The sequence below is a fragment of the Bos indicus genome, chromosome 2 (genome assembly GCF_029378745.1).
Source record: "Bos indicus isolate NIAB-ARS_2022 breed Sahiwal x Tharparkar chromosome 2, NIAB-ARS_B.indTharparkar_mat_pri_1.0, whole genome shotgun sequence".
NCBI classification, from domain to species: domain Eukaryota; kingdom Metazoa; phylum Chordata; class Mammalia; order Artiodactyla; family Bovidae; genus Bos; species Bos indicus.
Window position 1 is genome coordinate 211,873 of NC_091761.1, and position 1,153,433 is coordinate 1,365,305.

The following is a 1,153,433-nucleotide window of genomic DNA, read 5'->3' on the forward strand; positions in this document are numbered from 1 at the left end:
CTGATATGAAATTACCAATAGTGTCATGTTACTACAGGCTAGATATTTGTTTGACATTGTTGGTAGATCAAGACTGATAGTAACAATTACTCTTTGTTTTCTTTTACTGAAAGTTTCTACTTTAAATTCCAATCTTTTAAAAATTTCTTTTTAACATTTTGCTAATGTGTGAAATTGGAGAAGGAAATGGCAACCCACTCCAGTGTTCTTGCCTGGAGAATCCCATGGACAGGGGAGCCAGAGTCAGACATGACTGAAGTGACTTAGCAACAGTAGCAGCAGCAATGTGTGAAAATGAAAGTCGCTTAGTCGTGTCCAACTCTTTGGGACCCTATGGACCATACAATCCATGGAATTCTCCAGCCAGAATACTGGAGTGGGTAGCCATTCCCTTCTCCAGGGCATCTTCCCAACTCAGGTATTGAACTCAGGTCTCCCAACTTCAGGCCTATTCTTTACCAGCTGAGCCACAAGGGAAGCCCAAGAATACTGAAGTGGATAACCTGTCCCTTTTCCAGTGGATCTTCCAGACCCAGAAATTGAACCAGCATCTTCTGTATTGCAGGTGGATTTTTCACCAGCTGAGCTGCCAGAGAAGCCCTAATGCATGAAGTGTAATAAACAGTGAATATTGAAAACTTATAATTAGACATATTTTGCATGTGTGTACACCAGTGAAACCACCATCGCAACCAAGATAAGGAACATGTCTATCATACATAGAAATTTTCTCATGCTTCCTCCCTTCACCATTCCCCACCACTCACAAAGCATCATTTCCATTTAATTCTATTGTGCCCATAGAACATAATCTGCTTTTTTTGTTCCTTTGGTTAGTTTTAGTTTGGTTTGTTTGTTTAGTTTTACAGTTCTTAGACTTTTTTTTTCCTTAAAAAAGTAAAGATGCACATACCATTGTGTTGAGAACTGTAGACTTAAAAAAAAAATAGGTTGTGCATTTTTATCCTCACTCCCAGTATCTAACAGTGTATGTGCCTTACTCCTTTGTAGTAATACTGAGGTCATTTAAATGACCAGCAGAGAGACTTTTATTTTAGTCCAAAGATATTACCTTTGTGAAGTAAATTTTCAGACATGAAAGTACTTAGAAAATTTTACCATATATGAGTATTCTAAAACAACAATTAAAATGCACATTTCAGTATAGAAAGAGAAATTTTTAACATCAATGAATAATATACAGTTTAAACAACTTGTAAATAATATTGTATAATTGATTCAAAAATCCTTAAAGTAGCAGATTGCAAATCTGTTGAAATTGATTCCATCTTTATATCATTTATACATGGGCTGTAGCTTCTTTCTATGTGCTCCTTAATTGTCCAGGAGTGTAGACTGAACTTTTTAACACAGTGATGAAAAGATTTCCATTGTTAGAAAGGACAAATTCTAATGTCAAAGTGCTATTCATATTTACTAAAGTTTCCTTGCCACAGGTAATCATAGAGCTAAACAAAAGGTCAGTGTAGGAAGGAATGACCAAAAAAACATGGATACAAGAATAAATGATTTATTGAGGACCCATATCATATAGATGTAATGTGTTATTTTTTAGTGACTCCATATTTTTCTATCATATTTATGCACAATATTTATTAAAAGCTTTCTCAATATGAGCATTCATTTTCTTTTTTTTAATTTTGCTTAGAAAAATAGTGCTGCAATAAACATTGATGCTATGCATTATTGTTTTTATAAGTACTTCTCATACTTACACACTTACATATTTAGGCTTTTTTTTTTCCTATGAGGAAATCACTTAGTAATGATTCTGTAGCATCAGAGGGTGTTTTACTTATTTAATAGAGAATATAAACATAGAGTATAGAAAGGCATTGAAAATAAAGGGAAAACAGCATAATTCCAATTATAGCACATCCTGAATATCACACCTTCTTGTTTATTTAGACATCTCTATTTACTAGTTTACAGTGAGGAGAAAACTGATCTTTAAAAATAAAACATTGCTAAGTAAATGAACACAATTGCCATAAACATGAGGACATAACTCTCTACTAAAAGGAAATTACAGCATGAGCTTATTTAAAAATTTAGGACAATGCTGAACAGTAAATTTCAGTTAAGTCTGTGAACAAATTACATACATAAATGCAGCATAATTTCTGTATTATTTCAAATGTCTCATAATCCCGATAATTCAGTTCAGTTCAGTCGCTCAGTCATGTCTTACTGTTTGTGACCCCATGAATCTCAGCATGCCAGGCCTCCCTGTCCATCACCAACTCCCGGAGTCTACTCAAACTCATGTCCATCGAGTCGGTGATGCCATCCAGCCATCTCATCCTCTGTCGTCCCTTTCTCCTCCTGCCCCCAATCCCTCCCAGCATCAGGGTCTTTTCCAATGAGTCAACTATTCACATGAGGTGTCCAAAGTATTGGAGTTTAAGCTTCAGCATCAGTCCTCCCAATGAACACCCAGGACTGATCTCCTTTAGCATGGACTGGTTGGACCTCCTTGCAGTCCAAGGGACCCTCAATAGTCTTCTCCAACACCACAGTTCAAAAGCATCAATTCCTCAGTGCTCAGCTTTCTTCACAGTCCAACTCTCACATCCATACATGACCACAGGAAAAACCATAGCCTTAACTAGACGGTCCTTTGTTGGCAAAGTAGTGTCTCTGCTTTTAATATGCTATCTAGGTTGGTCATAACTTTCCTTCCCAGGAGTAAGCGTCTTTTAATTTCATGGCTGCAAGCACGATCTGAAGTGATTTTGGAGCCCCAAAATATAAAGTCTGACACTGTTTCCAGTGTTTCTCCATCTATTTCCCATGAAGCGATGGGACCAGATGCCATGATCTTTGTTTTCTGAATGTTGAGCTTTAAGCCAACTTTTTCACTCTCATCTTTCACTTAGGGAAGACATTTTCTCATTGCCTTTCTAATGTGTTTGTTCTGCAGAGTATATACGATAGGATTGAACATTGGAGTCAAAATGGTGTAGAAAAGAGACAGCAGTTTGTCTAGTCCTTCATGTTCATTTGATTTAGGCTTTAAGTAGGTGACAGTGGCTGATCCATAGAATAAAAGTACAACAGTGATGTGGGAAGAGTAAGTGGAGAAAGCTTTGGTCCTTCCTTTGTTTGCTGGCTTCAGGATGGTGGAGCTAATTCTGATATAGAATCCAAGTATCAACAGAAAGGGAGCAAAGTGACAAACAATACAGCAAATATATAGACCACCATCTCATTAACAAAGATGTCTCCACAAGCCAGTTTTAATAATGGTGGAATGTCACAGAAGAAATGATTGACTGTGTTGGAGCCACAGAAAGGCAGAGAGAAAATCTGGCATGTCTGGCCTATCTGGACTGGGGTACCACCAATCCAGGAGGCAACCACCAACTTGACGCAGACCTGGGGGCTCATGACCAGGGGATAGTGCAGAAGGTCACAGATGGCCACGCAGCAGTCAGTGGCTCCTAGCATAAGGAAGAAGCACATTTGTGTAGCACAAGTGAAAAAAGAAATGGTTCCTGTCTGGGCCCAAAGGTCGACGAGCATCCTGGGAAGAGTGACAGATACCTAACAGATTTCTAGGAAAGAAAAACTGCCAAGGGAAAAATACATGCACATCTGAAGAGTGGCATCTACTCTGGTTATTAAGAATATACCAAAAAGAAACCATCAAAATTGGGGAATATCAGTGAAACCCAGGAGGACAAATTCCATCATGATAGATTTGTTTCTGTAATTTTCAATTGATCTTCTTTCTTTAAATTTACATTTCTTGACTGAATTTTCTTTTTGTACAATTGGACTAGGACATGGGCTTTGGTCTTAATCAGTTCTCAGTTACTTTCTGACACACTTGTGTTATGTGATTTGGGGAAATTTGATTTGAAATCAGGATCTATAAACTCATCTGCAGAAAAAAATCTTAAATGAATTATAAAGTTACATCTACATTCTAATAAAATCTATATGTCTCATCATTTTAATTTAAATTATGGCATGAGAATGGAGAAAGCAGACAAACTACTTCTTACAGTCAAAACATCAACTAACTACTAGTTGTCTAACTTCCATGATTTTTTTCCCCCCAATCAACCTAGTCTATAATATAATAATATCTGGTCTAAAACACCTAACACATTGTTCTATCTTTTTACCCTTAATATTATCTCTAATAACTCATTCTGTAAAGATATGGCATAAGGCTCTACCCTAATTTACTACTTCATAAATGATTCTGAATTAACTTAAAAGTAGAAATTATTATTAGAAGTGGTTATTTTCTAAAAATTGAGAAAGTTAAAACTATAAGAATGTAAGAGAAAAAGCTTTTATATTCAAGATCATAAGCTTCCACCAATTAGAATTCCAAATTACTAAATTAAAATACATCTAATTGCTTAAAAACACAACATTTTGACATTTAACTATTTTTAATCCTATTAATTTTGGACATTTAGTCAAAATTAAATGTTCATAGGGAAAAGAAAGATATATATAAAAGTTTCACAAATGTAGTCAGATATTGTGTCCAATTCCTTCCCTGTTTGCTGTCTGATTTGATTGAGCAACATAAACAATAATAAAAATCAACCAAAAAGGTTAAGCTAAATATTCTTTTTCAGGAAATTATAATTTGGATGCAAAAAATGCTTCATATATTCCCCTATAGAGGAAAGTGCTCAGATGTTCAGTCACATCCAACTCTTTACAACCCTGTAGCCTGCCAGGCTCCTCTGTCCATGGGATTCTCCAGGCAAGAGTATTGGAGTGGGTTGCCATACCCTCATCCAAAGGATCTTCCAGGAGCTGAACCCATGTCTCTTATGTCTTCTGTACTGGCAATCAGATTCTTTACCACTAGTCCCACTCAGGAAGCTCTATAGAAGGAAATTCACTAATAAAAGGTGATTCTTTCTCATTAAAATTATTTTAGTTGTAATGGCAACATTTATTTTATTGACAGTTTAACCAAATATGTTTGATTAATTTGAATGCAATATAACATTCTTTGATTACAGTTTTCTTAATAGATTATTTCTAGAAATGAATAATATTAATATTAGTATTATGTTAACAATAGACAAATTAGAAACATATATTTCAAATGCTTCAAACATATTATTTAACTTTTTAATGCAGAAAGTAAGAAATCTAACTTAAATAAGGCTATCTTAAAGAATAAATAGGTGCTCAACCCATATATACTCACAATTTTAGTTGTTTGACATGTGTATTAGTCGTTCAGTCATGTCGGGCTCTTTGTGACACCATAGAGTGTAACCTATCTACTCTGTGAAGTTTTCCAGGGAAGAATACTGGTATGGATAGTCATTCCCTTTTCCAGGGGATCTTCCCAACCCAGGGATTGAATCTGGGTCTCCTGCATTGTAGACAGACTCTTTACTATCTGAGTCACAAGGGAAAGCCCATAGTTGTTTGATATTATTTATTAAATCTTGATCCTGAAATTTAGAAACTATCTTGAATTAAAATAGAATATTAATACATAATAGTTTATATTTACCTTTTTCAAATTTTTCTGGTTACTTTATTCCTGTTGATGAATTTTTATGTATTTTAAACGTTACATTGTTTAAGATCTGTAAGATTTTTAAACAGGAACTTAACATGCTTTTATAAAGCAAGGCTCTTTATAGAGGAAATCCTCACTTCTTCCTCAAGGGAATATTTGTTTTCCCTCTATACATCTAAATTGCTAGTTAAATGCTCCTGTTGGCAATTAAGTTGGTGTTTTTGCAAACAATTCTTCCACAGTAGATCAGATTTTCCTTCAGGCCTTCCACAGAATATAATTTCATGCCTCCTCCATTTCCTAAATTCAGTCAGTGGGCAAAGACGTCCTAGAAGAAGAAACACCTTTAATGGTCCAACAGTACCTGCAGGAACATGTCCAAACTCTTTATCAACTGGTTTCTTACCTGTGTTATTTGATTTTCTTTAATTCCTCTGAATAGTCTTTTTCCGAAAACCATGCATTGTTATCATCTGAACATGCTCTACTTATTCTCGCACCTTTAAGAGAAACTAAGATTATTTTATTCAAAGTATGATTATCTCTCAGACACCCTGGGAACCCCTGAATAGACACATACAGCTCATTAATGAAATCTATAAACAAAGATTAAGAGCAACTATATTATTTGAAGTTTTTTTTTTAATGTGGATCTTTTTTAAACTCTTTATTAAATTTGTTTCAATATTGCTTCTGTTTCATGTTTTTTGTTGTTGTTGTTGTTGTTTTGGTTTTTTGAGCAGGGATCGAACCTGTGTCCCCTGCACTTGAAGGTGAAGTCTTAACCACTGGACTACCAGGGAAGTCCCAAGAACAACCATTACTTATAGCATTTTCTAAATTAAAAACTCCTGTTTCTTATTGAAACATTTAGTAATTTACATTTCTCAGTTTCAATCCACATGCATGTGTTTTGTGGAGAGAAGCACTTCAAGCATGAATCTAATATTTACAGACTACGTTTTGCTATTGTTCCTGTAACAGAGTCATTTCCCAGTAATTTCTACTCATCTACACTGTATTAGGAGACTATTTCTTTGAATTTTGAGCCTCGGTGTTTTTCCTTAGTCAGGAGGTTTTACTCCCTTGCAATTATTTTACCACACTTCTATAAGGGGACCTTTCGCTTCATTCGTGTCCGACTCTGTGCGACCCCATAGACGGCAGCCCACCAGGCTCCCCTGTCCCTGGGATTCTCTGGGCAAGAACACTGGAGTGGGTTGCCATTTCCTTCTCCAATGCATGAAAGTGAAAAGTGAAAGTAAAGTCGCTCAGTTATGTCAAACCCTGTGCAACCCCGTGGACTGCAGCCTATCAGGCTCCTCCGTCCATGGGATTTTCCAGGCAAGAGTACTGGAATGGGGTGCCATTGCCTTCTCTGTTGAGTAAGTTAGGTAATTTCAAATAGTACCTAACACTGACCTCTACCGGCTGGATCCCATTTTCACTGCCAAAAATGTAGAATTGTTCTAAGTAAAAGAATAAAGACTGTATTTTCTGACTCTAACTCATGTGTCCCTATCATCCCCACAGGTTTTAGGGCAAACACTTACCACACAGCATGTGCCATCAGGAACCTTATGACTGTGTTATACACAGAATTTTGACCAGGAACCCTGTGACTCAAACCACGTTATTCCTAGGGAAAAGGTCCCTAAATGCCCAGTGTGCACACAGTGAGAATTTAAGGATCATAACTAGGCTCTGACACGAGCTCCCTGCAGCCAGAAAAGAGAAGATGCATTTTCTCTCTCGCCCCCCTCGCCCCGTGTACACGCACACAACACTCATCGCTGGGAGGAATTCTTACAAAAATCTCCTTCCTGAAGCTGGAAAATATTCTTATTACCAACAAAAGCTGTATTTGTTTATGGAATTTTATGGATGAAGCAGGGAAGCAAGATAAACTACATATGGTACAAGCAAATGTCTAATTCATTTTTTCCATTTTACTGCTGCTTTAGAAATGCTTTCCTATTTCAAAAGTGTTCTTTGAGAGCTGTCTTTGCTTCTGATTTTGACAGATTTGCTTTATACTCAGAACGCACTCCAGGGGGCGCTAGTGCTAAAGACCCCACCTGCTAGTGCAGGAGACATGAGACACAGAGTTCAATCCCTGGGTTGGGATGATGTCCTGGAGGAGGGCATGGAAACACACTCCAGTTTTCTTACCTGGGAAATCTCGGATGTAGGAACCTGGAGAGCTATAATCCATAAGATCACAAAGAATCCGATGTGACTGAAGCAATTTAGCACACACACACACCCCCCATGCTGAACATACTTGCATGATGACCTCTTTAATATCTAATATACATACATTTTTCTTATACCTTGTTTTCCTGGTGGCTCAGATGGTAAAGCATTCGCCTGCAATGCGGGAGACCCAGGTTCGATCCCTGGGTCCGGAAGATCCCCTGGAGGAGGAAATGGCAACCCACTCCAGTACTCTTGCTTGGAAAATTCCATGGACTGAGGAGCCTGGTGGGCTACAGTCCATGAGATCTCAAAGAGTCGGACACGACTGAGCGACTTCACTTTCTTTCTTTCTTCTTTATACCTTATCTCATTTTTTTCTTCTCTCCATTTTTTGTACATTCAAAAATATTTATTAACAATTTATTATATGGAAATTATCTCAGTCTTTCATTTCTTTTACTTTCAATCACTTTTAGTCTGTTTACTCAAAATGCAGTTCAAGGTGGCTGATATTGAACATATAGCTTTTTAAAATTTTAATGTTTACTTTTCACTTGAACTGCGTAGTCCATATTTAACTTTTTTTTTCTTTTTGACTATAAATTTCTATTTGTTTCCATTTATTCTTTTGTTTTGCTGCTCTTCTGCCAATTTTGGAATTAATTGTTTTATATTTTACATTTGATATCTTGCTCTTTTTATTATCATTTCAGTGATTGCTTCAGGGCTTACAATTTAAAATGTGCAAGTTATCAATGTTTGCCTACAGTTAAAATTGTTCCACTTTGATCTTTGTTTACAACTTTCCACATTCCACTTCATGTCTCACATCAAGCACTTCACACCTGACATTTCACAAACATCATAGTCTTGTAACAGTATACTGCCAGTTCCTCAGGTTGCATTCTTTGTTATTGATGTCATATATTATACTTGTGTCTATATTATAATCCCAGCTTACCCTGTCAATATTTTAGCTTTAAGTAGTCATTTGTCTAACAGATCAGGACTACTATTGCACCTCCCTGAAATCCTCTGTCTAGCTCCTCTGTGAAGTACCCAGATAATAGCATTTCATGCACATTCCCTGGGTTTCTCAGATGCTAAAGAAGTCAAGTGTTAGTTGCTCAGTCATGTCCTACTCTTTGGGACTGTAGCCCACTAGGCTCCTCTGTCCATGGGATTTTCCAGGAAAGGACACTGGAGTGAGTTTCCATTCGCTTCTCCAGGGAATCTTCCCGACCCAAGGATCAAACCCAGGTCTCCTGCTTTACAGTCAGATTCTTTACCATCTGAGCCATCAGTTCAGTTCAGTTCAGTCACTCAGTCGTGTTTGACTCTTTGTGACCCCATGAATCACAGCACGCCAGGCCTCCCTGTCCATCACCAACTCCCCGAGTTCACTCAAACTCATGTCCATCGAGTGGGTGATGGACATGATCCAACCATGGTGATGGTCCATCCAGCCATCTCATCCTCTGTCATCCCCTTCTCCTCCTGCCCCCAATCCCTCCCAGTATCAGTGTCCTTTCCAATGAGTCAACTCTTCGCATGAGGTGGCCAAAGTATTAGAGTTTCAGCCTCAGCATCAGTCCTTCCAATGAACACCCAGGACTGATCTCCTTTAGGATGGATTGGTTGAATCTCCTTGCAGTCCAAGGGACCCTCAAGAGTCTTCTCCAACACCACAGTTCAAAAGCATCAATTCTTCGGTGCTCAGCTTTCTTCACAGTCCAACTCTCACATGCATACATGACCACTGGAAAAACCATAGGTTTGACTAGACGGACCTTTGTTGGCAAAGTAATATCTCTGCTTTTGAATATGCTATCTAGGTTGGTTATAGCTTTCCTTCCAAGGAGTAAGCGTCTTTTAATTTCATGGCTGCAATTACCATCTGCAGTGATTTTGGAGCCCAAAAAAAACAAAGTCTGAATCTGTTTCCAATGTTTCCCCATCTATTTGCCCTAAAGTGATGGGACCAGATGGCATGATCTTAGTTTTCTAAATGTTGAGCTTTAAGCCAACATTTTCACTCCCCTCTTTCACTTTCATCAAGAGTGAAAGAGTCAAAGATTTTAGTTCCTCTTCACTTTCTGCCATAAGGGTGGTGTCATCTGCATATCTGCATTTCTGCCGGCAATCTTGATTCCAGCTTGTGCTTCTTCCAGCCCAGCGTTTCTCATGATGTACTCTACATATAAGTTAAATAAGCAAGGTGACAATATACAGCCTTGATGTACTCCTTTTCCTATTTGGAACCAGTCTGTTGTTCCATGTCCCATTCTAACTGTTGCTTCCTGACCTGCATATAGGTTTCTCAAGAGGCAGGTCAGGTGGTGTGGTATTCCCATCTCTTTCAGAATTTTCCACAGTTTACTGTGACCCACACAGTCAAAGGTTTTGACATAGTCAATAAAGCAGAAATAGATGTTTTTCTGGAACTCTCTTGCTTTTTTGATGATCCAGTGAATGTTGGCAATTTGATCTCTGGTTCCTCTGCCTTTTCTAAAACCAGCTTGAAGATCTGGAAGTTCACGATTCACATATTGCTAAAGCCTGGCTTGGAGAATTTTGAGTATTACCACCAGGGAAGTCCTCAAGTGCTAGTAACCACTACCAAGTGGAAGAAATCAGCTGCTTGATTTCCAGACCTACTGGCAGCTAATGATTGATAATGTCAGCTGCTCTGCTACCTCAGAATCAACCAAATACATAATTGTACATGAGCTGCTCATGTACACTGGGACCCTCTCCCTCATCTGGTCTTTAAAAATGCTTTGTTTAAACACTTGCAAAAGTACCAAATGTTTTTGGAGTACGAGGCACCTGTTCTTCCATGGCCCTGCAGTCAAGCTTTTTGTGCTCCAAACTGGGATGTTTCAGCTGTGTTTGGCTTCACTGTACATCAGGGACACAATCTTGCATTCTGTAACAGTCTCACTATGGTGTGATAGATTTTATTCTTGTTCATTCTAAAGGGGCTCACTATAATACGTTTATTCATGATTTCCAACAAATTTGAAAATTATTCTATCACTGTAATTATTTCTTTACACTTGGCCTTCAGTTATTAATATTTTAGACAATGCCTGTCCTTGAGGCTGTGACTTTTTTTACATCATTTTTAAAATATTCTTTATGGGTTTTATTTTTTTCCAGAATTTAAATTCAAGTTCACTGGCATTTCTTTGCATATGTCCAAATTGCTGTAAATCTAATCACATTAATTTTTCATCTTACTTACTTTTCATTTATATTTCATTCCCTTTCTTTTTACCTTTCGCTCAAGAATTTCAGTGCATTTTTTACAGGTTTTATGTATTTGTTGAAACTCTCTGTGTGTGAAAGTGAAAGTCATGCAGTCATGTCTGACTCTTTGTTACCTCATGGACTGTAGAATGCCAGGCTCCTCTGTCCACGGAATTCTCCAGACCAGAATACTGGAGAGGGTAGGATTCCCTTCACCAGGGAATCTTCCCAAGACAGGGATCAAACTCAGGTCTCCCTCACTGCAAGATGATTCTTTACCATCTGAACCACCAAGGAAGCCCTGAAACTCTGTGTTTAACTCAAATTTTGTTTAGCTATATTTTATTTCAAGTCCTTGGCTATCCTATTAAGAGATTATGGGAGGCATTGCTAAATCCATCACTTGGGGCATCTTGCAGTTATTTTCAATTGATTATTTATTTATTTATTTTTATTGACAGTGGGTTAGTCTTCCTGAGCTTTTCATATTCTAGGTAATTTAAATAGCCTATGATGCATGGGATGAAAACCAAGAGTCCTAGCCACAAAACCACCAGGGGCTAGAATTAAAGTGGCTCTGACTCTTGCCCCTAGCTGAAAGTAAGAATGTTTTAAGAAGAGAAAAACTGTAAAAACAGATACAAATTTTACTATTAGAGATAAAGCTCAATGCATGGGAGATCACACAGAAAAACAGTTTGTTTATCCAACTCAGAAGCAGGGCAGAGATACACCCCCAGAAAGAAAGGGTGAGACATTAGAGACATGAGGAGGAGTACAGTACATCAAAAACTAGGCAGAGATACACACCCTGAGAGGAAGGGGCGGGGGGGTGTCCTGAGTGAGGAGGAGTGCACTGTGGAGGTGTGTAAATCACACATATAGGACCGTCCTTCCGGGGTTTTGTTTACCTTTGGCCAGTTATCTTGTTTCTTCCTTCAACCTGACTGGTCCATGGATCCTCCTCAAGAGGAGTGCACAGCCTATGGGTGCATGTTCATGCTTATTACAGGGTGGGGCACCCTCCCTTTTCAACCCCCAAGAAGCCTTCCTGCACATGTGCAGACAGGGAAGTCTTCCTTGACCTCAGGAGTGGGCAACTACCTGTCTCTTGGCTTTAGCAACGCTCAGCTTTTATCACTGGCTTTGTCCTTGGAGTATTGGGGCGAGAACAAAGGCTCAATTCTACTCCACCTGACAACACCTGGTGTCTGGCCTAGAGGCCCACTGTCGCCCACCTCACAAATATACCCAGATGTTGACTGTTCTGGTTGGGAGGCAACTCCTATGACTCTGAGCTATGCTTTATCTCTAGTATCTCCATTCTTTCTGCAACCACATGGCAGTAATTTTCTTAGAAGCCCCCTGTAAACTTCTCTGGGATATGCATATCCCATTGTTCTCCCTGAGACTTTCAGGAAAATTTAATACAGGTCTATTGGTCAGTTTCCAGCCCCAGCCAACACACTTCTCTTATGTTTTGTGCCTTGGTACAGATCTTAGGATCTTTTGTTGAGTTCTGATGTCTGCCCCCTCAGCTCAGTGATACATCTGTGCTATTCTTTCAGTTCTATTTATCCATACTTTGATCAGGAAATTGTCTCCAGGCATAAAACCAGTATGGTCATGAGATTAACATCGTGAATTTTCTTTCATGATGGACAGACTCTTAAGGTGGGTTCTGTGGTCCCTACCTCCTGATAACCATACTTCTGGTCAATACCTTCCAACTGAGTGTAATTGGTCATATACACTACTACTAGTCCAGTCAGGGAAGTAATATAGGATGTCTGCTGCTGCTAAGTCGCTTCAGTCATGTCCGACTCTGTGCGACCCCATAGATGGCAGCCCACCAGGCCCCCCTGTCCCTGGGATTCTCCAGGCAAGAACACTGGAGTGGGTTGCCATTTCCTTCTCCAATGCATGAAAGTGAAAAGTGAAAGTGAAGTCACTCAGTCATGCCCGACTCTTTGCAACCCCATGGACTGCAGACCACCAGGCTCCTCAGTCCGTGGGATTTTCCAGGCAAAAGTACTGGAGTGGAGTGCCATTGCCTTCTCCAATTGTGTAAATAAGAATCCATTACAGAAGCCTGTAACATCCATCTCAGTAGGAGGCTCTTAAAGAAGCAAACTATCATATTAGTTGTTGCTTATGATGAGGACCAGAGAGCCTTAGCCAGTATCTAGCCAGAAGTGACACTTCCAGTCTAAAAATTGCAATCAATTGAATTATGCCAACAAAACTGGGTCTTTCGCCAGTTAATCCTCAGCTGAGTCAACAACCCTGGATAATACCCTGATTGCAATCTTGTGAGACCCTACACAGAAGAATATGCAACTCCGTGATAAGAGTCCTGGCCTACAGAACTCGGGAATGATTACTGCATGTCTGTATATATGTATCTGTGTGTGTGTGTGTGTGTGTGCGTGTATGTGCGTGTGTTTAAAATTTTGATAATGTGTTATGCAACAAAAAATTAATGTACATTGCAAGGTATCACAACCTTAACTCTGAAGTCTAATTCCTGAGTACAGTAATATGTAACGTTTTTCTCTTTTATCTTGGTGGTTGTGTAATAGGACCCTCAAAATTAAAACTGTTTGACAAGTGATTTTGCTCTTTGTTTTGTTTTTCCCCTCTGTGTTCTCCTGTCATTGCTGAAAACTAAAATTTGCATTCTTTGTTAATGTGCATTCTTTGTTGCTGATTCATGTGCATGGCATTCTCACTGTTTCTATTAGGGGAAACACACTGACTGAAACTGCCCACCCTGGCTAGAAACCTTAGTACATATTTGCATGAATTATTTTACCATGGGAAGTCCTGGTAAGAAACTAACAAGACACCATCAACTGGAAGAATCTGGGAAAGGTCAAAAGGAGACTCTACATGTCCTACCACCTCCCAGAAGCCTTCTTGTTGACATCCACCTTGGCTGAGCAATGAGTGCACCACCAGAAAGGACCCTGAGTCAGAATGATCAGCCAAAGACAATCTGGAAACTAATTCCATCAACATAAATCCCAGCCTGTGAGTCACATGGCAGGGCAATCCTCCTGGGCTCCCTCACCACCCTGGCCTCTGCCTGGGCATCCATTCCCAATAAAGTTTCTTGCTTTGTCAGTGACTGTGTCTCCTCTGACAATTCATTTCTGAGTGTTAGACGAGAGCCCCCTTTTGGGCTCTGGAAGGGGTTCCCCTTCCTGCAGCTTTTCTGCTCCTTCCTCCCGACTTGACCACAGAAACCCAAGGCCATGGTCAGCAAAGCAAGAATTATCAAAAGAGGACTATTTTGACCAGGACCAGGGGACCAAAATAAATGGCTGAAGAAAATGTCATGGAAAAAACTAGCCTTGAGAAGCAATCAACCATAAGTGACAACTATTGTTCAGTCATGTCTGACTCTTTGCAACCCCATGAACTGCAGCACAGCAGGCTTTCCTGTCCTTCACTGTTTCCCTGAGTCTACTCAGCTCATGTCCATTGAGTCAGTGATGCCATCCAACCTCTCATCCTCTGTCACCCCTCTTCTTCCTGCCCTCAATCTTTCCCAGCATCAAGGTCTTTTCCAATGAGTCGGCTCTTCACATCAGGCTGAGTATTGGAGCTTCAGCTTCAGCATCAGTCCTTCCAGTGAATATTCAGGGTCAGCTGCTTTCCGAATAAAGTCATTTTCCTTACCTCAACACTTTGCCTCTCAGATTCATTCATTGGCCTGTTGTGTGGAGAGCAGAGTGAACTTGGACTCAGTACCAAGAGGGCATCTCCTAGAATTCTAGAATTTTGGCTGCAAAACCATAAAATGATGCCAAAAACCATGGAAGTCACCAGTGGAAAATATCAAAGCCACCTGTCCCTGAATGATTTGTTTACAGTGAAGCTTAACCCTAAATTAGGATGTGTATGTGTTTGTCACTCAGTAGCATCCAACTCTTTGCAAATATTCTGCTTTAGAACACTCAGATCTTAGAAATGTAGGACTTTCCTATCTTTATCAGAGTTTAACCAAATTAGCACAGATGTACTACTTATTTTTCTGCTCTCCCTCTGCATAAATTATCTAAGAACATTCTTCACACTTATCTCCTACATTCCACATAGCCACTGCACTAACATGTGAATGCACTTACCTGGCCACAGGTGATTGAGTCCACAGTGTCTGTTATACAAAGATGGTTCCACCAAACTACTGCAGTTGTTTAAATAAGAACCAAGAGAAAGTGTTTATTCCTCTTTGTCTGTAGTGTTTTTTGTTTGTTTGTTTGTTTGTTTTTAGACTAGGAATTGTTTTCCATATCTTCCTCAGTATTGACTGGAGAAAATTTAAAGTCAGACGTCAGGGAGATAAAGGATAATCAAACAGATGTATAAAAAAGTATGTATGCATTTTTCATCTTTCTGTTTTCCTTTACCCATGAGTTAATGACTGACACACACAATGCAACCATGACTAATAAATTATATTTTTACTTCTTATTTGTTTTATAACAAAGGCAAACATGATAATACAATTTCAGGAGATTTAATGCTTTGAGCCCAATTCACAAATTCAGTTTTTGACATAGCAATGTGTCCACAGATGGGCTAGTATCACAAAGTTTAAAGAGAATGCTAACATAAGTACACATCAATTTCCTATCCAAGGCAGTAAATTATATCTTAGTTTAGCAAAAAATAACCACATTTCTGTTTTCTGGTGCAGCACTTTCCATTTGACATACATCCGATATAGTTTCAATAAAGCTATTTGTTTTAAAATTATTTCGATAAGGCTACAAGTTGGCAATAAAGCTATCTAGTTGTAAGAAGTTATATATATATGCAACCTACTCCAGTATTCTTTTTTTTTTTTTTCTTTTTTTTTTTTTTCTTCCAATTTTATTTTATTTTTAAACTTTACATAATTGTATTAGTTTTGCCAAATATCAAAATGAATCCGCCACAGGTATACATGTGTTCCCCATCCCGAACCCTCCTCCCTCCTCCCTCCCCATACCATCCCTCTGGGCCGTCCCAGTGCACCAGCCCCAAGTATCCAGCATCATGCATCGAACCTGGACTGGCAACTCGTTTCCTACATGATATTTTACATGTTTCACTGCCATTCTCCCACATCTTCCCACCCTCTCCCTCTCCCACAGAGTCCATAAGACTGTTCTATACATCAGTGTCTCTTTTGCTGTCTCGTACACCGGGTTATTGTTACCATCTTTCTAAATTCCATATATATGCGTTAGTATACTGTATTTATGTTTTTCCTTCTGGCTTACTTCACTCTGTATAATAGGCTCCAGTTTCATCCACCTCATTAGAACTGATTCAAATGTATTCTTTTTAATGGCTGAGTAATACTCCATTGTGTATATGTACCACTGCTTTCTTATCTATTCATCTGCTGATGGACATCTAGGTTGCTTCCACGTCTTGGCTATTACAAACAGTGCTGCGATGAACATTGGGGTACACGTGTCTCTTTCCCTTCTGGTTTCCTCAGTGTGTATGCCCAGCAGTGGGATTGCTGGATCATAAGGCAGTTCTATTTCCAGTTTTTTAAGGAATCTCCACACTGTTCTCCATAGTGGCTGTACTAGTTTGCATTCCCACCAACAGTGTAAGAGGGTTCCCTTTTCTCCACACCCTCTCCAGCATTTATTATTTGTAGACTTTTGGATCGCAGCCATTCTGACTGGTGTGAAATGGTACCTCATAGTGGTTTTGATTTGCATTTCTCTGATAATGAGTGATGTTGAGCATCTTTTCATGTGTTTGTTAGCCATCTGTATGTCTTTTTTGGAGAAATGTCTATTTAGTTCTTTGGCCCATTTTTTGATTGGGTCGTTTATTTTTCTGGAGTTGAGCTGTAGGAGTTGCTTGTATATTTTTGAGATTAGTTGTTTGTCGGTTGCTTCATTTGCTATTATTTTCTCCCATTCTGAAGACTGTCTTTTCACCTTGCTAATAGTTTCCTTTGATGTGCAGAAGCTTTTAAGGTTAATTAGGTCCCATTTGTTTATTTTTGCTTTTATTTCCAATATTCTGGGAGGTGGGTCATAGAGGATCCTGCTGTGATGTATGTCGGAGAGTGTTTTGCCTATGTTCTCCTCTAGGAGTTTTATAGTTTCTGGTCTTACGTTTAGATCTTTAATCCATTTTGAGTTTATTTTTGTGTATGGTGTTAGAAAGTGGTCCAGTTTCATTCTTTTACAAGTGGTTGACCAGATTTCCCAGCACCACTTGTTAAAGAGATTGTCTTTAATCCATTGTATATTCTTGCCTCCTTTGTCGAAGATAAGGTGTCCATATGTGCGTGGATTTATCTCTGGGCTTTCTATTTTATTCCATTGATCAATATTTCTGTCTTTGTGCCAGTACCATACTGTCTTGATAACTGTGGCTTTGTAGTAGAGCCTGAAGTCAGGTAAGTTGATTCCTCCAGTTCCATTCTTCTTTCTCAAGATCGCTTTGGCTATTCGAGGTTTTTTGTATTTCCATACAAATTGTGAAATTATTTGTTCTAGCTCTGTGAAGAATACTGTTGGTAGCTTGATAGGGATTGCGTTGAATCTATAAATTGCTTTGGGTAGTATACTCATTTTCACTATATTGATTCTTCCAATCCATGAACATGGTATATTTCTCCATCTATTAGTGTCCTCTTTGATTTCTTTCACCAGTGTTTTATAGTTTTCTATATATAGGTCTTTAGTTTCTTTAGGTAGATATATTCCTAAGTATTTTATTCTTTCCGTTGCAATGGTGAATGGAATTGTTTCCTTAATTTCTCTTTCTGTTTTCTCATTATTAGTGTATAGGAATGCAAGGGATTTCTGTGTGTTGATTTTATATCCTGCAACTTTACTATAGTCATTGATTATTTCTAGTAATTTTCTGGTGGACTCTTTAGGGTTTTCTATGTAGAGGATCATGTCATCTGCAAATAGTGAGAGTTTTACTTCTTCTTTTCCAATTTGGATTCCTTTTATTTCTTTTTCTGCTCTGATTGCTGTGGCCAAAACTTCCAAAACTATGTTGAATAGTAATGGTGAAAGTGGGCACCCTTGTCTTGTTCCTGACTTTAGAGGAAATGCTTTCAATTTTTCACCATTGAGGATAATGTTTGCAGTGGGTTTGTCATATATAGCTTTTATTATGTTGAGGTATGTTCCTTCTATTCCTGCTTTCTGGAGAGTTTTTATCATAAATGGGTGTTGAATTTTGTCAAAGGCTTTCTCTGCATCTATTGAGATAATCATATGGTTTTTATTTTTCAATTTGTTAATGTGGTGTATTACATTGATTGATTTGCGGATATTGAAGAATCCTTGCATCCCTGGGATAAAGCCCACTTGATCATGGTATATGATCTTTTTAATGTGTTGTTGGATTCTGATTGCTAGAATTTTGTTAAGGATTTTTGCATCTATGTTCATCAGTGATATTGGCCTGTAGTTTTCTTTTTTTGTGGGATCTTTGTCAGGTTTGGGTATTAGGGTGATGGTGGCCTCATAGAATGAGTTTGGAAGTTTACCTTCCTCTGCAATTTTCTGGAAGAGTTTGAGCAGGATAGGTGTTAGCTCTTCTCTAAATTTTTGGTAGAATTCAGCTGTGAAGCCGTCTGGACCGGGGCTTTTGTTTGCTGGAAGATTTTTGATTACAGTTTCAATTTCCATGCTTGTGATGGGTCTGTTAAGATTTTCTATTTCTTCCTGGTCCAGTTTTGGAAAGTTGTACTTTTCTAAGAATTTGTCCATTTCTTCCACGTTGTCCATTTTATTGGCATATAATTGTTGATAGTAGTCTCTTATGATCCTTTGTATTTCTGTGTTGTCTGTTGTGATCTCTCCATTTTCGTTTCTAATTTTGTTGATTTGATTTTTCTCCCTTTGTTTCTTGATTAGTCTGGCTAATGGTTTGTCAATTTTATTTATCCGTTCAAAGAACCAGCTTTTGGTTTTGTTGATTTTTGCTATGGTCTCTTTTGTTTCTTTTGCATTTATTTCTGCTCTAATTTTTAAGATTTCTTTCCTTCTACTAACCCTGGGGTTCTTCATTTCTTCCTTTTCTAGTTGCTTTAGGTGTAGAGTTAGGTTATTTATTTGACTTTTTTCTTGTTTCTTGAGGTGTGCCTGTATTGCTATGAACTTTCCCCTTAGGACTGCTTTTACCGTGTCCCACAGGTTTTGGGTTGTTGTGTTTTCATTTTCATTCGTTTCTATGCAAATTTTGATTTCTTTTTTGATTTCTTCTGTGATTTGTTGGTTATTCAGCAGCGTGTTGTTCAGCCTCCATATGTTGGAATTTTTAATAGTTTTTCTCCTGTAATTGAGATCTAATCTTACTGCATTGTGGTCAGAAAAAATGCTTGGAATGATTTCTATTTTTTTGAATTTACCAAGGCTAGCTTTATGGCCCAGGATGTGATCTATCCTGGAGAAGGTTCCATGTGCGCTTGAGAAAAAGGTGAAATTCATTGTTTTGGGATGAAATGACCTATAGATATCAATTAGGTCTAACTGGTCTATTGTATCGTTTAAAGTTTGTGTTTCCTTGTTAATTTTCTGTTTAGTTGATCTATCCATAGGTGAACTCCAGTATTCTTGCCTGAAGAATCCCTTGGATAGAGGAGCCTGGTGGGCTACAGTGTGTGGGTGGCAAAGAATCAGAAACAACTAAGCAACTAACACTGCCACTACTACTACTTATTTGCAATTAAGTTATGTGCACATTAATCTATACAGCTTACATATTTTCACATAAATTCAGATACTTTATAATGGAATTTTTATTCTTCTACACTTAGCCATTTGCATTTTACCTTCCTGATGTTATACTGTTTATTGTCCTTTTAAACATGATTATCTGAGTATGTGTGCATGTGTCTTTGTGTTTGTGTACTAATATCTGGAAGAGAGTAAGTGAGAGAAGGATAGGAAACGTTTGAGAAGAAAACAAAAATAGAAGAAAAACTATCATAAATTTTTGCATTCAAATCAGACAGCAATTTTTTTAAATAGCACTCTTTTACACAAACTCATATTTTTTCTTTAACAGATATGTGTGTTTTTCCAGGGATAAAGGAAATAATATTTGGCATGTTTACTTTTGCAACTAAAAGGATATTCCTGAATTTAGACATAAGCAACTCTGCAGGAAATAATTCCATAAATAAAACTGGAATCCATTTTAAAGTTTTAAAAGTTTGATATATGTTGTATATAACACTCTCTCACAAACTATAAATTGTGGAAAAAAAAAACATGCATCAGGAAAAAATAAATTGACAATTGCAAATACTCTGCGTGGTTAGTTTCACGTGATATTGTCCATTCGGACTCTAAATACTGAATTGCTTATTTTCATAACCCAAATTTCTTTACAAGTTATCCCTATTTCTGAGAACCCAAAAGAAATATAGTATGATTAGATGACAATTCCATAGTTTTATATATAACTTTAGTAATTTTACTTATATCTAATTGATACATGTATGTGAAAATGAATGTACCTGATTAATTAGAAAATATTCTAATGAAAAACTAACTTGAATCTAGCTTTCCAAATTTCAGTATACTCTATTTAATGCAGAAAATTCACCAAACAATTTCAGAGGTGAAGGGACTCTTTTCCTAGTAATTACATTCCATAAAGCCTTCTTTACTTCCTTATTCCTGAGGCTGTAGATTAGAAGATTTAACATGGGGATAACCCTGTGTAGAATACAGAAGCCACTTTGTCCTGATTCAAAGAGTAGCTGGAAGTAGGTCTCAGATAAGTATAGATGGAGGTGGAATAGAACAGGATGATGGCTGTCAGGTGACACGCACATGTGGAGGCTTTGCATCTCCTCCCCTGAATGCATATGGAAGATGGAGAAGAGAATGTAGGAGTAGGAGGTGAAGATCACCAGCAGAATTCCGACGATATTCACACCAGCAAACATGGAAAAGATGCTTTCATGCAGGCGTGTGTCAGAACAGGAGAGCTTAAAAAGTGGGGGACTCTCACAGAGGTGATGGATGACATTGGAACTGCAGAATGACAAGCTGGTCACACAATCTGTGTGAACCACAGAGTTCAACAGTCCTGCTGTCAAAGCCCCTGCTGCCATTTTCAGGCAGACCGTCCTGGGCATGATCAAGGCATAAAGGAGAGGGCTGCATATGGCCACATAGCGGTCATGGGCCATTTACCCAAAAGGATGCATTCAGGTGTGGCAAAGGCTATAAAGAAGTACATCTGCAGAAAGCAGCCAGCAAAAGAGATGGTTTTCTTCTCTGACAATAAATTGACCAGCATCTTTGGAGTGATGGTGGATGAATAACAAACATCCACAAAAGACAGGTTAGCCAGGAAGAAGTACACAGGTGTGTGAAGTTGGGAATCAGTCCTGATTAAGAGGATCATCCCAACATTCCCCACAACTCTAAGCATGTAAATCACCAAGAAAAGGCAAAAGAAGATAACCTGTAGCTCCAGTGTGTCTGCCAATCCCAACAGGATGAACTGCGTGAGTGAAGTATAATTTTTTCTGCCCATTGATTACGGATACAGTAAGCTTAAACTTAAATCAGGTGGAAATATTTCCCTTTGCACAATTTACCAGAAATAGAAATATTGATAAAGTAAGTCATATATGAAAAAGAAGCCTGGGACAACAGTGCATGGTAAACAGAGTCAGAGAGAAATTAGTGGGCAAATGAATAGACATTTGATTTTATTAAGCATTTGTCTCTAATAATCTGGACTGAGGGATCCACAAATGACTGGTCTAAATCCACATATATCACCTAAGTTTTTTTTTTCCTGAATGCAACATTTATGTTCTATTCTTTCCCGTCTAGTCCACATTCAAAATGCAAAGTACAGAACCATACTTGCCGAAGATTTTCCCATTCTCTGAGCATGTATTTGAATTTAAGTCACATGCATTTTTTTTTTTTCTCATCAAGACTACTGTCTACATTCTTCAACTCCAAAATTTATTCATGGCCAGTTGGTAATCGCTTGTGTGTTCTCCAAGCAGCAAAAAAATAGCTCAGTTCAATAACTGATATTTTGAAATCTATCATATTCTTAATGATGATATTGTAGTGTATTAAGGTATACAGATAACTGTTCTTCATACAAAGCACTCTATAAGATTAATGCCGTGTCGTAGCACACACTGTACCTGTTTATGGCAGTGAATGACAGAGACTGCACCAAGTACTTAATAGTATTTTTCTCAGTACTAACTTGTCTAGTCTATCATTTCCATTTTTACTAGAATAACTCAGTTGAGGCACAAAAAAAACATAAAGAAGACAATTTTCATGTTTCAAGTGAAATGTAAAGCAGTGAAATTTTGTATTACCTCTTCGTAAAAATCTGAGACACCTTCTGAGTATATGTATGTTGCTCCCCTTTTATTTTATTCTCCCTGAAGAGGGCTGGGTAACCATGGGGATTGAGTTATGGGTTTCAATTGTGTCATGAATCCTCTAAAGGCAGAAACTCCAGTCTCAGAAGTATTTAAATATGACAATCTGTAAGTATATGAAATTAAACTCTAGATGGAACTTAGTGATCTCTGTGTTAAAGCTGTTTGCCAAATTTAAAAAAGGTATCTATTTAACTGCCACTTTCTTTGTAGTTTTAGTTTATTCCTATGGGTACATTCAGTTCAGTTCAGTTCAGTCGCTCAGTCGTGTCTGATTCTTTGTGACCCCATGAATTGCAGCACACCAGGCCTCCCTGTCCATGACCAACTCCGGAGTTCACCCAAACTCATGTCCATCGAGTCAGTGATGCCATCCAGCCGTCTCATCCTCTGTCGTCCCCTTCTCCTCCTGCCCCCAATCCCTCCCAGCATCAGAGTCTTTTCCAATGAGTCAACTCTTTGCATGAGGTGGCCAAAGTACTGGAGTTTCAGCTTTAGCATCATTCCTTCCAAAGAACACCCAGGACTGATCTCCTTTAGAATGGACTGGTTGGATCTCCTTGCAGTCCAAGGGACTCAAGAGTCTTCTCCAACACCACAGTTCAAAAGCATCAATTCTTCGGCGCTCAGCTTTCTTCACAGTCCAACTCTCACATCCATACATGACCCCTGGAAAAACCATACCCTTGACTAGATGGATCTTTGTTGGCAAAGTAATGTCTCTGCTTTTGAATATGCTATCTAGGTTAGTCATAACTTTCCTTCCAGGGAGTAAGCGTCTTTTAATTCCATGGCTGCAATCACCATCTGCAGTGATTTTGGAGCCCCCCAAAATAAAGTCTGATACTGTTTCCACTGCTTCCCCATCTATTTCGCAGGAAGTGATGGGACCAGACGCCAAGATGCCATTCTTAGTTTTCTGAATGTTGAGCTTTAAGCCAACTTTTTCACTCTCCTCCTTCAATTTTATCAAGAGGCTTTTGAGTTCCTCTTCACTTTCTGCCATAAGGGTGGTGTCATCTGCATATCTGAGGTTATTGACATTTCTCCCGGCAATCTTGATTCCAGTTTGTGCTTCTTCCAGCCCAGCGTTTCTCAAGATATACTTTGCATATAAGTTAAATAAGCAGGGTGACAATATACAGCCTTGATGTACTCCTTTTCCTATTTGGAACCAGTTTGTTGTTCCATGTCCCATTCTAACTGTTGCTTCCTGATCTGCATATACACTTTTTAAGAGGCAAGTCAGGTGATCTGGTATTCCCATCTCTTTCAGAATTTTCCACAGTTTATTGTGAGCCACACAGTCAAAGGCTTTGGCATAGTCAATAAAGCAGAAATAGATGTTTTTCTGGAACTCTCTTGCTTTTTCGATGATTCAGCAGATTTGGCAATTTTATCTCTGGTTCCTCTGCCTTTTCTAAAACCAGCTTGAACATCTGGCAGTTCATGGTTCACGTATTGCTGAAGCCTGGCTTGGAGAATTTTGAGAGTTACTTTACTAACATGTGAGATGAGTGCAATTGTGCTATAGATTGAGCATTCTTTGGCATTGCCTTTCTTTGGGATTGGAATGATAACTGACCTTTTCCTGTCCTGTGGCCACTGCTGAGTTTTCCAAATTTGCTGGCATATTGAGTGCAGCACTTTCACAGCATCATCTTTCAGGATTTGAAATAGCTCAACTGGAATTCCATCACTTCCACTAGCTTTGTTCATAGTGATGCTTTCTTTTTTTTATTATTTTATTTTATTTTTAAACTTTACAATATTGTATTAGCTTTGCCAAACATCGAAATGAATCTGCCACAGGTATACCTGTGTTCCCCATCCTGAACCCTCCTCCCTCCTCCCCTCCCCCACACCCTCCCTCTGGGTCGTCCCAGTGCACCAGCCCCAAGCATCCAGTATCGTGCATAGAACCTGGACTGGCGACTCATTTCATACATGATATTATACATGTTTCAATGCCATTCTCCCAAATCTCCCCACCCTCTCCCTCTCCCACAGAGTCCATAAGACTGATCTATACATCAGTGTCTCTTTTGTTGTCTCGTACACAGGGTTATTGTTACCATCTTTCTAAATTCCATATATATGTGTTAGTATACTGCATTGGTGTTTTTCTTTCTGGCTTACTTCACTCTGTATAATAGGTTCAAGTTTCATCCATCTCATTAGAACTGATTCAAATGTATTCTTTTTAATGGCTGAGTAATACTCCATTGTGTATATGTACCACAGCTTTCTTATCCATTCATCTGCTGATGGGCATCTAGGTTGCTTCCATGTCCTGGCTATTATAAACAGTGCTGCGATGAACATTGGGGTACATGTGTCTCTTTTCTAAGGCCCACTTTATTTCACATTCCAGGATGTCTGGCTCTAAGTGAGTGATCACACCATCATGATTATCTTGGTCATGAAGATCTTTTTTGTACAGTTCTTCTGTGTATTCTTGCCACCTCTTCTTAACATCTTCTGCTTCTGTTAGGTCCATAGCATTTCTGTCCTTTATCAAGTTCATCTTTGCATGAAATGCCATATGACCCAGCAATCCCACTGCTGGGCATACACACCGAGGAAACCAGAATTGAAAGAGATACATGTAACCCAATGTTCATCACAGCACTGTTTATAATAGCCAGGACATGGAAGCAACCTAGATGCCCATCAGCAGATGAATAGATAAGAAAGTTGTGGTACATATACACAATAGAATATTACTCAGCCATTAAAAAGAATATATTTGAATCAGTTCTAATGAGGTGGATGAAACTGGAGCCTATTATACAGAGTGAAGTAAGTTAGAAAGAAAAACACCAATACAGTATACTAATGCATGTATATGGAATTTAGAAAGATGGTAATGATAACCCTATATGCAAGATAGCAAAAGAGACACAGATGTATAGAACAGTCTTTTGGACTCTGTGGGAGAGGGCAAGGGTGGGATGATTTGGGAGAATGGCATTGAAACATGTGTATTATCATATGTGAAATGAATCGCCAGTCCAGGTTTGATGCATGAGACAGGGTGCTCAGGACTAATGCACTGGGATGATGGAGAGGGATGGGATGGAGAGGGAAGTGGGAGGGGGGTTCTGGATGGGGAACACATGTATACCCATGGTGGATTCATGTCAATGTATGGCAAAACGACTACAATATTGTAAAGTAATTAGCCTCCAATTAAAATAAATAAATTTATATTTAAAAAATAAACTGTAGCATTAAAAAAAAAAAAGAAAGCATCAGTTCTTCAGTGCTCAGCCTTCTTTATGGTCCAGCTCTCACATCCACACATGACTATTGGAAAAACCATAGCTTTGACTATATGGAACATTGTTGACAAAATATTGTCTCTGTTTTTTAATTTGATATCTACATTTATCATGGCTTTCCTTCCAAGGAGCAAGTATCTTTTAATTTCATGGTTGCAGTCACCTTTCACAGTGATTTTGGAGCACAAGAAAATAAAATTTGTCATTGTTTCCAATTTCCCCCTTCTATTTGTCATGAAGTCATGTAGCCAGTTGCCTTTTTTTTTTTTGAATGTTGAGCTTTAAGCCAGCTTTTTCACTCCTCCCTTTCACTCTCATCAAGAGGCTCTTTAGTTCTTCTTCACTTTCTGCCATTAAAGTGGTATCATCCACATTTCTGAGGTTGTTGATGTTTTCCTGGCAACCTTATTCCAGCTTGTAATTCACTGAGCCCAGAATATAGTATGATGGACTCTGCATATATGTTAAATAAGCAGGGTGACACAGCCTTGTTGTATTCCTTTCCCAATTTGAAACCAGTCTGTTGTTCCATGTCTGTATCTAACTGCTGCTTCTTGACTTATATACAGGTTTCTCAGAGACAAGTAAGGTGGTCTGGTATTTCCATTTCTTTAAGAATTTTCAACAGTTTTTGTGATCCATACAGTCAAAAGCTTTAGTGTAGTCAATGAGGCAGAAGTAGTTGTTTTTCTGGAACTCCCTTGCTTTCTCTCCTTCAATTATCCAAGGAACGTTGGAAACTTGATCTCTCGTTCCTCTACCTCTTTGAATGTATATACTAGAAATTCAATCTCAGTTATTTCCCCACAGTCATATACAATAACATTTATTATTTTATTTTTGTAAGTTATTTCTTTTTTATGCTGCTTTTTTAATTTCAGCTTTTTATGCTGAACATATTTGATTGCACTTTACTGTTAATATTCAGCTATCATTCTGAGATTTCACCTTATCCATTTCCTGAAGATTCTTTTTACTTTCCCCATTTGGATCTATGGTTTTCTTGCATCTATGGTTTTCCTCTCTCTTGGTTTTGTATTTCAGAGACACATATCTTTATCAGTTTTCTGAGAGAAGTTTATGAGTAGTGTGTGAAGCACGTCTTCATTTGGCTCTTCACTTGATTATTAGTTATGAAACAGTATAGAATTATGGGTTAATATCTTAACGTATGACTCTGAAATTTTTTCTTCATTGTTTTCCAGCTTCTAGTGTTGTTTGTAAGAAGTTTTCAGTTCATTTTTATTCCTTATCTATTATATATATTAGCATTCTTAAAATTTATGATGGGGAGTCTTGTATCAACTGTAATCCATGTCAGTAGATATTCAGTGTATTCTTTCATTCTCGAAAGTCATGCCCTTTGATTCTTGGAAATCAGTGTTTCTGAAGATTCATCCCCCCTCTATTTTCTCTCTTTTATCTTTTTCTGTATCTTATTATTCTTATGTCGAACCTCCTGGATTGGTCTTTTTCTTTTTAAATTCCTTTTTCATTTTTCCTATTTCTTTGTTTCTTTTCTCTTTCTTGTTTCCTTTCTCTTAATTCTGGAAAGTTCTATGTGGTACACTGCATTGTCTACTGATTATGTAGAGTTAGCTCTCTGATGTTTGTTAAAAGGTACAATTTGTCTTACTGGTTTATACCAGTCAATTCTTTTTCTGTTGTCTCCCTTTTTGCTTCTTATTTTCTGTCTTTGTAAAGCATTCAGTTCAGATTTGAAAAAATGTTGACTACCTTTCTTCATATTAGTTTACTTAACATTTAATTAAATTGCATGTATAAAATAACCAGCAAAACTAGACTCAGCAATTTTGAAATTAACCACAGTCAGTATACAACTAGATCGGTTGGGGTTGGGGGGTGGGTGGGAGAAGAAGCTAAAAGTTTCCTGGCCAGGGACCTTGTTAAAATGGTTAATCTTGTAGTTCACTGCCAAAGGAGTCCAATCATAATAAAGAGGGGCAAATGATAATTTGATTAGGCAGTTAGATGATAGTGTACAAGCCCAATGAGCACAACAGAATTCGAAAGGTGCTCAGTGAGTAAAGTGTCATTAGAAATGAGAATCTCTGAATTAAGATCTCTATGACTTAATGATGTGAAGCTTATCATTTATTGGGCATGTAAGAGTGCTCTGCATAACACGAAAACTCATAAATGAAGAGCAACTAAATTCTAAAAAATAAGATCTAATTCTTTATCTGATTTATTTGTCAGAAATGCACCAACTCTGTTTTATGACACAATTTTTCCATTTTATCTCAAATATTAGAATGTTACTAATTTGGAGGTCTAAGGAAAGAGAGTATGGCTATGGGTGCAAAAAGTATTTAGATTGTTGTGTTTGAAATAATTTAGATTACCTGAAAACTTTGGCTGTAACTTTTGACTTCATCTTGAGACCACAAAATAAATATGTTTGGGCTTTGTTTTGTTTTGTTTTGTTTAGCCACTAAGTCATGTCTGGCTCTTTGGACCCCCTGGACTATAGCCTGCCAGGATTCTTTATCCATGGGATTTTCCAGATAAGAATACTGGAATGGGTCACCATTTCCTTCTCCAGGGAATCTTCCCAATCCAGGGATGAACCCTCATCTCCTGCATTGGTAAGCAAATTCTTTACTGCTGAGCCATCAGAGAAGCCCTCAGAAAATAAATGTATGTATTATTAAATTTTATAAAAAGAATCAGTGTTTAGATTTGGAAGAAATTATGAAAAACAACCACATGAACAGGTAAATAGGCCTAATTTAATTTTGAAGAGAGAAATGAAAATCTTTCTGGTATATATTTTAGTAATTAATAACAGAGATCAAAATTTGTTGGCAATATAGCAACTGTTATCTACAATATATTTGAATCTAATATTGCAATTTGATTAGAAAGAAACAAAGACTGTAAACTAAGAAGTTACATTCATAAGGTAGGAAAGAAAAGCAGTGATGATCAAAAGATTTTCAAAGAAATAAAGGAAAAATTAGAGTTGATTACAACAAACATAAAATAATGACTATGAAACTGAAGAGAGAGAACAAGAGAGGCAGGCCCAGCTGACCAGCTAGAGTTTGGCCTGGACTTCCTCAGACTTATATGACTTGGACAGGAATAATCAGCTGTGAAGACTGTAATTCATGCATGGAGGAGGATAGACAGAGTTTGACTGCATTCAGAAAGTGCCTCCTACCACCCCTTCAACGAGTCTTGAAGTTGAAGTTGAAGGCAGCAACCTCCCTTTGAAAAAGTATCTCCTATTTTCTCTGACTGATTCTGGGACCATGTAAGGCAGCTTGTAGATGATTCTGTGTACATGGTACACAGTTAGAATGACCAGGGTTCCTCAGAGACTGGTGTTTGGAGAATTGAAAAGGCTAAAGAAAGATGACAATAGTTATACAACAAGACACTAGAGTTAATTTAGAGACCAGAAGTGATTCTAGAAAATAAAATAAAAATGGAAATTACAACTGAGTAGATGTTGGAAATTAGTGAAAATCTGGGTCTGTCACGTATATTTCCCAACAGTGCTTTTCTCTGTGGACTTTGATAGCATAGTTGTCTAAAAAATATTTCATTGTCTCAGTCTAACAATAGATTTTATTCCAGAATACAATTGTTATATAGAAAAACTTCAGTATGTTGGAGAAAATGTTGATCAGCATAGTTTTAAGCTTTGTATGTCCTTTGTTTGCAGAGAGTCAAGCATAAATGCGGATTTGTGATTAGACCTTTCGAGTGCATTTCTGGTGTCCTGTGCCTTGGGCATGACACATCAAAGTCTGGTGTTTATCTTTTGTTAACTGCCAGATTCCTCTGGAAAAAGCCTCCACGCAATACATCATCTGCAATGTTTGTTTTGGGTATACATATAAATACATGTTGAATGCATTTGTTACGGATATTGTGGTTTCCAAAGCCAGCTTAAGTAAAACAGTGTGAGATGAATGATGAAGGGGACCTTCTGAAGGAGGTATGAAATTAATAATCAAAATATTATCTACCTAAATATCAACAGCAAAGCTTTTTATCATTCTATGTAAACTATTTGAGTGCCAGAATGAATCAGGACAACATGGTTATACTTGCTTTATGTCTGCATTGGGGAAGTTTGTGAGGAAACTCTCTATGACACATTGAGTATAAAAATGTAATAAAAACTAAATTCTGAATTTGCATTAGGAAAGTGTATTTGATTTGATTAATAATTTAAAATAACTTCATTTGAAGCATAAGTATATTAAAATTTTTAAGCCTATTTTGGTTGTTATTGAGAGCCAAATCTGTTTTTCTCAAAGTTTTTATTTCATTCAAACAAAAAATGCTTTGAGCTTAAGTGATTAAAGGTGAGAAGTCATTTTCAAATTATATTTTAGTGATAATTACTCATCTGCTCTAGAATATCTTAAGCAATTCATTTGCCAACATGTAACATTTCTCATTATTCCTTAACATATCTGTACCCAACTTCAGCTTCTGTTATTCTCACAGATCATTATGAATGTAGACAGGGAGGCATGCTGTAGTCAAGACTTGTAGTATGTGAGTTTTCATTAAAGTTAAGAAAATACCATGTGTGAGGCACAATGGTAGGCCAATGTACTGTGTTTGAAATAGTGGAAAATAGAGAGTAGACTCTTCAATCTAGTGGGGAAGACAGCTAAAAATGTAAGGAAGAATGGGGTCATTGCTGTGTATGATGAGTATAAGCAGCTGGAGATGAGTTATTTCCACAGTAAAACCAGGTTACACTTTGTGAAGAAGGGACCCACTGAGCAGTGGCTGTGATTTATCAAGTAGCATCCTGTTATTGTCAGTGGGATCAAACAATAGAAATATTTGAGTAACAGAACAAATTAATCTGAAATTAAACTCGTAGCTGCAAGTGATGACTTAGAGGAAGAAAATAATTAGTATGCACATTGTTAGCTTTCTGGAATTTTGATTTCTAACTATTTACTTTTATCCTGGATTAGCTTTTACTACACTGAGACTGTGGCAGAACTGTGTTTTCTCCCCCACTTTCCACGATTTTAGTTAAGAATTTCAGATGACCCAGTTTTTTTTTTTAAATCTATAAGTCAGGCTCTCCCCAAGATGAGTGTGGACCAAATGTTGATAGTTCACTCTTAGGAAAACAGAAAAACCAACAATATGTTTTTACAGTACACAGTTTTTACAACAAAAGATATGCTATCTTTTGGGTTAAAATTCCTTGCCAACTGGGATGGAACATTATATTTAATAGATGTAGGGAAAAAAAGTGAGTCTTGGTGTCCCTTGACCTAATTTTTCACTGAATGACGTCCTCTGTGCTCTCCTGCATAGAGTTATATTCTCAGGAAGAGAAAAAATATGGAAGGAGCAAGGAAGATGGTGTGTGACATCCCTTACCAGTTAACTGATGCCTTGAAATGGACAATGATTGTGTTCCATACCAGATACTCTGGTAACGTAAGCAGCAACAGCATGAGGTTAACTGCAAAAACTAAAGGCTCAATAGATTCAGGAGAGCAGATTGTGTGCATAAAGAAAATGCCCAGAATGGTCATGTCCCCAACCTGAACAAATTCATTGTCAGAGTCTTCAGTAAAAATGAACTGTTATTAACCTTAGATATGGTATGATATTCTCTAAAGAATATTTTACTGACATCCCCTATTCCAAACAATGTCATGGAGTCATGTGTTCAGCCAAATTCTTATCAATGAAAAGATATTAGATCAAAAACACATTCTTATTCCTCAAAATAGACCCTATTGGTGTATGAAACTGTGAAATTGAGTAAAATAGCAGCACATCTACTTATCAAAATTAAAATCTATTTATCAAAAACCTTGAGTGTGGTACTGAGTTGGGTGATATGCCAAGTGAGTTGGGTAAGATCTATTATCTGCCCTGTAGATGCTTTATGACTCAATACAGAAAACATCCACATAAGTTGACACAAAAGGCTGATGCTTCCACATTATAATGTGGAAGAGAAATGAATGCCAGATGGGGTGAGACAAGAGGCTCCTCATCTTCTGCAGCCTCTGTGTGTGTTGGCAGTAAGCGTGGCACAGGGGAAGCTGTGGCTGGTGGAGGCCACTGTGCTCAATGCTAGAGACTTACCTTCCACAACTTCCCCTACTTTTCCTGCTTTATCATATTGTCTGTGCAACTTTATAAAGACTTCTTAATTCTGTTTTTATATCTGAAAAGTGCTCTCTCTTTTAGGATTCAAAGATTTGTTTTCAGATTTCAAGGTTTTTAGTTTATTTTATACTTATTTTTATTTGCTCAAATTTACCTTCTTCCAGTTCATTAAGTGCCTCTATCAATGTTAAAAAATTAGGTTTGTGTTTCACAAGCAGTGATTAAGGGTACATTCCCTAAAGTCAAAATGTCTGTGTTTTAATCTCGATTCTACTGCTAATTACCCATGTCATGTGGAGTAAATTATTGGACTTCTTTGTGTTTCATTTGGACATTAATAATACCATATGGAAGAGATTTTGTGATGGGATTACATGCCTTAATACATGTAAAGTGCTTTGCATAGTGCTTACAATACAGTGAGCACAAAACAAAAGTTGTTTATCATACATAATTATATTGCAGACTGAATAATAGTATCTCCTAAGTTTTCATTTTTACAGGCTTGAAGAGTTTTACACTTTTTCTTTACATGACAGAACTTCATTTGCTTTTCTATGTGATAATGATAACAATTGTATGTGATACACATTTATATAAATAAACACACATCTGTTTACTTCTAGCCCATTAACTCTTTCCTAAGGTACAGTGATGAGAACTGTATTTAGAATTCTAGATATAGGTACATTATATTTTTTAAAAGATAGAATGCTTTCTCCTGTCATATTTAAAATATTTTTGATATTTGACCTACAGTTCTATAATGTTCTTGGATCTTATTTGAACAGTTTTCTAAGAATCTATTATCATAAATATACATTATATTATATAATATGCTCAATGCACATTTAAAATTTTTTCAAGTCTTTTCTGCTTTTTAAGCAAATTCGTTGCTTTCCTGCCCATCCACACCTTCAAAAATTGTTTTGATCCTATCTACACAGATAAATATGCTTAGATGCAAAACCTTAAGTTTCCTAAAGATTTCTTTTTTTGGTTCACTTATGGAAAAGCTAAATAAAATTGGTATACTAGCATCAAGCCTGGGGAAATGACTGAATTTTTTTCAGCCTCCTTTGTTATTTAGATTCCTGTTATGAAACTAACATGGTTTTAGACCTTTGGAGAAGGAAATGGCAATCCACTCCAGCATTCTTGCCTGGGAAATCCCAAGGATAGAGGAGCCTGATGGGTTACAGTCCATGGGGTTGCAAGAGTTGGACACAACTTAGTGACTAAACCCTCACCATGCCTTAATAAGATCATTTTTTCCCTTCTCTAAACCTATTGACTAAGTGTGCTTTTCTTTTTTAGAATTTTCTGTTGCAGATTTTTCTTTGCTCCCAAAGTTGCAACTTGCTTTGGGCTTGATGCTGATGTTGCATAATTGCCATCTTGCTGGGAATTGAAGCAAGATTCAGAACTCTTCATATGAGGAACAGCCATATCATTTACATTGTGAAAATTGCTTCACACAGAGGTTTTTTTATAGATAGTTTCTCTATAATTCTTAGGTGGATGTGGATATATATTATATTCCAACTAATGTGCCAACTAGGATCTATGATCAGCTAACTCAGTTCAGTCACTCAGTTGTGTCTGACTCTTTGTGACCCCATGGACTGCAGCACACCAGGCTTCCCTGTCCATCATCAACTCCTGGAATTACACAAACTCGTCCATCAAGTTGGTGATGCCATCCAGCCGTCTCATCCTCTGTCGTCCCCTTCTCCTCCTGCCTTCAATTTTTCCCAGCATCAGGGTTTTTCCCAATGAGTCAGTTCTTCACATACAGTGGCCAAAGTTTTGGAGTTTCAGCTTCAACATCAGTCCTTCCAATGAATATTCAGGACTGATTTCCTTTAGGATAGACTGGTTGGATCTCCTTGCAGTCCAAGGGACTCTCAAGAATTTTCTCCAACACCACAGTTCAAAAGTATCAATTCTTTGGCACTCAGCTTTCCTTATAGTCCAACTCTAATATCCATACATGACTGCTGGGAAAACCATAGCTTTGACTAGATGGACCTTTGTCGGCAAAGTAATATCTCTGCTTTTTAATATGCTGTCTAGGTTGGCCATAACTTTTCTTCCAAGGAGCAAGCATGTTTTAATTTCATGGCTGCAGTCACCATCTGCAGTGATTTGGAAGCTCAAGAAAATAAATTTTCTCACTGTTTCCCCATCTATTTCCCATGAAATGATGGAACCAGATGCCATGATCTAGTTTTCTGAATGTTAAACTTTAAGCCAACTTTTTCACTCCCCTTTTTCACTTTCATCAAGAGGCTCTTTAGTTCTTCTTCACTTTCTACCGTAAGGGTGGTGTCATCTGCATATTGGAGGTTATTGATATTTCTCCCAGTGATCTTGATTCCAACTTGTGCTTCATCCAGCCCAACATTTTGCATGATGTACTCTCCATATAAGTTTAAAAAGCAGGGTGACAATATACAGCCTTGACATACTCCTTTCCCAATTTGGAACCAATCTGTATGACCTACATACAGATTTCTCAGGAGGCAGGTCAGGTGGTCTGCTATTCCTATCTCTTGAAAAATTTTCCACAGTTTGTTGTGATCCACACAAAGGCTTTGGCATAGTCAATAAAGCAGAAGTAGATATTTTTCTGGAACTCTCTTGCTTTTTTGATGATCAAGTTTGGCAACTTGATCTCTGGTTCCTCGGCCTTTTCTACATTCAGTTTGAACATCTGAAAGTTCACGTTTCATGTACTGTTGGAGCCTGGCTTGGAGAATTTTGAGCATTACTTTGCTAGCCTGTGAGATGAATGCAACTGTACGGTAGTTTGAACATTCTTTGGCATTGCCTTTCTTTGGGGTGCAATGAAAACTGACCTTTTGCAGTCCACTGCTGAGTTTTCTAAATTTGCTGGCATTTGAGTGCAGTATTTCACATCATCTTTTAGGATGGAATTCCATCACTCAACTGGAATTCCATCACTGTCACTAGTTTTGTTTGTAGTGATTCTTTGTAAGGCCCACCTGATTTCACATTCCAGGCAGGTGAGTGATCACACCATTGTGGTTGTCTGGGTCATGAAGTTCTTTTGTACAGTTCTTCTGTGTATTCCTGCCACCTCTTCTTAATATCTTCTGCTTCTGTTAGGTGCTTTATTGTGCCCATATTTGCATGAAATGTTCCCTTGGTATCTCTAATTTTCTATAGAGTTCTCTAGTCTTTCCCATTCTATTGTTTTCCTGTATTTCTTTCCACTGATCACTGAGGAAGGCTTTCTTATCTCTCCTTGCTATTCTTTGGAACTCTGCATTCAAATGGGTATATCTTTCCTTTTCTCCTTTGCCTTTCAGTTCTCTTCTTTTTCCAGCTGCTTGTAAGGCCTCATCAGACAACCATTTTGCCTTTTGCATTTCTTTTTCTTGATGACATTCTTGATCACTGCCTATTGTGCAATGTCATGAACCTCTGCCCATAGTTCTTCAGGCACTCTACCAGATCGAATCCCTTGAATCTATTTGTCACCTCCACTGTTGTAAGGGATTTGATTTAGGTCGTACCTGAATGGTGTAGTGGTTTTCCCTACTTTCTTCAATTTAAGTTTGAATTTGGCATTAAGGGGTTCATGATCTGAGCCACAGTCAGTTCCTGGTCTTGTTTTTGCTGACTGTGTTAGAGCTTCTCAATCCTTGGCTGCAAAGAATATAATCAATTTGATTTCAGTATTGACCATCTGGTGATGTCCATGTGTAGAGTCTTCTCTTGCATTGTTGGAAGAGGATGTTTGTTATGACCAGTGCATATCTATGTTATCTTATTGCAAAAGTGTTCAGAATCTATGGTAGCAGAACTGAAAACAATCTGGGTCATCCCTAACACCATAATCTCTTCGCAAATGAGCTTGAGGATAAGATATACGACACTTTTCTAAAGAGCCCATCCTCTTTTACCCCCTTATATTAAGCAAAATTCTAACTCTCTGTAACTTCCAAAAAAATGTATCTGTATTTTCCATGTATGCTTAGTTTCACTTCAAAGGACTGAAATGCCACTTAGGTTGGAATGTGAAGTTCTTTAAAAAGACTCAAATTTTTAGTTGCTTTTTTATAAAGCTACTCAGTACTTAGTATTCTTAAGGACAACATTTTTAGTTTTCACTATTTTTTTCCTGTAAAGTTTGCAAGTAAAATGAAGAAATGAAAGAATGGTTTCAAACAGCATATTGAATTCTACTGCTTTCCATGTGTGAAAACAGATAAATTATTGAATCTTTCAAAGACTCAGCTGCCTCAATAGGAAGATGGTCCCAATGATATGTTTCATTCATGTAACACATGTTTACAGCTTTTTATTATGTATTATGTTTATATTCCATGGAACAATAAGCAATTTATTTATCCTAGAGCTTCTAGACCTAGGACTGACTGATTCTAGGTGTTCATTATTTAAGATGCATGGTGTTAATTAGTATTGACATATTGAATCTAGAAACAATTATTAAAGAACTTATATTACAAAATGAGCCATTATAATAATTATTCACAGTAATACTAAACTATTTTTAAATTTTTTATTTTATTTTAATTGGAAGAGAATTACAATGTTTTGATGATTTCTGCCATTCTTCAACATGAATCAGCCATATGCATACATATGTCTCCTCCCTCTTGAACCTCCATCCCACCTTCCACCCCATCCAACCCCTTAAGGTTGTCACAGAGCACAGGCTTAAGGTTCCCTGAATCATACAGGAAATTCCCACTAGCTATCTATTTTATATATGGTAATGTATATGTTTCAATGCTTTTCTCTCAAATCATCCCACCGTCTCTTTCCCCTACTGTGTCCAAAAGTCTGTTCTTTATGTCAGTGTCTCCTTTGCTGCCCTGCAAATAGGATCGTAAGTTTCATCTTTCTAGATTCCAAATATATATGCAGTAATACATGATATTGTTTGTCTCTTTCTAACTTACTTCACTCTGTATAATAGGTTCTAATTTCATCCACCTCAGTAGAATTGACTCAAATGCATCCCTTTTAATAGCTGTGTAATATATGTACAACATCTTCTTTATGCATTCTTCTGTCACTGGACATCTAGGCTGCTTCTATATCCTAACTACTGTAAATAGTGCTGCAATGAACATTGGGTGTACATGTATTTTTTTTTCAATTATGGTTACCTCAGTGTATATGCTGAGTATTGAGATTGTTGAGTCATATGGTAGTCATGGGGCTTCCAGGTGGCACTAGTGGTAAAGAATCCACCTGCCAATGCAGGAGATGCAAGAGATGCAGATTTGATTCTCGAGTTGGGAAGATCCTCTGGAGTAAGAAATAGCAACCCACTCCATTATTCTTGTCTGGAAAATCCCATGGAAATAGGAGCCTGGCAGTCTACAGTCCATGGGGTCGCAGAGTTGAGCATGACTAAGCGCGCATGCACACACACACACACACACACACACACACACACACAGTAGTCTTATTCCTAGTTTCCTAAAGCAATAACCATGCTGTTCTCCATACTGGCTGTATCAATTCATATTCCCACCAACAGGGCAAGAGGGTTCCCTTTGCTCTACACTCTTTCCAGCATTAATTGTTTGCAGCTTTTTTAAAATGATGGCCATTCTGACTGTCCGCCTGATGCAAAGAACTGACTCATTGAAAAAGAACCTGATGCTGGAAAAGATTGAAAGCAGGAGAAGGGGATGACAGAGGATCAGATGGTTGGATGGCATCACTGACTCGCTGCAGATGAGTTTGAGCAAGCTCCAGAAGTTGGTGTTGGACAGGGAAGCCTGGCGTGCTGCAGTCCATAGGGTCACAAAGAGCTGGACACGGCTGAGCAACTGAACTGAATTCTGACTGGTGTGAGGTGATAACTTGTAGCTTTGATTTGCATTTCTCTAATAATGAACAATGTTGAGTATCTTTTCATGTGTTTAATAGCCATCTGTATGTCTTCTTTGGAGAAATGTCTGCTTTGGTTTTCTCTCAACTTTTTTATTGTGTTGTTTGTTCTGGAATTGAGCTGCATGAGATGCTTATATAATTTGGAGATTAATCCTTTGTCAGTTGTTTCATTTGCTATTATATTCCCCATTCTGAGGATTGTCTTTTTATCTTGTTTATAGTTTCTTTCATGTGCAAAATCTTTCAAGTTTAATTAGGTCCCATTTGTTTATTTTTTGTTTTTGTTTCCATTACTTTGGGAGGTGGATGATAAAGGATCTTGCTGTGATTTATATCAAAGAGTACTCTGCCTATGTTTTCCTTTAAGAGTTTTACAGTTTTTGGTCATACATTTAAGCCTTTAGTTCATTTTGAGTTTATTTCTGTATATGGTGTTGGGAAGTATTCTAATTTCATTCTTTTACATGTAGCTACCCACTTTCCCCAGTACTGCTTATTGAAGAGACTGTCTTTAATCCATTGTACATTTTGGCCTCCTTTGTGAAAGAGAATGTACCCATAGGTGCGTGGATTTATCTCCCAGCCTTCTGTCTTGTTCCATTGATCTATATTTCTGGTTTTGTTGCCAGTACCATGCTGTCTTCATGAATGTAGCTTTGTAGTATAGTCTAAAATCAGGAAGGTTTATTCCTCCAGCTGTATATTCTTTCTAAAGTTTGCATTGGCTATAAAATGTCTTTTTGCTTTCATACAAATTGTGAAATTATTTGTTTTAGTTCTATGAAAAATACCATAGTAGTTTGACAGGGATTTCATTGAATCTTTAGATAGCTTTGGGTAATAGTCATTTTCACAATACTGATTCTTCCAGTCCAAGAAGGTATACCTCTCCATCAGTTTGTATAATCTTTGATTCATCAGTGTCTTATAGTTTTCTGCATATAGATCTTTTGTCTCTTTAGGTATATTTAGATATATAAAAATTTATAATATTTTATTCTTTTTGTTGCATTGGTGAATGGGATTGTTTCCTTAATTTTTACTTATTATTTTTCATTATTAGTATATAGGAATGCAAGAGATTTCTGTGCATTAATTTTATATCCTATAGCTTTACTGTATTCATTGATTACCTTTAGTAACTTTCTGGTGGCATCTTTAGTGTTTTCATGTCATCTGAAAACAGTGAAAGTTTTACTTCTTATTTATTTTTCTCCTCTGATTGCTGTGTCTAGGACTTCCAAAACTACACTGAATAATAGTGGTGAGAGTGGGTACCCGTGTCTTCTTCCAGATCTTAGCATAAATATTTTCCATTTTTCAACTTTGAGAATAATGTTTGCTGTGGGTTTGTTGTATATGGCCTTTATCATGTAGAGGTATATTCCTTTTATGCTTACTTTCTGGAGAATTTTTTTTTAATCATCAATGGATGTTGTGTTTTGTCAAAAGCTTTCTCTGCATGTATTGAGATGATCATATGGTTTTATATTTCTATTTGTCAATATGATGTATCACATTGATTGATTTGCATATATTGAAGAATCTTTGCATCCCTGGGATAAAGTCTACTTGATCATGACGTATGATCTTTTTAAAGAGTTGTTGGATTTTGTTTGTTAGAATTCTGTTGAGGATTTTTGCATCTATGTTCATCAGTGATATTGACCTTATTATTATTTCTTTGTGGCATCTTTGTCTAGTTTGGCTATTAGGGTGGTGGTGGCCTTGTAGAATGACCTTGGGAGTCTTATTTCCTCTGCAATTTTCTGGAAGAGTTTAATCAGGATAGGTGTTAATTCTTCCTAAACATTTGGTAGAATTCACCTGTGAAGTCATCTGGCCTGGGCTTTTGTTTGAGAATTTTTTAATTACAGTTTTGATTTCTTTGCTTGTGATTTGTCTGTTCAAGTTTTTTATTTCTTCCTGGTTTAATTTTGGAAGGCTATACTTTTCTAAGAATTTGTCCATTTCTTCGAGATTGTCCATTTTATTGGCATATAGTTGCTTGTACTTGTCTGTTATGATCCTTTGTATTGCTATGTTATCTGTTATAATTTCTCCCTTTTCAATTTCTAGCTTTATTGATTTGAGTTTTCTCCCTTTTTTCTTGATGAGTCTGGCTAACAAATTGTCAAATTTGTTTATCTTCTCAAAGAACCAGTGTCTAGTTTTATTGACCTTTGCTATTTTCTCCTTCTTTTCTTTTTTATTTATTTCTGTGCTGATCTTTATTGTTTCTTTCCTTCTACAGACTTTGTGTTTTTTTGTTCTTTTTCTAGTTCCTCTAAGTGTAACATTAGGCTGTTTATTTGTTGTTTCTCTTGTTTCTTGAGGTAGGCTTATATCGCTATAAACTTTCCTCTTAGCACTGTTTTTACTGAATCTCATAGGTTTTGAGTTATTGCATTTTTGTCATTTGCTTCCCTGAACATTTTTATTTCCTTTTTTATTTCTTCAGTAATCTGTTGGTTCTTCAGAAGCATATTGTTTCACATCTATGTCTTTGTGTTTTTTATAGTTCATTTCTGTAGTTCATTTCCAATTTAATCTACCTTGCTGTGGTCAGAAAAGATGCCTGAAATGATTTCAGTTTTTAAAAATTTACCAAGGCTTGATCTGTGACCTAAGATGTGATCTATCCTGCAGAATGTTCCATACGCACTTGAGAAATCTATTTAGAAGATAAACAGATGTGAAATCTATTGTTTTTGGATAAAATGCCATGTAGGTGTCAATTAGGTAAAATTGGTCCAATGTATCATTAAAAGCTTTTTTATTAATTTTCTGTCTGGGTGATCTGTACATTGGTGTCAGTGAGATATTGAAGTCCCCCACTATTACTGTGTTACTGTTGATTTCCCCTTTAATAGTTGTTAACATTTGCCTTATTTATGTTGGGTGCATCTATATTTATAATTGTTAAATCTTCTTCCTGGATCACTCCCTTGATCATTATGTAATGTCCTTCCTTGTCTCTTGTAATGGTCTTTAAAGTCTATTTTACCTGATATGAGTATTACTATTCCTGCTTTCTTTTTATTTCCATTTGCATGGAATCTTTTTCCAGCTCCTAAAGGAATATCCACTACTGAATCAATAACTCCTATAAGTACACATAGGGATATATATAACATGAATTTTTACTATCTATCTGGGTGATCACTAAGCTTTTCTTACTACATGGTATGTATGTATGTATAATCAGGGTCCATCAGAAAAGCAGAATCAAAGGGAGGTTTTATATATATATGTATTTGTGTGTATACACATACATATGTATGTATTTGTGTGTGTGTGTGTGTATCTATACATGTATTAGAAGATTTATTATGGAAATTAGTTTAAGCCATTATGGGTGCTGGTATGTCCATGATCTGTTGTCTTCAAGCTGGAGAACCAGGAAAGTCACTGGCATAATTAAGCCTGAGTTCCAAGACCTTAGACTGGGGGCCACAGGTCTATGTCCAGGAGTCTGAAAGCCTGAGAACCTGTACAAGAGAATAAAATGTGGACATCCAAGCTCAAGAAAGGAAAGAGAATTCACATTCATTATACACTTTTGTTCTACTAGGGCTCTTCAACAGGTTGGATATTGGCCACACTGGGGAGGGTAGATCTTCTTTATTCAGTCTAGTGATTCAGATGCTATTGTATTCTGGAAAACCCTGTCTTAGTCCATTCAGACTGTATTGGTCTTAGTTGTGTATCCATTCAGCCAATATATATCTTTTGCTTGGAGTATTTAGTCTATTTGCATTTAAGGTAATTATTGATATATATAATCTTATTGCCATTTCATTTACTGCTCTGGCTTTTTTTTTTATGTAGACCTTTTCCTTCTTTTGCGTTTTCCTTTCTAGAGAAGCTCCTTTAGCGTTTGTTGTAAAACTGGTATGATGATGCTGGATTCTCTTAATATTTGCTTGTCTGTGAATGTTTTCATTTCCCCTGACTAGTCAGTTTGCCTACTCAGAAAATACTCCAAGATTTTTTCAAAGGTCTCTGGACCTCTTGTGGACTGTGTGGGGTCAGCTCAGTCTCAGATCTTGCCTTGATTCAGCTTGTACTTGCTCTCAAAGTCTACAACTGCCCCTACATTCCACAATCTCAGGCTAATTGTGGGGATTTAATCCACTTCTCTGCTACTGTAAGGGCAGTTTTCCCCTTTTTCCTTTACTCACAGAGTTCCTGGTGTTCCAATTGGGCCCACTTCTGCTATATGTTCCTTTCCAGAGCATGTTCTCTGCCCAGACATGAGGGGGTTTAAGTAGCCTCTTCTTAGGGCCCAATTGCTCAGTTGTAAGTGGAGAGAGGGAGGGGTACAGTAGACACAGTCGGGCTGTGTTGGGATTGTCTGCCATGGCTGGTACCTGAGGGAGGTTGCCACAATCTGAGGCAGGTCTCGCACTTCCCCAGAACAGTTGGTCCTGGGTTATAACAACCTTGGTAGAGCCAAGTCACTTAGGCTCCCAGGAAGACGTGGGCAGTGACCTGCAGCCACTCATAGTTTGGTGGTAGCTGCAATCCCTGGGGCCAAAACAGTAGCAGCCTCCCACCTTCCACCTTTGGCACTCAAGCCTACTTTTCTACCTCTGGAGCTGCAGACCACAGCTGGCTCACCCTCCTTCTTTGGCATCCGCTAAAGTGGAGTCCTTTGTTCTGCTAGCGGGTGGAGTTAGAGTGCAGAGTTAGAGCCTTCCCATGGGAATGGTTTTTTCCTTCTCTTGAGCTCAGGCTTTTCTCTGGTCTGCCTCCACTGTGTCACACTAGCTCCCTCACAGTATCTTCATGGCAATCAACCCCAGTCCTTTTCCTGAAGTCTGACCCCTGAAACCCAAGTCTCTGTACCCATCCCCCACTCTAAAGCAACTGTGAGTGTGTGAGCCGCTTCTCAGCTGGGAAGTGCCATTCAGCAAAATTTCTGTGGTGAATTCTCTTTGTTTTGCCTTCTGAGTACCCACTGTTTTACTGCTCTCTGAGGTTCTGCTGCCCTTCCAAGACTCCCCCTTGTGAGAGGGCTTCTGAGTGTGTGGAAACTTTTCCTCCTTCATGACTCCCTTCCTGGGGAGCAGGTCCCCATCCCCAAATACTTTGTCTTGTCTTTTAATTTCATGGCTGCAAGCATCATCTGCAGTGATTTTGGAGCCCCCAAAAATAAAGTCTGGCACTGTTTCCAATGTTTCCCCATCTATTTCCCATGAAGTGATGGGACCGGATGCCATGATCTTAGTTTTCTGAATGTTGAGCTTTCAGCCAACTTTTTCACTCTCCTCTTTCACTTTTATCAAGAGGCTTTTTAGTTCCTCTTCACTTTCTGCCATAAGGGTGGTGTCATCTGCATATCTGAGGTTATTGATATTTCTCCCAGCAATCTTGATTCCAGCTTGTACTTCTTCCAGCCCAGTATTTCTCATGATGTGCTCTGCATATAAGTTAAATAAGCATGAGCTGCTCGGACCTGGGAAGAGCACAAAACTCAGGCCCAACTGAGTCTGCGCCTCTGAGGACTACCCGAGTGCCTGAACCTGAGCGGCTTGGACCTGGGAGGTACACGCAACCCAGGGCCAGCCTCGGATTGTTCCCGGCGGAACAACCTAGAGCCCGAGCAGTGTGGGCAGGGAGGCTACACGCGCCGTGAGCGGGGGCAGACCCAGTGTGGCTGAGGCACTGCGAGCGCACGCCAGTGTTATTTGTTTGCAGCATCCCTCCCTCCCTCCCCACAGCGCGACTGAACAAAGAGAAGAAATACAGCTTCACCCATCAGAACACCGAAACAAGCTTCCCTAACCAGGAAACCTTGACAAGCCACCTGTACAAACCCACACACAGCGAGGAAAAGCCACAATAAAGAGAACTCCACAAACTGCCAGAATACAGAAAGGACACCCCAAACTCAGCAATTTAAACAAGATGAAGAGACAGAGGAATAGCCAGCAGATAAAGGAACAGGAAAAATGCCCACCAAACCAAACAAAAGAGGAAGAGATAGGGAATCTACCTGATAAAGAATTCCGAATAATGATAGTGAAATTGATCCAAAATCTTGAAATTAAAATGGAATCACAGATAAATAGCTTGGAGACAAGGATTGAGAAGATGCAAGAAAGGTTTAACAAGGACCTAGAAGAAATAAAAAAGAGTCAATATATAATGAATAATGCAATAAATGAAATTAAAAACACTCTGGAGGCAACAAATAGTAGAATAACAGAGGCAGAAGATAGGATTAGTGAATTAGAAGATAGAATGGTAGAAATAAATGAATCAGAGAGAATAAAAGAAAAACGAATTAAAAGAAATGAGGACAATCTCAGAGACCTCCAGGACAATATTAAACGCTACAACATTCAAATCATAGGGGTTCCAGAAGAAGAAGACAAAAAGAAAGACCATGAGAAAATACTTGAGGAGATAATAGAATAGTTGAAAACTTCCCTAAACTGGGGAAGGAAATAATCACCCAAGTCCAAGACACCCAGAGAATCCCAAACAGGATAAACCCAAGGTGAAACACCCCAAGACACATATTAATCAAATTAACAAAGATCAAACACAAAGAACAAATATTAAAAGCAGCAAGGGAAAAACAACAAATAACACACAAGGGAATTCCCATAAGGATAACAGCTGATCTTTCAATAGAAACTCTTCAAGCCAGGAGGGAATGGCAAGACATACTTAAAATGATGAAAGAAAATAAACTACAGCCCAGATTATTGTACCCAGCAAGGATCTCATTCAAGTATGAAGGAGAAATCAAAAGCTTTTCAGACAAACAAAAGCTGAGAGAATTCTGCAGCACCAAACCAGCTCTCCAACAAATACTAAAGGATATTCTCTAGACAGGAAACACAAAAATGGTGTAGAAATTCGAACCCCAAACAATAAAGTAAATGGCAACGGGATCATACTTATCAGTAATTACCTTAAATGTAAATGGGTTGAATGCCCCAACCAAAAGACAAAGACTGGCTGAATGGATACAAAAAGAAGACCCCTACATATGTTGTCTACAGGAGACCCACCTCAAAACAGGGGACACATACAGACTGAAAGTGAAGGGCTGGAAAAAGATTTTCCATGCAAATAGGGACCAAAAGAAAGCAGGAGTAGCAATACTCATATCAGATAAAATAGACTTTAAAACAAAGGCTGTGAAAAGAGACAAAGAAAGTCACTACATAATGATCAAAGGATCAATCCAAGAAGAAGATATAACAATTATAAATATATATGCACCCAACACGGGAGCACCGCGGTATGTAAGACAAATGCTAACAAGTATGAAAGGAGAAATTAACAATAATACAATAATAGTGGGAGACTTTAATACCCCACTCACACCTATGGATAGATCAACTAAACAGAAAATTAACAAGGAAACACAAACTTTAAACGATACAATAGACCAGTTAGACCTAATTGATATCTATAGAACATTTCATCCCAAAACAATGAATTTCACCTTTTTCTCAAGCGCACATGGAACCTTCTCCAGGAGAGATCACATCCTGGGCCATAAAGCTAGCCTTGGTAAATTCAAAAAAATAGAAATCATTCCAAGCATCTTTTCTGACCACAATGCAGTAAGATTAGATCTCAATTACAGGAGAAAAACTATTAAAAATTCCAACATATGGAGGATGAACAACACCCTGCTGAATAACCAACAAATCACAGAAGAAATCAAAAAAGAAATCAAAATTTGCATAGAAACGAATGAAAATGAAAACACAACAACCCAAAACCTGTGGGACACGGTAAAAGCAGTCCTAAGGGGAAAGTTCATAGCAATACAGGCACACCTCAAGAAACAAGAAAAAAGCCAAATAAATAACCTAAGTCTACACCTAAAGCAACTAGAAAAGGAAGAAATGAAGAACCCCAGGGTTAGTAGAAGGAAAGAAATCTTAAAAATTAGAGCAGAAATAAATGCAAAAGAAACAAAAGAGACCATAGCAAAAATCAACAAAGCCAAAAGCTGGTTCTTTGAAAGGATAAATAAAATTGATAAACCATTAGCCAGACTCATCAAAAAACAAAGGGAGAAAAATCAAATCAATAAAATTAGAAAGGAAAATGGAGAGATCACAACAGACAACACAGAAATACAAAGGATCATAAGAGACTATTATCAACAATTATATGCCAATAAAATGGACAACGTGGAAGAAATTGACAACTTCTTAGAAAAGTACAACTTTCCAAAACTCGACCAGGAAGAAATAGAAAACCTTAACAGACCCATCACAAGCACGGAAATTGAAACTGTAATCAAAAATCTTCCAGCAAACAAAAGCCCAGGTCCAGACGGCTTCACAGCTGAATTCTACCAAAAATTTAGAGAATAGCTAACACCTATCCTGCTCAAACTCTTCCAGAAAATTGCAGAGGAAGGTAAACTTCCAAACTCATTCTATGAGGCCACAATCACCCTAATACCCAAACCTGACAAAGATCCCACAAAAAAAGAAAACTACAGGCCAATATCACTGATGAATATAGATGCAAAAATCCTTAACAAAATTCTAGCAATCAGAATCCAACAACACATTAAAAAGATCATACACCATGACCAAGTGGGCTTTATCCCAGGGATGCAAGGATTCTTCAATATCCGCAAATCAATCAATGTAATACACCACATTAACAAATTGAAAAACAAAAACCATACGATTATCTCAATAGATGCAGAGAAAGCCTTTGACAAAATTCAACACCCATTTATGATAAAAACTCTCCAGAAAGCAGGAATAGAAGGAACATACCTCAACATAATAAAAGCTATATATGACAAACCCACAGCAAACATTATCCTCAATGGTGAAAAATTGAAAGCATTTCCTCTAAAGTCAGGAACAAGACAAGGGTGCCCACTTTCACCATTACTATTCAACATAGTTTTGGAAGTTTTGGCCACAGCAATCAGAGCAGAAAAAGAAATAAAAGGAATCCAAATTGGAAAATAAGAAGTAAAACTCTCACTATTTGCAGATGACATGATCCTCTACATAGAAAACCCTAAAGACTCCACCAGAAAATTACTAGAACTAATCAATGATTATAGTAAAGTTGCAGGATATAAAATCAACACACAGAAATCCCTTGCATTCCTATACACTAATAATGAGAAAACAGAAAGAGAAATTAAGGAAACAATTCCATTCACCATTGCAACGAAAAGAATAAAATACTTGGGAATATATCTACCTAAAGAAACTAAAGACTTATATATAGAAAACTATAAAACACTGGTGAAAGAAATCAAAGAGGACACTAATGGATGGAGAAATATACCATGTTCATGGATTGGAAGAATCAATATGGTGAAAATGAGTATACTACCCAAAGCAATTTATGGATTCAGTGCAATCCCTATCAAGCTACCAACGGTGTTCTTCACAGAGCTAGAACAAATAATTTCACAATTTGTATGGAAATACAAAAAACCTCGAATAGCCAAAGCGATCTTGGGAAGGGAAAATGGAACTGGAGGAATCAACCTGCCTGACTTCAGGCTGTACTGCAGAGCCACAGTTATCGAGACAGTGTGGTACTGGCGCAGAGACAGAGATATAGATCAATGGAACAAAGTAGAAAGCCCAGAGATAAATCCACGCACATATGGACACCTTGTCTTTGACAAAGGAAGCAAGAATATACAATGGATTAAAGACAATCTCTTTAACAAGTGGTGCTGGGAAATCTGGTCAACCACTTGTAAAAGAATGAAACTAGAACACTTTCTAACACCATATACAAAAATAAACTCAAAATGGATTAAAGATCTCAACGTAAGACCAGAAACTATAAAACTCCTAGAGGAGAACATAGGCAGAGCACTCTATGACATACATCACAGCAGGATCCTCTATGACCCACCTCCCAGAATATTGGAAATGAAAGCAAAAATAAACAAATGGGACCTAATTAAACTTAAAAGCTTCTGCACATCAAAGGAAACTATTAGCAAGGTGAAAGGACAGCCTTCAGAATGGGAGAAAGTAATAGCAGGTGAAGCAACCGACAAACAACTAATCTCAAAAGTATACAAGCAACTCCTACAGCTCAACTCCAGAAAAATAAATGACCCAATCAAAAAATGGGCCAAAGATCTAAATAGACATTTCTCCAAGGAAGACATACAGATGGCTAACAAGCACATGAAAAGATGCTCAACATCACTCATTATCAGAGAAATGCAAATCAAAACCACTATGAGATACCATTTCACACCAGTCAGAATGGCTGCGATCCAAAAGTCTACAAATAATAAATGCTGGAGAGGGTGTGGAGAAGAGGGAGCCCTCTTACACTGTTGGTGGGAATGCAAGCTAGTACGGCCACTATGGAGAACAGTGTGGAGATTCCTTAAAAAACTGGAAATAGAACTGCCTTGTGATCCAGCAATCCCACTGCTGGGCATACACACTGAGGAAACCAGAAGGGAAAGAGACACGTGTACCCCAATGTTCATCGCAGCACTGTTTATAATAGCCAGGACATGGAAGCAACCTAGATGTCCATCAGCAGATGAATGGATAATAAAGCTGTGGTACATATGCACAATGGAGTATTACTCAGCCATTAAAAAGAATACATTTGAATCAGTTCTAATGAGGTGGATGAAACTGGAGCCTATTATACAGAGTGAAGTAAGCCAGAAGGAAAAACACCAATACAGTATACTAATGCATATATATGGAATTTAGAAAGATGGTAATCATAACCCTGTATACGAGACAGCAAAAGAGACACTGATGTATAGAACAGGCTTATGGACTCTGGGAGAGGGAGAGGGTGGGAAGATTTGGGAGAATGGCATTGAAACATGTGAAATGTCATGCATGAATCGAGATGCCAGTCCAGGTTCAATGCACGATGCTGGATGCTTGGGGCTGGTGCACTGGGACGACCCAGAGGGATGGTATGGGGAGGGAGGAGGGAGGAGGGTTCAGGATGGGGAACACATGTATACCTGTGGTGGATTCATTTTGATATTTGGCAAAACTAATACAATTATGTAAAGTTTAAAAATAAAATAAAAAAAGAAAAAAGAAAATTACCCCAGCTTCAGCCTCTCACAAGGAAAAAAAAAAAAAGTTAAATAAGCAGGGTAGCAATATACAGCCTTGACGTACTCCTTTTCCTATTTGGAACCAGTCTGTTGTTCCATGTCCAGTTCTAACTGTTGCTTCCTGACCTGCATATAGGTTTCTCAAGAGGCAGGTCAGGTGGTCTGGTATTCCCCTCTCTTTCAGAATTTTCCACAGTTTATTGTGAATCAGCCATAGGTGTACACATATCCCCTCCCTTTTGAACCTCCCTCCCATCTCCCTCCCCATCCCACCCCTCTAGGTTGATACAGAGGCCCTGTTTGTGTTTCTTGAGACATATAGCAAATTCCCATTGGCTGTCTATTTTACATATGGTAATGTAAGTTTCCATGTTACTCTCTACATACACCTCACTCTCTCCTCCCCTCTCCCCATTTCCATAAGTCTATTCTCTATGTCTGTTTCTCCTTTGCTGCCCTGCAAATAAATTCATCAGTACCATTTTTCTAGATTTCACATATATGCATTAGTATACAATATTTATTTTCTTTCTGATTTACTTCACTCTGTATAATACGCTCTAGGTTCATCCACCTCATTAGAACGAACTCAAATGTGTTCCTTTTTATGACTGAGTAATATTTCATTGTGTATATGTACCACCACTTTACCCATTTATCTGTTGATGGACATCTAAGTTGCTTCCCTGTTCTAGCTATTGTAAATAGTGCTGCAATGAATAGTGGGATACATATGCCTTTTTCAATTTTGGATTCCTCAGTGTATATGCCTAGGAATGGGATTGCTGGGTCATATGGTAGTTTTATTCCTCGTTTTTTAAGGAATCTCCATACCATCTTCCATAGTGGCTGTATCAATTTACATTCCCACCAACAGTACAAGAGCATTCCCTTTTCTCCATACCTTCTCCAGCATTCATTTATTTATTTATTGTAGACTTCTTGATGATGGCCATTCTGACTGCTGTGGGGTGATATCTCATTGTAGTTTTGATTTGCATTTCTCTAATAATGAGTAGTGTTGAGCATCTTTTCATGTGTTTGTTAGCCATCTGTATGTCTTCTTTGGAGAAATGTCTGTTTAGGTCTTTTTTCCACTTTTTGATTCGGTTATTTGTTTTTCTGACATTGAGTTGTATGATCTTGTATATTTTGGAAATTAATCATTTGTCAGCTGTTTCATTTGTTATTATTTTCTCCCATTCTAGGGGATGTCTTTTCACCTTGCTTATAGTTTCCTTTGCTGTGCAAAAACTTTTAAGTTTAACTAGGTCCCACTTGTTTACTTTTGTTTTTATTTCCATTATTCTAAGAGGTGGGTCATAGAGGATCTTGCTTTGATTTATGTCATCAAATGTTCTGCCTATGTTTTCCTCTCAGAGTTTTACAATTTCTGATCTTATGTTTAGGTCTTTACTCCATTTTGAGTTTATCTTTGTGTGTGGTGTTAGGAAGTGTTCTAATTTCATTCTTTTACATGTAGCTGTCCTGTTTTCCCAGCACCACTTACTGAAGAGGCTGTCTTTGCCCCATTGTATATCTTGCCTCCTTTGCTTTTACTCCTCTCTTTAATGCCTTCTTTTTTATTGACTCCTTTCATTAAGCATTTAAATACTTGTAAGACTTTTCTTCCTAAAAGCAACATAAGCTTTTCTTGGACCGCTATGTATTCTTTCAGTGGCCATCTTCTCTATTTTATTTTCTTATACATTTTAGCTGCACTTCTGCCTATCTCAACTTGGTTCAGTTCAGTTCAGTTCAGTCACTCCATCATGTCTGACTCTTTGCGACCCCATGAGTTCACTGCAGCATGCCAGGCCTCCCTGTCCATCACCAACTCCTGGAGTCAACCCAAACCCATGTCCATTGAGTCGGTGATGCCATCCAACCATCTCATCCTCTGTTGTGCCCCTCTCCTTCTGCCCACAATCTTTCCCAGCATCAGGGTCTTTCCCGATAAGTCAGCTCTTAGCATCAGGTGGCCAAAGGATTAGAGCTTCAGCTTCAACATCAGTCCTTCCAATGAACACCCAGGACTAATCTCCTTTAGGATGGACTGGTTGGATCCCTTGCAGTCCAAGGGACTCTCAAGAGTCTTCTCCAACACCACAGTTCAAGAGTATCAATTCTTTGGCTCTCAGCTTTCTTTATAGTCCAACTCTCACATCCATAAATGACCACTGGAAAAACCATAGCCTTGACTACACGGACCTTTGTTGGCAAAGTAATGTCTCTGCTTTTGAATATGCTATCTAGGTTGGTCATAACTTTCCTTCCAAGGAGTAAGCGTCTTTTAATTTTATGGCTGCAATCACCATCTGCAGTGATTCTGGAGCCCAAAAAAATAAAGTCTGACACTCTTTCCACTGTTTCCCCATCTATTTCCCATGAATTGATGGGACCAAATACCATGATCTTAGTTTTCTGAATGTTGAGCTTTAAGCCAACTTTTTCACTCTCCTCTTTCACTTTAATCAAGAGGCTCTTTGTTTCTTCTTCACTTTCTGTCACAAGGGTGGTATCATCTGCATATCTGAGGTTATTGATATTTCTCCCAGCAATCTTGATTCCAGCTTGTGCTTCCTCCAGCCCAGCATTTCTCATGATGTACTCCGCATATAAGTTAAATAAGCAGGGTGACAATATACAGCCTTGACATACTCCTTTTCCCATTTGGAACCAGTCTGTTGTTCCATGTCCAGTTCTAATTGTTGCTTCTTGACCTGCATACAGATTTCTCAAGAGGTAAGTCAGGTGGTCTGGAATTCCCATCTCTTTAAGAATTTTCCACAGTTTTTTGTGTCCACACAGTCGAAAGCTTTGACATAGTCAATAAAGCAGGAATAGATGTTTTTCTGGAACCCTCTTGCTTTTTTGATGATCCAATGGATGTTGGCAATTTAATCTCTAGTTCCTCTACCTTTTCTAAAATCAGCTTGAGCATCTGGAAGTTCACGGTTCACGTATTGCTGAAGTCTGGCTTGGAGAATTTTGAGCATTACTTTACTAGTGTGTGAGACGCGTGCAATTGTGCAGTAGTTTGAGCATTCTTTGGCATTGCCTTTCTTTGGGATTGGAATGAAAACTGACTTTTTCCAGTCCTGTAATGGACATTTTCAGTGTGCTTATTGTGTATGGACCCAGGACTAAGCACCTCCCATTGCTCTTCATTTTATTGCAGTCTCATTGTTCCTCACATTTTTCCACTGAAACTACTCTTACCAAGGCCCCCAGTAACCTGGTTGCAAAAAAAAAAAAAAAGAGGAGGGTGCTGAGCAAGTTTTGATACTAACCTTATTTATCATTTCATTAGCAGGCCTATAGATGCTCCCTTCTTTTATGAATAATACAGCTTTTATCTTTTGATGTCAATGAAGCTATCTTGTCCCCATTTATTCTGTCACCTTTTCATCTTTATTTTCTGACACTCTCTGGAATTCAATTTCTGTATTTAATCATTAAATATCATTTTTCTCAGTTTTATTTTATTCCTCATTTTTTTCAATCTCTGCTCTTTTCCTTTATGATTCTAACTACTGTCAGGGTTTTTCGTTTTTCATTTTGTTTTATAATATCTTTTTGATTCTGACCCATATGGATAATATTTGCTAGGTACTTCCAGAAGACATTAGATTCTATATACACAAAGCAGAACCCAAACCCCCTCAAATCTCCTCTTCATTTGGGTTTCAGAAACCTTACCACTGTATTTGATCCTTCTGTCTCCTTTAACTCCTACATCCAATCACCAATCTACCAAGTCTGCCTCTGAAATATACCTGTAATATGCTCATTTTCCTTCATCTCCCAGCCATTATCCTAGTTTGGACCACTGTAATCTTTACCCTAGATTGCCCAAATGGATATTGGAGGTCTAAGTAGTTCCTAGGCTTGTGACTGCAAATATTCTTAATTATAGAAGGAATACCTAAATATGCACTTGGCTCTTAAGGAATCATGTGATACTTGCTGCTGCTGCTGCTGCTAAGTCGCTTCAGTCGTGTCCGACTCTGTACGACCCCAGAGACAGCAGCCCACCAGGCTCCCCTGTCCCTGGGATTCTCCAGGCAAGAACACTGGAGTGGGTTGCCATTTCCTTCTCCAATGCATGAAAGTGAAAAGTGAAAGTGAGGTCGCTCAGTCGTGTCCGACTCCTAGCGACCCCATGGACTGCAGCCCACCAGGCCCCTCCGTCCATGGGATTTTCCAGGCAAGAGTACTGGAGTGGGTTGCCATTGCCTTCTCTGCATGTGATACTTAGGTTAAACTAATAACTGCCTTAGGGTTTGGAGGAAAAGGCATGTAAATGAAAATAAATCTACTTTAGTGATACTGAGAGTTATTTTACAAAGCCCTAAATGAGATTCCTGAGGCAACTAAACAGTTTACCAATTGTGATAAAGGAGACAATAATTGTGAGTTATTCGAACATGGTATAAAGTTTAATAAAGAGTCTACTTTGACATGGAATGATTCAAAATTGGGAAAGGAGAACGTTAAGGATATAAATTGTCACCCTGCTTTACTTATATGCAGTATACATTATGTGAAATGCTGGACTGGATGAATCACAGCTGGAATGAAAATTGCTGGGAGAAATATCAACAACCTGATATGCAGATGATACCACTCTAATACATGATATGCAGATGATACCACTTTCACTGGCAGAAAGTGAAAAGGAACTAAAGAGCCTCTTGATGAAGGTGAAAAGGGGGAGTGAAAAGGTTGGCTTAAAACTCAACATTCAAGGGCTTCTGACTTGAGATAGTGGAGTAGAAAGATGGGAGTTTATGTCCTCCTATGAGAGCACCAAAATCACAACTAGCTGTTTAACAACCATCAACAAGAATCCATCACACACACAAAAAAGATACTCCATGTTCAAAGACAAAGAAAAAAGCTTCAGTGATATGATAGGAGGGGCACAATTACAATAAAATCAAATCCCATACCTGATAGGTTGGTGACCCAGAAACTGGAGAACAGTAATACCAAAGAAGTTCTCCCACTGTTGTGCAGGTTCTGAACCCCATGTCAGGCTTCTCAGCCTGGGTATCTGACAAAACGTCTGGGAATCCCCAGAGAATATGACCTTGAAGGCCAGTAGGATTTGATTATAGAAATTCTACAAGATTGGGAGAAACAGAGACTCTAGTCTTAGAGGACACAAACAAAATCTTGCATACACCAAGACCAAGAGAAAAGAAGCAATGACTTCACAGGAGACTGAACCAAAACTACCTGCTGTTTTGAAGGGTCTCCTGTGGAAGCATGGGTCACCAGGTGCTCACCACAGGGATGGGGGCACTGGAAGCAGCAGTCCAGGAATTCCCTCTTGGTGTAAGCCCTCTCTGAGGTCACCAATAACCTATTATAACACCTGTAGAACACAGGGCTGGATTGCCTCAGGCCAAACAACTACCAAGGAAAAAGTGCAACCCCAACCATTAGCAGATAACTAGATTAAAGCTTTACTGTTTAAGGCACTGCCCATCAAAGCAAGTTTGTTAGTTTTTCCCATCACAGGTTCCTCCCATCAGGAAGCTTACACAAGCCTCTTAGCCTCCTCTATCACAGGGCAGACAGAAGAAGCAAGAAGAACCATAGTCCCACAGTGGCTAAAACAAAAACCACATTAACAGAAAGTTAATCAGGATTAAAAAGCAGAAAGTTATGTCCCAGATGAAGAGACAAGATAAAACCCCAGAAAAACAACTAAGTGAAGTGGAGATAGGCAAACTTCCAGGAAAAAGAATTCAGAATAACGATAGAGAAGATGACCCAAGACCTCAGGAAAACAATGAAGAAGATGTTTATCAAAGACCTACAAGAACTAAAGAACAAAGAAAGAGAGGTGAATAATGCACTAGAAAAAAATCAATAACAGAATAACCGAGGCAGAAGAATAGATAAATGACCTGGAGGACAGAACAGTGGGAATCACTGCTGCAGAACATAATAAAGAAAAAGGAATGCAAAGAAATTAAGACAGCCTAAGAGACATTTGGGACAACATTAAATGCAACAACATTCGCATTATACAGGTCCCAGAAACAGAAGAGAGAGAGAAAGGACCTGAGAAAATATTTGAAGAGATAATAGCTGAAAACTTCCCTAACATTGAAAAGGAAACAGTCAATGAAGTCCAGGAAGCACAGAGAGTCCCAGGCAGGATAAACCCAAGGAGGAACACATTGAGCCACATAGTAATCAACCTGACAAAAATTAAAGATAAAGATAAAATATTAAAAGCAACAAGAGAAAAATGACAACATACAAGGGAACTCCCATCAGGCTATCTGCTGATTTCTCAACAGAAACTCTACAAGCCAGAAGGGAATTGAATGATATATTTAAAATTATGAAAGGTAAGAACCTACAACCAAGAACACTCTACCTGGGAAGACTCATTCAGATTTGATGGGAAAATCAAAAGCTTTCCAGATAAGTGAAAGTTAAGAGAATTCAGCACCACCAAACCAGCTTTACAACAAATGCTAAAAAAAAAAAAAAAAAGAGTGAGAGAAAAAAAAAATCTCTAGATAGGAAACACAAGAGAAGGGAAAGACCTACAGAAAATAAACTCATAACAATTTTAAAAATGGTAATAGGATCATTGTTCTTGTTCAATTGCTCAGATGTGTCAGACTCTGTGATATCATGGACTGCAGCATGCCAGGCTTCCCTGTCTTTCACCATTTCTTGGAGTTTGCTCAAATTCATGTCCATTGCATCAATGATGCCATCTAACCATCTCATCCTCTATCACCTCCTTTTCCTCCTGCCCTCAAACATTTCCCATTGGAAAATGTCTTTTCCAATGAGTCCACCTTCCCATCAAGTGGCCAAACTATTGGAGCTTCAGCTTTAGCATCAGGCCTTTCCATGAATATTCAGGGTTGATTTCCTTTAGGATTGACTGGTTTGGTCTTGCTGTCCAAGCGACTCTCAAGAGTCTTCTCCAACACCAGTTTGGAAGCATCAATTCTTTGGCCTTCAGCCTTTTTCATGGTTCAACTCTCAAACCCATACATATTGATAATTACCTTAAATGTAAATAGATTAAATGAACCAACCAAAAGACATAGACTGGCTGTCTTTGGATGAAAAGACATGTACATGTACATGTACATGTCTGGATGAAAACATGTACATGTATGCACTTCTACTTACATCACTCTGCTTAACCCCCCCCAATCATATGTAATTATTTTATATTGTTAAGTTAATCATATTTTCATTATAGCTTGCAATTGTAATTATCTTTTATCTTTTGTCTACCTATTGATTGTGGAAAATTGTTAAGCATATTTTATTATTGTGATTACGTAACTATTCGATCCACTCCAGTACTCTTGCCTGGAGAATCACATCGACACAGAGGCCTGGAAGGTTACAGTCTGTGGAGTCACAAAGAGTTGGACACGACTGAGAGACCAACACACACACTCTCACTTAATACCATTGTATCAAGATTTGTCAACAGAAAGTTAATAGAGCTCTATATCACCAAAACTACCATTTAATTAAAAAAAAAAAACACCCAGTAATCACTTTTTAAAATCCAGATGCATATCAGAATTATCTTGAAATTTTTTTATTTTTTAATATAAATTTATTTATTATAATTGGAGGCTAATTACTTTACAATATTGTATTGGTTTTGCCATACATCGACATGAATCCACCACAGGTGTACACGTATTCCCCATCCTGACCCATCTCCCTCCCCATACCATGAAAAAATATAAATGCCCAGGTATTGCTTTTCTTTTCATTCTTTTTTTTTCCCAGAGCTCCAAATATATTTCTAATGAGCAGCCATACTTATAAAACAACTGGACTACATGAAAATATTTTACTTTTATCTAATTTGTTTCAGTTTTCCTATTTCATATTCAGTGCTCCCATTTCATTTAGTTTATGTTTTCCAATATCTCCATTTCTTTTTTTTTATGTTCTTTCTCAAGCCTTTGTCAAGCATATTAGAAAAGCTTATATATATATATAAGCTTATATATATATATATGGAGAAGGAAATGGTAACCTATTCTAGTATTCTTGCCTGGTGAATCCCATGGACAGAGGATCCTGGTGGGCTACAGTCCACAGGGTCACAAAGAGTCAGACATGACTGAAGTGACTTGGCACTGGCACATATGTATAATGTATATATTTTAGAAAACTTATGAATTTTTGCCTAACTAAAAAATTTATGACATTTTGATTCCACTTGTTTGACTTGGTATGAATACGATGATAGATTTCTAATTTTAAAAAATATAGATATGCAACAAGCAACAAAGTTTTACTATATAACACAGGGAACTATAGTGGATATCTTGTAATAACCTTGTAATAATAATAATGATAATAAATAAAATAATAATAATCTTTTTTCTGTTATTTTGCTATTTGTTTTCTTTTTTAATTAATTTATTTATTTTAATTGGAGGCTACTTACTTTACTATATTGTAGTGGTTTTTGCCATATAATGACATGAATCAGCCATGGGTGTACATGTGTTCCCCATCCTGAACCCCTCCCACCTCCCTCCCCATCCCATCCCTCAGGGTCATCCCAGTGCACCAGCCTGGAGCACCATGTCTCATTCATCGAACCTGGACTGGCAATCTGTTTCACATATGATAATGTTTCAATGCCATTTTTCGAATCATCCCACCCTCGCCTTCTCCCACAGAGTCCAAAAGTCTGTTCTTTACATTTGTGTATCTTTTGCTGTCTCACATATAGGGTCATCATTACCATCTTTCTAAATTCCATATATATGCATTTTTCTTTCTGACTTTACTTTGCTCTGTATAATAGGCTCCAGTTTTGATTCAAATGCATTCTTTTTAATAGCTGAGTAATATTCCATTGTGTATATGTACCACAGCTTTCTTATCCATTCGTCTGCCAATGGTCATCTAGGTTGCTCCCATGTTCTGGCTATTGTAAACAGTGATGCGATGAACATTGGGATACATGTGTCTCTTTCAGTTCTGGTTTCCTTAGTGTGTATGCCCAGCAGTGGGATTACTGGATCATATGGCAGTTCTATTTCCAGTTTTTTAAGGAATCTCCACACTGTTCTCCATAGTGGCTGTACTAGTTTGCATTCCCACCAACAATGTATGAGGGTTCCTTTGTTCCTCTTTTCCTCTCCAGCATTTGTTTGTAGACTTTTTGATAGCAGCCATTCTGACTGGCGTGAGATGGTACCTCATTGTGGTTTTGATTTGCATTTCTCTGATAATGAGTAATGTTGAGCATCTTTTCATGTGTTTGTTAGCCATCTGTGTATCTTCTTTGGAGAAATGTCTGTGTAGTTCTTTGGCCCACTTTTTTATTGGGTTGCTTATTTTCCTGGAATTGAGCTGCATGGGTTGCTCATATATTTTTGAGATTAATTCATCAGTTGCTTCATTTGCTATTATTTTCTCCCATTCTGAAGGCTGTCCTTTCACCTTGCTTATAGTTTCCTTTGTTATGCAAAAGCTTTTAAGTTTACTTAGGTTCCATTTGTTTATTTTTGCTTTTATTGCCATTATTCTGGGAGGTGTAAAGTTTTACCTATAACTTTAATGAGGGCTCAAACTGCCCCTGAGAAAAAGGAACTGTCTCCTTTTGAACTCTCTCTAAGGCAGACTGTTTTTGCACACATAAGCAGATAATAACATAGATTTTGAAGCCCAAGAATTAACTAACTAGGTGACTCAGCTCTCAGCCTTTCAACAGACATTACAAGAACTCTGGAGGTGACTCCTGACCCAGCCTCCACAATAAGTTTAATTGCTGGGTCTGCAGAGAGCTCTGCTCCTCGTCAATTGAAGGCTTCACATGGTGGGTTTCTCTGCTTCAAGGAAAAAACTTTCTTTAACTCTGCAAATACCTTCACCAACAACAATCATATATAACACCTCTTCTTAGTCTAATGACATCTAATAATCCTAAAATGAACTGGTATAACTATGGAGATAATGTAACTTTTCATTTTAATTATGTTTTTTTGTTTCTGCTGTTTGTTCCATCCCTATATCTGTAACTGTGCAGCTGGATTTGTTTCTAGCTACACAAAAACTTTTAGGTTACAAATGGTTGTTCAAGCTGATACAAATGCCACAACCTCTGCCAACTATTATTTGAGGACCCTGGATCAGAGACCCTCAATATAAGAGTAAGGAAAATATGCTGCCGCAACAATTTAGGGCCTATGCCCTTGGCCAGCAGGAAGTACCTATAGAATGAGAGTGACACCACTTTCCCCTCAGCAGCCCTATTCTTCTAAAAGAAAAAGGGGGTAATGAGAGAGCTAATTCTTAAATAGGTTGATAAGGAGTCTGGGGCCCTCAAGTAAGAAGGAGTCCCGGGCCCTTGAAGAGGAGAAAGGGGTCTGGAGCCTTCAGGAGGAGAAAGGGATCCAGGACTCGGAGAATGGGACAAATGTTCTTTTTTTTTTTTCTACATTCTTTTATCTTAGTCACTTAAGAAATCATTTCCTTTAAGCCCAGAGCTAATTACTACACAACTAAACAACTCATCTTGCTCAAAGCTATGTTTTTCCTTAAGCTCTGTACTATTGATTATATAGCAATGTATCTTGCTTGATGACATGTTTCTCTTTCTTACAAGAGCCTTCTGCCTTATCTTGTTATCTTAAGATATATGTTGTGGGAGTGGGTTTGGTAAGACCTTTTTATTGTTAGTTCTAATCTTGTTAATTTAAGACACATTTTTACTAGACCCCCTCCTTGTGGGAGGGGGTCTAGTAAAAGTATGTAAGGCCTTGATAAGACAAGACTAGTGTGTGGGGCACTCTCCATCCCCCTTCTGATGTTTGTGTCACAAGCTTTCTCTGTCCATTTTCACTATAAGAAAACTTCTGCCAACAAAACCTGAGTGACCTGAAAGGTTGTTGATGACCCACGAAGATGCTGGGATTCTTGGCCTCTGGAAGAGAAGAATTCAATCCAGGGCGAGAGATGAGGCTTGATCACTCAGACCTTTTGTGTAATAAAGTTTTATTAAAGTATAAAGGAGATAGAGAAAGCTTCTGACATAGACATCAGGAGGGAGAAGAAAGAGTATCCACCTGCTAGTCTTCAGCTGGATGTTAAATAGTCACTAGCAGTCTGTTAATGAAAGAAATAAATGTCTTAAAACTCAGAATGGCACCAGGCCCCTCATCCCTAAGATGTATTTTGGGATAATCTTGGCACTAGACAATTCATCCTGGGCTATAAAACGATTGAGTTGAATCTTGTAGAAGGGCAGATTTCCATACAAATAGTTCCATTTACGTAGATTAGGGGAACAATATCTGAGTATAACATACTGGTTTGTCAAGTAGGTTCTGAGCCATTAGGCAGAACCAACTTGAAGACAGAGTCTGGGGTAAATGCATAGTACGTTAACATAGCTTAAGACAAACATTTATATAAGAAAAATGCATTGATTAACTCAAGGTTTGAGAATAGTTAACTTCAGGTAAAACCAGATGTCATTATGGCAACACAGTGTTTTTTTTTTTTTTTTTTATACTTCCAATTTTATTTTATTTTTAAACTTTACATATTTGTATTAGTTTTGCCAAATATCAAAATGAATCCGCCACAGGTATACATGTGTTCCCCATCCCGAACCCTCCTCCCTCCTCCCTCCCCATACCATCCCTCTGGGCCGTCCCACTGCACCAGCCCCAAGCATCCAGCATCATGCATCGAACCTGGACTGGCAACTCGTTTCCTACATGATATTTTACATGTTTCACTGCCATTCTCCCACATCTTCCCACCCTCTCCCTCTCCCACAGAGTCCATAAGACTGTTCTATACATCAGTGTCTCTTTTGCTGTCTCGTACACCGGGTTATTGTTACCATCTTTCTAAATTCCATATATATGCGTTAGTATACTGTATTTATGTTTTTCCTTCTGGCTTACTTCACTCTGTATAATAGGCTCCAGTTTCATCCACCTCATTAGAACTGATTCAAATGTATTCTTTTTAATGGCTGAGTAATACTCCATATGTACACAGTGTTTTAAGAGAAACCTCCTTTTAAATTTGTATAGAGAAGGAAATAAATATCGCTAGTTTGTTTCCTCCTGCTGCTTAAGAGAGATAAAATTGTCTGACACTTGCAGCCTATTTCCTCCATTTGGAGACCCCTGGCCTTTCTGCCTGTTACCCTCTCATTCCCCCCATTTCTTTTAGGAGAATTATGTTGCCTATGGAAAAGGGGTGTTGTTCTCGTTCCATACCTGCTTCTGAGCTGACAAGGGGCATTGTCCCTAAATTGGTGAAGCAACATATTCTCCTAACCCTCATACTGAGGATTTCTGATCAAGGGGCCCCAAGTAATAGTTGGAAGAAGCTGCAGCAGTAGCAGAAGTTTGAGCAACCATTTGTAACTTAAAAGCTTTCATGTGACTAGAAACAAATCCAGTTATACAGTTACAGATGCAGGGAGCAAACAACAAAAACAAAACAATCAGAATTACTGTAATTAAAATAGTCTTCCACCATGAGGAACTAGCTAACATCTCCCAAAGTGAGGCAATTGAGGCTTCAGGAGTATCCATAGCCCCAATCATCTTGTTCATGTGTTTAGTAAAATGAGTAACATTAGTGCTCATATCAGTTACATATGTACAACATTGGGTATGAATAATGGCACAAGTTCCTCCTTGCACAGCTGTCAGAATATCTAAAGTCAATCTGTTTTGTAAAACCACCTTTCTAATTTGTACTTGTTCAGCTTTAAGAGCTGAAATAGCTTTTTGAGAATATTGTAATGCCTGTTGAGTAAAATTAGTCAAAGCCTCCACTCGTAGCATAACATCTGTAGTTCCCAAAGAGGGAACAAACACTGCAGCCAAATAATCATACCAGTGAAATATAGACCTTGCCCACCAAGTTTTAAGGTGGGGTAAATTAGCAGGCTTTTCTGGAAGCTCTGAAAATATAAAGCTGTGAGTAAAGGCTAGACCCAAGAAAGTGGCCGGATTTAATTTCCACAAACTTTAAGCTTAGTTACTGGTCCTTCTAACAACAATGACTGATATTTAAGAAGCCTATTGTCTGTCATCCAAATACTAACCTTATAAAATAAGATTTCACTCACATCATGAGAAGTCAATACAGTAAGGTTTTGTTCATTAATTATTTTTAAAGCTTCAGGTACTAATAAAGCTGCTGCCCAATTACACTTAGGCAGTGGGGCCACCCACGTGAAATTACATCTAATTCTCTGCTTAGATAAGCAATAGGTTACTGGTGAGGCCCCCGGGCCTGTGTCAAAACTCCCAAGGCCATACCTTTTCTTTCAGTGACAAACAAATTAAATTCTGACCCTGTGGGCAAGCTCAAAGTGGGAGCTTGCAGGAGGTCAGTCTGAGAACTTTAAAAGCCTTTTGAGTATCTGGAGACAAAACCAGTTTGTCGGTTTGGGCCTGCTGAGTTTCAGCTATAAGTTTATATAAAGGCCGGGCAAGTTCCCCATAACCCGGAATCCAAATGCGACAATAGCCTGTGATTCCCCAAAATCCTCTCAATTGTCTTAAAGTCATAGGTACGGGATGATTTAGTATAGGTTTAATTCTCTGAGGGCCTATGGCCCTAGTCCCTTCTGATATGATTAAGCTCAGATATCTAACAGATTGTTGACAAAGCTGAGCCTTTCTCTTGATGTCTTGTAACCACAGCCTGCCAGAAAGTTTAAGAAATCTACTGAGGCTCATGAACAAGTCTCCTCTGTCTCAGCACAGAGGAAAATATCATCTACATATTGTAACACCACCACTTTAGAGCTATTAAAGTTTTGTAGATCCGGTGACAAACTTTGTCCAAATAAGTGAGGACTTTCATGAAATCCCTGGGGCAAAACTGTCCAGGTTAACTGAGAAGCTGGCTGTGTAGGGTCTTCAAAAGCAAATAAAAATTGACTTTCCTCCACCAAAAACACTGAGTAGAAGACATCTTTCAAATCAATTACTGAGAAATATTTGGCTCGTTCAGGAATTTCAGACAAGAGTATGAGAATTAGGCACCATTGGATGTACAGGAATTACAGCCTTATTTATTATTCATAAATCTTGTACTAGTCCCCATTTACCTTTTGGTTTCTTTATACCCAAAATAGGAGTGTTGCATGGACCGTTACAGGGAACTAATAGTCCCTGCTCCTTTAAAATTTCAACGATGGGCTTTAACCCTTCCTTAACCTCAGGTGTCAGTGGATACTGCTTCTTATGTGGAAATAACTTTGAGCTTGACAACTATAGGAATAGTATTTTGTGCTCGACCCACAGATTTTCCATCAGCCCATACTCTAGGATTTACATTTTGTTCAACTAAAGGGAGAAAAAGGGAGGGCTCCATATTCGTGAAAACAGAGGCATGGGCCTTGCTCAGTATATCCCTCCCCAAAAGGGGTGAGGGAGATTCTGGCACGATCCGAAACTCATGTGAAAATAGCTCAGAATCCCAGTTACAACATAAAGAATAACTGAAATAATACCTTTTGGCTCATCCAGACAGTCCCATTACAGAAGCGGATTGGGAAGAAAGTGGGCCAGGGGCTTCAGTAAGCACAGAGTAAGTTGCCCCAGTATCTAAAAGGAAATCGATGGATTGGCCCCCCACAGTTATTAATACCTGGGATTCCTCAGGTGTAATTAGGACTGGAGCTTCTGTGGGGACCCCCAGGCACCTTCAGTTCTGATTGTCTTGAGAGTCTGACCCCTGAGACCTATGCCTCTGGGGGCAGTCTCTCTTCCAGTGTGGTCCTTTGCATACCAGACATGGAACCAGGGGCAGCTAGATGCCTGAGGGCAATCCCGCTTGAGGTGCCCCTCCTTTCCACAATAATAGCAAGCCCATCCCTTTTCACCTGGCTCCCTCTGGACATTTTTCCCAGGCTGTTTAAGAACGGTTTTCATAGCCATTGTGAAGGCTTCCGCGTGTTCCTTTGTCTTTCTCTGCCTTTCTTTCTTTTCCTCATATTCCCTACCATAATAGACTGTCTAAGCCAGTTGGAACAGATTATCTAAAGGCTGATTTGGTCCATACACCCATTTTAATAGTTTACAGCAGATATCTGGAGTCAACTGAGTGAGAAATCTACCTTTAAGATCACTTTTCCCTCTTCACTTTCAGGATCAGTTTCAGTTAATCTGCAAAGGGCTTCTCTCAGTCTATCTAGGAACTTACCAGGAGCTTCCTTCTCCTCCTGTTCTATATTTGCCAATTTGTCATAGTTTAGAAGCTTAGACCATGCCTGCCTGAGTCCTTCAAGAATCCATCTAACAAAATTACTCTGATCCCATCTTCCTTTACCTGTGTTATAGTCCCAGTCTGGTTCTGTAGTTGGGACTGCCTGATTTCTAGTATGGAGGGCGGTTATCTTGTCCTCCTCTTCCCTACTGATTCATTACCAAGTCATTCATCTCCATAAACAACCGCTTTTCCCAAAAGTCAACTCTTTGAATTGGGAATCAGCGTTTGCCCCAATATATACATCACATCCTTCCAAGTAAGGTCATACAGCAGAGTAACACCTTTAAAAGTTCCAATATATTTTTCTGGGTCCTTTAAATAGTCTCCCAGATCCTCCTTGATTCTTTGTATTTCTTGGTAAGAAAAAGGCTTATTAACTCTCATAGACTGATTATTTCTCCTGGGGGTGTTTCATGAAGAGGCAACAGCTTGTGTAGCTGTTCCTCAGTCTCTCTGGCTGCTCTGTGCATATGATCCCGGGGGTAGATTGGAGAAACCTGCTTTTCTTAATCTCTTTGTCTCCTGTCCTCCATTTCATCTCTTACTTCAATGGTCTGAGTCTCTATTGAAACCAGAGTAGTCTGAGGTAGTACTGAGACAGGAGTTGTTCGAACCTCTACATGTGCAGTTTGAATCTCAGTTTGGGTTTCCACTGAAACCAAGGCAACCCTTCTTGGTGGGGGGCAGGGGGGGTGGTCTCTGGCTTTCAGATTGCTCAGTTTGGAGCCCTGGTTACTGGGGCAAAGTAGGAGGACAGGAGGGAGTTGAAGGTTTCACACCCAAATATATACCCTTAGGACATAAGTCTGGCATATTTTTCAGAGAGAAAAAGGGCAACACATATGCTACTTCGACCTATTTCCCTTGTTTTCTACAGAACCAGTCTAATTGTAAAACAGTATTATACTTAAAAGACCCTACAACTGGCCACCATTAGCCGTCCTCCAGTGGGTACAGCAGCCATGCAGTATCACATAAGAAGACCAGGTATGTCTTCTTTAAGCCCTGAGGATCAAATCTATCCCAGATTTTCAGGATACAGTTCAAAGGAGTGAGGCTGGAATTGTTAGCTCCCATCTGTAAGAGAGGGGAAAAAAGCGACCAGCACCATCTTTCTACTGGAGGCGTCCTTCCCTGCTCTATATGGGGGTGTAGACAGACTTTACACCAAAAGCTTGTCTTTCCTGGTCGGACTTTGTCTGTCCCTTACTGACGCAGGTGTCATACTCATCCTTCCCGGTTCTACCACCAAAAAGGGGTGGGGATGCACCAGGGGTAGACCTGATGGCATCCCAAACTGAAGTCCAGCTCTTCACCATTAAAACCTTGCTTGCCTCTGATGCCACCCAGGGTGCAATCAGAGTAACCTTCTGGAATGCTTCCCAAGCTAAGACCACTGGGGGAAACATTTGTCACCTGAGTACCTGTGCACGACCCTGAGTATATTCCTGACCACAGTAAGACTGATACAAACATAAAACTGAGATATTCCTTCCAAGCATCACTACACCAGCATAAGAGCCTCCGCTGGTCCACTAAGAGCCAATGTTACCAAAGGAAAAAAACCCATTGTAGTTCCAATCCGAGTAACCTTTAAGCCCAGAGATGTTATTGGAGCTAGAGCTCCATCTAGCTTCCGAACTTTTGATTCCTAGTGAAGCTAGGTGCTTTCTGACTACCAATCCAAGTTTGGGACCTAAGTCACAGTTCACAGTAACAGCATAGATTGTCAGCTACACCTATAATTCCAGCTACTTGATAAACATTTCCAGACAGGTTGATAAGAAGCTGCTGACAAGAATCCCTTGAAGGTCTCCCAAGCCTCTAAACTTCTCTAACTGTCCTACTGTTTAATCTCTCCACTGAATCTCTCCACTGAAAAGTTAATATCTGGTTCTTCAGGCACCCTCTAAAACCCTGCCCTGACTTCCCAGCACCCCAGTAATTATTCTGGGGCATTCTGACTGGCAGTATTCATTAAGGATGCATTAAGCACCATGTGCTCTTGAGCCAATTGCCTGGGTTTGAATCCTATCTCTGTCATCTACTAGTTGTGTGATTTGGGGCTAATTAATCTTTATTTAACTCAGTTTTACTCATCTCTAAAATGGAGATGATAATGTATCTATCTTGGGAAGTTGTTTGAGACTAAAGGCAGAGCATTTAGAAGAGCTTGACACATAGTAAGTAAAATAAAATTATGTTATTTTTATTATTTATGCATGTTAAGTCACTTCAGTCATGTTTGACTCTTTGCAAGCCTATAGACTGTAGCTCACCAGGTTCCTGTGTCCATGGGATTCTCACAGAATGAGAATTGGAATGGGTTGCTATGACCCCCTCCAGGGAATCTTCCTGACCCAAGGATTGAACCTGCATCTCCTGCAGTTCCCACATTGCAGGCAGGTTCTTTACCACTGAGCCACCAGGGAAGCCCTTTATTGCCTGTATTAATGGATAAATATCTTGATTATCATCTCTCAGTAGTGTATTAGCCATCACTGTTGAGGAAAAAATGGGTGATTCCTGTTACTATCATTGTGCCCAGAATGTCTAGTACTGCTGCATATTCTAAACATCATTCCAGTGTTTTTGAGATCGGTGTGTATGGGACCTAGGAACTTTTCTTCTTTACCATCTACTTTATACTTTAAATTGATTGCCAACATTTAAAAAAAATCATAAAATTTCTAGTAAAAATCCAGATTTCTGGCATTCCTTGAAAATTTGGAAAACTGGCATCATGCGGGCCATATTTTGTGATGGCAACTCTTGGCCAGAGCCACATATTGGCTCCTTCTTTGGACTGATGTCAGCTCGGGTGTTCACCATTCAACCCACTGTGTCTCTTTGTTCCTTGCCTAGCACTGAGTCTGCTATCTTGGAACTAGAATAGCCTAACTCTATCACTTTCTTTATAACATGGAAGTCTTCCATAACAACACTTTATTGTCTATACTAGATTGTAATATTCTTTAGGAAAAAGACCATGTTTTATTTATTTTTACATCTTTGATTTTGCCTTACCCATAGTCCTTATTGTTTGGATTAGTGAAACTTAAGCTGATAGTGACTTAAGATGATTTTAATCTTCATTCAGGAAAGAGTTATTAAAACACAGTATAATTGTAAAAGAATATGTAATTGAACAAGTTGAGTGAACAAATTTTTATGAATCACACAGATAATCTTATAAAATAGAAGTGGAATTTCATCTAGTTTGACTGTCTGCTATGGTGATGTAGGAAGCTCCCCCAAGCTTTAATCATAGTGAATCTGTTTATGCATTGGCAAAACGTAGGTAATAATAAATGTTCCCTGAAAGTTGTTGTATTTAATTAGATGCAAAATATTAATTTTTTATTATGAAAATACTTATTAAATGTTATATACTTTCAGGGTATGATTGTACTTATAACAGTGTTTACATGAAAATGCTAAGGTTCCAGAGGACTTGTACTTAGTAGAAAAGGCAAAATTAGGACTCAAATCACATGAATCTTGCCTAGTACAGTTTTTACTGAAACATTCACATTGTAACTAAATGTAGTTAAGAAGTAAAAGAGAATAAAAATACTTTACTAGAGGTGGGGTAAACCTGGGATCCACAAAATTTGTCTGAGCTATTATAGAAATGATCATTTTTGTATATAAGAGAAAATCAAAGTCCTGAATTAAATGTATTCTTAATTTGAAAAAAAAAAGAGAGAGAGAGAGAGAGAGAGCATTTATTTTGGAGTCCAGGGGTTTTATTGGTGAAATTTTCAGGCTAGGAACTGGATAAATTGTCCTTGTTTTTCTCCTAATAAATTCCCCTTTTTGGTCTGGTTTGTATAAAGGCAGGTGAATATTACTAAAATAAACTTTCTCTGGGCTTCAGTCTCTGGCATTTAGGAAGCAGGTTGGCATTTTGGAAACCAGAAGACCTGTCTGTACTGTCTCCTTGCAACTCACTTCCATTGCTTTGGACAAGTTTTTCAGGATCTCACTTTTCTCATTTATAAGATGGAGATTCTGCCTCCCTGAAGGTTTTGCTGAGGACATGCGCCTGACAGAGTGCTCAATTTTAGCACATTGTTATTTAGTTGCGATTAGAATTTGAAGCTGAAAGAAATCTTAAGGTTTGTTTCATTTGATTCCTTCAATCTGTATGTGAGAGGATCCCTAATGGATCAAACTAATACTAAAGTTAGCCTACTCAGTTTCCTTTGATACTTATGTAACTAGCCTAGTAAGTAAGTGTTAGTCACTCAGTTGTGCCAGACTATTTCTGACCCCATGTACTGCAGCCCACCAGTCTCCTGTGTCCATGAGATTTTCCAGGCAAGGATACTGGAGTGGGTTGCCATTTCCTTCTCCAGGGGATTTTCCCAACCCAGGGATCAAACCTGGGTCTCCTGCATTGCAGGCAGATTACCAACTGAGCTAGAAGGGAAGCCCCCTTTGTATGTAATTTTCTAAATAAGACTTCTCTGAAATAACCAGAGATGTGAATATATAAAAACATTTACCAAAATTATAATTATATAATGTATATTTCTGGCAATGCAACTTTAGAAGTGGTGAATACATACAAGGCAATGGCACCCCATTCCAGTACTCTTGCCTGGAAAATCCAATGGACGGATGAGCCTGGTGGGCTGCAGTCCATGGGGTCGCTAAGAGTTGGACACCACTGAGCGACTTCACTTTCACTTTTCACTTTCAGGCACTGGAGAAGGAAATGGCAACCCACTCCAGTGTTCTTGCTTGGAGAATCCCAGGGATGGCGGAGCCTGGTGGGCTGCCAGGGAGTCGCACAGAGTTGGACACGACTGAAGCAACTTAGCAGCAGCAGTAGCAGCAGCAAGTCTAGTATATCACGTCAGAATATTATCCAAAGTCTGTAGGGAAAATTTGCACAAGTATTTGAATAAAATTATAAACTACTAGAAAAAAATAAATGGCTATATCTAATAATAAATAGCACATAATCCAATATAAGATCATCTGCAGTGAAATACCACAATTTTCTAAAATATGAGACTTTAAAATCACATACTTTATCCTATGAAGCATATCTTTTTAAAAACATAACAATAATAACAATATATCATAACTACACATAGACACAAAAATTTAAATTCATTTTTCCTGTTTTAACATTTAGAGATTAATTGATATAATTGACAATGGTAAAGATGTTCACCAGCAACAACCCTAGACATATTTGTAACTTGCCTTCAGATATGGAAACTTCAGAAATGGCTCTTCATTCTCTTCAAGAGAAAATGGCTCAAAACATTTTAGAATATAGATTTTTGACACTGACATTCTCTCCTCAAACCACAATGAGGAGTTTGTTTAAAAAAAAATGTAAAATAGCAGTGTTATCATAATTCTCTCCAGATTTATTCAAGTTGTTGAAAATGGCAAAACTTCATTTTTATGGCTGATAATATTCCATTGTGTATATATGCCATATTATCCTTAGTGAAATAAGTTGGATTAAGACAAGTACTATATAGTTTCTCTTACATGGGGATTTTAAAAAAACAAATGAATAAATACAACAAAACAGAAACAGACTCACAGATACAGAGAACAACCTACCAAAGTGGGGAGAAGTGGGGAGGGATGGGTGAAATACTAGTAGATGATTAAGTGGTACAAACTACTAAATAAGCTACAAGGATATGATGTGCCGCACAAGAAATATAGTCAATATTTTATAGTAACTTTGTATGGATTATGTGTTATAAAAATATTGAATGTTGTACACCTGAACCTAACATAATATTGTAAGTAAATTATACTTCATTTAAAAAAAAAATATATAAGAATTGACTTGGTAGAAGTAATGACACCTAAACAAAATTTAACATGGCAGAATCTGTAGTTGGTACATTATGATGTGCATAAAGTATCTAGCCTTCTACATAAAAATGGTTGATTCTTTTAGAAATTATTTCAGTGGATTAAAAATCAAGGGGATAATTGAGAAAGTCAACATCAACTTTTAAGTTTTAAAATATATTTATTTAGCTGTATGATGCAGGAAACTCAGACCTGGTGGTCTGTAATGACCTAAAGGGGTGGAATGGAATGGGAGGTGGGAGGGAAGCTCAAGAGGGAAGGGGACATATGTATGCCTATGGCTGATTCATGTTTATGTATGGCAGAAACTAACACAATATTGTAAAGCAATTATCCTCCAATTAAAAATAGAGTAAAAAAGAAAAAGATATATTCTTATTTATTTCAGCTGAGTCCCAAGACTGTAGGGATGATTCTGTCTGCTGATGAGGCAGAGACATCAAAGCTCTGCCTCTGCAGCCCTGCCTCAGTGTCCAGCTCCCTATGGAGAATAGCTCTTGACAACTCTGTCAAAGGATCCTGTCAAAGATTATGCCTAGGGTGTTGAAGTTAGGTTATTTTGTTTTAAAATGTTTTTCTTTGGGCTTCTCCAAGCTATAAAACACTTTGAGCATGACATTGTTTTACATATATAAAACAGTCACAAAATAGCATTGTACAAAAGCATGTGCTTTTTCAAAGCATTCAATAAATATTGATGCCATTAGGATGAGGGTAAGGAGAAGAGAATACTTATGGTCAAAAACATTAGAGATTCTAAAAAGAGAGAAAAATTATAAAAGAGAGCTTTTTAGCTAAAATGGGTTTGGTGAAATTACTTAAGGAAAAAAAATAATATAAAATATCCCAGAGTAAAAAATAATGATAGAAAATCTTGACTAGTTGGGCAACACTTTCATTTATTTCATGATCTTTTCTGTACCAAATATAAAGAAGATAAATAAAATCCATCTTGTCAGCACAATGTTGAGCATCTTAATTTTGAATTATTCAAGTAGATGTGGAAACAACAAAATTTACCTTGTTGTAAAAGTCTCTATAGTCACTTTTATATTTGGCTATCCAATCATTTTTTCCCCTTATACCCATATTTAATTGCATGTGCAATCTATAATTTGACTTTTTGTTTATTAATTATTTTAGGACACAAGAGATGAAGGTAATGAGACTAAGGCCAGCAGTGTGAGTAAATTGATGAGGACAAGAGAGAAAGTCACTAAACTACATATTTTTTCAACTGAAGTAGGAGAAATGGATATATCCAACTCAAAAGGTATCTTGCCATTATAATCCCTCAAGAATATGTTATCAAAGACAATCTCTATCTGGTCTCTTTTTCATAGAACTTTTTTTTTTTTCTATAGGGGAAGCAAAAAATTAAATAAAACTTACTCCTACATAGGCAACATAAAAGATGAACATATATGTTTACAGTATAAATATATAAAATAATAAAAATATTTAGAATTTAAAGGGAGATAGAACTAAAATAATAGTAGTAGGGAAAAGAGAGAACCGAAGGAACATATGAGTAAAAAGAGAGCATATTTCTTCTCTGAGAATGAGTGCAAAGATCATTACTGAGGGAGGCCACAGTAAAGGAGGGGGTCATGTTTTCATACCACATTTTGGAATTCCAACTAGACTCCAGTGAATTTGAAACAGCATTGAAACTAGGAGTTAGTTTGGACAGCACTCTCAATTCAGGAACAGTAGTGTTCTAAGGTGGAGAAGGAAATGGCAACCCACTCCAGTATTCTTGCCTGGAGAATTCCAGGGACGGGGGAGCCTGGTGGGCTGCCGTCTATGGGGTCGCACAGAGTCGGACACGACTGAAGTGACTTAGCAGCAGCAGCAGTGTTCTAAGGCAGGGGCAGTAAGAATGGTCAGTGCATAACAACAATAAAATGCAGTCAAACTTTTGTAGAGTTTATTACTCTTTTTAAATTCTTTACAGACAATGCATCGCCATATGGCTTACAACTAGGATGAACTACCCCCATGGCCCCTTACTTGATATGTCACTGCCTAGAAATAAATTATTTTCTTAAGTATTCTTCTTTATATCATATTGAAAGACAGTTGAAAACAATTTCTACATGTTTTAACACTTTTCTTACTTTTTTAAAATTGTAAATATAGTTGATTTACAATATTGTGTTAGTTTCAGGTATATAAAAAAGTGACTCAGTTATATACAGTTTTTCTCTCTTTTTTTTGTTTTTTTTTTAATTTTATTTTATTTTTAATCTTTACAATATTGTATTAGTTTTGCCAAATATCGAAATGAATCCGCCACAGGCATACCCGCATTCCCCATCCTGAACCCTCCTCCCTCCTCCCTCCCCTCCCCTCCCTCTGGGTCGTCCCAATGCACCAGCCCCAAGCATCCAGTACCATGCATCGAACCTGGACTGGCGACTCGTTTCATACATGATATTATACAGGTTTCAATGCTATTCTCCCAAATCTCCCCACCCTCTCCCTCTCCCACAGAGTCCATAAGACTGATCTATACATCAGTGTCTCTTTTGCTGTCTTGTACACAGGGTTATTGTTACCATTTTTCTAAATTCCATATATATGCGTTAGTATACTGTACTGGTGTTTTTCTTTCCGGCTTACTTCACTCTGTATAATAGGTTCCAGTTTCATCCATCTCATTAGAACTGATTCAAATGTATTCTTTTTAATGGCTGAGTAATACTCCATGGGCCAAAGAACTAAATAGACTTTTCTCCAAAGACATATAGATGGCTAACAAACACATGAAAAGATGCTCAACATCACTCATTATCAGAGAAATGCAAATCAAAACCACTATGAGGTACCATTTCACGCCAGTCAGAATGGCTGCAATCCATAAGTCTACAAGCAATAAATGCTGGAGAGGGTGTGGAGAAAAGGGAACTCTCTTACACTGTTGGTGGGAATGCAAACTAGTACAGCTACTATGGAGAACAGTGTGGAGATTCCTTAAAAAACTGGAAATAGAACTGCCTTATGATCCAGCAATCCCACTGCTGGGCATACACACTGAAGAAACCAGAAGGGAAAGAGACATGTGTACCCCAATGTTCATCGCAGCACTGTTTATAATAGCCAGGACATGGAAGCAACCTAGATGCCCATCAGCAGATGAATGGATAAGAAAGCTGTGGTACATATATACAGTTTTTCAAATTATTTTCCATTATAGTTTATTACAAGATACTGAATATTGTTCCCTGTGTTATATAGTAAGTCCTTGTTGCTTACATATTTTATATATAGTGATATGTATCTATCTGAAGAAGGACATGACAACTCACTCCAGTATTCTTGCCTTGAGAATCTCATGGACAGAGGAGCCTGGCAGGCTATAGTCATGGGATCGCAAAGAGTCAGACACAACTGAAGAGACTTAACACACACATATATGTCTGTTAATCCCATACTCCTATTTTTTTTTCCCTTCCCACTCTCCCTTTCCCCTTTGGTAGCCAAAAGTTTGTTTCTATGAATACCATAAGTCTACTACAGAAAACATAAGGGTGTTTGTGTTTTATATATAGATACATCTTATTTTCTTAGATTCCATGTATAAGTGATAGATATATATATAGATATAGATATATAGATATATATAGATAGATATCTTTGATTTACTTCACTCAGTAGGATGATCTCTAGGTCCATACATGTTTCTGCAGATAGCAATATTTTTTTTTTTTTTGGCTGAGTAATATTTCACTGTGTGTGTGTGTGTGTGTGTGTGTGTGTGTCCATATATGTGTATATATATATTTCGGAGAAGGCAATGGCAACCCACTCCAGTACTCTTGCCTGGAAAATCCCATGGACAGCAGAGCCTGGTGGGCTGCAGTCCATGGGGTCGTGAAGAGTCGGATACGACTGGGTGACTTCACTTTCACATTTCACTTTAATGCACTGGAGAAGGAAATGGCAACCCACTCCAGTGTTCTTGCCTGGAGAATCCCAGGGATAGAGGAGCCTTGTGGGCTTCCGTCTATAGTGTCACACAGAGTTGGACACGACTGAAGCGACTTAGCAGCAGCAGCAGTGCATATATATGTATATATATATGGTTGGTGCAAAAGTAATCGCGGTTTTGACAGTGTTGAACTTTGCTGTTTGATGTTGGAATACATTCTTAAATAAATGTGGTTATGTTATACATTTTAATGCACTTTTTTTTTGTTAATGACATTACTTGTTGTGTATTTTATATTCATTTTAGACTATGGAAATGATGTTACACAAAAAGCAAATTCAAGAGATTTTCTTATTCAAGTGCAAAATGGGTCATAAAGCAGCAGAAACAACTTGCAGCATCAACTTATTTTGTCCAGAAACTGCAAATGAACGTATTGTGCAGTAGTGGTTCAATTAGTTTTACAAAGGAGATGAGAGCCTTGAATATGAGGGGCATAGTGGCCAGTCATCTGAACTTGACAACGGTGAATTGAGAGAAGTCATGGAAGCTGATCCTCTTAAAACTAGACAAGAATTTTTCAAAGAACTCAAGTTTGACCATTTGCTTCATTCAGGATTTGAAGCAAATTGGAAAGGTGGAAAAGCTCAATAAGTGAGCTGACTGAAAATAAAAACAAATCATCTTTTGAAGTGTCCTCTTCTCTTATTCTACACAAATACAATGAATCATTTCTCGATCAGATTGTGATGTGAGGTGAAAAGTGGATTTTATATGACAGTCAGTGATGACCAGGTTAGCAATTGGACAGAAAAGAAGCTCCAGTGCACTTCCCAAAGCAAAACTCACAGCAAAAAATGTGCTGCTGAGATGACCTACTACAGCTTAACAAATCCTGGCAAAACCATTATATCTGAGAAGTATGCTCAGCAAATCAATGAGATGCACCAAAAATTGAAACTCCTGAAGCCAGAATTGGTCAACAGAAAGGCCCCAATTCTTCTCCATGCCAACACCCTAATGCACATCATATAACCACTGCTTCAAAAGTTAGATGAATTAGGTTACGAAGTTTTGCCTCATCCACCATATTCACCTTACCTCTTGCCAACTGACTACTACTTCTTCAAGCATCTCAACAACTTTTTGAAGGTAAAATGCTTCCACAATCCATAAGAAGCAGAAAATGCTTTGCAAGAATTCATCGAATCCCAAAGCATGGGCTTTTGCACTACAGGAATAAACAAACTTATTTCTCATTGACAAAAATGTGTTGATTGTAATGGTTCCTACTTTGATTAATAAAGATGTGTTTGAGTTTAGTTATAATGATTTAAAATTCGTGGTCCAGACCCACAATTACATTTGTACCAACCTACTCATATACCAGTAATACTTTCCAGAGACACTTGGAGGGCACAGACAAAACTTTGTGTACACCAGGACCCAGGGACAGGAGCAGTAACCACAAGAGACTGAACCAGGCCTGCCTGTGAGTGTTTGAAGGTCTCCTTCAGAGGCATGGGACAGCAGTGGCCTGCTGTGGGGCCACAGGCACTGGCTTCAGGAGTCCTGGGAGGAGTGGCGTGTGGCATAAGTCCTCTTGGAGGAGGTTGCCACTAGCCCCACCATAAAGCCACCAGGTGGGCAACCCACAAATTGCAGAAAAATACCAAAGAAGTTCTCACACTGTTGCAAAAGTTCTAGGCCCCACCACAGACTTCCTAACCTGGGAATCCAGCAAAGGACTAAGAATACCAAGGGAATCTGATGTGAAGGTCAGCAGGATTTGATTACAGAACTTCCACAGGACTGAAGAAACAGAGACTATTGGAGGGTACAAACAAAACCTTGTGTGCACCAGGACCTAAGAGAAAAGAGCAATGAACCTACAAGAGACTGAGCCAGATTTGCCTGTGAGTGTTTGGGAGTCTCCAGTGGAGGTGTGGGTTGACAGTGGCCTGCTTCAGGGTCAGGTACACTGGCAGCAGTATTCCTGGGAAGCATAGTGTGCTGGCATGTCTTTTGGTCAGATCAAGCTACAGGAAGAGGACAACCCCACCAATAAGCAGAAAATTGGATGAATGATTCACTGAGCATGGCCTACCAGAACAAGACCCTCTGCCTACCAGAACAAGACCCTCTGCCTACCAGAACAAGACCCAGTTTTTCCCACAGCCAGTCCTTCTCATCAAGAAGCTTCTAAAAGCCTCTTATCCTCATCCATGAGAGGGCAGAGAGAATGAAAACCACAGTCAGAGAAAACTAACCAAAATGATCATATGCATCACAGATTTGTGTAACTCAATGAAACTATGAGCTATGCCATGTAGGGCCACCCAAGACGAATGGGTAAAAATGAAGAGTTCTGACAAAATGTGGTGCCCTGGAGAAGGGAATGGCAAACCTCTTCAGCATTCTTGCTTTGAGAATCCCATGAATACTATGAAAAACAAAAAGATATGACACAAAGATATGAAAGATGTCAGTAGGTGTCCAATATGCTACTGAAGAAGAGTAGGGAAATAGCTCCATAAGGAATAGAGGCTGAGCCAAAGCAAGCATCCACAATTCCCAGTTGTGAATATATCTGATGGTGAAAGTAAAGTCTGATTCTGTAAAAAGCAATGTTGCAAAGAACCTGGAATGTTAGGTCCATGAATCAAGGAAAATTGGAAGTAGTCAAACAGAAGATAGCAAGAGTGAATCAAAATTTTAGAAATCAGTGAACTAAAATGGATGGGAATTGGTGAATTTAATTCAGATGACCAATACATCTACTACTGTGGTCAAGAATCACTTAGAAGAAATGGAAAAGCCCTCACAGTCAACAAGAGATCCAAAATGCAGTACTTGGGTGCAATCTCAAAAATGACAGAAGGATCTCAGTTCATTTCCAAGGCAGACCATTCATTATAACAGTAATCCAAGTCTATGCTTCAACCAATGATGCTGAAATGGAATGGTTCTTGAAGACCTACAAGACCCTCTAGAACAAACACCAAAAAAAAAAAAAAAAAAAATGTCCTTTACATCATAGGGGATTGAAATGCAAATGTAGGAAGTCAAAAGATACCTGTAGTAATAGGCAAGTTTGGCCTTGGAGTACAAAATGAAGCAGATCAAAGGCTAACAGAGTTTTGTCAAGAAAATGCAGTGGTCATGGCAAACACTTTCTTCAAAAAACACAAGGGATGACTTTACACATGGACATCACCAGATGGTCAATACTGAAATCAGATTGATTATATTCTTTGCAGCCAAAGATGTAGAAGCTCTACACAGTCAGCAAAATAAGACTGGGAGCTAACTGCAGCTCAGATCATGAACTCCTTATTGCCAAATTCAGACTTAAATTGAAACAGTAGGGAAACCACCTATTTAGGTCATTCAGATACGACCTAAATCAAATCCCTTATGATTATACAGTTGAAGTGACAAATGGATTCAAGGGATTAGATCAGGTAAACAGAGTGCCAGAAGAACTATGGGTGGAGGCTTGTAACATTGTATAGGAGATGGTGATCAGAACCATTCCCAAGAAAAAGAAATGACACAAGAGAAAATTGTTGTCTGAGGAGGCCTTACAAATAGCTGAGAAAAGGAACGAAACAAAATGCAAAAGAGAAAAGAAAAAGATATACCCATTTGAATGCAGAATTCCAAATAATAAGAAGAAGAGATTTAAAAGCCTTCTTAACTGACCATTGCAAAGAAATAAAGGAAAAACAATAGAATGGAAAGACTAGAGATTGTTCAAGAAAATCTAGAGCTACCAATGGAACATTTCATGCAAAGATGGGCACAATAAAAGACAGAAATGATATGGACCTAATGGAAGTAGAAGATATTAAAAAGAAGTGGCAAGAATACACAAAACTATACAAAAAAGTTCGCAATGACCCAGATAACCACGATGGTGTGATCACTTATCTAGAGCCAGACATCCTGGAGTGCAAAGTCAAGTGTGTCTTAGGAAGCATCACCATGAACAAAGCTAGTGGAGTCGGAGTTGATGAAATAGCTGAGCTATTTCAAATCCTAATGATGATGCTGTGAAAGTGCTGCACTCGATATGCCTGCAAATTTGGAAAACTCAGCAGTGGAAACCAGACTGGAAGAGATCAGTTTTCATTCCAATCCCAAAGAAGGGCAATGCCAAAGAATATTCAAACTACTGCACCATTACACTCATTTCACATGCTAGCAAGGTAAAGCTCAAAATCGTTCAAGTTAGGCTTCAACAGTACGTGAATTGAGAACTTCCATATCTACAAGATGGATTTAGAAAAGACAGAGGAACCAGAGATCAAATTGCCAACATACTTCAGATAACAGAAAAATCAAGAGAATTTCAGAGAAACATCTACTTCTGCTTCAGTGACTACATCAAAGCCTTTGACTGTGTGGGTCACAACAAGCTGTGGAAATTTTTTTTTAAAATTAAAATACCAGACCTCCTTACCTGTCTCCTGAGAAGCTTGTATTCAGGTCAGGAAGCAACAATTAGAACAAGATATGGAATCATGGACTGGTTCAAAATTGGGAAAGGAGTCCATCAAGGTTGTATATTGTCAGTCTGCTTATTTAACATATGCAGAGTACATCATGCAATATAATGGGCTGGATAAATCTCATACTGGAATCAAGATTGCTGGAAGAAATACCAATAACTTCAGATATGCAGGTGACACCACCCTTATGGCAGATAGTGAAGAAGAAGTGAAGAGCCTCTTGACAAAGGTGAAAGAGGAAAATGAAAAAGCTGGCCTAAAACTCAATATTCAAAAAGCTCAGATCATAGTATCTAGTCCCATCACTGCATGGCAAATAGATGGGGTAAAAGTGAAAAAGTGACAGACTTTATATTCTTGGGCTCCAACATCACTACGGATGGTGACTGAAGCCATGAAATTAAAAGACTTTTGCTCTTTGGAAGAAAAGCTATGACAAACCTAGACACTGTTAAAAAGCAGAGACATCACTCTGGTAGCAAAGGTCAAGTATGGATGTGATATTTGGACCATAAAGAAGGCTGAGCACCAAAGTATTTAAGCTTTCAAACTGTGTTGCTGGAGAAGATTCTTGAGAGTCCTTTGGGAAGCAAGGAGATTAAACCAGTCAATCCTAAAGGAAATAAATCCTGAATACTCATTAGAAGGACTGATGCTGAAACTGAAGCTCCAATAATTTGGCCACTTGATGCGAAGATCTGACTCATTGAAAAAGACCATGATGCTGGGAAAGATTTAGGGCAGGAGGAGAAGGGGGTGACAGAGGATGAGATGACTGGATGGCATCATTGAACATGAATTTGAGGAAACTCCACCAGATAGTGAAGGACAGATAATCCTGGAGTGCTACAGTCCATGGGATTACAAAGAGTTGCAACTGAGTGACTGAACAACAGTAACAAATATTCCACTGTATTTATCCCACTCCAGTATTCTTGCCTGCAAACACTCATGAACAGAAGAGCCTTGTTGATACAGTCTATAGTGTCCCAAAAGAGTCAGATATGACTTAGTGACTAAACAACAAAGCAAAGCTTTGGGGGTTTCCCTTGTGGCTCAGTGGTAAAGAATCCACCTGCCAGTGCAGGAGACATGGGCTTGATCTCTGGGTTGGGAAGATCCCATGGGGAAAGAAGTGGAAACCCATTCATTCCAGTATTCTTGCCTGGGAAATCCCAGGAAGAGATGACCCTGGCAGGCTACAGTCCAGGGGGTCAAAAAAGAGTTGGACATAACTTTGCAAATAAGAAACAAACAACAACATATACCACACTTTCTTAAGCTGCTGCTGCTAAGTCACTTCAGTCGTGTCTGACTCTGTGTGACCCCATAGACGGCAGCCCACCAGGGTCCCCCATCACTGGGATTCTCCAGGCAAGAATACTGGAGTGGGTTGCCATTTCCTTCTCCAATGCCTGAAAGGGAAGTTGCTCAGTCGTGTCCAACTTTTTGTGACCCCATGGACTGCAGCCTACCAGGCTCCTCCATGGGATTTTCCAGGCAAGAGTACTGGAGTTGGGTGCCATTGCCTTTTCCATTTCTTAAGCTAGTCATACATTAATGGGCATTTGTGTTGTTTCCATGACTCAGCTCAGTTCAGTTCAGTCACTCAGTTGTGTCCAACTCTTTGAAACTCCATGGACTACAGCACGCCAGGCCTCCCTGTCCATCACCAACTCCCAGAGTTCACTCAAACTCACGTCCATCGAGTTGGTGATGCCATCCAGCCATCTCATCGCCTGTCGTCCCCTTCTCCCCCAACCCCCTTCAATCTTTCCCAGCATCAGGGTCTTTTCAAATGAGTCACTTCTTCACATCGGGTGGCTAAAGTATTGAAGTTTCAGCTTCAGTATCAGTCCTTCCAATGAATATTCAGGATTGATTTCCTTTAGGATAGACTTGTTGGATCTCCTTGCAGTCCAAGGGACTCTCAAGAGTCTTCTCCAACACCACAGTTCAAAAGCATAAAGCTGAGTTCTTTGGCACTCAGCTTTCTTTATAGTCCAACTCTCACATACATACATGACTACTGGAAAAACCATAGCTTTGACTAGATGGACTTTTGTTTGCAAAGCAATGTCTGCTTTTTAATATGCTGTCTAGGTTGGTCATAAATTTTATTCCAAGGAACAAGTGTCTTTTAATTTCATGGCTGTAGTCACCATCTGCAGTGATTTTGGAGCCCCCCAAAATAAAGTCTCTTACGGTTTCCACATGTATTTGCCATGAAGTGATAGGACTAGATGCCACAATCTTACTTTTCTGAATGCTGAGTTTTAAACCAACATTTTCACTCTCCTCTTTCACTTTTGTCAAGAGGCTCTTTAGTTCTTCACTTTCTGCCATAAGGGTGGTGTCATCTGCATATCTGAGGTTATTGATATTTCTCCCAGCAATCTTGACTCTAGCTTGTGCTTCATCCAGCCTAGTATTTCTAATGAGGTACTCTGCACATAAAATAAGCAGGTGACAATATACAGCCTTGACGTACTCCATTCCCAATCTGGAACGAGTCTGTTGTTCCATGTCCAGTTCTAACTGCTGCTTCCTGACCTGCATACAGATTTCTCAAGAGGCAGGTAAGGTGGTCTGGCATTCCCATCTCTTTTATAATTTTCCAGAGTTTGTTTTGGTCCAAACAGTCAAAGGATTTGGCATAGTCAACAGAGCAGAAATAGATGTTTCCTGGAACTCTCTTGCTGTTTCAGTGATCCATCAGATGTTGGCAATTTGATCTCTGGTTTCTCTGCCTTTTCTAAATGCAGCTTGAACATCTGGCAGTTCACAGCTCACATACTGTTGAAGCCTGACTTGAAGAATTTTGAGCATTACTTTGCTAGCATGTAAGATGAGTGCAATTGTGCGGTAGGTTGAGCATTCTTTGGCATTGCATTTCTTTGGGATTGGAATGAAAACTGACCTTTTCCAGTCCTGTGGCCACTGCTGAGTTTTCCAAATTTGCTGGCATATTGAGTGCAGCACTTTCACAGCATCATCTTTCAGGATTTGAAATAGCACAACTGGAATTCCATCACCTCCATTAGCTTTGTTCATAGTGATGCTTCCTAAGGCCCACTTGACTTCACATTCCAGGATGTCTGCCTCTAGGGCAGTGATCACATCATTGTGATTATCTGGGTCATGAAGATCTTTTTTGTATAGTTCTTCTGTGTATCCTTGCCACCTCTTCTTAATATCTTCTGCTTCTGTTAGGTCCATACCATTTCTGTCCTTTATTGTGCCCATCTTTGCATGAAATGTTCCCTTGGTATCTCTAATTTTCTTGAAGAGATCTCTAGACTTTCCCATTCTATTGTTGTTCTCTATTTCTTTGCATTGATCACTGTGGAAGGTTTTCTTATCTCTCCTTGCTATTATTTGGAACTCTGCATTCAGATGGGTATATCTTTCCTTTTCTCCTTTGCCTTAGCTTCTCTTCTATTCACAGCTATTTGTAAGCTTTCCTTAGACAACCATTTTGCCTTTTTGCATTTCTTTTCCTTGTCTAGACTATTGTAAATAGTTCTGTTATGAATACTGTGGTACATGTATCCTTTCAAATTAAAGCTTTCATATATTTTCTGGATATGTGACCAGGAGTATGATTGTTGGATCATATGGTAGCTCTATTTTTAATTTTTAAAGGAGCTTCCATATAGTTTTCCAATAGTGGCTGCACCCTTTTTCCCACCCATTATTTTCCCACCAACAGTATAAGAGATTCCACACTCTATCAAATATTTATTTGTAGACATTTTGGTGATAGATATTCTGACTGCTGTGATATGATACCTCACTGTTTTTGATTTGCCATAATTGGTGATTATAATCATAATTGGTGATGTTGAGCATCTTTTCATTTGCCTGTTGGCCATGTGGATGTCTCTTTGGAGACATGTCTACTTCATTTTGTGCAAATGGCCATACTACCCAAAGTAATCTGTAGATTTAATCAGAACCTTATCAAATTATCCAGGAAATTTTTCACAGAACCAGAACAAATAACTCTAAAATTTATATGGAACCACAAAAGACTCAGTATTGCCAAAGTCCTGAGGAAAATGTACAAGCTGGAGGTCTAATCCTTCCAGATTCCAGACAATATTGCAGAGCTACAGTAATCAAAATATCATGGTATTGGCACAAAAACAGGCAAACATATCAATGGAACAGAATACAGAGCCTAGAAAGAAACCCACATACCTAAGGTCAATTAATCTTTGTCAAAGGAGGCAAGCCTACACAATGGAAGGGAAAAAAAAAGTCTCTTCAGCAATTGGTGTTGGGAAAGCTGAACAGCTGGATATAAATCAATGAAATTAGAACACTCCCTCACACCATACACAAAAACAAACTCAAAATGGTTTAAAGACCTAAATGTAACATGACATAATAAAACACCTAGAAGACATAAATTGTGACAATATTTTATTACATTAGTCAATATTTTCTTTAGAGCAAGGCAAAAGAAATAAAAACAAAAATAAACAAATGGTATCTAATTAAATTTAAAAGCTTTTGCACAGCAAAGGAAACCATCAACAAAACACAAAAGACAATCTATGGAATGGGAGAAAATATTTGCAATGACATGACCAACATGAGATTAATATCCAAAATATTTATACAGCTCAATATCAAGAAAACAACCTAATCAAAAGTGGGCAGAAGGTCTTAACACTTTTTTTTGTTTGTTTCTACAGAAAAGAATAGAAACCTCAGAGTGTGCCACAAACTGGGGGATACCGACAAACCAGTCATGGCGCCTGGCTCTCCTGAATCTCATTTGACACCAGATGACAAGGACTCCAAAGATCAGACAGTAGCAATAAAACCATTGTCCCTTCCAACATTAATCAATGATCCTGGTGATGAATTTCACCCAAACTCCAGTGATACTGGTAAGGACTATGGAACAAACTGTTTTATGGGTATAGCCACTAATCTCAAATTTGTATCTGAGTTAATGATAATGTGATGTTGGATGTTAGCTTGGGAGTCAGAATACTTGTAATTTATACACCTATCACTTTATAAAAATGCTTTAGTTTTCTTTGCCCAGTAGGCTGCTCACCTGAAAAACGAAGAGTTGCAATGGATGATCTCTCAAGTCTTTTCTAAAAGTGAAAATCTGTTATTCTATTTTTTTTTTTTTTCTTTTTTAGATTCTATTCCCATGCAGGTCATTGTAGAGTATTGAATAGAGTTTCCTGTGATACACAGTAGGTTCATTAGCTATCTGTTTTATATATAGCAGAGAAGGCAATGGCACCCCACTCCAGTACCCTTGCCTGGAAAATCCCATTGGCGAAGGAGCCTGGTAGGCTGCAGTCCATGGGGTCGCGAAAAGTCGGACACAACTGAGCAACTTCCCTTTCACTTCTCACTTTCATGCATTGGAGAAGGAAATGGCAACCCACTCCAGTATTCTTGCCTGGAGAATCCCAGGGACGGGGGAGCTTGGTGGGCTTCCGTCTATGGGGTCACACAGAGTCGGACACGACTGAAGTGACTTGGCAGCAGCAGCAGCACTGCATATATGTCAATCCCAATCTCCCAAGTTACCCATCCCCCATTCCCTGCTTAATATCTCTGTTTTCTATATCTGTGACTCAATTTATGCTTTGTTAATAGGATCATTTTTACCATTTTTTTAATGCCTCATATAAGCAATATAATACGATATTTGTTTTTGTCTGACTTACTTCACTCAGTATGACAATTGTTAGATTCATCCATGTTGCTACAAATGGCATTATTGCATTCTTTTTTATAGCTGAATAATTATCATTGTATATATGTGCCACCTCTTTATCAATTCCTCCATGAATAGACATTTAGTATTGCAAGTAGTGCTGCAATGAACCTTGGGGGTGCATGTACCCTTTTGAATTATGTTTTTTTCTGGATATATGGTGTGAAGTGATACCTTATTTTAGTTTTGATTTGCATTTGTCTAATAATTACTGATATTGACCATCCTTCCATGTGCCTCTTGGCCATCTATATGTCTTCTTTGAAGAAATGTCTATTTAGATCTACTTATTATGTGATTAGGTTGTTTGTTTGTTTTTTATATTGAGCTGCATGTGTTTTTTGTATATTTTGGAGATTTGTCCCTTGTTGGTTGCTTCATTTGCAAATATCTTCCCCCATTCAGTGAGTTGTCTTTTCTTTTTGCTTATGGTTTTCTTTAGTGTGCAACAGTTTTTAAGTTTAATTAAGTCTCATTTGTTTATTTTTGTTTTTATTTTCATTACTCTTGGAGGTGGATCAAAAAAGATATTGCTATGTCAGAGAGTGTTCTGCCTATGCTTTTCTCTAAGAGTTTTTTTCAATGTAATTCTGAAAACCCTAGCCACAGCAATCAGAGAGGAAAAAGAAGGAAAAAGAATGCAAATTGGAAAAGAAGTAAAAATGTCAGTTTTTGCTGATGACATAATACTATACTAAGAAAATCCTAAAGATGAAACTATTAAAATTCATGAGTGAATTCAGTAAAATTGAAAGATACAAAATTAATACACAGAAATCTCTCTCATTTCTACACATTAACAATGAAAAATCAGAGAGAGAATTAAGGAAACAATACAATTTACCATCACATCAAACGGAATAAAATACCTTTGAATAAACTTACCTACAAAGACAAAATACCTGTATTCTGAAAACTATAATATACTTATGACAGAAATTGAAGATGACACAACAGATAGAAAGATATAACATGTCCTTGGATTGGAAGAATCAATATTGTCAAAATGACTACTGAAGCCAATCTTCAGATCCAAAGCTGCTGCTGCGCTAAGTCGCTTCAGTCATGTCCGACTCTGTGTGACCCCATAGACGGCAGCCCACCAGGCTCCCCCGTCCCTGGGATTCTCCAGGCAAGAACACTGGAGTGGGTTGCCATTTCCTTCTCCAATGTGTGAAAGTGAAAAGTGAAAGTGAAGTCGCTCAGTCGTGTCCAACTCTTAGCGACCCCATGGACTGCAGCCTACCAGGCTCCTCCGCCCAGGGGATTTTCCATGCAAGAGGACTGGAGTGGGGTGCCATTGCCTTCTCCTCAGATCCAAAGCAACCCCTATCAAATTACCAATAGCATTTTCACAGAATTAGAATGAAAATTTTCACAATTTGTATGGAGACACAAAAGACTCCAAATGGCCAAGGACAATCTTGAGAAAGAAAAAGAGATTCTTCCAAAATCTGTTCCCTGACTTCAGACTATAGTGCTGTATTTGTTTAGTCACTATGTCTTGTCTGACTTGTTTGAAACCCTATGGACTGTAGCCAGCCAGGATCCTGTATCCATGGGATTTCCCAGGCAAGAATACTGGAGTGAGTTGTCGTTTCCTTCTCCATGGGATCTTCTCAACCCAAGGATTGGATCCATGTCTTCTACATTAGCAGGCAGATTCTTTACCACTGAGCCACCAGGGAAGCCCTCAGACATAGTACAAAACTACAAATAAAAACAGTATGTTACTGTCACAAAAACATAGAAATATAGATCAATGGAATTGGATAAAAAGCCCAGAGATAAACCCACATACCTACGGTCATTTAATCTGTGAAAAAGGAGGCAAGAATATACAATGGAGAAAAGATAGACTCTTCAGTAAGGGGTGCTGATAAAGTTGGACAGCTACATGTAAAAGAATGAAATTAGAACCCCACACACAAAAATAAACTCAAAATTGATGAAAGACCTAAAATTAAGGTCAGATACTAGAAATTCTGCTATTCTAAATTTGTGGGTTATCAACAATAACATAGCTATTTTGGCCTATGAGTTTATTGGTCAAAAAATTGGGATCCTTGAGATAGATACTAATTTAAAATAATTTAAAATCTATTTATTCCACATGGGAATTCATGATGAAAAGACTGAAGAAACAAGGTTTGGAAGAGTAGAAATGTATCAGGGTGTGAGGTTAGAAGTACTGTCTACCAGCTGTTCACACTTCTGATACCAGTTTCAAGATGAGATGTTCCCTAAATTTTTTTTTGGTAATTGGCTACAAGAATTCAGAACTCACTGAAAGCTATTATGCTCAAGATTATGGTTTTTTACAGTGAAAAAAATATGCAGATTAAAGTCAATCAATGGAAAATATTCATGATAAAGTGTCCAAGGAACTTCTAAGCATGTAGCTCCCATTTGTTCTCTCCTAATGAAGTCATGGACAGCACTGTTCTCTTGGCAATGACTTGCAACAAAGTAATTGAAGTATTGCCAACCAGGGACGCTGACCTGAGCCTTGGTGTGCCCAGTCTTTATTGGAGCTCCACAGTCAACTCCACAGTCAGCTCCACACAGCTGACCTCAGTCTCCAGGCCCACTGGGGTCAAGTTGATACCACATGACTCAATAATAAATGACATTGCTGGACTTTCTACTTTGGCCACAGACCAAAGACATCCTGTCCTCATCAGACAGGACATCCTAAGGGATTATGTATTACCCACCAGGGCTAAGTGTAAAGGCCAGAGCTCTTCTGGGGCAAGGTAAAATTCTCTATTACATACAAGGCCTAAGGATGACAAAGAGGCAAAGTGTGAACAATATCAGGACTCCATATATATTAGTTTTCTGTTGTCTCTGAACAAATTTATCATTTTAAAAGAACACAATTCATTATATCACAGTTATGTACACTAGAAGTTTGGGCTAGCACAGTTTATTTCTCTACTTTCAAGTATGGCAAGACCAAAGTCAAGGTGTTGTCCATCTCATATTTTAGCCAGAGACTCTAAGAAGCAATACACTTCCAAGACCATTTAGATTGTTGGGAGAACACTGTTCTTTGCAGTCACTGGACTGAGGTTCCCTGTTCCGTGTTGCCTGCCAACTGGTATGGCTCTTAGCTCCTGGAAGCCTCTGGTTCTATATCTCTGAGCCAGTTGTGCCTCAGATCCTTCTCACACTTGGAATTCCTCTGAACTCTTTGTCTTCCACACATCTTTTCTGCCTACAGCTGACTAAATTTCTCTCCTTTTAAGGGCTCACCTGAACAATCCAAGACAATATTCCTGTTTTAAAGTCCATAACCTTAATTACATCTGCAAAGTCCCATTTTCCCTGCAGTTTAACATATTCTATAAGTTCCGGGGTTTAGGGTATCAACACCTTGGGGAAAATTCATATAATCTCTCATCTCTACAATTCTCTGTGGCTTCATGAATTTCTCCATGAAGCAAAGAACATGAGCACCAACAGCCTCTAAGCATCAATGTCTATTATATTAATACAAATACCACAGAGACCAGGCAGATAATGCCGATGAATGAGATGGGCTGGTGAGAAAGTAGTGAGTGCAGGCTATGAGGAAACTAGAGCAGAGGATGATAAACTGTGGCCAGATGCAAGCTCAGCTTACTGACCAGTTTCAGTAAATAAACTTGTATTTTCTATGTCTCTTTTTAGTCTATAATGACAGAGATGATATGACAACCAACACAGACTGCATGGTTTACAAAGCTGCAAATATTTACTATGTACCCATTTACAGAAAACATTTGCCAACCCATGAATTAGAAGCTGCATACATACCCCATTTGAAGGCCACCCCAGAGTCCCAGCCAATGGTTGTGGTGGAGAAATGTTCACCCAGTGTTCCAAATCTTTCTCTTTCTTCAAGAGAAGCTTGAGCTCAAGATTTTTATATGAAATTTTCTAATATGTATGTCAACTAATTTTTAAAAGTTTCCAAAATCCTAGGAAGGCTAATGAGAAAACATCTGCTGGTCTCATTGGCTTTTCCAAAGTTTGTGGCTTTTGTTTTATGTAGTTTCAGCCATAAGAGAGAAATGGAATTTAGTCTCAATATCTGAGGAGAGAACTGTGTCGTGAGCTCTCTTTGCACCAATCAACTATGACAAGGGGTGTAAATACAATTATTGATTGACTCAATTTGGTTAATTCAGAATCTTCTGCTTTGGCCCAGAGATAGATTTTTTTATAGGCCTTAAGCATGAGAAAGTTCACAACTCCAAACAAACCACCAATAAATAATTTCAAAATAAATATTAAAGTCAATCCTTAAAATAAATGTAAGGAATTTCAACATGATATTTTCTTCTCTGTAATAACTACTTTGAATTTATTAAAAACTATTTTTTCAAGAAGCAATTCCCCCCACTCTGACTTTTTATTGTTTTTATCCTGGTTTTCATGCCAGGTTATCCTGCATTTCCTCTATAAAAGAACAATGATTTAATTTATTAATTCTCTGAGAAGAAGAGAAAGGAAAACACCACCCAGGAGCCACACTGTAAGAAAACAAATGACCCCTGAGCTGGCAAATTTCTGCCTGCTCTTCATCTTACATCTGGGAAGGGCTGACTAAAACATTTAATTGTAACTAGCAAGTATGATTTATTTGAAGAAAAGAAAGTCAGACAATTCAGATTAGTTGATGCCTTGGAAATGAAATTTTATTGAATAAGGCTCTCATATTTGGTAAAAGAATTAAATTTATAAATTAAAAAATTGATACTTAGTATACATATCAATGGAGAAGGCAATGGCAACTCACTCCAGTACTCTTGCCTGGAAAAGCCCATGGATGGAGGAGCCTGGTAGGCTTCAGTCCATGGGGTCATGAAGAGTCAGACATGACTGAGTGACTTCCCTTTCAATTTTCACTTTCATGCATTGGAGAAGGAAATGGCAACCCACTCCAGTGTTCTTGCCTGAAGAATCCCAGGGATGACAGAGCCTGGTGGGCTGCCGTCTATGGGGTCGCACAGAGTTGGACACGACTGAAGTGACTTAGCAGCATACATATCAAAACACGTGATGCCAAATTTTACTTTTTAATTAGACAAGATCAAAGCACACAAGATGCATTAATTAATTAATTATATAACATTAATTATTAAATTATGAAAGAAATAGCCAGTGAGTGCCTGTGATATATCTGTTCTGCTATAGGTACTGGAGATATAGCACTGAGTAAATAAATAAATAGGCAAGCTCTCCTGGAGCTGACATGAAAGTGGGGAAAGACAGTAAACATGTATTAAATAATACGGCAGGTGGTGAAGAAAATGGAAACTGGTCAGTATATTATTATAGGCTAATTTCTGTCTTCTCAAAATTGATATGTTGATGTCTTAATCCCTAGTACCTTAGAAGGTGACTATATTTAAAGACAGAGTGTTAAGAGACATAATTATTGTTGAATAATGTTGAATAAAGTCTGTTTCCCAAGGTTCCAAGTTAGGAAATGAGTACATCAGGATGTATATTGTCACCCTGCTTGTTTAAATTATATCAAGTGTATCATATGAAATGTCATGTGAATGAAGCACAAGATGGAATCAAGATTGCCAAGAAAAATAACAATAACCTCAGACATGCAGATGACACCACCCTTATGGCAGAAAGCAAAGAGAAACTAAGGAGCCTCTTGATGAATGTGAAAAAGGAGAGTGAAAAAGCTGCCTTAAAACTCAGCATTCAAAAAACAAAGATCATGCATCCAGTCCCATCACTTCATGGCAAATAGATGGGGAAACAATGGAAATAGCGACAGACTTTATTTTCTTAGTCTCCAAAATCATGGCAGATGCTGACTGAAGCCATGAAATTAAGACTTGCTCCTTGGAAGAAAAGCTATGACAACCGAGACAGCATATTAAAAAGCAGAGACATTACTTTGCAGACAAAGGCCCAGCTAGTCAAAGCTATGGTATTTCCAGCAATCATGTGAGAGTTGGACCATAAAGAAGTTTGAGCACTGAAGAACTGATACTTCTGAACTGTGGTGTTGGAGGACTCTTGAGAGTTCCTTGGACTGCAAGGAGATCAAACCAGTCAAGCCTAAAGGAAATCAATCCTGAATATTCATTGGAAGGACTGATGCCAAAGGTGAAGCTCTAATACTTTGGCCACCTGATGTGAAGAGCTGACTCATTATAAAAGACCCTTATGCTGGGCAAAATTGAAGGCAGGAGGAGAAGGGGATGACATAGGATTAGATGGTTGGATCGCATCACCAACTCAATGGACATGAGTTTGAGCAAGCTCTGGGAGATAGTAAGGGAAAGGGAAGCCTGGTGTGCTGCAATCCATAGGGTTGCAAAGAGTAGGACATGACTGAGTGACTAGACAACAATGACAAGATCTGTAGGATGGGCTCTAATCCAATATGTCTATTTTAAAATGCCTATACATTTTATTTTCTTTAAGGGGAATTATTCATTTTGGGCACAACACCCAATAGTTCATAATAGGTTGGAAACACAGCAACTGCTAATTTAGCATAAACAATGTAACTGCTAGAGCTTGTTTGTGTTAAATAGAGGTAGTTATGTTGATGAAAGTGAAAGTGGAGAGTGAAAAAGTTGGCTTAAAGCTCAACATTCAGAAAACAAAGATCATGGCATCCGGTCCCACCACTTCATCGGAAATAGATGGGGAAACAGTGGAAACAGTGTCAGACTTTATTTTTCTGGGCTCCAAAATCACTGCAGATGGTGACTGCAGCCATGAAATTAAAAGACACTTACTCCTTGGAAGGAAAGTTATGACCAACCTAGATAGCATATTCAAAAGCAGAGACATTACTTTGCCAACAAAGGTTCGTCTAGTCAAGGCTATGGTTTTTCCTGTGGTCATGTACAGATGTGAGAGTTGGACTGTGAAGAAAGCTGAGTGCCGAAGAATTGATGCTTTTGAACTGTGGTGTTGGAGAAGACTCTTGAGAGTCCCTTGGACTTCAAGGAGATCCAACCAGTCCATTCTGAAGGAGATCAGCCCTGGGATTTCTTTGGAAGGAATGATACTAAAGCTGAAATTCCAGTACTTTGGCCACCTCATGCGAAGAGTTGACTCATTGGAAAAGACTCTGATGCTGGGAGGGGTTGGGGGCAGGAGGAGAAGGGGACGCCAGAGGATGAGATGGCTGGATGTCATCACTGACTCGATGGATGTGTGTCTGAGTGAACTCCGGGAGTTGGTGATGGACAGGGAGGCCTGGTGTGCTGCGATTCATAGGGTTGCAAAGAGTCAGACAGGACTGACCAACTGATCTGATCTGATCTGATCTGATGAAGCCTATGGAGCCTCAGAGAAGTGAAATTTATCAGTGACAAGACAGCATTCCTAATATATTTGCATAGATAGAACAAGTAACTTGTTTTCCACATGCTTCATATACTTAAAATCTACTTAAGCTGTGTTTTTAAACTGTCAGTCTTTTGGTTTAAAAGCCTAACTACATCTCAAAAAATGATATTCAAGCATTGTTTTAAAATTACAGCTGCTCAATGTCAGTGAAATGGCAGCCCACTCCAGTATTCTTGCCTAGAGAATCCTGTGGACAGAGGAACCTGTTGGGCTGCCATCTTTGGGGTCGCACAGTCAGACACGACTGAAGCGACTTAGCAGCAGCAGCAATGTCAGTGATATGATAGATTGATATATTCAGATTCAGACATGATCATGGTACCATTACCTGAGTTAGAGTAGTTGTGCCAAATTGATAGATTTAAGAAGCATTGATATGGTGCTTATTGTCTACCTGAAACTCTTAAGCAACTTGTTTAATCATCATAACTAGCTCATGAAGTAGGTAATATTGTGTCAGGAAGAAAGCTGAGGCACATAAGAAAGCTGAGATAAGAAAAGTCACCAAGGCAAAGGCAGGGTATGGAGGGAGGCAGATGAGCTTTAGTATTTGTGCCAAATCATTACAATCTGTTGCCTCACCTAAAAGTTCAGACAATATCTCATATTTGTGATGCATGCTGTGGGTCTGAGCTTTCTATATGCTTTACATACATTCAGTTGTTTTATGGTATTGAGCCACCACTAGGAATCAAAAGGTCTGGATTCCAGTTTCAATTTTGGTGAAGGACAAAGAGTGTGATTCAGGGAACCTGGCTGTACTTTTCTGGGATTCAAGCTAATGAATTGGTTAAATTAGATGATTTATCTCCAAAGTCTCTTCTAATTCTAAAGTTTTAGAATTTGTAGACTGTCTTAAAAGTCATGAAATGAATATATATTTTTTAGTTTTCAAGTTTTTTAAACTGAATACTCAGTCTATATATTTCATCTTCTACACTCTCATTCTTGAAAAAATTTTTATTTAAAATTTATTTACTTATTTTAAGTGAAACAAAGATGATATTTTTAATGATAAAAGGTAAAGAATCTGCCTGCAGTGTCAAAGACCTGGATTTGATCCCTGGGTTGGGAAGATACCTTGGAGAAGGGAAAGGCTACCCACTCCAGTATTCTAGTCTAGAGAATTCCATGGACTATACAGTCCATGGGTTTGAAAAGAGTCGGACATGACTGCATGACTTTCATTTCATTCACAGAGAAAATAGACATGATAAACCATTAGACACCTTAACAACAAGGAAACAAAGACACATAAAAGAAAAATCAGAAGAAATATAAAGGAAAAGAAAAAAATATATAACCATAGTGAGACATATTAACATTTCTCTAAGAACATTTTGTTAAGTGCAGAAAAAATAAGAATAGGAGCCTCTTGAATGTTGTTATTAATAATTTAAATATAATAGATTTATATTTAGCTAATTTATATTAAAATCCTACACAAATATATTTAAAATTTTGTATCTCATACCTTGTTATTAAATGTCCATAGGACATTTAGAAAAACTGGCAAAAAGATAAACATTACTAAATTTCAAAAAGTAGAATTCTTTTTTGTGTGTGATTCAGTTATACATATACATATGTTATTTTTGAACTTATTTTTCATTTTAGGTTATTGCAAGATATTGACTATAGTTCCCTGTGCTATACAGTAACCCTTTGTTGCTTGTTGCATATCTATTTTTTTTAATTAGAAATGTAGCATTCTATTCATAAGTCAAACAAAAAACACTTTTATATTCTCATTTATACAAGTTTTGAATTTAACAAATAGATGCAGATATCTTAGATTCAGATGCTATTATAAAGATATAAAGCCATTTTGCCAAAGAAAAGGAAATAAAAAAGCAAACCAACAGAAAAAATAATAATAATAATAATAATTTTACCTTTAATATAACAGGAACTTTTTATTTGGGGAATACTAGTACACATTATTGCTCCCCTAGGATCTAAATGTATACTTTCAGCTCCCAAACAGCATTTATTTACCCAATAGAAATGCAAAGCTAATTATAATTAATACTGTTAATTTTAGTTCTGCCTTGAATAATTACACTTCACAGAACTATCTTTTTTCCTCTTATTGCAATTATGAAATTATGATTTGTTTGATATGAGAAAATTATGACAGAAGACTTAGGAGTAAATATAAAAAGAAAGTTTGATGACTTAAAAAATATCATTAAGTTTTCAAAAATAGTGAAACTCAAAGAAGCTCAAAGTCTTTTCAGTGATACTTATCTATATACATCTTATATGGTGCCAAAGCAGTGAGGGAAATATATTTTAATTTCTGTAAGCAAAGACAGTTTCAGTAAGTATTTCCATATAATACTTCTGTTTATTTAAGCAAATACTCTTAGACTGAACCTCATCCCAAGCGATAATCTCTCAGGCTATTTAGAGACTATGTTCTCAGGAATATGGCAAAGGCAGGCTAAAAAAGGTAAGATCTCCAGCTCTAAGACAAAGACATGGAAACATGATGCTTCTGTTAATGATCATAATGACTAATTCCCTATTCTTTAGCCTCATTTTACATCTCAGTTCATCATGATCTAATGATTCAGATAATTTTTTTATTTTACAGATAACACCAGGGACAACACCCAAGTTCCTACTGCACCTCAACTCTCCTCTAGAATGAAGCACATTAAACAAGAGATGGCCAAAAATCACCTTCAATTTGTGCGATTTGAAGCAACAGACCTCCATGGTGTGTCCAGGTCTAAGAGTATCCCTGCACAATTTTTCCAAGTGAGTTTTGCAAGTAGTTATGTCATTTCATTCAATTCATTTGCAAGAGAATGGTCCTTATTACTCTTTCTAATTTTATTGTACTCTAAACAGCAATTCAAACTGAAAACCTTGTTTGATAGGAGAAAACTATGACAGAAGACTTAGAAGCAAATATAAAAAGAAAGTTTGATGACTTAATAAATATTATTAAGTTTTCAAAAGTAGTGATGTTAAGAAATACTGCATTTTCAGATATTTGAGACGAGTTGTTTTTTTGTTTTTAGTTTATGTCATGTGTTTATTTTAATAACTGATTACTGTGTTATTAAAACATTTCTTAGGAAGGGACATCAGTCAGTATTATACAAAAGTATCAAAATTAAGCATCCCCAAAGGTTATTATTTAAATACTACTTTCAATATTAAATTGTAATTTTCTAATTTGCTTTACACTGAGTAAAACTGGAATTTTTCAAAACATTTTTTAAAGAGTTCCAAATAAGTCAAACATGTATCTTAAAAAAATTATTTAGATCTGCCTACACATATACACATGAAATTTATATATACAGGTCTTTGAGTAGGTTGAAAAATTAAACAGTCATTGAATAGTGCTTGACTTATCAACTTTATTACTGGTAAAGGTAGATTCAGATCATACAAGTCAAATGGCATTTGAAAATGTGTAGAGTTGGTGGAAAGTGAAGGAGGCAGTGACTCAATACCAAATGCAGAAGAGTCACATCTTCTAGTACCAGCTGCTTCTCAGTAGCCATGCTTTTTGGGATTTAGAGGTAATATAAAAACCAAATTGGTTTGCAAAATTAACCTCACCATGTTCACTGAAATCATGGGAACTGAACTTTATAGTCAGCTTTTTCTCTACCCATTAATGTAAATTTCAACACATGAAACTTTATTGATATTCCTACCACACAATTTCTAGAAAAAATTTTATGTGTCTATTCAACTTCATACTTCATTATTTCCCAGTTGTGTGATATGTAGAAAAGTTAAATAAGAACTAAATACATTGAATCCAACAGGTATTTGACCAGAAAATGCGTTAGCAATCATTTAGTCTAACACTTGTTTCACAGATATGGAGGCTGAGGCATGTATATAGTACCATGACCTGCCTAACTTCACACAAGCAATTAATGACAAAGTTAGGACTAGAAATAGATTTGGTGATACTCAAGTTATGCTGACTTGAAGGCTACAACATTCTGGAAACTATAACTTAGGTGCACATTCATGGGCAAGGTTTTTGGAACTCTGTGCCTATGAGGTAGTTTGCTTATTAGTAAAGGTGAGTGAGGAGAGAAGCGCCATAGTCAGCAACCCTGGCTCCTCTGTCCCATGTGTCCTGTGTGTGATCACAGTCAGCTCTCTGAGGACTGCAGACGGTCTACTGACTCTTTTTGGAGGATTACAATAGAATAAGTTGAAATAAAGCCTTATCTGCAGTATTAGCAACTATGCCATGTGATAAAAAGTGATTTTAAAAAGTACTTTTGGTTATGATCATTTCAAATAATTCCTTTAGATTTCACCTTTTTCATTTGCTATAAAGACATTTTCTTTATTGCTATAGCTTTTATTTATGAGTGCTGTTTGCATGAGCATATAAAGTTTCCAAAGGCTAAAGCCTAAAGCTATTGACTTGTTTATAAATTACCTTTGAGAATATTATTTTAAACTATTTAAAATGTATCTGTAATAAGCTAGTTTCAACTAACAGATGAAGCTTTTTTTTTTTTTTTCTCATTAGTAATGATCTCCCACTCCCACTTCCCATCCCCTGACTTTTTTGTTTGGTTTCAAGTCTCAAAAGTTGATTGCTCTGTCCTTTAACTTATTTAGGAAAAAGTGATTCATGGTGTTTACATGCCCCGAGGTTATCTTGAATTGATACCAAATCCTAAGGACAATGAAGTGGATCACATTAGAGCAACGTGTTTTAATAGTGACATAGTCCTGATGCCAGAGCTATCAACCTTCAGAGTTCTGCCGTGGGCCAAGAGAACAGCCAGGGTGATCTGTGACACATTCACCGTGACCGGGGAGCCTCTTCTGACCTCCCCAAGGCACATCGCCAAAAGGCAGCTGAGCCAGCTGCAGGATGCTGGCTTCTCCCTGCTCTCTGCTTTCATCTATGATTTTTGCATTTTTGGTGTACCTGAAATTATCAATTCAAAAACCATATCTCTTCCTGCTTCAGCACTGCTAAATAATCATGACCAGCTGTTCATCCAGGAACTCGTGGATGGTTTGTATCACACTGGGGCCAATGTTGAGAGCTTTTCCTCCTCTACCAGGCCTGGCCAGATGGAAATCTGTTTTCTGCCTGAGTTTGGCATCAGTTCAGCTGATAATGCATTTACCCTCAGAATGGCTGTCAAAGAAGTGGCAAGGAAGTATAATTATATCACCAGCTTTTTCATCGAGACTGGATTCTGTAACTCAGGAATTTTGTCTCATAGTCTCTGGGATGTCGATGAGAAGAAAAACATGTTCTGTAGCAATTCTGGAATTGAGCAGCTCACGATTCCTGGGAAAAAATGGTTGGCAGGCCTCTTGAAGCACTCTGCTGCCCTCAGCTGCTTGATGGCCCCTGCTGTTAGCTGCAGGAAGCGCTACTCTAAGGAGAGTAAAGACCTGAAAGACAGTGTGCCGACAACGTGGGGGTACAATGATAACAGCTGTGCTTTTAACATTAAGTGTCACGGTGAGAAAGGCACTAGAATAGAAAATAAACTGGGCTCAGCCACAGCAAATCCTTACCTGGTGTTGGCCGCCACTGTTGCTGCAGGCTTGGATGGACTTTACAGCGATGATGGTGTTTTGTCTGGTCCAGAGAACAGCACAGACCTTCATCAGTCCAAACCTTCTGAGATCCCTTTGAAACTGGAACATGCCCTCATGGCACTAGAGGAAGATCAATGTCTGAGACAGGCTCTAGGAGAAACTTTTATTCGGTATTTTGTTGCCATGAAAAAATATGAGTTGGAAAATGAAGAAACAGATGCTGAGAGAAATAAATTCTTAGAATATTTTATTTAGAGTGGAACCCTTAACTATTTCTGTAGCAGTGTGAGTTTTTTTTAAGTTGCTGATTTGCCAGAAAGAAAAGATGGAGTTTTCTAATAACAATAAGACTACAAATGCTTTCTCTCTTTTTTGTTCCATGAAATATTTGAAGATGACATGAGGCCACTGGGAGGATTCTAATAGAAACAAACAATAAAGTTGTGGTGCAACAGTGATGTGCAAACCCAACAAATCTTGTCACTCGGTGATCATTGCCTCAGTGTATGTTGGTTGACCTAGACACAAATATTCAGGGCTTTTTTTGGGGGGTGGGGGGTGGGGGGGCAGGCAACAAATATATTTACACAATAAAAAATACTTAAGAGTTAGAAAACAAAATTTAAATGACTAAAAATACAATGAAGTAATTTTCAATTATACACATAGATTGTGACTGCCAGGGAAACAAAGATATTTGCTAATATAATCTCACTCATATTGAGGATCTATTTTTCAAACATCACTGTAATGTTTCCAAATGATTTAATTAAGGTTTTCAAAAATATGTGATGATAACAAATTAGCAGAAGTTTTCACATATGTCCCATATCTTTCTACCCTGCATCACCAGCTCCTGAAAGTCTAAGAATGTTCAAGGCTGTAATGTCCACAAAAAATGGATTTTGAGCTGGGAACAATGAGATCAAACATTTAAAAGCAGTAAAAATCTTTCTTTAAGCCATATCTTATATAGAAACCTAATGCATAGAATACAGATGAAATGGAGAGATGGACTGGGGTAGGTGGGCTCTGCCTGGTTTGTACCACTCTTTGGAAATTCCAAAGATACCTCTAGTGCTTTGTAAAGCACAAGAACAGCTGCCTTGGTAACCAGGGCACTGTTTCCAGCTAAAATTGCCTTTAAATTACTGATTCTCCTACTGTCATAGGCTGGTATCTTCCCAGACAATATTAAATGTTCTAAACATTTGTTTGAATGAGATAATATTGTAACTATCACTAAAGTTTAGCTCCTTTGGGAAGGAAATTAAATATCAACCTACTAACAAACAAAACCCTATTCCACTGCTTAGAATCAAATAGGAAATTTTATGTTCAATTAAAACTATGATCTCATTTTAGTCAGCAAACACACAGTCAGAGGGTTAGAATATGACTCAGATCTTCCTAATTGAAATCCATGAAAATGAAAAGTGTGAAAGTGTTAGTCACTCAGTTGTGTCTGATTCTTTGCCACCCAATGGACTGTAGTGAAACCAGGCTCTTCTGTCCATGGAATTCTCTAGGCAAGATTACCTTCCTTACCCAGGTGTCTAACCATGGTCTTCCATGTTGCGGGCAGATTCTTTACCATCTGTACCACCAGGGAAGCCTCAACCCTTGAAAGTGTCAACTAAAAAATTAGTAGAGGGTTATTTTATTTGGTTGTAATGTTAAGGACTCCAAGCCCAGGAGGCAGTATCTCAGTAGCCCTGAGAAAACTGCTCCAAGGAGGCAGGAGAGGGAGTCAGAATATATACAAATTTGCAACAAAGGGGGCAGGTAGTCTGCATATCAAAGATTATTGTTAAGTAAACAAGTAAGGAAAAACAGGTATCCAGTTAGGGAATTTAGGATTCTTCTATGTATGGGAAGATGCAAGTCTCTGGGCTCACTGAATTTACTCCTTTCATGTGTGCTTCGGCCATCTAGGCCAAATACTGTCTCTTGATTACTTACAGCCCCAATTTCTTGTTCTCCTTGTTCACTCTACAGGGCGGCAGGTGTGGCAGCTGGCTGTTTCTTGCATCCCCTCAAGCTCCTCAGCAAAAAGTGAGGCGGGTGGTAGCATCTGCTGGGTTGCAGGAATTATGTTCCCTTTTGAGGGCTCTCATTCACATTGGAAGCCCCAAATCACTGGTGACTGACATTTCTTGCCCATCGATATAGCAGGAAATATTTCATTTCACAATACTCAGTAACTTGAATAGGAAAGTCAGTTAGTCTTCTAATTGCTCTCCCTCTTTCCTGTGAGCAGGAAAAGTGTGTTTGGATACACAAAAATAAGATATTTTTAGAAGATTAAGAGGAAGAGAGAAAGCTAGTGTAGAGTAGGTGGAGAAGGAAAGGAAAATGCAAGGATGCTCCAGAGAATGAAACCCCACACATTTTGGGTGGGGTAGGGGAGGAGCTTTCTGGTTGTCTCCCTGTCTTTAATTTCCTCTCTGTTCTCAGTAATGACATACAAAGGTGTCTGCTTGGAACACACTATAAAAAATTAAAATGACACTTCTGGAGTTTCATTGTGACTATGTGCAGTCATGTTATTAGGATCAGGCCAAAGAAATATAACTTGAAATGTCATAGAAAGCTCTACAAAACTCCTTCAAGGACAGATTCTCTGTTCCCTGTCCTTTCCCCATGCTTCTGCCCTTATCTTCCTGTTGGCTCCCTTGCAAAGCAAGGAGAGCAATGCCTTTGAGAATGGAGCCACACACAGGGGTAGTAACAGGATGGAAAGGAGCAGAGGATGCATGGTTTGCCAACTTTCAGATTTTTATTTCTATCTCCTCCTGGACAAAATTCATCTTTCTCGCTTGTGTGGGTATGTGTAAGTGTGTTGGGGGGACATTTGAGGGGTTCAAGGATGAAACAATAAAGGTAAAAGGACTAGTGAAAGACCACTTCTTCGATCTTTCTACTACTAGAGAGGAGAATCTGAACTAGAAGATTTATACATGCAAACAAATTGTATTGTCATTCACCCTAAAAGAGTTGTATAGACCTATAAAATAAAGATCATTTTCCACCCCCAGTTCTACAAGGATCAAGTTTTTAGCACTGCAGTCATTGACTGATGTGCGTGCATGCATGTTTAATTGCTAAGTCATGTCAGACTCTTTGTGATCCCATGAGCTGTAGCTCACCAGACTGCTCTGTCCACGATATTTTCCAAGCAAGAATTCTAGAATGGGCTTCCATTTCCTCCTCCAGGGGATCTTCCCAATCCAAGGATGGAACCTCCATCTCCTGAGCCTCCTGCTTGATTCTTTACACCTGAGCCACCTAGGAAGCCCCCACTGACCAATGGTGCGCCCCAAAAGGAATTCAGGATGAAAAGCAGGATGAAGCACTCCATGCCTTGGAAAACAGGCCCTTAGATAGTTAGATGCATATCTGAGGAAGAATTTTAATAAACCAATATTCTCGCATCTTCCCATGCATGCTGCTGCTGCCAAGTGGCTTCAGTCATGTCCGACTCTGTGCAACCCCATGGACTGCAGCCTACCAGGCTTCTCCGTCCATGGGATTCTCCAGGCAAGAACACTGGAGTGGGTTGCCATTTCCTTCTCCAATGCATGAGAAAAAGCATTAAAATCATTAACTGAACTACCTGTTCATTGTGGTAATGAACTAGGTAATCTTTTACTTAATTGTATGCTTGATTGTCTGCACCTATTCTCTAGTCAAAAATCATGTATATTATGTATATACCTCTTTGGAGCAGTTCCTCACAGCTCTCTAAGAGGTTGTGTGGCAGGCTATAGGACTCAGTAAGACGCTAATATTAGAATTTATTTATTTATTATGTTTTTATCTGTTTTATTTATTTAATTTTTTTTTACTTTACAATATTGTATTGGTTTTTCCATACACTGACATGAATCTGCCATGGATGTACATGTGTTCCCCATCCTGAACCCCTCCCCAACACCTCCCTCCCCATCCCATTCCTCTGGGTCATCCCAGTGCACCAGCCCCAAGCATCCTGTATGATGCATCGAACCTGGACTGGCGATTCATTTCACATATGATAATTTACATGTTTCAATGCCATTCTCCCATGTAATCCCGCCCTTGCCCTCTCCCACAGAGTCCAAAAGACTATACATCAGTCTCTCTTTTGCTGTCTCGTATACAGGGTTATTGTTACCATCTTTCTAAATTCCATATATATGTGTTCGGATCAGAGCAGATTAGATCAGTCACTCAGTCGTGTCCGACTCTTTGTGACCCCATGAATCGCAGCATGCCAGGCCTCCCTGTCCATCACCAACTCCTGGAGTTCACTGAGACTCACGTCCATCGAGTCAGTGATGCCATCCAGCCATCTCATCCTTTGTCATCCCCTTCTCCTCTTGCCCCCAATCCTTCCCAGCATCTGAGTCTTTTCCAATGAGTCAACTCTACACATGAGATGGCCAAAGTACTGGAGTTCCAGCTTTAGCATCATTCCTTCCAAAGAAATCCCAGGGCTGATCTCCTTCAGAATGGACTGCAGTCCTTGCAGTCCAAGGGACTCTCAAGAATCTTCTCCAACACCACAATTCAAAAGCATCAATTCTTCGGCACTCAGCCTTCTTCACTGTCCAACTCTCACATCCATACATGACCCCTGGAAAAACCATACCCTTGACTAGACGAACCTTTGTTGGCAAAGTACTGTCTCTGCTTTTGAATACGCTATCTAGGTTGGTCATAACTTTCCTTCCAAGGAGTAAGAGTCTTTTAATCTCATGGCTGCAGTCACCATCTGCAGTGATTTTGGAGCCCAGAAAAATAAAGTCTGACACTGTTTCCACTGTTTCCCCATCTATTTTCCATAAAGTGATGGGACCAGATGCCATGATCTTCATTTTCTGAATGCTGAGCTTTAAGCCAACTTTTTCGCTCTCCACTTTCACTTTCATCAAGAGGCTTTTTAGTTCCTCTTCACTTTCTGCCATAAGGGTGGTGTCATCTGAGGTTATTGATATTTCTCCAGGCAATCTTGATTCCAGCTTGTGTTTCTTAACCTATATGATGTACTCTGCATATAGGTTAAATAAACAGGGTGACAATGTACAGCCTTGACGTACTCCTTTTCCTATTTGGAACCAGTCTGTTGTTCCATGTCCAGTTCTAACTGTTGCTTCCTGACCTGCATACAGATTTCTCAAGAGGCAGATCAGGTGGTCTGGCATTCCCATCTCTTTCAGAATTTTCCACAGTTGATTGTGATCCACACAGTCAAAGGCTTTGGCATAGTCAATAAAGCAGAAATAGATGTTTTTCTGGAACTCTCTTGCTTTTTCCATGATCCAGTGGATGTTGGCAATTTGATCTCTGGTTCCAGATTTCGAAAACCAGGTTGAACATCAGGAAGTTCACGGTTCGCATATTGCTGAAGCCTGGCTTGGAGAATTTTAAGCAATTACTTTACTAGCGTGTGAGATGAGTGCAATTGTGTGGTAGTTTGAGCATTCTTTGGCATTGCCTTTCTTTGAGATTGGAATGAAAACTGACCTTTTCCAGTCCTGTGGCCACTGATGAGTTTTCCAAATTTGCTGGCATATTGAGTGCAGCACTTTCACAGCATCATCTTTCAGGATTTGGAATAGCTCAACTGGAATTCCATCACCTCCACTAGCTTTGTTCATAGTGATGCTTTCTAAGGCCCACTTGACTTCACATTCCAGGATGTCTGGCTTTAGGTCAGTGATCACACCATCGTGATTATCTGGGTCATGAAGATCTTTTTTGTACAGTTCTTCTGTGTATTCTTGCCATCTCTTCTTAATATCTTCTGCTTCTGTTGGGTCCATACCATTTCTGTCCTTTATCAAGCCCATCTTTGCAAGAAATGTTCCTTTGGTATCTCTGATTTTCTTGAAGAGATCCCTAGTCTTTCCCATTCTGTTGTTTTCCTCTATTTCTTTGCATTGATCACTGAAGAAGGCTTTCTTATCTCTTCTTGCTATTCTTTGGAAATCTGCATTCAGATGCTTATATCTTTCCTTTTCTTCCTTGCTTTTCACTTCTCTTCTTTTCACAGCTATTTGTAAGGCCTCCCCAGACAGCCATTTTGCTTTTTTGCATTTCTTTTCCATGGGGATGGTATTGATCCCTGTCTCCTGTACAATGTCACAAACCTCATTCCATAGTTCATCAGGCACTCTGTCTATCAGATCTAGGCCCTTAAATCTATTTCTAACTTCCACTGTATAATCATAAGGGATTTGATTTAGGTCATACCTGAATGGTCTAGTGGTTTTTCCTACTTTCTTCAATTTAAGTCTGAATTTGGCAATAAGGAGTTCATGGTCTGAGTCACAGTCAGCTCCTGGTCTTGTTTTCACTGACTGTATAGAGCTTCTCCATCTTTGGCTGCAAAGAATAAAATCAGTCTGATTTCGGTGTTGACCATCTGGTGATGTCCATGTGTAGAGTCTTCTCTTGTGTTGTTGGAAGAGGGTGTTTGTTATGACGTGTGCATTTTCTTGGCAAAACTCTATTAGTCTTTGCCTGCTTCATTCCATATTCCAAGGCCAAATTTGCCTGTTACTCCAGGTGTTTCTTGACTTCCTACTTTTGCATTCCAGTCCCCTATAATGAAAAGGACATCTTTTTTGGGTGTTCTAAAAGGTCTTGTAGGTCTTCATAGAACCATTCAACTTCAGCTTCTTCAGTGTTACTGGTTGGGGCATAGGCTTGGAAATACTGTGATATTGAATGGTTTGCCTTGGAAACGAACAGAGATCATTCTGTCGCTTTTGAGATTGCATCCAAGTACTGTATAGTGTATTGGTGTTTTTCTTTCTGGCTTAATTCACTTTGTATAATAGGCTGCAGTTTCATCCACCTCATTAGAACTGATTCAAATGTATTCTTTTTAATGGCTGAGTAATATTCCATTGTGTATATGTACCACAGTTTTCTTATCCATTCATCTGCTGATGGACATCTAGGTTGCTTCCATGTCCTGGCTATTATAAACAGTGCTGTGATGAGTATTGGGGTACACGTGTCTCTTTCAATTCTGGTTTCCTCAGTGTGTATGATCAGCAATGGGATTGCTGGGTCATATGGCAGTTCTATTTCCAGTTTTTTAAGGAATCTCCACACTGTTTTCCATAGTGGCTGTACTAGTTTGCATTCTTACCAACAGTGTAAGAGGGTTCCCTTTTCTCCACACCCTCTCCAGCATTTATTGCTTGTAAACTTTTGGATAGCAGCCGTTCTGACTGGCTTGAAATGGTACCTCATTGTGGTTTTGATTTGCATTTCTCTGATAATGAGTGATGTTGAACATCTTTTCATGTGTTTATTAGCCATCTGTATGTCTTCGTTGGAGAAATGTCTGTTTAGTTCTTTGGCCCACTTTTTGATTGAGTCATTTATTTTCCTGGAATTGAGCTGCAGGGGTTTCTTGTATATTTTTGAGATTAAGTTTTTGTCTGTTGCTTCATTTGCTATTATTTTCTCCCATTCTGAAGGCTGCCTTTTCACCTTGCTTATGGTTTCCTTTGTTGTGCAGAAGCTTTTAAGTTTAATTGGGTCCCATTTGTTTATTTTTGCTTTTATTTCCAATATTGTGGGAGATAGAGGATCTTGCTGTGATTTATGTCGGAGAGTGTTTTGCCTATGTTCTCCTCTAGGAGTTATATAGTTTCTGGTCTTACATTTAGATCTTTATTCCACTTTGAGTTTATTTTTGTGTATGGTGTTAGAAAGTGTTCTAGGTTCACTCTTTTACAAGTGATTGACCAGTTTTCCCAGCACCACTTGTTCAAGAGATTGTCTTTTCTCCATTCTTGCCTCCTTTGCCAAAGATAAGGTGTCCATAGGTGCTTGTATTTATCTCTGGGCTTTCTATTTTGCTCCATTGATCTATATTTCTGTCTTTGTGCCAGTACCACACTCTCTTGATGACTGTGGCTTTGTAGTAGAGCCTGAAGTCAGGCAGGTTGATTCCTCCAGTTCCATTCTTCTTTCTCAAGATTGTTTTGGATATTCGAGGTTTTTTGTATTTCCATACAAATTCTGAAATTATTTATTCTAGTTATCTAAAAAATACCATTGGTAGCTTGATAGGGATTGCACTGAATCTATAGATTGCTTTGGGTAGTATACTCATTTTCACTATATTGATTCTTCCAATCTATAAACACGATATATTTCTCCATCTATTTGTGTCCTCTTTGATTTCTGTCACCAGTGTTTTACAGTTTTCTATATTTAGGTCTTTTGTTTCTTTAGGTAGATATGTTCCTAAGTATTTCATTCTTTTCATTGCAATGGTGAATGGAATTGTTTCCTTAATTTCTCTTTCTGTTTTCTCATTGTTCATGTATAGGAATGCAAGGGATTTCTGTGTGTTGATTTTATATCCTGCAACTTTACTATATCCATTGATTAGCTCTAGTCATTTTCTGGTGGAGTCTTTAGGGTTTTCTATGTAGTGCATCATGTCATCTGCAAACACTGAGTTTACTTCTTCTTTTCCAATCTGGATTCCTTTTATTTCTTTTCTGCTCTGATTGCTGTGGCCAAAACTTCCAAAACTATGTTGAATAGTAGTGGTGAGAGTGGGCACCCTTGTCTTGTTCCTGACTTTAGGGGAAATGCTTTCAATTTTTCACCATTGAGGATAATGTTTGCTGTGGCTTTGTCATATATAACTTTTATTATGTTGAGGTATGTTCCCTCTATTCCTGCTTTCTGGAGGGTTTTTTTTTTTTTTATCATAAATGGATGTTGAATTTTGTCAAAGGCTTTCTCTGCATCTATTGAGATAATCATATGGTTTTTATTTTTCAATTTGTTAGTGTGGTGTATTACATTGATTGATTTGTAGATATTGAAGAATCCTTGCATCCTTGGGATAAAGCCCACTTGGTCATGATGTATGATCTTTTTAATATGTTGTTGGATTCTGTTTGGTAGAATTCTGTTAAGGATTCTTGGATCTATGTTCATCAGTGATATCATCCTGTAGTTTTCTCTTTTTATTGCATCTTTGTCAGGTTTTGGTATTAGGGTGATAGTGGCCTCATAGGATGAGTTTGGAAGTTTAGCTTCCTCTGCAATTTTCTGGAAGAGTTTGAGTAGGATAGGTGCCCTAAATGGAATATAAACTCACAGTTTTTACACTGTACATTTTTCTTCCAGTCAACATGGGCCCTACCATAGCCCATGGGTTTTCATGAAACCAGTCCAGCTTGGTTTTACCATAATGTGTAAAAGATGGTATAAATCTCTGTTAATCAAGGTGTTTGTAGAGTTTTTTACCCTAGCATATAACATTCGTATAATAACTTAAAAGAACACAATATTTAGGATGGCACTGTAAGAGAGTTATGTAACTGGGAACATTATCATTAGCGTTCAGTACACAATAGTGAGTTGACAGAAAATATTCAGTCATTTGCTACCGATCAGTTTATACCATAAGTTGGTGTGGCAATCTTCACAGAGATTTCCTTTAGGTGTGTACTGATGTATATATTCCATTCTTTCAGTTCAGTTCAGTTCAGTTGCTCAGTCATGTCCGACTCTTTGCGACCCCATGAATCGCAGCACACCAGGCCTCCCTGTCCATCACCAACTCCCGGGGTTCACTCAGACTCATGTCCATCGAGTTGGTGATGCCATCCAGCCATCTCATCCTCTGTCGTCCCCTTTTCCTCATACCCCCAATCCCTCCCAGCATCGGGATCTTTTCCAATTAGTCAACTCTTCACATGAGGTGGCCAAAATATTGGAGTTTCAACTCTAGCATCATTCCTTCCAAAGAACACCCAGGGCTGATCTCCTTTAGAATGGACTGGTTGGATCTCCTTGCAGTCCAAGGGACTTTCAAGAATCTTATCCAACACCACAGTTCAAAAGCATCAATTCTTCAGCGCTCAGCTTTCTTCACAGTCCAACTCTCACATTCATACATGACCATTGGAAAAACCATAGCCTTGATTAGATGGACTTTTGTTGGCAAAGTAATGTCTCTGCTTTTGAATATGCTGTCTAGGTTGCTCATAACTTTCCTTCCAGTGAGTAAGTGTCTTTTAATTTCATGGCTTCAGTCACCATCTGCAGTGATTTTGGAGCCCAAAAAGATAAAGTCTGACACTGTTTCCAATGTTTCCCCATCTATTTCCCATGAAATGATGGGACCAGATGCCATGATCTTCATTTTCTGAATGTTGAGCTTTAAGCCAACTTTTTCACTCTCCTCTTTCACTTTCATCAAGAGGCTCTTTAGTTCCTCTTCACTTTCTGCCTTAAGGGTGGTGTCATCTGCATATCTGAGGTTATTGATATTTCTTCCAGCAATCTTGATTCCAGCTTGTGCTTCTTCCAGTCCAGCGTTTCTCATGATGTACTCTGCATAGAAGTTAAATAAGTAGAGTGAAAATATACAGCCTTGACATACTCCTTTTCCTATTTGGAACCAGTCTGCTGTTCCATGTCCAGTTCTAACTGTTGCCTCCGGACCTGCATATAGGTTTCTCCAGATGGTATGCTCATCTCTTTCAGAATTTTCCAGTTTATTGTGATCCACACAGTCAAAGGCTTTGGCATACTCAATAAAGCAGAAATAGATATTTTTCTGGAACTCTCTTGCTTTTTCCATGATCCAGCGGATGTTGGCAATTTGATCTCTGGTTCCTCTGCCTTTCCTGAAACCAGCTTGAACATCTGAAGTTCCCAATTCATGTATTACTGAAGCCTGGCTTGGAGAATTTTGAGCATTACTTTACTAGCATGTGAGATGAGTGCAATTGTGCAGTAGTTTGAGCGTTTTTTGACATTGCCTTTCTTTGGGATTGGAATGAAAACTGACATTTTCCAGTCCTGTGGCCCTGCTGAGTTTTCCAAATTTGCTGGCGTATTGAGTGCAGCACTTTCACAACATCATCTTTCAGGATTTGAAATAGTTCAGCTACCATTCCATCATCTCCACTAGCTTTGTTCACAGTAATGCTTCCTAAGGCCCATTTGACTTCACATTTCAGGATTTCTGGCTCTAGATAAGAGACCACACCATCATTGTTATCTGGGTCATTAAGACCTTTTCTGTACAGTTCTGTTGTGTATTCTTGCCACCTCTTCTTAATCTCTTCTACTTCTGTTACCATTACTTCTGTTCATCTCTTCTACTTACCGTTTCTGGTCTTTATTGTGCCCATCTTTGCATGAAATGTTCCCTTGGTATCTCTAATTTTCTTGAAGAGAACTCTAGTCTCTCCCATTCTATTGTTTTCCCTTATTTCACTCCGTTGTTCTCTTAAGAAGGTTTTTTTTATCTCTCCTTGCTGTTCTTTGGAATTCTGCATTCAGTTAGGTATACCTTTCCCTTTCTTCTTTCCCTTTTGCTTCTCTTCTTTTCTGAGCTATTTGTAAGGCCTCCTCAACCATTTTTGCCTTATTGCATTTCTTTTTCTTTGTGATAGTTTTGGTCACTGTCTCCTGAACAATGAATATATGTAATCATGAATATATGTAAGTGTTAATACATCATGTGTATCTATGTAACTCAGAGAAAATTGAAACCCAATTACACAACATCCGTGAAACTGTATATTGACCTAGAATAGTAAAATCTGCACCTGACTATTACCCATTTGATTTATTTAGTTGGTTAAACCATGATATCTGCTCTGGGGAATTTTTCAATCCTTTCAATTCATATAGTCATTATATTATCCTTTCTAGTGTCCTGCATCCTCTCCAGGGCTTTACATGTCTTTTAGCAGGAAGTCACAAAGTCAAACAGTATCCACTGGGATTAGACAGCTGGACGAATTGAATGTTGGCTATGCAAAAGATGATGACTATGACTACTTGACCCTCTGCACTGACAACTCAGCGGTCGATAACTGGCTACATGACCTGATCTGACTATGTCAACAGTGGCAACTGAAAGTAACACTCATACTCTCAGTTTGGTGAAAGAATGGCCAATTATTAAAGAATATTAAAGTTAAATATTAAATAGAGACCAGACTTGAAATGTACTGAGCAGACAAAAAGAATTAAGCCACATAAGTGAAACAGTTTAACTTCTTCTGCAGTACAAATGAAACTTAACTTAGGCCACTTCTTGTAAATGCCTCGAGGGAAAAGCATAAATAAAAACTAAGCTGAATATGAGGTAACCACATTTAACTAATCTGCTATCACTAGGAAAATTCTAATGCTACAAGAAATAATTGTAAAGAATAAACAACCTTGCATTTTCACTATAAGCTGTCCTATAACAATATATTTTTGAGCTTTATTTCACTGCTGATTTAAGAGCCCCCAGTTTGTGAATTGTTATGTATACCAAAAAGAATCTTACTAATGACTATTTTATTGACTAGTGGTTTTAATTTTGCTATTTCTGTGCTTTTGACAGTGTGTTAGCTGCGAATGACTATTGTCACACCATGTCTTGTGAACAATGGCTGCACCTGCTAAAAAAACTGTGCTTCTCCCTCAGGCTCTCAAGCAGGTGTTCCTTTGGTGGCTTAATCATGCACTTTTACCATCCTAGTTCAATCTCCAATGTTCCAAAGGGCCTTCTTAGACTCTTAGGACACAAAGATGAATAAGGAGGCACCCGACACCAAGAGCATAGCATACCCCACCCATCCGTATATGCACCAGCTGGGCAGCCTCAGTAGGGAGAACGGTGTGCCAGGGACTCTCTCCAAAGGTGGCCAGTGAGGATGCACAGAGTAGGAACTTCACTGTGAGTCTCCTGGCTCTCACCATCAGCTGCAGAGATTTACAAATGGCTTAAACTCTTTGAGTCTGTTCCTTCAGTACAAGAGACTGTGTTGATACTGAGTGAGAGCCCACAGATCTGGTGGGGCTCTTAGAAGCTTAGTGTAGAAGGGAGTTAGGGGTGTGAATACAACAACTATTTCTCAGGATGTGAAGCAAAAGGACTCTGGATACAGGAAGCGGAAGAGTACTTTCTGCTGGTAAGAGTCAGACAAAGCTTGACAGAAGCCAAGAGCAGCAGAGTCTGGCTAATACCAGCAGGTATGAGGGTGAATGGATGAACCAGGACTAGAGGTAGGGCATCACAGTGGCTTGCTGATAAAGAGGAGAAGAATATTCAGTTATTCTCTTAACAATTATATATTAAACACTTCCTTGACTCTTTATAGAGGCAAATAAAACAGAAACACATATAGAGAAAAATAAAACAGAAAAAATGATCTGCCTTTATGGTAAGTAAATTATGATAGGAGAAGGAAAATAAACGAAAAAAAATGAGTAAAATAAATAGTATGTTAGAGGATGAAAAATGCTATGCAGATGAAAAAATTAAAACAAAAAGGGAGTATTTGCAGTATTTCACTGCAAAGAGAAAATGAGAATGGAGTGGAAGCTCTTCCTCTGGGATGAAGGAGAGATACCTGGAAGAAGAGCCAGACAAGCCTGTGAGGAAGTGTGCCTGGGAGCCCAGGGGTCCACGACATGTCAGTGATGGTGCAGACGAATGACATGGTCTGCCTTAGTGACAACTGGGTAGACAATTAGTGGAAGGCCAAGGTTGAGCCTGGGAGTCTGGGAAGAAGATCAGACTGGGTTGGGCAACCACACAATGGGGCTCTGGGGGAAGGTGTGTGAGGGTGGCCAGAGTTTGATTCTGGATTGGATCTGGGTGTGAGAGGAAAGACAGACCTAGAAGACTAAAGGTTTTTCTGGCCTGAGATGTCATTGAATGCAAAGGGGACATCTGGTGGAACATGTTTGCAGAGGAAAAGTAAGAGTTCAGCTTTGGGCATTTCATGTGAGATGTGACAATGGAGGAGAAAAACAAAGAAGGTGCTCAGAGCTGAGCAGTGAGGTCCAGGCTGGAGGCACAATGTGGTTGTTACCATGAACAGAAGATGCACAACCCCAGGCAGCAGGAGTAGACAGGAAAGGGAAGAGTTCAGAGACAAGAAGGATCTATCAAGAGAGCCTGAGAAGGAAGGAGCCCCAGGACGAGAGGAGCACAGGAGAGCATGAAGCTGCCATGTGCAGAGGGAAGAAGGGTGGGCAATAACCTGCAGCTCACTGGGATAGGGACCAACGGCTGACTTCTCAATGAGAAGTTCACTGGGGACTTGATTAGATGTGGTGGAGAGGACAGGCGCTTAATTGGAGTAGCTCAGGAAATGGAAGAGCAGCTGGAGGATGATGGCATAAAAAGAGTGTCTAAAATGGGTCAAGCAAATGCATTGTTCACATAAAAAGGTTTTCTTATCTCTCCTTGCTTGCCTCTGAAATTCTGCACTGCTCCTTAGAAAGGAAGCTATGATACACATAGACAGCATATTAAAAAGCAGAGACATCACTTTTCCAACAAAGGTCCATATATTATAGTCAAACCTATGGTTTTTCCAGTAGTCATGTGTGGATGTGAAAGCTGGACCATAAAGAAGGCTGAGCATTGAAGAATTGATGCTTTTGAATTGTGGTGCTGGAGAAGACTCTTGAGAGTCCCTTGGGCTACAAGAAGATCAAACCAGTCAATCCCAAAGGAGATCAATTCTGAATATTCATTGGAAGGACTGACACTGAAGCTGAAGCTCCAGTACTTTGGCCATCTTATGCAAAGAGCTGGAAAAGACCCTGATGCTAGGAAAGATTGAGTGCAGGAGAATAAGGGGGTGACAGAGGATAAGATGGTTGGATGGCATCACTGACTCAGTGGACATGAGTTTGAGGAAACTCCAGGAGATAGTGAAGGACAGGGAAGCGTGGCATGCTGCAGTCCATGGGGTCACAGACTCGGACATTAGTTAGCAACTGACCAACAACAAATACATACTTTATGGAGACTCCGAAACCACAAAGTGAATAATATGAATTAAAAGCATCCACATAGAATGAAACTGATAATGGTTAAAATCAGAATTATATAAATTCTGGTAAATTTTATGGTGATTTTGCATTTTATCATTGCACATAGTAAGACTGATCACTGACCAAATATTGATTGAAAAAATAAATTTTATTTGCATTTCCTTGATGATTAGTGATTTTGCTGGGGTGGGGGTGGCTTTCAAAATTTTTATCTTCAGAACCTGAAAGAGTTGGTTAACAAAGTTAGCTAGACTGGTACAATCTGAAGGCCAGATTCACAGGCCTCCTAATGAGGGCGGGTGCATGTGGATATGTAGGAGGAGTGGCCAGGACTCTTATTGAAGTCTCTGCACAAACAAGTGGCCATGGGCAGTCCCAGGACAGTGCACATGAAACCCACCTCCCTGCACAAGCAGATCCAGTGGACCAAGGGCTCTCCTCAAGAGGTGAGCTCTTTGTGATGTGACAACACCAACCTTTACGTGCCCCACATCCTCTGGAGCTATGAGGCAAGGGTACATTGAAGTGGTTCTCAACAAAGGCTTCCCTGGTAGCTCAGCTGGTAAAGAATCCACCTGCAATGCGGGAGACCTGGGTTCAATATCTGAGTTAGGAAGCTCTCCTGGAGGAAGGCGTGGCAACCACTCCAGTATTCTTGCCTGGAGAATCCCCATGGACAGAGTCTGGTGGGCTATAGTCCACAGGGTCACAGAGTCGGACACAACTGAGTGACTAAGCACACAGTACAGTTCTCAGCAAGTAAATGGATGTGGAAGTGTTATTTGCTGTGTACAGGCTCAGGTCATGACAATGTGTCCCATGATGTGTCATACAATTCTTCTTTATGACTGAGTGGAATAAATCCAAGGAAAATACTGAGAGTTGAAGCTACATGTTGGGGATGGAAAATCGACACACTGAAGGTCGCTGAGTCCCTGAATCTCTGATTAGAGGAAAATCAACAAGCAGAATTATTTGCTACTTGAAAGCTTAAGCCTGTGGTGATGTGTTATATGAAGTAAACAGAAGTTTGTAAAATATTCAAATGCCTAATATCATCATGTATATCTGTTATAGAAGCTAACTGTAAAGTCAATAACAAAAAAAAATATTGTGAAGAAAGATTTTCAAGGAAACATCTATTCTAAAATCTAAAAATAGTAAATATTACTTGAAGTTCTGAAAGAATAAATTTTAAATGCAATTTATAAATTTATTGATTTAAGACAGGTTGTGTTCTCCCTAAATAACTTTTGTGTGTTCATGATGTATCATATTTTAATTCTATGATCCTTACTTTTTTCAGATATTTTAGAGCTGGTATGAGTGTAAATTACTTTCTCATGCATAAAAATACAATTGAATAGAGCCATCAGCATAATGTTTTTCTTTATTTATTTATATTTTGGAGGAATTGCTAAATGAGTGAAAAGCACAGTGATTCCCTTTCTGACCAGCCCCAAGGAATGACAGCTGTATTCCTCTGCTTCAGATAACTATTGCTTTCTTGGAATCACCTCTGGTCCTTAGTACCCAAATGGGAACAAATCTAAAGATTTTCACTTTTGCCTTCTTCTCAGTTATTTGTGGTAGTTTATCAAGGAGAATTTTATTCCGAGAAGAGCTGAAGTTCTCTGTGCCTAATAGGCTAAAGATTCAGTGGAGAATCTGATGAAGGAAATGGGCAGCTCCTTTCTGGGCATGACTGGAGCAGACTATCACCAGTGCCATTAAGAAAGAAGTTGCTGCTGCTAAGTCGCTTCAGTCGTGTCCAACTCTGTGTGACCCCGTAGACAGCAGCCCACCAGGCTCCTCTGTCCCTGGGATTCTCCAGGCAAGAACACTGGCGTGGGTTGCCATTTCCTTCTCCAATGCATGAAAGTGAAAAGTGAAAGGGAAATCGTTCAGTCGTGTCCGACTCTTCACAATCCCATTCACTGCAGCCTACCAGGCTCCTCCATCCATGGGAGCTTCCAGGCAAGAGTACTGGAGTGGGTTGCCTTCATTGCCTTCTCCGAAGAAAGAAGATATGGATTTTAATTTTATGGATCAGAAGACTTGATATTGTTATAATATCAGTTCTCTCCAAATCAATATATACGGACTTCATTGCAATCCCAATCAAATTATAAGCAAGTTTTTTGTCTATACATTGTTTTTTTTTTAATTTATTTTTAATTGGGGGATAATTGCTTTACAATGTTGTGTAATATGTTTCTGCTGTACAACAATGTGAATCAGCCATAAGTATGCATATATCCACTCCCTCTTGAACCTTACTCCCACCACCCCTGCATTCACCCTTCTAGGTTGTCACAGAGCACTGGGTTTAGCTTCCTGTGATATACAGCAACTTCCCACTAGCTATCTATTTTACATATGACAATGCATAGGTTTCAATGCTTTCCTCACAATTTGTCCCATCCTGTCCTTCCTCCGCTGTGTCCACAAGTCTGTTCTCTATGTCTGTTTCTCTATTTCTGCCCTGAAAATACATTCATCACTGCCATTTTTCTGGATTCCATATATATGTGTTAATATACAATATTTGTTTTTCTCTTTCTGACTTACATCACTCTGTATAACAAGCCCTAATTTCTTTCACTCAGTTCAACTGACTTGCATTCATTTTATGGCTGAGTAATATCCCATGGTATATTTGTACCATGACTTCTTTATCTATTCATCTGTCATTGGACATCTAGGTTGCTTCTATGTCTTGACTATTATAAATAGTGCTGCAATGAATATTGGGATCCATGTGTCTTTTTGAATTATGGTTTTCTCTGGGTATGAGCCCAGTAGTGGGATTGCTGGGTAATATGGTAATCTCATTCCTAGTTTTTTAAGGAATCTCCATATTATTCACCAAAGTGGCTGTATCAATTTACATTCCCATCAAAAGTGCAAGTGCAAGAGTTAGTCACTCAGTCGTGTCTGACCCTGTGTGACTCCATGGACTGTAGCCTGACAGGCTCCTCTGTCCATAGGATTTTCTCAGCAATGATATTGGAGAGGATTGCCATTCCCTTCTCCAGATCTTCCCAACCCAGGGATCAAACCCGGGTCTCCTGCATTTCAGGCAGATTCTTTACTGTCTGAGCTACCAGAGTCATAACAGGGCAAGAGGGTTCCCTTTTCTCTACATCCTTTCCAGCATTTCTTGTTTGTAGATTTTTTTGATGATGGTCATTCTCACTGATGTGAGGTGATATGTCATTGTAGTTTTGGTTTGCATTACTCTAATAAAGAGTGATACTTAGCATCTTTTCATGTATTTATTGGTGATCTGTATGTCTTCTTTGGAGAAATGTCTTTTTAGGTCTTCTGCCCATTTTTTGATTGGGCCGTTTGTTTTCCTGATATTGGGATGTATGAGCTGCTTATATTTCTTGGAGATTGACCTGCTTCATTTCCAATTATTTTCTCCCATCTGAGGGTTGTCATTTCATCTTGTTTATAGTTTCCTTTGCTGTGCAAGGCTTTTAAGTTTAATTAGATGGGGTTTATCCCATGGATGCAAGGACTCTTCAATATACACAAATCAATCAATATGAGATACTATATAGGCAGATTGAAAAATAAAAACCATATGATAATCTCAATAGATGCAGAGAAAGCTTTTGACAAAATTCAACACCCATTTATGGTGAAAAAAAAAAAGTCTTCATAAAATGAGCATGGAAAGAAGCTACCTCAACATAATAAAGGCCATATATGACAAACCCACTGCAAACATTAATCTCAGTGGTGAAAAATGGAAAGCATTTCCTGTAAGATGAGGAACAAGATAAGAGCACCCACTCTCACCACTATTATTCAATATAGTTTTTTAAGTTCTTACCCAGCAGAGAAGAAAAAGAAATAAAAGGAATCCAGAATGGAAAGGAAGAAGCAAAACTCATTGTTTGCAGATGACATGATATTATACATAGAAAATCCTAAAGATACCATCAGAAAAGTACTAGAGAAAATCAATGAACTTAGTAAAGTCCTGGGATACACAATCAATACACAGAAATCTCTTGCATTCATATATATTAACAACAAAAAATCAGAAAGAGAAATTAAGAAAACAATTCCATTTGCCATTTCAACGAAAATAATCAAATATCTAGAAATAAACCTACCTAAAGAGACAAAGACCTGTAGGCGGAAAACTATAAGATGCTGATGAAAGAAATCAAAGATAACACAAACAGATGGATAGATAGATCGATAATATATTTATATCATGTCCTTGGACTGGAAGAATCAATACTGTGAAAATGACTACTATACCCAAAGCAACCTACAGATTCAATGCAATTGCTATCAAATTAACAATGGCATTTCTCACAGAACAAAACAAAAAAAAAATTTTATAATTTATATGGAAACACACAAAAAAACAGAACAGCCAAAGCAATCATATGAAAAATAGAGCTGGATGAAGCAACTTTCCTGACTTCAGACTACACTACAGAGATACAGTAATCAAGACACAAAAACTAGAAATATAGATCAATAGAAAAAGATAGAAAATCCAAAGATAAACCAATGCCCTCATGGCACCTTATCTCTGAGAAAAGAGGCAAGAATGTACAATGAAGAAAAGACAACCTTTTCATTATGTGGTGCTGGGAAAACAAAACAGCTATCTGTACAGGAATGAAATTAGAACACTTCCTAACACTATACACAAAAATAAATTCAAAATGGATTACAGATATAAATGTAAGGCCAGAAACTTTAAAACTCTTAAAGAAAAACATAAGCAGAACCCTCTTTGACAACAATTGTAGCAAGACCCTCTTTGACCTACCTCCTAGAGTAGTGGAAATAAAAACAAAAATAAGCAAATGTGATATAATTAAACTTAAAAGCTTTTGCACAGTAAAGGAAACTATAAATATGATGAAAAGACAACCCTCAGAATGGGAGAAAATGATAGTAAATGAAACAACTGACAAAGGGTTGATCTCCAAAATACACAAGCAACTCATGCAACTCAGTATCAAAAAAACAAACAGCCCAACCAAAAACTGGGCAGGAGACCCTAAATAGACATTTCTCTGAAGAAGACATATAGATGATCAATAAATACATGGGAAGATGCTCAATATGAATCATTATTAGAGAAATGCAAGCCAAAACTAAATGAGGTATCACCCCAGACCAGTCAGAATGGCCATCATCAAAATATCTACAAACAATAAATGCTGGAGAGAATGTAGAGAAAAGGAAACCCTCTTGCACAGTTGTGGGAATGTAAAGTGATTCAGCCACTATGGAGAACAATATGGAGATTCTTTTAAAAACTAGAAATAAAACTACCATATGACCCAGCAATCCCACTACTGGGCACATACCCAGAGACAACCATAATTCAAAAAGATTCAAGTATCCCAATATTCTTTGCAGCACTACTTACAATAGCCATGACATGGAAGCAATCTAGATGTCTGTTGACAGATGAACAGATAAAGAAGTTGTGGTGAAAACTGAAAGTGAAAGTTGCTCAGTCTTGTCCAACTCTCTGCAACCCCATGATAGCCCATGGAATTCTCCAGGCAAGAATACTGGAGTGGATTGCCATACCCTTCTCCAGGGGATCGTCCCAACCCAAGGATCAAACTCAGGTTCCCTGCATTGCAGGCAGATTCTTTACCAGCTGAGTCACGAGGGAAGCCCAAGAATACTGGCATGGGTAGCTTATCCCTTCTCCAGCAGATCTTCCCAACCCAGCAATCAAACCGGGGCCTCATGCATTGCAGGCAGATTCTTTACCAGCTGAGCTACCAGGATATTACTTGGCTATAAAAAGGAATGCATTTGAGTCAGTTCTAATGAGGTGAACAAACCTACAGCCTGTTACACAGAGTGAAGTAAGTCAGAAAGAGAAAAATATAGTGTATTAACACATATATATGGAATCTAGAAAATTGGTACTGATGAACGTATTTGCAGAGCAATGTGGAGGTGCAGACATAGAGAACAGACTTGTAGACACACTGGGGGAAAGAGAAGAAGGGACGGATTGAAAGAGTAATATTGAAAGGTATACATTACCATGTGTAAAAGCCAAGTAATTTGCTCTATGACTCCTGAGAGAGCTGAAATCCAGGCTCCGTGACAACCCAGGGGGGTGGAATGGTATGGGAGGCAGGAGAGAGGTTCAAGAGGAAGGAGCCATATGCATATCTATGGCTTATTCATGTTGGTGTTGGCAGATGCTAACACAATATTGTAAAGCAATTATCCTCCAATTAAAAACAACAACAACAAAAAGAACAGGAAATCATTTCCCATGTGTTGTGGCAACTCATCTGTCAAATGCAAAACTGAAAATTATAATTGGAATAAGTTTACTCACTTGAGTTTAAAAGTTTTTTCTTTGTTTTAGGTTCTCAGTTCAGTTCAGTTGCTCAGTCATGTCCAACTCTTTGTGACCCCATGGACTGCAGCATGCCAGGCCTCCCTGTCCATCACCAACTCCCGGAGCATACTCAAACTCATGTCCATTGAGTCGGTGATGCCATCCAACCACCTCATCCTCTGCCATTCCCTTCTCCTCCTGCCTTCAATCTTTCCCAACATCAGGGTCTTTTCCAAAGAGTCAGTTCTTCACATCAGATGGCCAAACTATAGGAGTTTCAGCTTCAACATCAGTCCTTTCAATGAACACCCAGGACTGATCTCCTTTAGGATGGACTGATTGGATCTCCTTGCAGTCCAGGTGACTCTTAAGAGTCTTCACCAACACCACAGTTCAAAAGCATCAATTCTTAGGTGCTTGGCTTTCTTTATAGTCCAATTCTCTCACATCCATACATGACTTCTAGAAAAACCATAGCTTTGACTAGACAGACCTCTGTTGGCAAATATCTCTGTTTTTTAATATGCAGTCTAGGTTGGTCATAACTTTTCTTCCAAGGAGCAAGTGTCTTTTAATCTCATGGCTGCAGTCACATCTGTGGTGATTTTGGAGCCCCCCAAAAATAAAGTCTGACACTGTTTCCATTGTTTCCCCATCTATTTGCCATGAAATGATGGGGCTGGATGCCATGATCTTAGTTCTCTGAATAATGAGTTTTAAGCCAACTTTTTCACTCTCCTCTTTCACTTTCATCAAAAGGCTCTTTAGTTCTTCTTCACTTTCTGCCATAAGGGTGGTGTCATCTGCATATTTGAGGTTATTGATATTTCTCCTAGTACTACTAATCGATTAAGCAAAAGCTGAACAAGCTGAGAAGTATACTGATGGGAAAACATTTTAGAGACTACACATTTACATTTTACATTTGAGGTTATACCAAATTGTTACTCAATCATTGTACATGTCCATTTAGCAGTAGACTTAAAGTTTTATATTTCATGAGTATTATACTCTGTGATGATTTAACTAGAGATTTCCCTTTTCCTCTTGAACACTGAGGCAAAAATATAACTAGAAGTAGCAATGTCAGCAGTATTTGCATTTTAAGAACTTGATAAGAGTTATATCAAGTTATATCAAGCTTTATCCTAGGAATGCTTTTGTTCTCTCAGGGTCCGAATTTTGTAAAAAAAGAGAAATTTATCAAGCCAGCTTTCTCTAACTGTATATGCCAGAAGACTCAGTTCTGGAATGTCAAAAAAGTTTCATCTTAGTATTTTTCTCCAGTCTAAAGTATATTGTTGCCATGTGGTGTCAATTTTTTGAAAATCATCTTTTGTCTTCGTAGGAGCATAGCTGAAGATTTCCACATTTTGTACACCATAGGGGACTGCGGGATAGAATAAAGGTCTGATTGCCCATTTTGTCAAAATATAAGAACACACATACGTGCACACACACACACTTAAATAACAGTTATGGCCACACAGTTAAGATTTAACAATTCCAATCCCCCTCACAAATGGAGGCGTCTAGACAAACCAAACTGGCCCAGTTCCCAGAAGAGAAGCAACCTGTACTGGTTCAGTTCTTAAAGGAGAATAAGCCCAGATGGAGTGGAGGGTGGGATTCCTCTGTATCCCAGAGCAACCTACACCAAAACAAAACCAAAGGCTTGCTGAGGGTGCTGGTGCCTGTTGGGAATAGTTCCTCCAAGTTCCCCATAGTAAAATGAGGCCTTGGAAGCTGGGAAGGACTTAAGAAAGAGATGCCCCCTGATCAGGGTCAACCTACCATGGGTACAGACTCCTGGCTCACTCACCAGAAATTGTCATCAAACTCAACTTCATGTGCCCATTTCATGGGAGGCCAAACAAATTGAAACTTTGGAGTATGGAGTAGAGAAAAGTTTCTTGATGGAGAGGGCATCAACCAAGGGCATGGAAGACTGAAGTTTGTCTCAGATCCATCTTGCTGGCTGGCTGGGGCTGATCTATTGTTTAAATTGCTATCAGTTCTCCTGGCCCAACTTCTATTTTTTTTGTTACTATATGTTCACATTCTTCCAATCATTAACTCTTTTTTTTGTTTGTTTTTTATTTTATTTTATTTAATTTTAATTTTATTTTATTTTTAAACTTTACAAAATTGTATTAGTTTTGCCAAATATCGAAATGAATCTGCCACAGGTATACATGTGTTCCCCATCCTGAACCCTCCTCCCTCCTCCCTCCCCATACCATCCCTCTGGGTCGTCCCAGTGCACTAGCCCCAAGCATCCAGTATCGTGCATCGAACCTGGACTGGCGACTCGTTTCATACATATTATACATGTTTCAATGCCATTCTCCCAAATCTTCCCACCCTCTCCCTCTCCAACAGAGTCCATAAGACTGTTCTATACATCAGTGTCTCTTTTGCTGTTTCGTACACAGGGTTATTGTTACCATCTTTCTAAATTCCATATATATGCGTTAGTATACTGTATTGGTGTTTTTCTTTCTGGCTTACATCACTCTGTATAATAGGCTCCAGTTTCATCCACCTCATTAGAACTGATTCAAATGTATTCTTTTTAATGGCTGAGTAATATTCCATTGTGTATATGTACCACAGCTTTCTTATCCATTCGTCTGCTGATGGACATCTAGGTTGCTTCCATGTCCTGGCTATTATAAACAGTGCTGCGATGAACATTGGGGTACACGTGTCTCTTTCCCTTCTGGTTTCCTCAGTGGGTATGCCCAGCAGTGGGATTGCTGGATCATAAGGCAGTTCTATTTCCAGTTTTTTAAGGAATCTCCACACTGTTCTCCATAGTGGCTGTACTAGTTTGCATTCCCACCAACAGTGTAAGAGAGTTCCCTTTTCTCCACACCCTCTCCACCATTTATTGCTTGTAGACTTTTGGATCGCAGCCATTCTGACTGGTGTGAAATGGTACCTCATAGTGGTTTTGATTTGCATTTCTCTGATAATGAGTGATGTTGAGCATCTTTTCATGTGTTTGTTAGCCATCTGTATGTCTTCTTTGGAGAAATGTCTATTTAGTTCTTTGGCCCATTTTTTGATTGGGTCATTTATTTTTCTGGAGTTGAGCTGTAGGAGTTGCTTGTATATTTTTGAGATTAGTTGTTCGTCATTTGCTTCATTTGCTATTATTTTCTTCCATTCTGAAGGCTGCATTTTCACCTTCTTAATGGTTTCCTTTGATGTGCAGAAGCTTTTAAGGTTAATTAGGTCCCATTTGTTTATTTTTGCTTTTATTTCCAATATTCTGGGAGGTGGGTCATAGAGGATCCTGCTGTGATGTATGTCAGAGAGTGTTTTGCCTATGTTCTCCTCTAGGAGTTTCTGGTCTTACGTTTAGATCTTTAATCCATTTTGAGTTTATTTTTGTGTATGGTGTTAGAAAGTGTTCTAGTTTCATTCTTTTACAAGTGGTTGACCAGATTTCCCAGCACCACTTGTTAAAGAGATTGTCTTTAATCCATTGTATATTCTTGCCTCCTTTGTCAAAGATAAGGTGTCCATATGTGTGTGGATTTATCTCTGGGCTTTCTATTTTGTTCCATTGATCTATATTTCTGTCTTTGTGCCAGTACCATACTGTCTTGATAACTGTGGCTTTGTAGTAGAGCCTGAAGTCAGGTAGGTTGATTCCTCCAGTTCCATTCTTCTTTCTCAAGATAGCTTTGGCTATTCGAGGTTTTTTTGTATTTCCATACAAATTGTGAAATTATTTGTTCTAGCTCTGTGAAGAATACCGTTGGTAGCTTGATAGGGATTGCATTGAATCTATAAATTGCTTTGGGTAGTATACTCATTTTCTCTATGTTGATTCTTCCAATCCATGAACATGGTATATTTCTCCATCTATTAGTGTCCTCTTTGATTTCTTTCACCAGTGTTTTATAGTTTTCTATATATAGGTCTTTAGTTTCTTTAGGTAGATATGTTCCTAAGTATTTTATTCTTTCCGTTGCAATGGTGAATGGAATTGTTTCCTTAATTTCTCTTTCTGTTTTCTCATTATTAGTGTATAGGAATGCAAGGGATTTCTGTGTGTTGAGTTTATATCTTGCAACTTTACTATAGTCATTGATTAGTTCTATTAATTTTCTGGTGGAGTCTTTAGGGTTTTCTATGTAGAGGATCATGTCATCTGCAAATAGTGAGAGTTTTACTTCTTCTCTTCCAATTTGGATTCCTTTTATTTCTTTTTCTGCTCTGATTGCTGTGGCCAAAACTTCCAAAACTATGTTGAATAGTAATGGTGAAAGTGGGCACCCTTGTCTTGTTCCTGACTTTAGAGGAAATGCTTTCAATTTTTCACCATTGAGGATAATGTTTGCTGTGGGTTTGTCATATATAGCTTTTATTATGTTGAGGTATGTTCCTTCTATTCCTGCTTTCTGGAGAGTTTTTATCATAAATGGATGTTGAATTTTGTCAAAGGCTTTCTCTGCATCTATTGAGATAATCATATGGTTTTTATTTTTCAATTTGTTAATGTGGTGTATTACATTGATTGATTTGAGGATATTGAAGAATCCTTGCATCCCTGGGATAAAGCCCACTTGGTCATGGTGTATGATCTTTTTAATGTGTTGTTGGATTCTGATTGCTAGAATTTTGTTAAGGATTTTTGCATCTATGTTCATCAGTGATATTGGCCTGTAGTTTTCTTTTTTTGTGGGATCTTTGTCAGGTTTGGGTATTAGGGTGATGGAATGAGTTGGAATGAGTTCCAAACTCATAGAATGAGTTTGGAAGTTTACCTTCCTCTGCAATTTTCTGGAAGAGTTTGAGCAGGATAGGTGTTAGCTCTTTTCTAAATTTTTGGTAGAATTCAGCTGTGAAGCCGTCTGGACCTGGGCTTTTGTTTGCTGGAAGATTTTTGATTACAGTTTCAATTTCCGTGCTTGTGATGGGTCTGTTAAGATTTTCTATTTCTTCCTGGTCGAGTTTTGGAAAGTTGTACTTTTCTAAGAATTTGTCCATTTCTTCCACGTTGTCCATTTTATTGGCATATAATTGTTGATAGTAGTCTCTTATGATCCTTTGTATTTCTGTGTTGTCTGTTGTGATCTCTCCATTTTCCTTTCTAATCTTATTGATTTGATTTTTCTCCCTTTGTTTTTTGATGAGTCTGGCTAATGGTTTGTCAATTTTATTTATCCTTTCAAAGGACCAGCTTTTGGCTTTGTTGATTTTTGCTATGGTTTCTTTGGTTTCTTTTGCATTTATTTCTGCTCTAATTTTTAAGATTTCTTTCCTTCTGCTAACCCTGGGGTTATTCAATTCTTCATTTTCTAGTTGCTTTAGGTGTAGAGTTAGGTTATTTATTTGACTTTTTTCTTGTTTCTTGAGTTATGTCTGTATTGCTATGAACTTTCCCCTTAGGACTGCTTTTACAGTGTCCCATTCGTTTCTATGCAAATTTTGATTTCTTTTTTGATTTTTTCTGTGATTTGTTGGTTATTCAGCAGCGTGTTGTTCAGCGTCCATATGTTGGAATTTTTAATAGTTTTTCTCCTGTAATTGAGATCTACTCTTACTGCATTGTGGTCAGAGAAGATGCTTGGAATGATTTCTATTTTTTTGAATTTACCAAGGCTAGATTTATGGCCCAGGATGTGATCTATCCTGGAGAAGGTTCCATGTGTGCTTGAGAAAAAGGTGAAATTCATCGTTTTGGGATGAAATGTCCTATAGATATCAATTAGCTCTAACTGGTCTATTGTATCGTTTAAAGTTTGTGTTTCCTTGTTAATTTTCTGTTTAGTTGATCTATCCATAGGTGTGAGTGGGGTATTAAAGTCTCCCACTATTATTGTGTTATTGTTAATTTCTCCTTTCATACTTGTTAGCATTTGTCTTACATACTGCGGTGCTCCCATGTTGGGTGCATATATATTTATAATTGTTATATCTTCTTCTTGGATTGATCCTTTGATCATTATGTAGTGACCATCTTTGTCTCTTTTCATAGCCTTTGTTTTAAAGTCTATTTTATCTGATATGAGTATTGCTACTCCTGCTTTCTTTTGGTCCCTATTTGCATGGAAAATCTTTTTCCAGCCCTTCACTTTCAGTCTGTATGTGTCCCCTGTTTTGAGGTGGGTCTCCTGTAGACAACATATGTAGGGGTCTTGTTTTTGTATCCATTCAGCCAATCTTTGTCTTTTGGTTGGGGCATTCAACCCATTTACGTTTAAGGTAATTACTGATAAGTATGATCCCGTTGCCATTTACTTTATTGTTTTGGGTTCGAATTTCTACACCATTTTTGTGTTTCCTGTCTAGAGAATATCCTTTAGTATTTGTTGGAGAGCTGGTTTGGTGGTGCAGAATTCTCTCAGCTTTTGCTTGTCTGAAAAGCTTTTGATTTCTCCTTCATACTTGAATGAGATCCTTGCTGGGTACAATAATCTGGGCTGTAGGTTATTTTCTTTCATCATTTTAAGTATGTCTTGCCATTCCCTCCTGGCTTGAAGAGTTTCTATTGAAAGATCAGCTGTTATCCTTATGGGAATTCCCTTGTGTGTTATTTGTTGTTTTTCCCTTGCTGCTTTTAATATTTGTTCTTTGTGCTTGATCTTTGTTAATTTGATTAATATGTGTCTTGGAGTGTTTCGTCTTGGGATTATCCTGTTTGGGACTCTCTGGGTTTCTTGGACTTGGGTGATTATTTCCTTCCCCATTTTAGGGAAGTTTTCAACTATTATCTCCTCAAGTATTTTCTCATGGTCTTTCTTTTTGTCTTCTTCTTCTGGGACCCCTATGATTCCAATGTTGTAGTGTTTAATATTGTCCTGGAGGTCTCTGAGATTGTCCTCATTTCTTTTAATTTGTTTTTCTTTTATCCTCTCTGATTCATTTATTTCTACTATTCTATCCTCTAATTCACTAATCCTATCTTCTGCCTCTGTTATTCTACTATTTGTTGCCTCCAGAGTGTTTTTAATTTCACTTATTGCATTATTCATTATATATTGACTCTTTTTTATTTCTTCTAGGTCCTTGTTAAAACTTTCTTGCATCTTCTCAATCCTTGTCTCCAGGCTATTTATCTGTGATTCCATTTTGATTTCAAGATTTTGGATCAATTTCACTATCATTATTTGGAATTCTTTATCAGGTAGAGTCCCTATCTCTTCCTCTTTTGTTTGTTTTGGTGGGCATTTATCCTGTTCCTTTATCTGCTGGGTATTCCTCTGTCTCTTCATCTTGTTTAAACTGCTGACTTTGGGGTGTCCTTTCTGTATTCTGGCAGTTTGTGGAGTTCTCTTTATTGTGGTGTTTCCTTGCTGTGTGTGGGTTTGTACAGGTGGCTTGTCAAGGTTTCCTGGTTAGGGAAGCTTGTGTCGGTGTTCTGGTGGGTGGAGCTGGATTTCTTCTCTCTGGAGTGCAATGACGTGTCCAGTAATGAGTTATGAGATGTCTATGGTTTGGGGGTGAGTTTGGGCAGCCTGTATCTTGAAGCTCAGGGCTGTGTTCCTTTGTTGCTGGAGAATTTGCTTGGTATGTCTTGCCCTGGAACTTGTTGGCCCTTATGTGGTGCTTGGTTTCAGTGTAGGTGTGGAGGCGTTTGATGAGCTCCTGCCAATTAATGTTCCTTGGAGTCAGGAGTTCCCTGGAGTCAGGGTTTGGACTTAAACCTCCTACTTCCAGTTATTGGTCTTATATTTACAGTAGTTTCAAAACTTCTCCTTCTATACAGCACCATTGATAAAACATCTACGTTAAAGATGAAAAGTTTCTAGTTTTATAGATAATGTCTCTCTGGGGCTGTGATTGCCCCCTTCTGGTTCTGGCTATTTTATTTGGAGGTTAATTACCTTACAATATTGTATTGGTTTGCTGATGCACTGGGAATCATTAACTCTTGATCCAGCCTTTTGAGACTCAGGGGAGGCCTGAAAGACTAAAGCAAAAGCTTTTACTTCAAAAGATGGGGACCCTGGGGCTTACATGTTGTTTCATTAGGGGAAAGTGATTTTGCCATAGAAAAAAGAGCTAGTACAACAGTAGGAGCACTTTGATCGTCAGACCTGCAAGGCTCTCAAGACGAGTCAGAACGGGATTTTCTGTCATAGGGAGCGGTGAATAAGGCTAGAAAGAACAGAGCCTGTTCTGAGTGGGTGGTGTGATCCCATAGTTGAGTAGTAAATGTTCCCAGGTGGGTATTAAGGAGGGCTGTTTTACACTGCAGTGCTCATAGTGAGCCCATATTGAGGGATCTTGGAGGAAGGCCATTTCCCTGGATTGGTGAGTGAATACAGTCAATTCAGCTAATCACTTATAAGAATGGGAATTTGGAAGGTCTGTGGGTGGCCTCATTCTAGATAAATAATAGGGAGCATCCAGGAGTCTTGCCTAAGTCACATAAGGCAGGTGGGCTGGGGGTAGGGTGGGGGGGAAGGATCAGTAAATCATTTCTAGGAACATAAAGGCAGTTTCCTAACCTTTACAGTTTCCAGGAGCACTGACTTAGGGAAAATTTAACAGCATCACTATGAATTGTTTCAAATTACTTTTATTCAAATATCTTACATAAATTGTTTTAAATAGCATAATGTTTGCTGTTGTTACATGATAAAATTTTATCATCATGTGGAACAACTCAGAGCCACAGAACTGCATCTGGACCAAGCCACCTTTTCCAACTGACTGGACATTCAACAATGATTTAAACTTCTTTTTATTAGCCATTACTTTTGCCAAAAATAATGATTCTAATAAAGATAACTGAAGACTTATCTGGGTTGCCTGTGTATAACAAATTCTGCAATCATATATTAAACCACAAACACCTTTTTTTTTTTTTTTTTTTTTTTGAGGCCAGACTGCGTGCAAGGGCCTCTCGATAGTCTAATTCCATCAGAGAACTTGCCAACACTTAGTGGCAGCCTCAGAGAGAAACTGAAGAGGGAGAAAGTGATGAAATATGGGCTTCTTTGTGAAAGCTCCTAGAGGGCAGAGCTTAACTGGCTCCTCTTTCATCTGTACACACCTCATGGTGCTATGTATTTATTAGATTAGGCACTTAATTACAAATCTTGTTCTTAATTCACCCACAGAATAAAGTGTCCTCAAAATAGACTTTCCAAAAGGATTTATTTTGCCACCTCTTAGTTCTGTTTCTTCTTACTGGCAAGAAGAAATCAATACTGGTTTCCTGAGCACCAGGGAAGAGAGCCTTCTGAAGCACTTTCAGATTTTGTCCTCCTCCATCTTTCTACAAAGCTTATATCTGAGCAGCAACAATGAGTTGAGGACAAGTTTGCATATATCACAAGTGGTCTGCCCTATGTCAAGTCTAAAAGCACTGTGGAGTCTAGGGGTCTATGAACTGTTCAGTAGTTAAAAGTCTGTTCATAGGCAAAGGCCAGGAGTTCCACCACCATACAGACAGTGGATTTCAACCAAAAACCATTTGTTCTTCAGGCCCACTTTATGTCCTGATTGCTGCTGTTGCTAAGTCACTTCAGTCGTGCCCGACTCTGTGTGACCCCATAGACGGCAGCCCACCAGGCTTCCCCATCCCTGGGATTCTCCAGATGAGAACCTGGAGTGGTTTGCCATTTCCTTCTCCAATGCATGAAAGTGAAAAGTGAAAATGAAGTCGCTCAGTCGTGTCCGACTCTTCACGACCCCATGAACTGGAGCCTACCAGGCTCCTCCGTCCGTGGGATTTTCCAGGCAAGAGTACTGGAGTGGGTGCCATCGCCTTCTCCGATAGTGTCTGGTAAATGAATTTAATTGACGACAGTGGGAAAGGAGGCCAACTTCTGTTTGGTCTCAGGAGGCTCCCTCCCAACACCAACAACCCTGGCCCCAGACATCTGTCTACTGCCAGTCTACTGATGTTGCCTTTCACTGGTGAGATCTCTACTCTTTATTTCACCAGTGGCTTCCCTTTTCACAAATGCTTCCCTGGAAGCATTTCCCCCATGAAAGTTTTCTTTGATTTCCTACCACTGCAGAATCACGAAAAAGTGTAAGAAAGAGACAGAAGGTCAGTAAAAACCAGTCCCCTTGCTCATTCACACCACAACATCTGCAACTTATTTTAGTGTCCTTTAGTACTAAATAAAGTCCAGTGTGATGTGGGAAGAAAAACTAAAAACAAGGATTACATTCTAGTGTTCTAATCCTCTTCCTACCTCACTTTGGCATCTGAGACGGTTTGCATCTCTGAGAGAGGAAACACCAAGGAGGGAAAAGGTGGTCTTTTCATAAGTTTACATAAATGAGGTGTTAAAAAAAAACAACAACAACAACCCAGCAACATGTGAAGGAAACAAAGGAAAGACTGTGGGAATTTTTGCACTGAAAATTTAAGACTGGAAAAGGATGGAAGATAAATCCAAGACAGTTGAGGTGGGTAGGAAAGGAATGAGCTGTGTGTAGGGCATTTTGGGGCCTGAGAGGAAGAGAGAGCTCAAGAGCCAGCCAGTGCTGATGACAGGGACAGGGATGAAAACAAAAGGATTTGCTTCTCAGAGGTTCTACTGTGGATTGTGTACTCGCTCTTGTTGATTTTCTCTTAAGAGGCTGGTTGGGGAAGCAACTATAATGGGGTCTGTCACCCCTTCCTGGGATTGCACCCCCAGGGCCCTAGGCCCAGAACATTGTCCAGCCCACTAGTTTATCTGCCCCTGTGGGAAGGAGACAGGGTCTTTGCCTGCAGCAGGGAGGGGAGCATGCAGCCCATCACATGGTGTTGACATTAGGAGATCAGAAGATACTGTACACCACAGACCAGACCTGGTTCTTGCTGAGTCTCTCCTCTGTGAATAAAGTATTGTTCAGACCAATGATTTGCTTCTTGAGCTCTCTTTAGCTACCCCAACCCCACAGGGGATGCAGTGGGTGCAGCCTGCAGTGAGCAGACCATTACTAGTGGTGAGCAGCACTGTATACCTCACCTCCATGAACTGGGACCCTCATCAGGGTTTGAGAGCTGGAGCTTCCTACTGGACAAAGCAAGTAAAAATTCACATTTTGTATTCAGATATTTATATTTAGATTTAGATATTCTCAGTTTCAAGACGGGTTTTACTTGAATGTTTGAAACAGGGTGACCTGAGGTCCTGTGGTTATACAATTGCAACTGCCAAGGGCAAACACAGACCCTCCAACTTCCTGTTCTTCATTTCATGATTGATCAGGAATTAAAACTGTTTCTCATGATTGGCTAAAATAATAACTGACATGTCCCCTTTCAGGAAACAACACCAGTTACAAATCACCTCATCTGTAGTTTGTTTACTCCTCACAGAAAGCAGCAAGTCCACACTTCTGAGATGCTGGTTTGTGGATCTGGTGTGTTCTCTTCATTGCAATAACCTAAATAAAATCAGTCTCCCTACTTTGCCCAACATTTGCCTTTGACACAGCAAGGGAGATAGCAGCATGTTTCTGGGACAGCTGGGACTGACCCTCTCCCTTCAACATTCCATTCATTCATCTAGTTTTTTCTTCCAAAGAACCAATATATAAGTTCCTCTGCTTGGCCTATATCTTGCAGGGTCAGACCTGGGGTTCCTTTTCCCTAAGGTCACTCTGCTATGACAGGAACACTCCAACATACCCTTGTCTTGGGGGCTTACTCCCTGTGCACTTGGCTGTTCCTTCCTTCTCTAGAAATTTCCACATCTTGTCGTTCACTGTGTTTCTGTCCAGATGTCCTGTCCCCAACCAACCTAGATAGAACTGCTGACTGCATCTTTCTTCCCAGAGCTCACCACTGCCTGAACAATTATTTAGTCTACTTTCTGCCTCTCTTGAAGATAAACACCATTAGGACAGGTACTTAGAAAATTGTCCAGCACAAAGAACAAACTCAGTAAGTGTCACTCATCTACAGAGAGGAGAGCCCAGCACAGCTAATGCACCAGCAGAGGTGAGGCTTGGTGTTGACACAAGGTCAAGACCATGTAATAACATGGGAAATTTTGATTACATAAAGTAGAGCAAAACCACAAATCTATGCTTATATTTACCTCTAGTTGGGGGCTGATGTTATTGAGAAGGATAGAGAGTAATCTTGCGTTACATGCAGTATTTTTTTTCAAGATGGGTAGTACACACATAGATAATCATTATATTTTCCAAGTTTTTATGCCTGAATTATTTATAGTAATAAAAAGTGAGTGAATTGGAAAATAAAAGATGTAAATAGCACAGAAGAAAATGTTTCCAAAAGTTTTAGGAACTGGGGTGGTGGCTAGAGGAAGATGACTATTTTTAAGATAGTCTTAAATGAAAGTTCCATATGGTCCAAATTTTTTGTTTGTTTTTACTTTCCCAACTTTAGAACCTGGAAACATTGCCTGGAACATAAAAAAAAATTAAATAAATGTCTTTAAATTAACAAATGAATGAATAAATGAAGCCTATGAAGTCATGTCTGTATGTGGGTGGAAATGGTGTGGTAGATGATGCAAAGGAGAGCAGTTTCTTTTTAGAAAAAGTACAACTCCTGAAAAAAATGAGGGTTCAAGATTCAGAGTACACACGAGGCCTTTGATGAAGCCAGAGGCACTGCTATTATTTGATAGGACAGAAATTTGGAACCAGCTGCAGAAACAAATTTTTAAAGTTACTAATGACGATGTTCTTTTTTGAGGATTTCCATGAACTCAGTGGAGTAAAATTGCAAACAGGAGTTGATAAATTGTGAGGTCTTGGAGAAGAGGAGGCATGGAATCTTCCCAGAGCAAAGAAACATGAACTTTCTAAGTGAGCTGCAGCTCCTCCCTCTGACCTATAGGCTCACCTCTCCTTTCTCCATCCTACTTCTGGCCCAGAAGCTGGCCGACATAGGCAACATGAACGGTGTTCAACACCCTGTAATTCTGGTTGGGTTTGGCCAATGGAAATTGCTGGCAGGAGCTAGAAGAAAGGGGGATTGATACTGGTATCTCTTTTCCTCTTTCCTGCAGACTGCAAGTTTGCTGTATCATTTGACCACATATTGTCTGGAGGCCCTCTTCACATAGCTTTCAGTTCAGTTCAGCCGCTCAGTCGTGTCCGACTCTGTGACCCCATAAATCACAGCACGCCAGGCCTCCCTGTCCATCACCAACTCCCAGAGTTCACTCAGACTCACATCCATCAAGTCAGTGATGCCATCTAGCCATCTCATCCTCTGTCGTCTCCTTCTCTTCCTGCCCCTAATCCCTCCCAGCATCAGAGTCTTTTCCAATGAGTCGACTCTTCACATGAGGTGACCAAAGTACTGGAGTTTCAGCTTTAGCATCATTCCTTCCAAAGAAATCCCAGGGCTGATCTTTAGAATGGACTGGTTGGATCTCCTTGCAATCCAAGGGACTCTCAAGAGTCTTCTCCAACACCACAGTTCAAAAGCATCAATTCTTCAGCACTCAGCCTTCTTCACAGTCCAACTCTCACATCCATACATGACCACAGGAAAAACCATAGCCTTGACTAGATGGACCTTTGTTGGCAAAGTAATGTCTCTGCTTTTGAATATGCTATCTAGGTTGCTCACAACTTTCCTTTCAAGGAGTAAGCGTCTTTTAATTTCATGGCTTCAGTCACCATCTGCAGTGATTTTGGAGCCCAGAAAAATAAACTCTGACACTGTTTCCCCATCTATTTCCCATGAAGTGATGGGACCGGATGCCATGATCTTCGTTTTCTGAATGTTGAGCTTTAAGCCAACTTTTTCACTCTCCACTTTCACTTTCATCTAGAGGCTTTTTAGTTCCTCTTCACTTTCTGCCATAAGGTGGTGTCATCTGTATATCTGAGGTTATTGATATTTCTCCTGGCAATCTTGATTCCAGCTTGTGTTTCTTCCAGTCCAGCATTTCTCATGATGTACTCTGCGTATAAGGGAGTGATAATGCTATTTCACCATTACAAGCTACAGGCACTTCACTCCCCTTTGTAGTTTCTTAATACTGTGCCCATATTTTGCAAAGAGTTACTTCATCAAACTCTTCTCATATTTTGCAGTTTTACTGTGCTCTCTCTTCCCTGCCTAATCCATAACCTAAGTGGATCCAGGTTAAAAAAAACTCCTGTAGTAAGAATTGAAACTATTTTCCTCACATTTCTGAAGGAGGCAGGGTTAACCTCCTTTCTGGAGAGAATAGAACCATGCTGCTCATGGCTACAGCAGCACTGCTATCCCTGAAGGTCAGCAGGAGGACAAGACATTGGACCCCAGTGGACTTTGATCACCAAGGTGTCTGGAATCACATGGCTTCTCCTGACAAATAAACAAGGAACAGTATAGGAGCTGAAAGCCAAGGATAATGTCTCCAACTGATAGCATGAGTGGTTGGTCAGAAAGCTTTGAAGGCAACTTGGAAGGAGCCAGCATATATGGTGAGGCCCAGGCCCAGAGCCTGACTATGAGGGTTGGCAGTGATGCTGGTGGGGAAGAAGAGGGACCCTGATAGTGGGGCAAAGATATGTAATTAAACTCAGAGCTACCTGAGAACACTGAACCAAAAAACTCTGACTGGACCTCCCTCAGGACTGTACAGGAGAGCAGCCTCATCATGTAACAACCATTTTGTGGCTGCACTTGAGTTAGTCTCACAATATGATATGAATTTGCCTCAAGACTTATCCCCCAAACCCTTCATTTCTCCAGGGATCTAACAAACTAGTATGTCCTGATAAAGAGGTATAAAGTCTACTTCAAGAAAAACTATCTTGCTTATTGAAAAAGTTCCCACTCTGTGTAGGGAGTACATAGGGAATTGGAGTCTGTGGATAGCACACAATGAAGGATGAAATATAATGCTTCAACAAGTCAACACTTACTTGGAATTTGAAATTACATGTGTTGGGTTGAGCACTTGGAAGAGGTGTATTTTGCTGAAAGTCTTCATTTTGTTTCATGTTTAAAGGGTTTGCTAACAAAATAATCCACTTGTTATATACAAATAAATAAACAAATATTTATTAGAGAAGTATCTAGCTTACGTTAAATATACTAACATTAAAAGAAAAGAGAGATAGAAAGAGCAGAGAATACATCACTAAATTGGGTTTTGACCAACATCCAGAGTGAATCAGCACTGGGAAGTCCCGTGTCACAGCACATCTGGAGTCCCAGTTGGGAAAAGGTCCCAGGAATTGCATCTACTCTGTGGGTGAGACTTCAAAGATTGCAATTCATGTTCCCACTTATAATCCCAAGACAGATATCACCATCAACCTGTGACTAAACTGCAAGCCTGGTTAATGTTTGTTTTGTCTTGTAAAACCTGGAATGTTGTTAAGTCCGGGTTTTGGTTGGCCAGGCCCCCTCCAGGGGCTCAACAATCTCAAAATTCTCCCCCCATCTTATCTATGGTACTACAAGTCTTGCACTCACATCAGGCAGTCTCTCTTGGTCACTTCCAGTCTGGGCAGTGTCCAGACAGGTTAGAAGCAAGATCAGAGGCCTGCTCTGCCCTTTTGCCTGTGAAGCCTGAAAAAGACCACTTCTATTTTATTTCCCTAATGAGGTGTAAATTCTAGGTACAGCTGGTTAGTTCTTGGCATATATACGAAGGAATCCAAAGGCTTGGACTGACTGTGTCTGATCTACCCCACTGCTCCATGCATTCTCTGCAAGAGAATCCAGAGGCCACTTCCTTCATGAAAGCACCAGGTGTGACAAGGCATAAAGGAGGGCACAACATCCTTGAAAACCCCTGTTATGACTGTCCTTTGGAGAGCTGTTGAGAGTCGGGGACACAGTAATGGAAGTGAGTCTTCTTTTCCCAATGGTGATAATGTGATCCCAAGGCAAAAGACATACTTCATTGTGAAGCACTTCATTGTCACAGTCAGGGTGGGCACATTGACCACAGTGAACTTCAGAGACCTATGCCAAAAGGCCAGTTGATTGTAGAGTTCATAGTAATGAATTACATGGGTAGCTTCACACATAAAACTGGATGAAATCTGGATCTGATAAGAAGTATCAAGGATCCTAAGAAGGATTGACCTCAGCCATTTCCTAGACCTAAGTGTGTTCTTCAAAGGGAGGCCATATTCCTTTAAGAAAGAATCCTTCAGCACAGCTGAGGACATGCTGGTGATCTCCCTCACATCTTCTTCAGAGGAAGGTGTGGTGAAAGAGCATAGCCATTTGCAGTCCTTTAACAGGAACTTGTCTGCTGATGGATGTGGCTGTGCTCCTGCCCTGTTAGTTGTTTGGCCTGAGGTGATCCAGTCCTAGAGTCTACAAGCTCTATGGTAGGGCTAAAAGCAACCTCTGAAAGGACGTAGACCAATATGCACCTCCCAGAACTGCTGCTGCCAACGCCTGTGACTGGCCACTGCCAACCCACACCTCCAACCTCCAAAGGAGACCCTCAAACACTCACAGGTAGGTCTGGCTCAGTCTCTTATGGGGTCACTGCTCCTTTCCCCTGGGTCCTGATACACACAAGGTTTTGTTTCTGCTCTCCTAGAGTGTCTGCTTTCCCCAGTTATGTGGAGTTTCTGTAATCAAATCTCTCTGTCCTTCAATATCAGATTCCCTGGGGATTTCCAGTCCCTTTGCCAAATCCCCAGGCTGGGAAGTCTGATGAGGGGCCTAGAACCTTAATAACAGAGCAAGAACTTCTTTGGAATTACTGTTCTCCAAAGTGTGGGTCACCCACTTCTTGGGTATGGGATTTGATTTCAATTTGATTGTTCCCCTCCTACTGTCTTGTTGTGGCTTCTCCTGTGTCCTTGGATATATGGTATCTTTTTTAGTGGTGTTCCAATGTCCTCCTGTCAATAGTTATTCAACAGCTAGTTGTGATTTTGGTGTTCTTGCAAGAGAAGATGAGTGCATGTCCTTCTATTCCACCATCTTGGGCTTCCCCATCACCCATCAGCAGACAATTGTATTAAACATCTACTGAGCATGGCCCTGCCCACAAAAGCAAGACCCAGTTTTCCCCAAAGCCAGTCCCTCCCATCAGGAAGCTTGCACAAGCCTCTTATCCTCATCCATCAGAGGGCAGATGGAAAAAGCAAGAACTACAATCTCACAGCCTCCAGAATGAAAACCACAATCACAGAAATCTAAACAAAATGATCACATGAGCCACAGCTTTCTGTAACTAGTGAAGCCATGAGCCATGACATGCAGGGTTAACCAAGACAAGTAGGTCATGGTGGAGAGTTCTGACAATACATGATCCACTGGAGAAGGGAATGGCAAACCACTCTAGTATTCTTGCCTAGAGAACCACATGAACAGTATAAAAAGGCAAAAAGATATGACACCAGAAGATGAGCCCCCCAAGTCAGAAGTATCCAATATTCTACTGCAGAAGAGCAGAGAAATAGCTCAAGAAAGAATGAAGCAGCTGGACCAAAGAGAAATGACTCCTAGTTGTTGAGTGTCTGGTGGTGAAAGTAAAGTCTGATGCCGTAAAGAACAATATTGCATAAGAACCTGGAATGTGAGGTCTGTGAATCAAGGTAAATTGGATGTAGTCAAGCAGGAGATGGCAAGAGTGAACATTGACATTTTAGGAATCAGTGAACTAAAATGGATGGGGATGGGGGAATTTAATTCAGATGACCATTACATCTACTCCTGTGAGCAAGGATCCCTTAGAAGAAATGGAATAGCCCTATTGTCAACAAGAGAGTATAAAATGCATCACTTGGGTGCAATCTTCAAAACAACAGCATGATCTCGATTCATTTCCAAGGAAAACCATTCAACATCACACTAATCTAAATCTATTCCCCAACCGCTGATACCAAAGAAGCTGAAGTTGAACAGCTCTATGAAGACCTACAGGACCTTCTAGAACTAACACCAAAAGAGATGTCCTTTTCATCACAGGGTCTGTCATTCAATCACCAAATCATATTCAACTCTTCTCAATCCCGTGGATCACAGCATACCAGGCTTCCCTGTCCCTCACCATCTCCCAGACTTTGCCCAAATTCATGTCCACTGAATCAGTGATGCCATCCAAACATCTCATCCTCTGCTGCCCTCTTCTTCTGCCTTCAATCTTTCCCAGCACCAGGATCTTTTCCAATGAGTTGGTTCATAGCATTGTACAGGAGTCGGTGATCAAAATCATCCCCAATAAAAAGAAATTTAACAATGCAAAATGGTTCTCCTAAGAGGCCTTACAAATAGCTGAGAAGAGAAGTTAAAGGCAAAGGAGAAAGGGAAAGATGCACCCAACTGAATGCAGAGTTCCAGAGAACATCAAGGAGAGAAAAGAAAGCCTTCTTAAGTGAACAATGCAGTGAAATAGGGGGAAACAATAGAATGGGAAAGAATAGAGCTCTCTTCAAGAAAACTAGAGATACCAAGGGAATATTTCATTCAAAATGGGCACAATAAAGGACAGAAACAGTAAGGATCTAACAGAAGCAGAAGAGATTAAAAAGAGGTAATGGGAATACACAAAACTGTACAAAAAAAAAGGTCTTAATGACCAGGATAACCATGATGATGCAGTTACTCACCTAGAGCTAGACATCCTGGAATGTGAAGTCAAGTGGGCCTTGGAAGTATTACTATGAACAAAGCTAGGTGGAGGTGATGGAATTCCAGCTGAACTATTTCAAATCCTAAAAGATGATGTTGTTAAAGTGTTGCACTGAAAATGCCAGAAAATTTGGAAACTCAGTAGTAGCCACAGAACTGGAAAAGGCCATTGTTCATTCCAATCCCAAAGAAAGGCAATGCCAAAGAATGCTCAAACTACCATACAATTGCACTCATTTCACATGCTAGCAAGGTAATGCTCAAAATCCTTCAAGCTGGGCTTTAGCAGTTAAATAGACAACTTTCAGATATACTAGCTGGATTTAGAAAAGTTAAAGGAACCAGAGACCAAATTGCCAACATCCACTGGATCATAGAAAAGGCAAAGGAATTCAAAAAAAAAAAAAATGCATCTACTTCTGCTTCAGTGACAACACTTAGACATGACAACATTTAACTTACATGCAGAATACATCAGCGAAATACCCGTCATGATGAATCTCAAGCTGGAATCAAGATTGCCAGGAGAAATATCAAAAACCTCAGATATGCAGATGACACCACTCTAATGGGAGAAACTGAAGAGGAACCTAAGAGCCTCTTAGTGAAGATGAAAGAAGAGGGTGAAAAATTAACATTCAACATTCAAAAAACTAAGATTATGGCATCTGATCTATCACTTCATGGCAAATAGATGGGGAAATAATAGAAACAGTGACATATTTTATTTTCTTGGGCTCCAAAATCACTGCAGATGGTGACTGCAGTCATAAAATTAAAAGGTGCTTGCTCCTCGGAAGAAAAGCTATGACAAACCTAGACAGCATATTAAAAAGCAGAAAAATCACTTTGCGGACAAAGGTCTGTATAGTCAAAGCTATGGTTTTCCTGTAGTCATGTACAGATGTGAGGGTTAGGCCATAAGATGGCTGAGTGCCGAAGAATTGATGCTTTTGAACTGTGGTATTGGAGAAGACTTTTGAGAGTCCTTTGGACTGCAAGGAGATCAAATCAGTCAATCCTAAAGGAAATCAACCTTGAATATCCATTAGAAGGACTGATATTGAAGCTGAAGCTCCAATACTTCAGCCACCTGATGTGAAGAACTGACTCATTGGAAAAGACCCTGATGCCGGGAAAGATTGAGGGCAGGAGGAGAAGGGGGCAACAGAGGATGAGCTGTTTGGATGGCATCACCAACTCAATGTATATGAGTTTGAGCAAACCCTGGGAGATACTGAAGGACAGGGAAGCTTGGCATGATGCATTTCAATGGGTTGCAAATAGTCAGACACCTCTTAGCAACTGAACAAGCACAATAACAGTAATTTATACATTGATGAAAAGAGATTTTCTTTTCTAGTATTAATTTTCTGCAATTCTCAGTGACCCAAAATGACCTCTAGAGTAGCAGCCTACAGAGGTCAAACGGTGGATGCATTCTTGGTCTAAGCTTATATAATACTTGATTCTGTGGAGTAGTAGACCCATCTTGAGGTTATTTCCCCAGCTCCAGAATGAGTCCTGGGATAGATAATATGATAAATAACTGTGAGATTCTCCAAATTTGTTCTCTTTTATATTAGGAAGCTTTCCATACATACCAAAATAGTAAAACCAAAAAAGTACACCATCTCAATTTTTCATTTCTCAATGGAAAATTTAAAGGCTAATATCAAGGTGATTTAAAATTACCCTGCAAAGTGAGAGACAAATTATTGCACTAATCACACACAGAAATTAAAAAGTACAATTCTTGGTCTACTTTCAATCTTGTAGGAATCATATAACACATTGGAGAAGCTACTTCATTACCAGATGACCTCCTGAAGCTGCAAATGTTGAGGGACACTCAAGCAAATAAAGGTCCTTCAGCAGGCCTAGCTGTCAAGCAAGCTGCCTTGCCAATTGGGCCTTCTGCAATGGCATAGCACATTGAAGCAGTCCCAGTGTCTCTGGCTGACCTCAATGGGGAAATCACAATGCAGAGCATGAATGGTTGGATAAGGTCCATACTCTCCCATTCTGACTACTAGTCTTCACTGTAAAAGCAGCTCTTGGCTGCTACTGGGCCCTGCTACAGATCAAAGACCTTGTGGGAAACATTGCCACCAGGCAAAGTCGAACTGTGTGCTGTAAACCAAATATCCTCTAACCAACTGATCCATAAAGTTAGGCATGCACATTGTCTTCTGTTATGTGGTGTTTAGGAGACTGGGGCCCAAGATCTGCAAGGCACACACAAATTTCAGGAGAAAGTGGTTCCAATTCCCATGTTAGTTGTGTCTGTTGCTTGGCCACCTGTCCCTCCACCCTTGCCTGCACATGGCCTTAATCTGGATAGAGGTGCCTCTCAAACCTGTACATAGCTACTAATGCAACTCAAGAAGGACATGATCTTCATATGCAGTAGAAGAACACTCTATCTGAATTCAGACTGTAAACGTGTGTCCCCATCATTCTTGGACCTTCAGGGTTTATGCATGAGGCATCACAACAATGTTTAACTCTGTCATTTCAATATTCATAGAAAAGCCATTTGTTCCTTCAGTGCTGTCTCCTTCTATCATTATGAAACAGGATTTAATAGGTACTGGATCGTTTACCTATTAATTCTGGAGACAGTATCAGGAGAATTGACAAACTTGATAGAAAATCTGGTGGCACTTTCATTGTTTCTTTTATTGCAGACATGAACACTTTTTTCATTTGCTGAAGAACAAAAATGATGGACAGAGCTAAGTATCTTCCATCTGCCCATTCAGATCTACTTTCCTTCTACTCGTGCTGTATCCACAGAAGCAGACCTATATGGACAACATCAATAGTTTCTCTACTGAAAACTAAGAGACTAACAAATTCTAAGACCTTTTATCAAGGGGCAGTATGTTTTAAATACATTTAATGTTGCCTTACAAATTGTATGCCCTTCCCAAGAAGGGTATGCATTCAGAGTATAAACAATTTGAATTATTATTTTAACATAAAAAGTGATTGCGTGAAGGAAACCAGTCACCTCAGGAGAAGTGACATTTAAACAACACAAGCCTTTTGTGTCTTTTCCTGTAGAACAGAGCAAGATATATATTGAAATATACACATTTTCCTATAGTAGAATCTTGGGTAAGTTATCTCGTATTTATCACAGTTTGCCAGCTTCACTCAAATAAGAATGTGGATAGCAAAGGTCTCCATTCCAGAGCACCCCCATCGTAAGCACCTTTTTTTCTCCAAAGAGTGGTTTTGCGGCAGTTTTCTACTGACATTGATGATGGGTCAAGCTTCCCTTAGTCTTCATACATTGTATATCTACTAATTCCATCCCATCACGATATGAGCAACAAGGAGGTAACACATCCCAACCATGCAGGAGACAACCATCATTGGAAAGCCCAGCCTGAAACACAGAGAAGTGGATTATGGTATCTGGTGTCTGGAGAGTACCGTGAGATCTGAATTTATAATTATGTTATTGTGAAAGAGTGTGGCCTTGAGAGCTTTATATATCCATAAAGGTAATTGTCTCTTATTTCTAGAAATAAAAAGTTGGGTTCAGCTTAGATGATGTGGATGCATGCCTCCATGAGATAGCCACCACTGTATCACCCAAATAAATTTCAGTTCATTTTGGCAGCACTATTTTACAGGCACCACCAATGACTATTTTACCCAGTTCCTGCATCCAAATTGCAGTGGTGCCATAAAAAAAACAAGCATGCAGGGCCTGGGACCCCAGAGCAAACCCAGCTCCCTCAGAGCAGATTCTCCTTTGCAGGAGCTGGCATCAGCTGTACTCCCCCATCCAGGGACTCCTCTCTGTGCTATGTTCCTGAGAGGCACCTGCTCCCAGGCTGCCCCCAGTCTTCAGTATTCCTGGATCCTTTCAATCATGAATTTTTTCACTAGGTAATGCCATGAAGGATGTCAAACTCTCATTATGCACCCTCATTCTGGACAGTCAAGGCACAAATCCCCATTGGAATGTTCAAAAGAACAACATAAAATACCAATGTCTTGCTGATTATTAAAACATACTTATATTAAATATGTGTGGCTTATTTTTAATTACTTAAGCTTAGGGACTATATCGGAGAAGGCAATGGCACCTCACTCCAGTACTCTTGCCTGGAAAATCCTATGGATGAAGGAGCCTGGTAGGCTGCAGTCCATGGGGTCGCTAAGAGTCGGACACGACTGAAGTGACTTAGCAGCAGCAGGGACTATATAAATTTAGACTATATAGAAAATTTTAATAAATGTTTGAAGCACCTGAAAAACTCCATGAAAGAGAATCCATATCCATGCTGCTCTGCAATTCCTGCACAAACCACATTTGCTGATGCTCCAATCAGTGTCCCGTTACCTAGAATCAAAATTCAAAAAATAAAATAAAATCTCAGTTCATCCTGGAGATAGACTTCTATTCTCTTTTGTTCTGTAATACTTGAACCATCTCACAGGCTTTTGATTTGATGATTACAGTTTATTATGAAAGTGATTGCTTTTGTGAATATCTGCAGGGAACACAAAAAAATCAGCCAACAGAAGATAAATTCACTGCTTGCAAGTATTCATTTTTGAATAGGGCTATTGTTGTTGATGATGCTAAAGCTGAAACTCCAGTACTTTGGCCACCTCATGCGAAGAGTTCACTCACTGGAAAAGACTCTGATGCTGGGAGGGATTGGGGGCAGGAGGAGAAGGGGACGACAGAGGATGAGACGGCTGGATGGCATCGTTGACTCGATGGACATGAGTCTCAGTGAACTCTGGGAGTTGGTGATGGACAGGGAGGCCTGGCGTGCTGTGATTCATGGGGTCGCAAAGAGTCGGACACTACTGAGCGACTGATCTGATCTGATTGTTGTTGAATGTGATAGGAAAGAAGAAATGCTAGGGAGAACTAGCAAGTCACCATGCCATGGTGGCATATATCTTCCAGAGGAAATGAAAGTAGAGTCAACATAAGAAATGCAAGGAGGTTCTCATCTCAAATGAAAACCACCACCTTTAGGACTCCAGGTCAGGACATGTACCAGGAAATCCTTTGTGTGTATGGAAAGATGGATGTAAGCAACCAGGATAATATGATGCTTCTCTGGGTGGGCCTTTTTGACAGAATGCATGATCTTCAGGGAGACTAACATGCACACACATACACAAGTGTGGCCTCAGTGAGGGATGTAACTCAAGCCTGACACCAACAGAGAGATGAGATCACGGAAGGGTAGAATCTACTAGGTGAACGCCTTTGGGATCTTTTATCCACTAACCACAGAGGTCAGTGTTTGGGGATGGGTGCAGAACCCAGGCTAAGCCAAGTTAGTTCGGTTCTGGCATTGTGCATCGCTGAGGACTATGAATTGTGAAACACAAATCTGCAACTGCCAACAGCCCTTATTGGCCTGAGGGGTAACTTTTTAATACTGGACAGCAGAGCAGGAGGGCAAGGATCAAGGAAGCTGTGCCCCAAGGTGCTGTTGGCCCAGAACTCCACACTGGAATATGGAGGATGGAGAGAAGTAAGGAATAAATAATAAGCTGTGTCACCTATGAGGTTTATCCTGTCCCCCCTCCACTTACTCCTTATACTGTCCTGAAATATACATAGGCATCCAACACAACTACCAGGTCCATAGGCAGGCAGGGCAAAGGCTCACAAAGTTTTACTTCACTCTTTCTGCTTTTATTCCATATAAGAGTTCAACCTAGTTTCCATGAAAACTCCTGAAATAGCACACCACATCCATTTACATGCTTGCTCTAAGGATTAAATATATTTGACATGTCAATAATATAAGACTTTGGATCTTAAGAGCTTAATAAAAATATTCAGGGTCTCCTCAGAGCTCTGAACCCCACAAGCCCAAGCCCAAGCCCCAGTCTGCTGTGCTCACCATGTTTCTGATGGTCTGTTTCATGACAATCCTCCTGTTCCTCAGTGTAATTCAAAGTGTATGGACCCACCCAGAATTTTAGGAAGGGTGCAATAGAGGTGGGAGGTCAGGAGGGGAATGCCCATCACCAAGGGGAGAGGGATAGCTGCCCCATAGCAGGGGAGGGCATGGCAGACCAACATTCAAACTGCTTGGACAGGACAGATTTTAGGGTGGCAACAAAGGAGGCATAGACCCTGGTTGGTGGACAGTCCAGACTATAAGATGTTGCCTTGTTCCAGGTAGTAAAATGATGACACCCCCTAGCCCCATAGAGAAGCCTACACCTTAGTCCTCAGAACATGTGCTTATGTCATTATGTTACTATGTATGGCAAGAAGGTCTTTGCAGAAGTATTTCAGGTTATAGATCTTGAGATGTGGGATTACTCTGAGTTATCTGAGTGGGCACAACTGACTCACATGAACCCTTAAAAGTAGAGAACTTTCTCAAGCTAGAAGCAGAAGAGAAGCCGCAGAGGAAGAGTCATAGAGATCCTGGAGACTCCAGGGAGCTGCAGCAATACAGCGGTAGGAGAGGTCCTAGAGGAGAGCTGGAGGGAGCCCAGGGTAGAGTTTGAGAGATCCAAGGGGGTGGAAGAATTCCCACCATGAGACTTCCATATAACATTGCTGGTTCTGAGATTTAGGTCCAAAGGCCATAACCAGAGAGGCCTCTAGGAGTTAAGGGCAGCCTCAGCTGACAGCCAGCAAGGGATGGGATATCCAGTCTTACACATCCAAGGAACTGGATTCTGCCAACAACCTGAATGAGTCTGGAAGCTGCTGCTGCTGCTGCTAAGTCGCATCAGTCGTGTCCGACTCTGTGCGACCCCATAGACAGAAGCCCACCAGGCTCCCCCATCCCTGGGATTCTCCAGGCAAGAACACTGGAGTGGGCTGCCATTTCCTTCTCCAATGCATGAAAGTGAAAAGTGAAAGTCAAGTCGTTCAGTCGTGTCCGACTCTTAGCGACCCCATAGACTGCAGCCTACCAGGCTCCTGCATCCATGGGATTTTCCAGGCAAGAGTACTGGAGTGGGGTGCCATTGCCTTCTCCAAGTTTGGAAGTAGACCCATCCTAAAAGTCCCCAAAGTTTATCTATTTTTTACGACCAGAACTGAGTCTGGATTACCATCTTAGTTCTGAGATCTGCCTTGGCTCCCACATTCCCCCGACCCCAGACTTCCATTAGCTTCTTCTTAACTGCCTAACCCTAGGCAGGCTCTCCCTCTCACCCTAGCAGGTCATTCCGCATGGAAATCGGCTCATATTCTTCAGGGGCTCACAGGAAGCCTGTTACCAAAGACACGGCACAATGTAGGAGATGTGCAGCGGGCTTGAGATCAGACAGGCAGAGAGAAAATGCTCAGAGGGTTGAGCACTGAGATCCTCAGTGTCCCCATGAAGAAAGCCAGGCACGGAGAAGCAACATGCTGACATGCAAATGTTCCTCAGAGGGCCTTGCCAGCCTCCATCACAGAGCACACACCTCAGTAGCTGAGTAGCATCTGCTTTGCATCCCAAAAATTGCTACTCCAGGATTTAACATTGAGAACTCTCCTTCTGGACAAAAGAGAATTTCACACATAATTCAGGGTCACATTCAAGAACTTGAGTGAGCTCTAAAAAATAAAAGGCAACACTTTCTTTCTCTCATGTTAAGGATTAATATTCGAAAAATACTCTTTTTGGATCAAAATGGTGGAGTAGGACATGGAACTCACCTCCCCCAGCAAACACATCAAAAATACATCTACATGTAGAACGAATTTCACAGAAAACCAACTGAAAGCTAACACGAGATCTCTTACACAACTGAAGCAGCAGGAATGATTCCCATGTAACCGAGCAGGACGGGGGAAAAGGCATTGGAATGAGCCTGGCACCTCTGGAAGGAAGTTGTAAAAGAGGAAAGGTCCACACAGGTGGTCCCTCCCCCTGGGAACCCCCCCTTTCCTTCATAGAGGTCTTCTAGGACAGGAGGGGCATGAACTCTACTTGCAAGGAGTGCATGTGTATCAGCTGCTGTACATGTATCAGTTGCTACCTCATGCCACTTCCCACCCCAAAAAGGCACTGGGCAGGGTTTCTAATGTGCCCTGCCCAGCTAGGCAATGAAACACAGGCTTCAACAGAAGGACCCTGAGAGAGAATATGGTCTAGTTCCAGAGGGCTTGGAGTGTAGTCCAGGCCAAAACTCAGAGTCCATCATTAGCACACACAGAGCTGGGCATAAGTCTGCCGTAGGAGCACCACCATTAGCACATGCAGGTTAGAGGATAAGTGCCCACAGGAACATTACTGTCAGCATGCTCACAGCACTGCACAGCTCCGGTGTTGACAGGCTTGTGACCTTGACCATGGCAAATTTGGCAGCAGTGGACTTTGTTGATGCATAAAGCAGCTGGTTGGTGGCATCACAGAATCACTTATCTACCATGGAGAGTCCCTACAGTGTGGTACAAAGTAATTCCTTTCCCAGTAGGAGCCCTTCAGTTCTGCCCACCTCCAGTACAGCTTAGAGCTAGATCTGGAATAGACAGGTCCTGGAGAGTCCCACCACAGAGGCAGCCTAGGCCCCATTGGGAAGACCAGCAGTCACAAAACCTTGCCCCCCAGCAACAGCCTAGCAAGAGGTCTGGGATGAATACAACAGAGCAAGAGACACAACCTTGGGCTGCTTCTGGCAGAACTGCAAATGGCTGCACGGGTGGCATATAGACTTGATGTGCACATACAGGGCTCACTCCCCTCGTGCTGACCTCCTTAGGAATAGAGCACACACTTCAGGGCAATAAAGCCACATGGAACACAACTCTCAGTGCTTCTACTCCAACTGGAAAACAGACCCTCTTCCATGGAAATAACTGTCATGGAACAGAATACAGAAAAACGAATGAAAAGAAATGAAGACACAACATTGTTTGTTTGGTGCATTTCACCAACGTTTGAATAATAGGGATCCCAGAAGACAAAGATAAAGAGAAAGGGCCTAAGAAAATATTGAAGAGATTATAGTCCAAAAATTCCATACAATGTGAAAGGAAACATCACACAAGACCAGGAAATGAAGATACAGGATAAATCCAAGGAGGAACATACCAGAACACATATTAATTAAACTCAGAAAAACTAAATACAATGAAAAAATATTAAAAGCAACAAATAAAATATAAGGGAATTCCTATAAAGCTATCAGCTGAATTTTCATCAGAAACTCTGCAGGCCAGAAGGGAGTGGCATGATATATTCAGAGTGATGTAAGGGGAAAACCTACAACCTAGAATATTCTACCCAGAAAAGTTATTACTCAAATTCAAGGGAGAAATAAAAAAAAAAACAAAACTTTAAAGACAAGCAGAAGCCAAGAGAATTCAGCACCACCAAGGCAAGGAGCTTCTCTAGGCAGGGAAAAAAGGCCACAACTAGAAACAAGAAATCACAAATAGGAAAGCTCACCAGTAAAAGCAAAAAGCCAGAAATCAGCCATACACAAATATAATATCAAAACCAGGAACTATGAAGAAAGTACAAATATAGGAAATGGGAACTCCATTTAAAAATAAGAAACCAGTAACTTAACACACATATATAACATAAATACACACACACACACACACACACACACACACACACATATGTATGTATCAGTCAGTTCAGTTGCTCAGTCATGTCCAACTCTTTGTGATTCCAAGGCTTCCCGGTCTATCACCAACTCCGGGACCTTGCTCAAATGCATGTCGGTGGTACCACTGAATCATCTCATCCTCTGTTGTATCCTTCTCCTCCCACCTTCAATCTTCCCCAGTATCAGGGTCTTTTCCAATGAGTCAGTTCTTCGCATCAGGTGGCCAAAGTATTGGAGTTTCAGCTTCAGCATCAGTCCTTCCAATGTATATTCAGGTCTGATTTTCTTTAAGATTGACTGGTTTGATCTCCTTGCAGTTCAAGGGACTCTCAAGAGTCTTCTGCAGCACCACAGTTCAAAAGCATCAATTCTTTGGCCATCAGCTTTGATTATGATACAACTCTCATATCCATACATGACCACAGGAAAAACCATAGCCTTGACTAGACGGACCTTTGTCAGCAAAGTAATGTCTCTGCTTTGTAATATGCTGTCTAGGTTGGTCATAGCTTTTCTTCCAAGAAGCAAGCATCTTTTAATTTCAGGGCTGCAGTGACCACCTGCAGTGATTTTGGAGCCCCAAAAAATAGTCTCTCACTGTTTCCGTTGTTTCCCCATCTATTTGCCATTGTGTGATGGGACTAGATGCCATGATCTTTGTTTTCTGAATATTGAATTTTAAGCCAGTTTTTCCTTTCTCCTCTTTCACTTTCATCAGTAGGCTCTTCAGTTCCTCTTTGCTTTCTGCCATAAGGGTAATGTCATCTGCATATCTGAGGTTATTGATATTTCTCCCTGAAACCTTGATTCCAACTTGTGCTTCATCCAGTCTGGCATTTCATGTGATGTACCCTGCATGTAAGTTAAATAAGCAGGGTGACACTATACAGCCTTGATGCACTCCTTTCCCAATTTGGAACCAGTGTGTGTGTGTGTGTGTGTGTGTGTGTGTGGAGAGAGAGAGAAAAGAATGAAAAGAAATGAGTATACACATACTGCTATAGCAAAATCTTACAGGAAATGCAAACAAAAAACTATGGTAGAAACACATACATAAAGGAAAAAGCAACTCAAATACAATACTAAACAACATTAAAGATGGTCATCAAACCACAAGAGAAAAGAACAAAAAAGGAACAGAAGAAAAAAAAAAAAAACCAAAAACCATTGAAAAAATAAAAATAAGAACATAGATATCGATAATTACCGTAAGTGTAAATGGATTAAATGTTCCAACCAAAAGACTGTCTAAAAGGGATATAACAAAGACCATTATATAGGCTATCTATAAGAGACACACTTCAGGCCTATGGAAACAGACTGAAAGTGAGGGGATGGAAAAAGATATTCCAGGCAAATGGAAATCAAAAGAGGGTTGGAATACCAATATTCGTATCAGAAAAATAAAATAGACTTTAAAATAAAGACTGTTACAAGAGACAGGAAGGACACACATAATTATTATGGAATCAATCCAGGAAGAAGATAAAATAGTGGGAAATATATATGCACACAACACAGGAGCATATCTATAGATAAGGCAACACTAACAGTCATAAAAGGGCAAATTGACAGTAACACAATAATAGGGGATTTGAGAGTTTCACATATGTCAAGGGACAGATCACTCAGACAGAAAATTAATTTTTAAAAAACCCAAGCCTTAAATGACATATTAGACCAGATAGATGTAATAGATAGACTTAATTTATAGGAAATTCCATCCAAAAGCAGCAAAATATAGTCAAGTGTACACAAAACATTCTCCAGGATAGATATCATCTGGATCACAAATCAATCTTTGGTAAATTGAAGAAGATAGAAATCATATAGAGCATCTTCTCTGACCAAAACGCTATGAGATCAGAAATCAATTAAAGGGAGAAAACCTGTTAAAAACACAAACACTTTGAGGCTATACATATGTTAAGTAAGTAAGTGTTAGTGGCTCGGTTGTACCTGACTCTTTGCGACCCCATGGACTGAAGCCCACCAGGCTCCTGTGTCCATGAGATTTTCCAGGCAAGGATACTGGGGTGTGTTGCCATTTCCTTCTCCAGGGGATCTTCCCAACCCAGGGGTCGAACCTGGGTCTCCTGTACTGCAGGCAGATTTTTTACTGACTGAGCTACAAGGGAAGCCCCAATACACATGCTATTAAACTACAAATGGATCATTAAAGAAATCAATCAAATCAACTATATGTCAATAAAAAAAAATTTTTTTTAAGCTAAAAAAAGAGGGGGGTGGCGGAGAAGATGGCAGAGATCGGCTGCTCTCCACAAATACATTAAAAAAAAAAAAAACTCATCAAAATATGGAATAACTCCTACAGAGCAATTTCTAAATGACCACAGAAGACCCCAGGCCTCCAAAAAGGCAAGCTAATTTCCCTGGAATGAGGTAGGACAAAAGAAACACATTAAAAAAAGAAAGACAGAGGACTTCAAGACAGGAGTTTGTGCCCCCAGGGAGGGAAGGAGTCATGAAGGAGGAAGTTTCCACACACTAGGAAATCCCCTTTCAGGTGGGACCAAGAGGAAGCTGTGGAACCTCAGAGTGCCATGTAGCAGTGGGGCTCAGAAGACAAAATACACAGAAAGCTGCCCAACAGAGCTTCTCAGCCCATAAGCAGCTCACAAGCCTCAGCCCAGACCAGAGGGTAGGGTGGGGAACCGGGATGAGTGGCTAAGAACCTTGGCCTGCAGCAGAGGGTGGATCCTGGGCCAGAGGCTGAGTAAAGATCCCAGGGAGAGGTAGGGGGCTAGCGGCTATGAGGATACACTGAGAGCGCTACTAAAACAAGGCTGAGGAAATAGACATGACTAGCATTGCCAAAGCCAGGAGGGGTGCTACAGGCAGCAGACAAAACACCATGGATGTGGTCCTGATCCCAGATGTTGCAGCTACCTCCAGGCTATAAGCAGGTACAAGTTACTTCCCGCAACTTGCTGGGAGCTTTAACAGCTGAGGTCTTTCTAGGGAACCACAAACTGTGCCCCTTTCCTCTGGAAGAACTCACAATCTATCTTAGACTGTAACTATATCCAACAGAGCAGAACAGCCACGCTCCAGCACAACACATATGTGGCTGTCACACCCTCCCCTTTCTCGAGCCCAAGAGAGTGAAAGAGTCCTAATGAGCCTTGATCTTTGTCCCCTCATGTCCAGGTGGGGAACAGACTGGGGACCTCAGGGGCAACTGTGAACATTAGGAGCAACTGCAAGTTGGAATAAGGCCATATCTGAGATTGAATTAACCCCATGCTGCCCAAAACAGGTCAAAAGACCTTCCTAGAAACATTAGAGGACTTTGGTATAAGCCTTGCTGGGTGTTCTGGGCTGCAGAGTGTTGCCCTCACCAAGAGTACTGGAAACTTGTTTTTTGTGCTGTGTGGCTTGTGAGGTCTTGGAGCTTCAGTATGCATTGAGCCTGGACCCCTGAGATGAGAGACCCAATCCCAATCCCACCAGAGAACTCATGACCTCAGGGAACATTAATAGATGAGGGTCCTCCCAAAGGCCTCCATCTCAACACCAAAACCAAGCCCACCCAAAGGCCAGCAAGCACCAGTGCCCAGATACCCCACACAATCCTTCAATAAAACAGAAACACAACAGTGCACACTAGCAGACAGGCTGCCAAAAGCCATATCTAACCCATAGACACCCCAAAACCTACTTCTAGACACAGTGCTGCCCTTCAGAGAGAGAAGACCCATCTCCATCAATGAGAACAGATCATCAAAACAGAAAATTAATAAGGAAACACAAACATTAAATGAAACATAAGACCAAATGGACCTAATTGATAACTTCAGGACTTTTCATCCAAATACAGAAGAATACACTTCCTTCTAAAGTGTAGATGGAACATTCTCCAGGATAGATCACATCTTGGGTCACAAATCAAGCCTCAGTAAACTTAAGAAAAGTGAAATCATATCAAGCATCTTTTCTGACCAAGATGCTATGAAACTAGATGTCAAATACAGGGGGAAAAACTGTAAAAAACACAAATACATTGAGATTAAACAATACATTTACATTTAATGAATAGGTTACTGAAGAAATAAGAAAATTTTTTAAATTCCTGGAAACAACTAACAACAAAAACATGACAATCCAAAACCTATGAGATGCAGCAAAAGCAGTTCTAAGAGGGAAGTTTATAACAATACTATCCTATCCCAAGAAACAAGAAAAACATCACATAGCTGCTAAAAAAAACAAAACAAACAAACAAACAAAAAAAAAAAACCTGAGTGGAAAGAAAGAGATCATAAAGATCAGAGCAGAAATAAATGAAAAAGAAAGGAAGGAAACAATAGTAAAGATTAATGAAACTAAAAGCTTGTTCTATGAGAAGATCAAATTTGACAAACCAATAGCCAGACTCATCAAGCAAAAAAGGGAGAAAGCCAAATCAACAAGATTAGGAATGAAAAAGCAGCAGTTACAACAGACAATGCAAAAATACAAAGGATAATAAGAGACTACTATGAGCAACTATATGCTAATAAAATGGAAAACATAGAGAAAATGGACAGATTCTTAGAAAAGTTCAACTTTCCATGAGTGAATCAGGAAGAAACAGAAATTATGAAAAGCCAATTACAAACAATCAAATCAAAACTGTGATGAAAAAAATTTCCCCAAAACAAAAGCCCAGGGCCTGATGGCTTCACAGGTGAATTCTTTCAAACATTTAAAGAAGAGCTAATACCTATCCTTCTAAAACTCTTCCAAAAGAACAGAAGAGGAGGGAATATTTTCAAACTAATTCTACAAGGTATCACGCTGATTCCAAAGACATCACAAAAAAAGAAAATTACAGGCCAATATCACAATGAACATGATGCAAAAATCCTCAACAAAATTCTAGCAAACAAAATTTTTAATGTGTTCATTAAAAAGATCATGTACCATGATCAAGTCGGGTTTATTTCAGGGATGAAGGATTCTTCAATATATGCAAGTCTATCACAACATTATTAATAAGTTAAAAGATAAAAACCATATGATTATTTCAATAGATTCTGAGAAAGCTGTTGACAAAATTCAACACCCATTTATGATAAAACTCTCCAGAAAGTAGGCATAGAAGGAATATACCTCAACATAATAAAAGCCATATAAGACAAACCCACAGCAAACATTATCCTCAATAGCAAAAATTTGAAAACATTTCCTCTAAAATCAGTAACAAGACATGGCTGCCCTCTCTCACCACTACTATTCAAAATAATTCTGGAGGTCCTAGCAACAGCAATTAGAGAAGAAAAGGAAATGAAAGGAATCCAGATTGGAAAAGAAGTAAAACTTTCACTGTTTGCAGATGACATGATCCTCTACATAGAAAGCCCTAAAGAAGCCACCAGAAAATTACTAGAGCTAAGCAATGAATATAGTAAAGTCACAGGATATAAAATTAACACAGAGAAATTCCTTGCATTCCTATATGCTAACAATGCAAGATCAGAAAAGGAAATTAAGTAAACAATCCTATCCACCATTGCAATGAAAAGAATAAAATACTTAGGAATAAATTTACCTAAAGACACAAAAGACCTGTATATAGAAAATTACAAAACATTGATGAAAGAAACCAAAGATTACACAAATAGATGGAGAAATATACCATATTCTTGGACTGGAAAAGTCAATATAGTGAAAATGAGTATACTACTCAAAGCAATCTATCGATTCAATGTAATCCCTATCAAACTACCAACAGTATTTTTCACAGAACTAAAACAAATAATTTCACAATTTGTATGGAAACACAAAAGGCCCCAAATAGCCAAAGCAATCTTGAGAAAGAAGAATGGAACTGGAGGAATCAATCTTCCTGACTTCAGATTATACTACAAAGCTACAGTCATCGAGATAGTATGGTATTGGCACAAAGACAGAGATATAGATCAGTTGAACAAAATAGAAAGTCTGGAGATAAATCCACACACCTATGTACACCTTATCTTTGACAAAGGAGGCAAAAAATATACAATGGAGAAAAGACAGTCTCTTCAACAAGTGGTGCTGGGAAAATGGTCAACTACATGTAAAAGAATGAAACTAGAACACTTTCTAATACCATACACAAAAATAAACTCAAAATGGATAAAGACTTAAATGTAAGATCAGAAACTGTAAAATTATTTGAAGAAAACATAGGCAGAACACACTCTGACACAAATCACAACAAGATCCTGTATGACCTACCTCCCAGCATAATGGAAATAAAAATAAATATAAATAAATGGGACCTAATTAAACTTAAAGGCTTTTGCACAATGAAGGAAACTATAAGCAAGGTGAAAAGGCAGCCTTCAGAAAATGAGAAAACAAAGCAAATGAAACAACCAACAAAGAATTAATCTCCAAAATATACAAGCAGCTCATGCAACTCAATACCAGAAAACAAACACCCAATCAAAAACTGGGCAAAAGACCTAAACAGATATTTCTCCAAAGACGACATATAGATGGCTAATAAACACATGAAAAGATGTTCAACATCACTCACTATCAGAGAAATGCAAATCGAAACGACAATGAAGTATCATCTCACAATGGTCAGAAACGACCATCATCGAAAAGTCTACAAACAATAAATGGAGAGGGTGTGGAGAAAAGGGAACTCTCTTGCACTGTTTGTTGGAAGGCAAACTGGTACAGCCACTATGGAGAAAAGTGTGGAGATTCCTTAAAAAACTGGGAATACAACTGTTCTATGACCCAGCAATCCCACTGCTCAGTATATACATTGAGGAAACCAAAATTGAAACAGACACATATACCACAATGTTAATCGCAGCACTATTTACACTAGCTAGGAAATGGAAGCCACCTAGATGTCCATCAGCAGATGAATGGATAAGGAAGTTGTGATACATATACACAGCAGAATACTACTCAGCTATAAAAGGAACGCATTTGAGTCAGTTCTAATGAGGTGGATGAACCTAGAGCCTATTATACAGAGTGAAGTAAGTGAGAAAGAGAAAGACAACTGATATATATTAATGCATATATATGGAATCTAGCAGAGAAGGCAATGGCACCCCACTCCAGTACTCTTGTCTGGAGAATCCCATGGATGGAGAAGTCTGGTGGGCTGCAGTCCATGGGGTCGCTAAGAGTTGGACACGACTGAGCGACTTCCCTTTCACTTTTCACTTTCATGCATTGGAGAAGGAAATGGCAACCCACTCCAGTGTTCTTGCCTGGAGAATCCCAGGGACGGCGGAGCCTGGTGGGCTGCCGTCTCTGGGGTCGCACAGAGTCGGACATGACTGAAGCGACTTAGCAGCAGCAGCAGCAGCAGCATGGAATCTAGAAGGATGGTCCTGATGATCCTATGTACAGAAGGAGACACAGCAGACATAAAGAACAGACTTCTGGACCCAGTGGGAGAAGGAGAGGGTTAGAATAGCACTGAAACATGTACATTACCATATGTAGAATGGATGACCAGTGTGAGTTGGACGCATGAAGCAGGGCACCCAGGACCAGTGTTCTGTGACAACCTGGAGGCATGGGGTAAGGAGGGGTGTGGGAGGGGGGTTCAGGATGGGGTGGACGCGTGTATGCCTATGGCTGATTCGTGTTGATCTATGCCAAAAGCCATCACAATATTGTAATTATCCTCCAATTAAAATATACAAATATATTTTTAAAAGAAAATACATACATTCAGCAAAAAAATAAAATCTACAACAATAAATGCTGGAGATGGTGTGGAGGAAAGAGAACCCTCTTGCACTGTTAGTGGGTATATAAACTTATCAGCCACTATGGAAGACAGTATGGAGATTCCTTAACAAACGAGGAAGAAAATGACCATATGACCCAACAATCCTACTACTGGGCATATACCCAGGGAAAACCAGAATTTAAAAAGCAACATGTACCTCAACGTTCATTGAAGCACTATTTAAAATAGCTGGGACATGGAAGCAACCTAGATGTCCATCAACAGATGAATGATTAAAGAAGCTATGGTACATATATAAAATATTACTGGAATATTACTCAGTCATAAAAAGGAAAGTTGAGCCAGTTCTAATGAGGTGGGTGAACCTAGAGCCTATTATACAGAGTGAAGTAAGTCAGAAATAGAAAACAAATATGGTATATTAACACATATATATGGAATCTAGAAAGATGGTACTGATGAACCTATCTGCAGGTCCGCAGTGGAGACAAAGACATAGAGAACAGAATTGTGGGCACAGGAAAGGAAGGAAGGAGAGGGTGGAATGAATGGAGAGAGTAGCATGGAACTATATACACTACCATATGTAAAATAGATAGCCTGTAGGAATTTTCTATATGACACAGGGAACTCAAATATGAGCTCTGTGACAATTTAGAGAGGTGGGATGGGGTGGGAGGTGGGAAGGGGGTTCATAAGAGGGGGGACATATGTACTCTTATGGTTGTGCATGTTGATGTATGGCAGAAACCAACACAATTTTGTAAAGCAATTATCCTTCAATTAAAAATATATAAATTTTAAAAAGAGTCTCAATCACCAAATGTTTAATCATATTTTGGGTTATTAGCCATGTAAGTGGTCCATGTTAACTTCTTTCCTTGATAATCCCCTCTATTCTATTCATTCTACATGTTCTGGGTGAATAAGAACCAGTCGAGGAGGCTTCTTATTCTTTGAGAAGCAGCCCAAAACTTCCCTCTCTGGAGAGCCATTCCTGACTTTCCTCCAGCCTCCATGGTGCTCCCTGAGCACTCTATCTACATGGCCATGAGAGGATCCATTTATATTGCAATCCTAACTTAGGTGACTGTCTCCCCACTCAGGAAGACAATGTCACCATATAAAAGTAGAAGATGCTCAATAAGGTTTAATGAACAAAATTCCACACAGTGGACATATTTCCTGGTGTCTCTGGATTCTGTTTCTATCACTGATATTAAATGTGGTTGTGAATGCAGTTGATTAAATGTGGTTGTGAATGCAGGTGTTGCTTTTCGTGCTGCTGATCTCAGATGGGGACCATTTTAACAAGTCTAAACTCAGAATTTGAGTCCTCAGTCGCTGAATTAGGTGAACTAGCTGTCTCCAGATTATAACAACTTCATTGAATGGCATTAGTCCCCCTCTATAAACTTGAAGATACACTAAAAACAAAGTTGTTGATTTAATAGTTAGAGACCAATCAAAGAACAAAGAAAGATAGATTATCTAAGCATACCTGGAAGCAAAAACAAAAATTTTAAAGGTATCTATTGTGTTTGTCTAAGATTTTTCACAATCCTCTTGTGTTCCCACAGGTGATTAGGTCTCCTTCCAAATACAATCACATCCAAACCCCCGTGTTTACTCACCAGAGGTTAGTCTCTCCTGACGCTTCTTCTAATTGACTTTTTAATGTCTCCAAAAGACAAAACACTCTCTCAGCCCAAGAAAAAATTTAAAAAATTTTTCTTATTATTATTACATTAAAGTCTCTACTTCTTAGCTCACACATTCATCACTTTACCCACCATCACCCACAACACACATTCCTTAAAAGAGGGAATAAGAAGTTGCCACTAAGGATGGTTTCTGATTCAAAATCTGCTTCTAAACCTAAGCCACTAAGCCACATCTGCATGCAGTGTGAGAAGACATTAACTTTGAGATGTCAGTAATGACCATCCTCAAGCCACAGGCTTAGAATGTCAGGGGCAGTTCTGCAGAGAATGGAAAGTAACACACTTTGCAGAGAAACTGAGTAGGGCTAGAACTCGCCAGTCAAAGGTGAAGATAGGTTTCCACTTAGGAAATCATGAACTATTCTTACTTTACTTATTCTTACTTTACTTTCAATTTGGCATTCATTAATCATCACTTCACAGACTGGTTCCAAATAGGAAAAGGAGTACATCAAGGTTGTATATTGTCACCCTGCTTATTTAACTTCTATGCAGAGTACATCATGAGAAACACTGGGCTGGAAGAAGCACAAGCTGGAATCAGGATTGCCAGGAGAAATGTCAATGAACTCAGATATGCAGATAACACCACCCTTATGGCAGAAAGTGAAGAGGAGCCTCCTGATGCTCCTAAAAAGCCTCTTAATGAAAGTGAAAGAGGAGAGTGAAAAAGTTGGCTTAAAGCTCAACATTCAGAAAACTAAGATCATGGCATCTGGTCCCATCACTTCATGGGAAACAGATGGGGAAACAGTGGAAACAGTGTCAGACTTTATTTTGGGGGGCTCCAAAATCACTTCAGATGGTGATTGCAGCCATGAAATTAAAAGACGCTTACTCCTTGGAAGGAATCTTATGACCAACCTAGATAGCATATTCAAAAGCAGAGACATTACTTTGCCAACAAAGGTCCGTCTAGTCAAGGCTATGGTTTTTCCAGTGGTCATGTATGGATGTAAGAGTTGGACTGTGAGGAAAGCTGAACGCTGAAGAATTGATGCTTTTGAACTGTGGTGTTGGAGAAGACTCTTGAGAGTCCCTTGGACTGCAAGGACATCCAACCAGTCCATTCTAAAGGAGATCAGCCCTGGGATTTCTTTGGAGGGAATGATGCTAAAGCTGAAACTCCAGTACTTTGGCCACCTCATGAGAAGAGTCGACTCATTGGAAAAGACTCTGATGCTGAGAGGGATTGGGGGCAGGAGGAGAAGGGGACGCCAGAGGATGAGATGGCTGGATGGCATCACTGACTCGATGGATGTGAGTCTGAGTGAACTCTGGGAGTTGGTGATGGACAGGGAGGCCTGGCATGCTGCAATTCATGGGGTTGCAAAGAGTTGGACACGACTGAGCAACTGAACTAAACTGAACTGAATCATCACTTCAGGCTCACCATAGTGTCTGGGGGCCCTCCCTCAAATCCAATACCCGCTTACCTCCCAGACAGGAACCAAGGGCCAGGGCATACATGAGTGGTGGAGCAGGCAGGCTGACCTCAGGGTCTCTGCTCAGGTTTAGGAGCACGGGAATCTGTGGAGGAAAAGACACTTACCTCATGTCCATGAAAGCCCAGAGGAGTTACCCATTCTGTGACCAACTTGCAAAATCCAAAGCATTTTTTTAGCACTCAAACTGAACAGAGCACAGGACGTTCAAAAGGAAACCTAAGCAAACTTTAGAATCAAAAAACTTGAGCTTGAGCCTATGATTAAGTCTTTGTTTCCAGCCACATGACCAACTGGTCCTCCTCTTCAGCTGCCCCAAGCAATTGTGGATCCTACATGGGGTGAAGTTGCATAGAATCTCACACAGTGCTTGGGACTAAAACATCTAACCAGTATATATTAGCCCTGAAGTGGACCACTTCCTACATTAACTCTATGAATACATCATCTTATTTCATTCTCAAACATCCTCCAGGTGTGATTGCTATTCCCTCAATCGATAGATTGGACATCAAGACTTGGAGAGATGCAGATCTTTTAAATAGCCAAGCTAGACTTGATTTCTGGTTCCAAACTGCATGCAGGTAAACCTTTCTCTGAGAAATTTGTGTTCCATAAACAGGCCCCCTTTTGACTCATGCTGATAATGAAGCCCAGAAGAACACATAATCTCTGGGCCTGTTTCCAGTATGCTCAGGAGATATTGTTCCATGTTATCACTGGTAGATACCTCAGCCCATTAGAATTTAAAGAGGGGCCCCTGGACCTTCTGCCTTGGGGCAGTTGCCTTGTATGGACCTCTGTAAAGAGCATGAGGAGGAGGGCTCCAACAGTAACACATCTGGAAAGGACTACCCAAAATCACAGACAGCAAAAAACCATGTGCATGCATGCAAGTTTGCTTCAGTCATATTTGACTGTGCAATCCTACGGACTGTAGCCTGCCAGGCTCCTCTATCCATGGGACTCTCTAGGCAAGAATATCGGCATGGGTTGCTTTTTCCTTCTCCAGGGGATCTTCCTGAGCCAAGGATTGGACCCACGTCTCTGGCTTGGCAGGTGGGTTGTTTACCAATAAGCCACCTGGGAAGTCCTCCTATCAAAAATTACTTTAGAGGGCAAGGAGCGCGAGAAGATGGAGAGGGTAGGGCAGCGAGTCCGGAGCCAGAGATTGAAGCGATTTGGGATGGGCCCAGCATTTGCGCGTCGCCCTTCGGCCTGAGCAGACCAAGACAATGCTACCAGCGTCATCCTTTATACCAGAAAGCTGGCGGGCACTATGGGGAAAAAACGAAACAAGAAGAAAGTGGAGGAGGTGCTAGAAGAAAAGGAAGAAGAATATGTGGTGGAAAAAGTTCTAGACCGTCGAGTGGTAAAGGCCAAAGTGGAGTATCTCCTAAAGTGGAAGGGGTTCTCAGATGAGGATAACACATGGGAACCAGAAGAGAACCTGGATTGCCCTGACCTCATTGCTGAGTTTCTGCAGTCACAGAAAACAGCACACGAGACAGATAAATCAGAGGGAGGCAAATGCAAAGCTGATTCTGATTCGGAAGATAAGGGGGAGGAGAACAAACCAAAGAAGAAGAAAGAAGAGTCAGAAAAGCCTCGAAGCTTTGCCCGGGGTTTGGAACCAGAGAGGATTATTGGAGCTACGGACTCCAGTGGAGAACTCATGTTCCTAATGAAATGGAAGAACTCTGATGAGGCTGATCTGGTCCCTGCCAAGGAAGCCAATGTCAAGTGCCCGCAGGTTGTCATATCCTTCTATGAGGAAAGGCTGACGTGGCATTCTTACCCCTCAGAGGATGATGACAAAAAAGATGATAAGAATTAACTTTCTTGAATACCAGCCCCTGTCACATCTGACTGTGGGTTTCAAGTGGGGAAAGAAGGAGTTCTCCTTGTCTTGACACCATAAAGGTGGCTTGAGAAGATGTCCTTTGAAGAGCCAGTATAGTTTCTGTGCCCTACAGCAGCCCAAGGGCTTCAAAACCGTTCCATGCTGTACAGTTTGCACACCCATCCCGGTGGAGGGGAAGGAGGGTCAGTGTTTCAAGGCAACCCGTTCTGAACTTTGCTTTAAAAAAAAGCAAAGGGCCTTCTATGAAGGACAAAACGCAGAATGGGATGTGGGAGAGCAAGAGGTACTGTAGATCTTCAAAGAGCATCTCCACAACCCACACAGCCTTCTTCCCGATAGTGTTAACTCTGCATTTTTACAGCGTAGCATGTGTGTAGTTTTTGGCTATTACTGGTGTATTATTTGGGGTGGGTGGGGTGGGGTGGGAAAGGAGGGAGATGGGTTAGGATCATTTTTGTTAAAATTTGGGGAAACGGTGAAACAAAGGAAAGAACAACTAATGATGATTGGGTTCTGTGTCCAGAATATTGTATCCTTTCAAAAAATGTCATTGGCAACCTAAATGAGGACTGTGAGAGACTGTTTAAAATCTGTGAATGCCTGAAACTTAGAAGCCAAGGTATTCCCTGCCTGAGCTTAATGCTGTTCCCAACAAAGGAATAAGAAGCTACCAAAGCTGCCATTTGGGGGATGGAAACTGGTTGAGGAGGATAAGTCTTACTGGAGTGTATACACAGGCAGATCATTCTGTCTTAGAGGTGCTACTCATGAAACTGACAAGAAGACCCTTTCTTTTCCTATTGTGAAGTTACAAATATCAGCTTCTCCATCCAAGCCACTGGTGAAGTATTTAGGGAAGGGCAGAGAGTGGTATAGGAGGTAAGTGAGTAGGGAAAGACAAGGGCCGGTGCTCATAGGGTGGAAAACTCTTGGAGCCTCTGTTTTTTGAACTTTGAAACCATTGGTGGCAGGGTTCAGTCACTGACAGCACAAGTTCAAGAGTTGAATGATTTCAAAAGCCCTGGTCTCAGGAGAAGATAAATATTCATACTGGGGCAGTGGTTCACTTTAAAACAAAACAAATTTTTTAATCCTAAGAACTAACTAAAATCCAAAACGCTGTCTTGAGTCATGAGATCCATCAGTTGTTGACATCATCTTGATCTGCATCTAGAACTCCATTGTAATTTTTAGGCCTGTGTTAGGTTTTTGTGAAAAGTTGTTTAAATGTAAACTTCATATCAACACTGTCAGTTTTTTGTCTTAATAAAACTATATAGATTTATTTTAAAAATTACTTTAAATATAAATGGATTAAATTCTCCAATCAAAAGGCACAGAGTGACTGAAGGAATTGAAAAAAAAAAAAAAAAAGACCCAACTATATGCTACCACAGGACATATATTGGCTCAAAGTAGAGTGATGGGAAAAGATATCCATACAAGTAGAAAGAGAGCAGAAGTAGCTTTTTCATATCAGACAAAAGAGACTTTAAGTAAAAAATGGTTAGGAGACAAAAAAAGCCATTATATAAGGGGTCAATTCATCCATAGATTATTACAATTGTGAATATATCTGTACCCTACAACAGAGTACATAATTATATAAAGCAAATATTAAGAAATCAGTGTATTTCAATACTTTATTTTAATCAATAAACAGATCATCCAGACAGAAAATCAACGAGGAACTATGGACCTGAACTACACTTTTAAATAAATGGACCTAGCAGTCATATGGGCTTCCCTGGTAGCTCAGCTAGTAAAGAATACACCTGCAATGCAGGAGACCTCAGTTCAATTCCTGGGTCAGAAAGAACCACTGGAGAAGGGATAGGCTAACCACTCCAGTATTGGGCTTTCCTGGTGGCTCAGCTGGTAAAGAACCCACCTGCAATGAGGGAGACCTGGGTTCAGTCCCTGGGTTGGGAAGATCCCCTGGAGAATGGAATATCTACCCACTCCAGTTTCTTGCCTGGAGAATTCCATGGACTGTATAGTCCATGGGGTCACAAAGAGCTGCACACAACTGAGTGATTTTCACTTTCACATTCAACACTCATATATAGAACATTCCATCCAATAGCAGCAAAATGCATTCTTCTCAAGCACACTCTGAGCATTCTCCAGGACAGATCATATGTTAAGCCACAAAACAAGTCTTAAGAAATTTAAGAAAAGTGAAATCATATCAATTATCTTTTCTAATTACAATGGTGTGAAACTAAATAACAGGAAAAAAGCTGGAAAACTCATAAATACAGAAATGAATGTTGGAAATGAAGCTACATGCTCCTGAAGCATCAGTGGGTCAAAGAAGATCAAAAGGGAAAATTTTAAAATCTAGACAAAAATGGAAACACAGAACACCAAAAGTTTTTAGATACAGAAAAAATGATTCTAAGAGGAAGTTTATAACAACAAATGACTACATTAAGAAAAAAGATGGACTTGGTGCTCAGCAGTAAAGAATCTGCCTGTCACTGTGGGAGACACAGGAGATATAGTTTCGATACCTGGGTCAGGAAGATACCCTAGAGAAGGAAATGACAACACACTCAAGTATCCTTGCTTGGAAAATTTCATGAACAGAGGAGCCTGGCAGGCTATAGCCCGTGGGCTTGCAAAGAGGTGGACTCGACTGAGCACACACATACACACACTCCCTTGTGGTCTGGTGGTTACGAATCCACCTGCCAATGCAGGGGATATAAATTTCATCCCTGCTCTGGGAAAATTCTACATGCCATGGGAATTCTAAGCCCATGTGCCAAAACTACTGAGCCTGTACAAGTCCACGAAATTCTCCAGTCCAGAATACTAGAATGGGTAACCTTTCCATTCTCCAGGGGATCTTCCCAACCCAGGGATTGAACCCAGGTCTCCTGGATTGCAGGTGGATTCTTTATCAGCTGAGCCACAAGGGATGCCCAAGAATAATGAAATGGGTAACCTATCCCTTCTCCAGCAGATCTTCCCAACCCAGAAATCAAACTAGGGTCTCTTGCATTGTAGGAGGATTCTTTACCAACTGAGCTATTAGGAAGCACTTTTCTATGTATGAGAATATGCAAGAGTCTGCACTCACTGAAATCATTTTGTTGATATGCATCTCACCTATCTGGGGCCAGTATCCTGTGTTTTCACAACCTGAGTTTCCTCATGGCTCACCTTAAGGAGTGGCTACAGTCTGATGGCTGCTAAATGACAGATATTCTTTTCTTTCCTGAGTTTCCTCAAAGCTCACTGACTCACACTGATGACTATGACATCCTTGTTTACTGATATGGCAGGAAATATTCCATATCTCAAAATATTTCATTTCAGGAAATATTCAATTTATCATGCATAAATTACCAATTTTTAACTCAACATCCTGCACAGGAATAGTCATATTTTAATTTGAAAATCATCTGAGAATTCTTATTTAAGCAAATGAGGCTGAAAAGATAGGTTTAAGTTGAGAAAGACTGTCAGGGAATTCTCAGTCATTAGCAGTGTATTTTAGTTTTCCCATACAGTCTCTAAGGCAGTGCTCTGGGAAGACTAAAATAACTGCTCACAAAAACAAATCTGGGCTCACATGTAGCTCCCACAACTCCCTGACAACTGTAGATAAGAGAAGAGGAGAAAAGGAGAGGTGGGCAGATATCAAAGGGATTTTCTTCTATGGAAATATTTTTAAAATATTGAAATATTTCCACACCAATTGATCAAGAGCCATCATCTGAGACCCTACCCCTCAACCAAGACATTGGCTGGCATTTCCAGTCATTGGAAATGGTGACAATATCTGCCAGTTTTCTAACCCTGTTAAATAAAATTTCCACACTTGTTAAATCTCATGAACATGCATGCTGTTGACCTGAAGAATGATCCTGCCTAAAGCTGTATTCTTACAGCAGAATCAGGTTTAACCGAAACACAGGTAGTTCTGCAAGCCTGGCAGCAGAAGGTCCAGTCACTGCTCCTGTGTTTTCTCTTCATGTATAATAGCCATAAGTGGGCAAACCTATCTCTACCCTTGGATTGATCTGCCATTTCTATAGTATGTTCTTGGGTTTCCTTGTTCAGTCCTCCAGGAAAATAGCAGAAGTGAGAATGTGGGAATTTCACCAAAATAAAAATGCACATAGAAGCCAGACCTTGATCATGCCACTCCTCAAGACTGGTGCAGTAAGAACTAGGTACTCTAAGGGGTGTTTAGTTGGATCTGGCCCCAGAAATAGCTCAAGAAATCATAATTTATAGAGTAGAAGATGCACTACCCTTCTAAGAATGCCCAAACTCTGTAGGTCCATGTAAGACAGCCCAGACCACAAAGATTCCCTAATGCAAAGCATGAGGCATTGGAGTTCTTTCTACTCCAGCCAGAGGTGCAGAGGGACAATGATGCCCACTGATAACTCATACAAAACCCAATTCCCCCTTTCTTCAACCCACCCCAAATTCAGAGGACCTCTCAACTGTGCAGAGTGAAGATGCTCCTAGTTGGAAGAAGGGATGTGAAATGGGCAGGAGTTATCCTTTCAGGCAGGAAACCTAAATCACCTCCCCAGGACACATTCATTTCATTGCATCTGTCATAGGCAAGAACTAGTGGGAGATATCTATATACACACAGATTTTTAATAAAGACAGTTGGGGGGCTGAAATTGAGGAAATCCCATATCCACAAGGTGTGCAGCAAGGAAGGAAAAGTGATGAATACCTATAATCCACAGGGTGGTAGTCAGGAAGTAATATCCAAGGGAAGCAGAGCTTCTGAAACTGACTGAGCAGGACCCTGTGGAGCTCCAGGGCACAAAAACCCTTCTGTCCCATTCCCTGGGTTCCAAAGTGCAGGTTCAAACAGTTGCTAATCAGGGAGGGTAGGGGATATAGAGATAATAGAGGAGCATTCAAGAAATAGTGCAGCCTTGGACCAGGGTTCTGGTTGCCCCTCAAGGGATACACCTAACAACATTTCTTACTTCTTCAGCCAAACTAAAACTCCCACCAAGTGGAAGATGTTAACTACTTTATGTAGTGTTCTTCATTCCAAAGGTCAGTTTGCCCATTATCACTGATGCCAGAAGATCTCTCAGTTAAAGGAATGCAGGTCCTGCAAGCACCATGATCAGCAATACCATCCCTTGACTATAAAACTCCTCCCATACAACCTCCACTGTGTATTGGGACACACAGTTTTCAGGGCATTAGCCTGCTGTTGCCCCCTTTGCTTGACAAAGCAATAAAGACATTTTTTTCTGTAATACTTCACCCAAAACTCTGTCTCTGAGATTTAATTTGGTATTGGGGTACAGAGGCCAGATTCAGCTTCACATCTGCTGAACTTTGCAGTGTCTCCAACACTAACTCATTCATAACATGTCTATTCCCAAGGCCTTCTCAGGGCACACCAGAGTTTCCCAGTGCTGACACATTACACCAGCCTCTGGTGTCTTTGGCCCACAATGACAGTGGATACCAGAAAGAAGAATCCAGAGAAGAAACAACCTCCCTCTGGGGGAACATAGAGAGCTATATATTGGTAAAACCAGCTCTTTGGACACTGAAGAAGAGAATTGAGAGGAATAGATATTACCAGCAGCAAAGAATATTGCAGGCAAAGTTACAAGATGCCCAACAACATGCTAAGGAAAGTGCCACCAGCCCAATTAGAGATGGGGTTATGTCTCAGGTGGCAAGGAGGCCTGGCAGAGAGAAGGTATGGCAATATTATCTGTGACTCTCAGAAACATAGTGAGCACTGAGATGCTCAGTTCCCTCAATGAAAATAACAGAGAGTTGCTGGAGGATGATACGCCAAGGGAGATGTAAAGAAAGCTTTACTATGGAAAAACTAACCTATTGCAACTTATGTACCTTTTTAGTCATATTAAAACCCTTGCTAAACATCTTCCTTGTACCAGGCACAATGCTAGTAAATAAGACAATGCAGCTTTAGCAGATGACTACTTTAGCAGACTTATGTGTAAACTATTATGGTACCCAAGGACAAGTAAGGCCCTGCACTGGAAATACAGAACGCATTGTAATGAAAGCATTTAAGTAGGTATTAAAGGAGGCTCTGAGGAACTCTTATATTTGGGGAAGTCTGCTTCATGAGCTCTGGGTCCCCAAAGCAGAAGGCAACCTCATTGTCCCCATCCACTTTGTAGATAAATAGGCATGTGACATGGCCTCCTCCAACCAGACACTTTTACTTGAGAGGTAGGCTTGGAGATTTGATCAATGTAACAAGGTGTGCTCAAAGCAAAGTGACAGAGGTCCAGATACTCAGGATCCAACAATGGGAGAGGAAGTCCAGGCAAAGCAGCAGAACTTACGGGTCTCATGAAGAAAACCCCTACTCATGGTGTCTTTCAGAAAATCCATGATCTGTATACTATTCTTAGATATACTCCTATTTCTCTTAAACTTACTAAAATGGGTGCTATTTGTCAACTGAAAAAAAAAATCACAAAACCTAAAAGTTGAGAATTATCTTTGAAAACTGGAATATTTCTTGCCATATCAGTAAACAAATGATGTCCCAGTCGCCAGTCATCAGCAATCACAGCCCTCGGGGATGAGCCCTCGGGGAACTCAGGAAAGGAAAGAATACCCACCATCTATAAATAGTAGCCCTCAGACTGCAGCCACTCCCTATGGTGAGCCCTAAGAAAACTTGGAGTCTTGTGAAGTCACAGCATACTAGCTCTAGACAGGTGAGGTGCACATCAGACAATTTATTTCAGTGAACCGACTCTCATATCTTCCCATACATAGAAAAGTGCTAAATTCCTTGAGATATGTGATTTCCTTTCACTGACAATGATCTTTTGATGTTCAGACTACCTGCCTTTTGTTGCAAAATTCTATATAACCTAATTCTTCCCCTAGCTTCCTTGAAGCAATTCTCTCAGGGTTACTTGAGATGCTGTCTCCCGGGCTTGGAGTCCTAAAAGTTTTCACTGAATAGAACCTAACTATCAACTTTTAGGCTGTGAATATTTTTTTTTAGTCCACATGTTTTATTCAGTGTATATTCTTAGGATTTCAAGCCCAGGAGGCAGTATCTCAAATAAACCTGTGAAAACTGCTCCAAAGAGGTCAGGAGGGGGAGCCAGGCTATATGAGTTTCACAACAAAGGACAGGTAATCTAAATGTCAAAAAAAAATTATTGTTAAGCAAAGAAAACCAGACATCTCAAGTTAAGGAATTTAACTCTTCTCCATATATAGGAAGATACAAGAGTCTTGACTCATTGAAATCATTCTTTTGATAGGCATTTCAGCTATCTGGGGCCAGTATTCTGTGTTTTCACATCCTGGGTTGTCTCAGGGCTCACAGTTCACTGTGGAGGGCTATAATCACTGATGACTGTCCCTTGTTAATGCCTTTTGTTAACTAATATGGCAGACAATATTTTGTTTCTCATGTTGATTGCAACTGTTGATTGAAATGCAAATACAACTATATGCATTACAAATAGAAAAATTCCCACTAAAAAGACTTAGGAATAAAATCAGCACCATCCAAATCAGTTAGAGGATGAGATTTATCAATCCAAGAGATATCAGGAAATAACAGGGGAAAAAGAATCAGAAAAGAAAAAGTATAGGGGGGGCGGTCCTAAGACAGAAGAGGAATAGGACGGGAAGACCACTTTCTCCCCCACAAATTCATCAAAAGAACGTTTAAACACCGAGTAAATTTCACAAAACAACTTCTGAATGCCAGCAGAGGACATCAGGCACCCAGAAAAGCAGCCCATTGTCTTCAAAAGGAGGTAGGAAAAAATATAAAAGACAAAAAAAGAAACAAAAGAGGTAGGGACAGAGCTCCGTCTGAGAAGGGAGTCTTACAAAGAGAGAAGTTTCCAAACAGCAGGAAACATTCTCACTGCCGAGTCTGTGGTGAGCCTTGGAAGCACAGAGGGCAACATAACAGGGAGGAAAAATAAATAAATAATTAAAATCCACAGATTATAAGCCCTACGGTAACTACCCCAGTGGAGAAGCAGCGCAGACGCCTGCATCCGCCACTGGCAGGCGGGGGCTGGGCAGGGAGGCGCGGGCTGCATTGCTTAGAGTAAGGATTGAGCCTGAACGCCCCAAGGGTAATCAGAGTGAACTAGCTTGGGCTAGCAAACCAGACTGTGGGATAGCTACCATGCGAAAAGCCCTAAGACACCACCAGCACTGCGCACAGAACAAAGGACTGAACAGAACTAGCAGGCTGCAGACCATCCCCTTCCAGTGACAGGCAGCCAGAGCCAGAAGGGGGCAATCGCAGCCCCAGAGAGACATTATCTACAAAATTGCAAGCAGGCTTCTTTGCTAAGACTTCGTGGGGTTCTGGACAGTCATCATCCACCTGAGAAGGTGCATCAGTTGTACACCCAGAAAACCGAGGGGCAGGGACGGCAGAGGCGATAAGTCGCAGTGACTGGGCTCACCAAACACCTCATCACCTGAGCTGCTCAGACCTGGGAAGGGCACAAAACGCAGGACCTATGGAGTCTGCGCCTCTGAGGACTACCCGAGTGCCTGAACCTGAGCAGCTTAGACCTGGGAGGTGCATGCAGCCCAGAGCCAGCCTCAGACAGTTCCCAGTGGAGCAACCTAGAGCCTGAGCTGTGTGGGCAGGGAGGGCACATGCACCGTGAGCAGGGGCAGGCCCAGTGTGGCTGAGACACTGCGAGCACTCCCCACAGATGCCAGTGCTATTTGTTTGCAGCATCCCTCCCTCCCCAAAGCACGACTGAACAAGTGAGCCTTAAAAAAAGTGTCCACCACCACCCGCCTTGTGTCAGGGTGGCAATCAGACACTGAAGAGACCACCAAACAGAAGAAGCTAAAACAGAGGGAACTGCCTTGGAAGTGACAGGTGCAATAGATTAAAACCCTGTACTTAGTACCGACTACATAGGAAGGGGCCTATAGATCTTGAGAAATATAAGCTGGATCAAGGAACTATCCGAAAATGAACTGACACCACACTGCCCACAACACCAGAGAAGGTCCTAGATATATATTTTACTATCATTATTTATTTCTTTTAATTTTTAAGTCCTCTATTACTCCTTTAATTTTCATTTTTATAACCTATTATTACTTTGCAAAAAAAAAAAAAGAGAGAGACACAGAGAGAGACCTATTTTTTTAAAGCAAACTTCATATATATATATATATATATATATATTTCTCAAGAGGCAGATCAGGTGGTCTGGTATTCCCATCTCTTTCAGAATTTTCCACAGTTGATTGTGATCCACACAGTCAAAGGCTTTGGCATAGTCAATAAAGCAGAAATAGATGTTTTTCTGGAACTCTCTTGCTTTTTCCATGGTCCAGCGGATGTTGGCAATTTGATCTCTGGTTCCCCTGCCTTTTCTAAAACCAGCTTGAACATCAGGAAGTTCATGGTTCACATATTGCTGAAGCCTGGCTTGGAGAATTTTGAGCATTACTTTACTAGCATGTTAGATGAGTGCAATTGTGTGGTAGTTTGAGCATTCTTTGGCATTGCCTTTCTTTGAGATTGGAATGAAAACTGACCTTTTCCAGTCCTGTGGCCACTGATGAGTTTTCCAAATATGCTGGCATATTGAGTGCAGCACTTTCACAGCATCACCTTTCAGGATTTGGAATCATTCAACTGGAATTCTATCACCTCCACTAGTTTTGTTCGTAGTGATGCTTTCTAAGGCCCACTTGACTTCACATTCCAGGGTGTCTGGCTCTAGGTCAGTGATCACACGATCGTGATTATCTGGGTCATAAAGATCTTTTTTGTACCCCAGAGACATATTAATCAAATTAACAAAGATCGAACACAAAGACCAAATATTAAAAGCAGCAAGGGAAAAACAACAAATAACACACAAGGGAATTCCCATAAGGATAACAGCTGATCTTTCAACAGAAACTATGGCAAGACATAGTTAAAGTGATGAAAGAAAATAACCTACAGCCCAGATTACTGTACCCAGCAACGATCTCATTCAAATATGAAGGAGAAATCAAAAGCTTTACAGACAAGCAAAATCTAAGAGAATTCAGCACCACCAAACCAGCTCTACAACAAAGGCTAAAGGATCTTCTTTAGACAGGAAACAAAAAAATGGGTGTATAAACTCAAATCCAAAGCAATAAAGTAAATGGCAACGGGATCATACTTATCAATAATTACCTTAAACGTAAATGGGTTGAATGCCCCAACCAAAAGACAAAGACTGGCTGAATGGATACAAAAACAAGACCCCTATATATGTTGGCTACAAGAGACTCACCTCAAAACAAGGGACACATACAGACTGAAAGTGAAGGGCTGGAAAAAGATATTCCATACAAATAGAGACCAAAAGAAAGCAGGAGTAGCAATGCTCATATCAGATACAATAGACTTTGAAATAAAGGCCATGAAAAGAGACAAAGAAGGACACTACATAATGATCAAAGGATCAATCCAAGAAGAAGATGTAACAATTATAAATATATATGCACCCAACATAGGAGCAAAGCAATATGTAAGACAAATGCTAACAAGTGTGAAAGGGGAAATAATAACACAATAATAGTGGGAGACCTTAATACCCCACTTACAACTATGGATAGATCAACTAAACAGAAAATTAACAAAGAAACCCAAACTTTAAATGATACAATAGACCAGTTAGACCTAATTGATATCTATAGGACATTTCACCCCAAAACAATGAATTTCACCTTTTTCTCAAGCACACATGGAACCTTCTCCAGGATAGATCACATCCTGGGCCATAAATCTAGCCTTGGTAAATTCAAAAAAATTGAAATCATTCCAAGCATATTTTCTGACCATTATGCAGTAAGATTAGATCTCAATTACAGGAGAAAAACTATGAACTTTCCCCTTAGCACAATCTCTTTAACAAGTGGTGCTGGGAAAACTGGTCAACCACTTGTAAAAGAATGAAACTAGAACACTTTCTAACACCATCAGATCAGATCAGTCTCTTAGTCGTGTCCGACTGTTTGCAACCCCATGAACTGCAGCACGCCAGGCCTCCCTGTCCATCACCAACTCCCAGAGTTCACTCAGACTCACGTCCATCGAGTCAGTGATGCCATCCAGCCATCTCATCCTCTGTCGTCCCCTTCTCCTCCTGCTCCCAATCCCTCCCAGCATCAGAGTCTTTTCCAATGAGTCAACTCTTCGCATGAGGTGGCCAAAGTACTGGAGTTTCAGCTTTAGCATCATTCCTTCCAAAGAAATCCCAGGGCTGATCTCCTTCAGGATGGACTGGTTGGATGTCCTTGCAGTCCAAGGGACTCTCAAGAGTCTTCTCCAACACCACAGTTCAAAAGCATCAATTCTTCAGCACTCAGCCTTCTTCACAGTCCAACTCTCACATCCATACATGACCACAGGAAAAACCATAGCCTTGACTAGACGGACATTTGTTGGCAAATTAATGTCTCTGTTTTTGAATATGCTATCTAGGTTGGTCATAACTTTCCTTCCAAGGAGTAAGCGTCTTTTAATTTCATGGCTGCAGTCACCATCTGCAGTGATTTTGGAGCCCAGAAAAATAAAGTCTGACACTGTTTCCACTTTTTCCCCATCTATTTCCCATAAAGTGGTGGGACCAGATGCCATGATCTTCTAACACCATGCACAAAAATAAACTCAAAATGGATTAAAGATCTAGACATAAGACCAGAAACTATAAAACTCCTAAAGGAGAACATAAGCAAAACAGTCTCCGACATAAATTACACCAGGATCCTGTATGACCCACCTCTTTATACAGAGTGAAGTAAGCCAGAAAGAAAAACACCAATACAGTATACTAACGCATATATATGGAATTTAGAAAGATGGTAACAATACCCCTGTATATGAGACAGCAAAAGAGACACTGATGTATAGAACAGTCTTTTGGACTATGTGGGAGAGGGAGAGGGTGGGATGATTTGGGAGAATGGCATTGAAATACGTATAATATCATATATGGAATGAGTCACCAGTCCAGGTTCGATGCACGATACTGGATGCTTGGGGCTGGTGCACTGGGACGACCCAGAGGGATGGTATGGGGAGGCAGGAGGGAGGAGGGTTCAGGATGGGGAACACATATATACTTGTGGCAGATTCATTTTGATATTTGGCAAAACCAATACAATATTATAAAGTTTAAAAATAAAATAAAATTAAAAAAAGAAAAAAGAAGAACTGTAAAAAATAAATAAATAAAAAATAAAAGCAAAAATAAACAAATGGGACCTATGTAAAATTAAAAGCTTCTGCACAACAAAGGAAACTATAAGCAAGGTGAAAAGACAGCCTTCAGAATGGGAGAAAATAATAGCAAATGAAACAACTGACAAAGAATTAATCTCAAAAATATACAAGCAACTCCTTCAGCCCAATTCCAGAAAAATAAACCACCCAATCAAAAAATGGGCCAAAGACCTAAACAGACATATCTCCAAAGAAGACATACAAATGGCTAACAAACACATGAAAAGATGCTCAACATCACTCATTATCAGAGAAATGCAAATCAAAACCACAATGAGGTACCATTTCACACCAGTCAGAATGGCTGCGATCCAAAAGTGTACAAGCAATAAATGCTGGAGAGGGTGTGGAGAAAAGGGAACCCTCTTACACTGTTGGTGGGAATGCAAACTAGTACAGCCACTATGGAGAACAGTGTGGAGATTCCTTAAAAAACTGGAAATAGAACTGCCATATGACCCAGCAATCCCACTGCTGGGCATACACACTGAGGAAACCAGAATTGAAAGAGACATGTGTACCCCGATGGTCATCGCAGCCCTGTTTATAATAGCCAGGACATGGAAGCAGCCTAGATGTCCATCAGCAGACGAATGGATAAGAAAGCTGTGGTACATGTACACAATGAAATATTACTCAGCCATTAAAAAGAATACATTTAAATCAGTTCTAACGAGATGGATGAAACTGGAGCCTATTATACAGAGTGAAGTAAGCCAGAAAGAAAAACACCAATACAGTATACTAACGCATATATATGGAATTTAGAAAGATGGTAACGACAACCCTGTATGCGAGACAGCAAGAGACACACGTGTATAGAACAGTCTTTTGGACTCTGTGGGAGAGGGAGAGGGTGGGATGATTTGGGAGAATGGCATTGAAACATGTATAACATCATATGTGAAATGAATCACCAGACCAGGCTCGATGCATGATACAGGATGCTCGGGGCTGGTGCACTGGGATGACCCAGAGGGATGGTATGGGGAGGGAGGAGGGAGGAGGGTTCAGGATGGGGAACACATGTAAACTTGTGGCAGATTCATTTTGATATTTGGCAAAACTAATACAATTATGTAAAGTTTAAAAATAAAATAAAATTTAAAAAAAGAAAAAAGAAAAAAAAAGAGATTTAAAAAATAATTCTTAAAAATGATTGAAAATAATAAGAAAAAGATAAAACAAGCAGAGGATCAGATCAGAGATGAAGAGAGACTCTACACAATGTGAAAGAAATGACCATTCAGACAAGACATAGATAAGGAACCTCTAATGCCCAATCCAATGGCATAGTACTCACAGAAACTGTGCTGAATTGTCAGTTTAAGTAGATAAATCCATAAAGTGATCCGTTCTATCGGAATTTACTGTTTAGAGAAGGGATGGTGAATCTAAAGGAGCTCTAACAACAATTGGCATGCTTGTACATGTAGATGTGTAGAACTCTGCTCTCACACATGGCAAACTAGTCACATGCTAGTTCAAAAGGACACTTCGGGGATATCTAAGTATGAAATCCTACAGACCACACCCCTGACTACTCCCAAAATGAGAAAGAAGTGGAAAAAGACAGACAAGTAAAAAAGAGGGAGCAAGGGACAGTTGTGTAAGACCTCAGTGACCACCCAGCTCTCTGTGCCAGATACTACCCAAGCTCCTGCAATTGGGCAGGGCCATGGGATCACTTCCCATCCAAGGACTATAACAGGTCACATCTGATGCTACTTCCAGACTATGGCAGAAACCCAAGTGGCCCTCCTCTGAGGCAGCCACTGAATGCTGAGAGATCTGTGGGATGCAGGAAGCTGTCTGCCAGCTGTTCATGAAGCTGCTGTTTTTTTTCTCTCGTAAGTTAGTTTCCATCCCACGTTGACTCACACAAACCACGATCTTTCCATTAATCCTTTCATAGTAATATGCCTCAGATATATGAGCTTAGTCCCCTCAGGAGAGGGAAGGACAGAATAATATTGGGGTTGAGAGAAGGAATAGAGAATATTACATTCATTTATAATATTTTATTTCTTAAAAACAAAACAAACAAGAAAACCTGAGGCAAAGGGAATAAATTTTCCTCATTTTGGGGGGTAAACATACAGATATTTGCTATACTATCCTCTGTTATTCCCTTGACGTATTTTTTTTTTTTTTAGTTTAAATTTCAAGTAACTTAAAATTTAGAGAAGAAAAATACCAAAAGTGTCATATTTTTAGAAAGTAGAGGAATCTAAATTTTCAATGACAGGGACCATTTTGCTCAGTCCAAAAGAGGTTCTGGATCCTGAAACCTGGAAGCCATCCAGATGGTAGGGTGCATTGGCTCTGAGCATACTGGCTTTGAGGAAATACAGGTGAAGTTTTACTGATGAAACCCTCCAGGCTGCAGCTGCAGGTTCGAGATACACCCTATTTCAACTAAGAAAGGAATTCACACACAAACTGATCTGGCACCTCAAAGCCCAGGACCCTGTTGCTTTACCCTGCCTGAGAGGTACTTCTGCCCCTGGCCCTCTGTGGGACCACAGTTATTGATAGCACCCACTGAGCAGGACCAATACATTCAACAACATCCAGATGACTTCTCTATCTCAGGACTTCATGAACAAATAAAAACAATGAGGATTAACTCAGAATTACCAAGCCCAGACCATGGGAGAACAATAGCTTGTTTACTGGAGCATCAACCCAGCAGACACTGTGATTTCAAGCAATATGTGGTAATGAAGAGTCCCAGTCACCCTAAGGTCCTGTGAGAGAGGTGTAGCCCTCAAGGTCACAAGAACAAGAGAGAATACTCTTGTCTAGGATCCAGACATAAGAAGTGTTCACATACACCCAGCACACCTGTGACCCCAGGTGCTGTGACAGGACTCCAGCTTCCTTTTCTCACCTTTACACTGTCATGCCAGGGATTGACAATTCTGCCCTAAGTTGAATATCAGTGATGTCAGAAGACACAGCAGGAGCAGGGCACAACAGCCTTGTAAAAGGCCTGTAATACGGACCCTTGATCTCTGCTTGTGTCGAGATCACACAGAGAATTCAAAATCCTCTCCAGGCCATAGCATCAGAAGCTACCCTGAAAGTGAAAGTGAAAGTGTCAGTCACTTAGTCATGTCCAGCTCATTGCAATCCCATGGACTGCAGCCTGCCAGGCTCCTCTGTCCATGGGATTCTCCAGGCAAGAATACTGGAGTGGGTTGCCATTTCCTTCTCCAAGAAGCCACCCTGGACAGTTAAAATAGATTCTGCCTTTGTACGAAAAAAGATTAACACCTTCAACCAGCCTCTGTCTTTAATGTTTTCCAATTGTTTTTAATGTTTTCCAACTGTTTTTAATGTCTTCTGGTTTTCTTTCAATGTTCAGGTTGGGGCAAGTTGAGTGTGAAGGGAAGGAAGTTTTTATAAGGCAGGGGCAGCGTTGGAGTGAGGGACCAACCTGCTCTTCCTTGAGATCGTATAACTGGTTATGGTCTGGGTATAGATTAGAATACTCCACAAGATGGCAGAGAAGAAGAATGTGCACTCGTCACCTCCTGTGAAAACTCCAAAATTACAACTCACTGCTGAACAACCATTGACAGGAGAATGTTGAAGTGAAGTGAAGTCGCTCAGTCGTGTCCAACTCTTTGTGACCCCATGGACTGTAGCCTATCAGGCTCCTCCGTCCATGGGATCTTCCAGGCAAGAGTGCTGGAGTGGATTGCCATTTCCTTCTCCAGGGGATCTTCCCAACCCAGGAATCAATCCCAGGTCTCCCGCATTGCAGGCAGACGCTTTACCGTCTAAGCCACGGATCCCACCAAAAAAAGATATCCCATGTCCAAGGGCAAAAGAGAAGCCCCAGCAAGACATTAGGAGGGGCAAAATCACATTTAGAATCAAACCCCATACCCGCCAGAGACACTCAGACAAACAAAACGTGCTCACCAGGAGACCCCACAGAGACTGAGACAGACTTGCTTTTGAGTGTTTGAGTATCACCTGCAGAGGTACAGGTCAGCAGTGGCCTGCCGCAGGGGCAGGGGCTCTGGGTGCAGCAGAGCTGGGTGTGATATAAGTCCTCTTGGAGGAGGTCGCCATTAACCCCACCATAGAGCCACCAAAACTTACACAGGACTGGAAAAACAGACTCTTGGAGGGAAAACCTTGTACACAATAGGACCTGAGAGAAAGATCAGTGACCCTACAAGAGACTGACCCAGATTTGCCTGTGTGTGTCCAGGAGTCTCCAGCAGAGGTGTGGGTTGGTGGTGGTCTGCTGCAGGGTTGAGGGCACTGAGTGAGACAGTACATGTATGGGACCTTTTGAAGGAGGTCGCCATTATCTTCATTACCTCCACAATAGTTTGGTCTCAGGTCAAACAACAGGGAGGAAACACAACCCCACCCATCAACAGAAAATTGGATTAAAGATTTACTGAGCATGGCCCCATCTCACATGCTAGTAAAGTAATGCTCAAAATTCTCCAAGCCAGGCTTCAACAATTCGTGAACGATGAACTTCCTGATGTTCAAGCTGGTTTTAGAAAAGGCAGAGGAACCAGAGATCAAATTGTCAACATCCGCTGGATCATCAAAAAAGCAAGAGAGTTCCAGAAAAACATCTATTTCTGCTTTATTGACTAGCCAAAGACTTTGACTGTGTGGATCACAAGAAACTGCGGAAAATTCTGAAAGAGATGGGAATACCAGACCACCTGACCTGACTCTTGAGAAATCTGTATGCAGGTCAGGAAGCAACAGTTAGAACTGGACATGGAACAACAGACTGGTTCCAAATAGGAAAAGGAGTACATCAAGGCTGTATATTATCACCCTGCTTATTTAACTTATATGCAGAGTACATCATGAGAAACGCTGGACTGGAAGAAGCACAAGCGGGAATTAAGACTGCCGGGAGAAATATCAATAACCTCAGATATGCAGATGACACCACCCTTATGGCAGAAAGTGAAGAGGAACTCAAAAGCCTCTTGATGAAAGTGAAAGTGGAGAGTGAAAAAGTTGGCTTAAAGCTCAACATTCAGAAAACGAAGATCATGGCATCCGGTCCCATCACTTCATGGGAAATAAATGGAGAAACAGTGGAAACAGTGTCAGATTTTATTTTTTGGGGCTCCAAAATCACTACAGATGGTGACTGCAGCTATGAAATTAAAAGACACTTACTCCTTGGAAGGAAAGTTATGTCCAACCTAGATAGCATATTCAAAAGCAGAGACATTAATTTGCCAACAAAGGTCTGTCTAGTCAAGGCTATGGTTTTTCCCGTGGTCATGTATGGATGTGAGAGTTGGACTGTGAAGAAGGCTGAGTGCCGAAGAATTGATGCTTTTGAACTGTGGTGTTGGAGAAGACTCTTGAGAGTCCCTTGGACTGCAAGGACATCCAACCAGTCCATCCTGAAGGAGATCAGCCCTGGGATTTCTTTGGAAGGAATGATGCTAAAGCTGAAACTCCAGTACTTTGGCCACCTCATGCGAAGAGTTGACTCATTGGAAAAGACTCTGATGCTGGGAGGGATTGGGGACAGGAGAAGGGGACGACAGAGGATGAGATGGCTGGATGGCACCACTGCCTCGATGGACGTGAGTCTGAGTGAACTCCTGGAGTTGGTGACGGACAGGGAGGCCTGGCATGCTGCGATTTAGGGGGTCGCAAAGAGTCAGACATGACTGGGCGACTGAACTGAACTGAACTGAACTGAGCATGGTCCCACCCATCAGAACAAGACCCAGATTCCCCCACAGTTAGTCTCTCCCATCAGGAGGCTTCAATAAGCCTCTTATCCTTATCCCTCAGAGGGCAGACAGAATGAAAACTACATTCACAGAAAACTAATCAAACTGATTACATGGACCACAGCCTTATCTAACTCAATGAAACTATGAGCCATTCCATAAAGGGCCACCCAAGACGGATGGGTCATGGTGGAGAGTTCTGACAAATTTTGGTCCACTGGAGAAGGGAACGGCAAACCACTTCAGTATTCTTGCCTTGAAAACCCCATGAACAGTATGAAAAGGCAAAAAGATATGACACTGAAAGAACTCTCCAGGTCAGTAGGTCCCCAATATGCTACTGGAGAAGAGTGGAGAAATAAATCCAGAAAGGATAAAGAGACGGAGCCAAAGCAAAAAGAACACCCAATTGTGGATGTGACTGGTGATGGAAGTAAAGTCCAATACTATAAAGAACAATATTGCATAGGAACCTGGAATGTTAGGTCCATGAATCAAGGAAAATTGAAAGTAGTCAAACAGGAGATGGCAAGAGGGAACATTGACATTTTAGGAATCAGTGAGCTAAAATGGACTGGAATGGGCAAATTTAACTCAGATGACCATTATATCTATTACTTTGGGCAAGAATCCCTTAGAAGAAATGGACTAACCCTCATAGTCAACAAAAGAGTCTAAAATGCAGTATTTGGGTGCAATCTCAAAAACAACAGAATGATCTCTGTTTGTTTCCAAGGCAAACCATTCAATATCACAGTAATCCAAGTCTATACCCCAACCAGTAATGCTGAAGAAGTTGAAGTTGGACAGTTCTATAAAGACCTACAAGAAATTCTACAACTAACACCCAAAAAATATGTCCTTTTCATTATAGGGGACTGGAGTGCAAAAGTAGGAAGTCAAGAGATGCCTGAAGTAACGGGCAAATTTCGCCTTGGAGTTCAAAATGAAACAGGACAAAGGCTAGCAGAGTTTTGTCAAGAGCATGCACTGGTCACAACAAACACCCTCTTCCAAAAACACAAGAGAAGACTCTACACATGGACATCACCAGATGATCAATACCAAAATCAGATTGATTATGTTCTCTGCATCCAAAGATGGACAAGCTGTATTCAGTCAGCAAAAACAAGACCGGGAGGTAACTGTGGCTCAAATCAGAAACTCCTTATTGCCAGATTCAGACATAAATTGAAGGAAGTAGGGAAAACCACTAGACCATTCAAGTGTGACCTAAATAAAATCCCTTATATTTATGCAGTGGAAGCGATAAATAGATTCAAGAGATTAGATCTGATAGACTGAGTGCCTGAAGAACTATGGATGGAGGTTCATGACATTATACAGGAGGCAGTGACCAAGACCATCCCAAAGGAAATGAAATGCAAAAAGGCCAAATGGTTGTCTGAGGAGGCCTTAAAAAGAAGAGAAGTGAAAAGTAAAGGAGAAAAAGAAAGATATACACATTAAAATGCAGAGTTCCAAAGAATAGCAAGGAGAGATAAAACCTTCCTCAGTGATCAATGCAAAGAAATAGAGGAAAACAATAGAATAGGAAAGACTAGAGACCTCTTCAAGAAAATTAGAGATACCAAGGGAACATTTCATGCAAAGATGGGCACAATACAGGACAGAAATGGCATGGATCTAACAGAAGCAAAAGATATTAAGAAGAGGTGGCAAGAATACACAGAAGACCAATACAAAAAAGACCAGATAACCACTCACCTAGAGCTAGACATCCTGGAATGCGAAGTCAAGTGGGTCTTAGGAAGCATCATTATGAACAAAGCTAGTGGAGGTGATGGAATTCTAGTTGAACTAGTTCAAACCCTAAAAGATGATGTTGTGAAAGTGCTGCATTCAATATGCCAGAAAATTTGCAACACTCAGCAGTGGTCACAGGACTCGAAAAGGTCAGTGTTCATTCTAATCCCAAAGAAAGGAAATGCCAAAGAATGCTCAAACTACCACACAATTGCACTGATTTCACATGCTAGCAAAGTAATGCTCAAAATTCTCCAAGCCAGACTTCAACAATACATGAACCATGAACTTCCATATGTTCAAGCTGGATTTAGAAAAGGCAGAGGAACCAGAGACCAAATTGCCAACATCTGTTGGATCATAGAAAAAGCAAGAGAGTTCCAGAAAAAAAACATCTACTTCTGCTTGAGTGACTAAACCAAAGCCTTTGTGTGGATCACAACAAACTGAAAATTCTTAAAGAAATGGTAATACCAGACCACCTTACCTGCCTCCTGAGAAATCTGTATGCAGGTCAAGAAGCAACAGTTAGAACTGGACCTGGAACAAAAGACTGGCTCCAAATCAGGAAATTAGTAGGTCAAGGCTATATATTGTCACACTGCTCATTTTACTTATATGCAGAGTACATCATGCAAAATGCTTGGCTGGCTGAAGTACAAGCTGGAATCAAAATTGCAGGGAGAAACATCATCACCATTATGGCAGAAAGTACAGAAGAACTAAAGAGCCTCTTGATGAAGGTGAAAGAGGAGAGTGAAAAAGCTAGCTTAAAACTCAACATTCTGAAAACCAAGATCATGGCATCTTGTCCCATCACTTCATGGAAAGTAGCGAGAGTTTTCACTTTCTTGTGCTCCAAAATCACTGCAGATGGTGAGTGCAGCCATGAAATTAAGATACTTGCTCCTTGGGAGAAATGCTATGACCAACCTAGACAGTATATTAAAAAGCAGAGACATTACTTTGCCAACAAAGGTCCATCTAGTCAAAGCTATGGCTTTTCCAGTAGTCATGTATGGATGTGAGAGTTAGACCATAAAGAAAGCTGAGTGTCAAAGAACTGATGCTTTTGAACTGTGGTGTTGGAGAAGACTCTTGAGAGTCCCTTGGACTGCAGGAGATCCAACCAGTCCATCCTAAAGGAAATCAGCCCTGAATATTCACTGGAGGGACTGACACTGAAGCTAAAACTCCAATATTTTGGCCACGTGATGGGAAGAGCTGACTCACTGGAAAAGACCCTGATGCTGGGAAAGATTGAGGGCAGGAGGAGAAGGAGATGACAGAGGATGAGATGGTTGGATAGCATCACAGACTTGATGGACATGAGTTTGAGCAAGCTCCAGGAGTTGGTGATGGACAGGGACACCTGGCGTGCTGCAGTCCATGGGGTTGCAAAGATTCAAACATGACTGAGTGACTGAAGTGAAGTTTCTTTAAAGAAACAAAAAAGAAAGACTGTCTTTTCCATGAGAGGTGGCAACTCCCAGTCAGACTGACCCTAAAAAAACCAGCCATCCTGGGATTCACTACCCACAGCAGCTATAAGGCCTTAGCTCCCAGCTGCTGTTTGGGATTCATCACATCTGTCCCCTAAACCTGTGAGCACAGCCTAGGGACAGGGCTCACTCTCAGCTTCCTCTGAAAGGAAGGGTGAGCCCAGGTTGTGTGAAAGTGAAATCTGGGTCCTCATCACATGGAAGATACTTTGACTCACCATAGTAGCAGTGAATGGGATGTTGTCAATCAGGGAGGATGTGATGCCTGAGACCCAGACCACCAGGATGATGGCAGCTGTAAGGCGCTGATCTTCGGGGACCATCTGAAAGCAGCAGATAAAAGTAGGACTGTTTACCATAGCTGCAAAAATCATACACACACACACTGAGGATTTGTTGGTAGGACACGGGGGACTCCAAAGAGATAACAGGGCTCCTGTTCCTTCCTCTTCCACACAGGAAACCAAAGGCGACTCTGGTGTACAAACAGCACTATCTGGACTTTTCCAACACCTACCAGGAGCCTGGGACAGAGTCTATGAGTAATTCAGAGTAGTAACTCCAAACCATGCTCAAACCAACTAACCCTTGGATCAGTGTGGGGTGAGGGGAGTGCAGAAAGCAGAGTGTCCCTGTTCCTGATGACCTGATGGGACACCAGATGCCACACTAGGCACACTGACCTCACTTCCTGGCAAAATCCTTGGGTTAAGAACTCTGTGCATCACTTACTCAGACTACTGTTTCAATTGTTCTCCTTCCTAGAAAGGTTTCAACTAAAGGCTAATAGAAAAATTGTGAGCATCTGTAATTATATATTCCTTGAAAAAAGTCTCTTTTCATCTCTAGCCTACATAGGCTAAAACAGGTTCCCTGTTATATTTTTTACATAATGAATGAGATCTATTCTAATATTTTTTTTCTTTTTTTACAAAAATCAAAGGAATGGTGGCTGGAGCACATTATATTTCAGTATTCAATGTACCTTTATTAGCAAAGCAGTCTGTTCTCCAACATATTCTATTAAGTGGAGATGTGCCAATGCCTAGAAGAAATAAATGTATGATGAGAATCAGTTTTAAACTGAGAAGAAATGCAAAGGCTTAAAAACATATCTTTAAAATGAAAGTAAGTGAACATGGGCTCTCATTGCTTATAAAAGATCAAAGACACAGTCTAAATAAGTTACTCTCATATGGATACTGAAGATTCTTCAAGATGAGAGCAGAGTGGCACTGGGAGGAACTTCTGCCAGTTCGCATTAATACAAACATTAATTTGTATTAGAGTCCATGTTAAATTTAAATTTGGATAGAAAGCCATTTCTTTTTAAGACCACTGTGGGGAAGACCTTCAAGAGGGCAGAGTAGTAAGACACGAATATCACCTTTCTCCCCACAAATACATCAAAAATACACCTGCTTGTGGAACACCTCTTACTGAACACCAACTGAGAGCTGGCAGAAGACCTCGGACTTTCAATAAGGACAACTTATCTCCACAAAACAGGTAGGGTGAAAGAAATGAGAAAAGAGACAAAGGAATCCAGATGGGACCTGTGCCTCTGGGAGGGAGCTATGAAGGAGGAAAAGTTTCTGAACACTTGGAAACCTTCATGGGCAGGCACATAGGAGAGCTTTGGAGCCTCAGAGGTGAGCACAGCAATCGGTGTGCAGAGGGAAAAGGGAGAGAACTCTGCACAGAGGTCAGTGCTGGCCAGTTCCCACTAGTTTGAGATGTTGTCTGCATGTACACAGGGCAGGTGGGGGCTTGGTGCCAGGCCTCAGGCTTCAGAGGTCAGATCCCAGGGATAGAACTGGGGTTGCCTACCACGAAGACAGTCTGAGGGGGCTAGTACTACATAGCTGAGGAAGCCAAGGAAAAAGCCTGGGCCTGCCACAAAGGCAAGAGATCATTATCTCAGGGACCCTCAAATTTCACGAGGTCACAGATGACAGGACCACACCTCTGCAAGTGCCAGAGACAAGTGCCAGCGGCAGTACAAACTGCAACTGTTATCTCTGACCCTAGAAGTGAGTGTTTCAGGCACTGCCATTGCCACTGAGCTGTGAGCAAGCACAGGTCACTGCCCATACCTTCCAGGGAGCTTGTGCAGCTTGGCACTGCCAAGGGACCCATGACCTGGAGCCAACTTCCCTGGGAGAATGCAGTTTGCCTCAGGCTTCTGCCACCACAGGCACTACCAACACTTCCCAATTGTGTCTGCTGTTTCCCTCCCTCCCCCTGGTGTGAGTGAGCAAGTGAGCCCTAATCAGCCTCAGCCGCTGCTTTTGCCCCTTTTGTCCGGACAGGGAACAGACAATGGAGGGCGGCCTACAAACAGTAGGACAAACAGAACTTGGACAAAAGCAAAGCTGAGCACCAGGAGCTGTGTGACCAAACAAGATGAAGGGAATTTGCTCATGCAGTGACAAGAGTAGTGGAGTAAATCCTTGCAATTGTCTTGGTAAACTCTGCATCTGTGGAATATCTCAGTAGACAATGAGTGTTCCCATATTTGAAGCTGTGGAATTCAGGGGCAACTGTGAACTTTGGAAGCAAGTACAAGGTAAAATAATGCCAAATCAGAATCTGAGCTGGCCCCACAGTGCCCACAGCAGGTCTAGAGATGTTCCTAGAAATATTGGAGGACGTCCTGAGAAGATAGATTGGCTGGAGCCTCACTGTGGGGGCAAGGAAACTGACAGATGAGGCCACAGGAAAATTGTCTTCTTACTACCACTCTTTATCTCTCTATGTATATATGTAATTTTTTTCATTTTGTTTTTTATTGTTGATTTTTTAATTATTGTTTTTTACTTTTTACTTTTTATTTTTTTATTTTCTTGCACATTATTTTTAAATAAATGTATTTTATTTTTCCCCTATTTCTACTGTACTTTTTCATTATATTGCATTTTTTTCTGTGTTTTTATCTTTTTCTTTGTTTTACTTTGTTTTTAATCTTATTTTTAACTATATTTTATATTTCTCTATTTTTACTTTACTTCCTTGTTGTATTTTTCTCTTGTTTTCTTCCCTGTTTTGTTTTTACATTTTTTCTTTTGTTTTATTGGTGTATATGTTTCATGCTTTATTTGCCTTTTTTTAAGTTTACTCTCCACATTTGATTTCATCTTGGTGCTATGTTTTTGCTAATTTATCTTTCAGTGTTTTACATTTATGGGTTTCTTTTTTGGTTCAATAGCTCTCTTCTTTTTTGTTTCCTTTTTTTTCTTTCCTCTTCTTTTTGTGAGTTTGAGTGTGCATTTCTTTGTGTGTTTTTGTTTAGTTTTGTTTAGTTTACTATATTTCTTGGGGTTCTGTCTACATGTTATTTTCTTGTTTGATTGATTTTTTTCTTTTTCTTTATCTTCTGTGCCAAGTAGTTCATGGAGCCTTGGTGCTCCAGCAATGGGTTGGACTTGAACTTTTAAGGTGAGAGACCTGAATCCAGGATGTTGGACCACAAGAGAACTCCTGACCCCATGGAATATTAACTAGAGAAAGTTCTTCCAAAGGTCTCATCCCAACACTAAGACCTGGCTACACCCAACAGCCAGAAAGTTCCAGTGCTGGACACCTCATGCCAAACAACTAGAAAAAAGGAACACAACCCCACCCAATAGCAAACAGTATAGCTTGAAGCTATACTAAGCTCACAGACACCCCCTCCCCTACAGAAAAAAAAAAAAAAAACAAAACACTGGATGCACCACTGCCCATTAGAGGGAACAGATCCAGTTTCACCAATCAGAACATAGGCACCAGTTTCACCCACCAGGAATCTATTCAAGGCACTGATCCAACCCCACCCATTAAGGGAAGACTCCACAAGTAAGAGGAACTACAATCTTACATCCTGTTGAAAGGAGACCCCAAACACAATAAGTTAAACAAAATTAGAAGACAGAAAACTTGCAGCAGATGAAGCAGCAAATTAAAAATCCACAAGACCAAACAAATGAAGAGGAAATAGGCAGTCTACCTGAAAGAAATTCAGAGTAATGATAGTAAAAATGATCCAAAATCTCAGAATGGAGGCACAGATAAATAGAATTGATGCATGGATTGAAAAGATACAGGAAATGTTTAAAAAGGACCTAGAAATAGTGAACAATCAGCAATCAACAACACAGTAACTGAAATAAAAAATACACTAGAGAAAACTAATAGCAGAATAACTGAGGCAGAAGAATAGATAAGTGAGCTGGAAGATAGAATAGTAGAAATAACTGAAGCACAGTAGAATAAAAAAGAAAAAGAAAGGATGAGAAGAAATGACAACAGTCTTAGAAAGCACTGAAACAACTTTAAGTGCACCAACATTTGAATTACAGGAGTCCCAGAGAAAGAAGAGAAAAATAAAGGGCATAAGAAAATATTTGAGGAGACAATAGTCAAGAACTTCTCTAACATGGGAAAGGAAATAGCCACCCAAGTCCAGTAATCCAAAAACAGTCCCATACAGGCAAACTCAAAGAGAAACACACCAAGACACATATTAAGCACAAACAAAAATTAAACACAAACACACAAAAATATCAAAAGCAGCAAGGGAAAAGCAACAACATACAAAGGAACTCCCATAAGGTTAACAGCTGATCTTTCAGTGAAAATTTGTAGGCCAGAAGGAAGTGACAGGCTATACTTAAAGTGCTGAAAGGAAAAAAAAAACTACAACTAAGATTACACTACAAAGCAAGGATCTTGTTCAGATTCAATGGAGAAATCAAAAGCTGTACACATTAGCAAAAGTTAAGAAAATTCAGCACCAGCAAACCAGCTTTACAATAATTGCTAAAGGAACTTCTTTAGGCAGAGAACACAAGAGAAGAAAAACACCTACAAATGCAAACCCAAAACAATAAAGTAAATGGTAATAAGATTGGACATATTAATAGTTACCTTAAATGTTAATGGATTAAACACTCCAACAAAAAGACATAGACTGGCTGAATGGATACAAAAAGCAAGACCTAGATGTATGCTGTCTACAAGAAATTAACTTCAACCTAGGGACACCTACAGACTGAAAGTGAGCCTGGAAAAAGATATTCCATGCAAATGGGAATCAAAAGATAATTGGAGTACTATAACTCATATCAGATAAAATAAACTTTAAAATAAAGACTATTACAAAAGACAAAGAAGAACACTACATAATGATCAAGGATTAAATCCAAGAAGAAGATATAGCAATTATAAATATATGTGCACCCAACATAGAAGCACCTCAATACATAAGGCAAAAGCTAACAGTTATGAAAAGGGAAATCAAGAGTACCACAGTAATAGTAGGGGACTTTAACACTCCACTCACATCAATGGTCAGATCATCCAGAGGAAAAGTTAATAAGGAAATGCAAGCCTTAAATGACCCATTAGACCAAATCAACCTATTGATATTTTCAGGACACTCCATCAAAAGAAGCAGAATACACTTTTTTTCAAGTGCACATGGGAGATTCTCCAGGATATATCACATCTTGGGTCATAAATCAACTATAAATTTAAGAACATTGAAGTCATATCAAACATTTTTTTCTGACCACAAAACTGTAAGATTAAATATCAATTAACAGGAAGACAAAACATGAAGGCTACTCAATACACTCCTAACTAACCAAGAGGTCACTGAAGAAATCAAACAGAAAATAAAACAGTATCTATAAACAAATGACAGGGAAAGCATGACAATCTATAATTTATGGGATGAAGCAAAAGCAGTGCTAAGAGGTAAGTTCATAGCAATACAAACCTAACTCAAGGAACAAGAAAAGATCAAATAAATAACCTTACACCTAAAGCAACTAAAAAAAGGAGAAGAGCAACAACAACAACAAAACTAAAAGGTAGTGGAAGGAAAGAAATCAAAGATCGGAGCAGAAATAAATGAAATATACAAAATACCAAGCATTTTTATGACAACAACACTAAGAGATTAAATATAAATTAACGGGAACACAAACACATGAAGACCACCCAATACACTCCTAACTAATCAAGAGGTCATTGAAGAAATCAAACAGGAAAGTAAAAAAATAATCTATAAACAAATGACAGGGAACACATGACAATCTATAACCTATGGGATGAAGCAAAAGCAGTGCTAAGAGGGAAGTTCACACCAATATAAACCTAACTCAAGGAACAAGAAAAAATCAAATAAACAACCTTACACTTAAAGCAACTAGAAAAAGAAGAAGAACAACAACAACAAACCCAAAGTTAGTGGAAGGAAAGAAATCAAAGATTAGAGCAAAAATAAATGAAATATATGAAATGTATGTGAAATAAATGAAAAAGTAATAAAGATCAATAAAGCTAAAGCCTAGTTCTTTGAGAAGATAAAACTGACAAACCATTAGAATCATCAAGAAAAAAAGGACTACACAAATCAATAAAATTAGAAGTGAAAAGGGAGAAGTTACAACAGATAATGCAGAAATGAAAAGGATCATAAGAGACTACTACAAGCAACTATATATGATGGAGAAAAGACAGCCTTTTCAATAAATGGCACTGGTAAAACTGAACAGCTACTGGTAAAAGAATGAAATTAGAATACTTCCTAACACCATATTAAAAAATAAACTCAAAATGTATTAAAGACTTAAATGTAATGCCAGAAACTATAAAACTAAAACTCTTACTGGGAAACATAGGCAGAACACTCTTTGACATTAATTGCATCATCATCCTCTTTGATCCACCTCCTAGAGTAATAGAAATAAAAACAAAAGTAAACAAATGAGGCCCAAAGATTTTTCACAGCAAAGAAAACTATAAAAAACTGAAAAGACAACACTCAGATTTTGAGAAAATATTTTCAAATAAAACAACTGACAAAGTATTAATCTCCAAAATACAGAAGTGGCTTATGCAGATAAACAAACAACTCAATGAAAAATGGGCAGAACATACAAATCTAAAAAAAAAAAAGGGGGGGGCAAAACTTTTCTCCAATGAAGACATACAGATGGCCTACAAAAACCTGAAAAGATATGTTGCTCATTATTAGAGATACTCAAATCAAAACTACAATGAGGTATCACCTTACACCAGTCAGAATGACCATCATTAAAAAATCTACAAACAATAAATACTGGAGGCTTTGTGGAGAAAAGGGAACTCTATGCACTGTTGGTGGGAAGTGAGGTTGCCACAATGGAGAAGAGAATGGATATTACTTAAAGAACCAGGAAAGAAACTACCATGAAAGTGAAGTCACTCAGTCGTGTCCAACTCTTTGTGACCTTATGGACTGTGGCCCACCAGCCTCCTCTAGTCATGGGATTTTCCAGGCAAGAACACTGGAGTGGGTTGCCATTTCCTTCTCCAAGGGATCCTCTCAATCCAGAGATTTAACTCAGGTCTCCCACATTGTAGGCAGACTCTTTATCATCTGAGCCACCAGTGAATCACATATAATGCAGCAATTACACTACTGGGCATATACCCTGACAAGATCAGAATTCAAAAAGACGTATGTACCCCAATGTTCATTGCAGCACTATTTACAGTATCCAGGACATGGGAGCAACCCAGATGTCCATTGACAGAGAAGTGGATAAAGAAGTTGTGTTAAAATAGACTGGAATATTACTCAACCATGAAAAGGAAGGAGTGCTAATCAGTTGAACTGAGGTGGATGAATGTAGAACCAGTTATAGAGAATAAAGTAAGTCAGAAAGAGAAACACAAATATTGTATATTAAATATATACGGAATCTAGAAAAATGTTAGTGATGAATCTATTTTAGGGCAGGAATAGAGACAGACATGGAGAACAGACTTGCAGACACAGAAGGAGAAAGAGAGGGTGGCAAGAATTGAGAAATTAGTATTGATATACATACACTACCATGTGTAAAAATAGATAGCTAGTGGGAAATTGCTATGTAACACAAAGCTCAGCCAGGTCTGTGACAGACTAGATAAGTTGGATGGGGGCACGTTGGGAAGGAAGCTAAAGAGTGAGGGGAGATATATATATATATATATATATATATATATATATATATATAATGGTTGATTTGAATTGTTGATGGCAGAATCCAACACAATAATGTAAAGCTATTATCCTCCAATTTTAAAAAACAGAGATGCAAAAGAAGAAAAAACAATGTAGGTCAGATAAACATATTGATATATTCAGCTCAACAGATATTAATTGCTAAAAACAACACAATCATTAAAAAAATAAAAAACGTTTTAAAAAAGATTGCTCTCTGGGAGTACTGTTCACCTGTATATAATGAAATATCTCTCCATATAGAATGTCTTTCTAGTAAGTTGCATTTCAAATTTCTTTTTAAAGTTTAAACCTCACAGAGTTTTAGAAAACTAAAAAGAAAATTCATGGTTTTTATAACTTAAAGAAAAGTCTATTTAAGTGAAGCATGTGACTCTTTTCATAGTACTAGACAGATTCTGAAAATTGTTTACAGAAAAAGGTAGGAAAAAGAATTGGATGAAGGAGATATAAGTGTAGGAGCCATTCTGCTCAGTCTACCTGCTTTGTCCCAGCCAAAGATGGGATCCTCTGCTGTCCATGACAGATCCTGGACAGGAAACACCAACAGGGAACCAGACACAGGGGTGACATATCTACCTAGCACCTCTCAAATGTGGTCTTTTCACTGTGATGTCATCATGCTGCATAATTTAAAATATTGAAATTATCAGCTTGACTATGTCTAAATATGTTTATAACTTTCCCATCCATATGTACAACTCTTCGTTAGGCTTCATACAAAAACTGTGGAGCAAAAATATTGGGTCTTCAATCACATGATCAATCAAGATTGCTATATCAACTAAATCATAATATAAGCCTATTTAGAGCATGGTTTCTTGACATCAGCCTAAAGAGATGTTAGGAACAAGATCATTCTTTGTTTCAGGATCTGTCCTGTTCATTGATGAATGTTTAACAGTATTCCTGGTCTCTACCCAGTTGATGCCTGTTGTACCTTCTCTGACCCAGTATGACAACCAAAACATCTCCAGACAGTGCCAAAAATGTCACTACAAAATTGCCCCTTGTTAATAATCACTGATTTATAGTAATACAACTTTTACTAAAATAAACAAAAATTTTAATTTGAAAAAGAAAACAATGTAATGGAAAAATTATCTTTATATGCTATTGACTGAAAGAAAATTTAAAGGTCTAAGCCAGATTAAAACTTTTGCTAGATATGAAATAGACATGGTATATATACATACACATACATACATACTGTATTTGGTGTACACCTTAATGTATGCCTAAAGACAACTATCTATTTATAGATTTAGTGTCATATAATTACTCCACAATGGTCTGTGGCAACAGTGTCAGACAAAATAAAGGAAAATTTTCAGAATACTTGAACATGGCATCTAATAATTCATTTATGACTAACTGATCTCTTAATTGAGAAAGTCAAAATATGAGAATACAAAAAGCCAGTAATTCCTTTATAAAATTATGAATGAAATAACTGTAATAATTAATTCTATCAAATTTAAATTTACAAATATATATTTTACACTTCAGCAAACTAAAGTTTATGTATAGTTGAAGACTATATACATCACTTGTCTCCTCCATCAATTTATATAGTGAAAAGATGATTGTGTAATATGATGTAAATCCCTCACAATATGAAATATATTATCCTTCTGTTGCAGTGACAGGTTGCAAAACAACTGGTTCAGTAATAACCTGATATCCCTGCCCCACTGAAATTAGACAAATAACAACAAATCAGTGACACTAAAAAAGCCTCTTGATGAAAGTGAAAGTGGAGAGTGAAAAAGTTGGCTTAAAGTTCAACATTCAGAAAATGAAGATCATGGCATCTGGTCCCATCACTTCATGGGAAATAGATGGGGAAACAGTGGAAACAGTGTCAGACTTTATTTTTGGGGGGGCTCCAAAATCACTGTAGATGGTGACTGCACCCATGAAATTAAAAGACGCTTACTCCTTGGAAGGAAACTTATGAGCAACCTAGATAGCGTATTCAAAAACAGACATTACTTTGCCAACAAAGGTCCGTCTAGTCAAGGCTATGGTTTTTCCTGTGGTCATGTATGGATGTGAGAGTTGGACTGTGAAGAAAGCTGAGCGCCGAAGAAAAAATGCTTTTGAACTGAGGTGTTGGAGAAGACTCTTGAGAGTCCCTTGGACTGCAAAGAGATCCAACCAGTCCATTCTGAAGGAGATCAGCCCTGGGATTTCTTTGGAAGGAATGATGCTAAAGCTGAAACTCCAGTACTTTGGCCACCTCATGTGAAGAGTTGACTCATTGGAAAAGACTCTGATACTGGGAGGGATTGGGGGCAGGAGAAGAAGGGGACAACAGAGGATGAGATGGCTGGATGGCATCACCGACTTGATGGACGTGAGTCTGGGTGAACTCCGGGAGTTGGTAATGGACAGGGAGGCCTGGCATGCTGCAATTCATGGGGTCGCAGAGTCGGACACGACTAGACGACTGAACTGAACTGAACTGAATTCCTTCCAAATGGGGGACTAAGAGGTCTTAAGCTCCCTTCTGCAGTCAAATAAATAGATATTGGATAAAGTACACTTTAAAGGCTTTACTGGATTAGTGAGACAATGTAATGTTTTCCAAAGAATCTCCTTTTCCAATAAAATGTTTAGTGCAGCTAGCTGGGAGCTGCAGATATGAATGGCAAGGAAGGATGAAATTGCCTTGAGCTGGATGCCAACCAGGGTTTTCCAGGTGGCACTAGTGGTAAAGAACCCATCTGCCAATGCAGTAGATGTAAAGAGCTGCGAGTTTGATCCCTGGGTCAAGAAGATCCCCTCGAAGAAGGCATGGCAACCCACTCTAGTATTCTTGGTTGAGAATCCCCTGGACAGAGGACCCTGGTGGGCTACAGCTCATAGGGTCACCAAGAGTTGGATACAACTGAAGTGACTTAGCACAGAGGCCAACCAGGCACTAAAACCATTGTACTGAAATGTGAGCAGCAGCAATGTTGTAGGTTGAAACCAATGATTCTCACCCTGAACTGAGAGCCTTGAAACAGGCTGAAAATTATCCCCTGGCATCCAGTAGAGGCAAACAGAAGCAGTTCCTGCAAGAAAACACCCCAAATGTAGCCTCTCAGGAGTTCCACAGATTAAGATCAAGTAGTCAAGAGTACAAGTAGTGAAGTAACATGAATGAGAGAATAAATAACCAAAACAGATTTAAATATACCACAAACATGCAATAAGGAGAATCTATAGATACCAGATATAGTAGAGTAATTTTGTTTAAAGAAACTAGAGTTGAAGAGTGTAAAAGTAACAGGTAACATTTGCCTTTTGATGAGTTAAGAATGTAAGTTGTCATTTCTTGAGTAAACCACTAAAAGAGAATATTAATTGCCAAAAAATGGGAAATCAAATTCTACATAATCCTTAATCAACTCAGATAAAGAAGAAAAAAGATTGAAAATAAAAGTATACAAGGTCAGACTAATAAAAAGATAGCAGATTTAAACTCAAATGTATTAATATAGTCATTAAGAGTAATAGAGTCAGGCACGACTGAGCGACTTCACTTTCACTTTTCACTTTTTGCATTGGAGAAGGAAACGGCAACCCACTCCAGTGTTCTTGCCTGGAGAATCCCAGGGACAGGGGAGCCTGGTGGGCTGCCGTCCATGGGGTCGCACAGAGTCGGACATGACTGAGGTGACTTAGTGGCAGCAGCAAGAGTAATAGAATAAATATATTATTAAAAAGCTAAATATTGTCAGACTGGACTAAAAATATGAGTTTCATACCCAAATACATGCTGTCTTCCAAAGATATATTTAAAATATAAGATAAGAAAAGTTGAAAGTTAAAGGATAGGGAAAAAAAATGAAAGTTTCTAACTTTCTATCCCTCATGAACAGTTAATAATTCTAAATTTCTATATGCTTAGTAACACAGCCTCAAATATATACAAATCATCCATAGAACTGCAAGGACAATAAGATATATCCACAATTGGGGATTGGCTAGGGAAATTGGCTACTTAAGAAAAAAAGAGCATGATTGAAGAAATCAAATTAAAAATAAGCTTTGAATGAATAAAATACAATCAAAATACATATAATAACTTGGAAGAATGTAGTTAAATCTATGCAAATGAAATTTATGGCATTAAATATCTTATTTGAAAATATAAAGCATGAAAAGAAAGCTAAGCATTCATTTTCAGAAGGTAAAAAATAACAAGTTAACCCAAAGGAAGAAGAAAATGATAAAATAGAAAAAATATTCAATTGAGAGAAAAGACTAACAAAATTTGCGTGCTAATGGAGACTAATAAATAGAAAAGAAGAAAGAGGAGGACAGAGAGAATAGAAGTGACAAGTTACCAATTTAGCAATGAAAACAGCATCTCTAAAGAGACTGCTAAGCAGATAAAGGAATGAAACTACAAAATGGTAAAATTAATTGTAGCACTCTTTTTATTTTTCATACATATATCCAGTTGATTCAGCAACATTTGTTGAAAAGATGTTCCTTTCCGTATTGAATTATTTGGCACTTTTGTTTAAAATTAGTTGTTCATAAATGGGATATGGCCAAGATGGTGGAGTAGGAAGACTCTGAGATCACCTCTTCCCATGGGCACACCATAATTACAACTATTCACAGGGCAACTATCTATGAGAACAACCTGACAACTAATAGAAAATATTTTCCGCAACTAAAGATATAAAGGAACTGCAAGATGGGTAAGAGTAGTACAGTCACAGCACAGTACAGTAGTACAGTCACAGTAAAACACACACCCCAGGATGGCAACTCACAAATGGGAGGATAATCATGAATTCAGAAGTGATTATCCTCCAAGTAATCCCCAAGAAGTGAGGAGTCCAAGCCTCACATTGGGCTCCCCCATTCAGGATCCTGCACCAGAAAGACCAGCTCCCCAAACATCTAGCATTGAAGTCCAATGGGGCTTGCATGTAGCAGAGCCAAAGGGCTATAGGAAAGAGAGACTCCAATCTCAAAAAGTGCACACAAAATCTCACATGCTCTGAGTCCCAGTGAAGAAGGAGTCATTTGTAAAGAGCCTGAGTCAGACCCATTTGCTGACCTTAGAGAGCTTTTCCATTGTAGGAGACAACTTAGACTGCCCCTCGGGACACAGATGCTGGTAGGAGTCATTCTTGGAAGTTTATTCTACCATGAGGATACTGGTGCTCACAACTACCATTTTTGAGTCCTCTTTCTAGCCTATTAGTGCTGGGGGCTTACCCACCTACTAGCAGGCATACACCAAACACAGGGCCCACCAGTCCTGCAGTTAGCTGCACCAGGACACGGCCTTACTCAACAATGCACCAGAACTAGCTCAGGGGATCCTCAGACCCAGATTGACCCATCAGTAGGTCAGCAACCACCACATAAGGCAAGACCTGGTACCCAACCAGGCCAGGGGCCAGGCCCACCTGCCAGCATTCCCACAGAAGTTGGCCTCATCAAAACAGAAGGGCCAACACACCCTATATTGAGGGACCCTAGAGCATATATCTCTGGTCCCCTGATGCTGGGCCCTGTAGGACGTCTCTTACACAAGGCATTCCACCAAGATCAGGAAATGTATCTGACCTACTTAATATATAGAAATAAACAGAAAGAATTAGGCAAAATGAAAAGACAGAAAAATACATTCCCATCTAAACAGAATAAAGGAACAAGATAAAACCTCAGAAGAATTAAATGGACATACTGGCGACCCACTCCAGTACTCTTGCCTGGAAAATCCCATGGACGGAGGAGCCTGGTGGGCTGCAGTCCCTCGGGTCACTAAGAGTCAGACACGACTGAGCGACTTCACTTTCACTTTTCACTTTCATGCATTGGAGAAGGAAATGGCAATCCACTCCAGTGTTCTTGCCTGGAGAATCCCAGGGATGGGGGACCCTGGTGGGCTGCCGTCTATGGGATCACACAGAGTCGGACACGACTGACTCGACTTAGCAGCAGCAGTAGCAGCAAGCAATCTACTCAATAGAGAGCTCAACATATTAAATAGATAACTAATAAGGACCTACTGGATAGCACAGGCAACTCTACTAAATAATCTGTAATGACATATATTGAAACAGTATCTAAAAACAAGTGTATATATGTATACATATAACTAACTGATTCATTTTGCTATATAGAAGAAACTAACTCAAAATTGTAAATCAACCCTACTCCAATAAGTTTTTTTTTTTTTTTTTTAAGAATACAAACAACCTGATTGGAAAATAGGCCAAAGTTATTAACAGATACCTCATCAAAGAAGATATACAGATGGTAAACAAACATAAAAATATGTGCGACATCATATGGCAACAGTGAAATTAAAATTAAAATAACAGAGACACAACTACATACCTATTAGAATGGCCAAAATCTAAAACACCAATACCAAGTTCTTCTAGCATGTGGAGTAATAGTAATTCTTATACATTACCGATGAGAATTCAACATGCCACAGTCACTCTGAAAGACAGTTTGGCAAATCCTTACATAACTAAACATACTCTTACCACATGATTCAATAATCACACTCCTTAGTACTTATTCAGAGGATCTGAAAAGTAATGGCCATCAAAAAAACTTAGCACATGGATGCATATAGCATTTTGTTCATAACTACCCAAACTTGGAAACAATCAAGATATCCTTAAATAGATAGATAAATCAACTGCAGTGCATTCAGGCAATAGAATATTATTCAGTGTTGAAAAGAAATCAAGCATGAAGAGCCATGGCAAGCATGCATGCATGCATGTGTGAATAGTCACTCATATCATGTCTGACTCTTTGTGACCCCATGGACTGTAGCCTGGCAGGCTCCTCTGTCATGGGATTTTTCAGGCAAGAATATTGGAGTGGGTTGCCATTTCCTCTTCCAGGGGATAGTCTCAACCCATGGATCAAACCTGCAACTCTTGCATTGGCAGGTGGATTCTTTATGCTCTGGAAGAAATTTTAAATGCATATTACTAAGTGAAAGAAGCCAAACTGAAAAGCTATATATGGTACGATTCAAATTATATTATTCTGGAAATGGAGGAACTATGGAGAATGGTTAAAAGAGCAGTGGGTGATGATTTCAAAGTTCAGTTCAGTCACTCAGTCATGTCCAGCTCTTTGTGACCCCATGGACTGCAGCATGCCAGGCCTCCCTGTCCATCACCAACTCCTGGAGTTTACTCAAACCCATGTCCATTGAGTCGGTGATGCCATCCAAGCATCTCATCCTCTGTTGTCCCCTTCTCTTCCCACCTTCAATCTTCCCCATAATCAGGGTCTTTTCCAATGAGTCAGTTCTTCACATCAGGTGGCCAAAGTATTGGAGTTTCAGCTTCAACATCAGTCCTTCCAATGAATATTCAGGACTGATTTCCTTTAGGATTGACTGGTTGGATCTCCTTACAGTTCAAGGGATTCTCCAAGAGTCTTCTTCAACACCACAGTTCAAAAGCATCAATTCTTCGACACTCAGCTTTCTTTATAGTCCAACTCTCACAATACATACAAATATCAAATCAGTATATTGTACACTTGAAACTAATGTTACATGTCAATTATACTACAGTGAAATGGAAAACATAGAAAATAAAAATAAAGAGTTCAAGGTAATGATCACAAAGATGATAAAAGAAATGATAAGAAAGAATGAACACAGTGGGAAGTTTAACAAAAATATTAGAATATATAAAGAACAAACAAAACTGAAGAATACAAAAAATGATTTTTTTTAAATCCCATTAGAGGGAATCAACCACAGTTGAGATTATATAGAGGAATGGATCAGTGAACTGGAAAATAAAGTATAAGTCATCAAAGTTGAACAGAAAAAAAATATTAAAAGAATGAGGACAGTTTAACTATACTAATATTCGCATTACAAGGATTCCAGAAGGAGAAGAGAAAAAGGGGCAGAGGACATATTTAAAGACATAAGAGCTGAAAACTTTCCTAACCAGGGAAAAGAATATACATCCAGGTCCAGGAATCACAGAGAGTTTCGAACAAGATCAACCAAAAGAGATTCACACGAAGACTCATTGTAACTAAAATGGCAAAAGTAAAATAATCTTAAAAGCAGCAGGGGAAAAACAACCAGTTACATCTGTTGACATTTTTAGTAGAAACTGCGGCAAGAATGAAGTGGCACAACATATACAAAGTGACAAAAGGAAAAAACCAATAACCAAGAATATTTTACCCATCAAGGATATCACTCATATGTGAAGGAGACATAGCTTTATACACAAGCAAAAGCTGAGTTTAGCACCACCAAAGTGGCTTCACAGGAAATGTTAAAGGGACTACTCTAAGTGGAAAAAACCACAACTAGAAATGTGAAAATTATGAAAGGAAAAAAACTCTCATTGGTGATGGTAAATATACAACAAAGGTAGTACATAAACTATTTATAAAGTTACTAGAAAGGTTAAAAGATGTAGTAAGATCATTCATGTCCACAATAAGTAGATACAGGATTCACAAAACAAGAAAGGCATAAAATATGAGGTCAAATGTATAAAGCATGAGTGAGATGAGAACATGTTAATGTTACTATTCAAATTGAAAAGATCATCAAATTAAAATAATCAGATATAGATAGGTAATTAGATAGATTGATAGTTAGCTATTTATGAACCTCATGATAAGTACAAAGCAAAAACCTGCAATGGCTACATACAAAAAAGAGAGAAGGGCATTCAAGCATGAAACTAAATGTAATCATCAAGTCACAAAAGAATAAACAAAAGAGAAAGAAAAGAACTAAAAAGAACTGCAAGAACAATTAAGACAATGGCAATAAGTACAAACCTATCAGTACTTTAAATGTAAATAGACTAAATCTCCAATCAAGACAGACAATGGCTGAATGAATTTAAAAAACAAACACAAGACCCAGCAAACATATGCTGCCTACAGGAGATTAACTTCAGATCTAAAGACACACACAGACTGAAAGTGAAAGGATAAAAAAAGGTACTCCATTGAAAATAGAAGTGTAAAGGTAGCAATACTTATACCAGACAAAAGAAACTTTAAACAAATATTGTAATAAGAAACTAAGATGGACATTACATAAAGATCATGGGCTCCATCCAAGAAAAAGACATAACAATTGTAAATATAGATGCACCCAGCATGCTGCTGCTGCTGCTAAGTCACTTCAGTCGTGTCCAACTCTGTGTGACCCCATAGACGGAAGCCCACCAGGCTCCCCCATCCCTGGGATTCTCCAAGCAAGAACACTGGAGCGGGTTGCCATTTCCTTCTCCAATGCATGAAAGTGAAAAGTGAAAGGGAAGTCGCTCAGTTGTGTCTGACCCTCAGCGACCCCATGGACTGCAGCCCACCAGGCTCCTCCATCCATGGGATTTTCCAGGCAAGAGTACAGAAACACCTAAATATATAAAGCAAATGTTAACAGGCACAAATTACTAACAGGGAATATTAACAGACCACTTACATCAATAGGCAGAAAATCAATCAGGAAACTCTGGCCTTAAATGACATATTACCAAATACTATATATATATATATATATATATATATATATATATATATATATATATATAAAACACTCCATTTGAAAGTAGCCCAAATACATATTTTTCTCAAATGCACATGAGACATTCTCCAGGATAGATCACATGCTGGACCCCAAAACAAGTCTCAAAAAATTTAAGAGAATAGAAATCACATGAAGCATCTATTCTGACCATATATTCTTCATGAATATGCTCTTTTGACATAGGTTGTTGAATTTTTTGGCATAAAGTTGTTAACAGTAACATTATTATTCTTTTAGTGTTTGTAGTGTCTATGTTGATAGCTCCTTATTACTGATGATATTGGTGGTTTCTGCTGTTTTATTTCTTGATCTATCTAGGTAGAAGTTTGTCAATTTGTAAAAATTCTTAGAACAAGGTTTGGCTTGATTTATTTTATATATATTTTCTGCTTGTTTCCTAATTTGTTGATTCTGACCTTGTCTTTAATTTCCTTACATTTACTTTGGTTTTACTTTGCTCTTTTTTCTCCTCCATTTTCTTAAAATGGAATGTTAGATAGCTGGAATTAGATCTTTCATTTTCCTATTATGAATATTTAATCAATGCGTTTCCCACTCAGAGAGCTTTCAGTTCAGTTCAGTTCAGTCACTCAGTCGTGTCCGACTCTTTGCGACTCCATGAATAGCAGCACGCCAGGCCTCCCTGTCCATCACCAACTCCCGGAGTTCACTCAGACTCACGGCCATCAAGTCAGTGATGCCATCCAGCCACCTCATCCTCTGTTGTCCCCTTCTCCTCCTGCCCCCAATCCCTCCCAGTATCAGAGTATTTTCCAATAAGTCAACTCTTCGCATGAGGTGGCCAAAGTACTGGAGTTTCAGCTTTAGCATCATTCCTTCCAAAGAAATCCCAGGGCTGATCTCCTTCAGAATGGACTGGTTGGGTCTCCTTGCAGTCCAAGGGACTCTCAAGAGTCTTCTCCAACACCACAGTTCAAAAGCATCAATTCTTCAGCACTCAGCTTTCTTCACAGTCCAACTCTCACATCCACACATGACCACAGGAAAAACCATAGCCTTGACTAGACGGACCTTTGTTGGCAAAGTAATGTCTCTGCTTTTGAATATGCCATCTAGGTTGCTCATAACTTTCCTTCTAAGGAGAAAGCGTCTTTTAATTTCATGGCTGCAGTCACCATCTGTAGTGATTTTTGGAGCCAAAAAAAAAAAAAGTCTGACACTGTTTCCACTTTTTCCCCATCTATTTCCCAGGAAGTGATGGGATCGGATGCCATGATCTTCGTTTTCTGAATGTTGAGCTTTAAGCCAACTTTTTCACTCTCCACTTTCACTTTCATCAAGAGGCTTTTGAGTTCCTCTTCACTTTCTGCCATAAGGGTGGTGTCATCTGCATATCTGAGGTTATTGACATTTCTCCCGGCAATCTTGATTCCAGCTTGTGTTTCTTCCAGTCCAGCGTTTCTCATGATGTACTCTGCATAGAAGTTAAATAAGCAAGGTGACAATATACAGCCTTGACGTACTCCTTTTCCTATTTGGAACCAGTCTGTTGTTCCATGTCCAGTTCTAACTGTTGCTTCCTGACCTGCATACAGATTTCTCAAGAGTCAGGTCAGGTGGTCTGGTATTCCCGTCTCTTTCATCATCCAAAATTTTTTGATAAGTTACATTTTCATTGACATTCATTTTAAAATATTTTCCCCTTAGATTTGACTTTGACTCATGATTTGAATAGAAGTATCTTGGTGAATTCCGAAATATTGATTTTCCCAGATCTCTGGTTGTTATTCATTTAAATTTGTTGCTGTCAGAGTATGTAGTTCTTAGACTGAAATTTGTAATCTTAGTAATTTATCATGTGTATATGCAGTAAGATGTAGATTACAAATGGCAATTAAAGTAAAATGGCTGATAATGCTTTCCATACCTCCTATGGCTTTCATGACTTCTTTGTTTAGGTATTCTACCAATTTTGAAAGAAGTGTCATAAAACCTTCTATGATTGTGAAATTATCTATTTTATAATTTAATGAATCAACTATTTTAATGTTTTATTACGTTTATCTCTGTTATATGTTCCTGATAGGCTATCCTATTTATCTTGATTAAATGTCCCCCATTATTTCTAATAATTTCTTCCTTAAAGAAATAGGAATATCAAACCACCTTACCTGTCTTGTGAAAAACCTGTATTCAGGTTAAGTAGCAACAGTTAGAACCTACATGGAAGAAGTGACTGGTTCAAATTTGGGAAAGGAGTACAACAAGGCTGTATATTGTCACTCTGTTTACTTAACTTACATGCAGAGTACATCATGCAAAATATTGGACTGGATGAATCACAATCTGGGATCAAGATAGCCAGGAGAAATACCAACAACCTCAGATATGCAGATGATACCACTCTACTGACAGAAAGTAAAGAGGAACTAAAGAGCCTCTTAGGAAGGGTGAAAGAGGAGAGTGAAAAATCTGGCTTAAAAGTCAACTAAGATCATGGCATTTGGTCCCATCGCTTCAAGGCAAATAGATGGAGAAAACGTGGAAACAGTGACAGATTTTAATTTCTTGGCTCCAAAATCACTGCAGATGGTGACTGCAGCCAGAAATTAAAAGACATGTGCTCCTTGGAGGAAAAGTTATGACAATATGCTAGACATCAAATTAAAAAGCAGAGACATCACGTTGTCAGCAAAGCTCCATATAGTCAAAGCTATAATTCTGTCAGTCCTGTATGGATGTCAGAGTTGGACCATAAAGAAGGCTGAGTGCCAAATAATTGATGTCTTCAAATTGTGGTGCTGGACAAGACTCTTGAGAGCCCCTTAGACTGCAGGGAGATCAAACCAGTCAATCCTAGAGGAAATCAACCCTGAATACTCATTGGAAGGATTGATGCTGAAGATGAGGTTCCAATACTTTGGCCACCTGATGAGAAGAGCTGACTCACTGGAAAAGACCCTGATGCTGGGAAAGACTGAAGGCAGAAAAAAGGAGGCAGCAGAGGATGAGATGGTTAGATAGCATCACCATCTCATTGGATATGAATCTAAGCAAACTCTGGGAGATAGTGAAGGACAGGAAAGCCTGGCATGCTGCAGTTCATGGGGTCACAAAGACTTGGACATGATTTACGAACTAAAAAACAAACAGTAAACAAGGATGTCATAGTCATCAGTGATTTTAGTCCTCCAATGTGAGTTCCTGAGTCCTAAGGGCACTCAGGAAGGAGAAGAATACCTGTGATCCAACAAGCACCATATTGAAGCCACTCCCTATGTTGAACCCAAGGGACCTCATCATGTGAAAAACACAGAATACTGGCCCCAGGATAGTTGAGATCCATATTAAAGTAATTATTTTGGTGACCCTAGACTCTCACATCTTCATATATACAGAAAAGTGCTTAATTCCTTAAGTGGGATATCTGGTTTTCTTTAATGAACAATAATCTTTTGATATTCAGACTGCCTGCCCATTGTTGTATAACTTCTATATAAGCTGACTTCTCTCCTCACCTCTCCAAGAATTGCTATCTTCCAGGCTTGAGATGCTATCTTCCAGGCTTGAAGTCCTAAAAATTCCCACCAACTAAAATATAACTCTCAACTTTTAGGTTGTGATTGTTTTTTAAGTCAACAATTATGATAAAGACCCTGAAGTAAACAGCTAGACAAACTCTCAGTGTAGTGCTCAGATTCAGAAATTACCTAATTTTTACCACTAGGGTGCTCCTGCAGAACAATGAACATAATGATAAGAAACAGACATAATAGCTTTTCCTGGTCTCAAGGAAACTGATTTAAGAAGCACAGTGTGGCTCCCCTGAATATCCAAGAAAACAAGAGCCAGTCAGAGAGAATAAAATGTTCTATAAAGAAGATATAAGAAGAGAGTGGTCCCAAGATGGTGGAGGAATAGACAGGGAGACCACTTTCTCTCCCACAGATTTATTGTTTGAATGCTGAGCAAATACCACAAAACAACTTCTGAAAGCTTATGGAGGACACTAGGTACCCATAAAGGCAGCCCATTGTCTTCAAAAAGAGGTAGGACAAAATATAAAAGATAAAAAGAGAGACAAAAGAGTTAGGGACAGAGGCCCATTCTGGGGAAGGAGTCATAAAAGAGGAGAAGTTTCCAAACACCAGGAAACCCTCTCACTGATGGGTCTGTACTTTTGGAATCTCAAAGGGAAACATAACTGGGAGGAAAAGATAAATAAATAAAACCCACAGATTACACACCAAACTGCAACTCCCAGCAGAGAAGTAGTCCAGACGCTTGCGTCTGCCACCACGAAGCGGGGCTGAACAGGGAGGTGCGGGCTGCATTGCTTAGGGTAAGGACCGGGCCTGAATGCCCTGAGGGCAATCTGAGGGAGCTAATGTGAGATAGCAACCCAAACCGTGGGATAGCCGGGGGGGGGGGGGGGGGGAGGAAAGAGAGAGAGAAAACCTTCCCACGAAAAGCTCTAACCTACAGCAGTGCCAGGCCCACTCACAGAACAAAGGACTGAGCAAATACCAGAGGAGAGCTAGCCATTAGCAGACCAGCCCATCCCTCACCAGAGGCAGGGAGGCAGGCAGTCAACAGCCAGAGCCGGAAGGCAAGGGGCAAACTTGGCCCCAGAGATGGCATCCTCCACCAAACTTTGAGCAGGCTCCGAGTTGTTAACCAAGTCTTCCTGGGGTCTTGGATGGTTGACATCCACCAGGAGGGTCACAGCCAGAGATCAGCTCCCCAGAGGAGACACACAGCACACCTGAGACGGCACTCCCGCTGCGCACCCAGGAAACCAAGAGGCTGGGACGGGGGAGATGATAAGACGCACCGCCCCACCTGGGGAGTGTGCATTCACCAAGCACCTGGTCTCCTGAGCTTCTCGGACCTGGGAAGGGCACAAAGCGCGGGCCCAACCAAGTCTGTGCCTTTGTGGAGTACCTGAGAACCTGAACCTGAGTGGTGTAGACCTGGGACGTGCACGCAAGCCAGGGCCCGCTTTAGACAGTTCCCCTGCAGAGCAACCTGGAGCCTGAGCAGTGTAGATCGTGAAAGTACACACGCTGTGAGTGGCGGCAAAAAAGTGTGGCCCAGACACTGCAAGCACTCCCCACACATGCCAGTGATATTTGTTTGCAGTATTCCTCCCTCCCCACAGCACAACTGAACAAGTGAGCCTAAATAAATGATCGCCTTCGCCCCCTTGTGTCAGGGTGGAAATTAGACACTGAAGAGACTTGCAAAGAGAGGAAGTCAAAATAAACAAAGAAGAGGGAACTACTTTGGAAGTGACAGGTGCAACAGATTAAAACCCTGTAGTTAGCATTGACTACATTGGAAGGGGCCTATAGACCTAAGAAGTATAAGCTGGAACAAGGAACTATCTGAAACTGAACTGACCCCACACTGCCCTCAATAACTCCAGAGATATTCCTAGATATACTTTACAATTATCATTTTTTAATTTTTTTTACTTTTTAAGTTCTTTATTACTCCTTAAATTTTCTGTTTTAAAACCTACTATTACCTTGCCAAAAAAAAAAAGACCCTATTTGTAAAGTAAATTTCATATATATTTTTTAATAATTTTTGAGATTTTGTTTTGTTTTTTTTAATATTGTATTTTTGAGAGTCTAACTTCTACTCTAGATTTTTCATCTTTGCTTTTGGTATTTGTTATCAATTTTGTACCTTTAAGAATTCAATCTTCAGTATCCATTTTTACTTAAGACTGTGATTACTCGCTTGATTGCTCTCTCCCCTTTTGACACTCCTTTTTCTCCCCCTCTATCTCCTGCCTCGCCCTTCCCTTCTCTACTTAATTCTGTGAATCTCTTTGGGTGTTCTGGGCTGTGGGGAACACTTAGGGAACTGATAACTAGCTAGATTGGTCTCTCTCTTTTTGATTTCCCCCTTTATCCTCCATCTTCTTTCTCCTCGGGACTCCGTGAACCTCTCTGAGTGTTCCAGACTGTGGAGAGCAAATAGGGAATTGTTTAATGGCTAGATTTCTCTCTCCTCTTTGGATTCCCCCTCTTCTCCTGGTCACCTCTATCTCCCTCCTCTCTCTTCTCTTCTCCATGTAACTCTGTGAACCTCTCTGAGTGTGTCCCTCACTGTGGAGAAGCTTTTCACCATTAACCTAGATGTTTTATCATCAGTACTGTATGGATGGAGAAGTCTTGAGGCCACTGTAAGAATAAGGGAGAAAATCAGAGACAGGAGGCTTAAATCCAAAATTTGAGAACACCAGAAAACTCTTGACCCCAGGGAACATTAATTGACAAGAGCACATCGAAAAGCCTCCATACCTACCCTGAAACCAAGCTCCACCCAAGAGCCAACAAGTTTCAGAGCAAGACATACCAAGCTAATTTTCCAACAACACACGAACATAATCCTAAGCATTAAAATATAGGTGGCCAAAAGTCACATCAAACCCACAGACACCTCAAAACTCACTAATGGACATTTCATTGCACTCCAGAGAGAAGATATCCAGCTCCACCCACCAGAACACTGACATAAGCTTCCCTAACCAGGAAACGTTGACAAGCCACTTGTCCAACACCCCCAACAAGGAGGAATCTCCACAATAAAGAGGAACCACAAACTTCCAGTATACAGAAAGGCCACTCCAAACACAGCAATCTAAACAATATGAAAAGACAGAGAAATATTCAGCTGGTAAAGGAACATGATAAAAGCCCGCCAAGCCAAACAAAAGAGAAGCAGATACGGAGTCTACCTGAAAAAGAATTCAGAATAATGATAATAAAAATGATATAAAATCTTGAAAAGAAAATGGAGCTACAGATAAACAGTCTGGAGACAAGGATTGAGAAGATGCAAGAAAAGTTTAACAAGGACCTAGAAGAAATAAAAAAGAGGCAATCAATAATGAATACTGCAATAACAGATCAAACTCTAGAGGGAACCAACAGTAGACTAACTGAGGCAGAAGATAAGATAGGTGAGGTGGAAGATAGAATGGTGGAAATAAATGAAGCAGAGAGGAAAGAAGAAAAGAGAATTAAAAGAAATGAGGACAACCTCAGACACCTCTGGGACAATGTTAAATGCCAAAACATTCAAATGATATGAATCCCAGAAGAAGACAACAAAAAGAAAGGCCATGAGAAAACACTCGAGGAGATAATAGTTGAAAACTTCCCTAAAATGGCGAAGGAAATAGCCACCCAAGTCCAAGAAACCCAGAGAGTCCCATTCAGGATAAACTCAGGGCAAAACACCACAAGACACATATTAATCAAATTAATGAACATCAACCACAAAGAACAAATATTAAAAGCAGCAAGGGGAAAAAAATAAATAACACACAAGGGGATTCCCATAAGAATAACAACAGATCTTTCAATAGAAACTCTTCAAGCAAGAAGGGAAAGGCAGGACACGCTTAAAGTGATGAAAGAGAAAAATCTACAACCCAGATTACTGTACCCAGCAAGAATCTCATTCAAATATGAAGGAGAAATCAAAAGCTTTACAGACAAACAAAAGCGGAGAGAACCACCAAACCAGCTCTTCAACAAATGCTAAAGGATCTTCTCTAGACAGGAAATACAGAAAATGTTTATAAACTCGAACTCAAAACAACAAATGAATGGCAACGGGATCATACTTATCAATAATTACCTTAAATAGAAATGAGTTGAATATCCCAACCAAAAGACAAAGCCTGGCTGAATAGATACAAAAACAAGACTCCTATATATGCTGTCTACAAGAGGCCCACCTCAAAACAAGAGACACATACAGAATGAAAGTGAAGGGCTGGAAAATGATATTTCCCACAAATGGAGACCAAAAGAAAGCAGGAGCAGCAATACTCATATCAGATAAAATAGACTTTGAAATTAAGGCCGTGAAAAGAGACAAAGAAGGATACTACATAATAACCACAGGATCAATCCAAGAAGAAGATATAACAATTATAAACATATATGCACCCAACATTGGAGCACTGCAAAATGTAAGGCAAATGCTAACAGGTATGAAAGGGGAAATTAACAGCAACATAATAATAGTGGGAGTCTTTAATATCATACTCACACCTATGGATAGATCAACTAAACAGAAAATTAGCAAGGAAACACAAACTTTAAATTATACAATGGACCTGTTAGACCTAATTGATATCTATAGGACATTTTACAACAAAACAATGAATTTCACCATTTTCTCAAGTGCACACGGAACCTTCTCCAGGATAGATCACATCCTGGGCCATAAATCTAGCCTTCGTAAACTCAAAAAAATTGAAATCATCTGAAGCATCTTTTCTGATTACAATGCGGTAAGATTAGATGTCAACTACAGGAAAAACAAACTTTCAAAAATACAAACATATGGAGGCTGAACAACACACTGCTGAATAACCAACAAATCACAGAAGAAATCAAAAAAGAAATCAAAATATGCATAGAAATGAATGAAAATGAAAACACAGCAACCCAAAACCTATGGGATTCAGTTAAAGCAGTGCTAAGGGGAAGATTCATAGCAATACATGACTACCTCAAGAAACAGGAGAAAAATCAGATAAATAACCTAACTCTACAACTAAAGCAACTAGCAAAAGAAGAAATGAAGAAACCCAGTGTTAGTAGAAGGACAGAAATAACAAAAATTAGAGCAGAAATAAATGAAAAGAAACAAAGGAGACCATAGCCAAAATCAACAAAGCTAACAGCAGGTTCTTTGAGTAGATAAATAAAATAGACAAACCATTAGCCAGACTCTTCAAGAAACAAAATAGAGAAGAATCAAATCAACAAAATTAGAAATGAAAATGGAGAAACCACAACAGACAACACAGAAATACAAAGGATCATAAGAGACTACTGTAAACAACTATATGTCAATAAAATGGACAACTTAGAAGAAATGGACAAATACTTAGAAAAGTGCAACTTTCCAAAACTGAACCAGGAAAAAATAGAAAATCTTAACAAACCCATCAAAAACACAGAAATTGAAACTGTAATAAAAAATCTTCCAACAAATCAAAAGCCCAGGACCAGATGGCTTCAGAGCTGAATTCTACCAAAAATTTAGAGCAGAGCTATCATCTATCTTATTCAAACTCTTCCAGAAAATTTCAGAGGAAGGAAAACTTCCAAACTCATTCTATGAGGCCACCATCACCCTAATACCAAAATCAGACAAAGATGCCACAAAAAAAGAAAACTACAGGCCAATACCACTGATGAACTAAGATGAAAAAATCGTCCACAAGCCTCTAGCAAACAGAATCTAACAACACATTAACAGATGATCAAGTGGGCTTTATCCCAGCGATGCAAGGATTCTTCATTATATAATATCTAATACAACATATTAACATATTGAAAGATAAAAATAAAATGATCATCTAAATAGATGCAGAGAAAGCCTTTGACAAAATTCAACATCCATTTAAGATAAAAATCCTCCAGAAAGCAGGCATAGAAGGAACATACCTCAACATAATAAAAGCCATATATGATAAACCCACAGCAAACATTATCCTCAATGGTGAAAAGTTGAAAACATTTCCCCTAAAGTCTGGAAGAAGACAAGGGTGCCCACTCTCACCACTACTATTCAACATAGTTTTGGAAGTTTTAGCCACAGCAGTCATAGGAGAAAAGGAAATAAATGGAATCCAGATTGGAAAAGAAGAAGTGAAACTCTCATTGTTTGCAGATGACATGATCCTCTACATAGAAAACCCTAAAGACTCCAGCAGAAAATTACTAGAGTGAATCAATGGATATAGTAAAGTTGCAGGATATAACACTAATACACAGAAATCCCTTGCACTCCTATACACTAACAATGAGAAAACAGAAAGAGAAATTAAGGAAACAATTCCATTCACCATTGCAACAAAAAGAATACAATACTTAGGAATAAAGCTACCTAAAGAAACAAAAGACCTGTATATAGAAAACTATAAAACACTGGTGAAAGAAATCAAAGAGGACACAAATAGATGGAGAAATATACCATGTTCATGGATTGGAAGAATCAATATAGTGAAAATAAGTATACGACTCAAAGCAATCTATAGATTCAATGCAATCCCTATCAAGCTACCAACGGTATTCTTCACAGAACTAGAACAAATAATTTCACAATTTGTATGGAATTACAAAAAACCTCGAATAGCCAAAGCAATCTTGAGAAAGAAGAATGGAACTGGAGGAATCAGCCTGCCTGACTTCAGGCTATACTACAAAGCTACAGTCATCAAGACAGTATGGTACTGGCACAAAGACAGAAATATAGATCAGTGGAACAAAATAGAAAGCCCAGGGATATATCCATGCAACTATGGACACCTTATCTTTGACAAAGGAGGCAAGAATATACAATGGAGAAAAAACTCTCTCTTTAACAAGTTGTGCTGGGAAAACTGGTCAACCGCTTGTAAAAGAATGAAACTAGAACACTTTCTAACACCATACACAAAAATAAACTCAAAATGGATTAAAGATCTAAATGTAAGACCAGAAACTATAAAACTCCTAGAGGAGAACATAGGCAAAACACTCTATGACATAAATCATAGCAGGATCCTCTATTACGCACCTCCCACAGTAATGGAAATGAGAGCAAAAATAAACACATGGGACCTAATTAAAATTAAAAGCTTTTGCACAACGAAGGAAACCATACACAAGGTGAAAAGACAGCCTTCAGAATGGGACAAAATAATAGCAAATGAAGCAAGTGACCAAGAATTAATCTCAAACATATACAAGCAACACTTGCAGCTCAATTCCAGAAAAATAAGCGACCTAATTGAAAAATGGGCCAAAGAACTAAACAGACATTTCTCCAAAGAAGACATACAGATGGCTAACAAACACATGAAAAGATGCTCAACATCACTCATTATCAGAGAAATGCAGATCAAAACCACAATGAGGTACCATCTTAAGCTGGCCAGAATGGCTGCTATCAAAAAGTCTACAAAAAATAAATGCTGGAGAGGGTGCAGAGAAAAAGGAACCCTGTTACACTGTTGGTGGGAATGCAAACTAGTACAGTCACAATGGAGAACAGTGTGGAGATCCCTTAAAAAACTGGAAATAGAACTGCCATACGACCCAACAATCTCACTGCTGGGCATACACACCAAGGAAACCAGAATTGAAAGAGACACATGTACCCTAATGTTCATCATAGTACTGTTTACAATAGCCAGGACATGGAAGCAACCTCGATGTCCATCAGCAGGTGAATGGATAAGAAAGCTGTGGTACATATACTCAATGGAATATTACTCAGCCATTAAAAAGTTGCATTTGAATCAGTTCTAATGAGGTGGATAAAACTGGAGCCTATTATATAGAGTGAAGTAAGCCAGAAAGAAAAACACCAATACAGTATACTAACGCATATATATGGAATTTAGAAAGATGGTAACGATGACCCTATATGTGAGAAAGCAAAAGAGACACAGATATTAAGAACAGACTGTTGGACTCTGTGGGAGAAGGCGAGGGTGGGATGATTTGAGAGAATAGCATTGAAACATGTATATTATCATATATGAAATAGATCGCCAGTCCAGGTTCAATGTATGATACAGGGTGCTCAGGGCTGGTGCACTGGGATGACCCTGAGGGATGGAATGGGGAGGGATGTGGGAGGGGGGTTCAAGATGGGGAACACATGTACAACCATGGCTGATTCATGTGAATGTATGGCAAAAACCATCACAGTATTGTAAAGTAATTAGCCCCCAATTAAAATTTAAGAACATATACAAGAAAAAATTAAATGATTAAAAAGTCCAAATGGTCTACAAAAAATTAAATATCCAAGGTGATAAATACTGTATAGCTCTTTTCAAAAAACCATTATTACTCTCATACCCACAATTATGTGAAGAGGTCCAAAGTATAGGGAGGTAAGGTAACACAAGCATGGTCCTAATAGAATCAGCATGGGTGTAGGTTATCAGCAGATGTGGTTCTGCAGTTTCCATCAGTTCCTAGAATAAATGCTGAGTATTTTACCAACTTGGGAGTTCCCTATGTGTTATAATTATTACTCTGGCCTCAAGGAAGTTATAGGAAAATATAAGGAATACCAGGAAATGTTGCCCAGCTAATGTATCCAAACATACAGGAAACAAATGTTACACACCTCCCCGTACTTATGGAACATTTCAGGTCAGTTTTAAAGACCGTGTTAATTGGCTTTATTTTGCTGAAGACCACTTTGTTTTGTCAGAGTAAGATAAATAAACAATGAACTAAAACTCAAAATGGATTAAAGATCTAAATATAAGACCAGAAACTATAAAACTCTTAGAGGAGAACATAGCCAAAATACTCTCCAACATAAATCACAGCAGGATCCTCTATGACCCACCTCCCAGAATATTGGAAATAAAAGCAAAAATAAACAAATGGGACATAATTAAAATTAAAAGCTTCTGAACAACAAAAGAAACTATAGGCAAGGTGAAAAGACAGCCTTCCTTCAGAATGGGAGAAAATAATAGCAAAAGAAGCAACTGACAAACAACTAATCTCAAAAATATACAAGAAACTCCTGCATCTCAATTCCAGAAAAATAAATGACCCAATCAAAAAACGGGCCAAAGAACTAAATAGACATTTCTCCAAAGAAGACATACAGATGGCTAACAAACACATGAAAAGATGCTCAACATCACTCATTATCAGAGAAATGCAAATCAAAACTACTATGAGGTACCATTTCACACCAGTCAGAATGGCTGCTATCCAAAAGTCTACAAGCAATAAATGCTGGAAAGGGTGTGGAGAAAAGGGAACCCTCTTACACTGTTGGTGGGAGTGCAAACTAGTACAGCCACTATGGAGAACAGTGTGGAGATTCCTTAAAAAACTGGAAATAGAACTGCCATATGACCCAGCAATCCCACTGCTGGGCATACACACTGAGGAAACCAGAATTGAAAGAGAGACATGTACCCCAATGTTCATCACAGCACTGTTTATAATAGCCAGGACGTGGAAGCAACCTAGATGTCCATCAGCAGATGAATGGATAAGAAAGCTATGGTACATATACACAATGGAGTATTACTCAGCCATTAAAAAGAATACATTTGAATCAGTTCTAATGAGGTGGATGAAACTGGAGCCTATTATACAGAGTGAAGTAAGCCAGAAAGAAAAACACCAATACAATATACTAATGCATATATATGGAATTTAGAAAGATGGTAACGATAACCCTGTATGCGAGACAGCAAAAGAGACACAGATGTATAGAACAGTCTTTTGAACTCTGTGGGAGAGGGAGAGGGTGGGATGATTTGGGAGAATGGTATTAAAACATGTATAATATCATATAAGAAATGAATCACCAGTCCAGGTTCGATGCAGGATACAGGATGCTTGGGGCTGGTGCACTGGGATGACCCAGACGGATGGTATGGGAAGGGAGGTGGGAGGGGGGTTCAGTATTGGGAACACATGTACACCCGTGGTGGATTCATGTTGATGTATGGCAAAACCAATACAATATTGTAAAGTAATTAGCTTCCAATTAAAATAAATAAATTTTTAAAAATAAATAATAAATCACCATTTAGAAAGTTAAAAAAAAAAAAAAACAATGAATTAATCCTCAAGAAAAACTCAGTTCCTAATATAATTCATGGTGCTTTGGAACTATTACTAGCTTTGGATATCATCAATCATTGACTTGAAATAAAATAAACAAAGAAGCAACAAAAAAGGAATGTGGTGGTACTTTCTTGGTGGTCCAGTAGTTAAGAATCTACCTTCTAATGCAGAGGATGCAGGTTTGCTCCCTGGTCAGGGAACTAAGATCCCACATGCCACTGGGCACTAAGCTCACAGGCTGCAACTACTGAGCCCACACACTGTATAGCTCATGCACCACAACTAGAGAGAAGCCTACATGCCACAACTAGAAAGGGCATAGACTCCAACTAGAGAAGCCTATGTGCCTCAATGAAAAGCCCATATGCCACAGCAAACTTTTCACATGTTGCATCCAAGACCCGATGCACCTAAATAAATAAATTAGGAAGGAATGTTGGGGGAGCTTAAGCTTGGAATGGTCAGATGAGGAACTCTGCAGGCCGACTCTCCGGGGCAGGAAACATAAGTGGAGAAAAAAACATTTGTGAAAGTCTCTGAAATTTTCCTTATGGTATATAGCCAGTAAAGAGACATTTATTCAAGAAAATTTGGTAAGAACAAGAATCAGTGACACTTGAACTATAACCCACTTCCATATTGTACTCAATGTAACAAACTGTCTGGGTATGTTCAAGAACAGAGGGCTTCCTTTCTTTCAAATCACAGTCAAGAACTATAGCTCCCTGGGAAGAGAAGTCTACCCTACCACCATTCTTTGTCTCCCCAGTACTGTATTGCAGAGCCTAATTTCTAGGATAGTTTTGCCAAGAAATCAGGCTTCTCTTTCTCCACACAGCCCCCATTTATGGGGTAGAAGTTTTGGGGTGCATCAGAATAAAAACACTGGGACTCTGCCCTCACCTCTGCTCATCTGTAAGAAGTTCCACACCAAGAGAGGCAAACCTAAAAGATTACTGTCCCCACTAGTCCCCAGATTATAAAGCAGAGTTTTCACCCCAAGAGAAAGAGGCCCCTAGCTATTTAGCAGTGCCTCAGAGGGCAATGGCACCCCACTCCAGTACTCTTGCCTGGAAAATCCCATGGACGGAGGAGCCTGGTGGGCTGCAGTCCATGCGGTCGCTAAGAGTTGGACACGACTGAGCGACTTCACTTTCACTTTTCACTTTCATGCTTTGGAGAAGGAAATGGCAACCCACTCCAGTGTTCTTGCCTGGAGAATCCCAGGGACAGGGGAGCCTAGTGGCTGCCGTCTATGGGGTCACACAGAGTCAGACACGACTGAAGTGACTTAGCAGCAGCAGAGGTTTTCTCAAGAGGAGAGGCAGGACACAAGAAAAGAGAGCTGTGAAACTCTCTCCAAATGAAATGTCTTTAGAGTTTTGGGAAGTTCAAGCCTCAGGGTACTCTCAAGATGTAATGTTAAGCATTTAAGAGGAGGCTGATAGCTCCAGGAAAGCAGTAAGATCGGCTGTAGGCCAGCTAGTTTACCAGAGGGAAACAAGGAAAGAATCAGCCTAAAGAATCCTTGAGGTCAGAACAAACCTCAAAGACCAGACTCAGAAACTACCCCTGAAGAAGGAAACAAATTTAACTGAACCAAACTCTATAGAAATTTATGATCCAGTTCAGTTCATTTCAGTTTCTCAGTTGTGTACAACTCTTTGTGATCCCATGGACTGCAGCAAGCAAGGCTTCCCTGTCCATCACCAACTCCTGAAGCTTGCTCAAACTCATGTCCACCGAGCTGATGATGCCATCAAACCATCTCATCCTCTGTCATCCACTTCTCCTCCTGCCTTCAATCTTCCCCAGCATCAGGGTCTTTTCCAATGAGTCAGTTCTTCTCTTCAGGTGGCGAAAGTATTGTAGTTTCAGCTTCAGCATCAGTCCTTCCAATGAACACTCAGGACTGATTTCCTTTAGGATTGACAGGTTGGATTTCTTTGCAGTCCAAGGGACTCTCAAGAGTCTTCTTCAACACCATAGTTCAAAAGCATCAATTCTTCGGTGCTCAGCTTTCTTTATAGTCCAACCTCACACCCATATATGACTACTGAAAAAACCATAGCTTTGACTAGACAGACCTTTGTTGGCAAAGCAATGTCTCTGCTTTTTAATATGCTCTCTAGGTTGGTCATAACTTTTCTTCCAAGGAGCAAGCATCTTTTAATTTCATCACTTCGGTCACCATCTGCAGTGATTTTGGAGCCCAAAAAGATAAAGTCTCTCACTGTTTCCATTGTTTCCCCATGTATTTGCCATGAAGTGATGGGACCAGATGTTATGATCTTAGTTTTCTGAATGTTGAGTTTTAAGCCAACGTTTTAACTCTCCTCTTTCACTTTCCAGAGTATTGTAAAAAACAATAGAGCAATAATTTAGGAATTAGTGCAGTCTAACAGCTATGTGTGGTAATAAAGGCAAACACCTTAACAAAGAGAGCAAGAAAATAGACAGTAAAAAATACATATAAAAATAGAAAAATAGTATAATAAACACTACCTTTTCAATATTTATATTAAATATAAGTGGAATAAACACACCAAATAGGAAACAGTGGTGGAATTAATTTTTAATATGATCCAACTATATGCTATCTACAAGCAATTCAGTTTAGATTTAAATACTCAAATATGTTGCATGAAAAAAATGGAAAAACATATATCATACAAAATATAAACTAAAGAGCTGGCATGACTAGGCTAATTTTAGAAAAATTAAGATGAAAATTGTTTCTAGAGACAAAGAAGGACATTGATAATGGTTTCATGTAAATAAAATCAACAATTCCTGAGGGGGATGAATCAGTATCCAGAGTTGCTAAAATATATTAACTAAAATTTCTAGTTTTCAGCAACATAAACAAGAAGCATGATTCACATGCTAGGGGAAAAAAACAGTAAATAGAAACTGTCTGTGAAGCGGGCATAGATGTTGGACTTAGAAAGACTTCAAAGTAGAATTTAAAGTGTTTTCAGAGAAAATGAAGTTTTCAGAGCAACTTATTCTCTAAATAGAATTGTAAAGAATGATGGCAATTTTAAAGAATTTTAAAATGATGGCAATGATGCATAACTAGAAAATATCATGAAAGTGAAAGTCACTCAGTCGTGTCCAACTCTTTGTAACCCCATGGACTATACAGTCCATGGAATTCTCTAGGCCAGAATACTGGAGTGGGTAGCCTTTCCCTTCTCCGGGGCATCTTCCCAACCCAGGGATCGAACCCAGGTCTCCTGCACTGCACGTGGATTCTTTACCAGCTGAGCCACAAGGAAAGCCCAAGAATACTGGAGTGGGTGAAGTGAAATGAAGTTGCTCAGTCGTGTCTGACTTTTTGCGACCCTGTGGACTGTAGCCCATCAGGCTCCTCCATCCATGGGATTTTCCAGGCAAGAATACTGGAGTGGTTAGCCTATCCCTTCTCCAGGGGATCTTCGCAACCCAGGAATAGAACTGGGGTCTCCTCCATTGGAGGTGGATTCTTTACCAACTGAGCTATCAGAAAGCCCTATCATAAAGAGATAAAAATTATATTGAAGAGAAAAAAATAGAAATTCCAGAATTGAAAAATATGAGTGAAATGAAAACTTTACCAAAGGAAGTCAATGATGTATTTGAGATGATATAAAAACTCATTGAAAATAAATGTGTATCAATAGAAATTATCCAGTCTGAAGACAGAAAGAAAAAAAATGGAAAAAAAAATATGAAGAAAATATCAAAGAACTGTGGGACGTCTACAATCGAACTAATGTGGGAATATCAGAAAGAGAAATGAATACTATACTTGAGAGGAAAAAAAAGAAGGGAGAAAAATGTAATTGAAGCAATGTTAACCAAAAATTATCCAAATATTCGCTTGATTTAAAAAAAAAATTAATCTACAGATAAGAAAACCTTGGGAGATGTTCGAGATGTCAGAGGACTAAGATGTGAAGCTCACCTTCTCCACACAGAGATATAAAAAAGTCCTCTAAATGCGGAATGACTCCCACAGTACATCTACTAAAGTATGGCAGAAGACATCACACTTCCAAAAGGGCAAAGAAACCTCCACACAACTGTAGAGGGCAAATAAAAAAAGATAAGGAATCAGGATGAGACCTGCACTTCTGGGAGGGAGCAGTGAAGGAGGAAATGTTTTATACCCTCACTGGCAGAGATTGGGGGAAGAACTTCAGTGTCTCAGAAAAGGGTGCAGCAACAGAAATGTGGAAGGCTAAGCAGAGAGTCCTACACAGAAGGGCAGCGCATCAGCACTGCCTAGCCTGAAATGTTTGCCTGCTTACGGTTGTCTGGTGGGGTAACTGGGGGCTGAGAATGGAGGCTCAGGCTTCAGAGGTCAGACACCAGGGAGAGAACCCAGGGTTGGCTTCATGAAGACATCCTGAGGAGGCTAGGGCATAATGTGCCACAGCCAAGGGATGAAGTCTGGATCTACCAGACAGGCCAAGGACCATTGTTGTGGTGTGCATGGTGTACATGAGGAGAGGCGTGGGCCGCCATAAGGAGATTCTTTCACCATGCACTCACAGGCATCACATCACTGCCTACATGAGCTCCAGGGGCAGGTGTAAGCTACTGCTCCTATCTTGGATCCCCTAGGCAAGTGCAGACCTACTGTGGCCACCACTGCCTCCAAGAGTCCTGTGAGCAAGCACAGTACACTGCTTATATCTTCCCAGCAGCCTGCTCAGTCTGCCACTGCTGAGGGTCCATTGGTCTGGGGACAACTTCCCTGGAGGAGCATACAGCATGCCCCAGGCTGTTATAACTTCCGGCCAGTCTCTACAGCTACAAGCACTCCCTGCACATCCCAATTATGGCTGTCATATTCATCCCTCTCCCTGGCCACAGTGACTAAACATCCTGAAATCATGCTTTTGAGCTCTAGGGGTGGTACAACCAAAGGGGGGAAAAAAAGTGGAATTCTCTTCATGCAGCCACAGAAGCAACAGATTAAATCCCACAATTGGCTTGGTAAACCCTACATATGTGGAATATCTAAATAGAAAATGAGTGTACCCACAATTTGAGGCAGTCTAACATTAATAACTGTGGGCTTCAAGGGCAAGTACACATGGGCATTCTGCCAGGTCAGAGTCTGAGTTGGTCCAACAGTGCACATGACAGGTCCAGAGCCCTACCTAGAGGTAGGTATTGGAGGACTTTCTGAGGAAGTAGAGATTGCCTATTATTCACTGGGGGGGGGGGGGCGGGGGGGGGGGCAAGGAAATGGACAGATGAGGCCAATATTATCATTATTGTTACTGCTATTCTTGTTTCAATTTGTTCTGTTTTATTCTTCTAATTTTTACCTTTTCTTTTTTATGCTTGTATTTTTAATATATTTTTACTTTACTTTTTTGTTATATTGTAGTTTTTCTTATTTTTGTTTTATCCATGTTCTGTTTTTATCTCCATTTTAAACTACTTTCTATATTTTTTATATTTTTCCTTTTTTTTGTTGTTGTTGTCTTGTGCTTTTTCCTTTTGTTTCCTTCTTTCTTTTCTTCTGTTTTTCTTTTCCTTTACTTTTAGTAAGATTTTTTTAGGCTTTTTGTTCGTTTTCTTAGTTTGGTTTATATTGTTTGGTTTTGGTTTGGGGTTTTTTATTTGTTTGGTTGCCCTCCTCTTTTTGTTCTCACTTCTTTTTTTCTTCTGTGTGTGTGTGTGTGTGTGTGTTGCTTTGCCTATTTTTGTCTGTTTGGTTTTGCTTTTACCACTTGTTGGAGTATTTGTTCATTTTCTTTTCTTTTTTTCTAATTATTGTTTTCTTTTTCCTCCATGTCATGTGGCTGGTAAGGTCTAGTTTCTCCACCCATGAGTCAACCCTGAGATTCTGAGGTGTGACCGCCAAGTCCAGGGCCAAGAAACATCAAAAAAGTCCAAGTCCCAGGGAATATTAATTGGCAACAGCTCCTCCAGAGGTCTCCATCTCAACACTAAGACACAGCTACACTCAATGGTCAGAAGGCTCCAGTCCTGGAAACCTCATACCAAGCAACCAAAAAGACAGGAACACAGCACCACTAATTAGCAGACAGGATGCCTAAAGTCATACTAAGGTCACAGATACCTTGAAACACACCACCTGATGTGCCCCTGCCAATACACCCACCAATCCCCCAACCAGGAGGACTACACAAGCAATGGGACCAAGCTCATTTACATGGAGAAGACACCAGAAACAAGAACAACTACAACCTTGCAGGCTGTGGAATGAAGACACCAAATGCAGTAAGTTAAACAAAATGAGAAGATGCAGAAATATGTTGCAGATAAAAGAGCAAGGCAAAACCCCAAAAGACCAAATAAATGAGAAAATCAGCAATATACCTTAAAAATTCAGAATAATAATAGTAAAGATGATCCAAAATATTGAATATAGTATGGAGAAAATACGAGAAAAAATTTAACATGGACCTAGAAGAACTAAAGAACAAATAGTGATGAACACCACAATAATTGACATTAAAAATACATGAGAAGTAATCAGTAGCAGAATAACTGAGGCAGTAGATTGGATAAGTGAGCAGGAAGATAGAATGTTGGAAATAAATGCTCAGAATAAAAAATTAAAAGAACTGAGGAAACTATCACAGACCTCTTGGGCAACATTAAACAACCAACATTCAAATTATAGGGGTCCCAGCCAAAGAAGAAAAATATAAGGAGTCTGAAAGAAGATATGAAGAGATTATATAGTTGAAAACTTCACTAACATGGAAGAGGAAACAATCAACTCCAGGACCCACAGAGAGTTTCATACAGGATAAATCCAAAGAAAAATACATCCAGATACATATTAGTCAAACTAACAAAAGTTAAACACAAACAAAAAATGTTTAAAACTACAAGGGAAAAGCAACAATGGGAATCCCATAACATTAAAAGCTGATCTCTCAGCATAAAATCTGTAGGTCAGAAGGGAGTTGCAGAATGTACTTAAAGTGATGAAAGGAAAAAACCTTCAACCAAGATTATACTAATGAGAAAGGCTCTCACTCATATTTGATGAAGAAATCAAAAGTTTTACAGACAAGAAAAACATAAGAGAATTCAGCACCACCAAAAGAGCTCTACAACAAATGCTAAAGAAACTTTTCTAGGCAGGGAACACAAGAGAAGAAAAAGACCTTACAAAAAAAAAAAAAAAACAATTAAGAAAATGGTAATAGGAATATTCATATCAATAATTACCTTAATACTGCACCCAAAAGACACATATTGGCTGAATGGATACAAAAATAAGACCTGTATATATGATGCCTACAAGAGACCCACTTCAGACCTACAGACACATAAAGACTGAAAGTGAGGGGATGAAAAAAGATACTTCGATGTAAATGGAAATGAAAAGAAAGCTAGAGTAGCAAAAACCATATCAGACAATATAAACTTTAAAATAAAGACATAAAACATAAGGAAGGAAAATATATAACCATAAAGGGATCAATCCAAAAATATATAATAGTTACAAATATTTATGCATACAACATAGGAACACCTCAATAGATAAGGCAAATTCTAACAGCCATAAAAGGGGAAATGGACAATAACACAATAATAATGGGGAACTTTAACAACCCACTTATACCAATGGATAGATTATCCAGACAGAAAATTAAAAAGGAAATACAAGTCCTAAATGAAATAACAGTGCAGAAAAACTTAATTGACACTTGTAGGACATTCCATCAAACCAACAGAATATACTTTCTTCTCAGACGCACACTGAACATGCTGTAGGGTAAATCACATCTTGGGTCACAAATCAAGACTAACTAAATTTAAGAAAATTGAATATATTAAGCATCTTCTCTGACCATGACACTATGAAATTACATATGAATTACAAAGGGAAAAAACTTTAAAATACAGACACATGGAGGCTCTACAATATGCTACTAGTAATCAAATTATCACTGAAGAAATCAAAGAGGACATTTTTAAAAGTACCTAGAAACAAATGAGAGTGGAAAATGCAATAACCAGAAGCCAATGGAAGGCAACAAAAGCAATTCTAAGAGGAAAGTTTATAGCAATATAATCCTACCTCAAGAAACAAGAAAAATCTCAAGTAAACAACCTAACCCTACACCTAAAGCAATTAGAAAAGAATAACAACAACAACAAAAAGTTAGTGGAAGGAAAGGAATCACAAAGATCAGAACAGAAATAAATTTTTTAAAAAGAAGGGAAGAAAACAACAGTAAAGATCACTAAAACTAACAGTTGGTTCCTTGAGAAGATAAACAAAATTGATAATCCATTACCCAGATTCATCAAAGAAAAAAGGGAGAGGATTCAAACTGAAAAAAATTATAAATGAAAAAGAACCTACAACTGACACTGCAGAAATACAAAGGATCAAAAGAGACTACCATAAGCAAATATATGCCAATAAAATGGACAGCCTGGAAGAAATGCACAAATTCTAAGAAAAATACAGCCTTCCAGGACTGAACCAAGAACAAATAGAAAATATTAGTGGTCCAATCAAAATTAGTGAAATTGAAACAGAGGAAAAAATTCGTAGCAAACAACAGCCTAGGACTTGATTGCTTAATAGGCGAATTCAATCAAACATTTACAGAAGAGCTAACACCTCTCCTTCTCCAACTCTTCCAAGAGATGCCCAAGGGAGGAATACTTTAAAATTAGTTCCACAAGGCCACCATCACCCTGATACCAAAACCAGACAGAGATATGAACCAAAAAAAATAAATAAATAAATAAAAGTACAGAGCAAAATCAGTGTTGAATATATATGAAAATATCCTCAAAAAAAAATATCAAACAGAATCCAACAACATATTAAAAGAATCATACATCATGATCAATTGGGGTTTATCCCAGTGATTCAAGGGTTCATCAATACATACAAATCAGTATGATACACTATTAACAAATTGTGGGGGAAAATATGATAATCTCAGTCAGTTCAGTTCAGTTGCTCAGTCGTGTCCGACTCTTTGTGATCCTGAGAACCGCAGCATGCCAGGCATCCCTGTCCATCACCAACTCCCAGAGTCCACCCAAACCCCTGTCCACTGAGTCGGTGATGCCATCCAACCATCTCATCCTCTGTCGTCCCCTTCTCCTTCTGCCCCCAATCTTTCCCAGCATCAGGGTCTTTTCAAATGAGTCAGCTCTTCGCATCAGGTGGACAATGTATTGGAGTTTCAGCTTCAAAATCAGTCCTACCAATGAACAGCCAGGACTGATCTCCTTTAGGATGGACTGGTTGCATCTCCTTGCTCTCTCAAGAGTCTTCTCCAACACTACAGTTCAAAGGAATCAATTCTTCAGCACTCAGCTTTCTTTACAGTCCAACTCTCACATTCATATATGACCACTGGAAAAATTATAGCCTTGACTAGACGGACCTTTGTTGGCAAAGTAATGTCTCTGCTTGTGAATATGCTATCTAGGTTGGTCATAACTTTCCTTCCAAGGAGCAAGTGTCTTTTAATTTCATGGCTTCAATCAGCATCTGAAGTGATTTTGGAGCCCCCAAAAATAAAGTCAGCCATGGTTTCCACTGTTTCCCCATCTATTTGCCATGAAGTGATGGGACCGGAGGCCATGATCTTAGTTTTCTGAATGTTGAGCTTTAAGCCAACTTTTTCACTCTCCTCTTTCACTTTCATCAAGAAGCTCCTTAGTTCTTCTTCTCTTTCTGCCATAAGGGTGATGTCATCTGCATATCTGAGGTTATTGATATTTCCCCCAGCAATCTTGATTCCAGCTTGTGCTTCCTCCAGCCCAGGGTTTCTCATGATGTACTCTGCATAGAAGTTAAATAAGCAGCGTGACAATATACAGCCTTGAGGTACTCCTTTTCCTATTTGGAACCAGTCTGTTGTTCCATGTCCAGTTCTAACTGTTGCTTCTTGACCTGCATACAGGTTTCTCAAGAGTCAGGTCAGGTGGTCTGGTATTCCCATCTCTTTCAGAATTTTCCACTCGATAGATGTAGAAAAAGCTTTCAACAAAACTCAAAATTTTGATAATAATTTTTTTAAAAAACTGTATAAACTGTGCATAAATTAAACCTACCCCAACAAAATAAAGGCCATATGTAACAAACCCACAGCAAATATTATTCTAAATGAAAATTTGATGGCATTTCCTCTAAGAAACTAGACACGGGTGTCCACTCTCGCCACTATTATTCAACATAGTTCTAGAAGTCCTAACCACAGCAATCAGAGGAGTAAAAGAAATAGCAGGGCTCTAAATTGGAAAAAAAGAAAACTCTCACTGCTTAGAACTGACATAAAAATACATATATAGAAAACGCAAAAGATGCCACCAGGAAACTACTAGAGCTAATCAGTGAACCTGGTAAAGTCACAGTATTCAAAATTAATACACAGAAATCCCTTGCATTCCTATACACTAACAATGAAAAATCAGAAAGAATTTTTTAAAAATCCCATTCACCATTGCAGCAAAAAGAATAAAATACCTAGGAATAAACCTACCCAAGGAGGTAAAAGACTTGTATACAGAAAACTACAAGACACTCAAGAAAGAAATCAAGATGACACAAATATATGGAAATATATACTATACTCTTGTGTTGGAAATTTAAATATTGTGAAGATGACTATGCTACTCAAAGCAATCTACAGATTCAATGCAATCTCTATCAAACTACCAATGGCATTTTTCACAAAACCATGACAAAAAAATTCCAGTTTGCTTGGGAACACAAAAGAATCCAAATAGCCAAAGCAACCCTGAGAAAGAAAAACGGAACTAGAGGAATCAACCTCCCTGAGTTCAGACTCTACTACAAAGCTACAGTCATCAGGACAGTATGGTACTGGCACAAAAATAGTAATGTAGGTCAATGGAACAAGATAGAAAGCCTAGAGAGAAACCCATCACTTATGGTCACCTTATCTTTGACAAAGAAAGAGTACACAATGGAGAAAAGAAACCCTCTTCAATAAGTGGTGCTGGCAAAACTGGAGAGCTACATGTAAAAAAATGCAATTATAACACTTTCTAGCACCATACACAAAATTAAACTCAAAATATATTAAAGACCTAAATGTAATACCAGATACTATAAAGCCCTTAGAGGAAAACATAGCCAGAACAATCTTTGCCATAAATTGAAGCAAGATCCTCTTTGACCCATCTCCTAGAGTAATGGAAATAAAAACAAAATAAACCAGCAGGACATACTTAAACAAAAAAAAATTACACAGAAAAGGAAAACATAAGCAAGACAAAAAGACAGCCCTCTGAATTGTAGGAAATGATTGCAAATGAAGAAACTGACAAAGGGTTAATCACCAAAAAATACAGGCAATTCATACAGTTCATACAATATCAGAAAAACTAACAACCCAATTTTAAAATGGGTGGAAGACATAAACAGACATTTCTACAATAGCTAGTGAGAAGATATTTTATAACACCATAAGCACAGCTTAGTGCTCTGTGATGACCTAGGAGATGGGAAGGAGGCTTAAGAAGGTGGAGATATACATATGCTTATAGCTGATTCACACTCTTGTACAGCAGAAACTGACAAAATATTGCCAAGAAACTATCCTCTAATTTAAAAGAAAGAAAGAAAAGCTCAAAGAAACAAAACTAAAATAAACATAGAGATCCAAGCCCAAATGCACTATAGTCACTGTATTGAGAGACAAATACAAAAAAAAGTCTCAAAAACAGCAACAAAAATGACTCTAAATGCATAGGGGTAAAACAATATGATGAATAGCTGACATCATGAGAAGTAATGGAGACCAGAAGGCAGCAAGACAATAGATTTGGAATGTTAAAAGACAAAAGTTAAAAGACCCAAGAATTCCACACTGATTCATCAAAACTATTTTTGGAAAATAATGCAGGGGTTGGGAAAGGCATTCACATACAAATAAAAACTAAATTTGCTGCTCCTTCAAGCCAACACCAGATGGAAACTTAAATCCATACTAAACAATAAAGAACCATGGAAAAGGTAAATATATACATATATAAAAAGATTGATTGAGTCTTTTGGTTCAAGGTGGCAGAGTAGAAGGATCTGTGCTCATCTCCTCCTGCAAGAGCACCAAACTTGCAACTAGCTGTTGAACAACTATTGACAGGAGGATGCTGAAACCCACCAAAAAAAGATACCTCACACCTAAAGACAAAGAAGAAACCTCAATGAGAAGGTAAAGTGAAAATGTGTCAGTCATGTCCAACTCTTTGTGATCCCATGGACTATACAGTCCATGGAATTCTCCAAGCCAGAATACTGGAGTGGGTAGCCTTTCCCTTCTTCGGGGCATCTTCCCAACCCAGGGATCAAACCCAGGTCTCCCGCATTGCAGGCAGATTCTTTACCAGCTGAGCCACAAGGGAAGCCCAAAGAGGGGCGCAATCATGATCAAATCAAACCCTATACCCACCAGGTGGGTGACCCACAGACTGGAGAACAATAATACTAAAGAAGTTCTCCCTCTGTTGTGAAGGTTCTGAATCCCCCATTCTGTCGAACCCAGCCTGGGGGATTCGACAAAGGGACTGTGAATCCCCAGGGAGTCTGGCCTTGAGGGCCAGCAGGGTATCATTACAGGCCTTCCAGAGGACTGAGGGAAACAGAGACTCCAATCTTGGAAAGCACAAACAAAATTTTGTTTGCAGCAAGACCCGGAGGAGAGAAGAAGTGACCCCACAGGAGACTGAACCAAAACTACCTGCTAGTGTCGGAAGGCCGCCTGTGGAGACATGGGTTGGCAGGCATTCACCAAAGGGACGAGGGAACTAGAAGGTCCCCCGTGGTGTAAACCCTCTTGGAGTTGGCCATTAACCCTACATAGAGCCCATAGACACCAGGACTGGGTCACCTCGGACCAAACAACTACCAGGGAGGGAGTGCAACATCACTTATCAGCAGATAATTGGATTAAAGTTTTAATGAGCAAGGCCTGCCCACCAGATCAAGACTCAGTTTTTCCCACATCAGTCCCTTCTATCAAGAAGCTTACACAATCTTCTTAGCCTCATCCATCAAAGGACAGACAGGAGAAGCAAGAAGAAGCACGGTCTCAAAGTGACTAAAACAAAAACAATATTACAGAAAGCTAATCACTATGTAAAAGCAGAAAGGTATGTCCCAGAGGAAAGGATAAGATAAAATCTCAGAAAAACAACTAAACAAAGTGGAGATAGACAATCTTCCAGAAAAATAATTCAGAATATTGATAGTGATGATCCAGGATCTTGGGGAAAGAATGGAAGTAAAGATTGAGAAGAGGCAAGAAATGTTTACCAAAGACCTATAAGAACTAAAGAGCAAACAGAGAAGAATAATACACTAGAAGGAATGAACAACAGAATAACCGAGGCAGAATAATGGATAAATGACAGAATGGTGGAAATCACTGCCACAAAACAGAATATAGAAAAAAGAATGCAAAGAAATGAAGACAGCCTAAGAGACCTCTGGGATTACATTAAACACACCAGCATTTACATTATAGAGGTCCCAGAAGTAGAAGAGAGAGAGAGAAAGCACCTAAGAAAATATTTGAAGAGATAATAGTTGAAAATTCCAGAACATAGGAAATGAAATAGTCAACCAAGTACAGCAAGCACAGAGTCCCAGGCAGGATAAACCCAAGAAGGAATACAGCAAGACACATAATAATCAAACTAACAAAAATTAAAGACAGGTAAAATATTAAAAGCAACAAGGGGAAAATGACAAATGACATACAAGGGAACTCCCATCAAGATATCAGTTGATTTTTCAACAGAAACTCTACAAGCCAGAAGGGAATGGCATGATATATTTAAAGTGATGAACAGGAAGAACCTACAACCAAGAATACTTTACCCAGCAAGACTCTCCTTCAGACTTTATAGAGAAATTAAAAGCTCTCCAGATAAGCAAAAGTTAAGAGAATTCAGCACCACCAAACCAGCTTTACAACAAATGCTAAAGGAACTCCTCTAAGCAAGAAACACAAGAGAAGGAAAAGGCCTACAGAAAATAAACCCAAAACAATTAAGAAAACAGTAATAGGATCATACATAATTACCTTGAATGTAAATGGATTAAATGCACCAACCATAAGACATACACTGGCTGGGTGGATGAAACTATGTGCATGTATGCACTTCCACTTACCACATCATTCTGCTTGACCTCCCCCAAAGTTGTATGTAATTATTTTATATTGTTAAGTTAATCACATTCCCATTATGACTCAAAATTATAATTATCTTTTATTTTTTGTCTGGCTACTGATTGTGAAAACTGATAAACATCTTTTCCTCTTGTGATTATGTAACAATTACTCACTTAATACCATTGTATCATGACTGGTCAACAGAAAAAAAAAATAGAACTCTGTATCACCAAAACTAGGATTTAATGGGAAAACCTGTAATCACTTTTTAAAATCCAGATGCATATCAGAATTATATTGGAATTTTTTTAAAAATATCAATGCTCAGGTATTGCTTTTTTTCTCCAGAGCTCCAGATATGTTTCTAATGAGTACTCATGTTTAAAAACAACTGGGTTATATGATGATCTTTCACTTTTATCTAGTTTGTTTCACTTTTCTATTTCATATTCAGTGCTCCCATTTCATTTAGTTTATGTTCTCCAATTTCTTCATCTCTTCTTTTTTTATGTTCTTTCTCAAGTCTTTATCAAGTGTAGCAGAAAAGCTTTTGTATACATATATATATGTATAATATATATATATATATTTAAACATTTATGAATTTTTGCCTAATTAAAAGAATTATGACATTTTGATTCCACTTGTTTGACTTAATATACATAGAATGTGAGATTTCTCATTAAAAATAGACATGCAACAAGAAACAAAGATTTACTGTATAGCATAGGGAACCATGGCCCATATCTTATAATAACTTATGAGGAAAATTATTTCTAAAATACTATATGTGTATTTGTATAACTGAATCACCTTGAAACATTTTAAGTAAACTATACTTTAATAATCGGAGAAGGCAATGGCACCCCACTCCAGTACTCTTGCCTGGAAAATTCCATGGATGGAGGAGCCTGGTCGGGTCGCTAAGGGTCCATGTGGTCGCTAAGAGTCGGACACAACTGAGCGACTTCACTTTCACTTTTTCACTTTCATGCATTGGAAAAGGAAATGGCAACCCACTCCAGTGTTCTTGCTTGGAGAATCCCAGGGACGGGGGAGCCTGGTGGGCTGACGTCTATGGGGTCGCACAGAGTTGGACACGACTGAAGTGACTTAGCAGTAACAGTATACTTTAATTATATATATATATATATTTTTTAAAAGACTGTATGAATATATTTTCTTTTCTTTTTTTATTTAAAATGCATATCACAAAACAATAAGGATGGTAAAACTATATGTTAGGCATATAACCTAAAGATATAATGTATATGACAATAGGAGCACAATGGAGGAAGGAAAAACTTGAGCTGTACTGGAAGAAGATTTCTATATTTTACTGGAAGCAAATCACTGTTAACCTGAAGTAAACTGTAATACATTAAGATGCATAGGGAGTCAATATAGTGGAGCAGAAGGACTTGAGTTCACCTCTTCTCATGAAAATACTGAAATCACAACTTACTGTTGAACAACCATTGACAGAAGAGACTTGAACCTACCAAAAAATATATTCAACATCCAAAGACAAACAGGAAACCACATAAGGATTGTAGGAGGGGACACCTCATGATGTAATCAAATCCCATACCCACTGGGTGAGCAACTCACAAACTGGAAAATAGTTAGACCATGTGGACTTAATTGATATTTGTAGAACATACGAGGCATCAGAATACACATTCTTCTCAAGAGCACATGGAACATTTTTCAGGATAGATCGCATGCTAGGCCACAAAGGAGGCCTTGGTAAATTTAAGAAAACTGAAATCATATCAAGCATCTTTTCTAACCACAGTACTACGAGATTAAAAATTATTTAATACACACACATTAAAAAAACTACAAAAAACACAAATATGTGGACGCTGAAAAATATGCTACTTTAGTATAACAACTAATGGATCACTGAGGAAATCAAAATATATCTAGAAAAAAAAATGCAAATGAAAACACAAAAATCCAAAACTTATGGGACACAACAAAAGCAGTTCCAAGAGGAAATTTTATAGCAATACAACCTTACCTCATGCAACAAGCAATATCTCAAATAAACAACCTAACTTTACACCTTACATCATATATCAAGGGGCCTCCTCAATGGCTCAGTGGGTAAAGAATCTTCCTGCAATGCAGAAGACACAGGAGACGCAGGTTCAATTTCTGGGTCAGGAAGATTCCCTGAAGGAGGAAATGGCAACCCACTTCAGTATTCTTGCATGAAAAATCCCCAGGATGAGGAACTTGGCAGGCTATAGTCCATGCAGTTGCAAAGAGTCAGACAAGACTGAGTGACTAATCACAGCACAGCATAACCTTACACCTAAAGCAACTAGAGAAAGAAGAACAAACAAAACCCAAGTACTGGTAGGAAAGAAATCATAACAATCAAAGCAGAAACAAATGAAATATAGATAAAGAAAACAATATAAAAGATCAATGAAATGAAAAGGACCTACTGTATAGCGTAGGGAAGTCTACTCATTATTCTGTAACAACCTACATAGGAAAAGAATCTGGAAAAGAATGGATAAATGTATATGTATAACTGAGCCACTTTGCTATACATCCAAGATTAACACAACATTGTAAACAACTATACTTCAATATAAAATAAAAACTAAATTTAAATCGATGCATAGTTTAACTCATAATATTATAATAATTTTAAAATACGGTGTAAAAAACAAAATGAAAGACAATTTAAATGGTCTACAGTTACATATTTGTTTAGCACAAAGAAAGCAGTAAAGAAGAAGAGAGGTACAAAAGAAAGAAAACATAGCAAAATCAAATAACAAAATGACAGATAAATTCAACCATATGAGTAATTTTATTACATATAAACAAACATTTCAATCAAAAAGAAATTGTCAGACTGAATTTTTTTAATGGTAGCCCCTGCAAAAAACAACAAATGAGAGCTGAAAGTGGCCATATCAATACCAGTCAAAAAAGATTCTAACACAAAAATATTACTAAAAAAAAAGAGGGAGATATAATAATGATGAAAGTTCTATTCACATGAATGTTATAATAATTATAAAATACATGTGCCTAACAACAGATCTCCAAGACATATGAAACAAAAACTAGTACATGTGAAAAGAAAATATACAATTTAACAGTGACAGGTGAAGACTTCAATACCCCACTATCAACAATTGATATAAATTATACAGAATATAGGTAATGTATAAAACTTAAACAAAACTATTGACAAGCATGATGTATCTGATATTTGTAGAATTCTCCACCAAACAAAAGCAGAATACACATACTTTTCAAGCACAAGTAGAATATTCTCCAGAAAAGATAAAATGCAAGACTATAAACAAAGACTCAATAAAATTACAAGGACTGATATATGAAAAATATATTCTATGACAATTGAACTAAATTAAAAATAAAAAATGGAAAGAAATATAGACAACCCACAAATATTGGTAACTTAAAAAACACACTTCTCAATAATCCATATGTCAAAAACAATACCATATTTAAATACCTCTCAAAAACCACTAACATCAACTTTGCTTCTCTTGCCTATTTTGAAGAACAATCTACTTTGACTATTTTATAGACTTGTCAAGATTGTCTAGGTGAAGATTTACAAACAGTGATAAAAGCAAAATATGTGGCTCTAATGAATCATGTTCTGATTTACGTAGAATGAAAAGAAAAATTAAATAAACCTAGAATCATTTCATAAATGAAAATATTACAAATAAATTGCTAACAAATCTTTTAAAAATAAATTATAAGAAAAAATAGCAAATATTTTGAACAGATGAAAATAAAAGAAGAGTATCAGTAATAAAGGATGCAGAGAAATGATGCTTGGGGGAAATTTGTAGCTAAAATGCTTATGTAAAATAAGAAAGATCTCATTAATAACCTAAGGTTCCACTTTAAGAACACAGGAGGCAAAGAGAGAATATCAAATCAAGAGCCAATAGAAGAAATTAAATAATAAAGATTAGAGCAGAAATCAATGAAATAGAAATCAAAAAATGTACAAAGAAAATTAATGAAAGTAATTTGACCTCCAAGCAGCAGCCATGGAAACCTTATGGTCTGCCTGAAAGCATCTGAATCTATGGAGAGGATCATTAAAATAAGAAGACTTAGGTGGCAAAGTAGCAAGAGGAAATGAGGAACTGAGAGTCTAGTGAAAAGAAGCTTGTTGGAAATGGATTTTCTTTCTGGCTAGCAGAATAGCCTGAGAAAAAATTTTAAAGGTCAAGAATTTTTTAATTTTTATTTATTTTTAACTGAAGGATAATTGCTTTACAGTACTGTGTTGGTTTTTGTCAAACATTAACACGTATCAGAAAGCCTGAGAACTTTAAATACATACACATCTATAAGGGAAGAAGCAAAGAGGATGGTAATGAAAAAATGAAATGTCTTTGTCACTGAGAAAATAGACAGTTTTAGATGAAATGCACTAAACTCTAAAGCTTAGAAAGTAAGATCTTAAGGCTTTCCAACTTTAAAAAATATTTCCAATTCAAGAGTTTATCCAATTACTTAATATGAAAAAATAAAGTCAATGAAATTAATATTTCCTTTTAAAAATAAATATCAAAAAAGTAGACAAACTTTACCTAGGCTAACCAAGAAAAAAGAGAGAAGACACAAATCATCAAAATCAGAAATAGAAAGGGGGATATCTCTAATGATAGCACTGAAATAAAAAGTATTATAAGGCAATATTACAAACAATTTATGCCAAAAATTAAGAAAATTTGGATGAAATAGACAAATTCATAGAAAACAAAAACTAGTAAAATTTACTCAAGAAGAACTAGAATACCTAAATAGGCCAAAGAAAATGAATTAGGAAAAACAAACAAATATATAAAACTTTTCCACAATTTAATTTCATGCCCAGATGGCTTCACTGGAAACTTTTATTGAATATTTAAAAACAATCTTTCACAAACTCTTCTACACAGAATTCTTTGCAACCCATTCTGTCGCACTCATTCAGTGTGATGCTCATAACAAATCCAGACAAAACATACATGAAAACTATATAGATCAATATCCCTCGTGAATATAGATGTAAAAATTCTCAAAGAATAATAGTAAACTTAACTCAACAACTTATTACAACATGATCAAGTGAGATTTACTTCGGGAATACAAAGCAGACTTAACATCTGAAAATCAGTAAATGTAGTATACCATAATAATAGATTCAAAGTTTAAACAATATATACGGCCATCTTAATAGATACAGATAAAAGTTGAAAAAATCCAATATTAAATTTCACAACAAATAAGGAATATATCCTAATATATTTCTCAGCTTAATAAAGGACATCTATATATAGCCAAAAAAAAAAAAAAAAACCTACAACTAACACTATGCATAATGGTGAAAAACCAAATCCATTTCCTCCAAGATCAGATATAAGATATGAATGTTAATACTCATCACTTCAACATCAAACTAGGGATTCTACCTAACAAGACAGGAAAAAATTAAGAGAAGAGGGAAAGAGGGTATTTGGAGGAAAGGAAGGGGGAAAATGTGAGCTAGTTAAAGGCATCAGATCAGAAAAGAAATTAAAATGTCTTTGCAGATGACATGAAAAGAATTTCCAAAGGATATAAAAACAACTACTAAACTAACGAATGGATTCATCAAGGTCCCAGGATATAATGTTATTATTAAAAAATTTGTATTTCCATGTAATGTTAATATGCAATCAGAATATATTAGGTTGTTGCAAAAGTAATGGTGGTTTTGCACTGTTGAAATTTGCCATTTGATATTGGAATACATTCTTAAATAAACGTGGTTGTGTTGTACATCATTTTAATGCACATTTCTCACTTTATGTTTTTTTGCTAATAACATTACTTGCTGTTTATTTTATATTTATTTTAGACTAGGGAAATGATGTTAAATAAAAAGCAAATTTGAGTGATTTTCTTTAGTTCATAAATGTTCATAAAGCAGCAGAGACAACTCACAACATCTGCAATGCATTTGGCCCAGTAAACACTAACAAATGTGCAGTGCAATGGTGATTCAAGAAGTTTTACAAAGGAGATGAGAAGCTTGAAGGTGAACAGCATAGTGGCCAGCCTTTGGAAGTTGACAATAACAAACTGAGAGCTATCATTGAAGCTGACCCTCTTACAACTACACTAGAAAATGCCCAAGAATTCAATGTCAACTGTTCTATAGTCATTTGGCATTTGAAGCAAATTGGAAAGGCAAAAAAGCTCAATGAGTGGGTGCCTCATGAGTTGACTGAAAATTAAGGGGGGGGGGGGGGGGAATGTCGTTTTGAAGTGTTTTCTTCTCTTATTCTATGCAACATCAATGAACCATTTCTCCGTCAGATTGTGAGACAAAAAGTGGATTATATACAATTGGCAATGACCAGCTCAGTGGTTGGACTGAGAAGAAGCTCCAAAGCACTTTCCAAAGCCAAACTTGCACCAAAAAATGGTCATAGTCACTGTTTGGTGGTCTGCTGGCCATCTGATCCTTTACAGCTTTCTGAATTCCTGTGAAACAATTACATCTGAGAACTATGCTCAGCAAATCAATGAGCTGCATTGAAATCTGCAACACCTGCAACTGGCATTGGTCAACAGAATGGGCCCCATTCTTCTGCATGACAACACCAGACCACACGTCACACAACCAACACTTCAAAAGTTGAATGAATTGGGCTGCAACGTTTTGCCTCATTTGCCATTCTTCAAGCATCTCAACAACTTTTTGCTTTCCAAGGGTTCATTGAATCCTGAAGCACAGATTTTTATGTAACAAGAATAAACAAACTTATTTCTCATTGGCAAAAATGTGTTAATTATAATGGTTCCTATTTCAATTAATAAAGATGTGTTTGAGCCTAATTATAATGATTTAAAATTTAGGGTCTGAAATCACAATTAGGTTTGCACCAATCTAATAAAATTTAAAAAAAAAATTATATTCACAATATCATCGAAAAGAATATAACACACAGTTATAAATTTTGCCTAAGGGGGCAAACGACCTATACTCCAAAAACTATATACAAGATGTTGAAAAAAGAAATCGAAGATGACACAGATGGAAAGATATACCATGTTCTTAGGTTGGAAGAATTAATATTGTGAAAATGACTATACTACACAAAATAATCTATGGATTCAATGCAATCCTTATCAAATTATCAATGGCATTTTTCACAAAACTAGAATTTTAAAATTTTACATTTGTATGATGATACAAAAGACCTTGAGTACTCAAAGCAATCTTGAGAAAGAAAAACAAACCTGGAGTAAAAAGTTCCCTGGCTTCAGAATATACTACAAAGCCACAGTAATCAAAACAGTATGGTACTGCATAAAAACAGAACTATCGATCAATGAAATAGGACAAAATGCCCAGAAATAAACCCATGCACCTCTGGTTAATTAATCTATGACAAAGGAGGCAAAAATATACAGTGGAGAAAGGACAATCTCTTCAATAAATGGTGTTAGGAAAACTGGACAGCTACATGTAAAAGAATGAAATTAGAATATCCTTTAACACCATACACCAAAAAAACAAACTCCAATCAAAATGGATTAAAGATCTAAGTGTAAGACATTACTGTAAAACTCTTAGAGGAAAACATAGGCAGAACACTCTTTGACATAAATTGCAGCAATGTATCTCTGATCTCTGTCCTAGAGTAGTGGAAATGAAAGAAAAATAAATAAATGGTACCATATTAAACTCAAAAATTTTGCACAGCAAAGGTAACCAGAAACAAAGCAAATATATAATCCATAAAATGGGAGAAAATATGTGCAGCAGATACAACAAACAAGGGAATAATCTCCAAAGTTTACAAACAGCTCATGCAGCTCAATATAAAAAAAAAACTAATCAAAAATGAGCAGAAGACCTAAATAGACTTTTCTCCAGAGAAGACACACAAATAGTCAAGAGGCACATGAAAAGATGCTCAACATCACTAATTACTAGAGAAATGAACATCAAAGCTACAATAAGATATCACCTCACACCAGTCAGAATGGCCATCATCAAAAATGCTGATGATGCCATCACCTATTTGCAGGGCAGCAATGGAGATGCAGAAATAGAGAACAGACTTGAGGAAATGGGGAGGGGAAGGAGAGGGTGGGACAAATGGAGAGAGCAGCATGGAAACATTTATACTACCATATGGAAAAGAGATAGTAGGAATTTACTGTATGACTCAGGGAGCTCAAACTGGTGCTCTATGACAACCTAGAAGTGTGGGATGGGGTGGGAGTTGGGAGGGAGGTTCAAGAGGAAGGGGACATTGGTATACCTATGGTTGAGTCATGTTGATGCATGGCAGAAACCAACACAATATTGCAAAGCAATTATCCTTCAATTAAAGACAAATCAATTAAAAGCAAAAAAAAAAATAGAAATAGAGTCACAGATGTAGAAAACAAAATTATGGTTATCAGGAGGTAAGAGTGGAGGGATAAACTGGGAGATTAATATTGACATATACACACCACTATATATAAAACAGATAACTAATATGGACCTACTCTATAACATAGGACATTCTACTCAATATTTTTTAATGGCCTATATGGAAAAAGAATCTAAAAATGAGTGGATATACATATATGTATAACTGATTCACTTTTCTGTACAGCAGAGACTAACAAAACATTGCAAATCAAGTACACTCCATTAAAAATTAATCTTAAAAAAAATGCTGAAGAGGGTGTGGAGAAAGGGAACCCTCCTACACTATTGGTGGAAATACAAACTGGTACAGCTACTATGGAGAACAGTACGTTCAAAGAATGTTTTCCCATATTGCCTTTTTAAAAAACTAAAAACCATTATACACCTACTAAGAAAACTAAGATCATGGCATTTGGCCCCATCACTTCATGGCAAATAGATGGGGAAACAGTGGAAACAGTGACAGACTTTATTTTGGGGGGCTCCATAATCACTGCAAATGGTGACTGCAGCCATGAAATTAAAAGGCACTGGCTCCTTGGAAGAAAACTTAAGACCAACCTAGACAGCATATTAAAAAGCAGAGATGTTACTTTGCCAACAAAGTTTCATCTAGTCAAAGCTATGGTTTTTCCAGTAGTCATGTATGAATGCGAGAGTTGGACTAAAAGGAAAGCTGAGCACCGAAGAATTGATGCTTTTGAACTGTGGTGCTGAAGAAGACTCTTGAGAGTCCCTTGGACTGCAAGGAGATCCAATCAGTCCATCCTAAAGGAAATCAGTCCTGAATATTCATTGGAAGGACTGATGCTGAAGCTGAAACTCCAACACTTTGGCCACCTGATCCAAAGAATTGACTCTGGAAAAGACCATGATCCTGGGAATGATTGAAGGCAGGAGGAGAAGGGGATGACAGAGGATGAGATGGTTGGATGGCATCACCAACTCAATGGACATGAGTTTGAATAAACTCCAGGAATTGGTGATGGACAGGGAGGCCTGGCATGCTGCAGTCCATGGGGTTGCAAAGAGTCATAAACGACTGAGCGACTGAACTGAACTGACTGATACACCTACTAGAATGTCTATAATCAAAATGAATGACAATATATGACGATGATGTAAAGAAACTGGAATCTACTATATTACTGGTAGGAATGTAAAATGGTACAACCACTGTGGAAAACATTTTAGCAGTTTCTTAATAAGTTAAAGCAATGATAAGACCTATTATCTACCTAAAATAAAACATATGTCCACACAAAAATTCATACACAAATATACACAAATTTTTATGAAAATAGGTAAATAAAATATAGTATATCCATATAGCAGAATGTTATTCAGCAATAAAACAAATGAGTCTAAGGTACATGGATGAACCTCAACATCATTATTCTAATTTAAAGAAGCCAACAGAAAATAGTACACAATATATGATTCCCTTTAGATGAAATGTACAGGAAAGGCAGCTCAATAGAAAAAGGATCAGTGATTGCCTAGAGCTGGAGTTGTGAGCTAGAAATGACTATAAGGGATCATGAGGGTCATGGGAATGAAACATTCAAAATTTACTAAAAATTATTGAACTGTAAATGTAAAAGGAATTAATTTTATAATATATAAATTATATCTCAAGTTGTTTTAAATATTCCAGCATTTACCCTATCAGACAAAGAGAAGTATGAAATTGAGAACAATATGCCAAAGCCTAGATGAGATAGCAGTTTACATCTTGAATAAACATACAATTGAGGCAGCGACTTTCAAAAGCCAATCATGAAATAGTAACTAGAATTTCCCCCTCAATAGTCTATATGTTTGTGCATAAAGAAAGCACAGAATAGAAAAGGTGAAGTTTTGAGTAGGAAATTGATGAAGTAGAATATGATTCATATCTCTTTGATGTATTTGGAGGGGCTATGTGAGTTATTACACCTATGTAATCTATTATGAATTAAAGACAGATTTCAATGATACAAGGGACCTGTTTAAAAATAATTAATTAAAAAGTGCTAGTTTTAATCAAGAGAATAGTGAATATTGAATGGATTTGTAATCAACAAGTTAAGGTGATAAATGTGAAACATTTGGTGTGTTTGAAGTAATCCTTTGGGGAACAGTATTTTTTATATAGTAAATCTTTGTATTTGAGGAGGTACATGTTTGTGAATCAACTCCCAAGATAAAAGTTATTGTGAATAACTTTGTGACAACAATTATAACTAAAACAATACATGTTATTCATTCTTTTCTTTGATACAGTCTTTCCCATTATAAGAGATTATTTAAATATTACACAAAAGGAATAGACTATCAAGATATTTCCCTATAAACTTTTTGTAACAAGTCATTTTGCTCTAAGCCCAAATTAGAGTAAATTCTACTTTACAGCAAATGAAATTAGAGAAAGTTTACAAACCACAAAGGTTATTCAAGAAAAAAAAAAACAGCAACCAAATAAACAAGTTTATTAAATATTATTTAAGTGCCTGAGATAAAAGTTGGTTTAACTTAAAATAGTCTAATTTCAACCCCCATAATTTTCCACTCAGTGAATATGTACAAAGACTTACAAACTTTGGGCTTTTTTCATTCAGTAAATAAAATGTGAAATATAAAAATCGGGTCTTTGAACTATTGCAAAAGTTCAACAAAAGACTTACCTCCATCAGAACAAAGAGTGCTGCAAAGAACAGAAGGGTTGCCCATTCCACTCTGTGTAGAATTATCTCAAAATCATGGATATCAGCTAAAATTAGCAACCAGATGGCACCTAGAATAGCAATCCATCCTGAAAAACAAGTAAACAGACTTATAGTTTAATTGTTAAAATGCTAATTCTTCATCTTCAGATTTCTTTTTTAATTGAAGATAATTGATATTCTGCAAACTGAACACACTTAACATGTATCTTTTGGCTAATATATATACCAAAGAAAACAACAGCCATCAGGATAATGAATATATCCACCATGCCAGCACTTTACTCATGTCCATATTCTTTTCTCCCTCTCCCTCCTCCTGTCACCCCATTCCACCCCCAGGAGACCATTCATTGCTTTCCTTTCATTGTATAGTTTTTATATTTTCTATAAATGCAATCATATAACACGTATTTTTTTTAACAGACTGCTTCCGTTCAATACAATTATTTTAAGATTCTTCAACCTTGGTGTGTTCATTCTTCAATTCTTCAGTGTTGGTATTTCATTCTTCTTTTTTGTTAAGTATGGCTATGCCACAGTGCACATAATCATTCACCTTTGATGGACACTTGCATTGCTTCCAGTGTTTGGCTATTACAAATGAATGTGCTATGAACTTTCATATAAATTATATATATGTACATTATGCTTTCAGTTATCTTGGATCAATATCTAGGGACAGAATTGTTGAATTATATGATAGGCTAGTTTATGGAATATTTGTGTTTTAAGAAACTGTGAAACTACTTCCCAAAATGGTTGTAACATTTTACAATTCCACCAGTAGTATATGGGAATGCCCATTTCTCCATATTTTCAACACTTAGATTTTTTTATTTTCCAGTGGGCATAAAATGGTATCTCATTATGGTTTCAAATTGCATCCCTCTAATGACTAATGATGTTGAGCATCTTTTCATGTACTTATTTGCCATTCATATATGCTCTTTCATGAAGTTTTTGTTCAAATAGGCTTAGCACATTTTTTTCTAAGCAAATAAAACTCAAAATAATTAGGAAAAAAATGTGCTGGATCAGAAATCAATGAAATGAAGATAGAAAATTATCAGTGAAAAGCAATAATACCAAAACTTGGTTCTTTGAGAAGATCAAAAAGATTGGTAAAGTTTGGTCAATCTAAATAGGATGAAAAGTAAAAAGGAAATAAAAATGTCAATATCAAGAATAAGATCAGCAATATGGCTTTAGATCATACAGACATAAAAAGTACTAGTTTTCTATAGCTGCCATCACAAAGTACTACAAATGTAGTAGCTTGAAATAGCACCTCTTCATTATATCATGGTTTTCATAGATCAGAAGTATGATGAGCTTAGCTGGTCTCTAATTAGGGCCTCAAAACAAAATCAAGGTGTTGGCGGGGCTGCATTTCTTTCTAGAGACTTCAGGACAAAAACTGTTTCCCTACTTATTTCAATTATAGACATAATTCAGTTCCTGCTTATTTTGATTGTAGATATAATTCAATGCAAACTAAAAGTCCCTACTTCCCTACTTGCTATCACCCAGGAGTTTTTCTTAGTTTTAAGAGGCCACCCACATTTCTAGCTCATGACTCACCTCCTCTGTCTTCAAAGCCAACAATGGTGGGTCAAGTCAAGTCACTCTCACAATTCAAATCTCTCCTGCTTCTCCTGCTGCATCTCTCCAATTAACTCTCTTCTCTTCCACTTCCATTTTAAGGGCCAATGTTATTACATTGAGTACACCTGGATAATCTAGGAAAATTTCCCTGTTTTAACATTTGTAACCTTAATTTTACCTGCAAAGTCCCTTCTGCCATGTGACATAACATACACAGGTATTAACATCACATATTAGGATGTAGACACCTTTGAGGGGCCACATATAGGTTAATTTAGGAAGAATTAGCACCTCTATTTATTAAGGTCTCCTTTAGTTTTTCCAAAGAATGTTTTGTAGAAATTCCAGAACTTATGTGGAAATACAAAGGACCTAGAATAACCAACACAAACTTGAAAAAGAGCAAAATTAGAGAACATAAATTACCTAATCAAAACAGTATAGTGTTTTAATATAGTCAAACTGATCAATGGAGAGTCCAGAAATACACCCACAAGTTAAAGATCAGAAGATTTGCAAGAAAAGTTCAACAACAGTTCAGTGAAGAAATTGTAATTATTTTCATGAATGGTGCTGAAACAATTGGATATTCACAAGCAAAAAAATTTCTTACTTTGATCCATTTATCGAATCATACACAAAAGTTAGCTACGTGGACAATGAAAAGGGAAAGTGTTAATCACTCAGTCCTGTCTGACTCTTTGCAACCCCATGGACTGTAGCCCACCAGGCTCCTATGTCTGTGGGATTTCCCAGTCGAGAATACTAGAGTAGGTAGCCATTCCCTTCTCCAAAAGATCTTCCTGACCCAGGGATAGAACCTGTGTCTCCTGCATTGCAGGCAAATTCTTTGCTATCTGAGCCACCAGGAAAACCCACGTAGAAAATAAGGCTAAATGTAAAATCTGTAATTTTAAAACTGCTAGAATAAACATATGCAAAAACTTCTTTGATCTTGGGTTAAGTTTTCTTCAGTTCAGTTCAGTTCAGTTCAGTCACTCAGTCGTGTCCAGCTCTTTGTGACCCCATGAATCGCAGCACGCCAGGCCTCCCTGTCCATCACCAACTCCCGGAGTTCACCCAAACTCATGTGCATCAAGTCAGTGATGCTATCCAACCATCTCATCTTCTGTCGTCCCCTTCTCCTCCTGCCCCGAATCCCTCCCAGAATCAGGGTCTTTTCCAGTGAGTCAACTCTTCGCATGAGGTGGCCAAAGTATTGGGATTTCAACTTTAGTATCAGTCCTTCCAATGAATATTCAGGACTGATTTCCTTTAGGATGGACTGGTTGGATCTCCTTGCAATCCCAGGGACTCTCAAGAGTCTTCTCCAACACCACAGTTTAAAAGCATCAATTCTTCGGTGCTCAGCTTTCCTTTTAGTCCAACTCTCACATCCATACATGACTACTGGTAAAACCATAGCTTTGACTAGATGGACCTTTGTTGGCAAAATAATATCTCTGCTTTTTAATATGCTGTCTAGGTTGGTCTTAACTTTTCTTCCAAGGAGCAAGCGTCTTTTAATTTCATGGCTGCAGTCATCATCTGCAGTGATTTTGGAGCCCCCCAAAATAAAATCTCTCACTGTTTCCATTGTTTTCCCGTCTACTTGCCATGAACTGATGGGACCAGATGCCATGATCTGAATGTTGAGTTTTAAGCCAACTTTTTCACTCTCTTCTTTCACTTTCATCAAGAGACTCTTTAGTTCTTCTTCACTTTATACCATATACAAAAATTAAATGAAATATAGACTTAAATATAAGACCAAAAACTATAAAACTCCCAAAGAAAACTTAAGGGAAAATCTTTATGACATTGAATTTGCCAATATTTTCTTGGCTACGACACCAAGAGCTCAGGCCACAAAAACTGACAAATGAGACTACATGAAACTTTAAAACCTTTGTTTATCAAAGGACATAATCATTAGAGTAAAAAGGCATCCCATAGAATAGGCGAAAATATCTGGAAATCACATATCTGAAAATGAGTTAATATCCAAAATATAAAGAACTCCTCAGTTCAGTTCAGTTCAGTTCCTCAGTCATGTCCGACTCTTTGTGACCCCATGAAATGCAGCACACCAGGCCTCTCTGTCCATCACCAACTCCTGAAGCCTACCCAAACTCATGTCCATTGAGTCAGTGATGCCATCCAACCATCTCATCCTCTGTTGTCCCCTTCTCCTCCTGCCTTCAATCTTTCCCAGAACTCCTATGACTGAACACAAAAATCAAATAACCTAATTTAAAATGGCCAGAGGAACTTAACAGACATTTCTCCAAAGATGGTATACAAATGGCCAGTAACCAGATGAAAAGATTTCCCAGCATGACTAATCATTGGAGAGATGCATATCAAAATGACAATGAGAAATCATCTTTCACCTGTTATGATGACTACTATCAAAAGGCAGGAAAAAATGTTGGTGGGGATGTGTAGAAATTGAAACACTTATGCACTATTGGTGTTTCTAAAGTGATTCAACAATTATGGAAAATAGTATGGAAGTTCCTCAAAATACTTAAAGTGTAACAACCATTTGATCCAGCAAACTCTCTTTTGGGTGTACATCCAAAAGAACTGAAGCAGGGTCTCAAAAATTATTTGCATACCCACGTTCATAGAACACTATTCATAATAGTCAAGAGGTAGAATCAACCCAAATACCCATTAATGGATGAGTGTATAAAAAAAAATGGTATAGTCATATAATAGAGTATATAATTCAGACTTAAAAAGGAAGGAATTTGTATCACATTCTACAGCATGGGTGAACCTTGGGAATTTTATGCTAAGTGAAATAAGCCAGTCACTAAAAGATAAGTACTGTATCATTTCACTTTTATGAAGTGTCTAAAGTAGTCAAATTCATAAAAAAAAAAAAAAAACAGAGTGTAGAATTGTGGTTACCAAGGTATATCATGAATAAAAGTTTCAGATTTGGAAGACAAAAAATTCTGAAGATCCATGTCACAGCAATGTGAATATATACTTAAAAGTACTAAAGTATGCACTTTAAAATGGCTAACACAGTAAAGAAGAATAAAAATAGGAAGAAGAGGGGAGAGAGGGAGAAGGAGGGAGGAGGAGGAAGAGGAAAAGAAAGAAGAAGAGGAGGGGAGGGGAGGGAGGAAAGAGAGGAGGAGAAGGTAGGGAAGGAGGGGGAAAAGAAGAAAAAGAAACCAAAGTCTCAAACTGAAAAGTATAATAACTGAAACAAAGATTCACTAGAGTTCAAAAGAAAATTTTAGCATGCAAAAGAAAGAATTGATGGATTTAAAAATAGGACAATTGAAAGTATTGACTCTGAGGAGCAGAAAGAGTGAAGAAAAGTGAACACAGACTAACAAATGGACAAACATATGGGAGTTCCAGAAGGACAAGAGAAAGGGGAAGAAAGAATATTTGAAGAAATAATGGCAGAAATTTGCAAATAAGAGATTAGAAATAAAATAGAGAATATCAACAAAACCAAAATTTGCTTCTTTCTAAAGATCAACTAAATTGACAAACTGTTAGCTATAATCACAAAGAAAAAAGAGAATGCAAAAAAAAAAAAAAATCAGAAATGAAAGTGGAGACATTACTATAAAAAATAGTATAAATATAAAAAATATAAAAAAATAAAAAATATAAGAGATTACTATTAACAATTATACATCAACAAATTAGATAACCAGATGAAATGAACAAACTTAAAGAAGCACAAATACCTAAACTGTCTCAGAAATAAATATAAATCTTTACAGATTTAAAGCAAGAGATTGAATCACTAATCAAAAACCCCCTAGCAGTGAGTAGTACAGAACCAGATGACTTCACTGGTTGTTGTAGTTGTTATTCTTTAGTCACAAAGTTGTATCTGACTCTTTATGACCCCATGAACTATAGCTTCCAGACTCCTCTGTCCATGGGATTTCCCAGACAAGAATATTGAAGTCACTGGTGTGAATTCTACCAAACATTTAAAGGAGAATTATACCAAATCTTCTCAAATTCTTCCAAAAATATAAGAGGAGGGAATACTTCTAAGAGGCCAGCATTACTCTAATACCAGAGCCAGATAAAGGCATCAGAAGAAAAGCACTTTTGAGACCCATAATTCCTTATGATTATAGATGAAAAATTATCAAAAAATATTAACAAATGAAATCCAACAGCATATTAAAAGGATTGGACCTAAGAACGTGGTCAACATAGGAAAATCAATGTTATACACCACATTTATACTATTCATGGGGATCTCAAGGCAAGAATGCTGACGTGGTTTGCCATTCCCTTCTCCAGTGGACCACGTTTTGTTAGAACTCTCCACCATGACACATCAGTCTTGCCAAAGCAGACACAATGCCCAGTTGTAGATGTGGCTTTGGGTGAAAGTAAAGTCTGTTACTGTAAAGAACAGTATGCATAGGAATGTGGAATATTAGGTCCATGAATCAAGGTAAGTTGGAAGTGGTCAAACAGGAGATGGCAAGAGTGAACGTCGACATTCTAGTAATCAGTGAACTAAAATGGACTGGAATGGGTGAATTTAATTCAGATGACCATTATATATATTACTGTGGGCAAAAATCCCTTAGAAGAAATGGAGTAGCCCTTAGAGTCAACAACAGAGTCTGAAATGCATTACTTGGATGCAATCTCAAAATGACAGAAGGATCTCAGTTTGTTTCCAAGGCAAGCCATTCAACATCATAGTAATCCAAGACTATGCCCCAACCACTGATGCAAAGAAGCTGAAGTTGAATGGTTCTATGGAGACCCACAAGACCTTCTAAAACTAACACCAAAAGAAAGACGTCCTTTTCATCATAGAAGACTGGAATGCAAAAGTAGAAAGTCAAGAGATACCTGGAGTAACAGGCATATTTGGCCTTGGAGTACAAAATGAACCCAGGAAAGGGCTAATAGCATTTTTCAAGACAACACACTGGTCATAGAAAACCCCATCTTCCAACAACGAAAGAGAGGATTCTACACATGGACATCACCAGATGGTTAACACTGAAATCAGATTGATTACATTCTTTGCGCCTGAAGATGGAGAAGATCTATACAATCAGCAAAAACAAGACCAGGAGCTGAGTGTGGCTCAGGTCATGAACTCCTTATTGCAAAATTCAGACTTAAATTGAAGAAAGTAGGGAAAACCACTAGGCCATTCATGTATGACCTAAATCAAATTCCTCATGATTATACAATGGAAGCAACAAATATATTCAAGGGATTAGATCTGATAGACAGAATGCCTGAAGAACCATGGAAGGAAGGTCATCACATTGTACAGGAGGCAGTGATCAAAACCACCCCCAAGAAAAAGAAATGCAAAAAGGAAAAATGGTTGCCTGAGGAGGACTTGAAAATAGTTGAGAAAAGAAGAGAAGCAAAAGGCAAAGGAAAAAGGGAATGATATACCCATCTGAAAGCAGTGTCCCAAAGAATAGCAAAGAGAGATAAGAAAGACTTCTTAAGTGAACATGCAAAGAAATAGAGGAAAACAATAGAATAGGGAAGACTATAGAGATCACTTCAAGAAAATTCGAGATTTCAAGGGAACATTTCATGCAAAGTTACACACATAAAGGACAGAATGGTATGAACCTAACAGAAGCAGAAGATATTAAGAAGAGGTGGCAAGAATACAAAGAACTATACCCAAAAAAGGACTTAATGACCTGGATAACCACAGTGGTGTGGTCACTCATCTAAAGCCAGACATCCTGGAGTGTGAAGTAAAGTGGGCCTTAGGAAGCATCACTATGAACAAAGCTAGTGAAGGTGATGGAATTCTAGGTGAGCTACTTCAAATCCTAAGAGGTGCAGCACTCAATATGCCAGCAAATTTGGAAAACTCAGCAGTAGTGACAGGACTGGAAAAGGTCGTTTTTCATTCCAATCCCAAAGAAGGGCAATGCCAAAGAGTGTTCAAACTACCACATAATTGTATTCATTTCACATACTAGCAATGCTCAAAATCCTTTAAGCTAGGCATCAACAGTACCTTAACCGAGAACTTCCAGAGGTACAAGCTGGATTTAGAAAAGGCAGAGGCTAAGATGGTGGAGGAATAGGATAGGGAGACCACTTTCTCCCCTAAAAATTGATAAAAAGATCATTTGAATGCTGAGCAACTTCCACAAAACAACTTCTGAACGCTGATGGAGGACATCAGGCCCAGAAAGGCAGCCCATTCTCTTCGAAAGGAGGTAGGAAAAAATATAAAAGACAAAAAGAGATACAAAAGAGTTAGGGATAGAGACCCATGCTAGGGAGGGAGTTGTGAAGGAGGAGAAATTTCCAAACAGCAGGAAACCCTCTCACCAGCAGGTCTGTGAAGAGTTTTGGAATCTCAGAAGGCAACATAACCGGGAGGAAAAAAGAAAACCCACAGAATATGTACCTAACCGCAACTCCCAGCAGAGAAGTAGCCCAAATTTTAGCAATCGCCACCAACGAGTGGGGTCTGGACAGAGAGGCACGGGTTGCATGCATAGGTTAAGGACCAGGCCTGAATGCCCAGAGGACAATCTGAGGGAGCTAAGGTGAGACAACAACCCAAACTGTGTTGGGAGCCAGAGAGAGAGAAAAAAAGAGAGAGAGCAAGAGAACTTTCCCATGAAAAACTCTAACCTAAGGCTCTAACCTAAGGCGCAGCCTGGCCTGCTCACAGAGGAAAGGATTGAGCAAATACCAAAGGAGAGCTAGGTGGCTGTGGACTGGCCCCTTCCCCCACTGGAGGCAAAGAGGCAGGCGTGGGACAGCCAGAGCCTGTAGGCAAGGGGCAATCTCTGCCCCAGAGACTGGCATCCTCAACCAAACTGTGAGCAGACTCTCAGTTGCTAACCAAGTCTTCCTGGGATCCTGGATGGTTGACATCTGCCAGGAGGGTCACAGCCTGAGATCAGCTCCCCACAGGAGACACATGACACACCTGAGAAGGAGGTCTTGCAGCATACCCAGGACACTGAGCAGCCAGGACCATGGAGGTGATTAAGATGCACAGCCCACCTAGGTGATTAAGATGCACAGTTCACCAAGCACCTGATCGCCTGAGCTGCTCTGACCTGGGAAAGGCACAAAATGCATAACCAAGTCTGTGCCTTTGTGGAGTACCCGAAAACCTGAACCTGAGCAGTGTAGACCAGGGAAGTACATGCCACCATGAGAGCTGGGACAAGCCCAGTGTGATCCATACAGTGCGAGCACTCCCCACATAAGCCAGGGATATTTGTTTGCTGTGTTCCTTCTTCCCCACCACACAACTGAACAAGTGAGCAAAAATAAGTGATCACCTTCACCCCCTTGAGTCATGGTGAAAATTAGACACAGAAGAGAATTGCAAACAGATGAAGCCAAAATAAACAAAGAAGAGGGAACTGCTCTGAAACAGACAGGTGCAGCAGATTAAAACCTTGTAGTTAACGTTGACTAAGCATTGGAAGGGGCCTAGAGACCTTGAGAAGAAGTATAAGCTGGAACAAGGAACTATCTGAAACTGAATTGACCCCACACTGCCCTCAACAGCTCCAAAAAAATTCCTAGATATATTTTTACTACTATCATTTTTAAATTTCTTTTATGTTTAACTTCTTTATTATTCCTTTAATATTCATTTTTATAACCTACTTGCAAAAAAGACCCTATTTTTAAAACAAATTTCATATATATATATATGTGTGTGTGTGTGTGTTTTTAATTTTTGTGATTTTGTTTTGTGTTTCTAATATTGTATTTCTGGGAGTCTCACCTCTACTCTGGATTTTTAATCTTTACTTTTTGGTATTTGTTATCAATTTTGTATGTTTAAGAATCTAATCTTCAGTACCCATTTTTAGTTAGGGGTGTGATTACTGGCTTGATTGCTCTCTCCCCTTTTGATGCTCAATTTTGTCCCCCAGGTCACCTCTATCTCCTTCCTCCCCCTTCTCTTCTCTACTTAACTCTGTGAACCACTCTGGGTGTTCCAAACTGTGGAGAGCACATAAAGAACTGATTACTGGCTAGATTGCTTTCCCCCTTTTTGACTCTCCCTCTTCTCCTCCTGGTCACCTCTATCTCCCTCCTCCCTCTTCTCTTCTCCATGTAACTCTGTGAACCTCTCTGGTGTCCCTCATTGTAGAATTGTTTCACCATTAACCTAAATTTTTATCATCTGTGGTGGATGGATGGAGAGGTCTTGAGGCTACTGTAAGAATAAGACTGAAAGCCAAAAGCAGGAGGCTTAAATCCAAAACTAAAGAACACCAGAAAATTCCTGACCCCAGGGAACATTAATCAACAAGAACTCATCCAAAAGCCTCCATAACTACACTGAAACCAAGCTCCACCCAAGAGCCAACAAGTTCCAGAGCAAGACATACCATGCTAATGCTCTAGCAATCCAGGAACACAGCCCTGAGCATTAAAATAGAGGCTGCCTAAAGTTAAACCAAATCCTTAGACACCCCAAAATTCACTACTGGATGCTTCATTGCACTACAGAAAGAAGAGATCCAGCTCCACCCACCAGAAATCTGTTGCAAGCTTCCCTAACCAGGAAACCTTGACAAGCCACTCATCCAACCCCCCCAACAGGGAGCAATCTCCACAATAAAGAGGAAACACAAACTTCCAGTATACAGAAAGGCCACCCCAAACACAGCAATCTAAACAAAATTAAAAGACAGGCAAATAGTCAGTGGGTAAAGGAACATGATAAATGCTCACCAAACCAAACAAAAGAGGAGCAGATAAGTAGCCTACCTGAAAAAGAATTCAGAATAATGATAATAAAAATGATCCAAAATCTTGAAAACAAAATGGAGTTGCAGATAAACGCTCTGGAGACAAGGATTAAGAAGATGCAAGAAAAGTTTAATAAGGACCTAGAAGAAATAAAAAAGAGGCAATCAATAATGAATACTACAATAACTCAGATCAAAAGCACTCTGGAGGGAACCAACAGTAGAATAACTGAGGCAGAAGATAAGATAGGTGAGGTGGAAAGTAGAATGGTGGAAATAAATGAACCAGAGAGGAAAAAACAAAACAGAATTAAAAGAAATGAGGACAACCTCAGACACCTCTGGGACAATATTAAACCCCCCAATATTTGAATGATAGGAGTCCCAGAAGAAGATAAAGAGAAAGGCCATGAGAAGACACTTGAGGAGATAATAGTTGAAAACTTCCCTAAAATGGGGAAGGAAATAGCCACCCAAGTCCAAGAAACCCAGAGAGTCCCATTCAGGATAAACCCAACGCAAAACATCCCAAGACACATATTAATCAAATTAATGAATATCAACCACAAAGAACAAATATTAAAAGCAGCAAGGGAAAAAAAAACAACAACAACACACAAGGGGATTCTCACAAGGATAACAGCAGATCTTTCCATAGAAATTCTTCAAGCAAGAAGGGAAAGGCAGGACACACTTAAAGTGATGAAACAGAAAAATCTACAACCCAGATTACTGTACCCAGCAAGAATCTCATTCAAGTATGAAGGAGAAATCAAAAGCTTTACAGACAAACAAAAGCGGAGAGAACCACCAAACCAGCTCTTCAACAAATGCTAAAGGATCTTCTCTAGACAGGAAATACAGAAAATGTTTATAAACTCGAACTCAAAACAACAAATGAATGGCAACGGGATCATACTTATCAATAATTACCTTAAATAGAAATGAGTTGAATATCCCAACCAAAAGACAAAAACTGGCTGAATGGATACAAAAACAAGACTCCTATACATGCTGTCTACAAGAGACCCACCTCCAAACAAGGGACACATACAGACTCAAAGTGAAGGGCTAGAAAAAGATATTTCCCGCAAATGGAGACCAAAAGAAAGCAGGAGGAGCAATACTCATATCAGATAAAATAGACTTTGAAATAAAGGCTGTGAAAAGAGACAAAGAAGGATACTACATAATAATCAAAGGATCAATCCAAGAAGAAGATACAACAATTATAGATATATATGCACCCAACATAGGAGCACCACAATATGTAAGGCAAATGTTAACAGGTATGAAAGGGGAAATTAACAGCAACATAATAATACGGGGAGTCTTTAGTACCCCACTCACACCTATGGATAGATCAACTAAACCGAAAATTAGCAAGGAAACACAAACTTTAAATGATACAAAGGACCCGTTAGACCTAATTGATATCTATAGGACATTTTACAAGTAAACAATGAATTTCACTATTTTCTCAAGTGCACACGGAACCTTCTCCAGGACAGATCACATCCTAGGCCATAAATCTAGCCTTCGTAAACTCAAAATTTTAAATCATCTCAAGCGTCTTTTCTGATTATAATGTGGTAAAATTAGATGTCAACTACAGGAAAAACAAACTATTAAAAATACAAACATATGGAGGCTGAAAAACACACTTCTGAATAACCAACAAATCACAGAAGAAATCAAAAAAGAAATCAAAATATGCATAGAAACAAATGAAAATGAAAACACAGCAACCCAAAACCTATGGGATTCAGTTAAAGCAGTGCTAAGGGGAAGATTCATAGCAATACATGCCTACCTCAAGAAACAGGAGAAAAATCAGATAAAAAACCTAACTCTACATCTAAGGCAACTAGAAAAAGAAGAAATGAAGAAACCCAGGGTTAGTAGAAGGAAAGAAATAATAAAAATTAGAGCAGAAATAAATGAAAAGAAACAAAGGAGACCATAGCCAAAATCAACAAACCTAAAAGTGGGATTTTTAAGTAGATAAATAAAATAGACAAATCATTAGCCAGACTCTTCAAAAAACAAAATAGAGAAGAATCAAATCAACAAAATTAGAAATGAAAATGGAGAAATTACAACAGACAACACAGAAATACAAAGGATCAAAAGAGACTACTGTAAACAACTATATGTCACTAAAATGACATATTATTGAAGAAATGGACAAATACTTAGAAAAGTGTAACTTTCCAAAACTGAACCAGGAAGAAATAGAAAATCTTAACAAACCCATCAAAAACATAGAAATTGAAACTGTAATAAAAAATCTTCCAACAATCAAAAGCCCAGGACCAGATGGCTTCAGAGCTGAATTCTACCAAAAATTTAGAGCAGAGCTAACACCTATCTTATTCAAACTTTTCCAAAAAATTTCAGAGGAAGGAAAACCTCCAAACTCATTTTATGAGGCCACTATCACCCTAATACCAAAACCAGACAAAGATGCCACAAAAAAAGAAAACTACAGGCCAATATCACTAATGAACTAAGATGTAAAACTCCTCAACAAACCTCTAGCAAACAAAATCTAACAGCACATTAACAAGAGGATCAAGTGGGTTTTATCTCAGGGATGCAAGGATTCTTCAATATGTAATATCCAATACAACATATTAACATATTGAAAGATAAAAATAATATGATCATCTAAATAGATGCAGAGAAAGCCTTTGACAAAATTCAACATCCATTTATGATAAAAACCCTCCAGAAAGCAGGAATAGAAGGAACATACCTCAACATAATAAAAGCCATATATGATAAACCCACAGCAAACATTATCCTCAATGGTGAAAAGTTGAAAGCATTTCCCCTAAAGTCTGGAAGAAGACAAGGGTGCCCACTCTCACCACTACTATACAACATAGTTTTGGAAGTTTTAGCCACAGCAGGCAGAGAAGAAAAAGAAATAAAAGGAATACAGATTGGAAGGGAAGAAGTAAAACTCTCACTGTTTGCAGATGACATGATCCTCTACATAGAAAACCCTAAAGACTCCACCAGAAAACTACTAGAGCTAATCAATAAATATAGTAAAGTTGCAGGATATGAAATTAACACACAGAAATCCCTTGCATTCCTATACACTAACATTGAGAAAACAGAAAGAGAAATTAAGGGAACAATTCCATCCACCATTGCAATGAAAAGAATAAAATACTTAGTAATAAGTCTACCTAAAGAAACAAAAGAACTATATATAGATAATTATAAAACACTGATGTAAGAAATCAAAGATGACACAAATAGATGGAGAAATATACCAGGTTCATGGATCATAAGAATAAATATCGTGAAAATGAGTATACTACCCAAAGCAATCTATAGATTCAATGCAATCCCCATCAAGCTACCAACAGTATTTTTCACATAACTAGAACAAATAATTTCACAATTTGTATGGAAACACATAGACAAAAATCTTGAAAGCCAAAGCAATCTTGAGAAAGAAGAATGGAACTGGAGGAATCAACCTGCCTGAATGAGACTATGCTACAAAGCTACAGTCATCAAGACAGTATGGTACTGGCACAAAGACAGAAATATAGATCAATGGAACAAAATGGAAAGCCCAGAGATAAATCCACACACTATAGACACCTTATCCATGACAAAGGAGGCAAGAATATACACTGGAGAAAAGACAATGTCTTTAACAAGTGGTGCTGGGAAACTGGTTGACTACTTGTAAAAGAATGAAACTAGAACACTTTCTAACACCATACACAAAAATAGACTCAAAATGGATTAAAAATCTAAATGTAAGACCAGAAACTATAAAACTCCTAGAGGAAAACATAGGCAAAACACTCTCTGATGTGGATCACAGAGGATCCTCTATGACCCACCTCCAAGAGTAATGGAAATGAAAGCAAAAATAAATGGGACCTAATTAAAATTAAAAGCTTTTGCACAATGAAGCTAACTGCCGGGAGCCAGCACAGGAGTCCCTACCCATGACAAGGTCATGTGGGAGAGTTCTGGTGGGCAAGGTGAGCCAGAACTCAAGGGGTGCCGCTCTGGGCCTGCCTGAGTGTCTACCCCAAAACCAGAGTCTGTCTGTTTTTGCTTCATGACTTTCACCAACTTCTATGACAGTCACAGGGGGTTATCCCCGACCACCTTTTTTCTGAAGGAAATCAACTCTAGCTAATTAGCCTCCTGGGCATAATAGGCGTGTTTAAATCCAAACCCCTCAGACGGCTCTCTAACTTGCCTGACAGGTTTACCCGGACTATGCATATGATTGTTTACTGTCTCCCATGGGAAGCTTAAGATATTCAAATAGTATAGAGCCTCTAGGAGAATTAGAAATTGTTAGAACTAGTAGAAGATTTCATTGTTGAGCCAATGCTTGCTGCCAAGTTTCCACATCCCCTGTATTGTATCCTTAAAAGTGTATTAATATAGTTGGTACATAAAAAAAATAAGTAGCAGCCTTGGTGCTAACAACTTTCAACCCTTTAGGTAATAAATTCTTTCCTTGTTGTAAACCCACTGCACCTCTGCCCTATAGGAATACAACTTTATCTAACACCTTTGGAGGATGGCGCCAAACTTTAAAATAATTAATCTTAGAGAAAATAAGTCTTACGGTTGACAAAACTTTATCAGAGTCATAAAATGTTAACAGGCCTTCTGGCCAGAAGATGATGTAAATCACCTAAACCATTTGTATACGATAAGTTTGCAGAAAAGAAAGCCTGGTCTCGATAAGGATCAAAGACTGCTGACTTTGCATGATTTCACACCCCCTATTATCCTCTATGTACAACTTAAGGTATATAAGCTCCCTTTGAAAATAAAGCTACAGGCCTTGCTCAAAGCTTGGTCTCCCCGTGTCGTTCTTTCTTTCTCTTTCCTTTTCCTTTTCAGTCTGATCCCCTGGAGCACAGGGGCCCTCTGTGTTCACTTTCCTGCCTGGGCTTCTAAGACCCACTCGAGAAGGTGCCTAAGGTGGGGCACCTTCTGTGATTCGAGAGGGCGCCTGAGGCCTACAGAGCAAGTCCTGTGCTGGGGCTTTATTAGCTTTCTGCGTAAACCAAGGAATATCAGCCTCTTTCCTCTCCTTTATTTTCTTAACTGCAAAATTCTTTCCCCTGTCTCTTTCTCCTTTTATCTATCATTTATCTTTTAATCGCCAACACCGTCCTCCTGAGGGATCCCTGGCTCCTACCGGGGCTGGACCCTGGTAGGTAATTATAAGCAAGGTGAAAATACAGACTTCAGAATAGGAGAAAATAATAGCAAAAGAAGCAACTGACCAAGAATTAATCTCAGAAATATACAAGTAGCTCCTGAAGCTCAATTCCAGAAAAATAAGCGACCCAATCGAAAAATGAGCCAAAGAACTAAACAGACATTTCTCCAAAGAAGACATACAGATGGTTAAGATGGCTAACAAACACATGAAAAGATGCTCAACATCACTCATTATCAGAGAAATGCAAATCAAAATCAAAATTAGATACCATCTCACGCCATTCAGATGGCTGCTATCAAAAAGTCTACAAACAATAAATGTTCAAGAGGGTGTGGAGAAAAGGGAACCCTCTTACACTGTTGGTGGAATGCAAACTAATACAGTCACTATGGAGAACAGTGTGGAGATTCCTTTAAAAAAAAAAAAAAACTGGAAATAGAACTGCCATACAACCCAGCAATCCCACTGCTGGGCATACATACCGAGGACACCAGAACTGAAAGAGACACATGTACCCCAACGTTAATCAAAGCACTGTTTACAATAGCTAGGACATGGAAGCAATCTAGATGTCCATCAGCAGATGAATGGATAAAAAATCCGTAGTGCATATACACAATGAAATATTACTCAGCTATTAAAAAGAACGCATTCGAATCAGTTCTAATGAGGTGGATCAAACTGGAGCCTATTATACAGAGTGAAGTAAGTCAGAATGAAAAACACCAATACGGTATATTAATGTGCATATATGGAATTTAGAAAGATGGTAACAATATGCAAGACAGGAAAAGAGAAACAGATATAAAGAACAGACTTTTGGACTCTGTGGGATAAGGGGAGGGTGGGATGATTTGAGATAATAGCATTGAAACATGTATATTAACATATGTGAAATAGATCACCAGTCCAGGTTCAATGCATGAGACAGGATGCACTGGGATGACCCTGAGGGATAGGATTGGGAGGGAGATGGAGGGGGGAGGTTCAGAATGGGGGACATATGTACACCTATGGCTGATTCATGTCAATGTATAGCAAAAACCACTACAATATTGTAAAGTAATTAGCCTCCAATTAAAATAACTTAATTAACTTTAAAAATGAAAAGGCAGATGAACCAGAGATCAAATTGCCAACATCTGTTGGATCATAGAAAAAGCAAAGGAATTCCAGAAAAACATCTACTTCTTCTTTACTGATGACACTAAAGCCTTTGACTGTGGATCACAACAAACTGTGGAAAATCCCTAAAAGAGATGAGAATACCAGACCACCTTACCTGTCTCTTGAGAAACCTGTATGCAAGTCAAACAGCAACAGTTAGAACCGGACATAGAACAATGGACTGGTTCAAAATTGGGAAAGGAGTACATCAAGGCTGTATATTGTCACCTTGATTATTTATCTTATATGCAGAGTACATCATGAAAAATGCCAGACTGGATGAAGTTCAAGCTGGAATCAAGATTGCCTGGAGAAATATCAATAACCTCAGATAAGCAAATGACACTGCCCTAATGGCAGAAAGGGAAGAGGAACTAAAAAGCCTCCTGATGAAAATGAAAGAGGAGAGAGAAAAAGCTGGCTTAAAACTCAACATTCAAAAAACAAAGATCATGGCATCCAGTCCCATCACTTCATGGTGAATAGATGGGGAAACAATGGAACCAGTGACAGATTTTAATTTCCTCAGCTCCAAAATCACTTTGGGTGGTGACTACAGCCAGGAAATTAAAAGACTCTCATTTCTTGGAAGAAAAACTATAACAAACATAGACACTGTATTAAAAAGCAGAGATGTCACTTTACCAACATGGGTCCATCTAGTTAAACCTATGGTTTCTCCAGTAGTCATGTACAGATGTGACAGCTGAACCATAAAGAAGGCTTAATACAGAAGAATTGATGCTTTTGAATTGTGGTGATAGAGAAGACTCTTGAGAGTCCCTTGGACTCCAAGGAGATCAAACCAGTCAATCCTAAAGGAAATCAGTCCTGAATACTCACTGGAAGGACTGATGCTGAAGCTGAAACTCCAATACCTTGGCCATCTGATGCGAAGAGCCAACTCATTGGAAAAGACCTTGATGCTGGAAAAGATTGAAGGCAGGAGGAGAAAAGTGCAGCAGAGGATGAGATAGTTGGATGGCATCATTGACTCAATGTACACAAATTTGAGCAAAGTCCAGGAGATAGTGAAGGACAGGGAAGCCTGGCGTGCTATAGTCCATGGGGTCACAAAGAGTTGAACACGACTGAGTGACTGAACAACAACAACACCACATTAATAGAATGAAAGGGAAAAAATTATATGATTATCTCAATTGACACAAAAAAGATATTTGACAAAATCCAGCATCTTAATAATTAAAAATACCCAGAAAAATAAGAATAGAAGGGAATTTTATTCATCAACATGATAAAGGAACTTTACAAAAAATCCACAGCTAACACCATGGAACAACAGACTGGTTCCAAATAGGAAAAGGAGTACGTCAAGGCGTATATTGTCACTCTGCTTATTTTACTTATATGCAGAGTACATCATGAGAAATGCTGGGCTGGAATAAGCACAAGCTGGAATCAAGATTGCTGGGAGAAATATCAATAACCTCAGATACGCAGATGACACCACCCTTATGGCAGAAAGTGAAGAGGAACTAAAAAGCCTCTTGACAAAAGTGAAAGAGGAGAGTGAAACAGTTGGCTTAAAGCTCAACATTCAGAAAACTAAGATCATGGCATCTGGTCCCATCACTTCATGGGAAATAGATGGGGAAACAGTGGAAACAGTGGCTGACTTTATTTTGGGGGGGCTCCAAAATCACTGTAGATGGTGACTGCAATCATGAAATTAAAAGACTCTTACTCCTTGGAAGGAAAGTTATGACCAACCTAGATAGCATATTCAAAAGCAGAGACATTACTTTGCCAAAAAAGGTCCATCTAGTCAAGGCTATGGTTTTTCCAGTGGTCATGTATGGATGTGAGAGTTGGACTGTGAAGAAAGCTGAGCTCTGAAGAATTGATGCTTTTGAACTGTGGTGTTGGAGAAGACTCTTGAGAGTCCCTTGGACTGCAAAGATCCAACCAGTCCATTCTAAAGGAGATCAGTCCTAGATATTCATTGGAAGGACTGATGTTGAAGCTGAAACTCCAGTACTTTGGCCACCTCATGTGAAGAGCTGACTCGTTGGAAAAGACTCTGATGCTGGGAGGGATTGGGGGCAGGAGGAGAAGGGGACAACAGAGGATGAGGTGGCTGGATGGCATCACCGACTCAATGGACATGAGTTTAGGTAAACTCTGGGAGTTGGTGATGGACAGGGAGGCCTGGCATGCTGCGATTCATGGGGTCGCAAAGAGTCGGACACGACTGAGTGACTGAACTGAACTGAACTGAACACCATACTCATTAGTGAAAGGATGAAAGATTTTAGCTTAAGATCATGGATAAAATAAGTATGCCCACTTTTATCACTTCTATTCAACACTGAACTGGAACTTCAATGCAGAAAAAATTATCAAGAAAAAGAAATAAAAGGTCTCTGAGTTGGAAAGGAAGAAGTAAAACTAAATACTCACAGATAACATTGTCTTATACATAGAAAATCTGCAGAAAAAGAATCCAGAAAAAAGCAACAAACAATATGCAGGGTATGAAATCAATGCACAAATGTCAGTTGTGTTTCTATATATTTGCAATAAGTTAACTGGAAAAAAATAAGTAAGCAACTGCATTTCAAGAGCATATAGAAGAAAAGAAAAAAAGTAAAAGTGTTAGTCCTCAGTCGTGTCCAATTCTTTACAACCCCATAGACGGAAATGGCAACCCACTCCAGTGTTCTTGCCTGGAGAATCCCAGGGACGGGGAAGCCTGGTGGGCTGCCGTCTATGGGGTCACACAGAGTCGGACACGACTGAAGTGACTTAGCAATAGCAATAGCAGACTGTAGCCAACTGGGCTCTCCTGTCTTGTTATTTTCCAGGCACAAATTATGTAGTGGGATTGCCATTTCCTTCTCCAGAGGATCTTCCCAATCCAGGGATCAAATTCAGGTCTCCTACATTGCGAGCAGATTCTTTACTGTCTGAGCCATCAGCGAAGCACAAGAATAGAATACTAGGGAATAAATAAACTGAAAAGGTAAAGGATTTGTACACTGAAAACTAGAAACATTGCTGGGAAAAAAGTTAACAAAGAGAAATCCTATCTTTGTGAATAGAAAACCTTAATATTTCTAAGATGTTAATATGACCCAAAAAGACCTACAGATTAAGTGTATTTTCTAACAAAAATGCTTTCCTTGCATAAATGGAAAATCCAACTCTCAAAATCATGGGATTGCAAGGGTTCCCAAACAGCCAAAACCATTTGAAAAAGAGCAAAGTCAGAGAACTCATATTTTCTAATTTCAAAAGTTGCTACAAAGCTACAGTAATAAAAACAGTGGGGTATTGGAATAGAATTTAGAGTCCATAAATAAACCCATGTATCTATGACCAGTTGATTTTTGAGAAGACTGTCACATCCATTCAATGGAAAAAGAGTCATCTCTTCAACAAATGGAGCTAGGACAACTGAATTTCCACATGCAAAAGAATAAAGTTGGACCCCTTCATCACACCATATACAAAATTAACTCCGAATGTATCAGTGAAAAATATAACAGTTAAAGCCATAAAAGTCTTAGAAGAAAACATAAAGGTAAATCTTTCTGACCTTGGATTTGGCAATGGATTCTTAGATATGATAGTAAAACACAAACAAAATAGGAAAAAACAAATTGGACTTCATCAAAATTAAAACCTTTTGTGCATCAAAAGACATTATCAGAGAGAAGATAGTGGAGGGGTAACTGAATGTGGAGTACATCTCTCTGCATGGATACATCAGGAATACACCTTCAGACACAGAAGTGCATACAGAACACCAGCTGAGAGTGGACAGGAGTACCTGACCAGTGGAAAAGAATATATAGAACCATGCAAAACTCGGTAGGATGAAGGAACTAGGGGGGAAAACAGGAGTGTTAGTAGGACTGGACCTGCCCTCGGTGGGTGGGGGAACTGAAGCAGGAGTTCTATCCCCACATCAGGGCAATTGTCTGAGTCAGAGGAAGAACATTTAAGGCTGAGAGGGAAACAGCTGATCTGTGGCAGCCTAAGTGGAATGAGAATCAGATAGTCCCTGCCACAGCAATACATATCCCAGACAGGGACACAGGTCCCCTGAAAGGGGCAACAGCTGGGAGCTGGAGCATAGGGTTTGTGGAGCAATCCCAGGGTGAGGGCTGCTGTTGACTGCAAGAGACAGATCAAGGGGATGTGAGGGAGGAGACTGTGGTGGGAAATGCCTGTGGAGGAAAGCCAGGAAGCCATGGAAGCAAGGCGATACTGCTGAGTCATGCATACCAGGTGAAGCCATCACTATAGCCTCTGTCCCCCCACACACCAGCATTGGCAGCTGACCAATAGAGAGGCTGGCCTGATGCACTGAACTAGAGTAGGACCCCACCCATGGTGTTCCTTTATGTGATTGATGCGCTGAACCACAAGAGTAGAACCCCACCAAGGGTGCCCCTTTAAGTGTCTGAGGCCGCCGATCTACAGAGTAGGACCCAAGCCGGGGGGCCCCTCTATGTGCCTGACACACCAAACAACAGAGAAGGACCTCAAGCAAGGGAGCCCTCTAAGTGCCTGAACCTGCAGAGCTACAGAGAAAAACTGGCTAAAGAGGCCTTCTGATTGCCAGCTACAAGAGGCGTGAAAAAAGACTCTGATAGGGCCATAACTCCTGCATCGGAGGCAGTCCATGTCCCTGCACACTTGGCACCGCCAGGGTCCCTGCAAGCCAAGCAGCTGTGCCACCTTCATGCTCAACTCTCACTGGGGCAGAGCTACCACAAGCAAAAAAAAAAAGTCTTGCCTCTATGCACATAGGATTGCTTCAGTAGTGTCCAACTCTTTGCAACCCTGTAGACTGTGGCCTGCCAGGCTTCTCTGTCAGGGAAGGGGGTTCTCCAGGCAAGTATACTGGGGCGTATTGGCCAATACGGGTTGCCATACCCTTCTAGAGCACTATATTTCCTGCTGCCCAAACCGCCAACTCCCCTGAGTACCTGGTGCTGCCAGAACCCCTGCAACCCAAGCAGCTGCACCACCTCCACACCTGACCCTCACAAGGGCAAACCAAGTCCTCCAGGGCAGCCTCAGGAGCAAACCCCAGTAGATGACCTACATGTAGAAGTGGAAATAAAACCACAGTTGAAACCCAGGGGCAGTGTGACTAAGGAAGAAGGCCCAAAACTTCCCACCAGCTATACAAGCTGCAGATTAAATCCACATGATCAGCTAGGCAGACTGTGTCTATGGAATATATAAAAGGTCACTGAGAGCTCCCACAAAAGAAAATGCAGTAGTTCTGATAGCTATGGACATTTGAAGCAAGAACACACAGGTGTAGGACCACATTAGAATCTTAGCTGCCCCCACAACAGGTCCAGAGATCTCAGCTGGTGTTCTGCATGCACTTCTGTGTTGGAAGGTATCCTAGGTAGGTGAGGTGGACTGTGACCTCCAGCAAGGGAAAGTACTCTGACAGCAGTGACCCAAGAAAAGCATTTATTATCCTCATGTTTTGACTTGTTCTGTAGATTCTTTTGGATCTTTTTTTCTCCCCACACCCCCCGCATCCCACCGCCTGCCACTGTAGTTATTGTTTTTATTGGCACTATATTGTCACCCTGCTTATTTAACTTCTATGCAGAGTACATCATGAGAAACGCTGGACTGGAAGAAGCACAAGCTGAAATCCAGATTGCCAGGAGAAATATCAATAACCTCAGATATGCAGATGACACCACCCTTATGGCAGAAAGTGAAGAGGAACTAAAAAGCCTCTTGATGAAAGTGAAAGTGGAGAGTGAAAAATCTGGCTTAAAGCTCAACATTCAGAAAATGAAGATCATGGCATCCGGTCCCATCACTTCATGGGAAATAGATGGGGAAAAAGTGGAAACAGTGTCAGACTTTATTTTTCTGGACTCCAAAAACACTGCAGATGGTGACTGCAGCCATGAAATTAAAAGACGCTTACTCCTTGAAAGGAAAGTTATGACCAACCTAGATAGCATATTCAAAAGCAGAGACATTACTTTGCCAACAAAAGTCCGTCTAGTCAAGGCTGTTTTTTCCAGTGGTCATGTATGGATGTGAGAGTTGGACTGTGAAGAAGGCTGAGCACCGAAGAATTGATGCTTTTGAACTGTGGTGTTGGAGAAGACTCTTGAGAGTCCCTTGGGCTGCAAGGAGATCCAACCAGTCCATTCTAAAGGAGATCAGCCCTGGGTGTTCTTTGGAAGGAATGATGCTAAAGCTAAAACTCCACTACTTTGGCCACCTCATGCAAAGAATTGACTCATTGGAAAAGCCTATGATGCTGGGAGGGATTGGGGGCAGGAGGAGAGAGGGACGACAGAGGATGAGATGGCTTGATGGCATCACTGACTCGATGGATGTGAGTCTGGGTGAACTCCAGGTGTTGGTGATGGACAGGGAGGCCTGGCGTGCTGCGATTCATGGGGTCGCAAAGAGTCGGACACGACTGAGTGACTGAACTGAACAGAACTGATGCAATCTAATTAAACTTTTGAGCTTTTTTTTTATCTTTGTCAGTCACATTTTTTATTGTTGTTATAAACCTCTGCCTCTACACTAAGCTTTTGCCATTCTGGGGAGTTTTCCTTTTTTCTTTTTTTAATTTTAATTTTTAATTTTTTAAACCTATTATTATTTTTCTACATTTATTCCTTTGTTTATTTTTCCTACTGTTCTTTTCACCTTGCAATTAATCTTTAATGTATATAAATCTTTTTTATCTACCTCTATTTAACTTTGCATACTTATTCTTTCATTCTTTTCCTTCTTTCCTTTCCTCTCAACATATTTGTTAGTTTTATTTTCACTACTTTATTCCAAAATTGGCATCTTGCTTTCATTTTGTTTTCCAGTCAGTGCTTTAGTTAATTTCGTTCTGGTAGACATAATTTTTGGTTTCCTCTGTTCACCAGGTCAATCTATTTTACTTTATTTTTGTTGGGCTGTTTTGATTTTGCTTATGTGTGTGTATGTATATGTGTATATTCAGTCACACTTTTTATTGTTGTTATAAGCCTCTGTATCTATGTTGAGCTTTTGCAGTTCTGTGGAGTTTTCGGTTTTTTGTTTGTTTGTTTTTCTTTTTTCTTTCTTCCATTTTTTTCTTTCTTCTTTTTTTTATAATTTTAACTTTTTTAAAGCCTATTTTTTTTCCTATATTTATTCATTTGTTTTCCTTTCCTACTGTTTTTTTCCCCTTGCAGTTAATCTTTAATGTATATAAATCTTTTTCATCTACCTCTATTTAACTTTGCATATCTATTCTTTCTTTCTTTACTTTCTTTCTTTTCTTCTCAACATATTTGTTAGTTTTGTTTTCATTGCTTTATTCCCCACTTGGTACCTTGCTTGCTTTAGTTTTGTTTTCTGCCTTGTGTTTTACTTAGTTTTGTTCTTAAGAAGAAAATGCAATTTTTGATTTCCTTTCTTCACCAGGTCAATCTATTGTACTTTATATTGGTTGGACTGTTTTGACTTTGCTCATGGGTGTATATGTATATGTGTATATTCCATTATTTTAAGTATTTGCCTGATTTTGTAACTGGCACTTGTCTGGGGTTCATCTTTGCTTTCTCATTTTTGGATATTTGTTTTAATCTCACTTAATGCCATAAGAAACCACTTGAATCTTCATTTCTGACCAGAGATCAATCCCTGAGACTTTAGAGTGGGAATACTGACTCCAAGACCCTGAACTACCAGAAAACTAACCCTCAGTTCAGTTCAGTCACTCAGCTGTGTCCAACTCTTTGTGACCCCATGAATCGCAGCATGCCAGGCCTCCCTGTCCATCACCAACTCCTGGAGTTCACTCAGACTCATGTCCATCGAGTCAGTGATGCCATCCAGCCATCTCATCCTCTGTTGTCCCTCTCTCCTCCTGCCTCCAATCCCTCCCAGCATCATAGTCTTTTCCAATGAGTCAACTCTTCTCATGAGGTGACCAAAGTATTGGAGTTTCAGCTTCACCATCATTCCCTCCAGAGAAATCCCAGGGCTGATCTCCTTCAGAATGGACTGGTTGGATCTCCTTGCAGTCCAAGGGGCTCTCAAGAGTCTTCTCCAACACCACAGTTCAAAAGCATCAATTCTGCAGTGCTCAGCCTTCTTCACAGTCCAACTCTCACATCCATACATGACCACAGGAAAAACCATAGCCTTGACCAGATGGACCTTTGTTGGCAAAGTAATGTCTCTGCTTTTCAATATGCTATCTAGGTTGGTCATAACTTTCCTTCCAAGGAGTTAGCGTCTTTTAATTTCATGGCTGCAGTCACCATCTGCAGTGTTTTTGGAGCCCAGAAAAATAAAGTCTGACACTGTTTCCACTTTTTCCCCATCTATTTCCCATGAAGTGGTGGGACCAGATGCCATGATCTTTGTTTTCTGAAGGGAGTAGCAAATAGCAAGCACTCACACAAAGAAAACCACCTAAATAAAAGACAACCCAGTATCACCCAACCACCAATAGCACCCTGTGCAGGATGCCTCACCTAAACAACAAACAAAACAAAAATAAAAACCCAATCATCAGCAGACAGGATTACCACCTCACTCAGCTTTGCTTATCAGAGGAAAAACAAACAAACAAAAACTCGAACAAATATCACCCTATAGGAACCTTACACAAACCGCTGGACCAACCACAGGAGGGTGGAAACCAAAAGGAAGAAAGAATTCAACCTTGAAGCCTGGGAAAAGGAGTTCTCAAACACAGTAAGTTAAAAAAAAAATAATCAAAAGGCATAGAAATACTAAACAAATGAAGGAACAAACTAGAAACACAGAAGCCCAAATAAATGAAGAGGAAATAGGCAAACTTCCTGAAAAAGAATTCAGAATAATGATAGTAAATTTGATCAAAAACATTGAAAACAAAATGGTGAAAATGCAAGAATCAATTAACAAAGACCTAGAAGAATTAAAGAATAAACATACAGAGACAAACAACACAATTATTGGAATTAAAAATACTCTAGAAAGAATCAATAGCAGAATATCTGAAGCAAAAGAATGAATCAGTGAGCTGGACGATAAAATGGTGGAAATAACTTCTGAAGATTAGAATAAAGTAAAGAGAATGAGAAGAACTGAGGATAGTCTCAGAGACCTCAGGGACAATATTAAATGCACCAACATTCAAATTATAGGGGTCCCTGAAGAAAAAGAGAAAAAGAAAAGGTATGGAAAAATGTTTGAAGAAATTATAGTTGAAAAATTCCCCAACATGAAAAAGGAAATAGACAATCAAGTCCAAGAGGCACAAAGAGTCCCATACAGGATAAACCCAAGGAGAAACACGCCAAGACACATACTAATCAAACTAACAAACACTAAACACAAAGAAAGAATATTAAAGGCAGCAAAGGAGAAGCAACAAGTACAATACAAGGGAAACCCCATACGCTTAACAACTGATTTTTCAGCAGAAATTCTGCAGGCTAGAAGGAAATGGCAGGATATATTTAAAGTACTGAAAGGGAAAAATCTACAACCAAGATTACTGTATCCAGCAAGGATCTCATTCAAAATTGTTGGAGAAATAAAAAGATTTTCAGACAAGCAAAATTTAAGAGAATTCACTACCACCAAACCAGCTTTACAACAAATAATAAACAGACTTATATAGTCAAGAAATACAAGAGAAGAAAAAGATCTACAAAATCAACCCCAAATAATTAAGAAAATGGCAATAAGAACATATATATTAATGATTACTTTAAATGTAAATGTATTAAATGCTCCAACCAAAAGACACAGACTGGCTGAATGGATACAAAAACAAGATCCATATATATGCTGTCTACAAGAAACCCACTTCAGACCTAAAGACGCATATAGACTGAATGTGAGAGGCTGGAAAAATATATTCCATGCAAATGGGAAGCAAAAGAAAGCTGGAGTAGCAATCCTCATATCAAACAAAATAGACCTTAAAATAAGATTACAAGAGATAAGGAAGGACACTACATAATGATCAAGGGATCAATCCAAGAGGAAGACATAACAATTGTAAATATATATGCACCCAACATAGGAAAACCCAATACATAAGACAAACACTAATAGACATAAAAGGAAAAATTGACAGTAACACAATAATAGTAGGAGACTTTAACAACCCACTCACACTAATGAACAGATCATCAAAACATAAAATTAATAAGGAAACATAAGTCTTAAATGAAACATTAGATAAGATGGATCTCATTGATATCTTCAGGACATTCCATCCAAATATAGAAGAATACACCTTCTCAAGTGCACATGGAACATTCTTCCGGATAGACCACATCTTGGGTCACAAATCAAACCTCAGTAAATTTAAGAAAATTGAGATCATATCAGTCATCTTCTCTGACCACAACACTATGAGATTAGATGTCAATTACAAGAAAAAAAACCGTAAGAAATGCAAATACATGGAGATTAAACAACATGTTTCTAAATAACCAACAGGTTACTGAAGAAAAAGGGAAATAAAAAAAATTGCTAGAAACAAATGACAATGAAAACATGACAACTCAAAACCTATGCGATGCAGCAAAAGCAGTTCCAAGAGGGAAGTTTATAGCAATACAATCCTTCCTCAAAAAACAAGAAAAACATCAAATAGACAACCTAACTTTACACCTAAAACAACTGGGAAAAAAACAACAACAAAAAAAAATTAGTAGAAGGAAAGAAATCATACAGATCTGAGCAGAAATAAATGAAAAAGAAATGAAAGAAACAATATTAAAGATTAATAAAACTAAAAGTTAGTTCTTTGAGAAGATAAAAAAAAAACTGAGAAATCTTTAGCCAGATTCATCAAGAAAAAAAGAGAGAAGAATCAAGTCAACAAAATTAGAAATGAAAAGGGAGAGGTTATGACAGACAATGCAGAAATACAAAGAATTATAAGAGACTATTATGAAAAACTATATGGCAATGGCACCCCACTCCAGTACTCTTGCCTGGAAAATCCCATTGGCAGAGGAGCCTGGTAGGCTGCAGTCCATGGGGTCGTGAAGAGTCAGACACGACTGAGCGACTTCACTTTCACTTTTCACTTTCATGCATTGGAGAAGGAAATGACAACCCACTGCAGTGTTCTTGCCTGGAGAATCTCAGGGACAGGGAAGCCTGGTGGGCTGCCATCTCTGGGGTCGCACAGAGTCGGACATGACTGAAGCGACTTAGCAGCAGTAGCAGCAGCATATGGCAATAAAATGGATAACCAGGAAGAAATGGACAGATTCTTAGAAAAGTTCAATCTTCCAAGATTGAACCAGGAAGAAATAGAAATTATGAACAACCCAATTACAAGCTCTGAAATTGAAGCTGTGATCAAAAATCTCGCAAAAAACAAAAGCCCAGGACCAGACGGCTTCATGAGAGAATTCTATCAAACATTTAAAGAAATCCTTCTAAAACTCTTTCAAAAAATTGCAGAGGAAAGAACACTTCCAAACTCATTCTATAAGGCCACTATCATCCTGATACCAACACCAGACAAAGACAACACAAAAAAGAAAACTACAGGCCAGTATCACTGATGAATATAGACACAAAAATCCTCAACAAAATTTTACCAAACAGAACTCTGCAACACGTCAAAAAATCTCATACCCCATGATCAAGTTGTGTTTATTCCAAAAATGCAAGGATTCTTCAATATACACAAATCAATCAATGTGGTACACCATATTAACAAATTGAAAGATAAAAAACATATGATAATCTCAACAGATGTAGAAAAAGCCTTTGACAAATTTCAGCACCCATTTATGATTAAAACTCTTCAAAATATAGGCATAGAAGGAACGAACCTACCTCAACATTGTAAATGCCACATATGACAAGCCTACAGAAAACATTATTCTCAATGGTGAAAAACTGAAAGCATTCCCTCTAAGATCAGGAACAAAACAAGGTTGTCCACTTTCATCACTATTATTCAACATAGTCCTAGCTAGAGCAATTAGAGAAGAAAAAGAAATAAAAAGAATGCAGATCAGAAAAGAAGTAAAGGTCTCAATATTTGCAGATGACATGGTATTATACATAGAAAATCCTAAAGATAGTATCAGAAAATTACTAGAGCTAATCAGTAAATTTAGCAAAGTTGCAGGATACAAAATCAATACACAAAAATCACTTGCATTTCTATATACTAACAATGAAAAATCAGAAAGAGAAATTAAGGAATCAATCCCATTCACCATTGCAACAAAAAGAATTAAATATCTAGGAATAAACTTACCTAAGGAGACAAAATAATTCTACACAGAAAATTATAAGACACTGATGAAAGAAATCAAAGAAGACATAAACAGATGGAGAGAGATTCCATGTTCCTGAGTAGAAGAATCAATGTTGTGAAACTGATTATACTACCAAAAGCAATCTACACATTCAATGCAATCCCTATCAGATTACCAATGGCATTTTTCACAGAACTAGAACAAAAAATTTCACAATTCATTTGGAAACAGAAAAGACCCTGAATAGCCAAAGCAGTCTTGAGAAAGAAAAATGGAGAAGGAGGAATCAACCTTCATGGCTTCAGATTATACTACAAAGCTACAGTCATCTAGAAAGTATGGTACTGGCACAAAAACAGAAATATAGACCAATGTAACATAATAGAAAACCCAGAAATAAACCCATGCACCTATGGGTACTTTATTTTTGACAAAGGAGGAAAGAATATATAACGGGGCAAAGACAGCCTCTTTAATAAATGGGAAACCTGGACAGCTATGTATACAAGAACGAAATTAGAACCATACACAAAGATAAACTCAAAATGGATTAAATACCTAAATGTAAGACCAGAAACTATAAAACTCTTAGAGGAAAACATAGGCAGAACACCCGATGACATAAATCAAAGCAAGATCCTCTATGACCCATCTCCTAGAGTAATGGAAATAAAAACAAAAGTAAACAAGTGAGACCTGATTAAACTTTAAAACGTTTGCACAGCAAAGGGAACTACAAGCAAGGTGAAAAGACAACCCTCAGAATGGGAGAAACTAACAGCAAATGAAACAACTGACAAAGGATTGATTTCCAAAATATACAAGCAGCTCATACAGCTCAATACCAGAAAAGCAAACAACCTAATCAAAAAGTGGGGAAAAGACCTAAACAGATATTTCTCTGAAGAAGACTTTCAGATGGCTAACAAACACATGAAAAGATGCTCAACATCGCTCTATTAGAGGAATGCAAATCAAAACCACAATGAGGTATCACCTCACACCAGTCAGAATGGCCCTCATCAAAAAGTCTACAAACAATAAATGCTGGAGAGGGTATGGATAAAAGGTAACACTCTTGCACTTTTCATGGGAATGTAAATTGATACAGCCAATAAGGACAACTGTATGGTGATTCCTTTTAAAACTAGGAATAGAACAACCATATGACCCAGAAATCCCACTCCTAGGCATATACCCTGAGGAAACCAAAATTGAAAAGACACATGTATCCCACTGCTCACTGCACCACTATTAACAATGGCTAGAACATGGAAGCAACCTAGATGTCCATCAACAGATAATGGATAAAGAAGTTGTGGTACATATACACTATGGAATATTACTCAGCTGTTAAAAGGAACCTAGAACCTATTATACAGAGTGAAATGAGTCAGAAAGAGAAAAATAAATATCATATTCTAACACACATATACAGAATCCATAAAAATGTTACTGAAGAATTGATTTACAGGGAAACAATGGAGAAACAGACATAGAGGACAGACTTATGGGCATGGGTAGAGGGGAGGAGAGAGTAAGATGTATGGAAAGAGTAACATGGAAACTGACATTAACATATGGAATTAGATAGCCAACGGGAATTTGTGGTATGGCTCAGGAAACTCAAACAGGGTTCTGTATCAACCTGGAGGGGTGGGATGGGGAGGGAGATGAGAGGGAGGTTCAAAAGGGAGGGGATATATGTATACCTATGGCTGATTCATGTTGAGCTTTTACAGAAAACAACAAAATTCTGTAAAGCAATTATCCTTCAATTAAAAAAAAAAACAAATTAAAAAGGGGAAAAAAAGACATTTTCAGAAAGTGAAAAGACAACCTATAGAATAGTAGACAATATTTGCAAATCATATAACTAATAATGGTTTAATAAGGAGAATACAAAAATACATAAAAATAACAAAAAGACAAGACTGTTTATCAATAAAAATGGGCAATGGACTTGAGTAGCCATTTCTTTAATGCTCATCATCATTAGTCATTCAGTTCAGTTCAGTTGCTCAGTCGTGTCCAACTCTTTGCAACCCCATGAATTGCAGCATGCCAGGCCTCCCTGTCCATCACCAACTCCCAGGGTTCACCCAGACTCACATCCATCAAGTCAGTGATGCCATCCTGCCATCTCCTTCTCTGTCGTCCCCTTCTCCTCCTGCCCCCAATCCCTCCCAGCATCAGGGTCTTTTCCAATGAGTCAACTCTTCGCATCAGATGGCCAAAGTATTGGTGTTTCAGCTTTAGCATCATTCCTTCCAAAGAATACCCAGGACTGATCTCCTTTAGAATGGACTGGTTGGATCTCCTGGCAGTCCAAGGGACTCTCAAGAGTCTTCTCCAACACCACAGTTCAAAAGCATCAATTCTTCAGCACTCAGCTTTCTTCACAGTCCAACTCTCACATCCATACATGACCACAGGAAAAACCACAGGATGGACCTTTGTTGGCAAAGTAATGTCTCTGCTTTTGAATATGCTATCTAGGTTGGTCATAACTTTCCTTCCAAGGAGTAAGCATCTTTTAATTTCATGGCTGCAGTCACCATCTGCAGTGATTTTGGAGCCCAGAAAAATAAAGTTTGACACTGTTTTCACTGTTTCCCCATCTATTTCCCATGAAATGATAGGACCAGATGCCATGATCTTCATTTTCTGAATGTTGAGCTTTAAGCCAACTTTTTCACTCTCCTCTTTCACTTCCACCAGGAGGCTTTTTAGTTCCTCTTCTGCCATAAGGGTGGTGTCATCTGCATATCTGAGGTTATTGATATTTCTCCTGGCAATCTTGATTTCAGCTTGTGCTTCTTCCAGCCCAGCGTTTCTCATGATGTACTCTGCATAAGAAGTTAAATAAGCAGGGTGACAATATACAGCCTTGACATACTCCTTTTCCTATTTGGAACCAGTCTGTTGTTCCATGTCCAGTTCTAACTGTTGCTTCCTGACCTGCATATAGGTTTCTCAAGAGGCAGGTCAGGTACTCTGGTATTCCCATCTCTTTCAGAATTTTCCACAGTTTATTGTGATCAACACAGTCAAAGGCTTTAGGAAAATGCAAATCTAAGCCATAGTGTGATACCATTTTACACCTACTAGGATAGTTACAATCAGAGAAAATAGAAATAGCAAGTATCGGAGAGGAGGTAGCAAAATTGGAGCCCTTCTATTTTTCTAGTGAGAATGTAAACCAGTGAAATTGCTGTGGGAAATAGTTTTCCAGATTGTCAAAAAGCTAAACATATGACCCAGCAATTCTATTCGCAGGCATATACTCAAAAGGAAATTAAATTGGGGACTTCACAGCAGTCAAAATCTGGAACAACCCAAATGTCCATCAACAGTTAAACATATAAACAAAATATGGCATATACATAAAACAGAATATTATTTATCCATAAAAAGAATGAAGTTTTGATACATGCGATAGCATCAATGAACCACGAAAACATTATTCTAATTGAGATAAATCAGACACAAAAGAACAATTATGTTATGATTCCACTTATATGAAATATCTAGAATGGACAAATTCATAGAGACAAAAGGCAGATTAGAAGGTACCAAGAGTTGAGGGCTGAGGGGAAGATAATGAGGAATTACTGCTTAATGGTTACAAAGTTTCTATCTGGGGTGATGAAAAATTTTAAAGTAAACTGTGGTAGTGGTTAAATGATATTGTGAATGTGATTAGCACTGCTGAACTGTACTCTTAAAATAGATCAAATGACAAACTTTGTGATATATATTTTGTACCATAATAAAAGAAAGATTTCCTGATTGGGAAGTGCATTATCATTTTCCAAAGGAGGTGGGACCTCATTCTGCAGAAAGAAATCACTGAAGTTTTCTAAGCAAAGTAGCTGGAATGCCTGATTTTTCCATGTATGCAACTTTGCCTGACAAAGTTGCTCTAAATTCTCTAGAGCACCTACCTATCAAACTGCCTGTACATAAATACATCTGATTGGCAATTATTGCCTTCACTGAGGAATCCAAGCAGCACTTTCTAATGCGTCCCCCCAGGCCACTGTCAGTAACATTACATTCTGTTCTCACTCAGAGATAGCTCCTCAATGATAGGTAGTCTTAAAGGATGAAGTGGTATCTCTTTTATAGCATGCTGGAAGATAAGACTGCTAATGGGAACAACACAATTTCCAGCTTCACATTCTACTACAAATTCTAACAATGTACCATTGAGAGTCCTAAAAATTAAAAATTTGGTTGGGTAGAGATGGCTAAAGATAAAAAGTAACATTTACCTGGGCTATCTTTATCCTGTTGCTTTTCTATCAACCCCTTCCTTGGGCATTAATCTTTCATCAAGAGCTCTGCCATTCCTTAAAGCAGAATCTATGCTAAGTGGTTCTGTACTTTCTCCCTCAAATTTCCTATAGGGTCAAGCTTCAGTGCAAAACAAGGAGCTAAGTAGGTGACTTTATCCCTGTTCCTAAAGCCCTGGGCAACATGATTCAGAGTAGAGCAGAGCAAGACTTCTACCATTCACTAAGTAGCCTCCTTGGCACAGACATTCTGGTCACCTTGTAGCAACCCTGCTCATGAGGAAACCCTGAAGCTCCCAATAATTAACAGGTTTTCTTCAGGCCACATGGCTTGTTGGGGGCAAAATCAAAATTCAGCCAGTCTGTGAGAATGTCTTTCCCTTGCACCAAGGTAGACTCTTCTCATGTCCTCAGTTTTCTTTTCTTTTTTTTTTTTTTTTCTTTCTAACCTATAACATTTATTGAGGTTTGCTTTTGTAACCAAAATTAGATGCTTTCACTACTTAAAATCACCAGTGAAACCTCTTCCCAAAAGGTGATCTGTCTCATGTGCTCAGAGATACAATTTTACTATGTTCTATCTGAAACCTTGTAGTCTTTTATTAAAAAAACATACTGTATCTGGTCCGGCTCTGAACATTTTTCAAGTGCCTTTGGTCATAAACAATACTGTTCTGATGAATCCACTACCTCAAGTTGGGATGAGATAACCTATAGTCTTAAGCCACTCAGGATGCATCTCTAGAGAATATCTCAACAGTTACATACCTCATGTTCATCCTTCAAACCAGAGAAACTCGTGAATGGACTGTGCATACTGTATAGAGTACAAACCACCCTGTCTGCCTCCTTTGGTGAGGTATCACTAAATTGTTTTGGCCATTGACTACCTAAAACCACATAGATTTATCAGATATAATTAAGGAATTTCAGTTGAAAATAAACACTATGAGTGTCCAGGGGGTAGTTTTAAATCTACCACTAAACCTGTCATTCACTCAAGCATTGAGCTTCCAGGGTACAAGCTTAAGGCTGCTCTTAGGGAGCTCCCAGTACGCAGTTGGTTAGGCAAGCAGGACAGGTAGCATGGGATGAGTTAGACTCGAAGGTGACAATAAGGAGAATCACCAAGGAGTTAAGTTCTACTAACACACACAGGGCCTGAGACCAAAAGGAGGGAGCATGTCATTACCTGTACATATAGTCTGCAAGGTGCCCACTCACGAGAAAAGTCCTATTCTGTCTAGTTTCCCTTTAAAATCCAGCAAAAGCAAGGCCATTTTACATCATCTTGTATTTTCCTGAGTTACTTAGCAATCAGCATAAACTGTTCATTCACATCACACTTAATCCAGCGAAGGTGCACTGTTTCTAAGACTTCTGCCTGCATGAGGTGATTCAGTCCTCTCAGCGTCCTTACAGAGAGCACTGAGGCACCCTGCAGGTGCCCATGGGCATCAAACAACTGCAAATAAAATTTTAAAATAATAATTAAAAAACCTAAGTACTAGAGCTATGCTTTGAGCCAGGGTAATCTGGCCTTAGTTCTGCTCTCTCCCTACTCGATCTAGGGATGTGGCCACAAACATTCAGCAGCAGCTTTGATGTCAAAACTCAGCATGAAGCTTGTGGCTCCATTTCAACATCTGGTAACTTCTGTGTGGCTTCCAATCAGGCTTAGGAAACACCATGATTACAGTGTCATATAGTGAAGCCGCTCAGTCGTGTCCGACTCTTTGCGACCCCATGGACTGTAGCCTATCAAGCTCCTCTGTCCATGGGGTTTTCCAGGCAATAGTCCTGGAGTGGATTGCCATTTCCTTCTCCACAGTGTCAGTAGTTTTTAAATAATTCAGATTGAAAAAAATAAAGGTAATTTAAAAGTAAGTGATTCTATTTCTAGTCATTTTGCTGCAACTAAGCTTTCAATCAATACTGATGGGAAAATGTAAGTGGACAAGACCCTGCTGAGTTGCCCGCCCCTCTTCATGCTCCTCCATCCTCTCTTGCTCTCTTCCTCCACAGATTACATCAAAAGGTTGTCATACCCAGGTTTCCAGGTATGCTCTGCTAAGGGGAGGCCCAGCAGGAGATGGAATCCAGGCATGAGGATTCACAGCATTCATTATTTTGGACTATTCCCTACAGAGTCCTTTCACTGAAGATCACACAGCTCTTGTCAAGGTGGCTTTGTCATTACATCCTTCTAGTTCCTAGAAAGATGCTCTCTCTCACACACACACAGACACATATACACACAAACACTGGCCTGGGATACCACTGTACCCCTCATGGATTCCTCCATCTTGCCCAATAGTGAGTTCACTCAGAAGGAAATAGCAACCCACTCCAGTATTCTTGCCTGGGAAATTCCATGGATAGAGGAGCCTGCTGGGCTACGGTCCATGGGGTCACAAGAGACAGAAACAACTCAGTGACTAAACCACCACCACCAAGTTTCAGTATGCCATCTGAAGGATACAGTGAATATATTCATTAAATTATGTTATAAACATTTTAGTTGAACTATAACATGCATACATAAAAGTGCATCAATTTTAAATAAACCACATAGCTCAATTACAAAGGCAACTCAACAATGTAACCTCCTCCCAGCAGGGCAAGAAACAGGACACTATCAATATACCAAAAGTCCAGTTAGATCTCCTTCCATTCCTTATACTCTCCCTTCAATGCATCATTCCTAACACCCCAAGAAGTAGATTTGCCTGTTTCTGAGTCTTCATACATGGAATCACATGCTACATATGAGTTTCTATCAGACTTCTCTTTTGTTCAACATGTTTGTGAGATTCAGTCACATTGTTACAGTTTCAGTAATACATTTATTTTTATTCTGTGGAGTATTCCATTGTATGATTATTCCACAATTTCTTTATCAGGTCTAGAGTTGATAGATATGTGAATGACTTCCAGCTTGGGGATATTATTAATATAAATAATGCTGCTATGAACATTTTAATACATGTCTTTTGTTATACATACATACATATTTTTCTTGGGCATAAAACTAAAAACAAACTTTCTGGGCTTTACTAAACTTTAGTATTACAGATGGTGACAAATTGTTTTCAAAAGTCTATGGCAAAACCAATACAATATTGTAAAGTTTAAAAATAAAATAAAATAAACAGCAAAAAAAAAAGTCTGTACAAATTTACAGTCTTATCAACAGCTTATGACACTTCCTGTGGCTCTACATTCTCTAATATTTGGTACTGTCAGACTTTGATTTTAGCCATTTAGATGTGGATATATCCATATCTTTTTGTGGTTTAGATTCACATTTTACTGATGACTAATAAGGTTAAGCACTTTTTCATATGCTTATTGGTAATCTCAGTTATTTTAATATTCTCTTTTGTGAAGAGTCTATTGATGATTTCTATCCATTCTCTTTCACTTAATTTATAGATTTTTTAATATTCAATTGTACTTTCCTTTTAAATTGATTGGCCATAATTTCTATGTGCCTCCTTGTTATCTTGGTCATAATTTTTGGATTAGGAAAGGAAATAAACCCAACCTGGGTCAAACAAACTCTTCACCAGGGAATTTGGGATTCAAAATAGACTTTTTGCTCCACGTGGTTGAAAATGAGATCCTATAATTTGGGAAACTAATGAGATCATCTCCATTCTGCCATGAGCAAAACAAAAAGACAAGAAAATTAAAAGAGAATAAAGTGTTTGGCTGACTGGAGCATGCCCTTTGTCTGAGTGATTTTCCAAACATTTCCTAAGTCTGCTTCCCTCTGCTCCCTTCCACCCTCTCCGCCTCACCCCCACCTTGGAGCACACTGTTCCTTGGAGTCCCTTTCTATGTTTTACTTTATTTATTTGTCTTTCTTTTTGGCCACACCGCATGGCATGTGGGATCTTAGTTTCCCAATCAGAGATCAAATCTGCACCTCCTGTATTGGAAGTGAGGAGTCTTAACCACTGGACAGCTAGGAAGTCCCCAGTATCATTCTAATAATTCCCTTGGTAGCTAAAAAATACTTTAACAAAGACAATAAAATTTCTCTGAGTGACACTGACAACACCAGCAATTTTAAACAATATCAAGGAAATAGTTACAGGAATATCTCCAGAAATGAAATGGAATCAAACTTACTGTGAGAAAACCTAGGGGGATACTGTGAACTAATTATCAAAGAAGGAGAGCTAGAAAATTGTTAATCAAGATTATAAATTTTAAAGACAAAGGTAAAATTTTGAAGCCAGCTCACTGATTCTTATAGTTTTTATAGTCAGTTATCCACAATTTTAGAATTTAGATTTTAGAATACTAAAGTTTGGGAAAGCGAATTTTTTACATTTTATGTCAACATACAACAAATTCTGATTTGAACTGAAATGAGGCTATTTGTGGTCATAATTTATCCCATTTGTAGAAAATATTCAAGATTCACTACAGAATTATTAACGCTTGAAGGACAGGGTGCCGGCCCTGAACCCCTCAGAGGTGTTATTAATATATACAATTCAGTGTGTGCTCATGGCTTTGTAAAATATAAACAAAAAGTCAGAATTTTGAAACATATCTGGTGCCCAAGAACTTCATGTGGAGACTATGAACCTGTCTCTGCATAACTGCTTGAGCAATCTGGAATTAATTTCAGTATGTCTTAACAGATAAAAATACTTGCACATTAGGGAACTATTTCTTTGCCAGGTGCATATGAATTGTGACCATGGGCTTTTCTTTCTTCATTATTGTTCACCTCTTGCATACCTTTGGGGTTCTCCTGTCACTCACTGGAAGTCTGTGGCAGTGGCCAGAGAGTAAATATGCTCTCATACCTAGCTGTACCCTGACCAAGTCTGCCCCTGAATCCATGTACCAACACCTGCTTCCCAGCAGGGGCTCCTCTGTTGCATGCCCTTCGTGCATTTATTAGCTACATGTACCTGTAAGTTGGTATTCCATAGGAAAGAACTTGGACTAATGGATGATGGGCACCGATGGGTAATGCTACAGCCCCATGGACAGTCCTGAGACACATCTCATATTTATTCTCAGATAATCCTATGGACCCATAATGTGGTCAGATAATGATTCAACCTTGTTTTGACTCACTCCTTTCACTACTCTGCTTCTCTGTCCCTTACATCTCTTCCCTGGTATCATTTCCCCAATGAAGGATCCCCACAAGAGGCTTTTGCTCCCTAGAGAGCCGAGGATGACTCAACCACACATGAAATTCTCACAATAATGAAATTGGAATCTATAAGAAGTTTGTACATGCATCCTATTAACCTATATCTTATATCTACTAGTGTATCAGGCATTAACACAAGGCACTGAGTAGAGAAAAGCTTAGATGGCATGGACCATACCCTTGAATCTAGCTGGGGTAGGGGATACCAGGCGACAGGGAAGTAAACAAAGATTATAATAACACATGAGTTCTAGATTTAAGACGTAGTCTACATCACCTCCTCTGAGTGCTAATGAAGATATAGAGCTGCTGTAATTCCCATACACTACTGTGAAAGTGCAAAGTACTACAGTCACTCTGGAAAATGGTGCAGCAGTTGCTTTTAAGGCTAAACACACACTCACAATATGATCCAGCAGTCCTACTCTTAGGTAATTACCCAAAAGAAATAAGAACTTAAGTTTACACAAAACCATGTACATGTATGTTTGAAGTAGCTTTACTCACAATTACCAAAAACTAGAAACAACCCAAATGTCCTTCAATGGGCCAGTGGATAAACAAACTGGTATCTCCATACCATGGAAGACTACTGAGCAACAAAAAGAAAGAACTATTGATACCCACAATAACATGGATGAATATGAAAGAGAAAAGTCAGTCCCAAAGGTTGTCTGAGTTCGTGTGTATGACATTCTACAAAGGACAAAAATATAGTGATAGAGAACATATGATGAATCACCAGGATTAAGGCAAAGGGTGATACAAAAGAATAATACAAAGAAATTTTGGGGGGGGTGATAGAACTATTCTGTATTCTGATTATAGTGGCAGTTACATAAATATACATCTTTGTTAAATTTCATAGAATTTTGAATTTGAAAAGAAAAATCAATTTTTCTCCATGATAATTTAAAAAATAAAATTAGCGAGAAAAAGAGAATGATAATCACTGTTGAGTTTAGGTTATGATGTTTAAATAAAGGAATGTGTTATAAGATGTCATGTTTTATTACATGACATGACACAGTGTTATATGACACCACATTGTATTATGTGATATCACAGTGTGTTACATGGTACACCTTATGTGATACCATCTTGTCATGTGGCATCACACTGTGTTATATTATGTCACATGTTACATGATATACACTGTGAAATGTGATAGCACATCATGTTACATGGCATTACATTGTATTATGCTTCAACTTACCCAGCATGTCATGTTCAATACAGCACTTCACCAAGGACAAATGATCTGTCCACTGAAGCCCTGGGAAGATCCTGTATTAATTTTGCCTCTGTTCCCATCAAGAGAGTTACTGAAGCTCTAAGAAAACTGTATTCCATTTTAAATATTTGCTAATCAAACTTTTCTCCAGGTCAACCTCTTTCCTATTTCAGCGAACATGCAGATATACAGATTATGTATTCTAGAATCCCCAGATAAAATAATTTATCCACAATCCAAAAACACAAGATTTAAAAGCAGAAACAAAATAAACCCTTCAACCTCATAGATATGGTAAAAGATGTGACTAAGTTTTTAAAGTATTGTTATTTATACCACTGTCAAATGTTAACAAAATTGCATGCAAATTTCAATATATTTTTTCAGTCTTTAAAATACATGATATGTTCTTTTAAAATGGGATCTCAAACAAAATTAGAAACAAAACAATGCCCTACTGTATTGCCCAGGGAATGATATTCAATATCCTGTGAAAAACCATAATGGAAAATAATATGAAAAAAACTATATATATATATATATGTAAAATTGAGTCACTTTGCTCTACAGCAGTAACATAACATTGTAATTCAACTATACTTTAATTAAAAATTGTAAGAAAACAATTGAAGGTATGACAGTAAAGTTTAAATAGAGTTTTACAACCTGTTTAAATTTGAAAGCTTCTGTAGCCGAGACAATAACTTTCCTTCAAGCCTAGTAAATTTTGCAAACATGAAGAAAAAAGGAAAAGAAACAAAATAATCTGTGAACACCTAAAGAATTAGCTAATGGAATCCTGCCCACAAACTACCAGTTTTGTAGTATTTGTCTAATCTTTAGAGATTTAGAGAGTCTTAGTGGTAGCCAAGAACCAAAGGAGCAATGCTGTGGTTTGAATAACTAAGTCTTCCCATGATATTCATCTATTTTACACAGTTAAGAGTTCTTGCTTTCTACAGAAGTTATATTCTTCAAATGTTGTAGTAAATTAAATTTTATAAAAACATTTTAGAAGAGCTAATTTTTGAAGGAAAGCCATAGGTAAAAATTTTATTTGAGGTGAGTTTTGGAAATGGTTTTATTTTGTTTTAAATAAAGATACAATAAGCAATAGAGATAACTATTAAATCAATTAGAAAGATCTAAGAAGCATGAAAAACGTTGATGAACAGTGGAAGAATGTCAGGGTAAACAAGATATCTGGTGAGTTCATTCTGCAAGATGGCCATGTGTCAGGTGGAGATGGGCCATGCAACCTAGACCTTAAGAAAGTACAAAGTAAGAGCCATAGGATTGTGAAAGCAAGAGAAGAGAAACTCACAGGAGCAGGTGGGAGATCAGAGTTCTGATGCACAGGGAAAATGGATGAACCTGCGAGTAAGAAGAAGGACCAGTGTAGACTTCTTATAATTCTCTGGCCCTTTCACTAACAGTCTCTAATCTAATCATCAGATTGGGTTGTACAATCTGCAGGACTGTGGCCTTGCTGAAATAACCTCTTATCTTTTCTGGAGGTGCTTCTGAGGTAACAATTTGAAGATCAGATCCAATTAAGTATGATAGAGATGATGCTATCTACCTTGCTCTCTATCCCTTCTAATGTTCAACCTAGAGGAGCTGAGGACCCATGGCACTAAGATGTCTCTCTCTACTTTCCTCCTCCTCTTCCTCTCCTCCAGAAAACTGTCCCTCTCAGCCCTCACCAATGTCTGGAAACAAGCTTTGAAACCTTCCAGATTGTGATATCACTTGAAAAGCCCATCAACAAAAGCTAAGCAAAAAAATTAGACTCACCAAGATCAAGATGAACACCAGGAACAAATGAATTGAGAAAAAACATGAAGATAACAAATACCAACACTGTCAGGCATTTGGCGAGCAGAATCTTATCTGATATCCTGTGCTGTAAGAGAGGAAAACACAACTCATGTACTCAATGCAACCTAATTTCTGCAATGTGTCCACAACCCTACATGATTCGAATCACTACAAATTTCTCCTTATGATGAAATATAAAACATCTTGAACTTGAAAGATTATAAATTCATGGGTACAGATTCAAGACTGCCACATTACAGAATCTTGAAGTCAAAATCTATGAACAATTAACACAATAAATTTAAAATATAGTAAAACCCTTTTATATGACACATGACTAAATAGATTTTTCAACATGACACAGAGATGCTAAGCTGTTCCCAGCCCCACTGCCAGCATTAGATGAGATAAAGCCACTGGGGAGCCAACACATAACCTCCAAAGACTTGGCCCTTCAAGAGTTCACCTTTCTGTTTATTATGCAAAGCCCCACTACTGATGAATGCACTTAGCAGTCCCCTAGTCACCAAATGACACATATGGATCCTGCTCCCAGCATTCAGTGGGTAAGGGGAAGTGCACTGTAGCACCTTCATTAGGTTTGGAATTGAAGACCTCCTTCCAGTGAGCCTGAGCCAGAGGGCAAGACAGGGCAAGGTTCCCAAAGCGCTCTGTGTTCTGAGGGCCATGGCTGTGTAGAACTGGGGCAGGGAGTAAGGTCCCAACAAGCAGACACAGATGCTTGTACACAAGGCACATCTAACCAGGTCCCAATGTGAATCACACTTCACTGTGAACCAACAACTGCACTGTGTATTTTCTTCAGTGTGGTCCCAGCAGCACCTCTGTTTGTTGGTCTATGCCTAGGATATCCAAGTCTAGATGTAAATATAAATAAGGTTATCAATACAGATCTTGGTATAGGTAGATACAGACAGAGCTATGCATAAGATATGGGCATAGATAAAGATACAGAGATACACATAGACACAGAAATGAGTATAGACAAGGGTATAGACATGGACAAGGACAGACACAGACCTGAGTGTAAGTATGGGTATAGATAGAGACAGAGAGAGATTTCCTCTCTTGATTTCCTGTGGTCACACAGTTAAAGCTGCTGCCACAAAAATCATAAGCATATCCCTCTGTGTCACAGTGGCTTTGGCAGCAGATCCTGGCCCCCTGGTCATGGGCTTAGGGGTTGCCTTGGGAGCCACTATCTTCCTTCCCCACCTACTGCCAAGATTTGCAGTTTGGCTGGCCCCCACTCATCTTTCCATTCACCCTCCAAGGAAGCCAATCTTGCTGAATCAGTCTGTGATGCAGAATCAGGAGGAAAGGAGCCTGGCATCTCACTGGGCCAAGCTAACCATAGAAACTGGGTATTACCATGCCAACTCCAATGCCAGAAATAAGGGATCAGGGAAGTCAGTGTCATTCAGCTGGTATAAGATAATCAAAAGTTTTTGCTTTGTTATTTTTGGATATCAATCAAATTTTACCATTTGATTATCTGGGGTCATCAGAATGAAAAGTTTGAGAAATAATGAGGGTAGTTCTCCAGTCCTTGTTCACCAGGTATGCACAGCGTAGTCTCGTCCCTAACTTGTGGCCAGAACCACACAGGGTCTGTTTAAACCTGAGGCAAGAAAAGTGTCACAGCCACACCTGCCTTCCCTAATCCTGACCATCTGAGTAGGACAAATGATGGGAGGAGAGACTCAAGGAACATGTTAGCCACAGGTCCCAATGTTTAAATTTTGTTTAGCAAAGGATCAAATGTTCCTATCATAACTAGGGGGTGGATATTTTACCTCTCCCTAGGAAACAAACCACCTGGATTTGAAATTTCATGAAGATATTACAAATTACTTCCATCAGATCTTGGGCAGAGCTCTCTTAGGGCACTGTGTGTCCTCAGGTGGGTTGAGAAATTCCACCAAGGCAGGAAAATGACAAAAGAACTCAAAATAACATTTGCTTCCCCAAGTCAGAGCTGTACGACAGAAGACATACACTCCATTTCTACCCCCAGAGGTGTTCCATCTCAAGCACCACACCTCTCTTGTCTTGGCTTCCACCTCTTAACCTGCACAGTGGGAACCACAGACTTGCTTTTCAAGGTCAGGTGGAGCCAAGAGCCAGTCAACCTTCTCTACATCCACATTAACCACAGAAAGTGTTGCCCTATCTTAAAGGAAATACAAGAAGTTTAACTTTTCAATTCCTGGACAAAATGAGCTTACCATGTCTGGAAAATTATCTTTCCCATTAATTCAAAGAAATAGCTGTCTTATGTACAATTACAGGAATAAAAGAGAGGTGACTTTCAGTTGCAACTTCACATGAAGCAAAGAAAAGGAATTTACTCTGTTCTTCAAGAAATCCCTAAGAAAAGAAACCATAATACCTTTCTCTGTAGCTCCTGGATATTGGTCTCCCAATTTTTATCTTCCTGTGAGATCTGTCTAAAAGAGAAAAGTGCAGACATCATTTTCCTGCTGTCATTGAGCAGTGAGGCTGGCAGGATGGCAGTCAGCAGTAGCACACAGAATGATCCCCTGGCCTGGACGCTGTCCACTGCATGACACCAGGTGCAGCCATAGAATGGGGCAGCTCTTGTCATATAGGGCACCCAGTAGGGCTGGGTTCATGGACTAGGAAAGATGCTCACTCAAAACATTCCCAAGAAAAGTAACACATGCAATGACCAGACTGTTCAATGAGGTATGTATGAGTACAGCACAGGAAACATCAGAATACTGGCCTAAATGTAAATAGGCAGGTTTCCGTAATGGCTCAGATGGAAAAGAATCCACCTGTAATGCAGGACACCTGGGTTTGATCCCTGGGTCGGGACAATCCCCTGGAGAAGGACATGGCAACACACTTCAGTGTTCTTGCTTGGAGAATCCCCATGGACAGAGGAGCGTAGCAGGTACAGTCCATAGGGTCACACAGAGTTGGACACAACTGAAGTGACAGGGAATGAGACAGTAAGTCATCTCTTTTTACTTCTGAATTTTCTGAATTTTTTTCAAAATGAGGCTGTGTTATAATTTAATTAAAGGAGAAAACAGTAAAAGAAGTGCCACTTGCTTTAGTGGTGATTTCTATCAATTGGAAATACACCCTGAAGCACTTATGTCTGTTGCCCTCCCCTCTAGTCATGGTACCCACCTTATCTCCATTTCTATTTCAGTCACTTCTATTTGTTCCCACTTGCCTTTCTTTTTTAACCTTTCCTATCAACTTATTTTTCTGCTTTATTTCCTCCCTCATCAATTAGGAAAAAGATTTGTGGGGGCGAATTTAGTCTTCATGAGCTCTCACATGTCATAATATTAATGGAGGTTGGCCACGCAGCCAGTACAGACCCTAGAGGAAATCACAGCTGACCCAAGTGAATGGCTCTAAGGAAATTTTAAAAATAAAATGTAGAAATAAGACCTGTAGAGCTAGTACATGACTTAGATCACCCTCGTTACTATTTGCTTCTCAGTGACTGTGAGGCCTTAGAAAGGCCACTGCAGTCTCTCCGCCTCAGTTTCCCTTTCTGTGATCAAAATAGGATGAGTTGATGGAAACTTGATGAATCTCTGAATCCACGTGTCTCTTCCCATTTTAACCCTGAGATACACTGACTATGTTTAATGCCCATGTCAGAAGGAGCATGAAGAAATTGAAGGTCAGGAGATTTAATACATTCAGAAAAACTTACTGCTGCATCTTTAATTTACAAAGGTTTTCCTTTTAAGATCTATGCCTGTTGCTGAAGTTGGTTACTCTGTCCCCAGTCAGCAACTCAGGACCTTCCTGTAAACTGGAGACACCAGGTCCTGCTTCTCCAGTGCCACGAGGTTCTGGGCTGAGATAGAACTAAGGATGCTGAGACAGAGCTTCTCCCTGGGCTTCATCTCTGGACAGAGTGAATCTCCACATACTCACCTGTGGAATTCTCACCCCAATACCCAGACTCAGCTGCAACCACTCTAGATGACCCCCCAGAGGTTGGTCTTGGCACTGTGCCCAGCTCCTGTCCTCAGACTCTTGCCTACTCTCTGGGAACACAGGGCTGGTCTCACCAAATCGCCACCTGTAAGATCATTCTCACTACCTTCACAAGGACTCAGTACCCCTTGCTGTGACAGACCTCATCTCCACCCAATACCTGATCCTGCTGCAGGACTGCTTCTACATTCCTGAGGGGCAGGGGGTGGGGGCAGGCTTTTGCACTTCTTGGCAGTACTTCCAGAGTAAAGACAGGTTGGAACTCAGCATGTCATCCAAGTGAGGAGGAAAGATTCAGCACCTCATTGTTACCCATTAGATCTCAGCTTTGATTAAAAATAAATTCAAGGGATTTCACTCGTGGTCCAGTAGTTAGGACTCCACGCTTCCAATTCAGGGGCAAAGGTTCGATCCCTGGCTGAGGAACTAAGATTCCATGTGACACTTGGCAAGGCCAAACAAACAAACAAATTCCAAGAAATGAATTAAGACTTAGGTATTCTTTGAGCTCCCTGAAAATAAGCTACTGGGAGAACATTTCATTAGATTACTTTGTTAAATTGTTTTTTTTATTCTTGTTATGCAAAGTGTTAGATCTGAAATATGTCAGGCATGTGAACTCAATCCCAGACATCACTCTTTTCTGGATGTATAACCCTGGGCAAGTTGCTCAAATTTTCTGACCCTCAGTTTTCTCATCCTTAAACTGGGACTAATATCAGCACACATTCCAGAGAGCTAAGTGAGGGTTCGGAGAAGGCAATGGCACCCCACTCCAGTACTCTTGCCTGGAAAATCCCATGGATGGAGGAGCCTGGTGGGCTACAGTCCATGGGGTCGAGAAGAGTCGGACACGACTGATCGACTTCACTTTCACTTTTCACTTTCTTGCATTGGAGAAGGAAATGGCAACCCACTCCAGTGTTCTTGCCTGGAGAATCCCAGGGACAGGGGAGCCTGGTGGGCTGCCATCTATGGTGTCGCACAGAGTCGGACACGACTGAAGCAATTTAGCAGCAACAGCAAGTGAGGGTTAAATAAAAGCATGCACCATAACAGGCTTAACACAGTGTATGGTGCCCAAAACCTACCTAGTAGCCTGCGGTTAGTGTTACTCTTTTGCAGAACCATGGATGACTCTACACAATCATTTTAGCTCACATTTTGCAGTTGACATTTGAACACTCTTAGGGCGGTCATATAAAGGTTATTGACAATTCAACCATTGAGCATAATTGGTAAAGATGAGGACCACAGTTGTAAACCAAGAGTGGTCTGAGCACGGTCTGACTTGGTACCTGTGGAAGCTGTGTAGCCTCTGGGCCAGCAGGTGCTCCAGTGTCAGCACCTTCTCCAGGAGCATACCTCGAACTGCTGTCTCCTCCCTGCTGGCTGGGCTGATGTGCTGTGCAGTAAGACGCCAGACATGGATCTCATGCTTCAGTTCTGCAGGAAAGGAAAGTTGAGGCTTCAGTAGCCTGCAACTTCAGATGTCAATACCTACTCCCCTCAGCATCCTCCAAGAACAAGAAACACACATTGATGATGCAGATATTCAGGGACCAAATCAAAAGAGAGGCTTCTTAGCTTTCATGTTATTATGATGAAAACAGAAGACAAAGCTGACTTTGAAAAATTACAGTGGATGTGAAGTAATATAATTTCAACTCTTTGTGTTAAGAAAAAAATTCTTGAATAGGCATATCAAAGCTAGTACCCAACAACTTTTTTCCCAGGCCAGCTTATGGGACCCTCTCCATCTCTGTGTTTGCAGAAGTAGAAACTGTGAATCTAGCCTTCCAGGTCCCCAGGGCTCCTTTCTGCAGTTGTCTTTTCCAGTGGCAGCTTCAACCCCTCACACACACCCTGAGTCTAGATGTCTTCTAACCCATCAAATCGAACAGGATGGGTTACTCTTCCCAGATCACCCAATGGGTTAATGCTCAGCTAGTCCACTTTTGTTCTCCTAGTTGGGAAATGAAATAAATATGTCATTGATCATGGGAAAATTTGGTTAAGAGACATTTTGCCAAGGAAAAGGGAGCTCACTGCCTGCACTCTCTTCCCTCTTTCTTAGTTTTTATATGACATCATTAATCTTCCAGGTACATGAACCTGAAATGTCATTTTGGTCCTATCAATGACATTCTCCTCTACATTTCTGCATTAAACATGCAGTAAGTGCCAGATATGATGCTAGATGCTAAAGGAGAGAATGAATTTGACATTATAGGGACAGGCCTCCAACAAGATAGAGAAATAAGATACATTACAAGTTAACAGTACTGAGCCATGAGAGCAGTTCCGAATAAAATGATATGGATCTTGCAGGATCCACTTGTTCCTGCCTCAATTCACCAGGTTATCCAGGTTTCATCTCCCCACCTTTGCCAATTCTGATTGCTCTCAGTAAACTTCGACTGAAGCCACTTCTTACCAACCCACTGCTGATTAATCTTAAAACACTGCTTATTCTATCAATCTATCTGTCATCTACAGAAACTATCTATATATTAATCTATTGATAGATAAATTCAGTTAGATTGATATATAGAAACAAGGACTCTATCTTCCTATGTACCTGTCTTCTAAGAGGATAATACTATCTAGGCTGATCAATCTAAGAAGATAAATGACAGACAGATACATAGGTTTCTTCTTTCAAATATCCAGTGGTTCCTCATGACCCTCAAAGATCTTTAGGGAAGACTCAAGATCCTCAAATGGTGAGTGCCATTGTCAGCTTTGTTCCCACTGTATAAGTTTTAGCTGTTGCTTTTGGCTGACTGGCCCTGACCAGGACACAGTATCAGATGCCTTATCTCTGCCTCTCTGATTACCACCAGTCCCTAGGAGCTTCTCAACCAACCTCAGGCAAAGATATTACCATGTGGGATTTGCTCTCTCACAGGAGGTGGCTCTAATTCAGGAGTCTCAGGGTAAGACACTGAGGCCAGAAGTTGATAAATGAACTTAAACTATTGTAAGATTCTTATACTTCACGTTAAGTAGTATAGTATCACTTGAAGTTAGTTATATAATTATAAATAAAATCACAATTAGAAAAATGCAACATGATGATACCATTAAATCCAGCCATGTCACTAATAAAATTAAATATCAGTGACCTAAACATATCAATTAAAAGACAGATTATCAGATTAGATAAAAATCAAGACCCAACTGTACATTATTTGCAAGAAATGCACTTTAAATATACACAAAAATGTTAAAAGTGAAAGGATGGCTTTAAAAAATACATCAGACTAACAGCAGTCAAGAAAAAGCTGGAATTGCTGCATTAAGATCAAATTAGATTTCAGAGCAAGAATATTACTATGGATAGGGAAGGTCACTTCATAATAATAAAGGTGTTAATTCTTCAAGAAGACACAGTAACCCTAAATGTTTATGTACCCTAGTAATAAAATTCTCCACTGATCTCAAGTAGCATATTGGGGACCTATCAACTTGGGGAGTTCATCGTTCAGTGTCTTATCTTTCTGCCTTTTCATACTGTTCATCTCAAGGCAAGAATACTGAAGTGGTTTGCCATCCCCTTCTCCAGTGGGCCGCATTCTGTCAGACTTCTCCACCATGACTCCTCCATCTTGGGTGGCCCCACATGGTATGGCTTAGTTTCATTGAGTTAGACAAGCTGTATGCAGGTCAAGAAACAACAGTTAGAACTGGACATGGAACAGCAGACTGGTTCCAAATAGGAAAAGGAGTACATCAAGGCTGTATATTGTCACCCTGCTTATTTAATTTCTATGCAGAGTACATCATGAGAAACGCTAGGCTAGATGAAGCACAAGCTGGAATCAAGATTGCAGGGAGAAATATCAATCACCTCAGATATGCAGATGACACCACCCTTATGGAAGAAAGTGAGTAAGAACTATAGAGCCTCTTGATGAAAGTGAAAGAGGAGAGTGAAACAGTTGGCTTAAAGCTCAACATTCAGAAAACTAAGATCATGGCATCTGGTCCCATCACTTCATGGGAAATAGATGCGAAAACAGTGGCTGACTTTATTATTTGGGGCTCCAAAATCACTGCAGATGGTGATTGCAGCCATGAAATTAAAAGATGCTCACTCCTTGGAAGGAAAGTTATGACCAACCTAGACAGCATATTAAAAAGCAGAGACATTACTTTGTCAACAAAGGTCCATCTAGTCAAGGCTATGGTTTTTCCAGTAGTCAGGTATGGATGTGAGAGTTGGACTATAAAGAAGGCTGAGCACCAAAGAATTGATTCTTTTGAACTGTGGTGTTGGAGAAGACTCTTGGAGAGTCCCTGGGATTGCAAGGAGATCCAACCAGTCCATCCTAAAGATCACTCCTGGGTGTTCATTAGAAGGACTGATGTTGAAACTGAAACTCCAATATTTTGGCCACCTGATGAGAAGAGCTGACTCATTTGAAAAGACCCTGATGCTGGGAAAGATTGAGGGTGGGAGGAGAAGGGGACGACAGAAGATGAGGTGGTTGGATGGCATCACCGACTCAATGGACTTGAGTTTGGGTAAACTCTGGGAGTTGATGATGGACAAGGATGCCTGGCGTGCTGCGGCTCATGGGGTCACAAAAAGTCAGATACGACTGAGTAACTGAACTGAACTGAATAAAATTCTGAAATATGTAAAGCAAAAATCTTAGAATTACAAAGATAAAAAGACAAATTCACAGTCATAATCAAAGATTTCTATATATACCTCTCAATAACCGATAGAACAAGTGGACAGAAAATCAGCAAGAATATGGATGATCAAAATAACAGTATCAGGCAATTTGACCTAATTGGTCATATTGACATAACTCCAAACAACAATGGCAGAAAACATATTCTTTTCTAGTACAAGTAGAATAGTAGAATATTTATGATAATAGGCCACATTTTACCATAAAAACGTTTCAATAAATTCAAAAATAACCAAATTTTACAAAATATATTATCTGACCATTGTGAAATTACATTGCTGTTGTTGCTTTAGTCTCTAAGTCATGTCTAACTCTTTGCAACCCTATGGACTATAGCTTGCCAGGCTCCTCTGTCTATGGAATTTCTCAGGCAAGAATACCAGAGTGGGTTGCCATTTCCTTCTCCACAGGATCTTCCCAACACAGGGACCAAACCCACGTCTCCTGCTTGGCAGGTGGCTTCTTTACCATTATACCACCTGGGAAGCTCATGCAATTCAATTAGGTAAAGAAGTCCCCAAATTTAATGTAAGTAAAGACATTTAAAATATCCAAAGATCAATGGAACTGGAGGAATCAACCTGCCTGACTTCAGGCTCTACTACAAAGCCACAGTCATCTAGACAGTATGGTACTGGCACAAAGACAGAAATATAGATCAATGGAACAAAATAGAAAGCCCAGAGATAAATCCACGCACCTATGGACACCTTATCTTTGACAAAGGAGGCAAGAATATACAATGGAGAAAAGACAATCTCTTTAACAAGTGGTGCTGGGAAAACTGGTCAACCACTTGTAAAAGAAGGAAACTAGAACACTTTCTAACACCATACACAAAAATAAACTCAAAATGGATTAAAGATCTAAACATAAGGCCAGAAACTATAAAACTCTTAGAGGAGAACATAGGAAAAACACTCTCCAACATAAATCACAGCAGGATCCTCTATGACCCATCTCCCAGAATATTGGAAATAAAAGCAAAAATAAACAAATGGGACCTAAGTAAAATTAAAAGCTTCTGCACAACAAAGGAAACTATGAGCAAGGTGAAAAGACAGCCTTCAGAATGGGAGAAAATAATAGCAAATGAAGCAACTGACAAAGAACTACTCTCAAAAAAATACAAGCAACTCCTGCAGCTCAGTTCCAGAAAAATAAACGACCCAATCAAAAAATGGGCCAAAGAACTAAATAGACATTTCTCCAAAGAAGACATACAGATGGCTAACAAACACATGAAAAGATGCTCAACATCACTCATTATCAGAGAAATGCAAATCAAAACTACAATGAGGTACCATTTCACGCCAGTCAGAATGGCTGCTATCCAAAAGTCTACAAGCATTAAATGCTGGAGAGGATGTGGAGAAAAGGGAACCCTCTTACACTGTTGGTGGGAATGCAAACTAGTACAGCCACTATGGAGAACAGTGTGGAGATTCCTTAAAAAACTGGAAATAGAACTGCCTTGTGACCCAGCAATCCCACTGCTAGGCATACACACCAAGAAAACCAGAATAGAAAGAGACACGTGTACCCCAATGTTCATCGCAGCACTGTTTATAATAGCCAGGACATGGAAGCAACCTAGATGTCCTTCAGTAGACGAATGGATAAGAAAGCTGTGGTACATATACACAATGGAGTATTACTCAGCCATTAAAAAAGAATACACTTTGAATCGGTTCTAATGAGGTGGATGAAACTGGAGCCTATTATACAGAGTGAAGTAAGCCAGAAAGAAAAACACCTATACAGAATACTAACGCATATATATGTAATTTAGAAAGGTGGTAACGATAACCCTGTATGTGAGACAGCAAAAGAGACACAGATGTATAGAACAGTTTTTTGGACTCTGTGGGAGAGGGAGAGGGTGGAATGATTTGAGAGAATGGAATTGAAACATGTATAATATCATATATGAAATGAGTCGCCAGTCCAGGTTCTATGCAGGATACAGGATGCTCGGGGCTGGTGCACTGGGATGACCCAGAGGGATGGTATGGGGAGGGAGGTGGGAGGGGGTTCAGGATGGGGAGCACGTGTACACCCATGGTGGATTCATGTTGATGTATGGCAAAACCAATACAATGTTGTAAAGTAATTAGCCTCCAATTAAAATAAATAAATTTAAATAAAAATAAAATAAAATATCCAAAGATCAAAGAAGAAATAAAAATGGAAATTAGAGACTAATTTGAATTGAATCAATTTCCACTAAAACCAATAACCTCAACTCTAACGTTAAGAAACAATAAGGGGGGAACGCAAGAAGATGGAGGGAGAATAAGAGGAGGAGATCACCTTCCTCCCCACAAGTACATAAAAAAATTCGTCTAAATATAAAACAGCTCCTACAGAACAACTTCTGAACAACAGTAGAAGACCCCAAATTTTCAAAAAGGCAAGCCAATATCCTTAGAAAGAGGTAGGGAAAAAGATAAAGACAAAACAAGACAAAGGATTTCGGAATGGGACTTGCACCCCAGGGAGGGAGTCATGAAAGAGGGAAAAGTTATGGACACTAGGAAACCCTCTCACAGGCAGAGTCAGGGAGGGAGCTTTGGAACCTCAGAGGGGAGTGTGATGGTGGCAGGGGGCTCAGGAGACAAAACAGAGAAAATTCACTACAGAAATTACTGCCAAACAGCACTTCTCAGCTGAGAAGCAGCTCACACGCCTCTGCCCGCAACAGAGGGTGGGGGCAGGGTGCCAAGGCACAGGCTCAAGTATCAGATCCCAGGAAGAGGATCGGGGTTGGCTTCCATGAGGATACTCTGAGAGGGCTACTTCGACACAGTGGACAGAGTCCAGAGAAAATACTGGGCATCCTAGAGCAGCAAGAAGTTGTTGTTTCTGGGACACTTAACACCACACTCATAGACAGTTTTGGTGGCTGCCAAATCTGGCAAAACCAGTCAGAGTGTCATCTGTGGAATTAAACACAATTGCCACTGCCAAACCCAGGGAAAGTGCCTGAGAGAGCAGGCAAAACACCGCTGATGCAGTCCTGACCCCAGAGGTGGTCACAACTGCCCGGTTATGAGCAGGCACAGGTTACTTTCCACACCTTGCCAGAAGCTTAATCACCTTGACTCTTTCTAGGGACCCATAATCTGAGGCCAATTCCTCTGGGAAAGCATACAACCCACCTCAGACTGTACCAATGTCCATCAAGTCTCTATTGTCACAGGCACTCCCTGGTGCATCCAAATTGTGGCTGCCATGTCCTCCCCACTTCTCAGCCTGAGTGAACAAATGAGCCTCAATAAGCCTTGGCCTTCGCTGCTTTGAGGCTAGGCAGGGAACAGACAGTGAACTTTAGGGGAAACTGTGAACTTTAGGAGTAAGTACTAACTGAAGTAAGGCCACATCTGAGACTGAGCTGACCACATACTGCCCACAACAGGTCCAGAGACCTTCCTAGAAATATTGGAGGACTTTGGTATGAGTCTCACTGGGTGTTCTGGGCTGCTGAGTGTTGCCTTCAGCAAAAGTCTCGGGGTTTGGTCGTCTATGCTGTGTGGCTTGTGAGGTCTTGGAGTTCCAGTAAGGGGTCAGGCCTGAACCCCTGAGGTGGGAGACTCAACTCCAGGATTTTGATCCACCAGAGAACTCCTGACCCCAGGAAACATTAACAGGCAAGAGCCTGTTATGGGCCTCTCAACACTAAGACCAAGGCCAGTAAACTTCAGTGCCAGATGCCCCACACCACATCTTAAGCAAAATAGGAATATAACTCTGCACATTTATAGACAGGCTGCCCAGAGCCATACCAAACCCACAGATACCCCAAAACTCACTACTGGATATGGCACTGCCCTTCAGAGAGACAAGATTGAGCTCCATTCACCAGAACACAGGCATGTCTCCCAACCAGGAAATCTCCACAAGGTACTGGTACAACCCCACCCACGGGGGCAGACTCCACAGTTAAGAGAAATTATGTCCTTCCAGCCTACAGAAAGGAGACCCCAAACATAGTAAATTAAACAAAATGAAAAGACAGAGAAAGATGCAGCAGATGAAAGAACATGGTAAAAATCCACAGGACCAAACAAATGAAGACAAACTGGCAGTCTACAACAAAAATAATTCATAGTAATGATAGTAAAGATGATCCAGAATCTTGAAAATAAAATGGAGGCATGGATACATAGACTGGAGGCACAGATCAGGAAGATACAAGAAATGTTTAACAAAGACCTAAAAGAATTAAAGAATAAACAATTAACAAAAACAAACAAACAAACAAACCAAAAAAGAATTAAATAATAAACAATAACCCGGTGTACGAGACAGCAAAAGAGACACTGATGTATAGAACAGTCTTATGGACTCTGTGGGAGAGGGAGAGGGTGGGAAGATTTGGGAGAATGACATTGAAACATGTAAAATATCATGTAAGAAACAAGTTGCCAGTCCAGGTTCGATGCACAATACTGGATGCTTGGGGCTAGTGCACTGGGACGACCCAGAGGGATGGTATGGGGAGGGAGGAGGAAGGAGGGTTCAGGATGGGGAACACATGTATACCTGTGGCAGATTCATTTTGATATTTGGCAAAACTAATACAATTATGTAAAGTTTAAAAATAAAATAAAATTTTAAAAAATAAATAAATAAACAATGAACAACACAGTAACTGAGATTAGAAATACACTGTCGGGGAGCTAACTGTAGAGTAATTGAGGCAGAAGAAAAAATAAGTGAACTGGAAGGTAAAATGCTGAAAACAGCTGAAGCAGAAAAAAATAAAAAGAAATGAGAACAGTCTCAGAGACCTCTGGGACAACATTAAGTATAATAACATTAGAATCATAGGGGTCCCAGAAGAAGAAGACAAAAGGAAAGGGCATGAGAAAATATTTGAGGCTATTATAGTCAAAAAATTCCCTACAATGAGAAAGGAAATAACTACCTAAGTCCAGGAAGCCCAGAGAGTCCCACCCAGAATAAACCCAACGAGAAACATGCCAAAACACATATTAATCAAACTAACAAAAATTAAACACAAAAAACAAATATTGAAAGCAGCAAGGGAAAAGCAACATATAACATACAAGGGATCCCCATAAAGCTAAGAGCTGATCGATCTTTCAACAGAAACTCTGCACGCCAGACGGGAATGGCAGGATATACTTAAAGTGATGAAAGGGAAAAACCTACAACCAAGCAAGGATCTCATTCAGATTTAAAGGAGAAATCAAAAGCTTTCCAGACAAGCTAAAGTTAAGAGAATTCAGCACCACCAAACCAACTCCAAAACAAACGCTAAAGGAACTTCTCTAGACAGGAAACATAAGAAGGAAAGGCATACAAAACAAACACAAAACAATAAAGTAATGGATGAAAGCATTTGTTTTCAGTTGTGTCCTACTCTTTGTGACTGCATGAAATGTAGACCACCAGGCTCCTGTATCCATGGGATTTCCCAGGCAAGAATACTGAAGTGGGTTGCCATTGCCTTCTCCAGTGGATCTTCCCAACCCAATGATTGAACCCAGGTCTCCTGCATTGTAGACAGATTCTTTACAGTCTGAACCACAAGGGAAGATTCAGAATCATATATATAAATAAATTGGCTAAACACTCCAACCAAAAGATTCAGATTGGATAAATGGATACAAAACCAAGATATGTGCTATGTACAAGAGACCCAACTCAAACCTAAGGACACATACAGACTGAAAGTGAGGATCTAAAAAAAGGTATTCCATGCAAATGGAAATCAACAGGAAGTGGAAATAGCAATACTCATGCTAGATAAAACAGACTTTATAAAAAAGACTGTTTCAAGAGACAAAGAAGGACATTACATAATGATCAAGGCATCAACCCAAGAAAAGGATAAAATGATTATTAAGTATATGTACCCAAAATAAGAGCACCCAACACATAAGGAAAATGCCAGCAACTATTAAAATGGTAAACCAACAGTAACACAATAATAGTGGGGGGACTTTAATACCCCATTCACACCAGTTGACAGATTATCCAGAAAGAAAATTCATAAAGAAATACAAGCTTTATTTTTTTTGCTCCAGTATACTTTTAATATTAAAACTTTTAAAAATTGAATATAGCTCATTATTATATTAGTTTCAGGTATACAACATAGTGATTCAATGTTTTTGTACTCTTTAGTTAAAGTTATTAAAAACAATGGCTATATTTCCCTATACTGTACAATATATCATTGTTGCTTATTTATTTTATACAGAGTTCAATTCATTTTAGTTGTTCAATTGTGTCTGACTCTTTGTAACCCCATGGACTGCAGCATGCCAGGCCTCCCTGTCCGTCATCATCTACAGTGATTTTGGAGCCCCCCAAAATAAAGTCTGCCACTGTTTGCCCATCTATGTGCCATGAAGCGATGGGACCGGAAGCCATGATCTTAGTTTTCTGAATGTTGAGCTTTTAAGCCAACTTTTTCACTCTCTTCTTTCACTTTCATTGAGGCTCTTTAGTTCTTCTTTAAATGATACATTTGACAAGTTTGACCAATTGACATTTACAGGCATTTCATTCAAAATCAATAGATATCACTTTTTCTCAATTGCACATGGAACATTCTCCAGCATAGATCAGATCTTGGGACACAAATCAAGCCATGGTAAATTTTTAAAAATTGAAATAATTCTAATCATCTTTTCTGACCACAACACTATAAGATTAGATAACAACATCAGGAGAAAAATCTATTAATCAAAAAAAAAAAAAACACCAACACATGGAAGCTAAACAATACTTTTCTGAATAACCAACAAGTCACTGAAGAAATCAAAAAGCAAATCAAAATATGGATAGAAGCAAAAGACGGTGAAAACATGACAACTCAAACATATTGGACACAGTAAAAGCAGTGATAAGAGGGAAGTTTATAGCAATATAAGCATACCTCAAGAAATAAGAAATATCAAATAAACAAGCTAATCTTACACCTAAAGCAATTAGGAAAAGAACAACAACAACAAAAATTCCGAAGTTAGTAGAAGGAAAGAAATCATAAAGAATCAGAGCAGAAATAAATGAAGGAGACAATAGCAAAGATCAATAAAACTAAAAACTGGCTTTGGGGAAAAGATAAAATTTACAAACTGTTAACCAGACCCATCAAAAGGGAGAAGACTCAAATCAATAAAATCAGAAATTCAAAAGGAGAAGTTACAGCAGAAAACACAGAAATACAAAGGCTCACAAGAGACTACTATGAGCAACTATATACCAATAATATGGACAACCTGGAAAAATGGACAAATTCTTAGAAAAGTAGAACCTTCTAAAACTGAACCAAAGAAATAAAAAATATGAATAGACCAATCAGAAACATGGAAATCAAAACTAAAATCAAAAATCTTTCAACAAAAAGTCCAGGGCCAGATGGCTTGACAGGCAAATTCTGCCAAAAGTTTAGAGAAGAGCTAACATCTATCCTGCTCAAACTGTTCCAGAAAATTGCAGGAGAAAGAAAACTCCCAAACTCATTCTACAAGGCCACCATAACCCTAACACCAAAACTAAACAAAGATGCCACAAAAAAAGAAAATTACAGGCCAATATCACTGATGAACATTGATATAAAAATCCTCAACAAAATTCCAGTAAACAGAATCCAACAACACATTAACAAGATGATCAAGCTGGCTTTATCCCAGAGATGCATGGATTCTTCAATATATGCTATCTGATACACCATATAACATATTGAAAGGTAAAAATAATATGATCATCTTAATAGATGCAGAGAAAGCCTTTGACAAGATTCAACACTCATTTCTGATAAAAGCTTTCCAGAAAGTAGGCATAGAAGGAACATACCCCAACATCATAAAAGCCATATACAGTGAACCCACAGCAACCATTATCTTCAATGGTAAAAGATCAAAAACCATGTCCTCCATAATCAAGAATAAGACAAGGGTGCCTATTCTCACCACTTTTATTCAACATAGTTTTGGAAGTCCTAGCCACAGCAATCAGAAAAGAAAGAGAAATAAAAGGAATCCAGACTGGAAATGAAGTAAAACTCTCATTGATTGCAGATGACATGATTTTCTACATTGAAAACCATAATGATGCCACCAGAAAATTACTAGAGTTAATAAATATTATAAAACCCACAGGATATAAAATTAATACACATAAATTCCTTGCATTCCTATATACTAACAATGAAAAATCAGAAAGTGAAATTAAGGAAGCGATCCTATGCATCTCTGCAACAAAAAGAATAAAATACCCAGCAATAAACCTACCTAAAGAGACAAAAGTTTTGTATGCAGAAAACTCTAAGACACTGATGAAAGAGCTCAAACACACCACAAACAAATGGAGAGATATACAATGTTGGAAGAATCAATATACAAGGTTGGAATCAACATACAAGGTTGTGAAAATGACTATACATACTACAAAATGCTATCTACAGATACAATGTGATCCCTATCAAATTACTAATGGTATTCTTCACAGAACTAGAACAAAAATTTTCACAATTTGTATGGAAGCACAAAAGAACTCGAATAGCCAAAGCAATCTTGATAAAGAAGAATGGAGATGGAGGAATCAACCTTTCTGACCAGATTATACTACAAAGCTACAGTCATCATGACAGTATGGTACTGCCACAAAAACAGAAATATAGACCAACTGAACAAGATAGAAAGCCCAGAGATAAACTTACTCCCAAGTACCTTACCTTTGACAAGGAAGGCAAGAATATACAATGGAGAGAGACAGCCTCTTCAATAAGTGGTATGGGATAACTGGACAGCTGCACGTGAAAGGATGAAACTAGAATACCTCCTAATCCCACACACAAAGATAAACTCAAAATGGGCTAAAGGCTTAAATATAAGGCTGGACACTATAAAGCTCTTAGAAAAAAAGCATAAGCAGTACATTCTGACATATATCACAGCAAGTTCCTCTTTGACCCACCTCCTAGAAAATGGAAATAAAAACAGAAATAAACAAAAGGAACTTAATTAAATTTAAGAACTGCACAATGAAGGTAACAGTTAGCAAGATTGAAAGACAACCCTCAAAACAGGAGAAAATAATTTCAAATGAAACAACTGACAAAGAGTTAATATCCAGACTATATAAGCAGCTCATAGAGGTCAAATTGCCAAGATCTGTTGAATCATAGAAAAAGCAAGAGAATTCCAGAAAAATATCTACTTCTGCTTCATTGACTATGCTAAAATCTTTGATTCTGTGGATCACAACAAACTGTGGAAAATTATTCAAGAGATGGGAATACTAGATCACCTTACCCTCCTCCTAAGAAATCTGTATGGAGGTCAAGAAGCAAGAGTTAGAACTATACATGGGACAATGGACTGGATCAAAATTGGGAAAGGGGTATGTAAAGGCTGTATATTGTCAGCCTGCTTATTTAACTTATATGCAGAGTACATAATGCAAAATGTCAGGCTGGATGAAGCACAGGCCGAAATCAAGACTGTTGGAAGAAATATCAATAAACTTAGATATGCAGATGACATTACCCTTATGGCAGAAAGCATAGAGGAACTAAAGAGCCTCTTGATGAAGGTGAAAGAGGAGAGTGAAAAAGCTGGCTTAAAACTCAACATTCAAAGATCATGGTTCTGGTCCTATCACTTCATGGCAAATAGATGGAGAAACAGTGGAAACAGTGACGGACTTAATTTTCTTGGGCTCCAAAATCATTGCAGATGGTAACAGCAGCCATGAAATTAACAGACATTTGCTCCTTAGAAGAAAATCTACAACAAGCCTAGACAGAGAATTAAAAACCAAAGACATTACTTTTCCAGCAAAGGTCCGTCTAGTCAAAGCTATGGTTTTTCCAGTAGTCATGTATGGATGTGAGAGTTGGACCATAAGGAAAGCTGAGCACCAACGAATTGATGCTTTTGAACTGTGATGTTGGAGAAGACTCTCAAGAGTCCCTTGGACTGCAAGGAGATCAAATTAGTCAATTCTAAAGGAAATCAGACATGAATATTCATTGGAAGGACTGATGCTGAAGCTGAAGCTCCAATACTTTGGCCACCTGATGTGAAGATCTGATTCATTAGGAAAGACCCTTATGCTGGAAAAGTCTGAAGGGAGGAGGAGAAGGGAATGACAGAGGATGAGATGATTGGAAGGCATCACCGACTCAATGGACATGAGTTTGAGCAAGCTCCAGGAGATGGTGAAGGACATGTAAGCCTGGCATGCTACAGTCCATGGGGTCACAAAAAGTTGGACACAACTGAGCAACTAAACAACAATGTGATCCAGAAATCCCATTCTTGGACATATATCTAGAAGAGATGAAAACTCTAATTCTAAAAGATATATGCATAACCAAGGCCTGGAAACAATCCAAGTGTGTATCAACAGATAATTGGTAAGAAGATGTGGTGTATATATATTTATAATGGTATATTACTCAGCCATAAAAGAGAATGAAATATTGCCATTTGCAGCAACATGGACATAGAGAATATTGTACTAAATGAAGAAAGATAAAGAAAAAATATTATAGAATATTTGTGAAATCTTGAGAGTCCCTTGTACTGCAAGGAGATCCAACCAGTCCATTCTGAAGGAGATCAGTCCTGGGTGTTCTTTGGAAGGAATGATGCTGAAGCTGAGACTCCAGTACTTTGGCCACCTCATGCGAAGAGTTGACTCATTGGAAAAGACTCTGATGCTGGGAGGGATTGGGGACAGGAGGAGAAGGGGACGACAGAGGATGAGATGGCTGGATGGCATCACCGACTCCATGGATGTGAGTTTGAGTGAACTCCAGGAGTTGGTGATGGACAGGGAAGCCTGGCGTGCTGCAATTCATGGGGTCGCAAAGAGTCAGACACAACTGAGTGACTGAACTGAACTAAACTGAACTATTATTTGTAGAAACTAAAAATAATACAAATAAATCTATATGCAAATCAAACAGATTCAGACATAGAAAATAAACTTATGGTCATCAAAAGAGAAGAGGAGGGGGAGACATAAATTAGGAGTATGGGATTAACAGATACATACTACTATGCATAAAAGAGATAAGGAACTGTATCTGTTTAATACAGGGAACTACACTCCATATCTTATAATAAACTAATGGAAAATAATCTGAGTATATATATATATATATATATTTCCATATGTAACTGAATCACTTTCCTGTTAACTGAAACTATACACAATATTGCAAATCAGCTATACTTCAATTTTAAAAGTTCTATAGCTATTAAAGGATAATGAAAAACTATTATAAACAATTTTAGAATAATTCTTTCAACAACTGAGTTTGAACAGGGACAAATTCCTTTAAAGGTGGAAACCACCAGTGAGCCCTCATGAAGAAACAGATAACATTAATAGCTAGCCTATATCTGTTAAAGAATCAGTATTTGTAGTTAAAAACTAGAAGGGAATGAGAGAGGGAGAGAGGGAAGAAGAAATCAAGGGAGATAGGGGTGTAAGAAGGGAGGGAAGGAGGCTCAACTCTAAAATATCCTGGCAAAGGTTTAAGGTAAAATGTAATAGCAATTTTATACCATCTCTTCCCAGAAGCTAAAGAGGAGGGTATACTTATATATTCCTCATTTGCTGTGATTTTGAGGACAGCAAAAAGTATACATTTTAAGAGAGGATATTACACACAAATATCCCTAATGTACACAAATATAAAAAATTCTATATAAAATATCAGAAAGAAGCATCATGAGTTGATATTTGATTACCAGAGGGGCATACTCTGGTGATTATTTGTGCTTTTCAACAAATAAGTCAAATTCTCTCCCATGTTGATCACTTGGCAGGCTGACTCAACCCAGCCCCTGCAACTGGTGGAGCCTAGTGACAGTCAGGACAGTCAGGAGGAGTCATTCAGTGGCAGAGTGGAACATATGGTTCTCTCTTTGGTCTCTATGATGACAAGCAGTTCACAGCGCTGAGAACTACTGATCAGCAAGGCACTGTAATCCCACACCAGACATTAGGCCATTAGTAGAGTTACTAAGATTTCAGGGCTACCTTTTCTTGTAGTATTCACTTCAGTTCAGTAGCTCAAACGTGTCCAACTCTTTGTGACCCAGACCCCTTGGACTGCAGCACAGCCAGGCTTCGCTGTCCATCACCAACTCCCAGAGCTTGCTCAAACTCATGCCCATTGAGTCAGTGATGGCATCCAACCATTTCATCCTCTGTCATCCCCTTCTCCTCCTGCCTTCAGTCTTTCCCAGCATCAGGGTCTTTTCCAATGAGTCAGTTATTGCATCAGATGGCTTGGAGCTTCAAGCTTCAGCATGAGTCCTTCCAATGAATATTCAGGAATGATTTCCTTTAGGATGGACTGGTTGGATCTCCTTGCAGTCCAAGGGACCCTCAAGAGTCTTCTCCAACACCACAGTTCAAAAGCACCAATTCTTTTGTGCTCAGCTGTCTTTATAATCTAACTCTCATATCCATATGTGACTACCAGAAAAACTATGGATTTGACTAGATGGATCTTTGTCAGCTAAGTAGTATCTCTGCTTTTTAAAATGCCGTCTAGGTTGGTCATAGCTTTTCTTCCAAGGAGCAAATGTCTTTTAATTTCATGGCTGCAGTCACCACCCGCAGTGATTTTGGAGCCCAAGAAAATAAAGTCTCTCACTGTTTCCATTCTTTCCCCATCTATTTGTCATAAAGCGATGGGAATAAATGCCATGATCTTAATTTTTTGAATGTTGAATTTTAAGCCAACTTTTTCACTCTCCTCTTTCACTTTCATCAAGAGGCTAATTAGTTCTTCACTTTATGCCATAAGGGTGGTGTCATCTATATATCTGAGGTCATTGATATTTTTCCTGGCAATTTTGATCCCAGCTTGTGCTTCATCCAGCCCAGCATTTCACATGATGCACTCTGCATATAAAGTAAATAAGCAGAGTGACAATATACAGACTTTACATACTTCTTTATCAATTTGGAGCCAGTCCATTGTTCCATGTCCAGTTCTAACTGTTGCTTCTTGACCTGCATACATATTTCTCAGGAGGCAGGTAAAGTGGTCTGGTGGTATTCCCATCTCTTGAAGAATTTTCCACTGTTTGTTGTGATCCACACAACAAATGGTGTAATCACTAAAGCAAAAGTAGATGTTTTTCTGGAACTCTCTTGCTTTTTCGATGATCCAACAGATGCTGGCAATTTGATCTCTGGTTCCTCTGCCTTTTCTAAATCCACCTTGAAATCTGGAAGTTTGTGGTTCACGTACTGTTGATGTCTTGCTTGGAGAATTTTGAGCCTTACTTTTCTAGTCTATGCAGGAGAGTTTTGAGCATTACTTTGCTAGTCTATACAATCAGCAAAACAAGACCAGGAGCTGACTGTGGTTCAGATCATGAGCTCCTTATTGCAAAATTCAGACTTAAATTGAATAAAGTAGGGAAAACCACTAGACCATTCAGTTCAGTTCAGTTCAGTCGCTCAGTCGTGTCCGATTCTTTGCGACCCCATGAATTGCAGCACGCCACGCCTCCCTGTCCATCACCAACTCCTGGAGTTCACTCAGACTCATATCCATCAAGTCAGTGATGCCATCCAGCCATCTCATCCTCTGTCGTCCCCTTCTCCTCCTGCCCCCAATCCCTCCCAGCATCAGAATCTTTTCCAATGAGTCAACTCTTCACATCAGGTGGCCAAAGTACTGGAGTTTCAGCTTTAGCATCATTCCTTCCAAAGAAATCCCAGGGCTGATCTCCTTCAGAATGGACTGGTTGGATCTCCTTGCAGTCCAAGGGACTCTCAAGAGTCTTCTCCATTCAGGTATATCCTAAATCAAATCCCTTATGATTATATAGTGGAAGTGACAAATAGATTCAAGGGATTAGATCTGATAGAGTGCCTGAAGAACTATGGATGGAGGTTCAGGACATTGTACAGGAGGCAGTTATCAAGACCATGCCCAAGAAAAAGAAATACAAAAAGGCAAAATGGTTGTCTGAGGAGGCCTTACAAATAGCTGAGAAAAGAAGAGAAGTGAAAGACAAAGGAGAAAAGGAAAGATATACTCATTTGAATGCAGAGTTCCAAAGAATAGCAAGGAAAGATAAGAAAGCCTTCCTCAGTGATCAATGCAAAGAAGAAGAGGAAAACAATAGAATGGGAAAGACTAGAGACCTCTTCAAGAAAATTAGAGATACCAAGGGAACATTTCATGCAAAGAAGAGCACAATAAAGGACAGAAACTAACAGAGGCAGACAATATTAAGAGGTGGAGAGAATACACAGAAGAACTATACAAAAAAGAGCTTCATGACCCAGATAACCACAATGGTGTGATCACTCAACTAGAGCCAGACATCTTGGAATGCGAAGTCAAGTGGGCCTTAGGAAGCATCACTATGAACCAAGCTAATGGAGGTGATGGAATTCCAGTTGAGCTATTTCAAATCCTAAAAGATAATGTTGTTAAAGTGCTGCACTCAATAAGCCAGCAAATTTGGAAAACTCAGCAGTGACCACAGGACTGGAAAAGGTCAGTTTTCATTCCAGTCCCAAAGAAAGGCCATGCCAAAGAATATTCAAGCTGTAGCATAGCCAAGATATTCTGACATGTTTTGGACTAATCACAGACCTGCTGAATCTGTAGTTATACCAAGCAATTCAAAATCAGAGATCCCTATACCCAATGGAGGCTCAGAGCGATTGCTCTGGATCTGCGCAGTTCACTGTGTGCTGATGTACAGCCTGTGTTGCCCTTACCATAGGGTTCCAGCATTATCCATATTCCAACCATTATATCCCACTTCCCTCGAAGCTTCCCTCAGCTCCTTATCCATGATGAGTAAAGGAATCAATACACAGATTTGTTTTCTATGTTTCTAAATCAGTATGTCCAAGTTAATCTCAAGATAAGACTTTCCAGAAGAGTTTATTCATAGCACAGATTTCCTGGGGTGGGCCTGATAATCTGTATATATAACAATTATTTTTGAGTAATTCTGATCACCAGCAAGGTGGAAGGATGTTGGAGAGGAAGGAGGTGCAACTGTGCCCACACAAGCTTCTAAAGACAGATTAGCCATTGTGATTGATTAGTTTCCCTAGCTCTCCATTGGTATGACCCTTTCCATTAAAAAACTAAAGCTACATATTAAGTTACCCCACTTTACATATACTTGTTGATGATAAAACATTTTGAATACCTCTTACTGATTGCTATGGTTTGAATTGTGTCCCCCTGAAATTCATGTGTTGAAGTCCTAACCTCTAGTACCTCAGAATGTGATCTTTTTTGGAAATAGGGTCACTGCAGATATAATTAGTTAAGGTGAAGTCATTAGGATGGCCCCAAATCCAAGATGACTGGTGTCCTCACAAATGAGGAAATGTGGACACAGACACACATAGGAAGAATGCCATGTTAACATGAATGTGCGTACATGCTCAGCCGCTCAGTCGTGTCCGACTCTTTGCAAATCTATGGACTGTAGTCCACCAGGCTCCTCTGTCCATGGAATTTTCCAGGCAAGAATACTGGAATGGGTTGCCATTTCCTAAGCCAGAGAATCTTCCTGACCCAGGAATTGAATCCATGTCACTTGAGTCTCCTGTATTGGCAGGTGGATTCTTTACCACTGGCACCACCTGGGAAGCCATGAATATGAATATGGTTTTTTTCTCAAGAAAATCACATACTCTGCTCTGCAAACCACCAGGGTGAGTAATTATCACTGTTATTAAGAAAACACATTCTTCCTAAAGGAAGTAAACTATGTTACATGGCAGGAATTGTCCATGGCCCAGGAAGCAGCCAAAAAGACTATTCCATTTGGCCCCCAGCATCTGTTCCTGTGTCCCCTTCCTTCCCTCCAGCCCCCATACTGGAACCACCCGCCACAGTTTTGGGCTTCTTTGGTGAGGCCCATTCCTATGTCTACACAAGCTGCCCACTTGTCTTACACCTATACAGCCTTCACTAAGGGCTAGGCCAAGAGGCTGCCCGGAAATCCCTGTTGATTGCTTGAATAAGTACCACTTTTATATCTACAAGGGCACTCCAATTTTTGTGCAATCAATAAATATTGTCTAGAATAGAAATTTCTGCTTATCGTTCCATTTATCTGGTAGAAGTGGGTGATTCAATTCTACTAGGAACAAGCTGGTTTTATATAGATGACTTGAGAAGATGTATATGACATTTTCCTAGTTAGAACAAAAACAGTTAAATTCTGAACACAAAAGTCACCCAGGAAAGAAAGGCAGATCTACCACGTAAAGTCACCATCTAATGAGCAGGAAGGCTGGTGAGAACACACTTAGATTCCCAGCCATTGATACAGAAATGGGAATTGATTGCATTTATTTCACATGCTAGCAAGATTATGCTCAAAATCCTTCAAGCTAGGCTTCAGCAGTACCTGAACCGAGAACTTCCAGATGTACAAGCTGGATTTAGAAAAATTTCAAAATAACATTTACTTCTGCTTCATTGACTACAATAAGGCCTTTGACTGGGTGGATCACAACAACTGTGAAATATTCTTAAAGAGATGAGAATACCAGACCACCTTACCTGCCTCCTGAGAAGCCCATATGCAGCACAAAATGCAACAGTTAGAACCAGACATGAAGCAACAGAGTGGTTCAAAAATATAGACTACAGTCAATATGCTCTGCTATTTGTATTAAATACAGGTGGTTCGATGCTATCATGACATGCAAACTGTATCCAGTGGACATTGCTTCCTACATGTAACCACATTTCATTCTATAGAAAACTAAAGAGGCACAGTTCATGGATTTAAAGCCCCTGAAAGTGCCTACAAGGAGGCAGACAGGGACATCCTAGTGTGCAGCATCCCAATCATGGATACTTCCCTGGTATTCTGCATGGCATTAACGTCCTGTCTTTTTGTGGCAACCTCCCCCAGAAAAAAATAATATTGTGTTAGTAAACTCTGAAGCTGTATGAGGAGGTGCTTCTACTCACCAACAATCTCACTGGGTTCCTTGTTATAGAGCTTTTTGTTCCAGTAAAGGAGTCTGAGGAGTGGAAAGGAGAACAAGAGAACGAAGCAAATCCCAGCAAACATGTGTGCTGTAAACCCAGCGAAGTCCAGACCCTGGAAACAGGAAAAGAGACGTGAAACCACAGGCAGCACAGGCACAACCTCATGGCAGGGCCCAGGAAAGTCTGAGATCAAGGGCTGGGGAACCTACACAAAGCCCACAGAACAGGTACTCTTCACCGCAGTTTTGCAAACATTCAAGATTTGTTTCTTTCATAATACAAAACCAATTATTACCTGAATGACAAGCAACCTTAGAAGGAAACAAAAACAGGTCATCACATCTTATCCCAACCTTAGCTGGTTCTACTTCACCACTATACTGACATGTCCCCTGGGATCCGGTGAAACAGGACTGAGGGAGACAAAACATAAAGCTATCATTGCTATATATAAAATAGATAACCAACAAGAACTTATTGTTATAACACCAGGAACTATGCTTGGTATTTTATAATAACTTATAAGGCAAAAGAACCTGAAGCAATATATATGTATATATAACTGAACCATGTTGCTATACACCTGGAACTTACACAATGTTGTAAATGAACTATACTTCAATTTAAAAGAAAAAAAAAGACTAGGAGGCAATATTCATCTATTTGAAGGTAAACTGCACTTTCTTAAACACTTCATTTAAGTCACTGCTATCGATACGAAAGAGCATCGCCATGCCTGGAAAGCACAGTCCTCCACAGGTCACCTAGCGGCCATCAGGGCTGAAGAACCCCAAGCTGTCCCAGCCAGCCTCAAGGGTCCCAGGCAGGAGCCCTCTCCTTCCCCTCGCAATTCCTTTGCCTGTCTCTGGGCTCTTTTCCACAGTCAGCTGCTGAGGATATTTTTGTTGTTGGATGAAATCTCCACTAGGTTGATTTGTAAGGGAATAAGTCAGCAACAATATTGGTCAGTTTTTTCCTTTTGTTTTCACTGTGCTTAAACATTCAGCAAATACATGTGACACCCTCTGAGACCCTTGCAGGACAGATGAGGTTGTTGTCCCCATGAACTGGGCTATGAGAACCAGTTTCTCACTGGCAGGAACTCCTGGACCACTGACCCACAAAACAGGGTCAGAGGCACAATGGCAGAACACTGGGGGAGACTCCCAGGCAGGACCAGTGGGGTGAATGGGGTGTAAAGAAAGTAGGTCCCAGGGACACTAGTGACAAACTTGAGAAACCATTCCCAAGGCAGCAGTCAGGAAGGTCATCTTCTAAAGGCCTGTGTTGGAAGGAGTGAACTAAATATTAATTATTGTTGCTGGGAAATATTGAGGGCAAGAGGAGAAGAGGGCAACAGAGGATGAGATGTTGGGTAGCATCACTGCCTCAATGGACATTAGTTTGAGCAAACTCCAGGAGATGGTGAAGGACAGGGAAGCCTGGCATGCTATAGTTCATGGAGTTTCAAAGAGTCAGACACTGAACAACAAATTATTGCTTATTAAAACTTACTTTATATTTGACCTGAAACCATTTATAACATTGCTAAAGATAAAACACAACTTAGAAACCATTATCACAACTTACAACCATGAGTAAGTTGTGTCAAAATTTAGGCTTGCCAGTGTACAATGATCTGAAGTTCTTAATCTCTTGCAGTTTATCTGCACATCCAGTGGTTGCCCTTGAAAATAGCATCTGAATGACAGATGGAATTATGTGAGGCTGATCATATACAGATAGCAGGGAAATCTATGAAGAGCTGGGACTCATGGCATGCTTTCAATGGCCATTAGAATTCACTGCGTTTCTGAGGATATCACCGTGGATGTTGTGTCTTTAGAATGCATGCCCCAAATATCTTTTTTTAAAGAGGTCCAAAACACTTTTTAAATGAAAATCATTTCATTTGTTTTAAAATCAGGAACAAAATAGGAAAGAAGATAGCTTAAAATATATTAATGTATTTCTTGTGTATGAATTCAGTCATGAAATGTAATTAATATTTTTTGAAGGGAGGAGCTCATGAAGGCCAAAGTACTTATATCCTGAATAATTATGGGTCCCTTTGGAACACAATACATGTGTTCCCCACTTTTTGAAATTTCACTTTATGCCACTTTGCTTTTACAAAAGACCTACATTAGTACCTGTTTTCACTAAGGAAGAAATCTGAAGAGGATTTTTGCTTTTAGGAAAACAAATGATTGTTTTCTCATCAATTCTTTGGTGCTTAGCTTTCTGAATGGTCTAGTGTTTTTCCCTACTTTCTTCAGTTTAAGTCTGAATTTTGCAATAAGGACTTCATGCCACAGTCAGTTCCTGGTCTTGACTTTGCTGACTGCATAGAACTTCTCCATCTTTGGCTGCAAAAAATATAATCAATCTGATTTTGGCATTGACCATCTGGTGATGTCCGTGAGTAGTCTTTTTCCTATACCCTCTCTAAAATTTACCGTTTGTAGGCTTTTCGATGATGGCTATTCTAAACTGTGTAAGGTGATATCTCATGGCAGTTTTGAGTTTCTCTAATAATTAACGAGCATCTTTTCAGTCCCTATTAGTCATCTGTAATGTCTTCTTTGGAGAAATGTTGTTTAGGTCTTCTGTCCATTTTTTGACTGGATTGTTTGCTTTTTTTGATATTGATCAGCATGAGCTACTTGTAAATTTTTTATTAATCCCTTGATGTTGCCTAGTCACTAAGTCATGTCCGATTCTTTGTGACCCCATGAACTGCAGCACGCCAGGCTTCCTTGTCCTTCACTATCTCCTGGAGTTCACTCAAACTCAAGTCCACTGAGTTAGTGATGCTCTCTAATCATCTCATTCCCTGCCACCCCATTCTCCTCTTGTTGATTGTATCATTTTCAAACATTTTCTACCATTCAGTGTCTTTTCATTGTCTTTTCATTATGCTTATGGTTTCCTTTGCTGTGAAAAAAAAAAAAAACTTTTAAGTTTAATTAGGTCTCATTTCTTTACTTTTGCTTTTATTTCCATTACTCTAGGAAACAAATCAAAAAAGATACTGCTGCAATTTATGTCAGAGAGTGTTCTGCCTATATTTTCCTTTAAGAGTTTTATAGCATTCAATTAAAGCATTCAAAATCTTTAATACATTTTAGGTTTATTGTTGTATATAGTGTTCAACAAAGTTCTAATTTCATTTTTCACATTTAGCTGTTCAATTTTCCAAGCACCACTTACTAAAGAGACTGTCTTTTCTCCATGGCAGTCTTGCCTTCTTTGTTGTAGGTTAATTGACCATAGGTGTGTGGTTTATTTCTTGACTCTTTATCTTGTTTTATTTATCTCTATTTCTGTTTTTGTGCCAGTACCATACTGTCTTGATTACTATAACTTTTTAGCATAATCAGAAGTCAGGAAGTCTGATTCTGCCAGCTCCATTTTTCTTTCTCAGGATTGCTTTGACTATTTGGGGATTTTTGTGTTTCTATACAAACTTAAAATTTTTTTGGTCTAGTTCTGTGAAAAATACTACAGCAAATTTGATAGGGATTTCATTGAATCTGTAGATTGCTTTGGGTAGAATAGTCATTTTGACAATATTGAATCTTCCAATCCAGGAATATGGGCTATCTTTCCATCTGTTAGTGTCATCTTCAATTTCTTTTATCTGTATCTTATAGTTTTCAAAGCACATGTCTTCTGCCTCCTCAGAAAGGTTTATTCCTAGATATTTTATTCATTTTCATGTGATGGCAAGTGAGACTGTTTCCTTGATTTCTCTTCCTGATTTTTCATTGTTAGTGTATAAGAAATGCAACAGACTTGGGTGTATTTATTTTGTATACCACAACTTCACAAATTCATTGATGAGCTCTAGTATTCTGCTAGCATCTTAAGGATTTTGTATGTGCAGTATCATGTCATCTGCAAATAATGACAGTTTTACATCTTCTTTTACAATTTGGATTCCTTTTATTTCCTTTTAACCTCTGATTGCCATGGTTAGGACTTCCCAAACTATGTTGAATAAAATTGAAAACAGTGGATATCCTTGTCTTGTTCCTGATCTTAGAGGAAATGCTTTCAGCTTTTCTCATTTGAGAATGATGTTTGCTGTGGGGTAGTCATATACGGCCTTTGTTATATTGAGGTATGTTCTCTCTATATGCCCATTTTCTTGAGAGTTTTTGTCATAAATGGGTGTTGAACTTTATCAAAAGCTTTTTCTGCGCCTATTGAGATGGTTGTATGACTTTTATTCTTCGATGGTTAATGTTAAATCAGTTAAACCACACTGATCGATTTGCAGATATTGAGAAATCCTTGAATTCCTGAGATAAATCCTACTTGATGATCGTGTGTGGTTCTTTAAATGTATTGTTAGATTCTGTTTGCTAGTATTCTGTTGAGGATTTTTGATCTATGTTCATCAGTGATATTGGCCTATAATTTCTTTTTTGTGGTATCTTTGTCTAGTTTTGGTATCAGAGTGATAGTGGCCTCACAGAATGAGTTCCAGTGTTCCTTCTGCAATTTTTTGGAAGAGTTTCAGAAGAATAGGTATTAAGTCTTTACGTGTTTGGTAGAATTTGCCTGTGAAGTCATCTGGTCCTGGACTTTTATTAGTTGGGATTTTTTAAATCATAGCTTCAATCCCAATACTTATGATTGGTCTATTCATATTTTTTTATTTCTTCCACATTCAGTCTTGGAAAATTATACCTAAGAATTTATCCATTTCTTTTACTTTATTCATTTTATTGGCATACAGTTACTTGTAGTAGTCTCTTATCATTTGTATTTCTGTGGTGTCATTTATAACTTTTCTTTCTTCATTTCCGATTTTGTTGATTTGAGCCCTATCCCAACTTCTCTTAATGAGTCTGGCTAAAGGTTTATCAATTTTGTTTATCTTTTCAAAGAACCAGCTTTTAGTTTCATTGATCTTTTCTATTATTTTCTTTGTCTATATTTCATTTACTTCTGCTTTGGTCTTTATGATTTCTCTCCTGCTACTAACATTGGATTTTGTTTGTTCTTTCTCTAATTGCTTTAGATATAAGGGACAGGTTATGTTGTTTTTAGGTGATTTAACAGATTTTTCTTGTTTCCTGTGGTAAGGTTGTATTGCTATAAACTTCCCTCTTTGAACTGCCTTTGCTGTGTCCCACAGATTTTGGATCATTGCGTTTTCATTTTCATGTCTCTAGGCATTTTTTTTTCCTCCTCTCTTTGATATCTTCAGTGATCCATTGGTTGTTTAGTAGCATATTGTTTAGTCCCCATGTGCTTGTGATTTTTTCAGTTTTTTCTTGTAGTTGATTTATAATCTCATAGCTTGAATTTGGAAAAGATGCTTGCTATGATTTCAATTTTCTTAAATTTGCCAAGGATTGATTTGTGGCCCAAATGTGATCTATCCTGGAGAATGTTCCATGTGCACTTGATAAGAATGTATATTCTGCTGCTTTTGGATGGAATGCTCTAAAAATATCAATTAAGTCCAACTGGTCTAGTGAGTCATATAAAAACTGTTTCCTCACTGATTTTCTATCTGGATGATCTGTCCATTGATAAAAACGGGGTGTTAAAACTCCCCACTATTTTTGTGTTACTGTCAATTTCTCCTTTTATGGCTTTGCCTTTATGGCTTCTCCTTTTATGTATTTGCCTTATACAAAAAAGGTCTTAATGACTTGGATAGCCACAAAGATGTGGTCACTCACCTAGAGCCAGACATGTTGGAGTGTGAAGTCAAGTGGGCCTTAGGAAACATTACTACAAACAAAGCCAGTGGAGGTGATGGAATTCTGGCTGAGCTATTTAAAATCCTAAAAGATGATGCTATTAAAGTGCTGCATGCAATATATCAGCGAATTTGGGAAACTCTGTGGTGGCCAAAAAAAGAATGGAAAAGGTCAGTTTTCATTCCAATCCCAAAGAAGGGAATGTCAAAGATTTTCAAACTACTGTATAATTATACCCATTTCACATGCTAGCTAGGTTATGCTCAAAATCCTTCCAGCTATATTTCAACAGTACATGAACTGTGAACTTCCAGATGTACAAGCTGCATTTCAAAGAGGCTGAGGAACCAGAGATCAAATGGCCAACATTTGTTGGATCATGGAGAAAGCAAGGGAGTTCCATAAAAAATTTACTTCTGCTTCATTGACTATGCTAAAACCTTGACTATGAGGATCACAACAAACTGAAAATTCTTTAAAAGATGAGAATACCAGACCACCTTACCTGTCTTCTGAGAAACCTGTATGTGGGTCAAGAAGCAACAGTTAGTACCGGACATGGAACGACGGACTGGTTCCAAATTGGGAAAGGAGGACATCAGGGCTGTATATTGTCACCCTGCTTATTTAACTTCTACGCAAAGTACATCACACAAAACGCCAGGCTGGTTGAATCACAAGCTGGAATCAAGACTGCCAGGGGAACTATCAACAACCTCAGATATACATATGATACCATTCTAAAGGCAGAAAGTGAAAAGGAACTAAAGAGCCTCTTGATGAGGGTGAAGGAAAATGAAAAAGCTGGCTTGAAACTCAACATTAAAAAAACTAAGATCCTGGCCTGTCCCATGACAAATAGATGGGGGGAAAGTGGAAACAATGATAGATTTTATTTCCTTGGGCTCCAAAATCACTGTGGACAGTGACTACAGCCTTGAAATTAAAAAATGCTTGCTCCTTGGGAGGAACATTATGATAAACCAAGCAAGGCAGCATATTAAAAAGCAAGATATCATTTTGCTAACATAGATCCATGTAGTCAAAGCCATGGTTTTTCCAGTAGTCATGTAGAGATGTGAGAGTCGAACTATAAATAAGGCTGAGAACCAAAGAGTTGATGCTTTCCAACTGTGGTGCTGGAGAAGACTATTGAGAGTCCCTTGGACTGAAAGGAGATTAAACCAGTCAATTCTAAAGAAAATCAACCCTGAATATTCATTGGAAGGACTTTTGCTGAAGTTGAAGCTTCAGTTGAAGTGCCAATCAACTTCAGCAATACTCCGACTCTGGATTACTCATTGGAAGGACTATTGCTGAAGTTGATGTGAAGAGCCAACTCACTGGAAAAGACCCTGATGCTGGGAAAGAGTGAAGGGATGACAGAGGATAAGATGGTTAGATAGCATTACCAACTCAATGCACAGGAAACTCCAGGAGATAATGAAGGACAGGGAAGCCTGACGTGCTGCAGTCCATGGTGTTGCAAAGAGTCAAACACGACTTAGCGACTGAACAACAAAATTTGCCTTATATACTCCTATGCTAGGATGCTCCTAGCTCCTATGCTAGGTGTATACATATTTACAACTGTTACACTATTTTCTTGGATTGTTCCTTTGATTATTATGTAGTGTCTTTTTTGTCTCTGGTAACAGGTCTTTATTTTGTCTGATATGAATATTTACTTGAGGTTTCTTTTTATTTCAATTTACATGGTATACATTTTCCATCCCCTCACTTTCATTTTTTTATGCCTCCTTAGATCTGAAGTGGGCCTCTTATAGACAGCATATATATGGGTCTATATATGGGTCTTATTTTGCATCCATTCTATAGGAGGATGTCTTCTGGTTGAAGCATTTAATCTATTTATAATGAAGCAATTATCAACATATATTTTATTGTCATTTTAATTGTTTTGGATTTGTTTTTATAAGTCTTTTTTCTTCCCTTCCTCTTTTGCTCTTTTCTCTTATGACCTAATGACTAACTGCAGTGTTGTTTTTGGATTCTTTTTTCTTTTTTGTCCTATATCTATTGTGTATATTTGGTTTGTAGTTATGAGGTTTTGATATCACAGTCTATATATATTCAAGATTATTTTAAGTTGCTGGTCTTTTCATTTCAAATGCATTTCCTATATCCTGCATTTGTAGTCTCTTCTCACAGTGGCTGGTTTTGATATATTTGTGTGTGGATGATTTCCTACTTTGCTGTTTGTTTGCCTTTACTGGTGAACTTTTCCATTCATAATTTTCTTGTTTCTAGTTGTATCTTTTCTTTTTCTTCTTAGATACTTCTCTCACATTTGTTGTAAAGCTGATTTGGTGCTTTTAAATTCTCTTAGCATTTGCTTGTCTATAAAGTTTTTAATTTCTCTGTCAAATCTGAAAGAGAGCCTTGCTGCATATTCTTGATTGTAGGCTTTTCACTTTCATCACTTAAAATATTAATATAACATGCCTCTTCCTTCTGGCCTCAAAAGTTTCTGCTGAAAAATCACTTGATTACCTTATGGGGATTCCTTTGTATGTTATTTGTTGCTTTTCCCTTGTTGCTTTTAGTATTTTCTCTTTGTCTTTCATTTTTGTCAGTTTGAGTAATATGCATCTTAGCATGTTCCTCCTTGGGTTTATCCTGCCTGGGATTCTCTGAGTGCCTGATCTTGGGTGACTATCTCCTTTCCCATGTTAGGGACATTTCCAGCTATTATCAATATCTTTTCAAATATTTCCTCAGGCCCTTTCTCTCTCTCTCTTCCTCTTCTGGGGCCCGCTGTAATGCAACATTTAATATTGCCCCAGAGGTCTCTTAAACTGTTCTCATTTGTTTTCATTCTTTTTTCTTTATTCTAGTCTGTGGCAGTATTTCAACCATTCTGTCTTCTAGCTCATGTATCTGTTCTTCTGTTTCACTTATTCTGCTAAGGATTCCTTATAGTGTATTTTTCACTTCAGTTATTGCATTGTTCATCTCTCTTTGTTTATTCTTTATATCGCCTAGCTCCTTGTTAAACATTTCTTGTATCTTCTCAATCCATACCTCCATTCTTTTTCCAAGATTCTGGATCATCTTTACTATCATTATTCTGAATACTTCAGGGGGTAGATTGCTTATCTCTACTTCACTTAGTTATTCTTCTGGGTTTTTTTTTTTTCTTGTTCACCTAAAATATACTCCTTTGCTATCTCATTTTGTGTAACTTTCTGTGATTGCATTTTCTATTCCAAAGGCTGCAGGGTTACAGCTCCTCTTGCTTTTGGTGCCTCCCTTCTTGGTGAGTAAGCCTGACTTGAAAGGCTTGTACAGACTTCCTGGTGGAAGGGACTGATGCCTTCCCACTGACAGATGGAGCTGGGTCTTGTCCCTCTGGTGAGTAGGGCCATGTCAAGGGTATGTTTACTTTTTTATTTTTACTTTGAAATACTGTTGATTTACAATGCTGTGCCAATCTCTGCTGTACAACAAAGTGACTCAGTTATATATATATATATATATATATATATATATATATATATATATATACATATACATATATTCTTTTAAAAAATATCTTTTCCATTATGGCTTATGCCAGGAGATTGGCTATAGTTCTCTGTGCTATACAGTAGGACCTTGTTTATCCATTCTAGATATAATAATTTGCCTCTACCAACCTCTAATTCCCAGCCTATCCCTCTCCTTCCCCACCCCTTTGACAACCACAAATCTGATCTCTATGTCTGTGAGTCTGTTTCTGTTTTATAGATAGAAGTAGAATGTTTAGAGGTGGCTGTATGTAGCCTTAGGAAGATTTTAGGTAGCTTGTCTGATGATGGGTATGGCTATATTCCTGTGTTACTGGTTGTCTGGCTTGAAGTGGCCTAGCAGTAGAGCCTACAGGATGTTGGGTGGTGCCAGGTCTTGGTGACAAAGTGGTGACCTCCAGGAGAGCTCAGGCCAATGAGCGCTCCATGGTACCTCTACCACCAGTGTCTTTGTTCCCACAGTGAATCACAGCTGCCCCCTGCCTCCCCCAGGAGACCCTCCAAGACAAGGAGGTAGTTCTGGCCCAGGCTTCTATTTAGTCACGGCTTTTCCCTGGGTCCCAGTGCACACAAAATCTTGTGTGTGTCCTCCAAGAAAGGAGTTTCTATTTCTTCCAGTCCTGTGGGGTTCCTGTCATCAAGTCTTACTGGCTTTCAAAGCCAAATGCTCTGGGAGATCCTTGCCCTGATGCCAGGATCCCAGGCTGTGAAGCCTGACATGGAGCTCAGAACTCTCACTCCCATGGGAACACCTCTGCAATACAATTGTTTTCTGGTTTGTGGATTGCCCACCCAGTGGGTATAGGCTTTGATTTTATCATGATTGCACCCCTCCTACTGTTTCACTGTGGCTTCTTCTTTGTCTTTGGATGTAGAATATCTTTTTTGGTACATTCCAGTCCGTTTTGCTAGTGATTTTTCATCAGTTAGTTGCAATTATGGTGTTTTTGTGAGAGGAGCTATACACAAGTCCTCCCCCTCCACCATCTTGTTTCCAGCCCTTCAGCACTTTCTCCAGCTTAGTACTGTTTTTCAATTATTACTCTGAATTACACATTAAGTATTAAATCTCTCTGTGAATATTTTAAATTAACTTCAAATTTTATTTTAATTTGATAATCATTCTCCCTATTCCAGTAATGAACCTATTAATACCAAATAACTGCCCATTATGTGATTCAAATGTATAGCTGTGCTGTCATTATTGATAATGAGAATTTATATGTTAATCTCTGCTAAATACACTCCCTGGAACTATGTTTTCATTTGTGGCTACATATAAGTAGTGAAAAATGTTAGTTGCTCAGTCATGTCCAACTCTTTATGACCCCATGTACTGTAGGGTCAGAGGAACCTGACCCCTTCTAGGTTCCACTGTTCATGGAATTCTCCAGGCAAGAATAATGGAGTGGGTAGCCATTCTCTTCTCCAGGGAATCTTCCCTGATGCAGGGATTGAACCTGGGTCTCCTGCATTGCAGGCAGATTCTTTACCATCTGAGCCACCAAGGAAGCTTAGCAAAGCTCACTCCATGTAAATAAATATACCCTTATCTCTGAACTACTATAAAATGAATTACAACCACTCTTGGTTATCCACAAAAAGATATTAATTAGATACCTTTTCTGAAAGATATGCTGCTGCTGCTGCTAAGTCACTTCAGTCATGTCCGACTCTGTGCAACCCCATAGACGGAAGCCCACCAGGCTCCTCCATCCCTGGGATTCTCCAGGCAAGAACACTGGAGTGGGTTGCCATTTCCTTCTCCAATGCATGCAAGTGAAAAGTGAAAGGGAAGTCACTCAATCATGTCCAAATCTCAGCGACCCCACGGACTGCAGCCTGCCAGGCTCTGCCATCCATGGAATTTTCCAGGCAAGAGTACTGGAGTGGGATGCCATCGCCTTCTCCACTGAAAGATATAGTTTAACCCAAAAAAAGGAGGGAAAGTCACTGAGGGGAAGACAAGGAATGTCATCTTTAATAAAACAGGACAGCCCTAAATCCACATCCCCAGGGGATGTCATTTTGGCACAAAGCTGGGTAAGGAGCCAAGGCTTAGCTTTAGTGCAATCAGAGAGGGTGCTCACCTCCAGGGCCCTTTAGGTGTTTTTACAAAACCTTACCTTTATCCCTTACTGTTAGGTTTAAACTCTGGATATTCAAAACACCATGTCAGAATGCCATGGAAGAATGTGGGAATAGTCTAACAGACTGCTCTTTCCCTTCATCTTTCTATGTGACTTGGTAAAGGCCCAGGACCCAGGCCCTATTTGGGTAACATCCCACAGATTAGTCAGAGCATTCAGATCTAGGACTCTAGGAAGAGGTTTAAAAGAATGTAGAGTTAGCTCAATTTGTGTCCAAGAGAGACATTATGCCTAGTTCTTGTTGTTCTGTTGCTCAGTCATGTCCAACTCTTTGCAGCCCCATGGAATGCAGCACACCAAGCTTCCATGTCCTTCACCATATCCCAGAGTTTGCTCATGTGAATTCAGTCGGTGATATCAACCAACCATTTCATCCTCTGCCATATCTTTCTCCTCTTGCCTTCAATCTTTCCCTGCATCAGGGTCTTTTCCAGTGAATCAGCTCTTTGCATGAGGTGGTCAAAGTATTGGAGCCTCAGCTTCAGCATCAGTCAATCAAATGAACATTCAGGGTTGATTTCTGTTAAAATCATATTGACTGGTTTGATCTCCTTGCAGTCCAAGGGACTCTCAAGAGTCTTCTCCAACACCACAGTTCAAACACATCAATTCTTTGGTGCTCAGACTTCTTTATGGTCCAACTCTCACATCCATACATGACTACTAGAAAAATCATAGCTTTGACTAGATGGATCTTTGTCAGCAAAGTAATGTCTCTACTTTTTAAAAAACTGTCTAGGTTTGTCATAGCTTTTCTTCCAAGGAGCAAGTGTCTTTTAAGCTTGTGGCTGCAGTCACTGCCCTCTGTGATTTTGGAGCCCAAGAAAATAAAGTCTGTCACTGGTTCTATTGTTTCCCTATCTATTTGCCATGAAATGATGGGACTGGATGCCATGATCTTAGTTTTTTTAATGTTGAATTATGTCTAGAGTCTTACATTAAAACTAATGTAGGGGAACAAAATGGCGGAGGAGTAGGTGAACGTGTAGTATATCTCTCTCCATGGATACATCAGGAATACCTCTTCAGACACAGAAGTGCATGCAGAACACCAGCTGAGACCAGACAGGAGTACCTGACCAATGGAAAAGAATATATAGAACCATGCAAAACTCAGTATGATGAAGGAACTAGGGGGAAAAACAGGAGTGTTCAGTAGAACTGGACCTGCCCTCAGAAGGTGGGGGAACTGAAGCAGGGGTTCAATCTCCACATCAGGGCAATTATCTGAGTCAGAGGAGAAATATTTAAGGCTGACAGGGAAACAGCTGATCTGTGGCAGCCTAAATGGAATGAGAATCAGACGGTCCCTGCCTCAGCCCTACATACCCTGGACAGGGACCCAGGACCCTAGAAGGCACAGTGGCTGGGACTGGAGTTTAGGGGTTGTGGAACAATCCTAGGGCAAGGGCTGCTGTTGACTATGGAGAGACAGATCGAGGGGATGTGAGGGAGAAGACTGTGGTGGGAAATGCCTGTGGAGGAAAGCCAGGCAGCCATGGAAGCAAGGCAATACTGCTCAGTCATGTAGGGGGTGGAGCCATCACCATAGCCTCTGTCTCCCCACACGCCAGCATCACTAGCTGAACAACAAAGAGAATGGCTCATCAAATGCCTGATGCACTGAACTACAGATTAGGACCCCACCCAGGGTGCCCCTTTAAGTGCATGACACACTGATCTACAGAGCAGGACCCCACCCAGGGGGCCTCTCTATGTGCCTGATGCACCAAACAACAGAGAAGGACCCGAGGCAAGGGAGCCTTTTAAGTGTCTGAACATGCGGAGCTATGGAGAAAGATTGGCCAAAGAGGTGATCTGATCACCAGCTAAAAGAGGGTCAAACAAAGACTCTGACAGGGCCATAACTTCTGCATCAGAGGCAGTCCATGTCCCTGCACACTTGGCACTTCCGGGGTCCCCACAAGCCAAGAAGCTGCAACACCTTCACATTCAACACTCACTGGGGCAGAGCTGTCACAGCAAAAAAAAAAAAAAAAAGTCTTGCATCTATGCGCACAGGGTCACTTCAGTCATGTCCAGACTCTGTGACCCTGTAGACTGTGACCTGCCAGGTTTCCCTGTCAGAGAAGGGGTTCTTCAGGCAAGAATACTGAAGCTATTGGCCAAGACTAGTGGCCATACCCTTCTAGAGAACTATATTTCCTGCCACCCTAGCTGGCAACTCCTCTAAGTACCGTGCTGTCAGAACTCCTGCAATCCAAGCAGCTGCACCAGCTCCACACCTGAACCTCACAGGGGCAAACCCAAGGCCTCCAGGGCAGCCTTGGGAGCAAACCCCAGTGGAGGACCCACCTGTAGAGGTAGAAATAAAACCACAATCAAAATCCAGGGGCAAGCTGGCTAAGGAAGAAGACCCAAAACTTTCCCACCAGCTATACAAGCAGCAAACTAAATACACACAATTAACTAGGAAGACTCTGTGTGTGTAGAATATATAAAAGGTCACTGAGAGCTCCCACAAAAGAAAATGCACTAATTCTGATAGCTGTGGACATTGGAGGAGAGAACACACAGGAGTAGGACCAGATTAGAATCTAAGCTGCCCCCAGAGCTGGTACAGAGATCAGAACAGTGTTGAAGGGTATCCTGGGGAGGGGAGGTGGACTGTGGTTCCCAGCAAGGGAAAGGACTCTGACAGCAGTGACTCAAGAAAAACATTTATTATCCTTCTGTTTTGACTTGTTTTTATGTTTTGACTGTACCCAGCAAAGATCTCATTCAAAATTGATGGTATTTCAGACAAGCAAAAGTTTTCAGACAGGCAAAATTTAAGAGAATTCACTACCACCAAACCAGCTTTACAACAAATGTTAAAGGGACTTAATAGTCAAGAAATACAAGAGAAGAAAAAGATCTACAAAATCAACCCCAAACAATTAAGAAAATGGCAATAGGAACATATATATAAATAATTACTTTAAATATAAATGTATTAAATGCTCCAATAAAAAGACACAGACTGGATGAATGGATACAAAAACAAGATCCATATATATGCTGTCTACAAGAAACCTACTTCAGACCTAAAGACACATGTAGACTGAACGTGAGAGGCTGGAAAAATATATTCCATGCAAATGGGAAGCAAAAGAAAGCTGGAGTAGTAATCCTCATATCAGACAAAATAGACGTTAAAATAAAGAATATTACAAGAGATAAGAAAGGACACTACATGATTGTAAAGTTAAAAAATAAAATATATGGCAAAACCAATACAATATTGTAAAGTTAAAAAATAAAATAAATAAATAAAAACAATAATAAAATAAAATAATTTTTAAAAAAAGAAATAATGAGAAAAAAAAATGAAAGGACACTACATAATGATCAAGGGATCAATCCAAGAGGAAGACATAACAGTTGTAAATATATATGCACCCAACATAGGAAAACCCAATACATAAGACAAACACTAACAGACTAAATGGAGACAGTAACACAATAATAGTAGGAGACTTTAACACCCCACTCACACCAATGGACAGATCATCAAAACAGAAAATTAATAAGGAAACATAAATCTTAAATGATACATTAGATGAGCTAGATCTCATTGATATCTTCAGGACATTCCATCCAAATGCAGAAGAATATACCTTCTTAAGTGTGCAGGGAACATTCTCCAGGATAGACCACATCTTGGGTCATAAATCAAACCTAATAAATTTAAGAAAATTGAGATCATATCAAGCATCTTGTCCAACCACAACACTATGAGGCTAGATACCAATTACAAGAAAAAACTGTAAGAAACACAAACACATGGAGATTAAAAAAACCTGTTTCTAAATAAACAACAGGTTACTGAAGAAATCAAAAGGGAAGTAAAAAATTCTCTAGAAATGAATGACAATGAAAAAACAACAACTCAAAACCTGTGGGATGCAGCAAAAGCAGTTCTAAGAGGAAAGTTTATAGCAACACAATCCTACCTCAAGAAACAAGAAAAACATCGAATAGACAACCTAACTTACACATAAAACAACTGGAAAAAGAAGAACAACAAAAAAAAATTAGTAGGAGGAAAGAAATCATAAGAATCCGGGCAGAAATAAATGAAAAAGAAAAGAAAGAAACAATAGAAAAGATTAATAAAACTAAAAGCTGATTCTTTGAGAAGATAAACAAATTGACAAAACTTTAGCCAGATTCATCAAGAAAAAAAGATAGAAGAATCAAATCAACAAAATTAGAAATGAAAAAGAAGAGATTACAATAGACAATGCAGAAATACAAAGGATTGTAAGAGACTATTATGAAAAACTATACGGCAATAAATTGGATAACCTGGAAAAAAATGGACAGATTCTTAGAAAACTTCAATCTTCCAAGACTGAACCAGGAAGAAATAGAAATTATGAACAACCCAATTACAAGCTCTGACATTGAAGCTGTGGTCAAAAAACAAAAGCCCAGGACCAGATGGCTTCACAGGAGAATTCTATCAAACTTTTAGAGAAGAGTTAATGCCTATCCTAAAACTTTTTCAAAAAATTTCAGAGGAAAGAACACTTCCAAACTCATTCTATGAGGCCACCATCACCCTGATACCAACACCAGACAAAGACAACACAAAAAAAGAAAACTACAGGCCAATATTACTGATGAACATAGATGCAAAAATCCTCACATACAGGGTTATCATTACCATCTTTCTAAATTCCATATATATGCATTAGTATACTGTATTGGTGTTTTTCTTTCTAGCTTACTTCACTCTGTATAATAGGCTCCAGTTTCATCCACCTCATTAGAACTGATTCAAATGTATTCTTTTTAATGGCTGAGTAATACGCCATTGTGTATATGTACCACAGCTTTCTTATCCATTCATCTGCTGATGGACATCTAGGTTGTTTCCATGTCCTGGCTATTATAAACAGTGCTGCGATGAACATTGGGGTACACGTATCTCTTTCAATTCTGGTTTCCTTGGTGTGTATGCCCAGCAGTGCAACCCAGAGGGATGGTATGGGGAGGAAGGTGGGAAGGGGGTTTAGGATGGGGAACGCATGTACACCCGTGGCAGATTCATGTTGATGTATGGCAAAACCAATACAATATTGTAAGGTAATTAGCCTCCAATTAAAATAAATAAATTTAAATTTAAAAACAGAAAACAAATCCTCAATAAAATTTTAGCAGACAGAATTCAGCAATACATCAAAAAGTTCATACACCATAATCAAGTTCGGTTTATTCCAAGAATGCAAGGATTCTTCAATATACACAAATCAATCAATGTGGTACACCATATTAACAAATTGAAAGATAAAAACCATATGATAATCTCAATTGATGCAGAAAAAGCCTTTGACAAATTTCAGCACCCATTTATGATTAAAACTCTTCAAAATATGGGCATAGAAGGAAACTACCTCAACACAGTAAAGACCATATATGATACGCCTACAGCAAATATTATTCTCAATGGTGAAAAACTGAAAGCATTCCCCCTAAGATCAGGAATAAGACAAGGATGTCCACTTTCACCACTATTATACAACATAGTTCTGGAAGTTCTAGCTAGAGCAATAAAAGAAGAAAAAGAAATAAAAGGAATCCAGATCAGAAAAGAAAAAGTAAAGGTCTCACTGTTTGCAGATGACATGATACTGTACATAGAAAACCTGAAAGATAGTATCAGAAAATTACTAGAGCTAATCAGTGAATTTAGCAAAGTTGCAGGATACAAAATTAATACACAGAAATCACTTGCATTTCTATATACTAACAATGAAAAATCAGAAAGAGAAATTAAGGAATCAATCCCATTCACCATCACAACAAAAAGAATTAAATATCTAGGGATAAACTTACCTAAGGAGACAAAATAACTCTACACATAAAATTATAAGACACTGATGAAAGAAATCAAATATGACATATACAGATGGAGAGATATTCCATGTTCCTGGGTAGGAAAAATAGGAAGAATTAATATTGTAAAAATGACTATACTACCAAAAGCCATCTACACATTCAATGCAATCCCTATCAATTACCAATGGCATTTTTCACAGAACTAGAACAAAAAATTTCACAATTCATATGGAAACACAAAAGACCCCAAATAGCCAAAGCAGTCTTGAGAAAGAAGAATGGAGCTGGAGGAATTAACCTTCCTGGCTTCAGATTATACTACAAAGCTGCAGTCAACAGAAATATAGACCAATGGAACAAGAGAGAAAGCCCAGAAATAAAACCATGCACCTTATGGGTACCTTATTTTTGACAAAAGAGGCAAGAACATACAATGGGGCAAAGACAGCCTCTTCAATAAATGATGCTGGAAAAACTGGACAGTATCACTGACTCGATGGACATGAGTCTGGGTGAACTCCGGGAGTTGGTGATGGACAGGGAGGCCTGGTATGCTGCGATTCATGGGGTCGCAGAGAGTCGGACATGACTGAGCGACTGAACTGAACTGAACATGTAAAAGAATGAAATGAGAACACTTCCTAACACCATACACAAAGATTAACTCAAAATGGACCTAAATGTAAGACCAGAAACTATAAAACTCTTAGAGGAAAACAGAGACAGAACACTTGATGACATAAATCAAAGCAAGATCCTCTATGACCCACCTCTTAGAGTTACAGAAATAAAAACAAAAATAAACAAGTGTGACCTGATTAAACTTAAAAACTTTTGCACAGCAAAGGAAACTATAAGCAAGGTGAAAAGACAACCCTCATAATGGGAGAAAATAATAGCAAATTAAACAACTGCCAGGGAGAAGGCAATGGCACCTTACTCCAGTACTGTTGCCCGGAAAATCCCATGGACAGAGGAGCCTGGTAGGCTGCAGTCGATGGGGTCGCTAAGAGTCAGACACTCAGTGACTTCACTTTCACTTTCCACTTTCATGCATTGGAGAAGGAAATGGCAACCTACTCCAGTACTGTTGCCCGGAAAATCCCATGGATGGAGAAGCCTGGTAGGCTGCAGTCCATGGGGTCGCACAGAGTCGGACACAACTGAAGCGACTTGGCAGCAAACAACTGACAAAGGATTAATTTCCAAAATATACAAACAGTTCATACAACTCAATATCAGAAAAACAAACAACTGAATCAAAAAGTTAGAAAAATACCTAAACAGACATTCCTCCAAGGAAGACATACAGATGGCTAACAAACACATTGAAAAGATGCTCAACATCTCTCATTATTAGAGAAATGCAAATCAAAACTACAATGAGATACCACTTCATGCCAGTCGGAACGGTCATCATCAAAAAGTCTACAAACAATAAAAGCTGGAGAGGGTGTGGAGAAAAGAGAATGCTCTTACACTGTTGGTGGGAATGTAAATTGATACAGCCACTGTGGAGGACGGTATGGAGATTCCTTAAAAAACTAAGAATAAAACCAGCAATCCCACTCCTAAGCATATACCCTGAGGAAACCAAAATTGAAAAAAGACACATGTAACACATTGTTCATTACAGCACTATTTACAACAGCTAGAACAACCTAGATGTCCACCGACAGAATGGATAAAGAAGTTGTGGTACATATACACAACGGAATATTACTCTGCCATAAAAGGAATGCATTTGAGTCCATTCTAATGGGGCGGATGAACCTAGAACCTATTATAGAGAGTTGAAGTCAGAAAGAGAAAGATAAATATCATATTGTAACACATATATACAGAATCTAGAAAAATGGTACTGAAGAATTTATTTGCAGGGCAGCAATAGAATAGACTCACAGACATGGGGAGAGGGGAGGGGAGGTGTATGGAAAGAGTAATATGGAAACTTACATTACCATACATAAAATAGATAGGCAATGGAAATTTGCTGTATGGCTCAGGAAACCCAATCAGGGGCTCTGTATCAACCTAGAGGGGTGGGATGGGGAGGGAGATGGGAGGGAGTTTCAAAAGGGAGAGGATATATAAATACCTATGACTGATTCATGTTGTGCTTTGACAAAAAAAAAACAAAAACAAAAACAAAATTCTGTAAAGCAATTATCCTTGAATAAATAAGTAAATAAATACTAATGTGATGCCAGCCAGAGGCAGCTAAACTGTTGCAGCATTCATTAATATATTGCCATAAAAAGAAGAGACAAATAACAGAAACAGAAAGCCAAGTTCTAAACTTAGTCTAATAAATTACAGTAACCATGCTCTCACTTGAACTACTTCTATATCTATTCTACTGTAAATTATCTTTTCTACTAAGAATTTTAAAGTTTTGGCCTTTATATTCATGTCTATAATCTACATTTCAGCTAATCTTTTGATAAAGTAGAAGATGTGGACTGAAATTCATTTCTCCTGCATATGCATGTTCATTCATTCCAGGACTCTTTGTGAAAAAATTATCCTTTCTCCACTTAATTGGCTTTGCACCTTTGTCAAAAATCACTTTGTCAAAAGTCATGTATGTGAGGATTTATATCTGAAATTTATATCTGGTATTTATATCCTTTGTTCTATTTATCTTCCACTTATCTTGATGCTAACCACACTGTTTTTGTTATTTGTGGCTTTATAATAAGTTGTGAAATTAGGTAGTACTAGCCCTCCCAATTTGTTCTGCACTTTAAGACTTGTTTTTGACCATTCTGGATACTTTGAATTTCCATATAAATTTTAAAATCAGTTTGTCAATTTCTACAAAAAGAAAAATTTGCTGTTTTTTTATAGAAATTGCATGACTCTATAGATCAATCTAGGGAGAACTCATACTTTAATGATGTTGAGTTTTCTGATCCATGACCAAAATATATCGCCCCATTTATTTTTATCTTCTTTAATTATTCTCTGCAATATTTTGTTGCTTTCTTGCATATGTTTGGTCAGATTTAACCTATTTTATATATTGATGCTATTGTAAATGGCATTTTTATTTCAGCTTCCAATTGTTGTTAGAATATAGAAAACCATTAATTTTTCTATATTGATCCTGTATTGTACATTTCTTAATTTTAGTTATGATTTTCAGAAGTTTTTGTTTTGTTTTTTTCTTTTGTAGATTCCTTCAGATTTTACACATGAACAATCATGTAATATGCAAACAGACTTAATTCTTCCTTGCCAGTGTGGATGCCTTGTATTTCTTTTCTTGACTTATTGTGCCAACAAGAGCCTCGAGTAAAATGCATTTAAGTGGTAAGAACAGACATCTTTGTCTTGTTTCTGATCTGAGGAAAATATTCAGTTTTCCTCTTTTAACTATGATGCTGGCCATAATATTTTCATAGATGCTCTTTATCAGGCTGATGAAGCTCACTTTTTCCCTACTTTATTGAGTGATGTGATCAGTAATGGATGTTGACTTTTCCTAATATTTTTCTATATCTATTGAGATAATCATATGGATTTTCTCACTTAGTTTGCTAGTAAACTGCATTGGTTGATATTTTCAAATATAGCATCAATCTTCCATTTCTAGGATAAATTCCACTTGATTATTATGTATTATTCATTTTATAAGTTGTTAAATTGGATTAGCTAATTTTTAAATATATTATTTGTGCTCATAAAAAGTATTTGTCAACAGTTTCCTTATCCTGGTTTTATCTGCTTTAGGCATCAGGCCTTTATAGAGTAAGTTGAGAAGTAGTCTCTTCTCTTCAATTTGCTATAAAATTTTGTGTAGAATTGGTATTGTAGTATTATTGCTTCCTTAAACATTTGGTAGAATTCATGAAAGCTATCTTAGCCTGAGTTTTTTGTTTGCTTTGCTTTGTTCTTTCTGGGAAGGTTTTTCATTACAAATTCAATTTCTTTAATAGATATAGGGCTACTCAGGTTATCTAGTTCCTCTTGAGTGAGGTTTGGTAGAGTACGTCTTTCAAGGGAATTGTCCATTTAATCTAAATTGTGAAAGTTATTGACATAGAGTTGTTCACAATACTCCCTAACAATATCTTTAATGTCTGTGTGCTCTGTAGTGATGTAATTCTCTTATTCCTGATACTGGTAATTTATGTCTTCTCTCTTATTTTCTTCATCAGTTTGGCCAGAAGTTTGTCAGAATCATTTATCCTATCAAAGAACTAGCTTTTTCTTTCATTGATTTTCTCTGTTGTTTTTCCTGTCCTCCATGCTGTGTTTCTTCAGCTTACTTTCAGTTTAATTTGCTCTTTCTTATCTAGTTTCTTCAGACTGAAGCTGAGGTCACTAATTTGAGACATTTCTTCTTTTTTAATTGGTATTTAATGGTATATAATCCCTTCTAAATACTGTTTTAGAGCAGGGACCAGAAAACTACACTTGCAGGCTAGAATATAGACATGCACATTCATTCGTGTGTTGTCTGGGGCTGTCTTCCTGCAACAGTGGCAGAGTTGAGAGATTGCAACAGGAACCATAAGGCCCATATGCCTGTAATAGTAATTATATGGCCTTTTAAGAAGTTTGCTGACTCCTGCTTGAAAGGAACCCTAAAAATTTTGTTTCCATAATTCAATTCAAAATATTTTGCAATTTCACTTTCTTCCTTGATTCTTGGAATATTTTACATAGGTTTTTCAATTTTATGCTGTTAAAAATAGCTGTTTTATATAGATCTTTTAAATATCTACTTTTAAAATAACTATTTCTTATAATTTCCAAAATGAAATATCCAAGTCAAAGTATAGGTCTTGAAAAAGTAAATAACCCATTATGCCTTTTTTTAAATCAAAGTATCATCAGTTTATAATATTATTTAAGTTTCATGTGTATAACAATTATGACATGGTTTAGTGTAGTTTCTTCATGTTTCTTGTGCTCTGAATTCATTGGACTTCCTGAATCTCTGAGATTATATCTTTCATAAAATTTGAAATTTTAGACCATGTTTTCTTAAAATGTCTTTCTCTGTTCCCCTCTCCTTCAGAGATAAGAATTATAAATATATTAGGCCACTTGGAGTTTCCCTTCAGCTCGTAAATGTCTTTCATTACTTTTCACTTTGTTTTATTTTGGACCTATGTCCTTAACATTGGAAAAGACTCTGATGCTGGGAGGGATTGGGGCAGGAGGAAAAGGGGACAACAGAGGATGAGATGGCTGGATGGCATCACCAACTCAATCCACGTGAGTTTGAGTGAACTCCAGGAGTTGGTGATGGACAGGGACGCCTGGCGTGCTTCAGTTCATGGAGTTGCAAAGAGTTGGACACGACTGAGTGACTGAACTGAACTGAACTGATGTCCTTAATTTCACTAATCTTTTCTTATGAAATTCTTAATTTGCTGTTTTAATCCTAACAGGAGATTTTTATCTCATACATTACAGTTTTCATTTTTAGAAGTTTGATTTGGGCCTTTAAAAAAAATATCTTTCATGTTTCTTTTTAACTTAATGAACATCTGGAATACAGTAAAAATTAAAAAAAAAAAAAACGGTTTTAGTGCACTTGTCTGTTAATTATAACACCTGTGTCTATTCTGGGTTGATTCCAAATGGTTCATACTCTCCTCATGATAGATCAAATTTTCTTGCTTTTTGGCATGCCTGGTAATCTTTGATTGGATGTCAGACATTGTGATTTTTACCTTGTGTGTTGTTGGGTATTTTTGCACAGAAGGGGACGACAGAGGATGAGATGGCTGGATGGCATCACTGACTCGATGGACATGAGTCTCAGTGAACTCTGGGAGTTGGTGATGGACAAGGAGGCCTGGCGTGCTGCTATTCATGGGGTCGCAAGGAGTCGGACACAACTGAGCGACTGATCTGATCTGATCTGATCTGATAAATATTCTTGATGTTTGTTTTTGGATGTAGTTAAACTATTTAAAAACAATTTGATTATTTGAGGTCTTTAAAATTTATTAGGTGGAATCAGGGCCAATACCTCATGAATTAAGAGGTTTACAGTCTTCCTGGCAGAAACAGACATTATTCTTGGCCCTCAGTATTTCAAGCACTCTTCCCTCTAATCTTTTGGGTTTTTCTTCCCCTGGACACAGGTAGTTTCCCTCTGCAAGTACTCAGAGGTTCTCTCTGTGTCCAACTCTCCCCTCTCTGGTTCTCTGTCTTGTTCCCTCCAGAGTAAGTTCTACCTCCTTGACTCTAGAAATATGGTGGGCTCCACATGGGTTCTCTCTCCCTGAACTGCATCCTGGAAAATCTCTCAAGGCAGTGAGCTGGGGCAACCATAAGTTCATTTCATTTGTTTCCCATTTCTCAGGGATCACTGCCCTTTTTTACCTGATATCTAGTACCTTGATTATCACTCTCTGGTTTTGGTTTGTTTCTGGTTTTGTTTTTTGGATTTTGGTTTATTTTCTTTTTGGATGTCTCAAGCAAGAGGGTAAATACAGTCCCTGTTACTCCATCTTGGTCAGAGCAGCTTTTATTATATCCACATACAAACATTCATGCAGACTACATGCACCAAAATAAGCGCCCTTGTAGCTCAGTTGGTAAAGAATATGCCTACAGTGCAGGAGACCTGGGTTCAGTCTCTGGGTCTTGAAGATCCTCTGGAGAAAGAAACAGCAACCCACTCTGGTATTCTTGCCTAGAGAATTGCAGGGACAGAGGATCCTGCCTGGCTACAGTCCATAGGGTTGCAAGAGTCAGACACGACTTAGTGACTAAACCAAGCAACTAAACAAAATATTGAGAAGATTTATTTCTGGATGATGGGATTATGACAATTTTTTATTTCTGATATGTGTGTGTGTGTGATTTACATTCTCTAAAATAAATGTATTACTATAAAATAAAAATAATAAAACATTATTTTCCTGTGAAAATAGGTCTCTCTCTCTCATGTGTATGCAACCTATCCTGGGTGACAGATTACAAAGCAAATTACAGGGTTCACACACTTTCTGGTGTGCTCATGTGACATGGTCAGGAGGGGCCTGCTGCTCAGCTCATGCAGCAAGACTGGTGAAGTGTCACAGTTGGCTTTCAGAGCAATCAGGGAGTATTAAATTTAGCCAAAGTATCTAAGTTGTACCCTGAATCTCTAGAACACAGTAGGCCCACAAAATGCCCTTCAACACCTTGGAGCCATGAACTCTCAAAGGCTTAAATATTTTTATGAAAGACAGCAAATATACACAAACATACTAACACACTTCAGAGACACACAGGCATAAATGTATCACCTATAATAAGTGATACCAATTTGAAAGCATTTTTATTGATACTTCAGAGAAGAGATATTGAGAAAATTCTAATGATCAAAGAATGACAAATAAAAATTAATTGTATACTTTAACCTTAACTCTGCTGCTGCTGTTGCTAAGTCGCTCCAGTCGTATCCGACTCTGTGTGACCCTATAGACGGCAGCCCACCAGGCTCCACCGTCCCTGGGATTCTCCAGGCAAGAACACTGGAGTGGGTTGCCATTTCCTTCTCCAATGCAGGAAAGTGAAAAGTGAAAGTGAAGTCGCTCAGTCGTGTCCGACTCCCAGCGACCCCATGGACTGTAGCCCACCAGCCTCCTCTGTCCATGGGATATTCCAGGCAAGAGTACTGGAGTGGGGTGCCATTGCCTTCTCCGGACCTTAACTCTAAGATATGTAAAATACTATTTGCACTCTCTTTAATACTTTGTTTTTATTTTTGTTTACAAGAAATTATATATTAATAAGAGCTTACCAAAAATCCAGAAAGACTTTCATTTTCTCACCCTTATTTTAAAAAACTTAAGTTCTTCATCAATGAAGAACTTATTCATCCACCTCAGTTGAAAAATGAGAGGGAGCAGACCATTTTGTTATTAATATTGTTGAAAGAAACCTCAATTCCCATTAATATATTATAGCAGACTATGACTAAATAGAAAATGTAATCATTTTCTTAAAATTTTATCAGAATGAGAATGAAGTCAATTCAGACCACTACATTAGAGGATCAGTCACCTAACCTCCCACTCTCAAGATGACCAAGAACACTCCATAAGAGGAAGTGATATCCATGTTGGTAAAATGTTACTAAATGTCCAAGTAAGCTGGGTTCTATATTTATTGGAAACAATCTGATTATAGTGATACATACCATCTTCCTCAACTCCTGGTTGGAAACAATAAGGACATTTGGTGGGTCCCCAATGGCAGTGGCAGCTCCCCCAATGTTTGTGAAGATCACTTCTGCAATCAGGACTTGTCTTGGATCAAGGTTGAGCACCTCACACAATCTGTCATAAATGAAGGAAAATGAAAACAGTCCCACTATCCATATTGTGAAAGGCATATGTGTGACCTAAATATTTTCAAAGCACTTGCAGGTATAAGAAGCATGCACACACACACACACACACACACATCTATGAGAAAGGCAATGCTGAGGGGTAAACAATGACAACAGTGCTATAAAGCTACAAGGTAAAGTTGACTCTCAGCACTTCTCTGAAAGTTAACACAATCCATCTGAACCATCCATGTGAAAATACATTCCTGCCTCACCCCCACAGGTCTGGAGGAAGCACTTGGTGTACAGGCTCCCTTGCAGGGCAGGAAGTGGCCCAGATGAACGCATCTTTGCCACCAGACCCCTCTGAGTCAAGGTGGGGCTGGAGCAAAAAGCACTGTTGCCCAGTAGCTCACACCACACCTGCCAACCTAGCTCCTTACCCACCTTACCTTATCAAATGCTGAGGCACTGTGCTTAATTCTAACAAGGAGTACACATTCTATAGCAGTGGCTTTCCATCTTAGCTAAACATTAGATTTGTCTGGGGATCTTGACAGTCTTGCTACCCAGCTCATGATAGAACAACCCCTGGAGATGGGCCTAAGCAGCAGCATTTATAGCTCCCCAAGTGGTCCACTGAGCACACAGTTGAGAAAGGCTGCTCTAAAGAAAGTTCAGGGAAAACCTCACGGCGTCTCCTCCACCCACCCATTACATTGCCCACTTTCTTACAGAAGCCAGGCCTGAGTCTGGATGTTGGCAGCAAGGGGAGCCCCTGCTGCACTCAAGGACCTTTTTTGGTGGGGGTGCCCTGTGGCATGAGGGATCTTGGTTCCTTACGAGGGAGTGATTCCATACCCCCTGCAATGGAAGCTCAGAGTCTTAACCACCCGACCACCAGGGAAGTGCCTCAAGGGTCCTTTCTACTATCTTCCAGCTCAGAGTATAGCCAGCAGCTTTTCTGAGTAGGATTGGCCTACAGAGCTGTGTAGAAGTTGAGAAGGGAGTTCAAAAAAGAGGATCAGACTCCAATCAGCAGCAGCAGCTTTCAACTAAGGAAGCCCCAGGCTCTGCTTTTAGCAAGAAAAGGATTCGTGTGTGCTAATCAACAACGCCAGATTTGGATGTCTAACTGTAAAGATGGTGTGCTGTGCTGTGCTTGGTTGCTCAGTCATGTCCGACTCTTTGCCCATGGACTGTAGCCCACCAGGCTCCTCTGTCCATGGGGATTCTCCAGGCAAGAATACTGGAATGAGTATCTCCTCCAGGGGATCTTCTTAACGTAGCAATCGAAGCCAGGTCTCTTGCATTGCAGGAGGATTCTTTACCATCTAAACTACCATGGAAGCCCAACTCTAAAGACTAATGTTACTCAATCCAGACAGAGGCAGAAGAAATGTGATTAAGCTTAGAGAGTCATAAAGAATATAATAGTATAATATAAACAGTGAATCTGAGCACACCAATACTTTAATCATGAAAGATGCAATTTGTATACTAATAAATGGAATTGCTATTCCCACATAGCAATTATAGTGTGCTCACTCACCTAGAGCCAGACATCCTGGAGTGTGAGGTCAAGTGGGCCTTAGGAAGCATTACTACAAACAAAGCTAGAGGAGGTGATGGAATACCAGCTGAGCTAGTTCAAATCCTAAAAGATGATGCTGCTAAAGTGCTGCACTCAATAAGCTAGAAAATTTGGAAAACTCAGCAGTGGCCAAAGGACTAGAAAAAGTCAGTTTTCATTCCAATCCCAAAGAAAGGCAATGCCAAAGAATGCTCAAACTACCACACAATTGCACTCAACTCACACACTAGTAAAGTAATGCTCAAAATTTTCCAAGCTAGGCTTCAATAGTATGTGAACCGAGAACTTCCAGATGTTCATGTTGGATTCAGAAAAAAACAAAGGAACCAGAGATCAAATCGTCAACATCTGCTGGATCATAGAAAAAGCAAGAGAATCCCAGAAAAACATCTACTTCTGCTTTATTGACTACGCCAAAGCCTTTGACTGTGTCAGAACAAACTGTGGAAAATTCTTCAAGAGATAGGAATACCAAACCACCTTACCTACCTCCTGAGAAATCTGTATGCAGGTCAAGAAGCAACATTTAGAACTGGACATGGAACAACAGACTGCTTCCAAATTGGGACAGGAGTACATCAAGGCTGTATTGTCACTCTGCTTATTTAATTTATATGCAGAGTACATCATGTGAAATGCGGGGTTGGATAAAGCACAAGCCAGAATCAAGACTGTCAAGAGAAATATCAATAACCTCAGATATGCAGATGACACCACTCTTAGGGCAGAAAGTGAAGAGGAACTAAAGAGCCTCTTGATGAAAGTGAAAGAGGAGAGTGAAAACTGGCTTTAAAATTCAGCATTCAAAAAACAAAGATCATGGCATTTGGTCCCATCACATCAAAGCAAATAGATGGGGAAACAAGGGAAACAGTGACAGACTTTATTTTCTTGGCCTCCAAAATCACTGCAGATGGTGACTGCAGTCATGAAATTAAAAGACACTTACTCCTTGGAAGAAAAGCTATGACAAACCTAGGCAGCATATTAAAAAGCAGAGATGTTAATTTGCTGACAAATGTCCATCTAGTCAAAGCTACATTTTTTCCAGTAGTCATGTGTGGATGGACCATAAAGAAAGCTGGGCACCAAAGAATTGATGCTTTTGAGCTGTGGTGTTGGAGAAGACTCTTGAGAGTCCCTTGGACTGCAAGGAGATCCAACCAGTCCATTCTGAAGATCAGTCCTGAATATACATTGGAAGGACTGATGCTAAAGTTGAAGCTCCAATACTTTGGCCACCTGATGCAAAGAACTGACTCACTGGAAAATACCCTGATGCTGGTGAGAGGGTAACAGACAGGAAGGCTAGGGGGTCTCCAAATGGAGAAAATAGACTGCAAGGATCGCATGTTTCTTATCTCTCTCTTAAGTGGCAGGAGGAAACAAACTACAAGTGTCAGATTTTTTCCCCTTCTCTATACAAAATTAAAAGGAGGTTTCTCTTAAAATTCTGTGTTGCCATGACAATACCTGGCTCCACCTAAACTTAACTTTTCTCAAACCTTGAGCTAATCAATGCATTTTTCTTATGGAAATGCTTTTCTTAAGCTATGTTAATCAACTATGTATTTACCCTAGACTCTCTCTTCAAGTCAGTTCTGCTTAAGACTCAGAACCTATAAGGGCTTAACAAACCTGTATGTTTTACTTATACATTGTTCTCCTAATCTATGTTAATGAACTATATATTTACTTGGAAACCTGCCTTTCTTCAACATTCATGTCGATCGTTTTATGGCCTGGGATGATTCACCTGGTGCCAATGTTATCTCAAAATGTATGTTGTGGTTGAGGGACCTGGTGCCACTTTGAGTTTTGAATCATCTCCTTTCTCTAATTAACAACTCACTGATAGGTATAGACTAGCAGGCAGGTACTCTTTCTACCCCCTTCTGATGTCTATGTCAAAAGCTTTCTCTATCTCTTTTATACTTTAATAAAGCTTTATTAAATACACAAAAGCTCTGAGCGATCAAGCCTTGTTACTGACCCCGGATTGAATTCTTCTCCAGAGACCATGAATCCCGGCGTCTTTCATGGCTCAGCAACAATCTTTCAGTGGGAAAGATTCAAGGCGGGAGGAGAAGGGGATGACAGAGGATGAGATGGTTGGATGGCATCACTGACTCGATGCACATGAGTTTGAGCAAGCTCCAGGAGTTGGTGATGGACAGGAAAGCCTGGCATGCTACAATCCATGGGATAGCAAAGAATCAGACATGACTGTGCAACTGAACTGAACTGATTCTTACATAAAATTACAAAGCCAGTTCCTAGCAGAGTGAGGATGTAAACAAATCCCAGCAAGGCTGAGACAACCCTCAGCTGTGCAAGCTGTACAGGGATGTTGAGAATCAGGGTGCCATCATCAGGGTGTGTAGTGACTTGCTGGAGTCTGGCACATTGTGAGATGGTTTCAAACCACTGTCAGCAGCAGAGTTGCCCTGGTTGGAGGGTGGTAGGTGTGAACTGCCTCTTGCCCACTGAGGTGTCCAGGGGCAGGGTTGGTTTTAGCATATGCTTTATCCACCATTTACCCTCAGAAGAACTATACCTCTGGGTATTGGGAGGTGCTGCACCTCCTGTGCAAGAAGGCTAAATCTAGCATCCTGCCCCTCAAATCCATACTTGCACGTGGACCATGACAATGCAGCCAGACTTGCAGAAGCTTGGGCAACAGATTAACTCATAACACTGCAGGCCAATCCACGAGATGCTACTAACTCTCTGTTCCTCTCTACCCTTCCTTCTCCTCTCCCTACTCCACATTCTAACTTACTCCTCCTCTGAGGGTCACTACTCTCCCAAACACCAAAGGCATCACCCAGAATTAGTCCTGAGCTCTGTAAGAAGCCCCTTGTTGGTGACATTGAACTTGCTGTGTCTCATGCCTCATAAGCAGGAGAATCTCTTATCTGGTAGAATCCTCAGAACACTAGCTTATTTTAATTTCTTTGATGGAACAACCCAGATCAGTGCAGCTGAAGTGAGTTGTCCTCAGCTGAAGTGAGGACATTTAGACAAATGTCCTTACTACTAGCTTCCCAGAAGCCACCAGGCATACCTATAACCCCTCAGTCTCTCTAGAACCAGCCAGCACCAGCACATGTTGAGTCTAAGCAGGGGAAGACCATGATATGCTAGGAACCATCTTTAAAATAAAGGACATAAAGTCTAGATAAAAGTGTAGGTCCATGACCTTGGAAGGGGCTGCACAATCACAGGCTGAAGCCCAAGCCCCAGGAGGCCCCATGCAATCAGTCCCACAAATGAAATGGGTGGAATTAAAAAGAGCAAAATGGAATCAAACTGAATTTCTCTTTCCCAAAGTCATCTTGCAAGGCCTTGCCAGGCCAGGTCATGCAACCCTCCAGTAATCCCACAAGGATCCTGCCAGAGCAAGACAGTAGCCCCACCTCCTGCTCTCTGGCTGAGAACCCCATAGAGCCCATGCAGTAGAACTCCTGGCCCCTGATGCTCTGTCCCACAGGCATAAAGGTTTGTGTGTCCTGATTCCTGTAGGCACTTCTGCAACCACTGCTACTGCCATCACAGCTGTGCAGTCAGAGCTACAGTCCCAGTGGATGTTCAGGTCAGACCCAATCATGTGGGAGGAGGGCAAGGTCAGACCCGATCATGTGGGAGGAAGGCAGCCAGCACAAGGGCACATCAGCTGCCCTGATGTCCACACAAGGCCACTTTGCATACCTTATGGTCACGGGAGTGAAGAGGAGCACTGTTGTGACATTGTCCAGGAAGGCAGAAAGGACAGCAGCAACGAGACACAGCATGAAGATCATGGTCCACACTCTTCCTCGGGACAATTGATATACCTGGAATGCAATACAGAACAAGCTAGGACCAATGGGGCCAGAAAACAGATGCAACTTTTCATTAGGGACTCTGAGAACTAAGGGTCTAAATAAACACTACATGGCGGATTAAAACTTAGACCTACAAACTCCTAAACCTGCTGAGATGAGGCAGTAATGGCTGGACCTGAACCTGTAAACCTGTGCGGGCCTACACTTCTTCCCTCCAATTCTCATTTCAGTACCTTGAGATGGTCTATCTCTCATAAGGTGACAACCTGTCATGTCTGTATCTTTTTACACACTCCTTTTGGTTGGACAGCCTGGGCTGTGACTTTGGGATTCACCTGACCCTAGAGTCTGCCAATCTTTGGGGATCTAGGGGTTGCTTTTAGTACCAAGGTATTGGGAGGAAGAGGCAAGATAGCTACCTGGGAGGTGCAAGATAGTGCACAAAATTGGCAAAAATCACGATATGGTTCTATCTTTCAAAGTTTGAAAAGGGCTTCTTAAATAACTAATTTTTCTGTATACAAGACAGCAAAAGAGACACTGATGTATAGAACAATCTTTCGGACTCTGTGGGAGAGGGAGAGGGTGGGATGATTTGGGAGAATGGTGTTGAAACATGTATAATATCATATATGAAATGAGACACCAGTCCAGGTTCGATGCACGATACTGGATGCTTGGGGCTGGTGCACTGGGACAACCCAGAGGGATGGTATGGGGAGGGGGCAGGGAGAAGGGTTCAGGATGGGGAACACGTGTATACCTGTGGCAGATTCATGTTGATATATGGCAAAACCAATACAATATTGTAAAGTTAAAAAAAAAAAAAAGAATAAAGTTCCCTAGACAACAAAAATAAATAAATAAATAAAAGAACTTTTCAGTTTCAAAAAGAATTCAAGCCCAGCCCTAGTCTACATTAGTCTTTTCCTCCCAACTCTGATGATAGGATCAACACAAATTCTACCAGTCAGAAAATGGTGAAGGATTCCCCAGGGTCCCAGTTATAAAAGTGAATGCTTATATGTTCAATGTCGTAAAGTAATCATTGAAATTATTTCACCTAAAAGCAGAGTAATCAGAACTGATGACTTAAAATATTTAGATACTCTGAAGTGCAAAACAGTTTTGGTGCATAGTTCTCAACCTGCCAAGTTGAACGCCATCACACAAATATTCAACTTGAATACTAGTCTCCTTGATCCTCTTCTTTGGTTATTTGTTGAGAATCTGAAAGTGATGTTCAAAGACACCTTACTTAGCATAGCAATTATACCCAGGTGTGCAGCAGTGATTTTGAAAAGGAGGACAGAATTTTAAAATATTTGCTTTAAAACAGTTTTATTCACTAAATATGTAATGGTAGAAAAAAAGTATCAATTGATACATAACTATTAAATGCCACGTCATACATACCTTTACAGCACAATAATCAAAAAATCCAGTTTCTGAAAATATGGCTACTAAGATCATCTATAGGGAAAAGAGAAAAAGGAGACAAAGAATGTTTCAGAGCACCATCCTGAAATGATATCAGTGACCACTTACACATCTGAGCTCTGGCCTCTATATGAAACCTACCACCTCATCAAACGTCTCACTCTTTGGTTGAGTGTGATCCACTTACTAACTCTCTGAATCAAGCCCCTTACTAGAGGATTTGCACCTTTACATTTGTCCAAGAGTATGTGCCCAAAGTACATTATCATTCCACCTGAACTTCACAGTAAACATCTGCGTTATAATTACTCTGACTTATAGACCAGGAAACTGTCAGGCAGAGAGGAAAAGTGACTTGCTCAGAGTCACAAAGCTAGAAACAGGGCAGGAAATAGGATAGAATGTGGCCTTTTGCACCTAGGTGTTCACACAAGCAACAATTAAAAGTTTTAAGACTTTTAAACTGACTTAAATTACATTTATTTTTTTTTAAACTAGCTTAAATTTTATAAGCGTAGTTACATTGAAATTAAGACTGCTGGGAGAAATATTAACAACCTCAGAAATGCAGATGACACCACTCTAATGGCAGAAAGTGAAGAGGAACTAAAGAGCTTCTTGATGAGTGAAAGAGGAGAGTGAAAAAACTGGCTTAAAATACAACATCCAAAAAACTAAGATCATGGCATCCAGTCCCATCACTTCAGGGCAAATAGATAGGGAAAAAATGGAAATAGTGGCAGATTTTATTTTCTTGGGCTTCAAAATCACAGAGGACAGTGACTTCAGCTACAAAATTAAAAGACACTTGTTCCTTGGAAGAAAAGCTATGACCAACCTAGACAGCATATTAAAAAGCAGAGACATTATTTTATTGACAAAAGTCCATATAGTCAAAGCTATAGTTTTTCCAGTAGTCATATACAGATGTGAAAACTGGACCATAAAGAAGGCTGAGTGCTGAAGAATTGATGCTTTCTAACTGTAGTGCTGAAGAAGACTCTTCAGAATCCCTTGGACTGCAAGGAGATCAAACCAGTCAATCCTAACGGAAATCAACCCTGAATATTCATTGGAAGGACTGATGCTGAAGCTGAAACTCCAATACTTTGGCCACCTGATGCGAAGAACTGACTCACTGGAAAAGACCCTGATGCTGGGAAGGATTGAGGGAATGAGGAGAATGGGGCAACAGCGGATGAGATGGTTGGATGGCAACACTGACTCACTGGACGTGAATTTGAGCAAACTCCGGGATTTGGTGGTGGACAGGGAAGCCTGGCATGCTGCTGTCCATGGGGTTGCAAACAGTCAAACAGAGCCTTGAGCAAAAAAAAAAAATTATTTAATTCTCTGTACTTTGGTTTTCTCACCTTACTTCTGTATGTCTTACTCCCTCGTAAGGTTGTTGTGAATTATGTAAACTAAAGTACTTTAGAAAATAGTGGGCCCAAAACTGTGTTTCACAAAAACAGTGCAAAACAGTACAAATCTCTGCCTCATCTATAATGACCATCATTGTTCATCCTATCCAAATGGCCACTGTGAGGCCACTTATAGAGTGTGATGCTTCACACCAATGGAAGCCACACATGAATGACCACATGTGTAGGTGAACTACACAGGGTAGGCCCCGTGTGGTCTTCCACTGTTGTGGTGAAACTGTTACACATGTCTGCTGCCAGAACCACCCAAGAGAGACTGGAACTCAGGGACTGGGTGAGTGGTCCCATGGGTGGATGACTGGAAATAAACAGGGTAAAAAAGACAGGGGTCTGGTTATACAGACTGTCTCTGGACCACACACACCCCAAAGTTCTATATAGAACCTTCTTGAACTGATTCCAACTGAGAAAAAATTAAGCCATTCATTGTTAAAATCCAATATAACTGTATTAAGAGGATAATTAAATTAAAGTGAAGCCCTAATCCAATATGCCTATTGACCTTATAAGAAGAGAGGAGGACATAGACACGCCCAGAGGGACAATCATGTGAGGACTTGAGCGGATGATCATCTATAAGCCTCAGAAGAAACCAACACTGCACACATCTTGATCTTGGACATTAGCCTCCAGAACTATGAGGAAATACATTTCTGTTGTTTAAGTCACCCAGTGTATGGTACTTTATAATGGCAGTCCCAGCAAACTAATACACCAATCATTTAAACTTTTTTTTATAACAAAAACTTATGAGATATCTGGTACGCTTTCCTTTTTCCTTCCATATGTCCAAACCCTATATACTTTTCAGAACCCAATACAAAAATTAGTTTCTCTATAAAGCCTGAATTCAGAGCACTGACCTGAATCCCACACCGCATCCACAAATCAGACAGTTATTTTGGATCACATTGACACCTAGAGCAGCACAGCCCTCCTTCAGATCACTCAGCCACTGTGGGGTCTGTTCAAGGACACATGAGCCATTCCCACTGCTGTCCAGACCCTTGTCAAATTCCCCTTATTCCAACTAAATCTGTTTATGACTCATGTTCCACACTAACTCACTGCTGCTGCTGCTGCTAAGTCGCTTCAGTCATGTCCAAGTCTGTGAGACCCCATAGACGGCAGCCCACCAGGCTCCACCGTCCCTGGGATTCTCCAGGCAAGAACACTGGAGTGAGTTGCCATTTCCTTCTCCAATGCATGAAAGTGAAAAGTGAAAGTGAAGTCGCTCAGTCGTATCCAACTCTCAGCAACCTCATGGACTGCAGCCTACCAGGCTCCTCCGTCCATGGGATTTTCCAGGCAAGAGTACTGGAGTGGGGTGCCATTGCCTTCTCCCACTAACTCACTAGTGTGCCTTAAAATTCCCTTCCTACAGGTTGATTTGGTGACACTCTCCATAGCATGCAGTAGAGTGGTCACTTGAAAATATGGTAAATTAACAAACTATCACTTAGGGACAATTTCTTCCTTTCTTCCTTTATCCATATAATTAAAGGTACTTTTTCAATCACTGAAAAATTTATATGGTTTATTTATTTAAGATATATCATTTTATATTTTAAGGACAGTAACTCAAAAAACTGCTGAATTTTCTCAATGGCAAGATTATTTCTCTGTTAGAGAGGCCTTAGGCTAAAATTTTCCAGCTAACCAACCAGAGCACCAATCACTCCATTCTTCATCAGGAGAAATTAGCTAGACCTGCAAACACTTCTCAATCAAGCCCTAACAGTCAAGCAGCATGGTGTCCTTAAGAATTAGCAGTGACAGCAGTAAAAGAGAAAGTCCCAGGTTACAGCAAACTTGGGGCCCAGTCCCACTGGGAGGACTGTCATTACCATGCCAAACAGCAGGGCCAGAGTCTCAAAATCAATCCACTCCACCACATGGGTCAGGCTGGGTCTCTGCAATCAAACCACAAATTAGCCAATTAGTCCTGGGCCTCATCCTCCTGGTGATAAGCTGTAAACATGTGCACTTTACAGAAAACCCACTCATGGCCAGAGCTGAAAATCACAAAAATCACACCATCCACTTGCCTTTGAAATCCTATTATATCATTACTGAAAAACAGTCGTGACCCAAAGCATCGTAACATCAAAACTATGCACTTGTCAATGAGAAAGGCAGACTTCTTAAGCCCTGTCCCTGTCCCTAAGGAAAGGTAGGATCATGGGGAACTGGGAGCCCAGACTGGGAAGTGAGGGCACTTGGAGAGCCTCGTTGTTGGAAAAGGACTTCACAGTGGTCCAGAGATTTTCCTGCAGCACAAGGCATATGCCATATCAATTATTTCCAAAATTAAATAACTACTACTACACTACTCCTTAACAATTAATCAAAGTAACAGAGGTTTATGTGTAAGTTTTAGGATTCTGGGACATTTTACCCTGAGAGTGAGTGTTTGTTTATACCAATTCTAGCCATAAAAGAGAAAAATAAATAAATAACAAGGTCTCACATATTATTTTTACTCTTTGGTTGACTGGCCTTTAGAAACATTTTTCAGAACAATCTGTGAAATTCTACAGAGTTTTTTTCGAATCCCAAGTTCCATGTGTGGCCACCTTGGTCAGTGCAGCACTGCTCCTCAAACAACCCCAGGCCTCCATCTCCAGAGTATTTGGCCTCTCTTGCTTCTCTACATTCATTCCAGTGTCTCTGCAGGATGGAACATGCTCAGATCCTGAGGGGACAGTATCACCTCACAGACATGCACTTCCAGGGACCTCCTGATGTCTGTCCCCAACCTCACTATCTCCCACCTCTCTGCTCCAGCTAGGATGGCCTCCTCTGGTCTCCAAGGGCTGACAGTGCATATGGCTGGCTCTAACATTGCTCAGGTGCATGGCCTGAATGAGTACTTGACCATCATGAGCCTTTCCTCAGCTAAGATGGGGTGTGTGTGATAAAATCAAATGTTAATTGCTCATCAATGGTATAAAGTTCATTAGTTCATGCCTTAACAGGAAACGTGAAATAGTATATTAAAATAACACCTAATTATTGGACTGTCTTTGAAGCTGACATTCTATCAAATGCTAAGCCTTTGACTCAAAATGTTACAACTTACGTCACCAATCACAGCCAGCGCTGCTAATGCTGAAAGGGACCCCAACATGGCTGCTAGTGTTCTGTGAACAATCTGGAAGAAGCATAGAACATTACTTCACTCTAGTCCACAGGATTTTAAAACACACAGAAGCTTGTATTGGTATAAGTATTTGTGAAGATTGGCCATTCTATACCATACCTATTGAAAGTGAAAGTGAAAGTTGTGTCCGACTCTTTGCGATCCCATGGACTACACAATCCATGGAATTCTCCCAGCCAGGATAGTGGAGCCGTAGCCATGCCCTTCTCCAGGGGATTTTCCCAACCCAGAGATCAAACCCAGGTCTTCCACATTACAGGTGGATTCTTTACAAGCTGAGCCACCAGGGAATTTAGGACAATAGATAAATCATGGGTTTCAAAGTCTGGATGCCCTAGACGCACACACAACTATCACCAGTCTGCTTTCTAAAGAAAGGTGATTTAAGGTGATTATCTATATGTATGATCCTATTAAAATTTTTTCAATTGTTTTGGGTTTATTTTCTCTTGGCAGGTCTTATTCCTTTTCTTGTGTTTCCTGCCTAGAGAAGTTACTTTAGTATTTGTTGTAAAGCTGGTTTGATGGTATTGAATTCTCTTAACTTTTGCTTATCTGGAAAGCTTTTGATTTCTCCATCAAGTCTGAAGGAGAGTCTTGCTGGGTAGAGTATTCTTGGTTGTAGGCTCTTCCTTTTCATAATTTTAAATATATCTGGCTTGTAGAATTTGTGTTGCTGCTGCTGCTAAGTCACTTCAGTCGTGTCCGACTCTGTGCGACCCCATAGACAGCAGCCCACCAGGCTCTACCATCCCTGGGATTCTCCAGGCAAGAACACTGGAGTGGATTGCCATTTCCTTCTCCAATGCATGAAAGTGAAAAGTGAAAGTGAAGTCACTCAGTCGTGTCCAACTCTTTACAACCCCATGGACTGCAGCCTATCAGGCTCCTCCGTCCATGGGATTTTCCAGGCAAGAATACTGGAGTGGGTTGCCATTGGTCAGCTAATACCTTGATGGGAGTTCCCTTGTATGTTACTTGTTGTTTTTCTCTTGTTGCTTTTAATATTTTATCTCTGTCTTTAATTTTTGTCAGTTTGATTACTATGTGTCTCAGTGTGTTCCTTCTTGGGTTTATCCTGCCTGGGACTCTCTGTGATTCCTGGACTTGGTTCACTATTTCCTATCTCATATATGGGAATTTTCAGGTCTTATCTCTTCAAATATTTTCTCAGGTCCTTTCTCTCTCTCTCTTCTCCTTCTGGGACCCCTATAATGCAAATGTTGGTGCATTTAATGTTGTCTCAGAGGTCTCTTAGGCTGTCTTCATTTCTTTTCATTCTTTTTTCTATATTCTGTTCTATGCCAGTGATTTCTACCATTCTGTCCTCCAGGTCATTTGTCCATTCTGCCTCAGTTATTCTGCTAGTGTTTGCTTCTCAGTACAGTTCAGTCGCTCAGTCGTGTCCGACTCTTTGTGACCCATGAATCGCAGCATGCCAGGCCTCCCTGTCCATCACCAACTCCTGGAGTTCACCCAAACTCATGCCCATCTAGTCAGTGATGCCATCCAGCCATTTCATCCTATGTCATCCCCTTCTCCTGCCCCCAGTCCCTCCCAGCATCAGAGTCTTTTCCAATGAGTCAATTCTTCACATCAGGTGGCCAAAGTATTGGAGTTTCAGCTTCCACATCAGTCCTTCAAATGAACACACAGGACTGATCTCCTTTAGGATGGACTAGTCGGACCTCCTTACAGTCCAAAGGACTCTCAAGAGTCTTCTAAAACACCACAGTTCAAAAGCATCAATTCTTCGCCACTTCCCTTTCTTCACAGTCCAACTCTCACATCCATACACGACCACTGGAAAAACCATAGCCTTGACTAGACGGACCTTTGTTGGCAAAGTAATGTCTCTGCTTTTCAATATACTATCTAGGTTGGTCATAACTTTCCTTCCAAGGAGTAAGCATCTTTTAATTTCATGGCTGCAATCACCATCTGCAGTGATTTTGGAGCCCCAAAAAGTAAAGTCTGACACTGTTTCCCCATCTATTTCCCATGAAGTGATGGGACCAGATGCCATGATCTCAGTTTCCTGAATGTGAAACAGTTTCACTCTCCTCTTTCACTTTCAAGAGGCTTTTTAGTTCCTCTTCACTTTCTGCCATAAGGGTGGTGTCATCTGCATCTCTGAGGTTATTGATATTTCTCCCAGCAATCTTGATTCCAGCTTGTGCTTCTTCCAGTCCAGCGTTTCTCATGATGTACTCTGCATAGAAGTTAAATAAGCAGGGTGACAATATACAGCCTTGACGAACTCCTTTTCCTATTTGGAACCAGTCTGTTGTTCCATGTCCAGTTCTAACTGTTGCTTCCTGACCTGCATATAGATTTCTCAGGAGGCAGGTCAGGTGGTCTGATATTCCCATCTCTTTCAGAATTTTCCACAGTTTATTGTGATCCACACAGTCAAAGGCTTTGGCATAGCCAATAAAGCAGAAATAGATGTTTTTCTAGAACTCTCTTGCTTTTTCAATGATCCAGTGGTAGTTGGCAATTTGATCTCTGGTTCCTCTGCCTTTTCTAAAACCAGCTTGAACATCAGGAAGTTCACAGTTCACATATTGCTGAAGCCTGGCTTGGAGAATTTTGAGCATTACTTTACTAGCGTGTGAGATGACTGCCATTGTGCGGTAGCTTGAGCATTCTTTGGCATTGCCTTTCTTTGGGATTGGAGTGAAAACTGACCTTTTCCAGTCCTGTGGCCACTGCTGAGTTTTCCAAATTTGCTGGCATATTGAGTGCAGCACTTTCACAGCATCATCTTTCAGGATTTGAAATAGTTCAACTGGAATGCCATCACCTCCACTAGCTTTGTTCATAGTGATGCTTTCTAAGGCCCACTTGACTTCACATTCCAGGATGTCTGGCTCTAGGTGAGTGATCACACCATCGTGATTACCTAGGTTGTGAAGATCTTTTATGTACAGTTCTTCTGTGTATTCTTGCCACCTCTTCTTAATATCTTCTGGTTCTGTTAGGTCCGTACCATTTCTGTCCTTTATTGAGCCCATCTTTGCATGAAGTGTTCCCTTGGTATCTCTAATTTTCTTGAAGAGATCTCTAGTCTTTCCCATTCTGTTGTTTTCCTCTATTTCTTTGCATTGATCACTGAGGAAGGCTTTCTTATCTCTCTTTGCTATTCTTTGGAACTCTGCATTCAAATGAGAATATTTTTCCTTTTCTCCTTTGCTTTTTGCCTCTCTTCTTTTCACAGCTATTTGTAAGGCCTCCTCAGACAACCATTTTGCTTTTTTGCATTTCTTTTCCATGGGGATGGTCTTGATCCCTGCTTCTGGTGTATTATTTATTTATGTTTGTTTGTTCTTTAGTTCTTCTAGGTCTTTGGTAAACATTTCTTGCATCTTCTCAATCTTTGCCTCCATTTCCCCTTGCCCCCACCCCCAGGGTCCTGAATCATCTTCACTATCATTATTCTGAATTCTTTTTCTGGAAGGTTGCCAATCTCTACTTCATTTAGTTGTTTGTCTGGGGTTTCATCTTGTCCCTTCATCTGGGACATAACCTTCTGCTTTCTTCTTGTTAATTACCTTTCTGTAATGTGGTTTTAGCTTTAGTCACTGTAAGACTGTAGTTCTTGCTTCTTTTGTCTGCCCCATGATGGAAGAGGCGAGAAGGCTTGTGTAAACTTCCTGATGGAAGGGACTTGTGGTGGGAAAAACTGGGTCTTGCTCTGGTTGGCAGGGCCTTTCTCAGTAAAGCTTTAATCCAGTTATCTGCTGATGGGTGGGGTTGCCCTCCCTCCCTGGTAGTTTTTTGACTTGAGAAGACCCAGCCCTCAAGTCTATGGGCCCTATGGTCCAGTCAATGGTGACCTCCAAGAGGGTCACCATTAGACCTTAGGCGGACCTTTCCAGACTGCCACTGCCAATACCTCCATCACTGTGGTGAGCCCCTTCTGACCCACGCCTCCACAGGAGGCCCTCCAAATCTAGCAGGTTGTTTTGGTTCAATCACCTGTGGAGTCACTGCTCCTTTCCTCTGAGTCTTGATGTGCATAAGGTTTTGTTTGTGCCCTTCAAGACCAGAATCTCTGGTTCCCCCAGTCCTGTGGAAGTCTTGTAATCAAATCCCGCTGGCCTTCAAGGTAAATTCCCTGGGAATTCCCAGTCCCTTTGTCAGATCCCCAAGCTGGAAAGCCTGACGTGGGGTTCAGAACCTTCACAACAGTGGGAGAACCTCTTTGGTATTACTCTTCTCCAGTTTGTGGGTCACGCATCTGGCAGGTATGGGATTTGATTTTACTGTGACTGTGCCCCTCTCACTGTCTTGCTGCAGTTTCTTCTTTGTTTTTGGATATGGGGCATCTTTTTTTTTTCCTTTGGTAGGTTCCAGTGCCCTTCTGTGGATGGTTATTCAACAGCTAGTTGTGATTTGGTGCTCTTGCAGGAGGACATGAGTGCCCACCCTTCTACTCTGCCATTCTAAACTGGAAGCTCAGCGATTACTTCTTTAAATTAACTTTCTTCCCCCTTCTCTCACTTGTCTCCTTCTGGAATCCAGTTATCCTACATGAACATCTGACAGACAATGAAGGTTTTCTTTGCTCTTTTTCATTTTCTTCTTTGGTCTCCTCTGATTGGGTTATTCAAAACTCCTTTCCTCATGATCACTTATTATTTTATCTTCCATTTGGTCTGCTCTGCTGTTGATGTTCTATTGCATTTTCCATCTTCCTCACTTAGTTCTTTAGCTCCAGAATTTCTGTTTGTTTCTGTTTCATGATTTCTATTCATTTGTTAATTTTCTCATTTTGTTCATGTGTTGTTTTCCTGATTTCACTGAATTATCTTTTTGTCTTTCCTTGTAGCTCATTGAGTATCCTCAGTATAACTATTTTAATTAATTTATTTATTTTAATTGGAGGCTAATTACTTTACAGTTTTAAAAGTTACACTCCATTAATAGTTATTACAAAATGTTGGCAATAGTCCCCATATTGTACAATACATTCTTGTAGCCTATCTTAACACCCAATACTTTGTACCTCCCACTCTTCCACCCTTATATTTTGCCTCCACCTCCTCCCTGCAGGTAACCAGTACTTTGTTCTCTGCATCGGTATAGCTACTTTTGATACTTTATCAGCAAGATAGCGACATTCTGTGCCTTTGAGTTAACTTATTGAATGACTGTTGTTATCTTTGGTGATGATTTATTTCCTTGATTTTTCATATTCCTTGTAGCTTTACATTGATGCTTTCTCATTTGAAGTAGCAGTCAGTCAGTCAGTTCAGTCGCTCAGTCATGTCCAACTCTTTGCGACCCCATGGAATGCAGCACGCCAGGCTTCACTGTCCATCACCAACTCCCGGGGCTTGCTCTAACTCATGTCCATTGAGTCAGTGATGCCAACCAACCACCTCATCCTGTTGTCCCCTTCTCCTCCTGCCTTCAATCTTTCCCAGCATCAGGGTCTTTTCCAATGAGTTAGTTCTTTGTATCAGGTGGCCAAAGTATTGGAGATTCAGCTTTAGCATCTGTCCTTTCAATGAATATTCTGGACTGATTTCCTTTAGGATGGACTGGTTAGATCTCCTTGCAGTCCAAGGGACTCTCAAGAGTCTTCTCTGACACCACAGTTCAAAAGCATCAATTCTTCGGCATTCAGCCTTCTTTATGGTCCAGTTCTCACATTTGTACATGACTACTGGAAAAACTATAGCTTTAACTACATGGACCTTTGTCAGCAAAGTAACAGACGTCTCCTCAAATCTTTATTAGTTGTATTCAGATGGGATATACTGTTTGTTTGTTCTGTTACGCCTGATACTTTCTCTGACCTCCTGTGGACACACCTGCTGCACTCTTCTTGCTCCTTCTTGTGACAGAATGTGTATGCTTTTATGTGTTCTCTGGCTCTGCAGCTCACCAGGCTGGCTGCTGGAAAAGCCCCTTTTGTTGGCAGTAGGCGGTGCTATAGCTCCAGTTCTCCTTTGCCCACAGCCAGTCTGTTTTCTGGCAGCACTCCATCTACTGTTGACCAACAGTGCTCTCACCACCACACAGAGAGCATGTACTAGGAGCCACTACAAAGGCAGTGGGGGGAGACAGGGAGAGGTTGGCATTAGGGATGCCTGCAGGCCTTGGGGGGATCCTAGGATGAGCTTCTCCAGATCAATAATCAGATTTCCTGCTGAAGTGCTGAGTGCAGTCAGCAGAAAATGTATTCTTTTAATGCCCTTTGATAGTTTCACTTGACTCTTTCCTGACCACCCTCCCTGCAAGCATGGATGCCCTGCCTGAGTACTCGGGTTCTGGCAGAGATAAGTTGGTTTTCTTCCTGCATCCTGCACAGCTGGGGAAGCCAAGCACTTACTCCCTATCAGTTAGTTCAGCCCAGTGGAATGTGGCCTTAGGAGAGGGGCAGTGCTGACCAAGGTCCTATTACCCTCTCCAGTGTGTCCTAACTTGTACTGTTTTCCTTCAGTGACATGCTGTAATTTCCTCTCAGAAAGGCTGGGCTTCTACAAACTCTCTGCTGTTCCTGGGTATCTGCTCAGGTCAGCACTGTCTAGGTTTTCCCTGATAGCAGCCAAGAGAGATTAGGTTGCCATTGCTGGCTCCTGCTGGTTTCACAGCTTAGGCTAGGGTATGTTTGCTTATTACTGGGTGCACAGGCAGGAGAGGCTCCTCCTAGGTCCTTTGAATCTCACTGCTCCTACAGAGGTACTTTTCCTTTGTGGATGGATGCCTAGTTAGCTATCAGAAAAGGGGGACAAAAAGGAGGGATATCTCAAGCTGCCATGATGCTGACATCATCTCCCAGTTTACATTTAAATGTTCAGAACGTGAGATGGTTGACTAATCTTCTTCCTTGGGCTACTTTGGTAAATGCAAGGATAAAGGAAGTGCAGGGAGACTCATTAGAAGAATGAGATACCTAAATATCTGCAGATATGTGGAACTCCCATGGCTGCCATTTCTGCCCATGTGGTGTGCTGGCTGCTGTACACTGTCCGCAAGCAGCTGTATGCCACTGCATGTGTGCCTTGCTCTCTAGGGACCCCACATGAGCTCTGGGACCCCACTTTTAAAACTGTAAAGTAATTAGCCTCCAATTAAAATAAATAAATTAATTAAAATAGTTATACTGAGGATACTCAATGAGCTACAAGAAAAGACAAAAAGAGCTTTGCTTTGTGTCATCTCATATAAATTCTCCTAGACTGGGGAGCATTGGGCAGCAGGAGCACCTCTGTTTAGGGAGGGGCTGCTCATGGAGGGAGGTACCTGTGCCTTCTTGAGCCCCTTCCCTCCCAGTACAGGAGGGCAACAGCAGGAGCCAACTGATCCACAGTGACAGCAGAAACACTGGTGGTGGGTTTCCTAGACATTCCTCGGTTCTGAATCCTGTGTTTCTAAAAATTCCCAGGCCCGTGTACAAGTGGTACAGTTCCGGGCCTTGAATTCAGTACCACTCTGCATTTCATAGGCATTTTAGCACTTACAGTGTGCGTCCAGTTGAAGGCCGTGTTTCCAATTGTTTCTTCCTGCCATGATGTAGTAGGGTGATTATGGGCTTTTAGATGCTAAGTAAATTCTCCACATTTCACTTTCTTCATCTGCAAAACTTAGAGAACTTTTTGGTTTGTAGGGCATGAACTGGCTGTCCCTTGAGGTGACACCCTGCCTCTCTGTGCTCTGGTGTAAGACCTGGGCCAGCTCCAATTTTCCTGGGCTGGGTCCTGTCTGCCTACAAGGTAGTAACACTGCTCTGTTTGCTGCACTACCTTCCAGGTGGGCCCTCTTTATACCCTCCCTTATCTCCTAGGAAGAGGGTGCTTTGGCCTCTTTGAAAGTGTGGACCTTGCCTGCCTGTTCTTCCATGTGAATGCTTTCTTGTCCTTGTGCATGGTGAACTGCCTACCCTTCCCTCTGAAGTCAGATTTGGTTGTAAACTGTGTTCTGCTTGTTGGGATATGAGAAGAGAGACTCCGCCTTCTTCTTGCCTCAGTGGTGCCCAGGTGAGAAGCAGCCTGGGTCTCTTATGAATTACAGTGAGCAGAGGCCTGTTGACCACATGTGCAGATGCTGAGAGGCTGACTGGAAGCAGGAGGTGACCATACCCCTACAGGGAGGGGTGGTGCCTTCTCCTTCCGGTGCCAGAGCCCACTGAGCCTGGTTCTCACATAGCTGGAGAGAATCTCATAACTCTTGCTGAGCTAGGGACCTACCTTGGGGGAGCACCGACTGCTGCACTTCTCACTGCACTGCCACTGGAGGGAATTTCTGGCATCCATTGCTATTCTGGAGTCTCCTTTGAGAATGTCACCATGAACCATCTCATTTCATCAAGGGGTCCAGTTTGCCTAAGAAGCTTCATAAGGAATGAAAGAGGGTTCACCTGCTGGCCAGTGGTTTGGGAGGGCCTGGCAACAAGGGCCTCTGCTCTTTCTCCCCCAACCCCTACTGCTCTTGTGAGCATTTCTCTTGCCCAGGGCCTTCTGTGTGTAGGAGAGGCAGGGGCCATATCTGAGGGGTGGGCCAGCTGCCACCTCACTGGGGTAGTCAGTGATGGGGGTAGTCTCATCACTGTCTTTGAGGTCTGAGTGTCAAAGGCACTTCACATAAGAGCCAGCACACCCACTTTCTTCTTAAACTCATCTGTTATGTTCCCACCTGTGATGGTTTGGCAGGGTCTGTATGTTACCAAACAAACTGCCTCAGCATGGGTGCGTCCATGTGTCTGTGAGGGAAGGGTGGTTTGGGGATGGCACCCAAGCTAGGCTGTGTTGGCGTTTCTGATTCCAGACTAACCCACAGTGCTGTCTGTCCTCTGTGTGTGCTAAGTCACTCAGTCGTGTCTGACTCTGTGGGATCCCATGGACTGTAGCCTGCCAGGCTCCTCTGTCCATAGGATTCTCCAGGCAAGAATACTGGAGTGGGTTGTCATGCCCTCCTCCAAGGGATCTTCCTGACCCAGGGATTGAACCCACATGTCTTATGTCTTTTGTATTGGCAGGCATGTTCTTTACCACAAGAGCCACCTGCAAAGGCAAGGTAGCAGGAGAGGGAGGGTAGGAACAGCTGAGACCACCTGTGCACATCTGGATTCTTTGAGAGTTAGGAGAAACAGTCATGCCTAATGTGATATTTTCTTATTTTTTTTCTTTTCTTTTTTAACTGGAGGAAAATTGCTTTACAATGTTGTGTTGGCTTCTGCTGTACAATAACATAAATTAGTCATTATATATAGATATAGATACAGATATATATCTCCTCTGCCTCTTGAGCTTCCCTTCTCTCCCCCATCACACCATTCTAGGTCATTACGGAGGGCCAGGCTGGGCTCACTGTGATATATAGCAGCTTCCCACTAGCTATCTGTTTAACACATGATAGTGTGTATGTGTCAATGCTACTTCCTCAATGCATCCCACCCACTCCTTCCCCTGCTCTGTCCACAAGTCCCTTCTCTATGTCTGCAACTCCATTCCTTCCCTACAAATAGATTCATCAGTATCATTTTTCTAGATCCCATTTATATACATTAATATATGATATTTGTCTTTCTCTTTCTGACTTACTACAACAGATTCACATTCGTTCCTTTATATTCAGCTGAGTAATATACCACATCTTCTTTATCCGTTTCTCTGTTGATGGACAACAAGGTTGCTTCCATGACCTGGCTAATGGAAATAGTGCTGCAATGAGCACTGGGGTCCATGTGTCTTTTTGAATTGTGGTTTTCTCAGGGTACATACCCGGTAGTGGGATTGCTGGGTCACGTGGTAGATTTATTCCTAGTCTTTAAGGAATCTCCATGCTGTTCTCCATAATGGCTGTATCAGTTTACATTCCCACCAATGGTGCAGGAGGATTCCCTTTTCTTCCCATCCTGTCCAGCATTTATTGTTCATAGGTTTTTTGATGATAGCCATTCTGATTGGTGTGAGGTGATACTTCGTTGTAGTTTTGATTTGCATTTCTCTAATAATGAGTGATGTTGAGCATCTTTTCATGTGTTTATTTGCCATCTCTATGTCTTCTTTGGAGAAATATCTGTTTAGGCCTTCTGCTAATTTTTTGATTGAGTTGCTTATTTTTCTGATATTGAGCTATATGAGCTGCTTATATATTTTGGAGATTAATCCTTGGCCAGTTGCTTCATTTGAAATTGTCTCCCATTCTGAGAGCTGTCTTTTCACCTTGTTTACAGTTTCCTGTAAATAATCCAACCAGTCCATCTTAAAGGAGATCAGTCCCGGGTGTTCATTGGAATGACTGATGTTGAAGCTGAAACTCCAATACTTTGGCCACCTGATGCGAAGAGCTGACTTATTGGAAAAGACCCTCATGCTGGGAAAGATTGAGGGCAGGAGGAGAAGAGGACAACAGAGGATGAGATGGTTGGATTGCATCATCAACTTGATGGACATGGGTTTGGGTGGACTCCAGGAGTTGGTGATGGACAGGGAGGCCTGGCATGCTGCAGTTTATGGGGTCGGAAAGAGTTGGACATGACTGAACAACTGAACTGAACTGAACAGTTTCCTTTGCTGTGCAAAAGCTTTTAAGTTTAATTAGGTTCCATTTGTTTTTATTTTGACTACTCTAGGTGGTGGGTGTTGGAGGACATTGCTGTGATTTATGTCAGAGTGTACTACCTATGTTTTCCTCTAAGAACTTTATAGTTTCTGGCCTTATATTTTAGTCTTTAATCAATTTTGAGTTTATTTTTGTGTTCTGTGTTAGGAAGTGTTCTAGTTTCATGATTTTACATGTAGTTGTCCAGTTTTTGCATGCTACTTATTGAAGAGATAGTCTTTCCTCCATTGTATATTCTTGCCTCCATTGCCAAAGATAAGATTCCCATAGGTACATGGGTTTATCTCTGGGTTTTCTGTCTTGTTCCATTGGTCTATATTTTTGTTTTTGTGCCTGTACCATACTGTCTTGATGACTGTAACTTTGTAGTATAGTCTGAAATCAGGAAAGCTGGTTTCTCCAGTTCCATGTTTTTCTCTCAAGGTTGCTTTGGCTATTTGGGGTCTTTTGTTTTTCCATACAAATTGTAAAATTTTTTGTTCCAGTTCTCTGAAAAAATGCCATTGGTAATTTGATAGTGATTGCATTGAATCTTTAGATTGCTTTGGGTAGTATGGTCATTTTCACAATACAGATTCTCCCAATGCAAGAACATGGTGTATCTCTTCATCTGTCCATGTTCTTTGATTTCTTTTATCAGTGTCTTATAGCTTTTTGCATACAGATCTTTTGTCTCTTTAAGTAGGTTTATTCATGAGTTTAAGTGAACTCCAGGAGTTGGTGATGGACAGGGAGGCCTGGCGTGCTGCAATTCATGGGGTTGCAAAGAATTGGACACGACTGAGTGACTGAACTGAACTGAACTGATTCTTAGATATTTTATACTATTTGTTGTGATGGTGAATGGGATTGTTTCCTTAATTTCTCTTTTTGATTTTTCATTGTTAGTGTACTGGAATGCAAGGGATTTCTGTGTATTAATTTTGTGATTATAAAATCACATCAACAAAAACCTTGGGCTCTACATCTCAAGCAGCCTGCCCTTAAACAATGCCGTTGGAGGAAGTAATATGTTCTCTGTGGCTCCTTGAGGAGAAAACTGCTAAGAAACTTGCTCCTGGACTCCTCCAGACTCTGCCTGATCACAGAGTTTTGTGTGTGGTCATAGGAACCCTGAAACAATAATAATATTGATTGGGGTAGGGTGGGGGGAGGACAGAATAGAGCCGCCCCAGAATAAATGAGACAGAGCAACTAAACCCATGGATGGACCTTATTGGACAACTATGGGCTCAACCTGCTGAAGCCAGCATTCCTCACAGACAGATCAGACAGCCTCAGGGAATTTCGGGAATTTTCCTGGCCACTCCCCCCTCAGATTACCTCCTTGAAGCTCCAGGGCACTTTTCATATTTTGAGAAGACACATCCCTTTACCTTCACCTTCACCTCCTGATCCTCCAGGCTCAGCCCAGTGGGGCCAAAAGTCCCATCTGTGTGTTGCTGTAAATCTGGTTTCACAACTAAAACAACAATGGACCTGCCCAGTCAGGCAGTATCTGTACTTTGTTTAATGCTATTGAAGGTATAGCCACACTTAAAATTTTCCAGAAACACTGAATTGATGGGACATGAAATCATTGGGCTCATTAGCTGAGTTGATAAACATAACAGATAATCCTTCCCCACACATAGCCCAAGGTCTCCAAGGTCCTCATTGTGCACACAATCCTATGAAAAAATAGGGGGTATTTTAACACGCCCATTTTACAGACAAAGACCCCGATTCTCAGAAAGTTTCAACACTTGTCTCTTCAGGGGCATTCTGTGTGAGCAGCAAATCGAGGGTGAGAAAATCATGTGCACATTCAGTTTTCTCAATAAACTTTTTCTAGTGCCTGGCAAAACTCATCTTGCATATGGCAACTGCCAAGATTCAGCAAATATTCCAGTACAGAGCAATTTTCTACCTAGAATGAGGGAAATGTTACTTTTTAGGAAAGACACTATTTCAATTCAATTAAAATGCAAGACTGAGCCCATCCCTAGCACCCAACATGTTAAAATACACTTACCTGTGGGCACAGATAAACCCAGGAGAGCAGGCATGCAAGTTACCTCAAATATAATTAGCACGTAGACCCCAGCGAGGATGACCGCAGCAATGGTCACTTGTGCTTCAACACTTGCGCGGAGGTACTGATGAGTCATCAGAAGAGGAACAATCTGGGTCTGCTGGAGGGAGGCGCGGATGCTGATGGAAACAGGCTCTCTGAAGAATGAAGCAAATATCTTACCACTGGTTAAGGAAACAGACCTGACATCAACCATCAGCACTTGCTCCCTCAGCTTTCTTCCCAACACCAGTCGCCCATGGCTATAACCAGAGCCTGAACCGATCTCAGAGTGCCTAACCTGCCAGATGAGGAGCCCTGAGCACAGGCAAGCCACGTGAATACATGCACAGCCTCCCCATAGCCAGGCCCCTCTGACATAGCTCCTCAGCCTCCATCAGGCATTGCCTGCCTCATAACAGGCCACCAGTCCAGCAATGAACAGGAGCAAGGATGTTCACAGTGGTTTAAACCGTTTAATTTTCCATCTTCCTCCTCACCACACATCTGATTGCTTTGTGCACATGCTAAGTCACTTCAGTCGTGTCTGACTCTATGCAACCCAGGCTTCTATGTCCATGGGATTCTCCAGGCAAGAATACTGGAGTGGGTTGCCATGCCTTCCTCCAGGGGATCTTCCTGACCCAGGGGTCGAACCTGTGTCTCTTATGACTCTGGTATTGGCAGGTGGGTTCTTTACCACTAGTACCACCTGAGAAGCCCATGCTAACAAATAGCAAATCCAACAATTCTCGCATGTGAGACATTTGGAAAAGGGTCATGTGCAACCTGAGAACAGGTAGTCAGGTTGTCACTAATGGTGGGAAAACACCAGGAACAAGAAGCATGAAGATCAATAGTATGTGGCCTGGTGAAAATAGACTCTAAAATTTCAGTAACTGCTCTGAGCTGAATTATGTCCCCTCAAAATTCATATCTGGACATCCTAGTTCTCCATACTTCAGGATGTGACTGTATTTGGGGATAAGGTCTTCACAAAGGTGATTAAGTGAAAAACAGTGACACCAACATGACTGGTGTCCTTATAAGAAAAGGAATTTGGCCCACAGAGATGCAGAGGGTTGACCACATGAGGACACGGGGAGAAGACAGCATCCACACACCAAGGAGAGGAGGCTCAGGAGGGACATACCCTTCTGCCAGCTTGAGGAAATATATGTCTACTGTTTAAGCCACCTGTCTGTGGTGTTTATACAGCAGGCCTAGCAAACTTATATAGTAATCAAAAGCACTGACTCAACATGGAGTGGCGTTACAGAAAAAAGAATTCTAAGATATACCAGAATTCCCCATTGCGTAGCTTCATGATATTAATGAATTTAAAGTATCAGCTGTAAAACATAGTTTGCTTCAAAATGGGTTCTGCAGTCTTACTTCCTGACACCTGTGGTTTTGACGCCCACCACAGACTCATGCTCACTGGCTACACAAAAGGAGCAACTCCAAGCCCATAACTTGCTAGCTATTCATAACTGGAGTCCCAAGGGTCATACTTCTCTAGGGAACATGTCCCAGAGGAGCTTCCCTGAGACTTCAGTCACCAAGACCTACCTGCTAAGAACCTCAAAGGTCCTGCTCACCACCACGTGCTCACTTCCACTTGGATTTAAAAATATCGTCCAATTATGAGTGACCTGCAAAAGTCGAAGCATGAAATCCTGGTAAGGCTTTGAGTCTGGGCCATCAGCTGGGGTCCAGCAATGTTCAGGGTAGGTGCTTGTCTAGAATAAGAAGAAAGAAAAGAGCACAAGTCTTTTTCACACAGAGATGTTAGAGACAGCCAGGTGATGTGCAGCTGGAAACATCCATAATTTGGAGGGCTGTGTTTAAGAAAAAGAATACGGAAATACAAATACAGAATTCATGTACAAAGACACAAAAATACAGAAGTAAATAAAACCCATTAAGAGAAAAGGAAATCACTGCATGTTACTGGAGACAGTCTTCTGAACCCACTGAGGCAACTGACCAGAAAGATTGCTTTCTGTTTGCAAACTGGAAGCAGGAAACTCTCCACACCCGGGTCCCAGAAGCCTATGGGAGGAGGGCCTGAGGATGAGCTTCTAGTTTCACAGGCCAAGCTGCCCTTGTCAAGGGCAGGGGAGTGGAAAAGCCAGATGAAAGGGGCCAGATGTGTGCAGAGATGGAGGTGCTGGTGGGGCAAAGGCGGGAGGCCTGGCTATGGCTGCTGGGGAAATTTCAGTGGGAGGACAGAAGTCTTGCCACCCACAAATTATAAAGAAAATCGAAAAAGGAACTCTGAAATTGGTCAAAGCCTGAATGAGAGATCACAACTTCTCTTAAAACTTTCGTGTTTGGAAAGACTGTATCAGGAAAAAGAAAAAAACCCTTCAGTAAAAATCTCCTGTGTTGTGTTTCTGGAGCTGGGAAGCTCAGTACAGACCCAAGGGTAGGCAACTACTGATGTGTCAGCAGGCTACAAAAGGTCATAGCCTCCTCCACACAAGGTCACAGAGGAAACCATCAGCAGATTAAATGTGCCCATCTCATCTTTACTGTGGAACCCTTGCCAGAGAACTATGCAATGCATACAGGGAAGCCAAGTTCATGTCCTAAGACCATGGCCAGAGCAACCAGTTTAGAACATCAGTGCTGCATCAGCCATTGTCCATGAAACCGCAGCCTTCTTCATAATCAGACTCTGGCTCTGGGGACACTGCTCTGTATGGCAGAAAAATGTGATGGGTGCTGTACCCACCATTACTGCAGTCATACTCCATTCTGGATGACACAGCCTCATATACCAAAAGCGTTTCCTTCTATTAGTTATAACAGGGAAAATCTGTGAACTAGGGATATGACTTCATACGGAAGTCATCATGAAAATCCAGGGGAGTCCCTGAGGCCAGGATTTGGGGAACGAGAGAGCGAGACTAGGCCTTGTCTGGGCTCTGGGACATGGTGGCTGGGACTGCTGACTCTCCTAACCTTTGCAGGATGTGCAATAATAAAGTCCCTGCCTTAGATGCTGAGTACAAGGTCATATTGGTACAGAAGCAGAAGCTCGGGGAAAGCAGACACAAACTTAGCTAAGAGTCCACAAACTCAAGGGAACCATAGTGTTGAACTATCTTCTGTACCATGAGGTAAGGCTCAGATTTAACTACACTTTCAAAAATATGTTTCTCTGAATTATCAAAAAAAAAAAACACTCTAAATTGAAAAATAAAGAAACCTCAAAAGCCTGACTTTACTGAAATTGTGAGAGTTTTATAACTGCCTTAGAGAAAAGAGAATTTCCATGACAAAGTAAAACATAACAGCTTGCCTAATAATGGTGTCATTGCCCTAGGGCTCCCATCAAATCCATTCAAGAAGAAATTCAATTTATAAAGAAATAAAATGATTTTTTACAATTCTTTTCAAGTAACTTTTAGGTGTAACCTGCTGTGGCCGCCGCCGCCTGGAGCCTGGAGTGTTGGCCTGGGTCACCTCCACCATCACGTGCTCTTCTCTCCCGAGATGACTGGGGCTGCCGGCCACCAGGGCCCCTGCCAGGCCCACCTGGAGCAGCATGGAGTCTGCGTGGCTGCTGAGGTTCACAGCTGGGGGAGTGTCAAGGCAAACTACAGCACAAGAGGGACAGGCCTGGACTACACCCCCTCACCCCAACCCTCCCAGGGAACACCCATCTCGGGAGGCACACAAGGAAAGGAACGTCCAGGCCATCCCTTCCATCTACCCTGCCTGCTCCTACTTCTTCAGCCCCTCACTTCTGACACACGCTATTGGTTTTGTTTTCTTTAATTGTGTTTTGAATCATCTGCTTTAACATCTAGCTGGTGTCTCGCCTCCTACAATCATCTCTGCTACCACTCTTGCCAGCCAGAATAAAACCCCTGTCCCAGTTCCTAAACTCATGGTGAGCAACAGACAGGATGGCCTCCTGAATGAACAGATGAACTAATCCACAGCCATGCCCAAATCCTAAGGTGGCTGGTGAGAAATCACAGGGAGAACTGAACAAGAAATCCTAAACTGGCTAAACCAATGAAGTCCATTGCCTTGAGAGGAGGGAAATCCCTTCGAAGCTTGTGAACAACTGAATCAGGGAAGTTATAGGGAAAAGATGCTCCTTCCTCTCAACATGTAACCCTCATGCCCTTGCATCCCCACCACAACCTGGCCCCTTCACTCCTACACCCTGCACTGGTGTGCTGCACAGATGGAAGGGTCTGTGCTCTCAGGCTCCCTCTCTCTGTGCCAGCTGACTCTCACCTCTGCTGCAAGGTCTGGGGCCCACGCCAGGGATTCTAAACAGGAGCTAGCCCAGCTATCTTGCTCCAGAAGAGAAAGCTGCTGTAGGTGCAAAAAAATGATTCTCAAAATGATCTATGTTTTATGTGAGGTTTCAAAAGTCTTAGCAGCAGCTCACTGATTGCAGGACAATTCAGTGACCAATTCCTTTACTCTTCCTTAAAACCCTTAAAGAAACAGGTGGTTTATGGAGCTGACTTGGGAGAAGGCAGAACTTCACTGTTGCCAGGGTGTTTACAGGGATTTAAACAGACTGTTGGGGAGTGCCAGTGAATAGTTAACCCTTTTTTAAAATTCCCCTAGCAAGACGCACTGTTTGTTTGTTTGTTTGTTTGTTTTTAAGTACAAAAATATCCTGACAAATAAAGTGTTTTTCACTCTCTGACATAAATCACAGCAGGATCCTCTATGACCTACCTCCCAGAGTAATGGAAATGAAAGCAAAAATAAACAAATGGGACCTAATTAAAACTAAAAGCTTTTGCACAACAAAGGAAACTATAAGCAAGGTGAAAAGACAGCCTTCCAAATGGCAGAGCGAACAAAGCAACTGACAAAGAATTAATCTCAAAAATATATAAGCAGTTCATGCAGCTCAATTGCAGAAAACTAAATGACCCAATCAAAAAGTGGGCCAAAGAACTAAACAGACATTTCTCTAAAGAAGACATACAGATGGCTAACAAACACATGAAAAGATGCTCAACATCACTCATTATCAGAGAAATGCAAGTCAGAACCACAATGAGGTACCATCTCACGCCAGTCAGAATGGCTGCTATCAAAAAGTCTACAAACAATAAATGCTGGAGAGGGTGTGGAGAAAAGGGAACCCTCTTACACTGTTGGTGGGAATGAAAACTAGTACAGCCACTATGGAGAACAGTGTGGAGATTCCTTAAAAACTGGAAATAGAACTGCCACATGACCCAGTAATCCCACTGCTGGGCATACACACTGAGGAAACCAGAATTGAAAGAGACACGGGTACCCCAGTGTTCATCACAGCACTGTTTACAATAGCTAGGACATGGAAGCAACCAAGATGTCCTCCAGCAGACGAATGGATAAGAAAGCTGTGGTACATATACACAATTGAATATTATTCAACCATTAAAAATAATACATTTGAATCAGTTCTAATGAGATGGATGAAGCTCAAGCCTAATATACAGAGTGAAGTAAGTCAGAAAGAAAAATACCAATTCAGTATACTAACTAATATATACTATACTATACTATAATTCCATATATATGGAATTTAGAAAGATGGTAATGATAACCCTCTATGCGAGACAGCAAAAGAGACACAGATGTAAAGAAGAGACTTTTGGACTCTGTGGGAGAAGGCGAGGGAGGGATGATTTGAGAGAATAGCACTGAAACATGTATATTACCATATGTGAGATAGACTGCCAGTCCAGGTTTGATGTATCAGACAGGGAGCTCAGGGCTGGTGTATTGGGATGACCCTGAGGGATGGTATGGGGGGAGGTAGGAGGGGGGTTCAGCATGGGGGACACATGTACACCCATGGCTGATTCATGTCAATGTATGGCAAAAACCACTACAATATTGTAAAGTAATTAGCCTCCAATTAAAATTAATATTTTTTAAAAAAAGGAAGTGTTTTTTTTTTCCAGCACTGTTTCCTATATTAGAGCTGAGAATGGGCAGCCAGCTCTCGGCTAGAAAGCATCTACCCACAGCTATGCTGCTACATGGCTTCCAAAAAGGACAAAAGGCAAACAGAAGTCACAGATGAGGCAGGATATAGTAGGGAAAGGCCCAAAGAGACACTGATGATTCTGCCACACTAAAATTATTCCTGTCTTGGTCTTTCCCCAAGGCAGACACATGATATGTATGGAGTGGGAAAAGATATTTCAGCACAGAAGAAACTTTAGAGACCTTGCAGAAACCCAGGAGATGGATCAGCACCCTCGAAGGCTAATATCAGAGAAGCAGAGGCTTCTTCTAATAATGTAATGAATGTTTATAGGGCTTCCCTGGTAGCTCAGCTGGTAAAGGATCTGCCTGCAATGCAGGAGACCCCTGTTCAGTTCCTGGGTGGGGAAGATCCCCTGGAGGAGGGCATGGCAACCTACTCCAATATCCTTGCCTGGAGAATCCCCATGAACAGAGATGCCTGGTGGGGTACAATCTTTGGGGTTGCAAAGAGTCAAACTGAGCGACTAACCAGAGCATAGCACATTGCAAACAAAGAGCAAGGAGGATGGAACAAAGTCTTTGTCCTTGTGGGGGTGTCACTCCCTAGAAGGAAGATTAAAACACACTATGATTAACCACCACTCAAATGGAGTGCACACAAAATCCAAGGGACACTGGACCACATGTACCTCTGCCCTCCTTTCCCTCTGTTTTTCCAGATGCCCACATTGTGCCTGGGAGTCAAAGCCCACTGCAATGTTCTGGTGTCAGCAGTGACTTATGGATCCCAGCAACTTGGACCTGTGGTCAAACCCACCCTGCAGGCAGCTTTGATCCTTGCCTTCCAGCCATTCTGAAAGGTCTGCTCTGCTAAAGTCATATCTTGTCTTTGCCTCAGAGGCCTCCCCCAAACCTAGAGAACCCCACTATCTTTTAAGATATTGCTCAAGCTCTCCTCTCCTTAAACCCTTCCTTGTTATCCACAGCTTGAGAGGATCCTCACTCCTGCCTGTGTCCTCTGTAGATCAGGCTTACTCTGTTAAAGTGCTCACTCACAACATACTCTTGTCTGTTTTAGATTTTTCTCCCCCCGGTCTAGCTCCTCAAGTGAAGAAACTACATGCTATTCATTTCTCTACTTCTCTGGAGACCAACATGATTCTAACCACATTTTATGTCCCCAAAACATCTTGGTCTAACTAATAAATATCCGTTTTCAGTATCATCCTTCAAGTCCTTTGAACTTATACCAGAGTCCTAGCCAGACCAAATCATGGAAGAGAGAAGACAAAGAAATCATCTTCTTCCTCTGTTGTATCCAATCATGGTCCTCTTGCTTTTCCCATTACTCAAATCCATGACTCAAATTTAAGCCATCTTTCCAGCAAGTAATGCTCAAAATTCTTCAAGCCAGGCTTCAGCGATATGTGAACCGTGAACTTCCTAATGTTCAAGCTGGTTTTAGAAAAGGCAGAGGAACCAGAGATCAAATTGCCAACATCCACTGGATCATCGAAAAAGCAAGAGAGTTCCAGAAAAACATCTATTTCTGCTTTATTGACTATGCCAAAGCCTTTGACTGTAGGTATCACAATAAACTGTGGAAAATTCTGAAAGAGATGGGAATCCCAGACCACCTGACCTGCCTCTTGAGAAATTTGTATGCAGGTCAGGAAGCAATAGTTAGAACTGGACATGGAACAACAGACTGGTTCCAAATAGGAAAAGGAGTACATCAAGGCTGTATATTGTCACCCTGTTTATTTAACTTCTATGCAGAGTACATCATGAGAAACGCTGGACTGGAAGAAACACAAGCTGGAATCAAGATTGCCGGGAGAAATATCAATAACCTCAGATATGCAGATGACACCACCCTTATGGCAGAAAGTGAAGAGGAACTAAAAAGCCTCTTGATGAAAGTGAAAGTGGAGAGTGAAAAAGTTGGCTTAAAGCTCAACATTCAGAAAACGAAGATCATGGCATCCAGTCCCATCACTTCATGGGAAATAGATGGGGAAACAGTGGAAACAGTGTCAGACTTTATTTTTCTGGGCTCCAAAATCACTACAGATGGTGACTGCAGCCATGAAATTAAAAGATGCTTACTCCTTGGAAGGAAAGTTATGACCAACCTAGATAGCATATTCAAAAGCAGAGACATTACTTTGCCAACAAAGGTCCGTCTAGTCAAGGCTATGGTTTTTCCAGTGGTCATGTATGGATGTGAGAGTTGGACTGTGAAGAAGGCTGAGCACCGAAGAATTGATGCTTTTGAACTGTGGTGTTGGAGAAGACTCTTGAGAGTCCCATGGACTGCAAAGAGATCCAACCAGTCCATTCCGAAGGAGATCAGCCCTGGGATTTCTTTGGAAAGAATGATGCTAAAGCTGAAACTCCAGTACTTGGCCACCTCATGCGAAGAGTTGACTCATTGGAAAAGACTCTGATGCTGGGAGGGATTAAGGGCAAGAGGAGAAGGGGACGACAGAGGATGAGATGGCTGGATGATGGACGTGAGTCTCAGGGAACTCCGGGAGTTGGTGATGGACAGGGAGGCCTGGCGTGCTGCGATTCATGGGGTCGCAAAGAGTCGGACATGACTGAGCGACTGATCTGATCTGATCTGATCGAGCTTGACTTGACCCAAACCCACTGTGAGCACCAGGGCCACTCTCCTGGGAGTTCCCAGCTCACGGTCTTCGTACTGTTCTTCTAACAAGCATGACCATCTACTCTGGTCTGGTGTTCTCAGAACAGAGAACTATATCCTGAAGGCCCATGCATGATGGAAAGAAAGACACACAAGCAAAGTTCTTCTGAACTGCCAGCAATGTGCTGCTGCAGTGCACAGAACAAATCTGTAAGGTTCACCTAAACTGTGGAGACTCTCAGGCTTCTCCTTCAGTTTGCTTCAGAGCTTATCTAATATTGGGCTCAGAAGCACTGTCCAGAACCTCCTCCTTGACCAAACTTGAGTCAGGATCTTCTGAGCCCTCTTCTCAACTAGGCCTTGACCTTGGCCTGGTGAGCCACCGAATAGGGATGCTAACATCTTCTAGGCTCTTCTTCTTCCATGAACTCCAGCAAGTTCTCACAGGGACAATGAGTGGAATGGGGAGATCCCTAAGAAAGCCTGAATTTAATAGGGAAGCACATCAAATCTGGAGCCCAAGAGTACAAGAGAACCCTAAGAGCTGGGGGCAGGTAAAATGAGAAAGCAGCCCTACCCCTGAAGAATGGGTAGGAACAGTGCAGGGCCTGGCAGGCAGATGAAAGAAGGCTGAGAAATTCCAGGTGTCTGGGGCACTGATGGTTACCATGGCAACCATAGACCACAAGACAGCCAACATTTAATTGGATTTACATAACTCCCCCTGGCCCATAGAAGTTAAGGTGAGTTCACCTTCAAGCTTAAAACTTCATCTCTGCTATGGACTGAATGTCCATGTCCTCTTCCAAGGGATCTTCCTGACTCAGGGATGGAATCCATGTCTTCTGCGTCTCCTGCATCGGCAGGCAGATTCTTTACCACTGAGGCACCTGGGAAGCCTGGGTCTCTAAGGAAATAGCTGAAAGTAAATGAGGTCATAGGTTGAGGCCCAGATTTGATAGTATCAGTGTTCTTGTAAGAGACAGAGAGCTCTCACTCTTTACACACACACACACACATATACACAAACATAGGAGACATAGCAAGAAGGCGGCCGTCTGAAAGCCAGAAACAGAGTGCTCACTAGAAACCAAATCAGCCCATCCTGACCTTGGATGTCCAGCCTCTAGAACTGTGAGAAATAAATGTCTGTTGCTTAAGTCATCCAGGTTGTGGTTCTGTTGTAGCAGCTGAGACCTACGAAATGGCAAGAGATCCCAGAGGATAGGAAACCAAGCAATCATCAAGCTCAGATGACACTGCCAAGGAAAGAACCAATGAACTTAAAGTTAGGTAAAGAGGAACCATTTAAGCTAAGACATAAGAGGTCAGGGGCTGGGGGTGGGGTTGGGGGGACAGAAAGAGCATCCAACAGCCACAGAAAGCTGGGCCTTAACTAAAATACACTGTTTGCTGTCACCTTTCCATGGGGAATCTTCCCACCACCCATCCACTGCTGTCTCACTAAAGCCCCCTCCCTTTATGTTCTGAAGCCTTATCTTTCAACAAACATCCTGGAGGAACAAAAAACACATGGGGAGTAATCATGATTGCTTATGCTGTGACCTTGAGCAAACCATCATAACAGTTCTCAGGTCTTTTCACTTTGTGACTCAACCACGGGTGACCGTCCATCTCAAAAAAGGTTCAGATACAGTAGCTTTCCAGCGGTGACACAGCCAGCAATTGCCAGAGCTTTCCTTGATCTGGATACAGGCTAAATAAAATCTGCAACAATCAGAAACATTTAATGATAGATTTGTGGTGTGACAGCAATAGGATTTAATAACTTTGATAAGAGCTGAAAATAGGGTTATGATAATTGTGCTGCTTGATGTATCCAAAATTTACCTACTTACTCTGAATAGTTTTTCTGAGATATTAAAAGATAAAATTCTGATCCATTAAACTATTTTTTTTTTTTTGCTACAATGGGCCTTGATTATTGATATTTGACAGTTTTAAGGATTGACTGCTGCTGCTGCTGCTGCTGCTAAGTCGCATCAGTCATGTCCGACTCTGTGTGACCCCATAGATGGCAGCCCAGCAGGCTCCCCTGTCCCTGGGATTCTCCAGGCAAGAACACTGGAGTGGATTGCCATTTCCTTCTCCAATGCATGAAAGTGAAAAGTGAAAGTGAAGTTGCTCAGTCGTGTCCGACTCTTCTCGACCCCATGGACTGCAGCCTACCAGGCTCCTCTGTCCATGGGATTTTCCAGGCAAGAGTACTGGAGTGGGGTGCCATTGCCTTCTCCAAGGATTGACTACTGCTGCTGTTGCTAAGTTGCTTCAGTCATGTCCGACTCTGTGCGACCCCATAGATGGCAGCCCACCAGGCTCCCCCGTCCCTGGGATTCTCCAGGCAAGAACACTGGAGTGGGTTGCCATTTCCTTCTCCAGTGCATGAAAGTGAAAATGGAAAGTGAAGTCGCTCAGTCATGTCTGACTCAACAGTCCCATTAACTGCAGCCTACCAGGCTCCTCTGTCCATGGGATTTTCCAGCCAAGAGTACTGGAGTGGGTTGCCATTGCCTTCTCCATGAAGGATTGACTACCCAGCCCTAAAATTAAATTGTCAGAGGAGGGCAAATATGGTTTTCCTGTATGGAAAAGTAGGGAATACAACCCATATGATGGCAAGAGTTCACACTGTGGAATTTTCAGAGCACCTTATACACCCTCAGAAACTAAATTAAAGTGATGGTGAGATAACAGATTACAGAGGTTCAAAACAAATTCCTCAAACTCTGTTTTGGTTGTGTCCACAAAACACCAATATTTCAATTACCAGAAGAGTGAAGACCAGACATAGAGTTCAGGTGAGCTCACAGGGATCAGGGGAGACTTGGCCCAACCATACCTCCCAGTACACCCTTGAAAATCCAGTACACCCACCCACCAGGCTGTGCTAAGCAACTGGGTCTTCAGAAACACACAGTTGTTTGAATAGGAAGTAGAGAGGCAAATTGGTAGCCAAAAAGGTAAACTCATGAAGTTTTCAGTTCATTGTAATTGTTTTTAGCCTAGATTTCCTTTCTGTAGACCCCTCCTCTCCCCCATTATGGGTTATTAAAGAGTTGCCTGTATTCAATTCAATTCAGCCAATATTGACTTCGTGCCCGCTTGCTGTCTGAGATGCAACATTGTTCTCTACACATCACACTGAGAAGAGTCTTGTCATGCACTATTCTCACATGCATAGAACCCCAGTCCTCGTGCCCACACACACAGATAATGAAGACCATGTATTTACAGCTACACATGGTCACACACATGCAGTTTCCAATCACAAAGGGCACCCAGCACAGCTATCACCACCGGCTGCCTGCTGAGAAGAGCCATAACCACACCAGTCCTGGAGTCCACAGGCCACAGGTATGGAAACACTACTCACCCACCCCTTCCTTGCTCCCAATCTCATATCCTGTCACATCCTGGGGTCTCTCAAAAATGGCCCACACAAAGTATCCTATGCCAATGCTAAAATTAGATAATAATTATTAACTGCAAAAATAACTCCCTAGGCACACACACAAGCTCAAAATGGTCACAGACCACAAAAGACCTACTTGTCCCACAGAGGACAGCACACACACAAACACACAGGCAGACATGGATCCTCATATCCACATGCACACACACAGATTGGGTGGGGGGAGGCTCACAGTTGCTCATTCAGCAAATGCATTTTAAGTGCCTATAATATGATCTTGGCTAGGGCCACATCAGGGCACATACCACACAAATGCTGGCAATGACACTCATGACACCTCAAGTCAGAGGAGCACTCAGGTTGCCTCCAGGGTTCTAGCTCTGCAACCATCCCTGGGGATGCAGGGCAAGTAAAATCAGAGCAGTCTCCAGGGAAGAGGCAGACACAGAACTTCACTCTCTCCCAAACAGCTGGGCGCCACTCCAAATGGGCACTGAGACATTCCTAGGGGCAACCATGACTGCTGGACATGTCCCAACACAAATAAAGAGTGCTTACTGCATGTAGTTGAAAAGAGAATTTGGCAAGCCACTTAAGGTAGGGATTAAGACCCCAGGGCAAGCTGCCTTCTACAGACCACAGCCAGATCCTCATGGTTTCCACTGTACAAAGTAGGACAAAAGTAGAGGAATATTGCTAGGGGCGGGACTCCCCAGCCACCTCCAGACTGCCATCTCACATCCCCTCAGCATCTCCTCCTAAGAAATGTGTGTGTGTCCCACACCTCAGGTGCCCTGCTACCCAGCCCGAAACACCCAGGGACTCTGCTAAACAGACCCCAAGGCTCAGCATGCCATGGTACTCACAGAGCACAGCACCACAAAGACAAATAAGCCTGTGACTTTTAGCCACTGTACACAGCACCTGCAAGAGAAAAGACAGGTCCCAGATCACGCTGATGGCAGTCTTATTTGCATGCACCCACAAAGGTCAAACCTCAGATATCTGCTGAAGCCTTGGGTAATGTCCATCTCAAAGAATTCCACGTAGAATTCTTTGAGAATTCTTTCTATAACATGATATGAAGGAGGATACTGCTGAGAACACCAATGACCTGTTGTAAACATACAGCTTCATGAGAAGCAGTTCAGAGGAGGTTACAGGAGGAAACAAAATTAAACCTGAATGTCTGAACACATCTTCTTGTCAGAGATGCTGAAGTTCAAGATTTGGGCCTCTTCACTAGCTTTTTAAAGGCTCTGGTTTTCTGGAAACAAGCTTTATCTTGGCTCTCAGATTCATATTTATCAATTATTTTCCCTTAAGTTTTCTGGAAGGTAAGAATATGGATTTGATCATTGAATAAACATTGACTGAGACATAACCAAACAATTCAAGAAAGAATTTGCAGTGTTGTAACTGGTTGTACCAGCAGAATCCTTTAAGAATTCCTTAAGAGATAATTCAACAGACAATCCAGCCCTCTGTGGACCCCTGATAGTCATCATTACACACTTCTTAATTGTGACCCTCAGGCCTTTGGGCAAATATGGTCCTGGCAGCCATTCCTGGCTTACCTCTGCTCCTTTCACCTCCTCAGGGCCCACCAGACCCCATCTCCTGAAGATATTATCACTGCCCAGTTGCTGGAGAGTGCTCTCCCCTGGTTGCTTCCCCAGGGCAGGCACTGGGGTATTTGTGCTCAGCCCCTGCCAACGTGCTCAGCCCCTGCCAAAGATAAGGTGCTGGTATACAGCCTGTGCTTGACACATGTTTGTAGAATGAGAGAAGAAAGTCTATATTGGAACATCTTTTTCGAAATCTTTCTGATCCTTTCAAAATGGCAAAACCTTGTTCTGCATTCTTTTAGATTTAATGAAATTTGATGAATAATTATATCATACTTCCAAATTATGATCAATAGTTCCTATTCAAATGGGAATAAAAAGTATTTCTTTTTAAAGCATGAAGCATTAATTGAACTATCCTAAACACAAATGTCTTTCTACATAACTGACACATACAGCAGAGCTGACCATCCAAAATAGCTTTTACAAGTTTCAACAATAATGTGTAGTACTTTTGAGACATGTTAAAAAGAATGTCACTAAATCTTTCAGTTAAATGGAAAGTTGGAGGCAACTACTCTATGAATCATAGAAGATAAAACAACTACTGAATGTGAAGGCTTAAATGTACTGATCCCATTTTCCATGCCACAGGATACTTGAAGAACCTCACATCCTCTGGAGTTGTGAGCCAGCATGCCGGAGAAGGCTGTAAACAGTATCAGGGCTTAGCATCACGGTGAATGACAGGGACCAGGAACCTGTTCACATGCTTTCACATAATTCAAATGATTTTAAAGAAGATTAAACTGGATGAATATTTACCACACCTATAGCTAAGACCAGTCATGGTAAAGAAACTACACATGGCTAGAAGTGAAACCGTTAGGTGTCTTTTCAGGGGGCTCCAAAGAGCTCCTCGTCCTTTATGTCTCAGTGCAGAAAGAATTCAGCGAGAGATAAAGTAATAGATATAAGTGATGTATTAGAATAGGACATTTGTGAGGCTTATAAGTGAGTGGGTGAGACAGTGTCACATGCTGAGAACTCAGTGGGCCATAGTTTTATAATCAAAGGTAAAGTGAGGAAGGGGAGAAGACATCTTTGTCTTTCTTGAGTAAATGTCAAGCTTCTACCATCCTCCTCCAGGTTGAGCAGGGGAGTTTTTCTTGTCTCTATATGATCAAGCTAAATTCACAAATTATTATATTTTTATGTGTGCAGAGAGCATGTTATTGAACTCACTAGGCAGGATGGTGTCTCATGCCACCATTGTTTTATTGTTTTGAGGCATGTCTTGTGCTTCTGTTGCATGGTTTGTTGCTAAAAAGGTCTGCTAGGTTTTGGTTTTGTGGTTAAGCAAGCATGCTTTCTTGAGTAATCATTAAAGTACAGGAGTCTCTCACATTTTTTCCACTACATTCCCCAAGTGGGATTTAATTACCTACATCGTCCCTTCACTCTATCCCTATCAGGAGGCATGGTCGAAAAGACATCTCTAAGCATTGATGGGGGACCTGGGGTCACATTCCTGCCCCTATCCCTCTGCTTCTCTCAAAAACCTGCAAGAAAGTGAAAGTGAAAGACACTCAGTCATGTTTGACTCTTTGTGACCCCATGGACTATACAGTCCATGGAATTCTCCAGGCAAGAATACTGGAGTGGGTAGCCTTTCCCTTCTCCAAAGTATCTTCCCAACCCAGGGATCAAACCCAGGTCTCCCACATTGCGGGTGGATTCTTTACCAACTGAGCCACAAGGGAAGCCCATGCATGACCTCAGGCAAAATCCTTACTTTCTCCAAGGTACCTTCCTTTATCTACCTCTCAGGATTGCCTGTAACATCAACAGGACAAATGAGAGTGGGCCTCTCTGGCTAAAGACAGATACACTTTGGGATGCAGGCTGGTACACTTCTAATCAGCCCTTCAAACAGCTTCAGAAAAGATGGGCCCCCTTATGTAGAGAAATAATAACACTAATATTTGACAGCTTCATGGTGTCCTCTCACCTATCCATGGGTTTTCGCATAGATCATCTTAGTGGAAGCCACAAAAGGCTGTGGAGCAAAGGAATGCCTTTGTGGCGCAAAGGCAACAAGGAGATAGTTGCATGGACATGCCTGGCCCCTGCTGGCTCCTTAGCTACCTCTGAGCAGATACAGAATGGGGACCTTGGTGGTCCTGGTCCACAAGCTTTATTCTGTTTCTAAAACTGCCACTTTCAAACATACGGTTTTCAATAGAACACTTCTTTCTTTTTTTTTTTTTTTTCAATTCTTCTTTCTTTTTTTTTTTTAATTTTATTTTTAAACTTTACAATATTGTATTAGTTTTGCCCAACATCAAAATGAATCCGCCACAGGTATACCCGTGCTCCGCATCCTGAACCCTCCTCCCTTCTCCCTCCCCATACTCTCCCTCTGGGCCGTCCCAGTACACCAGCCCCAAGCATCCAGCATCGTGCATCGAACCTGGACTGGCGACTCGTCTCATACATGATATTACACATGTTTCAATGCCATTCTGCCAAATCTCCCCACCCTCTCCCTCTCCCACAGAGTCCACAAGACTGATCTATACATCAGTGTCTCTTTTGCTGTCTCGTACACAGGGTTATTGTTACCATCTTTCTAAATTCCATATATATGCATTAGTATACTGTATTGGTATTTTTCTTTCTGGCTTACTTCACACTGTATAATAGGTTCCAGTTTCATCCACCTCATTAGAACTGATTCAAATGTATTCTTTTTAATGGCTGAGTAATACTCCATTGTGTATATGTACCACAGCTTTCTTATCCATTCATCTGCTGATGGGCATCTAGGTTGCTTCCATGTCCTGGCTATTATAAACAGTGCTGCGATGAACACTGGGGTACACGTGTCTCTTTCCCTTCTGGTTTCCTCAGTGTGTATGCCCAGCAGTGGGACTGCTGGATCATAAGGCAGTTCTATTTCCAGTTTTTAAGGAATCTCCACACTGTTCTCCATAGTGGCTGTACTAGTTTGCATTCCCACCAACAGTGTAAGAGGGTTCCCTTTTCTCCACACCCTCTCCAGCATTTATTATTTGTAGACTTTTGGATCGCAGCCATTCTGACTGGCGTGAAATGGTACCTCATAGTGGTTTTGATTTGCATTTCTCTGATAATGAGTGATATTGAGCAGAAAAGAACACTTCTTTCAAGTGAATGCTCATGCAGAAGCCCCAGCACACAAAGCAGGGAGAGCACTCCTCCTCTGACCCCTGCAGGTGGTCCTGCGAAATGCCCTCACATCCCCCATGCATGTGCATGCTGTGCCTTCCTACATATGCATGGAGGGCTTGGCCTCTCTCAGACCCACCCAATCCCTTGCCCCTTGTGAGGAAATTAACGAGATGCCACCAGTCTCTCGTCCCATGCTCTCACATCCCATGTTCTGTAAACAATGGCTTTGCATGGGTATGTAACAGCTGAGATCACTTAGAGCACTGCACACATGCTTCACGAGGTACTCGCTTGGCCACGGGCTACTTTTTTCTGGAAATACATATATAAGCTTCACCTGGAAAAGCCCTGAAGGGTTGTGTGCAGTTATGTTATGTCTGCTGCTATGGCTGCTGTGCCAGCCAGGAGACACCTTTCCTACAACTCTTCACATTTTCTTCCAGCCTCTTAGCTCGTGCCTTGCCTACCATGGGTTCAGTGAACAGTACACACAGTCAGATTCAGCAAGACAATTGGTGTCACAAACAGGATCAGGGAGAGACCCCTAAAAACACTCTGCTGCATGTGCAGAAACCTTAGTCTCTGGTTATAAATGATAATATCAGCTTCTAGAACACCACAGGGACTATTCTCATCTGCAAACCCTCATGGGCATCAAGACCCCAGCCACACAATAGAAAGGAGTATGGGATGTTAGTCATTAAGGTCCATAATTGGGTTTTCCTGCATCCTTAAAAGCTCCATGCTGGTTCAAATGTGCCCTTATCTATCTTCCAAAGCCTGAAGGAAAAGCAGACTACTTTCCAGGAAAGTACCACCTAGCCTTCCTTCCCTGTCCTTGGGAAGGATGTCCTGAGGGCAAGACCCACTTCCCTGCCCCAGCCCAGTCCCAGGGCATGCGCTGTGTGACCACCACCCCGTGCCAGTGGTGGCGCTCCCAGTCTTCCTACCTCAGCTTGGCAAGACGGAACCTGATGTGAGCACTGTCCAGAAGCTCCCCCTTCTCTAAGAAAGCGGATTCAGAGGAACCTGCCAATTCTCTGCTTAGCAGGGATCTTCCCTCCCACTCAGTTGAGCTGTCCTCCCAAGATTCTTCACCAGTAATGAACTCTGGGTGGCAATCGGGCATGCACCATGACCTGGAAATTGAGGCTTTGTGGTTATTTTCACAGCAACAGTAGTATCTCCAAAACAGTTCATCTCAAAGGTGAGCATAAAATGTGAAATCAACCCTGGTTTTTAAAAGGACCATAAACATTGTAATAGTGTCAAGCTGGTAGGAACAGATCTTTCTTGACATCACAGACCCTTGACTTCAGGGAAATCTTCTGGGGTCACACAATCTTCAAAATAAACTGTGGCCCCTCAAGAAACATCAACTTGTTCTGAGTTTGGAATTTTCCAGTAAACCTTTTTCTGGCTCAGACCACCTCTAGTGCATTTCATTTTTTGCTTTCTCTTTGACTGTGCTGGAGTTCCCAACACCTGGTTCTGTTATACTCATCCTGAAGCACAATGAGTGATGTTAGCCTTCCCTCCTCTGTACTAGGCATCTTTCTGTAATGGAGCTGTAGAGAAGATTGTCTACATTGTTTTCCTGCCCAACATCTACAGGAGCAGGAATGAGGAACATCAGTGCTGGATTAGATGGACCCAAGAACAAGACCTCTACCTAGAAGGATGGATCAAGGGGGATCATAAATTTTTACCAAAATTACATGTGGATACATTGTTTACTTTTATTGAATCCTTGAGCTTCTAAACAAGTCCTTCAGTACAGATTCTCAGTCAGCACTTGCCTCTAGTAAGGCTGCTCCAAAGCCCTGAATTCCCCTGTATTGCATGGAATACTTGTGGGATGGCAATATTGACACAATAGCCACAACTATTATGTTATGCCTCTCAAACCCAGCTAGCTCAATTGGGCATTGTGATTCTCCTGAACCCTTATCACTGCTTTAGGACTTGTTCACAACAAGAAAAAAAGTTTTATTCATAAGGAGAAGCTCAAAGATGCAAACTAGGCTATGTGAAACCCATATGTAATATCCATATTCTGCTTCCCAACTGTGATGTGAGACAGAGCTCAGCACCCCAAGGCCTCTGTGTTCCAAGACCAGGATAAAAGCTTTCATGTTCTTGAGTTCTTGGTTTTCTAGAGAATCACGAGTTGAAAATGTCTCAGGCCTTAACAGTTTACCAAGTAATTCAAAGGAAAGCATTAAAGGGAATGGATGGGTGCAGTGTTCATTTTCAAAGTTACTCATTAGGAGAGATGAGAGTTGTTATCTCCCTGGTGGCAGAGGCCTTGCTAGGTGCTGGGATGGGATGAAGAGGACTCAGGCTGGCAGGCATAATCACAGGTAACACAAGGACAAGTTCCAAAGTCAGGACATGCATTTGGTGTTTGAGAGCAAAGAAGGAGCATTGACTCTTGAATGAGCTGTGGAGGAACCAAGGTTTTACAAAGGAGGTGACATTTGAGCCCCCTTAAACTTGAGTGGGCCTGACCTGGAGAACCAAGGAGGACAGGAGTTCCCTCTCATAAAATGGACACAGTGGGAACTTTTTCAGGGAAACACAACTTGTCATCAAGAGTTTCCTGGAAGAAGCCAGATTGGCTCTGCATTGGAAGGTGACAATCAAGATTCCTATACCCTATCAAGTTCCCATGAACTTGAGTCTTTGGATGATGAAACCAGGAACCCACATGGCATATGAGCACCCTCAAATTCTGATGCACCCTAAATGGTGAAGGCTCCCAAACAGTTACAGACAGAGCTAGGGAGAAGGTGGGAAGTTCCTCAGAGGCTGTGGGAGGGAGGCTGAGTGCAAGGGTCAGTGGGCAGGAAAAGAAGGTCCAGGACAATGTCCCAAGATTGTAATGTGTGAGCAATCAGAGAACACCAATGAGGTGACTCAGGTTTCTGGAAGTTTGCCTGCAGAAGGAAGGGGAGATGAATTGGAGGACTGAGTTAGGGTTCTTCACCCTAAGGGAGACAGTCTGTAACTCATCCTACAGAGCAGCTCTGCTTATTGGTTTCAGAACCAGGCAGGTTTATCTTCAAAAGGAACTTATAAGAAGTAGAGTTTTCTTTCAAATCATACATTTTAAACTTAATAATTATTGACATTGAGTTAGGTAATTCTTTATTGTGGGGAGGTGTTCTGCGCATTGCAGTATGTTTAGCAGCATTCCTGCCCTCTACCATAAATGCTAGTAGTACTGCTTCCCCATTTATGACAACAGAAACATCTCCTGACAGCGCCAACCTCAGCCACAGTTGAGAAGCCCTGACCTCTTGATACAGCCTGTCAGAGCTATGTGCATGCATGAGTGTGTACATATGCTATGCACTCATGGCAGGGTTATGCTCAAGGTTATTTGGAAATTCATTAGGCACAGAATACAACTACTAGAATCATGAACACATACTGAATTGACAAGGATCTAGCAGAGACCAAACATGTCAGGTAAAAACTCATCTTATTCTCCAGCATGAGTGTAATGAGCATAAGGGTAATGCTCAGAGATTTCTTAATTTCATAAGAAAGAAAGAAAAGGGAAAAAAAAAAAAAAAAAACTCACCCTTTTTCTTGTGAGAAATTCCTCAGCAAAGGAGTGTTTTCTGTAAAGCAGGGTTCTTTAGACCTGGAGCGGAAGACTTGGGAGAAAGGAGGGTGAGACCTGAAAGACACAGTGAAGGAAGGGATCATTAACAAAAACTGAAGGATGTGTTCACTGGTGGTTACAGCTAGATCCAAGAATGTGCCCCAAGAATCAGTGGTAAACTTCACATGTTATATCTGAGTTGTAAAAAGTTGGAGTTTAAGATAATTAGAGACAATTTTCTACCCCAGGCTAAACCACACTAGAAATATAAACAGAAATTCACACAGACTAGATGCTGTGGGGTCAATACTTTTAGGCTCACTTTAGTGTTATAATAGAGTCCAGTCATGTTTGCCATTCCATGCAGTTTTTCCTTACAAAAGCCATGTTGCCAAGGGTTCCCAGCGCATTTGCCAAAACTGCTTACCCAAGTTGACCAACTCTGCCAGAGTACATGGTCGATATGTCATGAATCAGTCACACTGGGGGCCCCTTGAGGATGACCCCCTGGGCCACAGCAGTGTGCATATACATGAGCTCCACCCCTAGAAAGCACTGACATACTAGTGCTGCATCATGGCTGTGTCCATTAAGTCAGGCACAAGAGGAGAGAATATAGCATGTCTCCTGCTATGGCTACTGCACCAGCCATGGGAGAATACTGCTGTGCTTCACTTTCTGCAGCATAATGGATCTCACTGCCAAGCAGGGACCCAAGGTCTCATAACGTTCATCATCTCTGTCAGTTACTGCCTCTCTGTCAGAGATGCTGGGTTCTTCAGAGCCACAGGGTTCTTGCTGTAGTGCCAATATACATTGCTCTAGTTCTTACAAGTGTCTTTGCACATTGAGCACTGGTGCAACATCGCATAGGGCACAATTCATATTCGCCTTCAGGACAGTCAGGAAAATCCACCCCATGGTACCAGTGACAGTCCATGCTGCCTTGTTCAGCTAATGGGAGTTCAACCATACACTCAGGCAGAGTTGGTCAATTTGAGTAAACAGTTTTGGCAAATGCATCGGGAACGCTTGGCAACATGGCTTTTGTGACTTTGGGACACAGGGATGGGCCCAGCATCTGTGGGGGTTTTGTGGGTCCTTATTGAGAGAAGTAGAGGGATGGCATGAAAGATGCCATTTTGAAAGTCAAAAGACTCCCAAAGGAGGCCTGAGCTGGCAGGAGTCCCATCCAGTTTACAAGGATGCAAAAGTGGACTGATTTGTGCAGAGGTATACTGTAAAGGCTGTGTCTTATGTAGAACAGTGTACAGTCAAGGCTGTCTCCTGTGATGTAGGTTTAGTAGAACAGTGTACTATAAAGGCTGTGTCCTGTCATGTAGGGTTAAGAGAACAGTGTACTGTAGAGGCTGTGTGCTGTGCTCTACGTTTAGTAGAACAGTGCACTGTACAGGCTGTATCCTGTGATGTAGGTTGGTAGAACAGTGTACTATAAAGGCTGTGTGTTGTCATGTAGGTTTAGTAGAACAGTGTTCTGTCAAGGCTGTGTCCTGTGATGTAGGTTTAGTGGAACAGTGTACTGTACAGGCTGTGTGCTGTGATGTAGGTTTAGTAGAACAGTGTACTGTAAAGGCTGTCTACTATGATGTAGGTTTAGTAGAACATTGTGTTGTAAAGGCTGTGTCCTGTGAAGTAGGCTTAGTAGAATTGTGTACTGTAAAGGCTGTGTGCTGTGATGTAGGTTTATTAGAACACTGTGCTGTAAAGGTTGAACCCTATGATGTAGCTTTAATAGAACAGTGTACTCTAAAGACATTGTACTGTGATGTAGGTTTAGTAGAATGGGGTACTGTAAAGACTGTGTCCTATGATGTAGGTTTAGTAGAACACTGTGCTGAAATGGATGTGTCCTGTGATGTAGGTTTAATAGAACAGTGTACTATAAAGCCTGTGTCCTTTGATGTAGATTTAGTAGAACAATGTACTGAAAAGGCTGTGTGCTGTGATATAGGTTTATTAAACACTGTGCTGTAAAGGTTATGTCTTGTGATGTAGGTTTACTAGAACAGTGTGCTGTAAAGGTTGTGTCCTGTGATGTAGGTTTAGGACAACAGTGTACTCTAAAGGCTGTGTCCTGTGATGTAAGTTTAGTAGAACAGTGTACTGTAATTGCTGTGTCCTGTGATGTAGGTTTAGTAGAACAGTATGCTGTAAAGGTTGTATCCTGTGATGTAGGTTTACGAGAACAGTGAAATGTAAAGGCTGTGTGCTGTGATGTAGGTTTAGCAGAACACTGTGCTGTAAATGCTGAGTCTTGTAATGTAGGTTTAGTAGAACAGTGTACTGTAAAAGCTGTGTCCTGTGATGTAGGTTTAGTAGAACACTTTGCTGAAATGAGGAGCTACCCCATGTCCAAGGTCAGGGGCGGCAGCTGTGAGTGCCAGACTGTGACGGCGCAGGAGCAGCCGAGAGAAGATACCCACATCCGAGGTCAGGGGCAGCGGCCAGGAGGAGCAATCCCAGGTCCAATGAGCAGTGGCTGCGCAGGCACAGGAGGGCTGAGAGGAGCTACTCCACATTCAAGGTCAGGAGCGGCAGTGGTGAGGAGATGCCCCTCATCCAAGGTAAGGAGCAGCAGCTGTGCTTTGCTGGAGCAGCCATGAAGAGATATCCCAAGTCCAAGAACCCAAGTAAGATGGTAGGTGTTGCAAGAGGGCATCAGAGGGCAGACACACTGAAACCATACTCACAGAAAACTAGTCAATCTAATCACACTAGGACCACAGCCTTGTCTAACTCAATGAAACTAAGCCATGCCCTGTGGGGCCACCCAAGACGTGTGGGTCATGGTGGAGAGGTCTGACAGAATGTGGTCCACTGGAGAAGGGAATGGCAAACCACTTCAGTATTCTTGCCTTGAGAACCCCATGAACAGTATGAAAAGGCAAAACGATAGGATACTGAAAGAGGAACTCCCCAGGTCAGTAGGTGACCAATATGCTACTAGAGATTAGTGGAGAAATAACTCCCAAAAGAATGAAGGGATGGAGCCAAAGCAAAAACAATACCCAGCTGTGGATGTGACTGGTAACAGACGCAAGGTCTGATGCTGTAAAGAGCAATACCGCATAGGAACCTGGAATGCTAGGTCCATGAATCAAGGTAAATTGGAAGTGGTCAAACAGGAGATAGCAAGAGTTAACGTCGACATTCTAGGAATCAGCGAACTAAAATGGACTGGAATGGGTGAATTTAACTCAGATGACCATTATATATACTACTGCGGGCAGGAATCCCTCAGAAGAAATGGAGTAGCCATCATGGTCAACAAAAGAGTCCGAAATGCAGTACTTGGATGCAATCTCAAAAACGACAGGATGATCTCTGTTCATTTCCAAGGCAAACCATTCAATATCACAGTAATCCAAGTCTATGCCCCAACCAGTAATGCTGAAGAAGCTGAAGTTGAACGGTTCTATGAAGATCTACCAAGTCCTTTTAGAACTAACACCCCAAAAAATGTCCTTTTCATTATAGGGGGCTGGAATGCAAAAGTAGGAAGTCAAGAAACACCTGGAGTAACAGGCAAATTTGGCCTTGGAATACAGAATGAAGCAGGGCAAAGGCTAATAGAGTTTTGCCAAGAGAATGCACTGGTCAGAGCAAACACCCTATTCCAACAAGACAAGAGAAGACTCTACACATTGACATCACCAGATGGTCAAAACCAAAATCAGATTGATTATATTCTTTGCAGCCAAAGATGGAGAAGCTCTATACAGTCAGCAAAAACAAGACCAGGAGCTGACTGTGGCTCAGATCATGAACTCCTTATTGCCAAATTCAGACTGAAACTGAAGAAAGAGGGAAAACCACTAGACCATTCAGGTATGACCTAAATCAAATCCCTTATGATTATACAGTGGATGTGAGAAATAGATTTAAGGGACTAGATCCAATAGATAGAGTGCCTGATGAACTATGGGCTGAGGTTCTTGACATTGTACAGAAGACAGGGATCAAGACCATCCCCATGGAAAAGAAATGAAAAAAACAAAATGGCTGTCTAGGTAGGCCTTACAAATAGCTGTGAAAAGAAGAGAAGCAAAAAGCAAAGGAGAAAAGTAAAGATATAAGCATTTGAATGCAGAGTTCCAAAGAATAGCAAGAAGAGATAAGAAAGCCTTCTTCAGCAATCAATGCAAAGAAATAGAGGAAAACAACAGAATGGAAAAGACTAGAGATATCTTCAAGAAAATTAGATATACCAAGGGAACATTTCATGCAAAGATGGGCTCGATAAAGGTCAGAAATGGTATGGACCTAACAGAAGCAGAAGATATTAAGAAGAGGTGGCAAGAATACACAGAAAAACTGTACAAAATAGATTTTCATGATGAAGATAATCACGATGGTGTGATCACTCACCTAGAGCCAGACATCCTGGAATGTGAAGTCAAGTGGGCCTTAGAAAGCATCACTACGAACAGAGCTAGTGGAGGTGATGGAATTCCAGTTGAGCTATTTCAAATCCTGAAGGATGATGCTGTGAAAGTGCTGCAATCAATATGCCAGCAAATTTGGAAAACTCAGCAGTGGCCACAGGACTGGAAAAGGTCAGTTTTCACTCCAATCCCAAAGAAAGGCAATGCCAAAGAATGCTCAAGCTACCGCACAATGGCAGTCATCTCACACGCTAGTAAAGTAATGCTCAATATTCTCCAAGCCAGGCTTCAGCAATACATGAACCAGGAACTTCCAGATGTTCAAGCTGGTTTTAGAAAAGGCAGAGGAACCAGAGACCAAATTGCCAACATCAGCTGGATCATCGAAAAAGCAAGAGAGTTCCAGAAAAACATCTATTTCTGCTTTATTGGCTATGCCACAGCCTTTGACTGTGTGGATTACAATAAACTGTGGAAAATTCTGAAAGAGATGGGAATCCCAGACCACCTGACCTGCCTCTTGAGAAACCTATATGCAGGTCAGGAAGCAACAGTTAGAACTGGACATGGAACAACAGACTGGTTCCAAAAAGGAAAAGGAGTACGTCAAAGCTGTATATTGTCACCCTGCTTATTTAACTTCTATGCAGAGTACATCGTGAGAAATGCTGGGCTGGAAGAAGCACAAGCTGGAATCAAGATTGCTGGGAGAAATATCAATAACCTCAGATATGCAGACACCACCCATATGGCAGAAAGTGAAGAGGAACTAAAAAGCCTTTTGATGAAAGTGAAAGAGGAGAGTGAAACAGTTGGCTTAAAGCTCAACATTCAGAAAATGAAGATCATGGCATGTAGTCCCATCACTTTATGGGAAATAGATGGGGAAACAGTGGAAACAGTGTCAGACTTTATTTTTCTGGGCTCCAAAATCACGGCAGACGGGGATTGCAGCAATGAAATTAAAAGACGCTTACTCCTTGGAAGGAAAGTTATGACCAACCTAGATAGCATATTCAAAAGCAGAGACATTACTTTGCCAACAAAGGTCCATCTAGTTAAGGCTATGGTTTTTCCAATAGTCATGTATGGATGTGAGAGTCGGATGTAAAGAAAGCTGAGCACCAAAGAATTGATGCTTTTGAACTGTGGTGTTGGAGAAGACTCTTGAGAGTCCCATGGACTGCAAGGAGATCCAACCAGTCCATTCTAAAGGAGATCAGTCCTGGGTTTTCTTTGGAAGGAATGACACTAAAGCTGAAACTCCAGTACTTTGGCCACCTCATGTGAAGAGTTGACTCATTGGAAAAGATTCTGATGCTGGGAGGGATTGGTGGCAGGAGGAGAAGGGGACGACAGAGGATGAGATGGCTGGATGGCCTCATGGACTCGATGGACTTGAGTCTGAGTGAACTCTGGGAGTTGGTGATGGACAGGGAGGCCTGGCATGCTACAATTCATGGGGTCGCAAAGAGTCGGACATGACTGAGCGACTGAACTGAACTGTACTGAACTTGTTGAAATGGCTGTGTCCTGTGATGTAGGTTTAGTAGAACAATGTACTGTAAAGTCTGTGTGCTGTGATGTAGGTTTAGAAACACTGTGCTGTAAACGCTGTGTCCTGTGATGTAGGTTTAGTAGAAGAGTGTACTGTAAAGCCTGTGTCCTGTGATGTAGGTTTAGTAGAACAGTGTGCTGTAAAGGCTGTGTCCTGTGATGTAGGTTTAGGAGAACAGTGTACTCTAAACGCTGTGTCCTATGATGCAGGTTTAGTAGAACAATGTGCTGTAAATGCTGTGTCCTGTGATGTAGGTTTACTAGAACAGTGTGCCATAACAGCTGTGTCCTGTGATGTAGGTTTAGTAGAACAGTGTACTGCACAGGCTGTGTCCTGTGATGTAGATTTAGTAGAACAATGTACTGTAAGGCTGTGTGCTGTGATGTAGGTTTGTACAACAGTATACTGTAACGGCTGTTAGATGTGAAGTAGGTTTAGTAGAACACTGTGTTGTAACCCAGGTGTCCTGTGAGTTAGCTTTAGTAGAACAGTGTACTGTAAAGGCTGTGTCCTGTGATGTAGGTTAAGTAGAACCTGTGATGTAGGTTTAGTAGAACAGTGTATTGTAAAGGCTGTGTCCTGTGATGTAGATCTAGTAGAACAGTTTAATGTAACGGCTGTGTCCTGTGATGTACATTTAGTAGAACCGTGTGCTGTAAAGGCTGTGTCCTGTGATATAGGTTTAGTAGAACAGTGTACTGTAGAGGCTGTGTGCTGTGATGTAGGTTTAGTAGAACCCTGTGCTGCACAGGCTGTGTCCTGTGATGTAGGTTTAGTAGAACAGTGTACTGTAAAGGCTGTCTCCTGTGATGTAGGTTTTGTAGAACACTGTGCTGTAAAGGTTGTTTCCTGTGACGTAGGTTTAGTAGAAGAGTGTACCATAGGGCTGTTTCCTGTGATGTAGATTTAGAACTGTGTACTCTAAAGGCTGAGTCCTGTGATGTAGATTAGTAGAACAGTGTATTGTAAATGATGTGTCCTGTGATATAGGTTTAGTAGAACAGTGTAGTGTACAGGCCGTGTGCTGTGATGTAGGTTTAGTAGAACCCTGTGCTGCACAGGCTGTGTCCTGTGATGTAGGTTTCATAGAACAGTGTACTGTAAAGGCTGTGTGCTGTGATGTATGTTTAGTAGAACACTGTGCTGTAAGGGCTTTGTCCTGTGATGTAGGTTTAGGAGAACAATGTGCTGTAAAGGCTGTGTCCTGTGATGTAGGGTTAGGAGAACAGTGTGCCGTAAAGGCTGTGTGTCATGATGTATGTTTAATAGATCAGTGAACTGTACAGGCCGTGTCCTGTGATTATAGGTTTAGTAGAACGGTGTACTGTATAGGCCGTGTCCTGTGATGTAGGCTTAGTAGAACAGTGTGCTGTAAAGGCTGTGTGCTGTGATGTAGGTTTAGTAGAACATTGTACTATAAAGGCTGTGTCTTATGTAGAACAGTGTACTGTACAGGCCGTGTCCTGTGATGTAGGGTTAGGACAACAGTGTGCTGTAAAGGCTGTGTGCTGTGATGTATGTTTGATAGATCAGTGTACTGTACAGGCCATGTCTTGTGATATAGGTTTAGTAGAATAGTGTGCTGTCAAGGCTGTGTCATGTGATATAGGTTTAGCAGGACTGTGTACTGTAAAGGCTGAGTGCTATGGTGTGGGTTTAGTAGAACACTGTACTATAAAGGCTGTGTCCTGTGAGGTAGGTTTAGGAGAACAGTGTGCTGTAAAGGCTGTGTCCTGTGATATAGGGTTAGGAGAACAGTGTGCCATAAAGGCTGTGTGCTGTGATGTATGTTTAATAGATCAGTGTACTGTACAGGCCACGTCCTGTGATGTAGGTTTAGTAGAACAGTGTGCTGTCAAGGCTATATCATGTGATATATGTTTAGTAGGACTGTGTACTGTACAGGCTGTGTGCTGTGATGTGCTACTACCCTCTGATTCTCTTGCAGATTTAAAACAGTGTGAAAGTATTCGGAACCTTTGGGTGGGCTGTGAATGCCACTAAAATCTCCACCTTGAAGCAGTTGGTGCAGCACCTGTAGGGGGTTTTATGGGTCCTTAATAAAACTCCGCAGGAGTGGAGTTGCCCCTGTAGAGGTTTTCCCACAATTTCACAAGGACAGATGGTGGAATGGACCTGGCTGCATAAAATAAAGGTGCTCCACATGTGGTGACTGGCTTTTCCAGCCCCATGAGGGCAAGGACTTCAACATGAGTTCCAGGTGATACCTGGCATTGGGTTTTGTTTTGTATCAGGGGTGTAACTGATTGTTGTTGTAGTTTCTGCTGTAGCAAGATGTAAATCCAAGGGTCAGTGTTACTTGCCAAGGGAACATCACAGAAGATGGACTGCACATAGAATGTGAGGCGAGAGCAAATTGGCCAAGGCGGCTTGTTCAGGCTTTCATCCCATGTTTTGTAAATAGTGACTATGCTGACTCATTGGAAAAGACCCTGATGCTGGGAAAGATTGAGGGCAGGAGAAGGGGATGACAGAGGATGAGATGGTTGGATGGCATCACTGACTCGATCAACATGGATTTGAGTGGACTCCGGGAGCTGGTGATGGACAGGGAGGCCTGGCATGCTGCAGTTCATGGGGTCTCAAAGAGTAGGACACGACTGGGCAACTGAACTGAACTGACTATGTAACAGCTGAGATCGTTTATGTACCTCACATCATGAGGTACTTGCTTGGTCACAGGTTGTGTGAGGTAGACATATACATGAGCTCAATCTCTGGGTCAAGAAGATTCCCTTGAGTAGGAAATGGCAACCTACTCCAGTATTCTTGCCTGGAAAATTTCATGGACAGAGGAGCCTGACGGGTTATAGTCCATGGGGTTGCAAAGAGCTGGACATAACTGAGCATGCACACACTTCACATGCACATAACAGAGAGCTACCACCAGCTCTGAAAAACTCTAGACTCTGTAGCCAGAGACCCCAGGATTCAGCTTGGCCCACCAGTGGACTGACACCAGCTCTGGGACCCCCAGGGTCCTAGAACCAAAGACTCCAGCACCCTGGTCTACCCACTAGCAGTCCAGCACTAGCCCTGGGACTCCCTAGGCCTAAGTGCCACCCACCAGCAAAATAACACTAGCTCCACTAGCCCCACCAGCCCAGACCAGCCATCAATAAGCCAACACTAGATCCAGGATCTTTGATCTTTTTTTAAAAGAGAAGTTAGTCTTTAATTTCTTGTTTCATAAATAAACTGGCTAAATTGATTGCTTTTTGATGATTAGTTAAAGAGACCAAATCCCGTGTCTTCATCCAAATACTCCAACTCTTTCTTTGGTTCAACTTTGTGGCTTTGGCAGCAGTAGAAACAACAGTAGTTACAGCACTAGCCCTGTGACACTTTGGAGCTCTTCAGCCATCTACCATGTGACCCAGCCACACCCATCAACTTCCAGGGCAGGGCCTGGCAATCAGCAGACCAGAGGCCAACCACACCTACCAGACCAACCACAGTAGTCATCTCATCACAACAGAAGGACCCACACAGCCCACCCTGGGAGCATCCATAGTGCATTTGGCTCTGGTGACCAGAACGAGTAGACTTCTGGGACACATAAGCATATCTCCTACATAAAGCCACTTCTCTAAGACACAAAAGTGTAAGCATTCTACTTAATGCTTTGAAATAAAAGTATAGAATTAATAAAAATGAAATAACAGAGGAATATATTCCAAAATGATGGAACAAGATAAAACGCCAGAAGAACAAAGCAAAGTGGAGATAACCAATCTACCTAATAGAGTTTCCATGAAAATGACCATAAACATGCTCAACACATTTAGAAGAATGGATGAACACAGTGAGAAGTTTAAGAAAAACAGAAATTATAAAGAAAAATCAACCATAATTGAAGGATAACTTAAACAAAAATACACCAAAAGAAATTTTGCAGTATATTAGGTGATACAGAGGAGCAGATAAGTGAACTGAAAGAGTAGTGAGAATCATGCAAGCTGAATATAAAAAAGAAAAAAGAATTTTAAAAAATGGAGAGACTTCTGGGACAGCATCAACATACTAACGTTCACAGTATAGGATTCCAAGAAGGAGAGAGAAAGTGGCAGAGAACTTATTTGAAGACATAGTAATTGAAAACATTTCTAACCTGGAAAAGGAAACAGACATTCAAGTCCAAGAAGCCCAGAAAGTTCCAAATAGGATCAACCCAAAGAGATCCAACCAAGACACATTGTAATTAAAATGACAAAAATTAAAGATGAGTCGAGAATATTAAAAATAGCAAAGGAAAAACAACTAGTAATGTATGAGGAAACTCACACAAGACCATCAGCTGATTTTTTAGCAGAAGCTATGCGGTCCAAAAGAGAATGACTTGATATATTCAAAGTGATGAAAGTGAAAAACCACAACCAAGAATACTCTACCTGGCAAGGCTTTCATTCAGATTTGATGGAGAGATCAAAAAATTTACAGACAAGCAAAATCTAGAGGAGTTCGGCACCATCAAACCAGCCTTACAAGAATTATTTAAGGGACTTCTCTAAACAAAAAGGAAAGGCCACAACTAGAAATATGAAAATTACTGAAGGATAAATCTCATTGGCTAAGGCAAATATACACTTAATGTAATAGATCAACTACTTATAAAGATAGTAATAGTTTAAAAGACAAAAGTAATAAAATCATCAATGTCCACAATTAGTTAAAGGATACACAAAGCTAAAGGATACAAAATATGATGTCAAAATGTAAAAGTTGAGAGGAGAGTAAAAATGCAGTGTTGTTAAAAACATTCAAACTTAAGAGATTAATAAACTAAAGTAACCATGTATATATAGATAGATTGCTCCATATAAAACTCCATAAATAACCAAAAATCTACAATAGATACATAAAAGATAAAAAAACAAAAACACCATATATAGTCATCAGATCAAAAGTAAAGAGTTTTAAAAAAGAAAAGAACAAAAAGAACCACAAAAATGACCCCAAAACAATTAACATCATAAAAGTGTAATAAGTACATACCTATCAATAACTACTTAAAAAATAAATGGATTAAATGTTCCAATCTAAGAATGTAAAGAGCCTGAATGTATATTAAAACAAGACCCATATATATTCTGCCTACCAGAGACTCATTTCTAAAGACACACAAAGACTGAAAGGGAACAGGAAAAAAAGTATCCTATGCAAATGGAAACAAAAAGAAAACCAAGGTAGGAAAACTTAAACAAAATAGACTTCAAAACAAAGAGCTGTCATAAAAGACAAAGAATGATATTACATAATGATCAAGGAATTAACCCAAGAAGAAAATGTAGCAATTGTAAATATATGCATTCAACGTAAGGTTGCCTAAATACATACATCAAATATTAACAGATATAAAGGGAGATACTGACAGTAACACAATAATACTAGAGAACATTAACACCCCACTTAGATCAATGAACAGACCATCCAGACAGATTATCAATAAGGAAATGCTGGCCTTAAACAACATATTAAACCAAATGGATTTAATAGATATCCATAGGACATTCCATCCCAAAGCACCAGAATATACATTCTTTTCAAGTGCACATGGGACTTTCTCCAGGATAGTTCACATGCTAGGTCACAAAACAATTTCAGTAAATGTAAGAAGACTGAAATCATCTTTGCCAACCACAGCACTATGAGACTAGAAATCAACTACAAGGAGAAAAAGAACAAAAAACCTGCAAGAAATACAAACACATAGAAACTAACCAATATGTTACTAAATAACCAATGGATCACTGGAAAAATCAAAGAGCAAATAAAAAAATACCTGGAGACAAATGAAAACAGAAACACAATGATCCAATATCCATGAGATGCAGCAAAAGCCATTATAAGAGTGAAGTTTATAAAGAGAGATGCCTACTTCAGTATAGCAGAAAAGTCCCAAATAAACAATATAAGCTTATGCTTAATGGAACTAGAAAAATATGTACAAAACCCAATGTTAGTAAAAGGAAGGAAATAATAAAGATCAATGCAGAAATAAATGAAATAAAAAACAAAATAAGCCAATAAAAAGATCAATGAAATTAAGAACTGGTTCTTTGAAAAGATTACAAAATTGACAAACCTTTAGCCAAACTTATCAAGAAAACAAAGAGAGGGCCAAAGTCAATAAAATCAGAAATGAGAAAAGAAGTGACAGAAATACAGAAGATCATAAGAGATTACTACAAACAATGAAACAACCTAGAAGAAATGGACAAATTCCTATAAGTGTACAATCTCCAAAGACTGAATGAATAAGAAATATGAACAGATAAATTATCAGTAATGAAACTGAATTAGTAATTTTAAAAAATTCCCAAAAAACAAAATCCCATGACCAGATGGCTTCACAGGCCAATTCTACCAAAGATTTAAGGAAGAATTAACATCTATCCTCTCAAATTATTCTTTAAAACTGCAGAGGAAGAAAACGTCTGGACTCTTTCTACAAGGCCAACATCACTCTGATACCAAAACTAGGCAATGATAGCTTTTAAAATTAAAATAAGAAAATTAAAAGCCAATATCACTAGTGAACAGAGATACAAAATCCTCAAAAAAATATTAACAAACCAAATTCAAAAATACATTAATAAGATCATGCATGATAATCAAGTGAGTATCCCAGGAATGCAAGGATGGAAAAATCAATCATACATCAATTATACATCACATTAACAAACTGAAGAATAAAAATTATATGACCACATCAATAGATGCAGGAAAAAGCTTTTGACAAAATTCAACATCTATTCATGATAAAAACTCTGAACAAAGTGAGTATGGAGGAAACATACATAAACATAGAAAAGGCCATATATGAAAAGCCCACAGCTAATATCTTTCTCAATGGTAAAAGCTGAGAGCATTACTTCTAACTTCAGGAACAAGACAAGGATGCCCCCTTGAACCTCTTTTATTCAACACAGTGTTGAAATTCATAGCTACAGCAACCAGACAAGAAAAAAATTTTTAATGCAAATGGAAAATGTAGAAAGAAAACTGTCACTGCAGAAGACATGATACCATAAATAGAAAATCCTACATATGCCATCAAAAAACTACTGGAACTCATCAATGAATTTGATAAAGTGGCAAGATATAAAATTAATATACAGGAATCTGTTCATTTCTATATACTAACAACAAACTATAAAGAAGGCAGAGTGCTGAAGAATTTATTCTTCTGAACTGTGGTGCTAGAGAAACTCTTGAGAGTCCCTTGGACAACAAGGAGATCAAACCAGTCAATCCTAAAGGAAATCAACCCTGAATATTCATTGGAAGGACTGATGCTGAAGCTGAAGCTCCAATACTTTGGCTACCTAATGTGAAGAGCCTACTCATTGGAAAAGATCCTTATGCTGGGAAAGACTGAAGGCAAAAGGAGAAGAGGGTAGAATAAGATGATATGGTTGGATGGCCATTGATCAACAACTCAATGGATAAGAGTTTGAGCAAACTCAGGGAAATAGTGAAGGACAGGGAAGCCTGGTGTGCTGTAGTCCATGGGGTCACAAAGAGTCAGACACAACTTAGCGACAGAACAATGACCAACAACAAACTATCAGAAAGAGAAAACAAGAAAACAATACCATTTACAATTGAATCAAAAAGACTAAAACATCTAGGAATGACTCTAGCCAAGAAGGTAAAAGACCCACACTTATTAATGAAAGATATTCAAGATGACACAAACAAATGGAAAGATATATTGTGCTCATGGATTGGAAAAAATAATATTGCTAAAATGACCCAAGTATTAATGTTAATATTACCCAAGGCAATCTACAGATTCAATGTAAGACCTATCAAAATACCAATAGTATTTCCCATAGAATTTGAACAAATAATTCTAAAATTTGGATGGAAACATAAAAACCCCTCAATAGCCAAAACAAACTCTAAAAAGAGCAAAACTGGTGTATCACACTTCTTGGCTTCAAACTATACTACAAACCTACAAAAATCAAAACAGCATGGTACTAGCACACACACACACACACAAAAGATACATAGCTCAATCAAACAGAAGAAATGAAAAGCTCAAATGGGCAATTAATCTATTATAAAAGAAGCAAGAGTATACAATGGGGAAAAGATAACCTCTTCAATAAATAATAGTGGGAAAACTGTACCTCTACAAGCAAAAAAAAAAAAAAAAAAATCAAACGACTACTTCCTCATTCCTAGTACAAAAAAAAAAAAAAAAATAATGAATTAAAGACTAAAATCCAGGGCCTGAAATCATAAAATTCTAGAAGAAAACATAAGCAGTATGCTCACTGACATCTGTCTTGGCAATATTTTGGGGGATATGTCTTCTCAGACAAGGGAAACAAAAGGAAAAAATAAATGTACACATCAAAGCTTTTGCACAGTGAAAGAATCTATCAACAAAACAAAAAGGCCACCTACTTAATGGGAGAAGATATTTGCAAATGATACATCCAAAAAGGAGTTAATATCCAAAATATAAAAAGAATTCACCAGCTCAACATCAAAAAACCAAACAATCTGATTAAAAAATGAGCAGAGTACCTGAATAGATAATTTTCCAAAGAAGACATACAGATGCCCAACAGACACGTGAAAAGATGCTCAACATCACTCATCATCAGGGAAATGCAAATCAAAACCACAAAATGAGATATCATCTCAGGCTTGTCAGAACGGCTGTCATCAAAAGTCTGCAAATATCAATTGTTGGTAAGGATGTAGAGAAAAGGGAACCCGCATACACTGTTGGTGGGAATGTAAAATGATAGAGCCATTATGGAAAACAGTATGGAATTTGCTTTATTAAACTAAACTAAAAATGTGTGTGTGTGTGTGTGTGGGTGTGTGCTCCATTGTGTCCAACTGTCTGCAGTCCAATGGACTGTAGCCCACCAGGCTCCTCTGTCCATGGACTTTTCCAGAAGAGAGTACTGGAGTGGGTTGCCATTTCCTATCCCACAGGATCTTCCTGACCCAGGGATCAAACTCATGTCTCTTGTGTCTTCTATGTGGGCAGGCAGATTCATCCACTTTTGTGACATACTCCATGTGTTCACGTCCGTGTGTGATCCCATCCCCTACATTGTGGGCGCAACCTAGTGACTCATCCTAACAGAACACAGCAAGAATGATGGGGAGTTACTTCTATGATTAGGTTACAAAGGACTGTCTCTCATGCTAGCCTTGATGGAGCAGGCCACCTGGCAAGGGACTGAGGACCTTAGACCATCTGCCCAGGAAGAACTAAGTCCTGCCAACAATGATGAGTTTGGAAGCAGACCCTACCCACTTGAACGACGGTCAGCCTCTGCTGACAACTTATTCTCAGCCTGTGAAAGACCCTTAGGTGGAGGATCCAGCTAAGCAATGCTCAGATTTCTGACTCACAAAACTGTAAGGAAACAAATGTGTCATTTTAAGATGCTGAATTTTGGAATATGTAGACCCAGGTTCAATCCTTGGGTGGAGAACATCCCCAGGAGAAGGGAATGGCAACCCACTCCAGTATTCTTGCCTGGAGAATTCCATGGGCAGAGGAGCCTGGCGGGCTATAGTTCATGGGGTTGCAAAGAGTCAGACATGACTGAGTGACTAATAGGTTATCTGATACTAGATAACTAACATACTCTTCTTTCCTGTATATCTATATCCTAGTGTTAATAGCTCTTAAGAAAATACTTACTAACCAGTTTGTACACAGTTGATGAGACCGATCTGATTTCTATCTTTATTACCTTTTGGATTTACATTAGCCACATTTTAGAAACAGCATTCATTCAAAACACGCCAGGAAAGTGATCTAGTGCTGGAATGAGTCTTGCAGAACATCTGGAAATTTTTCCCACAAAAAAATGTAAGGGAACTATGCTCATGGAAATCCAGTATTTGTGAATTCCACATTTATAAGATAAAACTGTTTTAAACTCACCTCCGCTCCTTGAGGAATGAGCCAAAATCCTGGTCCACAGTAGCCCAGCAGCTCTGCCCAGCAGCCCCATTGTGGTAGGGGCTCAGGGAATCTGCCCTGCCAACTCCTTGCTGTGGCCTGCGGTTGCTGGTGTTGAGTTCCACCAGCCCTGAGCCTCCCAGGCCAGCACTCGTGGGAGCAGATGTCTGATGTAGCTCCATCTCCAGCCTGCCAGAGGCCAGCCTGCCATCTTTGTTCTCTAGGTGCATGTTTCTGTTGCAACTCTTCTCACTGGGGTCAAACAGAAAGAAACTGCTGTTGATAAAAAGCAAACTGGGAATATCATTTGCACCTTGAGGAATTTATACTACTGAATGGTATAGTAAAAAGACCTCTTATAACAAGGACTTTATCATGTTTCAGCATTCTAATATCTAATATTATATTCCAATGTATGCTCATCTCCAAGGATGAATATTTTAGCATATTTCACACTAGCAGTGACCTAACTATTCAACAACAGAGTATTAATTAGGGTAAATTGTGATACTTTCAGAGAAGGCAATGGCAACCCACTCCAGTACTCTTGCCTGGCAAATTCCATGGACAGAGGAGCCTGGTAGGCTGCAGTCCATGGGGTCGCTAAGAGTCAGACACGACTGAGCAACTTCACTTTCACTTTTCACTTTCATGCATTGGAGGAGGAAATGGCAACCCACTCCAGTGTTCTTGCCTGGAGAATCCCATGGACAGAGGAGCCTGGAGGGCTGCCGTCTATGGAGTCGCACAGAGTTGGACATGACTGAAGCGACTTAGCAGCAGCAGCATCAGTGATACTTTCACAGTATAAAACACTATTCAAAAATAAACATCCTCTAAAGATGTTGATCATGGGAAATGTTTAAAATGTGGTAAACACCACTGGTATAATGGGATATATCTCTTGGAATAAATAAGTTGCAGAGAGGAGGCCAATTCTTACTCCACATTGGAAATTTCCTTTGACTTGCTTTTCATTGCTTTTGTTATTATAATCATACATAATTGCCGAGGACCAGCCCCGGCTGATTCAGGGTATTCAAAGGAGAGACGGCATAGGCGAAGATCAGGAAACAATTGCTTAATTAAATGTTAATTAAGGATATAAAGAGTAATAGAATGAGGATAGCTCAGTAGGAAAATTCAGTGGAGAAAAGAGGCTGAAATAAGGATAGCTCAGTGAGGAAATTCAGTGGAGAAAAGAGGCTGAATAATTCAGCCAGAAGGTAAGAGAAAGAACGACATGGTGAGACCAAGTTTCGGTGAACAAGGCCCGCACTTTATTTTCCAAAGTAGTTTTTATACCTTAAGTTATGCATAGAGGATAATGGGGGAAGGGGTAGAGTCTTGCAGCAAACCAGGCTTTCTTCCTGCAAACTTATCATATGCAAAAGCTTAGGTGATTTGCATCATCTTCTGGCCCAGAGGCCTGTTAACATTTTAAGACCTTTTCTTCAGAAAACTTATTTTTCTCTAAAGGTGATTGGTCAGGAGCCACTCTCCAAAAGCATTAGATAAAGTTGCATTCCTACAGCGCAAAGGTGTGGTGGGCTATAACAAGAAAAAGAATTAACTCAAGGGTCCCAGGTTACAAACATTAAAGCTACTACTTACACCAATTATATTAATCAATACACTGCCAGGGACACAGCAGGTAAGGGATATGGAAACTTAGCAGCAAACATTGGCCCAACAAGTCAAAATCCCTTCACCAATACAATTTCTAATCAATCTTTTAACTACTCAAAAGAATCTGTGTTTACACAGTTTAGAACATCTCCTGCCTCTCACAGTTGGGAGGCTCTGAACAATCACATGTGGCCGGAAAAACCTATTCAGGCAGGCTAGAGGATTTCCAAAGGAGTTTGTAGGTTAAACACTGTCACAACCAGGAATTATTAACTGGAGCTGTAAGCTAACTTTTTTCAGAGAGGTAGTGGGGGACAGCCCCCCATAAAGTCAGAGGTGTAGGTGAAAGCACAAAGCAGAAAGTAGGCAGACTCTGGTTTTGGGGGTAGATTGCTCGAGAATTTCCAGGGAGACTCCTGAGGCTTGATCCCGCCTTTGCGTATGCCAAGCCTCCTTCCTCATGACCTTTGCCAGAGGCGGAGCTTGCTCCCCGCACATAATGGCTTGCCTCAAAGAACCCTGCCTGACTGTAAACTAAAGTGCCTTTGTTCGGCTCATGAGAGACATCTGTCCCTGCCCACCTGTGAATAGGAGATTAACACACCCCTTCCTCTCCCCTAGAGATGTTTTGCAAGATTGAATACCCTTTCATTTTACTCCCTCACTGCCTTTCCCTCTTTATTCTGCCTTTCAACTTTATTTCCTCATTGCTTCTTTCTCTCTGACTCTACAAAAGAACCCAACAAGTTGGTTATTTTGAGGCACGAGCCTGCCATCTTCCCAGTCAGCTGGCTCCCTGAATAAAGTGTCTTCCTTGTCTTAACATCTTGCTTGTATTTATTGGCCCATCATGAGGCAAGTTTTGCCAAGTCCAAGCTTGGTAAAACCTAGAATATACATAGAACAGAAGACCAGAAGGTCATAGCCTCCAAAGTATGGCTACTTCTGTGTGATAGAGATACAGATGATTAGGGCTTTGTTGTCTTTATCTAGGATGTGACTTTAACAATTTTGCATCTAGCAAATTAATACTCTTGCAGTAAGAAAACAATAATGAAGTAGGAGATAGAAGGTCTCCAGGTTAGAAATTTATAGCCAGCCTTCTGCTTGCATTCTTGAGATAAGAGATAGGTGGGCTTCAGTTGAGGTATTTACAATTAGCCAGCCTCCTCTTTGCATTTCTTGAGATAAGAGATAGATAGTCTCCAGTTGCAGAAGTTACAGCCAGCAGAAGAAACAAGGTAAATAGCCAATCTTTGTCTCTTACCTCAAGGGAATAATCACGGCAAGGACAAAGAAAGGAAACAACCCTGTCTGATAAGGGAGACACTACACAGACACTACCCTGGAGAAGGAAATGGCAACCCACTCCAGTATTCTTGCCTGGAGAATCCCATGGATGGAGGAGCCTGGGGGGCTACAGTCCATGGGGTCCCAAAGAGTCGGACACGACTGAGCAACTTCACTCACACATGTAAAAGGCTCCTTGGAGTCAAAAGTCAGAGGATTAATTCCAGGCCATAATGAGTCTTGCTCCTCCCAGAAGCCTTCACTTCAAGACCCATCTTGGCTAGGGTGTGCATGCGCACCCCAGGGGAGAGTCCTTCAACAAATTAACCAAGGGGAACAAAGCAAGGTGATTGGCCTGAGCAAAGACAAAGACCCAGAGAACTGCCTGTTTATAAAGGATTCAAATTTCCCAAAGGTGTGACTCTCTTGAGTTTGCCCATGCACATTTCCTCATGTACTTTTCTCTTCAATAAACTTTTTACTTTACTCTTTATCTTCTGCCTCCTCACCTGAATTAGTTCTTGACGGGGCAGGCAAGACTAGGGATCTTAGCCCTAACTGCTGGCTCCTGTGGTCCAGTGGTAAGGACTCCCAGACTAGGAAACTAAGACCCTGCTTCCAGCTACCACTTGCTGCTGCTTGCTGCAAGCTGCTGCTTAGTCCTACACACATCTGGAATCAATAATACCTACTATAAAAATGAGAAAAATCACTATACTTGCAAGGTTATGGTGTCTTACTTTGGGGATTATGTTTTAACCTTTTATCAATCTACTTGTTTATATAATAGTTGGCAGCGTCCCACAACCCCACAATTACCTGTGGTTGGCAGCAGAATGGTTTGCTATCAAAGGTTGCTCTTGTCAACTACAAATTGGCACTTGCCTGTCAACTACAAATTGGCACTTGCTGAGAACATTTGCCAGCAACTGAACAAGGCATTTGTCATCTGCCTCTGCAGAGATCGAACCCTGTGCTGCTATAGCTGTTGACCTTCAACACCCCCTGAGAGAGTTCAGGGTGGAGTGAGGCACTCTGTGTTCCAGGGGATCTGGTGGAACAGGTATTTAGACAATTAGGTATTTCCAGGAACTGATTTCATGATCCCAATCCTTGTATCTCTTCATAGCTAGAAAATCACCAAATCCCTTCATGGGGAACATCAGCTCCTCGTTGATAGGGCCCACATGGGGTCTCATTGATAAGATGGCTTGTTGTGTAGACCTCGCAAAGAATAAATCACAGTGATCTGTGAGACTGACCAAATTGCCCAAAAGGCATGCTGTTATCTCACTGGCTCCTATCTTCTCAAAGCTGCAAGACCACCAGATTCCAGACCTCCGGCTACATGACCATCCCTTCAGAGAATTTTTCATTGGTGGGGTATTAAGGACTCTGTCAAAAGGGAGAACACTGGTTCTCTTTAAGGGCCAGTCACCTGCTCTTTTCCGTCTAATAAACTTCCCTTTCCTTGCCTGACTGCCCAGCTCGCTTGCTCTCTTTACTGCACACTCATCTTATACTCGGGACTAGCAGAAACCTTTTGTAAAGTAAGCACTTGGTGGTGGTGGTGGTTTAGTTACTAAGTCATGTCCAACTCTTGCAACCCCGTGAGTAGCCTGCCAGGCTCCTCTGTCCATGGGATTCTCCAGGCAAGAATACTAGAGTGGGTCACCATTTCCTTCTCTAATAAATGGAGCTTAATGGCATCGACCTCACTGGGCCATAAAGGGGCTCAAGACAAAGACTCCTAAAGTTCTCGACACAAGGCCTGGTACCCAGGCAGTTTTCTATGCAGAGTAAGTTCACTGTGAGCAATGACCAGGAACACTCCTGGGGGCCTGCAGGGTTCCCTGAGGGAAAGGAGCAGAGTGCCCACCTCCCTAGTCTGACAGAGGGCCAGAAAACACTGGCACACATGCTCCCCTCGAGGAAGTGAACTCTCCCTTCACCAAAATCTTATATATTGACCTTCCCTGACTGCCTCTTAGGAGCAGTGTCTCAGAGCTCTCTGAGTTGCTGTCTCCCAGGCTGTAGTTCTCCTTCTGCTCTAAATAAAACTTAACGTGCAGCTTTCAAATTATGCATATTTTTAATTGACACTTTGAAGCCAAAATCACTGTGAGCTACTGTTGAGTCGGATTTGAAGCACTGGGAAGCAATGTACACACCTGTAGGTGGAATGAGAGCAATTCATGGGTCCACCACTCCTTGTCACTCAATTCACAGAGGCTTGCAATGCCCTATGATCACAAATTCTGGAGGACCCAGGATGTGTGGCAGTTCCAAGCAAGTATAAAGTAAGTGTATTTTGTCTAAAACTGAGTAAGTGGAGTGATGACAACCCAAGGGTCCATACATTCTGGTGGAACAAAAATTTACAAGTACAGAAAGGCAACAACTTTTGAAGAAACCCAAATGACCATGGAAGTTTTAGTATTTTCTTATTGCTATGATTTCCCTGCTTTCACCCAACACTTACATTGAAAAGATGACTTACTTATCAGTAAGCAGAAGGCAGAGTGTTGATAGAATGTACTTGTATCAAAAGGCAAAATAAAAATATTAGAGGAGTTAGTTTGACACAATGTTTCCTTGTCTGGTAAAAACAAACTCCATATGCACATTTAAGTCAGGAAACACAAATTATGCAACTTCAGTGATTCCATCTACAAGTTAAATACTCTCACATTTGTATTTTAAACCGATGCTGTACAAGATGAACAATAAAATTTATGCTAATAATTTACAATTTTAATTTTTCTTTAGACTCATAATACCAAATAGCAATTTAAAACACCATGACAAATTGACAGACTATGGAAGAAAAGAAAAATCTTTATATTTTAATACTATTAATGGCATTTTTTCCCCTTTTTTGAACAAGGGGCCCACATTTCATCACGCACTGGGTCTCACTCTCTCCCCTTCAGAGAATTATCCTCTTAGCTCTCCACTGCCTTCTTCTTTCCTCCCTAAAGTACTCCAGGTGCCATTGCAATACAGCATCCACCCTTATCTCATGGCTACTGTCTTCCTGGCATGTCCCTTCATTTTTTGAAGATCTGAGACCTAGCTGTGATCACTGTCTCTCATTCTCTCTTCCACCACTTCCCCTCCATGACTACACTTGCTGCTATTTTTTGGAGTAACCACCCACTTCCTGGACTCTCAGCTACTTGAGTGCCGCACCAGCAGGAAGCTTACCTGCTCCCACATCAGCCAACATCACCACGTTCTCACTCCCCTTTCCCAACTGAGATTTTGTGGTCCAGCCAACACCCTCCTTTTACTTGCTTTCTCTTGTATTCTGTCAAGCTCACCTGTTATATGAGTTTTCTATTACTGCCTAATAAATTACCACAATAATAGTAGCTTAAAGCAACACACATTTATAATCTCAGCATCTCAGTGAGTCAGGGGCAAGGCTTAGTTCAATCTTCTGCTTTGGAACTCAAGAGTCATTCAGTTGGGAATCAGCTTCCAAGATCACTCAGTGTTGGCAGAATTCACTTCCTGGTAGCTGTAAGACTGAGGACCTAGCTTCTTGCTGGCTATCGACTGGAGGCCACACTTACTTCCCACAGGCCTCCTACAGCCATGGAGTAACAGCCCATCCATCACCTCTGCCATATTCCACTGCTTGGAATCCAGTTACAGGTCCCACACTCACTCAAGGGCAAGGGGTCATCACACAAGAGTGTGAACACCAGGCAGTGGGGATCATGGAGGTCATCCCAGAGTCCATCTGCCACCCATGGCAAGACCTCAAACTTGGCTCATCCACCCTGAGCCACCAGTTAAATGGCTGAATGTGGCCATAGAGAACCCTGGGTCCTGCTGTTGGTCTCATCTGACCTCCACATGCAGGATTCTCAATGGGCTCAGCAATTCCCAGCAATCCTAGTGCATCTCCCAAGGCAATTTTCACTGCTGTTCTCCTCTATCTCCTTCTTTAAACCCATATATACCTTCCTGTCTCTCTAGTCTCAGCCACTGATTTTGCCTCATCCTTTCCTCACTGAGGGAGTCAGCCAGGATCCAGTAAGGAAAGCTGTTCTGTGTACATAAACACAGAAGTTGGTTACATAGGAAGTGGACATGCTGAAAAGCTAACCAGAGGCCAGAGATTAGCACCAGCAGGAGACCTCCACCACCATGGCTGAGAGACAGAGGGAGAAGATGAATGCAGGGACCATGGAGGGGTGCTTTCTGGTAGGAGCTGGAGCCCCAGAAGAGATGCCTCCTAAAGCAGGGTGGCACAAAGCAAAGTATTGGCCTCTCCCTTCCTCCCTTCCCCAATCCCCCAGTAGACTCTCCTATAGGCCAAACTCAGCAGAAAGTTGCTGACCACAGAGCCTGAGCCAGAGCCAGACACTGAGATTCAGAGAAGAACACAGCAAGGGCAAGGAATGTCTCCAAGAGAAAAAAGTTCCACACTGACAAAATGAAGCAATTAAAATAAAGTACCCAGCCTTCCAAGGACATGCCTGCCTGCCGCCCTACCAGGTACACTAGAGACCTCCCACTCTCACCTGCTTCAATTGCTTTGTTACATTTCTATTTCTATTCCTTGTCTCCTGAATCATTCAGGCCAGGATGTAAACATAGTGTCTACACTAAAAAATTACATCTGAGGATTTGTGCTTCCAAGAACACAGAGTGGAACTATTTTCCCCTCTTCTTCCTATGAAGTATAAAGAAAAATCTGACATTTTATATAAAACAACTTGCTAAGAAGTTTTCTTATTTCAGTAAGAAAACTCTGAAAGGTGGGCAGAAGAAGGCAAACAAGTTAGTTAGGGACCCAAGAAATGACACAGCAGTGAGACTGTGTCCTTGGATTTTTATCATGTCTCATATATCCCAGGCAAGGTGCTGAAGAAGTCAGCAACCTAGAAACACCAACAGATGTAGATCAAAAAAAGCCCTAAGAAAAGCCTGTCCTCTCTAGCCAAAGAAATATGAATGCAGCAGCCTAGTAGGTTAGAATGCTTTTAGACAATAACTACTGCAGCCAAACACTGCAAACCCACATTCAATGAGAGAGCAAAGGCCAAGTGGTAAACCTAAACTCCCACCCTCACCAGGCTGTAATAAGCGGACCAGTCTCCCATCCCCACTGGAGAGGTGTCTAAGAAAGCACACAGGGAGATGGCACATTCATCTGTCCTGGGTACTAGGAAGTCCAACCTCTTCCACATGCATGCCCCCTCATGTAGGTGGAGACCACAAATGGGGAACCTGAACTTCAGTCCCACTTTGCAATAAGGGAAACTCTTTGCCCTTGTTTTGAGGTGTCAGAGGAGGCCAAGTGGAGAGTCAGAACTTTCACCACTGCAATAATGAGGCCACCTCACAACTATGTCCCTGGAGGCCACATGCGGAGCAATAATGAGGTGGCCTAATCCCTCCCAGCTAAGAAGGTATCAGTAGGGGCTCAGTAGGGAGCTCCCACACCACCATCCAGAAATAGCAGGGAATCCTTCCCTACCTTGATATCAACGTAGGCTAACTGGGGAACTTGGATTTCTAATCTTACCTGGCAGGAATGAGGCAGTACCTTCTGCTGAAATGTTATCAGAGGAAACCAGCTAAACAGAAGGTTTAAATAGGAACTGGAGCTTCATAATACTCAAAATGAGCAAGTTTCTGTCAAAATCACCTGTCACAGTGACAACCAAGAAAATATCAACTTGAAAGAAAATAGATGATAATACCAAGATGATGAACAGGGACACCTGGTGTGCTGCAGTCCATGGGGTCCTAAAGAGTCGGACATGACTAAGCAACTGAACTGAACTGAACCAAGATGATAGGGATGTTGAAATTATCTGACAATGATTTTTAAGACAACCAAAATGCAAGATGAAAATGTTTCAAAAGGCAATAACAGACACAATTGGAACAAAAGCAAAATTTAAAAATTCAGTAGATGGGTTCAAGAGCAAAGTGGAGGAAAGAGAAAAGAACCACTGAACTGGGAATTAGAACAATAGAAATTATTTAATACAGACAACAGAGAAAAAAATTAACAGATCCTCAGACCTGTGGGTCTATAACAAAAGGTATAATCTTCATGTAATCAAAATTCCAGAAAGAAATGAGAAATACTATGTAGCTGAAAAAGTACTTGAAGAAATAAAGGCTGACAAGGCTTCTTCCAGCCATGTGGGTCCTGTAAAGCCTTCTCTGGCCTCGTGGGTCCTGGCAGCCCAAGTGCCACTCCAGAAGGGGCTCCTCTGGCCAACGGTCCAGCTGGGCCAAGGGCCACCCCCCTCCAAGGCTTCCTCCACCTGCACCAGCCTCTGTGGGTATGTTTATGAAGGCTTATGCCCTGTTGGTCTCCATGGACACGTGTAATCTGGACCAGCTCCAGGAACAGACACTGGTGAGAGGAACACACAAGAGGTTGGTCTCACATAGTGGGCTCAGAAACTACTTAGAGTAGTTTCTACTACTGAGAAGGTGTGGGTAGACTGCAGCTCACCACAGTGGCAAGGACACTGACAAGAGGAGGTACCAGGAAATTTTTTTTAATGGCAAGAGTTTGACATTTTATTAAGAAACATCTTTTTTTTTTTTAATGGTAATACAAAAATTGTATATATAATGTAGATTTGTACAGGTATACATACACATAAATGCTCACACATACACACAAACTTGCTCATCAGAATCAAACCCTATTTTGTTAAAATCCTAAATAAAAAAGAGAAGCATATTTGTTCTCCTAAAACATACTGTATATAAAGCTGTCAGACAACTTGTAAAACTGAAACTGTTTTGAGAAGAAGGCAGGCACCCCACTTATCCTTTCTCTGGCCTAACACAAATGGTCTTGGCAGAAGGACAGTACACAGGGCAAAGCCAGAGAAGGGAGCTGCTATCATTACTATCAATAGAGCAAGATACCTGAAAACCAGTGAGGAAGCACATGATAGAGTGTGACCTAGATTCTCAGGAAAAAAACACTAATAAACAGAAAATATGTGGTAGGGAAGGAGGGGAATAGAAAGAGGAAAAACAAGGTCCATAAATTAGAAGTGACCTACTGATTAAGTTCCAGTGCCTGGGAAAGGCTCAATGAAATAAGAACAAAGGAGTCACAGAAGCAGAAGTAGTTAGAGGGGAAGAGGGGGCGAGAGAGACAGGGAATCGCAGTTTCCTGCCATTACGAAGCCAAATTGCTCTGTAGTAAGAGTCTAGAGTTTACGGATATCACCTCACCTCCTAATATTGGAGGGGCTTGGAAAAAAAAAGCAGCACCAGAGTTTCAAAGCTACTTAAGTCGAACTCACACGTTTTTGCTCCTGGTCTCTTGTTAAATATACTGGCACAGGAAATAGAGCACTAACTTAGAAGGGGAAAATATCACATAAAATGGAAATAGATAAGAGTTTAGAGCAGCACATAGGTGTTCTTGATACATATTCCATTCTAAAGTTCCTTTTCTGGCCATACAGAGATGCCTACACAAGGAGTAGAGAACAGGAGGCCATTCTCCAGTAAATTTGGATGAAAACCAATTCCCACTCAAAATTAAACTTCTAGGACTAGTTCTCTTGGTAACCATGCCAGGGGTCAGGCCTGCAGTTCTATGGAGGGATCACCAAGTACAAGCTGTTGGACTAACAGAGAATTTCATGTGCCAGTGAATATTTATCAGTGTGAGGTCTCCTGGAGATCCTCGTGTAGGCACCGAGACCTGACTCCACCCACCTGCTTGCAAATTCCTATGTTGGACACTTCAGACAAAACAACCTGTAAGACAGAAGCACAGCCTCACCCATCAAGAAAAATGAGACAGCAAAAAATATGTTACATAAAAAGGAGCAAGATAAACACCTACAAAATAACATAAGTGAGGAGAAGATAGGCAACCTATCTGAAAAAATATTCAGAATAATGATAGTATGCTGCTGCTGCTGCTGCTAAGTTGCTTCAGTTGTGTCCGACTCTGTGCGACCCCATAGATGGCAGCCCACTAGGCTCCTCTGTCCCTGGGATTCTCCAGGCAAGAACACTGGAGTGGGTTGCCATTTCCTTCTCCAATGCATGAGAGTGAAAAGTGAAAGTGAAGTCGCTCAGTCGTGCCCGACTCTTAGCGACCCCATGGACTATAGCCTACGAGGCTCCTCCATCCATGGGATTTTCCAGGCAAGAGTACTGGAGTGTGGTGCCATTGCCTTCTCTGAATGATACTATAGATGATCCAAAATATCAGAAATAGAATGGAGGCACAGAGGCAGAAAATACAAGAAATTTTAACAAGGACTTAGAAAAACTAAAGAGCAAACACTGATAAACAACACAATAAATAAAATGAAAAATACACAAAATTACCTTAAATGTAAATGGATTAAATGTTCCAACCAAAAGACACAGACTGGCTTAATGTATACAAAAACAAGGCCCATATATGTTTTCTACAAGAAACTCACTTGAAACCCAGAGACACATACAAACTGAAAGTGAGGGGATAGAAAAATATTCTGTGGAAATCAAAAGAAAGCTGGGGTAGTAATACTCATATCAGATAAATGAGACTTTAAAATAAAAACCATTAAAAGAGAGTAATGATCAAGGGATCAATCCAAGAAGAGGATATAACAATCACAAATATTTATGCACTCAACATAAGAGCACCTTAATACATAAGGCAAATGATAATAGCTATAAAAGAGGAAATTGACAGTAACATGATAATACTGAGGGACTGTAACACCCCATTTATACCAATGGATAGATCATCCAGACAGAAAATAAATAAGGAAACACAGGTTTGAATGATATACTAGACCAGATAGACCAGTTGATATTTATAGGACATTCTATCAGAAAGCAGTAAAATACATTTTCTTCCCAAGAGCACATGGAACATTCTCCAGGATAGATCACAGCTTGGGCCACAAATCAAGCAATGGCAAATTTAAGAAAACTGAAATCATATCAACCACCTTTTCCAACAACAATGCTATGAGATTAGAAATCAATTAAAGGAAAAAATTTTAAAAAAAAAAATGGGAGCTAAACAACATGCTATTAAATAACCAAGAGATCACTAAAGAAATCAAACAAGAAATTTAAAAAATCTATCAAAAAATGATAGTGAAAACATCATGGCCCCAAACCTATCAGTTCAGTCGCTCAGTCATGTCTGACTCTTTGTGGCCCCATGAACCGCAGCACATCAGGCCTCCCTGTCTATCACCAACTCCTGGAGTCCACCCAAACCCATGTCCATTGAGTTGGTGATGCCATCCAACCATCTCATCGTCTGTTCTCCCCTTCTCCTCCTGCCTTCAATCTTTCCCACCATCAGGGTCTTTTCAAAGGAGTCAGCTCTTGACATCAGGTGGCCAAAGTTTTGGAGTTTCAGCCTCAACATCAGTCTTTCCAATGAAAACCCAGGACTGATCTCCTTTAGGGTGGACTGGTTGGATCTCCTTGCAGTCCAAGGGACTCTAAAGAGTACCACCACAGTTGAAAAGCATCAATTCTCCGGCGCTCAGCTTTCTTCACAGTCCAACTCTCACATCCATACATGACTACTGGAAAAACCACAGTATTGACTAGATGGACCTTTGACAAAGTGAAATCTCTGCTTTTTAATATGCTGTCTAGGTTGGTCATAACTTTTCTTCCAAGAAGTAAGCATCTTTTAATTTCATGGCTGCAGTCACCATCTGCAGTAATTTTGGAGTGAAAAAAAAATAAAGTCAGCCACTGTTTCCACTGTTTCCCTATCTATTTGCCATGAAGTGATGGGACAAGATGCCATAATCTGAATGTTGAGCTTTAAATCAACTTTTTCACTCTCCTCTTTCACTTTTATCAAGAGGCCCTTTAGTTCTTCTTCACTCTCTGCCATAATGGTGGTGTCCTCTGCTTATCTGAGGTTATTGATATTTCTCCCAGCAATCTCGATTCCAACCTGTGCTTCCTCCAGCCCAGCGTTTGGGATGCAGCAAAAGCAGTCTTAAGAGAGAAGTTTGTGACAATGTAATCCTACCTCAAGAAACAAGGAAAATATCAAATAAACAATTTAGCCTTATACATGAAGCAACTAAAGAAAGAAGAACAAGCAAAACCCAAAGTTAGTAGAAGGAAATATATCATAAAGATCAGAGAAAAATAAATGAAATAGAAATGAAGAAAACAATAACAAAAATCAATGAAACAAAAAGCTGGTTCTGTGGGAACAAAAACAATATTGATAAACCTTTAGCAAAACTCATCAAGAAAAAAGGAGAATATTAAAATCAATAAAATTAGAAATGAAAAAGGAGAAATTACAACTGACTCCACAGAAATACAAATTATCATTTAAGACTGCTACAAACAACTATATGCCAATAAGATGGATAACCTAGAAAAAAATGGACAAATTCTTAGAAAAGTACAACCTTCCAAGACTGAACCAAAGGAAATAGAAAATATGAACAGATTAACCACAAGTAATGAAATTAAAACTATGATGAAAAATCTTCCAAAAAATGAAAGTCCAGGACATGATGGCTTTGCAGGCAAATTCTGTAACATTTAAAGAAGAGCTAACACTCATCCTTCTCTAACTCTTCAAAAAAATTGCAGAGGAAGGAATACTCTCAAGCTCATTTTACAAGGCCACCATCACCGAGTTAACAAAACTAGACAAAGATATCACAGAAAAGAAAATTACAAGTCAATTTCACTAATGAACATAGATACAAAAATTCTCAACAAAATACTAGCAAACAGAATCCAACAACACACTGAAAGGATCATACACCATGAAAAAGTGGGATTTATTCCAGGAATACAAGGATTCTTCAATATATGTAAATCAATCAATGAGATACACCACAGTAACAAATTGAAGAATAAAAACCATGTGATAACCTGAATAGATGCATAAAAAGCTTTTGACAAAATTCAACTCATTTGTTTTATATATATAACATATTTTATATATATAAACTCCAGAAAGTGGGTATAAGAAGAATCTACCTCAATATAATAAGGGTCATATATGACAAATCCACAGCAAACATCTTTCTCAGTGGTGAAAAACTGATAGCATTCTCAATAAGATAAGGGATAAAACAAGTATGACCACTGTCACCACTACTATTCAACAATAGTTTTAGAAGTCCTAGCCATAGCCATCAGAGAATAAAAAAATAAAAAGGAATCCAAACTGGAAAAGAAGATGTAATCTGTCACTATTTGCAGATTATATGATACTATACATAGGAAATCATAAAGATAACACCAGAAAACTACTAGATCTAATCAATGAATCTGATAAGGTTGCATGATACAAAAGTAATGCACAGAAATCTCCTCCATTCCTATACAGTAAAAAATGAAAGATAATAAAAAATTAAGGAAATGAGCCCATTTACCATCATATCAAAAGGAATAAAATATCTATAAATAAACCTATCTAAGGAGATAAAACACCTGTACTCAGAAAACTATAAGACACTGATGAAAAAAATCGAAGATGACAAAAACATGTTTTTGGATTAGAAGAATCAATATTGTGAAAATAGTAATACTACCCAAAGAAGTCTACAAATATCAAGAGAGTATGGAAATGGCACAAAAGCAGAAATACAGATCAATGAGACAGGACAGAGAGCCCAAAGATAAACCCACACACTTATGGTCCCTTAATCCATAACAAAAAAGGGCAAGTCTATACAATGGAAAAAACAGTGGCTTCAATAAACGGTGCTGGGGAAACTGACAGCTACATGTTAAAGAATGAAATGAGACCACTACACAACACCAGACACAAAAATAAATTCAAAATAGAATAAAGACCTAAATGTAAAATCGGACACTAAAAATTCTTATAGGAAAACATAGGAAGAACATTCATTGGCATAAACCACAGAAAGATCATTGTTACCTAACTACTAGAGTAATACACCATCAGTATTCTGGCTCAGATGGTAAATAATCTGCCTGCAGGGCAGGAGACCTGGGTTCGATCCCTGGGTGGGAAGATCCCCTGGAGAAGGAATGGAAATCCATTCCAGTATTCTTGCCTGGAGAAGTGCATGGACAGAGGATCCTGGTGGGCTACAGTTCATGGGGCCGCAAAAAGTCAGATATTCAGATATGACTGAGTGACTAGCACTTTCACTTTACTCTCCTAGAGTAATAAAAATAAAAATAGAAATAAATAAATAGGACCTAATTAAACTTAAAACCTCTTGCACAGCAAAGAAAAACATAAATGAGACAAAAAGACAACCCTCAGAATGGGAGAAAATGTTTGCAAATGAGGCAACTGCAAAGGGATTAATCTGCAAAATACACAAATAGCACAAGCAGCTCAATATAAAAAGAAAAATTATCAAATGACCTAAACAGACATCTCTCCAAAGACATACAAATCGCCAACAAACATAAGAAAAGATGCTCAGCCCTGCACATTATTAAAGAAATGAACATCAAAACTACAATGAGGTATCACATCACACCAGTCAGAATGATCTTCATCAAAAAATTAACAAACAATAAAGATGAAGAGGGTAACTCTTGCACTGTGGTGGGAATGTAAATTGACATAGCCATGATGAAGAACAGTATGACAGTTCCTTAAAAAACTGAAAATAGGACTATTACATGACCAAGCTATCCCACTAGTGTGCATATACCCTGAGAAAACCATAAATGAGAAAGACACATGCACCCCAGTATTCACTGCAGCACTATTCACAGTAGCCAGGACATGGAAGCAACCTAAATGTCCATTGACAGAAGAATGGTTAAAGAAGATGTGGTACATATATAAAATGGAATATTATTCAGTCATATAAAGGAATAAATTGGGTAATTTGTAAAGATGTGGATAGACACACAGAGTCTGTCATACCGAGTGAAATAAGTCAAAAAGAGAAAAACAACAATCATATATTAACGCATATATGTGCTGTATGCAGGTAAAGAAGAATAGAACTGGACATGGAACAACAGACTAGATCCAAATTGTGAAAGGAGTACATCAAAGCTGTATATTATCACCCTGCTTATTTAAATTATATGCAGAGTACATTATGCAAACTGCAAGGCTAGATGAAGCACAAGCTGGGATCAAGATTGCCAGGGAAAATATCAATAACCTTAGGTATGCAGATAACACCACCTTTATGGCAGAAAGCAAAGAAGAACTAAACAGCCTCTTGATGAAAGTGAAAGAAGAGAATGAAAAACTCAACATTCAAAAAAACTAAGATCATGGCATCTGGTCCCATCACTTCATGGCAAATAGATGGGGAAAAAATGAGAGACTTTATTTCTTTGAGCTCCAAAATCACTGCAGATGGTGACTGTAGCCATGAAATTAAAAGATGCTTGCTCCTTGGAAGGAAAGTTATGACCAAACTAGACAGCATATTAAAAAGCAGAGACATTATCTTGCTGACAAAGGTCTGTCTAGTCAAAACTATGGTTTTTCCAGTAGTCATGTATGAATGTGAGAGTTGTACTATAAAGAAAGCTGAGCACCAAAGAATTGATGATTTTTAAATTTGGTGTTGGAAAAGACTCTTCAAAGTTCCTGGGACTGCAAGGAGATCAAACCAGTCAATCCTGAATATTCATTGGAAGGACTGATGCTGAAGCTGAAGCTCCAATATTTTAGCCACATGATGCGAAGAACTGACTCACTTGAAAAGACCCTGATGCTAGGAAAGACTGAAGGCAGGAGGAGAAGGGAACGACAGAGGATGAGATGGTTGGATGGCATCACCGACTCAATGGACAGAGTTAGAGCAAGCTCCAGGAGTTGGTGATGGACAGGGAAGCCTGACATGCTGCAGTCCTTGTGGTCGCAAAAAGTCAGACACGACTGAGAGACTGAACTGATATGTGGAATGTAGAAAAATGATACAGATTAACCTATTTGCAGGCCAGGAATAGAGATGCAGGTATAGATAATGGATGTGTGGGCACAGTGAGGGGAGTCAATCAGATAAACTGGGACACTAGGATTGATGTATGGGCACTGCCATGTGTAAAACAGACAGTTGGTGGGAACCTTCTGTGCAGCCTAAGGCTTTCAGCTTGGTGTTCTCTGGTGATCTAGATGGGTGGGAATTGAGGATGAGAGGAGATCCAAGAGGGAGTGGATATATGTATATATATAATTAATTCACTTTGTTGTACAACATTATAAAGCAACTATATCCCATTAAAAAAAAAAAAGAAAGAATGGTTGAAAATTTCCCAAGTTTGAGAAAGTACATCTACCTACACATTGAAGACATTTGTAAATTCCAAAGAAGATAAACCCAAAGAAATCTATACCAAGATATACTGTAGTCAAACTATTGAAATCTAAATCTTTCTCTTGAAACCATTAAGAGAAAACTGAAGATGTCACCACATGGGAAAAAATTCAAATACAAAACCCACAGTGGCCAGAAGAAGTGGCATCATAGTTTTCAAGTAATGAAAAGAAAGAACTGTCAACCCAGAATCCTCTATATAGAGAATATATCCTTTAGGAATGTAGGGGAAATCAAGACCTTAGGTGAGAGAAAACTGCAAGAATTTGTTGCCAGTAGACCTATCCTAAAAGAATGGCTAAAGAAAGTTCCTCTAAACAAAAAAAGGAAAGATAAGTTTTGGAGCAGCAGCAAGGTAAAAACAACAATGAAAACACGAAAAATATGGGTAAAAACAATGCATTTTCTCTCTCTGGAATTTTCTACATTATGCTTGATTTTTGAAGGGAAAATTGTTAACACTCTCTGATCTGGTTATCAATGTATGTTGTTATGGTTCAGTTGCTAAGTCATGTCCATCTGTTTTTGATCCCATGGACTGCAGCATGCCAGGCTTCCCTATCCCTCACTATCCCCTGAGTTTGCTCAAACTCATGTCCACTGAGTCAGTGATACCATCTATACATCTTATCCTCTGTCACCCCGTTCTCCTCTTGCCCTCAATCTTTCCCAGCATCAGGGTCTTTTCCAATGAGTTGACTCTTCACACCAGGTGGCCAAAGTATTGGAGGTTCAGCTTCAGTATCAGGCCTTCCATTGAATAGTCAGGGTTGATTAGGAAAATCTTTACCATCTGAGCCACCAGGGAAGCCCTATAATATATGCATGCATGCTAAGTCCCTTCAGTCGTGTCCAACTCTTTGCAACCCTACAGGCTAAAAAGCACAACTAAAGAATCTGCCTGCAATGCAGGAGACCCAAGTCTGATCCCTGGATCGGGATGATCCCATGGAGAAGGGAATGGCAACCCACTTCAGTATTCTTTCCTAGAGAATCCCATGAACAGAGGAGACTGGCATGCTACAGTCCATGTGATTGCAGAGTCAGGCACAACTGAGCCACTAACACAGAGTGTGGGCAATCTACACGAAATTCACTACAAAATAACAAGATAGGTAGACTAAAAGTAAAAAGATGGAGAAAGATATATCATTCAAGCATTAATCAAAAAAAAAAAAAAAATGAGTGACTGTATTAGTACAAGATATGGTAGACTTCCATGAACCATGAACTTCCAGAGAGCTGGAGAAATATCAATAACCTCAGATATGCAGATGACACCACCCTTATGGCAGAAAGTGAAGAGGAACTAAAAAGCCTCTTGATGAAAGTGAAAGTGGAGAGTGAAAAAGTTGGCTTAAAGCTCAACATTCAGAAAACTAAGATCATGGCATACGGTCTCATCACTTCATGGAAAATAGATGGGGAAAACAGTGGAAACACTGGCTGACTTTATTCTTCTGGGCTCCAAAATTACTGCAGATGGTAATTGAAGCCATGAAATTAAAAGACGCTTACTCCTTGGAAGGAAAGTTATGACCAACCTAGAAAGCATATTCAAAAGCAGAGACATTACTTTGCCAACAAAGGTCCGTCAAAGCTATGGTTTTTCCAGTGGTCATGTATGGATGTGAGAGTTGGACTGTGAAGAAAGCTGAGTGCTGAAAAATTGATGCTTTTGAATGGTGGTGTTGGAGAAGACTCTTGAGAGTCCCTTGGACTGCAAGGAGATCCAACCAGTCCATTCTGAAGGAGATCAGTCCTGGGTGTTCATTGAAAGAACTAATGTTCAAGCCAAAACTCCAATACTTTGGACACCTGATGCGAAGAGCTGACTCATTGGAAAAGACCCTGGTGCTGGGAAAGATTGAGGGCAGGAGGAGAAGGGGACAACAGAGGATGAGCTGGTTGGATGGCATCAGTGACTCAATGGGCATGGGTTTAGGTGGACTTCGGGAGTTTGTGATGGACAGGGAGGCCGGGCGTGCTGCAGTTCATGGGGTCACAAAGAGTCGGACACGAATTAGTGACTGAACTGAACTGAACATTCGCACTCATGCTTTCCTTAAGCCTGTGTAGCAATGTATCTTGCCCTACAACTGGTTTTTCTTTAGGTTGGGAGCTAATAATTACGTAGCCATGGGATGTCTCTTTTGCTGTTCTTTTCAAGCCTTTATCAATTCAGTAGAAAAAGTTTTATGTATACCTATATAAATAGTAAGTGAAAGTTGCTCAGTCATGTCTGACTCTTTGCGACTCCATTGACTGTAGCCCACCAGGCTCCCCTGTCCACGGAATTCTCCAGGCGAGAATACTAGAGTGGGTTGCCATTTTCTCCTCCAGGGGATCTTCCTGACCCTGGGATCAAACTGGCTTCTCCTGAGGCTCCTGCATTGCAGGCAGGCTTTTTACCCCTGAGCCACCAGGGAAGTCATGTATAAATAGTAAGTATAATATAACATATATATTTTGAAAACCTTAAGAATTTTGCCTAGCTAAACAAATTTATGACATTTTAGTTCCACTTGTTTGACTAGAATGCGATGTTTCTAATTTACATTCAGTCAAAACTTTGATATAGTTCCATTTATTCTGACATTTAGTGTTACTGCTAAAGTCTAGAAAGGTTATTTTAGTGATTTAAAAAAAATTTTGAATGAGTCATGAAAATCCTAATCCAATTCTGAGAATATAAAGATATACTATGTTATTAAAAAGAAAAACAATAGGAAATAACATGTGATACAGTATTATTAACTAAAGTACAGATTTCGTTCAAATTTCTCACAAGTTTGTTCTAGTGTCTATTTATTTTCACACCTTATTTAACTGCACTGAGCAGCTTCAGCTGCATGCAACAAATTCTGGTAAATTCTCTTCATGTTTATTCTATCACAAGTATTTTCTACTTTTTCTTGTTATGGCTTCTTAGATATACCTATCATTTAAAGGTGAACATTTAATTTCCAAATACATAGTTTTTTAAAGTTATCTTGTATATTAATTTCTCATTTAAATTTAACTTTCTTCTCTGCAATCACTCTCTGTGGTTTTTCAGCCTTCTAACTTTATTGAGGCTTTCAATGGCTAAGTCAAAGATCTCTCTTGGTAAATCTCTCTCTTCACACTGTACTTCAAAATATGTGAGCTATTTTCAAATATAGTTTGACATTGATTTCTAACATAATTCCACAGTTAACAGAGAACAGACTCTGTATGACTTCAATACTTTTAGACCGTGAAATTTTTCCACCTTGTTTTATGTCCCTGGATCTATTCCAGTGTCTCCTAGTTAATAGTCTATGGGAACTTGACTAGAATTTATATCCTATTGTTGTGTGAAAACTGTATAAATCTTAATTATGTTGAATTGGCTCATGGTGTTTTTCAGGTCTACCATATCCTTCTGCTTCTCTGTATAATCATTCTATTAACTTTTGAATGTTTGACATTGAAACTCAAACCAAAAATATTAATTTATCTACTTTAAAAATAATTTTAATAATGAAACTATATGTAACTTTGTTATGTGTTTTCCAAGTCTCCTGTAAATGTGTAAAATCATACATTTTGTAATTTAAAAAATATAACTGTGATACAAGTATACAATTTACAGCACAGGGGATATGGCCAATATTTTAGAATAACTTTATATCAGTATAATCTACCAAAATATTGAATCACTATATTGTACACCTGGACTAAATATAGTATAAATCAATTATAATAAAAGAAAGAAAAACATTATTAATAACAATAAATGACATTTGCTGGAAAAAAAGGAAAGAAATGGGTGTTATCAAAACATCATTTTCTGCTTAAATATGTATAATACTTGTCTATTTGTTAATTATACTTTAATAAAGTTAAAAAAAGAACTGAAAGAAAAAGCATGTGAGTGGTTAAACAAATGATATTATCATGGGACATTTATACTCACAAGCCACTGAAACATGCAACAACTTGCATGAATGCACTTTCACAGAGATAAGCTATTCACAAAAGGTTACATATCATATGATTCTATGTGTGAAACATTATTGAAATGACAAAATTATAGAAACGGGACCAGCTTAGCTGTTTCTCCCGGTTAAGTGTGGGGTGGGGTGGATGGAATGTAAGTGTTGAAAAAGGGCAACACGATGGTCCTTTGGTGATGGGATGCCCTATTATCTTGGCATCCTGGCAGCCATGTTGTACTATAATTTTGCATGAGGTTTGCCACTGGAGGAAACTTTGTAAAGGGTTCAGGGCATCTCACTACTATTTCTTACAATTGCATGTATATATACAATTGCCTCAAAATAAAAAATTGAATCTCCCTGTCTTCCCAGAGTCATTCAGCCACTACCCAGTTCCTCTCCTGTTCTATATAGCACAACTTCTCAAGACTATATTCATTTCTCCTTTATTGAACCCACTCCACCCAAGATTATGTCCCCCAGTTTGATGAAAAAAAACTTGCCAAGGTCACTGGTAAACTCTCAACTCTGTCCCTCTCCGGGGTTCTCAGCATCCTACTGTGCAAGCACCCTTCCTTCTGGTCCCACGACTCCCTGGCCCTCTGGTTCTTCTTCTCATTCTCCTTTGCTGACTCCCTCCACTCTTCCCAGCCTTTGTCTTGAGCCCTCCCTCCCTAGATTTCAGTCTCAGGGCTTTAGACACAGGCCACTCTGAAGATGTTTATCTCCCATTCCAACCTTCCCTGAGCTCAGGCTCCCACCTCAGCCTCCTCTGCATTCCTGCTCATCACTGCCCAGTGACTCTGTTCTTGCTCAGCTCACTTTCTCAGGGTGACTGAGGGCTCTGCTCACCCAGAGGTCCCTCTCTTTCTCTTATGTTCCTCATCCTGTTCCTCTAAACATATCCCAAATCCTCCTGCTTGCACCTCTTACACATGTGATTGGAAAACCCCAGCCCACAGCATGTCCACTGGGAACACTCGCCAGCACCCCCGCCCCTGGCTGAACTTCCACTGAACCCAAAGCCTAAGTCTGGTCTCATCCCACTGAACCCCATGCAACTGATCTATTGAAAGATGTCTAGTGCTCACCCTGAGAACTCCACGGAAGAGGGCCTGGTCAAAATATAAGGGTAAGCTTGGGCTGGGACAGACACCTGCAGTGAGCAGGAGAGGTACCATCCCTGGCACCCTGACCATCTGGAGCAGGAACCCTCCAGTCAGTCAGATTTCCACACCAAAATAACCAAGTTTCCACCAATTTAGGAAAAAAAAAAAAAAATGATGGTCATGGCTGACATTTCAGACCCAGTGGAATGTCACAGTCACACCTGTCCTTTTAAATACATCCACCTATGCTATCTGTTCTGCCCTCTGGCTCTGACTCCTCCCAACTAGCCTAGTTGCGGTGCCCAGAGGATGTGCCCAGAGGCTGATGGGAGGGACCCGTCAGTTGACAACACTGGGTACAAGGGCGGCCAGGGGACAGTGCCCAGGGGGAGATGACTGGGCATGCCCTGCTGGGAGGGCAGTGGGTTCTACCCCTGTGTCTTTCCTGACCTGGTCCAGCAGCTGTTGTTCACTGTTCCAGGCCTGAGGGGAAGCTCAACGATGGAGGCATTAAGAATGGAGGATCAATAAGTGGGATTTATCCCAGGGATGCAAGGATTATTCAATATATGCAAATCAATCATTGTGATACAGCATATCAACAAACTGAAAGATATAAACCATATGATCATCTCTACAGAGGCAGAAAAAGTTTTCAACAAATTAAACACTCATTTATGATAAAAATTCTCCAGAAAGTAGGCATAGAAGAAAACTACCTCAATATAATAAAGGCCATATACAACAAACCCACAGAAAACATTATTCTCAATGGTGAAGAACTCAAAGCATTTCCTCTAAGATGAGGGACAAGAAAACGGTGCCCACTCCCACCACTGTTATTCAACATAGTTTGGAAAAAATCAGAAAGAGAATTAAGGAAACAATCCCATTTGCCATTGCAACAAAAAGAATAAAATACCCAGGGATAAACCTACCTAAAGATGCAAAAGACCTGTATGCAGAAAACTATAAGACACTGATGAAAGAAATCAAAGATGACACAAACAGATGGAGAGATATTCCATGTTCTTGGATTGGAAGAATCAATATTGGAAAAGTGACTACACTGCCCAAAGCAATCTATGGATTCAATGCAATCCCTATCAAACTACCTGCCTCCTGAGAAACCTGTATGCAGGTTAAGAAGCAACAGTTAGAACCAGATATGGAACAAAAGACTGGTTCAAAATTGGGAAAGGAGTATGTCAAGGTTGTATATTGTCACCCTGCTTATTTGTTTATATGCTGAGTACATCATGTGAAATGCCAGGCTGAATGAAGCATAAGCTGGAATCAAGATTTCCAGGAAAAATTCAATCATGTCAGATATGCAGATGATACTACCCAAATTGCATAAAGCAAAGAGGAACTAAAGAGCCTCTTGATACAGATGAAAGAGAACAAAAAAGCTGGCTAAAACTCAACATCAAAAAACTAAGATCACAGCATCCAGTCCCATCACTTCATGGCAAATTAGTTCAGTTCAGTTAGTTCAGTTCAGTTCAGTCGCTCAATCATGTCTGACTCTTTGTGACCCCAAGGACCGCAGCACGTCAAGCCTCCCTGTCCATCACCAACTCCCAGAGTTTACTCAAACTCATGTCCATTGAGTCGGCGATGCCATCCAACCATCTCATCCTCTGTCATCCCCTTCTCCTCCTGCCTTCAATCTTTCCCACCATCAGGGTCTTTTCAAATGAATCAGCTCTTCGCATCACGTAGCCAAAGTATTGGAGTTTCAGCTTCAACAACAGTCCTTCCAATGAATATTCAGGACTGATTTCCTTTAGGAAATCATGGCAAATAGATGGGGGAAAAATGGAAACTGTAACAGACTTTATTTTCTTGGGCTCCAAAAGCACTGCAGATGGTGACTGCAGCCATGAAATTAAAAGACACCTGCTCCTTGGAAGAAAAGCTATTACAAACCTAGATAGCATTTTAAAAAGCAGAGACATCACTTTGCCAACAAAAGTCCTTGTAGTCAAAGCTATGATTTTTTCCAGTAGTCATTTTGTATGGATGTGAGAGTTGGACCATAAAAAAGGCTGAACACCAAAGGATTGATGCTTTTGACCTGTGGCACTGGAGAAGACTCTTGAGAGTCCCATGGACTGCAAGGAGATCAAACCAGTCAACACTAAAAGAAATCAACCTTGAATATTCATCAGAAGGACTGATGCTGAAACTGAAACTCCAATACTTTGGCCACCTGATGTGAAGAGCTGACTCACTGGAAAAGACCCTGATGATGGGAAAGATTGAGGTCAGTAAGAGAAGGGGATGACAGAAAGTGAGATGCTTGGATGGCATCCCCAATTCAATGGACATGAGTTTGAGCAAACTCTGGGAGATTGTGAAGGACAGGGAAGCCTGGTATGCTGCAGTCTAAGGGGTTGCAATGAGTCTGATACAACTGAATGAGTGAATGACAACAATCAAACTACTAATGGTATTTTTCACAGCACTAGAACAAAAAATTTCACAATTTGTATGGAAACACAAAAGATCACAAATAGCCGAAGTAATCTTGAAAAAGAAGATAGGAGTTGGAGGAATCAACTTTCCTGACTTCAGACTATATTACAAAACTACAGTCAGTAAGACAGTATGGTATTGGCACAAAAACAGAAATATAGATCAATGGAACAAGACAGAAAGTCCAGAGATAAACCCACATATCTATGGGCACCTTATCTTGACAGAGGAGGCAAGAAAATACAGTGGAGAAAAGACAGCCTCTTCAATAAGTGGTGCTGGGACAAAATGGACAGCTACATGTAAAAGAATGAAGCTAGAACACTTTTCAACACCACACACAAAAATAAACTCAAAATGGATTAAAGATTTAAATGTAAGGCCAGAAGCTATAAAGCTCTTAGAGAAAAACATAGGTGATATTCTCTTTGACATACATCACAGCAAGATCCTCTTTGACCCACTTCCTAGAGTAATGGAAATAGAAACAAAAGTAAACAGATGGGACTTAATTAACCTTAAAAGATTTTTCACAGAAAAAAAAAACACTAAACAAGATTAAAAGACAACCCTCAGAATGGGAACTGCAAATAAACAGTTCATTCAGCTCAACAGCAGAAAAACAAACAACCCAATCAAAAAATGGCTGAAAGACCCAAACAGATATTTCTCCAAAGAAGACATACAGATGGCCAACAAACACATGATGCTAAACATCACTCATCATTCAGTTCATTTCAGTCGCTCAGTCGTGTCCAACTCTTTGCGACCCCATGAATCGCAGCATGGCAGGCCTCCCTGTCCATCACCAACTCCCAGAGTTCACTCAGACTCACGTCCATCGAGTCGGTGATGCCATCCAGCCATCTCATCCTCTGTCATCCCCTTCTCTTGCCCCCAATCCCTCCCAGCATCAGAGTCTTTTCCAATGAGTCAACTCTTCGCATGAGGTGGCCAAAGTACTGGAGTTTCAGCTTTAGCATCATTCCTTCCAAAGAAATCCCTGGGCTGATCTCCTTCAGAATGGACTGGTTGGATCTCTTTGCAGTCCAAGGGACTCTCAAGAGTCTTCTCCAACACCACATTTCAAAAGCACCAATTCTTCGGCGCTCAGCTTTCTTCACAGTCCAACTCTCACATCCATACATGACCACTGGAAAAACCATAGCTTTGACTAGATGGACATTTATTGGCAAAGTAATGTCTCTCCTTTTCAATATGCTATCTAGGTTGGTCATATCTTTCCTTCCAAGGAGTAAGTGTCTTTTAATTTCATGGCTGCAGTCACTATCTGCAGTGATTTTGGAGCCCCCAAAAATAAAGTCTGACACTGTTTCCACTGTTTCCCCATCTATTTCCCATGAAGTGATTGGACTAGATGCCATGATCTTCATTTTCTGAATGTTGAGCTTTAAGCCAACTTTTTCACTCTCCTCTTTCACTTTCATCAAGAGGCTTTTTAGTTCCTCTTCACTTTCTGCCATAAGGGTGGTGTCATCTGCATATCTGAGGTGATTGATATTTCTCCCGGCAATCTTGATTCCAGCTTGTGCTTCTTCCAGCCCAGCGTTTCTCATTATGTACTCTGCATAGAAGTTAAATAAGCAGGGTGACAATATACAGCCTTGACGTACTCCTTTTCCTATTTGGAACCAGTCTGTTGTTCCATGTCCAGTTCTAACTGTTGCTTCCTGACCTGCATATAGGTTTCTCAAGAGGCAGGTCAGGTGGTCTGGGATTCCCATCTCTTTCAGAATTTTCCACAGTTTATGGTGATCCACATAGTCAAAGGCTTTGGCATAGTCAATAAAGCAGAAATAGATGTTTTTCTGGAACTCTGTTGCTTTTTTGATGATCCAGCAGATGTTGGCAATTTGGTCTCTGGTTCCTCTGCCCTTTCTAAAACCAGCTTGAACATCTGGAAGTTCATGGTTCAAGTATTGCTGAAGCCTGGCTTGGAGAATTTTGAGCATTACTCTACTCGCCTGTGAGATGAGTGCAATTGTGTGGTAGTTTGAGCATTCTTTCACATTGCCTTTCTTTGGGATTGGAATGATAACCGACGTTTTCCAATCTTGTAGCCACTGCTGAGTTTTCCAAATTTGCTGGCATATTGAGTGCAGCACTTTCACAGCATCATCTTTCAGGATTTGAAATAGCTCAACTGGAATTCCATCACCTCCACTAGGTTTGTTCGTAGTGATGCTTTCTAAGGCCCACTTGACTTCACATTCTAGGATGTCTGGCTCTAGGTTAGTGATCACATCATTATTATTATCTTGGTCATGAAGATTTTTTTGTACAGTTCTTTTGTGTATTCCTGCCACCTCTTCTTAATATCTTCTGGTTCTGTTAGGTCCATACCATTTCTGTCCTTTATCGAGCCCATCTTTGCATGAAATGTTGCCTTGGTATCTCTAATTTTCTTAATCACTCATCATTAGAGAAATGCAAACCAAAACTACAACAAGGTATCACCTCACACCAGTCAGAATGGCCATCATTAAAAAGTCTATAAACAATAAATGCTGGAGAGAATGTGGAGAAAAGGGTACCGTCTTGCACTGTTGGTGGGAATGTAAGTTGATACAGCCACTATGGAGAACAGTATAGAGATTCTTTTAAAAAACTGGGAATAGAACTATCATATGACCCAAATGCCAACACTAGGTACTTACCCTGAGAAAGCCATAATTGAAAGAGACACATGTACCCCAATGTTTGTTGCAGCACTTTTTACAATAGATAGGAAATAGAAGCAACCTAGATGTCCCTTGACAGATTAATGGATACGGTAGCTGTGGTACATATATAAAATGGAATGTTACTCAGCTACAAAAAAGAAAAGAATGCATCTGAGTCAGTCCTAATGAGGTGGATGAACCTAGTCTATTATACAGAGTGAAGTAAGTCAGAAAAAGGAAGAAAAATATTGTATGTTACTGCATTCATATGGAATCTAGACAAAATGGTACTGATGAACCTATCTGCAGGGGAACAGTGGAGATGCAAACATAGAGAACAGACTTGCGAACACAGTGGGGGAAGGAGAAGGAGGGACAAATTCAAAGAGCAGCATGGAAGCATATACTTTGTGTGCTAAGTTACTTTGGTCATGTCCGACTCTGTGCGACTCTATGGACGGTAGCCTGCCAGGCTCCTCTGCTCATAGGATTCTCCAGGCAAGGATACTGGAGTGGGTTGCCATGCCCTCCTCCAGGAGATCTTTCTGACTCAGGAATCAAACCTGTGTCTCTTACGTCTCCTGCACGGACAGGCAGATTCTTTACCACTAGCACCACTTACCGTATATAAAACAGACTGCAAGTGGGAATCTGCTGTGTGACACAAGGACCTCAACCCAGTGCTCTGTGACAAACTAGAGGGGTGGGATGGGGTGGGAAATAGGAAAGGGTTTAAGGAGGGAGGGGATTATATATACCTGTGGCTGATTCATGTTAATGTATGGCAGAGGCCAACACAATATTGTAAAGCAATTACCCTCCAATTAAAAAATAGAGGGGAAAAAAGAATCAAAAATAAAAAAGAAAAGGGGATTAAGAGAGCTGTGTTCTCTATGCTCCAGCCGGGGCCAGATACCCACAGCCCTTCCATGATGGCCGTGTGAGCAGAATTTGGCTAGGATTTTATGGGCATAATAGAATTTCTTTGCATTCTAGGTTTGGTGCCAATGAGCCAGCAGAGACATAAGAACAGGAAGTGGAACTCAGAGTGGCAAGTCCTAGGAACCTGCCCTGAGTAGCCTTCAGCCCAGCAAGACTACACCTAAACAAGCACCTCCTTGGTACACTGTGCATGTTGTGGTGCTGTTATAGTTGTCTTTGGGATGTGGTCCCCTCTTCTGCACAGACAGGCCAATTGAATAAAGTGAATGACTTAATACAATGCTGCTGCTGCTGCTAAGTCGCTTCAGTCATGTCCAACTCTGTGCGACCCCATAGACGGCAGCCCTCCAGGCTCCCCCATCCCTGGGATTCTCCAGGCAAGAATACTGGAGTGGGTTGCCATTTCCTTCTCTAATGCATGAACGTGAAAAGAGAAAGTGAAGTTGCTCAGTCGTGTCCGACTCTTTGTGACCCATGGACTGCAGCCTACCAGGTTCCTCAGTCCATGGGATTTTCCAGGCAAGAGTACTGGAGTGGGGTGCCATTGCCTTCTCCTAGCCTGGTGCTTTTACAGTAGTACATAAACCAGCAGTAGCAATACACATTATGTGGAAAACAGTTTCTTTGTAAATTTTAAGAACACTTTTCTCCATGTTCTTTCATCATTTGACATAATGCAATAATGAAAACAGACGACAGACTAAAAGCACATTAGCTGCTGCGAAAACTTTATTATTAAATAGAAATCATTCCACAGGCAATTCCTTCCTCCTATAGACAATGTCTAAGTCCTGAGAACACACCCAGTTATATAATGTCCCTCTCCACAAAACCATTCAGGACCAAAGTTTCCTTCTTGATGTAGAACTGTCCAGGTAGCTACATCCCTGTGGGTGTGACTGGGTCTTCTGCATTTGGTGCAGTCTTTCTAGGTGATGAAGCCCAGAGAAGGTGCAGGAATCGACTCTGGGATTGTAGAGGCCACCAGGAATTGGCCCACCCAGTACACAGAGACAGGCCTTTCCCAGTGACGGCAGTGTGGGTGCCTTTTCCCTTATCCCACTCCAGGCCAGGACCGAGACTGTGAAGTCTGATCCTTAATCCCTTCAGATGGCTCTTGCAATCAATGAACTGGGTTAAAAGCCCCCTTTTATGTTCTCTCTTTTTAATTTTACATCTTTAATTATCTTTGGCTGCACTGGGTCTTTGTGGCTGTGCATGGGCTTACTCTAGTTGTAGGGAGGGGAGGCTATTCTCTAGTCACGGTGTGAGGGCTTCTCACTGAGGTGGCTTCTCCTGCTGTGGAGCAAAGACTCTAGAGCACAGGCTCAGTAGGTGTGGCACAGTGGCTGAGCTGCCCTGAGACACGGGGGATCTTCCCAGAGGAGGGATCAAACCATTGCCCCTGAGTTGCAAGGTGGATTCTTAACCACTGGCCCACCAGGGAAGCCCTCTGTTCTCTTTGTAAAGTGGGGACAAAGAATATTGCCTACTGTATCAGTAAACAAAGGACACTGTGACAGTGAAGCCAGCAGCCCCTATAGCCACCGCCAACTGCACCCTGAGGAGGTTCAGGGTGGAGGAAGCAGGTGGGATGCAGGCCCTGGAGAGCTGAGATGCATATCAAAGGAGTGATTTCAGTGGGTCCAGATGCTAGCATCTTCTCCTACAAAGAAAAGCACTAAATTCCTTGGGCTATCTGGTTCCTTTCAATTAACATTTATCTTTTGATGCTCCGACTACCTGGTTTCTGCCGCAAAAATTCCTATATATCTTGGCTACTCTCTTACATCTTCAAAGCAATCCCTCAGAAATATCTGAAAGGCTATCTTCTGGGGCTTGAGTCCTCAGAAAACCCCCTGAATAAAATATAATTTTCAACTTTTAGTTCAGACAAAAGAGCTATCTTCCTCTGAGCCTTGAGAAGAACTTGGTGTGCATGTGTCAAGTTGCTTCAGTGGTGTCAGACTCTGCGACCCCATGGACTGTGACCTGCCAGCCTCCTCTGTCCATGGGTTTCTCCAGGCATGAATACTGGAGTGGATTGCCATGCCCTCCTCCAGAGGATCTTCCTGATCCAAGGATCAAACCCAAGTCTCTTTTGTCTCCTGCCTTGGCAGGCGGGTTCTTTACCACTAGTGCCACCTGGGAAGCCCCAGGTGAGGAAGAACTTGGAGGTCCCACTCTGTGCTCAGGCCTCTCTCTCTCTCTCCCCATCGTAGGAGACAGAGCTCTCCCTCCCCGAAAAGACACTTGCGCTGCAGTTGAGTCCTGCTACTCCCCTTGCCAAGTGCAACTCCTTGTACTTGGGGTCTCAGGTGCCTTAGCATGGGGGCATCCTGCCCAGGCAAGCAGTTCCCCGAACAGTAGGCAAGCACCTCCACATATCCCGCAGTACAGCACAACTGAAAGCACAAAACTGTAAAATCTAACCAGCAAGTGAGGTTCTCACTCATGGACATGTGATTCACCAGTCCCCTTCTGCAGCCCAGACCACTGTGTTCCAGCTGCCTTCTTATCTACCCCAGTGTCTCCAAGGTGCCCAAACACCTCTGCAGAAGTCCCAAAACCTGTTCCTTCCTCTGGGGCCCTGTGACCATTCAGGTACACACAACCAGGAGCACCTCTGATGACTCCCTCTGATTCTGCAGACCCTCACCTAAGCAGAGCCTCCCTGACCTGACTGCAGTCACCTCTCAGCTGGCAGGACTCTACAGTGGCTTTCTAGAACCTCCTAGCTGCTCCCCATCATCTAATCACGGCGATCTTTCCAACATGCACATGATGCCCTGGACTCAGGCTTAAAACCTTCCTCAGGCATTGAGGCACCCAGATCTGTAGCAGCAGCTAGAGTCTCCCCCTACCCCATGATTCCTGATGATCTCAGATCTCACTTAACCCCAAGAGTGTCATGGCTTCTCAGAGAACAAGAATGGTATCAGCATTTGCTTTTCATCAGTGCCATAAATATTTAGAGACTTATATTCCTAAATCACCCCAACATTATACCTGATTTGAACAATGGCACTCAAGCATTTGTAAACTAAATCTACAATAAGAGGTAGTTTTTGTGCAATCCTTTACAATTTGGCTCAGATGGTAAAGAATCTGCATGCAATGCGGGAGACCTGGGTTCAACCCCTGAGTTGAGAAGATACCCTGGAGAAGGGCATGGCAACCCACTCCAGTATTCTTGCCTGGAGAATCCCCACGAACAGAGGAGCCTGGTGGCTATACTCCATAGGATCACAAAGCAACTAAACACAGAGTTACAGTTTACCTAGAGCTCTCATCTGACTAGTGTTTACGTGGGTTAAGTCAGCAGTGAGAGCAGATGTCATCCCACAGTTCAGGCAGAACATTTCCTCCGTATCCCCACGGCCCTCCTGGGCTGGGGACGCCCTTTGTCTTGGGAACTTGCCTCCCAATGAGCCATTATATCCAGAAAATAACTTGTTGTGGTGTCAAGCCCAAGTGCTCATACCAGCTATTCAGTCTTAGACTTCGCACATTTTCCCTGAGAGGAATTTTCCTTGCTCCTAAAAGCAACAATTTAGCACAGGCTTATTAAAACCCCATCTGCTCCCTAGAACAGGTTAGCTCCTCATCTCTTCTCTCCCAACTAACCTGAGATTTAATCCTTAAAGGCAATTATGTGAGAGGGCTTCCCTGATGGCTCAGATGGTAAAGAATCTGCCTGCAATCTGGGAAACCTGGGTTCGACCCCTGATTTAAGAAGATCCCCTGGAGGAGGGCATGGCAAACCACTCCAGTATTCTTGCCTGGAGAATCCCCATGGACAGACAGCCTGGCGGCTACAGTCCATGGGTTCACATGGAATCAGATACATCTGAGTGACCAAGCACAGCACAGCACAAGTATCCCCTAGACGTATTCAATCTCCCAGGCCCTCCAAGCCCAGGCAGGCCTTGCCCCGGGGCCTGGACAGCAGACCTCATGCTCACCCCCTAGCTCACCTCATGCACACCTCGGGGATGGCATTTCCTAGATGATTTAGGTTACAGGGCACTGCCTTGTAAACACAAGGATATAGAAGCCGCCCACCCTGCTCACAGCCTCCTGTTGGCTCTTCCTCAAAATCACTGCAGGTTGTAGAGTTATCACATTCCTTAAATCAGCGCTCAAACATTTTCCTTGGGTAGCTTCACAGCTAGCCAGGCCAGTGTGGTAGGAGCTCCAGATACCTACCCTGTCAAACCCAAGCACATCCACACCCAGGGATGCCTGTGCTTAACATCCATTCTTTGGAAAGAGTGGGCAACCTTAAATTCATTTACTCCACTGTGTGTGGTCAGAGTGCAGAGAAGCAGCTCTGAGGGATTTAATGTTTTCACCCTGGCGCATTCCATTCCACAAAAACGCCTGACTAGTGTTCACGTGGATTAAGTCATTCCTCAGTTCAGGCAGAACATTTGCTGCCTGAACTGTTCCAAATTCTCTTCCTCCGTGTGCCCACGGCCCTCCCGGGCTGGGGACGACGCCCTTTGTCTTGGGAACTTGCCTCCCAATGAGCCATTATATCCAGAAAATAACTTGTTGTGGTGTCAAGCCCGAGTGCTCACACCAGCTATTCAGTCTTAGACTTTGCACATTTCCCCTGAGAGGCATTTTCCTTGCTCCTAAAAGCAACAATTCAGCACAGGCTTATTAAAACCCCGCCTGCTCCCTAGAACAGGTTAGTTCCTCATCTCCTCTCTCCCAACTAACCTGAAGACTTGATCTTCTTCCAGGAGCAAGTTTACAGTTGAAGATGAGAGCGCTGAATGACGATGGAGGTAGTCCCGGGAGGCAGGCGAGCTCCCAGCTGCTCCACGGTCCTCCTGCCGGCCTGGCCACACCCACAGACGTCACGACGGGCATCCCCTCCGCCCCCAACCACTCCACCCCATTGCTGCTCCCACCCCTGCTGCCTTACCCTAGCAGCTGCAAGAGACAGTCAAAAAATGAAGACAATATGTAAAATAGATAGCCATTGAGAATTTGCTGTATAACTCAGGGAACTCAAACCCAGGCTGTGTAACAAACCTGGAGGGGTGGGATGGAGTGGGAGGTGAGAGGGAGGTTCAAGAGGGTGCGAACATAATGTATACCTATGACTGATTCAAGCTGATGTTTGGCAGAAACCAACACAATTCTGTAAAGCAATTATCCTTAGATTAAAAAAATAAATTAAAAAAAAAATTAAAAAATTTTTTTAATAAAAAAGAAATGAAGAAAATATGCTCCTGGTCAGAGACCAGAGCTCACTCTCTTTTTTAATTGGAGTATAGCTGCTTTACAATGTTTTGTTAGTTTCTGCTGTACAGCAAAATGAATCAGCTATATATGTATATATCCTATCTTTGGGGGATTTCCTTCCTATTTAGGTCACCAAAGAGCACTGAGTAGATTTCCCTGTGCTGTACAGCAGGTTCTCATTAGTTATCTATTTTATACATTATATATATATATATATATTTCTCAACCCCAAGCTCCCAATTCATCCTACCCACCCACTCACTTCCCCCTTGGTATCCAGATGTTTGTTCTCTACATCTTTGTCTCTATTTCTGCTTTGCAGATCATCTTTACCATACAATATTTGATTTTTCTCTTTCTGCTTACTTCATTCTGTATGACAGTCTCAAGTAATATTTCACAGTATATTTCTACCACATCTTCTATTGATGGACATTCCATGTCCTGGCTATTGTAAATAGTGCTGTGATGAACATTGGGGTACAGGTATCTTTTTGAATTATGCTTTTCTCTGGGTATATGCCCAGTAGTGGGATTGCTGAGTCATATGGGAGTTCCATTTTTAGTTTTTTAAGGAAACTCCATACCGTTCTCCATTGTGGCTATACCGATTTACATTTCCACCAACAGTGTAAGAGGGTTCCATTTCTTCAAACCCTCCCAGCATTTATTCTTTGTAAATTTTATATAATCATGGCCATTCTGACTGGTATGAAGTGATACCTCATTGTAGTTTTGATTTGCATTTCTCTAATGAGTGAAGTTGAGCATTTTTTAATGTACTTGTTGGCCATCTATATGTTTGTATTTCTGTATTTCTTCTTTGGAGAAATGTCTGTTTAGGTCTTCCACTCATTTTTTGACTGGGTTGTTTGTTTTTCTGATGAGCTGCATGGACTTTTTGTATATTTTGCAATTTAATTCTTTGTCAATTGCTTTGTTTGCAAATATTTCTCCCATTCTGACAGTTGTCTTTTTGCTTTGTGGCCTTTTTCCTTTGCTGTGCAAACGGTTTTAAGCTTAATTAGGTCCCATTTGTTTCTTTTGTTTTTATTTTCATTACTCTAGGATGTGGGTCAAAAAAGATCTTGCTGAAATTTATGTGAAAGAGTGTTCTGCCTATGGTTTCCTCTAAGAGTTTTGAAAATACAAAGCACTTTACGAATTTACATGTCATCCTTGCTCAGGGGCCATGCTAATCTTCTCTGCATGGTTCCAATTTTGGTATGTGCCACAATGAGTGCCAGGGGCAGAGCCCTCTCTGAACACTAGGTGCAGCCAGCACTTACTGTGCCCCATGCAGCTCTGCTTGATAGAAAGTAGCCAAGTACTGATACTTGTAACAGTTTTTTCCCTATGAACAAGAATTGGGAAAATGTGAAATTAGTAAATATTCTGCCTACTTTTTTCTGTTCTGCTCTTGAAGAGTTCTCTACTACAGCTGATAAACCTGATCAGCATTCATCTTATTTCCTTATGCTTTCCCGCCTCCAGCCTAGGGCTGTGAAGGTTACACTTGTGGAAAGCACTGTATCATACAACATATACACACACACAAACAACACACAGACACACCCACATACAGATGCACACTTGGACACACATGGACACATAAACACATAAGGAAATACAAACGGACACACCGAGACAGGTAAACTATTCACAGAGACACAAACATACACACACATATCACAGACATTACACACACAGAGATGCAGAAGCACACCCAAAAATATAAACAGGCACACAGAGAGACACATAAATAACTACACGCAGCCCAACACACAGACATATGTATAGGCACAAACACACAGGCGCACACACACACAGACACACAGGCTTGCTGTGGACTGGGAAGCCCCACTGGGGCTTTAATCTACTGGGCACTGCAGGAAGTCCAAAGCTCTTCGCTCACCTACAGTGTAAGAGGCAGAACTCAAAAAGTTATCCTTATGAGAGTGTCCTCTCCAAGCCTCTCTGAGAGAACTATGAAGCCCTCTAGGTGTTCGAAGGTACACACTTATAACACGTATGCTGTAGAATCGATGCTTTTGAACTGTGGTGTTGAAGAAGAGTCCCTTGGACTGCAAGGAGATCCAACCAGTCCATCCTAAAGGAGATCAGTCCTGGGTGTTCATTGGAAGGACTGAGGTTGAAGCTGAAACTCCAATACTTTGGCCACCTGATGCAAAGAGCTGACTCCTTTGAAAAGACCCTGATTCTGGGAAAGATTGAGGGCAGGAGGAGAAGGGGACGACAGAGGATGAGGTGGTTGGATGGCATCACCGACTCAGTGGACATGAGTTTGAGTAAACTCTGGGAGTTGGTGATGGACAGGGAGGCCTGGCGTGCTGCAGTCCATGGGGTTGCAAAGAGTCAGACACGACTGAGTCACTGAACTGAACTGAACTGTACAAAGCAGGGTGTGGTGGGGGCTGCCCAGGAGCAAGGACCAGGGATGCAAGGTCGTCAGGCCTCCCAGAGCACAGTGGGCACTGCCACAGAGCAGTTCCAGTGCTGGCACACCAGCTAGAGACCCCAACGTCCCCAAGAGAAGGCCGAGTGCCACATTAGTAGTTGTCTGTATTCAGACTGCCACTCGCAGCCAGTGTGGACACAGCAACAACCCTATTCACGTGGAGTGGAGGCCACCTTGGCCAAGTCTTCCTCCAGCACTTTGAGAACTCTGATACATGGGAAAGTGGTAAGGGGGCCCCAGAGCATGAATGTGTAGGCATCTGGGGCAGACAGAAGGTTCCAGGCTGCCCTGCCCTTACTGAATGCCCTCCATACAGTGGGAGGCTGACTGTGAGTGCCAACGTGACCAGAGAAGGGTCACAACGCACCAGCAGGGCAATCGTGGCTACCACATGGCTCTCCATGCCTCATGCCCATGTCCCTAGCGTCTACGTGCTGACCCCAAGCCTGTCTAGTCTCTGTCTCTTGAGTAGCTGCTAAACATTTGTAGTGAAATCACTCCTATTCCTGCTCCAGGGGGTGAACTTGCATGGCCTAAATTATGGAAGAAATCTCACCCTTGCAAGGAATTGGCAAACCCACATGGTAGTGAAGGCCCTTCAGAGCAGGGGAGTCTCCAAGGCCATGTACCACGTTGGACCAAACCATGAGCTATCTCAGATCCTGGTTTATTGCCAGCCCTCCCTCTTGGTTGCTGAAACCAGGTCCAGATCGGGGTTCCCTTCTTGGCAGCTGGGAACAAGAATTGGATACAGAAGCATCACTAGAAACCTGTAGTGTAATTCATATGGCCCTGCTTTCCCGTGAAAGGGGACTGGACTTCTTCAGCCAGAGTGGTTGGGGACAGTTCAGGAAATACATGGTGATTTTACCAAGATATCACCATAAAGTCACACTTTTCTTGGATGGCTCAGGAAATTCCAAAATAGGAGGTCTCTAAGTTTTCTCAGCAAAGAGCAGCATTGGAATCTGACACAAAGGCCAACAGTGTGTATTTTGAAGTACATGGTACTGTGTACCCTGGAACAATATGAGTTTGAACTGTGTAGGTCCATTTACACATGGATTTTCAGCTGTGCATCCCGAGCTCCCATGTTGATCAAGGGCCAACCATACTTGAATGTACATGCAAATTTCAGCATTTCTGCAATAAAATCCTTTTGCTTATATTATATACAGTGGTGGGTTTGTGTGAATGTGTGCTTATGCATATTTTATGTATTTGTGGGTGATCCTGTGAAGACGCCCCTGACCTCAGATCCTCAATTGACAGGTATAACTCAGAGTGACCCCCTGCCCTGCCCTTCAGCCACGTCTTCAGTGGAAACCTGACTGTGGCTTCCCTTTATGAACTCCACCCTTTATGAAGACCACTGGCTCTTCAGGCTTCTGTGGACCCCGGCCTTTGTCTGCTCTGACCACAAAGCCCCTGTGTTCTGCTCACCCACTGGTGCCCACAGATGGTCAGATCAGCCAAACCTGCATATTGATCATTTATAGGTATGGGAAAGGAAGGGATACTGGGGCAGATGGCCAGAGCAGTTTCCTTCTACCACTTGGCCCACCTCAGAAAGTAGACAAATCAAACACAAACTCAGACACGTCTTTATCTATTTCTGTAACAAACCACCCCAAGTTTGGTGACAAAAATAGTGACCATCTATCATGCTCCCAGATTCTTTTGGTCAGAATGGAATTCAAAAAGGCACCATGGAGATAGCTCATCTATATACCAAGACAGTCAGGGTGACACAAAGGTGGGAAGTAACTTGAGTCTGGAGGCTGGAAGCATCTGGAGGTGCACTAACTTACCTCTGGTGTGGGTCTACTGCCATTGCCACATGGCCTGTTCCTTAATGCTTGGACTGCCTCACAGCATGGTGGCTGGGACCCAAGAGTCAGGAAATGGAAGCGAGGTCCATGAGGCCTGACCCAAGATAGGCAGGTGCCACCTCTGCCATATTCCATTTAGTGAGCAGTCACAGAGGCCAGGTCCAGGGGAAGGACACAGCTCCCAGCTCTTGATGGAAGAAATGTCAAAACCATTATAGCCAAGTTTTAAATTGCATAAATGGCTCTCTCGCCAAGGATAGCCTAACTGAACAATGAAGGCTTAATGCAAGCAATGGGAGGAATTCTGTACTAAATTCTGCAGTTTAAAGGCATTTAGTAGGGAGGAGACAAAATGGCAGAGTAGAAGGACATGAATTCATCCCTTCTTACAGAAACCAACATCTACTAACATATCTACTAAATCACAACTAACTACTGAATAACCACTGACAAAAAACACAAACAGATGGAAAGACAGACCATGTTCTTGGATTGCAAGAATCAATAGTGTGACAATGACTGTACTACAACAGGCAATCTGCAGATTCAATGAGATTGCTATCAACTTACCAATGGAATTTTTCACAGAACTAGAACAAAAAATTTTTTAATTTGTATAGATCACAAAAGACCCCAAACAGACTAAGCAATCTTGAGAGAGAAATATAGAGCTGGAGGAATCAGGCTCCTGACTTCAGGTTATACTACAAAGCTACAGTCATCAAAACAGAAATATAGATTAATGGCACAGGATAGAAAGACCAGAAATAAAAACACATATCTATGATCAATTAATCTACAACAAATAAGGCAGGGTTACAGTGGAGAAAAGACAGTATCTTCAATAAATGGTACTGAGAAAGCTGGACAGATATATGTAAATGAATGAAATTAGAACACTCCCTAACACCATACAGAAAAATAAACTCAAAATGGATTAAAGACCTGAGTGTAAGACCAGATACTATAAAACTCTTAGAGGAAAATAAAGGCAGAACACTCTTTGACATAAATCACAGCAATATCTTTTTCAATCTGTCTCCTAGAGTAATGGAAATGAAAGCAAAATAAATAAATGGGATCAAATTAAACTTAACATCTTTTGCTCACTAAAGGAACCCATAAACAAAATGCACATCTCAATCCACAGAATGGAAGAAAATATTTGCAAATGATGTGACCAACAAGGGATTAATCTCCAAAATATACAAACAGCTCATAGAGCTATTTGCTCAATATAAAAAAGAAAATTGACTTAATCAAAAACATGGGTAGATGACCTAAATAGACATTTCTCCAAAGGAAGACATACAGATAGCCAAAAGTTACATGAAATGATGCTCAATATTGCTAATTATTCAAGAAATGCAAATTATAACTACAATAAGATATCACCTCACACCAGTCAGAACGGCCATCATCAAGAAAATCCACAAACAATAAATGCTAGAGAGGGTGTGGAGAGAAGTTAACTCACTTGCACTGCTGGTGGGAATGTAGATTGATACAGCCACTATGGACAACAGTATGGGGGTTCTGTAAGAAATTAAAAATAGAGCTACCATGTGACCCTGCGATCCCACTACTGGGCATATAGCCGGAGAATAACATGGTTTGAAAGGATATATGCACCCTGATGTTCACTGCAGCATTTTTTACAATAGAGAAGACATGAAAAGCACCTAAATGTCCATCGACAGATGAACAGATAAAGGAGATACATACAAACAAGGAATATTCAGTTCAGTCACTCAGTCGTGTCCGACTCTTTGCGACCCCATGAATCACAGCACACCAGGCCTCCCTGACCATCACCAACTCCCAGAGTCCACCCAAACCCATGTCCATTGTGTCAGTGATGCCATCTAACCATCTCATCCTCTGTTGTCCCCTTCTTGGGATGTCGCCTTCACTCTTTCCCAGCATCAGGGTCTTTTCAAATGAGTCACCTCTCCGCATCAGGTGGCCAAAGTATTGGAGTTTCAGCTTCAACATCAGTCCTTCCAATGAACACCCAGGACTGATCTCCTTTAGGATGGACTGGTTGGATCTCCTTGCAGTCCAAGGGACTCTCAAGAGTCTTCTCCAACACCACAGTTCAAAAGCATCAATACTTCAGCGTTGAGATTTCTTTATAGTCCAACTTTCACATCTATACATGACCACTGGAAAAACCATAGCTTTGACTAGACAGACCTTTGTTGGCAAAGTGATGTCTCTGCTTTTTAATATGCAGTCTAGGTTGGTCATAACTTTCCTTCCAAGGAGCAAGCATCTTTTAATTTCATGGCTGCAGTCACCATCTGCAGTGATTTTGGAGCCCCCAAAAATTAAGTCAGCCACTGTTTCCACTTTTTCCCCATCTATCTGCCATGAAGTGATGGGACCAGATGCCATGATCATAGTTTTCTGAATGTTGAGCTTTAAGCCAACTTTTTCATCTCCTCTTTCACTTTCATCAAAATGCTCTTTAATTCTTCTTCACTTTCTGCCATAAGGGTGGTGTCATCTGCATATCTGAGGTTATTGATATTTCTCCCAGCAATCTTGATTCCAGCTTGTGCTTCCTCCAGCCCAGCATTTCTCATGATGTACTCTGCATATAAGTTAAATAAGCAGGGTGACAATATACAGCCTTGACGTACTCCTTTTCCTATTTGGAACCAGTCTATTGTTCCATGTCCAGTTCTAACTGTTGCTTCCTGACCTGCATACAGGTTTCTCAAGAGGCAGGTCAGGTGGTCTGGTATTCCCACCTCATTCAGAATTTTCCACAGTTTATTGTGATCCACACAGTCAAAGTCTCTGGTATAGTCAATAAAGCAGAAATAGATGTTTTTCTGGAACTCTCTTGCTTTTTCCATGATCCAGCAGATGGCAGTTTGATTTCTGGTTCCTCTGCCTTTTCTAAAACCAGCTTCAACATCTGGAATTTCATGGTTCACGTATTGCTGAAGCCTGGCTTGGAGAATTTTGAGCATTACTTTACTAGTGTGTGAGATGAGTGCAATTGTGCGGTAGTTTGAGCATTCTTTGACATTACCTTTCTTTGGGATTGGAATGAAAACTGACCTCTTCCAGTCTTGTGGCCACTGCTGAGTTTTCCAAATTTGCTGACATATTGAGTGCAGCACTTTCACAGCATCATCTTTTAGGGTTTGAAATAGCTCAACTGGAATTCCATCACCTCCACTAGCTTTGTTCGTAGTGATGCTTCTTAAAGCCCACCTGACTTCTCATTCCAGGATGTCCTTAATGGAATATTATGTAATGGAATAGTGGCATATTAGTCAGTCATTAAAAAGAATCAATGCCATTTGCAGTAACATGGATGGATCTGGAGATCATCACACTGAGTGAATTAAGTCAGACAGAGAAAGACAAATATCATATGATATCACATATGCAAAATCTTTAAAAATGACACAAACAAACTTATTTACAAAATAGAATCAGACTCAAAGACTTAGAGAACAAACCTATAGTTAGCGGGGGAGAGGAGTAGAGGAGAGGGATAGATGGATTGACATGTACACACTGCTGTATATTAATACATATATATGAAATATAGAAAAACTGGTACTGGTGAACCTATTTGCAGGGCAGGAATAGAGATGCAGACATAGAAAAGGGACTTGTGGCCATGGCAGCAGGGAGAGGGTGGGACGAACTGACAGTAGCATTGAAACATATACATTACCATGTGTAACCCATGGTGTTTGTGTAAATGTACTTTGAACTTTTGAATAAGTGCCAGGAAACACAATTGCTGAATGGAATGGTAAGAGTATATTTAGTGATGGTCAGAGAAGCCTGGAGTGTTGCAGTCCATGGGTCACAAGAGCTGACTCATTGGGAAAGATCCTCATGCCAGGAAAGACTGAAGGTAAAAGGAGAAGGGGATGGCAGAGGATGAGATGGTTAGATCATGGTCTCAATGGACATGAATTTGAGCAAACTCTTGGAGATAGACGAGGGCAGAGGTGCTTGGCATGGTGCAGTCCATGGGGTTGCAAAGAACTGGAAACGACTTAGCGACTGAACAACAACAGGATTTTTAGGGCAGTGACACTATTCTGTGTGACACTAAAGTGATGAAACACTTCATTATATATTTGTCCAAACCGTTAGAATCTAACACCACCAGGAGTAAGCCTTAATGTGAACTGTGGATGTTGAGTGACAGTGAGGAGTTGATGTAGGTTTATCAATTGTAGCAAATGTACCACTCTGTTGCAGAGGTTGATAGTGGGAATGCTATGCATCTGCAGATGCTATGCATCTGCAGGCACTCTATACTTTCTGCTCCATTTTGCTATGAATCTGAGACTGCTTTAACAGTCTTTTTTTTTTTTCTTTTAATGTAATGAGCTAGAGGAAAACTCATCGTGCAGACCTCCTCAGAAGAGTCTCATTTGTGTATAAGGGGAAAAAAACTTTGAAAAGTGGCTGAGATGAGGCCCACCTGGCTGAGCTCCCTACACTGGAGAGGGCCTACCCCTCACTTAGGTGGAGGGCGCCCCTGCAGCATGCCAGCAGCACCACTCAGCCCATCATTAAAGAGAAGGGGCCTGGTCCCAGGACTAGGACACAGTGTCCAGCACTCCCCACTCTAGAGCCAGCATGTCAACTGCAGTTTCCAGCGTCCCACACTAGGGCTGGCTGTCACTGCTTGGAGAAATCATCATACCTCCAAAGGCTCTTTCCATCCAAGCCACCTAAAAGAGAGCAGGGGATCAGGTGCTGTTGGCTTCCACTGGGCATGCACTTGCACCATGGAGGCAAAGTTGGCACTTGGGGTCACATCAGTGCCACCAGAAGAGGAAATAGATAATCCTTCAGGGCTTCTGAAACTAAAAAAAGAAAGAAAGAAAAAGAGCTCATAGTGAGTATGCTTTGTGCAAAAGCTTGTGGACAGGGCCATAACACTGGAAGTGAGCTGGTGTGGGGGCAGCTGTCCTCCCCAGGAAGCAGCAGTTTGGGTCTCAAGACATTTTTCACTCCTAAAGCTTTTAAGATCCTCAATGATTTTTATCTGAATTATATTTATCAAGTTACCATATTAGAAAATTAAAACTGAAAAAAAAATTTTTTTAATAGTCCCACAAGGTGAGGATAGGGTAAACAGCAAAAATGTTAGTATGTAAAAGTGAAAAAAAAATTTTTTTTATGTCACTGAAGTTGTATTGTTTTTTTTTTAATTTTATTTAATTTTTAAACTTTACATAATTGTATTAGTTTTGCCAAATATCAAAATGAATCTACCACAGGTATACATGTGTTCCCCATCCTGAACCCTCCTCCCTCCTCCCTCCCCATACCATCCCTCTGGGTCGTCCCAGTGCACTAGCCCCAAGCATCCAGTATCGTGCATCGAACCTGGACTGGCATCTCATTTCATACATGATATTTTACATGTTTCAATGCCATTCTCCCAAATCTTCCCACCCTCTTCCTCTCCCACAGAGTCCATAAGACTGTTCTATACATCACTGTCTCTTTTGCTGTCTCGTACACAGGGTTATTGTTACCATCTTTCTAAATTCCATATATATGCATTAGTATACTGTATTGGTGTTTTTCATTCTGGCTTACTTCACTCTGTATAATAGGCTCCAGTTGCATCCACCTCATTAGAACTGATTCAAATGTTTTCTTTTTAATGGCTGAGTAATACTCCATTGTGTATATGTACCACAGCTTTCTTATCCATTCATCTGCTGATGGGCATCTAGGTTGCTTCCATGTCCTGGCTATTATAAACAGTGCTGCGATGAACATTGGGGTACACGTGTCTCTTTCCCTTCTGGTTTCCTCAGTGTGTATGCCCAGCAGTGGGATTGCTGGATCATAAGGCAGTTCTATTTCCAGTTTTTTAAGGAATCTCCACACTGTTCTAAATTATCCATTTTAAACTAAAAATAAGGCAATTTTTATTAACATGAATACTATTTTGAGAAATTATTTTCCAAAACAAAAAAATCAGTGAATCGCATTTATATTTTTATCAGTCTCTTTACTCTGGCTTAAGATAACCAAATTCTCATTTTTGCCTCTGCAGCCCAAAAGTGCAACAGTCAGCCCTCCATCATTGGTTCCACCAGTGCAGATTCAACCAACCTCAGATCAAAAATATTCAGGAAAAATAATCCCAGAAAGTTCCTAAAAGCAAAATTTGAGTGTGCTGACAATTTACATAGTATTTACACTGCATTAGGTATTACAAATATGTATTGTAAGTATTATAAGTATATATTATAGGTATATTAAAGTGTATGAGAGGATATACAAATGTTATATGCAAATGTTGCACTATTTTACATAAGGGACTTGAGCATCCAGTTTAGTAGCCTTAGGGTACCTGGAACCAATTTTCTGCAGATATCAAGGGACAATCTTAATAATTTTATTGTAATAAAGTTTTTACAATATTGTATTGGTTTCTGCTGTACAACACTGTGAATCAGCCATATGTATACATATATCCCCTCCCTCGTGAGCCTCCTCCCACCACCAACCCCACCCCACCCTTCGAGGCCATCACAGAGCACCAAGCTGACCTCCCGGTGCTATGCTATACAGCAACTTCCCACTAGGTGTCTGTTTCACACATGGTCACGTATATGTCAATGCGACTCTCTCAATTCATTCCCACCTTTGCTTTCCCCCCATTTCCACAAGTCTGTTCTCTACATCTGCACCTCAACTCCTGTCTGCAATTAGGTTCACCAGTGCCATTTTTCTAGATTCTATATATATACATTTAACATACAATATTTGTTTTTTCTTACTTCACTCTGTATGACAGGCTCTAGGTTCATCCACATCACTTGAGTGGTTGTTGACTTACTCAATTTCATTCCTTTCAATGGCTGAGTAATATTCCATTGTGGGCTTCCCTGATGCCTACAGTGGAGATACTGGTTTGACTCCTGGGTTGGGAAGGTCCCCCAGAGAAGGAAATGGCAGCCCACTCCAGTATTCTTGCCTGGGAAATCCCATGGGCAGAGGAGCCTGGCTGGCTACAGTCCATGGGGTCGTAAGAGAGTCAGACATGACTTAAAAGACCAAACAACAAATATTCCATTGGATATATGTACCACAACTTCTTTATCCACTCATCTATTTGTGGACACGTAGACTGCTTCCATGTCCTGGATATTTTAAATAGTGCTTCAATGAATATTGGAGTACATGTATCTTTTTGAGTTATGGTTTTCTCAGGGTATATGACAAGTCATATGGTAATTCTATGTTTAGCTTTAATACTCTCATTGTGCCTATGTTTAACATAAGCTACATAAGATTATAATACATTATATAGATATAAATTTAAGATTTATGATTATAAATTATATCTGATGCAAATTGATCAGCAAGGAAAGTTAATTTTTTTGATTTTTAAAAATTTACTAACTGGAGGAAAACTGTTTCACAATGTTTGGTTTCTGCCATACAATATACTTCAGCCAAAATTATACATGTGTATTTAGCTTTTTAAGAAACCTCCATATTGTTCTCCACAGTGGTTGCACCAGTTTACATTCCCACCAACAGTGCAGGAAGGGTACCTTTTCTCCACACCCTCTCCAGCATGTATTGTTTGTAGATTTCTTGATGATGGCTATTCTGGCTGGTGTGAGGTGGTACCTCACTGTAGTTTTGATTTGGCATTTCTCTAATGAGTCCCCTGCACTGGCAGGCAGATTCTTTACCAGTGATGTTGAGCATCTTTTCCTGTGTTTGTTGGCCATCTTCTTTGGAGAGATGTCTGTTTAGGTCTTCTGCCCATTTTTCAATTGGATTGCTTGTTTGATATTGAACTCCATAAGCTGTTTGTATATTTTGGAAATTAATCCTTTGTTGCTTGTTTGCAACTATTTTCTCACATTCTGAAGGTTCTTTTCATCTTGTTTATGGTTTCCTTTGCTGAGCAAATGCTTTTAAGTTTAATTAGGTCTCAACTATTATTGTTTTTATTTTCATTACTTTAGGAGGTGGGTCAAAAAAGATCTTTCTGTCATCAATAAATTTGGTTAAGTTGCAGGATACAAACTAAGGCAGAGAAATATCTTGTATTCCTATACACTTAACAATGAAAGAGCAGAAAAAGAAATTAACAATCCCATTTACCACTGCAACAAAAAGAATAGAATATCTAGGAATACATCTACCTAAGGGACAAAAGACCTGTACTCAGAAAACTATAAAGTACTGATGAAGGGAAACAAAGAGGACACAAGCAAATAGAAAACTATACCATGTTCTTAGACTGGAAGAATCAATATAATGAAAATTAAGATACTACCCAAAGCAATCAACAGATTCGATGCAACCCCTGTGAAATTACCTTCAAAGAACCAGAACAAAGAATTTTACAATTTGTAGGGAAATACAAAAGACTCTGAATAGCCCAAGTAATCTTGAGAAAGAAAAATGGAGCTGAGGAATCAGGGCTCCCTGACTTCAGACTATACTACAAAACTATGGTCATCTAAACAGTATGGCACAGGCACAAAAACAGAAATACAGATCAACTGAACAGGAGAGAGGGCCCCAAAATAAACTCATGCACCTATGGTCACCTCATTTTTGACAAAGGAGGCAACAATACATATTGGAGAAAAGACAGCCTCTTCTACTAATTGGTGCTAGGAAATCTGGACAGCTACATGTGTAAGAATGAAATTAGAACATTCCCTAAAACCATGTTTTTTAGTGGTTGTTTAGTCACTAAATCATAGCCAGCCAGGCTCCTCTGTCCGTGGGATTTCTCAGGCAAGAATACTAGAGTGAGTTGCCATTTCCTTCTCCAGGGGATCTTCTCAACCCTGGGATGGAACCCATGTCTCCTGCAACTCCTAACACCATACATAAAAATAAAATGGATTTTATAGTTTTAAGAGTTTTACACTATAAAACTCTTGGAGGAAAACAGGAAAAATACCCGTATAATGTCTTGACTGAAGGATATGAAGATAATTTGGCCTCATGCAGATATGTAGTTGGAAAAGATGACTTTCTGGACACCTTGACAAGGACTCAGGCCTGAGTGCAGGCTATACCTGTTCTTACTTGCTCTCCTACCCTGAGTCATCAGAAGGGCATGTGAAGCAGAGCCCTACCAATTCACAGTCCAGAACCATGCAGCCAAAACTAGCCCACTCAGATGCAGAGAGAGAGAAATAAGTATTTATTTAAAAAAAAAAAAAAAAAACACCTTTATTTTTGGCTGCCCTGGGGTTTTGTTGCTGGTCCGGCTTTTCTCTAGTTGTGTGAGTGACAGCTACGTTCTGGTTATGGTGCACGGGCTTATTTTGGTGGTGTCTCTTTTGTAGAGCACAGGGTCTAGGGCACGTGAGCTTCAGTAGTAGTGGCGTACAGGCTTAGCTGCCCCCCAGCGTGTGGAACCCTCCTAGACTAGGGATCGAACCCATGTCCCCTGTACTAGCAGGCAGATTCTTAACTGCAGGACCAGTAGGGAAGTTCAATAAATACTTACTGTGTCCACTGACTGACAAACAACAAAAAGGATGGTGATTAAAAAACGAATCTCACAGCTTATGGAAACTTTAATACAAGCTGAAAAATGTTATAACAATCTTGGTCAAGAATAATTGCCCAGAAGGAAATTTCTCTTTGGATCTTTTAATGTAACACACTGGATCCCTGAGCAGTCTCCCAACATAAAACACTTACCTCTGGCCTCCATCTGGTACCATTTACCCTAAGTTCCACTGCATCAGGCCTGTTGACCAATCTTCCTACTGCAATCTCAGTCTTTCTCACTGCAGAGCGTACTAGACACATGATCCTGAAACAAGCAGCTCAAATCCTACCCGATGGCCAACTAGGCCAGAAACACTCCCTCGCCCCCAGGCCTACGGGAGCCACGGTTGTCCAGGTGGACGGCATGGAGGGCAGGAGAGGCTCCTAACCCCAGCCACTCCCCTAAACCTCTCCCGGCTCCTGATGACCACTCCCCCCGTCACTGTAATGAGTTTGGTTCTGTAACCAAAAAAGTCTAATTAGACTGGAATCATTTTAACTTGTGCTGCATCAAACACTAATCTATACTTTGGTGGTAGTATATCCACCAGTGCTAGTTTTAACCATATAGAAAGATCAGCTTGCAATTTTGTGACAAATGTTTTATTTATAGAGAATTAAAATTTAGGCATAAACATGACACAAACATTATATATAGCGCTGTCCATGACAGAAGTGACGACACTGCTCATGGAGAGGACTTGGCTCCAGTCACACACCGCAAATGCTGGCGTGAGCACCTGGGGAGGAGAGGGGAGCTGGCAGCCTTTTTGTTTGGTTTGGTTTAAATAACTTCTGGATGCGTTCAAGTAATACTGATCATTTAATGTTCAAAAAACTTTTAATAACAAATTTCGAGTAAAATTAATTGAAATATTTATAATAGGATTTCATTGTTACACAGTATTTCCAATGTACAATCAAGGCAATGCACAACATTTAAAAGGAAGGGGAAAATATCTATTGCACCCACAAGGGAAAAGGCTTTTTATTCATTTTCGGGGATGCTGCAATTCAATATTCATGTTAAAACCTTTACGCACTTTAGTAAACACGTCCTACATGTAATGCAGCACTGTGGGTTAGAAGACCCTTTTAACAGTTTCCAAGTGCAAGGCTAACTCTCCAATTGATATCCCACACACTAGGGGACTAACCCATCTCCTGGCACATATCACACCCTGAACTCTAAACTGTAGCACTCTGCCGTCTCAGTCAGTCTCGTGGGGTCTTGTGGTGGATGGCATTTATCCAGCTCAGTGTCCTGTTAGATAATCCTGGGTAGAATCTGAGGCAAATGAATCCACATCCTCGTTCTCCGAGTCGTCACTGCTGTCATCTGCAGCCGGCTCCCCTGTGAGGGCTATGCGAGCGTAATCATCTGTGTCTATCGACTTGCAAAAGTGGATGGCGTATTTCAGTTTCTCCTCCAGCACCTGCTTACAGGAATACCTGGGCAACTTCAACAAGAAGAAGCATGTGTAGGATTCAGGAAGGAAATGGTCAGGTGGGTTGTATTTATCCAATACCTGTTAATGAAAAATGTTAAATAATCAGAGACCATGTACAGGACAGGTAAAACTGCAATCTTTTTTATTACGTTCATTAGAGTTGACTCTCATTCACATACAGCATGATGTTTTTGGCTAAGAATAACAAAATATCAGAAAAAATATCATCTAGTCAATTTCAGAAATAAAAAGGAACAACTCATTAATTCTTAGGACTTTCAGTAAAAAATAGCAATTGGTTGCTGTGATTTCACCCCCAGGGGCTGGCAGGTAAACAGAGCCTGATTCTGACCAGTAAGAACTCAAGGCAGAACTCTTATCCTCAATCGAATGGGCACTCTGATTTTTCTCAGTAAGGAGCATTATTTATTAATTCGCCTAATTCAACCAGAGACTCAAACAAATGCTTTTTTACATGATGTATGTGCTCAGAATCTAGAATATGCTGACTTAATAGCAGCATATTCTGGGGGTGGCCAGATACATTTTTTAGAAGTAGGTAGTGGTACCCAACACCTGTAGTCATAAAATTCTGAGCTCTCATATCAGAGAAGTTAAGTGTTTTTCATTTTGTTTCCAGAGGGTAGGAAAACCATGTAACAGGAAAGAATTGTTTTCTCATCTGTGGCAGAGCTCTGTGTGAGGGGCATGACTCTCAGTTGATCCCAAAGGACATGCAGGAGCCACACCTGGATGACGAAGTCTCTGCCCCGAAAGTCAGCGATGGTCCTGGGCAGCCTTGTGCGGCCCCACACGAAGCGAAGGAAGAGGGAGCGCTCAGTGTTGGAGAAGGACTCCATCACCTCCCAGAACCACTGGATCAGGGGCGCAGAGGGCTCCACCCCCTTGTACGTTGCCACAGACTTTAAAAGATGCAGAGGGATGTCTGGGCTGCCACACACCTGTGGAGGGACACACTTCACATCAGCATACCACAGCTTTCTACCAGGGCTGGGGTGGGGAGGGTCAGGTGAGAGCGGCTGGAGGGGAGGGGTGGGAGGCAGCGAATACTCGCTTCCTGAGCACATCTTACTTCACTCAAAAGGCATGAGCACATCTCAGACCTCCAAGAGCGAGATTTAACTGAGAGGTTAACTGGTGGTGCTGATTCAGTGGATTACCACGAGAAGGGCACTGCAGGGAAGCACAGCGAAGGGGTGGGCATACCATCGTCTCCAATTCGTATCCGGTGAACAGAGAGAGAAGAGGGACAGGCACGACTCGGGCCATCCCCTCACGAACGGCAGCTACCTGCTCATCAAATTCGTGGAGTCTGAAAGAAAACATCCACTTTGCATTTCATGCAGATCATGACCTACTCATGCCAAGTCTCATTATGCTGATGGGCAAGGTGTGCGCTTTGCAGACACAGAGTCTCAAAGCTTCTCACGGACTGAGAAGCGAGACTGGCCCACAGAATTCTACTTCAAAAATGAGCCACAGCTATACCCATTACAAGACACAATTCTCCATCTTTCCCTCCTTCCCAGGAAGGAGCCAGAATTAGACATGCAGAGTCAGAGTCAGGTCCCACAACAGCCAAGCTAAGAACTTTCTGAAAGTCAATGCTGTATCCAAGGTCCTCGTGACTGGCGAGTTAGGGCATGAGACAGAAATGAACACAGGTGGACGACACAGGATACCTGCAAGGACTGCCCCCAGCCAGAGTCCAGCAAGCAAAGCCCACGTGATACACTGGGCCTCATCCCAACACCCAGTTGGATGATTCTGGAGGACAAGGCTTCCAAAGACCACACTGAGGGGACAGTGGGCAGAGGTCATGGATGGTGCCACCGGTCTGCAATGCAGCAAACACAACTGAGCGGTAGTGCGAGGGCCCCGTGAGGGGTGGAGACCGTCCGAACACAGCTCTGCCCCAGGAAAGGCGGCACACAGAGGCCCCGGGACCTCTGCTGGCAGAGCCCAACAGGGCACTTCTCACCCTGGTGTTCTAGCCAGAGCCAGGAATCTCAGGTGAGAACAGTAAGTACTCTGACCCTGACTACAAAGGAAGCTTTGATGATTGCAGGCAGCAATTGCTGGAGCCAACTCCATTAAATTTTACTTATGGAAAAAAAGCTGCCACCCAAGCAAACCATTTTCTGCTATTTTTGCTATTTATTGAGTTGAAACTCTGGAAGGCAGACTGTCACACACCTGTAGTTTATTGCGAGCCGGACATACTCTGCACGGTTGTCCAGAGTGATGTGTGTGTACTTGGAGCTCAGCTGGATGTCCTGGCCGCTGGCACTAGGCACTGTGAAGGGCAGGCTCATGGCCTCAAACTCCTCTGAGGTCGCTTCATTATCACGGATGTACATGAGTCCAGGGATAAAATCTTTGTCGACCTTTCAAGGGAAGAAGGGAGTTCATCTACTGAGCCAGGGTTGTTCCTCTGCCCCAGGCCCCTGTTCACATCCCATACATGGTCATGCCGGGTCTCGATCTGCCTGGAGCCTGTGGCAAGGCTGTGGCATGTGCCAGGAAATAAAGCAGCAGCAGCAGGGAAATGTTTTCACCCATGGAGCTGAAGAAAGAGTTTGCAACAAGGAAGTCCTTAAAATCACTTGCTGAGAGTGACTGTGTTGGTCAGAGGTGAGTCCCACCTGCACTGAGGGAACCACACCCTGGAGAGGTCCCAGGAGCCTAAACTGCCCCCCAGCTGCCTGCCCACGCGCTCAGCTGTGCCACAGGAAAGACAGCAAGCTTTCTCATCTGACGAGACTGTACAAGTGGCAAAGCCCACAAAGCAGGTATCAAGTTCTAGAAACAGGTTGGCCTGTGTCCACACCGCCACTCTGCTACCCGATGGCCAGCAGACTGATCATCATGAGTCTGTTGGGATCTCAGGGCAGGCTATGCCTCTTAACCAGACCGCAGGTGACCCCCACCATGCTTTGCACTGGACACACAGTGAGTCCCATTTCTCTGTCCTCTCCCTCCTGGAGGTTACCTCGCTGAGGTCTGCAATGGTGAGGCTCATCCCAGCCAGCTGCTTCCAGACAGGCTCAGCAAGGTTCAGACTCAGGGGACTTCCAGTCCGAATGGCAATACCCAGTAACACACCTGCTCATTCAAAGCACAGAAGACAGGATACACTTGGTGCTGATGACAAAGTGCCCAGTCCACTCAAGCACACAGTGGAGATGAGCTCGGCACTGGGGCCTCAGTGCCTTCCAAACCAACGCTGCCCCAATTCACAGACTTAGTCTGTCCGTGCAGCCTTATACCGTACACTAAGATTCATTACTTGCTTCTGTTCCTATGGACTGAGTCTATAACTCTTCTGCTCTTTCCACCAACAGCTGTAGCCACAGTGGCTAATCCTTGTTTCTTATATGGCAAAGCAGACAGCTGGAGCTTCTCAAGGTAGTTGGAGGCAGTGCCATGAGTGATGGAAGCTGACCCTCACCAGGAGGGAGGGCCTGGCCAAATGTAAAGACTCTCTAAGATGTGATCCCAAGTTTTGGATATGTTTAAGATGCAGAAACACAGTATCTCAGATCCTCTAAGCGACAAAGGCACTGTCTGGTCCTTAGCACACAGCTGCTAATGGTCCAGCTCTGCATGTCCCTGCAGCTACACACTGAGGAAGCTAAGGGAGGTATTTACAACAGCCACCACCAGTCCCAAGACAGCAGCCATTACACTAAGCAGAGCACATGGAGCTGCACACCTGCAGCACTGCATCCACACGAGAGGCCTACCCAAGAACCGGAACATGTTGGTGTGCACAGGCGCCCTGGCAGCTGGGCTGAACAGGTAGCAGTCCCGGTTGGCCCCCGACTCGTCCCTCCCATTGGGTGTTACGATCAGAAGTGGGGTGAGTCCATTCTGCAGCTCCTCACATATCTCAGCTATGGACTCACTGTAGCCACCACCACAGTCATCCACAGATTCACCTAGGGAAAAGGAGGGTCAGCAGCTCACAGTCACTGACTCCATCAGAGCCCCCTGGGGAGCATCTGGGGGGTCTCCCAGTTCTCCTCTCACACCAACACCCCTCCACACACGCGAGCTCTCACCCACAAACTTGACCTTCCAGACGCGGTGTGGGAGGAGGAGGCTGTCAGGACTGAACGAGGTCATCTTAGCGCACATCTGCCCAAAGACAGACTTGGTCCCATCAGGGCCCGCGAGGCCCCCTTTACTTCTTGAACGCTTGACCTAGAGACAGAAAGAAGGAAAATACATAACAAAGTCCACAGCAGAAAGCACATGGGTGCCATCTTCACAAACTGACCAGCCCTGGAACCCCTGCATCCAAAGCAGTGCTCTGCAGCTGATCATCCCTCCTGCTACCCTCGCCTGCCCTGTCCTGGTCACAGTGGGGGTGACGGTGGGGTCCCTCTACAGACAACAAACAGCACTCAGATTCCTGGTGTCACCCCTACAACCTCAGGCCACTGTGAGCACCCAGCAAACTCAAGTACAACCACCTGAGCATGCCTGTGCAAACATGAAGGGCAGCTGGACCTCCCAAGAGTAACTCCTGTCCTCGTCTCCTCACCCACACCTGCTGAGGACCCCAAGGATCAGCTTTGAGCTCCTCTCTCTCCCGCCCTTGACACAGGCTGCCTGCTAGACAGCTGTGTCAGCCAGGCCAGGGCCCGCTCACCAGCACACACAGCACATCAGGACGGGTGGCGTCTATCAAGAGAGCACAGACCACAGGGAAAGCTGCAAGCAGCTCAAGTAGGCAGTAACTGCAACCTGGTTTATCCTCACACTGTATTTAACCTTACCCATCGTCTCCATGCAGAGAAGGCAATGGCACCCCACTCCAGTACTCTTGCCTGGAAAATCCCATGGACGGAGGAGCCTGGTGGGCTGCAGTCCATGGGGTCGCTAAGAGTTGGACACGACTGGGCGACTTCACTTTCACTTTCCACTTTTATGCATTGGAGAGGAAATAGCAACCTACTCCAGTGTTCTCGCCTGGAGAATCTCAGGGATGGGGGAGCCTGGTGGGCTGCTGTCTATGGGGTCGCACAGAGTCGGACACAACTGAAGCGATTTAGCAGCAGCAGAAGCAGCAGCAGCATCGTCTCCATGACGAAGAGACAGGATACCTGAAAGCAGCCTCTAAGCAGACCATCAGCCCTGGGAGGATCACATCCAGTGGCTCTGAGACCAGACCTGGATGCACCAGCTTGGCCAGAACAGAATCTTCCTTCTGTCCTTTTTTTCATCTGCACAGATTCTATTCAACCCTTGGGGTCACTGTGTCTCCAAGTATGAGCACTTATCCCACCTGAGTTTCTTATCATAAGCTATCCAGATTGATGTAAAAGTAGCTGTGGTTTTGCACTGTTGAAATTTGCCATTTGACACTGGAATACATTCTTAAATAAATGTGGTTATGTTATACTACATTTTAACGTGCATTTCTTGCTTTATGTTTTTTGCTAATGATTTATTACTTGCTGCTTATTTTATATTTATTTTAAACGAGAGTACGTTATCGCTTCCCTGGTGGCTTAGATGGTAAAGCGTCTGCCTGCAATGCGGGAGACCCAGGTTCGATCCCTGGGTTGCGAAGATCTCCTGGAAAAGGAAATGGCAACCCACTCCAGTATTCTTGCCTGGAGAATCCCCACAGATGGAGGAGCATGGTAGGCTACAGTCCATGGGGTCACAAAGAGTCGGACACGACTGACTGAGAGTACATCATGAGAAACGCTGGGCTGGAGGAAGCACAAGCTGGAATCAAGATTGCCAGGAGAAATATCAATAACCTCAGATATGCAGATGACACCACCCTTATGGCAGAAAGTGAAGAACTAAAGAGCCTCTTGATGAAAGTGAAAGAGAGTGAAAAGTTGGCTTAAAGCTCAACATTCAGAAAACTAAGATCATGGCATCCGGTCCCATCATTTCATGGCAGATAGATGGGGAAACAATGGAAACAGTGGCTGACTTTATTTTTTGGGGCTCCAAAATCACTGCAGATGGTGACTGCAGCCATGAACTTAAAAAACACTTACTCCTGGAAGGAAAGTTATGACCAACCTAGAGAGCACATTAAAAAGCAGAGAGATTACTTTGCCAACAAAAGTCTGTGGTTTTTCCTGTGGTCCTGTATGGATGTGAGAGTTGGACTCTAAAGAAAGCTGAGTGCCAAAGAATTGATGCTTTTGAACTGTGGTGTTGGAGAAGACTCTTGAGAGTCCCTTGGACTGCAAGGAGATCCAACCAGTCCATCCTAAAGGAGATCAGTCCTGGGTGTTCATTGGAAGGACTGATGTGGAAGCTGAAACTCCAATACTTTGGCCACCTGATGCGAAGAGCTGACTCAATGGAAAAGACCCTGATGCTGGGAAAGATTGAGGGCAGGAGGAGAAGGGGATGACAGAGGATGAGAAGGTTGGATGGCATCACTGACTTGATGGACATGGGTTCGAGTGAACTCCGGGAGTTGGTGAGGGACAGGGAGGCCTGTCGTGCTGCATGTGGTTCATGGGGTCGCAAAGAGTCAGATACAACTGAGCGAATGAACTGAACTGATGGAAATGATGTTAGACCAAAAGCAAATTCAAGTGATTTTCTTATTCAAGTTCAAAATGGGTTGTAAAGCAGCAGAAACAACGCATAACATCAACAACGCATTTGGCCCAGGAACTGCTCACGAATGTACATTGCAGTGGTTGTTCAAAAAGTTATGCAAAGGAGATGAGCCTTGAAGATGAGGAGCATAGGGGCTGGTCATCGGAAGTTGACAATGACCAACTGAGAGCAATCATCAAAGCTGATCCTCTCATAACTACACAAAAAGTTGCCCAAGAACTCAGTATCAACCATTCTACAGTCATTTTGCATTTGAAGCAAATTGGAAAGGTGAAAATACTCAGTAAGTGGGTGCCTCATGAGCTGACTGAAAATCAAAAAAATGGTCATTTTGAAGTGTCATCTTCTCTTTCTTTATGCACCAACAAACTATTTCCCGATTGGATTGTGATGTGAGATGAAAAGTGGATTATATGACAACCAGTGATGACCAGTTCAGTGGTTGGCCCAAGAAGCAGCTCCAAAGCACTTCCCAAAGCCAAACTTGCACCAAAAAACAGGGTCACGGTCACTGGTGGTCTGCTGTTGGTCCGATCCACTACCACTTTCTGATTCCTGGAAAAATCATTACATCTGAGAACCATGCTCAGCAAATTGATGAGATGCACTGAAAACTGTAACGCCTACAGCCAGCACTGGTCAACTGAATGGGCCCAATTCTCTGTGACAACGCGCAACCGTATGTTGCACAACCAATGCTTCAAATGTTGAACAAACTGGGCTATGAAGTTCTGCCTCACTGCCATATTCACCTGACCTCTCGGCGACGGATACCACTTCTTCAAGCATCTCAACAACTTTGAGCGAAGGGAAAACACTTCCACAACCAGCAGAAGGCAGAAAATGCTTCCCAAAAGCTTGTCAAATCCTGAGGAATGGATTTTTATGCTACAGGAATAAACAAACTTATTTCTCATTGGCAAAAATGTGTTGATAGTAATGGTTTCTATTCTGATTAATAAAGATGTGTTTGAGTCTAGTTATACTGATTTAAAATTCAGGGTCTGAAACTGCAATTATTTTTGCACCAACCTAGTAAGATGCCTCAACAGATCAGAACAATGGCCTCAAGCCCTTACTCAGCTACTCAGTGGACTAAGTAACCCTGCAGCCTGCATCTCAGGCTGTGCTTCAGAATCACCCAGGAAGCTCAGTCTGAAGTGATGGCAAAATGAGAAGTTAAGGAAAAATGATTCTGAAAATGTACTTTTACACTGACTCCTCTGGCTAAACTCTCATCATCCTCAACTTCTTTGTGAGTTCTCAGCTGAGTTTAACAACTAATTTTCCTTATTGCAGAAATCATCAATCTTAAGACTAAAAGAACAATGACAATAATAATAACAACAGTTTCCCGTGGAGTGAGTTTTCCTACACGCCACACATTCAGCTGCACGTTCTCATATGTCATTTCATTTAGCCTCAGCAGCTCTCTAAGGCATACAATACCTGGGGGGGAAGTGAGCTACACAAAGGAACAGGATGTGTTCCTCTGTGAGGGTAAGTAAGACACAGACTTGCTTCCCACTTGAAAGATCACATCACCTCCATTTACAGTGCCAGTTAACACAACCTGATACTCTCAGCCGCTACGAAGGAGCATGGCTCTATGAATACAGCCAGGACACTGAAAGGACAGGGTTGTGTACCTGCTATCTCTGAACAGCAGGAATATAGGTAGTTTTAATTGTCTTTAAATTTTCTAAATTTTTGGAAATGTGCTCATTCATTATCTATAATAAAATTTTAATATACACTGATTTTTAGACCCTGTTACAAAACTAAATCAAATTCAAACAGAAATACCCTCCAAGAACACAGCCTACTTTTAGTGTCTCTAGGGCACTTTTAACATAAAGTAAGAAAATCTCTCCACAGGCATCCCCACAAAAGTTGCAGCCCTGGGAGAGTACAGGGAAGAGGCCACCTACACCACCTTTCTGGGTGACTACTGGTGTCTGCGTTCAACTTGGACTCACAGACTGTCCCCTCCACCGCTCTCCTCTATTTTATCTCCATCTTGTGGAAGTTCTTCCTAATTTTAAGAGTGGGTATGAAAGCCTGAATTGAGGAGAATCTGGCTCCGGCGCCTGAGGGTCTCTGTAGCTGGAGTGGCTGCTCCGACATCAACGAGCACTGTACACTGCACCGAAGGGTATTTATACGTCTTTTAAAAAATGTGCAATAAAATCTGTTTGCCCTCTTATCTATTCTTATCTAGTCACATCTGTTCAGACATGCACCCAAAAGACTCATAACTCAAGGTACTAGGGATATAAAGACGAGAAAGAAAGAGTCATCAAGCACACAATGACTGAAAAATGTGCCTAGTGCAGATTCCAGGTTATCCAGGTTCCCAGATGACCAGGGCCCCTGGGCCTGGATACCCACATTAGGCCACTGGCCCCAGCATGGTGCCCGTGCATGTCTGAGGCAAGCCTGAGACCCAAGAACACCCAACTGCCTAAATTAGACGATCTGCAGCCATCAGCCTTCTGCACTTATGAACTTAAGTATTTAAAACCTAATAATGGAGCCGGAGCGGCGGCGGCGGTGGCAGCAGCAGGGGTAGCGGCAGGACCGCCGTGGCGCCGGGAGCAGCGACTTGGAGGGAGCGTGAGGCGACGCTGGCTGCGGGCACCCGGTGACAGCGCGAGAGGTACTAGCTTTTACAAGTTTGCACCATGCGTGAGTATAAGCTAGTCGTTCTTGGCTCGGGAGGCGTTGGAAAATCTGCTCTGACTGTACAGTTTGTTCAAGGAATTTTTGTTGACAAATATGATCCTACGATAGAAGATTCTTATAGAAAGCAAGTTGAAGTAGATGCACAACAGTGTATGCTTGAAATCTTGGATACTGCAGGAACGGAACAATTCACAGCAATGAGGGATTTGTATATGAAAAATGGACAAGGCTTTGCGTTAGTTTATTCCATCACAGCACAGTCCACATTCAATGATTTACAAGATCTGAGAGAACAGATTCTTCGAGTTAAAGACACGGGTGATGTTCCAATGATTCTGGTTGGTACTAAGTGTGACTTGGAAGATGAAAGAGTTGTAGGAAAGGAACAAGGTCAAAATCTAGCAAGACAGTGGAACAACTGTGCATTCTTAGAATCCTCTGCAAAATCAAAAATAAATGTTAATGAGATCTTTTATGACCTAGTGCGACAAATTAACAGAAAAACTCCAGTGCCTGGGAAGGCCCGCAAAAAGTCGTCATGTCAGCTGCTTTAATATACTAAATGCATTGTAGCTCTGAGCCAGGTCTGAAGAACTGTTGCCCAATTCAACAGTGCCAGCATTCCAACTTTGTTAAACCTACCAACATCTTAAATGGACTTTCTGTGGTGGTACCCTTTAAGAGGCGGATGAAAACTACTATATCAGTTTGCACATTCTAATCACCTTCCAGTATCACAGAGAGATTTTTACTTATATAATAGTCCTAGAGTATGCAGCTGGTAAAACCAGAGGCTACAATCCAGTATTACTGCTAAGAGACATTTTTCATCCACCAATGTTGTACATGTATGAAAATGGTGTACTGTATACTTTAACACACCCCATACTTTGTATTGAAGAGTACAATAATGTAAATCCTAAAAGCACCACTATTTTAGCATAATAAAAGAAAGTCCAAAGAGCTCCTATATAGACTACTCCAGATAACTTTGCTTCTTTGATACTTGTAGCTTATTGTAATTTTTTTTTTAAGAAATTCAAGGTCATTATCATTGTATTGTACAAATAAGCGCTTTGATTAACACAGCTATATAGTTTTTTTAATTTTTAAAAAACCTGTGGAGACAGTGATCTTGTCTTTAAAATATGATAGTCCTTTCAGTATAATGTCTTAGATTAAAGACGTTGCCTTTAATATCTGTTGGGAAGGAAATGTCCAGACTTTTCAAATCTTTTATCATATGTTTCCTTTTTTGTTTACATAGGGAACAATGTTTATAGTTGTGTGTACAGTGGGGGTCTACAACAAGAAGTGTATATTTTCAAACAATTTTTTAATGATTTAACAATTTTTGTAAATCATTTTCAGGCTTCTGCAGCTGTAGATTCTCACTGTGAATCCCCTGCTTGCTCATGCATAAGTGTATTTGCAATACCAAATATACAGGTTTAGTATTTTTGCCTGTTAGTGATTGTTTCCCATGTGTAACGTTTTGGTTGAGATGTTAAATGGTGGAAGAGTACTGTGGATGTGAATGTGGGAAGTAATTTTAATCATGTGTAATTGGTCACAAGGCCTAAGTTGTAGTAACTATTGCTGTTTTATTTAACAATGCCTTGTTGCTTTGTATGCATTAACGTTTGGGTGTAAAGATTGTGTGTCTATCCAACAGGGAGCCACAGTATTTAAATTGACCAACCTAATGTTACAACTACTTTTGAGGTGGCCAAATGTAAACTAAAAGCCTTAATTAAAGTGGTGCAATTTTGTATAACTTAGCATCAGTAGTTCAATAAATTTGGATTGCCATGCAAAAAAAAAAAAACCCTAATAATGTAGAGAAAACCAAAATGATTCTCCAAGGGGGGAAATAAAAGCTTTCTCATTAATCTAATTAAATAGCCCATTTGTTTGTGGAATGGGCTGACTGACCTCCAGCTTCACATTAAACATTATGACGTCAGTGAATTAATCACTTCCATCAGCATGGTCACATGTGTTCTCCAACAAAGGACAAGAGTTGTTGGAGAACTCTTCTCCAACAAAGGAGAAGAGTTGTTGCCTTAATTAAAAATGCCCCCCAAGAACAACTCTGGAAGAATTTCTAGTCATATAACCAACATCAGGGTAAAAATCATGTGCTAACAAGGAAGTTCAGGAACAAAGCACTTGTTCTTCATGGCTCGCTTTTGCTCCAGAGGTGGGGCCAATTTCATCTGCATGGTAAATGTCAAGTACACACACTGTCATCATTAGTGCCTTTTGTTTTAATTCTTTTAATGTGAAGCTTATATACATTCGGCAGCAGTATAAGTCCAGAGATAGTCTCCTTTTCATTTCTTTGATTACTACTGTGATGCAAAGTCTTAGTATTAGTGATTCTGGCCTATTAAACTGGCAAAGTAAGCCATCAGAATTGGAAAGGGTGTGAGGCTGGTGTGAATACGAAACCTGCTCTGCATCTCAGAACCTAACCCAAGTGGGTGACTGAAGACACACACGTAGCTAGAGCCACACCAGCTGGCCCTGCTGTATCCCAGAAAAGCAAGCCCAACTTTCCAGCCCACAGCAGAGAAATCAGCATGTGCCGCTGGTTAGCAGAAACAATTGCACAGCCCCACGGCACATGACAGAGATATGGGTGCTTACAATGCATTAAGGGGAACATAGAGCAAGTTACCAAAGTCTAGTTCAGGTTATAACATACCCCACAAACATTAGCAGCAGTTGTCAACATGTGGTGGAAATATGGGTCATTTTTATTTTTCCCTTTTTGCTTATCTGGATTTGTGCTCCCAGGTTATCTGAAATAAGCTTTCCTTCTTCGTGTTATAAAGAAAACCATTTACATGGCCACCTGGCAGTCTCAGCACCACAAGCCATCCCACACACATGGCACCTTGCTCTCAAACCAAGGGCACAAGAGGAGTCTTGCTGTGAGCACGTGCCCCAGGCTGCAGGGACGCAACTCACAACCACAAAATCATCGCATCTGTGAACAGAGAACATCTCCATTTTGTTACCTGGATGCGGTTCAACTCCACCACAGGGCCGTGCTGGCGATCTCGCACCATAGTGGCTTGTACTACTTTTCGGAAGGCTGCTTCCTAAAACACACCACAACAAAATTTAGAATGTTATACATTAAGTATTACCCATAGATATTCCACGTCATAAAACTCCCTTTTTCAGGTCTGAGGTGGCCCAGGGGATTAGCCTGGCATCAATACACAAGTCCCTGCAGAGGCTGAGGCAGTCAGCAGGGCCAGTGCTTGGCACTGCTCCCTGCCTGCCATCTGGGGGTAGGAGGCACCCAACATGCCCTGGACACAGAAAGGAGAGGGCCAGAACCTGAGGAGCAGCTGCTCTAACTCAGGTCTCAGGCCAGGCTCAGGGCTAAGGAGAAACCTGAGGTTTCCCAGCCAACTGCAAGTCCAGTACTGGCAGACTGAGGCACCAACTACACCGCAGCACTGCTGTCCTGACAGAGACGCCAGACACAAGGCGGCAGCAGGGAGCCAGGGGAGGGGCCAGGGCCGGGGTGGGGTGGGGAGACACCTGCACCCTGCACTGAGAGAAACCTGGAAAACCCAGGGTGAAGACGACAGGGAAGTGGAGTGGGTGCCAACTCCACCCGGGGAAGCATGCCTGTGTGGGCCCCAGCACATGGGGAGACTGTGCGGTGCTGTGCGCATGCCTGAGGACAGGACCAGACCCCAGAGGCCCTCAAAGGAGACAGGGTCACTGACAGACACGGGTCCCCACAAGTGGACCCCGTGTTCTTTTCTGGAGAAAGGGTGGCTAAGAGAGACGTAGAGGGCAGGGCACACTGCTCTTAAGTCAGAGCCCTAGAACTCTCACCTGTGGAGGAGGCGAAGGCAGAGGTGCTCCCATCTGCACAGAGGGGGCCACAGACACACACTCCACACCACACAGGAGACTGCAGAGCAGGCCCCTCCCCACACAATCCTGCACACCAACCAGCTACCTTTGCCCTCACCCTTCCTGACCTCTGCTCTCCCCCTGCTCTGGGCAAGCGTTCCCTTCCCCACAGAGCAGCCCCCCTAGTCCCACCCTCCTGAGATGCGCTCTCTTCTGGGCTCTGCTGACTCCACAGTCACCAACAAAAACTACTTGCCAAAACTCCCAGCAGAAGCAGTCCTTTCTAACTAGGACCAAACAGGCTGATCCTCTGTTGCTGAGGGAACCTTTCAGCCTCCCTGAGGCCCCCTATACCCCACTCAGTTACAGGAGACTCGCACACTGTGTGAGATGCTGCCTCTCTGCTCTCCCCACAAGGAGAGGCTTTCTCCCTTTTATTGCGCATTATCACCTCCACTCTGAGGGATTAAAGTAATGATGAAAGGAATCAATTTGCCATTTTTATTACTTAAAAATGGTTGAAGATTCAAATTTGATTTTACCTGTCCACAATTTTTTCCTGCTCCCCATTATCAGAGAAATTTTTCCATTACCACAATCCCCATCATTGCCTACATGTCTCTGCTGCTGCTGCTAAGTCACATCAGTTGTGTCTGACTCTGTGCAACCCCATAGATGGCAGCCCACCAGGCTCCCCGTCCCCAGGATTCTCCAGGCAAGAACACTGGAGTGGGTTGCCATTTTCTTCTCCAATGCATGAAAGTGAAAAGTGAAAGTGAAGTTGCTCAGTCACATCGGACTCTTCAAGATCCCATGCACTGCAGCCTACCAGGTTCCTCCGTCCATGGGATTTTTCAGGCAGGAGTACTGGAGTAGGGTGCCATCACCTTCTTCGACATGTCTCTAAGCCACACATAAAATGTGTGCACCAGTCTTTTGTGGCTAGGAATTTTAGGAAATAAAGCTAATCCTGAAAAATAATCTGTTTGGACAGTACTCCAAAACATCTAAATTTTATTATCATTAAAAACAGGCCATGACCTTGGATTAAAAACCCTATTATGTCACAGAATCAGAACCCTCAGGGCAAGGACTCCTTAACCTAACCTCTATACTTTTTTCCCTGTATAAACACCCCCTAGCATACAGCAACTGAGCCTCTTCTAGGCCGTCCTGCCAAGATGCTTGCCAGAAACTTGATAACTTCAGATATCTCAATTCTAGACAGCTCAAATTATTACAAATGTCAGTGGGTCAAAATCTGTCTGACACCTTTCAGAAGCCCTCATTCCTGATTCTTTCCAGAGTCTGATAAATTACCTTCAATCAGGAATTTCTACATATCCTAGTATAATACTTTTATCTAAGCAATCTATAACTTCTGGGTCCTCTGCTAGACATACCTGGAGAAGAAATTATCTCATTTTTTTTCCTTCCTGCTGCCAGTAGGAATTTGCCATAAAGCCTCAAGTCCAGGATAGCAGAGAGCACTGTAAGAATGGAAGCTTAGTTTTGCCAACCCCTTCCTGAGGCGTGGGGTAGTGGGAAAGAGATTACCAGGAGAAATCATAGCACCTAACCATTTTAATATAAGCTCCAAAAAAGAAGGGATTTGTGTCTGTCTGTCACCAATGCACTCTAAGAACCCAGGACAGAGCCTGGTACATAGTAGGTGCTCTGTGAACATTTGCTAAATGACCTGTTTTCAGTATATTTCTGGTTTAGAAATTTTTGTTGGATTAAAACTTACTAAGGATAACAACATCACCTACAGTAAAAATTGTTACCAGAGCAGTACCTTTCCCTGGGATATCAGAATTCCTCGAAGAGTGTCAAACCCCACAGACGGCCCAAGTCCAGTTTCATCGAGAGAGCCCTCAAGGTCAAACATGGGGATGCAGGGGCAAAAGAGCTCTGAGATGTGATGCAGGAGCAGCAGCCGGTTCCTCAGCGCTATGATAGGGATTTCCTGTAAATGATTGTACTCCATGGGAACCTGAAACATGGAAACTTGTTATGTCAATTTAGATGTCAAATGCACAGTTAAGCCACAGTATAGCAGATGGGTTGAAAATACTGTTCTTGAAAACAAAGAAGCACTATGACTTCTGAGTTTGGTTTGAAAAATCTTGCCATTTTAAAAATAATATTCTGGCCATTTTGCCTGAGCCAAGAAATGTTAACCAAGGAGAATGCTAAAAAAAAAAAATTAGCTTATAGAATTATATTTACTACAGAAAACATACAATCTGTACTACTAGAATAGTTTATAAAATTTTTAATAAAGGTGACACACTGATATACACAGAATGTTGACAAGTGTGAATAATTAAGGTTCTTATATGTGTGAGTGCTCCGTTGTATATGACTCTTTGCGACCGCAGGGACTGTGCCCACCAGGCTCCTCTGTTCATGGAGTGTTCCAGGCAAGAATACTGGAGTGGGTAGCCATTTCCTACTCCAGGGGATTTTCCTGACCCAGGGATTAAACCTGGTAATTAAGGTTCTTAAAATACTGTTTTTATCATTATGAATCAGGGGAAAGGAAGTGTGTGCATGCTTGTACACCCGTAACTTAGTACATAGAGCATAACTTTGTCACAACATGCATGCCTGCTAGCCCACTTGGCTCAACCAACTGACCTGTACAGGGAGCTTCCCAGCACTGGCGGGCTTGCTGGTTGACCAGGCGAGAGTGTGTGCTGAGCCACAGGCCACACGGTTGACCTTCTTACCCTGAAGAGCAGCTACCAGCCGAGGCCTCTGGATGGCATTTGTTGTTCCGTCTCCCAACTGTCCCTCATCATTGTCACCCCATGTATAAACTTCACCTAAAGCAGCAGATTGAGAACAAGGACTTGCAGACAAGAACCAATAAATGCACAACCACCACATCTTCCCACGTATACAGTTCTCACTACCCTCCAACTGACTGTTGGAGGTCATCTGTGCAAAATGTTACACTTATGGTGACCTAGATGTCTTGAATCACAATACTTAAAAGGCAGCAGGATTCCCAGGATTCTTGACAGCCTCTGCTGGCTAAAACTCCTTTTCCAAGTGTGTCTGTTCACCAGACTAAGCATGTACCTGGAAGCAGCTCTTAATCCAAACAAGTAACATCAAAACAGATGGTAAAAACAATCCAAATTGATTTTGTATGTTAAAGGAAGAGAAAGTCAATTTTTAACTAAACAAAATCCATGTCTTAAAGGAACATGTGCTCTTCTAATGGTTATTCCTATCCTAAACTCAAGATTCAAACACTGATAAGAATCACGCTTTTCAGCACACCATGCGAGACTCCAATCACAAAACACCACTGTATGGTTACGATGGTGATTAGAACAGAAGTGAATTTAGTTCTGCAGAGATGTCACAAGCCTTGCCAGATTCACAAAGACTCCTCAGGATGCCATGCAGCCATAAGCACCACTCTACAAAGTACAAGGCCTGCACAATGAAGGGCAGGGTGCTTGTGTCCTTCCCCTTCCTGTTCTGGATAGCTCAGTCTGAAAGCCACTGGGTAGGTGTCAGAGTGCAAACAAGAGGAAGAGAGCCTCTCTGCAGAGGCACAGCTGGGTGAAAAGACTCAGAATGCACAGGGGCAAGGGCTTCCACAAAGAGGGTAAGCCCAGTAGGAGAGGTAGGCCAAAGCAGGGAGCTGTATACCCATGAGAGGGCACAATCCTGATTGCCGGGGCAGTCACAACCGAGTGAGGTAAGGATCCACACGGGGGAGAAGTCAAAGGCAATGATGGGACAGCAGCCACTACAGGAAGAGTAAGTTGCTACATTAGAGGACCAGGTTTCTTACAAAAGAGAAAGGAGTTACAAGGATGGGGAGAGAGAAAACTAGAATGAATCGGTGGTTTAGAACTAGATGGTATGGGGAGGGAGGAGGGAGCAGGGTTCAGGATGGGGAACACATGTATACCTGTGGCAGATTCATTTTGATATATGGCAAAACCAATACAATATTGTAAAGTTAAATAAAATAAAAAATAACTAGAGCTTGGGGTACTTGTGTGAACAAGTTGTGTTCACTGTATATATATACATACAGAAACAAACACAGATGTAATTTTGTATATTATTTACACATATATTCCCTAGCTCTGTCCTCTATGAAGGTCTGACAGCAGTGATAGCATTTTAGCAATGAGCGCCTGTAGACCAGATCTTGTCTTTTAAATGCCATTTTCTCCAAAGGTACCAGGACTCCTTGGGGAAACATCAAATTCTAGGTCTGAGACATAAAGACTGAGGATAAGGACAGAATGTCTTACTGTGCCAGAAAGCACAGAAGTACTCAAGGAATAACGTGGGGATACTCCAGGAGATGAAATAGGGCATGATTTAAGCATCAAGGTAAGTAATAGCAACAGCTTATATTTTTGTTGTTGTTCAGTCACTAAGTTGTGTCCAACTGTTTGTATCCCCATTGAGTGCAGCATGCCAGGCTCCTCTGTCCTCCACTATTTCCCGGAGTTGCTCAAACTCATGTGTCCATTGAGTCGGTGATGTTATCTAACCCTCTCTTCCTCTGCCACACCCTTCTCCTTTTGCAGCATCAGTCTTTTTCAATGAGTTAGCTCTTCACATCAGGTGACCAAAGTATTGGAGCTTCAACTTTATCATCAGTACTTCAAATGAGTATTCATAGGGTTGATTTCCTTTAGGATTGACTGGTGTGATCTCCTTGAAGTCCAAAGGACTCTCAAGAGTATTCTCTAGCACCATAGTCTGAAAGGATCAATTCTTCGGTGCTCAGCTTTCTTTACGGTCCAACTCTCACATCCATACATGACTGCTAGAAACCATAGCTTTGACTGTACAGACCTTTGTTGGCAAAGTGATGGCTCTGCTTTTTATATACACTGTCTAGGTTTATCATAGCTTCCTTCCAAGGAGCAAGCGTCTTTTAATTTCATGGTTGAAGTCATCATCCACAGTGACTGTGGAGCCCAAAAAAATAAAGTCTGACACTGTTTCCACTGTTTCCCCATCTATTTGCGATGAAGTGATGGGACCAGATGCCATGATCTTCTTTTTTTGAATATTGAGTTTTAAGCCAGCTTTTTCACACTCCTCTTTCACTTTCATTAAGAGGCTCTTTAGTTCCTCTTCACTTTCTGCCATTAGAGTGGTATTATATGCAAATCTGAGGTGGTTGATATTTCTCCTAGTAATCTTGACTCCAGCTTGTGATTTATCCAGGCTGGCATTTTGCATAATGTACTCTGCATAGAAGTTAACCAACAACGTGACAATATAGTCTTGTCGTACTCCTTTCCCAATTTGGAACCAGTCAGTTGTTCCATGTCTGGTCCTAACTGCTGCTTCTTGACCCACATACAGGTTACTCAGGAGGCAGATAAGGTGTGGTACTCCCATCTCTTTAAGAATTTTCCACAATTTGTTGTGATCCACACAGTCAAAGGCTTTAGCATAGTCAATGAAGCAGAAGTAGATGTTTTTCTGGAATTCCCTTGCTTTCTCTATGATCCAACAGATGTCGGCAGTTTGATATCTGATTCCCCTGCCTTTTCTAAACCCAGCTTGTATATTTGGAAGTTCTTAGTTCACGTACTGCTAAAGCCTAGCTTGTAGGGTCTGAGCATAACTCTGCTAACATGTGAAATGAGAGCCACAGATGGTAGTCTGAACAATTTTTGGCATTGCCTTTCTTTGCAACTGGAATGAAAACTGACCTTTTCCAGTCCTGTGGTCACTGCTGAGTTTTCTAGATGCGCTGACATATTGAGTGCAGCACTTTAACAGCATCATCCTTTAGGATTTGAAATAGCTCAGCTGGAATTCCATCACCTCCACTAGCTTTGTTTGTAGTAATGTTTCCTAGGGCCCACTTGACGTCACACTCCAGAATGTCTGGCTCAAGGTGAGTGGCCACAAACAATCGTGGTTATCTGGGTCATTTAAGACCTTTCTTGTATAGTTCTTCTGTGTATTCTTAATCTTCTTAATCTCTTCTGCTTCTGTTAAGTCCTTACCCTGTCTGTCCTTTATTGTGCCCATCCTTGCATGAAACAAGCTTACATATATGTAACTCATTAAATAAATTAGGAAACCATGAGTCCAACAAGATGAAAACAAAAAAATTTTAAATATCTGATGAGAATAAGTAAATAAAATGTTCAAGAACTCAGCATATCTTACTCAGAGCCACTGTTCATTACAGGGACACAAAGCAAAATCAGCAAACGGCACATGGATGAAGTGCAGAGAAAACCAGGAGCGAGCTCCCAACAGTCCCCCTGCAGGGCTGTCACACGGACATATTTAGTTCCCTGAGTAACAAGCTGTGGCCACGTGTGATGTGCTGTCCACCAGAGAAGCTCATTAGAAACTCAGTGCTCAGGACTTTGAGTGGGGCAGATCATGCAGGCACCTCTGTTCAGCATGTACCCAAGTTCCAGATTCCTGCCCAGAAGGAAACAGGATTCAGCAGAGACCACACTCTTTTCAAACATTCTAACAAGGCCTCTTTCAATCGGGGTAGTGGGTTAGCCTGAAATCCAGGTTCCCAGAAGCCAGCTGAAGGCCAACCTCACAAGCAGGCCTTTCTAAAAATAGCCATCAAAGTGTGGGGCAAGTGTGGGCATATACTACTATGTGTAAACAGATAGCTAGTGGGAAACGGCCGCATGGCACAGGAAGCTTAGCTCGGTGCTTTGTGATGACCAGATGAATAGGATGGGGGTTGGGAGGGAAGGAGGCTCAAGAGGGAGGGGATATTTGGCCACCTGATGCCAAAGAACTGACTAATTTGAAAAGACCCTGATGCTGGGAAAGATTGAAGGTGGGAGGAGAAGGGGACAACAGAGGATGAGATGGTTGGATGGCATCACAGACTCAATGGACATGAGTTTGAGTAAACTCCAGGAGTTGGTGATGGACAGGGAGGCCCGGTGTGCTGCAGTCCACGGGGTCACAAAGAGTCAGAACGACTGAGCGACTGAACTGACCTGATACACACATACATACATATATAGCTGATTTACTTCATCATATAGCAGAAACTAATACATTGTAAAGCAGTTATACTGTAATTAAGAAAAAATAAATAAAAACAGCCATATCAGCCCTGCTCTGCTCTTTTCTGCCACGAAACACAATATATTCATAGGTATTAACACCAGAGGCCAACACCACAAATGTCTTTTCAGAATACAGTAATGAATCCCTCCATACCCACCCCCCACCACCTTACAGCTGTGTATTCATCCCTGACCTCTCAGATCACACACCTCCAAGTTACAAAATCGCTTCCACCTACCGTCCTCAGAGCAGCACACACAGTGCAGGGAGCCAGTGGCAATGGCAATGACTTTCTTCCCCTGCAGCCCTTGGACTTGCCGAGGTCTTCTAACATGGTCATCAGATCCATGACCCAGCCTATGATAATCACCTTTGCCCCTGCACACAAGAACATGGAACTTATGAGTACAATGCCATCTCGTTCACCATGCTGCCCCACCCTTCTGCAAACACCTACAGGAAGACAGAAACTGCAGCCTGCCACAAAAGTTACATTTCAGTCTACAGAAAGACAGTTAATGTAACTTCAAATTAACAATCATTGGTTTTGGTGGAATTAAATAAACAGAATCTTGCATACCAAGTGTAAACAGCACCAGATTTGGTAAGGGCGACAGAAAACTGGGATCCACATTCCACTTTAACCACTCCGAGGCCTGTAAGAGAGTCAATCTAGAAGGGAAACGGTTCAATTAGACTGATTGAATCAAGGATTTTGCTGATGGCAGCACCCATATACTGAACTAAATCTAATAAAGAACTGTGAAAACCCTTACTTCTATGCCAAATATTTATTACAACTTAAAATCCTGCTCCATGTAACCAAGTACTCTCAAAAGGCTCTGAGGGTACAGAGGCCACAGGCAGGCAGAGACCCATGAGACCTGCCGCATAAATGAACACACTGCTTGTCCCCAGAATTTACTCTCCCGACTCAGTTTCTCTTTATGGCAGCCCCACTCTCTAGCAAGCCCTGCACTTCACATCTGCCCTCCAGCCTTCTGAGACGTAGAAGCCCACAGGGGAGGAGGAGCAGGTAACAGGGAGGAGGAGCAGGTAACAGGGAGGAGTAGCCAAGACAAACAGGGTTCTGTTACCAGCAATCCATCTGCCCAGGTTATTCCAATTAAAAACAATGGTGATCACACCAGTATTAGAACCCACTCCCAGCCCCGCCTGCTCAAGGGTCCAGAACCTTCATAGCCAGCACCCAGACGTCTTGTTGGGATTCATTTACCTAGCTATCATCTTTCTTCACCTATCCATCTATGCTCCTTATTACTTGTTTCTGATCCCAGACTCAAGTTCTCATACTTAATTATAAATTTAAATTAGTAATAACTTAATTCTTTTAGTTTTTTCCTCACCCTACCCCCATCACAATGATATCAGTTAATATCCTCCAGTGCCCCCTCTCCCCAAGTACTTGACATTTCAATCCTGGTTAAGTCTAAAGCTTTCTCAGCATAAAAAAGTCAACAATTTTTTCATAAATGTGGAAACCATAAGCAACCTGTCACGTGGTTAAAATTCCATATAACTATAAGGGAAAAGAGAAAGTGGTGATTAGGACAAGGAGGCAGCCTTGAGTCCCAGATTTTCCAGCAGCACCTGCCAAGGAGGCCCTGAGCAGCCACAGCCTCATGGCAGAGGTGCAGGTGCCGTCTCCTTCATCATGCTCTGCCTCTAGCCAGCACCTGCCAATGCCACACCACATGATAATGAAGCCTGTGGTGTCCACACTGCCCAGCATGGAAGCACACCAGCTCCTGAAATGTGGATACTGTTAAGCGAGGGAGTCAACTATAATTTTACTTACTAGCTCTGATTTAAGCTAACATTTTAGTAGTCATGTATGGCCAGTGGCTATTGTACTGAGCAGCACAGCTCTGAGAAGAACAGCTTGGCAGTCCCAGCTCAGGTTCATATTCTGACTGGCCTTGAGTGGCTTCCCAGCCCCTCCCAGGCTGCCCATGCACCGTGCTGGCCTCTATTCCACACGGGCAGTCTCAGTACACCAGCAAGACAGGATGCCAAGCAGAGACAGCTTCTAGCTTTCTTTCACAGCACCTACACTCCCAAGTCCACAGCAAATCACAGCTGCAGGCTGCTAGGCAGTCAGCAAGTGACCCAAGCACGCCAATGACGAAAAACCTCTGCCAACTACATATTCACAAAGGCAAAATACAGTTGTGACACAAATGTTAATAAACTACCCAGAGCCACTCAGCTCAAGTGAAGCCTCTTCTCTTGGCTTCTCACAAGATGTCCATCTAACAGTTTCTGACTAAGTCAGATGCAGCCTTTCAGCAAGTACTAGTACACTGCACAGCTACAGACCTCAGTAACCTGAAGAGTGTGAATGAATTGGTGGTTTTTCCTCCAACAGGGCTACATACTAATTAAAACCACAGACTATGTGATTCCTCACGTTCCAAGAGAGCACAAAACAGCACTTATATCTTTATACCTCTGGATCTTCCACTCACTTTTCACCCAATAACCCATTATATTTTTTCCAAAGAAGTTAAAGATGAAGTTAATGCGGTATAGGACAGGACATGAGCCCAGTAGGGCCCTGGGCTCGTGCACGCGGATGGTGTCATGAGCAACCTGAGCTACAGAGACCTCACACCCGAGGGCCCCAGAAACGTCAAGAGAAATACCTTCATGGGCACCTTGCAGCCATCACTGCCTCCTCTGCCCAGCTTGCCGTAGTCCCCATCCCCCCAGGACCAGACAGTGTCGTCATCCGTGAGGCAGAGGGTCTGGGCGTCTCCACTGCCACAGGCAACGTCGACCACACGGTGGCCCTGCAACGCCTCCACCTGCAGAGAAAAGGGACTTAGGGGTTATCTGACCACAACAGGAAGGAGAATCTCCCTGAGAGAGGCTGAGGATTTTTTTTTTGTTTTGGGGATGCCTTTTTTAATTCTTCCCAAAAAACAGGTAATCTTAATAATCCTATAAGACAAGATAGAAGATACCCCTCACATATTCAAACTACAGGCATCTCAGCTATAAGAGGCAGGTCTCAGTGTCCAATGCTCAGTTCTGCCACCCTATGGCCTCACCCAAAAAAACTGGGCCTTCTAGGAGACAAAAGTCTCTAGGTAGATGCCAAAGCAATATTTACTAGTGTAGATAAAATTTCAACACTACCCTGTTTAAATGACCTATGGAAAATATACCAAGATGGTTTTTATTCTCACCAAAAATAAAACTGTTAACTCTGAAACTAAAATGAATCTGCAACAGGAAATACTTTTTATTTTTAAAAAAGGATAATGACAACGGCAAGCTGTCCCTCCAGACCTCCCAAGCAAAGCTTCTCCTCACCAGCTTCGGCTTTAACTGGTCCTCACTGTCACTGTGCCCCAGACGGCCATAGCGGCCTTTGCCCCAGGTGTACAGGTCCCCGGCTGCAGTGACACAAGCACTGTGGGCTCCACCGGCAGCAACATCAACCACCTCAGTTCCTCTCAGAGACTCAATGACGCGAGGACGGTCACACGGACTGCAAAAAACATCACCAAATATAGCAGAAAGAGTTTAATTCCTGAATATTTTTAAATTATTTAATATTAGGCTTCTGGTTTGCTGTTCCCTTATTCAATGCACACCTCTCAATCTACATCAAGTCAATCATTAAAAAAAAGAAAATCAATCTGGAGGAATCCTTCAGGCCTGAACTCTAAATTACATAATACCCTACCTACCTTCTTTTATACAAACTGCCAAATGCCAGAGAAGAGATGTACAGTCTAAATCAAGGGGTAGCACTTACAGGTTGACTAAGTCTGGACTATAACCTGTTTTTGAAAGGCCAGTGAACTGAGAATGGGTTTTACATTTTTTAAGGGCTGTAAAACAAACAAACAAAACAAGAAAGAAGCATAGACAACAAAGATGGTATGTGACTAACAAAATATTTATTAGTATCTGGCCTTTTAGAGAAACAGGTTATCCACCCTTGCTATAAATCAACTTTTTATTTACAGACTCAAATAGTCTACAACGTGACCAAGCACTTTCTTTTTCTTGAGTTTTGAAAGCTCTTTTTAATGATTTCAGATACAAGACCTTAGTCAAATATATGATGGCAAATGTTTTCCCAGTCTGTAGCATGTCCATCTTAACACTGTCTTTATAAAAATTGTGAATTTCTTCAAAGAGAAGTTCACAATTTTTAAGAAGTCCAATTTATCCTATTTTCCTTTATTGAATTGTGCTTTTGGAGTTCTAGCTAAAAAATCTTTGTCTGACTTAAGGTCACAAAAGTTTTCCCCATGTTTTCTTCTAGAAGTTTTTAATTTTAGGTATATGAATTAATCTTGGATATGATGCAAGATAATTCAGGTTCAAAGATCGAGGTATTCCCTTAGGCAAGGCTGAAGATTTCAGGCTATGGTATGTGGAATTCAGGCTATAGTCCTTATTTCTGGATGGATTACTGGACATGTTGCACAGTCCATGCTTTAAACCAGATCTGAACAGAAGAACGGCTAGTTGGCCTAGGTAGAAAGTGAAGGATTTGGCTGAATTTTGTATATTAATGGTACAAGATAAGAATTTAAGTTCACTGTTTACCATATGGTTATTGAATTGTTCACAACCATTCACTGAAAAGACTATCTTTTCTCCAAAAACTTGTCTTTGAACATCTGTAAATTTTTCAATGCAAACTGTGAGGGACAAATCAAATTTCATTCTTCCATATTTATTGTGTCAGTATCTGCAAGTGCATTTTTGGACTGCCCATCCTGTTCTGCTCCACTGACATATTTCTCTCTTTACAGTACCTCACAGTCTTGATTACTGTATCTTTATAATGAGACTTGAAGTTAGGTGGTATCAGCTCTCCAACTTTGCTCATTTTCAAAGTTTGTTTTTACTATTATAAGTACTTTGAATTTCCACATGAATTTTATAATCAGCTTGTCAATTTCTACACAAATTTTGAATGGGAAGGGGTTGAGTCGATACGTTAATTTGAGAAAAACAACAAATTAACAATATTGAGTCTTCCAATCCATGAACACAGTATACTCCTCCATAATTTTAGGTCTTTTACAATTTCTCAGTAACATTTTTATAGGTTTTTTTTGTTGTCTATAAGTTATCCTATCTTTGGGTCAAATTTATTCCTTACTATTTCAATTTTAGGGGAAGGGTGCCATAAGTAGTATTTTAAAATTTCAATTTCTGATTGCATATTTAATATGTATAAAGACACACAATTGACTTTTTTTGATACAGGAATGTTTCCTTTGTCTACAACTGACTTTTATTTACTGATCTTCTATCCTGCAACTTTGCTAATCTCACCTCTTAATTCCAATAGCTTTTCTGTAGATACCATCAGATTTTCTACATAAATAATTATATTATGTGTAAATGGACAGTTTTAATTCTGAATAGTCACTGGAAGGACTGATGCTGAATCTCCAATACTTTGGCCACCTGATGAAAACAGCTGACTCATTAGAAAAGAGCCTGATGCTGAGAAAGATGGAAAGCAGGAGGAAAAGGAGATGACAGAGGACAAGATGGTTGGACGGCATCACCAACTCAATGGACATGAGTTTGAGCAAGCTCCAGGAGATAGTGAAGGACAGGGGAGTCAGGTGTGCTGCAGTCCATGGGGTCACAAGGAGTTGGACTGAGCGACTGAACAACAACAAATTCTCTTTCCAATCTGAATGCCTTTTATCTCTCTGCATTGTTGTATTGCACTTGCTAAACCTGCTAAACAATGCTGAATACAACTGAATACAACAAGACAGGGATGTCCCTGTCTTGTTCCTGGAGACAGGAAAAGTGCTAGGTCTGCCACTATCAGGCACTATGTTAGTCCTAGGTTTAACAGAGATGTCCTGTATCAAGTTTAGGAAGATTTCCTTCCTTCCTATATTGCTGAAAGTTTTTTTTTTTTATCAGAAACAAAGGTTAATCTGCCAAATGCTTTTCTGCCTTTCATCCATTGAGATAATCAAAATAATTTTTCTTTTTTATACTGATCAATTTTTTAATGTTAAAACAATTATTCAATTTCTGGCATAAACCTCACTTGGCCATACTACTTTATCCTTTTACATACTGTTAAGACTCAATTTTCTAAACTATTAAGAATTTTTACATCTATGTCAATGAAGGATATTAGTCTGTATTTTCCTAATAATATCTGAGTCTCATTTTGATATAAGAATATAACTGTCCCCACAAAATACTAAATTGGGGCAAATTCCCTTCTTCACTATTCTGAAATAGTTTGTGCAGAACTTGTATTATCTGTTACTTACATGTGTGGTAGAAATCACTAGTCATCTATATGGTCTTGAAGACTTACCTGTGGAAAATTTAGTTTTTTAAATAGACACAGGGCTATTCAAGTCATCCTTCCTGAGTGAGCATTAAAGAATACGTGTCCTTTGAGGAACACGTCCATTTCACCTCAACAGTTAAATCCGTTTGCATAAAGTTATTCAACATACTTCATCTTTCAGTAACTACACATCTTCAGTGATGAAAACTCCCTCATTCCTGATAGTCCTACACACTCGTGTGTGTGTGTGTGTAGAGATAGATCAGTTTAAATGGAGGTTTTCATTGATTACACTTTCTCAAAGAACTGATTTATGTTTTCTTTCATTTTCTTCCATTTTTCTGTTTTCTATTTCATGGATTCTTGCTCTGATCTTTCTTTCTTATTTCTTTCCTTCTGCTCACTTTATCTCTCTTATTCTAGTTTCTTAAAGTAGAAGCTGAGGTCATTGTTAGGGACCATTTTTCTTTTATAAAAAGGCATTTTATGCTATAAGTTTCCTTCTAAGTACTGCTTTTTCTCGATCCTACATATTTTTACATGCTGTTTTCACTTTCACTCAGTTCAAAATTGTTTCTAATTTAGCTCTGCTTCTTTCTTTGACCTATCAGTTATTTTAACATGTTTTACTTACTTTCCAAATTAATAGAGGATTATACATTATTGATTTACTCAATTTCTAATCAATTCCATTGTGGTCAGAGAAAATCTTTTATATAACTTGAATCTTTTTGATTTATGAGATTAGTTTTCTGGCCCAAATTATGATCTTAGCAGCTGTTCCATGTGTACTTAAAAAGAATGTCTTATTAAGTAAGTAGTACTCTATTGTTATCAAGTTGGTCAATAAAGTTGTTCAAGTCTCCTGACAGATTTCTATCCACCAACTCTAGCAGTTATTGAGTTGTTGTTCAGCTGCTAAGTCATGGCCAACTCTCTGCAACCCCGTGGACTGTAGCACTCCAGGCTTTCTTGCCTCTCAGTCTCCCCACAAGTGAGTGTCAGTGCTCACCTCTGGAGATCACTGAACACACTTTATCGCCTGTTACTCAATGCCTTGAGGGCTGCTGTTTCATGTGTCTTGCCTGGTGCTTTAGTTATTTCAGATGCAAAGGTCCTGTGACTCCAATGTGGCCTTTAGTTCCCATTAATTTTTAAAAATTACTGAGTGTGGTTGTTTTGTGTAAAAAACTGTGTCATCTGTGTGTTCCTTTCCCCGCACTGCCATTTGCTCTGTATTATAGGTATTTATAGGTTTAGCATCTGCATGTTCACAAAATGTCAGCTATTTGTGGAGAACTAGAACCAAGGTAAGCAGCCTCAGGGGAAAGGACAAGATGAAGCTCACCATACTTGGTAATCAGAAATCAAACTTCAGATTTGATGTCCCCCAACAGAGAGGTCATGTAGACGAGCCTAAATAATGTTACATGAATTATTTCTGCTAAATAAGTCACTAGGTTTGAGTAGATTATTACAGATGTTGTCCTTAAAAACAAACTGCCAATATACTATACAAGCATTAGCACAAATAAAATCAAGAAAAGGAAAACATAACACTGAAAATGATGTTTTCACAAAATACCTTCTGTTGCCATGCCCCAACTTCCCATCTTCTGCTTCACCCCAAGAGTAAACTTCTCCTTCTGAAGAGAGGGCAAGACAGTGTTTTCCTCCTGAGTTCACAGCTACTTTCTTAATGAACACATGCTGAATGGATTCAAGTAATGTGGGGGTGGACACCGATTCTGTCCCTCCAACTCCTAGTCTGCCGCCCGCACCATACCCAGTGGCATATAGCTACAAGATAAAATAATACAGGCATCATATTTTTATCTAAGGATCCTATATTTTAATACTCAATAAATCAAATCAATGCCCTAGGTATTTTTACCACAGAAAAATGAAATTTAAAATTAAGACTTTATTTTTGCTTTATCAGAACTCTAAAAATTAAAGAAAAAATTACAATGAATAGAAACCCCAAATTCAGAAAATGTATTTTGAACATACGTCTTTTCCCTGAAAGTACTTCTATTTTTGTCTAGAATAGCAATTACAATTAATACCAAGAAAAGCAAAAACAATTTAATTATCTACTATATGCAACCCCGGAGAAGGAAATGGCAACCCACTCCAGAATTCTTGCCTGGAGAATCCCATGGACAGAGGAGCCTGGCAGCCCATGGTCCACAGGGCTGCAGAGAGTCGGACACAACTGAAGCGACTAAGCACACGTGCACACACTACATGCAAATGCCAAATAACACCTACACAAATACCCACAGGAAAAGTATACATATATCAATATTTCAGCAAAGCAGTATATAAATCACATAGTAGAATATACTATTTTTTCATTCATTCTAGGTGGGTAATTCATTTAGGATATAAAACATCTTTATCATTAAAAAAAAAAGTCAAGACTGCCATTTCCAAATGCATGTCAAACACCCCTCCTGTAACAATTTAAAGGCTGCTTCACATTGTTTCAACTGGTCTGCTGCACTGACACAACAGGAAGGAAACTTGAAGGCCCAAAACAAGAAGTAAAACCAAGAATTCAGACAGATAAAGGAGCCCAAAGTCAGTTTCCCCTGGGAATGTTTTGAGGATCTCAAGTGCACAGGGCGTGGGGGGTTAGGAGTCAAGCCCAAAGGGAAACTGTGCAAAAAGAACAGGCTGAGAAGGGCTTCCTCTCACTCAGACTGAATGAGAACTAAGAAGAAAACAAAGAAAGTTGTCTTTCTCAACCTTAGGATTGAATGAAAGGGTGGAAAATCTCTCCTGAGAATTCATAACCACAAAAGCTGGTCACTGAGTTGGTTTTCAGTCTGAATTAATGCCACCTATGGTCTAAATTCTGTAGGTAGAGAATTTAATTTACAATGGCTTAGACTTGGAGTATCCTAAACTCTCTTTTGATTAGTGACTTTAGACCAGACCTCTAACACCACAAACTTCTTAACCAGCAGAGGCAGGAGAGAACACTACGTGAAAAAGCAAACAAAAGTGCTGGCTTCTCTTTTTCTCTTCATTTAGATACTGCCTGATCCCTCAGGCTCTGCCTGGAAACTTTCATGGAGCTATTTCCAGGCAGTTTTCTATGCTTCAAAAAGCTGTCCCATCCTTTCAGAGTCCTACTTCTTGCAGATATTTAACTAAGATGTTAATAGATTCTAATAGTTTTGGATATCATCTAAATAAAAACAACAACAACAAAAAAAACTAGGCCTCATCTCAAAGAATTTCTACATAAAATTTTCCAAGGAAAATAGTCAGATCATAGTTTTAAAAATTCCCATTATCTAAGAGTGAAAAGAAACAAAGTCCAATATCATGTTTAAAGAAATAAAAACTTGAAAGTATCCCCAAGGAATGAGAGACTAAGATAACACAAAGCAGAACTTCCAGAAATTAAAAAAATAGAGTTTAAATTAAAAGCCCTGATGCATAAAAGAGTTATAAGCAGGTGAAGAAATATTAGAAAACTAGTATATGGCTCTAAGGAAATTATCCAGCATATGGCAAAGAAACACGGAAAGAAGAGGCAACAGAAAAGAAGAGAGAACTGGGAATAGATCTCCTCATTGAACATCAATTAGAACTCGGAGTTTTAAGTACAGATCATAGAGAAAATATGGCTGAGAGGCAATATTTGAAAAAATAATGTCTGAGAATTTATCAGAATGTTAAAAGACCAGTTCCCTAGAACCAGGAAGCCCATCCCTCATCCCTCACCACCTGGTTAAAAAAAAAAACAATAAAAAAGGACAGGAAAAATAAAAAGAAATTGACATCTAAATATATCATAGTGAAAGTATAAGTCACTAAAGAAAGATTTTAGAAGCAGATGTTATACAAAGGAAGGATTTAACTTTCATTTGGGTAAAAATTAATCTGACTGCTGACATCCTAGGTCATGATCAATGAGGGCCAAAAACCAGAAGAACAAAACTTTTAATAGACTGACTAAAAATAATGGTCAGCCGAAAATTTTATACTCTGGGACATGGCTTGGATTGCTACCCACAGGCCAAATCAGGCCCACCACCTGTTTTTTATTAAAAAAAGAAAAGTTTTATTAGAGCACAGGCACACTCACTCATTTTCATATTCACCACAAGCTGCTTTCATAATTGTAACAGAGATCAGATTGTATGATTCCCATAGCCAAAAAACACTATGGCAACCTTCAAAGAAAAAGTTTGCAACACTGACCTAGAAAAAGGACAAAATTAAGATATTAAAAAAAACAATCAGGAGATTAACCAACAACAGACCCTCACTAAAAGAAACTGAAAATACATGTTTAAAGTATCAGTAGAAGGACTGACCACCTGCCCTGCCTCTTGAGAAATCTGTATGCAGGTCAAGAGGCAACAGTGAGAACCGGACATGGAACAACAGACTGGTTCCAAATAGGAAAAGGCTTTATATTGTCACCCATTTAACTTATATGCAGAGTGCATTATGAGAAACGCTGGGCTGGAATAAAGACTGCCGGGAGAAATATTAATAATCTCAGATATGCAGATGACACCACCCTTATTATACAGTGAAGAAGATATGCAGATGACACCACCCTTATTATAAAGCAAAGAAGAACTAAAGAGCCTCTTGAAAGTGAAAGAGGAGAGTGGAAAAGTTGGCTTAAAGCTCAACATTCAGAAAACTAAGATCATGGCATCTGGTCCCATCACTTCATGGCAAATAGATGGGGAAACACTGGAAACGGTGACAGACTTTATTTTGGGGGGCTCCAAAATCATTGTAGATGGTGATGCAGCTATGAAATTAAAAGATGCTTGCTCCTTGGAAGAAAAGTTATGACCAACCTAGACAGCGTATTAAAAAGCAGAGACACTATTTTGTCAGCAAAGGTCTGTCTAGTCAAAGCTATGGTTTTTCCAGTAGTCATATGGATGCGAGAGTTGGACTATAAAGAAAGCTGAGCACCAAAGAATTGATGCTTTTTCACTGTGGTATTGGAGAAGACTCTTGAGAGTCCCTTGGACTGTAAGGAGATCCAACCAGTCCATCCTAAAGGAAGTCAGTCCTGAATATTCATTGGAAGGACGGACGCTGAAGCTGAAGCTGCAATCCTTTGGCCACCTGATGTGAAGAACTGACTCATTTGAAAAGACCCTGATACTGGGAAAGATTGAAGGCAGGAGGAGAAAGGGATGACAGAGGATGAGATGGTTGGATGGCATCACTGACTCAATGGACATGAATTTGAGTAAACACCGGGAGTTGGTGATGGACAGGGAGGCCTGGCATGCTGCAGTCCATGGGGTCGCAAAGAGTCAGACACAACTAAGCGATTGAACTGAACTGAGAAGGAAAATTATCCCAGATAATTGAGGACATAAGAAATAACTGGTGAGAAAAGATGTGTATAACATTTGGGTAAATCCAGAAAACTATATGGTCTATATAAAAAAACAATAATAATAATGTTTATTATTAGGGACACAGGTTAGGGCCAAAACGCAGAATAACAAAGGATCAGCCTTTCTTATTTGGGAGGAGTACAGAAATACTGACTAACTTTAGATTTTAGATATGTTAAAACAACCAGAAAACTCCAGAAAACAGAAAAAGAGTGCCGGGAGCCGGCATATTGCATACTGAGTGCATATTGCATATTGAGTGCAGCACTTTCCACAGCATCATCTTTCAGGATCTGGAATAGCTCAACTAGAATTCTATCACTGCCGGGAGCCAGTGTGAGGAGCTCCACCCATGACAAAGGTCATGAGGAAGGAGGCTCGGCATACGCAAAGGCAGGATCGAGCCTCAGGAGTCCCCCTGGAAATTCTCGAGCATCTACCCCCAAAACCAGAGTCTGCCTACTTTCTGCTTTGTGCTCTCACCTACACCTCTGACTTTACGGGGGGCTGTCCCCCACTACCTCTCTCTGAAAAAAGTTAGCTTACAGCTCCAGGTAATAATTCCTGGGTGTGACAGTGTTTAACCTACAAACTCCTTTGGAAATCCTCTAGCCTGCCTGAATAGGTTTTTCCGGCCACATGTGATTGTTCAGAGCCTCCCAACTGTGAGAGGCAGGAGATGTTCTAAACTGTCTAAACACAGATTCCTTTGAGTAGTTAAGATTGATTAGAAATTGTATTGGTGAAGGGTTTTTCACTTATTGGGCCAATGTTTGCTGCTAAGTCTCCATACCCCTTACCTACTGTGTCCTTGGCAGTGTATTGATTGATATAATGGGAGTATAGAAATGTAAGTAGTAGCCTCAATGTTTGTAACCTTGGACCCTTGAGTTAATTCTTTTCTTGATTGAGCCCACCTCACCTTTGCCCTATAGGAATGCAGCTTTGTCCAATGCTTTTTTGGAGGCTGGTGCCTAACTTTGGAATAATCACCTTTAGAGAAAGATAAGTTTCTTAAAATGTTAACAGGCCTCCTGGCCAGAAGATGATGTAATTCACCTGAACTTTTGCATATGATAAGTTTGAAAGCCTGGCTTTGATTAGGACCAGGAACTGCTGTCCTTGCATGACTCCACCCCTTCCCCCATTATCCTCTATGCACAACTTAAGGTATAAAAACTACTTTGGAAAATAAAGTGCGGGCCTTGTTCACTGAAACTTGGTCTCCCCATGTCGCTCTCTCCCCCAAATTCTGGCTGAGTCTCCATCTGGAGCGCGGAACCCACCATGCTTGCTAATTATGCCTGGGCTTCTAAGATCTGACCGGGGAGGCCTCAGTGTCTCCTCTCCTTCGGGAGAACGGAAGGATGCCTGCGGCCTATGTAAGTGGTGCAAACTTCTTGTCTTGAAGTTTTATTGGTCTCCCGCATAAACCAAGCTACTCAGCCTCTTTTCTCCACTGAATTTTCCTACTGAGCTATCCTCATCCTATTACTCTTTATATCTTTGATAAAATATTTAAATAAATAGGTCACCGATGCCATCCCCACTTCAAATACCCTGGATCAGCCGGGGCTGGTCCCTGGCAAAAGAGAGCTACACTTCAACCCTTGATACTTCTAGGTAGCATGACCTTGATACTTCTGGCGGGTAGCCTCTGATTTGCTTCCCAGAGTCCCTGCTTGCAGGATTCCCACCCCTATGTAATCCCTCCTTAGATGTGGGCTGAGCCCAGTGACACTCTCCTAATGGATAGAATATAGCAACAGGGATGACATGTCACTTCTGCATTAGCTTGCACAAGACTGTGACTTCTGTCTTGCTTGCAGGCTCTCCTGCTTTGACAAAGCCAGCTGACATGTTGTAAGATGGCAAAGAGCTGAAGGCAACCTCAGCCAATAGGTCATGGCAAGCTGAATCTTCCTCAGGCCAGTCCTGCAGCAACTGCAGCCTGATGAGCGAGTCTAGGTTGGAGGACCAACCTAAGCCACCCAGACAGACTGTGACATAATAAATTTGTATTGTTTTATGTAAACTGTTGTAAGTTAAATAGATAATATAGTATCATAACCTGACGTGCAATGGATAAGACAAATAAATACATTATGATGATCACACTCATGACCCTGGGTGTCCCTAAAATTCCAAACACAAACCAATATGTGTGTATGTGTGTGTGTGTGTGTGTGTATACACAAGTGGGTGTGTATATATATATAAATATTTATAAATATATAAATAAAACAGAACCTAACCAAGGTTTCTTCAGTGAATCCAAGACCGTTTGATACAGGAAAAGCAGTCAATCTAATACACTATATTAATCTTTGGCCCCCTGATGCAAAGAGCTGACTCACTGGGAAAGACCCTGAAGGCAGGAGAAGGGGGTGACAGAGGATGAGACGGCTGGACAGCATCACTGACTCAGTGGACATGACTGAGTTTTGAAGAAACTCCAGGAAATAGTGAAGGACAGGAATGCTGCAGTCTATACAGTTGCAAAGAGTTGGCCATGACTTAGCGACTAAACAACACGAGGAGAAAAACATCTGTATGTTAGTGTTTTAAATGTAGAAAGATGTTTGACAAAAGTCAATATCCATTCATAACTAGAAAAAGATGCAAACTTCCTTAATTTGATAAAGGGCATCTGTCAGGAAGCATTTAACAGGAGGCTTCCTGTGTGCTGTTTTGGATCTGTCATGAATCCTCTGTCCCTTAGCAAACTACTCCCAGGGGCTTAGGAATGCATGCATTTCCTTTGTTAGTTTTTCCATACGGTGATAAGTAACTATTTACGACCCTCTTCCTTTTTATGAACCATACAGTAAAAGTGATTATTTACGACCCTCTCTCTTTCATATAGATGACCTCATGTTTCCTTGATAACTTGTAAGTTTTGATTTTATCTCTGCTGGAAATAGCTACCTTGTAAGAGAGTATAAATACCCACAAAATGTTGAATAAGACACCTTTGCTCCATCAGAGCTTTGGGCCCCGTGTCTTCTTTCTCTCTCTCTCTCTCTCCCTCTCTCTTTCTCTCTCTCTCTTTCAGGCTAATTCTCTGGAGTACAGAGGCCCTCTGGGTTCACTTTCCTGCCTGGGCTTTTAAGATCCTCTCCAGAAGGTGCTCTGCCCCTTCACCCCTTCGAGAGGGCGCCTGAGGCCTTCGTGAACAGAGCAAGCCCCGTGTCAGGGACTTCACTGGTTTTCTGTGTAAACCAAGGAATATCAGCCTCTTTCTCTCTCCTTTACTTTCTTATTGCCGACTCCAGACCACCAGGTTCCAGTCCATTAAAGGACTTCAACAGGCATCTATCAAAATCTCACAGTGTGTAGGATCCCATCACAGTGTTTCTTTTGCAGCCTAAATTAAGACAAAAAGAAGGTCCATTACCACCACCCCTGTTCAGTATTATACTGCAATTCCCACCCAGCCTAATTAGCTCCATTTCTCTGTAAAAGACAGGTGAACTGAAAAGGAATGAACAAAATTTATCTCAGAACATGAATTTATAAAGATGATACAAAACAGTTTAAGATACTAAGAAAGAAGAATATAATAAAGTCACTAGACATATGGGCCACCCTTTGGATGAGGGCTTCCCTTGCGGCTCAGTTGGTAAAGAATCCATCTGCAATGCAGGAGACCTGGGTTTGATCCCTGGGTTGGGAAGCTGTTCCGGAGGAGGGAACAGCTACTCACTCCAGTATTCTGGCCATGGAGAATTCCATGGACTGTATGGGATTGCAAAGAGTTGGACATGACCGAGCAACTTTCACTTTCACTAGACATACAGTCAATATATAAATATCAACTATTTGAACGTATCAGTAGCAATTTTTTAAAAGACAGCATTATGGCAGAACTTCCAAGACGGTGATAGAATAAGATGGGAAAGTCACCTTCCTCTCCACAAATACATCAAAAATACATCTACATATGGAACAACTCCTAAAGAACACCTTCTGAATGCTGGCAGAAGACGCAGACTTTCAAACAGGCAAGCCAATCTCCTTAGAATGAGGTAGGTCAAAAGATAAAGGTTAAAAAAATGAGACAAAGGATTTCAGGATGGGGACCTGAGCTCTGGGGAGACAGCTGTAAAGGAGGAAAAGTTTCCACATACTCAGAAACCCCTCATGGAAGGTGGGGCAGGGGGGGAGCTTCAGAACCTCAGAGGGGAACACAATGGCGGGGGCTCGGAAGGCAAAATGGAGAGAACTCACCACAAAGATAGCTGCCAAACATTACTTCCCAGGTGAGAAGCTGCTCATACTGCTGGCCTAGAACAAATCGGGGCTGAGTGCTGAGGCTCAAGCTTTGAATCTCAGGGAGAGGTCCTGATTTGGCCAACTGTGAGAATACTCTGAGGACGTTAGTAGGACACAGCTGAGGGAGTCCAGGGAAAACACTGAGCATCCCAGAGAGACAAAATATCGTTGCCACTGGAACACTCCAACTCCTACTCCATGCATTTGCAGACAGCAGTGTGTGCCCAGGTGGTGGCTGTCAAAACCAGCAAAACTGGTAGGAGCGCCAGAGGCAGAAGTGACACGACTGCAGTTTACGTAAACATAAGTGACTAGACACTGCCAAAACCAGGGCAAGGGCCTGAGGCAGCAGACAAAAAGCCGTCACTGCAGTCCCGACCCCAGAGGCGGCAGCTGCCAACGGCTGTGAGCAGGCACAGGTTACTGCCCAACCCACGCTGGGAGTCTATGCAGCTTGGTTCTTCCTAGGGACCCACAAATTGAGGTATATTCCTCTGGGAGAGCACATGACCCGCCTCAGACTATGACAACATCTGGCAAGTCTAACGCCGCAGGCACTACTTAGTACATCCTAACTGTGGCTGCCACATTCCACCCTGTCCACAGCCCAAGGGAACAAGTGGGCCCTAATAAGCCTTGGCCTTCTCCACCTCTTGCCTGGCTAAGGAACAAACACTGGAGGATAGCCTATAAGCAGAGCTAATCGATCAAAATCACTAGAGTTGATCAACGAATATAACAGTCATAGGATATATTAATAAAATTAATATACAGAAATTCCTTGCATTCCTATACACTAACAGTGAAAAATCAGAAAAAGACATTAAGGAAACAATCCCATTCACCACTGCAACAAAAAGAAAATACCTAGGAATAAACTGACTTAAAAAGACAAAAGACTTGTATGCAGAGAACTATAAGACACTGATGAAAGAAATCAAAGATGACACAGAAAGATGGAGAGCTATTCCATGTTCTTCGAAGAATCAACATCATGAAACTGACTATACTACTCAAAGCAGATTCAATGCAATCCCTATCAAACTACCAATGGCATCTGTCACAGAACTGGAACACAAAATTTCACAATTTTTATGTAAACACAAAAGACCCCAAACAGACAAAGCAACCTTGAGAAAGAAAAAAAAGCTATAAGAATCAACCTTCCTGACTTCCGGCTATACTACAAAGCTACAGTCATCAAGATAGTATGGTTGCCACAAAAAACAAAAATATAGACCAATGGAATAAGATAGAAAGCACAGAGATAAACCCACGCATCTATGGGCATCTATCTTTGACAAATGACACAAGAACATACAATGGAGAAAAGACAGCCTCTTCAGTAAGTGGTGCTGGGAAAACTGGACAGCTACACGTGAAAGAACAAAACTAGAACACCTCCTAAGACACACACAAAAATAAACTCAAAATGGATTAAAGATCAGAAACTATAAAGCTCCTAGAGGAAAACACAGGCAGCACACTCCTTGACATACATCACAGTAAGATCCTCTATGACCCACCTCCTAGAATAATGGAAATTAAAACAAAATAAACAAGTAGGACCTAATTAAACTTGTAAGTTTTTGTACATCCAAGGAAACTATAAACAAGGATAAAATAATTGCAATTATTTTCTCCAAACTCTCAGAATGGAAGAAAACAGCTGCAATCCAAAATATACAAGTAGCTCATGCAGCTCAATATCAGAAAAACAAAGAACCCAATCAAAAAATTGGTGGAATATCTAAACAGACACTTCTCCAAAGACATACAGATGGCCAACAAACACATGAAAAGATGCTCAACACTGTTCATTATTAGAGAAATGCAAATCAAAACTACAATGAGTTATCACCTCATAACAGTCAGAATGGCGATCAGCAAAACATTTACCAACAACAAATGCTGGAGAGGGTATGGAGAAAAGGGAACCCTCTTGCACTGTTGGTGGGAATGTAAATTGATACAGCCATTATGGAAGATAGTATGGAGATTCCTTAACAAGCTAGTCTTAGTTCAACTACCAGATAACCCAGCAATCGCACTACTAGACATATACCCTGAGAAAACCATAATTGAAGAAGACACATGTGTTCACTGCAGTACTATTTATAGTAGCTAGGACATGGAACCAACCTAGATATCCACTGACAGGTGAATGGATAAAGAAGCTGTGGTACATATATATAATGGATTATTACTCAGCTACAAAAAAAGAACGTATTTGAGTCAGTTTTAATGAAGGGGATGAACCTAGAGCCTATTATACAGAGAGAAGTAAGTCAGAGAAAAACAAATATTGTATATTAACACATATATATGAAATCTTTAAAGATGGTACTGATGAACCTATCTGCAGGGGAGCAATGGAGAGGCAAACATAGAGATCAGACTCGTGGGCACAGTGGGGGAAGGAGAGGGAGGGATGAACTCAAACAGTAACACTGAGGCATATACAGCACCATATGTAAAACAGATGGCCAGTGCAAATGTATGACGCAGGGAGCTCAAACCCAGTGCGCTGTGACAATCTAGAGCAGTGGGATGTGGTGGGAGGTGGGAGGGAGGTCCAAGAAGGAGGGGACATATGTATACCTATGGATGATCATGTTGATGGACAGCAGAAACTAACACAATAATATAAAGCAATTACCGTCCAATTAAAAAATTTTTTAAAAGACAGCATTATGATAGCAGACAAAAAAGTAATACATCAAATGAACTGATATGCAAATAACTATAATACACTTTTGTATGTATGCTGCATTTCAAAGTAAAAAATTCTAAAATCATAGAATACATTAAAGATTATACAGAAACACTATAGAATTTATGGCATACTGCTTTCAGTATACCATGAATACTATTAATCTTGAGATAATGTTTTAGTACACAATCCTTATACACACTATGAACTCAACTGCCCTCTAGCCACAGCTGTCTCGCAGTTTCGATGTCAGTGTGACAGAAAATACACCTTCTTACCTTCCCATCAGCTGTCACTGCAAAGAGCGTCTGCTCTCCTCCAATTAGTTGCACAGGTCTGAGGGCTGCAAGGGCTTCACATGGTGTAGGGACTTTAACTTTTGCACCTTCAATGCCCCCAAGCTGACCCCTATGATTATGACCCCATCCATAAATTGTTCCACTGCCACCAGCAGAAAGAGTCCAGTCATCTGGTCGCCTGTAACAAACATTAAAAAACAATTGACATGGGAAGAACTCCATGTTAAGCACCATTTTCCCAGAGACAATATTAATTCTTGTTTTGGCTATAGTCAACCTGTTCATCCACTGCACAAGCTGTTCATCTTGCTCTCTTCTAAAAATGCTGTGACTCTCATGGAGAACGTCCATGTTTTCGCCATCTGCCATTAGTTCACGAATTTTCTTAGCCACCTGGACAATATTATTATGAGATTATAAATCAAGCACTCATCTCTCAGGAATAAAATAAATAATACTAAGGCAAGAAGACAGGAGAGGAGGTCTTCCCAACCAAGAAAATGAGGGAATGCCAACACTGTGATTTTAGGGTTAATAATCAAAACCAAGACTATATTACATTGAAGATATTTTAAAATGTCTAGGCAGTATCATTATATCTTTACTAAAAACAAACTTTAACTGAAATTCAGTGTTATTCATTTTCAACTATGTGCTTCTTTTTTTACGATATTCCTTGCCAAGACAGATGTTACTATCTTGTAACACTGGCATCTTTTTACACTATAAAAGAAGACACTTTGCATCCCTAAAGAGGTTCCAAAATAAGGTACAATACCTCATCGAGAAACAGACGGGGCAGCGACGTTCTCTTGTCCAGGGCCACAGCAACACGGGAGGCCATGCAGTACCTCCGGAACCAAGCCCACTTGTGTGTTTCAGCACAGCAAGGGAGCGTGTCTAATTCCAGGTCACAAGCAAGAGCTACTAGTACCTGCAGCCAGCAAAAATTAACAACACAGGGATACTCAGACACAGCGAACATTCTACTTCACCAGCACTGCATGCCAAAGACAGCCCCCATGCAGGCTCTCTGTGGGTCTTCCTTCACAATTCCTCACTCCAGATAACTGCCACATGCCCAGCAAGGGGCGTGGCATCACCAATGATGTGGATTATTCCTACCCAGTTCCTAGTGATACACCTGACAACAGGAACCCAGATCAGACCACGGCTACAATACTTGCCACCTAAGTAAAAGCATCTAAAAGCACACTGTTATTAAAGCACAAGAGCTTAGACCACACAGTCTTGAAACTGTTTCACATTCACCTTCAGTACCTATACCTGTCCTCAGGGATGCCTGATATTTGATGTACTGTACTTGACAGCTCTCTGTGGTTCTCTCACCACCTCAAAACAAGCCAAGAATTACCTTAAAGAATGGGCTGTGCAGTAGCTGCTTGCCACCTCTCACAATAGGATCTTCATATTCAAACTGCCTTTGCAAAGCTTCTGGAAGGCCTTTCACCAAAGCAGCAAGAGCACTGCCTGAAAAACTCTTTTAAGAAAACAACAAAATTATAGCCCATACTAGGAAACCAAATTCAGGAGAGTTGAGTTGAGTGTTTTGTTTCTATGAGTCAAATGTTTAATTATACTGATACTATTCTCCCCTAAAACAAGTGATTGATCTTTATAAATGGGGAAAAAAATCTAAAAAGACACAATGAATACTGAAATTAAAAAGAAGAGCATGAAAATTCACTTCAGAATATTTGGTCTTAATTTCAGTATAACAAAAACAGTTCTTCCAGGGAACCAGAAAGGAATTTCTGCTTCAGAAACCTCCGTCTCCAACATGGTTAAGATAAGCATTCTTTTAACAATAACTACTTCATCCAGCAAAACAAAGGGGATGTGGTGAGTTAAGACTCATAAAGCTATTCTCATAGCCATCTACATGGGGCTGTTTCTATAATCAAAGTCCAGCCTGCACTCAGTATAATAGCAACATAAAGGGAGTCTGAATGCAAGAAAGGCTGTCTTAGTCCTATGTGAAATTTCCCAACTCTTCTGTGATTAAGAAGTTAAAATAATTAAAGCAACATTTTAGTCCCAAAGGGTCACACAACTAGAAACTATAATGTAATGTTTCATACCAGAGCTCTTGTTTCCCCATCATTATCTCCAAGTAGCCTGTTTATGTTAATTGATTGTCCAAATTCAGTTGTAAGAAGCTTCCTCAGTCTTTGAAGGGCCCACATTCTGTGACTGGCAGCTGAAATGAGAAGACAGAAAAGTCAGAGGATGACCATTCTTCTCAAGAAGTAAGACAGACCTGACAACAGAGGTGCCACTTACCCAAGGCACTCAGCTGTGCACAAGCTGCCAGGGACGCTGCAAGGCGGGGGATGATGCTTCTGTTTGAGGCAAGGTTGAGCCGGAAGTCCAACAAACAAGTTACCAAGTCCATGGACGGGCACGAGAGGACACAGCGATCAGAAAGTAGGTCTTTAGGGCCTGAAGAAAGGTAATTATAAATGTCCCCTTGTTGGGCAGGGCAACAGCTACCCCACAAGGAGATTCACCCAAAGTTGAGTGCGTCATCCACATGGATGCCACGGCTAGAGGGCTGCACCACTGTCGTGTCACGTGACTACGCTCCGCACACTGACATTTCACCTGAGATCTCACACGGCTGAAGAACCGCAACCAGCAACAGCTGGAAGACTTTGGGTGAAAACAGAGAGCCACATCCCAACAGCCAGAAAGTGAAGCAGCTCATGCAGTTCTGAGCCTTGATGTGGTGGGGCCTTGGGCAGTGCTGGGTCCCAACACAACAGAAGGTAGACTACAAGCACCAAGTGAAAATTCGTGTGTATTTCCCTTGCCTGGATCACCAACCCCCCTCCTCACCTGCAGCTGGCATGATGGGGTAGACTGTGAAGCGCCAGCCCCACCCATTCACAGACCCATCACTGATGAACTTCCACTTCAACTCATCCCCCGGGATGCGCAGTTCGCTGGACCAGTCAGACCACTCCCGGCCTGGGGGACAAAAGCACACTGGTGGTGGGTTTACCCCTCATCAGATCAACATCAACTTCCTTAGATACAAAGTCACTCACATCCTGTCTGAACGACAGCTGGCTCCTCCAGCCCACTGCCCAGGTGCGTCCACACCAAGGCCTTCAGCTCACACTGCAGCAAGCAACTGGGAAGCAGAGGACAGGTAGGCAGTGCCCCAACAGAAGACACTCAAACACAACCACAATGCTATGTGAGAGGCCCACAGAGCCAGTTCGTGCTCACACCAGGGTCAGGGCCTACAGAAGTTTCTTTGAGAGGGTCTGATGCAATGGTTAGTACCCAGGCAGCCAAAGAGAAAGCCTCCATCTTCCTCAAAGGGGAAGCAAGTGTTCAGAGACACAGGGCCCCCACTGAAGCACAGGGGCGGTTCAGCACACATGAGCCACTCTCCAGAAAGAGGAGAGTAGCCTGCCAGAGCTTGGGGTGCCCTGGAGAGGAGCTGGGGAGACAAGCTTACAGTGTGCCACCCCAAATGAGCTTCCACTTAGAGGAGCCATCAGGCAGCAGTGTGGGAGTAGCCTGGAAGGGATCCTGTTGGAAGCAGAGAAACTGGAAACATGTCAGAACACTACTGCATACTACAGTGACATCTGTCAAACTGTCAGAAAAAAAAAAATCCATGCTCATCTGTGATACCACTTCATCCAAAGTAACTTCTTGTGAGTAAAATTCTACTGGCACACAGCCAGGCCCATCATTTATATTTGGTCTGTGACTGCCTTTGCTACAAAGGCAGAGGGGAGTAGTTATGTTAGGAAACATTTGTTGACCCTGGCTCCAGACGAAGAATAAAGATACCTTAAGAGATCTGCACACACAGACACACATACACCTGCACTGATGATTCTAAAAAACACAGTGAAGGGCATTTATCAAGCCCCCAGACAGAGTGATTCACTCTTGCTCAATCTCACGGAGCACATCAGAGCAGGGAGAGGCCCAAAGGAGACCCCTCCCATCTACTCCAGTACTGTCCACCACGCGCACACAACACTTACTCAGAGGGGAGCCTAACTCCTCACAGCAATCAATTAAAAAATAAAACCTTTAAGAAGCCTTGTAGTATGTCAACCTTTACCGTGCATGAGTCTGACAATCCCAAACATCTTACAGCACCATCTCCACTGTCTAGGTGAGACTGGACCCTCCCGACAACCAGTGCCCCCAAGAAGGACCAGCAGTCATACTGGACACCAGTAGTCCCACCCATTGGTGGGGAGGTACATGCATCACTTAATAAATCATCTTACTGAAAGCACAGGGGAAAACAGATAAAACCTACTGTATTTTGCAGTTAGGTCACTTATTGTTCTCTCGTGAAGTCGCACGTGAGAATGAAGCAGTAATGTGCTAATGGTTTCTACAAAAGCAAGCTCAACTCCTCTTCCTACCTGACCGCACGGAGACAATCCTGTTGACACCATCCATAACTGTGAGAGGGTCATGGCGCCTTTCGGTGGAGCACTGCCGGTCAAACTCCACCCTGAGTCCCTCTGCACCTGGAGGACAAGTAGGTACAAAAACAAGGTAACGCTCCCAGTCAACATACCACAGACAGGGCCAAAACCATACCACACAGAAGCAGTGAGTCTAAAATGATGTGCAACAGCCAACGAAAAGCAGAAAGGAAGAACTAACCTCAAAAAAGAAGGATTCCTCTCACTCCAACTCTGCCTCCCACAAAATATTTCACCCATGATGAAACAATTGAAGACACTCTCACTTGGCCAACTAGTTTTGTGGTCTCACTTCTGGAAAGATTTTCATGCTATAGCCCTAACCAGACGACCAAGCTTTATTATCCTGCTCCCCCACATTTTAAAAGCCATATAAAATCATGTCCACCAAGAATTTAGCATTAGATCTAGAGTCTTCTCTGGGACAAATTAGCTTAGAAAAGAATCAGTGAAGGCTATGACCTGGGTTACGGTGGAGGGAAAAGGTTGGCAAAACAACTATAAAATCACTCAAAATAGTAAGAAACAATGATTCCAGGGCTCTTCAAATCAATTCAAGGCGAACAACAAGCCGAGAAGAGTTCATTCACGGAAAAACTGCCCAACTCAGGTAGGGACAGTGAGAGCCTATGTGTTCTCGCCTAGGATTGCCCTGTGCGGCTGCAGCTCAGCTTTACCAGGATGGGACTCTGTCTCCAGTGACATGCTAACTGGTGCAAAGCAGGCGCAGTGCCTGGGCAGAGATCCTAAAAGTCAGAGAGTGGGGAGGGTAACTGAGGACATACAGAAAAGCTTGCGTCTTTGCTGGCTTAAGAATCTGGTGTGGCTGGGCGGGTGCCAGACATGAGAACTAGCCAGAAATCTAACAAGAAGATTCTGGAAGTCAGAGAACAGAGAAGGGCTCAATGAGGACGTCATGGAGGCCTGGGTGACTTGAGGCACATATCCTCAAGAAAACGGAGAGTTGGGTGTGCATGTGCATGTGTGTGTGCATGTGTGCATGCACTTGCGCGCACGCACACACACACACAGGAAAACTGCCAAAACACTGACTTCCATGCCCTCCCTTGCTTCCACCCACAGAGATCCATCCACAGATGGGGAAATGAGCAGGCTAAATCAAGCAGATGGAACAAACCCTAAAAGTCAGGCTAGAGAACAAAAATCAGAATTATAAAGTAAGCTAGGATATCAGTGAATGTGTGACGCAGGGAAGAGATTTTAGAGAGTAATTCCAGGCATCTTACAAAATAAATACACAAAACCACCATAGAAACCCAGCAACAATTACAAGTCTTTTTTAAAAACTCAGAAACCAAGTGTCACAACAGAATCTAAAATGTCTAAGTTTTCAACAAAATATAATGAGATATGCAAAAACACTGAAAAATGTGAGCCATACGCGGGAAGAAAATCAGACAACAGAAACTGACCCTAATGGGCCAGATGCTGAACCGAGTAGGCAATGACTTCAAAACTATAATAAATATGTTCAAAGAATTCACAAAAACAGTGAAAACATGATAACAAAGGAAAATATGATAACAATGACTCTGGGTCCTTAGACCTTTTTGTATAGTTCTGTGTATTCTTGTTGTCTCCTGTTAGCCTCTTCTGCTTCTTTTAGGTCTGAACAAAGCCCCAAAACACACGACAAAAAAACAAATATAAATTAAAAAAGTAAGCAAATCCACGATTACAACTGGGGATTTCAAAATTTAGCCTTCAACAACTGACAGGACAGATAGAGAGAAAAATCTGTAAAGATACAGAAGATTTCAACAAGACTACCTACCATCTTGAACTCTTATATACCTCTTTATCTGGCTGTTCATCTGTATTCTTTCTCATGTCCTTTATAATAAACTCCATGGAGTGGCAAAGAGTCGGACATGACTGAGCGACTGAACTGAACTGAACTTACAATAAACTAATAAACATAAGTAAATGCTTCTGTGAGTTCTGTGAGGTGCTATAGCAAATCAATTGAACTTCACTTCTGACTGGCATTTGAAGTGGGTGCCATCTTGGTGGGACTTAAGCCATTAACCTAGTGTCAGGACTGAGTTAAACTGCAGGACACCAGCTGATTTTGCACAGCTGCATGATGTGTGGAAACCCTCACATGTCTAATGTCAGAAGTAGAGTGCTATAGCAGTGAGAATAGAGGAGATACAAATGAGGGAGTTTTCATTTTTACTTTTGCTATATTTTATACAGAAAACATATTCTGTAAATATGTTTTCATGTTTATGGAAGAAGAATACCTACCCTACAAAAACTCTTTCAGAGAGTAGAGAAGGGAACATGCTGCAATTCAATCTGTAAAGCCAGTATTACTCTAATATCAAAATGAGATCAAGATATTACAAGAAAGGAAAGCTACATAAATAAATTTTAGTTTTTAATAAAAAAATAAAAAGAAAGGAAAGCCACAAACTGACACTATTCATGAAAATAGGTCAAAAAATCCTTAACAAAATATTAGCAAGCCAAATCCAGCAACATATACTATAGATTATACATTGTGGACAATTATGATTTGTCTAGAAATGCAATACAAGTTTAATATCCAGAAACTGATTCATATAACATGCCATACTAATAAAGGATTAATATAGAAAACAGTATGTCAATACACAGAAAAATCATTTGACAAAATCCAACACGCTCTCATGATAAAATTTCCCCCACAAACTAGGAAGAGAAAGTTTCCTCAACTTGATAAAGGCATGTATGAAAAACCTATTGTTAACATACCTAATGCTAAGAGAATGATATGTATTCACTCTACTGGAACAAGGTAAGGATTTCCACTCTCATCCCTTGTATATAACATTAACTCCAGCTAGTCCCTATTCTAGCATAAGACAGAAACAGGTGATGTCTGTTAAATGTCACAAAGTGTAACTGATTTGAAGAAGGACATCTACGAAACAAAATTTGGAAAAGGCTGTTCTAGTGTAGCAAGGAAAGGATTCCCTCCACAAGGGAGATATGATCAGAAACCCGTAACTAACTGCCTACGAGAATAGTACTTCAGGCAGATGGCAAGTACAAAGTGAGACAAATGGCCTATTCCTGGAACATATTTAAGGGCCACCATAAAAGATGATGTGGAGGGCCCAGGAGAGACAGGTGAAGAGGAAGGGAATGCTGTTGGAGAGGCAAACAAGGTTCATGGGAAGTTGCACAGGCCATCATCAAGGATCTGAGTCTTATTTTAAGGTTACAGGAGTGCACTGGCAGATTTTAAGCAGAGCACCAGTATATTCTGACTCACTTTAAAAGAATCTCTCTCTCTGGTTGTCATGTAAGGAGCTGATTCTGGGAGACACAGAAGGTGAGAAGTAGAAGCAGAACATTTATATTATACTAGTATATGAGTTAGTATAATAAACAAGGTGAAACTAGATGATTAGGCCCAGAATGATTCAGAATGGTGATAAATGGCTGAATCTGAAATACACTTTTAGAGTAGAAATGTTAGGACTTGCAGGCAGACTGGATATCAAGTAAGAGAAACAGAAACAGGAAGAGGTACACTAGACTTTGTCTTAGGTAACTGCTGAGTGGAATTACCTTTTGTTTAATTTCTACTATGAGAGAGTAAGAGTTCAAAGTTAAAGAAGCTTTTATAAATCCCATCTCATTCTAAAAGTTTAAGAAAATTAATTTCACATAAAAATAATCAGGATAAAATTATCAAGGTCAAATACAATATAAAGTTATTATTACAAAAGAGAGAAAAAGAGTAGAATAACATTCTCCTATAGACAATGAAGGCAAGCCAGAAAGATGTGCCCACAAAACACATGAAAAATGTAATCTATTATTTCAAACCAAGCTAAAAGAAATTAGGAAAATGATACATGATATGAAAGAAAAATAGGAATTAGAAGAAAACACTAAATGATAAAGTTTAGTAAACAATTTTTTAAATTTCAGAAATGAAAATTAAATTACAAAGAACATAGGGGCAAATAAACACAACAGATATGCTTTGAGACAAACAGGAGGAAAGGAAGTAGCCAATATTGACTCTAAAGGCATCCAACACAAGACAACAATCACATATCCATGAAAAAGAAAATTGAAACAAGGTTGCAAACAAATACCACAAACTGTAATGCAAAAAAAACTGTCCTGAAAGACAAGACTCAAAACTATTCAACATTTTAAAGGGGCACAAACCCTTATCTGAGAATGTCACTTATAACACTTTCAACAACAAACTTTTACAGGAGGAAAATATGCTATTCAATAAAACTAACTTTCAAATGTGGGCAACCAACTTTTAGAACAAGCTGACTCATGTCAGGACTGTCATCCTCTGAGCCTTGCTGAGGAATTGACAAGAGAGTGAGCTTCAGACAATCATAGTAAGAAAGGAGACAACTAGAACTAAATGAAGATTAACAGGAAGAAAGCAGACTATGCAATAGCTGTTATGCTCTGGGATTTATAGTATCACCAAGCTAATCAAATTTCAACAATGAAGAGAGCAAGAAACCAAGACAAAGTTTTGTTAACTATTTTCAGTAACCATATACATATCTGGTAGTGTTAGACTAGTACCCTGAGTCTTTTGTGCCTGTGATGTGGGATAAAGCAAGTACATAATTATAAGATATTCTAATTCTATCATTCCTCTGTCTTAGAACCAGGATTTGGGGGGAGAAAAGAAACAAAGACGGAACAGAAGAGGTTAAGTATAAATAGAAACGTGTAGTTCTGAATTTGGATCTATCATACCATTATGAACTCAAAAGAAAGTCGGTCAGTCAGTCAGTGAGACTGTCCACTCATTTACCCTATCTCTATTCGCTGAAAACGTCTAGAAACAACAACAGCCCAGTGATCTAAAATGCCATCTCCACTAAAAGACACCAGGGTAGACTCCAGGTGGAGAGGAGAAACTACATGACAAGCCTGAAGCATCTTGTCTTATCAGACTACAAGGAAGTTACCACTGGACCATAAGAAGCACTGCCAAGAGCCAAATACAACAGGGAGCTCAACGTCTGGAGACGCGATAATCTGAGCTTCAACAGGACAATAGTCACAATGGATTAAAGCCCATCACACATGTGCAAATCCATGGGTTCATGATATAAAAGAAAAAACAGGTAATTTTCTGACTATCTAGTGTTAAGGACTTGGTGCTTTCCCCATCTGTCAGTCTGGGTTCAGTCTCTGGTCAGGAAACTAAGATCCCACAAGCTATGAGGCACAGCCAAAAAAAAAAACCCCAAAATAACTGGTCACCTTCAAAGAATGATGTGTTCATTCTCATGAAAATGTGAAAAGAAGAGAAGAATCAAGCTTTTATCCTGCCTTTCTTATACAAACAGTACTCCTGGGTAACCAACCAAAGGATCAGGGAAAATGTCCCTATATAATGTAATCTAAATAATAAATAAGAAATGAAATAATTAGAATAGCACCATTTTGCAACCACCAATGGACTTAATGGCCTCAGGTAATGAGCATCAGTAGCCGCTGCCATCACAAAAGTAAAGACAAGCAGATACTAGATGCTTCCAGATGCTGGATCGCAAACACTAATGGTCCAGCCAGAGGGCCTGGCTGAACTAATCAGGCCGATGAATCAGGGGTAATCTGTAGAAAGACGGGACGGAGGAACAGGTGAAAGTGCAGAAGGGATGAATTATTGAAAAAAAAGGAAGAAACTACTGGTTAAAAGATACTTAAAAGATGGAAACTGTTTAATTAAGAGAGTTAAGATGAGAATGCACACTTGGGTAATAGAAACTGTCCAGAAATACAAGCCAGGACAGTGTCACATTAGAGGGGGCGACACATGGAGGGCTTCTGGGCACAGGCACAAGACTGCTTCTAGATCTGAGTTTCAGCAACTAAGGTATCCACCTAATAAGCTTTAAGCTAAACATCTACTCTGCATAGTTTCCTGTATCATGTTTTGGGTAAGTGAGGTTTCTAGAAAAGGTGGGGAAAGTGACTCTAAAGCAATTTTGTCCCTTTTTTTTTTTTATGTAAAACAAGGATGGCTACTTCGACTGATGCAATGGCAGAAATGGAGCTGTTCTACAGGCAGCTTTTATATGACCCCTGTGTCCTCCCTGGGGCCAGCCCTCAGTACCTGGTATCTTCACTGTGCCGCTGGACGAAGTGTCATCAGTGTAGGGATGGCTACTCTCCACCACCACAGGCTGAGAGGACAGGCGGCCACTCTGTGAGTCTGTAGCCACATCCTCCAACTCGGTGACACAGAGCTCCAACAACATATCTGCCACCTGTGGGGGGAAGCAGGGGACAAAGCAGGAAGACATCAGGATGCCTGCCCGGTTCAGTTCTTTCCACAGGGACGGGGGCACGGAGAGCTTGGGAGTTTGAGAAATCTAGTGTAAATCAGGGCTCGGTTTCCTCACCAATAAAATCATGATAGCAGAGCTCACAGGGGTGCTGTGAAGCTTGGAGAGATCTATGTACAAGTAATAAGGAAGCACCTACACACAAAACACCCAATACATGCCAAGTGATGAAATGCCCGTGATCTCAGCACTTTCTCTTCACGTCAAGGCAAGGTTACGTCCTAGTGAGGAAAATCTGCCCAGGAACAAAACTTTCAAGCAAGCAGCAGAAGGTGTAAAAATGACCAAAATCCTAGAAGGCATGGGGGTCAAGCAAGAGGGACAGGAATGGAGAGGAACGACCCAGCTGTCCAGGCTGAACGGTGGTAGACAGCACCGGACATGAGACAACCGGGGGTGTCTCCTGACCCAAGACATTTAGGCTCAGCCCCCATACCATACAGCCCAACAATCCATAATGTTCGGATTTCATTTCAAAATTTTAGTGACTCACACCATTTAAATGGTCAATACTAGTGATTATATTTTGATTACTATTTTAAAAACAAACAATACACTGTTACAGTAATTAACTTCCAAAGTTTTTAAACTTAGAAAAACTTAATGAGACCATTCTCTATTCTTTCAGAAATGATTATTTTAATCTATTTTTCCTTGTATTTAGATAATAAAGGTTATCTTAGTAAGAAGTTTCATTAATGACAAACTATAATCATTGCCATAATTTAGGTTTTATAATTATGAAAACAAAAGTTTCTCTTGTTTAAAAAGTCTCAAATACTAGATCAGGATGGGGCATAAGAGTAGCATCCTGCCACTGGCCAGGGAAGTTGGAAGAAAATCCCCATCTCTGTTTCTGTCTCCCCTTGAATTTGAGATGTTGATGTCATCTAACTCCTAATGCACAGCCTAGCAGGGGTTTTCTGGGCTTTAACACCTTCTTCTGCAAAGACAGCCAATACCCCAGGAGAGCCAAATAAACTCTGAGAAGAGGGTGACAGAGGGGTCATAGATGTGGTTCTGTCCTCAAGAGTTTACAATCATCTCTCCCATCCACCAGACACCTGAGTGTCTTTGAGGGAGTAACGACCACTGAGAGCTTCAGTTTTCTTATCTGTAAACAAAGGGAAAGCCTGTGCTCTGTACTAAGAGAATGCACCAAGAACAGGGCCTGGAAGATATGTTTACAACAAATTCTACGTATTATTACTTTAAATCCACATTCTCATTCCATCCTTTCCTCTCACAAATGCAATACACTTGTAAAAACATTAATATTTTCCTTATGGAAATTCACCTTGATTTAATCTCTCAGAATTATGCCAAGTAACTTGCCTCAAAAAACTACGAAGCAGGAAACCTATAACCTTTCAGTTCTTCCTGAATATGATTAAGAAACAACAAGCCCCTAAAGTATCTACCAAATCATTTACTAGGATTTCAAGAACGCTCACCCATTCCTAAGCACACTATGGTTTTGGTGGTGGTATGGAAATCAAACCCAGGCGACACAACTGCACAGGGCATATGGCGTCACTCCTGACACAGCCTGCTCTGAAGAGGCGGAGGGGGGCTGCTGGTAAGCAACAGGTGTCCCCAAGGATGCCCAAGGGCTTCAGAACTGATGAGTTCTACTTCTAAGGTACACTGATATGATATTGACTTGATACCATACATTAGCCACATGCAGTTGTTCGAACTTAAAGTGAAATACAATGAAAACATCGGTGCCTCAGGTGCACTAGCTACACTTCAAGAGCTCAAGAGCCATACGTGGCTAGGAGTCACCACACTGGATGGCTCAGGTACAGATCATCATCATGGCAGAAAATACTGCAGAACCCGTGCTACCAAACAGTAAAACCTACTTTAAATAGTTAATAGTTAAAATACTCTGATATTAAAGCATAAAAACTAGCATAATGGAACCAAAAAAAGTCTATAAAGGACCCAAATAAGTACAGTTTACAGTACAATAAGAGTGGTCTTCAAGTCACTGGGAAGAAGATGGATTTAGTCAATAAACTGTGTTGTTGCAACATGTTTGCCGTCTAGGAAAAAGTAAAGCTGAATCCCTACTTTATCCCCTATATCAAGATAAATTTCAGATGGTTCAAAAAGGTAAATATAATAACAAATGAAGCTCAGCTTGGTGCTCTGTGGTGACCTAGAGAGGTGGGATGAGGTGGTGGGAGGGAAGCTCAAGAGGGAGAGGACATATATATAAATATATATCCCTGATTCATGATGTTTGTGTAACAAAAATACAACATTGTAAAGCAATTATATTCCAATAAAAAAATAACGAAAACAAAAATGATTAAAAGAAACCTGAGAGGATTTCTTAAACAATGTCATGCTCGTACCGTATTTACAGCATAATACAAAATCCAGAAGCCATAAATGAGAAAATTTGGCAGATCTGACTTTGCAAAAACTAGAAATTTCTAAATTCTAAAATATTAAAACAATGTTATAAGGCAAACTGAGGAGCAACTCAGCACAGATGGCAGAGAAGGGACTCATTTTCACCAGAATTCCTTGCAGCACAAGACGGCTGCAGCGCCTCCAGCCCACGCCCCTGCAGCTCAGCCCACGCCCCTGCAGCTCACCTGTGGGTAGGCGGTGCCCATGCCGGACAGCACCGCTGAAAGCACGTCCCGGCCCTTGTCCCCCGCCCGGCCACACACAGACAGCTTGAGCAGGTCCACCAAGACACGCGTGTCGTCCACAACCAACAAACTAGTGAATTCATCCAAGGACTGAAGTTCTGGGCCTGACACTTTATTCTGGCTTTCAACATCCTAAAAAAGTTCAACAATTAAAATGAGGAATCATATATTAAGAGACAAACAGTCAAGAACTCAAAGGATACATGATTACTAATGACGAATAAGGAAACTTCTAAGCTATTTACAACCATGAAATACTAGAATAAGAAATAAGAAGCCCCTAAATCTACACCACCTTGTACTATGCTTTCAAAATCAATCAACTATTTTACAAATTACCAACAGCAGCTGTCAAAAGGAATGCCTAAACTATAAAGAAACGACAATATATACTGTGACCAACTTCATATCTGAGGTCGTGTTTCAAGGGGAGACTTCAAATGAAATCTCACCATGTAAAATCTACCAACACAGGGTATGTTTCGGAGTCTTCTATCAACTGCATCTGTACACTATACTTTTACATCTTTTGCCTAGATCCTCTTCATAATTCTTTCTCAGAATATTACGTAACAGACTTTTTGACATATAAACATTGCTCATAATCTCTTGTTCCTTAGGTACTGTTAAGAAGAAAATAAACAGTCTTCTCAGTACTCCCCTTTTACTTCTCATTCACAGAATGTCAGTTAAAACAAACCACACCTGTGATTATTTACCTCTTTCCACATCAGCAGAAAAAGGAATTGCTTGTTTGCCTGTGACAGCATCACTGACCCGTCACAATCCCACGTCATGAGGGTTTCCTGCCCAGGACAATCACCCCACAACCTGCTGCCACCACAGAGGAGCCTCTTGAAGGCTGGCAGTGGGGTCTGGCTTACATAAAGTAACAGAGAGATCCAACAGCTGCTAAGCTTAGAGGGAGTGGGTATCAGAGACCCGAGCCCTTTCTGTTTCTTAGGCAGAGGCCAGCTCTCCAGGGAAAGAACAAGATGCCACAAGTGTCTCTTCTCTTCTCTCTTGCTTTCTGGATCTCAGCGAAATCACTGTCAGTGGTTTTCAGAAACAGAAATAAGCCAGGGAAAGCACAAGCCCCACTTAGGAATCTTTAGGGGAATGTGATCCGAACAATTGTTTGGGAATTGTGCAGATTCCATCAATGCTCAAGTTGGCCCTGGAAACCATAGCTCTGAGGCAGGAGCATGGTTTCTCCCTTAAAAGAAACAGACCTTACTCCCACCTTCAAGTGAAGACACAGGGAATCAGCAAGTGAAGTGCATCAGAAACGAAGACACTCCAGAATCTCATTCACTGAAGGCCAGCAAAAACATTCAGTAGAATATATTAATCATATATAACATCTTTGGTCTTATTTGAAACAATACCAAACATTTTTTTGGTGGGGTTGTTTAAAAAAAAAAATAGAGAACAAATCCAAAGGAACTGCTGAAAATATAATCACTAGTACTAGCTACATAACCTTGCTGTTGTTTAGTCACTAGGTCATGTCTGACTCTTTTGTGACCCCATGGACTGTATAGCCTGACAGGCTCCTCTGTCCATGGGATTTCCCAGGCAAGAATAGTGGAGTGGGTTGCCCATGTAGTCTTTCAGGGAATCTTCCCAACCCAGGGATCAAATCCTCATCTCTTGTGTCTTCTGCATTAGCAGGCGGATTCCGTGCCCAAAACTAACATGAAAATTACTTTCCTGTTATTAATGACTCAAACAAAATTGAAATGATAGTAATTTCAGGCTATAATCTGTATAATGCCTATGCCTCATAAATAAATTTGTAAGAAAGAAATTATATCATCTTTCTTCTACCTAAAAGAAAAAATTTTGAATAATTCAGATTAATTTCTGCATTAAAACCTCACCTTAGGAGATTGCCAAATATCACAAGTTGAGTCCAGACATCTAATTTACAAATATCAACTTTCTTATTACTACAGGTTATGAATATTTTCCATAGCATTTATTTTTGACACTAGTGACAGCATAATAAATCAAGAGTTCCAAATGTAATTGAAAATATATGCTTGGAATATGCTGGAGACCATGTGAGCAGGATGAGATGGCCTGGGATAAGGAGCACCTGAGTAGGCTTGGGAGGTCGTCCACAATGGGAGGGTTAGGCAGGGGAGGCCGCAATGTGACACAGCCAAGCCAAGTGGAAAGTGTTCCTGCTTTGGGCCAGCTGGCATTGGGGACAGGAGTGGGTCAAGCAGGATGAAAGGTCATCCCTGCACAGGCAGACTGGTTTTGAGTGCCAGAAGCTATGCAGGGGAAGGAGGATATCCATATGCGTGAGGAGAGACAGCCAAATGAGAAGGCAGCTAACTGAGGGGAAGTTATTAAACTGTCAATAGCAGGAGCCAGATTCCTCACTGAGAGAAGAGCATGATCAATACAGAAAAGGAAGGAACTAGAATGAACCCTGTGCAGTTATTAGTACTGACTGTCCTGCTGTGAATCAGTGGTTTTCAATATATGTAGGTATATACCAAAGTAAATATTAAATGCGTAACTTATTGAAAGCATATACACACACGTATTTTCTAGCTCTGCCCAGTAAGAAAGGAGATGAACTGCACTTCCCGCCATAAAAAACCAAAGATATTTCAGATCTTGGCTTTGAAATACCATTCTCCAAGAAAAAGAACCATGATTTTTTGGAGAAATAGGATTTCTGTGGTGCAGCACAAAACATCTTGATGAACCTAGAATTCTGTGTTGTGCAGGAAACAACAAAATAAAAGAATAATGAGAGTATGTTCAAAGAGAGAAAATTGTACCAAATATTTAAAGAATTGACACCAATCTTTCACAAACTCTCCCAACAAACAGAAGAGGAACACTGCCTAACTCATCTAGGAGGCCAGTATTATGCTTTAATGCAAATCAGGAGAAGATATAGGTGCAAAAGTCCTTCACAAAATAGCAAAGCAATCCAACAGGCAAGTTAGGCCCTGGAATACAAAAAAGGGTAACAGAGTTTTGCCAAGAGAATGTACTGGTCATTGCAAATACCCTCTTCCAACAACACCAGAGCTGACTCTACACATGGACATCACCCAGATAATCAATACCAAAATCAGACGGACATCACCATTTGGCTACATTCCTTGCAGCCAAAGACAGAGAAGCGCTCTACAGTCAGCAAAAACAAGATGGGGAGCTGACTGTGGCTCAGATCATGAACTCCTTATTGCAAAATTCAGACTTAAACTGAAGAAAGTAGAAAAAACCACTAGATCATTCAGATAAGATCTAAATCAAATCCCTTATGATTAAACAGTGGAAGTGACAAATAGATTCAAGGGATTAGATCTGACAGACGGACTGCCTGAACTATGGAAGGAGGTTTGTAACACTGTACAGGAAGCCATGATCAAAACCATCCCCAAGAAAAAGAAATGTAAAAAGGCAAAACAGTGTCTGAGGAAGCTTTACAAATAGCTGATAAAAGAAGAGAAATGAAAGGCAAAGGAGGAAAAAAAATATATATATACCCATCTGAATGCAGAGTTCCAAAGAATAGCAAAGAGAGATAAGAAAGCCTTCCTCAGTGATCAATGCAAAGAAATGGAAGAAAACAATAGAATGGGGGAATGACTAGAGATCTCTTGAAGAAAATCAGAGATACCAAGGGAACATTTCAGGCAAAGATGGGCTCAATAAAGAAAAATAACACTATGGATCTAACAGAAGCAGAAGCTATTAAGATGAGGTGGCAAGAATACACAGAAGAACTATACAAAAAGATCTTAATGACCCAAATAACCATGATGGTGTGATCACTGACCTAGAGCCAGACATCTTTGAGTGAGAACCCAAGTGGACCTTAGGAAGCATCATTATGAACAAAGCTAGTGGAGGTGATGGACTTCCAGTTGAGCTAGTTAAAATCCTAAAAGATGATGCTGTTAAAGTGCCGCACTCAGTATGCCAACAAATTTGGAAAACTCAGCAGTGGCCAAGACTAGAAAAAGGTCAGTTTTCAGTTTTCATGCCAATCCCAAAGAAAGGCAATGCCAAATAATGTTCAAACTACTGCACAACTGCACTCATCTCACATGCTAGCAAAGTAATACACAATATTCTCTAAGCTAGGCTTCAACAGTACATGAACTGAGAACTTCAAGATGTACAGGCTGGATTTAGAAAAGGCAGAGGAAGCAGGGATCAAATTGCCACATCTGCTAGATCTTAGAATTGAAGAAAATCATCTACTTCTGCTTCACTGACTATGCTAAAACCTTTGATGTGTGGATCACAAGAAACTGGAAAATTCTTAAGGAGATGGGAATACCAGACCACCTCACCTGCCTCCTGAGAAATCTGTATGCAGGTCATGAAGCAACAGTTAGAACTGGACATGGAACAACGGACTGGTTCCAAATTGGGAAAGGAGTATGTCAAGGCTGTATATTGTCACCCTGCTTATTTAACTTAAATGCAGAGTACATGATGCAAAATGTTGGACTGGATGAAGCACAAGCTGGAATCAAGATTGCCGGAAGAAATATCAAAAACCTCAGATATGCAGATGACACCATCTTTATGGCAGAAAGCAAAGAAGAACTAAGAGCCTCTTGATGAAAGTGAAAGAGAAGAGTGAAAAGGCTGACTTAAAATTCAACATTCAAAAAATGAAGATCATGGCATCGGTCCCATCACTTCATGGCAAATAGATGGGAAACAATGGAAACTGTGAGAGACTATTTTTGGGGGCCCTGTATCACCGCAGATAGTGACTGCAATCATGAAATTAAAAAACGCTTGCTCCTTGGAAAAAAGTCATGACCAACCTAGATAGCATATTAAAAAACAGAGACATTACTTTGCCAACAAAGGTCCACCTAGTCAAAGCTATGGTTTTTCCAGTAGTCATGTATAGATGTGAGAGTTGACCATAAAGAAAGCTGAGCACCGAAGAATTGATGCTTTTGAACTGTGGTGTTGGAGAAGACTCTCTGCGAGTCCTTTGGACTGCAAAGAGATTCAATCCTAAAAGAAACCAGTCCTGAATATTCACTGGAAGGACTGATAGTGAAGCTGAAGCTCCAATACTCTGACCACCTGATGTGAAGAACTGACTCACTGGAAAAGATCCTGATGGTGGAAAGACTGAAGGCAGGAGAAGGAGACGACAGAGGATAAGATAGTTGGATGGTATCACCACTCAATGGACATGAGTTTGAGCAAGCTCCAGGTATTGGTGATGGCCAGGGAAGCCTGGAGTCATGCAGTTCATGGGGTTGCAAAGAGTCAGACAGGCCTGAGCGACTGAGCTAAACTGACTGTGCTATAAAGTAAAGTGCTCAAAGAAATATGGGGGCACATCAGAAAGACAAACCAGATGGAAAGGCCTACCAAAGGCCAAGTCTGGGACAATTTGGGTGTCAAATGATGATAGTAATATAAGTCATTATTTGAGTAAAATAGAATTCCATGAATATATACCCACAGAAAGATGAGATGAAGAGGGAAAGTTCTTCCCTACTGAAGAGTAGCAACAATGGTATTCCAAAAGGAATGATGAAATCTGAAAAATCACCATTTGACAATTATCACAGTAGTAATGGACCCAGATGGAATTATCAAGAGATACTAAAAACTGGCAGATGAAAACATAATGAGGGATAAGCTAGTAACATAGTCCCAAAGTAAATTATCTCCCCAGGAATACCTATAAACATGCTTTTTTTTTTAAATTTATTAACTTCCAATAGCGAAATCTTGTAGACAAACTTAACAAATAAGAATTAATATCACCTGTGATGCAGCAAATCAACAATGCACACACCTCAAAAGAATGCACTGAAAAGAACTCTGCATCATTCTTGTGGCATTTCTTATAAAAAGAGGAACTTAAGGATGGTTCCATATTGAATACAAAAAGAGGTAACCCTCACACCTGGGCAGGATCTAGACCCGTAATGAGCAAAATCTGAGTCGGTCTCTGGAGCAGAAAATAGTCCCTGATCAGTGGCAATGTCCTGATACTTAGGAAGCACACTCTGAAGCTTTAAGGAAGGCTGGGATTATGCCATGCAGCTCTCCCACCAACAGTTTAGAAACACTCACAATTGGAGAATCCAGGTAGACAGTACAAAGGAGTATGCCATGCTCTATGTCTAGGAAATATTTCTGCAACTTGAGTGTACATTTAAGATTATTTCAAAATAAACCATTAAAGAAGAAAACCCCCTGACCTCTTTGGTTTTGGTCATGGTTTCTGCAATGATGCTGGCAGCTCCTGGGTCATCTGTTACTGGGATAAACGGCCGAGAAGAAGCTGAGCAAGCTGATGGGGTCACTGCAGAAGGGGTCACAGCATCCTCAGAAGAGATAATCTAGTTTGAAAATGAAGAAGAAAAACGAGAAACTTGGCAACATGGCACACTTCCCTTCTAACTCCAAAAGGCTTACTTACCCCTTAGGTCATCTGGAATATGCAAGATTTTACAGAGATAACAAGACATTTATATTACCAGCTACCACCTCCAGTGCAATCTGGGACAGCCCTGCAAAGTTAAGCATATTCATGTTCCCAGGAAAACCTATTAATATTCACAAGCAATCACATGAAAACAACTAAAATGAGCTCACATCTCTCCAAGCTGGGCTTTTCCCCAAAATAAATACAAAAACCTTTAGTTTTCACAGTGTTCAAGTTTCAGCATTATAGATGAACAACTGCATGGTGTACTTAGCAACTTTTTAAAAGAATATTCCCATCTATACACTACAAGACTCCTTTTAAACAGAATACTAATTCAAGCCAAAAATCATAGTAGTAGACACAAAAACATTCTGAATTAAATTAAAGAATGACTTGTACTTTATAAGACACAAATGAGCTACCTTTCACTTCCTAATCAAACACTGCTTTACTGCTTTACCATTTTTTACCTCTCCTCTCTTTTCTTGCCATGGATTTGGACTCAATCTGTCTTCAATATCAACAGCCAGCACACACTCCTCTCCATTCATGGGACTGGCCATGGCAGATACGTCAGAAGCAGGTGCAGAGGAGGAGAAGGAAGGACACTCCACCGGGGCAACCATGCCAGCCGGCATCAGGGCCCCAACCACGGTGTCTCTGTCAGGAGAGAAAGCCAGGCCTGTGGTGAACTGAATCTACCTCTGCAGGATGGCAGAGTCAGGGGGCAGGGCAACTGTTTACTGAAGGATTCCCTCATTATTACAGAATAACTATAAAAAGAGAGTTTTAGAAAAATATTGAATGTTATTACTATGTATCTATTGCCTAAAATATTTACTCCTAATCTTATTTACTGAACGACCACAGTGATAACAGGTGAAAAACTGCCAACATAAAAATCAGACCAGAATAAGCCTCTGGATTTCTCTGAGAAATCTTGGTTGTTAAGAGTCTAAGGATAATTTGGGTTTTTTTGTTGTTAGGTCACTAAGTCATATCCAACTCTTTGCGACCCCATGGCCAGCAGGCACACCAGGCTTCCCTGTCTCTCACTATCTCCTGGAGTTTGCCCAAGGTCACATCCATTGAATCAGTGATACCATCCAACCATCTCATCCTCTGTTGCACTCTTCTCCTTCTGCCTTCAAGCTTTCCTAGCACCAGAGTCTTTTCCAGTGAGCTGGAATTCACATTAGACGGCCAAAGTATTAAAGCTTCAGCATTAGTCCTTCCAATGATTATTCAGAATGTATTTCCTTTAAGATTAACGGGTTTGATCTCCTTGCTCTCCAAGGGGTTCTCAAGTCTTCTCAAGCACCACAGTTCAAAAGCATTAATTCTTCAGTGCTCTGCCTTCTTTACGGTCCAGCTCTCACATCTGTACATGACTACTGGAAAGACTCTGACTATAGCCTTGACTATATGGACCTTTGTTGGCAAAGTGATGTCTCTGTTTTTTAATATACTGTCTAGGTTTGCCATAGCTTTCCTGCCAAGAAGCAATCATCTTCTAACTTCATGGCTGCAGTCACCATCCACAGTGATTTTGTGTTTATTGCAAGCCAGATACCAAAGGTGCCTCACACAAGGCAGTGAAGATTAAATATCCTCTCAACAACTAAGTTAGCCTTTAGTCTAAATTAATGTCCCTAAGTATTTATTTCTATTCATCATGTACATAACCACAATACAATGATTGATGGGCCATTTATGTAGTCTGCATGAAAATAGCAGCAAAATGGAGGAAAAGACAACACTATCAAATCTCTGCCTTAACAAGAGTGAAGGAGATGACAACTATCTTAAACATTACTGTATATAAGCATCAACTAATTCTTCCTCCCAAAACAGGTATAAAGCTTATTGGCCATAAAGAATAATGAAAATGTTCTTCAACTTGATTTTCTAATTCATATTTCAACCTCCATTAAAGAAAAGCATAAAGATACCATCATTCACTATCAAAGGGTGTATGACCTAAAACTCACAGTATTTAAAAACAGTAACAAACATTCTCCGTCAAAAAAGGACAAAAACCTAAAGTTTACATAATTGTGGGATTTCAAAAGCTAGCAAACAAGCTTACCTGGCATACATGATTTGCAATGCTGTAAGTATATGAGATAAGGCCTGTTGTTTGGCCAGATTTCCATCTAATGATAGGAGAATCTTGGCAAGAGAAGGGCGATTTGGTTTAGAATTATTTGCACCATTGATTTTATTACTGGCAGGAGAAGAGTCAGCATCAGAAGGCACACCTGGAAAAGTAAAATAAAACTGGCTTCAATTTTTAAGATCAGAGTTTGCTCTATTTCTATAATTTGACCTTTCCATTTCATTTCAAAGCACACTGCAATCTGCATTTTGCTATTTCACAGATTAAATATTAGTTTCACCAATAATCTCGCATAGTTTAAAAACAAACATCTATAGCGAAGGTTTGCTATAACTACAAAAAAATGTAAATGCTTTTGCAAAATGTACTTACAACAATTTACGCTATACATATATAAGCCATGACAATACTATGATAACTATCTATATTTACTTATTGATGAAATGTAAAGCAAAAACAAAAAAAATCCACAACAATGGTGAGAAGATAGTATATTCACCATATACAGTATTAGCAAGTTCCAGCCCACTGCCCTGAGAGTTCCCAGGCCTGATTACAGGGAGAGAACCAGATGGAGCCCAGTGGTCTCTGTGAGAAGAGGAGGTTGAGCTCAGCACCAGGGAATCCAATGTGGGCAAAGTTCACAGGACAGGATAAGAGGGAAAAGTTGCACAGAGAGTGCCCTGGAGATATGCAGGCATTCTCACTCATCCAGATAAGACGCCTTCATAAATGGGCATGACTCAGAGACAAAGAAAGAACTTGTATGAGAGGACTAGGAGAACACAGAGGTCCCAGCTACTGCCTGTTCCCATCAGCTAGAGGGAAGACCTCATCATTCACAAGGCACTGGGTGAAATACTCAGTGGTAGGGAATTATTAGTCCCACAATAGTATCAGCTCTGAATCCATTTAACAAATCCAAAACAAAGGTCCAAAGGGATCAAACTGTTTTGAGAGTAATTTAACTGTACATAAGCTCAAGAAGATTCACTAGACGCATAAAAATCTCCAGCAACATTCACAATGTATGGCATCAAACTAAAAGTTACCATGTTGGAAGAAAGGCAGGAAAATACCACTCAACTCAGGAAGAAAAATCGATCTAAACAATCCAGAACTGACACAGATATTACCATCAGCAGACAACTTAAGTTGAAATACTTATATCTGTATTCCATATGTTCAAAAGAAAATCAGAGACATAAAAGATAAAAAAAATATGCAAATCAAATTTCTAGAAAAGTAGCTAAGATGTCTGATTACCTTCTTATATCTGTATTACATATGTTCAAAAGAGAATCAGAGACGTAAAAAAAAAAATAAATCAAATTTCTAGAAAAGTAGCTAAGATGTCTGAGATTTAAATAGTAACATTAACAGCATATGAAAATGAAGCAAAGACGAGTGCATGTGAAGATACAGCAACAGAAACTATTCATGTGAAACAGAAAGAACAGTTTAAAAATGAACAATGTCATTTATCTGTGGAACAACTTGAGGAGTCCTAATACACATGGAACTAGACTTCCCAAAGGTACAGCGAAAAAAATTTTTTTGAAGAACAGTGACCGACAATTTTACAAAATGGATGAAAACTTAAAACTCAAGAGATCTAAGAGGCACCATGAACCACAAGTGCTTGAACCATGAAAATAAAAACCAGGGAAATAAAAAGAAAATCCTAAAAGCAGTCTTAGATAAAAGACATGCTATGTACAGAAGAACAAAGATAAGAATGACAGCAAATTCTCAATGAAAACAATGTCAACCAAAAATTATATAGTCAGCTAAAATATGGTGCAAACATGAAGCAAAATAGTGCCTAGTTTAGCCATAAGAAGCTGAAAGGAAGAATCGCACATCTGAGCTGACAAGACATAAAAAAGGAATTTCTTCAAGCAGAAGAAAAGTGATTCAGATGGAAAAAGGATCTCCACAAAGAAATGAAGAACACTGGAAAGAGTAACTGTGTGAGTAAATACAGAGATACTCTTTTAACTCATTTAAATAGATAACCTGATGTTTAAAAAAACTGATTTAAACAACTGTAACATTTACAACATACAGAGAAAGGCATAACAAAGTAGCACTGAGGCCGGGAGGGCAGAAGCAGAGATGTATCACCGCAAGAGGCACACACTGCACATGAAACAGTGTGACCCCACCTGCAGGTGGCACTGGTGCAGTCACTCAGTTGAGTCCAGCTCTTGCGACCCCACGGACTGTAGCCCGCCAGGCTCCTCTGTCCATGGAATTCTCCAGCCAAGAATACTGGAGTGGGTTGCCATTTCCTTCTCCAGGGGATCTTTCCCACCCAGGAATCGAACCTGAGTCCCCTGCATTGCAGTCGATTCTTTACCTACTGAGCTACAAGGGAATCAGCTAAAGGCAGACTATGATACATTAAAGGTGCATAATTCCTAAAACAACCACTAAAGTAACACAAAAAGTTAAAGCTCAAAGAAAACAAAGAAGAAAATACAACATCAAAAAGAACAATTAATTCAAAGAAAGGCAGAAAAAGAGCAGAAAAAAACAATAAACAGCTAGGACTAATATAATACAAAACAAACAGCAGGATACTGATTGAAAACAAATACATTCATAATCACATTAAATGTGAGTGAAGTAAACACCCCAATTAGAGAGTCCCAGAGAAAAAATTAAAAAGTAAAATCCAACTATATGTTGCCTACCAGGAACTTTTTTTTAGTAGGTTAACAGTAAAAAGAATGGAAAAAATATATCATAGTTTCTCTTGTACCTATATTCTTAACAGTCAAACTTTATTTCAAAGCAAGAATTTCAAAGCAAAGGATGAGAGGATAATCTGTCATTAATGATGTCAGTGTCAATTACTCAAGGAGAGTAAACAGACGTTTACACTAGAAAAGTGGGAAGACCCTAAGCCAAAGACCTAAGCTTCTTAGAAGAAAAGAATAGCCTCTCACTTCCTGAGTGGTGGCGGGGGCGGGGGCGGGGGGGGGGGGGGTGGAGGGGCTGCAGGAGGTGGCGGGCACGGAGCCTGAGCTGGTTCTGCTGAGGATTAGGTCTGCCTGCCCTTGCTTCCCATTTCCTGTGGAGGAAGTCCCAGCCACTAGGAAGACCTTCCCCAGTGAGCCCTGGGGAAGCAGCAGTGACCTGTCAGGGCTCCAGCCCAGAAGGCCAGGGGCCTTTTGTTATTTTATTTTTTTTTAAAAAAAAAAAAAAGAAGAAAAGAATAAAGATTAAAGATCAGTGAAACAGAAAACAGAAAAACAACGAAGGAAAATCAAGGAAACCATTGGCTTATTCTTTGAAAAAACTTAATAAAACTGATAAAGCTATAGACAAACTGGAAAGAGAAGACACAATTACCAATATAAGCAATGAGTAACAACACCACTATAGAGCCTACAAATATTAAAAGAAAAATAAGCAAACACTGAGACAACTTTATGCCATTAAGTTAAACTTGCATCAAAGACACAAATCTTACCATTAAAGAAACAGCTAGCCCTAAATCTTAAAGGAATTAAATTTATGGTTTAAAAATACTACACAGAGAGGTGAAAGTTCTTAACTAGCTTTTTTTTTAAAGCAACTAGAACACAAAAAGGAACAAAAAGAATAATTCATATGTCAAAAATAAAGCTGAAAAACATATAAAACTGGGCTGTCATGGTGGGCTGGCCCCAGAAGACCACTGGCCTTGTGGGACTAGCTTATGTTTAAGAGTCCACATGAGAAGCTAAGAACATGGTATACAAAGATTCTTGGATGTTCTTGGACGAATCCCTAAAAATACACCATATAGAAGGTATATAGTATAGATTACAAATAAGAAGCTGGGTATAGTTAAAATGGAACCAGAGGTTATAAAATTAAAAGAGCAACTTCAGAGTGGTTAATAGAAGAGATGATTTTTTTAGGCTGAAAATGAATTAAGTCTGCAAGAAAAATGGTGGAATGGAAAACATGGGAGTCCTCAGTGGAAGAGCCTCCTGCCAACCAATGGAAATGGATAATATAAACATTAAGTGACTAGTATCTTCATGAGAAACTATATAGTCAAAAATAGTTATATTAAAAATATTTTCATATTCATCTTATGATCAAGAAAACTGATACAGAACATATTTAGGACACTTGATAAAATGGATGATTATGGTACCAGGGGCTTGTGAATCAATTTTTGATTTATAGAGTAGCTATCCAAATTACTGAAGAAGCTGAAGTTGAACGGTTCTATGAAGACCTATAAGACCTTTGAGAACTAACATCCAAAAAAGATGTCCTTTTCATTATAGGGACTGGAATGCAAAGGTGGGAAGTCAAGAAACACCTGGAGTAACGGGCAGATTTGGCCTTGGAATACAGAATGAAGCAGGGCAAAAGCTAATAACAGTTTTGCCAAGAGAACGCACTTGGCATAGCAAACATTCTCTTCCAACAACACAAGAGAAGACTCTATACATGGACATCAGCAGATGGCCAACACCAAAATCAGATTGATTATATTCTTTGCAGCCAAAGATGGAGCTCTATATAGTCAGCAAAAAACAAGACCAGGAGCAGACTGTGGCTCAGATCACAAATTCCTTATTGTCAAATTCAGGCTTGAACTGAAGAAAGAAGGGAAAACCACTAACCCATTCAGGTATGACATAAATCAAATCCCTTATGATTATATAGTGGAAGTAAGAAATAGATTTAAGGGACTAGATCCGATAGAGTGCCTGATGAACTATGGACAGCGGTTCGTGACACTGTACAGGAGACAGGGATCAAGACCATCCCCAAGAAAAAGAAATGCAAAAAAGAAAAATGGCTATCTGAGAAGGCCTTACAAATAGCCGTGAAAAGAAGAGAAGAAAAAAGCAAAGGAGAAAAGGAAAGAAATACCTATTTAAATGCAGACTTCCAAAGAATAGCAAAGAGAGAAAAGAAAGCCTTCCTCAGCGATCAATACAAAGAAATAGAGGAAAACAACAGAATGGGAAAGACTAGAGATCTCCTCAAGAAAACTAGAGATACCAAGGGAACATTTCATGCAAAGATGGGCTCAATAAAGGACAGATGGTATGGACCTGACAGAAGCAGAAGATATTGAAAAGAGGTCACAAGAATACACAGAAGAACTGTACAAAAAGATCTTCACGACCCAGATAATCACAATGATGTGATCACTCACCTAGAGCCAGACATCTTGGAATGTGAGGTCAAGTGGGCCTTAGGAAGCATCACTACAAACAAAGCTAGTGGAGGTGATGGAATTCCAGTTGAGCTTTTTCAAATTCTGAAAGATGATGCTGTGAAAGTGCCGCAATCAATATGCCAGCAAATTTGGAAAACTCAGCAGTGGCCACAGGACTGGAAAAGGTCAGTTTTCATTCCAATCCCAAAGAAAGGCAATGCCAAAGAATGCTCAAACTACCACACAATTGCACTCATCTCACAGGCAAGTAAAGTAATGCTCAAAATTCTCCAAGCCAGGCTTCAGCAATACGTGAACCGTGAACTTCCAGATGTTCAAGCTGGTTTTAGAAAAGGCAGAAGAACCAGAGATCAAATTGCCAACATCCACTGGATCATCAAAAAAGCAAGAGAGTTCCAGAAAAACATCTATTTCTGCTTTACTGACTACGCCAAAGCCTTTGACTGTGTGGATCACAATAAACTGTGGAAATTCTGAAAGAGATGGGAATAACAGACCAGCTGACCTGCCTCTTGAGAAATTTATATGCAGGTCAGGAAGCAACAGTTAGAACTGGACATGGAACAACACACTGGTTCCAAGTAGGAAAAGGAGTACGTCAAGGCTGTATATTGTCACCCTGCTTATTTAACTTCTATGCATAGTACATCATGAGAAACGCTGGGCTGGAAGAAGCACAAGCTGGAATCAAACTGGGAGAAATATCAATAACCTCAGATATGCAGATGACACCACCCTTATGGCAGAAAGTGAAGAGGAACTAAAAAGCCTCTTGATGAAGGTCAAAGAGGAGAGTGAAAAAGTTGGCTTAAAACTCCACATTCAGAAAACGAAGATTTGGCATCCGGTCCCATCACTTCATGGGAAACAGATGGGGAAACAGTGTCAGACTTATTTTTTGGGGCTCCAAAATCACGGCAGATGGTGATTGAAGCCATGAAATTAAAAGACGCTTACTCCTTGGAAGGAAAGTTATGACCAACCTAGACAGCATATTCAAAAGCAGAGACATTACTTTGCCAACAAAGGTCCATCTAGTCAAGGCTATGGTTTTTCCTGTGGTCATGTATGGATGTGAGAGTTGGACTGTGAAGAAGGCTGAGCGCTGAAGAATTGATGCTTTTGACTGTGGTGTTGGAGAAGACTCTTGAGAGTCCCTTAGACTGCAAGGAGATCCAACCAGTCCATTCTGAAGGAGATCAGCCCTGGGATTTCTTTGGAAGGAATGATGCTGAAGCTGAAACTCCAGTACTTTGACCACCTCATGCGAAGTGTGGACTCATTGGAAAAGACTCTGATGCTGGGAGGGATTGGGGGCAGGAGGAGAAGGGGACGACAGAGGATGAGATGGCTGGATGGCATCACTGACTCGATGGACATGAGTCTGAGTGAACTCTGGGAGTTGGTGATGGACAGGGAGGCCTGGCGTGCTGCAATTCATGGGGTCGCAAAGAGTCGGACACGACTGAGCAAGTGAACTGAACTGAACTGAGCACTACACATCTACAGAATGGCTAAAATTAAAAACTGACTACATCAAATACAAACAAAAATATGGAGATGCTGGAGTTACAGAATAACCACTTTGCAAAACAGTTTGCAGTTCTTAAGAAAATAAACTTGTATCTACCATACCAGCCAATCATTCCTCTCCTAAGTACTTACCCTAGAGAAATGTAAGTGTATGTGTCCATATAAAGACTATACACAAATGTTCAGAGCAAGTATTTGTATAGTCAAAATTAAGAAGCAACACCAAAGTCCATCAACAGGCAAACTGATGTATCAACTGCAGTATACCCATAAATAAAATGCTAGCCAACAATTAAAAAAGAATGAAATACTGATACATGCAACATGGATGAATCTCAAAATAATTATGGTGCGTGAAAAAAGTTAGATTAGAAAAAAAGCACATACTATATGATTCCATTAATATAAAACTCTAAAATGGCAAACTGATCTACAGTGACAGACATGAAGTCAGTGGTTGTGGAAAGCTGGGAGGGGTCTACTCAAGGGTAGTATACACATTTGTTCATTATGTCGACTGTGATGATGCTCTCACAGGTGCACACATATCAAAGCTGATAAAAATTAGTCTACACAGGTTGGATTGTTTTAATATGTAGATTGTATTATTCATATATGTATTCATTTCTGAATACATATATGAATTCAGCTCTGAATAGAGCTGATGAAAACACCAAATGCCTAAACTTTAAAGTCCCTCTGTCTGCACATGTGCACAGCATTGCCAGAGCTGTCCTGATCTCAAGAACCAGCACTGTACTTCTTCTAGTTTTCATTCCAGCATAAATCATAGCACAGAGCACCATGACGACTCTGGGGCTATGGTTCAGAACATAGGTAACTCGGTGCTACAAACTCTAACCTAGTAGCAGTATTAAACATTCCATCTATGACATTCTATCTATGCAGAAGGATCTCGTATAAAACACATATCTCGGTTACCTAAATAGGAAGCACCTAAAGGGTCTCTTGCAGTCTGGAAGAGGACAGGCTCGTGAACAGAGGGTGTTGCCACATCAACAGTTGTCCACGCCACACTGTGAGAAGACCCGCAAGCTACTCGTGTGATCTTCTGGCCTTCTAAGCCTTGCACAAGTGTGGGCTTCCTATTAACTGTGGTTGTGCCATTGCCCTGTTGGCCATGGTCATTGTCACCCCAAGCGTATACCTGTTAAGGGGATAAAAATAATTTTTCAACATTTCAGAACTTTCTTTAAGTTTACTTCAAAATTCTTGCTGAGTGCTTCCCGGATAGCTCCCGCTGGTAAAGAATCTGCCTACAATGCAGGAGACCCTAGTTCAATTACTGGGTCAGGAAGGGACCTGCTGGAGAAGGGATAAGCTACCCACTCCAGTATTCTTGGGCTTCCCTTGTGACTCAGCTGGTAAAGAAATCTGCCTGCAATGCAGGAGACCTGGGTTCGATCGCCTGGGTTGGGAAGATCCCCTGGAGAAGGGAAAGGCTACCCGCTCCAGTATTCTGGCCTGGAGAATTCCATGGACTGTATAGTCCATGGGGTCACAAAGAGTCGGACATGACTGAGAAACTTTCACTTTCATTTCCTTAATATCAACCCAATAAACTCATCTATATACTGTTCTTAGAAGCAGGAAGTTCTCCTCTTTAACTAAATATTGTAACATTTTTTCCTTAATTTTGAAAAGAGAAAATGATCCAAAAAATATGTTTACTTTTCAAGGAATTTTATGCTTTACAGAATTAGGAAGTATAATTCATTTTTATTTCATTCTGATTGAAGTACAATATGCTGATTTATTGTCATACATTTCAAATTGTCATAATTTCAAATTATATTATCTCTGAGCCTGTCACAGGATAGCCTCTTATTGGAGGAACAAACAACTCTTATCAAGGATAACTTTAGTTCAGAAATGAAATACATACATTTCCCTATCAGACATTACAGTGGGAAAGCTCACTACTTTATAACGTGCATTACTCAGCAGTCTTTCCTGGATGCCCTCACTCATGCTGACAGTTAGGCAAATGTACACAGGAACACAGTGGACACAGCCCACCCTTCTGGTTTTTCAAGTACCAAGACTCACTTTATTTTGTCACAAGTTATACTATCAACATAAGATCTTGTCCCGAGCTCCCTTACCTGTCCTGCATCAGTGACCGCCAAGCAGTGCAGGGCCCCAACAGCCACATGCACAATCTTCTTCCCTCTCAGCCCTTCCACTACCTGTGGTTTCCGCACATGCACATCCGAGCCATGGCCCAGTCTGAAATAGTCCCCCTTCCCCCTGTAAGGAATCAACAGTGAGTATTTTAATACATGATTATGGTCTGGCAATACCCCACAGCAAAATATTCACTGCCACAGCACTAGAGTCAGCTCAATGACAACAGACACAATGCCCAAGGTCTTAGAAATTATAAAATAGTATACCATTAATTCAAAATAATACATTAATTCTGCTAGCAAGATCCTTAATGTGTTTAACGGTACTTAAATTACTGATGTAGATTTCATAGAGACTGAAAACATGACACGCAACCTCAAATGGCTCTTTAAAGATCTCTGTAGTGATTCTTCCCCAAGCTGCCTCTGAGTCATGACACTAAGACCAAGGCCATCACACTGTCTGCCCATGGTCAGCTGAATATTCCACCTCTCTCTGATTTAATAATCTTTCACTGGAAACACACATGAACTTTTTCAGGGATCAAAGAAATCAGAAATCTGTCTTCCACACGTGTGATCACTAGGCTCCTTGCATGGCAAAAAAAGCAGAAAAAAGCCTCTACACATACTTTATCTAAATAAGAAAGACAAGCTAGGCTAAAATTTCTCCAGTGTTCTTTTCTAAACAACCCAGTTATAATTGGATATTTCTTCTTATAATATTGTCACTAATCCCAACTCAGAATAAATAAAAGGACAAAGATGCCTGGATGAGCAAGAAAATAAAGGCGAACCCCTCCCTGGAAGGCCCTGAACAGACACACTGGTGGGTGACAGGCATTTACGTACCATGTCCAAACTACACCCGACTTAGTGAGGGCCAGGGAGAACTGTGCTCCACATTCGATCTGGCACACCCCTTGTCCATTAAGTCTCTCGATGTTCTGGGGGATGTTACAGCCTTCACTTCCTCCCCGGCCCAATTTTCCAAAGTCACCATCACCCCAGGAAAATACCAAACCTAGGTTTAAAAATATAGACATCAGGCCAGCATCTCACAACATTCCTCCCCTGAAACGTGGAGTCAGACAGGACTTACCTTCATCAGTCAGAGCCAGGGTCTGTGCATCTCTACTTCCACATGCCACTTGGATTACTCTGTGACCAAGAAGGACTTTCACCTACTCAATTACAAATTTAAAAACAGAAATCAAGCACAGGCACCAAGAAAGCAAGGGAAATTTTTCCCCACAAAATGAAAGCCAATACTGCACATATCTTTATTAACTGTCCTAGACTCGGAGCTTATCTTCTCTGGAAATCAGCAGATGGGGAGCTTTCTGTAAGCAACAAAAATAGGTATAATCACCATTTTGGGCTTCAGTTGTGTTGTGTTATCCCCATGTCCCAAGCGGCCGTACTCTCCGAGACCCCAGGTGTACAGTTCACCACTGGACGTGAGGGCTGCACTGTGTGAGCTCCCACAGGCAATATCCCGGATTCGCTTGGTTTTCAGGGCCTCTATCAGCCGTGGCTTGTCACAGTTCCTAAAGCAAGATTAAATAATATTCCCTATCATCAATCTAGCCTCTTTAAAGAAGGGGGAAAAAAGGACATCTACACTGATCCACATTTAATCAAAAGAGTATCTTTAGATTCACTGAACTATCAAACCTTAGAGCATGTGAGGCAAATCACATTCAGAGATATTTTTTAAATGTATTTTTAAGTTTCTTTTGTATAAATAACCCATCCTATTCAATTTTTTACAAAAATTATCCAAAAGCATTCATTATTATTAACAGTTTCTTATTAGCAAAAATGAAGAAAATATTCTTACATTCTACTAAAGTGTCCAAGTTTGCCATCATCACCTTCACCCCAGGAAAACACTTTGCCATCGACAGTTAAAGCGGTAGCGTGCCGTCCACCTGCAATAGTCACATAGGTAGAGGCTGCCAAAGTTGGGTTAAAAGAAGTTAACAGCATAACTACCTTTTTTGCTTGGCACACAGTATGTGTGAGTATCTGTCAAATGAGTAAATGGGATCAACATTTAAGGATGACAATTATATAAAATAAATGAACATTTCTACAAAGTTCAAGTCCTATAAAGGATTTTACTTGCAAAGAACCAGCAAAATAATGCTATTTTTAGCATTATTAACTTTAATGGGGTTGCTATATTAAATATATAAAAGATCAAAATTCAGATGGAAAAAGTAAAACTAAGTTCATTTGCAATTAGACAAATTAGCAAGTGTAATGGTATTCAGGCTTTTGTGAAATGCATCTCAACAATGAAATTACTAAAGCAAAAGTACCATCAATTGCAATAAAGGCATTATGCTCACTCTTCCCAAAACAATCAGCTCACACTCTTTCCTCACCACGGCCCACTCTTTCACTCCATCTATCCCAGCTCAGAACTGAAGAGTGTTTCCTCTCTGTCACCAGCTTCTAGGATCCAAGACCCACTTACCAACAGAGCCCACATGATCCAAGGCAATGTGCTCAGCTAAAAACAATGTTTCCCATACTCCCTCGCCCAGAGAGGATGGTGACAAAGATGATTGATGAGTGAGGCTTCCAGAAAAGCTCTCTGAAGGGGCAGAGTGGGCTTGAGGAAATGCTTATGTGCTCACCTGTAGCTGCAACGGGGATGGACAGCAACCCAGTGTCCCTCACGGGTACTGTAGCTGCAACACTGTCCCTCCCCCTCACCTCCAGATTTTTACAGAGGAGAATGGTAAAACACGATCTTGCTCAAGGCACTACTGTTCAGATTTTCTGTTATATGGGGTTAAATCTAACCCTATTCAGTATAAATACAAACTCAGTTTGTATCTAATTCGGTTTCATTCCTCAGAAGCCAAGCACAGTGCTTTAAAATAATGCTCTATATATTTCTTGAATTGAAGCACTGTGACTTTTTAAAAAATGATCCTTTCTTATGGCTAGAATTTATAGACACTTGAAATCTGATGAAACTTACAGGCTCTCTTCCCAAAAAATAACACATATTTAGGCACAGAACATGATTACTGCAATCTTTTATGAACCTGAGACAACAGTTCAAAATTAAAAATCCCCTCCTTTGGAGGGGTACGCCCCACATGGCAGAATACCAACAAACCCTGATCTCCAAAAAGTCTTATGTAACAAAAATAATTAAAACTCTAGACCATCTGAAGTTTTATATTACCCAATTTTTACTTCTAATAATGAGTAGAACTTGACACAATGCAAGGACACTCTAGGGGAAACTGTTTAAAGCCCCGGGTAATTACAGAGCCTGAGCAGCAGGCTTGTCTGAGCACAAGTGTCAATTCTGGCCTGTACCTGAGTGAACAGCCACCTTCTTGACCACGTAACTGCTGAGAGCTGTGATCTGTCGCGGGATGGGCACAGTCCCACTGGAGATGCCCAGCCCCAGCCGGCCATTCGTGGCTTCTCCACAGGCATATACTTTTCCTTCCACTGTCACTGTAAGAAACAGGAGTGAGGAAGAGACTCACTTTTTGTGACACAACAACTATATATTTAGGCTTTAACATCATTTAAAACTTTTACATTATTTGAATAATCATACCTGCAAACAAACTTTTAGAACCACCAGCCACCTGTACTACATTCAAAGCAGACAGTGTCTCAGAGAATGACGGAACTTTTATCTAAAACAAAATTTTTAAAAAAAAGCAAAAGAAAAAAGAAAATTTTATTTACACTTTTAAAATTACAAGTAATCATATTTAATAGTACAAAGAATTTACATGGTTACACTCTCCAAAGAATCTCTTGTCTATTACAGATGCATAAGCATTTTAAGAATGAAATGATATACTGGAATTTACTTTAAAATACGTAGGGGTGAGGCTATGTAGAAAATAAAGATAAAAATGTGACCATCCACAACTGCTAAAGCTGGTACAGTGACAAAAGGAGCAAGTCTCTATTCTGCCTACCAGGGAGGTACATCTGAACATCTCCATAATAAAAGGTGAAAAAGAAAAAAAAAAAAAAATACACATACTGTAAAGTTATAAACAAACATTTGGTAAACTATATTTTATTTCAGGTCATGTCCTCCTCATTCTTGTTAATTCCGACTTCTTTAAGAAACTATTAATATATGCGCAAATTTCCCATTAGAGATGAATGTGATTTCATTTAAAATTACTAAAGCCCTTATCTAAAAAGTCTTTTATGATGCCCATACGTCATGAAGTATCAAACAGGCAATGCTACCATGGAAGAAGGATGCTCTTCATCCCAACTATGAAGCACCCATCTGCCTTTCGTGTGCAAACACCCATGTGCACACAGGGCCCTCTAGAGAGCCCACAGTAATAAGAGAAGAGCCCAGATCTCCTGGGCCCCACACATCTCCAAAGGCAGTGCAGCGGCCTCAAAAACAAAGGGAACCCAAGGCTGCTGAATTATATAGGATCATTTTCATCATACTAGAACCATGGTCTCAAAATGAATGAGTTCTAACTTTCCGTTTCAGTGTCTCAACAATGCAAATAACAGGGATCTTACAATGAGTGAGGTCTCGTGAAATACTAAGTTGTGTCTGTGCTAAGTCGCTTCAGTCATGTTCAATTCTCTGTGACCTTATGGACTGAAGCTGCCAAGCTCCTCTGTCTGTGGGATTCTTCAGGCAAGAATACTGGAGTGTGCTGCTATGGCTTCCTCCAGGGGATCTTCCCGACCCAGGGATTGAACCTGCATCTCTTGGGTCTCCCGCATTGGCAGGTAGGTTCCTTACCAATAGCACAACCTGAGAAACCCAAGTAACACAGATGCTCAGTCAAAAAGAAACTGTTTTCAGACACTAAACCTTGGAGGAATCTATTCTGTGGCACCTTAGTTGAGAGCCACAGGTGAATTCAACTCGAGTTCAAATGCATACCTTGTCGTTCCTACTCTTTAAAATATAATCACAGTCTACAATTTTCACCTCTACACTTGTCAAATGTTTTCGGAAGTGTATCTTCTAGTTTATAAAACAGCAATAATGCAACTATAGCTAACATGCACTGTTTTCCAAGGACAGAGGCGTCTTAGAACCTAAAATGATAATGTCTATGAGTTCATGTCAAGAATTACTTAAGAAAAGTCCATTTTAAAAACAACATATAAAAGGTATGATGTATAGTAGAAATCAAACCAATATTGTAAAGCAATATTAAACCCTTCAATTAAAAATAAATAAATTTAAAACACACACACACACATAAAAGGGAAAATCATTATAAGAATTTTAAGAGGCCTGGCTAACTCTGGGCCTGTGTGGGCCCAAGCAGTGTGGGGTGGCGAGCGCATGGGGTGTCAGGCACACACCTTGGAACCCTTCAGACCTCCCAGCTGGTCCTTGTCATTCAGGCCCCACACAAATACTTTGGTTCTTATTGTAGCTGCTGATTCCAGACCTGCTGCCTTCTTTCTAATAAGGCTAATCAAAGTAAAAAAATAAAACAGAAACAGAGGTTAATCACATACCAATTTTTTAAATAAAGAGGAAACAACCTAAAGCACACAGTTTGATGGTTACTACCAAACACTCTTAAAATTTTGCTATAACTAAACAAAATCCGAAGTATACACAAAAGTTAGTGGTACAGAGGGTCAAAATGTCTACAAACCAACATACTACCTTTCAATACTAGAATTTAACTTTAGCTATTTATCCTGGTGGAAATCTTTCTAGGAGTTGTTATTGTTGTTTAGTCGGTAAGTCCTATCTGACTCTCTGCAATCCCACAGATTACAAAGGCTTCCCTGTCCTTTACTATCTCCCAGAGCTTACTCAAACTCATATCCATTGAGTCAGGGATGCCATCCAACCATCTCATCTTCTATCATCCCCTTTTCATCCTACCCTCAATCTCTCCCAGCATCAGGGTCTTTTCATATGAGTCAGCTCTTCAGATCAGGTGGTCAAACTACTGCAGCTTGAGTTTCAGCATCAATCCTTCCAATGAATATTCAAGGTTGATTTCCTTTAGGATTGACTGGTTTAATCTCCTTGTACTCCAAGGGACACGCAAGAGTCTTCTCTAGCACCACAGTTGGAAAGCACGGATTCTTATGCACTCAGCCTTCTTTATGGTCCAACCTGCACATCTGTACATGACTACTGGAAAAACTATAGCTTTGAATAGATGGACCTTTGTCAGCAAAGCGATGTATCTGCTTTTTAATATGCTGTCTATGTTTGTTGCTTCTATCTTTTAAATTCATGACTTCACTCACTATCAGCAGTGATTTTGGAGCCCAAGAAAATAAAATCTGTCACTGTTTCCACTTTTCCCTATCTATTTGCTATGAAGTGATGGAACTTGAAGTGACAGAACTTAATGTCATGATCTTTGTTTTTTGAATGCTGAGCTTAAAGCTAGGTTTTTCACTCTCCTCTTTCACCCTCATTAAGAGGCTTTTTCGTTCCTCTTAGCTTTCTGGCATTAGAGTGGTATCCTCTGCATAGCTGAAGTCGCTAACATTTGTCCCAGTAATCTTGATTCTAACTGTGACTCATCCAGCCCGGCACTTTGCTTGATGTACTCTGCATATAAGGTAAGTAAGAAGGGTGACAATATACAGCCTTGTCATACTCCTTTTCCAATTCTGAACCAGTCTGCTGTTCCCTGTCTGGTTCTACCTGCTGCTTCTTGACCTGCATAAGTGTTTCTCAGAAGACAGGTAAGGTGGTCTGATATCCCCATCTCTTTAAGAATTTTCCAGTTTGTTTTGGATCCACACAGTCAAAGGCTTTAGCGTAGTCAATGAAACAGAAGTAAACATTTGTCTGAAATTTCCTTGCTTTCTCTATGACCCAGTGAATGTTGGCAATTTGATCTCTGGGTCCTCTGCCTTTTCTAAACCCAGCCTGTACATCTGAAAGTTCTTGGTTCACATACTGTTGATGCTTAGCTTGAAGGATTTTGACCATTACCTTGCTAGCATGTGAAATGCAACTTTATGGCAATTAGAACATTCTTTGGTGCTGCCCTTCTTTGGGATTCGAATGAAAACTGACCTTTTCCAGTCCTGGTGCCACTTCTGAGTTCTCCAAATTTGTGGGCATATTGAGTGGACACTTTCATAGCATCATTTTTTAGGATTTGAAACAGCTCAGCTGGAATTTCATCACTTCCACTAGTTTTGTTTATAGTGATGCTTCCTAAGGTCCACTTGACGTCACACTCCAGGATGTTCACCTCCAAGTAAGTAACCACACCACCAGGGTTATCTGGATCATTAAGGTAGTTTTTGGATAGTTGTGCATTCTTGCCACCTCTTCTTAATCTCTCCTGCTTCTGTTAAGTCCTTACCCTTTCTGTTCTTTATCATGCCCATCCCTGTATGAAATGTTCCCTTGGTTCTTCAATTTTCTTGAAGAGATTTCTAGTCTTTCCCATTCTGTTGTTTTCCTCTATTTCTTTACATGAGTACATGAGTTAGTCACTCAGTCGTGCCCGACTCTTTGCGACCCCATGGACTGCAGCCCACCAAGCTCCTCTGTCCATTAGATTTTCCAGGCAAGGATACTGGAGTGGGTTGCCATTTCCTCCTCCAGGGTATCTTCCCAACCCAGGGATCGAAACCAGGTCTCCTGCACTGCAGGCAGATTCTTTACCGAGTGAGCTACAAGAGAAGCCCCTATTTCTTTACAGGATTCACTTAAGAAGGCTTTCTTATCTCTCCTTGCTATTCTCTGGCACTCTGCATTCAGTTGGGTATACTTCCGTTTCTTGCTTGCCTTTCACTTCTCTTCTATTCTCAGCAGTTTGTAAAACCTTCTCAGACAACCACTTTGTCTTCTAGTATTTTTTTCTTTGGGATGGGTATTGGTCACTGCCTCCTATACAATGTAACAAACCTCTGCCCATAGATCTTCAGGCACTTTTTCTACCAGATCTAATCCCTTGAACCTATTCATCACCTCCACTGTCTAATCATAAGGGATTTGATTTAGGTCATACCTGAATGGTCTAGTGGTTTTCCCTACTTTCTTCAATTGAAACCTGAATTTTGAAATAAGGAACTCATGATCTGAGGCACAATCAGTTCCAGTTCTTGTACCTTGCTAATGGGATATAGCTTCTCCATCTTTGGCTGTAAAGAATATAATCCATTTGATTTCAGTATCGATCATTGGGTGATGTCCATATGCAGAGTTGTCTCTTGTTATTGGAAGAGGGTGTTTGCTATGACCAGTGTGTTCTCCTGACAACACGTTAGCTTTTGCTCTGCTTCACTTTGTAGGACTTCCCTGGTAGCTCAGATGGTGAGGAATCCACCGGGGAATCAGGAGACTAGGGATCCATCCCTGGACTGGAAAGATCCCCTGGAGAAGGGAATGGCTACCCACTCCAGTATTCTTGCCTGAAGAATTTGATTGACAGAAGAGCCTGGTGAGCTAAAATCCATGGGATTACAAAGAGTCAGACACAACTGAGTGACTAACACTTTCAGAACTCTCCCCTGTGTTGTTGAAGAGGATGTTTGCTGTGACCAGTGTTTCTCTTGACAAAACTATTAGCTTTTGCCGTGCTTCATTTTGTAGTCCAAGGGCAAACTTGCCCTGTTACTACAGGTATTTCTTGACTTCCTAATTTTGCATTCAAATCTTTTATGATAAAAAGAGTAAATTTTTTGCTGTTAGTTCTATAAAGTGTTGTAGGTCTTCACAGAACCAGTCAATTTCGGCATCAGTGGTTGGAGCACAGACTTGGATTACTGTGATATTGAATGGTTTTGCCTTGGAAACGAACCAAGAGCATTTTGTTGATTTGGAGATTGCACCCAAGTACTGCATTTCCAACTCTTATTTACTATGAGGGCTACTCCATTTCTAAGGGATTCTTGCCCATATTAGTAGGTATAAGGGTTACCCGAATTGAATTTACCCAAAGACTCTTGAGAGTCCCTTGGACTGCAAGGAGATCCAACCAGTCCATTCTGAAGGAGATCAGCCCTGGGATTTCTTTAGAAGGAATGATGCTAAAGCTGAAACTCCAGTACTTTGGCCACCTTATGCGAAGAGTTGACTCATTGGAAAAGACTCTGATGCTGGGAGGGATTGGGGGCAAGAGGAGAAGGGGATGACAGAGGATGAGATGGCTGGATGGCATCACTGACTCGATGGATGTGAGTCTGAGTGAACTCTGGGAGTTGGTGATGGACAGGGAGGCCTGGCGTGCTGCGATTCATGGGGTCGCAAAGAGTCGGACATGACTGAGCAACTGATCTGATCTGATCTGATTCTCACTCATTTTATTTTACAGATTCCTAAGATGTCGATGCTCACTCTTGCCATCTCCTGCCCAACCACATCTAACTGACGGTGATTCATGGACCTAACATTCCAGGTTCCCATGCAATACTGTTCTTTAACATCAGACTTTACTTTCACCACCAAACAAATCCACAACTGAAAGTCATTTCTGCTTTGGCCCAGTCTCTTCATTCTTCCTGGAGCTATTTTCCGCTCTTCCCCAGCAGGAGTGGACACATTCTGACCTGGGGGGCTCATCTTCTGCTGTCATTATCTTTTTGCCTTTCAAACTGTTCATGTAGTTCGCGAAGCAAGAATACTGGAAGGGTTTGCCATTCCCACCTCCAGTGGACCATGTTTCGTCAGAACTCTTTGATATGACCTGTTTGTCTTGAGAGGTCCTGCACAACGTGGCTCTTAGCTTCATTGAGTGATTGCAAGCCCCTTAGCTAGGACAAGGTTATGATCCATGAAGGGGCTTCCTATGAAACACTAGGAACTAGGAGACACTATAATTTTCTTGTACACCAAGTTGACCATGACATATTTTAAAGCAATTACCACTCATCACCTTAATATAGCTACTATAGATGTAACTGGAGAGAATGCTGGTTAAACAGCTCTAAGAATCACCACCAGTACTGGCACTGTGGCCATGTCCCTAAATCCAGACCTCTGTTTGGTCATACTTTTTCCCAAAACAAATAATAAAATGGATTCAGTCATATGACCTCCAACGTGCTCTAATACAAGCACATGAACCAAGGCAAAATGCAATTTTCTTACTTTATACCCTCTGTCCACTGTGTGGTCAGCTATGCTAGAAGTCCCAACCTCCATTCTACCAGGGGAGGCCTGCCCTAAATTCCAGGGCTCCTGAAGCACAGGCAGCTGGCTCCTGCCACCTGACTCATTCTATCTTCTGACCTGCCCTCAACAGGTTAAAAGTTTGAACAACAAAGCCACAAATTCTTCAAAATATAATGAAAATAAAATTGAAAAAAATACTACAAAATAAGTATAATAGCAAAACCAGCAAGTGATGTCCATGAGTTAGGTGTTAACTATACTGTTAAAAAAACTTAAAAGTGGATATTGTTACTTCCAATTCGTTGTATATCATAAATCAGTTCAGTTCAGTTGCTCTTGTGTCCGACTCTGCGACCCCATGAACCGCAGCACGCCAAGCCTCCCTGTCCATCACCAACTCCCAGAGTCCACCCAAACCCATGTCCATTGAATCAGTGATGCCATTCAACCATCTCCTCCTCTGACATCCCCTTCTCCTCCTGCCCTCAATCTTTCCTAGCATAAGAGTCTTTTCAAATGAATCAGCTCTTTGCATCAGGTGACCAAAGTATTGGAGTTTCAGCTTCAACATCAGTCCTTCCAATGAACACCCAGGACTGATCTCCTTTAGGATGGACTGGTTGGATCTCCTTGCAGTCCAGGGGACTCTCAAGAGTCTACTTCAACACCACAGTTAAAAGCATCAATTCTTTGGCACTCAGCTTTCTTCACAGTCCAACTCTCACATCCATACATGAACACTGGGAAAACCATTGCCTTGACTAGACGGACCTTTGTTGGCAAAGTAATGTCTCTGCTTTTGAATATGCTGTCTAGGTTGGTCATAACTTTCCTTCCAAGGAGTAAGTGTCTTTTAATTTCAAGGCTGCGAGTCACCATCTGCAGTGATCGTGGAGCCCAAAAAAATAAAGTCAGCCACAGTTTCCCCATCTATTTCCCATGAAGTGATGGGACCAGATGCCATGATCTTCGTTTTCTGAATGTTGAGCTTTAAGCCAACTTTTTCACTCTCCTCTTTCACTTTCATCAAGAGGCTTTTTTAGTTCTTCTTCACTTTCTGCCATAAAAGTGGTGTCATCTGCATATCTGAGGTTATTGATATTTCTCCTGGCAATCTTGATTCCAGCTTATGCTTCTTCCAGCCCAGTGTTTCTCATGATGTACTCTGAATATAAGTTAAATAAGCAGGGTGACAATATATACAGCCTTGACGTACTCCATTTCTTATTTGGAACCAGTCTGTTTTTCCATGTCCAGTTCTAACTGTTGCTTCCTGACCTGCATACAGGTTTCTCAAGAGGCGGGTCAGGTAGTCTGATATTCCCATCTCTTTCAGAATTTTCCACAGTTTATTGTGATCCACACAGTCAAAGGCTTTGGCATAGCCAATAAATATAAATATAAATCATAAATAGACTGAGTCAATTAAAAAATTATACAACAGAAGACAAAGGATACATATATTCTAAAAATGGATGTTGCTTCTAGCTTCCAAATAATATAAACTATTTAATGCCACTGAACAATACACTTAACAACTGGTTAAAATGGTAAGTCTTATGTATATTCTACTATAATAAAAACTTTCAATTTACATGTTAACAATAAAATACGTAACATAAAAAAGGCTTTAAAATATATACCACCACATACTATCTCCACAGGAAAACACAATTAGGGACAAATAAATAAGAAAACTATAAGAATATACACCAAAATATTAACAGTGATATTTCAGGCATAAAAGTTAAACATTTGTATTTTTTCTTTTAAAAAAATTTTTCTAAATACAATGTTTCCGTATTAAATTTTTCCTAAAATTAAATTAAATTACAATTTTGGAAAACTTAACTAATATTTACCAAATAGTCCTATGAGCAATAATATAATACATATGGTCTATATAATACATATAGACTATATAATACAATAATCCTAATGTATTCTCACTATGAGATACACTCTAATTAAATACTGGCTTTTGAAAGTGAGAGTGTGGGCGTAAGCAAATAGCTCTCACCTCCCACTGTTGCCTTTTTCATCTTCTTCTTCTTCATTATCTGAAGCTAAGAAAGGAACTGCAGCCATATCTTCCTCCTCTGCACGTATCCGTCCCAGCAGGATGAGACCATGGATTTTACAATCAATTCCTGAGCTTCTGCACTGCTTTATGGCAATTTCAATATACCTGTGATACTAGACACAAACACAGTAAGCTGCAGAGCTTTCAGAGGCAAACACTTTAACTAGAGAGAAGGACATATGAAACATGCAGTATGTGGCAAGTCACAAGCCTTCATAACACTTAAAGTGTAGAGAATTTGACATCAACATGCACACACTGCTATATTTAAAACAGATAACCAAAAGGACCTACTGTATAGCACAGAGAACACTGCTCAGTGTTATGTGGTAGCCTGGATAGGAGGGGAATTTGAGGGAGAATGGGTACATTATCTGTATGGCTAACTCACTCTGCTATGCTTGAAACTACACCATTGTTAAGCAGCTACACTTTAATATAAAATAAAAATTTAACAAAAAAATTTGACTACATACAAATTAGAAAAAACTATACAAAGAACTCATAACCCCACCAACTAGCCCAACAATTATCAATGTATGATTGATTTTGTTCATGTAGGGATTATCATAAGAAAATTCCTGACAACATGTTGTTTCAAAACTTCAGTAGGTATCAGCGAAATATCAGCATTTAACAAATACATCCACAGTACTCTTATGATAGCTAAAACAATAGTCTTATGTCATCTAAATGCTGCTGCTGCTGCTAAGTCGCCCCAGTCGTGTCCGACTCTGCGCAACCCCATAGACAGCAGCCCACCAGGCTCCACTGTCCCTGGGATTCTCCAGGCAAGAACACTGGAGTGGGTTGCCATTTCCTTCTCCAATGCAGGAAAGTGAAAAGTGAAAGTGAAGTCACTCAGTCGTGTCAGAGTTTTAGCGACCCCATGGACTGCAGCCTACCAGGCTCCTCTGTCTATGGGACTTTCCAGGCAAGAGTACTGGAGTGGGGTGCCATTGCCTTCTCCGCATCTAAATGCTACCAGTGATCAAATTTTCTATCTGTCTTGTAAACATCTTTCTATTCTGGACTTGTTCAAATCTAGGTCAAACGCTGTAACGTCTTCACCATTCATTATTTTAAAGTTGGCCCTCTGTCCTGTGGTACGCCCACATCCCATACATGGCGTTTCTAAATGTAGTTTATCCCTCTAGCCCTATATTTCATGTGAACAAAGACTGACTGCTTCCAGGGGACCTATCAAACCTTAAGATCTATAATATCTATGATGTCACAGGAAGAACAATTTGAATAAAACAAATAGAGAAATGAAAGATTCTATAGGAAAAAAAAAAAGATAGTTTCTTTCTTTAGCAAGGAAAAAACAAAAGGGTTAAGATTTTAATGCAGTGCAAAGGGCAGATACTGTCTGACTCACGAATCATAGAAAGCAAATGCAAAGAACATTTATGGGACAACTGGGAAATTTTAAACACTGACTGGATATTGTATCATATTAAAGACAAAATTTTAGGTGTGATTTTATTGTGGTTACATTTTTAAAGTCCTTGTCAGAAATTAATAATAGAAGTACTCACTACTGAAATAATGTCATGGCTAGAACTTGCTTTAAAACACTCAAAAAAATGGGGTGTAACACAGGAAGAGAGTTAGTGAAACATGACTGGCAAAAATGTTGATAATCATTGAAACTGGGTGGTAGGTTCATGGAGGATTCAGTATACTTTCTGTTTTCAGTTATGTTAGAAAAATTCTGTTAACAAGCCATTTTTAGAGGAAAGGCAATGCTAGAGAGTTCCATAGCTTTAGGAATGATAATGCTCTACTTTGTAAGTTGGTCTGATGGGTGGAGACTGGGCCATGAATTTTCTGAGTACTCACAATGCTTAATATTTCTCATATATGTGGTATAAGCTATTTTGTGCTCATCAAATAATACATAATAAATTGTTTTCAACTGAAAATTTGTTAAAGTCAATATATCTTTTATGAATAATAACCTCAGTTTTTTATTAAATAAATTAATCCTTGGTTATTGATCTACTTAAAATACAAAGCAAAATTCAAACAAAAAATATTCAGTAGTATAATTCAGACATAAGACAAACTGCATTTTCCATTACCCTGGAATAAGTTATTACAATAAAATGCACTAAATGCATTATCTTTTCTCAAAAAAACTCAATAATATATTACATTTTCATCATTGGCCACTTTATTATTACCACCATTGATAGTAACTGTTAATTACATGGTATTCCACAAAATAGTTTAATGACACTCAAGAATGAATGGTGTTCTACAATTTTATTCATTGAAGACTGGAAGAAAATTTTAAAAAATCTTCCGGTGTACACAAAGGCCAAATAATCAACTCTTGGATCTGGCAGGGGAAGTGCTAGTATGGTCCCATAGTCTCTAGACACAAGTTACCAACTTTCCACTCTTAAAAAAAATTAATCTATGACTGGCTGTGTACCAGGTTCTTTGATATAACACACTAGGACCCCATGAAACCTGTCTGTCCTTATGTGGGCATGTGTGTTAGTTGCTCAGTCGTGTCTGACTCTGCGACTCATGGACTATAGCCCACCAGGCTCCTCTGTCTATGGAATTCTCCAGGGAAGAACAATGGAGTGTGTTGCCATTCCCTTCTCCAGGAGATCTTCCTGACATAAGGATTGAACCTTGGTCTCTCACACAGCAGGGAGATTCTCTACCATGCGAGCTTCTTGGGAAGCCCTTTGTGGGAATACCAAAATAATAAAGCAATGACTGACAAACAGCACTTAATAATTTAAAAATAAACTCACTTACGATGAATTTTAGATGAACAGAAAGTCAAATGTTTGACATCTTTATCCACTATCATACCAATTAAACAATTTCTCATGAGACAATGTATATATAAGCAGTAAAAAAAAATTGCCTTAATTTGCATTATTTTAAATATATATAATTTACCAAAATAGTGTAGATTTACTGAAAGATTTATGTGGCAGTCTCACTAATCTATAATATGTTCTATTTAAAATAACCTTCACTGATTCTATCAGAATTTTTAAGAGATAAAATTAACTTGGATTCATTTTGCAAATGTCCTTATTACCAAATTAAAGGTATGAAAACAAAAACAATTTCAGTGTCATATATATGGTTAAAAAGAACCACTGCTTACTAGTACATATTTAATGGAAATACCATGATGCTAGATGCCCAAAGAAGCCCAAGGTGTGTGGCAATGACTTCTGCCTAGAGCTTTTTACCTGCTTTTAACCAAAGACAATGAGGACGGAATTTGTTTTGTTTTGAAATTGATCTGGTAAGCAACAAATTCAAGTTGTACACATGTCAAATTTTAAAATAAATACAATTATTTAATTAAGGGGAGAAAATGGGCTCAATATTATTATAGAGATGATGAGAAAAGGAACCTCTCTTGCCATTTGCAAACCACCAAAGGAATACTATCAGAGTGGTCAAGATGGCAGAGTAGCATAACCCTCAGCTCATCTCTTCTCACAAGCACAACAAAATCACAACAATCTGCAAAAGAACCATCACCGAAAGACTGAAACCACCAGGAAAGATCCTCTAAAGATGGACCACAACAAGAATGGCAGAAGGTGTGAACTCCTGATATAATCAAATCCCATACCCTCCAGGGTTCAGTTCAGTTCAGTTGCTCAGTCGTTTCCGACTCTTTGTGACCCCATGAATTGCAGCACGCCAGGCCTCCCTGTCCATCACCAACTTCCGCCAAAGATGCTTTTGTTTTGTTTTGTTTTGTTTTTTTCCAAAGATGCTTTTGAACTGTCGTGTTGGAGAAGACTCTTGAAAGTCCCTCCAGGGTTGGCGACCCACAAATTGGAGAATAATTATATTCAAGAGTTTTTCTCATGTCACTTTCCCCAGCCTGGGGGTCTGGCACAGGAAAGAGAACCTTAAGAACATTTGTCCTTGAAGGTCATAGGGGCCTGACTAGATGAGCTCTAGAAGGAGGACGGGTTGGGGTAGGGGGATACTTCACTCATACAGGGCACCTGCAAAACCTCATACGTGCCAGGACCAAGAGCAAAAGCAGTAATCGGATAGGTGCTGGGGCCACACCTACCTGCTGGTCTTAAGAGGGTCTCCTCAAAGGGGAGGCAGGGGTGGCTGTGGCCCCGCCTGTGTGTGCAGACAATGGTGGCAGATACACTGGGGAAATATTCAGCTGCATGAGCTATCATGGAAGACAACATTCTGACACCAAGACCTGGCTCCAAACATCAGACTCTAGACTCCAGTGCTACAAGGCCTCAGCCCAAACAACAAACAGGGTGGGGACACAGCCCTACCCATCAACTTCAATTGACTCTAGACAAGGCCCTGCCCACCAGAGGATCAAGACCCAACTTCACCTACCAGAGGACAGGCACCAGCCCCTCCCACCAGGAATCTCAACTATAAAAAATATCAACAACTTCAGATATGCAGATGATACCACTCTAATGGCAGAAACTGAAGAGGAATTAAAGAGCCTCTTGATGAGGGTGAAAGAGGAGAGTGAAAAACCTGGCTTAAACTCAATATTCAAAAAACAAGAACCATGGCACCCAGTCAGATCACATCATCACAAATAGATGGGGACAAAATGGAAACAGTGACAGATTTTATTTCACTGCAGACGGTGCTCCAAAATCACTGCAGATGGTGACTGCAGCCACAAAATTAAAAGACACTTGCTTCTTGGAAGAAAAGCTATGACAAACCTAGATAGCATATTAAAAAGCAGAGATATCATTTTGGTCTGTAGAGTCAAAGGTATGATTTTTCCAGTAGTAATGTACGGATGTGAGAATTGGATCACAAAGAAGGCTGAGCACCCAAGAACTGATGCTTGAGAACTGTGGTGCCAGAGAACACTCTTTAGTGCCCCTTGGAGTACAAGGAGATCAAACCAGTCAATCCTAAAGGAAATCAACCCTGATATACACTGGAAGGACTGCTGCTGAAGCTCAAATACTTTGGCCACCTGATGTGAAGAGCCGACTCATTGGAAAAGACCTTGGTGCTGGGAAAGATTGAAGTCAGGAGGAGAAGGGGTTAACAGAGGATCAGATAGATGGTTGGATGGCATCACTGATACAATGGACATGAATTTGAGCAAATTCTGGGAGATACTGAAGGACAGGAAAGTCTGGTGTGCTGCAGTCCACGGGATCACAAAGAGTCGGAAACGACTTAGCAAATGAACAATAACAATGCCTGCCAGAAGTAAGAAAACTATTAATCCTGCAGCCAACACATCAAGTCTGTAAATGCAGACCAGATCCTATCCTGAAACCAGCAGGCCCCTGGCCCTTTCTTCAGTGATGAAAGGAAGTTCACTGCTGGATTGCATAGGACCTCTCTTATAGAGGGCCACTTCTCCAAGGCTGAGAAATAGAACCAACCTACCACGTACACAAAAACACAAGAAGCAATTTTGACAAACTCAAACAATAGAATATGCTTCAGATGAAGGAGCAGGATAAAACATCAGAAGGAAAACAAACTGATGTGGTCGATTCTCAGGCAATCTACCAGGGAAAGAGTTCACAGTAATTATGGTAAAGATGATCAAAGAACTCAAGAGGAGCATGGATACCCAGAGAGAGAAATTAGAAGCGTTTTAAGAAAAAAATAGAAAATATACAGAACCACACAATTAATAAGTACAATAAGCGAAATGAACAATACATTAGAAGGAATGAATAGTAAACTAAATCTGACAGAAGAATGGATTAATGAGCTGGAAGACAGAATAGCGGAAATCACCACCACCACACAGAAAAAAAGAACAAAAAGAAATAAGGGCAGTTTAAGAGATCTTTAGGGCAATATCAAGCACACAGATAGTCATATTATAAAGGTCCAAGAAAAAGAGAAAAGGTGTTTGATAAAATATTTGAGGAGATAATAGCTGAAAACTTCCCTAACTTGAGAAAGGAAAAAGTCAACCAAGTCCAGGAGGTGCATAGAGTCCCATAAAGGATTAACCTGCAGAGGAATATGTGCAGACATATTATAAACTAAATGAAAAAAAAAATGAACAAAAAGAGAGAATGTTAAAAGTAACAGAGGAAAAGTAAAAAATAACATACAAGGGATCTGCAATAATGCTATTAGTGGATTTTTTTTTTTTTTTTGAGGAAAGAACTCTGCAGACTAGAAGAGACTGGCATAAAATACTCGAAGTGATGAAAAAGAAAAATCTACACCCAAGAATACTCAGCAAAAGCTCTCACTGAAATTTGATGGAGAAAACAAAAGCTTTACAGACAAGTAAACATTTTTTAAGAACAACTCAGGAACACCAAACAAGCTTTATGATAAACTCTAAAGGAACTTCTCTAGGTGCAAAAGAAAAGGCCACAACTAGAAGCAAGACAGAAAATCATCCAAACATAAAGCTAGTAGGGAGGTTAAAAGACAAAAGTAGTAAAAATCCCACATAAGGGTTTAAGGGTTATACAAAATAATTAGATGTGAGGCATGAATTGAAAAACAATGACCATGAGGGGAGTAGAGTACAAATGCACGGTATCTAAAATGTTTAAAATTAAGAGATAAGCAACTTAAAACAAGCACATATATAACTAGACTGTTGAACAAAAAACTCACATTAACCAGAAAACAAAAATCTATAATAGAAATACGCACAAAAAAGGAAATGAAATGCAAACTTACACTAAAGTGAGTCAAGTTACAAGAGAAGAGAACAAAGGAAAAAGGGAAAAAAAGACCTATGAAAACAAACTCAAAACAGCAAAATGGCAATATAAACATACTTATGGATAAACACGCTAAATGTAAATGGACTAAATGTATCCAAAGATGCTACCAGAAAACTACCTAGAGCTTATCAATGAATTCAGTAAATTTGCAGAATACAAAATTAATACACAAAAATCTGTTGCATTTCTATGCACTAACAATGAAAGAAAGAGATTAAATCAGAAAGAGAAACAATGATCGGAAAAAGAAATTAAGGAAACGATCCCCTTAATCATCACATCAAAAAGTATAAAATAACTAGACTAAACCTACCTAAGGAGGCAAAAAACCTGCATTTCAAAAGCTTTAGACACTAATGAAGGAAAAAGAAGACAATACAAACACATGGAAAGATAGACCTTGTTCTTGGATTGGAAGAACTGATATTGTGTGAACTATACTATCCCAGGCAATTTATAGATTCAATGCAATCACTATCAAGTTATCAATGGCATTTTTCAGAGAACAAGAAGAAAAAAATTTTTTAATTTGTATGGAGACACAAAGTACCCCAAAAAGCCAAAGTACTCTTTGAGAAAGAAATATAGAGCTGGAGGAAATCAGGCTCCTGACTTCAGGCTATACTACAAAGCTACAGTTATCAAAACAGTATGGAAATCACACAAAACCTGAAATATAGATCAACAGAATGAAAGCCCAGAAATAAACACATACATCAATGGTCAATCAATCTACAACAAATGAGGCAAGATCATACAACAGAGAAAAGATGGTTTCTTCAGTAAATGGTGCTGGGAAAGCTAGACAGTTACATGAAAATTAAAGAAATTAGAACACTCCCTAATACTATACACAAAAATAAACTCAAAAGGGATTAAAGACCTAAATCGAAGACCAGATACTATAAAACTATTAGAGGAAAATATAGGCAGAATACTCTTTGACATAAGTAGCAGCAAGATCTTCTTTGACCCACCTTCCAGAGTTATGGAAATATGAACAACAATAAACAAATGGGACTTAATTAAACTTAAAGCTTTTGCACAGCAAAGGAAACTATAAACAAGATGAAATGAATGAAGAAAACAATCGCAAACAAAGCAACTGACAAAGGATTAATCTCAAAATATACAAGCAGCTCATGAACAAACAAATCAAAAAACTGGCAGAAGACCTAAATAGATACTTCTCCAAATAAGACATACAGATGGCCAACAGGCACATGAAAAGATGACCAATTATTAGACGAATGCAATTGAAAACTATGATGATGTATCACTTCATACCAGTCACAATGGACATCATCAAAAAGGCTACAAATAATAAATGCTGGAGAGGGTGTGGAGAAAAGGGATCCCTCCTGCACTGTTGGTAGGAATGTAAATTGGTGCAGTGACCAGGGAGAACAGTACCGAGGTTCGTTAGAAAATCAAAATAAAGTTGTCATATGATCCAGCAATCCCACTGCTAAGCATATATCTGAACAAAACTCTAATTCTAAAGATACATACAAGTCTTATGGATTCTGTGGGAGAGGGCAAGGGTGGGATGATTTGGGAGAATGGCACTGAAACATGTATAATATCGTATGTGAAATGAATCGCCAGTCCAGGTTCAATGCATGATACATGATGCTCGGGGCTGGTGCACTGGGATGACCCAGAGGGATGGTATGGGGAGGGAGGTGGGAGGGGGGTTCAGGATGGAGAACACGTGTACACCTGTGGCAGATTCATGTTGATGTATGGCAAAACCAATACAATATTGTAATTAGCCTCCAATTAAAATAAATAAATTTAAAAAAAATAAAGATACATACACCTCAATGTTCACAGCAGCACTAGTTACAATGGCTAAAACAAGGAGGCAACCTAAATATCCATCAACAGAAAGATAAAAAAATGTGGTACCTATATACAATGAACTATTACTCTGCCATTTAAAAAAAAAATGAAATACCATTTGCAGTACCATGGATGAATGCAGATATTTCATATTAAGTAAGTCAGACAGAAAAAAAAAAAAATCATATGAAATCATTTATCTGTGAAATCTAACAAAATGACACAAATGAACTTACTTACAAAACAGAAATATACTCAGAAAACAAATTCATGATTACAAAAGGGGACGAGGGTGGGAGACAGGGGTTAGGAGTTTGGGATTAATCTCTACATATTACTATATAGGCAGAAAGAGAAGAGGCCAAGAGAGGAAGGATGAGATGGTTGGTGGCATCACCAATTCAATGAACATGAACTTGGGAAAACTCCAAGAGACAGTGAGGGACAGGGAGGCCTGCCATGCTGCAGTCCGTGGGGTCGTAAAGAGTTGAGCACAGGGAACTATATTCAAGATCTTTTAATAACCTTTAATGGAAAAGAATTTGAAAAAGAATACATATACACACACACATTATATATAATGTATACACACAGTATTCTTGGGGTTCCCTTGCAGCTCAGCTGGTAAAGAATCTGCCTGCAATGCGGGAGACCTGGGTTTGATTCCTGGGTTGAGACGATCTCCTGGAAAAGGGAAAGGCTACCCACTCCATTATTCTGGCCATGGAGAAGTCCATGGGATCGCAAAGAGTCGAACACAACTGAGCAACTTTTCCACACACACCCATGTATGTATAACTGAATCACTTAGCAACTGAAAACACTGTAAATTAACTATATATCAATAAAAAATCTATATAATTATACCTTAAAAAAGAGGAACACTATCTAATCTACTCACCTCTGTGCAGTCATTCAGAAGAGATACCGTTGTGTCAGTGGGGTTGATGTTGATTGTCTTTAATTCAATTAGGTTATTTAGTGAATTTCCACCTAAGAAATAAAGGGACAGGAGCATAAAGGAATCAGACAAAGAAGTTTTCATTATATAATAGAAGATACTTTTTTGAGTAAAGTAACTCAATTACCTGACACAACAACCAGGGAAGGCATGTAGCTACTGTCAGCAGGATCTACAATCATTTTTAATCTATGAACAAGAACATCTGGGAAAATCTCCAAACGAATCCAATGCTTTAAAAGAAAAAGAAATAAGTATTCTACTCCATTACTTGTTTATTAGAAGAAAGCCTCCCTCTATGCCCCAGAAATGATGTGTTTATAGCCTTTTGACATAGGGTGGTCCATTAATATCCATCAATGGGTGGGTTACAGAAAACATTAGAATCAAAGTAGAGGAAAAGCACCATTCTCCAAGTCTAACCTTCATGGCTAGATGAGGCACACCCAAATATAAGTGCAATTAAAATAACATTCTAAAAAATAAACATATATTTATTAGGGTATATTAGAAAATCTTCTAACAAGAAGCAGAATCTGAACTCATACATTTTATGTGGGGGAGTAAAACAAAACAAAGCCCTATTTAACTCTCTATCAGTTAGATAAAATCTATCATTTATATTTTTTAAAATCTCTGACAATGAAAACTAAATGGCATATTACTCTGTACCATTAAAATAATTATGAACTAAAATATAAAATGAGTACTGACAGGTGACATCCCAGTATACCTTCATAGGATTTTCAAAGTTTGTGTTCAAGCTCTAAAACGTAACACTTCTAAACAAAAGTGTCTTTGGACATGCCCCCATGGCACACTACCTTTCCTTGTGAACCAGAGGACTGCCAGCAGGGCTCACTGCCATCAATAAGACGAGAGGCTTGGTTCACAGAGGATGACACATTTAGACTCTTCACCATCCGTGCCCAGCTATCCAGCAGCATTCCTGGCTGACTGTTGTGACAGCGTTTCAGCTGTTTTCCAGAACGGCCACAAAATATTGCAGACTGTCCTATTTAATGATGGCCAAACAGTGTTAATACTTGTAGAACAGAAACTTCACAACCAAGAAATAAAGAATTTTTTATTGAGGTCCTTACTTCAAGAAAACAGTAAGTTTCCAAATTAGAAGGAGCTATTACATAATACTTAAACGGCTTCAAAAAACCTAGCCAAGGTATTTTATCCCAATTTATGAGATGAAGTTCATATAATACTATGATTTATTCCACTTGACTCCCTCAAGTAACAACAGAGTGATGTATCTCCAGATAGAAGGACATATAAAAGCGGGGTATGAAGTTCAGTAACTGTGCTTACAGAAGACATTTTTTAAAAAGTTTTCATAAATGCAATAAAACAAACTTGAAGAGTTTCTACTTTCTTAAATGGCAAATCTGGGAATTGATCTATCTCTTCCATTGAGGACAAGTAGAAGAGGCAGACAAAACATTTAAAGATGAATAAATCTTGAAAATATCAGAGTAAACAAGCTGATAAAGAATTGTGGGACCAGAATTGGAGGAAGGCTAAGATGAAAGGCATCAGAATGAGCTGCTCTGTGGATCAAAAAATGCTTTTCCCCAGTGGTATTTGTCAGTTTCTAAAGGGAACCTTAAACAGGACACACAGCACAGCCCATCACGAAAGAAGAAACACAAAGAAAAACTCACACTCTGAGCTAGGGTCTCAATGGGAAGAACCACAGAGGAAGAGAAGAGTTAACTCTACAAAGTTGTCTGTTTGTTTCCAGATTGCAGTTCTGCATGAAATCATCTCCATCAACGAAACTGGACTGAGGTGAGCCCAGATGTTAATTCTTACGCCAATTACCTAGAATTCCCAAATGGCACTAGTGGTAAAGAACCTGCCTGCAGACAAAGGAGATATGAGAGAGAGGGGTTCAATCCCTGGGCATCAGGAAGATCCCCTGACCCCCGAGGAGGGTATGGCAACCTCCACCAGTATTCTCACCAGGAGAATCCCATGGACAGAAGACCCTGGCAGACTACATCAATAGGGTTGCAAAAAAGTCTGACTCAACTGAAGTAACTTACAAAACACACATGCACCAATTACCGAGAAGATCAACCCTCTCTCCCTCCATCTCTGGAGAAAGGTAGCATCATAGGCCTCAAATTGATTCAAGAAGTAACTTTTGTTACCATATGTCCAGTACATGATGGAAAATGAGGAGACAAGGGAACATGACTACAACCTATGACAAATGACAGACAATAGAGAGAGACTCACAGAGGCTCCAGATAGAATTATAAAGTACAAATTTTATAATAACTATACTTAGTATGTTTGAAAAGATAAGACACTGAATATTTCAGCAGAGAATTGAAAATTATTTTTTAAAAGATGAGAACTGCTTAATACAACAATTAAAATAAAAAACTCAATGAATAGGTTTACCAGCAGACTAGATTCAGATGAAAAAGAGAACTAGCAAAAATTATCTAGAATGAAGAACTGAAGAGCATAAGTTTAGAAAACATAAATGATGTGAAAAATTTAATAAACAGAAATAAGATCTATCTTATCAGAAAGAAGAATCCCAAAAAAGAAGGAAAAGAAAATAGGGCAGAGATTAATAATAGAAAAAATACTGGATGACGGGAAATTGTCCAAAACAAACAAAAGATATCAAAGCACAGATTTTAAAAGCCCTACTTTGAAAGCTGGGAAAAAAAAAACCTGAAATTTTTTTACCACACACACCAAAAAACAGGTAGTTATAATGAGAAGTGATGGATGTGTTAACTACCAACCTTGCTGCAGTAATCATTTTGCAATATATGTGTACCAAAGCATCCCACTGAACACTTTATACTTATACAATGTCATATGTCAATTATAGCTCAAAAAAGCTGGAAAATTAATTAATTAAAAGCATTACTAACTGCAAGAAAGATAAATACAAAGAAATATGTATATATGCATGTGTAAGATTTGTGTAAGATAAATCTTACACAAATCTTTGAGATACAAGAGTATCTCAAAAGCAGATCTCCTTCATAAAGATAAAAAGGTATTATAAATTAGGACTATAAAAGAACATTCTCAACATGATAAAAGCTATTTATGAAAAACCTTCAGCTAACATTGTACACAATACTTAAAAACTGAAAGCTCCCCCTATGATAAGTCAAAAAACAAGACAAAGATGCCCATTTTTGCCACTTGTATTCAGCTTTGTACTGAAACACTTAGCTGAAGCAGTAAGGCAGGAAAAAGAAATATAAGGTATCCAAATTGGAAAGGAAGAAAAAGTAAGACTATCCCAGATCACAGACAACATATATATCTTACACATAGAAAACTAATGAAGACTACAAAAAAAGCCAAAACAAAACAAACTCAGTCAGAGAAAATAAATTCTAAGTTGTTAGATATAAATTCAACAAGCAAAATGTGTTGAAACTATGTACTGAACATGTGTAGTGTGTATTTCTCTGCACTGGCAATAGATATTTCAAGGAGGAATTTTAAAATAATAATTTAATATAGCATGAAAAATAAACACTTAGGAATAAATTCAACCAAGAACACACAAGACTTATACACTAATCACAAAACACTGATGAAAGAAACTAAAGAAGATCTAAGCAAAGACAACTGACAATTCTGTCCAAAGTGATATACAGAGTACATGCAATTCCTATCAAAATACTATTTTTCATAGAAGTAGAATCCATCCCCAAATTTATATTGACTTCCAAGGGACACCAAATAGTTAAAACCCTTCTTGAAAAAGAAGAAGGCTGAAAGATTCACATTTCCCAATTTCAAGACTTACTACAAAAGCTACAATAATCACAGTGTCACGGTGTGGTACTTATGTAAGGATAGGCAAAAAGACCAACAGAGTAGACGAGAGAACCCAGGAAAAAACTCTCACATCTATGGTCAACTGATTTTCAGAAAGGGTGCCAAGACCATTCAATAGTGAAAGGACAGTCTTCTCAACAAATAGTTTTGGAAAAACTGGATACACATACTTAAAAGGATGAAATTACATATTATACTATGTATAGAAATTAACTCAAAGTGGTTCAAACTATAAACCTCTTATAAACATAGGGACGGATTTTCACAACTTTGGGTTTAGCAGTGATTTCTGAAGTGGACCCAGAAATAAGTATGACATCAAATGGCACAGACAAACAAAAGAAACAATAAATTAAAATTCATTAAAATGTAAAACTTTTATCACAGAATCCTATCAAGAGGGTGAAAAGAAAACCAACAGAATAGGGTAGAATATTTGCAAATCACATATCTGATTTGATGCCCACAATACATAAAGAATTCCTGCAAACTAACATCAAAAGTTTTGAAACTGAGCTGACACACCCCTTTGCCAAAGATATATAAAGAGCAAAAAGCACATGAAAAGAGGCTCAAAGCCATTTATCACTAGGGAAACTCAAAAATCAAAATCACAATGAGATAACTACTTCTCACCATTAGCATGGCTTCAAAAAAGAAGAAAGAAAATAAAATGGTGAGCATGTGGAAAAACCAGCATCCTCATATGCTGCTGGTGAAAAAAAGTGAAATTGAAGTCGCTCAGTCGAGTCTGACTCTTTGCGACCCCATGGACTGTAGCCTACCAGGCTCCTCAGTCCATGGAATTTTCCAGGCAAGAGTACTGGAGTGGGTTGCCATTTCCTTCTCCAGGGTATATTCCCAAACCAGGGATCAAACCCAGGTCTCCCGCACTGCAGGCAGACGCTTTACCGTCTGAGCCACCAGGGAAGCCCACTGCTGGTAGGAACATAAAATGCTGCAGTCACCGTGGAAAACATTTTGATGGTTCCTTAAAAAGTTAAAGAACTACAGAATGGCCCTGCAATTCTACTCCTAGTTTTGAAATAGGGACACATTTGTCTATCAGTGTTCATAGCAACATTATTCACAATAGCTGAAAGGTATAAACAACCCAAATATCCATTAATAGAGGACTAGATAAGCAAAATGTGATATATACATACAATGGACTATTAGTCAGTCATAAGATGAAATTAAATTCTGATACACACTATGTAACATGAACCCTAGAAACATAATCTAAGGTGAAATAAGTTAGATACACAAAAACACAAATTTTGTGTGGTTACACTTATAAATGAGGTACCTGTCTCTGTCTAATTCAGAGACAGAAAGTGGATAAGAGGTCGCCAGGGATTGGGGAAGGGAAGAATGGGCATTATTGCTTAATTGGTACACTCCTATATTGGAATGGTGAAAAAGTCTTAAAAATACTGACTGTTGACAGTGTGCAATATTCTCTTAATTATACACTTAGAAGTGATTAAAATGGCAAATTTTATGTTGCATATATTTTACCATAATAAAAAATATATATATATATATACTAAAAGACATACAAATAAGTCTATCCAATTCTACATCCCATCCAACAAAACATTTATTAGTTTCTTGAGTCCATTTACTCTTTATGAAAATACAAGCAAACAACAGTTATTCTAGTTCCATGGACTACTCATTACTTGGGAAAAAAAAACAAAACAGCAATTCATCAAGTGGGCAGGACCACCTTTCCTGTCTCACTGTGTACACAGTATAGTGCTCACCAATATGAACTTTAAAGAGGAAAATTAAGTATCCACAATAATTATCTAATAATAGTCTGTTGAAAGAGAAGATAACCAGTCTACTATACCTGGTTCATTTATTCTGCCAAATGTATGTCTGGTGTTGTGTTTTCTGGTTTTGAAGCAAGCTTCACAAAAATCAAAGTCATCACAGTTTCTGCATTTGAATCTAGATCCATTGATGGGAAACATCTGACAGCCATCACACCTATTTTTAAAATAGCCATTGAGTTGATAAGAAAAACATGAGGTCAGCTATCAAATTTAATTCCAAAGAAAACCATTCCTCCCAAACAAATCTGGCAATATAAAAATAAAACTCACGTAACCCCAGGGTGAACACTAGGTACCAATTCCATTTCTGATAACAGCCCAGTCCAGTGAGACTGCTGAGGAAAGTCGACAATAACATCTTTTCCATTGGCACTGAAAGCTAGGACAGACAGAAATTGTTTGAAACATCTCTGTCACCAACAAAAACCTAAAATTAAATCTATACCTAGCTATGTGACACTGTATTATAGTTGTTTTTGTTTTACAAAGAGTACTTCTCTTTTAGAGAGGCATACTAAGACACTTTTGGATGAACTAACGCATGATGTCAATTGGGAATTAGCTTCAAAATAATGGAGGGAGAGGATCATGGATGAACAACTTTGGCCAGTAGTTGTCAACTGTTGATGCCAGGTGATGAGTACACAGAAGTTCTTTATACTATAGTCTCTATTTTTGTATATGTTTAAAATTTTCTACAGTAAGAAGGTTCATTTAATTACACCAAGCAAAAACTCCATTCAGTATCTTAGGGAATAAAAATTACATTAATAATATATCTACTGCCCTTTGGTGAAAGCTACTCTAAATATTAACTTCTAAATCAAGTTATTCTTTAAATTTATCTTTGCTTTGATTTGTAAAGCTTTGAAGAATCGCTTCAGAAAACTGTTAAACAAAACTGAAAACTGTTAAAGTAAAATATTAAATAATTGTTCTTATGTAATCGAAGAAACACTAATACCCCTGGGCCCACTGGGAAAGTACCACCACTGTGGCCATTTTTAATCTAAGCTGTACAGTAAGAGGTTTTCCTACAAGGATAAAGGAAGACAAAACAAAGAAAAATGGCACTGAGAGCAAATTTAAGATAAAATAAAACCACACAAATACTTAATCATTTCTCATGCAACTGTTAAAATGGATATGTATACCATTTAAAGGGTGCCATGTTTGATTTGAAATCTCAAGTATATCACATTAAACATAAAGTGAGGAAAATTTTGTGTTTCCAGTTGCCAACTTCTATCATTTGCACAAATCTATTTCTTAAATTTATTAAAAGAGAGAAAAACACTGAAGGAGCTAGCCATTTGGCAGGATTGACAGAACTTCAAAGAACCCCAACACAAGGCCACCCTGAGACTGTGACAGACTGAGGTAAAAACAAAACCACTCTTTTAACATATCTGGTCACATTCAATCTAATCCAAACCACAAGCCCATCCTGATTAGTATAAACAACTGCTTCCTTGCCAAGCATAAGCTCATCATGAGTCCATTATCTCTTCCTTCTAAATAGTATTTATTAAGATATCCATTCTTAGAATTACCCCAATTTCCTAAACCCTCCCCAAAAATACCAAATGCAAATTCCATTAGTCTTTGTTACACCACTTATGAAGACATCCCATTTCCAGGGTATGCATTCTCCCATCTGCAATGAGTTAATACACCCGACTCTGTCCAGTAACAGGTGTGCTGCAGCTCTACAGAGTACTGAAAAGCAAAAGAATACTATGTATATATCATAAGGCTTGTTTTTCCTGCCCTTGAATGAAAAAAAGAGTTTACATTAGTTGATGAAAAGCTAAGCCCTTGGGAGTTTTCTTGCCTAGGTAATACTACCTTTCACAACCCCCACACTTTGATGAGTCACAGATCCCCACTTGTACTTCGGTGTTGTGACTGAGGCTTTGACACGAACTTTATCACCAATTTTGATGTGAGAAGGAGAACTTGGTGGAGGATAGCCTAGAGATTCCAATAAAAAAACATATAATTAGCATTCATTTTGGGGAACTCTGAATCTAATTAAGAAAGTCAAAAGAACTTAATAAAGAATGTTCTCACCTATAAGTTCCACATGAATATACCTAACCCAGTAAGTGCCTCCTTTCTGCTGCCAATCACACTGCACATTGAGGTCATGTAATCCATCCCTATCCAATTTGATGACTTTGCCCACATCTCCTTCACACACCTCTTCATATGTTCGACAGCATCTAACCATCATTCCCACCTAAAATTAAGTTAAAAATACAGTCCAATGTATAGGTGAAACGATCAATTGTAAAGCAGCATTACTCTATCCTAAGAAAGAATTTCCTCTAGCACCCAGCATGCTCTCAATAATTTTATACAAAATGGCACCAGAACTCTTAAGAAAACTGCCTGGCTTGATGTTTGGGGCAGGAAATACATAAGATGAATTTGGATCAATTTGTGCCAGAAAGCAAGGGAGCTATCAAAGATTAATGGGTTCCCTCAAAAGAACAAACTGACCAAGAGGAAAAATGACTGAAACACATCAAATCCATATCAGCCAATAAACTCATCATACAAGCAAATTAAAGGTTTCTTGGTCATCTTTTTATAGTATAGGATTACCAATACACAACTGAAAATTCATAATACAAGCAAACAAAAAGCAACCATCTATTCTGCCTTTCCTATACAAACTATTTTAGAGTGACAAGAGTGGATAAAGTTTTTTTCAATGTACAGAACTCTAGATAATAAATTTGGAAGGAATGACAAATTTAGAAAATCACTATTATGCATAATAGATAATAACATTATTATTTAGATAATAACATTATCTAGATAATAACATTAATCACTACTAAAGCTCCAAGATGGACAATTAATAAAGACTGGATGGTACACATGACAACACTGCATGGTGGGCCATAATACAATAGTCTTTCCCAAGATGCAGCCAAAGTCCAATCAACCTCCAGCCCTCATTCGGACTTTACAGGAGATGCAGACGACAGGGAGGAAGATGTGGGGCAACATAATTTTAGTCACAAATAAATGGCATGAAAAGAAAAAAAAAAGAGTAAAAAATGGTTCTAGGTTAAAAATACACATCACCCAAATGTGGGTGTAATCTTATTTGTATCTAAATCTTAAAAAATTATTGTAACAAGCTATTTTTGGAAAAAACTGGGAAAATCTGAGGCAGAATTAGATAATGAGATAATAGTAAGGAATTACTGTTTACTTTGTTAGGCAATGTTAAGTAACAGTACTGTCAGTAAGTTAAAAATAAAATCCTTTATTTAGAGATACATGTTGTTGACTTATTTAGAGGAGAAATGAGACCATTTCCGGGATTTTCACTAAAGTATACTAATGGGTCGGGAAGATCTGCTGGAGAAGGGATAGGCTACCCTCTCCAGTATTCTTGGGCTTCCCTGGTGGCTCAGGCAATGGCACCCCACTCCAGTACTCCTGCCTGGAAAATCCCATGGACGGAGGAACCTGGTAGGCTGCAGTCTACGGGGTCGCGAAGAGTCAGACACGACTGAGCGACTTCCCTTTCACTTTTCACTTTCATGCACTGGAGAAGGAAATGGCAACCCGCGACTTCCCTTTCACTTTTCACTTTCATGCATTGGAGAAGGAAATGGCAACCCACTCCAGTGTTCTTGCCTGGAGAATCCCAGGGACGGGGGAGCCTGGTGGGCTGCTGTCTATGAGGTCACACAGAGTCGGACACGACTGAAGTGACTTAGCAGCAGCAGCAATGCAGGAGACCTGGGTTCGATCCCTGGGTTGGGAAGATCTCCAGGAGAAGGGAAAGGCTACCCACTCCAATATTCTGGCTTGGAGAATTCCATGGACTATATAATCCATGGGATCACCAGAGAAACCAAGCAACTTTCACTTTAACACTAACTAGAGAGGAGGGCATGGCAACTCACTCCAGTATTCTTGCCTGGAAAATCCCATGGACAGAGGAGCCTGGTGGGCTACAGTCCATGGGGTTGCAAAGAGTCAGACACAACTAAAGCCACTTAGCACACACACACATTCTAACTATAACAAAAGAACTAAAACAGGAAAAGAAAGAATTTAAGATTGAAAAGGACTACACAAAAAGCATAGCTAAAATTTACAATTAGATGGCAAGAAGAGTAATATTTTAAAAAAAAAAAAAAGCAAAAATAGATTATAAAAGTGTCCAGAATAGGGATAATCAGGAAGCACAGGTGTGTGTGCCACATCACTGTGGACAAGCCACTTTCTGCACATCTTCTGCTCCTCTGTCCTCTGCTCCAGTCATTGTTCCTCCCCTGGTTTGTGCTGGGCCCTCCCTCTCTGACTTTCTGAGATGCTCAAACATTTGCTGAATGAAAACCTAAGCAGTCAAGGTTCTAGCCCAATACCATTACTCACCTGAATATTCTCTCTCACATACACAGCATAATCATCGTTGCTTAAGAAATCAGCTCGCTTTTTATAAGTCTGGCTCTCTGTTACAACAGCACCAGTGGACTACAAAAGATAAATACTTTTTTTTAAATGGTGAACCAGATAAACCTACTTAAAAAGAAAGTAGTAAGTGAAATCCATAATACTAAAAAAGTAATAATATTCTATGTTTTCACTATAAAATTCTTCACTTAAAAAAAGACTAATAGCAACAGCACTGTAAGCAGAATAAATCTCAAAAGGTGAAAGTACAGAAAATTTCTGAGGCAATTCCAAATCAGTCCCATAAAACAACTTACTCAAATCAGAAGTAAATATGTCATGTAAATAATGATTTTTTTAAGATCTTCTCTAATGGCGGCCCAACATCAATAGATGTTAAAGCTAAAGGTAATTAAGGCACAGAAATCCCAGGCAGCACTTAGTAGCTTTGCCACATGCCCAGCAGAACCACAGACAGGCCCCATGGAGTAGTGCAGAGGAATCCAGAACTCAGAACAGACGGGCACAAGGGAAGCACAGACCATAGCATAGGCCGTGTCATCCACATCCTCCACCACCTCCTCGTCTGAACATTCCTCAGACCCTGTGTCTGCATCCGAGAGATCCGTGACCTGCACATCAGCATGGTCCAGCAGCCACCCAACCAAGGCTTCCACGCCTAGGAGCAAGCACACACAGCACAACCACAATGAGGACCACAGCGACTGCGTGCCCGAGGGGCCTCTGACATTAGTATTTCAAGGGAAGCCTACGAACAGAAGGGTAGGCACATTAAGTCAAACAACCATAAGGAAAATACAGTACCTGGCAAGCCAGCAGCATTCCCAGAGGCACCAGTGAGTGACTTGAGTGCAAACTCTATGTTCCTTCTAGGAAATCCCATTTCCATGAGCTGAACTACAATAGGCAGAACAGGACCAGGAGACTGCTTGTGCTTCTTCGCTCTGACTGGGCGAATATGCTGCACAGGGACGGGGGTCGTGGCCTCACTGGAGCTGCAGTCTTCAAACACAGGGCTCAATGGGTGGGTAGACTCCACAGCCAGACACTGACACACAGCCAAGGCAGCAGCCTGGGCAAATGAAAGCAGAGTTTGTAAATCAGGGGACTAAGAAGTCTAGAGAAATGGAAAGTACAGACTACTACAACAAACTGCAGTGCAGAAATATAGAAACCTAGGCTTACATGTGTATTTTTAAATGAATGGATAAAACATGTTTAAAAAAAGACAACTTTCACAGTTTAATGCAGTGGAAAGATTCAATGGCCCAATAACTTCGGCTTCAGTACACACAGTCTACCTGATAAATTACCAAATTAGCAATGTCCACTAAGGAAACTTCACAGAAGCACTGAGCTATGAGTGAGCAACAAGCCAAGGTGAGAGGTTTGATGGGGTGGGAGAAACAGACCCTTGCCCTTCCCAAAGACAAGTCAGTATTTGCCATAAAGTAATGGGGCTAGATGCCATGATCCTAGTTTAATACTGAGTTTTAAGTTTTTTTCTCCTCCTTTACACTTATCAAGAGGTTCTTTAGTTCCTCTTCACTTTCCACCATTAGAGGAAACCGCCCATCTGAGGTTGTTGATGTTTCTCCCGTCTATCTTGATTCCAGCTTGTAACTCATCCAGTCTGACATTTCTCTTGGGATGTGCTCAGCATAATGGTTAAATAAACAGAGAGACAACAGACAGCCCTGTCGGACTCCTTTCTCAATCCTAAACCAATCAGTTGTTCCATACAGGGTTCTAACTGTTGCTTCTTGACCCGCATACAGGTTTCTCAGGAGAGAAACAAGATGGCCTGGTATTCCCATCTTCTTAAGAGCTTTCCCAGTTTGTTATGATCCACACAGTCAAAGGTTTTAGCGTAGTCGATGAAGCAGAGGTGCATATTTTTCTGGAATTCCCTTGCTTTCTCTATGACCCAACGAAGTCTGGCAATTTGATCTCTGATTCCTCTGCCTTTACTAAACCCAGCTTGGATATCTGGAAGTTCTTGGTTGGCATAATGCTAAAGCCTAGCAGGCAAGACTTTAAATATGATCTTACTAGCTTGGGAGATGAGTGCAATTTTCCGATGGTTAGGACATTTTTTGGTACTACCCTTCTTGGGAATCAGGATAAGGACTGACCTTTTCCAGTCCTGTGGCCACTGCTGGGTCTTCCAGATTTGGTAATAATTATGAATTTTGGTCAAAATATTCTTAAAAACTGTTTGAAGACCCTGGAGAAAACAGGAATAGGGGCAACCTTGAGCACAAGGGAAGCCCACAGGGAAGCCACTAACAGGGGCAGTGTCACTGGGCAGCAGCCTGCTCGAGCAAGGACGGGTGAGGGAGAACCACAAAATGTGCGACCTCAAATCCTGGGCTGACTGCAAAGCTGACCATGTGTGAGACTGAGGGGCCCAGCCAGAAGAAACTGCTGGGAGACCCAGTGCTAAGAAGATGGCATGCCATCCCAGTCGAATGAAGTTTCAGCATTTTGGTCAAGACACAAAGGTTTCCACTGGAAGAGGTCCTAAATCTCACAGAACTAGAGACTAGGAGCCAGCCCTAAGGGGAAAATGATAAATCATCACCAAAAATTCTAGAACCAACCTCCTTAAGACTGAAGAAAACTACCACATACTGAACCATCTAAAAAAGAAAATAAAAGACACTTCATATAGAACAATAAAATGTCACATGAATTTCCATCAGGATCAAGGGAGAGGGGATTCCCTGGTGGTGCAGTGGTTAAGAATCCACCTTGCAATGTGGGACACCAACTGGATCCCTGGTCCAAGAAGATCCCACATGCCATGGGGCAACTAAGTCCATAGGCCACAACTGCTGAGCCAGGGCACGAGCGCCTGCAAGGCACAACTACGGAAGCCCTCGCACCTACAGCCTGTGCTCCCCAACAAGAAGAGTCATCGCAATGAGAAGCCCACAAACCAAAACCAGAGAAAGCCCACGTGTAGAAATGACCCACCACAGCCAAATAATGAATAAATAAATCTTTAAAAAAAAAAAGAATCAAGGGAGACAAAACAATCGTGGCTCTCTCTCTGGTACAAAAGCCCTTCCTGATTCATAAAGGACAACTCTAGGTCTACTTGTTTCTCCAAGTCTTATTTTTCCCTCAACTCTGGGCATCTCCCAACATGGCTCTGGGCTGCATCTGCTCAACACCCTTTTCATTGATTAGTTCCTCATTCCTCCGCATCCTGTTTTTATCTGACAAATGACTGGCAACATAGCCTTGCAACAACTTTAACCCAATCTCTCATCTCAGGTTTTCAGACCTAAGGAGCAGATGTCATTCGGACTTGGTCTGAGAAAGCCTGGCACCCTCCTCTCTCTGCTGCCCCCATGCCCAGTATTTCCTGAAGAATCCCTTTACACCCAACTGGCTTCCCAACTCACTCTGGATCCTGGCTCCCCACAGGGTCTTAGTCTCTGAGGATTTCTACTAGGGTATTTTCCACCTGCCAAACTGTCTGCTCAAGATTTTACTCCTGTCTTTGATTTTTTTTTCAGAATGTTTAATATAGTACACAGCAAGAAAGATTTTTTAAAATATCTAGTCTTCCTTGTAGTGGGCCATGGAGTTTCCATCATACTCAGTCCTGATCAGGTCTCTTCTATGGGAACACGCCCACAGGCCCCCTCCCCGCAGTCCACAGCGCGTGCAGTGCAGGGCACATGCTCCAAAACAGGGCGTTGGCTGAGAGCCTGGGCATGTTCAAGAAAGGCTTTGGAGTGAGTGAAACAAACGAGCAAGCACCATACAGTGCTCCTAGGTCTAACAGCACTTTTTCAATAATCCTGGAAAAAGATCCCTCCATGAATACTTGAGCATTAACTCATGATGAATCTAGTTAATTTTTACAAACAATTTACAGAAACTCAAAATAAGATTAAACTTTTAACTCATTCATTGTCTGACTAGTACTGCAGTGCTCTATGACAGATATGGTTAAAACCTACCTAGTCCTAAGAATTATTTGGGCATATCATTTAAAATTCAAACCATATCCTTAAAAGAATACACTTCTGGCACACACACAAAATAAAGCTGTTTATAGTTTAATGCAGCAGATTAAAACTACCAGGTCTACTGACTATACCTCAAGCTCTTGTTTGTCAAATATGGCCTTCACAGGAGACGGCTGGGTGGCCGAGGCCAATAATTGCTGCAAGAGGATCATGGGGGGCTGCGGCCCTTCAGGAGACATGTCCACAAGGTCAGGGGATACAGCTGCGCCATCATCTGAATTTAAAAACAAAATATGGATATATTCAACCACATACACCTCTTTACTATGAAAGACGTGCACTAATCATGTTAAACCAGATATGATTTCTACCTAATCAAGCATTAGACAAGCAAAATCTTCAAGGCTTTTTCACTCCCTACATTCTGGCCTCAGTCCTTCTTTAGTTCATCTGTCTGTGTCTTTAAAGCCAACCAAAGCTACTTTCCAGATTACTGCCCTTAGTCCAGTTCTTTGCCTTTGCCATTTTGGTGTACACTCATTTCTGCAGAAACCTCTTCTATGAAACCCCCAAGTTTGTATCTCCAGCCCTAGCTTTTGTTAACCCTTGTTCAGACTATAAACTGACACCTAACCCAAATATGTCTAGGGGTTGTAAATCTTCTCAAAGTGCCAGAGAGTAAATAGTTTAGGCTTACTGACCATAGGATCTGTCACAGCTACTCAACTCTGCCACTGAAATGTAAAAGAAGCCAGAGATGACATGTAAACCAGCTGGTGCAACTAGCAGCAATGTTACCATAAAATTTTGTAAGACAGGTGGCTGTGGTGTTTTCCTTAAAGCCCTGTTCTAGACAGCTCCATCTGGAGCCCCTGTTCTGCCCCAAGTGCAGGATGGTAATCCTGATTCAGTGCTGCCATAGTTCCTCAGGGGGATAACCACAGAGCAGTCAATCCAATTTCCTGGGCTCTGGTTTCCTGATCCTCTACAGTTGTGGATTATCTTCAAGGTCCCTAATGTCTAATACAGAATGAATCTGCACTTTTATTAGATTTACTTCATACTCAGCATGCTGTAATTAAATTTGTTAAGTCGAGGAAACGTAACTCTTAAGTCAAGGAAAAACACCACATACTCCATTGGACTTTCTAATTTTGTCAATAGCACTTCTCCCTGTCTTCCCTATAACTTGAGCTTGAAACATTAGCCACCTTTGACTTTCCACTGATTTTCCAAAAGGTCATCATCTAAAAAGACTATAGCATCACAGTCTCTACTGGTACTTTCTTTCCATTTTTTCATGCCTTCCCTTGGAAGACACTTTATCACTTGACAGGATTTCCCCAACTCCATGATCTCCCAGTTTCAAATGCTCCTATAACTCACTAGCATATTTGTCATCCTGAATATCCTCCTTATCATGTGAAGCCCTGCCACATATTCCCAGTCAGCCTTACATTTCACCCTGGTAGCCATTGCACTCTATCACATGATTCAGCTGACCTCTCCCCAGCTTTAGCCCCATATTCATCAATAAATCCTGAGCTCCTTGCAAAGGTCAGTACCCAAATATTCACTGCTTATGCCTCTGCTCCTACTGTCTCCTCCCCCAGGATGGAAAGTCCTTACCCCTGCAGCCAGGGCTGCCACACACCTCAAAGGCTGCTTGCTCTCCCCAGACCTCAGCTCCAGCACCCCAGGGCGCCTGTGAAACTGTGCTCACACGTCTTATAGCACAGAGGCCCATACCTTGGACAGTGCCATCTACTCTCATTTTCTCTCCCCACCCTGACTCCAGACAGTAAATCATAAACAAAGACGATCTTGTTTTCCATAATATTTACCACAATGTCTTTTAATAGGAGATAATAAAAACATATTTCATATTTTTTTTTTCCTATTCAAAATGAAATGAGCTCACTCCAGAAAACTGAGATAATACAGAAAAGTACAAAGAAAATAGTCAGATGAAATTCTACTATCACTATTCTGGTAAGCAGATGAATGCAAATCTACAAACAGATGTATACAGCAATATCTTTTTATCATTTTGCTATTCCCATGGTATTACACCTATATATGTATCATCATTTGTGAATGGTGCATGGTATTCCACTATATAGGTACACCATCTAATAATGGGCATTCAGGTGTCAGCACAAAAATAATATCAACAAAAAAAGCTATAATGAGCATCTGGAAACATGTGTCACGTGTTTCCAGATGAGATGTAAAAAGATGTCAGCACCACGACATCTTTTCATGTGATAAATTCCCACAAGACAACTTATTAATCAGTGAATATACAAATGTATGTATTTTAAAGTCTAACATTTACTCAAATGACTGTTAGATGGTTCTACCAACTTAAATTCCCACTAGCATAGCAAAGTGTTAGGGTGGTGCCACTCTATGCACATGTGAACCACTTTACCGCCTTATTAAAGGATACAGATCCGGATTTTTTAGCTCTGCGGTGCAGCCTGAGAGTCCACATTTCTACATGTTCCTCATATGTGTCGTCAATGCTACTGGTACTCAGACCACACCTTATATACGGAGGCAAGAGAACACTGTTTCCCTCCTCCCCACCAAACCCCGTCAGGTTTGTCTATCACTTTTCATCAGATACTGGCCCAACTGCACATGTAGAAGCCATCTGTATTTTCCCTCTCATGTTCCTTGCCTGTTTTCTATTTCTGCCTTTCTTACAGATCCAAAAGAGCTCCTTAAAAAGATACCTGTATGAGCAGCTGCAGCCTCCTGAACAGCTGGCTGAGACAAGATCTGCCTGAGCTGGTCCTGGTGGGAAAGCAGAGCACGGCCCGCCTTCAGAATATACAGTTTTAATTGCTGGCACCTCAGCAGATCCAAGTCTACTTGTCCTGTGGGAAAAAAAGGACTGAGCAGGAAAGGCACATGCTGCTTGGGCGTACCACCTCAGCTGCTGCTCAGCCCTGAGGAGGTCCTGCCCTGAGGGACTCAGCTGATCATGTCAAAGTCTGTCTGCAATCAAAGACTTGCCTTTCCCAGTGTTGTGGGAAAGCACGCTCTTCCTCCCCCAGGTCTTCTCCCTTTCTTGCTCCCCATGCATTACTTTGGGTAGGGGTGACGATTATGGCTTAACATAGTTAGAATCAAGTTAGCTATTGCTGCATGCATGCTCAGCCACTCTGTTGTGTCCAACTCTTTGCAATCCCATGGACGGTAGCCCACCAGGTTCCTTTCGCCATGGGATTATTCAAGCAAGAACATTGGAATGGGCTGCCATTTCCTTTTCCATAACTATCGCTAGTATAATCAAATATTTCCTAAACTGCTAAAATTTCAACCCCATACCTACATCACAAATAAAATACTTTCTTGTCATGCCAAGACATCTATGAGACAATTTTGTCAGAGACTTACAACATACAGTTCTGTAACTCATCAAAATCATGGCACTCTCTAGAATCTTGGGGCTTCCCTGATAGCTCTCGAATTTTATCTAATCCAACAACTGCAGTAATGTCCCTGAGTTGACTGAGGAACAGCCTAGGGAAGACACTACAAAGATATAGGCAGCCCACAAGAAGAGTACAGAGAAGGCAATGGCACCCCACTCCAGTACTCCTGCCTGGAAAATCCCATGGACGGAGGAGCCTGGTAGGCTGCAGTCCATGGGGTCGCTACGAGTCAGATACGACTGAGCGACTTCACTTTCACTTTTCACTTTCATGCATTGGAGAAGGAAATGGCAACCCACTCCAGTGTTCTTGCCTGGAGAATCCCAGGGACGGGGGAGCCTGGTGAGCTGCTGTCTATGGGGTCGCACAGAGTCGGACACGACTGGAGTAACTTAGCAGCAGCAGCAGCAGCAGCAAGAGGAGTGAGACTACAATCATAGCTGCAGCATTCCAAAGCAAGACATGCTGGAGGTCATGGACGGCAGCTTGGAGCTGTGGGAATGTGGGTAGGAGGGCACAGGGAGAGTGAGGGGTGGCGCTAGGGCAGCAAGCGCCAGTACCTGGCAGGCAGGAAACACTGGCTAAGGGACACAGTTAGTTGAATTGTGGACATGCCATGGTTTACTTGCACCTGACCCTCTAGCCAGATATGTGAACTGGAGATCCAGAGTTAAAAGTGTTCATCATCATTAATCCTACAGCAGCAATTACAGGGATGGGAGAAATGGGTGAGAAAACTCAAGAAGAGTGGACCTAAAGAGCTAGAAATTATGGATGAAACCTCAAGGATTTCCAATGTGCAAAGAATAGTCAGGGAGAAGAACTCTCAAAGAACATATGAGCAGCAATGTAAAGAAAATCAAGACAGCAGTGGAAGAGGAATATTTTAAGCATGAGTGGCCTTGGTCTTTCATGGGCGGCCTGCATCCAAATACCACGTGAAGCAGGACAAAGCACACAGGCCCTGCTGGGTATGTCTGTCATGAGGCCAGGAGCAGAGGTCCCAAAGTGTGATTAAGACAGGGGGTTGATGGGCAGTGAGACAGAAAACAGACTCCTCTTCAAAAGGTGTGCTCAGAATATACGCTGGCCGGTGTTCTTCAGGTGCCACCCCACCCCAGCATCATTCTTTGTATCGCACACTCTCATCACCACTCCCATCATCGCTCAACCAATGGCCAATCCATCTGAATGCAAAGGCTTCAGCAATGCAAGAACTTACTCTGACAAAAGAACAAACACTGCTCAAACACTAGTTAAGACTGTAGCTGTTTCATCATGAAGCACATGTACTGACCTGCAAAACCCTGTTTAGGTGATTTCTTTATTTTGTGCTTTTCCAATTTGCTTCCAGCGAGGTTCACCAACTGAGCCCACACAGACAGCATGGGCTCTGTGAAGGGCAGGTTAGTGACACTGAACGCCACGGCGGGGAGCTAAAGAAAGAGCATAGAAACCTTCAAAGTGTGTCCATTGAAAAGAACAAACAAATGTTCTGAAAAGTTAGCATAATCAGGAATCTTAACTCTAAAATAACACATGTATTCAAAACTGTTTTTACATCTGAAAATAATTTTGACAGATGACCCTGAAGGTAAGATAAAGACTTACATGTATAGTAAATATAACCTAATTTTTTCTTGTCAACTTTTTAACAATGATTACATGATGGTGGTTGTTATTCTCAAGTATTTTCTATACATTTCAAATTTTCTATGACATGCATATCCTATAATCATCAAAAACAGTACTGTATTGAAACATACAGTAAAAGTGCACTTTTTCACTTTCACTTGCACTTAGGTTACACAAAGTACATAATTCACTCACTTTCCGAATGGACCCCCAGTTCACAGATTTAAGATGACAGTACCTGCTAAATATAGTCATGTCACTCAACACAGTAATTAAGCATTTTCTACATGAACAAAGATCATCATTTTAAAGGAATCATTTTTAGGTTTTTTGAAAGTTGAATTGTTCTATAAAAAATAAATTTCATAAATTCACATTCTAAAATAAATACAACTAATACACTTACACAAGATCTTCTAAATAACTAACACCCTTTCATGTCTTTAAAGGCTAAAATAAGACACATGAACTGCTAATCTATACAACCCTGCGAGACCTGATTAACCACAGGAATGGAATGCAAACAGAGAAAGAAAGGCAGTTTTCCTCAAGGTGGATAGCTACCTAGAAGGCAGACCCAAACCACAAGAATCAAGCTCCTTCTGGTTCTAATATAAAAGCCCTTCACCTTACTACCTAGCAACCTGAACATAAGTTCACTTACTGGCTTCAGCTGATTCAGTGGGCAAACACGACAGGTTCGCAAGTCACAGAACTGCACAGTGATTTTGCCCTTCGGAGTGATGCGAGTCACGGTGCCTTCTCCAAAGTCATCATGCATGACTTGTCCCCCTAGTCGCAACCGGCCGTCAATGCCTCCAATGACAGCCAGGACTGCCATGAGGCTCCCCACCTCAGGGTTCTCACAGTCAGGAAAGTAGTCATCTAACAGAGCCTAGTGCAGACAGACAGCAAACTTGAGGAGAGCCCAGAGAGGTAACCTACTTCTTATACATTACAATTAAGCCAAATTTACTTTTTATATTAGTTTCCTCAATAATTTTTTCCAGTAAAAAATATTTTTAAATATATCCATGAACAAAATACATGGCATTTAAAAAGACAATCTGAAAGTTAAATCAACATTCTACAGAGAAACACTACCAGATGTGCAAAGCGCATGCAGCACCCACCCCTTCAGCCGGCTTTCCTGCACAGCTGCGAGTAACCGAGTGGAGCTGTGAGTTGATGTACTTGTTGATGAGCCCATTCCACTGGCCCAGGGAGTGCAGGGTGCGGAGCAGCGCCACCACCTCCTCCGCCAGCGTGCTGCTGTGCGTAGCAGTCAGGGAAGCCTGCGGGCGGGCCCTCCGCCTCCTCAGAGTGGATTCTGTAGAACACACACAAAGGAAGGGCTACATGATGCCCTGCTTGCTCACCCAGGACACCAGGAAGGGGGAGAGATGCCCACCTCTGAGGAATGGGACATCTGAAGAGCAGGTGGTGAGCAAGCTGCCCAGGAAACCAAAGAGCTTTTCCACAAGGCACTCCATGTCCCTGGCCCGCTCTGTCTTGTCCCATGACGGCAGTACTGCTTGCAGCAAATGTACAGCTAAGATCTGATAAAGGTAATTTAAAACAGCAAGTATTAAAGAAAGCCATTATCTGAAAAATTATGAGGTAAAAGATTTTAATTTTTGTTCCTGTAATGCAATTAATCGTGTGAAAATTCTAACTATTTTACAGCCACATAATTACCTCAAAGTTGATTAATAATATGAATTATCAGGTTAAAAATAAGCTACATTACACATGCAGATACTCATTTAATTAAAAAATAATTTCTTTAGTTTAATTCTTCTCAAGACAAGTATACCACAACTATGGTGAAGATGAGAGCAGCTGATCATAGAAAAGCAAGTCATCTAAGGCTTAACAACTTCATCAATTTAAAATAATCAATATCTTTAGCCTCTTGTCTCAGGGCTTCCGAGGTGGCCCTAGTGGTAAAGAACCCGCCTGCTAATGCAGGAGACGTAAGAGATGCAGGTTCAATCCCTGGGTCGGGAAGATCCCCCAGAGTAGGAAGTGGCAACCAGTCCAGTATTCTTGCCTGGAGAATCTCTATGGACAGAGGAGCCTGGCAGGCTACAGTTCCAAGGGTCATAAAGCATTGAAACAACTGAGGAGACTTAGTATGCACTGGTACCTAGAAAATCCACCCTGTGTTAGTTCTTTTCTGCACTCAGGAACCTAATTACAATGGCCAGCCTGATGCCAACGCTGATGGGGCTCCCAATCCCAAAACTCACAGTGAGCGTAGATCAGTGTGGCAGCACAGTTAGTTACCTGCCGCTGTAGGGAGGCAGCGGTGAAAGGCGAGTGTCCCTCCACAACCTTCACAAGCAGTGAGATCCAGGGCGGGGAGCTGAGGGCCGCACACATATGCGGCGTGAGGGCGATGCTGCGCACAAAGCCCAGGGTGCACCAGCTCCGGTGCTGCTCCCGGCACACCAGCCTGCTGGGGGAGGCTGGCAGAGCAAGACAGACCAGCTTGGCACTCACGCTCTAAAAACAAGCACTCAGAACCACCTTTACTTTCAACTTACCTAAGTCACACATTTTCAATAACAAGCTCCTTTACAAATATACTACAACGTCACTGACTCTAAGTGAGAAGAACGGGAGAATACTTGCAAGTTAGCTCAAGGAACACTTCACATTTTAAAATCTCTAAAGTACATGGAGATGGAGTAATTCAAACTCGTTAAGGAATTTCATCTATGTACTGTCTCTAAGCAGTAGGAAAACAATCTACAATTCAAATAGCGGTTATCTGTGGGAGGGCAAATACCATAGTTTATAAATTTCACATGTTTTAAGTATCTCCCATGAGCTTGTTTATATTTAATCTGCATCATAAATTCCCAGCCCAAGTTTTAAGAAGGCTGTATTCCTAGAAAAAGAGTAAGAGGTTTTCATGAGACAGTGACCCTGACTGCTCCTCCAGGGTCTGCACTCATGGACACCTGGGGTGTCCACACCCTCCTGGCTGGCAGAGACTCTGAGGTGGGGGCATGCCACGTGACCTGCTCAGACACCAGACTAGCTCCCTTCCCCAGCTTCCACAGTCCAGCTCCCTGTTCACCAGGGACACTGCTCTTCAGAAACACGCTCATGCCACTCACTCAGTCACACTTAACAACACATGTGCACAGGCCCTGGCACCCCACCTCAGACGCCACTCTCACAGTCACTCGCACAGTCAAACTCTCCACATACCCAACTACACACATGCACACTCAATCTCACTCAAATTCACACATGCATACACATACACACTTGCACACACACACATACACATTTGCTCCAATCACTTCTTCAACTTCTCCCACACTTACACATACTCATATTCACATACTCAAACACTTTGGTAGACTGAATTGTACCCTCAAAATTCATGTTCACCCAGAGTCAGATGTGGAGATAAATTCTTCACAGAGATAATTATGATAAAGATTGAGATGACATTATACTGGATTTGGGTGAACCCCAAATCGAACGAAGGTACTTATAATAAGAGGCAGAAAAGAAGAGGGGAGGCATTCAACTAAAGATGAGGCAGAAACTGGAATGATGTGACCACACACCACACTTTTGAAGCCTGGAGGTACAAAAGCTAAAATTCAGGATCTTCCCCCAGAGTGTCAGAAGGAGTATGCCTTGATTTTGGACTTCTGCCATCTAGAATTCTGAGAGAGTGAAGTTCTTGTTTTAAGCCTCTGTTAAGAGTTGAATTATGTTCCGCGACAATTCACATGTTGGAGTCCTAGTCCTTAGTACCTCAGAATGCAACCTTGTTTGGAAACTGATGCACTAAGTTTAGATGAAGTTAAACTAGATTAGGGTGCATCCTTAATACAATGTAACTGACATTCTTATAAAAAGAAATCTGGAGACAGACACATACAGGGAGGATGCCATATGAAGATGAGGGATGCCAAAGGGAAGATGAGGGAAGCCAAGGAACGCCAAAAGATTGCCAGCAAACCATCAGATGTTACAGAGGGCCATGAACAGATTCTGCCCTCAGATTCATAAAAAAGAACTCAATATGCTCATTCTTTGATCTTGAATTTCTAGCCTTCAGAACTGTGAAGAAGTGAATTTCTGAAATTGAGATGGCCCAGGCTATGGTACTTTGATGTGGCAGGTTGTGTCTGTGGTGCCTTGTACACCCGCAGAGTGTGCAACACCCAGAGTGAGCTCTACTGTGAACTACCAGCTGTGGGCGCTAATGATAAATCAGTGCAGGCTCAACAACTGTGACAAACGTACCACTGTGAAGGGTGGTGCTGATAACGGAGAATGCAGCTACCATGTCTGTGGTAATTCATCACAGCAGCCTTACCACACTGACACACACACACCCACAATCACCCACATACACACACCCCCAAACTGATAGCCCAGTTCTGACTCTCTGGCCCACAACTCCCCACTGCATACATGTCTTGTCTGTTGTTCCACTCTCCACCAACATTCGCAGCAGCCCACAGAGAGTCTTCGTGGCTTCGCTCTGCATAACTTCAGCATGGACTCCAGCAGAAAGACAAAGAGTTTGCAGTAAATTAACAGTGCTGGTAAGCATCATTGCAGTGGGGTGAATATTCCTTTCAATTTGTTCAGCTTCTGAAAAAAAGAATCAAAATAAGGAACTACACTTCCAAAAAAAAAAAAGGAAAATGTCTCTACATGTTAACTTAAGGGATTTAATATCACATACTTCTTCTCTTACTGTAGACAGGGAAGCAGTTCTTTACATTAAAGATGGAATTCAGGATGCACTGAACACTCACCCTAACTGAAGGGAATAAGACTTTTCCATTACAGTTTAATTTTTTACAGCAATCTCATCCTACAGCTCAGAAACACCAGAACAATTCCAAGGATTCATTCCTTAGAAAAACAACTTCAACGTCAGAAGCTGGCTGCTGCTAAGGTGGCTGTGCCCTGGACAAGTATTAGGTGGGTGCTTCCACGGAAGGGAGCCACATGCTCACATGTACGGATCACTGGATCTTTGATAAGGAATACACGTGGAACCGGACCATCTTTCTGTCACTTGGCCAGCCCTGCTCAGGCCCCAACTTCACAACGGAAACCCCCTGGCAGAGAGGTACGAGTAGGGACAATTGGCCTAGACACTGTCAGATCCAGTAATAACAAATCAGCATTGACTACCTAGGTGGGGCCACACAGCTTCCCGTGTGCTACTCCTAAAGTGCCCCAGACAGGCATCATCGGTTTATATCTGATATGCGTGGAGTGGCCTACACACACCATGGGCACAGAACACCTAGCCCACCTTCCACACCACCCTTTCTCTAGTGAACTCAGTCTCTCGGGTTTTCTCTCCTAACCATAAAAGTGATCTTGGGAGCCTGTCATGCCATGTATACAGCAGACACCTGAACCCCAAATCAGTGCCAGCCTCCTGGACAGTCTCACCAAGACTGGTATCCCAAGGTCTTTCAGACATGTCTGACAAATGTCATGAAGCCCTCCTCCTACAATTCTGCCTCTTAATACATAGGGTTTAACTTTCTGAGGTCATCAAATTCTCATCTTCATTTTACCAAAGGCAGTAAAGTACTAACTCTGCACTGTGTGACACATTTTGAGAGAAGGTGAAAGAAGGAAAAACACATGCTTCAGGGCATGGCAAGGCTATGTCCACTACACAAGGCACTGGCTCAGGGATCCCCGAAAATCCACCTGCCTCCACAACACTATCTCCAAGAGGGACAGGAACTATCCTGCCCCTGGGCCTGCTTCAACCAGACCCTCATGGAAAGCTTCACCTACGGAGTGCCACTCTCACTCCCAAAAGAAAGGACAAACAGCACATGCACACAGCTTGCCAGGGCCCCCAAACACCCACCAGAGTCATCCTCTGTGTCTGAGTCCTCTGCCGAAGGCTGTGTAGAGACTGGGAGCTCTGCCAACTTCAAGTCATACTTCCCCTCCTTCCCCATCCTGTAAGAGTTGGTGCTGCCTGTGTCCCACTGGACCCTGATCCACCCATCCTCTCCAAGTTCACCAATCACACGGCCAAGGCCAGGAGGAGGTCCATCCTGAGGAAGCCAAAACAAAGACTGGTTAAGAGAGTGCAGGCCTCTCACTGGAACACTGCCTATAAGGGTGGCTGCACAGACTTCAAGTCAGCAGAGGGCTCCAAACCCACCTATACTCAGAGCTCACTTCATCACTGTAGTGAACACCAGGACTAATCTGCCCGCACTCCTAACAAAAGAGGTAAGTGGGGGAAGAACCACCTCACTTAGCATCCTCTATAAGCCAATGCAGACACCAGACTTTCCAGCCTGGTTCTGCCACCCTGCTCACTGGCCCCCCCTTATCCCACATGGGGCTTCACAAGGTTGGGAACCTCAAACAAGCACCAGAATCTCCTCACTCCCTTTCACTCTTCAATTTTCCCTCACACCTTAAGACTGAAACTCTACTTCTGATTTCTACGAGTAGAAGATGTTTTCAGGATGCTGCTATTTGTCCTGGACACACTGATTTCTGAGATGATTCTCAGGAGGTACATGCTTAAGAATGAAGCTGAGAAAACCTGGACAAGACAAGAACGCTCCACATCACAGTAGGGTGAGCACTGGCCTAGCTAGTTGCTCCAGTAATGGTGTAGAGCCCAGTCCCAAAATCTACTCAGGGAGACCCGACAGACACGTGAGCAAGGTGCTGGGGGAAGAAGGGGAAAGACGGACACTGCCCAAGCAGGTGCCTGTAGCTGCTGGGTCAGGATACCTAACTGGCACCTGGCCATCAGCTCACAGAGGCAGGGTCAGAGCTTTCACGACATGATTATTCAGATGCAGTTTACTCTCTCCTGCTCACCCTTACTCTTGTTCCAGGCTGAGCCTCAAGTCAAGCCTAGGCCAGGAGTGTCCCAAAACAAGCAGCTACTCCTCTAAGATGTGGTCCTGTTCAAGGGCCCTGGAGCAGGCTGCTGCCCTTCTCTACTGGTGCTGAGATTCTATTTGCCCACCCAGGAATCGGTAACTACATCGCCTGTCAACCACACCTGTCTTTTGAGTGTAGGTATTTATTCCAGTCTCCACCCACTCATTGCATGCAGGTCAGGATGCGCAGAGGGTGACTAATGTGTGGCTAAAGCGTTTAACTCAAATCTCTAAGGACCTGATCTCCCCATTTCCAGTCCACGCCTCTCATGACCCTGGTTCCAATCTTCATCATGGCGGCCAACTCCGGCCCTGAAACTGGCAGCTGTACCGGGGCTGTTTCCTTCCGTGTCTCTTCCAAAACTGTAGCAGAAGCTCCTCGGGCAGAAGCATTCATGTCTTCTTCAACATTATCACAACTAGGGCCTATCAGAGCATCAGAAAAAGCAGATGAACCAATAAGCAGTTAAGTATTAATGAAGATGATAATTTTAAATAATCTATAGTGTAGTTTTTACCAATACAACAAATACCATCAAAGATTTACTGATGAGAACTAAGACATTTAAAAGGTAAGGAGAGGATAAAATATATAAATATGTATTAAGAAATATGTAGAAGATTTTAGAAACTCTCAGAAAAGATATTTACTCTATTTCCAGGAATTATGATCCACTCCAAAAAGCAAAAATGATTAGAGAGACACTCATTACTCATATTATTAGAACAGGAAAATAAATGATATACAAAACCACCTAAATGTTTAACACTGTGAGAAATTAACAACCTTTAATTATGGTAATGTGAAGAAAAGAGCTGATAAGGAAGGCCTGATACTGCTGTCCCCAGAAAAGCCTGTTTACAGGGTTGGCCCTCAGCTGGCCTTCGGGAACCTGGATTTCGTGAAGGCTCCCACCAGTCCTTAACTGCCAAGAAGCCATTCCTGTGCCTACACTGCACAAACAACATGGTCTCTGCTAAAACCTGCTTCTTTCTGGGGGGTGTGAAGCTTACTCAAGTGCCGGGCAGAGATGCCTACATGACCTGCCCCAGTGAAAGCCCAGGGCACCAAGTCTCCATACTTTGCATGTAAAGACAACACTTCACATGTGTGGTCACAACTCTTTGCTAGGGGAACTAAGTGCACTCTGTGTGTCTCCCCCAGGAGAGGATTTGTGTCCGGTCTCTCACACTTTACCTATGTGCCACGGCTGATTCTGCTTCCTACTCTTTCACTGTAACAAACTTTAGCCCTAAGTATGACTATATCTGGAGTCTTGTGAGGCCTGCGAGCAAATTATTAAAACTGGAGGTGGTCTTGGGAACCCTGACACAGGGGTGGCAGCAACAGGATTTGTTAGAACAATGCGGACTCACTCAAATATTGCAAAACCATTGTCTGGTACAAGGGAAAATGAAGGAGTAGGGACATGATGAAAATATGGTCCCTGGCGGCCATGGAACCCCTCACAGTATAAAACAGAAGGTGAGCTGTAATCCGTGAGAAGGAAAATTTACCAATGTATTCGAAATAGGAAATTTAACCCCAGGAACCAGCACGCTGGCCTGAGGGAGGGGTATGCACACTGGTAACCCTGTGGTTTTTATTCTCTCTCCAGGACAGAAAAGGCCCCAAACATTCCTTTTTGGGCTTGGTCGGGTGAAAATTTTAAAGTTTGTGTTCTGCTCACCTTCAAGAAGGAGGGAAAAAACATTGCTCAATTCCCAGGTCAGGAGTAAAGCTTTAAATAAACTGGAGGGAAAATAGTCTTTTTCTCAACCTGGGAGCACCTCTGTGAGGCCCCAGAAGGGGCGGGGGTTCCATCTAGCTGGTACCTCCCCAGGCAGCTATAACGTTAACACTGTAAACACTGAATTTGCTGCCAAGGGTTTGAATACATTTTGCGATAAGGAAAAAAGGAGAATCTTTTTTTAAGTGATTTGTATTTTGTGGCTATTGTATGTGAATATATACAGAAAATTTAATATAAAATATTGTATGCTTATGATTTCTTATATGAAGGAGAATCACCTTGATTAGAGAAAGCAACAAAGAGAGATATGTATTCATTGGACACAACTCCTTGGCTTTTCACAGTCAGTACTGTTAACAGAGGAAGCCCCCATAATTAACAATTTGTGCTCTTTTACCTATTGGAGTCTCTGGAAAAAAAGGGAGACAACAGGAAAATAGAGGCAACTTTAGATGGAGATATATTTTTAAGATTTTTAAAAGCAATTTTTAGTTGCTAATGAGGTCCACAGAAATCAGATGCTGACTCAGAGTCTGGTGCATATTTCTGAATGGGTCCTGTGGGCACAAAGACTAGCAAAATCAAATTGCTTAGGAAAGCTTTGCTCTTTGATTTGGATTTAGAACACTGGCTCTGCAGTATCTAAACATTTCAGCAAAGAACAACATTATAAATGAATCAGATTTACCAGACATGAAGAGACATTCTATACACAACCAGCAGAAAACACACTCTTCTCAAGTGTTCACAGGGAACACCCTTCAGGAGAGGTCACAAAATGATAAACTGAAATAAACTAAAATCATATAAATTATATTCTCTGATCACAGTGGAATGAAACTAGAAATTACAACAAAAGGTAGGAATGTCATAAATATGTGAAAACTAAACAACACACAAGTATGTGAAAACTCAACGGGACAAAGAAAGAAAAACCACGACAAAAAGTAATACTTTGAAACAAATGAAAACAAAAACCCAATATAGCAAAGCTTAAGAGATGCAGCAAAAACAGTACTAAGGAGGAAATTTAAATCTATAAATGCATACTTAAGATCTCAAAACAACTAAACAACTTAACTATACCTGGGGGAACTAGAAAAATAAGAACTAAGTAAACCTAAAGGTAGCAGAAGGGAAATAACAAACATTAGAACAGAGATAAATAGAACAATAGAATCAACAGTGAACAGTATGTGATGGCTGGATGGCATCATATCCATCTCTTACATCACATACATCTCTTCTTAAACTGGTAAAGTCTACCAAACACTAAAGAAGAATCAACACCAATTCTAACTCTTTCAAAGACAGAACAAGAGGGAACTACTCGCTAACGTACTCAATGAGGCCAGCATTACCCTGATAACAACAACAACAAAAATCTATAAAATATTGCTCAAAGAAATGAAAGAAGACCTAAACAAATATAAAATAATCTCATATTCATGGAATAAAAGACTTAATATTGTTAAGAGGGCAGTACTCTCCAAAAGGACCTACGTACAGATTCAATACAATCCTTGAAAATTTCAATGGCCCTTTAGCAAACACGGAAAAGCCAGACCAGGAAGTCATATGGAAATGCAAGGGACCAGAAATAACTAAAATAAGCACAAGAAAGAAAAAGCTGAAAGACAATTTTAAAACTTAACACAAAGCTTTTATCAGTGTTCAAAACAGTGTGGGATTAGTGCAATGACAGACACACAGAACAACACAAACAAAACTGAGATTCTAGAAGGAAACTTAAATAGCTACAGTCAAGATGATTTCTGACAAGGGTGCTAAGAATTTGAGAAGTCTTTCCAAAAAATGATACTGAAACAACTGGATAACCAAAAAATTAATAAAGTGAACCCTCATCTCACATCATATTAAAAAAATCATCTTAAAGTGGATCATAAAACTAAATACAAGACTTGATGAAGAAAATATAATGGGTAATCCTCATGACCTTGGATTTGCCAAGTATTTCTTAGACATAACATCAAAAGCACAAGCAACAGAAGAATAATAAGAATACTAATAAATAAAGTAGACATTTTATAATTTCTGTAAACCAAAGTAAAATAAAACCCAGAATGGAAAAAAAAAAAAAAGTCCTCCAATCATATCACTGTTAACAGTCTAGTATCTAGAATGTCAAAGGACCTCTACAACTCAACAACACACACAACTGAATTTTTAAATGAGCAAAGGACCTGAATAGACATTATTTCCTAGATATACAAATGGCCAAGAAGTATGGGTACAGAGACTAATGTCATTCAGTATTGTTGTTGTTTGGCCACTAAGTTATGTCTGCCTCTTTGTAACCCCATGGACTGTAGCATGCCAGGCTCCTCTATCCTCCACTGTCTCCCAGAGTTTGCTCAAATTAATGTCTATTCAGTCAGTGATGCTATCTAACCATCTCATCCTCTGCCGCCCTATCTCCTTTTGCCTTCAATATTTCCTTGCATCAGGGTCTTTTCCAATGAGTTGGCTGGTCGCATCAGGTGGCCAAAGTATGGGAGTTTCAGCATCAGTCCTTCAAATGAATATTCATGGTTCATTTCCTTTAGGATTTACTGGTTTGATCTCCTTGCAATCCAAGAGACTCTCCAGAGTCTTCTTCAGCACCACAATTTGAAAGCATCAATTCTCTGGCACTCAGCCTTCTTTATGGTCCAACTCTCACATGCGTACATGATTACAGTAAGTTTGCTGGCAAAGTGACATTTCTGCTTTAAAATATGCTCTCTAGTTTTCTCATAGCTTTCCTTCCAAGGAGCAAGAGTCTTTTAATTTAATGGCTACAGTCACCATTCACAGTGATTTTTGAGCCCAATAAAATTGATCACTGCTTCTACTTTTTCCCTTTCTATTTGCCATGAAGTGATAGGACCAGATGCCATGACCTTATTTTTTGTTTTTAACGTTGAGTTTCAAGCCAGCTTTTTCCCCTCTCCTCTTTCACCCTCTCCAAGAGGCTCTTTAGTTCCTCTTCACTTCCTGCCATTAAAGCGGCATCATCCGCATATCTGAGATTATTGATATTTCTCCCAGCAATCTTTGATTCCTCCAACTCAGTATTTCACATGATGTACTCTACAAGAAAGTTAAATAAGCAGGGTGACAATATACAGCCTTCTCATACTCTTCTATCAATTTTGAACCAATCCATTGTTCCATGTCCAGTTCTAACTTTTTCTTCTTGACCCACTTACAGGTTTCTCAGGAGAAAGGTAAGGTGGTTTGGTATTCCCATCTCTTTAAGAATTTTCCACAGTCAAAGACTTTAGCAATGAAGCAGAATTAAGATGTTTTCTGGAACTCCCTTGCTCTCACCATGATGCAACAAATGTTGGCAATCTGATCTCTGCTTCCTCTGCCTCTTGAAACCCAGCTTGTACATATGGAAGTTCTTGGTTGAAGTCCTGGTAATGGACTTCCCTGGTGGCTCAGATAATAAAGTGTCTGCCTACAATGCGGGAAACCCAAGTTCATTCCCTGAGTCAGGAAGATCTCCTGGAGAGGGAAATGGCAACCCACTCCAGTACTCTTGCCTGGAAAATCCCATGGCCAGAGAAGCCTGGTAGGCGACACTCACTCCACAGGGTCGCAAAGACTCGCACACGACTGAGCAACTTCACTTTGTTTCTTTCTTTCTTTCTTTCTTACCAATATGCAAAATGAGTGCAACAGTACAGTAGTTTGAATATTTGTTGGCATTGCTTCTTCTTTGGGATTGGAGTGAAAACTGACCTTTTCCAGTCCTGTAGCCATTGAGTTTTCTAAATTTGCTGACATACTGACTGCAGCACTTTGACAGCATTATCTTTTAGGAATTTAAATAGCTCAGCTGGATTTCCATCACCTCCTCTTATTTTGTTCATAGTAATGCTTCCTAAAGCCCACTTGACTTCATACTCCAGGATGTCTTGCTCCAGGTGAGTGAAAACACCATTCTGGTCATGCCGCCAGTCACCAATACCTTCATTGTATACCTCTGTGTATTCACGCCACCTCTTCTTTCCAGTCTCTTCTGCTTCTGTTAAGTGGGTGTCCTTTCTGTCCTTTATCATACCCATCCTTGTATGAAATGTTCCCTTGATAATATATCTCCAACTTTCTGGAAGAGATCTCTTGTCTTTTCCCATTCTGTTGCTTTCCTCCATTTCTTTGCACTGTTCATTTAATAAGGCGTTGCCAGTCTGTGGAACTCTGCATTCAGTTGGATATATCTTTCCCTTTCTCCCTTGCCTTTCACTTCTTTTCACAGCTATTTGTAACGCCTCCTCAGACAACCACTTTGCCTTCTGCATGTCTTTTTCTTTGAGATGGTTTTGGTCACTGCCTCCTGTACAATGTTATGTACCTCTGTTCATAGTTCTTCAGGCACTCTGTCTACCAGATCTAATCCCTTGAATCTATTTGTCATCGCCACCATACAATCATTAAGGGATTTGATTTAGGTTATAACTGAATGGTCTAGTGGTTTTCCCTACTTTCTTCAATTTAAGCCTGAATTTTGCTACACGGAGCTCATGATCTGAGCCACAGTCAGCTCTAGGTCTTGTTTTTACTGACTATATAGAGCTTTTCCATCTTTGGCTACAAAGAACATAATTAATCTGATTTCAGTATTGACCATCTGATGATGTCCATGTGTGGAGTTGTCTCTTGGGTTTGTTGGGGAAAGGGTGTTTGCTATGACCAGTGTGTTCTCTTGACAAAACTCCAACCCCATATTTGCCTGTCATTCTGAGTATATTTTCACTTCCCATTTTTGCATTCCAATCCCCTATGGACATCACTTTTTGGTGTGAGTTCAAGAATGCGTCATCAGCTCAGTTCAGTCGCGCAGTCATGTCTGACTCTTTGTGACCCCATGAATCACAGCACGCCAGGCCTCCCTGTCCATCACCAACTCCCAGAGTTCACTTAAACTCATGTCCATCGAGTCGGTGATGCCATCCAACCATCTCATCCTCTGTCGTCACCTTCTCCTCCTGCCCCCAATCCCTCCCAGCATCAGGGTCTTCGCATCAGATGGCCAAAGTATTGGAGTTTTAGCTTCCACATCAGTCCTTCCAATGAACACCCAGGACTGATCTCCTTTAGGATGGACTGGTTGGATCTCCTTGCAGTCCAAGGGGCTCTCAAGAGTCTTCTCCAACACCACAGGTCTTCACAAAACTGGTCAACTTCAGCTTCTTCAGCCTCAGTGGTTGGGGCATAGACTTGGATTATTACTATGATGCTGAAAGGTTTGCCTTGGAAATATATCAAGATCATTCTGTCTTTTTTAGATTGCACCCAAACACTGCATTTCAGGCTCTTTCATAGCCTTCTGTGAAGGCTACTTCATTTCTTTTAAGGGATTCTTGGCCACAATAGTAGACATAATGCTCATTTGAATTAAATTCACCCATTCCCATCCATTTTAGCTCACTGATTGCTAAGATGTCAATGTTCATTCTTGCTATCTCCTGCTTCACCACGTCCATCTTACCATGATTCAAGGACCTAACATTTCAGGTTCCTATGCAATATTGTTCTTTACAGTATTGACTTTACTTTCACCACCAGACACTCCATACCTGAGCATTGTTTTCACTTCTCCCTAGCCACTTCATTCTTTCTGGAGCTATTAGTAACTGCTCTCCTCTCTTCCCCAGTAGCATACTGGATACCTTCCAACCTGGGGAGCTCATCTTCTGCTATCTTATTTTTTTGCCTTTTCATACTGTCCATGGGGTTCTCCAGGCAAGAACACTGCAGTGGTTTGCTATTCCCTCCTCCAGTGGACCACAGTCTGTCAGTACTCTTCACTGTGACATTCTGGGTGGCCCTGCCCAGCATGGCTCATCACTTCACTGAGTTATGCAAGACCCTTCACCACAAGGCTGAGACCCATGAAAGAACACTCAGTATTAGAGAAGCATAAAACAAATCATAATGAAATATCACTTCACACTAACTTGAGTAGCCTAAATTAAAAACAAAAAAAATCAGAAAATAGCTTGCGTTGGCAAGGACATGGAGAAGCTGCAACTCTTGGCCCACTGTGGGTGAAAATGTAAGATGATATAGTGCTGTGGAATGGTCTGGCAATTTCTGAGCAAGCTGAACATAGGAATACCATATGACCCTGCAATTCTAGTCCTATGTATATAACAAAGGGACTGCTAACAAGTTTGCAAATAAAAACCTGTACACAGATTTCCTAGCAATACTATTTAGCATGGCCAAAAGGTAGATATAAGCCAATAGCCATCAAAGGATGAACAGAACATAGTATATTCATATAATATTTATTAGCCATAAAAAGAAATGAAGTATTGATATTAATGCATGCTAAATAAGCCAGATACAAAAGGCTGAAATTTGTTTGTATGATTTCATTTGTATGAAATATCCAAACAAGTAAGTCCACAAAGATCGAAAGCAGATTTGCTACTGCCAATAATTAGGGGAGTGGGAAGTCAGGAGTCACTGGTAAATGGACATGTGTTTGCATTTCAGGTGATAAACAGTTATAGACAACAGCATTAATGCTTGCACAACATTGTGGATGTGATTACTGACAATAAATTATAAAATTACTTAGAATGGTAAATTTTATGTTATTTGTACTTATCCACCAAAAAAAAAAAAAGTTTATAGAAAGAGAGATCAAGACAAACCAATGAAATTTTCACAAGTGACTTAGGGCAATGCCAACCCACCAATGAGACGAAGTGCTGTCTGTGTAAGAGCGAGCGTGCCAGAATTCAGCAGAAGGCTCAGATTGTGGGCACCGTGCTGCAGGGTGAGCATACTGAGCATTACCAGGAGAAAGCGAGCTTGTGGGGTCGTCCCCAGGCTTGGTCCTGATGGGTTCTCATTTGTAATTGTTTGCAAGGGGACAGGCTGGATACCTAAAAGGCATTGGCACTCAAATAAATTTCTTGTGCATTGATCCAAGAACATACACAAAGCAGAAATCATTAGCAATTTTTTTTAGTAAGTCTGTCTTTTTCATCAGATATCCAGAGTGTGGACATTGGGCAGTTCCGTATTACTCTGCAATAATCATACCACCGTCACTTCACATGTAGCTGTCTCCATGTATCTACAAAACTTGTAACTCTGCTCTTCTAAATATCCCTAGTGACTCACTCCTTTCATGTCAATTACAAGAGAGAGATTTCACTTGTCTTCCACAAAACCAATCCTCCCTCTTCTCTGTAGATGCTTAAATTGTTAAGGAAATTATGTACTAATAAAAAATACATTTTAAGGTATACTGTGTGATACACTTGAAAATGTTAAAATACAAAAGCTTTGTATTAGGATAGTACAATATTACATCTTCTGTCAAATTCTGAAAGTTTAGTTTAGAATATGAGAAAGTTTAAAGCAGCTTAGATTATCATTCTAATGTACAAAGTTATGAAAGTCTTCAAAGCAAAAATTAGCATTTCAAAGTTTCCAGAATATATAATTAAGAGACAAACTAAGAAATAATGCTGATATCATTGACATCAATAGCAATTTTAATATAGCCTTTTAACCACCAGATTTTTAACTCACCAAGTTCTTTAAATTTGGTATTTGCATCTATCAAAACATTTCGAATATTCTGAACAGCCCAAGTATACAGCTTGCCAAAAGTAACTTCAAGCAGCATCCGATTAAAAGGTGGGATCAAATCAACATCCTTTAAACAGTCGGTAAGGGGTTCCCTTCAAACAAAGATGAAGAAGTTTACTCAGAATATTGCAGACTTTTAACTTCAATAAAACAATGCTCTGTTGTCACAGCTTCCCTTAATTAAGAAAAAACATAAAGTTTTACCCTATATCAATCCCTTCTGGAATAAGTCTCTGCCATCCACAGAACATAGCATACTGCACAGATGGAAGTAAGAAATTTTTGGCTGCCAGTTTTAAAATTGTATCTATCCCTTCCAGGCGAACTTCTGCTCTCTCCAACTGTGAAAAAAATCAATGCATACTGTTAAGTGTTTACGTATTATCCAAGACAGAGAAGAATGGTCTTACCAAGTTTACCTGTTTCAGTAAGCACTTTCTCATTTTTTCCACGTCCACTGGCTCTTCTTTAAGGGCAAATTCAGCAATTGTGCTGAGGAGTGCAGACTGAGGATACAAACCCTGAACATTCTGCTTCAACCACTTGTATCTGTGAACACCTGTAACCGTACTCAACAGTGGCTGCCACTTATCCTGACAAACGAAAACCATTTTCACCATCAGTTAACCCTATTCATATTAAGATGTGCTCTAAAACAATTACTCAAAGAAAATATAAATAAATGCCACTAGGTTTAAATTGGTAACATATTTTAACTTTAGGAACCAATGATAAAAACAACCATGTCGTAAACAGTCTTACAAATCAATGTATAATCTGTATACTTATGTACTTTGGAACTGGCTAACTTGACAAAGTTAAATTATCATCCATGTTAACAGTTTTTGGAGCAAAGGATACATTCAATGAATGAGTGAATAAATGAATGAATGAGTAAAATGGTGAACAAATAATGACACAGTATACAGCTAAGAGTAAAAGAAAACACTTCTCCAGCTATTGATTTGACCAGGGCACCATAAGTAAAGTGCATTTAAGCATCGCTGGGGCAGTTATTCATGCTGTTGGTAACTACCATAGTCTCTACTCATATTCAAAAACAAAGCAACAATACTTGTGGATTCCCTTCCAATGTGCTGTGCTTCTATATAGTCAGTCTTAGAATCACAAAAAATACTTCACCTTGGGTGATTTAATTGTAATGGGTCTTTTGTCCACATTTATAGGACTGTGAGGCAAAATGCAAGCTTCTTCTAAATCACTCTCTCCATTTCCAATTTTTTCTTCTTCCTCAGTAGATTCTGGTTTCTTAGGAACTATGTTTAAAAACATCATTCATTACAAAAATCCTTAAACATGATTTTACATTAAGAAATGTTTAAATTTGCATGAAGGTAGAGAATATGAATATTCTTTTCAAAGAAACATGTAAATATCATTGTCAAGTGCTCAAATTACAAAAAGTAAAGACTATCATAATTATTCTCACATGACATTCAGTAATAACTCCCTGCCACTGCATGTCAGGGACAGAAAGATAGTGACAATGTTACAATGGAGAGAAGCCCTAAAGAATGAGAAGCCCAGAGGCTGACAAACTTTTTCATAAAGGGACAGAGAATGAATAGAGTGAATATTTTAGTCTTTGCAGGCTATTCAATCTACTGCAAATACTCTACTGCTGCAGCATGAAAAGTAGCTAACTTTATTTGTGAACGCTGTTAAACTTCAAATAATTTTCATGTGTCACGTTCTTCTTTGTTTTTTATAAAATAACTTAAATGGAAAACCCAGCATTAGCTCACAGGGAGTACACAGTAAATGGCAGGCTACATTTGTCAACAGATCCTACTGTGCCCACTCAGGACTAGTATATTGGTTCTGTCACCGGGGTACAACTGAATCAATTAGATGCCTTTGGCTATGTTAGTCATCTTGTTTTTTAGCTATGTTTAGTCTTTTTTTTTTTTTTTGGCTGTGCTAGGTCTTCATTGCAGCTCTTGGACGCTTTCTTGCCACGTGCAGGCTTCCACGAGTTGTAGTATGTGTGCTTCTTTTTGTGGAGCATGGGCCCTAGAATGTAGGGGCTCAGCTGCTGTGGCTCACAGGCTTAGCTGCCCCACAGCATGTGGAATCTCAGTTCCCTGACCAGGTATCAAACCTGCATCCCCTGAATTGGGAGGCAGATTCTTAACCTCCTGGCCACCAGTGAAGTCCCTTAAGTTAGTCTTTTAAATGAGAGATTGAATTTGCAATTTAATATGTGGTGTTGCTTCTCTACTTTTGGTACTCTTCAAGGCTTTTAGTCTAATTCTTCTACTTTATAATATAATTAACAGACAACACAATAAAACACTAACATATCAAGTCTGGGTTGCTCAAACCCTGCAAATTCCCAAGAAAGGCCTGTATCATCTGCACTGGCCCTTGCCCAACTTCTATGAATTGAGCTCTGAAACCTGGACATGCTCTCACTGAGAAGAATGTGCCTCAGGCATAGGACCACCTCAACCAGAGTGAACAGAGTTTGTGACTTATGTCAACTGTTCTACTCTGGATGGAGTCTGGGAAGCTGAGAGCAATCATGCAAGCCCCACGTGACCATGTGACTGACAATCAACAACAACCCTGGACACCAAGGTTCAGGCAAGCGTCCCTGACAGATAGCTTTGTCACATGTCACTGCTGAGAGAACCAAGCAGGACTCTGTGATTCACTAGAGCGAACACTGGAAGGAAGCCTGGGCCCGGTTTCCTCTGGAATTTCCTCCATGTGTCAATTTTTGCTAATCTTCCTCTGTTCTTTTTCATAGTAATAACCAAGAGTACAATAGCTCTTCTGAGTCCTATAGTACCCTACCAGTGAATCAAAAAATTAGCATAAGACCAGTAATATTAATTATTCAAAAACTGCAATTAAATATATAACCCACATCAAGACATTTTAAGAGGTGACCATGTGAGCTCAGAGTCCAGGGAGGCAACAGCCACATGGGGATGGGACTGTTCTCCTTCCAGCTGAGATCCTATCTCCTGAGTCTCCTGGCCTCCTGGGTTAAAGGGGTCTCAGAAGTGCTCTTGCCCTATTTCCTAATTCAAAGCATTTCCAGGATCCAGATAAGCTATGGTTCAAGCCCAGGAACAAATAGTCTTCCATGACATTATTGTTTGTAATATTCATCAAAAACTCACTAATTAATATTGCTTAAAAGGCTGATCTGGGCATAAATCAATATAATTCATAAGAGTATAATCAGATACCTTGGTAGGTTTGTTTATAATCACAAATGACCAAATTATAAAGCTTTTTAAGTATTTTCACTCAAACTTTGGTTAATACAAAAACTCTTTTTCCTATCCCTACACAGCTGCTTCCTGAAAATAGCAGTAACTCTTTTGGTTCCTATTATAACAATCCTCCATGCTTCAGAATATTCAATATTTCCAAATAAAAACATTTATTCACAAGAATGGCAAGAATAATTGCCCCTGGAAAGATTAAATCCATTACCGGATTAATTAAATCTCATTACTGGGACAACTGATTTAAAAAACACTTCACCTTTACCATCAATTTAATAAAGTTCACAGTATTTTTCAGTATCAGTTTACTAGTTACCAAATCATAACACATTCAGTCCCAAAGCTGCAACATTATCTCATGTCTTGGTAAAATAAGCAGCATTTGTATACTTAATCATAAATACACATAAAAACACTATAGCAGTTGTGAAAATGCCCATGTGGTGAGCAACAGCCAACAGCCTCACTCAAACCACAGACAGGAGGGGGACACAGGTGAAAGCATCCCCCTATACCCTTTACCTTCTTACCTCTCTTCTTCCTTCGTTCTCGAATTATCTTCTGAGCTATCCTTTTCCAACGGGGCAAAGAACTTAAGAGTTTAAATTTGGACATTATAGAGAGGTCATTACAAACTGCAGGTCTCAGTTCATTAAAGAGGAACCTCAATCGTTCAATGACTGGGGCACAGACTTCCTTGTAAGAACGGCCCTGTTCTTGATGTGTCTACAAAGTTAAATATGAAAGGACAACTTAACAACAATACCCCACCAACTGTCCACAAAGCATAGAAGAAAAGAATCAAAATCTACTTACCTTAATGAGTGAGCATTTTGCTTGATAAACAACTCTACAAACATCCACCACTGATTTAGGCAACGTTCTATGCTTTACTTGCTCAATACCAAGTGTACCTGCATGAACTAAAGATAATGCCACGTGACCTGTGAAAGATATTTAAGATAAAGTGAATATTAGTTATGACTGTGAAATATGTCAGTTGTAAGATCTATAGTACCGATAAAATACTGAGATTCATACCTAAATCTTCATGTTTTAAGAGGCAACATAACAGTAAGCGGCCAACCTCCTCCACAGGATGCTCAGGGGGAAAGGTGATGGGTGTGGTCAAGTGGCACTGCCTACAGTATCTTTCAATCTGACACAGAAAGTCCTGCAACAGAAACAGCTGGAGGTAACTTCAAAGCCAACCTTGCAACATCGTCATAAATTCTAAGTGCTGCAACTTCTGATGCACTTGTGATCAGCGATGCTTCTAAAACTTCACTGGACACCGAAGTGAACCAGCCTCTTAACATCCCTCCAAATAAGATGCAAATGAAGTCTGTGCTAAGCTGTTCACAAGTCAAAGTCCCAAGGTAAACAGAAGGCACAGTGTGGGAAGGCCTCACTCACCTTCACATTGTGATCCTGAATGTTATTGTCAGCGATGGCTTGCAGGAATGCCTGGGCATGGTCCCCCAGGGCCTGTCTGTGGGAGCAGAGCCGGGACTTGCTGGCAGGAGTGCCCCCAGGAGAGCTACAGTGGTCCTCATCTTTCTCCTCATTGTAGCTGTAGTGGATCTGGCTAGTCTGCAGGCCGCCGGAGAAGATGGATGACTGAAGCCACTCTAGAGAGTGCATATACAAAGGTTAAAACAAAATCTGAGTGCACCATTCAGAAATAAACACTAGGGGAAAAAGAAAACTAAGTACTTCATTTAGAAGGTGAAATTCAGGATCACTCATATGCAAGTCTCATCTAACATATTTATATAGATTGGCTTATAATTCCTATGTCTACCTGAAAAAAGGTAACACCTTCCAGTTACTCAACACATCTTAAGTATGGAATCAAAACCCAAAATAATAGTTCCGATCCAACATTTACTGGATACCTGTTCAAGTATAGAGCTGTCCAGTTTCACAGATACCATGTGAAACTGAGTCTGTTTCTAACAGGGAAAAGAAAATGAGATACCACTTACACAAGTAATCCCCAACTTCAGTTGGGATAACTATACACTACAAAGTCTATGGTGGGAATGTGCGGAAGCAAACACCCCATTATTTGGAGGGCTCATACAGAATTTTTTTGTGATCTGGATGAAGACCAAGACACTGAGCATATAGGTAGGAGAACAGCACATGTGAAGGGTTCCAAGGAGAAAAACATGTTCGGGGTAATACATCTCCCTAAAGCATTAACCAAAAGACTAGTTCCAAATTGGGAAAGGAGTACATCAAGGCTGTATACTGTCACCCTGCTTATTTAACTTAGATGCAGAATACATCATGCAAAATGCTGGGCTAGATGAAGCACAAGCTGGAATCAAGATTGCCAGGAGAAATATCAATAACCTCAGATATGCAGATGACATCACCCTTACGGCAGAAACTGAAGAGGAAATAAAGAGCCTCTTGATTAAAGTGAAAGAGAAGAATGAAAAAGTTGGCTTAAAACTCAACATTCAAATAACGAAGATCATGGAATCTGGTCCCATCACTTCATGGCAAATAGATGGGGAAACAATGGAAACAGTGACAGACTATTTTGGGGGGCTCCAAAATCGCTACAGATGGTGACTTGCAGCCATGAAATTATAAGACGCTTGCTCCTTGGAAGAAAAGCTATGACCAACCTAGACAGCATATTAAAAAGCAGTTTAATATGTGACAGTGATTAATTTGTTGACAAAGGTCCATCTAGTCAAAGCTACGGCTTTTCCAGTAGTCATGAGTGGATGTAAGAGTTGGACCATAAACAAAGCTGAGTGTCAAAGAATTGATGCTTTTGAACTGTGGTGTTGGAGAAGACTCTTGAGAGCCCCTTAGGCTGCAAGGAGATCAAACCAATCAATCCTAAGGGAAATCAGTTCTGAATATTTATTGGAAGGACCGATGTTGAAGCTGAAGCTCTAATACTCTGGCTACCTGATGCAAAGAACTTGTTCACTGGAAAAGACCATGATGCTGGGAGAGACTGAAGGCAGGAGGAGAAGAGGCAACAGAGGATGAGATGGTTGGATGGCATTACCAACTTAATGGACATGAGTTTGAGCAAGCTCTGGGAGTTGGGGATCGACAAGGAAGCCTGGCATGCTGCAGTCCATGGGGTTGCAAAGAGTCAGACACAACTGAGCGACTGAACTGAGAGCATTAATCAAATAATAATAATGAGAGACTACTGAATATACAAGACAAGAACTTAAGTAAGGGATGGATGCTTGGAAACCTGAGATCCAGTATGTTGTAAAGGAGACCTGTGTGATGCACAGGCCAAGCACCATAAAAGCAAGTCCTCTATCAGTGCCAATGGGAATACCCATATAACTGCTATGATGACTAAACTGAGATTCACCTCAAAGAATCAGCTTTTATAACTACAGATTTTTTTTCAATAACTTGTGCTATCAGAGTATTTCTCCAAAACCCAAGCAATCAAAACTGGGTTGACTCAATGTTCTTTTACTGGAAATTTAGATATTAAAGTATTCAGAGCATTCTCCAAAGTGCCACATTAATTCTTCCAAAACACAATCGTGACCATACCTTCCCTGAACCTCTCCATTTAGAACTCCCTCTTGTCTCTCTGCTCCAGTGGTGGCTTCTGATGTCCTAGAATGGAGAGACCCCCACACCACAAGCCCACAGTACCTACTGCTCCCCTCTACTCTGACACCTTGCAGTTCCTAGTTGATTTAGAAGAAGACAAGATCACCATCTTAGACGCTCTGAGGCAGCAAAGTGTACAGCACCTGCACCAAAGGTTTGTCCAGAAGGCAGGATGAGTAGGCACCATGGCAATCCTTGCCCACTAGCTTTCTCCCCTAACCCTCCACATGCACCAGCCCAAAGCTGATTTTCTCAATGTTGCCCTCACACACCCAGTCTGCTAGGACTCCAATTTCACGATAGTTCCACCTCCATGAAATCTTTCCCTCCACCCACTCCTTACCTCCCAAACCACTTATAAATGACTCAATTTTATCTTCTACCACCATCCAACCTGACCTGTTTATGACGTCTAGGTACAGGAAGTAACTAAGGGCAGCTGCTGCTGCTGCTGCTGCTGCTGCTAAGTTGCTTCAGTCATGTCTGACTCTGTGCAACCCCATAGACGGCAGCCCACCAGGCGCCTCTGTCCCCAGGATTCTCCAGGCAAGAATACTGGAGTGAGTTGCCATTTCCTTCTCCAAGCTAAGGGCAGGGTGCATCTAATTCTATACCTGCTTACATCCTCAGTGCCTAACATGGTAACTTCCATGAGAAATTACTCAAGAGATGTGCACGGGACAGTCAGTGGAGAAACAGATAGAGAAATACATAAATATGTTGAGTCATTCAAATGTATTATATGGGATATGGAGAAAATGTAATATTCTAGGTGGTTACGAATGTTGCCATCTCAAAATACACTGGATTGGAGTCTGGTAAAAACACAATCCTCAAACAGAACACCATCCTGAGGAACCGTCAGTCCACAACATGTAGACTTCTAGGCAGCAGGGAGCTGAGCCAATCTGTCAGAGGATGTGGAAGTGAGACCACACACAAGCTCAACCTTCCTGCACACCTGTCAGCTTGCTTCCTGTGATGCCACAGATCACACAAATGAAAGCCACTCACAGCTATTTCTATGAACTGGTTTAGTCTCACTATCCTTATATTTCCTCATCAACAACTGTGCTCATTCTTCTTCACTATCCTTAACGGCACTTACAGCTCCAGCTAAACTAACCTGCTAATCCGTTAACAGAAAACAAAATTTTTCTTACTGGCGCATTCGACCTCAACTGGAGACAGTGGTGTGCTCATAGCTAAATAGGAAGCATGTAATCCAAGGAGCAGGCCCAGATTCCTTTCAGTGTCTATAAGAGGTGAAGACAGACTTCCCAAATCTGGTATGGTAACAACTTCTTGGTCAGGCTGGGAAAGATAAATTTCATTATCAGTATGAAATGAAAATAGAATTAATTAACAACATTCAATCAAGAATTCCAACAGCTTTTATCCTTAAACAAGATATACTGCCATAATAAAGACTACGTCCTATAATAGTGAGCTCAGGCTGCCCCACAATAACAGAAGATTTTAATAACTGAGAGCAGACAGTACACATAGGTCTACTGGTAGCAAATCCAAAGCAATGATAAACGACTTAACTAGAAAATTCCTGAGGAAGTCAAACAGAAGGTAGAACAGAAAGGGTTCAAATGAAAATAATCTTAAACGCTGCTAGTCATATGACAACTTATAAACAAAATTAATTTTTCCCTTCATAAGATCCTTTAAACATTACCCTTGAGGCATAAATTAATACATTTTGTCACTTCTATATCCACATCTGGAAAGTCAATCTCAACATATAAATCCCAATGCTTATGAATATACAGAATGGGCATATTTCTATTCTAAAACACTATGCTATGAAATAGCTACTCCCAAAAAATACCTATCAAGATGTTAAGTCCTTCCAAATTTCTACATAGAATTACAATAAAATTGTAAAGATAAACAGTTAACTTTTGTGTGTGTGTGTGTGGTTCAGGGTTTGTATTTCTTACAAATTAACAATTTTAAAATAGTTTTTCAAGATCAGTACATCTTAAATCTTAATAGGAATAAATGGAAATTGGCTTATTTAAAAAATCTTAAAAGATCTTTGCTTTTCATTTAATGACCCCTTCCTCTAAAAGATCCAGCTATCAATACTTCAGGGTAAAAACCACTTATCAGAAATATCCAGAGAGGGTCCCCACTGATGTCCACCTTGCTCACCACACACACAGCCTCACCTCCAGATACTGACCAACACAGAAAGCATGCATTGATTCCCGTGTGTCTTCAAACTGCAAAGCAGCTTCCAAAGCCACCACTGGGTCTTCCCCTACAAACTGAGCTGAAATAAAACAGAAAAAAGTAACATGACTTCAGTACAGTTTGCCTAGCCATTTATTACATAAACAGGAAACAGACTGCGCAGGTTAACTCCAAAGTAATATGATCTCTCACCCTCTGCCAGGGCTGTCTGGGTCAACTCAGAACCTGGAACAAGTTCCAACAAGTGTTGGAACAAAAACTGCATAATTATAAGAAATTCTTTAAATATGTCTGAATTTGCTGTGATAGAAAGTCACTGATAGACTAAAATGTATGAGACCTGGAGCAGTTACTAAACTGATCATTTTAAACCAAATGGTCTACTTAAGATGACACATTCACAACCTTTATCCATAAAGTAAAAGGCAATGCCTTACCAAGAATACTATTTCCTGTTAATGACTGCGTCTGGAAGTCCTTTATATCATACACTTTTCCATCAATCACAGTCCAGAAGCCTCCATCTTTATTGTGGTTCTCCAAATCAGCTTTGCGTATAAGTGTTACTTCCTCATTATTTCTACAGTTCTGACCTGTAAAAAATGACTCTGTGTATACAGAAACCAAAATCAATGAATCAATAGATCAATAGATAAAACGACTTGAACAAATTGCGTGAAAGAACTACAAGGTGAAATAGACAAATCCACAAACACAATAAGAAATTAACATACATCTTACTATAACTAACACCACAAACAAAAATTCAACAAGGATACAGAACGATTTAAAAACAAAAACACAACGTGATAGGATGAACATTAAGTCTGGCCGTATACCAAGCATCAAGCAAACCTCAAAAATTTCAAATAAGTCAAGTTACAGAGCATGTAAAATGACTACAATGCAGTTAAGTTAAAAACAGCTAAGGGAATTCCCTGGTAATCCAGTGGTTAGGACTCTGTGCGTTCACTGTCAAGGGCCTGGGTTCAATCCCTGGTCAGGGAACTAAGATCCTGTAAGCTGTATGGTGTGGCCACAAATAAATAAATAAAACAAGTAAAAAAAAATTAAAATCCCTACATTTGAAATTATGCTGTCATTTTATATATATATATGTCATCCAAAATTCCCAGGAAAAAAATGACTGTGGAAATCAGAAAACTGAAACAAACAATAATGAAAATACTGCAAATCAACACTTGTGACATATAGCTAAGTATATTTTTGAAGCCATTTCTATCTTTAAATGTACATATTAGGAAAAAATAAAAGCTAAAAAGTTAATAAACATAAAATCAATAAAATTCAATGAGTTAAAATAATACTTCAAAAAAAGAGAAAACTTCACTAGTCAGCTTTGGAAGCATTAGGACTCCAACTTACTGTTACAAAAAGCAGTTCAGGTGGGCTGGGGGTGATGCTAGGATCGTGTCTTTCCTGTGCAAACTGTGCCTCGTGCCACCAGTTGAGGGCAGGGATGCTAGAGGACTGTAGAGCGGACACACTATATGAACCCCCTGGCCCACGTGACAGGACTGAAGGCGGGCCACCCAGCACCACGGGCAGAACAGAAAGCACACAGCATGACCTCAGCAACACTCCGACCCAACAAAACAGAAACCAAATCTCAGCAAACCTATCAGCAGTTTATAGAAAATATCACTGACAAAAGATGTTACGACTCGAAGAAGAGAATGCAATAAACCAAGTTTAGAAAATGTGAAATTCTCCAGAACAAACAGCCTACTTCTTTAAAAAACAAACAAAAAAAATAAACAGTACAACCAAAGTGAGGGAGGAGAGCCTGGAGATACGCTGCTGGGTAAAAAAAACAAGAAGTATATATGACCTTGACGACAGAGGACCTGTCTACATCCTGACTCAACATAACCACTAATAAAAAGAGTAATGAATCTGTTCATCTTAGAACAATGAGACTGTAGTTTCATTCTCCCAAAAAAGTTTTTATTGTTAACAGGTAAAGCATGTAAAAATCTTTAAAGACAGAAATTTGTTTTAAAATAATACAATCAATCAGATAAAAAGCATAGGAGAGCTTGGGGAATGTGAGGTTTTTGGGGTTTTTTTTTGCCACACCATGCAGCATGTAGGATCTTAGTTTCTGACTAAGGATTGAACCTGTGCCCCCTGCAGTGGAAGCCTGGAGTCCTAACCACCAGACTACCTGGGAAGTCCTTGGGAATGTAAATACTTGATTGTGCATTCATTATATTATTTTCTCTACTTTTATCTGTTGGAACATTTTCATAATAAACATTATAAAAATATCACTATGCTAACTAGCATAATTTCTCAAAAAGTTAGAAAAATTTCAGATTAAACCCTAAGGAAAAAATAAAAAAGTAAAGAACAGTGTAGTACCAGCACAATGACATTTAGAGCAATAGAACAGAAGAACCCAGAAATAAATCTTCACAATATATAGGCAATATTTTTTTTTTTTTTACAAGAACGGCAAGACCATTCAATGGGGAAAGGACAGTCTTTTCAAGAAATGGTGCTGCAAAAACTGAATATTCAAATGCAGATAAATCAAGTTGGACCTGTACCTTTTACCATACACAAAAATTAACTCAAAATAAATTAAAAACCTAAACATAAGAGCTAAAACTATAAATAAAACTCTTAGAAAAAAACAGGAGGAAAGCTTCATAACTCTGGATCTGTCAATCATTTTTTTAGACAAGACACCAAAAGCACAGACAACCTTCATTTAAAAAAAAAAAAAAATCAAAGGACACTATCAACAGAATGAAAAGGCAACCCACAGAATAAGAAAGGATTTGCAAGTCATACATATATTCTCAAAACATGTAACAAACTTCTTCAACTCAACAATGGCAACAAGAAATTTGATTTAAAAATAAGAAAAATACTTGAAGAGACATTCTCCAAAGATACGTACATGGTCAACAGGCTCATAAACAGATGCACACCACCACTAATCATCAGGAAAACCAAATCAAAACTACAATGCAATACCACTTGATCCTAATAGGATGGCCACTATTTTTTAACTTTTTATTTTGTATTAGGGTATAGTCAATTAACAAGGCTGATAGTTTCAGATGAACAGTGAAGGGACTCAGCCAAACATATCCACTCTCCCCAAAACTTCCCTCTCATCCAGGCTGCCAAATAACACTGAAGAGAGTTCCACATGCTATACAATAGGTCCCTATTGTTTATCCATTTTAAATATAGCAGTGTGTACATGTTCATCCTAAACTCCTTAACTATCTTATTCCCCATCCTTCCCCCTGCAATCTTAAGTTTGTTCTCTAAGACCGTGAGTCTCTGTTTCATAAGTTATTTCATTTGTATCATTTCTTTTTAGATTTCACATATATGGGCTGTCATATGGTATTTCTCCTGTCTGTCTGACTTACTTCACTCAGTATGACAATCTCCAGGTAGGATGGCTATTATTTAAAAAACAAACAAGTGTTGGCCAAGTAGGTGGAAAAACTAGAACTGTTCCTTTGTGCAATGCCTGTGGGAACTTCAAATGGCACAGCTACTGTGGTAAACAGAATGGCAATTCCTTAAGAAATTAAAAATGGAATTATCAAGTGCACTGGTGCTGAGTCACTCAGTTGTGTCCGACTCTTTGGCCCCATGGACTGCAGCCTGCCAAGCTCTTCTGTCTAGGGAACTGTCCAAGCAAGAATTCTGAACCAACTTTTGGCTATATACCCCAAAGAAGTGAAAGCAGGGACTCAGACATCTACACACCCATATTCACAGCAGCATTAATCACAGCAGCCAAAAGGTGGAAACAATCCACTATCCATTAACAGATGAATGTTACATCGTTATGGACAAAGAAGACATGAGATATATATACACACACAAATATGCAATAAAATACCACCCAGTCATAAACAAGAATGAAATTTGTCATCTGCAACATGAATAGAAAAAACTGTATAATCATCAAGAGATGCAGAAAAAAGTATTTGAGGAAGTTGGTGATGGACAGGGAGGCCTGGTGTGCTGTGATTCATGGGGTCGCAAAGAGTTGGACACAACTGAGCAACTGATCTGATCTGATCTAAATGTCCATTCAGAAATGAAAGGAAACATCCTTAATATTTTAAGGTATCTACAAAGAAAAAACAACAAATATCATAGTTCATACATGAACTTTGGCAAGTTTTTCCTCTGCTCCTAGGAGCAAGACAAGAGTGCCCATTATCACCATTTCTATTCCACAGTGCACTAGAGGTGCCAGCAAGTATAGTATGTTCTGGCAGGAAGTCACACTCAGAAGCAGACACAGGCAGAGAGTCACTGATTTAGTCAAAGGTGGTACTCCAGAGGACAGACCACAACAGTCCTTCCAGCGAGTGCTAGCACAATGATCCTACAGACAAAACGCCTATGGAAAAAAATGGCGTATGCTAGGCGTGGAGGTGGAACACTGAGTACTTCCCACTTCGTAGAGATGAAGACCAGTACAATCACTGTGGAAATCTGGCATTCTGTACTAAAGCACGCCTTACAAACCACCAAGAAACAGACGAACATTTAAGCAATTAATTTGTTATGGGTCACATGCCTATCTGATAAAACGATCAACAGAAGCAGGGGAACGGCAAGCACAAAAGCCCGGAGAAACCTTTCAGTAAGACAGAGACAGTGTTTGGGAAGGTTCTGCTTAATAAATGGTTTCCCCTGTGATCAGTCCCAAAGTTGACTTTGGTAATTTTGTGTATATGTTACACTTCACAATAAAAAAAAGTCTATGTCTGAACTGCTGATCAAATTATAAGCTCTCAACCACATAGAGTAAAACAGACAAAAATCACAAATGACCATTTAAGTTCACCAAAGTAGATGAATTGTGTTGAAAATATTAGCTATAATAAAGAAATAAAAAATAATGTTCAATATCCTAAGGCTGGTTATTTTCCTCGGGACACTTGTTACTTTTTGTGTTAAGTAATACATATAAAAATGACAGTCTACAATGGTAGAAAGGCCTACCTTGCTTCAGCTTTCCTATAAAATGAAAGGTAAAGCACAATTAATTCTGTAAGTCCAGGAAGTCATAATGCTTAGACTTAGATTCAAGTGTCAAAGTTCAAAACTTTGAAAAGATAAGTTTCATTCCAATTTGGTAAGCACTAGAGACAGAAAGGATGGGAAGTGCCCAGTAGACTGTGGAAATTCCATAACTCATTAACATCACATAAGGCCACTGAGTTTAAGAAAGCCTTCCCATATCAATGTCTGCCTCCAAAGCAGGATCATAACTAACCATTTCAACTATATCTTCTGGAGACAATTCCCAAGAAAGGATTTTCCAGAATGCTCTAAAATAATCCAATTCAGGATGTAACAACCATTACTGACAGAAAAACTTTTCTTAAATATAACCCAAAACTATTCTGATGTTTCTTATCTTTGTTTTCCACTTACACTACCATCAAAGTGCTCAGTCGCTTCAGTCGTGTCTGACTCTGCAGCCCCATGGACCGCAGCCTGCCAGTTTCCTCTGTCCAAGAGACACTCCAGGCAAGAACACTGGAGTGGGTTGCCACCTCCTTCTCCACACTACAATCAGTGAAAATGGCAATAACTGGTGTTCCTTTGTCAAATTAGTCTTTCAAATGAAAGAGCAGACTAGGACAAAACTTTCCCCAGTGCAAGTCCTTAAGTGAAGGTGCCATACCCATGATGCCAGGCCAGGCTAACTCTTCAAGGTCATCCCTCTCCTTTCCTGGTGCCAGGTGGTTGAACCGATCCAGATGTTCTAACAAGCCACCCAGTAGAGGGACAGCTCCAGCCTCCTGCATGAGACCAGCATTTTTACTGAGCAGAAGCACTATAGACACTACTAGTTCTGGAAGGAGAATACCTACATTTAAAAAGAAAAAGAAAAAAAGGTATAAGACTTAAAACAAAAGTCTTTATCTTATAAAATCACTTTACAAGCTTGGGCTATGTTTAAATCCTGATAAATCACAAGATAAGGAACACTTGTCCTTCAGTATACTCTACAGGATTATTTTATCTTTCATTTTGAAAGAAACAAACATAGGTATCAAACAGAACCCTTTGAGTTATAAAAATACTTTTTTGAAAACACCGTTTCACCACAAAAGGAGTAGCTAGAGTTTTTTATTCAGAAAAACTAAGTGTTTTCAACTAAGTTAATCATCAGAAAAAAAGCACTCAATCATAATCATCTACTGTCACAGAATTAACTTGAAAAAATATTAAGGTCCTTAAAGGGGCAACTAATTCTTATGTTGCTGAAATAAAATTAGACAATTACCATTTATTTCATTATTGAAGTGCTAATAACGGTGGTATGACTCTAAAGCACCAATTCTATTTACACCAGGATGATTAACTCTAGAATTGCAACTAAAAAAGCAAAAGGTTAAAGACTAGGACTAGATATAGCCTAGTCTACAGTACTAGACATGTAGTTTACTCTACAGCACTAGATATATGAGGTAAAGGCATGCAAGTTTATCACAAAATGATACATTTTAAATCATATCAATCTTCAAAAATAAATACATGCCGACATTTAGGAAACAAGGTAAGTACCAGTGAAGTCCCCTTCCACAATGCAGGCCACCTCTGCAAAGTGCCGCCAGCTGGTGGAAGCAATGCTGGCTGCCACAGGCAGTATGTCTCCAATGTGTGTGCACAGAAGGGCTGTGTACTTCTTCAGCAAGGACCCAACCCCCATCAGTTCAGGACCTAGAGGGGAGATGTAGAGAATTTCATTTGCACTATCAAAATTTACCTTGTAAATAAACTTCATTGCTTCACTATTCTATCTTTATCTATTACATCTTTTATCTATAATAATTTTTTTCAAACAGGAGTGGTTATTAACCCTTACTTAGTCCTTGGCTCCTTTTACAGCACATAATTTGAAAAACAGTGAGTTTGGATATATCAATTTTTAAACACTGAACTACACAGTGTTTAAAAACACTAAACCAAAGTTATAACTTCAGAGTTCTAAAACCTTATACGCAACATACATGTTTTTCAAGTCCAAATCTTAAGGCCTGAAAATTACTCTCAATGAACAGTTATGCCGTTTTCGATGTCATAAAAAATCTTCAACTTTTCCTGGTTCAACTTTTCCTGCTACATGACTCTTAATAGTCCTTGTGAGTTTATGACATCTCTTTCAGACTGAAATAGTTCACTGATTTCAACCTGAAATTTTCCATCTTCTACAGGTGCCTAACTATTTTCAGGAAGTAATCAAATTGTGTTAGAATACACCAGCTATAAAAACACTAAAAAAAAGTAGAAGACCCTTCCATTCCTGGCACAGAACTATCCCATAAAGACCCAACCACTCCTCTGGAGTTTGTGCAAGTGCTCTACTCTACACTGTACACAGAACTGAGCTCTTTCTTACATATCATCCTAATTCTCACAGGCACCCTCAAGTCTCATCCTAAGTCTGGTAGGTGAGGAATCAACAACTCCCAGGAGACTTTGTCCTATATCCAGCAGCTAACAAGCTAAAGCTGTAACTGAGATTCTCTTCCTCCAACAATGATGCATTTCTCCTACTACACTCATCTAGCTTACCAGGGTGACATACAAATATTAGGTCACAATTCTGTCCCCACATTATGTCAGTCTCTAACAGTCTGTAACTAACATGTGGAATAAGTCTAACAGACCTTCTATAAGACTGCTTCCGCTGCTGCTGCTAAGTCGCTTCAGTCTTGTCCGACTCTGTGCGACCCCATAGATGGCAGACCACCAGGCTCCCCCATCCCTGGGATTCTCCAGGCCAAGAACACTGGAGTGGCTTGCCATTTCCTTCTCCAATGCATGAAAGTGAAAGTGAAGGGGAAGTTGCTCAGTCGTGTCCTACTCTTAGCGACCCCATGGACTGCAGCCTACCAGGCTCCTCTGCCCATGGGATTTTCCAGGCAAGAGTACTGGAGTTGGGTGCCATTGCCTTCTCCTAACCTGAACATAAAGGATGCTATTTCTCATCTCTAAGGAATTTAAATGTTAACACAATGAAATAAAAATACTGATGAGTTTAAAACAGAAATATCTGTCCAAAATAAAAAGTAAATGTAAAATAAAGTCCTCCAAAATTGGTACATCTAATAGTATAAAACCTACACATGTAGGCCATGCAGAATAGGTATGTCAAAAAGCCTAAATAAAAAAGTCAAAATATATACAAGACACTTTAACACTTAAAGTAACTTACTAGAAATTTCTGAAGTCTGACCAACACTTTCTCCTGGATAAAGTTTACTGATAAGTAAGCGCTGAAAACGCAGCAACAAATCCAATGAAGCAGATCTTTCACGACTATGTTGCTCAAAGTCTAGACATGATGATATCCGACGGGCAACATCTTTCAATCTGGCTACTGTCTGAGAAGCAATGTTTCTATGTAGGAGAAAGAAAATTGCAAAATTAAGCAAGTTATGTTTGTATTTAAAGAGGGGAGGGATGTAAAAAAAAATCACAACATAAATTAGAAATAAAGACCATACACCCTCGTGACCTGCGGCTGGCTTCCTTCCCCAATGTGTCAGGTGTACATGCAATAAGCATACCTCATTCAAAACTAAGCAGAGGCGTGCAGAAGACACTCAAAGGTAGAATGATACCCCTTGCCTTACAAATGTGCTCTTAAGGAGTTGCATGGAATAGTCCAAAATAATAGAAAACTCCTCTATAAACCTTTGGAAGGAAAAGTAACTGTTATATAATTTTTTATCCAAAGCTGCATTTCAAATACAAATGTGATACTATTCTTAAAGATAAGATCCACTCGCACTTCATTTCAAATACAAATGCAACACTATTCTTAAAGATAAGATCCACTCACATTTCTGCATCTGCCTCACAAGTCTACCTTCAGATCTACTCAATTAAGCACCAGAGTGGGCCATGTGAAGGATACCCAGGGTTCAGAAAGTACAAGAAGGAAGACCAGAGTGGGTACAAATAAAAAAAGTCACAGTTAAAAGGTGCTCAAAGAACACAGAAACAAGGAAAGGAGAAGAGGGTCTGATACCAACTGCAGGATCCAACTTGAGTAATGAACCATCAGTAGATAATTGGGGAGAAAAGAGAAAGTATAATTAGAACAGTACTAAATGTTCCATGAGCAGAATGCAAAGGAACAAGGGCACAGAGGTCAAGACAAAGAAGGGGAGTGGACACAGTGGACACTGTAGGTGACAGAGTGCCAGGCTGCTGGGAATAAATTCTGCAGTGCTCAGCCACCAAGTTTTGAAAGAATGTGCTATCCTTTTTGTGTCCAAGAAGGTAACTCAAGTGAGTGTGAAGGCAGATTAGAAGGCACGGAGAACACCAGATCAGACCCGACCACTCAGGGACAGCCCAGCACCAAGCGGACAAGGCCTGCCCTGCGGTCCTGAGAAGAGGAAGAGAAAGTAAGTCAGAGAAAGAGAAGAGCCAAAGCAGAGCCTGGCTGGGAACTTCTGTCAATGTAGCCCCACCACACCAGCCCTATTCCAGCCAAGAGCGCCTGGCATGGTCACTGAGCAGCAAAGTCCAGAACCTCTGCACAACACCAGGCCATGGAGAAGCATTCTGGTCCACTTCTTTGATTTCTTACACAATAGCAAGTTTAAGCAGAACCTCCAACAACCATACCTGCCCCCAGGCCTCAGTCCAGGAACTCATTCTGTCCTCACTCTACTCTACCTATAGCCGTGGAGTGAGGACAGAAGCAGAAGACACACATCAACATACACAGACAAGGTTGCAAACAAAAGGCAACAGGGAACCCTGGCTTGTGCTCAGCACTCCCAGCCACACAAAATGCAAGTGGGTGCTCAGAGCTTTGTTTTCGGTTCACCTCATCTTCCTGCTCCATGACCTGATAACCTGACCTGATAACCTGCCCTGATAACCGTATCACTAAAAGAAACAGTCTAGAATCTCGCTTTTATGCCATACATGATGGAGCAAAATATATTAACAGAACACAATACAAATGTTATTTCCCTAATAAAAAATTCAGAACCACAGTCAAAGTGTATAATTCTGACAGAGTTTCATTGACTTAAAAATCTTCATAGCTCTCTATTTCCAAATATAAATGGTTTTCTGTGGCTCTTTGTCAGGATAGGAGTTACTCTGAAATCTGTTTCATGGCTTGCTTTGGGCAAACTACAATTTCTCCAACCTGTTGTCCAAATAATAAAATGCATCAGATGTCTCCAAAATCTCCAAACTGTAAACCTTCAGATTATTTTTCAACAACTCCATCAGCCAAGTCAATACATGAGTCTCATTTAGTCACAAAACCTTAAGGTTGGAAATAAATGTTAAAGTCTATCTCTCTAAGAGGAAAGGCAAATTATCTATGCTTATGAAAAGAGCAGAGATCACAGGCATTCTGTCAGTGAGAAAGTCATTCATACATTATTCTTTTTCTCTTTTCCAAAAAACTTTAAGGTACTATTTACTTCCATGATTCAGTTTTTGTTTTGTGTTTTCCAAATAAGTACATCTTCATTATAAACTTGCTGCGGGGCCAACTCCTGCCTGTATGCCAAAGGAACCAAAAGTAAAGAGGAAGGGTCAGAAGACAATGTGAGAATGGTATAGAGAACATAGTGCAACAGGAAACGTCTGCCAGGGACTTACACACGTAATTTAGAATGTCTACCACTCACACAAATAAAGGTAAAAAGAACATGTAAAATCAGTGTTAATAATGTATTTATTACCATATACTTAAAATATTATCATTTCAATGTAAAACCAATAAAAAACACTGAGAGTTTTATATCAGTTCTTTTTTACATAAAGTCTTCAAAAGCCATTGTGTATTCTGTATATTTTGTACATTTGTATATTTTGTGTATTTTGTACATTTCAATTCAGATAACTAAATTTTCATTGCAAATACCTGATCTGCACTTAAGGCTCATAAAAATGAAGAGATGAAAAGGTCAATTCATATGGCTTATTCCAAACATAAGTTTTCTAATAGTTGAATCAGGTCTAAGTTTTTAATTTGAACTTTAATTAATAAAAAAATAAAATCTCAGTGTCTTGGCTACATTGTGGACACATTTCAAATGTTCATCACATCAATGTGGCAAATGACTGCCAGACTAAACAGCATAGGTGCAGGCAGGTTAAGAGGGACAGGTCTCTACACACCGAGGGAAGAGACAGTCTGAACAGGCAGGAGAGCAAGAGAGCTGGCCTCTCATGAGGATGGTAACCTACCACAGGATGGAGAACAGGGAGCCCTCTGGTTGGCAGTGAGACCAGTGGGCCTAGGCACAGCCTCCTCAGCAAAGGAAGGCATAGTTAAGAACACAGAAAAGCACGTCTTGAGTTACATGCTTTTGCTTTAAAACTTCTGCATAACAATGACCATTTTCTCACTTGATCCTTAACTAACTCTGCAATGTAAACACTACTGTTATTACTCCCACAGTTACCACACTGGGCAGAGTTTCAGCTGCCAACTTTACACAAGCAGTCACAACTGAAATTTTCCAGGAAAAATTCTCAAGCTCTTTTCATTACCACCAAATACACTGAGTTAATTCACTTTATTTCAAATTGTGATTCTGAAGATTACAATGTACAAACATTGATTTTTAAAAAACCATCATCAGATTATTTTTTAAAATAAGAAAAAGCTTTTTAATTAGCATTTACTAAAATCTATAAAAGGAATTAGCTATAAAACATCCTCTTTTAAAAGCCACAGTGTGCCTGGTAAACTCTGGTGTTTCCTCATGTGGAGGGCAGGCCAACCCACACAAGCACACCCACCACTGCTCTGCATCTAGGGCTCACTTTCCTTTCTATATAAAAAATAAACCAGGAGCCAGGTTTACACAGAGTGGAGTTGTGTTACATAAAGGAGAATAATTTTTCAATGTCTAACAAATGCCTTTCAGAAACCACCCTGCTCTTTCACTTTTTTTGAAGGGCACAGTGACACAGGCTGACATTTTTCAGCAAACAGTGAGTAACTACTTCAGCCCTTATCTATGTTAGTCTCTGTTTATATTCTGATTCTCACTGGATCTTATCTCCTTCTGATTAAGTCCTTCAAATACAATGCTCACCATTCTTTTATTTAGTTCAGCTTTTAAAAGTTGTCTTAGAAATAAATATATATAAATCTATGATAGACAGAATGGCCAATGACACAACCAACTATTAAAAAAAATCTTACCATGATGATTTTCATTTCTATCTACCTACTTACTAATGAAGATAAGAATCTCACCCTACACTTATCACACACTCCAATTTTCTCCTGTGAGAAAACCTTTGGAATCTCTACTTCATACACTCTAACCTCTCATTTCACCTATATTTAAGAGTCTGCTCTAAAGTCTGTCTGAGGTACTTTCTGGAGTATTTCCTCAACAACTGAAGACATTTTTGAGTCCCCAGCACTCAATCTATCTTATTATGAAAATCAATAATTCTATTAAAATACATCTAATACTATTTACCTAAGAAGCTGTTGAATAAGCTGAACCAGAGGCAAGCACTGTTTTCCAGAAGATTCATAGATTCCCGTATTAATAAGATCTTTATCCAATGGAGTCCTACTTCTATGAAATGTCGAGGCATTTGCTTCCTGTTCATCAATTTCTTTTTCCTTCTGTGCTTCTTTTTTGGCTTCAATATCCTGTAATTCATGAAATACAAATTGGTTACCAGTAATCTTAGAAGCAGGCATGGAGGCACCGTGGGCTGAGCCTGGACCCCACAGCCTAGCTGTGTGCTGACCCACGCACCTGGGGACACTGGCTCACAGCCAAGCACTGAAAATCACACTGCTCAGCTGCTCTGTCGGAGAAGGCAATGGCACCCCAGTCCAGTACTCTTGCCTAGAAAATCCCATGGACGGAGGAGCTTGGTAAGCTGCAGTCCATGGCATCGCTAAGAGTTGGACGCGACTGAGCGACTTCACTTTCACTTTTCACTTTTCACTTTCATACATTGGAGAAGGAAATGGCAACCCACTCCAGTGTTCTTGCCTGGAGAATCCCAGGGACAGGGGAGTCTGGTGGGCTGCCGTCTATGGGGTCGCACAGAGTCGGACACGACTGAAGCGACTTAACAGCAGCAGCAGCTGCTCTGTTTGTAAACAGACAATTTGTCCTACAAACCCAACTGTCCAGGCTGCCAGTGCAAATGCTCTCCAGCCTCTGTGAAGCTCTTAGAATCTTTACTCCTGCTACTGGCCCTCACAACACCCAATGTGATCACCTAGGCAGAATCTATCTGCTTTGTAAACATGAAGCAATAAACCACTGAATGAGAGGATATATCCACAAGTTCTGTATCTGACATGGGACCTAAAAAATAGAGAAAGAACTCTTACAACTCAAAAATTAAAAGACAAATTACCTAGTTGTAAAGTAAGCAAAAAATGAATGGACATATCTTCAAAGAAGATATATAAATAGCTAATGAGCACATGAAAAGATATTCTACATCATTAGTCATCAGGGAATTTCACATCTGTCAGGACAGTAGAACAAAAAAGATGAATAGTATTAACAGCAAGCACTAGCAAGCATATGGAGAAATTGGAACTGACATACAATGTTACTGGGCATGTAGAATGGTACCGTCACTTAAGAAAACACTCTGACTATACCTCGAAACATTACACACAGAGTTACCATAAAACTCAGCAACTCTACTCCAAGGCATATGCCCATAAGGAATAAACACATATGTCCACAAAAAAACCTACACACAAATATTCATAACAGCATTATTCATAATAACTTAAAAGAGGGAATAATCTAAATGTCCATCAGCTGATAAACAGGTAAACAAAATGTGCTATATCCATACAAGAGAATACTGTCTAGCAACTTTAAAAAATTAAGTACAATATGAAGGTCACAACCTCACTGAACTCTGAAAACACTGTTAACTGGAAAAAGCCAAATACAAAAAGCCACACACTGTGCAAATTCATTTATATGAAGTGTCCAAAACAGAGAAATCTTTACAAACATAAAGTGGATTAGTGGTAGTCAGTGGCTGCAAGGAGTGGGGAATGGGCAGAAACGATTAAGGAGCACAAACTTTCTTTCTGGAGTGAGATAAGTCAGGAAATTAGACATTAGTGACAATGGCTGAAAAATTCTTCAAATATACAAAAAAAAATCACTTTAAAAAACTGAATTTTATACTAGGTGAAGTAGAACTCAATAAGTTATTATTTTAAACAAGTTCTGAAGGAGGTATCTTTTGCCAGTCAAATGCAACCAATGTTCCTGAAAATGTACTATATACCAAGCATTCCTCTAGCAGTCAAATTTAATGCAAAAAAAGCTAAGAATGTACTATATACCAAGCATTCCTCTAGCAGTCAAATTTACTGCAAAAAAAGCATACAACTTCTTTCCTTCTGGTCTTTATTTTCTAACAGTGAACACCAGAATAAGTCTAAACACAACAGTCTGCTCCATCCTGAGAAGTGGCTGGACTAGAATTGTGCCACCCACAATTAAGGTAAGAAGGCGACATGGGTTGGAAAGCTTAAAACTGTGTGTGCTTTTGACCAAATTTTATTACTAAAACTTTTTCATAATCAGTTCAGTTCAGTTGCTCAGTGATGACCAACTCTTTGCGACACCACGGACTGCAGCACACCAGGCCTGCCCATGTATCACCAACTCCCGAGCTTGTTCAAAATAGTATCCATTGAGTCCGTGATGTCATCCAACCATCTCATCCTCTATCAGCCCATTCTCCTCCTGCCTTCAAACTTTCTAAGTATCAGGGTCTTTTCTAATGATTCAGTTCTTCGCATCAAGTGGCCAAATTGTTGGGAGCTTTGGCTTCAGCATCAGTACTTCCAATGAATGTTTAGGACTGATTTCCTTTAGGATGGACTGGTTTGATCTCCTTGTAGTGCAAGGGACTCTCAAAGAGTTATCTGCAACACCACAGTTAAAAAGCATCAATTCATCGGCACTCAGCCTTCATTATGGTCCAAATCTCACATCCATACGTGACTACTGGAAAAACCATAGCTTTCACTAGACAGACCTTTGTCCGCAAAGGGCTGTCTCTGCTTTTTAACATGCTGTCTACGTTTGTCATAGCTTTTCTTCCAAAGAGAAAGCGTCTTTCAATTTCAAGGCTGCAGTGACCATTTGCAGTGATTTTGGAGTCCAAGAAAGTAAAGTCTGTCACTGTTTCCATTGTTTCCCATCTATTTGCCATAAACTGATGGGACTGGATGCCATGATCTTGAATTTCTGAATGTTGAGTTTTAAGCCAGCTTTTCCACTCTCCTCTTTCACTTTCATCAAGAGGCTCTTTAGTTCCTCTTTGCTTTCTTCCATAAGGGTGATGTCATCTGCATCTTTGAAGTTATTGATATTTCTCCCGGCAATCTTGATTTCAGCTTGTGCTTCATCCAGCCCAGCATTTTGCATGATGTACGCTGCATATAAGTTAAATAAGCAAGGTAACAATATGCAGCCTTGACGTACTCCTTTCCCAACTTGGAACCAGTCTATTGTTCCATGTCAGATCTCACTGTTGCTTCTTTTCTTTTTATTTTTTAATTGAAGGATAATTGCTTTACAGAATTTTGCTGTTTTCTGTTAACCGTTGCTTCTTGACCTGCATACAGATTCCTCAGGATGCAGGTAAGGTGGCCTGATATTCCCATCTCTTTAAGAATCTCCCACAGTTTGTTGTGATCCACATAGACAAAGACTTTAGGCAGTGAATGAAGCACAAGTAGATGTTTTTCTGGAACGTCTTGCTTTTTCTATGATCCAACGAATGTTGGCAACTTCCTCTCTGGTTCCTCTGCATTTTCTAAATCCAGATTGAACATATGAAAGTTCTTGGTTCATGTACTGTCGAAGACTACCTTGGAGAATTTTGAGCATTACTTTACTAGCATGTGAGGTGAGTGCAATTATGTGTGAGTTTGAACATTCTTTAGCATTGCCTTTCTTTGGGAATGAAATGAAAATTGACCTTTTCCAGTCCTGTGGCCACTGCTGAGTTTTCCAAATTTGCTGGCATTTTGAGTGCAATACTTCAAAAGATCATCATTTAGGATCTGAAATAGCTCAGCTGGAATTCCATCACCTCCACTAGCTTTGTCCTAGTGATGCTTCCTAAGGCCCACTTGACTTCACATTCCAGGATGTATGGCTCTAGGTGAGTGATCACACCATCATGATTATCTGGGTCATTAAGATCTTTTTTGGATAATTTGTCTATGTATTCTTGCTACCTCTTCTTAATATCTTCTGCTTCTGTTAGGTCCATACCGTTTCTGTCCTTTATTTGCCCATCTTTGCATGAACTGTTCCCTTGGTACCTCTAATTTTCTTGAAGAGATATCTAGTCTTTCCCATTCTATTGCTTTCTTCTATTTTTTTGCACTGATCACTTAGGCTTTCTTACCTCTCCTTGTTATTCTTTGGAACTCTGCATTCAGATGGGTGTATCTTTCCTCTTCTCCTTTGCCTTTTGCTTCTCTTCTTTTCTCAGCTATTTGTAAGGCCTCCACAGACAACCACTTTGCCTTTTTTCATTTCTTTTTCTTGGAGATGGCTTTGTTCACCACCTCCTGTACAATGTTACGAACCTCCGTCCATAGTTCTTCAGGAACTCTATCAGAACTAATCCTTTGAGTCTATTTGTCACTTCCCGTGTATAATTCTAAGGGATTTGATTTAGGTCACACCTGAATGGTATAGTGGTTTTCCCTACTTTTTCCAATCTAAGTCTGAATTTTGCAATAAGGAGTTCATGATCTGAGCCACTCAGCTCCCAGTTTTGTTGTTGCTGACTGTATAGAGCTTCTCCATCTTTGGCTGCAAAGAATATAATCAATCTGATTACAGTGTTGACCATCTAGTGATGTCCATTTGTAGAGTCAGCAGTTGTGTTGTTGCAAGAGGGAGTTTGCTATGACCACTATGTTCTCTTGGCAAAACTCTGATAGCCTTTGCCCTGCTTCATTCTGTACTCCAAGGCCAAACATACCTGTTACTCCAGGTATCTCTTGAGGTCCTACTTTTGCATTCCAATCCTCTATGATGAAAAGGACATCTTTTTTTGGTGTTAGTTCTAGAAGATCTGTTGTTTTCCTCTATTTCTTTGCATTGATTGCTGAGGAAGGCTTTCTTATCTCTTCTTGCTATTCTTTGGAACTATCCATTCAGATGCTTATATCTTTCCTTTTCTCCTGTGCTTCTCACTTCTCTTCTTTTCACAGCTATTTGTAAGGCCTCCCCAGACAGCCATCTTGCTTTTTTGCATTTCTTTTCCATGGGGATGGTCTTGATCCCTGTCTCCTGTACAATGTCACGAACCTCATTCCATAGTTCATCAGACACTCTGTCTATCAGATCTAGTCCCTTAAATCTATTTCTCACTTCCACTGTATAATCATAAGGGATTTGATTTAGGTCATATCTGAATGGTCTAGTGGTTTTCCCTACTTTCTTCAATTTCAGTCTGAATTTGGCAATAAGAAGTTCATGATCTGAGCCACAATCAGCTCCCAGTCCTGTTTTTGCTGAATGTATAGAGCTTCTCCATCTTTGGCTGCAAAGAATATAATCAATCTGATTTCAGTTTTGACCATGTGGTGATGTCCATGTGTAGAGTCTTCTCTTGTGTTGTTGGAAGAGGGTGTTTGCTATGACCAGTGCGTTCTCTTGGCAAAATTCTATTAGTCTTTGCCCTGCTTCATTCCGTATTCCAAGGCCAAATTTGCCTGTTACTCCAGGTGTTTCTTGACTTCCTACTTTTGAATTCTAGTCCCCTATAATGAAAAGGACGTCTTTTTTGGGTGTTAGTTCTAAAAGGTCTTGTAGATCTTCATAGAACCGTTCAACTTCAGCTTCTTCAGCGTTACTGGTTGGGGCATAGACTTGGACTACTGTGATATGGAATGGTTTGCCTTGGAAACGAACAGAGATCATTCTGTACTCCTTGGAAGAAAAGTTATGACCATCCTAGATAGCATACTGAAAAGCAGAGACATTACTTTGCCATTACAAAGGTCCGTCTAGTAAAGGCTATGGTTTTTCCAGTGGTCATGTATGGATATGAGAGTTGGACTGTGAAAAAAGCTGAGAGCCAAAAAATTGATGCTTTTGAACTGTGGTGGTGGAGAAGACTCTTGAGAGTCCCTTGGACTGCAAGGAGATCCGACCAGTCCATTCTAAAGATCAGCCCTGGGTGTTCTTTGGAAGGACTGATGCTAAAGCTGAAACTCCAGTACTCTGGCCACCTCATGCGAAGAGTTGACTCATTGGAAAAGACTCTGATGCTGGGAGGGATTGGGGGCAGGAGGAGATGGGGATGACAGAGGATGAGCTGGCTGAACAGCATCACCGACTCAATGGACGTGAGTTTGAGTGAACTCCGGGAGATGGTGATGGACAGCGAGGCCTGGCATGCTGCGATTCATGGGGTCGCAAAGTGTCGGACACGACTGAGCAACTGAAATGAAGTGAACTGAACTGAACTAGAAGGTCTTGTAGGTCATCATAGAATCATTCAACTTCATCTTCTTCAGCATTACTAGTCAGGTCATAGACTTGGATTACTGTGATGCTGAATGGTTTGCCTTAGAAATGAACAGAGATCAGTCCATCCTTTTCGAGACTGCACCCAAGTACTGCATTTTGGACTCTTGTTGACTACAAGGGCTACTCCATTTCTTCTAAGAGATTCTTGCCCACAAGAGTAAATATAATGGTCATCTGAGTTAAATTCACCCACGCCAGTCCGCTGATTCCTAAAATGTCGATGTTCACTCTTGCCATCTCCTGTTTGACCTCTTCCAGTCTAACTTGATTCATGGACCTAACATTCCAGGTTCCTATGCAATATTGTTCTTTCCAGCATCGAACTTTACTTCCATCACCAGTCACATCCACCCCTGGGTGTTGTTTTCTCTTTGGCTCCATCTCTTCATTCTTTCTGGAGTTATTTCTCTACTCTTCTCCAGTAGCAGATTGAACACGTACTGACCTGGGAAGTTCATCTTTCACTGTCATATTTTGTTACCTTTTCATACTGTTCATGGGGTTCTCAAGGCAAGAATACTGAAGTAGTTTCCTATTCCCTTCTCCAGTGGACCATGGTTTGTGGACCCATCCAGTGGACCCAATCCATCTTGGGTGGTCCTAGATGGCATGGCTCTTAGTTTCATTAGGTTAGACAAGTTTGTGACCCATGTGATCAGTTTGGTTGGAAGTTAAAGTGAAGTCGCTCAGTTGTGTCCAACTCTTTGCAACCCCGTGGACTGTAGCCTAACACGCTTCTCCATCCATGGGATTTTCCAGGCAAGAGTACTGGAATGGGTTGCCATTTCTTTCTCCAGAGGATCTTCCTGACCCAGGGACTGAACCCGGGCCTCCGGCATTGTAGGCAGATGCTCTACCGTCTAAGCCACCCGAGATCAGTTTGGTTAGATTTCTGCAATTGTGGTTTTCATTCTGTCTGCCCTCTAATGGATAAGGATAAGAGGCTTTTGGAAGCTTCCTGATGGGAGGGCCTGGCTGTCTAGCTCTGATGGGTGGGGCCACGCTCAGTAAATCTTTAATCCATTTTTCTGTTGATGGGTGGGGCTGTCTTCCTTCCCTGTAGTTTGGTCTGAGGCCAAAACATGGTATGGGTAATGGCAGCCTCCTTCAAGAGGAATTATGCTAGTATGCTGCAGCGCCCAGGACTGTCGCATTCAGTGTGCCTTACCCTGTGCCAGGACTGTTACAGGCAAGTCTGGCTCAGTCTCTGGTGGCGACACTGCTTCTTTCTCCTGGGTCCTGGTGCACAAGGTTTTGTTTGTGCCCTATCCAAGAGCCTGTTTCCCCAGTCCTATGGAAGTTATGTAATCAAATCCCCTGGCCTCCAAAGTCAACTTCCTTCGGGTTCTCAGTCCCTTTGCTGGAATCCCAGGTTGGGAAATCTGTTGTGGGCCCTTGAACTTTTGTAACAGTGCAAGAACGTCTTTGGTGTAATTGTTCTCCAGTTTGTGGGTCGACTGCTCGGTGGCTCTATGGTGAGGCTAATGGTGACCTCCTCAAGAGGACTTATGCTACACACCGTGCCTCCTAGGTCTGCTGCAGCCAAAGCCCCTGTCCCCACGGCAGGCTACTGTTGACCCATGCCTCCACAGGAGACACTCCAACAATCAAAGGCAGGTCTGGCTGTCTCTGTGGGGTCCCTGGGTCCTGGTGTGCACAAAGTTTTGTTTGAGCCCTCTGAGTGTGTCTGGCTGATATGGGGTTTGATTCTAAATGCAACTCCGCCTTTCCTACCATCTTGTTGGGCCTTCTCCTTTGCTGTTGGATATAGGGTATCTTTTTTTGGTGGGATCCAACAGTCTCCTGTTAATGGTTGTTCAGCAGTGAGTTGCAATTTTGGAGTTCTTGCAGAAGATGAACACACATCCTTCTACTCTGCCATCTTTACCATCTTTTTCCTAATTATCATTCTTACAACCAATAACTTATAATCTTTAAGAATATAATTAAAAATTACTTATAGTAATGTTGTTGTGCAGTTACTAAGTCATGTCCGACTCTTTCCAACCTATGGACTGCAGCATACCAGGCTTCCCTGTCCATCACTATTTCCCAGAGTTTGTTCAAATTCATGTCCGTTGAGTTGGTGATGCCATCAACCATCTCATCCTCTGCCGCTCCCTTCTCCTTCTGCCTTCAATCTTTTCCAGCAAGGGAATGTTTTCCAGTGAGTTGCCTCTTCACATCTGGTGGCTGAAGTACTGGAGCTTCAATTTCAGCATCAGGGCTTCCAATTAATAATTCAAGGTTGATTTACTTTAGGACTGACTAGCTTAATCTTCCTGCAGTCCAAGGGACTCTCCAGATTCTTCTCCAACACCACAATTCAAAAGCATTACTTTGGTGTGAAGCCTTCTTTATGATACAACTCTCATATCTGTACGTAACTACCAGAAAAAAACATAGCTTTGACTAGACAAACCTTTGCTAGCAAAGGGATGTTTCTGCTTTTTAATATGCTATCTAGGTTTGTCACAGCTTTCCTTCCAAAGAGCAAGTATCTTTTTCTTTCATGATTGCAGTCATTGTTTGCAGTGACTTTGGAATCCAAGAAAAAAAGAATCTGTCACTGCTTCCACTCCTTCCTCATCTATTTGCCATGATGTGATGGGACTGGCTTCTTTTTTTGAAAGCTGAGTTTCAAGCCAGCTTTTTCACTCTGATCTTTTACCCTCATCAAGAGGCTCTTTAGTTCCTCTTCACTTTCTGCCATTAAAGTGGTATTATCTGCATATCTGAAGTTGTTGATATTTCTCCTGGCAATCTTGATTCCAGCTTGCACTTCATCCAGCCCGGCATTTTGCATGATGTACTCTGCATATAAGTTAAATAAGCAGGATGACAATATACAGCCTTGATGTTACTCCTTTCCGAATTTGGAACCAGTCCGTTGTTCCTAACTGTTGCTTCTTGATAAAGGTTCTTGATAACCTTTTGCATAAAGGTTTCTGAGGAGACAGGTAAGGTGGTCCGGTATTCCCATCTCTAAGAATTTTCCAGTTTGTTGTGATCCATACAAAGGCTTTCTCATAGTCAATGAAACAGAAGCAGATTTGGGGCGGGGGGGACTTCCTTGCTTTTTCTGTGATCCAATCAACGTTAGCAATTTGCTGTCTGCTTCCTCTGCCTTTTCTAAACCCAGCTAGTATATCTGGAAGTTCTCAGTTCACATACTGTTGAAGCCTCACTTGAAGAATTTTGAGCATAACTGTACTAACATGTGAAATGAGCACAACCATACGATAGTTTGAACATTCTTTGGCACTACCCTTCTTTGGAAGTAGAATTAATATTTATAGTAGTACAACAACAACAACAAATATTTATAGTAGTAAAAATATCTAAAACCTAAATGGTCAACAATCAGAAATTGTTTTTAAAAAAGGAAACATTAGTCCTTTTCCTTACGACAGACTTCCCCAAAGCCAACAGAACAAATGGACATAGCAGAAGGGTATTCAATATAGATGACATGGCAACCTGATGAGTGAAAAAGATACAAGCCACTAAGACCAATTCTAACATTATAATTACTACTGTTAGTAAATATTTGCATTTTTGAAAGCCTGGAAGACTACACACAAAAAAATATTAACAATGATTAATCCCACATGATGAGGTTTTTTATTTATGCCTTTCTGTAGCTTCAAAGTATTTTTGTCTTAAAACAAATGGCCTTTTGGCTCTTTTTTTATGAACCTTAATTATTATCTAAGGATCAGCACCTGTATACTCTATAGCCTCTCTTCCCCTCCCAAGGTTCCACTCTCCAGCAGGAAGCACAAAATCAACATATGCTTACTAAATTAACAGGCTCTAAAAACACTGCTTGAGTCTAGTCCCCATATCACAGCTCCCATCAGGTGAGCTGTTACACTGAGCCACAGAAGACTCAGCAAGAGAAGGAAACAGCCTAGAATCAACAAACTGCCACTCACTACTTACAATACCTTAGCACCACTATTAACTTCTGTAGTACTTCTGTGTCCATGCCCTAAAATGAAATTTTAAGACAACTTTTTCCACTAGTGAAAAAAACTCACATTTTCTGGCAATACAAGAAAACTTTAAACAGAAAAATTTTCTCTGTCCTATGGCCTTTCTCTCCTCGCTGTGCATGTTGTATTCACATTAGTAAAAGTGAAGTCACTCAGCCGCGTGCAAATCTTTGCAACCCCATGGACTGTAGCTTTCCAGACTCCTATGTCCATGGGATTTTCCAGGCAAGTGTACTGGAATGGGTTGCCATTTTCTTCTCCAGGGGATTTTCCCAGCCCAGGGATCGAACCTGGGTCTCCCACATTGCAGGCAGACACTTTACCGTCTGAGCCACCAGGGAAGCCCCTGTGTATTCACATTATGCATGAACTAAACCTCCTCATCAGCAGATATACCTGCTCAACCAAAGAGAAACATTCTACCAGGATCAACATGTAATACCTTAAAAGAAAACCCTCCTTCTTGATTTTCTAAGAGGCCATGAGGAGGCTTAGATCTGGACTATGTAAACTGTCAATAATAACATCATTTAATGTACAGCCCTCTATCTCAAAAAACTTATATAACTGTGCCTTGACTTGTAATGGGTGCAATAGTTCTCAGAAATTTCTGAGATGCTGTTCCTGGGGTATAATCCTATATTTGGCCTGAATAAAATTTTCTATCCCTTTTTTAGATCCACTGATTTTTTTTGTCGACATCAACATGGCTGACAAAGTTAAAAGAGAGAATGAAAGTAAAGTACACAGCACAGCATCTGAGGGAGAAAAGGCACACAGTGCATCCTACTTGCTACTAACATCATTACATGTTGACTGCTTCTAATTTTTTTCAATTTAAGCAAAGTAGGTATATTTTCAAAACATTTTTAATACACTCACATCATCTGATTTTATCAGTTTAAGTTTTTAAATTGAAAACTATTATGACAAGAGCAACAAAAGTAGCTATGAATGACAAATATGCACATGCAAATAAAATTAACACCCCACCCTACTGTTTGACTGCTTCTAATTTTTTTCAATTTAAGCAAAGTAGGTATATTTTGAAAACATTTTTAATACACTCACATCATCCGATTTTATCAGTGTAAGTTTTTAAATTGAAAACTATTATGACAACAAGAGCAACAAAAGTAGCTATGAATGACAAGTATGCACATGCAAATACAAATTAACACCCCACCCTACTCCCAGAATAGCTATAGTCTTTAAAAAAAGACTGACATGCCTCATGTTAATGAGGTCAAGAAAGGGCTAGAACTCGCATACTGGCTGTTTAAATGTGCAATAAATGGCACAATCACGTTGAGAAATTGTATACACTCACCCTAGGATCCAGCAAATTCTAATTCAGAGTGTTTACCCAAAAGAAAAAAAGAAGTGTTCACTACAGGACTTGTACACAGCCATGATCACAGCAGCTCTAAGAATCAAAAATCATCATATGTCTACCAACAGGAGAATGGATACATCAACAGTGCCATAATCACACAAGGAAACACTTCTCACTAGCAAAAATTAATAACGCATCCAGCATATCTGAATCTAAAAATCATTATCAAGGCAAAATAAAGCTAACACAAATCAGTACTTATTGTATGATATCATTTATGTGAAAATCAAAACTGGCAAAAAAATTTCTTTTAATTTTTACTTATTTACTGATTTGGTGTTGGCTGCACTGGTCTTTGTTGCTGTACATGTGCTTTCTCTAGTTGTGACAAGCAGGACTACTCTCCAGTTGCAGTGTGTGGGCTTCTGAGCGCAGTGGCTTCTCTTGTTACGGAGCACACCAGCTTTGGTAGTTACGCCACTCAGTAGTTGGGGTGCCCAGGTTTAGTTATTCCTCTGCATGTGGAATCTTCCTGCACCAGGGATTGAACTCAGGTCCCCTGCATTGGCAGGCAGATTCTTAACCACTGCAAGTCCCTTAACCAATAAAGTCCCCCAAACTGGCCAACATCTTCTGAGAGAGGCAGGAAAAGTATGCTAACTTAACATGCACAAAGGCACTTTCTGGGGTGATGGCAATGATTTATATTATGATTGGGGTACCTGTCAAATTCACTTATTAATAAATAGACACAAAGTGGGTATATTTTATCATACTTAACAACTCAGTTCTTTTAAACTACTAGAAAAGTTTTAATTGCAGAAATATTTAGATGTTACTAAAAGTCTTATGTTTCAAAGTTTTTTTAATTCTGGCAAAGTTTCAATCTCAGCTCACTGGTAACTAAAATTGCTCCCATCAGCTTATACACACACGTGCACACACACATATTCCTAGGACCATACCTGGATTTCTGCAGTAATGGCTGCATTTAAGGCTGATTCTAAGCCTCCATCAGCCATTAAGCTGCCCACGAGAAGATCAATCATGAATCGACGACCTGGACTTATGTTAACTTCATTACCTGAAACTGGAAAAGGGCAAGTGTTTTCGCCAGTGTGTGGTAAGCACCATCCCCTGTCAGCACTCCTCCTGTGCCAGCCCCACACCACCCCTGTTCCTGGCCCAAGCCCACCTGCACAGGGTAGGAGAGCAGAGAGTGCCCGTGCCCGTTCCTCGGCAGTGGGCAGCAGCACTGACCATCCGCTCTGCAACACAGCCTGGGCAGCCGCCTGCACAGTACTCAACACGCCTGCACTGCTGGCCAGAGCCACCACGGTCTGCTTCAGGCTGTTGAGGAGGACGCTGCCCAGACCTAAACCAAGGAATTCTGGGTCAACCTGGTGACTAATGGCAGCATGCAACTGAAAGGAGAAAAACAATTTTTACTTAGAAGCCCTTAAAATGAATGCTTTTCAAATTTTTATTAAAATAATATCTCAAATTGAGTTTTATTCAAATAGTAAAGGAAAAACTTCCAGTATAGGTATTTTTTAAACTAAAAAATGTTTATCCATAGTAATTGAGAATCTGAGGTAAAGTATTTCCATAAGAGGAATTTTTTAAACCTGACTATAAGTACATATACAGAAAAGCTCAATATCAACAAACTCATTAAACCCTGTGGAAACAGCACCTCCACCCCACTCTCAACCACCTGTACCATAGAAATAAGGACTATAAAACAATCAAAAAAGTATTAGAAGAGTAGATAGTCAAGCTGAGGGTATATAAAGAAATGCCTCAAGAGCTAAACCAGGACTCACACAGACACATACACAACAGGAGCTAAGGGGTTCTGGGCTCTGAGAGCACACCAAAGCCTTTTGAGACACAGGAAGGCCCACTGAACAGGAGCTGCCTGTCAGTCAGCCAGGACCTGGGGGGCAACACACTACGCACACAAAGCTTTGGGCACAGAGAACCCACAGGAAATCAGAGACTCAGCCTGCCTTACAAGCAGATGTGAAATCAAAGTTATATCAATCTAAGTATGGATATCACAAGTCAAGAATTGAACACTAAAACTCATCTAGAGCCGGAGGAACTCAATGGAACCTCACAGACAAAACTATAAAACTGCCCTCTGAGGACATGTCCAAAGCTAAGAATAAATCCTAGACATAATGTATTAAAACACAAAACAAGGGCAAAAATCCAAAAAGTCACCAAAGGGAAAGACAAATTAGCTACAAAGAAACAACAACTGCACCAGTAATGATTTCTCACTGGCAACAAGATCAGAAGACAGTAGAAAATCTTCATGGCAACCCACTCCAGTGTTCTTGCCTGGAGAATCCCAGGGACGGGGGAGTCTGATGGGCTGCCGTCTATGGGGTCGCACAGAGTCGGACACGACTGAAGCGACTTAGCAGCAGCAGCAGCTGATAAAACAACATACAACCTAAAAAATTAAGCCTTATTAAATTATCTCAAGAGATGTTGAAGCTAATAAAGTTTTTCAGACGTTATAACTCACAGACCTTAATGAAGAAACTTACTGAAGGAGATATCCAGGAGAGAGGTGATATAAGTAACAATAGCAAAACAAACTGATTTAAAAAAAAAAAAAAAGGACTACATATCAGAGTTAAGTATGACCTCTCAAAATTATAATAATTAATTGAAGGAAAGTTTAAAAATAATTATATTTCACAAATTCTAGGAGGTATTTTCTTTCATGTTTTAACAACCCTAAAATCAGAATATCTTATCTATTGCAATTGGGAGTGTTCTTCTATTAGCTGCACACACACACAAAAAGTCCCTGGAGTCAATGTAACAGACTACCAAATAATTCAAATAGTAATGGTGGAAAGAGACATTTAGGTTTAAGGCATCCTATAACCCCTGTATTTTTCAGGAAGAGAAATACTGATTAACTTAACATGTTGGGAAATTCACAAATAGTTAAAATTTTTTCTATGAGTAATGTCCAGAAATCAAAATTTCAAAACTTGGGAACAATTAAAGCGATCTGAAAGGAAAAAATCTGAGAAACTTGACCAAAAGATAATAAAATGATGAACAAACTTACACAAAACATCAGTAATCACAAATATAAAAGATTAAATCCACATATTGAATAAATACTCTCAAACTGAATTCTTTTTACAAATTAAGCTATGTGAGTTAATTTTTTAAGACAGGACTAAAAGACCTTGAAAGACAAAACAAAGCAATGGGAAAACACAGCATTAGGTACATACGCCCTAATGGAACCAAGCCTAGGACCTGTACAAGGTCTTTCTCCACAGCTGTGGCAAAAGCAACGGAGTCACTAAAGACCATGGGAAGCAACAGGAAACAAGGACACCACACCACAGGTGCGCTTGTGAAGGAGCTTCTGTAAAAGACTCCTGGGGAAGGGAGGCAATTTCTAACCTTCTGCTAATTCCATGTTGCAATTAAAAGTTACATTCACTTTCCTGCTTTTTGAAAGCCAAGACAAAAAGGGGAGAGAACAAAAAGGGGACATGATGGGTCACATAGAAACCCTCACATTATAAAGGAGGAAAATTATTTTGCTCAGAAATATTGTTTTCTTGACATTAAGTCATAGGCGTTTTATTACAAAGAAAAACATGATCAAAGATTTTAGTTACAGTTTTACTTTTTAAAAAAGTTAAGGAAAAAAACTTTGTAGCTTTATTTTTTTATTGAAGGATAATTGCTTTACAGAATTTTGCTGTTTTCTGTCAAACCTCAACATGAATCAGCCACAGGTATACACATATCCCCTCCCTTTTGAACCTCCCTCCCATCTCCCGCCCCATCCCACCCCTCTAGGTTGATACAGAGCTCCTGTTTGAGTCTCCTGAGACACACAGCAAATTCCCAGCAAATTCCCTTTGGCTATCTATTTTACATATGGTAACGTTAAGTGTAGCTTTTCTTACACTGGCATTTATCCTTAACGTCTCCTGTGAGGAAGTGGAGGTACTACTGGAGGAAGCAGAACTTCCGGAATGAAGTTCTCCTCTCAGGCCAGAGAAGAGACTGGCAACCACATCCAGCTGATCATCTACTGTCATACCCAGTTACATCTTTACATACAGTAACCATAAATTCAAGACTGACTGTCTGATGAATGCCAACAAGCTGAATTCAGCCGTAATAACACAATCAATATATATATTCTTACCTGCATGCAGAGACTGACTTACAGGATAAACACAAAATAACCAGATTGATTTTTTTAAGCCTCATAAACATTATACTCCATCACAATCTTACTTTAAGACACTTCAAAATTTTCAACAGTAGTTCATTTAACAGGCTAAACCCCATGCCCTGTAATATGCATAAACATCATTATAAATACCTAAGACACTTATGTAATGGGGAAAAGGAAAGAAAAAGCATTAATACCTGAAGTCGTAGAAGATTGAGTGTTGCCACAGTCATACACTCTTTCTCTTGAGGTGGGGGCCAGTCAGCAGTGCCATCCATCCCCTCACTCACTTGCCGAAGTAGGAGATCTAACTGCTCAAAAGTCATTGAGCAGATGTCCACCACAAAAGGGACACGAAGGCCAATGGACCACTCAGAACAGGAAGACCAAGCAAAACTCTATGGAAGAAACACAAGAACCTAAAATGAATCTACACAATCAGTTATCAGCCTGTTCCACAAGAGATTCACCATTAGGAATGACAAAGATGCCCTAAATTACTACTTTTTCATCCCTCTAACTGTCCCAAAGGCACAAGCATTTTCAGTTATCTAATTCACATACTAACAGCTTCCAATTTCCTCTCAATTCAGTACTCCATCTTGTTTTCAAAACTCTGTTTGCTACCAAAATTAAGCAACTGAGTAAAACTGAAAACTAAAATCTATTCAAATAACCCCAAAGAAGTCAGGAAACAATAAAGGAACAAAAAGAAGAAAGCAAACAAAAAAATTAATAAATGACAGACAAGGGTCTGAACATAAAAACAGAAAGAGAGAGATCATCAGGATACAGCAAAACCAAAACCTAACTATACAGTATCTATAAGAAATTTACCTTAAATATCAAGATAAAAGGTGGCTTAGTAAAGGGATGGGGAGTGGCTTTAGGAACCTGGAATCTTAGGTTCATGCATCAAGGTAAATTAGAAGTGATCAAGCAGGAAATGGCAAGAGTGAACACAGGCATTTTAGGAATCAGAAAACTAAAATGGATGAGAATGAGTGAATTCAATCAGATGACCATGTGGAAAGAATCCCTTAGAAGAAATGGAGTAGGCCTCACAGTCAACCAAAGAGTCTGAAATGCAGTACCTGGGTGGAATCTCAAAAGCAACAAAATGATCTCAGTTGGTTTCTAAGGCAAACCTATTCAACATCCCAGTCATTCAAATCTATGCCCCAACCACTAATGCCGAAGAAGCTGAAGTTGAATGGTTCCATAAAGTTCCACAAGACCTTCTAGAACACCAAAAAAGAAAAAAAAAAAAAAAGATGTCCTTTTCATCATAGAAAATTGGAATGCAAAAGCTGGAAGTCAACAGATACCTGGAACAATAGGCACATTTGGCCTTGGAGTATTAAAATGAAGCAGGGCAAAGGCTAACAGACTTCTGTCAAGAGAACACACTAGTCAAAGCAAACACCCTCTTCCAACAACACAAGAGATGACTTCAAACATGGACATCACCATGTCAGGTCAATACTGAAACAAAATTGATCATATCCTTTGCACCTCACGATGGAAAATCTCTGCAGTCAGAAAAAACCAGACCTGGACCTGACTGTGAATCAGATCATGAGCTCCTGATTGCAAAATTCAGGCTTAAACTGAAGAACGTAGGGAAAATGCCATTCAGGCACGACCTAAATCAAATCCATTACAATCGTACGGTAGATGTGACAAATAGCTTCAAGAGATTAGAGCTGGTAGGAAGAGTGCCTGAAGAACTATGGACAGAGGTTTATAACGTTGTATAGGAGGCACTGATCAAAATCATCCCAAAAGAAATCCAAGGAGGTAAAGTGCATGTGTGAGGAGTCGTTACAAATAGCTGAGGAAAGAGAAGCAAAAATCAAAGGAGAAAGAGAAAGATATATCCAACTGAATGCAGAGTTCTAGACAATAGTAAGGATAGATACGAAAGCATTCTTACATGAACAATGTAAAGAAATATAGGAAAACAGTAGAATAGGATAGGAAAGATCAGAGAACTCTTCAAGACATTTGGAGATAATCAAGGGAATATTTAATGCAAAGATGGACACAGTAAAGGATAGAAAGCATAAGGATTAAATAGAAGCAGAGAGTTTAAGAAGAGGTGAGAAGAATACGCAAAAGTATATAAGAAAGGTCTTAATGACATGGATAACCATGATTATGGTCATTCACCCAGAGGAGAACATCCTGAAGCTGAAGTCAAGTGGGCCTAAGGAAACATTACTACCAACAAAGCTAGTGAAGGTGATGGTATTCTAGCTGTTTAAAATCCTAAATGATGATGCTGTTAAAGTGCTGCACTCAATATGCCAGCAAGTATGGAAAACTCAGCAATGGCCACAGAACTGGAAAAGGTCAGTTTTCATTCCAATCCCAAAGAAAGGCAATACCAAACAATGTTCAAACTACCATACAATTGTGCTTATTTCACATTCCAGCAAGATAATGATCAAAATTCTTCAAGCAAGGCTTCAAGAGTACATGAACTGAAAACTTCCAGATGTAGTTACTGGGTTTAGAAAAGGAAGAGGGACCAGAGATCGAACTGCCAACATTTGTTGGATCATAGAAAAAGCAAGGGAATTCCAGAAAACATCTACTTTTGCTTCACTGACTACGCTAAACCCTGACTGTGTGGGTCACACCATTCACAACAAACTAGAAAATTCTTAAAGAGATGGGAATATACCTGTTTCCTGAGAAACCCTTATGCAGGTCAAGAAGCAACAGTTAGAACTGGACATGAACAATGGACTGGTTCCAAATTTGGAAAGGAGTATGTCAAGCCTGTATACTGTCACCCTATTTAACTTACATGCAGAGTACATCATGCAAAATGTGGGCTGAATGAATCACAAACTAGATTCAAGATTGCCGGGAGAAATATCAAGAACTTCAAATATGCAGATGATACCACTCTAACAGTAGAAACAGAACAGGAATTAAAGAACCTCTTGAAAAAGGTCAAAGAGGAGAATGAAAAAAAATGGCTTAAAACTCAATATTCAATAAACTAAGATCATCGAATCTGGTCCCATTACTTCATGGCAAAGAGATGGGGAAAAAAGAAAAAAAGGAACAGGGACAGATTTTATTTTCTTGGCTCCAAAATCACTGGGGGCAGTAACTGCAGCCACGAAATTCAAAGATGCTTGTTCCTTGGAAGAAAAGCCATAAGAAACCTAGGCAGCATATTAAAAAGCAAAGACGTCACTTTGCTTCAAAGGATCATATAGTCAAAGCTATGGTTTTTCCAGTAGTCACGTATGGATGCGACAGTTGGACTATAAAGAAAGCTGAGTGCTGAAGAATTTGATGCTTTTGAACTGTGGTGCTGTAGAAGACTCTTGAGAATCCTTGAACTGCAAGGAGATCAAACCAGTCAACCTTAAAGGACATCAGTCCTTAACATTCACTGGAAGAACTGATGCTGAAGATGAAGCTCTAATACTCTGGCCACCTGATGTGATGAGCCAACTCACTGGAAAAGACCCTGATGCTGGGAAAGATTGAGGGCAGAAGAAATGGTGACAGAGGATGAGATGGTTGGATGGCGTCACCGACTCAATGGACATGAGTTTGAGCAAACTGTGGGAGACACTGAAGGACGGGGGAGCCTGATGTGCTGCAGTCCATGAAGTCACAAAGAGTTGGACAGGACTTGGCCACTAAACAATAAAACAACAATCCTCTTTGATCCACCTCCTACAGTAATTTAAGTAAAAAAATGGGATTTAATTAAACTTAAAAGCTTTTATCAGCAATTATTCAGTCACTACAGCATGTCCAACTCTTTGGCAATTCCACAGACTGTAGCCCACCATGCTCCCCTGGCCATAGGATTTCCCAAGCAAGAATACTGCAATGGGGTGCCATTTCCTTCTGCAGGGGATCTTCTGAGCCAGGGATGAATCCACATCTCCTGCTTTGGCAAGTGGATTCTTTACCACTGAGCCACCAGGGAAGCCCCATGCATAGCAAGGAAACTCTGAACAAGGTGAAGACAACCCCCAGAATGGCAGGAAAAAGTTATTGCAAATGTAACAACTGACAAAGGATTAATTTCTAAAATATACAAGCAGTTCATGTAGCTCAACAGCAGAAAAACAAATACCCCAATCAAAAAACGGGCAGAAGACCTAAACATTTCTCAAAAGAAGACGTATAGATGGCTAAAAAACACACGCAAAGATGATCAACATCACTCATAATTATTAGAGAAATGCACATCAAAATTACAATGAGGTATCACCTCACACCAGCCAGAATGGCCATCAGCAAAAAAAAATCTACAAACAATAAATGAGTGTGGAAAAAAAGAAACCATCTTGCACTGCTGGTGGGCATATAAACTGATACAGCCACTCTAAAGAACAGTATGGTGATTCCTTTAAAAACTAGGAATAAAACTACCATATAGTCCAGTAATTCCCACTACTGGGCATATACCCTAAGAAACCATAACTGAAAAAGGCACATGTACCCCAATGTTCATCACAGCACTATTTATAATAGCCAGGACCTGGAAGCAACCTAGATGTCCATCAACAGAGGAATGGATAAAGAAGTTGTGGTACATGTATACAATGGAGTATTACTCAGCCATAAAAAGGAACACATATGAGTCAGTTCTAGTGAGGTGGATGAACCTAGAGCCTGTTGTACAGAGTGAAGTAAGTCAGAAAGAGAAAAGCAAATATTGTGTGTTAATGCATATATATGTAAAATCTAGAAAACTGATACTGATAAACCTATTTTCACGCAGGAATAGAGATGCAGACATAGAGAAGACTTGTGGACACAGCAGGGGAAGTAGAGGTGGGACGAACTGAGAGAGCAGCAGTGAAACATATACACTACCATATGCAAAATAGATAACTAATGGGAAGTTGCTCTATGACACAGGGAGCTCAACACAGTGTTCTGTGATAACCTAGAGGGGTGGGGGGGGGGGTTGGGAGGGAGGACAAGAGGGACAGACATGTATATACTTATAGTTGATTCATGTTGTACAACAGAAGCCAATACAATATTGTAAAGCAATTATCTCTGTAGCTCAGACGGTAAAGAACCTGCCTGCAATGCAGGAGACCCAGATTCAATTCCTGGATTGGGAAGATCCTCTGGAGAAGGGAATGGCAACCCACTCCAGTATTCTTGCCTGGAGAATTCTATGGACAGAGGAGCCTGGAAAGCTACAGTCCGCAAAGCAAAGAGTTGGACACAACTGAGCAACTAACATTCCACTCCAGATTATCCTCAAATTGAAAATAAATGTTTTAAAAAGATATAGATTTAACAAAACAGGATTTATATGCTGAAAACCCTGATAAATGAAATCAACAAAAATGCAAATAAACATTTAAACATAATATTTTAATAGACTAGAAACCTCAATGTAGCAAAAATGTCAATTCTTCACAAACTGGTAATAGGCTGAACACAATCTCTACCAAAACCTAAGCAAGGTATTTCTGCAAACACAGACAAGATTATTCTAAATTTTAATGGATAGGCAGAGGAACTAAAATATAGACTTCTTAAATTTTTTTCAAACAAGGCTGGAAGAGTTATAATACACAATTACTAAGAAAATTAAAATGGAGTACCTACATTAAAAAAGAAACTTCAGAGCAAGGAAAAACAAGGATCAAGTGGGGCACTGAAAAACAACCGAAAGGTCAATTCACCAAGACAACCAAACATTCAAAATGTGTATGTATCAAACAAAAATTTCAAAATACATAGAACAAAATTGATAGATTTATCCTAAAATGCCAATGAAATCTCAAGGTATCCCAAATAACCAAAGGAATCTTGAAAAGGAATAACCAAGTTGGGAAAAGATTAATTCCTAATTCAAAACTTAACAAAAAACTACATTAATCAAAACAGTGTGGTCTGGTACAAAGTCAGATTCAAAGACCAATGAAGCAGACTACAGTAAACATTGCCTATATGGTCAAATGATATTCGACAAGTGCCAAGACTATTCAATGGGGAAAGAACAAAGGTTTTTCTATAAACAGGGCTGGGAAAACTGCAGAAGAATCCATTTGATCCTTATCTTACATCATATATGAAACAATGGATCAAAGACCATAAAACATAAGACTTCAAACTATGAAACTATTAGAAGACTGGAAAATCTACATGATCATGTATTTCTTGGATATGTATATGACACTGAAAGCAGTGAAAACAGAAGAAAAATTAAAACTTTTGTGCATCAAAGAACACTATCAACAGAATAAAAAGAAAACCATAGAATGATGGAAAAACAGTTGTAAATCATCTTCCTGATAAGGGATTAATAACCACAATATATCAAGAACTGCTACAACTTAAAAAAGAAATCTAATTCAAATATGGGCAAAGAACTTGAATACATTTCTCCAAAAAAGATATACAAATGGTCAACAAGCACTGACCATTTCATTAGGGAAGTGCAAATCAAAACCACAGTGTGATACCACTTCATACTCACTGTGATGGCCTTTAAACAAAAAAAGAAACAAAGAAAATAACCAGTTGACAAGAATGTGGAAAACATGAAACCCTTGTGCATAACTAGGGGAGTGTAAAAATCATGCAGCTGTTGTAGAAAAACAGTAAGGTCGTGTCTCAAAAATTTAAACATAGTTACCATAATGATCCAGCAATTCCAGTCCTAGATATATACTGAAAAAAACTGAAAAGCAGGGACTCACACAGAAATTTCTACACTAATATCTGCTTTTCTTTTTGGTCACCACAGGCAGGATCTTAGTTCCCTGTCCAAGGATCAAACCCACACCCACTTCAGTAGAAGGCCCTATAGCTACATTATTCACAATAGCCAGAGACAAACAACCCATGTGTTCACTGAAGGAGGAATGGATAAACAAAATGTGGGAGATACACACACATGAATGTTATCAAACCTTTAGAAAATAAAATTCTGATACATGCTACAACATACATCAATGCTGAACACATCATAATCAAATATGAAATAACCCAGACATAAAAGATCAAATTTTATGTGGTTCTATATATATGAGATACCTCAAACAGGCAAATTCAGAGAGTAAATTTCAGGTAACCAGGGGAGGAGAAATGGAGTTATTGTTTAATGGGTACAGAGTTTCTGTATGAGATGATGAAAAAGTTCTGAAGATGAACAGTAGTGATGGTAACACAACACTGGAGATACACTTAATGCCACTGTATGGTTTACCATAAATTTTTAATGATCAAAAGCACTAATATAAAAAAAACCTGATAGAACCAAAAAGAGAAATTAACAAATCCACAATTATTCTTAGAGATACCCAGAAAAATTTGTCCTTGTTGACAGAATAAGCAAACAGAAAATCAGCAAGGATCTAGAAAAACTGAGTAATACTACCAATGAACTAGATCTAACTGACATTTACAGAACACTTCAACAATGGTGAAACACGTCAACAGCAAAATAGACACTGTTTTTAGGCACATATGCAGACCATTCACAAACAGAACACATTCTAAGATAAAAAAAACAAATCAAGAAATGAAATCATACAGAGTTTCTTCACTAACCACAATGGTTAACTAAATAATCAGTAACAAAGATAAAGAATGATCTCCAAAAATTTTGAAACTAAACAACACACTTAATCCATAGGGCAAAGAGCAATTCTCAAAAGAAATCAGAGCCAAACAAAAATGAAAATATATCAAGATTTGTAGATCCAACTGAAGCACTACTTAAGAGCAAAAATTATAGTATCAAGTGCTTACATACTACAAAAGAAAATGTCTAAAAATCAACCACCTAAGCTTTCTCCTAAACAAACTAAGAAAACAGTAAAGTGACACCAAAGCAAACCAAAAGGGGAAAAGGGACAAGAGGAGAAACCGATGAAACTGAAAGCAAAAGAACAAGGGGAAATTTAATGAAACTAAAAACTAGTTCTTTGAAAAGATGAAAAAATGGGTAAACCTATAACAAAACTGGCAAAGAGAAAAGGCACAAATTACTCATGTCAGGACTGAACGAAGATATCACTGCAGACCCAAAAACTTCAAAAGGTCAGTAAGAAAACGCTAGTAAAGAAAATGCTACACACAGAAACTGGGTAACTTAGACAGAATGGAGCAATACCTTGAGTATCATAAACCAGCAACACTCACCGAAGAGGAAATAATCTGAGCAATTCCAGATTAAAAAATTGAATTTGTGGTTAAAAATCTTTGGAGAAAGAAATCTCTAGGGTCATATAAATTCATAGGAAAACATTAAAAAAGAAATGACACTAATTCTACTTAACCCATTCCAGAAAACAGAACAGGACAGAACACTTGCCGATGCTATGAGGCCAGTTTCACCCTGATGAAAAGGCAAGAAAGTGTTGTTTAAGAAAGCCACAAACTAGTATCTCTGAAGAGGACTGACAGGAAAACTCTCAACAGTGTATTAGCAAATCAAATCCAACAATATAAAAAAAGAAGACCAAGTGGAGATTATCTCAAAAACACAAGGTTCACCCAGTATTAGAAAATCAATGCATTCCACTATATTAAACAGACTAAAGGAAAACATGATCACATCATTTGAGAAGAAAAAGCATTTGACAAAGGACTACACATACAAGTCAACTATGTTTCTACATACTACCAACAAATGACAGGAAATTAAAAATTCTATCAAATACCAAGCTATCTACTTTGTACCTGGGCAGGTCCACAGGCAATCCCGACTATATGTTTGGTATCCAGTCCAGGCAGCGCAGAGGGTTCCGGCTTGGTCACACGCAATGTGTCAAAGTGCTGACATTGGTCATTGCTCCCCCAGCTGTGGACCTCACTGTCCTCAGTCAAGGCCAGGCAGTGGGTAGACCCTGCAGCCACATCAATCACCTTCTTCCCTGGGGGCAAAGGAGGATGCAGATATAGCTTTATATCTATGACTTGTGTTGCAATGAAGATATTTACTCTAAGACACTCAGGTCAGAAGGCATTTAATGTAATTGCTTTAATATTATTCACAATTCACCTGCTTTACATACATTATTAAAACCTCCGCTGTGTTTTACTAGCTACAATCTATTAAGACCTATAGCCTACAAATAAAATAATACTGTGAAATGAAAAGGATCTATTCATTTTCCTCATCCTTGTTCAAAAAAGACACCTGTACTTGGAATTAACTCGAGATCATATTTTCTTATCCCAATGTATAACCATGCCAAGTGTACTCCTCTTTAAAAGACTATGTTTTTGGAACAGTTATAGGTTCACAGTGAAACTGAGGAGAAGGCACATATCTGCGATATATTACTGATCCCAATGGACACTAAGCCTCTCCCCATTATTAATGAGTCATTTTTTTACACACAGACATCCAGTTCTTCTGACATCATTTGTTGAACTGACAATCTTTGCTCCACTGTATTGCCTTTACTCCTCTGCCAAGGATCGGTTAACTATATTTATGTAGATCTATTTCCAAGCTCTCTCTTCTTTTCTCCTTTTCTTGTCATCATACTTTGTGTTTAGTCACTTAGTCGTGTCTGACTCTTTGCAACCCTTTGGACTTTACCCTGCCAGACTCCTCTGTCATGGGATTTTTCATGCAAGAATGCTGGAGTGGGTTGCCATCCTTCAACCCACTCCAGTGGATCCTTCCACTGGATCCTTCCAACAGGGATCAAACATCAAATCATGGCTCTTCTGCACTGCAGGTAGACTCTTTACCTGCTGAGCCATCAGGAAAGCCCATAAAGATCATATTTTAGCCAATACCAAACTGTTCTGATCACTGCAGCTTTACAGTTAAGTCTTGAAGTTGGACAGTATCAGTCTTACAATTTGCTCTTCTCCTTTAATACTGTGTTGGCTATTTTGCCTTTTGATATAAACTTTAGACTCGGTTTGTTGATATTCAGAAAATAACTTTCTGGGATTTTGATTGGAATTGCATTAAATCTATAAAACAAGTTGGAAAGAACTGACATCTTAACAATATTCAGTGCTTCTATCAATGAACTTAGAATATCTTTCCATTTAGTTATTTGATTTCATTCATCAGTTTTCCTCATACAGATCTCATATATATAGAGAGAGAGATAGATAGATAGATATAGATATAGACAGATAGATAGATTTATATATATATAGATTTATATATATCTATATATAGATTTATACTTATATATTTCGTTCTTAGGTTGCTACTGCAAACGGCATTGTATATCTAATTTCAAATTCTACTTGTTAGTTGCCAGTATGTAAGAAAGAAATTAACTTTGGCATATTAACCTTGTATGTCACAACCTTGTTAGTCAGGAGGGTTTTGGGTCAATTCTTTCAAATTTTCAACATAAACAATCAAGTTATCTGTGAACAAAGTTTTATTTATTCCTTCTCAATCTGTATAGCTTTTATTTCCTTTTCTTGTTTTATTGCATTAGCTAAACTTCCAGTAATAATTTGGACAGAAAACGATGAAATGGAACATCCTTTCTCCATGACAACGCCCGACCAGATGTCGTACAACCAATGCATCACAAGTTGAACAAGTTTTGCCTCACCTGCCATATTCACCTGACCTCTCGCCATCCAACTACCACTTCTTCAAGCATGCCAACAACTTTTGCAGGGAAAACACTTCCTCAACCAGCAGGAGGCAGAAAATGCTTTCCAAGAGTTCATTGAATCCCAAAGCATAGATTTTTAAGCTACAGGAATACACAAACTTATTTCTCATTAGCGAAAATTGTTGATTACTATGGTTCCTATTTTTATTAATAAAAATGTGTTTGAACCTAGTTATAATGATTTAAAATTCATGGTCGGAAACCACAATTACGATTGCATGAACCTAATAGTCTTTATCACGTTGAGGAAGTTTCCTCTATTCCTAATTAAGTTTTTTTTTTAAATCATGAATGGGTATTGAAATTTTGTCAAAAGCTTTTTTTGCACTTATTGATAGGATCATGTGATTTTTCTTCTTTCATCTGTCAACTTGATGGATTAACTGATTTTTTAACACTGAACCAGCCTTTCATATGTCTTGAGTTCATACATATACTTATTATTATATATTTTTTTCTTTATATGTCACCCATCAATGGACACTACGGTTAGATACATGTCTTAGCTATTGTAAATAATGCTGCAATAAACATGGGGATGCAGATTTTTTTTTGAGTTAGTGTCTTTGATATCCAGAAGTAGAACTGCTGGCAGTTCTATTTTTATTTTTTGAGGAACCTCCATACTGTTTTCCAGAGTGGCTCCACCAGTTTACAGTCCCACCAATGGTGCACAAAGTTTCCCTTATCTCTACATCCTTGCCAGCTCTTATTATTTCTTGTCTTTTGATAACAGACATTCTAAGAGGTAAGAGGTGATATCTCAATGTTTTGAAATTATTTCATTGACGATTAGTGATGTTGAACATCTTTTCACGTACCTGCTAGCCATAATACGTTTTCTTTGGAAAAATGACTATTCAGATCATTTTTTTTTTTTTGCTCTTGAGTTATATGAGATTTATATATTTTGAATATTAACTCCTTATCAAATATATGACTTACAAATATTTCCGGCCATTTCATAGTTTGCCGTTTCATTTCTTTGATGGTTTCCTTTGCTAGGCAGAAAGATTATTGATTTTAGATCTCTCTTCTTATATATTTGAAGCTATAAATTTCCATCTAAGCTTTCGCTGTACGCCACAAATTTTTAAAAGTTGTATTTTCATTTAGTTTAAAATATTTTAAAGTTTCTCTTGAGATGTCTTCATTGACCTATGTTTTATCTGGAAGTAAACTATTTTATCTCTATGTATTTGGGGATTTTCCAGCTAACTTTCTGTTACTGATTTCTGGTTAATTCCATTGTAGTCTGAGAGGAGACACTGATTTCTCTTCTTTTAAATTGTTAAGGTGTGTTTTATGGCCTGGTCTATCTTGGTGAAAGTCAAAGTACACTGTTTATTTAGAAAGTTTTCTAAAACAAAATCTGTTTTTTATTTTTCCCCAAAGTTAAAAGATATAAATATAAAATATATTTTTCTATTTAATAGTGTTAGCAAAGTATTATAATTTTGCCTATTAGTATATTTAACATGACACAAACATGTTATGTCATGTTAAGAGGTCATGCTTAACATGAGGCCATGCTTTCAGACGTATCAACATACAAAAAAATTCAGCTGAAAAAACTCTACTACAGTAAAGAAGACAATTCTATCCTAAGAGCCTCTCCTAAGAACAAATGACTATATCAACAATCACCTATACTTACTATACTCTCATAGTAAGCTATCCCTGTATCTAACTAATGTGGCTGAGGAACTTGATTTCATCTAGTAAATGAAGGGAATATAAACACAAAGGCAAATAAAATTCAAATACAGCTCCTTAGTAAACAACCAACCTTATTAACTCTAGAACTTACCTCAGACACTTAGAAAATAATAAACACCATGTGAACACACAAAACTTCTAATCACCAAAGTATTAACATGTTTTAAAATAAAAATGATGGGGAAATGAACTGGCAAGTCCCACTTAAAATTCTCACTTCTAAACTCAAAGCAAAAACATAAAGATGAATCCAGGTAAGTAACCCAACAAACTGTATCCCTTATGCCAAATGCAGCACAAGGCCTGCTTCTGTGAATCAAAGTGTACTGGAACACAGGTCCATTTGTTTTCCTATTGTATATGACTGCTTTAAGGTTACAATAGCAAGGCTGAGTAGTTAGGAGAGACGGCATAAGGTCCTCAAACCTAAAATCATACAGAGAGCCTGATCCAAAAAAAAACAGCCTGCCCACCTTATGTAGTGTAGCAACAGAGCACTACAGGTCCCACTTGATACATTTATCACCACCCTCTCCCATACTTCAGAAGGTATTTGCAAAGCACAGCTACATGCGTTGGCTCTCATTCCTCCCATCTACTGAGAATGCATACTGGACACCTTGAAACCAAAAAAAGAGGATTCATCCATCAAGCATCAGTTCAAACAAGACCACTCCAGGCTGACCGAATCCTATCTCCCTTTGTGCTACATACATATCCATAGTCTTAGCAAGATCTACAGTATAACTACAGATGACCTCACCAAACAGAAGCTAATCTCACCAAGGCCAATTTAATGAGTAATGAAATGAGTACTTGCCCCCCGATCCCATACACACACACAAAAAAAACTCTCCAATAAAATAGAAAAAAACAACAAAAAACAACTCTCCAAAATTGGAAAAATTTAAAGTTTCAAATTAAATTTGCTGAGAATAATTCTAGGTCACTTTTTAATACCGACAAACCACGTTCCATTTATTATCTGTATCTATTAAAATGTGGGTAAAAGCTTCTAATTTCATGGATCATTCACAGAATGTCATGTAAAGGAAAATACCTGCAAACTTTAAAAGACTACTGAAGAAAACTCCTCAAATGGTTTTAAAAGTTTTCATTTTGCACTCACCTTGCAATCCTTCCAAGAGTTTGGGATAACGAACATGTTCCTCTGTTCCATGCCCAAGTCTCTGGTTGTCACCCTTTCCCCATGAATAAACTTGGCCATCTTTTGTCAAGGCAACAGAAAACTGGCTTCCACATCGGACTTTGACAACATCCAAGTCTTGCAGCTTTTCAATCAGCTTTGGCGTTTTGCAGCCATCACTGCCACCTCTGCCCAGCTTCCCATAGTCGCCATCTCCCCAGGACCACACCTGACCTAAAAAGCACAAACTATCTAAGTAAAAATAGCTGTACATCTAAATAAGCCTTTTAAATGTCTGAAAATAATCCATATAGCCAAAAGCACACAAAAATCTAGATCACTAATGTATACAGTTGACACAAATGAAATCTAGTTTCTATTTCAGGTTGTTATAGAAGCAATTAAGAAATGGAGAGACTTCCCTGGTAGTTAAGAATCTACTTTCCAATGCAGGGGACAGAGTTCAATCCTGATACGGGAACTAAGATCCCACATACCTCAGGGGAACTAAGCCTAGCACTGCAACTACTGAGCCCACACACCTCCACTAGAAAAGCTCTCACGCCACAACAAAGGATCCCCACACCGCAACCAAGACCTGACTCAGCCAAAAACATTAATTTAAAAAATTTAAAAGAAAGGTAAGAAGTAGAAAGCTGACTTTTCATTTTGTTTTAACTGAATGAGTAGTAAAGTCCTGTGTGTGCTAAGTCGCTTCAGTCATATCCGGCTCTTTGCGATCCTATGGACTGTAGCCCTCCAGGCTCCTCTGTCCTTGGGATTATTCAGCAAGAATACTGAAGGTACTGAAGGGGGTTGCCATGCTCTCCTCCAGGGTATCTTCTGGACCCAGGGATTGAACCAGCATCTCCTGCATTGGCAGGTGGGTTCTTTACCACTACTGCCACCTGGGGAAGCAATAAGCCCTAACCCTTACTAGTCTGGCCTCATGAAACAGCTTCCACTAAGTACTAAACACAGAACAAAAGCTCTACTGCCTCCACAGAACACAGTGACTAGACCCACGGCACACTGCACACTGTCTCAGGTCTGCCTGCCAACATTCTTGTTATGCTGACCACATGTCAAACAGACAACAGTATTTATTTCCAATAAAAATTTTAGTGCAATTTAATTAAATATTACATAAACGGATAAAATAAAGTTGCTATCTGTGGGAGAGCAAGGCTGACAGGCTCCCAACTGATGCTGACAGACAGACCCCACAATTCAAAGGACAGACTCCCACAATACTGAAAGACAAATACTATTTTAAAAATATTGGGAATTCCCTGGCAGTCCAGTGGTTAGGACTCTGCACTCTCACTGCTGAGGGCCCAGGTTCAATTCCTGGTCAGGGAACTAAAAACCCCGCAAGCCACACAGTGCAGTCAAAAAAAAGAAAAAAACTCAACATCAAACCTGGTAAGTATATCCACAAAAAGTGTCACACGAATACAATCTCACTGCTGCTGCTACTGCTGCTGCTAAGTCACTTCAGTCGTGTCCGACTCTGTGTGACCCCATAGACAGCAGCCCACCAGGCTCCCCCATCCCTGGGATTCTCCAGGCAAGAACACTGGAGTGGGTTGCCATTTCCTTCTCCAATGCATGAAAGTGAAAAGTGAAAGTGAAGTCGCTCAGTCGTGTCCGACCCTCAGCGACCCCATGGACGGCAGCCTTCCAGGCTCTTCCGTCCATGGGAGTTTCCAGGCAAGAGTACTGGAGTGGGATGCCATTGCCTTCTCCACAATCTCACTAATGAACACAAATATAAAACTGAAATTAAAAGCAAGTATCATACTGTGAATACACAAAGACTAATAATAAGCAGGATTTACAACAGAGAATCAAGGGTGGCTCAACATTAGGAAAAGTAGTCATAATAATAGAAATAATACATCCATTATTCCATTTATTTTCATTTCTTTGTTAAAAAATAAAATGCCCAACTAGGCAGGCTGGCCCTGGGCAATGGAAACTACGAGTCTCATAACATCTCCACCTCTTCCAAACACACTGAGGTGCATATGCACTTAGAGCCTCCAAAGCTCACTCCCTCTAGGGAAGTGGCCCTCCTCATCCTGAGAGCTGTCCCAAGGCAGCACGTGCTGCACATACCATTCTCTGTCACGGCCAGGGTCTGAGCATCACCACTTCCACAAGCCACATCAATGACCTTCAGTCCTTTGAGCCCCGCAACCAGCATGGGAATGGCCTCATCTTCACTGGAGCCTTCAAACAGACAGGACTATTGTTACTGCAAGTATTTGAGAAAGCAGCGGCCTTACGCAGCGTGCCCAAGCTGGCTCAGAGCAGACGTACCGTGGCCCAGTCGGCCATAGTTCCCCCTGCCCCAGGTGTACAGCTCCCCTTCGGCTGTGATGGCTGCACTGTATGTGCTTCCACATGCAATGTGCACCACATGCTTCCCGGCCTGCTTTCCAGAGAAAGCAGAGATCACCTTAGGTTCCTCAAGAGGCCTGTGGAGACAAAAGGAGCAAACATGAATGCACTTCTGAGCCTTTCCTACTAGTGACACTCCCAGGAATGAACTATCAGAGCATTGAGATAACTTTGCCTTTCAGGCGTCTTATGAAATAATTAAGAAATACAGAATCCAAACACTTACATGATTTTTTGTTAAGTGGGCACCTAATGCCAAGCGTCACACCCAGCATACTGTTAAAGACACAGATGATCAAACCCATGGCAGCTTTGGTCACAGTGGTCTGAGCAGTGGCCTATTCACAGACGGCACAAGTGCAGCAATAGGAAAGGAAGAAGCTCAGGAACTGCACCGAGTAACACAGCCAGAAACAAAATACTCCAAAGTGGCAAAAACCAGCAGCCAGAGGTGGGGAGCAGGGGTTGGCTGCAGAAGGGTCCAAAGAAGCCGGGGTGAGGGGTGCTAATAGAAGCACTCCGTATCTGTTACAATGGCTCCCAACCTCAAGCATTTGTGAAGCTCACCAAACTGTACATAGAAAGCTGGTGAATTTGTAAATCTCATGCACATGGCTGAAATTTATATATATTTGTTAAACAAACAGGGAAGAAATGATGGGCAAGGTTTACTAATCACACTGCAATCTATTTTTCACAAATGAAAAGTAGGAAGCAGCAAGGATTAATTGGGTAGAAGAGACCACTAGCTGATTCACTTTCAAAATTAGCAAATGCCCAATGCTTGTAATCTAAAATACGGCTGCCATGATCACTAACACTCATTCTAGCCTCTCCAAAGACACAGCTCACTTATTTTGTGACACACTATTCTGCAAAATAAGCACACAGAGGGAGGGGCACACGGTAAGAGGAACAAAGGAATTACTCCAGCACCACCTCCCCATTCAGCTCAAGTTTCAACCCCCCACCCCGAAGTTTCTCTGCACCTTCTGCATGTGCACCATTCTACTTTCTTTCCCTTAACTCCTCAGGCAATAGACATGTTACTCAACTAGCACTCAATCTCAACTGAGTGTTGTTTAATTACAAACTATTTTATGCATGGTAATTACATCCAACATTTAAAAAGTAAAAAGACTAATGCCTCTAACCCAAACCTCAACTCTTTCAAGTCCTGTGAGCCCCAAGCCAATCCCTGTCTCCCTGTTACCTGAGATTAACAATAATTCTAAGTTCTGTGCTTGTAATTCCTTTTCTTCACTATCATTTTACTAGATTTGTCTGAAACTCCTACAACACTATCAAGTTTAGGACACCAAGTCTGCTGAATGCTAACACCCAGAGTGCATGACTCTTTTTCCACAATTTGGGATCCTTCCTGGATATGTCTACTTCCACCCAGTGAGAACGGGCCAGTCTCCTCTCAACTCTGCGGCCGCCCACTCCCTGCTCATGGCTCTGACAACCTCGAAATGGGCTGCATCTTCAAACTCGACCTAAAACTAATGTTTTCTCCACCAACCTCCACTCACAACAGTAACATGAAAGGCTTCCTGTGACTGCAAGGCAGCCATCAGAACTCTTTATTTTCATGACTCCACATTTAGAACAACCATTCTGTTTTGTTTCTGGTCTCGTACAATAGTCAAAATAACACATTAGAAAACTCGTCATTTTTGTAGCTGTGAAAATCATAGTATGGCTCAAGGAAATGAGGACGTTATCTGATACAGATGTGCTGAGGTAACAAATGAAGGAAGAAGAGGGTGGAATTCAGTTTAGAAAACTCTGCAGTGAGGATGCAGTATGTGTATCAACAGGAGTAGCAAAAGCCAGGGGAGAAGAACACAACGGCCCACTGCCATCACTGTCTATGCAGCATGCAGAAACCCCCATGTCACAAGGGCAGATCCATCTAGGGGGGCAGCTCTCTCCATCGCAGCCCTGCACGTCTGAGCAGCTGCACAACCCTCACCACACTTTTCTTTGCCACCTTATTTTGGTTACAGCAACACAAAAGCAGAGTGTATCAGGTACAGGAACAGGCTGCACATACACGGTGTCTCCGTGGCCCAGACGTCCGCCGTCCCCGCAGCCCCAGGAATACACCTCTCCAGTGGCTGCCAAGGCCAGGTAATGGTGACCGTCTGAATGGGCAGCAATTTTTACAATGTTTCTGGAGGCAAGCCCCTGGACCAACTGGGGGGCCTAAAAAAGGTAAAAACAGGAGGAAAATTAGTAAGCAATCCAAGGACAAGAAAACTGCATGACTTGCCTCACTCGTGTGTCTTACTCTAGTAAGCCCACTTAGACTAAACCTCTCTGGTGGCTGTACAGCTGGCCTGCCCAGACCTACAGAGCAGCACCAGGCAGGTGCCATGTGCCGCATGGCATGTCTAGACCACTTCTGCACAGGAAATGTGCAACTACAGGTGAAGAGCACCCATCTGCCATCATCCCCACGAGTTTCTCATCTGTTACTTCCTGGTCCCAAATACAGTTTGTAAATGGGAATAATAGTTGACAATAATTGACACTATAAGGAGTTCCTGAGCTTAAGAACTAAGAAATTCTGCCCCAAAATCTTGACAATAATGATTTCAATCAAGACTTTTAAATACAATTAATAATATACAATGAGCTGCTGCTTATAAATCTTCAGAAATCAACCGACATAAAAAAAGACAAGATATGTAGCATACATAGCAGAGAGCCCCCTCCACCAACCCACCCCAGGACCTACAAGTGTGTCACTGTTGTAGGCTTGCGTGTATACACGGCCATTCCTCGACAAGATCAGGAAGCGCTTCTCTGCACAGGCAATCTGCGTGACCCCCAGGTTGGCAAGGCCTTCACACTGGATGGGGCCGATCACATTGGCATAGTACTTCCATCCTATTAACCCCCATCCTATGACTTCTTGTAATGATCCCTGTCAAATAATGAAGTAAGTAAATATTTTCTTCATATCACCAAGAAAATTTCCTTCTTAGAAAAAAATCAAGAATAATTCATAAAAGGAGTAACAAACAGATATAATAAGATAAAAATAAAGCAAGTAAAGAAGGAAGCTGATTCAAAACATTAAAATAACTCAGAACACCCCATACAGCCTCCGTTAGCAGGTAAGATAAGTAAATGGACAGGTTACTTTTCCAGAGCATTTCATTTAACAGAGCACATTAAAAAGTAGAACAAGTAGATCTTAAATATATTTTCAAATGCTCAGAACATAGGTTACCACTCTGCCGTAACAGGTAGGGACCCAGAGGTCTGCACGGCTGCAGATAAGCATCCCTGCTGTTAGTGGGGTTAAAGGAGTCAAGCCGCATGACAGCAACTGGGGGATAACCAGCTCCCATGTCCTCCACACCAGGTACATCACAGCTGCACACGTGTGCACCTGCGTGTACACACAGAGAAGAACAAAGGTCGTGTACACACAGAGAAGAACAAAGGTACGAGGGTAGCCATCGCAATACCACCTACACAGCAAACTTCTGGCAACACGAGTGTTCACCAACAGGAAACTGATTTTAAAAAATCATGACACATTCACACGTGGACCACTAAGCCGTTTTTTAAAATAAAGCGAGAAGCTCTTCACTCATATAGAGTATCCTGATTAGTGAAAAGACAAGCTACAGAAGGGCTATAACATACTACCACTGAGAGAACACTGAGAGGGCACATGAAGACCTGCAAAGTGAGAAGCAGCAGGTGGAAAACTGGGTGAGACCAGGCAGAGAGACAGGACGTGTCAATGCACCCTCGCGTTTAGCTTTTACTTTTGAACCATGTAAATGTATTATTTGGAAAACATAAATTACTGTAAAATAAAATAAATACTCTTCAAATTGAAAGTCAGACTGAATTCCCTGGTAGTCCAGTGAACAAGACTCTACATTCTCACTGCCAGTGATCCAGATTCAATACCTGGTCTGGGAACTAAGATCCTACAAACCTCATGATGCAGTCTCCACCTTTCCCCCAAAATTAAAAGTCAGAAAAATCTGCATTTTGCTGTATAGGAGAAACTAACATATTTCAAATCAACTACACTCCAATAAAAATTAATTTTAAGTACTTATACTATCAAGAACAAAGTTTAAAAACTCTGGATTAAAATCAGGATTCTTTGTGTGACCTTTGCAAAGTTCACTCCAAATGCAGCCTTCTCATCCATATAATGGGACAACACTGCAATGATTGGGTGTGACTGTATGAGGTTCTCGGTGAGCCTGTATCAGCAGATCCTCACACATGTAGATTAGTGTCGGACACACCACTATGTTCCTGCTAAGGAAGACAGCACAGCATGCGGCTATGTGAACACAGGAGACCTCTCTGGGGACACACCTGCTGAATCTGGAACCTGGGATGGGTCCTGAACCTCTGTGTATCAGTCTGCTCACAGTGACAGCTAGTGACTAACACCTCCAAGTGTACACGTTCAGAAGCTGAAAGCAAACTTCAGCCCAACCCCAGAGAAAGTGAGTCTCCACACAGGCACAGAATGAGACTCTAGGAACAAATACAGAAAGAATAAACCTTGCTATCCCACTTACCTTATGAGATGTTGGAGAGCTACAGAGAGGCGGCATACACGGGGTGGCCAGGCGATCTAAGTGTGCCATGACAACAACTGCAGTCTGTCGCAAGTCTATAGCAAGCTCATTGTCTTGTGGAAGAGTAAGGTACCTCAGGAAACTCTCATTGGGGCTCAGAGGGCCAGAGAGAAGCTAAAGAAGAAAAGTAAAAAAAACAGCTTCAGAAATGGGAGAAAATTAAAGTAACACAAGTAGTCTTTCACCGCTCTTTATATTTTGATACCCACAGTCAGACATGACCTGTAAACCTCCCTCTCTTTGGCTGTCACATAAGAAGTACTGCTGATGCACTGAGATCTACACACTCACTGCACACGGAGGTGCCCATACATCCACACACCCATCAGCTGTGTGCCAACTCCACACAGGTCAGGGACACTGCCCCATCTTCCTCGGGTTCACCATCCCAAGGACCTTCAGAAGAATGCAGAGCTATCTACTTGGGAACAAAAGCACTGTACCTCAACTTGGCTTTGAAAACTGAGAACAATAACCATTATTTTAATCTAAAGCTTGCCCACTCATCAGAAAAGTAACAATTTTGTTTGTACATTAATAATTCTAATTCTGCTAATACCAGAACAGCCCTATTATCATCAAAGACTGTAAAGTAATAGAATAACTAGGCTGGAACTTCATATCAGAACTGCTAAGTTTTTCCAGAAAAGACCTGCAAACTCAAACTTGTGCCTTTCAAAAGCAGCAGTCCCAGGGGTTTGGACCTAGGCAGGCCTGCTCTGCCACCAGCCTGTTTCCTAGGACTGAACACAGTGATGGCTGAGGTAACGTTTTCTGCACAGAGCTCCATGCTCAGGAAGGGCCAACAAATTGAGTCACTATTTTCAATGCTGTTTTTCTAACATTCTTCTAAAAATGTGTATTTCAGACCTGGCTCCTTGCTGCCAACGTAGCAGCTGCAGGCTAAAGGAGGTGTGATCCGTAAATGGCATGTGAAGGAAGACAGAGGAGGAAGAGAAGATTTGCCTAGTGCCCCTGGGAGGGTCAAAACCAATCCACAGTAACTGCTCTCAACAGACAGAGTGAGGCGTTGTTGCTCCTTCCCACTCTAGCTGAGCCTAGACTCCCTGCCCCACTGCCCATGGCTTGCTGCAAGTACCATCAGAACACACTTGACTCTCACATGTTTTCCTGAAATAGCATCAGGATTTTTAATACATCTTTATACCGCTACTATTACCTTGCTCCCACATGGAGGTGAGCATGCCTTCTTTACACCTTCCACAGCCCCATCACAGCCAAAGCACAACACAAGTGGTTGCTGGGAACACACAAGCACTAAACATACAAACACAAAGGGCTCAATGACTCATGCAGCAGGAAGAAAACTCCGTGGCCAACAAGGCAGCCGCAGACAGATCTCTCTAAAAGCACAAACTGATTATGTCAAGAAGCATGCTCCTAATACACAATCCAGAACAACATCTACGAAACACAGCTGGCTCTGATCCCTCCTTAGTTGCTGCAAAGAATCCAAATGTGACCATGTCAACTTCTGCTGCATCAACTGTGACCCAACCATGACCTCCCATACCTATCCCACACCTGACTCACTGTTGTAACTGCCAAAAACATACCCCCGCCAAGAAGCAACTACTATCACAGATATGTGCTCTGGGCTTGTTCATAAAAGGTTAAATCCTTTAGGATAAGCAAAATGAAGACAGCTATTTAGGTGCCACGTCTCATGATGATACCTACGTGAGTGTCCACCTCGGCACAGGGGCCGTCTTTGCTGCAGACGATGCTCCGGAATCTCCGCAGCAGCGGAAGGAGAGGGGCACTGGTGCCCTGGGCAGACCGCTCATTGTCAGTCTCCCGTGTCCCACTATCCCACAGGTGCAGCAGCAGCAGGACAGCAGATAACATCTGACTGGAAGAGAAAATATCCTCATGCTCTAGTAAAGACAGATTAATTTTTTTGGCCACAGTCTATAAAAAATAAAAGTAGATAGCTAAATAAAATTGAAGAAATACTTTAAATATGAAAGGTAACTAAAACAAGGCCATGAAAAATGAAAACAAATCTAGGCAGTAAAATCGCTAAACAAATAATTTAGCACAAGACATCCATCTTCTGTGGATAAGAAATACAAAACCAGTTAGGAAGTTCAAACAGCACTTTCTACAGGGAATTTCTAGGACCTTAAATTAATGGAATAAAAATAACAATTTGAAGAAAATTAAGAGAGAGAGACAAAGGAAAAAAAACAGTTTCTAGACTACTAGAAAGTTGATCATAAAAAGGAAAACTTAAAAGTGCAGCCAGATCTGAAAGAAGGGTCCTGGGACATGGCTCTTTGATCACAGATCCTCACACGTTTGCTGCAATCACAAATAGTTCAAGGAAATGCAACAGCTGCTCAATACAGAGGCGTTTCCCAACCACACGTCCAGTCTGTGGCACGCCTCACCTCAGCGCGCCTCTCTGCACAGCCAGTTCTAGCAGGATGGCCAGGGCCAGGTGCTGGTCCTGCAGGGGGATGCTTCCTGGCCCTTTGGTTCCAGGCGTTCCATGAACATCCCTGAAATGACAGCGGAGGATGCAGGGACAAAGTGACAACAGAGCTTAAAGAGAACGTGCTTACAATAGGCATGCTATTAATGTTAAACTAATTATACTCCCTCTCCCATGAAGAAGTGTTTTTAGTATTTAGAATCAAGTTTCTGAGACTTGCTTACTCAAATTTAATCAGATACTCTAAGGATACAATTAACTTATAAGACAAGATTTTATTATAAGTATTGATTCAGACACTATAAGATGATTACATTATAAGACATTCCAAGTTGCTACAGCATAAAACTACTTATATCATTATTCAAATCATGAGGAGAAAAATGTTTGTTTAGACATGTTTCCAGTTTCAGTGACATGTAAGGCTATTATAGTATCAACATTCATCTACAAAAGTGGAGAAGAATCCATTTATAAAACCATCTGAAAACCTACAGGCAAAATGTCAGTTTACTTTTATTTCTGACCAAAGAAATAATTTTAACTTTTCCTTGTTCTCCAAAAATAAATAAGTCTTCCTAACCCAAGATGAGGGAGGGAGGATCTTCCAACATCACTCATGAAGTCACTCAGTCATGTCTGACTCTTTGTGACCCCATGGACTGTAGGCCACCAGGCTCCTCCATCCATGGAATTTTCTAGGCAAGAGTACTGGAGTGGGTTGCCATTTCCTTCTCCAAGGGATCTTCCCAACTCAGGGATCGAACCCGGGTCTCCTGCATTGCTTTACCGTCTGAGCCACCAGGGAATCGCCCAAGCCTATTTTCAGGGCCTCCCAATCCTAAACTCCATGGCAATGACATCAGAAACTCTGAATAGCTAAACCCACAGCCCACTGGCATGGAGACCACAGGTGTCTTCCTTGCTGCAAGGGACACAGCAGGTGAAGAGAATGAGAGTAAACTCTCTTCCCCTGTCTCTGCTGTTTAATTTTGTATTGAGTATACACATTTTCCTTAAACTTAAAAACTATTAACAAACATGCAGAGCACCTAAGACCAGAGTTCATGGCTTTCCTTAAAGAAAAATGATTTACATTCATATCTTTTCACACTGAGAAGACCTGCTGTAGGTTTAAACATTTCGTTCTGAATCAGTTGTTTAGTCCCACATCGTCTATTAGGACAATACCCACCACTCAGAATGGTGGCACCTGCATTCACTGAGAGATGCATAACAGGTGCTCAAACACTTTAGGAAATACTGATATCCAAATCATAAAATTTCTGAAAAAAATAAGTAACAAAAGCATGATTCATTTTCCACTCCATTGAGTATGACAGCCTACTAGGTGTAATCACAATATCGAAAGTCAAACATTTGAAAAGCTGAGAACCAAAGATCTGGAATCACAGAGCTGACGGTATGCAGGAAACATGCCAGGAATCAATCTACTAAGTTTCTTATCTCTAAACAGAAGAAGAGACAAGACTCTGAAGCGGGCTGGAACCATTCACACAGTAAGAAATGAAAAGGAACAACTCACCCAGTCACGACGGACCTGAGGAACCGGGTTGCTCTTTCTACCACCTCCAACCACACAGAGGATACCGTGCTCTCATCAAAAAGGGAGGCCTCAGGCAGCGCTCTCAGAGCATCCAGAGACTCCTGCAACAGCTCACTGCAGAGGTCCGCGTCCTCTCCTGGGCACACACACACACACACACATATGGCAGATGAGGCCGTCCGTCCCCCAGCAGCACACACACTGAGCACTCCCCACTCTCCCAGGTGGGTTTTCTAGTCCCAGAGTGAGAGAATGACACTGGCACATTTTGTATTTCCCACTTTCCTCTCAATTAGAAACCCCAAGAACTCAGAGATTAAAAGTTAACAGTTGCTCCAAAGTCAATTCTTTATTTTATGACTCTTATATGGGCAACTCTACTTTCTGGTTGTCCTAGAAAACATATCAGTACTGAGGCACTGCAGTGGTTTACCTGGAATGTGTGTGTGCATACACACATTTTTAGGCCTAAAAATCAAACTGACTATGAAGTCTCTCATTTTACCAACAAGGAAAATGAGGCATAGAGAGCACATAGACCATCCTAGGGATATGTGTTGGCAGAAGTGAGCCAAGAATCCACATCTCCTGACGTGGCAGGAAAAGAGAACATGCTGGGCACATACCTGAGCGCCAGGCCCTGCGCAGAAACGCAAAGGCGAAGGAGAGAGCTGCCCTGGACCCGACTCTTGCCAGACCTTCCACGCCTTTGCCTGCAGGCCGGGAACTGCAAACAACACACATGGGGTGGGGGAGAGTAGGAACTGTCAGTCAAGAGGCATGTGCAAATGCTAAAATAAAGCATGCAGTACAAAAGGATTTGTTCCAAAACGTGATCAGTAGGTTTCTTTAGATAGAAGATCACAAACAACTTTTAGTTTGACACTTTAAAAACATTTACCAAATGTCCTTTGTAAAGGAAAAGCTTTCTCTTTGAGCAAAAGAAAGATATTTACAAAGAATTTTAAATGACTTGCAAAAACACAAAAATAATCTCAAGGAACTAGTATTATTAGCTGGATAAACAGTAAGTACATAAAAGGGGGGAATAACCTCATGCAATAAAGAAAAGGCAGGCGACAGGTGAGGAGCACACAGAAGACAACGCATCCAGGCCAGGAGTCTGCTTTGGCTCTCTCCCTGCCTGGGTAAATGTGACCACTGGGTCTGCAGGCCCCATACTCATGCTCTTCTCCTTCATCCCGCCTCCTGAGAGGTTACCCTCTCCTGAATTTAGTGCTTATCATTCTCGGGTGTCTTTTTAAGCTTTTTATTACTTACATATGTTAATTACATATGTTAATGTAACAAGACATGGTTTCGTTGTACATCTATTAAGAAGTCATACAAACCATAAAAATCATCCTTGAAAAAAAAAACTAGAATACAAAAAAGTGTGTACAGTATAAACTTAATCATAAACAGCAATTTTATTTTCAACTTTATACTACCATGGTTTTTGTACCATATATTTTATTCCCTTTCATAATCAGTTAGAAATGCTATTAAAAATGGGCAAGATATGGAATGATCTCCTCAAGACACAATCAAGTCAAATTAGCAGTGAGGAATGTGAGGACCCAACAGAGGCGGCTGGTAGGCACAAGGTGGTAAATCCTGAAGAGAACACAACATGTGCCTGGGGAGCTCTGAGGAAACACAAACAACTGCAGTTAGTGGCTGCCTCCTACGAGGCAACTGGGCGCCTGCAAGACAGGAATAAGGAGATTTATACCGAATAAGAATTATAACCTTAAAGGATAAAGATGTATAATAAGACATGTGGTCTTTAAAACAATAAATACACAGACAAAGTCAATTCAGATGAAGTGGGAGGAGCACCCCACACAGGGAACCCTTTAAGAAACACATTCCAGGAGAAACATGAGTCTAGGGCTCTCCTGAGCCAATCGTGACCTTATCCACGGAAAAGGAGCCCAGTAGTCCTAAACTGGCATGGTGCAAGAACTGCTAAATCTTCAACAAGTGGCTCTCTATTTTATAGATATTTAAGCAAACAGAAACAGAAACAGTTTGGACACACTCCCATCTACACTGATCAACTATTTAACCCAGAGCTAGTTCTGTGAAAAAGGTAAAAACTCACTACTATCCAAATAGGTTGAGAAATTAGGAAATCTATAAATATTTAGGAGATAACACAATACATCTAATAAAATGGCTACAGTAAATAAGTGACAATACCAAAAGCTGACAAGGATAGAAAAAAACCACCACTCATACTTGGCTGATGAGAATGTAAAATTGTACAGTTATTCTGGACATAGTATGAAAATGCCTTACAAACCCAAACTTAAGACCCAGCAATTGCACTCTAAGTTACTCATTCCAGAGAAACTGAAAATTATGTTCACAGAAAAACCTGTAGAAAATATTCACAGCAACTTTATTCAAAATACTCAAAAATTATAAACAACTGAGATACCTTCAAAAGGTGAGTGGTTAAAAAAATATGGTACACCTATACATGGAATCCTGTTCAACAGTAATGACACATGCATATACCTGGAAGAACCTCAAAGGAATAATACTGAGTGAAAAAGCCAACCTCATAAAGTTACATAATAGACATGGAAAACAGGTTAATAGTTACAGCTATAAAAAAGGGTCCCCTGACTGGGGCAGTTCTGACAGAAACCTACACCTGTGATAAAATCACCTGGAAAAACATACACACAGGACTGAGAGCACCTAAAACGGGAAATACGAGTGACACAGGTAAAATGTACCAACGTCAACATGCTAACTGTGATTTTGCGTTACAGTTTCCAAGTGGCTAACCCTGGAGAACCCGGCCAAAGGGTATAAGGAATCCCTGTATCATTTCTTACAACCACAAGTGAGTTCATAAAAGCACCTCTTTAATTAAAGAATGAGTAAATCACATTAAGAAGAAAAAAAAATGAAGCATCTAAACTAGTTAAGCACTACTGCAATATGATAATTTCCTATCCAATACCAAAATTAAACAAAAAGAACATAATGTTCAGATCAGATTATCAAATCTTGACATGCTGATCTAAACTTCTGACCGGTTTTTACTGCTACTGACAGAAAAGTGTCTTTAATGGGACAGGTTACAGCATGGCCTGATACTTCATAAGCAAACTGGGAAAGCCATTCTCCAAATTATATAAAACATACAAAAAGGGAAACCAAGAATAAAATTTCAAAAAAAGGAAAAAGCAGACTACATTGTAAGTCTTAATTAAACTTTCCTTATTAAACAAAGCAGCCTGAGTTTTACATTTAGCTGTTATCAGGATACTTTCTTAATTATATTATTACCTTTTTTTGTCCACAGGAGGCAAAGAAATGTTGCTGCTTTTCCACTTAACTTTGACATTCTCCTGGAAAACGGTTCTATTCAAGGCAATGAAATATCGTTCCAAAACAATGAGCCTCTGCTTGAGTCTCAGAGCTGAAAGGGTGGTGGTCGCTGACTGGATGGCCAGAGCTTGCTGCTCTTTAACCAACACAGAAAGACACTCCTTCAATTCATTCACATCTAGAAAACAACATAGAATATCCAACCTCTGAATATCAGGGGCACAGTTTGTTTTAAGTTGATAGGTAATAATAATAGGTAACACTTGAGTGCTTAATATGTGCCACAAATGATTTTGAGCACTTAACACACATTAGGTAATCCTCACAGGCCCCATAGAGAGGCAGTACTGGGAGGGCATTCTATGGAAGAGGCAACTCAGCTCAGAGTACCTGCCCAATGTCACCCAAATGAGTGTGGCATTCTGTCCTTCTGTAAACATGGTATAAGGTTAAAAAAGTTTTTAACACAACACTATGAAGTCAATACTTATTAGCAATACATTTCCTAGACAGAAAGAAAAACCATATTCAGTATTTTTATGTTATGAAAACAAATTCATAATGAAAATAATGCTTCAATAAATTGCCCAGCATACAATACTCATGAAAGTTGATACATTTACTGGAATGTTTCAGAGGAAGATGAAATTAACTAGTCAGAATGTGCTACGGATAACGGGTATTTCATTACACTACTCCTTCTACCATGTATGTTTGAAATTTTCCACAGTTTAGGACTTTTTTTAGGTACCTAGAAGAAAGTTACATGAATGAAAATAATTAAAAGGAGTCTCATCTAGCAATTAATCATAAAGCTGTCTAAAGTTGAAATATAAGTTACCTTCCACCAATCCCTTATAACAGTACAGTACCCAGTGGTGACCAGAGCAGGGGTGTCCTGTTCTTTTTGTTCTATGGCTAATGCTGATTAGTTATGAGGCTAAACCAATCAACACCCTGATAGCTTTATATCCCAAGAGACAACAGCCACATACCTAGTGAATGTCCCTATATGGAAGACACCTACTTCTCAGCTACCCATGACCTCAACATGCTTTTCCCATGAGAAAGATCACAGAAGGCATCAGATGGACACACCTCACCTCTCTTTAGGGAGGCCACCAGGACAAAGCTTCTCTCACCAAGCACAGGCACTATGGCACAGAGACACACATTCAGACACCAGAGGCTGGATTCCAAGTATGGAAAGTTCCACTAGCTAAAACAGCCCATCATTACAAAATCTAGATGAAAAATACTTTAAAAAACATATATATCTTTTAAACTCCACATTAGGCTCAAGATGAAGTAGAAAGGTTTGTATGTGAGGTACTATCCCTAGCCTTCACAGGCATCCTTGCAGAATCACTGTTGGCCCACCACTGAGAGATGCCTGATTCCCTGTAGACACACAGGAGACGTCACTGAAATGGCATTGCCAAGGACAGCTCATCAGAATTTCTTCCAGAGATCAGGTCTAACAAATGGCACCTTCCAGAACAGTCATTGCATTCTCTACCATGCAATGATAAAGTCTCTCATCTGCTTAGCTACAAAATCCAGAGATAACTGTGAAACTTAGAGAAAGCACATATGCTCTTGAGCATCTGCCTGCTCTCCTTCCTGACTGTTCTACATCTGCTTGCCCTGTCCAACTCCTAATGCCAAGAAATCAGTCAGTTTTTGCAGGATACTTTGAAACAAGTTGGTGAGTGTTTACATACACACACAGAAATAAATCATGAGACCATGTGGGGAGCCAGCAGAACTCCAATCCCCTCCTGACATTAACAAAGTACAGCACCTTCTTGCTCTGTCAGAATGGTGTCACAGAAAGCCAGTGTAATAGTCTCAGGATATAACATGAAGATGCCTGTGTTTCAACAGAAAGTTACTCACCACATCACGAACCAGGAAGATCTCAAAATTAATTTTCAAAAGACAATCAACAGATGGAAAAACCAAGATGACAGAGACATTAGAATACTCTGAAAAAGATTTTAAAGAAGCCACAGATTAAAAATGCCTCAAAACCAAAAACACACTTGAAACGTGAGAAAATAGAAAACCTAAGTCAAAAAAGATGTCTTTAAAAAAAAAAAAAAAGAACCAAATGGAAATTTTGGAACCAAAATAAAAAGTTCAGTGAAAAGGCTCAACAGTAGAATGGAAAAAAAAAATTAAAAGCTGGAAGTTGCCCAATCTGAATCAAGACCAAAAATACACTGCAAAAAATAAAACCGCGCTGAACTAAAACTATGCTAGAAGGATTCACCAGCACATTACATGAAGCAGCAGAAAGGCTCAGTGAACTCAAAGACAGGGTAATTCACCTAATCAGAGCAACAAAAAGAAAAAAGAATGAAAAAAATGCGGAAACAGCTTAAGGGATACATGACACATCATCAAGCAGACTAACATTTGCAGGGCCCCAGAAGGAGAAGACACGGAGAAAGGCGCAGAGAAGTGATGCAATGTAACACAGGTACAAACCTGCCAAACGGGGAGGAAGCAGACACTGAAATCTAGCAAGTCCAGGGAGTCTGAGATGGACATGGGCACACTGCTATACTTACAATGGATAACCCACAAGGACCTACTGTAGGTATGTCACACGGGACCTACTCGATGTTATGTAGCAGCCCAGATAGGAAGTGAGTCTGAGGAGAATGCATACATGTGCATGCATGACTGAGCCTCTTTGCTGGTCACCTGAAACTGTCACAACACTGTTAATCAGCTATACCCCAATACAAAATAAAAATAAATAAGTAATAGTCACCTATATTCTACCTACAAAAGACTATCTTCAGACAAGGACAACACACAGACTGAAAATGAAGGGATGGAAAAAGATACTCCATGCAAATGAAAACCTAAAGAAACCTGGGGTACCTACACTTAGATTAGATAAATAAATTTTAAAACAGAACTGTAACAGGAGACAAAGAAGAGCATTACGTAATGATAAAGAGGGGAGTCTAACAAAAGGACTAACATTTGTAAAATAGTTATACATCTAACATAGGCATAACCATATACAAAGCAAATCTTAACAGACCTAAAAAGAGAAATCAATTGCTATACAAAATAGTACAGGACTCACTTACATCAACAGATAAATCATTCAGACAGAAAAATCAGTAAAATAACATCAGACTTAAATGACAACGTAAGACCTGACGGCCTTAACAGTTAATATACAGTTCATTCCATCCAAAAGTAACAGAATACACGTTCTTCTCAAGCGCACATGAAACATTCTCCATAACAAAAAACATATTAGGCCACAATAAACTTCATTAGACTGAAATAACATCAAGAATCTTTCCAAACTATTAAGTTATGAAATTGGAAATCAATTACAAAAAGAAAACTGGAAAATTCACAACACATGGAGATACAACAACACGCCACTGAAGAATAATGGGTCAGTGAAGAAATCAAAAGAGAAATTTTTAAAAATACCTTCAGACAAAGAAAAACAGAACTGCAACCTACCAAACTTACCAGATACAGCAAGAGCAGTTCTAACAGGGAAGTTCAGAAAGATAAACGTCTACCCCAAAAAAAGAAAAAGAAAAAAAGAAAAATCTCAAACAAGAAACTAAATAACCTAAGTAAACACCTCAATAAACTCAAAAAAAAAAAAAAAAAAAAAAGAAATGAAAAGAAAGAACAAATGAAGCCCGAAGTTATCAGATGGAAGGAAACAATAAAGATAAGAGTGGGAACAATTCAAAGAGAATAAAAAGATGATATAAAAGATCAATAAAACCAACAGCTGTTTTTTGAAAAGATAAAACTGACAAACTGTTAGCTAGAATCACCAAGAAACAGAGAGGGCCCAAATAAATAAAATCATAAATATAAAAGAAACTGTTACAACTGGCACCAGAGAAATACAACTATACACCAACTGAAGACTAGATGAAATAAATTCCTAGAAACATATAAAATTTCAAGACTGAATCATTAAGAAATAGAAAATATGACCAGACCAATAACCTGTAAGGAGACTGAATTATTCATCAAAAACCTCCCAACAAACAAACTCCAGGACCAAAGGACTTCACTGGGGAATTATGCAAAACCTTCAAAGAAGAATTAATTCTAATTCTTCTCAAATTCTTCCAAGGATAAAGGAAAAAACGAAAAAAAAAGGACGGAATACTTCCAAACTCATTTTATAAGACCAGGATTACCCTGATACCAAAAACAAACAGGACAACCACCAGAAAAGAAAATTTCAGCACAATTACCCTGATGTTCACAAATGCAAAAATATTCAACAAAATATTCATCAAAAAAATCAACAATACATTAAAAGAATCATGAGTGAGTGAAGTCGCTCAGTCGTGTCCGACTCTTTGCGACCCCATGGACTGTAGCCTACCAGGCTCCTCCCTCCATGGGATTCTCCAGACAAGAATACTGGAGTGGGTTGCCATTTCCTTCTCCAGGGGATCTTCCCGACCCAGGGATCGAACCCGGGTCTCCTGAATTCCAGGCAGACGCTTTCCACGGATACAAAAATAGATCAACATCCACAAATCAATCAATGTGCTATACAATAGTAACAAACTGAAGGATAAATATCATATAATCACCTCAATAGATGCAGAAAAAGCATTTGCCATAACTCAATACACATTTATCATAAATACTCTCAATATAGTGGGTAAAGAGGGAACATACGTCAATGTAATAAAGGCTATATATGATAAGCCCAGAGCTAACACCATACTCCGGAGAAGGCAATGGCACCCCACTCCAGTACTCTTGCCTGGAAAATCCCATGGACAGAGGAGCCTGGTAGGCTGCAGTCCTTGGGGTCGCGAACAGTCTGATACGACTGAGCGACTTCACTTTCACTTTTCACTTTCATGCACTGGAGAAGGAAATGGCAACCCACTCCAGTGTTCTTGCCTGGAGAATCCCAGGGACGGGGGAACCTGGTGGGCTGCCATCCATTGGGTCGCACAGAGTCGGACACGACTGAAGCGACTTAGCAGCAGCAGCAGCACCACCATACTCAATGCTGAAAAGCTGAAACATTTCCTCTAATATAAGGTACAAGGATACCCACTCTCACAACATTTTTTCAACACTGTATTTGAAGTTCTAGCCACAGCAAAGAAGAAAAAGCAATCTAAACTGTAAAGGAATAAGTAAAACTGTCACTGCTTGTAATGTCATGACATAAAATCCTGAAGACACTCAAAAGAATTATCAGAACTCGTCAATGAATTTGGTAAAGTTTTAGGATACAAAATTAATAAACACAAACCTGTTGCATTTCTATTCACAATGAACTATCAGAATGAGAAATTAGGAAAAAGGGTCCTAATGACAACTGCATCAAAAAGAATAAAATAGCTAGGAATAAATCTAAGGAGGTAAAAGAACTGTAGTTAAAAAACTGTAAGACACTGATAAAGGAACCTGACAATGTAAGACATACTGTGCTCATATAATGAAAGAATTAATATTACTTAAATGACCATACCACCCATCTACAGATTCAATGCAATTCCTATCAAAATTTCAATGACATTTTTTAAAGAACTAGAACAAATAATCCTAAAATTTGTACAGAAACATAAACAAAAAATCTCAAATATTTAAAATATTTCTGAGATAGAACAAAGCTAGAGGTATCATGCTCCCTGATTTTAAACTATAAGACTTATATGAAAGACCTGAAACCATGAAACTTCTAGAAAAACTAGGCAATATGCTCTTTGACACTGGTCCTAGCAATATCTTTCTGGATATGTTTCCTCAGGCAAGGGACACAAAAGCAAAAATAAACTAATGGGACCTCATCAAACTAAAAAGCTTCTGCACAGTGAAGAAAACTATCAACAAAATGATAAAGCTGCCCACTGAATAGATGATATTTATAAACAATATATCCAATAAGGATTAACGTACAAAATCTCACTCAACATTAAAACAAAAAACCAATTCAATTAAAAAATGGGCAGAGAAAACCACAATTCTAAAAGACACATGCGCCCCAATGTTTGTCGCAACACTACTTACAATGGCCAGGACATGGAAGCAACCTAGATGTCCACTGACAGATGAATGGATAAAGAAGTATATATGGGCAACAGTACATATATACAAAGGAATATCACTCAGCCATAAAAAGGAACAAATGTGACTCGGGTGAACTGAGGTGGATGAACCTAGAGCCTATTATACAGAGTGAAGTTAAGTCAGAAAGAGAAAAACAAATATCATGTATTAACCTTGGACAGTTAGGAGATCAAACCAGTCAATTCAAAAGGAAATCAACCCTGAATATTCACTGGAAGGACAGATGCTGAAGCTGAAACTCCAATATTTTGGCCCTCTGATACAAACAGCTGATTCACTGGAAAAGACCCTGATGCCGGGAAGGATTGAAAGCAGCAGAAGGGGCCGACAGAGGATGAGATGGCTGGATGGCAACCATCTTAAATGAGGTAACTAGACTAGTCAAAATCCTAAAGACAGAAAGTGATTTCCAAGGCAAGGAAGGGAAGTTTCCGTTTCGGAAGATAAAGAGGCTCTGGAAATGGATGGTATACAACAGTGTGAATGTATTTAATGTCACTAAACGGTACGCTTAAAACTGACTGAAATGGTAAAATGTATGCTATGCACAGTCTACTAAAATATAAACTTGGAGGAGGAAATGCAAACCCACTCCAGTACTCTTTCCAGGAAAATCCCATGGACAGAGGAGCCTGGTGGGCTACAGTCCATACAGTGGCAAAGAGTCAGATACAACCAAGTGACTGAGCGCACTACTAAAATATAAAAATTTAAGTTTAATTTTTAAAAATCCCATGACAAAAATAAAGTCCATCTACTTTATCTAGAAAATGAATGCCAAGCCATTCATTTCAAAGAACTAGAATTTGAGTAGATCTTCATACCTGGTTGCTTACCCCATACCCAGCTCTCTAGGATTGACTTGGCCCTATATGCAGGTGCAGGAGTTTCTTCCTCTTCTTTTTTCTCTTTGTCATTCAGATCTTCTTTCTTTGTTCCAATCTGAGTATCAACACCATCATCTGGAAAATTTTTTATAAATTTAAGTATATAAATTGCTTTTTAAAATGTAACATAACACTTGCCAGTCTCTTTGCAAATTTTCACCCAAAAAATGGAAAAGTTAAGTTGCAACACACATCATTAGCTGATCATTTGACAATTGGGAAGAAAAAATTACATGACTCATCAACATAACATACAGTGTGATTTAAGAAGTAATGAATGGCCCAGTGACTCTTTTCATTTGAAAAATCAAAATATCATTCAAACTGTTCTTTGACGTATGTCTTCCAAGACATACTATCGATTTCCTACTACATTTCTCAACTAAAAATCTTAAGTCTTTGATATTAACATTAATTGTTTTTATCCAGTGATTTCCAATTGCAGTGTGTCCACAGTAAGGGAGGACATGGAATGGGAATATGATTCAAAAATCATCTTCAACTCTATACACTGCCCTACCCCACACCAACTGAGAACCAATGTTACACAGGGCCACTACCAACTGAAATAGTAATTCAGCAATGCTGCAATACAGAAGTAAACTGAGTACCACAACTTTAGGCCACTGACTAGTTGGCCTAAGAAAAACTGTTATGAAACTCCTTACTTAGCAAGTTAAGAGAGAACTAATATTCACCTTGAAGTGTGAATGTATCCTATCCTAGAAGACCGCTACTAAATGAACTATTTTCTAAATAATAGAAACTATTTCCTAAATAGTAATTAGAAATAGACAGTTGACTCTTGAACATGTGCAGTCAAAAATCCACAGTTCTTCCATATCCAGCAATTCAAACCACCGATCATGAAGTACCATAGTACTTAGTACTGAAAAAAAATCTGCTCATATGTGGACCTGCATAGTTCAAACCTGTGTTGTTATTTAGCATCCACTATTACATCTACATCTGTGAAAAAAGAGTGTATCATATCACAGATAGTAAAGAGTATCTAAAACCAACAAGGTATAAAAGAAACTCCGACATTCTATAAGAAAAATATCAAATGTCCAACAGAAGCAACCCCAAAAAGCTAATGCTATGAAAAGATACTAAATTCATACTTAGAAAAAGTATAAATTAAAACAATGAAATATTACTTTACACTCACCAAACTCACAACTGTTAGAAAGCTAAAATAAAAGCTCCAAGGCAGGACCTTTTATTCCTTTTCCATCTGGTTTTGCTCTGTTTCCCAAGGGCCTAGAACAACAGATGCCAGGGATTAAGCCCTCGATGATGAGGGCTATTATTATTTAGTTCAATAACTAAATAATGCCAAGTGTCAGGAGAAATGTGGAGCTGGAGGCACAAATCTTCAGACACAGCTGTGGAGGAGTCGCGCCCACAGCCCACCTGAAGAGCAATCTAGGGCACGGGAGGTCCAGCAGTCGCCTCCAGGCACATGCCCACAGAGCTCTGGGACAGGCCTGTGACGGGAGACATGGAGACAAAGGCTCACAGCAATCTAACGCACCTCAGACATAGCATAATGTGTGAACACTGTACACGAGTATGTTTTAAATAGCAGTGTATTTAAAATAAAAACACAAAAAAAAATAAAATAAAATTAAAACACAAAAACAAATTCATTAGACAGAAAAACACTTAAAAATATTGATTTGGAAATAGTGTGTCAGGAACTGACAAGTATAATTAACTCAACGTTCTGCCCCTGAGGCCAAAGAAAAAGCCCTTGTCACAGTATACTACTTATGTCCCATTCCCTCAACGTCATGCCATAGCTATGGTTAACGGTACCTCTTTTATTTACAGAAATATCAAGGATTCCCTGGCAGTCCAGTGGTTGGGACTCTGCACTCTCACCATCAAGGGTTTGGGTTCAGTCCCTGGTTGGGAAATGAGATCCTGCAAGCCATACAACGTGGCCCATAAAGAAAAAAGGGAATAAAAAATAAATCCGACAAAACATAGATTATTTTTGTAATGTAACTAAAGAGCCTCTTAATGAGGTGAAAGAGCAGAGCGAAAAAGCTGACTTAAAATTCAACATTCAAAAAACTAAGATCATGGCATCCAGTCTCATCATTTCATGGCAAATAAATGGGGAAAAAATGGAAACAGTGATAGACTATTTTCTTGGGCTCCAAAATCACTGCTGACAGTGACTGCAGCCATGAAATTAAAGCTGCTTCTTCCGTGGAAGGAAAGCTATAACAAACCTAGACAGCAAATTAAAAAGCACAGACGTTACTTTGCCAAAAAGGTCCATACAGTCAAAGCTATTATGTTTCCAGTAGTCATGTATGGACGTCAGAGCTGGACCATAAAGAAGGCTGAGAGCCTAAGAATTGATGCTTTTGAATTGTCGTGTTGGAGAAGACTCCCCTCGACTGCAAGGAGATCAAACCTGTCAATCCTAAAGGAAATCAATCCTGAATAGGCATTGAAAGGACTGATACTAATGCTGAAGCTCCAATACTTTGGCCACCTGATGCAAAGAGCTGACTCATTAGAAAAGACCCTAATGCTGGGAAAGATTGAAGGGAGAAGGGGACAACAGAGGAAGAGATGGTTGGATGGTATCATTCACTCAATGGACATGAGTTTGAGCAAGCTCCAGGAGGTGGTGAAGGACAGGGAACCCTGGTGTGCTGCAGTCTATGGGGTCGCAAAGAGTCAGACAGGACTGAGCAGCAGCAACAACTTAAAAACAATGTTCCAATATCCAAAAAAGGTAGGTGAGAGAAACAGAAAACAGAGCAGAAACAGAAAACAAATAGTAAGACGAGAAGTCTTAAAATCTAAACATATCATGAATTATACTATAAATGATCTGAACACAAAAGATGGACTGTCACAATGGATTTTCTAAAAATGACCCAACTACATGCAATCTCTACAAAACTCACTTGGAATATAAAAATATAAGGAGATTAGAAGTAAATAAATGGAAAATATATATATACCAAACAATACTAATCAAAAGAAAGTTGAAATGACTATTTTAATATCATATAAAACGGATGCCAGAGAAAAGAAAATTACTGGAGATAAAGCAGAATATAACATAATAATAAAGCAGTAAATTCACCAAAGAAAACATAACAACCTTACATGTGTATGAAGTCAAAATAAAGCCCCAAAACATACAAAACAACAACTAAAAGGAAAAATGGACAAATCCACAATTATGTTAGAGACACCAATACTACCCTGTCAGTAACAAAACAAGCAGAGAGAAAACCAGCACTGATAAGGAACTGAAAATCATAAGCATAAACCAGAATTAAAAATCATAAGCATAAACCAAACAGATGTGATCAACACTTTATACAACAAGCTATCCAATAAGAGTAGAACATGCCTTCTTTTTAAAGTATACATTGAATATTCACCAAGACAGATCACATTTCAAAAAAGCAGGTCTGAAGAAGGGGGACAAAAATGAAACAGCACAAGAAAAGTGAAAATAAGCTGAAGTGTACAATACAAAGTACCTGGCCATACAGCAGAGCATTATTCTTTTTAATCCTTACAAAAAAATTCTTCCAGCAGGCAGGCTTCTGTCTCCTGTTCACAGATGCAAAAGATACTGCACCTCACAGTACAGTTCAGGCAAAGAGCTTGGGCTAGAACGCAGTGTAGGCTGTAACTGCTGGGCCCTACACGCCCATAGGGTCTGCCTACAAGGCTGGGGGCAAACTCCAGCCTGAAGCTGGCTCATGTACGGTCTGAAAGCTAAGAAAAGATTTCACATCTTAAATGGCTGAAAAGTAATCAAAAGAATATTTTCTAATGAAAACATTATAAAAACTTTACATTTCAACGTGAAGTTTTGTGTATGGCTGCTTTGGCACAACTGCAGGGTCCCAAAAGTGGGTCCCCTGGCCGTTTAGAGTAAGTCTGTCAACCTCTGAAGCAAATCTCATTGTAAATATTACAAATAAAAATACAAAATGCTAATATAACATCAGCAATATAATCTTTCATCACCAGGAAGCAGACAAGAAGCATCACTAAACACAACTCAAGTTTTACTCTCAGGAGCATAAACAAGAACGTTTACAATAGCAAACGCAGGAGGCAGTCACTTGAGGATACAAAAACAACCAAGAAGAGCTCCACAACAAGCTCTGAGACAAAAGGTTAAGTATGTCATTTCTTCTTTCCATTAACACAGGGCTCAAAAGTTTACAGAGAGCAAACAAACAGAACATAAACTATTATGGAACACACACACACCACAGATAATGGAAAGATGGGGATACAGGAGTCGGGGAGTTGATCTTCCTAACGTTCCAGGGTAACACCCTGAAGGGGAAGAGCAGATTTCAGGAGATGAAATGAGGACTAGAAGACTTTAACACTCTCCTGTTCTAGAACAGTAAGAAGATTTTTCACAACCACCCAATGAGATTTCCTCTCAAAGCACTGTCAGAAGGTGCTAGGTATAGGACCTACAGAAAGAGGAGCTGTTATTGCTCAGTCGCTGTGCTTGAGGTCCAGAGTAAGCAGAAGGCTAGAGGTACAGGCAACCCCTTTGTGCAGTTCTCCCCACACAGGCAGGACCACAGCTGGAGCAGCACTCCTAAAACGGCCCAGGGCCACCAGAGACTCCTGCATTCTACTGCGCAACGTAAGTTCAACTGTGTTTTATTTTCACTTTAATCACTACCTTGAAGAAAGCTTGTTCACTAATACAGACTTCTCAATTAAAAAAAAAAATAGACTGTAAATAAAAAAAAAAGAACTACAGGTATCTAAGAACATTCCCCTTCATGGATCACAGCCTTGTTGTTGCAAAGGAGCTTGCATAACACAACGAAATCTATGACCAAAACCATGCCAGGTCACCCAAGACAGATGGGTCATAGTGAAGGGTTCTGACAAAACATGGTCCACTGGAGGAAGAAATGGCAACCGACTCTAGTATTCTTGCCTGGAGAACTCCACGGAGAATATGAAAAGGCAAAAAGATATGACGCCAAAAGATGAGCCCCCCGGGTGGGAAGATGTCTAATATACTACGAAAGATGACCCCCTAGGATGGAAGATGTCCAATACACTACTGGGAAGAACAGACGGCACTTACTAATAGCTCCAGAAAGAGTGAAACGGCGGGGCCTCAGTGGAACAATGCTCATCTGTGGAGGTGACTGGAGGTGAAAGTAAAGTCTGATGCTGTAAAGAACAATATTGCATAGGGGCAGATTCATTTTGATATTTGGCAAAACTAATACAATTATGTAAAGTTTAAAAATAAAATTAAAAAAAAATATATTGCATAGGAACTTGGAAGTGGTCAAGCAGGAGATGGAAAGGTTGAACATTAACACCTTACGAATCAGTGAACTAAACTGGACAGGAATGGGAGAATTTAACTGAGATGGCCATTATATCTAATACAGTGGGCAAGAATCCCTTAGAAGAAATGGAGTAGCCCTCACAGTCAATAAAGAGAGTCCAAAATGCAGTATTTGGGTGCAATCTCAACAATGACAGAATGATCTTGGTTCATTTCCAAGGCAAACCATCCAACATGACAGTAATGCAAGTCTACTCCCCAAACACTGATGCCGAAGAAGGCAAAGTTGAGCAGTCTTACGAAAACCCACAACACCTTCTAAAACTAACACCAAAAAAAGATGTCCTTTTCATCATAGGGGATTGGAATGCAAAAGCAGGAAGTCAAGAGATACCCAGAATAACAGGCAAGGTTGGCCTCAGAGGATAAATTGAAGCAGGGCAAAGGCTAACAGTTTTGTCAAGAGAACACGCCGATCACAGCAAACACCCTATTCCAACAATCTAAGAGACTACTCTACATATGGACATCACCAGATAGTCAACATCGAAATCCAACTGATTATGTTCTTTGCAGCCAAAAATGAAAACGCCAGGAGAAATATCAACAACCTTGATACGCAGATGATACCACTCTAATGGCTGAAAGTGAAGAGAAACTAAAGAGCCTCTTGAGGGTGAAAGAGCAGAGTGGAAAAAGCTGGCTTAAAACTCAACATTCAAACAACTAAGATCATGACATCTGGGCACATCACTTCACAGCAAATAGATGGAAGAAAAATGGAAACAGTGAGATTTTATTTTCTTGGGCTCCAAAATCACTGCAGATGATGACTGCAGCCATGAAATTCAAAGATGCTTGCTCCCTGTAAGCTATGACAAACCTAGACAGTGTGTTGCCAACAATGGTCCATACAGTCAAAGCTATGGTTTTTCCATTAGTCGTGTAATGATGTGAGAGTTGGACCATAAAGAAGGCTGAGCATGGAAGAATTGATATTTTTGAACTGTAGAGCTGGAGAAGACTCTTGAGAGTTCCTTGGTCAGCAAGGAGATCAAACCAATCAATCCTAAAGGAAATTAACCTGAATATTCACTGGAAGAACTTTTGCTGAAGCTCCAATACTTTGGCCATGTGATGGGAAGAGCCGATGCACTGGAAAAGAATCTGATGCTGGGAAAGATCTAGGGCAGGAGGAGAAGGGGGCAACAGAATGAGATGGTTAAACGGCATCACCAACTCAGTGGACATGAATTAAGCAAAGTCCAGGAGAAAGCAGAGGACAGAGAAGCCTGTTGTCCATGGGCTGCAAAGTCATACATGACTTAGTGACTGAACAACAATCTAAATTTATCACTGAAAATTCTCCACAAAAACGGAAAAGGAATGGGCTGGGGGGTGGGGGGGGGGCGGTGATTATACGTGTGTTGGTGGCAGGGGGAGACTGATTTATTTTAAGGAATTGGCTTCCACAACGGTGGAAATTCAACTCCAAAAACTGCAAAGAAAGCAAGAAAGGTGGGGACCAAGGAACAGTTGATGTTACAGTTTTGAGTCCAAAGGCAATCTGGAGGGAAAATTTCTTCTTGCTGGAAGACAGTTAGTCTTTTCTCTACTCAGACTCTTCACGTGACTGGATGAGGCCCACCCACATTATGAAGTGTAATTTGCTTTACTCAAAGTCCATGGATTTACATGTGAATTTCATTCAAAATTCACTTTCATAGAAACATCCAGAATAATATTTAATCAAACAAATATCTAGACAACATGGCTTGGCAAAGTTGATACATAAGATAAACCATTACACTAAAGATCTCAATTAATAAAATTAATTAAAACTAAAAGGAGATACTTCAAGATGGTGGAGGAATAGGATAGGGAGACCACTTTCTCCCCCACAAATTCATCAAATGATCATCTGAATGCTGAGCAACTTCCACCAAACAACATCTGAACACTGGCAGAGGACACCAGGCACCCAGAAAGGCAGCCCAATCTCTTCGAAAAGGAGGTAGGACAAAATACAAAAGACAAAAAGAGATACAAAAGAGTTAGGGACAGAGACCTGTCCTGGGGAGGGAGTCCTGAAGTTTCCACACAGTAGGAAACCCTCTCACAGACAGGTGTGTGGGGACTTTTGGAATCTCAGAAGGCAACATACCCAGAAGAAAAAAAAAAAAAAAACCCAGAGAATACACACCTAACTACAAATGCAGAAATGGGAACATTCCCAAGAAAGGCTCTAACCTAACAACCTAACGGGTAGCCTGGCCTGCTCACAGAACAAAGGAATGAGGGAATACCAAAGGAGAATGCCTGGAGGCAGAGGCAGGCTTGCAACAGCCAGAGCTGGAAGGCAAGGGACTGCTACAATCTCACCCCCAGAGACAACATCTTCCACCAAACTGTGAGGAGGCTCCCAGCTGCTAATGCTGACTTCCTGAGACCCTGGACGGCTGACATCGGCCAGGAGGGTCTAGGGTGAGACCAGCTCTCCAGAAGAGACACACAGCACACCTGATATGGTACTCTCATGGTGCCCCTGGGAAACTGAGCAGCTGGGACCAGGAGGTGATTGAGACACACAGTCCCCTCGGGACAGCATGCTCACCAAGCACCTGGGGGCCTGAGCTGCTCAGACAGGAGAAGGGCACAAAATGTACACCCAACCCACAGAGACCGAGCCAGAACTGTGTCTGAGTGTCTCCTGTGGAGGGACGGGTCAGCAGTGGCCTGCCACAGGGGCTCTGGGTGCAGCAGACCTGGGTATGGCAAAAACCTTGGTGGAGGTCACCATTAACCCCACCATAGAGCCACCAGAACTTACACAGGACTGGGCAAACAGACTCTTAGAGGGCACAAACAAAACCTTCCACGTACCAGGAATCAGGAGAAAGGAGCAGTGACCTCACAAGTTACTGACCCAGACATGCCCGTCACTGTCCAGCAGTCTCCAGCAGAGGCTAGGTTCGGCAGTGGCCTGCTGCAGGGTCAGGGGCAATGAGTGCAGCAGTGTGTGCATGGGGCCTTTTGAAGGAGGTCACCATTATCTTCATTACCTCCACCACAGATTGGCCTCAGGTCAAGCAACCAGGAGGAACACAGCTATGCCCACTAACAGAAAACTGGACTAAAGATTTACCGAACATGGCCCCACCCATAAGAAGAAGACCCAGTTTCCCCTGAGTCAGTCTCTCCCATCAGGAAGCTTCCATAAGCCTCTTATCCCTATCTATCAGAGGGCAGACAGAATGAAAACCACGATCACAGAAAACTAACCAAATGGATCACATGGACGACAGCTTTGTCTAGCTCCATGAAACTATGAGTCATGCTGTGTGGGGTCACCCAAGATGGACGGGTCATTGTGCAGTGTTCTGACAAAACGTGGTCCACTGGAGAAGGGAATGGCAAACCACTTCAGTATTCTTGCTTTGAGAACCCCATCAACAAAATGAAAAGGCAAAAAGGTATGACACTGAAAGATGAACTCCCAGGTCGGTAGGTGTCCTATATGCTACTGGAGAAGAGTAGAGAAATAACTCCACAAAAAATGAAGACACAGAGCTAAAGCAAAAACAACACCCAGTTGGGGATGTGACAGGGATAGAAGTAAAGTCTGATGCTATAAAAAGCAATATTGCACAGGAACCTGGAATGTTAGGTCCATGAATCAAGGCAAATTGTAAGCAGTCAAACAGGAGATGGCAAGAGTGAACATCAACATTTTAGGAATCAGTGAACTAAAATGGACTGGAATGGGAGAATTTAACTGAGATGGCCATTATATCTACTCCTGTGGGAAAGAATCCCTTAGAAGAAATGGAGTAGCCATCACAGCCAACATAAGAGTCTGAAATGCAATACTTGGATGCAATCTCAAAAAAAACAGAATGATCTCTGTTTGTTTCCAAGGCAAACCATTCAATATCACAGTAATACAAGTCTATAACCTGACCAATAATGCTGAAGAAGCTGAACTTGAACAGTTGTATGAAGATCTACAAGACCTTCTAGAACTAACACTCAAAAAAGATGTCTTCTTCATTATAGAGGACTGGAATGCAAAAGCAGGAAGTCAAGAGACACCTGGAGTAACAGACAGATTTCGCCTTGGAGTACAAAACAAAGCAGGTAAAAGGCTAACAGAGTTTTTCCGAGAACGCACTGGTGGTAGCAAACACCCTCTTGCAACAACACAAGAGAAGACTCTACATATGGACATCACTAGATGGTCAATACCAAAATCAGATTGACTATATTTTTGCAGCCAAAGATGAAGAACCTCTATTCAGTTCAGTTCAGTTCAGTCGCTCAGTTGTGTCTGAGTCTTTGCAACCCCATGAGCTGCAGCATGCCAGGCCTCCCTGTCCAACAACAAGTCCCAGAACCTACCCTAACTCATGTCCATTGAGTTGGTGATGCAATCCAACCATCTCATCCTCTGTCGTCCCCTTCTCCTCCTGCCCTCAATCTTTCCCAGCATCAGGGTCTTTTCAAATAAGTCAGCTCTTCACATCAGGTGGCCATGGTATTGGACTTTCAGCTTCAGCATCAGTCCTTCCAATGAATATTCAGGACTGATTTCCTTTAGAACTCACTGGTTTGATCTCTTTGCAGTCCAAGGGACTCTCAAGAGCCTCCTCCAACACCACAATGAAAAAGTATCAATTCTTTGGCGCTCAGCTTTCTTTATGTCCAACTCTCACATCTATACATGACTACTAGAAAAACCATAGCCCTGACTAGACAGACTTTTGTTGGCAAAGTAATGTCTGCTTTTTAATATGCTGTCTAGGTTGGTCATAACTTTCCTTCCAAGGAGTAAGCGTCTTTTAATTTCATGGCTGCAGTCACCATCTGCAGTGATTTTGGAGCCCAAAAAAATAGTCTGACACTGTTTCCACTGTTTCCCCATCTATTTCCCATGAAGTGATGGGACCGGATGCCATGATCTTCATTTTCTGAATGTTGAGCTTTAAGCCAACTTTTTCACTCTCCTCTTTCACTTTCATCAAGAGGCTTTTTAGTTCCTCTTCACTTTCTGCCATAAGGGTAGTGACCTAAATCAAATCCCTTACGATTAAACAGAGGAAGTGACAAATAGATTCAAGGGATTAGATCTGATAGACAGCGTCTGAAGAACTACGGATGGAGGTTCATGACACTGTACAGGAGGCAGTGATCAAGACCATCCCCAAGAAAAAGAAATGCAAAAAGGCAAAACGGTTGTCTGAGGAGGCCTTAAAAATAGCTGAGAAAAGAAGAGAAGAGAAAGGCAAAGGAGAAAAGGAAAAATATACCCATTTAAATGCAGAGTTCCAAAGAACAGCAAAAAGATACAAGAAAGCCTTCCTCAGCGACCAGTGCAAAGAAATAGAGGAAAACAACAGAATGGGAAAGACTAGAGATGTCTTCAAGAAAATTAGAGATAACAAGGGAACATTTCAAGCAAAGATGAGCACAATAAAGGACAGATACGGTCCTTAACAGAAGCAGAAGATATTAAGAGGTGGCAATAATACACAGAAGAACTATACAAAAAGACCTTAATGACCCAGATAACCACAATGGTGTGATCACTCACCTAGAGCCAGACATCCTAAAATGCAAAATCAAGTAGGCTTTAGAATCATCACTAAGAACAAAGATAGTGGAGATGATGGAATTCCAGCTAAGCTATTTCAAATCCTGAAAGATGATGCTTTTAAAGTGCTGCACTCAATATGCCAGCAAATTTGGAAAACTCAGCAATGGCCACAGGACTGGAATAGGTCAGTTTTCATTCCATTCCAAAGAAAGGCAATGCCAAAGAATGTTCAAACTACTGCACAATTGCACTCATCTCACACACCAGCAAAGTAATGCTCAAAATTCTTGAAGTTAGGCTTCAACAGTACATGAACCATGAATTTCCAGATGTTAAAGTTGGATTCAGAAAAGGCAGAGGAACCAGAGATCAAACTGCCATCATCTGCTGGATGATAGAAAAAGCAAGAAAATTCCAGAAAAACATCTACTTCGGCTTCAATGATTACAGCAAAGCCTCTGACTGTGTGGATCGCAACAAACTGGAAAATTCTTCAAGAGATGGGAATACCAGACCACCTTACCTGCCTCCTGCAAAACATGTTTGCAGGTCAAGAAGCAACAGTTAAAACTGGACATGGAACAAAAGACTGGTTCCAAATCAGGAAAGGAGTATGTCAAGGCTGTATATTTTCACCCTGCTTGTTTAACTTCTATGCAGAGTACATCAAGCAAAATGCTGGGCTGGATGAAGCACAAGCTGGAATTAAGACTGCCAGGAGAAATATCAATAACCTCAGATACGCAGATGACAACACCCTTATGACAGAAAGCAAAGAGGAACTAAACAGCCTCTTGATGAAAGTGAAAGAGGAGAGTGAAAAAGCTGGCTTAAAACTCAACATTCAAAAAACAAAGATCATGGTATCAAGTTAAATCACTTCATGGCAAATAGACAGGGGAAAAATGGAAACAGTGACAGACTATTTTCTTGGGCTCCAAAATTTCTGCATATGTTGACTGTACCCATGAAATTAAAAGACACTTGCTCTTTGGAAGAAAAGCTATGATAAACCTAGACAGCATATTAAAAAGCAGTTTGTGATTACATTGCTGACAAATGTCTGCATAGTCAAAGCTATCTTTTCTCTGGTAATCACATATGGATGTGAGAGTTGGGACTATAAAGAAAGCTGAGCACCAAAGAATTGATGCTTTTGAACTGTGGTGTTGGAAAAGATTCTTGAGAGTCCCTTGGACTGCAAGGAAATCCAACCAGTCCATCCTAAAGGAAATCAGTCCTGAATATTCATAGGAAGGACTGATGCTGAAGCTGAAACTCTAGTACTTTGGCCACCTGATGTGAAGACTCATTGGAAAAGACTCTGATGCTGGGAAAGATTGAAGACGGGAGGAGAAGAGGACAACAGAGATGGTTGGGTGGCAACACCAACTCGATGGACATGAGTTTGAGCAAGCTCCAGGAGTTGGGGATGGACACGGAAGCCTGGCATACTGCAGTCCATAGGGTCGCAAAGAGTTGGACACGACTGAACTGACTTACTGAATTTGTGAAATCCTGTACAAATGCTAAGAGAGACTACTAGATCATCAGTCACCACGCTCAAGTTAACAAATAAATGTACACATGCCTTTGCCTCTTCATGCTACTGTATGCCAAGATGCAAAATCAACTTTACACTTCTTAATCATTAGCACATTCTTTTTGCTTATTAAACATATTAAATGGGACTCATAATGTGGACTCCAGAGTTCTGCTAAAATGTTTAACACCAATATCATACTTTTTAATCTGTGGTATAATAAAAATATTTATTTGGTCTTTGGTCTAGATTCCTGGTACAGAGCTTCTAAAACCCTTGCAATTTACTCAGGAGTGTCTTTTGATATTCACAACAAGCTCCTTTCCACTATACCTGAGCTTATGCTAAGGAACTGACTCAGGATGGGGCCTCTAGATAGCTAGCTCCATGATGTGAGCTGGTCACCAGAAAGACCCAATAGTGATTAGAGGGGAAAACTATCAGGACCATCTCCTGACCTCTAGAGAGAGAGAGGTTGGAGATTAAATAAAATCTCTTGAGCACAAAAACTGGGGGATATTTCAGGTTGGTGAATACACAGATGTGCTGGGAGGTTGGAGGGCCAAGAAAAGGCATGGAGGCTCTGAGCCCCTTCCCCACACCTTGCCTCTGCATCTCTTCCACTTGGCTGTTTTGAGCTGTCTTCTTTATAATAAACCAACAAAGTGTTTTCCTGAATTTTGTGAGTTTTTCTAGGCAATTATTGAACCTGAGAGGGTTATGGAAACCTCTAAATTTGTAGTCAGTCAGGCAAATGTGAGAGTAACCTGGGAATTCCAGCTGAGTCTGGCATCTGAAGTGGAGGCAGCCTTGGAGAACTGAGCCCTTCACTTGTGAGGACCGAACTCCAGTAGTTAAGTGTCAGAACTGGACTGAATTATCAGACATTTAGTTGGTGCTGGAGAATCACAGAATTAGTGTAGAACCACACTCTGAATTTGTTGTTGTTTAGTCGCTAAGTCATGTCCGACTGTTTTGTGATCCCATATACTACAGCCCACCAGGCTTCTCTGTCCATGGGATTCTCCAGGCATGGGTTGCCATTTCCTTCTCCAGAGGATCCTCCTGACCCAGGGATCAAACCTGTGTCTCCTGCACTGACAGGTAGATTCCTTACCAATGAGCCACCAGGGAAGCCCACTATCTGAATTAGAGGCTACTTAATTCAGATCAAAGTCATAATCTCAACCACATGAATGGCTGAGATTAAACAAGAAAGAATGCTGGCAGAGAAACATAAATATATAAGCAAGATGCTAAAGATTACTATCAAGGAAGAAAGATAGTAATTTCTGTCTTAAAGAAAAATGTCCAGTTATGCAAAAACATGAAACAAGATGGTAAGAGATAAGTTGGCAGATACATTAAGTAACAGAAGATCTGAGGTAAACTTTATCTGCCTTAGTTAACAAAACCTACAAAAAATGTGTCAGAATTGACAAAGTTGATCAATAAAGAAAGGTGTGAACCCTTTACTACCACCCTGGGCTTTCTCTCTGTGATTATAACACAGCCATCCTCTCTTGAGCCCAGATCAACTTCCTCTGAAAGCTGTTTGATGCCATCTTCCCAGGATCAGCTCTCTTCCTGTCTCTGAAACTCTCAAGGTAGTAGACTTTGGCTGTACAGACACAACACACTTTGAAAAGAAAACATTATCAGCAGAACTTGGAACCATGTCAGAAATGCAAATTCCCAAGTCCTACCCAAATCCAAGAAATCATAAATTCTAAGGGTGGGGCCAGACACTGGTCAGGCCAGTATCTGACCAAGACTCCAGGTGATCCTAATGAACTACAGAGTTTGAGAACCCTTGGGCTACAGAATCAGGATTCAACTGAGTTCTCACTGCTAGAAGGACTGAGTCCTGACTACTCTTCCCAACACTCACAGCCCTTTGTGCAATAGCGTCTAGCCTTGAGTTTATAAATGTGCCTCCCCAGAATGTGTCCACTGCATCAGCAGCTGCATTCTCCTAGATTTAGATGCGGCTGAGCACTCAAGCAGTCCATGTCCCTCCAGGCTGGCCCACACGTATCTGCTGCTCCCTGTCCACCATACATACCACTGCTCTTCACAGTCCTCCACCTGGAGGATCCCACCTACACACCACCACCCTTGGGCCCAGGCCAGGTCTCCTTGACAAACCGTAGGAATCAGGCCACTCCTGAACTCCACCAGCCCTGGTTGTGGGTAACATCATGGGGTTTTTATGATCCTGTTAAACACTTCTGTATGCAAATACATTTTCTGCCCAAATAATCATGAATTATTTGGGAAGAAAAGCCACATCCAATATTTTATATCCTCCACAGAGAAACTATAAAACCAGGAGAAAAGTTGTCACGTTCTTTAAAAAAAAAAAAAAAAATTAAAAACTCATCTCTGGACGCTTAAAATTGAAACACATGTAACTAAAGAGCACTGACTAAAAAAAAAAAAAAAAGGCACTGACTAGACCAAGAGAAAAGAAAACCTTAAAAACAATGCACAATACAAAGTCAGAAAAAGCCAAAATAAACTCCATAAGAACTATATAAAAACTATAAAAAGTTAGTACTGATGTCCATAAATGACATTAGTAATGTAACAGAAATAGCAATAAAATTTTTTAAGAGGCCTGACTACGCAAACAACTGGCTAGTATATTTCTACTATCTGCACAGACTGAGAAGGTTTACAATATATGAAACAGTTCTTCACACAAAGGTCAGCCCCTGACAAAAATTTAAAAATCAAGTTTAGTGTATCTGTTATTAGCCTCTTAACTCTCCCTTCTTTACATCCTATTCCCTCCTCTATTTTCCCTCAAAATAATAAATACTGTAACTCTAAACAGGGTTGTAAGAAACAGTCACTTGAAAAAAAAGTGTAAGATTATAATCTAGCCTGTCTTTTGTAGGGCAGGCCCCAAAAAGGAAACACAAAGCTTACTACCTAGATGGAAGCACTCTTTCATCAGTAGGATCAAAAAGTTCTAAAAGGAAGAAAAGAAGGTTTATTCCAAGGTAAGCTCCAATTATTAAAAGCCACTATGTCCAGAAATGAATGAAGAAAACAAGCTAAGCCAGAGTAAGAACCCATCCTGAATCGCCGTGTGTGCAGGAGAAAACGGTCATCCCCAGGAAGCAGAGGAAAGGAAACAGCGCCTCTAAGGCTTCTGCTCTGATCTGTGTTTTCCTCAGAATCAGCCACACTACAGTTACATACAATGCACACAGTTTTCTGAGGAGAGGTGAGGTGGTCTGGTATTTCTATCTCTTTGAGAATTTTCCAGTTTCTTGTGATCCAGACAGTCAAAGAGTCTGCACAGTCAATGAAGCAAATGTTTTTCTGGAATTCCCTTGCTTTCTCTATGATTCAATGAATTATGGCAATTTGATCTCTGGTTCCTCTGCCGTTTCTAAATTCAGCTTGTACATCTATCTGGAAGTTCTAGATTCACATACTGCTGAAGCAGAGCTTGAAGGATTTTGAGCACACCCTTACTAGATGTGAAATGAGCACAACTGTACGACAGTCTGAACATTCTTTGGCATTATCCTTCTTTAGGATTAGAATGAAAATAGACCTTTTCCAGTCCTGGGGCCACTGCTGAGTTTTCCAAATTTGCTAACATACTGAGTGCAGCAATTTGACAGCATCACCTTTTAGAATTTTAAACAGCTCAACTGAAATCCCATCACCTCCACTAGGTTTGTTTGTAGTTATGCTTCCTAAGGCCCACTTGACTTCAGTCCAGGATGTATGGTTCTAGACACGTGATCACACCATCATGGTTATCCAGGTCACTAAGACCTTTCCTGTATAGTTCCTCTGTGTATTCCTGTCACCTCTTCTTAATCTCTTCTGCTTCTGTTAAGTTCTTGCTATTTCTGTCCTTTTTTGTTGCCCATTTCTGCATGAAATGTTCCCGTGGTATCTCCAATTTTTTTGAAGAGATCTCTAGTCTTTCCCATTCTATTGTTTTCCTTTACTTTTTTGCATTGTTCGTTAAAGAAGGCTTTCTTATCTCTCACTGCTATTCTCTGGAACTAAGCATTCAGTTCGGTATATCTCTTCCTTTCTCAGCCTCCTCAAACAACCATTTTGCCTTTGTGTATTTTTCTTTGGGATGGTTTTGATTACTTCCTCCTGTACAATATTACGAACCTCTGGCCATCATTCTTCAGGCACTCTGTCTACCAGATCTAATTCCTTGAATCAATTTATCACCTCCGCTGTATAATCATAAGGGATTTAATTTGGGTCATTAACAGACTGGCCTAGTGGTTTTCCCTACGTTCTTCAATTTAAGCCTGAATTTGCAATAGGGAGCTCATGATCTGAGCCACAGTCAGCTCCCGGTCTTTTTTCTGTGGACTGCACAGAAATTCTCCATCTTTGCCTACAAAGGACATAATCAATCTGATTTCGGTATTGACCTCTAGTGACGTCCATGTGTAGAGTCATCTCTTGTGTCACTGAAAAAAGGGTGTTTACTATGACCAGTGTGTTAGTGTTTGCTCTGATTCATTTTATATTCCAAGGCCAAACCTGACTGTTATTCTGGGTATCCCTTGACTTCCTGCTTTTGAATTCCAATCTTCTATGTGAAAAGGACAAAAGAAGGAATCTTTTTTTGATGTTAGTTATAGAAGGTCTTGTAGGTCTTCAAAGTACCAGTCGACTTCAGCTTCTCTGGCATCAAGAAGGCTGGGACATAGACTTCCGTTTACTGTGATGTTGAATGGTTTGCCTTGGAAAATAAACCGAGATCATTCTGTCATTTTTGAGACTGAATCGAAATACTGCATTTTGGACTCTTTTGTTGACTATGAGGGCTACTCCCTTTGTTCTAAAGGATTCTTGCCCACAGTAGTAGATATAATAATCATCTGAATTAAATTCACCCATTCCCATTCGTTTTAGCTCACTGATTGCTAAGATATCAATGTTCATTCTTGCCATCTCCTGCTTAAGCACCTCCAAGTTACCCTGATTCACAGATCTAACATTCCAGGTTGCAATGCAATATTGTTCTTTACAGCACCGGACTTTACTTTCACCACCAGATACATCCACAGTTGAAATGAAAGTCATTTCAGCTTTGGCCCAAATGCTTCATTCTTTCTAGAGCTACTACTAATTGCCTTCTGCTCTTGCCCAGTAGCATACTGGACACCTTCCAACCTAGGGGCTCATCTTCCAGTGTCATATCTTTTTGCTTTTTCATACTGTTCATGGGGTTCTTGCGGCAAAAATACTGGAGTGGTTAGCCATTCCCCTGCTTGAGTGGACCACATTTTGTCAGAATTCTTCATTATGACCTGCCTGTCTCATGTGGCCCTGAACCACATGGCTTACAGCTTCACTGAGGCATGCAAGTCCCTTCACCACGAAAAGGTTATGATCCACAAAGGGGGAATATCAGACCACCTTACCTGGATCCTGAGAAACCTGTACATGGGTGAAAAAGAAACAGAATTGGACACGGAACTGGTTTAAAATTGGGAAAGGAGTAAAACAAGGCTATATACTGTCACCCTGTTTATTTAACTTTTATGCAGAGTACATTAAGCAAAATGCTGGGCTGGATGAATCACAGAATGGAATTAAGATTGCTGGGAGAAATATCTACAATCTCAGCTGTCCGAATGATATCACTCTAACAGCAGAAAGTGAAGAGGAACTGAAGAGCCTCTTGATGAAGGTGAAAGAACAGAGTGAAAAAGCTAGCTTGAAACTCAACATTCAAAAAACTAAGATCATAGCATCCAGTCCTGTAACTTCATAGCCAACAGAAGGGGAAAGGGTAGAAGCAGTGACAAATTTTATTTTCCTGGGCTCCAAAATTACTATGGATGGTGACTGCAGCCATGAAATTCAAAGATGTTTGTTCCCTAGAAGGAAAGCAATGTCAAACCTAGACAGCATATTAAAAAGCAGAGATATCACTTAAGCTCTGTAAAGTCAAAGCCATGGTTTTTCCAGTAGTCATGTATGGATGTGAGAGTTGGCCCATTAAGAAGGCTGAGTGCCAAAGAATGGATGCTTTCGAATTGTGGTTCTAGAGAAGGCTCTGGAGAGTCCCTTGGACTGCAAGGAGATCCAACCAGTCAACCCTGCTGCTGCTGCTGCTGCTGCTAAGTCGCTTCAGTCGTGTCCGACTCTGTGCAACCCCAGAGACAGAAGCCCACCAGGCTCCCCTGTCCTTGGGATTCTCCAGGCAAGAACACTGGAGTGAGTTGCCATTTCCTTCTCCAATGAATAAAAGTGAAAAGTGAAAGGGAAGTCACTCAGTCGTGTCCGACTCTTAGCGACCCCATGGACTACAGCCTACCAGGCTCCTCCATCCATGGGATTTTCCAGGCAAGAGTATTGGAGTAGGGTGCCATTGCCTAGGATATCAATCCTGAATACTCATTGGAAGGATTGATGCTTAAGCTTCAAAACTTTGGCCACCTGATGCAAAGAGCCAACTCATTGGAAAAGACCCTGATGCTGGGCAAGACTGAATTCAACAGGAAGAGGGCAGCAGAAGATGAGATGGTTAAGACAGCTTAACTAACTCAATAGACGTGAATCGGAGCAAACTCTGGGAGATAGATGAAGGGCAGGGAAACCTGACATGCTGCAATCCATGGGGTTGCAAAGAGTCATCAGACGGGTCTTACTGACTGAACAACAACAAAATAATGTACACGCTCTTGGGAATTCCCTGAAAGTCCAGTGGTTAAGACTCTGCAGTTTCCCTGCCAGGGGCCTTGGTTTGAAACCTGGTTGGAGAACTGAGGTCCCACAAGCTGCTATATAATGCAGCCACCCCCCCCAAAAAAAAGACCATGGTCTTAAAAATGAAATTAGGTGTATAAATCTATCTATTAAAAAAGTATTTTTTCATAACAAAAAGCATATATCATGTCTTATTAAAAACAATAACTTTTACTGAATGTCAAGAAAAAATATTAATTTGGGACCTACATAAAGAACAATTACACTTTGCTTTCTTTTATTTTTTTAAATTTATTTACTTTTGGCCCTTCTGGGTCCTTGTTGCTGTCCTCAGGCTTTCTCTGGATGCGGAGAGTAGGCACTACTCTCCAGTTTCAGTGTGCAGGCTTCTCATCTCAGCGGCTTCTCTTGTTGTGGAGCCTAGGCTCTAGGGCATGAAGGCTTCAGTAGCTGCAGCTCCCAGGCTCTAGTTCTGGTGCACAGGCTTAGTTGCTCTGTGGCATATGGGATCTTCTCGGACATGGGATCAAACCCGTGTCTCCTGCATTGGCAGAAGGATTCTTTACCACTGATCCATCAGGGAGGCCCTACACTTTGCTTTCTAACCACATATTTTTTAATTTAACCACTATTAGTCATCAAATGCAATGAATAAGAAATAGACTTTGAATTTTTCCATGTAATTAGTTTTTCTCAGAATATCTTTTAGAACTAATATTTCACAAAAAACGTTTTAAAAAGTATGTTTTAATGCATTAATACTGGAAGGACAGGACGAAAAGGCACAAAAACTTCAAAAGTATACAGAATGAACTACTAAAACTAATAAATCATTACAAACTGAAACAAACATGTAACGTGATTACATGATACTATTTACATGAAAGTGTAGAACAGGCAAAACCAATCCACAACAGAAAAAGATCAGTGGTTGCCTATGAGTAGAGAGGGCAGGACGGAGCCAGTAAGGGGCACGTGAGAACCTTCAAAGTAGGAGTACCAATAAGTGGTTGGTTACACCAATTATGTCTGTTGAAACTTATGGAACAGGAAACTCAAAACATATATTTTATTATGGGTAAGTTCTGCCCTAAAGACAAAAAGCTACACTGAAGTCAATCTTGTTAATAATATGCATGAAGTGTCTAAGGAAGTCAGGTAAGACGCACCAGTGGACAGAGGATAGATTAGTATGATCCGGGGGATGAGTGTGCACCTGCTCACTGTACAGACCTGTCCGTTGTTGTGGGTGCATGGAAGTTTTCACAATAAAATATCAGGAAAAAAAATGAGCTCACTCTGCTAGACACTGTAACTGAAAAGATATATTGTTTTTCCAATGTATTTTCAAGTGGACACTATTCTAATTCATTCTACGAAAAGTTACTTTCTTTTTTCTTTTTTTAATGTGGACCATTTTTAAAGCCTTTCTTTAATTTGTTACAATATTGCTTCCCTTTTATGGTTTGGTTTTTGGCTGCAGGCATGTAGCTCTCCAACCAGGGACTGAACCCGCACCCCCTGCATCAGAAGGTGAAGTCCTATCCACCGGACAGCCAGGGAAGTCCCACTACTTTCTAAAATAACTTTATCCATCCTGATGATTTTCAAATAGGAGGACTAATAAACTTCAGCAGTGGGTCTCAAGTAGGGTTGTTCAGATTCTACAGGTTTGGGGTGGGTATAGGCATCCATTTCTTTTTAAAGTCTAAACTGTGATTCTGATTCACAGCCAAAGTCAAGAACAACTGACTTCACTGCGTTTTCATAATCCTATCCCCAACAAGAGTGTTCACTGATACTTCCCTGCACAGACAAATACAATAAAAGTCCACAGGCCAAAGGCTTCCAAAAAGTGTTTTATACACTCCCACAGGATAGTCACAGGGGTTTCCCAGGTAGTGTAGTGGAGAAGACTGCCTGGCAATACATGAAACGCAAAAGACAGGCTTCAATCCCTGGGTCAGGAAGACCCCCTGGAGGAAACAATGGTAACCCATTCCAGTCTTCTCACCTAGAAAATCCCATGGACAGAGGAGAATCCCAGGCTACAGCCCATGGAGTTGCAGAGTCAGACACGACTGAACGCGCGTGCGCGCACGCACGCACACACACACACACACACACACACACACACACGCACACACACGCACAGGGTAGTCATGTTGGAAAATTTCAGAATACTATTTCCACTCAACCTCATAAAAACCACAATTTATAGTTAGCCAAAGCAAGGTATATTTCAAAACTTAGAGGAAAAAACAATAAGTGGAGTTCCCAGAAGCTGCAAATGAGACATCAGAGGAAGGACACCACAGCAGGTGGCTCTGCAATTAAAAGGCCTTCAATTTGAGTAGAACAACAAAATTCAGGAAGCGCCTAATATTAATTATCATTTAGGCATTTCCAAAGTGAAAGCAAAACTTCAGAGTTATACTCAGCCACACTCCTGTCCATACAGCACATTCTAAAATTTCTATAGAATTCAATTTATAAAGGTCTTCAAAAAATGAAAAATATTAGTTAAAGGCCCTTACCTTTTCTAGGAGGAAGCTCTCCATTTTGTGATAGTTCTGTCCCAGTATATACAATTTCTCCATCTTTAACCATTTCATTCCACAGACCACAGAGTCCATCTCTTGTGAATGCAAGCTGGTAATGACAAAAAAAATAAATTCAGAGTGATCATACTCACAATGCAATTTTTAAAGAATAATGTGAAAAAAAAAAATCTCACTTATTATTCAGTCATTCAGCATTTAATGAAAACTGTCCCAAGGTACACAGTTAAGTGAACAAGGTACCATGCACAATATTTTACATACTAAGTTTTACTTAAGATACAAGATAAAAGACACATGTGGGCACATGCTCTGGAAAGATAAGCCAGTCACAAATAATGTGATCACTTATAGGAAGGGGAACATGGGTAGAAGGCAGGAGAGGTGAATGAAAGCAAGATTTTGAGTTTACCTTACATGCAAGTTAACCCGTTTATTAAGAAAACTACACTTCACCCTTGAATAACCTGGAGGTTAATCCAAATATAACTTTGATAGTGAGCCAGGAATACTTAGGTTTGCACCAAAAAAGCTGCTCAAAGCCTGATAGGAACTCCTCCACAGGCCAAACTGAGAGTAATTTTGAACAGCAAAATATATAACAACTATATTAGACTAAAATAGTAAATAAAAACATGAGTCCATACTGATATTCAAAGACAAAATAACATTCTCACAAAAAGTGCTCTTGGCTGTCCACATTTGGGAATCAGAAAAGGTTTCCCAGAGCAAGCAGTCATTGACCAAGGGTCGGGGCACAGTGAACACCCACAGAAAGCATTCATTCTGAAAGCTGCAGGTACAGTAGAAACTCTCTTCTCAGACAGACAATACACTTTACACTAAAACAAACACATCTGTTTGCCCACCTTTCAATGGAAGGCCAGGGCCTTTTCTTGGCTCACAAGTCCACTAGCTTGTTCCTTGCCATCAGTCCCGCATACACCACTCTCATGAAGCACTCACTATTTCCAGACTCACCAAGAACTGAAGGGCACTTTGTGAACAATCTTAGTACACAATTCTTCTACAAGACATCTCCCCCAATCCTTATCAATTCTCTCTTTCCTAACCTGCACAAGTAATTTTTTCAGCATCTCAGTTTTACCCAAGCAATGTGTAGTAGGCAAATCTAAGATGCCCTAAAGATTCTTACCCCCTGGCACACACACACCCTGGGTAATCCTCTCTCTGAGTTTAGGCAGGACCTCCGAACACAGGAGAGGACATCACAACTGGACTAGGTTTTGTTTCTTTCTGTGGCAAAGGTGAAGGAATTTCCCATATACAATTAAGGTCTCACATCAGCTAATATCTAGTCAATCAAAAGGAAAATTATCCTAGGGTCATGTGAGGTAAAAGCCCTTAAGAGAATGGGACCCTCCAGAAGAGACGCTCTCCACAGCCACTGCCATGAGCTGCCTATGGAGAGGGGTGTCTCCTAGGAGGCCACAACTCAGTCCCACAGTCCCACAAACTGAATCCCGCCAACAAGGACACCAATAAAACCCTAGATGAGAATGCAAACTGGTCAGCACCCTGACTGCAGCCTGTGAGTCCTAAAGCAGAAGACCCAGCTAAGCTAAGTCAGACTCCTGATCCACAGAGAAAAGGAGCAGAGAGTACACTGAGTTGTTTTAACTGAACATTTTCTGGTCAGTGACTTGTTACACAGCAATACAAAACCAAATTGACAACCGACTTAGTTCTCATAGAAGCAACAACTTTCTCTCAGCACTCATATTTGTTCACATCACTGAATGAGACAACTGCCATAAACATGCTTAAGACCAAAATACACGACTGCTGGCAAAAGTATCAACTAGCAGAGGGGGAAGTAAATACTTCCTAAAAAGTGAGCCACGAACATTCAGGACCCCTGCTGTTTTAACACATGATGGAAAGGTCTGGCTCACCTGCTGACCTGGATAAGAGGAGGGACCTAAGACCTCTCCCTGGGCTCAGTCCAGGCCCACGTGGCCACACAGGCTGGGAATCAAACAATGACCAGACTAAACAGCCCCACGTGTGCTACACTTGAGCAGTTACCTGCCACCTTTGGGGGCTCCAGGAAATAAATGACCACACATCCGGTCGTAACTCAGTGTCAGAGCAGTGGACCAGGACAGAGGAAGAAACCAAACGCAGAGAAAACAGGATGAGAGCTTAAGTCAAGACAAAAAAGAGTATTTAAGACATTTCAGATCAAATGGGACAGATCAGATGTGAAAAACAAGGTAGAGAACAGACAAAATGACAGAATTCGCTCAGTTTTAACCACTGACACTTGCACCAACTACTGAACATAAACATGGAGATCCTCTCCCCGTGCACACACATACACATACACACAATACACATACACTGCAAACACAAATTCCGATCTTAGCAGAGGGTTCAGGGCTAGAGATCCAAACCTGGAAGGCATCAGCAAATGGGCTGCAGACCTGGAGAAGATGCCCACACCCAAGGAGGGAGGGTCCTCAGCCCTGACGGCCCACTAGGATTACCCCAGGGTGGCTGGGGATGATACAATTATTAAAGAACAGGCCGAGGAAGCCCCATTTACATGAAGACAAGAATCATCACTATCGTCCTTTCTTTCTCTCATCACTTTAGTAGTGTTGGGAAGGATGGGGGTAGGGCAGAAGCTGTGTGGAAGGTAGAAACTGGGTGTCTGGAGGGATACCCACTGTAAAAGCCTCCTAGGAGCCGGGGACATGAACTCAAGTAACCACCACGCAAACTACAATGATTCAGGCATCTGAAAGGATTCAAGGAAGGAGGGAACATTGCTAAGGTAACAAAGCAAGCTTCCCTGGAGGAAGCCTTGAAAGAGTTGGACTGTGAAAGGCAGAGATGAAGTCCCTGGGAGAGCATTCCAAGGCACTGGAGGAAAGCACAGGATCCCAAGGAGAAAGAAACTGGGAAACAATCATGGCACTGGAAAAAGAGCATGCACAAGCAATACAATTCACTTAAATTTGTCAGTTTAAGAGTATTTGTACAACAGTCTACAAATAGCTTGTTTTGGGGCTTCCCTGTTGGCTCCGTGGTAAAGAATCCCTACATGGGAGACATGGGTTTAATTCCTGACCCAGGAAGACCCTACATCATGCGGAGCAACTAAGCCCATGCACCGCAACTACTGAGCTCGTGCTCTAGAGCCCAGAAGCAGCAACTACCGAGTGCATCGACAGCCCGTGCTCCAAAACAGAAGCCACCACCACGAGATGCCCAAACACCCCAACCAGAGAGTAAACCCCACCTGCCACAACTGGAGAGAAGCCCGAGAGCAGTGAAGATCCAGCACAACCAAAAATAAATTTTTAAAAAATCCTGACCTTATTAGTAGCTAATTTACAAAAACATTCCCAATGGCTAACAATACAGTTCTTAAATTTTAACTTTTTTCATACAGAATCCAGATATCTCTAATTAGTATTATTCATTCTGAGGATCCTTTACCAATTTGCTCTTATATTCTTAACTCATACCTCTAAAATGACATAACAGGTAAAGGCATTTTCATCCTGAAAAGAAGCCAACAAGGCAGGGGGTAGTAACAGGGCCAATTTTGAGAGACAGTAACTAAAACTTAGCAGTTCAATTACCTGACCAAGGTCACCAAGATCACCAAGGTCATCAGTTTGGGGGAAGAAGCCAAACTCTCCAGCTGTTTTCTTCTCATCAACATGAACCAACAGGTGCAGTAAGGAGGCCTGGGGGAGCCACTGAAGGGGCCACAATATTTGAAAACCAAACAGAATCGGGCAAGAGGTCTTTTAAGGTATCTATTAACATGATCACTCAGAACTGTGTAATTATGCAATATAATTCAAAATAGAATGTGCCCAATGAAATGGCATTAACTTATAGTTTAGATATTTATTTTTTCTATCTTTAAAATATTTTTGAAATGTGATTTGTTCAAATATTTGCAGATGACTATAAAGATATCTAGCTTTTTTCTTAGCTGTGCAGAAAAATACCTTCTAAACACCTGTTGAACACAGGATAACCTATCAATTCCAAACAAATTTAAGAATGACAAATTCTAGAAAGAAAGAAATTCTGGGAAAGTCACAAGAAAACATAAAGTACATCAGTTTGAAGATATCCAAGCAGCAAGGAAGAACAAACCTAAGACCCAAGAGAGAGCAGCCCAAGGCGCTGAAGACTGCCTCCTGAGGCACATGCCAACTCTGCAAGTAGAGCTGAGACCAAGCAGACCTCACTGGAGCTGCTGAGAAAGGACGGAGCCCTGGTCCTCACAGGGGAGAAGCCTGGTAAACACGCCATACCTTGAACAGAACCTCCAAGGGCCACATACACAGAAGCACAGGTAAAGTGCAAGCAGACTGACAGGAGCCCAGCTCTGAATCATCACAGCTCCATATTGCTCTGCAGTAACCTGGAGTCACTAGTGTTACTAGCTTGACAGATTCTCTCTGGAGAAGAGATCATTATCCAGGGCCTCAAATGACCACAACAATTTTTCACATACAATACCTAGAACTCAAAAATAATAATAAGATAAGACTACTGCTACTGCTGCTGCTGCTGTTGCTAAGTCACTTCAGTCGTGTTTGACCCTGTGCAACCCCATAGACAGCAGCCCACCAGGCTCTGCCGTCCCTGGGATTCTCCAGGCAAGAACACTGGAGTGGGTTGCCATTTCCTTCTCCGATGCATGAAAGTGAAAAGTGAAAGTAAAGTCGCTCAGTCACACCTGACTCTTAGCAACCCCATGGACTGCAGCCTACCAGGCTCCTCCATCCACCGGGTTTACCAGGCAAGAGTACTGGAGTGGGGTGCCACGGCCTTCTCTGAAGATAAGACTACATAACTAAAAAAATGGAAAAAAATAAATAAATAAAAATGGAAGTCAGCATAAACAAATCAAGAGTAGATCAAGAAAACAGAAACAGAGACATACCCTTTCCCTAAAAAGGAAAGCCTAAGTAATGGACTAAAGCAGTGACACTTTCTCTGGAAGGTACCAGCCCAGGGCAGTGAGGGGACATAGCAAGTTACTACACAAGTCAGCAAATTAAGGCCCAGCTAAGAGGCCAAATCTAGCCCACAATCCGATTTTATGATTCTTAGCCCTCAAGCTAAGAGGGGTTTTACATGTCTCAGTGGTTGAAACAATCAAGAGAAGAAAAATATATTTCATGACACATGAAAATTATGACATTCAAATTTCAGTATCCATAAAGTTTCTGGGCCTACCACCACACACTTGTTTCACATACTATCTGTATCTACTTTCACATGACAACGGCAGAGGTGAGCAGTTGTTACAGACAACATATGGCCCATAGAAATATTCACGATTTGGGCCTTTAGAGAAAAGTTTGCTGACTCCTGTTTTACCACACTAGTCCCCACTCCAAGATGTGCTGCAGGCACTTTCACTAGGCAGTGGGGCTCTTAACCAAAGTGCAAGAAGAAACCACAGAACCATCCAAAGAGGGGAAAAAAGGGGGGAGAGGGAGATTAAAATAGCCAGTTCCCTTACCTCTCTTTACCAAGTGGTGCATGTTCACCTCATGGAAAATGAGCTTCTGCTCTCCCCCACTTTCCAGACTTTGTCACCTACAGCTCCATGGCAGGTGGCTGGGAAGCCACAACCTACGCCTTGTTGTGTGACATTACATCTAAGAGCAGGAATAGAAGGGTGGCCCACAGGCATGCTGGGGTATCAATCCAGAGGGAAAGGAAGATGCAGTGGAGGAATCAAAAAAGGCTGCACAAGGTTTGATGCGTCCAAGCAATTAAAAGATCATGTTAACAATCTCAACAGAGAACTAGAAACTACAGAAAAGTCCCTAATGTGGCAGTTAAGCAAACTGCCAAAACACTTCAAACTCAACATTACAAGAGATGCATTTTAAGGTTTTCCTGGTGGTCCAGTGGTTAAGAATCCACCTGCCAATGCATGGGACATGGGTTCAATCAGTTCGATCTCTGCTCAGGAAAGACCCCATGTGCCACGAAGCAACTAAGTCCATGTGCCACAACTACTGAGCCCGTGCTCTGGAGTCCGAGAGCCACAACCACTGAGCCCGCGTGACTAGAGCCTGTGCTCTGCAACAAGTGAAGTCACCAAAATGAGAAGCCCATGCACTGCAACCAAGAGCAGCCCCTGCTTGCTGCAACTAGAGAAGGCATGTGCACAGCAACCAGGAACCAGACTTGTCAAAAAATAAGTAAGTAAATCTTTTAAATAGATGCATTTTACTAAATATAATTAATTACACCTCAATAAAATGCAGTCATACGAAAATGTGGCAATTCTAAAACAAAAAATACAAATCTAAAATTAAAATGTCAATAAATGAGATCAGATTGGGAAGGCCTGTTCTCCCACCTGTGAAGAATTAACTTCTTTAGTAATTACATCTCTGGTAGAAAGCCAGACCGAATATATCAAACAACTGTTTTCCAACACTGGGCAAAAGATCCAGTGTGATCTGTGATTCCCATGAAGGGCAATAATGAAGTAAGAGTCCAAGCTTAATGCCTAGAAGCAGCTTCCAGACTGTAGCACAGGAAAGAGGAACCCAAATAGAACCCAGAAGTCTTGCTGAAAGGAGGAGCAGATTGCCTGTAAGCAGGTCAAAATGACAAGAATATAGGAGAGGAAGTTGGCTGCAGAGAGAATAATCTCTGGAGCTGGACAGAGGGGCCCCCTTGAGACTCTAGCTGGGTATTGATCTGGGTACAGGTTGAGAACACTACCAAGAATAGGCAAAGCAGCACTAAAAAAGAGCAGGCAGAACCCCAATCAATATTCACAGTCTAGGAAAAGCCTGTTTCCACCAACCAGAACAGAAAGACCTCCCAACACACCAAGCATCAGACAGAGTCCTAAGAAGGACACTGCCTTAATGAGGCAGATAAATAGCCCAAGGTTAAAGGCTGTGCTAGATCAGCCCAAACAAACTTTAGGCTCAATCTTTGAAAAGACCAAATTGATTCCAAGTAACTTACAAGCATGTCAGACAAAACTACAGCTCTTCAAGAGAATAAAACAAAATCTAGCACAGAATAACATATTTATTTACAAACTGCTGCTTCAGTCGTGTCTGACTCTGTGCGACCCCACAGACAGCAGCCCAACAGGCTCCTCTGTCCCTGGGATTCTCCAGCCAAGAATACTGGAGTGGGCTGCCATTTCCTTCTCCAATGTATGAAAGTGAAAAGTGAAAGTGAAGTCACTCAGTCATGTCTGACTCTTAGCGACATTCAATAAAAAAATTAACAAGCATGCCAACATATCCTATAACCAGAGCAATAAATCAACAGAAATGATGAAATCAATCAAAATAAACACAGAAACAATAGGGGTGATGGAATTAGCAGACAAGAATGTTAAAAGCTCCACTACAGAGATGTATCATATATTGACAGAGAAAAATATGAACATGATAACAAGTAAAATGGAAGATAGCAATCAGGACTGGAATGGAACCTCTAGAGATGAAAAATAGAGGATCTAAAGTAAAAACTTCAATGCACAGGATTAACTAGACACTGTAGAACAGTTCTAGTCTAATCCACTATGTCTAAGCATACAACTGTTACATGCTATGTTCCATCCTTTATAAAATTCATTTACTCTGGGTCCTATCCGTAACTATAGGTCTGACACCAACCACCAGTCTTTATGTTAATCTACAGTCATTCAGTCATCTAAACATCTTTAGTCTCTATTCACTTCCTCAGGAAGGACTCATGGAAACAATATTTTCTGAGCTCCTACTCATTGATTTTCTTTTCTTGGGTGCCTTAAATATGTTACTCAGCTTTCTTCCAACATAAGGCCTGTTGTCACGTCTGATAATAAACTCATTTTCTTTCCTTTATAATTATTATTAGTCTTTTCCAAGACCCAAAGCTACAAGAAAAAGACTAATTAAATATATAAATCTGACAAAATAATCCAAAATACAGAAAAGATACAAATAACCAAAGTGAAGTCGCTCAGTCGTGTCTGACTCTTTGCGACCCCATGAACTGCAGCCTCCCAAACTCATGAATAAAAAAATGAGGAATGCTACCAATTCTACAGAACGAAAATAAATACAAAAAGTCATTATGAAAATCAAGTAAGTTACCTTTCAATCAAGCAAATACCTTGTATTTACAACATTCTTTTTTTAATTTGGCCAAGCCATATGGCATGTGGGATCTTAGTTCCCCAACCAGGGATCAAACCTGTGACCTCTGCATTGGAAGCACAGTCTTAACTAGAGCACTAGGGAAGTCCCTACAACATTCTTTTATTTCTACATATCATCTGTCAACTGAAAAACGTGAGATTAGAAATTACCAAGATGTTCATGTTTACATTTTTTAATCTACTAGTATTTCCAAGCATAAAGTGACAAGTTTAATTTTAAAAGCTAATTTTTATGCTGAATCATTTTAAATTGATGATTAGAAGAAAAGAGAAGTTTAATCTGAGTTGAATTACTGATATACTTAACAAATTTGATGGGCCTCAAAAGCATTATACCAAATGAACAAACCTAATTTCACAAGGTCACATACCACATGACATTCCCAAAATGACAAAATTATGGAGATGGAGAACAAATTAGTGCTTGCCAGGGGTCAGAGATGGTAGAGGAAGTGTGAATACAGAGGGACAGCAGGAGGGAGATGTTTGTAGTGATGGAACACTTCTGGATCTCAATTTTAATGGTTACATAAATAGACACATACGATAAAATGGCACAGAACTAGGCACACATTACACCAATGTCAGTTTCCTGGTTTTAACACTGTACCTAAGACTACAACACTGAGGGAGTCTGGGAGAAGAGTATACAGTGACCTCTGTACTTCATTTGCAACTTTCTGTGAGTCTATTAATATTTCAAAATAAAAAGTTTTAAAAATTGCCTCACACATATCTAATTTCATGTTTCACCTCAAAGAACCCAAAAATAGAAACTGGAGGAGATTCATTTGAGTACAGTTTATGCAAAAAAGAGCAGGATAATGCCATTCCTGACCCCATGCTCCAAGACACACCTTTAACCTTACATCAAGACTAGCAAATAAGTGTGCACATATCTTTCAAAAATAAAATGTTTTTAAGGGATTATGTACTATTTTTACAGTTCTTTCCCTTAATTGACTTTTTGGTTCACCAAAAAAACTACCAATCACAAAAGACAGGATTTTACTGTAAATATAAAAATGGTAATGGCAGTGATTGATGTAACAAATGTAACAAACACTTCTGAGCTCTCTATTTTGTTGCGTCCTCAAGAGAAATGTGAAGGAAAATATGACAAATAACGGAACTCCACACAACAACCAGGAAAAAGAACTGAAGAAACAAGAAGCATTATATGTGTAAAAACCAGATATGTGCCTGCCATATAATGGGCACTCCATTAGAGGCAACTGGTTGCAAGGCTTGAGGCATCTAAATATCTCTGATGCAGAAAGTCTAGGATTAGTGTCTATATCCTCCATAATATATACATATTAAAACTTTTAAGTCTCCAAAAACTTTTCCTTTCAAAAATCACTAAAAACCTCAAGGGCATTTCAAATAAAAATAGCCATAGAAAATGTATTTGCTAAACCTTATGACTAAGAAACACGTTTCTACCCCACATACTGTTCATTAACCTGGTATCAATCCTGTTCCCAATACAAAAGCCTACCTAAGGAACGGGACACTTCTCACTCCAGGTGGAAGAGACATCCCCAGCTAGATAAGGGTAAAACCTGTCAGCATAAGGCCTGCATCTTATAGGCCTGTCAGCAATAGACAGCATTTGTCTTCAGGAAGGATTCCAAAGAGTAAACTACGTCTAAGTTACTCCTTCAGTTCAGTCGCTCAGTCGTGTCCAACTCTGAACTGCGCAGCACACCAGGCCTCCCTGACCATCACCAACTCCCAGAGTCTACCCAAACCTACGTCCATCAAGTCAGTGATGCCACCCAACCATCTCATCCTCTGTCGTCCCTTTTCCTCCTGCCCTCAATCTTTCCCAGCATCACTCTTTTCAAATTCCTTAGGGTAAAACAAGATTCACTCCTCACACTTAGTAAGCAACACTGGAAAAACTGTATAAAACCAAGGTCAGCAATCACTTTTTTTACACTATTTTCACATTTTTCTCACAACTTCAGTAACCATACCACATTTTGCCTCTGATGCACAATCCAAAACCTAAGTCTTGTCACTTATTCCTAGGAGTTTGAAAGACTTTTGTATAGTACTCAAACGTCTAAGAAGCACCAAACACTTTATATTACACTAAATAAATCAAAAGTTAAATGGTAAGCACTTGAAGGTATAAGTGGTATTTTTTTTAACTCATCATAGGCACTCAACTCAACATTAAACTCATTTTAGATCAACATGCTAAAATTCATATTAAGCAGTTACTTGATTATGATTGCTAACAAAATAGAAACTTCATCAGGTAAAGTTCTTTACTTCAATTAAATTTTATATAAAGATAATTCTTAAAGTCAGTTTGTCTGGATGTCATCAATAAAAAATTATCTATCTCTCACCTCCCCCAGTCCTGCTGGGGAAAAAAAGTTACTACTATGCCAATTCTTAACCCAATTCTTCTTGATTTTCTTATCTAACATTATGCCATTAATAACAATTTCATCATCCACAACACAGTTCTTAACATTTATTTAGCTCTGCCACCAACTAATACTCAATACTTAAAAAAAAATTTAGGGACCTCCTTGGGGGTCCAGTGTCTAAGACTCTGCACTGCCAATGCAGGGGGCCCCAGTTTGATCCCTGGTCAGAGAACTAGATCCCACATGTTGGAACAAAAGAATTAACATGCTGCAACTAAAAGTCCCACATACCACAACTAAGACCTAGGGCAGTCAAATAAATAATCAATATTATAAATAAATAAATATTTTTTAAAAAGAGGGGTAATAATGCTTCACTTCAAGTGTCTAAGATCAACTGCTTACAGAATACATGACTTGCATCATACAGTTCAGAAGACTGTATTTAAACAAAGTTAAGATTACTTGAGAAATACTTTAAATAGTTAACCTCAAGGAAGAGGGAAAGAACACAAACACACTGCAAAATTATTTCAGTGATTTCTGAGGGCAATAGAAAGTTACAAAAGCAGTTTTTCCATTTGCAAACAAAACTAATGGGATAAAAAATAGACTACAGAAACATTACTGTTACTGTTTATTGATCATTTCTCAGCAAGTTTGCAATTACCTTAAAAAATAATATTAGAAAATCTACGGTTAACATTTTGTTTTCACACGCTCTTGATACAAAAATCTAAGTACTCCTCTTAAGAACAGTGACAAATAAAAACAAACAGCTCAACTGAATTCATCTCTCCAGAAACACAAACACAGAATGCCATAAAAATGAGTTGAGTTTCTGCAGGACACAATAAATTACTGTATGTCACTTTTCTCCACATAATTAACTGAACATCTCAAAAAGTATCACTAATCTGTCACCAAGGTATGGCTAAGAATGATACAGACCTTGTGAAAAAAAAAAAAAGAAAAAAATGTTTGCATAACTTTTATCTCGTTTCTTGCATTTATAAATAACTGTAATTAAAATGTAGATACACTCTATGAAAACAATAACAAGTACATTTTGAGTTACAGAAAATAAACCTGCTTCTCTAATATGACAAGATCAGATCTGCATGCCCTTATATAACCTTGGAAAGGGTTAACCAGAAATATAACTCTGTAGGTAGGAAGACAAGAGAAAAAAGGCTGTCAAAACCCCACCTGTATATCTGTTTTCAACCATTTGGAGTCAAGTCGAGCCTGAGCAGCCAAACAAAAAGAATCAGAAGGCATCTTTCCCCTGATTTCCTCCCAGTCGTGAAACCTGCAAGCAAGGAATATTACTCAGCCATAAAAAGAACAAAACAATGCCATTTGCAGCAACATAGATGGACCTAGAGATTCTGATACGGAGTGAAGTCAGAGGAAGACAAATATCATATATTGCTTATATGTGTAATCTTAAAGCTACAAATGAACTTATCTACAGAACCGAAATAGAGTTATAGGTATTGAAAATAAACTTATGGGGGACAGGGGTGATAAATTGGGAGATTGGGATTGAGTAGTACACATAAAATAGACAATTAATAAGGACCTAATGTAAAGCACAGGGAACTCTACTCAACTGTAATGGCCTGTATGTGAAAAGAATCTAAAAATAGACTGCACATGTGTATATGCCTAACTGATTCACTCTGTGTAGACCTGAAACGAACACAAACACCACCGTAAATCAATTACACCCCACTAAAAATTTTTTTAAAACCTGCAATATTGAAGACCTAAACCTCTTCAGAATTTTACAAAGTCCCTCCCGCAAGGTTTAATGCAGCAAAAAGAACAGAAATGGAGAAGGGGAGCACTAGGGAGAGGGGAGTCAGAGGAGGAGGGAGAAAGACAGAGGGAGGGAGGAAAAAGCCTACTTCGAGTCCAGGTAAGAGACTCACAGACAGGGTTCGCCCGCGTCTATACTACATGGGCGAGACCTTGAGAATGGACGGTCACAGAGACCAAATCACAATGTCATTTCCTTCCCTTAAATCCAAAAGGTTAACACACAAACTGCAGGAACCCCACGCCTCCACGACAAATGACACCAGCATGCATTATCCGCTTTACCTCAGAGCAGCAACTGGTGCGTGAAATAAATTAATCAAAATTCACGTCTGCAGAAAAATCCAAAACAATAATCACTTGGAAATGAAAAGACAGCCTGAGACGCGCGCCGAAGGCGGTCAGCGCAGGCCCGGGCCCAGCGGCTGTGCCAACGCCCGCCGTGGCCCGGCTTGGCCCGGCCCCGGCCCGCACCGCCCCAGCGGCCGGCCGCCCTCGCCGCACCCCCGCCACCCGGAGTACGAAGACCGTACGGCACAGGCCCCCAGCCGCTTAGCTCCAGCTCGTGCTAACACAGACCAGCCGCCACTGGCTCCGCCGGTGCTCGCAATCCCGGCGTCTCTTGCGGCCGGAGGGGCGGGTCGACGCGGGGGCTAAGGCCCACGATGCTCAGCCAATTGCATTGAGGCGTCGCCGCGGGCCTAGCCAATGGGAAAGAGGAACCTCCTCGCCCCTCCTCCCGAGTCTCCAGTTTTCTTCTATCCTGCTCGTCTTCTTCCTTAAGCTCACCCCTCTGCGGTCAGAGCCAACCGAAGACGCCGAGAGGCGGGATTTCCGCCGAATGCACGCACACACGCACGCGCTCCTGACCCGGATTTCGCACTGCGCTCTCAGAAAGCCGTCAAGTGTGGTGGGCGTCTAAGACACCGGACTAGTACAGGGACGTGCGGCCTGGACGGGCGCTGGGACTAAAAATGAGATTGGGGTCTGCAAGAGCCTCTTTCTGCCTGTCGCACTGAGTGCTCCTGAAACCCTGGGCAGAATACGTGGAGCAGCTGGTGGCAGGGGAATCGGAAAAGGAAGTGAGAGCTTTTAGGTCCACAACCAGCAGCCGAAAAACTAATTCTTAAGAAGTGCAAAACAAATTTATGTAAAGTATGTTATCAGATCATAATGTACTTAACTACAAATCATTAAAAGATACAGGCCATGTGATAAACCATAATGGAAAAGAATGTGAAAAAGAATGCGTATATATATATATAACTCAGTCCCTTTACTGTACAGCAGGAGACGCAGGAAACGGAATTTCAATTTCTGGTTGGGGAAGATACCCTGGAGGAGGAAATGGCAACCCACTCCAGTATTCTTGCGGGGAAAATCCCATGGACAAGAGAAGCCTGATGGGCTAGAACTACTGAGACTACACCACAAAGCTCAGATACTCACAGACGCAATCCAAAGTTACAGTGCCTTGATGCTGAGATGCTGAATTTAGTTCCCAGGGAAGGAACTCTATAGTGCCATTTGCTACTTGGGGTGCAGTCTACCTCTGTAGCAGCTCACAAGCAAAACAAATGCTGAACGCTATTTTCACTCTGCCTGTTTTTCATAAAAGCAAAAATTCTCTGGGATTTCTTTTGGTTAGCGAAAACGGGTAGTAATATAGGGCTTTTCATAAAAGTAACGTGGAGTAAAATAAACTTATGAAAAGGGGATCCCTCTACCTGAAACAATTGTATACATACAAATTTGACCATTTATATGAAATGGGTTAATTCCATGAAAGTTGTACACTCAAAAAGAAATTGATAACCTGAACAGGACTATACCTATTAAATTGAATTCACAGTTAAAAAATCTTCCAAAAAAGAAACCTCCAGGACCAAATTATTTCATTGGTGGATTCTGGTTCTACTAAATATTTAATAAAGAAGTAACACAAGCTCTTCCAAAAAATTGAAGAGTAATAAACATTTTCATTATATAAGCCTAATGTTATCCTAATAACAAAACCAGAAAAAGGCATTACAAGAAAACTCAAAAGACCAATATGCAAACATATTACTAGATGCAAAAAAAATTTTAGACAACTTTTTGCAAATGGATTCCACCAACATACAGAAAGAATAACACAGCCTAACTAAGTGGAGTAATTCACCATGAGATGATCTCAACAGCAAAAAAAAAAAAAAAAAAAAATGCTTTTGACAAAATCCAACATTTCATTATAAAAACTCAGCAACATAGAAAGAGAACTCCACCTGATAATGAACACTTATGAAAACCTGCATGCAAGCCAAAACAGTCTTGTAAAAGAACAAAGGTGGAGGACTCACACCATCTGATATGAAAACCTACTACAAAACTATATAAACAAAACTTTTAATACTTCCAAAAGGATAAAAATATACATCAATGGATTAGAATACAGAATAAACATTCATAATCTGGTCAGTTGATTTCTGACAAGACTACTCAGTAATGAAAGGACAGCCTTTTCTATAAACGATTCTGGGAAAACTGAATATCCACATGCAAAAGAATGAAGTTGGACCCTTGCCTTATATATTCCATATATAAAAATTAACTCAAAATTAATCAAATCTAAAAGTAAGAACTAGAAATATAAAACTCTTAGAAAAACACATGGGAGAAAACGTCACCTTCATGACATTGAATTTAGCAATGATTTCTTAGACAATGACACCAAAAGCACAAGCAACAACAGCAACAAATAGACAAGTTGAATAAACTTAAAGCTTTGCTTATCCCTAATGTTATTTAGGTTCCTACTTCTCATCCTTTTCCCCCACCTAAACCCTTTGGAACTTATAGACTATCATCCACAACATCTTCAATTGATTTTTTAATATTCTCCTCATGTTACTATTCTAATGAAAAATTTGTTGTCCCCTGTAGAAAAAATCAGTCACTTTTTATTCTTGCACATATGTACATCTTAGGGCATGAAGTTGTTCCTGTCACTTTTAAACTGTTTTTCCTTCTGCTTCACTTAAGAAAACAAAACCCAAACTTCTTTGAAAGTGAAAGTTACTCAGGCATGTCCGACTCTCTGCAACTCCATGGACTTTACAGTCCGTGGAATTCTTCAGGCCAGGGGATCTTCCCAACCCAGGTCTCCTGCATTGCAGGCAGATTCTTTACCAGCTGAGCCACAAGGAAAGCCCAAGAATACTGGAGTGGGTAGCCTATCCCTTCTCCCGGGGATCTTCCTCACTCAGGAATCAAACCAGGGTCTCCAGCATTGCAGGTGGATTCTTTACAAACTGAGCCATAAGGGAAGCCCTTACTATAAGACTATACTATCGTCTGCTTCTGATTGCAATAATCCACACTCCTTTTCATCACCTCTCATGTTCGCTGAAGAACAGGAATCACTCATCCAGTTCCCTAACCTCTCAGGACCACCCTTTCTTCCTGCTCCACCTGAGCCATTAACCACCCTGATCAGTTCCATTCACCAAATCTCCTTGAACATCACAACTGTGGGCCTCTGACTCTTTGATCACCACATCTTGTCTTTCTAGTTCACTTCCTCTAGTAACTATGCCAACAATCTTCAACCCCTTTAGGAGTCCTGAGTCACAGTCTCACTTTTTTTTTTTTTTTTTTGCCAAGTTAAATTTTGCAGCCCAGAATATCACTTGCCCATAATCTCTAACCACTTGCACCCCTCTCCCTCCATTGTACTTCCGTGGGAAACCTCAGCACTGGATGACTCTGCTCCACTCACTTGGAATGTGGCTGAATTCCTGAGGTACACTACCAAGTATCCACTTAATAGTTCTTTCCATTCGCCTGGTGCTCCTGGTACCCAGAATACAATAGGCCTGAGGATGAAAAGCCAGATAGGACTTCCCTGGTGGCATGGGGAATAAGAACCTGCCTGCCAACGCACGGCACATGGGTTCAATACCTGATCTGGGAAGATTCCACATGCCTTGGAGCAACTAAGCCCATGTGCCACAGCTCCTGAGCCCACATGCCACAACTAATGAAGCCCATGCACCTGGAGCCTGTGCTCCACAACAAGAGAAGCCACCGATGAGAAGCTCATGCACCACAATGAAGAACAGCCCTTGCTTGCCACAACTAGAGAAAGCCTGCACACAGCAAGGAAGACCCAGTGCAGCCAAAAATAAAAGAATTAAAAACCAGCCAGCAGGGGTAGCAGAGTGGAGGGATGGTAAGCGACCATAGAAGACGTACATGTACCACTCACCAATCTTGAACCCATTCACCCCAAGACTTACTAAGGGTAGAAAAAATTAACAACCAGATATTACTGCAGTCAGAAGCACTCTAATTGGTGAAACTTCTCGCCATGAAAATTACCATCATAATTTCTGTCTGTAGTTTCTTTCTTTCTTCTGTTACTGTGGATAAAGCTTCCCATGTCTTATAGATAGACAATCCCCCTGCTAGGGCTCTGGATCCACATCCTCAGCTATCAGTGACTCCATTCAGGAATTAGTCCTTGCCTCCTCTCCCCTCCATCCTTCCCTCTCTGCTGTATCTGTTCTATCAACTTATAAATATGCCTGGATCCTAGCTTTAAAGACCCTCCTTTGAATTCTGCATGTTCCTTCAGAAACTTCCTCATTTCTCTCTTACTTTCTGTTTAGCAATTTTTTTTCAAGTGGTCTCTACTTTCTACCTTTATTTCTCCATCCCATTCTCACTTGACTACACCAGTCAGGCTTTGTTCCCACCACTTATGAGGACACTCTTGGAGAGGTTACAAATGACCTTCACTTGGCCAAATCTCATATCAGTCATCAATCCTCACCATTTGTGATCTCCCAGTAAGTTCATCGGAGAAGGCAATGGCAACCCACTCCAGTACTCTTGCCTGGAAAATCCCATGGACGGAGGAGCCTGGTGGGCTGCAGTCCATGGGGTCATGAAGAGTCGGACACGACTGAGTGACTTCACTTTCACTTTTCACTTTCATGCATTGGAGAAGGAAATGGCAACCCACTCCAGTGTTCTTGCCTGAAGAATCCCAGGGACAGTGGAGCCTGGTGGGCTGCCGTCTATGGGGTCGCACAGAGTTGGACATGACTGAAGCGACTCAGCAGCAGCAGCAGCAGTAAGTTCATAGTTGCTCGCATCTTCATTATTGAAATTTGTTCTTCACATTTACCCATGTTTCTTCCTACATGACTGGAAATTCTTCATCAGGCTCCTTATTTTCCTGACCTTTCTATATTGAAATGACCCAAGCTTATTCCTCATCTCTTTTCTTTATGAATGCTTATTCCCTGGGTAATGTCATCTAATCCTGTGACTTTCAATATGCTAATAACTCCCAAGTTTGACATCTTTCATCAAATCTAATATGCCTTGATGTCATTATTTTCTTGATTTTACTAAAAGATGTCAAAGAAGATGTCATAACTGAATCACAATTTCCACTTGTCTGACATCCGTTGACAACAGGATGCATCCTTATTTCAGAGATATTAAAACATGGAAAATGTGTACCTCAGAATTGAGGAAATAAGATTTATAGATTTCCATTTCTAAATTCCAGTCCTACATCCAATCACCCATTTGGAAGAATAATATGTATCTCAAATTTAGCATATCCAAAAGTGAATATAGGCTCTCCCCTCCCCACCTCCTGTTCTTCTCAGTAAGTAGGCTACATTTCGCCCAGTTTCTCAGGCCAAAAACTTTGGAATCATCCATAACTCCTCTCTTTCTCTCATGTGCAACATCCAACCCAAGAATAAATCCCATTGGCTCGATCTTGAGTTAGATCATTTCACATCATCTCCACAACAACATGGTCCAAAACGCCTTAATCTCTCACCTGGACCTATGCAAGATGCTCTTAACTCCTCCCCCTACTTCCAATTTTGTGCATCACCATCTGTTTTCCACCCAAGCAACCTCATGATACTTTTCAAATATGCTTCAGATTATCTCTCCCTAACCACACCCTCTAATGGCTTCTCATCATACTTTGAATAAAATCCAAGATCACTATCATGTCTGCAAGCTATACCTGGTTCACTCCCGACTCCTCTGTGCTTTCTTCCTTCTACTTTCTTCTTTACCCACTGCACTCCAGGTACCCTGGTCTTCCTGCTGCTTTAACATGCCAAATGTGTTTTTGTTCCAGGGCCTTTGCCCTTATTGTTCACCCTACTTGGAAAGATCTTTCCTTAGAAACTTATCTGGTTTTCCTCTATTTATACATAGCTCAAAGACTCATCAACATCTGACTCCACACCCCAACTCACAGTGTCCAAGAGAGGAAACCCCCTTGACTATTTCCAGGCAATGGAGAGGGTCACTCTCTCTTGAGGAAGTTATCCATCCTTGGGTCAATCATCAGAGCCAAGAGGAGAGTCATACGATATAAAACACCTACTTAGATCCAGTCCTTTGGCAGAAGCTATAGGTTCGATGTATTTTTCAAATAAGATGCATGAGTTGGGTGGGCACTCATATAACAAGTCTATTTACAATTTCTTTACCTTTTTGATTGGTCAAGTTTCCAATAATTAAGAGGAAGAGCTTTGCAGACAAGACTGTCTCTGTTAAATTTTGTTTCTGCTTCTCACTAGCTATGTGACTTTTGGCGAGTCATTCAGTCTCATTTTATTTAATTGTCCATTTTAATATTTTCTTCATCGTGCCACACAGCATATGGGATCTTAGTTCCCTGACCAGGGAGTGAACTGCACCCATTGCATTGGAAGCACAGAGTTTTAACCACTGGACTGCCAGAGAAGTCCCTAGTCTTATTTTTAAATAAGGATAATAAACGTATCCACCTCATAGAATTACTTTGAGGATTGACATAACTGATACAATGTGCCTAGAACAGTGCCTAGTGAGATCTTAATTTATGTTAGCAATTATCATCATCATTATCATCATCATCATCATTCCCCTTGGCCTCACTCTAGCTCCAGTTAGTTATTTGGAGCTGAAGGAGACCCCAAAGACAAAGGAGAAAAAAAGGTAATTTATCCCACCAGAAGATTCCTGTATGTGCTATAGAGTCATAGAGGTTTGAATTCTGAGTTAGCTGCTTCTATGTGAACTTGTGGAAGTTGTTTAACCTCAGTTCCTTTACTTGTGACGCAAGAGCCTCACTGCCTAGCTCTTGAAATGTTCCGCCGGTCAGAGACAATGTGTGTGAGGTGTCATGCAGTCTGTAACTAACAACCAGCCGTAGCATCAGAGACAGTTCCTCTTTGTTTCCAAGCATACATGAAGACTGTATTTCCTTTTGAAGTGAGGTAGAGTCATACCAGTAGGTAATGGGTAGAAATGGCATACATCAGTTCTGAGCTAGAGCATTAGTTGCTGATGTGAGATCCTCTAGCATTCTCTTCCTCTACATAACAATTATAGGATTGTATAACAAATGTAGAAGTAACGGCAAAATTAGGGAAGCACTGTTTTGCAAATCCTAATAACACTGACTCAGGCAACTCGTAGTAAAACCATTAGGTGAATGATTGATGTCCTACAGTAATGCTACCCAAAAGGCTTTCTAGTCACAAGGGGAAAACCTTAATTGTCCTGAATGATATCATCCTAATTCTGTGACCACTGTTAGTAACTCTGATGAAAGGTCAACTAGATATTTTGAGTCTTCTGACATAATACAAAATATCCAGTATTACCCATGATACACTCTAGTTTTTAAAAAAATAAGAATTTTTCATTAAATCTATGCTTTCATTAAATCTTTTCTTTTTAAATGTTTTCATTAAATCTATCAAGTCTTTAGACTCTTATAACTTTTGAGTTACAGGACACATAGGTATTAGAGATACAAGGTGAAATCATCACAAGTAATCTGACCTAGTCTCATCAAGTCAATGGTGTGAAGAAAGGGTCTGAATTAGATAAAAAGAGAATTTAGATACTTATGTGATTTAAGAGATCAAATATAAATGCAGAGTCCTGAGTTGAATACTTTTGACAATTTCCATTTAAAAGTCATTTGGAGGATAATAAGATAAATCTGAATAAGATCTGGGTTTTAAATTATGTGGATATATACTGAAATTAAAAAAGTGAATATCATTGATGGAGAAAAAGCAAATTGAAAAACAATGTACGGGATGAAAATATTTTGCAAAACAGTGTGTGTATGTGGACGCACACATTGAAAAAGATCTAGGAATATACATTCTAAGGGATTAATAGTGATAAAATTTGGACAATGAAAAAAGATGTGATTATTTTCTTAGTTATGCTTATCTGTATTTTCTAGTTTTCTAAACATATAAAGGTTAAATTGTACTCTAAAAATAAGTAAATATAATAAGTGCGTGCATGCTCAGTCATGTCCAACTCTTTGCAGCCCCATGGACTGTAGCCTACCAGGCTCCTCTGTCCCTGGAATTATCCAGGCAAGAATACTGGAGTGGGTTGCATTTCCTACTCCAAAATATAACAAGACTTCACTGCAAAAAAGTGAAATGTAAACTTTTTTTTTAGTTAGCTGGAAAAATTTTATTTCTGGAAATATAGTTTCTGAGAAAAAAAAAAAAATCTTACCACTTAAAAACACCTCGACATATTAGAAATTATATTACAGTCTAAATGTAACCAAGTTTTAAAACCTCAAGAATGTTTCTAGATATAATGCAAATAGAAACTGAGAGCTAAAGCAATGATAGAGTAAGAAAGCCTTTGTAACATGAAAGTAGTTGCCCATACGTGGAACCTAGACACCTGGAATCCCAAATCTGAGAGACAATCTTGGAGCACTGGGAGTAAGTGTTCATACAGGGAGCCTGAGTTAGAGATCTACAAGCAGGAGAGATGAGGATATTCACCCTGGGGAAGTTAACCATATTCAGAACTTAGATGTTTGTCATCTACCAAGGAGAAGAAATGGGATTGTTGCCCAGAGAGTGAAGGTTCATTCTTAGAGCTTACAGACTTGGGGTGCAACAAGTAGAGGAGACAGGGCCTTGACACCCTGGAAGTAGGTAACTCTATGTGGAACCTAGACAGGTGGGACCCTTATAATCTGAACTTGCGGAATTGGATTCAAGCAAGGAACAAAGACAGCTTTGGTGGCCTGGTAATAGTAACCCATACTGGGAATAGGAACCTGAGATCCAAAAGGATAGGACACATGGCTTTTGTGCCTGGATGTAGATTATACTCAGAACTTGGAGAACTGGGGTACGACAGTGACGAAACAAAGCCTTAGTTCCCTGGGCATAAACACACTGGATCCCACAAGCAGAAGAAACAAAGTCTTAAAGCCCTTAAACCATGTGCACATACTTAGTATTTCTGCTCATGAGATCAAACAAGCAGTAGAGACAAGCTTTAGAACCCTAAAAGTAGTAGTCAATACCCAGATTTTATACTAGGAATCCAAAAGGCAGAAGGGCCTCTGCCTCAGTGCTAGGATACTTTCCCGTCATCAAAACCTGATATCCATAGCAAGAAACTAAAATGATATTTTAAAGCAACTATCAACTCAGTTCAATTGCTCAGTCCTGTGACTCTTTATGACTCCATGGACTGCAGCACGCCAGGCTTCGCTGTCCATCACCAACTCCTGGAGCTTACTCAAACTCATATTCATTGAATCAGTGATGCCATCCAACCATCTCATCCTCTGTCATCCCCTTCTCCTCATGCCTTCAATCTTTCCCAAAATCACAGTCTTTTCCACTGAGTCAGTTCTTCGCATCAGGTGGCCAAAGTATTGGAATTTCAGCTTCAGCATCTGTCCTTCCAATGAATATTCAGGACTGATTTCCTTTAGGATTGACTGGTTTGATCTCCTTGCAGTCCAAAGGACTCGCAAGAGTCTTCTCCAACACCACCATTCAAAAACATCAATTCTTCAGCACTCAGCTTTCTTTTAGTCCAACTCTCACAATAATTTTTTTTAAATAACCCAAGATCCAACAAGCAAGGAAGAAACATTGCCCTAGGTGTACTTGCCAGCTCCCAGATTCTAGAGACTTGGAATCCACAAAGCAGAATATCTGAGACCTTCTTGCATGGGGAAATTTTGCCACTATTGGAAACATACAGACCTGGAATCCAACAAGCATAGGACATAAGGCCTTACCCTGGGAGTAGCTGCTGATCTGCTGAACTTGGAGGTCTGGATTCCTTCAAGCTGGGGAGCCAGGATCTTTTCACCTTGGGAATAGTTGCTTATACCCAGATCATAGAGATCTGAACTTTGCTAAGGAGAAAAGGAAAAAATCATGAATGCTCTTGGTGTTATTGCCCATTCTAGGATCCTAGAGAATTGGATTCCAACAAGCAGAGGAGCCTGTGCCTCTGTGCCTGGAGATTATTTGCTTTAGCGATTATTATTGTTTAGTGGATAAGTTGTATTTGACTCTTCTGCAACCCCATGGACTATAGCCTACCAGACTACTCTGTCCATGTGATTTCCCAAGCAACAATACTGGAGTGGATTACCATTTCTTTCTCCAGGGGATCTTCCCAACCCAGATAACAAACCTGTGGCTCCTGTATTGCAGGTGAATTCTTTACCACTGAGCCACCATTCAGACCTTAATGATAAGAGATCCAACAAGCAGAGAAAAATGGACATGATGCCATAGGAGCTTGTAAAAATTTTGGACTCAAAAGATCAGGGACCCATAAAGTAGAATATATGAGAGCTTTTTTTTTGCCCAAGTAGAAGTTGCCCCAACTCAACACAGAAATCTGAACTCCAACAAGCAGGCTCCAACTACTCTGAAAGTAGCTGCCTATATTCAGATTAGAGATCTGGGGTGCAATAGCAAAGAATACAATGCTTTGGTGACATGAGAGTAGTTTCTAGAAAATTGGGAATTATCAATCAGGGAAACAAGGTCCTGTGCCTTAGAAGGTATACATACTCTAGACTTAGATATGTGAAAACAAAGAGCAAAGAAGGTTAATTTTCGGTGTTCTGGGAGTAGTTCCTTATAACCTGAACTCAGTATTCCAATAAGCAGGAGAGATGTAGGCTTGGTAACTGTAAGATTATGTGCCCATATTCAAAACAGAAAGATCTGGAATCTAACCAGTAAAAGATGTGAGGTGATGATACCCTGAACATAGTTATCATACTCAGAACATAGTTGCTGCTAAGTCACTTCAGTCGTGTCCAACTCTGTGCGACCCCACAGATGGTAGCCTACCAGGCTCCCCCATCCCTGGGATTCTCCAGGCAAGAATACTGGAGTGGGTTGCTATTTCCTTCTCCACAGAACATAGTTACCTGGGATTTAATAAGGTCAGGAGACAAGACATGATGTCCTCACAGCAGCTACCATACCCAGAACTACAGACCTGAGACTCAATAAGGAGAAGAAAACAGAGCTTACTGCCTTGGAAGTCTATTCTTTCACTCAAACCCTAAAATGTGGGATTCAACAAGCAAGTAAAAAAAGTTTTGATGTTTTGTGCATAGTGGATTATACTCAGAAACTAGAGGCTCATTTTTTAAAATATTTATTTATTTGCCTACACTGAATCTTATTTGCAACACAAGGGATCTTCAATCTTCACTGTAGCACATGTGATCTAGTTCCCTGACCAGAGATAGAACCCGGGCCCCCAGCATTGGGAGTGCAGAGTCTTAACCACTGGATCACCAGGAAAGTCCCAAGGCTCATTTTTAATAAAGGTATTTGACCAGGTCTCAGTGCCCAGAGAGTATTCTCCCAAACTTGAATAGAGACCTGAGATTGAATACAAAGGAGACAAGGTCCTGTTTCTACTTCTGCTTTATTGACTATGCCAAAGTCTTTGACTGTGTGGATCACAATAAACTGTGGAAAATTCTGAAAGAGATGGGAACACCAGACCACCTGCCCTGCCTCTTGAGAAACCGGTATGCAGGTCAGGAAGCAACAGTTAGAACTGGACATGGAACAACAGACTGGTTCCAAATCAGGCAAGGAGTACGTCAAGGCTGTATATTGTCACCCTGCTTATTGAACTTATATGCAGAGTACATCATGAGAATGCTGGGCTGGAAGAAGCACAAGCTGGAATCAAGATTGCCGGGAGAAATATCAATCACCTCAGATATGCAGATGACACCACCCTTATGGCAGAAAGCTAAGAAGGACTAAAGAGCCTTTTGATGAAAGCGAAAGAGGAGAGTGAAAAAGTTGGCTTAAAACTCAACGTTCAAAAAACTAAGATCATGGCATCCGGTCCCATCTCTTCATGGCAAATAGATGGGGAAGCAATGGAAACAGTGACAGACTTTATTTTGGGGGGCTCCAAAATCACTGCAGATGGTGACTGCAACCATGAAATTAAAAGACGCTTGCTCTTTGGAGGAAAAGCTATGACCAACCTAGACAGCATATTGAAAAGCAGAGACATTACTTTGCCAACAAAGGTCCATCTAGTCAAGGCTATGGTTTTTCCAGTAGTCATGTATGGATGTGAGAGTTGGACTATAAAGAAAGCTGAGTGCCAAAGAATTGCTGCTTTTGAACTGTGGTGTTGGAGCAGACTCTTGAGATCCTTGGACTGCAAGGAGATCCAACCAGTCCATCCTAAAGGAAATCAGTCCTGAATATTCATTGGAAGGACTGATGCTGAACCTGAAGATCCTATACTTTGGCCACCTGATGTGAAGAACTGACTCATTTGAAAAGTGATTTTGGGAAAGATTGAAGGCAGGAGGAGAAGGGGATGACAGAGGATGAGATGGTTGGATGGCATCACCGACTCAATGGACATGAATCTGAGCAAGCTCCGGGGGTTGGTGATGGACAGGGAAGCCTGGCTTGCTGCAGTCCACGGAGTCACAAAGAATCGGACATGACTGAGCAACTGAACTGAAGGCCCTGTTTCCCACGATTGGTTCTTAAACACCAGGGATCCAACAAGCAGAATAGAATAGGCTTTGCTGAGTTGAAAGAAGTAGAGAATAATTCATTATTATTATGAATCTAAATTATTTCTACTGAAGAATAGACAAGGCCTTAGTCTTAGAATAGTTGCCAGTACCTGAAACCAACAAGCAAGGAGGACCAATAAACAACAAGCAAGAATGACCAGTTTTTGTGTATTATGGTTTGCTCTCTACTGTGAACCTAGACTTTGGTGCCAATAAGAGAGGAAGTCAGCCTTAGGCACCAAGTGAGTAGTTGTCTATGCTTTGAACCTAGAGAATTTGTATCCAACAAGTATAGATACTCATACTTGAAATCTTGACATCTTGTTTTGTGGCAGTCTCAACCAATCTATAGTGGTGCTGTTAGCTGGGAATGTCTGGGGCACTCATCTAGACCCATACTGCTTGTGGCAGCTCCGCAGACATTTCCCCAGTGGTATGGCTGGACTAGCCCTTGTGGTTTTTATTATGATTGCAAGATGCACATCAGCAACAAACATCATGGAACTTTGAAAAAGCAAGTTTTATTACTCGTAGGTCCTAGAGGGTACACTGCATGCCTGAGGCAAGATAGCAAGGTTATAGAGAGAGAGAGAGTGCATACAGATGGAGGGTTCTGCCTAGGGATTTAAGGGTTCACTATTGGTGAATTTACCACTTGAGTTAATGGTAAATCAGTGCTCATGTATGGTTGTGAGAGCGGAACCATAAAGAATGCAAAACACCAAAGAATTTATGCCTTTGAACTATGGTGCTGGAGAAGACTCCTGAAAATCCCTTGGACAGCACAGAGATCAAACCAGTCAATCTTAAGAGAGATAAACCCTGACTATCTGGAAGGACTGATGCTAAAACTGAAGCTCTTAAAGATGACTCATTGGGAAAGTCCCTGATTCTAGGAAAGTTTGAGGGCAGAAGAGGACGTCAGAGGGGAGAGATGGCTGGATGGCTTCACCAATGCAATGAACGTGAACTTGGGCAAACTCTGGGAAATGGTGAGAGACAGGGAGGCCTGTCAGGCTGCAGTCCATGGGGTTGCAAAGAACTGGACATGACTGGTAACTGAACAACAGCCACAATTGGTGAATTTAAAACATAAGAGCAAGGATTAAAGTGCACAAAGGGGAAAGTGGAAAGCAGGGTTGGTCAGTTATCTGGTCTTCATGGATTTTCTGTAAAGGGGAAATTTATGAATGGGTTATCTCTTCATCTAGTTTGGTAGCTAGGAATATGTTTATTCAAGATGGACTTCTCTGAAATGTGTATGTGTGCTTAGTTGCTCACTCATGTCCGACTCTTTGCAACCCCATGGACTACAGCCTGCTGGACTCCTATGCCTGTGGAGTTCTCCAAGCAAAAATACTGGAGTGGGTTGCCATGCCCTCCTCCAGGGGATCTTCCCAACCCAGGGATCGAACTCAGGTCTCCTGCATTGCAGGAGGATTCTCTACTGTCTGAGCCACCAGGGAAGCCCTCTTTGAAATGAGGGCTTCTGCAATCAAAAGCTTAGTGTCAGGCACTCACCTTCACATATGGGATGCAACAAGCCATGGAAACAAGTTTTGGTTGTTGTTACTGTTCATTTGCTAAGTGGTGTGATGACATGTACTGTAGCACACCAGGCTCCTCTAGGAGTTTGCTCAAATTCATGTCCTTTGAGTCAGTGATGCTATCTAGGCATCTAATTCTCTACTTCCCCCTTCTCCTTTTGCCTTCAATCCTTCCCAGCATCAGGGTCTTTTCCAGTAAGTCAGCTCTTCTCATCAGATGGCCAAAGTACTGAAGCTTCAGCTTCAGAGACAGTTCGTTCTTCCAAAGAATAATCAGGATTGATTTCCTTTAGGATTGACTTGTTTGATCTCTTTGTAGTCCAAGACTTTCAGTAGTCTTCTCCATCACCACGATTCAAAAGCATCAATTCTTCAGCACTCAGCCTTCTTTATGGACCAACTCTCACATCTGTACATGACTAATGGAAAACCATAGCTTTGACTATATGACCTTTGTTGGTAAAGTGATGTCTCTACTTTTTAATATGCTGTCTAGGTTTGTCATAGCTTTCCTTCAAAGGAGCAAGTGTCTTTTAATTTCATGGCTGCATTTACCATCCACAGTAATTTTTGGGACCTAAGAAAATAAAATTTGTTACTGCTTTTACTTTTTTCCCATTATATTTGCCATGAAGTGATGGGACCAGATGCCATGATCTTTGTTTTTTGAATGTTGAGTTTAAAGCCAGCTCTCACTCTTTATTTTCACCCTCATCAAGAGGCTCTTTAGTTCCTCTTCACTTTCTGCCATTAGAGTGGTATCATTTGCATATCTGCGATTATAGATATTTCTCCCAGCAGTCTTGATTCCAGCTTGTGATTCATCCAGCCTGGCATTTCGTATGATGCATTTGGCATATAAGTTAAATAAACAGGATGAGAGTATACAGCCTTGTCTTACTCTTTGCCCAATTTTGAAGCACTTTGTTGTTCCATGTCTGGTTCTAACTGTTGTTTCTTGACCCACATACAGGTTTCTCAGGAGACAGTTAAGGTGGTCTGGTACCCTCATCTTTTGGAGAATTTTCCACTAACTGTTGTGATCCATACAGTCAAAGGCTTTTAGCATAGTCAATGAAGCAGAAGTAGATGTTTTTCTGGAATTCTCTTGCTTTTCTAAGATCCAACAGATGTTGGCAGCTTGATCTCTGGTTCTTCTGCCTCTTCAAAACCCAGGTTTTACATCTGGAAGTTCTTGGTTCACATACTGCTGAAGTCTAGATTGAAGGATTTTGAGCATTACCTTGCTAGCATATGAAATGAGTGCAACTGTATGGTAGTTTGAATATTCTTTGGCATTGCCTTTCTTTTGGATTGAAATTCAGTTCAGTTCAGTTGCTCAATCGTGTCCGACTCTTTGCGACCCCATTAATCACAGCACGCCAGGCCTCCCTGTCCATCACCATCTCCTGGAGTTCACTCAGACTCACGTCCATTGAGTCGGTGATGCCATCCAGCCATCTCATCCTTTGTTGTCCCCTTCTCCTCCTGCCCCCATTACCTCCCAGCATCAGAGTTTTTTCCAATGAGTCAACTCTTCGCATGAGGTGGCCAAAGTACTGGAGTTTCAGCTTCAGCATCAGTCCTTCCAATGAACACCCAGGACTGATCTCCTTTAGGATGGACTGGTTGGATCTCCTTGCAGTCCAAGGGACTCTCAAGAGTCTTCTCCAACACCACAGTTCAAAAGCATCAATTCTTCAGTGCTCAGCTTTCTTCACAGTCCAACTCTCACATCCATACATGACCACGGGAAAAACCATAGCCTTGACTAGACAGACCTTTGTTGGCAAAGTAATGTCTCTGCTTTTGAATATGCTGTCTAGGTTGGTCATAACTTTCTTTCCAAGGAGTAAGCGTCTTTTAATTTCATGGCTGCAATCACCATCTGCAGTGATTTTGGAGCCCCCAAAAATAAAGTGTGACACTGTTTCCACTGTTTCCCCATCTATTTCCTATGAAGTGATGGGACCAGATGCCATGATCTTCATTTTCTGAATGTTGAGCTTTAAGCCAACTTTTTCACTCTCCTCTTTCACTCTCATCAAGAGGCTTTTTAGTTCCTCTTCACTTTCAGCCACAAGGGTGGTGTCATCTGCATATCTGAGGTTATTGATATTTCTCCCGGCAATCTTGATTCCAGCTTGTGCTTCTTCCAGCCCAGAGTTTCTCATGATGTACTCTGCATATAAGTTAAATAAACAGGCCTGGCGTGCTGCAATTCATGGAGTTGCAAAGAGTTGGATACACCTGAGAGATTGAACTGAACTGAACTAAGAATAGATTGAAAGAATGTCTCAAGGTTTTAAAGGTATTACCAGACCCATTCCCACAACATACATCTTGAATGCAGACTAGTACAGCCACTATGGAGAACAGTGTGGAGATCCTTAAAAAACTGGAAATAGAACTGCCTTATGATCCAGCAATCCCACTGCTGGGCATACACACTGAGGAAACTAGAATTGAAAGAGACATGTATACCCCAATGTTCATCGCAGCGCTGTTTACAATAGCCAGGACATGGAAGCAACCTAGATGTTCATCAGCAGATGAATGGATAAGAAAGCTATGGTACATATACACAATGGAGTATTACTCAGCCATTAAAAAGAATACATTTAAATCAGTTCTAATGAGGTGGATGAAACTGGAGCCTATTATACAGAGTGAAGTAAGCCAGAAAGAAAAACACCAACACAGTATACTAACACATATGTATGGAATTTAGAAAGATGGTAACAATAACCCTGTATACGAGACAGCAAAAGAGACACTGGTGTATAGACAGTCCTTTGGACTCTGTGGGAGAGAGAGAGGGTGGGATGATTTGGGAGAATGGCATTGAAATGTGTATAATATCACATATGAAACGAGTCGCCAGTCCAGGTTTGATGCACGATACTGGATGCTTGGGGCTGGTGCACTGGGATGACCCAGAGGGATGGTATGGGGAGGGAGGAGGGAGGAGGGTTCAGGATGGGGAACACATGTATACCTGTGGCAGATTCATTTTGATATATGGCAAAACCAATACAATATTTTAAAGTTAAATAAAATAAAATTTAAAAAAGAAAAAAAGAAGGAGAAAAAAAAAACAGGCTTAGTCAGAAGTTTCTTGCTAAGATGGAGAAACATTTCCTCAAGCAAGATACAATGTTGTTGTATAATCATTAGTACAGAGCTTAAGGAAAAACATACCCTTGAGCAAGATGAGTTGTTTTGTTGCATAATCATTAGTTCTGGGCTTAAGGAAAGTCTAAGAATAAATAGATTGTTGCCATAACAACTCAGAAGTTAAGAAAAAAAATGTCTTATGTGACAATAGGAAGGAATATATACTAAAAAAAAAAACAAAAAACTTGTTCTTTTTCCTCCTGGAGGGTCCTGGACCCCTTATCAACCTAAGAATCAACTCTCTCACTTACAATTAATATTCAGAGCTGGTTTCCTCTAGGATTGACTCGTTTGATCTCCTTGGAGTCCAAGAATTCTCGAGAGTCCCCTCCAGCACCACAATTCAAAAGCATCAATTATTTGGTGCTCAGCCTTCCTTGTTATCCCACTCTCACATCTGTACATGACTACTGGAAAAAACATAGCTTTGACTATATAGACCTTTGTTGGCAAGGTGATGTCTCTGCTTTTTAGTAGACTGTCTATGTTTGTCACAGCTTTCCTTCCAAGGAGCAAGCATCTTTTAATTTCACAGCTGCAGTCACTGTCCACAGTGATTTTGGAGCCTGAGAAAATAAAGTCTGTCACTGTTTCCATTTTCCCCCATCTATTTTCCATGAAGTTATGGGGTTAATTAAGAGAAATAAATTACAAAAGTGAGCCAAGTAGAAATTCTGGTGTTGAATAGTACAATAACTGAAATGAAAAATCTCCTGGAGGGGCAAAATAGTAAATTGAAGCAGGAAAAATAAAAATAAAAATCAATGACTTGAAATTATGTCAACTGAGATTATCTTGCCTTAGAAATAGAATAAAAAAAAAAAGAGCAAGGAAAACAGTCTCAGAGGTGTCTAGAACACCTATCTAGTGTACAACTATACACATAATGGGAGTTGCAGAAGAGACATAAAATGGGCCACACCCACCTAGGAAGAATATATGTTCTGCTGCTGTTGGGTGGAATATTCTAGAGAAAAGCAGGAGAGTAGTTCTCTCTAGGCCAGGAGGCAGTGCTGTGAGACAGAAGGAGAAGGTAAGTTCTTCTGTTACTGAGCCAGGCTTACTCTGTTCGCCATACAATAGGCCAATAAATCCAGGAGATGAGGTGTTGAGGCAAGGACTAAGACTTTATTTGGAGAGCTAACTGATGGAGAAGATGGCAGACTATCATTTCAGAACAAGCAAAAGCTGAGAGAATTCAGCACCACAAAACCAGCTCTCCAACAAATGCTAAAGGATCTTCTCTAGACAGGAAACACAGAAAAGGTGTATAAACTCGAACCCAAAACAACAAAGTAAATGGCAACAGGATCATACTTATCAATAATTACCTTAAATGTAAATGGGTTGAATGCCCCAACCAAAAGACAAAGACTGGCTGAATGGATACAAAAACAAGACCCCTATATATGTTGTCTACGATAGACCCACCTCGAAACAAGGGACACATATAAACTGAAAGTGAACAGCTGGAAAAAGATATTCCACGCAAATAGAGACCAAGAGAAAGCAGAAGTAGCAATACTCATATCAGATAAAATAGACTTTAAAACAAAGGCTGTGAAAAGAGATAAAGAAGGACACTACATAATGATCAAAGGATCAGTCCAAGAAGAAGATATAACAATTATAAATATATATGCACCCAACATAGGAGCACTGCAATATGTAAGGCAAATGTTAACAAGTATGAAGTGAAGTGAAGTTGCTCAGTTGTGTCCAACTCTTTGCAACCTCGTGGACTGTAGCCCACCAGGCTCCTCTGTCCATGGGATTCTCCAGGCAAGAATACTGGACTGGGTTGCCATTTTCTTCTCCAAGTATGAAAGGGGAAATTAATAATAACACAATAATAGTGGGAGACTTTAATACCCCACTCACACCTATGGATAGATCAACTAAACAGAAAATTAACAAGGAAACACAAACTCTAAATGATACAATGGACCAATTAGACCTAATTGATGCCTATAGGACATTTCACCCCAAAACAATGAATTTCACCTTTTTCTCAAGTGCACATGGAAACTTTTCCAGGATAGATCACATCCTGGGCTATAAATCTAGCCTCGGTAAATTTAAAAAAAATTGAAATCATTCCAAGCATCTTTTCTGGCCACAATGCAGTAAGATTAGATGTCAATTACAGGAGAAAAACTATTAAAATTTCCAACATATGGAGGCTGAACAACACATTTCTGAATAACCAACAAATCACAGAAGAAATAAAAAAAGAAATCAAAATATGCATAGAAATGAATGAAAATGAAAACACAACAACCCAAAACCTATGCTGCTGCTGCTGCTAAGTCACTTTAGTCATGTCCAACTCTGTGCAACCCCATAGATGGAAGCCCACCAGGCTCCTCTGTCCATGGGATTCTCTAGGCAAGAATACTGGAGTGGGTTGCCATTTCCTTCTCCAACCCAAAACCTATGGGACACTGTAAAAGCAGTGCTAAGGCGAAGGTTCAGAGCGATACAGGCTTACCTCAAGAAACAAGAAAAAAAGTCAAATAAATAACCTAACTCTAGGCCTAAAGCAAGTAGAAAAGGAAGAAATGAAGAACCCCAGGGTTAGTAGAAGGAAAGAAATCTTAAAAATTAGGGCAGAAATAAATGCAAAAGAAACAAAAGAGACCATAGCAAAAATCAACAAAGCTAAAAGCTGGTTCTTTGAGAAGATAAATAAAATTGACAAACCACTAGCCAGACTCATCAAGAAACAAAGGGAGAAGAATCAAATCAACAAAATTAGAAATGAAAATGGAGAAATCACAACAGACAACACAGAAATACAAAGGATCATAAGAGACTACTATCAGCAACCATATGCCAATAAAATGGACAACTTGGAAGAAATGGACAAATTCTTAGAAAAGTATAATTTTCCAAAATGGAACCAGCAAGAAATAGAAAATCTTAACAGACTCATCACAAGCATGGAAATCGAAACTGTAATCAGAAATCTTCCAGCAAACAAAAGCCCAGACGGCTTCACAGCTGAATTCTACCAAAAATTTAGAGAAGAGCTAACACCTATCCCACTCAAACTCTTCCAGAAAATTGCAGAGGAAGGCGAACTTCCAAATTCATTCTATCATTTCAAAATAACCATCTTGTCAGAGCCTGGATGCCAGGTTCTTTTATAGATCAGAGATGCAGTGAGGTGAGGAAACAAAGTAAAAATACCATTTAATTCTTGCAAATATCTCCTAGATTGGCAAGCCTCAGGCAGGGGATGTGTTAATTTTTTCTTCCTTCAATCTACAGGTGGACAGCTTATGAACAAAGGCACTTTAGTTTAACAGTCAGTCAGAGCAGGGCAGAGTTCCCTGGGGCAGGCCATTATGTATGCTTATAAAAAAAAAAAAGTGGCAAAACAAGCAATAAACTTTGAGGAACAGATTCAACATGGAGTCAAATTAACCCTTCCTGGTTACACTTCTTGGCTGCTGCCAACAATCTAGATTTTGGCCTGGGAGGTGGTTAGCTAAAAATTAGCTGGGAATTGACTGTATACTACTTTATTTCACTGTGTCTTTGGTTACTTTCCTATGTGTTTTATAGTTCACAATTTGCTGTGAGTCACTTTAGTAGTTTCCTCTTCTTTGCGACCTTGTGGACTGTATCCCACAGACCTTATGGACTATGGGATTCTCCAGGCAAGAATACTGGAGTGGGTTTCCTCCTCCAGAGGATCTTGCTGACCCAAGGAGTCTCTTATGTCTCCTGCATTGGCAGGCAGGTTCTTTACCACTAGTGCCACCTGGGAAGCCCATAGTTAACAATAAGTGAAGTGTAAAAACAGAAAGAATTGATAGCTATGCACAATTAAACGCATTTAAATTTCACTTCCCACAAATAATTTTTTCTTGTCCTTATCTCAATAGTTTCCTCTGTAGAAAAGCTGGAAGAGTTTTGGAGGTGGGAAGTTGTTTCTTTTGTTCTTAAAGTTTTTAGTAGTGGATCTAGCTCAAAACTCCATTTTGAATTACCCATATCACCTTAAGGTATAATCATCCTTCTTTATCCTATGTGAAAGATAAGACATTGCCTGCCATATTGATAAACAAACAATGTTGTAGGAATCAAGCCACTACAGCTAACTCTGATAGTGAACCTTAAGGGAATTCAGGGTGGAGATGAATGGACTACCCACTGCCCAGCCCTCAGCCGCTACAACCACCCCCAGTGGTGCACCCTGAGAGAACTCAGGATGGAAAAGAAGAGATTACTGGCCCTAGATAGCTAAAGTGCATATCAAAGAAATGCTTTCAGTGAGTCCAGATTCTTACATCTTCTCATACAGAGAAAAATACTAAATTCCTTAACTTATCTGGTTCTTTTTAATCACCTGTAGTCTTTTGGTGGTCTGACTACTTGGTTATTGTTGCAAAAACCCCTATATATTCTGGCTTCTTCCTTACCTCTTCAGAGCAGTCTCTCAGAGTATCTGAGAGGCTGCCTCCTAGGTTTAAGTCTTCAGAATGTCTGCCAAATAAAACATAATTCTCAAATTTTAAGTTGTGCGTAGTTTTCTGTCCACACCTATGTTGACCGAAAAAGATGCACAACTTGAGAGTTGCAAATTAAGTTTTGTTTGGGGCAAAATGAGGACTGCAGCCTGGGAGACATCACTTCAAGTTAGTCCTGAGAGACTCCTCCAAAGAGGCAGTGGGGGAAGGTCAATACATAAGATTTTGGTGAAGGGGGAGTTCAGTACAATTAAGCACTCATTTTAAAAAGATTTTCTGCTAGTCATGAGGAGCTGATGTCATCATAAAGGGATTTAGTGCTTTTCTAGATATGAAGAGATCCAAGGATTGAAATCATGAAATCAGTTCCTGAAAATATTTAACTATCTAAAGGCCTGTTCCACTAGACTTCCTGAAGCACAGAGTGCCTCACTCCATCCTGAACTCTCCCAGAGGGTGTTGAAGGTCAACAGCTACTGCAGCACAGGGTTCAGTCTCCACAGAAGCAGATGGAAAATGCCCTTGTTGCTCAGTCACTGACAGTGCTCTTGGCTGCCAATTTGTAGTTGACACCTACTTAAAGCTTTCTCCAAAAAATACCACTGCACTTAATGAAATCTAATCCACTCGAAACAGGTTGCTGCTGGCTGCTATGGTGCCTCCAGCTTGGTCTGAAAGCCCTTCTGAGCTTTAAAAATCTATTATTTACTAGTTGGTGTATGGGTCAGCATTTCTGGATGTGGTTAGAAATTATACAGTAGGCACCCAAGACTCAGCATAGGCCTGTGCTGGGAGGGCTTTGCCTCCTTCAGGGTCAGAGCTGCCAGGCTTCCCTGTGTTTGTTCTGAGCTGGCTGACTCAGCCCAGAATTACATACCCCCAAAACTTGCATGAGTGTAAGCAGTTGTTTACAGAAAACTGCCCTCACAGGAAGCCACTTTTCTTGTTAAAGGTATATCATAACTAACTTTTAAACTAGGCACCACCATTGGTAAGGATAATTATGACAACTAAATAGCTCAGAAATCCCACTGGGGATTTTAGATAAAGAGGGAACTTCAGGGGAGACCACAGTTAGTTAATGATCACTCAAGAAAGCAGGTTTGCTTAACCACAGAACCAACAGGCTTGCTTAGCAACAAAACCATGCAACAGAAGCATAAGATTTGCCTCAAAACAATAAAACAATGATGGCACATTCTACCCAGTGACTCAGTAAGTTAATGATTCCTAGGACATGCTTTCTGCACACTTAAAAAACAAAAATTTACTGAAAGATGAAACTTCAAAGTGAAAGACCCTCATTGTACTGAAACCTGAAATAATTTTTTCACAGTGCCATGACAGTTCTGGCTTGATCATGTAGGAACAAAAAAACTCTTCTGCCCAACCTGGAGGGCTTCCAAGATGGTGCTAGAGGTAAAGAACCCACCTGCCAATGCAGGAGATGGAGGAGATGCAGGTTTGATCCCTGGGTTGGGAAGATCCCCTGGAGAAGGGCATGGCAACCCACTCCAGTATCTTGCCTGGAGAATCCCATGGACAGAAGAGCCTGGCAGCCTACAGTCCATAGGGTCACAAAGAATCAGACATGACTGAAGTGACTTAGCATGCAAAGCACACCCAACCTGGAGGAGGAGCTGGCAATGGAAGTGTGATCTCTTCTCAAAATGAGGAAGAAGGTGGTCTTTTCCCGCTTCTCAGTTTTCCTTTGATTAGAAAACTGTAGCCTGCTAAGTTTTCAGCATACTGCACCCTCTCACTTGTCTGCTTGTAAGCCTCACAAGTGTCCTATTCTAACAAAGCACTTCTTATGTATCATTTTGCCTCTGGCTAAAATCTTCCTGCACTGAGACATAAAGAACTGGAGCTCTTTGGGGGTCCCTAATACTCTACCTAGTAGTTTCACCATCGTCTACTCTTCTCCCAGCCAAGCACACCACTCAAATCTTTTAATCACACAATACTTTGCCTAAATTGTCAGTTCTGTAGGTCAAAGAAATAAAAATGAAGAATAAATAATTAACAGACAACCAGATTTCTTCCCTAGCCTCCTCTTCAGCAATCTCCTGAACAAACTATTGAGGCAGAAGTTGTTAGGCAGTTAGTGTAGGAACTCTGAGACCTCAGCCTGTTTCAGGAAAAATCCCTCTTCATTAACCTAGTCAAGGCTATGGTTTTTCCTGTGGTCATGTATGGATGTGAGAGTTGGACTGTGAAGAAAGCTGAGCACCAAAGAATTGATGCTTTTGAACTGTGGTGTTGGAGAAGACTCTTGAGAGTCCCTTGGACTGCAAGGAGATCCAACCAGTCCATTCTGAAGGAGATCAGCCCTGGGATTTCTTTGGAAGGAATGATGCTAAAGCTGAAACTCCAGTACTTTGGCCACCTCATGCGAAGAGTTGACTCACTGGAAAAGACTCTGATGCTGGGAGGGATTGGGGGCAGGAGGAGAAGGGGACGCCAGAGGATGAGATGGCTGGATGACATCATTGACTCGATGGACGTGAGTCTGAGTGAACTCCGGGAGTTGGTGATGGACAGGGAGGCCTGGCCTGTTGCGATTCATGGGGTCACAAAGAGTTGGACACGACTGAGCGACTGATCTGATCTGATACCCTATGACCTGAATTACTGGCTCTCAGAGTCCTTGGTCTGATTAAATTATCAGCACTCAGATCCAGGAAAGGGTAGTAATTAACTTCTGTTCCATATGCCTGAGGGAAAAACAATTGGTGATCATTAATCTTTAGACTATATATCTGATCCATTGTAAAATGGACACGGGTCATGAAAAAAGTCATGGGATGGCGACTTAATGTCTATGAAAACTAACAATCTGAGGATCAAAAGAAGACATAAAGATGTCAAGTTAAACATTGTGACCTTTAAACTGATTGTTAGAAATGACACATGTTAAAAGTAAGAACCAATCAAAAGTGTACAAATCAATGCTAGTAAGGATATAAACTGCTGTAAGTCCCACCTTTTCAGGGCACTTCATCCCCTCGCAGTGTCTATGCTAACAGCTTTGTACTTTCTTTCTCTCTGAAATAAATCCTGTTTGCTTCCTGTGAGTGGTTGTGTGTTTGTGCAGTTCATTCTTTGTCTCTGTGAACAAAAGTTCAGATTCACTTTTCACTGTGTGACCAAAACTGTTTGAACAAGATACTTCTAGATGAAGATCACAAGAGGTCAACAAGCCTGTACACAAGGTTGTACACAATAGAGGATGGTGATGACTCCCTATCTCAATGATTAACTGAGCTTACTTTCATGTTTCCCTTTAAAAGTTTCAGGGCCAAGCAGAATCTTCAAAGGTGGTTTTTTGGGACACTGAGTCTACCAACTCCTTGAATTTCTGGCATCCTGATTAAGGTCATTTTTCTTTTCTAGTATTTGTGAGTATGTAATTGCTTTTGTAAGTTGCAAGCAGCAGGACTCAGTGCATTCAGTAACATGAGCACTCTTTCAGATGGGGCTAAACACTGACTTCTCAAGGCCTTTTGGCTCCACCACAGACCCTGGGGCCTGCTGGCATCACTACTGTGGACTCCTTGTCCCAGACAAGAAGGCTTTCCCTAGACAGCCTCACTTCAGTCCCGAGAACTAGAGGCCCAAAGACTCTGACCAGAGGGCTTCTTCCTTCAAGAACCCCTTGTCAGCCTCAGCTCTTTTCATGGGACTCATCCAACAGAGCTAGGAAGAAGACATTGCTTTAAACCATGTTCAGTGAATAAATACACCAAGGACCTATGGATTTCATAATTCCTGAAAGAGAAGCCAAGGGGCTGGCCTCTTCATGGAGGATGGGGCAGAAGACACTGCTTTCTGCTCACCTTACTCTTTCTCTGGCCTAGCAAGGTCAGGAGAGATCAGCATGCCCAGAAGAAGCCTCCTCCATCCCTTCTCTTTCTTCTGTGACTGGAGTGTATGAGACATGTGCCTCACTGGGACGGTTCTGCAAACTTCCTTCTCCAAGTTGGCTGTATCATGGTTTTTAGTACCAGAATTAGATGAACAAAACTGGTACTTTACTGAATATTACTTGGGAATGTGCATACTACTTTGGATATTTCCATTGTTTTATCTCTGTTACAAGTTAAATGTTGTGTTATACTGAGTATTGGTAAATGTGTGGTGGTATCAGGACTGTCAAACAATGTTTGCGGGAGTAGAGAGTAGTAAAATCACATTACAAAGTTGTTTTGTGAACATATTCCTACCCTCAGAAATTCCACCCCTAGGTTTTTACACAAGAGAAATGAGTGCATATGTCCGCAAGGAGATTTGTATAACAATGTTCATAACCATTTAAAAAATTATTTGTTTTGTTTTTGGCTGCACTGGGTCTCTGTTGCTGCACACGGGCTTTCTCTAGCAAGGGCTAGTCACTATGGTGGCTTCTCTTGCTGAGGAGCACAGGTTCTAGAGCATGCAGGCTTCAGTAGTTGTGGCACTCAGCCTTGGTTGCCCCAAGCCATGTGGAATCTTCCTGGACCAGGGATTGAATCTGAGTCCCCTGCACTGGCAGGCAGAGTCTTAACAACTGGACCACCAGGAAATCCCATAGCCATTTTTCTTCATAATAGTCCCCAAGTTCATACAATCTAAATGCCTATCAACCAGAGAATGGATAAATCCTGTGATACTCACTTAATGGAGTACTACACACACACACACACACACACACACACACACACACAGAATGAGGCGGTAGAACATTCAATAATATGGACTAATCTCACAGATATTAGGTTGAATTAAGAAATGAGGTACAAGGGAATATTCACTATATGATTTCACTTATAGAAATTCAAGGGCTTCCCTGGTAGCTCAGTTGGTCAGGAATATGCTTGAATTTCAGGAGACCAGGGATTGGTCCCTAGGTCAGGAAGATCTCCTGGAGAAGGAAATGGCACCCCACTTCAGTATTCTTGCCTGGAAAATCTCAGGGACAGTCCTGGCACGCTACAGTCCATGAAGTCGCAAGGGTCAGAGATGACATAGTGACTACACCACCACCATATGGAGTTCAAGAAAGCAAACTAAATGATAAAATGAAAAGGAATCTTCTGGGGTCTTAGGAATTTTGTATATCTTGATCTGGGCAGCAGTTAGATAGATAGATAGACCAAGCTGCACACTTAAGATTCCAATTAGTAAATGTAGAAAAGCTGACTGATTTATAAAAATCACCATTTCACCGTATTAATTTATTCAGGCAATGAATGAAACTATTAGTTGAAAGGATGAAGGGAGAGTTTAGAGTGGAGGGATCAGGTTCTTATCACCCGAACCCACTGACCTTATCAGGCATTGGGTGCCTCCATATTTGATACAATAGAAATAAAATCATTAGCACTATCTATGTCATATTTTTAACATTAAAAAGTAGAACTGGAATCTAATTACACATGTAAAAGTAACATCCAATGTATAGAAAATATGAATAGAAGAACAAATAAAATATTGTCACACACAAAAAAAACTAGCAGACTTCATTAGTTATCTATTGCTGTATGACAAAATTAGAGGCTTAAAAAATATTTATCATCTTACAGTTTCTGTGTGTAAGGACTCAGCATGGCTTAGCTGGTTCTCTCCTTAGGGTCTCACAAGGCTGAAATCAAGATATTGACTGAGACTCTTTTTAACATTAAAAGACTCATCTACTTGGAATTTATTTGGCTGTAAGTTGTAATAAATGGATCCAATGTAATGTTCTTTCTTTGATCACCAAGTTGTGCTCAGCTTATCCATTAACATTTCCACCACACAATAGTTAAGCAGTTCCAATAAAGTTTACAACTTTTCTAGTTCTGTGTGTAGTTGTGTGTGTACAAGCTCAGTCGTGTCTGATGCTGTGACCCCGTGGATTGTAGCCCGCCAGGCTCCTCTCCCCATAGAATTCTCCAGGAAAGAATATTGGAGTGGATTGCCATTCCCTCCTCTAGGGGATCTTCCCAACCCAGGGATTGAACCTGCATCTCTTAATTCTCTTGTATTGGCAGACTGATTCTTTACCAATTGAGCCACCTGGGAAGCTTTGTGTGTAAAAATGAGTAAATAGTTTTTTCTGAGTAAGACTTGAGTTCCTCCTGCTTTTAAAATTAATAGAATCAATCTGTTGGCTTTGTGATACTTGGTTAATCTACTCAGATACCTTTTATGAGCGTACTTCCCTTACTATAACTGATGTATGGAGGAAACTCTTACTGCAAATACACAAGAGAAAAAAGAAAGAAAGAAAGGGAAGAAAAAGACAGACACACAGACAGATAGATAGATAGGTAGATAAACTGTCCTGAGAGAGGCCTGCTTGCAAAGTTTTCCATTGGGTGACCTCTGGGAACTTGGATTTAGTTAGGCCTCTGACAGTTTCCCTGGTGGCTCAGACGGTAAAGCGTCTGCCTGCAATGCCGGAGACCCAGGTTCGATTCCTGGGTCAGGAAGATCCCCTGGAGAACGAAATGGCAATCCACTCCAGCACTCTTGCCTGGAAAATCCTATGGAAGGAAGAGCTTGATAGGCTACAGTCCATGGGGTCACAAAGAGTTGGACACGACTGAGCGACTTCACTTTCTTTCTGACAGCTTCATTATTATCTTTTCCCCTAACTGATAAGAAGGTTCACTGTGCCTGTTTATTGTGCAAACAAATAGGGGTTATGTTGAACCCTTGCTTTCCTGTAGGAGGTTCTTGAATTTCGGTGTATGACTGACCATGGAGAAAATCTTTAGACTCTTGGAGTCAGGCGAGTTTTCATGGCAGATTGCACTTCATACATGTTGTCACAGCTCATTGTTGAAGAAATTAAGCACATACTGTGTGACCTTTGAAAGAGAACTCTTGGAAGCTGACTCTTGGTTTCATCCAGACTTCAACCCATGGACCTTTCCCTTTGCTGATTTTGCTTTACAGCCTTGCATTGTAAAAGCCAATGTCAGGAGTATGACTATATGCTGAGTCCTTATGAGTCTTGCTAGTGAATCATCAAACCACTGAGTGGTCTTGGGAACCCCTGACACAGATGCTTAATAAGAACATAGAACAATGAAAGCAGAACTCAGACACTGGATAACAAGACAATGGATAAAATGAAAAAGAAAATTTCAGAGCTAAGGAAATAGAACACCACCATTATCCTATTAGCAGTTTTATCCTATTAGTTGTTGTTCAGCCACCAAGTTGCGTCCGACTCTTCGAGATTCCAAAGTCAGCAGCACACCAGGCTTCCCTGTCCCTTACCATCTCCTGGAGTTTGCCCAAGTTCATGTCCATTGAATTGGAGATACCATCCAATTTCTGTTGCCCTCTTCTGCCTTCAGTCTTTCTCAGCATCAGGGTCTCTTCCAATGATATATATGGAGATAATTAAGAAAATACAGATAAAATACTATTCAACACAAAGAGAACTGGAGTCTTTAAAAGAGAATTTACCTGATAGAACCTAAGAAGAAGGACAGTTTGAGGATATTTAAAAAACAGTGGTAGGGACTTTACTGGTGATCCAGTAGTTAGGAATCCACCTGTCAATGCAGGGAACATGGGTTTGATTCCTGGTCAGGGAAATGGATCCTGCAGGCTGCAACTAAAAGATCCTATATGCCCAAATAAATTTTAAAAATATATTTAAAAAAAACCCACAGTGGTAAAGAATTGCCTGAAAGAAGGAAAAACAATCTACAAAAGAAAGGATATACTAGGAAGGATATGCGCTAGGAAGAATGATATAGATTGAGCACTACTGTAATACACCCTGATTGAGCTATTGTGCTTCAAGAATAAATAATTCTGGAGGCACTAAGCAGAAGAGAGGTGAAATAAAGAGTCTCTCCCACTACCTATTTCCTTAAAACATTTGACGCAAATAGCAAAAAACCAGGATTAGACAGATTTGGAAGAATGAATTCATAGATTTTAAAAAGTGTTATTCTCAGTACTTTTATATACACTTGAAACACTTTATGATGAAGAAGACAACAGCTTTTTCAATCTTTCCTGACTTCTCATTTGCATTTTTTATTTGCATCCCTGACCACGAGGGACCAATGCCCACTACTGAAGCTGACCTTGCTCTGCCTCTTTTGCATGTGAGTAAAGGGTTCCATCCAGTTTCCATCCATGAGCCGTGTCTCTCCTGGCAACTCTGACATCTACAAACCATGAAGAGAGTAGATATCCTGGGACTGCTAGTCTTGCTGGCAGGCATTCCTATGCTATTTGCTATTCTCCATGCAGTAGGACTTTTCCCTGAGGGTGGTTACAGGTGCTGTTTGCTTGACAAATCCATTTCCATACAGGCTCACACACTCTTTTTTATTTTCCTTGTGAAATTAAAAAAAAAATCAAATCTGCAGTGTAATTATTTCATCTGTAAATACTTTCATAGTTGTCTGTAATAGTCAAGATATTAGTATAGTCACAATTTTATTATTGTACCCAAGAAAATTAACAACCATTCCTCAACATTATTTATACCATATTTGGGTTCAATTTCCCCTGACTTTGGACTCAGACTTAAAATAACATTAAATGTCAGAAGTCAATGGGACAATACCTGCAAAGTTTTAGGAAAATAAAGTATAGCCTGGAAATATAAGACATGTCCATTTTGTAGTTCAAGCAAACTCTCTGTAAATAAAAAAGCTCAAAGACTGTAGAACCCATAGTTGTTTATTTTTAATATAAAGTCATTGAAAAATTTCCAGTGGATCAAAGATGAATGGGAAACCTTGGTAAAAGGATGATATGAACTATGACTCACTTTCATGTATATTTAAGAGACCTCTGGGATCATATCAAATGCCCCAACATTCGAATTATAGGAGCCCAGAAGAAGAAGAGAAAAAGAAATGGTATGAGAAAATTTTTGAAGAGATTATAGTTGAAAATTTCCCCAACACGGAAAAGGAAATAGTCAATAAAGTCCAAGAGGCACAAAGAATCCCATACAGGATAAATCCAAGGAGAAACACACCAAGACACATACTAATCAAACTAACAAAGACCAAACACAAAGAAAGAATATTAAAAGCAGCCAGGGAGAAGCAACAAGTACCATACAAGGGAAACCCCATATGCTTTACAGCTGATCTTTCAGCAGAAACTCTGCAGGCCAGAAGGGAATGGCAGGATATATTTAAAGTACTGAAAGGGAAAAATCTACAACCAAGATTACTGTACCCAGCAAGGATTCCACTAAAAATTGATGGAGAAATAAAGAGCTTTTCAGACAAGCAAAAGGTAAGACAATTCAGTACCACCCAACCAGCTTTACAACAAATGTTAAATGGACTTATACAGTCAGGAAATACAATAGAAGGAAAAAGATGTACGAAATCAACCCCAAACAATTAGAAGATGGCAATAGTAACATATATCAATAATTACTTTAAATGTAAATGGATTAAATGCTCCAACCAAAAGACACAGACTGGCTGATTGGATACAAAAACAAGACCCATATATACGCTGTCTACAACAAACCCACATCACACCTAAAGACACATATAGACCAAAAGTGAGAGAATGGAAAAACATATTCCACACAAACGGGAAGCAAAGGAAAGCTGGAGTAGCAATCCTCCTAACAGACAAGTGAAGATGCTCAGTCGTGTCCGACTCTTTGCGACCCTGTGGACTGTAGCCTACCAGGCTCCTCCGTTCATGGGATTCTCCAGGCAAGGATACTGGAGGGGGTTGCCATTTCCTTCTCCAACAGACAAAATAGACCTTAACATAAAGAAGATTACAAGAGATAAGGAAGGACACTACATAATGATCAAGGGATCAATCCAAGAGAAAGACATAACAATTGTAAATATCTATGCACCCAACGTAGGAGCACCTCAATTCACATATATTTAATTCACAATTCACAATTCACCTATCTTAAATAGGTATGAATAAAGAATAGTCTCCAAGTGTTGTATGTCTCAACATATAAAACATCTCAAGGAGTCAGAAAGTAAGCTGATTTCCTCACTTCTCATTGACACTAAGTTTGAAATGTGGAGTTAAGAAAAACATAATAACTACCATCTCTTACTGCTTTTCATTTAAATTTTAGTGGTATCTTTAAGGAACTAATATCTCTTATGGCATATTAGTGTTTATCTCATCTTGGGTAGTTACTTTAGTTTCTTTTCAGTTTTCTAAATGTCAAATCCAAGTTATGTACATGTGCCTTCCCATTGGATAAAATGTCTACCTATATATCCATATCCTGGAAAACTGTCTGGAGTGGAGTTCTCAATGGTAATAAGTTACTTTAGCGAGATGAAATTGAGATGATGTTATATTCTCTAAATTTATTGAGTTTTTTTTTAAACTTAGCATGCCTCTTTTTCCAAAAGCGCTTTAGTCTTTTTCTTAAAAGAAATGTAAAAGTAGCATTATTAGAAAGGTAAAACATTATGATTATGGTAATGCTGTTGCTGCTGTGTCCACTTGCTTCTGCTGAGATTTAAGATACAAGATGTTGTTTATGTTTTCAAAAAACATCACTGATGTTCAGTTCAGTTCAGTTGCTCAGTCGTGTCCGACCCTTTGCGACCCCATGAATCGCAGCACACCAGGCCTCCCTGTCCATCACCAACTCCCGGAGTTCACTCAAACTCACATCCATCGAGTCAGTGATGCCATCCAGCCATCTCATCCTCTGGCGTCCGCTTCTCCTCCTGCCCCCAATCCCTCCCAGCATCAGAGTCTTTTCCAGTGAGTCAACTCTTCGCATGAGGTGGCCAAAGTATTGGAGTTTCAGCTTTAGCATCATTCCTTCCAAAGAAATCCCAGGGCTGATCTCCTTCAGAATGGACTGGTTGGATCTCCTTGCAGTCCAAGGGACTCTCAAGAGTCTTCTCCAACACCACAGTTCAAAAGCATCAATTCTTCGGTGCTCAGCCTTCTTCACAGTCCAACTCTCACATCCATACATGACCACAGGAAAAACCATAGCCTTGACTAGATGGACCTTTGTTGGCAAAGTAATGTCTCTGCTTTTCAATATGCTATCTAGGTTGGTCATAACTTTTCTTCCAAGGAGTAAGTGTCTTTTAATTTCATGGCTGCAGTCACCATCTGCCATGATTTTGGAGCCCCCCAAAATAAAGTGTGACACTGTTTCCACTGTTTCCCCATCTATTTCCTATGAAGTGATGGGACCAGATGCCATGATTTTTGTTTTCTGAATGTTGAGCTTTAAGCCAACTTTTTCACTCTCCTCTTTCACTTTCATCAAGAGGCTTTTGAGTTCCTCTTCACTTTCTGCCATAAGGGTGGTGTCATCTGCATATCTGAGGTGATTGATATTTCTCCCAGCAATCTTGATTCCAGCTTGTGTTTCTTCCAGCCCAGTGTTTCTCATGATGTACTCTGCATAGAAGTTAAATAAGCAGGGTGACAATGTACAGCCTTGATGTACTCCTTTTCCTATTTGGAACCAGTCTGTTGTTCCATGTCCAGTTCTAACTGGTGCTTCCTGATCTGCATATAGGTTTCTCAAGAGGCAAGTCAGGTGGTCTGGTATTCCCATCTCTTTCAGAATGATTTCATTACTGAATGATGTTCAGTAGTATATTTAAAAAGAATAAGCAACCACTTCATACCTACTAGAATGGCTATGGGAAAAAGACTATGGGAAAATAAGAAGTATTGGTGATAATTTGGAGAAATTGGAACCCTCATGTGTTACTGGTGGGGACATAAAATGGTACAGTGGCTGTGGAAAAGTTTGGTGGTTCTTCAAAAAGCTAAATATAGAACTTACCACATGACTCAGCAATTCCACTCTTAGGTGTATACCCCAAAGAATTTAAGTCAGAGACTCCAATAGATACTTTCATGAAAATGATCACTGTAACGACATTCACAACAGCCAAAAGGTGGAAACAACCGAATTGTCCATCAAACGATGACTAGGTAAACAAAATGTTACAACACATGCATGGATAAATGCTAAAACATGCATGAATCTCAAAAATGTTATACTGAGAGACACAAGCCAGTCACAGAAGGACAAATATAGTTCAATTCCACTTATATGAAATTTATAAAATAGGCCAATTCACAGAGGCAGAAAGTTAGCTGGTTAGCAGGGACTAGGGGGAGGGAAATGGGATAAGCTTTATGGTTACAGTTTCTGTTTATAATAATGGAAAACTTTTGGAAATAGTAATAAGGGTTGCTCAACATTGTCAATGTAATTAGTGCCACTGAATTGTATATTTAAAAATGGTTAAAATGGTAAGTTTTATGTTACGCATACATTACCACAACAAGAAAGAAAAAGCAGAAGACTAAATTCATTCAGCATAAAAGTTTTCATACAGAAATAGTATTTGATTTTTATATTCCTTCACAAACAGTGATGTATATAGGTATAGATTGATACTCTTCAGTATTTTTAAAACTTAGGAAAATGGTCACTTATAATAGAAAAACAAACAAACTAGTAGCAACTTTACTGTTGAAGCAGTCTGAGCTCAGGTTGGAAAAGAATTTCCAGACAGAGTATTTCAGAAGGGAATGAGTTTATTAGGAGCAAGAAGCAGAGATAATGAAGGTGCCGTAAGTGCAGCAGGCCAAACTCCTGACAAACCAGGGAGAGTCAGTATTTTTGTGGCTTAGTAGCCAATCTTTATAGCTTCAAGACAAAACAAAATTCCTGCTGGAAGGTTGGCATTAGGTGATTGGTTGAGGTGCCATAGGGTGTTTACTGGAGTGGGCATCTTTGCCTAACTTGGAGTTAGGAGTTTGGAGTTAGTGATGATCAGGGGCTTTTGCCAAACGTTATAAAGGGGTTCAGTTAGTTTCTTGGGTGAGGTTGATTCTGGGCTCTGCTTCTGTGGCCTTGGTACAAGTCCTTGTACCTATGGCCTGGGGCAGGACTCAACACTAACAACCAACAGCCAAACAGTTACACAGATTATGGTAATTAACTTTAAGGGAGATTATACTATCATTTCTGTATTTCTGTACGAGAACTTTAATGCTAAGAAGGAAATGGCAACCCACTCCAGCATTTTTGCCTGGAGAATCCCATGGACAGAGGAGCCTGGTAGGTTCCCAGTCCATAGGGTTGCAAGACTCGGACATGACTTAGCGACTAAACCACCAACACTATACTATCATTAAAACAATCATTGTCCAGAAACGTTAAAACTGATTATGGCATATTAAATAAAAAGGCTATTTTGCATATGGCAATTAAATTGTACTTAAGGTAGGAAAACATTTTAAATAATAACTATTAGGCTGGGATAGTGGCCACGGGACTGGAAAAGGTCAGTTTTCATTCCAATCCCAAAGAAAGGCAATGCCAAAGAATGCTCAAACTACCACACAATTGTACTCATCTCACATGCTAGTAAAGTAATGCTCAAAATTCTCCAAGCCAGGCTTCACCAATATGTGAACCATGAACTTCCTGATGTTCAAGCTGGTTTTAGAAAAGGCAGAGGAACCAGAGATCAAATTGCCAACATCCGCTGGATCATCGAAAAAGCAAGAGAGTTCCAGAAAAACATCTATTTCTGCTTTATTGACTATGCCAAAACCTTTGACTGCGTGGATCACTATAAACTGTGGAAAATTCTGAAAGAGATGAGAACACCAGACCACCTGACCTGCCTCTTGAGAAATCTGTATGCAGGTCAGGAAGCAACAGTTAGAACTGGACATGGAACAACAGACTGGTTCCAAATAGGAAAAGGAGTACATCAGGGCTTGTATATTGTCACCCTGCTTACTTAACTTATATGCAGAGTACATCATGAGAAACGCTAGGCTAGATGAAGCACAAGCTGGAATCAAGATTGCTAGGAGAAATATCAATCACCTCAGATATGCAGATGACACCACCCTTATGGCAGAAAGTGAAGAGGAACTCAAAAGCCTCTTGATGAAAGTGAAAGTGGAGAGTGAAAAAGTTGGCTTAAAGCTCAACATTCAGAAAACGAAGATCATGGCTTCCGGTCCCATCACTTCATAGGAAATAGATGGGGAAACAGTGGAAACAGTGTCACACTTTATTTTGGGGGGCTCCAAAATCACGGCAGATGGTGACTGCAGCCATGAAATTAAAAGACGCTTACTCTTTGGAAGGAAAGTTATGACCAACCTAGATAGCATATTGAAAAGCAGAGACATTACTTTGCCAACTAAGGTCCATCTAGTCAAGGCTATGGTTTTTCCTGTGGTCATGTATGGATGTGAGAGTTGGACTGTGAAGAAGGCTGAGCGCCGAAGAATTGATGCTTTTGAACTGTGGTGTTGGAGAAGACTCTTGAGAGTCCCTTGGACTGCAAGGAGATCCAACTAGTCCATTCTGAAGATCAGCCCTGGGATTTCTTTGGAAGGAATGATGCTAAAGCTGAAACTCCAATACTTTGGCCACCTCATGCGAAGAGTTGACTCACTGGAAAAGACTCTGATGCTGGGAGGGATTGGGGGCAGGAGAAGGGGACGCCAGAGGATGAGATGGCTGGATGGCATCACTGACTCGATGGACGTGAGTCTGAGTGAACTCCGGGAGTTGGTGATGGACAGGGAGGCCTGGCGTGCTGCGATTCATGGGGTCGCAAAGAGTCGGACACGACTGAACGACTGAACTGAACTGAGTGCGCTTGAGTAATTTTAAAATACTGTTCCGTGTTTTCTGAAATTTGGTATGTTTTATCAAAAATAAATTGGGATAGACAGTATGATCACAAGCTCACTGCTCCAGTGCGGAGGCAGATGACTTCATTTAGTGGTCCCATTTGAGTTTCCATAGCTGGCTTGGCTTCAGGCCCCAGGGGCGGCTCCCTGCTGATCCCGGACCAGCTTTGTGGGAGTCCATGATCCCAGTTAGGACTGCGTCTTCTTGGCGCTTTTTCAGTCCCGAATATTGCATGGGACAACCACTAAAAATTATGTGTTTATCTGAGATGCAAACTTAACTGGGGGTCCTCTATATGCAGTTGCCAAATCTGGAAACTCTGCCTCTACACCCACCCACCTACCGTCTCGCTCCATCCCTCACCATCGCGGCCTCTTAAGGCGCTCCGAACCCTCATTCGCTTCCTCTCGGCGCTCACCCTCCTCCCAGAACTCGGGATCCACCCTCCGCCTGACCTCCACGAGGAGCCCAGACTCCACCCTGCCTCCGTGCCGCCCAAGGTCCCCCCGCCCCACAGCCCAGTTGCTCTGCCGAGGAGCCGGCCTCCGCCTTCTGGCCGGGCTGGCGAGCGCGCAGGCGCAGAGGGCGGGCACGGGCGGAATGGGGACTGCGGCTGCTGCAGCGGCGGCGGCCGGGGAGGGGGCGCGCAGCCCGAGCCCCGCCGCCGTGTCGCTCGGTCTGGGCGTGGCCGTAGTGTCGAGCCTGGTGAACGGGTCCACGTTCGTGCTTCAGAAGAAGGGCATCGTGCGCGCCAAGCGGCGAGGTAGGGCGGGCAGCGGCCCTGCTCGGGGTGGGGGCGGGGGGTGTGGGGGGAGCAGCCGCCGGGTGTTGGGAGAGGAGCTGCCTCAAGTAGGGGAGTGTTCGGGTCGTCAGACCGAGCGGGGCACCTCCGAAGGGCGAGCTGCGCGGGCGAGAGACCCCTGAGCCCACCCAAAGCGCTAGCACAGACGCTGCCCCGCGCGCCAGGAGCGTCTCTGCAAGCATAGCTGCCGGGGAAATCAGCCGCCCGCCCTGAGCGATGGTAGTGGTGTCGCCGCCACTGTTTTCTCTTTCTTCCCAGCGGCTGCCAAGGCCGTCTTCAGTTTTATAAGATTTTTCCAGCAGACTTCTTTCCTACCTCGCAGACCCAATCCCTTTGCAGCCCTGCAGCCCGCCGACCTGCCCTCTGGTTGTCTCCCAGTGTCCCTGTCACCTGCATTCGCCGGCTGCTTAGGGAAAGCTTCTTGTCTACAGTATTCCTGGAATGGTCAGAGTCCACTGCCGGACCGGGAGGTGCGACAGGCCTCCCACCTTTGCTTTGACTCGGGCCTGGGGTGCACTTGGAGGGCAGGGTCCGCTGACCTCTCTCCCCGCAGTGGCCATATCAGTGCAGAAGAAAAAATGTGCGCTAGGCAGGCCAGGGTGGGACTTGTGGGCCAAGAAGGCGCTTGTCCTCGGGGTCTGTGCTTTTCTGCGTCTTCTGTTCCTGAGGTCCTCGGCTTGAACCGTCTTTGGTTTAGATTTGACCTATTTGACTACAATGTATGGATGTGAGAGTTGGACTGTGAAGAAGGCTGAGCACTGAAGAATTGATGCTTTTGAACTGTGGTGTTGGAGAAGACTCTTGAGAGTCCCTTGGACTGCAAGGAGATCCAACCAGTCCATCCTAAAGAAGATCAGTCCTGGGTGTTCATTGGAAGGACTGATGCTGAAGCTGAAACTCCAGTACTTTGGCCACCTCATGCAAAGAGTTGGCTCATGGGAAAAGACCCTGATGCTGGGAGGGATTGGGGGCAGGAGGAGAAGGGGACGTCAGAGGATGAGATGGCTGGATGGCATCCCTGACTCAATGGACGTGAGTTTGAGTGAACTCCGGGAGTTGGTGATGGACAGGGAGGCCTGGCTTGCTGTGATTCATGGGGTCGCAGAGTTGGACATGACTGAGCAACTGAACTGATTTGACTACAAATGATTTTCAGTGTGAAGAACACGAAAGACAGATTAAAGTAATCAAGAATGGGCCGACTGAATATTGCTTGAGGTGGACACTGCTTATCAGTATGGAAAGTGGGAGATGTGGCCGAGTTTTTGCCAGTGTTCCTGTGTGCTAAGAGAGGTTGAGACTGTTTACTGAAGGCAAGATGTAGCATGCTTTAAACTGCTAATGAACCTGTCCAGAAGGACTGAGAAGGTCTTGTGGTTGTTCATTGTGTTCTACAAGAATAGTGTTAGGAGCTTTCTGGGAAGGAGGAAGCCACCAGGTCATGGGTTTAAGAATAAGTTAACTCATTTAATAGTTCTAATTCTAGAATGCAAGTGAAACTCTCTTGAGTGCCCTGGATGTTCAGCCATGAGTGAATTGAGGAAAGAGATAAAGGGACCTACAACCTCAAGAGAAAATATGAAATCATAGATATTTGTTAAAGAATTCAGCTTCAAAGGGAAAACATTGCAGTCTATGCTGCTAAGTCGCTTCAGTCGTATCCGACTCTGTGTGACCCCATAGACGGCAGCCCACCAGGCTCCCCCGTCCCTGGGATTCTCCAGACAAGAACACTGGAATGGCTTGCCATTTCCTTCTCCAATGCATGAAAGTGAAAAGTGAAAGTGAAGTCGCTCAGTCATGTCCAACTCTTAGCGATCCCATGGACTGCAGCCCACTAGGCTCCTCCGTCCATGCGATCTTCCAGGCAAGAGTGGGGTGGGGTGCCATTGCCCTCTCCAATTGCAGTCTATACATAAGATCTAAATGAAATCTAATGTAGTTTCCCTTGGATGTGGCTGTAAACCCTAAGGTAGGAATTAGCCATCTGGCAGCTGCACACTTTTCAGAGAGCACCTGTCAGTTTGAGGGGCTTTAGGGTGAAGTATTTGCTGTAATTCAAAAATAAACAACATATATGCCCTTGATAGGATGGGTACATGATCTCCTGAACCCAGTCTAACCGTGGGAAAAACACCACACAAAGCTGAATTCAGAAATAGCCCGCAAAATATCTGCAGCCCTCCTGTCAAGGTTGTAAAGTCTGAGAGACTGTCAGAGCCAGGAGTAGCCTGAGGACACGTGACCATATGACATTAGGTAAAATCTAAGGAAACCTGAATATAGACTTAACAGAAAACAATGATTATTGAGTAAAACTAAATGTGTTGTTTCAGCTCAGCTTATGTGTTCAAGGGAGTTAGTGAATAAGAAAAAACCCCACAGAAACCTGAAAAAAAATTATTGATGTTTTTTTTTATGCTTGCACACTATGTCCTTAAATTAATGAGTGAAAATGTAATATTTGCTAATTTCATTCTTCCCCAGTTACTATCCACCATTACTAATTCAAGCTAGCTGGGTTCCTCATAATGGTAGAGTATGGACATATAGTCTTGTTTTGATAAATTAGTTTTTATTTGTTCAGCAGATGTTCATGAAAGTCTTATTATATGTCAGACACTGTTGTAGGTACCCAGGACACGTAGTTTCAAAATCGACTCCTCCTGAATCCTTTTTCTGCCTTTTCTGACAAGCAGCATAGTTGGCCATTATGAAATGACTGAAATGGAGGAGATGGGAGGACAGAGGAGGTGGCTGAAAACTGGGGAGTCAAGTTCTTGTGTTAAGGAATGGTTTCTAACTGCAAAAAGCTGTCTCACTGAAAGTTTCAACTTTATTGCATTGCCATGCCCCAGCATTTCTTTTGAGTCTCAGCTTCAGGAGAGCCACCGTTCTGGTTACAGCCCTTCTATTGGCTGGGAGAGGTTGGGGTACAGCTTCCTCTGTTACTAGCTTTCACTCACTCTTGAAAGGACCTTGAATAGAATACCATGCGTGGAATGAAAATGGGTAGGCTAGGAGCACCATCAACAACACAGGCTTAAGGTGAACTGCCTCGCTTCTGGGGTGGCTTTGAAGGACTCTGAAGATGGGAAGAGGTCCGGGAGCACCTGGGGCTACAGGACATTGATAATATGTTTAGTGTTAGAACCCACTTGAAGCAGAGCTTTTAAAAGAGAAACAAGGTAATCATCGAGTGTAAAGATGTTTGTTGAAAGCCAGTTGCAATATTAGAATTCCTGTGCTGGTAGATAGGCTAGGATGGAGCCTCTTAGCTAGGGGAATGATGTCCTACCCTCAGACAGACACTGTAGAGACAGCCTCAGGAAAGTCATATGTATGGATTTGCTGGAGGCTTTGGAGATCTACACAGATGAATAACTCTATTAGAATGTCCTAGGCCTGGAAGAACCATGAACTTTTAAAAAATTCCCTTTCATCAAAACCAGATCAGTTCAGTTCAGTCACTCAGTCGTGTCCGACTCTTTGCGACCCCATGAATCGCAGCACGCCAGGCCTCCCTGTCCATCACCAACTCCCGTCGAGTCGGTGATACCATCCAACCATCTCATCCTCTGTCGTCCCCTTCTCCTCCTGCCCCCAATCCCTCCCAGCATCAGGGTCTTTTCCAATGAGTCAACTCTTCGCATGAGGTGACCAAAGTATTGGAGTTTCAGCTTCAGCATCAGTCCTTCCAATGAACACCCAGGACTGATCTTCTTTAGGATGGACTGGTTGGATCTCCTTGCAGTCCAAGGGACTCTCAAGAGTCTTCTCCAACACCACAGTTCAAAAGCATCAATTCTTCAGTGCTCAGCTTTCTTCACAGTCCAACTCTCACATCCATACATGACCACTGGAAAAACCATAGCCTTGACTAGACAGACCTTTGTTGGCAAAGTAATGTCTCTGCTTTTGAATATGTTATCTAGGTTGGTCATAACTTTCCTTCCAAGGAGTAGGTGTCTTTGAGTTTCATGGCTGCAGTCACCATCTGCAGTGATTTTGGAGCCCAAAACCAGGAGATACCTCCTAATGCCTGTTAGGATGGTTGTTGTTTTAAAAAGAAGTAGGAGGTAATAAGCATTGGTGAGGATGTTGAGAAATTGGAACCCTTGTGCACTGTTCTTGAGAATATAAAATGGTACACCTGCTATGCAAATCAATATGGAGGTTCTTCAAAAAATAAATGTAGAATTACCATATAAGCCAGCAGTTCCATTTCTGAGTATATATATCCAGAAGAAATAAAAGCAGGGACTTGGATAGATATCCGCACACCCTTGTCCATAGGAGCATTATTCACAATAGAGAAAGTGTGGAAACAACCCAAATATCCATTGATGGATAAATAGATAAACGAATTGTGGTATATACATTTAAAAGGAATATTGTTTAGTCTTAAAAAGGAAGGAAATCCTTACACATGCTGCATAATAGATGAGCCTTGAGACATTATGCTAAGTGAAATAAATCAGTCACAGAAGGACAAACCTTACATGATTCTACCCATATGAGGTATCTAGAGTAGTCAAATTATAGAGACAGAAAGTAGAATGGTATCACAGGGGCTGTAAGAAGGAGGGGTGGAAAATTAATGTTTAATGGGCACAGAGTTTCTTTTTAGTTGTTGTTAAATATTCTCTTTTACCCAGAGTTTCTGCTTTGTAAGATGGGATAGTTCTGGAGATGGATGATGGTGCTTGTACAACAGAGTGAATGTACTTAATGCCATGGAACTGTATACCTAAAAATGGTTAAAATGGTGACTTTTATATGTATTTTTCCACAATAAAAAAATCCTCTTCAGATTTCATAGTCTCTTTTCCTGAGAAGAGTACAGCCTAAGTGTGTAGTTAAACTGTTAGATGCTCAGAAGGTGAGTGAGTTGTCCCATGAGAGTGAAAACTGGGATCCAAGTATCCCGCCTGCTAGTCTCAAGCCTCCTGTACTGACTTGAAGGGCACGTGCTCTCTGGCTTTCGAAAGTACACTTTTTTCCTTGCCTCTCTTGTCATTCCCAGACACACACCTAGGTGCATGTACCCCCACAGCCAGGGATGAGATGGACACATGTTGTCTTCACCCCCGCCGCCCTCTGGGCCTGCGATTAGTTTCTCAGCTTCTGTGAGTCCTCCATACCCTAACGGATGGAGTTGGCTCCTCCTGCTGTATGTCTTCTTTGTGTCTGTCCTCAACCCTTTTCTGCTCCTGAAACCTGTGGTCTAATGGCTTGTTCACTTGTCTGTGTGCCCCCTGGATCGTGGCTGTTCAAGGCAGGGGACATGTCCTGTCAACGGGGAGCCATATGGTGGGTACTCAATATAACATCTAACTGGCCACGAGTATCCGTGTAGTAAAGAGGGTAAAACTGAACCTTGTATTTTATTTGTAAGCTTTCTTCAAATTATTCAGAGCTGACCTCATTTATCTGTGGCCTTTGCTAAGCAACAGAAACCAGAGTTACTGCCGGATCTGAAAACCTCTAACCCTGATCCCTGTCCAGCTCCAAGGGGAGACCATTGATGAGGAACACGGGGAGAACAGTGCAGTTGTTAAGAGCATCAAGTGTCTCCATAGCCTGTACATATCTGGTTTACTTGGTAGTATTTCCAGAAGAAGAGAAGGTAAAGAAGGCTGCTACTTATACAAGACTCATGATGTCCCAGCCTCATGCCTCTGTCTGGACTCAGATAGGCCCTGCTTCCTTGGGGTCTTCCAGTGGGTTGCAGTCAGACGGTGGCTGGGGCTGGAGCCATCTGAGATGATTTCTTCACTTGCTTGTTCGGGACAGCTGAAACAGCTAGGGGGAGTCCTGAGCCCCCTCTCTATTTCTCTCTCCCCCTTCCTCCCTACCTCTGTCACTATTGTAGTCTCTTCACACGTGGCTACCTTGGGCTTTCTCACACCATAGTGGTCTCAGGGAAGTCATACCCCTTATGTGCTGCATAGCTTCATCGAGGCCGAATCTTCCAAAGACTAAAGGGATTGCTGAACGATCTTTGTGACCTGTTTTGGAAGTCTTAAAATACTACCACTGCCACATTCTAGTGGTATACTCAGAGCCAGCCCAAGTTCAGAGTGTGAGGGGACAGTATAGGGACATGGATCCCAGGAGGTGTGATGTAGGAGAGAAGTTGAGGCTCGCACTCGATACAGGACTGGTGGTACCATGATCTGAACGCAGCTCAGGCTGACTTTGAAGGTGGTCTTTCTCTCCTGCTGCCTGTAGGAAAAGTGAAGGGGAAGATATTAACACATAAATTCACCTACAAGTAGGACTTTTCCAATGAGTTTCATAATTTATTTGAAAAAAGTTCATAATATGATACTGGTTTATTATAAATAAGTATATATAATTAATACCCTAAAACATTAAGGTAAATAATTTCTAATCTTTTTCATTATGACAAACATGGGACTAGATCACTAATATACATTCCTGCATGAAATACCACTTGATCTTATTGAACTTCTGTTGGACAGAGTGTATTTTTTCTTCAAAAATGTTTATTGATACAGTATAAATATAATGTAATTTATATTTCCAATACTTTAAGTCCTCAATGAGTAAATAGCCCTTTTTAGAAAAATTTTAAAGATGAGCAACTAGGAAAAAACAGTTTTCAAGGAGAATATGCTCAATCCCACATTCCCTATGTATCTGTGCCATTCCCTAATGTTTCCAAATCTGTGACTGTAAACTGATTCTTTTGGATATTGCCTGCATCAGCCAGGGAGGGTGGGCAGGCAGAGGGTTTACTTCGCTGGTCCATGCCCAATCAGAGCTCTGCTAAACAATCATATCGTTCCAGAGAACTCTGGGCATTGTCATATTTTTAAAAGAGCATCTTCTTCCTGATTATAGAAATGTGGCCATTTTTTAAAATCTGGGAAGTACATATGAATAGGAAAATAAAAAGTATTCATCTCTTCACTTTGAGGTAACTACTGTTACAATTAGGTGTATTTCTCTTAGTCACATTCAATACTTATATTTCAACATTGAATTTTAATGAATAAATCCTGTGTACCAAATATATATAATACATAGGGTATAGAGAAAAATGAAATAAATACCCCCAGTCAGATATGGTATATCTCTTCATCATGTACCTTGAAAACTGTGTGCCAGGTTACGTCCCGTTGTTGTGCTCATCCCCATGCTGTTAAATATCCTTTGAAAAAATATCCAGTGGTTGCATGAATGTTGTTGTTGTAGTTCAGTCTCTCAGTAGTGTGCAACTCTTTGCAACCCCATGGACTTCAGCATGCCAAACTTCCCTGTCCTTCACCATCTCCTGGAGTTTGCTCAAACTCAGGTCCCTTGAGTTGGTGATGCCATCCAACCATCTCATCCTCTGTCGTCCCCTTCTCCTCCTGCCTTAAATCTGTCCCAGCATCAGGGTCTTTTACAGTGAGTTGGCTCTTCATATCAGGTGGCCAAAGTATTGGAGCTTCAGCTTCAGCATCAATCCTTCCAATGTATATTCAGGAGTGATTTCCTTTAGGATTAACTGGTTTGATCTCCTTGTGGTCCAAGGGACTTTCAAGAGTCTTCTCCTACACCACAGTTCAAAAGCACCAGTTCTTTGGAGCTCAGCCCTCTTGATGGTCCAACTCTCATATCCATACATAACTACTGGAAAAACCATAGCTTTGACTAGACAGAGCTTTGTTGGCAAAGTCCCTGCTTTTTAATATGCTCTCTAGGTTTGTTGTAGGTTTTTTTTCCAAGGAGCAAGATTTTGGAGCCCAAGAAAATAAAGTCTGTCACTGTTTCCATTGTTTCCCCATCTATTTGCCATGAAGTCATGGGACCGGTTGCCATGATCTTAGTTTTTTGAATGTTGAGTTTTAAACCCGCTTTTTCACCCTTTAACCTTCCTCAAGAGGCTCTTTAGTTTCTCTTCACTTTCTCCTATAAGGGTGGTGTCATCTGCATATCTGAGGTTATTGATATTTCTCTTGGCAGTCTTGATTGGAGCTTATGCTTCACCCAGCCTGGCATTTCACATGATGTACTCTGCATATGAGTTAAATAAGCAGGGTGACAATATACAGCTTTGACGTACTCCTTTCCCAATTTTGAACCAGTATGTTGTTCCATCATCTTTTAGGATTTAAAATAGCTCAGCTGGAATTCTGTCACCTCTTCTAGCTTTGTTTGCAGTGATGCTTCCTAAGATCCACTTGACTTCATACTCCAGGATGTCTGGCTCTAGGTGAGTGAGCACACCGTTGTGGTTATCTGGATCATTAAGATCTTTTTGCAAGCCATCTTGAATTAATTTTTGTATACGACTAAGGTATGAGTCAAGGTATGCCACATTTGTGGCAGAAAGTGAAGAAGTGAAGAAGAACTAAAGAGCCTCTTGATGAAAGTGAAAGAGGAGAGTGAAAAAGTTGGCTTAAAACTCAACATTCAGAAAACTAAGATCATGGCATCTGGTCCCATCACTTCATGACAAATAGATGCAGAAACAATGGAAACAGTGAGAGACTTTATTTTGGGGGGCTCCAAAATCACTGCAGATGTGACTGCAGCCATGAAATTAAAAGACACTTGCTCCTTGGAAGAAAAGTTACGACCAACCTAGACTGCATATTAAAAAGCAGAGACATTACTTTGCCAACAGAGGTCCATCTAGTCAAATCTATGGCTTTTCCAGTAGTCAACGTGTGGATGTGAGAGAGTTGGACCATAAAGAAAGCTGAGCACCTAAGAATTGATGCTTTTGTACTTTGGTGTTGGAGAAGACTCTTGAGAGTCCCTTGAACTGCAAGGAGATCCAACCAGTCCATCCTAAAGGAAATCAGTCCTAAATATTCATTGGAAGGACTGATACTGAAGCTGAAACTGCAATACTTTGGCTACCTGATGTGAAGAACTGACTCACTGGAAAAGACCTTGATGCTGGGAAAGATTGAAGGCAGAGGAGAAGGGAATGACAGAGGATGAGATGGTTGGATGGCATCATCAACTCAATGGACATGAGTTTGAGTAAGCTCCGGGAGTTGGTGGAGGACAGGGAAGCCTGGCATGCTGCGGTTCATGGGATCACAGAGCTGGACACTACTGAGCGACTGAACTGAACTGAAGTGAAGGTATGAGTCAAGGTTCAGTGTTGTCTCTCCTGGTAGACATTTGGTTCTGCATCATTTGTTGACTGAATTATACTGCTGCTTTAGTCCATGATCTGAGTGTACATGTGTGAGTGTATTTCTGAATTGTATTCTGTTTTTATTATATGCTCAGTCCCTCAATTGTGTCCCACTCTTTGCGACCCCATGGACTGCAGCACGCCAGGCTTCCCTGTCCTTCATCATTCCCGGAGTTTTCTCAAATTCATGTCCATTGCGTCTGTGATGCTATCCAACCATCTTGTCCTCTGTTGTCGCCTTCTCCCCCTGCCTTTGATCTTTCCCAGCATCAGTGTCTCTTCCAGTGAGTTGGCTCTTTGCATCAGGTGGCCAAAGTATTAGAGCTTTAGCTTTTTATTGTTTATGCCTATACTTATGTCAGTCTGTCTTGATTATGTTGTTTTATAATCTTAAAATCAGATAGTATAAGTCATACAGGTTTTTTCTTCTTTTTCAAAATTGCCTAGCTATTTCTTTAGGAAAGTAGATTCTACATATCTAATAAGAATCATACAGGTACTAACTGTACTAATAAGAACTTCAGGTACTAACTCCATTCATACATTGGTGAATACCAAGTACCCAAATTGAGTCTAGTTAATGCTCTCATTTAGCTAGTTGGTGTCAGGAAAGAAATTTTCTTGATAGTTCTTTTTTTTAAAGAACTCTGTAAAAACTATGTAGCATCTTTTAAGTTAAGGCATTAATTAGCTAGTAAAGGACTTAATGATCCACTTCTGCTTTGCTGTTTGTAGCAACTTCTGTTCTTCCTCTTGGGAGCACACGTGAATGGAAGTAATTTTCCTGTGGTATGATCAGGAGGTACATAAACTAGATGACTGTCTGTATTTTTGTGCTAGAAAGTAATATTTTAAGGACATTTCTGACACATGTTTATAACTAAATGGAAGGTTTTAAAAGCCAATAGTCCATCATCACTGCCAATTGATATTATCATATCAATATCAGTAGACAATAGACTATCAATAGACAACATCACTGCCAATTGGTATTATCATCCTGAGAAGGTTCTTTTGTGTTTGCACAACAGTTCTTTGTCTTATGGTTCAGCTATTATAAACAACCATTGAACTCTCAGCATCCAGGGTTTCCAGTATGAGGGGAGAAAAAAATTCTAGACTTTAGATATTGCTGCCTTTGGAACCCATCCTTAGGAGTGGAGGGGAGGAGGCATGAGTGCAGTCAAATAAACAAACAGAAAATCATCAGTGTTCTACAGTTCTGAGCTCCTTGTTCTTGCTGAGGCCAGAGAACTTGAAGAGTCCCAGACATCAGCCTGGAAGAGGATGAGCATGAACATAAGCTTGAACAAGGGCCCCCTGAGGGTGTCAGCTAAGTAACTAAGATGTTTAGGGACAGTGATGAAGGTGAAACTATGAAGAAACTGTCATTTTAGAACATAAGAAAATAATGTCTATAGCAGGGCCAAGGCCTAACGTGGAAGGCAGGCTCCTAAGAGTTTCTGGCTGCAAGAGGATGGAGCCTGGGGCAGCTACTGCACAGGTGGATGAGCAGAAAGAGCAGTGGGTTTTCTTCCATGAGCACTGGGGGTACTGCTGAACTGGGGTCCTTGGGGCCCACGTGGAGAAGTACCACTTTGATACATAGTTAGAAGTGTAACTTAATGCCTATTAAAGCAGAAAAATTTTACCTAATATTGACTTAAAAGGTGCAGGTGATTGCAATACTTTTGCATTTCAGCAAATTCAATCTCCTCTTGGGGAGTATGAGTGGGGGGACCCTAAACACTTGCAGCTGACTTGTACCCTTTGACTAAAGGGAGACCAAAATCTTGTTATTTCTCCATTCCTAGTATCCCAGGTCCTTCCCCATTTTAGTGAGAATCCATTTGAAACCAGCAAAAGCATACGCTCTATAGTAGTGTTGTACGATAGTGAAAGCCGTGAAAGAGGAGAGTCTCAGTGGGTCCCCTTGTACTGGCATCCTTGAACTGCAGGAGGATTGCCCACATTCTAGCTGCTGCTGTAGCAGTGGTCCCATGCCCTCAGCATAGACCCCCAACAGAAAAGGTTGTGACTGATTCCTTGATTTCTAAGTTCCTGAAATCTGCTGAATATCATATATAGAATTTTGAAAAGCTGTTGAGTAAATTAGTGTGTTCACTTGCTGTAAAACAATCTTCAAGATCTAGAATGATATTCAGAGCTATTTTAAATAATAAGCAAGAATATTTATTTATACACACAAGAGAGCAGGAGTGGCCATGCTTATATTAAACAGAATAAACTTTAAGACAAAAATTGTTACTAGAGACAAAGAAGGACATTTTATAATGATGAAATGGTTCAATCTTCAGGAAGATACAACATTTCTAAATACATGTGGACTTGGCAACAACACCCAGTTTTGCTTCAGCAAAACTGACAGAATAAAGGGAGAGAGAGACAATTAAAAGAGGTGGCTGGATCGGACTTCCTGGGTGGTCCAGTGGTGAAGAATCTGCCTTCCAATGGAGGGGACGCTGGTTTGATCCCTGGTTGGGGAACTAGGATCCCACATGCCGTGGGGCAACCATAGCTAAGACCTGATGCAACCAAATAAATAAAAATTAAAAAAAAAATAGTAGTTGGAGATGTTAGTATCCTACATTCAAATGGATGGAAAAACAAGGCTGAAGATCAGCAAAGAAGTAGAAGACTTGAACAATACTATAAATCAATTGGCATTTACTGTTTTAATTTTTACAGTTGGATTTATGCCATTTACTCTTTTTCTATGCATCTTGTAGATTTTCTGTTTCTCTACTCATTTATGGCTTTATTTGCATTATGTGAATTTCTCTAGTGTAACCTTTTAATTCCTCTAATGATTTTTCACCATATTTTTTAGTTATTTGCTCTAGGATTTACCATTATATTTTAGCTAATGGAATCTACTTCAGACTTATACTAATTTAAATCCAGGTAGATATAGAAATATTACTCCTATACAGCTGCATTGCTGCTTTTTTTTTTTTTTTGTAATTTTTTTTTTTAAACACCAGAAACCTTTTGTAGTGAGGTATAGCCAATTAACAATATTGTGATAGTTTCAGGTGAGTAGCAAAGGGAGTCAGCCATACATATACATGTAACTTCTTTCTTTATTATTGTTATATATGTTACATTTTTTATGTTACAGACCCAACAGTGTATTGTTGTAGCTTATAATAAAGATAATGTATACTTTATATTATTTTATATCCCAAAGAGGCTTAGAAAATGAAGTCAAATACAGATTTATAGTGTCTGTTATGTTTCTTTTTAAAGAAATTATTTGGCTGTGCTTGGTCTTAGTTGCAGCACCTAGGATCTTCAGTCTTCTTTGTGGCATGCTGGATTTTAGCTGTGGCATGCAAACTCTTAATTGTAGCACTGAAAAAAAGTGAAGTCACTCAGTTGTGTCCGACTCTTTTTTGACCCCATGGACTGTAGCCTGCCAGGCTCCTCCATTCATGGGATTTTCCAGGCAAGAATACCATAGTGGGTTGCCATTTCCTTCTCCAGGGGATCTTCCTAACCCAGGGATCAAACCCAGGTCTCCTGCACTGGAGGCAGACTCTTTACTGTGTGAGCCACCAGGGAGGCCCCCAGACCAGGGGTCAACCCCAGGCCTCCTGCATTGGAAATGTGGAGTCTTAGCCACTGGTCCACAGAGAAGTCCTTGTTATGTTACTTTCTTATTTACCATTTCTTATCTTCTTCATTTGTTCCTGTGGATCAAGTTACCATCAAGTTATCATGTTCTTGCTTGGTAAAACTTTGCTCACACACATATCCTTTGTGCTGCCCTTATCAAATTTATTACTATATGTTATATATGTGTGTATTTATAATGTATACTATATAATGTTTAATGCTGTATGTTATTGATCCGACAATACAATAATATACATTCAGTACCTTTTCAAATCATCTAAGATGAGAAAGCAATGGCACCCCACTCCAGTACTCTTGCCTGGAAAATCCCATGGGCGGAGGAGCCTGGTAGGCTGCTGTCCATGGGGTCGCTAAGAGTCGGACACGACTGAGGGACTTCACTTTCACTTTTCACTTTCATGCATTGGAGAAGGAAATGGCAACTCACTCCAGTATTCTTGCCTGGAGAACCCCAGGGACGGGGGAGCCTAGTGGGCTGCTGTCTATGGGGTTGCACAGAGTTGGACACGACTGAAGTGACTTAGCAGCAGCAGCAGCAGCAAGATGAGAAAGGACAATATATTTTCACTTCCACTGACTTTTATAATGACGCAGTTACCTCTGTCATTCCTGGAGTGTGTGTGTGTATATGTGTATGTATTCAAAGTACCGTCTGAATTTACTTGCTTTCACCTGAAGAACTTCATTTAATGTTTATTGTAAGCTCTGTTTGTTCTCAGTTCTCTTCAGTTTTACTTATCTGAGAATGTTTTTGTTTTGCCTTCATATTTGAAAGATAGTTTTGCTGGATGTAAGATTTCTCCTTTAAGAACTTTGACTGTATTATTCCACTGCTTTCTGGCCTCCACTATTTTGCTGAGAAGTCAGTTGTTAATCTTATTGGAATTCCCTTGTTGTCAGTTGTTTTTCTCTTGCTTCTTTCACAATTTTGTCTTTGAGCGTTTTACCATCATGTGACTGGGTGTGGATATCTTTGTGTTTGTCTCATTGGAGTTTTTTGAGCTTCCTGGATGTGTAGATTTTTTTTTTTTTAATCACATTTGGTAAGTTTCAGCTATTTTTCCTTGAATATTTTTTCTGATACTTTCTTTTCCTCTGATAATTACATTATATCTATTGATATTCTTAATGATGTCCCACATTTCTCTGAGGTACTGTTAATTTTTATTTGTACCTCTCTCTCTTTAGTTTTTGTTCTCTGTTAATGTTTTCCAGAATGAATAATCTTTATCAATATGTCTTCAAGTTCACTGATTCTTTCTTCTGCCAGGAGGTTAAAATCTGCTATTGATTTTTTCATTCTAGTCATTTTACCTTTCAACCCCAGAATTTACAGTTGGCTTTTCATTTTTTTAAAATAATTTATGTCTGAAAGTGAAGTCTCAGTCGTGTCCGACTCTTTGTGACCCCATGGACTGTAGCCCACCAGGCTCCTCCGTCCATGGGATTCTCCGGGCAAGAATACTGGAGTGGGTTGCCATTTCCTTCTCCAGGGGAGTCTTCCCGACCCAGGGATCGAACCCAGGTCTCCCGCATTGCAGGCAGACGCTTTAACCTCTGAGCCATCAGGGAAGCCCAATTTATGTCTATTGATACTCTATTTGATGATGAGTTGTCATCATATCTTTACTTCTTTAAGCATGATTTCCTTTAGTTATTTGAACATATTTTAAATAACTGGTTTGAAGTTTTTGTTATATCTAAAATCTGGATGCTCTCACGGGCAATTTTGTTGCTTGCATTCCCCCCTTTAAATGATATTTGTAATATACTGCATGTTTTCTTGTTTGTTTGGTGCATCTTATAATTTTTTTCAGTTAAAAATTATTTTTTTTATTATTACCAATCAGGTAATAATCATCGTTTCAATAGTTCTTTTCCAGAACATTTATAGTTAGTGCAACAAAGACAAATACTACTAAAGCACTGATACAGTAGATTTTGTACTGCTTGCTGTTTCATGCATAACAAAAGGGAATATATACATTATATTTTATCAATTTATCTATTCATCCATTGATAGACATGTGGATTCTAATGGCTTTTTGGCTATTGTGAATAATGCTACTAAGAACATAAGTGTGCACATACTTGTTCAAATTTGTGCTTTCAGTTTTTATGGATATATACCCAGAAGGGGGATTGCTGGATCATATGCTAAGTCTATATTTAACTTTCTGAGGAACTGCCATTCTGTTATCCACAGCAAGTACACAATTTTCCATTCTCACCAGCAATCAGCAAGGGTTTCTTTGAATTTCTCTGTATCTTTACCAACACTTGCTGTTTTTCTGGATTTTTGTTTGTTTGTTTTGATAGTAGCCTTTCTAATGGGTGTAGGTGGTATCTCATCATTGTTACAATTTGCATTTCCCTAAAGATTAGTGATTTTGGGCATCTCTATATGTGCTTATTGGCTATTTGTATATCTTCTCTGGAGAAACATCTATTCCAATCTTTTCCCCATTTTTGAAATGGTTTTTGTTGTTGTTACCTCATGATATTTTTGTTGATACCGATACAATATTTTTGTTGATTTTAAGTAATATGTGGTAGCAACTCTAGATGCATATTCTCCTACCCCCACCTCCAACCTATTGTTTGTTTATTTGTTAGTGACTTAGAGTACCTTGATAAAGTATATTTATCCATTTATCATTCCCCTGCAATGTGAAGTCTCTGATGTCACTCCTCAGAGGGGATAGCCTTGGATATGTGCACCTTTACCCTGGGATGACAGTGGTCATCCAACTGGCAACTGGCAATCTTCGATCGTCTCTTACCCTGATTTCTTTGTTGTCTGCCTCATTGGGTACTACACCCAGATCTACTAATTGCTGGCTAGTTGCTCTACTGTTTTTGACAATGCTGCAGTGCATAGATTGCTTTACAACCATATCCTATTAAATTCAGGCAGATTTACTTGTTGAGAACAGTTAGTGGATGGGGGTAGTAGCCTCTGATCTTCTCTTCTTGCCTCTCCAGATATAGGATATTCACCCTACATTTATCTTCATGCTTGGGACAGGATGATTAGGACCTGCCATGCCTAGGGTAGAGTCTGTACCCTAAAAGTAGGGACTGAGTGAAGGAAGTGAGCCTCCAACCCTTGGATGGATTAACCAGATATTTAATCTCTTCAACTTGAAGTTGGAAGGGATTGGAAGTGCTGGAGGCCTGCTCTTCTGGTGACTGAGAGCTGAGAGGGGAAGGAGCCCTCTCTTTTGGTCACACCAGCCTGGAGTGGCATGTCTGTCCAGCTGAGCTGCAGCAGGGAGAGAAGTGGGTCTTGGCTCATGTGCTAAAGACTCACTGTTCTTACTGAGATTTTGTTGATTTTCTTGAAAAAAATGTTTCTTCATTTGCTGTATCCTCTTGGGACAATTTCCAGAGACTTTATTTTATTTTTACTGCTTTATTTACCAATTATGGTTGTTTTGCTAGGGAACTATCCATGAGGCTCCTCATACACTGTATTTGAAAGTGGGCTTTATGACTTTTCATTTTTAAATAAACAGCATATAAAAATATTTATTTATTTATTTAGGCTGTGCCAAGTCTTAGTTGCAGCCCGTGGCGTCTTCAGTCTCTGTGGGGCATGCAGGGTCTTTGGCTGTGGCATGGGAATGCTTGGTTGCGTCACGTGGTGTTTTTTGGGTTTTGTTTCTGACTGTACCTCATGGCACATGGGCTCTTAGTTCTCCGACCAGGGATTGAACCTGGACCTCCTGCACTGGGAATGTGGAGTCTTTAGCCACTGAACCACCAGGAGAGACCCTAAATTTGTTGTTGTCGTTGTTATTTTTAATTTTATATATGTATGTGTGTGAGCTTCCCTGATGGCTCAGCAGGGAAAGAATCTGCCTGCAGTGCAGGAATTACAGGAAATGCGGGTTCAATACCTGAGTTGGGAAGGTTCCCTGGAGGAGGGCATGGTAACTCACTCCAGCATTTTTGCCTGGAGGATCCCATGGACAGAGGAGCCTGGCGGGCTGCAGTCCATGGCGTCACCAAGCAGCAGACTCGACTGAAGCACCTGAGCATGCATGCATGTATGTATGTATGTCACCTGGTGAACTGATAGTCTTCCTTTAATGAGGTAAATGCAGATGAATGACTGTTTTTTAAATTGCATTTTTATTGAAGTATAGTTGATGTACAATATTAGTTACACGTGTACAACAGTGATTCACAAAAAAGTTTTTTTATTTTAAGAGGGTGCATAGTATTCTTTTTTAAAAAAACATCAAAATAAAATTGATGTATAACATTAGTTTCAGTTGTACTGTGTAATTACTTGATATATGTATACATTGTGAAATGATCACCACAATAAATCTAGTTAACATTTATCACCACACATGGTAACAATTTTCCCCTGTGATAAGACTCTTTAAGACCTACTCTTGCTGCTGCTGCTGCTGCTGCTGCTAAGTCGCTTCAGTCGTGTCCGACTCTGTGTGACCCCATAGACGGCAGCCCACCAGGCTCCGCCGTCCCTAGGATTCTCCAGGCAAGAACACTGGAGTGGGTTGCCATTGCCTTCTCCAAATATCTACTCTTAGCAACATTCATATACAATATAGTATTATCAACTGTAGTCACCATGCTATACAGTGTGTCCCTAGGACTTATTTATTTTATGGCTGGAATTTTGTACCTTTTGACCCCTTCATCCATTTCCTCCACCCCTTGCCTATGGCCACCACCAATCTTTTTGTATATATGAGTTTGATTTTGTTAATATTTTTAAAAATCCTAATGTAATTGATTTATAATATTATATTAATTTCAAGTATTCAGCAAAGTGGTTCAGTTTTATATATATATTGTATTTTTCAGATTATTTTACATTATATTACATAATAAGATTATTATATATACTTATAAGTACATAAGGTTATTACAAGATACTGAATATTATTCTCTGTTACACAGTAAATTCTTGTTGTTTATCTGTTTTATATATAGTACTGTCTGTCTGTTAATCCCATACTCCTTGTTTATCTGCCCCTCCCTTTCCTCTTTGGTAACCATCAGTTTGTTTTCTATGTCTGTGTGTCTGTTTCTGTTTTGTTTATAGATTCATTTGTATTATTTTTAGATTCCACATATAAGTGATATATAAGATAATTGTTTATCTTTCTCTATCTGACTTACTTCACTTAGTATGATAATCTCTAGGCCCATGTGTTGCTGCAAATGGCAATATTTCATTCTTTTTAATGGCTGAGTAATATTCCAGACACAAACACATGTATTCCCATACACTGCACATCTTTATCCGTTCATCTGTTGATGGATACTTAGGTTGCTTTCATGTCTTGGCTATTGTAAACAGTGCTGTTGTGAACGCTGGGGTGAATGTATCTTTTCAGATTAGAGTTTACATCTTTCCCAGTATATAACTAAGAATAGGATTGCTGGATCATATGATAGCTCTATTTTTAGTTCTTTAAGGAATTGCCATACCGTTTTCCATAATGGCTGTACCAATTTACATTCCCACCAACAGTGTAGGAGAGTTCTCTTTTCTCCACATCCTTTCTAGCATTTATTGTTTATAGACTTTTTGATGATAACCATTCTGACTGGTTTGAGGCCATACTTCATTGTGGTTTTGACTTGAATTTTTCTAATAATTAGTGATGTTGAGCATCTTTTCATGTGCATGTTAGCCATCTGTATGTCTTCTTTGGAGACTTGTCTATTTAGATTTTCTGCCCATTTTTTCATTAGGTTGTTTTTGATATTGAGTTGTATAAGCTGTATATTTTGGATATCAGTCTTTTTTTGGTTGTATCATTTGCAAATATTTTCTCCCATTCCATAGGTTGTCTTTTTGTTTTGTTGATGGTTTCCTTTGCTGTGCAAAAGTTTTTAAGTTGGATTCAGTACAGTTTGTTTATTTCTTTTACCTTGGGAGCCTGAGCCAAGAAACTATTTTTACGATTTATATCAGAGAATGTTTTGTCTGTGTTCTCTTTCAGGAGTTTTATGGTGTCATGCCTTATATTAAGGCTTTTTTTTTTTTTTTTTTTTTTAATTTTGGTCATGCCACACAGCATGTGGGATCCTATTTCTCTGACCAGGGATTGAACCCACACTGCCTGTGTTGAAAGCACAGTCTTAACCACTGGACCACCAGGGAAATCTCTTTAAGCCATTTTGAGTTTATTTTTTGTATATGATGTGAGGGAGTGTTTTACTTTGATTGATTTATGTGAGGCTGTCCAGCTTTCCAAGCACAATTTGCTGAAGAGAATGTCTTTTTTCATGGTATATTCTTGCCTCTTTAGTTGAAGGTTGATTGACCCTGAGTCTGTAGGTTTATGTCTGGACTCGGTCCTCTTTCATCGATCTGTCTGTGTTTGTGCCAGTACCACACTGTCCTAGTTACTGTAGCTTTGCAGTATTGTCTGAGGTCTAGGAGGATTGTGCCTACGGCTTAGTTTTTTTTCTTCAGGATTGCTTTGACAATTCTGTCTTTTTCTCTTTCTTTCTTTAAGATTTCACATGTAAGTAAGGACAGGCTCTAAAATAGCCACAGCACTTTTGGGAAATTCAACCAGGATTCTGTATTAATAGTTGATAGTTGTTCTGCAGTGTTCACTGCAGGGCATTCTTAGGCTCAGCTATATTTTCAGACATGTAGGACACCATGGGCCACATTCACATCAAGCACATTCAGAAGGATATGGGACAGGAGCCAGTGTCAGGCCCTCTGTTTTGGAGCCTGATAGCAGAGGCAGAGCTATAGGGTGCTCTTTAAGGGTGCAGTTTCAAGGCTTAGAGGCAGAACTGCAGCAGGCGGTGCTCAACTGCCCATCCTTATAAGCCTCATGCCCCCCAGTATAAAGTTGTAGATGCAGAACTCCCAGACCCTCAAAGAGCTGTGCCTGTTCCCAGAGGTATTGTGCTAAGGGGGAGCTTAAGTGATAATCTCCTGAAGGTGTGCATGCACCTCCAGTTAGGTGCCACTTGCCCATCAGGGGTCATTTTCATCCTATTAGCCCTCAAAAAGCAGACCATAAGTCACATTCTCATGTAGTAAGTGAAGAGGTTTTGTTACTCTGCTATCTACAGCAGTCCAGCTGGTTTTGCCAGTTACCCCACACTGTCCTCTATAGCAGCCTTTTTTCCATCTAACATCATGTGTTGTGTTTAGTCACATCTCTTTTAATTTCCTGTCATCTGAAACAGTTGTCTTTCATGACATTGCCGATTTCAAAGAGTCCAGGCCAACTGATATATGGACCACTTCACAATTTCCTTGTGATCAGATCAGGTGATGCACTCTGGTAGGAGCTCTGAAGACATAATGTTGTACCCTTCTTGGTACACCTACAGGAGGACACAGTGTGGCTAGTCCTGCTGCTGATTATGTTAAACTTGACTTTGACCATTAGGTTAAGGTGATGTTCATCAGAGTCTTGCATGCTGTGTGCGCAGGTTGCTTCAGTCATGTCTGACTCTTACGAGCCTACGGACTGTAGCCTGTCAGGCTCCTCTGTCCATGGGATTCTCCAGGCAAGAGTGCTGGAGTGGGTTGCCATTCCCTTCTCCAGGGGATCTTCCCGACCCAGGGATCAAACCCACATCTCTTATGTCTCCTGCATTGGCAAGCAAGTTCTTTACCACTGGTGCCACCTGGGAAGCCCAAAGATAACTTTATCTCTTGTGATTATAAAACTGGTGGAGGTGATCCATGGAGACTATGTGACAATCCTATCCCTCAACAAGCTTTCATTCACGCATTTATTATCCATCGATGGTTCTTGCCTGAATAAGTTTTTACTGTGATGTTGCCAAATGGTGCTATTTGAACTAGACCATTCCTTCTACTTTATCATTACTTATTGATCTCATTTTTTAAAGGTACTTTTTAAATACCTGGAGCTCTGCTTCTCAGTGAAACAGGTTGGCTTCCTATGTTCATTATACCAAATTACTGAAAATTAAAACATCCGAATAGAATTAGGTATTTTAATCGGAACTGAAAAAAGCCTCTTGGACTAGGAGCATTTTGACCTACCTGAAGAAGGACAAAAGGAGGGCTGGATGTGACAAGGGCCTGGACAGCTGCTCCCATCTCTGCCTGCCCTGGCATATGCGTGGGAACATAGGAGGGTAATCTCAGGAAGTAAAAGAGAAACACTGTGTACAGTGTCAGTCGTTGAGTGAGTGTAAGGGTCTGTTTCAGCCATTTTCACATGGTTTCAAAAAGAGCCATGTCACAGAACTTCTACATTATGAACATTGAGTAACCTGTTTAAGTAGCAAGTCGTTAAACCCTATGCTAGTAAAATTATCATATACATGGGTTTCTGTCAATGCATGAGAGAATTGTACTTTGAAGATCAAATCTCATTTGAAATCAACATATAAAATGTTACTCCAAAGAATATTTGTCTCTAGGTGACATGTTGAGCCAAAAAACCCTACAGTTTATAAAGATTTTGTTTGGATTGACTTCCTCTTTTCAGGATGTAGCTTGTAAGCCTCTCGCTTCATACCTTCCTGACACGTTTATCTCACTCTTTACAGGTACCTCCTACTTAACAGACATTGTATGGTGGGCAGGAACAATTGCAAGTAAGTACTCTTTTTGGTGAAAAGCTTGGTCTTTTGTAAGATCAGTCATTTGTCTGGCAGGGCTGGGTGGAGGTTGTGGGTTGAGCTTAGCTTGTTCTTTGGAATGAGGACCAAGAGGGTGGGGAGCAATGGAGGGAGAGGGTAGAGGTTCCTGCTGCCTGAAATTAGCCCTGAATTTTATCCAGGTCAGATTGCCCTGGGTCTGAAGAAATTAAAGCACCTCTTGCTTCCTCATCTGTGGTTTGTCTGTGGGCATCTGGTGAACTTTTGCTCAGTGTCATTGGTTTACAAAAGAGAGTTTCTTCACTCAGCCTTAACAGAGGTCATGTGTTATATAAAGTTAGACTTCAGAACATTAAATATGTAAAGAAAAATTTTGTTAGATATTTCAGATGTATCTTGAGGTCTATTTGTCACATGTTGTATTTAGGCAATAAATTTTCTGGCAGATGTTGCTTTATTGAAGAGCTCATGTTTGAGCTTTATCTTGATGCAGCCTCAGACACAGTCCTGTGCAGGCAATAGTGTTTCCACCGGACGTGCCAGCAGTATGTCACTGGAATGTATCCCAGGCCGCTTGAAGGGCCATGGAAGCTCTATATGATCTGTCTTAAAACAGGGATATGTTAAGAAGAAAGTGGAAATACACTTTTATTGCATCCACTGTCAATCACTGTTGGTTAAGTCGGGAATTTTCATAGCAAGTTGAAGCTACTCCCTTGACTAATTAGGGCAGTGATAGATACTTCTGGGCCTGCTGTCCTCTGCCCTCAGGACTCTTAAACATGCAAACAGTGTCCCATATAGCCTTCCTCGCCTGGAATGGAAAAGAAGCCCTTTCAGAGCACAGTCTTGCAGAATTCAACTCTGGGATGTTGCTCAAAGAGAGTTTTGTAATTGCCGTGACGTCCTTGTGATTCTCTTGACAGTGGCTGTTGGCCAGATCGGAAACTTCCTGGCTTACACAGCGGTCCCCACGGTCCTGGTGACTCCTCTTGGTGCCCTTGGAGTGCCATTTGGGTGAGAACTGGGATTCTGTGTTTTGGTTTTTAATGTGTAGTTTAGGTATAAGAAAAGTTTTCATTTTAAATGTTTTTGTTAAAATAATAAAAGTTACTGAAGTTAGGTCTTTAGTATTGCATTTCTGGGCTTAATTTTATCCCTTCAGATTTAGTTGTGTGAATTATTAACCTTCTCTTAGACATTTGCTTTAGTATATTTCAAATTCTAACTTATTCAAGATTACAAACATGATGCTATTACTCTCCTGGTCTTTCTCTGGAGGACTTCCTAGACATTGGAATCATCCAGCTCCTTGGCAAGTGATTCTGAGATATCAGTGAGCAAAACTGTCAGTTGGTGTTTTCTTTCTTTTATTGGTGTTTTATTTGCCATCTCCTACTGGATGCTAGGCAGTCCCCTGCCTCAGGAAGTTATGGAGGTTGGGACAAATGACACCTGGGCTCCAGTGGGTATGAAAAGGATTTGTTACTCACAACAGTCAATAGTAAATGTATCATTCAAGGAAAATGGCTCTGGTTTGATCTGGAGTAGAACAGGAACAATTCAGGGCTTTGAGTTTTTATTACAGTTAGGAGGTAAGCCAGGTAGGGAGTCCCATGCTCAGGCTAGAGTTTGCATACTTTGAAAGTTTAGTGCCAAGGGACTGAGTATGCTGGGGCCTAACATTATAAGCTCTCCTTTTTATGAGGTTGTCCAGATATGGGACAAAAGGGAAAAGACAGGATTGGGAACATGAAAGCTACCAGCCACCACAAATGGGGTCTTTCTCTTTTGAAAATGATTTTGTGAGACAGTTATTAAATACATTACAGGATCCCCAACCCCCATGCCACAGACTGGTAGCAGTCCTTGGCCTGTTAGGAACCTGGCTGCATAGCGTGAAGTATGCAGTGAGTGAGCAAGCGAAGCTTCATATGCTGCACCCCATTGCTCCCCATAACTTGCATCACCACCTGCACCACCATCCTGCCTGTCAACTCCCATTACTGCCTGACCAATCATTCTCCACCCCACCGCCCACCCCCGTCCATTGAAAAATTGTCTTCTGTGAAACCGGTCCTTGGTGCTAAAAAGGTTGAAGACTACTATATTAACACATATCCTTTAGTGAACCTATTTATATTATTTTACCTTTGAAGAAATTGTTAATAAACAGAGATAAAATAGAAGTGAAATAGAATCCAAGTTTCTAACTCATTGATATATTGGTATGCTGCTATGTTCCAGACAGAGCTACAAATACTTGTAGAGAAATGTATCTGTGATAGATGTAGTTAATTTAAAGTCACTTAGGCTTTAAGATTCTATAGCTTAAAAAATACAAAAGCATTTTCCAACATGTCAACCTTTGAAAATGCATTTGTATTTTTCTAATGCAAACATATTCTTAGTATTACATGTGGTTTAATATCACTTTTCATTTCGGATGACCCTGAAAAGCTTGGATTACATGAGTGGTGCTATCATTGGGGAATCACTGCTTCAGCCTTTCAGAGCCCAGCCTCTCTGTTTCCTGAAAAATGATCAGGCAAATAAACAACCCAGCTATGTGATCTTTGCATATTTAAGGTGCATATATTAAAATGCCTTTCCTCATTAATTTCCAAAGAACTATTCTTATGGACTTTGATAATTAGGTCTCCTAACCAGAAATGTTCATTACTCTGAGTCTTCAGGAGATGTTTCCCAAAGAAGTGTGTGAAATGGCATTCTGAATTGAAAGAGTGCTTTCAAATCAGGATCCCAATAAAAGATTTTTTTTAAAATAAGAAAACTAAAACTAATTTGGAAAAACCAAATATAACAATATATAGGTACATATATATATATTTTAAAAACAGTTCTATTTTTGTTAATGGAATGAGGTTGCTAGAATTATATAGAAATAGAGATGAAAAGAATGTGGCACTGGGAAAAAAGATGTCTGTCATGCATGAAATAGAATAGAGAGCCCCCAAAGAGGTCCACTTTTCTCTGCAGTGGTTTAATGTATGATAAAGTAATCATCTCAGCATCAGTTCAGTTCATTTCAGTCGCTCAGTCATATCCGACTCTTTGTGACCCCATGAATCACGGCACGCCGGGCCTCCCTGTCCATCACCAACTCCCGGAGTTCACTCAAACTTATGTCCATCGAGTCAGTGATGCCATCCAGCCATCTCATCCTCTGTCCTCCCCTTTTCCTCCTGCCCCCAATCCCTCCCAGCATCAGGGTCTGTTCCACTGAGTCAGCTCTTCACATGAGGTGGTCAAAGTACTGGAGTTTCAGCTTTAGCATCATTCCTTCTAAAGAAATCCCAGGGCTGATCTCCTTCAGAATGGACTGGTTGGATCTCCTTGCAGTCCAAGGGACTCTCAAGGGTCTTCTCCAACACCCCAGTTCAAAAGCATCAATTCTTCGGCGCTCAGCTTTCTTCACAGTCCAACTCTCACATCCATACATGACCACTGGAAAAACCATAGCCTTGACTAGACGGACCTTTGTTGGCAACGTAATGTCTCTGCTTTTGAATATGCTATCTAGGTTGGTCATAACTTTCCTTCCAAGAACTAAGCGTCTTTTAATTTCATGGCTGCAGTCACCATCTGCAGTGATTTTGGAGCCCAAAAAAATAAAGTCTGACACTGTTTCCACTGTTACTCCATCTATTTCCCATAAAGTGATGGGCCCAGATGCCACGATCTTCTTTTTCTGAATCAGCGTTGAGCTTTAAGCCAACTTTTTCACTCTCCTCTTTCACTTTCATCAAGAGGCTTTTTAGTTCCTCTTCACTTTCTGCCATAAGGGTGGTGTCATCTGCATATCTGAGGTGATTGATATTTCTCTTGGCAATCTTGATTCCAGCTTGTGCTTCCTCCAGCCCAGTGCTTCTTCCAGCCCAGTGCTTCTCATGATGTATTCTGCATAGAAGTTAAATAAGCAGGGTGACAATGTACAGCCTTGACGTACTCCTTTTCCTATTTGGAACCAGTCTGTTGTTCCATGTCCAGTTCTAACTATTGTTTCCTGACCTGCATATAGGTTTCTCAAGAAGCAGGTCAGGTGGTCTGGTATTCCCATCTCTTTCAGAATTTTCCGCAGTTTATCGTGATCCACACCGTCAAAGGCTTTGGCACAGTCAATAAAGCAGAAATAAATGTTTTTCTGGAACTGTCTTGCTTTTTCGATGATCCTCTGGATGTTGGCAATTTGATCTCTGGTTCCTCTGCCTTTTCTAAAACAGCATAGTACTTTTTAAAAGGCTTTTAAAAATGCTTTATTTGGAATTAATTTCCAAATTATAGGAAAATACAAGGTTAAGAACAATAATCAAAACAATATTCATATTGGGTCCCCCAGACACAGATTACTAAATTCTATCCCACTTTCTCCATCATTTGCTTTCTCTATATTAGCATTTTTCAGCCTTGATATTATCGACCTAGGGGCCAGGTAATTCTTTGCTTTGAGGGTCCAGTCTGTGCTTTGTAGGGTGTTTAGCAGCATTCCTGGCTTCCACCCACCAGATACCGGTAGCTCCTCTTCCCCAAAATGTCTTTGGACATAAGCAAATGTCACTTTGTGGGGCAAATCACCCCTGTTTGAGAAACACTGTTCTATTATGAATGTGATGTTTGTTTTGATTTTTGGATTTTGTTTTTGATCCTTATGAGATCAGTTATGTTTGTCATGATCTTTTACCCTTAAACTCTTTGACTTGTGTTTTCTGAGACTAGAAACATCTTCTTCATCAGTTCAGTCAGTCAGTTCAGTCGCTCAGTCATGTCCAACTCTTTGTGACCCCATGAATCGCAGCATGCCAGGCCTCCCTGTCCATCACCAACTCCCGGAGTTCACTCAAACTTATGTCCATCGAGTCAGTGATGCCATCCAGCCATCTCATCCTCTGTCCTCCCCTTTTCCTCCTGCCCCCAATCCCTCCCAGCATCAGGGTCTGTTCCAATGAGTCAACTCTTTGCATGAGGTGGCCAAAGTACTGGAGTTTCAGCTTTAGCATCATTCCTTCCAAAGAAATCCCAGGGCTAATCTCCTTCAGAATGGACTGGTTGGATCTCCTTGCAGTCCAAAGGACTCTCAAGAGTCTTCTCCAACACCACAGTTCAAAAGCATCAATTCTTCGGTGCTCAGCTTTCTTCACAGTCCAACTCTCACATCCATACATGACCACAGGAAAAACCATAGCCTTGACTAGGCGGACTTTTGTTGGCAAGTAATGTCTCTGCTTTTGAATATGCCGTCACAGTTAGTCATAACTTTCCTTCCAAGGAGTAAGCGTCTTTTTTTTTTTTTTTTTTTTTCAGAAAAATACTATATTTAAAATAAAAATGAAAGTATCAGTAATATTTTGAATGCCTGATGAAGTGCTTTCACAGCAATACAAACAATTACTGTCTCCTACCACCTATGGATTCTTTTTTTTTTTTTTTTCTTTTTTTAATTTCATGGCTGCAGTCACCACCCGCAGTGATTTTGGAGCCCCCCAAAATAAAGTCGGACACTGTTTCCCCATCTATTTGCCATGAAGTGATGGGACCAGATGCCATGATCTTCGTTTTCTTAATGTTGAACTTTAAGCCAACTTTTTCACTCTCCTCTTTCACTTTCATCAAGAGGCTTTTGAGTTCCTCTTCGCTTTCTGCCATAAGGGTGGTGTCATCTGCATATCTGAGGTGATTGATATTTCTCCCGGCAATCTTGATTCCAGCTTGTGCTTCTTCCAGCCCAGCATTTCTCATGATGTACTCTGCATATAAGTTAATGGTATAATCATGAATTTTGGTAGATTTCACTTTATTTAATGTTAAATGTATCTTTCTGATCTGCCCTCCCCATTCCAATTTTGTTCATTGAGCCATTGTACCGTTATTCTATGCCATTATGCTTTATACCATTATTTTTCCGTCTAGGGAATGATCTAGTATAGCAAGAGCTGCATATAGTTGTCATATCTCAAGTTTAAAAAAGAGAGTTTCTTATTCTTTAAAAAAAAAATAGTGTTGGGAAAACTGGTAAACAATTTGTAGGGACATCAACTTAAATCCTAATCATAGCAGCATCAAAATATGATCTAACTGAACTAAGCATGGCCATCAAGTATGAAATACAACATTGAATGGTTTGTTGATACTACATTCAGGGACTGATTTGTGTGGTCACATGTTGTGTGATCAGTGTGTTGTGGTGTGTTATCTCACTCAGCAGTGCAGGTGTGCTGAGTAAAGCTGCAGTGAACTCATTGTGTTAACTAGCATCTCCATTAATACCTGCCTGTCTGTGACATGTAGCTACCAGTAATTTCTGTCTGATTTTCACTGAATAAACCTGCATCTCTAGCACAACCCAGAGTAAGTTATGTAGAGATTTAATTTGTGAAGGAGGAGAAAAAAAGTTTAGCTATGTACCTAGAGTTTATAGCCTATGTTTAAGAAAACTTTTAATGTGTTTTGTATCTTAGAAGGTTAAGAAGTTTCAAACATTTGAAGCAATAAAAATGAAAAGGTTAATTTTCTACACTGAGAGGTAAAATAAGAAGGATAAGAAAAAGATTTCAACAAATATGACAATAGTTAAAATGTGATATAAAGAATTTCTTAAATTGACTAAAATAATATGAGAATCCCAATAGATAAAATGACAAAGGTTGAAAAGTGCCACTTTTATACATATGAAAATAAATTTATTCCACTAATGTTAAACCACATTTTCAACAAAATGCACATAGCAAACATATAAACATCAAAAACATATATGTAGTGAAAGGAAGAAGAGTAACATAATATCTCACTGTAGTAAAGTTAGTATCAATTTGACATGTATTCTGATAAGCCTTAGAGAAAGCCTTAGGAAAATAACTTTTAAAAAACTATAGTGAAAAAAATCATTAAAGGAATTAAAATGTCACACTGTAAATATTCACTTAATGGAGAAGAGAGTAATGAAGAATAGGAAACAAAAAAAGACATGAAACATAGAAAACAAAAACTAAGATAATCTATCAGTAAAAACATTGAATGTCAGTGGACTAAACAATCCAATTAAAAGGCAAAGGTTGTCAGGCAGGTTTAAAAAAACAAGATCCAATTATATGCTTTCTACTTCGGACATAGTGTATATTCAGAGATACAAATCGATTGAATATAAGAGAAAGGAAGAAGATATATTATGCCAGTAGTAACCATAAGAAAGTTGGAGAGGCTGTGGATCAGATGAAATAGATTATAAAACAAAACAAATGTAAATGTAAAAGCTAAAATTGTAGAACTCTTAAGAGAAAACAGATGTAAATTTTTGTAATCTTGGATTAGGCAATGGTTTCTTAGATAAGAGACAGCCTACCCATGGGCATCACCAGAAGGTCAATACCAAAATCAGATTGATTATATTCATTGCAGCTGAAGATGGAGAAGCTCTATACAGTCAGCAAAAACAAGACCAGGAGCTGACTGTGGCTCAGATCATGAACTCCTTATTGCCAAATTCAGACTTAAATTGAAGAAAGTAGGGAAAATCACAAGACCATTCAGGTATGACCTAAATCAAATCCCTTACGATTATACAGTAGAAGTGACAAATAGATTCAAGGGATTAGATCTGATAGACAGAGTGCCTGAAGAACTATGGATAGAGGTTCGTGACATTGTACAGGATGGTGATCAAGACCATCCTCAAGAAAAAGAAATACAAAAAGGCAAAATGGTTGTCTGATGAGGCCTTACAAATAGCTGAGATAAGAGAAGTAAAAGGCAAAGGTGAAAAAGAAAGATATACCCATTTGAATGCAGAGTTCCAAAGAATAGCAAAGAGAGATAAGAAAGCCTTCCTAAATGATCAATGCAAAGAAATAGAGGAAAACAATAGAATGGGAAAGACTAGAGATTACTTCAAGAGAATTAGAGTTACCAAGGAAACATTTCATGAATGGATGGACACATTGAAGGACAGATACGATATGGACCTAACAGAAGAAGAAGAAATTAAGGAGTGGTGGCACGAATATACAGAAGGACTCTCCAAAAAAGATCTTCATGACCCAGATAACCACAATGGTGTAATCACTTACCTAGAGCCAGACATCCTGGAATGTGAAGTCAAGTGGGCCTTAGAAATCATCACTGTGAACAAAGTTAATGTTCACATTTCCAGTTCAGCTCTCTCAAATCCGAAAAGATGATGTTGTTAAAGTGCTGCACTCAGTATGCCAGCAAAGTTGGAAAACTCAGCAGTGGCCACAGGACTGGAAAAGGTCAGTTTTCATTCCAATCCCAAAGAAGGGCAGTGCCAAAGAATGCTCAAACTACCGCACAATTACACTCGTTTCACACACTAGCGAAGTTACGCTCAAACTTCTTCAAGCTAGGCTTCAATAGTACGTGTCCAGATGTTCAAGCTGGATTTAGAAAAGGCAGAGAAACCAGAGATCAAATTGCCAACATCTGCTGGATCATCAAAAAAGCAAGAGAATTCCAGAAAAACATCTACTTCTGCTTCATTGAGTACGCCAAAGCCTTTGACTGTGTGGATCACAACAAACGGTGGAAAATTCTTCAAGAGATGGGAATACCAGACCACCTTACCTGCCTCCTGCAAAACATGTATGCAGGTCAAGAAGCAACAGTTAGAACTGGACATGGAACAACAGACTGGTTCAAAATTGGGAAAGGAGTACGTCAAGGTTGTATATTGTCACCCTGCTTGTTTAACTTCTATGCAGAGTACATCATGTGACATGCTGGACTGGATGAATCACCAGCTGAAATCAAGATTGCTAGGAGAAATATCAATAACCTCAGATATGGAGGTGACACCACCCTTATGGCAGAAAATGAAGAGGAACTAAAGAGCCTCTAGATGAAGGTGAAAATGGATAGTGAAAAAGCGGGCTTAAAACTCAACGTTCAAAAAACAATGATCATGGCTCTGGTCCCATTACTTAAAGGCGAATAGATGGGGAAACAATGGAAACAGTGACAGACTTTATTTTTGTGGGCTCCATAATCCCTGAGAAAGGTGACTGCAGCGTGAAATTAATTAATTAAATTTAATTAATAATAATTAAAGGTGACACTTGCTTCTATGCCAAACATAGTGTATTAAAAAGCACAGACATTACTTTGCCAACAAAGGTCTGTGTGGTCAAAGCTATCATTTTTCTAGTAGTCATGTATGGATGTGAGACTTGGACCATCAAAAAGGCTGGGTGCCAAAGAATTGACGCTTTTGAACTGTGGTGTTGGAGAAGATTCTTTTTTTGAGTCCCTTGGACTGCAAGGAGATCACACCATTCAATCCTAAAGGAAATCAGTCCTGAATATTCATTGGAAGGACTGATGCTGAAGCTCCAATACTTTGGCCACCTGATGTGAAGAACTGACTCATTGGAAAAGACCCCGATGCTGGGAAAGACTGAAGGCAGGAGGAGAAGGGGATGACAGAGGATGAGATGGTTGGATGGCATCACCAACTTGATGGACATGAGTTTGAGCAGTCTCTTTTAGTTGGTGATGGACAGGGAAGCCTGGCAAAGAAGCTGCAGTCCACTGGGTTGCAGAGTCAGCCAGAACTGAGCAACTGAACTGAACTGAACTGAACTGAAAGCACAAGCAACAGAAGAAAAATAGATCAACTGGACATCATAATAATTAGAAGCTTTCGTGATTTAAAGGATAACATCAAGAAAATGAAAATTCAGGAAAAAAAGGTGACACCAAAGAGTGATGTCAGAAAACATCTCCCTACAACAATCAAGAATGTTGTTCCCCTAGCTAGAAAATGAAGAATGGATTAAGTAACCAGTTTCCCCAAGACTTTCAGAGCACCATGAGAAAGTCTCACCTAGACTGGCATAACAGAAGTGTATTAAGATGGCTAGGAACAAGGAAGAAAAGCAAGAGAAATCATTGGCAGCCATACAGTGGGAGTGACTGTGGTTTGGCTCTGTGAGTGCAGACACTAGCCTGTATCCCCACACCTGACCCTCACCAGCATGTGCTTCCTTGAAGCTAGCCCCTTCTGCTGTGCCTTGCCACGTTGCAAGCCTCCTCTGCAATATGCATGTTGGGAGTGGGTGGACTGACAGCCCCAGGAGAGCACTCTGAGAACCAGCCCTCCACAGCTACACTTTAGTCTGGATTGGGTCCTGTATGCATTTATGTATATAAATTTCTCTCTGTGTACCTATTTAACTGAATCCCAAATGCTTTGGCATGTTATTGCTTCATTTTTGTTCATTTCAAAGTGATTTCTAATTTCCCTTGCGATTTCTTTACTGATCCATTGATCATTTAGTAGTAAGTTTTCTCTTACCTATAAAGTCTGGAAAAGGTGACTGCTTCTTCAAATGTGCAGACACTTATGCAAAGCTATAGGAATCACAAAGAATCAGAAGACATGACTCCACCAAGAGAACCTCCAGTAACACCCAAAGAAATGAAGATCATGAATTTCCTAACAAATAATTCACAGTGATTGTGCTGAAGATTCTTAGCTTCAAAATAACATATAAACATTTAATTATTTCTTAATTATTTTTTGTCAGGAAAATAGTACAAGAACAAAATGAAAAGTTTAATGAAGAGACAGAAAATATAAAGAAGAACCAAACAGAAATTTTAGAGATGATGAATGAAATGACAGAACTGAAGAATTCAATAGAGAGCTTTAACAGTAGATAGCCAAACAGAAAAATCAGTAAGCTTGAAGACAGATCAATTGAAATTATCCAGTGTGAGGATCAAAAAGAAAAAAGAATGAAAAAGAATGAAGAAAGCTCGTAGTATTTAAATGACATCGTTAAGAGAAACAATGTAGGCTTCATTGGAATCCCAGGAAAAGAAGCAGAGACAGGAGTAGAAAGCTTATGTAAAGAAATAGTGGCTGAGACCCTCCCAAACATGGGGAGAGATTTGGACAACCAGGTTTTTGAAGGCCATCAGTTCAGTTCAGTTCAGTCGCTCAGTCATGTCCGACTCTTTGCAACCCCATGAATTGCAGCACGCCAGGCCTCCCTGTCCATCACCAACTCCTGAAGTTCACTCAGACTCACGTCCATTGAGTCAGTGATGCCATCCAGCCATCTCATCCTCTGTCGTCCCCTTCTCCTCCTGCCCCCAATCCCTCCCAGCATCAGGGTCTTTTCCAATGAGTCAACTCTTTGCATGAGGTGGCCAAAGTACTGGAGTTTCAGCTTTAGCATCATTCCTTCCAAAGAAATCCCAGGACTGATTTCCTTCAGAATGGACTGGTTGGATCTCCTTGCAGTCCAAGGGACTCTCAAGAGTCTTCTCCAGCACTTCAGTTCAAAAGCATCAATTCTTCAGCGCTCAGCTTTCTTCACAGTCCAACTCTCACATCCACACATGACCACAGAAAAACCATAGCCTTGACTAGACGGACCTTTGTTGGCAAAGTAATGTCTCTGCTTTTGAATATGCTATCTAGGTTGGTCATAACTTTCCTTCCAAGAAGTAAACGTCTTTTAATAAGTTTCGTTAAAATTTCAGTCTGAAATGATCTTGTTCAATACACATAATAAAGCTATCTAAGATTAAAGTCAAAGGGAATATTTTGAAAGAAGCAACGGAAAAAATTCATAGAAGGAAACCCTTATAAGATTATCAGTGTATTTCTGAGCAGAGATCGTTCAGGCCAGGAGAAAAGAGGATGATACTTCTGGAACCAAGAACTTCCAGATGTTCAAGCTGGATTTAGAAAAGATAGGGGAACCGAGATCAAATTGCCAACATCTGCTGGATCATCAAAAAAGCAAGAGAATTCCAGAAAAACATTTATTTCTGTTTTATTGATTATGCCAAAGCCTTTGACTGTGTGGATCACAACAAACAGTGGAAAATTCTTCAAGAGATGGGAATACTAGCCCACCTTACCTGCCTCCTGCAAAACATGTATGCAGGTCAAGAAGCCACAGTTAGAACTGGACATGGAACAACAGATTGGTTCAAAATTGGGGAAGGAGTACGTCAAGGCTGTATATTGTCACCCTGCTTGTTTAACTTCTATGCAGAGTACATCATGTGAAATGCTGGACTGGATGAATCACCAGCTGAAATCAAGATTGCTAGGAGAAATATCAATAACCTCAGATATGGAGGTGACACCACCCTTATGGCAGAAAATGAAGAGGAACTAAAGAGCCTCTTGATGAAGGTGAAAATGAAGAGTGAAAAAAAGCGGGCTTAAAACTCAACGTTCAAAAAACAACGATCGTGGCATCTGGTCCCATTACTTCAGGGCTAATAGATGGGGAAACAATGGAAACAGTGACAGACTTTATTTCTGTGGGCTCCAAAATCATTGCAGATGGTGACTGCAGCGTGAAATTAAAACATGCTTTCTCCTCAGAAGAAAATCTATGCCAAAGCTAGACAGCGTATTAAAAAGCAAAGCCATTGCCAACAAAGGTCTGTGTAGTCAAAGCTTATCGTTTTTCCAGTAGTCATGTATGGATATGAGAGTTGGACCATCAAAAAGGCTGGATGCTGAAAAATTGATGCTGTTGAACTGTGGTGTTGAGGAACATTCTTGAGAGTCCCTTGGACTGCAAGGAGATCACATCAGTCAATCCTAAAGGAAGTCAATCCTGAATATTCATTGGAAATGTTGTTGCTGAAGTTCCAATATTTTGGCCAACTGATGCAAAGAGCCGAGTCATTAGAAAAGACCCTGATTATGGGAAAGATTGAAGGCAGGAGGATAAGGGACTATAGAAGTTGGGAGGCATCACTGACTCAATGGACGTGAGTTTGAGCAAGCTCTGGGAGATAGTGAAGGACAGGGAAGCCTGGCATGCTGCAGTCCATAGGGTCTCAAAGCATTAGACATGATTGAGTGACTGAACAACAACATATACAGACTATCCTGTCCAACAGCAGCATAGTACACATTCTTCTCAAGTGTGCAGGAGACATTTTCCAGGATACAACCTATTAGAGCTTACAGACAAGTCTTATCAAATTTAAGAAGATTGAAATCATGCCTTGTATCTTTTCTGACCAGAGTGGAATGAAACTACAAATCAACAACAGGAGAAAAGCTGGAAAATTCACAAACATGTGAATATTTGATATACACTCTTGAACAGTGTGTCAAAGAAGAAATCAAATAGGATATCCAAAAATATCTTGAAACAAAAGAAAATGGAAATCTAATATATCAAAACCTGTGGGATGCTACAAAAGCAGATCCAAGAGGGAAGTTTACATCAATAAACACGTTCGTTAAGACAAAAGAAATATATCAAATAAACAAGTTAATTTTTCCTCTCAAGAAACTAGGAAAAGAGCAAACTATCCCCAATGTATGCAGAAGGAAGGAAATAAAAAGCGAAACAGAAATAAATGATACAGTGTCCATAAAAACAGTAGAGATGCTTTACAAAACTAAGAGCTCCCTTTTTTTGATAAAATCGAGAAACTTTTAGCTAGATTACCTAATGAAAAGGAGAGAAGATTCAAATAAATAAAGTCAGAAATGAAAAATGAGGCTTTACAACTGAACTACAGACATAGAAAGATCATAAGATACTACTATGAACAATTACATACCAATAAATTGGATAATCTTGGAAATAACATAAATTTCTAAAGCATGTATCTTAACATGACTAGATCATGAAGAAACAGAAAATCTAAACAGGCTAAGAAAATTGAACCAGTAATTTAAAACATCCCAACACAGAAAAGTTTGTGGAAGAGATGGCTACACAAGTGAATTCTCTCCAATCTTTAGCTACACAAGTGAGTTCTAACCAATCTTTAAAGGAGAATTAATACCTTCTCAAATCTTCCCAAAAACTGAAGAGGAGGGAACACTTCCAAAATCATTTTACAAAACTAGCATTACTATCGGAGAAGGCAATGGCACCCCACTCCAGTACTCTTGCCTGGAAAATCCCATGGACGGAGGAGCCTGGTAGGCTGCTGTCCATGGGGTCGCTAAGAGTTGGACACAACTGAGCAACTTCACTTTCACTTTTCACTTTCATGCTTTGGAGAACGAAAGGGCAACCTACTCCAGTGTTCTTGCCTGGAGAATCCCAGGGACGGAGGAGCCTGGTGGGCTGCCATCTATGGGGTCACACAGAGTCGGACACGACTGAAGCGACTTAGCAGCAGCAGCAGCATTACTATAATTCCAACCAGATAAGTACACTCCAAAAAGGAAATAACTTACCAATATCATTGAAGAATATTGATGCAAAAATTTGTAATATTAGTAAACTTAATTCAACAATACACTAGAAAATCATAAACCATGACCAAATGGGATTTGTATCAGGGATGCAGGGATGGTTCAACATCCATAAATCAATCAACCTGCTATGCCACATTAACAGAATGAAGGATGAGAATCATATGATCATCTCGGTAGATGCAGAAAAAGCATTTGGCAAAATTCCATATCTAGTCATGATAAAAACTCTGAACAAACTGGGTACAAAGGGAACATACTGCAATGTAATAAAGATCATATATGACAGTTTCACAGCTGGCTTCATACTTAACAGTGAAAAGCCAAATGCTTTCTCTCTAAGATCATTAATAAGACAAGGATGCCTACTCTTGCCACTTTTGTTCAACATAATACTGAAAATTAAACCAGAGGAAGGCAAGAAAATGCAATAAAATGCATCTACATGGGAAAGAAAGAAGTAAAATTGTTCCCATTTGGAGATAACTTAATATAGAAAATCCTAAAGACTCTAACAAAAAACTATTGAACTATTAAATAAATCTAATGAAGTTCAAGATACAAACATCAGTGTATAAAAATCAGTTACATTTTTACAGTCTAAGAATGAGCTATCAGAGAAAGAAGTTAAGAAAACAATTTACAGTTGCATCAAAAACAATAAAATACCTAGGAATAAATTTAACTAAGAAAGCAAAACTTGTACACTAAAAACCATTGACATTGATGAAAAAAATTGAAGAAGACACAAATAAAGGCAAAGGTCTTCCATGCTTATACATTGAAAGAATTAATGTTGTTAAAATGTCCATGCTGTCCAATGCAACTTCAGATTCAGTGCAATCCCTATCAAGATTCCAGTGGCATTTTTTTCATAGAAAGAGGACTGTCAACCTTAAAATTTGTGTGGACCTGCAAAAGACAAAGATAGACAAAGCAATCTTGAGAAAGAACGAAGCTGGAGGCATCACATTTCCTGACTTCAAATTATATTGTCAGCTATAGTAATCCAAACAATATGGTATTGGCATACAAATGGACATATAGATCAGTGAAACAGAATGGAGAACCCAGATAAAACCCACACATGTATGGGCGATTAAGACAAAAGTATCAAGAATATGTGATGGAGAAAGGATAGTCTCTTCCTGATAACTGGTAAAGTCCACATATAAAAGAATGAAACTAGATCACTATTTTACTTTGTACACAAAAATCAACTCAAAACCTAAGACCTGAAACCATACCAAAAAAAACCCCAAAAAAACTCCTGGAAGAAAAGTATAAGGAGTAAGCTCCTTGATATTGGTGTTACACATTTTTTGGGTCTGATATCAAAAGCAAAGGCAGCAAATGCAAAAAAGTAAGTAAGAAGGACTACACCAAACTAAAATGCTTCACCACAGCAATGAAAACCATGAACAAAATAAAAAGGCAATTTATAGAATGGGAAAGAATTTACAAATCATAATAGGATAAGGGGTTAATATCCAAATTATATAAAGAACTCAATAGCAAAATGCCCATAAAAAATCTGATGTAAAAATTAAGCAGAAGAAGTGAACAAATATTTTTCCGAAGAAGACATACATATGGGCAACAGGTACATGAAAATGATAGCTTTCGGTTAATGGTGTCAGATTCGTGATCTCCGAAGAAGATGATTTAACTTCAGGACCAGGGACCGGGCTTGATCACTCAAGAGCTTTTGTATAGCAGAGTTTTATTAAAGTGGAAAGGGACAAGGAAAGCTTCTGACACAGACATCAAAAGCGGGCCGGAGAGTGCCCCCCTTGCTACTTTTAGCAAGCTGTTTTATGTCTGTTAGAAAGCTATGAATCAGATAAGAGAGACACCTCAAGGGTGACGGAGTTTCACCAGGCCCCTCTCCCACAGTATGCGTTTTTGAGATTGAATGGCACGAGGTATGTCATCTCTCAGCCGTAAAATAATTGATATGAATACTGGTTTGTTGAGCTATTATCAGCTAAAAGTTAGTCTTAGGTGAAACTATTTTGAAGAAAGGCAAATTCCAAAGCAAATACATAGTTTGATTAACATAGCTTAAGAAAAACATTTCCCTAAGAAAAATGCATTGGTTAGCTCAAGGTTTGAGACAAGTTAGGTTCAGGTGGAACCAGGTGTTTTGGCAACACAGAATTTTACAAGAAAAAATGTGACACTTGTAGTTTGTTTCCTATTGCAGCTTAAGGGAGAGATAAAAATTGTCTGACACTTGCAGCATATTTCCTCCGTTTGGAGACCCCTGGCCTTCCTGCCTGTTACCCTCTCAGAAAAATGCACAATATCATTAGTCATCAGGGAAATCCATATCAAAACCACAGTGAGATACACCTCACACCTGTTAGAATGACCCATAAAAAATAAGCAAGAAGTATATTCAAAAGCAGAGACATTACTTTGCCAACAAAGGTCCATCTAGTCAAGGCTATGGTTTTTCCTGTGGTCATGTATGGATGTGAGAGTTGGACTGTGAAGAAGGCTGAGCGCCGAAGAATTGATGCTTTTGAACTGTGGTGTTGGAGAAGACTCTTGAGAGTCCCTTGGACTGCAAGGAGATCCAACCAGTCCATTCTGAAGGAGATCAGTCCTGGGATTTCTTTGGAAGGAATGATGCTAAAGCTGAAACTCCAGTACTTTGGCCACCTCATGCGAAGAGTTGACTCGTTGGAAAAGACCCTGATGCTGGGAGGGATTGGGGGCAGGAGGAGAAGGGGATGACAGAGGATGAGATGGCTGGATGGCATCGCCAACTCGATGGACGTGAGTCTGAGTGAACTCTGGGAGTTGGTGATGGACAGGGAGGCCTGGCATGCTGCGATTCATGGGGTCGCAAAGAGTCGGACATGACTGAGCGACTGAACTGAACTGAAGTACTGACAAGGGTGTGGAGAGAAGGGTACCCTTGTGCCCTCTGTGCTCTGTCTACTTGTTCATGCATCCACCAGTAGACACTTGATTTGCCTCTACATTTTCACTATTGTTAGTAATGCTGCTATGAACAAGAGTGTACAGATTTATTTTCAAGACCTTGCTGTCAATTGTACAGCATGTTTTTGTTTGCTTTCTATTACTATAAGTTTATTAAGAGTTTATTGACTCTTTCTTGGCATTAAGTTTCTTTCCCTTTCTTTCCTTTTATCACACTTCTCCTTACTCCACCCTCCCATCCTTGCTCCACTCCCCGGAGCCCTCTGGTAGGATACTGCTCCTCTGTGTTGTGGCCCTGATGCCAACACGTAACTTGTGCCTCCATCTCAGGCCAACTGTCCAAGTAGATGTGTGCTTAGTTCTGTAGATCATTTAACTTTGGGAGTGGCCACCTTTTTCTGTACAGGGCCAGATGGTGAACATTTTAGGCTTTGTGGGCCTTGTGGCCTCTTTTAGCTGCTTGCCTCTGCCATCATGGTAGAAAGTAGCCACAGAGCTGACTAACTGTATGGATGTGGTTGTGATCCAGTAAGATGTTATTTACAAAAACAGGTGAAGGGCTGGCTGCCTCGGGCCTTCAGCCATAGTCTGTTGACTCCTGACTTGAGTCAAAGAGCTTCTGTATGCTTTTTGTTTAATCTTGGCTCAAAAGGTAGTAAGCTGAAGTTACTGCAGCCCAGGAAGAGAGGAGAAAGGGTAACCCTCCAATTTTCTGTTAGACACTCTATTTTGTAAAAGTACTGTTTAACTGTACTCTGGTGTAATACTACGAGTGGACTAAAAGATGAGTTGGCCTCATGGTCCAGGATTGTCCCTGCCCCTTTCTTTCATGCATGGCAGCCCCTTCCCCTCTTGGCATCGTAGGCCCACCCATTGTCTCAGGCTGACGCCAGGCTCTTTCTTTCTACTTGGAGCTTCCCACTCCTGTGGTTTCCACCTCTCTGTGCAGCTATTTGGAGCCCCCCAATTTAATATCCAGTTTTGTATTATAGTGGGGCTTCCCAGGTGGCACAGAGGTTAAAGCATCTATCTGCAATGTGGGAGATCTGGGTTCGACCCCTGGGTCTGGAAGATCCCCTGGAGAAGGAAATGGCAACCCACTCCAGTATTCTTGCCTGGAGAATGCCATGGACAGAGGAGCCTGGTGGGCTACAGTCCACGGGGTCGCAAAGAGTCGGACATGACTGAGCGACATCACTTTCACTTTGCGTATTATAATATCCCATATGGTTTCTTCAAATATGTTGCTTATTTTTCTCAACTACACCGCTGGGTCTCCTTGGGGACCAGGGACATAAAGTGCTGTAAGGGAAAAATGGAAGTTTTGACCTCTCCATGACTTCACCTCTTGTTAGCTTTGTGGCTTTGGGTTAAATGCTGATCATTTCTGAGGCTTGGTTTCCTTATCTGTGAAATGATTATTGGAAATAGTCCTGTATATATCTGGGTCTTGTGTGTCCTCCCTATAAGATGTTCCTATTCTCTGAGTGCCTTTGGCATGGACAGTAGCAAATTGACAATGACCAATCCCATGATTTAGAAAAAGCCCAGGTTTCCCAATTCAAATTATATACAGGGAACTAAGAAACACTATTACCAGCTTTAGAAAGTGAAGCAGAACTAAAGAGCCTCTTGATGAAGGTGAAAGAAGAGAGTGAAAAAGCTGGCTTAAACCGAGCATTCAAAAAATAAGATCAGGGAGGGGCCATAGGTAAACCTATGGCTGTTTCATGTTGATGTTTGGTAGAAGCCAATGCAATACCATGAAGCAATTATCCTTCAAATTAATTAAAACAAACAAAAAGCTAAAAATAAGATCATGGCATCCAGTCCCATCACTTCTTGGCAAACAGAAGGGGAAATAGTGGAAGCAGTGACAGATTTTATTTTCTTGGGCTCCAAAATCATTGAGGAAGGTGACTACAGCCATGAAATTAAAAGATGTTTGCTCCGTGAAAGGAAAGCTGTGACAAACCTAGACAGCATATTAAAAAGCAGAGACATTACTTGGCCAACAAAGGTCTGTATAGTCAAAGGTATAGTTTTTCCAGTGATCATATGCAGATGTGAGAGTTGGACCATAAAGCAGGCTGAGTGCCGAAGAATGGATGCTTCAAATTGTGGTGCTGGAGAAGGCTCTTGAGAGTCCCTTGGACTGCAAGGAGATCCAACCAGTCCATCCTAAAGGAAATCAACCCTGAATATTTATTGGAAGGACTGATGCTGAAGCTGAAGCTCCAATCGTTTGGGCACCTGATGCGAAGAGCCAGCTCACTGGAAAAGACCCTGATGCTGGGAAGGATTGAAGGCAAAATGAAAGGTGGGCGGCAGAGTATGAGATGGTTAGATAACATCACTGCCTCAATAGACATGAATTTGTGCCAACTCCAGGAAATAGTGAAGAATAGGGAAGCCTGGCATGTTGCAGTCCATTGGGTTGCAAAGAGTTAGACACAACTTGTCAACTGAACAACTACAAATCACCAGCCTTAAAATTATAGATGTTTTATGAGGAATGTTTTTTCTTGCATTAAAGAAGTAATGTGATCACATTTTAAAAGTAATCACCCAGATTCTTTCTATCATAATTGAATTTCTGTTAGCATTTTGATTTTTTCCTTTTTGTGCACTTTCTTAATTTACTTCATTTTAACATAAGTGTTTTGATCATAAATTACTTGTAATTATTTTAACAACTTTAATATCCTACTTAACATAGTTTTTTTTGACTGTTTACTTTTAAAAATATGGAAGCAATATTGTAATTTTTGGCCAATCATAAAACTTATTTTTCTATCCTGGTATATTTCATATCTACTGAAATAATACCGTGGTATGACTTAAGAGTATCATTATATATTGGCTGTGCATGGAATTGGTATGAAAATCCTGTTTGCACTGAAATAGCAACTTCAATAAATTCCTAATCCTTCTACACTTAAAAACTAATTTAAAAATAAAACGTGACTATAAAGAAAAGGTAGCTTTAATAACGTCTGCAATGAGAAGAAACAGGTCAGATAGTTTGATTTAATCATTTCTTATTTTAAAATTGAAGGTCCATTTTAGCTTCTTATCTTCTGAAAGAAAAGCTCAACATCTTGGGCAAGTTGGGGTGTCTGCTAAGCTGTGCGGGTTCTGTCGTGCTGATTATCCATTCCCCGAAATCTGAGAGTGTGACTACTCAGGCTGAGTTGGAGGAGAAGCTGACCAATCCAGGTAACTCAGGCCTCGCTGCCAGAGAGCTTGCTGCCTCCATCGTGGCTCTCCCCAGGGGAGCTGTACCCTCTGCCCTGCCCTGCTGTGTGGTCTGTCCTCCAGGCCCTTGGTTCCTCTTTGCTCACCACTGTCCATGGCTGTCCCCTGGGGCTGCCCTGCTGACCTGGCCCCTTTGCTGCCTCTTGGGACTGGACCTTGTACGTTGACATTGCCTCCCTGTCCATAGCACAACGGGTGCCAGTTCTGCGGCTCTCCCACATGTTGTTTCCCTTAGGACCACCATGTGTCCAGGCCTTGGTTCCTCCTTCTGTTGTGAAGCTCTCTGAGAGCCAAGGCCTGATTTAATTCATCTTTAGAGACCCTATAGAGCTCCGTATGTGTTTTTTGTTTGTTCTTTGGTATATATTTTTTACCTAGGTTCTCTTTCATTCCTTTTTTGATAACTGCAATCACCACCCTCCCACCCCCCAACACCCATCCCCATGAGATTCAAAAGACGAAACTCCTGCACATTCAATGTTAGTTGCTCAGTCATGTTCTACTCTTTGTGACCCACGGACTGTAGCCCATGAAGCTTCTCTGTTCATGGGATTCTCCAGGCAAGATTACGGGAGGAGGTAGCCATTCCTTCTCCAGTGGATCTTCCCGACCCAGGGATTGAACCAGGTCTCCTGCATTGCAGGCAGATTCTTTACCATCTGAACCACCAGGGAAATCTGCTACACATTCAGGCTCAGCTGCTTTTTCTGATTTTTCCACAAACACAGCCCATGCTTTTGCAATATTTTATAACACCCTTGTGCACACTGCTCTCTCTGCCCTTCACTACCTCTTCCCCTGTTTATAGGTCAGGCTCCCAGACAGCTTTCAGCTGTAGTGTCTTCCCGAATCCTCTCTTGCAGCAGACCTCCAAGGTCCTTTTCCTTACCCTTGGGGAAGAGGGGACTCCCACCACCTGTTTGCTGGCATGTCCAGGCTGTACCCAGCCCTCTCAGGCCCAGTGCCTAGCACCCACTTTACAATCTGGGAATGAAATTCATGGAAAATACAACTTCCTTGTACATATAAATAGCAGTCAACATAATGCCCTAAGAATAATACTTTGGAATAAAATAGAATGCTCAAGTATAGCCACAGGAATAGATACATTAAAGCCAGCAGACCCCATAGCATATGTGGAGTTGCTGACAATCTGGCAGGTGCAAAACAGATGATGTGGAGGTGTTATCTTATTGACTCACTTGGGATTTTGCCATCATCAGTGGGATCTTCTTCTTCTTTTATTATTTTTCTTTGGCTGGACCACACAGCTTGCAGGATCTCAGTTCCCTGACCTGGGGTTAAACCCTGACTCTGTCGGTGAAAGCCTGGAATCCTAACTACCTGGCCACAAGGGAACTCCCAGCAGTGGGATCTTCTGAAATGGAAAATAACTCTTGAAGTACTGAAAAATTCAATATATATTAAATGCTTGCCAAATTACTTTGTTTTATACATAAAACAGGTTCTAGGCTCTGATTATTATAAACATTTTTCAGTTACCTGTCCAAGGTGACATTCAGAAGTTGTGAGGAGAATCTGATGATTTTTTGTTGTGTGAAACTCTCTACACACCTGAGGACCCTTGGCCTCTACGTGTAGCCCTCAGTCCCTGCCACAGCCAGAGACACCCCACAGTTTTCCCTCATGTTCTTTAAGACCCCACATGACTCTCCTTCCCTGCCCTCCCCCAACAGGAATACTCTGCCTAGGGTTTGTTGAATTGACCATCTTGTGGACTGGCTTAAAAAAAATTCTTGAGACTTCCCAGGCAGTCCAGTGGTTGGGACTCTGTGTTTCCGCTGCTTGCGGCATGGGTCTGATCCCTGCTGGGGATAGTTCTGTGTGCCATGCCATGTGCGCAAAAAAGAAAAAGAAAAAATCTCATAGTGTATATGTTGACTTTTAATGTTATAAAATATTACTAATAGAAGACTTATTTATTGACTTGTAATATGTAGGAGCTATGAATTTTTTAATGGTGAAAATAGTGATGGGAAAACATTTTTGTGGAATGAGCTCAGTAGGTGTGGTTAAGCACACCTGGAGCAGTGGAGTGTCCTGGTGACGAGGGCAGGGGCAGGTGGTGGGGCATATGATGGGGGCTGCTCTGCTAGCCCCCCAGTCACTGTGTGCCCCCTCTTTTCCAGTGTTTGTGGGCTATCTGTGCATCGTGCTGCTCATGCTGCTGCTGCTCATCTTCTGGATCGCACCGGCCCACGGGCCCACCAACATCATGGTCTACATCAGCATCTGCTCCTTGCTGGGGAGTTTCACCGTGCCTTCCACCAAGGGCATTGGGCTGGCTGCCCAAGACATCTTCCACAACAACCCATCTAGTCAGCGGGCCCTCTGCCTGTGCCTGGTGCTCCTGGCCGTGCTTGGCTGCAGTATCATCGTCCAGTTCAGGTACATCAACAAGGCCCTCGAGTGCTTCGACTCCTCTGTGTTTGGGGCCATCTACTACGTGGTGTTCACCACACTGGTCTTGCTGGCCTCAGCCATCCTCTTCCGAGAGTGGAGCAACGTGGGTCTGGTGGACTTCTTGGGCATGGCCTGTGGGTTCACCACTGTCTCCGTTGGAATTGTCCTTATACAGGTGTTCAAAGAGTTCAACTTCAACCTGGGGGAGATGAACAAATCTAATGTGAAAACGGACTAGGATGTGACAAGGAATTGTATGGCTTGAGGAACAGAAAGAAGATATGGTTTCTGGTCCTAATTTGATGTGAAGTAGAAGAGTAAATTTACACAAGTAAATGGCTTGTGTTGGAGTTGCTTGTATATGATGAATAGGCTGGTGGAGAATGAGGATGCGTTGCTTAGCACTGGAGTGTGGACTCAGCCTTCTGTTCTCTGAAGTTGCTCTATGGTTGCCTGAGTGCCATCTCTCTCAGATGAGACGAATCTTATGTTCATTGCCATTAACCTGGAAGCTTTGATGAATACTCTTTGCTTTTAAAACACTATCATTATTTAAATAGAACGGGCCTATTCTGGTTAGTGTTTGCAGGGGAACAGATATTCTTATTTAGAAGCTTACTTTGGAAATGGGAGAAGGTGTTGTCTTGAAATCTGACTCTACAGTAAATGTGTCTTTAGTCTTGTTATTTTGCATTAAGCATGTGTAACATTCAGGTGTTCCATCCAAATCAGAGGTATATACATTTAATTGTTTTTAATCCTCTGATGTGTTGACTCTCCTACCCCTGACTCCTAGACATTTTAATTGGAAACAGAGAAGAGTGAATGGATACCATATACTGTTCCATTTGCAGGATGATTTTCAGTAGCTCAAATCAATTTCAGTGCCTTTATCACTTGAACTATTCACTTAATTTGACTATTACTGTGTGTGTGTTCTCTTAAATTAGAATAATGCAACTTCCATGATTATACTTTAGTATTTCACTATTCAAACTATAAATGTTCAAAGCAGTTATAAATTATAGTATTTTATTTATTGGAAGAGAATCAAGATGAAAGACACGCTGGAGTAAGTTGACCCTTTCAGCATGTGTTATAATCCAATGAAAGACAATTGACTAAGTAGCATGAGGTATTTTATTTGTATTCAGTCTAATATAACTGGGATCCAGTATTAAATTTACCCATGTTCTCATTCAGCAAGCATTGTGTCCACTAAGAAGAAATTATTTAAGTTGATAATAAGGCTGTTAAATGAGATAGTACCTGTTCAGTGGCACATATGAGTTCAGGAACAAGTTAAAGGACACAATTAAGCTTAAGTTTGTTGTTGTTTTTTTTTTTGCTACAAATTGGAACACACATAGTTTTAGAAAGAATTTCTAGCAAAAATGAAAACAGTTTAACCATCTCCCTATTGTTTGAGATGACAAAGCACTCTGCAGTCCCTCACCCAGTCTCTCATTAAACTTCTGAAATGCAAAATAGCCATGAATTATCCCAGCATTTGGATCAAAAGAGGTCATTTGCCTGTCTATAGTAATCTTCCATGTGTATGAAATAGTAACAAGGCACAGAGTGACGCAAATATTCATCAAGATATCTATATACTTCATCTGCAATATTGTTCACCCCATCCCACCCTGCGAGACTTGTGGGATTTCCCTACCAGGGATTGAAACGGTGCCCCATGCAGTGGAAGTGCAGTCTTAACCACTGGACCACCAGGAAAGTCCTCAGGGCAGTGTTTTGTCTAAATAGGGAACTAAGCCAAGTTGAAAAATGAGATTGAGTAAAGTGATGGGATTGACTTGGTGAAGTAGAACATGGAATTTAATAATACCCAGTTAAAATGACTAAGGAATGTCAATAGAAAAAAATGTATTTTTTTTTTTTTTAGATAAAAAGAACATCTCTAAAGACCTAAGGGATAGTTCCCTAAAGTGTTGAATAAAGAGGCTACATAAAACAAGGATAGAGCAAAAAACACCCTTATGAATTAAAAGTACATTGGATGATCATGAGTTGTCAGTGAGCTGTGAACTAACAGCAGCAAGATTATTTAAAAATTTTTCTAAATCTTATAGTAATTGATAGTTAATAAATGCTCAGAAATCCATTACTCTTTTTATCAACTCTTGAAGGTTTGTTTTTTATCATCAGTATTTTTAGGAATACAGGCCTTAATTTATTGAACTGAATTTTCTAAAAATGTAGGTGTATAAATAGTTTCCTAGGTAAGGAGTTGAGATATTCAAAAAATACATGTGGCTATACAAGTATCATAAGAAAGTTCATGGAAATTACCTTTTTTTTTGGTTGCAATTCACATGTGAAGCTTAGTTTATTTAAATCAATCTATTGATGTTCCTGATTGCAGTTAATCCGTGGTTATTCCATAGATACTTAGAGGTGATATTTTCTGGATTATCTCCCTATGATTTTTTTTTTTTTTTTAGTAAAATAAAAACTCGAAGTATAAACAACTTGTCGTCTCTTGAAGGTGGTAAATTATAGTGAATAGTTAGACTCTTCCAAATTTATATCTGTTTAGCAGATTACTTTGGTAGGATGCACAGCTTTTCTTCCAGTGGAATGCAATTCATATCATCCATTGTATTCCAAGTGTGACTGTAGCCTGGAAGTAATTGACATGACCAGCAGTCTAACAGCCTACTTTTCAAGTTTGACATACAGCATATAACTTCTGACTTACAGTATTTATTTTACAAATCTGTTTTTATAATTTATTTGGAATTAAAAAAAATAAAAGCTTTAAAGAGAAAGGGAATAGGTCTTACAGTGATCTTTCCAAAAGTAAACATTTTCATTATTATGCTATTCTCTGGGTTTTATCTTTGATAAAACTAAGGAAAAAATTGTCCATTTGTTTTCAAGCCTCCTGTAAAATCTTATGTTTGTGATTAAAACTTGCACATTTACCTGGATAGATATCTAAATAGGCCATGTCTCTCCTCTCTTACTTGGACAATGCCTTGTTTTCTCCTCTGAATCTTTGCATTTAAAAAGATTGCTTCCTGTTCTGCTCAGTGGTCAAGTGTAGGGCCTATTAAGGATTCTAACCCAAACCCAGCACCGAGATCACCCTGAGTACTTTGCTGTTCTATAGGACTGCTCCATCTCTGCAAAGAAGAATCCGGAGAGGAAGGGCAGTCTCTCCGCTGCCACATGGGGAGCAAGAACTCCCCACAGGTGGGTCTTCAGGGGGTATCATCACTCAGATGTTATTATGGTCTTTTCACATTAGAAAGTTAGTGAAATACACTTTGCTGCTCTTGATTCAGCAATAAGAAATATTCTTTCAATTCCTACTTTTCAAGCCAATTTGTTATCTGCAGTTTTATTTCCAGAAGTTGATTCTAGGTGTAGTCAATAGATTGATCTTTGGGTTTTTCTTTGGGTTTCTCATCTGATAGAAGAAAGTACTATTAAAGTAGGCAGTCACCTCTCATCTTCCTTCTTCATTGACCTCTCAGCTCTTTGTAAATACTGTGCTCACTTCTAGAGGCCAGTTCCTAGACATCTGTAAAGTGCTTGAGATGCACCGTCTGTAGGCGTGGATGAGTCCACGGAGACTGAGGTGTTTGTTGGTCACAGGCTACTGTCGGGCTGCCTAATTCTTATTGGGAGATGATACCTCTCTTTTCTGAGCTTCTCAACTAACGCAGAAGAGCAATCTGCAGAGCTCTGCCCATCACTCTTCTTTGATGCCTGCTTGATCCTGACTTAGAATTCCTGGGACTGAGTAGGAACCTGCAGAGAGAAGAAGCTTTAGTTTAGATCTGTTCATGACTGATCAGTTGGCTCCAGTGGTCTGATGAAGTTGTCCTTAACTGTGTCTGACACCATGGAAATAGTTCACCCATCAAGCAGGATTTGATGGAATCTTGGTGTTCTACCTTCTCAGGGACCAAAAATGTAACATTAACTCCTTAGCATTGACCTTCCTCTCAAAGACATGTCTGTGTTATTAATAGTTTTTCATATGTTTTACTCATAATCATAGCTAGAGGTCTGTTAGTTTGAGTTGGGAAGAGAAAGACCAGTTTGTACACCAGTCACACCATAAAACAGTTTATCATATAAAATACCTCAACTTTCTGTATTCCTCACCTCCGCCTCAAAGTTGTACTGGTGATAATTTTGAGGGTCTATCCTTTAGCTTATAGGTGAGTTTTCACATCTGGCCAGATTCTTATACCTCCATCATATACTTGAATAGATTAAGAAATATAGGAATGGGAACAAGAATTTGGCCCAATTTCACAACTCATTTATTTTCATACATATTTCTCACATGCTGTTAAATGCAACAAAAGAATTATATTTTAAAAAAGTGTAACTTTCTGTTACATCAAAAAATACTGTCTAGTGAAAAGTTGATACTCAGTAGAACAATGATCATGTAAATAAACATCTATTTCAAATGTACCCAATATGATAAAAAGCATAGTCTAGGCCCCAGAGCATGAGCCGGGAGGATTTATTTGTTATTTTCTCTATTTTCCTCTGAATTGTGCAACTGTAGGTGAGTCACTTAACCTTTCTGTGCCTCAGTTTCTCTACCTCTAAAGGGTGGGATGGGTCTCCATATCTGCGTAAGAGCACTTGCATGTTTAGCATATGCTGGTCACCTCAGACCAGAGCGCATGTACAGGACTCCTTGGGAGTGATGGACTGGGCATCCTGTCTGCTCAGGACCATGCAACTTCGAGCACTGAGTAAGCAAAGGAAGCACTGGGTGTAAAGCTTGCATGATTCTATGAAGCTTTAATTTTCCTTTATTTTTTTGTTTTAAAAAGAAGGGTTTTATATATTCTGTTGTAAAATATGGAAATTAAACAAGGACTTTAAAGAGCTGCACTGAGAGATCACATTCTGATGGTGTGATGAGCTTCTTTGACATTTCACAAAGGTGTATGTTCTGCAGAAGAATCAATGACCTGTAAACCAGATGAATTCTGTTGTGTTTACTTTGTAATGGGTGATGCTGAACTTCCTGCTTCCGAGCGGCTCAACCCTGACCATGAACTACCTGACACCAGGTGGATGTCAGGAACTCCCAGACCATTAGTGCCAAGGGTCACACTGAAAAGCGCAGAATCTCTTTATTTGTCAGACCATAAAAATTTGCCCCCAACCCCAACCTCATGTCAGTGTTTTTACACTTTGGAAAAATTTAAGAGTACTGTTTTTCAGTAGAATTCCTGAGTGTTTTTGCCTCTTTAAATAATTTTCTTGTAAAATGGAATATAATTGTGAAAGAGGAATAAAACTAGATAAAAAATGTAAAATGTTGGTTGGTTGCATAAAATTTTTTTCATGTAAATGTATCAGGAGAGCTTCCAATTGGCACACACACATATTTGTCAATGACTAATACTTGCTTATATTCTGCTTTATAGAAGTAGTCATAGCATGTTGTAATTGCCTTATGTAAATAAAAGGCTATTTATTAAGTTTTCCAATAATATTTATTAATATGTATGTGTTTTAAAATAAAATAACTTATTTCTAGCTGAACACTCGTTGCTTTTTTGCCCTTTACATGAGAAGTTTGTGTGGTCTCAGGTTCCATATCATCTTAATTTCTCAATCAGATGCTTCCCATTTTCATCATAGAAACAAATAGCCCAGGTCTCCATCAGGATGTAAAATGTCCACTCATGCATATCTTAGGACGCAAATCTATGATGTGTGAAGGAATTCACCACCCAGTGACTACCTTCTGATACAATGAAATGATGTATTAAAGAAAACCATTTGTATTTTAATATGTTAATGTCTTTTACATGTTTTTGAGGTATATAACACATTTTAAATACATTGAAAATTTGAGAATCATAACACATTTTAATAGTCATCAAAAATCTTGTCACTAATCTTTATTAGTATCCTAATTTTATTGAATGAAAAAAAATATTTGAGCAAAATACTTTTCCTTAGGCTCTATCCAAAAAGATTTAATTACTCACATTTTGATCACAGTATATCTGTATAGAAATCAGGAAAAAACATTTTAAGAAACCACCAAATGGATAACTGTTTCTACATAGGGTTCTGGGATGAAATGTGTAAGTGCCAAATTCTTCAAAAACTTGCCTGGGTTGGTTACTATTACAAAACTGTTAGTTGTAGCTGGTAGCCAAGTATACTACTATTGAACCTGAGCTCTATATCTGAATTTGAGTAGAGAAAATTAGATGTGCTCCCCAGTTTCCACTTCCTCTGTTGATGAGTTATATTCCTGTCAGCTGACCTTTAGACATCACATGCCAGCATCTTTGATGTAATATTAATCACACCATATTTTTAACCTCATATCATAGGTAGTTTCAAAAAGACTTTTTGTTTTGGAAAGCTGAGGCACAGTCAAGAAATAGAGAAATAAACAGATACCTGTATCTATATTAGCAGTTCAAAGAAAAAAGGTATTAATTCCAGCTGAAGAAATTTGTAAGTGTGGGGTTTGGAATTGTGCCATGGCAAGCAGGATAGGAGAGATGCCAATCAAGTAACAAACACAACAGATCCATGTAAAATAATTGAGATAATGGGCTGGAAGGTGGAGGAAGCTCAAATTAGGTTGTCTGTTTATAAAATGGAATCATTTTATTTTGGGTGAAGATGTCTGGAGGATCTCAGTGTTCTTTCCCTATTTTGGCGTGTTTATTCACTGTTGGTTTTCTATTGCTGCTCTAACAAATTACCACAAACTGTGATTTATAGCTACACAACCTTACTGTCTTATAGTTGTGAGGGTCAGAAGTCCAACACAAGTTTAACTGGGCTCAAGTCAAGATGTTGGCAGGATTACATTCCTTTTTGAGGCACTTGAGGAGACCTATTCTCTGCCTTTTGCAGTTTCCAGAGATCATGCACATTCTTTGGCTTGTTTCCCTTTCTCCATCTTCAAAGTTGTTCTCTTCTTCCACTGTCATATCTCATTCTTTGACTCTGATACCCCCGCCTCCCTCTTACAAGGACCCTTGTGATTATTTTGGGCCCACCTGGACAATCCAGGATTATCTTAAGATGCTTAACTTAATCATACTCACAAGGTTCTGAGGATGAGGACTGTAGATATCTTTGGGGGGCCATAATACTCCCCACCTGATCCACTCAACATTTCATCAAGTGAAGCAACTGTTAAAAGCCAACATCTGATGGCAACCCACTCCAGTATTCTTGCCTGGGAAATCCCATGGACAGAGGAGCATGGTGGGCTACAGTCCATGGGGTTGCAAAAGAGTCAAACATGACTTAGCAACCGAGCACACACACAGATGTGTACAAGTTTTGAAGGATTCTGTGGTTATTTCTTAACAGTGTCATATGCTCATTAAAATAATTAAATATAAAAAAGCCAACATCTGGCTTTTAATAAATATCCTAGTGTTCTACCCAAAAATTCAAGTTATTACTTTTTCAGAGAGCGATCCCCTCTTCGTCCAACAAATGTATTAGAAAATGCCTACTACATGTGTCAGTTATCTATGGCCTTGGGTAAACTAATATTAATTGAAAAATGTATATAATAATAAACTATTAAAATGCTAGAGAATGTCATTATTTACTTTTCAGTGTAAAAGGTAAAATTACTAATAGGGGGTTGAGCTAAATTTACAAGATTATCTGAAATGCTAGTCTCATGTTTCTGACTGACATCTATGGTAACAAAACCGAAACACAGGAGAGTAATTGAAGGATAATTTATATATGAGAAGTAATTTTGATTTACTAATTCATGATTTTTAAAAAATAGTACTTAATAAATCTTGCCTATACTTCTTTAACAATGACAAAAGTAGATTTTAATGGTTTTATTGAGGTATGATTGACATGCAATAAACTTCACATATATAAAATACACAGCTTGGTATGTTTTAATATATATGATGTCATATGATGAAAGCATCACAAGCAAAACAGTGAACATACCTATCACTCTCAAAGTTTCCTTTTACCCTACTGTAATCTGTCTGCCGTCCCTGCCCCCTCTACTCCCAACCATTCATCTGCTTTCTATTGCTATATATTACCATCCAGTTCCTGGAATTTTATATGAATGTAATAATCTATATATACTCTCTCTTTGGTCTGGCTTCTTTCACTTATCCAGAATTACTTTGACATGCCACCATATTATAGCATGTATCAACATTTCATTCCCTTTTATTGCTCAGTAGTATTCCACTATATGGACATACCATAGTTGCTTATCCATTCATGTATTGACAGACGTTTAGATTGTTTCTATTTTTTTTATTATAAATAAAACTTATTGAATGTTCATTTATATTCACATTATATCTTTTAATGGTATATGCTTTCATTTCTCTTGGGTAAAATTACCTAGAAGTTGAACAGCTGGATCATTGGATCATATGGTTGGTGTATGTTTAATTTTTTAAGAAACTGCCAAAGTGTTTTATAAGGAGGTTGTGCCATTTTACAATCCTACTAGCAGTATATGAAAACGCATTCAACTTTTAAAAGTTTAAAAATATCTCATCATCAATGCTTGAACACTTCTGGTATGTAAGATGTGCATCATCAGGTGCTGAAGAAGTTATCTGGGCATTTAAGGCGCTTGTATCACATTAGCAGGGAATATTACATATACTTATAAAAATAATACACCCTGCAGACAATAAGTGTCAGGTGCGTGGTGACTTCAGATAATGAATTTGAGATTAGTCTGTGAGCTACAGTGATGAGAGAGAGATGACTAGATTAGGCAGGATTTAGTTGGTATGATTACAATACTGGCAGAAAAGAGGCGTGAGCAAATTTGTTAGGTCGACATAGTTTCAAAGTGTTTTTGCTCATATGAACTAGCCACTGCTTCCATTACAGCCACCTACCTCTTAGAGGTACCTGTTGGAATTTACGTTATTGCTACATACTTATTCATGTCAAAAAGAGTGGCTTAATAGAAGATTCCTTTATTCTTTCTCATGTATCTACAGGTCAACAGGACAGTTTTGTGTACCTCAACCAACGTGGCCCTATGTCTATTCTCTGGGTCAGTTAGGTGGCTTTGCAAGGTGCTCTGCTCCACCTGGTCTCCTCCAGCCAACTAATCCACACTTCTTATCATGATTTAGGCTGGCAACCACCACATTTTCTTGGCTAAGGCAGAGTTGGGATGGAGTAGAACTGCAAAGCCACTCTGCAAAATGTGTGGGCACATGGATGGGTACAGAATTATAGCCATTTTTAACACTCTACTGCATCATTAGAGACCAGCTGGTCAACTATCTTTCAATAGTCAATGTAATTGCTTATTTGACCATGTCCTCTAGATACAACAGGTGAGACCAAAAAAGTAAACAAAAAAGTTCCTCTGAGCCAATTCTAAAAAGGACAGTTGTCTGGTTGCCAAGTTTAGGGAAGATTAAAAGCTTTTAAATTAGAAGCTGCATAGTTACCAAAACCTGAGTAGTCAGGGACTGTGCAGTCTAAATAATAGTCCAATGAGACTACAGTCCTAAACAAGCAAATTACATTTGGCATTTTCTGGCTAAATAAGCACAGACTTCATTTTAGAAAGATTCCTACCCAAAATTATTTAAATTTGGTATAATAGTGTTCCCGTATCTAGTCAAAAACCGGAAAAATATCCCCAGAGGAATTGCACCTGTAACCAAGGTATTATTGTTTTATTAGCAGGTCTCACTCCAGATCCAGCTAGTTGCTCTTCTGGTTTCTAATAAATAAATGAGCCCTCTTCGTCCTTTTTCGACGAAACCATGATCATGGGTCCCAGGAACTTCCTACGTTCCAGAAGAAGCCAAGGCAGGGCAGCTTAACAGTGGGTTTCCCGTGCATCTCATGAAAAATAAATCTCCCAAGTGTAGGGAGGTCGGCTTTTTAGCAAACAATGAACCCTCCCAAAGAACGTAACGAATAGTTTCGGATTCGGTTAGTTACCATCTGGGAAGAGGAGGCCTTACCCGGAGAAGGCCAAACTCCGCCCCGTCCCCAGCACTTGGTTTCACCCCTTGGCCTCCTCCTACTCGCCCGGGCCTCAGGGTCTCACTCTAGTCCCGCTCTTGCCCTCTCGGAGCACCTTTCCCTAGGATAGCTTAGACACATAGCTTCATGTGCTAACCGCGCGTGGGAATTCACCGTACATGGTACTTCTTGACGTTGATTTGATTTGATTTTGATCACTTGGTCAGCCAACAATCCAGACCACTTTCCTCTGTCCCGCCCCTTCTCCGGAAGGCGCGCCGGGGGCGGGGCGTTTGCCGCGCCTCACTGCGCGTGCGCGCGCTGCCTCTTGCGTCACTCGGCCGCGCCCAGGCTCTCTTTAGCTGTCTCTTTAGGTCCTGGCGGCGGCGGTGGCGGCGGCGGTGGCGGCGGCGGTGGTGGGGGCTGGAGGTCGTCTGGGACAAGATCCCCCGGGCGCTCCCCCATGGAGGAAGCGGTGCGCACGGCTGCAGCCCTGGATGCTCACACCTCCCACTGGACGGAGACGAAGGCGGTGGCAGCGCGAGCTCAGGAGTGGGTAGCCGGAGCGGCCTGTGTGGGGGTGTGAGCAGAGGTGACCCGGGCCGGATAGCGGAGGGGAAGCTGCGCGGCGGGCCTGCCAACTTCGGTGAGGTCTCCACTTTTCTTCATTTCAGGCAAGCGCGAAGGGGCTAACTGTGGGCAGGCCTGCCCCTTTTGGGTCGGGGAGGACTCCTCAGGGACGCCTCTTTTCTCTGGAGACACTGAGCCACGCGTGTTCTGAGATGGAAGTAATTTCCCCCGTAATCGAGTTTCCAACATGATTTGGATTGCCAATAAATCCCATGGAAACCTGGCCTGGCATTTTCGGGCCGCCTGTTCATTAAAATAGTTTCACTTTGTTATGAGTTCTAAAAGATTGTTTCAGCTACCACGGAGATATTGACAGTGGAACAAGCCTTAGATGTCGCTGTAACGTTTTGAGCATGGCCATTTCCTAACTTTTATAAAGTCAGTGAACCCTCTCTCCCTCACCATACAACTGAACAAAATTCATTATACCTTTGATTTTGTGTTTGTCTCTTGAATCTCTTTTCTAGATTTTTCAATTCATTTACTACACGCTATGTTTTAGTTTTGTTTCTAGAAATTCCCTATGTACCATGAACCCAGTTAGTACATTTTTTTGTACTAACAATAAATATGAGAGAATAGAGATCTTTGTTTCATACCCGTAAGCTGTCTGTTGAAGCAGTATGTTATGCTCAGTTGAGTAGGTTTTATGTTAGTTGGTAAGTAAAATGAGTATGGAGGCTAGTAGCTAAATTTAAAAAAGTATTCAGTAACTATTCATTCCTTTTGCTACTTCTGTATTTTCTTCTTTCCAGGCTGGAGCCACTCTGCCAGGGCTTAAAACTTTAAATGAGAATAAAGGGTTTTATTTACGAGGAAATGAGAATGAATAAGTCATCTCTAACCTCTTCCAGCCTTTTATTCATAAGAGACCATATTAAACTTACATGTAAGTTAAAATTTTAATTTATAATTACTGTTGCTAAATAGGATTGGAAAGTTAGGTTCCATAGTATTTATAGTTACTACGTTTAAAAATAATTAGCCCAAGGAGAGGCTGGAAAAAATTAAAGCAATGGAAACCAAGCAGAAGTAAATAATGAGAACTCTTAGATGTGGGTAGTCTGTATAGAAGTTGAGTCCAGTGGACAGTTAGGTTTCATTTCAGGCTGTGCAACTTTTATGTGATCCTCTATTTGATATTTAACCTCTGGGAGGTTTGGTTTCTTTAACTAAAAGGTGGGGGGTAATGATAGCTTTTTCTCATTATTGTGTGGATTAGAGTTAATGTGTATCCAAAAAAAAAAAAAAAAAAAAGAATGTGTATCAATCACACCAGAGTGGTAGTTATTACTATTAGGGAGACATAATAATAAGAAACAATTATACTCTTGAGGATATTTCTAGTGTATAAAAACACCTTGCTGAGGTATCCCACCTACCCTCCTTCAGTTTTTGTTGTTTAGTCACTAAACAGCGTTGGACTCTTTTACTACTGCGTGAACTGTAGCCCGCCAAGCAGTGGGTTGCCATCTCCTTCTCTAGGGGATCTTTCTGAGCCAGGGGTCGAACCCACATCTCTTGCTAGACAGGCCAGTTCTTTACCACTGAGCCACCTGGGAAGCCCTCTGATTCAGTTAGTGTCAGTTATAGTAGCCTTTGTTTTCCTAAGAAACTACGTGCTTGCTCATGCCTTAGTGCCTTTGCACTTGCTTCTTTCTATGCTTTGTTCTTTTACTATTTCTTTCAAGCCTCTCAATGTTACATTGTCCAATAGGCCTCCTAACCAACTTAGTTAAAATAGAAGCCCCTGAACCCAATTACTTTATATTACCCAATATCTTTAAGATTACTCAATATTTTTAACATGCTTTACTTTTCACTGTATCATTCACCACTTTCCAAATTAACGTTATTTGCCAACAGAAGGTAAACTCTTAAGGGCAGGGTTTTGGTCTGCTGTATTCACTGTGTAGCCGTGTTTTTGAACATAGTATGTATTCATTTACTGTAAATCAGTTATTTGTTGACTGAGTAAATGAAATAAGCATACCATTGTCCATAGGGAGCCACAGTGAGGGGGGTATAAGTCATGTACATTAGTAATCATAATAGAGGCTGGAAAAGTGTCCGCAGAAAGATTCAGAATAAAGGTTAGCACATTCAGAAAAAAATTGGTTTATGGAATTCAAGCAGGGCTTCATTGTGGAGGTGCTTTTTTGAAGTAGGTCTTTAAAGATGAAAGGAGTAATGTAAAAAAGATACAGAGGAGTGAAAGGAATAAGTAAGAATGGCAGCAGTGTGTTCACCTAGGGTGGAGCCATAGTATATGAAATACAGTATTGGGAAGCAGAGATTTAAAATACAGGTTTGGAGCAAATGTGAAAGGTCTTAGATATTGGGTTACAAAATTTGGAATTCTTTTTGTAAATAGTGGGTAGCCAGCCACTGGCTGGCTTCTCTCAGAGAGAGAATCCATCTGGCACCCTTGGCCGTTGTAGGCAATTTGGGTGATGAAGGATGGTGAAGCCACAGTTCGAACACGAGAAGCAGGTTGGGCATGAAGACTGACCTACACTGAGAACCTGGTTTGAGTTGCCCCTTGATTGTGTTCCAGCCTGGGGACTAAAAGGAAACTAATGGAAAACGCAAAAGGCTGAGGATGAGGAGACTCATTTTCTAATCCCAGGTCTGCTACTCACCAGCTGCATGAGAAGTTACTTAACATTATCACATGTAAGCTCTTGTGAAAATAAAATGTCAAAAGTGCTGTGACAAGTTTAAAACTGTTAAATAAATAGGTGTGATTTTTAAAGTTAGCTAACTTTGAAATTGATGATGTCATTTTGCAAAGTAAATCTTTTTCTTTTTTTCATGGTTTTTTTTGGCGGGGGGTGGGGTGGGTTGTGCTGCAGCTTGTAAGATCTTTCCCTGTGCAGGGATTGAACCTGGGACCAGGGCGTGAAAGCACTGTGTCCTAATCTCTAGACTGCCAGGGAATTCCCAAAACAAATCTTACTTCAGGCTTTTCATATAGGTGTTAGAATACCGGTCCATGTTTTCCTCTTCCTTAAATTGTATGTTCTCTGTGCTTCAGAAGGAAGTGGACCAGTTTCATAATTTTTTTTCTTTGAGCTGTATTAATTTCACTTTTGACATAATTTCATTTGATGAAAGTTAACAGTGTAAGTGTTCATAGATATTAATGAAATCAATTATGAAAATCAAGTGCCTGTTAGAACAAGCTGAAAATTCTAAAAGTTATTAAAATTTGGAAGTGTGTTTAAAATTTGAATAGTTTATTTTCAGAATTCTTACTTAGCTGTGGAATCCTTGAGGACAGGAACTTTTGGTCATCTTTATAACGCCAGTGCCTGGGACGTGTGCTGCTTAGTGTATGTTTATTGAACAGATTACCACAAAAGTTAAACTGTAACAGTCAGGGGTAGCGGACTGGGACCTTTCACCTGAGTCCCTCTGAGAGGTAAGATGGGCAGGTTACCACCTGGGACTCGTCATTTCTGGCTTGGGAACCTAGTTGAAGTGAAACTTAGCAAGTTTCCTTGTTTAACTGTTTTTAAATCTGGCTCTGCCTGAAGCAGATCCTTGAGAAATAAAAAATAATCTCTGTTTCAGGCTCTCCTGGCTGTGATTGACCTTTAGTTACACAGAGTGGGAACAGAACATTACCAGGTCTGAGAATAGTGAAGCAAATATTCCTTTCAGGACATTCATGCTGATGTCCATTTTCTTTCCTTCCTTTTCTTTTTAATTGAACAAAAAATAATATTTTTATATAAACTATTGGATACCTAAATACAACATGGTTTTTAAAATGAAAGCAGTTATATATAGTTGTATTCATAAATTCAGTAGTCAAAAACTATACAACATAAACAACAAATCCAAATGAAGATAGTCTTCTGAATTTCATGCTTCATTGAGCATCAAAACCCACCCATCTTTTAGTCCTATTCTTCATTATTCTGTATCCACCTTCTTTGCATCGGATTAGACCCCTTAATTTTGTTTCATTTTCTGTGTAACATTCTCCACAGATCTATATCATTGGCTGCTGCTTTGGGAGTTGAACATCCTTCTGGGTGTTCATTGTTGTCCCCACGTAGCACGGAGGAACTTCTCTGCGCTTCGAAACAGATTCTGACTCATTGCTGTGTAAGTCACATGAGGTGATTCATTTACTTAGTTTAGTGGCTGAAGGCTGCTTTATAGCTTGATGGTATGCAACTTTTATGTTACTTGGCATCCTTCCCCACCCATGTACACACTGGTGTATTCAGTAAGTGAACAAACACATACAACAAATAACCTTAATTTTAGAAAAGCTTATGAATCAGATTTGCCAGTATAAGTGAGTGCCTTTTTCTGGGGAGACCACCACGAATAACTAGTCATTGTCTTTAAGAAACTTAGAATTTATCTTCAAAGATAGAATAGTAATTGGGAAATAAATTTTATGAACCTGTCTGTAAATAAAATAATTGCACAGGAGAGAAAATGCCTATGGGCTGTAGCTACGGGACAAGTCTTTATAGCACAACTTGAAGTGTGACCTGGCCTGAAGTGAAGAGCATCCTCTTACATAGTGGAAAGAAGGTTGTGAGGAGCTGTGGTATGTCCTGGTAGTGATGACTTGTATGAAGGGAGCCATGATTCTGTGTTTGGAAATGAATTTGGGATAAGGGGTACAGCTCTCCAAAGCCATGTGCATAATAAGATTGACCCAACTGATCAAAAACATCCTTCTTTGCTTTTGTATGCTTGAAGTTTTCCACAATAAGTCAGTAACAATAAAAAGAAAAGAGGGGAAAAGATTTTAAATAGCAACGTGCAACTTTATGTAAAATATAGAGAAAATTTATATATAGACACAGTAGAGTTAAGAACAGTGGACTTTCAGTGATCATAGGATAAAATAAGATTCCGACTTAATGTGTTGGTTTAGTCATCTCTTCTTCACCTCGTTGCTGGAGAAGATTTCCTCCCCATGACATTAGACACTGGGCACGTGAGAGCAGTTTCTTAGACAACAGTTCATTAGTCACTTTTACATGTCTAGGAGGAGTACACCACATACTACACAGGGCCACACACATGCTGCAGAGTAAAAAACCAGGACCTCTGTGAGGCAAGCAGGAGGTTGAGGGGCCCCTCAGTTCCTGCAGGAGGATGTGATTGGCTTGCTTTAATAATTCTGCAGTCTGTCAAGGCAGTGAAGCTCACTACTCAGGGATAAGCAGGAGGTGTGCCTGGTCTCCGTGATAAGGAGGGCTGTTTGACTTTGGGACCTATCCATGAAAGCAGAGTAGGGGAGGACCGAAACTTGTGGTTAAGTCACCCCAGTTTTACCAGGTGTCATGGCAGCATAATATATTGGATCTTAATTTTAGACCTTACATTACTTGTAATTTGCCATTTAGTGGAAAGTTAACTTTGCTGCTGCTGCTAAGTCACTTCAGTCGTGTCTGACTCTGTGCGACCCCATAGACGGCAGCCCACCAGGCTCCCCCGTCCCTGGGATTCTCCAGGCAAGAACACTGGAGTGGGTTGCCATTTCCTTCTCCAATGCATGAAAGTGAAAAGTGAAAGTGAAGTCGCTCAACTTTAAGCACTAGTAAATATTAGTAAGTTGGTAGCTACACATTTGGTATTTGAAGGTCAGTTTTATAAAGTCTCAATTTGGATTTGTGAGGCTATCCTTATAATGGGATTGGAATTATAGATATGCTTGGCTTGTTTCTGAGTATGGTCCTTGCAGATAACAAGGTTTTGTTTTATTGATTCTAGGATATTCAGACTCTAAGTTGGCTTGTTTTAGTCAAACCTTCAAAAGGGAGATTTTCAAAGATTTAATTAGTTACTTCCTCAGTAGAACTTGAATGGTAATTAAGAACGTTGTTCCATGAACATAGTGGTTAAAGGAGGATGGTTCATTTCAGTTAGATGACTCTTGCTTATTAGAAGAATATATCTGCCAAGTAGGCTGAAGTGTTTAGCGGTGGCTGGGTTTCTTTACTCTCATTTTCCAGCCATTGTTACTGTCATCTTTGCATGTTCATTTGTATGTGGTACTATCACTTCCCAGCTTACTTTGACAACTTTTTATAGTTTTTCAGTTTATAGGCTATGTTTTACAGTGGTTACGTTTTAGAATGCTAAGCTGAATGACGCAGTGGTTTTCTTACTCATAAATAGCCAGCTTTATTTTTTAGGGCCAATCATATGATTCCATTCGTCAGTATTCACCCAGAATACATCTGACATAGTTTGAGATTGCTGGATACTTGGCACACAGGATAAGTAAAGGTGACTCTTGTGCAGGAGCCCGGAAGCTGGCCTTCTGCTGAGGGTAACTGAGTCATAAACATGGATAAACAAATTGTAGGGTATGGTGGGAACCTGTAAACACACTTTTTATTTTGTTATAATCTTTTTTTCTTTTGTTAATAGAGTAGTTTAATTATAGGTTTAGAACTTCTCTTTCATTTTCGTATATTTATTAATAAGAAGGAGAAATAAGGGAATTGATTCAAACTAAGCCACTAGATGTGAAAAACTATAGCCGAGGGTTTCATTCTTTTGTGTTTAAGAAAATTGTCAAACTTTATTGTGCAATTACAGTAAGTACTGTTTTTAAGGTATTTTTTTCATAACTGGAAGTTTAGTATTGAAAGTTTTTTTTTTTTTTTTTTAACTGTATAATTGACCCACAATGCTATGTTCCAAGTGCAAAATATTAAAAAAAAAAAAATTGAACCACTTTTATGTTGGCTCATTTGCTTAAGGATGCAATTAGTTCACAATTTCAGCAGCCTGGGACCTTAGAAATTCATTTCAGGATTAATTATATTTTTATATGTTACAAAATGATCACCTTGATGAACCTAGTTACCCTCTATCACCATAAAAAGATATTACATTGGTATTGACTATGTTCCCCATATTGTATGTTTCATCTCAGTGAGTCATTTATTTGTACCTAAAAGTTTGTACCTCTTAATCTCCCTCACCTATTTCACTTACCTCCCAACCCCCTGTTATAATCTTTCCCTTGTCTGTCTCCCCACTGAAGTCTAAAAGCTATTACCATTTTATCCAAACAGCTGATCATACTGCTTAGTGCACAGAATGTATGTTCAGTAAAACCTGTTTGCGTGGATGGATAAGGTAATTGAGGGGCAGGTAGATAGGAAATTAAGTTGCTTTTGTTAAAGGCCAGTGTCCTGTAACCTGAAGAATGGAAAAATCTGGCTGGTCGGTGAGGGTTAATGACTAAGGATCCTGACTGAATTGTAGATTAATTCTGGGATTCAGTTGTTAAATTGTGGGACTAAAAACATCTCAAGACATATCAGAAAGTTGGGCTGGCAGTTTGTTATAACCAGTAGTAAACCTTGCAGCCGAGTAAGTGCTTTTTCCTCTGCTTTTCTACCCAATTTAGTTCATTTGCCAATAGAGTTCTGAGTTTGGGCTGTTTGAAAAAAACTGTAGTCTTTGGTAAGCCATTGCATCCTTTCTGGTCTTATAGCTTGAGTCTTCTAGGTTCCATGACCCTCCTGTTTGCTAAAAGGGCCAAGAGTACCACACACATACCCTGACAAACATCTGTCTGCTAGACTTCATTCTCTACTATAACAAAATAATGTGACATCTGCCTTCTCCTTACACATTCCTGAATGGGCTACATAAGAAATAAATTACCATATACTTACATCTACATAGATTTCTAAGAAGAAAATGTATGCTTGAGAAAATTTTTTGTTTCTTTGTATAGCGTATTCAGAAAGACACATTTGTAAAACTGGTAAATGTTTTTGTAAACTAGATTTGTGTATTTTTATGCCTCATTTTCATTCTGAGGAGTTTTTTTTTCTTAGGAAAGTTTGTTAACTATGGACTGTGCAGCTAAGACAGGAAACATTTTTAAAATACGAAACCAGAGTTTATAAAATCAATTTAAATATGGTTTTACTTTTTATTTTTTCCCCAGTTTTATTGAATTGTAGTTGATATGTAACATTGTATTAGTTTAAGGTGTACCGCGTAAGGTATATATTATAAAATAATTACCACAGTAAGTTTAGTTAACGTTCATCGATGACCACACATAGCTAAATGGGTTTTTATTTTTTTTTTGTAGTGAGAATTAAGATCTACTGTCTAGCCACATTCACTAGCCTACGCAATACAGTATTGTTAACTATGTCACTTATTAATCTTATAACTGGAAGGTTGTACCTTTTGACCACCTTCACTCCCTTTCCCTACCCCTTAACCCCCACCTTTCAGAGTTTTCTGTTTCTATGAGTTCAGTGTTTTTTCTTTTTTGGCTGCACCGCACAGCATGTAGCATCTTAGTTTCCTGATCAGGGATTGAACCATTGCCCCCTGCAGTGGAAGCATGGAGTTTTAACCCCCGGACTGCCAGGGAAGTCCCAGTTTTTAAGTTTGGTTTTATATCACAATCCCATCTTTTTCCATAATTGGCGGATATATAATTAGATTAGTGCTAAATACAAATGGTGAATATATTTATGTTATTAATAGTAGTAATAAAAAGTATTATTTTATGAGAAAAGAAACAGTAAAATTTTGCAGTGATCATGCATCCTGTCATTCTGTGAAAATTTCATTTTGTTTTCCCTCTTTAGATTTGAAGACTGCATCATCCTGCCTCCAGCACCAACAGTTTCTGTGCTCTTGATCAATGTGATTCACAGTAGCTTTTTAAGTAACAAGCGAAATGAGCCAGGGGCATGGAAAGTATGACTTTTATATTGGTCTGGGATTGGCTATGAGCTCCAGTATTTTCATTGGAGGGAGTTTCATTTTGAAAAAAAAAGGCCTTCTACGACTTGCCAGAAAAGGCTCCACGAGAGCAGGTAAGTTATTTATGCCCTGTGTAACTTTGAAATGGCATCATTGTGTTCCTCTGTGGAACACATGATATTTGGGTCCAAATATCCATTGATATTTGGGTTCTTTGACTGTAGAAGACTATATCTTCATTCCTGGTGACTATATTCAAAACTTTGGACTTTGTAAGAATTGTAAATGTTTATAGAGAATCACTTTTGTAATAAGAAAAATAAAAAGTCAAAATAAGTTAACTACTCACTCTTGCAGTTATTATCAAAGTGGGAATAGGGACCAATACCCAGTTAGCATCCAGCCCTTTCTTTAAATTTTGATATGTCTGCAGAGAAGGAAATGAGCTTATATGGATAGAATCAGAATCTTATCAAAGGCTAGGCTCTTTTGTCTATGATAGTAAGTTTGTTTTTTCCTTAGACATTTTCCTTCCTGATCTCAAATTGGCAGAAAGGAGAGCTGGCTTCTTTGGGTTGAGGTGTACTCAGTTGAGTGAAATTCTGATTGGTGGTATAGGTTGATCCCCAGAAACTACTGACAAGCCATGAGCCCCTGGAAAATGCCTGATGTGATTGAACGCCCTCTAACTTTGGTGTATCATAACAGCTTCCAGCTTTATGTTGCATTCTGGCCATGTTCTGTCATTCAGCCTCTGCTTCAGTTTTAGACCCAGTTCTGTTCTCATAGGAAAATCTGCTTTGGCAGTAAAAAAAAAAATTACCTCCTCCTTCTTTTCTGTGCCATTTCTATAGCCATACCTAATCAAGCTCTTAAAATAATGACCTCAATTGGATTTCATGCAGAAAGGAGAAAGTATTGGCATATACTATTTGAATAAGTATATCCTCATTCCTAAGTCAGGTACTCACACTTTCCATGTGGATATGCTTATCAAAGGGTTCATTCACATTGACTTTTTCTTTTGAATAATGGGTTAAGTACTGATTGCTTCCGAATTTTGTTAGTTTGGTCTAGAGGAAAGTGAAGGATGGTCTAGAGGAAAAGGCAGGATGAATATCCTGGAAGCTCCAGACTGTGAGCAGTGCTCAAACTTTTTATGTTCTGGTCAATAAAGGACCCTTTTCTCCAGGGTTACTATCTCATAAGTGGGGCCAACCCACACCTAAATGGCTTCTCCACTATCTCATTCACTAGAAGTTGGGCTGTTTCTGATTGGTTCACTTTGTTTATTGAAGGTCAGTTCACAAAACAAAAGCATGAACTATGAACTGAAATAGAAGGATTGATTTAACTCCTTCATTCACATTCTTGTGATCCTCACATCCCCTGTTTTAAGATAATCATAAAAATATTATCTAAGAAATCCCCTTTGTAATTATGCTTCTGCTGCTGCTGCTAAGTCACTTCAGTCGTGTCTGACTCTGTGCGACCCCATAGACACAGTCCACCAGGCTCCTCCATCCCTGGGATTCTCCAGGCAAGAACACTGGAGTGGGTTGCCATTTCCTTCTCCAGTGCGTGAAAGTGAAAAGTGAAAGTGAAGTCGTGTCCCACTCTTAGCGACCCCATGGACTGCAGCCTACCAGGCTTCTCCGTCCATGGGATTTGCCAGGCAAGCGTACTGGAGTGGGGTGCCATTGCCTTCTCTGGTGTAATCATGATGAAACCTTTATTCAATATAGTAATAATAAGCAAATGATATTTTAAAATCTGTCATTACTAATTGTTGTCATAAATATATTGAAGTCTAATAATCTTCCAAAGAAGTGAAATATGTTTTCATTGACAGGTCAAGGTGGCCATGCGTATCTCAAAGAATGGTTATGGTGGGCCGGACTGCTATCAAGTATGTATAGAGGATGTTTCAAGAAAATACTATAGGTGTATATTGAAATATTTATGTATACTATTTTACATATTACCATATTTATATTACCAGCAAATTTTAAAACTTTAAATTCTGGGTGTTTTTGATGAACAAAACTCAAAATATGTAAAATTTAAGCCTGTATAAGTCACTTAACAGTTTAATAGTTTATTTAATTTGGATGAGAAAACTTTTGTCTATCTGATTAAAACATGCCTGACATATATATGTATTTTTAAAAGTTATGCTCAGTTTAAGGTGATCTTAAGTGAAAGATCATAGAAAGCATTCCTGTCCTTCCTTTGATTTTCATTCCAAATTAGAAAGGAGGTATGCATTTGCTAAGACTTCCGTGCATACTTTGATGATTACATTTTGTGTATTTATGTATTATTTTTTTGATAGGCAAGAAGTAGGTTTATTACTGTAGGATGCTTGTGAGGGGTGCAAGGGGGCAGGCGAGGGGGCTCTGATGATTGTCTTTTAAAAAGTACATAGAAAGAGGGATCCTTAAGACACTGAGCTTTCAAAATATTCCGGATTGAATCATGTAAAATTTTTTTCTAAGGGCAGTTGAAATAACAAAGAGACAATTGAACTCTTCATTCAGGAAGTACTTCTTGATCATTTTGTGTGTCAGGTGTTCTAGGTGCTTCTTATCCACAGGAGACTTTACTTTCCAGGTGGACAGCAGTAAAGAAGATAAACTAAACTGTGTGTTAGTGACAAACGCTGACATTTGCCAGTAGTACGCAGAGAAGGGGTGTAGTGAAAGGAAGGATAGATAGGTTTATGTTCTAGTCGAGGGGCCAGGGCAGGCCTCATTGGAAAGATAATATTTGAGTAAAAGATAAAGGAAGTGAGGGGTATTTGGGTGAAGAACCATATGGGTATTTGGGTGAAGAACATTTTAAGCAGGAGGAAATAATAAACATGAAGGCAGTGAGCAGGACCATGCCTGGCGGGTTAAAATGTGGTAGGCAGAACCCAAGATAGCCCGCAAAGCTTCTTGCTCCCTGGTAGTCACAACTTTGTATTATCTCCTCTCACACTGAATTAATGCGTTATGATCAAAGTATACAACAGAGTTGATGACTTGTGACTTAAGTCATCAGAGGCATTAAGGTTTTGCCTTAATTGATTGGATTGGTCATTCTGAAGCCAACTTCTGTGCTGGAGGACAGTCAGCCTGAGGAGAGGTCCCCAGGCTACACTCAAGTTACTGCCTTAACAGTCACATGAGTTACCTTGGATGTGAGTCCTCCAGGTTGTGGCAAGGCACAGGCTCCAGATAGTATCTCGACTGCAACGTTTTGAAAGACGCTGATTGAGAAGTACCTGCTGATCATCAGAAACTATGAGAAATCATTGTCTTGGCCAACAGAAAACACGGCTGACATTTGTTGTTTTAAGCTGCCAGTTTTGGGGGTGCTTTGTTGTACAGCACTGGATTACTAAAACCTCAGGAACCATTAAAGAGATAAGGATAGTAACGGAGTGGGAGTGCAGGGCAGTGGTTGAGGTTAAGTTTAGAGAAGTAATGAGGACCTAGATTACATGGGGCTTTGTACGTCACAGAAAAGACTTTGACTTTTATGTTTGATGGGGGATTATTGGAGGCTTGAACAAAGGGGTAACATGTACAGACTCAGGTTTTAATAGGAACTCTTGGGCTGCTGTGTTGAGGCATAGACTGTATAGGGGCAAAAGCAGAGAAACCAGTAAGAAGCTATTGAAATAATTTGGTAAGAGGTGATAATGGCATGGACCCAGAGTGATGGCAGTTAGTGTGGTGAGTAGTGGTAGAATTCGGGATGTTTTGAAGATGAAACTAATAATAAGATTCGCTAAAAACAAGTTGAAAGACTGGACAGGATATAAAAAAGCATCCTCTTAAAAGCATTAAAGAGCCAACATGATAGTTAAGAATTACCTAGCCAGGAAACGAATAAAGCTCAGGATGAGCTGGAGATACTTCTGCCCTAGAGGTAACTACAGACTCCATAGCAGGCCCCTTTTGAAAGAGAGAACTTGTGAAGGGTGATACCACTCGGGTGGTGGATATATAGCTGTCATTTATATTTTATTCTGTTTTTCTGAATATTTGAAGTATTACATTATTAATATTTAAACTCTTGAAAGTCTTTTAAAATGTGGTATATTTATTTTTTAACTTATTTTTAAAATTTATTTTTAATTGAAAGATAATTGCTTTGCAGTATTGTGTTGGTGTCTACGAAACATCAACATGAATCAGCCTCAGGTATATTTAAATCCAGGTCTGTCAACTACTGTGCATGAAATGGCCCAGTTAAAGACAAAGATTATTCTATTGGAATTATAAAAACAAATTATAAACTTCATGCCTGTTGTCAGGTACACTGTAAAATATGAGGATATAAAATGGCTGAAAGAGAAGGATGGAAAAACATGCCTAAAGAAACTTGACATTTCTGTTATTTTAGAAAAAATAAACTTCATACCAAAACAACACTGGAGATAGAGGATTATTTCTTAAAAACAAAGGGTTCAACTCAGGAGGTTTTATCAGTCCTGACTGATAAAATATATATAAATAATATGGCCTTGAGGATTTCCCTGGTGGCACAGTGGATGAGAATCTGCCTGCCATTGCAGGGGACATGGGTTTGATCCCTGGTTTGGGAAGATCCCACATGCCTTGGAGCAGTTTAGCCCATATATCAGCACCTGCTAAGCCTTACCCCGTGCTCTGCAACAAGAGGCCACTACAAGGAGAAACCTGTGCACCGCCACAAAGAGTAGCCCCCACGCACCAAAAACTAAAGAATGTTTGCACAGGCAAACAGCGAAGACCCAGTACAGCCATAAATAAATACATAAAACGAATAATGTGGCCTTGAAACTCAGAACAGCACGGAGAAATACACAAATCCAGGTTCATATAGTGAGATTTTAATATGACACTGAGCAGTTGATGGGACAGGCAGAGGAAAATTCTTAAGGTGATAGAAAATATGAACAGCAGATTTAACTTAACTCACTGAACTCAGCAACTTCAGGTCTCCGTTATTTTCAAGTGCATATGGAATATTGATGCAGATGAACTATTTGCTGGACCATAAAGCCAGTCTTGAAATTTTTCAAAGGATTTAATTAAGTTTTTCACAGATCATTATCATTATATTAGAAATCAGTAACAAAAATACAACATGAAAAATACATGTAGAAATTTAGAAATACGCTTTTATGTAACCCATGGTTCAAAGAAGTCAGAATGGAAATTAAAATATTTTAAAAGTATGTTTAATTTAAACAATACTTCAGTATGTTGATACAGAATACAAAATATCATAACTTAGGGAATAAAACTGAAGTAGAGTAAAATTTATAGTTTCAAATAAATATAATTGAAAAGAAAGATGAGGCATCTAGTGGAAAATAGAAAAAGAATTGTAGAATAAACCATAGAAGGAGTAAAGAGAAGAGCTAAAAGTATTTAAATAGAAAAACAAAGTATTAAAGCGAGATTTGGGTCAATGCTCAGAATAATGAACTTGACAAACCTTTTGTTGAAACTGATCAAGAAAAGGAAAAGATAGAATAGCTAGGTGATGTAATTAAGGTTTCATAGATATTAACAGGATATTATGAAAAACATCCAGTTGATAAAAAATAATAGATAAAATTTATGGAAAGGTAAAGTGTATCAATACTCATGAGGAAATAGAAAACTGGAATACTTCTCTAGCTTAACCCAGTTGAAGCTGTAGTTTTAAAACCTTTGCATGTACTAAGTCCTGAGCCCAGATGGTTTCATAGGTAAATTACACAGTCATTTAAAGAAGAAATAATTGTAGTCTTAAGAAGTTTCTTAATAATAGAAAAAGGGGTTCCCTCATTCTTCTTAAAAAGCTAGTATAATCCTAATACGAAAACCTGATCAGGACAGAATAAGAAGGGAAAAATAAAGTCTAGTCTCATTCACAAACCTAAATGTAAAAATCACAAACAAAATAATATGAGCAAGTTAGATTTATTCTGCAGATGCAAAATTGGCATAATCTTGGAAAACAAGTCACTGTAATTTACTGTGTTAAATTGAAGGAGAAAATTATATGATTATTTCAGTAAAATTCAGCTATTCATGACTAAAACCATTTCAAATTAGTAATTTAGGTGAATTAAAGATGATAAGATGATAAAGGATTTCTAAGCCAAAAAAATGCCAGAACTGACAATTGCTTGATGCTAAGTCTTTAGTCATGTTTGACTCTGCCACCTTGTGGACTGAAGCCCGCCAGGCTCCTCTGTCCTTGGGATTCTCCAGGCAAGAATACTGGAGTGGGTTGCCATGCCCTCCTCCAAGGAGTCTTCCCAACCCAGGGATCTCTTCCATCTCCTGCATTAGCAGGTGGGTTCTTTACCACTGGAGCCAACCTGGGAAGCCCATAGTAAACACCAAAATGGGGAAATAGCAAAGACTTTTTTTGAAGCTGAGAAAATATTCGTGTTCAAAATATATGAAGGATTACTTAAAATCAATAAGAGAAAACAAATACCCTAATAGACAAACTGGTAAAAAACCCAAACTACTTCACTAAAAGATTTAACTTGGCTAATAAACATATGAAAAAGGGGAATGCAAATTCAAAGCATAATAAAATAATCCTGTTTCCCATTAACAGATTAGCAAACGTTGGGAAGAGTGAGAAATAGGAAACTCTCATACACTACTAGGTGTATAACCATTTTGGAAAACCGTAGCCAAGAGTGATTTTATGTGATCACATGTCCCTCCCCTGCTAAAATTCCTCAGTGGCTTCAGCTCAGATGAAATCCATTGAGAGACTCACAAAGGTCCTGTTCTCCCTGGCCACTCCCCGCATTCTGGCTCTGTATGAGCCACTCTGGCTTCCTTGCTGCTCAGACATGCCAGATATGGTCTTGAATCAAAATTTTGTACTTGTTCTTCCTGCTTGGGATGTCTCCCCATTTCCCCCCCACACGTAGCTGCTGGTAAACCCCTCACTCCATATCTGACTGATCAAAACTTTCTGTCCAAGCACCCTTGCCTGGCAACATTATCTGCCTGGCACCAGCTCTTCATTCCTTTCCCTTGCTTTGTTTTCTGAGTAGCACACTTTACTTCATTTTTATGTTTTGTCTGTTTCCCTTCACTAAAATGTCTTATTTTATTTTTCCTCATCCTAGAACATCTGATGCATAGTAGCAACCCAAGAATATCTTCTGAATGTAAGAGTTGGGTTTTAAAAAAGAAAAGAGCTAGTAAAAAAGGCTTTTATATCTATTTAAGCTGATTTTTTGTTTGTCATAGGATATAAATACTAAATTTTTGATTTAAAAAACCCATACACAGGGGAATTGCCTGGCAGCCCAGTGATTCGGACTCAGTGCTGTCACTGCTGAGGACCCTGGTTCGATCCCTGGTTGGGGAACTAGGATCCCACAAGCCACGCAGCCCAACCAGAAAAAAAAAAAAACCCACATAGAAATTAGATATTTTCCATTAAAATTATAGGTTTGTATTGTTTCTAATTGGTTTGAATTCTATTCTAATGTTGATAATTTACAGGAGAACCCTTATGAATAACAATTTAAATAGTGTGTTAAAAAATGTATGTAAAATGCAGCCTTTTCTGTTTTGACTAAATATGTTCCTATCTGAGCATTTCCTTTTGTTGTCTTTCTCCAAGTGGGAGCTGGCGAGGTGGCCAACTTTGCTGCATATGCATTTGCACCAGCCACCCTAGTGACTCCCTTAGGAGCACTCAGTGTCCTAGTAAGGTGAGGACCCTTCTCTTCACGTGTAGAAACAGCAGTTAATGTTTCATCTCTAAGGCATTCAGTACCTGCTAATTACACATGCTCAGTTTAATTTATATTTAAACAACCTTGAGACTTTTTTTATGCTGTGTAGTAGTTTGCTTTTGAAATGTTATTCTCTGTGCATAGGCCAGCTAACAAGTTGTGGGAGAAAATGCTTTTATGCTTTGTCTTGTTTGTGTTTAGAGTCAACACTAGTTCTACTTTAATTGCAGTATTTTAAAATTCCAAGTTGCATTAGTTACAGTATTTATCATTTGACACATGTATACTTTGGTAGGTGGTGACTGGTGATGAATAGATCTCTATAACTTCTCTAGAAAGTAATTGATTGGAGCAAGGTTGAAGACTGGCCTGGGACACTTTTTTGGAAGGAACAAGTCCAAGACTTGTCCTGTTTCTGTTGTTTTAATCATTAGCCGAAACAGCTAAGCCCATATTGAAGTCTGGATTTTGGCTAGTATTCCCAAAGATGGTTGATTGATAGGTATTTTTATCCTTTTTTTAACAATATTTACATAAATCTATATTGTATGCAAAATTATATAATTTTCAAGAAACTGTATAATGTATAAAGATACAAGATGCTATTTGTGTATTATGTGTAATAAATATGTATTATGGTAATGTCTTTTATTCTTAATTTTCTGTTATGCCATTATTTATAGGTTTATACTTTTTTTAAGATTTCAATAAAACTAGCTGTAAAATATTAAAACTTGATCATTAATAGGCAAGTTATGTGGAATTAAATGAAAATATATGATGGATTCATCACTCAGTAAGGATAAAGTTGAGCAAATAAGTCCAAATGGACCTAGATTCTTAAATTTGTATCATAGCTCTGTTTATTGTAAAATTTCATATTGATGTCCTACAGTAGAAAGATGGTAACTATTCTGGTTTAAGAGTATGATGAAGCAGGTGGTTCCCAGAAACTTTCATTTTATGATTGAATGTGCATTTTTTTTTTACCTTGGCTGAAAGCTAGAATCTTTATAAGCTCAGTGTTTTAGTTTGAGTTCAGTAATTTAAATTCTTAAGTTGTGTTGATATTTAAAAATGAGAAAAGTAGCTGATTAATAGTCCTCCATCTTTCCCTCCCATTTTAGTGCCATTCTTTCTTCATACTTTCTAAATGAAAGACTTAATCTTCATGGAAAAATTGGATGTTTGCTAAGTATTCTGGGATCTACAGTTATGGTTATTCATGCTCCAAAAGAAGAGGAGATTGAGACCTTAAATGAAATGTCTCACAAGCTAGGAGATCCAGGTATGAAAAAATAAAAACTTTATTAGTCTTACTGTATTTTATTCTTTTTCAAAATAACTTTTTATTTCTCTCTGGCTATGCTGGGTCTTCATTGCTTTGTGTGGTCTTTCTCTAGCTACCTCAGGGTACTTCCTTTTACTTCAGATTTTGACTGCTTTGATTCCTCTCATTTCATTATTGTCTTTGAAGTTTCCCTCTGTCTACGTTGAACTAACAAAGACTTCTTCTGTTTGTTTTGGCCCCTCTCTAGTGACCCTTGACTGCCTTGAGAGTTGAGCTGGTCAGATTCCCAGCCAAGTTTCCTATCTGGCTTGCCAGCATCTAGGATTTGAGTGGGGAAGAGGAAATGGCTACCATCATAGACATATGCCTTCCTCCAGGGCCCCATTTTAGTGAGGCCCCCACGCACTCAGCTGGTCTGGCAAGGGGACGGGTCACTGAGATATTCAGAACTGGGCCGGGATCTGACGTGGTCTCAGTGCTCTTTGAAGAGACTTTAGCTAGGCCTCCTGTTTTTAGTCTCTTCTTCAACCCACTTCTAGAGGTAGTTTGTATCTTCAGAGCATTCTTTGTAGCACACCGAGTCACTTTCTAATTTTTGATCACTGCTGATGTGGGATTCAGCTTTCTTGAATCTGCTGTTATCAGTGACTATCTTCTGGTTTTTGGCTTTCATGTTTCTATCATCTCCTTACAAATTCTTATTTTTGTGTTTCCTTCTCTAAAAATCATATTACTAGAATTCAAGGAGTTAAAAGATTAAACAACTGCTCTGTTTCCTCATCTTAAAATTGCAAATGACAGTGTCTGTATTACAGGGTAGTTGTGAGAATTTAATGACTTAATTGATGCAAATTGCTAAGAAAAGTGTCTGATCTGTAGTGCCACACAGTCATTAGCTATTATCATGTTGGCTTCCAGTCTCCTATCTAACTTGGATCCCGACAGTTATTGTCAAGTTCTCTTATTGATTTTTTACGCCAGTGGTTGGTCCCTAAATATTTAAAAAATTTGCTCCTATTAGACAAATGTTCTTTAGCATCTACAGATCATTGAGCATTCAAGGTCATCTCATAATTTCTCTCCACTGGTTTCTGATTGTTCTGATTGTATTATACCTATTCTTGGAATGAGAGCACCCCAGTGGGTGGAAGTAGGGCAGTGTTCTTGGACGGATGGCTGTGAGTCAGCCTGATACTGTTTTCTTTGACATATATACATTTGACCCTTCAACAACACAGAGCTTAGGGATATCTGAGAACACCCACTTACAGTCCATCCTGTATGTCTGAGGTTCCACATCCACAGGTTCAGCCTTCAGATTGTATTGTACTGTATTTATTGGGGAAAAAAAATCCATGTATAATTGGATCCATGCAACTCAATCCCATGTTAATCAAGGGATATCTGTATAATTATGAGGCCCAAGATACTACTTTAAAAATGTTAGTAGTATAATAATTTGTGAGTATGAAGCGTAATCTTCCAGTGTGTACATCTAACTAAATTATTATGACTGTGTTTTTGTTGGGGCAGCATAAGAAAGCTAATTTTTATTTTAGGACCACAGCTTTTCTCCTTCTTATCAAGTACTTAAACATTTAACTAAATATAATTTTTCTTTGCCTCCTCCAGGTTTTGTGGTCTTTGCAACACTTGTGGTCATTGTGTCCTTGATATTAATCTTTGTGGTGGGACCTCGCCATGGACAGACAAACATTCTTGTGTATATCACAATCTGCTCTGTAATTGGGGCAGTTTCAGTCTCCTGTGCTAAAGGCCTGGGCATTGCTATCAAAGAGCTGTTTGCTGGAAAACCTGTGCTACAACATCCCCTGACCTGGATCCTGCTGCTGAGCCTTATAGTCTGTGTGAGCACACAGATTAACTACCTAAACAGGGCCCTGGACATATTCAACACTTCTATCGTGACTCCAATATATTACGTGTTCTTCACAACATCAGTTATAACTTGTTCAGCTATTCTTTTTAAGGAATGGCAAGATATGCCTGTTGATGATGTCATTGGTACTCTGAGTGGCTTCTTTACAATCATTGTGGGAATATTCTTGTTGCATGCCTTTAAAGACGTCAGCTTTAGTCTCTCAAGTCTGCCTGTGTCTTTTCGGAAAGACGAAAAAGCAGTGAACGGCAGTCTTTCTAGTATGTATGAAGTTCTTAATAATAATGAAGAGAGCTTAACCTGTGGAATCGAACAACACACTGCTGAAAATATCTCCCGAAGAAATGGAAATCTGACAGCTTTTTAGAAGAAAGATGTAATTAATCTATAACTGTTATAAAAAAGTGAATCTGAGTATCAGAATGTGTCTGAAAAAGCATTGTTCTCAAATGATGTTCTCTAGAGACAATCCTTTTTTTTTTTTAAGGTTTCACTAATTTGGACCAAGAAATTACTTATGTTTAAATGACGACTCAATACATGGCCCATTTCTATTAACATTGTATTATTGTAGAGTTATTTTAAATTTTCCTTCACCAAAATCTAAATGCACTAATGACAGTTTTAGGTCTATAAAAAGGCTTTTTCCCCCCACTGGTGATGAAAGTCTGAAATGTACATTTTTCATGCTCATTCTTATCAATTCCTGATCATTTTAAGGCTTTTTGATTAAAACAAAAACAAAATTAATACATTATCCTGTAATTTATCTTACCTATAAAAATGACTCCTATTTAATGAATTATTTAAATTTTGAACTATTAAGAGACCCCTAAATTATTAAATGAAGGAAACTTACAAACAAAAAAAGGTAGGAAGTCACTGCACGGAAGTACTTCTCAGGCTGGGAGTTGCCACCATGAACATTTGATGGCCTTCCTAGATGACACTTTGTTAAATCAGCACATCCTTTGTCAGACTACAGCCTGGCTGGTTTTCTTCTTCAGTTACTCTAATCCTTTGATGGCTGGACCCTTGATTACCATTTTACATCAGCTCTTATACTTTTCCATATATTTTTGTAATGAGTTACATTATCATTTAGCTCTTCTAACAACGCTGGAAAATAGAAGACTAGGGTAAATTCTTAAATTTAGCTCATGTTGAAATAAAACTGAAAGATCTCTTCTAAATCTGAATGTTTAGAACAAACAGGGTGTTTGTAAAATATAATTTCTTTGTAGCACTTATTTTTGCTTAAGAGTTTGGACCACTATTTTGGTTTTGTTAAAATGTCCATGAAAAAAATGTTTACAGAAAACATCAAACCTGTGCAAAAAATAACAGTGTAATGAACCTCTGTCCAGCTTCAAAACCTGTCATCAATTGGCCTCAAAAATACAACTCATCCCCACCTAGGTAGGAAGAGCTTGGGCCTGTTTCCATTTTGTTGCTCCTGCCCACAGTCACTAAGCTTGGGCTGCTGTCTAAGGAGCCATCCATGGGAGGTTCACTGTTCACTGGCCTTATCAGGGCAGAGTTGACACTTTCCAGGTCTCTGAAACACGTTCCATTTTCCCAATATTTTATTATTGATCTTCTAAGGAACCTCTGTAGACATTTTTTTCCTAACTGCCTCTCTCCATGTAATTTTAATACCACAGATATACTCTATATTTGCTTATGTACGAAACCGTAACTATATCTGTGCTTGTGCACAACAGATGAAAACCAATTTTCACCCCTTTGGGTGTGATATTGCCCTCATTGAGAATGCATAGCTTTATAGTAATAAATTTGTAATTATTTAACATCTTACAGCACTTAAAATTCTTATTTAGTTTATAATTGTTATAAAAACTCATGAATTATTTAAGTTTACTCATCATATTCTATACTTCCATTATAGGGTGAGCACGGATACTACCTCTTAATCTGCAGGAGAATACTGGCCCCAGGGTTGTTATTTCACTACCACAAGCAACATTTTTAGGTTACTTTTTCTAAAACAGTTCTGTTTTATGTTAAGGTTAAACAGTAAAACCAAGTAGTTCACAGACTTTATTTTTGGTGCCATAGATAATGCACCTGGACTTTGCTATTAATGTTTTTAAAACCATATAGAAGTTACCACCATAATCTTGTCCCTTCCTTCATGGCTGCAGGTGACCTGGACTTGTAGCCTGGTTTGTGCACTCGAGCAAGTAGGGAAAGTACCTGACCAAAGCCAGGGCGCACAGGGTCACAGTAAATGAATGAACACAAACAGGTTTCATTATTTTTATTTCTGTAACCTTTAAATCCTGTCACAAACTAGATTTTGTTACAGCTGGATTTAGTAGAAACAGAGAAATCAAGTTCACTACTTTTTGAAAGACACAAAAAGGGAAAGGGAAATGACTTAGAAAAGGTTTTCATTAAAAAAACAAAAATCCCTCAACAAAAGCTAATCATTAAGTTTATTCTAATTGGTAATGGGTTTTATTACAATTAGCTGGTATTAAGTTTCTTGCTTAAATTCACAGATCTTTCCTTAAATGTTACAGGATAAATGGATGAACTCAGCAGCACTTCCTGACACAGCTAGCTGTTGGAACATTCCACAAAAAAATGGAAAATGATTTTGTAAGAACATGAAGGCAACAATCTGCAGTCAACATTCTCAGATTTTGCAATTACTAAAAGTATATACAATTTTAGTGTAGAAAAATAAGTCAATTTTGTAAAATCAAGCTTTTAGATTGAAAAGCACCCCCTTATTTTAACAGGCACAGAGATACTGAAAAAGAGTTCTCAAAAATCCCACTAAATAGTTTATGGAAAGAAAAACATGCCCTTCTAGATCTTAAATGCAGTCAGTACTGGAACTCTTGAAAAACAGGTGACACACACTCCCTCAGCTGCTGGCCAGGGACTGGTGGATGGGTGGCTGAAAGCAGCGGACGTGCTCCACTGGTGTGCTCTCTCCATCACCTGACTTCAAGTACTTGTCCAAGATGGTGATTATCTCATCATTTAGAATCTGGAACTTGCGAATTCTTTCCACCATCTTCTTCAAAGGCTACAACAATTAAAATTAGGATAGCTGTCATTTATTCTTCATGCTTCAAAATACCTCAGCATTTTCATATTAGAAAAATTACAGCCAACTATTGACACATACCATCTCTACTGCAACATTTCTCTGTTGGCTTCATGCTACTGTAGATTCACGTGTAAAACTTAAAGACCTGTTTATTCAACAGACTGGTATCGAGAACTATGGTGTCCTAAGAGCTAGAAATGTGAAGATGAAGCCCAGTAACCAACACAACACAAGTAATTTCCAGTTATTGTGGACAGGGTGCTTTGATAGACCCTTCTGCTATAATTGGAGAAGGAAACAGCAACCCACTCCAGTATTCTTGCCTGGAGAATCCCATGGACAGAGGAGCTTGGTGGGCTACAGTCCACGGGTCGCAGAGTCTGATACGACTTCACTTTCACTTTCTGCTATAATGAGCTTCCCTCATTAAAGAATCTGCCTGCAATGCAGGAGACCTAGGTTCAATCCCTGGGTTGGGAAGATCCCCTGGAGAAGGGAAAGGCTACCCATTCCAGTATTCTGGCCTGGAGAATTCCATGGACTATTGGGGTTGCAAATAGTCGGACATGACTGGGCGACTTTCACGTCATGTCACTTCCTGCTATAATAGAACTATGTTAAAAAACACACAAAAACGAAAACAGAACAAACTTTAAAGTCTATTCCAGTTTAAAGCACTGCTGGTTTTGCCTATGCAAGAAGTGAGGGAAAAGCCAGGCTCCTCAGAGACAGATGCTACCAGCAGGGGTGGGATGAAGAGACAGGCTGGGCTTTAAGCAAAGTGGACTGCACTCCAAGGCTCTCCACCAAGCCTGGACCTCTTAGGAAGTTAAAAGTGGTTCCACATTGGTAATAACTCTGGGAGATGAACAGTAAATGGAAATCCAGGGAGAAAGGCATCCCAAATTAAGTTCAACCAAACAAAAGCTGCCAAATAGAAATCCAATAAACAATGAAACATTTCAGAGTTTTAGATACCCCGTGAGGTCTCGGAACTGAAAAGTAAAGACTATGTGATGACATTTCTTTATGCATTTAGACTAGATGTATACAGAAACAAAAATGGAAAAAATTCTGTGAAGATAAAATTATCAATTACTACCAAGATTTGGAGAAGGAAATCAACATGTTAAATATAAACTAGTGACTTTGAAAAGTTAAAAACACAGCAGATCACACTGAGGTGAAATCAGTTAAGTCAGTACTTGGGTACAGCCAGACAGCCAAGGACATGGAGGTATGGGAGGTAGAGTGGCCCCTAAGATGTCCATGTTCCAGTCCCTGGAGCCTGTAAATGTATTATTTTCTAATAGCAAAGGGGACCTTGCAAATATAGTTAGGTGGTTACAGACTTTAAATAGGAAAAGTAGGATGGATTACCCAGCTGGATCCAATCTAATCATACTGAGCAGAGAACTTTCTCCAGCTGAAGACAGCAGAGGCGCGGCACAAAATTAGTAGTGTGAGAGGGACTTGATCATGTTGGCTGGAAGGGGCCATGTGGAAAGCATGAGAAGGGATGTGAGCTAAATAACCAGCAAGGAAATGGAGACCTTAGCTCTCCAATGGAACGGAGCTGAATGGAGCCAACCACCTGAATGAGTCTGGAAGTAGATCCATAACTAGAGGCTCCAGAAGAGAACACAGCCCTACAGACACACTGCCAGTGGCCTTGTGAAACAGTAAATGGAAGACCCAGCTGAGCCACGCTGTTCCCGACCTCTGACGCAGAAAACTGAGAGATGTTAAGTACTACACAATCGCACTCATCTCACACGCTAGCAAAGTAATGCTCAAAATTCTCCAAGCCAGGCTTCAGCAATATGTGAACCGTGAACTACCAGATGTTCAAGCTGGTTTTAGAAAAGGCAGAGGAACCAGAGATCAAATTGCCAACATGTGCTAGATCATTGAAAAAGCAAGAGAGTTCCAGAAAAACCTCTATTTCTGCTTTATTGACTATGCCAAAGCCTTTGACTGTGTGGATCACAATAAATTGTGGAAACTTCTGAGAGAGATGGGAAAACCAGACCACCTGACCTGCCTCTTGAGAAACCTGTATGCAGGTCAGGAAGCAACAATTAGAACTGGACATGGAACAGACTGCTTCCAAATAGGAAAAGGAGTACGCCAAGGCTGTATATTATCACCCTGCTTATTTAACTTATATGCAGAGTACATCATGAGAAAGGCTGGGCTGGATGAAGCACAAGCTGGAATCAAGATTGCCAGGAGAAATATCAATAACCTCCGATATGCAGATGATAGCACCCTTATGGCAGAAAGTGAAGAGGAACTAAAGAGCCTCTTGATGAAAGTGAGAGAAGAGTGAAAAAGTTGGCTTAAAGCTCAACATTCAGAAAATTAAGATCATGGCATCCGGTCCCATCACTTCATGGCAAATAGATGGGGAAACAGTGGAAACAGTGGCTGACTTTATTTTTGGGGGTTCCAAAATCACGGCAGATGGTGATTGCAGCCATGAAATTAAAAGACACTTAAACTCCTTGAAAGGAAAGTTATGACCAACGTAGACAGCGTATTCAAAAGCAGAGACATTACTTTGTCAACAAAGGTCCGTCAAGGCTATGGTTCTTCCAGTAGTTATATGGATGTGAGAGCTGGACTATAAAGAAACCTGAGCACCGAAGAATTGATGCTGTTGAACTGTGGTGTTGGAGAAGACTCTTGAGAGTCCCTTGGACTGCAAGGAGATCCAACCAGTCCATCCTAAAGGAGATCAGTCCTGGGTGTTCATAGGACTGATGTTGAAGCAAAAACTCCAATATTTTGGCCACCTGATGCGAAGAGCTGACTCATTTGAAAAGTCCCTGATGTTGGGAAAGATTGAAGGCAGGAGAAGTGGAGACAGAGGATGAGATGGTTGGATGGCATCACTGACTCAATGGACATAGGTTTGGGTGGACTCTGGGAGTTGGTGATGGACAGGGAGGCCTGGCGTGCTGCAGTCCATGGGGTTGCAAAGAGTTGGACACGACTGAGTGCCTAAACTGAAGTATAGACATGTCTGATGAAGTCCCCAAATGGAAGAAAAACTAAAATATTTGAAAAGATAATAAGTATTTTCTGGAATTCAATTACAAAGAATCCATAAAATGACAAACACAAGAAGATCTACATACCTTGAAAATAGAAGGAAAATGGCATCAGACTCCTTTGCTCACTAATTCTATTTGGACTCATTTGGGTGAAAAGAAAGTTTCATTTGGTGGCACCTTTTGTCCTCAGATGAGAAACATTCACAGGGAAAAAAAACAACTTTAAATAAATAGAAAATGTCTGTCTTTGTGAAGCTTCCACATACCACATTTTTGATGATTTCGTCTTTGCCATCGTGTTTCTGGACTTTGAGCAGATGGTAGCAGAAATCCAGCACAGCAAAGCGGCGCTGCTGCCCAAGCAGCGCAATGATCATGCAGCCAGCCCAGTGGAGCCCATCGCCAAAGCACTGCCTGGAGACAAGAAGCAGGAGGTGGAACGGGCAACCAGATGCCAGTTGCCAAACCACCTGTGTGCCCCGCAGGGTATGATGAGCAGAGCTGTGTCCCTGGTTTGGTAAACACCTCTTTGGGGTTCCTGTGGCAAACTGTTTCTGAACCTCTTTTTAGATCAAGGCCCTGCCATGAAGAATGAGTTCATGAAGTGCTGGTGGTCCTCCTGTCTAGCAAAATACACAACTGACTTGCATAAGTCTCCATGAGTTCAGAAAACTCCAGAAGCCCAGCCCTGAGGCATTTCCTAGGCATCAGGTAACAGCCCCTATTTAAGCCGCTTTATTGCAGCTCAGCAATATGGGGATCCATTTCCAGAGGAAAGTGGTTCTCTGCATGAGCCTAACGCCAGCTTCTCTCCCATTTCCCTTCCCTGAGCACTCACTTACTCGACTGTAAACTCGTGTGTTCCCACAGGAATGCAGTAGACAAACTGCATGGCACTCCAGAGTCTGTGAAACTCAACACAGTCATCTACGTGCATGACCCCATTGCTGGGCAGAGGCCCGCGCCAGATGGAGTCATCCAGAAAGGTCCGGATCCGGGTCAGGATGACTTCAAACATGGACAGGCCACAGCAGAGACGCTCCTTTGTCAGCAGGTCCCCCTCTCTTGCTATTGCAATTTGCTGTAAAAGGACAAAATGTCACAGGCATGGCAGGCAGCTAGAATGCTGAAGTCGAAGTACTCCAGTATTGTTTTTGACTCACTGGAAACTATCACACCTTGCAGAAGAGGGTTTTTAAAAATAAACATCAACAAAATACGTCAGCTATTACTTATATGTCTTATCAGACTAAATAGAACTGTCAAGCACAGTTGTTCTTAAGGGAGAGGTTTACCTCATGAGGACATTTGGCAACATATGGAGATACTTGGTTTTCATAGCTTCTGGGTCTAGTGGCATCTAGTGGGTAGAGGCCAGGGATGCTGCTAAATGTCCTACAATTCATAGGACAGTCCCCCCAGCAAAGAATTATCTCATCCAAAATGGCAACAGGTTGAGAGACTCTGATGAAGCTAGCTTAAGTTCCTCCCTGCCTCCTGTTCTTAAAAACCAATGAGAAAGCTTTCCTCATGAAGGGGTGGACAACAAAAACAGCGATGTTTACTGTGCACGCCTCACCTGCCACGTGATGTTCCGCGTCCTTTCACGTGTTAGCTCATTCACACTTCCCAGCCACCCTGTGACAAGGTCCTATTATAAAACTCACTTGGAAAACTCAGGCCTGAGTAGCTGAGCAGGCCCATGCAATCTCTTGATGCCTGAGGACTAGGTCTCACCCAGAGTCCATCCACCCTGCCAAGGACCAGCCCAGCTGGGCGCCCAGCTCACAGCAGCATGTTGCATTACCTGTGGAGTTCCCAGTCTTTCGATCAGAGGGACAAGGTGCAGTGGGGCATACTTTGATTCTAGTCTTTTCATTTTGGCATCAAGTCTCTCTCCCTCTACGGTGGAAAAAAATATTTTATACTCTATTCCTTGTATGAATAACAATTGCATAAGTTTAATTTTGTAAAAAAAAAAAAAAAACCCAAATGAAAAATATTTAACATTATGCATAGAGGTTCTCTTTGAAAATTCTTTTATGGAACTGGCTCATCTGCTATTTTAACTCAAACAGAGAACTGAGTCTTTGCTCAGTATTCAAACTTTTAAAAACTTAATGTAGTCAAAAACAGCACAGTACAATGAATCCTCTGTGACTATCTGTTGCTACAATCATGAGCTCATGGCATTCTTCTTTCATATATACCTAATACCCCTGCTCCCATGCTATTCTGAAACAATCAAGATACAGCATTTCCATCCTAAGTACTTCCTTTATTCAGTATTCATTTAACTATATTATATTACTTCCAGGATGTGACTGAACAGGAAGCAAACTCAAAGCTGGCTTTTTAACTAAAGAGAACTCTCTGGCAACACAGACATGTGTCCCTACCCTGGTCAGAGGACTGGCTCACCTTTCACATGGACCCTTGGCAAGATGTTCTGGAAAGGGGCTGCGTGCAGCAGGTCACATACTTCTTCTAGAGACTAGAACAATGAAAAAGAAGGCTGCATGAAGAATCTCATCTCACAGTAGAGATGGACAAAGAAATCGGATGCTGAAAACAAGGCACATCTTTGTCATTTTGTGTAAAATAAACACTGCAAGCAGACTGCCCAACAGGAGTCTCTGCGCTGGTGGAGCTGTCCCTTGCTGTTCTGGCCAGGTAGCTACCAGCAACATGTGGGGATTAAGTACCTGGAATGTGGCTAAGGAACTGAATTTTCATTTTTAGTTACTCAATTTTCATTTTGATTAATTTAAATACAGACCAGAGATCAAACTGAAAAAGCAAGAAAATTCCAGAGAAACAACTACTTCTGCTTTATTGACTATGCCAGAAGCCTTTGACTATGTGGATCACAAGAAACTGTGGAATTCTTAAAGAGATGGGAATACCAGACGACCTTAACTGCCTCCTGAGAAATCTGTATGCAGGTCAAGAAGCAACAGTTAGAACTGGGCATGGAACAATGGACTGGTTCAAAATTGGGAAAGGAGTATGTCAAGTCTGAATATTGTCACCCTGCTTATTTAACTTATATGCAGAGTACAACATGCAAAATGACAGGCTGGATGAAGCACAAGCTGGAATCAAGATTGCCTGGAGAAGTATCAATAACCTCAGATATGCAGATGACATCACCCTTATGGAAAAAAGCAAAAAGGAACTAAACAGCCTCTTGATGAGAATGAAAGAGGAGAGTGAAAAAGCTGGCTTAAAACTCAACATTCAAAACACTAAGATTATGGCATCTGGACCTATCACTTCGTGGCAAACAGATGAAGAAACAGTGTCAGACTTTATTTTCTTGAGCTCCAAAATCACTGCAGATGGTGACTGCAGTCATGAAATTCAAAGACTCTTGCTCCTTGCAGGAAAACCTACACAGCATATTAAAAAGCAGATTGTGATTACTTTACTGACAAAGGTCCGTCTAGTCAAGGCTGTAGTTTTTCCAGTAGTCATCTATGGATGTGAGAGTTGTACTGTGAAGAAAGCTGAGCACTGAAGAACTGATACTTTTGAACTGTGGTTTTGGAGAAGACTCTTGAGAGTCCCTTGAACTGCAAGGAGATCCAACCAGTCCATCCTAAGGGAAATCAGTCCTGAATATTCACTAGAAGGACTGATGTTGAAGCTGAAACTCCAATACTTTGGCCACCTGATGCGAAGAGCTGATTCACTGGAAAAGACCCTGATGCTGGGAAACACTGAAGGAAGGAGAAGGGGACAACAGAGGATGAGATGGTTGGATGGCATCACTGACTGGATGGACATGAGTGTGAGCCAGCTCCTGGAGTTGGGGATGGACAGGGAAGCCTGGAGTGCTGCAGTCCATGCGACTGCAGAGTCGGACACGACTGAACGACTGGACTGAAACACAGACAGGACTGAGCACAGTGCCTTTGTCTTTAGGGTCTCTCAGCTGTCCCTGCAGAGCCAGGAAGCAGGTGCCTCCTTTGTAAACAAAGAGCAGGAGGCAGAAGGAAGGGGCACCGTTGGCCATTCCCCACTGAGCCTAAAACAAGAGTCTGAGCAGTCACTCTGAACCTGTTGTTGGATCACAAATTCCTTTAAACAGGCAATAAAACCCCACACTACATAAAACCTGTTCTCCAAAACAATGCAGTGTAGGAAGAAAGCTTACTTCCAATATCACAGGGGTTTCACAACATCTAAAACTCCACCACGAACCCAAATATGGTCAGGAAGGGTGCCCTTCCCTCGCTGGAGGGCCCATAAACAAGGGAAACTCCTTAGCAGTGTGCTCAGCGCAGGGCAAAAAGACCGGAAGTGAGAATGGGCTCTCCTGCCTCCTACTGTACATCCACCCTAAAATCTTGAGAAAGCAAACTGCTAAACAAAGAAATAGTTATCAGAGAATCAAAACATACTGACTGATAAGAGTTTCCTTTCTGAGGATCTCCACAAAGATGACAGCAAAACTAAGACCAAGAGGAGGAATAGAAGGCTTTCTGTACCATCATGTGAAAGTCCTGTTATCCCGTAACATAAGCCTGGAAGAGCAGTCAGTCAGAGACCTGCTCCTTCAGAACCCTCCAGAAGGAGACCGACCCCCTCCTCCACACCTCCTGTGCCCAAGTCCAGAAAGAACACAAGCTCTTCACACAGAAGGCAGGCATCAGACGTGAAGGACTACCACGCAGACACAGACTAGCGAGTAACGTCTGTGGGTTATCACGCAGCTGAAAAAGGCTGATGACTGTCAACACTTACTAATGTGGAATGATCTCCAGATTTACTGTCAAGTGAAAAAGGGAACGCGGAGATGGGTGTGGATACACACGGATGAGATACTGCACTTTATGTATGTGTTCAGGAGAAGTCATACGTGAAGGGACTTTTCCTGTATTAAATATTGAAAATTCATGACGAGTGATTACTATTTACAGGAATTTCCCTCACTTATCTTGTGTATTTAGGTGAAAGATCCAGTTCTCCCTCAGCTGTTCCTGGAGCAAGGCTGCCCTGGACACCAGCTTCTTGGGGAGCTGCCTGTTGGCCCGGCACCACCAGTCCTGCTGCAGGGAGCAGCTGGGCTGAGTCGCAGGCAGGGGACAGCAAGGGCCTGGGGGCTGCCCGCCTTTGGCACCACATGGAAAAGGTCTTCTGCGAGCAGAGTGGCAGAGTAGAGTCTGGAAGATGCAGGTCCTGACCAGAGACTGCACCCTGCACCCGAACTTGGGCTCCCTGACACGAGAGCCAACATACCTTTTTCGAGTAAGCAGGTGTTAGGTGCCTAGCCCGCTGGCTCAGCCCCTCAAGCCTGCAGTCTGCCTGCCACGCCCTGCACAGTGTATGCAACACCTGGCCCAGGTCGTTGCAAAGCACACCGTGCCTCTGCCAAGGTGCCAAGGCTCCAGAGAGAGAAGAGACTGCTTTAAGAAGTAACAGAGCAAAGATCTCCCCAGACAGAGCTAGAAATGTAACACAACTCCCACTGAAATATCAGTGTGCTTTTTCAGTGTATTTGGCCCAAGGTGATTCTCATACTTTCAGAGCAGAGCAAAGATCCACAAAGAGGTAGCATGTGCTTGAAGAAGAATACGGTAAGGAGCACGTCCTACCGGGGGTTAACACTTTAGTTAGAGCTACCATGAGTAAGACAACATGTTAGAAGCCGTGGACAGACACAGACTAGTAGAATGAGGAGGAAAACCAGGAGACAGACTAGCACATCCACAGAAAGCGGAAGGGTGACAGAGGGATCCTGCTGACCAACAAGGAAAGGAGTCTTCCTTCAGTCACTGGAGAAGGGACAACTGGTGACCCATGAGGAAAAAAGAATCTTCATCCACATCTCACATTACACACAAAAACCAACTCCAGAAGGATTATAAACTTTAATGTAGAAACAAAACCTAAAATCTTTAGAAGAAAATATTAAAGAATGTCTTTATGATTCCTAGAGAGGAAAGGACTTCTTTGAAGAGATACAAGAAGTGCTTGTACACAAGAACCATAGAAAAGAGACTCTAGTCAAATTAGGAGTATCAGTTTCTCAAACATCGCTACTATTAGAGTGAAAAGATAAGCTAAAATCAGGGCTTCCTTGGTGGCTCAGCAATAAGAATCCACCTGCCGATGCAGGAGACACAAGTTCGATACCTGGGTCGAAAAGATCCCCTGGAGAAGTAAATGGCAACCCACTGCAGTATTCTTGCCTGGAGAATCCCATGGACAGGGGAGCCTGGTGGGCTGTAGTCCAAGGGGTCACAAAAAAGAATCGGACACGATCAAGCGATACACAACAATACTAGCATTTGCATGTAACACACAGAAGATACACAAGTTGTAGTAAAATGGACAAGATACAAATGGAACATTTAACAGAAGGAGAGCCCAGCAGCAGCAAAGACGCCCAGTTCCGCAGTCCTCACTGAAAAGCAGAGTGAGGCCACCTCAAGAGGGCTCTGGGTGCAGAGCGGTAGTCAGCTGACAACCTACAGGGACAGAGGGAGAGGCCGAAGGACACCCCCAGCAGGCAGGCAGTGGGACTGCGCGTGCCCACGCATGATTTCTTGGTGTTGCTGGGCTCCCAGCGCTTGCTTTCTTATGCTGTCCACCTCAGCAGGCATGGGCCATGTGTACCTATTTCAATGTAAAAAGTTAAAATTCAATGACATTTAAAACTCTGTTCTTTAGTCACATGGAGCCCCACCCTGAGGTCTCAACAGCCTCAGCTATGGAATTTTCCATCACAAACAGTTCTCCCGGGCAGCAGCTTTATACATTATGTGTATGTCATATATGTTAATCTAGATGCAGTAAATCTATAATAAAACATTCTTAAAATATTCACACAGTAAAACATTCTTAAATGAACTACTGCATTTTTGTTTTTCAATTGTAGGGAACAAATTCAGAAGTCTAAATAACGATGAAAAAAAGAAAAGTGCTTTACAACACTTGCTCTCCTTCCCCCATTAAATAACGCCAGTAAATCAAGCGCCTAGAGAATGGCCTCTTCTGTCATCCATGAGGAGGAAGGGGCTTGGCAGCACGCGGGCCACGGCAGTGCTGGGCACTCACCAGGCTCTGCTCTATGAGCAGGCAGAAGAGCACAGCGTTGCCCACCTCCCGCAGGTTCTGGAAGCACACCGTTTTCAGCTCCGCATACTCAACTATGTCCTTCAGCTGGTGGTGGAAGAACTCCAGGATGCCTGAAGTGGGAGAGAATGAGTGTGGGGCTGGGAGAGGCTAGAGGGAGGGAGCGTGACAGTGCACAGCCTGGGTCCACGGCCGGAAGCACCCGTGCTGACAGAAGACTCTGACACTGCCATCCTGCCCACCAAGGAGATGGCTGTGTCCCCTGTTCCACCGCCTGCATCCTTGTCCTCAGCTCCAAAGCCTGCCAACCCAGTCCAGGCACAGCTTGTTCTTCTGTGCTGTGCAGATATTGTGTTATTTTCACAGACTGAAGGTCTGTGGCACTCCTGTGTCAAACAAATCTATAGGTGCCATTTTCCCCATAGCATCTGTTCACTTCATGTTTCTATATCAGATTTTGATAATTCCCGCAATATTTTAAGTTTTTTCATCATTATATTTGTCATGGTGATCCGGGATCTTTGATGTTATTATTGCAAAAAGGTCACAACTTGCTAAAGGTTCAGATGATGGTTAGCATGTTTTAGCAATGATGTGTTTTAAATTAAGATACTTAGTTGTGTTTATTTATTTATGGCTGTGCTGGGTCTTCATTGCTGCACTCAGGCTTTCTCTAGTTGTGGCAAGCAGGGAATACCCCTCATTGCAGCGTGCAGACTGCTCATTCTGGTGGCTTTTCTTTTTCTGGAGCACGGGCCCCAGAGTGAGGGCTCAGCAGCGTGCCGCACTGTCTTAGTTGCTTCAGGGCATGTGGGATCTTCCTGGGCCAGGGATCAAATCTGTGTCCCCTGCACTGGCAGGCGGATTCTTTACCACTGGACCACCAGGGAAGTCCAAGATACGAATGTTTTAAAAGGCATATCTTGTGTTACTGCACACTTAATAGACTCTGCTGCTGCTGCTGCTAAGTCGCTTCAGTCGTGCCTGACTCTGTGCGACCCCATGGACTGCAGCCCACCAGGCTCCCCCGTCCCTGGGATTCTCCAGGCAAGAACACTGGAGTGGCTTGCCATTTCCTTCTCCAATGCATGAAAGTGAAAAGTGAAAATGAAGTCGCTCAATCGCATCCAACTCTTAGCGACCCCATGGACTGCAGCCCACCAGGCTCCTCCGTCCATGGGATTTTCCAGGCAAGAGTACTGGAGTGGGGTGCCATTGCCTTCTCCGTAATAGACTATAGTATAGTACAAACATAACTTTATATGCATCAGAAAATAAAAAAATTCATATGGCTTGCTTTATTGTGATAATTTGCAGCTGGTTGGAACCAGATATGCAACATCTCGGAGGTCTGTGTATACCTTCAGAGGAGGCATCATGTTGCAATAAATGAGCAAGACCACAGTCATCTCCAGCAGAGGTAGAAAAGGTATTTGATAAAATTCAAAATCCCTTCACAGGCACAGAAAGGAACGTGTTTAATCTAATAAAGGACATCTACAAAAACCCTGTAGCTAACATAATACTCAGTGGTGAATCTGCATGCCTTCCCCCAGAGCTTCAGAGAAAGAGAGCATCTTCACCACTCTCCTGGAGGTTCTGGATGTTGTCATAAGGTAGGAAAAGACACGAAGCATAAAGTCTAGGAAGCACTCTATCCATTCACTGCTGAAACAGTCAAAATCCCCGAGCTGACTCTAGAATTTATAGTCATACAGAAGACCCAGAACAGGCAAAACAACACTGAGAAAAATGCTGGATACTTAAAGAGATTTCAAACCTCTCATCCCATCAGGTCAGGCCCTGAGTGCTGTTCCACAGTGACCCCACAGCCCTGCCTGCCTGAGAGACCATCGTTTCCTCTTGGTGGTCCACCCCACAATGAGCATGAGTACAGGGGTACTTCCAGCAACATGGCACTACCTCCACAGTGGTGCCATGCCAGCTGGGTGAGGACATGTGGAAACCAGCCCGGAAGTCCACAGCTCTCCTGCAGACCAGCTCTGGATTTGGCTTAAATGGCTTTGTCTTTGACATTTAAAATATCCACCTCTAATAAGGATCTGAGCACCAGTCTTATTATCCCAACATTACCCGTCTACTTTCTGAGATTTTCCCTAAGCCAGGACAGACCAATGGTTATTCCCTTCCCAGTGGCCAAATGGGTCACCTCACTGTCTCCTCCAACACCAACAGCAGCCTTGGGTGGTGCCAGGAACACCCAGGGGCTCAACCACACCAGCCAACTGCCTATCAGGACAGTATCTCACTGGTGACCAACAAGATAGTTTTCCAGCTTTCAATAAAGTATTAACAGATAAGAGATAAAAGGCAGCTTTGTTAAGAGACAAAGGTTCTTGTAGTTCAATTTTATCACAAACAAAGCTCTCTGAGGTCATGAATGTTATCCATGTAGAAAGCCCCAAATCCACTCTGGTCAGGTCACATAGGTTCGTCTGGCACCCCAAAGACCACATCTGCCTGAGGGCCCTGCAGCTGGCCAGTCAGTAAGATAGGAGGCTGCCGGGCAGAGACAGACAAGCTGCACTGTCGGGGCAGTGACCCCCTCCACGGGCTCCCCTGCAGCCTGGGCTGCTGAAGACTAGCAGGCAGTTGGACCAGGCAATGGCGCTCCCTGCCTCCCCCACCAGTGATTTGCAAGATCCTGGTATTACAGGAGAGCCAAGGTGCACAGGGTTCACAGCACTGTCACCCTCCACCCAGCTCTCCCACCCTTGCACACCTGCTCTTGGTTGAAAGGCAGGTTTGTTCTGTTAGAAACAATCAGGTTCTAGCTTCCCACCTTCTCCCACTTGGGGAAGGCAGATCTGATCCTTACCAGTAATTTCCAACTTGATTTCCCTTAACTGACCTAGGGCTGACACTGCCCCTCCCTGTACGCCCCAGAGGGACGCTGTGCTCACCCGGGGAGCCGTACTCATGTCGCGGCAGCCGGCAGACCTTGGGCATCACCTCCATCAGCGTCTTCACATACTGTAGGATTGTGCCTTGCAGCTGTGAGAGATGGTCTGTGTCAACCACCAGCCACATTACCCTGCAGGCTGTCGGTGCGATGGGGACTTTTGAAAATGAATTTGTTAGTAAAATGCATGGTAATGACCCAGGACTGAGAATCACTTTGGCTAGAAAGGAAATCTCACACATAGAAGGAAAGCAACCTCAATGGGAGTGGGCAGCCCCTCGCCACACAGGAACTGGGTGCAGAATCCTCCCCCCAACCCTGGGAAGGAAGCCCACCAGAGGGAAACATACCAGGCTTTTGACCACCTTCAGCAGCTCTTCCATGACCACTGCAATGCCCTGGTAGCCAAGCAGCCGGCAAATGACCTGGAAGTGTGGGGGCCCCACAAAGTTCCGGTAGCTCCCATAGATGCTCGAATAGGCCAGGTTTAAAGCCTGGGGGCAAAGAACATTAGTGCTTGATGAAGCTGCCGGGTCTTCAGTGTAGCCCCATGCACACATGAAAATGAAGAATCCACATGTACATGCATTAGCACACAGTGGATCCAGAGAACCTGTCAGACTGCCCTTCATTGGTATCTAGGTTTTCAACCTGAAGACATGAAAACAAGCTCGCTAAAACAGAAGGAAGAAAACAAAACCATTTGGTCTTCCAACATTTATTAAACTGCCAGTCCTACAGAAGATATTTTGAGGTCCTGGAATGAGCAATGAATGTATCTGAGAAGCTCACTGCTGCCCCCGTATTACTGCTCCCCGTCTCCTAAGGGAGACACTCGGCAATAGGTTCTGATGGGACAGTGGGTACCAGGGAGCTGGAGACCGCAGCCCCCGCATGGTGGGCAGGCAAGAAAGGTAGGCAGGGTAGTTTCTGGTAAGATCAGGCCTCCAAGTTTGTCTAAGGACGCAGGCGCACACCCATCGAGGAAACTCCTCATGTTAAGCGTTCAGTGCTATGTACTTTGCTCTCAGCTCTTCTTTAGCTGCACCCTGCAAATTCTGATTTACTTCCTTTGAGACTTCTCTTGCCCTAAGGATCATTTAGAAATATGTTAATTTCAGTGTCTGGAGATTTTCTTGTCATCTCTTTGTTACTGATTTCAATTGAGTTCACTGTGGTCAGATAACACTGTAATATTTTGATTCTTTGAATTCTGTTGAGGTTGTTTTAATGCCCAGTATATGCCGAGGTTGCTTTAATGTCCAGGATATGGTCTATCTTGAGAATGCTCCATGGGTACTTGAAAAGAATGTGTGTTCTGCTGTTGTTGGGTGAAGTGTTCTACACGTGTCCATGAGATCCTGTTGGTTGATGGTGTTCATTCTTCTTTGTTGCTGATTTTCTGTATACTTATTCTTTTGATTACTAAATGAGAGGAAAGTTGACCTCCCCAACTACAACTATGGAGTTGTTCATTTCTCCTTTCACTTATGTCAGTTTTTGCTTCAAGTATTTTGAAACTGTTGTTTGCAATTCGGATTGCTATATCTTCTTGGTTGCTTGACCTTCTTCTCATTATGTTATGTCCATTCCTCTTTGCCCCTGATGTGTGGTACATGTTTTTCCATCCTTTTACTTTTAATTTACTTATATCGTTGACTTGAAGTGAGTTTCTTATGCAGTCGTACTTTTTAATCCACAATCTCTGCCTTTGAACTGTCTTTAGACTACTTACATTTAATACATTTACAAATAATGCAATTATTGATTTTTAAGTAGGCTCTTTCTTCTTCTCTTCCTGTGGGTCACTTAGACATTTTCTGGAATTCTGTTGTGACATAACTGTGGTATTTTTGAGAGCATCTCTTTGCACAGGTCTTTCAGTGATGTTCCAAGTTTTACATTATATGTTATGTGAGTTAACCTATGAGCTTCCCTGGTGGTTCAGACAGTAAAGAATCTGCCTGCAATGCAGGAGAGCCAGGTTCGATCCCTGGGTTGGGAAATCCCCTGGAGAAGGGGATGGCTACCTAATCCAGTATTATTGCCTGGAGAATTCCACGGACAGAGGATGTAATGTGTATGTTGTATTATACATTATGTAAGTTATAGGTTATAGAAGTTACCACTTTTGAATGAAGTGTTTTAGGATTTCTCCTTTTAGGTCTCTGTATTCTTTCCCCTTCCCCTCTTATAATTGTCTTAAATATTTCCTCTACAAACACAGAGAACTACATCAGGACAAGAAGATTCTGAATACCTGGACTAGCAAGTCTGGTTGTTCAGCTCTGAATGAATATCCTCAGGAGTTTTGTTGTTCAGTTGCTAAGTAGTGTCCAACTCTTTGTGACCCCCATCGAGTGTAGCACACCAGGCTTCTCTGTCCTTCACTATCTCTGAGAGTTTGCTCAAATTCATGTCTACTGGTGCCATCTAACTGTCTCATCCTCTGCCTCTGTCTCATACTCTCCTTTTGCCTTCAATCTTTCCAAGTATCAAGGACTTTTCCAATGAGTCAGCCTCTTCACATCAGGTGGCCAAAGTATTGGAACTTAATCTTCAGCATCAGTCCTTCCAATGAATATTCAGGGTTGATTTCCTTTAGGATCTCCTTGGAGTCCAAGGGAATCTCAAGAGTCTTCTCCAGCACCGCAGTTCAAAAGAATCAACACTTCAGCTCTCAGCCTTCTTTATGATCCAACTCACACTTGTACATAACTACTGGAAAAACCATAGCTTTAACTATATGGACTTTTTTCGGCAAAGTAATGTCTTTGCTTTTCAATATGCTGTCTAGATTTGTCATAGCTTTCCTTCCAAGGAGGAAGTGTGAAACCTCATCAGTCATCAACTCTCAGGGGATCATCCTATCCTCAAGGCTTATGGAGGCTGTTCTAGGTGTTTCCTCTTTCTCCTGAGCAATGAACTCTGCATTCCGAGCCATGAGCATCTAGAATCTCACTGCCTCTCAAAAGAACCTGTTCTAGAGTGACTACACTTTAACCAAAAGGAAAACTGGGATATCACACCTTGTTTCTTATATGAGTAGAAAGCTGGAAACCCATTGACATGTAAAATCAGGCTTTTCCTGGCTCTGTTCCTAGAGGCTGGCTTTTCCTGGAGCGCCAGAGATTGGTGGCACAACCTTCATTTTTCTTTTCTTTTTTTGGCTGCAACACCTGGCATGTGGGATCCTAGTTCCCTGATCAGGGATTGAACCAGTGCTCTCTGCAGTGGAAGTGCAGTCTTAACCACTGGACTACCAAGGAAGTCCCAGAACTTTCTCTCTGCTCTTCTCTGATGTGAATTCCAGAAGCAGTCATCCTCATGGAGTAAATGACAATAATAAATATCCCATCAAAAAAACAAGGGTTTTGTGACAATGACATGCGTTCTATCTGCTTTGCATCACATAAAATATGTTTCTGATAGCCGTGAACTGTCCCAGAAGAGGAATACTCAAATACTTTCCAGCTATAGTAAAAGCATATTAAAAAATAAATACATTCCCTATTCTTCACAATCCTTAAAGTATAAGCCCTGTTAATTTTACCAGTGATGATGTACAGTAAACTTACTCTCCTGAAGTATTGTTTTCATTATGCTGGCAAGTGGAAAATTATAGTTAGAAAGTTGCTTTTCACTTGAAATGTATGAGACAGCTGCCAAATTAATTTCCTGTGTGCTACTTCCTAATGTTATGGTGCAGGTCTTTTTTGTTTCTCATCCTGCATATTGCATATTCTCCCCACCCCATCTCCTTCAATACACCCAAACTGTACAGTTAGTGTATAAAGTACATAAAGTACAGGGAACACTCCTTGGGAGGCAAGTGTTGAAGATGGCAGAGGACCAATTTGGCAAAGAAGCGGGATCTGTCACTCGCCACTTTGAAAAAAACCTACTCAAGCAAAAACACCTATGTGATTCCTCTTCTAGGAAGCCTGATTCTTCTTGTCTTCTGCTCACCTTTGTTGTTGTTATTCAGTCATGAAATCATGTCTGACTCTCTACAACCCCATGTAGCCCACCAGTCTCCTCTGCCCTCTACTATCTCCTGAAATTTGCACAAATTCATGTCCATTGAATCGGTGACGCTAGAATTTTGTCAGAATCACACTGTTGTTGCTATGTTGCTACTCTTTGCGACCTCATGGACTGCAGCACACCAGGCTCCTCTGTCCTCCACTATGTCTTGGAGTTTGCTCAAATTTATATCCATTGAATTGGTGATGCTCTCTAATCGTCTCATCCTCTGTTGGCCCCTTCTCCTCCTGCCTTCAGTCTTTCCCAGCATCAGGGTCTTTTCTAATGAGATGGCTCTTCACATCAGGTGGCCAAAGTATTGGATGTTCAGCTTCAGTATCAGTCCTTCCAATGAATATTAAGGGTTGATTTCCTTTAGGACTGACTGGTTTGATCTTCTTGCAGTCCAGGCGAATCACATATCATGTTAAAGTCTGAGAGCACCGCTGTAGAATTGTTTCACACAGATATTCTATTTTCTTCTTTTTCCTGAATTTGCCCCAAACAAAGCATGGCGGTGTCATTTCATTACCCAAAGATGATGACACCATCTTGAATCATTTGAAACTTGTGAGTTCAGCTCACTGGCACTAAAGATAATCAAGCTATAATTCCTGATTTCATCTCTGGCAGCTGAACATATTCTCATCAGCAAGGGGTGGCCGTGGACTGGTTTCCAAGGTTGGGAGGGAGTGCAAACATGAGCACAGTTTTGTTGTTTAGTCACTAAGTTGTGTCTGACTCTTTTGTGACTCCCATGTTCTATAGCCCACCAGGTTCCTCTGTCCATGGAATTTCACAGGCAAGAATACTGGAGCGGGCTGCCACTTCCTTCTCCAGAAATTTCTATCTTAATCACCAAAGTTTCTAGTTCTGTCTTCAAAAATTACATAAAACTTCTTTTAGTTCCAAGGGGGTTAAACACTGTATTTTAATTCCAAAAGGAGGTGCATTAGAGGATTTATTCTCGTCCTTTTTAAGTTATCCACTTCATGCCCTTACCAAGTGGTGGAGGAGGAAGGCTGAACCCACACATGAGCCCAGACTGTATTATCTACCCATTTCCAAGGTGGAAACACTGCTGCACATCTGAGTTCTGCTACATCTGCAGTGAGAGGATGGAAATGAAAGGCTCACACTCTAAGGAGGCTCCCAACCTCCCAATTTAAAGGGTGGGCTGGGTACCCAGCTTCACTCCACCAGCAGCTCAGACACCGAGACAATGCTTTCCTGTGCAGTCCCAGAGCATGGACGTCACCTGGGCGTGGGGAAGAGGCAGAGTCTTGGGCCTCATGTCCCACCCCACCCGTCACCTGTCCTACCTGCACAGCTGCTCAGCAGCAGTACTGAGCAGGGGGCTTTCATCTCTAACCCCCCAGCCCCGAACCTGTGAGGCAGGTGCTGTGGTCAGTTAGTCTGCTGCCATGCTTTTTATGACGATGATGTATTATTGCCCCTGTAACATACTTTACTTTGTACTTGTCTGACTTATTTCCTTAGGAGTCTGACTTCCTACAAGCAAGAATATTTAAATACTGATGAATACAGACGGCCTCCTAGGATTCTGTGTACTCCTACAGCCACACTTAAGGCAGCACGACATTACAATTTAGAAAGGTGCTAACTGAAGGATACAATCACGTTTCGTATGTGGCATGATGTGTGTGTACTTAGTCACTCAGTCATGTCTTTGCTCCTCTATGGACTGTAGCCTGCCAGGCTTCTCTGTCCATGGGATTCTCCACATAAGAATACTGGAGTGGGTTGCCATTTTTTCCTCCAGAGGATCTTCCCAACCAAGAGATCAAACCCGCATCTCCTGCATTGGCAGGCAGATTCTTTACCACTGAGCCACCTGGAAAGCCCTATGTGGCATACATTTAAATTACTGCAACTAAACTTAATCAAACTAAACTTCAAAATACACTTCACTGTGAACTTAAAAATCATAATATAATATAAACACAAAAGAACTTACCTTTGATCCATGCAAATACTGAGGTTGTGCATTTGGCTGTTTATCTCTTTGAAATTCTTGAGAAAACGGTAATACTGTCCGAACAAATCTAAACAAGATTTTAAAAGAGAAAGAAAATAACAAATTTAACGGTACTTCTTTAAAATTGAGAACTTTTCTATTACTCATCAATTAACTCTTCCTCCCAATTAATCATCACAGAGGAAATCAAAACCCATAGTAAGAATGAGCTATAAATGCGAAGAATTGACTCACTGGAAAAGACTCTGATGCTGGGAGGGATTGGGGGCAGGAGGAGAAGAGGACGACAGAGGATGAGATGGCTGGACGGCATCACTGACTCGATGGACGTGAGTCTGAGTGAACTCCGGGAGTTGGTGATAGACAGGGAGGCCTGGCGTGCTGCAATTCATGGGATCGCAAAGAGTCGGACATGACTGAGCAACTGAACTGAACTGATAAATACTCTCAAGTTTGATAAATGTACTCAAAGTTCAAAGAAACAGAATGAGAACACCAGGGCCCTTCTAGAACATAAAGAGAGTCTGCAGAGTGGGCGCCAGAACCATTTCAGGCCTCACTCATCTTCTGAAAAGGGGCCTGTGGACACAGCAATGAGGCCAGGGGACAGGAGTAGGAAGGCAGATTTGAGCAGTGATGTCACTTAGGTCACTGGGTATGAACTAACAGAAGATGAGTCCAAAAACACACTTGTGAAGCCAAGAGACTGTGGCTTCATAATGTATTAAGAGCCACTGAAAATGAAACAGTTGGATCTTAAAGCAGAAATATCAAAATTGACTAAGTTTCATCAGAAGGGGTCATTTAAACATATTAAATTCTCACAAAGAAGCATGATAAAAAACAAGTCATAGATACTAAAAAACTATAGTCATCAAGACAGTATGGTACTGGCACAAAAACAGAAATATAGACCAATGGAACAAGATGGAAAGCCCAGAAATAAACCCATGCACCTATGGTTACCTTATTTTTGACAAAGGAGGCAAGAATATACAATGGGGCAAAAACAGACTCTTCAATAAATGATGCTGGGAAAACTGGACAGCTACACGTAAAAGAATGAAATTAGGACACTTCCTAACACCATATACAGAGATAAACTCAAAATGGATTAAAGACCTAAATGTAAGACCAGAAACTATAAAACTCCTAGAGGAAAACATAGGAAGAACACCTGATGACATAAATCAAAGCAAGATTCTCTATGACCCATCTCCTAGAGTAATGGAAATAAAAACAAATGTAAGCAAGTGGGACCTGATTAAACTTAAAAGCTTTTTCACAGCAAAGGAAAGTATAAGCAAGGTTAAAAGACAACCCTCAGAATGGGAGAAAACAATAGCAAATCAAACAACTGACAAAGGATTAATTTCCAAAATATATAAGCAGCTCATACAACTCAATACCAGAAAAACAAACAACTCAATCAAAAAGTGGGGAAAAGACCTAAACAGACAATTCTCCAAAGAAGACATACAGATGGCTAACAAACACATGAAAAGATGCTCAACATCGCTTTTTAACAGATACATGTAAATCAAAACTACAATGAGATATCACCTAATGCCAATCAGATGGCCATCATCAAAAAGTCTACGAAGAATAAATGCTGGAGAGGGTGTGGAGAAAAGGGAACGCTCTTGCATTGTTGGTTGGGATGTAAATTGATACAGCCACTATGGAAGACAGTATGGAGATTCCTTAAAAAACTAGGAATAAACCACCATATGACCCAGAAATCCCACTCCTAGACATAAACCCTGAGGAAACCAAAACTGAAAAAGACACATGTACCCACTGTTCATTACAGCACTATGTACAACAGCTAGAACATGAGAGCAGATGTCCTAGATGTCCATCGACAGATGAATTTATCACAAGTTGTGGTACATATACACAACGGAGTATTAGCCATAAAAAGGAATGCATTTGAGTCAGTTCTGATGAGGTGGATGAACCTAGAGCCTACTATACAGAGTGAAGTAAGTCAGAGAGAGAAAGATAAATATTGTATACTAACATATATATATGGAATCTAGAAAAATGATACTGAAGAATTTATTTTCAGGGGAGCAATGGAGAAACAGACATAGGGAATAGACTTATGGACATGAGGAGAGGGGAGGAGAAGGTGAGATATATGGAGACAGTAACATGGAAATTTTGTTACTCTGTTTCACGGAAACATGTAAAATTTGCTGTATGTCTCAGGAAACTCAAAACAGGGGCTCTGTATCAACTTAGAGAGGTGGGAAGGGGAGGCGGATGGGAGGGGGCTTCAAGAGGGAGGGGATATATGTATATCTATGGCTGATTCACGTTGAGGTTTGACAGAAAACAACAAATTCTGTAAAGTAATTATCCTTCAACTAAAATATAAATTTTTTTAAAAGTCCTGGATTTGTTAATTATTAAATTCTAAGAACCTGATTAACATATAAAAAGAGTGTAACTGTCAAAACACTACCAGCTCATGAAACAAACACTTGCAACCAAGGGGAGGAGCGGCCCGTGGCTCTGAGCACATTGACGTGGAAACACCACAGTGTTGAGTGGCTGGATTTTGTCCTTAACTTTTAAAGAATGCTGAATTTTGGGGGGTAGATGGTCTGTTAGGGTGTAAAGTAGCCACTGGGCTTGCCAGGTAGCTCAGCTGGTAAAGAATCCACCTGCAACTCAGGAGACCCCAGTTCGATTCCTGGGTCAGGAAGTTCCCCTGGAGAAGAGATAGGCTACCCACTCTTGGGCTTCCCTGGTGGCTCAGATGGTAAAAAATCCACCTGAGGGACTTCCTTGGTAGTTCAGTGGCTAAGACTCCAGGCTCCCAATTCAGGGGCCCCAAGTTCAATCCCTGGTCAGGGAACTAGATTCCCACATGCTGCAACCAAGACCTGGTGCAGTCAAATAAAGAAATCAATATTTTTTAAAAAATCCACCTGAAATGTGGGAGACCTGGGTTGGGAAGATCCTCTGGAGGGCATGGCAACCTACTCTAGTATTCTTGCCTGGAGAATCCCCACGGACAGAGGAGCCTGGTGGGTTAGAGTTCATAGGGTCACAAAGAGTCGGACACGACTGAGTGACTAAGCACAGCACACAGAGTAGTCACTACCCTAGTGCTGGCACTAAGACAGGCCCTGCTGGCAACTCTATCGAATACCTGAGTATCCAGAGAGCTTTCCCCACTCTTATAGGCAGCCTCAAATGACTCCTAGTCCTGGTGAGCTGTGGAAACAATTCCATCTACAGTTCCCTGGCAGCTGTTCTTCTACCAGCCTTGGGGCGTTCCACTCAGCTCACACAGTTTAATACTCAAGAATGGGGACTTCCCTGGTGGTCCAGTGGTTACCACCCTGTGCTACCATTGCAGCAGATACAGGTTACATAGGTGGTCAGGGAACTAAGATCCTGAATGCTGTGGGTACAGCCAAAAAAAAAAAAAAAAAAAACCACCAAACCAACGTGCACACACACACACACACAAAACACAAAATACATATTCAAGCCAAGACTGGGCTTCCTGGTGGCTCAGATGATAAAGAATCTGCCTGTAATGCAGGACACCCGGGTTTGATCCCTGGGTTGGAAGATCCCCTGGAGAAGGAAATGGCAACCCACACCAGTATTCTTGCCTGGAGAATCCCATGGACAGAGGATTCTGGGAGGCTATAGTCCATGGGGTCGCACAGAGTCCGGACACAACTGAGTGACCAACAGACACAAAGGGCTCCTAAGCTGGTGTCAGGAGCTCTTCCTCTGATATTGCTCTCCTTTCCCATACTCTGCCGTGCACATCCAGCCATCTCAGCTTCTTTGTCTCCTCCACCAAGCAAGACCTCCAAAGTGCTTTCAGGTAGGAAGCCAAGGAGCCACACAGCTCCATCCTTCATTTCCTTTCCCTCCAGGAAACATCTGATGAAAACAGTTGTTTCATAAATGCTGTCCAGTTTTCCACTTGTTTAAGGTGAAAGAGTAAATTCAAACCCTGTTACTCCATTATCTCAAATAACTTTTAAACACCACATTTTGATTATACACATTTCTCAATCTAAAGACAAAAAAATGGGAACAAGCGCTGAATTCTAGTTAATAGGTTTGTGCTTCACAGTCAGAAGGCTAAGTAATTCTGAAACTACTTTCTTCATGTCCCGGAATTAAGCAAATGAATAAATACATTAAGAATGACAAAATAAGAATTCTCAATATAGAAGGAAGTTAAAAAATGGAAATGAAGCCTGTGTCGTTGACCTGGAATTGAAGACAAAGCTGTGAAAATTCATGGTTTCAATATAGAGAGAGCTAGGTACAAGTAACATGTGAGTGAATTGAAAGTCACTCAGTCATGTCCAACTCTTTGCAACCCCATGGACTATACAGTCCATGGAATTCTCCAGGCCAGAATACAGGAGTGGGTAGCCTTTCCCTTCTCCAGGGGATCTTCCCAATCCAGGGATTGGACCCAAGTCTCCCGCATTGCAGGCAGATTCTTTACCAGCTGAGCCACAAGGAAAGCCGAATAAGTAGTATGCATGCATGCTAAATCTCTTCAGTCATGTCTGACTCTTTGTGACCCTATGGACTGCCAGGCTCCTCTCTCCATGGGAGTCTCCAGGCATAGAATACTGGAGTGGGTTGCCATGCTCTCCTCCAGGGGATCTTCCCAACCAAAGGACTGAACCTGTGTCTCTTATATCTCTTGCATTAGCAGGCAGGTTCCTTAACCACTAGCACCACCTGGGAAGCCTGGATACAAGTAGACACACTCATACACATTATGGGTTTGTGTCCCCCAGAAGATAACTTGAAGTCTGAATTACTAGCACCTCAGAATGTGCTCTTATTCAGAAACACGGTTGTTGCAGATGTAATTAATTAAGATGAAGTCATGCTAGAGCAGAGTGAGCCCTTAATTCAATGTAACATGCCTCATTTCCTCACAGAAGAGGGGAGAGACACGTGAGGAAAATGCCACAGGCCAACAAAGATGGAGACGAGCCGTGCAGCTGCAGGCCAAGGGCGGCTTGCTACACCAGAGGCAGGAGAAACCAAGAGAGGGCCCCAACCGGCCTCAGAGGGAGCACAGCCCTGCCGACACCTTGGTTTTGGACGTTTTGCATCCAGAACTGTGAGAGAATAACTTTCTGCTGTTTTAAGCCCCCCAGTTTGTGATAACTTCTTCTGGCAGCCCCAGGAATCTGGTACAGCACAGGTGCGAGTCCTTCCCAGCTCTGACCACTGAAAGGAGGTGAGACCAAGGACACCCCAGCAGCAGTGAGTACACCTAACACTCAGACTTCGCTTAATTTTAAAATATTCTCCATGAAAAGGAATCACTGACTCACAGATTACAAGAATAAAGAAGGATAATTCTAAGATGAACCTGGGACTTCTTGTGTTACACACGATGGGAGGCTTAAGAATAATGGGACAGCCAAGAAGACAGAGAAATGGGGCAGAAGGGGCTCCCATGAGCCAAGACAGACGTGAGCCACGAAAACGAAAACCAAGTCATGACAGTAACAGATTATAACCCTGTATTAAAATCCCCATAAAAACTGCTAACACGTACAGCAGAATGCCAAAGAATAACTATAGATGGAATGACAAGGTTGGAAAATCACCACTGTTCAAACACCACAGGGATAATTATTTGGGTAATTTGGCAGGCTACAGTCCGTGGGGTCACAGCGTCAGACAAAACTGAAGTAAGTTAGCATAAGCAGCACCCTAACGAGGGGATGGATGTTACAACAGCCAGTGATGGGACACCCTGTGGTTCACTGCACTCTGGACGCTCCCTCCTCAGCAGTCTTGCTGCCAAACAGGCACACTTCCCAACAGCTGGCTTACTTTGAGGGCTATCATACTGTCAAAATCAGTAGCTGTACAGGTTAAATTTAAGTCACATGTCACCCCATGTGACCTCCCAGAGTCACCAGGCATAAATTATTAAGCAGAAATAAGCAGCAAAATAAGTAGGTATGACAAGAAACAAATGGAGTGTGGATTTCCTGGAAGCAGCTCTCAGAAAACCCTCAGTATAGAATTAAGATACTGGATGGCATAGTTTTGTCTGTCTTCTCAGGTTTCCACATGCAAGGTGGAGATATAAAATCCTATTTTTCACTGTCTTTTCCAGATAATGAAGCTCTAGGGGATCTACTAGAAGACTGTTAAAAATACAGAAGTAATTGGCTTTGCCTATGCTAAGAAAGGTGAAGGCCACCAGAGCTGCTCTGGTGAAGATGGTATCTCTGAACTGCACACGGGTTTCTGGGCCCAAGAAGGCTGAGGTCACTTTATGCTGGCCCCTGCCAGACTGCAGCTCCTATGCATGTGAAACTGTATTTCCTTGCGATCACCAAGCCTGTTGAAGGCAGCACAGGCTTCAAGAGCCTGGGGCAGAGCCGCGTATCAGCACCTCCTGGGAGGCAGGAACACATACCACCAAGTGAAGGCAGCCTCCACTTGAGGCTGTCCGCATGAGCTCTCACATGGAACGGGCTAAGGGGACTGAGGGCAGAGGGGCCTCAAGTCAGTTCATACGCCCTGTGCTGCAGCGTCCTCCACACCCACAGCTCTACAGCCTGGAGCTGGCCCCACTCCTGCTAAGGCCACTGGCACCACTTCCTGACCTGAGTCCTGGCAACCTTGTCTCTGATAACAAGACTCCTGCTGCTACCAGGACATGTGGCCTGGCTGGCGGCTTGTTCCCCAGAATCAGCCTCCATCAGGCAAGGGTACCCACGTGAGCCCAGCTGGGCAAGCAAGGCCTCAGCGTAGATCTCTTTTCCTAACTTCACACTCACTGCTCATCATGCCTGGAGGGTTTTCAGAAAACACAGTGACTCAACAGCAGGGTTTACATGAATTTCCACCATCAGGTAAGTTTCACTTGACCCACTCACCCAGCTCCCACCCCCCCCCCCCCGCGCCCTTTCACACAGCTTCTGTTGTTTCTGAGCCCTCAACCCGCTGGGCTGTCCAGAACAGGCCAGTGCTGTACACATGCAGTGCAGGGGGCACAAAGGGGGTCCAGGGAACATTTTCAATTGTTCCTTTTGCAAGATCTTTGGGAATTCTTAAGGGCTACAAAATGCTAGATGATCAAAAATGCAATCTAAAATAAAGAAAAAAATTACAACTCCTTATGTTGCCTGATTCTAACCCTCTCGCCCCCGCCACCACTGTAACATGTTTTCTCAGTTTGTCTGTAACAGGGTTCTGATGCATTTCACTTTGGGAGATGCCAGTTCTAAGCACTAGGCAAAATAATTTTAGGGATATAATGAAAGTGAAAGTAGCTCAGTTGTGTCCAACTCTTTGTGACTCTATGGACTATATAGTCCATGGAATTTTCTAGGCCAGAATACTGGAGTAGGGAGCCGTTCCCTTCTCCAGGGGATCTTCCCAACCTAGGGATCAAACCCAGGTCTCCCACATTGCAGGCAGATTCTTTACCAGCTGAGCCCCGAGGGAAGCCCAAGAACACTGGAGTGGGGAGCCCATCCCTTCTTCAGGGGCAGGCAGATTCTTTACCAGCTGAGCCCCAAGGGAAGCCCAAGAATGCTGGAGTGGGGAGTCAGTCCCTTCTCCAGGGGCAGGCAGATTCTTTACCAGCTGAGCCCCAAAGGAAGCCTGTTAACAGACACAACAGAAACTAACTCCCAAAGTTCCAAACGGACCAACCAAAGCAAAGAAAATCTTGTAAATGGCCATGAATTCGATTTTCAAATGCACAATAAGCATGTATGCACCCTCATGAGCATAGAATACCCCTCGTTGTGACATATGACGTGAAAAAAAGAATGTGAATTTAACAGTATGCCTCCATTTTTGCAAAATAAAAACTACACATGTATATTTGCCTGTATGGCAAAAACTCTAAAAGACAGACATTTTACAAGGGAAATCTCTAGGGATTTAATTATTTTCCCCATTATATCCCATACACACATACACACACACAAACACACACATGACTTCCAGCTTTTCCACAACTATGATGCATTACTTGTGTAATAAAAATGTTTTTCTAGTTAATTCAAACCCCCAAAAAAACTTAAGTTTGGTTTCAGTGGATTGCACCCAGTTGGGCACAGGGCCCCTGACCCGAAGCGGCCAACCAGGGCTCCTTCACCAGTGGCTCTCGTGGCCATGGCCACATGCCCCCTGCTGCTACATGGGGTTGAAAAGATGGCCCTAAGGGCACACCTCCATGTACCAGCAACAGGCCTGTATTCCCACAAGGAAACCAAGCCTGGTGTCCCAAACAGACAATGGCAACAGCAGGTATGGTCACGCCAAAGGAGGGCCTCCCTTCTGCCCTTGGGGTTGAACCTCAGCACCCCGGATTAAGACACAAAAATCTAGGATGAAAAGTCAGTAGTGATTAAGCTTACACTTAATGGGATGGGATGTTCAGATGCAGTAGGGAAGCAAAGTAAAAGCAAAAGACATTTGCTTTAAAAAAGTGGTCATCACGCTCAAACACACATAGTCTCTCACACACACCCTCATTCGCCCGCACTCCTATTTCTCACACCCACCACGTTTTCTCTTTCACAAACACACACGTTCCCATGAGTCCCTGGCATGTGCTGACACAGCAGAAATGAAGCTCTGCACAGAGCTGGAAGTGACACAGGACCATCCCAGGATGCGGATGTACCCTGAGGCTGGATCACGTGACACTGCAGCCAGCAGCCACGCCGCTACCCAGCAGGCCACTCTGTGCATTCAACACAGTAGTGAAATGGTAGATGGGTGGAGGGAGGCTAACTGGACCCTCACATGCTCCAGCACCCCAGAATGGAAGCATGCAAAGTGTCGAGTCAGCCAGCACATCCCAACATCAACAGACGTAAAAGCATGGAGGTGGTGTAGATCCAGCAACTGCACCACAGATTTGACCCTGGGCCCCACGGGAGTGCCCTCAATAGGAACCCTGACCTGCATGTGTTCTGCACATGGAAGCCATGACCACAGAACCAAGGGCTGGCCCTGGGCTGCACTGTTTAGAGGAGATCACGAGGGCCTGCATATCCTGGACACGGGGAAAGATGGGCCCAGAGACCATCCTTTCTTGATGCCCAATGACAGGGGCACCCAGAGCTGTCTGTGAGGCGACATGCTTACCGGTTGGTGGAGCCATTGTAGCAGTAGTTGGGCAGGAAGTCATAGTTGAGCTCCCAGAAGACATGGAGGGTGATTCTCCCGTAGGGTGCAGACACATTGTGGTTGGCCTCCCGGAACATGGCATCAAAGCTGTCCAGAGTGAGGTACTTGCTCAGCAGCTTGTGTGTCATGCGGTTGATTTCTAAGAGACCATCCAGCTCCTACGGGACCATAAAGTCAGGCACATGAGAAGAGTCAGGTGTGGCATGGTGGCCTCCACCCTCCACACGGGCAGGGCCGTGGTGGGGGCTGGAGGCGGATGGGGCGGACAGGACACAGACAGGAAGGCACTGCACCGAGGTGGGGTCAGCGTACGAGGCAAAGACCCACGTGGTGGGGGTCTGTGGGGACCCGGCGTGAGGACCTCCACCCGTGGCAAAGGTCATGAGGAAGGAGGCTCAACATATGCAAAGGCGGGATCGAGCCTCAGGAGTCCCCCTGGAAATTCTCGAGCATCTACCCCCAAAAAACCAGAGTCTGCCTACTTTACTGCTTTGTGCTCTCACCTCTGACTTTAGTGGGGGCTGTCCCCCACCACCATCTCGCTCTCTCTGATAAAGAGTTAACTTACAGCTCCAGTTAATAAGTTCCTGGGCATTAGGAGTGTTTAAATCCAAACCCCTTAGATAGCTCTCTAACTCACCTGACAAGTTTACTCGGATTCCTACAGCTATGCATATGATTGTTTACAGTATCCCAGCCTCGAGAGGCACGGGAAGCTTAAAAGATATTCAAATAGCTTAGAGCCTCTCAGAGAGTTAGAAACTGTCAGAATAAAACTAGTAAAGGATTTCACTGATGAGCCAATGCTTGCTGCCAAGTTTCCACATCCCCTGTATTGTATCCTTGAATGTGTATTAATTAATATACTTGGTATGCAGACAAAATAAGTAGTGGCCTTGGTGTTAGCAACTTTAGACCCTTAAGGTAATAAATTCTTTCCTTTGTTGTAAACCCACTGCACCTCTGCCCTATAGGAATGCAACTTTATCTAACACCTTCGGAGGATGGCGCCAAACCTTAAAATAATTACTCTTAGAGAAAATAAGTCTTACGGTTGACAAACCTTTGTCAAGAGTCATAAAATGTTAATAGGCCTTCTGGCTAGAAGATGATGTAAATCACCTAAACCATGTATAAGATAAGTTTGCAGAAAAGAAACCCTGGTTCAATAAGGATCAAAGACTGCTGACTTTGTATGATTTCACATCCCGTATTATCCTCTATGTGCAACTTAGGGTATAAAAGCCCCTGTTGAAAATAAAGCTGCGGGCCTTGCTCACCAAAGCTTGGTCTCTCCATGTCATTCTTTCTTTTCACATTCCGGCTGAAGTTTCCATCTGGAGTGTGGAGGTCCTCTGCGACCATTTATTTGCCTGGGCTTCTAAGACCCACTCAAGAAAGTGTCTAAGGTGGGGCACCTTCCGCTATTCGAGAGGGCGCCTGCGGCCTCCGTGGTCAGAGCTAACCTGATGTCACAGGTTACATTGATTTTCCGCGTAAACCAAGCTACTCAGCCTCTTTTCTCTGCTGAATTTTCCTACTGAGCTATCCTCATTCTGTTACTCTTTATATCTCTAATTAATATTTAAATAAAGCTATAAGCTATTGTATCCAGTGAACTCGCCAAAGCCGTCTCCCCTTCCAATACCCTGGATCAGCCGAGGCTGGACCTCGGCAGGGGTCTGACAGGTGATGCGAGCTTACTTCTCACACCTAAATTCATCACGCCCTCTCCAGTGTTCTAAAAATGCCCCTCCTTTCCACGGTCGTCCCCCCACAGCCACTGTCCATTCTCCACGGTAGTGACCCCCTACTGGCCGACGCTATCCTCCAAACCCTTCACGGGGCAGAGAACACGGAGATGTGTCCACCGCACTGATGACAGACTGTGTGTGCTCGGGTGTCAGTTTCAGCCAGCTTCCCTGAAACACCTTAGGAAATCCAAAGCTGTGTGGCAACACTGGCAGCACGCGCAGAGGCGGCCTTCCAGGCTCTCACACAGCCCTCTCATAGACCTGCCCGGGTCCGTTCCATCCACTGCGGCAGCCACTGACCACATACGGCAATGAACACGGCTGGCCTGAACCGAGCTGTGCCATGTGTGTGAGATACGTACAGATTTCAGAAACCAAATGTGAAAACAAAGAATATAAAATATCCACACCAATAAAATTCTTTAACGATTATATGTTAAAATGTCGACTTTTGGATATATTGGGTTAAATAAAATAAAAATAGATTATTAAAATTAATTCCCCCTATTTCTTTCTCCTTTTCTAATGTGACTACAAGTAAATTTGAAATGGTCTCTGTGACTTGCATTCTGTTTATACTGGTCAAAGACTCCACTAAGGCACGAAAGACCAAGGGCATGAAAACACTATGGCCAAGTCCAAGCCAGGCTGAAGGGAAGGCCACTTTAGGCTTCGCGCCCCAAGATGGCCTGGATCCTGAGGAAGGATGGGGAAGCATGCTCACTCCTGTGGAGATGCTCTGCTCAGAGGTGAGCCCAGGGGACAACCCCCACCCACTACTGATTCTAAGGACAAAGAGTTTTCCTGGAGTTATCACAAGTTCAGTAGCATGTGCCTGCAGCCATTATTCCTGGAAGACAGATTTGGCAAAAAGATCCTTATGTTGCACCTCCTTTTCTGCCAGCTCAGGTCTGAGGACAACTGGATTTTTCTTTCCCTAATCACTCTGCTCAGATAGCCACAGGACTTTTCCTTTTCTTCAAAAGTCCAATACTACAATGTTCACTACAATGGTCCTTGGTAAAGTTTTCCCTGGTTTGTGGTATTTGCTTCTAATAAGCATTTATACTGTGTTTTTTATTTCATCAAAGTTTTCTTGAAATAGCATTTTTAATGTTTGTTCCATCTCATTGTTTGGTTTTTGTCTTCAGGGGGCTCTATGACACGTTATGTTGAATCTTCACTATCTCATCTTCTACATGATTTTCTCTCAAATCCTTTCTGTCTGTCTTCATTTCTTTTTAATTTAAACTTTTCACCTTTTACTCTTTTACCATATCTTATGCAATAGTGAGATGTAACTATGTGTTCTCTGAAGTTGATTTGGAATTGCGAACACTGAGAGCAAATGCCTAGGCAGGCCCAGCTCAGTGAGTGCACACTTTTGGAGTTCTGTGCAAAAACTTCAGCTACAATCAGGTCAATTCATCAATAATGATGAAAGCAGTAGCAGCTCCAATCCTTGCAACCAGTCCTCCCCCGCGTGTGCTGCACCTGAAAGGAGGGTGCACTTACAACTATCGATGTCAGGTCTTCACTCTCAAATCGCCCAATTGCCAGTTCCAGGGACTTGTACATGGCAGCGGAGACGCGCTGGGTAATCAGACGATTGAGGTCGATGGACCTGCCCAGAAGCTGGGCACAGAGGGTAGAAAGTGTGAGCAACAAAAAACAAACAAGCAAGAGAATATGTATCTACTCCCAGAAAGCTATTCCAAAGGATAAGGCAAATAACATACAAAATTTAGAAGGCGGTACAATCAAATATCCTATTTTCCTAGAGCTGAAATTCTGCAAGTCAAAGCTGTAAAGTACTTTTTATAGCATTCATTGCAGCGAATTTGCACTTGTATCACAGCAGAGATGCCAAGCCTCCTGGAGAGCCTGGGCCTGTCACTTAGTGCACCCCTTGTGATGGGCTCAGGGCCACCTCCCAGCAGAGTGGCTTGTGTGTGCCTTTCCTCCACTGTGTCACAGGGATGGAAAGGAGAAAACCCCTCCATCTCTACTGCAGAGTAGTAACAACAAGGGTATACCTCAGTATCGTTTCAATACCATAAAGATACAGACAAAACCCTGGTGAAAATGCCCCAAAATATGAATGGTGGTTATCTGTGGATTGGAGAAGGGAATGGCAACTCACGCCAGTATTCTTGCCTGGAGAATTCCATGGACAGAGGAGTCTGCAGGGCTATACAGTTCATGGGGCCGCTAAGAGTCAGACATGACTGAGTGACTAACACTATCTGTAGATAGAATGACATGAAACTTTCCCTACAACTTTCTGTATTTTCCTTTTGATTATATATACATATATTATTTTTAAAGAAACAAAACAAGCACTGTATTCTTACTCTTCATGCTGGCCAAGAAAAAGCTCCTCCCCACCACTCTGAAAGTCTTAATCAGTTGTGTCTGACTCTTTGAGACTTCATGTACTAGGTTCCACTGTCCATGGAATTTTCCAGGCAAGAATATTGGAGTGGTTAGGCCATTCCCTTCTCCAGAGTATCTTCCCAATCCAGGGACTGAACCCAGGCCTCCTGAATTACAAGCAGATTCTTTACCACAGAATCTGAGCCACAGCGGTAAAGAATCTGCCTGCAATGCAGGAGATGCAGGTTTGATCCCAGGGTCAGGAAGATCCCCTGGAGGAGGCATGGCAACCCACTCCAGTATTTCTGCCTGAAAAACCCTATGGACAGAAGAGCCTGGCAAGCTACCGTCCATGGGATAGCAAAGAGTCGGACATGACTGAAGCTACCGAGCACACCACTGTAACAAGTGCCGAATCTTCTTTCACTCAAGTTCTGGTTTTTGGGCTCCTGGAGAGGACCCGCGCTTGGGCCAAGCCCCCGGGAGCTGCGCTGGGCAGCATGCCCAGTGTGTCAGGTTCCCCAGGAGAAACTGTTTATCTTTAAAATCCCAGCTATTGACAGGGATGTTCCCACAGCCAACACATACTGACGTCCATTAAAATCTGAGAAGCTGTAAGAAAAACCCCACGTTTCCATGGCCGGCTCCGTGTCTCACTGCACCCAGGAGTGACCTGGCTCACCTGCACGTGCCTCTGCTTCAGCAGTGTCTCATAGCGGTTGGATGGCGGGAGATGGATGGTTGCGCCCTGATTCTTGCATTCTGATCGTAACCGTTTATCAAGAAGCAAACTAGCATGGAGGGAAGAGAGGACAATTTCTCATGCACTATGAATTTTAATGGAAATGTCAGATCAAATTGCCCAAGATTTTGTACCCAAATTGCAAACCACATACTTACCTTCCTGCCATAACCTTATAATATGCAAATATCTGGTCTGCCAGCTTATAAACAAATTGGTCAAAACAGAGATTCACCTGAAGAAAAAAAAAGCATGCATTGAATTCTGCTTCCCTAGGGACTCCCCTGGCAGTCCAGTGGTTAGGACTCTACGCTTTCACTGCTGAAGGCACAGGTTCCATCCCCGGCAGGGGAATTAAGATCCCACAAGTTGCACTCTCGCCCCAAATTTTGCTTTTCTGAATTAAGATGAAATTTTTAAAAAAAACTTAAAAAATTTTTTGATTGAGCAATTCAACTTCTAAGTATTAATCTAAAGGAAATGGAAACACTAATTCAAGATCTATACCCTGAAGTTCACTGCAGCACTAGTCACAGTAGCCAAGACACAGAAACAACCTATGTGTTCACTGACGGATGAATGGGTAAGGAAGTTGTGGTGTGTACACACGCACACACACAGTGGAATACTGCTCTGCCATAGAAGATAAGAAAACCCTGCCAATTTTCAACAACATAGATGGACTTTGAGGGTGCTAGGCTAAGTGAAGTAAGTCAGACAAAGACAAATACTGCATGATCTCACTTATATGTGGAATCTTAAAAGAATAAAAACAAACTCATAAATTCAATGAACAGATTGGTAGTTGAAGAGGTGAAGCATAGGATAAATGGGTAAAGGTTGTCAAAAGGTACAAACTTCCAGTTATAAAATAAGTTAAGTCCTAGGGATAAAAAAAAACCTAAAACCACAGAACCTCAACCCTTCCACAAAATCTCAACTCTTTGTTAAGGCAACTAAAAGAGGTTCTCATGAGAAAGGATACAACTTTACCATCCAATGATAGAAGATTAAATCCATTTCAGTGTGACCAGGAGTAACCACCACACTACCACTGAAAATTATGTCAGAACCTTTCTTAATGATGGAGAAAAATACTTCAATTCTCCTAAATGTAAAGAAATATTAAAAAGTCTCTCTTTATCATGTACTCCCAGGGGGCTAATGTGCACTGCATTTGGGCTCCTCCAGGGGGTATAGTCAAGGCTATGGTTTTTCCAGTAGTTATGTATGGATGTGAGAGCTGGACTATAAAGAAAGCTGAGTGCCGAAGAATTGATGCTTCTGAACTGTGGTGTTGGAGAAGACTCTTGAGAGTCCCTTGGACTGCAAGGAGATCCAACCAGTCCATCCTAAAGGAGATCAGTCCTGGGTGTTCATTGGAAGGATTGATGTTGAAGCTGAAACTCCAATATTTTGGCCACCTGATGTGAAGAGCTGACTCATTTGAAAAGACCCTAATGCTGGGAAAGATTGAGGGCAGGAGGAGAAGGGGACGACAGAGGATGAGATGGTTGGATGCATCACTGACTCAATGGACATGGGTTTGGGTGGACTCTGGGAGTCGGTGATGGACAGGGAGGCCTGGCGTGCTGCAGTCCATGGGGTCACAAAGAGTAGGACACGACTGAGTGACTAAATTGAACTGAACTGAACTGAGGGGGTATACCCCTGCCTCCAGGCTGTATGTCCCAAGGGCATCTGCTCATGGCCTCTCCTGGGCTGCCAAGATTAGTCAGGAGATGCAGGGTGGACAGTCCTGGGACTTCACCCTCAAGACTGTATTCTCACTTGCAAATGGGATTAGCTCATATCCCCAAACCGTGATGAAGACACACTGTGCTCAGAGTGGAGCTGCCCCAGGACCCATGGGTCTCTCTCCCCAGCCTACCCTGCCTCACCAAGGAATCCAGAGCATCTCCCTGAGGAAGTGTTTCCTGTGGTTTTCGTGAGGATACAGGGAATGAGGCCATTCTGGCATGACCTAAAACAAATCCCTTATGATTATATAGTAGCAATGACAGATAGATTAAAGAGATTAGAGCTGACAGAGAGAGTGCCTGAAGAGCTATGGACGGAGGTTCGTAACACTGTACAGGAGGTGGTGACCAAAACTATTCCCAAGAAATAGAAATGCATTAAGGCAAAATGGTTGTCTGAGGAGGCCTTACAAACAGGTGTGATCACACATCTAGAGCCAGACATCCTGAAGTGTGACGTCAAGTGGGCCTTAGGAAGCATTACTACAAACTAGTAGAGGTGATGGAATTCCAGTTGAGCTATTTCAAATCCTAAAAGATGACGTTGTGAAAGTGCTGTACTCAATATGCAGCAAATTTGGAAAACTCAGCAGTGCCCACAGGACTGGAAAATGTTAGTTTTCATTCCAATTCCAAAGAACAGTGATGCCAGAGAATGTTCAAACTACTGCACAACTGCACTCATCCCACACACTAGTAAAGTAATGCTCAAAATTCTCCAAGTTTGGCTTCAACAGTATGTGAACCGAGAACTTCCAGATATTCAAGCTGGATTTAGAAAAGGCAGAGGAATCAGAGATTAAATTGCCAGCATCCTCTGGATCATAGAAAAAGCAAGAGAATTCCAGAAAAACATTTATTTCTGCTTCATTGACTATGGTAAAGCCTTTGACTGTGTGGATCACCACCAACTGTGGAAAGTTCTTAAAGAGATGGGAATACCAGACCAACTTACCTGCCTCCTGAGAAATCTGTATGCAGGTCAAGAAGGAATAGTTAGAACAATGGACTGGTTCAAAACTGGGAAAGGAGTATGTCAAGGCTGTATATTGTCACCCTGGTTATTTAACTTATATGCAGAATACATCATGCAAAATGCCTGCTGGATGAAGCATAAGCTGGAATCAAGATGGCCAGGAAAATCAATAACCTCAGATATGCAGATGACACCACCCTGATGGCAGAAAGCAAGGAGGAACTAAAGAGCCTCTTGATGAAGGTGAAAATGGAGAGTGAAAAAGCTGGCTTAAAACCCAGCATTCAAAAAACTAAGATCGTGGCACCAAGTCCAATCACTTCACAGCAAATAGATGAGGAAAAAATGGAAACAGGGACAGACTTTATTTTCTTGGGCTTCAAAATCACTGTGGACAGTGACTGTAGCCATGAAATTAAAAGATGTTTGCTCCGTGGAAGAAAAGCTATGACAATCATAGCATATTAAAAGACAGAGTCATCACTTTGCCGACAAAGGTCCGTAGAGTCAAAGGGATGGCTTTTCTGTAGTCATGTGTGGATGTGCCAGCTGGGCCATAAAGAAGGCTGAGTGCCAAAGGATTGACGCTTTTCAACTACGGTGCCAGAAAAGACTCTTGAGAGTTCACTGGACTGCAAAGAGATTAGACCAATCAATCCTAAAGGAAATCAACCCTGAATATTCACTGGGAGGACTGATGCTGAAGCTGAAGTTCTAATACGTTGGCTACCTGATGCGTAGAGCCAACTCATTGGAAAAAACCCTGATGCTGGGAAAGATTGAGGGCAGGAGAAGGGGGCGACACAGGATGAGATGGTTGGATGGCATCACTGACTCAATGGACATGGGTTTGAGCAAACCGCAGGAGATAGTGAAGGACAGGGAAGCCTGGCATGCTGCAGTTCATGGGGTCACAAAGAGTCAGACACAACTAAACAACTGAACAACAACAATGGGGAATGAGACCCATATGTATAATGTAATGTTAAGGTTAAATTCTCTTATATCTTGAGCCAGAAAATCAGATTTATCTTACTAATTCCACTTGGAGGAATTTTCCTCAAGAATAACCCAAAACAACTAAAAAGTTATGTGCAAGGAAGTTCATTAAAGCATTATTTATAATGAGTAAAAAATAAAAAGCTAAAACTAGAGAAATAAAATAGAGATTGGTTCACTCCATCTATTTCATATAATGTCCCTGTTCTAGACTGTGTTCATGCAAGAGAACAGGCAAGATATGCGGTGCTTACAACATGGGGTCATGTGAGACATGGGATCACGTGAAAAAAATGTCACCCAACAGCTGATGGGTGCTTTGAAGCTGGTTTGAAGACACCAACCATCCTGTGTGGATGCACAGAAAAAAGTACTGATAGAAGGGTGCATCCTAAAATGTTTATTTCAAAATTCATTCCATTGTTTAAACCTCTTTGTATTAAAAAGAAAAGTTTGCTTCCTCTAATATTCAGAGGAAAAGGGAAATTAAAGAAAGTCTGCTAAAAGTGCCTGGGCCCTTACCTCCGCCTCAATTTCATCATAGAGAAACTGCTTGTTGAACCTGGTGAGGGCGTAGTGGGCGCTATCATTGTATAGGTCCAGTGAATAGAGGACGTACCTGCAGAAGGGGAGACAGGTCAGCCCGGCTGCCCACACGGGCTTTCTTGGCTTTCACACCCTCCCCTCCACCAGCAATGTAACACTCACTGTTCTCCTTTCTCATGAGGAAAAATAATTTCTTACTTCAAATGCCAAATTTGGTTCCTGTGAGTGCCCTGACAAAACAGCCCCAGCAGGCAGGCTGGGCTTTTGGCAGGATACGCATGGTTCAGTCAACTCCCAGGGCACCTGGGAGGTCCATGACAGCCTCCTGCAACTTCATCTTCTCACTTACCACGTTTTAAAGATTTTCATGCCAATTTGCAATTTTTTAATAACCACAAGAATGAGTCACTTTCTTATTTTTAAGAATAAACTGTCTGACCTAATAAGAAAAACATACAAAGGTCCCGGGCCCCATAACGTACCAAGAGCAAATCTGGTGTGGCCAAAGCCCCTCTGACCCTGGATAAAAGGTGGTAGCTAGCACTCTGGAGAAGGCAATGGCAACCCACTCCAGTACTCTTGCCTGGAAAATCCCATGGACGGAGGAGCCTGGCAGGCTGCAGTCCATGGGTTCGCAAAGAGTCAGACACAACTGAGCGACTTCACTTTCACTTTTCACTTTCATGCATTGGAGAAGGAAATGGTAACCCACTCCAGTATTCCTGCCTTGAGAATCCCAGGGACGGGGGAGCCTGGTGGGCTGCTGTCTATGGGGTCGCACAGGGTCGGACACGACTGAAGCGACTTAGCAGCAGTAGCAGCAGCAGCAGTCTGCAGAGGTAAGGTCTCATTGAGAGCTTGAGGCACATGAGCAGCAGGCCCAACGCAGCCCTCAGAGAGCACACAGGTTCATCAAGACCTCACGCTGTGGATGCCACTGCTGCTGCAGAGGGAGGGAAGGCTGCTCTCCTGGTGTGCACAGGCCAGGAGGACAGGGAGGACGGCCAGGTGGGGACCCCATCTGCTCACCACACGAGACCCTGTTTGCAGTTACTTTCCCTCCATGGATTTCGTATTTTCTGACCCCTTCATAGTCTCTGACCCCCAGCCCTGACCCTGAGCCTCACACTAAACACTTCCTCTCCCAAATCCATCTGGGTCTGAGGCCATGCCACACTAGAGGTCAGGCTACCTCTCCCCTTGCCAAGTTCCCAGGACCTTGCAGGCACCTGGACACAGAGAACTTATTCATCAGTTTTACTGCTTGGGCACCAGATTTCAATCCAAAGCCAAGACACCTGTTCCTTGTATTGATCTCTGAAGTCTCACCCCAAGAATCATGACTTCAAATGAAGCAATGAGAACAATCGGCCCCTCCTCCACCTCCCAAACACCACCAAGGACTATAAACATTATGGACAGGAGGCTGGGACAGGCCTCCAGAACACTTACTCCATCATTGACGCTTCTTTGGTTTCCAAGATATGGTCTGTCAGGATCCAGGGCATGGACATCTCAATAGGGAATTGAATTCTTCTGCCCATTGTCAACTCCAGAAAGAACTCTCGGAACCACAACTGCGAAAGGTCACAGCACTGCTGGAGCGTCTCTTAAGGGATTCAAAAGACACCACATTAATCTTCTGTAACCAGAAAGGACTCCACAGGGCGAGGCAAGGGGGCACGTGCCAGGCTTTCAGCCCTGGGCCTTGGCGAGTGGACATGAGTATGTGCCTTGCACACAGTGTGGCCATAGACAAAGCCACTTGGATGTGCTGATTCTCATTCACCAACAGGAGAGTCAGCGTCCAGCACCACAAGCCCAGCAACACCCATCAACAGGACATGGTTAACACTGTGCACCTTCTGACAGTTTACTTGGGATACAGACACAGTACTGTATTCATACTTAGTACATGTCTATCTAATGCAAAACAGATTGGAAAAAAATGTTTCCGTCCTTTTATGAAGAGAAAAAGAAAAGCCTAACGATTACTATAAACCTATAGCACTTGCAGCCAAGATAGAGGCTTTGTACCCTGAATCACGGCTACAGCACAGAAATAAACATGTACAGCTCCATGAAGACCAAGGGCACCCACATGCACATGGTCACCCCAGGATGGCATGTGCAGTATGCACCTCAGCTCACCCGCTACTTTCTACACTTAGCCTGGGAGTGGTTTCTGGCATTTATCACCACCTGGATCTGAAGCCAGGTGACAGTTACACCGGCCTGAGTTGCTGACCCAGTGTAGGTTACAAAGACTTTGTATCCAGGTCACTGGGCCAGCCCCAGCCCGATGGGCCTCACCCTTCTAAGGGCCATGCCACATGGAGGAAGTCCCTGGCCAGCCATGCATTTAAAGCAACAGGCGAGGAAATGCCACGAGGGTTACAACATGTGTCACTGCCTGAGAGGACGAAGGGACCACAGCAGGGGCAGCCAGCCAGGCAGGAGCTTTCTAGACATTGTTAGTGGTGTTAGAATATGCTGGAGCAGACACTGGTCAGCAGTAGGTCTTACCACTGAAATTTATCAAGTGGGTGTAGAAGAATGACTCTCGATGAAACTTTTCTATGTCCAATATGGTGGGCCCCTCAAGGCTACTTCTCAAGGTTTTCTTGGAACCACTTTTGTCTGCAATGAGGGACTCTAGCATGGTTCTCACCATGTAAAGCTGTATTATCCAAGGAAACATTTGTAGGGGAGAAAATATACATGGCACATTAGTTACAACAAACACAGATAAACCACGAGAAGGGCTGCCCACTGACACTGCGCTGGCTCCTTGCAAGGGCAGCACCAATCCACACGGCCAAGTCGTTGCTGCTTGGGACAAAGAACTCAGAGCAGACCCTCATGTCATAAACGTCAACAAGAAAAACAAATGATGTCTTACCACCAAAGGTTAAAAGGGGCGGATAGACGTAGGACTGCCTCAGAAACGCGTTAACCACATGCAAGAGTCTTTCCGCGCCCACAGACTTGAGCTGCCTGAGCAGCTCGGCAGAGCTCAAGGACTCCACCATGGTGCGCACCAGGTACAGCTAAACACGGACAGACAGGAGAGCGTTAGTCACGGGGGCACGCGGATGAGCAGGGATGTGCACGCTGGCAGACGGGAGGGACAGGCCCCGGACGGCACCCTCACCCTCCGCCCAAGTACCCCAAGATTTTATACAGAGCCAGCAACACGCTCTGCTGGCAATTCTCTGAAAGGCTGACAGAAGAGATTCAAAAAGCCCACAGCACAGAGCTGACGAGAACAAAGTTCCAGACAGGAGGGGAAAAAGCAGAGGGCAATTAAATCAGATGTGAGGATCAGAGGAAAGCTGCTTGAAGGGGCAGGAGGGAGCTGAGTGTGCCAGGAGAAAGACCAGCAGTGAAAGCTGAAGACCAGGGATATAGCAAAGCTATGTTTTCAAATTTCCAAAAATTTTATCTTTAGGAATAATCATTTTTGAGACCCTACATAAAAAGTATAACCACACATTTAAACACCAGGAAACACAGTGTAAATATGGACACATAGACTTTCACCCACATTTTGGGAATAGGAGTTGATGCAGTCAAATTAAGTTCTGCATGCAAATGACCAAACCTGGGAATCATGGGGTGTCTATACCCTAGATTCGCTTGGACAAGCAATAAAGGAGCAAAAAAGACCCAGACTGTACTTGGCCACGGTGAGGTCGTTTCACTCCCAGCCTCCCACCACCTCCCCAGCTCACGGTCACCCTACTCAGTAGAGCAAGGAACGAGAACCTGGGTGCTGGAGGGTCCTACAGCGCGCCGCGGCACTTTAATGTCGAAGCCACTCTTTGGGTCCTTCTCGCCCCGCAGGGCTGGGTCGTTGAAGGGCTCATGCCCTGTCTCCCAGTCACACACAGTCTTCCTGATGGCCTGCAGGACACTAAACCACCAGTCAAGTTGTTAGGACAGGACAAAGTCTTGACATCCTCAGCACTTTTACAATCACAGTATCTCCTGACAACCCACAGCCAACTCTGACACCCTTGGGGGCAGTGGGAGGATGTGCTAATGAGACAGTTCAACGTTAAACTTTCAAAATAGACCATTTTCTTGGGGACGTTACCACCCTCAGAAAACCTAACGTGCTTGCATTTTGCATCAATTAGCCCAGAAGTGGTGTTTGATTTCTTAAATATTGAGTCACGCTAAGGGCAGCAAGAAGACAAACCCCAAACATCCACTCAGAGCTCAAACAACCTTCTCGAGACTTATCCCATTTTCTCATTTGAATATGGTCACCAACACAATCCTGGGGACGCTGTCCACACCTCATTTGGACATCTGGCTTCTGCCACTCCCAACAGGGCTCCACCATGTAGAGTTCCCCACAGGTGCCACATTCAGGGCAGACACACCCACATGCCCACTCTGGTCACTTTGAGCTAGACTACATGCACATTTCCCATACAGTAGTAGTGGGGCTCCCTGCAGCAATACTGAGGCTCAGTGAAAACATGAAAATTTTCACTAAGCCCTCCAGGTGAGAGAACAAAAACTAGGAAGCCTGACAGTGTAATAAGATCTTATTAGTGCTAAAGTCATACAAGACCAGGCAAAACTAATACAATATTGTAAAGTTTAAAAAAAAAAAAAAAAGACCAGGTGACAATTATATCACCTATAAAGCAACAAAACGAAAGTACTATCCATGTAAGCCCCTCTGAGCTTCATTTTATACAAATGTCTCTGAAAGATGACCTTATCTAAAATGCTAAACATTAACAGAAACCTAGCTTAAGTTTGCTGTAGGATCTCTGCAATACATATGAGGTTTATAACTAATTTGTAGGACAGGCCATATGAATAGAAGCAAAAACACTGAAGATAATAAACTTTAAAACGGGAGATGAGATGCTGAGCTGTGTGTCCCTACAGTCCTGGTAAGCAGAACTGTTGCACAGATTTTGAGACACACCCAGGTCTGAGATAACCAAACCCTTGTTCCTGGGTCTCCAGACTGCATAGATCTTTGTATCTGACTTATTGTGGGTTGTTCAGGTTAATAATTGGATCCATTACATTACATTTAGAGGAAATTCACCGAACAGGTGTCTGGAGGTTGAATATAAGTGTATTGAGCATATGTATAAAAATGTAACTCTACAGCTGTTCAAACCTAAGCTGATCCTTCCACTGTGGATGATTGTGTAGGGAGGTGTGTGCAGCAGGGCTGACCTCTGGATGACATTCTTCTTCTTCTTGATGGCCTGCCTGAGTGGCTCCCTGAGGGTGACCTGGGAGAAGTCCTGTAGCGCAGCGTAGACAGTGTGGCGGATGGCATGGTTGAACACACTCTCCATCCTGCCCATCAGCACCTGCAGGCCTTTGATCATGGCGATCACCTGCAGGAGGACATAGGACCTTCAGTGTGTGGAGGCTGGCAGGTGAGCCGGGCACATGCCAGGTGTCCGCCTCCCCTGAGCACAGGCCCTCGCCCCCGGCCTTCTGTTTTTCTACTGTACGCCTGCATCTGTCCCTGTTTCTGGGTCTGACCCCACCGGACTACAAGTACCTGAGGGCAGGGACATATCTGCTTGGCCTGGAGCTAACAGGAGCATTGGTAACTGACTCAAAACACCTCTCAATCTACTAGGGTACACCTCTCTTTGAAAGACTTCCAACAAAAAAGAAAAAGATTCAGGAAAGCAAATTTGTTATTATCTGGAAAAGAAAAAAGAAATTACAAGTATGTAACCCAAATCCCATCTGTTAACAATGGCACAGTAAATTGATCTGCATAGAAAGTCAGAAGAAAATGCAGTGAACTGCTTAAAGTTCATTTTTGTGATGGTACCAGAGACAGGATTCTGCCCTCATTTCACATGCCTGTTTTCTCTGTTTGCTTGCAGGATTTATATAATGAACCCAGGCTGCTTTTCTAATGAGGAAACAAAGGGAAATTTTCTATTTAAAAAAGCAAATTCTCCAAATGAAGTTGAACTGAATTCAAGCTCACAGCAATCTAAAGGAAATCTAATCCTAAAGGAAATCAACCCTGTATATTCACTGGAAGGACTGATGCTGAAGCTCCAATATTTTGCCACCTGATGCAAAGAGCTGATTCATTGGAAAAGACCCTCATGCTGGAAAAAGTTGAGGGCAAGAAAAGAAGGGGATGACAGAGGATGAGATGGTTGGATGGCATCACTGACTCAATGATATGAGTTTGAGGAAACTCAGGGAGATAGTGATGGACAGAGAAGCCTGGCATGCTACAATTCATGGGGTTGCAAAGAGTCAGACACGACTTAGTGACTGAACAACAGTAACAACATATTCAAACAATGGAATGTAGGAAAGGTGTGCTGAAAGGTAAATCTAGAGCTTTGGCCTAAATATAATAACAACAATACTCATCACTAATTTATAAAAAGATAAAAATAACCCCCCCAAAGTAGAAGGAAATTAATATCTAAAAGCAAAAATTAATGGAACAGAAAATAAGCATATACTAGAAAGTGATCAACTAAGAAAAAGCTGTTTTATAAACAAACAAATATTCAGGAAGACTGATCAAGGAAAAAAAAACAGACAAGCATTATGGATAAAGAGGGGACATTACCACACAATCCACAGATACTAAGAGATTATGAGACTGTATTGGAACAGGATAAACATACAGATTGACAGAACAGAATTAAGAGTCCAGAAATAAGTCCTTATATTTATAACCAATTTGCTCTCAACAAGGGTGTGAAACAATTCGACAGGAAAATACTGTCTTTTCAACAAACGTGCGTGCGCTGTCACGTCCGACTCTTTGCGACCCCGACAGATAACACTGAGGCACAACTAGACATCCTCACGCAAAAGAATCAAGCCGGACTCTCGTGTAGGAAAGGGTCATATCAGTAGGCTGGGATGAACAAGCCCGGCACATTCCCAGGAAGTCGGCCTGCGGCTGGCTCCTCGGAAACGACTCTAAGCCACTGGAATACTCAGCCCGAAGAATATGTGTCTGAGGCTTTGGGCCACTTCAATAGCAGTTTCACCAGATATTTTATGCTAACAATGTGATTTATAAGAAACAGCTGTTTTTCTTCTAGGTCTACAGTCTGAGTAGCTGAGTGCTATAGCAATTGTGCTACATGCCAACTGACCCTCAATAAAAACTCTGGACACCAAGGCTCAGGTGAGCTTCCTTGGTTGGCAACACTCTGCATCTGTGGTCACCCACCACTGCCAGGAGAAATAAACACATTCCCTGCAGCTCCAATAAGGAGGGGGACATCTGGAATTTGCACCTGGCTTCTCCTGGACTTAACCCAGTGTCTTTTCCCTTTGTTGATTTTAATCTATGTCATTTCTCTATAATAAATCATAACCTTGAACAGAACAGCTACTTAGTTCTATGTAGCTTAGTCTAGCAAATCTAGGCTAAGGGTGGTCTTGGGGACCTCTGATATAACACCCTATCTCACAGCATTAAAAAATTAACTCAAAATGGACCATATACATTTAAAAATCTGTAAGACAAAACAAACAAAAATAAACAAGACAAATCTTTGTGGCTTGGGTTAGGTGGTGATTTCTTAAGATATGACACTAAAAGCACAAGCAACCAAAGAAAAAAATTGAAAAACTGAACTGTATTAAAATGAAAGACTTTTATGCTTCAAAAGATCCCGTTAAGAAAGCAAAAAGTAAATGGGAGAAAATGCTGCAAATCATATGTCTGGTAAGAACTGGTACCTAGAATATATAAAGAACTCAATAATAAAAAGACAAATGATTCAATTAAAAAATGGGCAAAGAATCTGACAATTCTCCAAAAATATACAAACTGTCAACTGTGTCACTCAACTGTGTCAGACTCTTGCGACCTCATGGACTGTAGCCCATCCGGCTCCTCTGTCCATGGAATTCTCCAGGCAAGAATACTGGAGTGGGTTGTCATTTCCCCCTCTAGGGGATTTTCCTGACCCAGGGATCGATCCCAGGTCCCCTGCACTGGCAGATTCTCTACCACTGCACCACCTGGGGAGCCCACAAACTGTCAATAAGCACATGAAAATATGCTCAACAGCGTTAGTTGTTATAAAAATTCATATCAAAACCACAATGAGACACTACTTCACATCTAGTAGGATGGCCAGAATCAAGACAGACATCAGCAACTGGCAAGGAGTTGAGAAAGTGGACTCTCATGCACTGTTGGCAGGAATGTAAAGAAGTGTTGCCATTTTGCAAACTATCTGGTAGTTTCTCAAAACGTTAAAGGCAGAGATACCATATGACCCAGCAACTCTACTCCTAGATGTATTATCAAAAGGAAGGAAAACAAGTTCACACAAAAACCTACACACACAAGTTCATAGCAGCATTATTCATAAGTGAAAAGGTAGAACAACCCAAGTGTCTGTCAGCTAATATGGATAAATAAAATATGATATATACATACAATGGAATATTATTTGTCACGGAAAAGAATGAAACATTGATGATATATGTAGGAACCTTGAAAATATTATTAAGTGAAAGAAACCAATCACAATCACATATTGTATGAAATGCCCAGAATAAGCAAATCTACAGAGTCAGACCGCAGATTGTTAGCTGCCACGGGATAAAGGAAGGGGAAAATGAGAGGTGACTCCTAATGGGTATGAGTTTCTTTTTGAGACAACAAAAATGTTCCAAATTTGTTTGTGATTATACAATTCTGTGAGTATATCCCCCCAAAGCACTGAATTTTACACTTTAAATGGGTGAACTGTAGGTATATGGGAAAAAGCTGTTACCAAAAAAGATGAAAACTTATCATAAAAAATCTATGTCAAAAATAAGAAAATTTAGAAAGATGCTTAGAAAAATCTTTGAAAATACAACTTACCAAACCTGATACAAGTAACAGAAAATCTGAATACTTCTATATCTCACAAAGAAACTGAAAGTTTCAGAAGCCATCCCATACAGGAAAAGCTTCACAAGTAAATGCTGGAAACCATTTAAAGAAAAAATATCTTACACAAACCACTACAGACAACAGAAAAGACGGGAGTGTCATCAACCATTTCATGAAGCCAGAATCCAAAAATTAGAATGAAAGGTTGTCAAGGTGTGGGCTAAGCACAACCTCCTCCCTAAAAGCACCTGTGAAAGGGAGTATTGGTAGTTGGTGCAGGGAACCTCACAACAGAGACACCTGGACACGCTCAGCCAAACAACCAAGGTCAACACCAGCACTGAGGAATCAATAACACTGACAGCATGGGCCTTTGATGTGATGTTATGAAAATGGCATTTCAGCTCTGTGCTCCTCCTTTGCAAAAGCTACAACCCCAGTCTAATCATGAAAAACACATCAGATAAATTCCAGTTGAGGGCTATTCTAAAGACCAGCACTCCTCAAAACTGTCATGGTCATCACAAACAAGGAAAGTCTGAGACAGTGTCATGACCCAGAAGAATCAAAGGGTACATGATGACTACATGTGATGTGAGATCCTAGGATCAGAGGAAGAGTGTTATACAACAAGTGAGGATATGTGAAGAAAGCATGGTCTTTAGCTAATAATAATGTATTTACACTGGCTTATTAAAACATAACAATACTAAAATAAGATGTTAGTAATAAATGAAAAAGGGCATGGGGTATATGGGAATCCACTGTACTATCTTTGCAATTTTTCTGCAAATCTAAAAGTGTTTTAAAACCAAACATTAAAAGAAAAAAGTATTATTAAAAGCCACTCTTACTCATGAACTTCAATGCAAAAATCCATATAAAAATCTTAGCAACCTGTATCTTGCAATATATAAAAAGGATAAAATATCATGATCAAGTTGAGTTTATATCAGGAATGCAAGGCTAGCTTAATATTAAACCTGATCCAAAAAACCCTATCAACATAAATCTAGCACACTGATAGATAAAAGAATCATAAAACTATCTTAATGGATGAAAATTTTTTTATAAAACTGGCATCTATCCATGATAAAATCTCTTAGCAAATATGGAATAGAAGGCAATTTCCCTGATTTGAGGAAGGGTAGTTACAAGGAACCTATAACAAATACGTTGTATGGCGAAATGTTGAGAGCTTTCCCTTTGGGATGGGAAACAAGACATAAATGCCTGGAGTCTCCTTCTATTTAATGAGTAGGAATCCTACCCAGTCTGATTAAAAAAAAAAATAGAAGCGGGAGAAATAAGACTGTCATTATTTCCAGATGATATGATTATATAAGTAGAAAATACAGAATAATCTATGGACAATTCATTACAATTAATAAGCTGAGTTTAGACAAGTTGGTAGATACAATGAAAACTGAAAAAAAAAACTGATTTTAAACACCAGTGATAAACATTTAGAAAAAAATAAAATAAAGCCAACAAAAGATGTGCAACAGTTTTACAGATGAAAAGAGGTATTAGAGAATCTTAAGGAATGGACAGACATATCAGATTCATGAAAGATCTAATATTATAAATTTGTTAATTCTTCCAAAAATGGTCTATAGGTTTATTCAAACCCTTATAATAAATTTTAACAGGATTCACTGGGACATAAATAGATGGTTCTAAAATGTATATGAAAATGCAAAGGGTGAGAACAGCTAAGAATTCTTGAAGAGAGAAAGATGTACTTTACAAGACACACTTAACTACTGTAATTAAGACAGAGGGATTAGGAAAGGACAGACAGATTGACCAATGGATTGGAACATGAGCAGAAACACACCTGCCTGAGTATGGTTACCTGACGCACAACAGAGGTGGCAGGCAGAGCAGCTGGGAGGGTTGGAGGGGGTATTTCGGACCTAAATGTGAAAGGCAGAATAAGACATCCAGAAGACAATGTAGAAGACTATCTTCATGACCTTGGGGGTATGCAAAGATTTCTCAAACAAGGTAGGAAACGTACAGCTAAAAAACATACATCCAGAAACTAGATGGCACAGAAATTAAGACCTGCTCATCACAAGAGTCCTGAACATCATGCAGAGCTGGGGACCACACAGCTGTGAGTGGGGTTCCTCTCCCTCCAACATCCAGGTCTCAACTCGCTCCTCTTGTGTGTGCCACCAAAAAGCTGCTGAGGCTCCCAAGCTCTTCCTAGAACACGCCCTGATCTGGCTCAGGGGAGTGTCTATGCAGAGACCAGGAACCCACAACCTATTTTAATCTCTATTCTGACATTTGTGACAGATTCAAAGAGCCGCCCTACACAGACGCAACTGCATAAAACAAGTAGTTCATTCATGTTTTTGCCTTTCTTTGTAAAGCAAAGACAGTTTGAGGTCAGAATCAAAGAAGGAGAAGAAAGCAGACAAGCCGTACCTCCACCAGGGCAAACTTCTCCTCACTGGTGTAGTTGTAGCGGGTGGCACGCTCATACTCCTCAGCATTGTCAGGGCAGTCCTTGTTAGAGTACTTGTCCGTTGGGTGCACAAGTTTCCATGAATACTGGCATGATCAAAAAAAGAGGGGCGACAGCCACAGTGAATGCAAAATGTTTACCTGCTGGTCTGACTTACAGGACTACTGCCAAAAGCTACCAAAGGTAAAAGGTCAGCCTTCTATTGTTCACGGAGTCTGAGAGTCACACACAGGCATGAGTGCTTGCATGCACACACGCACACACACAATGCATGCACACATGTGCACACGCACACTCCATATGCATGCACACACAGTCCATCTCCATAAAACTGCAAAACATTCTGGAAATGTGACTTCAGTCTCAAGTAATACATCAAAAACTTAAGAAATACATCAGGTAAAATGGTCTGGATATTTTATGTGGAATATCTAAGACTATAAGCACTTTATCACCATTTCTAAAAGAATTAGCCTTTCAAACAATCAAGTACCCATCCAAATATAAAAATCCTTGTCTGAGCAAAATAAACAATGAAACAGAAAAATCTTCTGACTTATGAGTATCCAAACCTTTTTATGCATCATAAACCACTTTACTAATCCTAAACAAAAGAAACTGATGGCTAGAAATACAGAGTGTTGTTTTTAAAAAAATGAGAAGTAAAAATCATCATAACAATACAAATGTAATTCTACCAATGTGTTTTAAAAGATAAGGACCTTTAATTCTAATATATGTAAATGAAATGTACATTGAGCCATCTTAGAAACATTTAAATTAATATATACTCTTATTTCTAGTGCCAAAGATAAAAAGCTAATTTGTTTTTGATCCAATGGCCAAAGTTAAAGCAGAAAAAATCTAGTTTAGTCGGTTTATTCACAAGTTTAGGAAGAAAAGCACTTCTAATTAACTAGGGGGTGCATTTCCAAATAAAAGTGAGAGGGCCCACCACTTCCATCACATGAGCACTCCACTGGGACAGCAGCTGAAGACCTTGAAGAGCCAAGTCAAAGAGCTTCCGGTATTCAGCATCCGTCTTCTGAGCCTCCTGGCGGCCTGAGCCTGTGACCACCTAGAGATAATAGAGCATTAAGAGGTCACCAGTGTCCAGGAAACCACTTATCAAACCCATTCTAGGAGCCTACTCCAAATGTACACTGGCAAAAGTAGTTCTAAAAAACTAGCTATTACTTTAGTTGTGCTAGGGAATTAATTATTTTAACAACTGATACACAGAGCAAAGGAATCCAGCTCTGGAAGTAGCAAGGAGCTGAGGACCACCAGGCTGAGCCCTAGTCATGCCTCAAGACAGTGGATGCAGCTGTCCGTATCCCAGACAATCAGCTGGACCCCTCAGCAGACCTCAGCATGGCTGCCCAGGGACCAAGTGGGCCTGGAGAACGGGAGCTGTGTTTGCCGGGGCCTCTAATCTGGCAGTGTACAGGACACACAGGGGAAAGAGGTCATGGCAAATGACGGCACAGAAAGTGAGGGCGGACATAGGCATGAGAAGGGGGATGTTCATGTCAACCAACTGCAGCTTATACAACTTATTTGGAGACTGGGGCACAAAAACCTGGAAAAATAAATCATTGCTGATAATGAGCAAATAGGGTAAATGTGAACAAAGACCAGCTGTTTACTGTTGAGGAATACATACTTGGCTGTTTAGGTGTGATGGAATTATGGTTATGTTTTAAGAGGGTTCTTTATTTATTAGAGACGCGTGGGGAATATATTCAGAGGGAGTGCTATGTTATTTTGCAATTGCTTCATGCTAACCTGGAGGAGTAACTGAAAAGGGGTAGGTGATGAAGCCTCGTGTGGCATCTGAGGAGTCAGGACTGGTCTCTTCATTTGTGTGCTTGAAAATTTATGTAATGGAGAACTAAAACACAAATAATAAAAATGGAACCCTCCTACACTGTTGGTGGGAATGTAAGTTGGTGCAGTGACTATGGCAAACAGTATGGAGATTCCTTAAAAAAACTAAAAATAGATTTCCAAACGATCTAGCAATCCCACTCCTGGGCATATACTTGGACAAAACTGTAATTCAAAAAGATACATGCAGGGTACTTCCCTGGAAGTCCAGTGGTTGAGAGTCCGCACTTTCAATGCAGGCGGCACAGGTATAATCCCTGATCAGGGAAGATCCCACATGCCTCGCTGCATGGCAAAAAAAAGATACATGTACTCCTATGTTCACAGCAGCAGTATTCACAACAGCTAAAACATACAATTATACTACTCAGCCATAAAAAAGAACACAATGCCATTTGCATCAACATGATGCAACTAGAGGTTATCATACTAGTGAATTAAGTCAAACAGAGAAAGACAAACACCATATGATACACTTATATGTGGAATCTAAAATACGGCACAAATAAACCTATCTACAAAACAGAAACAGGCTCTCAGACACAGAGAACAGATCTGTGATGGCCCAAGCGGGAGGTGGGTGGGCCTGGGAGTTTGGGATTAGCACGTGTAAACTATTATTTATAGGATGGATAAACAACAAGGTCCTACTGTATAGCACAGGGAACTATATTCAACATCAAGTAATAAACCATAATGGAAAAGAATATTAAAAAAGGAATGTCTATATGTGTATAACTGAGTCACTTTGCAGTACAGCAGAGATTGGCACAGCATTGTAAATCAACTATACTTCAATTAAAAGAAGCAAGTGTGGTACTGGCATAAGGACAGACATAAAGGTCAATGGTACAGAACTCAGAGTCCAAAAATGAAGCCTCAGGATTATAATCAATTGATTCTCCTCCACCTAATTATTGAGATATTAGCATCCACCTACAATGCAGAGGACCTGGGTTCGATGGCATGGAAACCCATTCCAGTATTCTTGCCTGGAGAATTCCATGGACAGAGGAACCCAATGGACTACAGTCCATGGGGTCACAAAAAGTCAGACATGATTAAGCAACTGAGACAAGTGCATATCCTGTGAAATGACTACACAGTAAGTTAACATCTACCAACTCACAGTTACAATTTTTTTTTCCCTGTGATGAGAACTTTCAGGATTTACTCTCCAAGGAACTTTCAAATATATAATACCGTACTATTTAACTAGAGTCACCATGCTGCATATTACAGCCCCAGAAATTATTTATCTTATAACTGAAAGTTTGTACCTTTTGGCCGTCTTTTCTCACTTCTTTTACCTCTTGCCTCAGGCAACCACCAATCTGTTCTTTGTATTCATGAGTTTAGTTTTTCAGATGCCACATAAAAGTGATATCATACAGTATTTTTCTGTCTGACTTATTCACTTAGTGTAATCCCCTTAAGGGCCATCTATGTTGTCACAAATGGCAGGATTTCCTTATTTTGTATGACTGAATAATGTTCCATTGTGTAATATATATCACATTTTCTTTATTCATTCATTTATCTGTAGACACTTAGGCTGTTTCTTTGGTTTGAGTATCATAAATAATGTTGCAATGAACACAGAAGTGGTACAGTCAATTGATTTTTGATGAAGGTGCCTTCAGTGGAGAAAGAATAGTCTTTAAAAAACCATACTGGCAAAACTGGATATCCACATACAAAAGAATGAACTTGAACCCTTAAATTATATCATATTTAAAAAGTAACTTAAAATGGATCATAGACCTAAATATAAGAGCTAAAACTTTTACAAAACTCTTAGAAGAAAACAAGAGGTAAATCTTTGTGACTTGGGTTAGGCAACGGTGTCTTCATTATGACCAAAAGCACAAACAACCAAAGAAAAAATAGATAAAAGTGGACTACACCAGGGCTTTCCTGGTGGCTCAGCACTAAGGAGTCTGCCTGCCAATGCAGGGGACAGGAGTGTGATCCCTCGGCCAGGAGGATCCCACATGCCATAGAGCAACTAAGCCCGTGCACCATAATTTCTGAGCTTGTGCTGTAGCGCCTGGGAGCCACGGCTACAGAGCCACGTGCCAAAACTACTGCAGCTGCGTGCCCTGGCTTCTGTGCTCCACAACAAGGGAGCTCACCACAATGAGGGTGGCAGACTTGAAAGAAGCCCCGCCTGCCACAGCTAGAGAAAAAGCCTGGACAGCAATGAAGACCCAGCACAGCCAAAAGCAAATAAATAAAACAAACTGGACCACATCAAAAATAAAAAAGTGTGCTTCAAAGAACATCACTGAGACAGCAAAAAGACAGGAGATAGAACTCCAAAAGAACAGAAGAAAATATATGAAAATCACATAACAGATAACAGAATATAAGAACTCAATAGTAAAAAAAAAAAAAAAAGGTAATGCAATTTAAAAATGGGCAAATACTTCAAGAGACATTTTTTAAAATTGGCCAATGAGTACATGGAAAAATACTCAGTTTCATTAGCCATTAAGGATATAAATCCAAACCACAACCAGGTACCACTTCACATTAACTAGGATGGTTAGAATAAAAAAAAACAGAAACAAGGGCTGGCGAGGATGCAGAGAAATCAGAGTCCTCATGGACTGCTGGCAAGAATGTAAAATAGTGCAGCTGCTTTGAAAACAGCTTGGCAGTTCCTCAAAATGTTCAACACGGAGTGCCATATGACTCAGCAGTTCCATTCCTAGATATCTACCTAAGAGAACTGAAAACTCACGTCCACACACTTGTACACGGATGTTCATAGCAGCATTATTCATAATGAACCAACAAAATGTGGTGTGTCCAAGCAACACAGTATTATTCTGACATAAAATTATTTTAAATATTATAAGCCATAAAATTATTGATACAGGCTATAACATGGATGAACCTTCCAGTAGGTAAATCCATAGATAGAAAGTAGACTGCCAAGTGCCAGAAGGAAGGGGAATGGGGAGTGCCTACTAATGGGTGCAGAGTTGCTCTGGGGATATTGACAGTGTTCAACAAGTCTGCGGTGACAGTCACACAACTCACTAAATATACTAAAAATCTTTGAACTGTATAATTTAAATGGGTGAATTGTCTGATATGTGTATTATGTCCTCATAAATCTGTTTAAAAATAAACTGAGCAAAGCTTTCAAAGGTAGATCTCTTTTCTCTTATTAAAACCATTCTCTGATTATAAGGACACTATGGCAGAACTCAGAAGGCAGACAGGAACCATGCATGCTGTGAAATGCTCCTATTTGGAAAGGCAGACATTAGCTCTCCGTGCTGTTTGAAAGCTCCTCATGAACTCAGTTTACAACTACATGAAGAAGTCCAGGGGGCTGGCCCCCGTCTCTACTCGGTCGGCCACCCACCTGTGGTCTGCAAGGAGGTAACAGGCCCTGGGGGTTTGGGCTCTCTTTCAGTCATTTTGGTTACATACTGACTAGTGCTTGTGGCTGAGAGATGCAGTGCTCATTGTCTGCAATGGGCAGAACAGCGCACGGAGTTCTTCCTCCAAATGTAATGGTCCTCCTGGGAACCCCAAGGTACTACAACCTCAAAAACCAGACCTATATATGTTGCCCCAAGTCCCTAGGTCCCTCTAGACCATTTCCAGCACCCATCCATGCCACTGACCACTGCTCTGACCCTGACCTTGGTGTCTCGTCTGCTGCTGCTGCTGCTAAGTCGCTTCAGTCGTGTCCGACTCTGTGCAACCCCATAGACGGCAGCCCACCAGGCTCCCCCATCCCTGGGATTCTCCAGGCAAGAACACTGGACTGGGTTGCCATTTCCTTCTCCAATGCATGAAAGTCTAGGATGTGAGAAATGACCCTCCCATTGCTGCTTTTCCTCTCTTAGACCCCTGACCCACCGACCCCATGTGAGTAACGCTGGCTTGGAGCCAGGCACGCAGCAGGTATGGGCAATGTGACTGGCCCAAACAAGGACACAGAAAACCCAGCTGCAAAGCCAGAAGGAAGTAACAAGGCCCGTGGCCCAAGAGAGAGCACTACCTCCTACACCCTTCTTCAGGCCTTTTTCTGGGCACTTGATGTATCTTCCCATCAACTTGGAAGCTCTTGTACTTCCTCCCTCTAGACAGGAAAGGGCACAAGTCAAAACCACCCCTTCTGCTCCTGATGTCTTCTACTCTCCTCTCCTTTCTCCTAGCAGTTTGGAACAATGGAACTAGACTAGAAATGCACTTAATTCATGGTCTCAACTCAGTCATTTTTTGGGGATCACTGCTAATATTTTTCCCAAAAAAAAGAAGATGCTTTTTGTACAGCGGAACAGATCTAAACAAACTCCATTATATCATATCTGCACTGCCTCATCCGTTATAATGAGAGCTTGTTAAGTACACAGTACTTAAACTATGCTTCTCAAAGTAAATGAAGGGTGTAAAATTCAAAGTAAATTTGGGTGCAGAGAATACAAGGACCACATCAGACATGGTGTTGCCAGGTGTGCACTGCAGGCAGAAGCCACTCACCTCGCTATTGCTGTAGCGTGCCAGCTCCGAGATGAAGCGCATATGGTCCTCCCGAATCTGGACCATCTGCTCGCAGATGTTGTACTGTGGGCTGCTGCTGGAGGACGTGCAGGTCCATCTGGGGGTAAAGGGGAAACGTGCATGACCTGAGGGACACCTGGCCAAGCATACGTGCAAGGCAGGCCCACTCCCAGCCCAGCAGGCCCACTGCAGCCGAGGTCGAGGTGCAGAGCAAATGTGGCATTCTCTGCATGGTAACAGCTGGGTCTGCCTCAGCTCCGTGTCGGGTCTGTGTCTACCTTCTCATATCTGTATTCTAGAAAAGGAACTGTTAATTTCTCCTTAATCAGTAAACTACTTTCCACAAAGCTGAGAGTTGCTGGATTCAAGATACTGCATAACCTTTCCAGAGCCCCTTGACACATTACTGCACAGTTGGAAGGAACTAGTATTTCCTTATTATTCACATGTGAAAATATAAACTATAGTACAAAACAAGTCCGCCAAAGACTCAGGAAAAAAGTTATCTTTGATGGGAGAGTTGAAACTGACATAACTTGGAAATTAGACAGTGTTGCCATAACTAACTACGTGTACAACACGCCATTTCAGCAGCAAACAGATATAGTCAAGAGAGTGGGGAAAAAGGGTATCAAAACGTAAATTGGAAAAAAAAAAGGATTAAATCTGTTGGCATTCTTGGGCAGAAAGCATGGGTCTTCGGGCTCAGAGCAGTTCCCTTGGTATCCTCACATTCAGCACCAACTTGCACCATGTTTCTAACAAGTTCGCCCCTTTGCCAGAAGGAAAGGATGCAGATTACCAATTTTCAAGATGATCAGTACACTATCTCAAGCAGCATCACTTTTAACTTTGATTCCACTATAAGATGGCATGATGATCACAGAGGCACTGGCCAAGGCAGCTCCTTGAGTCTACAGCAGGCACACAAGGCCAGGCCCTGCACCAGGGTCCACTCTCAACACACTGGCCTTCCCTGCAGGCCCCAGACAGCATGTCCCCCTCAGGAGAGGCATATGTGTTACCAGATTTAATGGCAGATGTGTTAGGAAATAAGCTGGCACAAGAGCCAGATGCCAACATCTGCCACTTGCACCAACCCCCAGGGGCCAGACACAGGTACTAGACTGCTGGGCTGAGCTCTTAGAGCTGACTGCTACAGGTTTAGGCATCTGCCTCAGTGGCTATGAAACACAGAAATTAACTGGTAATAATGGCCAATGACTTACACAAATCCCTGTGACTTTTAGTGACTTTACACTTACACTAAAAACAAAGTATGCAAAACTCCTTGCTTCCTGACTCTTTTATTGATTTCACCATTACTTATGCTATACAGATGATTGAGTTTGTTACAGCAGGAGGTGTACGCTGCTAACTTGTATTTAGGCATTTCTATTTATACCATGGAAATCAGTACACCCTCCAATCAGAGCTCAAGTCGATGCTGAAATGAAGAGAGGGTTCAGTTTAGTGAATGTGATTTTGAGGAAGGTCATCACATATCAGATTTAATGACAGATGTATTAGGAAATAAGCTGGCACAGAGGCTGGCAAGCTGCATACAGCACAGACCCAACGTGACCAGTTTTTATGTGCCCCCGAGCCACATAAATGGTTTTTACAGATTTAAAGAGTAATTAAAAAAAAAAGTAAAAAATAAGAATATGTGACATATGTGGCTAGAAAGACATAATATGTTTATAAATTGGCCTTCACAGAAAAAGACTGCTAACCTCTGAGTAGCCAGATTGAGGTACAACTGTATTTTTCAAAACCATGGCTGAATGGAGACCATGGATCTGGCAAAAGTCAACAGAAGCATCCTATGAGACTCAAGTGACTATGTGAAAGGTGCATTAAAAAGAATTACGTATTTACTATCACTTGTAACCATAAGCTGCAGATTCTTTATAACAGGGATTGGTCAACTGTCTTAGCACAGGCCCAGAAAGTAAGCACTTTAAAATTTGGAGGCTACACTGCCTCTGTCACATCAGCCGTAGAGCCATTATCTTAAGAAAAAAAAACAAAAACAAAAAACCACCTCTTTAAAAATGTAAAGACCATTCTCAACAACTAAGACCTTGCAAAAATAAGCCTGGTCAGGTTCTGACCCTCGGGTGATAGTTCTATAACCTCTGTAAGTTGCATACAAACATCCAGCCCCTTCCCAGCAGACTGGTTGTTCAGCTTTTATCAGCACCCAGACAATTTTATACTTCCATATATGTGACCAACACTGTCTAACAGAACTCTTTGGGATGATGAAAAAGTTCTATATCTGTGCTGACCAAAACAGTAGACCCTATCTATTCAGATCAGATCAGTTGCTCAGTCATGTCCGACTCTTTGTGACCCCATGAATCGCAGCACGCCAGGCATCTCTGTCCATCACCAACTCCCGGAGTTCACTGAGACTCATGTCCATCGAGTCAGTGATGCCATCCAGCCATCTCATCCTCTGTCGTCCCCTTTTCCTCTTGCTCCCAATCCCTCCCACCATCAGAGTCTTTTCCAATGAGTCGACTCTTCGCATGAGGTGGCCAAAGTACTGGAGTTTCAGCTTAGCATCATTCCTTCCAAAGAAATCCCAGGGCTAATCTCCTTCAGAATGGACTGGTTGGATCTCCTTGCAGTCCAAGGGACTCTCAAGAGTCTTCTCCAACACCCCAGTTCAAAAGCATCAATTCTTCGGCACTCAGCCTTCTTCACATTCCAACTCTCACATCCATACATGACCACTGGAAAAACCATAGCCTTGACTAGACGAACCTTTGTTGGCAAAGTAATGTCTCTGCTTTTGAATATGCTATCTAGGTTGGTCATAACTTGCTTTCCAAGGAGTAAATGTCTTTTAATTTCATGGCTGCAGTCACCATCTGTAGTGATTTTGGAGCCCAGAAAAATAAAGTCTGACACTGTTTCCACTGTTTCCCCATCTATTTCCTATGAAGTGATGGGACCAGATGCCATGATCTTTGTTTTTTGAATGTTGAGCTTTAAGCCAACTTTTTCACTCTCCACTTTCACTTTCACCAAGAGGCTTTTGAGTTCCTCTTCACTTTCTGCCATAAGGGTGGTGTCATCTGCATATCTGAGGTTATTGATATTTCTCCCGGCAATCTTGATTCCAGCTTGTGCTTCTTCCAGCCCAGCATTTCTCATGATGTACTCTGCATATAAGTTAAATAAGCAGGGTGACAATATACAGCCTTGACGAACTCCTTTTCCTATTTGGAACCAGTCTGTTGTTCCATGTCCAGTTCTAACTGTTGCTTCCTGACCTGCATACAGATTTCTCAAGAGGCAGGTCAGGTAGTCTGGTGTTCCCATCTCTTTCAGAATTTTCCACAGTTCATTGTGAGCCACACAGTCAAAGGCTTTGGCATAGTCAATAAAGCAGAAATAGATGCTTTTCTGGAACTCTCTTGCTTTTTCCATGATCCAGCAGATGTTGGCAATTTGATCTCTGGTTCCTCTGCCTTCTCTAAAACCAGCTTGAACATCAGGAAGTTCACAGTTCACATATTGCTGAAGCCTGGCTTGGAGAATTTTGAGCATTACTTTACTAGCGTGTGAGATGAGTGCAATTGTGCGGTAGTTTGAGCATTCTTTGGCATTGCATTTCTTTGGGACTGGAATGAAAACTGACCTTTTCCAGTCTGGTGGCCACTGCTGAGTTTTCCAAATTTGCTGGCATATTGAGAGCAGCACTTTCACAGCATCATCTTTCAGGATTTGAAATAGCTCAACTGGAATTCCATCACCTCCACCAGATTCGTTCGTAGTGATGCTTTCTAAGGCCCACTTGACTTCACATTCCAGGATGTCTGGCTCTAGGTCAGTGATCATACCATCGTGATTATCTGGGTCGTGAAGATCTTTTTTGTACAGTTCTTCTGTGTATTCTTGCCACCTCTTCTTAATATCTTCTGCTTCTGTTAGGTCCACACCATTTCTGTCCTTTATCAAGCCCATCTTTGCATGAAATGTTCCCTTGGTGTCTGTGATTTTCTTGAAGAGATCTCTAGTCTTTCCCATTCTGTTGTTTTCCTCTATTTCTTTGCATTGATCGCTGAAGAAGGCTTTCTTATCTCTTCTTGCTATTCTTTGGAACTCTGCATTCAGATGTTTATATCTTTCCTTTTCTCCTTTTCTTTTCGCTTCTCTTCTTTTCACAGCTATTTGTAAGGCCTCCCCAGGCAGCCATTTTGCCTTTTTGCATTTCTTTTCCATGGGGATGGTCTTGATCCCTGTCTCCTGTACAGTGTCACGAACCTCATTCCATAGTTCATCAGGCACTCTATCTATCGGATCTAGGCCCTTAAATCTATTTCTCACTTCCACTGTATAATCGTAAGGGATTTGATTTAGGTCACACCTGAATGGTCTAGTGGTTTTCCCTACTTTCTTCAATTTAAGTCTGAATTTGCCAATAAGGAGTTCATGGTCTGAGCCACAGTCAGCTCCTGGTCTTGTTTTTGCTGACTGTATAGAGCTTCTCCATCTTTGGCTGCAAAGAATATAATCAATCTGATTTCGGTGTTGACCATCTGGTGATGTCCATGTATAGAGTCTTCTCTTGTGTTGTTGGAAGAGGGTGTTTGTTATGATCAGTGCATTTTCTTGGCCAAACTCTATTAGTCTTTGCCCTGCTTCATTCCATATTCCAAGGCCAAATTTGCCTGTTACTCCAGGTGTTTCTTGACTTCCTACCTTTGCATGCCAGTCCCCTATAATGAAAAGGACATCTTTTTTGGGTGTTAGTTCTAAAAGGTCTTGTAGGTCTTCATAGAACCGTTCAACTTCAGCTTCTTCAGCATTACTGGTTGGGGCATAGACTTGGATTACTGTGATATTGAATGGTTTGCCTTGGAAACGAACAGAGATCATTCTGTCGTTTTTGAGATTGCATCCAAGGACTGCATTTTGGACTCTTTTGTTGACCATGATGGCCACTCCATTTCTTCTGAGGGATTCCTGCCTGCAGTAGTAGATATAATGGTCATTGAGTTAAATTCACCCATTCCAGTCCATTTCAGTTCGCTGATTCCTAGAATGTTGACATTCACTCTTGTCATCTCGTTTGACCACTTCCAATTTGCCTTGATTCATGGACCTGACATTCCAGGTTCCTATGCAATATTGCTCTTTACAGCATCGGATCTTGCTTCTATCACCAGTCACATCCACAGCTGGGTATTCTTTTTGCTTTGGGTCCATCCCTTCATTCTTTTTGGAGTTATTTCTCCACTGATCTCCAGTAGCAAATTGGGCACCTTCTGTCCTGGGGAGTTTCTCTTTCAGTATTGTATCATTTTGCCTTTTCATATTGTTAATGGGGTTCTCAAGGCAAGAATATTGAAGTGGTTTGCCATTCCCTTCTCCAGTGGACCACATTCTGTCAGATCTCTCCAACATGACCCACCCATCTTGGGTTGCCCCATGGGCATGGCTTAGTTTCATTGAGTTAGACAAGGCTGTGGTCCTAGTGTGATTAGATTGACTAGTTTTCTGTGAGTATGGTTTCAGTGTGTTTGCCCTCTGATGCCCTCTTGCAACACCTACCGTCTTACTTGGGTTTCTCTTACCTTGGGCGTGCGGTATCTCTTCACGGCTGCTCCAGCAAAGCGCAGCCATTGCTCCTTACCTTGGACGAGGGGTATCTCCTCACCGCCACCTTTCCTGACCTTCAATGTGGGATAGCTCCTCTAGGACCCTATCTATTAGATATCTGAAATGTGGCCATTCTACTAAGAAAATAAATTGCACTTATAAATGAATTTAAATGTAAACATCTACACATGGAATAGACTACCATATCAGGATTTGATTGAAAATGTCAAAGGTGGCGTCTCTGGATAGGTAAGCAGCCTGTCAGGAACCACAGTGAGAACACTGAAGAATGCTCTGACCGGGCAACTCACTCTCTGCCTACCGAGATTTATTTTCCTCATAGTGGGCGCTGGTCTTGATGTATCTTGCCAGTTCTATTTGCATGTCTCCAAATAGCGGAACCACCTGGAGCTGCTGTATTCAAAGAATAAAAATAAAAAACCCAGGGTCATTATGTATTGTATTTAGTCACCAAATACAATCTAAGAAGAATGAGGAATGCTAATAATTACTGAAGGCTGAATGCTATTTCTGCAAATTACTTACTGTAAAAAAGTTGTAAACAACTTCTACATTCACTTAAAGAACGAATTCAAACATTAAAATTAACCTACCTTCTTGCTAGAACCATGGTCATTAAAAAAAAAAAAAACTGCATTTCTATATACAAGAAACAATTAGGATAAATAACTAAAGAGAAAAAAACTGCAATAGCATCAAAAAATAAAAGTATGTAGTATTAAATCTAACAAAATATGTTAAGACTTCAAAACAAAATATTACCAAAAATTCTAGAAAAATTTTTAAAGTTCTAAGTGAATAGAGAATTATGTTAGGTTCATGTATTGGAAAACATGGTATTTTTAAAATATCAATTTTCCCTAAATCGATCTACAGATTCAACAGAATCCCAAACAATATTCCAAGAGGAAAAATGGTTTATGAGTAGTATGTGCATGTGTGTGTATGTCTGTGTGTAAATCAGCAAGTCAATTCTAAAATATATTTCAAAAGATAGAGGGACAATGCTCAAGACAACCATGGAGAACATAACTTGATGACCTGCTGGAGACTTACAGCAACTAAGCCAGCACAGGTGCAGACCAGTGGGGCAGAGCAACTTAAGGCAGAGTCATTCACATACAGACACCTGCTTTATGACCCAGGTGACTCTTTAGAGCAATGAAGGGAAAAAAGAGTCAACTAGATATCCACAGGAGGAAAAAAAAAATCCAAGACTGTCAACCCTCTCTCTCACAGCATATATTACATCAATTCCAGGGGGATTATAAAGCTAGACAGAAAAGGAAACAATGATGCTACTAGAAGGTAATGCAAAAGAAAATTCTCAAGAGTCTGTTTTATCAAAGAGTTCTTAAAGTGGACATCAAAGATGAATATATCGGACCACGTTAAAATTAAGAACCTCAGTTCACCGATGACTCTTCAAGAAAGTGAAAAATAAGAGCTACAGAGGGGAAATGCATGTATTTTAGGACATATGTGTCCGACAAAGGATACATACCCAGAATACGTAAAGAACTACAAACCAACAGGGAAAAAAAAGAATGAGAGACTTGAATGGACACTTCACAAAGAGAACACACAAAGGACTAATAATACCGTGAAAAGCAATCAGGGAAACATCAACTAAACCACAAGGAAACTAGCCAATAAAATCTCAAAGACACACAGGCACACCCCTCAGGATGCCCCCTTGGTGATGATATGAAGCCCCAAGAATGCTCACTGACTGCTGGTGGTGATGCAAGTCAGCACAGCCATGTGGGGGAACTGAGGCTGTATCTACTGCACTGAAAATGTCCATTCTATAGATGAATACGCAATCCACCACTGGGTGCTCACCCAGTAAAAGTGTGCACAATGTGCACACATCAGAGCAGCACTGTTCACACAAGCCAAACGCAGAAACAATCTCATGTTCATCACAGAATGGATACGTAAATTGCAGGTTAGTCATAAAATGTAGGGCCACACCACAGTGAAAAAGTAAAAACTATAGTTGCAGGTTCCCATAGGGACGATCTGACAAAGTGGGGGTAGCCAGACACAAAAGAATACATATGGCATGATTCCTTTAGACAAGGTTCAAATTCAGGTAAAACTGCTGTAAGAGCAGGAGACAGTCTACTCACATCCACCCACCTGCCAACACTGCATTTCCTACTTTGGACCAAAGTCACAGAGGTTGACCTCCCAAAGCGCAAACTGCATACACTTCAATAAAAAGGTTTATCTAGAAACTGCAACTCACCTTGAAGTATTTGTCGATTTTGGATAAGTTTATTCTTTTCTTGGCATCTAGTTTATAAATGTTGCTGACACTTCCATCCATCAAATATAGACCAAACCCCATGACCTGAAAAATCACAAAATGGCACATAAAGCTTAGACCTGCAGGTTTAATTATCCATAAACACACTGCTATAGTTCATAACTTTGAAATGACAATTCATTCTTATTTCAAAAAGCACTTTTTAAAAAAACTGTAGCTGACCTACAACCCTATGTTAGTTCCAAGCGCACAACACAGTGAGTTGATATTTCTATACATTCAAAAATGATCACAATAATAAGTCCAGTTACCACTGGTCTGCCACGCAAAGACAGACAATATTGACGACAGTATTTCCAAAGCAGTATATTTCATCCTCTGGCCTCACTTACTTTGTAGCCAGAAGTCTACACTTCTTAATCTGACCTATTTCATTCACTCCTCCATACCACAATTGGGAACCTCCTGTCCTCTGTATCTATGAGTCTGTTTCTGTTTTATGTTTGTTCATTTATTTTTTTAGATTCTACATATAAGTGAAATCATATGGTATTTGTCTTTCTCTGCCTGACTTATTTCACATAGCATAATACTAAGTACATTCACAAATGGCAAGATTTCATTTTTTATGCCTGAACAACATTCCATTATATCTAAATATATAGCTATATAGATATCTATAAGGCAATGGCACCCCACTCCAGTACTCTTGCCTGGAAAATCCCATGGATGGAGGAGCCTGGTGGCTGCAGTCCATGCGGTCACAAAGAGTCGGACACGAATGAGCGATTTCACTTTCACTTTTCCCTTTCATGCATTGGAGAAGGAAATGGCAACCCACTCCAGTGTTCTTGCCTGGAGAATCCCAGAGACGGTGGAGCCTGGTGGGCTGCCGTCTATGGGGTCGCACAGAATCGGACACGACTGAAGTGACTTAGCAGCAGCAGTAGCAACCTTCTTATGCATCTATCAATGTACACTTAGGCTTTCATGTCTTGGCTATTGTTAACAATGCTGCATATATCTTTTTAAATTAGTATTTCTCTTCATATAACTATCCCGAAGTGGAATTGCTGGATCTTACAGTAATTTTTTTCATTCTTTGAAGAACCACCATATTGTTTTCAGTCATGGCTGTGGCAATTTACATTCCCACGAGATTTCAAACTGTACCAGCAATTCCCTTTTCTCCACTTGCTTGCTAGCAATTGTCATCTCTAGTCTTCTTGACAACATCCATTCTGACAAGTGTGAGATGATACTTCACTGTGGTTTTGATTTGCATCTCCCTGATGATGAGTAATATTGAGCATCTTTTCATGTAGCTCTTGGTCATCTCTATGTCTTTGTAATTAATGCCTATTCATATCCTCTGTCCATTTTTAAATTTTTTTTCACATTGAGTTGTTCAAGTTCTTTCTACATCTCAGATATTAACCCTTCGTTGAAAATACCGTCTTCATTCAGTACATGGTCTTTTCATTTTGCTGATAGTTTCCTTCAAAGTTTTTGAATTTGATGTGGTCCCATTTGTTTCTTTTTTCCTTTGCTTCCCTTTTCTGAGGTGACAGATCAAAAAATATACATATGTTGCTAAAACTAATAATGTCAAAGAGTTTTCTTCCAGGAATTTTATGGTTTCAGGTCTTAACAATTAAATCTTTAATCCATTTTGAGCTTGTTTTTGTATATGGTGTGCGAGAGTAGTCCAGTTTTCCCAGAACCACTTATTAAGAGGCTGTCTTTTCTGTCACATATTCTTGTTTCTTTTGTCATAGATTAATTGCCCATTAAGTGTGAGTTTATTTCTGAGCTCTCCGTTTCACTGATTTATGTGTCTGTTTTTGTGCCCTATCATCCTGTTCTGAGGACTTCCCTGGTGGCTCAGATGGTAAAGCATCTGCCTACAATGTGGGAGACTCGGGTTCAATCCCTGGGTTGGGAAGATCTCCTGGAGAAGGAAATGGCAACCCACTCCAGTATTCTTGCCTGGAAAATCCCATGGATGGAGGAGCCTGGTAGGTTACAGTCTATGAGATCGCAAAGAGTCGGACATGACTGAGCGACTTATGATGACTATGATCCTGTTCTGAATTTGTGGTATAGTTTGAAATCAATTACATCAAACTGGAGTGTGATACCTCCAGTTTTGTTCTTAAAGCTTTCTCTCATAAGATTGTTTTAATTGGGGTCTTTTATGTTTCCTTACAAATGTTATAATGATTTGTTCTAGTTCTGTGAAAAATGCCAACAGTACTTTGATAGGGGTTGCACCAAAACTGTAGATTGCCTTGGGTAGTATGGGAATTTTAATGACGTTAATTTTTCCAATCCCCGAAACAAAACAGATCTTTCCATTTGTTCATGTTGTCTTCAATTTCTTTCAACAATGTCTTATAATTTTTCAGAGGCCAGGTCTTTTACCTCCTTGGTTAGATTCATTCCAAGGTATTTTATTCTTTTTGATACAAATGGGATTTAAAAAAAAATTATCTTTCGGATAGTTTGTTGTTGGTATATAGAACCACAATGGATTCCTATATATTATTTTACATCCAGCAACTTTACTGAATTCATGTATTAGTTCCAAAAGCTTTTTGTGGGTATCTTTGGGATTGTCCACGTATAGTATCATGGCATCTGCAAACAGTAACAATTTTACTTCTTCCTTTCCAATTTGGATTCCTGTAGTTTCTTTTCTCTCTCTGACTGATGTGGCCAGGACCGCCAATATTATGCTGAATAAAGGTGGTGAGAGTGACCAGGCATTCTTGTTCTGTGCCTAATCTTAGAGAGAATACACTTTCACTGCTGAATATGATGCTAGCTGTGGGCTTGTCATACGCAGCCTTTATCATGCTGAGGTATGTTCCCTCTATATCCACTTTGTTAAGATTCTTTATCATAAATGGATCCTGAATTTTGTCAAGTTTTCCCCACATCTATTGAGGTAGTCATATGATTTTTATTTTTCGATTTGCTAATGTGTTATCACATTAATTGATTTACAATTATTGAATTATTCTTGCATCCCTGGAATAAATCCCAGTTGATCATGGTGTATGATCTCTTTAATGTACTGAATTTGGCTTGCAAACATTTTGTTGAGGATTTTTGCATCTACGTTCATCCATGATATTGGACTGTAATTTTTGTGTGTGTGATATCTTTGTCTGGTTTGATATCAGAGTGATGACGCCTCACAGAATGAGGTCAGAGCTTTCCTTCTTCTTCATTTTTTGTGGTGGGTGGGGATATTTTGAAGATAGTTGTTAACTCTTCCTTAAATGTCTGGTAGAATTCACCAGTAAAGCCATCTGGTTCTAGGCTTTCATTTGTTGGAAGTTTTTTGATTACTGATTCAATTTCATTAGTGGTAATCAGTCTGTTCATATTTATTTTCTGTTTCTTTCTGATACATCTTGGTAGAATGTACGTTTCCAGCACTTTATCCATTTCTAGGCTGTCCATTTTATTGGCATATAATTGTTCACAGTAATCTCTTATAACCTTTTGTATTTCTGTGGTGTTGGCTGTAACTTTTCATTTCTGATTTTATTGATTTGGGCCCTCTTGCTACTTTCCTTGAGGAGTCTAACTAAAGGTTTATTGATGTGTCTACTTTTTGAAAAGCGAGCTCTTAGTTTTACTCTTTTCTATTATTTTTAGTCACTATTTCATCTATTTTTCACTCCAATCTTTTATTATTTCCTTCTACTAACTTGGGGTTCTGCTTATTCTTTTGCTAGTTCCTCTAGGGGTAAGTTTAGATTGGTTATATGAAATTTTTCTTGTTTCCTGAACTGCTTTTGCTATGTCCCACAGATTATGGAACACTGTGTTTCCATTTTCATTTGTCTCCAGGTATTATTAAATTTCTTCTTTGATTTCATTAGGGACTCCTTAGTTCTTTAGTAGCATATTGCTTAGCCTCCACATGGTTGTGTTTTTTTTGGATTTTTTTTTTTTCTTATAGTTGATTCCTAGTCTCATAGAAGATGAAGCTCCAACACTTTCGCCACCTGACGTGAAGAACTGACTCATTGGAAGACACCCAAGCAGGAAGAGAAGGGGACGACAGGGGATGAGATGGTTCAATGGCATCACTGACTCAATGGACACGAGTTTGAGCAAGCTCCAGGAGCCGGTGATGAACAGGGAAGCCTGGCGTCCTGCAATCCATGGTGTCGCAGAGTTGAATACAACTGAGCGGCTGAACTGAACTTGCTTCTTTATAGCCTGGCATCAACTTTTCCTCCTTACTGATGTAACTTTGGTCTGGCATCCACTTCCAGTACAGTCCTGTCTCATCTACATTACAAACCTGCTCTGGTAAACATAAGCCTTCATCAGTAATTTCTCAAAGCATTTCAGGAAATTCCCAGGCAGCTGCCCTATCTGCACTAGCTATCTTGCCATTTGCTTTTATGTTGTAAAGGCTGACTAGCCTTGAACTGATGAAACTAGCCACGGCTGGCATTAAAAGATGCACCCTCTGATTCTTTACTGTGGTTCTTTCTCCAGTCTTCACAAAGGCTTTTAGCTTTCTTTTGAATCAGCATTGAGTGGTTGACCCTGCATCTACACACTGAGAAGTTCCTCAATCTCCTCTATCATTTTTCTATACTTCTTCAACATTATTGCTGACATCACAGGCACAGCAAACTTCCACGTTTCATGATTTTGTCCTTGTTCTTTAGAATTGTGCTGTTAAGTCTTGTAGTCTATTTTGTCTGATATAAGTATTGCCACCCTAGCTTTCTTTCCACTTCCATGAAATATCATTTTCCATCCCCTCACTTTCAGTCTATGTGTCTTTAGATCTAAAGTGAGTCTCCTAAAGGCAGCATACATATGGGTCTTATTTTTTAACCCATTCAGCTACTGTGTGTTTTCTATTGGAGCATTTAATCCACTCACATTTAAATTAATTATTGATAGGTACTTCCCTAGTGGCTCAGCAGTAAAGAATCTGCCTGCCAATACAGGAGACACGGGTTCAATTTCTGTGTCAGAAAGATCCCCTGGTGAAGGAAATGGCAACCCACTCCAGTATTTTTGTCTGGGAATTCCCATAAGCCCACAGTCCATGGAGTCACAATGAATCAGAGACAATTAGCAACTAAACAACAACGTGCTTATTGCCATTTTATTCATTGTTAAGTTCTTCAGTTTTTCATAGTTCCTTTTCATTCCTTTCTCCTCCTTTTGCTCTCTTCCCTTGTGATTTGATGACTATCTTTAGTGTTAGGTTTAGATTTGTCTTTTTTGTGAATCTATTATAAATTTTTGGTTGTGGTTATCATGAGGTTGATACATAACAACCCATATATATGTATATGTATGATTAAGTTACAATCTCTTAAGTTTGGATTCATTCTACTAACTCTGCATTTTTACTCCCCTACCAGCGCTTAATGTTTTTTTACATCATGTTTTATATCTTTTTTGTATCCCTTAATTATTTATTATGAATATAGGTGATTTTACTACTTCTGTCTTTTAACCTTGCTACAAGTGGATCTACTACTTTTACTATTTATCTTTTCCAATGAGATTTTTCTTTTTGTAATTTTAATATTTCTAGGCTTGGTAAAAAGTATTTTTAAAAGCCCCTCAGAAATTAATGGCTTCACGTGAAGCCATTTTATGTGACTTCTTGTTTCCTCTTACATGTATACACATCAGCTCCACCTCTTCTGAAGCACAATGCAATAATAAATGTGAATTTCCAAAAGCACCTATTGCCAGGGGGTTCTTGTACCAATAGGTGCAAACAGAATGTTTCTAATATCATAAAGCACTCCACTGGACAGTGCCCATTTTCTCTGATCCCTCCATGCAGTTCTCCTACATGGAAGAAATCTTGGAGCTGGGCCCACTTGCTTTGGGCCAGCAGGACATCCAGCACAGGGTCCCACAGAGCTGCCCTCTATGAAGGTAGAGAGCAGAGTGAAGAAAATAGCAGAACCATCTCCTCAGAGCTACTCAGTTTTCCTGGGTTCTCTCCAATGTATATATTATTAAACTTTCATTTGATTAAAAAAAAAAAACTTCTCATTTTCCCAATGAGAAACATCATTGAAAACCTCCCCAATTTGAAACAGAGTAATAATGAGGAATATGTTAAATGGCATGATTCTTGAACAACGAAAGTCTACTATAATCATGGTGATGTGCATGTGTGCTAAGTCATTTCAGTCATGTCCAACTCTTTGCAATGCTATGGATTATTGTAGCATGCCAGGTTCCTCTATTCATGAGATTCTCCAGACAAGAATACTGGAGTGGGTTGCCATGCCTTCCTCCAGGGGCTCTTCCCAACCCAGAGATCAAACCCACGTCTCTTATGTCTCCTGCACTGGCAGGCAGGTTCTTTACCACTAGAATAACCTGGGAAGCCCAATCGTGGTGACACAGTATACTAAATCTCTAGGAACTACATCCCTGCCAAGTAAAATCTGGCATAATCTCTGCTACAAGAAGCTTTATGCTGAGAAAAGTCCTTGACCAAAACCTCCTTATCTACAAGCACCTTCTCCAGGGATTGGCATGAGATCTATCTGACACTGGGCTCAAGCTTGGGACACACTCATGGGAATATGTCAAGGATTTGTAGCGCAATCTGCATGTAAGGTGGAAGATGCTGTATGTACACACACACACACACACACACACACACAAGCATGAGAGAAAAGGTTGGCAAAACAATCATCAAGTTCAGCCTATTCATGAAAAGAAGGCTGCCCCTTTCTCATGGTGCTGTTGGCAGTCTTCCCTCAACACACGTACTTTGAGAAGCATGTGTTTCTCACTGGGCGTCAGGTACATTCTATTCTCATAGTAATCCACACAGAGATTCACAATGTCTGCTAAGAGCTCTTCATAACCAGAAATCACTTCAAGCTGCTGCTGCAGAGACTGAAACACAAAGATCTATGTCACTGACCACTCTCTGCCCCTCAGCCCCCTGGCAATGTGCCCCATCAGCCAGAATGTGAGTTACTTGTGTGATCTTGTTGTGGTTGGCCAGGAACATGGACAGATTCTGTGATTCCTGGATGGACTGTGGATCTGCCATTTTACGTAAAAACTGAGCAGCCCTATAAAACAGGGGGAAAAAAGGGTTAATCAACCAACATGCTTAATGACATTAAACAAAAAAAACAGCCTGGCAAAATCAAAATTACTTTACTACTGCCACAGTTATCTGTACAAATGTGCATCACAGACGCTGGTTTCAATTTCAGCCTCCTCCAGCTTCTCCCCTGAACTCCAGTTAAGTCTCTCTGCAACGTGGACAGCTCATGACCCCACTGTCCATAGCTGATGGACTTCCTCAGAGAAGTGGCACCACCACTCACAGGTTTTCCTGAAGGGCACTAACACAATGGCCTCTCACATTGGCTCCCCATCCCCAAGTCTGAAAAAGGCTGACACTCCCTCCGTGAGGCCAGTGCTGAGTGACACGGATGGCCAGCACCATTTAGGTTCTCTGTTGGGAAACTTTTGGGCAGCCAAACCTCCCATCAGTCAGGGACCACACCACACACAGTTCTGTGCCAAATGTATGAGACAAAATCCTGCTTCCACCACCAATGTGCAGCTCCATCTTGGACAAACCTAAAGATCTGGTACCAAGTCTAATATGAGAAGTGGGTTTTCCCACACCATCAAGCAATATTCTAACACCAGCTAGGTGGCCTGCAATGAACTAAATTCTGACACTGCTGGAAGACAGCATCAGATCCCATGAGTAGGGCAATGTATGGGAAAAGAATGGGGCTTCCACGGCCTCTCCAATCACCACTCCACCAAACTTCCACATATTCACCAACCTGGAAGCTCTCCGAACCCTGTCCTTTGGGGTTTTTAATGGAAGATTCCTCATAGAAAAGTGTTTGATTAGATTACTGACGCTGGCAATGGGTTCAACCCCCAACCCCTCTCTCCCCACTGAGGTCAGAAGGGTAGGACTAAAAGTTCCAACCCTCCAGTCCCGGGGCTGATTCCTCTGGTGACCAGCACCATCCTGAGGGTACCTAGGGGCTTTCCAAAATCACACTAACATAACAAAAGAAATTTTATTGCTTTCATCACAGGAAATTCCAAGGGTTTTAGGAGTTGTGCCAGAAATGAGGATGAATATACACTTCTTGTTATATATCAATACATACCCCCTGAACTCTCCTGACTCTCACCATATCTGAAAAACAAGACCTATATGACCTACTCATGGGCTGACAAGGGAACAGTGGACACAGAAGGACCTGTATGCTGAGGTCCAACAATCCTGCACAACACGGGCTGAGTCTCTAGTTTTTACAAAGCAGTATGAAAGCACATAAGAGGACTCTGCACTTCTAGGGCTTCCCCAAAAAAGTTTAGGACCTGTCTGTACAACCTAGAACCTTGAGGGTCGTACTAAAGAAAAGCTTTCATGGCAAAGACTGGTAACCTATCCCAACTGTCATTTCCTTTCCTTCCTGCTTCAAAATAAGCCCTGAATTTCTGTAGTGCAGCAACGAACCTCATCTCCACATTGGGATCAACTGCTCAGCCATGAAAAATAAGGCAAAGCTTTGTAAGGCACTTGAAAGTTTACTTATAAGAGATATTGTAGGGCCTTCAACTCTCCTTCCTTTCTGCTGACCTGAATGCAGAGATGACACCTGGAGCTCAACTAGCCATTCTGGGCTACAAGGCAACACATAAAGACAGCAGGAGCCCTGGTTCCTGAATGGTCGGGAACCCACTTAGCTGCAGGCCACCTAAATCAGGACATTCCAGGTGAGAAATAAACTGTAATCTTGCTTATTTCTGTAAGTTTTTTTTTTTTTAATATATGCAGTAAAATAATATTAACTGGTACATTTACATTCTTTTTTCAAGAATGTATAGTGTCCACTTTATTGATTTGAGTGATTGTTGAAGCTGCAAGAATGGAAATTAAGAAAAGGACCAAAAATACCTATTTTTATTTTCCTTAAGCCTCACCATGACAATATGGGTTATCGGGAACTTACACTTAGAAGAAGTTGTAACTACCAGCTACATTCAAATAAAGTGTTTTTTGGTTATTTTTTTTTTTAATAAAAAGTGTTTTGAATGTTGACTGTGGGTGTAAGGGCTGGGGATGAGTAAGGGTTATTGTCTGGGAAAGTGAACCAACAGATTGTCCACAACAGAGATCACAGCAAGAGAATGCTGGAAGGATGAAGATTGCCTCAGCCATCTTCTGTGCTCAGGGGAGCCTGGAGGGCGGCAAAGATGGTGGGCAACTTTGGAAGGGGGTGCCCAGGGGCCCTCCAATGGCCTTCCACAGAGCAGTCCCATCTTTAAACTGTTTTCCAGACTGGGCTTTGAAATAAAGGTGCTACTGCTAAGAGAGAGAGAAAAGAAACCTTTTTAAAATGAAAAACCACTGGTGCTGTCTACCTCCCGATTCCTCTGATAGAGTCAGAAAGGCTGACAAAGCTGATCAAAAATCATGCAACAAGTGATTTGTGCCATCAGGAGCAGAAGCTATTCTCCTGGACTGGGAAGCTCAGAAGCCCCATGCTCCACCAAGAGTCTCACACACTTGAAACCCCCGAACACTGGCATCAAATGGAGACAACTCCAGACTCTCCTACTGGAGAGGAGTTAACGGGACCATTCAAAAGATGTTGTCATTCTGAAGATCTACGCTTGCATGCAGAGCCGACTCTTGGTGATGAATGGAACACCTGAACTTATTTCACATGAACAATGAGTTCATGTGAGATCTAGCTGGGAGATCTAGCTCCGCCCCCACTGCTGACCCAAGCTCAGATCTGTTTCGTGCGGCATCTCAAGTTGACTTCATTTTAAAGACACAGCAGTGGTTGCATGATTTTAGATGTGTATTAGGGTTCAGGGTAGGCTGCTCCCAAATATGCCACTGTGGCATACTGATTTATTCTGAATTAGTTACTTAAACAGCTGCAGCAAGTACATTCTGACCTCCTCTGTGCCCCTGAAAGCAGGAAAGAAACCTCCCACATGAAAGGTAACCTCCCTGTACCAGGAGGTCAGGAGGCGTCCTCATCACCAGAGGCTGTGTGAACAACCTTCCTACCTCCTCACTCACTGACCATGCCAACGCAAACTTCTCTGTCTTATCAATTCTTCACAGGCTACTTTTTCTTTGTTTAAAAGGTTACTTCTTTGGGTGTCATATCTTGGGACCCCCCGCCATATTTATTAAATTAAATTTGTTTTGCTCTTATTAATTTCTGCTTTCTTAAAGGCAGTTCTCAGGCAAGAACCTAGAAGGGCACAGGAGAAATTACTTTGCTTTCTCTACAAATGAAACCACAGCCTATTCAGATGCAAAGTACATCTCTTCTAATTCACTTGTATAGCTAAGTTTCATTGTCTAACAAAGGAAACAGAAGTCAGCATCTCATTCCAGCCAACTTGTTTTAACAGTCTAGGGCACAGACTTTCCCTAGAGAGTTGGTTACAGAACAGCTGCTCTGATCTACCTGCCACCAACATACTCAGTCTTACAGACACACTGCTGTGACGTGCCCACCTAGACCAGACGCGCAGGCTCAAGGCAGCACATCATCCTCTAGGGTGATGGAGCCCAGAGCTCCCTCCACACATAGGACTACAAGAATGCTTTGTGGGGCTCGTGATCTGTCTCAGGCCCAGAATGGCCCTTGTGGGTGCCGCACCCCCCACGCAAAGGCGCCCGGGAACCCAGGTGCGCTCACCTCTTGTAGGCTGAGTGGTCATTCTTCACACTGCACTTCATGTTCTTCAGCTCGTCCAGCACAGCAAACATGTTGATGAACTTGCCCAGGGTGATCAGGTAGGCTTCGGACACGAAGTCCTTTCTTCTCTCCGCATGGCACAGGCGCCTCACCTCCCCACAAAAACGCTCAATGGCATTTCTCTGTACAGAGGAAGCAGGGACAAATACACTGCTTTCAGGGACGGGCCAACCCCAGACTCAGCTCCAAGCACAGAGTCCAGACTCACATTACTCGCTGAGGAAATGCCCAACCAACAGGTGTGTATTTACAGCTCAGGTAAAGAGACATTTTCTAGAAAGTGATTTCCACATGTCTTTGCTCTATAACAATCATCATCGATTTTGCACTTTACCAACTATGTCCCCAAAGTAAAAGAATTTTGTTGACTATTCCGGCAAAGTTACTGAGCAAAATGCTACAAAAGAACATCTGTAAAGCAGATTGCTTTAGCTTTCAGAGTTGAAAAAGGGAGTGGGAGGATTTCCACATGACAATTTTTTAAGATAAAACAAAACTCATCATCTAAGGAGTTTTATCTTCTCTGTTTGCTAAAGGAATCTATAATAAAAAACTCACACACATTTAAGTATGTCTTTAAAAATCCAGGAAGGCCCCTCCCGTAGCCACCCTGCCTAACCCAAGGGCCAGAAGGAGTCAAGACCAGGGTGAGGCCCACCAGAGCAGACAATGGGATGAAAACACGTGAAAACCAGATGAATCGAAAGTACAAGCATACTGATAGAAAGCAGTCTTCATGCAGGAAATACAAAGTCACTCTCAAGGGAAGGAGAGAAGTGAAACATAAAAGCAGCATTTATTCTGAAGCAGCCAGTCAAGCTTCAGCCTGTCAAAGGTTTAGTTCCCTTTGGCCTCAAAGCTGTTGGGACCGTCTGAATTTACATGCAGTTTGTTTAGTCAGGACATGGTGCCAGCGCCCCACTCTCTGCACTAAACCCCTGGGATTATTTCACCGTTTTACCTGGAAGTACATAAAATTCATCAGTTTCGTGACCTCAGGCTCAAGGACCTCCACGGTTTTCTCATAAATTTCAACTCTGTTAGGCTGTTCGTTACATTTCACCTGGAAGTAAACAAGCACGACCGAGAGAGGCTTCAACCCACAGAATGTTAGGAGTTGCTGGAGGAGGGCAGACCAGAGGTGGGGTGTGGTGTGACTGGGCAGGAAAGCCTGGAAGGGATGAGGCCTGGTCTGTCTGGAGTGGGGTGTGCCCAGTAGGGGTGGGGTGGAGTCTGGCTGGGACCGGCACCTGTGGGATGGCCCGAGAGCAGCTTCTCCAGGTGTACAGCATGACAGCATATTCTTGGCCTTCCTCCAGCATCTCATTCTGCAAGGGTATACCGGGCAAATCAAAGGCAAGCAGAACAGTCACCAAGTGCTAACATATACAGCCATAATCCAGAGGGAGAGGCGGGGAAGCTGACTACAGTCTGAAATATTTTTAAGATGCGTTAAAATGTTCACAAGGTTTGATCTAATAACTTCACTTGTACAAATCTAGCCGGGGAGAATAATTATATATTTAGGAAGATATTCATCATAGAACTTATTATAAGAAAGCAAGGCAAACTAAGTAAACATGCTTCATCTGGTTTAATGTAATGACATACCAAAATGTTCATTAAATTATTAATATACATAGTTATAACAGCAATGCAATTCACTTCTGCAATCTAAATCCCATATGGGTGTGTGGCTGGTATGCTTGACCACAAGTATAAACAAAGGAGAGTGGGCTTGCTGATGCTGACAAAGGTTTTCTCTGGGCCACAGAAGCCAGATTTTCAGAAAGAGCATGCACTGTTCTTAGTAATAGAATAATACCAAAAAAAAAAAAGACATTTGCCATTCAGATGTGTCAACCCCCTGCCCTCCCACTGAGGAAAACATGTAGTTACCATGCTAGAATGGACGGTTGCTTGTTCAATGTATCTTGCAATGCCGGTAACAAATGCATTTCTGTCTTCAAAATTAGTGTTGAAATTTGGCTGGAAGGAAAAAGAAAACCATCACATGGAGGTCAGCATCACGGGTCACGTGTCCTGCAGCTGTCCAGCACCCACCTGGTAGAGCAGTGAGGACGGTGGGGGCTCGATGCAGGGCTGCTGGTCAGGCAGAGGGAGCTCTTCCAAGAGGTCCACATTGGACAATGCATCCTCCAGCGTCACTTGGGCCGCCATCCTGGCCTACGACCAAACACAAAGCCCCCTGTGCGGTGAGGAAGGGCATGACAGTCCCTCCAGGGTGGGGTACTTAGGGTCCTGCTCCCCTGTGCCTTCTTCTTAGGGAGCTGGGGCTGGCAAAGGCATCTTAGACTGTCCCTGGGGCCTGGCCTCTCTCTCGGGCCTCATCAGCAGGGGAGTCACAACACAACTGCTGCTGGTCATGGTACAGGGCACAAGGGCAACACACGTGCCACGGCTTCCTGCCACCCTCCCACCCCAGGGCCATCATCCTGGAGGGCTCTCCGAGAGGGTCTGACAACCCCTTCACTGAGCTGGGGGCAGGAATAGTTCCTCCAGTACTATGTCTGTCCTCAGGAGGCCAGCACAGCCTCGGATGGGCAACAGTGCTTCCAACCAATGACGCTTTCCAGGGGCTTCCTCCAAGCAGGGCCACACGCTCCAGATGGAGATGCACAAAGCCAGTGCCCTGACTCCAAGAATGCAGGACAGCCTGCACGGCCCAATAGTGAGGGCCTATAGCTAAGGAAAGGAAATAGGGAGAGGGCTACTGGCAGAGGACTGAGAGCCTGAACTCTGTGACTGCCATACAGAAGCACAGAAAAGGAGATGGACTTCATCTGATACATCTATGCTGGCTCCAGAAGGGAGGAGTCAACATACTCCAGCTTGCCTCCCGCTGAATGTTGCTGTGATCCTGCATGGGACTCAGGGAGCAACTCTAACTCCAGATGGACATGTGAAGCAGCCCTGACCCCAGCAGGATACGTGGGGCAGCTACATGGACAGCTATGTTCATTCTGAGATTGAAAAGCAGCAGGCAGGCTGGGCAAGAACACTGAAAGAAAAGGAAGAGGTACCCAGCTGCTCTACTTAGCACTGGGCACCAGACAGGCATGGGTGTGGAAGTATTTGGTGAGGCAGGTTTCCAAAGCCTCAGCATGCTGGTCAGAGGACCAAAAAGGGAAGCCCAGGGCACTGGAAAGCCCCAGGGACAATGTGGAGAGGAAGAAGCTTGGAAGACCAAGCCCACAAAGTTGGTCAGAAATGTCACCAGGCTCACCCTCAAGCTGCACATGCGTGGATCTGATCCTCACATCCCAAGCCCTGAGACCAGAGCCAGGTCCCAGACGGCCATAGGAGGCACACACAGGACAGATCCAAAAGGCACTGCTGAGCTCCAAAGACAGCAGTGACACTGCACCACAGTCCAGAGAGGACAGGTCAGAACTGGCGCTTAAATCAAAGCAGGTTGTTTGCCAGCTAAAACAAAAACAGCATTTCCTAGGATTTCGACAAGACCCAGAGTCTCATACTATAATATCCAAAATGTCCAGCTGCAATCCAAACTACTCAGTAAAGAACCAGTAATGTCTTAGCTCCCACAGGAAAAGATGAGCAACAGATATGCCAAAATAATACAGATACTACAATTATCTACCAGACTTAAAGTACCTACTATAACAATGCTCTAAACAAACATGGCACTCCTGAAGTGAACAAAAAAACTGAAAGTCACAAATAAATACATAAATAACCGAATGGAAAATTAGAACTAAAAAATACATCATCAAAAAATCTACAAATAATAAATGCTGGAGAGGATGTGGAGAAAAGGGAACTCTCTTGCACTGTTGGTGGGAATGTAAATTGATACAGCTACTATGAAAAAGAGTATGGAGAATCCTTAAAAAACTAGGAATAAAACTGCTATATGGCCAAGCAATCCCACTACTGGGCATATACCCTGAGAAAATCATAATTTAAAAAGACACTTGTACCCCAGTGTTCACAGCAGCACTATTTACAATAGCTAGGACATGCAAGTGACCTAGATGTCCATCGACAGATGAAGGGATAAAGAAGCCGTGGTACATATACACAATGGAATATTACTCAGCCATAAAAAGGAACAAATACGAATCAGTTGAACTGAGGTAGATGAGCCTAGAACCTATTATACAGAGTGAAGTAAGTCAGAAAAACAAATTATCATATATTAACACATATATATGGAATCTAGAAAGACGGTACTGATGAACCTATCTGGAGGGCAAGAATGGAGACACAGACATAGAGAACAGACTTGTGGAGATATAGGGGAAGGGCAGGGTGGAACAAATTGAGAGAAGAGCACTGCCACAGATACACTATCGGGTAAAGAGGAAGCTAGCGGGAAGCAGCTGCTCAGCACAGGCAGCTCCGCTGGGTGCTCCGTGATGACTTAGAGTGCTGCGTGGGGGTGGGGGGTGGCAGGGCAAGTAGGAAGGCATGCATGTATACACATGGCTGATTCATGATGTTGTATTCCAGAAACCAATACAACACTGCAGAGCAATTAGCCTCCAATTAAACATAAATTTAAAAAATACAATAATGAAATTTAATGAACTCCCCACAGGAGCTTAAAAGCAGAGAAAAGATTCAGTGAATTTGAAAACAGAGCAACAGAAATAAGCTGAATTGAATGACAGAGGGAAAAAAAGATTGAAAAAAATGAAGAACGTTGAGGCCCGAAAAAAATGAAGAACCTTGAGGACCTCTAGAACAAGAGAAAACTATCAAACACTGTCTCATAAAAATACAAGAACAAGAACAAAGTGTCTCAGCTGGATAAACAGTTGAAAACAAGACTGAAAACTTTGCAAATGTGTGTACAGATTCAAGAAGCTCAGCAGACCCCAAACAAGACAAACCTAAAGAAATCCCTACCCAGACAGATCGCAGTCACACGGCTGAAAAATAAAGACAATGAAAAAATATCCTAAAAATAGCCTGACCAAAGTGGTTCATGACCTAGAGAACAATAATTTGTGAGAAATAAATTTCCATTGTTTATAAGCCAAAAAGAGAGAGACGGAGAGGGAGGGATCTAAGAGGAGTTAAAAAATAAAATGCAGACCTAAATCCAAACATATCAATAATTAGGTTTATCAAAGTAAGCTGAAACACACCAATTAAAGACAGAGATTGTCAGAATGGATTTAAAAACTCCTGACCCAAGCCTATGCCAGCTGTAAGAAACTCATTTCAGACATAATGACACAGGTAGCTGATAGTAAACGGGGAAAAGAGAAACCAAGCAGGACTAGTCAAAGGAAGCTGGACTACTCAAGTGTCAGAGAGAGCTGGCTTCCGAGCAGGAAATGCCCAGGGATAAAGAGGGGGGTGCACAACGGAAGATCATTCAGAAAGGAAACAACCACGCTCAGTGTGAATGACTAACGAGAGAGGGTCAAGCCAGGCAAACCCCGGCAGCCCCGAAAGGAGAAGTAACTCCGCCCTGGAGACAGTGACAGCTCTCAGCCAGCAACAAGATCAGCAGGACGGGGAGGACAGACACCGAGGGAGCCGAGGCCTGAACTCCTCCCTCAGCCCAAGAACAGCACAAGATCCATTCTGCATGGTTCCCACCATCCACGTTAATGCTAAATATAGCAGATATTCCTCACAGCAATGAAAAAATCTCCCTTTCATTACCAACTTCCTTCTCTCATCACAACTTCCTATTCCACACACTCAGGAAAGGAGGACATCCAGGACAGGGGTGCACAGAGCCAAGTCTTCCTCCCGGTCACTGCCCTGCAGAGCCAGCGCAGGGGCCCCAGCGGTGCCCATACAGGGCACCTCAAAGCTGACGGCCTCCAAGGAGCCAGGCTGCCCAACAAGGTCCCTGTGGTCCCTCAGGGCTGCCTGGCCTTACCTCCGTGCCTCTCACCTCCACAGGTCAAGCCAACCACCCAGGAACAACCATGCAGCCCACACGACCAGTTGCCCTAGCTTTCCACTCAGTGCCCATGGGACCTGCTTCCTCCCCACTCTCTGCCCAGGACAGGCCTGGATCACCCACTGACAGGAGAGGTGGTGCAAGAGAGCTGCAGAAAGGCTCTGTGACACGCTTGGGTCACACCCTAGGACAAATGTCAAATGTTCAACTTATTTCAAATCAGTGTTTAAGGACATTTTTATTCGCTGTGGTTTATATATACAATGGAATATTATTTGGTCTTAATAAGGAAGGAAATTCTGACATATGCAACAACACAAATGAGCCCACAAGTCATGCTAACTGAAATAAGCCAGTCACAAATGGAAGAGCACTGCACGATTCCATTCAGAGGAGAGGAGCCAAACTCAGAGAAAAAGTAAAACGGTGGTTACCCAGGGGCTGGAGAAGAGGAAACTGGGGAATTACTGTCTAATGGGCACAGAGTTCCAGTTTGGGAAGATGGGAAAAGTTCTGGAGATGGATGGTGGTGACGGTTACACAATAGTGTGAATATTTAAAATGGTAAATTTTATGTTCTGCATATTTTACTACAATTAAAAATTAGGATAAAAAAATTATCAATATTTATGGCAGATAAATCAGAAAATAAAGAAAAAGTAAAGGAAATTATCCATAATCCTCTGATCCCTCACAGAAACAAGATGATATCAGTTATTCTGTAAGCTGCTTTTCCCTTCCAACTTCCATAAAAACACTGAAGTTGTTGAACATTCTCTCACAGCATCCTTTAATCTTTGTGTGAACTACCAGTCAAGGCTCTCTTATCACACACAGAGGCTCTTTCCTAACTGTTGCATTTTCTTCTCCGTGCTTTTCGACCACGAACACACCCTACAAACATCCAATTCCAGGGCCACGGGCGCCTCCATGACTGGAGCTCCAGCCTTGTGCTTCTTCCACAAAGAAGCAGCAGGTGTCTGCCTCATCTGTTCAGGAAACCTGAAACCGTCAGTTCTGAATTCAAGTCCCCAGTCTCCATCTCACCGGTTTCTTTGACACCTCCCAATTTCACCTCAAGATTCCGTTTACATCCACTTACTTTTCTCCATTTCTAGCAGCCACTCCCTTGTCAGGGGTGGCCCACTGCCCCAGGAATAAAATCCACGCTCCCTGTCCCTGCTCCAGCCACCCCAAATCCAGAATCCTGCCAGCCTCACCCCCTTCAGCTCACTGGGGTTTCTTCTCAGCACAACACAGGGGCCTTGTGTGCCTGGCCACCCACCGCACGGCCCTGGGACAGAGCCTCAACTGCACCTTAAGGACTGACACGCCTTTGCAGTGTCAAAAGCCACAGTGCCAAAGCCCAAGAGTGTAACAAAAATAACACATCTGGAACACACTCAAAACCTCCCCTGCTGCCATGCAAGACTTCACAGTTTAACAACTCAATTACATTTCTGTCTCCCTTGGCTCAGCTCAAATGAGCTCAATCCCCTCCACAGCTTGGGGCCTGGTCACAGCAGGATGGCATGTGACCACAGGCACAGAGGGAAGGCCATGTGAGGACATGGTGAGAAGGTGGCCGTCTGCAAGTCAAGGAGAGGCACCTCGAAGGGAACCAGCCCTGCTCACACCTTGATCTCAGACTTCTAGCCTCCAGAGCTAGGATAGAATACTTTTCTATTGCCTAAGCTGCTTGCCAACAAAGGTCCGTCTAGTCAAGGCTATGGTTTTTCCAGGAGTCATGTATGGATGTGAGAGCTGGACTATAACGCAAGCTGAGCACCAAAGAATTGATGCTTTTGAACTGTGTTGTTGGAGAAGACTCTTGAGAGTCCCTTGGACTGCAAGGATATCAAACCAATCAATCCTAAAGGAAATCAGTCCTGAATATTCATTGGAAGGACTGATGTTGAAGCTGAAACTCCGATACTTTGGCCACCTGATGTGGAGAGTTGACTCATTTGAAAAGACCCTGATGCTGGGAAAGATTGAGCGCAGGAGGAGAAGGGGACGACAGAGGATGAGATGGTTGGATGGCATCACCGACTCAATGGACATGGGTTTGGGTAGGCTCCAGGAGTTGGTGATGGACAGGGAGGCCTGGCATGCTACCAGTTCATGGGGTCACAAAGAGTCAGACACGACTGAGTGACTGAACTGAACTGAAAGCTGCCTAGGGTATGGTTTTGTTTCAGTTTGGCTTCTCAGGTGGCACTAGAGGTAAAAAAAAACAAAAAACAAAACTCGCTTGCCAACACAGGAGACATAAGAGGTGAGGGGGGTGACCCCTAGCTTGGGAAGATCCCACTCCAGTACTCTTGCCTGGAGAATCCCACAGACAGAAGAGCCTGGAGGGCTATAGTCCACAGGGTCACAAAGAGCTGGACAGGACTGAAACAACTTAGCATACATACAGCCTGAGCAGACTAACACAGCTAAGACTGAGTAGAGCGGAATTGCCCAGACAGGGTACCTACCCCCTTGTGCTGACTGGCCACTAAAACCACCCTCATGCTGGCATTTTTCTGACACATACATACTTGATGCACAAAAAGCAGACTGCTGGGAGCAAAGCAAAGACTACCTGACCCACCAGAGCCTCGGTCTCACAGCCTAGCACCAGCACCCCCAGTCTGTGACCCATCCCTCCCGCCCCCAGCTCGCCCCCCACCCATCGCATCCTTCCTTCTGATGGGGGTGAAACAACAGAGCAAACATGTTGTCCAGGGTTTCTGTCCTCCAACAACATAAAAGCCAGGTATTTTCCTTCCTTGATTGATTTCTTTCAACAGCAGTTTTCAACCCTGTTTCTGATTCCTATAGTTTGCCAAGTTATAAAAATGAATTTAAATATGTCAGGGGAACTGTCTTTTAACAAGCTATCAACTAATTTATTTTGCAAGTTTAAGTTTTTAAAACAGATTTCAGCTGGGGCGCCCCTAACAGTCCAGGGGTTAAGACTCTGTGCCTCCCACTGCAGGGGCCCAGGTTCACCCTGGTCAGAAAAACAAGATCCTGCATTTGGCCAGAAAAGAAAAGACATGCTGATTTCACTGAGCTGCTGTTTGAGTGTCCCTGACTCAGGGAACTCTGGGGCCCAGGGGACTTCTCAGGATCCTCCCCACGGGTAGGGTGGGTAAGCGCAAAGCCAGAACTGCGAGCTGGTAAACCTCATGCACACTGCACCACCACCCGCCCTGCTTGTTCAGTTATCGGCACGCCCTGGGCTCCCACAGCTGGGCCCTCGCACTCGGACAGTGGGCCTACACCCATGAGCTCGAGAAGAGGAGAGTGGGCAAGATTACCGGCAAGGCCGAGGTCCAGGATGCTCTTCTGTGAGACCTTACAACACTTGGAGCCAGTGAGACCCAACTGCTTCCTCCTGCTACACTCCCTGCCCCCTGCCCTTGGCTGTGGGGCCCCTAGGGCCCAGGGGCCTCTTCTGACTCGGCAGACACACTTTCATGCACCTAGACTCAGGCTCAGTTCTGTGCAGGGCAGGGTTTAAAATCTTGCCTCCATAAGACGGCCTTCCCTCTCCTGCCATGACACGAACCACTGTGTGGAGCTGCACCAACCCCACTCTCCCAGGACCAGCACTGCGACAGTACTTCTGGCGAGGCTCACAAGCAGAGCCAGCTAATGACCCTTCCTCTAGTCCCTCACCTGGACTTGGAATCTACAAATGACCAGAACTAGGGCCCAATGAACGTGCCCTAGGAACCTCAGATGGCCACCACAGGTAGGCATCAGATGACCCCAAGTGGGACCAGGAGACCCCAAATAGGGGCAAGCAACCTCAAGTAGGTAGGAGGCCAAGGTTCCTGGTGCCAGGCTAGAAACCCCCTGGCTGCTGACCCTCACATGATACTGTCCGCCCCTCAGCCTAGCTTACCCTACATCTTCTCAACAAGTCATCCTCACAGTTACACTTAAGGTGGGGTCATCACGCTCTGACAGCAGAGCAGAGAAAAGCATGGAGCCCACAGCCACACGTCAGGGACAGAGTCAGTGTGACCTCAGCAGCAGTGATTTTCACAGGCATGATATCAGTGGCAGAGGAGCCAGCCAGGTCTGAGGGCAGGAGAGGGGCAGCAAGAGCATAAACCCCTAACCAGCAGTTGGGGTCGAGGGGGCAGTGTTGGGGACGGGGACAGGGAGACACTAAAAGGATTTCTGTGACTCACAGCAACCACCACACACTTCAGAACCAGGAATGGTGGATAACAGAACTTGTGTGGTTTAGTAAGTATGGTTTGACTATTTCCCCTGTCTCTGGACAGCATGAGAGTAGGTGGGCTGGCAGTAACAGACAACGAATCCTTCCCTATATAACTCATCACTTTTTAAAAAGAACACGTAGGCTAGGCTGCAAAGCACTAATTGAAATTAAAGGGGAGAGACTAATTTTCAACCTGGTAGCAAGGGTGGCACCAAAATATTAAAAGGAAAAGAGAAACAAAGTGTTTACATGTTTTCAATAAGCCACCGTGTGGGAGAGAACACAGGCTTCCCCGTCAGAACAAGGGCTGCAGAGACAAGACGAAACAAAGGAGCAAGACTGAGACAGACGCCTCAGGAGACGGACACTAGAGGGGAGGCACAGGAAAGTGCGGAGGCAGGGGAATGCCTGCCCGCGGCCAGGAGCTGCGGAGCGCAGTCCGTGCTGGTCCAGCCAGACAGGGCAGGGCAGGAGGAGGCTGCGTCGGCCCCAGACACAGGGAGGGATGGCGTCCAGCACAGACGGGGCACAGGGTCAGATGCAAAGAGAAGTGAGGCTGCATCCTAGCCGAAAGCCAGGGAGCGGGTGCTTTGCATAGGCTTTAAAATAGAACTGCCAAGGCAGCTTGATGCCAAGGTTGCAAAACATGGTGAAACAACAGGAGGGAAAATGCAGAACGGATGGTTCCTGCCCATCTAAACATACTGCCTTGGGGCACCCCTGCCTGTTTGCCCATGTGACCCTTGAAGCCCATGTAACCTGAGGCAAGAGGATGGTTGGCTGGAAAGAGGGCCTCCCCCACAGCTCCAAACCTGTACTTCTGAAATTTTACAACTGGACAGTGTTTCACTTGTCAAATGGCAGAGCATAACCAAACCACAGCAAACTACAAGATCTTTCTAACTGATTTTCTTCCTCTTCTATATACAAATAATGGTACCTCCCAGAAAATTACATCCAAATTTTTGTGCAGTCTGTTCACATGTAAAATAAATCATCTGAGGAAGAGAAGTATACTTTATTCAACTGAGCCTTTCTATCTTGCATTTTAAAACAATGTGTTTTTCCAATTCCAGCTTTTTTTCCCAGACTAAGTGGGATGGGGAAAAAGAACAGGGCTGCTATAATCCCTAGGCAAAAACCTTCATAATTAAAACACAAACACCATCTTCTGCCCAAGAAGAAGAATATAGTAAATTTCTTTACTACTGAAGAAATTCAATTGCACAAAATATTAACTTCCATTCTCAAAAGCCGCACTGGTCTCTTCTGCAATTACCTCAAAGGAATCACTGCATCAACAGAGAAACAAAAACCAAGTTTGCTTGAAAATCACAGTAAGGTGAAGTCTAAGACAGAGCCCCCAGAGGAGTCGAGTCTGTCAGTGCTTAGGTCCTGACACTGCTCTCCTGCCTTTCATACTCAGTCTGCAGACCTGGGACAGGGTTTTCTCAAGACAGAGTAGTCTCTCTGCCTCCTGAATGCTTTCTCCCCAGGTTTCCTGTCGCTGCTCTACTCAGCTTGACTGGCCCCTTCCCAACCTAGAGCACTCATATGCCACACTCAAGCCTGCCACACTCCTTTTTAATTCCTTTTAACTATGCAAGCAGTACTCTGACCCTGTGGCTCTCCTGCTTACATGCTTATAGCTGTGGGTTTCAAACCACGTGCCCTGGAATTCTGGGGTGCCCCACGATGGCAAGGGAGAGCAGCGCTGCATTTATCCATTTATGAACTGGGATGCCACCTGAGATTTTATGAAAAACTAATCTGAGGCCAATATAAATCAATCAACAAAACGCAGGACTGGGTGTACAATTCCACAGAATCAAGTCTCAATTGCTGAGATAAAGAGGGTCCTTGCAGCGTGCAGTGCCCACACCGGGCCCAGACAGAGGCCCTGTGCTGAGCTCTACCACCCCTGCCACCTCCAGTGGGTCCTTGGGGGAAAAATGGAAATGTTCTGCAGCTTCTGCACCAGTACACCAAGCACAGAGGTGAGCCCCGTGAGACCAGTTCATTGCAGTGGGATGAGGCTGGGACAGTGGGAGGTTGATCTCCTCCATGGTCTGGACCCTCGTTCACCAATGCCTGACCATTTCTTTGTGATTGTGGTGGCCTTCATCTTTATACAGACTCCAGTGCATGTTTAAGACACTAGAGAAGATGCCAGTAGCAACTCAGCATGTTCTTTCTAGGCTGGAGTCAAGCTCGGCAGTCTCTGGCACTGGGGGTGGTCACACCATAGAGGTGCCACCAAACTTCCAACCAGGCTGGAGGCTCCCCGAAAGGAGAGAGAGCCCGCCACAAGCCTGGCAACCATCCTGAGGGCCCACCTGCCAGGTGCAGGGACATCCGCACTTACCACAGGGCAGGCTTGCCCCACAAATGTGGACCTAGATGCTTCCTATCCAGGCTCCAGCCATCCCTCCACACTGGAAGGTGGCTCAACCTTGCTCACACAACCCCATAAATGCTCCCCAAGAACTCTGACCCAGTAGTACTTCTGAACTTTCCCTTCATGTGAGCCATTTTATTAATAACAGATTTTTACCTTCTAGATAAAAGTCTAAGATGACCACATCTGGGCAGAAAAGTCCAGTATAATCAGTCCTCCATATCCACAGATGCAAAACCTGGGGATACAGAGGACTGACTGTATTCATGGTACAACTTTTATTTTATATACATGACTTAAGCATCTGTGTGTTTCAGTATCCACAGAAGTTTCCGGAATCAACCTTTGGTGGATACCAAGGGGTGTCTGTGTTTTCAGATGACTTTCTTGGCAGCACACCCCAAGAGGCGATTCTTGTTTTTTTTTAAATTGAACGATAATTGCTTTATAATATTGTGTTGGTTTCTGGCATACATCAACATGAATTAGCCATAGGTATACATATATCCTGGAGAAGGCATTGGCAACCCACTCCAGTACTCTTGCCTGGAAAATCCCATGGACAGAGGAGCCTGGTGGGCTGCAGTCCACGGGGTCATGAAGAGTCGGACACAACTGAGCGACTTCACTTTCACTTTTCACTTTCATGCATTGGAGAAGGAAATGGCAACCCACTCCAGTGTTCTTGCCTGGAGAATCTCAGGGACGGCGGAGCCTGGTGGGCTGCCGTCTATGGGGTCGCACAGAGTCGGACACGACTGAAGCGACTTGGCAGAAGCAGCAGCAGCATACATATATCCCCTTCTTCCAAGAGGGGATTCTTAAATCCCATGAATGTCTGTCTTCAAAGCTGCAGGAGATGATCCATCAATCCTACTTTTGGCCATTTATCCAAAGGAAACAAAATCACTACTATCGGGACTTCCCTGGTGGTCCAGTGACTAAGACTCTGCGCTCCCAGTGCAGCGTGCCGGACTTTGATCCCTGGTCAGAAAACTAGATTCCATATGCCGCAACTGAGGCCCAGCACAGACAACAAAAAAAGATATCTGTACCCCATGTTCACTGTAGTATTGTTGACAGTAGCCAAGATATATGTGATGCTAAGTGACAAGTTAGAGAAAGACACCCTATGATCTTACTTGCATGTGGAATCTTAAAAAGAAAAAGCTCACAGGTAGATAATAGATTGGTGGTGGCCAGAGGTATGGAGTGGGACAACTGGGTAAGGGGGTCAGAAGCTACAAACCTCTAGCTACAAAAATAAACAAACAAGTCATGCAGATGTAATGTATAGCGTGGTGACTGTAGTTAATAATACTGTATTGTGTTATTTGAAGGTTGCTAAGAAAATAGATTCTTTAAAGTTCTCATCACAAGAAAAAAAATTTTTTGTGACTGTAAAGGTAATACATGTTAACTAGACCTACTGTGGTGATCATTTCACAATAGATACAAATTTCAAATCATTATACTGTATACCTGAAACTAATATAATGCTGCATGTCAATTATTTCTCAATTTTTAAAAGCTGCAGGTGGATTCAGGTGAGGACCCGCACAGGGTCCCGAAGATACCAGCATGGACAGCATCCAGGGATCACTTTCATGTTTACAGTTTACTAAGCGGAGCCAAATAAAGGACAGAAATGGTATGGACCTAACAGAAGCAGAAGATATCAAGAAGAGGTGGCAAGAATACACAGAAGAACTGTATAAAAAAGATCTTCACGACCCAGGTATCATGATGGTGTCATCACTGACCTACAGCCAGACATCCGGGAATGTGAAGTCAAGTGGGCCTTAGAAAGTATCACTACGAACAAAGCTAGTGGAGGTGATGGAATTCCAGTGGAGCTATTTCAAATCCTGAAAGACGATGCTGTGAAAGTGCTGCACTCAATATGCCAGCAAATTTGGAAAACTCAGCAGTGGCCAGAGAACTGGAAAAGGGCAGTTTTCATTCCAATCCCAAAGAAAGGCAATGCCAAAGAATGCTCAAACTACCGCACGATTGCACTCATCTCACACATTAGTAAGTAACGCTCAAAATTCTCCAAGACAGGCTTCAGCAATATGTGAACTGTGAACTTCCTGATGTTAAAGTTGGTTTTAGAAAAGGCAGAGGAACCAGAGATCAAATTGCCAACATCCGCTGGATCATCGAAAAAGCAAGAGAGTTCCAGAAAAACATCGATTTCTGCTTTATTGACTATGCCAAAGCCTTTGACTGTGTGGATCACAATGAACCGTGGGAAATTCCGAAAGAGATGGGAATACCAGACCACCTGACCTCCCTCTTGAGAAGTCTGTATGCAGGTCAGTAAGCAACAGTTAGAACTGGACATGGAACAACAGACTGGTTCCAAATAGGAAAAGGAGTTCGTCAAGGCTGTAATATTGTCACCCTGCTTATTTAACTTACATGCAGAGTATATCATGAGAAACGCTGGACTGGAAGAAGCACAAGCTGGAATCAAGATTGCCAGGAGAAATATCAATAACCTCAGATATGCAGATGACACCACCCTTATGGCAGAAAGTGAAGAGGAACTCAAAAGCCTCTTGATGAAAGTGAAAGTGGAGAGTGAAAAAGTTGGCTTAAAGCTCAACATTCAGAAAACGAAGATCATGGCATCTGGTCCTATCACTTCATGGGAAATAGATGGGCAAACAGTGGAAACAGTGTCAGACTTTACTTTTGGGGGCTCCAAAACCACTGCAGATGGTGACTGCAGCCATGAAATTAAAAGACACTTACTCCTTGGAAGGAAAGCTATGTCCAACCTAGATAGCATATTCAAAAGCAGAGACATTACTTTGCCAATAAAGGTTCGTCTAGTCAAGGCTATGGTTTTTCCAGTGGTCATGTATGGATGTGAAAGTTGAACTGTGAAGAAGGCTGAGCGCTGAAGAATTGATGCTTTTGAACTGGGGTGTTGGAGAAGACTCTTGAGAGTCCCTTGGACTGCAAGGAGATCCAACCGGTCCATTCTGAAGGAGATCAGCCCTAGGATTTCTTTGGAAGGAATGATGCTAAAGCTGAAACTCCAGTACTCTGGCCACCTCATGTGAAGAGTTGACTCACTGGAAAAGACTCTGATGCTGGGAGGGATTGGGGGCAGGAGGAGAAGGGGATGACAGAGGATGAGATGGCTGGATGGCATCACTGACTCGATGGACATGAGTCTCAGTGAACTCTGGGAGTTGGTGATGGACAGAGAGGCCTAGCGTGCTATGATTCATGGGGTCGCAAAGAGTCGGACACAACTGAGCGACTGAACTGAACTGAACTGAACTGAAGTGGAGCCGCATCTAAATGTGCTTATATACAGAACAGATGATAAATAAGCCCCCGCTGCTGCACAGCACACTCTAACAGCCTACAGGGGAAAAGAACGCAGAAAAAAGAGGAGATATATGTCCCTGTGTAACTGACTCACTTTGCTGTATACCTGAAACTGACACAACATTATAAATCAACTACACTCCAATAAAAATTTAAAAATAGAAATAAATACTAAAAACTGGAATATTAAAAAAATAAAATAAACGTTCTTTGAATTTGTATTACTTTTATTCCTATGAAGGAATTTGAACAAATTTTTACAGGGTAACCCATTTTTTTTTTCTTCTGTGACTTGCCAGTTTGTTTTCTTGTTATTTTTGTCCTTTGAAACCTCACTATTTTCCTCATCAATGGCAAGTACTCACTATACCTCTACCTCTGATACTAGAGACATTAAAACTGTGTGAAAGTTGCTACAAAAATGTTTCCCAGTCAGACTACTTGCCTTCTTAAGTCACTTACTTTTTTCTTTGAAAACTCAGTTTAAAATATTTTTACCATTATCCACTTTTCAGCCTTTTCCCTTTGGAATCTTTCACTTACAAATTTATCAAGTAGGAAGAACTCTACCAGCCCCATGATGCCATTAGGGAATGAAGCAGTTTCTAACTCACAGTCCCTACTTGAGCAAATTGCTGACCTCTGTCAGACGTCAAACAATTGCCCATCTGAGAAACATTTCGGAGACAGCCGGTAATCTCAAAGATTTAACTTGAAAGTAACACTGAGATTCAGAGAAACAGTTCCTAGACTCTGGCCCACTCTCACTTCGTTATGTTAAAATGAGGGCATAAAGACAGGTGAATCACCATCCACAACAAAAGCTAGGGTCCTGACTGTTATATACAGCAAATCTCACCTGGGCATAAAGCCCCTGCCTTTTTGTGTATATAAGCTGCACTTCACCTATATATATTCTCAGAAAAGTACTTTTAAAATTCAGTCTTTACAAAAGAGTATCATGCTGTTCTAACTGTCTGATTTATTTTCTTCACTATTACTAAAAGGATCCACACACTGTCACATACTGCTCTGAACCACTGTTTGGACAGATATACACTATTTCACTGAATGAACGAATCGATCTGGGTGCCGTCTCCTGAGGTTCCCTAAACAGGGTCTTTGTTACGGTAAACTGTGAAGAAAATTCCTGCACACTAATACGTGCAATGGGTTCTCTAGGACAGGATCAGTAAACTTTTTCTATAAAGGGCCAGAGTTGGTAATTGTTCTGTGGGTTTGCAAAAGAATATCCTTACCCTGAGGAAACACACTCAGGTATTGAGGTATTTTTATTTTTGCAATTTTTGTAAGTGTGAATTTATTTTAGAACAGTAAAAAATGGAATATCCCTCTGAAAATTTCTTGTGAACGTAAAGGAAAGAGAATGAAAAATGTTGAAAACACCTGCAGAGTGACTCCTCACTGCTGTGACCCAAAGCAGGTTATACATTTGAACACAGTTCAGTTCAGTTGCTCAGTCATGTCCAACTCTTTGGAATGCATTAGACTGCAGCACGTCAGGCTTCCCTGTCCATCACCAACTCCCAGGAGCTTCCTCAAACTCATGTCCATCGAGCTGGTGACGCCATCCAACCATCTCATCCTCTGTCGTCTCTTTCTCATTCTGCCTTCAATCTTTTGCAGCATCAGGTGGCCAAAGTATTGGAGCTCCAGCATCAGTCCTTCTAATGAAAATTCAGGACTGATTTCCTTTGGGGTTGACTGGTTTGATCTCATTGCAGTCCAAGAGGCTCTCAAGAGTCTTCTCCAACACCACAGTTTAAAAGCAAACAATTCTTCGGCGCTCAGCGTTCTTTATAGTCCAACTCACACATCCATACGTGACCACTGGAAAAACCATAGCCTTGACTAGACGGATCTTTGTTGGCAAAGTAATGTCTCTGCTTCTTAATATGCTGCCTAGGTTGGTCATAGCTTTTCTTCCAAGGAGCAAGCGTCTTTTAATTTCATGGCTGCAGTCACCATCTGCAGTGATTTTAAAGCCCAAAGAAATAAAGTCTGTCACTGTTTCCATTGTTTCCCTATCTATTTGGAGGAAGTGATGGGACCAGATGCCATGATCTTAGTTTCCTGAACGTTGTTTTAAGCCAGCTTTTTCACTTTCCTCTTTCACTTTTATCAAGAGGCTCTTTAGTTCCTCTTCACTTTCTGCCATAAGGGTGGTGTCATCTGCATATCTGAGGTTATTGGTATTTCTCCCAGCAATCTTGATTTCGGCTTGTGCTTCATCTAGCCTGGCATTTCCCATAATATACTCTACATATAATTTAAATAAGCAGGGTGACAATATATAGCATTGTTGTACTCCTTTCCCACTTTGGAACCAGTCTGTTGTTCCATGTCTGGATTCAAACTGTTGCTTCTTGACCTGCATACAGACTTCTCAAGAGGCAGGTAAGGTGGTCTGGTATTCTCATCTCTTGAAGAATTTCCCACAGTTTGTTGTGATCCACACAGTCAAAGGCTTTGGCATAGTCAATAAAGCAGAAGTTGATGTTTTTCTGGAATTCTCTTTGTTTTTTCTATGATCCAACGGATGTTGGCAATTTGATCTCTGGTTCCTCTGCCCTTTCTAAACCCAGCTTGAACATCTGGAAGTTCACGTACTGTTGAAGCCTGGCTTGGAGAATTTTGAGCATTACTTTGCTAGCATGTGAGATGAGTGCAATTGTGTGGTAGTTTGAACATCCTTTGGCATTGCCCTTCTTTGGGATTGGAATGAAAACTGACCTTTTCCAGTCCTGTGGCCACTGCTGAATTTTCCAAAATTGCTGGCATATTGAGTGCGGCACTTAAACAGCATCATCTTTTAGGATCTGAAATAACCCAACTGGAATTCCATCACCTCCACTAGCTTTGTTTGTAGTGATGCTTCCTAAGGCCCACTTGACTTCACATTCCAGGATGTCTGGCTCTAGGTGAGTGATCACACCATCGTGGTTATCTGGGTCATTAAGATATTTTTTGGATAGTGCTTCTGTGTATTCTTGCCACCTCTTCTTAACATCTTCTGCTTCTGTTAGGTCCATACCATTTCTGTCCTTTATTGTGCCCATCTTTGCAGAAAATGTTCCCTTGGTATTTCTAATTTTTTTAAGAGATCTCTAGTCTTTCACATTCTATTGTTTTCCTCTATTTCTTAGCATTGATCACTTAGGAAAGCTTTCTTTTCTCTACTTGATATTCTTTGGAACTCTGCATTCAGATGGATATATCTTTCCTTTTCTCCTTTGCCTTTAGCTTCTCTTCTTTTCTCAGCCATTTGTAATGCCTCCTCAGAAACCATTTTGCCTTTTTGCATTTCTTTTTCTTGGGGATGATTTTATTTTTATTTTTTTTATTTTTTGGGGGGATGATTTTAATCACTGTCTCCTGTACTATGTCACAAACCTCCGTCCATAGTTCTTCAGGCACTCTGTCTATCAGATCTAATCCCTTGAAACCATTTGTCACTTTCACTGTATAATCGTAAGGGATTTAATTTAGGTCATACCTGAATGGTCTAGTGGTTTTCCTTACTTTCTTCAATTTAAATCTGAATTTTGCAATAAGGGTTCAAGATCTGAGCCACAATCAGCTCCAAGTCTTGTTTTTGCTGACTGTATAGACCTTCTCCATCTTGGGCTGCAAAGAATATAATCTGATTTTGGTATTGACCATCTGGTGATGTCCACATGTAAAGTCATCTCTTCAGAGTAAAACACATCTTTCCAGTCCAAGTATCTGCCTTGGAAATCCCTGTTGTCTGCCCAGAGTCCCGCACTCTTGAAGAAAGCTTCTGATCCAACGGAAATCTGAGCTGAGGACCACACATCCTCAGGCAATTCAGCCCTCAGCAGTGATTATTTTCATTCTATAATCAAGTGTTTCAGAGTAGTGCAACTGCAGAGTAGTGGGCTTTGTTTAAAATATATATACACTCCAAATGTTTAGCTTCAATTACTTAAAATTTGACACTTCCCAGATTTTTACAATCTGAAGAAACCAGCTTATACAAAATAGCAAGAGATCCTAAAAGTAGAAAACCATTTCCACTTCTGGCCCAGAAAAACAGCAGCAAAACTCTGAGATATGTACCAAAATGCTTATGACCGAGATAAGATGCTGCTTCTGGGACTTCCTTCACAACAGCACAGTGTGGGGCAGGGGTTACAGCAGAGCTCAGACCACTATTGAGAGTTCATAATACTATTCCATGCCTCTGCACATTAAGGAATTGCCTTCAACGAACAGTTTAATATACATACATGTGAGATTACAGGTTTCAGACTGAGCTAGAATGTGCAATCACTGCTTCATCCCTGCAGGTCATGTAGCAGCTAGGGCTCTGCCTGTAGCCACTGGGCCCTGAGGCCACCTTATTTAAAGTTCCTTCCTGTATAGTTCTAATTGTCTACATCTTCTTTTCCCGTATATCTCGGGAGATATTGCAAGTTCAGTTCCAGACCATCACAATAAAGCAGATACTGCAATAAAGGGAGTCACACAATGTTTTCGGTTTCCCAGAGCATCTAAAGTTATGTTTACACTATACTGTAGCCTATTAAGTGTGTGATAGCATTATTTTTTTAAAAATAATGTATGTGGGTGCTCAGTTGTGTCCAACTCTTTTTAAGACCCCATGGACTATAGCCCACCAGGCACCTCTGTCCATGGGATTATCCTGGCAAGAATACTGGAGTGGGTTGTCATTTCTCTTCCAGAGGATCTTCCCCATCCAGGGATCAAACCCATGTCTCCTGCGGTTCCTGCATTGGTAGGCAGATTCTTTTACCACTGAGCCACCTGGGAAGCCCAAAACTAATGTACAGACTTGGTCTAAATAATAGTGGCTGATACACAAACATGCTGAATGTGACTGACTCACGCTGCCCTGCCTCAAATGCCCCATACCTCTTTTGCCACCATTCTAACTTGACCATACTTTTAAGTAAAACAGTAGAATATTTTTATTTAACCTTGTGCACAAGAAATTCAAGACTGTATTTTTGACAACAATACTTACTAAGACCAGAAATTCACTGTACTTTAGTTTTACTTGTGAGTTGGAAATAATGTATAGGGTTCCCCTGTGATAGCAGAAGGGACAGGCCACCAGTCCCATAGGAATGTCAACCAAGTGTATTAGAAGACAATACTGGAGGGGAAATAATGAGGGTGCTAGAAATGTATTTTTAAAAGCATGCCATTGTGGTAATGTAAAAGCAGCTCAGAATCTTAGTATTGAGAGACTACATAATGGTTGTCTCTCTTCAAAAAGTAAAGACAAAGTATATACCTTAATTTCAAAATATGTTACTGCTAAAAAAGATAACCACTATCTGAGCCTGCAGCAATAATAACATAACACAGCATAATCATAACGTCAAAAATCATTGATCATAGCAACTTTCCCGGTGGTCCAGTGCACTTCCAATGCAGGGGGCGCAGGTTGGATCCCGGGTTAGGGAACTAAGATATCACATGCTGCGTGGCCAAAATAAATAAATAAAAATTTTTTAAAAGATCACTGATCACAGATCAACCTAACAAATATAAAAATAATTTAAAAGTTTAAAATATTGCAAGAACTGCCAAAATGTGACACAAACACATGAAGTAAGCAAATGCTGAAGGAAAAATGGCACCAACAGATTTGCTTTGTGTAGGATCACCACAAACTTTCCATTTGTAAAAAATACACTATCTGAGAAGTGCAATAAAGCAAAGAACAATTATATGATGTCTGTCTGTACCTTATTCAGAGCACCATAAAACCCTGGAAGTGGGCTCCTCCTGCCCAGTACCCCAGGATGCTTAGGGAACTAGGGCACGAACTGGCTGGAACTAAAAGAGACGATAATTGCCAGGGAGACCCGGTGCAAATGCCAACTCTCACACCTTGCCCTGACTAGGTGAGCTGGGTGACCAGGCATGCACCCACATACACCTCTTGATTCTGAGGTTGGAGTCTCTTGCCCACACTTAAGAGAAAGTGTGGCCAGGGCGACAGCACGATGGGTGGCTGCTCCCTACCCACCCCTTCCTGGGAGCTGCCAGCTGCAGGGGCTAAAGGCTGGGAAACAGTGAGGGGCTGCAATCAGGAGGGAACCAGCCAGTTCTGAGGCCGTCTTAGGGTAGCAGTCTCCAGCGTAAGAGTATACCATGTAATCCTTCGAAGTGACAGAATAAAATGCTGGAGTGCCTGTAATTTTGCCTCACAAAGAGGAACAAAGTCTCCCTGATAGCAACACATCTGCCTCCGCCTCCTTGCCAGATCCTTGCAGGAGCCAATGGCTCCCGAGGCTCATAGACACTCCATCACTGTAATTAAATGAGCTGCTTGGGGTTGAACTGCTTTGAGCCCTGAACTTGAAAGGGCTGTTCCCCTTTCAAGTCCTAACTCTTCATACCTCAGACTGACTGTATTTGGAGATGGGTCTTTACAGACGCAATTAAAGCAAAATGAGGTTATAGGGTGGGTCCTAACGCAATGTGACTGGTGTCTTTTATAAGAAGGGGAGATCAGGACACAGACAGGCACAGAGGGAAGGCCATGTGAAAACATGGTGAGAATGTGGCCACCCACATGCCAAGGACAGAGGCCTCGAGAAGGGGCAGGGCCCTCTGGCAGAGCCAGCGGGACTGCTGCAGGACACAGTCCCCAGTCACTCTAAACTGCAACACGAGCTCCTGAGGTACAGAGCTCCTTAAAAGCACATTCAAAAACGGTTCAGGGACACTCAGAAGCGCAGGGCAGGAAGTCACGCCTTCCAAGGGAGCTGCCCCAGACCTTGGCCATCCTGGCAGAGGCTTCCCAGAGAGGACTAACCCTTCTCTGTCCACCGCTGGTGTCTGTCCGAGCCTCTCAGAGCTTGTGTGCAACGTTGGTCAGTGACACATTCCCAGTGGAGGAAGGGTGGGCAGTGGTGGTTTTTCCCTCCCTCAGCGGGCAGTTCCAGACGGCAAGGACCGTCCCCCTCCCCTCCCACCCTTTGCATGGTGCTTACCTTGAAGTCAATCTTTGCAGGAGGAGGCAACTGTCTGAAACGAAAATTACAGGGACTTTCCTGGTAGTCCAGTGGCTAAGACTCTGCAAAGATCCCATGTGCCGCAACTAAAACCCACTGGCAACTAAGACGCAGCGCAGCCAAATAAAGTGCAAACTTAAAATACAAAGTAAAAACTATTCCCTATGACGAGTTCTAGGTACAATACGGTTTTTGGTCAAACATCAGTCTAGATGTTGCTGTGCAGCTATTTCTTAGGTGTGATTTACATTTAAATAGGCAGACTTGGAGTAAAGCAGGTGACCCTCCATAACATGGGTGGGCCTCATCCAAACAGCTGATGACCTTAAAAGAAGAAAATGAGATTCTCCAAAGAGGAAGGAATTCTGCCTTCAGTAGGACCTTTGGACTTGAGCTGTAACATCAACTCTCCCGGAGTCTCAGCCTGCCTACTCTCCGAATTCAGAATTGCCAACCTCCACAATCATGTGAGTCAAATCCTTAAAATCAATCTTTCCATATACCCTATGGCTCTGTTTCTATGGAGAATCCTGACTCATACAAACACCCCCACCCCAATTAAAGCAAAGGAAGAAACACAGCTGCCATGTACAAAACTCTTAGGAATGTGGTCTCCAGGGCAGAAGCAAAACTGACTTCAGAATATGAAAATATCATGCACATGCACAAGTCTGCTTGATTTAACACACTTAGTTATTCCACGACCCCTGGGACAGACAACCCCAATGAGTCAAGAGTCCAGGTGGTTGTAATGCTAGTTGGTTTTGTGGAGACTGGTTCTTCCAGGCAGGATTTGTGGGAAAAGAAGAAAACTCTTTAACATGGAACAGCTTGAGTAACTCAAGCTTTAGGTAGGGATTTAAATATAATGTAAATCCTCATCACCACTTCTGACCTGGGCCTGTGCGGTTCTTCACAGCAAAGTATCTTCTTCTGTGAATATCTTCAAAGATGAAGCATCGCACACCTCCACTCTCCTAGTCAGGACAAATGGGCACAAGGAATAACCATGCTAGCTCAGGACATAAAATTCTGGTTATCAAATCAAGTTCCAAGATGGAACTCACTGCTCTCTAAGCACTGGTTTTTCTCTCCCATGGAGCAAAACTCCCCCAAAAGAGAGTAAAGAACAGGACCTGACAACCTTGGCTAGTCCAGTTCTGAGATATAAATACAAAGCACAAATATGCTTGTTTCAAGTCACAGTAACTATCACTGTCCATTTGTCTTATTCACAATTAAAAAATCTGAATGCCACAGTTCAAGGTCTGGCTTGTGGGTTCTGTCTCCACAGTCTTGCATGAAAGTAAGGCAGTCATGACGAAGTTTGGCGGGGTGGAGTGCGTAAATGAATGCTCAACAGCACAAGTTACACCAGGCTCAAACCAACACAAATGTAAAAAAATACATCCCTGTATTCTTAAGACCAAGTTCTGAGAGGCCTTTAACACAAAAAATTCATATAAATGCAAATCTTACCCCCAGAGTGCTCTGGAATCTTTTTTTTTTTTTAAGTCTCTCAGTCGTGTCTGACTCTTTGTGACCCCATGGACTATACAGTCCCTGGAATTCTCCAAGCCAGAATACTAGAGTCTTATTAGGTAGCCTGAACTCAGGCCATTCACGGTGCTAGGTTCTCTACTGGCTCCTACACAGCTGCTGTGTCTAAGCTCCTCACTATGGCCAAAGGGTCTCCAGATATAAGATATACAGAGAACAAATAACAAAACGGCATATGTAAATCCTAAGATATAAGTATCTGCATTAAGTGAAAATGGAGTAGACAATCAAAAGGCAGACAATGATAGAATGGGGAAAAAAAAAAAAACCATGAACCAAGTATACGCCACCTGCTGCTGCTCAGTCGCATCTGACTCTTTGTGACCCCATGGCTTACAGCCCGCCAGGCTCCTCTGTCCATGGAATTCTCCAGGCAAGAATACTGGAGTGGATTGCCATTTTCTTCTCCAGGGGATCTTCCCAACCCAGGGATCAAACCCATGTTTCTTGCATTTCTTGCATTGGCAGGCGGATTCTTTACCACTGCACCACTTGGGAATGCTACCCATGAAAGACAAATTTTAAATTCAAAGACACAAGGAGATGAAATCAAAAGGATGGAAAAAGATATACTATGCAAAGAGAAACCAAAAGTGGTCAGAGCAGCTATATTAATATTAGACGTATAGACTTGAAACAGAAAATTGTTACTAGAAACATTATAATAGAATAGTCACTCCATCAGAGAGATGTAACAACTATAAACCTATTCAACTAACAACAGAACTTTGGAATATATGAAACCACAGAGAACATGATCTTCTATGTAGAGATTTCACAGAAGATTTCACAAAAAACCTGTAAGAGCTAATAGATTAACTCAGCAAAGCTACAGGATACAAAAGCAACACATAAAAATCAGCTGCATGTCTATACATTAGCAATAAATGTTCCAAAAAGAATATTAAGAAAACAATTCCATTTACAATAGCATCAAAAAGAAAATAAATTTAAGAATAAATTTAACTACGGAGGTGAGTGATTCATACACTAAAAATTACAAAACACTGATTAAATAAATTAAAGACACAAATAAATGGAAAGATATTCCATGTTCATGAACTGGAAGACTTAATACTGTTGAGATAACAATATACAAAATTCCCTGGTGGCCCAGAGGTTGGGAGTCCTTGTTCTCCCTGACAGGGACTTGGGTTTGATCCCTGGTTTGGGGAACTAAGATCCTCCAAGCAGCATGGAGCAACCAAAAAAAAAAAAAAAAAGATGTCACTATAACCCAAGCTATCCTCAAATTCAATGTTAGTTAAGTCGCTCAGTCGTGTCCGACTCTTTGCTACCCTGTGGACTGTGTAGTGTACTCCATCCATGGGATTCTCCAGGCAAGAATACTGGAGTGGGTTCCCATTTCCTTCTCCAGGAAATTCAATGTAATCCCCATCAAAATTCTAACAGCATTTTTTTTTTTTTTGCAATAGAAAAACTCATCTTAAAATAATATGGAATCTCAAAAAAACCCCAGAATAGCCAAAACAAATTTTGATAGAGGACAGCAAACCTGAAAGTCTTTTACTGATTTCAAAACTTACTATAAAGTTATAATAATCAAAACTGTGATACTGGCATAAAGACTGACACATTGACCAATGAAACTGAATAAACAGCCAGAAATAAACCCTTGCTTGTGTATATGATCAAATGATGTTCAACAAGGGTGTCAAGACCATTCACTGAAAAAAGGACCTTCTCTTTTCTTTTTTTTAATTTTTGGCGGTGCTGGGTCTTCGCTGCTGCACAGAATTCTTCTCTAGTTACAGAAAATGAGTCAATTCTCTAGTTGTGGTGGGAGGGATTCTCATTGCTGTGACTTCTCTTGTTGTGGAACAGGGGCTCTAGAGCGTGCAGGCTTCAACAGCTGCAGCACGTGCGGTCAGTAGTTGCGGCTCCCATGGGCTCTAGGGCACAGGCTAAATAGTTGTGCCACATGGGCTTAGCTGCTCTGCAGCATGTGGGACCTTCCTGGACCTGGGATCGAATCCATGTCTCCTCCACTGGCAGGAGAATTCTTTACCACTGAGCCACCAAGGAAGCCCAAGACTGTTTTGAACAAATTGTGCTGGAAAAACTGGATATCCACATGCAAAAGAATTAAACTGGACCATCACCTCACACTATATACAAAAATTAACTCAAATGAACAAAACACCTACACAGAAGAACAAAAATTATAAAACTTTAAGAAAAAAACATATAAGAAAAGCTTCATGACACTCAATTTGGCAATGATTTCTTGGATATGACACCAAAAGCACTAGCAACAAAAGAAAAAGTAGATAAAACTAGACTAGACATGAAAATTTTAAATTTTTGTGCAGCAAGGACACTATCAAGAAAGTTAAAAGACCTACAGAATGGGAGAAAATATTTGCAAATCATGTATCTGACAAGGGACTGCTATCCAAAATATATAAGGAACTCCTACAACTCAACATGAAAAAAAAGTAACAACATGATTAAAAAATGGACAAAGGATTTGAACAGATATTTCTCTAAAGAAGATATGCAAATGGAAAATAAATACATTAAGAGATACTCAACACCATTAATTGTTAGGGAAATGCAAATCAAAACTGGAATGAGACACTATTTCATGACCATTAAGGTGGATATTCGGAGAAGGCGATGGCACCCCACTCCAGTACTCTTGCCTGGAAAATCCCATGGGCGGAGGAGCCTGGTAGGCGGCAGTCCATGGGGTCGCTAAGAGTCAGGCACGACTGAGGGACTTCACTTTCACTTTTCACTTTCATGCATTGGAGAAGGAAATGGCAACCCACTCCAGTATTCTTGCCTGAAGAATCCCAGGGACAGAGGAGCCTAGTGGGCTGCTGTCTATGGGGTCGCACAGAGTTGGACACGACTGAAGCAACTTAGCAGTAGCAGCAAAGTGGATATTATTTTTTTAAAAAAGGAAAATAACAAGTGTTGGAGAGGATGTGAAGAAATTGGAATCCTTGTGCATTGCTGGTACACAGAAATGCTGGCAAAGCTGCGAAGGAAAATAATATGACAAGTGTTCAAAGAAATTAAACATTTAATTACCACATAACCCAGCAATACCAGTTCTGGGTATGTAACCAAAAGAACTGAAAACAGCATCTCAATAACATATACCAATGTTCATAGTTATAGTAAGCCAGAGCAGTGCTTAATTGGTGTCTGGAATAGTCAAGTTCATAGACAGGAAGTAGAATGGTTGCTACTAGGAGCTAGAGGAATGAGAAAATGGAGTTAGTATTTAAATGGGTAAAGACGTAGAAAACAAACTTATGGTTACTAAAGGGTAAGGGGGGAAGAGAGAAATTAGGAATTTGAGATGAACAGATACACATTACTAGATATAAAATAAACAAGGACCTACTGTATAGCACAGGGAAATATATTAAACATCTTATAATAATCTTTATCAATTGAAAAATCTAAAAAAAAAATAGACCTGCATATGTATGTACACACATGTATGTGTGTATATATATATGTATATACATATACATGATTCCACACAAAAAAAGTGATTCCATCTTTTAAAAGATGGAATCACTTTGTATATCAGAAACATTGTAAATAACTATACTTCAATAAAATAAATAAATAAGTGCAGAGGTTCAATTTAGGATGAAGACAGAGTTTAGGGGATGGATGGTGGTGATGGCTGTACAACCATGTAAATGTACCTAATGTTACTAAACTGTACATTTAAAATGATTAAAACAGTAAATTTTAGGCTACTTATATTTTATTATAGTAAAAAAAAAAAAATCGGACAATATCTCCCCAATTTATTTTTTTAAACATTTTTTCAGCTACTGCAGTTTATTTCCCCCTTCATAGAAATGTTAGAGTCAGTTTGTCTTTTATCTATAAAAACAATCTGCTGTGACTTCTAATAATTAAACAAAAGTATCTTATGACCCAGCAAGAACACTTCTAGATTTCTATCAAAAAGATATTATAACATAGGCCTGCATAAAGACTTGAACATGAGTCTTCATAGCAGCAGTTATTCATAACAGGCAAAAAAAAAAAAAATGAACTTAATGGATGGTTAAACAAAATGTAATATATCCATTCAATGGAATACAAAGCAACAAAAAAGGAATGAAATGCTGGTACATACTAGACCAGAAATAAACTCCAAAAACATTATGCTAAGTGAAGAAAGTTACACATAAAGAACACAAATTGTACACTTTCATTTATATTAAATGTCCAGAAATGGCAGATCTATAAAAGAAAGCAAATTAGTGATTAGCAGGAATAGGGGCTAGGAATGGAGATTAACTGTAAAAGGTCATGAGCAACCTTTTTGGAGTGATATGTATGTTATGATGGTGCTGTTCAACTCCATAAATCTACTAAAAATCACTGCACACTTAAAGGAGGTAATTTTACGGTATGTACATTGTACCTCAATATAAAGTTGAGATATTTTTTTCCTGCAATATTTTACTGGAATTGTGTTAAACCTATAGATCAACTTGGAGGGAAGTGACAACTTTACTATGTTGAGTATTTCAACTCATGCCCATACATGCCTCTTCATTTATTTACATGATCTTTAATTCATTCATTAGCATTTTGCAGTTTTCAGCTTATTGATCCTGTATGTGTTTTATTAAAATTTATATCTAAGTATTTGATTTTTTGAAGCTGCTGAAAATGGTTATTTTTAAACATTTTACTTTCTAATTGCACACTGTTGGTATATAGAAATAAGACTAACTTACATGTGTTAACTGTATTTTGTGACCTTATTAACTTCACATACTAATTCTGATAGTTTTTTCATAGATTTCTTGGATTTTCTATGTCGATAATACCATCTGCAAAAAGGGACAATTTTCTCATTCCAATCTGCCTTTTATTTATTTTTCTGATCTTATTGCCCTGTCTAAAATAAAGTTTTTTAATTATTATATATATGTTATTAATCCATGCTCTATTCCTTTGGTTGCAAAAATTATGAAGACCTAGGTAGGACAAGATATATAAAAGCTTTAGAAGCCAAAGTATGAATATTAACAATACATTCCTATATATACTATCTCCTTTGATTTCGTAACAATCTAATAGGTGCTTTTTCCATGTTACCAAAGAAGAAAAATGGTCAAAGGTAGTCCAACCAACATACCTATCAGGGCTCAGGTGATCATATTATAGCAGACATATATAGTAGCTTTGCCAGGACCCAACTTGATCTCATTTGCCAAAGTCCCAGGCACTGACTGAGGTGACCCCTCTATAAACTAGTAGTATTAAAACACAGATCAAAAGCCAAGACACAAGACTGTCACACACTGAGAGGGGTTGAAGGAACACTGGCCCAACAGAGGAGTAGAGGCAGTGATCCTGGAGTGATACCTGAGCAAGCACAGTGCCTTCAAAAAATCATAGGTGAGTGATTCAGTAAGTGTATGAGGGTCAGGTCCCAAGGTCTAATATTTTGGAGAAAGCATCTTTGGCAGCTTCTTTCTAGTTTTTAACTTACTAGTCAGAAGGCTCGATTCAAAGTCTGGCTCTTATCAGGCATGCTAACTTTAAAAAAAAATTATTTATTTATTTATTTGGCTGTGTTGGGTCTTATTAATAGTTGTGGCATGTGAACTCTTAGTTGAAGTATATAGGATCTAGTTTCCTGACCAGGGATCGAACCCTGGGCCCCTGCATTGGGAGCGAGGAGTCAGCCACTGGACCACCAGAGAAGTCCCCAGACATTTAACAGGCACACACTTAACCTCTTTGTCATTTTCCTCATCCATAAAGTGAGAATAATAATTGCACCCATCTTTGAGGGTTGTGAGAATAGTTGGTATGGAGATGGCACCCCACTCCAGTACTCTTGCATGGCAAATCCCATGGACAGAGGAGCCTGGTAGGCTGCAGTCCATGGGGTCGCTCAGAGTCGGACACGACTGAGCGACTTCACTTTCACAAAGTACTCAAGAGTTAGCCAACTACAGCCTACGGTTTGTTCCATAAGTAAAGTTTTACTGAAATACAGCCACAATCATTCATTACAAATTGTCCATGCTGACTTCATGCTACAGGAGTGAAACTGGGGAGGCTGTGACAGAAACCATATGACCTGCAAAGCTGGACATAATCACTATTGGACCTTTACAGGAAAAGTAATCCTGGCCTACAACAATGCTGGGGCTTCCCAGATGGCGCTAGAGGTAAAGAACCCGCCTGCCAATGCAAAAGACATAAGAAACACGGGTTCCATTCCTGGGTTGGAAAGGAAGTGGCAACCCACTCCAGTATTCTTACCTGGACAATTCCATGGACAGAGGAGCCTGGCAGGCTACAGTCCATGGGTTGCAAAGAGTCAGATGTGACAGAAGTGCCTTAACATGCACGCACACAAAACAACACTGAAGCAAAGTAAGTACTCAAGAAATGTTGCTGTTGTTCAGTCGCTAAATCATGTTCGACTCTCTGTGATCCCATGGACTGAAGCATGCCAGGCTGCCCTGTCCTTCACTATCTCCCAGAGTTTGCTCAAACTCATGTCCAGTGAGTCGATAATGCCATCCAACCATCTCATCCTCTGTTGTCCCCTTCTCCTCCTGCCCTCAATCTTTCCCAACATCAGTCGTTTCCAATCAGTAGGCTCTTTACATCAGGTGGCCAAAGTACTGGAGCTTCAATTTCAGCATCAGTCCTTCCAACGAGTATCAGGATTGATTTCCTTTAGGACTGACTGGTCTGGTCTCCTTGCTGTTCAAGGGACACTCAAGAGTCTTCTCCAGCACATTTCAAAAGCATCAGTTCTTCAGTGCTCAGCCTTCTTTATGGTCCAGTTCTCACAACTGTACATGACTACTGGAAAAACCACAGCTTTGCTTCTGTCAGCAAAGTGATATCTCTGCTTTTTTTTTTTAAATACTCTGTCCAGGTTTGTCATAGCTTTTCTTCCAAGGAGCAAGCGTCTTTTAATTTCATGGCTGCAGTCACCATCTTAAGTGATTTTGGAGCCCAAGAAAAGAAAATCTGCCACTGTTTCCAATTTTCCCTCCATCTATTAGCCATGAAGTGATGGGACCAGATGCCATGATCTTAGTTTTCTGAATGCTGAGTTTTAAGCCAACTTAAAAGATACATTAGCTTTTATTTAAACCCTCATTCACTTCCAGAATGATAAATCTGAGTATCCACATAAAGATATAGACACAAGCACTGAATATGGTAGTTCAGTTCAGTTGTTCAGTCATGTCTGACTCTTTGTGACCCCATGGACTGCAGCACGCCAGGCTTCCCTGTCCAGCAACTCCCAGAGCTTGCTCAAACTCATCATGTCCATCAAGTCAGCGATGCCATCCAACCATCTCATCCTCTGTCATCCCCTTCTCCTCCTGCCCTCAATCTTTCCCAGAATATGATGGTGACAAATGCAAACTAATGTCAGTTAACTAGGGGCTGATTAAATAAATGATCATACATCTAACCATAAAGCACTATACTATAGTCATTAAAAGGAATGAAGAATATCTGTGTGTGTATATAGTATATATGCCAATATAATATATATGCCAACATGTTAATATTTCCAAGATCTTTAAATAATCCAAGAACATTAAGTGAAAAGGTACAATACATGCAATATAATCTTGCTGTCAGAAAAAGAACATACACAAAAATAAAACCTATGCACAGAAAAGGCTACATACTAAGAGAGACTTAGGGAATTGCACTTTTAGTATATGTAGTGGAGCACTGTTTGACTTTTTAATAAGCTTAAGTGTTGTAATTCTTCTCATGAATTAAAAGTGTTATTTGAATAGCTCAGGTTGTATCCTAGAGGCACACGTTTTAAACTTTAATGTCTTTACCCCTCAGGGACAAACTAGAGTACGGATGAATTGCAAATGCATTATGCTGAGTGAAATAACCAAACTCAAAAACCACATATGACATTCTGTAAAAAGCAAAACTGTAGGAATGGAGAACAGATCAAGGGTCAGGAGTGGAAAATGGAGTTGCCTACAAAAGGACAGAAAGGAGTTTAGGGGGTGATAAAACTGCTCTGTATCTTGACTGTGGTTGTAAGTCACCAGACACTTAAGCATTTGTTAAAATTCAGACTGTTTATCACAAAGTCAATATTACTACATGTCAACTTAAAATAAATTTAAATAAACACACAAAAACACTTGGCGAGTAACTTTTCTTTGAGGGACGTATGAGCATACAAATGTATGTTTTAATACCGGAAATGTTTTCCACATTTCCCTGTTCACCTCTGGCATAGAGATGCCGCTGCGTGAAGACAGTGTTTGGCACCATCTTCCTAAGTGAATTCCCACAAATGCAAACTTGCCGTGGCCCACATTCATTTAAAACTTGATTATTTTCTTCAGGCTCAGCACGGGTAGATCTGCGCTTTACTCGAAAAACCACTGAAGGCCTTCAGGAAGAAGAGACGGCAGGCACCGGCGCGCGGCTTCACAGGCCGAGCGGCCGAGCAGGATTTTCCTGCACGAGCCCGGAGCCGCTAAAGCTGCTGGTGAATTGTCAAGCAAGCAACCTGAGCTACAACACCGAGAACGCTGCTGCTTCAATCACGGGTCATTGACGGAATCACGTTGACAACGGCCAAGAAATACCACCCAACTCACCAAGCTCTGACAAAACAACTGAGCGGCGCGGCGCACAGCACCCTCTCTCTATTCCTGGAAAAGGAAACTCCCAAGTCTCGGACTCCCACAGCAGCGTAGACCGTCCAACACCCGGCTTCATAAGCAATCGCCATCCGGCCGTTCAGACATAATGCTAGGGTGGACGTGCTCCGGACGCCTCTCTCGGCTTAGAAAGCGCTTCTTAAACCCCATTTCCAAATTATTCTCCCACCCACTAAGGGCTGCGAATTAGGAGCACGCATTTGAGGCTTAAAATATACAACTCAATCTGGCTGTGTTGAACCGCACTGCCCACATAACAATCCGGGCTCCTTAACAAAGCCCCAAACTCCTCTCTCCAAGAATCTGCAAAATGGTCTCGCTTGGTCAGTCTCTCCTCCCCTCAGAGAGGGGCACAAAGCGCGACCTCAGTACAAACCGCCTGCTCGGTACTTTCAAACAATAACTGCAAAATCCCAATGGACCCTCCCCATTGGAACTCCGTCGCGGCCAGGGGCGCTGGGGAATGGCTTCGCCACTCCGAGGCCGGAGTGATCCCGGAGGCCGCGCCGCCCGGGAGGCCGCGCCGCGGAGGTCCAAGTCCCGGCTGCCTGAGGGGCCCCGGTGCGACACCGCCACCTCCCAGCTCCCGGCTGGCCAGGCTCCGAGGGCGGGCCGCGATCCCAACGGGGGCGCGGGGCGGGAAGGGGGCTGCAGCGCTCCTCACCTGGGTCCGCGGCGGCTGCTTGGGGGTCCCGGGCGGGCCCTGGGAGTTTCCTAACCGAGTGAGTCACTCGGGCGGGCCGGGAATGCGCCAGGAAACACCCGGCCTCCTCCCCTTCCTCCCGGGGCGGGGGCTCTCCCGGCTCGGCCCCTTCCTCCTGGCGCTCCTCCCTCCACCCCCGGCCCTCGGCCAGTCGGCTAGCCCTTGTGCGCTGTGCTCCCTCCCTCGACCCCGGGGGCCACAGGCCCCTCTGGCTGTCGAAAATGCTCCTCCGGGAAGGGAACCTCGAGGGCCACCTGCCGGCCTAGGAGACCCCAGCTAGTCCTTGGGACCGCGGGAAAGGGGGGAGGGGGGGAGGGGCTTCCCAGTGGGACTCGCCCAGCTTGGGCCGTAAAAAGAGCGCGGAGGGCGCACCCTGTCCCGGGCCTCAGTGAGATAAGGGCAGCAAGTGAGATGAGCCGCAGAACGAACTTAGGGGGACACCCAGGCGCGATGGCCTGGCGCCCCGCAACCAAGGAGGAGGTACTCGTTCACACCTGAGCTCCGCGGACGGGATCCTGCAAGCGGCCAGGTGCGGGGTGCGACTGGGACTCGCTGCCAGAACCCGGCCAACCGGGAGAAAACGATCCTGTTTGGCCTCTGAAGTGATCGCGTGTCCTCTCTGAGCCAGGAGCAAAGGCGTGCGCAGATTTGTGGGAATGGCTGAGAGCAGAAATCTGACGAACTAGCCCCCAAACAAAATCTTGAGAGAGGCCAAGTGGAGTAAGTTTGTCACAAGCATGTTTGGGAGAAATTTTTCCCTAAACTACCGCCGCTCCCCATCACCACCACCACCTCCCCAACCTGTCGTAAGGGAGAGCAATAAAGATGAGCAGCAGGTATCAGGCCATTAGCCTTTGAAAACCACAAGAAGTTTCATTACCTCCTGGCTGTCTTCTAGATGATGCAAAGTTACAGCAAATGAATCCTGACTAAACCAAAATCCACCAGTTGTCTAAATATTCAGAGACCACTTTTTCTAGAAGCTCCTGGAGGTCCCTCACTCCAACATGGGTTTTGAGTGACTTTCTGGTTCCCGGCTAGTCCACACATTTTCAGCCCAGGGCTGAGTCTCAAAGTTAAATTCCCAAGGGCTGTTTTTTGTTTGTTTTATACTGAAAGTGAAGTGGTGAAATACATATTCAAGGTATAGTGTATTTATTTAAAAATACTGTAACCCCCTAGAGCAATTAATGAAAAATAAGCAATTAAAAAATCCAAGATAGGAAATTAAATGGAATGCTAAAATATAAATCGAAGAAAGCAAAGAAGGAGCAAAAAGCACATAAGTAACAAAGAGCAAGCTGTTAGACTTAAATCCAACTGTATTAGTAAAATTACATTAAACGTAAATGAACTAAACACTCCAAAGAACTTGTCACATTGGATAAAAACAGAGCCTAAATACATGGCTGTTTAAAAGAAACATACCTTAAATATGAGGACACAAAGAGGTTGAAATTTTAAAAGATGAAAAACCATCTACCATGCCCATGCTAATCAAAAAAGTCAGTGACTATATTAATATTAAAGTAGACCTAAAGACAAGGAGCATGACCAAAAATTAAAGGGGACACTGGGTAAAGATAAATGGGTCAATTAATTCAGAAAAAAAAATGACAATTTTTAGAGTGTATGCACCAAATAAACTGTGAAAAATTGATAGTCAGAAGAAGAAATAGGCATACAGATACTCACAATTAGAGATTTAACACCCCTCTCTTAGGATTTGATGTGACAGGCAGTCACCAAAATAAGTACAGATATAGAAAAATTTTAAAGCAGTTGACTGATTTACCCTTAAGCCTCACAAAACAAAACACAAAATATGTTGTATTTGATGACAGATGTTCAAAATATTTATGCTGAACCCTTAAGGTATTACTGAGAAGAATTAAAATTTTCAAATATTATGCACAAAGTATATTTTAGGAAGTAAAACAAATCTCAGAAGATGTCAAAGTGTTGATATCATACAGAACTTTCTCTGACCATCACGAAATTGAACGATAACGCAATAAAAATAAAACTTTAAAAATATATTTTATTTATTTATTTTATTTTTTAGCTGTGCTGGGCCTTCCTTGCAATTCATGGGCTTCTCATTGCAGTGGCTTCTCTTGTTGCGGAACATGGGCTCTAGGCACTTGGGCTTCAGTGGCTGCAGCACACAAACTCAGTGTTTGCAGCTTGGCTCTAGAGTAGGCTCAGTAGTTGTGGTGCATGGGCTTTATTACTCTGGGGCATGTGGAATCTTCACGGACCAGGGATCAAACCCATGCCCCCTGCATTGCCAGGTGGATTCTTATCCACTGTACCACCAGAGAAGTCCAAGATAACTTTTTAATGCCCAAATATTAGATAACTAAATAATACACTTCTGAATATTCTTTTGATCAAAAAAGAAATCACAATGGAAATTGGAAAATATATTGAACTAAATAATGATGAAAAAAATAAAAATTTGTGAGATGCAGCTAAATGAATGCTCAGAAGGAAAGTTAATATATCAAATACACATAGTAAAAAACAAGAAAAGTTTAAAATCAATTACCTTAACTTCTACCTCAGAAAAGTTAGAAAAACAGAAGCAAATTAAATTCAAAGAAAGTATAAGTAAAAAAATAATAAAGATAAGAACAGAAGTCAATAAACTAGAAAACAGATGAACAAATAAGAATATCCACCCCTGCCCCCACAGGGATAAATCAGGAGTTTGGGATTAACAGGGGCTTCCCTAATAGCTTCCCTTCTGTGGCTCAGAAGGTAAAGCGTCTGCCTACAATGCAGGAGACCCCGGTTCGATCCCTGGGTCGGGAAGATCCTCTGGAGAAGGAAATGGCAATCCACTCCAGTAATCTTGCCTGGAAAATCCCATGGATGGAGGAGCATGGTAGGCTACAGTCCATGGGGTCACAAAGAGTCGGACACGACTGAGCGACTTCACTTGGTCCCTAATAGCTCAGTTGGTAAAGAATCTGCCAGCAATGCAGGAGACCCTGGTTCCATTTCTGGGTTCGGAAGATCTCCTGGAGAAGGGATAGGCTACCCACTCCAGTATTCTTGGGCTTCCCTTGTGGCTCAGCTGGTAAAGAATCCATCTGCAATGTGAGAGGATTCAATCCCTTCTGCACTGGTAGAAGAAAACAATTGAATCTGTAATTTAAAACCATCCCATAAAGAAAATCTCCAAGGGTGTATAGCTCCACTGGTGAATTCTATAAAACATTTAAGAAAGAAGCAACACCAGTTTTACAAAGCCACAGGAATAGTATAGTATTGACTTGATGCACAAATAAAGCAATGGAACAGAATAGTAAGAAAAAATCCCTGCTATAGACTGAATGTTTGTAAAACTTCTAGATGTCATTTCAGGGGATTCCCAGGGGTTCCAGTTCTTTATGTATCAGCACAGAAAGAATTCAGTGAGAGGCAAAGTAGTAGATAAGAAGTGATATTTTAGAATTGGAGACTTGTGAGGCTTATAAGCAGATGAGCGAGAGGGTGCTGCACCCAGAGAACTTAGTGGGCTACAGTTTTATAATCAGAGGAAAGTAAGGGAGGGAGACCACATTCTTCCTTATTCTTGAGTAGATGTCAAACTTCCATCGTTAGCTCCTTCTCCATGTTGGGCAAAAAAGTTTTCTTGTCCCTACATGGTCAAGCCAGGACTGTCATGGCACTGCTGCTAAGTTATTTCAGTCATATCCGACTCTGTGCAACCCCATAGACAGCAGCCAACCAGGCTCCGCCATCCCTGGGATTCTCCAGGCAAGAACACTGGAGTGGGTTGCCATTTCCTTCTCCAGTGCATGAAAAGTGAAAGTGAAGTCGCTCAGTCGTGCCCGACCTTAGCGACCCCATGGACTGCAGCCTACCAGGCTCCTCCGTCCATGGGATTTTCCAGGCAAGAGTACTGGAGTGGGGTGCCATTGCCTTCTCTGGTCATGGCACTAGGGAATATCATTTCAGGTCTGAGTACAATAATGGTGTTTCACTTTGAAATCTCACTTTTCCATAACTTTTTTTTTAATTTGTGCAAAGAGCGTGTTTTAAGGATTATTAACTTACTGAGCTCACAGGACAAAATGTGGGTCTCATGCCATCATTGTTTTATTGTTTTTGTCTCATGCTTCTATTGCGTGATTTTGCTGCTTAAGAAGCCTGCTTGGTTTTGTGGTTAAGGAAACCTGTTTCTTGAGTGATCATTAACTTACAGAGGGGCTTCCCTGGTGGCTCAGATGGTAAAGAATCTGCCTGCAGTGTGGGAGACCTGGGTTAGGTCCCTGGGTTGGGAGGATCCCCTAGAGAAGGGAATGGCTACCCACTCCAGTATTCTGTCTGGAGAATTCCATGGACAGAGGAGCCTGACAGGCCACAGTCCATGGGGTCACAAAGAGTCAGACACAACCGAGCAACTTTCACTTTTCACTTAACTTGCAGGGGTCTCCCATGCTTTTTTCTTTACTTACAGTCCTCTAGTGGGATTAACTATTTCATTACTTACTTTGTCCCTATCATTTGTGTCTCCTCAAAATTCATATGTTGAAACTTAATACCCCAATGTGTTGGTATTTGGAAAGTGAATATGTAAAGAGAATAGGGCCCTCACAAATAGCATTAGGTCCTGTAGAAAAGAAACCCCAGAAAGATTCTTCATCTCTTCCTCTATATGAGGTTACAGGTCTGTGAAGCAGAAAGTAGGCTCTCACCAGTCACCAAATCTTCCAGCACCTTGCTTTTGGACTTCCCAGCCTCCAGACTCTGTGAGAAATAAATTTCTGTAGTTTGTAAGCTACCCAGTCTATGATATTCTTCCCAAACAGATTGACAAGCCCACACCTCTATAGTCAGTTGATTTTTAATAAACATACCAAAGGAATTCAGTGGACAAAGGGAAGTATTTTTAATGGTGCTAAGTAATTGTATAACTATGTGGAAAAAGTTGATCTCCTTGCCCACATCATACACAAAAATTAATTTGATACGGATCATAGACCTAAACATGAAAGCTAAAGATACAAAGTTTCTAGAAGGAAACTAAAGAGTAATTTTACAACCTTAGAATGTAGGTGGGAAAAGATGTCTTAGAAGAGAAAATGTACTAACCTCTTTGGTCAGTACCTTTAAAAAAAAGTGATAACTGATTTGGTCAGAAATTTTAAAACTTCTTACCAAAAGACAATGTTAAGACAGTGAAATGCCAGACTTGAAGACAGTCTTGGCACACAGACAACTGATCCCAGAATATGCAAAGAACCCCTACAAATCAACAATGAAATGCCAACCCAACAAAAATAGGACACTTCAAAGAAGAAACTACTTTGGAAGTCTCTTATCAAGTTATATATTTATTTTTATATATATATATATATATGCCACATAGCATATACATATGGTATATAGCACAATCCTACTTGTATATATTTACCCAAGAAAAGAAAATTTATATCTACACAATGGCTTGTACATGAGTAATCAATCATAAAAGCAAAAAACTAGAAACAACTCAAAGAATATAATTAGAAAAGTGGATAAACAAATTGTTGTATATTTGTACAATGGAATATTAATATTAAAAGGGAAAGAATTACTGTCCAAGTATTATCACACAAAAATTTTACCAGGTACAAAAGATAATATTGGTTGATGTGATCAAGAAAGAAGAGTAGGAAGCTCCAGGTCCTCATTTCCTCACAGAAACATCAAGTAAACATCATACTGACCTCAGTAGCTTTATGAGAACTCTAGAAACCAGTTAAAGGACCTGCAGCAGCCAAATGAATGCCCAAGCAGGAAACAGCAGCACTCAAAACATTCCAGACAAAAATTTCATGGCATTTGCAATCACCCTTGCCCACCCCCAACAAAGGCATGCTACAGATAAAGGAAGTCACTTAATTCCTGATCCCTCCCTTAGAGTGAAAGGAAGTTGTCTACAATGTTTCAACTTCTCTGGGGGTTATTGGAAGGACTGGTTTTTGTGTCAGAGTGCTGACTCAGAGTGCTGACAGGAATAGTGGATTAACTTGGGTATGGGACTGAAGGCCTATGACAGCAGTGTGGTGCCAGGGCATGGTGGAATGCTGCAGGGGCATTTCTGACCTATATGCACCTGTGGGTAGAGAAGTACGACTGAACATCCAAGGCCCTAAGAAGAAGGCCAAGACTCTTAGGGACATAAGATACTTTGAAAAGCAGCTGTATATGTAGAGGAATTAAGGATAGGGGAAAGCACACACGCAGGCCCAAGGAAGGTGCAGCACCCAAAAGCTCCGAGAAGACCCTAGCTCTCATACTGCATTGATTAGGGGACTGACTCCTGCACAGCCAGGCTGCAAAGGCTAGGAGAGGTTTCTGATTGTCCAATGCTTGATTTTCAACAGACATATGACCCATTCAAAGAAGCAATATAAATCTTCAGAAAATGAACCCAAAGAAAGCCTTCCAGTTTACTTGGCAAACACTTTGAAACAATTTTCTTAATGATTCAGCTTGATGACTTAAGGTGTAACACACACAGAAAACTAAGGAAATCAGGAAGTCAATATATGAACAAAATGAAAATATCTATGAGAGAGAAATTATGGAGATCCAGTTTCTGGTCCAGCATATCTGGAGCATGAAAATTGTCAGTGTTCTAACAAGCTAAATGGACCAAAAATCAGCAAATCTTCTTAGATCCATTAAAGAAGTGAGGTCACAGGGCATATTGCTGACCCATAAAGCAGAGAGACAAACCAGTAGACTTAGGGAATCAAAACACACCAAAGCAGAAACCCACAAACAGAAACTTCTGTGGGAGCTAGTATCAAAATAGTAAACCTAAACTGAAACTGATGAATTGCTGGAGGCTCAGTGTGGAAAAGTTTGAGAGTTAAAAACTCCAGAGGGGACCGTTCTTAGATGGTGTGCTTGTAATTTTTTGAGTTTTATCTCCAGGAGCCTTCCCAGTTACTTACAGTAAGAATTAGAGAAAAAAAGTCCTCTTGTGATTTCAGCAGAGGGACGGGGAAAGGAACTATTTTGAAATAAACCAGAGCATTCTGTTCCTAACAAAGCCTGCCCTAAAGAGAGCTATCTCAACAACACCTCAACAACTGTCTCAACAACCCTAACTTACTGGAGTTTTTTCAGAGCATAAGCCACCTGGATGAAGGGAAATAATGCCAGCCCCTCCAGACACCCTCTCCCATCTAAAGGAGGGGAAAAGCTGAGAAACACTTGTGAAGTTCACAGCTCAGGGGAACAGTCTCCCTAAAAGACTGAGGACTTGTATTTCATGGTCTGTGGAATCCTACCCCTCTATCTACACCTTACCACCACATCAGTAAATGCCTGTTTACCACAGATTGTTTTATCTAGTACATTGTTTTTGTCTTTCAGCAAAAATCAGAAGGTATACTATTAGAAATAAAATATTACCTGCCATATCAGTAAACAAAGGATGTCACAGTCATCAACAATTGCAGTCCTCCCACAGTGCGCTGGTGGGCCCTGGGGGAACTCAGGGAGGAAAGCATGCCTGCCATCTAACAGCCATTGCACTGCAGTCACTCAGATGCTGAGCCCTGAGGAACCGCGGATGTGAAAACAGGATCCTGGCCCTAGACAGCTGAGGCGCGTATCAAAGGAATGACTTCAGTGAGCTCAGACTCTTGCATCTGCTCATGTGTAGAAAAGCACTAAATTCCTTAACTTGAGATACCTAGTTTTCTTTTATTAACAGTAGTCTTTTGTTCTTACTACCTACCCTTTGCTGCAAAACTCCTGTATATCCTAGCTCACCTCTGTTCTCCTTGGAGCAGTTTTCTCGGGGTTACTTGAAATGCTGCCTGTCAGAGTTGAAGTCCTCAGTATGACTGCTGAATAAAGCATAATTCTCATCTTTTAGGTGCATATGTGTATATATATATATACACACACACACGCACAAGTAAAAGGTAAAAAACAAACAAAAAGACAAAATAGTTTGAAGAGATCAAGCAAGCATCAGAACAAGACTCAGATATGGAAAGAATGTTGGAATTATCCGATCCGGAGCTTTTTAAAAGCTGTGATTAATATGTTAAAGACATATTGTTAAAGTACTCTATTTCCTTATTTGGTCAAATATCATTTGACCATGTATGTGAGGGCTTATTAATGGGATTTTTATTCTGTTCCAGTGCTCTGTTTGTCTTTCTTTATGCCAGGACCACAGTGTTGTGATTTACTGTATGTCATAATTACTGCAGCTTTGTAACAAGTTTTTAAAAAATTTTTATTCAAAAAATTTTTTAACTTTTATTTATTTAATTATTTTTGCACTGAGTCTCCATTGGTTTGCATGCGCTTTCTCTAGTTACAGTGAGTAGGAGCTACTCTTCATTGCAGTGCTTCTCTCGTTGCGGAGCACAAGCTCTAGGATCAAGACCTTCCGGAGTTGTGGCACATGGGCTTCGTTGCTCTGAGGCATTGTGGAATTTTCTCAGACCAGGTATTTAACCCGTGTCCCACGCATTGGTAGGCAGATTCTTATCCACTGTACCACCAGGGAAGTTCTGCAACAAGTTTTTGAAGTCAACTGTATCTGAAAGAAATATACAGAACACTCCAGTCAACAACAGCAGAACACACATTTTTCTCAAGTGTACAGGAAACTTTCTTGAGGATAAACCACTTTCATCACTTCTGTTTAACATAGGAAGGCCTATTCAGAGCAGTTAGGCAGGAAAAAAGTATCCAAAATGGAAAAGAGGTAAAATCATCTGTTGTAGATGACATGATCTTACTTGTAGAAAATCTAAGATGTCATTAAAAAAAAAAACAAAAACTGTTAGAAGTAATAAACCAAGTCAGGAAAGTTGTAGGATATAAAATCAACACATTAAAAAGTCAGTTGTATTTACATACACTAACATTCCAGTAAGGAAATTAAGAAAACAATTACAGGTACAATAGGATGAAAAAGAATAAAATACTTAGGAATAATCTAAACAAAAAAAAAGACAAAAAGTTTGTATATTTGGAACCACAAAACTTTGCCTAAAGACAGAAATATATGAAAAGAACTCTCACTTTCATGGACTGACAGGCAATTTTCTTTTCAGTTTTACTGGGATATAACTGACATGTGTGTGTGCTCAGTCGTGTCTGATTCTTTGCAACCCCATGGCTCCTCTGTCCATGGGATATTTCAGGCAAGAGCCCTGGAATGGTTGCCATTTCCTCCTCCAGGGCTTCTTCCTGACCCAGGGATCAAGCCCGCGTCTCCTGTGTCTCCTGCATTGGCAGCCAGATTCTTTACCACTGCTCCACCTGGGAAGCCCATAACTGACGTTCAGCTTTGTGTGTGTTTAAAGTGTAACTCATAATGGCTTAACACAAACATACCGCAAAATGATACCACAATAGATTTAGTTAATATCCATCTCCTCACACAGCTGCAAAAAAGAAAAAAAAAGGTCCTTCTGATGGAATTTTTAGGATTTACTCTTGCAGCAAACATACCAAACAGCAGTGTTAACTGTTGTACATTACATCCCCAGTACTTACGTATCTTAAGTACCTTTGGATCACTTCCATCCAACTGCTCTACCTCCAGGTTCCTGCCTCTAGTAACCACAAATCTGATCGTTTTCTGTTTGTTGCTTGTATTTTTTGTTTCTTTTTGATTCCACATATAATAGAGATCATAACGGAGAAGGCAATGGCACCCCACTCCAGTACTCTTGCCTGGAAAATCCCATGGACGCAGGAGCCTGGTAGGCTGCAGTCCATGGGGTCGCTAAGAGTCGGACACGACTGAGCGACTTCCCTTTCACTTTTCACTTTCCTGCATTGGAGAAGGAAATGGCAACACACTCCAGTGTTCTTGCGTGGAGAATCCCAGGGACGGGGGAGCCTGGTGGGCTGCTGTCTATGGGGTCGAACAGAGTCGGACACAACTGAAGCGACTTAGCAGTAGCAGCAGCAGAGATCATAAAATATTTGTCTTTTTCATTCTGATTTATTTCACTTAGCATAATGATCTCAGGTTTTACCCATGTTGTTGCAAAGAGCAGGACTTCTTTCTTTTTTTTGTTGCTGAACAATATTTCATTATATATATATTATATATAATGTACATATATATATAATTTCCTTTATCCATTGATCTTTTGATGTACACTTAGGTTGTTTCCATGTCTTGGCTATTATAGATGCCTCTTTGACATAGTAATTTGATTTCTTTGAATATAAACCCATAAGTAGAATTGCTGAATAATGTAGTAGTTGTGTTTTTAATTTTTTGACGAACCTCCACACTGTTTTCTATATTGGCTGTACCAATTTACATTTCCATCAACAGTGCACCAGGGTTTCCTTTTCTCTGAGTCCTTCCCAACAATTGTTATCTCTTTCCTTTTTGATGCTAGTCATTTTAACAGGCATGAGGTGAGATCTAATTCTAGTTTTGATTTGCATTTCCCTAATGATGAGTGACGGAGAAGGCAATGGCACCCCACTCCAGTACTTTTGCCTGGAGAATCCCATGGACGGAGGAGCCTGGTGGGCTGCAGTTCATGGGGTCGCTAGAGTTGGACACGACTGAGCGACTTGACTTTCACTTTTCACTTTCATGCATTGGAGAAGGAAATGGCAACCCACTCCAGTGTTCTTGCCTGGAGAATCCCAGGGACGGGAAGCCTGGTTGGCTGCCGTCTATGGGGTCGCACAGAGTCGGACACAACTGAAGCCACGCAGCAGCAGCAATGAGTAGTGATGCTGAGTACCTTTTCAAGTACCCATTGGCCATTTAAATATCACCTTTGGAAAAAGGCCCAGAAGCCTTAATATTCTTTTTTTGGCCAAGCCAAGTGGCATGCAGGATCTTAGTTCCCCAACCAGGGATTAAGCCTGTGCCCCCTCCAGTGGAAGCACAGGGTCTTAACCATGGGACTGTCAGGGAAGTCCCAAGACAGTAATTTTAAGATGTCAATACTACCCCCAAGTGATCTGCATATTCAATGTAATTCCTATCAAAATCTCAGCAGTGTTTTTTGCAGAAATACAAAACTCCATCCTAAAGTTAATATGAAATTTAAAGAGACCCCAAATAGCCAAAATAATCCTGAAAAAGCAGAACAAAGCTGGATGATCCAAACCTCCTGTTTCAAAACTTATTACAAAGCTTATAGTAATCACATCAATGTGTTACTTGCATATAGACAGACATACAGACCAAAGGAATAGAGTATAGAGCCTATAAATAAACCCTCATATATATGGTCAAGTGATTCTTAACAAGATTTCAAGACCACTCAATGGGAAAAGAACAGCCTTTTCAACAAACGATGTTGGAAAAACTGGATATCCACATTCAAAAGGGCGAAGTAGTACTATCACCGTAATCTATACACAAAAATTTACTCAAAATAGATCAGAGACCTAAATGTAAGAGGGAGGTAAAACTATAAAACTTCTGGAAGAAAACATGAGAGGACTTCATGACACTGGATTTGACAGTGATTTATTAAATATGACACCAAAAACGAGGACAACAAAAAATAAAAAATAGATAAATTGAACTAACATCAAATTTTTAAACTTTTTGCCTCATAAGACATAATCAGCATAGTGAACAGGCAACCCTCAGACTGGGAGAAAATATTTCTAAATCATATATCTAATAAGGTTATAATATCCAAAATATATAAAGAACTTGCACAGCTCAACAACAAACAGCCCAATTAAAGAATGGTCAAAGGATTTGATTAGATATTTCTCCAAAGAAAATAACAAATGGCTAATAAGCATATGAAAATATTTTTCAACATCACTAATCATTAGGGAAATGCAAATCAAAACTACAATGAGATACTACCTCACATCCACTTGGATGGCTATTAATTAAAATTAATTTTAAAAAACAGAAAATAACAAGTTTTGCTGAGGATGTACAGAAATTAAAACCCTTGTGTACTATAGGTGGAAATGTAAATGATGCACATACTGTGGAAAACAGTACAGTGACTCCTCAAAAACTGAAAAATAGAATCAACATATGGTCTAGCAATTCCATTTCTGGGTACACACAAAAAGAATTGAAAATAGGGTCTCAGAGAAATATTTGTATACCTATGTTCATAATAGCATTGTTCACTATAGCCAAATGATGAAAGTAACCCAAGTGTCCACTGACAGGTGGATGGATAAACAAAGTATGATATATCCACACAATGGAATACTATTCAACCTGAAAAAAGAATGAAATTCTGACATGTGCTACAACATGGCTGAACCTTGAGAACACTATGCTAAGTGAAATAAGCCAGTCACAAAAAGACAAATTGTATATATTTCCACTTCTTTGTAGCATCTAGAGTAGTCAAATCCATAGAGACAGAATGTTGAGGGTTGTTGCCAGGGGCTGTGAGGAGGGGGAATTGGGGAGTTATTCTTTAATGGATACAGAGTTTTAATTTTGCAAATGAAAAAAGTTCTGTAGATGGACTATGGTGATGATTGCACAACAATAGCAATAGTATAATGTTGTTATAAATCTACTGAATTGTAGACTTAAAAATAAATTTAAAATTTTATGCTTTCACTAAAATTTTAAAAAATCATACAAAATTCTCAACAAAATACTAACCAGTGTAATCCAACAAAATATAGAAAGAATTATAAACCATGACCAAGTGGGGTTTATTCTAGGAGTGCAAAGTTATTTAGACATCCAAAAATCAATTACAGTGTAAGTCATCATATCAATGGAATAAATAACAAAAATAACAATCACTTCAATAACACAAAAAAGCATTTTATCAAATATAACCCTCTTTCATGATAAAAACATTTAACAAACTATGAATAGTAGTGAACTTCTTTGACTTAATAAAAGGCATTTATAAGAAACCCACACATTTGATGCAGAAAGACTGGATGCTTTCCCTCTAATGTCACTTCTATTCAGTGTTGGACTGAAGCTCCATTCAGGGCAATTAGGGGGAAAGGTATCCATGTTGGAAAGGAAGAAGTAAAAACTATCTTTATTTGCAAATGACATAACCTTGTCTATAGAAAAGTGTAAGGTATCCACTGAAAAACTATTAAAACCAGTAAATAGATTTAGCAAGGTTACAGGACACAAGACTGACATAAAAAATTAATTGCATTTGTGTACACTTACAATAAACATTCTGGAAAGGAAATGAAAGAAACAATTCCACTCACAATAGCATCAAAAACAACAAAATACTTAGGAATACATGTAACCAAGTATGTTAAATATCTGTTCATTGAAAACTATAAAACTTTGATGAAAGAAATTAAAAATGTTCTTCAATAAACTCTATCAAGGAACCTGCTCCAGGACGATGAGCAACATGATAAGACAAGTTCAGCCCATGAACATGGACCTGTTTCTACACTGTATTTGTACACAAGGAAGTGAATTCCTTGATCAAAAGCAATGCTATATCAGTTTAGTTCAGTTCAGTTCAGTCGCTCAGTCATGTCCAACTCTTGGCGACTCCATGGACTGCAGCACACCAGGCCTCCCTGTCCATCACCAACTCCCAGAGTTCACCCAAACTCATGTCCATTGAGTCGATGATGCCATCCAACCATCTCATCGTCTGTCATCCCCTTCTTCTCCTGCCTTCAATCTTTCCCAGCATCAGAGTCTTTTCCAATGAGTCAGTTTTTCACATCGGGTGGTCAAAGTATTGGAGTTTCAGCTTCAATATCAGTCCTTCCAATGAACACCCAGGACTGATTTCCTTTAGGATGGACTGGTTGGATCTCCTTGAAGTCCAATGGACTCTCAAGAGTCTTCTCCAACACCACAGTTGAAAAGCATCAATTCTTCAGCACTCAGCTTTCTTTATAGTCCAACTGTCACATCCATACATGACTACTAGAAAAACCATAGCCTTGACTAGATGGACCTTTGTTGGCAAAGCAATGTCTCTGCTTTTTAATATGCTGTCTAGGTTCAGTGCTCTATTGAATACCATAATTGTGGATAAGTCCACAGATGGTAGTTTTGGCATTGTGTGCAGGGGAGGCAAATCCATATCCAGGGTAAGTAAGTGTCTATTTCAATAAGAACAAAACACTGCCTCTTCCATGATGGAAGGGATCTAATGTAAATGTGGGCAGTAGTGCCATATTGAGTGTCCAGTGTCGTTTTTTTTCTGCAAACAAATGGGCACTAGCCAAGTTGGCCTTGTTGAGTGTAAGTGCATATTACTGAGCCTGTGCACAACCTCTGTCCCTCCACCATGGCCACTTTATTCAAGAGCCCATTGGGTAATGACAAGGTGATTGAGGAAAGAGCTTGATTGGTATTCACAGAACAGATCATACTACCCATCCATTTACTAACCCATCCTTTTCTGCTGAGGACACCATTAGTGAGCATTCTCATTCTTGGCCCATAAAGAAATGGCTACCACATCCTTTTTTCTCCAACCTCCTTGTCACCAAGTTTCCTGTCCCTGACCATATAGTCAAACCATTAGCATGTGCAGTCATGAGGTGATATATAATTGCACCTGTGACTATTTCTCCTTCCAGGAAAAATAAGGAACCACCTGGGCTAGGAGGATTTCCCTTCACCACTATCCTTCTGGAATGTCCCAGAAAGGGCTGCACCTGCAACTGTCCACTTTTGAGTGGGCCTGCATACTGTGTAAAACCATTTGTAAGCCAAGCCCTGCGTTCTCTTCCTCTGAGGAGCCCACTCAAAAGTGGGATGGTCCTAGAGAGAGAAGTAGTTCGGAAAATGTGGGGCCATAGTCACTCAGACCACTTCCACATGCAGTTTAACTGGGGCTTCCAGGCCTGCTTGCACTTATCTCATGTATTCCAGCTTGATGTCTGTGTGCTTCAGACTGAAGTTCATGATGTGCAGCTCAGGTCACATGGTATAACTTGGTGGCCCATGGTTAAGTGTTCAGTCCCTACTTAGGCCCACCAGCAAACCAAAAGTTGGTTCTCAAAAGGGCAGTAGTTATGATGTAGGAGATAGATGGGCTCCAGGTAGACACTTACAACTAGCCTCCTGTTTGCATTTCCTGAGACAAGAGATATGTGGGCTCCAGTGGAGACATCTACAATCAGCCTCCTGTTCTCCCTCTGAAATGGAAGTAAAAACAGAAACAGGGTAAATAGCCAGTGTTTGTCTCCTGTAAACACCTTAAGGTAATAGTCATCGCAAGGACAAAGAGAGGCAAAACCCCATTTGAGTGAAGGATTAAGGAATCTCCCTCCCCTCCTCTTTTGGGACAAGGGAAACACTACACATGCATGGAAAGGCTGCTTGTGGGTCAAAAGTCAAGGGATAATGCCAGGCCATAATGAATCTTACTCTTCCCAGAAGCCTTCACTTTGAGATCCATCTTGGCTGAGGGGTGCATGTGCACCCCAGTGAAGGGTCCCAGGGTAGGTCAGGTGTGGAAAAAGAAACCAGATAATTGGCCTGAAGGAAGGAAAAAACCAGGAAGAACTGACCTATATAAATGACAACTGCCTCTTTACTGTGCTCCTCCTCACTGGGGGACGCCACATTCTTTCTTTTCAAGTGTGCATCTCTGCCTTGCTTCTATCTTAACAAACAGTTTCTCTCCCACTTGTTGTTATGCTGTGTATCTAATAATAAACTTAGTACCTGCATTTACATTTTCTGCCTCTGTGATAAATGTATTTTTCATTGGGGGCAGAGATCCAGGAAAACGTAGCTTCTAGCTTCTAGCCCTTGCTGGTCTGGTGGCTAGCATTCCTGCTTTTCATCCAGGTAACCCATGTTCAATTCCTGGGCAGGGAATTAGATCTCACTTCATGCCACCACTCACTGCTGCCTCACCAAGATCAGTTATTCACTGAAGATAGCAGAACTTTGCTCCAAAATCCTAAGGACCTGTGCTGTGATTCATCTATTGGTGCCTGCCAAAGTTCCACACAGCATCCCTCACCAACACTGGCACTTCAAGCACCACTGGCCCAAGTGGCAGAGCAGCTTGCATGGCAAGTGCAGAGTCCACTCAAAATTAGCAGTTTTTTGGGTCATTCAGCAAATGGACCAGAGTAGCACACCCAGAGAAGGAATATGTCTTCAAAATCCAAAGAGGTGTTTTGCCTCTGTTTTGGTCAGAGAAGGGGCCAGATGTGACAACCCATCATTCCTTCACCTTAGAATGAATATCTCTACATGCCCCCACATCATGACCCCTAGAAATTTCACTGAAGTGATAGGTCCCTGAATTTTTTGTGGAATTTATTTCATACCTTCTGATGCATCCTAGCCGTATGTCTGGAGTAGTTGCCACTTCCTGCTCACAATGTTCAATCAGCATAACATCATGAATGTATTAGACTACATGTGTGAAATTTCATGGAAAGGAGAGGCCACCAGTGTCCCTGAACCTGTGTCTCTTGCATCCCCTGCATTGGCAGGTAGATTCTTTACCACTAGGACCACCTGGGAAGCCTTGACCACGCCATCTAGACTAGTCTGCCTTTTCCCTACACAAACCAAATATTTCTTTCTTCCCTCTCATTTTCATCATCTAACATAAAATGTGTTGTTAATAGTAAAGTTTATCTCAGTATAAAGTATATCTCAGTATTTTGGTAAAGAATCTGCCCACAATGTGGGAGACCTGAGTTCGATCCTTGGGTTGGGAAGATCCCCTGGAGAAGGGCATGGCAACCCAGTCCAGTACTCTTGCCTGGAGAATCCCATGCACAGAGGAGCCTGGAAGGCTACAGTCCATAGGGTCGCACAGAGTTGGACACAACTGAAGCAACTTACCAGGTATGTACAGCATGGTCAGGCTCTCTCACCCCATGGCCACTCATTCTCACCCCACACTTAGTAAGCACATGTTATGTAGCAGCTGAGATCACTTATAGTCCTGTGCATGTGCACCATGAGGTACTGGCTTGGTCTTGGGCTACTTTGTGTGGTACACCTATATCAGCTCCGCCTGAAAAAAACCTTTGGGGCTACATTATGGCTGCATTATGGCATGTTGGCTGTGTTATGGCTAGGTCTGGTGGGTCAACCACGAGAGGAGAGAATACAGTGTTTCTGCTGCCATGGCTACTGCGCCATCCAGAAGAGAATAAATGTGTCTGCACTTCCGATGGCTCCTTGAGTTTTCTTCCAGCTTCTTAGCTCGCACTCTCGCTACCAGGGGTTCAGTGAACAGTTCACACAGTGAGCTATAGCAAGATAATTGGTGTAGTCAGCAGGATACCCAGCAGGTAGAAGAGCCTGAGGCTCCACAGAAGAAGAGGAGGAGGGGTACCCAGGAGGATAAGAGCCTGAGGTACCACTGGATGGAGGAAGCCAGTGGCCACCATATAGGATATAGTGCCAGGTGGCTGCAATCCTATCAGTGTGCGCTCTGCTGGAAGACTGGGAGGTGGTGGCTGGGTGGATGGGTGACCAGAGAATATTGAAAAGGCATTATAGGCGGTGAACAAGGTGGCATTTGCTGAACAAGGTGGCACCGTGGGATGGATTTTCCTGACTGCCCTGAGGGCGAATGTGGATAGTGCCCTACGTGGTGGCAAGCCAGGGTGCCATGTGCAGAGACACTTGGAAGAAGCACAGCAACATATACTGGCATTAGAGCAAGAGGGGCCACCTCAAGGGGCCCCCAATGTGACTGAGTCATGACGTATTGACCATATACTCAGGCAGAGTTGGTTGACTTGGGTAAGAAGTTTTGGCAAAAGCAAGGGGAAACCTTGGCAGCTTGGCTTTTGTGACTCCGAGACACAGGGGTGGGCCCGGAACCTGTAGGGGGGATTTGCAGATTCTTTACTGAGAGAAGTAGAGGGACGACATGTGAGACACCATTTTGAAAATGCGAAGAACCCAAAGCGGGCCCGAGCTGCCAGGGATCCCATCTAGGTTCTTCAGATGCAAACGTGGGCTGATTTGTGCAAAGGTATACTGTAAAGGCTGCGTCCGATGATGTAGAACAGTGTATAAAGTCTGTGTCCTGTAATGTGCTACTACCTGCTGATTCTCTTGCAGGTTTAGAACAGGGTTTGGAATCATGTGGGTGGACTGCATTTGGAATCATGTAGGTTGACTGTGAATCATGTGGGCGGACTGTGAATGCCACAAAAATCCCCTCCTTGAAGGGGTGGGCCTAGACCCCATGAGGGGTTTTGCGGGTCTTTAATAAAAACCCTGTAGGGGTAGAGTTGCCCCTGTGGAGGCTGTCTTACAATTTCACAAAGACAGACGGTGGACTGGACTTGGCCATGGAAGACAAAGGCACTCCACGTGTGGTGACTGGCTCTTCTAGCCCCATGAGGGCAAGGACCGCAACATGAGTCCCAGGTGATACCTGGCGTGGGGTTTTGCCATGTATTGGGGATGTAACTGTTTGTTGTTATAACATCTGCTGTTGTTGCAAGATGTAAGTTCAAGGGTCAGTGTTACTCACCAGGGGAATATCACAGAAGATGGACTGTGCATAGATTGTGAGGTGAGAGACCCTGAAGTGGTGGAGTGTGGGGAGAGAGCAAATTAGCCAAGATGGCGTGGTCAAGCTCTCTCGCCCCACGGCCTCTTGCTCTTGCCCCATGCTTCGAGGATACATGGTTATGTAACAGCTGATATCAGTACTGTGCATGCTTGCTTCAAGGTACTGGCTTGGTCATGGGCTGCTTTGTGCAGTCACCTATATCAGCTCCACCTGAAAAAAGTCCTTGTGTCTATGTATGGCTGTGTTATGGTGTGTTGGCTGTGTTGTGGCTGTGTCTGCTCAGTCAACCAGGAGAGGAGAGAATATGGTGTGTCTGCTGTGCCAGCCAGGAAGGAGTGACGCGTCTGCAGTTCCTATGGCTCTTTGAGTTTTCTTCCAACTTATCTCGTACCTTTCCTACCATGGGTTCAGTGAACAGTTCACACAGTGAGCTACAGCAAGACAGCATACAAAAATATTCCTCTCAAGAAGCGGTAGAGCACTGGGCCAAGGAGGACAAGAGGGAAAGGAGCTAGAAGGACAAGAGCTAATTCTAAGGGGCTTCTGAAACCCCTGCCCTTTTCCTCAAAACTGAATTTTACATATCCTACCTGACCTAGTCAGCAGTTAGATGGCCACTCAAATTGGTCCAGGGACCTCAGGTGACTATTAAAAGAAATTCTGTTGTTTTAAAAACCAGAATTTAAAATGAAGTGAATAAAGAGTATTTCTTGCTGGTCACACTTTGCTTTGGGATCTTGGCTTTGGGACCTTTTGGGATTTAAGTCTAACTATAGGTCTAGAAAAGACTCTGATGCTGGGAGGGATTGGGGGCAGGAGAAGGGGACGACAGAGGATGAGAAGGCTGGATGGCATCACTGACTCTATGGACGTGAGTCTGAGTGAACTCCGGGAGTTGGGATGGACAGGGAGGCCTGGCTTGCTGCGATTCATGGGGTCATTAAGAGTCGGACACGACTGAGCGACTGAACTGAACTGAACTGAATAGGTCTAGAAAGAAAGAGGGCTGGTAGGGTAAATCCTGAGGAAGGTAGTTAGTGCCTCTCATGGCAACTGCTCAGGGGAGGCTATTTAAGGTTTTTCAAGTGAGAAAGGACTAATCTCAGGCAGGGATGGAATGACTGCTTTTTCTGGCAAAGAAGACAGTGAAATTTAGGGATTTGATGTCCCCATGAAAATCCCACGGACCGAGGAGCCTGGTAGGCTGCGGTCCATGGGGTCGCTAAGATTCAGACACGACTGAGCAACTTCGCTTTCACTTTTCACTTTTCACTTTCATGCATTGGAGAAGGAAATGGCAACCCACTCCAGTGTTCTTGCCTGGAGAATCCCAGGGACAGTGGAGCCTGGTGGGCTGCTGTCTATGGGGTCACACAGAGTCGGACACGACTGAAGCGATTTAGCAGCAGCAGCAGCATCCTTAGAATCTTTGTGTGATTTCCCATTCCAACTTTCAGGATCTCATTTCTTCCTAATCAACACTCTGACTTCAAGAAAATTGACCCTGTAAAGGTGGGAATTCAATTTGTGTTGTAATTTAGCTACTCACAGGGTAAGATCAGGGGTTTGGATTTCAAAAACTTGCCCCTGCCGATACAGGAGAGAAGCTTTCTTTAGAGGCAGCTACAGAAGCTTTCAGGACATTTATGCAGAGCTCAAACTGGGGGTTTGAGGCCTTTGGCTCAGTCTTGACTTCACACTCTCCAGATAGTTAGGACCACTCAGCTTCATTACACAATTTTTTTTTTTTTTTTTTTTTGCCACAAAGTGCAGCTTGCAGGATCTCAGTTCCCCAACTGGGAATTAAATCTGGGCCAGGGCAGTAAAAGCCTGGAATCTTAACCAATAGGTCACCAGGGAACTTCCTACACTCACTTTTAAAATGTATTTATTTACTTTGGCCTTCCTTGCTGCATTAAGTCTTTCTCTCCAGCTGTGGTGAGCAAGACCTACTACCCTGCAGTGCACAGTGCTCTCACTGTGCTGGCTTCTCATGGTGCGCAGCAAAGGCTCTCGGGTGCAGGCTCAGTAGCTGTGGTGCATGAGCTTTGTTGCCCCGCAGCAAGTGGGATCTTCCTGGTTTAGGGATCAAACCTGTGTCTCCTGCATTGGCAGAAGGATTCTTAACCACTGGACAACCAGAGAAGTCCCCTACACTCCTTATTTTGATTAAAATGTTATAAGGTGCCAAATGCTTGGCCACCTAGAATCTCACTTTCTATCACTATTTGATTATAGATATCCAACAGTGAAATTCGAGTAACTCTTCTGCCACATCATTCTAAGGACTTCCAGTGTTTTCCTTACCACTGGAAATAGGGTGACTGGTGCCTTACTATCCAGCCAGAGAACTGTCCAGAGTCAATGCAGAGAATTTACTTTTAAGTATGTTTCCCTGGAACAATTTCTAGTACCAAAATGAATTCTATCAGAGAGATACCAACACTACTGGATACACATGTGTGTGTAACACTTACACAGTATTAACAGATTGATTACAAGAAACTTGCCACATATTGCGAAGGCTGAAGCTAAGCAAGCCTGAAATGTATAGGACAGGCCATCAGGAAGGCAAGTTAGTGGACTGGGCTGGAATTCACAGGCACAGAGATGTCAGTGATGCTGTCCACATGCTATCAGGAAAGGATGATTACGGCAGGATGGAACCCCATGGACACAAGCTGAATTTGTTGTCCACAGGTAATCAGGAAGGAAAAATTCAGTTAACAGAGAATTAGTGTAGACTGTTAAGAATCTGGTTCAGGGAATGCCTACACCTTCTTTTATATGGCTTCCACCACTTGTCAGACCCACCAGAATAATTTCCTTTATCAATAAAATCAACCATTAAGGAATTTATTATGTCTGCAAAACTGCTTTGATAGCAGCACTAATTAGTATTTGATTGAATAGTGGGAGAAGGTGTGTGTATTCTTAGAAGGTGTGTATTCTTACTTCCATTCTCATAATTTAGCCAACCAAGGTGACACATCAAAAACTTATCACACTACCTTTGTCAAAGTGTTTATTACTTCATTCCAGTCCACATGAATCATTTGTCAAGTCTGACTCTTTTCAACTATGGACTGTAGCCTGCCAGGCTCTTCTGTCCATGGGATTCTCCAGGCAAAATTATTAAAGTGGGTTGTCATTTTCTCCTCCAGGGGATCTTTCCAACCCAGAGATCAAACCTGCATCCTTGAGTCCAGTGATGTCCAATGGGTTCTTTACCACTAGAGCCACCTGGGAGTCCCTTATCTATGTAACTGGAATACTCTCCTGTTTCTCATCTACCTCTTCCTTTCATTAATTCTGCATTAATCTTCCTACAAAACTGCATTTCTATGACTGTAGTTATAGGTCAAACATTAAGATATACAGACTACAAATAATCTAGCTGAAATACAAATATGCATATAAAATATTAATATGACAAAATTAAGAATTATTAATCAATATGTCAGTTTTCTAAAATTTGGGTATTTTTGTTTTTTTCAACTTTAAACTTTTTATTTATTTATTTAGTTTTCTGAATGTTGAGCTTTTTTTTTAAATTTAAATTTATTTACTTTAATTGGAGGCTAATTACTTTACAATATTGTATTGGTTTTGCCATACATCAACATGAATCTGCCATGGGTGTACATGTGCTCCCCATCCTGAACCCCTCCTCCCACCTCCTTCCCCATACCATCCCTCTGGGTCATCCCAGTGCACCAGCCCCAAGGATCCTGTATCCTGCATCAAACCTGGAGTGGCGATTCGTTTCTTATATGATATTATACATGTTTCAATGCCATTCTCCCAAATCATCCCCGCTTCTCCCTTTCCCACAGAGTCCAAAAGACTGTTCTATACATCTGTGTCTCTTTTGCTGTCTCGCATACAGGGTTATCGTTACCATCTTTCTAAATTCCATATATATGCATTAGTATACTGTATTGGTGTTTTTCTTTCTGGCTTACTTCACTCTGTATAATCGGCTCCAGTTTCATCCACCTCATTAGAACTGATTCAAATGTATTCTTTTTAATGGCTGAGTAATAATCCATTGTGTATATGTACCACAGCTTACTTATCCATTCATCTGCTGATGGACATCTAGGTTACTTCCATGTCCTGGCTATTATAAACAGTGCTGCGATAAACACTGGGGTACATGTGTCTCTTTCCCTTCTGGTTTCCTTAGTGTGTATGCCCAGCAGTGGGATTGCTGGGTCATAAGGCAGTTCTATTTCCAATTTTTAAGGAATCTCCACACTGTTCTCCATAGTGGCTGTACTAGTTTGCATTCCCACCAACAGTGTAAGAGGGTTCCCTTTTCTCCACACCCTCTCCAGCATTTATTGCTTGTAGACTTTTGGATCGCAGCCATTCTGACTGATGTGAAATGGTACCTCATTGTGGTTTTGATTTGCATTTCTCTGATAATGAGTGATGTTGAGCATCTTTTCATGTGTTTGTTAGCCATCTGTATGTCTTCTTTGGAGAAATGTCTATAAACTTTTTATTTTGTATTGGAGTATAGACAATTAGCAATGTTGTGATAGTTTCAGATGAGCAGCCAAAGGACTCAGCCATACATATACATGTATCCATTCTCCCCCAAAAGCTCCTCCCATCCAGGCTGGCACATAACACTGAGTAGAGTTCCATGAGATGTTAAATAGGTCTTTGCTGGTTACCCATTTTGAATACAGCAGTGTGTACATGACCCTCCCAAACTCACTAACTGTCCCTTTCCCCTGACAACCTAAGTTTGTTTTCTAAATCTGTGAATCTCTTTCTGTTTTGTAAGTAAGAACATTTGTATCATTTCTTTTAGATCCCACATATAAGGGATGTCATATGATATTTATCCTTCACTGTCTGACTTACTTCACTCAGTATGACAATCTCTAGGTCCATCCATGTTACTGTAAATGCTATTATTTTATTCTTTTTAGTGGCTGAGTAATATTCCATTGTATATATGTACCAAATCTTCTTTATCCATTCCTCTGTCAATGGACATTTAGGTTGCTTCCATGGCCTGGCTATTGTAAACAATGCTGCAATGAACACTGGGATGCATATATCCTTTCAGATCATGTTTTTCTCAGATATATGCCCATTAGTGGGATTTCAGGGTCATATAAGGAACCTCCATACTATTCTACATGTGTGAGGGGGTTCCCTTCTCTCCACACCCTCTCTGGCATTTGTTGTTCGTGGATTTTTTGATGATAGCCATTTTGATCAGCATATTAAAAAGCAGAGACATTACTTTGCCAACAAAGGTCCATCTCGTCAAAGCTATGGTTTTTCCAGTAGTCATATATGGATATGAGAGTTGAACCATAAAGAAATCTGAGTGCTGAAGAATTGATGCTTTTGACCTGTGGTGTTGGAGAAGACTCTTGAAAGTCCCTTGGACTGCAGGGAGATCCAACCAGTCAATCCTAAAGGAAATTAGTCCTGAATATTCATTGGAAAGACTGATGCTGAAGCGGAAGCTCCAATACTTTGGCTACTTGATGCAAAGAACTGACTCATTGGAAAAGACCCTGATACTGGGAAAGATTGAAGGCAGGAGGAGAAGGGGATGACAGAGGATGAGTGTTGGGAGCCGCGTTAGGCATTATGGACAAAATGGAGGCATGGCCCCTGCTCCCTCTCTTTGTCCCGCAGGCACAGACCTGGGATGAAGGAGTTAGGCCTTGTGATTCTGACTTGTTTTTTCCTCTCCTCGGCTGAGTTGACTGAAAAGAATATTAAGGTGCTTATTGTTCTTGAAAGGAGCATGAGAAGGCACAAAGCCTTCTGCAGCTGTGCTCAGAGAATAATTCATAAAGTTAATCATTGACATTTGTTCAAAGACTTTTACAAAAGAGTGTTTCAGGATGAACAGGTAGGCCACAGCTTGAGGCCATGGGAGGGATTGCTGTCTGAAGCCTATCTGTGAGGAAAGTATTTATGGCAAAGGAGTTTGCTGAATTTAGCAAATTTAATTTATTTTAATTAAAATAGAAGCTAAAGATTTAAGGAATGTTGTGATGTTAGCATATTTTACTATAGCTTATAGAGATTAGGAACTTTAGAGATATTAATAGCTAGAAGCCCTTTTTAAGAAATAGTGAGCTTAGGATAATAGGGGCAAACAGGACTTAGAAAGATAAGAAATAAGCCGAGGTTTGTGGTATGCAGCCCAGACTTAAGCACGAGTTACAATGTAATCACAAGTTAAAGTAAACACTATTCTGAGAGAACCGCTGGAGCAGAAACTCTGTTTGAAGGGCAACAATGATTTATGGAGACAATAAATCTGGCTGAGGGAAAACTGAAAATGTCAAACCTCTGACCTAATGCTTTTGTTAAAGTATAAAAAGAATCTTAAGCTTAAAATAAAGTTATGCAGTCCAAGAAAATTGAGATGCTACATTGTTTCTCGCCGACATCGCCCATCCCTTCAGGTTGATTCCCTGGCTGCTGGAGCTGGACTCCAGCAGATGAGATGGTTGGCGGCATCACCAACTGGATGGACGTGAGTTTGAGCCAGCTCTGGGAGTTGGTGATGGACAGGGAAGCCTGGCATGTTGCAGTCCATGGAGTCGCGAAGAGTCAGACATGACTGAGCAACTGAACTGAACTAATTTTGATTAGTGTAAGGTGATATCTCATTTTAGTTTTGATTTGCATCTCCCTAATTACTAGTGAGAGACTGAATTGAACTGAACTATCAAAGTCCTATAATCAAATCCCACTGATCTTCAAAGTCAGGTTCCCTGGAGATTTACAGATCCTTGTTTTGAGTTCTTGGGTTATATACTTCAGTTCAGTTCAGTTCAGTCAATCCTGTTCGACTCTTGGTGACTCCATGGACTGCAGTACACCAGGCCTCCCTGTCCATCACCAACTCCTGGAGTCCACTCAAACTCATTTCCATTGCATTAGTGATGCCATCCAACCATCTCATCCTCTGTCGTCTCCTTCTCCTCTTGCCTTCAATCTTTCCCAACATCAGGGTCTTTTCCAATGAGTCAGCTCGTCGCATCAGGTGGTCACAGTATTGGAGTTTCAGCTTCAACATCAGTCCTTCCAGTGAACACTCAGGACTGATTTCCTTCAAGATGGACTGGTTGGATCTCCTTGCAGTCCAAGGGACTCTCAAGAATCTTCTTTAACACCACAGTTCAAAAGCATCAATTCTTGGTGCTCAGCTTTCTTTATAGTCCAACTCTCATATCCACACATGCCTATTGGAAAACAATAGCCTTGACTAGATGGACCTTTGTTGGCAAAGTAATGTCTCTGCTTCTTAATATGCTGCCTAGGTTGGTCGTAGCTTTTCTTCCAAGGAGCAAGCGTCTTTTAATTTCATGGCTGCAGTCACCATCTGCAGTGATTTTGGAGCCCCCCAAAATAAAGCCTGACACTGTTTCCACTGTTTCCCCATCTATTTGACATGAAGTGATCGGACCGGATGCCATGATCTTAGTTTTCTAAATGTTGAGCTTTAAGCCAACTTTATCACTCTCCTCTTTCACTTTCATCAAGAGGCTCTTTAGTCTTCTGCGTTTTCTGCCATAAAGGTGGTGTCATCTGCATATCTGAGGTTACTGATATTTCTCCAGGCAATCTTGATTCCAGCTTGTGCTTCATCCAGCCCAGCATTTCTCATGATGTATTCTGCATATAAGTTAAATAAGCAGGGTGACAATATACAGCCTTGATATAGTCCTTTTCCTATTTGGAACCAGTCTATTGTTCCATGTCCAGTTCTAACTGTTGCTTCCTGACCTGCATACAGATTTCTCAAGAGGGAGGTCAGGTGGTCTGGTATTCCCGTCTCTTTCAGAATTTCCCACAGTTTATTGTGATCCACAAGTCAAAGACTTGGCATAGTCAATAAAGCAGGAATAGATGCTTTTCTGGAACTTTCTTGCTTTTTCAATGATCCAACAGATGGCAATTTCATGTCTGGTTCCTCTGCCTTTTCTAAACCAGCTTGAACATCTGGAAGTTCATGGTTCACATATTGCTGAAGCCTGGCTTGGAGAATTTTGAGCAGTACTTTACTAGTGTGTGAGATGAGTGCAATTGTGTGGTAGTTTGAGCATTCTTTGGCATTGCCTTTCTTTGGCATTGGAATGAAAACTGCCCTTTTCCAGTCCTGTGGCCACTGCTGAGTTTTCCAAATTTGCTGGCATATTGAGTGCAGCACTTTCACAGCATCATCTTTCAGGATTTGAAATAGCTCATCTGGAATTTCATACCTCCACTAGCTTTGTTCATAGTGATGCTTTCTAAGGCCCACTTGACTTCACATTCCAGGATGTCTGGCTCTAGGTGAGTGATGATACCATCATGATTATCTGGGTCACAATATTCTTTTTTGTATAGTTCTTCTGTGTATTCTTGCCACCTTTTCTTAACATCTTCTTCTTCTGTTAGGTCCATTTCTGTCCTTTATTGTGCCCATCTTTGCATGAAATGTTCCCTTGGTATCTCTGATTTTCTTGAAGAGATCTCTAGTCTTTTCCTTTCTATTGTTTTCCTCTATTTCTTTGCACTTATCACTAAGGAAGGCTTTCCTATCTCTCCTTGCTATTCTTTGGAACTCTGCATGCAAATGGGTATATCTTTTCTTTTCTTCTTTGCCTTCCACTTCTCTTTTTTTCATAGCTATTTGTAAGGCCTCCTCAGACAACAATTTTGGTATTTTGCATTTCTTTTTCTTGGGGATATTCTTGATCCCTGTCTTCTGTACAATGTCACAAACCTTCATCCATAGTTCATCAGGCACTCTGTCTATCAGATCTAGGCCCTTAAATCTATTTCTCGCTTCCACTGTATAGTCATAAGGAATTTGATTTAGGTCATACCTGAATGGTCTAGTGGTTTCCCCTACTTTCTTCAATTTAAATCTTAATATGGCAATAAGGATTTCATGATCTGAGTCACAGTCAGCTCCTAGTCTTGTTTTTGTTGACTCTCTAGAGCTTCTCCTTCTTTGGCTGCAAAGAATATAATCAATCTAATTTCATTGTTGACCATCTGGTGATGTCCATGTGTAGAGTCTTCTCTTGTGTTGTTGGAAGAGGGTGTTTGCTATGACCAGTGCATTTTCTTGGCAAAATTCTATTAACCTTTGCCCTGCTTCATTCCGTATTCCAAGGCCAAATTTGCCTGTTACTCCAGGTGTTTCTTGACTTCCTACTTTTGCATTCCACTCCACTTTATTGAAAAAGACATTTTTTTTGAGTGTTAGTTCTAGAAGGTATTGTAGGTCTTCATGCTGCTAAGCTGCTAAGTCGCTTCAGTCATGTCCCACTCTGTGCGACCCCATAGATGGCAACCCACCAGGCTCCCCTGTCCCTGGGATCCTCCAGGCAAGAATATTGGAGTGGGTTGCCATTTCCTTCTCCAATGCATGAGAGTGAAGTCACTGAGTTGTGTCCGACTTCTAGCGACCCCATGGACTGAAGCCTACCAGGCTCCTCTGTCCATGGGATTTGCCAGGCAAGAGTACTAGAGTGGGTTGCCATTGCCTTCTCCTTGTAGGTCTTCATCGAACCATTCAATTTCAGCTACTTCAGCATTACTGTTCAGGGCATAGACTTGGATTACTGTGATATTGAATGGTTTGCCTTGGAAATGTACAGATATCATTCTGTCATTTTTGAGATTGCATTCAAGTACTACATTTTGGACTCTTTTGTTGACTATGAGGGCTACTCCATTTCTTCTAAGGGATTCTTGCCCACAGGAGTAGATATAATGGTCAGCTGAGTTCAATTCAACCCATTCCAGTCCATTTTACTTCACTGATTCCTAAAATGTTTACATTCACTCTTGCCATCTTCTGTTTGACCACTTCCAATTTGCCTTGATTCATGGACCTCACATTCCAGGTTCCTATGGAATATTGCTCTTTACAGCATCGAACCTTTTTTCCATCACCAGTCACATCCACAACTGGGTGTTGTTTTTGCTTTAGCTCTGTCTCTTCATTTTTTCTGGAGTTATTTCTCAACTGATCTCCAGTAGCTTATTGGGCACCTACTGACCTGGGGAGTTCATCTTTCAGTGTCCTATTTTTTTTGGCCTTTTCATGCTGTTCATGGGGTTCTCAAGGCAGGAATACTGAAGTGGTTTGCCATTCCCTTCTCCAGTGGACCACATTTTGTCAGACCTCTCCACCATGACCTGTCTTGGATGGACCTTGGACAGAGCCATGCCATGTAGAGATATATACTTAGCAGTGGAATTACTGGATAATGTGTTATTCTATGAAATTTTTGAGGAATTACTGTTTTTAACAGTGGCCAAACCATTTTTTTTCTTTTTTCTGGCCACACTGTGAAGCATGTGGGGTCTTAGTTTCCCAACCAGCAATCAAACCAAGGCCCTCTGCAGTGGAAGTTTGGGATCCTAATCACTGAACTTCCAGGGAAGTCCCTCTCGTTGATTTTGATTTGCATTTCCATAATGGCTATTGATGTTATCATTTCAGATACCATTTCTATATCTTTTTTTGAGAAATGTCTATTTCTCATTCCAAGTCCTGTGACCATTTTTAAATTGAGTTGCCTTTTTGTTGTTGAATTCTTTATATATTCTGGATACTAGAAACTTAGGATATGTATGACTTGTAAATTGTTTCCAATTCTGTAGGTTGTTTTTAATTTTCTTGATGATTTTCTTAACTAGTTACTTTTCTAAAAATTTATTTTTGACTGTGCTGTGTCTTCGGAGAAGGCAATGGCACCCCACTCCAGTACTCTTGCCTGGAAAATCCCATGGATGGAGGAGCCTGGTAGGCTGTAGTCCATGGGGTCGCTAAGAGTTGGACACGACTGAGCGACTTCCCTTTCACTTTTCACTTTCATGCATTGGAGAAGGAAATGGCAACCCACTCCAGTGTTCTTGCCTGGAGAATCCCAGGGACGAGGAAGCCTGGTGGGCTTCCGTCTATGGGGTCGCACAGAGTCGGACACGACTGAAGCGACTTAGCAGCAGCAGCAGCTGTGTCTTTGTTGCTGCAAGCAGACTTTCTCTCTCAAGAGGGGGCTACTCTTCATTGCAGTGCATGGGCTTCTCTTCATGGAGGTACGAGGGCTTCAGGAGTTGCAGCGCTTGGGCTCGGTATTTATGGTGCATGTGCCCAGCTGCCCCTTGATATATGGAGTCTTCCCAGACAAGAGATCGAACCTGTGTACCCTGCATTGGCAGATGGATTCTCAACCACTGGACCTCCAGGGAAATCCATTATCTTGATAATGTTTTATCACACATAAAACTTTAAATTTCTGATTAAGTTCAGTTTGTCTATTTTTGCTTGTTCTTTTGGTATCATATTGCTTGTACAATGGTGTCCATTGCCAAATCTAAATGTATGAAAATTTACTCCTATGTTTTCTTTTAAGGGTTTATGGTTTTAGCTCTCTAATAGTAATTGATCTATTTGGAGTTAATTTTTGTATATGATGTGAGGCAAGGGTCCAACTGAATTCTTTTGCATGTAGAAATCCAGTTGCTGCAGCACCACTTGATGACCATTTCTTTTCCCATTGAATATTCTTAGCATCTCTCTTGAAAATCAGTTGGCCATAGATTCACAGGTTTATTTACAGATTCTCGATTCTGTTACACTGATCTATGTGTCCATCCTTATTCCAGTAACATGTTGTTTTGGTTGCTGTAGCTCTGTAATAAGTTTTGAAATCAGAAAGTGAGTCCTGTACCTTTGTTCTTCTTTTCCCAAGATTGTTTTGGCTATTTAGGCCCCCTTGAAATTCCATACAAATTTCAGGATTAACTTTTCCATTTCTTCAAAAAGGCTATTGGAATTTTGATAGGGATAACATTGAATGTGTAGATTGCTTTGAGGAACATTGCCATGTTAATTGGAGAAGGCAACGGCACCCCACTCCAGTACTCTTGCCTGGAAAATCCCATTGAACGGAGGAGTCTGGTAGGCTGCAGTCCATGGGGTCGCTAAGAGTCAGACACGACTGAGCAACTTCACTTTCACTTCTCACATTCATGCATTGGAGAAGGAAATGGCAACCCACTCCAGTACTCTTGCCTAGAGAATCCCAGGGATGGGGGAGCCTGGTGGACTGCCGTCTATGGGGTCGCACAGAGTCGGACACGACTGAAGTGACTTAGCGGCAGCAGCAGCAGCAGCAGCCATGTCAATATTGTCTTCCAATTCATGAATACAAGTTTTTTTTAATCTTTATTTTGATCTTCTTTAATTTTTTTCAACAGTGTTTTATGGTTTTCAGTGTATGAGTTTTTAACTCTTTGGTTAAATTTATTCCTATGTATTAATATATTGTCCTTTTAGTTGTATTTCAAATGAAATCATTTTCTTAATTTCCTTTTTTGATTGCTAATTGCTGATGTATAGAAATATAACTGATATTTGTTTGTTGAGCTGGTAACTTTACTCAATTTATTAGCTCAACTCATTTTTTGGTGGATTCTTTGGGATTTTCTATATACAAGTTCAGCTGTTAATGGAGTTTTCTTTCTTTCTTTCCAATTTGAATGTTTTATTCTTTTTACTAGATGTTCTGGATTGAACTTCCAGTACAATGTGAATATAAATGGTGAAAGTGGATGTCCTTGTCTTGTTCCTGATGATAGAAGGGAAAGCTTTCAGCCTTTAATGACTGGGTATGATGTTAGGTATAGATTTTATAAATGACCTTATTATGTTGAGGAAGTTTCTTTTTATTCTTAATTTATTGAGTGCTTTATTAATCATGAAAGAGTGTTGGATTTTGTCACGTACTTTTGCTATATCAACAAGATGATACTGTTGTTTTTATTCTTCATTCTATTAAAGTGATATATTCCATTGATTTTCTTATTTTTCCTTTTTCCATTTTTTGGCTGTGCCACGTGGCTTGCAGGACTTGACCAGGGATAGAACCTGGGTCTCAGCAGTGAAAGTGCTGAGTCCTAAGCACTGGACTGCAAGGGAATTCCTTCCATCGGTTTTCTTCTGTCAAACCACTCTTGCATTCCTGGAATAAATCCCACTTTGTTTTGGTATATAATACTTTTAATATACTGTTGGATTTTGTCTGTTGATATTTTCTTGAGGATTTCTGCATCTATATTCATAAGGGATATTGGACTTTTAATGTTATGGTAACATATAGAACGGGAGAAAATATTTGCCAATTATAGATCTGGTAAGGGGTTAATATCCAGAATATACATAAAACTCCAAAAATTCAGCAGTAGCAACAAAACAATCCAATTCAAAATGGGTTTGCCCAGTTCACAAATGGGCAAAGGACTTGAATAAACACTCCTCCAAAGAAGATACAGGAATGGCCATTAAAGACATGAAAAGATGCTCAACATCACTAATCATTAGGGAAGTGCAAATAAAAAGCAGAATACCCATTAAAATGGCTACTATTAAAAAAAACCCAGAAAATAAATGCTGATGAGGTTGTGGAGAACTTAGAACACTCGTGGGCTGTTGTTGGAGATATAAAATATGGAATGATAAAGCTACTATGGAAAACAGTATGGTAGTTACTCAGTAATTTAGAAATAGAATTACTGTATGATCCAGCAGTTCCACTTCTAGAGATATATATCTCTATCTATAGATCTGCTTTATATATATAGCATGGTCTTGAAGAGATATCTGTTCAGCTGCAGTTCATAGCAGCTAATCATAACAGCTAAATGAGCCCAAGAGTCTACCAAGGGATGAGTAGATAACAAAATGAGGAATATCCATATAATGGAATATTATTCAGCATTAAGAGGAAGGAAATTCTTCAGTATGTGTACAACATGGATGAATTTTAGTCAGAATCAAAAGGACAGAAATTATAATAGAGGTTACCATGGACTAAGGGGAGGTGAGTTCAATGGAGAGCTGTTGTTTAATGAGTATAGAGTTTCAGTTTTATTAAGACAAAAAGTGTTATGAAGATGGATGGTGGTGATGGTTGCATGACAATGTGAAAGCATTTTAACAAGAAACCATCCTGATCTTGTAGGGAAAACTTTCAGTCTTTCACCACTGAGCACGATATTTGCTGTGTGTTTCTTTCTTTTTTTTTTTTTTTTTTTCATATATAGCTTTTGTTAAGTTTAGTTATATAGTTTTTCTCAAATCATCCCACCCTCACGTTCTCCCACAGAGTCCAAAAGACTGTTCTACATCTGTGTCTCTTTTGCTGTCTTGCATAGGGTTATTGTTATCATCTTTTGAAATTCCATATATATGCATTAGTATACTGTATTGGTGTTTTTCTTTCTGACTTACTTCACTCTGTATAATAGACTCCAGTTTCATCCACCTCACTGGAACTGATTCAAATGTATTCTTTTTAATAGCTGAGTAATATTCCATTATGTATATGTACCACAGCTTTCTTATCTATTCGTCTGCTGATGGACATCTAGGTTGCTTCCGTGTCCTGGCTGTTATAAACAGTGCTGTGGTGAACATTGGGGTACATGTGTCTCTTTCAATTCTGGTTTCCTTGGTTTGTATGCCCAGCAGTAGGATTGCTGGCTCGTATGGCAGTTCTTTTTCGTTTTTTAAGGAATCTCCACCCTGTTCTCCATAGTGGCTGTACTAGTTTGCATTCCCACCAACAGCATAAGAGGGGTTCCCTTTTCTCCATACCCTCTCCAGGATTTATTGTTTGTAGACTTTTTGATGGCAGCCATTCTGACTGGGGTGAGATGGTACCTCATGTGGTTTTGATTTGCATTTCTCTGATAATGAGTGATGTTGAGCATCTTTCATGTGTTTGTTAGCCATCTGTATGTCTTCTTTGGAGAAATATCTGTTTAGTTCTTTGGTTCATTTTTTGACTGTGTCCTTTTTATTTCTGGTATTGAGCATCATGAGCTGCTTGTATATTTTGGAGATTAATTCTTTGTCATTTGTTTTGTTTGCTATTATTTTCTCTCATTTTGAAGGCTTTCTCTTCACCTTGCTTATAATTTCCTTTGTTGTGCAAAAGCTTTTATGTTTAATTAGGTCTCATAAACAGACTGCCTGATGAACTATGGAATGAGGTTCGTGACACTGTACAGGAGACAGGGATCAAGACCATCCCCATGGAAAAGAAATGCAAAAAAGCAAAGTGGCTGTCTGGGGAGGCCTTATAAATAGCTGTGAGAAGAAGAGAAGTGAAAAGCAAAGGAGAAAAGGAAAGATATAAACATCTGAATGCAGAGTTCCAAAGAATAGCAAGAAGAGATAAGAAAGCCTTCTTTAGCGATCAATGCAAAGAAATAGAGGAAAACAACAGAATGGGAAAGACTAGAGATCTCTTCAAGAAAATTAGAGATACCAAGGGAACACTTCATGCAAAGATGGGCTCGATAAAGGACAGAAATGGTGTGGACCTAACAGAAGCAGAAGATATTAAGAAGAGGTGGCAAGAATACACAGAAGGACTGTACAAAAAAGAGCTTCAGGACCCAGATAATCATGATGGTGTGATCACTCATCTAGAGCCAGACATCCTGGAATGTGAAGTCAAGTGGGCCTTAGAAAGTATCACTATAAACAAAGCTAGTGGAGGTGATGGAATTCCAGTGGAGCTATTTCAAATCCTGAAAGATGATGCTGTTAAAGTGCTGCACTCAATATGCCAGCAAATTTGGAAAACTCAGCAGTGGCCACAGGACTGGAAAAGGGCAGTTTTCATTCCAATGCCAAAGAAAGGCAATGCCAAAGAATTCTCAAACTACCGCACAATTGCACTCATCTCACACACTAGTAAAGTAATGCTCAAAATTCTCCAAGCCAGGCTTCAGCAATATGTGAACCATGAACTTCCAGATGTTCAAGCTGGTTTAGAAAAGGCAGAGGAACCAGAGATCAAATTGCCAACATCCGCTGGATCATCGAAAAAGCAAGAGAGTTCCAGAAAAGCATCTATTTCTGTTTTATTGACTATGCCAAAGCCTTTGACTTGTGGATCACAATACACTGTGGGAAATTCTGAAAGAGATGGGAATACCAGATCACCTGACCTGCCTCTTGAGAAATCTGTATGCAGGTCAGGAAGCAACAGTTAGAACTGGACATGGAACAATAGACTGGTTCCAAATAGGAAAAGGAGTATGTCAAGGCTGTATATTGTCACCGTGTTTATTTAACTTATATGCAGAGTACATCATGAGAAACGCTGGACTGGAAGAAGCACAAGCTGGAATCAAGACTGCCGGGAGAAATATCAGTAACCTCAGATATGCAGATGACACCACCCTTATGGCAGAAAGTGAATAGGAACTAAAAAGCCTCTTGATGAAAGTGAAAGTGGAAAGTGAAAAAAAAAAAGTTGGCTTAAATCTCAACATTCAGAAAATGAAGATCATGGCATCTGGTCTCATCACTTCATGGGAAATAGATGGGGAAACAGTGGAAACAGTGTCAGACTTTATTTTTCTGGGCTCCAAAATCACTGCAGATGGTGATTGCAGCCATAAAATTAAAGACGCTTACTCCTTGGAAGGAAAGTTATGACCGACCTAGATAGCATATTGAAAAACAGAGACATTACTTTGCCAACAAAGGTCCATCTAGTCAAGGCTATGGTTTTTCCTGTGGTCATGTATGGATGTGAGAGTTGGACTGTGAAGAAGGCTGAGCGCCGAAGAACTGATGCTTTTGAACTGTGGTGTTGGAGAAGACTCTTGAGAGTCCCTTGGACTGCAAGGAGATCCAACCAGTCCATTCTGAAGGAGATCAGCCCTAGGATTTCTTTGGAAGGAATGATGCTAAAGCTGAAACTCCAGGACTTTGGCTACCTCATGCGAAGAGTTGACTCATTGGAAAAGACTCTGATGCTGGGAGGGATTGGGGGCAGGAGGAGAAGGGGACGACAGAGGATGAGATGGCTGGATGGCATCACTGACTCGATGGACGTGAGTCTGAGTGAATTCCGAGAGATGGTGATGGACAGGGAGGCCTGGCGTGCTGCGATTCATGGGGTCGCAAAGAGTCAGACCCGACTGAGCCACTGAACTGACTGAGGTCTCATTTGTTTATTTTTGCTTTTATTTCCATTACTCTGGGAGGTGGCAAACACCATAGCAAAACCTTTCCTCTTAACATCATTTTCCCTGCATCTACAAGTTTTGCTATGGTGTTTTTATTTTCATTCATCTCTAAGTATTTTAGAAGTTCCCACTGGATTTCTTCTTTGATCCATTGGTTATTTAAAAGTCTTTCTGTTTTTTATTTTGTTATTGATATCTAGCTTCATTCTGAGTAGAGAACATACTTTGTGGGACATCTTTTTGAAATGTATTCAGACTAACTTGGGGCTAACAGATGGTCTGTTCTGGAAAATGCTCCATGTATACTTGAGAAGAACGTGCACGCTGGCGTGGGCTGTCTGTTAGATCTAGTTAGATCGATGTGTTAGGTTCTCTACTTCTTTACATATGTTCTGTCTGGCTGTTTCACCCACTATTGAAAGTGGGGTGTTGAAGTCTCCAGTTCTTATTATACAACTATTTCACCCTTCTATTCTGTCAGTGTTTGCTTAATATATTTTGATGGTCTGACACTAGACACATGAATATTTATAATTGTTATATCTTCTTGAAATGTCAAAACTCTTATTAACCTATTACTATCCTTTGAAATTTAAATTCTGTGTTGTCTGATATTATAGCAATGCTGCTCCTGCTCTCTTTTGGTTACTACTCGTATGGAAGATTGTTTTCCAGCTTTTCACTTTCAACCTCTTTTGTCTTTGGATCTCCAGTGAGCATTTTGCAGACAGCACGTAGTTAGATAATGTGTTTTTAATCCACCCTTCCAATGTATGTCTTTTGATTGGAGAGTTTAATCCTTTTACATTTAAAGTAATTACTTATAAGGATGATGCTCACAAAGATTTGGACACGACTGAAGTGACTTAGCATGCATGCACATATACTTATGTCATTATGCTCTTTTGTATTTGTCTTATGGCTTGTTTATCTATCATTTCCTGAATTTCTGTCTTCTTTTCTGTTGAGTTTTTGTAGCAGAATTTTTAATTCTCTTCTCATTTCCTTTTGTGTATATTCTCTAGCTATTTTCTTGGTGGTTACCATGGGGATTACATTTAACCTGCTAAAGCTATTAGCACTATTTGCTATTAGCAAATTTGTACCATTTTAACTTCAATAACATAAACTCTTCAGCAACTAGAGATGATCATACTAAGTGAAGTAATCCAGAAGAAAAAGACAAATGCCATATGATATCACTTAAAAGCTAAAATATGGTGCAAATGAACCCGTATATAAAACAGAAACAGACTCATAGTCACAGAGAACAGACCTGTGGTTGCCAAGGAGAAGGGGAGGAGGGAAAGGGATGGACCAATAGTTTCAGGTTGGTAGATGAAAACTATTACATTTAGAATGGATAAACAACAAGGTCCTAATGTATAACACAGAAAACTATATTCAATATTCTATAATAAATCATAATGTAAAATAATATAAAAAACACATATGTGCATAACCAAGTCACTCTGCAGTATAGCCGAGATTGGCGCATTATAAATCAATTATACATCAATTAAAAAAAGTCTCTTCTTTTTGATGGCCTGTCCCTGTCTCTTTCAGTTGTTGATGGCACAAAATATATCTTCATACAGTGTGTGACCTAAAACATAAACTAGCACTTCTTTTAAATGCATTAATCTCTTAAATTATGTAGAAAATAAGATTTGAAGTTACAAATCAAAGTTGCAGTGATACTAACTTTTACACTAATAGTTGCATTTTTCCTTTAACTGTATTAGTTTCTTAAATCATGTAGAAAACAAAGTGCATTTAGAAACCACTACTATAGCATCAGCATGTACTTTTCTTTATTGAGATCTGTATTTGTTTAACGTGCCTTGAGTTACTATCTAGTGTCTTTTCATTCCACCTCGAAACATTACTTTGAGCATTTCTTGTTCTCACTGCTTTCAAGAGTCCCTGTTTGTCTTTCTCTTTTAAATTAATTATAATGTATCTTGGTGTGGGTCTCTTGAGTTCATCTTACCCAGTGTTCATTGAGCTTCCTGGATGGTTATGTTAATGTCTGTTATCAAATTTAGGAAGTTTTCAGGCATTATTTCTTCAAATATTCTCTCTGCCTTTTCTCTTGCTTCTCCCCTGGGAGTGCATAATATGCATGTTGGTCCTCTGGATGTTTCTAGGCTTTGTTCACTTTTCTTTAATTTTTAAAAAATTTCCTCAGACTGGATAGTTTCCATTGTTTTACCTTTAAGCTCACTGATTAGCTTTTTTCCCTGCTCAATTCTGCCTTTGAAACTCCCTAGTGAATTTTTCATTTAGGTTAATATACTTTTTAGTTCTAGAATTTCTTTTTAGGTTTTGATCTCTTTATTGATTTTTCCATTTTGTTCACACATATGTATTTATTTATTTATTTTCATACATCACTTTCTTGACTTTCTCCATATCCTCCTTTAAGCCTTTCAGTTCAGTTCAGTTCAGTTGCTCAGTCGTGTCTGATTCTTTGCGACTCCATGAATCACAGCACGCCAGGCCTCCCTGTCCATCACCATCTCCCGGAGTTCACTCAGACTCACATATCTTCAAAACAGTTGTTTTAAAGTATTTGTCTAAAAGGAGGCAAGAATATACAATGGAGAAAAGACAATCTCTTTAACAAGTGGTGCTGGGAAAACTGGTCAACCACTTGTAAAAGAATGAAACTAGAACACTTTCTAACACCATACACAAAAATAAACTCAAAATGAATTAAAGATGTAAACGTAAGACCAGAAACTATAAAACTCCTAGAGGAAAACATAGGCAAAACACTCTCTGACATAAATCCTCTATGACCCACCTCCCAGAATATTGGAAATAAAAGCAAAAATAAAAAAATGGGACCTAATTAAACTTAAAAGCTTTTGCACAATGAAGGAAACTATAAGCAAGGTGAAAAGACAGCCTTCAGAATGGGAGAAAATAATAGCAAATGAAGCAACTGACCAAGAATTAATCTCCAAAATATACAAGCAACTCCTGCAGCTCAATTCTAGAAAAATAAACGACCCAATCAAAAAATGGGCCAAAGAACTAAACAGACATTTCTCCAAAGAAGACATACAGATGGCTAACAAACACATGAAAAGATGCTCAACATCATTCATTATCAGAGAAATGCAAATCAAAACCACAATGAGGTACCATCTCATGCCAGTCAGAATGGCTGCTATCCAAAAGTCTACAAGCAATAAATTCTGGAGAGGGTGTGGAGAAAAGGGAACCCTCTTACACTGTTGGTGGGAATGCAAACTAGTATGACCACTATGGAGAACAGTGTGGAGATTCCTTAAAAAACTGGAAATAGAAAGTGAAGTCGCTCAGTCATGTCCGACTCTTCACGACCCCATGGACTGCAGCCTACCAGGCTCCTCTGTCCATGGGATTTTCCAGGCAAGAGTACTGGAATGGGTTGCCATTGCCTTCTCCATTCTTTGCTTTAATGGGCCATATTTTCCAGTTTCTTTATATGCTTGTGATTTTTACTGAACCCTGGACATTTGAATCTAAAATCAGATCCTCCTGTTTCCTCGGGTTTGCTGCTTTTTGTTATTATGTTTCTTCCCCCTTTGATTTCTCTGGCCTGTTTCTGTGCCAGATGTCAGCTTGACATGTAAACTTAAAGTCTTTTCAGGTCTTTTCTGAACCTACACCGTGGGCATGCAAGGTCATCTTCCTCTGTATATGCAGTTGCTTTTCAATGTCTGGCTCCTGCAGAGGAAAAAGTAAAAAATGAAGGGGTAAGGGCACTAGCTTTGTAAGTACTATGAAAGTCATTTCAGCCAAAATGGGAAGGGCTTGCAACAATGAAATCTTGTGTGCACCAGGACCCAGGGAAAGCAGCTGTGACTTCCACAAGATACTGAGCCAGAGGAACAGATCACCAGTGGCCTGCCACGGGGACAGGGGCTCTGGCTTCAGCAGACCTGGGAGGTGCAACATGTGGCATAAGTCCACTAGGAGGAGGTTGCCATTAGTCCCACCATAGAGATGCCGAGCAGATGACCCACATACTGGAAAACAATTATATCAAAGAAGTTCTTGCACTGCTGCAAAAGTTCTAGGGCCGACAACAGATTCTCCAACCTGGGGATCTGGCAAAGGGACTGAGAACACTCAGAGAATTTGACTTCAAAGGCCAATGGGATTACAGAACTTCCTTAGGACTGGTAAAACAGACTCTTGCAGGGCACAAGACCTTGTGCACACCAGGACCTAGGAGAAAGGAGCAGTGACCCCACAAGAGACAAAGCCAGACTTGCCTGTGAGTGTCATGGAGTCTCCAGCAGAAGCGTGGGTTGACAGTGGTCTGCTGCCAGACCAGGGGGAACTGACTACAACAGTCCCGAGAGCCAGTGTGATGGCATAAATCTTTTTCACGGAGGTCGCCATTACCACCATTACCCCTGTCATAATTTGGCCTCAGGCCAAACTACAGGGAGGGAACACAGTCCCAACAACAGCGGAAAGTTGGATTAAAGATTTACTGAGCATGGCCTCACCCACTAGAGAGATGTGGGTTTCCCCCACAACCAGTCCTTTCCATCAGGAAGCTTCCTCTAGTCTCTTTATCCTCATCTATACAGGGCAGACAGAATAAAAAACCACAACTACAGAAAACTAACCAAGTTGATCACATGGATCACAGCCTTGTCTAAGTCAATGAAACTATGAGCCATGCCATACAGAGTCACGCAAAACAGATGGTCATGGTGGATAGTTCTGACAAAAATGTGGTCCACTGGAGAAGGGAATGGCAAACCACTTCAGTGTTCTTGCCTTGAGAACCACATGAACAGTATGAAAGAGCAAAGAGAGATGACACTGAAAGATGAACTCCCCAGGTTGGTAGGTACCCAATATGCTACTGGAGAAGAGCAGAGAAATAGCTTCAGAAGGAATGAAGAAGCAGAGCCAAAGTGAAAACAACACCCAACTGTGGACGTGTCTGGTGGTAGAAGTAAAGTCCGATGCTATAAAGAATAATATTGCATAGGAACCTGGAATGTTAGGTCTATGAATCAAGGTAAATTGGAAGTGGTCAAATAGGAAATGGCAAGAGTGAACATAGACATTTTAGGAATCAGTGAAATAAAATGGACCAGAATGGGTGACTTTAATTCCAAGGGGTGGATTTTATTCAGATGACCATTGTATCTACTGCTGTGGGCAAGAATCCCTTAGAAGAAATGGAGTAGCCACCATAGTCAACAAAAGAGTCTGAAATGCAGTACTTGGGTGCAATCTCAAAAATGACAGAATGATCTTTGTTCGTTTCTAAGGCAAACCATTCAATATCACAGTAATCCAAGGCTAATCCCCAGCCACTAATGCCAAAGAAGCTGAAGTCGAATGGTTCTATGATGAGCTACACGACCTTCTAGAACTAACACACACACACACACAAAGTCCTTTTCATCATAGGGGCCTGGGAAACAAAAGTAGGAACTCAAGACATACCTTCAGTAATGGGCAGGTTTGGCCTTAGAGTGCAAACGAAGCAGGAAAAAGGCTAACAGAGTTTTGCCAAGAAAACGCACTGGTCATAACAAACACCCACTTCCAGCAATACAAGAGACAACCCTAAACATGGACATCACCAGATAGTCAATACTGAAATCAGATTGATTACATTCTTTGCAGTTGCCGATGGAGACATTCTATATAGTCAGCAAAAATAAGAACAGGAGCTGGCTGTGGCTCAGATCATGAACTCCTTATTACAAAATTCAGATTTAATTTGAAGAAAGTTGGGGAAATATCAAATCCCTTATGATTATACAGTGGAAGTGACAAATAGATTCAAAGGATTAGATCTGATAGAGTGCCTGAAGAACTATGGATGGAGGTTCATAAAATTGTACAGCAGGTAGTGATCAAAAGCATCCCCAAGACAAACAAAAAGGCATAATGGTTGTCTGAGGAGGCCTTACAAATAGCTGAGAAAAGAAGAGAGGCAAAAGGCAAAGGAGAAAAGGAAAGATATACCCATTCGAATGCAGAGTTCCAAAGAATAGCAAGAAGAGATAAGACAGCCTTTTTACGAGAACAGTGCAAAGAAACAGAGGAAAACAGAATCAGAAAGACTAGAGATCTCTTCAAGAAAGTTAGAAGATATCAAAGGAACATTTCATGCAAAGATGGGCACAATAAAGGACAGAAATGGTATGGATTTAACAGAAGCTGAAGATATTAAGAAGAGGTGGCAAGAATATACAGATGAACTATCCAAAAAAGACTTAATGACCCAGATAATCATGATGGTGTGATCACGCACCTAGAGCCAGACATCTTGGAATAGAAGTCAAGTGAGCCTTAGGAAGCATCACTATGAACAAAACTAGTGGAGGTGATGGAATTCCAGCTAAGCTACTGCAAATATTAAAATATAATGTTAAAGTGCTGCACTCAATATGCCAGCAAATTTGGAAAACTCAGCAGTGGCCACAGGACTGGAAAAGGTCAGATTTCATTCCAATCCCAAAGAAGGGCAGTGCCAAAGAATGTAAACTACTGGACAAGTTTAGTCACCTCACAAGCTAGCAAAGTAATGCTCAAAATTCTCCAAGTGAAGCTTCAACAGTATGTGAACTGAGAACTTCCAGATGTTCAAGCTGGATTTAGAAAAAGCAGAGGAACCAGAGATCAAATTGCCAACATCCATTGCATCATGGAAAAAGCAAGAAAATTCTAGAAAAACATCTACTTCTGCTTCATTGACTGCACTAAAGCCTTTGACTGTGTGGCTCACAACAAACTGGAAAACCCTTAAAGTGATAGGAATACCAGACCACCTGACCTGCCTCCTGCAAAATCTGTATACAGGTCAAAAGCAACAGTTAGGACTGGACATGGAATAAGACTAGTTCCAAATCAGGAAAAGAGTATGTCAAGGCTGTACATTGTCACCCTGATTATTTAACTTATATGCAGAGTTCAATTCAGTTCAGTTCCAGTTGCTGAGTTGTGTCCGACTCTGCGACCCCATGGACTGCAACATGCCAGGCTTCCCTGTCCATCACCAACTTCCAAAGCTTACTCAAACTCATGTCCACTGAGTCAGTGATGCCATCCAACCATCTCATCCTTTGTCGTCCCCTTCTCCTTCCACCTTCAATCTTTCCCAGCAACAGGGTCTTTTCAAATGAGTCAGCTATTCCTTCCAATGAATATCCAGGACTGATTTCCTTTAGGATTGACCAGTTGGATCTCCTTGCCATCAAAGGGACTCTCAAGAGTCTTCTCTAACACCATAGTTCAAAAGCATCAATTCTTCAGTGCTCAGCTTTCTTTATAGTCTAACTCTCACATCCATACATGACTACTGGAAAAACCATAGCTTTGACTAGACAGACTTTTGTCAGCAAAGTAGTGTCTCTGCTTTTTAATAAGCTGTCTAGGTTGGTCATAGCTTTTCTTCCAAGGAACAAGAGTCTTTTAATTTCATGGCTGCAGTGATTTGGGAGTCCAAGAAAATAAGGTTTGTCATTGTTTCCACTGTTTCCCCATCCATTTGCCGTGAAGTGATGGGACAGGATGCCATGAACTTAGTTTTTTAAATGTTGAGTCTTAAGCTTTTTTTTTTCAGTCTCCTCTTTCACTTTCATCAAGAGGCTCTTTAGTTCCTCTTTGCTTTCTGCCATAAGGGTGGTGTCATCTGCATATCAGAGGTTATTGATATTTCTCCCGACAATCTTGATTCCAGTTTGTGCTTCATCCAACCCAGTATTTCACATGATGTACTCCGCCTATAATAATGTACTCTCAATAACTTCAGATATGTAAATGACACCACCCTTATGGCAGAAAGTGAAGAACTAAAGAGCCTCTTGTTGAAAGTGAAAGAGGAGAGAGAAAAGCTTGGCTTTAAACTCAACATTCAGAAAACTAAGATAATGGTATCTGGTTCCATCACTTCATGGCAAATAGATGGGGAAACAATGGAAACAGTGAGAGACTTTGTTTTGGGGGGCTCCAAAATCACTGCAGTTGGTGACTGCAGCCTTGAAATTAAGAGACGCTTGCTCCTTGGGAGAAAAGCTATGACCAACCTAGACACCTTATTAAAAAGCAGAGACATTACTTTGCTGACAAAAGTCCGTCTAGTCAAAGCTATGGTTTTTCCAGAAGTCATGTATGAATCTGAGAATTGGACCATAAAGAAAGCTGAGCACCAGAGAATTGATGCTTCTGAACTATGGTTTTGTAGAATACTCTTGAGAGTCCCTTGGTCAGCATGGAGATCAAACCAGTCAATCCTAAAGGAAATCAATCCTGAGTATTTGTTGGAAGGACTGATACTGAAGCTGAAGCTCCAGTAATTTGGCCACCTGATATGAAGAGCTGACTCATTAGAGAAGACCCTAATGCTGGGAAAGAGTGAAGGTAGGAGGAGAACGTGACTAGAGAGGATGAATTGGTTAGATGGCACTACCAACTCAATGCACATGAGTGTGAGCAAGCTTCAGGAGTTGGTGAAGGAGAAGGAAGCTTGGCCTGCTGCAGTACCTGGGGTCACAAAGAGTCAGAGTTTGTGGGGACACAAACTGAGTGGCTGAACAACAGGCTAGGACAAAATAATGGGTATAATTCCCTACATATTATCCTTGTTTCTGATTTATTTTATATATAGTATTTGTATCTGTTAATCCCATCAGATCAGATCAGATCAGTCGCTCAGTCATCTCCGACTCTTTGCGACCCCATGAATCGCAGCACGCCAGGCCTCCCTGTCCAACACCAACTCCCGGAGTTCACTGAGACTCGTGTCCATCGAGCCAGTGATGCCATCCAGCCATCTCATCCTCTGTCGTCCCCTTCTCCTCTTGCTCCCAATCCCTTCCAGCATCAGAGTCTTTTCCAATGAGTCGACTCTTCGCATGAGGTGGCCAAAGTGCTGGAGTTTCAGCTTTAGCATCATTCCTTCCAAAGAAATCCCAGGGCTGATCTCCTTCAGAATGGACTGGTTGGATCTCCTTGCAGTCCAAGGGACTCTCAAGAGTCTTCTCCAACACCACAGTTCAAAAGCATCAATTCTTTGGCGCTCAGCCTTCTTCACAGTCCAACTCTCACATCCATACATGACCACAGGAAAAACCATAGCCTTGACTAGACGGACCTTTGTTGGCAAAGTAATGTCTCTGCTTTTGAATATGCTATCTAGGTTGGTCATAACTTTCCTTCCAAGGAGTAAGCGTCTTTTAATTTCATGGCTGCAATAACCATCTGCAGTGATTTTGGAGCCCAGAAAAATAAAGTCTGACACTGTTTCCACTGTTTCCCCATCTATTTCCCATGAAGTGATAGGACCAGATGCCATGATCTTCGTTTTCTGAATGTTGAGCTTTAAGCCAACTTTTTCACTCTCCACTTTCACTTTCATCAAGAGGCTTTTGAGTTCCTCTTCACTTTCTGCCATAAGGGTGGTGTCATCTGCATATCTGAGGTTATTGATATTTCTCCCGGCAATCTTGATTCCAGCTTGTGTTTCTTCCAGTCCAGCATTTCTCATGATGTACTCTGCATATAAGTTAAATAAACACGGTGACAATATACAGCCTTGACGTACTCCTTTTCCTATTTGGAACCAGTCTGTTGTTCCATGTCCAGTTCTAACTGTTGCTTCCTGACCTGCATACAAATTTCTCAAGAGGCAGATCAGGTGATCTGGTATTCCCATCTCTTACAAAATTTTCCACAGTTCATTGTGATCCACACAGTCAAAGGCTTTGGCATAGTCAATAAAGCAGAAATAGATGCTTTTCTGGAACTCTCTTGCTTTTTCCATGATCCAGCGGATGTTGGCAATTTGATCTCTGGTTCCTCTGCCTTTTCTAAAACCAGCTTGAACATCAGGAAGTTCACGGTTCACATATTGCTGAAGCCTGGCTTGGAGAATTTTGAGCATTACTTTACTAGTGTGTGAGATGAGTGCAATTGTGCGGTAGTTTGAGCATTCTTTGGCATTGCCTTTCTTCGGGATTGGAATGAAAACTGCCCTTTTCCAGTCCTGTGGCTGCTGCTGAGTTTTCCAAATTTGCTGGCATATTGAGTGCAGCACTTTCACAGCATCATCTTTCAGGATTTGGAATAGCTTAACTGGAATTCCATCACCTCCACTAGCTTTGTTCATAGTGATACTTTCTAAGGCCCACTTGACTTCACATTCCAGGATGTCTGGCTCTAGGTCAGTGATCACACCATTGTGATTATCTGGGTCGTGAAGATCTTTTTTGTACAGTTCTTCTGTGTATTCAACCCAAGATGGGCAGGTCATGGTGGAGAGATCTGACAGAATGTGGTCCACTGGAGAAGGGAATGGCAAACCACTTCAGTTAATCCCATACCCCTCCCTAACTTGTTCCTCTCCTCTTCTCTATCCCCTTTGGTAAACACAAGTTTGTTCTGTACAGCTATGAGTTTGTTTCTGCTTTAAATATGCATTCATTTGTATTAATTTTTAGTGTCCACATGTAATTGATATTATACAGTATTTGTCTTTCTCTGTCTGACTTATTCCACTAAGCACAGTCTTCTCTAAGTCCATCTCCATTGCTGCAAATGGCATCATTTCGTTTTTATGGCTCAGTAATATTCCATGGGGTGTGTGTTTTGTGTGTGTATGTGGTGTGTATCTATTCATCTGTGGATGGATGCTTGGGTTTCTTCCATGTTTTTGCTATTGTATATAGTGCTGCTATAAACATTGGGGTGAATGTACTAACATTTTTGTTTTTTCCAAGTATATGCCCAGGAGTTGAATTGCTGGATCATATGGTGGTTGTATTTTTAGATTGCTGGGTTTTTGTTTTGTTTTGTTTTGTTTTGTTTTGCTTGTTTTGGCCATGCTGCATGACTTGCAGGATCTTTGTTCACTTACCAAGGATTTCCTTGGCAGTGCAAGCATGGAGTCCTAACTACTAAGACCACCAAGAAAGAAAGTGAAGTCACTCGGTCGTGTCTGACTCTGCGACCCTGTGGACTGTAGCCCACCAAGCTCCTCTGTCCATGGGATTCTCCAGGCAAGAATACTGGAATAGGTTGCCATTTCCTTCTCCAGGGGATCTTCTGGACCCAGGGTTCGAATCCAGGTCTCCCGAATTGCGGGCAGACGCTTTAACCTCTGAGCCACCAGGGCAGATCACTAAGGAATCCCTTATTTTTAATTTTTTAAATAACTTTCATACTTTTTTCTACAGTGGCTGCACCAATTAAAAATTCTCACCAGTAGTGGAAATATACTAGTGTTCCCTTTACTCTACATCCTCCCCGACATTTGTTATTTAAACTTCTTGGTGATAGCCATTCTGATAGATGTAATGTAATATCTTGTTGTGGTTTTGATTTGCATTTCTCTAATGATTAATGATATTGAGCATCTTTGCATGTGCCTGTTAACCATTTGTACATCTTCTTTGCAGAAATGACTATTCAGGTCTTCTGTCCATTTTTAAATTGTTTTTTATTTTTATTTTTTGGACATCGAGTTGTATGAACTGTGGATATTAAGCCTTTGTGAGTCACATCACTTGTAAACATTTTCTCCCACGCAGTAGTTGTCTTTTCACTTTGTCAATGGGTTCTTTTTCTATGCAAAAATTTTAAAGTTTAATTAGGTGCTATTTATTTTTTCCTTTTATTTATTTTTGTCTTAGACTGACCAGGAAAATATTGCTATGACTTATGTCAAAGAATTTTGCCTATGTTTTCCTCTAGGAGTTTCATGGTTTCAGGTCTTACATTTAGGTCTTTAAACCATTTTATTTTTGTGTATGGTATTAAGGAGTGTTCTACTCTGATTTTTAACATGTGGTTGTTCAGTTTTTACAGCATCATTTGCTGAAGACTGTCTTTTCTCCATTGTATATTCTTGCCTCCTTTGTCATAGATTAACTGACCGTAGGTGCATGGATTTATTTCTGGACTCGCTGTTCTGTTTTGTTGATCTGTTTTTGTGCCACTACCATGCTGTTTTGATTACTGTAGCCCTTTGTAGTACAGTCTGAAGTCTGGGAAGGTTATACCTCCAGGTTTTCTTTTTTTTAGGATTGCTTTGCCAATTTGGGATCTTTGTGTGATTCTGTATAAGTTTCAGGATTATTCTAGTTCTGTGAAAACTCATGGGTATTTTGATAAGGATTGCATTAAATCTGTAGATTGCTTTGGGTAGTATGGACATTTTAGTGATATTAATTCTTCCAGTCCAAGAGCATGGGATTTCTTTCCATTTCTTAGAATCATCTTTGGTTTCCTTCATCCATGTTTTATAGTTTTCAGTATACAGGTCTTTTGCTCCTTGTTTAAGTTTATTCCCTGGTGGTTTTTCTTGTTGCAATTTTAAATGAGGATTTAAGAAACTTACTCTGATATTTATTATTAATGTATAGAAATGTAAGATTTGTAAGATTGTATGAAATTGTAAGAAATGTAAGATTGTATCCTGCAAACTTGCTGAATTCGTTTATTAATTCCAGTAGTTTGGGGTGGAGACTTTAGGGTTCTCTATATATAGAGAATCATAACATTTACAAATAGAGACAATTTTACTTCCTCCCTTCCAATTTGGATATCTTCTGTTTCTTTTTCTTGTCTGATTGCTATGGCCAGGCCTTCCAATGCTATGTTAAATAGAAGCTACAGACTGAACACCCTTGAAGGCTTTGGACTTTTCACCACTGAGTATGATGTTGGCTGTGATTTTTGTCTTTATAGTCTTTATTATGTTGAGATATATTCCCTCTCTAACTTCTTTGATGAGAGTTTTTTATTGTAAATGGATAGTGTAGTCCTGTGGCCATTGCTGGGTTTTCCAAACTTGCTGACATATTGAGTACAGCACATTAACACCATCATCTTTTATAGTGCTGATAATTATTCCTAAGGCCCACTTGACTTCACACTCCAGGATGGGCCTTAGAAAAGCCTAATTGAATTCCCTTGCTCCTTAGATAAACCCCCACCAAGCTTGTTCCCCTGTCCACTGAACTCACAGCACCCTGCTGCTGCTGCTGCTAAGTTGCTTCAGTTGTGTCCGACTCTGTGCGAACCCATAGACGGCAGCCCACCAGGCTTCCCCATCCCTGGGATTCTCCAGGCAAGAACACTGGAGTTGGTTGCCATTTCCTTCTCCAATGCATGAAAGTGAAAAGTGAAAGGGAAGTCGCTCAGTCGTGTCTGACCCTTAGTGACCCCATGGACTACAGCCTACCAGGCTCCTCCATCCATGGATTTTCCAGGCAAGAGTACTGGAGTGGGGTGCCATTGCCTTCTCTGTCACAGCACCCTACCTGTCCTCAAACTAACAGGTTTCATTTCCCTGCCAGTCCACAGAATTATCCAAACCAATCACATCTGTCTCCTCCACGTCCAGTTACTACAAAGTCTACCTCTTGTCACTCCTGATTGTTCATCCTATGTACACTGTGGTCTGAGAGCATACTTTAGATGATTTCTATTTTTAAAAAGTTAAAATATAGTTTATGGCCAAAATGTGGCCTATCATGGTGAATGTTCTATACATTTGAGTTGTATTCTGCTGAAGTAATTTAAGTGACCATTTCATCCAGCTGATATTCAGTATAACCATGTCTTTACTGAGTTTCCATCTCTCTACTTGTTGTTTTTGTTGTTCAATCCCTAAGTTGTGTCTGACTCTTTGCAACCCCATGGACTGCAGCAAGCCAGGCGTCCCTGTCCTTCACTATCTCCTGACATTTGCAAAACTCATGTCCATTAAGTCAGTGATACTCTATTAACCACCTCATCCTCTGTCATTCCCTTCTCCTGACCTCAATATTTTCCAGCATCAGCATCTTTGACAATAAGTCGGCTCTTCGCATGAGGTGGTCAAAGTATTGGATCTTTAGCTTTAGCATCAGTCCTTCCAATGAGTATTCAAGGTTGATTTCCTTTAGGATAGACTGGTTTGATCTCCTTGCTGTCCAAGGGACTCTCAAGAGTCTTCTCCAGCATGACAATTCAAAGCATCAATTCCTTGGCACTCAGCCTTCTTTATGGTCCAACTCTCACATACATACTACAGGAAAAACCATAGACTTGATTATACAGACCTTTGTTGGCAAAGTGATATCTCTGCTTTTTAATATGCTGTCTAGGTTTGTTATAGCTTTTCTTCTAAGGAGCAAGTGTTTTTTAATTTGAGCAAGTGCCTTTCAATTTCATGGCTACAGTCACTCTCTGCAGTGATTTTGGAGCCCAAGAAAAGAAAATCTGTCACTGCTTCCACTTTTTTCCTTTCTATTTGCCATGAAGTGATAGAACCAGATGCCATGATCTTAGTTTTCTGAATGTGGAGTTTGAAGCCAGATTTTCACTTTCTTCATTCATTCTCATCAAGAAGTTCTAGTTTCTCTTTGCTTTCTGCCATTAGAGTGATATTATATGCATATCTGAAATTATTTCTCTTGGCAATCTTGATTCCAGCTTGTGATTCATCCAACCTGGCATTTTGCATGATGTACTCTGCATATACGTTAAATAAGCAGGGTGACAATATAGAGCCTTGTCATACTCATTTCCTAATTTTGAACCAGTCCATTGTTCCATGTCTGGTTCTAATTGTTGCTTCTTGACCCTCTTCCAACAACACAAGAGAAGACTCTACACATGAACATCACCAGATGGTCAACACCAAAATCAGATTGATTATATTCTTTGCCAAAGATGGAGAAGTTCTATACAGTCAGCAAAAAAAAAAAAAAAGACTGGAAGCTGACTGTGGCTCAGATCATGAACTCCTCATTGACAAATTCAGCCTTAAATTGAAGTAAGGAAAATCACTAGACCATTCAGGTATGACATAAATCAAATCCCTTAAGATTATACAGTGGAAGTGACAAATAGATTCAAGGGATTAGATCTGATAGACAGAGTGCCTGAAGAACTATGGATGGAGGTTCGTGACATTGTACAGGAAACAGGGATCAAGACCATCCCCAAGAAAAAGAAATGCAAAAAGGCAAACTGGTTGTCTGAGGAGGCCTTAAAAACAGCTATGGAAAGAGAAGCAGATGGCAAAGGAGAAAAGCAAAGAAATACCCACCTGAATGCAGAGTTCCAAAGAATAGCAAGAAGAGATAAGAGAGCCTTCCTCAGTGATCAATGCAAAGAAAAAGAGGAAAACAATAGAATGGGAAAGACTAGAGATCTCTTCAAGAAAATTAGAGATACCAAGGGAACATTTTATGCAAAGATGGGCACAATAAAGGACAGAAATGGTATGGACCTAACAGAAGCAAAAGATGTTAAGAAAAGGTGGCAAGTATACACAGAACTATCCAAAAAAGACTTAATGACCCAGATAATCATGATGGTGTGATCACGCACCTAGAGCCAGACATCTTGGAATAGAAGTCAAGTGAGCCTTAGGAAGCATCACTATGAACAAAACTAGTGGAGGTGATGGAATTCCAGCTAAGCTACTGCAAATATTAAAATATAATGTTAAAGTGCTGCACTCAATATGCCAGCAAATTTGGAAAACTCAGCAGTGGCCACAGGACTGGAAAAGGTCAGATTTCATTCCAATCCCAAAGAAGGGCAGTGCCAAAGAATGTAAACTACTGGACAAGTTTAGTCACCTCACAAGCTAGCAAAGTAATGCTCAAAATTCTCCAAGTGAGGCTTCAACAGTATGTGAACTGAGAACTTCCAGATGTTCAAGCTGGATTTAGAAAAGACAGAGGAACCAGAGATCAAATTGCCAACATCTATTGGATCATCAAAAAAGCAAGAGAGTTCCAGAAAAACATCTACTTCTGCTTTATTGACTATGCCAAAGCCTTTGACTGTGTGGCTCACAACAAACTGGAAAATTCTTCAAGAGATGGGAATATCAGACCACCTGACCTGCCTCCTGAGAAATCTGTATGCAGGTCAAGAAGCAACAGTTAGAACTGGACATGGAACAACAGACTGGTTCCAAATCAGGAAAGGAGTACATCAATGCTGTACATTGTCACCCTGCTTATTTAACTTATATGCAGAGTACATCATTAGATACGCTGGACTGGATGAAGCACGAGCTGGAATCAAGACTGCCAGGAGAAATATCAATAACCTCAGATATACAGATGACACCACCCTTATGGCAGAAAGTGAAGAACTAAAGAGCCTCTTGATGAAAGTGGAGAATAAAAAAGTTGCCTTAAAATGAAGATCATGGCATCCAGTCCCATCACTTTATGGCAAATGGATGGGGAAACAGTGGAAACAGTGGCAGACTTTATTTTGGGGGGCTCCAAAATCACTGCAGATGGTGACTTCAGCCATGAAATTAAAAGATGCTTGCTCCTTGGAAGAAAAGATACGACCAACCTAGACAGCTTATTAAAAAGCAGAGACATTACTTTGCCAACAAGGTGCATCTAGTCAAGGCTATGGTTTTTCCAGTAGTCATGTATGGATGTGAAAGCTGGACTATAAAGAAAGCTGAGTGCTGAAGAATTGATGCTTTTGAACTGTGGTGTTGGAGAACACTCTTGAGCGTCCCTTGGACAGCAAGGAGATCCAACCAGTCCATCCTAAAGGAAATCAGTCCTGAATATTCATTGGAAGGACTGGTGCTGAAGCTGAAACTCCAATACTTTGGCCACCTGATGCAAAGAGCTGACTCATATGAAACGACCCTGATGCTGGGAAAGATTGAAGGTGGGAGGAGAAGGTGATGACAGAGGATGAGATGGTTGGACGGCATCACCAATTCAATGGACATGAGTTTGAGGAGTTGGTGATGGACAGGAGAGGCCTGGCATGCTGCAGTCCATGGGGTCACAAAAAGTCAGACACAACTGAGTGACTGAACTGAACTGACCTGATCTGCATACAGGTTTCTCAGGAAGCCAGTGAGGCAGTCTGCTATTCCCATCTTTTTAAGAATTTTTCAGTTTGCTGTGATACCCACGAAGGCAAAGTGGTCTGGTATTTCCATCTCTTTAAGAATTTAGTTTGTTGTGATCCACACGAAGGCTTATAATAGTCAATGCAGCAGAAGTCAGTATTTTCCTGGAATTCCCTTGCTTTTTCTATGATACAGCAAATGTTGGAAATTGGATCTCTCCCTTTTCTAAACGCAGTTGGTACACCTGGACGTTCTTGACTGAAATGCTGCTGAAGTCTAGCTAGAAGAATTTTGAGCATAAAGCTGCTAGCACGTTAAATGAGCACAATTGTACAGTAGTTTGAACATTTTTTGGCATTGCCATTCTTTGGGATTGGAAACTAGCTTTGTTTGTAGTGATGCTTCCTAAGGCCCACTTGACTTCACACTTCAGAATACTTGCTTGCTCTAGGCAAGTGACCACACCATGGTTATCTGGGTCATTAAGACCTTTTGAATAGTTCTGCTGTGTATTCTTGTCACCTCTTCTTAATCTCTTCTGTTTCTGTCAGTTTCTTACCATCTCTGCCTTTACCATGTCCATCCTTGCATGACATGCTCCCTTGATATCTCCAATTTTCTTGAAGTGATCTCTAGTCTTTCCCATTCTATTGTTTTCCTCTATTTCTTTGCATTTTTCATTTAAGATGGCCTCCTTACCTCTCCTTGCTAATCTCTGAAACTGCATTCAGTTGGCTATATCTTTCCGTTTCTCTCTTGATTTTTACTTCTTTTCTCAGCTATTTGTAAAGCCTCCTCAGACAGCCATTTTTACTTTTTGCATTTGTTTTTCTTTGGAATGGTTTTGGTCACTGCCTCCTATACAACATTACGAACCTCCGCCTATAGTACTTCAGGCACTCTGTATACCAGATCTCATTCCTTCAATCTATTCATCAACTCCACTGTATAATCCTAAGAGATTTTATTTAGGTCATACATGAACAGGTTAGTGGTTTTTCCTACTTTCTTCAATTTAAACCTGAATTTTTCAATAAGGAGCTGATGGTTTGAGCCACAGTCAGCTCCAGGTCTTCTTTTTGCTGACTGTATAGAGCTTCTCCATCTTCAGCTGCAAATATAATCAATCTGATTAGGTATTGACCATCTGGTGATGTCCATGTGTAGAGTCGTCTCTTGTGTTGTTGGAAGAGGGTGTTTGCTATGACCAGTGTGTCTTCTTGGCAAAACTTTGTTAACCTTTGCCCTGCTTCACTTTGTACCCCAAGGCCCAACTTGTCTGTTACTGAAGGTATATCTTGAGTTCCTACTTTTGCATTCCAATCACCAAGAAAGGACATCCTTTTTTGGGTGTTAGTTCTAGGTCTTGTAAATCTTCATAGAACTGGTCAATTTCAGCTTCTTCAGCATTAGTGGTTGGGGCATAGTCTTGGATTATTGTGAATGGTTTGCCCTGGAAATGAACTGAGATCAATCTGTCTTTTATGAGAAGTGCTTGCACTCAAGCACTGCATTTTGAACTCTTTTATTGACTATGAGGGCTACTCCATTTCTCCTAAAATTCTTGCCCACAGAAGTAGATATAATAGTCATCTGAATTGTTTGCCCATTCCTGTCCATTTTAGTTCACTAATTCCTAAGATGTGGATTTCATTCTTGCCATCTCCTGTTTGACAACATCCAATTTACCTTCATTTGTGGACCTAACATTCCAGGTTCCTACGTAATACTGTTCTTTACAGCATTGGACTTTTCTTTTACTGACAGACACATTGACAACTGAGCACTGTTTCCACTTTGGCCTAGCCTCTTCATTCTTTCTGGAGCTATTAGTAATTGCCCTCCACTCTTTCCTAGTAGTATATCTGACACCTTCTGACCTGGGGAAGTTCATCTTCTGGCGTCATAACATTCTGCCTTTTCATACTGTTCATCGGGTTCTTGAGGCAAGAATGCTGGAGCAGTTTGCCATTCCCTCTCCAGGGGACCACGTTTTGTCAGAACTCTCCACCATGTCCAGTCCATGATGGGTGGCCCTACATGGCATAGCCTCAGTGAGTTTTGCAAGTTCCTTCAGCAGGACAAGGCTGTGATCCTTGAAGTCTATTTATAAACTGCCTATCTGTGGTATCCACCTTTTCCATTAGAGCCCTTAGCATATTTTGAAAATCTTGTTTTGGTTGCCTTGGGTCTTTGTTGCTGCACACAGGCCTTCTCTAGTTGTGGCAAGCTAGGGCTACTCTCTAGTTGCAGCGCTCAGGCGTCAGGGGTTGTGGCACACAGACTTTGTTGCCCTGCGGCATGTGGGATCTTCCTAGACCAGGGATGAAACATGTGTTCCCTGTGTTGGCAGGTGGATTCTTGACTATTGAACCAACAGGTAAGTCTGAGCCCTTAGCTTATTAATCTTAATTGATTAATAGCCCTTAGCATATTAATCTCTGACAATTCTGAATCCAGTTCAGATGCTTGCTCTCTTCAAACTGTTGTTTTTTTCCAGCATGCTTTGTAAATTTTTTTGATAGAAGCTAGACATAATGTGTTGGGTAAAAGGAAATGTGTAACATTTTAAATTTATCTGGGTGACACTTAGACTTTTACTGTTTACTAGAGCTGTAGATGCCAGAGGCTAAAACTTCCTCTGGTGTTCTGATTTTTGTGTCCTGTTGTAGTCAGGTTTCCTTAGATTTATTGCTAAATAAGGTTTTAGCACACAGTTGTTGCAATTTATTGTGTTCCTCAGTTACACAGGAGCCCTACTGGTGTGGCAGAGGTATTGGGTGTAGGTGAGGGAAAGCATTTTGTAGTATGATTCTTATTCTTGTAGTGAGTCTGTGCCCTTGTGCTATGAGGTACTGGGTGTAGGGGAAGAAAAGCATTTTGTAGTATGCCTGTTATTCTTGCAGTCAGTCTGTGCCCCTGTGCTATGACCTTTCCGAGTACTTCTTGGTTATCTCTTCCCTCTGCTCCTACACACACACACACACACACACACACTGACACTCACACACACACACACACACACACAGGTGACACATGAAGGCTAGAAGGGGCTGGAGTTGACTATAATTCTCTGGGCATATTACGAAATGGACACTGTTCCCTTCCACATGGCAGAAGCACAAGAGGACTTCTCTCTGATCTTCACTGTGAGAAACTGGCAGTGGTCTTAAAACTCACAGAAGTGTGCCTCATCCCTTATATCCAGGTCTCCTGGAGTCTTTTAACTAAGAGTTTCATCCACATTGAGCCTCTAGTGACTTATCAATTATAATTTAAGTTCCCTTAGCCTGGTTCTGGTTCCTGCAAAAGATGAATAGTGACTTCCAAGCTCCTAACATGCTCAACTGGAAAACTGTAAGATTAAAGGTCCAAACAGAACCAGCAGAAAAATTAAAAGAGATCCCATCAAATTCCACATATAGGAGAAGGTAGTTTAATGTACATCAAAGCATTAACTTTCCCACACAACTCAAGAATCACCAGATGAGTGTAGCTGATGCACTGATGCAGTTCCAGCAGACAGCTTCAATGTTGCTCCTTGGGTGGCCTCAGCTGTAGAGATTATGCTTGCCCTAGGGTCATGCAACAAATGACTGATGGAGATGGGGAACAGAAGCCAATTCTCTCAGCCCAACACGGGACAACCAGCTGGGACAGCTTTTCTCTCTGGCCAGTCCATCTCCCTTTCCCTTTTCACTGGGTGCTCTGTACTTTGGAGGCTACTTTCCAAAGAAATTGGTGACGGTTTGTAAGGTCTATCCTTCCCTCAATTTAAACTCTGCTAATCTTTCCTTGGAAACTCTAAAGTCATGAGAACAAATAAAAAGAACAAATATAGTATAAAACCAGTCTGTGGCAACAACAAATTCTAAATACTCATTTTTTAAAGTGAAAACATTTCCTAAGTATCCTACGAATAAATGTATCTTCTATTTCAGGTTTAGTGACACAGACAATAAATGTAAGTCAGTTTATGAAAGAAGTTATGTTTTGGTATGTTTGACATGATGATTTTTGCTATGCATAAAGAACTTTACCAAAACAGCCAGGCCATTATTGTTTGGGCCTTGACTCCATCATAACTGCTTTATATGAGCATGCACTTCCATCAATTTCCACAGTTGTGCCTTGTAGGACCAGATTAAGAAATACTTCTCAAATTTTACAGTTGTTAGGTTGCACTGCAGTCTTTTCTTGAGACCTGAAAGTAATAACTTACTCATTGCTGGCGTTTGAAGGCCTCCTCAGCGAACTGTTTCCAAGACTTCAGAGTAAAGTCTGAGACCTGGGCTAGTTTCCAGGACCTCTGGTTGGCTGAGTTTGCATGCTGTAAAACAACTGAAATTGTGTACAGGGTAGGAGCCCCTGATGCTCAGCTCTGAGGCTATTTGGACTTCAGTTCAGTTCAGTTGCTTAGTCGTGTCTGACTCTTTGCAACCCCATGAATTTCAGCATGCCAGGCCCCCCTGTCCATCACCAACTCCTGGAGCTCACTCAAACTCTTGTCCATTGAGTTGGTGATGCCATGAAGCCATCTCATCCTCTGTCGTCCCCTTCTTCTCCTGTGCCCACCCCACCCCCACCCCCAGCATCAGAGTCTTTTCCAATGAGTCAACTTTTTGCATGAGGTGGCCAAAGTATTGGAGTTTCAGCTTCAGCATCAATCCTTCCAAAGAACACTCAGGACTGATCTCCTTTAGAATGGACTGGTTGGATCTCCTTGCAGTCCAAGGGACTCTTAAGAGTCTTCTCCAACACCACAGTTCAAAAGCATCAATTCTTCGGTGCTCAGCTTTCTTCACAGTCCAACTCTCACATCCATACATGACCACAGGAAAAACCATAGCCTTGACTAGACGGACCTTTGTTGGCAAAGTAATGTCTCTGCTTTTGAATATGCTATCTAGGTTGGTCATAACTTTCCTTCCAAGAAATAAGCGTCTTTTAATTTCATGGCTGTAATCACCATCGGCAGTGATTTTTGGAGCCCCAAAAATAGCTGTTTTCAAAAAATAAGTAGTAAATATAGTGCTGAGTCATAACTGCTAGAGAAATACAACTCTACAAAGAAAATGTGGGAACACTGAACAGTAAATATAGTTTTAATCAATTATGGTTAGCTCACGAAGGCCATATAATAGGATTCTTGTACCACAGCTGGCTTTACATTTATTGACATTGGTTGAAATTGTTTTCTATCCTGGAACTTTCCAAGCATATAAAAATACATTTTTCAACTGCCAAATCTATGACAACCTTTAGGGAAAATAGTATGTAAAACTATAAAAAACTTCTGTGACTAAGCAAAAGGGGGAATAAAGTGCTTTATTTTAAATCTTAATTACATTTTCAAAAATGATATATTTTACATTTAAAGGTACCAATACCATAAAGCTATTGCTTACAGTAGGAAATATAAGTGTAAACAGACTGTATTCACTTTGCATTGATAAAGTTTTATACATATAACTCTATATACCAACCAATAATCCCAAGAGAATACACATAAAACCCACTTGTTTAGACAGTAGACAACAGTTTAAAAATAAACCAAAATAAGAGTCCCATTTCTTAGCTCCATATGGTGGAAATGTATATGTATGAAGATTAAATCTGAGGTATTTACTACACTGAAGATATTTAACTTTGTTCCATGCCAGCCATGAGTGATAGTGCTAGAGATTCCACTGTGGGAAGAATAAAAATAGGTTAACAAGACAGATTTAAATGACAATGGCTGAATAAGCTTTAACCAATGTCTCAAAAAGTATTAGACATTTTCTATTTTTAATGAAAATACTAATTATCTTTAACATACACTAAAGATAATAATCTTCATTTATTAAATGCAAATTGAAAAACTATGATTTACTTCTATTTCATAACATTTTAGTTTTGAAAACAACAAAGAAAAATCTGGGTTTTACACTGAACAAATCACATTTTTTGAAATATCATAAAACCTGGACTTACTTCATAACACAACACTATGTTCTAAGCTATGAATGGAATCTGTTTCCTTTAACACATTTTTAACACAGTACTTTTCTGGGCCAAGGGTATAAATGCGGGAGGCTGAGAGGTGGCAGTAGGGGTTTACAACATTAGTTTTTATATACCTGCATAACAGATGAAAGCCTCTTCATTGTAGAAGAGTCAACTCAACACAGGAAATTAGGGATCTGTGAGATTAGAGTTGTCTTCCAGCCCTGCTGGCCCCCAGCTTCCACATCACTATGTACAGGGTAAGCTGGGAGTGGGGAAGACTGGCTCTCTGTGCGGGCATCTCGGATTCCAGCCTGCTACACCAACAATGGGTTTCTCTGTTCTGGCAGTCTATGTGCCTCTGGTCAGTCACTGCCCCACGTACCTGCTCTGTGGGTACAGCATGTTAGCGCTGAAAGGCTCATCTCATAGCAGAACTTAATTTACTTAGATGTCTTTGCATTAACAACTTTTTGATATGTTTTTGTTTATTCCCAGTGTTCTGTCTTGTTACTCTAATAGTGTTTTTAAAAATGTTCACCTACTCTTAATGAGCATACCACAATCTGAATATACAGAAATAGGGAAAAAATTAGCCCAGCATACTTTTCCCAAAAAAGCTGTGCAAGAAATACTACTTTGTCCTTTGTGTTTATAAACATACAGCTCTTTTCTCCCTGTGACTCGCCACACAGACCTGTTTGCTTCCTGCTGTTTTGAACTGTCAGGCTTGCATTTCTTTGTTTAAGAGTCAGCCTTGGGAGTTTTAAAATTGCTTAAAAAAACAAACAAACAAAAAACAAAGCAAACTGACCTCCAAACCCTATTTTTTGAAAGGAATAGTTACAAAAGCTATGCATGATAGTGAAATGTGACTGAAACCTATTTTGCCATCTGGTTTACTTATGGTTTTAGAAATCCATTGGTGTTACACATGATATACCAGAAAGCAGTATCTTCAGTCTCAATATTTTACATCTGATTCACTTACACCACTTACTTGGAAATCAACTGCTGAGGGACTTTCCAGGTTTGAAGTAGTGAAAAATTCTAAATCTTCATGAGATCAATAACAAAACAGTAACAGACTGAGTTACCGGAAAATATAAAAGCAATAATATTTTAACATAATACTCACAATGGGGAAAGGATCCTCTACAGACAGCTTTGTTTAAAATGGTTACAAGAAACATATGGCAGTTTTTAAAATCAGACTCCATTTTCTCTATAGATTCCATCCTAGGAAAGAGTAAATTTCAATTTAAGTAAGCATATAAGGAGTTACTAAGCAGGCTATAAAATACCTTTAGGGTAATTACAAATGTGCTTCAGTTTAATTTATTTAGATTCCTAAGTCTAAAGATTCTAAAATAAAATATAAAATCTGCCAAACTTTCAAAGAGTCTGAAGGGCAGTGTCATTAGGACACAAAACTGCTGCTCCAGCATGCTGCTGAGTTCCAGAGTGAGGGTCACTGGGGACAGTCCCCTTTTTTGGCCACAGGGCTTAGGAGATCTTAGTTCCCTGACATGGGATTGAACCTGGGCCCCCTGTAGTGGAGTCTTAACCACTGGACTCCCACGGAAGTCCCTCCCTTTTCTACTGCACAATTCTATATTTTTACTTTTCAAACGCATACCTTCTTTTGAAATAAATAGCACATTAAAAGATATAAAAAGTTTATTTTTAAAAATTACTAAAAACTTGTTAATACAGGCAATAGCAAACACCCACATCCAGCTTCAGCAGTCACCCCTCCCCCCAGCCCCACATCTTCAGAAGCAAAGTTGACATCACAGCATTTCAGGCGTAAATATTTCAGTATCACACTAAACACAAAGACTCCTTTAAATCCGTAGCCACAATACCACATGTTTAAAAATTCTTAATGATTTAAAAAATACCATGAAATAATACTGTTCAAATTATACCTATCTTTAAAATTTTTTCACTTTTTTGCTTTAAATGTGACTCAGGATCAATTAATGTCCACAAACTGTGATAGTTAATATGCTTAAGTCCTCCTCACGTCCTGCTTTTTTTCTTACAATTTACTTGTTGAAGAAACAGTTCTATTTTAGCCATGTGTGCACAGCAGTATTATTACCTTCTCCTCCATCTGACAGTGACATGGAAGGAGAAGTCTCCTTCACACACTGGAAGCAGCAACAGTAAAGCAAGTAAGACTCCTATTTTCACCCCGGCAATTAGGGTTTTAACCTACCATCGGAGTTTCTTCATTGAGAGCATTTTGATAAAGCCCTATAGGTTAGGATTTTCAGTTCAGTTCAGTCGCTCCGTTGTGTCCGACTCTTTGTGACCCCATGAACTGCAGCACGCCAGGCCTCCCTGTCCATCACCAACTCCCAGTGTCCACTCAAACCCATGTTGATTGAGTACGTGATGCCATCCAACCATCTCATCCTCTGTCGTCCCCTTTTCCTCCTACCCTCAGTCTTTCCCAGCATCAGGGTCTTTTCAAATGAGTCAGATCTTCGCATCAGGTAGCCAAAGTATTGGAATTTCAGCTTCAACATCAGTCCTTCCAGTGAACACCCAGGACTGATCTCCTTTAGGATGGACTGGTTGGATCTCCTTGCAGTCCAAGGGACTCTCAAGAGTCTTTTCCAACACCACAGTTCAAAAGCATCAATTCTTCGGTCCTCAGCTTTCTTTATAGTCCAACTCTCACATTCATACATGACTACTTGGAAAACCATAGCCTTGACTAGATGGACTTTTGTTGGCAAAGGAATGTCTCTGCTTTTTAATATGCTGTCTAGGTTGGTCGTAACTAGGATTTTAGATTAGTGCTATAATGAACTTTCAGTTCCTTACTAATATCAACTAACTATAAACTATTAACTCTTAACAGTCTAGTCAACCAGACTTAACACTTTTATTTCAGGCAAGTAATACCAGCAGCATAACATTAATTTTATAAACAAGAGAAGGACAAGCTGTTGAGCTACACTTTCAAGGTAACAGTAGAAGATGGTATTCTGGATAGGAAGAAAGAGCTCCTGGGTTTTCAAGTGTCCTCTGACTTTCTATGTGATAGGCATGAATAATAAACACCCTAACAGTAAAATGTACAATCAATCTTCTAGAGCTCTCTAAAATACGATTTTGGACTAAAGTCTAGCATAATGTCCTGAATTTGGTTTAAAATAACTGAGTGTGTGGGAGTGAGCAGTAAACATAAAACAAAACTGGGTGTCACTGTCATCTGCTGAAGTGGAGTAATGGACTCCAGGGTCTGTTATGCTTCCCCTCCACCACCCTGCCACCCACTTCTGTGTATATCTGGAGGCAACCATAACAAAAACTTAGCAAACTTATACAACAGTATGGAGAAGGAAATGACAACCCACTCCAGTGTTCTTGCCTGGAGAATCCCATGGACAGAAGAGCCTGCCAGGCTCCAGCCCATGGGGTCGCAAAGAGTCAGACACAACTGAGCAACTAACACTGCTATACAACAGGAATGTAATTTAAAGATAATTGCTTCTGCTAATCAAGACTTCAGATTTTTCTTACTGTTTCACCAGCCACAAATTAATTGCATGATTTTTGATGCTGTCTATTCTTTAGACTAGATAATTCTCAATTCTTTCCATAATTGTAAGTGTATGTGGTATATTGTCACGATGAAAAAACAAGACTGCCAGAATGAAGTCAGCTAAAAGCAAAACTGAAATGGTCACAGCACAGAGCTCCACAAGCCGCATACTTACTGCCATGCCCCCAGGCCAGCCTGCCACCCCTCTGCAAACATGAGAGCCAAGTTCAACACCTTCATGATGGCTTCCTTCACAAAGCTGACCTGGAGAGAAAGCCATGGAAGAACACAAACCTGGTGACCATGTCTGAACACAGACACCAACACTTTTACCTAATTTAAATGTCACAGAAAAAGTTCATTAATGCAATAACTGCCTTCCAAGTCTAAGGACAAGGGAATAGCAGAGGACGAGAAATGTTAGATAGCATCACTGACTGAACAGACACAAATTTGAGCATACTCTGGGAGACAGTGGAGGACAGAGGAGCCTGGCGTGCTACAGTCTGTGGGGTTGCAGAGAGTCAGACACAGCTTAACGACTGAACAACAACAACAGCAAAGTATAAGGAAGGGTGCTAGGCTCTGAACACAACACAGTTGGAAGTGGGCTGTACCCATGCACCATGTAAAGGTGCATCAGCAGCGCAATCTGACCAGCAGAGCCAGTAAGCTACCATTTCCTGAGACAGGTGTTTAAATTCACCAGTGAACGGGGCATGTCATTTCAATGGCTGCATGATGACCTAATCCCATATATTCACTTCAAACTGGACACACTCCTGAACAAAAAGTACTACCAGCAGATAAAATTTTCTAATTGAATTCAAGCACAGTGCTGAGTGAGTACAGACTGTCACAAAAAAATGTCAACTGTTTCTTTTAGATCTAATTTCTGGTAATATGGCACATATTTATAATCTCACTGGATCTGGTGCTTCCTTAAAAAAATATTCTGCATATCAAAAGCTTACTAAGCATAAAACTCCAAAGATCACAGACAATTTCCCTTGGCTGGCTTCATTCCTGCCTCAATGGCCAAGTTCATGTACCTTTTCTCTCAGCAGACATCGATCATGGATGGTTGATAAGTATCTATAGTGAATTTTAATCAACTGATCTAAATCCTTGGCTTCTTCAACTTGATGTTGAAACTCCAGCCCTGTACTGTGAAGAATCTTCAAAAAGAAAGATGACAAATTTAATCAGCATATCTTTTCTGTGAGAATTTGTATACAATACACAAAACTTTTTTACCAACTTCTTCTACATTCACTTGCACAGGGAGGGAATGCCTCACTCTGGACTAACAGATTGCTCCTGCACAGAGGGACAAGTATAGAAAACTGTATAGAAAACGCACTGATTTTTTAAAAGCATCAGGTAAACTGAATTTATATGTTTCAATAAATTCCACTACTTACATAATGGTCCTTTAAAAGGAGCATAACTGTACTTTTAAGTAGAAAACAAAACAAAACAAAAACAATCTCTTACCATTTACCCTCAACAATTAAGGGCTTAAAAAAAAGAATGCATATATATGTAGAACTGAGTCACTTTGCTATACAGCAGAGATTGGCACGACACTCTGAATCATCTAAACTTCAAAATAAAAAATTGAGAAAAAAGACTGAACAATTAATTAAGAGATTAAGGTTGCCCTCTGAAGGTCACTGGTGTACAGAAAACAGAGGGCACCTCTGCCATGTGGACCATGTTTAAAACAAAGGCTTCAAAGGCACACTTCATCCACACACAAGTGGGCTCTAGAACCTATCTACCAGAGTGACTACAAATTTTTTTTAGCAACCATTTTAAACCCCAAGTGAATATTATCCTCTAATAACACTGCCACTGTTCAAATATCTGATTTTTCTCTTCAGAACTTCCTCTAGAACTGGTTTTAATATGTGTAAGAAAAGCTATTTACTCTACGAGTTACTTCTTATATTTAAGAAAAAATTACATAATCTGGCTGCATTTTCCCTCTTATACTCCATACTAGCCTGACAGATTTTTTTTTAGGCTTCCATTACTAAAAATTGAAGCCATTTTCCAGGGATAGCCCTGTTACCACTGGTGAAATTTAAAGGAATACGTGGCAAGTTCTGATGGCAATTCCAAAAGAGGAGCTCTGGGTGTGTCGTTCCAAGGGGTCACTAGACAAGAGAAAGAGCAGTCTCTGGATACATGTGCTCTGGTGTGTTTCAAAAAAGGAAAGAAAAGCAAACACTTAACCTGCTGCCATGTTATTTTATGATCAAGTTTTTAGTATCTGATATCTTCACATTTACAGCCTGTAAGTATTGTGCATGCTTCTTTGTATTTATATATATATTACAAGCAATTCTCCATGAACATATGTACATACGGTGATAGAACTAAACGGATGGACAGACACAAACCCTGGTCATGATGTAGTTGTGTAAGCTGTTCACAAAGTGCATGAGCTTCACTCTTAAGAGGAACATACGATGAACCTGCAGTCTTACTGGCTCCTTCTGTGGGCCAAAATGAGCAGCTGTGTCTGGGTTACCTAAAACTCCTTCTTTACGTTGTGATCTGTCAGCAGGATTAGCTAGTTCTGTAAAGGAACAAAGAGGAGAGGGGTGGGAAGAGCATCTGCTTAGACCTCACCTGCACTACTGCCCTAGGACTTGTGATGGTGTCATCACTGGCCCTGTGAAGAGCACTTGTCTGGATGCACAGCAGGGACACTACCTTCCCTATCTGGAAGGTGAAGCAATAAAAGCTGCTGTATCACTCTGATTATCAATGTCATCAAAATGTAAAAACAAAGTCATTAAACTTGTCATTAAAATTTTTTTCATATGACCCCAAAATTTTATTTCTAGTTAAATTCTGGTTAAATTCCCAATTTAGTTATGGTATTTCAGATTAACTGTACTGATTCAAGAAGTTAATTCTGATGTCTGTAAAACTATTATGTAATGCCATAAATTTATGTCATTCTGTTACCTGTGTATATATAAAAAATGACCTAAGACCACCAACCTCTCTGAAAGAGAGCTAAAATTAAATTATAATTTATCTGCTGAAAACAAATCTTACCACCAAATAATAAAACATCCAGGCTATATTTTGCCCATTTTATTTGCAGTAAGAGAAGGAACACCTGATTATAAATTTTTTGACATTCCAAACTTATAACAATGTCCACAGGCCATGGGACCTATGAAAGCAAAAACAGAATTTTCACTGTTTAGACTCAGAACAGAAAGTAGCCTGTTACTTGTATGACTTAATTTTAACAGAAAATGTTCTTACAAAGAATATCAGCACATACCTTATAGCTCAGCGTCAGACCATCTAAGATATGAACAGGGAGTTTCTTCTTAGCTGTGTCAACATTCTCAAAAGATATAGACAGACTAGATAAAGAGATATCAGTTTTAGCTATTTAGCATTTTAATTTAATTTATATATTACAACAAGATATTTCATAAAAGAAACAAATATTCCAATAAAAGTATATTTTCTAAGCATATGTTGCAGAATAGAAATCAGGTTTTAGAATTAGGGAAAGGGGGCAAAATTTTAAAATAATGAGTTTAACTATAAAAAACGAGATAGAGTAAACCTACTTAGGAAAAAAGATGAAGTCAGGGAAGGTTAACCTGCCATGTGCTTAAACCTGGCAGAGTTCAGCAACAGGCTCAGGAGACAGACCCTCTGCTGAGGGTGGTGTGAGTGTGTGTCTGTCTTGGGGAGGGGCACTGTTCTCCTCACCCTGGAGAGCACACAGGCAGTGTGTGAGCAAGCATGGAGTCTGCTTCTAAAGCAAAGGTGTCACAGACTGCTTTATCCACTCTTTCCTAATAAGCCTGAGTGTAACTCTCAATAAAATGCAGCTACCGTAGGGCATGGAAACGTCCCTGAGCCAGGCACTTGTCCTTAGAACAGTTCTGTCAGTGGACTGAGCAATGACATGACTCTCGCACGATTACAAAGCACCTCTGACAACGCCAGTAAGCAGCCCACAAAAGATTAACTGTAAGGCTTCAACCAGAAATATAAAGGGCAGTGTGTGATTTATGAGTTTAGCCAATTCATTCCATGTCACAAGCTAGTTAGAATTTTTTAGTACACATGTGCATCCACTGAGTACTTAGTAGTCACCTACTGAATACCTTATCTGTCAAGTGCTGTACAAGCAGGTGATAAAGAAATCAATCCCTCCCCTTATTCCAGAGGCTCAGAGCCCAGAACAAATGCTCAGTCACCCTCTTGTCACCAAGCAGACATAGGGTGCTGCACCAAGCCAGATGGGCAGATCACTGCTGGCCATGCCCACGGGACAGCAGGTAACTTAAGTAACTGGGGAGTACAGAAAAACGTGAAGGCTCCTGGGGGAGAGGATATAGTTCTCAAGGAAACCAGAAATATTCCTGAATTGGAAATCTCTGAATTTCCAAATCTCTGGAGAGTATGGTGGAGAAAGTACACAATATGTCTGTACCTTTGTGTGTATAAGAAACAAGGTGGGGAGCTGAACAATGAAAAGTTTTCTCCCTCATGAAAAGCTCAGCCTACCTGCTCTGAGGCACAGAGGAGCCTGAGCATGAGTGGCAGTGGGGTGACTCATGTTCTGAGTGGCCCTAAAGGGCCAAATGGAAGGGAGAGACTCTGAGACAGCTGGTGAGGAGGTGGCAGGGAGTACTGGAGTGAGCACTGAGATGGGGAATATTAGCCAGGAGGCAGAACTGAGGGACTACGGGTGTGTGAAGGCTGGCAGAGAGGAAGGAATCTAAGGTGAGCCTCATGGGCACTGGGATGAACAGCAGTGTCCATCAAGGAGAAACAAAGGGCTCAGAAAACGATGAGCTCAATGATGTAAACATGACATTCGAGTGAAGTCATGAAGTGCTGGTTGTGCAGACGCCTGGGCCAAAAATACAGATTTGCAGGTCATTAGGGGTTGCTGAAGCCATAAACATGGAATGAAGATGCCCAAGGCAAGGGAGCAAAAAGCTATACCAAGGGTGGGTGGAGGTCAAAGGACCCACAGGGAAGTTGCAGGTGGAACACCAATGACATGGGAGAGGTGTGAGCAGGGCAGGGGAGCCTGGAAGCGAGGGAACTCATGGGTTCAGACTCAGGAAGCTTGAGGGCACAGACAGGCACCTAGAGCACATGGGAGCCACAGGAGAAGGGGTCCCAAAGTGACGGCTCATCTGTCTTGAGTTAAATCTATGAAAGAGAAACTCAATAAAAATACCACTAAGTTTTTGCTTTCATTTTTCTGGGTAGAACTAGACAAAATGATAAAATACATTTGGAAAAATAAATAAACAAGAACAGCCAAGAAAACCTTATTGCTAAAACAGAATGCTACTAGCAATGTGAATAAAAGAACAGTGAAACAGGATGAAAAATCTAGAGACACAATGTATATAATGAGTGTATATGAAAATTTAATGACAAAGGGGTAATCAAACAAATAGGGAAAATAATTTTTTTCAAAAAGAAATAAGCAATGGCAACCAGTCATCTGGAAAAAGATAAAACTGGATCTATTTCTCATGTTTTTTAGCTGAGTAAACTCTAAATGGATCAACATCTAAATGTTAAAAAAAAAAAAAAATCCATTAAAGCATTAAAAGAAAACCTGGGTGGAATTTCTTTGTAACTAGCAAAGAGTAAAACTTTCTTAATTATGACTCAAAGTCCAAAAGTAGTAAGAGAAAAGACTGATACCTGGTAGATACACTATGATACATGATACACACACTAAAAAAGGACTGCAGGGCCAAAAAGAAACTGTTACACCATAAGCAGAACAAAAGGACAAATGTCAACCTGGGAAACCTACAGAAAGAGCTTCTAAGGAATTCCCTAGAGGTCTCGTAGCTGGGACTCTGCATTCCACTGCAGGAGGCATAAGCTCAATCCCTGGTCAGGGAACTAAGATCCCACAAGCCTGACAGCACAGCCAAACAAAAAGAGAGAGCTTCTAAAAACAAAGAGGATAAAGACCAATAAATAACTTGACACTGACAGAAACAGTGGCAAAAGATATGGATAGTTCACTTTAAAACAAAGGCAAAAATACACATATGAAAAGATGACTAAGAAAAATGTAAATTAAAACTATATTGAGACATCATTTTTCGTCATCAGACTAGCAAAAATCCCAAAGTCTGACAACATATTCTGTTAGTGAGGTTGTGGTGAAAGCTATGTTGGTGGGAGTCAGAAAAAAATACAGCCTTTCTAGGGACTTCCCTGGTGGTTCGGGGGCTGAGACTGTGTGCACTAGCAGCCGGACTAAAAGTGCCTTTGCATTAATGATCTTAACTTAAAAAAACAGAGCTGTTTTATACAATTAAATCTAGAAAAACAAAAACAAGGCAATTCCTAAAAGTAAAAAATAAAACAAATGAACCCAACCTTGTATCAGTGCTATAATCACATGGAGAATTAGTCCAAGTGACCTTGAAAGACAGGATTCTGATGACTTGAAAGTACAAAGAAGAGAATAAAGTCACAAGCATGTTCTAAAGTCTCAGCAGGTTTGTTGCTGCTATTGTTACTTTGGAACTATTATGATTTATTATAGAAAAATCCAGTAAGTATTTATATTAACGTGTTGGTAATCACTCAAGGAGAAAGATACAAAAGAAAATCAAAGAAGTGAAATCTTGTAATCTTTAATAAATATTGGAAATATCAATATGAGCATATGATTCATTTTCCTTTTTCTACATATTTCCTAGCTCCAACCACTGAGTGAGTCCAGAAGTACTGATAATCCAGAACAGACGAACACTCTGGGACACTGAGCAAGGGCCTTTAAAGTCACAGAAGAGACGGGACCGGTGCTCCTAGGGGAGGTGTACTGCCTGGGGCAGGAAGTGCACAGGACAAGCCCAGGTATCCAGTCCTAAAAGCAAGGATGCTCTCCAAGATTACTAGGGTCAAGTGAAGGAGTTCCCTTTGGGTAAAAATGGGACAGTCAAAACAAGAAACAGGAATAACTGTAATAGATTGAAGCATTCTAAAAATAACAAAATTCACGAGTTTCTATTGGTAGTGGAAAATATAACCTTAACTTTCCCTGGCCCCCTCTGGGGATTACTGGGCATTAATTTTTTACTACGAAAAGAATCTAGCAGTTACCCTGCTTTTACTAACCGAAGTTTTTGATGAAAATTCTGCTTTTGTGCAAAAATCAAAGGTAATACATCACATAAAAATAAAAGGAATTATTTTATGTACTACTAAGAAGTAGAATCTGGTATGGCTGCGGGGAAAACAATGTTCTAAGTGGCATGAAACAAATGTTAATTATTATCATTATAACTTTTCAAGGGCCAACAAGGGTGCCAAGAAATGCAGCCAAGTAAGGACACAGAATGGGAAAAAGGACTACCAAATGGGATGGAAGATGAGCCTCTGCCATCTAAGTAATTTACTGGCACCACCCAGGCCAAGTTGATCAGCAGGCAGGAGGAGGGACAAGGAGGAGGGAAGGTGAGCTGCCCGACTAAGGAAAAGCCAGTACAACACTCTGAAAACAGGCAACCCTGCCCATGAAGAGAAGTAAAATCTCTCTTCCCCTCCTAACTCGGGTGGACTCTGACTTGGTCTGTGGTGGAAGTGAGGGTCTGTGAGGCCTGGAGTTCAGGCCCTGGCGGTGCCAAAGGCCCTGCTCTCACTCTCTTAGAAAACCGCCTGTGACACCACCATGAATGCTGGTACAGCTGGCTGGAGAGGAAGAACCATGGGGCAGGAAGGCGGGCAGCGTGGACCCCGGCCACGTGAGCAAGGCCATCAGATCCTGAGAGGCCACACGCTCCCATCTCACATCTCCTCTCACTCAGCTGGCAAGTGGCTGCTGCCTCGGTTTTCTAATGTGCAAAATAACATTAATAAAACTCACAGGGATCGGTGTGCGGATAAAATAAGATAGCATAAAGAAGTCATAGAAGAGTTTGGGGCACATGGGTTATTTTATAGCATTTAAAAGAAAAGGTGCCTCCCATATTTTACCGTGAACTGTCTTCAGGATAACGTTGTCCTACTGCTTCTTGGAGCTGGACATTAAGAAAAGACACATTCTGCCAGGTTTCCCTTTCCCTTATTTTATCAAAAATTGACGTGTAGAAGTCATACATGGTATCTCCCCCTTCCATTAAGAAGAAATTCCTCATGGCCTGCAAGTATTCAACCAGCCTGAAAGAATAGAAAAGTCACAGAAAGACCTTAGGCTCATAAAATAGGATTCTAGACCAGTACCAGGTTTTGTACATCATTTTTAGTCAAACAGGTTTACATACTACATTTACTAAAATCAGAAATACTAAAACATTTAAAATACTTTCAAAAATAATAAAACAGCATATAGCTTACTTTTAATAATCAGAGAGGTATGTTATTTTCCTGTAACTAAAAAAATCTGGGAAACTTACTAAAGTGTTACAAAAAAGGTTAATCCAAATCATGATGAATTTCCACTGTTAATATTCAGGGCATTTGTTCCCCAGTCTTTTTAATCTATGCATTAAAAAAAAAAAAAAAAAAAAGTTCTTACCATTTTATACATCCTGGATTTTTTTACAATTTAAGAAATTTTACATTATTTAAAACTCTATATAAGTGTAATTTACATGAACTTTACAAAGTTCATACATGGAGATGAATATGCCATATTTTAATATGGATATGCCATAATTTAAAATACAAATTATCCATTATTAAGCAATTTCATGTTTTCCCCTCTGATAGCAAATATTGTGACAAGCCTTTTTGTGTAACAAGCTTTTTCTGTCTTCATTTGGGATAAATTCTCAGAAGCAAATTTCACATAAAGTTAATAAAACACTAATGATTAATCGATCATCTCAAAAGTGTTCAGTGCATATCCATTCCCTATTCTAACAAAAATTAGTTCGAAATCTAGGTTTAAAAAATTATTTCAACTGTTTTTCAAGTATAAAAAACTACCAGCTACTTCCCAAACTTAACCATTCCTCATACCTATAATCTTTTTTTAGAGTTCGCATGAGGTTTCCACAGCAATCTAGATATTGTTTGTCAATATGGGGATAGAGGCAAGATCTCAGCGTTAATTCAAAAGTCTGGCAAGTCACAGATTCTGATGATCTATCCACACATACGTCTCCACCAGCAAACTTCTCATGAAAGTCACTCTGTTCCAAATACAACCTTGAATATAAAAACATGAGTCTTCTTTTTAAGAGCTGCTGTCAACAGAATTCTCTCTTTACAAAACAAAACACTCAGTTCCTTTTTTCCTTTCAATGGAGGTATAGTTGATTTAGAATATTTCATTAATATAAGTTTCAGGTGTACAACACAGCAATTCACAATTTTTAAAGGTGATATTCCATTTATAGCTATTATAAAATATCAACATATTGCCTGTGCTGTCCACTATATCTTTGTAGCTTATTTATGTTATACATAGTAGTTTATGCCTCTTAATGCCCTGCTCCTATGTAGCACCTCCCCCACCCAACTCTCCACTGGTAACCAATATTTTGTTCTTTATATCTATGAGTCTGTTTCTTGTTATTTCATCAGTTTGTTGTATTTTTCAGATTTCCCATATAAGTGATATCATATATTATTTGTCTTTCCCTTACTTGTTTCACTAAAGTATAATACCCTCTAACTCTATCTAATGCTGCTGCAAATTGCAAAATTTCATTCTTTTTAATACACCACACCTTGTCTATACATTCAACAGAATTCTCTTTAATCAAAACTTGAGTCCCATTTTTATCTTTAGTCTTAAAAATGCCAATTATTATAGAAATAGAAATCTTTTTCCTCAAAATATTCTTTGTGTGAAATAGTCCTTCACACGTTGCTTTTGCCCTAAAAGATCAAGTACAGAGGAGGCCTTTCTAGCCATTAGGCTGAAGACAGTGAACGATGGCCACTAGACAATAAACAGGGTATTTACTGTGTGGGTATTAACAACTTAAGGCTTCCCTGGTGGCTCAGAGGATAAAGCGTCTGCCTGCAATGCAGGAGACCGGCTTCGATCCCTGGGTTGGGAAGATCGCCTGGAGAAGGAAATGGCAACCCACTCCAGTATTCTTGGTTGGAGAATCCCATGGACAGAGGAGCCTGGTGGGCTATAGTCCACGGGGTCGCAAAGAGTCAGACACGACTGAGTGACTTCATACTCACACTCATTAACAACTTATTGCCTCAGGCTAAGTACCTAAAAACACTTTCTAAAGTGCCAAGATACACAGGGAGGGTCTGACTCAGCATGTCCCAGGACCGCAACTTCTGCGAGCATCTTCTATATGAGTGGTGGCGTTGCCCATGGGCTCAAGGCACAGGACAGTCTATGGACTTTGACAAATAACAAGGATGCCAAATTATGTATCTGAAACAAGTAAACACAATATATTCTTGTATTTCATTCATTAGAAAGGAGAGAATAAAGGTTTCTATTTTAAAGGCTAGAAAGCCCTACCTGGCAGAAATAAACAGATTCTGCCATTTCAAACATCAAAAATCCAGCAGGTATGTATCACACCTTGCAAAATTAATTGCCAGCAGTGGATCGTGAACGTCATCCAACTCAAGATGCCTCTCGGCAATGGATTGCATCTTTATCAGGGTCTCTCTGGTGGCCTGCTGCTCAGTGAGGGCCTGTGCAGTGAAGTCTTCTCCGTGTCGAAGACGAGACTGTACAGACTCCAAAAAGAGTGTATACAGACTTTTTCTTTCTGCATCTGAAACAAAAATGTGTAAGGTGAACTATGTTTTAGTAAATAAAGAACTATAAGAATTATTAAGTAAACTTTATATAAATATAGCCTGGTATTTTTCCTTCAGCCTGTGAATGTCTATCCCTGTTTTGTTATGTTACTCTTACAGTATAGTACCTTTAGTACAACTAAACATTTTTATACCCTCTGTTAGACAACTGCAAAGTTCATGGTCAAACATTCAAAATACAAGCTTGTTTTTTTCTGAACAGAATAACAGACCAAACAGGATTGCCACCATACTAGACAGCACTATGATAACACTAACAGGAGTCACAATTCACTGGGAAAACACTTCCAACAGTGGCCCTGTCAAGTTCTTTGTTTTATTACTCAGTAAGAAAGGAAATAGTCCACAAACTGAAAAAATATTAAAGTAGACATAAAATAATTCAAAATAATTAACATAGCATTAAGGTGATTTACAAACAAAACAAGTAAGGTCACACCTATGCCTCTCAGAGCCTTTTTAGTCAGATGATAAAACCTTCAGTATACTGCTTAAATTACATTGCTCAAAAAAGACCATATATAATATAAATTTTATATAATATAAAAAAGTATATCAAGATTTCCTTAAAATCTATGGTCAAGTCTGACCTGCTCACCAACAAATTCCTATCTGCCAGAGTTCATGTCCTCAGATGCCAAATGCTGCACTACATTAAGAAATGCCAGAGAATTACTATAAAGGACCAGTCCTAAAGCAACAAGAATAAGGAAGATGCACGTGGAACATATCATCACTGCCTTCAAACACCATGCTCAAAGTCTCCAATGAGGACAATCTGTTTTTAGCCAAGACCAGCATGATCTATTAATTTGATCACGATGATAATTTTCATGAAAATAAAAGGCTTTGATCATTTCCAAAGTGCAAAATAATGACGTATCTCAGGACAGCAAATATGAAGAGGGAGCTGCTGCTCCACCACTAAGGGGGTACCTCTGGCTGTGGCCGGGCACGTGGTGCTCTCCGTGCACTGCAGGTTCTTCAGCAGCTGCATTGACTTGCCAGCCATTATGATCTGCTTGAGGACGGGTTTCAGGAAGGACACCATGGTGTGCTGCCTGCTGGAGAGCCCTTGATCACTGCCAGAACTGGCACTAGCATTATCACTCATCTTCTCTTCATTTTCTGTCTTTTCAGATACACTGTATAGTGTGTAGGTTGCATACCAGAAGTCTCTGTGATTTACTGGAACATTTTTGTTTCTACAGGGATTCAAAACAATTCTAAACTTTATCCTTTCTTTCTTAAAAACAATATACCTGCTCTAACTTATGCATGTTTTCCAGACATTCCAAAATACAGTAATATCAACTATTAGTAAAATGATGCAATCTTTAGGTAAAATGGGACTTACCTGACTTCAGTTTAACATAGAAAAGTGGATTAATATTCTGAATGGCATTAGTAAAATCTAATAAGCAGAAAGTTTCCTGAATTGGAATTAAACAAAATTTGATTAATTTGGTTTTCTTTAAAGGTAGAATAAATTACCTATTTTGCCGTCTCCTATGAAAGTAAACTCCAGACTTCGATATCTTTTTTTCCACATAGATTCCTAGCTGGACTGTTTTAACAATGAAACGAGGGCTACTCATTCCCCTCTAAGGAGATTAAGAATCCTGATTTTACAGTAATCCTCATGTGCAATAGAAGAAGCAGGACATTATGAGAGACTGAAGATTCAGATAAAAGAAAGGCCAGTTCATTTTATATAAGCACTGTGTAAACAGGGCTGCTGCTGCTGCTAAGTCGCTTCAGTTGTGTCCGACTCTGTGCAACCCCATAGAGGGCAGCCCACCAGGCTCCCCTGTCCCTGAGATTCTCCAGGCAAGAACACTGGAGTGGGTTGCCATTTCCTTCTCCATGTAAACAGGGCTACCTTTCTGTAACTCTAAGAAAGCGATTCTCCCTGATGAGTTAAGTGGATAGCCATCAATTAAAACACATACCTCTACACAGTGCAGAACTTAAGACTGAGATAAGAGAGCCCAAACAGTTCTACATTGCAGCTTCTATGATTCTGTTCAGAAAAATCAATTAAGTGAAGGGGAATCATCACAAGTGGATTTTGTGATGATTAAGATTTTCCTTAACTGTTTTGTTAAAAATATACTAAATAGGTTAAAAAAAAGAGTAGCTAACTAGGAGAAATAAGTATATTAGAGGTATATTTGGTAATATTTTCACATCTTTTATCTCATCATTAATTTATTCTCCTTGATTCCCATTAATGAAGCCATTTGACATCACCTAATTCACCATTTCATGGCAAATAGAAGGGGAAAAATTGAAAGCAGTGACAGGTTTTCTTTTCGTGGGCTCCAATATCACTGTGGATGGTGATTGCAGTCATGAAATTAAAAGACGTTGTGGATGGTGATTGTAGTCATGAAATTAAAAGACGCTTGGCTCCTTGGAAGAAAAGCTAGGGCAAAACTAGACAGCGTATTTAAAAGCAAAGACATCACTTTGCAGACAAAGGTCTGTCTAATCAAAGCTATGGTTTTTCCAGTAGTCATGTACAGATGTGAGAGTCGGATCATAAAGCAGGCTGAGTGCCGAAAAATCGATGCTTTCGAACTGTGGTGCTGGAAAAGACTCTTGAGATTCCCTTGGACTGCAAGGAGATCAAACCAATAATCCTAAAGGAAATCAACCCTAAATTTTCTCCAGATGAACTGATGATGAAGCTGAAGCTCCAATACTCTGGTCACCTGATGTGAACAGCCAACTCATTGGAAAAGACTGATGCTGGGAAACATTGAAGGCAAAAGAAGAGGACGGCAGAGGATGAGATGGTTAGCTAGCATTACCACCTCAGTGGACATGAATTTGACCCAAGTCTCGGAGACTGTGAAGGACAAGGAGGCCTGGTGTTCTGCAGTCTATGGGATACAAAGTCATGACTTAGTGACTGAACAATTCGTTTCAAAGGACTCGGTTTGCCTTTCACCATACCAGCCATCCATAAACATACTATAATTCAAAAAATGCAATTTGCTAATATGGAAAGCTGTGAATTGACAAAACCTTGGAAAAAAATTTTTTGGCAGGTGGTACCTGATGTCTTCTATTTATATAAAAATGCAAGAGAACTTGCCTATGCTGACAACACAGCTCTATTACTGGAACTGTCCCCACCTCCCGATATCATCTGAAGCTAATGGAAATGTTGGGGAGAAGAGCCAATGTCTGGTGCACCTCCCTCACCTCTGGATGATGAACTCCCTGGCAGAGTCGCACAGGTGCCCATGCACGATCCACTCATCCACAGTCTGCAGGTAGGGCCGCACGGTCTCCACCCAGAGGGAGAACAGCAAAGAGACCTGAAGAGAGGCACACCCATTCTCAGAACTCCCTCGTCCTTGGATAAGATGAGGCTCAAGCATTTCTGAAGCACCTTTTGAAAAGTGACTCCTGTTTTGTTTTGTTTTTTGCCACACTGGCCACGTGCGATCTTAGTTCCCCAACCTGGGATCAAACCACATCCCCTGCAGTGGAAACACAGAGTCTTAACCACTGGATCACCAGGGAAATCCATCTATGTTTTTTGAAACAAAGTAAGAAATTAAAAACCCAAAATACATGGTATAAAATCCTTATGAAAAACCTCACTTAAATATAAGAAACCATACTGTCCATAATAGCACTTTCTTAGTAGTGAAAGTTACACAGGCACAACAGTTCTAAAGTGGACAATCCAAACTCTATCCAAATGGTGCTATTAGCAAAATGTCCATTAACAACAAGGAAGTGATTTCATTCTACTATATATATATATAGTTATTAATAAAAAAGAAAGTATAGAGATGAAAGAAATCAACTTCCTTTTAACTGAAATGCAGTACCAAAATGGTGAGGAAAAAAGGATCACACCAACAAACTAGGTGAAACACCTAAGTTATGTGCCTAAACAAACCTGCAGCTACCTACATCAAAGTCTCCAGTTAGATTTGCATTTTTAAATTATAGTAAAGAAATATACTATCTTAACCAAAGTGCACAGATGGGCAGTTTTAAGTATATTCACACTGCTGTGAAATAGGCCTTTCTAATCTCTTGCATGCCGCCAAACTGAAACTATGTACCCATTAACTATCCCCTTTTCTCCTCTTCCCCAGGTCCTGGTAACCAACACTCTCATCCTCCTCTCTGTTTCTATAAATTTGCTTACTCTAGATACATCATATAATAAACTTGTATTTGTATTTAACAAAGGGTATGGTGAGTATCTATTTCGAAGTCAGCTAGGTATTTTTCCCATCTTGCTTTTATGTTTTGCTCTATTTTTGCCACATTCATCTGGTGAGCTTGGCAATTATAGCTAAAAAGCTAGTTTTATGCAGCCTCAAATTTAGAAGCTAATTTAAAAACTCACAACTGTCTGACACACCATTTTTACAAAGATCTACAACAGGCTATCCACCACTCCTATGCTGAGCAGAATGAGTCACACACAGTGGACTAGACAAGGATCCCACCTACAGTTTGCTCAGAGGCTTCTCCAACATTGTCGTATTCAAGAATGGCTTTGTACAGGGTGTTGAGCAGATGAGATGCTCGGACAACATTTCGAGTGTCAGGTGGAACTTCCGCTACTCCAGTACTAAACACTTTGTGCAGAACTTTGAGTTGAGCCAATCGAGGTGACAACTTGTCCACCACTATTGCAAGAGTTACTGTAGTATCTGCAAATATCAAGAAATCAAACTCCTTAGCAAGGAAAAATATCTGCATTCGAAATGTGATATAAATGCTAAGCCACTTATGGAAAAGCATAGAACAGTGGAGGATGTTTTTTTTTTTTAAATTTACTTTTGGCTGCACTGGGTCTTTATTGCTGAATGCAACCTTTGTCTAGTTGTGCTAAACAAGGGGCTACTCTAGTTGTGGCTTTTCATTGGGTGTCTTCTCTTGCTGCAGAGCAACGGCTCTAGTGAGCACGAGCTTAGCTGCCCCACAGCATGTGGGATCTTCCCAGACCAGGGACTGACCTGTGTACGCAGCACTGGCAAGCAGACTCCTAACCACTGGACCACGAGGTGAGTCCAGGATGGTGGGTTTTAATCTCATGTTACAAGGAACTAATTTCCCCAAGAAAGAACTCTCTAAAAGAAGGAAAAGACAACTCGGCAGAAAAATAATTAAAGGAACTGACAATTCACAGAAAAGGAAATTCAAGCGATTCTTATACAGAAAGATGTTCAACCTCACGAAAAAAAGACTGCAAAATAAAACTATACTGGGCAAATAAAACAGACTATAGTGGGCTCCTGTTTCATTGAGGGGAGGCAGAAAAGGGTGATTAATAAAGAAAGGGCAGCAAGAGTGAGTTCCCTGGTCAGGAACAGCTCTGAATCCTAAATATGGAGGTAGTAATACAAATCTACACATGTGGTAAAATGCCAAAGAACTAGAGAAAGATTTACTTACCTCCCTGAAAAATAAGCACCTGCAAAACTGGTGAAACCCATGTCAGGCCTGCAGACTAGTTATGGTACTGTGTCAATTACTGTATTTTAAGGGTCAACACAAAGGATGCTGGGTGAAGTGAACATGGGACGTCGATGTACTATTTTTTACAATAGTTGCATATATAAAAGTTAAGGGAGAAAAACCTGCACTGGGCTACCATTTTCACCTAACATACTGGTGAAGATCCAAAAGTTTGATAACACACTGCTGACAGGACTGAACAAATGCATACTCATATATATTGCCAGCAAGGGTGTAAAGTTATTTATCTACACCTCCACGGAGAACAATGTGACAGTAACTACTAAAGTCACATGTGCCATCACATACCTTCTGACTCGGCAACTCACTCTAAGAATTTGTGCTAGATAACTTGCTGTACATGTGCACAATCACTGATATGTAAGTGGTTATCACTGAAGCTGGCAACAGGAAAAGATCAGGCACAGCCCAGATGTCCGTGAAAAGGGTACTGGTCTACGATACATCCATACAACAAAATGCTCAGTTGATTAAAAAAAAAAGTGAGGAGGCTCTTTAATTAAATACTTGTATGATTTAATTCTCAAAATTTAAATTGAAAACAATTTGAAGACAGTAGTGAAAAGACTACTAGGACTGTGGATATGAATATGTATCACTGTCATATGTCTAAATTATACCTGGAAGGATGCTCAAGAAATGGATCACTTGGTTGCCTCTGGACTGGGGAACCAGTGGAGGAGGAAAAATTTTTGCTGTAAATCTTTCTATACTGTTTGGATTTTTAGAGATATGAATGGCTTAAAATTACAAACTTAATTTAAAAAAATGAGTGTATTCAGGACAATTGCTTATTTGCCATGTAAATTTCAAATCTTATATCAATTATTAAAGGAAGAATATTTAAATACCATTATTGATGATGCACTTCTCAATTTCTGCAAGTTCCTCCTTGAAATTAATGAAGTATTTGTACAGTGCCCACATGAAAGCCTGGTATGTTCTACAAGGTGCTTCCGTTGACTTCTTAGGAACAGAACCATTTCCAGGTAACATGCTTTCAGAACTATGCCCCATGACTTCATCAATGAATTCCTGGAGTCGAAACACAACCTGGCCATATGCTGCGATTTGTTCTAGCACTGATCGTAAACAGCTCTATAACAGAAGCAAACCACAATGATTTATAGTCAGACTTCTACAGGAATTCTAATGAGTATTTTCCTCACTATAAAATATTTCTTTTGTGACTGCTTGAAACAGTATGCTTATCAAAAGACAAAGTAATACAGTAAATATTTAGTTTTATTTTCAGAGGGAACAGCATAAGTATTAAATTTTATATGATATAGAACTGTGGCTTATACTGTTTCAAAACACACAAACAAAAGGTGTATGTACTACAGGCAAAAAGTTACAGTAGATAGCCTTCCCAATACGAAATGAGAGAAAATACAAAACTAAACGTGAACACCACAAACAATATTAAAGAATTCTCCAAGCACTCTAAAGACACAAACTTAATTTTGCCTTCTAAAACTCAAATATGTTTAGTAGTTAATTTCAATATTGCAAAATGTTATAAAATTACATTACCATGGTTTATATAAATCTTAATTACAACAAGCACAAACAACTTACATGTGTCAAATGAGTTACTATAATATTGTTCCTCACAGTTACTTTTCCATCAATCAACTGGAATATAAAGAGCTTTTTTACCCCTGAAAGTAACCTGAAATGAAATAAAAAGATGAATATAAGTCTAAAAAATATTCACTACAGTAATGTCTAGGAAATTTAAATAAAGATTCTGAAGAGAAAGGTGAGGGAGGGCAAAGAGGTAAGATAATTAGAAAATAAAAGACATCAGTCTTTTTACCTGATTATTTTAAGACTCAACATATTCCAATTTCATCTTTAAAAAAAAGTCCAAAACAGTGTTGTTAAAGCATTTCCTCACGTAGGTGATGGTCAAAACACAACTTCCCACTTTTGAGAACCAGAATCTGGAAATCTCAGCAGGTAACAGCACTAGATTAGGTGTCTAAGGACCTGTTTTGGGTTCAAATCTAATGGCCTATTTTTAATATACATGTGAAATACCCTCAAACACCTTTCTTTAAAAAACCAAAATTCTGCTTCTCATTAATAAAGTCTTTAGACTATGAAATTAGGTTAATGGATCTTACCATAGGGTTTCCCGAATAACCTGTGTTTCAGTAACAAAAACTCTGTCATCTGGAACATATAACGGGTCACTGCTGTACAAATGTTGGTCCCTATTAGATAACAAACATCAAATGCCAATGAAAAGATGTCTCATTAAGTAAAGTTAGAAGTCTCAAAGAATGTAAGTAATTTACTAGCAATTTAACAAGTATTCAATAAGTTAATAAACATAACACATGCTTTAATTTTCCTCCCATATTCATTTTCACAAGTCAACGGAAATACTCTCAGAGAAGCACTTTCAGAGTATTTGTTATGTTTATTGCTGACTTAAGCAATATTTAAAATTATGTCTTGTTGTTTTGGGAAAAATTGTTAAACTATTTTTACAGTAAGTTCATGAAAACAGAAATCAAACAAATGGCCTAATATATACCAATCCATCCACTCTGAAAATAAACAAATCAAAGACAGACCATAGTTAAATAATAACCTCATTATGAAATTAAATTAAATAATTAAAGTAATTAATTAAAAGCTAAATTTATCAATTCAACTGAAATTGACAAAAATTTCAAGAAAATCTGAGATCTGTTTTCCCTTCTCACTTGGCTGCCTTGGGAATAAACCCTTTTCTGCTGCAACCTTGGTGTTTCAGAATTTGGCTTGCTGCTCAGTAAGTGAATAGACCTAGGAAGTCGAGGAAATGACCACAGGGTAAGTGGCAAGTGTAAAGTGTTATAAAGAATAAGTGATTCAGGAGAGTGGCCAAGATGGCAGAATAGGACCTTAAGCTAATAATATCCTCTCATAAGCACATCAAAATGACACCTACTGCAGAAGAAAACCTGATGAAAAACACTGGAACATACCAGTATAAAATAAATATTAAGTAAATATTACTTAATATTAAGTAAATATTAAAGAAGGAACCACAAGACAGGTAGGAAAGGTAGATTTGCAGTATGATCAAATCCATTTAACCCTTAGGTAGGTGACCCACAAACTGGAGAATTATTACAGAGGTTCTCCCACACGTGAGCCTTTGCTGGATGCCTGGCACCAGAAAGAGGAGAACATTTAGCTTCAAAGGCTAGTGGGGCATGATTGCACGATCTCTGTAGCCTTGAGGGAAACAGACTTCACTCTTAAAGACACACACAAAATCTCAAGCAGACCACGATCGGGGACAAAAGTAGCAATATGATAGGAACCTGGGCCAGACCAACTTGCTGGTCTTGGAGGCGGAAGATGTTTGGTGGCTCACATTGGGGACAGACCCTGGTGGTGGATATATCAGGGAGCATTCACCTACATAAGCTCTCGTGCAGGCTGACATTTTGGCACCAGGACCTGGCCCTAGCCAACAGCCTATAGACTCCAAGAAGTGCAGGGACACCTCAAGCAAAATAATAAACTGGGCAGGAATACAGTCTCACCCACCAGGAGACAGGCTACCCAAAGACTTCCACTTCCTGAGCCCATAGCCACTTCTATACATGCTCTAAGATATGACCCTGCCAACAAGAGGGACAAGACCCAGATCTACCCACCAGGGGGCAGGCACCAGGCCCTCCTGCAGGAAGCCTGCACAAATCCCACCACGGGACAGACATCACAAGCAAGAAAACCACAGTCCTGCAGCCTGTATACCTAGTCCACAAATGCAAGCCAGACAACACCCTGGGACCAGCTGGCCCCTGGCCCTTTATGCTAAGAGGGGAGTGCACTATTGGGGCACAAAGGACATTTCCTACAGAGGGCCACTTCTACAAGGTTGAGAAATGTAACTAACCTACCACATTCATAAAAATATACATAGCAATTTAACAAAATGAGGTGACAGAGGGCATATGTTTCAGATGAAGGAATAAGATAAAATCCCATAAAAGTAAGTGACATAGAGATAGAAAATGCATCCAAAAAAGAGTTAAAAGTAATGATTGTAAAGATGATCAAAGGATGTGAAAGGAGAATGGATGTACAGAGAAAGAAATTAGAAGTTTTTAGGAAAAAAGTGAGAAAATAGAAGGAACAACCAAAAAGAATTGAGAAATACAGTAACTGACAACTACACTAGAAGGAATCAACACTAGACTAAATGAGGCAGAAAAACAGATCAGTGAGCTGGAAGACAGAGTAGTGGAAATCACTGCTGTCGAACAGAAAAAAGAATAAAATGAAAGGATATCCATTTTTAAGAGACCTTTGGGACAACATCAAGTGTGCTAATATTTATAGGATAGAGCCCCAAAAAAGAAATGAGAGTAAAGGGCTTGAAAAAAATATCTGAAGAGGTAATAGCTGAAAACTTTCCTACTTGGGAAAGGAAACAGTCACCCAAGTCCAAGAAGCACAGTTTCCTACGGGATTAACTCACAGAGGAACACACCAAGATATACTACAATCAAAATGACAAAAACTTAAAGATAGAGTATGAAAAGGAACAACGGAAAAACAACAATACAGGGAACTCCTTTAATGCTATCAGCTGATTTTTCAGCAGAAAATCTGCAAGGCAGAAGGGAAGAGAATACAAAGGCAGGGTATCTAAAATGCATTTGAAATTAACAGATCAGCAATTTAAAACAAGCATGAATGTATACAGACTGCTATACAAAAACCTCATGGTCACTGCAAAACAAAAATCTGTAATAGGCATACACAAAAAAAGGAAAAAGATATCCACACATAACATTAAAGATAGTCATCAAATCATAAGAGAATAAAAGAAAGAGGAAAAAAAAGACCTACAGAAACAAATCCAAAACAGTTAATAAACTGGCAGTGCTGCTGCTGCTGCTGCTGCTGCTAAGTTGCTTCAGTTGTGTCTGACTCCGTGCGACCCCATGGACTGCAGCCTACCAGGCTTCTCCGTCCATGGGATTCTCCAGGCAAGAACACTGGAGTGGGTTGCCATTTCCTTCTCCAATGCAGGAAAGTGAAAAGTGAGAGTGAAGTCACTCAGTCGTGTCTGACTTTTAGCGACCCCATGGACTGCAGCCTAACAACGCTCCTCCATCCATGGGATTTTCCAGGCAAGAGCACTGGAGTGGGTTGCCATTTCCTTCTCCAAACTGGCAATAGAAACATACATATTGATAATTACCTTAAACGTAAGCAGACTAAATGCTCCAACCAAAAAACACAGTCTGGATGTACAGGTACAAAAACAGGACCTGTATACATTCTGCCTACAAGAGACTCACTTCAGATCTACAGACACATACTAAAAGTGATGGGATGCAAACAGGTATTCCACGAAAATGGAAATCAACACAAAGTTGATGTAGAAATAATTATATGAAACAAAACAGACTTTAAAATAAAGAGTTACAAGAGACAAAAAAGGACATTACACAACGAAAAAAAGATCTAGCCAATAAGATATAATGGCTACGTAAACATATACACAGCCAACATAAAAGTACCTGAATGTACAACTAAAATGTTAACAAATCTAAAAGGAGAACTGATAGTAACCGAAAAATAATGGGAGATATTAATACCCACTTACATAAATGGACAGAGCATCCTGACAGAAAATAAATAGGGAAACATAGGCCTTAAGTTACACATTACAGTAGATCACCTTACTGATAACTTATAGAACAGTCCATTTGAGAGCAGTAGAACACACATTCTTTTCAACTTCAAATGGAACATTCTCCAGGACAGATCACATGCTGGGCCACAAAGGAAGACTCAATAAATTAAATGGAAATCATACCAAGCATCTTTTTCAACTACAATGCTATGAGACTAGTGATCAACTATGAGGGAAAAAAAGCTGCAAAAGAAAAGAAAAAGTGGGTCATGGGTCACTGATGAAATCAATGAAGAAATAAAAAAATACCTGGAGACAAATGAAAACACAAACACTTTAATCCAAAGTCTATTTACTGGACACAGCAGTTGTAAGACAAATGCTTACAGTGATACAAACCTAACTCAGGAAGAAAGAAAAATCTTGAACCTTGTACCTAAAGGAACTAGATTAAAAAGATGAGCAAATAAAACACAAAGTTAGTAGAAGGAAAGAAACCATAAAATAAATGTTAACAGATCTAAAAAAAGATATTGACAGTAACACAATAATGATGGGAGACTTTAAATGAAATAGAGACAAAGAGATAAAGAAGACCAATGAAACTAAGAGCTGGTTCCTTGAAAAGATAAACAAATTTGACAAACCTCTATTTAATCAGACTCAGTGGGGAAAACACACACACACACACACAAAAAAAAAACAGAGAGAAGGCCCAAATCAATAAAGTCAGAAATGAAAAAGGAGAAATTAAAACTGACACCACAGAAATATGAAGGCTATTGAGAAAATACTACGAGCAACTATATGCCAATAAAACAAACAACCTAGCAGGAATGGACAAGTTCCTGGGAATGGACAATCTCCCAAGACTGAATCACAAAGAAATAGAAAGCATGAACAAACAAACATCCAGTAATTAAGTTGAATCAGTACTCAGAAAAAGTCTCAACAAACAAAAGACCAGGACCAGATGGCTTCACAGGTGCATTCTACCATTTAGAGAAGAGTTAACATCCATCCTTCTGAAACTATGCCAACAAAATTGCAGAGGAAGCAACACTTTTGACCTCACTCTATGAAGCCACCATCACCCTGATATGACAAAGATATCACACAAAAAAAGAAAATTACAGGCCATCACCTGATGAACACAGATTATTAATACAAAAGTCCTCAACAAAATACTAGCAAATTGACTTGAACAATGCATTTAAAGGATCATATCATGATTAAGTAGTATTTATTCCAAGGATACAAGAGATTTCTCAGTATCTGCAGATCAGTCAATGTGATACACATTAACAAACTGAAAAATAAAAACCATATGATCATCTCGATAGATGAAGAAAAAAATCTTTGATAAAATTCAACACCAAAATATGATAAAAACTCTTCAGAAAGTGGGCATAAAAGGAACACACCTTAACATAATAAAAGTCATATTATAACATCATACTTAAAAGACGAAAAATTGAAAGCATTCCTCTAGGATCAGGAAAAAAACAAGGATGTTCACTCTTGACACTTTTATTCAACATAGTTTTGGAAGTCCTAGCTACGGCATTCAGAAAAGAAAAAAATAAAAGGAATCAAAATCAGAGAAGAAGTAAAACTGGCACTGTTTGCAGATGACATGATGCTATACATAGAAACTCCAAAAGATGCCCCCAGAAAACTACTAGAGCTTATCAATAAATTCAGTAAAGTTGCTGGATACAAAATTAATATACAGAAATATGTTGCATTTCCATACACTAGCAACAAAATGTCAGAAAGAGAAAGGCAGGCAACAATCCCATTTACCATTGCATCAAAAAGACTAAAATATTTAGGAATAAACCCAGTTGAGGAGACAAAAGATCTGTACTCTGAAAACTATAAAGATGTTGATGAAAGAAATTTAAAACAACTCAAACAGCTGAAAAGATATACAGTGTTCTTGGATTGGAAGAATCAATATTGTTAAAATGACCATACTACCCAAGGCAAGCTACAGGTTCTATACAATCCCTATCAAATCACCCACGGCATTTTTCACAGAACAAAAGTCTTAAAATTTGTATGGAAATACAAAAGACCCAAAATAGCCAAAACAATCTTGAGAAAGAAAAATGGAGCTGGAGGACTTCAGACTATACTACAAAGCTACAGTAATCAAAACAGTATGGTACTGACATAAAAACGTACATACAGATCAGGATAGAAAGCCAAGAAATATAACCACACATTCATGGTCAATTAATCTACAACAAAGGAGGTAAGAATAAACAATGCAGAAAACCAGTCTCTTCAATAAGTGGTGCTTGGGAAACTGGATAGCTGATGTAAAAAATTGAAATTAGAACATTCTGTAACACCATATACACAAATAAACTTAAAATGGATTAAAGACCTGAGTATAAGATATTACATCATAAACTCATAGAAGACAACATATTGAAATATTCTCAGACATAAATCCCAGCAATATTTTGTTGTATCTGTCTCCTAGAGTCATGAAAATAAAAACAGAAACCAACAAATCATACACAATTAAATTTAAAATCTTTTGCATAGCAAAGGAACCCATAAACAAAACAAAAAGACAACTGAGCAAATGGGAGGAAACATTTGCAAATAAAGTAATGGATTAGGGATTGATTTCCAAAATCTATAATCAGCTCCTATAGCTCAGTATAAAAAAACAAACAAAACATCAAAAAATGGGCAGACAACCTAAACAGATACTTCTCCAAAGACGATACACGGTTGGGCAACAGACATTTCAAAAGATGCCCAATACTACTAATTATTAGAGAAATGCAAAACAAAACTACAATGAGGCATCAGATCATACCACTCAGAATGACCATCATTAAAAAGTCTACAAATAATAAATGTTGGAGAGGGTGCAGAGAAAAGGAACCCTCTTCTACTGGTGGTGGGAATGCAAACTGCTGCAGCCACTAAAGAGAGCTGTATAGAGGTTCCTTATAAATTAACAACAGAGTTACCACATGATCCTGTATTCCACTCCTGGGCATATATCCACAGAAAACTCTAATTTGAAAAGATACATGTACTCCAATGTGCATAGCAGTACTATTTACAATAGTACAAGACATGGAATCAACCTACATGTCCACTGACAAATGAATGGATAAAGATGTGGTACACACATACACACTAATTGGAATATTATTCAACCATAAAAAAAAAAAAATCATCATCTGCAGCAGCATGGATAGACCTAGAGATTAACTTACTAAGTGAAGTAAGTAAGAAAGCCAAATGCAAATATCATATGATATCATTTATATGTGGAATCAAAAAAAAAAAAAAAGCAAATGAACTTATTTACAGAACAGAAATGTACTTATAAGCATAGAAAACAAACTTACAGTAACCAAAGGGGATAGCAGGGGTGAGGGGGAAGATACACCAGGAATTTAGGATTAACATATATACTACTATATCTAAAATAGGTAAACAAGGACCTATTATATAGGACAGGGAACTATATTCAACATCTTGTAATAACTCAGTGGGAAAGACTCTGAAAAATATATATACATACACACATATAATGTATGTATGCATAACTGAATACCTGAAACTAATACAACACTGTAAATTAAGTATACTTCAATTTTTAAAAAGTTTAAGGAACTACTTGATTTAAATCACAACTCAAAACCAAATTTAAAACATAAAGTTTCTTCTGTCAACACATGAAATGAAAACTAGCTGCTTACCAGACAGTAGCTAGATTAGAATGCAAATGTAAACTATGAGGAAATCTTGAGGACCTGACTGTCCAGTACTGATGCACTACATGCTGTTCCAACCAGCTTCGGGCATCTGGCTCATCTAGTGGAAAGAAATTTAGTTACATTTAAGTTATAAGAGTTAAGAAAAGAATACCTGATCAACTTTGCTATGATAGCTAGACTTAGGATTCCATTTGAATATTCAACTGAAAAAAAGCTCTTTAAAATAACAGGTATCTGACAACATTTATATACATTTATATAAAATCAGTTAAAACTATAAAGAGATATATATACAAAATTTAATTAATGTCATTGCTACAAATTAAAAAAGTTACTCAATCTTAAAATGACCCCATGAATAAAAAAAACACAAACAGTATATTTGAATAGTTTAATAATCATGAAAATCATTGAAATGGTAACTAAAGATGTTTCCAAGCACCCCCAAAGCCTCAGGACTAGTACTAAGCTTTGAAGGATTAGCCATCTTACACAGATTGGTGCAAAAAACAGAAAAAGAGAAAGCTATCTAACATTATGAGGCTAATATAACCTTGCTTCTAAAACCAAATGAAGACATAATATGAGAAAGTAATTCATCAAAGAATAAAGATTAAAAATTTCCATTTAAAAAAAGCTAATAACCCAATCCCACGATGTAGTCAAAAGAAGTTTAGCTTAGGAATATAATAATGATTCACAATCAAAAAAATCTATCAGTAAAGTAGTAGAGCAAAATAGATGAATTATAGAATTACCTCACAGATAAAGAACAGCATTTGATAAAGTTTAATATTTATTTATGATTTAAAGACTCCCAGAAAAACAGGAATAATAGTCTTAATTTTGCAAAGGCCACATATCCAGAACCTATGCCAAAACCATCACACTTAACTACGGAATTTCATGGGCAACCTTCTTGGGATAACCACTCCAGGAAATACACGCCCATTGCTACTGCTTCCTCTGTAGACTAGAGGGCTGGCCAGAAAAGAGACATGGTTAACATTTTATTAATAAGATATTAAGAACTGGTAGTGGATAAAACTGTCAATATTTGCAAAGAATACTGATCATCTATTAAAAAACCCCAATATTTTGGGAATTAACAATATATAATTAATACAAGAGTTCAGCAAGAATGCTGGGAAAAAAACAATTTACAAAAACCAAGTGTCCCCCTACATCAGCAATAAATAAAAGAAAAAAAGACACTATTAACCATAACAACTAGTAACACACATAGAAATCAACAAATACTTAAGATCTTGACAAAGGAAATTTCTAAAATCTAGTAAGACATAAAAGAATTAGAATAAATATAGATATTTCCACAGAAAAGATGTCAAATCTCCTCAAGCTAAATCTATAAACTCAATTCAATCCCAATAAAAATTCCAGGTGGATTTTTTTTCCAGCTGGATTTTTAAAAAGGAACTTACCAAACTGCTCCCAAAATGTCTACAGAAGAATAAAAGTCTACAAATAACTAAGCCAATTTTGAAAAAGAGCAAAGGAGGTGAAGGGAAAACTTGACTTCTGTGTGTTGAAACATATTACAAAGACATATAAACAGTCTGTGCTTCCACAACTCACACTCAGGACAGAGAACTGAATGTTCAGAAATAAGTGTATCAATATATAATAATTTTAGAACCACAAAGCAATGTGTAAAGAATGGACTGTTAACTAGACACTGCTGGGAAATGTGCTCCTGACATTGGAGAAAAATAAGCTGTTCTTCATTTCATATATAAGAGAAGATCTGGTGGTCACTGAAGAGCTACACAAAAGCTATAAAAAAGCAAAGAGAAGGAAAATACAGGAGAATGTTTTCATAAAGAAAAATATCAAGGTCCAAATTCTAACCATATCATGAAAAACTCACAGATTTAAGTACAATAAAATATTTTAAAAAATCAAATTCTGTTTGAAGGATACCATGAAAATGTTAACAGGTGACTAAGGGAAGAAAATAGCAATGTATAAAGCCTTGGAATTACTATCTACATATACAAAGAACTCTGATTGGTGGGGATGGGCAGGAAGGACATGAAACTCCAAAGAAAAGCAAGGAAAGGCCATCAGTGGACACATCATATAAGGGGCAAACCTGAGGAAACCAAGGGATCCGAAGTACTTATCCTGAGTAGTTAGACAAACACAAATGAAAACAGCAAACCAAATCAAAGTGGGTGATTTAATCAAGTAGGGATGAAACTGTGGGCTATGTCCATAAAATAGGCATGGCACCAGGCAGAAGGGGAGAAGGTAGCTCAGGCCTATCAACAAAAGAAGCAATAACACAAGTGTGGTGTTGCAAACTGCAGTATCCTATGTAGCCACTAGAGCAACAAAAAAAATGTTCATAGAGCAACACAGACAGATTAAAACAGTTAAATGGAAAGAGCGAAACAACAGAGGTTACACACAGCATATTATCAGCATGTAATTTAAAAATAAAATACAACCAATCGACACAATGTACTTTACAAGACCTCAATGTGTTTGAGAACAGATATCAAATACATTAGAAGAGCTTGTCACTGGGCTGGCAGAGAAAGCAGAGTGAGAATCAGAAAGAGCAGATGAGCAGAAATAAGCTAAACCAAAAGGCCCTGCACAGGCTGCTGTTCATGACATTGAGCTGATTAATCCACATTCTGCCCTAAAGGTCCAATTCAATAATGAAAAGAGAAAAGAAACCAGAAAATTATTAGCATGCTAAATCAATTTTAACTACTTTATGTGCATTTGGCAAGATTCAGGTACAATGAACAGGACCAGGCCAGAGATCCTAGCTTCTGGAGTTAGCTTCACAGCTGTGTGCATGAGAAAACCATTATAACCACATCTTTGTTTTTTATCTATAAAATGAGAAGTAGATGTTCTAATCTCTAAGGTTGTTTCTAGCTCTTTCTATATTCTACCAAATCATACTTTTTCACTAAAAACTGAAAAAGCATTAAAATTTAAATTGTGTAAGATATTTTTCTTTTATTTAGTCACTAACTTTAGAACTTTTTGATGAAGGTGAAAGACAGTGAAAAAGCTGGCTTAAAACTCAACGTTCAAAAAACTAGGATCATGGCATCTGGCCCCATCACTTCATGGCAAATAGGTGGAAAAACAATGGAAACAGTGACAGACTTTATTTTCTTGGGCTCCAAAATCACTGCTGGAGGGTGACTGCAGCCATGAAATTAAAAGATGCTTGCTCCTTGGAAGAAAAGCTGTGACCAACCTGCTGCTGCTGCTGCTAAGTCGCTTCAGTCGTGTCCGACTCTGTGCGGCCCCGTAGACAGCAGCCCACCAGGCTTCCCCGTCCCTGGGATTCTCCAGGCAAGAACACTGGAGTGGGTTGCCATTTCCTTCTCCAATGTGTGAAAGTGAAAAGTGAAAGTGAAGTCGCTCAGTCGTGTCCAACTCTTTGCGACCCCATGGACTGAAGCCTACCAGGCTCCTCCGTCCATGGGATTTTCCAGGCAAGAGTACTGGAGTGGCTTGCCACTGCTTTCTCCGTGACCAACCTAGACAGTGTATTAAAAAGCAGAGACATCATCTGTCTAGTTAAAGCTATGGTTTTTCCAATGGTCAAGTATGGATGTGAGAGTTGGATCATAAGGAAGGCTGAGAGCTGAAGAATTGATGCTTTCAAACTGTAGTCCTGGACAAGACTCTTGAGAGCTCCTTGGACTGCAAGGTGATCAGACCAGTCAATCATAAAGGAAATCAATCCTGAAAATTCACTGGGAGGACTGAAGCTGAAGCTCCAGTACTCTGGCCATCTGAAGAGCAAACTCATTGGAAAAGACCCTGATGTTGGGAAAGAGTGTAGGCAGGAGGAGAAGGGGATGATAGAGGATGAGATGGTTGGATGGCATCACTAACTCAACGGACATGAGTTTGAGCAAACTCTGGGAGACAGTGAAGGACAGGGAAGCCTGGCGTGCTGCAGTCCATGGAGTCGCAAGAGTTGGACATGACTGAGCAACTGAATAACAACTTTATCAAAGCCAATCTTTCTTCAGTATAAATATAAACAAACCATTTAAGACTAACAAAGTTCTCAAACCTATTAAAAAAAAAGACCAAAATTGCACTGTAAATGCCTTTTCAACATTAATTCTATAGAGCTATAATACTTAAAATGCGTTACAGAAGATGTGCCAATGGTTTAAAAAGGTTTGTTTATTAGGAAGGCAGAGCTTACCAATGTTATAAATCACTTGGAACTGATTCTCAAAGCTTGCCTTTCCTTTTAGAGAATTTTATTAGAGATGCCAGCATTCTGAACACACAGTACCTTTCCAGATGACTCGAGGCCCCAGTTTTCTGTTTTGATCTTGTTCTTCTAACGGTGTCCTGTCCACCTGAATCCCAGAGTCCTCTCTGCTTAAGGACTGTTGATCATTTTCATCTTCACTTTCTTCAGACCAATTCTGATTAAAAGAAGGAAATACACCTTAACCTTAGAGCACCTAACAAATGGACCTATTTAGATGAAAAAATTATGAAAATTTCAGAAGCAAGAACTATATCAAATGAAACTTTTTATACATGTTCAAAGTTACTATTACAGGATGGAATTATTTCTGGTGGCAAAAATCCCTAGATTTGTAGCTCCTTAAGGAATACATATATTCATTCTGATCAACTTTCTAGTACCAGTATTTTGGAGCAAAATCTTAATAAAAATTCCATAATAAACTACTCTAATTTAAAGAAGAGTATTCCTATTTTAGATAAGTTACGATAGGATAAAAAGACCCATAAAAATAATCTAAATAACCTGAGATGTATTTATATAGCAAAAGTACTGCCACTCATCGATAGGATAAAAAGACCCATAAAAATAATCTAAATAACCTGAGATGTATTTATATAGCAAAAGTACTGCCACTCACCGGTGTGTTTACACTTGGGCCAAGGTCAATTTCTTCACCTTCCATCAAGTATTTTCCCCAGTCAAAATCATCCTTCTTTTCTAAAATATAACAAAAGAATTTCAGTTTTATCAGAAATATATGGGAAAGAAACCCAAAATTATAGTAAAAAGTTTAGCAAAACTCAAAATAAAACATACTTGAGAAATTAAAGTTCAAAAGTAGTGAAACAATAAATTGACATTCTAATATATTTAAAATTTTAATATTTTATCTTCAGTTCTGATTTTTCTCTTTACATAATTGAAAGTAGTTTAACTTACAGTCATAATTTATATTTTATATGAAAATTTACAATTACAATTGCATTTCAAGACAATAGAAATATTTATTTCATACATTTATTTACAGCTTTTTATAAACTCTCAATGTCTAGTAATTATATCATAAAACAATTTCTCTCTTATTTGGTAACATACCCATTTCTTTATCTCTTGGTGTTTCCACATAATTGCTGTTCAAAGGAGAATCAGACAGACACAGAAGAAGTGATAGTATGGAATAATGTACATCTGTCTTTAAAACAAGAAATGAAAAATATGAATCACTGAGGTTGGTAAGAGCTTTCTAAACAAGTTTGAGTAAATAAAACTTCACCCTGGGACTTCCCTGGACATCCAGTAGTTAAGACTTGGAACTTCCACTGCTGGAGGAACGGGTTGGATCCCTGGGTGAAGAACTAAGATCCTGTATACCAATTTGGTGCAGGCCCCTCCCTCAAAAAAAGAACAGATTACCTCATGACAGTTACGTCCTCAATGTTTTTGTGTGCTTCAAGAAAACAATCATACCTAACATCTCTAAACTTGCTTTTATAGTTCAAACATGTACAGATAGAGGAACCTGTGCAATAATGCACTACCTGAATAATAATGAGGAACTGTCAGACAAACGTAAACTGAAGGACAAGCTACCAAATAATCAGCCTGCTCTCTTCAATAATGTCAAGGTCAGAAAAAAAATGGTGAGGAATGTTCTGGATCAAAGGATACCAACTGGTGAACCTGAACAAAAAAAGTACACAGATGTTCCTTTTACTATTCTTCAACTTCTATACTTTTTCAAAATTTAAATTGTATTTATAAAAATCACATTTAAAAAGGTGTCAAAGTTAAAAACACTCCAAATAAGCAAACTATGCATGGAAACTATGCACTATAAACTATGCATGGAAAGGAGAGAGGAGAGAATTAAATTCAAGGAATGGAAGGGAAGTTTCAGGTGACCTCTCCCTATTATATAATGTGTGGTACTTCATGTACATCTTCATAGGGTTTATCATAATTATAACTAAATAGCTATTCAATTAACTACTTGGGTAGTGATGATCATGTATTGCTTATTCTGTATTCCTACAACCCAGTGACGCCAGGGACACAGAAGACACTTGGTAAACTTCCCTAGGTATAAGGCAATGTATGGCTAGTAAGACTGCAAGAGCTGCCTCTTTTTAGATAATTCCTCTGCTTGGAAATACCTTGACTTCCTTTAACCAAAAAAAGAAAAAAAAAGAAAAAAAAGAAAGAAACTTTAATTCCATAGAGAAAAGTGGTCTAAAATGTAAATACTTGAAGAAAATAACTCCCAATATATAAATCTATTATTTTGTGGTAATCACTTACATCAGATTGCTTATTCTGAAAGAACTCTGTACACCTGAAACTACAGTTTCATGTATTAGTAATAACATACTGATGGTATTAAGGAAAAAAGACTGCTGCGAAGTTAGGACTCTGGAAGTTAACGTTTAGATGATATAGGAGACTGTCTAAGATGGTGGATTGGGAAGCTCATCTCCTATAGGCATATCAAAATTGTACCTATTTACAGAGCAACTAATAGTGAGAATGATGGCTTAGTGGTAAAGAATCTGTCTACCAACACCAGAGATGCAGGTTCAATCCCTGGGTCAGGATGATCCCCTGGAGAAGAAAATGGCAACCCACTCCAGTATTTTTGCCTGGGAGATTCCATGGACAGAAGAGCCTGGTGGGCTACAGTCCATGCGGTTGCAGAAGAGTCAGACATGACTTAGCAACTAAACAACAACACCTGGTGAGAATGCCCCAGCAGGGTAGCAGAAAAGATCTTCTACAACTAAAGAAACAAAGAAGGAATCACAATGAGATGGGTAAGAGAGGTGGGGACATGGCATAGTCAAGATCCATGCACCCAGTAAAAATTATCCTCCCACAAATGGGAGTTCTCCCCAAGGAGGGGTCTGAATTACACATCTGGCTCTGTAGCCTTGGAGCTCTGCACTGGGAAGATGAACCTCTACAACTTTTGGCTTTGAATGCCAGTAAAGCTTACATTCAAGTGACTCAGAAGGCTATGGGAAATAGACTTCACTCTTAAAGGGTGAACACACAAATGTCACATGTTCTAGGACCCAGGGCATAAGCAGCAATTTGAAAGGAGCCTCGGTCAAACCCACCTGCTGATCTTGGAGAGCACCCTGAGGACACAGATGCTGGTGGCAGCCATCTTGGAGTATTTCTCTAGCCTATTAGCACAGGGGGCTTACCCGCCCAACAGCCAATCAGCAACAATCCTAGGACCCCCAGGCAAGCTGCCAGCCATGTGGAGACCAAGGCCCAACTACCAGTGTGTTCAGGACCCAGCCTCACCCACTAGTGGACCAGCACAGGGACTTCCTGGGTCCTGCAGCCAGCTGTGCCAGGCGCCAGCACTGCCCACCAGAAGCTGGCAGACCTAGATGAGGCCAGCTCGTGCAGCCAACCATGCTGAGGATCAGCCCTATGTACTATTGTGCCTACAACAGTTAGCCCACAACACAAGGGTCCATGTAGCTCACAGAGGGGATACTCATAGAGCAAACAGCTCTGGTGACCAGAGGGCAGTGCTCTGCCAGGGGCCCAGAGACATCTCTTACATAAGGCCACTTCTCCAAGACTGGGAAACATGAGCATTCTACCTAAGGAACAGAAATAAAAACAGAGGATTAGGAATAATGAGATGACAGAAAAAATGTTCCAAATGATGGAACAAGATAAGATGCCAAAAAAAAAAGAAGCAAAAAAGATAAGCAATCTACCTGGTAGAGTTTCCCAAACTCGGGAGAAGAAAGAATGAACAGAATGAGAAGCATGACAAAGTTAGAAAACACAAAGAAAAACCAAACACAGGTGACGAATACAATAATTGAAATTAAAAATACACTAGAAGTAATTCACAGTAGATGAGATGATATAGAGGAATGAATGGATCAATGAAATTTAAGATGGAGTACTGGAAATCATGTAAGCTGAACAACAACAACAAAAAATTAAAACAAGGATAGTTTAAGAGCGTTCTGGGACAATGTCAAGAATACTAACATTCATATTATAGGGGGAGGTCCCTGAAGAAGGAGGAGAAATGGGCAGAAAACTTATTTGAAGGGATAATAGCTGAAAAATTCTTTAACATGAGAAAGGGAACAGACATCGAGCTCAGAAACACAGTGTTCTAAACAAGATCAACCCAAAGAGATCCACCCCAAGATACACTGTAATTAAAATACAAAAAATTAAAGCTAAAGAGACAATCTTAAAGTCAGTAAAGGAAAAGCAATGTTACTTATGAAGAAATTCCCTTAAGGCTATCAACTGGCTTTTCTGTGGAAACTTTCCAGCCCAGAATGGAGTAGCATGATACATTTAAAGTGACAGAATAAAAAAAAAAAATCTACAACTAAGAATACTCTACCCAGCAAGGCTACATTCAGATTTAAAGGAGAGATCAAAAGTTTTACAAATAAGCAAAAGCTTAAAGTGTTCAGCAACACCAAACCAGCTTTTCAAGAATTGTTAAAGGGACCTCTTTAAATGGAAAAGGTCACCACTAGAGATAGAAACAGAGAAGGCAATGGCACCCCACTCCAGTACTCTTGCCTGGAAAAACCCATGGATGGAGGAGCCTGGTAGGCTGCAGTCCATGGGGTCGCTAAGAGTTGGACACGACTGAGCGACTTCACTTTCACTTTTCACTTTCCTGCATTGGAGAAGGAAATGGCAACCCACTCCAGTGTTCTTGGCTGGAGAATCCCAGGGATGGGGGAGCCTGGTGGGCTGCCGTCTATGGGGTCGCACAGAGTCGGACACGACTGAAGTGACTTAGCAGCAGAGATAGAAAATTACAAAAGGAAAAGTCTCCCTGGTAAAGATGAATATACATTAAAGGTAATAGATCAACCACTTATATAGCTAGTAGGAAGGTTAAAAGATAAAAATAATAAAATGGTCTATATCTACAATAAGTAATTAGTATTAGTCGTTTAGTTGTGTCCAAATCTTTGTGATCCCATAGAATGTAGCTCTTCAGGCTTCTCTGATAAATGATCCATATCCACAATAAATAATTAAGGGATACACAAAACAAAAAGATATACAAAATATTAAAATGTCAAAAACATTAAATGTTGGGGGATAACACAGGGTTGTGAAATGTGTGCCAACTTTCAGTGATCAGCAACTTAAAATAATCAGGAATATATAAAGCCTGCCATATAAAAATCTCATGGTTATCACACACCAAAACCCTGTAATACACACACACACACACACACACACACACACAGAAAGAAATCCAAATATTAACACTAAAGATAGTCATCAAATCACAAGAAAAGAGAACAAAAGAAGAAATGAATGACAACCAAAAAAAAAAAAAAAAATCCCAAAACAATTACCAAAATGGCAATGAGAACACACCTATCACTCATTTATTTGTGGCTGTGTTATGCAGCTTGCCAGATCTTAGTTCTCTGACCAGGGACTGAACCCATGCTCCTGGCAGTGAAAGTAAAACCACTGGACCAACAGGGAATTCCCTCAATAACTACTTTAAATATAAATAGACTACAAAGGCTCCAATTTAATGACAAAGGGTGGCTACATGGATACAAAAACAATACCCATATAGATGTTGCTCATAAGAGTCTCATTTCAGATCTAAAGATGGAAAGTGAGGAAATAGAGGATTTCCATACAAATGGAAATTAAAGCTGCGGTAGTAAAACTTAAATAAGACCAAAGAGACCTTAAAACAAAGATTGCAAAAGGCAACAAAGGACACTACATCAAAGGATTAATCCAAGAAGATACAACATCTGTAAATACATAAGAACCCAACTTAGGAAGACCTAAGTACAGAAATCAAATAACAAACATAGAAAAAAATGACAGTAACACAATAATAGTAGGGGATGTCTTTCCATACTTAATGGACAGATCATCTAGACAGAAATAAATTAGGCAACACTGGTCTTAAGTGATACATTAGGTCAGATGGACTTAACAGATACAAGTAGAGCATTTCATTCAAAAAAAGCAGAATACACATTCTCTAAGAAAGATTACATACTAAGCCACAAAATAAGACTCAGTAAATTTAAGAAGACTAAAAATCAGTTTAGGCATCTTTTCTAACCACAGTGCCATGAGACTAGAAATCAACTAAAAAAAAAAAAAAAAAATTGCAAAAAAACAAAAACAAAACCATGGGAGACTAAATAATATGCTACTAAAGAACCAATGACCAGGAGCTGACTGTGGCTCAGACCATGAACTCCTTATTAGCAAATTCAGACTTAAAAGTGAAGAAAGTAGGGAAAACCACTAGACCTTTCAGATATGACCTAAATCAAATCCCTTAAGATTATACAGTGGAAGTGAGAAATAGATTTAAGGGCCTAGATCTGATAGATAGAATGCCTGATGAACTATGTATGGAGGTTCGTGACATTGTACAGGAGACAGGGATCAAGACCATCCCCATGGAAAAGAAATGCAAAAAAGCAAAATGGCTGTCTGCGGAGGCCTTACAAATAGCTGTGAAAAAAAGAGAAGTGAAAAGCAAAGGAGAAAAGGAAAGATATAAGCATCTGAATGCAGAGTTCCAAAGAACAGCAAGAAGAGATAAGAAAGACTTCCTCAGCGATCAATGCAAAGAAATAGAGGAAAACAACAGAATAGGAAAGACTAGAGATCTCTTCAAGAAAATTAGAGATACCAAGGGAACATTTCATGCAAAGATGGGCTCGATAAAGGACAGAAATGGTATGGACCTAACAGAAGCAGAAGATATTAAGAAGAGGTGGCAAGAATAAACAGAACTGTACAAAAAAGATCTTCATGACCCAGATAATCACGATGGTGTGATCACTGACCTAGAGCCAGACATCCTGGAATGTGAAGTCAAGTGGACCTTAGAAAGCATCACTACGAACAAAACTATTGGAGGTGATGGAATTCCGGCTGAGCGATTCCAAATCCTGAAAGGTGATGCTGTGAAAGTGCTGTACTCAGTATACCAACAAATTTGGAAAACTCAGCAGTGGCCACAGGACTGGAAAAGGGCAGTTTTCATTCCAATCCCAAAGAAAGGCAATGCCAAAGAATGCTCAAACTACCGCACAATTGCACTCATCTCACACACTAGTAAAGTAATGCTCAAAATTCTCCAGGCCAGGCTTCAGCAATACGTGAACCATGGACTTCTTGATGGTGAAGCTGGTTTTAGAGAAGGCAGAGGAACCAGAGATCAAATTGCCAACATCCACTGGATCATGGAAAAAGCAAGAGAATTCCAGAAAAGCATCTATTTCTGCTTTATTGACTATGCCAAAGCCTTTGACTGTGTGGATCACAATAAACTGTGGAAAATTCTGAAAGAGATGGGAATACCAGAGCACCTGACCTGCCTCTTGAGAAATCTGTATGCAGGTCAGGAAGCAACAGTTAGAACTGGACATGGAACAACAGACTGGTTCAAAATAGGAAAAGGAGTACGTCAAGGCTGTATTTTGTCATCCTGCTTATTTAACTTATATGCAGAGTACATCATGAGAAACGCTGGGCTGGAAGAAACACAAGCTGGAATCAAGACTGCCGGAAGAAATATCAATAACCTCAGATATGCAGATGACACCACCCTTATGGCAGAAAGTGAAGAGGAACTAAAAAGCCTCTTGATGAAAGTGAAAGAGCAGAGGGAAAAAGTTGGCTTAAAGTTCAACATTCAGAAAACTAAGATCACGGCATCTGGTATCATCACTTCATGGCAAACAGATGGGGGAAAAATAGAAGCAGTTTCAGCTTTTACACTCTTGGGCTCCACAATCACTGTGGATGTTGACTGCAGCCATGAAATTAAAAGACGTTTACTCCTTGGAAGGAAAGCTATGACAAACCTAGACAGCGTTATTAAAAAGCAGAGACATCACTTTGCTCACAAAGGTTTGTATATTCTAAGCTTAGTTTTTCCAGTAGTCACGTACAGATATGAAATACAACTAAGCAACTGAACAACAACAATGTTGCTGCTGCTAAGTCGCTTCAGTCGTGTCCGACTCTGTGCGACCCCACGGACTGCAGTCTACCAGGCTCCTCCGCCCATGGGATTTTCCAGGCAAGAGTACTGGAGTGGGGTGCCATTGCCTTCTCTGAACAACAATGCTACCTCTTCACAAAGAGATGAAAGTGCAGAGTTGGAGCTCCATCTCTGTATTAGTCATGTGTCCCTTCACAGTCTGTCTTATGAAAACCTGCACCATCCCTGCTACTCTATGGGAAGTCAGGAAATACATTACATATACATTGAAAAGCAGCAGTCCCATGTGCTGCACATTTATTATAGCTGAAGTGGTTCTGAATCTCAAAACCAGAAATAACTTCCACTTTCACATCCTTTGAAATGCAAAGCGACAAAGAGCCAAATTTCTTAGTTCCAGTGGGTTTTTTCCCCAGATGTGCCAAAGTCTTTGTTTCCTCTAGAATAACAATCTCAAGTTCTCCTTTGCCACACATTTTTTCAAGCCTGCTGCTGCTGCTGCTGCTAAGTCGCCTAGAGGATGGTAAAGTGTCATTTACTGAGTAACGCCTAAAGAAACTATATGTATACCTATTTATAAATCTAAATAAAGTGTGGTTTGAGATTCACTTCTGGCATGATGGAGGAAAAATGAAGTCGTTCAGTCGTGTCCGACTCTTTGCGACACCATGGACTGTGGTCTGCCAGGCTCCCCCAGCCATGGGATTTCCCAGGCAAGAATGCTGGAGTGGGTTGCCATTTCCTTCTCCAGGAGATCTTCCCAAACCAGGGTCTCCTACACTGAAGGCAGACTCTTTACTGTCTGAGCCACCAGGGAATCCTGGAGGAAAGTTGCCTTCAATCCTCTCCCCAAAAAAGTAATGTTAAGTCTGGACCAAATTACCAGAGACAACCATTTCAGTGCTCTTGTTAAGCATAGGCATACAAATGTAGAGTGTTTGTTTGTGAAAATAACCTCAGGCAAGAACAGAATGAGTTTGATACATATATGCCTAAAGCTGTCTCCTCTCTCCCACCAGCTCTATCAAGTGGTAGTCCAGGGCTGGACAGCAAGTGAAAACTCGCAGCTTTGTTGTCACTGTCTTAGTAGTGGTAGCACTGGCAAGTGAGTGGGGGAACCAGTGGTTGCAGGCCTGCAGTTGGGCAAGCAGTGGGCCAGCAGAATAGCTGAGGGTTATCAGGGAGCTTCCTGAATGCAAGACAATAAAAGGGGGCTTGCTCATCTCTCCACATGTCTTGGGCTGACTAGAGGCTATGACAGGCACAGCAGAGACTAGAGTGAGCCCAAGACAACCACACATTTTTGGCCAACGGAGCCTGAGTTCATGGGCAAAGATCACACAAAGCACAAGCCAGGACAGTCTTGAAAAGAGAGTAAGTAGCAATGTATTTCTCAATTCACACATAAATAAATCAGATTAACACCCAAAACTCATTGAATGTAATATGTTATATATTAAAGACTGAATATATCCCCCATGACTTCCCTTGTGGCTCAGCTAGCAAGGAGTCTGCCTGCAATGCAGGAGACCCAGGTTCAATCCCTGGGTTGGGAAGATCCCCTAGAGAAGGAAATGGCAACCTACTCCAGTATTCTTGCCTGGAAAATCCCATGGACAGAAGAGCCTGACAGGCTACAGTTCATGGGGTCTCAAAGAGTCGGATGTGACTGAGCGACTTCACTTCAAACTTCTTCAATATCCCCTTCAATTTATATGCTGAAACTCTAACTCCTAATGCAATGGTACTTGGAGAAGGGGCCTTTGGGAGGTAATCAGCTCCTGAGGGTGGGCCACTGGTCCAGTGGGATAAGACCAGAGAGCTCCTTCTCTTCACATGAGGACACAGAGAGAAGGCAGCCACTGACAAGCTGGGAACAGTCTTCACCAGCAACCCCAAACTGGCCAGCACCTTGCTCTTAATTTCCAGTCTCCAAAAGTATAAGGAAATAAATTTCTGTTTTTAAGTCACTGAAAGATCAGTGTGTGGTAATTCTGTTATGGTAGTCTGAGCTTACTAAGGCATATGAACAGAATTCAAGGCAAAAAACATAGGAATATCTCAAAGACACAGAAAAAGATTTGACAATTCACAATTAAAAAAACCTTAAGAATAAAAAGGAATATTAAGAATAAAAAGGAATATCCTCTTTCTGATAAAGCACACCTGTGAAAATCCTGAAACTAAAGCTTTTCCTTTAAAATTAGAAACAAGGCAAATATGTGGACTTTGTCTTCTGTCCAGCATTGTATTGGACCAACTGCAATAAGACAAAAAACAAAAAAAAACCTCCCACTGGAATGGAAGAAGTCAAACTGTCTTTATTCAGAGATGATACAATCCTATGTGTAGAAAATACTAAGGAATTCAGAAGAAAATTACTAGAATAAATGAGTTTAGCAAGGCTAGGTATATAATAAGCAAACTGCAAGTGAATTTAAGAAGAAAAGTTCCACTCATAATAGCACCAAATAGAATGAAATATTTAGAAATACATATAAAAGAAATGCAAGATTTATACATGAAAAAATAAAACTGATGAAAAACATTTTAAATGATCTAAGTAAATGAAGAGTCCATATTCACAGATTAACAGATATAATATTGGTAAGATTGTGTATTAGCTTCCTAAAGCTTCCTTAACAAAATATTACAAATCATGTGGCTTAAAACAAAAGAGATTTACTCTCTCTCAGTTCTGGAGGCTAGAAGTCTTAGTCAAGGTGCTGGCAGTCCACGCTCCCTATGAAGGCTCAAGGGAAGACTTCTTCCTTGACTCTTCCTAGCTTCTCATGGTTGCTAGCAATCTTTGGCTTTCCTTGACTTGCAGCCACATTGTTCCAATCTCTGCCTCTTTCACTGCATAGTATAACACTATGTGCATCTCCGTGTTAAATTCTCTATTTTCTTATGAGGATATCAATCACTGAATTAATCCAGTTTGACTTCATTTCAACTTGCTGACATTGTCAAAGACCCTATAGTAAGAAATCAGGGGCTAAGACTTGAACACATCTTTCTGGGGGACACAATTCAACCTAACAAATGACAATACTTTCCAAATTGATCTATAGATTCAATGCAATCCCTGCCAAAATCCACCTGGCTTTTGCAGAAATTTAGTTGACCCTACAATGTGTATGGAAATTCAAAGGCTCTAAAATAGACAAAACAGTTTTGAAAAAGAAAAAAATTGGAAGGACTTTTATCACCCAATTCCAAAGCTTAAAAGCTACAGTAACAAAGACAGTAAGGTATTTGTGTAAGGATAGGCATACAGATTAATCAAACGATTGAGCACTTGTAAATCCTTACACATACAATTTGTTTTTGACAAAGTGCCTAGGTTATATGCTTCAATTAGTTTATTTAATTTAAATGCAGAGTACAAAAAAAAATAAATAAATGCAGAGTACATCATGGGAAATGCTGGGCTAGATGAATCACAAGCTGGAATCAAGACTTTCAGGAGAAATATCAACACCTCAGATATACAGATGATACCATTCTAATGACAGAAAGTGAAGAGGAACTAAAGAGCCTTTTAATGAGGGTGAAAGAGCAGAGTGAAAAAAAGCTAGCTTGAAATGCAAAATTCAAAAAACACTAAGATCATGGCATCTGGCCCCAACACTTTATGGCAAACAGAAGGGAAAAAAGTGGAAACAATGACAGATTTTCTTTTCTTGGGCTCCAAAATCACTGTGGACGGTAACTGCAGCCATGAAATTAAAAGATGCTTGCTCCTTGGAAGAAAAGCTATGACCAAACTAGACAGCGCATTAAAAAGCAGAGACATTACTTTGCCAACAAAGATCCATACAGTCAAAGATATGGTTTTTCCAGTAGTCACACACTGATGTAACAACTAGACCATAAAGAAGGCTGAGCACCAAAGAATTGATGCTTTTGAACTGTGGCATTGGAGAAGACTCTTGAGAGTCCCTTGGACTGTAAGGAGATCAAACCAGTCAATCCTAAAGGAAATCAATTCTGAATATTCATTGGAAGGACTTACGCTGAAGTTGAAGTTCCAATACTTTGGCTACCTGATGTGAACAGCCAACTCACTGGGAAAGACCCTGATGCTGGGAAAGACTGAAGGCACGAGGAGAAGGGGATGACAGAGAACAAGATGGTTGGATAGCATTACTGACTCAATGGACATGAATTTGAGCAAGCTCCAGGAGATGAAGGACAGGGAAGCCTGGCATGCTGCAGTCCATCGGGTTGCAAAGAGTGAGACACGACTTAGTGACTGAACAACAACAAGAAGTGCCTAAATTATTAAGCTCTACAGTCCACCCAGAAAGCTACACAAAGTGAATCAAGAAGAGACATAAAAAAAGATTTGTCTCCTTTTTCAAAATGGTCCTTGCAGGAATACAGGGAAGTGTTTTACTAATCCTTAGGGCATGGATTCACAGCACTGCAGTTCTCTCTCTTCCAGAAATACCTTTATAGCCCTTCCTAAAATTGATGGACAGTTTTAAAAATTACCTAAAGCTCTTTCTTAGGTCACCAACTCAGGGTAAAGAAAGGGAAAGCCTATCAGTAACAGACTATTCCACAAGGACTATGAAGACTGACTTAATATATGTAGGCACAAAGAGTTAATTTGGGAGGACTGGGTTGTCCAAACCCTGCACATCTCAAAGATCTTCAGGACTGGCCCTTGACTGGCTCCTGAGATGTTCTCCTAGCCCTTGGAATACCCTGCTAGTACAGTGTATCTGTATGGCAGTCTTTAGGCCACACTGTATCAGTCTGACCAGACAGTTTATGCTAACAATGTGACTTATGGCGAATAATTTTGCAGGCCTGAAGTCCTTGGTTTGACCTCTGGGGGTGCTGGAGATTGAGTAGCTAAGCATATTCATATGACTGACCCCCAAGAAAACCCTGAACACCAAGACTCAGGGGAGTTTCCCTGGTTTGCAACATTTTGTCATTGAGAAAATTAAGTGCATCCCTATGTAACTTCACTGGGAAGGGACATCTGGAAGCTTGTACCTGGTTTCTCCTGGACTTTGCCCCATACCTTTCCCCTTTGCTCATTTTAAATCTGTATTCTTTCACTACAATAAGTCATACAATAAGGATAGCAGTTTTCTTTTTGGAGTTCTGTGAATTATTCTAGTGAATCATTGAGCCTAAGAGGTGGTTTTAGGGACACATGACTGAATATAAAAGAGCTTAGAACAGCACCTGGCATCTAGTGAGCAATACACCAATAATTATACTGCAAAGTGCTGAGAAGTCATTGAAAAGTTTTAAGAAAGCTAGAAGTGCTATTATTTCTTTCAATCTCTGATCTCAATTTCCACAGTAGGTTGGGGCCAACATGATTAAACAAGAATATACTTCTTTAATCACAAGCCTGAGACACAGTGGATTTTATGTCAATTTCCAGGAGATGGTGATTCCAGTCGGTGGACAATAGTAAAACAGAATGAATGTCTAAATGTTAATAGATACAGGCTGACAATAATCAGATTAGAAATAGTAAAATACAGCAGAGATTTCACAATATAGCATACTTTGAATTCCTTTATGTTTGGAAGCGATGCATTTAGAAATTCTTCAGTTAATCTCTTCCAACTAGCAGCTTTGCTTAGATCGGAATGAATGATGAATTTTTCGTAAATCCTAGAATGTTAACAAAAAAAAACAACTAATAACTATAAAGCTATATTAATAAAAAGGTCTGTAAGAAAATACATAGATATCTGAACATGCACACATATATATACATATAAACTGACTTACCCTTCTATTGTCTTTTCTACTTTGTGGCTATTGACATCTAAGAAACGATGAAATCTAAAAGAGAAAATGTGATTCTTGTATCAATCGTGTCATAAAGCTAAGTAGACTAGTCTCACAATCCAACACATTGCCCCCCAAACACCCTATACTCAGTTATGTGTTTCCAGTGAGTGCACCTGTATCGCCTCTGTCATTCATGCAAACCACCAGTCAATCTAAGACTGTTTAAGCATCCTTTCTTTATGACACAGATTGTCTTGAGTTTCCCAACTCTGTCCTCTGGCTCCTCTCTCTTTCCATAATGCCCTGTGTGTAAGTCAGGCACAGCACATCCCTGTTAGCAGGGTTTCCTAAACTTTTTATGCCATTGTGAAGCCCCATGAATCCTAGGGATTCCGTCTCAGGATACAATTAAATAGAAGGGAAGCCAAGCATACTGAAATACACTTTAAAAATATTTTTTGAAGTCTGTGATATAGTGAGACATATTTCTTTGTTAAAACATTAAATAACAAGATCTAGAAGTGGGTTCATAACTACATAACAGTAAATAAGATTTATTAGAAATACCTGCAGTAACTACAATATGACAGTGAAATATGTGATTTCTACTGGTGACACAGTCATACATAAGCTATTACTTCTTGTTGCTTTCACTAATAATTGAAGGAAATGCTACTTTTTAGCTAGAGATTAGTAAAATTTTCTTCTTGTCCAAATCTGTAATATCTGAATTCTACTATTAATATATTCAGACCCTCAGGTTAAGAAGTTCTAATCTACATCATATGTAATAATTTTTGTCTGTCTTATTTAAGAATAGAAGCTGTATTGCACCTGTCTGTGAATTTCTAAGGCCTAGAACGTGGCCTCTATTTTTTAAAATATAAATATGAACTGTTCATTTTTCTGATGGATTAAAGCATCACAAAATTACAATATAGCTCACTTAACTCTTGTTTTCCATCTTTTAGTGGAAGCCACACAACCTGTACGTAAAAGAAATAAATTACACTATTAGATAAAATATCTAATTCTAACCTAGAAAATGGCTGAATGGAATACTATTTTACCTATAAATTTAGTTTCTCAACGTGTAAAAGGAGTTAGTAACTGCTAATGTCCCTCCTAACTCTAAAATGATGTCTGCTTACCTACTGTCATTTAGATATACTAACAGAAAAATTATTTGGGATTAAGTTTCTCTTAATATGACCTTTTCTCTGAATTTCGCCTATTAAGGAATTGTTATATTTATGTTACACTTAAGAATTGAGTATTTTATTTCAGAAACGGGGCCGTTTAGACTCATCTATTCTTATTACAAACCAAGTGGGCACTTTATGTATGATCATTAAGGTTGATAAAAAGATTACCGATTTTGAAAAACTGTTTACCATTCAAGAAGACTATTATCGACGTTAAACAGGCAAAAGATTAACAATGACTACCATTCTTCAAATAATAATTTCATTACAGGTAATGATCATAACTGATTTACATGTCCCATAAGGAAAAATGATAGCTCTGATTTCACCTAAGTACCTAATCTGAATTAATCTTTTTAAATTAATTAAATAAAAAACCTATTAAAAGTTGTATTAGACCTCGAATACGCTATGCCAAGAACTGTTTTAGGTGCTGGGATAAGAAATGAACAAAACATACAAGCTCTGGTGGACCTTGTATTTTAGACCTCGAATATTCTATGCCAAGAACTGTTTTAGGTGCTGGGATAAGAAATGAACAAAACAAACGCAGCTCCCTACTCTGGTGGAGCTTGTATTGTGCATGACGGTGGAGGTGGAGACAAACAGTCACAACAAATAAGTTATCCAATGTGTTATGCTTCGCGTTTTGGAAAAAAAAGAGCAGGGTAAGAAATACGGAGTGGTCCGAGCAGAGAGGGAGTCAGTGAGAATAGGGTGTGACCATTATTTTGCTCTAAAATTTTACTCAACCAACCACTCAAAAAATTGTTTGATGGGCAGGGGCCCGCGCTAAGCGCAGTGGGCAGAGCAGGGAACCGGATCGTCAGAACTCTTCACTAAGAGAAAGATCGGAGGACGACCCCCAGCAACCCACAACCCATTGTTTGCGCTAAGCCTGGCGTGCGCCAGTCCACGGAGTAGCAAAGAGTCGAACACTACTGAGCGACTGAACTGATCACCGCCTCGGGCACCCAGAAGGCACGAAGGCATTAAGCTGCTGGAGCGGCAAAGCGCGCGGGGACTCTACCGGTCGTGCAACACAACTGGCCAGACCCCTTCCCTTCCCCGGCTGCGACGCCGCGTCCACACCTGAAGTTGGACCAGGCGAAGTGCAACGCGAGCTGGAAGTTGGGGTCCGCTTCGTCCTGGACGCCCGCCACAAGGCGAACGAGCTCGCGCACGTCGCGCTCTTGTCGTCTCTCCAGCCGACTCCAGGACGCCGGCAGGGACGCCATACCTCCCGCGCTCCCGCCGTCCTTCGCGAGGTCGCGCCAGCTCTCGCGCGAGTTCGAGCTGCGGCCGCGTTGCGCGTCGCCCTCGCGAGAGTTCGCGCTGCAGTCACGTTGAGCCTTGGGTCTGGTTCTTGTTGGTGGCAGGGTTGTGAGTGTTCTCCAGTTTCATCTGATTAAATTTAAGAATGTCGTCAAAGGAGAAGCAGTTATTATTAATTTATTGATAATAGTCTCTGACTGACTTTTTGATGGTCTAACGTCTGATGTTTCAAGAGCAGCCACTTCTCTTGCAGTGTATCGGTTTGCACAATTTTTAGGTACCACCATTTGTCAGTTGTCCATCATTCACTTTCTCCTAGAGGTGATATCCAGTGATCTTTGCGTTCCGCTCTGCACTTTCTCTTTTATTTTCATGCATTGGAGAAGGAAATGGCAACCCACTCCAGTTTTCTTGCCTGGAGAATCCCAGGGCCGGGGGAGCCTGGTGGGCTGCCGTCTATGGGGTCGCACAGAGTCGGGCACGACTGAAGCGACTTAGCAGCAGCAGCAGCTGCCCACATGGGCCACACTACGTGGCACACACTACAGCAGGTATAAAGAAAGCGCGTTGTCCCGCACACAGGCTGAGCTCCTTGCCTCCTGCTCTCCCCAGTGACTCCCATGGGCCAAGGAGGACTTAGTAAACAACACTGGCTGAAAGTGGAGTAGTGCTTTTGTTGTTGCTCGTAATTAAAACTGTACTTTTAGACTGTTTATGTAAAGGATTGCTCATAACCATTACAAGACTTGTTGCATAAAACGTTTAACTTTTATTTTTCTTTTAGGGATCTACTAGGTTTTCATGTGGTTTGTTACATTGCATTACTCTAGCTGTTTGGGCTGTCATAACAAAATACCATAGACTGGATGGCTTGAAAACAACAGAAATTTGTTTCTTATAGTACTGCAGGCAGCAATTTGAGATCCACGTGCCAGCATGATTGGGTAAGGGCCCTCTTCCTGGAATCAGACTTCTGGTTGTGTTTTCACATGATGAAAGGGGCAAGGGAACTGTCTGGGGTCTCTTTTATAAGGGCACTCATTCCATTATCAAGACCTCCACCATCCTTTTCTAATCACCTCCCAAATACCATCATGTTGGGCATTAAGATTTCAAATTATTAATTTTGAGGGTGCACAAACACCCAGACTATAGCAACTAGCTAAAATATAGACTGCACACAACTGAATAAATCCTGTAAGAAGGGGGAAATCATAGGAGTAGAAATGATTCTGTGAAGAAATTTATACCTTCTCCCTGGGGCAGTCTTTTCTACTTCAGTCTCAACTATCACCTGTGTGTTTATAACTCTCAGATTTGTGTATGCAACCCACATTTTTCTTAGCACTCCAAATCTAAAATTGCTTATTGTACATTTCCAGAAATGAACATACACACTTAGCATGTGTCTCCTGTGACTCCCTATCCAGCCAGTTGGTCTTGACCTCTGCAGGGAGATCTAGAAAACTTTCCATAGGGTGCTCCCAATGACTTAGACCCAGTAGGGACTGAGCTACTCTCACACACCTTCCTGGCTGGCGTAGGCCAGTGTTCCCTTTCGAGAAAAGGAGTTGGAGCCTCATTCAGAATACCACTGGGCCCCAGGTGTCCTCTGTGGGCCTCTAAGGCTGGGGACATGGAAATACTTTTGGAAAGAATATGCAAAGCAAGAACAGCAAACAGGCTGGGTGCACTACCACAGGTCCTTTGCTGGTCTAGGCCAATGCAGTCCTCCAGAGTGGCCTCTAGGTAAATTTTCTGAAAGTGTACACAAAGACCCTGCTCATTTAACTTATATGCAGAGTACATCATGCAAAATGCCAGGCTGGATGAAGCACAAGCTGGAATAAAGATTGCTGGAAGAAATATCAGTAACCTCAGATATGCAGATGACACCGTCGTTATGACAAAAAGCAAAGAACTATAAGAGCCTCTTGATGAAAGTGAAAGAGGAGAGTGAAAAGCTGGCTTAAAACTCAACATTCAGAAAAACAAAGATCATGGCATCTGGTCCCATCACTTCATGGCAAATAGATGGGGAAACAATGGAAACAGTGACAGACTTTATTTTCTTGGGCTCTAAAAATCACTGCAGATGGTGACTGAAGTCATGAAATTAAAAGGCTCCTTGGAAGAAAAACTATGACAAACCTAGATAGCATATTAAAAAGCAGAGACATTACTTTATCAACAAAAATATGTTTAGTCAAAGCAAGCTATGGTTTACCAGTAGTCATGTATGGATGTGAGAGTTGGACTATAAAGAAAGCAAAGCACCAAAGAATTGATGCTTTTGAACTGTAGTGTTGGAGAATACTCTTGAGAGTCCCTTGGACTGCAAGGAGATCAAACCAGTCAATCCTGAAGGAAATTAGTCCTGAATATTCATCAGAAGGACTGATGCTAAAGCTGAAACTCCAATACTTTGGCCGCCTGATGCAAAGAACTGTCTGATTTGAAAAGACCCTGATGCTGGGAAAGATTAAAGGCAGGAGGAGAAGGGGATGACAGAGGATGAGATGGTGGGATGGCATCATGGACTCAATGGACATGGGTTTGAGCAAGCTCTGAAGATGGTGATGGACAGGGAAGCCTTGCATGGCAGTCCATGGGGTTGCAAAGACAAGGACAAAACTGAGCGACTGAACTGAACTGACTGATGCAAAGATCAGGCCCCAGGCACTACTGTAGCCTGGCTAAGGGAGCCAGCCCCATCTTCCTTGTCTAGCTTGTCCCAATAACCTCTTTGGAGGGACTTAGAGATATTTAAGGGGTATCTCTGGGAATGTGCCACATATGGGACTGCCAGTCTAGAGAGGCCTACCGCAGATCTGCATGCCCAGCCAAAGTTTGTCCTGGCCTTAAGACGGAACTTTCAAAAATTGAGGGGTTGGGGTGTGTGTGTGCAATGCTCATCCCTTTATTTACGTCCAGCACAAAGTGATGCCCACCTCTGGGGAGGGGGAATTGGAAATGTTTGGGGGAAATATAGCCAATAAACAGGACTGACGCAGGATTGTGGCCAGTGAAAGTACCCTTCCTGGGCCTGTTGTACTTCTTGGAGGAGGCATTAGAAACTTTGGGGGTGGGGCTCCCAATACCAGGACCTATCCAGACTCCTCTTCTAGGTCTTTCTGGCCTTCCCAGGTCTTTCCATACCAGAGAGAGGCTTAGGAATGTTTTGGGGTGTCTCCAAAGACCAGTCCTCAGGCAGGAGGACAGCCAAGTTCAAGGTGCCTCCACAGTCTCCAGGCTGTTATTGGTGATGACCCCCTCGAGAGGGAGACATCAATATCTTCAGAATGTACATCTACCTTTTAGTATCTAAGAAGGACCATGGCCAGAACTTGGGTGCCCTCAGGACCTGGTACAGGGCTGATACAGGGCTAGTATCTGACTTTAAAGGAGAAGGTGCCTTCCCAAAATATTTCTCAGTCCCCCTCCAGTGACTGGGAAGTAAACAGCCTGCCAGGGAGGCCTGGGGAGGGCTCTGGGCTCTACCACAGTCCCACGAAAGCATGGCAGTCAGCAGCACCCACTTGAATGTTCATAATCCCAAGCCAAATTGGAAGCAGGGGTAGGTGGAGTGGACTCAGCTATGGTCCTGCATGGGCTCAAGTCATTAGTATGCCTCTGAAAATATTTCCAAGCTCCCCTCAAGGGGAGGGGCGTGCCACCATGAACCTTCCAGGGAGGCCTGAGAGGGCACTGAGGGCCAGGCCCTGATCCTGTGTGGGTCTGTACGTTGGATAGCTTCTAGAAGTTCATCCCATGTGGGCCCTCAACTGTGTGAGGTCATTTTTGATGTGCCCCCAGAAACTTTTTATGTCCCATTTTGGTGGTGGACACCAGCCTGTGACTGATATGGAGGCTCTAGGAAGGTGGCTTAGTCTCAGCCATGGTTGCTGGATCCCCCTTACTGATGGGGATTGGTCTGAGCTGGCCAGAGAGGTCCCTGGAAGGGTGCCTTGTGGGACCCAGTCATAGAAGTCCCTTCTAAAATATTCTAGATTTGCCTGTATATATATAAAAATAAAGATTGTTTCTCACTTACATAGAAAATAAAATAAAATATTCTTAAGTCCCATTCCAGTGAATGGGAACCACTGAGAATCAAGAAGGGCACACTCAGGCCTGGTGGTATCCCATGTGGGCCTAGTCATTGTGTGCAGCCCCTCTAAATGTTTTCCTGTCCCCAACCAGAGGAGGCATTGCAGGCGAGTTGGATGCAGCCTGAAATCACACCCGGGGCAGGTCATCAAGGGCCTGGTCACTGGAGGCAGCACCCAACAACTTTCCTAAACTCTAATAAATGGTGGAGACTGGCCTGAAATGGCCAGGGAGCCTCATGAGATGTCCCAACCATGGTCAGGCATGGGCCCTGGTCATCTGTGGAAAATGTTTCTAAGTCGTCTCTGTGCATAGCACTGCGTAGGGATGCCATGAAGTGGTTCTGGGGCCCAGACACAGTCTGGCCTGTTTATCATATGTGTCTGTTGAAATTTTTTCTAAGTCCCTTTTGGAGACAGAGACTGACCTTGGATGGACAGGGAGGCCCAGTGATGGCACTGTCCTAGCCACAGTCCTAGGTATGGCTCGGTGGCCAGACATGCCTCTGAAATGTTTTTCCATATCTGTAGAATGGCTGTGGAGGGGCAGATGGTTCAGTCACAGTCCCACATGGGCCCCTGTCATCACATGCCCCTTTAGAAAATGCTTCCACATCCGCTTCTGGACCCAGGGAGGCATGGAGAGGGTGTCTGGGACTGGCTTCCTACTCCCAGAGTTGGCGCACCTCACACAATGTTCCCTACGGTCCTGAGGTGATCCAGTCAGAGAGGGATGATTGTGGAAGTTGTCCATCCCCACCCACACCGCTGAATGGGGCCCGCCTCCTGTGTTGGTGGGAGCTGGTCATCCTGGGAGGCCCAGAGCATAACATCTGTAAGAACTCCTGGCACAGAACAACTCTATCCAAACACTTGGACTGAACGACTTGACGAAGCTGTAGCTTGTCTTTTGGCAGCATGTGTCTCTAAGATGACCCCCGATCCTCCCCAACCCCGACCCCAAATAAAATACCTGCTTGATAAAGCTCAATGCTGACAGGAAATGCACTATTTGTTCCAGCCAACACCTGATGATTGGCCCCTGCCCTCCCTTTCCAGAGTACTTACTAAAACAGGCTTGTAATTGTTTGTGCAGTATCACTTGCAACTCAGAAGCATCTCTGTCAATGACCTGAGAGCCATTCCTTGGAAATGTAATTGCTGAGAATAAGGTCCTTGTCTTCCAGTCTTTGTCGTAACGTCTCTAACTGCCAGTGAACTACGTTGCGTGTAGAACAGATTGCATCTGTACTGAAGAACCCTGTGTACTTCTTCACCTCTCTGCCCAGCCACCACACTCCCCTCTCTTGTGCTCCCCTAAAACACACTCACCGGAACAGAGGTTAGCTGTATTTCTCTATTCTTATACAGCTTAGCAAAAGTTACTAGTAAAACCTGTTTTCATGACTTTAACTAATGTCTGGCTGTGTTTATCTTTTACAGGGGGTACCTGGGCCTGGCTGACTTTTGGTCAGTGTGTCTCCCAAAGTTTTCTAGCCAGCTGTGGTGGTGGGGACATCCCAGGATAGACAGGCAGGCCCTGCGAGCAGCAAGTCTGGTCACAGTCATGTTAGGCAGCAGCAGGGCATAGTAATTGTATGAATCTCCCTTACCATTTCCAATTCACCCCCTGGAGTCGGTACAGTGGTCTAAGTTGAGCAGGGGGCCATAGGTTGCACACCTGGTCATGCCTCAGTCATGTGGGGGTCTCAGTAATGGGTTCAGTTCAGTTCAGTAGCTCAGTTGTGTCCAACTCTGCAACCCTATGAATCGCAGCACGCCAGGCCTCCCTGTCCATCACCAACCCCCGGAGTGTACTCAAACTCACGTCCATCGAGTCAGTGATGCCATCCAGCCATCTCATCCTCTGTCGTCCCCTTCTCCTCCTGCCCCCAATCCCTCCCAGCATCAGGGTCTTTTCCAATGAGTCAACTCTTCACATGAGGTGGCCAAAGTAATGGGTAGCCCCCATCAAAAAATGTTTAAATGTGGGGAATGGGGCCAGGACTGTTTGGTTTGCACCATTAGGCCAGTGGAGGTGCCCCAGTTCCACCACAACCCTTCATGGGGTGCAAGAGGCTGCGCCCAATGAAGATGTTTCTGTCTCCCTCTGGAACAGGGCCCAGGAAGTTCTGTGGAGGGCACTGGGACTTCACCAAAGTAAGCCTGGGTTGGTTATAGGGGGCACAGGGTTCTGTTGCAGGATGCACCTTCAAAAGGTTTTCTGTGTCACTTTGGAGGGGAAATGAAGCTAGCCAAGGTGGGAGGGGGCATTAAGGAAGGACCACGTGGCCCTTGGTTTTGAACCACCTTTACAAGATATCTCTAACTCATTTGCAGAAATGAACATTGGCAAGACCATCTTTCCCTGGGAAAAGAAACTGCATACTTCCTAGAACATTTCTGGAGTAGTCCTCTGGGGGAAATGCTGGTTCAGTCCACTGGAGAATTTTAAAAGAATTTTCAAGATGTTTATATAGGATGAGGCTCAGGCAGGTTCTGTACTCCAGAGAAGACTTAGAAAGTATTTTCAGGAGGTGCTTCCATGATTGAGCATCACAAGCGATCTCATCTGGCTGGACCAGATTAACCTGGACAAAGCCACTTGGCCAGAGGTGGTGGAAAGGTTTTGGGAAGTGCACGCAATGACCAGGCCGGCCCAAGACATCCTTCTTAAGACTCTCCAGCCTGGTGGTCATTACCTTCATGGGGAGGCTTAAGCAATTTCTCAGGAAGCACATCCCGTGACTGCCCTGCCTCTCCCCACCCCGCAGCCTCCCCCTACCTTGTTCTGGCCGCCACTGGAGAGGAGACGTAAGAGTGTTTTCAGGTGGTCACTAAGACCCGCCGCAGTGACACTCCTTGCACATCCTTGCACATCCACTGTACTCCAGCCAGCTTCTGCTTGACAAGCCCCCTCTGTGCTATTCCCCTGACAGCTGCTGCACAGTCAGGCTGTTCTCTCTACTTCCACACTTTTCACACAGACCGTGCAATTCAATTACAACTCCTTGCAGAGAAATAATAGTTCTTTGCTCACCCATTCCACGTTATCCTGACATGACTCCTTGCACATCTAGGTGTTCCATGCACCTACTAGTCTGTACACCAACCAAGTCATCTGGCTTATATGACTCTCACGCCCACTGTGAGTCTCCTCACTTCCAGGTGTTATACACTATTTTTCAGCTCTTTGATCATCCACTTCCACTCCTTGGACACCCACTCTCACTTTCAGCACCTGTGCAGTGTTGATTCAAAACCACTGTCTGAACACTATAGTGCATCATTCTAAGACTACATCTTGCCCACCCGCTTTGTCATCCAGATGTCACTTTTGCACACTTACTCTGTGTGGTTCAATGGCCACCTCTTACTCATCCACTGTATCATTGAACATATGCTTCATGAACACCCACATGGGTGCCATTCAACTTTCTCTCCTTGTAAACTATTGACTTGAAGAAAATCAGATATACTGTGGGAAACTGCCAAAGAGGTAGGGAAGGAGCCTGTATATAAATGAGTTGGGTTTTTTTTTCTGGCTAGGGAAATACATGTATTCAAGCATATATCTTGGTTAAAAGATTACTGCTAGTCACAAAGAGATGTGTGCATGCTCAGTTGCTTCAGTTGTGTCTGACTTTTTGCGACCCTATGGACTGTAGCCCACCAGACTCCTCTGTCCAAGGGATTCTCCAGGCAAGAATACTGGAGTCGGCTGCTGTGCCTTCCTCCAGGGAATCTCCTGACCCAGGGACTGAATCTGCATCTCTTATGTCTCCTGCATTGGCAGGCGGGTTGTTTATCACTAGCATCACCTGGGAAGCTCAAATGCTTAGTAGATACCTTCTAAATAACTAAAATGTTTAGACTTGGAAATCTTTCTGGTTCACAGAGATTAAAGCTTTAATAAGATCTCTTGCAAACTGGGGATCCTCTTTTCTCTCTCTCAAGTACACATATTACCCTATTAAGAGAGAGCTTTTGTCCTTGATGGAAATCAAACAGTTCACTATCAAACTTGTCTAATAAGCTCTTCAAATATCCATTAAACCCAGCACTACCCCAGGTACAGAGCAGACAGGGGAACTTCCTTTTGGCTGTAACAGCTCCTGTATCAGCAATAGGAAGAGGAACGTCAAGATGGCTACCCTCTGGATGGGAGCAACAGGCTCTGATCCAAGAGGGGCCAATTAACAGGCTGATCAGGAATTCCTGAGGCCAAGCTCTGCCCAGGAAGGACAAGAGCAGCTACTCAAGTCAGTCAGACAGGTTTCCTCTGAAATTTGGGACTAGAGATATACAGAGGATGGGCCAAAGGAAGGAGAAACAGGGAAAAGTTCCACGGACAGGCAGAGCTGCTTTGAGAAAGCAGCAGAGAGCAGAGAACAGCCTGGCCCCAGTACTGGGCCTATTCCAGCCCAAGGGTCCCTGACCACACACTATCTGTCCCAGGGTGGCCAGCGGCATCTCTGGGTTCCTAACTGAAGGAGAACAGGACACAAGACCAGTCAATTAGCAGAAAACATGGATCAAAATTTCAAAATACATGATAATGATACTTGGTACTCCAAGGACAGGAGAGGAAGTTTCATTAATACTTAGTCTGCAGTACCTAGCACAAAGGAAGCTCTCAATATAAGCTCGGTGACCTAACAAATATTGGAAGCAGAAATAACGAAACTTTAAGGTAGAAACTTGACATTTGAGTTCATTTGCTCAGTGTGTGGGTGATACTAAGCTAATTATAATGCACCAAAAGCCTGCCTAGAGTTTGAAGCAATACTAAGAATAATAACTAAATAGAATAATAAAAATAAAGCACCCCTCAAAATTAAAAGCAGAATCATCACATGACTCAGCAATTTCACTTAGGGGGATATACCTAAAATAATTAAAAGCAAAGACTTGAGGACTTACTGTATAGCACAGAGAACTATACTCAATATTTCATAATAACCTATAAGAGAAAAGAGTCTAAAAAGATCACAGGCACACATATATATGTTATATATATTTATATAATATGCATACAACTGAATCACTGTGCTATACACTTGAAACACAACAATGTAAAATCCACTATATGTCAATTTTTAAAAATTAAAAAAGCAGAGTTCTATAGGTATTTGTACATCAATGTTCACAGCGGCATTATTCACAACTGTCAAAGGGTGGAAGTAACACATGCATCCATCAACATATAAACAGGTAAACAAAATATGCATACAACAGAATATTATTTATTTTTACAAAGGAAATTTTGACACATGCTACAACAAGACGGACCTTGAGGATATGATGCTAAATAAAATAAGCTGGTTATAAAAGGACAAATACTGAGGTACTTAAGAATAGTCAAACTCACAGAGACAGAAAGTAGAATGATGGTTGTCAGGGGATGAAAGGAGGGTGGAATTGGGGAGTTACTATACAATGGCTTGAGAGTTTCAGTTTTGCAAGATGAAAAAGGTTCTGCAGATGATGGAAATGACTGTAGCACAACGAGAATGCACTTAATGCCACTGAACTGTACACTTAAAAAATGGTTAAAATGATAAATTTTATGTTATGTGTATTTTATCACAACTAAAAAGAATTTTTAAAAAATAAAGCACTTTATTAATTTCAACAAATTGTTCAGAAGCTAGAAAGTTCAACCCCTTAAGATACTCATGTCATCTTACAACTTCAAGACATTTCTCCAGGTCATCCATTAACTAACATTACCAAATGCATCAAAGGCAAGCTGCAATAATTTAGAGATCAGAAACTGAGGCATTCTGCAGTTAAAAATATAAGTTAAAGGGAAGACAAGAGACAAATATATAAGAATCAATAGCCAGAGTGCAAAAACCTAAGGGATCCTCCTTTTGCTGTTGAAGAATTAAAAGAGAGAAAAAGGGCAGAAATAGAGGACCAAAGAAGACATAATTATGACTACCACAAGAAAATGTTGGAAAAAAGAACAATTCTCTTTCACTGTAAAAATTCAGTGCTATACAATTCAAAATTATTAATTATGAAACTATTTAGACCTAAATAAAAATCCAACTCAAGTTCAACCTAGCTCAAATGCCAACTGGCCAAATTACATTAAAGGAAAGAGCTTAAATATTCCTTCTGACAACCAAGTCACTAACTTTGGTTTGCTTCTTTTACACACAAGAAAAACCAAAACGTTCTCTTTTGGATCACCAGGTCTTTCTTAAATGCCATAATTTATATTATGCCATTTGACAAGGTTTTTATCACATCCTTTCTGACCCCAGATAGTAGTTAATTAATCTCTAGTACAACAGGAAATAAAGCCTTTCTGGAAATATCTGGTGTGATGACTTGTTTGACACTGTGTTTCTCCCACTGGACCTGTGCTATCCAATATGGCAGCCACCAGCCCATGTAGATACTGGACAGTACTATATTAAAAGTAAGTTCCATGAAGGCAGGAAATTTATGCTCTTTTGACCAGTGTACATCTCCCACAGAAACTAGCAAACAGAAGGCAATCAATAAACATGGGAAATAAATATTCAACAGCTAATGTGGTAAATGGAGAAGACTGAAGGGAACTGAGTCTTAGAATAATGTGTATAAGTTGAAGGGGTTCATGGGGACTATAGAATTCAAGAGATTTAGGGTCAGATTTAGAAAAGCTAAAAGAAAACAAACGAAATTCCCAAAACAAGTAGCAAAGAATTTAACATTCCCAAAAAGTGGACCTTGCTACCCAAAGTGCGGTTAAAAGATTACTGCTAGTCACAAGGAGAGTTCAAGGTAATGATTTTGGTGCTTTCCCATGCATGGGAATAGGCAAGAATCTGGCTCATTGAAATTCTTTTTTAAAGATTTTTAAAAAATATTTAACAATTTTGGTGCTTTCCCATGTATGGGAACATGCAAGAATCTGGCTCATTGAAACTCTTTCTTAAAGATTTTTTAAAAATATTTATTTATTTATTTTTGACTCTGCTGGATCATTGTTGCGGTGCATGGGCTTCTCATTGCAGTGGCTTCTCTTATCGGGGAGCATGGGTTCTAGGGGCTGTGGGCCTCAGTAGTTGTGGCACTCATTTTTAGTTGCCCTAAGGCGTGTGTTGGAAGGAAAGTGATGACCAAACTAGATAGTGTATTAAAAAGCAGAGACATTACTTAGTCAACGAAGGTCCATCTAGTCAAGGCTATGGTTTTCCCAGTGGTCATGTATGGATGTAAGAGTTGCACTATAAAGAAAGCTGAGTGCCGAAGAATTGATGCTTTTGAACTGTGGTGCTGGAGAAGACTCTTGAGAATCCCGTGGACTTCAAGGAGATCTAACCAGTCCATCCTAAAAGAGATTAGTCCTGGGTGTTCATTGGAAGGACTGATGTTGAAGCTGAAACTCCAATACTTTGGCCACCTGATGCGAAGAGCTGACTCATTGGAAAAGACCCTGATGCTGGGAAAGATTGAGGGCAGGAGGAGAAGGGGATGACAGAGGATGAGATGGTTGGATGGCATCACCGACTCAATGGACATGAGTTAGGGTAGGTTCCGGGAGTTGGTGATGGACAGGGAGGCCTGGCGTGCTGTGATTCATGGGGACGCAAAGAGTCAGACACGACTGAGCAACTGAACTGAACTGAACTGAACTGAAGGCGTGTGGGATCTTCACGGACAGGGATGGAACCTATGTCCCCTGCACTGGAAGGAGTATTCTTAACCACTGGAAAAACGAGGGAAGTCCTGAAATTCTTTCAGAGATATGCATCTAACTATCTATCAGGATGAGTGCCTCATCCTTTTTTTTTTTTTTTCATCCTGAACTCTCTTGTAGGCTCAACAGGTGATGTTCCACCTAATTCCTCACACAGCCAGTGGGCTCCATTCATCCTCTGTGCTATTCAACTTACATCTATTGCACAACAGAGCTATACTATAGTGTTAGTCTCTCAGTCATGTCCGACTCTTTGCGACCCCATGAACTGTAACCTACCAGGCTCTTCTGTCTATGGAATTCGCCAGGTAAGAATACTGGAGATTCCCTTCTTCGGGGGATCTTCCCAACCCAAGAATCGAATCTGGGTCTCCTGCACTGCAGGCAGATTCTTTAACATCTGAGCCGCCAGGGAAACTGTACTATAAAATCATACCAATAATATACATGTTGTACAATTGTACATCCAAACAATGGGCCTGTAATTATAGCCATTGGACAACAGTGAGATGCGAGTATAGTGGGGGATGTGTGTGAGACTGTTTGATGTGAGTATGTGCGTGTGAAGTGTTTGCCATGTGTGTGAGACAGTGTTTTGAATGGTGGTGTGTTGCTGTATTTAGCTGTGTGTGTCTGTAAGACAGCTAATGTGTTTAGTAGTGTTTTGCTCATTTGTGAGACACGGTTTCTTAGGTTTGTGTGAGACAGTCTGGTGTGAATCTGTGAAACACTGTTTAGAGCTACATGTATATGAAACTGTGTTTAGTGTTGTGCATTTGTGGCGGACACTGTTGGGTGGGCTTTGTGTGTGAGACACTGTGAATGAATGAGGGCACTAAGTTTATGGGGTGGGAGGTGTGTGTGAAAAAGAGAGAGAGAGACACTGTGTTGAGTGGTTTGTGTATTTGTACTCATTATGTTTTGACTCCGGGGGTTCTCTTTTAGCTGTCTCCACTGCTTTGGGTGGTGAGTGGGCAGGGCAATAGTTTACTCCTTGCTCTTAATTAAGAGAGTGATTGTTTTTAAGGGTCCTTGGCCACTTCTCTGGGTGCTGGGTAAAGAAAAGGCTCCCCTACGCTCAGCTGCACAAATCAGAAAGTTAGCTTCTTCTACTGGAGTTGCAGGGAATGAAAAATGCTGATCCCCCCAGTGAAACACTGGTCAGTGGGGAGCTGACGGGGAAGAGTGCTCCCTTCTTGGCCACCACCTGGAGGAGAGCTTTCAGCACACTAAGAAGGTAGGGGAAGAAGAGAGCTGGTTGTGCTTCAGATGCTGTAGGCTGTAGCTCTTTTTACTGAGATTTAGTTAATTAAAAAAAATAAATGTTGGGAATTCCCTGGTGGTCCAGTGGGTAGGACTCTGTGTTTTCACTGCCAAGAACACAGGTTTGATCCCTGGTCAGGGAACTAATATCCTCCAAGTTGCGTGGCATGGCCAGAATTTTTTTTAAAACAAAATTTGTCATTTGTTGTATGTCCTTAGGACTATTTTCAGATATTGGAAATGTGTTCACAGCTCCCCTTGTTTTGCTGGCCCACAGAGATCCTCGTGCTAGCACCACACAAGTGGAACCCTGTCTTGTCTATCTCTCTTCCTGATTTATATACTTGTCTGTGTGTCTGGATACTTATTTATTTTCTATTTATCCATGCCTATAGTCTTTATCCATTCATTTATACATCTGTTTGTCTATATTACCTTCAATACATCTGTTTTCTGTCTACCTAGATGTCTTAATTTCCGTTTGCCTGTCTGACCATCTGTTTGTCTATTGGTTTTCTGTCTGATTCTCTTCTTAGTTTTGTTTCTCTATTTCTCTCAAAGTCTCTCTCTACTCCCTATGATAGCTGTCAGTATGTCTGTCTGTCCACCTGTCAATATCACTATGTATCCATTTCATCTATTTGTCAGTCCTAGTAACTGTCTATTTGTAGGTCTCTGTATGTCTGTCTTTTTGACTTTCTACCTTTTTGTCTATATTTATGCCCATTTTTCTATCATCTTTGTTTTTATGTCTTTCTTCCTGTTTACCTACCTGTCTTTCTGTCTGTATGAATGCTTGCATATATATCTATCTAGCTGTTTCTCTGTCTCTCTATCTATTACTATCTAACTACCTATGCAAGTATACAGTATCTACCCACTACCCACCATCCCTCTATCTATCATCTATTTCTCTTTCTGTCTGGTTTCTAGTTGTCCACTTGTCCATCTGTATCATTGTCTGCCTTTACACTATTTGTATATCTAACTGTCCATATGTTCTTTAATGATCTTTCTGTTCATTTGTCTATTTTAAACCTATTTTTTTTATTCATAGGTTCATCTACCATTCTTTTTTTTAAACAGCTGTTAGTAAACTATAAGTCATCTACATATATACTTCACCCACTTAAATGATATGATTCATGGCTATTTTAATATACTCACAGTGTTGGGCATCCTCACTATAAACAATTTTTAAAAAGTTAATTTTTTAGAAGAAATTCTAGACCTCTCATCTATTATCTCCCAATCTCCCATTCCTTCCAGCTTTAGGTAGCCACCAATCTATTTTTCTGTCTTTATAGATTTGCTTGTTCTGGACACTTCACGTAACTGTGTTCATGCCTTGATGACTGACTTTTTTCACTTGACAAAATGTTTTCAAGGTTTATCCACATAGCATGTATCAACTGCTGCTGCTGCTGCTAAGTCGCTTCCGTTGTGTCCGACTCTGTGGGACCCCATAGACAGCAGCCCACCAGGCTCCCCCGTCCCTGGGATTCTCCAGGCAAGAACACTGGAGTGGGTTGCCATTTCCCTCTCCAATACATGAAAGTGAAAAGTGGAAGTGAAGTCGCTCAGTCGTGTCCGACCCTCAGCGAACCCATGGACTGTAGCCTACCAGGCTCCTCTGCCCATGGGATTTTCCAGGCAAGAGTACTGGAGTGGGCTGCCATATCAACTATCAATACTTAATTTCTGTTTTTCCCAAATCATTTTATGATATCATTTTTTATATATTCAGTTGTTGATTAATAGAGTTATTTCTGCTTACTGGTTATTATGAATAATCTTGCTATGCACAATTGGGTACAAGTTTTTGTGTGGATATACGCGTTTATTTATTTCTCTGGGCATATACCTAGGAGGGCTTCCCAAGTGGTGCTAATGCTAATGCAGAATCATCTGCAGTGATTTTGGAGCTTTCTTCCAAGGAGCAAGAGTCTTTTAATTTCATGGCTGCAGTCACCTTCCACAGTGATTTTGGAGCCCAAACAAAGAAAAATCTGTTATTGCTTCCCCTTTTCCTCCTTCTATTTGCCATGAAGTAGTGAGACCAGATGCCATGATCTTAGTTTTCTGAATGTTGAGTTTTAAGCCAGCTTTCACTCTCCTTTTTCACCTTCATCAAGAGGCTTTTTAGTTCCTCTTTGCTTTCTGCCATTAAAGTGGTAACATCCTCATATCTGAGGTTGTTGATATTTCTGCTGGCAATCTTCATTCCAGCTTGTGCTTCATCCAGCCCAGCATTTCACATGCTGTACTCTTCATATAAGTTAAATAAGCAGTGTAACAATATACAGCCTTGATATACTCCTTTCCCAATTTTAAACCTGTTTGTTGTTCCATGTCCGGTTCTAACTGTTGCTTCTTGACCCCCATACAGGTTTTTCAGGAGATAGGTAAGGTGGTCTGGTAATCCCATCTCTTTAAGACTTTTCTACAGTTTGTTGTGATCCACAGAGTCAAAGGCTTTAGCATAGTCAACGAAGCATAAGTAGATGTTTTTCTGGAATTCTCTTGCTTTTTCTATGATCCAACAGATGTTAGCAATTTGATCTCTGGTTCCTCTGCCTTTTCTCAATCCAGCTTGTACATCTAGAAGTTCTAGATTCACATACTGTGAAGCCTAGCTTGAAGGATTTTGAGCATTACCTTGCCAGCATGTGAAATGAATGCTATTGTGTGGTAGTTTGAACATTCTTTGGCATTGCCCTTCTTTGGGAATGTAATGCAAACTGACCTTTTCCAGCCCTGTGGCCATTGCTGAATTTTCCAAATTTGTGGGCATACTGAGTGCAGCACTTTCACAGCATCATCTTTTATGATTTGAAATAGCTCAGCTGGAGTTCCATCACCTCCACTAGTTTTGATTGTAGTAGTGCTTTCTAAGGCCCACTTAACTTCACACTCCAGGATGTCTGACTTTAGGTGTATGAACACACCATTGTGGTTATCTGGGTCATTAAGACCTTTTTTGTATAATTCTTCTGTGTATTCTTCCTACCTCTTCTTGATCTCTTCTACTTTGACATACAGCAAGGCCTGCATACCTGTGTTTAAAACATATATGGTTTCCCAGGTAGCACTAGTGGTAAAGAACCTGCCTGCTAATGCAGGAGATGTAAGAGATGAGGGTTTGATCCCTGGCTTGGGAAGATCCCCTGGAGGAAGGCAAGGAAACCCACTCCAGTATTCTTGCCTGGAGACTCCCATGGACAGAGGAGTCTAGCAGGCTACAGTCCACAGCGTCACACAGAGTTGGGCACGACTGAAGTGACTGAACACTTATAGGTAGAAAGTGAAAGGATAGAAAAAGATATTTCTTGCAAACAGTAATCAAAAGAGCAGAAGTGGCTATCTAATATCAGACAAAATATACTTTAAATTAAAAAACTGTTTTAAGAGACAAAGAAGAACATTATATATTGATAAAAGGGTCAAATCACCAAGAAGATAATAACAAGTATAAATATATGTGCACCAAACCTCAGCACTCCTAAATATGTGAAGCAGACATTAACAGAATTGAAATGAGAAATAGTTCTACAGCAGTAGTTGGATACTGCAATACCCCTACTTTCAATAATGGTTAGAACATATAGACAGAAGATAAATAGAGAAATAGAGGATTTCAGCAATGCTATACTAATTAGGCCTAACAGAGAGAGATATATATATAGAGAGAGAACTCTCTGCCTAAGAAAAGCAGAATGCACATTCTTCTCAGGTACACATAAAACACTCTCCAGCATAGACCATATATTAGGATACACAATAAGTTTTAAAATTTAGAAAGATTGAAACCATACAAAGTATACTTTCTGATTGCAATGGAATAAAACTAGAAACCAATAGCAAAAGGAAACCTAAAAATTTCACAATATGTGGAAGTTGAACAACATACTCTTAAACAACCAAGTCAAAGAAAAAATCACAAGGGAAATTAGGAAATATCTTGAGACAAAATAAAACAATAACACAGCATATAGTACCTTATGGAGAGCCTTTCTTGGTGGTCCAGTGGCTAAGACTCTGCACTCCCAATGCAGGGGACACAGGTTCAATCCCTTTTCAGGGAACCTGATCCTACATGCCACAGCTAAGAGATCACATGTCTCAACTAAAAGATACTGCATGCTGCCACAAAGACTGAAGATTCTGAGTGTAGCAACTAAGACCCAGTGTGGCCAAATAAATAAATTAAAAAAAAAAAAAACTTATTGAATGCAGCAGAAGCAGTGATAACTGGTAAATTCATAGCTATAAATGCTCACATTAAAAAAGAGGGATGATCTCAAATCAATAACTTAACTTTACACCTCAAGAAACTAGAAAAAGGAAGAACAAAAAACTAAATTCAAAGATAGTAGAGGGAAGGAAATAGTAAAAAAAAAAATTAGTTCAGAGATAAATAAAATAGAAAATAGGAAAATGATGGAGCAATCAATAAAACCATAAGTCAGGTCTTTGAACAGAACAACAAAGGCAATAAAACTAGATTAAGAAGAAAAGAGAAGAATCAGATAAAAAAACAAAAAATTCAAATAAGTAAGAGTGAGACAATTAATAGAATTTTACAGAAATAGAAAGGATTATTAAAGAGTACCGTGGACAATTGTGTGCCAAAAATTGAATAACTTAGATGAAATGGACAAACTCCTAGAAAAACAATCTACCAAGACTGAATTATGAAGAAAAAGAAAATCGGAAAGATCTATTATTAGCAAGGAGATTGAAATGGTCATCAAAAACTTCTCAACAAAGAAGGTATTTTACCACAGTTTAAAAAGAAAGTCACCAAAAACTCTCAGCAAAGAAAAGCCCTGGACCAGATAACCTCACTGGCAGAACTCTACCAAATATTTAAAGAAGAATAAACACCAATCCTTCTCAAACTCTTTTAAAAATTGAAGAGGAGAGGACACTTCTAAACTCATTCTGAAGCCAGTGTAACAGAAAAGAGCAAAATCTGACTCCAAGATAGATCTGTTTCTTTTACTCTAACCTTTACTATTTTTTTTTTGCTTCTGTTATTATAATCACTAAAAGAATGCTGTCTATAGCCCTAAGTGTACACAATGGCCTTCCTGGGGAACCTGCCTTTTGCTTGAATGTTAAACTAATATACCTTTGTTCAGCTGCAAGAGAGAGATTCTGTCCCTGCCTACCTGTGAATGGCTACAGAAAAGTTAACACATCCCCTCCCTGATGTTGGCCAAGCCAAGAGATATTTTGTAAGACTAATGGCCTTTTTCTTGGGCTCCAAAATCACTGCATATGGTGACTGCTGCCTTGAAATTAAGACACTTGCTCCTTGGAAGAAAAGCTATGACCAACCTAGACAGTGTATTAAAAAGCAGAGACATTACTTTGCCACCAAAGATCCATATAGTCAAAGATGGTTTTTCCAGTAGTCGTGTATGGATGTGAGAGCTGGACCATAAAGAAGGCTGAGCACCAAAGAATTGATGCTTTTGAACTGTGGCATTGGAGAAGACTCTTGAGAGTCCCTTGGACTGCAAGGAGATAGAACCAGTCAATCCTAAAGGAAATCAATTCTGAATATTCATTGGAAGGACTTACGCTGAAGTTGAAGCTCCAATACTTTGGCCACCTCATGTGAACAGCCAACTCATTGGAAAAGTCCCTGATGCTGGGAAAGATTGAAGGCAGGAGGAGAAAGGGATGACAGAGAACGAGATGGCTGGATGGCATTACTGACTCAATGGACATGAATTTGAGCAAGCTCTGGGAGGTGGTAAAGGACAGGGAAGCCTGGAATGCTGCAGTCCATGGGGTTGCAGAGTCGGACACGACTGAGTGACTGAACAGCAACAAATGGCCTTCTTACTTTACTTCTTCACCTCTCCCTTTCTGTTCTGTAAAAGAAACTAGCATCCAGACCCTGAGAAGATGGTACTCTAGGACACTGAGAGTCACAGTCATGTCCAACTCTTTATGACCCCATAATTGGAGTGGGTAGAATTTCCCTTCTTCAGTGGATCTTCCAACGCAGGTATCAAACCCAGATCTTCTGAATTGCAGGCAGATTCCTTACCAGCTGAGCCACAAGAGAAGCCCAAGAATATTGGAGTGGGTGGCCTATCCCTTCTCCAGAGGATTTTCCTGACCCAGGAATCAAACCGGGATCTCCTGCATTGCTGGCAGATTCTTTACCAGTTGAGCTATCAGGGAAGCCCTAGCCTACTGAATTCTCAGAAGCCTGGCTTTCCAAATAAAGTTACCATTCCTTGCCTCAGCACCTCATCTCCCAATTACTGGCCTGTTGTATGAGCAGACAGAGCCTGGATTCAGTACTACTAGCAATTTCTTTTATACTATCACTGGACAAAGAAACTGTAAGAAAAGAGAACTACTGACCAATATTCTTTATGACTATTGATGCAAAAACCCTCCACAAAATGTGTTGGAGGAATTCATTGAGACGATATCACTCACTGGTGGATGACTTATGAGCTAGACCTAGGTAGTGAGGCTTCTCACCCACTCCTATTCACTTAGCTTCCCTATCCTACAAGCTGTCCCAAGGACACAAATTTCTAATAATACAGCGTTGTTGAGACCATCTGGATGGCATATGTCTGATGGAACTCAGTTAAGACTTCTATGTAAGTTTTTAAGATTCTGGTGGGTGAATATGGAGGTCTACCTGTGGCCATCCAAGACAAGATTTGTATGCAAGTTCCCTTGCTTATTAAACCTGCCACCTACCAATTTAGAGTGTCTGCTCTTTCTTTAGTCTTTCCCTAGCTTTTGTATATGGAGGCCCATTTTAGATTTTACCCAAGAAACTCCTGAGGGTGTGAACCAACTACTGGTGAGCCAGCCAGCTGATCGAAGACATGGGCTGTCATCTGAAAAATGCGTGTGACTTCAAAGTTGAGATTTAGGGTTATTTGGTGGGAATCATGTGGACTTCAAGAGAGAACTGTTTCTGAGGAGGCGGGGAGATTGTAGTGTGGAAGTTTTCAGCAAGGGGCAGGTAATCTGAATTTTAAGAGATTACTGTTAATTAAGGAAAACCAGGTATCTCAAATTAAGGGATTTTGTGCTCTTCTATGTATGGGCAGGGCAGAAATAGATTTGCAGAGGTAGAGAACAAACGTGGACATGGCGGGAAGGGTGGGATGAATTGTAAGATGAGGTTCCTAGTGGGAACCTGTTGCATAGCACAGGGAGCTCAGTCTGGTAGTCTACAGTGACCTAGAGGGGTGGGAAGGGGATGGGGATGATGGGAGGGAGGACCAAGAGGGAGGGGATACACTGGTATGTATACATATAGTGATTCACTTTGTTGTACAGCAGAAACTAACACAACATTGTAAAGCAACTATACTATGCCTTCCCAAAAAGGTAAGTCCATTTTTATTTCCTCTCAAAAAAAAATTCTTTTTCTGTTTTTGGCCACATCACAGGGCATGAGGGGTGAACCCTTGCCCCCTGCAGTGGAAGGACTGAGTCTTAACCACTGGACTGCCAGGGAATCCCTAGACTCAGTCTTTTAATGAGCCTCTGCCCCTGGGCTATGACCCTCACAAGTGCTTCTGAGCTTTTATCCTCATTTCATGTGACACAGGATGGCTAGAGTGGCTGGAGTTGGTTATTTCCCTTCCTTCAGGTTGGCAGACTCTGGTAAAAGTTTTCCTGAGGACAGGATTTTGTTAAGGAGAACTGGGTGCTGTGGTACATTTCAAAGTAGTTCCTATCTTCCTCCCCTTGCCAGAAGCACCTGGAGATTTTTCTCCAGTCTTGACCCTGAGCAGCTGGTAGGGCTGCTGGAGGTGAAACCTACAAGAGGGTGAGGATGAACAAGATTTTAAGTTTTCCTACCAGTTGCTGACTGTAGCAGCAGCTTCTGGGCCTGGGTAGGTATGAGTCTGTATTCACTCTTCCCTACAGTTTTCAAGGCAGCAGTTTGCCCTGTGACCTCAATTTTCTCATGATCTGAGAAGAGCTGCTAAACCATAGTTTATTCAGCTTTTTCCTTATTGTGAGGTCAGAAATGACATCCAAGCTCTTTTCATGCCACATCAGAGACCACTGTATCCTATTTTAACTTCTACACTGAAAAAATTAATACGATTATAGATATAATTTCTCCCCGACCCACCCAAAAGTGTGACTGAATAAACAAGTGGGATAGTACACTCCTGTCTCAGGACCTCAGGCTGCACAAAGCTTTTCCAGATTAACTGATTGAATCAAAGTAAAGGGGTGGAATGAAGAAGGGACTTACTGACTTGTGTTTGTGGGTTTGACTCTCCTCTCGATGGAAAGTGTGCACAGGTTGGGGGTGGATAGTGGGGTGGTGGAGTGGGGGGGGGGATTGGTTGACAAGCCTGGATTTCTCCCTTGGAAAACCAGTGAAAGGCTGTTGCTGAGCCATGAAAGACACAGAGATTCCTGCCTCCGAGGAGAGAAATTCAATCCAGGGCCAGAGATGAGGCTTGATTGCTCAGAGCTTTTGTGTAATAAAGTTTTATTAAAGTATAAAAGAGATAGGGAACGTTTCTGACATAGACATCAGAAGGAGGCAGAAAGAGTGCCCCCCTGCTAGTCTTTAGCCAGATGTTATATAGCTAACACTGCTAAGTCATTTCAGTTGTGTCTGACTCTGTGCGACCCCATAGACGGCAGTCCACCAGGCTCCCGCGTCCCTGGGATTCTCCAGGCAAGAACACTGGAGTGGGTTGCCATTTCCTTCTCCAATGCATGAAAGTGAAAAGTGAAAGTGAAGTTGTTCAGTCGTATCCGACTCCTAGCGACCCCATGGACTGCAGCCTGCCAGGCTCCTCCATCCATGGGATTTTCCAGGCAAGAGTACTGGAGTGGGTTAGCGAGCTGCTAATTAGAGAAAGGGAATGTCTCAAAAGCCAGAGAATGGCACCAGGCCCCTCACACACAACATGCATTCTGAGACAATAGTGGCAAAAGGTGAGTCATCCCGGGCCGTAAAACAATTGACATGAATCTTGAAGAAAGGCAGGTTTCCAAGTAAATATATAGTTTTATTAACATAGATTTAGTTCACTGATTCCTAAAATGTCGATGTTCACTCTTGCCATCTCACATTGCCAGTGGCAATTTGACCACTTCCAATTCATGGACCTAACATTCCAGGTCCCCTCGTCCAAGGTAAGGAGCAATGGCTGAGCTTTGCTGGAGCAGCCGTGAAGAGATACCCCACACTCAAGGTAAGAGAAACCCAAGTAAGATGGTAGGTGTTGCAAGAGGGCATCAGAGGGCAAACACACTGAAACCATACTCACAGAAAACTAGTCAATCTAATCACACTAGGACCACAGCCTTGTCTAACTCATTGAAAACTAAGTCATGCCCGTGGGGCAACCCAAGGTGGGCGGGTCATGGTGGAGAGATCTGACAAAATGTGGTCCACTGGAGCAGGGAATGGCAAACCACTTCAGAATTCTTGCCTTGAGAACCCCATGAACAGTATGAAAAGGCAAAATGATAGGATACTGAAAGAGAAACTCCCCAGGTCAGTAGGTGCCCAATATGCTACTGGAGATCAGTGGAGAAATAACTCCAGAAAGAATGAAGGGATGGAGCCAAAGCAAAAAGAATACCCAGCTGTGGATGTGACTGGTGATACAGGCAAGGTCCGATGCTGTAAAGAGCAATATTGCATAGGAAACTGGAATGTCAGGTCCACGAATCAGGGCAAATTGGAAGTGGTCAAACAAGAGATGGCAAGAGTGAATGTTGACATTCTAGGAATCAGCGAACTGAAATGGACTGGAATGGGTGAATTTAACTCAGATGACCATTATATCTACTACTGTGGGCAGTAATCCCTCAGAAGAAATGGAGTGGCCATCATGGTCAACAAAAGAGTCCAAAATGCAGTACTTGGATGCAATCCCAAAAATGACAGAATGATCTCTGTTCGTTTCCAAGGCAAACCATTCAATATCACAGTAATCCAAGTCTATCCCCCAACCAGTAACGCTGAAGAAGCGGAAGTTGAACAGTTCTATGAAGACCTATAAGACCTTTTAGAACTAACACCCCAAAAAGATGTCCTTTTCATTATAGGGGACTGGAATGCAAAAGTAGGAAGTAAAGAAACACCTGGAGTAACAGGCAAATTTGGCCTTGGAATACGGAATGAAGCAGGGCAAAGACTAATAGAGTTTGGCCAAGAAAATGCACTTGTCATAACAAACACCCTCTTCCAACAACACAAGAGAAGACTCTATACATGGACATCACCAGATGGTCAACACCGAAATCAGATTGATTATATTCTTTGCAGCCAAAGATGGAGAAGCTCTATGCAGTCAGCAAAAACAAGACCAGGAGCTGACTGTGGCTCAGACCATGAACTCCTTATTGCTAAATTCAGACTTAAATTGAAGAAAGTAGGGAAAACCACTAGACCATTCAGGTATGACCTAAATCAAATCCCTTATGATTATACAGTGGAAGTGAGAAATAGATTTAAGGGACTAGATCTGATAGATAGAATGCCTGATGAACCATGGAATGAGGTTCGTGACATTGTACAGGAGACAGGGATCAAGACCATCCCCATGGAAAAGAAATGCAAAAAAGCAAAATGGCTGTCTGGGGAGGCCTTACAAATAGCTGTGAAAAGAAGAGAAGCGAAAAGCAAATGTGAAAAGGAAAGATATAAACATCTGAATGCAGAGTTCCAAAGAATAGTAAGAAGAGATAAGAAAGCCTTTCTTCAGCCATCAATGCAAAGAAATAGAGGAAAACAACAGAATGGGAAAGACTAGGGATCTCTTCAAGAAAATCACAGATACCAAAGGAACATTTCATGCAAAGATGGGCTCGATAAAGGACAGAAATGGTATGGACCTAACAGAAGCAGAAGATATTAAGAAGAGATAGCAAGAATACACAGAAGAACTGTACAAAAAAGATCTTCACGACCCAGATAATCACGATGATGTGATCACTGACCTAGAGCCAGACATCCTGGAATGTGAAGTCAAGTGGGCCTTAGAAAGCATCACTACGAACAAAGCTAGTGGAGGTGATGGAATTCCAGTTAAGCTATTCCAAATCCTGAAAGATGATGCTGTGAAAGTGCTGCACTCAATCTGCCAGCAAATTTGGAAAACTCAGCAGTGGCCACAGGACTGGAAAAGGGCAGTTTTCATTCCAATCCCAAAGAAAGGCAATGCCAAAGAATTCTCAAACTACCGCACAATTGCACTCATCTCACACGCTAGTAAAGTAATGCTCAAAATTCTCCAAGCCAGGCTTCAGCAATATGTGAACTGTGAACTTCCTGATGTTCAAGCTGGTTTTAGAGGAACCAGAGATCAAATTGCTAACATCCGCTGGATCATGGAAAAAGCAAGAGAGTTCCAGAAAAGCATCTATTTCTGCTTTATTGACTATGCCAAAGCCTTTGACTGTGTGGATCACAATGAACTGTGGAAAATTTTGAAAGAGATGGGAATACCAGATCACCTGATCTGCCTCTTGAGAAATTTGTATGCAGGTCAGGAAGCAACAGTTAGAACTGGACATGGAACAACAGACTGGTTCTAAATAGGAAAAGGAGAACATCAAGGCTGTATATTGTCACCCTGTTTATTTAACTTATATGCAGAGTACATCATGAGAAACGCGGACTGGAAGAAACACAAGCTGGAATCAAGATTGCCGGGAGAAATATCAATAACCTCAGATATTCAGATGACACCACCCTTAAGGCAGAAAGTGAAGAGGAACTAAAAAGCCTCTTGATCAAAGTGAAAGTGGAGAGTGAAAAAGTTGGCTTAAAGCTCAACATTCAGAAAACTAAGATCATGGCATCTGGTCCCAATACTTCATGGGAAATAGATGGGGAAACAGTGGAAACAGTGTCAGACTTTATTTGTCTGGGCTCCAAAATCACTACAGATGGTGACTGCAGCCATGAAATGAAAAGACACTTACTCCTTGGAAGGAAAGTTATGACCAACCTAGATAGCATATTCAAAAGCAGAGACATTACTTTGTCAACAAAGGTCCATCTAGTCAAGGCTATGGTTTTTCCTGTGGTCATGTATGGATGTGAGAGTTGGACTGTGAAGAAGGCTGAGCGCCGAAGAATTGGTGCTTTTGAACTGTGGTGTTGGAGAAGACTCTTGAGAGTCCCTTGGACTGCAAGGAGATCCAACCAGTCCATTCTGAAGGAGATTAGCCCTGGATGTTCTTTGGAAAGAATGATGTTAAAGCTGAAACTCCAGTACTTTGGCCACCTCATGTGAAGTGTTGACTCATTGGAAAAGACTCTGATGCTGGGAGGGATTGGGGGCAAGAGGAGAAGGGGACGACAGAGGATGAGATGGCTGGATGGCGTCACTGACTCGATGGACGTGAGTCTGAGTGAACTCCGGGAGTTGGTGATGGACAGGGAGGCCTGCCATGCTGCGATTCATGGGGTCGCAAAGAGTCGGACACGACTGAGCAACTGATCTGATCTGATCTGATGCAATATTGTTCTTTACAGCTTCGTACTTTACTTCTATCACCAGTCACATCCACAACTGGGTGTTGTTTTTGCTTTGGCTCCATCTCTCCATTTTTTCTGGAGTTATTTCTCCACTGATCTCCAGTAGCGTATTGGGCACCTACCGACCTGGGGAGTTCACCTTTCAGTGTCCTATCTTTTCACCTTTTCATACTGTTCATGGGGTTCTCAAGGCAAGAACACTAAAGTGGTTTGCCATTTCCTTCTCCAATGGACCACATTTTGTCAGAACTCTCCACCATGACCCGTCCGTCTTGGGTGGCCCTACAATGGCATGGCTCATAGTTTCATTGAATTAGACTAGACTGTGGTCCGTGTGATCAGTTTGATTAGTTTTCTGTGAGTGTGGTTTTCATTCTGTTGGCCCTCTGATGGATAAGAATCTTATGGAAGCTTTCTGATGAGAGAGACTGACTGAGGGGGAATCTGGGTCTTGTTTTGATGGGCAGGGCCATGCTCAGTAAATCCTTAATCCAATTTCTGTTCATGGGTGGGGCTGTGTTTCCTCTCTGTTGTTTGATCTGAGGCCGAACTATGGTGGAGGTAATGAATATAATGGCAACTTCCTTCAAAACGTCCCATGCATACACTGCTGAAATGAGTGCCCCTGCCCCCATGGCAGGCCACTGCTGACCCAAACCTCCACAGGAGACGCTCAAGCACTGTTCTGGCTCAGTCTCTGTGAAGTCTCTGGGTCCTGGTGCACACAAGGTTTGTTTGGGCCCTCCGAGTGTCAAACAAACTAAAATGGACTGGAATGGGTGAATTTAACTCAGACGACTATTATACCTACTACTGTGGGCAAGAATCCCTTAGAAGAAATGGAATAGCCACCACAGTCAACAAAAGAGTCCGAAATGCAGTCCTTGGATGCAATCTTAAAAACCACAGAATGATCTCTGTTCATTTCCAAGGCAAACCATTAAATATCACGGTAATCCAAGTCTATGCCCCAACCAATAATGCTGAAGAAGCTGAAGTTGAACGGTTCTATGAAGACCTACAAGACCTTCTAGAACTAACACCCAAAAGAGATATCCTTTTCATTATAGGGGCTTGGAATGCAAAAGTAGGAAGTCAAGAAACACCTGTAGTAACAGGCAAATTTGGCCTTGGAGTACAAAATGAAGCAAGGCAAAGGCTAACAGAGTTTTTCCAAGTGAACACACTGGTCATAGCAAACACCCTCTTCCAATAACACAAGAGAAGACTCTACACATGGACATCACCAGATGGTCAATACTGAAATCAGATTGATTGTATTCTTTGCAGCCAAAGTTGGAGAAGCTCTATATACTCAGCAAAAACAAGACCAGGAGCTGACTGTGGCTCAGATCATGAACTCTTTATTGCCAAATTCAGACTCAAATTGAAGAAAGGAGGGAAAACCACTAGACCATTCAGGTATGACCTAAAGCAAATCCCTTATGATTATACAGTGAAAGTGAAGGCGCTCAGTCATGTCCGACTCTTTGCGACCCCATGGACTGTAGCCTACCAGGCTCCTCTGTCCATGGAATATTCCAGGCAAAAGTACTGGAGTGGGTTGCCATTTGCTTCTCCAGGGGATCTTCCTGACCCAGGGATTGAAACTGGGTCCCCCGCATTGCAGGCAGACGCTTCACCATCTGAGCCATCCATAACTAGGAGGATTATACAGTAGAAGTGACAAGTTCAAAGGATTAAATCTAATGAGTGCCTGAAGAACTATGGATGGAGGTTTGGGACAGTGTACAGGAGGCAGTGGTCGAGAACATCCTCAAGAAAAAGAAATGCAAAAAGCAAAATGGTTGTCTGAGGAGGCCTCACAAATAGCTGAGAAAAGAAGAGAAGCAAAAGGCAAAGGAGAAAAGGAAAGATATAAGCATCTGAATGCAGAGTTCCAAAGAATAGCAAGGAGAGATAAGAAAGCCTTCCTCAGTAATCAATGCAAACAAATAGAGGAAAACAATAGAATGGGAAAGACTAGAGATCACTTCAAGAAAATTAGAGATATATCAAGGGAACATTTCATGCAAAGACGAACACAATTAAGGACAGAAATGGTATGGACCTTACAGAAGCAGAAGATATTAAGAGCAGTTGGCAAGAATACACAGAAGAACTGTACAAAAAAGATCTTAATGACCCAGATAACCATGATGGTGTGATTACTCACCTATAGCCAGACATCCTGGATTGTGAAGTCAAGTGGGCCTTAGGAAGCATTACCTAACAAACCTAGTGGAGGTGACAGAATTCTAGCTGAGCTGTTTCAAATACTAAAGGATGATGCTGTGAAAGTGCTGCACTCAATATGCCAGCAAATTTGGAAAAACCAGCAGTGGCTACAGGACTGGAAAAGGGCAGTTTTCATTCCAATCGCAAAGAAAGGCAATGACAAAGAATGTGCAAACTACTACACAAGTGCACTCGTCTTACATGCTAGCAAAGTAATGCCGAAAATTCTCCAAGTGAGGCTTCAACCGTATATGAACTGAGAATTTCCAGATGTTCAAGCTGGATCTAGAAAAGGAAGAGGAACCAGAGATCATATTGCCAACATCCATCCACTGGATCATCGAAAAAGCATGAGAATTCCAGAAAAACATCTACTTCTGCTTTATTGATTACGCCAAAGCCTTTGACTGTGTGGATCACAACACACTATGGAAAATTCTTAAAGAGATGGGAATACCAGACCACCTGACCTGCCTCTTGAGAAACCTACATGCAGGTCAGGAAGCAACATTTAGAATGGACATGGAACAACAGACTGGTTCCAAATAGGAAAAGGATTATGTCAAGGCTGTATTTTGTCACCCTGCTTATTTAACTTATATGCAGACTACATCATGAGAAACGCTGGGCTGGAAGAAGCACAAGCTGGAATCAAGATTGCCGGGAGAAATATCAATAACCTCAGATATGCAGATGACACCATCCTTATGGCAGAAAGTGAAGAGGAACTAAAAAGCCTCTTGATGAAAGTGAAGGTGGAGAGTGAAAAAGTTGGCTTAAAGCTCAACATTCAGAAAACTAAGATCATGGCATCTGGTCCCATCACTTCATGGGAAATAGATGGGGAAACAGTGGAAACAGTGTCACACTTTATTTTTTGGGCTCCAAAATCACTACAGATGGTGACTGCAGCCATGGAATTAAAAGACGCTTACTCCTTGGAAGGAAAGTTATGACCAACCTAGATAGCATTTTGAAAAGCAGAGACATTACTTTGCCAACAAAGGTCTGTCTAGTCAAGGCTATGGTTTTTCCAGTGGTCATGTATGGATGTGAGAGTTGGACTGTGAAGAAAGCTGAGCGCCGAAGAATTGATGCTTTTGAACTGTGGTGTTGGAGAAGACTCTTGAGAGTCCCTTGGACTGCAAGGAGATCCAACCAGTCCATTCTAAAGGAGATCAGTCCTGGATGTTCTTTGGAAGGACTGATGCTAAAGCTGAAACTCCAGTACTTTGGCCACCTCATGCGAAGAGTTGACTCACTGGAAAAAGACTCTGATGCTGGGAGGGATTGGGGGCAGGAGGAGAAGGGGACGACAGAGGATGAGATGGCTGGATGGCATCACCGACTCGATGGACGTGAGTCTGAGTGAACTCTGGGAGTTGGTGATGGACAGGGAGGCCTGGCGTGCTGCAGTTCATGGGGTCGCAAAGAGTTAGACACGACTGAGCGCCTGAACTGAACTGCACTGAGCCTTCCTGCCTGTTACCCTCTCACCAGGAACCCCAGCCACTGGATCACAGGAGGAACACAGCAGCCACAGGACTAAGAAAGTTAAAATTTTCAGGAAACTCTCCAGTTCCTCCCCGCACCCAGCCCATCGCCCCTCCGCGGACTCAGGTCAGCAGCAGCTCACCCTTGGGCTTGCCGGCAGTCTCTTGGGCCAATCTGCAGCGGTGGGGCTCCACCTCTCCTTGCCGCACAGCCCTTCAGGGAGGAGCCGGAGAGCAGGGACGCTCTGCGCAGCGAAGGTTTAATATTTAAAAATTAAATATTTAATATGTAAACAATAATATTAATTCTGTAGTATTAAGGTACTGTATTATATAGCAGTATATAAGGTATCTTATGTAACTCAGTGTTAGAGAACAACTAGCTAATAATGTGATGAAAATTGACAATGATTAAAACATTTAAGAATGGGCCCCGGAGCTTCCTGGGCATCGATTTCGCTAGGATTAAATGGAAAGAAACAGTTAATTTGACTTGAGACGTACTAAAGGCAAAAAACTAAAACTTTGGCAAATAAAAAGATATTCTTAGTTCCCATACCGGGAGTCGAACCCGGGCCGCCTGGGTGAAAACCAGGAATCCTAACCGCTAGACCATATGGGAACCACTGAAAGTATTTCTCTCTTATTCATATATATATCCTCTGTGTCAGCCTGTCGTCAGCTCATCCACACGCCTGCGCACTTCAGGCTTTGCGTGCACTTGTAGCATTTCGGCCTGACTGAGGCTGCGCGAGCCCGGCTCCGCCTCCGCAGTGTTTGTCAGCACGTCCGGGCGTCTCTTGAAGGGAGGGATTCTTACTCCCGAAAGCGCCCTCTAGAACCCGAGCGAGGGTGGGTGACGAGGCGCTTGTAACCGCCTTGGACCTTGAGCGCCCTCGAAGCCTAGTTTCAAACAGTAAATGAAGGAGGGCTATTGCTTGACCTTCGTTGTCAACTGACGTCTAAAACAAAAGACTTCTCTCCCCGTGGCCACTCCCCTCCCCGGGTGTTCACCTTCGCTCATTTTGGCTAGAGAATCTCTGAAATGCAACCTTTGTGTTGGGGGAGGGATGCCCTTTTCCCCTCCAGTCACCTGTTTCCATTTGAGTGCTTCAATTAAGCTTTTCACAAACAAAGGTAGGGTGCCCCCTCTCCAAATTTCCTCCAATCCAACCAGAAAATTTGCCCTACTGCGATTTCACTTTCATGCATTGGAGAAGGAAATGGCAAGCCACTCCAGTGTTCTTGCCTGGAGAATCCCAGGGATGGGGGAGCCTGGTGGGCTGCCCTCTCTGGGGTCGAACAGAGTCGGACACGACTGAAGCAACTTAGCAGCAGCGATTCAAGTATATTTTTATTAAAGTCTCAAGAATTAAAACACTGTGGTACCTGTGTCTTAACTTCCATTAAGATCAATGAAAAAAATGGAAATGCCAAAATATGGTAGGGGTATACAACACTGGGATTAATCGAAAGAAAAGGGTGGCATTTCAAATCAGCGCTAAGGATGGTCCACTGTATGAACTATGGTAGAAAAGAAGAAGTTGAGTGCAGGACTCACCCTATACTTCACTTGAATACAAAAGTTCTTGAGGAAAACCCTGGAGAATTCTATTATCCCATCAACTGCAATCCCAAAGCCAGAAATCATAAAATAGCTACCTGATAATTTCAACTGTTCTAAGAAACTTGATTTAAACACAAGAGCTGAGAGAGCTTTCACCTTACTCATTACACTATTCAACTGTTCTGTGCAGTTTAATGCAATGTGTTTTATAATAAAAAGTTAAAAAAAAAACAACCCACCATAAATGAAGTTAAAACACAAAAACTGGGAAAAAAGATACAGCTCATATTATAAACAAAAAACTAACATCCCCCATAAGCTCCTAGAAACTGCTAAAAATATCAACAAGCCCACAGAAAAATGAAGCCAGGACACAGAGTTTCTGGCCCCTCAACAAATTAAAAGACTCATTCTTGAAAGGCAGTCTTTTAAAAACCTGAATGGTCTTTTGAAAGAGTTCCCTTGAAAATTTAGGTCAGATCCTTTTTACTTTCTGGCTTAAAACCTACTAAGCATTTCCCATCTACTCAGATACATGTGTTTTTCTATCAATGCAGAATCATTCTGTCCTGATCTGTGTAGCTATGTATGTTTTTTGCCCCCCATCAAAGTCAGTTTTAAGGATCTGGAGAAACTGAAGCACCTACTTCTTGTCCTTCTCTGCCACTAGCTGTGTAGTATTTCATCCAGTAATGAAAAACCACAGCTAATTGATGCGTGAAGTTGTTATTGTTCAATAATATGAACTAACCTAACGGCTTTGTGACTGTTCCACATGGATGTGTCCTGGGACAATGTGAGTTTACAAGTGGTTTCACAGTAGTAACCTTGAACATTATGCAGTTTGCCTCTTCAGACTTTCCCACCTAACAAAGTTGGAAACATGCAGACCAGAGAAGTATTAAGGAGCAGGAGCTAGTTGGGGTGGCGGGCAATCTGTGAAGGAGGAAGGGCTGATAAGGGAGCCACATCGAAGAATAGCTGTTCCCACTGCCTTGCTTCTGTGGTGACAGGTCAGGGAGCCCTGGGTTCTAGCTGCTTGAGTTTCTCCTGGAGTTCCTGGAGCTGGCTTTGACCCCAGGTGATGCGGCTCTGAAGGCTGGCCATGTCCGCAGCCAGCTGCAGACCTAGAGGACGAGAAGAGATTGTCACTGTGGTATTTATGGTGCCACATGTCTCAAGGGGCTCTGGACACCCTCAGGCCACTCTGGCCTTCAAACTATTCCTAAAACATTCCAGGTACAGCTGGCATTGACTCCTTGAGAACCTCACTGGACTCATACTCTCAAGTTCTTCAGGTCATTGCTAAAATGTCACCTCCCCCTCAAATTTCCTTGACCCTCTTATAGCAACCACCACGAACTAAAAATTCACAGATTATAACATAGTCTCTGTCCTTATCATTCCTTCTTTTCTCCATTATCACAGGCCCTCACTACTCTTGCCCTCTCTCCTTCTACTTGTTTTCTCTGCCCCCAAGACTGGTCCACTTTCTGGATCCGCACCTATGTTGCTTCCACTTGATACCTCTCCTAGAATAGCTGCTGGGAAGTCCTCTGGGCCGTCCACACCACCCAGTCCACTGGCCAGTCCTGTCTTCTGCCATACTGTCTGGTCACACTGATCACTCCCTCCAGATAACACTTTACCCTCCTGATGTTGCTTCTGCCCCACTCCTTAGTCTTCTTGACAGGCCTCTTCCCTTCTTTTCCCCTTACTTCCTGTTCACATTCCTGGGACCTCTGCTGACCTCATCCCATTTCAACTTTAATGCTGTGGCTGTGTCAGCGAAACCAGTGTTATGCAGTGAGCTCTCAAATCTCTCTCTCCAGTCCAGGCCTCTTCCAAACTCCAGATACATGTACCCAACTATCCACTCAAAATCTCCACCATACCAGGAACATACCCCACATCACTCCTGACTCTACCTCAGCTGCTGCTCTGTGGCCCTCCCACCTCACCTTCTCAGGCATTCTGACTACAGACTGGGCGCATCCTTCACTGCTCTCCTTCCCTTACTCCTGAATTGATCTATCAGTAAATCCTGTGGTTTCCACTCAAAAAAACATGCAGTTCCACCCCCCCAACCCCCCCACTTATCCTGTCTTCCATTGTCCACACCACCTCCACTCTTGCCCACTGGCCTCCTCTCTGCCATATCAGATGTAGCATCACCTCAGAGATCTGCCCTGGATGGTCCCTGGCACCTAGAACACTGTTCCCCCAGATCACCAACAAAGGTCTTTCCTTCATCTCCTCAGAGGCCTTTCCAGGCTACCAAATACATAACAGCTCCCCTAGGCTATGCCATCCATTGCACTCTCTCTACTTTATTTTTTCGTAGCAACTTTCATTGCCTGGTATTTTATTTAGGGCCTACTTATTTGTTTTCATGCATGTTGTTTTTCTGCACTCAATAAAGATCCCATGAGGGTGTTATACCTTTTGTTTCCTGCTGTATCCCCAGCACCTCCTATGAACCTGAACTCTGCCAACAGCCAATAAATGTTTTTTTTAAAAAATAGTAGGTGTGCAACAAGTCTGAAATGGAGAAAACCTGCAAAGCCTTTTGCAGACTAATCCCAAGCCTGGCATTAGCACTCACGGTAGATAGGTCCCTTTCAGGGTCACTCACCCTCCCGGAAGCTGGCTTGAGCTTGTCGCAGACTGTGAGGAACCAGGATTCCAAACCATTTCAAAGGGTTCTGGGGAGCTGGGGAGGAGTCTGGCTCTGGGGTCCTTGGGAGACCCTTGCGCCTGCGCAGAGCTGAAGAAAGAAAGGCTAGGGGTCTTGTTATTAATACCTGGCCGTCTTCTTGGCGACAATGTTAAACTCGATCTAAGCTCAAGATCCCAGAAAATACCAACTGTTGCAAAATTCGTTTTATGTTTCGGAAAACACCTTATTACAAGGAACTACCCTTCCCCTTGTGTCTGTCCACTCTTTTTTACTGACTGTCATAAAACCAGCAAATGACCCCCCTTGTTTTCCTGTGAAAAAGGTACACAAACTTCTGCCAATTTGCCTGAATCTGCTGAAAAGTCAGACACACCCTTCAACTCCCCATTGTCTCATGAATGATTAACTGGGATTAGAAATTTGTCCCCCTTAAACTAGCTAGACACAGAAATAAACATCTTCTGTTCAGCTGAGACTTCCTCTGACTGCAAAACAATTCTAACGGTAAGGGACCTCGCCCATAACTTTCTATTCCCCCTATAAATCTAAGGCAAAAATACCTCTCTGCTGAGATATTCTGATCTTCAAAATTGGGGCGCGCTCTATCGCAACAGCCTAAATAAAATCATCTCCTCAGACGTCCCATGCATTTTGTCTTTTATATGGGAAGGGACCCTAGGGGAAGAAGAGGGGGAGCTCACCTGCCTCGCGGGATCCCACCTCCTCTGGAGTCTGGGTGCCCGCTCTCACCATCCAGAACTTCTGGAGTCCGTCCTGAGACTCGCTACAGAACGAGAAGGGAGATTGGACCTTTGGCGGCCCCGGCCCGGCCCTCTGCCCGCCCACCCGCTGCAGCATGCAAGGCTCCTCACCTGGTGCCGACGCGGACCTGGGGCTCCATGTGGGACGCATACTGCAGGGGCCCTACTGACTTGGCACCCATGGCATAGCGCGCTTTGGACAGCGAGAGCCAGCCCTGGGAAGAGAGAAGAGAGAGGTGAAACAAAGTAACTTTCATGCGCCGCCCAGCCCGCCCTCCCGCCCGAAGCTCCCACCTCCTCCACCCGGGCGTTTAGCGCCTGCCGCTTCGCCTCCAGTTGCTCCAGGTCTCCGAGGAGCTGCAGGAGAACAAAGTCCACCTCGGCCCGCAGATCCCGAGAAGCCATCTGCTTCGCAGAGTCGAGAGCCGGCTCCTGACAGGTCGCCCAATCAGTGTCCGCAGTCCTAGCAGGACAGCCAATAGGCGTGCGAGGCCCGCCCTCTCGGGGGCGTTCCCAGTCGTGGGTGGATTGTGGCTGGCTGCTTTGCGCTTTTCAGGATCAGCGCGGCCTCAGAGCTGCGACCCTGGAAGTGATAACCTTCGTCAGGCAAGCATCCGAAGGGCACCAGCCACCCGGACAGTCGGCAAGAGCTGTGGGTATCTCCGAATCACTTCTGGAAGCGGCCGCGATTTAAACATAGGGTTGTCGGGGTGGCGATGAAACGAGGCGTCCATTTTAGAGGGGCGGCTTTAATTTCAGAATGGGCGGGTAGGCGATCATCTGGTCAATCGCTGTACAGCTTTTACAGCTGCTGGAGCTACAGTTATGATTATTTTAGGGACTCCTCACCTTCAAACGAACATTAGCCTCCTCGCCGTAGGTAGTGAAGCCGGGCTGTCGCCTTTATTAACTGCCGGTCTAAGTCACGTGACAGCACCTTGCTTCCCTATCCTGCCTATTGGTTGCTTCAGTGAGCACGCGCTTCAGTCTGGCCAATCGCTTTGCTACTCCCACCTTCTGTTCGCCATTTTAACTTCGGGCATTGTAGGAATCAGCGGAATCTAGTGAGGTCTCTACCGACTTTTGGTTAAGGGCGGAAGCGAGGACCGCGGAGGCGAGGACTGCGTTGCGCAAGCGGTATCCAAAGATTCTCCTGGACCCACGTGGAAGTTGCCCTCAGGATGGTAAGGAGGGATGTTTTAAACTCCTGTTTTGGAGGTCGGGGGCTAGTGGAGGCTGGGGTTGTGGCCGGTGGGGTCGGGGCGTATGTTTCTGGAGTCTGCTTTGCTTGGAGAAAACGGGTCGTCTGAATGGGCCCGCTCTTCCCCAGCTGCGCCGCGAGGCCCGCCTTCGCCGCGAGTACCTGTACCGCAAGGCACGAGAGGAGGCTGAGCGAACGGCCCAGGAGAGGAAGGACAAGGTTCGGCGCGCGCTTGAGGGTACGTGTGTCCCCCGCTTTCCGATCTTTTCTAGAGACCTTAGTTTTAAAACCCAACGGGAAACAGGCCCCAAAGCTGTAAAAGGCGTTTAATTAGCATTTACTTGTGTTAGAGTGGTGAGTATTTTTTCACGTATTTACTGGTCATTTCCCTTAACTGTTCGATCTTCTTCATGGTTTGCAAATGTTCCTTTCAAGATCGTATGAATTACTTGTCATTTATGTTACAGTATCCAGATTTTACAGCTTGCTTATTAATTTTATTTACAGTGTCTTTGTTGTTTAGTCGCTAAGTTGCAGTGTCTAGGCCTTTCCAGATTTAAACATTTCACGTGGTCCTATACATATTTCCCCTGCATCGTTTCTGTTCTTGCTACTTGTTGTCACTACAAGGTAATATCTGATTGTCCTTTACTGTTGTTACAAGTCCCTTGTATTTGAAAACTGTTAATTCGTGTAGAACTTAGTTTTATTTGCGTTGTAAATTAGGAATTTAACTTTGCAATATTTTGCCCACTTTCCATTTGCACTGCTGTTAAAAGAGTCTGTCATACGTGCCTGATTGGAAATGCTTTATTTATATGTATCTTGTTGGTTCTTGTGTTGGTGGAGCTCTGTTTCCTGATAGTACATCAACTCAGTACCTCCGTTTTAAATTCACTTTGATGGGCTTAGGTTTTAGACATGTAAAGTATGTGTATGTATATTTATGTCAAGCATAATGTAATACAGAGCTTCTCAGCGCTAGTGGTAAAAGAATATACCCTGCTGATGCAAGAGGTGTGTGTTCGAACCCGGAGGAGGAAATGGCAACTCACTCCAGTATCCTTGCCTGGAAAATTCCAGGGACAGAGGAACCTGGCGGACTGCTGCCCATGGATCCCGTAGAGAGTCTGTTGGGACTGAGCTCCTGATGTAATGACCTATCTGCTCACATTAAGAAATGAAAATGATAAATATATTGAAGTTTAGAAATATTTCCCCCGACCTAGAGAACCACAGTATTAAATATTGATTAAAAATAAGCCATTTCCTTCCTCTTCTTTTTTTCCTGTATCATGCTTGTTTGTAATATTAAATCATATTGGTTGATTTTAGGTAGTATTAGGTTTTGTGTATTCTTTTGCCACATTATGTTTTTGTTTGGCATCGTTACTAAGATCCATTGAGTGTAGGTGGGGCTCCTGCAGGTAAATATTCCACAGGGTCTTCATCCAATTCCCTGTGGGGGGTGGACAGCTTATTTTTAGTTTGCGTCAGCCCTGCTGCCGTGAACACTGTCTTCAGTATGCCAGAGTTTGTCCAGGGTATGTTAGAGAGAAGTGCGGGCTTCAAGGACATGCTCCAAAGTGGGCACGGCCACACAGCCCAGCCCTTCTGCCAGATCCAGCTTTAGTTCACAGAGGGAACCTCTGACCCAGAGCATCACGATGAAGGATTTTAATGTCAGAGGGTTTGAGGGTTTCTGATCCACCTCCATATAGAATGAGTAGTTTCCATTTATTTTTTTAACATTGTTAATTTTTTTTCTGACTACAAAGGGAATGCATACTTGTGGTTAGATATTTTAGAAAACTCTCAAGTCTTGACACTCAGGACCCACAGTAAATGAAATCACCTATAAACACTCTTAACAAGGTGGCATATAGCCAAAAAATAATTGTTTCATTACCACATCCACCTCTAATTAAATATCAGCTGTCTGCTCAGAAAGGAGTAAAGGGGTGTTTTCCTATCAAGTTTGTACAGTGTTGTAAAAACTGAAGGTTCTATGCATGTCTCTCTCAACCTCTCTGTCTTCCCCCTGCAGAGAACCGCCTGATTCCCACCGAGTTACGCAGGGAAGCTCTGGCCTTACAGGGGTCCCTGGAGTTTGACGATGCCGGCGGTGAAGGTGACCTTCCCGGACTCTATGGGCCAGCTTCTCTTCCTGCACTTGAGCCCACTAAGTTCCGTGTCATTCCTGAGACACCTTGAAGAAAGGCTGTGAAGCTCCTGATCCTGAAATGGTCTTCCTGGCACCCTTGTGGCTGTGCACAGATGACACCTCAGGGGCCCTCTCACTGAGTGCTCCCAATTCTGTTTACATGGCACAGTATTACCCCACTTTGTACTTTGTTTTGTCTGTTAATTGGCCCTCTCACTAGGAATGTAGGTTCTGCTGGGACAGAACAGTGTCATTTTATTCGTGTTCTCAGCTACCAGGACTTCATTGGTATCCAGATGTTTGATTCATTCCGTTATTCAACAAATATGAAAGGAATCACAGCATAAATATTTGTTGTGAGGTAAAGGAGTCTGTTACTATGGGCCTTAATAGAATCTGGACTTGTGCTAACATGGCAGCTACTTGTTCCATGTGATTACCGGAGCTTAAATGAACTAAAATCAAATAGATTCAGTTCCTCAATCACACTTGTGCTTGTAGCCAGTTTGGCCAGGGGCCACCCTGTTGCCCAGAGCAGGTACAGAGCATTTCCATTCTTGAAGGTATTGTCAGACAGTGTTCTGGGTGGATTTGGCCACCGCACGTTAGCATTTCACTTCCCTCGGCAATATTGTGTTCTCGTGCCTCATGCTCCTAACAGGTGTGACCAACCACGTAGATGATGAGTATCGTTGGGCAGGGGTTGAGGATCCCAAGGTCATGATTACTACCTCCCGAGATCCCAGTTCCCGCCTTAAGATGTTTGCAAAGGTATGACGACAGGCGTGAGTGGGAGGTGTTCAGACACTCGGAGCCCCATCCTAACCAGAGGGAGTTCACATGCAGGAGCTGAAGTTGGTGTTCCCTGGTGCCCAGCGCATGAACCGTGGCCGGCATGAGGTAGGAGCTCTGGTGCGAGCCTGCAAAGCCAATGGGGTCACTGACCTGCTGGTTGTCCACGAGCATCGAGGCACACCCGGTAAGGCTGGTGGGAGGGAGCTCGGTGCTGCGAGGGTGGCTGGGTAGGAGCAGAGGGTCTCTAACGGCTTGTGTGGCCCTGCCAGTGGGGCTCATTGTCAGCCACCTGCCCTTTGGCCCAACTGCATACTTCACACTGTGCAACGTAGTCATGAGGCATGACATCCCTGACCTGGGCACTGCATCAGAGGCCAAACCTCACCTCATCATGCATGGTTTCTCCTCCCGCCTGGGTAAGCGGGTGAGTCTGTGGCCATGGGCTGGGGGCTGAGGGCTGAGGGCTGGGGGGTGCTAGGCCAGGCATTTTAGGCTTTTCTTCCTGCTGCCCTAGGTCTCTGACATACTCCGCTACCTGTTCCCTGTGCCCAAAGATGACAGCCACCGGGTTATCACCTTCGCCAACCAGGACGACTACATCTCCTTCCGGTAGGTCTGTTGGCTGGGCTCAAGTGATGTCCCCACCTTTATGTCCCTGTACTGTTTGTTGTTTATCCTGCAGCTGCTCCCTGCCTCCGCTCAACCCTGCCCTGTCCCCTTTGCCCCAGGCACCATGTATACAAGAAGACCAACCACCGCAATGTGGAGCTGACCGAGGTTGGGCCGCGCTTTGAGCTGAAGTGTGAGTTTGGGGCTTTCTCCTACATCTGGTGGTGGGCAGTGCTGGATATGTAGGTGACTATATCGCATCCCCTTCCCCCAGTGTACATGATCCGCCTGGGCACGCTGGAACAGGAGGCCACTGCAGACGTAGAGTGGCGCTGGCACCCCTACACCAACACCGCACACAAGAGAGTCTTCCTGAGTGCTGAGTAGCCCACTCACTAATGAGGATGTGGACCTGGACCTGGGAGGTGGGGAGAGGTCAGATAAAATCTAGTTGCTGTAGCACCGTGTTTACCTCTTAAGTGGTCAGGGCAGGTCTCTCGGGTTGAGTGTGAAAGGTGTGGGGGTCTCCTCAGGTGCGGACCTGGCAGCTCTGGGACGTCCTCAGGCCCGGTAGTGACATTGTGTGTAGGACAAGGCAGACCTGATCCAGTGACTAGCTCCTGTGCTGTTGGGAGGGTTTGCTGCTACCCTGGGAGATCTGGTGCTGCTGTTAGTGGCCGTGTACATTCATCATCTGGGAATGGGAATAAAAGTGTGAGCACAGAAGTCTCACAGCAGAGGGTCGCCCTGGGGACCAGCTTTCAGCCAGGGCAGGCAGAAAATAAACAAGATGTAAACCATGTATTCATTTCATTGTGGTCGCCTTTGAGTGTAATTCAAGTTCTTCAGAGAACCCAGTGCACTTGGGTTCACAAGCAGGGGGAAGCTTTATGTGGCCATCTTTCCCTTTAAGGATCTCTTTAGAATCTCCCTAGATTACCGAGGATCTCTCTTAAGTTATCAAGGATGTCTGGTATGTGAATTCACCACTTTTTGCTGGGCACAGACTCAACTTGTTTCCTGTTTTAACAACCACAAACATTGCTTCAGGAACACTGAACATAATGTCTGTGCATATTTATGCAAGTACATCTGATGAGTAAACTGCTGCAAGTGGAACTTTGTCTTGAAAATGATTATAGATGCTGCTGAATTGTCCTCTAAAAGACTGTCTCTTCCAGCCACCGTCAGTAGATCTGAGTGTTTCCTGTGTCCTTGTCATAACTGGGGACTGTCAGACTTGGTCAAGCTCTAGGTGCAAAATTGTTCCTCAACTGAATGTATTTTTAAAATTATAACAGATGCTAGTGTTAGTTGCTCAGTCATGTCTGACTCTTTGCAACCCCATGGACCGTAGCCCACTTGGCTCCTCTGTCCATGGGATTCTCCAGGCAAGAATACTGGAGAGGATAGCCATGCCCTCCTCCAGGGGATATTCCTGAGCCAAGGAATTGAACCCGGGTGTGCTGCATTGCAGGCGGCTTCTTTACCATCTAATCCACTAGGGAAGCTCGTAATAGATGTCATAAATATTCAAATATTCATTGGCTATATGTGTGTTCTCTGAGATCCGTTAGCTCTTTATAGAAAGTTGTTTACCTCTATGTTGATAGATTGTTTTAAGTCTTTTAATTGTGGAGAATTCCAAAATAAGAGCAGAGAGGACTGTACAGTGAGTCCATGAAGCCCATCTCATTGACCAGTATCCTGGTGGCTCAGAAGTAAAGAATCCGCCTGCCAATGCAGGACACAGGGGAGACGCAGGAGCCACAGGTTTGATCCCTGAGTCAGGAACATCCTCTACAGAAGAAAATGGCAACCCACTCTAATATTCTTGCCTGAGAAATGTCTTGGATCGAGGAGCCTGGCCAGCTACAGTCCATGGGGTCGCAAAGGATTTAGCAACTAAACAACAACCCACTTTGTAGCTGCACCCTCTCCCTATATCTACTCCACTTATTTTGAAGCAAATCCCAGATGCATATCATTTCATCCAAAAATATTTCCATATAGCTCTAAAAAATAAGACTCAACAAAAGTAATATAGCACTGTCACACTTAAAAAAATCAATAGTTATTCCAGATTCTACTCTACATATCCAGTTAATGTTCAGTTTTCCCTGATATGGTATGTTCATTTGAACCAGGATACAACTTAGGTGCATTTCATTGCAAATGGTTGACAATTCTCTTGTCCTTTTTAAAACAGCTTTATTGAGATATAATGCATGTCAGCACCATTCATCTGTTTAAAGTATACAGTTAAATATTTTTTAATTATATTCACAGGGTTGTACAGTCATCACCACAATCTAATTTTAGGCCATTTTTGTCCCTTCTAAAGAAACGCCGTGCTCTTTAGCTGTCACTTCCCATTCCTTTCCAATCTTCTCCCAACTCTCAGCACCTTGTAACCACTCATCTACTTTTGGTCTCTGTAGACTTGCCTACTCTGGACATTCCATAGGAACTGTGATAGAGAAGAATCTTGTATTCCATTACAAGTTATTCACTAAAGGGATGTTGCCTCCACAAGCTTAAATTATACATAATGGCCCATCTCTGGGAACCTTGCTTCCAGGTAATGAGTGTTAGGCTGAAATACCTTTGTTTAGCTCCAGGAAACCTCCTGACCAGGCCCAGCTGTGAGTAACTGCAGGGAGGAAGAAATTAACCCATCCCCTCTGGAGGCGAATGGGAACCAGGAAGTGTTTGACTTTTCTCCCTCCCCTTTTGGTGTAAAGGAGCCTGAATTCAGACACAGGAAAGATGGTTCAAACCCATTATCTTCGTTTGCTGGCTTTCTGAATAAAGTGTATTCCTTGTCTCAGTGACTCATCTCTTGAACCTGCCTGTTGTGCAGCGAGCTTAGTATGAGCTTACACTCGGTAACGGAATGGAATCATACAATTTGTAGTGTTTTGTGACTGGCTTCTGTTGACTAAAGAATAGTCACAACCTGAGCATAATAAGTTATTTTATTTGGTGGGAATGTTTAGGACTTCAAGCCCGGAAACAGCATCTCAGGTAGCCCTGAGGAACTGTTCTGAAGAGGCTGGAGAGGGAGGCAGGCATATATATAGAAGTTTGAAACAAAGAGGGCAGGCAGTCTGAACATCAAAGATTATTGTTAATTAAGGAAAACCGGATGTCTCAAGGAATTTAGTGCTCTTCTTTATATGGGAAGATGCAAGTTTCTGGGGTCACTGAACTCTTTCCTTTCATATGCACTTCTGCTATCTGGGACCAAATCCTGCAATCTTCCTTTTTGAGTGTTCACATTTTTAATTCCTCTTTCACTGTAAGGGGTAACAGAAGACTGCTACTTTTGCTTACATCCAGCAACTCCACCCCCACCCCACCCCAGGCTCCTTAGCAATCACTGTGGGGCGGGGTAGCAGGATCTACTGGATCACAGGCATTGTTTTCCCTTTTGGGAGCTCTCATTCACGTTTAGAAGCCTGAAATCACTGATGGCAGTGACATTCTTGCCTACTGATAAGGCAGGAAATATTTCACACTTCTCAGTGTTGTTTTCAAAATTTATGTTGTAGTATCTAGTTCATTCCTCTTTGTTGCTAAATAGTATTCTATTATATGTGTAGGTAAGGTGACCGTGGCAGTCAGGCAGAGAAAGATACATTGTAGGAAGAGAGGAACGGATCTACCTTAGAAACCAGTGCTCTCCCTTTATAGCCAACCTTTCTTATACCCTATCGATGGGAAATTATGCCTCGAAGGGAGGAGTCCTTAGTTAAGCTCACAGCTGGGGTCTTGTGATCTTGAATTCGGAGGGTTCTCACGGTCGGGTGGTCATGTTTCAGTTTTCAGTTCAGTCACTCAGTCATGTCTGACTGTGACCCCATGGACTGCAGCACGCCAGGCCTCCCTGTCCATCCCCAACTCCCAGAGTTTACTCAGACTCATGTCCGTCGAGTCCGTGATGCCATCCAACCATCTCATCCTCTGTCGTCTCCTTCTCCTCAATCTTTTCAATCTTTTCCAGCATCAGGGACTTTCCCAAGAGTCACTTCTTTGCATCAGGTGGGCAAAGTATTGGAGTTTGAGCTTCAGCATCAGTCCTTCCAGTGAATATTCAGGGTTGATTTCCTTTAGGATGGACTAGTTGGATCTCCTTGCAGTCCAAGGGACTCTCAAGAGTTCTCTGACACTACAGTTCAAAAGCATCAATTCTGCGCTCAGCTTCCTTTATAGTCCAACTCTCACATCCATACCTAACTACTGGAAACACCATAGCTTTGACTAGACGGACCTTTGTTGGCAAAGAAATGTCTCTGTTTTTTAATATGCTGTCTAGGTTGGTCATAACTTTTCTTCCAAGGAGCAAGTGTCTTATTTTCATGGCTGCAGTCACCATCTGCAGTGATTTTGGAGCCCCCGAAAATAAAGTCTGTCACTGTTTCCACTGTTTTCCCATCTGTTTGGTATGAAATGATGGGACCAGATGCCATGATCTTCGTTTTCTGAATGTTGAGCTTAAAGCCAACTTTTTCACTCTCTTCTTTCACTTTCATCAAGAGGCTCTTTAGTTCTTTTTCAGTTTCTGCCATAAGGGTGGTGTCATCTGCATATCTCAGGTTATTGATATTTATCCTAGCAATCTTGATTCCAGTTTGAGCTTCCTCCAGCCCAGTGTTTCTCATGATGTACTCTGCATATAAGTTAATTAGGGTGACAATATACAGCCTTGACATATTCCTTTCCCTATTTGGAACCATTCTTGTTCCATGTCCGGTTCTAACTGTTGCTTCCTGACCTGCATACAGATTTCTTAAGAGGCAGGCCAGGTGTCTGGTATTCCCATCTCTAAGGATTTTCCAGTTTCTTGTGATCCACATAGTCAAAGGCTTTGGCATAGTCAATAAAGCAGAAATAGATGTTTTTCTGGAACTCTCTTGCTTATTTGATGGTCCAGCGGATGTTGGCAATTTGATGTCTGGTTCTTCTTCCTTTTATAAAACTAGCTTCAACGTCTGGAAGTTCATGGTTCACATACTGTCTTGGAGAATTTTGAGCATTACTTTCCTTGCCATGTGAGATGAGTGCAGTTATGCGGTCGTTTGAGCATTCTTCGGTATTGCCTTTCTTTGGGATTGGAATGAAAACTGACCTTTTCCAGTCCTGTGGCCACTGCTGAGTTTTCCAAATTTGTGGGCATATTGAGTGCACCACTTTCACAGCATCATCTTCCAGGATTTGAAATAGCTCAACTGGAATCCCATCACCTCCACTAGCTTTGTTCATAGTGACACTTCCTAAGGCCTGCTTGACTTTGCATTCCAGGACGTCTGGCTCTAGGTGAGTGATCATACCATCATGATTATCTGGGTTGCGACAATCTTTTCTTGCCATCTCTTAATATCATTGCTTCTGTTAGGTCCATACCATTTCTGTCCTTTATCAAGCCCATCTTTGCATGAAATGTTGCCTTGGTATCTCTGATTTTCTTGAAGAGATCTCTAGTCTTTCCCATTCTGTTGTTTTCCTCTATTTCTTTGCACTGATCACTGAGGAATGCTTTTTTCTCTCCTTACTGTTCTTTGAAACTCTGCATTCAAATGGGTGTATCTCGCCTTTTCTCCTTTGCCTTTTGCTTCTCTTCTTTTCATAGCTGTTTGTAAGGCCTCCTCGGACAGCCATTTTTCTTTTTTGCATTTGTTTTTTTTTGGAGATGGTCTTGATCCCTGACTCCTGTACGATGTCCCAAACCTCCACAGTTCTTCAGGCACTCTATCAGATCTAATCCCTTGAATCTGTTTGTCACTTCCACTGTATAATTGTAAGGGATTTGATTTAGGTCATACCTGAATGATCTAGTGGTTTTCCCTACTTTCTTCAATTTAAGTCTGAATTTGGCAATAAGAAGTTCATGATCTGAGCTACATTCAGCTCCCAGTCTTCTTTTTGGTGACTGTTTACAGCTTTTCCATCTTTGGCTGCAAAGAATATAATCAGTCTGATTTCAGTATTGACCATCTGTTGATGTCCATGGGTAGAGTCTTCTCTTGTGTTGTTGGAAGAGGGTGTTTGCTATGACCAGTGCGTTCAGTTGGCAAAACTCTATAGCCTTTGCCCTGCTTCATTCTATACTCCAAGGCCAAACTTGTCTGTTAATTTTGAGTATCTCTTGACTTCCTACTTTTGCATTCCAGTCTCCTATAATGAAAAGGCAATCTTTTGGGGGTGTTAGTTCTAGAAAGTCTTGTAGGTCTTCACAGAACCGTTCAGCGTCAGCTTCTTCAGCATTACTGGTCGGGGCATAAATTTGGATTACTATGATATTGAATGGTGTGTCTTGGAAATGAACAGAGATCATTCTGTCATTTTTGAGATTGCATCCAAGTACTGCGTTTCAGATTCTTTGGTTGACTGTGAGGGCTACTCCATTTCTTCTAAGGGATTCTTGCCCATAGTAGATATTCATGGTCATCTGAGTTCAGTTTACCCATTCCAGTCCATTTTATTTCACTGATTGCTAAAATGTCGACATTAACTCTTGCCATCTCCTGTTTGACCACTTCCAATTTGCCTTGATTCATGGACCTCACATTCCAGGTTCCTATGCAGTATTGCTCTTTACAGCATCAGACCTTGCTTCCATCACCAATCACATCCACAACTGGGTATTGTTTTTGCTTTGGCTCCATCCCTTCATTCTTTTTGGAGTTATTTCTCCACTGATCTCCAGTAGCATATTGGGTACCTACCAGCCTGGGGAGTTCATCTTTCCGTGTCTTATCGTTTTGCCTTTTCATACTGTTCATGGGGTTCTCAAGGCAAGAATGCTGAAGTGTTTTGCCATTCCCTTCTCCAGTAGACCACGTTTTGTCAGAACTCTCCACCATGATCCATCGGTCTTGGGTGGCCCTACACAGCATGGCTCATAGTTTCTTTGAGGTAGACAAGGCTGTGATCCATGTGATCAGATTGGTTAGTTTTTTGTGATTGTGGTTTTCAGTCTGTCTGCACTCAAATAGAAAAGGATAAGAGGCTTATGCAAGCTTTCTAATGGGAGAGATTGATGAGGGAGAAACTGGGTCTTGTTCTGATGGGCAGGGCCATGCTCAGTAAATCTTTAATCCAATTTTCTGTTGATGGGTGGAGCTGTGTTCCCTCCCTGTTGTTTACCTGGGGCCAAACTATGGTGGAGGCCCACCAGGCCCCTCCATCCATGGAATTTTCTAGGCAAGAGTACTGGAGTGGGTTGCCATTTCCTTCTCCAGGGATCTTCCCAACTCAGGAATCGAACCCGGGTCTCCCACATTGTGGGCAGACGCTTTACCGTCTGAGCCACCAGGGAATCCAGTGAAGATAATGGTGACCTCCTTCAAAAGGCCCCCAGTGTGTTCTGTTACATTTAGTGCCCCCAACCCTGCAGCAGGCCACCACTGACCCACATCTCCTATGGAGACTCCTGGACACTCACAGGCAAGTCTGGGTCAGTCTCTTGTGGGGTCATTGCTCCTTTTTCCTGGGTCCTGGTATGCACGAGGTTCTGTTTGTGCCCTCCAAGAGTCTATTTCGAAGGCCTTTGTAAGTCCTGGCAGCTCTATGGTGGGGTTAATGGCGACCTCCTCCAAGAGGGCTTATGCCATACCCAGGTCTGCTGCACCCAGAGCCCCTGCCCCTGCGGCAGTCCACTGCTGACCCATACCTCCACTGGAGATACTCAAACACAGATACTCACCCCATGTTCAAGGTCGGAGAAGCCCCAGCAAGACAGTAGGCTCGAGCAGCAGCTTCGTGGCGCTGGAGCAGCTGTGAGGAGATACCCCAAGTCCAAGGGCTGAGAAGCCCCAGCAAGACGGTAGGAGAGGCGAGTTCATGCTTAGAATCAAACCCCAAACTTGCCAGAGATGCTCAGAGGGCTCAAATCAACCTCGTGTGTGCCAGGACCAGAGACCCTATAGAGACTGGTGGCCATGTAGTCTTGAGACACTGGCACCAGCAGGGAAAAACAGGATATTGCTTTAAGGAAAAAACAGCCCGCCACCAGGGCATTGTGGTCACTGTGACTTCATCTCCTTTGTCAGGTCACCTACAATGGGCCATTTCTTTAACAATACGCCATGAGCCCCTTGTGGACCCTAACAGTGTACACCATATTTTCTTTATCCATCACTTTATGAAATTTGGTTTCTCACTTTGGGGCTGTTTTGAATAATGCTGCTATGAGCATTTGTGTTCTCTTTAACTTTTTTCTTTGTAATTTATTCAGTTAGGAAATTGGTTTGTCTTGTAGAGTTTCCAGAGTCTGGAATAAAAGCCCTCACAAAGGCAGTTAGCACCAGTCACTGGTGAATGCAAACTGGCATTTATAACTGGAGTGAGTGGCATTTTTCTGTTTGCCAAATGGCAGAGTTGTAGATGGGCCAATAGGTAAGCCCACCCAACCAAAGGTTCTTAACAGAGTAGAGCAGTGGGAGAGTTTTTTCAAATTTCTTCTTCCCTCTTGTGGCCTAGTTAAAAAAGGAAGTTGGAGAAGAACTTTTCAGTAGGGATTTCAGTAGTCTCAGACTGTCTCCTCACAAGCTTTCTAGGTGAAGGTGGTGTCTCCTGTTTACGATTTCCCCTTTGTAACAACAGCCTAGGCTGGGCTCTGCATAGTATTGTGAAAGCTTCCCTGATCACCTTCCAGCACCCTGTCCACTTGGCTCTGTTGCTGGCCTCTGAGCTGGCAAGCAGGCGGCAGACTGGCATGTGGGTGTTGGAGTGCCCAGGACCTGCAGGACAGTGCCAGCTGCTCCCACTGCTTGCCTCCAGGAGTGTGTACAAGAGGACCAGCAGCAGCAGTGAGTCCCATTGCAAGAACACAGCTTGCAGTTCTCTGGGAGAATGGAGAGGGGTGAGCCGTGGCTGCTGGAGGAGGTCTTGGTGGTCTTCCACCTCCCACACCCAATGCCTGAGCTGAGTGGAGGGCAAGCCAGAAGAATCTGGATGTTGAAGAGACATGGAGGGGTGGCCAGTGTCAGGATGGCAGTCCGCTTAACTAGAGGAGGACATAGAGTGGGGCGGGGAGGAGGGTATGGAGTTGTGGTTGAATGTGCAGCCAGAAACAGTGAACCATGGTGGAAGCATGGCAGGTGGACTGAAGTCTCAGCCACTCTGTTCATAGGCCAAATAGGCAGATAGATCCCTAAACAGGCAGACAGACACACAAACCTCTGGTAAGACAGACTTCTAGATAAAATCCCGGGCAAAGACAGACTACATAGCAGGACAGCCAAACAAATGGACAGATTCTTAGGCGTTTGGGAAGACGACCAGCCAGGCATCCAGAGAGACCTGTGTCCAGACACGACACCCCTCCCACCCTGCTTCCAGCCAACCGAAAGACAGAATCCCTCAAGAATAGACGAAGCACCACAACTGGACACAGAGACAGTCAGTGGAAAGACAGCCTACTACCCAGTCAGCTATCCAGCCAGACCTTCGGCTTGACAGACTTAACTCTGCCAGTAAGAAAGACCCCAGCCTATCAGAAAGGTGCTCAGGATAGACAGATGTCCCCTAAACCAGGGGGACAGATAGACACCCCATCCTGTTGGACAAACACACCCCAGTCCCTAGTGGAACAGAGATTCCCCCAACTAGCCAGAACCCATTTGCTGCATTAGCTGCCCTGCCTCCGGGTCACCACCAAAGATATGCAGGGCTCACTGAGCCTCAGTGTTGTCTCTGCACTCCAGGTCACCAGTTTCCAGTGACTACTGACAACCGATGACATTCACTGCTAGCAGGGTTCAGAAAGCCCTCTTGTGATCTGCAGTGGATATTCCCCCTTTACTCTGGTGTCCACTATCCCCAAATGATTGCTATTAGTGTCCATGATTACTCAGGGGCTCAAGCGTCTCTGTGACTCCTCCAGTGGACCTCCATATTTTCTCAAAGTTCAGTGATGCTTCTTTATCCCACCACCCTGAGTCCAACAACTGAATCTTGAGACCATCCAAGAAATCTCAGTGATTACACTGACATTCACTATCGAGCCCTGGTTAGGGGTCCTCAGTGAACTTGCCTGACTGTTTTGACCCCTCAATTACTTAGTAAACACTCAGTCCCAATGGTTCCCTGGTTACTTTCAGTCTGTCACTGACCTCCCAGTAACTGCCACTGAGATCTAGTGCCAGTCTCCGTGAACATCCAAGGAACTCTCACTGGCCTGCAGTGAACTCACTGACAATGTCAATCCTCGGTGGTCACTACTGACCTCCATCCCTACTGACCTGCTTTTTGCCTTCTCAGTCACTTAAACTGGGATTGGCAACCTACAGCCTGCAGCCCACCAAAGAAAAAAAACTGACACATGAAATTAAAATTTAAAGTCCACAAATAAAGTTTGGAATACAGCCATGCTCATCCCTTTACATATGGCCTACTGGTTGCTTTCACCCTGCCTGTCAAAGTTGAGTGGCTGGGACAAGAAGCAGAGACCTGAGTCCTTTAAGAAAGTTTGCCTGTCTGTGACAACATTCTGATAACTCCGTAATGAATTAGGTTCACACTCCTTACCTCCAAAGTGAAGGATGGGCTAGCCCATCTACACTGACCGGCCCTCGGCAGGGGCCCCTGGCTCCTCCCTACTCTTTGCAGCCTTCCCCTTGGTGGCCCTAGAGCAACAACTGTCCTCTGGCCTTCTCATTTTCTGAAGAGGACAATATGAGAATGAAAAAATTCCTTAAAAGCGTTGAGAACATTTAGACCCCTGGAACCCACTCCCAAAACCTCAATTCTCAGTTTCCTGGAAGTTGATACGGCTTGAGATTCTCAAATTAGGATGATCCTGGCTCCCTCAGCTCCTCCTGGCCCGACCCACCCAGAAAAAGAAGTAACCTCAAGAAATTCTGTCTTTCTCACAGCTCAGGTGCCCGGGGGTCATTTCCCCCCGCGGCAACCTCTCCCAACCTCCCTTGGACTCCGCCGGAGAGCAGAGTGGGTAAGGTCTCCACACAGGGTTTCCCGGTCAGGAATTTCAGCTCGATCTAGGCAGCCGTCTTTACTCACAGCTGACACGCCAGCCTGGTTGGGATCCGGACACAGCCCAGAAGACCGGGCCCTGGAAGCCGGGCGAGGGCGTGCAGCCATCCGCCATGCCAGGGCGTGGACCCCGGGCCCAAGCTAGAGGCGGTGTCCAGAGGACCACAGGGACTCAGCCAGCCCTCGCGGAGACAAAAAAATTGAAGCGCCGGCGCAGTTTTCTAGCCCCAGGCGCAGCCAGGAGGACCTAGCGCCCCCAGTCAAGGAGCCTGTGGGCGGGGCTGGGGCGGGCTCTGAGTGTCATTGGCCGAGGGGCGCGCCCTGTCTGCCGCTGCGCACCCCCATTGGCCGGCGAGATCTGAGGCGGGGCCTCGGCTGCCTTCAGCGGAGTCTACCCCAACGGAGAGCGCGGAGCGCCACAGGTGGACTGCACCTCACTCCTAGTCGGCGCAATGAGCCGCAGTTTGGATGCGGCGCGGAGCTTCTTGGAGCAGCTGGAGGCACTGGGCGGCAGGCATGGGGTGGTCTTCGCCGGCGAGTTCAGTGTGAGTGGGCGAGTGTGGACTGCCGAGCTCCTGCTCCTCGCCCTGGACAGTCCGGACCTCCGTCTGTTCTTCTGTGCACCCTGCTGCACTTTGCTTCTCTTTCGGCGTCCAGGGTCGTCTTCTCACTTCAAGATCTGTTTTTCTCTCCCCAGCACCTCTCTCTGTCGCACTCTCTCCCTGCCTGTCTTCACCCTCTGCCTGCAGATACCCAGAGGGCGAAGTCCACGGCCGGCCCAGGCGGGGCCGCACACGCCCTCGGGTCCCTGCGCCCTAGCTGCGCTCCCTGTATCGTCGGGTTGCTGAGCGGAGAAGGCGGGCGCTTGCGCGATGCCCGGCCTCTCCAAGCGACCCGGTGGTCACTGTCCCTACTGTGGTCCTAGGGAGGAAGGGGCTGGGAAAAGAGGAACCAAGAGGCCCCGCTGCGGTGAGGATATGGTCGCCAGTTCTTACAGACGATGTGGCCTGAGGCGCTTTATCCGGTCTCTCTGGCCTCTGTTTCTCCTAGGGTGAAATGTAACGAAACTGACCTGAGGATTAAAATAGCCAGTGTGGGTAAAGCGCGCTTAGCACATCTTGAGCGCTTACTTTATAGGTGCATTTGTCACTAGTTATAAATAATCCTAAACTTTACAGTGGGGTAGTGCAAGCCATATGTAAGGAGTGCTAATGCAGCAGCGTCGTAGGTATCGCACTGTACAAGTACTGAGATATTTTAAATATAATAGCATAGAAACGTGTTAGAATCATATATGGTGACATCTTAAATTTAGAAATGTCTGATAAATATATGTAATAAATGACTATATAATCATTAAGTACAATAGAAATAGAGAACAGATTTATGAAATGTATTAATAAATATGAAATATATAGTGTATATGTATAAATATGGTCATAAGCTATAATTGACACATTAATTTCATAGAACAGTAGAATAAACATAATTATAAAATGAGCAGTTATTCAAGTTTCTAAGAAACAATGTAATAGATAAAAGTATAAATCTGTTTATACAAATATAAAATAAATATTTATATAAGAAATGTGTAATAAATGCAGAATATATAATTTATTCAATATGAAAATGTGCATAATAAAGTAAAAATATAATTCCCAGGTAGTACATGACATCATGTCCATCCAGGTCTGGGTCCAGTCTGGGACAGTGAGCAGTGCTCAGGATCCCTATGCAGAAGCTGGGTGGTGAGCAGTGCCAGTTGCTGGAAGCCAGCCTCCTGAAATCTCCTGCACTCACAGGAGTCTTCCAAGGCCTCTCTGGACGTTGGTTTCCTCATCTACATAGTAGAAATATCCAGGAGAAGGAAATGGCAACCCACTCCAGTGTTCTTGCCTGGAGAATCCCAGGGATGGGGGAGCCTGGTGGGCTGCCATCCATGGGGTCGCACAGAGTCGGACACGACTGAAGCGACTTAGCAGCAGCAGCAGTCTCAATCTGTCTCTATCTCTAAGTAACTTTTAGAGGTAATCCATTTAGGATTACTTAGGCTAATCCACCTGGCTGGGTCTCAGTTTTACATTCTTAAAAATAAGGAGAGAGGCCAGGTATTCTCTGATATCCCCTACAGCTTTGAGATTTTTATAATCTCTCCAAATAGATTGTAAAATGCTTTGTTATGTGATGACTTCTTTTTTAATCTACTACTTTATGTATTGTTATGTTCACAAGAGCTCTTGAATAAATGAGTCTCTGCAAAAAAAAAAAAAAAATATATATATATATATATATATATCCATAGTGGTACCCACTGCAGAAATGTGTCCATGAAAACTTAAATGACCTACCTGATGGGTGTAAGAACGCTTAGAATGGTGGCTTGCACTCATGGTGGCTTGGTAGGTGTTATTTATTATTGTCATGATTATGAATACCTGGTGATGATGGCAATTCTATTCACTGATCATAATAATCTAACAGTATTAAAGCACCTAATAGTACATTTAATTCATATACATTGTATATTATCCTCTTGTGTATCATGTTTGTTATATTAAGTACATAATATATTACAATTATTGTTCACAATAAGATGTAAATACACACTGAGGGTGCGAGGACAGATGCTCAGAGGTCTGAGTTCAACACTCACTCACCCACTTCCTGGGTGGCACTTTCAGAAAGTCATTGACACATGTGGTGCCTCAGCTTTCTTACCTGCACAACGGGGAGTCAATAATACCCACTTCAGTGGCACCTTGCAGATAGTTCAATGCCCTTACACAGGGCTTAGCCTAGAGAGGGCACTCTGAATGGCTACTGTTATTGAATCAATATAATTAGTAGGCTTTACACTATCTGGACGCAACACTCACCTTTCATAGGCCACGTGCCGCATATCCCTGTGAGAGCCTCAGTGTCCCAGGCGTCTGATCTGGCTCCTCTCTTACTCTCTCTTCCCACCCCCGGGTCTTCTTGCGGTCTTCCCACCAGGACATCCGGGCCCGCTCAGCCGCCTGGAAGACGGAAAGTGTGCGCTCAACGGAGGCTGGCAGTCGCCCCGAGAACGTGAGGAAGAACCGTTACAAGGATGTGCTGCCTTGTAAGTCGGGGGTGGGGGTGGGGCCTCCGGAGGAGTCGGTGCCCCGACCCTGTGGGATCCAGGTGCTAGCCAGGGTCCATGTGTCCTACTGGGATCCCAGAACTCTCCCTCCCAGAGCCTTGCTGTGGCTGCATTTCTCCCCAGCATCCCACCAGTGCACCTCAATGGGATGCCCCCAGGTGTGCCATCCCCTGCTGGCTTTCATCTGGGAGGCCATCAGGGCTGTCACCCACAAACTCCATGTTTCTCGCTTCTCCTGCTGGCAGACGATCAGACACGAGTGATCCTTTCCCTGCTCCAGGAAGAGGGACATGGCGACTACATCAATGGCAACTTCATCAGGGTCAGGCTGGGAGTCAGGAAAGGGGCAGAGGTGGTGGGGGTGACAGCGGAACCTCGATAGTGAACTTAGCCTTTACCAGGGTACAGATGGAAGCCAGGCCTACATCGCCACGCAAGGACCCCTGCCTCACACCTTGCTAGACTTCTGGCGCCTCATCTGGGAATTTGGGGTCAAGGTCAGCTTTGGGGTCAAGGTCAGGGGGAAGTGTGGGCAGTATTCTGGGTCCTCCCTTGGCGCTGATAACTGCACCCCCTAAACTGATTCTCCTCCCTTACCCCGATATCTAGGTCATCTTGATGGCCTGTCAGGAGATGGAGAATGGACGGGTAGGTGTGCTCAGCCTCTCGAGTGCATGTCCTTATGCAGGAGACAGGAGAAACTCACTAGCTCTCCCCTGATCCCATGACTCAAGGGACCAGTTCTTGGAGTGACCCCCACTGTAGCTCTGCCAAGCCCACTGTTACTGGCTTTAATTTTTTTTATGATCTTTTTCCTTTTATTCGTGGGGCTCATCCTTGCAATGTTGGCAACCCTCTCCTGCTGGTCTTCCTGCCCGATAGACCATAAGGCCCTATAACTGTGGCTTCCCCAGTACAACTCTGATGTCTTTCCCCATCTTTCTCCCACTTATTCACTATGCTCCAACCACTGGGGCCTTTGTTCTGCCTCAGATCCTATGCTTTGTCTGTTCCCTCTGCCTGGGACATTTTTCCCCTTGGGCTGCTGCATCACCACCTTCAGGTCTTGGGTCAAATGCTCCTTCCTCAATGAGATCTTCCTGGACCTCACCCCACTTGAAACTCCCACTCGCCTTCCCTGGTCGTACTTTCATTTTTCTTCATAGTTCTTACCAACTTCTGAATGAAATATAAGATAATCTACAAATGCATTATGTATATTATTTATTCTGTCTCCCTGAGTAAAAGCAAAGTTCCAGGGAAGCAGGGATCTTTGTTTTTCCCATAAGCATAAATTAGTTACTCAATAAATGTATATCAGCACTGAAGGCACATGGTTTCTGCATCCTGGCTGGCTGGGATAGCTGGCTGATCATGGAGTCTAGGCAGTCTGTAGTGATGTACATTTTTCATCCCTAATTTTGATAGTTGTGATACCTTCTCTCCTGGCTATTTGGTCTGGTGAGAATAAAGAATCAAACTTTTAACTGTTGTACTAAATCTGTCCTGCTGCCTGTTTTTGTAAATAAAAATGTATTAGAACATAGTCATGCTCATTGATTTACATAGTGTATACATGCCACAATTGTTAAGTTCAGTAGTTGGAAGTTAAGTAGACTGTATAGCTCACAAAGTCTAAAAGATTTATTATCTGGCCATTTATAGAAAGTTAGCCAATCTCTGGGCTAGAGGATTATTAGTTTTATTTTTTCAAAGAAGATGCTTTGAATTTTATTCATTTTCTCTATTTTTAAATTATTACTTCATTAATTTCTTTTATCTTTATCATTTCCTTTCTTCTGGTTTAGGTTTAACTTGCTTTTTTCTAGTTCTTTAAGCTTAGATAATAGATTTGTGATTTTTATCATGTGTAAGTAATGTCATTCATTTTTCTCCACACACTGCTCTAGCTACATTTCATAAACTATGTTGTCTTTTTTTTCCAGTTAATTCAACATGTGTTCTAGTTGCCCTTGTGATTTCTTCTTTGACATGGTATTTGACCATGGCTGTGCTTAATTTCCAAATATTGGGGACTTTTCCATATATCTTCCTGTTATTAAATTTCAGTTCCATTGTGGTCAAAGAACAATTTTATATTATTCCAGATGTATTGAAACTTGTTTTGTGGTCATGAATACGATTTATCTTGGTAAATGTTTTGTGTGCACTTGAAAAGAGTGTGTATTCAGCTTGGTTGAGTATTCTATAAATATCAGGTCAAATTGATTGTGTCTTTTTGAAAGATACTTTAATCTTTTATATCTTTATTGTATATTATATATCTTTACTGATTTCTTTTCTCTAAATGTTCTGTCAGTTCCCAACAGGAATGCTGAAACCTTCAACTGTTTTATAACTATCAATTAGTACAAGCTTGTCAATAGTATTACTCAAATTGTATTATTCATATTTTTTTGTCTCAGTTCAGTACAGTCACTCAGTCATGTCCAACTCTTTGCAACCGCATGAACTGCAGCACGCCAGGCCTCCCTGTCCATCACCAACTCCCGGAGTTTACCCAAACTCATGTCCATTGAGTCGGTGATGCCATCCAACCATCTCATCCTCTGTTGTTACCTTCTCTTCCTGCATTCCATCTTTCCCAACATCAGGGTCTTTTCAAATGAGTCATCTCTTCACATCAGGTGGCCAAAGTATTAGAGTTTCAGCTTCAACATCAGTCCTTCCAATGGACATTCAGGACTGATTTTCTTTAGGATGGAGTGGTTGGATCTCCTTGCAGTCCAAGGGACTCTCAAGAGTCTTCTCCAACACCACAGTTCAAAAGCATCAATTCTTCGGTGCTCAGCTTTCTTATAGTCCAACTCTCACATCCATACATGACTACTGGAAAAACCATAGCCTTGACTAGACGGACCTTTGTTGACAAAGTAATGTCTCTGCTTTTTAATATGCTATCCAGGTTGGTCATAACTTTCCTTCTAAGGAGTAAGCGTCTTTTAATTTCATGGCTGCAATCACCATCTGCAGTGATTTTGGAGCCCCCCAAAATAAAGTCAGCCACTGTTTCCACTGTTTCCCCATCTATTTCCCATGAAGTGATGGGACCAGATGCCATGATCTTCGTTTTCTCAATGTTGAGCTTTAAGCCAACTTTTTCACTCTTCTCTTTCACGTTCATCAAGAGGCTCTTTAGTTCTTTTTCACTTTGTGCCATAAAGGTGGTGTCATCTGCATATCTGAGGTTATTGACATTTCTCCCGGCAATCTTGATTCCAGCTTGGGCTTCATCCAGCCAAGCGTTTCTCATGATGTACTCTGAATATAAGTTTAATAAGCAGGATGACAATCTACAGCCTTGACGTACACTTTTTCCTATTTGGAACCAGTCTGTTGTTCCATATCCAGTTCTAACTGTTGCTTCCTGACCTGCATACAGGTTTCTCAAGAGGCAGGTCAGGTGGTCTGGTATTCCCATCTCTTTCAGAATTTTCTCAGTTTATTGTGAAACACAGTCAAAGACTTGGCATAGTCAATAAAGCAGAAATAGATGTTTTTTTTGTCTACTTGTCCCATTATTTGCTGAAAGAGGAGTATTGAGATTTCTAACTGTAATTTTTCATTTATCTATTTTTTCTTTCAGTTCTGTCAGTTTTGGCTTAAGTTACTTTAAAACTATAATTGAGTGCTTATACAGTCAGGATTATGTCTCCTGATGAATCAAGCCTGTTTTCAATATGTAATGTCTCTTTTATGACCCTTTCTCTGAAGTGTACTTTGGTATTAATATAGCCATTTAAACTTCCTTAGATTAGAGTGTGCGTGATTATCTTTCTTATTCTTTTACTTTTTAAAATCTGTGTTCAATTTCATTTTATTTTTTTCCATACCACGAGGCTTGAGGGATCTTAGTTCTCTAACCAGGGATTGAACCTGTGCCCCCTGCAATGAAGCATGGAGTCCTAACCCTTGGACCATCAGGGAATTCCTCATTTTTATTTTTAAATTGTTTCTTATAGCTGTCATATTGTGGACACTTACTTTTTAAATCCAATCTGACAATCTCTGCCTTTAATTGGCATAGTATCTAATGTGTTGGGCTTCCCTGGTGGCTCAGACGGTTAAGAATGTCTGTAATGCAGGAGACCTGGGTTTGATCTGTGAATGGGGAAGATCCCTTGGAAAAAGGGAATGGCTACCCACTCTAGTATTCTTGCCTGGAGAATCCCATGGACAGAGGAGCCTGGCAGGCTACAGTCCGTGGGGTCGCAAAGAGTCGGACATGACTGAGCGGCTAACAGTGTGTTGGGGGATTCCCTGGTGGCTCACCAGTAAAGAATACACCTGCAATGCAGGAGTTTGATCCCTGGGTTGGGTAGGTCCCTGGAGAAGGAAATGGTAACCCTCTCCATTATTCTTGCCTGGAAAATCTCATGGACAGAGGAGCCTGACAGGTTACAGTCTATGGGGCCTCAAGAGTTGGACAAGACTTAGTGACTAAACCACCACCACCTTTAATATGTCAGTGATGAGTATAAATCTATGATTTTGCTATTTGTTTTCTATTTGTTCCATCTGTTCTTGTTCCTTTTTTCTTTTCTGTCTTTTTTACTTAGAATTTTTATGACTCCATTTCATAGTCATTATTACCTTATTAGTTTTACCTCTGTATTATGTGCTTGTGTGTTTAGTGAAATGTGTACTTATTACAGTCTGTGTTCAAATATTATTATTATACCATTTCAGGTAAAATGTGAGAACTTTACAACAGCATATTTCAATTTTCTCTTTCTATGCTTCAGCCTATTGTTGCCACAGGTTTAGTTCTAAATTTAAAATATACTACACAACATACTGCTATTATTTTCATATAGATTAAAAAAAACTTTATTGAGATATAATTCATCCATCTAAAGTGTGCAATTCAGTTGTTTTTAGTATATTCCTGAGTTATACAACCATCACCACAATAAATTTTAGAATATTTTCATCACCCCATAAAGAAACCCTATATCCATTAGCAGTCATACTCCATTTCCTACCAAACTCCATCCTAAGCAACTACTAATCTATCTGCACTATTAGATTTGCCCACTCCGGACTTTTCATATAACTGCAATCATATGACACGTTATCTTTGGTGAGTGGCTTCAAACACTGGGTAGTGTTTTTAAGATTCATGCATAGTGTAGCATGTGTTGACTGAGCCACCAGGGAAGCCCATGTCAATACTTCAGTCCTTCTTGTTGCTGGATAACATTCCGTTTTATATTTCCATGGCTCAGTTGGTAAAGGATCCACCTGCAAAGGGTCTGATCTCTGGGTTGGGAAGATCCCCTAGAAGAGGGCATGGAAACCCACTCCAGTATTCTTGCCTGGAGACTCTGCATGGACAGAAGATCTGCCAGGCTGCAGTCCACGGGGCTACAAAGAGTTGGACATGACTGAGTGACTAAGCGCACATAGCACAATCACTTTATAAAATTTGAGCTATTTCCATTTTTTGGTGATTGTGTCTTTCTTTTTTCAGTTGGGGTAAAATATACATAACATAAATTTTGCCATTTTAATGATTTCAAATGTACAATTTAGAAACATTAAGTACATTCACAATGTTTCAAACCATTATCAATATTCAATTCCAAAACTTGTTCATCATCCAAAACAGAAACTCTATCCATTTAATAACTACTTCCCCTTTACTCTTCCTGTAGCTCTTGGTAGCCTTTATTTTACTTTCTGGCTTTATTAATTTGCCTATTCTAGGTACCTCATATCAGTGGAATCATATACCTGTCCTTTTGTGTCTGACTTATTTCATTTATCATGTTTTCAAGGCTCATCCATGTTGCAGAGTGTATCAAAATTTCATTCTCTTTAAGGCTGAATAACATTTTGTTTTATATTTGTATCACATTTTGTTTATCCATTGATTTGTTGATGGACATTTGGGTTGTTTCTAACTTTTGGTTATTGTGATAATGCTGCTATAAATATTAATATATAAGTATCTGTTTTGAGTCCTTGTTTTCAATTTTTTTGGGTAGTAGTATTAATTACTGGATCATGTGGCAATGCTGTGTTTAATGTTTTTGTTTTGTTTTCCACAGTGGCTGCACCACTTTATATTCTCACCAACAATGCACAGGGTTTCATTAACACTCACCAAGATATATGTTACTTTTTGTTTTTGTTTTTAGCCATCCTAATGGGTGGGAAGTGGTGTCTCATGGTTGTGGTTTGCATTTGCCTAATGATGTGGATTTACCAAATATCTTTTCATGTGCTTATTTTTCCATTTGTATGTCTTCTTTGGACAAGTATTTGTTTAGGTTCATTACCATTTTTTAATTGGATTATTTGTCTTTTTATTATTGGAGAATTCTTCTGAATACAAGTCCCTTATCAGTATATGATTTACAAATATTTGTCTCATTGTGTGAGTGTCTTTTCATTTTCTTTACATTGTCCTTTGAAGCACAAACCTTTGATAAGTTTGAAGACTTCCCATCCATTGTTTTGATGTACTTTTGGTGCTGTTTCTAACAAGTCATTGTCTAACCAGAGGTCAAAAAGATTTACTCCTATGTTTTCTTCTAAGTGTTTTATGCTTAGGTCTCAGACTCATTTTCAGTTAATTTTTGTATATGGTGTAAGATAGGGGATCCAAATTCATTGTTTATAGATATCCAGTTGTTCCAGTACTACTTGTTAAAAAGACTGCTCTTGCAGTCTTTTCCTTTGTTGAAAATCAGTTGACCAACCGTACATGTAAAGGTTTATTTCTGGACTGTCAATTCTATTCCATTGATTGTAGTACTATGCCAGTACTACAACATATTGTAGATCTGTAGTTAAGTGTTGAAATCAAGAAGTGTGAGTCTTCCAAATTTGTTTTATTTTCAAGATTGTTTTGTCTATTCTTGGTCACTTGCTGTGCAGAAAAGAGTTAACGTAGCAAGCCTAAGTGCTTATGCTTAGAAAGGCCTTCCTGCAAGGTTGGCTCTTAACTGGAAATTCGATTTCCAATAAGAGTGGCCCACTTTGCCTAAAGTATTTATATAAGCCATGTGTCTAAGTGACAGTAGGTTTATATGACACCTGCGTTCCTTCTGGAGTCTGAAGTTTTGGCCCACGCTAGTCAGAGGTGCCTACATACCACAGAGTCCCCCAGTAAAAACCTTGGGCACTGAATTCCTAAGGAGCTTCCCTGTGGACATTTCACACGTGTGGCCACAACTCACAGCTGGAGGAGTTAAGCGCATCCTAAGTGACTCTACTGGGTGAAGACCCTTGGAAGCTGGCACCTTGTTTTCTGCAGACTTCACCCTGTGCGCCTTTTCCCTTTGCCAATTTATTCTGTAGCCTTTCATTGTGATAAATTGTAGCCATGAATACAACTCTGCACAGAGTCCTGTGAGTCCTCCTATTGAATCATCAAACCTGAGGGCAGCCTTGGGTATCCACAACACATTTATTAATGTTAACATATTAATTTTAAGATCAGCTTGCCAATATCGTCAAAAAGCCTAGAATTTTGATAAGGATTGCACTGAATCTATCAATTCAGGGTAGATATTGCAAACAACAGTTTTCTTTACATGAAAATACAATTGATTTTTCTGTATTGATTTTGTATTCTGAACCTTGCTGAATTCACTTTTGAGCTCTAATATAGTGTGTGTGTGTATCTTCAGGTTTTTTTTTTTATATATGATTTCTATAGAGCTTTCCCAGTGGCTAGAATCTGCCTGCAATGTAGAAGACCCAGGTTCGATTCCTGGGTCAGAAAGATCCCCTGGAGAAGGGAATGGCTACCTGCTCCAGTATTCTTGTCTGGAAAAATCTGTGGACAGAGGAGTCTGGAGGGCTACGTTCGATGGGGTCACAAAGAGTCAGACGTGACTGAGTGATTAACACTTTATCTAATATCACTTTTATATATAACATCATGCTGTCTGCAATTTGAGATAGTTTTGTCTCTTCCAATCTGGGTAACTTCCCTTTCTTTCTTCTACCTTCCCATCTTTTTTCTTTCCTGTCCTTTTCTTTCTTCCTCCCTCCCACCTCCTCTCCTTTCTTTGCTTCATTTCTTTTTTCCTAACTGCACTGGTTACAACTTCCAATACAAAATTGTTCAGAAGTAAAAAAAAAAAAAATCAATCAATCAATCAAATTACAGTAAAAAAAAAAAAAAAAGCAGAAAGTGCAAACATCTTTGTCTTGTTCTTGATCTTAAGCACAAACTATTCAGTCTTTCAACATTAAGTGTTAAGTTACCTGTAGGGTTTTTTTTAGATACTTATTGTAGGTTTTGCTTTTTAATTTTAAATGAGGAATTTCTTTTCTATGTCTAGTGCCTTTCATGTTTTTATTATATATGAAAAGGTACTGGATTTTGTTCATTTTTCTGCATCTATTGAGATGATCATGTGTTTCTGTTTTACTTTGTTATTATGGTATATGACATTGATTGACTTTCATATCTTGAACCAATCTTGTATGCTGTGTATAATCTTTTGTTAACGATTCTTCTGTCTTTATTCTTGAGATGTTGAATAGTTTTCTTGTGATATCTGTCTGGTTTTGATACCAGAGTAATACTGATCTCATAAAACATTCCTTCGTCACATTTTTGGAAAAATTTGTGAAGGATTGCTATTCCTTCTTTTTGGGTACAATTCACTAGATTATCTTTTAAAGATGTTAAAAATGAGAATACATATTTACCTTTTTCTTTATTTTTCATCCCTTTGTGTAGGTCATTATCCCACCTGATATCATGTTTCTTTTGTATAGAAAGCTTACTTTTTTTTGTTAAAGAAGAAATCAGAATTTTATTTATTTTGGCCTCACCATGCAGCATGTGGGATATTAGTTCCCAACCAGGGATCAAACCCATACTCCCTTCCGTGGAAGTGCAGAGTCTTAACCACTGGACCACTAGGGAAGTTCCTGAAAAGTTACTTTAATATTTCTCATAGTGCAGTTTTGCTTATGATAAAGTCTTTCAGCTTTTGTCTGCATTTTTAATTTTAGCATTTTTAGGGCATAACACCATTGACCTCTGGCTTGCAAGCTTCTGACAAAATTCTGCTGTCATTCTTATTTCTCAAATTTAAACTCTTTTTGTGTATGATGGTTTTAAGATTTTTTTTATTATGATTTTTTAGCAATTTGATCATGATTAACTTGGTGTTAATAATCCTTGGATTATTCTCTTTATGGTTCATTGACCTTTCTGGGTTTGTGGGTTCATAGTTTCATGAAATTTGGAAGAATTTCCAGCTATTATTTCTTCAAAAATAGTTTCCATTTTCCCCTCTCCTCTCCTTCTGAACTCCAGGTACACATACATTAGGCCACTTGATATATCTCCACAGATATCTGATTCTGTTAGTTTTTTTCCTCCACTTTTTCTCTCTCTTTTTCACTTTTAATAGTTTCTATTGCTATGCCTTTGCGTTCACTGATCTTCTGGTATCTAATCTGCTATTAAAAAAAATTATTTATTTGGCTATGCCAGATCTTACCTGGGGCACTCAGGATCTTCAGGTGGGTCTAGTACCCTGATCCAGGCCCCCTGTGTTGGGAGATAGAGTTTTAGTCACTGGACCACCAGGGAAGCCCCTACTCTGTGATTAGACAGTGAGTTTTTTTTTTCATATTCTTTTCCATTATGGTTTATCACAGGATACTGAATATAGTTCCCTGTGCTATATAGTAGGACCTTGTTTATCCATTCTATATATAATAGTTTACGTTTGCTAATCCCACATTCCCGATTGTTCCCTCCACACCCTCTTTTCCCCCAGTAACTACAAGTCTGTTCTCTGTGTTCGTGAGTCTGTTTCTCTTTTCTAGATAAGTTCATTTGTGTCAGATTTTAGATTTCACATATAAGTGATATCATATGGTATTTGTCTTTTCTTTCTGACTTACTTACTATGATAATCTCTATCATACTGAAATGGCATTATTTCATTCTTTTTTTATGGATGAATATATTGCGTCTTTGTGTATATATACGTACATCTCCTTTACCCATTCATCTGTCAATTGACATTTAGGTTGTTTCCATGTCTTGGCTATTGTGAGTACTACTGCTATGAACACAGTGTGCATGTATCTTTTCAGATAATAGTTTAGTCCAAATATATGCCCAGAAGTAGGATTTCTGGATCATATAGCAACTCTTTTTAGTTTTTAAAGAACCCCCATACTGTTTTCCATAGTGGCTGCACCAATTTACATTCCCACCAGCAATGTATGGGGGTTCTCTTTTCTCCACACCCTCATCAGCATTTGTTATTTGTAGACTTTTTACTGATGGCCATTCTGACTAGTGTGAGGTGGTACCTCATTGCAATTTTAATTTGTATTTCTCTAATAATTACCAATGTTGAACATCATTTCATGTACCTTAGATAGTGAATTTTTTATTCCATATATTTTATTTTTCCTTTCTAGAAGTTCCGTTTAGGTCTTTTTTATATCTTTTTTTTTTTTTTCCATCACATTCATGTTTTTCCTTTTCATCTTTGAACATATTTATAAAAGCTGTCTTAAAGTCTTTGTCTGCTTTTTTCCTCATCTGTATTGGGTCTTTTTCTATTGACTGACTTATCTCCTGGGTGTAGGTCATATTTTTTGCTTCTTTGTATGTCTAGTAAATTTTTATTGGATGCTTAATATTTTAAATATTACACTTGCTAAGTTGCTTGGGTCATGTCTGACTCTTTTTGATCCTATGGACTGTAGCCTGCCAGGCTCCTCTGTCCATGGGGATTCTCCAGGCAATACTGGAGTGGGTTGCCATTTCGTCCTCCAGGGGATCTTCCCAGGGATCAAACCCGCATCTCTTATGTATCCTGCATTGCCAGGTGGGTTATTTACCATTAGTGCCACATGGGAAGCCCAAATTTTACACAAGTATTGATAAATTTTAGATCTTGTTATTTTCCTTTAAAAAGGAACTTTTTAAAAAAAGTGTTGGAACTTTTTTGGGAAGGCAGTTTTTTTTGGATATTTGATCATTTTAAGGTTTATTTTTAAGCTTTTTAAGGGTACATCTAAAGAAGCCTTTATTCTAGAACTAAGTTCATTCTACTTACTAATGTGTGGTGTCTTGTTCCTTACTGAATGCCCTTTTTAATCAATCAGGTCTCCACTCTGGCTGGAGGAAATGTAAATTATTTCTGTTCCATTGTGAGCTCTAGGAAATGTTCATCTTATAGTTCTGTAGCTATTACGCTTTCATGGGAAGTTATTCTTTCCTAGCTTCATGGGGTTTCGTGTCATATGTGCCCAGATAATTATCAGCTAAAGACTCAAGGGGACCCCATGCAGACTTCTGGTGTTCTTTGCTTTTGTTTGCATAGTACTGTTTGTCTTGGTCTCCCTGAGCCAAGATTTCTGGTTTCTCAACTAGTGGGATCATCAGACCCTTCATGGTCTGCAGCCTGGTTACTGCCTCTAGGCAGTAACCTTGGGAACTCATAGGGTTTCACTCATGTGTTTCCCTTTGTTCAGTGATCACAGTCTTGCAAATGCATGTGGACCAGTGTCTGAAAATAGCAGCTCATACATTTTTTTCCAGGTTTGTAGTTGCTTACAGTAGGAGAATATTCTGGACTGTCTTCCTCCTGCACAGTCAGAAGCTCACATCTCCACTGAGTCTGTGTTTAATCTGATGAGATGCTGCTGTTCTCTGTGCTTCCACGAGCAAGCTGGGCTGTTCCAAGGGGTGGTACACATGTTAAAATGAACTCTGAGGCAGACTCCCCCTCTTCAGTCCCTGCCTGTTTCCCCTTGTCTTTTGCAGAAAAAGTGTGAGCGTTATTGGGCCCTACAACAGGAACCACTGCAGATTGGGCCTTTCTGCATCACTCTGGTGAGTTGGGGCAGAGGTGGGAACAGCACTTTATGAAGTCTTGGATTTTGTCTTTCACAGAAGATTCTGAGTGGAAAGCTTTTGGGCTGGGCTTGAAAGAATGAACAATTTCCCCACAGTCCCCCTCACACTGCAGGGAGTTCTCTGGTATTAGCATGCAAATAGTCAGAACTCATTATACACTGATTTTGCATTTTAACTACTATCATGGTTATCTCTGTAAATATAAATGTACCTGATTAGGTTCTTAAAATTCTTATTTCCCTTACCATTTCAGAAGAACTCAGAAAAATCTCTCATAGGTTATAAAAACAATTGGTACTGATAAATACAAGCAAACTAACAAAAGACATTTCTTTCTTTCACTGTAAATGAGCTTGTTGGAACTAGCTCATAATTTCTCTTTCTCCCTTATGTAAAATGTTTCCTTCACAGAAGTCATGGGGGATATTTGGACTAAATGAATTTTTAGAAATAGGTGTTTCTTTTTTTTTTGGTGGGGGGAGGACTCGGTTGCACGACTTACAGGATCTCAGTTCCCTGACCAGGCACTGAACCAGGCCATGGCAGAAAAAGCCCAGAATCCTAACCGCTAGGCCACCAGTGAACTACTTTTTTAAAATTTTTAATCAGAAATGCTGTTTCCTGAAAATGTATCTTTTGGCACCTGTGATCTTTTTTCTCTGCCCTCTTCCCACATGCCCCATATCCACAGACAAGGGAGATGTGGCTGAATCCAGACATCAAACTCAGGATTCTGCAGGTCACCTTCCAGAAGGTACTGAAAGGGGAGGAGGAGACTTCCACATGGTGAGAGCTTCCTGTCTCTGCTTTCTTATCTGTAAAATGGGCATTAACAATAGTACCCTTCTGTTTAGTTATTATCTGTTTCATTTAAATGGAAGATGCGGAGAATAGGGCTGACATGAAATATTGCTCAATATATGGTTTTCTTTCTCTTTTTATTCTTTGCCTCTCATTTTCCATGTTTCAGGAATCCCGGTCAGTGTCCCAGCTGCAGTATATGTCCTGGCCAGACAGAGGGGTCCCCAGCAATCCTGACAATGTGCTTGCCATGGTTGAGAAAGCTCGGCACCTCCAGGGATCTGGTCCCAACCCCCTCTGTGTCCACTGCAGGTTTAATAAATGGGCTTTATGGGGATCTGGTGAGATAGAGGGGATGGTAGTTGGGGAGGGAGGCAGGGAAGAATAGTGCAGGACTTGGAGCCAGTCTTGCAGTTTCTCGAATGCCTACTTTAAGAAACCTGAGGCCACACTCGCTAAAGTTGCAACTGAAATTGTCAGTATTTATTGAGCACAGACTGTCTGCTGGGGAATAAGTACACAGCTGATGCTAAACAAATATCAGCAGTTAAAAAGTTTTTCCTTTCAAATTATAACCTGGGATACTGGGAACCAAAAAGTGCTGCAGGGGCCCCTCCATTAATTAAGCCCTTCACCACCTGCCCCCCACCCCAAATGTCCCCTTTAAAATGGGTTGCAGGAAGGCCCTGGTCGAGCTCATTCTGATTCTTACTTGTCAGTGCTGGCTGCGGGCGAACAGGTGTCCTGTGCACTGTGGATTATGTGAGACAGTTGCTTCTGACCCAGGTATGAAGAGGGCATTCTCGTGAAGTGTGCGTCCTGTGCCCACGAGGTCTTTCTCATGTGCCCATCTCTCTGCCCTAGATGATCCCACCTAACTTCAGCCTCTTCAGTGTGGTCCTCGAGATTCGGAAGCAGCGGCCTCTGGCCATACAGACAGAGGTGTGAGCAGGGTCTCCCTATTCCAAGGACACATCCCTTCTGCTCTTGTCTTCCCTTCTCAATGACCTGTCTTCCCCTCTACCCACCACCCCAGGAGCAGTACAGATTCCTGTACCACACAGTGTCTCAGATGTTTCTCTCAGCGATACAGAATGCCAGCCCTCATTACCAGAACCTCAAGGAGGTACCAAGGCCCCCTTCCAACCCTCAGAGACCAGGACCCAGAGGTCTGTGGCCACCACTATGGCAGCATCTAGCCCTTGGACTCCTTCCAGTAGCACGGACTGACTCTGATATCTACCTTTGTCATCCTCCTTGCTTCCTTATCAGAGTGTCTCCTCTTAAGCTGCCCCCACAGAGACCACAGTGATCTCCACTAGGAGTCTGGACAGTGTCCTCTGAAGCCTCATGCTCTTCCCCTCCTGTCTTTCCCCCAGAATTGTGTCCCACTCTACGATGACGCCCTCTCCCTCTGGACTTCGCAGAACCTGAATGCCATCGCCCGCCCATCCAGCGGAGTCCTTAGGTACGTAGCCCCACCCCCGGAGTCTTCCCTTTCCAGTTTCTTCTTCTTGGAGGCTAGCCCTTTCCTCACCTTTGAAACACTGGCGCCATCCTTGTCGTTCAGTTCACCAAATATCCACCAGCCCTTTCGTTGAACTGAGCTCTGGGAACCTTTTCGAAGATTATTCTTTAATACCAGAGGTGACACTGCCTCTGCCCCTACCCCTACATTCCGGTGTCAGTACTTTCCTCATTCCCCCCAAGTCATTAATTCAGCAGGTATTTCTTGATGCTGCCCAACTGTCAGGCCCCATATCTGGTGCGGCAACTTCAGCCCTTGGTCTGAGACCAGCTCTCCCATTTTGAGACCTTCCCTTCCTTCCCTTTAGATGTCACTTCCTCATTCATTTATTCAATACACAACTACACAGAAATGACCACTCCTCAATAACACCTCGCCCCATTCACCTGCCAGCTGGGCCCTTCCTTCCTTCATCCACCGAACCTGCTGGGCCCTAGGGACACAGAAACGAGACCCCCTTCTACGGAGACCAACCGCCTCCATCTCAGTGCTCTTTCACTGCGAGCCGCCTCGGGCGGGAAGGAAGCCCGTGGTTTGCTCGCCCAGCGAGCTGCCCCCTCCTTCCCCCGCCTAGGCGCTGCAGTTTCACTTCCTCCCCGCCCTCCCACCCGCAGAAGCATCTCGGTGCCCGGGCCTCCGGCCCTCTCCATGGCCGACACTTACGCGGTGGTACAGAAGCGTGCGGCCCCCGCGGGCACCGGGGCAGGCGCGGGCGCGCGGGCACGCGGCACGGAGGACACGCCACTCTACAGCCAGGTGACGCCGCGCGCCTGGCGGCACCAGGCGCTATCGGAGGACGCGCGCGGCGCGCAGCAGGGCCGCGGTAAGTCTAGGAGGCCGGGGGGCGGGGCTGGGTTGGATCTAACCCCACCTGTTCCTCCAGATCCTCCCTGGCTAGGTTCTGGAGAGCCTGGAGGCCGCGATGACCTCCCCTTCCCCCAGCTCGAGTCTGGCCGGGGCACGCCCTGGAGGGCTGAGGTTCGGGCTTCCCGGCCATGCCTCTAGGACTTTTGCCTGTCCTCAGGTCACGCCCGGAAGCGTCTCGGGCCACGCCGTGGTCTCTGGCCCCGCCGCAGTCTCTGACCTCGTCACCTGGTCTGGGCAGAGGGCTCCGTCTTGGTTACGCCCCTGGCCGCTGGGCCCGGACCCGCAGCCCCCAGCCCGCCGTCTTGGGCAGGGAGGATGCCAGAATTTGAAGGGCCGTCTGAGTTGACCTGTTCGGGGTGGTTTTCTGCCCGCAGTTCCTGTTGACGAAAGCCTGGCTGGGCCTGGCGCCTATGAGGACGTGGCGGATAGAGCTCAGACTGGTGGGCTAGGTAAGTCAGATAACTTCGGTTGCTGGGGCCGTTTGCAATTGCGACGGGGGTGAGGCGGAGGTGGTGGCAGGGGACTCACATCCTCAGAGCCCTGTGGACGTGGCTGCAGCAAACCGGGAGGGCCTGGAGGCCTGAGAATGATTTTCCACCTGTTGCCTTCCTATCCACACCTCAGCTTCTCTTATGAGCCTTATGGTGCCCTTCCTCTTCCAGGCTTTAACCTGCGCATTGGGAGGCCTAAAGGACCCCGAGATCCGCCTGCTGAATGGACCCGGGTGTGAGCGCTGCGCCCCTGCCTGTCTGTTGCTCCACATGGGTGCCTGGACTGCTGAGGGTCATGCTCTGCTTTATGAAGTGTTGGGGATGGGGGTGCTGGGCTGAATAAAAATAAACGTTTCTTAGCGTGGAAGATGTGGGGCTCTGCCTTAGTGATTATAGCATTCAAGGCACTGAAACCATGTCCAAGTCCCTGTGTCCTTATCTTTTGAAGTAAAATGCTGACTCAAGAGTTAATGATTTGGAAATGTGAAGATGTAGAAACAAAGCATAGTTGTTGAGCTAGGGAACTGGGACTGTAATTCTACCACATAGTAGAATCACTGAACTCCCAGTTTCCTGAAAGGGATAGATAAAGATCTGACACACACTCCTAAGTTATTTTTACAGGAAGCAGACCCCCACAAGATAAAAACTGCTGACAACAAGAACATAGACCCTAGACTGGTTGAAAGCAGAGGCTGAAGATGCTGAAACTTCACCTTGATGCCAACCAATCCAAGGACTGTCCATAAGCTTGGTCCATGATCACCCCCTGCTCCTTGAACACTATAAAACTCCTCACTACCCCCTCTAGGGTGGGTCACACGGTATTCATGGCATTAGCCCACTGTGGCCCCCTTTGCCTGGCAAAACAATAAAAGCTGCTCTTTTCTACTTCACCCAAAACTGTCTCTGCATTTCTGTTTGGCACCAGTAAACAGAGGCCGAGTTTCAGCAACACCATGAGACTTGGGGAGGTAGTTGGGTGATGATGGCTGGGTGAGGTTACACTGAGCATACTCAAGAATAAACTCAAACCTAAGGGACTGGCAGGGCCCCCCATTATGAAGGGGATGATGGATAGACAGACTTCTGGAGACCACCTGAAAGACTGGTTCATTTCAGTATCTGAGACTCCCTCACTCAGACATTCAGCTTACAACACGAGTGATGGATGGACCTTCACCCCCCACTACCATTCAGACAAATGAAAGCCAGGCATAACAACAGCCAAGCAGACTGATTTCAGACAGACAGGTAAGGAGATCCCCAGATGGGTAAGCAGACAAAATTCCAACCTGGACAGGCAGATAGCCATTCCCCTTGACAGCCAGAGCTTCAGAGGGACAGTCCATTCCCTGGGTAGACCTCCAGTCAGGAAGAGTGACACACCAACAGCCTAACAGACCACCCCATGCAAAAGACATCACCAGAAAGACAGACCCTCTCCTCCGGCTAGGTTGCTAGACAGACGCCAGACAGACAGACCCTTGGCTGGACAGACTCCCAGACAGCCATAAACAGATCCCCAGCTGAATAGACAGATGTCCTCTGAGTTAGACAGACCTTCAGCTACACAGACCTACCTGTCAGACAGACTGACAGGCCTAATCACATGGACTCCCAGGTAGCCAAATGTACTCCGGTCAGGCAGATACCAGCCACACAGACCTTTGACTGCACAGACACTTCACCTAGCCAGGCAGACTTCCAACTAGGCAGACAAGTGGACTCCTGCTGCTGCTGCTGCTGCATCGCTTCAGTCGTGTCTGATTCTGTGCGACCCCATAGACGGCAGCCCACCAGCTCCCCCATCCCTGGGATTCTCCAGGCAAGAACACTGGAGTGGGTTGCCATTTCCTTCTCCAATGCATGAAAGTGAAAAGTGAAAGTGAAGTTGCTCAGTTGTGTCCGACTCTTAGCGACCCCATGGACTGCAGCCTACCAGGCTCCTCCATCCATGGGATTTTCCAGGCAAGAGTACTTTACCAACAAGTACAACAAGTGGACAGACTTTACCAACTCACCAACTATACAGAATCCATATTTTGGCAGACAAATCGATATATCTCCTGCTGGGAAGACAGCCAGGTGGACTCCCAGGTGGTCAGCTGGTCAGATAAGCAGATAGAAAAAGCAACAGGAGTCAGATGGACCCCTCCCCACTACACAGACCATCTGCCAGTGGGACATACACTGCAAATCCTTCAGGTACACGGACTCCCTGCTAGCCAGATGGGCTCCTAGCCCTCAGATTCATAGGATCCCATTGGTTGCATGGACCCCTAGTTGGACAGATAAGATTCCCAGTCACAGTGAGACACCATCCTCAACCAAAGAAATAGATGGATCCCAAAGCAACTGGCCAGCTATATCCCAAGTTAGATGAAGAGGCCCCAAAACTAAATGAACAGGTAGACTCCCATCTGGACAGATGAAAGGATGCCAACAAATCAGACCCCTAGCTGTTCGCACAGGCTGCTAGCCACACAAGCCCCAGCCCTTGAGCTGGACAGCAGATGCACACAGATCACCAGCTTGGCAGACAAATCTGCAGTCAGCAAGACAGCCCACTAGCCTCACAGTCCGATGTACTGACCTCAGACTGATAGACTGGTGAACCTCCAAGTAGACTCAGCTGGAAAAATAAACCCCAGACAGACCGACTGCCAGCTTGAAAAGATCCTTGGACAAACCCATAGCACAGACATGCAGACCTCCAGCCAGAAAGACAGCACTCAGTAAGCCACACAAAGCTCTAGCTGGACAGACAGATGGATTATCCAGCCAGTTATATAAAACCATCAAACCAGACAGAACACAAGGTAGACAAAAAGATGAGTAAATTTATACTTGATGCTCCAAAACCCTGATCCTGCTCTGTGAGCCTCCCTCCTGACATGATCTGCCTTCTGGCAGTGTCTGTCCAACAATGTTAGGTTTATCTAGGTGGATGGCTAGCTATTCCTCCCTAACGCAGTACATCCCCCAAGCTGTTGGAAAGCTACCCTGTGTCTGTGATGAGCACGGACCACCACCTTCCACCTGCCTAACCAGGCCATATCCCTCATACAGTAACTATGAGAATTCAGTGAAAGATAATATAAAAAGTCTAGCCTCTGCTCAAGAAATGTTCAACCATAATTAGCTCCAGGCCCCTGTATTCACTATAGGCACTGAGACAAGTCATTTGCCCTTTGAGTGTTGGGGGAAGGAGCATGAAATTTGCCTTCCTTGACCACAGCAGTGCTTGTTGAGAGTGACTCAGCTTTTCAAGTGTGTATAGTTTATGCACAAGAAGCAGTTCAACCAGCAGAAACTACGAACTGCAGAGGAACTAGGGAGTCCCTAACTTAATGGGCAACAGGTGAAAACTGGAGCTAATCTTGATTTAAATAGGCAGAAAGGAGGCTCTGGAACTGCTAATAGCAAAGAAGGCTGAAAGTGGTGTTTAGAGTGTAAACCAACCTCAAAGCCAGAAACATTGTCATTGTGCTCTGGAGACCAGAAGGGGGAAAAAGTAGTGTCTCAGGGGACAGGGGACCAATGGCAGGAGGAAGAGGCATCTTTCCAACATTTGGCTGTTTCTTTAAGCTGGGCTATATCATAATGATGAATAGCTTGGAGTCAGTCACTTACTAGTTTGATCTTGAGCAGGTTTCTTAATTTCTCGATGCTTCAGTTTTCCAGTCTATAAAATGGGGACTGTAAAATTATATTTATCATATTGCTGCTACATATATAACTGTATGTCTCACTCTTTCTCACTGTGTGCACTGTTCATTGAACCCATGGTAGGCAAGGCACGGACTAAGAGTTTGGAAGAAAACTCAAGGAGTTCTAGGAACTGCAAATACGTTTATTCTCCCCGACTGGCACAGCACCTGTAGCAGCAGACATGCTGTGTTCTCTCCTCTCGTGGTTGACCCAAGGGACACAGCCATAATGCATCTTCACCACCATAATGCAGTTTTTCAGGTGGAGCTTACATATGCTTACAGAACAAAGTAGCCCGTGGCCAAGAGAGTACCCCACATGTTCCTCACAGTGATGCGCACACACAGTGCTGTTAGTGATCTCAGCTGTTCTGTAATCATTATTTACAAAATAATGGGGTGAGAGAGCCTGGCCATGCCATCTTGGCTACTTTGCTCCTACACTGTGAATCTGGATTTTTACAATAGACATAGGAACAGAATTCCATATAGTTGAGATGATAATATCAAAAGCTCTACTAGAGTCATGGGAATTCCCTGGTGGTCCAGTGGTTAGAATTCCACTGCACGGGCCACTGATTTGATCAATGGTCAGGGAACTATGATCCTCAAAAACAAAACCAAAACCAAAAACATGTACCTAAGACAAAAATAACCTCAGATATGCAGATGACACCACCCTTATGGCAGAAAGTGAAGAAGAACTAAAAAGCCTCTTGATGAAAGTGAAAGTGGAGAGTGAAAAAGTTGGCTTAAAGCTCAACACTCAGAAAACGAAGATCATGGCATCTGGTCCATCACTTCATGGGAAATAGATGGGGAAACAGTGGAAACAGTGTCAGACTTTATTTTGTGGGGCTCCAAAATCACTGCAGATGGTGACTGCAGCCATGAAATTAAAAGACGCTTACTCCTTGGAAGGAAAGTTATGACCAACCTGGATAGCATATTCAAAAGCAGAGACATTACTTTGCCAAGAAAGGTCCATCTAGTCAAGGCTATGGTTTTTCCTGTGGTCATGTATGGATGTGAGAGTTGGACTGTGAAGAAAGCTGAGCGCTGAAGAATTGATGCTTTTGAACTGTGGTGTTGGAGAAGACTCTTGAGAGTCCCTTGGACTGCAAGGAGATCCAACCAGTCCATTCTAAAGGAGGTCAGTCCTGGGTGTTCATTGGAAGGACTGATGCTAAAGCTGAAACTCCAGTACTCTGGCCACCTCATGTGAAGAGTTGACTCTTTGGAAAAGACTCTGATGCTGGGAGGGATTGGGGGCAGGAGGAGAAGGGGACGGCAGAGTATGAGATGGCTGGATGGCATCACTGACTCGATGGACATGAGTTTGAGTGAACTGGAGCTGGTGATGGAGAGGGAGGCCTGGCGTGCTGTGATTCATGGGGTCTCAAAGAGTTGGACACAACTGAGCGACTAAACTGAACTCAAGACAAAAATAAATGAAAATAAATTTAATTATATATTCTCCTGCTTAAAATCCAGTGGCTCTAGTCTTCAATAAATGTTGCATTTTAAATCAGTGGGCAGAAAAATCATTTATTCAGTATAGGTTATTGATATAATTAAGTAGCTGTGGGGATAGAGCAAATTAGCCAAGATGGCAGGGGCAGGCTCTTTCACCCACACCCTCCCTCTCCTGTTAATAATGATTATGTAACAGCTGAGACCACTTAGAGCACTGTGCATGTGCATGAGGAGGTACTTGGCCACGGGCTACTTTTGTTCTGTAAACATATATAAGTTCTACCTGGAAAGCCCTGGAGTTGTGTGTTGTATTGTGTCTGCTGCTACTGAAATGGGAATCTGAGTTCTTGCTCATGAGTGGAAGTATGGACTGGAGGAACACATAAACACTCATGGTTGCAAGCAAATATGATTTTATTAGAGAGGAGGAAAGTATAAAGCTATCAGCGAAGACACTGAGGAGGGTAAAGAGTCCTCCAGAAGGTGGGGATTACAGCAGTTTTGTATCTTTATCAGTATTAATCTCTTCCTTTTTTGGTTGACTCCTGTTCTTAAATCATGTTATTTCTAACCAAAGGTCAAGATGCTTAACTTAACATCTTTATGACTTCTCTCCTCACCCTTTTTCATGCCTCCTGGCCATTTTACAATGGATCAGATGTATGGGTTTAAGATTAATGATCACCAGTTGTTTTTCCCTCAGGCATATGGAATAGAAGCTAATTATTGTCCTTCCCTGGATCTGAGTGCTGATAATTTATCAGACCAAAGACATATTCCAGGAATTCTAGACAAAGGATATCAGTTCAGTTCAGTTCAGTCGCTCAGCGTGAATCGCAGCACGCCAGGCCTCCCTGTCCATCACCAACTCCCAGAGTTCACTCAGACTCACGTCCATCGAGTAGTGATGCCATCCAGCCATCTCATCCTCTGTCATCCCCTTCTCCTCCTGCCACCAATCCCTCCCAGCATTAGAATCTTTTCCAATGCGTCAACTCTTCGCATGAGGTGGCCAAAGTACTGGAGTTTCAGCTTTAGCATCATTCCTTCCAAAGAAATCCCAGGACTGATCTCCTTCAGAATGGACTGGTTGGATCTCCTTGCAGTCCAAGGGACTCTCAAGAGTCTTCTCCAACACCACAGTTCAAAAGCATCAATTCTTCGGAGCTCAGCTTTCTTCACAGTCCAACTCTTACATCCATACATGACCACAGGAAAAACCATAGCCTTGACTAGATGGACCTTTCTTGGCAAAGTAATGTCTCTGCTTTTGAATATGCTATCTAGGTTGGTCATAACTTTCCTTCCAAGGAGTAAGCGTCTTTTAATTTCATGGCTGCAGTCACCATCTGCAGTGATTTTGGAGCCCCACAAAATAAAGTCTGACATTGTTTCCACTGTTTCCCCATCTATTTCCCATGAAGTGATGGACCAGATGCCATGATCTTCGTTTTCTGAGTGTTGAGCTTTAAGCCAACTTTTTCACTCTCCACTTTCACTTTCATCAAGAGGCTTTTTAGTTCTTCTTCACTTTCTGCCATAAGGGTGGTGTCATCTGCATATCTGAGGTTATTGATATTTCTCCCGGCAATCTTGATTCCAGCTTGTGGTTCTTCCAGTCCAGCGTTTCTCAGGATGTACTCTGCATAGAAGTTAAATAAGCAGGGTGACAACATGCAGCCTTGACATACTCCTTTTCCTATTTGGAACCAGTCTGTTGTTCCATGTCCAATTCTAACTGTTGCTTCCTGACCTGCATATAGGTTTCTCAAGAGGCAGGTCAGGTGGTCTGGTATTCCCATCTCTTTCAGAATTTTCCACAGACAAAGGATATAGTTTTATGCTAATGGAGCGAGATGTTTACTGAAAAGAAGACAGAGGTCTCAATGTTCTATACTGACTGCATAGCAATTTCTACTTCACTAGGGCTGTTTTTGAGCCTAGAGAGAATAAACTTGTCTGCAGTTCTACAGCTCTTTGAGTTTTCTTCCAGCTTCCCAACTTGTGCTTGCCTACCCTGGGTTCAGCGAACAGTTAGATACAGCAAGACAATTGGAGCAGTGAGCAGGGTGCAGTGAGTCATTTAGGAAAAACAAGATTGAGCCATATGCTTCATGGCAAGATAAATTCCAAATGCATCAAAGGTTTAAATGTAAAATATTAACCCATAAAAATCTTAGAATAAATTATCAGAAGATTTCTTTATAATTTTGGACTGCAGCACTCCTTGCTATGGAAATGTAAATCAGAAGCCCAGAAATACTGATAAATTTTAATGCAGATTTCAACCTCATAAAAATTACCATAAGCATAGTCAGAAAATTAATGACAAACTTGAAAAAAATTACAAATGAGATCAAAACAAATGGCTGAATTTCTGAGATGTAAAAGGTTTCTATGAATCAATAAATAAAGCCCCCAAACTCAAATATGTGCAGAGATGCCCTATTTCATGTGTAATAAAAACCATGAAAATTAGAATTATACTGAGATCACTGTCTTCATTTATGTTAGCAAAGATCAAAAAGTTTAATGAAGTATGTTCACTAAGATGCGAGAAAACAGATGTTCTCATAGAAGGCCAGAAAGTGTATAAATTCATACAGCCTCTACGAAGAGCACTGTAACAATAGCTATTAAAATTTTAAATGCACGTGCAATTTGAACCAGAAATTTCATTTCTAGGCATTTATCTTACGTAGGTAGTCACAGAATTCCACAGTGATTGTTACACCATGTTATTCACTGTAGTAGTAGAATAGAAGACTGGAAACATTTGCTCTCCCTGGGATCATGGTTAAATAAATGCTGTGATGGAATTTTATGTAGCTATTTAAAAAAGGGAGTGAAAGCACCTCTATGCCCTGGTGTGTTGGAATATCCAAATCACATTGTAAAACGGAAAAAAAAAAAAAAAAAAGAGTATGTGAGTTAATTTATATTAAAAAAAGAAAAGTATTTTTATATGAACATATATAGATATGTTTTTATGGCTACAGTTACCATCTGCCCAAGAAAATAAAGTCTGTCACTGTTTCCATTTTTTTCCCCCATCTATTTACCTTGAAGTGATGGGAGCAGATGCCATGATGTTAGTGTTTTGCATGCTGCATTTCAAGGCAGCTTTTTCACTCTCCTCTTTCACCTTCATCAAGATGCTCTTTAGTTCCTCTTTGCTTTCTGCCATTAAGGTGATATCATCTGCATATCTGAGGTTGTTGGTATTTCCCCTGGCAATCTCATTTCGGCGTGATCCAGCACAGCATTTTGCATGATGTATTCTGCATTTAAGTTAAATAAGCAGGGTGACAATATACAGCCTTGACATACTCATTTCCCAATTTTAAACCATTGCCTATTCCTATTAAGGTTGGTGCAAACATAATTGTGTTTTCGGACTGTGATTTTTAAATAATTATAACTAGGCTCAAACACATCTTTATTAGTCAAAATAGGAACCATTACAATCAACATATTTTTGCCCATGAGAAACAAGTTTATTCCTGTAATATAAAAATCCATGTTTCAAGATTCAGCGAACTCTTGGAAAGCATTTTCTGCCTCCTGCTGGTTGTTGAAATGTTTTCCCTGCAAAAAGTTGTTGCGATGCTTGAAGAAGCGGTAGTCAGTTGATGAGAGGTCAGGTGAATATGTGGATAAGGCAAAAGTTTGTGGTCTAATTCATTCGACTTCTGAAGCGTTGGTTGTGAGATGTGCTGTTGGACATTGTCATGGAGAAGAATTGGACCCGTTCTGTTGACCAACGGTGGATGCAGGTGCTTCGGTGCATTTCATCCATTTGCTGAGCTTACCTCTCAGATGTAATGGTTTCGTCAGGCAAGATTAAGAAAGCTGCAGTGGATCAGCCCAGTAGCAGACCACCAAACAGTAACCATGACCTTTTTTTGGTGCAAGTTTGGCTTTGGGAAGTGCTATGGAGCTTCTGGGAAATAGATGGGGAAACAGTGGAAACAGTGTCAGACTTTATTTTTCTGGGCTCCAAAATCACTGCAGATGGTGACTGCAGCCATGACATTAAAAGATGCTTACTCCTTGGAAGGAAAGTTATGACCAACCTGGATAGTATATTCAAAAGCAGAGACATTACTTTGCCAACAAAGGTTCATCTAGTCAAGGCTATGGTTTTTCCTGTGGTCATGTATGGATGTGAGAGTTGGACTGTGAAGAAGGCTGAGCACCGAAGAATTGATGCTTTTGAACTGTGGTGTTGGAGAAGACTCTTGAGAGTCCCTTGGACTGCAAGGAGATCCAACCAGTCCATTCTGAAGGAGATCAGCCCTGGGTGCTCTTTGGAAGGAGTGATGCTAAAGCTGAAACTCCAGTCCTTTGGCCACGTCATGCAAAGAGTTGACTCATTGGAAAAGACTCTAATGCTGGGAGGGATTGGTGGCAGGAGGAGAAGGGGACGACAGAGGATGAGATGGCTGGATGGCATCACTGACTCGATGGACGTGAGTCTGAGTGAACTCCGGGAGTTGGTGATGGACAGGGAGGCCTGGCGTGCTGTGATTCATGGGGTCGCAAAGAGTCGGATACGACTGAGTGACTGATCTGATCTGATCTGATGGAGCTTTTTCTCAGTCCAACCACTCACTGAGTTGGTGGTCACCCGTTGTTGTATACAATCCTGTTTTCGTAGAATGTCACAATCCAATCGAGACATGGTTCATTGTTCAAAACGATGATTTTTTCCACCACTTATTGAGCTTTTTCACCTATCCAATTTGCTTCAAACGCTGAACAAGCGTAGAATGGTGGACACTGAGTTCTTTGGCAACTTCTTGTATAATTGTAAGGGGATCAACTTTGATGATTAGTTTCAATTGGTCGTTGTCAACTTCCAATAGCTGGCCACTATGGTCCTCACCTTCAAAGGTCTCACTTCCTTCTTGAACCACCACTGCACTGTACGTTTGTTAGCAGCTCCTAGGCCAAGTATGTTGTTGATGTTGAGAGTTATCTCTGCTGCTTTGTGACCCGTGTTGAACTTGAATAAGAAAATCACTTGAATTTGCTTTTTGTCTAATATCATTTCCATAGTCCAAAGCGTATATAAAAGAAACAGCAAATAGTGAGTCATTAGCAAGAAAATATAGTGAGAAATATGCATTAAAATGATGTATAACATAGCCACATTTATATAAGAATTATAAGAATGTTTTCCAATGTCAAATTGCAAATTTCAACAACTGAAAAACCCAAATTACTTTTGCACCAACCTAATAGCTTCCCAATTTTTAGTAAAATATGATGCTTTGTCTTCAATGTGCCTTAAGTCTTTCCATGTTAGTGGTTGCCTCAGGTTGACACACAGCCCTCCTCTTATTGAGAAGGTACTCAGCATTGAGAGAGCTATCCTCTGTGGGCCTCTTCCTTTCCTGAATATCTTTGCTGGGTGTGAGTGGAATATTGCTCCTCCTTCCCAAAATGTCTAATTCCTAGCTCTGGGAACCTGTGAAGTTGACATTTTTGGAAAAAGGATCTTTGCTAGTGTAATTAAGTTAAGCACCCTGAGATCATCCTGGATTTAGGATTGGCTGACGTTCTTATAAAAGAAAGGAGATTTGAGACAGTGAGACAGAGAGACAGAGATAAGGTTACTGAAGATGGAGGCAGAGATTGAACTGATGCATCTACAAGCTGAGCAACACCAAAGAAAACCACTAGGAGCTGGCAGAGAGACCTGGAGTGGATTTTCCCATGGAGCCTCCAGAAGAAACCAGCTTGCTAACACCTCCATTTAAAACCTTTGGATCCCAGACCTGTTGATTTAAACCACCAGTTTATGATCATTTGTTATGGCAGTCACCAGAAACTCAAATACTGGGTGTGCCAAGAATGTGAGACTGGACCATTCTTTCCCCAGGCCAACCTCAGAGTTGTGTTTGCAGCAGGAAATTTTCAGAGAGGCGATGACTCCCTCTGGAATGTTCCCTGCACTCAGTGTTCCTCAGCTGTGATTCAGCCCTTTGTGTGAGTGGCACCCGTCTCTCACACATCCCTCTCGAGTGGGAGGTCATGGCAGGAGATGCAAGAATGATGGGTGTCCCATGGTCACTGACGCAGTAATCTCATGCCTTCTGCCAGCACCAGTGAAATAGGGACAAGTTGTGGTCCGTGTTTAAGTAGGGTGGTATCAGGTGACACCTCCTCCACTCTCCCCTCAGTGATTCCTCTCTCCTTTCTGAGTTCAACATCTTCTGACTTTACTACCCCTCTATGTATAGTATTTGTTATTGGTTTAGATTGTGATGTCTCTGAGAAAATATAAGGCCCTATCTGTGGCCACATGTGTTATTAAAAAAAATTTTTTTTTAATTATTTATTTTAATTGAAGGCTAATTACAATATTGTGGTGGTTTTTGCCATACATTGACATGAATCAGCCATGGGTGTACATGCGTTTCCCCATCCTGAACCTCCCTCCCACCTCTCTCCCCATCCCATCCCTCAGGGTCATCCCAGTACACCAGCCCTGAGCACCCTGTCTCATGCATCAAATACGGACTGGTGATCTATTTCACATATGGTAATATACATGTTTCAATGTTATTCTCTCAAATCATCCCACCCTCGCCTTCTCCCACAGAGTCCAAAAGTCTATTCTTTACATTTGTGTCTCTTTTGCTGTCTTACATATAGGGTCATTGTTATCATCTTTCTAAATTCCATATATATGCACTGCTGCTACTGCTAAGTTGCTTCAGTCGTGTCCGACTCTGTGCGACCCCATAGACGGCAGCCCACTAGGCTCCTCCGTCCCTGGGATTCTCCAGGCAAGAACACTGGAGTGGGTTGCCATTTCCTTCTCCAATGCATGAAAGTGGAAAGTGAAAGTGAAGTCACTCAGTCGTGTCCGACTCTTAGCGACCCCATGGACTGCAGCCTACCAGGCTCCTCCATCCATGGGATTTTCCAGGCAAGAGTACTGGAGTGGGTTGCCGTTGCCTTCTCCATATATATGCATTAATATCCTGTATTGGTGTTTTTCTTTCTGACTTACTTCACTCTGTATAATAGGCTCCATCCTATTACTATACTACATACTATACTGTACTACATCCTATACTACTCTGTATAATAGTTTCATCCACCTCTTTAGAACTGATTCAAATGCATTCTTTTCAATAGCTGAGTAATATTTCATTGTGTATATGTGCCACAACTTTCTTATCCATTTGTCACATGTGTTATTTTTAACCCCAGTGGTGTAGAGGTGTCTTACACAGTGGTGGAAACTTTGTTTTCGTTCCCTAACTCTATCTTTTGGCCACATCACACAGTATGTGGGATTTCAGTTCCCTGACCAGGAATCGAACCCATGTCCCCTGCCTTGCCAGCACAGTCTTAACCACTCGACTGCCCACGAAGTCCCAGTTTCTTAACTCTTAGTTCAATGCTCTTATTGCTCACCTCCTTTTGCACCGCCCGCCACCAAAACGTGGTACTGAAAGATGCTGCTGGACATCGGGCAATGGGTAGCTGATCTCATGCAGCCAGAAGAGGTGAAGAATTTCCATTTAGGTCTCAGGTCCTCAGTGAACTTCTCAAATCTTACATAGAAGGGAGTCTCTGAGGTCTAGGGCTGCTAAGAATCTAATGGCCTTTGGCAACTGGGCTGCCTGGCCCCATCCCACTTCTTTTTCCCTCGGTCTACTCTCCCTCACACACAGAGCCAGTGCTCCTAGCAAAATGCACTGCCTTCCCCAAAGCTCCCTACTGTCCTTCAGTTACAGTTTCCCTCATCCCAGAGGACCCAGCTCCTATCTCACCTGCTCAGGGAAAGGATGGAACATTCTCTCACCTGCCCTACCCTTTGGCCTCTATTTCCCAGAACACCTGGTGTCAGCTCTTGTCATATCCCTCCCTGGCTGGCATGATTCTGGGACTGCAGGGTAGTTCTGTGGGTCGGGGTTGCGTCTTGCTCTTCTTCGCTGCCTATATGTTTGCAGCATACCCGTACACAGCAGTGCTCAGTACATGTGGATTTCAGTTCGGCAAGAGGAATTGCTCAGTCATGTCCTGCAAAATGGTCTTTTCTTGAAATTTTAATTTAATTTTTTAACACCAAAAACATTTTGCATTGGTGTGTAGGCAGTTAACAGTGTTGTGATACTTTCAGGTGAACAGTGAAGGGACTCAGCCACACATATACATGTGTCCATTCTCCCCTAAATGCCCCTTCCATCCAGTCTGCCACATGACATTGAGCAGAGTTCCATGTGTTATACAGTAGATTTTTGTTGGTTATCCATTTTGAATATAGCAGTGTATATACGACCTTCCCAAAGTCTTAACTATCCCCTCCCCCACCAGCAACCATGAGTTCGTTTTCTAAGTCTGTGAGTCTCCTTCTGTTTTGTAAGTTCATTTGTATCATTTCTTTTTATATTCCACATATAAGGCATGTCATATGCTATTTCTCTTTCTCTGACTTACTTCACTAAGTATGACACTCTCTAGGTCCATCCATGTCACTGCAAATGGCCTTATTTCATTCTTTTTTAATGACTGAATAATACTCCACTGTATATATGTACCACATCTTTCTCAGCTGGTAAAGAATCTGCCTGCAATGCAGGAGACCTGGGTTTAATCCCTGGGTTGAGAAGATCCCCTCGAGAAGGAAAAGGCTACCCACTCCAGTATTCTGGCCTGGAGAATTCCATGGACTGTATAGTCCATGAGGTCACAATGAGTCATGACATGACTGAGTGATTTTCACTTTCACTCACTGTTGATGGATATTTAGGTTGTTTCCATGTCTTGGCAATTGTAAACAGTGCTGTGATGAACATGGAGGTGCATGTATCTTTTTCAGCCATGTTTTTCTCTGGATATATGCCAGGAGTGGGACTGTAGGGTCAAAACTATTTTTAGTTTTTTAAGGAACCTCTGTACTGTTCTCCATAGTGGCAGTACCAATTTACATTCCCACCAAGTGTGCAGGAGGGTTCCCTTCACTTCATGCCCTCTCCAGCATTTGTTGTTTGCGGATTTTTTGATAATAGCCATTCTGATTGGTGTGAGGTGATATCTTATTGTAGTTTTAATTTGCATTTCTCTAATAACTAGCGATGTTGAGCATCTTTTCATGTGCCTATTGGCCATCTATATGTCCTCTTTAGAGAAATGTCTATTCAGGTCTTCTGCCCAGTGGGTTTAAGTGGGTTGTTTGTGTTAATGCTATTACCTGTCATAAGCTGTTTGTAAATTATGGAGACTCCTGCAAAATGGTCTTGTTGGAAAGTCTGAAGAATGCCAATTACGGCCTCAGTGAAAGTCATGAAAGAAATCACTAAGCAGCTATTGTTCACTGGTCAAAGTTTGATAACAGCTAAATTTAGTCCAAATATAAGGTCAACATATGAATAAATTATCTAGTAAGTGGGAATTGTTTTATTTACTTATTTTACGGCACATTTCTTGTAGAATATACAAATTGTTCCAGAGGATATGAATCCTTAAGAAAATATGAGAAACACGAGGGTTTGTAAAAGCCACATCAACATTCTAATCAATTTCAGAGGCTTTAACAGCTAAGCAGACGGTAAAAACATAAATACAAAATTTGCTTGAGAAGTGATTTCAATGGATTACACAGGTCTCAAGTAACCATATGGCCTGCAGCCTTCTCTTTGAGGATGACTTCCCTAAGAAGTCTATGTATCTGATTGGCTATTTTGGGATTGATGACTGATAAGGTCAACAGGGTGACTACCATGACTTTTCTTCAAGTGCCAAGAGTAGGAAATTTTTAAAAATATTTGTTTATTTGGCTGCATTGAGTCTTGCCACAGTTGTGGCATGTGGACTCTTAGTTGCAGCGTGAAAACTCTTAGCTATGGCATGTGGGATCTAGTTCCCTGATCTGGGATTGAATCCAGGCCCTCTGCATTGGCAGCATGGAGTCTTAGCCACTGGAACACCAGGGAAATACCGAGGAGCAGGAATTTTTGCCTTATCTTGTTAAACTTATCGTGGTAAGCAAGACGCCAGTTTCAAAAATCTTTGTTTTCTTCCACAGGTTCAGCAGAGTTTGGGGTTAGTAAATAAATATTTATTGAATTTAATAAGAATGGAAACTGTTGGTGAGAAAGAGCACTATAGTGTGATCATGCCTAAAAGCCTAAAGTTGAACTTTTTCCACACTGACCTTTACATAGGTCAAAGCCCCCACGAGAGTGTGGGATCAGCAGCTCTACGGCTACCAGGAACTGGTTCAAATTTGCATTATGTATACAGTGGATGCTTTAAAATCAAGCAACATCAAAAATATCAACAATGGGATATTGTGATTTGTAACAAATATTTATTTTTGACTTCATCTATTGTTCCTGGCTCCCAGCTCCCAAAACCCTTGGATTTTCCTAAGTAGTAAGAGCAAGGGGAGCACTTTTGTTATAATAAATGATCTTTTGTCCTCAGTTCTTGAAAGTGCTTCAGAGCCATAAAGGTGAAATAAGTGTCATGTTATTCGTAACAGACCCATTTCTACCATACCTGAATTTACATTAATAAGGTGACTTTTGGAAAACCCCTGAGGTCTTTCCAGGTGGCATTAGTAGTAAAGAACCTGCCTACCAATGTAGGAGACACAAGAGACGTGGGTTCAGTCTCTGGGTTAGAAAGATTCCCTTGGAGTAGGAAGTGGCAACCACTCCAGTATTCTTGTCTGGAGAATACCTTGGAAAGAGGAGCCTGGTGGGCTATAGTCCATGGGATTGCAAAGAGTTGGACACGACTGAAGCAACTTTGCCTGCAACTGAGGTTGGACGCTGGTTGTCTGGGAAACCACTAAGATGATTAGAGGGTTGGAACACTTAGCACCAACCTCCCACCTGGGAAGGTCATGTGGGGTCATGGGTGATGGCTGGGAATTGAGTTCAGTCCTCAATGGCCAAAGATTCAATTGGTCATGCCCATGTAATGAAGCCTCCATAAATATCCCTGAACTTCTGACTTTGTAGAGCTTCCACTTTGGTTAACCAGAATGCATCATCACGCTGAGAGCGTGACACACCTTAAACTCCACAGCACAGAAGCTCCTGTGTTCAGGACCTTTTCAGATCTCACTCTGTGTATCTCTTTGTTTGACTGTTCATTCCTGTCCTTTGTAATAAATCAGTAACCTAATTAAGTAAACTGTTTTCCTGAGTTCTGTAAGGCACTGTAGCAAATTAATCATAGGTGTTTGGGGAACCTTCACCTGATAGCTAGTTGGTCAGAAGCACAGGTAACAACCCGGCCTTGCCTTGGCATTTAAAGTGGGGTAGTCTTGGTAGGACTGAGCCAAGTTATGACCCCAGGAGAACACAAAGTAGGACTGATTAAGTAGGACTTAACCTGTGGGATCTGATGCCTTCTGCAGGTAGATGTCAAAACTGAGCTTAATTTGTGGAACACCTAATCAGTGTCTGGGGTTTCCCAGGTGGTGCTAGTGGTAAAGAACCCACCTGCCAATGCAGGAGACAGACTCAGGTTCTATTCCTGGGCTCGGGCAGATCCTCTGGAGGAGGGCATGGCAACCCTACTCCAGTATTCTTGCCGGGAGTATCCCATGGACAGAGGAGCCTGGCAGGCTACAGTCCATGGGGTTGCAAAGAGTCTGCTATGACTGAAGTGAATTAGCACGCACGCAATCACTATCTACTGAGAATCGCAGAATTATTTGGTGGGGTTGGAAAAAACACATTGGAAATAGTTGCTTTGAATACTCTAGTCGGCTTTGTATTCCTTAATTTGGGTTTGTTTTGGCAGTGGGAGGAATGTTCATGATCAAGACATCTGAGCTTAGGAGAGAAGACTCAGCCATATTTCTGTTTCTCTCAAATTTGGCAAATGTATTTAGATATGAGCAAAAGGACACCAACATGGGTGGTATACTGGGGAAACCTCTATAGTATGCACAGGACAGAGGAAGGAGGGGAGCAGAAAGAGCAGGAAGCACTTTCCTAGCTAGGTGAAATGTACAATAAACAATGCAGAGGGGAGCAAGGGTGGGTGTGTCTTGGTCCAGTAACAAATGAGGAAGGAGGGGTCAGGAGGGGCCTCTCGAGGAAATGACGCCTTGACAGAGCTGTACTCACTGAGTTCAGTTTTTTGTGGCTAGGTTAATTACCAGTGAGAGTTGACCTTTGTGTTCTCCTGGGGTCATTGAAACAGAACCACAGAGACCCCATAAAGTGCAGATTGGTCCTTTCATGTATTGCCAATGGGAAACTATATTGAAGTAACAGTTGTCATTAATTATTTGATAATGACTGCCTTTAGCAAACCAGTTCATTAGGAGTCTACTCTCTGGATATATTCTCAAAATTCACTAAACATGGTTTTCTCTGGAGTTGAGGGGGGCAGTCTGTTTGTGAAGAGGGCTATCACCCTTTGGGATAGTGCTGTGTGATTATTAAAAGCAATCAAATAAAACTCTCCTGGGAGGATCATGAAAGACATGCTTGTCTGTCTGAGCTGGCGGCCCACTGGGGAGACTCAGCGTGCATTGAATCAGCCGTCACTTGTTTCCCACTTTTCTCTCCTATTTCAGATGAGGAGCTAAAACCTAAGGGGCTCCTGCACAGGTGTCCTTCTACTTTTATGGGCAAAGTTGTGAGCATGGAAAGGACATCACAGGGACTGGTAAGAATGAATGACCAGGAAGTGGCATTTGAAACACGGTTATGTTCCCTCATTTATTTACACTGAGTGCTTTTCCGTCCAGAAACTTCAAGGCTTCTTCCTGGGATACCTGACTTCCCCCCATATGTGCCCACTGCACATGCACCATACCCAGCATGTATATTTGGAAAATGGGTCCATCTCATGCTCTCCTCCTTGAACTTGGGACAGCTGTTTGGCCTTCTCACTGAGACTGGGCAGAATCCGCCCCAACCTTGCTGTACAGGAGCACAGTCCATGGTGCTGGGTGGGCAGCGGGGGAAGTTGGGTAGGAAGAGTAGGCCTCTGGCAACTATTTCGTCTAGTCCTTTATTTATTTGTTTGTTTCACATAGATGATCTTAACCACATAAACACACTTATTTGATCAAACTATGTGCCTTACACACACAGTACACATCAGCCACAGAATAAAATATCTAAGAAACGTTCTTTAAGTGGCTCTGAACTTCCCTGCTTTTCAGAGAGTTTAGTGATTGGTGGGGACCTGAATAACAGATGTTTGAGTTGAGGAAAATTTTGATTGCACTAATATAACCAGACCTTATGAAATTTAAAATTAACACCCAGCTCTCATCATTAGCACCTGTCTTTCTATACAAGATTAGCATTCAATTATATAACTGTTCCTTTTTTTGAAAAGATAAGTTTAGATGTCTAGACAATTTCATGTCTACAAAATGCTTCATTTGAGGGTGCATTAAAAGAAGTTTAGATTCCCCAGGACTGAGTGTCCTCTTGGAGAACAATGAGTACATTCGTAGAATGCCCTTGCTGGAAGAAGATAAAATATGTCTCATGGCTTTTCCCTACCAATTTTTGGTTCTTTCCCCTACTTCCCCTACCTACACACACACATACACACACTTTTCCCAATATTAGCTATTTCTGCATTTCCCCCATATTCTAAATTTCTTCATATGTTCAGTTTTTTCAAAGAGACCCATGTTATGTTTTCTTGTAAGCAACTGAGTTTTGTGATTCTAAGACAAAGATAATTTTAGCTCTAATGTGGAATTGAAGGCATGGTGTTTGGGGAAGGGAAAGAGAAAAAACCATGGTATGTTAGAACTATCAATAGTAAGCACCATATTTTCTAGAAGAAGGAAAAGAAGAGAAGGAGGCAGGTAGATGTGACAAACACGTCATTTGGGAGACTGGCATCAATCAATGTGAACAAAGATGAAGGTACAGCCGTGGGAGTGCAGATGCAGTCTGGAAAGGAACCTGGTTCCTGGTTGCTTTACCAGGTCACTTGTAGGCAAACAGGTTCCAGTTGAGTTCCTGGCAACTGACATTGATAGAGGCAGGGTGTGTTTATCAAGAGACCATCTTTGTCCCTCTGGTGGAAAGAGCAGGCAGTATGGTCCCGTGGATCTAGGACTAGCAGGTCTGACTGATCAATACAGTCTTATTTATAGAACTGCCATTCGTGTGTGTTTTGAGGATGGCCAGGGAAGATGTTCCCAGCACATGACAGGCGAGAAGCCCACATCCTTGGTAGCCTCTTGTAGTACGCCCAGTAAGGCTGCGCCTGAGTCCCAGCGGAGGGACGGCAGAGCAGTCACAGGGGGCTTGCAGTGTCAGAGTTGCCAGCCTTGTATCTGATTCCATGGGGTGTACTCTAGGTTAAGGGATAGAATTTGCTTCAGGGGCCTTGACCACACTGAGTCTTGTCCCCACATTCACACGCACAGGGCCAGTGCCTCAGTCATGTGAAAGGAAGAGCGCCGGGCACTAGGAGGTGGTGCCCACAGGGCTGGGGGTGGGGTTCTCACACGTGCGGTGAAGCTGTGGGGCAGGGCACTGTGCTCGGCCCCTGCCCCAGTCTGGCCTCTGATCTGTAAGATGGGGCTAGGGGCTTGGGGGGTTGGGGGGCGGGGCTGGGGGGTGTTGGCATTAAAAGAAAAAAGGCCTCAAGCAAGAGGCACACTCCAGGAGCAAGTTCTACTGTCTCAGAGAAGCTTGGGAGGAAGATAGTGCTGTGCAGAGGGCTGGGGAAGCCCATTTCAGCACACTCACACAGACCCCACTAGACAGACTGTGGCCCCACTGCTCACCTGCCTCCTGTGTGGCCTAATCTCATCAAATCCAGTGGTCAGGTCAGGAGTTATTTGAATACTCAGACTTTAAAAGCTAGCATTGAAAATTCCTGTGCTTAGATGTCTAGTCATAGAAAGGCTTTGCTGGAAGTAAGTATGCAAAGTGTAAAATACACACTGTAGGGGATGTATGCACACAGACCCATGTATGGCCTGAGCCAATGGAGCCACTCTGTCCTGGCCCAGCGACACCCAGGTTCCTGACTCGGGGAAACTGAGATAAGAAGTTATTGTTTAAGCTTTTAAGTTTGGGTATGCTTTACATAGTAGAGGTAAAACACAAAATGTTAGCTGATAGCATATGGCCTGTTTGGAACCCCCTCAAAGTGGACCCTTTAGCCTTGCCATGGCTCTCTCACTGGGGTCTGGCTGGCTTTTCTCCAAGACACACATCTGGCTCCAATTCTGCTCTTTCAAGGCTGAGTTAGGTTCTTCCGGGATCAGAAAGCTCCTGAGGGATCACTGAATTCTCCACTTATTGGAGAATTCTATCCTTATTGGCATTGAAGAAAGTGGTACACAGGCATCTTGGCAATTGACTCATAAATTATCATCATTATTTGATCCTCATAAGCCTCATCAATTTTGGGTATCTGGGGGGAAAATCCAGTCTCTGGACCTGAACAGGTGTGGTAACACCTTTCGAAGCTTTGTCCAGGGGCTTAGCTAGCCTCTCCTTAAGGATATTCTGTGCCATCCCCCTTTAACATCACCATAAGTCATGGAGAAAAAGATGGAGTAAGAGTGGATATCTCCCCTAGAGGGTCAATACTCAAGAAATATTCACTGAATGAATATATAAGTTCCTTTTACATTGCTGTTAAGATTATATATATTTATACCTATAGCTATATGCTTCACTTTTCTTTTCTTTTTTTAATTTATTTGGCTGCACCAGCTCTTAGTTGCACCATGTGGGATCTTTAGTTGTAGCATGCAGGTTCTAGTTCCCTGACCAGGGATTGAACCCGGGGCTCCTGCATTGGGAGCACAGAGTCTTAGCCAGTAGACCACTAGGGAAGTCCCCACTTTTCTATTTAACATTTTTCTTGAAGTGTCTCCAGGCCACCTGAAGTCTCTGTAGATGCCACTATGAGGGTAGCACCAAGCTCCACTGACAGTGGCCGCTTATGGCTGGGCATTCTACCAGCTAGTCCAAACTTGGTCTGCCTGGCATGGCTAGTGGCATGTATTTGCTTCACAGATCTTTTCTATGCCTATATTTAGGGATATTTTCTCTATTAATAATAATGCTGAGGTATACATACATTTTCACTTGAAGGCATATCTATTTGCTTTGGACTGATCCTCCAAAGTGGACTCCTTGGGTTAAAAGGCAACAAGAAAGACCACAGCAGCCATAACACATAGGGATTGGCCTGGCATCATGGCAGAACACAGGATGAGTGGAAATAGGATATGTTTTGTGTGAGGAGTGCTGTTTTCTGCCGGCAATGTGTGGTATGGAAATGTGGTTGGTAAGGGCTGGGAGGAGGCAAGATTCATAGTGGGTAACATTTAACTTCTCACTATATTTTGTTTAGGCTTGGGCTTCCCTGGTAGCTGAGCTGGAAGAGAATCCACCTGCAATGTGGGAAACTCTGGTTAGATTCCTGGGTTGAGAAGATCCCCTGGAGAACGGTTAGGCTACCCACTCCAGTATTCATGGGCTTCCCTGGTGGCTCAGTTGGTACAGAATCTGCCTGCAATGTGGGACCTGGGTTCGATCCCTGGGTTGGGAAGATTCCCTGGAGGAGGATCTTTAGTAATCCACTCCAGTATTCTTGCCATGGACAGAGGAGCCTGGTGAGCTACAGTCCATGGAGTCCCAAAGAGTCAGACATGACTGAGTGACTAAGCACAGCACATACTGTTTAGGCTTAGAAAATAAGCAATCAAATTACCTAAAGGATTTTAGAATTAAACTTGACAAACGGATACTAATATTCATCTAGAAGAGAAAATGTACAGCAACAGCCAAGAAGAATTTTAGGAATTTTGAAAACTGTATTAATTAAATTGATAGAGATAGATGGAACAAGAAACAAAAATCTCAGATCTAGAAAAAGCTGATGTACATCTAGGAATATAGTAAATATTGAAGAAAGTGTTTTACATGGGTGGAAAAAAAGAAATATATTAATGTTTAAAGAACTGATAAAAAGTTTGGCAGCTTTCTTTCTCATTATTAGCAAATTTAAATTTCACAAATATTAAAAAATTAAACATTCAAAAAATTATAAAGGTATATTAGAAAATATAGGGGAATATTATATACTTTTGGGGTAGAAAATGGCTATCTATATACCTATCGTCTATTTTATGACTATATTTGTAAGTTACATATATGACTAAAACAAATGAAAAAGAATAGATGTATTTTTTAAAGGTAAAAAAATATGTAAACTGAAATTGACTTACAATTGTACGCTCTAAGAAATTGGAGAAGTCTAATCCCAAATGGGGTCCCCCCCCAAAAAAACCCACAAAAACAAATGGGGTCCCCACATGAATTTTCAGGTGTTTTTGAGAGTACTTGCCTTGAAAATGGTCCATTTTGTTGCTCATTTTGGGATATATTCATGCATACCACAGATTGTAGAGGAACCCAAGAGAGAAATGAGAGTTGACCGGCAGAGCGAGTCAGCCTATTGTTGTTATTGCAAACCCCAACCCCACTCTACACTAGACCGGATCATGGAGAAACTAAGCTATGCTTCTTTTTGTGCCAATCCATTCTATGTACAACTAGATTTGTAAGCCATCATATCCAATAACATTTTGGGTGTACATGTAGGTACAGGAAGTGTTGGTTAGGCTGGTCCTATAGCAAGGCACGGGAATGAGCTTCCACTTGCGGCAGGTTGTACTGAGAGGCTGGAAGCAGCAAAGCCCCTTCTTAGCGGCTGCAAAGCCAGACTTCACACATGCCCGGGGCACTGACCGTGGCCATTCAGATGCAACCACAGACACTGGCGGCCCTATCATTTTGCCACACTTCAAAAACAGGCACTTTCATTCCTCTCTTCTGTTTCTCCTGCTTTCTTTGTTTTCTCTTCTTCCTTCTTGTATTGCACATGAAATTCCCCATAAGTAATTTACACGGTCCAGCTAACCACAATCCAACATGTTGTAGTCAGATTTGTCAGAGTTCTTAAAGCAAAGGCTGTACCTTTAGAGTGTCATTTACCCAACACAGTAGCAAGTAACTATGCATGACTATTTAAATGTATGTTTATTAAACTAAATAAAATAAAAAACCTAGTCCGTCAGTTGTAGTGGTCACATTTCAAGTGCTCAAGCATCTGTGGTTTGTGGTGGCATGTTGAGTGCATGTCCAGAACATTCCATCATGGCCAGAAGCCCTGCTCTGGAGGCTGGCCTTCGGCAGGTATGGATCTGGGTAGAGTCAGACAGAGGTGTAGCAGTAGGTCTCAGGACAAAGGTACGGCAATGTTTGCATGTGGGCTTGCATCTAACCTCTGTGGACAGTGGTCAGAGTGTGGAGGCTGTCATGCATGGAAAGCTGGGCTTGTGGCACAAGTTCTGTTTCCGTGCAGCAGAGAGCAAGGCTAGAGAAGTCAGTGCTGGCCAGTTTTCTCAGACTGCATTCTCAACACCCTCTGGCAGTCATCTGTACTCTTTGTGCTGCAGTTTTTCTCATCCATAAATGACAGGATTTTATTTCCCGGCCAGCTTCTGGCACAGTGTGGAATCCAGTGACTCATTCAGTGAAAGTAGCAGAATGCTAGTTTTCTGATACCTAGGCTAGTATTTTGGTCACTGGAGACTCACTAAGGGAAAAAGAATGAACTCATTGGCAAGTTCTATTGAGAAAGGAAATACTGTGAGGACTTCTTTGGTCGTCCAGTGACTAAGACTCCACACTCCCAATGCAGGGGACCTAGGTTCAATCCGTGGCTAGGGAATTAGATCCTACATCATGCAACTAAGAGTTCACACCAACTGTGTCTCTTGGGACTGACCCTGGCAGATGTCTGTACTATATTTCAGACCTCTCCTCTGTCAGTGGCAGTGTTTTGAGGTACATGTATCATGATTTATTCAACCAGGTCTTCTGTGGGTGGAGGTTTAAAATCCTTCCAGTTTTTACTATTAAACATTATATTGACATAAATACAGTTGTTTATTTACCTTTATGAACTTTTGTGAGTCTCCAAGATCTAGTCTTAGAATTGTTGGATCAGAAAGCATTTACATTTTAAGTTTTGGTGGTGATTATCAAATTATCCTCCCCCCAAATCTTGTCAGTTAACATATCTGCAGAAATTTAATGAAAGTGGCTGTTTCCCCAACCTTATATTCAGGATGTGTCCTCAAACTTTTCAGACCTTGCTAGGTATCTTTTTTTGCTTGAATTTGCAAATTTTTAATGATCATTTAGGTTGAGAATTTATCATATGCTTATAGCAAAGTGTATTCCTTCTTCTCTGAGGAAACATTCACATCTTTTGTCATTTTTCCACTGAACATTTTACCCCTTTCTTTGAAAATGTTCTTTGCCTATAAGAACAAAAACAATCATTAATTTCAGGGTCTAAGAAGACTCAAGCTTAATGGTGTGGACAATTCAGAACTGATGATGAGATGGCCCCAGGAGCTTCCACCTGAGTGAGTGGTGAGAGCCCTGGACCCTACAATGGAGGGGTCTAGTGAGCCACAGATGGATGCTACGTCCAAGGTCACCAACCAACTCATAGATCTTCAGTGGAAGCTGGGTGTGGCTGTGAGCTTGGACAGCTGCAGATCACTTAAGTATCCTTATGTTACAGTGATGCTCAAGGTGGAACAAGTCCTTTGAAATGACAATTCCACAGTGTCAGGATTTCTACAGACAGTTCAAGGAAATTGCTGCAATTTTTGAAACTGTGTGAAAACTGATTACTTCGTTGATGAATTGCTACCATCATTCTAAATTCATGGACTTCACTTTCTGCAACAAAACTGCCTAAGGATCAAATGATATTTACTGAATGAAAATTGAACCCTTGATTTTCCATTTTTATTAAATAATAAAAGAAATTAGATAAATAGGAAAAAAAGGACCAATGAAAACTTATATGCTCTCATTCATGCCACTTACATGAATTTATTCTCTAAAAAAGCCTAAAAGTTCAGTAGAAAGCAAGAGCTATGTGTCCAATGGTACTCATTTCTAAAAAATGGAAACAACTAACCCTTAAAAATGAAAACTATTTGCAAATGGAAAATGATTCTGATATAATACTGAATGAAATAAAGCCAAAATGTAAACTATCTGCGTGATAAAAAACAACCATGGAAAAATATGCATGCAAATAGTTTCAGGCAAGTGGCCTCTTCCTGGAAGAGAATGTGGAAAAGTGAAAACAATGGTGTGTAAGAGAGGTAAAATTGCAGGAGACTCTTCCAGTGAAAAACAGTGAACAAATCAAGAGATAAAGTCTAGGGAGCTGGAGAGGTTGGGAGCAGGGTCTATAGAGTGAAGGAGCTTTCTATGTGCTGTCTGATGTACTGGCCTGTGCAAGACCTGCAAAGGACCACCCTCACACACACTTGAACTTCCCAGCATCAGTCACTGATCTATGACTCATGGTATTTTTCATGGCTATCTATGCTTTAAATCTATCTTTCTTAATATTGTTTTCTGATTTGACTTTTTGAATATAATCATTCCTTTTACTTGGTTGCTTAACAGCAATATTTTGCTAGTAATAGTTTCTTAAACACATATAAAAATTAATAGCAAACTATTAATATAAAAACTTTTTCGTCAGAGTCTCCATAATCAACCCATCACCTCCAGGAACACATCACAGACCAGGGAACACAGGAGACTAGAGGAACTGCATTTTTGCTTGAAACATTGATTCTGTTAATAAACTAAGTTTAGACAAGATTCTAATCAGCAGAGATATTTCTGGGACACAACCTCTTTGTGGCTTTGCTTCTGAGCCCTGTGCTGGGTTAGCAAGTCTGCAAATGGCTAGAAGCCGCACTGAACAAGTGCTGGCCCTCTAGCTCTAGCACGGTTCTCAGCAACAGACATCAGCCAGAAAAACCAGGGGTTATGTTACAGGAAGGGGGACCCTTTCCAGGGACCAAAAATTGGCTCTTGTCTAACACTCAGAAATGAACTGTCCAAGGAGACACATGTGCTGACAAAGCAAAAGACTTTATTGGGAAGGGGCATCCGGGTGGAGAACAGTAGGGTAAGGGAACCCAGGAGGACCGCTCTGACATGTGGCTCACAGTCTTGGCTTTTATGGTTAGATGGGATTAGTTTCTGGGTTGTCTTTGGCCAATCATTCTGACTCAGGGTCCTTCCTGGGGGCACACACATGGCTCAGCCAAGATGGATGCCAGCAAGAAAGATTCTGGGAGGTGGTAGGACACTTGGCATCTCCTTTTGACCTCTCTGGAATTCTTCCAGTTGGTGGTGGCTTGTTAGTTCCGTGTTCCTTACCAGAACCTCCTGTCATAAAATACCTCATGCAAATGGTTATGGTGTTTTCTGGCCAGAGTGGGTGGTTTCAGTCAGTGTGCGTCTCCTAAAAGTTAGAGATGACAGTTAGGCTAGCAAGAATTTATTCACAAGGATGGGAGAGGTTGTTTCTTTCCTTATAAAGACTGTTAGCCCAAATTAAATATTGGGTAAGATTTTTTTGGGTAATAAATTTTTGGGTAAGAGTTTTTGGGTAATAATTCTTTGGAATTCTGGATCAAAACACCAACTCTGGAAGAACACTTAGAAACAAAGAGTACTTAGATGCAGGATCCAAATTTGGCTGTAGGTGCCCCAGTATCCAGAGCACTTGCAACCCTATTGACGGCAGCACGCCAGGCTTCCCTGTCCATCACCAACTCCTGGAGCTTGCTCAAACTTATGTCCATCGAGTCGGTGATGCCATCCAACCATCTCATAATTACTATTTAATACTAAAGTTGAGGATACTTGTCCTGTCTTCTGTTTCTACATTATCTGGCTCCATTCTTTTCCTCTAGAAAATTAGTGGATATACGGAAAGCCAGGGATATGTTAGCCTGGAGAATAAATCATTACAAAAGGGCTCTTCTCCAATCAAATGTCATTCAGTAGATTTTACTTATTACTTTTACCTTCCCCCCGCCATTTGTTTGCATTAGCGCACAGTTTCATCGACAACTTTTTTCCCCCAGTGATTTTAAAATTGAGATGAAGAAGAAGTGAATGTGATGAAGTTAGTTCACATTGTGGAAATGGCAAGCACAAGCTCATGACTGTTTGTCCACAACGGCTTTTGCAGATATTTCCACTACACAGTAGAGGGTGTCTGTGGGGATGACCCACCTCACACATTAGTCTGAGAGTCCCAGCAGGCAAAGCTCTACCTTATTGCTACTGAGTCCTTGGAAATGAATTTTTACCACTTCCATTTGTGACTTTGGTCAATGCTGAAAAATTCTCACTCCCAGAAACTTTTCACATTGGTCTTTTTATCTGGTCTTATTTTCCATTTTAACCTGATGTTGAATATCCAGCATTTCTCAAGTTGAGGTAAGAAATTGGAGGCCTAGAAAACACATTGTCTGTCTGTAAAGGAGCATCCATGGGAGAGTATGACATCTGGATTCTCATACCTACTCTCTTTCACAGGGGGGCTGCCGAGCGGAGCAGTTTCATCAATTACCACCATGCTTATGTGAGTCACCGCCCCTTTGCAGAACCCTGAATATCCTGTCTTCCAATAAAAGACAACATGGCTTAGTAAGGGAAATTCCCAGTGGAGATATAACAGATTGATTGCCACACTGGCCCATGTAGCACCCACAGTTGAATGTGGACTCACTCCCCCAAGCTTTTTCATGTATGCTGCTCCTGACCCACATGCCTTTACCTGTGTTCTGCCTGTTTTCTCTTTCCTTAGTTGTTTGTGTTTTGTAGGGAAAGAGCACGTGATCATGTAAAGAAGTGGTACCAGATAAAACTATAGAAATACTGAAAAACACACACGCACAAAAGTGTGTACAGTACAAAGAATCTCCCTCCTAGTTCAGACCCCAAACTGAGGCCCTCTCTTTAGCAAGCTTCTCATTCATCCTTTCAGAAATATTCAAGTGTATACAAGTTGTATGTATAACCCTCTTGTTTAAAAAACTGGGGCATGCCATGCTCATCCTTTTTTACGTACAGTGTGACCTCGGCACTAACCAAGATGAATCAGGCTTTCTTTGTGCACCCAAGGGACATGAAGGCAGGATCCCAGACGTGGGTTATGAATGGTGGCTTGTGAATGCGCAGAGAGCAGTGATGGCTACCAGGACCCAGGGTCACACAGGCCTGGTATCTGTTTTCCTTTTTGATTGGGATATTAGGTAGATTGGAGTATGCTGTAGATCAGTGTTTCCTCATGTAGGATGTTGCTTCAGTTTCTTATTGCTGCTGTGACATATTACCACAAACTTAGTAGCTAAAAACAGCACAACTTATCTTACAGTTCTATACCTCAGGAGTCTGACATTGCTCTCACAGGCTAAATCAAGGTGCTAACAGGGCTGTGTTATATTCTGGAGGCTCTAGAGGGCTATTTCCTTGCCTTTTCCAGCTTTGAAGCTTCCTGAATTCCTTGAATCTTGGCCCCTTCCTCATTCTCTCCAATCTTCAAAGCCAGAAGCATTGCATCTTCAGATCTCTCTTTCTGACCTTGCTTCCATCCTCATAGCTCCTTCTCTGCCTCTTTCTTCCACATTTGAGGAGCCTTGTGATTTCATATCTTAGATAATCCAGGATAATTTGCCCTTTGCTGTATAACCTAGCATATTCACAACTTCCAGGGTTTAGATAGGGACATGTTAGGAGGGCCATTAATTTGCCTACTACAGATGTCAATTCCTATTACATGAAAAAGAGGAATGAAGTTTTCTCTTGAAAAGTTTATTTTCAAATAAACACAAGAGCCTTTGATACCTTAAGGCACACTGCATCTTTTCAAAAGAGTTCTCCAAAGTGATGGGGTCTTGTGTCCGATCAGCATCTACCTTTCACACCTGCCTGTGACCCAGGAAGCCACCTGCAAGCCACAGGCTAGGGCTTCCTGGCTAGGAGGCCGATGAGACAGCCCTGGGACAGCTGTTCCCACCTACTCCAGCAGGTCCCCAGGGAGGGCCCCCGCCCACCGGCTCTGTGCTTCTGGCGGCCCAGGCTGCAGCTACCTGCGGTGCAGGCCTACAGCCTGTGCAATGCCCTGTTAGAAGCTCTCCTCATCCCAATTTTCCGGTGCCCTCCTGGTCACCTCAAGCAGACGCGAGAGTCCACGTGCATCCACAGAGCTGCTAAGTGAAGCCCGCTCCTGTGAAGGCAGTGGTACTTTCTGAACAGCGGCTGTTGATCCACTAAATGTGTAAGATTGCCATCTTGCCATACCTACTCCCTGAAAGAGACTTCCGGTAATGGGGGCGTGGTGGTAAGACCAGCAGGCACAATAAGGGCTAGGACCTGGTGAGGGTGGGGTTTGCAGGGACAGAGCCAGGGGAACGCAGTCTGCGCTTTCAGGGTGGGGCTCCGTTGGTGGCCTGGTCACTGGCCACTGCCCCTGATCGCCCCTGCACCTTGCCACCATAGGGGACATGGTTCAGGCCCACCTGGTGGCCGCCCTAAAGCCCTTGCCTTCCTGCACCCACAGGAGCCCCTCTCCTGGCTCTCTGCCGACTTTCCTCCTAGCCCTTCATGAGTTTCTTCTCTATGTCATTCCTCTGCCAGTCCCATAAAGAGTTTGTGTGTGTGTGTGTTGCACAGTCATGTCCGACTCTTTGCTACCCCAGGGACTGTTTCCCACCAGGCTCCTCTGTCGTTGGAATTCCCCAGGCCAGAATATCAGAGTGGGTATTTCCTTCTCCAGGGGAACTTCCTGGTCCAGGGATCAAACCCACGTCTCCTGAATTATAGGCAGATTCTTTACCATCTGAGCCACCAAGGAAGGCTCATCAATTCCAGGGGCTTCCAAAGGCTGTTCTCCATTCTCCACAGGAAGAAAGGGTTTTCTTAGTTCATTTATAGCAACCCCCCCTTACCCTCCATACAAAATCAAAACTTCCTGACAACTATTCTTTCCCTTAACCAGAGAAGTGTTTTAATGTTTTCTGTTTTGTTTTTTTTTTTCTTTTTTAACACTGGTAATATCCCCCAAACTTGATTTCACAGTACACCGTGGTGTGTCCAGCAGTTTGGAAAGCACATAAACCCTGGGTTACACCACTGGAGCTGTTTGCATGGAGTACTGTTCAGAAGGGAGTGTGTCCTGCACTTCTAGCACTGCCAGCCTTCCATCAGTGCCAGGATCTGTCACTGCCTCTGTGTGTGTATGTTATCACGCTTGGTTCTTGCAGATCTTGTGGTGAGGGTATTTCCTCCCCCATTTTTCAGATTAAGAAATTCACTCTTGGGTGTATAAAGTGCCTTACTCAGGATCATGAAGTTACTTGGTGATGAAGCCCAGAAATACCAGCATCCTCTGCACTGAGTGCCATATGGGATTAGGAGGACAGGATCCTGAACCCATGTTTTTATATCTTCTAGTATCCACATTAGAAAAGCAAAAAGAAAGACCTGGAGTTACTTATAATAATGCATTTTATGTAAACAAATGTATCAAAAATATTATCATTTAAACATGTAATTGACACAAACACTTATTATATTAATACATTTTACTTATCTTAAAAATTTGGTGAGAATTTTTACTCACAGCACATCTCAATGCTTCAGGTGGGTGCTGGCTGCCACCTTGGATGCCATGGCTCCAGAGCCACAGTTTCTGGGCTTGCTCCTGATTGTGTCAGGCACATTATTAACATCTGAATGTCTCCATTTTTCTTGTGTAGAAAATGGAGGCAAAGTATCAATTTCATAAGTCCATGGGGTCGCTAAGAGTCAGACATGACTGAGTGACTTCACTTTCACATTTCACGTTTATGCATTGGAGAAGGAAATGGCAACCCACTCCAGTGTTCTTGCCTGGAGAATCCCAGGGACAGAAGAACCTGGTGGGCTGCTGTCTATGGGGTCGCACAGATTTGGACACAACTGAAGCGACTTAGCAGCATTTCCACAAATGGCTCATCATAGCCCCACAATTTTTAAGGCTATTTGCATAACTGTTGGATTCAGGAAGATTTTGGAGTCAGATCCGCTTAGGTTCAACCACCACTCAAACCTGATTTTAGGCTGATCACTTTCTCAAGCTTGACTCCTCATCTGCAGCCTATGACCTTCGAGCAGTGAGCAGCTGCTCTTCTCTCCTTCCTCTCCTGGTCTCCTCCCTGGCCCAGATTGCACCTCTTAGATTGTCAGTTAAGTCAGCCCATGAACATGTCCTAACTCAGAATCATGGATTTGCCAGATTAAAAATGAAGTTGTTCTGCACTGCCTTACCAAGGAGTTCCTTCAGATGGAAGGGAGCCACTGGGAAGGGGGCAGACAAGGCTTAGCAAGGCTTACAATTATCTAGAGAGATCATTGTTTAAAAAAACACCCACATTTGCCAACAAAGGTCCATCTAGTTAAAGCTATGGTTTTTCCAGTAGTCATGTATGGATGTGAGAGTTGGGCTGTGAAGAAAGCTGAGCACCGAAGAATTGATGCTTTTGAACTGTGGTGTTGGAGAAGACTCTTGAGAGTCCCTTGGACTGCAAGGAGATCCAACCAGTCCATCCTAAAGGAAATCAGTCCTGAATATTCATTGGAAGGACCGATGCTGAAGCTGAAACTCTAATACTTTGGCCACCTGATGCGAAGAACTGACTCATTGGAAAAGACCCTGATGCTGGGGAAGATTGAGGGCAGGAGGAGAAGGGGACGACAGTGGCTGAGATGGTTGGGTGGCATCACTGACTCAATGGGCATGAGTTTGAGTAAACTCCGGGAGTTGGTGATGGACAGGGAGGCCTGGCATGCTGCAGTCCATAGGGTCACAAAGAATTGGATACAACTGAGCGACTGAAATGAACTGAACTGAACTGAAGGGAGCATTACAGACCAACTAACCAGGACCTCTGGAAGTTGGGCCAGTCCCACACAGAGGATGCCAGTGAGAACAAAGGTGAGAAGCTCGACTTTTCAGTCATTCTCAGAAAGGCATGGAATATAGTTTTACTTAGAAATACTGCTGCTGCTGCTAAGTCGCTTCAGTCATGTCTGACTCTGTGAGACCCCAGAGACGGTAGCCCACCCATCCCTGGGATTCTCCAGGCAAGAACACTGGAGTGGGTTGCCATTTCCTTCTCCAATGCATGAAAGTGAAAAGTGAAAGAGAAGTCTCTCAGTTGTGTCCGACTCTTAGCGACCCCATGGACTGGAGCCTATCAGGCTCCTCCGTCCATGGGATTTTCCAGGCAAGAGTACTGGAGTGGGGTGCCATCGCCTTCTCTGACTTAGAAATACTAGATGGTGACTAATCAGGAGACTTTGTTTCCTCACCTGTGTTTTCATGACTTCCAAAGTCCTGACAATGTGGCCTACTACCAGAACACCAGGTGAAAATTGAGAGGTTTGGGATCTCTAATGTCCTGTCTGGGTAAGTACTTTGCTGTAAACATGTTTTTTTGTTGCTGTTGTAAACATCTTTGCCACAAACATTCTTGTCAAATAACTGATAAGGCAATTTTACCTTAAAAGTTAAAATAACAAGAAGTAAATAGTGTATGTATCCATGGCAATACTGCACAAATAACTATTTTATTCTGCGGATTGTACCTAAGCACTTATCTTCCATGTCTTTCGTTCACACTGTTTTATAAATATATTTTGTTACTTGTTGATTTGTCATTGCACATTTTCACTGAAATGTCCTCCTTCCTTAAGAGAGGTGTCAGTTTCCAAACACTAGGATGTGTGTTTGTTCATTCTCTGTGTTGCACTGTGAACTCTTCTACAGTGCTTGTTCCTGGCAGATTGTCATATGTTCGTTAACAGACATTCTAAAGTTCTGTGGGAAATGTGATTTCAACTCTGTGCCTTCAAGACCCTTGGCCTCTTTCTCATGCAAGGTAGTGTGTTTCAAAGTAAACCAACTTCTGGGGCAGATCATTGTCATTTATCAGCTTGATAAACCACTAATAATGTCATTAACTGGAAGAGATCCTAATGGATTTCAACCAGTTGAAACTAAACTGACAAACAGTTATTTTATCTTTCAGGGAAAAAATGCCTCATGGCCCGTCAGTTGTGAGGCAAAAATATTTGCAGCAAAATGCTTTGGGTGAAAGTACCTAGAACCCTCTAATAGAGTTTTGTTTAGCTGTGTTACAATTTGTCTACTGTTTTTGGGTTAAAAAACTGAAGTCTAGCTAAATTTAGTAGCTTACCTAAAAGAAAACTTAATTTTACATTAGCTTGATTTTATTACAAATCATTAAATTATAAATATACAAATAATTACTAAAAGCCACTTCATTGTGGTTTTATATATACAGCTTCACGAAAGGTACTTAGGTTACACTCTACAGTGACAAGGAGAGTGAGGTGTCACCTCAGGTGTTTACATTTCAAAAGGGATGAACTCCAAATGATTGTGAGATAGTTCTGGGTTATAAAACTAGCAAATGGCTTATCTTGATGAAAATTTATACAGATGTCAAAAGATTCATAGTCACTAAGTTTCTCATAGAAATGGTCTAGGAAAGGGAGAAAACAGAAATAATTTGTTTAAAAATGTATCCTAACAGTATTAAATAAGATGATGTGTGTGATGCATCTAGCCCATAGAAAAAGCTCTATAACATAGAAAAGCTCTATAACAAAAAATATTCAGAGATCATATGCTGAAGTGATTTTCCTTGTATTTATGTTCACTATATAGGATTTCTTGGATGTTGAGGAAAACTACAGCCTGATCACACAGGCTCTCAATCTAGAACATGTGGGCCAGAAACTAACTTTTTTATCCTTTGGTGACTGGTGAGAGAGGACGGGGAGGTTGGGAACTGGTTGTGACTAATATGCTAAGGGTGTCTTAGGTCTAGAATTTTTCTCCTCTTGTTTAATTGTCCTAGAAATTCTGAGAGGTAAATATCATCACCCATGGGTAGATAAGATGAAACATGAGCCATTCAAGGACCAGTCCAGATTGCATGAGTGGGAAGGAACTGACTACCTGACCCCAGGGGCAGACTTTCCCTCCACACTTAGGGGCTCCCCTAGGAACTGGCCCAAGGCCTTGGGTCTCTAATAAAGACCATAACATTACTTCAGACTCTTCTAGAAATTTTGCTAAATGCTTAGGTTTAGTAAATACCCATTTTGGACATATGGACTGTGTTCCATCTTCACATTTTTTATTCAATTAGCTATCAAGTTAAGAAAAAAGAGAATTTTATATGAGCCAAACTGAGGATTATAACTTGGGAGGCAGATTCTCAGAAAGCTCTGAGAACTCTTCCACCTGTTAGAAGTTGAAGGCATAGTCATATGTATAAGGCAGAGTCATATGTGTTTTTGAGACAAAGGATCATACATCAAAATGACATACTGATATTTTACATAAAAGTCATCAAGGACACATACATGCTGCAGGCAAACACATGCAAAGAGAGCAGCAAGTCAGCATGACTCTTACAGAGCTAGGAAAGAACTCTATCCTTTTTTTCAAGAAGGTATTAAATAATTTATTGATTATACATGATAATGGATTATACACAAACTTCATTCCCATCTATAACTTTATCTGGTACCATAATTCAACTAGATATATTGCATAGGATGTGCCAACAATCATATTCAGTTCAGTTCAGTTCAGTTGCTCAGTTGTGTCCGACTCTCTGTGACCCCATGAGTCGCAGCACACCAGGCCTCCCTGTCCATCACCAACTCCCGGAGTTCACTCAGACTCATGTCCATTAAGTCAGTGATGCCATCCAGCCATCTCATCCTCTGTCATCCCCTTCTCCTCCTTCCACCAATCCCTCCCAGCATCAGAGTCTTTTCCAATGAGTCAACTCTTCACATGAGGTGGCCAAAGTACTGGAGTTTCAGCTTTAGCATCATTCCTTCCAAAGAAATCCCAGGGCTGATCTCCTTCAGAATGGACTGGTTGGATCTCCTTGCAGTCCAACTGCACAACACCACAGTTCAAAAGCATCAATTCTTCGGTGCTCAGCCTTCTTCACAGTCCAACTCTCACATCCATACATTACCACTGGAAAAACCATAGCCTTGACTAGATGGATCTTTGTTGGCAAAGTAATGTCTCTGCTTTTCAATATGCTATCTAGGTTGGTCATAACTTTCCTTCCAAGGAGTAAGCATCTTTTAATTTCATGGCTGCAGTCACCATCTGCAGTGATTTTGGAGCCCCCCAAAATAAAGTCTGACACTGTTTCCACTGTTTCCCCATCTATTTCCCATGAAGTGATGGGACCAGATGCCATGATCTTCGTTTTCTGAATGTTGAGCTTTAAGCCAACTTTTTCACTCTCCACTTTCACTTTCATCAAGAGGCTTTTGAGTTCCTCTTCACTTTCTGCCATAAGGGTGGTGTCATCTGCATATCTGAGGTTATTGATATTTCTCCCAGCAATCTTGATTCCAGCTTGTGCTTCTTCCAGCCCAGCGTTTCTCATGATGTACTCTGCATATAAGTTAAATAAGCAGGGTGACAATCTACAGCCTTGACGTACTCCTTTTCCTATTTGGAACCTGTCTGTTGTTCCATGTCCAGTTCTAACTGTTGCTTCCTGACCTGCATATAGGTTTCTCAAGAGGCAGGTAAGGTGGTCTGGTATTCCCATCTCCTTCAGAATTTTCTACAGTTTATTGTGATCCATACAGTCAAAGGCTTTGGCATAGTCAATAAAGCAGAAATAGATGTTTTTCTGGAACTCTCTTATTTTTTCAATGATCCAGCGGATCAATCATATTAATAATCAAAAACTCCATGACTCTGCTTGGGTGACCCTTTTAATGGTAAACTCCAGGTCACAACACGGTAACTAACTGTCAGTTCAACTACATCAAAGTTTCTGAAGCCAATGATTTCTACCCTCAAGCAGGTTGTAAATAAATTTTGAATAGAACCTGGCATCATCCTGAAGAATTCTAACTTCACACTGTTGATATAGTTTACCAAAATGTCTGCAGAGTATACTGACTTTACACAGCACATTTTTTAAAAAGACACAGTTATTTAGCATCATAATCAAACTATTGCATTCAGCAATTAACAATATGGGTACACAAAAAAGCTACATTAAAACCCTTTTTTGGACTGCTTTACACTTAACACAGAACAGAAACTCAACTAACCTGTTATACAGTTTGTCACACATAGAGTCCTTGAGTTTTTTTTGCCCATACACAGTGAGTCTTGTCTAAAACAGGTCTACTTTGCAGCAGTTAGGCCCTGCCACCACTGTGTTTCACTGAGTTGATAAATCTGTTGTAACATCTAGCTTCCCTGTCACTTCTCTGACTCTCCTGCTAAACTTTGTTTTCTGGCTATAATTAAAACCTTTTGCCACCGCCATAACTACAGGTACTGCTGGAACCTTGGCCAGGACTTCTGCCTCCAAAGTTTCCTCCTTTCATGGTTCCAAAATTTGAAGACTGATTGTTGCAACTGCCAAAATCCCTGTAACTTCCACCATATTCAAAATTGCTTCTATTACCACCGCCAAAACCACTTCCACATCCTCCATTGTTATAGATGTCATAGCTGCCTCTCCCACCATAGCCACTGCCCTGGTTTCCATAACGCTGTCCATCACTTCCACAGCCTCTGCCTTCTCCAGCATAATCAGGACTGCCTGCTCCATAACTACCATGATTACCAAATCCATTATAGCCATCCCACGACCGCCATATCTGCCACTACCAGGGCTGCCACCAGAGCCACCTCAACCACTGAAGTTCCTTCAAAACCAAAGTTGTCATTTCCACCAAAACCACCTGTGACCACCACCAGTTTCCAGAACAATGTGACTTCCTTGACGAGATGAAGCACTAGCCATTTCTCGCTTAGATAGGGCTTTCCATACTTCATAGTTATGGCCATTCACAGCGTGTATGTTAAGTCGCGTTAGTCGTGTCTGACCGTTTGTGACCCCATGGACTGTAGCCTGCCAGGCTCCTCTGTCCATGAGATTCTCCAGGCAAGAAAACTGGAGTGGGTTGCCGTTTCTTTCTCCAGGGGATCTTCCTGACCCAGGGGTCGAACCTGCATCTCCAAGTTTCCCTGTATTGGCAAGCGGATTCTTTACCTCTAGCACTACCTGGGAATTCCATTCACAGTGCGGTATATTTCTGAATGACTATAGGAGTCATTGTCTATAGAGTCATGTCTTGTCTATAGAGTCATGGTCATCAAAGCAAAACCTCTTTTTACCACTGCCTCAATCTTTCATGATTTCAATCACTTCAGATTTCTCACACTGTTCAAAATAAACTCTTAGGTGATATTCTTCAGTGTCTTCTTTAATACCACTAACAAAAATCTTTTTCATAGTTAAGTGGGCACCAGGTCTTTGAGAGTCTTCTCTTGAGACAGCCGTCTTTGGTTCCACAACTTTTCCATCCACCTTGTGTGGCCTTGCACTCCTCTCTGCACCCACTTCCTGCACAGTGGCATATGTGAGAAGCCTGAAGCCTCCAGAGCACTTGGTGTTTGGATCCCTTATCACCACAGATAGACCATGAGGGTTCCCCACTGCTCAAAATGGTTCCTCAGACTTGCATCAGTTGTTTCAAAGCTCAAACCTCTGATGAAGAACTTGCCAAATTGTTTGGGCTCTTTAGGAAACTCTGACAGCAGTAGAGGGTGAAAATTTTAATGATACTTACTTGGTGGCATCCATGGGCAGAAAACAGAATAGTGATTTAAGAAGTTACAGTGTTAGTGTCAGAAGAAAAATAAAAGCAACTGATCTTTCCAGGTGAGTAGGTGCTCCCACCTTTGAGGAGCTCTAGTTAATGTGTAATGCAGACACACGTTGCATGTCAGGGAGGAAGGGAGGGGATCCAGACAAACACACAGACAGAATTTCATGCTTAATCTTTTCTTGTCCTGCTTTAAAATATACACTTTATTTCAACATCTTTTGGTCATTAATTTTTCGATAGAAAGCATTAGTGATCAAATATTTGGTCTCCTGATACCAGAGTAGTTACTTACTTGCCCTGGATCCATCATGTCTTTCAATGCCTGGTCTTTATAGCTGAGTTCTCTGTCTCCTTTTAGGGGTTAATCTAGTGGAACGCTTGACAAGGACTGATAGTCAGTTCTAGGTTGTCCAATAGGGTGTACACCAGTTTCATCCTCTATGTGCATTGTGCATGCCCATTGTTTTATATCAGGCCTCCCAGGTGGCTCAGTGGTGAAGAATCCACCCATCAAGCAGGAGATGCATGTTTGAGCTCTGGGTCAGGAAGATCCCTTGGAGAAGGAAATGGCAACCCGCACCAGTATATTTGCCTGGGAAATCCTATGGACAGAGGATCCTGGCAGGATACAGTCCATGCAGATTGCAAAAGAGTCAGACATGACTTATTGACTAACCAACAACATCATAGATATGATCAAGTCATTTAGACATCATTGTTTTAGTTGGAGTTTTGAATATACATTGGGAGGCAGGAGAGGTTGTTATTCTATAGATGATATAGGACACAGTCAATATAACTAACAACAATAACAAAGTCAGAAGCAGAGATTGAATCCATGAATCCCCAGAATTGAACCATCTGCCCAAGATTTCCGGAGAAGGCAATGGCACCCCACTCTAGTACTTTTGCCTAGAAAATCCCATGGATGGAGGAGCCTGGTAGGCTGTAGTTCATGGGGTCGCGAGAGTCGGACACGACTGAAGAGACTTAGCAGCAGCAGCAGCCCAAGATTTCATTTAGATTAGAAAGGGGATCCTTCAATGCGGAAATTTTATTTTGTATGTGAGTCATTAGATGGTTATATTAGAGAAGCACAACATTGTCTGGATTATAGTAAGTTTTCCCCTGCAAAATAGTTTTGAAAATCAAGAACCATTTGGTTTTGCAGCATTTTGTCATCATAGAAACTTCAGAATTAATTAAGTAGGTGAATTGAATGTAGGAAACAAACATGAAGGTATATGCTGATGTGGAAACATTTTATAGATCGTAGGAATATCTGAAGAGTCAGTGATGAGAATTATGAAGGACTTATATTGGCCTTGTATTGACCAAGGAATCTGATGACAAACTCAACAATCAGTTAAAACAGTTTTGCTGTCACCAAAAAAGATGTCCTTTTCATCATAGGGGACTGGAATACAAAATTAGGAAATCAAGAGATACCTGAAGTAACAGGCAAGTTTGGCCTTGGAGTACAAAATGAAGCAAGGCAAAAGTTAGTAGAGTTTTGTCAAGAGAATACACTGGTCATAGCAAACATCCTTTCCCCAAAACACAAAGAGATATCTCTACACATAGGCATCACTAAATGGTCAATACCAAAATCAGATTGATTATTTTCTTTGCAGCCAAAGATGGAGAAGCTCTATACAGTTAATAAAAACAAGACCTGGAGCTGACTGTGGCTCAAATCATGAACTCCTTATTGCAAAATTCAGGCTTAAATTGAAGAAAGTAGGGAAAATCACTAAGTTATTCTGGTATGACTTAAATCAAATCCCTTATGACTATACAATGGAGGTGACAAATAGATTCAAAGGATTAGATCTAGTAGACAGAATGCCTGCAGAACTATGGATGGAGGTTTGTACCATTGTAAAAGAGATAGTGACCAAAAACATCCCAAAGAGAAAGAGATGCAAGAAGGCAAAGTGGTTGTCTGAGGAGGCTTTACAAATAGCTGAGGAAAAAAGAGAAATGAAAGACAAAGGAGAAAAGGAAATATATACCCAACTAATTGCAGAGTTCCAGAGGATAGCAAGCAGAGATAAGAAGGCCTTCTTCAGTGAACACTGCAAAAAGATAGAGAAAAACAATAGAATGGGAAAGACTAGAGACCTCTTCAGGAAAATTGGAGATATCAAGGGAACATTTCATGCAAAGATGGCACAAGGACAGAAATGATAAAGACATAATAGAAGCAGAAGATACTAAGAAGAGGTGGCAAGAATACACAGAACTATACAAGAACAACCTTAATGACCTAGATAAACCTTAATGACCTAGATAAACATGATGGTGTGGTCACTCACTAAGAGCCAGACATTCTGGAGTGTGAAGTCAAGTGGGCCTTAGGAAGCATTTCTGTGAGCAAATCTAGTGGAGGTGATGGAATTCCAGTTGAGCTATTTCAAATTCTAGAAGCTGATGCTGTTAAAGTGCTGCATTCCATGTGTCAGCAAATTTGGAAAACTCAGAGGTGGCCACAGGACTGGAAAAGGTCAGTTTTTACTCCAATCCCAAAGAAGGGCTTCCCTAGTGGCTCAGATGGTAAATGGTCCACCTGCAATGCAGCAGACCCAGGTTCCATCTCTGGGTGGGGAAGATCCCCTGGAGAAGGAAATGGCAATCCATTCCAGTATTCTAGCCTGGAGAATCCCATGGACAGAGGAGCCTCGTCCATGGGGTTGCAAAGAGTTGGACATGACTGAGAGGCTAACACTTTCACTTTCAAAGAGGGGCAATGCCAAAAAATGTTCAAACTACCAGACATTTGCACTCATTTCACATGCACCCCTTTCCCCCTGGCACAACAGTTGGTGAACAAACCACATGGCTCATCTCATGAAAAAGGAAGAACTAGGAGAAGGCAATGGCACCCCACTCCAGTACTCTTGCCTGGAAAATCCCATGGATGGAGGAGGCTGGTGGGCCGCAGTCCATGGGGTAGCTAAGAGTCGGACACGACTGAGCGACTTCACTTTCACTTTTCACTTTCATGCACTGGAGAAGGAAATGGCAACCCACTCCAGTGTTCTTGCCTGGAGAATCCCAGGGACGACGGAGCCTGGTGGGCTGCTGTCTTTGGGGTCACACAGAGTTGGACACGACTGAAACAACGCAGTAGCAGCAGCAGCAGCAGCAGCAGCAGAGATGTTGGGCCCACACAAAAATATACTCTGCACACACAAAACTCAGATTATAAAAGAAGAACCATAGAAATGGAGTCAGCTCCTTGTTGTGCAAGACAGTACAAGTCATAGTAATAGAATTTGGGACAGGGTCCAAGGCTGACTCTGGTCTCAAGGCCTTTGCTTCTTCACTTGACATGACTATTCTCTCTGTTGTGTGGTGGACAGAGTCTGTGGCCCCTCTTCTCATTGGTGCTGGCCCTTCCCAGGTGTGTCCCTGGTAGAATCTTCAGTCAGGGTTTTCTTCTTCCTTTGCAGAAAAAAGTAAAACCCAAGACATTGCAATTTATGGATTATGTTAATTCCTCCTCTCTGCATAACCTTTTGTTTCTTAGTTGATAGATAGTTCATTTGCAACATTGTGTTACTTTCACAAGCTCACAGCAGTGATTCAGTAATATGTATATGTAAAAAACATCTATTTCTGCTTTATTGACTATACCAAAGCCTTTGACTGTGTGGATCACAATAAATTGTGGAAAATTCTGAAAGAGATGGGAATACCAGACCACCTGATCTGCCTCTTGAGAAATTTGTATGCAGGTCAGAAAGCAACAGTTAGAGCTGGACATGGAACAACAGACTGGTTCCAAATAGGAAAAGGAGTACGTCAAGGCTGCATGTTGTCACTCTGCTTATTTAACTTATATGCAGAATACATCATGAGAAACACTGGACTGGAAGAAACACAAGCTGGAATCAAGATTGCCAGGAGAAATATCAATAACCTCAGATATGCAGATGACACCACCCTTATGGCAGAAAGTGAAGAGGAACTCAAAAGCCTCTTGACGAAAGTGAAAGTGGAGAGTGAAAAAGTTGGCTTAAAGCTCAACATTCAGAAAACGAAGATCATGGCATCTGGTCCATCACTTCATGGGAAATAGATGGGGAAACAGTGAAAACAGTGTCAGACTTTATTTTTCTGGGCTCCAAAATCACTACAGATGCTGACTGCAGCCATGAAATTAAAAGACGCTTACTCCTTGGAAGGAAAGTTATGACCAACCTAGATAGCATATTCAAAAGCAGAGACATTACTTTGCCAACAAAGGTCTGTCTAGTCAAGGCTATGGTTTTTCCTGTGGTCATGTATGGGTGTGAGAGTTGGACTGTGAAGAAGGCTGAACACCGAAGAATTGATGCTTTTGAACTGTGGTGTTGGAGAAGACTCTTGAGAGTCCCTTGGACTGCAAGGAGATCCAACCAGTCCATTCTGAAGGAGATCAGCCCTGGGATTTCTTTGGAAGGAATGATGCTAAAGCTGAAACTCCAGCACTTTGGCCACCTCATGTGAAGAGTTGACTCTTTGGAAAAGATTCTGATGCTGGGAGGGATTGGGGGCAGGAGGAGAAGGGGACGACAGAGGATGAGATGGCTGGATGGCGTCACTGACTCGATGGACGTGAGTCTGAGTGAACTCCGGGAGTTGGTGATGGACAGGGAGGCCTGGCGTGCTGTGATTCATGGGGTCGCAAAGAGTCGGACATGACTGAGTGACTGAATTGAACTGATATACATTCTTTTTCGGACATTTCCATTAAAGGTTATTATAGTCTTCCATTGCAGGGAGCCTGGGTTCAATCTCTGGTTGAGAAAAGATCCTGCATGCTGCACAGCTTAGTCAAAATATATAAATAAAAATGAGTCAATAAAAACAAAAATATAATTACCACATGATCCAGCAGTCCTACTTCTGCACATGTATCTAGACAAAACTATAATTCGAAAAGATAAATACACCCCTTTGTTCATAGCAGCACTATTTATAATAGCCAAGACGTGAAAGCAACCTAAATGTCCATTGAAAAATTAATTCATAAACATGATATGGTATACATATAAGACCATAAAAAAGAATAAAGAAATGGCATTTACAGCAACATCGATGAACCTAGAGATTATCATACTAAACAAAGTAAGTTAGAAAGAGAAAGCAAATACCATATGATATCACTTTTTTGTGGAATCTAAAATATGACACAAATGAAATTATTTATGAAACAGATTCACAAAGACAACAGACTTGTGGTTGCCAAGGAGGTGGGCTACTGGCAGAGAGTGGATTGGGAGTTTAAGAGTAGCAGATGCAAAGTGTTATATATTGAATGAAGTGTTATATATTGACCTAGAAACAACAAGGTCCTATTGTGTTGTATAGGGAACAATATTCAATATCTTGCAATAGAACATAATGAAAAGAATATAAAAAAGAATATATATATGTATATCTTAATCACTTTTCTGTACTTGAGAAACTAACATAACACTGTAAATCAACAACACATCAATAAAAATACTTAGTGTTCAATTAAAAAAGTAAAGGTTACTATAAGAATATTGAATACGATTTCCTGTGCTATACAGTAGGTCACTGTTGGTCACCTATTTATATATGGTGGTGTGTATATGTTAAGCCCAAGCTCCTAAATTATGTCTCTCCCCATGCTCACTATCCCATTTGGTAACCATAATTTGGTTTCCATGTCTGAGAGTCTATTTCAGTTTTGTAAATAAGTTCATGTGTATCCCTATTTTAGATTCCACATAAAACTGATAATATGGTATTTGTCTTTCTACATTTGACTTATTTCACTCAGTATGATAATCTACGTCCATTCATATTATGCAGATGGCATTATTTCATTCTTTTTATGGCTGGAAATATTCCATTACATACCATATCTTCTTTATCCGTTTACCTGTCAATGAACATTTAGGTTGCTTCCATGTCTTGGCTACAGTAAATAGTGCTGCAAAGAACATCTTTTCTAAATCAAGTTTTCTTTGAATCTATGTTCACAATTAGATTGTATGTTAACTGTACTGATAGATTTTTAAGGAACATCCATAGTACATACTTGTTCCTATTGTTGTTCAGTCTCTCAGATCTGACTCTTTTTGACCCAATGGCATGCAGCATGCCAGGCTTCCCCATCTTTCATTATCCCCTGGAGTTTGCTCAAACTCATGTCCATTGAGTCGGTGATGCCATCCAACCATCTCATCCTCTATCGTCCCCTTCTCCTCCTGCTTTAATCTTTCCCAGCATCAGGGTTTTTCCTAGTGAGTCAACCCTTTGCATCATGTACCCAGAATATTGGAGCTTCAGCTTCGGTATCAGTCCTTCCAATGAATGTTTGGGATTGATTTTCTTTAGGATTGTCAGGTTTCATCCTCCTTGCTGTCCAAGGGAGTTTCAAGAGTTTTCTACAGCATCACAGTTCGAAAGCATCAATTCTTTGGCACTGAGCCTTCTTTATGGTCCAACTCTCGTATCCATATGTGAATACTCTATGGATCTGTGTCAGCAAAGTGATATCTCTGCTTTTTATTTTTTTTATTTTTTTTAATATATATATATATTTTTTAATCTCTGCTTTTTAATACACTGTCTAGGTTTGTCATGGCTTTTCTTCCAAGGAGTAAGCATCTTTTGATTTCATGGTGGCAGCCACCATCCACAGTGATTTTGGAGTCCAAGAAAATAAATTCTGTCACTGTTTCTATTGTTTCTCCATCTATTTGCCATGAAGTGATGGGACTGGATGTCATGATTTTCATTTTTTGAATGTTGAGTTTTAAGCCAGCTTTTTGACTCTTCTCTTTCTCCATCATCAAGAGGTTTTTTAGTTCCTCTCATTTTCTGCCATAAGGGTGGTGTCATCTGCATATCTGAGGTTACAGATATATCTCCGAGCAATCTTGATTCCAGCTTCAGCTTCAGCTTCATCCAGTCTGGCATTTTGCATTATATACTCTGCATATAAGTTAGATAAGCAGGGTGGCAATATACAGTCTTGGTGTACTACTTTGCCAATTTGAACCAGTCAGTTGTTCCATGTCCGGTTCTAACTTTTGCTTCTTGACCTACATATAGGTTTCTCAGGAGACAGGTAAGGTGGTCTGGTTTCCATCTCTTTAAGAATTTTCAAAAAAAAAAAAAAGAATTTTCCACAGTTTGTTGTGATCCACATAGTCAAAGGCTTTAACACAGTCAATGAAGCAGAAGTAGGTGTTTTTCTGGAATTTTCTTGCCTTTTCTTTGATCCAGTGGATGTTGACAATTTAACCACTGATTCCTCTGCCTTTTCTAAATCCTGCTTGTACATCTGGAAATTCTCAGTTCTTGTACTGTTGCAGCCTAGCTTGAAGCATTTTGAGCATTCCCTTGCTAGCATGTGAAATGAGTGCAATTATGTGGTATTTTGAACAATCTTTGGCATTGGCCTTCTTTGGGATTGGAATGAAATCTGACCTTTTCCAGTCCTGTGGCCACTGCTGAGATTTCCAAATTTGCTGACATATTGTGCAGCACTTTAACAGCATCATAGTTTAGTTTTTTAAATAGCTCAGCTAGAATTCCATCACCTCTTACTAGGTTTGTTCATGGTAATGCTTCCTAAGGCCCACTTGATTTCACAATCCAAGATGGCTGGCTCTGGGTGAGTGATCATACCATCATGGTTATCCTGGCCATTAAGACCTTTTCTGTATAGTTCTGTGTATTGCCACCTCTTCTTAATCTCTTCTGCTTCTGTTAGGTCCATACTATTCTGCCCCTTATTGTGCCCATGTATGAGATGTTCCCTTGGTGTCTCTAATTTTCTTTAAGAGATCTCTAGTCTTTCTTATTCCACTGTTTTCCTCTATTTCTTTGCATTGTTCATATAAGAATGGTTTCTTATCTCTTGCTATTCTTTGGAATTCTGCATTCAGATGGGTATGTCTTTCCTTTTCTCCTTTGTCTTTCACTTCTCTTCATTTCTCTGCTATTTGGCCTTCTCAGACACTTTACCTTTTTGCATTGCTTTTTCTTGAGGATGGTTTTGATCACAGCCTCCTGTGCAATGTTATGAGCGTCCCCCCATAGTTCTCCAGGCACTTTGTCTGTCAGATTTAATCCCTTGAATCTGTTTGTCACTTCCACTGTATAATCATAAAGGATTTGATTTAGGTCATCCCTGAAAGGGCTAGTGGTTTTCCCTTCTTTCTTTAATTTAAATCTGAGTTTTGCCATAAGGAGTTCACAGTCTGAACCACAGTCAGCTCCAGGTCTTGTTTTGCTGACTGTATAGAGCTTCTCCATCTTTGGCTGCAAAGAATATAATCAATCTGATTTTTGTACTGACCCTCTGGTGATGTCCATGTGTATAGTCATCTCTTGTGTTGTTGTTGGAAGAGGGTGTTTCCTCTGACCAGTGTGTTCTCTTGGCAAAACTCTGTTAGCCTTTGCCCTGCTGCATTTTGTGCTCCAGGGCCAAATTTACCTGTTATTCTAGGTATTTCTAAACTTCCTACTTTTGCACTCCAGTCCTCTATGATTAAAGGATATCTTTGTTTTTGGTGTTAGTTCTAGAAGGTCTTGTAGTGCTTCATAGAACCAATCAACCTCAGCTTCTTCAAGATTAGTGGTTGAGGCAAAGACTTGAATTCTCTGATGTTGAATGGTTTGCCTTGGAAATGAACTAAGATCATTCTGTCGTTTTTGAGATTGAACCCAAGTACTGCATTTCAGACTCCTTTATTGACTGTGAGGACTATTCCATTTCTTCTAAGAAAGCTGAGCACCGAAGAATTGATGCTTTTGAACTGTGGTGTTGGAGAACACTCTTGAGGGTCCCTTGAACTGCAAGGAGATCCAACCAGTCCATCCTAAAGGAAATCAGTCCTGAATATTCATTGGAAGGACTGATGTTGAAGATGAAACTCCAATACTTTGGCCACCTGATGTGAAGAGCTGACTCATTGGAAAAGACTCTGATGCTGGGAAAGATTGAAGGCACGAGGAGAAGGGGATGATAGGGGATGAGATGGTTGGATGGCATCACCAACTCAATGGATGTGAGTTTGAGTAAGCTCTGGAAGTTGGTGATGGATAGGGAGGCCTGGCGTGCTGCAGTCCATGGGATCACAAAGAGTTGGACGTGACTGAGTGATTGAGCTGAACTGCAGCAATACCACTAGGCCATTCAAGTATGACCTGAATCAAATCCTTTATGATTATACAGTGGAAATGACAAATAAATTCAAGGGATTAGATCAGATAGAGTGCCTGGAGAACTATGGATGGAGGTTCATAACATTGTACAGGAGGCAGTGATCAAAACAATCTCTAAGAAAAAGCAATGCAAAAATGCAAAATGGTTGCCTGAGGAGGCCTTAAAAATAGCTGAGTAATGAAGAGAATTGATAGGCAAAGAAGAAAAGGAAAAATATACCTATCTGAATGCAGAATTCCAAAGAATAGCAAGGAGAGATAAGAAACCATTCTTAAGTGAACAATGCAAAGAAATAGAAGAAAACAATAGAATGAGAAAGACTAGAGATCTCTTAAAGAAAATTAAAGACACCAAGGGAACATTTCATGCAAAGATGGGCACAAGAAAGGAGAGAAATATTATGGACCTAACAGAAGCAGAAGATGTTAAGAAAAGGTGGCAAGAATACCCAGAAGAACTATACAGAAAAGGGCTTAATGATCAGGATAACCATGATGGTGTGATCACCCACCTAGAATCAGATGTTCTCGAGTGTGAAGTCAAGTGGGCCTTAGGAAGCATTACCATGAACAAACCTAGTGGAGATGATGGAATTCAAGATGAGCTATTTAAAATCCTAAAAGATGATGCTATTAAAGTGCTGCAAAATATGCCAAAAAATTTGGAAAACTCAGTAGTGGCCACAGGACTGGAAAAGATCAGTTTTCATTCCAATCCCAAAGAAGGGTATTGTCAAAAAATATTAATACTACCACATAATTGCACTCATTTCACATGCTAGCAAGGTAATGCTCAAAATCATTCAAACAGAACTTTAAAAGTCTGTGAACTGGGAACTTCTGGACATTCAAACTGGATTTAGAAAAGGAGAGGATTGGCGGTCAAATTGTCATCATCCATTGGATCATAGAAAAAGCAAAAGAATTCCAGATAAATACCTACTTCTGCCTCGTTGACTGTGTTAAAACCTTTGACTGTGTGGATCATAAAAAACTGTGGAAAATTCTTAAAGAGATGGAAACCAGACCACCTTACCTGTCTCCTGATAAACCTATATGTAGGTCAAGAAGCAATAGTTAGAACCAGACATGGAACAACTGACTGGTTCAAAATCGGGATAGGTGTACATCAAGGCTGCAAGTGGTCTCCCTGCTTATTAAACTTATATGCAGAGTACATCATGAGAAAGACCAGGCTGGATGAAGCTGAAAGTGGAATCAAGATTGCTGGAAGATTTATCCATAACCTCAGATATGCAGTTGAAACCACCCTAATGGCAGATAGTGAAGAGGAACAAAAGAGCCTCTTGATGAAGGTGAAAGAGAAGAGTGAAAAACCTGGCTTAAAACTCAACATTAAAAAAATGAATCTCATGGCATCTGGTCCCATCACTTCATGGCAAATCAGTTCAGTTCAGTTCAGTCACTCAGTCGTGTCCAACTCTTTGCAACTCCAGGAACTGCAACACGCCAGGCCTCCCTGTCTATCACCAGCTCCCAGAGTCCACCCTACCCATGTCCATTGAGTCGGTGATGCCATCCAACCATCTAATCCTCTGTCGTTCCCTTCTCCTCTTGCCCTCAATCTTTCCCAGCATCAGGGTCTTTTAAAACAAGTCAGCTCTTTGCATCAGGTGGCCAAAGTATTGGAGTTTCAGCTTCAACATCAGTCCTTCCAATGAACACCCAGGACTGATCTCCTTTAGGATGGACTGGTTGGATCTCCTTGCAGTCCAAGGGACTCTCAAGAGTCTTCTGCAACACCACAGTTCAAAAGCATCAATTCTTCAGTGATCAGCTTTCCTTATAGTCCAACTCTCACATTCATACATGACCACTGGAAAAACCAAAGCCTTGACTAGACAGACCTTTGTTGGCAAAGTAATGTCTCTGCTTTTTAATGTGTTGTCTAGGTTGGTCATAACTTTCCTTCCAAGGAGTAAGTGTCTTTTAATTTCATGTCTGAAATCACCATCTGCAGTGATTCTGGAGCCCAGAAAAATAAAGTCTGACACTGTTTCCTCATCTATTTCCCATGAAGTGATGGACCAGATGCCATGATCTTAGTTTTCTGAATGTTGAGCTTTAAGCCAACTTTTTCACTCTCCTCTTTCACTTTCATCAAGAGGCTCTTTAGTTCTTCTTCACTTTCTGCCATAAAGGTGGTGTCATCTGCATATCTGAGGTTATTGATATTTTTCCCGGCAATCTTGATTCCAGCTTGTGCTTCTTCCAGCCCAGGGTTTCTCATGATGTACTCTGCATAGAAGTTAAATAAGCAGGGTGACAATATACAGCCTTGACGTACTCCTTTTCCTATTTGGAACCAGTCTGTTGTTCCGTGTCCAGTTCTAACTGTTGCTTCCTGACCTGCATACAGATTTCTCAAGAGGCAGATCAGGTGGTCTGGTATTCCCATCTCCTTCAGAATTTTCCACAGTTTATTGTGATCCACACAGTCAAAGGTTTTGGCATAGTCAATAAAGCAGAAATAGATGTTTTTCTGGAACTCTCTTTTTTGATGATCCAGTGGATGTTGGCAATTTGATCTCTGGTTCCTCCACCTTTTCTGAAGCCAGCTTGAACATCTGTAAACAGTGACAGACTTTATTTTCTTGGGCTCAAAATCACTGCTGATGGTGGCTCAGCCATGAAATTAAAAGATGCTTGCTCCTTGGAGGTAAAACTATGACAAACCTAGACAGTGTATTAAAAAGCAGCATCATCACTTTTCTGAAAAAGGTTCTTAATGTCAAAGCTATGTTTTTTCCAGGAGTCATATACGGATATGAGATTTGGACCATAAAGAAGCCTATTATATGGAGTGAATTAAGCCAGAAAGAAAAACACCAGTACAGTATACTAACACATATATATGGAATTTAGAAAGATGGCAAAGATAACCCTGTATGCTAGACAGCAAAAGAGACACAGATGTATAAAACAGTCTTGGACTCTGTGGGAGAGGGAGAGTGTGGGATGATTTGGGGGAATGGTATTGAAACATGTATAATATCATATAAGAAATGAATTGCCAGTCCAGGTTCGATACAGGATGCTTGGGCCTGGTGCACTGGGATGACCTGGAGGGATGGTACGGGGAGGGAGGTGAGAGGAGTGTTCAGGATGGGGAACATGTGTACACCCATGGCGGGTTCAAGTTGATGTGTGGCAGAACCAATACAATATTGTAAAGTAATTAGCCTCCAATTAAAATAAATAAATTTAAATTAAAAAGAAAAAAGAAGGCTCAGCGCTGAAGAATTGATGCTTTCGAACTGTGATGCTGGTGAAGACTCTCAGAGTCTCTTGGACAGTAAGGAGGATCAAACCAGTCAATGCTAATGGAAATCAACTCTGAATATTCATTGGAAGAACTGGTGCTGAAGCTCCAATACTTTTGTCACCTGATGCGAAAAGCTGACTCATTGGAAAAGAACCAGATATTGGGAAAGATTGAGGGCAGGAGGAGAAGAGGACTACAGAGGATGAGACAGTTTGATGGCATCACGCAACACACATGAGTTAGAGGAAAACTCCAGGACACAGTGAAGGACAGGAAAGCCTGGCCACTGTAGTCCTTTGTAGAAGTTAGACTGCAAAGAGTCTGAGTTTCGAACAGTCGGACATGTCTGAGTGACGCAAGAACAACCACTGCAGCAAGTGTGTACTATGGAGGCTCCTTAAAAATCATCAGTAGAGGTAACATATGATCCTGTAATCCAACCCTGGACACAGATTCAGAGAATACCTGAATTAGAAAAGATACATGCACCTCAGTGTTCCTTGCAAGACTATTTACAACAGCTAAGACATGGAAGCAACCTGAATGTCCATTAACAGCTGAGTGGATAAAGAAGACATAATATGTAATGGAATATTACCACCCATAAAAAGAATGAAATAATGCCATTTGCAGCTGTATGAATGGACATAGATTATCATATTGAACGAAATAAGTCAGATGTAGAAAGACAAATACCATATATCACTTACATTTGTAATTGAAAATAGTGATACACATGAACTTATTTACAAAACTGAAATAGACTCTCAGATATGGAAACCAAATTATGGTTACCAAAGGGGATAGTGGATATGGGGAATGAGTTTAAATTAGGAGCTTGGGCTTAACATATACACACCACCATATATAAAATAGGTGACCAACAGTGACCTACTGTATAGCACAGGAAACTGTATTCAATATTCTTGTACTAACTTTTATTTTTTTAATTGACCACTAAGTATTTTTTAATTGATGTGTTGTTGATTTACAATGTTATATTAGTTTCTGGAGTATAGCAAAGTGATTAAGTTTTATATATATATATATATATAAGTACCAAGTGGCCAAGTGGCTTCAGTCGTGTCCAACTCTTCACGACCCCATGGACTATAAACCACCAGGCTCTTCTGTTCACGGGATTCTCCAGGCAAGAATACTGGAGTGGTTTGCCATTTCCTTCTCCAGGACATATATATATATACTTTTCAATTATGTTCTATTGCAAGATGTTGAATATTGTTCCCTATATAACACAATAGGACCTTGTTGTTTATCCATTCAATATATAACACTTTGGAGCTGCTACTCCCAAACTCCCAATCCACTCTGCCACCAGCCCACCTTCCTGGCAACCACAAGTCTGTTGTCTTTGTCTGTGAATCTGTTTCATAAATAACTTCATTTGTGTCATATTTTAGGTTCCGCATATAAGTGAATCATATGGTATTTGCTTTCTCTTTCTGACTTACTTTGCTTAGTATGATAATCTCTAAGTTCCTCTCTGTTGCTATCATTGCCATCACTTTATTCTTTTTTATGGTTGTATATATGTACTCCATTGTGTTTATGTATTAATTTTTCGGTGGACATTTAGTTTGCTTCCATGTCTTGGCTGTTATAAATAGTGTTGCTATGAACAAAGTGGTGCCCATATCTTTTTGAATTATAGTCTTGTTGGATACATGTGCAGGAGTAGGGTCATATGGCAACTCTATTTTTGTTTTTTTTTTAACTCATTTTTTAATTTATGTATTTTGGCTGAGCCATGCAGCATGCAGAATCTTTTCCCCAACCAGGGATTGAACTCATGCCCCCAGTAATGAAAGCATTGTAATAACCTTTAATGGAAATGTCTGAAAAAGAATATATATACATATACACATGCATATTACTGAGTCACTTTGCTGTGTGCTAGAAAGTAACACAGCACTCTAAATGAACTCCTCTTCAACTAAGAAACAAAAGATTATGCAGAGAGGAGGAATTAACATAATACATAAATTGTCTTGGGTTTTGCCTTTGTTTACAAAGGAATGAGAAAACCCTAACTGAGGATCCTACCACGGACACACCTAGAAAGGGTCAGCACTAATGAGTGAATCCACAGTCTCTATCCAGGTGCACAGCTGAGAGTCTGGCCATTTCAAGGGAAGAAGCAAAGGACTCGAGACCAGAGCAAACCTTGGACCCTGCCCAAATGCCAGAAATATGACCTGTACTATCTTGCACAATTGAGGAGCTGCCTCTGTTGCTATGGTTCTTCTATCATAATCTGAGTTTTTTGTATGCAAAGCACGTCATTGAGTGGGCCCAACATCTCTAGTTCTCCTTTTGCATGAGATGAGCCATGTGGCTTTGTTCTCCTACTTGTGCCAGGGAAAAAAAGAGAGTCCCAGAAAATTCTGAGGGATGGAACCTGATTGTAGACCTGCTCAAGGACAGGCCTGGAAGGAGCAGCAGTAGGTCCTGATAAGACTTTCAGTACTGTGGTTTCCCTCACTGGTCACACACATCCATGGGCATGCAACATTCCTCATACTCAGAGGGGAGATGGAGGGTGGATTATGTCCTTTTTCAGGAGCTACCCTTCTGTGAGCTTCCATTAGGTGAGCTGCACACTGGTAGCCACATTCGAGTGTTTACTAAGTTATTAATTTACACTTTTTCTTCTACTGTGCTTACCTGCTCAGTTATATCTGACTCTTTGCAACCCCATGGACTGTAGCCCACCAGGCTCCTTTGTCCATGCGGATTCTCCAGGCAAGAATACTGGAGTGGGTTGCCATGCCCTTCTCCAGGGGAGCTTTCTGACCCAGGAATTGAACCAGGGTCTCCTGCATTGCAGGAAGATTCTTTACCAGCTGAGCTACCAGGGAAGCCCTTTTCCTTTTCCTCTACTATTTGCTATGAAAACTTCATAAGCCTAGAGTTACTTCCCAAGAAGATATTGAAGAAATTAATTGAAATTTGCTGGCATGTACCTCCATAGGCAGCTTTGGAAGAAGTCATAGATTCATTAAAGTAAAATGAAATACACTTTTTATTCTCATGAAATTCTGTCAGTGTTTCATTTGTACTACAGTGCAGCAATTCTCTAATGAGCATTGGAAAGAAAGTAATAAATTAGTGCAGAAATTTCTGTACTTATGAAACTTTCAGTTCAATGACAAACTAGAAAATACATAAAAGACAGTACTTGTATGCATGTGAAATTGTAATGAGGGTGGGAAGGGAAATGAGACAGACAGACTGGAGGGGAGGTGACATATGTGGGTATCACCGCAACCACTCTTGCTTTATATCCAAGGGCTTGTTGATACCTAAAAACAGTCCAGGGTTTGATGTACTGGTTCCTGTTTGTCTTGTTTTGCTCTGTTTTTTGTCTTTGTCTTCCTTTGTTCCACTGACCCACGGAACAGATGTGCTAATGCAAACCACGTAATGTCCACAGTTAGGTTCTGACGCTAGTAAGACACCTCATGACTAATATACAAGTTTTTAAAAATAGAAGAGCAGCCTACCTCCAGAACAAAGCTTGCAGACATTTCTGCTTCATCTCTTAAATAAATCCTGGCTAAAACTTGGGGAGTTGGTTTATTTAGACCAGGACCTTCTCCCTAGGTTGTTGGTTTCCTTAAAATAAAGCTACTTTTCCTTTACCCAATACTTGTCTCTCAGCATTGGCTTCTTGAGTGACGAGCAGTTGAGCCTGTTTGGTAACGTCATGGTGGAACAGCTCCTGGGTCTTTACTACGTGGGATCTTCTAGGGAGAACTCCTCACCATCATTTGACCAGAGACTATAGCGGAAGGAGGGAGAACCTCATGTGATTGTTGAGGGGTGACTTCTAGGCAGAGGGAAGAGTTAATGCCAGGCCCTGGGGCATGAGCATTCAGTCACACTCAAGGAGCAGTAAGGAGGCCTGTGAGGCTGGAGCAGAGTTAGGCCTGGCCACCTTGTTGATGGGTAACCAGGTGTCAGATCCCTAGGACTCAGGGGTGATGTGTGCATTTTGGCTTGAAATCCGATGAGTAGAAATCCATGGGGAGGATAGACTGAGGAGTGGCCTGACTGGATCTCTTTTGCTGGGTGGAGAACAGCTTACAGGGTGAGGGCAGGAGGAGGAGGGTGGTTAGCTGCTTCAGCCATAGCCATCCTGCAAAGAAGTGAAGGCAGCCTCGACCAGGTAGAATAGGGAGAGTCAAGTAATGGTCATTTCTGGAGCTGTGGCTTGAGACTTTGGTGGCTGGAAGGAGATGAGGTGAAGAGAGGGGAGAAGTCAATAGAATCCACAAGTCTGGGGCTTGAGACATCTGTCAGAAAGGACTTACTGTCATGAGACATGGAGACTGAAGGAGAGAAGGTTCAAGGGAAGAATCTAGTTTGGCTTTGGCATGTTCAGTGCCCACACAGAGATGTGGAGGCAGCGGGGTGGTGTGAATCTGGACTGTATGGAAAGGTTTGGAAAGGATAAATATATGTAGAAGTCATGACAGTATTAGCTATCACTAATGCCACAAGACTTGATGAGGTCAGCAAGGGGATGTGTTACTGAGAAAGAAAACTGGTCCAAGAGCTACATCTCTGGTCAAAACTAATGCTAAAGGGTTGGGGAGAAAAATAGAGACCATCCATGGAACCGGAAAAAGAAAGGCACATGAGTTTAGAAAAATGCACCAAACAACAAAGACAATGATAAAAACTATAGAATGTATAGAGAGTGTTAGTGGTTCAGTAGTGTCCAAATCTTTGTGATCCCATGGAGTGTAGCCCGCCAGATTCCTCTGTCCATAGAATTCTGCAGGCAAGAATACTGGAGTGGGTAGCCATTCCCTTCTCCAGGGGATCTTCCCGACCCAGGATTCAAACCCAGGTCTCACATTTTGTCGGCAGGTTCTTTACTGTCTGTCACCAGAAGTGGAATCTAGATGAAGGAAATATTTCAAAGAGAGAGACACTGACTGTCACGTGAAGTCAGTAGAAAATGCTGAGGACTAAGAATCTATTTACCATGATACAATTATTCCAAAGTGTGATTGTGATTGTGATAAAGACACAGCTCTGTGCATTAACTCACACAAAAGCAAAGAATTGTGTATTTAAATGAGTGGCTATATGGCATGTAAAGTATATTTCAAGAAATCTACTATATAATAAAAGAGTGTTTATATTTATTAGGATATATCTACTGAATAGTGTACTTCCCAGGTTTTCTTAACCCACGGAAAGTAAAAACAGATATTTAGAAAACAGAGATGTGTATAAGTATGCAAAATATATTTACAACAACACACACTTCAACTCTCCCAAATGTCCATTATAAAAGAATAGATGAAGATTTTGTGATACACTCCTACAGGGAAAAATTATTCAGCCCTAAAAACAGAAAGAACTGCTTTCTCAAATAAAAATATGTGACTAAAAGAGAAAAAAAACCTTATTTAGAGCAAAAGAAAGAAACATCAAAGTGTATGTTGTGATTTACTTAGTGTTTGTTAAGTTCAACTCCTGCCAAACTGACAGATGTTTAGAAAAACTGAAAGCGAGGCAGCCTGGGGTGACAGTGGTGTGTTTCAACTGAAATGTGATGGAGAGGTCTTTTCTGTTCCAGTGGATGTGATTGATATGTTTGTTGATACACTGAAGTTTTGGATTCTGTAGAGGTTACGAATTTTAAAGATTTGTGAAGACATAAAGTGAAGATTTGACACATTTCACTATATTTCAATTGTGTATTGATGTAGGCACTCTAAGAAAGAGGTAAAGGAAAATTACGATTAGAAAACAATAGAATCACATTTTATTTACAAATCTCCCTGTGACCCCCACTTCCCCAAATACTGTCCATTCCAGGATGCTGGTTGCTGATTGGGTTCCAGGTGGAATGTTGGCTTTGCTGTGGCTGGTGGTCCCATGGTAACTCGGTACCCGTGATGAGTGAGTGCCATGGAGGGGCGGCCATCCTCTGTGGAGCTTGGCTTTGGGCAGATCCTTGGGAAGCTGAGTGAGGTGGTGATGTTGCTGCTGCCAAACGGCCAGAGTTCACAGTTCACTTTCCAGAGCCTCCTGTGGGAGACAGTGGTGTATCTGCCTGTCATCAGCTTATTGGTGGGTCTCTTATTTACATTCAGACTTGTTCAGTCTGTTAGAAGTCGACTGTATGTAAGACACGAAAAGCAGCTCGCAGAAACACTGGCTGCACAGATTGATGAGAAATGCCAACTCACTGACAAGTACCGTGCTGCCAAAAATGAGTATGCAGAGATGGAGACATCTTTAGAGAATGCCAGGCTAGAGAGTTAATCAATAAATATACCTAGCCTTACTGACACTTATAGAGAATTGAGGAGGGTCAACCTGATTTTGAGGCAGGAAGTCAATTCTGTGGTTCAAAAAGTGATCAAAGAGAGATTCATGCAGCCTAAACAAGAAGAGGAGATGGAGGAGGTGCTAAAAGTGTCAAGTCCCTGGAAGAGGTCATGAGAATCTCCAGATCCCAAGGCCTTTTCCAAACCAGCCAGGAGGCCAAGCACCAAGCCCTGATGGTCTCTTCCCTAGGAGTGGGCCTGGGTATCAACTGTGCTGTTCCCTACCCTCCTCTCAGGCCTCCCAAGCGGCTGGACTGCATTCACCCACCCGCATGACTCTCCACCAGAGCTACACTCAGACCAGTGGATGCATGAGAGCCTCCTCCTTGGACTGCATTGCTCCAACTTCACATGCTGAGCACGGCAATAGGCTTTCATGTTTAACTTCTTTCATCTAACTGTGGGAATTTCTCCATTTACAGAATGCTTGGATTATCTCCTATTACAGTGAAATAAATGTACTTTAGAGACTAATCTTTTACTTAGTTTGAAACTTCATTAAGCCACAATTCTCAAGATAGTTTTCATACCTATTATATATCAATCCTATAGAATACATATATATGTATAATATATATAATATTATCTGTGTAAATATTGCATAATATTGTGTAAAAATTAAAATAATGTGAAAATACATGCAACTCATCAATATAGACTTTAGCTGGCAATAGCAATACTTATAGAGTTAAATTCCCAACAGTTATAAGTTTAATTCGAAGCAGTTTTCTGTCTTTTTGTCTTTAAATAATGATAATTCCTCTTTGAGAGGCTCTTAAATAGAACACTCAGAATGAAATTGTTATCACAAAATATTCATATTCCAATTTAACAGTGGCTACATTTGAAAAATGACATGGAGATTGTTTCCTTTCATTGCAAGATTGCTGCAGTATGAGTTTTCTGAACAAGAAATCCAGCTGGACAATTGGGGGAATTGCCAGTCGCTGCTCTTCATCTTTCACTCCCCATCTTGCACTCCTCAGTAGAAAGCTAGGAAATTCTCAAGAGTTTTTTCCTGACGTGATTAAGTCCAAACTCCACAGTTAGCATCTTTATTCACAAGTTACGACCTCTCACTAAACAATGAACACAAACTGGTTTTTATCATGGTGTAAAGGAAGCAGAACAAAACATTTCTATAACTGGTGGGAATCACATGAGTAAATGACAGAGAACATGGAGATACAATAAATGGCATTTCCTCATAATTTTTGAATAAAGTTGTGCTTGGATTGGAGAAGATTAATGAAAACCAAAAAGAAAGTCCATGTTTTTTTGTCAGGAGTGAGGAAGGGAGAGGGGAGAGGAAGCTTCCAGACATGAAAATTAAACTGAAGACATAGGATGTGTTGGGATCTGATAGGTTTTATGCAGAAAAATGAACAGGGAATGTGGAAGCAGTGGAATGGTGTGGTGGTCTTGGTAGAAGTGGTCCTGGAAGGCTGCTCCATGGAGAGGCCACATGTGTAGAAACTTTGTAATCTGAAGGGACAGTTACAAGTGATGTTTCTGAAGGGGGCAGGATCATGGTGGGTGTGAGGACCAGCCAAAATGCAAGGTGGCCAGAATGTACTGAGGGAATGGCAGAAATGGGGGTAAAGGCCACCAGGTGTCAGAAAATGGAGGGAGCTGACACCACAGTAAAGAGTTTGATTTCCTTTTAAAAGAACATTGGCTGCCATTTTGCCAAAAGCTTAACCCAAGTAGGAGACTATGACAGTGGTTAGAGGCTGAGAACAGTGATGTCTAGACCAAAGGGAGAAATGAGAGTGGACACGGAGTTATGGAATCAGATCCAGGTTGAGTCCTAAAGGCAGATACTGTGAGACATAATAATTCCTGTGGGTCCCAGGGAGGAGAAGAATCAGGATGAAGTCAAGAATTCCTACTTGAGCATCTGCATCAGAGATGGTTTTCTAGTGAAATGAGGAACGAGGCAGAGGAGTGTAGTTGGATGGGAAATTGGGGGGAAATTATTTAGAGGAGATATTAGACACAGTCCAACGGCACCAGAGCAGAAATACTAAGTGCACAGGGTGATACAAGTGTATTGGGGTTAGGAAGTGATTACAGATGTAGCTATAAATACAAAGTGTCATTGGGTATTCCCAATAAAGTTAATTAGCAGAGAAGTAGTCCAAGGGTGGATTAATTTCACGGGGTGAACTCTGTGGGCCTGTTTGTGCTCAGAGGCCTATTTGGCTTTCCCACTATCAACAATAAAACAAGTTTCTGCAATGATGGATCCCTTGACTCTGTCCCCACATGTTCGGGCTTCAGTTGTGCAGAATCCCCATTTAGTCCTTTTTCACACCATGGAAAGGGACAAGTCAGGTAGTCATAGAGGGATCTGCTATTTCCCCCAGTGGGTATTTACTGCTTGACATGAGATATTCTGTAGCATATTTTTCGGCCTCCCTTATAACTCTAGCATTCTCAGGTCAGATAAGGTGTGATTAAATATGACCATGACATTTTTTCATGTTAGGTTGAAAGCCAAGGAGATATATTAAAATGCATCCATGTATTTACATGGATCATCTATGTAGCTTCCCAAATCAAGTTTGATTTCCCTTAGCTCTAGGAGTGAGAAGAGCTTATGGATCCAGGTTGGTCTGAATTCCCTTCCAGTTTTGACTAAAGGGCATACTCAAGCCAGTGGAGAGGGTGCTTTGGGTATGGGGGTGATTCTGACTATATTGAGGGGATAGCACTAGGTGATTTTGAAGCGGTGGAAGGTGAACCTTCAAGGGGGCTTCTTTTTCTTGGTCGCCTGTGTCAAACACCCTCTGTTCAGCAGGTTCGCACTTAATCCTGCACTTGAGACAGAGTTCCTTTATGTCTCTTAATGGCAGAAATGTGAACATAGAAAATCCACCCATTTCCCCTGTGTCTTACAGGACAAATCTAGTTGTAGGATAATATTGTAACTTAAGCTCCATTTTTGGGCTAGTGTTTCCTACCCTCCAGAGGATATTGTGGCCATGCTGAGTTTCAAAAGAATCTTAAGTGTCTTCACCTCAGAGTCTGAGGGCCAAATAGCTCCCATTTATTAAGGATACATATTAAGGGCATTTGTTGATGAGTTGATTAGTTGTTTCCCATCTGGAACAATGGCAAGGATAGAGAAAAACTAGTCAGCCTCTTAGCCTTAGGGTGGATCCCAGGGTGTCCTTCCCTGACAGTAAGGTTTTCAGCCTGAGAGCTGGGCATCCCTGGGTCTAGGTGCAGACCCCAAGGCAGCTCATCAGACTCCTGGGATCCCCAACGAAAGCCAGACATTCCCAAGGTCTCTAGCTTGGTCAGTGTCAGGTAAGTTTGAATGGAAGGCCTCCCCAACCTTGTACACTGAGAGCTGGGTGTCCCCAGATCAGTGAGTGTGACCATTTTGGTTGCAGGCTGTGAGCCAGCATCCCGGGTCAGAATGCAGGTCTCAAGGCAACCTGGGCACCTTGAGGGCCCCTTGCTAAAGCAGAGTGTATCTGCAATCCCTGGTGGTGATGTGCCCTTTTGTGTCAGGACCCAGTCCAGCCATGGTGGGGATATCTGGTCCATTCTATAACTCCCTTGTCCCGTCACAAGAGGCTTCCAGTGGCAGGTGCCCTAATGGAGTTTAAATGCCTGACTTTCAATCGGCCTAATCCAGTCTAAAGGAGAAAGAGAAAAGAGGAAATGAGAACTCTTGCTCGTTTTGGCAGCAGTCACTTGGGAGCAACGGGCAATGGGGCCTTTGGAACATGCCAGGGGTAGTGGACAAGGTTCTTCAATTACTTCCACTGCCTCTCACCTGTTTGCAGAGGGTTTGAGGAGATAAGAGATGAACAACTGTGTGAGAACTTAGAGGTAGTGGCCTTCCCAATGCATTGCATAGGGTATCATAGATGGCGGGGTGGGGGTCATAAGGATGAAAGGAGGTTAAGGTCCTTCTAGCCATAGGGTCAAGGATCCTTTCCTTTGCTGAAGTGAAGTAAGGAATCTGAGTCATGGCACCAAGATGTCAAGCTAGTTCTTCTTCCTTAGTTCTTGTCTCATGGTAGCGAAGAATTGAAATGACAAACTAGTGTTCACCTCAAGCAGGCAAGATATATTGGGCAAGCAGCAAGCACACTCTCTCGAGATGAGAGAGTGGACCAATCCCCACAGGAGTGGCCGTGTCTCAGTTAACCTTCCCTCTTTTACACCCCTGGTTTCCTTTTCTGAGTGAGTTCCTGGGGTCTGATTGGTTATTTCCTATGCAAAATAGGAGATTGTACCAGCGTTTTCCTGATCGGTTACACTCAGGACCAGTCGGGGAAGGGGATGTGTATTCCTGCCAGAGTTTCTTACTCTCATCTGTGTGCCGCCCCCCAACTTTCTTTTTTTAAATTTTTTGAGATGGTGCTTATTCTGACAGCTATCTTGGACCCTGTTTCCCTATTCTGTCTACATAACAAGCCTTCATGGGTAGGATTTGAACCCAGTCAAAACCCACAGTCTTCCAACTGAGATCACAGACCTGGTTTCAGGACCTAAAGAAGCTCAGGTTTTTGATGTGTCACCGCAGAGAGAATTTTGTTAGAGACAGAGTGAGAAGTGGATATGTTTAGAGAGGAAACACACTCCACAACAGAGTGTGGGTGATCTCACAAGGTGAGAGACTGGGTAGTTTCATTGACTAATGAGTGGGGAGATTATTCCAACTGTTTTGGGCAAGGGTTGGAGAATTTTAGGAATTGGGCCACCACCCACTTTTTAGGGCCGTTAGGGGCTTCCAAGGTGGTGCTACTACTGCTAAGTCACTTCAGTCGTGTCCGACTCAGTGCGACCCCATAGACGGAAGCCCACCAGGCTCCCCAGTCCCTGGGATTCTCCAGGCAAGAACACTGGAGTGGGTTGCCATTTCCTTCTCCAATGCATGAAAGTGAAAAGTGAAAGTGAAGTTGCTCAGTCGTGTCTGACTCTTAGCGACCCCGTGGACTGCAGCCTACCAGGCTTCTCCATCCATGGGATTTTCCAGGCAAAAGTACTGGAGTAGGGTGCCATTGCCTTCTCCGCAGGTGGTGCTAGAGCGTGCTAAAGAACCCGCTGCCAATGCAGACAAAAGAGACATGGGTTTGATCTCTGGGTCAGGAAGATCTTCTGGAGGAGGGAAACCCACTCCAGTATTCTTGGCTGAAGAATCCCATGGACAAAGGAGCCTGGCAGGCTATATAGTCCATAGGGTCACAAAGAGTCAGACATGACTGAAGTGACAGCATGCACCACTTTTTGATCTTTGAGGGTTGGCCTTAGAACTGTCATGGTGTCTCTGAGTGTGTCATTTAGCTTGCTGATGTATTAAACTGAGCCTATACTGAGAATCAAGGTCTCACCCAAGTCGACCTGTCTGCTATTCTGGACCCACTGGATTCTCATTTTTTCAAAGATTGTGCCCTGCTCCCTCGCTCATGTTTCTGCTCTGAACCAAGAGGGGAGTGGTTTGGGGGCTTCTTCTGGGCTTCCTTGCTGGCTCAGAGGTTAAAGCATCTGCCTGCACTGTGGGAGGCCTGGGTTTGATCCCTGGGTTGGGAAGATCCCCTGGAGAAGGAAATGGCAACACATTCCAGTATTCTTGCCTGCAGAATCCCATGGATGGAGGAGCCTGGTGGGCTACAGTCCATGGGGTCCCAAAGAGTTGGACACGACTGAGCGACTTAACTAACTTTTCTGGGACTTGCTTTCAATTTTTCTAATTCCCAAAATAGGGACTGGGGCTCTTGTATCACAGTACAGAGGATGCCTTACAACTCTGATACAAATCATTCTATGGTTTTAGTATAAAAACTGCTTTCTAAAAATGATATGCTTCCTTCAGAGATGAAATAGTCTTTGGTATTGATTAAATGTTTTAAACCTTTAGATGGGTGGTTAATTAAAGAGGCTGTGAAATAAATTAGTAGAGAATTGATGAGGCTGGCTGTCATGAGGCTTTCCAAAAGTTGGGTCCATGAGCTTCCAGGACCAGGACCCATGGATCTGAGTGGACAAAACATACAGAGGAGGTTCTCTCATGACTTCATGAGACGTCTGTAATGGGAGTCAAGACAAATATACTTTTAAATGTAGTGGTTAGTACTTGTTAATTGCATAATTTAGTCAATTGGTTTTAACAGGCATTGACAGTCTTACTTCATTGATTATCCCCAGAGCTTTTTCTCTTAACGTTTTATAGGCAAATAACAGACATCATGATATTTCCTATGTCGAATAAGGTTTGGAAAATATGTGTCTTACAAGCGGAAACTGTAGAAAAAGGAGGGGAATGTCTTGCCAGCAAGATAGGATTGAAGCTAGAAATAGGATGAATGTCCCATCTATGTTTGCTTAAGAGTTGAAATCAGCTCTGAGGAGGACTCAAATTGCTAGAGATCAATTTGCCAAATCCGTTGGATCATAGAAAAAGCAAAAGAATTCCAGAAAAAACATCTACTTCTGCTTTATTGACTACGCTAAAGCCTTTGTGTGGATCACAACAAACTGTGGAAAATTCTTAAACAGATGGGAATATGAGGCCACCTTACCTAAGAAACCTGTCAAGAAGCAACAGTTAGAACAATGGACCAGTTCAAAATTTGGAAAGGAGTACATCAAGGCTGAATGTTGTCACCCTGCTTATTATTCTATGCAGAGCACATCACGAGAAATGCCAGACTGGATGAATTAAAGCTGGAATCAAGAATGCCTGGAGAAATATCAATAACCTAAGATATGCAGATGACACCACCCTAACGGCAGAAAGCAAAGAAGAATGAAAGAATAGATAAGGGTGAAAGAGGACATTGAAAAAGCTGGCTTAAAACTCAACATTCAAAATACGAATATCATGACATCTGTTCCCATCACTTCATGGCAAATAGATGGGGAAAAAATGAAAACAGTGACAGACTTTATTTTCTTGGGCTCCAAAATCACTGTGGGTGGTGACTCCAGCCATGAAATTAAAACACACTTGCTCCGTAGGAAAGCTATGACAAACCTAGATAGTGTATTAAAAAGCAGAGACATCACTTTGGCAACAAAGGTCCATGTAGTCAAAGCCAAGGTTTTTCCAGCTCATGTACAAATGTGAAGTTGGACTGTAAAGAAGGCTCAGTGCCAAAGAAATAATGCTTTCAAACTGTGGTGCTGGAGAAGACTCTTGAAAGTCCTTTGGACAGCAAGAAAATCAAGCTAGTCAATCCTAAAGGAAATCAACCCTGAATATTCATTGAAAGGACTGATGCTGAGGCTGAAGCTCCAATACTTTGGCTACCTGATGTGAAGAGCCGACTTATTGGAAAAGACTCTGATGCTGGGAAAGACTGAGGTCAGGGGAAAAGAGGATGAGATGGTTGGATGGCATCATCAACTCAGTGGGCATGAGTCTGAGCAAACTCTGGCAGATAGTGAAGGACAGGGAAGCCTGGTGTGCTGCAGTCCATGGATTGAAGAGTCGGACACGACTGAATGACTGACAACAACAGCAACAAAAAAGAGTCAACCAATTTTTACTGGTGCTTTGGGCTCACCCACTAGAACCATGAAATATCAACTATGGGCTTCAATGTGCATGTGGTACACAAATCCATCACTGAGATTTACCTGACCAGGTAGGTGAATTAATGGGTAACATCTTCTTTTAGAAAATATAGGTAAACCCCACCAAAACATATCAACTTTTATGCTAAATAACAGTAACAATCAGATCCATTGTAATGGCTAAGAAAAAAATAGCAAATACTGAGAATGGTATGGAATAACTTAAGCTCTTACACTGGTGATAAAAAAATTAATTTAAACACACAGCTTTTTCATGAGCCAGCCATTTTGCTTTCCAGTTTTTATCCAATGGAAAAAATAGGTCCACAAAATTGTGTGACTGAATGTTTACAGTAGCTTATAAATTTCCTTCCAAAAGTGGAGACACATTGCATATCCAGCAACAGGAAAAGGTATAATACAGTACAGCTATATAAAGGTTTACATTGGGAAAATCAGCTTTAAAATGTGTCAGTTTTATAATACAACAATTGGTTAAATCTCATGAAAATCATGAAGAGCAAAAGTGAGGTGGTAGGGGGAGAAGTTGTCCTGTTGAAAACAAGAGCCTTAATCACATATTTCAAATGGGATCCCACCTCTTCTTTCCCTGATCAGCTTCCAGAATCCTGACACCCATGCTTAATCCTGTCAGGCAGGAGATTAAAGAACACTTGTATGGATATTTGGAGACAACCAGGTCAAAAACCTCCAGCTCTGTATGCTTCCCATCAGTTAACACAGTGAGGAGTACTGAGAGATCCAGGCTATCACCCAGGCATGTAGAGTTCATAGTCAGCTGATTCCTACCCTGCACACAAATGTGAATAAGCAGAGGAGGGCATGTTCTAGTATGAAAGATGATAAAAAAAAATTGCAGAGCGGTCCCCTAAAGAACAGAAAAAAAAAACAAAAAACCAAAACCTCTTAGGAAAACATGATAAATTATCTATTAATGTATTTTAGAAAGTAGGGAATATATTCTATCCATTGAACACTCTGGTGTACAACTACAACTATACATATGTATGTATGAGTACATATGTACATTTAGGTATATATGGATACATAATATGCATATGTATGTGGTTTCACAACAACCCAGAAAGTTCCACCAAGAGGCTTGCTACCCTCATTTTCTTTCACCAGTGTTTTATAGTTTTCTATATATAGGTCTTTAGTTTCTTTAGGTAGATATATTCCTAAGTATTTTATTCTTTCCGTTGCAATGGTGAATGGAATTGTTTCCTTAATTTCTCTTTCTGTTTTCTCATTATTAGTGTATAGGAATGCAAGGGATTTCTGTGTGTTGATTTTATATCCTGCAACTTTACTGTAGTCATTGATTATTTCTAGTAATTTTCTGGTGGACTCTTTAGGGTTTTCTATGTAGAGGATCATGTCATCTGCAAATAGTGAGAGTTTTACTTCTTCTTTTCCAATTTGGATTCCTTTTATTTCTTTTTCTGCTCTGATTGCTGTGGCCAAAACTTCCAAAACTATGTTGAATAGTAATGGTGAAAGTGGGCACCCTTGTCTTGTTCCTGACTTTAGAGGAAATGCTTTCAATTTTTCACCATTGAGGATAATGTTTGCTGTGGGTTTGTCATATATAGCTTTTATTATGTTGAGGTATGTTCCTTCTATTCCTGCTTTCTGGAGAGTTTTTATCATAAATGGATGCTGAATTTTGTCAAAGGCTTTCTCTGCATCTATTGAGATAATCATATGGTTTTTATTTTTCAATTTGTTAATGTGGTGTATTACATTGATTGATTTGCGGATATTGAAGAATCCTTGCATCCCTGGGATAAAGCCCACTTGATCATGGTGTATGATCTTTTTAATGTGTTGTTGGATTCTGATTGCTAGAATTTTGTTAAGGATTTTTGCATCTATGTTCATCAGTGATATTGGCCTGTAGTTTTCTTTTTTTGTGGGATCTTTGTCAGGTTTTGGTATTAGGGTGATGGTGGCCTCATAGAATGAGTTTGGAAGTTTACCTTCCTCTGCAATTTTCTGGAAGAGTTTGAGCAGGCTAGGTGTTAGCTCTTCTCTAAATTTTTGGTAGAATTCAGCTGTGAAGCCGTCTGGACCGGGGCTTTTGTTTGCTGGAAGATTTTTGATTACAGTTTCAATTTCCATGCTTGTGATGGGTCTGTTAAGATTTTCTATTTCTTCCTGGTCCAGTTTTGGAAAGTTGTACTTTTCTAAGAATTTGTCCATTTCTTCCACGTTGTCCATTTTATTGGCATATAATTGTTGATAGTAGTCTCTTATGATCCTTTGTATTTCTGTGTTGTCTGTTGTGATCTCTCCATTTTCGTTTCTAATTTTGTTGATTTGATTTTTCTCCCTTTGTTTCTTGATGAGTCTGGCTAATGGTTTGTCAATTTTATTTATCCTTTCAAAGAACCAGCTTTTGGTTTTGTTGATTTTTGCTATGGTCTCTTTTGTTTCTTTTGCATTTATTTCTGCTCTAATTTTTAAGATTTCTTTCCTTCTACTAACCCTGGGGTTCTTCATTTCTTTCTTTTCTAGTTGCTTTAGGTGTAGAGTTAGGTTATTTATTTGACTTTTTTCTTGTTTCTTGAGGTGTGCCTGTATTGCTATGAACTTTCCCCTTAGGACTGCTTTTACCGTGTCCCACAGGTTTTGGGTTGTTGTGTTTTCATTTTCATTCGTTTCTATGCAAATTTTGATTTCTTTTTTGATTTCTTCTGTGATTTGTTGGTTATTCAGCAGCGTGTTGTTCAGCCTCCATATGTTGGAATTTTTAATAGTTTTTCTCCTGTAATTGAGATCTAATCTTACTGCATTGTGGTCAGAAAAAATGCTTGGAATGATTTCTATTTTTTTGAATTTACTTGCTACCCTCATTTTCAGCTCTATGTACCTACATGGAATAGAAAGCTCCTGACTCACCTTGGAGAATTTGAACAGGACCACTTGGACTTACAGTACACACTGAAAACACACTCTCAGTACATACGTCATCATGCATACCCCCATCCCACATCAGCACAAATGGTTTTATTGTCAACTATATATTCAGGGCAGTTTAGAAAATCCCTCTCTGCTCCCTTGTCTGTTGGCTCCCAGGGGACCCATGTGACTAACATTCACATGCAAGGTCTTCATGTTAGAGCCCTGCAAGCTGGCCTTGACTTGCATGAGTGGTCAATTAGGGATGATGACTGAATTTTCCTACATCTCAGTTTATATCTCTATGATACGAGGTTATAGCAGAAACTACCTTATTTTGTCCTCATGAGGACTAACTGAGATCCAAATAACGTATGCTTTTAATTTCTTTTCTCATCTGAATGTTTCTGGCTAGTTGCTTGGCAGAATTAGAAGACTCATGTGTCTCGCATGGGTTCTGACTTCCTGCCTAAAGAATACGGAATTCCAGCCTTGGGAAGTGGAAGGGAATGGATTTAATGGTTCATAGGCTTATAGGGCTGGAAATTTCCCTCAGAAGCATAAGGGAAGGTGAGAACTCTTATCATCCAAAGATCACCTGGTCGTGAGGGTTAGGATACACAGACGCAGACCAGAGTTCAAAACCCAATTGCAGGCTGAGTCTCAAGGTCAAACACTGGTTGGATTCACTTGACAAGGGGCAAAGACAGGAGCAGCACTTCCTGAACCGTAACTCTGTATGATGGTTCAGACCATACTCCTCATTTCTCTCAGGGCTCTATGACTACCTGGTATGTCCCTTCCCATGCTGTGAAAAGGGACTAGGATGGGGATTCTGCACAACTGAAGCCCAAACATGTGGGGACAGGATCAAGGAAACCACTATTGCAGAAACTTGTTTTGGTGTTGAGACCTGGAAACCCAAATTGTCCTCTGAGCACAAACAGGCCCACATAGTTCACCCCATGAAATTAACTTTGCCCTTGGACTAATTCTCTGTTAAAGTAACTTTACTCCCTGATGACCCTTCATACTGATAGCTACATCTGCAATCACTTCCTAACCCCAAAGGCCCTGTATCACTCTACACTGGTATTTCTGCTCTGGTGCCATGGGACCTGGTGTAGTCTCCTCTAAACAATCTTCTCTCAATTTCCCATCCAACTACACTCTTCTGCCTTCAGCTCCATTTCACTAGAAAACACCATCTCTGATGCAGGTGCTCAGGTAGGAACCATTGACTTCATCCCAACTCTTCTCTTCCCTAGGAACCACAGGCATCATCATAGCTCATGTTCTCTGCCTATAGGATCTATCCTGGATCTGATTCTATCTCTCCATCTCCCCTTCATTTCTCCCCTTGGTCCAGCCATCACTGTTCTCAGCTGCAGATCATTGTCACAGAATCCCATTGGGTTAAGCCTTTTTCCAAATGGCAGCCAATGTTCTTTAAAAGGAAATCAAACTCTTTATTGTGGTGTCAGCTCCCTCCATTTTCTGACACCTGGTGGCCTTTTACCCCCATTTCTGCCATCCCCTCACTGCATTCTGGCCACCCTGCATTTTGGCTGGTCCTCACACCCACCATGATCCTGCCTCTTTCAGAGGTATCACTTGTAACTGTCCCTTCAGATTACAAAGCTTCTACCCAGGTGTCCTCAAATTTCAAGTGGCCCTTCCTTGGAGCAGCCTTCCAGGACCACTTCTACCAAGACCACCCCTCCATTCCACTGCTTCCACTTTCCCTCTTCATATTGCTTCAGAAAATCTATCACATCCCAACACAAACCATATCTTCAGTTTAATTTTCATGTCTAAAATCTTCCTCTTCCCACCTTACCCCCAATAAAAAGACATGGACTTTCTTTATGGTTTTTATTAATCTTCAATCCAAGCACACTTTTTCCCATCAGTTGTGAGGAATTACCATTACCATATCTTGATGCTCTGTCATTTACTCATGTGATTCCCTCTAATTATAAAAATGTTATGTGCTGCTTTCCTTACACCATGATAAAAACCAGTTTGTGCTCATTGTCTAATAAGAGGACATCATTTTTGAATAAAGATGCTAATTATGGAGCTTGGACTTAATTATGTGAGGAAAAAACCCTTGAGGATTCCCTAGCTTTCTAATGACAAGTAAGTACATGATGGGGAGGGAAGGATGAGGAGTAGCAACTGGCAATTCCCACAGATTGTCCAGCTGGATTTCTTCTTGTTCCAAAAACTCATACTAACCCTCTTGCAATGAAAGGAAACAATCTCCATCTAATTTTTCAAATGTAGCCATTGTTAAATTGAAATATAAATATTAAGTGATAGAAATTTCTTTCTATGTGGTCTATATAAGAGCCTCTCAAAGAGGGATTATCATTTTTTAATAACAAAAAGGCAGACAAGCTCCTTTGAATTAAACTTATAACTGTTGGGAATTTAGCTCTGTAAGTATTGATATTGTCAGCTAAAAGTCAATATTGATGAACTATATGTATTTTCACATTATGGTGCAATATTTACACAGAAAATATTATATATATTATATATATATCCTATAAGATTGATATAGATAACCAAAACTATCAAGAATTGTGACTTAATGAGGATTCAAACTGAGTAAAAGATTAGTCTATAAAGTATTTTTATTTCACTATAATAAGAGATAATCCAAGCATTCTGTAAATGGAGAAAGTCCCACATATTTTGGCATGTCCTAGGAATTCCAATATATTTAGATGAAAGAAGTTAACCATGAAAGAGCTCACCACTGTGCTCAGCATATAAAGTTTGAGGAACTGCAGCCCAAGGAGGAGGCTCTCATGCATCCACTGGTCTGAGTGTAGCTCCTGTGGAGTGTGATGGAGGTGGGTGAATGCAGCCCGGCACGTTGGGAAGCCTGAGAGGAGGGTAGAGAACAGCACAGTTGATACCCAGGCCCACTCCTAGGGAAGAGACCATCAGGGCTCAGTGCTTGGCCTCCTGGCTGGTTTGGAAAAAGCCTTGGGATCTGGTGGTTCTCGTCACCTCTTTCAGGGACTTGACACTTTTAGCATCTCCTCCATCTCCTCTTCTTGTTTAGACTGCATGAATCTCTCTTTGATCAGTTCTTGAACCAGACAGTTGAGTTCCTGCCTCAAAATCAAGTTGACCTTCCTCAATTTTCATTTATTGATTCACTGTCTAGCCTGGCATTCTCTAAAGATGTCTCCGTCTCTGCATACTCATTTTTGGCAGCACGGTACTTGTCAGTGAGTTGGCATTTCTTATCAATCTGTGCAGCCAGTGTTTCTGCGAGCTGCTTTTCGTGTCTTACATACAGTCGATTTCTAACAGACTGAACAAGTCTGAATGTAAATAAGAGACCCACCAATAAGCTGATGACAGGCAGATACACCACTGTCTCCCACAGGAGGCTCTGGAAAGTGAACTGTGAACTCTGGCCGTTTGGCAGCAGCAACATCACCACCTCACTCAGCTTCCCAAGGAACCATCTAAAGCCAAGCTCCACAGAGGATGGCAGCCTCTCCATGGCATTCACTCACCACAGGTACCCAGTTACCATGGGACCACCAGCCACAGCAACCCAACATTCCACCTGGAACCCAACCAGCAACCAGCATCCTGGAATGGACAGTATTTAGGGGAAGTGGGGGTCACAGGGAGATTTGTAAATAAAATGTGATTCTGTTGTTTTCTAATGGTAATTTTTCTTTACCTTTTTCTTACAGTGCTTATATCAATATATAATTACAACATAGTGAAATGTGTCAGTCTTTATAGCTTCACAAATCTTTAAAAATCATAAGTTCTACAGTATCTAAAAGTTCAATGTATCAGCATAAATATCAATCATATCCACTGGAACAGAAAAGACATCTCTGTCACATTTCAGTTGAAATATACCCACTTTAAGGCCATGCTGTCTCAATTTCAGTTTTTCCAAACATCGATCAGTTTGGCAGTAGTTGAACTTAACAAACATGAAATAAATCACAGTATACACTTTGATGTTTGTGTCTTTTGCTTCAAGTAAGGTTGTTTTTTTTTTCAAGAGTCACATAGTTTTATTTGAGAAAGCAGTTCTTTCTGTTTTTAGGGCTGAATAACTTTTCCTTGTGAGAGTATATCACAAAATCCTCATCTATTATCTTAATAATACATGTTTGGGCTAGTTGAAATGTGGGGTATTGTGAATAGTTTTTTGCATATTTATGCACGTATCTTTTTTCTAAATATCTGTTTTTAATTCCCTTGGGTAAAGAATAGTTGGGAGTAGCACTATTTAGTAGATATGTGCTAAAGAAATATACTCTTTTATTTTGCAGGTGATTTCTTGAGGTATAATTTACATGCCATATAGTCACTCATTAAATACACAATTCTTTGATTTTTGTGTCAGTTAATGCACAGAGCTGTGTCTCCATCACAATCCCACTTTGGAAGAGTCATATCATGGTAAAAAGATTCTCAATCCTCAGAATCTCAATCTAGAGCTTATACACATTCTTTTTCTCACATTTCCATTAAAAGTTATTGCAATGCCTCCATTGCAGGGGGCATGGGTTTGATCTCTGGTTGGGGAAAAGATCCTGCATGCTGCACAGCTCAGCCAAAGTATATGAATAAAAATGAGTTTTAAAAAACAAAAATAGTGTTGCCATATGATCCAGCAGTCCTACTGCAGTACATGTATCCAGACAAGAGTATAATTCAAAAAGATATATGTCCTATGTTCATAGCAGCAGTGTTTCTAATAGCCAAGACATGGAAGCAACCTAAATGTCCATCAACAAATGAATGGACAAAGACAATGTGGTAGAGATGTACAACCATAAAAAAGAACAAAGTAATGGCATTTCAGCAACATGGATGAACCTAGAGACGATCACAATAAGCAAAGTAAGTCAGAAAGAGAAATGAAATACCATATGATGTCACTTAAATGTGGAACCTGAAATTGGAATAGACGGACTTATGTATGAAACAGATTCACAAAGACAACAAACTTGTGGTTGCCAAGCAGGATGGGGTGTTGACAGAGAGTGGACTGGGAGTTTGGGAGTAGCAGATGCAAAGTATATATATATCGAATGCATAAAGAACAAAGTCCTATCGGTGTAGTACAGGGAACAATATTGAATATCTTGTAATAAAACATAATGAAAAAGAATATATATATGTATAACTTAATCACTTTGCTGTACTCCAGAAACTAACATACCATTGTAAATCAACAGCACATCAATAAAAAAATACTTAGTCTTCATTTAAAATAATAAAGTTTCCTATAAGAATATTGAATAATTTCCTGTGCTGTACAGTAGGTCCCTGTTGGTTATCTATTTTATATATGGTGCTGTGTATATGTTAATCCCAGCTCCTAATTTATGTGTCTCCCCATGCCCTTTATCCCCTTTGTTAACCATAATTAGGTTTCCATGTCTGAGAGTCTATTTCAGTTTTGTAAATAAGTTTATGTGTATCACTATTTTAGATTCCACATATAAGTGATGTATAGTATTTGTCTTTCTACATCTGACTTATTTCACTCTGTGTGATAACCTACGCCCATTCATATTGCTGCAAATGGCATTATTTCTTTCTTTTTTATGGCTGGTAATATTCCATCGTATATCACATCTTCTTTATCCGTTCAGCTGTCAAGGAACATTTAGGTTGCTTGTTGCAAAGGACATTGGGGTGCATGTATCTTTTCATGTATTCTCTGAATCTCTGTCCAGGATTGTATTGCAGGAAAATACGTTAACTTTACTGTTAGATTTTTAAGGAATCTCCATGGTACATACTTGTTGTTCAGTCGCTCACATGTGTCTGACTCTTTTTGTCTCCATGGACTGCAGCATGCCAGGCTGCAGTCTTTCACCATCTTTCACTATCTCCTAGAGCTTGCTCAAATTATTACTTCTTGACCTATATACGGGTTTTACAGGAGGCAGGTAAGGTGGTCTGGTATTCCCATCCCGTTAGGAATTTTCCACAGTTTGTTGTGATCCACACAGTACTATAAGATTAAATTTATTTTCTCACATATTGAGTGCAACACTTTAACAGCACTATCTTTAAGGTTTTCAAATAGCTGAGGTGGAATTCCATCACCTCCACTAGCTTTGTTCATAGTGATGCTTCTGAAGGCCCACTTGGCTTTACAGCAATGATCATCTGAATTAAATTTGCCCATTCCCATCCATTTTAGTTCACTGATTCCTAAAATGTCAATATTCATTCTGGCCATCATCTCCTGTTTGACCACTTCCAATTTACCTTGATTCATGGATCTAACATTCCAGGTTCCTAAGCAATATTGTTCTTTACAGCTTTGAGTTTTACTTTCACTACAAGACTCATCCTCAACTGGGCAGCGTTTTTGCTTTGGTTCAGCCTCTTCATTCCTTCTGGAGCTATTTCTCCACTCTTCTCCAGTAGCATATTGGGCACCTATTGACCTGGGGGGTTCATTTTTCAGTGTCATGGCTTTTTGCCTTTTCATACTGTTCATGGGGTTTCAAGACAAGAATGTTGAAGTGGTTTGCCATTCCCTTCTTCAATGGACCATGTTTTGCCAGATCTCTCCACCTTGACCTGTCCATCTTGGGTGGCCCTACATGTCATGGCTCATAGTTTCATTAAGTTACACAAAGCTGTGATCCACGTGATAATTTTGTTTAGAATTAAGACCAATCATTCTCAAACTCTTCCAAAAAATTGAAATGGCAGAAACACTTCTAAAATCATTATATGAAACTGTCATTATATTAATGCTAGAGCCATACAAAGGCACTAGAAGAAAGCTACATGTATATATCACTGATGAATAGCAATTCAAGAATCTTCAACAAAATACCAGCAAACTGAATTCAATATCACTTAAAAAGGACCATATACCAGTATTGGGTGGGATTTATCTCTGGAACACAAGAATTATTTTTGTTACATATCATTTTTTATTGCAAAATACTTGATATTCCCAACTTTAAATTAACTGAAAAAATTTGAAACGTTTTTTTATATATTTTAAATTTGAATCCCTGCCAACTCAATATATCAAATGTAAATACTATGCCTAGGTTTATGTTAATAAATGCATATGGTATGGAATACAGTATTGAGTCATATCGTTAGGGCTAGAGTGAAAGTTGGGGTTGGCATGATGAATACAGACATGGATGATAGTGGTTGTAGAGGTTTTTACTGAATAGTTTGATCTCATGAGGGATATGTTGTAACATCAGGTCCCTTAAAGAACTGGATATAACCTAACACTTTGGGTCAATTAGTCTAAGGAATGCTGTGACAATATGGACAAAATGGAAGAAAACTGCTATGAACATTCTGTTAGGGAGAAGAATAGACCTTCTGGTAATAAAGGTTTAAGTTTCATGCAGTTACTGGTCTCTGCCATTCCAACAAACCCTGTTCTTTGGCAGGACAATATAAAAATTAGTTAGATTAATATTATACATTATAACATTGTTACGTTGAAGGCACTTTTGTAAAGGAGGTCATATTTCTCTTGCCTTTTCCTGCTAGAAGAAATGTAGAATTGATAGAAATTGACCTGCATTGCTTTAGTCTGAACTCGAATCATGCCAAACTCTAATTGTTGTACAAATAAACCATTAACAGTGGCTGTACCACTGAGATGTCCTGATCCAACTGCAAGGTCATAAACTCTTTTACCGATATAAACTCTAGGTGGGATTGAACTCTTTTACTGATATAAACTCTAGGTGGCAGCTTCTTCCACTGATCATTATTTTAGATCAATATGTGGCTAACTGGTGTGCATTTTAATCATCTAAAGATCATTTTATTTTTTGTTCTCCCCAACCAAAATTATTACACTATGTAAAGTTTTGTTACCGGTTATTTTGTTTGTTGTTTGTTGTTTTTGGACTAATTAAAACTCCACAGAGTCTTCTCATCATATTTGGTCATTCCTACCTATTCACAGACTGGTCAATTTCATTGATTCAAAGTAAGAGACAGTAAAACCTCAGGATGCCATTCAAACAAGTCCTTATCATGCTACCTTTGAATGGTCAGGATATCACAGCTGTTAACCAGATGTCAACTGCAGGCCATGCCATTAATATTATAAGTGCCATTTCCTCCAAGATCAAGAATAAGACAAGGGTACCCACTCTCATCACTATTATTCAATATAATTTTGGAAGTCCTAGTCACAGCAATCAGAGAAGAAAAAGAAATTAAGAGAATTCAGATCAGAAAAGGAGAAGTAAAGCACTCACTGTTTGTAGATGACATGATACTATACATAGAAAATCATAAACATGTCGCCAAAAAGCTTCTAGAGCTAATCCATGAATTTAGTTAAGTTTCAGGATATAAAATTAATACACAGAAATCACTTGCATTCATATACACTAATAATGAAAAATTAGAAAATGAAATTAAGGAAACAATCCCATTCACCATTGCATCAATAAGAATAAAATACCTAGGAATAAACCTCCCTATGAAAGAAATAAAAGATGACACAAACAAATGGAGAGATATACCATGTTCTTGGATTGGAAGATCGATATTGTGAAAATGATTATACTACCCAAAGCAATCTACAGATTCAATGAAACTCTTATTAAATTTTCACTGGCATTTTTCACAGAACTAAAACAAAAAATTTCACAATTTGTTTGGAAACATAAAAAGACTCCAAATAGCCAAAACAATCTTGAGAGAGAAAAACAGAACTAGAGGAATCAACCTCCCTGATGTCAGGGTATATTACAAAGCTACAGTCATCAAGACAGTATGGTACTGGCACAAAAAAACAGAAATAAAGGCCAATGGAACAAGATAGAAAACCCAGAGATAAACTCACATACCTATGCACACCGTATTTTTGACAAAGGAGGCAAGAATATACAATGGAGAAAAGATAGCCCCTTCAGGAAGTGGTGCTGGCAAAACTGGATGGCTAGGTATAAAATAATGAGATCAGAACACTCCCTAACACCATACACTCAAAAACAAACAAAAAATCAAAATGAATTAAAGATCTAAATGTAAAGCCAGTAACTATAAAGCTCTTAGAGGAACACATAGGCAGTACACTCTTTCATATAAACCACAATAAGATTCTCTCTGACTCCTAGATAAATAAAATAAAAACAAAAATAAATGAGATGTAAATAAACATAAAAGCTTTTGCATAGCAAAATAAACCATAAGCAAGATGAAAAGACAACCCTTGGAATGGGAGAAAATAATTGCAAATGAAGTAACTGACAGACAATTCATCTTCAAAACATACAGCTCAATATTAGAAAAACAGACAACCCAGCCAAAAAGCAGGCAGAAGACATTTCTCCCAAGAAGATGCACAGATGGCTAATAAATATGAAAATATGCTTAATAACACCTATTATTAGAGAAATTAAAAACAAAACAGACGAGAAAAACATCTACTTCTGCTTTATTGATTACACCAAAAGCCTCTGACTGTGTACATCACAACAAACTGTGGAAAATTCTTCAAGAGATGGGAATATCAGACCACCTTAACTGCCTCCTGAGAAATTAGTATGCAGGTCAAGAAGCAACAGTTAGAACCAGACTTAGAACAACAGACTTGTTCCAAATTGGGAAAGGAGTACATCAAGGCTGTATATATTGTCACCCTGCTTATTTAACTTCTATGCAGAGTACATCATGTGAAATGCTGTTCTGGATGAAGCACAAGCTGGAATCAAGATTTCCGGGAGAAATATCAATAACCTCAGATATACAGATGACACTACCCTTATGGCAGAAAGTGAAGAACTAAAGAGCTTCAATGAAAGTGAAAGTGGAGAATGAAAACGCTGTCTTAAAACTCACCGTTAAAAAACGAAGATCATGGCATCTGGTCCCATCACTTCATGGCAAATAGATGGGGAAACAATGAAAATAGTGAGACACGTTATTTTTTCTGGGCTCCAAAATCACTGCAGATGGTGACTGCAGCCATGAAATTAAAAGACACTTGCTCCTTGGAAGAAAAACTATGACCAACTTAGACAGAATATTAAAAAGCAGGTACATTTCTTTGCCAACAAAGGTCTGTCTAGTCAAGGCTATGGTTTTTCCAGTGGTCATGTATGGATGTGAGAGTTGGACTATAAAGAAAGCTGAGTACCAAACAATTGATGCTTTTGAACAGTGGTGTTGGAGAAGACTCTTGAGAATCCCTTGGACTGCAAGGAGATCCAAACAGTCTATCCTAAAGGAAATCATTACTAAATATTCACTGGAAGGACTGATGCTGAAGCTGAAACTCCAATACTTTGGCCACCTGATGTGAAGATCTGATTACTGGAAAAATTTGACCCTGATGCTGGAAAAGATTGAAGGCACGAGAAGGGGATGATAGAAGATGAGATGGTTGGATGGCATCATTGACTCGATAGACATGAGTTTGAGCAAGCTTCGGGAGTTGTTGATGGACAGGAAAGCCTGGTGTGCTGCAGTCCATGGGGTCGCAGAGAGTGGGACAGGACTGAGCGACTGAACTGACTGAAACATTAGCAGAGATTTTGAAGGAGACTACTGAGCTAGGGCCTTCTTTCTCCCAGCTGTTGCATGAACCTATCTAAGGTTTCAAAAGAGATTGAGCATTATTTCCCAACCACAAGAGACCCCGAAACTGGGGGGAAATGGATCTATGACCCATTTGTGGATAAGTCAGGTGAATCAACTTTGTTCATGCCAGAAGATCAACTGCTTGAGATCACAAATGGTGGTGGCCTTGAAAGTATGTTTAAGACAACTTCAAATATCCATATACTCTGGATTAAAGTCAAGGTGGTATATCCTGAGATTGCCACAAAAGCACTAAAAAGCCTGCTTCCATTTCCAGCATCCTATTTCTGTGAGGTAGAATTTGCTGCAGTGACAGCAACCCAAACTATGACTAGGCATAAGCAACACACTTCGGGTCTCATTGTCTCCCATCACCCCTAGATGGCAGTGTCTAGTTGAAGGAAAGCAAGCTCAGGTTCACTATGATTCTGCATTTTGGTGTGTTGCATATTTCATTATATATCAGAATGTAATAATAATAGAAATAAAGTGAACAATAAATGTAATGTGTGGTGGGATAATTGTCTTCCATGAAACTGGTCCCTGGTGCCTAAAAGGCTGGAATCACTCTCTTAAGACAAATGATGTGGAGCATCTTTTAATATGCTTACTTAACATCTGTCTCTCTTCTTTAATGAGATGTCTGTTGAAGTCTCTAGCCCCTTTTTTAAAAGTCAAGTTGTTGGTTTTCCTCTAGGAGAGTTTTTTGTATATTTTTGATAACTGTCCTTTTTTTTGGTCTGTTGTCCAAATATTTGTCTTTGCATATATTTTCTCCCAGAGTGTAGCTGGCCTTTAATTCTGTTCACATTGTCTTAATGAAGTACAGCTTATAAATTATTTCTTTCATTATTTGTGCCTTTGGTGCTATGTCTAAAAAGTTATCACCAAACTCAAAGTTATGTATATTGTCATACATATTCTTGTCTTATAGTTTTGCAGTCTTCAGATCTGTGATTCATTTTGAGTTAATTTATGTGAAAGGTATAAAGTTCTTTGTCTAGAATATGTTCCTAATACTAGCACAGGACATGGTAATAATGTCTCACTGTTCATGTATAATTTTTCAAGGAGTAATTTAAGGAGAATTTCAGCTTTGTGTGCTGGTCATAGAAGATCAATACAAAAAGATTTTCACAACCCAGGTAATCACGATGATGTGATCATCAACCTAGAGCCAGACATCCAGAATGTGAAGCCAAGTAGGCCTTAGGAAGCAACACTACAAAGCTAGTGGAGGTGATGGAATTCCAGTTAAGCTATTTCAAATCCTAAAAGATGATGCTGTGAAAGTGCTGCACTCAATATGCCAGCAAATTTGGACAACTCAGCAGTGGCTACAGGACTGGAAAAGGTCAGTTTTCATTCCAATCCCAAAGAAAGGCAATGCCAAATAATGCTCACACTACCACACAATTGTACTCATCTCACATGCTAGGAAAGTAATGCTCACAATTGTCCAACCCGGCTTCAACAGTATGTGAACCATGAACTTTCAGATGTTCAAGCTTGATTTAGAAAAGGCAGAGGAACCAGAGAGCAAATTGCCAACATTCATTGGATCATTGAAAAAGCAAGACAGTTTCAGAAAAACATCTACTTCTGCTTTATTGACTATGCCAAGGCCTTTGACTGTGTGGACCACAAGAAACTCTGGAATATTCTTAAAGAGATGGGAATACCAGACTGCTTGACATGCCTCTTGAGAAATCTATGCAGGTAAGGAAGCAACAGTTAGAACTAGACATAGAACAATAGACTGGTTCCAAATCGGGAAAGGAGTATGTCAAGGTTGTGTATTGTCACCCTGTTTATTTAACTTATATGCAGAGTACATCATGAGAAATGCTGGGTTGGATGAAACACAAGCTGGAATCAAGATTGCCAGGAGAAATATTAATAACCTCAGATATGCAGATGACACCACTCTTATGGCAGAAAGTGAAGAAGAACTACAGAGTATCTTGACAAAAGTGAGAGGAGAGTGAAAAAGTTGGGTTAAAACTCAACATTCAGAAAACTAAGATCATGGCATCTGGTCCCATCACTTCATGGCAAATAGATGAGGAACAGTGGAAACAGTGAGAGACTGTTTTTTTTTTTTTTTTAATTTTTGGGCTCCAAAATCACTGCAGATGGTGACTGTAGCCATGAAATTAAAAGACGCTTGCTCCTTGGAAGAAAAACTATGACCAACTTAGACAGCGTATTAAAAAGCAGAGACATTTCAGACAAAGGACTGTCTAGTCAAAGCTATGGTTTTTCCAGTAGTCATGTATGGATGTGAGACTTGGACCATAAAGAAAGCTGAGTGCCAAAGAATTGATGCTTTTGAACTGTGGTGTTGGAGAAGACTCTTGCGAGTCCTTTGGACTGAAAGCAGACCAAATCAGTCAATCCTAAAGGAAATCAGTCCTGAATATTCATTGGAAGGACTGAGGCTGAAGCTAAAGCTCCAATACTTTGGCCACCTGATGTGAAGAACTGACTCATTGGAAGAGATTCTGATGCTGGGAAAGATTGATGGCAGGAGGAGAAGGGGATGACAGAGGAAGAGATGGTTGGATGGCATCATCAACTTGATGGACATGAATTTGAGCAAGTTCTGAGAGTTGGTGAAGGACAGGGAGACCTGGCATGCTGCAGTCCATGGGGTTGCAAACTGAACAAGTATAAAAGGGGAAATCAAAGTAACACTATAATAATAAAAGATGTTAAACCCTACTTACAACAAGAGACAGATCATCCACACAGAAATTTAATATGGAAAT

The 1,153,433-nt window shown here is 40.7% G+C and overlaps 11 protein-coding genes, 1 long non-coding RNA gene, 3 other non-coding genes and 6 pseudogenes across 30 annotated transcripts; 10 read left to right on the forward strand and 11 right to left on the reverse strand.

The window, feature by feature from the left end:
• Window positions 1-2,896: 2,896 nt before the first annotated feature.
• Window positions 2,897-3,612, reverse strand: LOC109574882 (olfactory receptor 10AG1-like; annotated as a pseudogene).
• Window positions 3,613-20,549: 16,937 nt separating this feature from the next.
• LOC109574890 (olfactory receptor 5F1-like) lies at window positions 20,550-21,523 on the reverse strand (annotated as a pseudogene).
• Window positions 21,524-29,630: 8,107 nt separating this feature from the next.
• LGSN (lengsin, lens protein with glutamine synthetase domain) lies at window positions 29,631-97,347 on the forward strand. Its single transcript, XM_070801196.1, has 6 exons — window positions 29,631-29,660; window positions 31,016-31,141; window positions 71,091-71,220; window positions 83,099-83,296; window positions 94,133-94,299; window positions 96,148-97,347. The coding sequence occupies exons 1-6, from the start codon at window positions 29,631-29,633 to the stop codon at window positions 97,345-97,347; spliced, it is 1,851 nt and encodes a 616-aa protein (XP_070657297.1).
• A 42,095-nt stretch (window positions 97,348-139,442) lies between these two features.
• OCA2 (OCA2 melanosomal transmembrane protein) lies at window positions 139,443-423,464 on the reverse strand. Of its 3 annotated transcripts, XM_070801365.1 has the most exons (24): window positions 423,324-423,458; window positions 390,193-390,462; window positions 374,253-374,351; window positions 371,614-371,802; window positions 366,749-366,806; window positions 364,105-364,177; window positions 357,253-357,413; window positions 355,399-355,481; window positions 353,831-353,984; window positions 341,115-341,186; window positions 339,880-339,945; window positions 336,564-336,620; window positions 335,032-335,156; window positions 329,595-329,733; window positions 304,169-304,301; window positions 283,780-283,927; window positions 280,881-280,938; window positions 278,444-278,552; window positions 236,909-237,036; window positions 181,380-181,439; window positions 180,613-180,717; window positions 157,229-157,322; window positions 141,051-141,144; window positions 139,443-140,178 (listed from the first exon to the last, which is right to left on the reverse strand). In XM_070801365.1, the coding sequence occupies exons 2-24, from the start codon at window positions 390,438-390,440 to the stop codon at window positions 140,094-140,096; spliced, it is 2,538 nt and encodes an 845-aa protein (XP_070657466.1). In that variant the 5' UTR covers window positions 390,441-390,462; window positions 423,324-423,458; the 3' UTR covers window positions 139,443-140,093. The 3 variants fall into 3 exon arrangements, 1 of the variants encoding a protein (XP_070657466.1); XR_011570128.1 differs by lacking the exon at window positions 157,229-157,322 and having other exon boundaries at window positions 423,324-423,464; XR_011570130.1 differs by lacking the exons at window positions 139,443-140,178; window positions 141,051-141,144; window positions 157,229-157,322 and adding an exon at window positions 187,051-187,113 and having other exon boundaries at window positions 180,702-180,717; window positions 423,324-423,464.
• LOC109564974 (chromobox protein homolog 1 pseudogene) lies at window positions 158,502-159,511 on the forward strand (annotated as a pseudogene).
• Window positions 423,465-424,996: 1,532 nt separating the features above from the next.
• Window positions 424,997-425,105, reverse strand: LOC139179379 (U6 spliceosomal RNA). The gene has a single exon (XR_011563761.1). It is a non-coding gene; the product is annotated as a U6 spliceosomal RNA (small nuclear RNA).
• A 13,413-nt stretch (window positions 425,106-438,518) lies between these two features.
• HERC2 (HECT and RLD domain containing E3 ubiquitin protein ligase 2) lies at window positions 438,519-673,516 on the reverse strand. 6 transcript variants are annotated; one of them, XM_070801388.1, is made up of 94 exons: window positions 673,490-673,516; window positions 673,196-673,242; window positions 672,296-672,398; window positions 660,485-660,599; window positions 638,706-638,843; window positions 631,732-631,951; window positions 629,049-629,149; window positions 628,402-628,558; window positions 626,812-626,922; window positions 626,099-626,270; window positions 624,338-624,511; window positions 622,513-622,701; window positions 621,826-621,977; window positions 619,686-619,843; window positions 619,482-619,595; window positions 617,343-617,594; window positions 612,570-612,763; window positions 604,070-604,270; window positions 600,834-601,062; window positions 600,604-600,728; window positions 588,215-588,393; window positions 583,948-584,132; window positions 582,294-582,449; window positions 581,407-581,592; window positions 576,143-576,313; window positions 575,681-575,784; window positions 574,661-574,811; window positions 571,299-571,513; window positions 570,924-571,056; window positions 570,699-570,826; window positions 570,413-570,608; window positions 567,763-567,896; window positions 567,039-567,212; window positions 566,824-566,960; window positions 566,560-566,711; window positions 565,713-565,904; window positions 557,481-557,668; window positions 556,198-556,390; window positions 554,763-554,945; window positions 552,603-552,784; window positions 551,725-551,872; window positions 551,447-551,643; window positions 550,978-551,208; window positions 549,976-550,114; window positions 547,974-548,117; window positions 545,364-545,506; window positions 542,051-542,318; window positions 541,768-541,904; window positions 541,208-541,306; window positions 538,874-539,042; window positions 538,649-538,774; window positions 537,071-537,179; window positions 536,815-536,954; window positions 531,941-532,131; window positions 531,244-531,349; window positions 531,057-531,148; window positions 521,523-521,698; window positions 514,756-514,867; window positions 513,002-513,083; window positions 512,752-512,895; window positions 511,250-511,340; window positions 510,779-510,956; window positions 510,509-510,590; window positions 510,259-510,430; window positions 509,383-509,527; window positions 508,199-508,424; window positions 500,494-500,665; window positions 498,875-499,064; window positions 498,175-498,315; window positions 491,891-492,082; window positions 489,047-489,200; window positions 482,857-482,964; window positions 481,292-481,423; window positions 480,737-480,895; window positions 480,535-480,653; window positions 479,808-479,933; window positions 479,211-479,366; window positions 478,710-478,825; window positions 478,412-478,610; window positions 467,335-467,549; window positions 462,764-462,941; window positions 462,091-462,252; window positions 460,005-460,096; window positions 459,663-459,802; window positions 455,006-455,193; window positions 454,161-454,358; window positions 451,504-451,587; window positions 443,251-443,392; window positions 442,933-443,127; window positions 442,179-442,291; window positions 441,383-441,573; window positions 440,393-440,498; window positions 439,915-440,127; window positions 438,519-439,243 (listed from the first exon to the last, which is right to left on the reverse strand). In XM_070801388.1, the coding sequence occupies exons 3-94, from the start codon at window positions 672,365-672,367 to the stop codon at window positions 438,971-438,973; spliced, it is 14,514 nt and encodes a 4,837-aa protein (XP_070657489.1). In that variant the 5' UTR covers window positions 672,368-672,398; window positions 673,196-673,242; window positions 673,490-673,516; the 3' UTR covers window positions 438,519-438,970. The 6 variants fall into 6 exon arrangements, 5 of the variants coding, with proteins under 5 accessions (XP_070657489.1, XP_070657477.1, XP_019824171.2 ...); XM_070801376.1 differs by having other exon boundaries at window positions 673,444-673,506; XM_019968612.2 differs by lacking the exon at window positions 673,490-673,516 and having other exon boundaries at window positions 576,143-576,298; window positions 673,196-673,390.
• Window positions 448,333-450,258, forward strand: LOC139186539 (ras-related protein Rap-1b-like). The gene has a single exon (XM_070801402.1). It carries the CDS (start codon window positions 448,477-448,479, stop codon window positions 449,029-449,031), a length of 555 nt encoding a protein of 184 aa, XP_070657503.1. The 5' UTR covers window positions 448,333-448,476; the 3' UTR covers window positions 449,032-450,258.
• Window positions 504,187-504,538, forward strand: LOC109565009 (NADH dehydrogenase [ubiquinone] 1 alpha subcomplex subunit 5 pseudogene; annotated as a pseudogene).
• On the forward strand, window positions 618,650-618,722 carry TRNAE-CUC (transfer RNA glutamic acid (anticodon CUC)). The gene has a single exon. It is a non-coding gene; the product is annotated as a tRNA-Glu (tRNA).
• Window positions 673,517-710,228: 36,712 nt separating the features above from the next.
• NIPA1 (NIPA magnesium transporter 1) lies at window positions 710,229-760,306 on the forward strand. The gene is made up of 5 exons (XM_019968692.2): window positions 710,229-710,435; window positions 731,848-731,895; window positions 732,825-732,915; window positions 752,136-752,296; window positions 754,486-760,306. Exons 1-5 carry the CDS (start codon window positions 710,273-710,275, stop codon window positions 754,995-754,997), a joined length of 975 nt encoding a protein of 324 aa, XP_019824251.1. The 5' UTR covers window positions 710,229-710,272; the 3' UTR covers window positions 754,998-760,306.
• Window positions 760,307-765,138: 4,832 nt separating this feature from the next.
• Window positions 765,139-786,853, forward strand: NIPA2 (NIPA magnesium transporter 2). 5 transcript variants are annotated; one of them, XM_070801418.1, is made up of 7 exons: window positions 765,139-765,417; window positions 766,129-766,262; window positions 773,986-774,216; window positions 775,956-776,012; window positions 781,730-781,820; window positions 782,972-783,132; window positions 784,768-786,853. In XM_070801418.1, exons 3-7 carry the CDS (start codon window positions 774,078-774,080, stop codon window positions 785,400-785,402), a joined length of 1,083 nt encoding a protein of 360 aa, XP_070657519.1. In that variant the 5' UTR covers window positions 765,139-765,417; window positions 766,129-766,262; window positions 773,986-774,077; the 3' UTR covers window positions 785,403-786,853. The 5 variants fall into 5 exon arrangements, with proteins under 5 accessions (XP_070657519.1, XP_070657528.1, XP_019824234.1 ...); XM_070801427.1 differs by lacking the exon at window positions 766,129-766,262; XM_019968675.2 differs by lacking the exon at window positions 766,129-766,262 and having other exon boundaries at window positions 765,139-765,389.
• LOC109565052 (DNA-directed RNA polymerases I, II, and III subunit RPABC4 pseudogene) lies at window positions 769,251-769,424 on the reverse strand (annotated as a pseudogene).
• Window positions 786,854-787,301: 448 nt separating the features above from the next.
• On the reverse strand, window positions 787,302-896,038 carry CYFIP1 (cytoplasmic FMR1 interacting protein 1). The gene is given in 32 exon segments (XM_019968645.2): window positions 787,302-788,096; window positions 791,446-791,593; window positions 792,022-792,260; window positions 792,987-793,081; window positions 793,601-793,673; window positions 798,245-798,375; window positions 801,187-801,277; window positions 801,536-801,679; window positions 807,190-807,277; window positions 816,352-816,551; window positions 819,663-819,782; window positions 821,206-821,314; window positions 821,424-821,500; window positions 825,523-825,619; window positions 826,999-827,155; window positions 828,073-828,395; window positions 828,397-828,596; window positions 829,315-829,462; window positions 830,758-830,924; window positions 836,867-836,992; window positions 837,862-837,984; window positions 843,303-843,420; window positions 849,265-849,356; window positions 851,218-851,322; window positions 858,031-858,159; window positions 858,245-858,341; window positions 861,981-862,162; window positions 863,002-863,103; window positions 863,291-863,368; window positions 863,940-864,029; window positions 864,105-864,227; window positions 895,883-896,038. Coding segments are annotated over 31 exon segments (4,131 nt in total). The 5' UTR covers window positions 864,222-864,227; window positions 895,883-896,038; the 3' UTR covers window positions 787,302-787,931.
• Window positions 896,039-953,620: 57,582 nt separating this feature from the next.
• TUBGCP5 (tubulin gamma complex component 5) lies at window positions 953,621-1,004,122 on the reverse strand. Its single transcript, XM_019968718.2, has 23 exons — window positions 1,003,933-1,004,122; window positions 1,001,633-1,001,686; window positions 1,001,404-1,001,512; window positions 988,948-989,044; window positions 988,490-988,569; window positions 987,889-988,024; window positions 983,565-983,679; window positions 976,301-976,390; window positions 975,750-975,843; window positions 975,020-975,266; window positions 973,137-973,339; window positions 971,862-971,977; window positions 969,585-969,853; window positions 968,404-968,602; window positions 966,864-967,052; window positions 965,877-966,059; window positions 961,171-961,255; window positions 960,936-961,056; window positions 960,269-960,447; window positions 958,913-959,038; window positions 958,036-958,124; window positions 955,437-955,537; window positions 953,621-954,000 (listed from the first exon to the last, which is right to left on the reverse strand). The coding sequence occupies exons 1-23, from the start codon at window positions 1,004,076-1,004,078 to the stop codon at window positions 953,954-953,956; spliced, it is 3,075 nt and encodes a 1,024-aa protein (XP_019824277.2). The 5' UTR covers window positions 1,004,079-1,004,122; the 3' UTR covers window positions 953,621-953,953.
• Window positions 1,004,123-1,033,990: 29,868 nt separating this feature from the next.
• Window positions 1,033,991-1,034,062, reverse strand: TRNAE-UUC (transfer RNA glutamic acid (anticodon UUC)). The gene has a single exon. It is a non-coding gene; the product is annotated as a tRNA-Glu (tRNA).
• A 714-nt stretch (window positions 1,034,063-1,034,776) lies between these two features.
• CCDC115 (coiled-coil domain containing 115) lies at window positions 1,034,777-1,038,884 on the reverse strand. 2 transcript variants are annotated; one of them, XM_019968749.2, is made up of 5 exons: window positions 1,038,743-1,038,884; window positions 1,038,560-1,038,663; window positions 1,038,389-1,038,471; window positions 1,037,643-1,037,774; window positions 1,034,777-1,036,134 (listed from the first exon to the last, which is right to left on the reverse strand). In XM_019968749.2, exons 1-5 carry the CDS (start codon window positions 1,038,851-1,038,853, stop codon window positions 1,036,022-1,036,024), a joined length of 543 nt encoding a protein of 180 aa, XP_019824308.2. In that variant the 5' UTR covers window positions 1,038,854-1,038,884; the 3' UTR covers window positions 1,034,777-1,036,021. The 2 variants fall into 2 exon arrangements, with proteins under 2 accessions (XP_019824308.2, XP_019824305.2); XM_019968746.2 differs by having other exon boundaries at window positions 1,037,643-1,037,789.
• An 82-nt stretch (window positions 1,038,885-1,038,966) lies between these two features.
• On the forward strand, window positions 1,038,967-1,044,019 carry IMP4 (IMP U3 small nucleolar ribonucleoprotein 4). 2 transcript variants are annotated; one of them, XM_019968729.2, is made up of 10 exons: window positions 1,038,967-1,039,100; window positions 1,039,541-1,039,632; window positions 1,039,779-1,039,887; window positions 1,041,697-1,041,780; window positions 1,042,475-1,042,584; window positions 1,042,660-1,042,792; window positions 1,042,878-1,043,032; window positions 1,043,123-1,043,217; window positions 1,043,337-1,043,410; window positions 1,043,492-1,044,019. In XM_019968729.2, the coding sequence occupies exons 2-10, from the start codon at window positions 1,039,630-1,039,632 to the stop codon at window positions 1,043,602-1,043,604; spliced, it is 876 nt and encodes a 291-aa protein (XP_019824288.2). In that variant the 5' UTR covers window positions 1,038,967-1,039,100; window positions 1,039,541-1,039,629; the 3' UTR covers window positions 1,043,605-1,044,019. The 2 variants fall into 2 exon arrangements, with proteins under 2 accessions (XP_019824288.2, XP_070657573.1); XM_070801472.1 differs by having other exon boundaries at window positions 1,042,878-1,043,024; window positions 1,043,101-1,043,217.
• A 10,583-nt stretch (window positions 1,044,020-1,054,602) lies between these two features.
• Window positions 1,054,603-1,073,274, forward strand: PTPN18 (protein tyrosine phosphatase non-receptor type 18). Of its 3 annotated transcripts, XM_070801456.1 has the most exons (15): window positions 1,054,603-1,054,760; window positions 1,057,210-1,057,318; window positions 1,057,585-1,057,661; window positions 1,057,741-1,057,836; window positions 1,057,949-1,057,987; window positions 1,069,128-1,069,196; window positions 1,069,912-1,069,974; window positions 1,070,191-1,070,333; window positions 1,070,741-1,070,807; window positions 1,070,886-1,070,963; window positions 1,071,058-1,071,147; window positions 1,071,401-1,071,489; window positions 1,072,164-1,072,372; window positions 1,072,791-1,072,865; window positions 1,073,079-1,073,274. In XM_070801456.1, the coding sequence occupies exons 1-15, from the start codon at window positions 1,054,668-1,054,670 to the stop codon at window positions 1,073,144-1,073,146; spliced, it is 1,365 nt and encodes a 454-aa protein (XP_070657557.1). In that variant the 5' UTR covers window positions 1,054,603-1,054,667; the 3' UTR covers window positions 1,073,147-1,073,274. The 3 variants fall into 3 exon arrangements, with proteins under 3 accessions (XP_070657557.1, XP_070657559.1, XP_070657564.1); XM_070801458.1 differs by lacking the exons at window positions 1,054,603-1,054,760; window positions 1,057,210-1,057,318 and adding an exon at window positions 1,057,381-1,057,497 and having other exon boundaries at window positions 1,057,748-1,057,836; XM_070801463.1 differs by lacking the exons at window positions 1,054,603-1,054,760; window positions 1,057,210-1,057,318 and adding an exon at window positions 1,057,473-1,057,497.
• LOC139186557 (uncharacterized) lies at window positions 1,070,483-1,072,089 on the reverse strand. Its single transcript, XR_011570182.1, has 3 exons — window positions 1,071,936-1,072,089; window positions 1,071,559-1,071,638; window positions 1,070,483-1,070,945 (listed from the first exon to the last, which is right to left on the reverse strand). It is a non-coding gene; the product is annotated as an uncharacterized lncRNA (long non-coding RNA).
• A 24,279-nt stretch (window positions 1,073,275-1,097,553) lies between the features above and the next one.
• On the forward strand, window positions 1,097,554-1,097,788 carry LOC109576251 (COMM domain-containing protein 6 pseudogene; annotated as a pseudogene).
• The last annotated feature ends 55,645 nt before the right edge of the window (window positions 1,097,789-1,153,433 follow it).

Bases quoted from the DNA above. Each gene is read 5' to 3' on its own strand.
- OCA2 (XM_070801365.1), bottom strand. From the start codon at position 390,440: ATGCACCTAGAGAACAAAGATGGCAGGCTGGCCTCTGGCAGGCTGGAG. The intron at 374,352-390,192 runs GTGAGTTTAAAA...TGTGTCTTTCAG, and splicing joins TCATTCCTCAAGGAGCGGAG to GTCTCACCCTCCTTTCTCCC. The intron at 237,037-278,443 runs GTGAGTCTAATT...CTTGTTTTTCAG, and splicing joins TGGTGTTCATCTTGATCTTG to GATGGATTGCTATTCTAGGT.
- LOC139186539 (XM_070801402.1), top strand. From the start codon at position 448,477: ATGCGTGAGTATAAGCTAGTCGTTCTTGGCTCGGGAGGCGTTGGAAAA.
- PTPN18 (XM_070801456.1), top strand. From the start codon at position 1,054,668: ATGAGCCGCAGTTTGGATGCGGCGCGGAGCTTCTTGGAGCAGCTGGAG. The intron at 1,070,964-1,071,057 runs GTGTGAGCAGGG...CCACCACCCCAG, and splicing joins CTCTGGCCATACAGACAGAG to GAGCAGTACAGATTCCTGTA. The intron at 1,071,148-1,071,400 runs GTACCAAGGCCC...TCTTTCCCCCAG, and splicing joins ATTACCAGAACCTCAAGGAG to AATTGTGTCCCACTCTACGA.
- HERC2 (XM_070801388.1), bottom strand. From the start codon at position 672,367: ATGCCTTCTGATTCTTTTTGTTTGGCTGCTCAGGCTCGACTTGACTCC. The intron at 462,942-467,334 runs GTATTTTGTGAA...TGTTTTTTGCAG, and splicing joins TTGGGGCATGGCAACAGAAG to TCCGTGTGACCGTCCTCGCG. The intron at 455,194-459,662 runs GTAGGTGGAAGC...CTGCTGCTTTAG, and splicing joins TGTGTGCTGCTCTGAGGACG to GTGAAGTTTATACATGGGGT.
- NIPA1 (XM_019968692.2), top strand. From the start codon at position 710,273: ATGGGGACTGCGGCTGCTGCAGCGGCGGCGGCCGGGGAGGGGGCGCGC. The intron at 710,436-731,847 runs GTAGGGCGGGCA...CACTCTTTACAG, and splicing joins CGTGCGCGCCAAGCGGCGAG to GTACCTCCTACTTAACAGAC. The intron at 752,297-754,485 runs GTAACTCAGGCC...CCTCTTTTCCAG, and splicing joins GGAGAAGCTGACCAATCCAG to TGTTTGTGGGCTATCTGTGC.
- TUBGCP5 (XM_019968718.2), bottom strand. From the start codon at position 1,004,078: ATGGCGTCCCTGCCGGCGTCCTGGAGTCGGCTGGAGAGACGACAAGAG. The intron at 967,053-968,403 runs GTGTGATACATA...TTTATATTCAAG, and splicing joins CTGGCAATTAATTTTGCAAG to GTTGTATTTGGAACAGAGTG. The intron at 966,060-966,863 runs GTATGAGGAATG...CTATTCTTTCAG, and splicing joins ACTCTAAAAAAAGATTATAG to GCTGGTTGAATACTTGCAGG.
- LGSN (XM_070801196.1), top strand. From the start codon at position 29,631: ATGAATGATGAAGGGGACCTTCTGAAGGAG. The intron at 31,142-71,090 runs GTAAGCAGCAAC...TAATTATTTTAG, and splicing joins ATACCAGATACTCTGGTAAC to GACACAAGAGATGAAGGTAA. The intron at 71,221-83,098 runs GTATCTTGCCAT...TTGTTTCTACAG, and splicing joins GGATATATCCAACTCAAAAG to AAAAGAATAGAAACCTCAGA.
- IMP4 (XM_019968729.2), top strand. The intron at 1,039,888-1,041,696 runs GTACGTGTGTCC...TTCCCCCTGCAG, and splicing joins GGTTCGGCGCGCGCTTGAGG to AGAACCGCCTGATTCCCACC. The intron at 1,043,411-1,043,491 runs GTGAGTTTGGGG...CCCTTCCCCCAG, and splicing joins GCCGCGCTTTGAGCTGAAGT to TGTACATGATCCGCCTGGGC.
- CCDC115 (XM_019968746.2), bottom strand. From the start codon at position 1,038,853: ATGGCTTCTCGGGATCTGCGGGCCGAGGTGGACTTTGTTCTCCTGCAG. The intron at 1,038,664-1,038,742 runs GTGGGAGCTTCG...CTCTCTTCCCAG, and splicing joins TAAACGCCCGGGTGGAGGAG to GGCTGGCTCTCGCTGTCCAA. The intron at 1,038,472-1,038,559 runs GTGAGGAGCCTT...CTCGTTCTGTAG, and splicing joins CAGGTCCGCGTCGGCACCAG to CGAGTCTCAGGACGGACTCC.
- NIPA2 (XM_070801418.1), top strand. From the start codon at position 774,078: ATGAGCCAGGGGCATGGAAAGTATGACTTTTATATTGGTCTGGGATTG. The intron at 774,217-775,955 runs GTAAGTTATTTA...TTTCATTGACAG, and splicing joins AAAAGGCTCCACGAGAGCAG to GTCAAGGTGGCCATGCGTAT. The intron at 783,133-784,767 runs GTATGAAAAAAT...TGCCTCCTCCAG, and splicing joins TCACAAGCTAGGAGATCCAG to GTTTTGTGGTCTTTGCAACA.